This window comes from Prionailurus viverrinus, chromosome C2, assembly GCF_022837055.1.
Source record: "Prionailurus viverrinus isolate Anna chromosome C2, UM_Priviv_1.0, whole genome shotgun sequence".
Lineage (NCBI taxonomy): Eukaryota > Metazoa > Chordata > Mammalia > Carnivora > Felidae > Prionailurus > Prionailurus viverrinus.
This window is the reverse complement of record NC_062569.1, coordinates 87,702,784-88,675,583: the sequence shown is the minus strand read 5'-3', so window position 1 is coordinate 88,675,583 and position 972,800 is coordinate 87,702,784. Positions and strand designations below refer to the sequence as shown.

At 40.7% G+C, this 972,800-nt stretch overlaps 14 protein-coding genes, 1 long non-coding RNA gene, 1 other non-coding gene and 2 pseudogenes across 57 annotated transcripts; 6 read left to right on the top strand and 12 right to left on the bottom strand.

The window, feature by feature from the left end:
- Nucleotides 1-30,190: 30,190 nt before the first annotated feature.
- Nucleotides 30,191-30,621, bottom strand: LOC125175328 (COX assembly mitochondrial protein homolog; annotated as a pseudogene).
- A 12,362-nt stretch (nucleotides 30,622-42,983) lies between these two features.
- SNX4 (sorting nexin 4) lies at nucleotides 42,984-113,829 on the bottom strand. The gene is made up of 14 exons (XM_047876097.1): nucleotides 113,673-113,829; nucleotides 99,493-99,614; nucleotides 93,122-93,257; nucleotides 92,895-93,044; nucleotides 92,365-92,412; nucleotides 87,057-87,112; nucleotides 82,662-82,734; nucleotides 72,290-72,351; nucleotides 61,332-61,397; nucleotides 56,468-56,557; nucleotides 54,077-54,176; nucleotides 51,433-51,578; nucleotides 49,151-49,265; nucleotides 42,984-44,167 (listed from the first exon to the last, which is right to left on the bottom strand). The coding sequence occupies exons 1-14, from the start codon at nucleotides 113,811-113,813 to the stop codon at nucleotides 44,120-44,122; spliced, it is 1,353 nt and encodes a 450-aa protein (XP_047732053.1). The 5' UTR covers nucleotides 113,814-113,829; the 3' UTR covers nucleotides 42,984-44,119.
- A 23,283-nt stretch (nucleotides 113,830-137,112) lies between these two features.
- OSBPL11 (oxysterol binding protein like 11) lies at nucleotides 137,113-225,844 on the bottom strand. The gene is made up of 13 exons (XM_047874420.1): nucleotides 224,953-225,844; nucleotides 204,714-204,782; nucleotides 195,070-195,245; nucleotides 193,942-194,021; nucleotides 191,208-191,384; nucleotides 185,830-186,031; nucleotides 181,069-181,214; nucleotides 175,407-175,547; nucleotides 165,570-166,068; nucleotides 161,851-162,037; nucleotides 151,244-151,426; nucleotides 143,133-143,286; nucleotides 137,113-138,819 (listed from the first exon to the last, which is right to left on the bottom strand). The coding sequence occupies exons 1-13, from the start codon at nucleotides 225,267-225,269 to the stop codon at nucleotides 138,754-138,756; spliced, it is 2,397 nt and encodes a 798-aa protein (XP_047730376.1). The 5' UTR covers nucleotides 225,270-225,844; the 3' UTR covers nucleotides 137,113-138,753.
- On the bottom strand, nucleotides 186,156-187,712 carry LOC125174729 (heterogeneous nuclear ribonucleoprotein A3-like). Its single transcript, XM_047874427.1, is given in 2 exon segments — nucleotides 186,156-187,464; nucleotides 187,466-187,712. Coding segments are annotated over 2 exon segments (1,134 nt in total). The 5' UTR covers nucleotides 187,673-187,712; the 3' UTR covers nucleotides 186,156-186,537.
- A 3,886-nt stretch (nucleotides 225,845-229,730) lies between the features above and the next one.
- On the bottom strand, nucleotides 229,731-368,501 carry LMLN (leishmanolysin like peptidase). 10 transcript variants are annotated; one of them, XR_007155536.1, is made up of 21 exons: nucleotides 368,277-368,501; nucleotides 352,420-352,517; nucleotides 351,124-351,154; nucleotides 349,914-349,996; nucleotides 349,007-349,121; nucleotides 345,086-345,264; nucleotides 341,522-341,627; nucleotides 337,580-337,674; nucleotides 333,174-333,291; nucleotides 331,457-331,564; nucleotides 327,856-327,932; nucleotides 313,000-313,110; nucleotides 308,077-308,209; nucleotides 306,747-306,906; nucleotides 303,513-303,643; nucleotides 296,384-296,594; nucleotides 275,487-275,606; nucleotides 253,297-253,358; nucleotides 235,214-235,358; nucleotides 231,538-231,561; nucleotides 229,731-229,757 (listed from the first exon to the last, which is right to left on the bottom strand). XR_007155536.1 is itself a non-coding variant. In XM_047874421.1 (19 exons), exons 1-18 carry the CDS (start codon nucleotides 368,493-368,495, stop codon nucleotides 253,327-253,329), a joined length of 2,127 nt encoding a protein of 708 aa, XP_047730377.1. In that variant the 5' UTR covers nucleotides 368,496-368,501; the 3' UTR covers nucleotides 235,182-235,358; nucleotides 253,297-253,326. The 10 variants fall into 10 exon arrangements, 5 of the variants coding, with proteins under 5 accessions (XP_047730377.1, XP_047730378.1, XP_047730381.1 ...); XR_007155538.1 differs by lacking the exon at nucleotides 253,297-253,358; XM_047874421.1 differs by lacking the exons at nucleotides 229,731-229,757; nucleotides 231,538-231,561 and having other exon boundaries at nucleotides 235,182-235,358.
- Nucleotides 241,592-241,806, bottom strand: LOC125174730 (40S ribosomal protein S29-like). Its single transcript, XM_047874428.1, has one exon. The coding sequence runs from the start codon at nucleotides 241,791-241,793 to the stop codon at nucleotides 241,653-241,655; it is 141 nt and encodes a 46-aa protein (XP_047730384.1). The 5' UTR covers nucleotides 241,794-241,806; the 3' UTR covers nucleotides 241,592-241,652.
- TRNAK-CUU (transfer RNA lysine (anticodon CUU)) lies at nucleotides 301,166-301,238 on the top strand. Its single transcript has one exon. It is a non-coding gene; the product is annotated as a tRNA-Lys (tRNA).
- Nucleotides 368,502-371,818: 3,317 nt separating the features above from the next.
- On the bottom strand, nucleotides 371,819-375,899 carry RPL35A (ribosomal protein L35a). 3 transcript variants are annotated; one of them, XM_047874656.1, is made up of 5 exons: nucleotides 375,802-375,899; nucleotides 375,007-375,051; nucleotides 374,653-374,805; nucleotides 373,630-373,774; nucleotides 371,819-371,889 (listed from the first exon to the last, which is right to left on the bottom strand). In XM_047874656.1, the coding sequence occupies exons 2-5, from the start codon at nucleotides 375,015-375,017 to the stop codon at nucleotides 371,866-371,868; spliced, it is 333 nt and encodes a 110-aa protein (XP_047730612.1). In that variant the 5' UTR covers nucleotides 375,018-375,051; nucleotides 375,802-375,899; the 3' UTR covers nucleotides 371,819-371,865. The 3 variants fall into 3 exon arrangements, with proteins under 3 accessions (XP_047730612.1, XP_047730614.1, XP_047730613.1); XM_047874658.1 differs by lacking the exon at nucleotides 375,802-375,899 and adding an exon at nucleotides 375,640-375,732; XM_047874657.1 differs by lacking the exon at nucleotides 375,802-375,899 and adding an exon at nucleotides 375,232-375,254.
- Nucleotides 375,900-376,108: 209 nt separating this feature from the next.
- IQCG (IQ motif containing G) lies at nucleotides 376,109-432,702 on the top strand. The gene is made up of 11 exons (XM_047874654.1): nucleotides 376,109-376,295; nucleotides 379,977-380,045; nucleotides 381,119-381,386; nucleotides 385,770-386,005; nucleotides 389,965-390,093; nucleotides 407,372-407,453; nucleotides 414,435-414,596; nucleotides 415,842-415,916; nucleotides 427,674-427,805; nucleotides 428,534-428,635; nucleotides 430,181-432,702. The coding sequence occupies exons 2-11, from the start codon at nucleotides 380,011-380,013 to the stop codon at nucleotides 430,316-430,318; spliced, it is 1,359 nt and encodes a 452-aa protein (XP_047730610.1). The 5' UTR covers nucleotides 376,109-376,295; nucleotides 379,977-380,010; the 3' UTR covers nucleotides 430,319-432,702.
- Nucleotides 432,703-433,628: 926 nt separating this feature from the next.
- On the bottom strand, nucleotides 433,629-554,944 carry LRCH3 (leucine rich repeats and calponin homology domain containing 3). Of its 4 annotated transcripts, XM_047874650.1 has the most exons (21): nucleotides 554,666-554,944; nucleotides 501,461-501,605; nucleotides 499,362-499,488; nucleotides 496,647-496,752; nucleotides 491,253-491,389; nucleotides 489,980-490,089; nucleotides 482,076-482,169; nucleotides 480,978-481,098; nucleotides 477,165-477,313; nucleotides 474,103-474,179; nucleotides 468,156-468,207; nucleotides 467,591-467,740; nucleotides 464,558-464,608; nucleotides 462,998-463,051; nucleotides 458,709-458,780; nucleotides 455,105-455,153; nucleotides 454,495-454,602; nucleotides 452,566-452,684; nucleotides 451,642-451,779; nucleotides 440,539-440,616; nucleotides 433,629-434,365 (listed from the first exon to the last, which is right to left on the bottom strand). In XM_047874650.1, the coding sequence occupies exons 1-21, from the start codon at nucleotides 554,925-554,927 to the stop codon at nucleotides 434,243-434,245; spliced, it is 2,322 nt and encodes a 773-aa protein (XP_047730606.1). In that variant the 5' UTR covers nucleotides 554,928-554,944; the 3' UTR covers nucleotides 433,629-434,242. The 4 variants fall into 4 exon arrangements, with proteins under 4 accessions (XP_047730606.1, XP_047730607.1, XP_047730608.1 ...); XM_047874651.1 differs by lacking the exon at nucleotides 458,709-458,780; XM_047874652.1 differs by lacking the exons at nucleotides 458,709-458,780; nucleotides 462,998-463,051.
- Nucleotides 459,055-459,626, top strand: LOC125174821 (60S ribosomal protein L12-like; annotated as a pseudogene).
- Nucleotides 554,945-559,526: 4,582 nt separating the features above from the next.
- On the bottom strand, nucleotides 559,527-601,357 carry FYTTD1 (forty-two-three domain containing 1). Of its 4 annotated transcripts, XM_047875832.1 has the most exons (10): nucleotides 601,293-601,357; nucleotides 592,463-592,522; nucleotides 585,776-585,904; nucleotides 574,454-574,602; nucleotides 568,833-568,945; nucleotides 567,137-567,233; nucleotides 566,664-566,725; nucleotides 565,071-565,145; nucleotides 563,632-563,758; nucleotides 559,527-561,926 (listed from the first exon to the last, which is right to left on the bottom strand). In XM_047875832.1, the coding sequence occupies exons 1-10, from the start codon at nucleotides 601,315-601,317 to the stop codon at nucleotides 561,828-561,830; spliced, it is 936 nt and encodes a 311-aa protein (XP_047731788.1). In that variant the 5' UTR covers nucleotides 601,318-601,357; the 3' UTR covers nucleotides 559,527-561,827. The 4 variants fall into 4 exon arrangements, with proteins under 4 accessions (XP_047731788.1, XP_047731787.1, XP_047731791.1 ...); XM_047875831.1 differs by lacking the exons at nucleotides 592,463-592,522; nucleotides 601,293-601,357 and adding an exon at nucleotides 590,935-591,180; XM_047875835.1 differs by lacking the exons at nucleotides 592,463-592,522; nucleotides 601,293-601,357 and adding an exon at nucleotides 590,498-590,602.
- Nucleotides 601,358-601,484: 127 nt separating this feature from the next.
- Nucleotides 601,485-660,264, top strand: RUBCN (rubicon autophagy regulator). 4 transcript variants are annotated; one of them, XM_047875264.1, is made up of 21 exons: nucleotides 601,485-601,725; nucleotides 619,228-619,381; nucleotides 628,911-628,997; nucleotides 631,034-631,193; nucleotides 631,855-631,961; nucleotides 634,233-634,389; nucleotides 635,202-635,735; nucleotides 639,219-639,314; nucleotides 640,016-640,131; nucleotides 641,072-641,282; nucleotides 641,778-641,879; nucleotides 644,464-644,538; nucleotides 650,876-650,936; nucleotides 651,946-652,078; nucleotides 652,738-652,883; nucleotides 653,735-653,799; nucleotides 654,263-654,501; nucleotides 655,065-655,126; nucleotides 655,823-655,976; nucleotides 657,093-657,186; nucleotides 657,414-660,264. In XM_047875264.1, exons 1-21 carry the CDS (start codon nucleotides 601,661-601,663, stop codon nucleotides 657,590-657,592), a joined length of 2,997 nt encoding a protein of 998 aa, XP_047731220.1. In that variant the 5' UTR covers nucleotides 601,485-601,660; the 3' UTR covers nucleotides 657,593-660,264. The 4 variants fall into 4 exon arrangements, with proteins under 4 accessions (XP_047731220.1, XP_047731219.1, XP_047731222.1 ...); XM_047875263.1 differs by having other exon boundaries at nucleotides 641,775-641,879; XM_047875266.1 differs by lacking the exon at nucleotides 644,464-644,538.
- A 33,411-nt stretch (nucleotides 660,265-693,675) lies between these two features.
- Nucleotides 693,676-702,565, top strand: MUC20 (mucin 20, cell surface associated). The gene is made up of 4 exons (XM_047875575.1): nucleotides 693,676-693,806; nucleotides 697,274-698,614; nucleotides 700,575-700,666; nucleotides 702,153-702,565. The coding sequence occupies exons 1-4, from the start codon at nucleotides 693,713-693,715 to the stop codon at nucleotides 702,219-702,221; spliced, it is 1,596 nt and encodes a 531-aa protein (XP_047731531.1). The 5' UTR covers nucleotides 693,676-693,712; the 3' UTR covers nucleotides 702,222-702,565.
- Nucleotides 702,566-718,691: 16,126 nt separating this feature from the next.
- Nucleotides 718,692-751,734, bottom strand: MUC4 (mucin 4, cell surface associated). The gene is made up of 25 exons (XM_047874008.1): nucleotides 741,957-751,734; nucleotides 741,462-741,614; nucleotides 740,070-740,203; nucleotides 739,012-739,176; nucleotides 738,602-738,757; nucleotides 737,509-737,639; nucleotides 735,812-735,900; nucleotides 733,672-733,851; nucleotides 733,374-733,499; nucleotides 732,497-732,616; nucleotides 731,908-732,116; nucleotides 731,393-731,483; nucleotides 731,158-731,165; nucleotides 730,798-730,957; nucleotides 730,171-730,272; nucleotides 729,543-729,773; nucleotides 728,125-728,262; nucleotides 726,536-726,717; nucleotides 726,013-726,172; nucleotides 725,059-725,238; nucleotides 724,549-724,622; nucleotides 723,146-723,199; nucleotides 722,819-723,077; nucleotides 720,501-720,663; nucleotides 718,692-719,183 (listed from the first exon to the last, which is right to left on the bottom strand). The coding sequence occupies exons 1-25, from the start codon at nucleotides 751,732-751,734 to the stop codon at nucleotides 718,988-718,990; spliced, it is 13,239 nt and encodes a 4,412-aa protein (XP_047729964.1). The 3' UTR covers nucleotides 718,692-718,987.
- A 72,831-nt stretch (nucleotides 751,735-824,565) lies between these two features.
- TNK2 (tyrosine kinase non receptor 2) lies at nucleotides 824,566-870,945 on the bottom strand. Of its 17 annotated transcripts, none has more exons than XM_047875244.1 (17): nucleotides 870,616-870,945; nucleotides 843,863-844,043; nucleotides 842,764-842,834; nucleotides 842,572-842,652; nucleotides 840,602-840,823; nucleotides 839,461-839,613; nucleotides 838,677-838,954; nucleotides 837,125-837,251; nucleotides 836,566-836,712; nucleotides 836,387-836,481; nucleotides 831,253-831,447; nucleotides 829,765-829,856; nucleotides 829,142-829,186; nucleotides 827,055-828,409; nucleotides 826,857-826,970; nucleotides 826,557-826,684; nucleotides 824,566-825,377 (listed from the first exon to the last, which is right to left on the bottom strand). In XM_047875244.1, the coding sequence occupies exons 2-17, from the start codon at nucleotides 844,023-844,025 to the stop codon at nucleotides 825,371-825,373; spliced, it is 3,273 nt and encodes a 1,090-aa protein (XP_047731200.1). In that variant the 5' UTR covers nucleotides 844,026-844,043; nucleotides 870,616-870,945; the 3' UTR covers nucleotides 824,566-825,370. The 17 variants fall into 17 exon arrangements, with proteins under 17 accessions (XP_047731200.1, XP_047731202.1, XP_047731201.1 ...); XM_047875246.1 differs by lacking the exon at nucleotides 870,616-870,945 and adding an exon at nucleotides 851,317-851,337; XM_047875245.1 differs by lacking the exon at nucleotides 870,616-870,945 and adding an exon at nucleotides 851,074-851,136.
- A 1,103-nt stretch (nucleotides 870,946-872,048) lies between these two features.
- On the top strand, nucleotides 872,049-876,076 carry LOC125174627 (uncharacterized). The gene is made up of 3 exons (XR_007155477.1): nucleotides 872,049-872,148; nucleotides 875,796-875,920; nucleotides 876,003-876,076. It is a non-coding gene; the product is annotated as an uncharacterized LOC125174627 (long non-coding RNA).
- A 10,328-nt stretch (nucleotides 876,077-886,404) lies between these two features.
- Nucleotides 886,405-963,621, bottom strand: TFRC (transferrin receptor). Of its 6 annotated transcripts, XM_047874163.1 has the most exons (21): nucleotides 963,332-963,621; nucleotides 939,881-939,942; nucleotides 920,916-920,935; nucleotides 910,030-910,088; nucleotides 909,248-909,458; nucleotides 907,827-908,040; nucleotides 906,311-906,460; nucleotides 906,033-906,135; nucleotides 904,111-904,224; nucleotides 903,082-903,180; nucleotides 902,553-902,692; nucleotides 899,804-899,961; nucleotides 898,764-898,883; nucleotides 897,595-897,680; nucleotides 896,950-897,013; nucleotides 895,237-895,304; nucleotides 893,791-893,849; nucleotides 893,497-893,578; nucleotides 891,775-891,996; nucleotides 890,274-890,414; nucleotides 886,405-889,434 (listed from the first exon to the last, which is right to left on the bottom strand). In XM_047874163.1, the coding sequence occupies exons 4-21, from the start codon at nucleotides 910,063-910,065 to the stop codon at nucleotides 889,192-889,194; spliced, it is 2,310 nt and encodes a 769-aa protein (XP_047730119.1). In that variant the 5' UTR covers nucleotides 910,066-910,088; nucleotides 920,916-920,935; nucleotides 939,881-939,942; nucleotides 963,332-963,621; the 3' UTR covers nucleotides 886,405-889,191. The 6 variants fall into 6 exon arrangements, with proteins under 6 accessions (XP_047730119.1, XP_047730121.1, XP_047730123.1 ...); XM_047874165.1 differs by lacking the exons at nucleotides 920,916-920,935; nucleotides 939,881-939,942; nucleotides 963,332-963,621 and adding an exon at nucleotides 924,648-924,652; XM_047874167.1 differs by lacking the exons at nucleotides 920,916-920,935; nucleotides 939,881-939,942; nucleotides 963,332-963,621 and adding an exon at nucleotides 924,648-924,652 and having other exon boundaries at nucleotides 910,030-910,071.
- Between the last annotated feature and the right edge of the window lie 9,179 nt (nucleotides 963,622-972,800).

Sequence of the window (972,800 nt, the reverse complement as noted above, 5' to 3'; positions counted from 1 at the left end):
AATTCAGTTTTTTGGTGCATTCACAAAGTTGTGCAACCATCACCACTTCTAATCCAGAATGTTTCATCACCCCATACAGAAGCCCTATACGCATTAGCAGTCATTCCCCTCTACCCCTTCCTTCCAATCCCCAGGGACCACTAATCTGCTTTCTGCCTCTACGAATTTGGCTATTCCAGCTGGACATTTCATATAAGTGGAATCATATAATATTTTCAAGGCTCATCCATGTTATAACATGTAACAGTACTTTATTCCTTTTTATGGCTCAATAATAGTCCATGGGATGAGTGTATCACAATTTGTTTATCCATTCATCAGTTGGCAGACTTTTGGGTTGTTCCCATATTTTTGCTACTATTAATATTGTTGCTATGAACATTCCTGTACAAGTTTTTGTTGTGGACATGTGTTCTCATTTCTCTTGGTTATACATCTAAGAATCAAATTGCTGAGTCATGGGGAGCTTGGGTGGTTCAGGTGGTTAAGTGTCATGATTTCGGCTCATGTCATGATCTTGTGGTTCATGGGCACGAGCCCCACGTCAGATTCTGTGATGACAGCTCAGAGCCTGGAGCCTGCTTCCGATTCTGTGTCTCCCTCTCTCTCTGCCCCCACCCTTTGCTTCACTCTGTCTTTCATAAATGAATAAACATCAAAAAATTTTTTTTATTTGAAAAAAATTGCTGAGTCATATGTTAACTCTGTGTTTAACTTTTTGAGGAATTGTCAAATTCTTTTCTACAGCAGCAGCACTATTTTATATTCCCATCAACAATGTATGAAGGCTCCAATTGTTCCATATCTTTGTCAACATTTGGTGTAGCCATCCTAGTGGGTATGATGATATGGTATCTCATTGTGGTTTTAATTTGCATGTCCTTGACAACTAATAATGTTGAGCATCTTTTCACATGCTTATTTTCCACTTGCATATCTTCTTTGAAGAAATGTGTGTTTCCTTTGCCCATTTTAAAATCAGAGTATTTGTGGGGTGGCTGGGTGGCTCAGTCAGTTAGGTGTCTTTGACTCAGGTCATGATCTCACAGTTGGTGGGTTTGAGCTCCACATAGGGCTCTGTGCTGACAGCTCAGAGCCTGGAACCTGCTTCAGATTCTGTGTCTCCCTCTCTCTGCCCCTCCCCTGCTCGTGCTCTCTCTCTCTCTCTCTCTCTCTCTCAAAATAATAAATTAACATTAAAAAAAATTAAAATCGGAGTGTCTTTTTATTGTTGCAGGGTAAGGGTTCTTTATAGATACTGGATATTAATCCTTTATCAGATATGTGACTTGCAAATATCTTCCATTCAGTGGATTGTCTTTTTACTTTCTTGATAGTGCTATTTGAAGCGCAAAAGCTTTTAATTTTGATGAAATCCAAATTATCTATTTTTTTGAATTGTTTGTGCTTTTGGTGTGATAGTTTTAAAAACATTGCCTAATATAAGGTCACAAGAATTTACACCTATGTTTTCGAAGAGTTTTAGCTATAAAACTATATGTTTTAGCTCTTACATTTGGGTTGTTGATCCATTTTGAGTTAATTTTTATATATGGTGATAGGCCACAGAGTTCTTCTGTGGTCACATCTTCTTTTTGAGAAAAAACATAATCACCCAGGTTGATTACTCACCTTACCCACCATCTTTGGTAACTGCTAGTTGTTTCCAAAAGATGAAGACTTGGCATAAGTAGAGATTTCAAAGCAGAGGCAGTTCTCAAAGGCAGCCTCAGCACCAACCTAGATAGTGGGGCACTTCTGGCCCAAGCATAAACCTTCCCAGAATGACTGCATAGGAAGGAAACCATGCATTTGGACATAAATATTTGTCATGAAACTCCACAGTTTCATCTTGGTGTTCCTATGTTCATCTCCATATGTATTTCATCATATGAGCTTTAGGTAGAATTAATTACCTTTTGAGGATTTACTACTGCCTAAATTCTTCACTTAAGTCTAAGCCCCAGCTACCAAAACATGCCAGATATCTTCTCTGAATCTTCAACATTCCCAGGGTCTCCACACAGGACTCTCTTTGGGACAGTCTCACTGAAATCTCAGTGTTTTCAATGGGGAGTTGGGATGGGGTAGGGGAAACTTTGCCGCCAGGGTACATTTGGCCACGTCTGGAGATATTTTTGGCTGTTACAACTGAGGGGGTACTACTGGCAGCTAGTGGGTAGAGACCAGGGATACTGCTAAACATCCTACAATGCACAGAACAGCCCTCCAAAACAAAACCGCATCCAGATGTCAGTTGTGCCAAGGCTGAGAAGTCCTAACTAGACATATGAGAGTTGATTATGCTGACATCTTGGACTAGGGCAGGAAGATGTGATGGTTCTGGAATTAGATGTACCTGGGTTCAAACTTCAGCTCTTGAGCTCCTCTTAGCACCTCTATGGACTTGAGCAAGTTTCTTAACCTCTTTGAGCCTTAGTTTCTTCATCTAATAACCCTCTAACCATATATATATACATGTATATATACATATATATATGTATATATACATGTATATATACGTATATATACACATATATGTGTGTATATATGTATATATGTACATATGTATATATGTATGTATATATACATATATACATGTATATATATATACATATATATATGTATATATACATACATATATACAAAATGTATAGCATAGTGGCTGGCACATATTAAATACTCAAATATTAGCTCACATGAACATAAGTGATAATAATATCTTAATAAAAATACCTTAGGGCTTCTTTAAAGTCAGGTTTAGTGAGTTCATTTAGATAGAGTGAAATCATCCTTTTTAAATGTACAGTTCAGTGAGTTTTGACAAATCTGCGCAACTGTGTAACCACACACAATCAGGGTATTGGTTTCATCATGCCCCAGATTCCCCCATACCCTTTGGTAGAAAAATCCCCACCACGTTGATCTACTTTCTGTCCCTGTCATTGTTTTGGCCTTTTCAAAGTGTCATGTAAATGGAATCGCAGAGCATGTAGCCTTTGAGCCTGGCTTCTTTACTTTCATAATGCTTTTGCAATTTCACTATGATTTGCATGCATCAGTAACTTTGCTCCTTTTTATTGCTGAGTAGTATTCCGTAGTTGATATGTACGACAGTCTGTTCATTTACCGGTTCACAAAATTTGGTTGTTTCCAGTTGTTGGGCTATTATGAATAAAGCCATTATAAAAATTAGCATAAAGGGCTTTGCGCCGACACATGCTTTTGTTTCTCTTGGAATAAACAAGTTTAACACCAGGAGCACGATTTCTGGGTACTATGGTGAATGCATGTTTAACTTTGTAAGAAACCGCCAAACTGCTTTCCAAAGTGACTGTACCATGTAGCATTGTTGACCTACACCCTCTACAACCTACCTAGCGCCTGGTGTTGTCAGATTTTTGTTTTGTTTTGTAATTTAATCTCTGTCATCCTAGAAAGTAGGTGGTGGGTGGTATCGTGGTTTTAATTTGCATTTTTCCTAATAACTAGTGATGTTGAGTTCCTTTGTTTTGATTTCATTTTACCACATACAGACCATTTTGGATCCTTTAAACCTCACAACAACTATATTAGGTAGGTAGAAACAAAACAGCATGTTCATACTGACAAGAATACTGCCTTCTCTCCACCCCACCATCTCCAAAGTGACTGCTTCCTCATTTCCCATAAGAAAAGAAACGTCTGGTTTTGGATACTCTCTGGCAACCTCGAGCTGTGGCCAATCTGCGTCATTCTTACTGTGTAATTAGAGGCTAGGTGCCCACGTGTCTCATTTTTAGGATCCTGTGGGCTACATTTGGCCCAGATTAGGTTATACTTTAGGCATTTTGCTGCATATCTCTTCTTTCTCCCTCAATGTTCCTTTCCTCAGAAGGCGCTTCAAAGAACAAACAGATCTGGGTAGGAGTGAATGAGGAGCCTTGTTCTCTGAGGATGGTGGGGTGATAGAGACCTCCATCGGGCGCTCTCTTTAAGCAGGAAAGCAAAGAAAACCCAAACCCACCAGCCCACGATGGCGCAGAGTCCTGCCTTCAAACCCAGCAACAGCGAGAGCTGCTCCACATACTAAAATCATCGGTCCACAGGGATTCTGCCTATGTCACCAAGTGGACATCGGCCTGCCCACAGTGTCTGTATTTTCCTCTGCCTCCTTCGCACATAGACCCCGTCACCCCCTCCAGTTTTCCTTGCCCTCCTAGTTACGGTTTACCAGAGAAAATGTAAGATCTGTTGTTAAATTTGAATTTCAGGTAAACAATAAATAATTTTTGGCACAAGTATATCCCATGTGATATTTGAAGCCTTCCTTCACCGCCAGTGTTGGAGAAGTTAGCTTATTTTTATTAAGGAAATCAAGCTCTTACTTGGGGAGAAAGAAAAGAACCTATTTGATTTTTAAACCTATGTTTGTTTCTGTTTTGTATTTTCCCCAGGCACAGGGTATATAAACAACTACTTATTTTCCCCAGCCCTGCATCAGTCATGACACTTCAGAAGCATAAAGCACCAGAGCTAGGTGGCAGTGACCTACCTTTCAGTAACAATTCCTGGGCTGGCTTTGGGTATAGTCAGATGAAAAACTGACTACCCCTCCGGTTAGCCTCAGCATGGCTAGGAAGGAGGCGAGCCAACCTCTCTTAAAAGGTCACTTAAATTTATTTCAGGAATCAGCTTGATGTAAATTTAACATTAAACTTTTTGAGTTATTGCACTATTCCCACACTCACCAATAGCAAGCCTCCCCTGTAGAGAGGGCACAAGCCAATTCAAGTGCTCCATTATCTCACACAGGTGAACAGGAAAATAAATGCAAAATATAAATAAAAGTGAATGCAGTAAGCATTGCTTGTAAAATACGAGAGAAAAAAATGTATTGACTCCTTCCTATGCCCAAGTTCCCTATGAGCATTGCCCAAACGCATTTAGTTTTACTTAACATATTTATGAGTTGTGTGTTCTACAACTCTGAATAGGTTAGGAATTTCTCCAACTCTAGGGGAGTAGCTTGGATTTGATTTAGGATCAGTGTGATTCTCGAAATGGGTCTCCCTACTAATCTACACAAGTCTGGTGCCGTAATTACTCAGGGGGAAAGAAAGAGAAACTTCCTAGTAAAAATGTTCAGTAGTGTTATAGGAATTATAGTCAATCAGCTCCAGAGCACAAGGCCTATGATTCCACCAAGTAAGCAGGGCCCAACTAGGCAGCTTTGACAGTGATGAGAAGGATGGGTTCCAGGTGCCCCAGCCGTGGACTGTTTCAGAGGCAGTACTGGGGCTCCAGTGGAGTGTCAGGACTGGGTGTGGGTATCCAAAAATCATTGACACAGAGGAATAAAACTATCTTATAATTTCCAGAGACCAGAGCGGTAGGAAATGAGAGCCCAGCAGGCAGGAAAATCCAATCACGTTTCTAGCCACCATGAGGTACTGTGACTCTGAGGTAATGTCTGGGCCAGCCATGGCTTGCTTCGGGACTGAGACCTGTGTCCTCAGGTGTGAATGCCAACAATAACAAGAGTTAACACTCACAGAGCTCTTTCCAGGTGCTAGGCTCTCTGCACTGAACATCTATAAACCATTTAATCCTCACCACAACCCTTTGAGAGAAATCATCTTATTGTCTTCCTTTCATCTGTGAGGAAACTGAGGCAGAGAGAGGTTAAGTAACTTTTCCAAGATCCCACAGTATAAAGTGGCAGAGCTGGGATTCAAAGAGGACAGTCTGGCTCCAGAGTCTGTACTCTTAACCATCCCACCATACTGCTATGAGCTCAGTATCTGCACCTGTCCAGCAGGCAGACCCAGGGAGTGCTAGTAAGGTCTGAAGAAAGGGTTGAAATTATGAGCTGGAATCAGCTTACTAAAGGAGGGGAAAATCAATGGAGAAGGGCCACAGTTAAAGGACAGAGGGAGAGTGGGAAGCTGCTGAGATACACAAAGAAAGAACAATCAGAGGGGTGGGGAGGGAATCAGGCTTGTGCAATAGCAGGGGAGCAGAAGGAAGAGAAAGCTTAAGAAAGAAAGGGCATCTACAGTGCCCAGTGCTGCAGAGAAATCTAGAAGAGTAGGGGCTGAGAAACGGACATTGGAATTGGCAATTTGAAGCAGCTTGCATTGATAAGATTTGGTTATTCTGTAAGAAAACAGATTTGGCTTCAATAATAAGGCCAAAACAATAGTGTGAAGTGTATTTCCTCTCACAGAACCGTCCAGCATAAACACTTCAGGACTAATATGGCCATGCTATCTTATTGGGGACCCATGCTCCTTCTGTCTTGTCTTGTTCTGCCATCTTGAGCCTAAGGTTTCCATCTCAGATCCAAAATTACTAGTTCATGTCATCCCTCCACAGGATGAAGATAAAAAGGAAAAGTGGATGGCATGCCCCATCCTTTCAAGGGAATACCCAGAAGTCACATACATGGAAACACCTACCTGCACGGGAACCTGGAAAATGCCACTGTTGGCTGGGCAGTCTGGTACTCAGCTAAAACTGATGGGTTCCATTTCTAAAGGAATAAAAAGATCAACAGACATTGGGACACAACTCTCTGTCATAGAGGTCATTGGTCATTTTTGCAGTTAGTTTCATCCAGGGGGCTGTAGGGAGTTTGCAGGGAGAGGATGGAGTGCAGAGAGAGGAGGAAGTACCATGTGAGAAGGTTGGTGCTCACTGGAAATCGAGGAAATGATGGTATTTGGAGGAAGAACAGAAGAGGGAGATGGTCTGTACAAGAGGGGGAGAACTAGGTATGTTAAATGGAATACAGAAAAAATCAAGAGGGGAGAAAGAAAGACCAGATGCTGGAGAGGGTGAGGACAGCTGGAGAGGTCAGCCTTGGACACTGCTTTCTCTGAAACCAGAGGGAAGGAGAAGACAATGTGTAAAGATACAGAGACATTTTAATGTGGAGAGCAGGGAAGTGGAACAAGCTTGGGTTCAAGTGGCCCGAATACCCAGTCATGTGGGTGAGATCATCTGCCTCCATAACTGTGTTTCCAAATGTGAAGGCTGCTGGGAGCCCACAAGCATCTAAGAGTGATGCTCCATTTGCCAGACCAGCATCCGATCAGCTGGGGCCACCCTGCATCTCAGGAGAAGGTTAGTGGATATGCACTCTCTCTCCTACAAAGTTAGAATCTGATGGCAGAGCTCTTTCTAACCTGGGAAGCCAAATACACACTGTGGACACAGTTTGCTCTCAATAAATACTTGTTAAGTGAATAAATGAATATATGAATGAGTGAACGAACAAGCACCTTTCGCATTCCGTCACTTCGGATACTTGCACAGGCTCAGGACATTTAAATTCCTCTTCAGGCAGTATAATTCCTTGCAGGCTGACATTCGTTTCAACAGATGCCATTTCCAAACCAGCTTCCATCTCCTCTAAAACATGAGAATGTTATATCCCTGGAATATTGGAGATGCTGTGGGTTTTATTGGGCAGTATCTAGGTCCTTTGTTAGAGTAATTAGAGGAGCTTAACCACTCAGGTTAAATGTTAACTGCCTCTAGTTTAAAGAAATAACATCAATAGGTGGTTTTTTTCCCTAAAAGGAAAATATCCATTGAGGGAAGTTCTTTGTGTGTATTTGTTTCCAAATGCCATCTGTCACAAGGTTTCAGATGTCGGGCAAGCCATGACAGAGCTCAGGAATCCAGATATTTCAGACAGAGAAACAACCTCCCCTCAATCCCCCATCCTCAGTTTATGTATTAATTATTTCTTGTCTCTACTTTGTATTTCAGAAGATTATATCCAGGAAGATGATGAAGTTAGAGGGAGAAAATCATATCAGACGTCACCTTATCAGCCAGCAAACCCCACAAAATCAGAAAGCCTTTTATTGTAAAGTCACTGTATGTGGTGATGTATTCAGAACTAAACAAACAAAATGACTAAGAGCTAGTGGCTGCTCCCTGGGCCGGTGTCAACATAGGCCTGGTGGCCCCCTCCTGTAGGAAGGTCCCAGCCCCGTGACCACTTGAGACCTTGGCCCTCCCCCGAGTCTCTTTCTGAAACAAGCCCATTCTGTGGTGAGACACAGAACATCTTCACTGCAGAGGGAGACTCTCCGGGTTCAAACTATTACAACTGCAGGAATTACAAGCAAGCAGAATGATTACATCATTTCTAATTACAATTCCTCTTTCTGGCTCTAACACGAGGAAACAGTGTGCCTGCTTTTATCCTCACCTCCAGACTGCCAGCTTTCCAACCAGCCTTCACCTTCTGAAGGACAAAGCTGCCTCTGGTCTTCTACCCCTTGGAAATCTCTCTGAACTTGCCTCTTTCTAAGACAAGACATTCTTTAAAGTATCTGTTAAAGCTCCGACTCCCTGGCATGAGACAAAACCAGGTGTGTAAGGGAGCTAAGACAACTGTCTTCTTCCTTCCTCAAGAGGAGTGGCTTTTGATGAACATATTTGGGGCATTACCTCGGCCTCCACTATGCTCTCCTAGAACACCGAGCCTGCTGATGTTCTCTTCAGGGGAGCAAGGCACTCATACCAACATCAGCTATTGGTCTCAATCCTTTCCTGCCTTCTAGATTATTCTAGCAGCTTTTGGCTGGGGACCACCCAGTCATCCAATATTACTTTTGTTTGACACCAGCCAGCATTGCAGAGGGACCAGCGGGGATTCTTTCCGCCCATCACAAAGGGAGCACTTTCTTACCTCCCTTTTCATTGTTTTCCATCTATGAAGCCCCTCTTTTCCATACTACAAAGATAACACACAGAGCAGACCACACGTTTTCAAGATGTTTACTAACAAAAATTAAAGGAGTAATTGTACTAAAACTACAAAGTGGTGTTTATGTCTAATCTTTTGTTACAAATTGGTGCTAAATCTTGTCTGTCCTCCTCTGACCACACAGTTATGATCACTTCAGATCTACGGCTCTCTCAGGCCTAGCTCAGACCATTCCAGAGTCCCCACTCCGGCATGCTCCAGCCTGGGCCTGGCCTCCCCTTCTCATTATGGAGAAATTAGACTGTAGTGGTTTTGTGTGTGAATCTTGCCACGGCACTCCTTGATGCATCTGAGATTTCATACCCAGCATTTGGTTCTGGGTGTCATAGTGACAGATCTGAGAGAACAACCAGGTGGCAAGGAGTCTAGAAATCATCTTATGCCTAGAAAGGTCAGAGAAAGTGAGGACACAGGCTAGAGAAGAGAGGACGTGGGGAGTGGACATGGCCGCCATAAGTAGTCCAGCCCTGGAAGAGGGCAGAACGGGGACTGATGAGGCACACTTGTACTTTTCAGCCCAACCCAAAGATGTACATTTCTTACACAAACCCAGCTATACTAAAGCAGTACAGACTGTTCTAGGACACAATAAGTGCCTCTTTATCTAAATTGTACTAGCAGGATTAGCTGGCCCTCCAGCAGAGATGTTCCAGACAGGATTCTTTTGTTGGGTGAGGGCTGGCCTCCCAAACCCATCATTGTTTATTTCTACGAAGAAGATGGAGAGAGAGCCCAGAGGTTTGGGGGAACTAAGACTGTTAAACCTTGCTGCCTGCTTGGCTCTAGACATCAGTCAGCTTTTACCTATTATTATTATCCTTTGAAATTCTGACATGCTCTCCAGGAATTTAAAATATTCCTTTCTGCGGGATGACACAGCTTGCCAGCTTTAAATTTTAAACTTCAAATCTGCTTTGGAACTAAAAGTTTGCTAAACTTTTAAAGGTTTCTAGCCACAGGAAAAGTGACTTGAACTTTGGAAATTTGCTTTTGAAATTTAGACCTATTGACCGACTTACTGGTGAGCTTGAAAGTCCCTCCGGCGTGTACAAGCAGCCTGTTTAACTTACCTTTGCTCTCTGATAGATTAGGCCTGCTTGCCATCTAGAACACTCTAGAGGAGTGGTTCCCAAATCTGGCTGCACATCAGCATCACTGGGAGCTTTAAAAAAAAAAGAAAAAAGTGAAGTAAATGCCCAGGCCCCCTACTCAGAGCCACTGATTTAACTTGGCTGCATTGGACTCTAGTATGGGTAAGTTTTAAAGTTCTCTGGCTCACTCTAATGCACAGCCAGAGGTGAGAAGCTGTTCTTGAAGGTTCGAGAGCTGCCATTTGACCCCACGTTCCTCCCAGACACCATTTCAGATCAAACCAGTTTACCTGGGTTTTAGAGGATTAACAATGCTGTCATTTTCCAAAACACCATTCAGGAATGAATCAGTTCCTTAAATCTGTTGTTTGATTCTCCATAGACCTCGTGTCTCAAGTCCAATAGACCCAACAATGATGGTGGAGTGAGGGTGGGGTGGAGGTTGAGAGATGATTTTACGTCTCAAATGACAAAATCGGTGGGGTTATAGTCAAGCTAAACTCAGCTGCAGGTGTTCTGAGCGTTTCTCTTGGGTGTCCTTGTCAACCCAGAGCTTCCTGATGTCTGGATGAAAATGTCTTTCTCTGAAGCCTCAAAGTCTCAGACAAGAGAAAGCATTCCTTTAAAGAAGCTTTTTGACATGCCGATGCACAGCTGTTTATATTCAAGAATAGCTATCCACTCGGAAAATCACATCTGTGCTGACATTGGAATAGAACTGCCCATGGGAGTTGATGAGCCAGCAGGACCCATCCTTCTGGATGGTGCTAAATCCATATCATCTCCACACAAAAGTAAACTCCACAGACATACAGACCTTATGGCTCTTCCCCACTCTTGTAGAATAGCATCTGCCGCAAAGGGGGTGCTCAAGAAATTTATTCAGTGGGTGAATATGTGAATAAATGAATCAGGTGATAGCGAAGGGCCCAGACAGAACTCCAGAAACTACCCAGATGACTTGAAAATAAATAAAGTATTGATTTCCAAATTCTGGTTTCCCTAGAGCTTCATATACATGCTCGGACACCAGCAGAGGAAGACCTCAACAACTTCACATGTTAACCTAGAGAGCGACTGGGCAGCAGGACAAAGACAGGTCGATATATATACGAAGCCTTGGATCTATCACTAACCACTCAGCCTAAACTCTCCCATTGTCAGAGTTCCCTAGCCTCCATCCCCCTACACAGAGCTGCCTCCACCAACCCAGGGGCACCCTGCTATTAGTTATACTAATTAATCCACTCCTATCCAGGGGTAGCCCCTCTCTAATCCACTTCCTGTGCCCCAGGCCTCAAGCCCATCCCCCCACACCCTTGCATAATCCTAGTTTTAGCAATTACAGAACACTCCGCCCTGCCCAGCTGGGTGATGCATCACCAAACCCTCCTCAGAGAAAGCAGATGAGAAAATCTTTTTTTTCTGTACCTCGAAAAATTAGAACTAGGCTTGTCCAGCCCCGGCAGTGTTAGCAATCATCTGCTAGAGAAGCATACAAATTTGAGTAGAAAAAAAGCCAAGCAGCTGCATTCTCCCAAACCCCAGGGCCCTAGAACACACCCCACAGAGAGTAGAGAGATTCTTTCTTCGAACATGGAATGTGAGACTTAGTCAAAAGATTCCAAACTAACCATCTTTCTCCTGAGCTTTCCCATTATCCACCTAGAAGAGACCTGGGTATAAAGGGAAATGTTCACATCCGAAGCTTTTTAGTTTCCCTGTCAGCTTGCCCGCAGACCACATGACTTGGCAGAACTGAGCAGTTCTCCCTGAGCTTCTGACTGGTACAATAAGAAATTTTTTACTTTGAGGTTCGGTCAGCTTTCTGATGAAAGGAATTCACTATGTCTCAATGTAGGTATTGCCTGTGTCGATGTGCATGTGGAAAAATCAGATGCTTGGACCTAAGAGTTAACGTATTGAATCTCTTGTATTTGTCACATTCTCTGGCTGAGTTCAAAATGAGGGATTAAATGCTGGCGACCTGGGCACTAGCATCATGGGCTCTAGAAATGTCCCCTCTGTGATGCATCATTTATACTGTGGAGATTGTTCCCTAGGGACCACACCTCTAGGGATGTACATCTTAACTGAAGAGGGAGATATTCAAGCAACTCGATCTGTAACAATAACCTGTGAGTGTTAACTATAGGTTATGGTCTAAGAAGAGCAGCATTCAAATTTCTAATCAAGGGGCCATTGTCATTGATAATAATCATTCCCTCTCTGCTTACGTCTATCTCTGAAATATGCATCTTACACTGGGTGGAAAGTGATCACTTGTTTAGGAAACCCCACTCCGTCCACATCATCACAACCTCTGAGAGGTTCACTTAATTGGGATGGCAGGATTAGAGAGGAATAGGCAAGACTGAGAGAGACACTACATTTAAAGTAGCATCTAGTTAGCAGCCGCCTGATGTAGCTTTCCCCAACTCTCCCCTAAAATACACACAGACACAGAAAAAGATTAAAACTCCAAGTCATCCAGTCATTTAAAAAATATTCATCTGGCAAGCGCTGAGTAAACAGTCACTGCTTTCAAGGAATTTCTGGTCTAGTCACCAACCCAAATTCTGTCTTGCTAACTATTGCTGTGTAACAAACTACCCCAAAACATAGGGGCTTAAAACAACATTTTTTCCCCATAGTTCCTGCGGGTCAGAGTCCAGGAATGGCTCAGCTGGGCCCCCTGGCTATAGGTTTCTCGCAAAGCCATCCATAGTCATCTTAAGGCTCAAAAAGGAAGGACCTACGCCCTTCCTCACTCATGGGGTTGTTGGAGGGATTTGGCTCCTCAGTAGTTGTTGGAATGAGGATCCCTTCATTCCTTGGGATATAAGCTTCTCCATAGAGCATATCACAACATGGCAGCTTTGGAGTTTTGGGTTTTTTTTTAAGTTTGTTTATTTATTTTGAGAGGGGGAAGCAGAGAGGGAGAGGGAGAGGGGGAGACAGAGAGAGAGAGAGAGAGAGAGAGAGAGAGAGAGAATCTCAAGCAGGCTCCATACTGTCAGCGCAGAGCCCCACGCAGGGCTCGAACGCACAAACCATGAAATTATGAGCTGAGCCAAAATCAAGAGTTGGGAGGCTTAACCCACTGAGCCATCCAGGTGCCCCTGGAGGAGTTTGTATACTAAAATGAGATGGAGTAAACCTGGTGACAAGCAGAAGCACCTCCAAATTCCCCACCCACCCCCCCACTCGTTACTGGGATTTGAAAGGTATCTTAAATGTCTCATGCCTACCCGTCTACATCTAGATTTTCTTCTTGTCCCTTCCTTCACTGATTTATCCATTCAAGTAATACTGTGGGGCTCTCTCCATGTACCAAGAACTATTGTAGGTAGTGGGAATACAACAGTAAACAAAATACATTTCCAGTTCTTAGATTGTTTACGTTCCCATAGAGAAGACGGGTAATAAGAAATATATAGTGTACCAGAGAATAAGTGTTATAGAAAAAATAAAGTTGAATAAGTGGGGGAAGTAGTGCTAAGAAGCGCACGTGTGTGTGTGTGTGTGTGTGTGTGTGTGTGTGTGTTATGGGAGGTTATAATGTGAGAACTGAGCAAAGAACCAAGGAAGATAGAGCTCTTGGGGGTGGCGGGGCACTTGGCATGTTCAAGGAACAGCAGTGGAGTCAACGGAGCTGGGGCAAAGTCAATGAAACCGATAATAGACACAAGATCAGAGGGCTGGTTGGGTAGAGGAAAGTAGTGGAGTTCACTGCACAATATTTTGAAAGCTTTTGTAACCCACTTCAAGACTTCGGATTTTCCTCTGAGATGGGACACAAGGGTCAGATTTGGAGAAGAGCAGTAACATGATCTATGTAAGACCACTAGGTTGCTAGGTTTGAGAAGAAACAGTCAGCAGGTCAAGAGTGGAAGCCAGGAGACCAGTTGCAAAACTATGGGAATAAATCAGGCAAGAGTGGTGAGAAGTGATTGGATTCTGGATTTATTTTAAAGAAGAACAAGTAGGATTTAATGAAAGATTGAATATAGGAATTGAAGAAAAGAGGGCATTAAGGACAACTCTATCTTTGGGCCTGAGCAACTGGTGCCATTTATAGGGAAGAGGAGCACTGGAGAGTGAGCAAGATGGGAAGGATTTAGAAATCAAGAATTCTATTTCAAATATGTTAATTTGAGATGCTTACTAGACATCCAGATGGACATGTCAAGCAGGCAATTGGATAAATTAATCTGGCATTCAGGGGAATGATTCTGGGCTAGAGATAGAAATATGGGAGTCATCAGTTTGTAGACATTATTTAAAGCAATAAGACTTGATGAATTCACTAGGAAGTTAGAGTAGATAGAAAAGAGATCCAAAAACTGGTCCCTAGGGCACCCCAACATTTAGAGGGGGATGACAGGAAAGCCGCAAAAAACTAGCTAGGTAGGAGGTAAAGCAAGAAAGAGCAGTATTTGGGAAAACAAGTGAAGAAAGTATGCCAAGTTTTTGGATCTTCCTTTTGTTCATCTGTTTTTCTTTCTCTTTTTTTTTTAATTTCTAAATGTTTATTATTTATTTTTGAGAGAGTGAGAGTAAGAGTGAGTGAGAGAAAGAGAAAGAGAAAGAGAGAGAGAGAGAGAGAGAGAGAGAACCCAAAGCACGCTCCAGGCTCTGAGCTGTCAGCACAGAGCCCAACGTGGGGTTCCAACTCACTAGCTGTGAGATCATGACCTGAGCCAAAGTTGAATGCTTAACTGACTGAGCCACCCAGGCACCCTTGTTTATCTGTTTTTCAAATGCTGTTGTACATAAGAATCACTCTACAAGGCTTACGAAGAACAATACCTTATTTAATTACTTCATGGGAAATTTAAAGGATTTTCAAGGTAATTTTGACCTGTGTTGATGTTAGCAGTAGATGCTGAGTGAAGAATGTAACTGGGGCAGGATGGGACCCACTGCAGGTCCTTCGGTGCTAGAAGATTCCAAAGTGCCATAAGGACAGAGGCACTGTTTACTGGGGAGTCAAGTATTAAGAGGTTATTTCACTGAATGTTTTGGGATTATTGCAATTTTTAAAACTTTTTATTATAGACAATGTCAGATGTGGAAAATCAACAGAATGGTACAATGAGTAATAGCCTCTAAGGTGTTCCTATCACACAGTTCAACAATTATCAACTCATGGCCAATCTTGTTTCTTTTATATTCCATTCACTCCCCACTTGAAACAGACTCTCAATATCATATCATTTCATCTGTTCACATAATTTCTTAATATTGTAAAAAATCCAGTCAGTGCTCAAGTTTTCAATTGTTTGATAAATATCATGACTTTTTAAGACAGTTTGTTTGACTCAGGATCCAAATAAGGTCCGTACATTGGGGATACATCTTTTTAGATTCTATACATTCTCCCTCTACCATTATATATCCCCTAGGAAATTGTTTGTTGAGGGAAGCAGCTGGAGTTTCCTGCAATCTGGCTTTCGATGATTGCATCCTCATGTTGTTGGTGGCAAAATGTTTAGCATGTTCCTCTATCCTCTGAATTTCCTGTAAAAGGGAATTGAACCTAGAGGCTTGGTCAGGTTAGATATTTTTGGTAAGTCTACTTTATAGGTGTTGCCATGTTCTTCCACCAGGAGTCCCTTAATGTCTGGTTGCAACTCTTTCTTTGTGATGTTAGTAGCTGTTGACGATTCAAGCCTAGAGCCATTATTACCTTACGGGTTGCCAATGGTTGTAATTCTATCTTTCCTTCTTCATTTATCAACTGTGATACTTCTATAAAAAGTAACTCCCCTACAATCTGTATTTGGTTTCTCAGTGATACAGTTCATACAGGAAAGGCTACATTAATGCTTGATTTCCTACATTTATTTGAAATAATGGGCTGGTCTCTAGCACCCTTCCACAGAGACCAATCAGGGCTTGAGGGGGCAGTGGTATCGTCAATGCATGGATTTAATTATGTGATGTGTTTTGATCCATTGCAATTATCCTCACTGATATTCAAATTATTCATCATTGGCATTGAAAGCCCCTTCAAATTGGTCTCTGAATCCTTTTGATGCATAATCTTCACTATCTGGTATGATGAGATGTTCAAGTTTATTTTGCGTATTTCCAACCTAGACCTGGAATCCTCCATTTCCCCTAGAAGCCTGGATTCCTTTTAATGGAAAAGGAATTGAAATTGTCATGTACCATATGGGGTCATAGAATCAAAGAGCCAGGCAGTAGGTGTTGAAGAAGACGTCACCTCAGTGAGCAAAGCTGTACTAGAGTCCGCTAGAACTCAGAATTTCACTGGGAACCATTCACACCAACCTCCTCTCAAGCTGTTGATCTAAGAAAAGGATGCTATTATCTCCCAAGCAGGAGATAATTGTTTCATTCAATCTAAGTAAGTAAAAAGAGAAAAAAATGGAGCCCATGAAAAAATGCTACTGAATAAGAGGAAGGACAAATCCCTTCCTCCCTAGATAACAAGAGGAAGGGACTAAATCCCTGAAAATGCAGGCTACTGCAGGATACAGGAAGAAAATACCGGGAAATTGTTTAGTGTCCTTGATAGAATGCAAGAAGAGATGTCTTTCATAAAACATGAGCCGACAGTCACAGGAAGAAAACAAGCTGAGAAGAAAAATAACGAAATAAATAGAAAGGTAAATGCATGTAATAAAGAATTCGAAGGGAAAATTAAAAACACAAGAGCAAAAACACAACCAGGCTACACATATGTAACACTGTCATTTTCACCTAACGATGTATGAGAAACGTCTTTCCACATGTCACTGAATATTTTTTTACCATGACAGTCCTAATGACTGCACTGCATAGGAAGTTCATTGAACTTATCCCCTCAGATTAGAAAATGCTATATTTTCTAGGTTTTTTTGCCATTTTGTGCAACGTGGAGAGGACACATCCTTGTATGTCTTCTTATGCATTCAATAACTATTTACTGAGAATCTAGTGATTACTGGGCACAGTGGTATATGCTAGGGTGCATGGTGGTGAAAAACTTAGACACAGTTTTTGTCTTCATGGACTTTGCAGTCCTGCAGGGAAACAGGACAATTACGAAATTTCAACACTTTTGCGGTAAATGGTAAAGAAATTGTATGGTGATTTATTTAACAAAGCACATGGCCAGGAACCCTAAGCTACTTTAGATTTTCCTGAAAAAGTGACATTGAATCTGAGATGTAAAGAATAGGAGGAGGTAAGCTAAGAAGAGAATTGCAAGTCATGTTTTAGAGAAAGAAAACAGCTGTGCAAAGGCCTGAGTGTGAGAAGAGCAAGGCACACTCCAGACAAAAGAAATTCAGTGGCCAGTCCCAAAGGGACTGTCTCTGAAGGATAAGCATGGAAGTGTCATGAATGTTTTTGTGAGAGAAGCAGCATTCTGGAGCACAGTGGACACTAGGTTGTAGGGTGGCACGGCCAAAGGTAGGGAGGCCATTTGGGGAGCCATTCAGTTAGCCAGGCAAGAGAGCATGGTGGGTCAGAAGAGGGTGTTGGTGGTGAGCTTGCCAGGAAGCAAGTGGATTTTGAAAAATATTTAGGAAAGTCTGGTCTATTTGAGGTGGACGGTTAAGGGAGAGGGATTCAAAGCTGGATCCCAGGCTTCTGATTTTAGCAACCAGGTGGTGCCATTTACTAGTAACAGGAGAAAGAGACGGGAGAAATGACAAGTTCAGTTGGGCAGTGTGGAATTTTGAGGTTCCTAAAAAATTCCTAAATAGAAATATCCAATATGCAATTGGATATACAGATCTGGAGCTCAGGATCTCTCGTGAGACCTGGACTGGAATTCTAGATTTGGGAACCATCAGCATGTGAGTTGTAACTAAAGCTCTGGGAGTGCTTACAGAAAGAAGGAGAAAAAAAGCACCCAGGACAGTCCCCTGAGGAACAGTACCAACATTTAAGGGATGGGCACAGGAAAAAGACACTTAGAAGTAGTAGTCAGAGAGACAGGAAAAATGCAGCTTTATAGAAGCCTACGTCAGGAGTACAGGTTTGGCTAATAGCGCCAAATATTTCCAAGAGGTTAAGAAAGACAAGGTCTGAAGAGACTCCATTGCATTGAGTGACCATCTACATTTCATGACAAGAACAGAGACAGTGGTGAGTTGGATATGATGGCCAGATTTCACCATAAAGAGTAAGCTTCAGGTGAGAAGCAGTCAGTCTCTCATTTGATAGTTGACCCAATTTGAGAATTCACTGTCGTTTACTCAAGGCAAGCTTCACTCATCTACATTCATTTTCGTAATGGTTTTATTTGGGCTTGCTTCTTTCATTTTGTTTTATGCTTTCTAGTTTTTATGTTCCCTTGCTATTTCTTTTTAATTCTGCTTTTTGGCTGAGTACACCATTGTGTTTACTATTATCTCTCAAAGTAAACTTTTAATTCTACTCAGTAGTGAAATGAGAATTTGAAGCCAGGCAGAAGCCAGTGGAACCAGAATTTAAACTCTGGAGTCCAGTCTCAACCACTGTGCTATACTTCCTCTCATGTGACCCAAAACATCCTAATACACACAGCAAATTGACTTGCTCTTGAAAATCATTACACCATAAGGACAATAATTTCATTTCTAGAAATATACCTTAGAGAACTAATCAGAGAATTATACACATAAGTATTCATTGCAGCATTGTTTATAATAGCAAAACAATGTGAATGTACATAGATTTTCCTTTTAAAAAAATAATATCCAGGAGCTGTTCCTTTCTAGGGCTTGACTTGTCTTTTAGTCCGTATTAGTAGTTTTTTGGTCTTAGATCTGAATTTTAGTTGTAAATTGATCATATCCTTTAAAAGCTGATTGAAGAAATGTTTTCAGTATAATTTGTGCCCTCCTCTCTACCTGAGTGGGTGTTTACCACACCAAACAAGACTTGACGTATAGGAAAGAAACAGCTCAGAGTCCATCTGAAGGTGGCAGAAGGAGCAGGCATTTTCTGGCATCAGAGTTGATGTATTATAAGATCTCAGAAATTTGGTTTTAAGGTATCTGGCAATGAAGCAAAAAGAAACACAATCGTTTACATAATTTTCATTGTCCAATAAGACAAAGAATTCTAACTAATTCTGCGGAGGCAGCTTTTTCTGGGATCTAAAATCAAGCAGGAACAGGGACACCTGCATGGCGTAGTTGGTCGAGTGTCTGATTTTGGCTCAGGTCATGATCTCACGGTTCGTGAGTTCTAGCCCCGCATCGGGCTCTGTGCTGACAGCTTAGAGCCTAGAGCCTGCTTCAGATTCTGTGTCTCCCTCTCTCTCTGCCCCTCCCCTGCTCACTCTCTCTCTCTCTCTCCCCCCCCTCTCACAAAAATAAACATTAAAAATTGTTTTAAATCAAGCAGGAATTGATTATGTGAATCCTCATATAAAGGGCATCAAGGAACACTGAAGACTGTCTGTGATATTGTGATTCATAATAGGAAGTACATGTTTGGTCTTCATCCCCATTTCTGGCACAGAACTGTCCAAACCTTTGGAATTTCCTGAACTATAAGAGAAATAAGAGCATCTTTTGTTGTAATATTTGGTCTTGTCCTCAGTTTCTGAAATTACTCAGGGCTGTGAAGTGAAATGAGTGTTTTGTTATTTGTAACAAATCCATTTCAACCACAACTGACTTTATGTTAATGCGGTGACTTTTGGAAAGTCCCTAAAGATGGGGGGCTGGTTACCAAAAGAACCAACCATGTGATTAGAGCTTTTAGTATGTCCTGACCTGGAAGAGAGGAGAAGGGATGGAGGGCAAATCAATTGTCAATGGGTAATGATTTAATCAACCATGTCTATGTAATGAACTCTCCATAAAAACCCAAAAGGACAGGGTTCAGAGAGCTTCTGGGTTAGTGAACACATGGAGAGGAGGGGAGAGTGGTGCACCCAGAGAGCATGGAGGCTCCTTGCCCCTTCCCATACCTTGTCTTATGCATCTCTTTCACCTATTCCTGAGTTATAGCCTTCCATAATAAACCAGCAATCTAGCAAATAAAAGTTTTCCCTGAGTTCTGTGGGCCATTCTGGCAAATTAATTGAATGCAAGGAAGGGTTGCTGGAACCTCCAATTTACAGCTTGTCAGTCAGAAGCACAGGTGATAGCCTGGGCTTAACCTGGGCTAGTGACTGGCCTCTGAAGTGGTGGGATTGGGAACAGTCTTGTGGGACTGAGCCCTTAACCTAGGGGGGTATGACACTATCTCCAAGTAGATAGTGCCAGAACTGAGTTGAATCATAGCACATTCAGCTGGTGTTGGAGAATGGCTTATTGGTATGGGAAACATATCCTCTACTCCCCACACGTTGGAACTGGATGCTCAGATCCCTTATTTTCTCTAAACAGTTTATAAAGAAATTTTGTCAAACCCATTCGCCTAAGCAGCTCTCTGTGAACCTGCCATAAACGCACGGGGCGAGTTAGCTGTTCCTAACCTAGGGAAGGTACTTATGCAAACAGCTGAAAGGCAGGGTCTGGGTACTTTGTCTTCTGGTCATGTTGCTGTCTTCCTCTCAAATGGGGAGCTCTACCACCAGCAAGGCACTTTCAGATCCCGTGCTTCCTCAGCTTTGCCATGAAAGCACCCTCACGTGAATACGAGCTGGGGGCGGGTGAGAAGAGGTTGTAGCCCAAAAAGGCCAGCTGTAAGCTAAAATTTCTTTGAAGATTTGCAATTTATATTTAAAATCCATGTGAATTTTACAGTCTGTTTCATAATGTGTTATACATAAAAATGTGTTTCCCCCTTAAAAGTTCTAACAAAATTGGTGCTCCAGGAAGATGGGCTATATTTATCCTAGTATGAGTAGCCCTTACCATGCTCCCCACCCCCCACAGACACACCTTTATTTTAATTTGATGTGGGGCCAGTTCTTCCAGAGTCTACATTAGTAAACTGCTTCTTTCCAATATTAGATGTCTTAGAACAGAACATCACATATTTTTCTAACTTACAGAGAAGAGGGTCTGTGTAAGTTCTGCTCAACAGGTTTTTTTTTTTTTTTTTTCCCTTTCTTAAGTTTATCTATTTATTTTGGGAGGGAATGGTACAGAGAAACAGGGAAAGAGAGAATCCCAAGTTGGCTCCCTGCTGTCGGCACTAAGGCTGACACGGGGCCTGAACTCACGAACTTGTGAATTCATGATCTGAGCTAAGATCAAGAGTCAGACACTTGACTGAGTGAGCCACCCAGGCACCCCAACAGGTATTTTCTTTAAGTTAACATTGAAAAACAAACAAACAAGGAGCTCTAAAGACAGGTCTAAGCTAGGATTCCTGGGTGGCTCAGTCATTTGAGCAGCCAACTCTCGATTTCAGCTCGGATCATGATCCAGCATTGTGGGATTGAGCCCTGCATCAGGCTCCACACTGAGCATGGAGCCTGGTTGAGATTCTCTCCCTCTCCCTCCCTCCCTTCCTCCCTCTCTCTCTCTCTCCCCCTCCCTCCCTCTAAAAGAAAAAAAAAAAAAAAAGACAGGTCTAAGCCTATGCAGTACTTGTAAATTTTGTCTACTTTTAAGGGTTGAATGTGTCTGCCAAAAAGATATGTTGAGGGGCGCCTGGGTGGCTCAGTCGGTTAGGAGGCCAACTTCAGCTCATGTCATGATCTCGCGGTCTGTGAATTCGAGCCCCGTGTCAGGCTCTGGGCTGACAGCTCAGAGCCTGGAGCCTGTTTCAGATTCTGTGTCTCCCTCTCTCTGACCCTCCCCCGTTCATGCTCTGTCTCCCACTGTCTCAAAAATAAATACGTGTTGGGGCGCCTGGGTGGCGCAGTCGGTTAAGCGTCCTACTTCAGCCAGGTCACGATCTCACGGTCCAGGAGTTCGAGCCCCGCGTCAGGCTCTGGGCTGATGGCTCGGAGCCTGGAGCCTGTTTCCGATTCTGTGTCTCCCTCTCTCTCTGCCCCTCCCTCATTCATGCTCTGTCTCTCTCTGTCCCAAAAATAAATAAAAAACGTTGAAAAAAAATTTAAAAAATAAATAAATAAATAAATAAATACGTGTTAAAAAAAATTTAAAAAAAAAGATATGTTGAAATACCAACTCTCTCAGAATGTGATTTTATTTGGAAATAGGGTTGTTGCAGATGTTCTGCATGAGGTAGTTATGATGAGGTCATACTGGAGTAGGCTGGGCTCTAATCCAGTATGACTGGTGTCCTCATAAGAAGACAGACACACACACACACACACACACACACACACACACGAAGGGAAAACAACCATGTGAAGATGGAGGCAGAGATTGCATTGATGCTGTTACAAGCCAAGGAACACCTGAGGCTCCCAGAAGCTAGAAGAGGGAAGGAAGCATCCTCTTCTAGAGACTTCAGAGGGAGCACAGCCCTGCCAAGATCTGGATTTTGGACTTCCAGCCACCAGAAGTGTGAGAAAATAAATTTCTGTTGTTTTAAGCCATCCAGTTTATAGTACTTTGTTACAGCAGCTCTAGGAAACTAATCCATCAACTGTCCTCAAATTCTCAATACAGTTTCATTGAAAGTTCCCAAAAGAGAATTGATGTTACCTCACAACTATTATGACTTGGACTTCCTATACAACCATCAGAGAAAGCTACTGCTCCACATAGGTACAAACGTCAAGAATGACCACATTAGGCAGGAGCCAATAATTATTTCTCAAGAAATAAGGATTTTATCGTCAGCATTCATGATTGATCATGACCTACCTGAAGTTCCAAGGAAGGGATGCCTCGATGGTGGACACTTGGTAGGGCTGACCTCACTAGAATAACAAGGCTCTAATGAGAGGTTTGAGAACTCCAACCTGGCATAGGTTCTCTGTGAGAGCAAGCAAATCCCAAGGACTTTGCAGTTGACTTATTTATCCTATAAACTCAGTCCCGTTCAGTTGGCCTTTTCTCTGGCAAAGACTCCTGACTCTTCAAATCCTAGAATTAGCTAACACAGCTCTGGAGGGAGGGAGGTTGCTGTGCAAATCCTCTAACTGGATTTAGGACTGGGCCAGGCCATCATATGTATTTATGGAAGAATGAAAGGCCTTTTGGGAAAAGATGTACTGTTCTGAAATTGGAGGCCACTATCTCCATGAGCAAGACTTTTAAAGTGCAGGCCAAGAGGAGGCCAATAGGCATCTTGACATTCCATCTCACAAGGAAGAAAATACTTCTTTGTGAAAAAGTATCTAAAGCAGATACTGTCCACTCCTTCCATGGAAGAACTTCAGAATAGCCTCAGTGGTGCAACTATTCTAAGAAAAATTTCCTTTCAATGAACCATCAAAATGAATAAGCTACAAATTGCATCCCTAAAAAGCTAAAAGACTGAACCGTTGTTTGGTACCATTTTTAAAGAGTCATATAAATAGTGGCAACACCAAGACCTAAGACTATGCAGGTTGGGCAGTGGGAGGCACCAGCAGGAGGTAAGGGAGGGGGGTGCGTTCTGCCTCCAGGGCCCTCCCTAGAGGGTTCTTAGCTGACAGCAGCTGCATTTCTTTACCAAGGTTACAGTCCTGTCAAGTAGCCCTCTCCTACAGCTGCTACACCTCTCACCTGATTCTGGCCACTACTCTCTCTCCCATCACTTCAGATTTGGGGTGTTAACACTGGCCTGAGATGTTTTACCATCCCCTGTTGCTTTCTGCTAAGTGTGAGCAGGATGTCAGGCTTGTGGATGGTTCTGTCTTTAAACATTCCTCAACATCTCTTCTGCCATGTCATCTTTGCCTTGCTGGGCCCCTGACCCAGACACAGTCCTCACTCCAGGGTCAGGCTAATGACACAGCCACCAGCTGCAAACTGACTAGAACAAGAACACAGAGGATTATACCTTGTCCTTAAGGCTTCTCCCTGGAAATAATACTTCTGTCCATCGTCACAGGCCAAAGCAAGTCATAAGGTATTAGTTATGTGTTGCTGTATGACAGATAACCCCAAAACTTAATGGAAAACAATAAATATTTATGATCTCACACAGTTTCGGGATTCAGGAATCTGGGAGCAGCTTAGCTGGGTGTTTCTGGCCTAGGGTCTCTCACGAGGCTGCAGTCAAGATGCCAGGGCCGCAGATATTTGGAGGGTTGACAGGAGCTGGGGGACCTAAGGTGACTCACTAACATGCCTGGCAATTTAACACTAGTTGTGGGCAGCAGGCCACCATTCCTTGCCACATGGGCCTCTCTAAAGTGCTGCTTGAGTGTTCTCATGACATGGCAGCTGGCTTCCCGTGGAATGAGCAAGTCAAGACAGAACCCAAGAAGGAAACCTGAAAACCTTTTATGACCTCGTCTCAGGAGTCATATAACATCACTTCCAGAATATTCTACGTATTCTAAGTGAGTCATTAACTCCAGCACATACCGTATAGGCAAACCTAAGCCCCACCTCCTGAAGGAGAGTATCAAAGAACATATGGATATTTTTAAACCATCACACATGCCTGCATCTAACTTCAAAGCATATAATATGGCCAGAAGATGAAGTACAAACATTTGGTGAATGGTACCAATGACTGGAGGCATCCTAGGAGATTTTATTGGTTACTCAAGAGTTAAACAAAATCTAGATCCATGCTTTACTGTTGTGTCTATAGAAATCTCTACTATATGAATCTTGGGGTTATGGTATTGAAACATAATGTGAACATTATGAATTGAAACATACACACTTCCTTGAGGTGAGGTCATTCCCAGGGCTAATCCCCTCTGCTCGAGTGAAAAGTTCTTCACTCAGGAAAATGAATTATTAAATGAGGCCCTAGGCAGGCAGGAGTGAGGAATCCACTTTTTTCCACAAGCCTCATTGTCCTGACCTTGGGGTGGCTAAGGTGGTATCTACCCTATGGAGCCGGGAGGCCTCGGGTCAGAGACAAACCTCTGGAGAGAGTCACAAAGTAAGCCCTGCCTTGTGAGCCAGATTGCTGCCTCCATATTCCTCTTTGTGTTCATTTCTCGTTTGTATGTCCTAAGCTTTTGGTAAAACTTATTTAAAAAGGTGAGTCATATCTCAGCTGTCCAGATCATGAGAGAAAGGTGATGTATCCACACTCGACACAGGGTGTCAAGGGGGAGCAGTGAGTGGGAGGCAGGGGTAGCTGAGGAGAGACTGGGGAGAGGTTGGGCTCCAGCTCCAAGCTGCTCTCTCGCCAACAAGAGAGTCTGCTCTCATGACTGGACATAGCAGTTCAGGGTCATATCTTACCAATGTATGTGGCATTTCCTTACTACCAGCTACTCCCAGTCTGTTTGACTCCACAACTAGAGCCTTCCACAGAGCAGCCCAGGCATCTAGGCACTATTAAGATCTTTAGGTGCAGATACCCAATGACCTATCTATGAGAGATGAGTGCAGTGATTTCTAGACCCAAGACTCAAGGCAGAAAGAGACAGAGGACACCTCCAGGACAGGGGAAAAGGTCCACAGCGTTGGGGATAGTTTCTCTATCTGCTGGATGTGAGGCCTTGCAGACAAATGAAAATCCTTTCCACCTTGGAAGCCTTCCCCAGGATGTGAGTGAACTTTCTAGTGAGCCTCTCTCCCCCTAAGCAAAGCAAGGTCAATAAGACAAATAACCTGCACAACACTTAGCTCTCTGCCCTGCTCCACACCATGGCCTTCGGACTGTGGGACCATGGCCCCATTCCAGCTGTGGACGGGCAGACCCAGTGCTGGGATCTGCTGGGGCACTGCTCATTGACTGCACCTGTATGATGAACAGGCATGGTTCGTGACTAGATAAACTTTTTTTTTTTTTTTTCGGTTTCCCACTACCTTTTAAACTTTATTCAGTGGGGAAAGCTTTTCTTCTGTTACAGGATGAAAACTCAGCAGGCCTCATGATTTTTGTGTGCCCAGTTATCGTCACTTTAGTTGCGAGAGGCAACATCATTCAGTGGTTATATATTAGTCACTCTTCAGTCTTCATTTAAAATAGAGTCTTCTCGGGGCACCTGGGTGGCTCAGTTGGTTAAGCGCCTCACTCTGGATTTTGGCTCAGGTCATGATCTCATGGCTCCTGGGATCGAGCCCCATGTAGGGCTCTGCTGCCCTGACAGCAGAGCCTGCTTGGGATTCTTTCTCTCCCTCTCTCTCTCTGCCCCTCCCCCACTGGTGCACACTCTCTCTCTCAAAATAAATAAATAAACATTAAAAAAAATAACAACAGGGGCGCCTGGGTGGCGCAGTCGGTTAAGCGTCCGACTTCAGCCAGGTCACGATCTCGCGGTCCGTGAGTTCGAGCCCCGCGTCAGGCTCTGGGCTGATGGCTCAGAGCCTGGAGCCTGTTTCCGATTCTGTGTCTCCCTCTCTCTCTGCCCCTCCCCCGTTCATGCTCTGTCTCTCTCTGTCCCAAAAATAAAAAAACGTTGAAAAAAAAAATTAAAAAAAAAAAAAATAACAACAGAGTCTCTCCCCTCTCACAGAAGCTGGTGTGTCTCTGGGAAAGGCTTCTTCCTTCAACCAGATCCCCTCATGTCCCCACCTCACAGTGGCTGTTCCCATCGTCACCAGATGAGGGGAAAGGGCAGGAGAGGAGGTAAGGGGCCTAGTCACATGTTACATGGCAGCTTTGTACTCTCAGGGCAGACAGGGTTAGAGCAGAATTTCTGTTATGTATGCTTTTATGGATTGCTCAAGACTCCCACACTTAGGACCTTCCTCCCCTAGTTCCCTCGATCCACATGATGCATCTGTTTTCTGGGTGGCCACTCATGATATCTTACTTCGAGCTTCTTGCTCGGGCCCCATGAGCTCACTCCTCTGCTTAGTCCACTTCTGATCCTTGGGAAACACTCACACTTCTCTTGGCTCCAGTGAAGTCCAGGATGATCCTAAGACACCAGCAAGCTCCTGGCTCTGCCCCCAAAGCCCTGAATCAGTGCAACTGCCCGTCCTACTCCAGAAAAGGGCAACAGCTACCAGGTTCCACACACCCCCTCAACTCCAGAGGTCTTGTGGTTTGGTTGCCCTCTCCGAAAATGACCACCATCCATTCCTGCCCTTCCTTTATATGCACGCCCACCCAGCTATCAAGAAGAGGAATCTATTACTCTACCCCTTGAATCTAAGCTAGCTTGTGACTGCTTACCCAACCGTGTGTGCTGGAAGGGACTCTGCTGGTCCTGGGCCCATCCTTTAAGAGGACTGGCACCTTCCTCTTCCTCTCTGTTGGCACCTAGCCTCCATGCTACGAGGAAGCCCAGGAAGCCACATAGAGAAGAACCATACCCCTTGGCCAACAATCCCAGTTGAACTCCCAGTCATCAGTCAGTGCCAGCTTGCCAGCCAGATGAGTGAGTCACTTTGGAGCTGACACCATTCAGAGCAGACAAACTGTCCACATTCAGCCTGGCCCACATTCTAAAATTTTGAACAAATCAATGATTATAGTTGTTTGAAGGCACTGGTTTTTGTGGTGGTCTCTCTCACAGCAATAGGTAACTGAAACACTTCGTAAGCCCCACAGAAGCCTTTCCGACTAGGTTGGAGGTGAAGTAGATGGCACCCCTTTCCTTCCCACGTGGTCAGGTTGGGGGATTCAGCATGACAGCAGAGCTCTCTGAGGAAATCTCTTTGCAAACCATCCTCTCTCTCCACACACTAAACCATTTTCATATCCCTAATCTGTCTGAGGAGTCCAAGAGAGGTGGAACTAGTTCTTCAAATTTCTTTGTAAATTCAAGACATATGGGAATTCTGTCTCACATTCACTTAGATGTCTAGTATCTTTCACATTAACTCCCCCAGTTTAAGCTGAGGCCTGAAGAACGTCATGTTCAGATCATGTGGCACTGAGTCTGGGATTGCCTGGGGCATATACTGACACCTGAAAGTCTGCAGGAAGACGACGGATGGTGCAGGGCAGTGATCTTTTCAACATGTTTGTCAGCCAGGAAATCCTGGAAGAATCTTATTTCAGGGCCCAAACCAGTTAAAGGCTATGTGACAGCTGAAGAGAGAGTGAGGGTCCAAGCTGGGGCTGGGTCCCTTCCTTGCCTCTATAGTGGCCCCCAAAGTGACATAAATGGCCTGGGTTCCACAGAGCACAGTTTGAACACCACCACATGAGTCAAAAAACTTGAGGTCTGGAACAGCTTTAACTTCTCTGCATCTCAGTTTCTTCATCTGTAAATGTGGAAGATAATACTACCTACCTCTCCAGTTTTTGGGACAATTTCATGAGACAGACTATAAGCGCAGCTGCACTTAGTTGGTCTTCCACAACTGTCTGTTCCCTTTCTCCTTTCATTTTGACTCCTGTTTACTTTAAGTAAACAGTCACACTGCCTTTCCTCCCTGGACTCAGGGGAGAGCCTGCTGCCGCAGAATGTCACTGTATGGGACAACCTGAAGCTCCTCTTCCAGAGGGTGTCCAGACCATCCTGTGTCCTATCGCCAGCCTGTAACCAGACTCCTGGCAAGGATGGGGTTAACACAGGCACCACAACCCCCTCCCCCTCAGGGAGGAGGAGGTCTTCCAGTCAGGATGGATGAACTCCAGTCAGGAGAGAGATAGGGCACACAATTGCTGGGGTGAACCCTCCCACCGGCACCCCAAGGAACTCCTCCCTCACCACCATTGTTGGGTGCTTACTGAATGCTAGGCTGAAGTGCTCTTTACATGCATTATCTTGTTTATTCCCCACAACAACCCCGTGGGAAGGATACTCTTACCCTGTTTGACCAGAAAATTGATGTTCAGAGAAGTGAAGCCAGTAATCTCCAAGTCCAGCTGATGATCAGACTAACTCAACTCCATAAATGACACAAATGCATATTCCCAGGCTCCATCTCAGACCAAAAGAACCAGAACTGGGTTCTGTAAGGTTCAAATTTGCATACATACCGGGCTGGGACTAGGGTGAGGCCATCAAGGGGACTGGTGCCAGGGTGCACCTCTTTCTCAGGTGCTGAACTGCTTGCAAGGTCCAGAGAGGCAGGGCCTTCTTACAATCTATGCCTTACAAGAGGTGTCCAGTGACCTCACCCTAGTCCCATCCACCCAAAGCCAGAACTGGAGCGCAAGCCTGTCTATGGAATGTCCACAAGCTCAGCCACAAAGCTAGTACGGTCTCAGGAAGTCTTAGGGCCAGCCCCTTACCTCAAACACACCTCAGACTCACCTGGAGGATACCAGTCCAGGGGCCACACTGGGATCCACTGCCTTAATGTGGAAGGAGGGGCAACAGCTGTCTTCCCCAGATTTCTTCTCACAGGTCTGTGATAAAGTGCTCTGAGCAACTGGGATGCCTCACGCTTTGACCCCAAGAAGCTCCAAACTGGAGTCAATGTCCCCATGGGCTGCCCACCTGTACCCAAGCACCTTGATGCCAAGCTGCTCCCAGCTTCAATAAAGAAGAGAGTCGTGAGGAGGGGATCTAGGGTCTGCAGTGTAGGGAGGTCAGGCCTTACCAGATTGGGACAGGGTGGTCTCTGGTTTCTGATGGCGAAGTGTTGACCCCACCCGACAGCATGAGGGCTTCTGGGGTGGTGTTGGTGCCTTTTCTGTCTCTGTGCTTTTTGCAACTCCGCATTTATAAAGCTGCCTGGGAAAAGAAGGGCCTGATTTTTCAAAGGTTCTAGGTTCTCACTGCTCCCTCATTGAGTAATTGTCCTGAGAGCAGTTGTAGACATTTGCACTAATTAGTTAATTTAATTTTATGTGCGCCTTGTTAGGGCCCCAAATTCAATCTACAAGTTAATGGCAGCTCATATGCAAATGAGTGGAATTCACAGTCCCCAGACTTCATGGTTTTGGTTTTGGTTTTTAAACAGCCCTACAGCCCATAAACCAGTGCCGGGTATTTCCTTCTAATCCTCAAAAAAGTGTTTCTGATTCATTAAGCACCTAATTGCACAACTCTTGAGGAACTCTTGAGGGAAGTTCCTACTAAAAATGAAAACCAGCATCCAGCAGGCCCCTCGTCACTTCCACCCCACCAACTGCAAACTCAACTGCCCGCACAACACTCTGCAGTACTGACTTAACTAACCTGCTCCTGACCCCTGACCCCTGACCCTTCTCTCTTCCTCCCAATTTCACCATTCTAACCTAGGCCCATTATAGTTTGGGGAAAGGGTTCTAAGCTGGGCGTCAGGACACGTGGGCTGAGCCCACTGACCAGCTGCGTGTCCTGGGCCACTCCCCTCTCTCAGGCTTCAGTTTCCTCATCAAAACACAGGGGCAGCAGGATGCTAGTTTCTCCTGAAGGAAATGGGCAGGAATGATGGTGGCCCTAGGGACTGGGAGAGAAAGGACTTCCTCTGGAGTTTTAGGGATCAGACTTGGGTCTGATCCCTAAAACTTTTTTTTTTAGGGTCAGACTTTTTTTTTTTTTTTTTTTTTTAAATCTTTATTTCAGATAATATTTCCATCATTTAGGATAAAGCAAACACTTCCTTGAGTCCAGTATTTCAGGGGATAATGATTTCCATGAATATCAGAGCTCTTGAGTATCGCTGAATATTTGCCTACATGCTTGTGGGAAGCTTCTGTAGCCTTTTCTTGGTAGGAATTCCAGTTTTTCTGAATTCTTCCCTTTCCTTCAGGTATTCCATTTTGCATTCTTCATAAAAGGCTGGATCATTATAATGAGCAGTTAGACATTCTTTCAATGCAGAATTTTCTTTTCGGCATTTTACTACCATAAGGATTCCAGAGTCCTTGCAACATTTGGTAAAATCTTGAACTTGTTCGGAACATCTCTCTCGGGCTTTTTCTCTCATTATTTTAGGGATCAAAACATCCTTTTCGACATGTCTGAGATGCTGCGGGGTCGAGCGCCATCGCGGCTGGAGGAGAGGAAAGCAGCCCGCGGCCGCTCCCGGTGTTGGGAGGACAGGGAGCAGCTCTGATGATGAGGGCAAGTTGATCCTGGCTACGAGCGGAAGGAAGGTTCATAGCATCACTGGGCTTTTTTTTTTTTTTTTTTTTTTGCTAGCAAGTGCAGTGAGCCCCAGCCTCCAGCTTCAAGGTGAGCTGCTCTTCATGAGCTATGGGGGAAACTAGCACAGGCTGAAGAGAGTCTGTACGTGGATAAGTTCAAAGAGCTCAGTCTCTAAAACACCATCTCCATGGGAGCCCAGGCTGGCCGGAGGCTGACCATAACCCTACAGAGAGAGGAATCTTCAACCCAGTCCTGAGCCCTGAGTCACAACTGCAGCATGGGAGGCAGGCCTCAGAGGCCCAGGAGCTTCCTGAGTGGACATGGCCTTGCACTGCTAGGTACCTGCTTTCTCAGCAGCAGCCACATGAAGAAGGGCCCTTTTGACCTATTTGTATCTTCTCAGAGGTAAAGTGACCGTGACTAGGAAGCACCCAGGGGTCTCTAGATTGATTATCGGTTGGATGCTTTTTAAAAATTTTTAACTTAAAAATTTATTTTTTAAAAGCTTTATTGAAGGGGGTACCTGGGGGTAGCTCAGTTGGTTAAGCATCCAACTCTTGGTTTCAGCCCAGGCCACTCACGGTTCGTGAGTTTGAGCCCCGCGTCAGGCTCTGTGCTGAGTGTGGAGCCTGCTTGGGATTCTCTCTCTCCCTCTCTCTCTCTGCCCCTCCCCTTCTTGTGCTCTCTCTTTAAAAAATAATAAATTTTAAAAGTCAAAAACTAAATTTAAACAATTTTTAAAAAGCTTTATTGAAGTATATTTGACTGGGTATATTTGACAGGGGCGCCTGGGTGGCTCAGTCAGTTAAGCATCGACTTCGGCTCAGGTCATGGATCTCGTGGTTCATGGGTTCAAGCCCCACGTTGGGCTCTGTGCTGACAGCTTGAAGCCTGCTTCATATTCTGAGTCTCCCTCTCTCTCTGACCCTCCCCTGCTCATGATCTGTCTCTCTCTCTCTCCCAAAAACAAATAAACATTAAAAAAATTTTGAAGTATATTTGACAAATAATAGGAAAACATCATTAGTTAGTAGTATGGTGGCTGCTTGGAATCACTTACTCAGACCTTAAAAAATAGCTCCTTATTTTCATTCAAGCTGATAAAGCAAGACACCTAGTTATTTAAGAAAATTAGACTCTCCTACTCCTTTCAAGCTGTTATAACAAATACCACAGACTAGGTGGCTTATAAACAACAGAAATTTATTTCTTACAGCTCTGGGGGCCAGAATGGTTGGATTCTGGCGAAGATCCTCTTCCTTCAGGGTAGCAGACTACCAGCTTCTCACTGTGTGCTTGCCTGGCAGAGCAGGGGAGGAAGCTCTGTGGGGTCTTTTATAGGAGCACTAATCCCATTCATGAGGGCTCCACCCTCAGGACCAAAGGCCTCACCTCCTAATACCATCCCACTGGGCATTAGTACTTCAACATATAAATTTGGGGGGACACAAACATTCAGACCATAGCACAAACTATGATGGTGTCTGTGGGCCCATGAGCAGTAGTGGTCCATGATTTCATGAGCTGTCTCTGATTCTTTACTTAAACCAAACAATAGCCAACATTACTGAGCACTTAGGACAACACGAGCTGGGCACTGTGCTAAGCACTTGATGTGCATTACTTTATCTAATACAACATTTCGGCACAGTAGGTGCTATATGTACCGACACTTTGCACCGAGAAACTGAGGTTCAGCAAACTTAGATAAATTACCAGAAATCACAGAACTTGTTAAAGGTGGAGCCAGGAGTCAAACCAGGCCTGAAACTCCACTTCAGAACCCTTGGATTGCAGCCTAGGGCCCCCAAACCGCCCTCCCTCCCCCCACCCCAGCTTTTCCTAGTTCACCCACCCCCCAGCTTCCCACCCCTTCCCGGAGGTCCCTAACTCCAGTACAGCCTGGGGTGATGCAGAGAGACCCTCCCCAAGCCCTAGGAGGTCGTCAGCTCACAGCCAAGGACTCCACTGGGAGCGGCTTTGAGCTCAACCCGGGACCATCCAGGCAGAACCAGTGTGTAGTGGAATGTTAACAACATCCTATTTATGTTCTATTTCTGTTGAAATATAGTACAGTTCGACAAAATGAGCATGTGTTTGTGTTCAAATATGCTGTTGATCAAGAGGGGGAAATCAGAGAGCAAAAACCCTCACGCTGGTTCAAGAACTGTAAAAAGAAAAAATAATATTTATTTAATTACTTTTTTAAGGACGCAGAACATCTCAGACTGTGACTGGAGGATGGAAGAAATGCGAGGGGTTTGTGGACTCTTAGATCAGAAAGAGGCACGCCCTTCTGAGTCGGGGATTTTCCCCCAAACCGGGACTATCTGAACCCCCTGGAGGGCTCGGACGAGAACGCCTCCTCTCTAAGCCAGATTCTGATAGGCTCTCCCAATGGAGGACTGTCCTGTAGCCGCGATTACTGCGGGGCTGCACTACTGCGGGCGGGGGGAGGGGGTAAAGGCAGCATGGAGTGGGCAGCAAATCAGAGAGAATCATTCAAGTGCAGATGAGTTAGGAACAGACCTTTTCCCCCAAGGAATTATATTGATGAAATCTAGGCTAGAAAGGTCCAAGTTCAAAGGTCTGTTTATTTTATTATCTTTTTACCCCGAGGAATGTGCCTGCTGGGTTAATGTTTATTTTATTGAATAATCTAGTTTTAGGCATGTCAATAAGAGTCAGTGCTGCTTTTATGGGGAAAAAATGCAGTTTTGTGGCTAATTTCAGCTCTCAAGTGAAGTTCCTGAGTTCGTTGGCTATACTGCCACCTGGTGGTAGATTCCTCTAGAGGAGGGCTGTGGCGGTTTGGTCGCAGGCCAGAACCCGAGTTCAGGGTGGGTATCCTGGCTCCACTAGCTTAGAGCAGGGTGACCAGTTAGAGTTCTTCTCTCTGAATTTCAGTGTCCACATCTTAAAATGGTGACCATAATACCTACTATGTGGTGGGGGGGGGGAGGTGGTTGTGATGATCCAATGAGTTAACGCATGTGTAGTGCCTAGTGCCTAGTAAATCTTTAATAAACTGTAACTATTAGTCTTATTGGAAAAGAACTCGATATCCTTATAGGGTTCTGTTTTCATCACTTCCATCCGGACTTGAGTGAAGCTACAGAAGACATGGACCCCACGTCGGTGGCAGTCAGTGCCAAATCAGAGGCTAAGAGATACTGGCAAGTTGGAGGGGATGGGCCAAATCTAACAGGCGATGTTTAGCAGAGATATTTTAAGTTCTCAATTACATATATTGCCTGCCAAGTGCACAAATATAGGGGATGCCTGATTGACAAAAAAGACGAAGCCAAAAACACTGAGGGATTTTAGGAAAAGATAGTTCAACGAGAGCCAACTGGGTGACTTTGCGTTGAAAATTCTAATTTGGCCAACAGCTATGAAGAAACAACATACATGACAAGCCATTAAAATGTTCATACACCATGACTTTGTAATTCCACTACTAGGAATAGAGGAATAGAGGAAATAATCTGAAATAATTGTATATGAAGATGCTAACTACAGTGTGATTTATAAAAGTGAAAAATTGGAAACAGTAAATATCTAATAATAGAGGACAAGTTCATTAAATTATAGTTTATCCATATGTAGCACCTATAGGTGTCCTTAAGTTTCCAAAGGAAAAATGCTCGTTACATAAGTGTGGTGGTGGGGGGGGGGGGGCAAGTCAGGATATAATTAAAGACAGAGCATCATAACATATTGATAAAGGTTTCAATTAAGATATAAAAATTGGGTCCCCCGGGGGGCTCAGTCAGTTGAGCGTCTGACTCTTGATTTTGGCTCAGGTCATGATCCCAAGGTTGTGGGATCAAGCCCTGTGTTGGGCTCTGTGCTGAGTGTGGAGCCTGCTGAAGATTCTCTCTCTCTCCCTCTGCCCCCATCCCCTACTCATGCTTTCTCTCTCTAAAATATTTTTAAATCTTTAAGAGATATAAAAATTAAAAGACTGCATACATCTAATAAAAGATTTCAACTTGTATCATACATAAACTGACAAAATTATAAGGATAAATTGCCAAGTCCTACATGGAAGTAGGAGATTTTAATACACCTTTCTCCATAATTGATAGATCAAGCAGACAAAAACAAAATTAAGGAAAAAAAGGCTTGAACCCCACAATTTAGAAGCTTAATATAATGGCCCTGCATGGCACACTGCACACTATAGCTAAACAAGATGTATTCTTTTCAAACACACGTGGGTCATTTATAGAACTTGGCCACACACATATTGAAACTAGTAATTTCAGTACCTGATGCTAAATTCTAAGACAGGGGAGGAATGGGGAATTTTAGGAGCCAGAGGCTTTTTGGTTAGAAGCTCAGAGAGAAGATCTCCCAGAGGAGATTGTGGCTAAGATGAGTGAGTCTGTGAGGATGGTTCTCCAGATAAAGGAGATGGGGCTGGGAGCTGAGCCCACCTCAGGCAGGAGAAGCAGCAGGTCCAAGGGCTCTGAGGCACACAAACACAATTGACTTTAGAGAACTGCAAGAAGCATCCCTTGCTCTCCATAATACCATGTTCTCTTAGCCTGCTTCCAAGTAGTGACCCTGTCATGAATATCCAGGGGCCCCACCAAAAGCTATGGTTCAGTTTCCATCTCTAATAGGAGAAAGGGGTCTTCAGTTACCTCCAAGCTGGGGCATGTCCCCCAGAGAGGAACATGAGCTGGGCCCGAAAAGAAGCCACCGGGAGCTCAAGTGTCAGACAGGCTTGGTGACTCACAGCAGGTGGGAAGGTCACAGGACTCCTGAGGCTCTGCCAACAACTAAAGAAACCCTCTGCCCATCCTCTATGGGTACCCCTCAAAAGCCTTTGAGGACCTCTCTAGAGGTTGGGCCAAGCAAAGTGGGATCCAGGACTCCCAGGCCTGGTCTAGGCCATGCTGTGTGATCCAGCTCACATATAGTTCCCTGGGGCTCAGGTCACCTGTTAAACACGGGTATCATTGGCTTCCTGCACCAAGGTGTCACATACACAGGCTCATGTTCAGGAGGGAACTCTAGAGTGTTTGCAACAGTAACTGTCCAAAGTCCCTGGATGGCTGAAATGCAGTCTATCCCAAACCTTCATTTCAGCCAAATGCTTTCCTGTGCTCCCCACCAAAACCACTGGTGTAAGGGCTCATTTTCTCCCTTTTTCAGTCCCCCACCCACCCTCTGGCCATTGACTATGTGATGAAATGTGATAGCCAGAGAGGCTTCGGCAAGCCACACAGCCCCGTTAGATCAGGAGACAAATATGGAAAGAAAATACTCAAAGGAAGGACTCTGTCCAGAAGTCAGCTATCTGAACTTACTTGCTGTGTTACTGTGAGCAAGTCACTTCCCCTCTCTGGTCCTGTTTCCTCATTTTTAAAATAGAAGAAATCATCTCTAAGCTCATTTCTAACTTAAGATTCTGGGATCCAATCACAGAAAGAGCTGAGTCTAGGTTAAGGGTCAAGCAAGCAAGTTCTTAATCAGAGGATATAGTCCCTTCCATTGATTTTCCAGGGCTGCTCTGAGGTGGAAGGAAACAGAGGTGGGATATGCAATAGGAATGAGACGTCACAAGAGGCTGCCACAGGGACAGGAAGAAATAGGGGAGTTCTTCAGTCACCTCCTTAATCAACACAAGAGTGTTTGTTTCCCTCAGGTTGGGTCAACATTTTGATATGCTAATAAGCCCCAGTGAGAAGCCAATCTTCCGTGTGTGTGTGTGTGTGTGTGTGTGTGTGTGTGTGTGTCTATATCTATAAATCTACCTACAGATACAGATCTAGAGAACACTGATTTCTCTCTTCGTGTGTGTGTATGTGTGTGTGTGCGCGCGCGCGTGCATGTGTGTGTGTGTGTGTGTGTGTGTGTGTGTAGCAAAGGCAAATTATTTGGCTCTGGAGAATTTTGAGGTATAAGGGAAGCAGTGAAGATCCCCGATTCACACAGTGGTCTTTAGCTTTCTGACATGAAGTGAGTGATGCCTAATCACCAGCCCTGAGCAGTCTTCCTGTGCCCTGCTCACGTTGGGCTGACCTCTGGAGGGTCATACTTACTTCTGGGTGCTAACCTTTTAGAAGGATCCTTCAAACCATAAATTATGGTCTCTATGGATACCATATGGTCAAAAAAGAGGTGGAGGCATATGTATTCACATGGAACAGTCGTCAAGATGTTAAATACGTACAGTAGGCTCTCGTTTCCACAGCAGTGGTTACCCCTGTGGAGAAAAACAGGGAGACAGAGGGATGGGAAATGAGAGAGGAAGGACACAACTTTTCATGCCTACAGCACTATTTGGAATTTTGTTTAATTAAAATTTTTAAATGTTTATTCATTTTTGGGAGAGAGAGAGCACCAGCAGGGTAGGGGCAGAGAGACAGACAGAATCTGAAGCAGGCTCCAGGCTCTGAGCTGTCAGCACAGAACCCAATGCAGGGCTTGAACCCACGACCACAAAGTCATGACCTGAGCCAAAGTCGGAGGCTCAACCAACTGAGCCACCCAGGGGCCTCCCTGACCAGCCCTCTACTAGTTGTTATCGCGTTTGGATGAGGTGATTGTTATGTTTCCATTATTATAGTTATGTAAATATTTTTAACTGCAGAGCCATGTAGTAAATTCTGATTATAATTCTTTTTGTGTAAAACAGTTCCTTTTCTCTTGAATATTATAATAGCCTTGTGTTTTTATTGCTTACTTTTTTTAAAAATTTTTCTTTTTTTAAATTTATTTTTGAGACAGAGAGAGACAGAGCATGAGCAGGGGAGGGGCAGAGAGAGGGGGAGACACAGAATCTGAAGCAGGCTCCAGGCTCCGAGCTGTCAGCACAGAGCCCGACACAGGGCTCGAACTCACGGAACGTGAGATCGTGACCTGAGCCAAAGTCGGACGCTCAACCGACTAAGCCACCCAGGAGCCCCTATTGCTTACTTTTCTATCTACGGCTACATCGTCCCACTCAAACAGCCTCCAAATACAATATTCTACATTTGTCAACTCTTTACCTAAGCCTACAATTCTGACTTTTTTCCAGGTGATCTTCCCCCGGGAGCCCCCGACTTTGACTCCACTCTGGACAGTGCCTTCCCAGGATTACTTTTCATCATACACTGGGCATACCTTTCATCTCTCTTTTATGTTGGATCTCCTGTTTTCTGTATCTCATGGCTTCCTGATTTTTGGTCTATGCTCCTGTTTTGGGGAAGCACATCTTCTAATAGCTTCTTGAGAAAGGGTGCATAGGAAGGGAATTTTTTTATTATTTTTAATGTTTATTCATTTTTGAGAAAGAGAAAGAGACAGAGCACGAATGGAGGGAGGGGCAGAGAGGGAGACACAGAATCCAAAGCAGGCTGCAGGCTTTGAGCTGTTAGCACCAGCCCGACTCAGAGCTCAAACTCACAGACCATGAGATCATGACCGTAGCCGAAGTCGGACACTCAGCCAACTGAGCCACCCAGGCGTCCCAGGAAAGTAATTTTTTGAGACTGCATATTCAAAAATGTCTTTGTTCTGCTTCACACATGATTGATAGTTTGGCCATCCAATTGGCTATCATTTTTCTTCAGAATTCTGAATTCATCACTCTATTTTTTTCTGGCATCTAACAAATTTTGCTTTACAGAGAAGCCTGATGCTATTGTGAGGGCAATTCTTTGTATATTAACTGTTTTCCTGTTACTATTTATGACTTATTTTTTCCATAACTGGAAGCCTGTATCTCCCATTCGCCTTCACCCATCTTGCCCATCACCCCACTTGTCTCCCCTCTGACAACCATCAATCAGTTCACTGTATATATGGGTCTGTTTCTATTTTTTGTTTGCTTTGTTTTTTAGATTCCGCATATAATCTAATTCTTCCTGGTACAGACTTTCAACCAATCCTTTCCCCACCCTTTTTAACCTCACACCTATTCCTTCTTACCAGTATGCCTGTTTCATCTAATTCCTGAGTCTTTCTGGGATTCGACTGTGTCAATTAGTTTGCTTCTTATTAGTAGTCCCAGCCACTGGCATGTAAGTTTCAGCAGCCACCATTTTTTTTAAGTCAATTAGCACCTCCTCCATCTTTTTATCTTCCAAAATTTTGTGAACACTTATTGTACACAGTTGTTATTTTCTTCCGTTCTCTTTGTCCTGAATGGTACTTTACAGACAAAAACAAAAACAAAAACACCTCCTTATTGTCATTTTAGAGGAATTTTTTAAAGGCACAAAGATAGACCCATGTCTAAATGACTGTATTTAACAAGAAGTCTCTCACCCTCATTAATACTATTGTTATTACCATGTTATTGTTTCAGTCTTAATTTTTGATCATTACCCATCTACTCATCTTTATTAAGGCTTCACATGTTTTAAATTTAGCTTCTGATATCAACTTGTAAACTTGGAACTGAAGAAACTGGTATTGCCTAATTTTTTGTACAACTTTTGTATAAATTTTTGTATTTGCTAAATAACTGTAAATAAATGACCCTTGGTTTGGCCAGGCCATTAGCTTAAAAGCTAGTTATGATTCATATTTTATACTTATGTATATATTCTTTAACACTCACTACTCAGTCTGACCTGTAGCGCTGACATTATCTGGGAGCTTGTTAGAAATGCAGTGAGGCTCCACTCCAAACTACTGAAACAGAGCCTGTGTTTTAACTAGATTCCCAAGTGATTCACAAACACATTCAAGTTGGAGAACTAGTCTAGTATTTCCCCCACAGCCCGCCTCATTCTGTTCTCTCTTCCTCTCCCATTCCCAGTAGTTACCCAAGACATTTTCTTGTCAAGTATCTCGCAGTTTGAGCATCATGAAAGTTACCTTTTCCACCCCTCCCCCACCCTCATGGGTCTGTCCCAAAGGTTCTCTTCCAGGTATGTTGACATCTAAAGTCCCCTACTCCTCCAAAAGGGAAAAGCCTCAACAAGTACCAGGCTCTGGATGCATGCTACGTGAGGTCAAACTCTGCCTCTACCAGTTACTAGCTGTGGGATCTTGGGTAAGCCACATCACTGCACTGTGCCTGTTTCAGCTCTGATAGCTCTGATTTGATGCAATTGAAGCTATATCCTCTAAAATGAAGGCTTTAGCACTGAATATTTAGGAATTTCTCCTTGTCTTCTGCTGAATGGTGTTTCTATCACATAAGTACATGAAAGGAATATTTTATTCATTTGGGCTCTTTGCTGCTGAATCAACTAGTTTCACCTTCATCTGGGGATGGATTTTATAATTATCTGCTGAATCAATAGATTCCCCAAACCTTCTGACCTTGGGACTGCTTACCTGGCGAACATACTCTCTGAGCTTCACAGATGGGACATTCATCTGCTTCACAGTTCAAATACTGAGAAAGACTTCGGCAATGAGCACAGGAAGCAACAGGGGATGGTGATAGTTGCAGAAAGGTTGGGGTAAAAACTGGAGGAACCTCAGCAAAGGTAGAAGGGGGAGAAATGGGAACATATATTGTCTGACAGGCAGTTGTCCAGTGATGGGCTTAACTTTTCCAACATTAGGTATGTTAGCTGTAGGTTTCCACAGATGCCCTTTATCAAATTAAGTTTCCTTCTTTTCCTAGTTTGCTGAGAGTTTTAGTATACGTGCTGCCAAAGAGAGCACTTAGTTTGCTGAGAGTTTTAAATAATAAATCAGTGTTGAATCTTGCCGAATGCTTTTTCTACATGTATGAAAATGGTCTTTATTTATTCTGTTAATATGATGGATTACAGTAATTAACTTTTAATGTTAAACCAACCTTGCATTCTGAGATAAACTCTACTTGATCATAACATATTATGCTCTTTACATATTGCTGTGTCAAATTAGCTACTAGTTTAGCAATTTCTGCATCTATGTTTATGACGTATATTGATATATCACTTTTTCTCCAGGTATCTTTGGCCGGTTTTGGTACTGTGGTAATAATGCTTTTCTCATTAAAATTTTTTTTTAATGTTTATTTATTTTTGAGAAAGAGAGCGAGCACGAGTTGGGGAGGGGCAGAGAGAGATAAAAGGAGACAGAGAATCCGAAGCAGGCTCCAGGCTCTGAGCTGTCAGCCCAGAGCTCAACGCAGGGCTTGAACTCACAAGCTGTGAGATCATGACCTGAGCTGAAGTTAACCGACTAAGCCACCTAGGTGCCCCTCATTTAAAAAAAATGGGAAGCAAGTATTCCCTTTTCCCTATTTTCTGAAAGTTTATGTAGAATGAAACCTTTTTCTTCTTTAAGTGTTTGAGAAAACTCATCAATAAAGCCACATGGATCTGGAGTTTTCTTCTGTAGGAATATTTTTGATAATAAATTTATTTGGTATAAGGCTACTCAGATTTTCTATTTCATCTTGTATCAGTTTTAGCAAGCTGTATTTTTTAAGGAATTTGTTGACTTCATCTAATTTATTGGTTTAAAGTTGCCCATAATTAAAAAAAAAAAGTTGCCCATTATATTCCTTATTATCCTTTTAATTTCTGTAAGATCTATAATAACATCCCCCATCTCATTCCTGATAAGAATTTGTGCTTTTTCTTTTCTCATCTAGGTTTCCTAGAGCTTTAATTTTGTTAATCTTTTCAAAGAACCAACTTTTGGCTTTGTAACTTTATTTTTAATATCATTAATTTTGTGCTTCCTTTCTTCTACTTATTTTGGATTTAATGTGCTCATCTTTTTCAACAGCTTATTCCTTCCTTTAAGTATTAAAAGCTATATAATTTAGGAAGCAAATATAATTCTACTGATTTGACCTCTCTGGGTTACTCACCCTTGAAAGAAATTCTTAAATCTTTTTTTTACGTAAAACTTTTTATGAGAATCAGTAAATTCTACCCAGGGGGAGAGTATGAATATAAATCTAAAGAATGATTATAAAGATATAAAAAGCCTAGCATTCCTGTTATATAACTCTTGGTTTTTCATTCCATTTCAAGCTGGGTGTGTTTATTCTAAAGATGCTTGAATTTTAAGAACCCGCAGTTCCTGTTTTGGATGCTATGTTGTAATTACCAGTGACTCATTCAGACATACTTAAGTTTTGGATGTAAATGAAGGTTAAGTATGACTTCAGTTGATTTTAATGCTTTGACTATATCAACTGCATCACTAGTACACTGTCAAGATGAAATCTTCCTCTATTACTATTTACATTAATGTAATGAGTCATTTTTCTTCAGTCATTGCTTATATTTTTATATTTAGCTTTGAAAATTTAAACTTCATCTCTCCTTAATAATTCATCTTAGAGTTCTGATTTTTAAATAGTGAAAAGGGTTATTGCACAGATTACTTTCTTTATACTTATTGTAGATCGTACAAAAAATAATTTCCATCACAAAATTCCTTTAAAGAGTTTTATTTTGGGGGGGTGGGGTGGGGTGCCTGGCTGGCTTAGTTGGTAGAGCATGCAACTCAGGGTTGTGAGTTCAAGCCCCGTGTTGGGCATGCAGTCTACTTAAAAAAAAAAAAAAAAAAAAAAAGTTTAAGAGGTTTTTGTTTTTTTTTAAGGGATGATTTGTGCTATCAAATTAAACTTTTTAAAAAGTCAACCCAAATCAAGATATTCCTAAACATACACACAACCAAGTGAATATCTGCATATTTTAGAAAAATATTTTTCCTAAATTCATCTCTTAAAACATAGGTAACAGGGAACCTGGGTGGCTCAGTTGGTTAAGTGTCCGACTCTTGATTTCAGTTCAGGTCATGGTCTCACAGTTCATGAGACTGAGCTCCATGTGGGACTCTGTGCTCTCAGCACAGAGCCAGCTTGAGATTCTCTCTCTGCCTCTTCCTGGTTTGCACTCTCTCTCTCAAAATAAATAACCTTAAAAAATAAATATTAAAAAAAAAAAAGGTAATAATGGCCTTCTCAAACTAAGTCAGCTAGTAGGGAAAAATCTAATACATTTTACATTTAATTTAAGGTTAGTTTTGGAGAGAAGACTTTTGATTTTTAAGTGATAAATGAAAAGCTGTTTTATTTCATGAGTCAAGAGATGATACAATTCAATGGAATGAGGTGAGTATACAAACGACTTTTGTTTCTGACAATTTTATCTTTAAAAAAAAAAGTAAAAATTTAAAAGTTATATCTCATTTCAGCATCTTATTTTTTTTAAATCCAAATTCTGGCCTAATATAAATTTACACAATTAAATACTTCAAAACATAATATGGCATGTATTATTATTATTTTCTCACAGGGCATCAGATACTAATATGTATAAACCACCTTGTTAAAATAACAAAAATATGAAAATCAGCACAATACTTCATTTATTTATTGTAAGTCTGGCAAACAGCACAAAAATCCAGCAACATTTTAAACATGTAAAAAAGTCAAATGCTGAACAGTACTGGGGATTTTTTTTTTTTTTACATTAATTAGTAATAATGAGAACACATTTAAAATACTGCAAAGCTAGCAAAATGAGGGTACTTGGCTTCTGAACATATACCACACACGCGCACACACACACACACCATACAAACAATATAATTTATCTTTACAAAAATTACAGCCAAGCAATAGAGAAGAAGGATGTTAATAATGAAGATACTAACACATACGTTCACTACATGTATCTTATACAATGAAATGCTACATCTTGTACCCTGAAATGCCATGTGTAGAGAGCCAAGCATAGTAAATTTAGGCTCATCACTGAGGTTAAGAATTATTTGAGAAGAATTTAGTGCTTACATGTAACATATTCAATTAAAACTTTCTATATAGCAATTCCTGGATCATAACAATGGGTTCCACTATATATCTGAGAAGTTGAGTCTTCTTTGTTGGCAGTATAAAATTTCTGACCAGTATCAAAATTCTGGTAAAACACAAATTGAAGGCATTTTCTAGTGTATGCAAATGTTATAGGGGGCATCAATGAATGTGAGAGAAAACCTTAGAGATCACACTAAGTTTCTGCTGAGCTTTGTCAAACCAAACAGCTCAACTATAAGGCAAGAAAAAATAACCCCCTATAACAGATTAGTGGGTCTTACTAAGTAAAGACAGGAATGCAATCTTGGGGAAAAATTCCCTACAGAAACAGATCTGAAACAACTGGCATTGAAACAAACATATTATCTAACATCTTTCATTCAGTCACTGGTTCAGAAGCCTGACAAACAATATACTGGTATATATTATCAAATTAACATTTTGGAATCAGCACCAGTCCCCAAAACCTCAAATTATAATATTTAATATTCATTAAAATACATCCTTTTTGTGCTATATTAACACAACTACAATCAAATTAAAGAAAGTTGAATTTACTCAACTTATATATATTTTTGTGTATACTGGATAGCAACTTTATTTTTTTTTTATTTACTTGTGCTTCTGTTCTGGGGCACTTTGATTGAAGAGAAATTCATTTCACAGGATTACATCTTGCTAAAGCATTCCTTAGCATTGGTCCAAACTTGAATTCCCTATTAAAAACAAAAACAAGAAAGAAAAAAACTTTAAAATGTAATCTTGGAAGGATTCTGAAAATCCAATTGTTTGGCTTACTGGTATGCTACTTTCACCTTTTGGAATAACTGTCAAGTCCAGCAAATATGACACTATTTCTAGCAATGACTAATATAAGTGAATGTCTAATGCTTCTGAAAAAAGAGAATCGCTTGTATAGCCTATCTTCAAGATGGGGAAAGAGCTACTACAACTTTTTGGAAAACTGAGTTTTCAAGGCTCATAACAAACTTATTTATTCATATCACGTTTGCATTATTTCTATTTGTAAACCAAACAAGTTTTCAGGAAATTGTTCTATGTAATACTTAAAACAAAAGAAAAATACCTTATTAGTTTAACAATTAAATAAAAATTGATTATTTAAAAATTAATGGATTATTAAATTATTAGTCTAACAACACATGTTTTGATAAAAACCAATAATATGCTGAATTATCAAATCCTTCTTAGTGTTCTGGCAGGCTATTTAGCACAAAGGTAATATAATATACCTAATATGCTTAAACAAAAATGCAGGTATATAAAAATATAGCAGTAAAATCTAAGGAAGTGGTAGAAACAAAGGTATTTTTTCAACAAACAAGACACATATTTTATGAAGAAGCAGTATTGTCTTTAATATTTAAGTATGCCAATATCTATCAATATTCGAAGCTTTGATAAATATCTTCAAATCTTAAATATCTTTGGCTGGATAAAGCAGTATCTAATAGAGTACTGGTTGTTAGAAAGGATAAGATATGGACTATCACAGTAAGAGATCTATGAGACATCAAATGAGCAAACAAAAACTACACACTAGCACATACAATGCAATCCCATTTGTGTAGGGAAAAGGAAAGTGTATATTTTCTTAATGATTGTAAATGTGTAAGAATGTCTGGAAGGATACACCCGAAGTCTGTAACAGTGGTAAGTTTCTAAAAAGGGATTTGGGGGAGGAGGGAGAGAATTTTTACTTAATATGCTTCTGGATTTTTAAAATTTTTGCAATGAGAGTATGTTACTTTTATGATAGTTTTTCTGCTCTGACCTTTATCATTTCCTTCCTTCTACTAACCTTGGCTTTGTTCTTTCTGTAAACCCTTTAGGTGTAGGTTACATTGTTTGAGACTTTTCTTCTTCTTTTTTCTGTATGTTTATTTATTTATTTGGCGCAGGGCGGGCGGCGGGGGGGGGGGGGGGGGGGCGGTGGACAGAAAGAGGGAGAGACGGAGAATCCCAAGGCAGGCTCCGCACTGTCAGCACAGAGCCCAATGCAGAGCTCAAACTCATGAACTGCAAGATCATGACTTGAGCCAAAATCAAGAGTCAGATACTCAACTGACTAAGCCACCCAGGCGCCCCGAGATGTTTCTTGTTTCTTGTATTGCTATAAATTCCTTCTTTGAACGGCTTTTGCTGCATCCCAAAGATTTTGAACCATTGTGTTTTCATTTTCATTTGTATTTTTTTTAATTTTTTTTTTCAACGTTTATTTATTTTTGGGACAGAGAGAGACAGAGCATGAACAGGGGAGGGGCAGAGAGAGAGAGAGGGAGACACAGAATCGGAAACAGGCTCCAGGCTCTGAGCCATCAGCCCAGAGCCTGACGCGGGGCTTGAACCCACGGACCGCGAGATCGTGACCTGGCTGAAGTCGGACGCTCAACCGACTGCGCCACCCAGGCGCCCCACATTTGTATTTTTTGATTGCCTCTTTGATTTCTCCATTAACTCATTGAAGGTTTGGTTAGCATACTGGTTAGCCTCCACAAGTTTGTGTTTTTCCAGTTTTTTTCTTGTGACTGATTCCTGGTTTTATGCAATTGTGGTCAGAAAAGATGATGATATTATTTCAGTTTTCTTCAATTTACTGAGACTTGTTTCGTGGCCTAACATGTGATCCATCCTGGAGAATATTCCATGTGCACTTGAAAAGAATGTGTGTTCTGTTGTTTTTGGATGGAATGTTCTATATATATCTGTTAAGGCCATGTGGGCTAAAGCATCACTCAAAGATACTATTTCCTTATTGATTTTCTGCCTTGATGATCTATTCATTGATATCAGTGGGGTGTTGAAACCCCCTACAATTATTGTATTACCATCAATTTCTCCATTTATGTCTGTTAATATTTACTTTATGTATTTAGGCGTTCCAGTGTTGGGTAGATATTTACAACTGTTATATCCTCTTACTGGATTGGCCCCTTTATCAGTATGTAAAGCCCTTTGTCTACTGTTACAGTCTTTGTTTTAAAGTCTATTTTGTCTAAGTACTGCACCTTAGCTTTTTTTCCCACTTCTATTTGCATGGAATATCTTTTTCCATATGATCATTTTTTTTAATTTGGAAAGATAAAGTAGCTTAAAAATCAATCAAGTATTGGGGTGCCTGCATGGCTCAGTTAGTTACGCACCTGATTTAGGCTCAGGTCATGATCTCACGGTTCATGGGTTTAAGCCCCATGTCAAGCTCTGTGCTAACAGCTCAGAGCCTGGAGCCTACTCAGAATTTTGTGTCTCCCTCTCCCCCTCTCCCACTTGCACTCTATTTCAAAAATAAATAATGTTAAAAAAAACAAATCAAGTATTTCGTAAAAGCTCAGTCCTTGATCCAACAACTTAGAAAATTCACTATAAAAAAGGTTAACCAAAATAATACTTAGAAAAGTTGATTTTTAAATGTTAATATTAATACTTTTTATATAAAACTATTTTGTTTTGGTTTACTACTACTTCAATTTAGCCATTTGATTATATTCAATTACCACTTTGGATATCTGACACTATAACACGGTATGGTATATTTTAAAAGTTAATATACAACTAAAATAAAATATAGATAATCATATTTATCTAAAAAAAAACTAGTATTAATCTTGACTTCTCGTACTTAATTTTAAGTTTCCAAAAAAAATACTGTAGATTTTCAAATACAAAAATGTATTATTCTACTTAAGGAAGAAAATAAAACATGATGAAACTTTATAGTACTGTTCCTGGGAAATAAGGTGAACACACATCTTTCAAACCTCATGTAGTAAACTCTTGTTTACCGTAATGGTTTTCTTAGGAAACATGAGTAGACATACAAGCTATCCAACAGTATGTCCAAATACACCTACAGAGATATCCTTTTTATTCAGAGATTAATTTCTAGCACCCTCAACCACCCCGCCCTAGGTAAAATGGGGAGAAAAGTCCTTTGAGCCATTATATAGTCTGCATTTTCCTTTGGAAAAGCAGCAAACAGAAGATCACAAGGAGCTTAGTGATGAGTCTTTTATGAAAACACAATAAAACCAACTCTAAAAAACGTGTTACCTGATCTTTCAGACCTCCTGAGATTAAAAAAGGGCAGGCTAGAAAGACGACTAAATGTGAGGCACCCTGTAAAGCAGTAGGATGTGGCACAATGACAACAATAGATAAAACACCACCAAGCTGTAATCATACTCCACTGTCAGCATTTGCAGATGGTTTGGTCATGATTTTAACTTCTCTTAAGTGACATAACATGGAGTAACTTACACTTTAACTGGGGCATAAATATGAATTTGCCCAATACAAAAAAAGCCCACCTGACTAATGCTAGAGTCTGGTGTTTACATCTTAAAATATCTTTGTTTACTATGCTTACTGCTAGTGATACAAGTGAAAAGGGCTAGGGAAGTGATGGTGACTAGCCAGAAAATACACATTTCAGATGAATTAAAGCATAAGTTGTTTATATGAGCATGGTTTTTCCCTCTAAGAAGGTCTTCATAACTGAGAATTCATCTTGCTATTTACATGATTTACTGAGACAGTGCATGTTAAGTCGCTTGGTAGACTGCAAAGTGCTGGTAAATTGTAAAGCACTGATAGTAGCTGATAGACACATAGGCAGGTCTTGGGTTATAAAAAAGAAGGAATGTTTCATATTTTGTTCTTACAACAGCATTTTAGAAAGATTTTGGTATTGTCAAAACACTCCCCTGAGGCCCCTGGGTGGCTCATTCGGTTGAGCGTCTGACTTCGGCTCAGGTCACATGATCTCACGGTTTGTGAGTTCGAGCCCTGCACTGGGCTCTGTGCTGACAGCTCAGAGCCTGGAGCCTGCTTCAGATTCTGTGTCTCCCTCTCTCTCTGCCTCTCCTCCACTTGTGCTCTCTCTCTCTCTCTCTTAAAAATAAAATGTAAAAAAAAAAAAAAATTTATTTTTTAAATAATAAAAAAAACCACTCCCCAAAATGAAGTTTCCATGTTCATATCTTCTACTATGGACATCAGCTACATGGAAGACTCACTATGACAACAAACCATGTCATGACCACATTTTCCTCGATGTTTAAGCTATTTTCCAATCAAAGCACTATCTATCACTATTAGGAACAGTATTTTACCACCACATCCAAGAACACCATATAATCCAAGTAAAGTTGTTGGTATATATTTGCAAATACTGGATATAAATAGAGCACAGAAATTTGGTACCTTAGGTGACTGAAGACTCAGTAATCGACATTTTGGTTATTAAAAAATACTTCTTTCAAAATTAAGTAAAGAAATTGGAAAATATCCTGGAAGGGGAGAAGGGGAGAAGAATGGGCTTTAAAATGAAAATGATAGGGGCGCCTGGGTGGCTCAGTCAGTTAAAGCACCCAGCATTGGCTCAGGTCATGATCTCATGGTTTGTGAGTTCAAGCCCTGCGTCGGCCTCTGTGCTGGTAGATCAGAGCCTGCTTCAGATTCTGTGTCTTTCTCTCTGCCTCCCTGCTTGCACTCTGTCTGTCTGTCTGTCTGTCTGTCTGTCTCTCTCTCTCTTTCTCTCTCTCAAAATAAATAAATAAACATTAAAAACATTAAATTAAATTAAAATAAGCTTTCTAGTCCAAGGAAGAGAAATTAGTTTTAAAGAAATTCATAACCACTTTTGAATATACCGTATCTTCCCTGACACCAAAACCTACCTTTTTGCACATACTGATCTGCATGACTGCATAGCTTATGAGAGCTTCCTTTAAATCATGGTTCTTTTGTTCTTTGAAGCGTTCGATATCAGCCCAAGCATTTTTCACAAATTCTCTGAAATAAAATGTGTAGTCAACATTATTACTTACTCAAATTATGTAAACTATATTATAAATTCTAATAACCAGTTCTCATTTGCATTGGTTTTTGTCTATATAGATGAAAAAAAACTTTTGTATATATGACAGTTTTTTCTTCCTAAAAACTATACTAGGAAAAAAAGCAGAGACAGTCCTACATTCTTCATTTTAATAATCAATATTTTTGCCCCAAGAATTCCAGCTTCAAATTATTCCTATAAATCAGCTATAAATGGCTCTCTTCACATGAAGTTGCCCTCCTGGAGTCACTGGAAAACATACACTCTTTTGACAAGATATACCATATCACAATCATCATTTACTTGCTTTAAATGACAACTAGAGTTTTCAAAATTCTGAGAGGCATTTACCTTTGTAACTCTACTCATAAAAGTTTACTTTTACTTACTTGGTGCCAGTTCTAAAAATTAACAAAAACACCTCAAAACCAATGATACACTCTTGGTCTGCCTTGATCTACGTACTATTGGACAAAGACAGCAATAAGGAAAATAAGTCAGTGACGGAAGACCTTTGAGAATTGAATTTCTAGAAATATTTATGGAATAATCACATGCTAAGTCAATGTAAGGTGTTGGAACATAAAGATGAAACATACACAGTCATTGACTTAGAAGGGCTCCTGAACACCCAAAACAAAACTGCCATGCTATTGTGGCATGAGCTAAGTGCTATGACAGCCTGCAAGGCTAGGAGTAAGCTTCACAAAGAAAGCGCAAGAGCTGGGCACTGAAGAATCATCAGGCTTTTGTTAAGTGATGGAGAAGAAAGGGCAAAGGGAATGTGCAAAGGCCAGAAATCAGGAAAAGTGCAGGAAAATAACTTTATAAAGTTGAAATTCTTCTTTCTCTTTCCCCCATACTAAAACTGTTTCTGTAACATGATTTTTGATCATTCAAATTTCTTAGGAAGTCAATCACTATATGTTAGAAGAAAAGGTTATAGGGGTGTCTGGTTGGCCCAGTCATTGGAGCCTGTGACTTTGATCTCAGGGTTGGAAGTCTGAGCCTGATGTTGGGTGTAGAGATTACTGTTTTTGTTTTTTTGGTTTTTTTTTGAGAGAGAGAGAGAGAATGCAATATGGGGAGAGGGAGAGTAAAAGAAAGAGGGGGGGGCGGGGAGAGAGAGAGGGAGAAAATCTTAAGCAGGCTCCAGGCTCAGCATGGAGCCCGATGCAGGACTCAATCCCATGACCTTGGGATCAGGACCTGAGCCAAAATAAGAGTCAGACACTCAATTGACTGAGCCACCCAGGTGCCCCAGAGATTACTTAAAAATAAAATCTTTTTTCAAAAAAATTTTTTGAACGTTGGGGCGCCTGGGTGGCGCAGTCGGTTAAGCGTCTGACTTCAGCCAGGTCACGATCTCGCGGTCCATGAGTTCGAGCCCTGCGTCAGGCTCTGGGCTGATGGCTCGGAGCCTGGAGCCTGTTTCTGATTCTGTGTCTCCCTCTCTCTCTGCCCCTCCCCCGTTCATGCTCTGTCTCTGTCCCAAAAATAAATAAAAACGTTGAAAAAAAAAATTAAAAAAAAAATTTTTTTTGAACGTTTATTTATTTTTAATCTTTATTTATTTTTGAAACAGAGAGACAGAGTGTGAGCAGGGAAGGAGCAGAGAGAGAGGGAGACAGAATCCGAAGCAGGCTCCAGGCCCTGAGCTGTCAGTACAGAGCCCGACATGGGGTTCAAACTCATGAACTGTGAGATCATGACCTGAGCTGAAGTTGGACACTCAACCAACTGAGCCACCCAGGCTCCCCGAACGTTTATTTATTTTTAAGACAGAACACAAGGGGGGGGGGGGATGCGAGAGGAGGGGTAGAACACAGAGTGAGACACAGATTCTGAAGCAGGCTCCAGGCTGAGCTGTCAGCATGGAGTCCAATGCAGGGCTCGAACCCACGGAGTGATCATGACCTGAGCTAAAGCCAGATGCTCAACCAACTGAGCCACCTAGGCACCCCTAAAAATAAAATCTTAAAAAAAAAATTGCCCTTGAAGAACAGACTATATTTCAGGGATGTTAATGAAGATGGGAAATGTTATAAAACAAACAAACAAACCAACAATCCTCCATGTAGTACACGTGTCTAGCTTTGTTAAACATCTCAGCATTTTTACCTGCCTTCCAGATTTTTAGACTTTAGCTGTTGCTCTCCTTCATTTATTTGTTCTTCTAGCACCTTTATTCTGGCTTCTCTTTGCTCTGGAGTTTCTTGGCCAAAGAGCTTGGTAGTCATTCCCTTCAAGGAAAATGTTCTCACAGTCTAAAATGAAATAGAAACAGGTGAATGGATGAACAAAATGTGGCATATACATATAAAGAAATATTATTATTCAGCCTGAGAAAGGAAAGAAATTCCAACACATGCTACAACATGGATGAACCTGAGAACATTATGCTAAGTGGAAATAAGCAAGTCATGAAAGGACAAATACTACATGATTCTACTTAATGTAAGGTATCTAGGGTAGTCAAAGTCATAGAGACAGAAAGTAGAATGGTGACTCTCAGGGGCTGAGGGAGAGAGGGAAATTGATAGTTGATGTTCAATGATACAGAGTTTCAATTTTGCAAGATGAAGAGAGTTCTAGAGGTTGGTTACACAACAATGTGAATGTACTTACTACTACTGAACTGTATACCACTTAAAAATGGTTAAGATTATCCCTAGTATAATCTTTCATTAACCTATGCTTCCATAAAACTGCTTTTAATTTATATCAATGTAAATTCAATAGCTGTACTAATTTCTTCCACTGTTTTCTGAGTTTGAAATAAGAGTAAAAATTAAAATATTTTTTAAAAAGAAAAATAAACAAGGGGCGCCTGGGTGGCTCAGTCGGTTAAGCGTCCAACTTTGGCTCAGGTCATGATCTTGCGGTTTGTGAGTTCGAGCCCCGCGTCGGGCTCTGTGCTGACAGCTTGGAGCCTGGAGCCTGCTTCGAATTCTGTGTCTCTGTCTCTCTCTGCCCCTCCCCCACTTGTGCTCTGTCTCTATCAAAAATAAATAAATGTAAAAAATTTTTTTTTTAAAGAAAAATAAGCCACAGGTAAAAAAACAATGGTTAAAATGATAAATTTTGTTATGTATATTTAATCACAATTAAACATTTTTTTAAAAAAGGGAAACAGAGGGGCACCTGCGTGGCTCAGTCGGTTAAGTGTCCGACTTTGGCTCAGATCATGATCTCACGGTGCCGACAGCCCAGAGCCTGGAGCTTGCTTCAGATTCTGTGTCTCCTTCTCTCTGCCCCTTCCCTGCTCGCTCGCTCTGTCTCTCTCTCTTAAAAATAAACATTTTTAAAAAAATTTTTTTTTAATTTTAGAAAAAGGGAAACAAAACTTTTGCCATTTCCTCCTAGCTCAGTATAGAAGCACCAATAAGTCTTACAACCAGGGGGCTCCTAATGTGATTCCTAACACTGGAATAATATGGAATAGTCAAAAAGAAAAAAATTCTAACTGAACTTCTTAATCAAATGGAAAACTTCTATGTGAAGCATTAGGCAAGTTATTTCTTTAGATTAGAGGTCATTTTGTAAACATTTCTCTATGACATAAAAAATAGATTAAAAAAATCCAACAGGTGACAAAAGAAACAGGCCAAACTAAAACAAAAAACATTTAAAATCTGCGTAATACACACTGAAACTTGGTTATCAATTAAATAGGATGCCTTCCCTTGGAGGGTAGCCTCAAGCATCACTGCTTTAACATTTCCTTACTCTCTGGAGATTACTAAGGGAAACACTTTTCCCTTCACATGTAGGAGTAGAGAATCATGCTCCCTGAAAATGGCCTGGGAGTTTCCCCTCAGTTCTAAAAATAAATCAAGCCTAGGGGTGCCTGGGTGGCTCAGTGGGTTGAGCTTACGACTTTGGCTCAGGTCAGGATCTCTCAGTTCAGGATCTCGCAGTCCAGGAGTTCGAGCCCTGCATTGGGCTCTGTGCTGACAGCTCAGAGCCTGGAGCCTCTTCGGATTCTGTGTCTCCCTCTCTCTCTCTGCCCCTCCCCTGCTTATGCTCTGTCTCTCTCTCTCTCTCTCTCTCAAAAATAAACATTAAAAATAAATAAATAAGTAGAAAGAAAGAAAGAAAGAAAGAAAGAAAGAAAGAAATCAAGCCTAGTATATACATGTTTCATAGTCAAATGGTCTTTTCCTACAACATATATCTGTGACTTTTCAGAGATAACAAAGTACTTGTTAAGTATGAAGTGATTGGTAAATGGTAGCACTGTCACTTTCATTATTTCCAGATTGTGTACTCTCACTACGACAGCTAATTTATTCCAATAAAATGGCTAGACAGTAGAAAGCCGATTATAAAAATGATCTAAGGTTCATAAAATAAGATACAGAATTTTCTTCACATCTATTCTCTATACCAGAAGCTCCTTCTTATGAGAGATGAACTGATTCAAACTGGGCAAGGCTTTTCAAAATAAGCTAAAATTCCTATGATTTACTTTGTAAAAGTCATTATTTCAATCACAAAGAATAATGCTTTTTCACTTGTACTGAATATAAATGAGAAGACACTACACAGAGCAATGTTGGCAGAATTTCTTACACTGCTATGTAATATGATGTTTTAATGGCTTATATCTTTTTATATCAAGATCACAAACCAAGGAATTACAAAGTTGCCCATAAATTATTCCCCTATAAAAGCTACAGGCATCTTGGGTATTACAACTGCAGCTCATTCCTTATACGGCCTGCTGCACTAATACCAGAGACTGAAATGGAAACACACTCACCCCAGTTGCCAGTTCCTCACATTGCTGCTTTTTGGATGCTAAGTCCTGAGCAGCCATCTCCAAGTCATACTGCATAAGTTCATGTTTCCTGCATACAGCCCTAGGGATGAAAAAAAGTGCTGCCACTTAATTTTTATGGCTTCTCTTTTAACATACTAAAATTTTTCAGGGGCACCTGGGTGCTTCAGTCGGTTAAGCATCCAACTATTCATTTCAGCTCAGGTCATGACTTTACAGTTGTGGGATCAAGCACCCATGTAGGGCTCTGTGCTGGGTGTGGAACATGCTTAGGATTCTCTTTCTCTTTCTCTGTCCCTGTCCCCCGGTTGCGCATACACATGTTTTCTTTTTCAAGAAAAAAAATTTTTTTCTCCCCAGGGGTAGAGAGGAAATATTTACAATATGTACCTAGAATTTTCAAGTTTAAAATGCAATAGCCCAATATAAAATGAAATCTACCAGGGGTGCCTGAGTGGCTCAGTCAGTTAAGTCTAACTCTTGATTTCAACTCAGGTCATGATCTCAAGGTTTGTGAGATTAGGATTCTCTCTCTCCCCCTCCCTCTGCCTCTCCCCTGCTGATGCTCTCTCTCTCAAAATAAATATTTAAAAAAATGAAATTTAGAACCTAAGCATAAAAAGTATACATAATAAAAGATTTTTTTTTTTTAAGATACTTGCAACATTTTTCTCAACAAACATACCATTATCACATACATTAATGAAATCTTTTGTGTAACATAGAAACTAATACTGGAATCTCACAAAGCAGTTGAGTATTCCTTAAATTCAAATTTTTCATCTTTATATAGAAATGTCTTAGTTTTTCCTATCATATAAATGACCCATGCTTAGTGTAAAAAACAAAACAAAACTAAGATTCTGGCACAGAAATGTACAAAATAAAAAAACTTTCAAGAACTCCTTCTCTTCCCAACTCCACTATCCAGACACAATCCATGTTAATATTAATAGATGGTGCATATTCTGCCAGACCTTAGGTAGGCACTTATAAATACACATATGCACACGCCCCAAGTGATTCTACATATTATCTTACCTAACTATATACCATGGACATATCAATATACATTCATCTTTTCTATAGTTTTAAGAACTGTACAGAATTCCACTCTGTTCAGCAACTTTCTTTTGCTTGGTAACATGAAAGTACCTGGTGAAACTCCTGAGTACTCAAAGCTCTAGAAGGAGCAAGGTTAAAAATGTACAGATGTTTTGTATCAGCTACTAAACAGCTAAAGAAACACTGGTCCTCTATACTAACAGAATTCTTATATTGCTTTTCAAAATGACAGGAAAATAACCCAAAGTGGCTACAGCCAAAAGCCACCTATTTCAGGTAAATGGATTCATTTTTCTAAAATGGACAGAAAAAATATACTAATTTCTTCTCCCTTTTTTAATATTTATTTTTGACAGAGAGAGAGAAAGAGAGCGAGAGAGAGCGAGCGCGCACGCGCGCAAGCATGCGAACTGGGGAGGGGCAGAGAGAGACGGAGACAGGTTCTGAAACGGGCTCTGTGCTGAGAGCAGAGGGCCCGATGTGGGGCTTGAACTCATGAACTGTGAGATCATGACCTGAGTCAAAGTCAGATGTTTAACCACTTGAGCCACCCAGGCACCCCTATGCTAATTTCTTCTAAACTAGAACTATATACCAGAGAATTCTGTTTGGCTCTGCAAGAGATACCATAAAAACAGAAGACAAAGTCCTGATATTAAGAAGTTACACAACCTTACTAAGAAGATAAGCAGATGTGGAAAAAATTACAAAATTAAAAAGGCAACACATTGCCTAGTGACAGGGCTACCTACACACACTCAATTTGTATTTTGCATCCAATCTTCAAACTGAACAAATAGAAAGAACAACATACAAACAGTTCTGTGGCTGGAGACTGACTAGTTTTATCAATACCACATTTCAAGAACAGGGCTGGTCTTAAATACCTCTACCCAGCACTCTGCAATACAGAGGAATACAAGGAGACCTCATTCAATACCTGGGGGGATGAATTCATTTAAAAATCACCTTACTATCTTTGGGGTGCCTGGGTGGCTCAGTCAGTTAAGCGTCCGACTTCGGCTCAGGTCATGATCTTGCAGCTTGTGAGTTCAAGCCGTGCACCGGGCTCTGTGCTGACAAATCGGAGCCTAGAGACTGCTTCGGATTGTGTCTCCCTCTCTCTCTGCCCCTCCCCCACTCACACTCTGTGTGTGTCTCTCTCTCAAAAATAAAATAACATTAAAAAAAATGTTTTTAAATAAATAAATAAAAATCACCTTACTATCTTTACTTTCTGGCAACATATGAAGTGAAGAGAGTGGTGACTAGCCACAGGGCTGCATCTGGAACATTTATTATACTTACCGCAGTGCTTCTGCATAAAACAGATACTCCTTTAGCTGATCTGCATAATGTTCTTCATCTTCTAAAATATCATCAATAGAAGATGCATACCTGTTTAAAAAACATTGCATACAAACTTTTATCATGATACAAAGTATTAATGATAGAAGTGTTGTTCAAAGTATGTATGGTCCAACAGACCATTTGCTACCTTCAGTAACAAAATAAGTACACAGAGTGAGAATAAGTATTGAGAAACATTTGTAGCAATTAAAAAAAAATTTTTTTTAATGTTTATTTATTTTGGAGAGAAAGAGAGACAGAATGTGAGCGGGGGAGGGGCAGAGTGAGAGGGAGACACAGAATCTGAAACAGGCTCCAGGCTCTGAGCTGTTACCACAGAGCCCGATGTGGGCTTGAACTCATGGACTATGAGATCATGACCTGAGCTGAATACAAGAAGCTTAACTGACTGGGCCACCCAGGCGCCCCTGTAGCAATTTTTAATTACCATGAAAATTTTATTGAATTTTACCAAAATGTTTTGATCAGCAATGGCTTGGAAATAAAAAACAAAACAAACAAAAAGGTCCTTCTTACAGGTAGCTTAAAAAGCACCATAAGACAGCTCCTGGGTGGCTCAGTCGGTTGAGCGCCTGTCTTGGTTTCAGTTCAGGTCATGATTTAACAATTCATGAGTTCAAGCCCCATGTCAGGCTCTGTGCTCTCAGCAGAGAGCCTACTTTAGATCCTGTCTTCCTTTCTCTGCCCCTCCCCCACCCACGAGCACATGCATTTGCTCTCTCAAAAATAAATAAATGTTAAAAATAAAAAAAACAGGGGCGCCTGGGTGGCGCAGTCGGTTAAGCGTCCGACTTCAGCCAGGTCACGATCTCGCGGTCCGTGAGTTCGAGCCCCGCGTCAGGCTCTGGGCTGATGGCTCGGAGCCTGGAGCCTGTTTCCGATTCTGTGTCTCCCTCTCTCTCTGCCCCTCCCCCGTTCATGCTCTGTCTCTCTCTGTCCCAAAAAAATAAATAAACGTTGAAAAAAAAAATTTAAAAATAAATAAATAAATAAAAAAAATAAAAAATACACAAGAGGCACCATGAGACTATAATATCTTTTGTTCAAATATATTTTATGAAAGGGCTACAAAATCTGCAGAAAAAATAAGAGTTTAGTATAATTGGTGCACAAATATTCCTGGCACCAACTATATACAGTAATGCCAAAAAGCTACAAAAGGAAAACTAGAGTAAATAAAGATTACAAAAAATTTTAGAAGGCTTATTTTATACTAATTGTCAATAGCAATCTTTTTTTAACATGTTTTATTTTTTTAATGTTTGTTTATTTTTTGAGAGAGACAGAGAGACAGAGAGAATGAGTGGGGGAGAGGCAGAGAGAGAGGGAGACACAGAATCTAAAGCAGGTTCCAGGCTCTGAGCTGTTAGCACACAGCCTGACGTGGGGCTCGAACTCAAAAGTAAGATCGTGACCTGAGCCGAAGTCAGATGCTCGACTGAATGAGCCACCCAGGTGCCCCAGCAACCTCTACTTTGACCCATACAAGCCCCTTATTGCCATACCATTCTCATTCCTGGACAGGAGTCTTTCCTTGTACAGAAATGTGACCTGACTGACCGCTCTTGACACTGCTTCTCCAAATACTACAAGCACAGATCTCAGCACCTCTAGGAGATCTTCCCAGACTACTTTAGTCTTCAGTCACCCCTTCTGGTCTTTTATCAACAATTCAGAAATTAAATTTTATCAAAGTAATGTCTTGTGTGTTAGTTTTATTTCTCCAATCACATTATGAATTCCATAAGGATGTGGGTTATGTCATGTACTACTTCTGTATGGTATATAACTTTTCAAATTAACTCTGATTACCTAGCATGAGAATAAAAGAATAATATAATTTATGTCTTCAGGCCTGCTTCATGTAGGCAAGCAAACAAAATTTACTGAAGTTGTAAAAAATAAATAAACCTTCTGAAAAACTATGTGCTTATAGGGTTTCTAAAAGAGGCAAGGACATATTCTGTAATTACAAATTTACATTTGTTAGACTATGGATGGAATTTCTTCTACATGACTGAAAAAAGTCTTGAGAATCATTGTTAAGAACAAGAAAAACTGCCTTTAATTCATAAATCTATGATTCAGAAAGAATGTTAAGGAAACAAAAAACAGGGCTGGTGGCTTGAAGACAGGAAACATAGTATAAAGATAAATAGCACATCTTTGGGTACAAAAATTTAAATGGTAATGATTTTTAGATATCAGTACTGAAATTGTTTACTTAACACTTTAAATCACCTGAAGGGATAATCATAAATTCCTGAAAATACTGAAAATGCTAAATCAACAGAATGCTGGAAGACTTTCTAAGGCTGAAAAGTAGCCAGTCAGCTTGAATATGGCCTGAAGAAATACTTAGAAAAAAATAAGTATTTTTTGTCTTTTTGTTACTGACTTGTAAGAGTTCTTTACATATTCTGGTTGGAAATGTTTACTTCCAGTCAGTAGCTAGCCTTTTCATTATTTTAATGGGGTGTGTGTGTGTGTAGTAAATAAACATAACATGAAATTTACTTTTTAATCATTTTAAGTGTCCAGTGGAGTGGCATTAAGTGTATTCACCTTGCTGTGCAGCCATCTCCACATCTCCAGACCATCTGTCTCCAAACCATCTGTCTCCAGAACTTTTTCATCTTCTCTAACACTAATTCCCCCATTTCTCCCTTCCCTAACATTATCTTTTTCTTAAGTTTATTTATCTTGAGAGAAAGGGAGAGAGAAGGAAAGAAAGAATCCCAAGCAGGCTCTGCAGGGTCAGTGTGGAGACTGATGTGGGCCTTGAACCCATGAACCATGAGATCATGACTTGAGCCAAAACCTAGAGTTGGACGCTTAACTGACTGAGCTACCCAGGTGCCCCCAGAGTATCTTTTAATAAGCAAAATGTTTAATTTCGATAAAGAACATTTTACCATTTAAAAATGTCTTTGAAATTCCTTGTCCTTCTAAGTAAAAAAAAAAAAAAAAAAAAGAAAATGGAAAAAACTAAAAATTTGGGTTTTTTTTCATGTTTTCTTTAAGAAATTTTTGCTAACAGGGCGCCTGGGTGCCTCAGTCGGTTGAGCGTCGACTTCGGCTCAGGTCATGATATCGCAGTTCGTGAGTTTGAGCCCCACATCAGGCCCTGTGCTGACAGCTCAGAGCCTGGAGCCTGCTTCAGATTCTGTGTCTTCCTTTCTCTCTGCCCATTCCCCGCTCATGCTGTCTCTAAAAAATAAATAAACATTAAATAAAAATAAAAAGAAATTTTTGCTAACTTGAAGGTTGCAACAATATTCTCATGTGCTTTCTACTAAAAGTTGTAATTTTAGCTTTTTTATTTATGTATATGACTCAAATTGCATTTGTTTTTATGTAAGGTGTGAGAGATGGCTCAAAGTTAATTTTTTTTTTCCATGTACATATCCAGTTATTCCAGAACCATTTCTTGAAATGGACTATTTAAATCCCAGTCTATTTCTGGACTCTTTTCTGTTCCATTGATCTGTTTACCTTTATGCCAATACCTATCTTGTATTTACAGGATATAGCTTTACAGAAGTCTTGAAATCAGTTAATATATTCCAGGTTTGTTCTTTTTTCAAGACTGTTTTGGTTACTCTAGGTCCTTTAAATTTATATATAAATTTTGGAATTAAGTAATACCAATTACTATTAAAAATTTATATCAGAATTTTGATTGGGACTGCAATTTGGGAAGAATGGAGATATTAACACTACTGACGCTTCCAATCCATGAACACAGTTTATCTCTCCATTTATTTAGGTCTTTAAATTTTTCTCTCAGCAGGGGCACCGGAGTGGCTCAGTCAGTTGAGCATCCAACTTCGGCTCAGGTCATGATCTCGCAATTCGTGAGTTCGAGCCCCACATCAGGCTCTGTGCTGACAGCTCAGAGCCTGGAGCCTGCTTCAGATTCTGTGTCTCCCTCTCTCTATGCTCCTCTCCTGCTCGGACCCTGTCTCCTTCTCAAGAATAAATAAAGAAAAAAAAATGTTTTTAATTTTTTTCTCAGCAGTGTTTATATATAAAGTTTTCAGTGTAGAGGTATTTCATTTATATTTTGTTTTGATGCAATTATAAAAAGCATTGTTTTTCAATTTTTATCTTCTAATTGTTGTTGCTAGTATATAAAAACATTTGTTTTTTATATATTGAGCTTGTATTCTGCATCCTTGTTAAATTTGGTTGTTAGTTCTATAATACTTTTAGTTGATTACGATTTTCTATGTAAAAGATCCTGTTAACTACAAAAAGAGATCATTTTACTTCTTCCTAAGATTTATGCCTCGCATTTGATTTTCTTGTCTCTTCCTTGCTGAACTAGAGCCTCTACTACAATGTTTACCAGGAGTGGTGAGAGCAGACAATCTTGCCTTATTCCTTGATGTTAGGAAAAAGCATCAATATTTCACTATTAAGTACAATACTAGCTGTAAGTTTTTAATACTTCACTATTAAGTACATTAGCTGTAAGTTTTAAAACTGAAGAAACTCCTCTTATTCTCAGTTTGATGAGAATTTTTATTGTGAGTGGATGTTGAAATGCCTTTTCTACATGTATTGAAATAAACATACAAGTTTTCTTTATTCTACTAACATATGAATTGGACTGATTGAATTTTGAATGTTTTAAATTAATCTTGCATTTCTGAAATAAGCTTGTGTAAGTCAGATCTGTATACACAGCATATAACATAAAAGCCAGCAAACTTGATAAAAGCAGAACAGAAGAATCACTATCATTTAATCACTAAACTTCACTTTGGATTTTACCTTAAATGCTCTAGGTACTTACACATCCATATGGTGACCAGCACTCTGCAGTCCATCCCCCATTTCTTTTTCTATGGCACTCCACTCACTAGGGAGAAAAAGATAAAATCAAACACATCATGAATTAGATATGGAATATTATTAAATGGAATATTGTGTAAGGTTTTTTTTCTAGCTAGCTTTTAAACAACACAGTACTGTATTTGGATTTATTTTCTAATTCAAATACGCTGCCTTCCTCTTAAGTTTAACAACTAAACGCAAGTGAATACTTTAAAATGTTAGTTCAGAAATTGCTATCTGCTGCTGCAAAGTATCATACAATACAGCTTCTGCTTATAGACAACTTTCTCAGCTAGGGTGCCTTTTCACATTAATTGTGGAGCTTTAAAAAACTACAGATGCTAGCCCTGCTCTTGATCTACTTAATCAGAATCTCTAGGGTAGAGGTGAGATATACATATACCTTTTAATTTTAATTTTTTTGAGAGACAGTGCATGTACAAGTGGAGGGCAGAGAGGGAGAGAGGGAGAGAGAATCTCAAGCTGGGCTTGGAGCCTGATATGGGGCTCAAGCTCACAACTGTGATCATGACCTGAACTGAAATCAGGACTCAGACTTGGGGCGCCTGGGTGGCCCAGTTGCTTAAACGTCCAACTTCAGTTCAGGTCATAATCTCATGTTTCATGGGTTGGAGCCCCATGTCCGGCTCTGTGCTGATACTGCAGAGCCTGGAGCCTGATTCACATTCTGTGTCTCCCTCTCTCTCTGTCCCTCCCCTGCTCACACTCTGTTTCTCTTTCAAAAAATAAATAAGCATTAAAAAAAAAAAAAAAAAGACTCAACCAACTGAGCCACCTGGGTGCCCCGAGACAGTTATACTCTTTAAAGTTCCATGGAATGGGGCGCCTGGGTGGCTCAGTCGGACTTCGGCTCAGGTCACAATCTCGCGGTCCGTGAGTTCGAGCCCCGCGTCGGGCTCTGTGCTGAGAGCTCAGAGCCTGGAACCTGTTTCAGATTCTGTGTCTCCCTCTCTCTGACCCTCCCCCATTCATGCTCTGTCTCTCTCTGTCTCAAAAATAAATAAAACTTAAAAAAAAAATTAAAAAAAAAATAAAGTTCCATGGAAGATTCTGATGAACACATCTAAGCTAACAAAAAAGGACGATTGTACCAAAATATTAAGTACACATTAAAACTTTAATAATATGCACTAAAGTTGCATGAGAAAGTCTACTAGAACCAAAGATCATTTTGTTGCCATTTTTTTAAGATTTTTATTTTTAAGTAATCTCTATACCCAACATGGGGCTCGACCCCGAAATCAAGAGTTGCGTGCTTTACTGACTGAGCCAGCCAGGTAGTTATATATATATATATATATATATATATATATATATATATATATATATATATATATACACACACACACACATATATATATTTATATTACAGTAAACTGAAAAAATAAGTCTGCAATTCCAAATACCAAGAGATGACCTAATTTGATATATTTCCTTCTAGTCTTTTTACTTACTCATTTTAATGTGGCTGAGATCATACGGTATATGCAATTTCATATCATGCTTTTTTTCCTTCAGCATTTTCCCATATTATTAAAACAATTTGTTTTAAGCACTGTTTCATTAGGCAACTCAATTTTTTACTTTTATTTATTTATTTATTTATTTTTTTGCAACTCAATTTTTTAAACCATTGTCCTGGCCATTCAGGTTGTTTGCAATTTTCCTCCTAGGTAAAAAATGTATAAGCCTCTCCACTTTCACCATATCATAAAAGAAAAAAAAAATCTAAACACTATTCTTTTGTTTTATACAGAATAAACCTGGCATTCTGTTGAAATACCAGACCATATGCTTATAGTATTAGAAGGAAGAAGACCTCACATGATTTTTAATATTGTCAAAGCAAAACAAACCTATAAATCACCTATGCAACACTATGGTTATGATTAAATAACAAAACAGCTACGGCTCCCTCTAATAATCTTCTCTCCTTAGATGTTTGTAACTACTCTCAAAGTAGTAACAGCAAGTTAACCCTTTTTAGTGTTTTGCTGTTTACCAAAAAAACAATGTTTAATATCTCTATATTATCTAAACTCTAAAGCCACATTTCTAATACCTCCAGGACAATTCTACTCTTATATACCTCTGTCACTTCAATTTCAATATATCCAAAGCTCTGTTCTTCACATGAAAAAGGAAATCTAGGGGTTTGGGCAGAACTAGCCAAATGTATAACATAACAATCACAGTTAATGTAACTGTAGGTCATGCTAACAGAGTTAATGGATAGTCCAGATCAACTGTCTATTGGATAGCCCAAAACACTTCATCTGCCTAATTTTTGAGCACCTTACTATGTGCTACCAATTCAAGGCTAACATAACCAAATTTAATTCCTTTGTTTACCAAACAACAAAAACTAATTCAAGGAAGGTAGAGCTTATCCTTAATCAACTATATATATATATTCCTATTAAGTACTTTAGAATCTGATAAATACCTGTTTTTTTTTAAATATTTATTTGAGAGAGAGAGAGAGAGAGAGCGCGCGCAAGTGAGCATGTGAGGTGGGGAGGGGGCAGAAAGAGATGGAGAAAGAATCTTAAACTGCATCAGTGCAGAGCCTGATGTGGGGCTCAATCCCACAACACTGAGATCATGACTTGAGCTGAAATCAAGAGTCGGACACTTAACCAACTGAGCCACCCAGGCACCCCAAAATGTGGCATTTATTGTTTGTACGTAAAATGAAAAAATAAATCAATAAGTGAGTTAATAAATATGAAGAGACAAACATGTACTGGATTCTGTGTATCAACCACTGCTACACACAAGACCTTTCCCCTCAAGGTACATATACTCTAGCCCTTTGCTGGTCTAGCAACAGCTTCACCTAGAATCTCATTAGAAATGCAGAATGATAGAACCCATTCCAGATATGCAACAAAATACTCATTTTAATAGTTCTCCAGGTGATTTGTATGCACATTAAAATTTAAGAAGCACTATCTAAACAAAAGGTTCTAACCTGGGGCCCAAGGATATGCCTAGGATTGGAAATAGAAAATGTTAACCAGTTTGTTGGGGAGAAGAGGAAACTACTAACATACAAGTAACTTTATAAAAGGGTAGTCGACTTAACATCAGCATTGTAAGAGAAAACTGAATCTTAAAGTACTTAATGGGTACGTAATTGTCACATATGAACCAGATCAAAAAGGGTCTTGGATCTTTTGTAGCATCTGATAGAAGGAAAAGAAAGGAAAAGAAAATCACAAACATAAAAGTTTTGCATGTAATTTCAGAAGCTTCAGGCAACCTGAGGTCCATCTTCACCTCTTGGATTAAGAACGATGAAATACAGGAGGACCTAGCTGGCTCAGTCAGTACAGCATATGACTCTTGATGTCAGGGTTGTAAATTTGAGCCCCACAATTGGTGTAGAGATCACTTAAAAATAAAATCTTAAAAAAAAAAAAAAAAAAAAAAAAAAAACAGAACTATGAACTTTAAAACCACTAAGGCCCTTCCTACTTCAGTATTTTACAATTTCAGTAAATGAAAGGAAGTAACAGATTCCAAGAATGCCCAAGCATCAAAATTTAGGACAGGTATTAAAAATATTATAACAAAATAAAGGTTTAGAGAAAAATCTCATCACCCAATCTGATGTTCATCAGGGACAGAGACAGAGAGAAAGTCACTAGCGCAAGCAGGTCTGTGGTTATAGGTTTATGTTTATAGTTCTATGTAAGATTTCATTTAAATATAAAATTCCATGTCAAGAAAGGGTTTGGAAATCACTCTCTCCATTTAACCCTAATACTGAATAGATACTTAAAATCAGGTTCAGAGATCTAACATTGCTTACTCCAAGTCAGGTAGCTGTTCAGAGACAGAGCTGAGACTAGAATCAACTGCCCTTAGTGTGCTCTATTAATCCCAAACTATGGCACTTCTAATGAGAGAGTGTGGGGCACACTGAAGGCAAAGTGCAGGGTAATAGCAACCCCCACCCTCAGGTGGGACATGTAGGATATTCCTTGGACACTCACAGCTACCCCAAAACAGGAAAGGACAAAACCCAAATGGTTAAACTGTAAGAGTCCATCAGTTTACCAGAAAAAGGCAATCCAGGGGCGCCTGGGTGGCGCAGTCGGTTAAGCGTCCGACTTCAGCCAGGTCACGATCTCGCGGTCCGGGAGTTCGAGCCCCACGTCAGGCTCTGGGCTGATGGCTCAGAGCCTGGAGCCTGTTTCCGATTCTGTGTCTCCCTCTCTCTCTGCCCCTCCCCCATTCATGCTCTGTCTCTCTCTGTCCCAAAAATAAATAAACATTGAAAAAAAAAAAAAGAAAAAGGCAATCCCATCAAGCCTAAAGTCCAGGAACTCCCTACAGTCTTAAGGTTAATGCTTTGCTAGAGGGAAAAACCACCTTAGCTTGACAATAGCTAGGCCTCCAGCAATGCTTTAGCATGTGAAAGTCTCTTTGGAAACTCCCTCTTGACTTTATCTCCCTGGACTCCATAAAAAACGGTCAACCCCTACAACCCCAGTGCAGGTCTTGCTGCCCATGGGTCCCGTTCCCATGATTTAATAAAATCATCTTTTTTGCACCAAAGATGTCTTCAAGAATTCTTCCTTGGCCATCGGCTCTGGACCCCACAAACTCCACCATCACCCCAAAACTTCATCACTTCCTTTTTTGTTCTCTTAATCAAAAAACTCTTTACTCCCACTATGCACATAACCAAAAAATAAAAATTACAGAATCATTAAACAAACGTAGATCTGTGTCTGTGAGCTCTGAGTACATGACAAGTTTTGTGTATCCATGAAATAAATTTGAAAGAAATGTTGCTCCTGTATTTTCCTGGAATTCCTCGTAAGGAATCACATCAATTGAATCTGAAAGACATGTTTTTTTCTTGGTTGATTCTATATGGATTCATAATCTATAAATTAAGATGAATATTTAAAAATTAACAGAATAAACCATTTCAGGCTATGAGCTCCTGAAAGCTTTCATTAGCTTCAAATGCACAGTTACTAGTACTGACAACTCTTTCCTTTTTTTTTCTAGGTCTTTTGCAGAGTGAATCCCACCTATATATTCAGTCCAATTCTGGACAAGTGGATCTAAAGTTCCTAGCTCAGTCTGAAACTAGTGAAAATATAAGCTAGTTCTATAAGCACCCATGGGAATGGCCCTTTGGCCTACCCTATATTGGATCAAGTGCTGTAATGCAGGCGGAAACTGTAAAAAGCCCAGGAACTCAAGAAGAGCACAAAATAAACTCCTGACCTCCAAAAAAACTAAAAAAAGAAAGAAATAAACAGCAACATGTGACATGAACATATTACTAAATTCATCCTATTTCCTCTCTGTGCACCTCATTCCTGCTTATTTCTTCCTTATATTTACACACACATATATATATATATATAAGTCATGTAAGTGCATGTCTTGCCAGTTGCCTTCTTAACATGTACAGTCTTGGGGTGCCTGGGTGACTCAGTCAGTTAAGTGTCCAACTTTGGCTCAGGTCATTATCTCATAGTTCACGAATTCCAGCCCCACGGTGGGCTCTGTGCGGACAGCTGAGAGCCTGTTTCGGGTTCTGTGTCTGTCCCTCTTTCTCTGCCTCCCCACTTGTACTCTCTCTTTCTCTCTCTCAAAAATAACACCTGTATATCAATTAAGAAACCAATCAGCCCAAAAGAAAAAAAAGACAAAAGATATGAATAGATTATGAAATAGGAAAAAAAAAGGGCTGTTAATCACAAGAAAAAATAATTTGACATCAGTTATAATTTTAAAAATGTAAATTATAACTGCAGTAAAGAAACCATTCCTCATCATCAGTATGATACAGACAAAAGTTTGCTAACATACTGCTGAGTAATGGTGTAAGAAAACAGATATTAATACTTTTTTGGTGAGAAGTTAACAGCTTCTATACAGGGCAATTTGGCAGTATCTACCGCAACTACAAATGCAATTATCCTTAGAGCCAGTAACAACACTTGTAGAATTTTAGCCTACAAACATATTCATACACATGTAAAATGACATGAACAAGAATATTTATTGTAGCAATGAGTAAAATAAGACTAGAAATCATTAAGAAGAAATTAAATAAATTATGGTCCTCCTCTTTAATAAAACTCAATGCAGTTATTTACTGATAACAATCTATCTCCAAGAGCAGTTCTTAAGTGAAAAAAGGTTAAACAAGTGAACATAGTGATGTATACAACATGCTCCCTTTTCATGTTTAAAAACAGAGGGAACATGCCTGTGTTTGTATGTTAATGTATTATAGTATTACATTTTACTAGGGGGATACATAAGAAACCAATAAACTGGTATTAGCTATCTCAGAGGAGACCTGAATGGTTAGCAGACAAGGGAGACTTTTCACTGCGTAAGCTTTTATCCCTGTTGAATTTTGTGCCATATGGAATGTATTACCTATTCAAAAATGTAAAATGAATGTTGTTGGGTTTTTTTTCCTTTAGAGAAAGATAGAGAAAGACAGTGCCAGGGAGAGGGGCAGAGAGAGACAGAGAGACAGGGCTCGGATCCCATGACCCTGGGATCATCACTAAGGTGAAATCAAGAGTCAGATGCTCAACCGAATGAGCCACCCAGGCACCCCAAATGAATTATTTTTAAATTAATCCAATCAAAAGGACCTATAATGGAACATTAGCAAAGACATTTTCTTATAAAGAGCTTCGGATAATAATTTCTAAAATGTCAGAACCAAAATAATACACAGGAAAAAAAAATCACAAAAGGTTCAAAAATAACCAAAATATGTAATATACAGTATATAAGTAGATATTCTAATTTACACTAAAATTACCCAAGACTGAAAAATTCATCTTGCAAAATCCTTCAGAAACTATGAAGTAACACCAAGAAAGAAAAAAAAGAGAAAGTCACTAATTATTTAAAATAGAATCTTCTTGGGCATTCTGCCAACAAGGTAAAGGGCAGTGGTCACTGCTTCAGAGTAGTTTCATTTTTATCTGCTCAGTATATTGGACTTCCTATTTTTTATCGAAAGAAATACTTTAAAACAAAAACTTTGAAAAGTACTATAGGACATCTATTAAAAACAAAACCGAGATTTGAAGGAGCTGAGAGGATAAACAAAACACACAAGGCTTTAACCGTACTAATCAAGAAAAAAAAAGATCAAATAACATCAGAAATGAAGGAAGAGAAATAAAAACCAACACCACAGACATAAAAAGAATTATATGAGATATTATGAAAAATTTTATGCCAACAAACTGAACAACCTAGAAGAAATGGGTAAAATTAAATGGAATCAGGAAGAAATAGAAAATTTGAACAGACTGATTGCTCACAATGAAAATGAATCAGTAAAAAAACACTCCCAAGAAACAAAAGTCCAGGATCAGATGGCTGCACAGGTGAATTTTACCAAATATTTAAGCCTGGGTGGCTCAGTAAGGTTAAGTGTCCGACTCTTGATATCAGCTCAGGTCATGATCTCAAGGCTGTGAGATCGAGCTCCATGTCAGGCTCTGTACTGACAGTGGGCACCTACTTTTTCTCCCTCTCTCTCTCTACCCCTGCCCTGGCTCGTGCACATACACATACTCTCTCTCCAAATAAACATTTTTTTAAAAAGAGAGTTAGTACTTATTCTTCTCAAACTGTTCCAAAATAAAAAAGGAGGGATACAAAACCAGATACCAAAACCAGACAGGTACTACCAAAACAAAACAAAACAAAACAAAAACCCTGCAAAACTACAGGCCAATACATACCTCTGATGAATATAAGTGCAAAAACCTCCAACAAAATATTAGCAAACCAAATCCAACAATACATTAAAAGGATCTTTCATCACAGTCAAGTGGAGTTTATTCTAGGGATGCAAGGTGGTCCAATATTCACAAATCCATCAACATGATACATCACATTAACAAGGAAAGGATAAAAACCATATGATCATCTCCATAAATGCAGAAGAAGCATTTGACAAAGTACAACATCCATTCGTGATAAAAACTCTCAAGAAAGTGGGTTTAGAGGGAACATACCTCAACATAATAAAGGCCACATACGAAAAAATACACAGCTAACATGATACTCTATGGTGAAAAACAGCTTTTCTTCTAAGATCAGTAACAGAAGAGAGAGGTCAACTCTCAGCACTGTTAGAGTACTGAAAGTCCTAGCCACCACAAGCAGACAAGAAAAAGAAATAAAAGCCATCCTCATTGGTAAGGAAGAAGTAAACTTTCACTATTTACAAATGACATGATACTATATATAGTAAACCCTAAAGACTCCACCATAAAACTATTAGAACTAATAAATGAATTCAGTAAAGTCACAGGACACAAAATTAATATACAGAAAACTATTGTATTTCTATAAGCTAATAACGTAGCAGAAAGAAAAATTAAGAAAACAATTCCATTTGCAACTGCACCAAAAATAATAAAATATCTAGGAATAAACTTAATCAATGAGGTGAAAGAGATGTCATCTCTGAAAACTAAAACATGAATGAAAGAAATTGAAGATGACACAAATAAAAAGATATTCCATGTTCATGAATTGAAAGAATCAATATTAAAATGTTCCAAAATACCCAAAGCAATCTAGATTTAACATAATCCCTATAAAAATACCAAAGAGCATGGGGCGCCTGGGTGGCGCAGTCGGTTAAGCGTCCGACTTCAGTTCAGGTCACGATCTTGCGGTGAGTTCGAGCCCCGCGTCAGGCTCTGGGCTGATGGCTCAGAGCCTGGAGCCTGTTTCCGATTCTGTGTCTCCTTCTCTCTCTGCCCCTCCCCCCTTCATGCTCTGTGTCTCTCTGTCTCAAAAATAAATAAACGTTAAAAAAATAAATTAAAAAAAAATTAATAATAAATAAATAAATAAATAAATAAATAAATACATACATACATACATACCAAAGAGCAGTTTTCACAGAACTAGAACAAAAAATCCTAAAATCTGTATGGAACCATAGAAGACCCTGAATAGCCAAAGCAATCTTGAGAAACAAGAACAAAGCTGGAGGTATCACAATCCCAGATTTCAAGATACACTACAAACCTGTAGTAATCAAAACAGTATTATGGTACTGGCACAAAAACACAGAGATCAATGGAACAGAATACAGAGACCAAAAATAAACATACACTTATATGGTCAATTACTCTACAACAAAGGAAACAAGAATATACAACGGAAAAAAGAGTCTCTTCAACAAATAGTGTTGGGACAGCTACATGCAAAAGAATGAAATTGGACTACTTTGATTCACCATCCACAAAAATAAACTCGAAATGGACTAAAGATGTAAATATGAAACCTAAAATCATAAAACTCCTAGAAGAAAACATAGGTAGTAACCTCTTTGACATCAGCCAAAGAAACAGTTTTCTAAATCTATCTCCTCAGGTAAGAGCAACAAAAGCTAAAATAAACTTTTGGGACTACACCAAAATAAAAAGCTTTTGCACAGTGAAGGACTAGTGAAGACTCAATCAACAAAATGAAAACACAACCTACTGAATGAGAGAAGATATCTGCAAATGATATATCCAATAAGGGGTTAATATTCATACTATATAAAGAACTTATACAATCCAACAGCAAAAAAACACAAATAATCCAATTAAAAGTAGGCAGAGGACCTGAATAGACATTTTTTCCAAAGAAGACTACCAATCGATGGACAACAGACAAATGAAAAGATGCTCAATATCACTCTAATCATCAGGGACATGCAAATCAAAACCACAATGAGGTATCCCCTCATGTCTGTCAGAATGGCAAGAAGTAACAAGGGTTTGTGAAGATGTGGAGAAAAAGGAATCCTCCTGCACTGTTGGGTTGCAAATTGGTACAACCACTATGGAGGTTCCTAAAAAAATTAAAAATAGTATTACCATGGGGCACCTGCGTGGCTCAGTAGGTTAAGCATCTGACTCTTGCTTTCAGCTCAGGTCATGATCACACAGTTCGTGAGTTTGAGCCCCATGATGGGCTCTGCAATGAGAGCACAGAGCCTGCTTGGGATTCTCTGTCTTGCTCTCACTCTGCCCCTGCCCTGCTCGCATGCTCTTCCTCAAAATAAATTAATTAACTTAAAAAAATAGTACTACCATATGATCCAGTAATTCCACTACTAGGTATTTATTCAAAGAAAACAAAAACACTAATTAAAAAAGATATATGCACCCCTATGTATATTGCAGCATTATTAATAGCCAAGATATGAAAGCAACCCGGTGCCTATCCATAGAGAAATGGATAAAGAAGATGTGAAATAGATATATATATAAATACACATAAATGTTTATAAGTAAGTATATAAATATCTATCTATCTCATATCGTCTCTATCCATTGTGTGTACGCGCGTGTGTGTGTGTGTGTGTGTGTGTGTGTGAGTATATGTGTATATATAGAGAGAATATAATGTTAAGTGAAGTCAGACTGAGGAAAATAAATGCCCTATGACTTCACTTGTATGTGGAATTTAAGAAATAAAACAAAGAGAAAAAAGACAAACAAAAAACCCCCAAACTGTTAAATACAGAGAACAAACTGGTAGTTGCCAAAGGCGGGGTGGGGGGGGTGGGGGGGTGGGGGGGGGTGGGGAGAATATGGGTGAAATAGGTGAAGAGGGTTAAGAGGTACACTTATCTTGATGAGCACTGAGAAATGTATAGGATTGTTGAATCATTATATTGTACACCTGAAACTAATATAACACTGTATATTAATTATACTTGAATAAAAAATTAAGTAATTATGCCATAACATACAAAATAAATAAAAACTTAACATCTACATTTCAGACCCATAAATTGTCAAGAATTATAGTTGTCAGCCAAAAAGCTAATCAGAGCTAATCATTTATTTTAAAAGGTCACATAATGCTTACCTGAAAACTCGCCCATAATTCCCATGCACTTTATATACACCATAGAGTCGATCTGCTACTCTCTGGAATAAATTTTTAAAAGAGATTACTATTAGGTCAAAGTTATATACAGATTATTCTTTAAAAAGATGTCATCTTCATTTAAAAAAACAAAAGCTTAGTACAATAAACTTGAAAAATATGAAAAAGAAAAAAATTTCCCAAAGGCTCATCATGAGGTTGGGGAGGAACTAGTGCTATCATCATATTTATGTAACTGCTCTCATATATATATATATATATATATATATATATATATATATATATATCTGTGTATTTATTATATATATATAAAAAGAATGTATAAAGATATACGTTTTAATTATTGCTTTAAAATTTCTTATGTTAAAAGTGGTAAGGGGCGTCTGGGTGGCTCAGTTGGTTAAGGGTCAGACTCTTAGTTTTAGCTCAGGTCATGATCTCACAATTCATGAATTCAAGTCACACCTTGGGCTCTGCACTGCTTGGGATTCTCTCACCCTCTCTCTCTGCCCTTCTCATGCACTCTTCCTCTGTCTCAAAATAAACAAACTTAAAAAAAAAGGGACAATATTTTTATCCAGCAGGTCAATATTACATTTAATAAATATGACTTTAAATAGCTGCATAAAATTCCACCTAGCAGTGTATACAATATATAACCACTCCTTGTTGGATATTTAGTTATCCCTAATTTTTTCAGTAGTATACATAATTTTGTAATAAGCACCTCTGAGAGTAAAGCTTTTCCCAAATTTCAGATTGTTTCCTTATGAAAAAGTCCTCAAAGTGGAATTTACCAGGGTAAAAATATAAACATTTTCAATTTTATTGATAGTTTTATACATAAGTGCTGAACACATACAATATACTTCTATGCTACTTTATCACTATAATGCTTTCTAACCAACACATTAGATATTTTAATAACAGAATTATAATTTAGATCTAATTATAATTAGATAAAGATGAAATATATACTGTGTAGCTATTCACACAAATTTTACAAAAGACAAAACACCACATATGATAATTAATGCTTTACTCTCCTGCAAACTATTACAGACATGAACTGAAGACCAAAAGTAATCCCACATAAAACCCTAAACCCTAAAAAAAAAAAATTCTCAGTATACAAAAAAATATTCTTGGTTACACAGTTTCTAAATGTAAATACTGAGGATAAATTACCTAATTTGTTACTCAAACATCTGAGGAATTAGGCATTAACCATACAACAAATCCTAACCCTTTCAATACCTCAGCTTAAAGTGAATGAACCAGTATTATAAATACATGGAGCAGATGTAAGAAGAACATAAACTGTTTTCCATCTCTTCTTGGCTTGCTCTAAAGGAACATGTACACACCAGACTAGAGGGCAATACACTACAGGACTGCAGCTTGTTTCTGTAGTCGTATTAGAACATTCAGGTTACCATTGTATACGGCTGCTTTCATAGCAGAACTGAATAGATTTGACATGGATCGTATGGCCCAAAAAGCTGAAAATATTTACTATCTAGCCTTCTAGTCTGCCCACCTCTGCACCTGACTCAAGACAAAGCTTGTAGTCTTCATTCTGCTTGAAACATTCTAGAGTCATCCCCAGACCTCTCAACTACTTTCTCTAGGATGCTATTTCCCAATTATTTCTGAGTCCTATAGAGTATCAAAGGTCGTTTACTTAAAAAAATTTTTTTAAATATTTATTCATTTTTGAGAAACAGAGAGAGACAGAGCATGAGTGGGGAGGGGCAGAGAGAGAGGGAGATTCAGAATCCAAAGCAGGCTCCAGGCTCTGAGCTGCCAGCACAGAGCCTGACTGGGGCTCAAACTAGTGACATGAGCCAAAGTCAGACACTTAACCGAATGAGCCACCTGGGCGCCCCAGTTGTTTACTTTTTTAAAGTGATTCCATCATCAAGTAAATTTGGGAAACACTGAGGTAATAAAATTTAACCAGTAAGAGTTTTCCTTCCTATAGAACTTTTTAGCCCTTTAATACCATATATTAATCATAACTATTCAAGAAAGAGATGGTTTGCACTAGAAAAAATACAGGACTGGCATTTCAGAGAATATAAAATGGAAATGCCATTCTAGGACACTAATTTTTCTAGATCCTTGTACTTAAAAAAAATTTTTTTTTTTTTTTTTTTTTACTAACTAGAGTTGTTTTTTTTTTTTTTTTTTTTTTTTTTTTTTTTTTTACAAACTAGAGGATACTTAAAAAAAATTTTAATGTTTGTTTATTTTTGAGAGACAGAGACAGAGTACAAGTGGGGGAGGGGCAGAGAGCGAGGGAAACACAGAATCTAAAGCAGGCTCAAAGCTCTGAGTTGTCAGCACAGAGCCCGACGTGGGGCTCCAAACGCATGAACTGCGAGACTGTGACCTGAACCAAAGTCGGACTTCAACCAACTGAGCCACCCAGGGCGGGGGTGGGGGGGGGGGGGTGAGGGGTGGTTCTTTAAAGATCAAACCTCTTCTTGAAAGCTGAGTGTTTTATCATAAGATATTAAGTATGGAAGAGAGGGAGAGAGCTTATTAAGCAACCATGTAAAAACAAAAACTGCAAGAAACAAGTACAAATGCAGATCCAAAATAAATGTTCAAAGATAAAGTTTGTGAATCCCAATTACTTAAAAGTTTATTTCTTTAAAGTGTATCACTCTTGGCAGCTGGTATAAAAGGAGGTTCTACCAGAGTAATTAGAACTCTGGAAAATATTTTGGTCCACAGAGTATGCCCAAAAGAGGCAAGAGTCTTCCTATATTAAAAAAGATGAGCAACCACATGAGGAATTACCTACCCACGAACTAGGCAATAGACACTTAGCAGTTGTTATGGGACCAACAATGTTTCTGATATCAACTATTCATGGAAACAAATGGATCTAGCTAACTAAAACATGAAATGACTTTTATCTAGATCATTAGGCAGTGGGAAAGAAGAATCAAAGAAAAACTATTAATCAAAAATTATCATTTCTAGAGAAAAGGAAAAAACAAAAATGACACAGAAATAAAACAGGAATAATTAAAACCTAAAACCATATTAATTCATTGGTCATTGGTAATCAAGAATTTTGGTGCCAGGGAAAAGGGGCTGAACCCAATGATTTAGTCCAGACTGCTATTCGATTTCATTTCTGTTGACAAGAATTTCTTTCTGAAAACTGACCATCTGACAACTGACATGAAAAGAGTGACACCTAGCATATTCAGTGACAAAAGAAAAAATGGAACAGACTCATTCAATCATTCTACCCAGCTCGGAATCATTTGGAACTGTAAGAATGCCTACTCTATCCTCACTCAAGTAGTAGCTAATTAAATGTGAAAAAGGACACTTTTGGGACATTCTATTAGATGATCTTATTTTGAAAATCTAGACATGCCTAGCTTTTCTTTTCTTTCTTTCTTTTGAACTATCTCCTAAGGATTCAAGATTATGGGATTTAAGACTCTTGATACTTACTGCCACAACAGTTTCCAAAGAGCTGCACGTTAATATTTTATACTGCCACCATCACTAAATAGTTCACAAATACTAGATATTACCATCTTTATGACTACAAATCAAATGTTGAGTAGTATCTTAATAGCTATAATTTGCATTTTTACAATATTAGCAAACTTAAACATTTTAACAATTAAATTTGATTTTTCCCTAAAGAGGCAACAGATATTGTAATAGGAAATATGAGATTTGCAGTCAAACAAATGGGAGTTCAAATTCCAGCACCTTCTCACTTTAGGGTTTAACTTTGGAGATTTATTAAACCATGCAAGCCTTGGTATCATATCTTTCTTTTGGAAATGTGGAAATGACTTTCATCACATGACTTTGTGAGGATCAAATGACATTTGTTAGGGTCCTGGCTATAAGCAGGATGACTCAATGAAAATCTGTTCTCTTCTCAATCTTTTTTTTTTTTAATTTTTTTTTTCCAACGTTTATTTATTTTTGGGACAGAGAGAGACAGAGCATGAACGGGGGAGGGGCAGAGAGAGAGGGAGACACAGAATCGGAAACAGGCTCCAGGCTCTGAGCCATCAGCCCAGAGCCCGACGCGGGGCTCGAACTCACGGACCGCGAGATCGTGACCTGGCTGAAGTCGGACACTTAACCAACTGCACCACCCAGGCGCCCCTGTTCTCTTCTCAATCTTGAATTCATGTCCTCTGTCAATAAACTTTGTAGGCAGTTAAGAGCATGAGGTCTAGAGTCAGACAGACAAAAGAGGAAATTCTGGCTCCACACATCTATTATAGTGTGGTACCATTTTAATTTCTTTTGCCTCTGTTTCCTAATCTACAAAATGGGAACAACAATAATATCTATCTTTAAGGACTATTGTGGGAACTGGACAAGAATATTATAATATGTGTGAGCACTGGCTGATATACAGTGGTAAATATATGTTAGAAATCAGTATTATCTTTTTGTTGTTGTTTACAAAACACATTATTTCATCTGAATCTCATAATTCTATGAATAAGGCACCTTCATATAACAAATATTTATTCAGTACCTACTATGTGCCACGCATATATTCCCATTTTCTAGCAAAGAAACTAACCCTGAAAGGTTACTGAATTTGTCGGGAGGACCCAGTAAATGGCAGAGACAGGTCCAAAGCCAGCTCTTCTTGGTCCAAGGCCACCCACCCTTTCCTGTTGTTCTGTTTTGATGTCTTAAATATTTAAGTTTTTAACCGATCTATAACTTATTTTTTGTCTTTTCTACTTTGAAAAGAATTCTCCTTGACAGAAAAGACAATCAAATAATTCTATTTTTTTTTTTTTAACGTTTATTTATTTTTGAGACAGAGAGAAACAGAGCATGAACGGGGGAGGATCAGAGAGAGGGAGACACAGAATCTGAAATAGGCTCCGGGCTCTGAGCTGTTAGCACAGAACCCGACGCGGGGCTTGAACTCACGGACCGCGAGATCATGACCTGAGCTGAGGTCAGCCGCTTAACTGACTGAGCCACCAAGGCGCCCCTCAAATAATTCTATTTTCATCTGTTAAGAATTCATCATCTGTCTCAAAAAAATAAATAAAAAATAAATTTAAAAAACCCAATTCATCATCTGTCTCAAGAAGCATCTAAGCCTTCTTGACACTCTGAATGTTACAAAAGGCCCTCCCTGTGGTGCTTTTTGTGTTGTTTGTAGGCTTCTCTCTGCGTTAGGACTTTAACCTTTCATTTTTACTTTTCTGTTACTGTCCATGACTAAATAGCCTTTCTCCCCATTTTAGAACAATAGAAATTTTAGCCTATCAGGGGCACCTGGATGGCTCAATTGGTTAAGCATCCAACTTTGGCTCAGGTCATGATCTCACAATTCATGGGTTCGAGCCCCATGTCGGGGTCTGTGCTGACAAGCTCTGAGCACCGAGCCTGCTTGGGATTCTGTGTCTCCCTCTCTCTCTCTCTCTGCCCCTCCCATGCTTGCACTCTCTCTCTCTCTCTCAAAATTAAATAAACATTCAAAAAAGTTTTTTAAAAAAGAAGAAATTTTAGCCAATCAGAAAGCATCCTGTATCGTTCACTAGCATTTCTCTCATTTACTCAATCAGAATTTCAATTCGACTTATAGATCAAGTGCTGCTTTTCTTTCAATAGTTTCAAGCTATCTTTAATGTCAATAAAGTTTCTAAAGTTTTCATCAAGTTTAGAATAGGGGCACCTGGCTGGTTCAGTTGGTAGAGCATGTGACTCTTGATCTCAGGGTTGTGAGTTCGAGCCCCATGTTGGATGTAGAGATTACTTAAAATCTCAAACAAACAAATAAAAAAAGTTTAGGATAAATACCTATACCCAGAATTCTCTTACTTATGTATTACAAACTCTTTGATGACAAAGCTGTTTTCTTTAAACATTTTTTTCACATATAAATTATTAACCAGTTCTCCCAGGCTGGTTATAATTAAATTCAAGAATCAATTTATCTTAACTAGAGAGAACAAACTGATGGTTACCAGAAGGGAGGTGAATGGGGGGGATGGGTAAAATAGGTGATGGGATTAAGGAGTGTACTTGTCGTGATGAGCACTGGGTGACATACAGAATTGCTGAATCACTATACTGTACACCTGAAACTAATATAACACTACAAGTTAACTATACTGGAATTTAAAATAAAATAAAAGTGGCTCTGGTCATGATCTCACAGTTTGGGAGTTCGAGCCCCGTGTCAGGCTCTGTGCTGACAGTTCAGAGCCTGGAGCCTGCTTCAGATTTTGTGTCTGCCCCTCCCCTGCTGGCATTCTGTCTGTTTCTCTCTCAAAAAATAAATAAATAAATAAATAAACCGTAAAGTTTTTAAAATAAAATAAGCAATTTATCTGTTTTTTCAGATATTTTTAAACATAAAAATGTCAGCATATACATTCGTTTGTTCATTCATTCAATGACTAGATAATGAATGTCTACTATGAGTTGGGCATTGTTCCAGGGATTTAGCAGTGAGAAAACAAAGCTGCTCTTGTGGAGCTCACATACACTAGTAGGGGAGATAATTAACAGATTAATCCAGAATACAATGTCAGATAGTGTTGCTATAAATAGCAATGACAGAATATGACAGAGAAATGACAGAATATGAAAAATGACAGAAAATGATAGAAAACTGCATCTTATTTCATGCAAGATTCCCAAGATAGATTTCTCTGAGGAGGCATCTAAGGCAAGAAATGAATGGCAAAAGAGAACAAGCCAAGAGAGGTTCTTGAAGGTGGGGCATGTGGGAAAAGTGATACAAGCATGGGGAAGAGCAAATAAAAGTCCTAGGGCAGAAACAAGTTTGGTATGGTTAAAATTTCCCATAATCTTTAAAGGTTATTAAATATTAACCACTTTTAAAAATATACTTTCAGCAGAAAGTCAGACATAATCACTATTGTATCATGCCTTATGACAATTTTCTCGTTTTATGAAAGCAATCACATAAACCTCCCTTCAGGACACAATCTGACAACGACAGTCCTGCCTCCTTCCTTAAGGTCTCACTTAAATGCACTCCCTATGCTTCATGGATTTTCTGAGTGTTTACCTGTTACACTCTGTTCAATTCACCACTCATCTCTGAGATTTCTGATAAATCTGAGTCTAGCTGGTTTTTCTGCTTTGTCCTTTAGTTTCTCCTGGGTCTGAACACTGTTTGAGAGCTTCTCAATACTTGGGGTTAGCCATGTGACTGTGTAATAGTGTACCTCTGCCTACTCCAACTCTCAGAACTGCTGACCCTGCTGTTAAACAAAGCTTTCTACAGTGCCCTCCGCCCTTCCTTTTGGTTGAAGGCCTTTAAAAAGATACAGCGTTAATAATCCCTATCAAAGTAACACCACCATTCTTCACAGAGCTACAACAAACAATCCTAAAATTTGTATGAAACCAGAAAAGACCCCAAATAGCCAAAGCAGTCCTGAAAAAGAAAACCAAAGCTGGAGGCATCACAATCCCAGACTTCAAGCTACATTACAAAGCTGTAATCATCAAGACAGTATGGTACTGGCACAAGAACAGACACTCAGATCAATGGAACAGAACAAAGAACCCAGAAATGGACCCACAAACATATGGCCAACTAATCTTTGACAAAGCAGGAAAAAATATCCAATGGAACGACAGTCTCTTCAGCAAACGGTAATTGTGAAAACTGGACAGTGACATGCAGAAAAATGAACCTGGATCACTTTCGTACCCCATACACAAAAATAAACTCAAAATGGATGAAAGACCTAAATGTAAGACAGGAAGCCATCAAAATCCTCAAGAAGAAAGCAGGCAGAAACCTTTATGACCTCAGCAGTAACAACTTCTTACTTGACATGTCTCCTGAGGCAAGGGAAACAAAAGCAAAAATGAACTACTGGGACCTCATCAAAATAAAAAGCTTCTGCACAGCGAAGGAAACAATCAAACTAAAAGGCAACCAATGGAATGAGAGAAGATTTTTGCAAATGATATAGCAGATAAAGGGTTAGTATCCAAAATCTATAAAGAACATATCAAACTCAACACCCAAAAAAGCAAATAATCCAGTGAAGAAATGGGCAAAAGACATGAATAGACACTTCTCCAAAGAAGACATCCAGGTGGCAAACTGACACATGAAAGATGCTCAACATCACTCATCATCAGGGAAAATACCTATCAAAACCACAATGAGATATCACCTCACACCTGTCAGAATGGCTAGCATTAACAACTCAGGCAACAACAGATGTTGGCGAGTATGTGGAGAAAGAGGATCTCTTTTGCACTGCTGGTGGGAATGTAAACTGGTGCAGCCACTCTGGAACACAGTATGGAGGTTCCTCAAAAAATTAAAAATAAAACTACCTTTTGACCCAGCAATTGCACTACTAGGTATTTATCCAAAGGATACAGGTGTGCTATTTCGAAGAGGCAAAGCACTCTAATGTTTCTAGCTGCGTTAATGACAATAGCCAAAGTATGGAAAGAGCCCAAATGTCCATCGACGGTTGAATAAAGATGATGTGGTGTGTATATATACACACACACACACACACACACACACACACACACACACACATACACAATGCAATATTACTCAGCAATCAAAAGGAATGAAATCTTGCCTTTTGCAACAATGTGGATAGAACTAGGGTGTATTATGCTAAACGAAATTAGTCAGAGAAAGACAAATATCACTTTGACTTCATTCATATGTGGAATCTAATACACAAAACAGATGAACATAAGGGAAGGGAAGTAAAAATAATATAAAAACAGGGAAGGGGATAAACCATAAGAGACTCTTAAATACAGAGAACAAACTGAGGGTTGCTGGAGGCATTTTGAGTGGGGGGATGCCCTAACTGGGCAAGGGGCATTAAGGAGGACACTAGTTGGGATGAGCACTGGGTTTTATATGTAGGTGATGAATCACTGGATTCTACTCCTGAAATCATCACTGCACTGTATGTTAACTAACCTGATGTAAATTTTTAAAAATTTAATAAATTTTAAACAAATAAATTTTTAAAGATATAAAGAAATAAAAAGACACAGCTTCCATAATCAGCCAGACCTCTAATTTAAATAGATTCTCAGGGCGCCTGAGTGGTTCAGTTGGTTAAGCGTCCAACTTTGGCTCAGGTCATGATCTCATGGTTTGTGAGTTCGAGCCCCACATCAGACTCTGTGTTGACAGCTTGGAGCCTGTAGCCTGGTTTGGATGCTGTGTCTCCCTCTCTGTCAACCCTTCCCCTGCTCATGCTCTCTTGAAAATAAACAAACACTAAAAAAATTTTTTTTCTCATTTTTTCTAAAAAATAAATAGATTCTCGAAGGTTTCTAACATAAAAGTCAAAGCTGTATGAATTATTCTTCCAGTCTTCTGGGGTGTCTAGACACATGTCCTCTTCCCCAACTAGTGTCTAGTTACCTTATAAACCCAGTTTCCCAGTACCCAGTTCTTGACGCTAGCCTACTAATTCTCACATGGACCTTTTATTAGAAAGTATCTTATAATTTATTTAAGAGGTCTAATGGTACTCTGAATGGTTAAACAGGAAATTGGGCCAATATAAAGACTTCAGGAAGGATTTTCTTCCCCTTATTTTAATACTTTTTACTATGGTAATCTTCAGAGAATAGTAGAATATATTTCCATTTCGCAACACCTACTACCTTCAACAATTATTATATGGCTAATCTAGTTTCATATAAACTGCCCCCACTTTCCACTCTTCACCACTCTCATTAAAACAAATCCCAGATAATATATTCCACAAGGATTCCAATCAGCATAAATGTGATCCTAGACCTGGTAACCCAGGGTCTTTCAAAGTTTTTAGCAAGTTCTAAGGGTTCCATGTCTACCACAGCCAAACTATAGGGCTAAGTACAGTGATTATGCCTCAATTTTTAGTTTGTCATGGCAAACCATTACCCCAAATAAGTTTATTTAGGACAATTTAAGAGTACAGACACAAGATGGCCTAACATATATAAACTTTTTCACAGACCTTTAAAACAACCTTGAAAGCATAAAGATATTATTACATGTAGATCTAAACTCCCACACTTATTTAATTATATTCCAACACTGAAATGGTACGCCTTTTCACAAGAAATCAAAACAACCATATACAAACTACAGAGAAAACAACAGTTAAAATGCTTCAAGCTGTCTATACCAGAGAACATTTCATATATTTTTTTAAATGCAGTTTGGATGATGAACACGCCAAATTTAAATGCAAGAATCAGCTATTTATCATAAATACCATCCATTACTTAAAAACGTGATTAGGTGAGAAGCACATCCTTATAAATGTGCATCAAAAAGCTCCTGGGGACCACTTACAGCTCTGACTCGAAGAAGATGTGAGATGACAGACTGTAGTTCATCACTGTAGTGTTTTAGTTCAGTAAATCTCCTGAAACAGGAAACAAGGGAAACATCATTTTTTTTCTCATGGAAACAAGTCAAAAACTGAAAGACAAAAACAGCAGTTCTTGAGAATAATGAAACTGATTCTATTTAACCATATGCTGGCCTTATGCACACACCAATACAAATTCAAATTCAATACAAATTCAAATACAAATTCAAAAAAATTCTAAAATAAAGCAACCATATTTTCTTTTGGTATTACTAAAGAGAAGAAAAATACTTCATAATTTATACTGTGGAACTGAGATAAAGATAAAAGTTATATGAAAAGTTACTTGAAAACAAAAAACAGGACAAAAATTTATGGTGCTAAAAAATGTTCTGATGCGACCATAAACTCATGGTCTCTAACCTCAATCTTCATGCTGATCAATAATCTTTGTTTCCCTAATCTAGTAACTACAGTTCTGCAAAAAGACCTGAAATTTCTGATACCACCACCTATCACTCTCCAACCAGGCTTCACAAATTAAACACAAGCCATTAGTAGGAACCACCTCCACCTCTATCTCCTGCCAGTAAACATATCTACATCTATTATTTCTTCCTTCCCTCTAAGATCCTTCTTCCCATCAATACTCTAGACTCTATCCCAGCTACACCCCATATTCCTATTTTCTAAATTCCTCTCTCTGCAAGCTCCTTCTCATTAGCATATCAATTAACTCTCCTATATTAAAACACATACATATATTCCCTTGACAACACATCCAACTGTTAACACTCTCATCCCCAGCCATTTCACAGGCACACTTTAACAAGGTACTCTCTCTAGCAACAGTCACTTTCCATGCACCGTGCGGCCCACTGCAATCTAGTTTTGCCTCCAACACCAGCAGAGAAATACTCCTGACAAACTCACTAACTATTCTCATGTTGCTTAAAACCCAACAACAGACTTTAGTCCTCATCTTTCTTGATCCTTTCAGCAAGGTAACAGCTAACCTCACCCTCCTCCCAACTTTAGCATGCAAAGAGGCCCTAAAGTGTCAGAAACACTAAGGAGGGCCTCTCAGTAGGACAAGTGTGTGAACAAGCAAAACTGTACACAAAGGCCCTAGAGGGACTCAAGAATCTGAAGGTATAACTCAAATAATTCAAATGGTGCTAATCTTCAGATTATACTTTGGAAAACACCCTCAAGGCGTTGGCACTCCTTAGGGTCCAATCCTGGGTCCTCAGCCATCTTAATCAATCTTTCAATCTATACATTTCATGTGACTTACCATTCACAAAGCTTCAGTTATGGCGTACGTGTTACTGAATTCCAAATGTCTACCTCCTGCCCGAATCTCTCTCCTAAACACCAGACCTTTGTACTTTTACATATCTAGAGCTTATCTTCCCCTGTCCCTCCCAAAACCCTCTTCCCTATGTTCCCTAGCATTCTAAAGAAGAAAACCTGGGTGCCACCTATATTTCCTGCCCCTCTTTTGCCCCATTCATTCTACTAATCACTTGGTCTACCTCCTAATATTGCCCAAATATTGTCTAAATATTGCCACATAAAAGTAGAAGACTCATCTCCAAAAGTAGAAGGTTCATCTCCAAACTGCTCTTAGCATTCTAGTTTGAAGAAATATATTTTATTTTATTTCAAAATTATTTATTTATTTATCTATTTGTAATCTCTACACCCAACATATGAGTAAACTTACAACCTCAATCAAGAGCCACATGCTCTTCTGACTGAGCCAGCCAGGCACCCCAGTTTGAAAAAATATAAACATGCATGAAGCTAATATCATTTTGGTAATCCCAACAATCTTTCCGGTTTTCTACATTTTAAGAAAGGGCAGAATAAAAGTATTTTAGTGCTGTAAACTATTTTAGTAACAGTATGAATAATAATTATGTATTGGGCCAGCTAGACCCACTACATAAAATACATGTAATATATAATATAGCTAGAACAGAGATTCTGTACGTGAAGAATCTGGCTTAACAACGAATGGCATGAAGGCACCTGGCTGGCTCAGTAGAAGGAGTATGTGATTCTTCGGGGTTTTTTTCTTTAATTTTATTTATTTATTCTGACAGAGAGAGTGAGAAAGGGAGGGCGAGAGAGAGAGAGAAGATCTTAAACAGGATCTGTGTTGCCAGCCCAGAGTGCAACACAAGGCTCAAACTAATGAACCATGAGATAATGACCTGAGCCGAAACCAAGAGTCGGTTGCTCAACAGACTGAGCCATTCAAGCACCCCAGGAGTATGTGACTCTTGATCTCGCGTCATTAGTTTGAGTCCCATGTTGAGTGTAGAGATTACTTAAAAATAAATAAAACTTAAAAAAAAAAAAAAAACGATATAGATAATTCTCTTAACTAGAACTTAAAGCAAACAAATTCTATTACTAATTATACATTAACTACACACTTTAACAAGAACAGGGGCAAAATTGCTTTATGTTACTGTTCATATCAAATTTAAAATTCCATATATAATATGGTTATTAAATAAAATTTTATAATCCAGAAACCTAGTTAGGTCAGAAAAGGGAAGATAAACATTCAATTGATAAAATATGTTTCATTAAATTGAAAAACATTCAAGACAAAATATTAATATTACAATATTAATTAATAATAGTCTCATCTACATGCTCCTCTAGTGAATGCACATTCACCAAAGTCATAAAGCTAGCTTACTAGGTTTTTCAAAGAGGTTGACTTAAAATTTTAGTTCTTTATCTAAAGAGCGTCTCTTATATACCATACCCGTCATTATAACCCTTACAGTGGAACCTTAAATGCATATTACTAAGTGAAAAAAGCCTATCTGAAAAGGCTACACACCGTATATGACATTCTATAAAAGGCAAAACTATGGAGATTACTGGTTGCCAGGGGCTGGGATGGAGGGATAAACAGGCAGAGCACAGAGGATTTTTAGGACACTGAAAATACTTTGGAGTTGTTGTTTTTTTTTTTTTTTTGGTGGGGGTGGGAGGGTCTTGGTGTTGTTTTTTGTTTAAATTTCAAGTGGGTTCCATGCCCAACACAGGGCTTGAATTCATGACCCTGAGATTAAGAGTCACGTGCTCTACCAAGTGAGCCAACCAGGCACCCCAGCCCCAGGACAGTTAAAATACCTTATATGATACTATTAATGATGGACATATGCCATTATACATTTGTCATAATATACAACACCAAGAGTGAACCCTAATGTAACGTCTTCAGGTGATAACAGTGTCTTAATATAGGTTCATCAATTATAACAAATGTACCATTCTGGTGGGGGATATTAACAGTGGGGGTGACTGTGCATGTGTGGGGGCAGAGGATATATATGGGAGCTTGGTGCTGTCCATTCAATTTTTCCATAAAACTAAATAGAACTCCTCTAAAAAAGTCTATTAAAAAAAAAACAAAACTTCAGTGGTTACCATCACAATTTCCTGTTTACCAAAACTTTAAATATTTATATTTTATATTCAAAATTTATATTAAAAACCAAATACATAATTTCTAAAGTCAGGCATAATATATTATCAGACTATGCAAACCCAGCCTTTGGTAAGAATTTACACCACATAGAAATTAATGTTGAAGGCTTAACTAGAGAAATTCTAACACAACTCATGAACTTGGCAGCCAAAAATGCAAAAGCCTAATCTGCTCAAACACCTTTCTAATTGAAAAGTTCAGCTGAATCAAAGGCCAGGTAAAGGTCCATATAATGAAAAGTCTGAATTACCCACCTAATTCAGAGAATGAGTAAAACCAAAATCTTAAGAAATGCCTAGGAACCACCCTAAGGACATTTTATTGTGAATGCATGGGTTTCCTTAAATATAGAAATGGTCTCATCACAAACACCTAACATTAATGAAGTCAAGTAATGGTCATACAGATACATCTCCATGAAATTATTCCACTAGTATGCATTTATCTATCAAGTTTTCTTGGTGTACAAAGTAGTTTATTATTAAATATATATAATACATATAATATTCTTGAACTTTGTACATATTTGATAAGCAAAGCCATATAAGGAAAACTATTTCATATGAAATTAAAAATTACTTCTCTCATTTTTTCTGATATCTTCAACAACATTTTTAATAAATCCTTCTAGGAAAAAACAGCGGTTTAATTTTCTGATACTTCAGTTACTTGCAACCTTAAACCTAATTAAGTTACCAAATCTCAAAATCAGTTTTAGACTATAAAAGGATTTCAGTAATGTGAATTATTATTTAAATTAGTAAATAAAGTGCATACATTCAGAAATGAAAAATTAAATAAATTGATAGACATCATTCAAAACAACATTGTAACTGTTATTAAAACAAAACCTTACTTGTCTGGGTTTTTCACTCTGAATGTTGCATTAAGCGCTTTTAACCTGGAGTCTGCCTGGAAAAAATAATTTGTTCACTTAATACAATTACATTTCAGGGTATAAATCCAAACAGTTTTACTTTCCCTTTAGAATTAAGATGCTCAAATACAGTTTTCTTCATATCATTTGTCAAACACATTAAACATATCTAAAAAAAACAGCAAAGTAGTTATTTCTGAAAACACTACAAAAACAGTGTTAAAAATTAAACTGAATAACATGGCATTCAATGATACCAAAGTAAAACAATTATAAACATCACTATATTAACAGGTATCTATCTATATCTATATATATATATGCACACACACAGCTCTGCATTATTGTAACTCAGAATAAATCACATGGAAGAAGTAGTTTACCTTTCTCTAAATCAAGAAAAGGAATGATAAACTAAATAAAACGACTGCTCTGAAGCATATACATTACTGCAGGTAGTTCCCAGGAATCCACACCAAATGTACATTGGTTTTTTTCATTTTCACGATCACTATTTTAAAAAAGGAAGAACTGAGGCACCTGGATGGCTCAGTAGGTTAAGTGCCTGACTTTGGCTCAGGTCATGATCTCGCAGTTTGTGGATTCAAGCCCTGCACTGGGCTCCTGCTGACAGCTTGGGGCCTGGAGCCTGCTTCGGATTCTGTGTCTCCCTCTCTCTCTGCCCCTCCCCTGCTCATGCTCTCTCAAAAATAAATAAACATCAAAAAAAATGTTTTTAAACAAAAGAACTATGGAAATGCCTATACTAAATACTACATACTAAATAAAGTAAAACATGTGAGATGAAATCAAATTACTTTCTAGCTGACAGAAAATGTTACAACACAACCTTTTTTAAAAATTTTTTTAAATGTTTATTTTTGAGAGGGACAGAACACGAGTGGGAGAGGGGCAGAAAGAGCCAGAGATACAGAATCCATAGCAGGCTCCAGGCTCTGAGCTGTCAGTGCAGAGCCTGATGCAGGGCTCGAACCCACGAACCATGAGACCATGACTTGAGCCCAAGTCGGACACTTAACTGACTGAGCCACCCAGGCACCCCAAGAAAACACAACTTTTTAACTATTTTTTTAAACTTTTTAACTATCTTTACTTACTCTAGATAATTGCTCTCAAAGGAGGAACAGAGGGATCAGCACTAAATAATAATTGCATTCTACAAAATTTATACTTAATATATCCAAGTCATAGCCAAACTTCACACACACACACACACACACACACACACACACACACACACACACACACACACAGAAAGAAAAGAAAAGAAAAGAAAAGAAAAGAAAAGAAAAGAAAAGAAAAGAAAAGGAGAAAAAACACTAAATTATGTTTCTGACCAGGCACAGAAACTACATAAAAGGTGGTTCAATCAGGAATCAATTTTTTTAATGTTTTATTTATTTTTAAGAAAGAGAGAGAGAGAGACAGAGTGTGAGTGGGGGAGGGGCAGAGAGAGAGGGAGACACAGAATCTAACCAGGTTCCAGGCTCTGAGCTGTCAGCACAGAGCCCAACGCGAGGCACGAACCCATGAGCCGTGAGATCATGACCTGAGCCAAAGTCAGATGCTTAACCGACTAAGCCACCCAGGTGCCCCCATTTTTTTTTTTTTAAGAGAGAACGTGAGCAAGGGAGAGGGGCAGAGGTAGAGGGAGCGAATCCCAAGTAGGCTCCGCATTCAGTGCAGAGTCCAACATGGGGCTCAATCCCACAACCCTGGGATCATGACCTAGGCTGAAATCAAGAATCACTCAACTGACTGAACCACCTAGGTGCCCCAGTTTCACTCCACCTTACTGTATCTCCTTTAAAACAGTACTACTTGAAATCATCTTAGTTGTTTACTTGTTTCTTAGCTGCCCACTAGAAGAGCCGTAAGAAAGCACAACGTGAATGGTGCTCCTGGAGTTACACAATGGCTGCCATGGCAATACGTTATTTAATCTGCTTTGTTCATTGCTATATCCCAGTGCCTCACAAAGCGTGGCACAAGACCATCATGCAGGAGGTATCGACTGAATAAAAAATAACCCCAACTATTCTACAGCTCTATCTTCCTTCCCATGTTCTCTGTTAGTCCCACTTCTTCTCCTTTTCCAGTTCCTATTAAATATTTTACTTTCCTTATGCTGGATCTTGTCTTCCCTTTATTTCATTTTCTGATTCTTCTCTTCCCCCACACCTTGCCTAGTAAACCACTACCCAGCTTGGGCCTCTCTAATGTTCCTCTTCCCTGGCCCCCAAGTTGACTCCACCACAAGGTTCTTTATTCCTGTCTCAGCTCAAATGTTATCTCTTCAACCATGTGACCCAGTTTACCCAGGACAGTCCTGGTTTATGGTTGTTGTCCTAAACTCACTATTAATAGGACCCCTTTTTACTCTCAAAAGAGTCCCATTAGAATAATAAATCTTATGGTCACCTATCTCCAAAAAATCCTTGAAAACAAAAATTCTGTACCATCATACCCTTTAACAATACCCTTTAAAGTATCTTATTGATTTAAAATTAATTTAATGTCTCTACTACAATATAAGCTCGATAAGAATAAGGGAGTTTATGTTTTCAGCTCATTCACTACTGTTTCCACAGCACCTAGAAGAGCACCTGACACTCTGTAGGCACCCAGCCACAGTGGCTCTCTGAGAATTTCTGTGTAATATACAGATTAGCAGAAATTTTAAAGTTTATTTATTTTGAGACAGAGAGTGAACGAGCAAGCAGGGGAGAGGGGCAAAGGGGGAGGGAGGGTGAGAGAGAGAAACAGATAGAAAAGAGAACCTCAAGCCAGCTCCACGCTCAGCAGGGAGCCCAATGCAGGGGCTCAATCCCACAACTGTGAGGGACCTAGGCCTCAACCAACTGAACCACCCAGGTGCCTCTAGCAGAAATTTTCGAAGTCTGGACTATAGGCATTGGCAGTCTCTACTCCAAGCAACAGACAGGGTCCTGGATTCTTCTGAGTTAACCTAAATTCATTTAAGATCTGGGCATATGGATGACACTTTCATGACAGTAACTTACTGAGTTAATGGAGTTAAAACAATATCACCTTATTCTAAATCAACTAGTTTATATGTTCGTTACTCTAAACTCTTTGCTCTCCTTTTACTGAATTGGTTAACATGAATATTTATATAAATACACAAGACAAAGAAAGAACACCAACACAGAGCAGTGATGAAGAGTTAGTGCTCATGTTTGTATTAAATACAGCACTGATAAAAAGGCAGTAGATTTTTATAATTATCTTGCTGGGTAAAATAATTAAATATTTTTAAGAAAATATTAATCTAGTAGGCCAAAACTATATATTAAATTGAACGTGTGTGAGAAAAGGAAAACTAAAGTAAGGTGACATTTCAATCTGAGAATGACAATCCAAAGGCCAAGGTTAAAATATAAATATTTGGTCTGATTCAGAACAATCTTTTTTTCACAGAAATAGTTTCCAATACTTCCTTTACCAACCAATTTTACATAATTACAAAATTTATAACCAAACACAGAGGTAACATGGGATAATAACACACACACACACACACACACACACACACACACACACACACATATATATACAAACCTCACATACATGTTTGTGTATATGCATGTACACACGTACATATATGTGTGAGGTGGTCTAAAAACATTCTATCTTACAACAAAACTTAAAATAAGAAACAGTCACAACAAAATAAGGAATACAGCAGGATGTAAGGATTTCTAAACTCTCCTCATAACATCTTATTTTCTGCTCCATTAAAAGCCTGATTTCAAATTATTAATACTGCACATTAAGTATTACCTTTCAAAGACTTTCTAAAAGTGAAACTGAGGTTATACCATAAGGCAACCCAAACATGAAACATTTTAACTAAACTCTTAAATAGCACCTATACACAAGATTCAATGTACTCAGTAAACAGCATAGTCTATATAGATGGAAGAAATTCAAGAGCTTTTTCAAGGTCACCAAAGTCATGGCCAAAACCTAGATGCAAGGACAAATGATTGCTGATTTCTAAACGAGTGACTAAATCTTGACTATTACATAAAGAGAAGTCACCAAAACAACTATGTTTTACTTTTCTCTTTTCCTTAATATCAGATACTAACATCTTGGACTAGTTCTCAGAAAACCCTATCAAAATATAAACATTTTTCAAAGTTTTGAGTTATTTCAAATCCAACTCTAAATTAAAATTCAAGTATTCTGAGTGCCATAAAGTAATGAATTATAGCCAAGAAGATTCTAATGTTTTCATGCAACCTGCCAACAAAATGTTTATAAATTAGAATCAGCTTATGACAGAATTAGATACTTGATTATATTTTCCATGCAGAAACAAATTTTTCTCTTTCTAGTTTTTTGTGCTAAATTTCAAATACCTATGTGCCAATACATAAATCTCCAGGGGTGTTTGCAAAACTACTATAAAGACATTTTGTTCTTGTTGCCAAGACCTATTGAACTTTTGTTACTGTACTATCATATGAATTGTTTTATAAATTTATAGATTATATAAATTTACATTACATTTTTCTACTTACCTATTCAGTTTACAGAAGAGATGAAAACTTTAAAAATTTGCCAATATTACATTACTTTGGGGGACGATAGGGAGAGTAGACAGGAATTAGGGTGGCCATCTCACCATACCTTATTTTTCAATTTTTAGATAACAATTTCATTCCCAAACACTAATTACTAAATTTGAAAAGCTGTGTCACTAACGGATACCAATTCAAAATGACTCCTATGCCCAAAGATGACCACCACATCCCAGCAGACAGAAGCAGCACGACACATGGCTCATCTTCTAGTCTGCTCTGACTGTGAAACCCAAGCTCAATTCTTCAGAACTGTCTTTCATATCTGATAAAGAATGAGCAAGTGTGTGCACAAGAATTTGAGTGGCAGTGGTAAAGACAGCGGGAGTAAAAAAAAAAAACAAAAAAGATGCAAAGTGTATGAGTATACTGCAGGAAAAATCTACAGTTTGTGTCTCAATTACTGCTTCAAAATACTCCTTCCCAATAGAATGAAATTCATAAATATGCCCTCTATAATCTCACTAGTAACTAAAATTACACAAATCCAAAGTGAATTCGCAGTGTTTCTTTGAAAACCTTACCAATGATATTAGATGCAAAGCCAATTTCCAACATTCGTTCATTCAGTAAATACCAAGTACGCACGAAGTGCAAGGCACTGTGCCAGGAATTGTAAAGGAACTTGTCAAATTATTTCATACAAATTTTCTTACCTTCAGTTGAAACCCAGTTTCATTCACGGTCTCCTTCCAGTTACCTTCCTAAAAATTAAAGTTAATTTTAGAAATCATTGCAAAAAAACAAAAACAAAAACAAAAACGTAAGGAATACTCCAAATAAAATAGATTAAGCATCTACTATTCTGTTATTCTTTCAGGGGAGACCAGAGAAGGGTTAAAAAAAAAGAATTCATTTCTAAGTTAAATATACAATCCAGATTTCAAAAGATTACCAAAAGATGGACCCAAGATTTTATAGATCTGGGCCTCAAAAAACTAAACACTAACTTTGATATCATTTAAGTGATGCCAGAAAGTACCATCTTTAGTATCCTTAAGTATAAAAATGTTAGCCAAAAGAGTGATATAACCCAATAATTTTGAAATCAAAACAAATTTAAAAACACAATTAAATGAATGTATATTAATAAAGCTGCTCCAAAAAGATTCTTAAGCATAAGCATTCTACAGTTTAAAAGAAAAAAATAAAATGAAATTTTTTTTGAAGACTTAAAGAAAGATACCTGTGTTAAAAACAAATAGAAGATTTTGTCTCTACAAAGGATGGGATGTGAGGCAACTCTCAAAAGAAAGTTTTCTAAACCAATCCGTCGTCTTTCCACAAAATCCGGGTCCATGTTGTCAGCAGAGAGTTTATGCCAGACAAATTCTGCCTAGGTAAACAAAACAATCATGAAGCATAATCTCAATGCTAAATACTTTTGAACTGTACTGCTGTTTCATTTCTTACCCTTTTCTCTGGTAGAGGTGGCACAACAATATGTGGATAGTAAACTAAAAGGTAGTTTCTCAACAATTCAAATTCACTATACCGCCTCCATAGTGAATCTGTTAGGACACTTTGACCATCAGTATGTTCAACTGACCTGAAAAGGAACAGAATAAGATCTCTATTACTTATTAAAAATACAAATACAGCCCAAATTTCCATCAATGGATGAATGGATAAAGAAAATGTGGTGTATATATATACGATGGAGTATTACTCGGCAATCAAAAAGAATGAAATCTTGTCATTTACAACTACGTGGATGGAACTGGAGGGTATTATGCTAAGCGAAATTAGTCAGAGAAAGACAAATATCATACGACTTCACTCAAATGAGGACATTAAGATACAAAACAGATGAACATAAGGGAAGGGAAGCAAAAATAATATAAAAACAGGGGAACAAAACATAAGAGACTCTTAAATATGGAGAACAAACAGAGAACTACTGGAGGGGTTGTGGGAAGGGGGATAGGCTAAATGGGTAAAGGGCACTAAGGAATCTAGCCCCGAAATCACTGTTGCACTATATGCTAACTAACTTGGATATAAATTTAAAAAATAAATTCAAAAATATATCTATCTGGGGTGCCTGGGTGGCTCAGTCGGTTAAGCGTCCGACTTTGGCTCAGGTCATGATCTCGCAGTTCGTGAGTTCAAGCCTCGCGTTGGGCTCTGTGCTGACAGCTCAGAGCCTGGAGCCTGTTTCCGATTCTGTGTCTCCCTCTCTCTCTCTGACCCTCCCCTGTTCATGCTCTGTCTCTCTCTGTCTCTAAAATAAATAAACGTTTAATAAATAAATAAATAAACAAAAAATCTTAAAAAAAAAGAATATTTAAAAAAAAAATATATATATATATCTGGATTAGCAATCCCTATCATAATAACACCAGCATTCTTCACAAAGCTAGAACAATCCTAAAATTTGTACAAAACCAGAAAAGACCCCGAATAGCCAAAGCAATCCTGAAAAAGAAAACCAAAGCTGGAAGCATCACAATCCCAGACTTCAAGCTGTATTACAAAGCTGTAATCAAGACAGTATGGTACTGGCACAAGAAAAGACACTCAGATCAATGGAACAGAACAGAGAACCAGAAATGGACCCACAAACATATGGCCACCTAATCTTTGACAAACCAATGGAATAAAGACAGTCTCTCCAGCAAATGGTTATTGGGAAAACTGGACAGTGACATGCAGAAAAATGAACCTGGACCACTTTCTTACACCATACACAAACTCAAAATGGATGAAAGACCTAAACATAAGACAGGAAGCCATCAAAATCCTAGAGGAGAAAGCAGGCAAAAACCTCTTTGACCTTGGCCGCAGCAACTTCTTACTTGACATGTCTCCAGAGGCAAGGGAAACAAAAGCAAAAATAAACTATTGGGACCTCATCAAAATAAAAAGCTTCTGCACAGCAAAGGAAACAATCAGCAAAATTAAAAGGCAACCAATGGAATGGGAAAAGATATTTGCAAACGACACATCAGATAAACAGTTAGTATCTAAAATTTATAAAGAACTTATCAAACTCAACACCTAAAAAACAAATAATCCAGTGAAGAAATGGGCAAAAGACATGAATAGACACTTCTCCAAAGAAGACATCCAGATCGCAAACCGAGACATGAAAAGATGCTCAACATCATTCATCATCAGGAAATACAAATCAAGACCACAATGAGATACTATCTCACACCCTTCAGAATAGCTAAAATTAACAACTGAGTCAACAACTCAGTCAACAACAGAAGTTGACGAGGATGCAGAGAAAGAGGAACGCTTTTGCACTGCTGGTGGGCATGCAAACTGGTGTAGCCACTCTGGAAAACAGAATGGAGGTTCCTCAAAAAATTAAAAATAAAACTACCCTATGACCCAGCAATTGCACTACTAGGTATTTACCCAAAGGATACAGGTGTGCTGTTTCGAAGAAGCACAGCACTCCAATGTTTATAGCAGCACTATCGACAATAGCCTAAGTATGAAAGAACCCAAATGTCCATCAATGGATGAATGCATAAAAAAGATGTGGTGTGTGTGTATATATATATATATATATGTGTGTGTGTGTGTGTGTGTGTGTGTATTATATATATTATATAATACACACACACACACACACATATATATACACAATGGAATATTATTTGGCAATCAAAAGGAATGAAATCTTGCCACTTGCAACAACGTAGATGGAACTAGAGGGTATTATGCTAAGCGATATTAGTCAGAGAAAGACAAATATCATACGACTTCACTCATATGAGGACTTGAAGATACGAAACGAACATAAGGGAAGGGAAGCAAAAATAATACAAAAACAGAGGGGGACAAAACATAACAGACTCAAATATAGAGAACAAACAGAGGGTTGCTAGAGGGGTTGTGGGAGGGGGGACGGGCTAAATGGGTAAGGGGCATTAAGGAATCTACTCCTGAAATCATTGTTGCACTATATGCTAACTTGGATATAAATTTAAAAATAATTAAAAAAACAAAAAAAAAACACCTGAAGCTTTGCTTAAAAAAATGTAAATTCCTGGACCTCACCCAAAACCCTGTAGCAAGTGATTCCTATGTACTTTAAAGTTTAAAAACCATGCGGTTTCTTTTGTATGTGGTTATTTTTTTTTTATGATTTTAAGTAATCTTTACACTCAATGTGGGATTGAATTTACAACCTCGAGATCAACAGTCACATGCTCCACCAATTGAACCAGCCAGGAACCCCTAAGAACCACTGTTTTGTTTTGTTTTTAATTGTAAAATCCATTTTATTTATTTTTTTAACTTTTTTATTTTTTAAAATTTACATCCAAATTAGTTAGCATATAGTGAAGCAATGATTTCAGGAGTAGATTCCTTAATGCCCCTTACCCATTTAGCCCATCCCCCCTCCCACAACCCCTCCAGCAACCCTCAGTTCATTCTCCATATTTACGAGTCTCTTCTGTTTTGTTCCCCTCCCTGTTTTTATATTATTTTTGTTTCCCTTCCCTTATGTTCATCTGTTTTGTGTCTTAAAGTCCTCATATGAATGAAGTCATATGATTTCTGTCTTTCTCTGACTAATTTCACTTAGCATAATACCTTCCAGTTCCATCCACATAGTTGCAAATGGCAAGATTTCATTCTTTTTGATTGCCGAGTAATACTCCATTGTATATATATACACCACATTTTCTTTATCCATTCATCCATTGATGTGACATTTGGGCTCTTTCCATACTTTGGCTATTGTTGATAATGTTGCTATAAACATGGGGGTGCATGTGTCCTTTTGAAACAGCACACCTGTATCCCTCGGATAAATGCCCAATAGTGCAATTGCTGGGTCGTAGGGTGGTTCTATTTTTAGTTTTTTGAGGAACCTCCATTCTGTTTTCCAGAGTGGCTGCACCAGCTTGCATTCCCACCTAAGAAACACTGTTTTAAATTAAACTTACAGGTCCATGAAAAATACTAGGGTAGATAAATAAATACAAATTTATATTAAAATACAATTGTGAAAGTCAACTCAATAATCCTTTTGTGTACCGCACATTTGATGATGATCCACTTAAATATTTATTCAGAGTATAGCTACCTTACTCAAGTATGGTCAGTTTTAACTCCTAGTTTCATATTATGATACTGTATTCAGTTCAAACTCAAAAGTAAACAACTATGGGGCACCTGCGTGGCTCAGTCGGTTAAGTGTCCAACTCTTGATGTCAGCTCAGGTCATGATCTCACAGTTTGTGGGATCAAGCCATGCATCAGGCTCTGTGCTGACAGCACAGATCCTGCTTAGGATTCTCTCTCTCTCTCTCTCTCTCTCTCTCTCTCTCTGCCCCTTCCCCACTCGTACTCTCTCTTTCAAATTAAATAAACACTAAAATAAAATAATTTTTAAAAATTTAAAAAATTTAGAGAAAAAAAGAAAAATAAAAAACTATAAGTTATTCCAGATTATTCAAATCAAGATTCTCTTCTAGCAGTAAAAGTAATCAACAGTTAATTTCATTGCTCAATTGAGTGATAAAATACTCACATACTAAAAATAAAAATATACTTTTTAGTTTTCAATTTAAGAATTTACAACAGTGACTACGGTTAATACTGTACTGCATACTTGAAAGTTAAGAGAGTAAATCTTAAAAGTTCTCATTAAAAGAAAAAAATTTTGTTAACTGTATACTGACAGATGTTAATCAGACTTGTAATCACTTCACAATACATACAAATATTGCAACATAACGTTACAATATCTGAAGTTAATATGATGTTATAGGTCATTATACCTCAAAAACAAGAACACAGGAAAAAATAATTTAAGTAAAGGTAAGCTACAGTTAACACTAATTTCTAAAGTATGATTTTTTTAAGTCACTAATCTAACTTAAAAAAAAAAACAGAAATAAAACCCTCTGATGGGACCATATTTTTTTTAATGACTTTAAAAATCTCTGTGAAGGGTGCGTGGCTGGCTCAGTTGGTATTCAACTCTTGATCCCAGGGTTCTAAGTTCAAGCCCCACATTGGGCGTAGAGCCTAATGAACCTAAGTTTTAAAAATCTCTGTGATACACATATGTAGATATGTAGGTCACAAAATTACCTAATTTTGGTGGGGAGATGGGTTAAATAGGTGATTAAGGAGTGCACTTATCATGATGAGCACAGGGTGATATATAGGAGTGTTGAATTACTACATGGTACATCTGAAACTAATACAACACTCTGTTACTAACTGGAATTAAAATAAAAACTTAAAACACACACACACACAGAAAACAAAAAGTAAAATGACCTTATTTTAAAAAGACCAACCTTACCTCTTTCTGTTCCTAAAGTTCCTACTGTAATGTAAATTTTCTCTGGTTTGGGGAAGATTCTTTTTTTTTTCTTTTTTTCTCTTTTTGGTGGAAGAAAGAAAACTATACTTACAAAGAAGGTTTCAGAATTGCCTATACATTAAACAACATTTACCAAGATTTTAACTTTTATTTTGGGTAGAACCACAGACCTGGAGAAGTCTTGAAAAGTCACACGTTCAGCCTTAAGGCAAGCTCAGTGACTTTCGGTAAACCTATGAAAATGCAAGGGTTAAAATGTTTTTTCCTTAAAAATGTATTCACATTAAAATATGGTTATAACCCTTTATCAACTAGGTCTGGTAGTTCTATTATTTTATTTTACTTACTATCAAAAAATCTTGCACGTCTTTATTTTAAAAAAATTTTTCTTTAACGTTTATTTATTTTTGAGAGACAGAGAGAGACAGAGCATCAGCAGGGGAGGGGCAGAGAGAGAAAGGCAGACACAGAATACAAAGCAGGCTCCAGGCTCTGAGCTGTCAGCACAGAGCCCGAGGCAGGGACCAAACCCATAAATCCACAAGATCGTGACCCAGGCTAAAGTTGGATGCTTAACTGACTGAGCCACCCAGGTGCCCCTCGCACCATCTTTATTTTAACTGAAAGCACTTCTGCTCAGTCTCTGCAGAGAGAAAAGAACTGGTCAGTCTTTTGTCTTTATATAAATTGTTTGTAATTGGCAAAATAGAGTCTTGCCTTGTCTTTCTCTAGACAAAATAGTCTAATCCCTCTAACCTTTTCCTTATGAGGTAGAAGAACATTTTTCTGGTGAGTTTTGATTTCTTACTCCATGATTTACTCTTATCTGTTCAATTTACCCCAAAGTCTAAAGCTCTAGTCTCAATCAATTCTGTTAACTTTTTACTGACTCAAACCATATTCTCTCTTCCTATACCTCTCTTATTTACCTAAGTCTACTTCATACACCCCTGGGAACCTGGTCTCCTTTCTCAAAAGTGCATGGGAATTATTATGAGTAACACCAAAAACTCCACCAAAGCATATGTCAAGTAACATTCCAGGTCCCACAAGTATTCCATAACCTGCTCTTTACCTCCAACATAAGTACATTAAAATATAGCTACTGGGGCACCTGCGTGGCTCAGTTGGCTAAGCATCTGACTTTGGCTCAGGTCATGCTCTCACTTCGAGCCCTGCAGGCTCTCTGCTGTCAGTACAGAGTCCACTTCAGATCCTGTCTCCCACTCTCTCTCTCAAAATAATAAACTTTAAAAAATATATATATATATGTGTATATATATATATATACACGTATATAGCTGCCAAGTGGACTATAGTAAAAGACATACCTATTTACTTTATCTGTTAAAAAGAAACAAAAAACCAAATACCTAAAAAGACAATCACCTGTAAACAATTCCATTATACAACATAATTTGCATCAACAGCTACCAAACAAAGCTTTTTCTAACTAAATCTAGGCCTAATTCTCATCACTCACCTTGTTTCAATGAGGTAAGCAGTATATGTTTCTTGCATGTTCATGGCATTTCTTCCAGTTCGCTTTTCTGCTTCTGAAACACTAATTTCTATCTTCTTCAACCCAAAATTATTTTCTGTCATCTGGACAAAAATTAATGGAAGAACAACAACAAAACCTTTAAGACAGTATTAAGAAAAAAAAAATTAACAGCTGTTATAATCAAATCCATTACTGGTATATATTTCAAGCAAATTTCTTATTTTTTTTTTAAGTTTATTTATTTTGAGAGAGTGTGTGTGAATAGGGAAGGGGCAGAGAAAGAGGGAGAGAGAGAATCCCAAGCAGACTCTGTGCTGTCACACAAATGTAAGATCATGACCTGAGCTGAAATCAAGAGTTGGGACTGAGCCACCCAGGCACCCCAAGTTTCTTACATTTCTTGAGTTGCTAGGGGTTGCTAAATGATAGCAGCAAATGATATACATCTCATTAGCAGCATTTTGTAGCACATCAAACTTTTCCAAAGCTATTGTAACAAGTATCACACGTTTAATTATTAAAACATAGACATTTTGTGTAAGTGACCAAGAATAAATCAATATAGAAATGCCTACGAAGGTGCTCCTGGGTGGTTCAGTCAGTTAGGCATCCCATTCTCGATTCTGGCTCCAGTCATGATCTCACAGTCCTGAGATCAAGCCCTGTGTGGGGCTCCACAATCAATGTGGAGCCTGCTTGGGATTCTCTCTCTCCCCTATCCTGATTATGCATGTGCTCTCTCTCTCTCTCTCTCTCAAAATAAATAAACATCTTTAAAAATGTCTAAGAAAAAATCTAAAAACATTTTATATAAAGATAAATAATCCTCAATATTAATATCTAATTTTGGTTTTACCAAAGTCAAATCACTCTCTCAAAAAGAAAATACTATACATATGCCAAAAGGCATGATTTTCAATAGGCAGGTTAAATTTAAAAATTAAAAAACAAAACAAAACCAGAAGTTGTCTTATATTCAACTTTAAATTTGCCTAAACATTTTGGCAGTGGTTAAAAGGTTCCACTTGTGAGACAGCAGCAAGGTTTAAGAGCAGACTCCTTTCACTTCCTGCTAAAACATGCCCAAGTCTATGCTAAAGAACCAAAGAGAATAAACATACCACTATTGCTTCAAAGGCTGTATGTGTGGAAAGTGTGCCACTGAAGAAAGTTCTTGAAAATACCAAAGTAACTCCAAGTCTAAACAAGGAAGATAAAGTGAGACCATGTGATAGTTGCTATGCTTTGGGGGTTTTCCACTTCCTCTCTCTCAAAGTTCAGAGGTGGGTTTTAATTAAAAATACTGCACTACATTATAAATGAGAGCAGTTTGTGAAGAAGAATGTGAAAAATTGACATGAATGGAGCCATTTTAAAAGGGAGCCAAGCAACCACTGCAGAGAAATTGCCTTATCCGTGTCTGTTTGAACTCAACCAAAACCTTTGGACTAGGCAAAACAGCAAATGTTTTAAGCAACTACTTGAGAAGCCAGCAGAACAGATACCCTGATCACAAGTTCAGAAGGTTATGGACTTTCCAAAGATAGAGTCTGTAGTAAATCAATGTATAGCCAAGAGTTTAGCCTTTTTTTTCCCTTTTAACTCATGTAACTGCCCCCTGCCTTCTTTTTCCTTATAAGCCTCTTAATTTCACCCTAGAAGCAGGATACTATTTGGGTTTTCTACCTGAATCTGTATTCCTCAAATTACAATTCTCTGATTCCAAATAAACATTAATTTGCCTTTTACTGTGGCTCTTTATTTTCAGGTTAACAAGAAACAGAAGTAGCAAGATGGATGCACCAAAACATAAAAGAAAAAACTACAGTAAAACCTGCAATGATAATTTGTACAGAAAATTAAACCCATGTGCTATAAGGACAGAAAAAGCTATGTGATATTGCAAAAAATTAAATGATTAATAAATTTAGGAAATACCCCCAAAATGCTGAATAAAAAAAGGAGAAGGTAAAATGCTAAAAGAAGATAAAAAGGACAGAGAACTAAAAGCCAACCCAATGGAACCAATGGAATAGAATTATTAGTTAAAAAAAAAAAAAAAACAAAAAAAAAACCAAAAAACAGAAGTCACTCAGTTGTCAAATAAGACATTTTTTTTTTTAATATAATTTATTGTCAAGTTAACTAACATACAGTGTATATAGTGTGCTCTTGGTTTTGGGGGTAGATTGCCGTGATACATCTCCTACATCCCAGTGCTCATCCCAACAAATGCCCTCTTCAATACCCATCACCCATCCCTGCCCCCATCAACCCTCAGTTTGTTCTCTGTATTTAAGAGTCTTTTATGGTTTGCCTCTGTTTGAAACTATTTTTCTCCTTCCCATCCCCCATGGTATTCTGTTAAATTTCTCAAGTTCCACATATGAGTGAAAAAACATAGGATATCTGCCTTTCTCTGACTGACTTATTTCACTTAGCGTAATACCCCCCAGTTCCATCCACATTGTTACAAATGGCAGGAAGACATTTTTAGTAAGTATAAGTTGTATGTTTAGCTACTAAAAGAAAAAATAAGAGATAGAAGGAAATACTTCAACCAAAAAAAATTCAAAAAGTTACATAAGTACAAACCACTCAACATCAAGATTATGAAGCCATTGTTTGTTTAGATACATATTTATAAAAATCATAATTTGGGCCCATAGGTAAACACTATGATTTACCACCATCTACTCCAGTGAAAAATTCCCTCAATGCTGGAAGGACATGACTAATAAAGCAAATTATATCCCCAGCCAAAAAGATAATGCCTATGAGTCATGAATTTACCCTCATGCCATCTGATTACATAGAAGGAAAAAAAAATAAAAGAATAAAATCAGCTATCATAAAAACTAAAGAACGAAAACAGGAACACAACAATAACACCAGCAGGATTTGGTAGCTGATATAAAATTGCTAATCCTCTCAACAAAGCATAGAAGAGTGTCAAGATTAACAAAACCAGAAGCACAATTGTTAAAAGAATACACTCAAAAGATTTAGAGATGGACTGACTTGACTGGAAAATGAGCCCAGGGACATGTTTCAAACAAAGATTGAATAGTTTAGGTGTATTCAAAGCACACTTCTCATCAGGGTAAAGAATATGATTAAAGAGGGGTGCCTGGATGGCTCAGTCGGAAGAGCATCCAACTCTTGATATCTGGGTTGTGATTTCAAGCCCCACATTTGATGTAAAGATTATTTAAATAAACTTAAAAAAAAATTCAGGGGTGCCTGGTGGCTCAGTCAGTTAAACATCTGACTCTTGATTTCAGCTGAGGTCATGATGTCACTGTTCAGGGGTTAAAGCCTCACATGAGGCTGAGACTGCTTGGAATTCTCTCTCTCTGCCCCTCCCCTGCTCAAGCTCACGCATGACTTTCTCTCTCTCTCCCTCAAAATAAATAAACTTAAAAAATTTTAAAAAGACTAAATAACTATCCAAATAATAATGTCACTATTAAATGTAGAAGACTAAATGTAGAAGATGAACATAGTTAAAAGGCTAATGAAATCCTTTATTTTCAACTCAAAGAATGAAAATGAATATAATCTATTTCAAGTTATTAAGATGTTGCAAACCACTGGGGTACCTGGGTGGTTCTGTCAGTTAAGCCTCTGACTTCAGCTCAGGTCATGATCTTATGATTTGTGAACTCAAGCCCCACACTGGGTTCTCTGCTGTCTGCACAGAGCCACTTTGGATCCTCTGTCCTCCCCTCTCTGCCCCTCCTTTGCTTGTGCGCTCGCTTGCACTCTCTCTCTCTCTCAAAAATAAACATTTTTTAAAAAACTTAAAATGTTGCAAACCATTAAGAAATAGTAAAAGCATAAAAGATAAAAATGACAAAAAGAACAATAAGAAACTATTAATTCAAGAAATATTTCTTGAGTATTTACAATGCCAGTCATTAGGGATAGAAAGATAGCTGAAACAAGGTGCCTGACACTTGAGGAGTTAACTGACTCCATGGGAATTCTCAACCCAACCGGCACAGTGATGCTCTTTAAGATGAAAGACAAGATGAAAGCTAACCTTAATATAACTTTTAGGGTTATAGGTGAAAAGAGTTAGTGTTTAGAGCATTTGACTTGTTTAATCTTATTTAAATCACACACAAAAGAAAATATATTACGTTTACTATCATATTGAAAATTACAGGAGAAAGATAAAACAGGCAACAACAACAAAACAGGCAGATTGAGACAAACATGAAAGTAATCAGAAAAGAAACAGTGCACAGAAAGAAAAATAAAATATATTTGGCCAAATAGAACAGAAATAATAATCATCAATATAATTTACAAGAAAAAAGAGAGGCACCTGGGTGGCTCAGTTGGTTAAGCATCCAACTTTGGCTCAGGTCATGATCTCCTGGTTCATGGGTTCGAGCCCTGCATCAGGCTCTGTGCTGACAGCTCGGAGTCTGGAGCCTACTTTGGATTCTGTGTCTCCCTCTCTCTGCCCCTTGCCTGCTCTGTCTCTCTCTTTCAAAAGTAAGTAAACATTAAAAAGAAAAACTAAAAAAAAGAAAAGAAAAGAAAAAGAAACAAGCAAACAAAATCTTTCCCAGATCCACACTGAAAGGTATGTGGTCCATGTGTAATGAACATCCCAACAAGATTAAAGCAGAAAAACAAGAAACAAGACTCCTACAAAAGAATAAGTATCAAATTTGCCTTAGATTTCACAATAAATTCCAAATGACACAGGAACATCATGCATAGAACATGCTTGAAATATTTAAACATATTAGATACTGTTCCTTCAAAAATACTTAACCCCAGCAAGATTTTTTGTAGAAACTGATAAACCATTCCTAAAATTTATATGGAAATACAAAAGACTTAGAATAGCCAAAACAATTTTGAACAAGTTGCAGGACCCAGTTTCAAAACTTACTAAAAAGTGAAAATAATCAAGACAGTGTGGTACTGGCAGAAAAGATCAAAGGAATGGAACTGAGAATCCAGAAATAAACCCTTACATTTAAGGTCCACTGATTTTTTTTTTTTTTAAGACACACCCAGGCAAATCAATAGGGAATGGAGAGGTCTTTTCAACATGTAGTGCTGGGACTACGAAATGTCCACATGCCAAAAAAAGATTTACATCCTTTACTCACACACACCATGCACAGAAATTAACTGAAATGGCCCAGATAAAAGAGCTAAAACTGAAATTTCTGGAAGAAAACATAGGAGAAAAATCTTTGTGATTTGGGGTTATACAAAAAGTCCTTAGATATAATACCAAAATCATAATCCATAAAAGAAAAAAGTGATATACTAGAGCTCATCAAAATTAAAAACTTTTACTCTTCAAAAGACACCATAGTGCTCGCTTCGGCAGCACATATACTAAAAGACACCATAAAAAAAGGGTGCCTCGCTGGCTCAGTAGGTAGAACATGTGGCTCTTGATCTTGGGGGTTGTAAGTTCAAGCCCCACATTGTGGGTGGAGATTACTTAAAAACTAAAATGGTTAGAGTGGCAAAGGTTATATGTACTTTACTCCAATTAAAAAAAAAAAAAAGAGACCACAAAGAAAAAAAAGATAAAATACAAATGGGGGAAGAACCTGTAAATCATATAATCACATAAAAGGCTTGTACTGAGATCATCTAGAAGCATGTTGCTGACTCAGTCAGTAGGGCAAGCAATTCTTGCTCTCAGGGTTGTGAGTTTGAGCTCCATGTTGTATGCAGAGATTACTGAAAAAAAAATGAACTTAAAAAAAAAAAACATAAACTGATCACATAACCAAATAATCACACCCCCTACAAATCTAACTCAGAGAAATGTAAACGTATGTCCACACAAAGACTTATATACGAGTGTTCACAGCAATATTTATAATAGCTAAAACTGTAAACTACAATGTCCATAAAATGGTGAACAGATTAAAAAAAATGTGATATATCCATACAATCAAATATTATTCAGTAATAAAAAAGGAACTACTAATATATGCTATATAACATGGTTGAACCTCAAAAACACTCTAAGCCAGGCTCAAAAGACAATAGATTGTACAATTCCATTTGTATGAAATATCCCAAAAAACAAATTTATATAGAAAGTAGACAGCTACTTTCCTACTAACACCTACAGCTAAGGTTGTGAAGGGAGATTAACTACAAAGGAAAGAGAGAATTTGGGGGAATGACTGAAATGTTCTAAAACTGGATTATAGTGATGTTGGTTGCACAACTCTCTAAATTCCCTAAAAATAACTGAATTATATATTCATAATCAGTGAATTTTACAGTAAATTATGCCTTAATAAACTTCTTTAAAATAAAATCCCCAAGTCCATACTGAAAAAGACAAATAGAAAGTTTGATAAGGAACAAGATATTTTCAATTTCCAAGTATGTCCCCACAAATTATTAATTACAAAAGGGAAAACAGTAACTTTATATTGAAGCCTGGCAGAAAATGTGATCAAACTACTGGGAAATACAAATCATGTGTGAACTGTTAAGTTACAACTAGAACACAGCATGACTTCAGTGGCAATTTCTGCCAAAGATGCATAACCTTTCTCAGTAAAGACTGAGAACTTCTAGATTGGAGGAAACTAAAGAGATAATACAATTAAATGCAATCCATGAGTCTGGACTGGATCATTTTGCTCTGAAACACTATTGGTACAACTGGCAAAATTTAAACAGTTTGAGGATTAGATACTAGTCATTTATCAATGTTATTTTCCTGATTTTGATGGCAGTACTGTGGTTACATAGGACAATGTCCTTGTTTGACCCTGAAATACTGAAAGGTTTTTTTGTTGTTGTTGTTTTTTTAAGTAATCTCTACAGCCAAGGTGGGGCTCAAACTCATGATCCCAAGATCAGGAGTTGCAGGCTCTACTGACTAAGCCAGCCAGGCACCCCTCACACTGAAAGTTTTGGGAATGAGATGAGGGACTATAATGGCAGTTCAGTGGCTCAGTCAGTTAAGCATCTGACTCTTGGTCTCAGCTCAGGTCAAGATCTCACGGTTCATGAGATAGAACTCAGAGTCGGGCTCTGACAGCACACAGTCTGTTTGGGATTCTCCCTCTCTCTCTCTGACCCTCTCCCGTATGCATGTGTTCACACATGCATGCTCTCTCTACCTCTCAAAATAAATACATAAATCTTAAAATAGTTCATGGGAAAAAAGGATCTTCATACTGTACTTGCTTATAAATTTGATACCATTTTTATAAATGAGACTATTTCAAAAGATTTTTAAATAGTCTTTACATTTACAAAAGTAATTTTAGTTTGTTATGTTTGAGAGAAGGAAAAAAACAAAGATACATGCCTTCCAAATCATTACTGAGGATAAAACCAAAGAATTATTGCCCACAAAGGAAAACCAAAAATAGAAACCAAAATAAGAAAGCATAAAACCTCACAGAAGAAAATCCACTAAAAATAAAGCCAGTTAGGACAATGCAAATGTTTTAAATTCCCTATGGTAAACAAGAGAAAGTTTAACACATAACACAAGGCATAAAAATTATAACATGGACAAACACAAATACAAATAAACTGAAATCAAAATAAATCAGTGTAGCATCAGCCAAAGCAGATAATCAAGAAAACATAATATAACAGGAAATCAGGGGGAAAAAAAAGTTTGTAATTAGAAGAGCCAAGGATCAATTCACCCTCAGATTAGTAGCCAGTTTGCCAGAATTTGAGTTTTTAAAATCTCTCTGCCTCAGTTTCCTCATCTGTAAAATGAGGATGAGAGTACTGACCTCATAACATTATTGGGAACATTTAATGAGTGAATGCAGGTAGAGTGTTCTAAGAGCTCAAGTATTACCTATCACTTATTATTTGTAGGTTTAAGTTTTCTCTTATTATGAAACTAATACAGGTTTAATGTATAAACATTGAAAAGTATAGAAAAAATTAAACAGAAATCACACACATCCCACAACCCAGCACTAACCATGCTGACGTACCATTCCTGGGCTACTTTCTTACAGTCTTTTTTTCCAAGTGTGATGCTACTGTGTTACTGAAACAGGTCAAAGATCTGAAATTTAAGAACTACCCAATGAATTGACTTTCCTCAGGGGATATGTCTACAATAGTCAAAAGTAGCAGGTGTTACATTAAAAATAATGTATTTAACTTAGGCCTAAGAGCAAAGCTTACTTCAGTTGTAGACAAGAAAAACTTAGTTATAATACATTATGCTTTTTAAATAGCATAGAAAATATGCTTATCTATAAAAATATGCTTTTTATAAAAATATATATTTTTTTAATTAACAGTGATTCAGAACACATTAATTTTTACTTAAAATATGTAAGTCTGAACAGTTTTCCAAACTGAGTCAGAACATATTCACAGTTCATGAAATCAATTTGGCAGTTTGTGACCAACATTTCTTTTTAAAAATAAATAACTGGGGCGCCAGGATACCTCAGTCAGTTGAGCATCAGACTCTTGATTTCGGCTCAGGTCATGATCCCCACATCGGGCTCCACATTAGCAATGTACAGCCTGCTTGGGATTCTCTCGCACACGCTCTCTCACTGCCTCTCCCCCACTTGTGCTCACATTCTTTCTCTCACTCTTGCACTCTCCTTCTAGCGGTGCCTGCATGGCTCAGTCGGTTAGGTATGTGACTTTGGCTCAGGTCATGATCTCACAGTCTGTTGATTCAAGCACTGAATCAGGCTCTGTGCTGACAGCTCAGTCTGGAGCTTGCTTCAGACTGTCTCCCTCTCTCCCTCTCCCTCTCCCTCCCTCTCAAAAATAAATAAACATTAAAATAAATAAACAAACAAACAAACCTAAAAAAAAAAAAAAGAATAGGGGCACCTGGGTGGCTCAAGTTGGTTAAAGGTACGACTTCAACTCAGGTCATAATCTCACAGCTTGTGAATTCAAGCTCTGCATCAGGCTCTCTGCTGTCAGCACAGATCCTCCCTCTCTCTCTCTGCCCCTCCTCCATTCTCTCTAAAAAATAAATAGGGGCGCCTGTGTGGCTCAGTCGGTTGAGCATCGGACTTCGGCTCAGGTCACGACCTCAACAGCTCGTGAGTTTGATCCCCCTCCCGTTGGGCTCTGTGTTGACAGCTCAGAGCCTGGAGCCTGCTTCAGATTCTGTGTCCCTCTCTCTCTCTGTCCCTCCCCTGCTCCCACTCTCTCAAAAATAAGCATTAAGATAATAAATAAATAAGCATTAAAAAAATAGAAGAATGTCAGAGTACTATATGAAGTAATGATTAAGTATTGTTTCCTGAACAATTATGTATTAAAGGATATGTATGCTGATTAGGATGTAGAAAATGTATTTTGTACTGTGAGTCACCCTTGAAAAACTAACTCTGAGAGCTGCTGAGGTAGAAAATGAGGAAAGATTCTGCAGTGTGATTTAATCATCTGCTGCTAAACTGATACATTCTGTAACTACCCCTGTACATTTTCTTTTCCTTTTTCATGTTGTTCTCACCCACACATGCCTCAAACCTTGCTCACAGTACCAGCCTATTGCACTCAGTTCTCTGCTGCCAATCAGCGAAGGTGTCACGGGATACAGCGATTGCTAAGCAAGAAGCACAAGTTGCACAAGAACTCTTTGCACTCACCAGCACTCCCAGGCCTAAAGCATGCTCCTTTAAAAAAAAAAAAAAAAATCACTCATGACTCCCTCAGGCAATGATTTTTCTCTGGACAAACACTGTTAACTATCAACTCAATGGAATCTTCCAGACTAAAAAGAAGTTCTCCTACTTCCCATTCCCTTGCTATTTCATCTCTCTTCTGCCAGGACTAATTGCTACCTTCTTGGAGATTGGATTCCTCTCTCATTTTTCCATCTTCTAAATTATTTTAAATAGAACTGGCAGTACTTGAAAAAAAAAAAAAACCCTCTTCCTTACAGGGAACAAAAGTATGAAAGGAAAAAAAAGAAAACTTCTAAATAAACAATGGAAAGGAGGAGGATTGAAGACTCACAGAAAGAAAAAGAAGAGACTACAGAAGAGTTGATAGCAGAATTTAAAGAATCCTGGTTAGCGATGTTTGAAACCAAAGGAGATTTGAGACTCAAGCAGTGCTTGTTTCTATTACCCACAGGTGTAGGGCAACTGGTATAATTACTCTCAGCCCAAACCTGCAGTCAAAAATAAGGCTGATGGGGCACCTGGGTGGCTCAGTCCGTTAAGCATCTGACTTTGGCTCAGGCCATGATCTCGTGGTTCATGAGTTTGAGCCCTGTGCTGGGGCTTGGGATTCTCTCCCTCTTTCTCCCTCTCTCTCTACCCTTCCCCCCGCCCCCCACTCTCTCTCTCTAATAAAAATTAAAAATTTTAAAAAAGGCTAAGATAAGGCAAGCTTTCTGCATCTCTACACACCATCTGCATACATATTTTTGTGGTGAAAAATTGCTTGATAAATCAACACATCTTTTGCACCTTTTTTCTTAATATTGTTAACTAAAAGATTTAAAGTACAGTATTGGAGAAATTAACAAGTCTATTTTTAACTTTTTTTTTTTTTTTTTTTGGAATGAAGCAGCATGGCTTGCTGGAAAGAGCACTGATTTCCTAGCCAGGAGGACCTGGGCTCAGATTCCAGCCATACCAGTGACTAGCTTGTGACCTTGGTGAAATTACTTCTCTCTGAAGCTATGCTTCCCCATCTTTATCTGTCTTTCGGGGGTAACTTACAGAATTAAATAAAAAGTACAGCTTACTGTGCATAGCACCCACAAACAACAAATCTTTCTGCTCAGACCATATTCCTATCAATAACAGTAACAACGTGGCTATGGTTATTGCAATACTTCTCAACTGGAAGTGGACGGGAGAAGAGAGGATAGAAAGAGGGAAAAGTGAGTAGATGACCCTCTAAGGAAGGACGTGGGAGTTTTGTCAGGGAGGGGACAATGTACAGAGTATATGTGAATGTTTATGTTTAAACTCCTGATTTTGAAATGTTTGATTCTGACAATATCTGTCCAAATGACCTGTGTCTCTAGAATTACTAAATTAGGGAGCTGCTTTAAGAAACCCCATAAGTTCAGTCACTAATGAATGGTATATTTACAAACATTTTCCTAAAATGTCAGGTAATACAACTTTTACTATACGATATCATCTTTGGGTTTTCAAATATCTCAAACTTAATATACATAAGTTTTAATGAGGTATTTATAATCAACTTCTAAATTAAGATAAATGGATTTTATACTATAGTTGTGACTTCACATTGATCATCTAAAGGCTTTCACAAAAAAATTATCCAAAAAAATTTTTTTCAAGATTTTTTTAAACTAATTTCTACACCCAACCTGAGACTCAAACTTACAATCCTGAGATCAAGAGTCGCATGCTCTACCAACTGTGCCAACCAGGTGCCCCACCAAAATTGTATCATTATAATTAAAATTAAACTCATGATGTTTTGTTGTTGCCAACAAAAGGTAGGATTCTTGCCTTTCGAAATAATCTAAAATTGCTTTAACACATATCCATGAGATTGGCAACTACTTGAAGATCTAAAAATATCAAGTGTTGATAAAGACAGAAAGCAATTTGGCATCACCTACTAGGGTTGAATATGCTAATACCCTACAATCCAGCAACCCCACACCTAAATTTATATTAGACATTTGCACCAAGAGATATGTAAGAAAAAATTAACGACAGTAATTTTTTAGAAATAGCAAGAACCTTGTAGCCATCCCAAAGTCTGTAAACACAAGAAGAAATAACTGTAGAGGGGTGCCTGGGTGGCTCAATCAGTTGAGCGTCCAGCTTCAGCTCAGGTCATGATCTCACCGGTCGTGAGTTCAAGCCCCGCATCAGGCTCTGTGCTGACAGCTCTGAGCCTGGAGCCTGCTTCAGATTCTGTGTCCCCTCTCTCTCCGCCCCACCCCTGCTTGTGCTCTGTCTCTCGCTGTCTTCAAAAATGAATAAACAAAAAAATTAATAACTGTAGAATATCTATGAAATGGCATACTATATGGGGAACCTGGTTGGCTCAGTAATTGAGCATCTGACTCTTGATTTACGCTCAGATCATGATCCCAGGGTTGTGGGTTTGAGCCCCTCATCAGGCTCTGAGCTGAGCATGGAGCCTGCTTAACAATCTTTCTCCCTCATCTATATTTATATTTATATTTATATAAATAAAATGGCAGACTACAAAGCCACCAATATAAATGAACTAAGACACATTTTGGAATCCCAAAAACATATTGAGCAAAGAGAGGAAGTAATAGTAAAATTATGTCACTTATGTAAATTTCAAAGTCAGGTAAAACCAAACAATATATTGTTTAGGAATATATGTCGTGAGATTATAAGAAAAGCAAAAGACCTATTAATACAAAATGCAGAATACAGGCTACCTCTGTGGTGGAGGGAGTGAGCTGTAACAAGAGAACATATGAGGGCTTCAATTATTTGGTGATATAATTATTTTGTGAGATCTTCTCTGTACTAAGGATATACCTCACAATAAAAGTTGTTTTGTTTTGATTTGTTTGTAAGGGGAAACACAAAAACTAAGTCACAAGTGGGGACCTGCATAAAGAGCAAATCAAGTGTTCCTGGGTGGCTCAGATAGTTGAGCTTCTGACTCAATTTCAGCTCAGGTCAAAATTCTCTCTATCTCTCCCTCTGGCCATCCCCTGCTCACGTGCACACTCCCTCTCCCTCTCTTTCAAAAAAAAACAAACAAAAAAAAAAACCCCAAAAAACTCTTTTTAATGTTTATTTTTGAGAGACAGAGAGACACAGAGCATGAGTAGGAGAGGGGGAGAGAGAGAGCAAGACACAGAATCCGAAGATGGCTCCAGGCTCTGAGCTGTCAGCACAGAGCTGGACATGGGGCTCGAACCCATGAACTGTGAGATCATGACCTGAGCCGAAGTTGGATGCTTAACTGACTGAGCCACCCAGGTGCCCTAAAAAAAAAAAAAAAAATTTAAAGCAAATAATGTAAGAGCCAAGGTTTCAAACCACAGAATACACACACTTCTCTCACATTTAATATGAGATCCTGACTTTTCCACAAATAATTCTACATTTTGGAAAAAAAAAAAATAAATGAAAAACTTAAAACTCGCCCAAAAAAGTCCTCATGCTACCTTATATTTCTCAACATTTCCCTAAGAAGGAGAAACCGTCCTGTGAAGTTCTGGGTATCAGGTCTCTAAAGAGACTAGAGACTTTCTAGTTACATTCAGCAAACAGCTTTAACTTTTCGTTATCCATATACTAGAAGCATGGGCAGTTCTATATTAGCACTGACACCTGTTCCAGAAAAAAAGCAAACTGATGATTAATGCACACTCTTGGATAGAATGGTCTCACGTGGAGCGCTAGTTTCTGGAATGCTTCAATTTAACCGGTCTACCTATCTTGCATTATGCGTGGAAACACTTCGGAATGAAAGCAATTACAACTACAAGATGTTGCATTTTCTCCTCTCTTCAGGTGATGAAAATCACTCATTACCAGGGGCTTCACAAAGCAAATACATGGGATATAAACGATAAAACGTCAACTGGAAAATATGGCACTGCCTCCAAACGAAGAAACTGCAGTCAAATAAGGAGTTTAATTTTTTTTTTATTTGTACCTTTTCTTGAATCCGACCCCTTCTTCAATTTCCTGATGGTGGCACCAAGCCGACTACCCTTTATAACCTCCAACTATTTGGTCAAGCCCCTCATTCCCTTCCTTCAACACCACTGCCCACTCACCACGACGCCTCCGTTCGCACAACCCCTCACCAGAATGTCAACAACAGCGTTCGTCTTCAGGTCCCAACCTCCAGGTCCCCCGACCTCTGAACACCGCACCCGCTCCAGCCTGGCAGGTTCCGGGCTCCGACCTCCATGCCCCCGGGACCGCACCCACACATCTCCTCCGCTCCCCTCACCGCCGCCGCCTTCTCCGTCCTTCCCTCAGTCCCGCTGCCCCAGGCGGTCGCCCCTCCCGAGAACCCGCTTTTCCACTGAGCCTCTCCCTCAATGCACCTGTGGCTCGGCCCTTCCACCCTGCTGTCCCCTCACCGCGACCCCCCCACCCCCCCACCCCCGGCCCTCGCCAGCCCAGCCCAGCCCGGCCCGCTAGGCCCGGACACCAGGCCCTGCGGCCTCGGCTGCCCCTTCTCCTCACCGTGCTGTCTCCGGGGACCTCGTCTCGGGAACCCTCCGCTTCCTCACCGACCGCAGCCTGCAGCCCCGCGTCGGTGTGGCCCAGCGGCTCTAGGGGAGCCGGCTGCCACTGCCGCTCGAGATCCGGAGGTGCCTGCTCCATGTCTGCAGTTTGGCGCGGCAGACCCAGTGCGCTTGCGCCGCCGCGCAGCGCGCCCCGCCCCCTTTCCCCGCCCGGGCGATAGCGCCCGGCCCTCCTTCCCTAGCCTGGGCCGCCGCTCCCAGAGCCCCTTTCCTTGCTTACGCTGCCGCGCGTGGAGTCGGTTCCCCTTGGCTCGGTCAGCGGCGGCTGAGACCCACAGAGCTCCCTTGCCTGTGGCTGAGGCGGAAAGGCGCGCCTGCCTAGGTACTGGCCACCGCTGCTAAGCTGGGATACGCAGAAACCCGGGAGAACTGATGGAGGGAGAGAAGGGGGAAAAAGGGGAAGGTGAAGACCAAAGTAGACATGGGAACCATTCCGATTGGTGATCACCTAGAGAAAAATTGAAACACACAAGAAATCGGAGGCCGCAGTCTGACCTCGCTCTCGGCCTGTGACTTGCCTGCCTTGTAGGTTCCATTTTTTACCCGGAAAGATCAGAGAGGCGCAAATTAAAAATTTTTAGCGGGTCCAGTAACACATTTAGCAAAAGGTAGCACATGCAAGTTTTTGAGAGAAGTGAAGAAGTGAAGCATTTGGCTGAAGCGGTGTTTGAAATCCGTTGCGTTTCTGATCCGGAGAAACCCAGAGATTTCTGATCATTTTCTACAAACATACTTTAATGAATTTTCGGAACCCGCTTCCTTGATAAGCATTCACTATGGTAACCTGATGGGAAATGCTCACTGGGTGTACCAGAATGTGGTAGTTGGCCGTTCCTTATATGCAGTCTGGTCATCAGTTTTTCCATGACACAAACCTCATTCTGCCCGAATACCTAGCTGTTCCAAGTTGTGACACACAATGTGCTCTTCCTGGATTGCATTCTCTGCCCACCCCACCCCACCCCCCCCCCACAACTGGTGAATTTCCCATTCATCCCTAAAACCTGAATCAAGTTATAATGTCCAAATGCTAACATCACTGTGTTAATAAACCAGTTAGAGGGCCTAGGTGGCTCAGTGGTTAAGTGTCCGACTTTAGCTCAGGTCATGATCTCACCGTTGGGAGTTCGAACCCTGCATTGGGCTCTGTGCTGACAGCTCAGATCCTGGAGCCTGCTTCAGATTCTGTGTCTTCCATTCACTCTGCCGCTTCCCTGCTTATGCTGTGTCTCTCTCTCAAAAATAAATAAACGTTAAAAAAAAATAAGATAAAAATGTTGCTTGTTTTATTTTACAATTATTTATTTATATGTCTGTCTGCCCCAACTAGACTTTGGACTTTTTTTTTAAAGCAAGGACCCTATCTTACTTTTTTTTTCCCTTCTGAACAAACAGTAGTGTGGTAGGGTCCCCTCCCTAAGAAAAGAAAAAAAAAGAAAAAGAAAAAACCTCAAGGTAACCTGGTTATACAGCTATGTGAAAACATCCCTCACAACCTTGTAACATGAGACCACTTAATCAGACTACATGTTTGTATGTTACCATATATGGGAGACAAAGAAGGAGAAAATAAAAAACCACGCCACTTGGCGTTGAGGTCTCAGTTCTTTGGGTAAGAACCCAACTGAACCATGCTGGCACAAGTAAAGTTGCTTCCTGGAAAGAAAAGCCTCGATTGTCTGTGCAAGAATCCTGCTACAGTAGGATATTTACTCAAATTTTTGAAGACATTTCATCAGGGATTACTCATGCTAGGCAAATTCTCAGGAAACATTTTTAAATCGCAAGACTATTAATTTATCACAAGAGAAATATATATCTTCCCAGGGACAGATTTGTAACCATTATTCTATGACTTTCTCCCCATTTGAGATCCTTAACAAGTTTGGAGAGCCATTAGGATAATTCCTCTGGCCTGGTGATTTGAGTATTTCATCCTGTAGTAAGAACAAGGAAAGGGGCTCAGGGGTTTACAAAGCATTCATGGAGAGGGGGCCATAGTGCTATGTACTATTTGAAAGGAAGGAAGGAAGGAAGGAAGGAAGGAAGGAAGAAAGGAAGGAAGGAAGGAAGGAAGAAGGAAAGAGAAAAGGAAGGAAGGAAGAAAGAAAAGAAAGAGGAAAGAGAGAAAGGAAGAAAGAAAAAGAAAAAAGAGAAAGAAAGAAAGAAAAACAGAGTAGGAACATCTGTTTCCCCTTCATTATGACCCCAAAATATGCCACTTTGCCATGTGTATTATTTTGAGCTGAAGGCACTCAAGACCCAGATGAGTCAAGAAAATTACTTTTACCTCTCCCTTAAATACCTAAAAGAATTTATGTAGGCCTGGCCCAGAAAGACAATGATTACCAGAGATAACTTTTTATCTGAGTGACCCATCTGTACAACAAGGCAAACCTCTAATTATCAAACATCTGCTCTTATTATCGTCCTGTGAATTACCCTCCTCTCCTTTGAATCCCAGGCCCCTATCCCATTCCTTAGTCCGGGATGGCATCTAAGCCTCAATTATTTCCTGACATGTTCATGGGTCTCATGTTCCTCCCCTTCTCATGGGGCTCCCATACCTACATAATTAAACTTATTTTTGTACTGTTAATCTGTCTATGTCAATTTAATTAATAGACTAGCCAAAAGAATCTAGAAGGATAAAGGGAAAGTTCCCCACCCCTTACAATTCACACCTCTTTTTTTGTGAGAGAGAAAAAATCAAGACTGCCTTTGAGGCAGCTCTTTTCTGGCCATCGGTCCTGTCTCTGTGCTTTAATAAAATAACTTTTTTACACCAAAAAAAAAAAAAGAAAGAAAAAAAAAGATACCGCCTTTGATATCAATTTTAAGTTAGCTAGATATAACTTCCTCCGCATATTTTCTTGAGAGATAGCCTTGAAGAAACCAAATTTGGGAAAAGGGTCATTGAAAAGTCTAAAATCAGGGCAAAAAGGATTGGATAATAATTTCCTCATCTTTTCATTGTTCATTTGTGGGAAAATTAGAAAATAGTTATGAATAAAAGTAATATAAAAGCTCCATACTCTCACACCCAAAGATAAGTACTAACATTTAACATATATCCCTTCAAATATTATACATATATGTAATAAAAATGGAATCATACTATAATGTTATTTTATAATTTATTCACTTAATAGAGCCAGAACACCTTTCCACGTGATTAAATATATTTGTACAAAATCTTCTCAAAGACTAATTAGAGTTTTATCGTAAAAAATTACTATAATTTGGGGTACTTGGCTGGCTCAATCGGAAGAGCATTGTAACTCCTGTTTGGGGCTATAAATTCCAGCCCCACACTGGGTGTAGAAATTACTAAAAAAAATAAACTTAGAAAAATTACTATAATTTATTTAATCTTATAATCCTCTATATTTTTTTAATATTTTATTTTTAAGTAATCTCTACACCCACCATGGGGCTCAAACTTACAACACGAGATCAAGAGTTGCATGCTCTAGTGACTGAGCCACCCAAGTGCCCCTCTGTAGTGACAGTTTAGGTTGATTTCAAGCTTTACTTTTATAAACAACACAGCAGTGACCATCCGTCTATATAACATCTTTGTGTAACCAACCTTAAGCTCAGTAGGAGCTGGGAGATTTTTAAGAGAAATTTTATTTAAGCTTTGATAGTGCCTGAGGAATTATTTCTGCTCTGTTATAAAATACTATATTTCTCAAAAATTATTATTTATATCCACTAGATAATATATCTGTCTTACCCTTGGGGCTGCCTACAAGCTAACACTCTTTTCAATAAAGAGGCAATAACTAGTGTTTAAAAAGCCTCGATTGGGAGAAGAGGTGGTATCTGGAATTTCTTGTCCATCTTTTGGGGTTGTTTTTGTTTTCTTTGTTTTTGCTTTTTAATAAGTAGTCTGTTATTTGTTTTAATTAGAGAGAGAGTGTGTGTGTGAGCATGGGAGAGGGGCAAAGGGAGAGACAGAGAGAGAAAGGGAGAAAGAATCCCAAGCAGGCTCCCTGCTGAGTGTGGAGCCCAACGTGAGGCTCAATTTCACATCCCTGGGATCACAACCTGAGCCGAAATCAAGAGTCAGACGATCAGTTGACTGAGCCACCAGGTGCCCTTTGTCCATCTTTTGGACAACTTGCCTTGCAGTTGTTGTTTTGTTTTTAATTCAAGCATTTAACATTTTTATTTTATTTAAGTAAGGTCTATGTTATTTAATTTTATTTAAGTAAGGTCTATGCCCAATGTGGGGCTTGAACTCATGACCCTGAGATCAAGAGTTGCATATTCTACTGCTTGAGCCAGCCAGGTACCCCTGCCCTGCAGTTTTTTATGTATATGGCACTTTGACATACATATTCATGATGCCCCTGGCAAGACAGGCACTATTTTCCCCATTTCACAGAGGAAGAAGCACGCTTGACAAGGTCACACAGCTATCAAATAAGGAGAAGACCCGAGAATCACACTCAAATTTATAGGACTTCAGAATCCATTTGGGCCATGCTGCTTTGCTTGGAGGAAAGGAAGAAGAGAGACTTTTCTGGAAAAGGAAGAAAATAACTGGCAGAAATCAAGGGTTGATACCTCACCTGAAAACCTAGAGGTAGAAGTGTATTTCCTTGGGGGACACCTAGGTGGCTCAGTCAGCTAAGCATCTGACTCTTGATTTCGGATCAGGTCACACTCTTAGGGTTTGTGAGATCAGGCTCTGCACTATCACAGAGTCTGCTTGGAATTTTCTCTTTCCCTCTCTCTCTCTCTGCCCCACCCCAAATAAATAAGTAAACATAAAAAAATATATAACAAAATCATTAAAAAGTATATTTTCTTGAAAGATAAAGGCAAAGTCACTCTAGTCTGGCTAAAGTCTGGGAAAGCCCAGCGCCATGACTCCATAGACGTTTTGGATACAGATGCTCCCTGTTCTTCAGATTCAGACAAGGAAAGAATATACCACCACCATCACCACTACCCCGCCCTGCCCCCACGTACACACACACACACACGCGCGCGCGCGCACACACACACACACACACATCTCTTACTGGGGAAGTGCTTGCAGTTACTTGCTCCAGAATGAATGGGAAAGGTCTTAAGAGGAGGGATGACCAGCCAGGCTAAGGATGAGTCAGCTTCTGTGGGGACACACTCCCCACTTCATCCAGCCAGGAGAACTATAGTCACTAATAATCTGAATTAGCATGACTTAGATTTTTTAATGAATTTAACAAATATTTATTCAGGTCCTCTGTTAGCCTAGGAACACCAGAAGACACCTGTTCTCTGCTCCTCTCCATCCAGATTCTTTTTTCTGCTCCCTGGGATTCTGCTATCTTGCTGGCCACCTAGGGTCTCTAAAGGTCATGCTCTTCTCCTTCCTCCAGAACTACACCCTTCTTTTCCTTTAGCCTTGACCAGCAACCAGCCCCAGCTCCACCTCATGTCAGTGTGGATGACATCTGTCCTTGTTCACAGCATAATATCTAATTTGGCCCCTTCCCATTAACATTACCATCTTCCTTTCTGACCTCGTTTGGAAACCAAGTCTTGGTATGCAGTCCTTCATTGCAGTTGAAGAGTTCAGATCCTTCTTTTACTACCCATGGGAAAATTATTCCAACTCAGCCATTCAGACCCTGAAAGTCCCAGAACTTTGAATCATGGGTCAGAGAGGATGCTGGAGATTAGAGCCATCATCTGGCCAGTAGTGGTACAAGGGCCAAATTATTCCCAAGACATGAATTTCCTGTGGGTTTTGTGCTGAGTCACCAGAGCTACCTTGATTCTGCAACTTTGTACCCCCCAGATTACCTGCCTTCATTCTGTGAGTGCCTGATATCCTCCCAGGATTTTCTCTACTTGCTTGATGTGACTAGTGTTGGTTTCTGGTCTATACAGCACATAGCTGTATAGTGACTGTATATATGACTGACATAGTGAAGCTCCTATCTATTCAACTAAACATGCAATAAATATTTATTAGACACCTGCCAGTCTCGTCTGCCAAGGTGATCATATAAACTGCTTCATGGCTGTATGCCTGTAGAGAAGACTGGAATATGCATGCAATACCTGCAGAACCATCCCCTAAACCCCTATGGCTTGAGAAACTCCCAGAAAGTTCTACAGCAAGCCAGGTACTAGAATCTTCAGTAGTTAAAAATCATGAAAGCCGCCACAGGAGAAAAATATTTCTCCCTTGGGCACCTGGCTGGCTCAGTGAGTAGAGCATGTGATTCTTGATTTCAGAGTCCCACGTTGGGTCTAGAGATTACTTAAAAATAAAATCTTAGGGGCGCCTGGGTGGCGCAGTCGGTTAAGCGTCCGACTTCAGCCAGGTCACGACCTCGCGGTCTGGGAGTTCGAGCCCCGCGTCAGGCTCTGGGCTGATGGCTCAGAGCCTGGAGCCTGTTTCTGATTCTGTGTCTCCCTCTCTCTCTGCCCCTCCCCCGTTCATGCTCTGTCTCTCTCTGTCCCAAAAAAAATAAATAAACGTTGAAAAAAAAATTTTTTTTTTTAAAAATAAAATCTTAAAAAAAAATACTACTTCCCCTTAGATAACGTAAATACACTTTGATAAAGTTCTTCTAAAGAATATAGTTGTTTACAACTAGGACGCTGAAAACAGATAGGTTGGAAGGGCCAAGGCATTTTGGGATAAGTGGGTCTTATGGCACGCATCAGCTAATATTGTACAGATGAATAACAGCTTATCTACAGGGTAAAATGGATACTTTGCAAGCTCATAAGAGCCTGGCAACTGACTAGAATGGAGAGTTTTCTTTGATATTTATATTATACCACCTGATCTTTGTTTGAAAACTAGGGCTGCCTAAAAGTTTCTCAGGATATATTACCTGATTCTGACTGTGTGTATGTGTGTGTTTATGTGTTTGGGGTTTTGTTGTATTTTCTCCTCCAAAATTATATTAAATCCATTTGGGTGTTTTGGTTTTGGAGATTTTTTATGACTTCTTGAACAGAGGTCATAATTATTCCTCTTGCCACAACACCAAGTAAATATATAGAGACTCTGCTCTGAGAAGAATAAAATAGATCCCATTTGGGGGAAACCAGCTTATAGGTTGTAGGATTGCTGCCAGAACAAAATCTTGTCCAATTCTGTCTATTCTGAACAAATTTAGTGGTAGGAAAGATCTAGGTACACGCATATGGAGTCACTGTTGACCCCTTGGGAATTTCTTTTTAAATGAATCCTCTCTTTTATTTCTTTTATTTATTTTTTTTGTTATTGTTACTTTTTTTTTTTTTTTTGAGAGAGAGAGAGAGAGAGAGAGAGTGAGCGTGAGCTTAAGTAGGGGAAGAGTAAAGAGTGGGGGGAGAAAGAATCCCAAGCAGGCTCCAAGTTGTCAGCATGGAGCCCAATGTGTGGCTCGAACTCGCAAACCACAAGATCATGACTTGAGCCGAAGTTGGATGCTTAACCAACTGAGCCACCCAGGTGCCCAGCATTGGGAATTGTTTTAACTTGGTATAGTGAGACATGCAGACACAGAAATGAGTGCCATGAAAAAAGAGGGTTTTTTTTTAATGTTTATTTTGAGAGAGAGAGTGTGTGTGTGTGAGCAGGGGAGGGGCAGAGAGAGAGAGAGAGAGACTCTCTCAAGCAGGCCCCAAGAACACAGAGCCCAACATGGGTCTCAGTCCCATGACAGTGAGATCACAACCTGAACTGATATCAAGAGTTAAACACTCAACCGACTGAGCCACCCAGGCACCCCAAATGAGCCACCCAGGTGCTCCAAGAAGAAGTTTTATCATGCCCACAGATTCCTAGAACAGAAGGCACAGCATGCCATTCATAGTGACCACACAGAGAAGCAGAGTGAGAGGGGAAAATACCACAGGAGGCTTCATTGTGGTATCTGTGGGAAGAAATGGGGCAAGGCAGGATAAATAGGTTTAGGATTGGCTAGTTTGAATAATTTCAGAGGGTTCTGGGGCTAAGGGTTGTCCCTAGTTGTCTGGTAGCTGGCCCTGGGATAGTTAGGGAAGGGGAATTATGTAAGAGCCCATAAATGAGGTATTTGGAAGTATGGACTCTGGATTGGTTGGTGTGCACAAGAAAAGTATGCTAGAAATTGGCTATCCCTGGGAGGTGTAATCTCTCAAGGGTCAGCAAGGCCCCAAGATGTCAAAGCACCAAAAACACAAAATAAAAAGACATAATCCATTCACAGACACACAGACTTGCACTAACACTTAGAGTCATATCTGTAATGACATATATGTCTACTAAAACATTAAATCACAATTAGATTATAAGGGATTTCCAAAGAAATCAAGTCCAACTTCCTACCTGATGCTTAAACTTGGTGCCAACATACCCACCAAAGAGTTATTCAGACTAGGGTTTGTAAACAATACCATGGACAAGAATCACATTATTTCTTTTAATGATCTTTAATTTTTTCTTGCTACAGAAATGACATAAAGCATCAATTTTTAAAATTTATTTATTTTGAGAGAGAGACCATGTGTATGCATACATGAGTGGGGGAGCGGCAGAGACAGAGGGAGGGAGAAAATCTCAAGCAGGCTTTGCACTGTCAGCACAGAGCCCAATGTGGGGTTCGAACCTATGAACCATGAGATCACGACCTGAGCCAAGATCAAGAGTCAGACATTTAACCGACTGAGCCACCCAGGAAACATAATCATCATTTTTAAAATTTAGGAAATAGGGGCACCCTGGTGGCTCAGTCACTTTTGTCTACCTCTTGTTTCAGCTCAGGTCATGATCTCCTGGTTTGAGCCCTGCATTGAGTTCTGTGCTGACAGTGCAGAACCTGCTTGGGGTTTTCTCTCTCTTCCCCTCTTCTGCTCATGTTCTCATTCTCTTTCTTTCTCAAAATAAATAACTAACCTTTAATAAATACATAGATAAATAAATAAATAAATAAATAAATAAATAAATAAATGAATAAATAAATAAACTTTAAGAAATAGCAACAAACAAATAGAAGAAAGTAAAACTCATCCATAATACCAAGATCCAGGAACAATCACTATATTTTTGAACAGTCTCTCCCCCACCATGGACATGTACACAAATATAATCCATAAAGATAGGATCAAGTCTTACATGATGTTTTGTATGAAACCTGGTTTTTTTATACTCAATACTGTGAACATCTTCACTCACTTGGTCTTGCCTTTCTCCTATGACTGGAAGCTGGAACTAAGAACAGCAGGTGCATGGACTGAAACTCCCCTTTTATTTATTTTTTTATTGTGATATTTGCTTTTTTGCACCGGTGTGGAACGGAACCTGCAATATCTCTAAGGTATGCTTGTATTTATATCTGTCATGCCTACCAAATGTTAATAAACATTAAAAAATACTAAAAAAAGAATTACCTTTTGCTTGATATTCAGGTACTACTGGCTACATAAAATAAGTTCAGAGTGTTATCTTCTCTATTCAATGAAATTGTTGATTAGTATTACTTCCTCTTCAAATTTTTGTAGATCATCACTGAAACAATATGTGCCTGAAGCTTTCTTTGTGGGGAAAGTTTTGATAATCAATTAAAATTCTTTACTTATTATTGAATTTTTAAAGTATTATTTATTTTATTTTTAAAAATGTTTTTAGTTTATTTTTGAGAGAGACAGAGCACGAATGGGGGAGGGGCAGAGAGAGAGGGAGACACAGAATCTGAAGCAGGCTGCAGGCTCTGAGCTGTCAGCACAGAGCCCAATGTGGGGCTTAAATTCACAAACTCATTAATATTTCGATAATTTAAATTTAGGATTTTGAAAAAGTTCTGCACATGTGGGCAGGTTCTGTCAACTGGCAAACTTTGCTGAGGCTGAATACAATGGGCATTGGGTATTACATGGGAGCAGCCCCTAAGGCCACCGTAGTGAATGTTTATTTGCTGCATCCCCAACTTTCACTCCTACTTCCCCTTCCCTTCCTTACAGGCTCCGGAATTTGTTCCTTGACTTTCCACAAACTTCCTCCATGCAGCCCATGTGCTTCAAGGGAGACTCACTCCGCCCCCAGATCCGGTATGGACCTATAGATACTTCCACAAGAAACACAAATATGACTCCCTAAAGCCTTAAAAACTAACAGTGATCCTTACTAAAAGCCTCTTGAAATAGTACGTGAGGAATTATATTAAATTGTTAAAACTTGCTAAAAATTCTCTTTACATATCTACATCTCCTCAGTGTCCTCCCCCTCAAAGCAACTGCTCCTCATTTCTCCCCTTGCCCTCTTACCTCAAAACTCCCTGCTCATGAAAGGGCGGGCCTACGCCAGCCGACTCCATCTTGTTCTGTGTCCTTCACCTAGACCACGCCTCCTCCCTTTGAGTGACCTCCCGCTCACCCATTCAAGCTTCCTGATCAAAACACGCCACTTCCCCAGCCAATCGGCTGCCCCTAGACCCCTATAAAACCTTTGTGCTTTTGAAACTCGCTCTCTTTTCCCTGGTATCTCACCGTTGCGTCGGTGCAGGGAGAGGATTGAGCTCGAGCTAGCTCGAATAAAGGCTCTTTGCTTTTGCATCGGACTCGGCTCCCTAGTGGTCTTTGGGGATCACGAATTCTGGGCATAACACTCACACGGGTTTCCTCCTTCCTCACCACCCTCCAGATCTTTTCTTTCCTTCTCAGGATGGCTCCAAGATCTTTCTTATGCAAAGAAATCTTTTGCTTCACTCATCTTCAGTGGCTATCTCTGCCCGTAACCTTGCTCTGAAAAACAAAGAATCCCCCCAAAGCAGGACACAGAGGAAGAGGAGGGGAGGATCTGGTAATGACAGCACTTCGAGCTTTGGTGTTATAGTATCTGCCACGCAAATGCATGTGCATTTATATGAAATGGATAGACAGAGGGGCTGGAGGGATACAGAGCACAATGTTAATGGTTTGGGGATGGAAAGTGAAGGCGAAATCCAAGGGCAGCGTTCACTTGTTGCTTTATAATCTCCTGTGAATTTAATATTTTACAAAGAGAAATAAACTCAAGTTCTGCTCAAGCAACTTTTTCTTAAGTATGGAAAGTCACCCTCTGGTATCCTTCCAAGTGGGAATGGAGGTCGAAGGGAGGAAAGTTGTTTTTATATATACACGTCTCCATCATTTGAAATGTTACAATGAGCATCCGTTACTTTTATATTAAAAAACAAGCTATTTAAAAGAAAAAAGCAATACCATGTAATAATTATGTAGTACTATTATGTAATAAGCACAGGAACACAGAGGAGGAGCCCTCATCCAAACAGGAATGGCAATGAGAAAAGGAAGAGGGAAGAATTAACCCAGGCCAAGAGGTGGAGGGGGTGGGGCACAGAAACCCTGCAAGAGAGGCACTAAGGCATGAAACAGATGTATTTTGGGCAGATATGACATTATCATGTCCTGGAGCACGAAGGTGAGTAATCCTGGGAAATGATGGAGAGGTGGGAGGGGGAGGAAAAGGGATGGCAGAAAATGATCCATTTAAGCTCAGCCATCTGGTCCATGCTTGCTGGTTATCAAATGTTTACCACATAATATTAACTGATTTATGTAGGACAAGAAGTCTCTCCTGTAGGCCTCAGAACTCATATTCAGCTGTACACTTCAATTCACCTCTGCTTCTTAATTTTAGTTAAAAATTTTGAAAAACTAGGGGTGCCCGGGTGGCTCAGTCGGTTAGGCGTCTGACTCTTGGTTTCGGTCAGGTCATGATCTCATGATTCCTGAATTTGAGCCCCCCCCTCCCCCAACGACTGCGCTGACAGTGTGGAGCCTGCTTGGGATTATCTTTCTCTCCCTCTCTCTGCCCTTTCCCCACTCACACTGTCTCTGTCTCTCTCAAAATGGATAAACTTAAAAAAAAGAGTAAAAAAATTTTTGAAAGAATTTTGAAACATTAATACATGTACTTAGTTCAGATATTAAGTGACACAAACAGATATACATACAGTAAAACATAAGTCCGCCTTCAACTTCTCATCTCCACTCCCTTGCTCTCCTGCCTTGAGTCAGCCACAACAGGATTTTTTCAGAATTGGAATTACTTGTTTTTATAAATATTTCAGCCTGGTATCTGGGCTGCACAATGTCATCCCAATTTGGAAGAAGCCACATACAATGCAGGCTATCTAAATGTCTTGAGCCCAGCAGAACAGGTATAAAGAGAGTAAGTGTAGTTTTCCCTAAAGCTCACCTCAACAGAAAATTCAAAGTTTCAAATGTTGATGAGAAATATGCCTATTTTTAACAGTGACCTTGATTAAAATGATAAAAAATTAAAAATTCTGATGGGCCAGAACTTACAGCTAAGAGTTTGCCCGAGGTAATGGAGTAAAGACTGAAAGGCAAGCTTCCTGACTACCTGCTCAAGTATTCAGTCTTTTACTGCTTCCGGGTGGTTCTGAAAACCAGGAAAATTGGAAAATTGGAAAATAACAGTATAACAACTGTGAATGGAAATATAAATCTCAAGTTACCTCTGCTTTTAAATAGGCAAGGGAACATGGATACCCTAGCTCTGAGCCCTGTTTAACTAGAATCTTAGTTAATATTAAAAAAAAAATTAAGGGGCGCCTGGGTGGCTCAGTCGGTTGGGCGTCAGACTTCCGCTCGGGTCACGATCTCACGGTCCGGGAGTTCGAGCCCCGCGTCGGGCTCTGGGCTGATGGCTCAGAGCCTGGAGCCTGTTTCCGATTCTGTGTCTCCCTCTCTCTCTGCCCCTCCCCCGTTCATGCTCTGTCTCTCTCTGTCCCAAAAATAAACGTTAAAAAAAAATTAAAAAAAAAAATTAAAAGTTTTTCAAAGAGTACATTCTGTATGATTCAGTTGTATGAAGTCCAAAACGAGCAAAACTAATATTCTGTAATAGAAATGAGAATGGTTGCCTCTGGGAGGCTGGGAGATTTGACTACAGAGGGGCCTGAAGGAACACTCTCAATTAAGTTAAAGGTTCATATCTTGATTTGATGTGGGCATGGGTATATACAATTATCAGAACTCACTAAACTGAATGGCTACTTAAGGTACATACATTTTATTGTTGATAATTAAAGAGAATTTGAATGAAATGAAATTCATTTGAAAACCAAGTGAAAGTTGCTCACTCTGTGATGTAATTTTTGGTCTTATACAGAGCAAACCAATTGTCTGCTTTAGTCCTTTGAATGTATTTGTGAGTGACCATGTGATTCACCAGTGATTCATTATGCACCAAGGGAAGGAAAGGGCTCAATACACTTGGAGACTTGGAACATTTTTGTGTCATTTCTTTAGTGTGACTGGGTTTTGCAGGAATTCATCAAGCTTTCAGCAGCGATATGCTCTCAGAGATGTTTGCAATTAAAGTGTTTGCCCATCCATCATTATGTTGAGTTTTAAAACACCTGATAAAACAGGAATTATTTGTTTTGCAATTTGTGAAGGTAAAATTCAGAAAAGTAAAAAATCTGCCCAATATCCCACAGTTATTAAAAGACAGAGCTGAAATGTCAATTCAGATTCAAGGAATTTGGAATTATACATGTAGGATTTTGTCCACTATGTCATATTTCAGAAAAATCCAACTCTCTGAGAGTAAGAACTAGGTTCAGAGTGATACTCCTGGAGAATACTGTCACTTCCAGGAACATAGTAAATTGAATGTCATAAGGTAGGGCCAAAACTAGGATGAGGCAAATACGTACTTAGGGTACAAAATTTAAGAAGGTCCTTTCTCTGGTTCAGGCAACTCAATGGTTGTTGACCATTGTAACCATGTTGACCACTGTAACCATGACCACGTAACATGGTTGTCAACATTACCTTGTTATTACTGATTTAAAGATAAGGAAACTGAATCTCAGAGCTAGGTTAGATTTACTTGACTAACGTTTCACTAATAGTAAATAGCAGAACCAAAAATTAAGAAGGGGTCTTTAAGCTTCAAATTCTACTAAGCCCACTCTTCAATAATGCTTTGTGATTTAGCCATAAGGAGTATTAAGACCATGAGGTTTTTAATTTATTATATGTTTAATAAACAATTGACCAAATGGCTTCCAAATTCAAGTGCAAACTTAGGCAAGAATAACCACCCAACAATTCCTGATCAAAAACTCTCAGCAAAGTAGGAATTGAACTGATAAAAGAGTTTCTATGAAAAGCCTATAGCTAATATCATATTTAACAAGACTGCTTTGCCCTAAGATCAGGAACTAGGCAAGATGTCTGCTCTCTCCACTTCTATTTCATTTTGTACTGGAGGTTCTAACCAATGCAATAAACCAAGAAAAAGAAATAAGGCATTCAGATTGGAAAAGAAGAATAAAACTGTCTTTATTCAAAGATGACAAGAACATATTTGTAGAAAATTATAAGGAATCTACAGAAGAGCTACCAGGTGAAATAAATGAGTTAAGCAAGGCTGTAGGATGCAAGCTCAATATACAAAAATAAATTGTACTTCTTGTGTATATTAGCAACAAACAATTAAAAACTGAAAATGTTTTAAAATGTCATTTACAAAATAAAAAATATGAAACACTTAGAAATAATTGATATAAGATATGTAAACCTGTATACTAAAAAAAAAAAAAAACCAAAATATTGCTGAGAGAAATTAAAGAAAACTGAAATAAGTGGAAAAACACTGTGTTCATGGTTCAAGAGACTCGAGACTGGTAAGAAGTCATTCTCCCCAAATTGCCTGATGGATTCAACTAAATTGCAACAAAATCCCAGAAGGCTTTGTAGAAACTGACAACCTTATCCTAAGATTTATATGGAAATGCCAACTAGAAAACCAAAACAACTTTGAAAAAGAACAAAGTTGGAAGACTTATACTATCTGACTTTAAGATTTATTATGAAGATACAGTAATCAAGACAGTGCAGTGTTGGTATAAAGATAGGCAAACCAATTTGATGTAACAAAACAGGGTCCTTACTAGACACATACATTTATGATCAGCTGATTTTAGAGAAAGGTCTAAAGGCTATTCAATAGACAAAGGATAGTCTTTTATTCTTATTTTTTGTTGAAGTATAATTGACATACAACATCGTTTTAGCTTCAGGTGTACATCATAGTAATGCAATATTTTTATACATTACAAAATTATCCCCGTAAGTCTAGTAACCATCTGTCTCCACACAAAGTTATTACAATATTATTGACTATATTCCCTATGCTGTACATTTCATCTCCATGACTTATTTATTTGATAATTGGAAGTTTTTTTTTCTCTTAATCCCCTTCACCTATTTTGATCACCCCCAACTCTTACCTGTTCTGGCAACCATCAGTTTGTTTCCTATACAAGTCTATTTATGTTTCGTTTTTTCATTTGTTTTGTTTTTTAGATTCCACACATAAGTGAAATCATATGGTATTTGTCTTTCTCTGATTTATTTCACTTAGTATAATACCCTCTAGATTCATCCATATTGTCACAAATGGCAAGATTTCATTCTTTTTTTTATGGCTGATTAATATTCCATTGTGCATGTGTGTGTATATGTATGTACATATATCACATCTTCTTTATACATTCATCTAGAGATGGACATATGGACATTTAGGTTTCTTCTATGTCTTGGCTATTGTAATTAATGCTGCAGTGAACACAGGGGTACATAGAGCTTTTTAGTGTAAAGGATAGTCTTTGAAATAAATGGCACTGGAAAGAATTGGGTATCCACTGCAAAAAACAAAACAAAACAATTTCTGATACATATTTTGCACCATATTCAATAAAAAATTAACTCAAAATGGATTATATGCCTAAATGTAGGAGCTTAAACTATAAAACTTCTGAGAAAATATAGGAGAAAATATTTGCAACCTCGGGTTAGGGAAGATCTTGGATATGATACCAAAAGCATGATCCATAAAAGAAAAAGTTGATAAACTGGACTTTATCAAAGTTAAGAACATCTGCTATTTGAAAGTTATTGTTAAAAGAATGAAAAGAGAAGCCACAGACTAGAAGAAATTATTTATAAACCAAATGTAAAAGGCTTATATCCAGAATATATAAAGAAATCTCAAACTTCAATAAGAAAACAAATAACCTAATGAAAATATGGGCAAAAGATTTGAACAAACATTTCACCAAAGAAGGTACACAGGGGGCATGTAAGCACATGAGAAGATGTTCTGCATTACTACATTGCATCATTACAGTTATGCTAATTAACATCAAAATAAGCTGCCACGACGCACCTATTAGAATAGCAAAACTTAGAAAGACTGTCCATATCAAGTGTTGCCAATGATGTGAAGTACCTGGAACTCTCCCGTACTGCTTCTGGGGGTGAAAAACAGTACAACCATTTTGGAAAACCCTCCTGCAATTTCCCAAAAAGTTAAAAACATATGCCTACCACTCCACTTCTAGGTATTTACCCAAGATAAATGAAAGCATATGTCCATACAAAGACTTGTATGAGAATATCATAGCAGCCTTGTATGTACTAGACCAAAACTGAAAACCCTAATGTTTATCAACTGGTGAATGAATAAACAAATTGTGGTATAATCCAAACAATGAATTACTATTCAGCAATAGAAAAGAATTAACTTCTAATGCATGAAGCAACATGAATAAGAAGCAAAATAGTTATGCTAAGTGAAATAAACCAGATCTCCCTCCCAAAATAGACCATACTGTTTGATTCCATTTACAGAAAATTCTAGAGAATGCAAACTAATCTATGACATAAAGCAGGTTAGCAGTGGGGTGGATTGAATGGTGGCCTCCAAAAGATATGTCCACATCTCAATTCCCAGAATTATTAATTTACTTGGCAAAAGGGTCTTGGCAGATATAATTAAGAATCTTGAGATAAAGGGGCACCTGGGTGGCTCAGTCAGTTAAGCGTCCAACTTCGGTTCAGGTCATGATCTTTTTGGTTCATGAGTTTGAGCCCTGTGACGATCTCAGGGCTGACTGCTGGGAGCCTGGAGTCTGCTTTGGATTCTGTTTCTCCCTCTCTCTCTGTCCCTTGCACTTCGTCTCTCTCTCTCTCTCTCAAAAATAAATAAACATTTAAAAAATAATCTTGAGAATAGGAGATCATTGTGGATTATCCAGGTGGGATTTTTTTTAAGTTTATTTATTTATCAAAAAAAATTTTTTTAATGTTTGTTTATTTTTGGGAGAGAGACAAAGCATGAGCGGGGGAGGGGCAGAGACTGAGGGAAACACAGAATCTGAAGCAGGCTCCAGGCTCTGAACTGCCAGCGCAGAGCCTGCTGCAGGGCTTGAACTCCCAAAGTGCGAGTTCATGACCTGAGCCAAAGTTGGACACTTAACCGACTGAAACACCCAGGCACCCCTATTTATTTTGAGAGAGAGAGAGCACAGTATGGGAGGGGCAGAGAGAGAGAGGGGGGAGAGAGAAAATCCCAAGCAGGCTCTGCTCTGTCAGTCGGACATGGGGCTTGATCTCAGGAACCATGAGATCATGACCTAAGCTAAAATCCAGAGTCGCGCGCTTAACTGACTGAGCCGCCCAGGCACCTCTCTAGGTGGGATTTTAATTTAATGTCAAGTATCCTCATAAGAGGAAGACAGAGGAAAATTTGAGACAGAAGAAAGGAAGACCCGAGAAGAGGTCAAAATGTGACCACAGAGGCAGAGATTATAATAACTGGCCACAAATCAAAGTCAAAGATACCAGAAACTGAAAGAAATAAAAAATGGTTTATCGCCTAGAGCCTCTAGAGAGCGTGGCCCTGCTGCCACCTTGATCTCAGACTTCTGGCCCCCAGAACTGTGAGGGAATAAACTTCTATTTTAAGTCACTCATTGTGTGTAATTGTTATGGTAACCTCAGGACACCAATACAAGAGGTTCCCTGGACATGGGACAGCAGTGGAGAGAGGGAAAGTGGGAAAGAGAGATTACCAACAGGCCAGAGTAAACACCCGAGAATGATAAATATTCTCATTATCATGATAGAGGTGATGTTTCATGGGAATACACACATCAAAGCTTATAAAATTATATGCTTAAAAATGTTTATTTTAAGTCCATTGCACATTAACAAAGCTGTTAAAAAGAGGGGTGCCTGGGTGGCTCAGTCTGTTGAGCACCCGACTTCGGCTCAGGTCATGATCTCTCAGTTTGTGAGTTCGAGCCTCGCGTCGGCTCTGTGCTGACAGCTCAGAGCCTGGAGCCTGCTTGGGATTCTGTGTCTCCCCCGTCTCTCAGTCCCTCCTATGCTCATGTGTTGTCTCTCTCTGTCAATAATAAATAAACGTTGGGGCGCCTGGGTGGCGCAGTCGGTTAAGCGTCCGACTTCAGCCAGGTCACGATCTCCCGGTCCGGGAGTTCGAGCCCCGCGTCGGGCTCTGGGCTGATGGCTCGGAGCCTGGAGCCTGTTTCCGATTCTGTGTCTCCCTCTCTCTCTGCCCCTCCCCCGTTCATGCTCTGTCTCTCTCTGTCCCAAAAATAAATAAACGTTGAAAAAAAAATAATAAATAAACGTTAAAAACAACAACAAAGCTGTTAGAAAAAAGACATCATGGGTCTAAAACAAGACTCCACTTGCAATATTCTGACCTCTTCTGAGTAGTCCACATAACATTGAGACATGGTGTGTTCTCAGGAAACTGATCATAAGATGAAACCTCGCCATATGAAGCCCAGCTGAATAACCTCAGAATATTAGCATTGGGAGAACTGACATTCAAAGATACCAAGTATTGCTACGTGCAAGAAAAAATGTTCTCATCTTATATGAACTCCATTAGAACTGAGACAGATCCTGGTACAAAGAACTTTGGTATAAAGTGTTGTCCACAGATAAAATAGCTGTTGGAGGAGCAGATCCTGGGAGACCACCTAGATACTGTAGAGTGGATGCCTCTCTTTGACTCTTTCCTCTGTTGGGTCCTGTTTTTCTTGATTTCTTATCTTTCCAATTCCTGCTTTTTTCCCCTCCTCTGATGTGTTGCTGGAGCATGTGCTTTTTCATAGCTTCCAGAAAAGGAACAGCTAGGACAAAACTGTTTTAAATTTTGCATGTCAGATTCGTCTTTTGGCTGGGGATAAAATTCTAGGCAAAACTAGAAGTATTTCTCTTTAGCCTTTTAGCTTTCAGTGATGTTGAAAAGCCTGATGCTATTGTTTTTAGAATCTTCTCTTTGCCCTTAGTGTTAGAAATTTCATAATGATGTGGTTTGTTTGGGGCTTTCATTTTTCCCTTATTGTGCAGGATATTCATGGCATTTTCATTTGGATTCATGTCATCCAATTCTGGGAACTGTCTTGTACATATATATATGTGTATATATATATATATATATATATATATAATGTATGTATTTTTAATATTTTTCCTTCTGGTTTTTAATTCCTTGAATCTTCACTAGCTATATGTTAGACTTCCTGGATTGCTCTTCTAATTTTTGTATTTCTCTCCTATTGTCCATCTTTTGTCCTTTTGTTCTATTTGCCAAGGGTTTACCCTTACTTACCTTCTATAACTTCTTTTGAGTGATTAATTTGAACTATCATTTTTAATTTCCAAGACATGTTCTTTTTCCCTCAACAGTCCATTTAAAATAAGCATTTGTGTTTCATACAAGCAAGATGATCTCATCTGAGGATTTAATTTTTTTCGAAGTTATTTCCCACCATTTCCTGAATTATGGATTTCCTCAAAATTTTTTCCTGTTTGGTCTTTTTTTTATTCGCTAGAATCTTTCTTCAAATGTCTGCCGATCCTCAGCTGCTAAAATGAGATGTAATGTGTTGTCTATATATACAATGTGTTGGTGGGAGGATGGATGTGTGTAGATTCCTGGTGAAAGGTTATGTTAGTGACTTGGCTTTACTGTAGTTAACAGGATTGTCAACTGAGAATTTTTTTTGTTGGTGGACCCTCCAAATATATCTGTAGTAATTTTTTTCTGGAGTTGTTCCCCCAAAAAGGATTTTTTTCTTCAGATCTTTCATTCATTAATTTTTTAAAATATATTGTCAAATTAGCTAACATACAGTGTATATACAGTGTGCTCTTGGTTTCAGGGGTGGTTCATCACTTACATACAACACCCAGTGCTCACCCCCACAAGTGCCCTCCTCAATGCCCATCACCCATTTTCTCCTCTCACCTGCCTCCCTCTGCCCCCGCATCAACCCTCAGTATATTCTCTGTATTTAAGAGTCTCTTATGGGTTTGCATCCCTCTCTGTTTGAAACTATTTTTCCCCTTCCCTTCCCCCATGATCTTCTGTTAAGTTTTTCAAGTTTCACATGAGTGAAAACATAGGATGTCTGCTTTTCTCTGGCTTATTTCACTTAGCATAATACCCTCCAGTTCCATCCACATTGTTACAAATGGCAGTATTTCACTCTTTTTCATTGCCAAGTAATATTCCTTTGTATATATAAACCACATCTTCTTTATCCATTCATCAGTCGATGGACATTTGGGCTCTCTTCCCATGGTTTGGCTATTGTTGGAAGTGCTGCTATAAACATTGGGGTACATGTTCCTCCTATGAATCAGCACTCCTGTATCCTTCGGATAAATTTCTAGTAGTGCTATTGCTGGGTCATAGGGTAGTTCTATTTTTAACTTTTTGAGGAAACTCCATACTGTTTTCCAGAGTGACTATGCCAGTTTGCATTCCCACCAACAGTGCAAGAGGGTTCCCCTTCTCCACATCCTCGTCAACATCTGTTGTTTCCTGAGTTGTTAACCTTTGCCACTCTGATCAGTGTGAGGTGGTATCTCAATGTGGTTTCGATTTGTATTTCCCTGATGATGAGTGACGTTGAGCATCTTTTCCTGTGTCTGTTGGCCATCTGGATGTCTTTGGAAAAGGGTCTATTCATGTCTTCTGTCCATTTATTTACTGGATTATTTGTTTTTTGGGTGTTGAGTTTGGTAAATTCTTTATAGATTTTGGCTACTAACCCTTTATCTGATATGTCATCATTTGCAAATATCTTCTCCCATTTCTGTCAGTTGCCTTTTAGTTTTGTTGGTTGTTTCCTTTGCAATGCAGAAACCCCAAAAAGGATCTTTTAATCTCTTGCCTAAAGAGATAAGCCTGACTGCCAATATTTGGGGAATGGGATAGGGAAAGATGCTGTGAGATCTCGTACTTAAGTATGTAGACTTTAACTTGTTCCTCATTTTCAATTTATCAACTTGTGTTCCTGAATTGGAAACCTCTCTCGTTCAATCTCTCCAGTCTCGTAGGGTGGAACAAGGGTTAGTCACCTAGTTGCATTGCTTGGGGCTTCTTATGTAGACTTTGAGCCAAACTTCTTGCTTTAACATTTTTTTTAATTATCATTTTTAAGTAAGCTCTACGCCCAATGTGGGGCTTGAACTCATGACCCCAAGATCAAGAGTTGCATACTTTACTGACTGAGCCAGACAGGTACCCCCAAAATCCCTCATTTTCAACTCATTGATCAACTGCCTTCCAAAGAACCTAGGTACCACGAAGCCTTTCTAGGGGTTGGAAAGACCAGTTAGCCTTGCCCTTGTCAACGACTCATTTTCAGGAATTTAGGTTTTGGTTTCTTCCTTCACGTAAGCCTGTAAAGATAGGGATAGTATTTGTCACATCGAGTCTAACGCATCATCTGGCCCCAAAGGAATACTTAACAGATGTTTGTGGAAGGTCTAGCTATATGAAGTGAGCACTAAACTTTGAGCAATAATTTCTTCATCTACAAAGTTGGAATGGCTATCCCTGACTTGCAATTTCACAGTGTTACTGTGAACATCAAGTAGTGAAAACATGTGCAAAAGCTTTGTAATATGTAACAATTTCCTGTGCAGCTTGGTTTTCGGGCAAGGAGGGATTTTATGCCACTAGAATATATATTTTACTGGAATTTTCATTTTCATGTATATGAACTTGCCTTTTATATTCCCATCTGGTAGACTCATCTTCTCTTTCTTCTCCCACTATCTTTGCTAAATCACCATTCGGCTTCCAGTCACTGTACTAACTCTAAGGAACTGGAATCCCTCCCAAGTGTAGACTGTGGAATGATCACACAAAATTGCCTTTCTTTGGAGGAGCACATTGAATAGAAGTTAGCCTTCATCTTAAGGCAATATTTTAAACAAAATTTCATACTTATATAATTAATTAATAAATCCTTTAAGAATTAATCTATAGAAAAAAATTTTTTAAAGAATTAATCTGTAGAAGTTGGTTCATCAAGTACCAGATATTTATAGTTATGAGTAAAGTACTAGAATTACAGAATGAGAAACTCAATACTTTTCTTATTATTTTTGGTGACAAGTAGGCATTAGAGGTGATGTTGGTTACAACTGAAGAATTCAGGGAATCAAAATGTAGATGCCATATCTCACCCAATACACAACCTAAAAATTACTTTCAGGGCTTCAAAACTATTCAAAATGTAATTAATTAGAATATAAATTATGGAGCTTAAATACAAACATCTGACAGAAGGGATAAGGTGATAAGTGTTATCATCATGGTAAAAAGAAAAAAAAATCCAAATAAATGGCCAGAACATTGTCTTTTTGTCACTACTGCTCTTGGACTTCTTAACACGCAATTCCGAAAAGCCAGAAAGAAAGCGCACATTTAAAACTTTGATCCAGGGACACTTGGGTGGCTCAGTTGGGTTAAGCATCTGACTCTTGGTTTCGGCTCAGGTCATACCTCGAACATGAGTTTGAACCCTGCATCAGGCTCTGTGTTGACACTGCAGAGCCTGCTTGGGATTCTCTCTCTCTCCCTCTCTCTCTGCCCCTCCTCTGCTTGCTTGTTCTTTTTCTCTCAAAATAAGTAAACTTAAAAAAATTTTTTTAAATAAATAAACTTTGACCCCAAAGAAAAAGATACAAATCAGTGGCAACTGCTGCAAAGATTCATTTCTCTGGCTAATTATCAACAACATGTAGATAAAAAATAAAACAGAAAAGACCTCTAACTCTTGTCTGGTAGATAAGCTGCAGTGAAGTCAAGATGGAGACAAGGTAAAATAATTACCCAAAATTGGTATTATTATCTCACTCTTGTCAAAGAATCAACCCAATATCATGAGATTTCAATTACTTACAAATGTATTTTTTTCTTAAGAATTTTTAAAATCATATTTCAATAATTCTTAAAATGGCTCAACTGAAAGAAATAAGTAAGTATTCAAATGGTTCAAAGAATAAAACAAAATCGAGTTTAATTTTACATTCTTGCTCTACTTCCAGACTATTTAAACATTTTAATTTTTAAAACCTCTTATGGAATATACTTCCTTATCTCCCTAAGAGATTCCTGAGGGTAAGAATTTAAAGAAAAAAAATCCATGTCCCTCTCAAATGAATAGGGGGCTAACTCCTCTAAACACAAACCTTCTATTTCTCTCCTTTCATAAAACAGACAAAGACATTATTGTTCTCTAGTTTTATTATTTTTCAATCTTCCCAACACATGAACTATAACTCATTTTGAGATTTTTCAGTGCATTTCACAGCAAAAATGAACAAGGGAATCATTAAAATGGTTGTACATAAACCAGTTATTCTCTTATAATTTACAATTTGTTGAAAAAATTATTGTTTTGCTGTTTTCATCCTATTAAACCCTTCAATAAAACACAATTTATCAGAGCACAAAGCTTAAACTTCTTATGATGATGCAAGAGACACAGCCACCTACAATGGCTGATGACTAACAGGTATATGTTACACACACTGATTGGAAGACCACATCAGAAGAAACAGAGTAAGGCACCACTCTTGGAAAATTAAGGTAGCTTGCAGTAACAAGTGTTGAGCACCATAAGTAGGTACTCAATAAATACTTGAATGAATGATGAAAGCCATAATTAGCACTATTCTTTTAGTTGCCAGCAATCCTTCAACCTCAGTAAAATACTTATTAAAAAAAAAAGAGAGAGATTTGTACCTGAATACAACTTCCTGATATCTTTTTTCCTAATATCTTTTCACTTCATATTCTTTCTTCGGCATTTGAGTTTCCTTGAGAAGAAAAGAAAACCATACCATACATGCACTCAGCCACATATATAACTTCTGAATTACTGACAAATATGAATAGTTGTTTTAAATTTGAATGGACAGAGGTAAGATGAAGCATACTTATTCAGAGGGATAGCACATAATACTGGATATTAATCTACAAGTGAAAAAAAGGTAAGGAAAAAAAAAGTAACAGTTTTATTTTTTAAATGTTTGCTTTGTTCTTTAATGCCTCAGTTCTTGAGAAAGGCCAAGATCTCATCATATTGACATGAACACATTTAAAAAATTGTCTCTCAAGTGTAACATTTAATAAAACTAGGTATTGAAAAATGTTCTGAAATTTTTCAAGTCAATGTTGTTTTCAAGTATAATAAAATGCTCAGAAGAAAAAATTCTCCATGGTTATAATTCTAATCAATTTATAAATATACTTTTTAAAAGAGAGTTCCAACAGAGGTGGATAATGGATAAGTTCCTCAGACACAGGCACACAGTCTCTTTGAAGGAACAGAATGCCTTGTTACTACAACCTGGTTGATTTTTTTAACACTGATTTCAGGCACAATGGCTGAATCCACTTCTGGGTCATCGTCCTCCTCCTCTTGGGTTTGTTTGTAAGAGCAGTGAATACTTCAGTTACTGACAGAAAGCAAAGCACAAACTCTGAAAGAGACTTCACCCTTTACTATAAAGAAATCAAAATCACTGAGTTCTCACGCTTGTGTGTATCTGCTGTCCCCATGCAAAAATAGGGGATTTAAACCTAACTGTAGGAGCAGGAGCTGGATAAAAGATGAATCATCTAATAATTCACGTGAAAGGTTTTCGGATGATATTGCTCGTATCACATGAACAGGTTGGTGAGAGGCCCGTCGAGCGTCTTCAACACTTTGGTCTTGCTGCAGTTCTGTGGTGCCCTAACAGGGACATTCGGGTTTAGCCAGATTCAGTCTGTGCAATCAGGAAGCAGGTTACTCAGTGCAATGACTCCATTCTGGGAGGGTTTAGGGTAAACAGAGAAGAAGTTCATTTGGTCGAGTCTCAGATAGTGTGTGTCACTCCGCAGGCTGTGTTGCTGGAATTGTTTTCCAAAGGGGCTTATGATAAACCCAGCCATCTCCCTGAAACAAGTAGAAAAATAAATTAAAGGACGATTCCTCTAATATTTTCACAATCAGTAACCAAAACTAGAAGCAACATCTTCACTAAGGTGGAATTCTATGGTCACATACAATTATTTATTTATTTATTTATTTTATTTTTTCACTTTTACTTATTTTTGAGAGACAGAGACAGAGCGCAAGTGGCGGAGGGGCAGAGAGAGAGGGAGACACAGAATCCGAAGCAGGCTCCAGGCTCTGAGCTGTCAGCACAGGGCCCGACGCGGGGCTCAAACTCACAAACCGCGAGATCATAACCTGAACCAAAGTCGGTGCTTAACCGACTGAGCCACCCAGGCGCCCCATCTACTGTCACATTTATTTATTTATTTATTTATTTATTTATTTATTTATTCATTCATTCATTCATTCATTCATTCAACGTTTATTTATTTTTTTTGGGACAGAGAGAGACAGAGCATGAACGGGGGAGGGGCAGAGAGAGAGGGAGACACAGAATCGGAAACAGGCTCCAGGTTCTGAGCCATCAGCCCAGAGCCTGATGCGGGGCTCGAACTCATGGACCGCGAGATCGTGACCTGGCTGAAGTCGGACGCTTAACCGACTGCGCCACCCAGGCGCCCCTACTGTCACATTTAAAAACAAGAGTTTTTGTGATGGAAAAAATCTCTGTGCTTAAGACATCAAATAATGTCTGTGGTTTAGCTAGGATTAGGGGAGAAATTCTGGTCCGGGGGCACCTAATTGATGCTCCATCACCACTTTATTTGCAGAAGTCATTTGTAGCAATTCTGCCAATTTTGCCAAGACACTGCAGACTTAGCCTCACCCACAGAGTGACAGGCAGCAGGTGGAGCACAAATGGTCATCGAGCTACTAGCCGTTCTCTACTCAACTCTAGTAGTTGAGTATTATTTTCTAGTTCTTTCCCAACTCTACTCCCATTAGTTTTCCCTGGCTCCTGTGAATAGGATACTGCGAGGAGCAAAGTTAGAGTCAGAGAATGAACTACAACCAGAGAAGACCAAGCAAGGAAAAGAAATGCATGAAGCCACATACTGGAGTACAGGACTTGACACAGTTGAGGTCAGGGTAGCTAAGAGTAGAGTTCAGTGTTTATGGGACTAGGCAAAGTAAGTCAGATCTGAGGGGACCCTGGGTGGCCCAGTGGGTTAAGCGTCTGGCTTTGGCTCAGGTCATGATCTCACAGTTTGTGGGTTCAAGCCCCATGTCAGGCTCTGTGCTGACAGCTCAGAGCCTGGAGCCTCCTTCAGGTTCTGTGTCTCCCTCTTTCTCTGTCCCTTCCCTGCTTGTGTGCTCTCTTTCTCAACAATAAATAAACATTAAAAAAATAAAATAGAAGTCAGATCTGAACCTGTCTTTAACCCATAGCTCCTTCAATTTATTTATACTATACATCTATATCTCTATCTATCTATCTATCTATCTATCTATCTTTCTATTCTTATTCCAAAAATGACTTAAGACAAGCAATTACTTGGCTCCTAATGACAAGGACTCACTCTCTCCTTGAATGAATTTCATTAAATGATGAATTCTTTTTTTTTAAATTTTTTGATTTTTTTGTTTTTAAAGTTTAGAGACAGAGAAAGAGTGAGTGGGGGAGGGGCAGAGAGAGAGGGAGAGAGAGAATGTCAAGCAGGCTCCACACTGTCAGCATGGAGCCCGATGTGGGGCTTGAACTCACAAACCATGAGATCATGACCTGAGTTGAAACCAAGAGTCAGACGCTTAACCGAGCCACCCAGTGCCCCTCTTTTTTTTTTTTTTAAAGTTCACTTATTTATTTTAAGAGAGACAGCATGCGTGAGCAAATGGGGGAGAGGTAGAGAGAGAGAGAGAGAGAGAGAGAGAGAGAGAGAGAAAATCCCAAGTAGGCTTTGCACCGTCAGTGATGCAGGGCTCAATCCCATGAACCATGAGATCATGACCTGAGCCAAAATCAAGAGTTGGACGCATAACTAAATGAGCCACCCAGGCACCCCAGCTCCTTGACTGAATTTTAGTCAGACTCCTTTGAGTTCTCTTCTTGACTAGGCCTCATCCATGGCCTACTGAACCCAGTTTTAGCAAAGAATTTTGATAAGCCAGTTCACTAAGAATCCCCCCTACTCCAAACCCTGATTTCTAAACTCCTCTTCTTCCACCCTTGATATCTAATCAAGTTCCTCTACCTCACCCCCATCCTTGATATTCAACCAAGATTCTCTTTTCTACCCACTCCTTCGTGATTCCACTTGTCCTTGTACTCAGAGTTAAGTATAATCCCTCTTCTTTATTACAATAGTCCCGAATGAAGTTTTCTTTGACATTTTTAGTAAGTGTCAGAATAATTTTTCTTTAATAATGGCAACCATTAGGTTGTTTATATTAAATCACCTGGTTGATAATTCTCAACTCCTATAGTACTGTTTTTGAAAAAGATGTAACCATCACAGAATGCTAGATTGACAGTGGCTCTTAATAATATCTGTCCAAGAACACATGAGAAGTAGCAACTTTACATGTCATGTTAGTAGCAAGAATTAGGGTGCCTACCTTTTAAAATCTCATTAATTGTACCTTTTTAAAAAAAGATTTTAAGTAATATCTATACAAAACATGGGGTTCAAAACAACCCTGAGGTCAAGAGTTGCATGCTCTATCAACTGAGCCAGTCAGGCACCCCTATATCTTGCAGCCATTATAGTTGCTCTCAGACCCCAGAGTTCACTTTTAATGAATTAGAGAGGTCTTCCCTTAGGAATTCTCTTCCTAGAATCTGTTCCTGATATCTCAGCTTTCTTAATGAGTTTAAAATGAAAAAAACCACAGTTATCAGACTATAGCTTTGAATAATAATTACAAACTTTTATCTTTTCATCTAAAAGAGTAGATATGTAAAGTACTTTCTTTTTATTATTCCTATCCATGGAAATGACCGATATTTATAATAGGTACCCAATGATAGAAAAATGAAAGTAATGAAGCAAATATAATAAACTTAAACTTATAATAAATAAAAAATAAATGGAGTTTTAAGGTTAATAACTGTGCAAAAATCAAAATTAAATTACTTTTTCCAAATTCCTTCCTGATGGACCAATATTAAAATTCAGTGGGCTTCTTTAGACTTGGCTATGGTAAGAAAACTTTTTTTTTTTTCCTTTTAAGTAGACTCTCCACCCAACATGGGGCTTGAACTAACAACCCCGAGATCAAAAGCTGCATGCGCTTCCCACTGAGCCATCAGGCACCACTGACAAGAAAAAAAAAATTTTTTTAATTGAAAAAAAAAAATGTTTGTTTAATTTTTGAGAGAGAGAGAGAGAGCGCACGCAAGTGGGGGAAGGGCAGAGAGAAAGGGAGAACAAAACCCAAAGCAGGCTCCAGGGTCTAAGCTGTCAGCACAGAGCCCAATGCGGGGCTCGAACTCAGGAACAGTGAGATCATGACTTGAGCTGAAATCACACACCAACTGACTAAGCCACCCAGGCGCCCCGAGAAAATTTTTCTTGATAACAGCTCTGGTCTGCAATCATTCACCTTACTCTGAGTTCTACCAGAAACTAATAAACCAAACCAAACAAAAATCTTTACATTTACATAAGAATCTGGCAATTATTTGGTCTAGCTGCAAAATCAGTGCATGAAGTCTTCTACCTAAGCCATGGTCTCATATAGAACTAGTGGTGCATTACTATAAAATGTACTCCCCAATATTATTACTGGATTTTTTTTATTGTTACACAATTCCTTTTTATGTTAAGCTCAAAATTCCTGGTAGTTTGAACCTACCGTGGGGCTGCTATACAAACTGATAAAAAATTTCTATGTGATAAAGCATATACATATCTGAAGGTTATAATGCATGGTCCCAAGTTTTGGTTTTCTAAGCTGAACACCCCACTTTATTCTTTTTTCTTAAATGTTCCAAAGATTCTAGCCACTGCACTAGCCTTTGTGTAGCCAATTAAGTTTCTCATGTCTCCCTTTAAAATGTAGTCTCTGGAAATGAACAGAAAGTTTCAGTGTAGTTTGAAAGGCAATAAATTGTCAATTGTCTATTCTATTATTGTGACTGGAGATTATGTTAGCATTTTTGTTTGTGGCCAACTTAATCCCAAAATCCATTTCATCTGAACTGCTGGTAAACTATTTTGTTTTGTCAAATTGTGAAAAGTTCCATGAAAAAGCTCACGGTTATGCTGGACTATTTTTAGAAATAAAGATGTCTAAGTGATAACAACTCAAGAAAGCCTGGTAAACTACAGTAGATAACAAGTTTTAGTCTGAAGACACGTAGGACAAACCTCTTTAATAAAATATTTGGTTTTCCAGGGTGTGCCTGTTTCAGTACGATGCCTTTCTTCAGTCCTCTGGCGTTCTTCCAGGGTACGTTTATGCTCTGTGGCTTTCTCGATTTCAGATTCCCTCAGAGAATCTGTCACATTTTTCCACAATCGCCTATAATTTGAAAAAACACACATTTTACATTCTTTAGAAAAATATAATTAAATAGAACTTATACCCTTGAAATTAACAGTAATTTTTTTTTTAATTTTTTTTTTCAACTTTTTTTTTTTTTTTTTTTTGGGACAGAGAGAGACAGAGCATGAACGGGGGAGGGGCAGAGAGAGAGGGAGACACAGAATCGGAAACAGGCTCCAGGCTCCGAGCCATCAGCCCAGAGCCCGACGCGGGGCTCGAACTCCCGGACCGCGAGATCGTGACCTGGCTGAAGTCGGACGCTTAACCAACTGCGCCACCCAGGCGCCCCCATTTTTTAAAATTATTTCCTAAATCAGATCTATAATTTCATGCTTATGAGTTATAAGAATACTGACAACTATGTTTCTGATACTAATGTCAAAGATGCTGCTGCTTCTGCTTTTTCTTTTTAAATTAAGAATAATTTGTTATCTTCCCAAGTTATAAACATATTATTTTTTTAAGAAGCTTAGGAAATAATAAGCAAAAAGGTAAATACAGTTTTTAAAAGCTGAAAGGTAAGAGAGACCACTTTCTGCTTCTGGACATGATGAAATAATAGGGACCAGATCTACCTTCATGCCTTTAATCAAGTAGGAAACCAGACAAAATATATTGAAACAACGGTTTGTAGATATTGAGCAAAAGCCAGTACAGAACAGTGATTCCTGTTAATCGGGAAATAAATGAGGGGAGTCCTATGGGTGCTCCAACTCACTGACTAGAGTTTATAGGCACAACAGAGACAGGAAAGCTCAACAAACTCCAAGCAAAAGAAAACTGCAAGATAATTCTTTCGGGGAAAGAACAGTCTGTTCAACAAATGGTGCTGGGACAACTAGATATCTACAAGCAAAAAGAGGACCTTAGACCCTTACCTCATAATACAACTTTTACAAAAGATAGGAGAAAAATCTTTTTTTTTTTTTTTTAAGTTTGCTTGTTTGTTTAGAGAGATAGCGTGCAAACAGGGGAAGGGCAAGACAGAGCAGGAGAGAGAGAATCCCAAGCAGGCTCCGCACTGTCATCACAGAGCCTGATGCGGGGCTCGAACTCACAAACCATGAGATCATGACCTGAGCTGCAATCAAGAGTCGGGATGCTTAACTGAGCCACCCAGGTGCCCGGACAGAAGAAAATCTTTAAGTCTTTGGGTTGGGCAAAGATTTCTTAGATATAATACCAAAACCACAATCCATAAAAGAAAACACTGATAATCTCATCTCAGAAAAATAAAACCCTTTATACTGAAGGGGAAAAAAAACACTAAGAAAATTAAAAAATGAGCAACAAAGAGAAAATATTTGAAAAACACATATCCAATAAAAAATTTGAATCCAGAATTCACAAAGAACTCCTACAATCCAATAGGAAGACAATCACACATTTCACCAAAGAAGATACACAAATGGCTAATTAATTAGCATATGAAAATATGTTCAACATCATTAGTCATTTGGAACGTGTGAATTAAAATCACATTTTAAGACACTATTTCACACCAACTAGAATGGGTATAAGGCAGGCAATAACAAATGTTGATGAGGATGTGAACTGGAACACTTATACATTGCCAGCAGGAATGTAAAAGGATGCAGCCATCTTGGAAATTAGTTTGGCAGTTTCCTGAAAAGTCAAATGTAAAACTTGTAGACAACCCAGTAATTCCACTTTGATATTTACCTAGAGAAATGAAAACATAACCACCCCCAAATTTACATGAGAATGTTCACAGTAGTATTAATCATCAAAGTCCAAAACTGGCAATGTCCATCAATTAGTGAATAGATAGGCAAAATGTGGTTCCATACAATGGAATACTATTCAGCAATATAAAAAAATGAACTACTGATACATGCTGTATCATGGATGAACCTCGAAAACATTATGCTAAATGAAAGAAGCCAGGCACAAGGTATCACATATTGTATGATTCCATTCATCTGAAGTGTCCAGAAAAGCCAAATTTATAGAGACAGAAAGTAGGTTCCCTGAGACTAGGGATATGAATGGACATTAACTGTAAGTGGGCATGAGTGATCTTATGGGAGGATGAAGATTGTGAAACTGGTTTATGGCAATGACTGCACCATTCAGGAAAGATGCTAAAAATAACTGAATTTATACACTTGAAATAGGTAGATTTTATAATATGTAAAATACATCTTGATAAAGTTGTTTTAAAATTTATTTATTTTGAGAGAGAGACAGATACAGAGGGATACAGACAGAGAGAGAGAGAGAGAGAGAGAGAGAGAGAGTGAGTGAGCATGTGCAGGGGAGGGGCAGGGAGAGAGGCAGAGAGAGTATCCCAAGCAGGCTCTGCACTATGCGCAGAGCCAGATGCAGCGCTCTAACTCACAAACCGTGAGATCATGACCTAAGCTGAAATCAAGAGTTGAATGCTTCAGAGACTGAGCCACCCAGGTGCGCTTTGATAAAGTTTATTTAAAGTGGCACTTTTAGGGCCGCCTGGGTGGCTCAGTCAGTTGAGCGTCCAACTTCAGCTCAGGTCACGATCTCACGGTCCGTGAGTTCGAGCCCTGCGTCGGGCTCTGGACTGATGGCTCAGAGCCTGGAGCCTGCTTCTGATTCTGTGTCTCCCTCTCTCTCTGTCCCTCCCCCGTTCATGCTCTGTCTCTCTCTGTCTCAAAAATAAATTTAAAAAGTTAAAAAAAAAATTAAAAAAAAAATAATAAAGTGGCACTTTTAGTATTAAAGTAGAATTCAAAGCAAGAACTATGACCACGGATAAAGAAGATTATTTCATAACGATCAAGGGTTAGTACATCAAGAGACATATAATCCCAAATGTGTATGCCCCTAATAGAAAGCTTCAAATAACATGAACACTTACAGAACTACAAAAAGAAATATTCAATTATAATTGGTAATTTCAATAACTGATCTCAGTTACTGATCTCAACTGAACAAGCACACAGAAAATTAGTAATCACACAGAATGCTATAAAAATACTATCAACCTACCTGAGCTAATTAATATTTACAGATTACTGTCACCTAACATCAAAAGAATATACATTCTTGCTAAGTGCACATGAAACATTTACCAAGACAGAATGCATTCAGGGTCATAAATTTCAAAAAATTTGAAGGACTGAAACCATACTAAATTAAAAATGAATAATGGGAAGGTAGCTGGAAATTTTATAAATATTTGTAAATTAAATAATGCTTTACTAAATAACTTCATGAGGGGCACCTGGGTAGCTTGGTTAAGTGTCCTACCTCAGCTCAGATCATGATCTCATGGTTCGTGGGTTCAAGCCCCGCATCGGGCTCTGTGCTGACAGCTCAGAGCCTGGAGCCTGCTTTGGATTCTTTCTGTGTCTCCCTCCCTCTCTGCTCCTCCCCTGCTCACACTTTGTGTTCCTCTCTCTCTCTCAAAAACCAACATTAAAAAAAAAATTAAATAACTTCATGAGTCACAAGGGAAATTAGAAAATATATATCAAGAATCGAAAGTTGTGAGATATAGACAAAGCAGACTTAGAAATATATTAAATGTATATATCAGGGAAAAAGGAAAAACAATGGCCTAATCAGGGGTCAGACAACTATGGCTGGCTGCCCATTTTTGTGAATAGATTTTTATTGTAACATAGGGATATCTATCTATCCTTTCACTGTTTGTGGCTGCTTTCATGCTACAGTGGTAGAATTGAGTAGTTGTGGTAGAGACTATCTGGCCCATTAGGCCTAAAATATTTATTCTCTGGCCTTTAATAGAAGTGTGCTGACCCCTGACCCAAGCTTCCCTTTTAAGAAACGAGAAAAAGGAAGAGCAAATGATGCACCAAGTAAGCAGAAAAGAGGAAATAAAAAAGAGCAGGAATCAATGAAGAAAATAGAAATACAGACAAAAACCAATGAAACCAAACACTAGTTCTCTGAGTAAAATTAATAAATCTTTAATCACATTGATTAGGAAAAGAAAATATTACCAACATGAAGAACTAAAGTAGGGACATCACTACAGATCCTACACACGTTAAAAGAAAACTAAGGGAATATAATTTATATGCCAATAAATACAACAAATTAGATTAAATGAATCAATTTCTTGAAAGATACACAAACTGCCAAAGTTCACTCAAGACAACCTCAATATCAATATAAAGATATTGAATTTGTAGTTAAAAACCTTTCCCTAAAGAAAACAACAGACCAACCAATATCCCCCATGAATGTAGATATAAAAAATCCTTAATAAAATTTTAGCGAAGAGAATCCAGCAGTATCTCTTAAACATCGCTTTAGGGGTGCCTGGGTGGCTCAGTAGGTTAGGCGTCCAACTCTTGCTTTTAGCTCAGGTCATGATCTCACATTTCATGAGACTGGGCCCCGTGTCAGGCTCAGTGTTGACAAGAGTGGAGCCTACTTGGGATTCTCTGTCCCTCTCTTTGCCCCTCCCCCCTCAAAATAAATAAATAAACATTAAAAAAATCTGCTTTAATATAGCTGGATTCTTATAGCTGTTTCTACATTCAGTCTGTTGTGATATGTTGTTTTAGTTAAAGTATATAAAGAAAACCTGGCCTCACACTGATACACAGTTGAAAAGAGAATATTTTATTTTTTGAAGTTTATTTATTTATTTTGAGAGACAGAGAGAGTGAGCAGGGAGGGGCAAAGAGAGAGGAAGAGAGAGAGAATTCCAAACAGGCTCCCCACTGACATTGCAGAGCCTGACGTGGGGCTTGAACCCATGAACTGTGAGATCATGACCTGAGCTGAAACCAAGAGCCAGATGCTTAATCAACTGAGCCACCCAGGCGCCCCTAGATTGCACATATAAGTGAGATCATACAGTATCTGTCTTTTTGACTTATTTCACTTAGCATGATACCCTCAAGGTCCTTCCATGTTGTCACAAATGGCAGGATTTCCTTCTTTTTTATGGTTGAATAAAATTCCACTGTATATATATACTGTAACTTCTATTTTAAGTTTAAAAAAAATTTTTTTTAGTAATCTCTACACTCAACATGGGGCTCAAACTTACAACCCTCAGATCAAGAGTTGCATTTTCTTACAACTCAGCCAGCCAGGTGCCCCTATAAACTACAACTTCTTTATCCATTCATCTGTTGATGGACACTTAGGTTGCTTCTTCCTATCTACCTACCTTCCTGTCTGTCTATCTATTTATCTATCTATCTTCCACTGTCTCCCACCTATACCTTTTTAATATTTTATTTTTTCATTTTATTTATTTTTTCATAATGATAAGTGTACCTTTTAATCCCCATCTTCTATTTTTCCAACCCTGTCCTCTTCCTCCCTTCTGGTAACCATCAGTTTGTGCTCTATAGCTAAGAGTCTGTTTCTTGGTTTGTCTTTTTTTCCCTTTGCTCATTTGTTTCTTAAATTCCACACGAGTGAAATCATATGGTATTTGTCTTTCTCTGACTAACTTACTTTGCTTAGCATTATACTCTCCAGTTCCATCCATGTCATTGCAAATGGTAAGATTTCATTCTTTTTTATGCCTGAATAATATTCCATTGCAGACACATAACCAAATCTTCTTTATCCATTCATCTATTGATGGACACTTGGGCTGCTTCCATAGTTTGGCTATTGTAAATAATACTGCTATAAACATAGGGAAGCATGTACCCCTTTGAATTAGTGTTTCTGTATTTTGGGGGTAAATACCCCATAGTGCGATTACTGGATCATAGGGTAGTTCTATTTTTAATTTTTTGAGAAAACTCCATACTGTTTTCCATAGTGGCTGCACCAGTTTGCATTCCCACCAACCGTGTACAATGGTTCCTTTTTTTCCACATCCTCGCCAACACTTGTTGTATCGGTCCTTTATATATTTTAGATACTAACTCTTTATTGGATATGTCATTTGTAAATTTCTTCTACTATTCAGTAGGCTGCCTTTCATTTTTGTTGATTGTTTCCTTTGCTGTGCAGAAACTTTTCACTTGGATGTAGTCCCAATAGTTTATTTTTGCTTTTATTTCCCTTGCCTCCGGAGACATATCTATGAAAATGTTGCTATGGATGATGTCAGAGAGATTATTGCCTGTGCTCTCTTCTAGGACTTTTATGGTTTCAGGTCTCATATTTAGGTCTTTAATCCATACGTTGTTTCCATTTAAATTTTATTATTAGCCTTGGGGTGCCTGGGTGGCGCAGTCGGTTAAGTGTCCGACTTCAGCCAGGTCACGATCTCGCGGTCCGTGAGTTCGAGTCCCGCGTCGGGCTCTGGGCTGATGGCTCAGAGCCTGGAGCCTGTTTCCGATTCTGTGTCTCCCTCTCTCTCTGCCCCTCCCCCGTTCATGCTCTGTCTCTCTCTGTCCCAAAAATAAATAAACGTTGAAAAAAAAAAAAAATTTAAAAAAAAAAAAAGAAAAAAAAATTAAAAAAAAAAATTTATTATTAGCCAAAAATACTGCCAATTGTTTTCCTTGAAGTGCCATGTTCAGATCATCTATTTATAAGAAAAATGTCTGCCCAATACTGAAATTAGAATAGTCATGGTTTGCCATTCATTTAAGTAGAAATGGTGTTTTACGAAAACAGAAATTAGTTCAGCTTATAACTCAAACAACTGCACAAGTGCTTTTCCTCCAGATAACTACCATACTTCAATATCTACCAGCAGTGCTTTATGCATACTCCCAATCTGTCATGTAGAATAGTAAAAAGATGGGTCCTCAATGATACAGATTTAATAAAACTAACAATCTATACTGCTTTTTCAAGGACTTTTTTTTTTTAAAAACCCTGGCATCTTAAAAAAAAATGCAAGTACATGGGCAGTGAAGAACACAATGACTGTGTACAGTTTTGTGCCACTGCCTTGATTACTCTAAGGCCCCGCAGTGCTACCCACAACTTCTGATGCACCATCAGTGCAAGTGCCAACAGAATGAAAGGGCAAATAGCATCTTGGCATTATTATGAAAATAAAATTGAACTTATAAACCTTGTTAAAAAATCTCAAGGACCGTAGACCAAACCTTAAGAACCTCTCCTTTTGAATCACTATATTGTACACCTAAAACTAATTTCACAATGTATGTTAACTATACTAGAATTAAAATAAAATAAAAACAACTTCTTCTTTAGGATAAACTCCAAAAGAAAAATTTTCCCCAATCATTACTGTTTTATTTCTAAATGCAATCTGAGTCTTTGGTTAATGGGTATTTAATTCCTTTATTATATAGTAATAAATAGTTTAGTTCTACTTACATGATCTGAACTTAAGATGTTTAATGCTTCCTTGTATTTCACTTTTTTTTTTTTTTAATTTTTTTTTTTCAACGTTTATTTATTTTTGGGACAGAGAGAGACAGAGCATGAACGGGGGAGGGGCAGAGAGAGAGGGAGACACAGAATCGGAAGCAGGCTCCAGGCTCTGAGCCATCAGCCCAGAGCCTGATGCGGGGCTCGAACTCACGGACTGCGAGATCGTGACCTGGCTGAAGTCGGACGCTTAACTGACTGCGCCACCCAGGCGCCCCTCACTTTTTCTTTTTTAAATTGATACAACAATACTTCCACAGGATATAAAATTTAAATAGTTCAAAAGGGGATTCTATGAAAGATTAAGTCTCTTTCCTATCCTACATCCCAGTACTCCTCTCCAGAAGCAACCACTATTTTTCATTTTCTTAGTGGGCATTTTTTTTCTCCTTTTGTGAACTGCCTCTTTATGTCCTTTGTCCATTTTTCTAATGGGGTACCTATTTTCTTGTTAATAATTTGTAAACGTTTTTATGATAAGAATAGTAATCTTTTGACTATTAAATATTGTAATATTTTTGCCCAGCTTACAAATGCAAACTGGCGAAGTGACCTGCCTAAGGTTACAAATTAGTGAAAAGGCTTCAATTAAGATCCAGAGCTTCTGACTCTTTCTTGTATGGATGTAAGGATAACATACCTGGATTCAAATGGATCTTGCTTCTCCAGAGGTCTTACTCTTTTCTTTGTTACTGCCAACTTAGTTAAATCCACATACTTTGTCTCTCCATTGCTATAAGTGAACTCAAGAACACTATTCCATTCGCCTTGCACTCTGCATACCACAGTATTGGTGATGTTGTGCTTTACTTCACCTGTAACCCTAGAAGCAGGTAAACAATAAAGATATGCTCTAATAAGTGAAACTGGGCTTGTTCTTAGAACTCTGAAACCTATAAATGTACCTTCTGAATTGTTTAAATTGGGTATACAGCTCACTTCAGTTTGTCAGTGCCAAAGTCAGACTCTGTAAATCCCATGAGAGCTTACTAGATAATTTTTGCAAATAATACCAACTTTAATCTTTTTTTCTAAGTTTATTTACTTTGAGAGAGAGTGGGGGAAGGGCAGAGAGAGAGGGTGGGAGAGAATCGCAAGCAGGCTCCCATGCTGTCAGCAAGAAATGTAATATCATGACCTGAGCCCATACCAAGAGTCCGACGCTTAACCAACTGAGCCACCCAGGTGCCTCTCAACTTTAACCTTCAGAAAGAATACTGGGAATCAAACCAGAGACTAAGTTACCATGAATGATCATAAGGTGTGATCTTTAAATGTTTGCTACAAACAAAACTATTATAATATTAAAACTAAACAGAAATATGAAAAATATTAACATTTTTATTATGGTTTTAAGATGTTACAACATTACAATTGAAATGTTTTTTAAAAACTAGTCTTGTTTACTTAAATTTTAGTCCTATTTACTAGTCTTATTTACTTAAAAGTTTAGGGGCGCCTGGGTGGCTCAGTTGGTTAAGCGTCCGACTTTGGCTCAGGTCATGATCTCATGGCTCATGAGTTCGAGCCCCGTGTCGGCCTCTGTGCTGACAGCTCAGAGCCTGGAGCCTGCTTCAGATTCTGTGTGTGTGTGTCTCTCTCTCTCACTGCCCACTCACACTCTGTCTGTCTCTCTCAAAAACATGAGAGAGGGATTCTGTGTCTCCCTCCCTCTCTCAAAAAAATAAATACACATTAAAAAAAAAAAAAGTTTGAGGTCCCTATATTTGAATTTCTGGGTATGTTGATGTTGTATAAAATAACATAAGCCTAACTTTAAATTAAATATAGAAACCAACTAAACCAATAAGAGGTTGAAAAATAGAAAAAAATAAATTAAAAATTTTAATATTCTCTTGCCAAAATAGAAAAATTAAAAGAGTACCAATATACAAAAATTATCATCATTGACACAGAACTCAGAGAGAACTCAAACACTACTGTTGAAAGTTTAATGAAGAGTTATCTGGCCAGTGTATCAACAGACAGGATGCAGTTCAAATGAAGATCGGAATAAACAGGTCTAATTATTTTTAATGAAGTATTTTGTGTTCACTGTAGGACACAAGAAACAACAGGGTCAGATAAGACAGAGGTTCAGAACTTAGAGAACAGTGGGCAAGTGTTAGGGTCTAATCAGTGCATCAGTGATTGTAGTTTATCTGGATTCAAAAGCAATCCACAGGACCAAAGCCCAGAGGTTCAGGCTACAGGAACCCTAAGTAGCAGTTGTCAGGTATAAGCCAAGAACCTAAGAACCAGAAAGACACAGCAGAATTTAGGGAGCCCATAGCTTTCAAACAGGCTAAGTTAATTAAAGGTCTGCAAACTCAGAACTCAAGGCAGAGATATAGGGGCCAAAAAGCAAATGATCAATGAACCAGATTTTGGAGATTAAGGTAAGAGAGGTTTGGAAACCAAGAGCAAACCAAATATCCAAAATCAAAAGTTAGGCATAACTCTAGCTCACTAGATACAAAGAACACCATGACTACAAGTGTGCCTGATTACAATAGAGGTGGGAACTCAGTTACATTTCAAAGTATAGTAAAACCTTGGCTTGCGAGCATAATTCGTTCTGGAAACATGCTTATAATCCAAAGCACTTGTATATCAAAGCAAATTTCCCCGTAAGAAATAATGAAAACTCAGATGATTTGTTCCACAACCCAAAAATATTCATACAAAAATGATTACAATACTGTAATAGAATATAAAATAATTAAGAAAATACAAAATATAAAGAAAAATAAACACATTAACCTGTACTTATCTTTAAAAACCTTCATGGCTTGTGTGAGGGAGATAAGAGAGAGGAGGGTTATTGTGCAGGACTTTCACTATCACTAATGACTTCCACTATCACTAATGGGATCACTGTTATGTATTGGCTCAATGGAATCTTTTTCTGCATCAGGGCCATTGTATATGCTTGCATGGATGTTGACTACAGTATAGTATTAATAAACTCTTGCCATATATTGTATTTAATCCAACAGGCAATAAGGCAGCAGAAGAAAGGGTCTATATCTGCAGGTAGCCTGACCTAGAATGAAGCAAAGCATTCCTAAGCTTACTCTTGTATGGAAAAGCAAAGGACTGTCCATAGGTGGTTTGAAGTGACAAAAAATACACTAATGCCAGTTGTGGACACCTTCCAACATTCTGAAAATCACTGATTTCTGCCAAACACTACAGCTTGAGACCGAGCACCCGAACATGGGAGACGATCACCACAATTCCACAGCAAGCAAGAAAGAACCATTGGCTCAGCTGTGATCATGTGACATTCGGCATCACATACCACTTGTATTGCAAGACATCACTCATTTATCAAGTTAAAATTTATTAGAAATGGTTGCTCGCTTGCAGAACACTCACAGAACAAGTTACTCGCAATCCCAGGTTTTACCATATATAAATTTAAATAATTCTACTGCTAAGGGCTTCTTGCCTGACTGAATATTTCTTGTGATGTCCATGTTTCCTCTCTGATCCCACTTGCCAACATTGTTCCCTTCTTTGGAAATTTGTTTCCAACCAAATAGGATATGAGGAGATGACACAGAACACTTATCTCTTCTCTTTTCCATCCATACATACCCAGAATGAGATAGACAGATAGATAGGTAGGTAGGTAGGTAGGTAGGTAGGTAGATAGATAGATATTTTTTAATTTATTTATTTTGAAGGGGGTGGGAGAGCAAGTGAGGGAGGGGCAGAGAGGAAGGAGAGAGGCTGTCACTCCCAACACTGTCACTGTCAGTGCAGAGGCCAACATGGGGCCCGAACTCATAAACCACAAGATGATTAACAGACTAAACCACCCAAACACCCTCAGAACTATGTTCTGAGAATTAAGGGACCATAATCTGGTCCTCACTTGATCTTTATTTTTTTTTTTTTAAAGGAGATTTTTTTTTTTTAAAGGAGATTTTTTTTTTCAACGTTTATTTATTTTTGGGACAGAGAGAGACAGAGCATGAACGGGGGAGGGGCAGAGAGAGAGGGAGACACAGAATCGGAAACAGGCTCCAGGCTCTGAGCCATCAGCCCAGAGCCTGACGCGGGGCTCGAACTCACGGACCGCGAGATCGTGACCTGGCTGAAGTCGGACGCTTAACCGACTGCGCCACCCAGGCGCCCCCTCACTTGATCTTTAACTACCATAGCACAATCTCTCAAGTTATCATGATCTCCCTCACATGCCTTTCCACTCAACAAATAGCAAACCCTAGGTCCCTGTTCATGCTGGGGTGTTGTCACTTAGTGCAGCTACATGGTAAGAGCAGCACGAAGAGAACTGGGGCAGGGAACAAGAATTACACATACGAGAGGTGGGCCGTTTCCATTCCTTTGCATGAGAAATATGCAAAAGGAACACAAGGAGGAAGAAGGGCCTTGCCTCATTCTGCTTATCATTCTTCATAACGGCCTAATGCAGGGTTGACAAATTCTTCTGTAAAGGACTGGGAAGTAAATTATCAGGATTTGCAGGCCAGACTGTCTCTGTCACAACTGCTTAACTCTGTCACTGTTGCATGAAAGCAATTACAGACAATAAGTAAATGACTGTCTAAATATATAAAGCATGTAGATCTAGATCTTGTATCAACCAATAACATAGGATATGGTCCTTAAGATACTAAGCAAAAAAGCTACATCTTGAGTTATTATCCTATTCATCTCTAAAGTGAGGATGATTGATAACTGACAAGGCATTTGTTCTCTCACTTTCTAAAAACGTGATATCAAGTTAGCCTTTTATGTGGTCTAGACTTTAGCTCTACAGCTACTTGGAATACCAGAAAATCATTGAATATATTAACTTGGCTTCATATGCAAAGTTTTTATTGACTGGGGGTGCCAGCCTAGCTCAGTTGGTGGAGCATGCGACTCTTGATCTCAGGATTGTGAATTTGAGCCCCATATTGGGTACAAAGATTACTTAAAAACAAACAAACAAAATCTTAAAAAATAAAAAAAAAAGTTTTTATTGATTGAAAGTTGACTTTAGCTTTGGGTTTTATTGATATATATCTGAAATGCTTACATGAAGGATAATTACATTTTATGCAGAACTACTGAAGAAGACACTATTATGTTTCTAAATGCCACTATGTAAGGATACCTGCAACACATCCCTTTAAAATTTAATACCAGGAAAATAGTTTGTCTTTTCTTGAAAAAGTGATAGGCTTCCTTTATCAGACAATGAGATATATGTCGAACATCATGTTTCTTTTTTTACTTCAACATATGAGTCAGAATCAAATTTTATTTTCAGGGGTGCCTGGGTGGCTCAGTCAGTTAAGCATCTGAGTCTTGATTTCGCCTCTGGTCATGATCTCATGGTTCATGGGATTGAGCCCCACATCCATGCTGTCAGCACAGGGCCTACCTGGGATTCTCTCTCTCCCTCAAAATAAATAAGTAAACTATAAAAAATTTTTTAGTTTCAGGTATAGTAATTATCTAATCTCCTTTCCAATGCTATGATTATTATAATAATAGACTGTTTTTAACTGTCTATTATATATGACATTTTCCCTAAAAGCTTTACAAATGGTTTCCAAAGATAGGGTGCTGGATTCTAATACTACACTGAAAGCTTCTTGAAGGCAGAGGTGGTCTTTCTTTCTATTCTGTATCTCCTGCATGCAGAAAAGTATGTCACTTAGATAGTTCATGTCATCTTAATATCATACCACTAGATAGATAGATAGATAGAATGCTATGTCTATTTATCTATATTGATAATTCTGACTTCGCTTTAGGATGATTTATACGATCATCATCATCTTAAAGTGAGTGTGGAAAATCTGATTAGGAGAGAACATGGGCATGAGGAATAGTTAAGTAGGCTCACTTGGCTGCATTGGAGAGAGTTGTGGAAAATGAGGGAGTAAGGGAAGACAAGTGGAAGATAATATATTTATATCAAATGCAGACAGCAGATAATGTGTCTGCTCTGATAGCAGATAGCAGTAAAAAACTAGGCTAAGGAGGAAGGCATGAAAGAAAGCCTTCATTATAATATTGTATCAACAGTAGAGAGATTTGTTTCTGATAGGAATCTTTTAAATGAGAAATTAGGTGAAACCACCAGTCTTGAGAGAGATCAGAATGGAAAAAATTAGGAAACTTCAGAGTCAGCTAAAAGTATCCCTCAAGAATTATGGACAGAATGTATATATGCATGCAAAGGAGAGAAAGAGACTACTAGAGAAAAGGGTAGTACTTCCAAGTGACAGAAAAATCAAATGAATGTAGCATTGTAGATAGGTAAAGAATATGAAGGGGGAAAAGAAGCCAATTTAAGTAAGAGATTGAAAGAAACAAAAGAGTAAATATGATGACTGACCATTAACAAAAATGAGGATATCTATTTGAAATTTTTAGGGGTCTTCAAGAAGTCAAAATATGAAAACCAGGTATCAAAAGCCAGTAAGTCTTTTAAAATGCTATTAGATGCTTCCTCTAGGAATCCAGCTGCCAAGGTGGAAGAAGCCCCAGTCACGCAGAAAGGCCACATGAGGGTCCTCTGAATGACAGCCCCAGCTGTGATCCTGGTCAACAGCCAGATCTACTGCCTCCCACGTTAGTGAGCTACCTTGGATATCTAGCTGGGTCAAGCCCTTAGATGGCTGAAGCCTCAACCAATATCCAACTGTAACATGAAAGACACAATGAGAGAATCACCCAGCTGAACCTAGTCAGTCCACAGAACTGTGAAAGATAATAAATTGCTGTTTCAAGCACTTAAGTTTTAGAGAAGTTTATTAACTGGTAGTAAATAACTAGGATGTCGTCCAAAGCTATCTTAGATGCCCCTGATCCTCTACATCCTGTTAGTTACTCCTTGAAGGGTCACCTCTGCATGTCTGTCTGGCCTCCTTTCTTCTACTCTCTCTTCACTCCCTTTACCCTCCAGTTCATTCTTCATCTGCCACCAGACAGGTGTTTTAAAAAATAAATACTTAAAATATATCACTTCCAGAAACAAAATTACTTATAATGTATTCTCGTCAAAAATATGTAACCTGAACCTAAAACAAACAAAACAAAAATAAATCATCAGGCATTCTATAAAATTGCCCTGTAGTCTACAAAAAAATGTCGTAAAAGACAAAGAAAAGCTAAGGAAATATTCCAGAAGACTAAAGGGATGTAACATTGACATGAATGCAAGATTTTTCAGGAGAAAAAATATTGCTGATTATTTGGAAAATTAACAAAATTTAACACGGACTATATATCAGATAATAGTATTGTATTTCTTGAATTTGACAACTGTTCTGTGAGTGTAGGAGAGAATTTCCTTGTTCTTAAGAAATTCAGACTAACATACCTTTAACACAGATGTTTAACTCTCAAATGTTTCAGGAATAATAAGAAGAAGTATATATATAGAGAGAAAAAGACTTTGATAAAGCTAATGAGGCAAAATGCTAGCAACTAGGCCAAGGATATATGAGAGTTTGTACAACTCTTCTGTAGGTTTGAAATGATTCCAAAATAAAAGATAAAAATAATTAAATAACATGCTTATTTACTACTTCCATGCTTAAAATTTTAATTGACTCCCCCACTGCCTTCAAAATAAGGATCAGATTTGCCAGCAAAATAATATACTGTATTCTTATATCAAAGTTAAAAGATATATTCAAAAGGCAAGGATTGAACAGGAATATAAACATACTTAATTGAAAGTAAAAAAAATTATGACCTGGGTTCGATTTTATAGTTTAGATCCAAATTCCAATACAACTTTCTGTGTATGTTGGTGTTTATAAGCCTCAGTATCTCCTGAGAGACTGATCCCCACTGCCCTAGCATCTGGTACTAATGTTAAAATATCTACTGATTTACTCCTACCTGGGTCTCTAGTATTTTCCTTTCAGTTACTATCAACTATCTGGCATTGAGTAGAATATACTAACACCAAAACTACTTTCTTAGTTTTTCATGTCATTGAAAATGATTGTTAAATAAAGATGTTAAACTCAAAGAAGAGAAAAATGAAGACAGCCTGCAAGAGCTATTTTCAAACCTCTGCTGGGCTGTCCTAGAGGAAGAAAGGGGATATCAACTGAGTGAAGCTCTAAAAAACTCAGACCTAAGAGTTCCTATCTAAAAAGTTAACCAGTAATGTATTAAAGGATCATTGGGAATAGGTATGATTTGACAGAGTGAACTAGATTCTATCTCCAAGAAGAGAGAAACTCATGCTCAATCATATTTCCAAATAAAATTGCACGAATATTTACAGATCACTTACTATGTACACAGCACTGTACAGATGCAATGGAAGGCCCAAAACAGTATAGTTCTGTCAAAAAGCTTACAGCCATGTTGGGGAAATTAGACCAACCAATCAAGAAAATAAATTTGTGTATAAATAACTTTTTTTTTTTTTTTAAATGTTTTTAGGGGCACCTGGGTGGCTCAGCTGGTTAAACATCTGACTTCGGCTCAGGTCATGATCTTGCAGTCCATGAGTTCAAGCCCCACATTGGGCTCTGTGCTGAGAGCTCAGAGCCTGGAGCCTGCTTCAGATTCTGTGTGTGTCTCTCTCTCTTTGCCCTTCCTCTGCTTGTGCTCTGTCTCTCTCTCTCTCAAAAATAAACATTAAAAAAATTTTTTTAATGTTTTTACAGGTAGTATGAGTCCTGTAGGATTTCAAATAACACACATACAGGTATACATGCACATATATGCACATGCACATACACTCTCAGAATGAAGTTTCAGAGACCAAAAATAGTTTGCAAAAAAGACAATTAAAATTGCTCCATGTCTCCTTATCCAGAAAATAATACTTATGAAAAAAAATGACATGCCACTAAGAAATGTATCAGTGTCACTGACAATAAACAGTGCTGACTTTGGAAGATTTATCACTGTAGTTGTTTTCCCCTAAGCATTCTACTCAAGCATATACACTGAGGAATACTTTCACCAAGGCAAGAATGTTATAGGGATATCCATTTCAGCTCTAACTTCATAGAAATAAGAGGAGTCCAAAGGGACTGCTTGCCTCATGCACTGTGAGTTCTGTACTAACGATGTTTCAACACAGACTGAACAAATCAGTTATCAGGCATGTTGCAAAGGGATATATGCACGTAATAAATGTTGGTCTAGTGACTTCTAAAGCCCTTGCTGGTTGTAAGGTTCGAATCCTGTGATTACTATGATGAGAGAAGTTAAGTATAAGTGCATAGAGCAAAGTATTAACCATATTACTACCTTCTCTAAGGATAAGAGGTGACCATTCTGACAATGTCTAGTGGTTATGTTTGGGTAATGTGTGTGTGTATGTGTGTGTTTTAATTCTCTGCTTTAGTGTTTTGAAATATTTAGTGTTTGAAACATTTATAAAGGGCCATTCAATCAATGTCTGGGGACCGATCAATCTTTCTTTCCACTTCTAAAATTGTTAAGTACCAGTTGTCTAAGAATGAAAAAGTAAAATTGCTATATGCAATTGAAAGTCTCAAACATGGCTGCAGGGAGTGTGCTTTGGTAATAATCACTTAAGAAAACTGTTTGGCAGCACCTACTCAAGTTCAACTTCCATCCCCTATGACTCAGCAATTCTCCTTTGGGTATCTATCCAACAGAAATTCATACATATATTCACTACACAATGTTCTAGTAGTACCATTTATAATGGCCCCAAATTGCAAACTACTCAAATGCCCATCAACATTAGAATGAATAAGTGAATTGTGACAGTCATGCAATGTAATACAATCCTCAGTGAGGAGAATGAACTATGCTACATATGGATGAATCTCAAAAGCATAATGTTCAGCAAAAAGTCAAATATGAAAGAACACACAGTGTATGATTTCATTATTACATAGATTTCAAAAACAGGCAAGACTAATCAATGGTATTAGAAGTCAGGAAAGTGGCTACCCTAGGAAGAAGGGGTATAAGTGGGGTGTGTGTGTGTGTGTGTGTGTGTGTGTGTGTGTGTGTGTGTGTATAACTGTAAGAGGGCATGAGGAGGATCTCTAGGATGCTGGTAATGTTCCATGTCTAGATCAAAATGCTCAAATTTTCACTTTGTGAAAATCATCAACAAGGTATGTATTTTTCGATAAAGAGTTTATAGACAGAGAAAACTAACCCTACTTTAGGGACAGTTAGAATAGATACCAAGGGGGGTGCCTGGGTGGCTCAGTCGGTTAAGTGTCCAATCTCAAGGCTTGTGAGTTCGAGCTTCCTGTCAGGCTCTGTGCTGACAGCTCAGATCCTGGAGCTCGCTTCGGATTCTGTATCTCCCTCTCTCTCTGCTCTTACCTCACTCATGCTCTGTCTTTCCTTCAAAAATAAATAAACATTAAAAAAATAAATAAATATCAAGGGCTTAAGGAAAAGAGACAGTATCCTTTTGGTTTTTTTTCTTTTTTTTTCAATATATTTTCAATATATTTCAATATATTTTCAAATTTATTGTCAAATTGGTTTCCATACAACACCCAGTGCTCATCCCAAAAGGTGCCCTCCTCAATACCCATCACCCACATGGGAGACAGTATCCCTTTTGAAGATTCTATTAGATAACTTGTCTTCGTGTGATTTGGATGATCTGGACCAGTGCTGAAGAGACTGAGAGAAGGCCAGAAGGGAATATTAAGAACTGGCCATTTCCTAGATGGAAGTAGAACAAAGCCACCATTCACAGTATTAGTACCTAAAAACATAGGCTTCCATCGTTGTGCTTCTTGAACTATTTCGTATGATTAGATACATTTTCATGCTAATTTGTACCAATAACTGCCTTCACTGAGGCCTGGGTCTAGTCTGAACCTCCTTAAAGGCAGAAATTGGGCCACAGACTGCAAGTTCATTTGTTAGTAATTCTATTCTACTTCTCCTTAGCTACTTAACCAGGAAATTTTTATAAGAGTGGATAGATCTGCTCACAGTTCGTGAGTTCGAGCCCCGTGTCAGGCTCTGTCTCCCTCTCCCTCTCTCTCTCTGCCCCTTCCCTGCTCACGCTCTGTCCCTCTCTCTCCAAAAGAAACAAGCTTTTAAAAAAATTTTTTAAAAAGTAGATAGATCTGTCGCTATTTTTAAAACTAGATCAGGATGTCCAGAATGCCTTGAAAAAATAAACACAAATAAAACTCTAACTCCATTAACATAAAACAAAACAGAAAAAGAATAAGGAGTTATAATACAAGTTCAAACTCATAGAGTAAGAGCCAGGGATCATTAAAATGTTCTTACCGGTGCAGTTTGCCACCATAAAACGGCTTAGTATGAAAAGTGATGCTGGCTGAATACCCAGTTTTTGCACAGTTGACACTGACTTTGCCACCAAGTTCTACCCAAGGAACAGTTAAAATTGATCGGGCATATGCACAAGGTAGAGAAAATGTATACTCTTCTCCATGCTCCAATAGACTGAGAATACCTGAAGGTGAAAACATGAAGGTGGTTAACATCTTTAAAAAAAAAAAAAAAAAAAAAAGACAGTTATAAAATACCCATATTATTTTTTTTTCAAACCTAGTAAATGAACATTATTTTGGTTAATTTTCATTCAACCTTGGATTAAACTAACTTCACTTAAAATTGTATTTGATAACATTCCTGGTAATAGTGAATCAAGATTACTTTTATTATAACTTTGCTATCTCTTTGGTGTTCACGGAACCAGAAAATGTTACAGTGGAAATAGATCAAGATTTCCCTCTAATAGACTCTTAGGTCAGATTTTCAGAACATGTTAATACTGCATCATGTTATGGTCTGATCATTAGCACTAATAACTTTTTCAGTTTAGTAATACATAAATGTCTAATGCTGTAGTTATAGAATTTAAGTCTCAGACAGTTTAATGGGAAAAAAAGCATTCTTCATTCTATGTATATTAGGAAGAAAAAAACTAATTCTATCATAAAAATATGGTCATAATAATAACTCTGCCAAATTCTGAAGTATTAGGCTATAAGATATAAAAGTGACAGTTTTCAAACAAATATTATTCTAATGGGGCTAGTTTTATATTAAGTAATGCCATACTAAGGATGATTTTTTAAAAAAAAATTTAAGAGAGGGGAGCCTGGGTGGCTCAGTCGGTTAAGTGTCCAACTTTGACTCAGGTCATGATCTCGCAGTTTGTGGGTTTGAGCCCCATATTGGGCTTTCTGCTGACAGCTCAGAGCCTGGAGCCTGCTTCAGATTCTGTGTCTCCCTCTCTCTCTCTGCCCCTCTCCTGCTTGCACTTTGTCTCTCTCTCTCTCTCTCTCAAAAATAAACATTAAAAAAAAATTAAAAACATACATATAATAAGAAGATAAATTACATTAATTAATAATCAATTTATACTAGATAATTAAGGGACACTAAGGATATCTGAGCTACATTACTAACCCAAGCTCCTTACCTGGGTCACCACTAGAATAAATACTTAACTGAACATGTACTACTAGTCTGAACTCTAATGGTATCTCTCTTTCTAAGTTTATTTATTTACTTTGAGAGAGAAGAAGAGAAGGAGAGAGTTCAGAATCCCAAGGGCTTCTGATGTAGGGCTCGAATTCACGAACCATGAGATCATGACCTGAGCTGAAATCAAGAGTCAGATGCTTAGCCAACTGAGACACCCAGGCACCCCTAATGGCATCTCTCTTAATGAAAGCTCATTAAGTACTCTGTTTTTAATGTTTACAAATAAGGGCAAGAGTTATAAATATTCTAATATAGTTAATTTTTAGGATAAGCAAAGAGACAAGTTGAGATTCTAAAGCAGTTTACTTTACATAAAGTAATATGCACTATTTTCTTGTATTACCTTTATAGTCTTCACAAAGGGCAACAATAAATCAAGAATTATCAAGCCATTTATGGCTTGGTTCTGGCTGTGGCATGGTTCTGGATGTAATACATTATATATATAATGGGAGCTGTCAGAAGACATATAGACAATATCCTTGAATATACGTTAAGTGTTTAATAATAACTGCTGATTCATTTTAAGATGGAAAGGATGTTATTACTTTTCTAAAAATATGTCATCATATAACCTGGGTTTATGATCTGATTCCCAAGGATATATTTAGCATTAGTATCACACACTGTAGAATTTAAAATCTGAAGCAATATACAGTTTTGAATGTATATGATAATAAACTAGTTAATAGAATTCTAAAACCTCACTTATTTAATCATTAAATGGAATTTCCCCCAATAAATAAATATAAAACATGGTCCATAATAGGAGGAAAATAAATTGTTGTGTCCCATTCCCTGATTTCACCTACTTTCTATTGAGGTTACTGATAGAAATTTAATTTCTTTTTTTTTTTTTTTTAATTTTTTTTTTCAACATTTATTTATTTTTGGGACAGAGAGAGACAGAGCATGAACGGGGGAGGGGCAGAGAGAGAGGGAGACACAGAATCAGAAACAGGCTCCAGGCTCTGAGCCATCAGCCCAGAGCCCGACGCGGGGCTCGAACTCACGGACCGCGAGATCGTGACCTGGCTGAAGTCGGACGCTTAACTGACTGCGCCACCCAGGCGCCCCTAGAAATTTAATTTCTAAAAGGTAATCCATAAATATATAATCAGCACTTAAATAATAAAAATTACCTGTTTTGTACTACCTTCATGATTAGTGCAAGGTTAAGATATTAATGCTTTTCCTAATTTCCTGAAGTATTTCCTTTCTTGGAGAGGCCACCATTACCAGATTCTTTCTGCCAAATGAACTGGTAAGAACTAACTGTCCTTTCAGAGAGAATGTTAAAGGATGGCATTCTAAACCTGGCTAGGCCTTAACTTTTATGACCTTGAATATGTATCATCACCTCTAGACTTTTTTCATCTATAAAATAAATTGATTCATGAAGATCTGAGAACAAATGTGACAAAGTTTATAACTGAAGGTGGCAAACACTTTAATTAATAAAACATGAGTATTTTCTAATGTTATAAAAGTTTTGATTAACTTAAAACATTTGGAAATTGGTAAGACTCACATCACAAAAGATTTTAAAAATGGGGAAAACTGAAAGGGGGATAAAGTATTTTCTTCACAGCTGCAGTGACAAAGTCTCAAAATGTTAGCATCACAGGCTTAATTATACCATGCTTACATTGCAAGTTTACGTTCTGAACAAATTATTCAGGAAACAACAGTTTTCCTTTAACGTTAAAATGGTAGGGTTTTTTCTGCCATTATAGTTTCATGAACTCTGCAATGATTTCTGTGGAGCCTTTGTGATGTTGTTGGTTTTGGGGTATTACCTTAAATTATTTTTTCATAACCTTTGCTGAAGTGGAATTAAAGTCTGGCAATGTATTTTAAAATATCTTATGCATACCTGCTTAGGAAATATAAAAGATGTAGATAAAGATTTATCTATAATATATTTCTTTAGTGCTTTTTATAATAATGGAAATACAGAAATACCTTCAATGCCCAAATAAAGGAAATGGTTAAATATAAGATGGTAAATATCTCATTTCATAGGATATTATAGTCATTAAACATGTTTTAAAGATTATCAATGACATGGGAAAATGATTGTTTAGTACAAAAAAGCAGGACAGAAAACTACAGACAGAACAAATCCCAATTTTACAAAAGAGAAATAAAAGTATGAACATGTATACAATTAAAAAAATACAAAATGCTAGCTAAATTTATCCCTCTCTGGATGGAGGGTTTAGAGAAACTTTATTTTCTCCTTGATATTTTTCTCAGTTTCCCATATATTCTACAATAAGAATATTTTATATTTAAAACCAGGGAAAATTTTTAAAAAGATAATTTATATTTGTCCATAAATATGAGCCTCTCCTCCCCCACCATTCTGGAATAACTAAAAATTAGAAGTAGTACACATGACATTTCAGAATTGTAATATTTATCTAAGCTTCCCCAAATTTAAGATTATAGTTAGATATTAAAAATTGGAGGATAGTTTTCCTACTTACCTTCTCCAACCATTGTTACGCCTATCGACATGCCTAAGAATTTGCTCTTAGTCCAGACATGTGCATTTACACACATCTTCCTCTCTGCACATTCTGCATAAAATCCTGAGACTGGAGGATGATGGGAAACCTGCTCAGCAACAAATCTGACTGTATAACAGTCTGGTCCCGCCTGGCTCAAAGCCTCCTCTGATAGAGGAGCATGATTTGTGACTGCCTGGGTAGAAGAGCTGCTGATAACAGTGGATGCAACCTCGCTTTTTGGCATCCTCCAGGAACAGTGAAATGTTTCTCCAATGATAGGATTGTACGGTTTCTTAGCAATGGCTCCTTTCCGGCCTTCATGAAATGAGGTAAGGTAGTACTCAACAAAACGAATCATTCTATCCTCAGCTGTGGCTCCATTAGTAATGGCTATGAATAGGTCTGGATGAGACATAAAGTCTGCATACATTTCCAGCAAGGAACGCTTCTCTAGGATAAATGTAGGAAGCACCACCTAAAATAACAACAACAAAATTATCAACCAAAGTGGGAAATTTTAATCCATGCGCATATCTGTAGATAACTATTCTTACCTTTCTGAAAACACTTTATTCTAGATGAGCATTAAAAACAAAGTCACAAAAATATTTGCTCTCATTAAAAAATAAGGATGCTTGGGGCACCTGGCTGGCTCAGTCTGAAGAGCGTGAGACTCTTGATTGTGGGGCTGTGAGTTCGAACCCCATGTTGGGTGAAGAGATTAGTTAAAAAAATAAATTCTTAAAAAAATTTATAAAAAGGGGCGCCTGGGTGGCACAGTCGGTTAAGCGTCCGACTTCAGCCAGGTCACGATCTCGCGGTCCGGGAGTTCGAGCCCCGCGTCAGGCTCTGGGCTGATGGCTCAGAGCCTGGAGCCTGTTTCCGATTCTGTGTCTCCCTCTCTCTCTGCCCCTCCCCCATTCATGCTCTGTCTCTCTCTGTCCCAAAAATAAATAAACGTTGAAAAAAAATTTATAAAAAATAAGCACACTTAAAAGGAAATGAAAATCAAGTTAAGATTAAACACCAAGAAGGTCAGGTAGAAGAAATTTTTTTTTTAATTTTTTTTTTTTTCAACGTTTATTTATTTTTGGGACAGAGAGAGACAGAGCATGAACGGGGGAGGGGCAGAGAGAGAGGGAGACACAGAATCGGAAACAGGCTCCAGGCTCCGAGCCATCAGCCCAGAGCCCGACGCAGGGCTCGAACTCACGGACCGCGAGATCGTGACCTGGCTGAAGTCGGACGCTTAACCGACTGCGCCACCCAGGCGCCCCGGTAGAAGAAATTTTTTAAAAAATCCTCAAACTCCTAGACTGGATAAAAGTATCATCAGGGAAATGGTGGTAAAACTCAAAGTAAATGCAACCCATGCTTTTTTTTTTCCTTTTCTGCTTTCAAAATAAATTGTGGCTGACTGAACAAGATATGAGATATGAGAAGAGGCAATAAATGCCATTCCCTGAAAATACACAGACTCGAGATCACTGACCCAAGCAAAAATTCTAACTTACACTTAATTTTAAGAAGGGAACTTGCTTTGTTGTTGTTGTTTGTTTTGTTTCATTTTGTTTTTAAGTAGGCTTCACACCCAATATGGGGCTTGAACTCACAATCTGGAGATCAAGAGTCCCATAGCTCTACCAACTGAGCCAGTCAGGCATCCCCCAAGAAGGGAACTTTGGCCTTTTACAAAGATGGTGTCACAGGTAAAGAAGGAAGGCTCTGTACCTCCCAAAGGTAAAGAAGGAAGGCTCTGTACCTCCCAAAGCAGGGGCCAAAGCAAAGGCTCTGAAGGCCAAGAAAGCAGTGCTGAAAGGTGTTCACAGTCACAAACAAAAAAGATCCCCATGTCACCTACCTTCCAACGGACCAAGACACTATATCTCTGAAGGCAGCACAAATACCTTCAAAAGAGTGCCCCCAGGAGACACAAGCTTGACCACTATGCCATCATCAAGTTCCCCCTAACTACCCAGTCAGCCACGAATAAAATAGAAGACAACGACACACTTGTTCACTGTGGATGTCAAGGCCAACAAGCACCCGATCAAAAGGCTATGAGGAAGCTCTATGACACTGAGGAGGTCAAGGTCAATGTTTTGATCAGGTCCTAGGGAGATAAGAAGGCATATGTTCAACTGGCTCTTGACTATGGATGTTGCCAACAAAATTGGGATCACCTAAACTGAATCCAGGTGGCTAAATCTAAATCTAAATTTTTTCACCAAAAAACCCACAAAAACCCACAAAAAAAAAAAAAAAAAAAAGGAGGGAACCGGTGACACCTAAAGCCAGATAACTGTAAGAAAGATAAGTTTTCTTTAGAGTAGAATTGGAGAGGCACAACAAACTGGTTCAACAAACTGAAAAGGCAATGCTGCAATATTTTTCAAGAGCCCAAAGATGTTTGTATCCATTTAGCCTAGTAAGTATTCTTCTAGAAATTTAGCCTTAGGAAACAATATGAATCAAGAAAAAGAAATGCAAAAACAAAATTAAAAGCTATGCTTTTAACAGTGGTTTAGAGAACTTAAATACAGAACTTTCACCTGATGAACTACTGTATCATTTAAAAAGATGGTTATGAAGACGATACAGGAATACAAAAGAAACCAATGTTTCAGGTTCATTTCATGGTGGATTGAATATATACATCTTAACGACACTTTCTACTGAAATCCATTAAAATTATATTAAATATTTTCATATAAAGACAAACCCAGACACCAGGAAAGCAGAAAAGAGCAACAACATTTTGGGAGTTGTTAACTAGAAAGCTAGGGGTTTATAGATTCCGGAGAGGGTTCAAGAACTGGAACTGACAGCATCAGGTACCTCTGGATCCGAGGGTTAACAGGAATGCTAAAATAATGATGACTGAGTGAAATCTATGTGCAAAACAACTGGATCCTTAAATCCCCTCCCCAATTCTACAGTGTTGTTAACTGTTCTTCCTGCACCTCAGCCAAGGTCTGGAAGTTTAGTCTCTCCAGAATGAAACAAGGTGGCTTATTCTCTAGTTTGGGGAACACCAGGGGCTTCCAAGAGAACAGATACCATACTGATAAAAGGGGTAGGAAGGAACCCTATATGAATTAAATGTTAGATGCTGAGATCCTCTCCCACCTAGTCCTCTTCTCCTCCACACTCCTAGTTGCTCTGCCCACCAACCAGGAGATCAGAAGAATGCTTTCACTAACCCTAGAGGGAAAAATCTAATGATGCTAACACTAGGTTCCCCAGCAAATCCAGATTACTTGACGCTGAAAAGCATAGGCTCCACCTATACATTCGAAACTTAAAATCAGGTTTTTAGCTTCCCTACACTTAATCATGAACAGAAATCCAAGAAATTCCAGATCTCTGAGAAAGTCTCTAACTAAGAATACAAAGACCAAGATAAAGAAACAGACTTGGAAGAAACAGAAACCTCTCTGAAGGGAGAGGGGGAAACCTTAAAAATAATGATTAATATCGTCAGAGACTTGAAAAGATATCAGATGCATGAAACAAGGATGCTTTTTGAAAAACAAAATTCAAAAATTTTAAAACATGGTAACAAAAATTAAAAATCAAGAGAAGTTTCAAGGGCGCCTGAGTGGCTCAGTCTTAAGGTTAAGCATCTGACTTCGGCTCAGGTCATGATCTCACGGCTCACGAATTCAAGCCCTGCATCGGGCTCTGTGGTAACAGCTCAGAGCCTGGAGCCTGCTTTGGATTCTGTGTCTTCCTCTCTCTCTGATCCTCCCCCACTCATGCTCTGTCTGTCTCTAAGATGAATAAACATTAAAAAAAAAAAAAAGATTTCAGAGAGAACAGGAATGGAGAAGACAAAGTCATCACTGAAAAAATTCAAGGAAATTTTAGAGAACTGAAATATATGAGTTGTCATACTGCAAAGGCTCACCAAATGCCCAGAGATGATGGATAAAAAGACTCCTATATCAAGACATGTCACTGTGAAATTTCAGACTTCTAGGGACAAGGGAAAGATTCTAAATTTCAGATAGAAAAACAAACAAAACAAGTTACATAAGATGACAAACTGGAATGACTTCAGTCTTTTTACCAGAATCCTGTAGCAAGGAGGCAATATTCTAAAGGAAAATTAGTTGCAAGTTAGAAATTCTATACAAACTCACAATCAAATATGAGGGCAAAATAAAGACATTTCAAACATACATTTTCACACTTTGCCTCCCACAGACCTTTCTCTGAGGTTAAAGGAAGATGTGCTTCACTAAAATGAGAGGCAACCAAACAAGAAGGAATACAGGAAATAGACCTAGCACAGGAGGACAATGAAAGGACATCCCAGGAAGAAAGCTGTACAGCAGACACAGGGAAACTGGTCCACATCAGAGTGGTGTGATTCAAGAGACAGACATATGGAAGACTGTTATCCACGTGCTCCATGCTTCCACTGTCACCAACTTTTGAAACCTGAGGACAGAATGAATGCTCTAGGGAAACTGGTCCCATCTGCATCTGTATTTGGCTTACGGTGGGCATCTGCTGAAGTACCAACTCTCCTTTTCATGCCCTCCTGTCTGGATTGGCTGAAGATATTCATTTCACCCAAAGACATGTTCTGGCTACAATCTACCTCTGAGAGTTGGAGGTGGGTCACAGTGGATGACCCTTGCTTAGCAGTGGAAAACACTGAGCAGATTCTTCCCTCTGCCCACATTTCTGCTGAATGTCCAGTATCTGGCTCATACCAAATGCTTTAACTCTGTGAGCCATATATTTCACAGGACTTACTCAGAACTTTGCCTTCTCATTTCTTCATAAAGGGCTCTTCTAAAATTTCTCAATAATTTATAAGAAGCTGGGGCGCCTGGGTGGCACAGTCGGTTAAGCGTCCGACTTCAGCCAGGTCACGATCTCGCGGTCTGTGAGTTTGAGCCCCGCATCGGGCTCTGGGCTGATGGCTCAGAGCCTGGAGCCTGTTTCCGATTCTGTGTCTCCCTCTCTCTCTGCCCCTCCCCGTTCATGCTCTGTCTCTCTCTGTCCCAAAAATAAATAAACGTTGAAAAAAAAAATTAAAAAAAAAAAAGAAGCTGAAGCCAGGGACTCTGTTTACCTTATCCTCTCCTGGGAGCCCTCTCCTATGAATGGGAAAGAGCCCTCATATAGCTAAGCTTGTGCTGGCTATTCATTTTTTCCTAAATTAAATAACATTGTTATGGGATACTTTTACAGGTGGTAAAACTATAAAAAAAAAAAATAGGGAGATGATTAATATGAAAGTCAAGTAAGTGGCTACATCTAGGAAACAGTAGGGGACTACAATTAGGAAGGGCCCTCCGAGAGCTTCCAAGTTTTGGCCATTCCACAACCTGTTATCTGAGACGTGAGAACATACGTATTCATTTCACTATTGTCCTTTGAACTGTCCTTTATACCCACAAAAGATCATTTGTATATTTCACAAAGAGAATATTAACTGAAAAAAGGAAATGTAACAAAATTGGAAATAAACTACATATATGAAGAAAGACTGGAAGGGATTCTAAAAACTTGTGTTGTTAGGGTGATAAAATCATAGGAGATTTTTTTTTCCTTTATTTTCCAAAATTTTCTGTAAACTGTATAATTATACCGAATTCATAATATTATTTAAAAAGGAACAAAATGAACAGTTATTATTCACAACATGCAGACTTGGACCCACATGTTGCTATAGTCCCAGCACCTACCACAGTGTCTGAATATGAAGGGGGCTCAAAAAATATTTGTTCTATCAGTGTTGTTAGAAAGAAGGTGGTAGATGTGACTATAGTTTAGACACCACATTTTTAAATGTTGCTCAAAAATACCATTCTTTTCAATGTTATGTGAATGTTCGTAATTCATAGTTGGTTAATGTTAATGATTTTATATATAAATGCTTTGTATATGTATTTATATCTTTAACAAGGAACAAGTGTGGGGAAACAATATTATATATAATTATCATGTATAGTTATCATGCTTAGAGAGAGCTTTAGCATCTGGATTATTACCACAGCACATTCTTTTCAAATGTTCTTATCCTCATAAACCCCTATACTGTTCTTACACCTTACAAACCTAAATCTACTAAGGGACAGCAAACACCAAGAATAACCAAACAAACCTTTCATATCATTATGCATTAAAAAATATTTTTTTAAGTTTATTTATTTTGAGAGAGAGAGCACAAGCAGAGGAGGGACAGAGACAGAGAGGGGAAAGAGAGAATACCAAGCAGGCTCTGCACTGTCAGCACAGAGCCCAATGTGGGGCTCAAGCTCATGAACCGTGAGATCGTGATCTGAGCTGAAGGTAGACACTTAACTGTCCAAGCCACCCAGGTGCCCCTCATTATGCATTCTAACTGATTTTACAACTAATAGTCTTTTTTAAAGCACTAAAATGAAAATATTTCCAGAATAGAAAAGATACCCAGATGAAATATTAAGGTTAGATGAAAGAAGAAAGGTTAATGAGTTTCTTTAATAATTCCTAAAATGTTTGCTTCTTGGGTTTTTAATTCAATCCACTTCTTTTTAAACTTTCCTGTAATCACTACAAGCCTAAGTAAAGAAAAAAATGTTTTGATTTTGAGATGCTTCAAAGTAAATGCTAAAGGCAAAATGCTTTCTATTTAAGTTAGATTTTAAGTTACTTTTTTTGTTTTTTGTTTTTAAATTTTTTTAAGTTTTTTTTTTTTTTTTGAGAGAGCACACGGGAGGGACAGAGAGAGAAGACAGAGGGGGGAGAGAGAGAGAGAGAGAGAGAGAGAGAGAGAAGAGAAGAGAATCCTAAGCAGCACTGTGACAGCGCAGAGCTCGATGCAGGGCTTGAACCCACAAACCGTGAGATCTGGACCTAAGCCAAAATCAAGAGTCAGTGGCTGAACCGAATGAGCCACCCGGGCACCCATTTGTTTTTAGAGAGAGAAAGTGGCGCAAGCAGGGGAGAGGGGCAGAGGAAGAGAGAAAGAGAGAAAACCTTAAGCAGGCTCCATGCCCAGTGTGGAGCCTGATGAAGGTCTCAATCCCAGGACCCTGAGATCATGACCTGAGCCAAAATCAAGAGTTGGACACTCCAACTGACTGAGCCACCCAGGTGCCCCTTATTTAGGTTATTTTTTATTTTTTATTTTTTTTTAAGATTTGTTTTTAGGGGCCCCTAGGTGGCTCAGTTAGTTAGGTGTCTGACTTTGGCTCAGGTCGTTGTGATCTCACGGTTCAGGAGTTCAAGCCCCACGTCGGGCTCTGTGCTGGCAGCTCAGAGCCTGAAGCCTGCTTCAGATTCTGTGACTCCCTCTCTCTCTGCCTCTCCCTTGCTCACATTCTGTCTCTGTCTCTCAAAAAATAATTAAAAATAAAATATTTGTTTTTAATGTTTATCTATTATTTTTGAGAGAGAGAGAGGGAGAGGGAGAGGGAGAGAGAGGGAGAGAGAGCAGAGAGAGAAGGGGATGGAGGATCTGAAGCAGGCTCTGTGGTGGCAGCAGTGAGCCAGATGTGGGGCTTGAGCCCTTGAACCACAAGATCATGACCTGAGCTGAAGTTGGATGCTCAACCTCCTGAGCCACCCAGGTGCCCCTGGGTTACTTTTAATCTATACTTTCATTACCTTCAATGGCATCAAAATCCTTAATTTGAAATATAGCTCCTAAAGTCAATTCTGAAATCCCATACTAATGCAAAGTAGTATCAGTAATAATTCAAAGTACATAATCCCGTAGTAGTAATATTTGACATATATAGGTTTTGAGTCTAATTTGCTTTTTATTTTATTTTTTATTATTTTTAGACAGAGAGGGTGCGCATGCATGTGAGAGCATAAGGGAGGGGCGGAGGGAGAGGGAGAGAGAGAATCTTAAGCAATCTCCATGCTCAGCATGGAGCCCAAGGTGGGGTTCAATCCCACAACCCTTGGATCATGACTTGAGCTGAAATCAAGGGTCAGATGCTCAGCCGACTGAGCCACCTAGGTGCCACTCTAATTTGCTTTTTATAATTTTTAAAAATGTTTTATTTATTTTTTGAGAGACAGAGAGAGAGAGAGAGAGAGGAGAGAAAGTGAGGGAGGGGCAGAAAGATGGGGACAGAGAATCTGAAGTAGGCTCTGCGCTGACAGGCTGATACAGTGAGTCCGATGCAGGGTTCAAACCCATGAACTGTGAGACCATGACCCGAGCCAAAATTGGATGCTCAACCAACTGAGCCACCCAGATGCCCTAATTTGCTTTTTAAATTAACTTCATAGATTGCTAAAACAAATGAAGACACACTAATTAGATAAACTAGAAATGGAAAAGACTGGACCAAAACTAAAAACCATAGATTAGTGTTTCTCAAACTTTAATGTATATATGAACCACATGGGGGATCTTATTAAAATGTAGATCTGGTCCTCTAAGTTTGGGGTTGGGGGCTGAGATTCTGTACTTCTAACAAGTTCTCAGGCAGTGGAGATGTTACTGGTCTTCAGACAACAATGTTTTTTTCTAGTTTTACTAAGGTATAATTGACAAATAAAATTGTTAAGATATTTAAAGTGTACATTGTGATGATTTGATATATGAGTACATTGTCAAAGAATTTCCACATCAGTTAATTCAGACCACACTTTTCTTTTTTTTTTTTTTTTTTTTTTTTTTTTAATTTTTTTTTTTTTTCAACGTTTATTTATTCTTGGGACAGAGAGAGACAGAGCATGAACGGGGGAGGGGCAGAGAGAGAGGGAGACACAGAATCGGAAACAGGGTCCAGGCTCTGAGCCATCAACCCAGAGCCTGACGCGGGGCTCGAACTCACGGACCGCGAGATCGTGACCTGGCTGAAGTCGGACGCCCAACCGACTGCGCCACCCAGGCACCCCCAGACCACACTTTTAAAGTAAGCAAGGCTATGGGGTGCCTGAATGGCTCAGTCGACTAAGTGTCTGACTTCGGATCAGGTCATGATTTCATGGTTCATGGGTTCGAGCCCCGCATTGGTCTCTGTGCTGACAGCTCAGAGCCAGGAGCCTGCTTCGGATTCTGTGTCACCCTCTGTCTCTGCCCCTCCCCTGATCACACTCTGTGTCTCTCTCTCTCTCTCTCTCTCTCAAAAATAAACATAAAAAAAAAAAATTTTAAGTAAGCAAGGCTACAGACCAGAGGACTGCAAAGTATGGCCTTTGGGGAAAATCTGGCCTGTGTTTTTATAAATAAAGTTTTGTTGGAACACAGCCATGCCCAGTCCAACATATTATCTATGGCTGCTTTCATACTATAAAGGCAGAGCTCAGTAGTTCCAACAGAGACCAGTGTCCACATAGCTGAAAATATTTATTATCGACCCCTTTACAAAGATGTTTGTTGACCCTTGTTATAGATAACACCCAAAATGTACAATCCAAAAAGGGAAGTAAGAGTAAAGAAGAAGTGGTCAAAGCCTTTCATGGTTTTCTGGGATTACATCCTTTTCTTTCAATTTTCCAGTTCTGTATACCAATGGACCTCTGTCATTTGTACAGAAATAAGATTAGAGGTGTTTACTTGCCATATGACTTCCCGCTGTACAAGATAAGGCACATTTTTTATGAAATAAGAAATTTTGATCAAGAGACTAAGACACCCAGTCCATAGATCTTGGGGCTATAAGTTTGAGCCCCACATCAAGTAGAAAAACTACTTAAAAAATAAAATCTTAAAAAAAAAAAGAGAGAGAGAGAGAGAGAGAGACTAAAAAACCAATTCATAAAAAATAAAAAGCCCTGACAACATTAACACTTACAGGTATAGTCCTGACCTACTGATCTCCACAGCCAGTTTACCCCATTACTTACTCTTGTTAAGTCCATGCCCAGCTTAAGCTGTGACAACAGATGTAGGATAACACTACGTTGCTCTTCCACAGCTCCCAGGTCATCCTCCTTGTTGTCACATGTATCCTCTACCTCATCATCTGCATTTATTTCTTCAGGTTCCTTGATGTAAAACAAAGCAAAAGTCTAACGTTACAAGTGCTTATTAATATCCATGAAGAATAAAAGTCTCTTTCTGTCACTGTTTTTTTGTGCAAGAAGACTCTTGTGTTTTCTTTTTTTTCAAAAGAGAAATTGGATTAAGCAGCAAGCTTTGCACACAACAGACAGAAATGATAATTAAAGGACAGAATTCACAGCCACACTAAAAAAAAATAAATAAAAGTGTATGTCAAACTTGAAAACATTTATATTCGGCCTAAATGAATCTGAGAACAAGCAAAAATCTTTCTAAAAATATAACTTCATCACTTAGCCATGGAATAGATTTCATTCAATAAGCCCATTATCGTTTATATTAAACATAATGAGTTTTGCCACAAAAATAATATATGAGATACATATATTTTACAAACACTCTTTTTCAAAAAGAGTGAAGAATGTCTCATCTGAATCTCAGGCTTTGCAAGCTTGGACCACCTGTTTGGGGACACTACCACTACCTATAATTTAAGTTGAAGATGCTTTGAGAATAAAATATTTGCCCTTTTTTAAAGCTAAAATTATACAAGTAAAATTGAAAAGTGACTGTACATGTCAAGTCTGACTACTATAATGTATCTTTCCATATTCATTCATTCTTGGAATTGTCAGGAAGAAACTTGGGGGCTGAAGAGAATCCTAGGTGCAGGTATAGAAACCTTACAGTTATTCATGCAGTCTTAATGCCACAAAAAGGTTCTCTGCACAGCTCTTCAATCACTCAATCAACCTCTTGAAAAACTGAAAATGTTTACTTTCATTTCAATAGGGTCTTAGTTTCAGATAATCATTTAAGAGAAACTGAATTTCTTATTCCTATTTAAACAATAAGTAATAGTTTCAAATTCCAAGATTCTACAGAATCTTATCATGTTCATTTCTCATGTTTATGTGGGGAGGGGCAGTTCCCATCTCTCTCAGTGGTACCTCTTTTTAGTACCTTTGTGCAAGACAGCTTTGATATTATAGATTTTAAGTTATGAAGATTTTTAAAAGAATATGATTTTTAAAGAATTTCTAAAAATGTTTTATTATTTTTGACAGAGAGACAGAGCATGAGCGGGGGAGGGGCAGAGAAAGAGGGAGACACAGAATCCGAAGCAGGCTTAAACTCACAGACGGTGAGATCATGCCCTGAGCCGAAGTCGGATGCTCAACCGACTGAGCCACCCAGGCGCCCCGAAAAAGAATATGATTTTGATAATGTCTCAAGCCTTTAATTTTCTCTTCATATAATCAAATCCTATTAAATAAGAAGCCCATCTGTCCTCTGTAGCTAGGCAAAAACCAATAATGGGTTTCTGGCCATTCTTTTGCCTTTGTTTTTCTCCTTTTTCCTCTTCCCTTTTACCAAGGAAATCTATCAGCTCAAATTCTGATAATTCAATTAAAAGTCTAGTTCATTCATGTCAAGACCACACAACTACTGTTTGTATATTTCAGAATTACTTCTACTTTTACAACCTTAAGGAGAGATCCCAAAGGCTTTCTTTTTTTAAAAAAAAATTTTTTTTTTTTCAACGTTTATTTATTTTTGGGACAGAGAGAGACAGAGCATGAACGGGGGAGGGGCAGAGAGAGAGGGAGACACAGAATCGGAAACAGGCTCCAGGCTCCGAGCCATCAGCCCAGAGCCTGACGCGGGGCTCGAACTCACGGAGCGCGAGATCGTGACCTGGCTGAAGTCGGACGGACGCTTAACCGACTGCGCCACCCAGGCGCCCCATCCCAAAGGCTTTCTAAATTCCCCTTTACAATGGCTAGTAAGTCTGTCAGGAAGTACTTCCTGTTGTCTATCCTAAAATCAGTTGCAAAATACAGTCTAATGAAGTTTAAGTACACTTAGGAAAGTTTATTCAGTATACAACGGGGAAAAGTTGATCATCGACGTCTCTACATATGGACACCAAATATAATTACTAATTTGAGAAATGTTGAGAAAAACTCTATTAGGTCTTGATTAAATAATGTTCTCCAACCCTCTGAAGAGGTACCATTATGTTTAGGGTCAGAACCTAGGACACAGAATAATAATGCAAACATAATCTTAACATTACTATATATTACAAAGTTGACATTGTGTTTTGGAACCTCCTCCAATGAAAATAATATTAAAGAAATAAAACATAATCTGGTAGAAAATCTATTTAAAAGAGTACAGTTTTTATTGTTTTTATAAAAATAGTCATTTAAAATAATAGAAAAAAAGAGGAATTCTATTAATCAATTGATTCTAAATCTTGGTGTGAATGGCAGAATTTGGAAGCTCTTCTTTCTTCTTGAAATGTCTCTTCTTAGAGATCATCATGTCTTTCTTAAAGAAAAGCTTAGGGGCACCTGGGTGGCTCAGTCAGTTGAGTGCCTGACTCTTGATTTCCACTCAGGTCATATCTCACAGTTCGTGAGACGGAACCCCACGCTGGGCTCTGTGCTGACAGTGCAGAGTCTGCTTAAGATTCTCTCTCTCCCTCCCTCTCTGCCCCTCCCCCGTTCTCTCTCTCCCTTTCTCTCTCTACCCCCTTTCTCTCAAAATAAATAAATAAACATAAAAAAAGAAAAGAAACGCTTAAGAGAAAAGCTTTACCAAAATTCAAATGAATGTGCTCAAATGTGTAAAATCCCTACAAATGCAGAACGGTTTGCAGACAGTGGCAAGAGCTACTAAGTTTCTAGGAATTCATAATATTTGGAGACTGCATAGCAAAGGGAAACCCCAATATTCCACAAAAGTCATATTAACCCCATCTTTGTCCTTCTGATTTCTGACTTGGGCACAAAGGAACTGTGGGCTTCATTCTGGCCTCACCAGGGTTTATTTCTTCCATCACACGACAGCAAAATTTCCACTACCATATGTCTGCCTCCAGCTTGCATTAACACTCATATTTCAAAGAAGGCATGTATGAAATTTTTAGAAAATGCAGGTCTATTCTGGTATGCTTGAGTCTAGTGTCTTGTGTAATTAAAAATAATATCTACGCACTTATTTTTTTTTCTACTTACACTAGGTGATATATCTGGTCTACTCACTATTTCAAAAGATTTGGAAATATAGCAATGCTCTCCTGCCCCCCTCTGAGTCCCATCTTTAACTTATGCCTCTATCCTGATCCCCAACATGCTTTGTATTCTCATTGAGAAGAATGAATATGTTGGACTAAAGGACTTATAGTTTCTAATTTTCACTTACAAATTATATCTCTAGTCCTGATTTCTCTCCAAAGCTTTGGTTTCATTATTTTTAACTGCTTTTTATATATGTTTAAATCATATATCCTTCTCTTACATAAAATTCAACATGTTCAGGGACACCTGGCTCACTCAGTCAATAGAGCCTGCAACTCTTGATCTTGGGGTTGTGAATTCATGCCCCACACTGGGGGGCATAGGGATTACTTAAAATAAAATCTTTACAAATTCAACATGTTCATAAACCATACCAAACCTTTTCTCTCAAAAGACTCTTCCTAGTTTTCCTAACTTTGTGAATGGCACCACAATTCTATCTAGTCATATAGGCTCACAAACTTGGGAGTCATTCTTCATCCAACCCTACATCCAGTCAATCCCAAGTCCAGCTGATTTTCGTTTGAAATGCACATTACCTATTCATTTGTCTTCATTTCTACTTCCATAGCCTTGTATCCACACTTCAATTCTAGATCATTACCATATACCAATCTTCTTAAACATATCCCATGCTCATGATTTTTATCATCTATTACATTAAGACTAGATTCTCCTGCATGATTTTTATGTTCCTTGGAGGTACAGCTTACACTGTATTCTATGGAATAGTGGTTCTAGGGATTATCACTCCCCAGAGAATGCAACATGAATGGCCATCTGGATTTGTAAAATCCAACCACCCTGTGATCATTTTCCATAAACCAGGTGCTCTGCTAAATTCATTTTATGTTCATAACAATCTTATATTAACATTCCTGACTTACAGATGAGAAAATTGAAGCTAAGTGGTTAATTATTACCCCACATGTCAGCGATAAGACGTGATTTTAAAACCATCAGGCAAGCTTTTACCACAATAAGCATATATGCTTTAGTATCCCTGCTCCTGTTATTCCTCCACCTCAAGATCCCCTACTACTCCTCTTCTCTTCAAATCCTTTCTTCTTTGAAAGCCTGATTCCAATTCTACTTTCTCTCCAAAGCATTCCCCTCCACTCTATTCAATACACTTCTCTTCTTTCTCTGAATGCCCACATCCCAACAGCTTAAACCATATCAAGTAAGATAGGGAAAAAAATGCTGCTTCATGTTCTCTTCTCCTTGTTTCATGTCTATATGTAATTGTGACTCCAAGTAGATTATAAATCTCTTCAGTGAAAGAACTATGTTTTCAATTTTTTGTGTCTCCTCTTAATTCCTAACTAGACTTGTCATACACTAGATAGCTTAATAAAGACTAAAACTGCTTTGACTCTAGAAATGGTCAAAAAGCACTCCATACTTTTTTTCTTCTCTCTTGCCCACACTGTTGCCATTGCCCACTTCGTTAAGCCAAGGCTGTGGCCAGTTTTGGAAGTTTCTGTGTCATGTTCTTCTTTTAAGAAGAATTTGCTTGTATATAAATAACCAAAAGCTGTGCATTACTCTTAACTCAGTAATTCTACTTGGGAATATAACCTAAAGAAATAACCTAAATAAGAGGGAAAAAAAAGTAGACAAGATGATTTAGTGCTATTTACAGTAACAAAAAATAACAGAGACTAGATATTTAATAGCCTACTTCAACCTTTAAAAATTTAATTATATAGGCCAGAAAAAAAATGCTTATGGGAAGTATCAAGTAAAAAGAGCTTAAAATAAAACTATCTATGTAATTATCATGACCATAAAAATACCAGATGTGAACACAAAAGGCAAAAAGACCAATATGATTTGTTACAGTGGTGGAATTATGACTAGAATAAGATATTCTTTAGCTTCTGAGAAATGTGGAATGAAAAATACTTTATAAAAATATTATAAAACCCTGGGACTGTGCTATTTTGAGTAACACTTGAAAAAAACTGCTCTGGCAACGTGCTTACAACAAAAAGACTTAATAGTAAACTTTTATACTTGTAAACTTAATAGTAAGCATCCAGTAAATAATGTTAAATTAAGATAACGAGGTAAGAAATGTAACAGAGAAATATTGTACAAATAATAAAAGTTATTACCTAGAAAAATAAAAACATGCAAATCGCAATTTTAAAATACATTTTTAATCAAGCAAAAGTGAGCCCCAACTAAAAAAGGCACATAATTTAACCTGCAAAACACAACATGTGCAAGTATTATACAACAGACCTCTTTAAAGCCAATGCAGTTTACAGTAGAAGAACAATATCTAGAGTCTGCAAGAATGCTGCTCTGGTGTTAGGGTGACTTGTACGCCCTGACAAAGAAAAGAGACCTGAACCTTTTCAGTGATTCCTAGTTTTTACATCAAAACCGTATTTTCACATTACCTTACCCTTGCTAATGGTCCAGATTCTTCAACACACTGTTCTTCTGGGACTGCCACTGGTTTACTTTGCTCAGTTGCAAAAGGCTGGTCAGCTCCATTTTTATAGTGGTTTGATAAAGGTATCTTTGGTTCTAACCACTCGATTGTCGTTCCTGATGAAGTAAGAGAAAACTTTCGCTGAAACTTGCTCATAATCTGGAAAGTTCAGCAGATGTGGATTTTATTAAACGATTTTGTTTTGAGCCCACAAGACTAAAAGCAATTCAAGCTGTTAAGACACTCCGCAAAACGGCCACTTGTATCTCATTAGCATGAGCACCATGATTGGGTATTTTACCACAGAGCAGCTTGCAACTTGAAATCAGATACCTTTTAAAAGAATCAACCCTGAATAGGACTGAACAACTTCTTGGGCAAATCCGGAAACCATAATGTATTCCCACCTTTCATAGTTGATTTGTTATCCTTTCTGTAAAAATACCTAACTGCATTAGGATTTAAGGAGTCACAATTACAGGAGGAGCCTGGAAGCATGCAACAGTAAAATTTTCTTCATTTTGGGACTGAATCTTATTCTCAGTAGCAATTTTCTAACCATTCAAGATAACCACCTTGAGCTAATATAACTGCAAATATATGTCCATTCCTCTTTTTTTCAATCATATAAAAAAGGTCCATATACTTTTAAACTGAAAGGCTCTTCTACTGAATAAATAATAGGTGACCTAGTGAAAGACAGTGGTCACATTTAGAGACCTGTCATCTTCTCAATTAATGACTCAAATGTCTCTTATTACCCTCAACTAGTATAACAAAGTGGATTCTATGCCTAATCAATAATGGAAAATGTTCCATTTGATTTCAGAGGCTGATCTAGGTTTCACAGAAGCTTGATTATTAGAGTCCTACAGTAAGGGATGCTCAGACTACCACAGCAGAAATTACAAACATGAGGGAATTTACTTGAAATGCCAGACTTCAGTACAGGGATAAATTATGAAGTACCTACTAGGCTACTAGAGCATCCTGCCTTGCCACTCAGTTGTCTCATTTGGCACTGGGGGTGGGTATTCATGATTGGGGGAATGCCCTGGGTAAGTTCTAGGGGCCAGTTTAAAAATCCCAAAGAAATGAAAACATTTTGCTCCTATGTTAAAATGTTCATTCTTTTTAAAAAATGTTTATTTATTTATTTTGAGAGAGAGAGACAGACAGAGAGGGAGTGTGAGCAGGGGAGGAGCAGAGAGAGGGAGAGAATCCTAAGCAGGCTCCACTCAGTGCAGAGCCTGATGTGGGGCTTGAACCCACGAACCGAGAGATCATGACCTGAGCTGAAATCAAGAGTTTGACGCTTAACTGACTGAGCCACCCAGGCACCCCTGAAATGTTTATTCTAAATATCAATATCTAGATGTCATTACTTATAAAGATAAAATGCACACAAACACTAAATATAAGAGATCTGTTTTAAGAGACTGCTCAACCAGAGGTGCCTGAGGTCATGATCCCATGGTTCATGAGTTTAAGCCCTGATACATTGGGCTCCTTGTTGAGAGTGCACAGCCTGCTTGGGATTCTCTCTCTCCTCCTCTCTCTGCCCCTCCCCCATGCTCTCTCTCTCTCTGTCCCTCTCTCTCAAAATAAAAAAAATTTAGAACAATATATATTAAAGGGGCGCCTGGGTGGCTGAGTCAGTTAAGTGTCTGACTTCAGCTCAGGTCATGATCTCATGGTTCATGGGTTTGAGCCCGGCATCAGGATCTGTGCTGAGCTTAGAGCCTGAAGCCTGCTAAAGATTCTGTGTCTCCCTCTCTCTCTTCCCCTACCCCACTCATGCTCTGTCTCTGTCTCAAAAACAAATAAACATAAAAAAATTTTTTTAATAAAAAATATATATATTAAAGATTAAAAAAAATAACAGATTGCTCAACTGATTGGAAACCACAATACTCTTTATAAAGCCAATCATCCGGTCTCAGGATCCCCCCCCTAAATCAATGATCCTTATGGGACTAAACACTAATTTAAGCTTAGATTTGATTTCTTGTGTTATCTCAAAATTTGAGTGAAAAGGTAATTCAGTTTTTCTTTCCACGGTTATATTTTTATTCTCAAGTGACTAAAGAATAAATTTCTACAGACCTAATTTGAAAAACATGACCATTTACGGTAAGAAATACCAATACTAGTTAATCAATTCCACCACATATCCACAAATCCATGCTCCAAAACATAGTAATGAGAACAACTTTTAAATATTTCTGTAAAGTTTAGTCTGTTTCATTTGTTAATTAAAAATGCAAATTTAGGGGCGTCTGGGAGGCTCAGTCAGTTGAGCATCCCAACTCTCGATTTCAGCTCAGGTCATGTTCTTATGGTTCATGGGTTCAAGCCCTGCAGCTGGCTCTGTGCTGTGTCAGCATACAGCCTGCTTGGAATTCTCTCACCTTCTCTCTCTGCCCCTTCCCCACTCACTCTCTCTGTCTCTCAAAATAAATAAACTTAAAAAAAATGCAAATTTATATTGTACATGTTTCACTAATCATGAAGCAATCATTTAAAAATATAATTATGTATTAAACTACACAAATGAAATTTCTAAGAATTAAAAAAATTATATAGTATTTAATTAATCAAGGATTAAGCATCTAGTATCTAGCAGTGTGCTACTTGATGTGCTTTGCAAAAATTACATACCATCAATTGGAAATAAACTTTCATTTCCCTAACAAATTATTATTACCAACACTAGAATTAAACCAAATTTCATAGCTCAAGGTAACTCATCCCATGTTCAACACAGAACAGTTAAGTAAACCAAAGATCTATCCCTTGAAAGGAACATAATGCAGCCAATAAAAATTATATTTACCAAAAGCATAACATAAATTGAAAATATACTTGATATTAAGTGAAAAGTGTAAGATAAAAATATATTTTTTCTAATAAAGATGGGGTAAAACAAAAACTAAGAAGGAAAGAAAACTTGGTGGGGTATGCACTAATATTAACAGTGGCAGTTTCTGGTTGGTAGGATAATGCAGGATTTGTTTCTTTTTTCAATTGTATAATAGTTCCTAAAATTTTTTACAATGAGTGTCTGTTGCTCTACTATAGGAGAAAATTTTCATTGGACTTCTTACAATTCTTCCAAGGCCCCAGTGCATTTTCACAACTCACAACTTAGGTATCTTATCTCTTTGGAACACCCTCCAGTCTCTCCCCACCCCCCCTAAGCTAATTGTTTTTTTAGCTTTTCTAGGCATTTCCCAGACCTTTTTCTGTCAGAAGTATTGGTCCATTTATATATTCTCCCCAAGCATCTTGTTTCTATTATAAGCAACACTTTCCATATCACAGTTAAGTATTTACATGTTCATCCCCAAGTGAACTATGAGTTCCTTAAGGGAAACAAACATAGCTTATTGGCCTGTATAATACTGCCCTGACCTATACCTACAATTGACATTGAACATAGTTTGTTAGCTTGAAATATTGACTTAGGTGGGCATACATTTGAGAATGGAGGCTGTATTATACCCACATCAAGACCTGACTATGGTAAACTTTTTCCTGGGCAGAGACTCATTATCTTTCTAAAATATCTTTCTTTCACAAAGGGGTTAATTGGGTAAGAGAACAATAAATTGTGAACCACTAAGTTACTACTATTTATTAAAACAGTGTGATGCAGATGAAGGAGTTGGGGAGATGTTGTTAAAAGGGTACAAACTTGCAACTAGAAGATGAATAAATTCTGGAGATATAATACACACCATAGTGATTATAGTCAAAATACAGTATTACATACTTCAAAGTTGCTAAGTGACAAGATCCTAAATGTTCTCACCACAAAAAAGTATTAATTATGTGATATGATTGAGGTGTAGGCTTCAGTGGTAATCACGCTGCAATATGTATATGTATAAAATCAACATGCTGTGTACTTTAAACCTACACAATGTTATATGCCAATTATATCTCAATAAAGAAAAATGTGATTTTATTCATCTCATTTAACAGAAAACCTCATTTTTTGTCCTCCCACACAGTAACATTATTTTCCCCAGTAGATGAATTCCAACAAATAAGTGCTCTAAAATGCTAGATGTACACCTTCTTTTCAAACTAAAAAGTAACTGATAGACTTTAATATCTATATCTCAATATGGATATAATGAACTGTGGACTAAACAAAAAGTTAAGAAATGGTCCCAATATTTCTACTAAAGTCAACTGGATGAATAATGATGCCACCAATATTAACAGAAATATAGGAGATGTGGGTTTTGAGTTCAATTTTCAACATGGGGAGTTGAGGTCTCCAAAGTGATATTCAACTATACTAAACATTAGGCCTAAAATCAATTTAGATATGAAAAAGGACACAATAAGAAGACTTTCTTTAACATTAAGGTGATAAGTAAAAACCAAGAGGCTCCTTGGGCACCTGGGTGGCTCAGTTACACGCCTGGTTACACGTCTGACTCAGTCTCAGCTCAGGTCATGATCTCACATTTCATGAGGTCACAGCGCGGAGCCTGCTTGGGATTCTCTCTCTCCCTCTCTTGCTGCTCTTCCCCACTTGCTCTCAAAATAAATAAATAAACTTAAATAAATAAATAAATAAATAAATATAAAAACCAAGAGGCTCCCAGGTTTCCTTTCTTTCTTTTTTTAGTTAAGACTTGTTAGGAATTAGAACAAATGCAATCTTTCCATGTGTAAGCCCTTAATGTGAAGCCCTACTTTTAATCTACAACTTACCTGAAGACAGTGAGCCCTTCTGATGTGATGCGTGCTGTAACTGCAGAATATGAAAGCAGTCGTTTAAGCAGTTCATAGTCGCCATGGAAGTAGCTTTGAGCATTAAGAGATCCTGGTCCAAGGAACTAAGATGGCCAGAAGCAGGAAGGCATTCAATTCGCCTAATTAAGTCTCTTTGTTGTCCTTCAGCATGAGACATCATCTAAGGGAAACAATAGTTCTGTGTGTCCCACTCATGATTTCTGTGTATCACATATACATACAATTTCCATTTTAATTACCATATTCAGTTTCTTTTTTTTTTTTTTTTTTTTTTTTTTTAAAAGTTAAAAATTCCTTAATTTTTTATTCCTGGTACCACTACCACAATTTACAGGGCAATATACCTGATGTAATGAAAAGAAAAAGAAAAAGACAAAGCTACAACAGATAAAAGACCTCAGGAATGTACATCTAATTGACACTACATTGCATTAATCAATAGCTGCACTTTTTGCAAACTGTGGCTATGACAGTCCTGAACAAGAAGGGTTTCCTGTTTAAGCTGCAGTAACTTTTCTGACTATGGATCATCGTTCCTTCTGTGGCAGATTTTTACAGTTCCTCTAATGCATTTGGGACGACTGTCTCAAAGTAACCTGCAGCTTTCCTGACAACTCCTCGCTCTCTCTCCTGCTAAGAACTGTAGCCCTTTTCTTCTGAAAATTTTTAGAACCTTCTGCTACCATATCCACCACTTCCACCACCAGATCCATAACCACCACCATAGGGACTGCCCGAGCTTCTTCCACCAAAACTGCCCCCCTTCATGGGTCCATAATTTGATTGCTGTTGTCCACTATAATTTCCAAAATCATTATAGTTCCCACCACCACCATAGTTACCTCCAAAATTTCCTCCTTCATTGTAACCATCATATCCTCCACCACCGCCACCATATCCACCTCCTTGGTTTCCATATCCTGGTCCACCGCCACCATAGCCTCCTCTACTACTATAACCAGGACCACCACCATAGTTGCCACCATCACCTCCAAATCCATTATATCCACCATCACCTCCTCCATAACTACCTCTGCTGCCACCACCTCCACCACCATAGCCTCCTCTTCCACCAAAGTTTCCACCGCGGCCAAAGTTACCACCACCTCCAAAGTTTCCTCCACGACCCATAAAGTTGCCAGATCCACCTCCACGACCTCTTTGCGATCCAGCAGACTGCATTTCTTGTTTAGAAAGGGCCTTTTTCACTTCACAATTATGCCCATTAATAGTGTGGTATTTCTGAACAACAATTTTATCAACTGTATCATGATCATCAAAAGTTACAAAAGCAAATCCTCTCTTTTTTCCACTCTGCCTGTCCTCCATAACTTCTATGGTTTCAATCTTGCCATACTTTTCAAAGTAGTCTCTCAAATTATATTCTTCTGTATCTTCTTTAATACCACCGACAAAAATTTTCTTCACAGTTAGATGGGCACCAGGCTTTACAGAATCCTCTCTAGAAACAGCTCTCTTTGGTTCCACTACACGCCCATCAACCTTGTGTGGTCGAGCACACATTGCTGCATCCACCTCCTCCACACAAGAGTAAGTCACAAAACCAAAACCCCTGGAACGTTTTGTTTGGGGGGTCTCTCATCACCACACAATCTGTAAGTGTGCCCCATTTTTCAAAATGTTCTCTTAAACTATCATCTGTAGTTTCAAAGCTCAAACCACCAATAAACAGTTTTCTTAACTGCTCTGGTTCCTTTGGATCATGGCCCTCCTCCCCCCGGCGGCGGCGGCGACGGCCGGAGTCGGGCTGGGGGCGACCGGGCGGCGGTTTTACCTCCATTTTGAGACCGGACTCGCCTCTTCCAACTCGAGTTCAATATGGGACCCCCATATTCAGTTTCTGAGCCATTTTTGGCACATATTAGGCTTAGAAATCTATTTCAAATTTGGCTATTCTCAATTAGTGAGCACTTAATAGTGCAACTGTGCAAAAGATGAGGACCTTTGGCAGCCACACTTTTTCTTTGGAAGCAACAAAGCTCAAAAGCCTTGACAAACCTTTTATTAACAGTATACATTTGTACAAGCCATCAAAAAAATATTCTGGATCATCTTCAATAGCATCATTAAATACATCATTACAAAGTAAAATTAGTTCCCAGTCTGGGCTCTTAAGCTCTTTCTTCTCAGCACCCCTAGTTAGGCTCAATCTGAACATACTTTGAAAACATGATGGTTTCCCTGCTTCCTTTTCTCTTAATCTAACTTTCTGGTCCCATTAGCCTGACTGTGGAGCAAGTGCTGTATATACATATACTTTTCAGGTTAAAAGAGTTTAATACACTCTGCTTTGATCAAGAGCTCTGTACACTTTTCCTAACAGAGCTAATAGAATAACAATTCTTGATAAACAACCCAATATTTTTAAATGAAAACTGAATTTATTATGCTTAATTACTTTATTGAATATACTATGCTTAATTACTTAATTGTGAGCAGAAGTCTCTCAGATAGCCTATCTTTTGGACACTATCTTAATTCACATTGAAATGTGGAGAGACTCAGCTTTCAGAGGCTCTGTTTCAGATGATTTTTTTTTATTTATTCATTTTGGTGGGGGGGAGGAGAGGAAGGGAGGGAATGAGTAGGGGAGGGGCAGAGAGAGAAAGAGAGACAGAATCCCAAGCAAGCTCTGCGCCATCAGTGTAAAGCCCGATGTGGGGCTTGAACTCACAAACCATGAGATCATGACTTGAGCTAAGATCAAGAGTCAGGTGCTTAACCAACTGAGCCACCCAAGCACCCCCCAGATGACTTTTAATACAGTTCATCAGAGGGCTAGTTAAAGAGAGATGCAAATATCCTACCAAAGAAATCCAGTGTGCCATACATGAAATAGCCCCTGAAAACATATGTCACAGTAATGGCTCAAACATTCATTCTTATCGGAAAAAAGGGGTTTTAAGTGAAAACTGTGGATATGAAGATATCCAAATGTACACATTTATACATGCATATATATGTGTGCTTTGTGTATGTTTTGTATATAAATTTTAGGACTAACTTCCAGTAATCCAAACTTATGAATAAGTGCAACCACTATGGCCAATGTTTGGCAATATTTACTAGAGTTAAATATACAGAGTTAGGGGTACCTGGGCGGCTCAGCTGGTTAAGTGTCTGACTCTTGATTTCGGCTCAGGTCATAATGTCATGGTTTGTGAGATCGAGCCCCACATGGGCTCTGTACTGACAGCGTGGAGAATGCTTGGGATTCTCTCTTGCCTTCTCTCTCTCAGAGTAAATAAACTTAAAAAAATATAGAGAGGGGCGCCTGGGTGGCGCAGTCGGTTAAGCGTCCGACTTCAGCCAGGTCACGATCTCGCGGTCCGTGAGTTCGAGCTCCGCGTCAGGCTCTGGGCTGATGGCTCAGAGCCTGGAGCCTGTTTCCGATTCTGTGTCTCCCTCTCTCTCTGCCCCTCCCCCGTTCATGCTCTGTCTCTCTCTGTCCCAAAAATAAATAAACGTTGGAAAAAAAATTAAAAAAAAAAAATAGAGTGTTAAATAATTATAACTTATGATCGAACAATTACACTCATATATGTAACCAACCGATATATAGATATGTATATATATGTTCAGCCCCACCACCCAACCTTGAGGGAGGGGAGGGGCTGGAGGATGAATCAATCACCAACAGCCAATGATTCAGTTGATCATGCCTACCTAATGAAGCCTCCATAAAAAACCCAAATGGAGGAAGCTCAGAGAGCTTCTGTTTGGTGAACACTTGGAGGTACTAGGAGGGTGGAGCTTCCACGACATTTCCCCCATATCTGGCTCTACACATCCCTTATATCTGTCTGTTCTTGAGTTATTTATAGTGTTGAAATAGAATTAAATTCTAGAACACACAGCTGGTGTCCACAAAGATTAGAGAATTGCTTGGTGGGGCAGCGGGGGGCAGGGAACTCCATACATTCGGTGACCAGAGTACGTAAGTGTAGAGTGTTATTGTATAGCATGGGACAAACACAGGAATGTTTTTTCTTTACAGAATGACTATTAGAACCTATAGATATTCACACTTGGAGATATGTGGTAGACATTTCCTAAAAATTAAATAAAATAAACCTGTTACTTCAAGAAAAGCCAACAGTATTTACTGCCAATTTTAAAATCTGAGATTTAAAATGAAAAGAATTTTGGAAAACCTTTATCTGTTACCAGAAGCTTGGCAACTTCCCAATATTGAAAGCCTTTTCTAATGAGATCAGTGAGGATGCTAATGAATAGGAATTTTTGATACTGTATGATAAGACAGATTAACATTTGCAAGACCTGCATAACTCTGTAAGACAGTATTTTCCAAATGACTAATGCATGATGTACAAAATCATACAGAGATTAAAGATACATTCAAAGTGCAAGACAATCTGATAGATTTTCATGTAACAGAATATGAAAAGTTCAAGGATATATATTTGATTCCACACTGCATCGAACATTTAAGAAACTACTACTGTCAAGTTTTCATGCAGTACCAAAGAATAGCCATAATTATTTTAAAAGGCTATTAAAATATTCCTCTACTTTCCAAATCACGTACTTGTGTGAGGCCACTCACTACACAGATATCTAAAAGCTCTACTAAATTTAAGTCAGGAATATTTAGAACCTAACAACTATATCTTTTACTAACTAGAATTATTTGGTACTCAATTTGAAGGGGGAAATAGTGAGGCAAGGCAACATCAAGGATTTAACTATTCTATTATCGTGTATGTTTGGAATTGTCTACATATATCTTTTTTTTTTAAGTCTCTTGTTTGGCCATATAGTCTTCACAATAGACTTAAAATCCATTTTGAGGGGCGCCTGGGTGGCTTGGTCGGTTGGGCGTCCGACTTCAGCTCAGGTCATGATCTCACGGTCCGTGAGTTCGAGCCCCACGTCGGGCTCTGTGCTGACAGCTCAGAGCCTAGAGCCTGTTTCAGATTCTGTGTCTCCCTCTCTCTCTACTCCTCCCCTGTTCATGCTCTGTCTCTCTCTGTCTCAAAAATAAATAAACGTTAAAAAAAGTTTAAAAAAAAAAAAACCATTTTGATCATGTTACATCAAAGGAGTCTATACTTCTACTTGAGAAATGAAAGATAGACTGCAAAATAAGAGTGTACCCAGGAAATGGTAAAGAAACGCAGGGCATCACCTATATAACCAGGGAATCTTCATGACTTAAAAATTGTCTCAGCATAGTAGACAGAAAACATTTGAGTGCCCCAGAAAACACAAACAGGATTCAATTTCTTTCGTGATAAAACCAAGCAAGTTAGATTATTTTGTGCATTTTTACTTGGACTTCAATTCATACTTACTTCTCTGACTTCCACAAGATGGTCTGGAGGTAAGTGAGCTCTTTTGTTCACTGATTGTAGTTTGGAATGTCCAACATTAAAAAAAGAAATGGCATTTTGACTTGGTCTCCTCTGGGATATAGGAGAATTACCACTAGATGCAAGTGAGAAGCTCCGTGATTTCAGAGGAGGATTATTCTATTAGACAAAACAAAACCATTCATTTTCAAAAACTTTAGGCTAACCCTCACCTATTATACACACACACACACACACACACACACACACACACACACACTTTAGGCTTACACATGAATAGTTTTAAAAGTCAAATTAACCAGAATTGACTATAAGAACATTTCTGAAAACGATAAAATTTAAAACACCCAAAGTTTAAACATCTGACACATCCAAAAGTAAACTTATAATTTACTTAGAAAATTAATTCCAGGTTTGTATTGTCAAGAATATTTTTTCATATTTTACAAATATAGAACAAGAAACTTCTAATTTCAGATTTGTAAACACACTGATTGAAGCAAAATGTACTCAGCAATATTCAATATAATACATTTTCTAATATAGCATGCAAGTGTCTTTGGAATAAGCTAGTACTTTCTGATCACTGCCAATGATTGCAATCTTGTAGTATGAGTAAAGCTCTTGTGATGAATTTCCTGAAGACTGGGCAGTAGGCCTAAATCACAAACAACTTTTTAAAATTTATTTATGGGAAAAAAAAAAACCTGGGGAAAAAAATCTTTTTTAAGTCAAGCTATTACCCAGGTATGGAATCCTTTAACTATGCTGCCTAGATGTTACTTTTTAGAGATCTCTAACCTCGGATTTCAAGTACTGAGACCATCCTGTCCATCTTAAAAAATAAAAAACATTCCAAAGAAGATATACGAATGATCAATAAACACATGGAAAGATGTTCAACATTACTAGTCATTAGGGAAATGAAATCAAAACCATAGTGAGATTCTACTTCACATATACCAAGATGCCTATTACAATAAAAAAAAAGAAGGGGGGGGCAATAACAAGTATTGGTGAGGATGTGGAAAAACTGAAACCTTCATACATTGCTGGTGAGAATGTGAAATGGTTCTGTCACTCTGAAAAAGTTTGGTGGCTCCTCAGAAAGTTAAACAGAGTACCACCACATGACCCAGTAATTCCACTGCTAAATATACATCTCACTGAAATCATGAGTTCTCACAAAAACCTATACACAAATGTTATTCATAATGACCACAAAATGGAAACAACCCAAATGCCCCCCAGCTGATGAGTGGATAAACATCCTGTGGTGTATTCATAATTGGAATATTATTTGGCCATAAAAATGAATAAAATATGATACATGCAATAACATGAATGAACCTTGAAGACATTACATGTACATAAAAGACCAAAGAACAAATAGAACTGGGGATGCCTGGGTGGCTCAGTTGGTTGAGCATCCAACTCTTGATTTTGGCTCAGGTCATGATCTTATGGTTGTGAGAGATCAAGCCCCACATCGAGCTCTGTGCTAAGCATGGAGCCTGCTTGGGAGTCTCTCTCCCTCTCTTTCTGCCTCTACCCCACTTGTGCTCTTTTTCTCTCTAAGTAAATAAACATTTAAAAAAAAAAAAGTAAAACTGAACATACAATAAAATTTGCTTTCTTTTTTTAAAAAAATTTAAAAACTTTTGGGGCGCCTGGGTGGCGCAGTCGGTTAAGCGTCCGACTTCAGCCAGGTCACGATCTCGCGGTCCGTGAGTTCGAGCCCCGCGTCGGGCTCTGGGCTGATGGCTCAGAGCCTGGAGCCTGTTTCCAATTCTGTGTCTCCCTCTCTCTCTGCCCCTCGCCCGTTCATGCTCTGTCTCTCTCTGTCCCCAAAATAAATAAACGTTGAAAAAAAAATTTAAAAAAAAAAAAAAAAAAAAAAATTAAAAACTTTTAAAATGTATTTATTTTTGAGAGACAGAGAAAGCAATCGGGGGAGGGGCAGAGGGAGAGAGAGAATCCCAAGCAGACACCCCACTGTCAGCCTGGAGCTCAACATGGGACTCAAACTCATGAACCATGAGACCATGACCTGAGCTGAAACCAAGAGGTGGCTGCTTAACCACCTGAGCCACCTGAGTGCCCAATAAAATTTGCTTTCTAACTCTAAAAAAAATTAAGCAAAATATAAGAAGCCAGACACAAAAAACCACATATTGTATGATTCTGTTTGTATAAAAGGCCCAGAATGGACAAATCCATAGAAACAGAAAATAGTGTTTGCCAGGGGCTTGGAAAGGGGAGAATAGGGAGTAACTGCTCATGGATATGAGTTTTTGGAGGGTGATGGGAACTAGACAGTTGCGATGGTTGCACAATCTTGTGAATATATTAAGACCAATGGAATTGCACACATTAAAGGGCAAACTGTAGGGGTGCCTGGGTGGCTCAGTCGGTTAAGCATCTGACTTTGGCTCAGGTCATGATCTCATGGTTTGTGAGTTCGAGCCCCACATCGGGCTCTATGCTGTCAGCACAGAGCCTGCTTCAGATTCTGTGTCTCCTTCTCTCTCTGCTCCTCCCCCACTCACATGTGCATGCTGTCTCTCTCTCTCAACATAAATAAACATTAAAAAAAATTCAAAGGGTAAATTTTATGGTATGTGAATAGTCCCACAATTTAAAGACATAAAAAAATACAATAGAATATTCTTTTCCCCATTTTTATGCATTAATATCATATATGAAATCCACATACCTTTCCAATAGCTTCAGTGTGATGTTGTGTACATATCTGAAGTCTGCTAACCCAATGTTGTCGCTCTTTGGCATCTGTGGCTGATAAAAAGAATCTAAAAGTTATTCACTTTTGTATTTATTTTTGGAATAATTGTCTACAGCATGAAGAACAGATCATTTAAAATCAGGGATTGGCCTTACTCTCCCTAGAGCAAACATAGCAGTGAGGGAAGAAAAAGGCCCAAGCATCAACTTTGGTAGGTAACACAGTAGCTGGATGTGATGTGGATATTTCAGAAGGAGAATAAATTACATGCAACTAGACATGGATGAGATTTGACATGTCTTAAGTTTCTCATAAAAATATGCTCTGATTTAAAAAAAAATAACTTTTATTAAGCATCTGATATACACTAGATATTTTTGTATCTTTTGCAGCATGCTCAGTTAGCATTACCATTGAATTAAATAAAAAACACAAATTAAAGTTATCTAAACAAAAGTTATATTTTTAAAATATGAACATTTTAATAAATCCCAACTTTTGTGTATTAGTTACTAAAAACCTCAAAAAGGGCATGCAAACTAAGTCAAGAAAGGGGTTAAGTATAATCCATGGAAGACATAAAAAAATATCATTTAGAGGGGTGCCTGGGTGGCTCAGTCAGTTATGCATCTGACTTCAGCTCAGGTCATGATCTCATGGTTTGTGAGTGAGTTCGAGCCCCATATTGGGCTCTGCAGTGACAGTGCAGAGCCTGCTTGGAATCCTCTCTCTCCCTCTCTCTCTCTGCCCCTGTTGTGCTCATGCTCTCTCTCTCTGTCAAAATAAATAAATAAACTTAAAAAAATATATCATTTAGAGAAGCCTATGTTTTTAGATTTTTCAGTAATCAGGGTTTTACGCACACAAATATTTTACAGGAGCCAATCGTAAACACACTTGTTCATTGTGCCACTTGAAAAAAGTTATTTATTAAAAGAGATTTCACAAATTCTTGTAGCAATTCTAAGATTTCGGATATTCTACCTACATCATTGATGAGAGTGGTTTCTGTTTCCAAAACCCAAATGAAAGCAGGGAAGTACATCAACTTCTCAAGGGAAGAAGAAAATCACACTATTAACTCTCATATCTCGATCATACCTCTGAGTTTATACTGTTCCCCACTGGCAGCATTTACAGTGAAAGTGTGAGAGTCCTCATCACTAGGTGATATTACAGCTCCTGCAAGCTGCAAAGTACCTCTGGGTTTTTGATTTCTAGACTGTTCATTCACAAAGTACTCCAATAACCCAGCTTCATTGTTTAAAACAAAAAACCTGTAATGAAAAAAAAAAGTCATAATTTTTAAAAATTCTCCTTGTCAAACTAAAGCAAAATAAGTTTCAATCACTACGCTTTGGAGTTTTTGCTATTAAAAAAATAAAATTCAAAAGCAGTTCAAGAAGCACTTGGAAACACTTAGTTGAATTTCCTAGCAATAAGCTTACTGAAAAATTGAATGAGTTTAATACATGATATAAAATTGGGGCACCTGGGTGGCTCAATAGGGTTAAACATCCGACTTTGGCTCTGGTCATGATCTCAGGATTCATGGTTCAAGCCCCACATTGGGCTCTGTGCTGACAGTTAGGAGCCTGGAGCCTGTTTTAGATTCCATGTCTCCCTCTCTTTCTGCCCTCCCCCTCGCACTCTCTCTCTCTCTAAAATAAACATTAAAAAAATTTTAATAATAAAATGAATGAATGAATGAAGGTATAAAACCTTCAACGGAGGGAGAGGCATTTAATAGGGAAGAGGCATACCAGATTATGCAAAAGGAAACAAAAGATAGAGTACCCTTTCAGAGGAAGATTTCACTCCAGAATTCATTAATGGGGAAGGTACACTGCCCAAAGACAAATGGTAGTGAGAATTTTTATTTAAAATTCACTGGAGAGGCACTTGGGTGGCTCAGCTGGTTAAGCATCTGACTTTGGCTCAGATCATAATCTCACAGTTTGTGAGTTCAAGCCCCGAATTCGGCTCTCTGCTGTCAACGCAGAGCCTGCTTCAAATCCTCTGTTTCCCTCTCCCTCTGCCTCTTTCTCTCAAAAATAAAGAAACATTTAAAAAAAATTCACTGCAAAAAAATCAAAATATGAACTCTGAGGATAACTAAAGGCTGGGTAAGAAAATGAATCTGATTTAAGATTTAATCAGTGAAATACACAATGAGAATAATGTCAGGGTAGAAAGATTTTGTGAGTGTATCATGAAATAGGTCACAACTTAAGACTACTTATCCTGTTTAAAAATGTAAAAGCTGCAACTGGAGATGCAGAAGCATAAGGAACTTGAAACTAAATGATGAAATACTGATACACTTTGGAAAAGAATTTGATGTTCTGATTTGGTTCCAGATTAACTACTTTAGGAAATATATTAATTCAGATTCCAATTTAAGTAATACAATAGTTCTTTTTTTTTTAATCTAAAAAGTTTTAATTAAAAAAATTAATGTTTGTGTTCAGAGCAGTTTGGCATTCTACCGGTTACTGTATTCCATTAACACTAGACAATTTGATCCAGTTCAAGGTCCTAGAAGATACTGTCTTAAGCAACAGGCAACCATATCAACCATATCAAACTGGGAGAAAATGAATCAGCCTTCTATTCAAGGAAAGAAAAACTGCTCAGAAGCAAGCAAAAGTTGAAAGTGGTTGCCTGAGATGGGAGATGGAAAAGCAAAGAGCTATTGTTTCTCTTGTTCATCTTTTAGCATGCTTCTAATTTTTAAAATTATGTTCATGGGGCGCCTGGGTGACTCAGTTGGTTAAGTGTCCGACTTCAGTTCAGGTCATGATCTCATGGTTAGTGAGTTTGAACCCTGCGTTGGGCTCTGCACTGACAGTTTAGAGCCTGAAGCCTGCTTCAGATTCTGTGTCTCCCTCTCTTTCTCTGCCCCTCCCCTGCCTGTGTGCTCGCTCACTCGCACTCTCTGTCTAAAATAAACAAACCTAAAAACTAAACTAAAATAATGTTCACGTATTTTGATTTTAAAAATTAGTATTTTTGAGAGCTTTTACGTTTCCATTTCTTTAATTACTAGAAGAATTAAACACTTTTTCATGTGTTTATGGACCATGCAGTTCTATTTAGTGAACTGCTCATCACACTTTGCCCATTTTTAATGGGGTTATCTTTATTTTCCAAAATATTTGAAGAAATTATTTGAATTAACACAAGATAGTCACTGACATTATCTTCAATTTCTAAAACATAAGCACAAAACATAAAATGCACATATGAATCTGCTATTTTCTGAATGTGTCCCCTCAAACTTCTAAATTGAAATCTTAACCCCTAAGGTAACAGTATTAAGAAACAGAGCCTTAAGAAGCCTCATGAATGAGATTAGTGCCCTTATAAGAGACCCAAGAGCTCTTCCTTGACTCTTTTTCAGCCATCTGAGAATATAAGAAGTCTATGATAGGAAAAGGGTCCTCACCCAACAATGCTGGCACTCTGATCTTGAACTTCCAACCTCCAGAACTATGAGAAATGTTTATAACTCACCCTGTATATAAGTCATTCTGTAGTATTTTGTTATAGCAACACTAATGCACTAAGAAATGAATCTACCTCAAAAAATTTCATCAAATAAACAGGAGTGGGGTAGTATGTAAGCAATCTCTTCAAATTGTATGGAATTTGCATTATATTTCAATAAAGCTGTTAAACAAAAAGAACAAACAAAAATGAAAGGAAGGAAGGAAGGAAAAAGAAATCTCTTTTCACTGTTCTAAACAGTGAGTACAATTCATTTCAAATAACCAAGGAAAATACTGGTCTCTTCTCTCAAAAGAGGTCAAAGCAAATTCAGAGTAGAATGTTTGGAAATCTCAAGTTTGCTGTGAACAATTTATCTCAAAAGCACTACCACAAATTTACAATATGGGAGGCACCCACCTAGATACACAGAAAATAATGGTGAGGAGGGACTGGTGAAATGATAGAAATAGCCAATAACTGAACAGCATGGTGATTATAGTCAATAATACTATATTGCATACTTGAAAGTTGCTGAGAGTAGATCTTAAAAGTTCTCATCACACACAAAAAAGTTTTGTAACAATGCATGGTGACGAGGTTAGCTAGACTTATTGTGGTGATCATTTCACAATATATACAGATATATCAAATCATCGTTGTATACCTGAAACTAATGTAATGTTACATGTCAATTATAACTCAATAAAAAAAATGAGGGACACCTGGGTGGCTCAGTCGGTTAAATGCACAACTCTTGACTTTGAGGTCACAATGTCATGGTTCATGAAATCAAGCCCCACAACAGACTCTACACTGACGGCATGGAGCCTACTTGGGATTCTCTCTCTCCTTCTCTCTCTACCCCTTCCCTGCTTGTTCTCTCTCAAAATAAGTAAATAAACTTAAAAAAAGATAGTTAAATAAGCCAATAACTGATCATTTTTTATTTTACTTTTTTTTTTTTGAGAGATTAAGAGAGAAAATGCAAGTGGGGGAAGGACAGAGAGAGAGAGGGAAAAAGAGAATCTTAAGCAGCCTCCACACCCAATGAGGGACTTGATCTCACAACCATGAGATCATGACCTGAGCCAAAATCAAAAGTTGGATGCTTAAATGACTGACCTACCCACTACCCCTGATCTTTTTCATACCAAGATGATGCTATTGGCCCACTGGCATAATAGAGCAATTTGGGCCATCTTTCATCATACATAGTTTAATCTAAATGTTCCTCCTTTATCCCTTCTATGGGGAGAAATTTTACAAGATGTTTAGTTTGGAGATAGAGAGGCAATCTACATAGTGAGAAAATTTAACAAACCTATATTTCCCAGGAGGTAATTGACTCTTGATGGAGGCATTCTGAGCAAGTTGGCCTAACCAATAAACTAAACCAATAAAGAAAATGTAGAAACAAAGATTAAATGTAACAGGGAAACAAGATTTAGCATGAACCCTGACATGCAGAAAAATTCAGCTAAGTTGTTAAAAGAAAATACTGTTAAAATTGGCAAATAATTATTTACTTTTTTGCAGTAAAAATTGTCAATTTGGGGAAATGACTTATCTTTGAAATAACCAACAACGTAAAATGAAGTATCATCAAAATACGACTTTAATCTAAAAATATTGACTTGGAAGTCTATCTTGTAACGACAAAAATAAACTTTAGAGAAATTTTTGTAAGGAAAGGCAGCCATGTGCAACCAGTGGCCAATGGATCTTTTTGGTGGGCCTTTATGCAATGATAAACACCTGTCACTTCTTCCCATGGTCTCAAGTTGCCAATGACCTGAAATGCCATCTTGAAAATATACTAACTTTGATATATTTGTGTATGTTTTGGAGCTTTCTTACTCTGTTCCACTTCTGAGGGTTTCTCAGTATTATTCAATATTACAAGAATGAGTTGTTGATGGGGTGCATGGGTGGCTCAGTTAGTTAAGTGTCCAATTTCAGCTCAGGTCATGATCCTGTAGTCTGTGAGTTTAAGCCCCACATCGGGCTCTGAGATAACAGCTCAGAGTCTGGAGCCTGCTTCAGATTCTATGTCTCCCTCTCTCTCTGCCCCTCCCCTGCTTGTGCTGTGTCTCCCTCTCTCTCTTTCTCTCTCTCAAAAATAAATAAACATTAAAAAAAATTAAAAAAAAAAACAAGAATGACAGTTGTTGGATGTTGGGGGAGAAAGTTAACCTATCTTGCTTTTAAGAAAGAGAACAAAGAATAGTGCTAAAAGCAAAGTGACATAACAATTTTAAAAATTAATAATCCATGTCATTTGAATGTATAAGCCTTCAAACAATTTTTAAAAACCTGAAATGAAAAATATAACATGAAAAAATTACCTTGACTTTGCTTTTTTTTTCTTAATAAAAGATGGAAACCTTGGAGAAGTGCCCTTCTCACTTAAGTAGGGATGATTCCCTTCTAAGTTTTCATACTCAGCTTTGGCCTGTTTTATGATCTCCAACTTCCTACATGCCACTCTTATTTGGATTACCTAATGTCACTTCCAAATAAACATAGCCCAAACTGCCATCTCTGTTAAACAATCACATTTTCACTCAGTGCTTCCATTCTTTAAAATGTCTGAAAATCATTCTTTCATAAATTATATACCATTTTCAAGTTGTTTAAGATAGGAAAGTAAGTTCAGCTCCTGTTAGGGGCACCTGGGTGGTTCAATTGGTTGAGCGTCAGACTTTGACTCAAGCCATGATCTTGCGGTTTGTGAGTTCAAGTCCCACATTGGGCTCTGTGCTGACAGTTCAGAGCCTAGAGCCTGTTTCAGGTCTGTGTCTCCCTCTCTCTCTGCCCCTTGCACTCGTGCTCCATCTCTCTCTCTCTCTCAAAAATAAATAAACATTAAAAAATTAAAAAAAAAAATCAGATCCTGTTATTCTATCACAGCCAAAAGTAGAAGCCTCAAAATGACATGTGAATTAGAAGCAACATGATAATAATGTAAAAACATAGACTTTGGAGTCAGAAGTATTTGGGTTCAAATTCCAGTATTACAATTTTTAAAAAGTTAAAAACCACAGTGAGATACCACTTCACACCTATTATGACGGCCATTACTAAGAAGAAAGAAAAAGAAAATAACAAGTGTTGGTGAGGATGTGGAGAAATGACAACATTTGTGCACAACCAGTAGGAATGTAAAACGGTGCAGCAGCTATGGAAAATGGCACGGAAATTCCCCAAAAATTTAAATATAAAATTACCATATGATCCAGTAATTCCACTTCTGGGTATATATACAATAGACATGAAAGATGAGACTTGAACAAATATTTGTACAGCAATACTCATAACAGCATTACTCACAATAGCTAAAAGGTACAAGCAACCCACATGTCCATTGGCAGATGAATAGATAAATAAAGTATGGTACATATATTCAGTAGAATATTATTCAGCCTTAAAAAGGAAGGAAATTCTAATACATGTTACAACATGGATAAACCTTGAAGACATTATACTCAGTGAAATAAGCCAGGCACAATATTTGTTCCTCTGTATGATTTCACTTTTATGAGGTAGGTATGTAGTCAAAGCACAGAGAAAGAAATTAGAATGGTGGTTGCCAAGGGCTTGGGGGAGAGAGAAATGGGGAATTATTGTTTAGTGGGTACAGTTTCAGTTTCAGAAGATGCAAAAAGTTCTACAGATAGATAATGGTTATGAATGCACAACAATGAATGCATTTAGTGCCACTGAACTGAACATTTATACAAGGTTAAAATGATAAATTTTATTTTGTGTATATTTTCCCACAATAAAAAAAATAATAATAAAAGTTTAATCCCCTGCTTCGCAACTACCAATTCTACAAAGTATGTAAGATAGCTGGTTTTCCTTCTCACAGACTACCTGTATGACCTTGGGCTGGCTATTTAAACTCTCCAAGGTCCCAGAGAAGTTTGAGGATCCTGCACAAAACAGGCAACTAAACACAAATTTGTTTGCTGCCTCCAAACCATCCTAAAAGCCTAATCACCACAGATATTTTTAAAAGCCCAAGGCAGGGGAACAAGCAATTATAACCCTAATATAATAGTAACTTTTGTCTCTTCAATGAGGTGTTGGTGAAACTGGACAACTACATGCAATTCAGCCACCTGGGTGGCTCAGTTGGTTGAGCCGCCCACTCTTGATTTCAGCTCAGGTCGTGATCTCGCTGTTTGTGGGTTCAAGCCCCACATCAGGCTCCTGCTGACAGCACGAAGCCTGCTTGGGTTTCTCTCTCTCCCTCTCTCTCTCACAAAATAAATAAATAAACTTAAAAAAAACAACAACTCAAAATGGATTAAAGACTTAACTATAAGAACTGCAACCATAACACTTCCAGAAAAAAACATAGGCAGTAGGCTCTTTGACACTGGTCTTAGCAATATTATTTTGGATCTGTCTCTTCACACAAGGACAACAAAAGCAAAAATAAACAACTGGGACTACATCAAACTAAAAATCTTTTATTTTTATTTATTTACTTGTTAAGTTTTTTAAATGTACATCCAAATTAGTTAGCATATAGTGCAACAATGATTTCAGAAGTAGATTCCTTAATGCCCCTTACCCATTTAGCCCATCCCTCCTCCCACACCGCCTCCAGTAATCCTCTGTTCTCCATATTTATGAGTCTCTTATGCTTTGTCCCCCTCCCTGTTTTTATATTATTTTTGTTTCCCTTCCCTTATGTTCATCTGTTTTGTCTCTTAAAGTCCTCATATGAGTGAAGTCATATGATATTTGTCTTTCTCTGACTGACTGATTTCACTTATCATAACACCTTCCAGTTCCATCCACGTCGTTGCAAATGGCAAGATTTCATTCTTTTTGATTGCCAAGTAATACTCCATTGTATATATATACCACATCTTCTTTATCCATTCATCCATCGATGAACATTTGGGCTCTTTCCATACTTTGGCTATTGTTGATAATGCTGCTATAAACATTGGGGTGCATGTGTCCCTTCAAAACAGCATGCCTATATCCTTTGGATAAATACCTAGTAGTGCAATTGCTGGGTCATAGGGTAGTTCTATTTTTAGTTTTTTGAGGAACCTCCATACTGTTTTCCAGAGTGGCTGCACCAGCTTGCATTCCCATTTTTTTTTTTAATTTTTAACGTTTATTTATTTTTGAGAGAGAGAGAGAAAGAGAGACAGAGTGCAACTGGGGGAGGGGCACAGAGAGGTGGAGACAGATCTAAGGCAGGCTCCAGGCTCTGAGCTGTTAGCACAGAGCCTGACGTGGGGCTCGAACTCACAAGCAGTGAGATCATGACCGAGCCAAAGTCGGACACCCAACCAACTGAGCCACCCAGGCACCCCTAAACTAAAATCTTTTGCATAGTGAAGAAACCCATCAACAAAATGAAAAGGCAACCTATTGAATGGGAGAAGATATTTGCAAATGATATATCCAATAAGGGTAACATCTAAATATATAAAGAACTCATAAAATTCAATATCAAAAAAACAAACAATCCAGTTAAAATATGGGCAGAGGACTTGAATAGAAATTTCTCCAAAAAAGACAATCAGATGGTCAACAGGCATATGAAAAGATGCTCAATATCACTCAGGGAAATGCAAATCAAAACTACAATGAGATATCATCTCTACCTGTTAGAATGCCTACAATCAAAAACACAAGAAATAACAAGTGCTGGCAAAGATATGGAGAAAAAGGAACCCTCACTCAGGCACTGTTGGTGGGAATGCAAACTGGTGCAACCACTGTGGAAAATAGTATGGAGGTTCCTCAAAAAATTAAAAATAGAACTGCCCTATGATCCAGCAATTGCACTACTGGGTATTTACCCAAAGAATAAAAAAACACTAATTCCAAGGGATACATGCCCCATGTTTATAGCAGCATTATTTACTGTAGCCAAGATATAGAAGCAGCCCAAGTATCCATCAACTAATGAATGGATAAAGAAGATACGATATACATACATATACATACATACATACATACATACATACGTGTGTGTGTGTGTGTGTGTGTGTGTGTGTGTACTATTTGTGTATTATTTGGCCATACAAAAAGAATGAAATCTTTCCATTAGCAACAATATGGGTGAAGCTAGAGAGTATTATGGTAAGTGAAAAAAGTGAGTCAGATAAGGACAAATACCATATTATGATTTCACTCATGTGGAATTTAAGAAACAAAACAAAGGAACAAAGAGGAAAAAAGAGACAAACCAAGAAAAAGACTCTTAACTATAGAGAACAAACTAATGATTACGGGGGGGGGGGGGGGGGGAGGGCATGGGTGGAGGGATGGGTAAAATAGGAAAAAAATAAAAATAAAAAAAAATAAAAATAGAACTACCATATGATACAACAATTCCACTTCTAGGAATTTATCTGAAAAAAATGAAAACACTAATTTGAAAAAACACATGTACCCTATGTGCATTACAGCATTATTTACAATAGCCAAGATATGGAAGGAACCTAAATGTGTATTGATAAGATGAATGGGTGAAAAAAATATGGTACAGGTATAGATACACACAAACACACATACACAATGATATATTACTCAGCCATAAAAAAGAATGAAACATTGCCACTGTTGACAACATGGATGAGCTTAGAGGACATTACACTAAGTGATATAAGTCAGACAGAAAGACAAAAATACCGTATAATTTCACTTATATCTGGAATCTAAAAAACAAAACCAACACACAAAACAGAAACAGATTCACTGATATAGAAACGAACTGATGGTTGTTAGATGAGGTGGGGTAAATAATATAGGTAAACAGGATTAAGAGGTACAATCTTCCAGTTATAAAGTAAGACAAAAGGATGTAATGTACACCATAAGAAATGCAGTCTAATACTTTAACAACTTGGTATGGTGACAGATGGTAACCAGGCTTACTAATGTGACCATTTTGTAATACATATAAATATCAACTCACTATGTTTTAGTATACCTGAAACCAATAAAATACCCTATATTGTATTTCTATGTCTATAATTCTTCAATAAAAAAAAAATATATTAACTTTTGAGATATTTGGAGCCTGCCATCTAGACAGATGTCAATTCCTCTCACCCTCTAAAAAGCAGAATTCATTGGACTTTTACATAACTATAAAACCTTCTCTAAAGAAGGTTTCCCATCCATGTTTGTACTGAAGTAATTTCAGAATATAAAATTATCAGCCCCACTTCTGGTCTCTTGGGAGAGGGATATAACACAGAAAAATCACTTACCTGTACTGCCACCCAGTGACAAGGTTGGTGTACTTCATTAAGTAGCCATATACATTTTCCATGTGATCACTGTTTCAAAAAAAATCAGAATGCACCAGAGTCAGTGAAAATTAGAAGAAATATCAGGAAGTTAACTGAACAATTTAAAAAATAGCTGTAGACACATATGTGTTCTACAAATGCTTCAAACTTTCTTCAGAAGTCAAATTTATAGGGCTGCCTGGTTGACTCAGTACAGCATGCAACTATTGATCACAGGGTTGTGAGTTCAAGCCTCACATTGGGCATGGAGTCTACTTAAAAAAAATAAGAAGTAAAATTTATAGGTTAACAAATAGAGGTATTTAATCTCCCAAATTTGATATCCATAGGCCTTTATTTTACCAGATTTCTTCAGAACAAGTATAATCCCCCATAAGTTATTATAGATCATAATATTTCAAATATAAAACCATTATATAAATATAAAATTATATAAATATAAAACAAATATACTATAAATATAAATATTTTATATATAACAATTAAATACTAAAGAAATAAAATAGTTTTATGATTCTAGAATAAACCAAAAAGGGTCTCTAAATTAAACAATGCCTCTTCACTCCGGTGGGACACATAAGAGACCAATCTGTTCTGTCTCTGATTCCTTGGGCTTCCAAGACATAGGTCCTGTTTTTGGTGAGAGTGACCCCTCACTCCTGCTCCACCTCAGGTATGAAGCAAACACTATCAGTTTTGCCACTGGAAAGATTTTATTTGGGACTTGTGTCATTAGCCTTATTACAACTGAGTTTCTTCACTTCCTGCCCCCTTTTTTTCCACTTTATTACATGTATGTTCTGGTATAGTGATACATAGAAAATCCAAGACCTCATTGATATTTCTTTTCCAATATATTAAGGTTCCTCATACATATGAAAACATATTAAAGTTAGACCTACACAGACTATTTGTTGATAATGGGCTTGATTTGTTTTGTAGTTTACATCAGAATTCCTTTTAAACTCACCTACTGTAAAGTTTTAAATTTATGCTATAAAATGCAATGGATATTCATCATTTATTTTCTTTACTATCCCTAAATCACAGAGCATATTTGGTAAAATTTCAGCTAACCTGCATAAAGGAAACTGACAATGTGAGGCAAATGGCAACCTTTCAAACATGGATGTTAAAGGCAAAAGCAAGGGAGAAATCAAAACAGATTTAGATTGATCTCAATGACAAATAAAAAGGGCTAAAGATAAAGACTCTCTCAGGAAAACAAAATAACCAAACTGATTATAAGATTTAGCAGCTATTACTGGGCAGTGAGTAGGAGATGCCTCAGGAATAAACTCAATGTTGAGTGTCTTTCCAGTCTCATTTCCTCAAAGTGCTTGAAAATAAAGATCAAATCTGAAAATAAAGATGTGATCCCATGACTGAGTATATGTTTTTTGTTCTAAGGCTTTTTCATTCTAAGGCTAGCAAACAACATTGTTGATTAATATTAAGTCAAACTACTCGAGTCCTTTGGATTTTATAAGGTCACACTAATCTCAAGAAGACAAAGGTTATCAACTTCTCAAATGCTAACCCAAAGTTCTGTTACATATTATGTCATGTTAAAATTGACAGTCCCAGTTGAATTCCCATTTAAACACTTTCTAAAGCCTACATCTAGAAGAAAGGATTTTCTCTGGAAACCCAGCCCTTTGGGTTTTTGCTGGAGTTCCTCTAGTTGCAGCCCAGGTCACATCAAAGCTATCTCTCTTTCAGCTCCACTGGTACTTAGAAAAGCAGGAAGATATTTTTCTTGTATGGCTCCCACATCTTTCCCAAGCTTCAGGCTTAAATAGTTCTTTGGGGTCACTGGAATCCCAGTGCCCCTGGACTCTGCCCAAAAATAACTTCCCAAAGAGTTCCTCCTCTGTTTTAGGTATTTAACACACAGCTCAGCTTCCCTCAACTGTTCTTGCCCTCAAAATTTATTCCTTCACTTATATATGGACTCTAAAAATCAGGGTGCCTGGATGGCTTAGCTGGCTAAGCGTCCAACTTCAGCTCAGGTCATGATCTCACATCTTGTGCGTTCAAGCCCCACCTCGGGCTCTGTCCCTCCCCGACTCATGCTCTGTCTCTCTCAAAAATAAACAAACATTAAAAAAAAATTTAAAAAATAGGGATGCCTGGGTGGCTCAGGTTAAGCGTCCGACTTCAGCTCAGGTCATGATTATCTCGGTTTGGGGGCTCAAGCCCTGCATCGGGCTCCGTGCTAACAGCTGAGAGCCTGGAGCCTGCTTCAGATTCTGTGTCTCCCTCCCTCTGCCCCTTACCCGTTCACACTCTCTCTCAAAAGTAGATAAACGTTACAAAAAATTTTTTAATAAAAAATAAAATTTACAAAATTAAAAAATTAAATTAAAAATAAATTTAAAATAAATTCAGAAGAATTTTTTATTTTTAAGTAATCTCTACACACAACATGAGGCTTAAACCCACAAACCTGAGATCAAGAGTTGCATGCTCTGCCGACTGAGCCAACCAGGAGTCCCAGAAAATAATCTTTAGGAAAGAGCTCACAGATACACAGAACAGACTGATGGGGTGGGGTTGAGTAAAATGGATAAAAGTGGTTAAAAGACACAAATTTCCAATCACAAAATAAATACGTCCTGGGGATGTTATGTCCAGCACAGAGCATATAGTTAAAAATACTGTACTGCATATTTGAAAGTTGTTAAGAAAGTAGATCTTAAAAGTTCTCATCACAAGAAAAAAAAAGTGTATGTGTGATGATAGAGACACTTGAGTGGCTTAGTAGGCTAAGTGCCTGACTTGATTTCAGCTCAGGTCATGATCCCAGGGTTGCGGGATTGAGCCCTGCATCGGGATCCACACTGAGTGTGGAGCCTGCTTAAGATTCTCTCTCTCCCTCTGCCTCTCTCCCCACTTGTGCTCTTTCTCTAAAAAATAAAAAATATGTGTAGTGATAGATTTTTACTAGACTTCTTATGGTCTTCATTTCACAATATATACAAATACCAAATTATGTTGTCCACCTGGAAACTAATATGGCAATTATACCTTAATTAAACAAAAAAAAAACCTTATTCTTTGTTCATTCTACCCTGTAGCTTCATAACCTGAATTTATATATTTATATATGTACGTATGTATGTGTATATTTATACTCTGCACCAATCCACAAAAAGCCTATGGTGCCACATAACCTAAATTAAATTATTTCTTCAAAGAACCAAAATATCCCATAATTCACCATTTTTGGTTTTCCCCCTTAATCTAGGTTCTCTACACCAAGCCTTCATCACTATACTAGGACTACTGGCATATAATAAATACATTACAATTCAATAAAATTCAATTCCTCTGGTGCTAGGACCATTATATCCTCCAAATGCATATGTGAACTGTGGAAAGAATCCTTCTTAAAAACTCAGTATATACCCACAACTGAGAAAAACAAACAAAAATGTTTATTTCTAAGCAATTGAAAATAATGCCTCATCTCTTTTACTTTTGTCCAGTCTCTCACATAACTAAAGGTATCCCTCATTTTGGTCATATCTAAGTTGTTTCTATCAGTCATTTAATAGTTATCAATGAATTCTTAAGGGTACAATTCCAGTAGCAACATTCACGAAATAAAATCAAAGTAATGTTGTATAGTATAGTAATGTTCTTTGTTCAATTTTTAAATGTTAACATTTTGTTGATGCTTTCATCTAGAGTTAAGCTTTCTCACAAAAATTACAAGGGTGATATCACCATGGCTTATTTGACAATAGCATCAAGCCAGCCTCAAAAGAACTAGAAATTCAAACACGCAATTAATTACAAACTGCTGGCCTACTTTTATTACGTGATACAGACATCTGAGTCTACAAAGAACCAACTTAAGAACATCCTAGTCTCTGGAACAGCTGGTCGGCACTGTCATGTTCCCGTACTTTCCCTCCCTGGTCAGGTCAGTGCAACCGGCAGATGTAGAACAACTGTGCCATCTGGTGGCCACTATAAAGAGCTCTATGAGCGACCACCTTTTTGTTCACTCTTCCCTTTCTCCTCTCTACCTCCTTTATAACTGATTCTTTATGTAGTACCTCTAACCTTTATGCTTTGCTCCCATTTAAAATGTGTGAATTTCTATAGATTCTTAATGTACCTGTTAACATTAATAAAATCTAGTTGTTCAAATGGGAACACACCACATATGTGATCATATCATACTACTATTTTGTGTTCTATGAAGTAGAGATGATGGTCCAAAAGACAAATATACGGAAAAATAAGCTGTGAAAAAGTTATTTCTTTTTCAGTCCTTCAGCAACTCCACCGATCAACAAATTGGGTATATTCTGATCTTCTAAACTTGTTAACATTCAATTGGGATTAGTACTAGAGGCTGATAGTCTATAAAAATAAGTGATTAACTGAACTATGCCAAGTGGCATTATTACATTTAATGTGAGGCTCATCTATCTTAATAATGATTACTTCAATTCCTAAGTCTCCATTACTATAACACACGTATTTCTTAACCTTTCTTGATCAGACTTAAGGAAGATATGTAGAAGCTTTTAAAATTAAGCTACTTTCTGAACAGCTTCAAATCCTTTCATTTCAGTTCCGCACAATTACTCATGACCTCCTAAATGCAAAGCACTCTGAAAACCCACTGAAAAGGATGGGAAAATAAAAAGGCAATTTCTCTCCATCCCCAAACCACCATCTAACATAAAAGAAATATATCTCCTTGAAGAAAAAGACAATGACAAGGGCTCCTACTAGAGGAGAGACACACTGGGCCTGTGTTTTTAGCTGTCATACTAATGAAAAGGGTATTTCATTAAAGACACAGGATTCAGTGGTGACTGAGCCTGAAATGACTGGACCTGACTGATTAGATGTGAAGTGAGAAAGAGATGGAGAGTGACAGTAGGGTGAGAGAGAAGGGACAACACCTGGAGTTCAGCTGGAACAACTGTGCAGATACTAATACTTTCACTAAAATGGGGACCACAGAGGAAGTTTTGGGTTTGTCCCAACTTAACATATTGAATTTCAGGGATCTGCAGACCATACACAGGGAGATAGCCAATAAGGTAGCATGATTTGGATTGGACATATAGATTTGGTAGTAATCAGCCTATAAGCATGTAACTGGTATTTGAAGCCAGAAGAGTAAATAAAATCACCCAGGAAGGATTATAAAATGACCAGCGATGGAACAGAGCCTAAGGGAGAACCCTCAAGAAAAGTTTTAAATGCAAGAGGAGTGCAGACAGAAGATAAGTAGTAGCTGAGTAGTAGAAAGAAAACCGGTAGTACTTTAAGTGAGTTTGTGGTCAAGCATGTTCAGTGCTACTGGGGGGGTGAACTAAGATGCAGACTGAGAAGTTTCTATTAGATTTACCAACCAAGAGATAACAGATCAATGAAATGATGAAGGCTGAGCCAGCTGGCAGTAACCAAGAGACACTGGGAGAAACAGAACTGGTTAAAAGGATGTACCCCTTAGGTACTTAGGGGTAATTCTAAGTACCCAAAGAGAAGGAGATAGAAAGAAAGGTTCAAGACTCAGAAGAAAGAGAGAAATGGGAGAGAGAAGCAGATTCCATAGCCCAGATACAGTAGAGGAATTAGTCCTGGACACCTTAACACATTTAACTGCAAGCAGAAATTTATGCAAGCTGTAGTCAGTGTAAAGCAGGTGCCAGTCAAGCCACAGATCAAAATTCCTACTTTCTACTAAGCAAAACTGTCCTCCAAAATTAGCTTAGTTTTGGTTCATTCCCTTGGTAATATAAATAGCATGATGAAGGGAGAGAGCAGCCTGCTTAGCTAAGGAAAAAGCAGCTGACAACAGATGGGAACGACTGCAACACATGTAAGTCCTTCTGCTGTTAAAAAGATATTCTGCAGAGCAGTGACTGCTTCTTACTCATCCTGGTATTCCTTGTAGCACCTAGCTTATAGCCTGGGATATAGCAGGTGCTCAAGAAATCTCTGCAGAATGATTTAAGCAATGGGAAGATAGAAGCAGAATGTTTCTATAAAACCACAAGGCAATTCTGAGTAACTGTCAAAAAAAAAAATCAACACAGCCTGTACACTCCAATCAATTTCAGATAAAACAAAATCTAATTCCAACCATATCTTAGTCTATACCCAAAAGTATGAAGTAAAAGACATTCCCTTCCTGCAAAAAGCCTTAAAAATGTTAATGCTCTTTGCACTGAGTAATGTACAAAATTGTTGAATCACTGTATTGCACACCTGAAATTAATATAACACTGTATGTTTTACTGGAATTAATTTTTTTTTAATGTTAATGCTCTTTGGCCCAAGAATTTTACTTCCAGGTATCTAGTCTAAGATAAATAATTAGAAATGTAGACAAAGATAATATGCAACCTTGTCCACTATAGCACTACTTACAATAATTGAAATAAGAAAGAAAAGAAAAGAAAAGAAAAGAAAGAAATGAATGGAGAGAAAAGGAAGAAAATAAGCTCAATTAACAACATCAGGAGAATTATTAAGAAGTATCATGGATTACACTGTATGTTAACTACCTGGAATTTAAATAAAAACTTAAAAATATATATATATATCACCAAGGTGAATAGGATTCACCAAGTAAAATGTTTATGAGTTTCTAACAACATGGGGAAGTGCTTTAAGATAATTAAGTTTTTTTATTTATAAAATACCAAATTTAAATATAGCCTATAAAAAATGTGCACAGGACAAAACTACACAAAATAGTAACTCCATCACTGGATGGAGAAGTTATGGATGGTTTTACTTTGCTGTCTTTACTATTTCACATTTTCCAATTTTAATATCCTATTATTTTTATAATTAAAACACTTTTTTAAATGTCCAATTATTTTGAACAGGCAGGATAGTTCAGGGCAGAGAGCTACTTCTATCTGTTATTATGCATGGATTAAATTTTTTAAAACTCTCCGAAGGGACTATATGACCATTGCTCTTTTGAGATGTAGAACTGTGTTTCCTATAAGCTCTTACTTCCCAAATTAACCTACACATACTCAAAACTGGGCTGGGTGGGTGGGTGGGAGAACAGGGTAAAATTAGATTGCGTTTCTAGAGCAAATTTACTTGACTATAATAAGTTAAAGCATTAAAAAAATAAGTTAAAGCATTTTTAATATCAAAACTCTCATAAATATTAAGAAAAAACTTGCTCCCTCCTCACACATCCATCTCCATGTGGAGAACTTCTCTAGAGAGCTCCCATCCTCTTTTCCCCATTCTTCCCCTCACACATCCCACAGCTGGGCATGAAGGGCTCAGCTCCTCTGGGCTCCTTCCCTTGGATCTGCCTCCTACCCAAAGAAGACATTCTTACCTGCTCTGACAGAGAGAAGACCTGAGTATTCCAAACTGTCTCTGTGCCTGTGACTAGGTAGATAAGTATGCCTAATTCCAGGGTGGAAATAGCAAATTTACTTTACTATGGTAACTGCTGCTGCTTTCTTCAATGAGTTTTTTGCAGTAATTAAACTATTTCTTCATATCCACTAGTATGTCTATTATCAAAACCAAAACCAAACCAAACCAAACCAAAAGACAGAAAATAACAAGGGTTGGCAAGGGTATGGAGAAATTGGAACCCTTCTGCATTATTGGTGGGAATGTAAAATGGTATAGCTGCTGTGGTAAACATGATTCAGCAATTCTACCTCTGGGTATACACACAAAAGAATGAAAGCAAGTACTCAAACAGGTATTTGTATACCAATGTTCACAGCGGTATTATTCACAATAGCCAGAAGATGGAAACAAATCAAATGTACATCAACAAATGAATGGATAAATAGAATGTGGTAAATACACGCAACTGAATATTATTCAGCCTTAAAAAGGCAGGAAATTCTGACACATGCTGCAACATGGATAAACCCTGAGGACATTACGCCAAGTGAAATAAGCCAGACACAAAACGACAAAAGTTGTATGATTTCACTGTGAGACACCTAGAGTTGTCAGAATCATAGAGACAGAAGGTAGAATAGTGGTTGCGAGGGGTTGAGGATTGGGTGGGGATAGGGAGTTATTATTTAATGGGTAAAGAGTTTTAGTTTGTGATGACAAAAAATTCTTTTAAGTTTACCTTTTTATTTTGAGAGAAAGAGAACAGGTGTGTATGCATGACTGGGGGAGGGGCAGAAAGAGAGAAAGAGAATCCCAAGCAGGCTCTGCACTGTCAGCACAGGGCCAGACCAACCTGAGCCGAAGTTGGATGCTTAACCAACTGAACCACCCAGGCACCCCTGGGATGATGAAAAACTCTAAAGATGAATAGTAGTGATAGTTGCATAACACGTCAATGTACTTAATGTCACAGAACTAGACACCTGAAAAATACTTTAGATGGTATATTTTATATGCATATTTTACTACAATTAAAAAAATAAACCTGGGGTACCTGAGTGGCTCAGTTGGTTAAGTGTCAGACTCTTGGTTTCAGCTCAGGTAATGATCTCATGGTTCGTGGGTTCGAGCCCCCTGTCGGGCTCTATGCTGACAGAACGAGACCTGCTTGGGATTCTCTCTCCCTCTATCTCTCCCTCTGTGCCACTTGCACGCATGTGCGCTCTCTCTCTCTCTCTCTCTCTCTCTCAAAATAAACAAATAAACACTAAAAAAAAAAAAAAAAACCAACAACAACCTGACAATTTGATTGTATTCTGATTCCTGTGCCCTCCCTCTCAGCTGACCCTGACTCTATACTGACCTCTGTAAGCAACTGATACATAGAGAGTAGAATATAAAATTCTCATGAATTCTGAAATACAGAAAACTCCCAAGAAAGTTATACGAGCCAGGGGCTGTTTTAAATCACAAACCAGATCCACTTAAGGTAACTACTATATCTTATGCAGCTAAAAGATAGTTCAAGAAGAAAGTTTGAGAAGCACAGCTGTAAAATGTTTTCCTACACCGACCAAAAAAAAAAAAAAATCCTATACATAATCTGATTGTTACAGACAACTGGGAAATCCCTCATGCAGATAACTGGCCATTTGACAACAGACCTTCAATGAAGATGGGACAGAAGAAACTCCCACATGTTAAAGTAGAAAGTCACCTCTAACACCTCAAGAAAGAAAGCTGTTTATTATAATGGAAAGGGAATGGCTTAGTGTCAGACAGTTATAGGTATGAACTCCACTGTGACCTTGGGCAAGTAACATATCTGGTACTGCGTTTCTTCATCTGTAAATGGGGATAAGAATATCTATCCTGCAGATTTATAATGAGAAAAGAAAAATATTCACCCCAAATATATTTGAAGTGTAAGTCAATATGGTTAATGCTCAACAAATACTGATTCTCTCACACTCCAGGAAGTCAATTCCTCCATAGGCAAATTCCTTTGACGTAGGCTAATTTTTCTAGATCAGTTTTCTAGATTTGTTGTATCTTTTTTTAAATGTTTTTTTAATTTATTTTGAAAGAGAGAGAGAGTGGAGGAAGGACAGAGAGAGAGGGAGAGAGAGAATCCCAAGTTGTCAGTGCAGAGTCCGACACAGAGCTCCACCCCATGAACCCTAAGATCATGACCTGAGCAGAAATCAAGAGATGGATACTTAACCCACTGGTCCACCCAGGCGTCCCTGTCTTATCTTCTTAGCCTGACATTTTCAAGTCAGAATGATGGGACCTAAAAAGCCCAAGACTTCCACTTCTTTCATTTTAAGAAATAGTTACTGCATTTTTTTTCCAGTAGGTATTTTGTCAAGAATGATGGAAGACCTGAGATGTGAAAGCTAGCAAGTTAGCCCAGTTTCATGGATGCTGGCAAAAGACATGAGACTCCTCAGTCAGAGACAAAAGACTTCAGTAGCCATAGCAATAGCCCCATCACACAGGGCAACACAGAGGACCGGAGATGCCAGCATATGCAGGACATTGTGGGACAGGTTGAGGAACCTGTGTGCAGAGAACCCACATCTTTCAATGAACAGTAAGTTGGCCTAACCTCTGCAGCAAGGAGACCTTATCTTTATTATACTGGATGATAAATAAACCTGCCTTCTGCTTAGGAGGGAGATAACTGTATCTTCCAAGACTGTTTGCTATACAGATTTTTTGGAAAAAAAACAGTAAGTAACGAAGGGAGAACTGTCTCCCAATAAGCGTTACTATGTATTACATTATCCAACCCTATCTTCCAGGCGCCAGTTCCCCTTCTCAGAGGCAAAGACCTCTCTCAATTTCTTGTGTACTTCTTCAGAAGTATTCTATGCACCTACAAGTGTGCACATATACACACCATTTTATTTTTTAAACAAATGGTTGCAATTATACACATAATTCTGTACCTTGCTTTTCTGTTTTCTTAGGGACAGTTTCACACTGACACATATGGATCTAACTCATTTCTTAACATCTGGACAGTAATCCATTTTATGGCAGTATCATATAGTTAACCAGTTCCAATCCTCCTACTAACAGAGTTTTTTGTCTAGGCTTTTATTATTACAAATAATGGTGCAACAGAGTTGTACATATCTTTGTACATATTTGCTAAAAGTGAAATTGCTAGGTATATGCGTTTTTAGTTTTTATAAATATCACCAACCTGCTCTCCAAACAGGCTACCCCAATTTAACTCTCATCCTTTAATGTAAAAAGAGGACCTATTTCCTCACACCAGCCTAAAGCAGTATTGTTTGCCAACAAAAATAGGAGCTATAGCTCTTACTATAAACAGGACTTTCAGACATTACGAGTAGGCTTTTCAATACCCCTTAGGTTCAAAATTAAGTTGCTAAACCCCAAGTGTAAGGTAGTGTTATGCTGTGGAATGAGCACATAAAAGGGATACAGGATCTAGTACCAATTTTCCCATGACTAATGCCACGACTGACCCTGGCCATATCAATCTCTCTGGGCCTTGGTTTTTCTCATGTGTCCGATGACCCTTTCAACCTAAAATGTGTGTACATCACTCATCATTTGAAATTCTAAAGGTTTTTCTCAACAGAAAATTATTATTTCAAAAGTAAAGTTTGCAAATAAGAGAAACATTATACCTGTAATTAAAACTTTTTAGAATAAAGTAGAAAACTTTTTCTGGTACAGTATCTTTTCAGATAGTAGTATTTATTATCTCTCATATACTTCCAAAAGGCTTCACAGAAGCAGGCCTCAGTAAAACCAAGACACCACAGACCAAGAGAGTATCAAGATACTATACGTCTCACTGCCACACAAGAAGCCATTTTTAGGTGGGAGGAGACCTGAATCAGTCGAGGATAGGAAAGATTTTTCATTGGACCTCTCCCTTCTAATATTTTTTAATAATATTACCTATTCTAAAAAATCACATTAAAAATATTCTTTTCAATTATGTTATAAAAATATGTGAAACAGCTACAAAATTGATAAAGAAGTTCTCTTTGCAGATTTGAGGTTACAGATTCAGGCAGTACTTTAAAAAGGCCTCTATCAAGGATAAGAAAGCTGCTCCAGAAGCAACTATTGGTAGCATTTCATCTCACCTTTTGTATCATTCTCATTCCCTCCTTTTCTTCCTCTCTTTCTCTCCCTGTCCCTATCTCTTTGCTATATCCTTTTTCTCTCTCTATTTTTCCTCTTCTTTTCTTTTTCTCTCCCAACCATCCTTTTAACTAGGTCTTCCAGCTGCAGCCAGTAGCAACAGCCTCTCCCCTCTAGGGACCTTCCAACCAACCTCAAGAACAGCAATGGAAGTAAACTGCAAAGGCAGCCAAAATGCAAGAACAGGGAAACACTGAGTGAGAAATCATGTTTTGTTACAATACCTTACAAACCCAAAAGAAAATCCTTTCTTTCACCACCAAATAAACTGTTCTAAAACCCAGATGGTAATACCAAAACAATAATGTCACTATTTAAACAGGCAATTTAGTTTTAAGTTAAACCTGAATAAGTCTGGATACAAATCATTTTATTTAGCAAAATCGGTATAGGGGAAGATTCCTAGCTAGTGAAGATGTTTTCTCAAAGGGAACAAAGATGTTCCCTCTAGGCAAGGTAGTATAATTTACATCAAGAATATTCTCCACTATGTTCAAAAGCAAAAACAGAAGAGTTTAAAAAGATATAATTTCCCACAAATCTATTTGTTGGGCAATTTCTTCTGGAATCTAAATCATGCAATTTATTTGCAAAAGACCAATTTGCATGTTCTAACATTAACCTGCTTGTATAGTTTTGATACAGTAGAATTTCTATGTAAAATATGAACTCAAATGGACTGTGTTTAGACCTATAGCAAAAATATAAAACACTAAGAAATCAGAGTATACCATAAGAAACCAAATATTTTTCCTCAAGGCTTGGTGTAGTTCTCACTAGATTTCTGGAACAATATTTTATAGTTTTCAGCTACATGCCTATAAGTTGCCTTTCTCTTATTTTCACTAGCATCGATAGCAACTTTCAGATAAGGATAACAAAAACTAGGGTACAGAAGTACACATTCAAGTTTCCTTTAACTCCTACAGAGAGAAAAAGTAAACATTCACAATTTTTTCTTCAAATCAAACTCAAAAAGTGGTCAAACCCTGAAGATAGTAAATGTTAGGTTATGTTTACGCAGATCTCCTTTCCCCATTTGAAAATAGGTACAGGTACTTTTCCTATTAACAGAGTATTTACAATGGTAGACACCAGGTCTGACCATAAAAATTATTTCTATACTATACATTTTTAGAATTCTACCCATTTACTGAAACCCGTAACTATTTGCTAATAAGGAAAAGAGATGTTTGTTAATAGGGCTTGGCCAGCATGGAGCCCAAAATAAGACAAGCAGGCCTGTTATACACTCCAGTTTGCTTTTCAGTTCCTCCTCTGGGTAGTTCTCTTCTGTCCATCTCAATAAGTGGCATATTTGTAGATGTGTACATTTTTCTGAAAGCTGACACGAAAAATATGAAAATAATGGAAACATGCACATTTTATACACTTTGAACACTTACTATGAAAAAGGAAGGAAGGATCCAGAATTAAGAAATCTGTTTTGCTTTTAAATGGTGAACAAAGACCACAACATATAAATATAAATTACTTTGGAAGAAGAAAATTTGGGGCTAATCTAATAAATTTACTGATCAGCTTTGATTTGAAAAAGGGTCATCGTGATATATTTTGCAAAGGCAGCTGAGGCTCTTTCTTTCTTTCTTTTTTTTTTTTGAAAGACTTTATTTTTACATAATCTCTACATTCAATGTGGGGCTCTAACTCAATCCCAAGATCAAGAGTCTCATGCTCTACTGACTGAGCTTGCCAGGCACCTCTCTTCTCTTTTCTGATTCTTTTCCAGAATCTTCCCAAAATAAGCCTTGGGAGTCCTTACTTTTCACTGTTATGAATGTATATATTAATTTGGAAATAACAGGGCTCTACATGATAGAGGCTCAAAAATATTTGCTGCATGAGTTAGAACACCAGTGAAGGATGAAACCACCATGTCCTAAACTATTTATCAATAACTATCCATTCCTTTAGAGAGTGTATCAACTTTAAATACCTCTACACAAATAACTACTTAGAAATAAAAGTTCTTCTACTTACTAGCTGTGGCTCTGGTCGATTCATTTTGACTTCTGTTTTATTCAACTATAAAATGGTGATAACAGTGTCCTTCCTACCTTCCTCTAAGAGCTGTAGTGAGGATTAAATGTGACAACAGAAGTGAATACATTCTGGATACTACAAAGGCAATTATCTACTTTGCTGGATATGCTCCACATCTCTAAATAAAGTCTAGCTGGATATACAACTTAAACATTCTAGCAACTTAAGTTCAACATACGGAAAACCAAATGCATCATTTGACTCCCCAAATCTGTTTCTCGTGTAGACTTCTCAAAGTTTCAAATCTGGATGACAGAGGTCAATTTTTACTTCTTTCCCTCAGTACATCACCAAAGTCTGTCAACCTTCCTCCCATGGTTTCCTTCTTTTCCAGCCTACTAACACTTTCCCTGTATTATCTCATGTCTAGGTCATTACAACTGATCTCCTAGTAGCTCCTCTTATTCCCCGACAATCAGTTTCAGTCCCAAACTCTCAGCTTTAGAAACAAATTTCCAACTGCCTACTTGTCAAATCTGTCTCAACAATAGATGATGATCTAGAGTCTATTTATACTATCATCTGTAATAGGCACCTTCTAATGTGGCTCCCATGATCCTCACCTGCTGGTATTCACACCCTTGTGTGGGCTGAACCTCATCATTTACTCATTCCATGCCCAAGTGGGAGAGAGGCAGAGACAGAGGAAGAGAGAGAGAATCCTAAGGAGGCTCCATGATGCCAGCACAAAGCCCAATGCAGGGCTTGATCTCACTAACCATGAGCTCATGACCTGAGCTGAAATCAAGAGTCAGATGCTTAACTGACTGCGCCACCCAGGCACAACTCATCACTCACTTCCAATATAGTGAAAAGTGATGGGGACTTTACTTCCATGTTTAAGTTACAAAAGACTGTCACTTCCATCTTGCTAGCATTCTCGTTTTCTTACTTCCTGACTCTGAAATAACAAGCCGTCAAGTAGTAAGATGCTCTGTGGAGATGCCCATGAAGCCAGGAACCAAAGGAAACCACCAGCGGTCAGTTTATAAGGAACTGAGGTCTTTGTCCAACAGGCCAAAAGAAATGAATTGTGCCAAGAGCCACAAATGAGCCAGGAAATGAATTCTTCCCAGCTGAGCCTCAAGATAACTGTAGCCTTGTGAAATACCCAGAACCAGTGGACCCACCTAAGCTTCAGAACACTCTGGGATAAAAAATGTTACTGTTTCAACACACTAAATTTTGGGGTAATTTGTAACACAACAGTAGATAATACACTATCTCACATATTTCAAAATAAATTCAAAATAAATAATAAACATAAAAAGAAATTTACAAACATTAAAAAAAATTGGGGGCACTTAGGTGGCTCAGGCAATTAAATGTCTGACTCCTGATTTTGGCGCAGGTCATGGTCTCACAGTTCTGAGACTGAGCCCCCTGTCAGGCTCCACACTGACTGGGATTCCCACTCTCTCCCTCTCTCTTTGCCCACCCCCCAGCTCGCGCGCACAGGTGCTCTCTCTTTCTCTCTCTCAAAATAAACATTTAAAATAAAAAAGACAGGGGCGCTTGGGTGGCTTAGATGGTTGAGCGGTTGAGCATACAACTTCAGCTCAGGTCATGATCTCGTGGTTTGTGGGTTTGAGCCCTGCGTTGGGCTCTGCTGACAGCTCAGAGCCTGAAGCCTGCTTCGGATTCTGTGTCTCATTCTCTCTCTGCCCCTCCCCAACTTGTGCTCTGTCTCTGTCTCTCAAAAAAAAAAAAAAAAAAAAATGTAAAAACAAATTTTTTTTAATCAAAAAGACAATAAAGTGCTGGTAAGAATATGAAGAAGTTAAAACTCAATAAACTGCTGGCAAGAAAGTAAAATGGTATAGCTACTTTAGAAAATAGTCTGGGGGCACCTGGGTGGCTCAGTGGGTTGAGTGTCTGATTTTTGATTTTGGTTCAGGTCACAATCTCACAGTTGTGGAATCAAGCCCTGCAATGGGCTCTGCACTGAGTGTGGAGCCTGGTTGAGATTCTCTTTCCCTCTGCCCCTCTGCCCACTTGTGCTCTTTCTTTAAAAATTAAATTAAATTAAAAAAAAATAGTCTGACAGTTCCTCAAAAAGTTAAGCGTAAAGTTACCATACGACCCAGCAATTCCACTCCTAGATATACACCAAAGAGAAATGAAAACACATATCCACACAAAACTTGAACACAAACGTTCAAAGTAGCATTATTCATAATAGCCACAAAACAGAAACAACCCAAATGTGTGTCAAATGATGAATAACAAAATATGGTATATTTGTATAATGGAATATTATTCAGTCATAAAAAAGAATGAAGGAATGATATGTGACAGCATTTATAAACCTCAAAAACATGATGCTTATTAATTTTCTAAGTTTGTAAAGCTAAAGTCCAGGTCGGAATCTCAGGGTCTTTACTGAATTTCAACTACTCAGTAAGACATAACCAAAAATCTCCACTTTTAAAATGGAACAGTAGCAAATTACAGGTAGGCAGTTGAATGTATTGCCTCTGAAATTATAGAAATAGCTGAAGCCATGGAAGAGAATGAGATAACAAACAGAAAACATGCAGCTTAAGGAAAGAAAATGATGGAATATCATACCAGCCTTTTAAGGAAAAGAGCCAACCAAAGAAACGGAGAAAAAAAACATTCAGAGGGTAAAGGAGAAACCAAGAGAAAGTAATATCAAAAACTCAAGAAAAGAGAGGCGCTTGGCTGGCCCAGTCAGTAGAGCATGCAACTCTTGATCTCGGGGTTGTAAGTTCAAGCCCCATCGTGGGTGTAGGGATTACTTTAAAATCTTTAAAAAAAGAAAAAAGAAAAAAAAGAAAAGGCAAGAAACGAATTGTAACTAATACAGTTATAGAGAAATCAATGGGAATAAGAATCTAAAAAAAATTCATCATTTTTTCACTCCTATCCTTGGTGTGGATAGAGCCAAATATCATGAGTTGAGCAATAAACAAGGATTAAAGAAATGGAAGCAGTTGTGTGTAAATGAGTTTTAAGAGGAAAGAATTAGGCTGAGTTTTACTACACTTGTTTTTTTAAGTCTAGAAACTTTGAGTCTCAGAGGAAGAAGCCAGGAAGAGAGAACAACCCAGGGCAATGGAGAAAACTGCTTCATCAATGTCCTAGAGGACAAAGGGACAAATTAAATTGAGAGCTAGGTTGAAGGATTAGTCTTGGACAAACCTCATTAAAATAAAAATATGTCAGTATGTAAATGCAGTAACACATTATATATCTGCACCCTTGGGGAAGAGTTTCACATAACTGCACTTTCCAAATATTTAAGCATCTTTTCTTTCAGCTATTTTCTTTGAAATTGTTCAACACTATATCACGTGGTTCTGTCTTCTTACACACTGTGCTTTCCTAGATGACTTAAGGCCATTATGACTGATTATTGTACTAGGAAGCAATATAGCTGAGTCTGCATGTTAATTTTTCAAATCTTCTTGGGCTGTCCTACACTTATCAGTTGCCATTTTCTCTGGTACATTTACCGTGATAACCTTTTTCATATGTGCTTCCAATAGATTCTAGTTTGAAAATCATGTAACCATTAAGTAATACACTAAACAAAGGATAATACAGTTCTGAATTGAAGTACAGGAGTAAAGTGCGTGGCTTTATGACAACTCTCTCCAGGGCTAAAAATTCTGTTTCACGTTTTTTTTTTTTTCAACGTTTATTTATTTTTGGGACAGAGAGAGACAGAGCATGAACGAGGGAGGGGCAGAGAGAGAGGGAGACACAGAATCGGAAACAGGCTCCAGGCTCCGAGCCATCAGCCCAGAGCCTGACGCGGGGCTCGAACTCACGGACCGTGAGATCGTGACCTGGCTGAAGTCGGACGCTTAACCGACTGCGCCACCCAGGCGCCCCTGTTTCACGTTTTAATTCAACTGAGAGTGGGTTTCAAAAAGTTGAGGATATCTATCAGAAGACAGACTTCTGACTTGGAATATTACTTTATTTTGCTTCCTTAAGTCATATCAAAATATCCTTGCCAAGTAATTGATAATCTTACATGGTTAGTCTTCAGCCACCAAAAAAAAGGATCATGTTGATTCCAAAAGTGACCCTAAATATCTCACAGTAACTAAATATACTTTCCTGTCCTAAAATCACTTACCAATAAAGTTATAATTTTCTACACTTCATTTCTGTATGCTAATAGTCATGCATATTTCACACATATGGATATTATGTGTATACTGTGTATAGTTAAGTATATATCATTCACAAAAATCTTAGCTTTATTTTTTTTAATTTATTTTGAAAGAGAGAGACAGCGAGTGTGGGAAGGGGCAGAGAGAGAGAGAGAGAGAGAGAGAATGAGAGAGAGAAAGAGAATCCCAAGCAGCACAGAGCCTGACTCAGGGCTTAAACTCAAAAAACGTGAGATTGTGACCCAAGCTAAAATCCAGAGTTGGATACTGAACCAAATGAGCCATTCAGGTGTCCCACAAAATCTTGGCTTTAATCCCTTTCAAGTTTCACACAAATTTCACAACTACAAATAGCACAGGGCTAAAAATGACTAGAGTTAAGTACACAGGGAGTCAGTTAACCAAAATTTAACAATTCATTTCTTTAGCTGCAATACAATGGTATAGCCTGAATTCATTCTTTCTTAAGATTCTGGTGATCTAGCAATTCTACTTCTGGGTATTTATCTGGAAAAAAAAAAAGGGGGGTGCACTTGGGGGGCTCAGTCAGTTAAGCATCCGACTTGGGCTCAGGTCATGACCTCACGGTTTGTGAGTTCGAGTCCTGCATTGGACCCTGTGCTGATAGGCTCAGCCTGGAGCCTGCTTCAGAGTCTGTGTGTCTCCCTCTCTCTCTGCCCTTCCCCCCGCTCATGCTCTGTGTGTGTGTGTGTGTGTGTGTGTGTGTGTGTGTGTGTGTCTCAAAAATAAATAAACATTAAAAGAAGTAAACATTAACTTGAAAAGATTATCTGCACCCCTATGTTCAATGCAGCATTATTTACAATAGCCAAGACGTGGAAGCACCCTAAGTGTCCATCAACGGATGAACAAATAAAGAAAATGTAGTATATAAAATGGAATATTATTTAGCCACCAAAAAAAAAAAGGAAATCTTGCCATTTGCAAAAACATGGATGGACCCTGAGGGCATTAAGTGAAGTTAGACAAACAAATACTGTGTGATCTCACTTATACATGAAATCTAAAAAAACAAACAAAACAAAATAAAATAAAAATGAACTCCTAGATAGGGACAGACCAGTGGTTTGCCAGAGGTGGGGGAATGGGGTGGAGGCATGGACTGTGAATTGGGTGAAGGTGGCCAAAAGGTACAAGCTTCCAGTTACAACATAAGTCCTGGGGATGTAATGTACGGCATGGTGACTATAATTAATGATAACATTTTGTGTATTTGAGAGTTGCTAAGAGAGAAATCTTAAAAGTTCTCATCACAATAAAAAAAATATTGTAACTATGTATGGTGATGGATGTTCACTAGATTTACTGTGGTGATCAACACATACAAATAGAGAATCATGTTGTACACTTGAATCTAATGTTACATGTAAAATATCTCAATTAAAAAAATTCTGGTTATATCCTCCTATACTTTACTCATCAAAAGCAAAAACAAAACTACCATTGCTTCTCCAGCACTCTCTTCCTGCTCCTTAAATTTATCCTCCATATTAATGAAAATTAACAAATGTAGAATTTCTCATCATGACAGAGTTAAATGGCCTGACCAACTCAAACTGAAATGTCTCCAGTCTCCCTGGTTTAGAGTATTAGAGGCACCAGTATCTATATCTGTGCCCCTGTGTTCAAATTATTTACGTGTATCTCCCCTTCTAAGTCACAAACACCATGAGGGCAAAAATCTTTTTTTTTTTTTTAATGCTTATTTTTGAGAGAAAGAGTGCAAATGGGAAGAGGGAAAGGGAGAGGGAGAGGGGGAGAGAGGGAGAGGGAGAGGGAGAGGGAGAGGGAGAGGGAGGGAGGGAGGGAGAGAGAGAGAGAGAGAGATAGAGAGAGAGAGAGAAAGCAGGCTCCAGGCTCTGAGCTATCAGCACAGAGCCCCATGCCAGGATCATGACCTGAGCGGAAGTCAGAGGCTTAACAGACTGAACCACCCAGGGGCCGCAAGAATCTTTTCTTATTCAATGATTCCATTCAATCACTTGACAAATATGTTTGAGCACCTAGCATTTCCTAGCCTCTGGAGAGAGCTGAGTTAAGCAGTTCCTGCCTTCACAGTCAAGCAGGAACTGTAAACACAGGCCTGTAAACAAATTACAACACACGCAAAAGCAGAAGTGAGCACAGAAATTAAATCAGAAGAGGAATGAACTCTAGGGATGTAGAGGAAGTTCAGGGATACACTTATGTATTCTCCGAAAGGCCTTCCATAAATACCTGTTGAATGGACGAATGAATGAATGAAATCTTGCTTATGAAAGATGAGATCCCAGGTCCAAATGAGATGTATTAGTTGCTTCTGGAAGTCACTAGGTAACTTTACCTTTCAACAACCGCCAAAATGCAGACTCCAGCATGTCACCCCCACCTGAGGAAATCACCTTGAAGAAAGGACCTACCTGTACTGCCAGCCTTTTGCACTGCCACCGCGACTACTGCTGCTGCTGCTGCTGCTGATTCCACCCCCACAGCTGCTGTTGCTGCTGTTCTTGTTTGGGGTCACCGCTGTGGCCAGGCCCTCCAGCTTTCCTTCACTCTCTGAGACTTTCATTGTTGACACTGGTTCACCCCCCTGCATCTTAACTCCAAAGTCCATTTGCCCTTCTTGGGCGGGAGGGAACAACTCTGCAGAGTAGTTTTGTAGGTGCGAATTTTTAAGATTTGATCTGAAGGTGATTCCAGTTGCTAAATCAGGCCGCGGCTGGATGGGAACCATCAAATGGTCCAGGGAAGGAATACAAGCATTCCTACCAAAGGAAAACTTTTAAGAGGGCAAGGGTAGCAATGAGGACAGAAACCCTTTAAATATATATCTCTTTCCCGGCAAATGCAAGGAGGAAAAAAATCACCCTGCCAGAGGGTTTGGTGGTTTACTCAAAGGAGAAGCAGAAGCAGTGCGAGGAGGTCGGGGACTCTTAGCCAAGAGGGCTTGCCGAAGGACGGAGGACCACGGACCGCGACCCGAGGCCTGACCTCTGAGCTGACGGACTGGCCCGCCGCGCTCCCTCTGCTCCTCCAGCGGGTCCTCTGGCGGAGGGTTCCGTCCAGCCCGCTCGACGGTTCCCGCCGCAGCCCCCGTGACAGAACAGGGACCGCCCGCGCGCAACCCGGGAGGAGGGCTGGGGAAGGAGGCCGCCGGGGGCGGGACGCCTGCTCCCAGGGCCGCCTCTCCTCCGGCCAGTGGCGAGCCGCTCGGGGCGACTTCCTCCAACGCCCCCGGCCCAGGGCCCTCGACTGGGCTCCCAAGACCGGCGAGTCCCTCGCCCTCTCCCCAGCCCCAAGCGTGAATACCACAGCTGCGGTCGCCGCCCCACCCACAGCCCCACAGCGGGTCACCCACCCGCCTGCTCTTTCCCCGCCTTCCCTTCCGGAGTAGTGTGAGCTCACTTCCGAAGAAGAAGCGCCTGGCGCCATCTTGGCGCAGGGCACGCGGCCCTGAAGGGGGCGGAGCCTCGGGGGTAGCGGTGTTGGGGGGGTTGACCCGGAAGAAGGGAAAGGGAGGAAGGTGGGACAGCCAAGGACGGAGAAACAAAGAAGTCCGACTTAGTGCCGTTGTGAAGTGTGACTTCGGGCCTTCCTAACCAGGTCCTGTCCATCCATTGGAGGGCCCATTCTAGGCATCTTAGAATGAAGGCTTAGAAAAATATCATTTCTGTAACAAATTGCTAAAAACCCTCCTATTTGGAGTGCCTGGGTGGCTCAGTTGGTTAATGGTCGGACTCTTGCTTGCAGTTCAGGTCATGACCTCCAAGTTGGTGAGTTCAAGCCCCACCTTAGACCATGCTGACAGCATGGAGCCTGCTTGGAACTCTCTCTTTCTCTCTCTCTCAAAATAAATAAACATTAAAACAACAACAAGAAGAAAACTCGTCTTCATTTTAGTGATTTTTGCAAAAATTGCATGACATTGGAATAGGGCAAATCATTGTTGCAAATGAAAATGAAACTGTTGTGGAAATTATAGCACTCAGAATCAAAGCTAGGTACTGTTTCTCTGACCCCAGACAACTCACACTCTTTAGACTTTGTTTTTTTCACCTGTAAAGAAGCAGTAGTTGAAGGTAATTTTTAACGTCCCATCTAATTGTAAATTCTAGTTTCTAACAACATGATTTGTGAATTGAATGTATGTCATATGCAAAACACGAAGGCAAATGCAAAGAAGTATTACCAAAGTAAAAACGCAGGGGGCGCCTGGGTGGCTCAGTCGTTAAGCCTCTGACTTCAGCTCAGGTCATGATCTTACAGTGGGTGAGTTTGAGACACACGTCGTCGTCAGCCTCTGTGCTGACAGCTCAGAGCCTGCAGCCTGCTTCAGATTCTGTGTCTCCCTCCCTCTCTGCCCCTCCCCTGCTCGTGCTCTGTCTCTCTCTGTCTCAAAAATAAATAAAAACATTTTTTAAAAAAGGCAGTAAAACAAATGCGGATACATACATAATTAAAGCTATGAAGAAAATTAAAGGAGAAGATATTAAAAAAAGTGGGATGGGACAGAGAATCTGTTTTAGAAGAAAGGTTGAGAAAAGTCATCTACGAGAAGATATTTAAGGTGAGAAATGAAGAAACATGAGGAAGCTAAGGGAAAAGAAAGCTTTATTTATTCTGGGGAATGAAAGACCTGGCAGCATGGTGAGCAAGAGAGAGAGTAGCATAAAATGAGAGTGAAGAGGTAGGCAGAGAAATTCGGATATTATTGTTAAGTGCAATGGAAAGTTATTGAAGGTTTAAACAGAGAAGGTTTGTAATCTGATCTATGTTTTTAAAAGATCTCTCTGGTCTCTTCAACAAATAGTGTTGGGTCAAGTGGATATCTATATAAGGAATGAAATTGGATCCCTACCTCACATCATACACAAAAATTAATTCAAAATGGATCAAAGACAAATATGAGAGCTGAAACCATAAAACTCCTAAAAATATATATATATAGGGGTAAATCTCCATGACCTGGAGTTAGGCAAACCTTCTTAGAAATGACATCAAAGTCTAAGCAACAAAAGAAAAAAGTAGCTAGATTCAGAGTCATGAAAATTAAAAACTTTGGTGCTACAAACAATACCATCAAAAAAGTAGGAAACAGAGAGGTGCCTGGGTAGCTCAGTTGGTTAAATGTCCAACTCTCGATTTCAGCTCAGATCATAATCTCACAGTTTGTGAGTTCAAGTCCCACATAGTGCTCTGCACTGACAGTGTAGAGCCTGCTTGAGATTTTGCCTCCCTCTCTCTCTGCCCCTCCTCCACTTGCTCTCTCTCAAAATAAAAATAAAAATAAAAATAAGTGTTAAAAGAAAAATTGAAAAAATAACCCAGAAAATGAGAGAAAAATATTTACAAACCATGTATCTGATAAGGAACTTTACTTTATGTAAAGCACTCTTACAGCTCACTAATTAAAAAAATAAACAACCCTATTTAAAATGGGCAAAGGAGCTAGATAAAAATTTCTTCAAAGAAGATATACCAAAAGTCAATAAGTACATTAAGAGAGTCTCAACATTATTTACCAAGGAAACACAGATCAAAACCACAATGAGATGGTGATTCCCAACCACTAGGATGGCTATAATAAAAAAGACAATAACCAATTGTTGATCTTGATGAGGGACATGGAGAAGAAACTGTACTCCTCACACACTTCCGGTAGAAGCATTACACTAAGTCTAAGAAGCAAGACACAAAAAACCACATATTTTATGATTCCATTTATATGAATGTCCAGAATCGGCAAATCTATAGAAGCAGGAAGTAGATTAGTGGTTGCCAGAGGCTGGGAGGGAAGAGGAATGGGAAATTACTGCTAATAGATATGGGTTTTTTTGAAGGGTAATTAAAATGTTTTAAAATTAGATGCTTGCAAATGGTTGTGCAATCTTGTGAATATATTAATATCTGTTTAGTTGTATACTTTAAATGGGTGAATTTAGGATGCATGAATGATAACAAAATAAAATTATTTTAAAAAAAAAATTCTCTAGTTACCATGTAGAGAATTGATTTTAGTGGGAGAAAAAGAGGAAGCAGGGAGACTTGTTAAGAAGCTTTATAAGAAATGAAGTGAGAAGTGATAATGGATCAGACTAGGGTGATGGCAATGAGGATAGGGCAGTAATTGGATCCAAACCGTATGGGTGTGGAGGTGGCTACAGCACTGAAAGTGGATTGAATTTCCAACGGTGCAGGAAATATTCTTACAGACCTCTCCAATGCCAGTCTGTTCTACACATCACAGATGACAACCTTCTGATGAAACTCAGAACCCTCCAAAGACCTTTCATTATTTCTGAAAAAAATTCCAAACTCCTCTGTCCAAGAAAAAATGGTGTTGTAATAGCTATAGGATTGAGAGTTATTCTTTTGTAGTCCCATACTGATCAAGATAAAGATCTCTATATAATCAATGAGGTCAGCCAACTGTAAAAGTAAGCCATGCTAAACCACTCTAATCAAGGAAAAGAAGTATTGAGTGTATGCCTTAATTGGATCAATGAGAGGTGCAAAGGAGGAACATGCCAATCCAAGGACAGGAGACAACATGGAGTTTGGAAAAAGCTTTAGCTTTAGAGACCCAGGGACTATTTTGGCATTCCTCCCAATGGTGATAAGACTTGGGGACTAGCTTATGCTGACCAGGTGCACAACAGATGATGTATAGCAAATGGAAAGACAAATGTTAATAACAAAAAAAAAAAATTCAGTCCAGAGTGTTCAAGTTTGAGTACACTTTTTGTGCAAGACACTCAGCAGGATGCACTTTTTACCAGAAGGTTACAAGATGTTCATAGACTCATGAGCCAGAGCTAGGAGAGTTGATTGACAGATATTTTGTTTTCTTAAAGCAAAAACTTCTTTTATTGTAAACTGAGTCTGTTTCATCCAATGTCTAAAGAGAAAGAAGAGCATATGACTTGAACAAAGAAGATAAATGCACTTTTTTGAAAGACTTCAAAGAAGGATATGTTCATCTCTGTGAAGACATTATTGTGCATTCGTCAGCATTCTACTTGCATGATGGATCAGAGCATCCTTCCACATGGAAAGAAGCTGAAAAGCATAGTGGTCAAGAACATTTTGGGACACCTGGGTGGCTCAATCAGTTGAGTGTCAGACTCTTCATTTCCACTCAGGTCCTGATCCCAGGGTCGTGGGATTAAGCCCCGTGTCAGGCTCTCAGAATCTTGGGATTCTCCCTCTCCCTCTCTCCCAACTTAAAAAAAAAAAAAAAAAAAAAAGTCAAGGGAGTAAGTACAAGGATAACCATTGCATAATTAAAAAAAAAGAAAAAAGGACATTTGATTAACATTCAGTTTTAGAAGCTTTATACCCATGATAGGCCAGCATATAGGACTTTTTAAAGAAGTTTCCCTTTAGGGTTTGTTCCTTGGATTAGAAATTGTAGGCCTTTGGTATTTTTTTGTCAAGCACTTTCAGAATTCATGATTTTGGTTCAGGGCTGGTAATATTGTGCCATTTTCTTCTTCCTCACAAAAATATTTTTGGATATGTGCCAGAATGACAATCATTGGATACTAATTCCACTGCATGTGACCTTGGGCAAATTACCTGAGCTCTTTGTACCTGTTTTCTTACTTGTAAAATGATAGTAATAACGACTCTGCCAGAGTGCACCTCGTGGCTCAGTCAGTTAAGCATCTGACTCTTGTTTCGGCTCAGGTCATGATCTCACGGTTCGTGGGTTCCAGCCCCGTGTCAGACTCCGTGCTTGCAGCACAGAGCCTGCTTGGAATTCTCTCACTCCCTCTCTCTCTCTCTCTCTCTCTCTCTCTGCCCCTCCCCTTCTCACTTTCTTTCTCTCTCAAAATAAATAAAGTTAAAATTTTTTTCAAAAAAGAATGACATCTCTGCTATAGATTAAAATGTGTTCCCCAAAAGTTTGTGTATTTAATTCCTAATCCCCAATGTGATGGTATTTGGAGATGGGGCCTTTGGGAGATAATTAGATTTAGATAGGCTCTATAATAACATTAGTGCCCTTATAAAAAGAGAAATCATAAAGCTCACATTCTTCCTCTCCCTTACGCTGTCTTTCTTTCTGCTGTGTAAGGACACAGGGAGAAGAAGGCCATCCACAAGCCGGGAAGACAATTCTCAAGAGAAATCAATCATGTTAGCACCTTGATCTTAGACTTCTACCCTCCAGAACTGTGAGAAAATTAATTTCTGTTGTTTAAGTCAGCCTGGTCTATGGTATTGTGTTATGGTGGCCAAAGCTAAGACAATCTCCCTTTGGAGTGATTGTCAGCATTAAATGACATGACACATGTAAAATATGTGCACATGTCTGACACATGACATGGAAAGTGCTTGGCAACTGTCACCCATTATTATTAGAAAAATAAAGTTTACCTGCCAAGTAAAATGAATGTTTGTGTTTGGTGAGAGCACCTTTCTCCTGGACAACTCTGAACAAACACTAACCAGCATATTTCTGAAGACATATTCCAACATATTTCTGTGAGAGAATGTCAGCTTTGTGTCCCAAATGAAATGGTGTTTTCCAAATCTCTCTGTTCACGAGAGATCTGTCAGTGTATGTAAATATAGAGTCCTAAGAACATTAGCTAGAATCACCGGCATGTGGGTGTCAGTGAGAAAATGCAGGAGCATAGGGCGATCCCTGTTCCAGTGGCTTCTACAGAGCCTTCCCTGACCATTCACTCTGTACAGAGGAGTCGTCTCTCCCCACTATTCTTGATCCTGTTACCCTGCTTTAGTTTTCCTCATAGCACCCGACATTACAAGCTTTGCTGTACATTTTCTGTCTCCTCACTGGAGAGGAAGTGGCATAAGGAAAGACCTAATTCTTTGTTCCCACTGTTGTATCCCCCACTACTTGAACACTCCCCAATACATGTGTTGAATGAGTGAGTGAATTTACTACAGTGGCTAAGAACATGAACTTTGGCATCAGCCTTCAAACCTTGGCTCTGCCCCTTAGTGTGCTTGACTGTGGGCAAGCTACTCACCTTGGTGAGCCTTGGTTTTCTCATCTGTAAAATAGAAAAAGAATGAAATAAGAAAATATTTAGAAAGTGTTTAGCACAGTGCCGGCATCTAGTCAGCAGTGAACTAGATATGATCATTTTCTCATTCTCCCCCTGACCTGCAGGAGAGGGAGTGGTGCCTTATTTCCCTGAAGCAAGAACTGCTTTCTCTGTGAGCCTGCTGCCATGAGAGCAGAATGAACAGGAAGACAGGACACAAACAAACTGGGGACCGGGGAGCAGGGAGCAGGGGAGTGGGCAGCAGTGCCGACCACAGGAGAGGCACTGTAAAAATAAGGCTGTGGACCCACAATTAAAAACAAAACATCAGGGCGCCTGGGTGGCTCAGTCGGTTAAGTGTCCGACTTCAGCTCAGGTCACGATCCCACGGACTGTGGGTTCCAGCCCTGCATAGGGCTCTGGGCTGATGGCTCAGAGCCTGGAGCCTGCTTCCGATTCTGTGTCTCCCTCTCTCTCTGCCCCTCCCCCGTTCGTGCTCTGTCTCTCTCTGTCTCAAAAATAAATAAACGTTAAAAAAAAAAAAAACAAAAAAAAAAAACAAAACAAAATAACCCAAAACAAAAAGGTGGGGGAAAGGAAGGAAGGAAAAGGAAGCAAAATTCTGGGAGAACAAAATATTCACATGCACAATAGGTGTTACTGCTACTGGGGTAAAAATTTCTGTTAAGCAGGAAACCCACCCCATGCCTATTACAGCTCAGGCAGAAATCCTTTAGCAATTTCCCACTCCAGTGGTGGTGATTCTGCTAAGGGCTCCCAGAGAGCAAGCATTTCACCTGACACACTCCCCTGCCCAGTTCAAAGCTTGTAGTGGGAGTAAAAGAAATAGACATACTCAGTGCTTTTGTTTGAGAGGAAGAGGGAAGGAGGGAGAGAAGAGAATGGGGTAGCTGCTGTGCTCACATTTTTTATAAAATGACATTTTTTTCTTCCATTCTCTGCATCTCTCCCCTAAATCTCTATTGAACCTCTAAGTATTTCACTTAAATACCCAGTAGACAATACAATAAGCTCTTAAAACTATATTATAAAATGAGAACACATGTTCCTTCAATGTGACATGCTCACCTTGCCCATTTTTAGACTCCTTTAGCTGGTGCAGGTGGTCTTTTGCTGACAGGAGCCCATAACAATGCACTGACCACTGGAGTCACATGCCCTTCCCTTCACCAAGTGGTGAATATGCCACAGGAAAGGAAAGAAAAGCCAACAGATGCTCTAGCATGCAATCACCTGGGTATGAAATCTGGGGAGCACTCATGTGGGTCAGCCTGCAAATTTATTTTTCCCATCAAATGAATCAGTTGACAGGAAAACAGTACTTTTTTAAAAATTTATTTTGAGAGAGAGAGAGAGAGCAAAAAAGCACACACAAGGAGGGGAAGGGCAGACAGAAGGAGAGACAGAATCCCAGGCAGGCTCCACACTATCAGCACAGAGCCAGATGTGGGGCTCAAACCCACAAACTGTGAGATCATGACCTGAGCTGAGATCAAGAGTCGGATGCTTAACTGACTGTGTCACACAGCCGCCCCGGGAAACAGTGATTTACTTGACAGGACATACACCAATGTCTCTTGAAAACACCATCCCACCCGGGTGCCTGGGTGGCTCAATAAGTTAAGCGCCAACTCTTGGTTTCAACCCAGGTCATGATCTCACAGTTTCAGAAGTTCAAGCCCCACCCAACAGCGCAGAGCCTGCTTGGGATTCTCTCTCTCTCCCTTTCTCTCTGTCCCTCCCCCACTCACACAGTCTCTGTCTCTCTCAAAATAAATAAATAAACTTAAAAAAATAAGTAAAAAAGAAAACACCATCCCACCACCACCATAAAAAAGCAAATATAAGGGTAGCACTTTTCAATTTGTGCTCCACACAATATTGCAGGGTATTAATCAATGTTACTTGATTTAAAATGTTTCTTGCTATGATTAGATATGTTTGAAAAACACTGATTTTTTTTTTGTTACACTAGTTCCTTTATTGAACAACTTCTTGGAAGATTTAATATGCTAATGTACATCATGAATCTTCATGATGGAGATTGAAGGTGCAATATTTCCCAACATTATTTGACCACAGAACACCTTTTACATAAAACATCTCCCAGGAATCGTGTCCACAAAGTTTATAGATCAGGATATCACTAGAAAGCAAGTAGAATCTTATGAAGAAATCCATCCATATTAATTCACCTTATTGTGCATGTTTTAGTGTCCTATCTCTCCCCAGTGTCCCTGCTTCTTCATGGCATGGGACTCTTCCCATGAGAATAATTCCCCTGGGTGGTGATTTAGGACAGAGGCCTCAGATGTGCCCATAAACTCCCTCTGGGAAGGAGTTGCACCTTTAAGGTCCTAAGCATTAAAAATATGTTGATGTTTCTCATATATAATTCCAAATTTAAAAATACCACCCTGTGAAACAAATGAAAAGGATCCCCAGAAAGTTTGAATTTTCCGCATGAAAGACGGTTTTGAAATGTCCTATATCAAACTCAAAATATTTGGTAGCGGCAGTGTTTTACTGTTGTGCTTAACAGCCATCCAGTTTGCTCATTAGATAACCCAGCACTAGCCCCAGGGGGAAATGCCTTGCTGCCTGGGGGAAGGGGATCCTAGGACACCACACCGCCCTACCCAAGTCCAAAAGGACTTAGTTCAATCTCTTTTCCACCTGTGAGAGGAGACTTAGGATGGTGAAGTAAGAGAAAATTTGTAACAGGAAGCCAGGGGAGCCAGGGGTACCAGACATTGAGGACAGACCCACAGCAGTAGGGAATTGGGAGCAGTCTACTTTCATGGTGGGTTGCCTATTGGTTTTGCCTCAGGCCCTCTTTATAGTTTTCTTTTGTCCAGGATGCCAAATATCTGCTCCTATGGGTTCTATGCTTAGTGACTCTAAGTGTGGGGCTATGTTTGCATTTATGAAACATTTTTCTTTTTTAAATGTTTATTTATTCATTGAGAGAGAGAGAGAGAGCGAGAGAGACAGAGAGACAGAGAGAAAGAGAGAGAAAGAATCCCAAGGAGGCTCCTTGATGTGGGGCTCGATCTCACAAACCACAAGACCATGACTAGAGCCAAAATCAAGAGTCAGACGCCCAAACAACTGAGCCACCCAGGCGCCCCTACATAACATCTTTCATGTGAATTGTTGATAACACAGGAACAGGAATTATTTCTCTTACATAAGAACTCCTGGGGCATCTGGGTGGCTCAGTCAGTTAAGCGTCTGACTTCAGCTCAGGTCATGATCTCATGGCTTGGGGGTTCAAGCCCCGCATCATTCTCTGTGCTGACAGCTCAGAGCCAGGAGCCTGCTTTGGATTCTGTGTCTCCTTCTCTTTGCTCCTACCCTGCTTGAGTTTGGTTTCTCTCTCTCTCTCTGTCTCTCTCTTTCAAAAATAAATAAACATTAAAAAAAATTTAAGGGGTGCCTGGGTGGCTCAGTCAGTTAAGAGTCAGACTTTGTCTGGGGTCATGATCTCCTCCCACCCCACCCTGGACTATGAGCACCTTGAGGACTGATAACTAGATGACAGGCAGTCACCTAACACCTAGCCTGGCACCGAGCAGACCTCCATAAATGCCTGTGGCATGAAGGAATGACAGCGTCCTTTCAGAGGGCAAAATACCTTTGCCTTCCTTGGCTTGGCATCTCCCCACAGCATTTAGGCCAGGACTCCGCATTCAATGGGTCCCCAGCTGGATGTTATTTTCTGGGCTGGTTGCTCTCTCTTGCCACTCTTTTGTCCTCAGCCTCCGCAGCTCAAGTGCTACCTGTGATAATGGCATTTGTGATACTGTCACTAACACAGGATCAGATGATCAAACCCTCTCCTCTTCCCTCACATTGGCTACCAGTGCTCCATGGAGGGTAATTTATTTTTCTAAATACCAAACTAGTAGAGTGTCTATGTGAAAACAAGATGCTTGTAATCCAGGTGGAAGTTGGAAGATGGCTAGGGCAGAGAACAAAGAGGCCAGGTCAAGTGATTAACAATGTAAAAAGTAACTTTTTATGATAAGTTTATTGGCAAAGAACTAGAGGTTTGGTAACATGCGTGGTAAATAAGAAAGAAGTATAATTATGCAATAGAATGGAATTAAGTCAGATTTATCCAAAGGTTATCTATATAAAACCCAAAGATTAACTATCAAGAAAGTTACGGTTTCTCCTTTCCTAGAGGGGTTTAAGATGAAGAAAGATCCCCATCTTCCTGAGCTGAAATGAGGTCTGCCCAGAGGAAAGGAGATTGAGATGGTCTCAGATGTTCAAAGCCTATGAGTGTTCTTACTTCTGTGAAAACCTTTACTGTAGTCATTGAACAAATACTTATTACACATGATTCTACGCCACGTGCTGTTAATTGCAAAATATACAACCATAGCCAAGATACAGTCCCTCTCCTCTCAAAGTCACACATAGAACCAAGAAGCTGGATAGTAACAAGAAATTTAAAATAAGTGTGAAAAGTGTCAAATTGCATGTAATATAGAACCCATGAAGAAATAAGTGGGTGGGCAGCCGTTTACCTAATGTAGCAGTAAGAGAAGGCCCGCTTGAGAAAAAGTGATATTTACTCTGAGCTGAAGGCAGTGAGTGTTCTTGGTAGAGGGAAGAACATGCCCAAAAAAGAGACAGAAAAGATGTAAGAGGAACTTAAAGAAAGCCAGGGTGGTCAGAGCTCGAAAGGTGTATAATAGAAGATGAGTCTAAGGAAGTAGTCAAGGATCAGGGGCCAGATGTAGAAATTTGGACTTTTTCCTAAGCACATGGGGAGCCACTGAGTGATTTTAAGCAAAGGAATTAATTACATGATGAGATTTAGGTTGTTTAATGTTAAATGACATTACTTCTACCAGACCTAAGTACAGCTTTGCTCTGAATTAGGTTCTTAGGAAGCCTTTTTTCCCTCTCACATTGCTGGATTTCAAGTGGAAAGTTGACATCTGGCTCAACTGCCTGGTCTTGCAAGCCATTAGATAAAGACAGAAACTTCCGGCAAGAAAATCTTCCCTTTATCACTGTAAGAGAAGTAAGTGATGTATCTTTGTGGGACCTATTTGTATTTCTCCATTTCCTGACACTCCCCCCCCCCCCCCGCCTTCTTTTATCAGAAAGAGGAATGGTGAACTCTCTCTGAGCTCTTCCTTTCTTCCTCCTATCATGGCTACCATCCTTACAGTGCTATGGCACAACCATGCAGCCTTGTGAAAAGTTGCTCAATACAGTGGACATGGCATAAAGGGACATTCTGCTCCTTCCTTCCATTTTTTGAGGAAATGTTGGCTTTGTCATAAGCTCTTCTTTTTATGGCCATTATAGTTGTTTGTAGCTCTTTCACTTGTAACAAAACCTGTTTTAGCTCTTCAGAACCATTCAAAATGTTTTTGCAATGTAATCAGATCTTAAACCAATTTCTCTTATGTCCTAGGAAGAGAACAGGTAAATAAGACATTTCATGCAGACTTTGGCTCAATGGCATCAATTCATCTCAAAGAAGCACAAGAGAGACCGTGTCCTCCACCATGCAGGTGTGATTCTACATGCTTTCCATCCCAGAGACCTTGAAGCAAGAACAATTGCCTTGCTGTTCTTGGCAATTTAAGTTATCCTTTGTGAATGCAATACTATTGGCAGTCCGGGGTGCTAATTACTTGGAGCATCTGGTCAGGCTGCCAGAGGCCAAGGACAGCTAGTCCTCTCATTTCCTGTTTTCAGTCTTTCCTAAGCCTGAGGTTTCCATGCTTCTACAACCCTTTCCTACAGCAGCATGCTCTCAATTTCATGCTCCACTTTTAATCAGGATCCAAAGAGATGAATGTGATACAAGCTTTGCTAGTTGAACAAAAGGCAAAGGAAGTATCACACTTAACATATCTATTGCTATCGAGGGGAAATTCTGTGGTGACTCTCTGCAAGGTGAAGAGTAACAGATTTTTGCCCTTTTTAGTTGACAAGACTCACAGACAGAAATGCTGAACGGGGTCAGGTAAATGAATTCAGTAGTCTGGGTGGGGACTATAGGAAGTGGAGAATACACGCCCCATCTAAAGAGAGGACTACTTCACTCCCACAGACTGTTGCCAGGGAGGCCCAGTGAAGCTGACTCTTCTGATTTTCCAAGAGAACCCAGAAATATGGGCTTTAATGTGAAAGTCCCTCAAATTTTAAGCATTTGACACTATCTCAAAAAAGATGTTTAATATGTGGGGACCAACACAGAGCATGTCTGTGACCAGATTCAACCCATTTGGATCACCAGTTTGGGATCTGTGGTATAGAGTCTGTTCTAGTTGCAAAACTCTGCAACCAAAGAAAAAGCTTCACGTTTCTGCAAAGGATGGATGAGATCTAAGTATAAATCCTAGCAGTGTCCTTACAGCTTGGCACTTTTGGAAAGAGGTTTTCATAAACAAAACCTTCCATTCTTATTCTCCCTGCAGTATGTGAGAACAAAGGAGATGTGAAAATAGCAGGCATACAGGGTAAGAAGGGCTGCTGTAACAAAGTACCATGGACTAGGTGGCTTGAACAACAGAAATTGATTTTCTCACAATTCTGGAGGCTGGAAGTTGGGGATCAAAGTGTTGGCAGGATTGATTTCTTCTGAGGCCTTTCCCCTTGGACTAAGGATGGCCATCCTCTCTCTGTGTCTTCACAGGCCTGTGTCCTAATTTTCCCTTCTTATAAGGACACTGTTCATATTGGATTAGGTCCACTCATATGACCTATTCTAACTTACGTCTTTTAAGACCCTATCTCCAAATACAGGCCCATTCTGAGGTACTGGGTGGGGGGTGGGTTAGGACTTCAACCTATGAATTTTGGAGGGATACAATTCGACCATAACAGCAGGTTCTCTCTCCTCACATAGCCTTTCCTGGAGCAGCACATGCTGTCATTTAATGGAACTAGGTAGCCATGAATAAGAATGTATTAACTCCCATCTGTACCCAGCCTTGTGGGAAATTTCAAAGAAAAAGAGATACAAAAACACAGTCTAATCAGAGCAAGAAAAGAGTTTGGACATCAAAGCTCTGCTTGGAGATCATTTTATACATGAGGATATAAGACACATAGGAGTCCTGTGACATGCCAGAGGGACAAGGCTGCAGCCTCTCTGAACTGGAAGGGCCTTGGGCATCATCTATTTTATCATTCTCTAAGGGATGCCTTCCTTCCAAAATGTTCCTGTCAGGGGCATCTGGGTGGCTCAGTCGGTTAAGCGTCCGACTTCGGCTCAGGTCATGAACTCACGGTCTGTGAGTTCGAGCCCCGCGCCAGGCTCTGTGCTGACAGCTCAGAGCCTGGAGCCCGTTTCAGATTCTGTGTCTCCCTCTCTCTCTGCCCCTCCCCTGTTCATGCTCTGTCTCTGTCTCAAAAATAAATAAACGTTAAAAAATTAAAAACAAACAAACAAACAAAAAAAACCAAAATGTTCCTGTCAAATGGCCCAACTTCATTTCACATTCGTATGTCAGAGCTTCAGATATTTCAAGACAGAAATCATGTCACCATCAGTATTTTTTCTTTAAGATAAAAATTTTTGATTCTAGGTAAAATTCTGAATTCCTTTGACCAGTCCTTTTAAGATGTGATTTCAAGTGCTTTTACTGTCCTGTACATACCCTAGTGTTTGTTTTCTTACAAATATTTCCTACAGGGTGTGCCAAAAACCTGAGAAGTAAATTTGTAGATGTGGCCATGACAGTATAAAGTAGATCAGGTCAATCACCTCCCTTACTGTTGACATTATGCTTCTATAATTATAGCCTTTAATCATCGTAGCACATCTCTCTGTTCTTGTACATTAACCTTGTCTTAAGTCCTTTACGTGGGTGCTACAAAAAGCCCATCTTCTCCTCTAATGCCTGTGTACTTGACTTTTTTTTCCTGTTCACTTTCATCTTGCCAGATTCTCTCTGTTGTTCCAGCCTGTTGAGCACTCTTTGGATTCTGATTCCGGTATCTCCTCTATTCACTGTCTTCTCTGGTTTCATGTTGGCTTCAGATTCATCAGGTTGTCACTGTTGTACTTAGTCAAGTCATGAGCAAAATTTTGAACCAGGATGGAGCCTAAGTAGAGTTTTCCTTCTGGATTCACATGGATCCCATCAGTCAGAATTCGGGTATGGTGGATTATCTTCATTTTCACCCTGTTTGTATTTCTACACTTCTTTCAAAAGGATGTTATAAAAGATGTGGCTGAAATCCTGTGTCTACAGCTTTTCCCTATGAGTCTTAATTTTTTAAAAAGTTTTTTATGTTTATTTATTTTTGAGAGGGGGAGAGAGACAGAGACAGAGAGAGACAGAGAGAGACAGAGAGAGACAGAATCCAAAGCAGGCTCCAGGCTCTGAGCTGTCAGCCCAGAGGCCAACGTGGGGCTTGAATCCACAAACCACAAGATCATGTTCTGAGGCAAAGTCAGATGCTTAACCGACTGAGCCACCCAGGTGCCCCTTACCAGCCTAAAATTTTAAAGACTCATCGAACAAATCAGCTGCTGAGCTGAAACAGTGTGGTCTCTGCTGTCCCAAATCTCCATGCCAATTTGGAGGTAAGAGAAACAGACAACTGGAACACAGTCAAGAGGACTAGGCTCTTCTCCGTCAGTCGAGAGAAGAGATATGAGAAGGGAGGGCATTGGAGTGACCTGTTGCAGGTAGATTAAAATCTCTTTGGCTGAATCTGCTTTGAGCATGCTATTCTTTCCCATGATCTTTTCTCTTCTGCAAATTGGAGGAAATGATATCTTCTTTAAGTAATGGCTGGTAGTTGTTTGAAATAAACATGGATCTCCCACTATGGTTTTATGATACTTCTTAGGAATCTTTTTTCTCAGGTAAGAGACGTTTTTAATTATGTGACTAGTCAGGAGAACTAGCCATTACTAAATCTGCACATACTAACCTGCTACATATGAAGCTCTACAGACAGTTCTAGTCTAGTCCAACATTCAAAAGTTTCTATACTGGTCTTGAGTCCCATAGTCCATGATGTCATAACTCTAATATCATGGCTGACTCCTGTCCTTATCCTTGTCTTTAAGAGTTGAACCAAGAGGGGCACCTAGGTGGCTCAGTTGATTGGGCATCTGACTCTTGATTTCAGCTCAGGACATGACCTCATGGTTTGTGGGTTTGAGGCCCATGTCAGACTCTACGCTGACATTGCAGAGACCGCTTAGGATTCTCATTCTCTCTCTCTCTCTCTGCCCCTTCCTCATTTGTGCATGTGCTCTCTCTTCTCTCTCTCAAATAAATAAACATTTTAAAAAATTTTTTAAAAAAGAGTTGAACCAAGAAAATCAAGCTCAGCTTTAGATGGGAGATATTGGGGTATATCCCTGACTATGAAAGTATGGGGGACCCTAAGATGAATCTATAAGGGAGATACTGGGGATCCTTCATCCCTCTAGGGCTTTAGGCAGAGAATTAACACCAATCTATGAGAGATGGAGTTGGTACAAAACCTAAGGGAGACGTGACCCCAAACAAATCTGACCTCAGACCTTGTAAGGGTTTCAGTTTTTTTGATGATTAAATGACCACAGTAAGAGAGCTGCCACAGAGAGAGGAAAGTGGAGGGCCTTGTTTTAAGTCAATGACCTTCCAGGACCAACACTTATAGCCAACCAACCACCACAATGTTGGTCATTTGGTGGGACATGGCCTCCTGAATGCTGCCTGGACCATCAGCTTCATGTGCTGCATTGCTCTGAGAGGTGTTTCCACTTAGCCCGATTTCTCCCCTTGGTCACCAGATTCCTCTTTAGGTGAAAGCCTTCATAGGAAAAATATATCACATTTCCATCACATGTGCCTCGCCTTCCCAAGTGTATCCATGAGAACTACCTTAACCCATTTGGGCTGCTCTAATAAAATAATAGACTGGGTGCCTTTTTATTTTCACTTCAAAATAGTCATAATTGAAGTATTTTTATTTTATGTACAATGAGTTGGCATTAAGGTAGGTTATCTTGGGTATCTGCAATTAAAGTATGTATCTTGGATGATCCATTCAAGGAAGGTCATTTAATCCAACTTAATGAAGCCTATATCCTTTTAGTACTGATGGAAACACTGGCAGCACCTGTTGAGGCTGTATTTCCAGATCAGACTGTGCCAGTTTGAGTGGACAAGGCAAGAACGAGAATCCTGGCCAAATTTCCTCAGATGGCTCCAGTAGAGCTGCTGGTGATCCATCTTGCTCTCCCAGATGCAATGAGGAAATGGCAGAATGGGTGGCTTAAACAACATATATTTCTCACAGTTCTGGACCCTAGAAGTCCAAGATCAAGGCACTAGCAGATTCAGTGTCCAGTAAGAACCTGCTTCCTGGTTCATAAACGCAACCATCTTCTCATCGTGTCCTCACTTGGCAGAAGGGCCAAGAGAGATCTCTGGAGTCTCTTTTAAAAGAACATGAATCCCATTCATGAGAGCTGTACCCTCATGACCTAATCACCTCCCAAAGACCCTACCTCCTGATACCGTCACATTGGGAGTCAGGCTTTCAACATATGAATTTTAGAGGGACAAAAACATTCAGTCCAGAACAAGAGCTGTGAAGAGTCCTACTTTACCTCAGATTGGATTCTGATGGACTAGTATTTTTCTCTGTAGTCCTGGGCTCAGTCATGTTTTGCCTGATATTAATTGGATGTAAAGTAATATTAGAGTTATCTTACTATCTTATCCATCCCTTAATGCTCCAAAAATCTATTTAGCTGTGCCAACAAGATGGGCATAACTAGTTTTGTTGTTGTTGTTGTTTTAATTTTATTTATTAAAAAAAATCTCTATACCCAACGAGGGGCTTGAACTCATGACCCCAATATCCAGAGTCGCATGCTCTTCTGACTGAGCCAGCCAGGCACCCCTGGCATCTAGGTTTTTAAAAGACCATTTTTAGAAGTAATCTTTTTCATAAGCAATTTACTGAACCCCTGTACAAGCATATTCATAGTTAATAATAATAAAAAAAATAGAAACCACTGAAGTATCCATTAGTAGGATAATGTGTTGGTTTCTGGAATAGCTTCTGTATTATTTAAATTTTTGATAATGAAAATGCCTTCATATTGTGTCAAGTTATCGCTATGGGCTTCCAAGTAGTCCCTTTCCTTTGCTCTTGCCTTTTATAATTGTTCTCACTGCTTTCTCAGTGATCTATTAAAAATGCAAATATGATTGTGGCACTTTGGGAATTAAAGCTTTCTTGTGGTTTGTTTCTCATTATCTATTCATTAAGTGTCAAGCTCCTTGGCATGTGTAACAGTCCTTATGATCTGTCCCTGCTCTCCTCTGCAGCCTTAGCTCCCATGCCTGTATTCTGTTTTCCAACCACACGTGACTTATGTCAATACTCTGAGCCTGTCAGTTTCTTTCACAGCTTCATGGCTTTGCACTGACTCTGCTCTCTGCTTTCAGTACCTCCTCCTTCTTCTCACAATCAAATTTGAGCTTTGCCATCCCTCTCTCTGCTCAAAAAATGTAAGCCTGCTTGTTCCAACAGCCTCTATAGGCTCTCAGGACATTCTGCACAAAGCTATGTTCACACATTGTTTACCCAAATAGAATGCATGTTCTTGAGAGCTGAGAGGTGTATTCATCTCATATTCCCCACTGAAGCCCAGGCTCTATTGGATGCTAAATATTGAATGAATGAATGAATGAATGAATGAACGAACAAGTGTACAATTCTTCTAATACTTATATCTATAAGTTCCTGGTGTTTACTTTAAGCTGTACTTGATCTTTTAAACCATATTCACTCATTTGTCCAAATTCAGAGTAAAACTTTGAACTTTAAAACATAAGAATAAAAATAAACCATATTCACATATATAAAAATGTTGGGCTGGGGGAAGAGAGATCTCATGTCTAGGCTCAGCCTCAAACCCTCCTTAGGATGGCCCTGCTCACAATAATGAAGCCCATCTTTAGTCTTCAGTTCTGCGAGATCTTCTGTGACATTTGGAACACATTTGGGTACCTCAGCTAGAATATCCTCTGTCTTTGGGAGATCAGAATCATCTCAGGATATGAGCCCAAACTCAATCACCCGACTCTTACTTGGTTTTTGCCCCAGGCTGGCACATGTATGGGGATCTCTATTGTATAAAACTGCTGCCAAGACAATTTTGAAATATGAAAATATTCCAAACATCATCATGTTTGGATGAATCACTGGAATCTACTTCTGAAATCAGTATTGCACTATATCCAAGTATTGCTAACTTGGATATAAATTTAAATTAATTAATTATGAAAAACAATCAATCAATTAATTAATTTAAAAAGAATAGCTGAGGGGTGCCTGGTTGACTCAGTCAGTTGAGCATCCGACTTTGGCTTACGTCATGATCTCACAGTTTGTGAGTTTGAGCCCCACATCGGGCTCTGTGCTGACAGCTCAGAGCGTGGAGCCTGCTTCGGATTCTGTGTCTCCCCCTCTCTCTGTCCCTCCCATGCTCATACTCTGTCTCTCTCTGTCTCTCAATAATAAATAAACGTTAAGAATAAATTTTAAAAAATAAATAAAAAGAATAGCTGATGTTGACGAAAGCACTGATCTGTCAATGCCCTCCATGCTTCTAGTATGGCACCCATAGTGCACTTACAATTGGTCCCCTACAGCCCCACTGGAAACTAAGCTTCACAGGGCAGGTAGGTTTCTTTGATATATAGAAAATAATATATAGGGACACCTGGGTGGCTCGGTTGGCTAAGCTTCTGACTTCAGCTCAGGTCATGATCTCGTGGTTTGTGAGTTTGAGCCCTGCATCAGGCTCTGTGCTGACAGCTCAGAGCCTGAAGCCTGCTTCAGATTCTGTGTCTCCCTCTCTCTGTCCCTCTCTCACTTGTGCTCTCCCTGTCTCTCAAAAACAAATAAACATTAAAAATTAAAAATAAATAAATAATATAAAAGTTGTATTTGCAAAAGGTCCCCATCAGCTTGTAGGTTTCTGCTTCCCTCTCAAACTCATGGGCCATATGAAAATTTTCTCCTTTATTACCTTTTTTTTTTTTTACATTTATGTCCATAATTCATTTTGAGTTAATTTTTAGATAATGTTTGAGTTATGTTGAAATTTTTAAAAAATTTCAATGTCCAATTGAATGTCCAATTGCTTCAGCACTGTTTTTGTTTTTGTTTTGTTTTTATTTTAGAGAGAGAAAGCACGAGTCAAGGAGAGAGAAAGAGAATCTTTTTTTTTTTTTAATTTTTTTTTTCAACGTTTATTTATTTTGGGGACAGAGAGACAGAGCATGAACGGGGGAGGGGCAGAGAGAGAGGGAGACACAGAATCGGAAACAGGCTCCAGGCTCTGAGCCATCAGCCCAGAGCCCGACGCGGGGCTCGAACTCACGGACCGCGAGATCATGACCTGGCTGAAGTCGGACGCTTAACCGACTGCGCCACCCAGGCGCCCCAAGAGAATCTTAAGCAGGCTCCACACTCAGCATGGAGTCCGAAACAAGGCTTGATCCCACAACTGGGATCATGACCTGAGCCAAAATCAAAAGTCATACACTGAACTGAGCCACCAAGTCACCCTGCCTTTTATATTTTTGTAAAGATTTTTATTCCTAAGTAATCTCTTTACCCAATATGGGACTTGAACTTGCAACCCTGAGATCAACAGTTGCATGCTCTACTGACTAAGCCAGCCAGGTGCCCCACTCCTTATTACCTTACTACCAACTAAAAGACACTTTCCTTGGTGCCTTTATATTGCATTTTACCCCTTGTGGCAACTAATTCCTACACACAGCATCCATGAAATCTTATCTTTCACATATTCTTGATGAGTCACTTTGGTGTTCTCCCAGGATTGAATCCTAGAGACAAATCAATAGGTAACTATGGCTCTCTCCCAAACAGTAAAAGAAAATGATAAAAAAGAAAAAGAAAAGGGACTTCCCAATGGGGTAATATCTCACAGTTTATAAAAATGCCATGTCTTTATTTCTTTTTAAGTTTATTTATTCTGAGAGACAGTGTGTGCACGTGTGTGCACCTGGGGGAGGGGCAGAGAAACAGAGAGAGAGAGAATCCCATGCAGGCTCTGTGCCGTCAGCACAGAGCCTGACATGGGGCTCGAACCCACAAACCATAAGATCATCACCTGAGCTGAAACCAAGAGTTGGACACTTAACCGAGCCACCCAGGGTGCCCCAGTTATGATGTGTCTTTACATTCTTTTCAGAAGTACACACCACAGTTCAAGCAGTTCAATTTGGTTCTGAACAAGTAGTCCTCACTTTTAGAATAGGCTATATATTCCAAAGTGTATTTATAAAGTCAGTTGTGTAAAACTCACAATTCCGGTGCCCAAAAAATTGAGGTTATCTTGGGTCATCAGGTTCTCAGGGCAGTCCCTAAAAGTCTATCTAATCCTGAATGTGGCCGACCTGGCACACCAAATGCACTTCTCCCGTAGTCCCAAGAACTCTGCACAGCCTTGATTGTGCAAGAGAGAAGAGAGGGCACCCTGTGTTCCAATTCCGGGACGCAGCCCTCCTCTACTCCCTACTTGGCTGAACCCACAGCTAGGGGTAGGGCTGGGCCAGGGAGGGTGCTGGGGAGGAGAGCAGACAATCCTGGGCACCAGCACCAGAAATCTTATTCTCTGCCAGAGGACATCTCTCTAGTTCTTTCACTCACAGGAATTCTGAATAAGGACTAAATAGGAATAGTAATGATGTTTGTATAGTGCTTTATAGTTTATAAATGACATATTTTCACCCCTAATATCTCACTGTCTGATTCTTAAAACAACCCTCTCGAGTCACTTTATTGTTGTAATTTTTATTCAACAGGCAAGAAAAATGAGGTTCAGAAATGAAGTGATTTGGGGTGGCTCAGTCGGTTGAGCATCCAACTCTTGATTTCTGCTCCGGTCATGATCTCATGGTTTGTGACTTCAAGCCCCATGTTGGGCCGGGCCTGTGCTGACAGTGTGGAACCTGCTTGGGATTATCTCTCCCTTTTCTCTCTCTCCTCCTCCTCCTCCTCCTCCTCCTCCTCCTCCTCCTCCCCACCTCTCTCTCAAAAATAAATAAATAAACTTAAAGACGGGGGGTGGGGGCACCTGGGTGACTCAGTTGGTTAAGCATCAGACTCTTGATTTTGGCTCAGGTCATGATCTCACAGTTTGTGAGATCTGGGCTCTGTGCTGAGAGCATGGAGCCTGCTTGAGATTCTCTTTCTCCCCTTGTCTTCCCCTCCCCAATCTCTTTCTCTCTCTCTCTCTCAAAATAAAAAAATTAACTTAACAGAAAAAAAGAAAAAAAGAAATGAAGTGACTTCTCTAAGGCCAGTGTGGGGAAGGATGTGAAAAGAAGTTCAACTTGCTCCTTGGCATCTCCTCCTAAACCCACCTGGCTATATTTTATTTATTTTCAAACCACTTAAACTGTGTTTCCTAGGTGCCAAGCATTATCCTAAGAGTTCTACAAACATTAGCCCACTTAAAACATCTCAGGCTTAAGATTTACCTTCTTCTGAACTTTTAACCTGTGCCTCAATCACTGCGTAACCATCTTGGCAATGGAGGTTGACTTGAGCAATGTTCCTGTGGTGCCTATTTTAGTCAGAGGGGTTTGGACTGCTTAGTCAAGTGATCTCTGACTCTCATATTTCATGATCAGATGAGTCGCTTTCAAGAGTCAGACTCTTGACCAAACAGTTTGGATACGACATGAGCTTTGATATGTGTGACTCCTGCAGGTCTTTTCACCACAGCTTTTCTTATTTTAAGACCAAATAAACTGTCTCTAGCCAGAGCTAAAGTTTCAGCCAGTAGAATATGTCTCTTAATGAATGAAACCTCTGTTAAATATGTCATCTGAGTCTGGCAGTTTTGTGCTTGTTAACCCCTAGAGAGCATTTGACCAGCCTAAGACCAGCCAAACCTTAGCAGTTACCAGAATGGGCTCTAAAAATAGACTTTTGGCTTTGAATTCTGGCTCTCCCTCTTTCTATTTTGTGATCTTGGGAAAGCTGCTTACCCTCTCTGTGCCTCAGTTTTTCTCATCTTTAAAATGGGACAGTAATAGTACCAACTTTGTAGTGTTGTGAAGCCTGTCCCATGATACAGATGAGGAAACTGAAGCTCAAAAGGTGGGAAGGGATTTTTACAAGACAACATAGTACAAACTGACGCTGGAGTTAGAATTTAGAGCTGCCTCTTTCTGAAGCCCGTACACTACCAATTGTGGGGATAAGTTCTTGGCCAGGTGATCAGCCAGATATGCTGTATTGAAAACAATTCCGAGGCAGCATTGGGCTGAATGGGAGAGAGTGTGGGCCCTTAGGCAGCATCTCCTATGGGCACAGAAAGGCATATGTCATCCCCACTTGGCACATCCACTGATAGACCTGGACATTAGTTAGGAAGGGAGTCCCAGCCTAGGAGCTCCTTTAGGACAGGTAGCATGTCTTAATGATATCTATCTCCCCAGCTCTTAGCATACCACCTGGCCCAAAGCATTTGGGAAATACGTGTTGAACTACACTGAATCGAACTGTCCAGAGACTTGCCCCCAAGGATGGGTCCTCTATGCTCTCAGGGTGGGCAGCTTCCTTTGGTTTGCCTTAAAAGGCAAATTTCTAGTCCTAAATAAGACTTGGGGAGGCTCATATGCCCAGTTGTTAAGACCTTCTATGGCTTCCATTCTTAATTCAACAGCAAATTTAGTGTAAGAAAGATACTAATATATGTTGATTATATTTTACTTGAGTCATTCCAGTGAAACAACAGCCAGTTTACCCAACCTACCCCCTTTCTCTCTGCTATGCTTACTCACTCTTTCTTTATTGCCAGTTACAAAGGCAAATGGCTATCATCTTAAGGGTGAGGAGTAAAAAGGAACAATGGGTGAGAGTTTAGAAATAACATCCTATCTTTGAAACATAATCAGTCTGGGACCATTGATTCTGTTTCATTTTTCACTCCTGACTTAGAGAGTGTTGCAAGCCTGGGTGTTTGTCATATGAGAGTCTAGGTAAAAAGAGCATGTGACTTGCATATGCAAACTCTTCTCACCTACTTAGGTGTGGCCCAGGCAGAGTACACTCTAGAGACCTTGCCCTTAAGAGGGTTGTTTCTTTGGAATGAAACCCCATCTAGTGTACATCCCCAGAAAGAGGCACACAGTTACCATCTTCTTCCTTAAATCTAAAATAGGACAAGAACCACATGATCCTCTCAATAGATGCAGAGAAAGCATTTAACAAAAGACCGCATCATTTCTTGATAAAAACCCTCAAGAGAGGGGGGATAGAAGGATCATACCTCAAGATCATAAAAGCCATATATGAAAGACCCACCGCTAATATCATCCTCAACGGGGAAAAACTGATAACTTTCCCCCAAAGTCAGGAACACGACAGGGGTGTCCACTCTCATCACTGTTATTCAACATAGTATTGGAAGTCAGCCTCAGCAATAAGACAATACAAAGGAGTAAAAGATATCAAAACTGGCCAGGAGAAAGTCAAACTTTCCTGCTTTGCAGATGACATGATACTCTCTATGGAAAACCCAAAAGATTCCACAAAAAAACTGATAGAACTGATCCAGAAATCAGCAAATTCACAGGATATAAAATCAATGAAATAAGTTTCATTCCTATACACCAATAATGAAGCAACAGAAAGAGAAATCAAGGAATTGATCCCATTTACAATTGCACCAGAAACTATAAAATACTTAGGAATAAACCTAACCAAAGAGGTGAAAAATCTATTGAAAACTATAGAAAGCTTATGAAAGAAATTGAAGAAGACACACAAAAAAAGGAAAAATATTCCATGCTCCTGGATTGGAAGAACAAATATTGTTATAATGTTGATACTACCAAAAGCAATCTACATATTGCCATCCCTGTGAAAATAACATCAGCATTTTTCACAGAGCTAGAACAAACAATCCTAAAATGTGTATGGAACCAGAAAAGATGCCAAATAGTCAAAGCAATCCTGAAAAAGAAAACCAAAGCTGGAGGCATCACAATCCTGGACTTCAAGTTATATTACAAAGCTGTAATCAATAAGACAGTATGGTACTGGCACAAAAACAGACACTCAGATGAGTAGAACAGAATAGAGAACCCAGAAATGGACCCACAAACATATGGCCAACTAATCTTTGACAAAGCAGGAAAGAATATCCAATGGAATAAAGACAGTCTCTTCAGCAAACACTTACTGGGAAAACTGGACAGCAACATGCAGAAAAATGAACCTGGACCACTTTCTTACACCATTCACAAAAAGAAACTCAAAATGGATGAAAGACCTACATGTAAGATAGGAAGCCATCAAAATCCTCAAGAAGAAAGCAGGCAGAAACCTCTTTGATCTTGGCTGCAGCAAATTCTTACTCGAAATGTCTCTGGAAGCAAGGGAAACAAAAGCAAAAATGAACTACTGGGACCTCATCAAAATAAAAAGCTTCTGCACAGCGAAGGAAACAATCAGCAAAACTAAAAGACAAGCAACGGAATGGGAGAAGATATTGCAAATGACAGATCAAATAAAGGGTTAGTATCCAAAATCTGTAAGGAACTTATCAAACCAGCACCCAAAAAACAAACAATCCAGTGAAGAAATGGGCAAAAGACATGAATAGACACTTCTCCAAAGAAGACATCCAGATGGCTGACACATGAAAAAATGCTCAACATCACTCATCATCAGGGAAATATATATCAAAACCACAATGAAATACCACCTCACACCTGTCAGAATGGCTAATATTAACAACTCAGGCAACAACAGATATTGGCGAGGACATGGAGAAAGAGGATCTCTTTTGCACTGCTGGTGGGAATGCAAACTGGTGCAGCTGCTTTGGAAAACAGTGTGGACGTTCCTCAAAAAATTAAAAATAAAACTACCCTATGACCCAACAATTGTACTAATGGGTATTTATCCACGGGGTACAGGTATGCTGTTTTGAAGGGGCACATGCACCCCAATGTTTATAGCAGTGCTATTGACAATAGCCAAAGTATGGAAAGAGCCCAAATGTCCATTGATGGATGAATGAATAAGAAAATGTGGTATATATATACAGTGGAATATTACTCGGCAATCAAAAAGAATGAAATCTTGCCATTTGGACCAACGTGGATGGAACTAGAGGGTATTATGCTAAGCAAAATTAGTCAGAGAAAGACAAATATCATATGACTTCACTCATATGTGGAATTTAAGATACAAAACAGATGAACATAAGGGAAGGCAAGCAAAAATAATATATAAACAGGGAGGGGGACAAAATATAAGAGACTCTTAAATATAGTGAACAGAGGGCTGCTAGAGGAGTTAAGGGAGGGGGGATGGGCTAAATGGGTAAGGGGCATTAAGGAATCTAGTCTTGAAATCATTGTTGCACTATATGCTAACTAACTTGGATGTAAATTAAAAACTAACTAGGGGCGCCTGGGTGGCGCAGTCGGTTAAGCGTCCGACTTCAGCCAGGTCACGATCTCGCGGTCCGTGAGTTCGAGCCCCGCATCAGGCTCTGGGCTGATGGCTCAGAGCCTGGAGCCTGTTTCCGATTCTGTGTCTCCCTCTCTCTCTGTCCCTCCCCCGTTCATGCTCTGTCTCTCTCTGTCCCAAAAATAAATTAAAAAAAAAAAAAAAAAAACTAACTAAATAAATAAGAAAAAATAAAAATAAATAAATAAAATGGTATTTAGATCCTGTAGCATGAGAAGGCTGGCTTAATGGTTTTTGATGATGAAAGCAGGAGGCTTGGACAGATAACTTCTTAAACTCTTTTTTTAGCTCTTAAAAAATTATTGATCATCTTCTATCAGTCAGGTGCTATGTATTTACATACATTGTCTCATTTAATTCTCATAACAGTCTTAGGGAGAAAGTATCATTGTCTTATTGTGCAGATAAAAGAAATCTTAAGAAGGTTAAGTGATTTGCTCACATTGCATAGCACCCACATGGTTAAACCTCATTTATTCAATAAATGTTTATCGAGCCTCTCCTATGTGCTGGACACTGGAATAAACTCTACAAATACTGAAACAAATAAGCAACCCTGCACACAAAAGCTCATGGTCCAAAGACAAAGCTGGATCGCTAAACAGGTTATGTAATTGGGTGTGGTAAAGGGGTGATAACTGGAAAGGGAATCATGGGAGCACAGATAGCAGAACTTGACCAGGTTGGCATTCAGGAGGTATCCTGGATCTTAGATGATGAGCAAACAGTAAGCTGGTGAAGGAGAGTTGAAAAGGGATAGATTTCATCCGAGGCACTGGGAAGGGGCAGTGCAAGCAAAGGCATGGAGAAGAGAAGGAGTATTGTGAGCATGAAAACCACAGGATGGTATTGTTGGAATAGTGTAGCCATGCAGGTGGGGCTGGTGTGGTAGGGAGGGGCTAAATCAAAGCAATCCTTATAGTTGTGTTTTCCCAGTGACCTGCACTCTTCCCCCTTGGAGCCTATGCCATATGAAGAAGACTGTGCCCAGCTGAGAATCCCAAAATGGCCCCAAACAGTTACTCTCAGGTGAAAGTTTAAATCAGGTAGTCTACTCAGAAGAAGGAAGACCTGTTGCTGCAACCCAGAGAATCATTTTACCTCTAGCAGTCTCCTGGCCATCTCTTAATGAACTAAGTATCTAACTAGATAAGCAATTGAGAACTAGGACCAGGGATTATAGTTAGTGTGTAATAGTGGGTGATTCTTCTGAAGCCCACACACCATTGATTGGCTGTGATGCAGCAGTTAACTTCAATTGCCTAACTCCCCCTCTCTTCTTCCATTTTGGCTTCCTTTATGTCTCCAGCCTTCTACAAACTATCCATCTCTGCCCTTTTCCTATGTTTGTCTTTGCTGTTCCTTCTTTGAGTTTGTGTGGGGTGCTTTCAGTACTGAGATGAACCAAATGTATGGGACTGACCTCCAGAATTGTACTATAGTGCCATTGAATCAGCTGTATAAATACACTGCCTGAGATCTGAGATTAAGAAAGGATGAGATGAAAGCTTCTAAGTGGGAGACACTGTAGCTAGATCAGAGTTTCTCAAAGTGTGGTCTGTGCACTGGAAGTGTTTATGGCAAGTAGAGATTAAAGGACCTTGACCCAGTCCTATTGATTCCAAGTGTGTTGGGATGTAGCCAAGAATTTTGTATTTTTAACAAGCCCCCCGGAGATCTTTGAGCAATATAGTAAGAACTGTTGCCTACTATAGGAATCACAGAATGGCAGCAGTAAGTCAAATCCAGTCACAGATAAATTTTGTTTGGGCCTTACAGTACTTTAAAAATCAGAATGTTTTGGGACGTCTTGGGTGACTCAGTTGGTTAAGCATTTAACTCTTGATTTTGACTCAGGTCATGATCTCATGGTCATGGGATCAAGCCCTGTGTTGGGCTCTGCACTGAGCATGAAGACTGCTTGGGAACTGTCTCCCTCCCTCTCTCTCTCTGCCCTTCTCCTCTCATGATCTCTCTCTCAAAATAAATAAATAAACATTTTTTAAAAATCAGAATATTTACTTTAAAATCTAGAGTTCTGGTCTCTTGAAAAAATTCTTAGGAAGGCAACTCTGAGCCAATATATTCAGACAACAATCATCTAAAGCTATGGTAAGGACCATCCTGTTTCACTCAACATGCTCTCAGTCCTCGGAGCCACCAGAGCCTTCTGTGGTGTTATGTCCCTACCTTTTGACTTGGGCTCCTCCAGGACAGATATCAGGTTTTTGTCATCCATGAATCTTCAGTTCCTAAAAACAAATTTACAGAAGAGAGTGAATAAATGTGTGATGAATGAATGAATGGGCACAAGCTTGATGATAAGCTTCTCTTGGCTTGGATAATTTAATTCCAGGTTTTAAAAAAAGCCTGGTCCTGGGTATAGGAAACATGGGGTCTTATCCTGGCTCTGTGGCTGATATGTTTGCTATATCACCTCAGAGTCAAAGTTATCTTAACTACAAAACATGTTATGAGGATGGATTTGTCTCTAAATTCTTCCATCTCGGACAGTGTGGTGGCTTTAGGCTACAGGTGGGCATTTGGGTTCCGTTCTTTTTTTTTTTTTTTTAAATGTTTATTTATTTTGAGAGATAGAGAAAGAGACAGAGCACAAGCAGGGGAGGGATAGAGAGAGCCAGAGACACAGAGTCTGAAGCAGGCTCTAGACTCTGAGCTGTCAGCACAGAGCCCAATGTCCAAGGTGGTGCTCCAACTCTTGAACTGCAAGATCATGAGCTAAGCTGAAGTTGGATACTTAACCGACTGAGCCCCCAGGCACCCCTGGGTTCCATTCTTAAGTTATATGTGGAGAAGAGGCTAATGTGAAATTCAGTCCCAACCAGCCTCTCTCTCTCTAAGCCCCACACCTCAAAATGCCATCTGTTATCATGGCAATTTGGAATCTTAGCCTGAGCTGAGGAGGTGGCTGACTCTCACAGTCTCAGAGTAGCAAGTGTTTATGGAGGCAGGCTTGGCCAACTCCTTTAGTTAGACCTCACAGAGGATGTTCAAACACCTTAGACTAGTGCAGAAGGCTATTCAGCCTAAGATCCCTGCCAGTTAACCCTGTGACTCTCCCCTTCCCACCAATAATACTCAATTTCCCACGCTGCCCACAAGCGCCATGTTGTTTTTCCCTTCTCTGCCTTAGTACGTGCTGTTCTCTCTCCCTTTTCTCACTCTGCCATTGTCAATTCCTACTGTGCCTTTAACACCCAATGGAAGGGATCCCTCTGGAAAGTTATCCTAGCCACTGTCCCTGTCCCCTTCTCCAGGCCTGATGCTTCAGTCTCTCCTTGCTCTTCCCTTTAACTTTGTCTTGTACAAGTGCTCACTCCTTTATGTGTTTGTTCCCCTACTGAACTGAGGTCTCCTTGAAGGCAAGAATCTAGGACATGTCACAGAAGCACAATGTATGTTGAATGAAGGCTGACCAGCCCTAAACCCCAGATATGCTGAGATGATTCTGCTTGTCAGAGAAGAGCTGACCATTTAACCCTTACCCTACCCACGTTCCCCCTCCCCCATCACACACAGTTCTGCATTTTGAAATGCAAAGCTCATTGCTGATATTTAGAATGACAAATGATGTTTGCCAGTGGCTGAGTATCCTGTGTCTCAACATCAGTGCTTCATAACACTGTGGATTGTAGGGATTATGTGTAGGTAATTTTTTGTGTGTAGCACTTAACAATAACAGCATGGTGTAGGACAGTATTTCCTAAACTGTTCTGAAAAATCCTTTAATCCTCTTATGGAGAATGTAAATAGACACTGTATTAAAAATGTAATCTGGGGGCACCCGGGTGGCTCAATTGATTAAGCATCTGACTTCTGCTAGGGTCGTGATTCACATGGTTCCTGAGCTGGAGCCCCGCTTCAGATGAGCCCCACTTCTCTCTCTCTGACCCTCGCTCACTATGCCCTCTCTCTTTCTCTCTGTCTTTCAAAAAAGAAAAAAAAAAAAGTAATCTGGTCTGGGGCAGCTGGGTGGCTCAGTTGGTTGAGTGTCCAATTCTTGATTTTGGCTCAGGTCATGACTTCACGGTTTATGAGTTCGAGCCCTAAGTTAGGCTCTGTGACTGCAGTACAGATCCTGCTTGGGGGTTCTCTCTCTTCTTCTTTCTCTGCTCCTCCTCTGTGCTCTCTCTCTCTCTTTAAAAATAAATAAATAAACTTAAAAAAAAATTACTCTGGTCAAAAAAGTTTGGAAATGTCTGGAAACTATATTCCTCTCTTAGAAGGAAACAATTATTAGCATATTAAAGACTCAGAATTCTAGTGATAAAGATCATGGTTTAATTTTGTTTCACCCAGTGCTTCCAAAGTAGTGTTGAGGAAGAACACTGAATTAGAAGTGAGAAGACCTGAGTTTTCACTTCCCCTCTTTCACTAATGCAAATGTGTGATCTTGAACGAGACACTTCCCCTTTTGCAGCCTCAAATTCCTCATTTGTACATTGAAAGAATTGAAAATGAAAATCTAAATGACAAGGCTGGATTAGATTATTTTCTAACAATCCTCCTAATCCACTTTCTATCCTGCTCCAAGGGATGAACAACTCCAGCTTTGAAGCCTTTGCCGGGGCTAAAAAGCTCACACAATGGGTATTTAGCAAGGTGGTCTCAGCTCTGCCTTGCCCCACCCCAGGATCAACTGAGCAGGAGTTTGGATGTTCTCTTAACACAGCTGTTTCTCTCAGTTGACTAGATCTGAAGGGGAATTATCTGGCAGTTCTGAGCTGATTGTGCCAACTCCAGGATGGCCTTCAACACTGTAACAAGCCAAAATCAGCCATCCACTCATCCTCTGCTCCTTTGCAAGGCATTCACCATTGCAAAATCATTGCTCAGAATGTCCAAAAAACAATACATTTGACATAAAGTGAAACCCTGGGTTCAGGAAGAGCTTTAAGGTAGGAGAGATTTGATAACAACCATCAATCAGGACTGTGAAAACACCAAGCACCTGCAGGGAAACCAGATACCCAAGAATGTAGTAAGGGGAGTAAGATCCCAAGTTCCCTTGGTCTTGAGAGAAAATGTAGCCAGTCCGTTCCCTTTAAAGTGTGTCTGTGGAAAGGAAAGCAAGTCTGGCTCAAGTCAGATTTTGGTGTCATGGGGTTCATGTGGACGGGGGTCAGCCCATTCCCACTGATGGGGGCCCTATTAGCATGATGCCACACTCAGAGCAGAAAGCCTATACTTCCCGCTCCAGAGGATAGCCCCCAAATGGCCACTGTTTAAGGCCCATATTACACATAAGCAGAGTGGTGTTTCTCTCTGAATACCATCTCAGCAAAGTCAGAAACACCATTACTCAGCATAATCTGTAGCCAAGATTTTCCTCATGTGTATGGTTCACCCAGTCCAGGATCCTTCCTTCTTTCCTTTTTTCTGTCCCGCAACATTACAGAACATTTGTTAAATGACAAAACTAAAACAAGTTAGTAATAAGTTTGATGTCCTTTATTCAAGGGAAGACAATCCATGGATTGCGGGTGCACAGGACCTAACAAGCAGTGAAGCTCTCTTCCCCAGGGATTTTGGGCAAGGGTGAGTCGTACAGAGCATTAGAATAGGCACTGAGGAAACAGGCTAGGAGGTGGGGGATTTCCTTATCCTTATAGGCTAGCAGGTCTTATTTTCTAGGGTAAAGTAAGCTAGTGAAAGCTGAGTTGGAGGATTGTGATTGGCGTTAGTTTTTTTAGACAGTGAGGGGTCTCCCTCATTGCAGGTTGACTCTGATTTAGATTTTTATGCTGAGCCATGGGGGCAGCTTCCATATTGTGGATCCCGGTATGTAAATTAACTTTATCACTGTATTTCAGGACTTGCACTGGGCATGATGATTAGTCATGGAGCCAGAGCGGATGTATACAGCGTGACTCCTAATAGGGATTGAGTTCAAAAGTTAATGTTTAGAGCAAAAAAATCAAGTATTATCAGAATTACCTTTGAAAATATTTTAAATCATCCACATGGGTATTGAAATGGTCATACTCTGTGAAGCCCAGGACACTTGAGGGACTTGGGTTTTAACTGAGGGATAATGAATGTCATTCACCCTACATTTCTCCAGGCCATTGATCAGCTCAATGTGTGGAATGGTACTACTTAAATCGCCATTTCTTGCTCAGAGCCTTGTTTTGTTTTGTTGTTTTGGCTAAAATTGACTTTGTATAAGCTAAATATGTATATGACACCATTCAGTGAAATACATAGAAAAAGTATCTACAATCATTTTACTAATAGAGGTTACCCCTTGGGTGTGGACTGAGATTTGAGGTACTAGAACAAAAAGAGGGTCAAAAAGGACTTCAGTCTTCTCTGTAGTGTTTTTATCATCATTTTTAAAAAAAGTTTATGTCTTTATTTTGAGAGACAAAGAGAGCAAGGGCTCACACAAGCAGGGGAGGAGCAGAGAAAGAGAGGGAGAGAGCGACTCTCAAGCAGCTCCACACCCAGTGCAGAGCCTTGTGTGGGGCTCAATCTCACGAACCCTGAGATCATGACCTGAGCCAAAATCAAGAGTCAGACACTTAACCAATTGAGCCACCCAGGTTCCCCAGCGTGAAAATAAACAGTGATAAGATAGTAATAGCAGTGTGCGGGAAGCAGGCCTCAGGGTGGGGGAACAATGAAATTTTCCCTGCTACTTAATCTCATCCCTGTGTTTTTGTTCTGTGCTCAAGGGAAACAAGGTTGATGTTTTGCTTATTCCCCTTCAGGATGACCTAGATAAAGCTTGGGCTGTTTGGCTTGTCTTGTCAGTTCCCTCCCTGCCCCAGGGAAGGGCAGTTCTTTTAGTATATAGATAAGTGAGGAGCATTGACACTGGGCAGGGGGCATCTGCATGAGTTTTTTAACCTGCTATTTCTTTCTAATCTGGTGTTACTTCTGCCATCACAGGGATGTTGCTAAGGGTGAGAGGTGCCCTTGGATCATCGCAGTTGTGTTGGCTCACCCACGTACTCACCTTGGCAGTGTATTCACTTCCTCTTTATCCTTTGTGAGGTGGAATGGACAGGAATTATTATTCCCATGTTATGAACTTGGGAACAAAAGCAAAGCATAAAAGTCAGAAGCAGAGGTGTATACCCAACACTGGGTTGGTTGCCCGCCAGTCTAAGGCCCTATCCATCTGACTACTCCTCATGTTCTTACTGACCACCTCAGAAGGTGGTTATGGATCAACTGAGTGCAGAACTCTGAATCCATAGTAACAGAACCACAGAAATCCCACTGTGTGAATATTCAGATCATTTTCCTGACACAGGCTGTAGCGTGAATTCTGTCTCAGGCTTAGTGGAAAAACTCTACAACTTTTTTCCTGAGAATGAGGAACTTCTCAGTTGAAGGCTGTGCTTGGTATAGTAAAGGTTTCAGGCTCAAGCTTTGCTGGAACCCATCACATTTTACCTGTAAGATACTGGACAGTTCACTCAACCTCTCTGAATTCCAGCTCTTTATCTGTCAAAGGGGAAAAATACTACCTACTTCATTGGATGACTATGAGGAATGAATAGAAGCCAGATGCCTGACCCAAAGCAGGCACTCATCATACATATTAGTCCCATTCATTCTCTGGGTCTTTCCTAATGGAGCACTGGCCATGAAAATATCTGGTAGGACCAACCTGGTTTGATGAGTTAGCCTAGTGGCGACAATAAAACCCACAAGTCATTTGGAACATTACTATCTGCATCCATTGAGGGAATATTCACTCAAAAGTGCCTCTTTTCAGGCTCAGCTTGGCCTGTGAGAACACAGGGAGGAAGAGGAGGAGGTGGAGAAAGAAGCCCCCCTAAGGGCATTGTTTTTACAGACTTTTTTTTTTTTTTTTTTTGGTACATGAAGAGAAATTAAGATCAGTTGGCCAGGGCTGTGGACATCCTGTACTCATCTTTTCTTTGGGTACATGTCAAGAAAGGATATGATGCTTCTTTCAGTGTTTGATGTTGGCTATGACCATGGGGTGTAGTTTTTCATTGACTTTCTCCTGGATGAAGGTATTTGAAGACAGAGGACTTTAGTCATCAAGATTTTCAGGCCTCTGGCTCAGCAATAAAATGAAATGAGGGCCATGGTAGCATTCACATTAAATGGTTTTCCTCTAGTGTTAATACTGGAGCTTGCTATTCCTGAATATCTTTATTTTTAAATTGGCTGAAGCCCCTTGGTTGCCATAACAAAATTCAATTAAATTTGGCTGAAGGGAAAATTGAGAATTTTATGTATATGTAGGTTAGAAATGATTAAAGAAGATGATTTAAGTGATACAAACAAAGTTTATTTTAACCACTTCATGAAGCAAGTAGTCTCCACTCCCAAGGGCCTAGAGAACTGAAAAATGTGGAGGAAGGCAGGAAGTTTTCACAGGATAAAGAATAAAGAAAACGCAGGAGAGGCACCTGGGTGGCTTAGTTGGTTAAGTGTCCAACTTCAGCTCAGGTCATGAGCTCATGGTTTGTGAGTTCAAGCCCCACGTCAGGCTCTGTGCTGACAGCTCAGAGCCTGGAGCCTGCTTTGGATTCTGTGTCTCCCTCTGTCTCTGTGCCACCCCTGCTCACACTCTGTCTTTGTGTCTCTCAAAAATAAACAAGCATTAAAAAAATGCAGGAAAAAATAGAAAATATATGATTGGCTGGGGCCACAGTCAACCTTGTTTGGGGTGAGAAGGAACAAGGAAATATGCATAGACCCAAGAGTTGGCTTGGTGTTTGAAAATTGTTTGACTGGATATACTGTGTTTCTGTTCAAGTGGAGCATTTACAGAGACATGAAAGTTATTTAGATTCTGTTTGCTGACAGCTCTATCTTGGGCCTAGAAATTTATTTTAACATATACATGTATATTGTATATACATATTCATGTATATGCATATCGATATATGCATATGTGTATTCTATGTATGCAAATTATGTATAAAGATATGTAGAGGGACATGTCATAAAACTGGAATTTAAGAATATAGTAAAGCTGAAGGAAAGGGCTAGAATAAGGAATTGCAAAGCCATTGGGATATCTCCCTGGAAGTTCCTTGGGTTCTACTCTTCTCCTTGCCTTCCCTCTTCCTCCCCTCCCCTCCCTGCTGCCAGTGGAATATGGTTGTTAATCAGCCTTCTAAGGAAGTGATTGATGCTTATGGTTCTAACCATTTCTGAATCAGAGCTGTCTAGATCACAAATCCCAGTTCCTGAGGTGGGTAATTGTCCATCCTGGGCCAATGAGCTATTACAGCCAGGAGAAATGAGATACACAGTGGGGACACAGCTGCTGGAACCCATCCATTGTGAGCAAGGAAGCCACAGTCATCATAATTTATGACCAAGAACTGGAGACCCATTCTAGTCAGGCTATCAATGCTGCAAATGGAAAGCAAAAAATTACTAAATATGAGCAAATATAACCAAAATGACCAGAGTCATGACTGAGAAGAATAAATAAATCGTAGGATGCTTAAAGGACTAAGCCACCCAGGTACCCCCAAGCAAAGGTCTTTAAGGCAAACAATACAACAAGTACAGAAAATTTTAATATGTAATCATAGAAGAGAGTTCAAAGCCACATAGCCAGAGACATATTTGCTAATGTTAGTGTTTAAATAAAGTTGTTAGGGGCACCTCGGTGGCTCAGTTGGTTAAGCATCTGACTTCAGCTTAGATCAAGATCTCACAGTTTGGGGGTTCAAGACCCACATTGGGCTCTGTGCTGACAGCTCAGAGCCTGGAGCCTGCTTCAGATTCTGTGTCTCCCTCTCTCTCTGCCCCTTTCCTGCTGCACTCTGTCTCTCTTTCTTTCTCTTAAAAATAAACATTAAAAAAACTTTTTAAATAATAAATATTTAAAAAATTAAATAAAGTTGCTAATATTTAAAAATCTAAATATTTCATACCAAATTTTGTTTTATAGCTCCTCTTAAAAAATCAGAAGGCCTGGCAAAACTGGGTCCACAGTCTTGTCTGGAAATCATCACTGGAGCTGAGAGGTGGATGTCCCCTTGGAAGGGCTAGGTGGTCTCTAGTTTGTTCCCTGCCCTGCCCAGCAAAGCAGGCTTCAATCACTCCATGGGTGTTGGAATATCACGATACTACCAGGGCCAGTCCCTCCTGAAACATCTGGCTCTTTAAAATGGAAACTGTTGAAAGAAAGAAAGAAAGAAAGAAAGAAAGAAAGAAAGAAAGAAAGAAATGGAGGGAGGGAGAGAGAGAGAGAGAAAGAAAGAAGGAAAGAAAGAAAGAAAGAAAGAAAGAAAGAAAGAAAGAAAAGTATTTGATTGTTGAATACATTTTCTCTGACCTTAAGGAAAAACGTGTTTAATTAGTTGAAATTTTGGTACTGAAAGAGGGTTTCAACTGCCTCCATTTTCACCTCAAACTTTCTAATTAAGTTCTTTCCAGTTTATCTCTCAATTTAGGCAAAAGAATGCAGGCAAAGCATCCCCTGATGGGAACAGAAACTACCCCCTCTAGTAATAAGGACTGCCCAGAGCCAGCAAGACCTTGCCCATGATGATGATCCATTTGACCTTCAATGCCCACGTGCACTACCAACAAATTTTGTCTCACATTTTCCTTATATAAACCTGGAAGTATTTCCTGCACTTTGCAGATAGTCTTTGAGCCTCCAGTCTGCTGTCTTTACAGTGTTGACTTCTCTGAAATAAATTCTTTTCTTGGGGTGGCTGGGTGGCTCAGTTGGTTAACCAACTGACTCTTGATTTCAACTCAGGTCATGATCTCACAGTTTGTGAGTTTGAGCCCCACATTGAGCCCCACAATGGGCAGTGCAGACCCTGTTTGGGATTCTCTCTCTCTCTCAAAAAACAAACATATAAATAAATAAACAAACTTAAAAAAGATAAATTTCTTTCTTGTTTCAATTCCACTCATCTCTCTGTCTTTGGATGCTGTCAGCAGCAAGTGGCCCAACTTGGTCTATGTGGGACCCTGGGAGCCAGGTGCTGTTGCATCCTGGGCACCCTGGCTACAGTCCACTATTTTTGTAGAAAATTAAGGCAAAAATGAAGGCAGTACTGTAAGCTTTGAGAGGGTTGGGACTGTGTCTGCTTATTTATAGCTGAGTCTCCTGTGCCTAGAATATCACTGATGCCCATAAATATAGGAGGAGGGAATGAAGACATAATGTGGCATGCACTAACCAAACATTTTATAGAAAAACAGGGCAATCATGCCTTGAGGGGACAGTACATGAAGAAAAACAGCACAAAACTTTCTGACATGTGTCATTGATTGCAGGCATGAGGCCACAAAGATAAGAGGGAATGATGATAGAAAACTGAGCTGGACTTAGAACTCTGCTTACTAAAGCACTGTGGCAAATAATAGCATTTCCAGGAAGAGTTTTTAGTCATGTGGGAAAAAAGAAATATAAATAAGTAAAGTGATTCCATAAACTTGTACAGTATATAAAATTTCCTTAGAAGTAAAATAAAAATTACTCTGGGGATCTCTAGTAATGGAGGTGTCTAAATGCTTCTCTTGGATTTATAGGGGCCAAGGGCAGGCCACACCAAGATGGGCTGCTTTAGTATAAAGATTATTTTGAGTTAAAAGCAGTCAAATGGAGCACCCATCTGGCTTAATTGGTAGAGCATGCAACTCTTGATCTCAGAGTTTGAACCTTATGTTGCGCGTTGTAAGAAGTGAGATGATTCATTTTTAGAAATACCAAATAAAAGCTGTGTTGTCTAGTAACAATAGGTTTACAACCTATTGGAAATATGTACAAACTGGCCCTCCATCCAACAATGGAGTCCCAAACCCTTAAACATTTCACTTCCTGGTTCTTCCCCTCTCCATTTTGTGGGCTTTTCACGGGCTTTGCAAGGAGCATGAGCCAAAGAACTGAAGTCTCTGAGTCACCTTAAGAAATGTACATTTGTTCCAATCAGACTACTTTTTGGCCTTACATGGGCATAGGCGACTTCTGGGTAAGGCTGTAACCTTTGTAGTACTCAGCCAATGAGGAATCAGGGGAGGGTCTTGCATGCTAGGAGATAAATTGCCTGCTGTAGCTTCCCCAAGTGTGCCTGTCCATCAGACACCCGCTCTCCCAGGAATGATGATTAAAGCCTCACTTCACTGTGCTTCAAGTCCCTTCTTTGATTGGGTCACTGGGTTTATTTCTCACAGGTGTGGAGCCTACTTTAAAAAAATCAAGACCCAGTAGATTAAGGTAAAGTTCTTTATCTCCCCCACAACTAAATAAAGAGAACTTAGAAGACCTGCTCCAGGAAGAGTACTACCTCCATAGATAACTACATTATGATATGAACTAGATGTAGAAGACAGGGAGGAACCTAGCAAGGCCTGTTTGAGCAAAGTTCTCTCTGATGTGGAGAACAAAGGCAAAAGAAAAAAAAATTAAACTTCCTTACAACTTACAGCCCTTTGACAAGTAAGTACTTGAGACAAGCAAAGTGACCTTCTTCAAGGAGCTTAGCTGCCTCAATGTTAATACTTTGCTAAAGGCAAAAGGCAACCTTAGCCTGACATTAGGCCGACCTCCAGGATCCTGAAAAAACCCCTTTAGAAACTTGCTTTACTTCTACCACCCCTACCCCGCCCCCTGCCCAAGATATGTTTTAGCAATCATTCTCTAAACATAAGGCCCACTGATATACATGTGAAGGGTCTCGTGATTAAGAGTTTACTAGACAGTAGTAAATGACTTTTTCTTAACAGCAGCTAGCCCCTCAAGGTCATTTCCAGCAAGCTGGAAAGCTTGCTTTCAGGGTTCAAATTCCTTAGAGAGTTATGCCATCCCTAACCCCTCCCAGTTTGAAACTCTACACTCAGTCACTCCTCACAACCTCAGTTCAGCTCTTTCTGCCCATGGGTCCCAACCTTGCACTTTAATAAAAACCACCCCCTCACCTTATTATTATTTTTTTTTTGCAAGAAATTCTTTCTTGACCCTTCACTCCCCAACATTTCACATCACTCTCTGTCCCATTGTTTCGGAATGGCCCAGAAAACATTTGTTTACCAAATATTTCCACTTTTTCATCTTCCTAAGGATTGTATTCTTCCCCCTTTGAAGAACCCGATCCCTACCCATTTCTCCTTAGTTCAGAATGACATATATACCTCATTTTGAAGGTCTTTGGAATTTAAATGTCTGTATGGATTCCCTGTAAGTACACTATTAAAGTTTATTTTCTCCTGTTAATCTGTTTCGTGTCAATTTGATTCTTAGTCCCGTTAGAAGGACCTTTGAGGGGACAGGAATTCTTGCTCCTCAACAGATCATTTAGCAGTGAGCTGCCAGGAGGTTAAGAGGCTGGATGGAATGAGCTTTGAATGAACTTTGTGACATTCTCATATAGAGAAACTAAGGCACTGAGGCAGGGACTAAGTCAATTGGACACAGTATATCTGTGACCCTGTCAAGTCAGGAGCTAGAGGTCCCAATCTCTAGTCTACTTTCAAGATACCAAAGAACTATTTCCAGTCAGATTTCATTTTGGGGGGTGAGGTGGCAAAAAGGAGAATGGTGATGGCCTTTTCTGATTCTAGGAAGCAGGTCCAGAGGCCTGTAAGGCCATAGCCAAAGGTGATAATCCTATTTGTCATCACTATGAATTATATCTGGGCTGTATGCATGGAGCTGACTGATGACTCATATAAAGCTTGGAGACTTTGGCATTGTTGCATCCACGCGACTCCTGAAACAGAATGCTATGGGCACCAGTGACAGTTGCAACAAAGTTTATTACAATGAGAGGCAAGGCCGACCGATCGGGACCAACACTCTTGATAAGAGTGTGGCCCCGAACAGCCGGGATACAGAGTTTTTAAAGCCGATCACATCGTTTTATCGTTATCTGGGAACAGAACAGAGAAACAGTTCCCAGATGAGTCAGAAACAGTTATCGAATGAGGTGATTATTTTAGACTTTCTGCCGCTAAGTTGCAACCAGTGGATCTCCTTGACCTTGTCTCTGATGCTCTTTTTTGAGCTTTTGTTTCCTTCATTGGTAAAGCCTGAGTCACAAGAGTATGAAGTATGATTTACAAGAGTAAAAGCAAGGTTGTTATCTTTTGACCTTCAGTGTCAGAACAAAGTTGTTATCTTTCAAGCTAAGCGTTAGCCCTACAGTACAATTTAACCCTTACAGCACCTCCTTTACCTAGGTACAGTCAAGATTTTCTCTTGTTTTTTTTTCTTTAATTTTTTTAATGTATTTTGAGAGAGAGAGAGAGAGAGAGAGAGAGAGAGAGAGAGAGATAGCAGGGTAGGGGCAGAGAGAGAGTGAGAGAGAGAGAGAGAGAGAGAGAGAGAGAATCCCAAGCAGGGATTCTAGACAACGGGGCTCTATTCTCATGACTAAAATCACTCGAGCTGAAATCAAGAGTTGGACACTTAACTGACTGAGCCACCCAAGTGCCCCAAGATTTTCTCGTTTTGCTATACTGAGTGATAATTGTGATTCCATCTTACTTGAATGGAGTGTGTTCTGGGGACAAGGGAGAGAGTGCTGCTTTGCATATTGTAAGTCAAGGCTGACCCTTCTATGACTATTGTTGCGTATTGGGTAAGTGCCTGTCTTCTGAGTTTCTTAGAGGGTGCAGAGGAGGAAAATTCCAATGATAAAACAAAAGCAATGACTCTCAATGAGATAAAGATGTTCTCAGACAGCCTGAGTGAAACTCTTCATGTCCTGCTGCTGGTACTTTGCCCCCAATCCCAGCCAGTTTGTCAAGTTCTGAGCTACTGCTGCAGGCCTCAAAATCCAGCCTCCAAGTCTAGAAGATTAAGGAGATGCCCTGAGGGTTAAGGCCTTTGGCACGTGTCTTCGTCAACAATATGATCTTGGGTTCACGTGGAGTGTTTTTGATGCCACAAGACCAGACTAAAGGAACAGATCAATTCTAGAAGGTCTTGGCCTTTGAGAACAGGTGTCATAAAACAAGGATGTCCTGCTCATTTTTCTTCAAACATTTAAGAAATATTTATTAGGCACCTACTAATTGTGGCAGGAAATGTTCTCTGTCCTGGGACACATCAGTGAACTAAATTTACAGACAGAAATCTCTGCTCCATAGGCTTACATTCTTGTGGGGATGGATTAGCCCCATGAAAATTTTCACAACTTCTTTGTCACTTCCTGTCCTGTTCCTGTCATCTCCTCCAGAGATAATCTGGGAAAACCAGACGAGACTCATCATACACTTATTTTGAGCTACCTTGGGAGAAGTCACATGATGGAGGAGGGCTGCTGTGGGTCTGAGATTATGCACAGGTTTGAATTGTCTAGTGAGACAGAGAAACTAAAGGAACCCCATGAAAAAACTGCTTTCTTCACTCCTTTCCCTGCTTCTGTTCTTGCTAGAATCTGCACCCTACCCCCTTACATATGCCTCACAGAACAGGTAATGTATGTCCTCCTTGTAAAGGTCAAGGAGTTAATGATCTCTTTGGAGTCTTCCAGCACAATAGATAACATCTAAGGAGTGACCAGGTGGGGTCATCATGAACCTGTTTTCCAAGACCACTGACTCATCAAGACCTGACTCCAGGGCATAAGTGACCTATGAAGAACATTTAAACACTCCTCTTTGTTCCTGGATGACTGAGAAGATATGTGCACCAGACCACAATCCTAAATAAAAACTCCAGACCCCAAGCAAGGATGAAACTCACTCACCTTTCCAGAGAGTCTCCAGGACACTCTGTATCTTCACTCTCTCCATGTCTTCAATAAACTCTATTCTCACTTCCTCTTGCCTCACCTTTGATTTCTATCCTGTGCAAAGCCAAGGACCCTCTTGGCTGGTCCTGTGGTACCTTCTCTGGGTCCTTGAACCCGGCCAGCCTATATCATCTAGCTTTTTATTATTATTATTATTTTTTTTACTGCTTATTGCTCACACTTTTGAATGGCATTGTCTTGCCAAGAATGACACAAGCTCCATTTTAACTGATGAGCTTGCGGTTTGAGGCCTAATATGGGCAACACTTTATAAGTCTATGGAGCAACCAACACCCCCAGATTTTTCTGGTCACCCTCCTTGCATTTGCAAAGCTGAACCAAGAAATTAGCTTTGACTGGGGTCTTGCACACCCACAGGCCTCACCCTTGTAATGTAAATAGTTGCCCGAGACCCTGCCCAAGAGTCTGGCTGCACAGTCCAGAGTGAAGACACAGACTCTGGGGGGCAGAGTTTGGTTAATTACTAAATTATTTTTTTTTTTTTTAGAAAGAGAGAATGTGTGAGTGGGGGAAAGGAGCAGAAGGAGAAAGGGAGAGAGACAGAGAGAGACAGAGAAAGAGAGAGAGAGAATCTTAAGCAGGCTCCATGCTCAGGTCAAAGCCTGACTTGGGCTTGATCCCATGACTATGGGATCATGACCAGAGCTGAAATCAAGAGTCAACAAACTGAGTCACTCAAGTGCCCCCTAAATTATTTCTTGTGTAATTATTTATTAAGCACCTTGGTTTAGGTACTAGGGATGTAAGAGTGAACTTTAATGGATAGAGAGTCCTGGTCTTCATGGAAGTGACAGGTCATTGAGGGTGTGGGAAGGGTGTGGGGAGAAAAGATAAACAATGATGTTCATCAATCTCTTCTACAAATAGCACTTTTCAAATTCCAGTGTGCAATCCAATTACTTGGAGAGCTTATTAAAGCAGATTGCTGGGCTCCATGCCCAGAAACTGATTCAGTAGGTTTATGGTGGAGTCAAAGAATTTGCATTTCTAGCAAATTCTCAGGTGATACTACTTAAAATGTACTTTGCACAAATCATAGAAATCCAAGGTCACTACCTATAAGATGAAGGATTTAGTACCTTATGTGCTCCTCTAAGTATGGTTCCCCAGAGTCCCTGGTGATCTTTATGAAAAGTACAGAAAGAAGTGGATTCTGGGTCCCTCCCCTAAAGGGAAGTTGTTCAGCTAATGAAAAAGAAGGGATTACTTACATATAGAGAAATGACCATGTGTTGCTATGTTAAAACCTTGAAGGAATTAAATATTGATGAGAAATAATACATTGATTGAACTAAAGGTGTTTACAATAATAATATTCAATGTTATGAGGTGGAGTTCATACACTATTGGTATGAGCATAAACAGCAATGTGTAACAAAAGCTATATTATCTTTTTAATGTTTATTTATTTGGGGGGGAGGGGCAGAGAGAGAAGGAGAGAAAGAGAATCCCAAGCAGGCTCTGAGCTGCCAGCACAGAGCCCGATGCAGGGCTCGAACACATGAGCTGTGAGATCATGACCTGAGCCAAAACCAAGATTCAGTGACACAACCGACTGAGCCACCCAGGCACTCCATACCAAAATTCTTTACAATAATGCTTTTAATTCAGTAATTCCTCATTTGAAAATTTGTATTAACTAACTAACAGGCAGTAAGAAACAACAGATCTCTGGGGCACCTGGGTGGTTCAGTTGGTTAAGCATCCAACTTCTGCTCAGGTCATGATCTCGTGGTCTGTGAGTTCCAGCCCTGCTGAGCTGACAGCTCAGAGCCTGAAGTCTGCTTAGGATTCTCTGTCTCCCTCTCTCTGCCCCTCCCCAACTCATCCTCTCCCTCTCTCTCTCAAAAATAAAAAAAAGGAAAAAAGAAATAATAGAGCTCATATACCATCTACCCAATTTCCTCCAATGTTAACATCTCACAAACTATAGTACAATATCACCCAGGATACTGACATCAACATAATCCATAGATCTTGTTCAGATATCCCATTTTACTTGTACTTATTTATGCATGTGTATATGCATATGTGTGTATTTAGAGATAAACAGTTTTATCATATTGTATAGGTTTGTGTGTCCATCACCAGTCAAGATACAGAACAATTCCATCATCACAAAGTTAAATTATTTTGCTGTTTTATAACCACACTTACCTTGCAATGTCATAAATATTTAGCTATAAGTATGTTTCTTGTAGTAATCTTTTTAATAGGTAAAAAAAAATAGCTTCAATATTCATTAATAGGATATTAATTACATTAATTAATGCATCTCCATAAAATAAAATTACAGGGGCACCTGTGTGGCTCAGTCAGTTAGGCATCCAATTCTTGATCTCAGCTCAGGTCATGATCTCACAGTTCATTGGTTTGAGCCCCACGTTGGGCTCTGTGCTGACAGCACAGTGTCTGCTTGGGATTCTGTCTCTCTCCTTCTCTCTCCCCCTCCCCTGCTCTTTCTCTCAAAACAAATAAATAAACTTTAAAAAAAACAAACAAACCATGTAAACCTTAAGTTTGATAGCACATTATCCAGCAACTTACAAAGAGGTTTATAATATATTCAGTAAAAATAATCTTGCAAGTGTATTTTTATTTTCTCCTTTTTCACTTGTTCATATTTTCTGATAGTTTTATAATTACCACATATTACTCAAAAATTGTTTTATTGTGGTAAAATATACATAACATTTTGAACGTACAGTTCAATGGTATTAAATACATTCACATTGTTGTGAAACCATCACCACTACCCATCTCCAGGACTTTTTCATCATCCCATACAAAAACTCTGTACCCATTAAACAGTAACTCTCCATTCCCCTCTCCCTCCAGATCCCGGCAAGCACTGTTCTAGTTTCTGTCTCTGGGTATTTTACTATTCCAGGCACCTCATGTAAGTGAAATCATATGATATTGTCCTTTTGTGACTGGCTTATTTCACTTAACATAACATCTTCAAGTTTCATCCATGTTGGAGCATGTATGTGATGCCACACTGATTAGTAATCCATAGGCTACCATTAAATACAAAGTCACTTATAGTAAACCTCATATTTGTGAGATTTTTGCATATTTTTAACCGTGAATTGCAACGCCAAGGTAAGTCAAGTCTGAAGTACCAAGGCTAAACCATCTTTTGTACTGAATTTGGTGGGGGTGACCTGGTAGAAGGAAGGTTAGTTTAGGCCAGGGAAATGACATTCATGAGGACTGAAAAGTGGAGACCCACACAACACAAGTGGTGACAAGAAGCCAATCCACCTGGCTATGCTCAGGAGCCTGAGCAGGGCAATAACTGAGAAAAACACAGAAGATGCTACGGTTTGAATGTTTGTGTTACCCCCAAATTAATATGTTGAAAATCCTAATGCCAGGGGCGCCTAGGTGGCTCAGTTAGTTAAGCAACCGACTTCAGCTCAGGTCATGATCTCGCAGTCCATGAGTTCAAGCCCTGCGTCAGGCTCTGTGCTGATAGCTCAGAGCCTGGAGCCTGCTTCAGGTTCTGTGTCTCCCTCTTTGCCCCTCCCCCACTCACACTCTGTCTCTCTCTCTCTCTCTCTCTCTCTCAAAGAATAAATAAACATTAAAAAAAAATTTAGAAAATCCTAATGCCCGATGTAATGGTATTAGGAGGTATCCTTTAGGAGGTGCTTAGGTCATGGGGGTGGAGCACTCATTTTTGGGATTTGTGCTCTTATAAGATAATGCTCCCCTTATAAGAGATATCTCAGAGAGATCCCTCATCCCTTCTGCCATCTGGGGATACGAATAGAAGTCTGTGACCTGGAAGAGGGTCCTCACCCTACCAGGCCAGCACCCTGAGCTCAGACATCCAGTCTCCAGAACCATGAGAAATAAATCTATGTTGTTTGTAAGCCACCCAACTTGTGGCACTTTTGTCAAAGCAGCCTGAATGGACACATGATAAAGGCAAAGGTTGAGGGACAAAATGTACATATAAACAGTTTCAGCGTAATAAGAGATGCCATTTCAAGCCAGAGGGAATTGAAGCTGATGAGATAAAACATATTCAAATTGTTGTTTAGAGAAAGAAGTACTGCTGACTTGTGCAGTTTGGATGGCAGGAGGCCGAGACAGGCATGCAGGGGAGACACAACCTTTCCAGTTGGGTACAGATGGGTTCAAACTTGCCCTGTGAGGCTCACTGAGGCACCCACTCTCTACTGTACCAGTCAGGATTTGTTGTGTAGACTGCATGCCTAGTTGAGAGAAGGAAACTGAATGTAACAAAAGGAAACTGTCAGAAAATGGAGCAGTCAGGGGAGGTCAGGATGAAGTGGAGCCTGGAGAACTTAGGAGAACCTTGCTTTTATGACCGTTGTTTGGGATTGAAGTAAGGGCAAAACCCAGGACAGATGCTGCAGCCTAGCTGGTGAGTCATGCCCTGAACACCGACTAGAGTCAAGAAGCTAGGGTGGGAGTTTACCTGCCTAGTCTTGTTCTGGTTCCTTGATATCTTCTTCACCATATAGTAAGAGAGTCAAAGGAGCTGAGAGCAGATGTGAAGAAGGGCTGGTGTTTAAGAAGAGATCCATGGGGACAATGGGAAGCTCCCCTTTTGTTTCACCCCAACCAGCCCAAGGTTATAATCCTGGCCTGGGGAATAGCTATCAGAATGGACAGGAAAAGGCAGACTCAGAGACGGGGAAAAACCACAAGATTAACAAAACATCTCACAGGGTGAAGGACTTTGGAAGCTACCTAAAGTCAACTTCTCATCTAAAGAAAATGATTACTAACATTCTTGAGGACCTCCTTCACATTAGGCTGTTCTAACTGCTTTAAATGTAAGTCTTTTGATCCCCTCCAGAGTCTTGGGGACATTATGACCCCTGTTTAGAGATGAGGCAGCAGAGGTTAGGCAGCCTGCCTGAGGCAGCAGATGGTGAGTGGTAGAATCTAGATCAGAACCTAGGTAGGTGCTCCATCAACACCTGTAGGTTGGCCATCAAGCAATTCTACTTTCTTTTAGGTATGAATATTTCTAGAGTCCAACTGCCCACTGAACTTCTATTCCCACATTCCTCCACTTATGCACAAAGGACAGAGCAAAATATTTCTTTCTGTTCCTATGCAGTATCCTTTTGGGTGACTAGGAACCTCTTTCTTGTACTCTGTCATTTTTCTACACTTCTGCCCATGCCCAACCTCAGGAGCCCACCCAGCTTCATCCCATCATATCATCTGTATTCAGGCCAGCAAGGGCCCATCTGCCCCTCATGTCTGAGACTGCCAAGTCCCCTTGTCCTGGTCCTCATATTATTTATTTTTTTAATGTTTTTTAAAATATTTTATTATTTATTTTTGAGAGACAGAGCACAAGTCGGGGAGGAGCAGAGAGAGAGGGAGACACAGAATCCAAAGCAGGCTCCAGGCTCTGAGTTGTTAGCACAGAGCCTGATGTGGGGCTCAAACTCACAAACTACAAGATCATGACCTGAGCCAAAGTCAGATGCTTAACCAACTGAGCCACCCTGGTGCCCCATCTTTTTTTTTTTTCAATGTTTATTTATTTATTTTGAGAGAGAGTGAATGGGGAAGAGGCAGAGAAAGAAGGAGAGAGAAAATCCCAAGCAGGCTCCATGCTGCTAGTGCAGAGACCAACACGGGGCTCGAACCCAGAAAACACAAAGTATGAGATCATGACCTGAGCCGAAACCAAGGGTTGGATGCTTAACTGACTGAGCCACCCAGCTGCCCCATGGTCCTGATTCTTAACAGCAGAAGGGCCATTTAAAAGATAAACCTCTGTCTTGCTAATATCGCTTACCCTGGTTAGAAGAAAAGGAATGACCCAAACAGTCTGAAACTGGGGCCCTCTAGGCTGAAAATGAAAGTGCTAGGTACACTAAAGAAGTATATTATTATTTAAGGCAATATTATGAGTTCAGGTCTCTGGTTGGCCCATAGGGGAATTAATAAACTCTTCTTTGCCATCAGCAGCCTTCAGATTTCATGTTACAGGTGCTGGGAAACCAGGTTTCAAATACATTCAAAGTGGATAGCACATGATTCCAGTGGGCCTAGGGTCATTCAACAGAGGTGCTGGTATGTACACATTTGAGGCTTAGCAAGCTGTTTCCCTAAGATTCTTAGAGCAATTGAGAATTTCTTTTTGTCGAAATCCTCCTCCTCCTGGCAGGAATGAGAATGGAAAGAGCAAGTAGATGAGACAGGGACAGAGAACTCCAAATGACTGCACCCACCCCATGGCACAAACTCTAATCCTCAAAATTTCCTTATGTTCAGCAGAAATGCATTTTGGATTGAGTCTGCACTTTGAAGCCCACAGAGAAAGGACCTTCTTTTCCCAATGACAACCCTTTCTGAAGGAGAAAAAAATCCCCATTTCCTTTACATATATGTGTGTGTTCATTCTACAATGCCACTTTCCAGGCCTCCATCATCCTGATCATCCTGCTCTGACTTATTCAAGTTTGCCAAAATACTTTTTAAAATATGGCACCAAGAATTGAAAGATTATTTCCTCAGGGTAGTTAATGCTGCATACATAAAGTCTGAACAAGGCAGGAGGAGACAAGAAATGGAAGTGATTTTAAGGAAGTGAGCTTGAGGACTGGAAAGATGTTATTGAAAAACTGCACATAGTGGTTCAGATGTAAGATAATTTGGGGGTGGCTATGTTTCCTGGTGGAAACAGGAAAAATAGTCCTGAAGGGAGAAGAGATTAGGACTGGAGGTATAAAGAGTCTTCAGCCTAGATTAGCTCAGTAGGAGCTAATCCAATGAAGAAGGGGAAAACTCCCATTTGTGGATGACAAGGATAATGAGGCTGTGCCAGACATTTTCCCAGGGTTAATGCCATCTAGTCTGCACAATTTTGTCAGGAATCAGCCATCATGAGGGAGAGTGAGGCTGATAAAACCTAAGTAACTTTCCCAGGGCCACTCAACCACTAAGTGAAAGAGCTGGGACTCCAACTTGGGTGAGTTGTCAGGGAGTGTGATGACAGCCTCAAGAACTTGTTCCCAAACCAAAGGAGTCAAGTATGAATTGCTGACGAGCACAAGTGCATGAAGGTTTCCTAGGTGGTCTGTGGACTAAGTACAGATTTAGTGCTTATGAAATAATAAAGTCTACAGTTTTCTGGGAGGCTGGGTAGCACAGAGCTTAATGGTTAGGAATACAGGCTGTAAAGAGACCTGGCTTCAAATCATAGCTTTGCCCTTTGTGTATTGTGCATTCATGGGAAAATTTCTCTACTTTTCTACCTCTAGTTTCTTTGTCTATAAAAGGCTATGAATAATACCAACTTTGTAGCATTGTTACAAGGACTAAATGAGATCTAGCTTGTAATGGATATTTTCATATATCTCTGTAAGTAAAATATATATAAAGAGTATATATGAGAAATGCTTACATCATAAGCATTCAACAAAAGATAGTTATTTCTATGTAAATTATTCATTTGTCCTTGGCACTCAACATTGAGCCCCTTTTTATTTTAATTTTTCTTAATGTTTACTTTTTTAAACAATTTTTTAACATTTATTCAGTTTTGAGAGGGGGCAGGGGCAGAGAGAGGGAGACACAGAATTCAAAACAGGCTCCAGGCTCAGACCTGTCAGCACAGAGCCTGACTCAGGGCTTAAACTCACAAACCGTGAGATCATGACCTAAGCCGAAGTTGGTAGCTTAACTGACTGAGCCCCCCAGGCATCCTAAGCCCCTTTATAAAATGGAGAACGAGGGGTGTCGGGGTGGCTCAGTCAGTTAAGCATCCAACTCTTGATTTCTGCTCGGGTCATGATCTGATGGTTTGTAGGGTGAGCCCTGCGTTGGGCTCTGCGCTGACAGTCTGGAGCCTGCTTGGGATTCTCTCTGCACCTCCTCTCTGCCCCTCCCACATGCTCTCTCTCTCTAAATAAATAAATAAATAAACTTAAGAAAAATTAAAATGGAAGGTAGCCTGGGTGGCTCAGTCAGTTAAGCGTCTGACTTCAGCTCAAGTCATGATCTCGCGGTTTGTGAGTTCAAGCCCCGAGTCAGGCTCCGTGCTGACAGCTTGGAGCCCGGAGCCAGCTTCTGATTCTGTGTCCCCCTCTCTCTCTCTCTGCCCCCCCACCGGTCATGCTCTGTCTCTGTCTCAAAAATAAATAAACATTAAAAAACAAAAAAGAAAGAAAAATTAAAATGGAGAATGAGGGGTGCCTGGGTGGCTTAGTCAGTTGAGTATCTGACTCGATTTTGGCTCAGGTCATGATTCCAGGGTTGTAGCAGTAACCTCTGTGTTGGGCTCCATGCTGAATGTAGAGCTTGCTTGAGATCTCTCTCTTTCTACCCCTCTCCCCTGCTCACACTCTCTCTCTAAAATATAAATAAATAAATAAATAAATAAATAAATAAATAAATAAATAAATAAATTAAGATTAATTAAAAAATAAAAAATAAAATGGAGAATGAGTGTGGTAGATTATAATGTGTCACCTTGGCTTAGCTTGAGCTACTTTCCCCAAAATTCCCTTCTGTGTGTGTTAGAAGATCCATGAGAGATTCTTGTGGCAGAGATCCTAGAGACTGAGGGCAGAAGTGAAGTAACAGCCATTTTTGTAGCTTACACACATTGTCATCTATTGGCTGGCTCACCTTGCTGCTGTGAAGATGCAGTCAGGCCTACGACTGCTCCAGCTTCCTGAGTCCTCCTCCAGCATCTCCGGCTCCTGGGCCAGGTGTGTGTGTTTAGCTCTCTGATAAGGGTCCCAGCTTCTGCAGGATGATAACACCGTCAAGGTTGGAGGCAACAAAGACTGTCACGGTTTTATTTCATTTTTAGGGTCCAGCTTGTGCTTGCTCTCTTCTACCTTAGATTGGGCTTCTCTTCCCCACTGCCTGCCTGCTGACTATATTTATCTCCTAGTTAGGGTTGCCAGATTTAGCAAATAAAAATATAGGATGCTCAGTCAAATTAATTTCAGATAAGCAACAAACAATTTTTTAGTGTATATTTATCTGTAATTCACATCTGACTGGGCATTCTGTTTTTGTTTGTTTGTTTGTTTGTTTGCTAATTCTGGCAACCCTAAGAGCAGAAGAGTAAGTGATTAGAGAAAGAGGATTGCTGGGCAGAATCCCACTGAGGATAGTGACCGAGTTTACAATTACACCATTTAATACCCAGCTGTGTGCTTTTCTCCAGCAGGGCTCAGCTGCCCAGGTGCAGGTAAGGCCTAGATAATTAAGTTCATTCAGAGTTAGGACTTTTATCAGGTGGATGTTGGTAAAAAGCACAAGACAGTTTAGGGCAGAAGTTTGCAAACTTGAGTTTGCCACAGCATCACTCAGAAGACTTTGTCAGAACACAGATTGCAGGGTTCCACCCCTGAAGTTTCTGATTCAGTTGGTCTGAGGTAGGACCCAAGAATGCGCACTTCTAATGAGTGCTGCTGGTCTAGGGACCACACCTTAAGACCCACTGGAGTAGAATGAAATGGGAGACCATGAGACCTAAAAGTAGATAAAGGGAGGGAAGGACAATGGAGGGGCTGATGGGCAGAGTGTATTCCTGGTCTTCACTGTGGGCAGAAGACTGGCGACTTTGGAGGGGTTGTTTGTTCCACCTCCTTCAGTCTATTCTTTGCTGTCTTCTAAATTTGACTATATATGTACTATCTCTGTCCTTCCTCTGACACTGGCATCTGCCTCCTTTTTAACCAGGGAATTTTTGAGAACTCTGGTGTCATGACCCTGGTGTCCAGTGTGATCTATGAGAAGCTGGGCATTAAAACAAATGCACTGATGGAGGCAACATCACCATAGGGATGCAGAAGTGAAGAGCACAAGGTAACAAGATCCCACACAGAGACCTGCAGGAAGAGAGGATGAGAGAGGAAAGACAATGGAGGGGGGAGGGGTGAAGGAGGACATGGAAAAGAGAGAGCACGATGCACAAGAAACAGAATGCACGAAGAGAAAAGCAAAACCGAAACAAAGAAAACTGCACAGAGGAAAGAGAAGTACAAATATACAAAGGTTTGGAAAGCGAAGGGGCTAACTGCCTCAGAGAGTTATCTCAGAGGGACTGAGTGATGAAGGAGAACAATGAGGCATAAAGAGCCACAGGAAAGACGAATATAATCTTGTCATCTAAACTGTATGAATATAATCTTGTCATCTAAACTGTGTGTTCTGGGACTGTTTGATCATGTTTCATGTACTCATCCTATATCCTACTTAAAAGTACACTATAGAGAACAAAATCCCCAAGTTGAGGGGATATGAGTGTATGGGTGCAGGTGTGTCATTTTTTTATTCTGTGCTTTATTACTCATGCTGTTTTCCTTTTGCATGTCTCATGTACAATGGTCTGGCAAGATAGTGAGGACCATCACCAACATCAACATCATCATCGGAATCACACAATACTGACAATAATAGCTATTATATGCCAGACACTATACTGTTTTACATATATTATCCCAATCAGTCCTTCTTTCCTTTCACAAACCCATGAGATTGGAAAATCAGCCTCCTCTTTCAGATGAGGGTATTTGCCAATAATGGGATGTGAAGCCAAGTCTCCTCCCTACATCCTCCCACCTACCCAACACTAACAGTCCAGGCCTCTTTTATGATTACATTTCTAAAACCAGGGAGGAACACTTCCACTTGGAGGCATAAGGGAAGGCTGGTCTGGAATGCCAGGATATGTGAGGTTGAGGAAAGGGGAGGAGAAGGAGAAGTGCAAATTGTTAATCTTACCTCAAATTTACTCTGATTTTCCACATTCTTCTCTAGGGTGTAGAAATGAGAAGCAGGGGAAGACCTTTAAAGAACTGTTCAAACCCCCTACTTTGAAATCACTGTGATAGAAAATGTGGCACGGTGGATAGAGCTCTGTGGGGTACAGAAGGTACAGCAAGGGGATACTGGAGTGATTGGGGCCAGGGCTGAGTCGCTCCCAAAAAAGGGAATCTCTAAAAGCCAATGTCAATGATAGGCTAAGGGTTTCCATTCCTAACACACATAATGCACTTACTTTCATATCAGTAAGAAAAAAGGCAAATACCTCTTGTGGAAAAATGGCCAAAATTGAATGTGCATGTCAAAAGAAGAAATACAGGTGACTAATCAACATGTGGGAAAAAAAAGGTCAACTTTATAAGCAACCAAAAAATGCCAATCAATACAGCAAATCCCCTATTGTTCCAAAAAATTTTTTAGATAACATTCACTTTTGGTGATTGTGTGGAGAAATGAGTAATTTACTCCACTAGAGGGCAATTCACCTGTATGTATTCACGTTTACTTTTACTTTTTATTTTTTACTGATGTAAAATAGACATAACATAAAATTTACCATTCAACTATTTTAAGTATAAAGTTCAGTGGCATTAAGCACATTCACATTGTTGTGCAACCATCACCATCATCCATTTCGAGAACCTCTTTTACCATCTCAAACTGAAACTTTGTACCCATTAAATAATAACTCTCCATTCCCCCTGTATTCACATTTTAATATGATTTATGATTACCATACCATACCAGGGAGCAGAGAAGGAGAAGCCTGAATCCTACACTAAGGTGTGGAAGTCTAAAGGCCAGGGAAAGGCTTTCTGCAACAGGTGATGCCTGGGCTGAGACTTGAGATAGAATTTAATTTGCCAAGTGTGGGTGGATGGGGGGCAGTAAGGGCATGCTCCCTGCCCCGGTTCTAATAATGCTTCTAAGGGGCGCCTGGGTGGCTCAGTTGGTTAAGCGTCCAACTTCAGCTCAGGTCATGATCTTGTGGTTCATGAGTTCCAGCCCCACATCAGGCTCTGTGCTGACAGCTCAGAGCCTGGAGCCTACTTCAGATTCTGTGTCTCCCTCTCTCTCTGCCCTGCCCCACACTCATGCTCTCTTTCTCAAAAATAAATAAACGTTAAAAAAATAATTCTTCTAAGTATTTAACAATCACTATGCCCTTATTTACATATGTGCATATAGACAATTTTTGCATACAAATTTCTGAATGCACAAAACTCCCACAATTTGAATTAGGCTACAGGATGGAAAGTTCTTTTCTATTTTTTAAATTTTTTTTAGTTTCTTTAATGTATTTATTTGAGAGAAATAGAGACAGACAGACAGACAAAGCTTGAGCGGGGGAAGGGCAGAGAGAAAGGGAGAGAGAATCCCTAGCAGGCTCTGCACTGTCAGCACAGAGCCCAACGTAGGGCTCTAACTCACAAACTGTGAGATCATGACCTGACCCACAGTCAAGAGTCAGGCACTTAACTGACTGAGTCACCCAGGCTCCTCTCTTTGTAGTTTTGACCTGAGTTCCTTTTGTGATGGACATCCTTACCCTGAAGTTTTGCATATGAATTAGGCTCCATCATCTAGATTCACTCTTGTAGGGTTGGGAAGGCAGAGGTCATCTTTCAATGCCTGGCTATTTTCTGCAAGAAGTTTATAATGGAGATGCGGGGTGTTCTTCAGCAGCACTCTAGGACCTGGTCACTAGCACTGTGCATGACAGTCAGGAGAAAGTCACTGCAGCTGCAGTCAGAAAATCAGTTTCCTGATTCACCTTCCCTTCTTTGTGGAAGAGACAGCAGTTCTGATGGAGCCAAGTTCTACAGGGTTGTTCTGGAAGACATTCTTTTTTTTTTTTTTAATTTTTTTTTAATGCTTTTATTTATTTTTGAGAGAGAGAGAGAAAGTGGGAGAGGGCAGAGAGAGAGAGAGGGAGATGCAGAATCTGAAGCAGGCTCCAGGCTCTGAGCTGTCAGCACAGAGCTGGATGCAGGGCTCGAACTCATGAACTGTGAGATCATGACCTGAGCCGAAGTCCGACACTCAACTGACTGAGCCACCAAGGCACCCCATTCTGGAGACATTCTTTCAGGACCAGCACAAAGCCCCCTTCTCCAGCTTTTCCAAGTGTATTGTAAACACTCATCCTGTATGAAATCACTCTCAGCTTAAAAATGGATTCTGTTTCCTGTAACTGAACCCTAATAAATCTTTAACAAATATTTTCCCTACTTTAGAATGGTGGCTATTAACTCCATTGAAAGAAAGATAAAATTTTTTCAAGCTACAGTTTATAGAGAAGGACTCCTAGCCATAAATAACTTAACAAAGTCTTAAAGTCAGTAGTATTGGGACCCAGATCTCTCTGTTGCCAAAGCCTTTGCTCTTACTTACTACCACCTGTTAAAAAACAAAATTCAAATGAGTAAAATTGAGGATCTAATTGGCTTTATTAAGCAATTCATGAATCTGGCAGCATCCCATCTAACAAGTAGAGGAGAGTTCATAGGAAGGAAAATTATTAGCAGAAGAAAAGAAAGGACTGTATTAGGCAAACTGGCCTTCTGAAGGAGAAAGGCAGGTCTTATTATGCAGATTACCTCATCTTCCTTTGGGAGATAGAGAAGGCCTAGACAGCAGATTACCTAGTAGTGCTTTTTGGAAAATTCTTGACTGACCAGTTAAAACTTAACATTTCTGGGGGAGGTTGGAACTGCAATTAGGTTAGATATTAAGCTCTGGTTTAGTGACTTGGCCTAGCTCAAGAGGCACCATTTTTGCCCTGTGGTTTTCTTTTTAACACACCTTATGTTGACTCCCCAAAATTCACAAACATACTGATTCACACACAAAATCTTCTCTGTATTGGTGGATAGTGTATTCAAATTGTCTTTCTTGTTCATGTTTTCTTTGTCTCTGTCTTCCAGATATGCTGTCAGGGGAAGCCAGCTAGGCATTCAGAGCATGCATAAAGAATCACCCAGTACAGGGGTGGCTCAGTGGGTTGAGTGTCCAACTTCGGCTCAGGTCATGATCTCGCAGTTTGTGGGTTCGAGCCCCATGTCGGGCTCTGAGCTGTCAGCATAGAGCCTGGAGCCTGCTTCAGATTCTGCATCTCCCCCCCCACCTCCCTTCCCCGTTCATGCTCTGTCTCTCTCTCAAAAATAAATAAATATTTAAAAAATTAAAAAAAAAAAAAAAGAATCACCCAGTACACAGCAGTGGATAATTCACAGAGTTGGCCTTTAATCCAGTTTAACTACTAACACAGGGAGCCAAGGCAGAGCTGAAGCATACAGCCCCATAGGATTAGGCCAAGTTTTTTTGTTTTTTTGTTTTTTAATGTTTATTTATTTATTTTTGAGAGAGAGAGAGAAGTAGTGAGTGGGGGAGGGTCAGAGAGAGACAGGGAGACAGAATCCCAACCTCCACACTATCAGCACAGAGCCTGATGTGGGGCTTGAACCCACACCAAGAGATCATGACCTGAGCTGAAATCAGGAGTCAGACACTTAACTGAGTCACCCAGGTGCTCTAGGATTAGGACAACCTTAAAACCATACTGCTTTTCTGATGATGAGAAAGCATATGTGAACCTGGGAAAGAAGGGGGATAATTTCTGGGAAGAAGTGAATTTGGGGTTTTTATATTTGAACTCTTTTTTGGCATTGGGCCATCTTGCTTGCTTTTCTAGGGAAATGTCTTCTATGACCCTTCAAAAATCTGTTTCTGGGGCACCTGTGTGACTCAGCTGGTTAAGCATCTGACTCTTGATTTTGGCTCAGGTCATGATCTCACAGTTTGTAGGTTTCAACACCATTTTGGGCTCTGCGCGGACAATGCAGAGCCTGGTTGGGATTCTCTCCCTCTCTCTCTACCCCTCCCTTGCTCATTCTCTCTCTCTCTCTCTCTCTGTCTCTTTCTCTCTCTCCCCCCTCCCATCCTCCCTTAAGCTCTCTCTCCAAATAAATAAACTTAAAAAAAAAATCTGTTCCTATTGGTTTAATAAACGACACTAGAATTGAACTACTTGGAAAAAACTAAGTTAGAATACTTCCTCAGGCTAAGTGTCAAAATTAATTCCTGCTATATTAAAGGATAAAATCTAAAAATTAAAAGAACCAGAAAAAGATATAGTTGAACTGTTGAACTGGAAATAACATAAATGCCCATCAGTAGGGGAATAAATGATGCCATATTCATAATGAAGTGCCATAGAATCATTACAAACTATGAGGTAAATCTAAGTTTACAGACCTGGAAAGATGATTATGTTGAACCTGTAAGCAGTAAATATAAGATACTAAACAATATGAGTAGAGGAATACCATTTTTATTTTTAATAATTGTGTACTTAATCCTGTATTTATGTATATATATAATAGTAAAGTTTGAAAAGTGTTAGAAAAGAAACAAGCACCCCCAAATGGAGTATTTTGTACTAAATCCCATGTCAGCAAATCAGGCTTAAATCAACCTAATCTAATTGCAGTTTCAACCTCTCCCAGGACTGTAACCTTGAGCTAGTCAATCTGGAATTACCTGGTCAGCACTAGTGAGGTAATCTACCTGACAGATTCCCATCTTTCCCCAAAGCATAGTGACCTTGCCTGAAACTCTGTGCTAGACACTTCCTTTTCCACCCTGTTCTGCCTACAGAAGCCTTCCCTTTTATACAGCTTCTTGGAGCTCCTTTTTATTTGCTAGAGGGGATGTTGCCTGATTCATGAATCTTTGAATAAAGCCAATTAGATCTTCAAATTTACTCGGTTGGATTTTGTTTTTTTAACAGATATGTACCAACTGAGGACCTCTAGATTACCCCTGGGGATGGGGGGGGGGGGATAAAAATGGAAGGACCAGAGGAAGCAGGACCACTTTTACTTCTCTCTATAATATTTTTAAGAATGGTAGAACTAGGAATTATTTCTACTAATTGTGTTCAGTAATTAAAAAAAAAAAAACTGAGTCTTTTAAAAAAAAATTTTTTTAACGTTTATTTATTTTTGAGGAGAGAGAGACAGAGCATGAGCGGGGGAGGAGAAAGAAAGAGGGAGACACAGAATCTGAAACAGACTCCAGGCTCCGAGCTGTCAGCACAGAGCCTGAAATGGGGCTCAAACTCACGAACCATGAGATCATGACCTGAGCTGAAGTCGGATGCTTAACTGACTGAGCCACCAGGGTGCCCCTTCTCATATATAGTTTTAGCTATGTATATACAATATTTATAACTTTAAAAATCTAAATATTGTTATTAAAATTCGCCACAAACAGCTCAGCAATTAAGTCACAAAAGCTACGTTTGATCAATTTCACAAAGTGCTTGGTTCCACACCCCAGAACAGAATGGCTCCAAGTGCACAAGGTGAAGGCATGTCTGGGATATCCTCTCTTGAACTACATTCAAGTTATGAAGAATCCCACTCCATGACTACAGCTATAATCTACTTGGTGATACTGCACAGAGTGTGGTACTTGAATGTGCCAGGGTGGTCATGCAATGAGACTTCTGGCCCACAGCATAAAACAAAAGGGACTAGAATAATCTGTAGCCAGAAGAGCCTGCCCTGAATTGTTTTAGACTGCTCTCTTTCCTTCATAACTATCTGAGGAGAGCTCCTCCCTATAGCTTTACATAAGCCCTTTCCCCATTCTTTAAGTAGGAAAATTCTACTCTAGTTAAAGTAGAAACTGAATTATTTCATAATAAACATCTCATCTTCCCCAAATAGAGTGCATGCCTTGTTTGTGTTCTTCATCCAGGTTTTAAAAACTTGATAAGACAAGATGCAGATTAGTTTCCATTTTTATTAAAGTTTTTTTTTTTTACTAAGGAATACATTACACTTAAAGTTCAATAACACAAATAAAGATTAGTTCTTAAATCTTCTATTTCATTTATCAAAATGTAAACATAAAATAATTTACCACTTCTTCCCCAATCTTGACTGAACATAAAAAAAAAAAAAGGAGTCATATTTTCAGGTAAATTCTTTCTTCAGAATGAGTAGCAGAGACTTTATTAAACTATATTCATCTTCCTGGGCTGCAAGGACATGGCATGGATGACTAAGTGCTCACTATGCACTGGGTTTGCGGGTCTGTGACTGAAGTCCACCTCCTCCACCAGGACTGCTCAAGTGCCCTCAGAGATGGCCCTTCTCTCTCCATTCGGTGTCCAAGGACATGGACAGCGCTAAGGCCTTGAGCACGAGACACTGTGATGAACATGATGTGCAAACTGGCATACTCCAGGAGGCAGATCAGAGCCAGCAGTGACCTACCGAGTCTGGATGAGTGTTAGTCATAGAATATTAGAGCTAGAAAGATTCTGAGAAAGCAGCTAGTCATTTTACAGTTGGTCTCAATCAGTAAGTCTTCTAATATTGAGGAGAATATTGATAAAATTTTATGGAATACTCAGACATACTTATGTATCTTCCTAAGCCATTTAAACTTCATTAATTTGTTTCTCATCTTCAAATATTGATAAACTCTTAAGCCAACATACTAGGCTGAAACTAATTTCAAGCATAATATTTCATAACATTTGAAGAATGCCTATTTGGTTTTAACAAACATAAATATTCTTAAGAAATAAGTAAGGAAAAAGGATGCTCTTCAGGAGAATATTAGAGGGGTCTATATTAAGACAACCCTAACTGCTTGCCAGTTTCTTTAAAGCTGTCAGCTCAAGTCTGCTGACATGGCTTTTGCTGCCTTCCCGTAAATTCTGTTCTTAAAAACCTGAGAGACAAATTCACTTGATATTTTTGACATTTAGGATCTTAATACTATCAAAATGAACCTAAATCTGAACTGAAAACTGAGGTAGTCTAGTCAGTTTTTATATGCACTCCACACGTTTTGAGTCAGAAAGGACTCCAGTCTACTATCCCCAAATCAGCTACTCTTCATTCTCCTTCCATGCCCCAGCTGGCTTCCACAATAGTTGCAGTCTGCTAGTCTCCTCCTCAGTGAACTGCTTCTGTTAACATAAAGGGCATCCTGCCAAAGGATACTAACATTTAAACCATTTCAAATTCTACAGTTCAAAGTAGAAGTCTAGCCCACTAATTCTGCACTGAAATCTCAGATTCTAAGTCTGTTTTTAGAATACTGACATATTCTAAGTGACTCAAATGAGCCTCTCAACACTTCTTACAGGTTCAGTGGCCTTCTAAATCTTCATGGAGTACACTATGAAGAATCAGTGATTAGCAACTACCCTCGAGACTTATTGAAGAGGAAGGAAGACACCAGAGCAGTTAGTTACCCTCAGAAACTCAAGATTTTTTAGCCTCACACTTTAGCAAGTTCCTTATTTGTGCAGAGAAATCACTAGGGGATCAGATTCCAAGCTTAATAAATATATATAGAAAAAATGTCATCTATAATATTTTCTCCAGAAAGTTATTAGTGCAAATATAATTATATCAATAAAAAATAAAGCAAAAATATATTTCAAGTATAAAAAGCACCATGCTTGGAAAGAATACTACCTAAATGGCATTACTGCACAACAGTCAAAATATAATCGAACCTACCACTGTGAATTCTCAAATCTATTCATCATCGTATTTTTGGTGAAATTCTTTATACACCTATGCAGATGATTCATAATGACAACAGACATATAAGTTTAGAGTTTTATAATTTTCTTTAAAAATATACTCTATGCTTTTTTCTGACCTTTAAAGTATGTGTGACAAAGGCAGAAAACTGAGCACTGGCCTGACACCATTACTATTAGTTTCTTTTTAGCTGAAGTCAGCTGTGCTAGAGACCCCCAGCACTTTACAATGACAAATACCTTCAATTTAAAACTGTATGCAAATACATATTCAAAATTAATGCGTTGAAAAACAAAAGTTGACTTTCTTTATGCTGGGCTGCACTTTGGCTCCAATACCAAATGGTCAGTAGGAATTATTTTTTAGTAATTATACTGCTTGCTCACTTAGCACTTCTTAAATGCAGTGCTCAATAACTATATGCTAAATTAAGGGTGAATGAATGAATGGATGGATGGATAGATGGATGGATGGATGGATGAATGGATGAATGAATGAATGAATGAATGAATGAATGAATTTGTCCAGGAGTTACGTTTATAATGCCACGGGACTTCAGTAGCTTTGGAGACAAACTGTGCATTACTCATCATTAAAAAATTTCAAACTGGAATTACTAAGAAGGGTTGATAAGCTCTAGTACCAGAGCAGAATTACTTCTGAGGATGAGAATATAAAGCAGGAGGTAAAGAACATCACCTCATTTCAAAGCACAGGCAATTTTCTGACTTCTGCAGACTGAGCTTTATGTTGTGGGTAAAGTGAGCCCTACTGAATAGGCCCTATACCAAACCTACACTTTGCTATTAGTAAACAATTCAAACCATCTGTTTTGACTTACATTTTTCTTCTTATATATAAAATACTTTTCAGATAGTAAGAATTCTCCTGTTAACAATTTCTAAGCCCACCTGAAAGGAATAGTTCTATTTTTGTTGGATTACAGCTGTCATAACTATTTTCTGAAAAACATACAATTATGTTTTCTTCTGTTTGTTTGCATGTCTTCAATGTTTTTACAGGGCAGAGTATTTTTCTCTCTCTGCTCCCACAGTTTTTCAAGTCATTATTAAATTACTGGAGAATACACTGGAAGGGCTACCAACATGTAATAGTTCAGTAGTAAACTGCCACACAGCTGGTTTGAAAAGGCAAGCATGGTTAAATCATAAGATTTAGCAAATTATAATTTAAAAAAACTTTTGAGGGGCGCCTGGGTGGCGCAGTCGGTTGAGCATCCGACTTCAGCCAGGTCACGATCTCGCAGTCCGGGAGTTTGAGGCCCGCGTCAGGCTCTGGGCTGATGGCTCAGAGCCTGGAGACAGTTTCCAATTCTGTGTCTCCCTCTCTCTCTGCCCCTCCCCCGTTCATGCTATGTCTCTCTCTGTCCCAAAAATAAATAAACGTTGAAAAAAAAAATTTAAAAAAACTTTTGAGAACTATGAGAACAATGATTTAAGTGTACCAAGCACAGCTATTAAACTCAATATAGGTATAATAGTGATGTAGAAACCCAATTCAATTACTGTCTATAACTCAAAGGACAATTTATACTTGTGAGGACAGGATCCACAATTTATAATTTTGTAATAATTAGCTTTTAAAAAAAAGTTACTGCAGTATTGATGAACTTTCCCATCATTTTAGGTTAATGAAAATGCTGAGGTATGTAATCACTCTGAAAATTTCACCAATTATCCCATTTTCAAAGGAAAACTTCAGGCAGGTTATATATGCTGAAAAATAGAGACATGGTGACTTGGAATTCCTTCTCCTCCTCCAAACTCTGAGGCTGTTGGGTTGCTGATGAAGAGTGACTGCTGTGAAGCTCTGCTTCAAGGTCTTATTGTAGTCAACGCTTCCAAGCCAAAGTCAGGAATGCCACTTCTGCCATCTGCATAGGTTGGCACTCACCCAGATTTTGTGCTTTGTTCAGAAGAACATGACACAAAGGAATGTTTTGAGAATTCACTTTTCCTAGTGCCATACACATAGAAGAAATCCAGCCAGCAGAGGAAATAGATTGCCCAGCAGAAGCCAGAGGGTGACCACCAGGCTAGAGGAACGGGAACAGAGATCTAGGGTTGAAAACAAGAAATTGACTTTCTGGAGACATTTTTGGAATAAATCATACCATGTAAAAATTAACAGATGAATATAGGTGATTATTAAAAGGTGAATAAGGACCACCTTTGGGAGGAGAATCAAGAATGATTTCCTGAAACCTAGATATGCAAAGTCATTTTTTTACATTTATGGAAAAAGAATGAAATATTTTATGCAGGAAGAAAAAATGATATAATCACCATATCAAGGTTACTTTTTTGTTAATTTTTTTTAATGTTTATTTATTTGAGAGAGAAAGAGAGAGAGAGTGTGTGTAGCGGATGGGCAGAGAGACAGGGAGACACAGAATCTGAAGCAGGCTCCAGCCTCTGAGCTGTCAGCACAGAGCTCAATGTGGGGTTCAAACTCATGAACCATGAGATCATGACCTGAGCCAAGGTTGGATGCTTAACTGACTGAGCCACCCAGGCACCTGCACCATATTAAGGTTAAAAGCAGCACCCGAAAAAAGAAAGAAGTGTCTTCAGAAAGTATCCCAACAAAGCTAAAGATGCTACACAGAAAGTAAATTAATATCTTGGCTATTCTGACATGGGGTGCAGGACTTTCTTCCCCTTTTCTTCCTTGTCCTTTCTAAGTATGGTGACCCTATAATTTATCTCTTCAAATCAGGACATTTTGAGACAAGTGTTGAAATAAATATCTAGTCCCAAGATGGAACCACTCCTCTGCAGGGTGCCATGTCAGCAAACTGAAACTTAAGTTAATTTTTGAGTTCCTCTGCTTGACCAGAAACACAGTATAACTAGTAAGCTAATCTCCAACTGCCAAGCCAACTGAGACCTACACTTGTTTCCTTTTTCTTTGCTCTTTCCAAATACGGTCAGATATGCAATCAACTCAAGCCAAGTACTTCTTCCTTGTTTCCTGCTTGCTGTCCTTTTCCCTTATTTTGCAGTTTTCTACTCTTGAGTGTGGAGACTGCTTACTTTATGAAGTGTGAAATAAAATTTGCTTAGACCAACTAAATAGTTCTTTCTGATTAATACAAGGGAATGCTATTAATAATTATACTAGGACCACTGGCACATTGACTGTCCCAGGAAAACCAGGACATATGGTCCCTGATCTCTAAATATCTACCCATCTATCCATATTACCCCAGGCTGGTATGGAAAGGCAGAAGATTGTATGGGCTTTGGGCACTAGGAATACATTAAAACAATTTTTTTTAATGTTTATCTTTATTTTTAAGACAGAGAGAGACAGAGCATGAGTGGGGGAGAGGCAGAGAGAGAGAGGGGGAGACAGAATCCAAAGCAGGCTCCAGGCTCTGAGCTGTCAGAACAGAGCCTGACGCAGGGCTCGAACTCGTCAACTGCGAGATCATGACCTGAGCTGAAGTCGGACGCTCAACCAACTGAGCCACCCAGGCACCCCAGGAATACATTTTAATTTAGCTATGAGTCATTCTCAGGGCTAAAATGACTTCCCCAAACAATTCTCAGAATGGAAAACATTTTTGGGGCCTCCTGGGTGGCTCAGTCAGTTGAGCATCTGACTCTTGGTTTCAGCCCAGGTCATGATCTCATGGCTTTGTGGGTTTGAGCCCCACAGTGGGCTCTGCACTGGTAGTGTGGAGCCTCCTTGGGATCCTCTCTCTTGCCCTCTCTCTGTCCCTCCCTCATTTGCACTCTATCTCTCTCAAAATAAAAAAAACTTTTAAAAAAATTAAAAAAAAAAAGTTATACACACGCACACACACACAAAGTATGGAAAACATTTTTATTGTATTCAGGAGACCAGGTCAACCTGAATTTATTTTAGAAATAAGTTGTCCTTTCTAATATTTCAATTAATAAACAGCCAACCAAGCTTCAAGTCTGACTTACTTAAAAGATAAGAAAAATAAGATTTGTCTTCAGCTACACAATGAAAAGAATGATAATTGTTAAGGCACTGAAGCTTGCTCTTCTGAGCACTATGCAATGTGGAACAAGTATTTAAAAAAAATTATTTCACTGCCTGTAAGCCAGGTAAACAATGGAGAATTCCTATTCTTCCTCAATGGAATCATGCTGGTATTTGTAAAATCTTAAAAAAAAATCCCACTTAGCTAACAACAGTCCTCAAAGTTTAGTCCTTATGTCAACAATATCAGCATCACCTGGGAACTTGTTAAAAATGCAAATTCTGGGGGCACCTGGGTGGCTCAGTTGGTTAAGCGTCTGACTTTGGCTCAGGTCATGATCTTGTGGTTTGTAAGTTCAAGCCCCAAGTCGGGCTCTGTGCTGACAGCTCAGAGCCTGGAGTCTGCTTCGGGTTCTGTGTCTCCCTCTCTCTCTGCCCCTTCCCCTGCTCATGCTCTCTCTCTATATATATCTCAAAAATAAATAAAAACATTAAAAAAATTTTAATGCAAATTCTCAAGCTTTAACACAGATCTTCTGAATCCGAAATTCTGGGAGTTAAGGCCTAGCAATTTAACATGATTCTGATTAAATTTTGAGAACTTCTGACGTAGGACTGCACTATTCAATATGGCAACCATAGCTATATGTGCTATTTAAATCTCAGTTAATTACAATAAAATAGTTTCACACTAACATTAACCACATCTTACATGTTCAAAAGTCATATGTGGCTAATGAGTACTGTACTGGACAATGCAGACTACGGAACATTTCCATCAACCCAGAATAAATTGGATAAATTGTAGCCTAGAGCATCAGGTAAAGTGGTCTTGGCTGGATTAACAAACGGACCCTGGAGTCACTAATAACACAGGCATATCCCTTTACTTCCTGACTTTCAATTTAGCCCAAAGGAAATAGGAGAAGTAGGTATTGTTTATCTACTGTTGGTACTAAAATTTAACAAGCTATTAAAACATTAACAAGAGTTCTGGAACATTTGTTCTTCAAAAACACTACACTTTCTGTGTTAATACTAATTAAGATGAAAAGATTCAAAAAGAGGGTTTCAAAATGAATTAGAGACAATAAGATCTGGGTTTTTTTTTTTTTTTTTCTGAACTTCATTATTTATTAGCTATGACCATGGATAATACATTACTTAATTTCTTTATACCTTAGTTTTCTCATGTGTAAAATGATAATTCCTACCTCATTAGGTTTTGTGATGGTTAAATGCAATGATGTAGACATAAAGAATTTGGCAAAGTGTCCAACATTCAATAAATGGAAACAAAAACAACCCTTACAATCTGAAGAGACTAGAAAGAATTCAGAAATAAATCTTTCATATTCACTAATGGAAACTATCTTAGGCAATACAGAACAATCATTTAATCATATTCTAGCATTTAGAAAGTGATGACTAAAGGAGAGAGAAAAGAAGGTCAGCGTTTCACATTCTAAAAGAAATTACAAATGTAAGAAAAGTCTATGCGAACTAACACCTGAGAACAACAATAATCAGAACAATTTAGGGAGAAGAATATCTTTTACACTTCCTCCAGAATATCGGGAGTTTTAATGTTTTAAAGGCATGCTTAAAGACCTAAAGAAATACTTTCATAAAACCAAAGGATTAGAGATGGTCATTTTTATACTTGTTTACTAAGCTTCATCATAGGTTAATTCTAATAGTATTTCTCATACAAGTACATTTAAAAAAAAGTATTAAACTGAAACAAGCTATTTACCTGAAAAAAAACATTTCTTGTAAAGTTTGCCATAGTTTCTGGCACATAGTTTAATATTCTGTAAAGGCTCAGGATGCTCAGTGAACACATCAGCAAATACGGTAACTCAAGATATTTTACAATTTCAACAGTGATGTATATGTTTTAAAAGCAATGCCTAAAATGTATCCTTGTAATATTTATACATTTTTCAAAATTTGGTGGTTGTGATGCTCTTTTGAGCATGCTTCCTCATGGAAATGGGCAAGTTAACAGGGAAATCAACCATATCATACCAACACTATATCAGAAGGATAACTGATAAAGAGCGAGCAGGATAAGCAGTCTCAGGTGCAGACTGTGCAGGCATAAGGGGCTGGTGGTTTGCAATCTCGACTCTCCACCTCCTTTCAATAGATTCACTTGTCTTTGCCATGTTTCAAGAACAAGAAATAATTATCATAGCCCCTTGACCTGGTTTGGATTTCCTCTTAATCCTAGACATTCTTCTACTGTACTCCCAAGATTCTTACCCCTGAACCAGCACAAATAACTCTCTATTTCAATTCTAACTGCTAATAGCTCAATCCTTGCTCATCTCTTGGATGATGAGATAGAGACAGATTGTTACAGTTAACTGACATTAGCCCTAAGGATGGGAACTCCATCAGAACCACCTACTTGTGGACTATCAGCCCTTCTATTCTAGCCATAGTAATTTAACAGTAACAACAAAATTAGGTCATCCTACCAGTTTCATATTAAAAGTAAGTTACCTAAGAGTATTTAGCACTACATGTACTATTTACCACATTAAAAGGACCCATGATCTTCTGTCATTTCAAACAATTCATTATGTCAGTACTATTATAACTGCACTGCAGAACACAGCAGACTCCCTGAAGTTCTGTTCAGAAAAGAGATAACATAGCAGGCTTGAGGTTGCCATCCTTCGAAAGTCCAGCTCGTAAGCTGGTTGTCTGTCTGGGAACCGGTTTCCTCCAGACATCACCCCATTGCCCCTTCCCCCTTTGCTGATTCTGCTTCAACAAGCCGTTGCCGTAAGTACAACTACAGGCTGAGTCCTGTGAGTCCTAGCGAACCACCAAACCTGGAGGTGGTCTCAGGCACTCCCAACACAAGTACAATCTCCTAAAACTCACTCTCTACCTAACAGCTCATATCTGCAGAAAGCCCCCAGGATTTGGGAAAGAAACTAATCTTAGAGGTGGAGAAACTTTGAAGTGTAAATGAATGTAGCCCTCCATTTTCAATCAGACCAAGGAACAGGCAAAGGGCTACACGGTTCCATTAAAAAAAATACCTTCAAGGGCACCTGGGTGGCTCAGTCAGTTAAGCATCCGACTTCAGCTCAGGTCATGATCTCATGGTTCATGAGTTCCAGCCCCACATCAGGCTCTGTGCTGACAGCTCAGAGCCTAGAGCCTGCTTCGGATTCTGTGTATCCCTCTCTCTCTGTCCCTCCCCTGCTCATGCTCTCTCAAAAATAAACATTTAAATAAATAAATAAAATAAAATAAAATAAAATAAAGCACCTGGTAGCTCAGTTGGTTAAGTGTCCAACTCTTGATTTCGGCTCAGGTCTCACAGTCATGGGATCAAGCCCCGCATGCGGCTCCCCAGTGAGTGTGAAGCCGGCTTGGGATTCTCTCTCTTCCCCTCTGTCCCTCTCCCACTCACATTCTCTTGCCCCCTCAAAATAAATAAAGTTAAAAAAACAAAAAATACCTCCAATTGAGAAAATGAAACAATGCATGAGATCTTTATTATTCATATTCTAAAATGTCAAACTGATATAAAAACATAGGCCATTTAATTAAAATCTCATAAATCATAGGTCAAAGCCTAACTCAAGAATTTTGCTTTTATAACTCTTAGTAATAGGTCATCAGCCTCAGTTTACACACTTCAATAGTAGGAAATGCCTTTTTATCAAGGTAGTTCTTTCCATTCCTCTCCTGAATCTAAAGGATTTAACTGGAATCTGTCTCCCTGCAACTTTATTCTGTTGGTCTCAATTCTACTCTCTGAAGTCTCACAGAATGAGCAAAATATACCTCAATGAAAACCACTTTGCCTCTACTAGCCAGTCTTTCTATCTTTGTGCATATTTGTGTCTCTTTGCACTTTTCTCTTCTTTGTGGGTATGTCAGTCCCTTCTTTAAGCATGTTTTTGAGTGTCTTTCCCTTTCTTTTACCTAACCTAGTTACACCACAGGCATATTGCATGTTCATAGATATTGCATGTTCAGTCCCAGACCACTACAATTAGTCAAACAATGCAATAAAGCAAGTCAAATGAATGTTTTGTTTCCTGGTGCATATAAAAGTTATATTTATACTGCACTATAGTCTGTCAAGTGTGCAATAATATGTCTAAAAAAATGTAGATACCTTAATTTAAAAGTACTTTGTTGTTCAAAAATGCTAACCATCATCCAAACTTTCTGCAAGTTGTAATCTTTTTTGCTGATGGAGGGTCTTGCCTAGATATTGATGGTTGCTGACTGGTTAGTGGTGGGTGGTGGCTGCTGAAGGTTGGGGTGACTGTAGCAATTTCTTAAAATATGACAACAATGACATTTGCCACATCAATTGACTCTTCCTTTCACAAATGATTTTCTGTAGCATGTGATGTTGTTTGATAGCATTTTGCCCACAGAACTTCTTTCAAAGTTGGAGTCAACTCTCTCAAACCCCACTGCTCTTCCTCAACTAATTTTAGGTAATATTCTAAATCCTTTGCTGTCATTTCAACAATCTTCACAGCATCTTCACCAGGAGTACTTTCCACCTCAGGAAACCACTCTCTTTGCTCATGCATAAGAAACAACTTCTTTCTCATCCATTCAAGTTTTATCAAGAGGTTGCAGCAATCAGTCCCATATTCAGGCTCCACTTCTGATTCTGGTTCTCTTGCTATTTCTACCACATCTGCAGTTCCTTCCTGCACTGGAATCTTGAGCCCTCAAAGTCATCCATGAGGGTTGGAATCAACTTCTTCCAAACTCCTGTTGATGTGGCTATTTTGACCTCTTCCCATGACTCACAAATTTGCTTAATGGCGTCTAGAATGGTGAACCCTTCCCAGAAGGTTTTCACTTACTTTGCTCAGATCCATCAGAGGAATCACTATCTATGGCAGCCATAGCCTTGTTAGGTATATTCCTTATATAACAAGACTCGAAAGTCAAAATTACTCCTTGCTCTGTGGGCTGTGGATTGGATGCTGTGTTAGCAGGTATGAAAACAACATGAATCTCATCCATTTCCATCAGAGCTCTTGGGTGACCAGGTGCATTGACAATGAGCAGTAATATTTTAAAAGGAATCTTTTTTTTCTGGACAGTAATCTCAACAGTGGGCTTAAAATATTCAGTAAACCATGTTGCAAACAGATGTGCTGTCATCTAGGCTTTGTTGTTCCGCTTACAGAGCATGGACAGAGGAGGTTTGGTGTGATTCTTAAGAGCCCAAGGATTTTCAGAATGGCAAATGAGCACTTCGTTCACCATTCAACTTCAGGTCACCAGCTTCATCAGCCCCTAATAAGAGAGTCAGCCTGTCCTTGGAACCTTTGAAGCCAGGCATTGACTTCTCTTCTCTAGCTATGAAAGTCCTAGGTGGCATCTTCTTCCAGTAGAAGGCTGTCTAGTCTACATTGAAAATCTGTTGTTTAGTGTAGCTGCTTCCATTAATTACCTGAACTAGATCTTCTGGATAACTCGTTACAGCTTCTGTATCAGCACCTGCTGCTTTATCTAATGCTTTTAAGTTATGGAGATGGCTTCTTTCCTTAAGCCTCATGAACCAACTTCTGCTAATTTCCAGCTGTTCTTCTGCAGCTTCCTCACCTCTCTCAGCCTTCACAGAATTGAAGAGTTAGGGCCTTGCTCTGGATTAGGTTTTGGCTTAAGGGAATGTTGTGGCTGGTTTGATCTTCTGTGCAGACTACTCAGACCTTCTCCGTTATCAGCAATAAGGCTATTTCACTTTCTTTATCATTTGTGTATTCATTGGAATATCACTTTTCATTTCCTTCAAGAACTTTTCCTTTGCATTCACATCTTGGATAACTGACACAACTAGCTTTTGGTCCATCTCAGCTTTGACATGCCTTCTTCATTAAGTTGAATCATTTCTAGTTTTTGATTTAAAGTGACAGACATGTGACTCTTCCTTTTACTTGAACACTTAGAAGACACTGTACAGTTATTAACTGGCCTAATTTCAATACTGTTGTGTCTCAGAGAATAGGGAGGCCCAAGGAAATGGAGGGAAATGGGAATCATTGGCCAGTGAAGCAGTGAGAACACACACATTTATCAATTCAGTTCACTGTCTTATGAGTGTGGTTCCTGGTGCCCCAAAATAACAAATTATAATAGTAATATCGAAGGTCACTGATCATATATCACCATAACAAATATAATAGTTAAAAATTTCAAATTTTGTGAGAATTACCAAAGTGTAACAGAGAGACCCGAATTGAGCCAATGCTGTTGGAAAAGTGGTGCTGGCAGAGTTGCTGATACAGCTGCCACAAACCTTCCACGTGTAAAAAATGCAATATATCTGTGAAGTGCAATAAAGTAAAGCAGAATAAAATGAGGTATGCCTGTATAACTGAAAATATATTTAATTGCTTTATGTGTTTAATGAACAGAATTTTGTTTACTCTGAATTTCAAAATGAATGGTTGAAACATTCAGTTTTTGTAATTTTTTTTAAAGGACATTTTCCTTTTTTTAATGTTTATTTATTTTTGAGAGAGAGAGAGCAGGGGAGGAGCACAGAAAGGGATACAGAAGATCCAAAGCTGGCTCTGTGCTGACAGCAGAGAGCCTGATGCGGGGTTTCAACTCATGAACCACGAGGTCATGACCTGAACCAGTCAGATGCTTAACAGACTGAGTCATCCAGGCACCCCTACATTTTCTTTTCTTTTTTAAAGTTTATTTGTTTTGAGAGAGAGAGAGAGAGAGAGAATGAACAAGCGGGGTAGGGGCAGACAAAGAGAGAGAGAGAGAAAATCCCAAGTAGGCTCCATGCTGTCAGTACAGAGCCTGATGTGGGGCTCAAACCCATGAATCGTGAGATTATGATCTGAGCTGAAATCAAGACTCGGTAGCTTAACCGACCGAGCCACCTAGGTACCCTCAGATTTTGTAATCTTGAATGAATTTTTTTTTTTTTTTTTTTTTTTTGCAAGTCATAAGGTCTTTATACCAAAAGGTTCCTTACTCTTGCTACTGAACAGAAGTGTCACATTTACCCACTTTCAATTTCTAGCAATGGTGGGAAGGGGCTTTCCCATAAAACTGCAATTAGAAGAGAAGATGCTCAACTTGTTTTAGAGTTTCCTTGAAGGTAATTTTCAACATTATATAAGAGAAGTCCCTCTCTTTACTCCACCCATAGAGACTACTCACCCAGTGGTAGAGCTCGGGTCAGGTTAGCAGCTGGAGGATCTGTTTCTGGAGGACAGAGCTCACAGAAGTCCCAGCATGATGGGCAGAGCAGGTTACCATCGTGAATCCAGCCATTCATCTGAATACTGACAGGGAGGACCTGCCCAGCCCGACTACACAAATATGAAGTGTTCTGAACCCAAACTGTCAGACCTTGGGGAGAACAAGAAACCTTCAAATAGGAAAAAAAAAAAAAAAATCAGATCAGTTAGATTCCATATATAATATATGAGCCTTCCTTCACCTACAGGAAAATACATTACTAAAAATACTGACTATAAAACAATTTGGGGTATAGGGAGGTCTTTAATCTCATATAAAGAACGCTAAGTTATTCAGGTTCTAAAATACACTCTGTGGTAGTTGTTCTTAAATTTTTGGTTTAGCATTTTCAAAAAAATCTGAGGAAATCTATGGATACTTTTCAGTACATATACAAGATAACACACAACTTTACATACAATTTGGATTCACAGACCCCTGAAACCAAGTTATCAAGAATAACATTTCTGTAGGGGTGCTGGCTGGCTCAATTGGTGGAGTGTGTGACTCTTGATCTTGGGGTTGTGAGTTTGAGTCCCACCATTGGGATTGGGTGTAGAGATTACTTAAAATAAATAAAATCTTAGGGGTGCCTGGGTGCCTCAATCGGTTAAGCATCCAACTCTTGATTTCAGCTCCTGTCATGATCTCTCAGTCAGTGGGACTGAGCCCTGTGCTGGATTCTTTGCTGTCGGAGTAGAGTTTATTTGGGATTTTCTTTCTCCCTTTCTGCCCCTCCCCTGCACTTGTTCTCTCTCTCTCTCAAAATAAAAAAGTTTTAAAAATAAAATCCTAAAAAAAAAGAATAACATTTCTATAGATCCTAGTATTCTCATTATACTTCACCTTAAATCTCTGTCAAAGAGCCATTACTCAAGTCATTTTCTCCACAAGTCACAAATTTTGTAAATCAAATTTTTATAATATATTTTAAATTATAAATATATATGCTCATTGTAAAAAGAAAAAAGCATACAGCACAGAAATTTACATAGTAAAAAAGTTCTTTATTCTTTTCCTTATCCTAGATCCTTCGCTCAGGTATAAAAATGGTCATAGTGATTTTATATGGACTGGTAACATCTTCAAAGGCAGGACTTGGGGCACCTCAGTGGCTCAGTTGGTTGCATAAGTGTCTGAATCTTGGTTTGGGCTCAGGTCATGATCTCACAGTTTGTGAGTTTGAGCCCCACATTGAGCTCTGTGCTGACAGTGTGTGCCTACTTGGGATTCTCTCTCTCTCTACCTCTCTCTCTGCCCCTCCCATGCGCATGTTCTCTCTCTCTGTCAAAATGAACAAATAAACTTAAAAAAAAAAAAAGTGCTTAAAGGTAGGACTCATATTTTAACTGCGGGGGTAACTAATAAAATCAGATTTTTTTTCTTTTTATTTTAGAGAGAGAGAGAGCATGAGTGGGGGAAAGGGAGAGAGAAAGAGAATCTTAAGCAGGCTCCATGCTCACCTGGGATCATGACCTAAGCAGAAATCAAGAGTCGGCTGCTCAACTGACTGAGCCACCCAGACACCCAAGTCAATTTTAAAAAGCAAACATGTTAAAACTAACTTTAAAAAAATGTTAAATGTGTCTTCTTCACAGTTGTTTTATAAAAAGACACATTAATGCCAATTATGCTACTTCACTTTAAATATTTCCGGAACTTCTCTCCTGGGCCTATCCTCAAACCAAGTATATGATTTTGAGTATGTTTGATGGTGGTAAATTTTTACTTTGCAAGTTGATATAGTTTTTAGAAATACCAAAAGTTACCCAGAACCAAGTCTGGTAAAGTTGACTAAATCAGTTAACATTAAATTAATATAGGTGTGATGCAAAATACTAAAACTGATTTTCCTAGGAGGCTACTAAACTCTTTCTAAAGGCAATTTCAAAAGAGGAGTTCCATAAGTACATTTCAACAATGGAGTCATCTTTGAAATAACTCAATCACGAACTAAGTTTAAGTGTAATACTCATTTGGAAATTTAAGTTATAATAAGTTCAAGAAAACAAATGACAACAAAGTATAACCTCTTCCATAAGTCTGTCATTCAATGACCCACATCTAGGAAGCACCACCATAACTACAGTGCAATGTAATCATTCTTTTAAGTGAGAACTCACTGAATATTGTGCTTTGTGGCTGAAAAGGATACCAAAGAAGTCCGTGACCCAGTACCTGTCCTCTAGCAGCTTTAACTGAAGAGAAAAGGGTGGCATATAAATTCCACCCACCCACCCCCCCAGCAAATTTAACAGTGTTAAGCTGTTTATGATTAAGAGTCAAGGTTGGAAAATGGAGGGACTGTAAAGTATCCTTCAAAGACAGAAGACACTTTGAGACTGAAAAATGAAGGAGGCAACTCCATACACTTTATATAGTTTAATTCAGGGTAACTTACTGACAGCATGATCAGGTGGATGGTGATTTGGACAGTTGTGCAGTTATTCTCTGCAAAGTCCAGTCCTTAGTCTACATATTTTATAGAGGAAGGGGACGAGCAGAAGGGTATGTAGTAAGATCAAAAGGCTTACATGCACTTCAAAGGGTTCACATGCATCCAATAGACAGCTAATCTTTAACAGACCTGTGGTACCATCTGTGCGTCAGGAGGAGGAAAGACTATGTTATCTCTAGATTCACAGGAGGCCAAAGCAAGCCTCCCGCATTCCAGCTTTGGCAGGCATTTCTAAGGTATACATATTAATCTCCAAGAGGCCTGGAACACATAGCCCCAAGAGAGGTCATCAATCATACATGAAGAAGATGGAGGGCTAAAGATGGAGTCAGTACTGTCAGCATTCCTACAGTCAATAAATGGTAGAAACAAGCAATAAAGCTTAGAAAGTTTCATGGAAGAAAGAGCATTAATATCCTAAAGATGTGCACAGAATCTGGATCACGGTGAGGAAGAGATGTGACCTGGTGGACTGTGTCAGAATCTGGGTGGGTAAGGAGGGTAATTATGTAGGGGTGGGAAAAGGTGAAAGGGATGTGGTCAGATCAAATAAGCATACTGAGGACAATGAGAGTCAGATTTCTCTCTGTGAAAGTAATTACAAACATGGAAACAGAGAAAACTAAACTGAACCCTTTAGGGTTGGACTGGAACCAAAGATACCTGTACAAACTCAGTTATACACACACACACACACACACACACATATGAATATACAAGCAAATTACATACACACATCTATTTCCCAGATCTGTTCACCAAGAGGGCTTGGGGAGTAGCTATATCCTAGTGACAATGCACACTACATCTAACAACAGATCTTAGTCTCTTAAATACCACACTTCACTAAAGAAACTAGAGCTTTTTGGGGCACGTGGGTGGCTCAGTTGGTTATGTATCTGACTCTTGATTTCAGTTCAGGTCATGATCTCACGATTCAGGAGTTCTAGCCCCATGTCGAGCTCTGTGTTGACAGTGCAGAGATTCTGGGTGTTTGGGATTCTGTCTTTCTCTCTCTCCGCCCTTCCCTGCTTGCTCCCTCTCTCTCTCTCTCTCTCTCTCTCTCTCTCTCTCTCTCTTTCAAAATAAATAAAAAAACAAAAACAAAAACAAAAAACTAGAGCTTCTTGAAGAATTTGTTGACTCAAGAGCTGCATGTGCTAGAATATCTTGCACCAGAAAGCAAGGAAACATTCAAAGAAAGATGGGGAAAGACCAGAAGGACATAGACACCTGAAGGGGCTTCCTCTGGCCAAATCTGGGGGAAATTGAGTATCAAAATAAATAATGATAGTAATGGTAATATCTTTAATAAAATGGATTTCATGACTCAATGCTGATATAAACGTATAAATTAGTAAAATGAAAGTATGGTAAGAAAACTTTATTGACACAGTACTTCCCTGCAAAATATTTATTGATTACAAAGGGAATTAATAAGAAAAGAGTAACTGATAGTGAAGAAGCCTGGGAGATACCAGCAAGTTAACATCACCAGTAAAAGGACAAATCATGAGTGTACCACCATAAGAACATGAGCATCACTTCTGTGATATTACTGCCCAAAATACATGACCTGAATTTCATCATGAGGAAACATATGACAAACCCAAAGTGAGATACATCTTAGAAAAAAATGACTTATAGTTTTTTTAAATGTCAGGGTTATAAAAATAAAAAAAAAAGACTCAGGAAGTGTTCCAGACTGAAGGAGACCAGAGACAGGACAACTATGCAACATGTGATATTAATCCAGATCCTATACTACAAGGACATTATTGGGACAATTAGCAGAACTTGAATAGGGCCCAAGAATTAGATGTATCAGTGTTAATTTCCAAATTTTTAAAATAGTATTATGGTTATATAGGGGGATGTCTTGTTTAAAAGAAATGCACAAAGTACATGGGATTGAAGGTAAAGCACATCAACAATTTGCACTTAAATGACTCAGAAAAAACATTTTGTACCATTCTTGCAACTTCTCTGTCAAAATAAGTAAAACAAACAACAAAAGGCAAAACAGCTAATCCATGTTAACTGTTTGGAACTCATACATATTTTCCTATATAAATGGTGGTTAGCATTAAATTAGTAAAATTAAATTAGCAAAATTAACTGACAACTCTAAGTACAGGGAAGCCAAGTACATTTGATTTTTGTAGATGGTACTGCAAATTTGCATAATCCCTTTGTGGTACTGGTGGTGTTGACAAACCATTAAAATTGCCTGAAGAGGGGGTGCCTGGCTGGCTCAGTTGGTAGAGCACGTGACTCTTGATCTCAAGGTCATGAGTTCAAGCCCCATGTTGGGTATAGAGCTTACTTAATAAAGAAATGAAATATAATAAAATAGCCTGAACGGGTCATCCTCCTATTATAGTTGCCAATGTTCTAGCTTTATCCCATTAAAAAAATTTTTTTAATGTTTTTATTTATTTTTGAGACAGAGAGAGACAGAGCACGAGCGGGGGGGGGGGGGGGGGGGGAGGTGGGGAGCAGAGAGAAAGGGAGACACAGAATCTGAAGCAGGCTCCAGGCTCTGAGCTGTCAGTACAGAGCCCGACGCAGGGCTCAAACTCATGGACTGTGAGATCATGACCTGAGCTGAAGTCAGACGCTTAACCGACTGAGCTACCCAGGAGCCCCTAGCTTTATCCCATTTAATTTAATATTTTCACTTATGGGAATTTAGAAAAATAATTTTTTTAAAAAGGTAAGGTAAAAGCATAGTATCATAAAAAGTGAAAATTAACTCAATATACAACAAGGAAATGACTTCCCTAATTATGATATTTTAAAAAGATGCAATGAAATTAGTCAAAGACAAATATCATATGACTTCACTCATATGTGTAATTTAAGACACAAAACAGATGAACAGAAGGGAAGAGAAGCAAAAATAATATATAAACAGGGAGGGGGACAAAACATAAGAAACTCTTAAATATAGGAACAAACTGAGGGTTGCTGGAGGGGTTGTGGGGAGGGATGGGCTAAATGGACAAGGAGCATTGAGGAGGACACCTGCTGGGATGAGCACTGGGTGTTATATGTAGGGAATGAATCACAGATTCTACTCCTGAAATCATTATTGCACTATATGCTAACTAACTTGGATGTAAATTAAAAAAAAAAAAAAGTAAAAGTAAACAAACAATTGAAAAAAAAAAGATGCAATGTCTTGTGGGGGGCGGGCCTGGGTAGCTCAGTCAGTTCAAAGCCTGACTTCAGCTCAGGTCATGATCTCCCAGTTTGTGAATTTGAGCCCTGCATTGGGCTTGCTGCTATCAGCTCAGAGTATGCTTTAGATCCTCTGTTCCCCTCTCTCTCTCTCTGCCCCTCCCCCTACTTATGCTTGCTCTCTTTCTCTCAAAAATGAATAAACATTTATTAAAAAAAAAAAAAAGATGCAGTGTCTTATGGCCATTGGGGCATCTGGCTGACTCAGTTGGTAGAGCATGTGACTCTTGTCATGAGTTCAAGCCCCATGTTGGGGGTAGAGTTTACTAAGAAAGGAAGGAAGGAAGGAAGGAAGGAAGGAAGGAAGGAAAGAAGAAAGGAAGGAAGAAAGGAAGGAAGGAAGGAAGGAAGGAAGGCAGGCAGGCAGGAAGAATAGTAATTTTTATTATTGGGAAAACTTGGAAAAGGTGTTTTGTTATATACATAAGTACTAAGTAAAGGCAGTAAAACAAAATTTTATATTATGATTATAACCAGGTCAAAACTATGAATTAAATAAACAAATATATCTTCAAAGGAATTTATCAGAAAATGGTTGTTGGATTACAGTTATCAGACTATAACTGAAAAGTATTTATTTTGAATTTTCATCTATAAGGTTTCAAAGATAATTTTATATGAATTGTATGATGTCTGGATTATATCTTAATAAAGCTGTTACAAAAAACTAATTTTATAAGTAACTTTAAAAGTAATAATTAAATTCCCAGCTACATAAGTCCATTTATATCTTGCAGCTGAAATGGTACAAAAAAATTCTTACTTTTCAGTTCTCAGGATCACACTTTCCTCCCTGACATCCATTAGTAGAGTATGGAATATTCTTTAAGTTGGATATTCATAAGTTATAGAATGTCTATATCTTAGTAAGTTTTTAATAAGGTGATGCAGTCATTTAAGGTAGTTTGCTACTTTTGGATTTCTAATTGCAAAGGAGAAAAACAATTATTAATCTGTAGCTGATTTATTAATTCTTAAATCCATGCTTTCCTCAGATCTTATGAAATAAAATCGCAAATTTTTTCCATTACAAAGTAATATTTAAGAACAAAATTATATATATTCCATTATTTCCTTGGGGTATATGCCCCAAGTAAAATTAATATAAAACTTGCTGATATATAACAATTATATATGTATTTTTAAACAAGTGGAAAAAGGTAATTTCTCAAATAAATGACAATATTTTCACACATAAGCAAAGTAATATTTATATAAACAAGATAAGTTAAAGAATTAATCAGTAAATTATATAAAAATATAAAATGTATTTTAAAATATAAAAACCATATAATGAGATAAATTATATAATATTTGATCATAATTATTAACAATCATATAGTTTACCTGATAACATCCACTCCCCCAGTCTGGGTAACTCAGCTTCCTCTCACACTTTTCCATGACAAATGCGGATTTCTGAATTAGACAAACTGAATGAGGTCCATACTTTTCGGCACCATAATTTTTAAAAAGGTCTGAAGCAAACCAGAGAACTTTTCTTAAAAATTGAGTTTTGGTTCAAAGAACAAACTGAAGCATTCCATTTTTATGGTTAAAAGTTGCTTTAAAAACCAAGCATGTTTGGGCTGCCTGGGTGGCTCAGTCAGTTAAGCTTCTGACTATTGATTTCAGCTCTGGTCATGATCTCATTTTTGTGAGACAGAGCCCCCATTGGGCTCTGCACTGACAGTGCAGAATCTGCTTGGGATTCTCTCCCACCCTCTCTATCTCTCTCTCTACCCTTCCCCTGCTCATGTGCACGTGCGTGCGTATGTGTTCTCACTCTCAAAATAAATAAATAAATAAATAAATAAATAAATAAATAAATAAATAAATAAACTTAAAAGAAAAAAAGATTCTTTCTACAGCTCCTCTGCCCCTCCTTTACTTGTGTGTGGCTTGCTCTCTCTCTCTAAAAAAATAAAATAAAAAATTAAAATAAAAATCAAACATGTTTAATGGAAATTTTCAATTAAAAAAATTAAGAGAAACAGGGCTCCAAAATCAAACTAGGTTCTCAATAAAGGACTTGGTGAGAAGAAATTATTCTATCAAAAATGGGAGATAAAACTGGGCTTAAAGTATCTAAGTTAGGTATGCCTGGGTGGCTCAGTCAGTTGAGCATCTGACTACAGCTTAGGTCATGATCTCACAGTTTGTGGGTTTGAGCCCCACATTGGGTTCTGTGCTAGCAGTGTGGAGCCTGCTTGGGATTCTCTCTCTCTCTCTCTCTCTCTCTCTCTCTCTCTGTTTCTCTGCCCCTCCCCTACTTGTGCTCTCTCTCAAAATAATAAACTTTAAAAAAATAAAGTATCTAAGTTAGATATACAGAAGAAATGGCACAAAGAATCATCTTTACTGGTAGTCTAAATAGGAGTCACCTCCCAGATGACCCATGATAGATGAAGCCAACTGACTTATATAATGAAGGCTTTTTTGGGGATGTTGCAAAACTTTTTGCAAAGTTTTCTTGCATTTTTATCTCATGCTATCTGCTGGAAGTCCATACATAAGATGCTGATCTAGTCTCAGACTAAACACAAACATGCAGGGGCGCTTGGATGGCTCAGTCGGTTGGGCGTCTGACTTTGGCTTGGGTCATGATCTCGCATTTCATGAGTTCAAGCCCTGTGTCGGGCTCTGTGCTGCAGCCCAGGGCCTGGAGACTGCTTTGGATTCTGTGTCTCCCTCTCTCTCTTCCCCTCCCCAGCCCATGCTCTGTCTTTCTCTCTGAAAAATAATTTTTTTTTTAAATTAAAAACACAAACACATAGAGGGATAGGGTGGATTAAATGACCTCTAACTAGCTAATAGACAAATGAATGAGGATCCTTAAGCCCTAGCAAAAATTTGCTCTTTACACTTAGTACAAGTAAGTTTCATGTTTTGAAAACAGAGAGTTCTTACAGGTAAGTATTTTATGTCAGTTTTGAAAAATCTTAATTATATAAGCTAAGAAGGAAAATGTAAAACAGAATTAAAGAGAACTATTGTTTTGTGTATTTGTGAGTATTTCAAAGTCCTTGAAAAACAAAGTGGTCAGTGTCAAAAAAAAAAAAGAAAAGAAAAGAAAAGGGAGTGCTCAGCAAACTACAACCCTCAGGCCAAATCCTGAGGGCTACCTGCTTTTATAAATAATAAAATTGTATTGGAGCACAGCCAGTAATTTACACATTAATTTATATGTTGTCTATAACTACTTTCACACTGTAATAGCAGAGTTCATAATTCCAACAGAGACCATATGACCCACAAAGTTTAAAATATTTACTATCTTTCTCTTTACAATAAACATTTGCCAATTCCAGCTCTAAAATAGTAAGATGTGACACCATCTTTGGCAAACCCAAAATTGACAGATCTCTGCATTGCTCAGTTTTAACACTGAACTGCTGAATAGTTACAAGTTTTTAAGACATTTATTAAATGGGTGAGTGATGAAAAAAATGACTGTACAAATCCAGTTAAATCTACCAGCTTTAGAAATAAAAGGAAAACCCATTATAGAAATTTAAAATGTAGAAAACGGAGTCTGTAATAAAGTATGGAATGGCAGGGCGGGGTGGGGGGGTGGATAAAAAGGACCAGGTTACAGATTTTGATGACCACAGAGTGAGAAACCACCTATTGCTCTTTATTAACATAAGATGTGGTAACATTTTGTTTACAAAGGTGAATACCCAATTGTTATACTCTTTATGTGTATTAAAAGGGAATAAATAATATGGTAATACATCTTACAAGCCATGGGACAACAGTATTATCCTAATATCTGGTGAACAACCTGTTACTTCTAAATTACATAAAATGCACACTCCTGAAAAGAGAAAAAAATGGGATACCTACTATGATTTAACAAAAAGAGCGCTGCTTTGGAGGATCTTACACAGGCACCAATTAATTATATTATTTAGTGTCTCTTCATTTACCTGTGAAATTGAATAATATCTTCTCTATCAGGTTTTTAAAAAATTTTTTAATCTTTATTTATTTTTGAGAGAGAGAGAGAGAGAGACAGAACGTGAGCTGAAGAGGAATAGAGACGGAGACACAGAATTGGAAGCAAGCTCCAGGCTCTGAGCTGTCAGCACAGAGCCTGATGTGGGGCTTGAACTTACGAACCACAAGATCTTGACCTGAGCCAAAGTCGGATGCTTAACCGACTGAGCCACCCAGGCACCCCTCATCAGGTTTTTAGAAGAATAAAATGATAAAAATGAAAGTGCTCTGCAAATGAAATATCATGCAGATATAAGGTGTAACAAAAAAGTAGCGCATGCACACATGTGCAAGTCTATCTAACAACCCTTGTTATATGTCATAGTTCGAAGCATTTACTATGTGAATTCATTTATTAGTTCTCACAACAACTCTGTAAGACAGGTACTACTATCCCCTTTGTACAGGGAAGAAACTGAGGCACAGAGAAGTTAAGTTACTTCACAAATGGATACCAGCGGAACCACAATACAAATTCAGACAGTCTGGCTCCTGGGTCTATGTCCTTAATCCCTATTTTATATTGCTGATATGTTATTTTAATATGTATATAACATTTCATTTCACTATACTACTAACCTGGTTGATTTTCCAATATCCTACAATCTGAGCTGCGCTGATATTCACCACTTAAATGCCAACTGAATTCCTGACTGAAAGGGCAGTAGTCAGCAATTTCTACTGAACCACCATAATAAGGCAAGTCTTCTGCAGGTATTCCACTTAATTTGTCGAAGTACTACAAAAAAAAAATTATTAGGAAGACAGGAAAGTAAGAAACATTCTATATAATCAAACAGGCAATTTGTAGCAACCCTCTAGTGCTGTATAATACAAAAAAAGATATTACTGTACTTTTCTTCATATGTCATAGAACATAAAGAACATATTCTACCTGAGGGATATTTCAAGGTTGTTGTAGTTTTAGAAAAAGCAAGGTAAGTAAATTAGTCTATGTTTTTTATTAGATGACAAATTTGACTAATGTTTTTAAAAGGATGAATAGGAAGAGTCTTATGAGGTGACAAAACACATACTAATCCAGAGAATTAAGATATTTTAAATATAATGCACTTAAAGTATTATCAGAAGACTTAATTTACGTGTTGTTTTGAGAAACTTGAAAAAATAAAACTGTGAGAATATGAATGAGATCATACCTATAAAACACTTGGAACACCAAAGGAACAAGGCTCCAGATAAATTTTAAAGATTTCACATGTACACTAACTCACTGAATTATATTCCTATGCCTAGAAATAGAGTTGCCATCTTATGATGATGTCTGAAGCATTCAGTGGCATCATGAACATATGCAGGAAAGCTCAACATTTAGCAGCAATCATTTTAAATCATCTTCTGAGATACTCCTTCTGACTGCAGGGTCCTTTGTAAATGGCAGGCAGAACTAAAGAGTTTTAGAGATGGCTACTGCAACAAAAAATTTACAGGTCAAATCAGAGACTCAGACTGAATATGTAGGACCATTTCCTTCACCTTTTAGATCCCATGAGTCAAACCTTTCCTAAAGTAGAACTTCTAAGACTTGTAATGAATTGGAATAGAGTACCTCAGTTATTCTCTTTAAAGAACCTTGTTTTCTGTGTACATTAGAGGAAATTAAAGATGAAGACTTAGGAAACAATTAGAAAAAAATACAAAACACTTAAAAATAGATCCAAAAAATATTCTAAATGCCTCTATTACTACAAGGCATTGTTAGATATTAATTATTGTTAATTAGCACATTGGTTTTAAAGAATTGTAAGAATTCTCAATTTTTTTTTCTAACTTATAGAAAACCAATGGGGGTAAGTTGAAAAACTTAATTCATTCTTCTAATTCAAGATAGAGACTTCTCTCTAAAAAGTTGAGTTGATTCCTAAAACTGTGCCCCAACAAGTGTTACCTGGTACTCTTGAGGCAAAGGTTTTGAAAACTTCTGCAAATTACACACAGCAACTGCTCTCTGGTCCTGTCGGCAAGTTAACTGCAATGGGTTACTTCTAAGCGTGTCACAGAAAGGGCTCAGCATCTGCCTCCTGCACACAAAGAAACACCAAGGTACCAAACTCTAAAGAAAACATAACAAATCCATTTTCTATTATAATTTCAATATTTTTTGATAGCTTAATACTAAATGCTGAATCAGGTTATAAAGTTATTTTTCAAAGAGTAAAAAGAAATGCTTAATGTAGTTATAAAAGATTAATGCCAAATGCCTTATAACGTTACTTCACCATTATTAAACAAAATATTTATCTCTTTCTCCACTTTTTCCAGTAAAATGGAGTTCTGCAGACCTGTTCAGTGTGTTTAATGACAAATAATGAAATTCCTGATCCTGCTTAGAAATACAAATCTTCATAATTAATATAATGGAGTCTTAGAAAGAGACAGAGATGATGGATGCCCTTTCTGCCCTGCAGCTACAAAGAGTGAATGGTTTTCTATGGCATGATCTAGTTCAAAGACTCTTGTTTCAGTTACACTGAAAACATTCACAAGACATCTTGTTTTCATGTGCAAAATGAAGACTGTGTGAATATTCCTAATTATGACAAGTTGCTCTGTTCTGTTGAATCTAATCTTGGAAGTACAATTTGGAAAATGAAGTCTTATAATTTTCCAGATATCAGAATCTATTACACTGTTCTGTAAAAATAATCTTCAAACCCCAACCTATAATTCTAATTGGTCAATTTATTGATAATTATAATACAAACCATATTAATGTCATAATAGTAATGTTATAAATGAAATTCCAGTATTCTTAAACAATATAAATCCTATTATGACTGATTGCCAAATTGTGATAGTATTACTGCCATTTTTCCTCTTCTTCCACATGCTTGTTAAGGGGAAAAAGCCTAGGTTAGATTTACTTTAAGGAAAATTGATATTTGCTTCATTTAAGTTAACAAACTATAGCAATAAAACATCTCAGGGAATTATAGCTTCTTGAGATAAAATGTGTAAAAGACCTACCAGTGTCTCTGGTAGACTTGAAGAAGCACACTGTAATAGGAAAGCAAAGGTCTAGAAGTCTTCACACAGGCTTGGTTTCAAATACCAGCTTATTTGATGTTGACTTCATTTTCCTGAGCTTCAACTATAAAGCACTAAGTGCCTAGCACACACAAGTTACTCAATAAGTGTAATTTCTGTGTCCCCACCACTTTTATAAAATCTTTACAGGGGTGCCTGGGTGGCTCAGTTGGTTAAGCGTCCGACTTTGGCTCAGGTAATGATTTTGTGGTCCATAGTATGAGCCCCACGTCGGGCTCTGTGCTGACAGCTCAGAACCTGGAGCCTGCTTCGGATTCTGTGTCTCCCTCTCTCTCTTCCCCTCCCCAGCTTGTACTCTGTCTCTCTCTCAAAAATAAATAAACATTAAAAAAAAAAGTTAAAAAGAATAAAATTGACAAACCCTAGCAAAACTGAAAAAGAAACTGAGAAAATGCAAATTACCAATATCAGGAATGAAATGGGATCTCACTACAGACCTTACAGACATTAAAACGATAGTAAGGAACTACTACAAACTACTCTGTACACATAAATCTAATAACTTAGGTAAAATGGACCAATACTTCAATAAACACAAATTACCACAATTCATCCAATATGAAATAGGTAAATATGAATAGCCCTGTAAATATTAAGCAAGTTGAATTAATACTTAGTACAAAAAATAAACAAAGATATATTCTTCACATGAATATATACAGAAAAATCCATTATAAATATTAGTACATGGAATTCAGCAATATACAGAAATAACTATATACCTGACTAAGTGGGGCTTTTTCCAGCAATAGAAAGCCAGTTTAATATTTGAAAATCAATCAATATAATCCATCATATTAATAATAGACTAAAAAAAAAATCACATAATTATATCAACCAAAGCAGGAAAAAACACCTGACAGAAGTCAACATCCATTTGTGATAAAAATTCTCAGAAACACAGAAATAGAGAGGAACTTCAACTTGAAAAGGAGCATCTACAGACCCCTACAACTAACATTATACTTAATGGCAAAAGGTTGAATGTTTCCCCTTCTCATTGCGTTCATGGATTTAAAAAGTCAATAAAGATGTCAATTCTCCTAAAACTGATAATGTAAGTTTAACACAATTCATAGAAAAATCCTACCAAGATTTTTTTGTAGACAAGGTTATTCTGAAATTTATATGAAAGGCAGGAACTAGAACAGCTAAAATGATTTTGAAAAAGAATAAAGTGGGAAGAATACATTTACCCAATTTAAGATATAGTATGGCTACACTAATAAAGGACTGTGAAGTATTAATGGAGTGACAGACACATAGATCAATGGAACAGAATAGAGAACACAGAAATAGACCCATATAAATACACTCAACTGATTCCTTCACAAATGGAAGAAAGCAATTCAATGAAAGAAAGATAACTTTTTCAACAAATGGTGCTGGAACAACTGGACATCCACACACACAAAAAATGAACTTTGACCTAAGTCTCCCATTTTATACAAAAATTAACTAAAAATGGATCCCAGACTAAAAATATAGAACATAAAGCTTTAACATTTAAAAAAAAAAAAATACAAGAACGTCTTTGGAATCTAGGGCTTCGCTGAGTTCTTAGACTTGACATTCAAACTATGACTCATAAAAGGACCTATTAATAATTTTGACTTCACCAAAGTTAGAAACTTATGCTCTACAAAAGACCCTATTAAAAGAATAAAAAGAAAAGCAACAGATTAGGAGAAAATGTGTGCAAGCCACATCTCCAACAAAGGACTAGTATCTAGAATATATAAAGAACTCTCAAAAACTCTCAACAGTAAAACAAAAGCAAACAATCCAATTAGAAAATCACCATAAGACATGATGAGACACCTCATCCAAGAGGATATACAGATATCAAATAAGCACATGAAAAGATATTCAGCATCACTAGCCATTAGGGAAATGCATATTAAAACCACAATAAGATAATCACTACTATCTTTTAGAATAACTAAAATAAAAAAACAGTCACAACACCAAATGCTGATGAGGATGTAGAGAAACTATTATCACTCATACATTGCTGGTAGAATATAATACGACGTAGCCATTCTGGAAAAGAGTTCAGCAGTTTCTACTACAAAACTAAACTTGTCACTACCATATGACCCAGCAATTGCACTCTTGGGCATTTATCCTGGAGAAATGAAGATTTATGTTCACATAAAAACCTGTACACAAATGTTTGCAGCAGCTTTATTCAGAATAGCCCAAAACTGGAAACAACCTTGTTATCCCTCAACATGCAAATGTGTAAACACACTGTGGTACATCTGTATCATGGAATTTTATTCAGCCATTAACTTGAGCAAACTACTGATATACACCATAACCTGGATGAATCCAGAAAATTATGTGGGGTGAAAAAAGGCAACACCAAAAGGTTACATACAGCATGAATTGATTTATACATCATTCATGAAATGACAAAATTATAGAAATGAAGAACAGCTTAGTGGTTTCCAGGGACTTAGGAGGGGCTAGAGTGGGAGGGAAGTGTGTATTTCTATAAAATGGCAATAGGAATATCCTTGTGGTAATTGAAATGTTCTATATCTGACTGCATCAATGTCAATATCCTGGTTGTGTTGTTATACTATAGTTTTTTCAAGACATTACCCATCGAGAAAACTGGATAAGGTGTACATGGAATCTCTGTACATATTTTTTTACAACTACATGTGATTCTATAATGATCTCAAAATAAAAAGTTAAAAAAATATATTTATAGGGGCACCTGGCTGGCTCAGTCTGTGAAGTCTGAGGCTCTTGGGGTTCTAAGTTTGAGCCGTACATTGGGCACAGAGCTTACATTAAAAACAAAAACAAAAAAGACACACACACACACACACACACACACACACACACACATTTGTGTATCCCCCAAACTTGAAGAATGTATTTTTTAAAAGTTTGCTAGGTAATTGTGATATTCATCCAGATTTGAGAACCATTACTCAAAAGTACCTTCCATGTTTTTATATATTGAATCAACAGTTACATTTATGTTTATGAGTGCATTCTCCAAAGAGTAAGAATGATAGAATATGCAAAAATTTTGCAATATACATATTTGTTAATTATAAACTAAACAGAAATGCTTATGATTCTGGATCCCACACCATAGATTCTTTCATACATGATTTAAATCAACAATGTAGTTATTTATTTTGATATTACCATGAAGCACCAGAAATGGCTTTCTATACATTTTTTAAAATTAATTAATTAATTTCTCAATAGAGAGAAAGCACGAGCTGGGGGAGGGGAAGAGAGAGAAGGAGAGAGAGAATCCGAAGCAGGCTCTAAGCTGCCAACACAGAGCCCGATGTGGGGCTCAAACCCACAAACAGTGAGATAATGACCTGTGCTAAAATCAAGAGTTGGATGACCACCTGACTAAGCCACCCAAGCACCCCAGTTTTCTATACATTTTTTTTAAGTTTATTTATTTTGAGAGAGAGAGAGAGTGACTACACAATCAGAGGAGAGGTCAGACAGAGAGGGAGAAAGAGAATCCTAAGCAGGCTCCGTGATGTCAGAGCAGCGTTGGGTGTAGGGCTCAATCCCATGAACCTGTGAAATAATGACCTCAGCCAAATCAAAAGTTGGATGCTCAATCAACTGGGCCACCTAGGTGTCCCTTCCACACATTTTGAAATTGAACTGTTCACGCCACATTTTCAAAATAGTGACATTTTAGGCTCAGGATAAAGAACAAATCCAAAATAAACTGTGTTATCAAAGATATCATGAGGAAATGCATTCTTACTTTTGTTTCTGCTGGTCAATCCAGAACTTACAGCTCTTTCTTACAAAGTCACAGCCCATTCCTCGGCCCCAGTCTAACTTTTCGGCCATGCTGTAATTAGCCTTATACCAACTGTGGAAATAATTCAAATAAAGCATTTTTTATTATTGTCATTTTAAAAACAATTCCAACAAACCAATTACAAATCTCAGCAATGAACAAACCAAGACCTCAAGACAAAGAACATTTACAAACAAAGCCCTTGGTGCACAGGAACTGCTACACAGACTCACCATACCATAGGACTGGGAAACTTGTCTTCTTGTGAGGGTACTTTCACATTTGAAAAAAAAAAAAACAAACCCAAAATCAAAACCAAAATGTGCTGTCACTGTAATTTTCAAAGATGACAGAAGTCACCAAGTAGAAAGTGGTTAAGGTGTGAGACAGAGAGATCAAGGGCTAAAGAAACAAAAAGAGAATGAGAGAAAATACAAGAGAATAAACTTAGGAAGAAATAGGAGAATTATTAGTTGGACAGCCTTTACCTAATCTGATTCAGTTGGTCCTAGTTTCTTGCTTCTCTGACCTTGATTTGTGATATTCTATCAATATAGGGTCTGCCTGTGACTAAAAATTACACTATTATGAGACATATGAATACTATGTCTAATACCTTAAAAATGTTCTAATTTCAGAAAAAACAACCCACATCAATTTGATTTCCTGGCAAATTTAATCAAAGGCAAGGAGCCTACTTAACAGTTTTTCTTCTTCCTTCTTTTTTTTTTTTTTTAAGTTTATTTATTTTGAGAGACAGCGAGAGAGAGAGAGAGCAAGAGAGAGTGCTCAGGAGCACGAGCAGGAGAGGTGCAGAGAGAAAGGGGGAGAGAGAAAATCCCAAGCAGGCACCAGGTCATCAGCACAGAGCTTGGTGTGGGGCCCAAACTCATGAACCATGAGATCATGACCTGAGCCCAGACCAAGAGTCAGATGCTTAAACGACTGAGCCACCCAGGTACCCTTCTTCTTTATTCTTTTTTTTTTTTTTTTTAATTTTTTTTTTCAACGTTTATTTATTTTTAAGACAGAGAGAGACAGCATGAACGGGGGAGGGGCAGAGAGAGAGGGAGACACAGAATCGGAAGCAGGCTCCAGGCTCTGAGCCATCAGCCCAGAGCCTGACGCGGGGCTCGAACTCACGGACCACGAGATCGTGACCTGGCTGAAGTCGGACGCTTAACCGACTGCGCCACCCAGGCGCCCCCCTTCTTCTTTATTCTTAATAACAAGATTAGTTTATAAAAATTATAAAATTATACAAAATGGTTTCTTACATTTGGTATTACATCTCGGCCCTTTAGCATTACTGAAACATTAAATAAAAATATAGGCGCAAAGGCTGAGGGAATGACAAGAATTATTCCCTCCATCCCAGCCACTTTTCCACAAAATCAAACAGAAATAGGAATACATGATACGGATCTTCAAATCCTTCTCGTTTTTTCAAAGAACAGAACTGTCTCAGAGAGAAACTAAAGACATGAATACCAAAATGCCTGCAACCTCTGCAGCTATAATGTGACTTATATTAACTAGCTAACTTGGTATCATAGCAGGTCAAGTTGTCCAGATAGTAACAGATGACCCCAGTACTGCACACTAGGAATTATTTTAGCAGTGCCTAGGTTAGGCAGTCCTTCTCCCTCTGGATAAAATATAAAATAATAAGATTCCCTTGGGAATTACCATATCTAGTATACGTTGAGTACAGAGCATAGCATTGGCCCTATGTTACTCTAACATCAGCTGGGCACTCCAGCTACATTTCTTGAAACCTTCATGATACCTTCTTTGCAGCTCTTTTTAAGCTATGATTGAACAGTTATTAAGCACTTCTTATATGGTAAGCACTTTGTTTAATGATAAGGCTACACCACTGAATAAAAAGACAGTTTTTGTTCTCATGAAGATTATAATCTAGGGGGAAGACAGATATTTTATTTTATTTTTATTTTATTTTATTGAGGGGGACTGGCAGGGGGAGACAGAGAATCTCAAGCAGGCTCCATGCCCAGTGCAGAGCCTGACATAGGGCTCAATCGCACAACTGCGAGATCATGACCTGAGCTGAAATTAAGAGTTAGATGCTTAATTTTTTTTTTAACTTTTATTTATTTTTGAGACAGGGAGAGACAGCATGAACGGGGGAGGGTCAGAGAGAGAGGGAGACACAGAATTTGAAACAGGCTCCAGGCTCTGAGCTGTCAGCACAGAGCCTGACGTGGGGCTTGAACTCACAGACCGTGAGATCATGACCTGAGCTGAAGTCGGATGCTTAACCGACTGAGCCACCCAGGTGCCCCAAGAGTTAGATGCTTAACCAACTGAGCCACCCAGGTGCCCTGGAAGACAGATATTTTTAACAACTTACAACTGGGATGAGTGCCACAGACGTTAAATATAGGGTGCTAATAAATAGCAGCACATTAACAGGGAAATCTAAATTAGTCTGGGAAATCAGGAAAGATTTGCTTCAGGAAGCAACTTTAAGCTAAACCCAAAGGAGGAGCACATGTCAGCTGAGGGAGCAGGGGAAGCACTAGAAACAGTTTCTTAGCGGCAACAGAGGGTTGTGAAATCAATTTACTGTACCTTAACATTTATTTCTCTTTCTTTTAAAATTAACAGAATAGAGGGGCGCTGGATGGCTCAGTCGGTTAAGTGTCCGACTTCAGCGCAGGTCATGATCTCGTGGTCCATGAGTTCAAGCCCCGCTTCGGGCTGTGTGCTGACAGGCCTGGTGCCTGCTTCAGATTCTGTGTCTCCCTCTCTCTGCTCCTCCCCTGCTCACACTCTCTCTCTCAAAACTAAATAAACATTAAAAAAAAAATTAAAATTAACAGAATAGAAAAAAAAAAGGATGGTGGTAGTTGGTAGTAGGGTAAATATTGTTCTATCAACTTTGGTTCAGTTTTGTATATAATAGCTAATACCTCAGTTGGCACTTAGAGTATGCCAAACATTAAGTATACTAAGGACTTGACATATATCAACTCATGAAAGCCTCACAAAACTCTATGAGGTAGGTATTGCTTTTCATCCTCATTTTACAGACAAAAGAACTGAGGGAAAGATACAGCAAGTGAGTGGCAAAAAATGGGATTTGAATCTAGGGTTCTGGCTTCAATGTCAGTATGCTTTATAAAAGAAATTGAGACACAGTTTATATCCTATAAAATTCACCCTTATAATTTTTGTCATTCAATCTTTTTAGTATATTTGCAGGGTTGTACATCAATTACCACTACAGGCATACATCATTTTATTACATTCCACTTTATTACACTATGCGGATACTGTCATTTTTTTCTTACAAATTAAAGCTTTGTGGCAACTTTGTATTCAGCAAGTCTATGGACACAATGTTTCCAACAGGATTTGCTAACTTCATGTCTTTGCGTCACACTGTTACTCACAATACTTCAAACTTTTCCATTATTATATTTGTAATAGTGATCTGTGATCAGTGTTTGATGTTACTATTGTAATTGTGCCAGACACCACACCCCTATGACAACAATAAATATTGTGTATATTGTGACTGCTCCACCGACTGTTCCCTCTTCCCCTTTTCTCAGGCCTCCCTATTCCCTGAGACACAACATGTGTTAGACAGTTAGTTAGCCAAGTTGTGAATGCAAAGGAAAAGTTCTTGAAGGAAATGAAAAGTGATATTCCAGTGAATACACAAATGATAAAGAAAGTGAAATAGCCTTATTGCTGATAACGGAGAAGGTCTGAGTAGTCTGCACAGAAGATCTTAGCAGAAGTTGGTTCATGAAGCTTAAGGAAAGAAGCCATCTCCATAACATAAAAGCATTAGATAAAGCAGCAGGTGCTGATACAGAAGCTGTAACGAGTTATCCAGAAGATCTAGTTCAGGTAATTAATGGAAGCAGCTACATTAAACAACATATTTTCAATGTAGACTAGACAGCCTTCTACTGGAAGAAGATGCCACCTAGGACTTTCATAGCTAGAGAAGAGAAGTCAATGCCTGGCTTCAAAGGTTCCAAGGACAGGCTGACTCTCTTATTAGGGGCTGATGAAGCTGGTGACCTGAAGTTGAATGGTGAACGAAGTGCTCATTTGCCATTCTGAAAATCCTTGGGCTCTTAAGAATCACACCAAACCTCCTCTGTCCATGCTCTGTAAGCGGAACAACAAAGCCTAGATGACAGCACATCTGTTTGCAACATGGTTTACTGAATATTTTAAGCCCACTGTTGAGATTACTGTCCAGAAAAAAAAGATTCCTTTTAAAATATTACTGCTCATTGTCAATGCACCTGGTCACCCAGGAGCTCTGATGGAAATGGATGAGATTCATGTTGTTTTCATACCTGCTAACACAGCATCCAATCCACAGCCCACAGAGCAAGGAGTAATTTTGACTTTCGAGTCTTGTTATATAAGGAATATACCTAACAAGGCTATGGCTGCCATAGATAGTGATTCCTCTGATGGATCTGAGCAAAGTAAGTGAAAACCTTCTGGGAAGGGTTCACCATTCTAGACGCCATTAAGCAAATTTGTGAGTCATGGGAAGAGGTCAAAATAGCCACATCAACAGGAGTTTGGAAGAAGTTGATTCCAACCCTCATGGATGACTTTGAGGGCTCAAGATTCCAGTGCAGGAAGGAACTGAAGATGTGGTAGAAATAGCAAGAGAACCAGAATCAGAAGTGGAGCCTGAATATGGGACTGATTGCTGCAACCTCTTGATAAAACTTGAATGGATGAGAAAGAAGTTGCTTCTTATGCATGAGCAAAGAGAGTGGTTCCCTGAGATGGAAAGTACTCCTGGTGAAGATGCTGTGAAGACTGTTGAAATGACAGCAAAGGATTTAGAGTATTACCTAAACTTAGTTGAGGAAGAGCAGATTGACTTCAATTCTGAAAGAAGTTCTACTTTGAGTAAAATGTTATCAAACAGTACTGCATTGCATGATGCTGAGAAATCATTCATTAAAGGAAGAGTCAAACAGTGTAACAAACTTCAATGTTTTCTTTTAAGAAATTGCTACAGCCACCCCAACCTTTAGCACCCACCACCCTTGTCGGCCAGCAGTCATCAACATCAATGCAAGACCTTCCATGAGCAAAAATGACTAGGACTTGCAGAAAGTTCAGTTCATGATTAGCATATTGGGCAATAAAGCTTTTTGTGTGTATTTGTTTTTTAGCAATAACGTATTTTTTAACTTTATTCATTTATTTTTGAGTCAAAAAGAGAGAGGGGGAGAGCATGAGTGGGAGAGAGAGAGAGAGAGAGAGAGAGAGAATCCTAAGCCAGCTCTGCCAGTGCAGAGCTACACATGGGGCTTGAACCCACGAACTGTTAAGATCATGACCTGAGCCAAAACTCAGAGTCAGACACTTAACCAATTGAGCCACCCAGGTGCCCCAGCAATAAAGTATTTTTATTTTTATTTATTTATTTTTTTAAGTTTACTTATTTATCTTGAGAAAGAGAGAGAGCGAGAGAGAAAGAGAGAAAGTGTGAGCGGGGTAGGGGCAGAGAGAAAGGGAGAATCCCAAGCAGACTCCTCACCCCTGTGCAGAGCCCAGTGGGGGGGCTTGAACCCATGAACTGTAAGTTCATGACCTGAAGCTGAAGTCAGACGCTTAACCAACTGAGCCACCCAGGCACCCCAATAAACTATTTTCAAATTACAGTATGTACATCGTGGGGTACCTGGTTGGCTCAGTGAGTAGAATAGAGTAGAGCATGCACTCTTGATCCTGGGGTGGCAAATTCAAGCCCCATGTTGGGTGTAGAGATAACTTTTAAAAAAACAAAAATGGTATGTACATTGTTTTTATTAGACATGATGCGACTGCACACTTAACAGAGTATGGTATAGTATAAACATAACTTTTATATGCACTAGGAAACAAAAAAATTCATTTGACTTGCGTTATTGCGGTGGTCTGGAGCCAAACCTGATATTTCTCTAAGGCATACCTATATCTAATTTTAGAACATTTACATCACCCCTCAAAAACTATGTCCCTGAGGCATCTGGATGGCTCAGTTGGTTAAGTGTCCGACTCTTGATTTTGGCTCAGGTCAGGATGGATGTGAGAGGTGGGGAGAGGAAGTTTTCAAGGATGATTCCCAGGTTTCTGGATGGATAAATAAAAAAGTTTTCTACTGAAACAACTTAGTTAATCTACAATGAAGTCTTATGGATAAAAATTAATTTCCATGTCTTTAACTTTAAATATTGCCAGATATTTAGAAACATCTAGCCCATTTTGTTATTGTGTTGCCCCAGAAAAAGGAAAAGTGCTATAAAATTTGCCAGTGCCATGATTTCATTAGTGACTCTCACACTCCACAGTGTTTGTGTAACCTGAGTATCTTTTTTTTTTTAATGTATGAAATTTATTGTCAAATTGGTTTCCATACAACACCCAGTGCTCATCCCAAATGATGCCCTCTTCAATACCCATCACCTACCCCCCTCTCCCTCCCATCTCCCATCAACCCTCAGTTTGTTCTCAGTTTTTAAGAGTCTCTTATGCTTTGGCTCTCTCCCACTCTAACCTCTTTTTTTTTTTTTTTCCTTCCCCTCCCCCATGGGTTCCTGTTAAGTTTCTCAGGATCCACATAAGAGTGAAAACATATGGTATCTGTCTTTCTCTGTATGGCTTATTTCACTTAGCATCACACTCTCCAGTTCCATCCATGTTGCTACAAAGGGCCATATTTCATTCTTTCTCATTGCCACGTAGTACTCCATTGTGTATATAAACCACAATTTCTTTATCCATTCATCAGTTGATGGACATGTAGGCTCTTTCCACAATTTGGCTATTGTTGAGAGTGTTGCGATAAACATTGGGGTACAAGTGCCCCTATGCACCAGTACTCCTGTATCCCTTGGGTAAATTCCTAGCAGTGTTACTGCTGGGTCATAGGGTAGGTCTATTTTTAATTTTTAGAGGAACCTCCACACTGTTTCCCAGAGTGGCTGCACCAGTTTGCATTCCCACCAACAGTGCAAGAGGGTTCCCATTTCTCCACATCCTCTCTAGCATCTACAGTCTCATGATTTGTTCATTTTGGCAACTCTGACTGGCGTGAGGTGATACCTGAGTGTGGTTTTGATCTGTATTTCCCTGAGGAGGAGCGACGTTGAGCATCTTTTCATGTGCCTGTTGGCCATCTGGATGTCTTTTTTTTTTTTTTTTTAATTTTTTTTTCAACGTTTATTTATTTTTGGGACAGAGAGAGACAGAGCATGAACGGGGGAGGGGCAGAGAGAGAGGGAGACACAGAATCGGAAACAGGCTCCAGGCTCCGAGCCATCAGCCCAGAGCCTGACGCGGGGCTCGAACTCACGGACTGCGAGATCGTGACCTGGCTGAAGTCGGACACTTAACCGACTGTGCCACCCAGGCGCCCCCTTTTTTTTTTTTTTAATTTTTTTTTTTTTTCATCTGGAAGTCTTCTTTAGAGAAGTGTCTATTCATGTTTTCTGCCCATTTCTTCACTGGGTTATTTGTTTTTCGGGTGTGGAGCTTGGTGAGCTCTTTATAGATTTGATACTAGCCCTTTGTCCGTATGTCATTTGCAAATATCTTTTCCCATTCCGTTGCTTGCCTTTTAGTTTTGTTGATTGTTTCCTGTGCTGTGCAGAAGCTTTTTATCTTCATGAGGTCCCAGTAGTTCATTTTTGCTTTTAATTCCCTTGCCTTTGGGGATGTGTCAAGTAAGAAATTGCTGCGGCTGAGGTCAGAGAGGTCTTTTCCTGCTTTCTCCTCTAGGGTTTTGATGGTTTCCTGTCTCACATTCAGGTCCTTTATCCATTTTGAGTTTATTTTTGTGAATGGTGTAAGAAAGTGGTCTAGTTTCAACCTTCTGAATGTTGCTGTCCAGTTCTCCCAGCACCATTTGTTAAAGAGACTGTCTTTTTTCCATTGGATATTCTTTCCTGCTTTGTCAAAGATTAGTTGGCCATACTTTCGTGGGTCTAGTTCTGGGGTTTCTATTCTATTCCACTGGTCTATGTGTCTGTTTTTGTGCCAATACCATGCTGTCTTGATGATTACAGCTTTGTACTAGAGGTTAAGTCTGGGATTGTGATACCTCCTGCTTTGCTCTTCTTCTTCAAAATTACTTTGGCCATTCGGGGCCTTTTGTGGTTCCATATGAATTTTAGGATTGCTTGTTCTAGCTTTGAGAAGAATGCTGGTGCAATTTTGATTGGGATTGCATTGAATGTGTAGATAGCTTTGGGTAGTATTGACATTTTGACAATATTTATTCTTCCAACCCATGAGCACGGAATGTTTTTCCATTTCTTTATATCTTCTTCAATTTCCTTCATAAGCTTTCTATAGTTTTCAGCATACAGATCTTTTACATCTTTGGTTAGATTTATTCCTAGGTATTTTATGCTTCTTGGTGCAACTGTGAATGGGAACAGTTTATTTGTCTTTCTGCATAAGAATGCAACTGATTTCTGTACATTGATTTTGCATCCTGCGACTTTGCTGAATTCATGTATCAGTTCTAGCAGACTTTTGGTGGAGTCTATCAGATTTTCCATGTATAATATCATGTCATCTGCAAAAAGTGAAAGCTTGACTTCATCTTTGCCAATTTTGATGCCTTTGATTTCCTTTTGTTGTCTGATTGCTGATGCTAGCACTTCCAACACTGTGTTAAACAACAGCAGTGAGAGTGGACATCCCTGTCGTGTTCCTGATCTCGGGGGAAAGCTCTCAGTTCTTCCCCACTGAGGATGATATTAGCTGAGAGCTTTTCATAAATGGCTTCTATGATGTTTAAGTATGTTCCTTCTATCCCGACTTTCTCGAGGGTTTTTATTAAGAAAGGATGCTGAATTTTGTCAAATGCTTTTTCTGCATTGATTGACAGCATCATATGGCTCTTATCTTTTCTTTTATTAATGTGATGTATCACGTTGATTGATTTGTGAATGTTGAACCAGCCCTGCATCCCAGGAATGAATCCCACTTGATCATGGTGAAGAATTCTTTTTATAAGCTGTTGAATTCGACTTGCTAGTATCTCATTGAGAATTTTTGCATCCATATTCATCAGGGATATTGGCCTGTAGTTCTCTTTTTTTACTGGGTCTCTGTCTGGTTTAGGAATCAAAGTAATACTGGCTTCATAGAATGAGTCTGGAAGTTTTCCTTCCCTTTCTATTTTTTGGAATAGCTTGAGAAGGATAGGTATTATCTCTGCTTTAAACGTCTGGTAGAACTCCCCTGGGAAGCCATCTGGTCCTGGACTCTTATTTGTTGGGAGATTTTTGATAACTGATTCAATTTATTCGCTGGTTATGGGTCTGTTCAAGCTTTCTATTTCCTCCTGATTAAGTTTTGGAAGTGTGTGGGTGTTTAGGAATTTGTCCATTTCTTCCAGGTTGTCTAGTTTGTTGGCATATAGTTTTTCATAGTATTCCCTGATAATTGCTTGTATTTCTGAGCGATTGGTTGTAACAATTCCATTTTCATTCATGATTTTATCTATTTGGGTCATCTCCCTTTTCTTTTTGAGAAGCCTGGCTGAGGTTTATCAATTTTGTTTATTTTTTCAAAAAACCAACTCTTGGTTTCATTGATCTGCTCTGCAGTTTTTTTAGATTCTATATTGTTTATTTCTGCTCTGATCTTTATTATTTCTCTTCCTCTGCTGGGTTTGGGGTGTCTTTGCTGCTCTGCTTCTATTTCTTTTAGGTGTGCTGTTAGATTTTGTATTTGGGATTTTTCTTGTTTCTTGAGATAGGCCTGGATTGCAGTGTATTTTCCTCTCAGGACTGCCTTCGCTGCATCCCAAAGCGTTTGCATTGTTGTATTTTCATTTTCGTTTGTTTCCATATATTTTTTAATTTCTTCTCTAATTGCCTGGTTGACCCATTCATTCTTTAGTAGGATGTTCTTTAACCTCCATGTTTTTGAAGGTTTTCCAGACTTTTTCCTGTGGTTGATTTCAAGCTTCATAGCATTGTGGTCCAAAAGTATGCATGGTATGATCTCAATTTTGTATACTTATGAAGGGCTGTTTTGTGACCCAGTATGTGATCTATCTTGGAGAATGTTCCATGTGCACTCGAGAAGAAAGTATATTCTGTTGCTTTGGGATGCAGAGTTCTAGATATATTTGTCAAGTCCATCTGATCCAATGTATCATTCAGGGCCCTTGTTTCTTTACTGACCATGTGTCTAGATGATCTATCCATTGTTGTAAGTGGGGTGTTAAAGTCCCCTGCAATTACCACATTCTTATCAGTAAGGTTGCTTACGTTTGTGAGTAATTGTTTTATATATTTGGGGGCTCCCGTATTTGGTGCATAGACATTTATAATTGTTAGCTCTTCCTGATGGATAGACCCTGTAATTATTATATAATGCCCTTCTTCATCTCTTGTTACAGCCTTTAATTTAAAGTCTAGTTTGTCCAGGGGCGCATGGGTGGCACAGTCGGTTAAGCGTCCGACTTCAGCCAGGTCACGATCTCGTGGTCCGTGAGTTCAAGCCCCGCGTTGGGCTCTGGGCTGATGGCTCGGAGCCTGGAGCCTGTTTCCAATTCTGTGTCTCCCTCTCTCTCTGCCCCTCCCCCGTTCATGCTCTGTCTCTCTCTGTCCCAAAAATAAATAAAAAAACGTTGAAAAAAAATAAAGTCTAGTTTGTCTGATATAAGTATGGCTACTCCAGCTCTCTTTTGACTTCCAGTAGCATGAAAGATAGTTCTTCATCCCCTCACTTTTGATCTGAAGGTGTCCTCAGGTCTGAAATGAGTCTCTTGTAGACAGCAAATAGATGGGTCTTGTTTTTTTATCCATTCTGATACCCTATGTCTTTTGGTTGGCGCAGTTAGTCCATTTACATTCAGTGTGATGTCTGTAGGTTTCATGCTTGTAGCAATGTCTCTGGTACTTTGTCTCACAGGATCCCCCTTAGGATCTCTTGTAGGGCTGGTTTAGTGGTGATGAATTCCTTCAATTTTTGTTTGTTTCGGAAGACCTTTATCTCTCCTTCTATTCTAAATGACAGATTTGCTGGATAAAGGATTCTCGGCTGCATATTTTTTTCTGTTGATCACATTGAAGATTTCCTGCCATTCCTTTCTGGCCTGCCAAGTTTCAGTAGAGAGATCCGTCACGAGTCTTATCCTTTTCCGTTTATATGTTAGAGCACGTTTATCCCTAGCTGCTTTCAGAATTTTCTCTTTATCTTGTATTTTGCCAGTTTCACTATGATTATGTCGTGCAGATCGATTCAGGTTACGTCTGAAGGGAGTTCTCTGTGCCTCTTGGATTTCAATGCCTTTTTCCTTCCCCAGATCAGGGAAGTTCTCAGCTATTATTTCTTCAAGTGCACCTTCAGCACCTTTCCCTCTCTCTTCCTCCTCTGGAATACCAATTATGCGTAGATTATTTCTCTTTAGTGCATCACTTAGTTCTCTAATTTTCCCCTCATACTCCTGGATTTTTTAATCTTTTTCTCAGCTTCTTCTTTTTCCATAATTTTATCTTCTAGTTCACCTATTCTCTCCTCTGCCTCTTCAATCCAAGCTGTGGTCGTCTCCGTTTTATTTTGCAGCTCATTAATAGCATTTTTAGCTCCTCCTGGCTGTTCCTTAGTCCCTTGATCTCTGTAGCAATAGATTCTCTGCTGTCCTTTATACTGTTTTCAAGCCCAGTGATTAATTTTATGACTATTATTCTAAATTTACTTTCTGTTATATTGTTTAAATCATTTTTGATCAGTTCGTTAGCTGTTGTTATTTCCTGAGGTTTTTTTGAGGGGAATTCTTCCGTTTCATCATTTTGGATAGTCCCTGGAGGGGTGCGGAACTGCGGGGCACTTCCCCTGTGCTGTCTTGAATAACTTGGGTTGGTGGGCGGGGCCGCAGTCAGACCTGATGTCTGCCACCAGCCCACCGCTGGGGCCACAGTCAGACTGGTGTGTAACTCTGTTCCCTTCTGTAGGGGTGGGATTCACTGTGGGGTGGTGTGGCCCCTCTGGGCTACTTGCACACTGCCAGGCTTGTGGTGCTGGGGATCTGGCATATTAGCTGGGGTGGATCGGCAAGGTACACGCGGGTGGGAGGGGCAGGCTCAGCTCGCTTTTCCTTCGGTGATCCACTTCGGGAGGGGCCCTGCGGCACCAGGAGGGAGTCAGACCTGCCACCGGAGGGATGGATCCTCAGAAGCACAACATTGGGTCTTTGGGTGGTGCAAGCAAGTTCCCTGACAGGAACTGGTTCCCTTTGGGATTTTGGATGGGGGATGGGCGAGGGAGATGGCGCTGGCAAGCACCTTTGTTCCCTGCCACGCTGCGCTCTGTCACCCAGGGCTCAACAAGTCTCCCTCCCGTTGTCCTCCAGCCTTCCGGCTCTCCAAGCAGAGCTGTTAATTTATAATCTTCCAGATGTTAAGTCCCGCTTGCTGTCAGAACACACTCCCTCCGGCCCCTCCGCTTTTGCCAGCCAGACTTGGGGGCTCTGCTTTGCCGGCAGGCTGCCCCTCCACCCCGGCTCCCTCCTGCCAGTCCGTGTAGCGTGCACCACCTCTCTGCCCTTCCTACCCTCTTCCGTGGGCCTCTCGTCTAATCTTGGCTCCGGAGAATCCGTTCTGCTAGTCTTCTGGTGGTTTTCTGGGTTATTTAGGCAGATGTGGGTGGAATCTAAGTGATCCGCAGGACGCGGTGAGCCCAAGGTCCTCCTACTCTGCCATCTTCCCCTTACTGCAAACTATGAGTATCTTAATGAAATTAGCATGTTTTATAAAAGGGCTATAAATAAATTGTTAAACAGAGCAACAGGACCACTTTTGCTGGCCATTGCTTGCTCAAGGATAAATGGGAAAGAGTTATAATGGTACTAAAAGAAATCCAGTCTTTTTTTTTTTTTTTTCAAAAATATGAATTTCCCAACTTGGCCCACTAAAAGCTAAAAGAAGCACCAATAACCTAGCAGCAATGAACACAGTGCCTAGGTTGTGGTTTCTAAAAGCTATTCCCCATTAAATGGAACTAGTGCTCCTTGGAAGATTAGCTGATGCCCAAATCTAGGACAGGGTGTATGCTTATTAGCCTGGCACATCCTGCTATACAGAAAAAAGGAAGTAAGGAAGGAAGCTATCAAAAAGCAATGAGACTTGGGGCGCCTGGGTGGCTCAGTTGGTTAAGTGTTCAACTCTTGATTTCGGCTCAGGTCATAATCTCATGGGTCATGCAGGAATTGAGCCCCATGTCGGGCTCTGTGCTATTAGCATGTAGCCTGCTTGGGATTTTCTCTCTCTCTGCCTCTCCCTCATTTTGCTCTTTCTCACAATAAATAAAAATAACATAAAAAACAAAAAACAAAAAACCAACTAATGAATCTTGCCAAAAGGACTCAGGAACCCACAGAGACAAAGACTCCAACTGGAGTCATTTAAAAACAGTATTCCAAGGCACCTGGGTGGCTGAGTGGGTTGAGTGTCTGACTGTTGATTTCAGCTCAAGTCATGATCTCATACAGTTCAACAGTTTGAGCCACAGTGGGGCTCTGCACTGACAGCATGAAGCCTGCTTGTGATTCTTTCTCTCCCTCTCTCTCTCTCTCTGCCCCTCCTGTACCCTTGTGCATGTGCTATCTCAAAATAAATAAACTTAAAAAAAAAAGATTTTCTCTCTCCCCCTCTGCCCCTCCCCTGCTTGTGTGCACACATGCACACATGTGCTCTCTAATTAAAATTTTAAAATAGGAGCACCTGGGTGGCTCAGTTGGTTAAGGATCCGACTTTGGCTCAGGTTATGATCTCTCGGTTTGTGAGTTAGAGCACCACATCAGGCTCTGTGCTGACAGCTCAGAGTCTGGAGCCTGCTTCAGACTCTGTCTCCCTCTCTCTCTGCCCCTCTCCTACTCATGCTCTGTCTCTCTCTCTCTCTCTCTCTCTCTCATAAACAAAAAATAATAAAAATAAAAAAAAATAAAATAAAATACAGTATTCTAGGGCTTTACCAGAAAGTTCTACTGCTTTTTTTTTTTTTAAGTTTATTTATCTATTTTGAGAGAGAGAGAGAGAGGGAGGGAGGGAGAGTGTGTTTTGGGGCATGTGCCTGTGTGAGTTGTGTCCATGAACAGGGGAGGGGCAGAGAGAAAGGATCCCAAGCAAGCTCCACACTCAGCAGGGAGCCCAACGAGGAACTCCCTGAGAAGGACTCGATCCCACCACCCTGGGATCATGACCTGAGCTGAAATCAAGGGTTGGACGCTCAACTGACTGAGCTACTCAGGTGCCCTAGAAAGTTCTACTGCTTTAAATAAAAAACCAGGGTTCTCGGGGTGCCTGGATGGCTCAGTCGATTAGGTGTCTGACTCTTGATTTCAGCTCAGGTCATGATCTCATGGTTTGTCGGATTGAGCCCCACGTCGGGCTCTGCTCTGACAACACCGAACCTGCCTGAGATTCTTTCTCACCCTCTCTTTTTGCCCCTTCCCAACTCTCGCACATGCACTTGTGTGCTCTCTCTCAAAATAAAGTTTAAAAACTAAGAATCTATACATTATCAATTTCATTTATAATTTTAAAAACTTGTTCAGATTAGTCTTTCCTTTATATTAGCATGGCCTCTACGTATTAGAAATAAATCTCATAATGCCTGGAATTCTGTTCTATTCGCTACTATACCTCAGGGCCCCATTTATTGAATGAATGAATGGAATTGCTATAGGTAATGAGAGCTAAATAAAATTCAAAGACTATTTTACTTTACTTCAATGTAAAATGTATTTTCTTAAGCTAATATTAATGTCATATAACATTCTTACAGCTGTCTTACCCAGTGTCCTCCATTAATGCCAGAGTGATTCGAGAGAAGACTCGGTTCTGGGTGTGAGAACCAGTCATTGCTTCATTCTGAAAATCAAAAGATTTTAAATTAGAAGGCCAGATGTCTTGAAATTCCCAATAATTTCCATGATTACTTTGACGTATATGTAAAATGTCTCAAGTGTGAGAGGCTCACTTATTCACTTCAAGTAGTGAAATAAATAAGCCTTCCTTAATTAATTTATGTATCTATGTATCTACCTATCTATCTACCTATCATGACAAGACTGAAGCTTAAAGCAAAATCTGCTTTCTGCCTTAAATGACCATATTATGTACAATTTCCCAGAAATGGCAGACAACCAGCATTTAGAACTCTGATGAATATGAAAATAACTATACATAAGCAGAAATGCTGTAAAAATATTATAATATCTAGACAAAGTAAAGTGAGTGGTTGAGACAGATGCCCACAGAATATTAGAGGGGGTGAATATTGACCTGAATTTAATTAAAAAAAAAAAAACAAAACGCTTTTATAACCTTCAACCTTATGATCACAGAAATACACATCAATATATAAAACAAGTATCACAGAATCATAGGATCAAAGAAGTTGCACGAGGGACCTAAAACGCCATCAAAGTCTACTGTCTACCCAGTGTTTTAATTCATATCATGTAATTCCTACAGCAGCTCTGATTATTCTTCAAATCCTTATGTTGAATACTGGATGGTCACCTCAAGTACTTTAATATCACTAAAAAAAATAGTTCAAGGATACAAAGTTGATTTCAGAGAAAGGCAACCATTAATGAAATTAATACTCTCACGTTTCTACTGCAAAAATAAATAAATTTTCATGTCTGGTCAATCTACAGTTTTCTTAAGAGAATCACTTGGGAAAATTGCTTAAGGAAAATAAAAGAACTAAAAGTCCCATGGGAGAAACAAGTGTAATGTGTCTTCCATAAGTTTCCATCACTATTATTTTGTGGTCACCTGGATAAGAATGGTCAGCAGAAGCATTAATTTCACTCCTTTGTAATTTTGCTAACTTGTATATAAGCTTAAAAATACACACACACACACACACACACACACTCTCTCTCTCTCTCTCTCTCTCTCTCTCTCTCTCTCTCTCTCTGAGCTAGAAATTCCATTTCCAGGGATTTATCTTTCTCTTTTTAAAAAAATTTTTTAATGTTTATTTTTGGGACAGAGAGAGACAGAGCACGAGCAGGCAAGGGGCAGACAGGGAGGGAGACACAGAATCTGAAGCAGGCTCCAGCCTCTGAGCTGTCAGCACAGAGCCCGACATGGGGCTCAAACTCACGAACCACACGATCATGACCTGAGCCAAGGTTGGACGCTTAACAAACTGAGTCACCCAGGCACCCCTATCTTTTCTATTTCTATGTAAATACATCTGACCTTGAGTTAACTTCCTAGTTCTGCTCTCCTGGAAACCTAAAAAAGGTGGAATGTCAACTGTGTCACCAGGCAACAGTGGTGTGATGCCTCAAGACATCACAGTAAATGATGGACTTGGTAAATGAACATGAATACCTGTTGGTAAGCCATAGCTTGGAACATCCCCATGTGCACAGATTCTTATGGGGATGTCACTTACAGAGATCTAGAAGTTATGTCTATGGAACTGTTAAAAATAAATATATTAGTCTTTATTTGAGACATAGTACTTCTAAGCCAGGCTGGTTCTTGCAACCCCCCCCCCCCCTTGTATGGCCTTCTGCTCCTATATTTGAGCTGGAACGCAGAGGGAGAGAGGCATGAATGACAGCGCCTAGACTGTTGTGTGGAGCACGAAAAAAATGCCTGACTTCTATCATGCTGGCATGCTGTGTCTCGTATCTTTCCAAGTAAATGTTTTTTCAATGACGCTTGTTAGGTCTTGTGAGTTTGAAGGCATGTTTAGTTGAACCTAAGAATACCCACTGAAATGCCACTCCTGAAAGATATCACAGATATAAATAAAGTGCTCATCACAACATTTTTAAAATAATAAATTTTAAAGTGGCTGGCTGGCTCATGGTAGAATGTGTGACTCTTGATCTGGGCATTATAAGTTCAAGCCCCACATTGGATGCAGAGATTACGTAAAAATAAAATCTTAAGACATAAATAAAATAAAAAATTTAAAACACAGTTGTTCATTAACACAGGACTGTTGTTACATTCATATAACGAATCATGTTGGTTTATAATGACTTATCCCTGGATTTTAATATTTTGTGCAATGGAGCAACAGCAGCTAAATATAAAGTACACTAAGACAGCTGAAGATAGCAACAGAGGAACGCTGTGCATGATACCCATTTACTCCGTGTTCTTCTACTTGGTTCAATATGGCCAGAGGCTCTTAGAAGTGCTTATTGCATGATTCTAATTTTGTACATTTTGCTCTTGTCCCCATTACTCAATTTAGTCTCTGTTCCAACTACCATTGCTTTTTGTTGTTGTTTAAGGTAAAGAAATATTAGAGTAAATAAAGGAGTTTATTTACTGGAAATATGCTTAAAATTGAGCTAGCACTTTATTGTGACTTACTGCTTTTGTTAGTGGCATGGTATTTGTTTTTCCCATGAGTCTTATTTTTAGGGTTCAATTTTGAAGAGGCTTTTTAGGAAAGCATACACTGCATTACACCAGGAGCACCTGTACTGCTTGGAAAAATGTCTAAGATATATTATGAAGTGGAAAATTGTTCATTAACATATGAATTCATTTAATGAAAAACCTGTGTGTTAGTGTGTGCATCTCTACATATACATAACATTCCTTGAAGCATATACAAAAAACTTAAATAGTGATTACATCTAGGGGCACCTGGGTGGCTCAACTGGTTGAGCATCAGACTTCAGCTCAGGTCATGATCTTATGGTTCATGAGTTCAAGCCCTACATCGGGCTCGCTGCTGTCAGTGCAGAGCCTGCTTTGGATCCTCTATCTCCCCCTCTCTGCCCCTCTCTCGCCTGTACGATCTCAAAAATAAATAAACATTAAAAAAAAAAATAGTGATTACATCTAAAAAGTGGGTCTGGAGAGCTGAAGCGGAAAAGAAACTTTAAGTTACCAAATGTTTTTCAGTTTACATAGAGTTCACCTAATGGAAAAGAAAGGGAAGTTGAAAAGAGGGGGAGGATTTATTTTAGTGGCTGCCTATCAAACACTGGAGTTTTAAAAAGAGGCAAGGAGTTAACCAAACAAAACAAAAACAACCCAAGGAGGTCAGTTAACATTCATTCTAGCTCACTACTGATTGGAACTTATTAATGAGAAACTGCTTGTTAAGAGAAAAAAGGGGCAACTGGGGGGGCTCAGTCAGTTAAGGGACCGACACCTGATTTTGGCTCAGTTCATGATCTCACAGTTTGTGATATCTGGCCCCAAGATGGGCTCTGTGCTGACAGTGCAGAGCCTGCTTGGAATTCTCTCTCTCCCTCTCTCTCTGCACCACTCCAGGTTGCATGTGCACGCTCTCTCTCTTTCTCAAAAATAAAACATAAAAATAAAAAAATTACTTTTATTAAAAAAGAATTTCTTTCATTAAAGAAAAAATGCCTAGTAAAATTTTAAAATAAACTGACCTCTAATAACCGCTTTTCCCAATGGTTGAGTTCAGTGCCCATGCCACCTTGATTTTCGAGTTCCATTCCCTCCAGAATTGGACAGTTAAAATGTTTTCGCGCTTCATCCTAAGAATCAGAAAAAAAATAATAATAAACCCTACAAAAGTACAATATAATAACGGCAGGGTCTATAACATAGATATGGTAAAGTAGCCATTAAAGAATTACTTTGGTGAGAAGTGAAAACATCTTTTAAAAATATGGTTTTTAATGTAATTAAATATATTTTGATACTATTACATTCCTCTGCTAGTAAATTCTCTTAACATTTTTTCCTCTATTTGAAGATTTTGTCACATATATTTCAAAAAAACTATAGACTAACACGATTGCCATTTATAACTATTATGTCAACAATGTTTTCAATGAAGGGATCAACTGCTCTTATTACAGATATAGTCTTGGAAGAAAAGTAAGTTCTTCATTAAAATACAATTTTGCTCATTTGGTTTTTCCTGTCCTTTAGTTAGAAATTTCCAGTGACAGGAGGGGTGCCCTGAGTGGCTCAGTCAGTTGGGTGTCCGACTTTGGCTCAGGTCATCACCTCTCCATTCGTGAGTTTGAGCCCCACATCAGGCTCTGTGCTGACAGCTGAGAGCCTGGAACCTGCATTGGAGTGTCTCCCTCTCTCTCTTCCCCTGCCCCAGTCACACTCTGTCTCTCAAAAATGAATAAACGCTCAAAAAAAAAAAAAAGAATTTTTTTTTAAAGAAATTTTCAATGATAGGAAATATCCCAAGAACAGTGCAAAAATCCACAAGGCAGGGGCACCTGGCTGGCTCAGTCAGTACAGCATGCAACTTTTGATCCTAGGATTGTGAATTTGAGCCCTATGCTGGGGGTAGAGTTTATTTAAAAAATAAGAGGGTAGAATGGTTAATTTTATTAATTAAATGGTTAAAATAATAATAACTAAATGGTAAATTAGTTAGTGGTTAATTTTATTAACCATTGGCTTGGCTAGGCCACAGTGCCCAGATATTTGACCAAACATTATTCTGAATGTTTCAGTAAGGGTGTTTTGGGGTGAGATTAATAATTAAATTAGTAGACTTGAAGTAAAGCAGATTACCCTCCATAATACAGACAGGGCTCATCCAATCAGTTGAAGGCCTTAATAGAACAAAGACTGACTTTTCCTGAGCAAGAAGGAATTCTGCCAGCTTATTGCCCTTGGACTCAAAATACAACTCTTCCCTGAGTGTCCAGCCTGCTAGCCTACTCCATCAGAGTTTGGAATCTCCAAACCTCCAATTGCACGAGCCATTTCTTTCAAATAAATTTTCTTCTCTCTCTCTCATTTCTAGCCCTATTTCTTGGGCAACACATTTTGTTGGCTCTATTTCTTTGGACAACCTTGACTAATATGGACTAGTATTGAAATGATCAGCAATTATACAAATAGTACCATTCATCCTAAGAGGTATCATAGTAGAGGGACATTGGCTTAAAGCAGTAAGTAGAATGGAGCCATGAGAGTTATTGACAAATTTCCATTTCTTCAGATTTCTCTTGGCTTGTAGCTTTACTGTACTGCCTTTATATTAGTTTCCTTATTATAGGCTCTGAAATTTACTTTTAAGTTCTTCAGCAATAATGATTAGTAGAGAAAAGACCATAAGAAATGAAAAGAGTAGATGGTTCATGAAACATGAAGAAGTTGGGTAATACATACGACAACACGAGGTGTTACTAGAAGATACACAGTGTGAGGAACTATCTTATTATCTCGAACATTCCATAATCTCTCCACCTTTCGAACTACTTTATCACTCCATTGATATAATCCAAGACTGCAATTAAAGAATAAAAGACAGTCATTTTGCAAATTCATCACAGCTTTAAATAGTGAAAGTATTTATGAACATCAATATGCAATTAAGATATTTGAGTTTACTATATACCAAATACTGCAACATACATGACAACATTTTCTAATCTTTTCAACAACCTGATGAGATCATCATCAATATTGTGCAGATAGAGATGGAACGGTAGAGAGAGGAAGTAACTTTTCAAGTTCACAAAGCTAATACTTTGCTCAGATGATGATGAATTACTCCCTTTTAACACAAATTTTGGATAAAACAAAAGTAAGTCCAGAGACATATCCAAGCACATAAGGAAACTTAATAACAACAAAAAATGGCATTTAAAAAAATGGCATTTTAATTTAGTGGGAAAGTACAATTTATTTATTAACTGTGATATAACACTGGTTATCCATCTAGAAAAAAAGTTAAATCCCTATTTCATCCCATATACAGAAATAAATTCCGAGATGTCAGCAAAGATGGCAGACCTCTGAAAATTCTCTGTTCTTGAAAGCAGTGAGAAAAGTGGCAAAACGCCTAATCAACTTTTCAGAACTTTGGAAATTAACAAAGGCTTTCAGCAATCCAGGAAGTATTAAAAGAAAAAAAAGGATAGGAGTGCCTGGGAGGCTCAGTCAGTCAAGTGTCCGACTCTTGATTTCAGCTCAAGTCATGATCATGAGATCGAGCCCCTCACTGCTAGTGTGGAGCCTGCTTGGGATTCTCTCTCTCCCTCTCTCTCTCTGCCCCTCCCCTGCTCTTGCATACACACTTTCTCTCAAAATAAACAACAAAAAAATTGTTTAAAAAATAGATAAATCTCAGTGAGAACTGCAAGCTTTGTGGCATTTTCCCATGCCTTGCCAGCCCTGAAAACTAACAGCCCGCAATCACAGTAAAAACCAGCAAACCTGGCAGCCACTATAGAGGTGGTAGAATGGGGGTGACTGGAAGAACACATTAAAAACAGCCCCCATAATCCAACTCTATCTACAAGAAACACAGTTCAGACTCAAGGACACAAATAGGTTGAATGTAAAAGAATTAAACAGATAATACCATGCAAACAGTACTCAAATGAGAGCTGGAACGACTACACCAGTATCAGACAAAATAGACCTTAAAACAAAAGTTGTTAGTAGAAATAAAGAGGGAAGTTCTATAATGATGAAAAGGTCAATCCAGCCAGAAGATATAATAGTTATAAACATATATATACCTCACAAAAGAACCCCAAAATACATGAAGCAAAAATAAATTCCAAATGAATAAAAGCTATGAATGCAAAAAATTGAAATAATTTACTAGAAGACAGGAGAATATTTTTATAATCATTGGAGGGCAGGAATTTCTCAAGCAACAGAAGAAAAAAATAGATGAATTTAATGATATAAAAATTTTAAATTTTTCTATGAAAAAATATTATAACGAAATAAGATAACTAAGTGGGACAAATATTTGCAACAAACTTGAAAAAGGATTACTATCCCCCAATTATAAAGTACTCTTACAAAATCACTAGAAAAGGAAAAATAACCCAGGACTGGACAAAAGACATAAATAGGCTGTATACAAGTACAGAGGAAATTCAAATGGCTGAAACCTCAGTAGTAGTCCTAGAAGTATAAGATGCCATCTTTTACTCTCAGATTGGCCTTAAAAAAAAAAAAAATCTATAATATCCACTACTGGTAAGCATTTATATATCATTGGTGGGATATAATGACATCATTTATAATGGACATTAATTTTGATTTTTCCCCATAATCCATATCATTTTTTTCTGGCTTTTTTTTCCCCCTAGATTACCTCAATCATCAACCCTATGAATCTCTCATTTTCACTAATAAAACAGAATAGAAAAAGGCTATATTTTCCCACTATTATTTTATGGAAATTTTAAACATACAAAATGTTGACAAAACTGCAAAGAGCACACCTGCAGATCTAATAATCTTCACTTCGATTCTACAATTAACATTTTGTTTTATTTGTGTGTGTGTATATGTGTGTGTGTGTATGTGTGTGTGTGTGTGTGTGTGTGTGTGTATGTTGCCATATATCTGTTCATCTATCTATGCCTTGAAGATGCTATTTTTAATTCTTTTGATCTTTCTCCATAGCAAAGCAATGTTTAAACATCCATAGTGATCAAAGCCAGCAAGGAAACAGCTTTTACCTTATTAATAACTCCAAATATTCTCTTCATCATCTACATTTCAAGACAAATAGTTTCTCCAAATAAATAGGTTAGGGACAAATCCAACTCTTCATGTGTCTATCAACTGAATTTCCTATCATTCTATTATCTCCATTCATACTGTAAGATTTCCTGCTTTTGAGGAATATCCTGAATACAAGAAAGTACTGCAAATTATGAGCTTAACAATAGTTCTTTTTAAATATTTATTTATTTACTGAGGGGGAGGAGGGGAAGAGAGAGGGAGAGGGAGGGAGGGGGAGAGAGCAGGACCATGAGTGGGGAAGGAAGAGAGAGGGAGAGAGAGAATCCCAAGCAGGTCCCACACTCAGCACAGAGCCCAACATGGGGCTCAATCTCACAACTGTGAGATCATGACCTCAGCCGAAATCAAGAGTTGGACGCTTAACCCCTGAGCTACCCAGGCGTCCCTTAACAAAAGTTCTTATGTGTGGGTATCTCTTTCTTCCTTAACTACATCACTATGTAGGTGATCCTATCTCATCATTTATGTCTCTCATAAAGACCAAAATTCTTAGGAAAGGCCAGACTCCTCCTACACCACCAAATGAACACAAACTATTTAAAGAAGGAAAATATCTATGTCCAATTAGAATTTGTTTTTTCACATGTACTCTAAAAAATATGATGAATAAAGTATTATCTGCTTCAATATTTAATTCTAGCTATTTTAATAGAGATCTCTGTAATTAAAGTAAAATATATACAAAGTAAACAAATTTGAAGTATAAGAATTAATGGTTTTTTTTTGAGGTGAGGGTGGAGCAGAGAGAGAGGGAGAATCCCAATCAGTCTCCACACTGTCAGCACAGATCAAGCGGAGCTTGATCTCACAAACCTCAAAATCATGTCCTAAGCCAAAACCAAGAGTCAGCTACTTAACCGACTGAGCCACCCAGGCACTCCAGGATTAATTAATTTTTAATTCCACATCCATATACCACTAATCTGATAAACATATGGAACAGTATAAGCACCCCCAGAAGGTTTTCTTGTGCTTCTTTCCAATCTATACTCAACTTCTTAACTTGTAGGTCATTTAACAGGTTGGCCCTTCTAGTAAAACCACTCATCCTTTATCATTGCTCTTTTTTAAAAACTACACAAATGGACTGACTTCTTTTGTTCAACATTAGATCTGTGATATTCATATATGTTGTTGCATGTAACAATAGTATATTCTTTTTTAGTGCCTTGTAGTTTTCAATTATATGAATATACCATAATTTATTTATCCATGCTACAACAAAACTGCCATGAACATTCTTGTGCTTATCTTTTTGTGGACATATGCTCTTAGAGATTTGTATTTTATATAAATGAATGCAAATGGTTACAGATCTGTGACTGATACACTATAAAAAATTCTTGACACATTTTTTTTAGTGTTTCTTAGTATTATTCATTTTCGGCCCTAACCCTCTAGATCACTGCTAATATGTTGTACTAAATACAGTATCAGTTTACATGTAAATATTGCCATGATAGGTGATAATTATTAAAAAAAACAAAATATAGAGGCACCTGGATGGCTCAGTCAGTTAAGCTTCCAACTTTGGCTCAGGTCATCATCTCACGGTTCATGAGTGTGAGCCCCACTTCCGGCTGTGCTGACAGCTTAGAACCTGGAGGCTGCTTCAGATTCTGTGTCTCCCTCCCTCTCTCTCTCTGCCCTTCTCCACTCATACTCTATCTCAAAAATAAACATTAATAAACAAACCAAAATATAACCAACTCATATTCTCCCATGGCCTGACTATACTGTACAGCAACACAAGTTACAATGTGGTGGAAAAGAGCTCTGCTGGCAAGAAGATTCCTGGCTCTTTGGGCAAGTCACTTAAGTTTTCTGCATCTTAACTGCTTCATCTCTAAAATGAAAGGGTAAAGCTAAATGGCCTCTTTTATCCTGTTTTAATAGCTATAGTTTTTTTAGGCTAGCCATGAAGCCGCTATTATTTATGGCAACTATCATGCCATGAGTCTCAGATTCTAGTCTTAGCACCCTCCTAAAAGAGAAGAACAAGAACAAAAAATAACAAATACCTATAATTAAAAGGTGGGAGACCATCTGCAAATCTTGAAGTTAGAGGATTTCCATCTTTATCATGGTAGAATGCAAATAGGCCAGCAGAGAAACCCTATAAAAAAAATTCAAAATGTCTCAGAGTGAAAAATATCAAGTCTGATTATATACATCATAACATGGTGCTATCAAAAGAGAACACTCATATAACCTTGTAAAAGCACCCAGCCAATACTTCTACTGAAATATGTCATATATTGGAATTGGAAAAAAATTAAGTATTCCATCTAATGAATTTTAAATTTCAATTACTTGAAGGGATTGTAAGTTAAGAAATCCAAAGTAATAGTGACAACATTCTTTGGTACTGGCATAAATAAGAAATTTGTTTAAGAATATATTTACCACAGTCGATCCTCTTCACATGAACTCATTACACATTACATAAACTCTATAATTGCACCCAGGGTATATTACCATTGAGAACAACTGACAATACAGTTTAGAGTAGGAGGTGGACAATCAAGTGTGCTCCCTAAGAGCACTCAAAAAATTCAGTCTTTGATCCAAAAGTACACACACTTAATACATATCTGTACTTAAAAAGACTGGAAGTGTGTGTGCATGTGTGTATGTACACTTAGGAAAAAAATAATGGGAACATATATCAAAATGTTAACTGTGGTTTTTCTGATGGTAGGATAATGTGTAAAATAACTCATATTCCCCTAATTTTTTTACAATATGAATTTGTTACGTTTATAGTCACAATTTAAATACTATTTTTTTCAGAACCACTAATTAAACATTCCTTCAATGTTCAAGAAACTTAAAAAGGAGTTTATAATTTTGTTAATAAATGATGCTAAAGCACCGTTATGCCTTGGAATTATCTAAATTATATGTGGATAACATTTCATTAATAAAAATGAATACATTTTATGTATACATGGAAAGACTGGAAATTTCCCTCAATTATTTTATTCTTTACAATATATACAAATAAGTAAAACAATTTAACTTATAAAGCATTACCACATTCAAGAAGAAGGTATTGCTATCAATCATTCTAAATTACTGAATTAAATACTATTTTTAAGTCTTTAATTTTAATTTTAATTTTAATGAGATAATGGATACTTCACACAAAGGTATTAAAATTCCTGTTCTCTATCCTTCACCTCCCAAAATAGATGAGAAAATAGGCAAAAAAAAAAAAAAAATTGCCATTTGATATCTATTTCATTAGTGAGATTTCTTTTCTTGCTCTTTCCTAATCTAATACCTAAAACAAAACACTTCTGTGACTACTTCTTTATGTATGTTTCATACATTGAGAATATGCTATAGCTCATATCCAAATAGCTAACAATCAGAAACGATCACTTAATTAATCAATTTCTTCGGCAAATTTCTTTGCTTACACAACTGTGGCCTCTGTGTCATTCAAAGCTTGCCAAAATGATTAATGGAATCCAGGTTATTCTTTTATTCCTGAATTTCTTCTTCTTTTTTAATCTCTGAAGATGCAAAGGACACTTAATTGAGTCAGCTAAGAAAATCAAAATAGCTTTCAATATACAATTCACTGAAGTTATACAAAGCTTAAAATAGTGTAATTTGCCTCATCCTTTATAATAATCTAAATATACATTTTTTTCCCACTGTATCAGCTTGAACATTTTTCTAAGCACTCACATTTCAGAAGGTTTATTCGGTATTCAAAGCACCACAGGTAAGTGTAATTGATAGTTATGAACATACAAAACTTTATGGGGAATCTGTGTTAAACATTTAATTCTTACCATCTTCCAGGATAGGCTTTGAGACTTAAGTTAATATTTAAAATTTCTTAGGTTTTTACAGTTTTTAAAATAATTCAAATATATAAAAAGTAAAAAAAATATCCATAACAGAAACTTATGTATCCTCTTTAAGGCTATTTAAGATGTTAGTTTACCATATTTTCGGCAAACTTTTAAGAAATAAAACACTGCAGAGTAAATATTACTGAAGCTCCATTACCTAATCCTTTCTCCTCCTTCTTTTCCCAGAGGTAACCACTAAACCTTGAAGTCACTGTGTATAACTTTCTTTTTTTTAAATGTTTATTTGAGGTGGCGGGGAGGGAGAGAGATGGAGGGGCAGAGAGAAAGAGTGAGAGAGAGAGAGAATCCCACTGTCAGTGCGGAGCCCAATCCAGGGCTCGATCCAAGGAACCGAAATGCGAGATCATGACTAGAGCTGAAATCAAGAGTCAGATACTTAACTGACTGAGCCACTCAGGTGTCCCAATGTACATAACTTTCATGCATTCTTTTATAGTCAATGGTATCTAGCTTTGAGACCCTCTGACTGCTAAAGTAAGTCTGAATACCTTCTTATACATGACTCAGCCAACTGTTTTTTTTTCTTTTCTGAATTGTCTGTTCATAACCTAATTTATCTCATGCCTGGGATCTCTGCATTCATGTTCATTTATATACCACATTTAAAATCTGCTGTTTCTCTCTGGTTCTCTCAACATCAAGTATCTATAGTTTTTAGCTCTTAGGAAGAATAAGTCTTGTTTCACCCCAATTAGCAGGTTCAGCTTACTTTTTTAAAAAATAAAAGAAAAACAGAGAATTCGTTTTAGAATCTTCTTACTTGAAGGATATAAATGTCTGGTTACATAGGTGTTTCAGTGAGTTATGTAATGTATTTGCTGATTTAAAGACTGAGGCTTGCATATTAAAGTCATACATGATAGCTCACTAAGACTAATAAATAAAGGGTGCTTGGGTGGCTCAGTCAATTAAGCATCTGCCTCTTGATTTTGGCTCAGGTCATTATCTCATGGTTTGTGAGTTCAGGCCCCATGTCAGGCTCCACACAGAGTGGAGCCTGCTTGGGATATTCATTCTCTTTCTCTCTCTCTCTCTCTCTCTCTCTCTCTCTCTCTCTCTCTCTCTCTCCCCCCTTCTTCCCTGCACACACACACACACTCTCTCTCTCTTTCTCTCTCTCAAAAATAAATAAATAAATAAAAAGACTAATAGATAACTGCCACTAATTTTATTATACCTTACTATATACAGCATGGTGCTATAGGATTTCTGTTTTGTCTTAATCTCCAAGAAAAAACTCCACTGTACTATGTACTACTGTTCTCTTCATTTTAACAGATGAAACTGAGGCTTATAAAGCTAAATAATTTGCATAAGATCCCAAATATTTTTAGTGGTAGAGCTAAGAAGACTCACACCCCTAAATCTGTGTGATCTATTGTCTCTCAATCACTGCATTTTACTGCCATCTATTTTCTAAATACATAAATGGCATCAAGAAACCATTTCCTAGGGTTTTAGATAACTTTTTAATTTCCCAGATATATTATAAAAGTTCACTATTTTGGACAAATTGGGGAAAAGGAAGGAGGGGTTCTGAATCAGTGTATGTAAATTTTAGAAAGCCTAAGCAGACCGAGAGGACTTTTGAAATCAGACCTCTGCAATAAGATCTAGAATTAGCATATCAGTTATCACTTTACAGGAAAGTGAATTTTTGTAAATTACTAAGTTTTTTAAAAATTTTTTTTAACGTTTATTCATTTTTTGATAGAGAGACAGAGCGTGAGTGGGGGAGAGGCAGAGAGCGAGGGAGACACAGAATCTGAAGCAAGCTCCAGGCTCGGAACTGACAGCACAGAGCCCGATGCGGGGCTCCAATTCACGGACCGTGAAATCATGACCTGAGCTGAAGTCGGACGCTTAACCGACTGAGCCACCCAGGCGCCCCACTAAGTTTTCTTAAGAACAGTAATCATTTTCTGAAAAATCCTATTACCAGAGACCTAGTCATCTAGGTTTTACTGACATAAATCTAAGAATCCAAAATTTAACGTATATATCAAAATAACAGCATAATAAACAGAAAATTAACGCATGAAGGAAAGAACAGTAATTAACAGCAAAATTTACCAGGGCATGAATAATCTCATGTTTTACTGTGGACAGCATCCCAATAAACTCCTGAGGCTGGGTAGAGATCATATTTGGACACAGGTTAGCATATCCTGCTATTGGCCTGTTAAAATAGACATTGAATTTTTTATTATATTCCAGAAAAATCAGTATTATGATATTTACTAACTTATACTTTTCTAAAAAAAAAAAAAAAAACTGACTAGGTCAGAAAAATCTTTGCTAAATATCAAATGTCATTTTATACCATAATATCTAACTCACTATCTTATACTTTCAAGACATATACCTTTGTTTTCCTATGATGTGTCTAATTAGCACCTGTCCTCACAAAAGTAAAGTTAATGTACACTTAAGTGTGAACTTGTAAAATACGTCAACATATACCAAAAGATAAGAATGGACTGAAAAACTTAAATTCTAACATGTTTTACTTGCAAAATCCATATCTGATTTCAGCATTTCACTACATTTATAGGCACATGGGATGAGCAGGTAGGTGGAGAGGGATGCTAGGTAGACAATAGGATAATAAGCAAATCATTCAGGTTGTTCAACCTTCTTATGCCCATCTTGCTATTCCCTTTCTCTGCCTGAACACTACCTTCATTCACATACAGATTTTTTATCTTCCCATCATCTTCTTTCATATTCTATAACTTTCTAGAATCTATACAGTTCTATCACTTTCTGAGCCTAGAACCTGAGAGTCCAAGACCTGACTAGTACCCAATATAATTCAGTTAGTTACACCATGTACCTACCTGTCTTTCAAAAGCTGTGGCAAACAGACAACAGTAAGGACTCCAAAGTCCTTTCTCCCACCACTACCTCAACATTTTATCACAGAAATACCAAAAACTCACCAAAATGTAATCACTTTATACAAAGTAACACTTGCCTTAAGTAAAAAACATATGGTATATTTTGTTCATACTTGAAAACAACAGACTTATACTCAGAAAATAATCCACTTACCAAAACATTGCGACAGTGACCTCTAAAATATAAAATGGATATCACTGCCAGGCTTAAAACCCATCAGGCACTTCCTACAGCATTTAGAATAAAACATCCCCGTCTGCCTCTCCAATGCATTTCCTTTAGTTCTCATCTTCAAAAACAGCGTCCACTGCAGTGGCTTCTACCAAACAACAGGCACACATGGAATTTTCCTAACATAAGTCTTCCTCAAACTCTTTATCTGGCTGAAGCCCATCAATGTTCAGGTTACACCTAAAGTTTCACTCTTTCAAAGAGGCCGTCTGTGCTTAATTAATCTAAATTATGTTTCCCCCTTTGTTCTCTTTTATGCTATAGCACCCTTTTTTTCCCTATAAAGTATTGATCCTATTTTGAAATCACATTTATTTCTAAGTATATTTAATATCTGCCTGCCTCTGTAATTCCTATGTTCCATGAATGAGGCAAGTACATGGGTCTATTTTGTTCACTTAGTCTGCAAACACCATATTAGGCATGCAAGTATTCTTTGAATGAATTAATATGGCAGTTTTGAAGGAACGTTTCTCTTTCATCAAAAAGATTAAGAAAGAACAACTGCAGATACTGCTCTTTCTTCGAACATCAACATGCTCCTGAGAAAAAAACAATTCTTTTCCCAGATATATGAATAGCTTCAATTTCACTGATACAAAGAACATTTACTCATTTAGTTACTCATTTATATCAAATGTGAACCAAAAGCTAAAGTGCTTTAAGAAAACATAACAGCAGTGCAAAAAACCCTGAAATATGAAATTAGGTTATGGGATTCTCATCTGTGTGAAGATTCCTGGGCTGGATTCTCTCACCAAAAGACAACTAGATACTTTAGGTGTTTTCAGCATTGTCAGATGCTGAAAGGAGATGAACTACTCTAGACCCATCTCAACCTGGGATTTTATATTCCTGTCCCCATTTTCCAAAGGAAGCCATTCCCTTCCTAATACATAAGGTTCACTTTAATGTGTCTTTTAAGAAAAGTAGTAAAAGCTCATTGTAAAAAGTTATATATCCAAATAACATAGATATGTATAAAGAAAAACATGAAAATTCCAGTTTACAACCTACCCCCCTACAGAGGTAACTGCTACTAACAGTTTGCCCAGAACTGAAGGGTTTCCCAGGATTTTCAGACAGGGAAGTCTTGGCCAAACCGGGATGGTTGGCAATTCTAATTATTTCTTTTTCCTTAGTACATTCAAGTATGTGTAACACACACATACACACACACACACACACACACACACACACACACGTAATCATATTATGTACATTGTTTTACAATATTCTTTGAAACTCAACAGTATTTTGAAAATGAGATTGTGTGTGTGTGTGTGTGTGTGTGTGTGTGTGTGTGTTCACAATCCATACAGTTTAGTTCAAATTAAGATAACCACTATTTTGCAGCACCACCATTATGAAGGCTTATTTCACAAAGACATCTACGTTAAGAAAGTATCTCATTTCATGAAGTAACTTAATTTATCATTCATTTAGCACTTCAAAATACCACATTTCCTGAGACATACTGAGACATTGTTAATTATAAAATATCATAAATTTAATTATACCTTCTCAGGAAAAAAGGAACACTCTATTAAACACATGTATTTTTATAAACACTGGTATGTGTATATATATATATGTATACATATATATATGCAAAAACATAGCACTTTACTTAGTCATTTGACTCTAAGCTTTCCCAACACTTAGAAGCTAATGATTTTTTAGATTTCAGATCATCAGTTACACAGCATCATGGTAATAGACTGTTCCTCATAATCCATGATGCTCATTTTGACCTCTTTACCACCTTTGGGACTGACAGTATAATTCTGTAGCATATACCAGTGTTTCCTTTGTATTGCCTACTTGGTTCAACTAATAATTTAATTTTTTTCCTTAAATGAATACACATCAATAGAAGTCAAACAGTTCTTTAAAGTCAGCTAGTCTTGATAGAGGAACCTTCAAGACCTCAGCAATGGTCCTATGTACATATGAAATGGTCACATTAATTCTCCTAAATTTGAGAATGTTACAATCTATTCTGACATATGACAATTTCTACTGCCTTTGATTTGTCTGGAGTGTGACAGGCAACCTTCTACATATATAATAACATTTCATTTCAAGCTTGCTTCACTGGGAAAATTTTTAAAAATCTTTTGTAAATAAATAAGAGGTCTCTAAATTTTTTAAGTGATAATTTATCTAAGTGAAGGACATGGCAAATTATATGACAATTAGATAAACACTTATTTTAGCACAGAAGTGCTAAAATTAAAATTCAAATTGTTTCCTTAGAGAGCTATTTACTTCCAAAGAAAATTCTCTGGACAATACTTTTTCTTTAGAGTTGGTACTGACATTACTATATGAATAATAGTTCTATCACCTGACATTTTCTCCCCACTCCCCCATCCAAGCGCTGTTTCTTATTATTGGAGGCAATCTGGAAAATGCAAACTTCTTGTACTCTTAACGCTTAGAACCTGTGTTAAGAGTTTCCATAATTAGGTCTTAGAGAATAAGTCTCTGGGGAAAGTTTACCTGTCCATTTTTGCTTCCTGCTGACAATAGGCTGCATAAGAGATGATGTTTTCACGGCTGCACCTCTCGGTGGCCAGAGCACCAACATATAGAACAAAGTCTGCATCCCGGACGCCTTCTTGGTCTTGCACACCTACTGCTAAACAGGACCACTTACCCCCACGGCAGACCCTGCATCTCTGCACCATGGCAAGCAAAAGAAAATCAGACCAGAGACAAGATTAGCTGTAGGGACTTTTAATGTATAGTGAATCCAGACTCTAAATTCATATGATTTAACTTTTATTTATTATCCCTCAACTTTTGCCAAATCCATTCCTCCGTCTACTCAGTTCCTATCTTTAATTTTGAATTTGCTTCATTAAAATTTCTACTTTATGTAAAATGATTATAATCTACATATAATAAACATAATCTAATCCATAATGTTAATTAACACAACTGTTATTTATAAAGGGCAGCCAACCTGGACACAAAAAAAGACAGAAAAAGTTTTAAACTTTGAAACTAACTGACAATTACAATGGACTTCCTTGTACTTTTTTTTTCCAACTTCCTGTAAATGTATAGTTATTTCAAAATTAACTAATAAAAACATTTTATCTATGGAAATATATTTTCTATTATAAAGTAATTCATGTAGTTAGTTAAAAATTCATATAATACAAACAAAAAGTTAGTCATCTTTACCTTTTAAAGATGAGTTTAAAGGTAAAGTCACCTCAACATTACCCTTAATTTCTAGTTTTCTAATCAATTCTGTGCCCTTGTAACATCTGCTTTTTAGAAAACTTCTCTCAAAGTTCTAAACAATTATAATTTCCAAATTTATAAATTAAAAAAATCAGTGAATTGGGGGGTTTTCTTAGGTGCAAGTGATGCTTATAAAGAGAAGGAAAAAAAATCCCCATTTTCTTACATTGTCTACTCTTATTTCTCTAACACATCTATTATTAATTACTTTAACCTATTAAAGTTCATGTTACATAAAGTTATGATCTTTAGGGGTGCCTGTATGACTCAGTCAGTTAAGCATCTGACTTTAGCTCAGGTCGTGATCTTAGGGTTCATGAGTTTGAGCCCAGCACTGGGCTCTCTGCTGTTAGCACAGAGCCTGCTTCAGATTCTGTCTCCCTCTCTCTCTGTCCCTGCCCTGCTTACTGTCTCTCTCAAAATAAATAAATAAACTTGAAAAAATTCTTTAAAAACAAAAAATTGTGATTTTTAAACATTCTTTTCCATGATCACTCATGCATTAAAAAAAAAAAAAAAAATCACAGGCTCTGTGCTGATGGCTCAGAGCCTGGAGCCTGCTTCTGATTCCGTGTTTCCCTCTCTGCCCCTCCTCTGCTCATGTTCTGTCTCTCTCAAAAATAAACTAAATTTTTTTTTTAATTTTTTTTTTTTAACGTTTATTTTTGAGACAGAGAGAGACAGAGCATGAACGGGGGAGGGGCAGAGAGAGAGGGAGACACAGAATCGGAAACAGGCTCCAGGCTCTGAGCCATCAGCCCAGAGCCCGACGCGGGGCTCGAACTCACAGACCACGAGATTGTGACCTGAGCTGAAGTCGGATGCTTAACCGACTGAGCCACCCAGGCGCCCCAAAAATAAACTAAATTAAAAAAAAAATTTTTTTTTTTTAATCAGGCTCTCCCCCCACCACCCCCAAGTAGATAAGTAGCAGAATTTGGAAAAGCCAAGAGAATTAAAAACAAACAAAAATACCTTAGAAAAAAAGCAAAGAAATGTGTCTTAAAATGTCTCTAAATTTCTTGGGAAAAAAGCTGGATATGTAATTAAGAAGTTGTTTTAATTTTCAAACATGTCCCTAAAACATTTTATACTCAAGAAATTTGAGAAAAGAAATGAAAGCTGAATAAGTTAGTTGTATTAGTGCCAAAATACAGGGGTCCAAAAAGCCTTACTGAGCTTCAAAAAACTTAATAAAAATTACAAAGTAAACTTCAGTTAAACATATGCTTAATTTTGGTTACTAGGTAAATGTTCAGTAACACATTCATTTCTGGAAGTAGCTAGAGAACACAGTTCAACAGAGAAAAACAGCTATAGCAATAATCATATTTTCACACTAACTTCAAAAAAAATTTTCTTTCAACGTTTACTTTTTGAGAGAAAGAGAGACAGAGCATGAGTGGGGGAGGGGCACAGAGAGAGGGAGACACAGAATCCGAAGCAGGCTCCAAGCTCTGAGCTGTTAGCACAGAGCCCCATGCGGGGCTCGAACTCATAGACTGTGAGATCATGACCTGAGTCGAAGTTGGACGCCCAACTGACTGAGCCATTCAGGCACCCCAAATGTTTATTTATTTTTGAGAGAGAAAGAGAGAGAGCGTTGAGTGGAGAGGGGCAGGGAGAGAGGGAGACACAGAATCTGAAGCAGGCTCCAGGCTCTGAGCTGTCAGCACAGAGCCTGACAAGGGGCTCGAACTCACAAACCATGAGATCGTGACCTGAGCCAAAGTCAGATGCTTAACTGACTGAGCACCCAGGCACCCAATAATCATATTTTCAAATGCATATGTATAATAAATTGGTTTTCTTGTATACACATTTAAATTTTTTATCTTCATTCTGATAAGTAATATGTTTAATATGAAAAATCAGATTATGAAAATATATAATTCTTCAAAGAAAAGCCCCAAACAATCCAATTCATAAAGAAAACCATTAATATTTTAGTATGTTTCCAGATTCTTTAGTTCTTTTATTTTTTAATATATATGTACATACACTTTGTTTTTAATGTTTTTATTTCAGTTTTACTGTGTTAAATTGACTATAATTCTTTTCTTTTTTTTTTTTAATTTAATTTAATTTTATTTATTTATTTTTATTTATTTATTTTTTTAATGTTTATTTATTTTTGAGACAGAGAGAGACAGAGCATGAACGGGGGAGGGGCAGAGAGAGAGGGAGACACAGAATCGGAAACAGGCTCCAGGCTCCCAGCCGTCAGCCCGGAGCCCGACCCGGGCCTCGAACTCACGGACCGCGAGATCGTGACCTGAGCCGAAGTCGGACGCTCAACCGACTGCGCCACCCAGGCGCCCCTAACTTGACTATAATTCTTAAATAAAATAGGCTAACTACACATACTGACTTATAACATTTTTTTCCATTTAAGAGCATAAATATCTTTCCAAGTCTACAGAGATCTACTTCATTCTTTAACAGTTGCATAGTACTCCATTACAGAATTATACCATAATTTAATACCAATATAGGCATATTTATAATTTTGTAAAGAATATCTTTGAATATACATTGCACAGTTATAAGTATTTTTATGGAACATGTTTCCGAATTGGGTTGAAGCATATCATACATATTTTTTATTTTAAGAGCTAATGTCGAATTGCCCTGCAAAAATACTAAGGTATATACCTCCTAGATGATATTTTGGAAGACAGGGGCACCTGGGTGGCTCAGTCAGTTAAGCATCCGACTCTGGTTTCAGCTCAGGTCATGATCTCATGGTTCATGGGCTGGAGCCCCTCATGGGGCTCTGTGCTGACAGTGTGGAGCCTGCTTGGGATTCTTTCTCTCTCCCTCTCTTTCTGCCCCTCCCCTGCTTGCACTCTGTCTCTCAAAATAAATAAACTTAAAAAAAAAAAAAGATATTTTGGAAGACAAAGACAAAGTTCTAAGCTGAAATGATTCAGCAGTCCCAGAGATAAGATAAATGGAAAAAAGAAAAAAAAAATTAAAGAAGATATTATCAAATTAATAGGAAAACCAATGAAAGAATAAAATCAGCTAACTAAAATACTTTTGGTAATGAAGAATAAAGCTTTCAAACTTAAGTCTATAAAAGTTTCTTGGTGACACAGATTGAAAATCTCCATTTCTCAGTTCATCCTAAAGAGTAAAAACATTGCTAGGAGTAGATTTGATTACCTGGAGGTGTTCCTCAGGCACTATAACTGGGCCGCATTTTGTATGCTCTGCAAATTCCCCAGTACAGTATCTATGGGGATCATTTTCCTTCTGGTGTTGGTTTGTTGCACGTTGTCTTTAGTTCATTTGTACATCAAAATTTAATTACAAAAAAAAAAAAAAAAAAAAGAAGTTCACAGCAGTTAAAAACATTGTAAAAAGCCTAGCTGCAAGATTAGTTTATTAATAAGGATTACTATTTTAGTTAGAAAAGTGGACTAAGAAAGAATTTGGGTTCCATGGGAAATCCTCCTAGCCTGGGTTTTCAGACCCCCAAATACTTCATAAGCTAATACTATAGACACATGAGGGAAGAAAGAGATCTGGCAAACAGGGGACAACTACACCTTAGGATAAGATCCAGCAGATCATAAAAGAAAATCAAGAAAAGAGGGGTGCCTGGCTGGCTTAGTTGGTGGAGCATGCAACTCGATCTCAAGGTTTTGAGTTCAAGCCCTATGTTGCAAGATTTCTTAAAAATAAAAAAATCTTGGGGCCCCTAGGTGGCTCAGTTGGTTATGTGTCTGACCCTGGATTTCAGCTTAGGTCATGATCTCATGGTTTGTGGGTCTGACCCTTCATCTGGCTCCACACTGACAGCACGGAGTCTGCTTGGGATTCTCTCTCTCCCTATCTTTCTGGCCTTCCCTTGCTCATTCTCTCTCTCTCAAAATAAAAAAAAATCAGGGAAAGAATGATTACCTAACAGGTGCTTTATTATTCCTTTTAAATACCGTGCAGTTTGGTCTCTAAGGACAAACATAATAAAATATTCTAGTATGAGTTTCATAATTTGCCATACTGGTAGAATGGGGAGGTCAGAGTACTAAACAACTGAAGAAAATGACATGTACTTAATGTGACATACCTGCTAAGTAAGATAGTGCCCGCAGGTCTACGAACCTGAAAAGTCTTCTCCAAATACGAAATAGCTTGTGGAAAAAGTTTGTTCTAAATAAAAGTTGGGAAAAAAAGTCAGAGTTATAGTTAAAGGACAAATTATATTTAAAACAAGTATAGGATAGGATATTAACGACTGAGGGGAAAAAAGAGAAAAACCTTACAATTCTGGAATACTGATTTAGTCAAAGGTTGCGTAGTAAGGGGCAGGGGAGAGAATGAGTCTAGGAGCAAAGGAATTTCCTTATTTTCTAGTTGAGTTTGGGGAGAGAACACTAAGTGAAAAATTCCTTCCCAATCTCTACTTAAGTAGAATTAGAAAATATAAATCTTAATTATTAACCTAAATTACTTCAAATCTGAGACTGATTAGGTGATTCTAACAGTAAGGAATTTATGTTAGGAAAATCTTATGTTTAGAAGATCAATTTCAATCTCACCAATTTCTGTGGCCCATAAGGAATCGGCTTAATGTGTATGTGTGACTCTGTAACAGTTAAGAAACTGTGGAGACAGTTTCTTAAGAAGACAACTTTAGCATATCTAAAGACAACTTTAGCATATCATATAATCAGATAAACCCATCTTCAGGAGAATGAGTATTTCCACCAAGAAAATGGTGTTCTCAACGTATTTCAAAAAAAATTTTTTTCAACCTAGGTTCAGCATGTTCTCCTCCCAAAACATAATAGAACAAGTAAGAAAACAAGAAGACTGATTTATTATCAAATTATAAAATAAGAAGACTAGTTCAGCATCAAATAAGGACAAAACTTTGATGAGGGGTGCCTGGGTGGCTTAGTTGGTTAAGCATCTGACTTCCGCTCAGGTCATGAGCTCACAGTTTGTGAGTTCAAGCCCCACACTGGGCTCTGTGCTGACAGCTCAGAGCCTGGAGTCTGCTTCAGTTTCTATGTCTCCCTCTCTCTCTCCCCATCCCCTGCTCATGCTTTGTCTTTTTCTCTCAAAAATAAATAAAACATTAAAAAAATGAAAAAAGTTTTGATGAGTGCATCATAAAGATGCCTTTGAAGAAATGATAAATACATTCATTACCAACACTTTTTATTCATTCACAAAACAGAAATGAATAAATTTATTTTTTAAGTACAATTTATATACAATAAAATGCACCCATTTTAAGTATCAAATTCAAGTCATGAGTATTTATTACATACCTTTACAAGGTATCTTTTCTCAGGGAGCAACCTGAAAATGAAGACATGAAACATTAAGAATTGCCATGCTGGAGCACAGCACTGTCTCATTTGTTTAGAATATACCTAGCAGGGGCCCCAAGGAATGCTTTGTGGAAGGATCTAGTATCAGTCCCCCAAAATCTCAATTTACCTCAATAAGCATTTGAATTAACTCTGTACCAAAACACAACACTAGGCATGATCATGTTATCTCATTCATTTGGGAAATTAAGGATAAGGAAAGACATCAAATACTCCTCATAGGTCTTCGTACACTATTACAGATTCATAACTTACGTGTTTTCTGGACCTCTCTTACGCTAAATGAAAAATTACACCATCATTCCTCTGGCTAATAATTTTGTAAATGTTCTTATGGCATATATCAGTTCTTCCTTTTATTTTTCCTCCAAGTACTCATGAGGAGTTCCTTATTTTATTTATTTATTTATTTATTTATTTATTTATTTTTACTTTATTAATTTTTTAATTTATATCCAAGTTAGTTAGCATATAGTGCAACAATGATTTCAGGACTAGACTCCTTAATGTCCCTTACCCATTTAGCCCATCCCCCCTCCCACAACCCCTCCAGCAACCCTCTATTTGCTCTCTATATTTAAGAGGCCCCTGTTTTTATATTATTTTTGCTTCCCTTCCCTTATGTTCATCTGTTTTGCATCTTAAAGTCCTCATATGAGTGAAGTCACATGATACTTGTCTTTCTCTGACTAATTTCGCTTAGCATAATACCCTCTAGTTCCAACCATGTAGTTGTAAATGGCAAGATTTCATTCTGCTTGATTGCTGAGTTATACTCCATTGTATATATATACCACATCTTCTTTATCTGTTCATCTGTTGATCGACACTTGGGCTCTTCCCATACTTTGGCTATTGTTGATAGTGCTGCTATAAACATTGGGGTGCATGTGCCCCTTTGAAACAGCACACCTGTATCCCTTGGATAAATACCTAGTGCAATTGCTGGGTCATAGCATAGTTCAGTTTTTAATTTTTTGAGGAAGAAGAGCCTTCTAGGTGTGTACTGACCACATCCAAGGAGATCCACATCTGTTCTGTTTAAATTATTCATAACATACAGATTTTAATCATATCCCATGGCCTTTATCTTTTCAGACTAAAAAGCATTTTTAGCTTAATTCCATCTTGAAGGTGCATTAGCATATAGCTCCATCTATGGATCTTCTGGATGAAAATATCTTTAATAGTTTGATTCTTAGTTTTAAAAAGACAAAATAATGGCGTACTTACTCATCAATACTTTTATCATAGACAGTCTTGATTCTTAAATGTTCATCAACATCTCTTTTTACAACATGATTTGCCTTAAGATGAACCTTATTTATGACCTGAAAAAAGAACATATGTGAAAAATTTTTAAAAAGGTATTGTATAGATTAGCCAATTGAGATTCTCACTTAAAATTAATTAACTAAATTTCAAGTGTAATACCCAGAAAAATAAAAGAATAAATAAAGAGATATTTCGTGTTCATGGATAGGAAGAATCAATAATGTCAGGATGTCCGTTCTTCCCAATTTGATCTATATAGATTCAATGCAATCCAAATCAGAATGTGAGCAAGTTATATTGTGGAAATCAACAATCTGATTCTAAAGTTTATAAGGAGAAGCATAAGACCCAAAATAACACAATGTTGAAGGAAAAGAACAAAGTTGGAAGACTAATATAATCTGACTTGAAGATTTACTATAAAGCTACAGTAATCAGACATGTGGTACTGACAATAGAGAAGACAAATATTTACTGTAGCATTATTTAATATAGCCAAGATATGGTGCAGTGGCACAGGAGCAGGCCAAGATCAGTTGGCAGGCCACAGAGTGAGCATGGTGTTCTTGGCACTGTGCTTGGTGTTATTGCTCCTGGCCAGGGACTTAGCAGTCTCTCTGGACTCTTTTGAATTCTGAGTCTGGCCAACCTTCAGAATTCAGAACACCAAACTGCAACCAGTATAAATTACCAGGATGTCCCAGAGACTTTAGCCCTATGTGTGGAAGCAACATGGCCACTCATCCCAAAGAATGTAGTCTGTGCATGAAAATCAGGGAAGATGGTCATGATACTAAAATAATCCAGAGTGGGCCATGTTGATGGAGCAGTTTATAGAAGAGAACTTGGAGAAACCATCTTCAACAGTATGCTAGATGAATTCCATCTCCCCTTTTTCTCTTTCCTATGTTCCTTTGTATGGGATTTATTAGCCCGCATTTTCTAACAGGAGGTGTGGAAGATAGCTATGTGCAGTGACAGATAATTAAAGCAAACACAAAAAAATCCTTGTTTCTTGCCTTTGCCCCCTTAATTTAACTTACTGCCCAGGTGAGTTGTGCATTGCTTTATTTAGTTGGGATAAAATCAGCATTGTATTCAAGTAAAAAAAAAAAATACCCAAAATATGGAAGCAGCCCAAGTGTCCACCAACAGATGAATAGATAAATAAGATGTGGTATTACACAATGGAATACAACTCAGTCATAAAAAAAGAATTAAATCTTGCCATTCATGACAACATGGAGAGACCTAGAGGGTGTTATGCTAAGTGAAATGAGTCAGACAGAGAAAGACAACATGATTTTACTTATATGTGGAATCTAAAAAAAACCAAAAAAAAACATACTCATAAATACAGAGAACTGGTAGTTGCCAGAGGAGAGGGAGATGGGCAAAATAGGTGAAGGGGATAAAGAGATACAAAGTTCCAGTCATAAAATATACAAGTCACAGGGATGAAAAGCACAGCACAGGGAATATAGTCAATAATACTGTAATAACATTGTATAGTGACAGAGGGTAACTACACTCATTTTGGTGAGCATTTTGTAATGTATGTAATTGTCAAGTCACTATGTTGTACACTGAACACTAGTATTATACATCAACTGTCTTTGAATTAAAATTTTTTTAAAAGGAAAAAAAAATAGGGTGCCTGGGTGACTCAGTTGGTTAAGTGTCTGACTTCAGCTCAGGTCATGATCTCACAGTTTGTGAGTTCAGTGCTGACAGCTCAGAGCCTGGAGCCTGTTTCATATTCTGTGTTTCCCTCTCTCTCTGCCCCTCCCCTGCTCACGCTCTGTCTGTCTGTCTGTCTCTCTCTCTCTCAAAAATAAACATTAAAAAAAATTTTTTTTTAAAAAGGAAAAAAATAGACCAATAGATCAATGGAACAGAAAAGAGAGCCCACAAATAGGCCCACATGAATAGAGTCAATTGATATTTGACAAAGGAGCAAAGGTAATATAATGGAGCAAGTCAGTCTTTTCAACAAATGGTACTGAACAAGTAGACATCCACATTAAAAAAAAAAAAAAAAGAGTAAGAATCTGTGGGACCTGGATGGCTCAGTTGTTAAGTGTCCAACTCCTGATTTCAGTTAGGGTCATGATCTCCTGTTTGGTGAGATCTAGCCCCCATCAGGCTACATGCTGACAGCACAGGGTATGCTTGGGATTCTCACTCTCCCTCTGTCTCTGCTCCTCCCCTGCACATGCAATGCGCTTGCTCTTTCTCAAAAATAAAAAAATTTTTGAAACTAAAAAAAGACTTTATATTCTTCACAAAAATTAATTCAAGATGAATTAGACACCTAAATGTAAAATGCAAAACTACAGGGGTGCCTGGCTGGCTCAGTTGGTGGAGCATATGACTCTTGATCTCAGCGTTTTAAGTTCAAGTCCCATGTTGGGTACAGAAATTACTTAAAAATAAAATCTTTAAGGGGCACCTGGGTGGCTCAGTTGGTTGAGCGTCCAACTTCGGCTCAGGTCATGATCTCATGGTTCATGGGTTCGAGCCCCACATCAGGCTCTCTGTGCTGTCAGCTGGAGCCTGGAGCCTGCTTCAGATTCTGTGTCTCCCTCTCTCTTTGTCCCTCTCCTGCTTGTGCTCTCTCTCCCTCTCAAAAATAAACATTAACAACAATTAAAATAATAATAATAATAAAATAAAATCTTTATTAAAAAATAAAATGCAAAACTATAAAACTCTTAGAAGATACCATAAGAGAAAACATAGACGAAACATAGTTTGACAATGGCTTTTTAGATACATCACTAAAGGAATGATCCAAGAAAGAAATAATTGATGTATTCAACTTTATTAAAACTAAAAACTTACACTCTATGAAAGATAACATAAAGAGAATAAGAAGACAAGCCACAGAAAATATTTGCAAAAGACACATTTGATAAACGACTATTACACAAAATATACAAAGAACTTAACATTAAGAACACGAACAGCTCGATTAAAAAATGGGCAAAAGAGGGGTGTCTGGCCGGCTCAGTCAGTAGAGCAGAGCACGTGACTCTTGCCCTCAGGGTCATGAGTTTGAGCCCCACATTGGGCATAGAGATTACTTAAGAAAAATACACAAAAGATCTGGACACTTCAGAAAAGATATACAGATGGCAAACATTCGTATGAAAAGATGCTCCATATTATGTCATCAGGGGAATGCAAATTAAAACAATAATGAAATACTACTACACATCTACTAGAATGACCACAGAACAACCTCAAATGCTGACAAGGATGTGGAGCAACAGGAACTCTCTCATTCATTGTTGGTGGGAATGCAAAATGGTACAGCCAATTTGGAAGACAGTTCGGCAGTTTCTTACAAAATGAAACACACTCTTACCATTACAACTGAGCAACTGAGCTCTTTGGTATTTACTCAAATGAGTTAAAAACTATGTACAAAATGTCTGTACACAGAAAACCTGTACACAGATTTTTTTTAATATTTATTTTTGGGAGAGCACAAGTGGGAAAGGGGCAGACAGAGGGGAACAGAGGATCTGAAGCAGGCTCTGTGCTGACAGGCTGACAGCAGCAAGCCTGATGTGGGGCTTGAGCTCACAAACCACAAGATCATGATATGAGCCAAAGTCAGACGCTCAGCTGAGCCACTCAGGTGCCCCTGTACACAGATTTTTATAGCAGCTTTATTCATAACTGCTACAACTTAGAAGTAGCCAAAATGTCCCCCAGTATGCTAACAGATAAACTGTGGTACATCCAAATGATGGAATATTATTTAGAGCTAAAAAGATGAAATATTAAGCTATGAAAAGACATAGAAAAACCTTGAGTACATAATACTAAGTGAAAGAAGCCAATCTGAAAAAGTGACATACTGTATGATTCCAACTATATGACATTCTGGAAAAGGGAAAACTATGGACACAGTAAAAAGATCAGCATTTGCCAGGAGGTAAGGGTGGGAAAAGATATGAATAGATAAAGCACAGAGGATTTTTAGTGCAGTATAAATACCCTGTATGATACTATAACAATGGGTACATTTCATTATACATTTATCCAAACCCATGAAATGTAACCCATCAAGAGTGAATCATAATGTGAACTATGAATTCTGATTATAATGTGCCAATACAGGTTCATCAATTATAACAAAAGTACCACTCTGGTTAGGGATGTTGATAATGGGGGAGACTATGCATGTGAGGGGGAACAGGGTATTTGGGAAATCTCTGTACCTTCTTATCAGTTCTGCAAAACTAAATCTGCTCTAAAAAGTAGTATTTAATTTAAAAAAAAAAAAAAAAAGGAGACCAGAGACAATGGAATAAAGAGTTAAGTGCTGAAGAAAGTCAATATCTAATGAGACTACCCTTCTAAAATGAAGAGGATATAAACATATTTCAGATTAATAAAAATTAAGAGAATTTACCATCAGCACTACATTCATTTCCTGCACTACAGGAAATTCTAAAGGAAGTTCTTCATGGTCATGGAAATGACACTAGATGGTACCCTGGATCTTGTATTAGTTCAGGCTGCTATAATAGAATACCATAAACTGGGTGGTATTATAAACATCAGAAATACATTTCTCAGTTGTGGAGACTAGTAAGTCCAAGATCAAAGTGTATAAAGATTGGGTACCTGGTGAGGGCCCCCTTCTTGTTTCATAAGACCATATTCTTTCTGTGTCCTTTGGCACAAGTGGCAAAGGAGCCCTCTGGGGTCTCTTTCATAAGAGTATTAATTCCATTCATTATGGCTCTGCTCCCATGACCTAATCACCTACCAAAGATCCCACCTCCAAATCATCACTTTGGGAGTTAGGATTTCAACATATAAATTTTGGAGGGGGCACAAACATTCTCTTTTGCTTGTCTGGGAACCTGAATGGTAATCAGTTACCTACAATGATATAAAATTTCCCTAAGTGATAAGGTAGGCTCATTATGCCTGAAGTATTAATAGAAATAATATAGTTTATGCTGCACAGCTGTTTATCCCTCAGAATCTGGAATTTTAGTGACTAAAATTGTGCCTACATAACCAATCTCATATAAAAACCCTGGACACCTGGGGTCAGATGAGCTTCACATTTTGTGCTTGTTACAAGTTACAGCTAAAGGAATTAAGCATGTCCTATATGACTCCTCTAGGAGAGAACTCTTGTAAGCTTGTGCCTGGTTTCCTCCAGTCTTTGCTTCATGAGCCTTTTTGCTGATTATGCTTTGTATCCTTTCACTGTAATAAATCTTAGCTGTGAGTACAACTATATACTGAGTCCTGTGAGTCCTCTGGCAAATCACTAAACCTTGAGGTGGTCTTAGAGACTCTCAACACAATTGTACACACATTTCATTTCTTTAAAGACATTAACTCCTTAAAGCTAAAATTATAAAATTGTAATTGTGATATTTATAATATATGCAGAGGTAATATATATTACAACAATAGCAAAATAGTGGAATCTAACACAGAAAACAAATGAATAAACCATGAGCAGAATCAGACATAGAAATACAGAAAACAAACTGACGGTTGCCACAGGGAAAGTGGGTGAAGGGATTGGTAAAATGGGTGAAGGAGAGTAGAAGATACAGGTTTCCAGTTATAGAATCTATAAGTCACAGGAATAAAAGGTACAACATAGGAAATCTAGTCAGTGGTATTCTAGTAACGCTGTATGGGGACAGATGGTAGCTATGCTTGTGGTGAGCTCAGTATAAGGTATAAGCCTGTTGAATCACACCTGAAACTAATATAACATTGTGTCAACTATCTATATTTAAATTAAAAGGGGCCACTTGGCTGACTCAGTAGAGCATGCGATTCTTTTTTTGTTTTGTTTTTAATTTATTTTTAAATTTAAATCCAAGTTAGTTAACATACAGTGTAATAATGATTTCAGGGAGCATGTGATTCTTTAAAAAAAAATTTTTTTAATGTTTATTTTTGACAGAGAAAGAGAGAGCGCGAGCAAATGTGCACATGAGTTGGGGAGGGGCAGAGAGAGAGGAAGACCCAGAATCCAAAGCAGGCTCCAGGCTCTGAGCTGTCGGCACAGAGCCCGACAAGGGGCCCAAACTCACAAACTGTGAGATCATGACCTGAGCTGAAGTTGGATGCCCAACCGACTGAGCCACCCAGGCACCCCAAGGAGGATGTGATTCTTGATCACAGGGTTGTGAGTTCAAGCCCCATGTTGGGCATAGGGATTACTTAAAAATAAAAATCTTAAAAAAAAAAATAGCAAAATGATCAGGGTGTAAAGGAAACTATAGTGTTAAAAAGTTCCTATATTTAACATGAATATTATCATAAATACAAGATACATATTGTAATCATTTAGCACAAATACTCAAAAATAGATCACATTTTATTGTAGGTTAATTACACCTCAATTTAAAAAGTAAAGCAAAGTGGAGCACCTGGGTGGCTCAGTTGGTTGAGCATCTGACTCCTGAATTTGTCTCAGGTTATGATCTCATGGGTTCATGGGATTGAGCCCTGTCTCAGCTCTGCACTGATAGCATGGAGCCTGCTTGGGATTTTCTCACTCTTGCATGCACTCTCTTTCTCTCTCCTCTCCCACTCACATGCACTCTCTCTCAAAATAAATAAACATTAAAAAAGAAAAACAAAGAGATATAGCTAAAAAGTCAACAGATCAAAATAGAAAACTAATGGAAAAACAGAGGAAACAAAAAAGTGAAACAATAAGAAAACGAACAGCTAAACTGCAGACCCAAATCCAACCATGTCAATAATCACATTAAATGTAAATAGACTGGGGGCGCCTGGGTGGTGCAGTCGGTTAAGCATCCGACTTCAGCCAGGTCACGATCTCGCGGTCCGTGAGTTCAAGCCCCGCGTCGGGCTCTGGGCTGATGGCTCAGAGCCTGGAGCCTGTTTCCGATTCTGTGTCTCCCTCTCTCTCTGCCCCTCCCCTGTTCATGCTCTGTCTCTCTCTGTCCCAAAAATAAATAAACGTTGAAAAAAAATGTAAATAGACTGAACATTCCTATTAAAAAGCAGAGATTGTCAGACTAAGTAACAGAGCAAGATCCAACTATTTGCTATTTGTAAGAAACCCATTTTAACTATAAAAACATAAAAGAGTTGAAAGTATAAGAATGGGAAAAAGGCATATTATGTAAACATTAATAAAAACAAAGCCAGAGTGGCTATATTAGTATTAGACAAAGTATATTTCAAAACAAGGAATATTAGCAGGGATGAAGAAAAGGATAATACTTAGTGCTAAATGGGTCAATTCAACAAGAAAATATAACAATCTAAAATGTGTAAACACCTGGAGCACGGGATGGCTCAGTTGGTTAAGCGTCTGACTCTTGGTTTTGGCTCTGGTCATGATCTCATGTCTTCATGGGTTTGAGGCCCACACTGGGCTCTGTGTTGGCAGTGCAGAGCCTTCTTGGGATTCTCTCTCTCTCCCTCTCTCTCTCTGCCCCTGCCCCACTTGTACTCTCCCTGTCTCTCTCAGGATAAATAAACTTTAAAAAATAAAATAAAATAAAAAGTGTAAACACCTAACATCACAGCTTCATACTACATGAAGCAAAAACTGAAAGATGAAAGACCGACAAATCCACAATTACAGCTGGAGACTTAAACACTCTTATCTCAGTAATCAATACAGACCAGAAGATAAAATCAGTAAGGATATAGGAGATCTGCATAGCACAAAAACTAACTTGACTGAACTGACATTTATGGAACACTTGTCCCCACAATAGTGGAATGTGTATTCTTCTCAAGTGTATATGCAACGTTCACCTAAACAGATCACATTTTTGGCTATAAAACAAACCTTAAGAAATATAAAAAACCTGAGGCATCTGGGTGGCTCAGTTGGTTAAGCATCTGACTTGGCTCAGGTCATGATCTCACAGTTTATGAGTTCGAGACCCACATGGGGCTGGCTCTCTGCTGGAGTCTGCTTCGGATCCTCTGTCTCCCTCTCTCTGCCCCTCCCCTGCTCTCACTTGAGCTCTCAAAAATAAACAAACACCTCTTAAAAATATATTTAAAAACCCGAATCATACAAAGTATGTTCTCTACCCATAACAAAATTAAACTAGAATGCAATTACAGAAAGAAAACTGGGAAACCCCCTAATGTTTGAAGATAAAACAACAAACTAATGGGGCGCCTGGGTGGCGCAGTCGGTTAAGTGTCCGACTTCAGCCAGGTCACGATCTTGCGGTCCGTGAGTTCGAGCCCCGCGTCGGGCTCTGGGCTGATGGCTCGGAGCCTGGAGCCTGTTTCCAATTCTGTGTCTCCCTCTCTCTCTGCCCCTCCCCCGTTCATGCTCTGTCTCTCTCTGTCCCTAAAATAAAAACGTTGAAAAAAAAAATTTATTAAAAAAAACAACAAACTAAACCCTTAAGTTGAAGAGGAAGTCACAAAAGAGTTAGGAAATATTTTTATAAAGACTTTACTTTTAAGTAATCTCTACACTGATCAGGGGGGCTTGAACTCAACAACCACAAGATCAAGAGTCGCATGTTCTATGGGCTAGGCCAGCCAAGTGCCCCTAGAAAATATTTTTAGATGAATGAAAAGAAAATTATAGCAAATTAATATTTGTGGGATCCAGCTAAAGCAGTGTTTAGAGGAAAATTTGTACCTTTAAATACTTACATTAGGGAAAAAAAACCCTCAAATTAATGGTCTAAGCTTCCTAAAAAACTAGAAAAAGAACAAATTACTCTCAAAGAGAGCAGAATAAAGATCAGAAATCAATTAAATGGAAAACAGAAAAAGAGAAATCAATAAAATCAAGAGCTGTCTTTGAGAAGTCTTCTGAGAAGACTATTACAAGTGATAAACCTCTAAACCGATCAAAAGAAAGAGAACACCAATTACCTATATCAAGAATGAAACAGGAGACATTGCTACAGACTTTACAGACTGTGTTACTGTGACTTACAATAAGAAGTATGTATTTGGTTTTTGTTCCACTTCTGGCACAGAACTCCTAAACTTGGAATTTCCTAAGTGATGAGAGTGATAAAGCTGTCTTGTTATGTTAATGAGATTGCTTTGGGAAAGCACCTAAGGATAGGGACCAGTTGCCAGTAGGGCCAACCATGTGATTAGAGGTCTCCATCTCCTCCTCGAGCTACAGATTGAGTTGAATCACTAATGGTTAATGATTTATTAATTTTTTAAAATATTTATTTGTTGAGAGAGAGCAAGCGAGCACAAGAGTGTGAGTGGGAGAGGGGTAGAGAGAGGGGGAGAGAAAGAATCACAAGCAGCCTCCCCATTGTCAGTACAAAGCCCAATGTGAGGTTCTATCTTACCTGAGCTGAAATCAAGAGTAGAGTGCTTACCAATTGAGACACCCAGCCCCACCCCCCGCAATGGCTGACCATTTAATCTACCAATGTCTCTGTAATCAAGCCTCTATAATACCCAAAAGGATGGGGTTTGTAGAGTTTCCTGTTGGTGAACATTGTTAACCTTAAAAATAAAACTGCTGGTTATTTTACCAGCAAAAACTGTTTTATTTGGGAATAGCAGAGAATTGCAATCAGGGACAAGCAAGCTACAACAAAACCATAGGCAAGTCTGAAGAACAAAGGAGAGGAATACTCTTTTATAGAGAAAAAAGGGAAACTGGGGGGCTGTTATAAGCAAAATGTCCACTGGAATAAACTGGGATTTTGAAGTATACATTGGTTGAGTTGTGACAGTCTCTCATTGGCTGGGCTATTGCCAGGGAAAGAAGAAAACATTTTTCCTCTCGCTGCGATAGTGAAGCAGTATCCATATGCAAGGTCCATCACTTCCTGTTGGGTCTGCAATTGACAATGAGTGGTAGGACATGATGGCTCCCTCTAAATGAGGTTTACTTTTATTAATTTTTACACCATGTAGAGATTCCTGGAGAGTGGAATGCTCTGATAGTGTAGAAAGTACTCGCCCTTTCTCCATACCTTACCCTAAGCATCTCTTCCATCTAGTTGTTCTTGAGTTACACTTTTTATAATAAACTAGTAATCTAGTAGTAAAGTTTTTCTCTGAGTTTTGTGAGCTGCTCTAGCAAATTAATCAACCCCAAGGAGAGGGTTGTTGGAAGCTCCAAACTATAGTCATTTGGTCAGAAGCTCAGGTGACAACCTGGACTTATGATTGGTGTCTGAAATGGTGGTTGGGGGGCCAGTCTTGCTTCGTAGTGCGTGGAAAAACCCACACACACTGGAATTCATACCCAAATCTTTTACAGACATTTAAATTATCAAAAGAAAATATTTTTAAAAACCTTACATCCATAAATTTGACAATTTCAATGGAATGAAATTCTTTGAAATATGTAACTTAATCAAAACACAATCAAGGAGAAATAACCTGAATAAACCATCATCTATTACAGAAATTAAGTTCATAATTTCTAACTCTCCAATAAAGAAAATTCCAGGGGTGCCTGGGCGGCTCAGTTAGGTGTCTGACTTGATTTTGGCTCAGGTCATGATCTCATGGTTCATGACACCGAACCCCATGTCGGGCTCTGCGCTGACAGTGCAGAAGAACCTGCTTGGGATTCTCTCTCTCCCTCTCTGCCCTCCCCCACTCTCTCTCTCTCAAAATAAATAAATAAACCTGAAAGAAAAGAAAAGAAAAGAAAAGAAAAGAAAAGAAAAAAGAAAGAAAGAAAGAAAGAAAGAAAGAAAGAAAGAAAGAAAAAATTAATTCCAGGCTGAGATGGCTTCATTAATGAATCCTATATATTTAAGGAAGTAAAAATACTGATTATATGCAAACTCTTCCTTAAAATAGAAGGGGAAGGAATATTTCCCAACTCATTCTATGAGACCAGCATTACCCTAATAGCAAACCCAGCAAAGTTATTGCAGAAAAAAACCACAAAAACTACAGACCAATATCCTTCATGAATATATATGCAAAATCATCAACAAATATTAACAAGGCAAATCCAGCAAAATGTAAAAAGGGAAATACATCATAACCAACTGGGGTTTTAATCTCAGGAGTGCAATTTTTTTTATCATCAAAAAAAAAATCAATGTAATTCACAATATCAATAAAGAAGAAAAGCTACATGATTATATTAATTGATACAAAAAAGACATTTAATAAAATTTAACATCCATCCATGATAAAAACTAAGCATAGAAGATAATTTTCTCAACCTGCTAAAGCACATCTACAAAAAATCTATAATATTCTTTTTTTTTTTTTTCTTAAGGGCTCTTTTTTTTTTTAAGGTTTAATTTTTTTAGTTACCTCTGCATCCAACATGGGACTCAAATTGACGATCAGGAGTTGCATGCTCTACCAACTGAGGCAGCCAGGCACCCCAAGGATTAACTACAAATGGGGATAATGGCTTTCAAGGTGATTGAAAAGTTCTAAAACTGGATTTTGCTGATAGCTGCACAATTCTGTAAATATATTAAAAATCATTGAATTGGTCATTTAAGTGGGTGAATTTTATGGTATATGAATTATATCTCAATAAAAACATCGTAAAAACTCTCTACAAAGAAAATGGCAGGCCCACCCAGGTGATCTCCATAATGAATTATACTGAACATTTAAGCAAGAAGTTATTTCAATTTTATATAAACTCTTTTATTTATTATTATTGTTATTATTATTATTGCTATTTTCAATAGGCTGCATGTCCAACGTGGGGCTCGAACTCACAGTCCTGAGACCAAGAGTTGCATGCTCCACTGACTCAGCCAGCCAGTGCCTCTATACAAACTCTTTTAGAAAATACAAGAAGATGGAACATTTCCCAACTCATTATGTGAGGCCAGTATAGTTCTGATATCAAAACAAAAAAAAACTTCACTAAAAAAAAGATATCATAGGGGCGCCTGGGTGGCTCAGTCCGTCGGGCAGCCTACTTCGGCTCAGGTCATGATCTCACCGTCCGTGAGTTCCAGCCCCGCGTCGGGCTCTGTGCTGACAGCAAAAATCTTTAACAATCTATTAGCAAACTGAATTCAGAGGTATACAAAAAGGATAATATATCATGACCAAGCAGGATCTATCACAAAAATGCAAATGCTATTGTATACAATTTGCTATCGGAAATACATTGTATATAATTCCATTTGTGTATATTAAGTTCTAGAAGGGGCAAAACTAATCTAATGTGAAAAAATAATGAAAAAAAAAAAATAGTTGCCTGGGATGGATGGGAGAGACTGACTGGCACCAGATGGGAGGAAACTTTCTGGAGACATGGAAATGTTCTACATTGTGGGGCTGTAAGTTTTATGTGGATGTACATGATTGCATTTATTGCATTTCCAATATATGTAAATTTTATCAGAACTCTTTTTGGGGCACCTGGCTGGCACAGTAGGTAGAGCATGGGACTCTTGATTTGGGGTTGTGAGTTTGAGCCCCACATTGGGCATAGAGATTACTTAAAAATGAACAAACAAAAAAACAGGGGCACCTGGGTGGCTCAGTTAGTTGAGTGTCCAACATGTCATGATCCCGGGGTTGTGCGAACGAGCCCTATGTGGGTCTCTGCGCTGAGTGTGGAAGTTGCTTAGGATTCTCTGTCTCCCTCTCCCTCTGCCCCTCTTCCCCACTCACACTCCCGCTCTAAAATAAAAAATAAAACAATAACAGACTTAAAAAAATTTTTTTTATTTAGTTTTGAGAGAGAGAGAGAGTAGAGGAAGCGCAGAAGGAAAGGGAGACACAGAATCTGAAGCAGGCTGCAGGCTCTGACCTGTCAGCAAAGAGCCCAACATGGGGCTCGAACCCACGAACCCCAAGATCATGACTTGAGCCAAAATCAGAAGCTCAACTGACTGAGCCACCCAGGCACTCCAACAACTTTTAAAAGTAACAATAACAAGTGAGAGGATGAGGAATGGGTGGAAGTATAGGAAATAAGAATGAGAGAATGATGGTAAGTGTTAAAGCTGGGTGATGGGTTAATGGGAGTTCATTACACTATTCCATTTTTTTTGTTTTAATTTACATAATAATAATAATTTTAAAACTTAGAGGTTTTAGTTGAAAACAAGTGCCTGGGTGGCTCAGTAGGTTAAGCATCTGACTTTAGCTCAGGTCATGATCTCATCGTCTATGGGTTTGAACCCAGCGTCAGGCTATGTGCTGACAGCTCAGAGCCTGGAGCCTGCTTTGGATTCTGTGTCTCCTCTCTCTGCCCCTCCCCTGCTCATGCTCTGTCTCTCTCTCTCTCTCAAAAGTAAACATTAAAACAAAAATTAAAAGAAAAAGAAAAATAAAAGTTAAATGTGTCAAAAAAAAAAATTTTTTTTAATGGGCTCTACACCCAACATGGGGCTTGAACTCACAACCCAGAAAGCAATACTCACACGCTCTACTGACTGAGCCAGCCAGGTGCCCACCCCCCCTTTTCTTTCCCCAAAATGTTTTGTACTTCCCACCACCATCAAAAAATGTTACATAATTTCCCACAGCATTTAACAGAGGCATAGTCACTAGAATGAGTACAATGAATATACTTTATGTCTAAGTTAAAGCTAAGACAATGGGCAGGAGGACTTGCTATTACATACTCTAAGAACTAGGAAAATGTATTAAGGATGAGAAGTCTCAAAAAGAACTTAACAGCTTATTTTTAATATCTGAAGCACTATCACTATTGAGTTTGTTTAGTGAAGAGGCATAAATAGGAATAGTGGGTGGAAGTTTCAGGAAGAGTTTTCAGCTCTATAAAAAGAAGTTTAATACTGGTGATCTCCAAAAGGCAAGGGACTCCCTCTGGAGATAACCTCCCTATCCACGGAAATGTTCAAATATAAACTGTAGTTTTGTACACTAGCAACAACCACTAGAAGAAACTATCTAGGTTCCCTCTAGTGGAGAGATTCTGCAGTTCTTTGAATGGCTTTCTCTTATTGTAATCTAAATTCAAGGAAAGAAGCACAGGACATTGTAGGATTTTTTTTTTTTTTTCAAGAATTCATCGGAAGTGGGGGAATTGGGGATTTTTTTAAGGGTACAAACTGGCAACCAGTTAAATATATAAGTCCTGGAGATCTAATATAGTGATTATAGTCAACAACACTGTATTTATAAACTTAAAAGTTGCTAAGAATACTAAAAAGTAAGTAAAATTCAGCCAAAATGCAGTGTCATGATAAAAGCCGGACTACAGCTACAAGCCCCAAACTTAATATTTTGGCACATATGGTTATGAACAGTATGCACAAAGCTTTTTGGTAATTACCACAAAAATGAGTAGTCTTAGATTTCTGGGCTGAACTGAAAATTTCTAGGTCAATCTTTCTTGATAAAGTATTAAGACAAATTATAAAATCAATCACAACATGCTGCTCAGACCCAAGTACTGTGTCTCCTTTCCTCAAAGAATGCTGATTACTGTGGTCTCAGTACTACGGAGAAATCAAGGACACAAACCTTATCCAAAGGAACCTTACAATTTAACTACAAAGACAAGATTACAAAGAAATGCCTGAGAAATAAACCTTCCCCACAATGCAGTACTTGGTTAAGCGCCAGAAGAGAGTACAGATAAGATGTACTATGAAATGGAAAGTGAATTCCGCTGAGTGGTTTCAGCTGACTGCCTTCAAGTTAGGGAAGTTAAACTAGGACTAAAAGAATGTAGAGAGGGAGAAAAATGGAGTGTGAAGGAGGCAGGCCCTTCCAGGGTAGGAGAACAGGATAAAGAAAGCAATGTGGTGAAGAAATTTGAAAATAAACCTGAATTTTGTCTTCAGAGAACTCCCCAAATCTCCCCAAACGCCTTTAACCCTATCAACTTCTTCCCAAACCTTTAGACCAGTAGTTCCCAAAGTGTGGTCTTTGGACAAGTATCATCATCAACCATCTGGGAACTTGAACTGCAAATTCTGGGTACCATCCCAGTCCTAATGAGTCAGAAAATGGGGGTGGGGCAGCAATCTGTGTTTTAACAAATCCTTCGGGTGATTCTGATGCATGCTCAGGCTGAAAACCATTGCTCTAGAACTACCTATATACAACTCTCCACACAGGAAAGCGATCACGTTCCTGGCGCCCAACTCAGCCACTTGGTGCAGGAAGGGAGTTAATAGTGTTAGAGCAGGCAATTAGGCGCTAACAGGATGCCTGGAGGCCAGCAAAGAGGAAGTTATGCCCACCTATGAGGAAGTAAGAGGCCTGTCCTGGCAGTACCCTAAAACAAAACCACAAGTGACCGCCATTTTGACAGCTTGAGTGACCTAAGCTCATTATACAGTTGTTATATCATTAGCATTGCGGTTTTGAAGGAATTCCGTCTCGGAAATCCCCGCCAGAGTTCCTTAGGCAAATAAGGCAAGAAAAAGGGCAGAACCCACATTCCTGAAGGAGACCTCCCTGATTACAAGAAACCTTCACTTCAAATAATGAATATTTCATCCCTTTGTTAAAAACTGTCAATAAAAGATACAAATACAAAACCAGCGGGCTCAGCTATTCCTTGAGCGCACCCACTCTCCCATCTCGAGAATGTAGTTTCACTTTAATAAACTTTCCTGTTTGTACTGCTCATCTACTATGTTGTGTCAGTCCTAGACTTTTTTCTCCTGGCCGACCAAGAGCCTCCAGCGACATCTTTTGGAGGGGCTAAGTCAAGGCCTCAGGGCCCAAGGTCCACCTGGCAACAATAGTAGGTCCAGCCCTCTAACAGTTCAGTCTCTGGCACAATTTATTTCGCTTTCTCCTCCAATACTTCTTGTTCCAACAACTGCCCGCTACATCTTCGCCTCCCGTGTTACTACTTTCCCCTCACAGCGCCCGCTCCCGCCCCTCCGTCGCCCTACCTCAGTCTCAGAGGGGACGTGGTGCCGGCAGGGAGGGGAACTGTCCAAGGAGACAGGAATAGATGTGGCGCTTGCCCAGAGGCCGCCCAACAAGAGCAGAACTCTTCGGACCCATAAAGAACTGCTCCAGCGCCACTGGCTAGGGCATGGGCCTGAACCAGGAGAACCTGCTCCTCCACCCCACTCGGCCGCCATCTTCGGGCCGAGCGTCGTTGCCATGGAGTACGTGACGTCTCGGCCCCAGCGCCAGTCCCGCACCCTGGGGCAAATGGTATAGTCGGCGGAAAGACGCTTTTTGATTGGCTAGCATCACCCAGCCAGTTCACCGCGGATGAGGAACTGCATCACCCCCGTCGAGTCTCAACGCGCGAAGCCGGCCAATTAAGTGCCGTTTAGAGGCCCACGTGAGATGGGCTGTGGAAGACTAGTGGGTGCTGATAGTAAAGGAGTGATGGTATGAGGCCCTTTCTCTGTGTTATTCACCGAGAAGGCAGGCATCCACTAGGTGCCAGATAACATAATCTGCTGCAGAATCTTTAATGGTTACCCTCTATATAAAAAAATGGATGGAATGTAATTTTCATTTTTATTTTATCCTCAGGCACCGATATTACACCCATTTCTTAAGTCATTTCTTGTAAAATCAAGGAGTTCTTTACTATTCAACCTCATCCCTTAACTTCTATGAAAACCAAGAATTAGGGGCACCTGGCTGGCTCAATGGGTACAGCATGAATCTACCTGATCTCAGGGTCATAAGTTCAAGCCCCACATTGGGTGTGGAGCCTACTTAAAAACAAAACAAAAATTGCAGCTGCCTTTAACCAAGAGACCATGTGAATCCATGCCATTAAGGAAACTACCTTTGAACTAGGCTATAAGTAACTATAAAAAAAATTGAAAATTGGGAGATTTTCCTGTGGTCCATTAAACAATTAAAACTAGTAACTGGCAGCACTTAACTGGGACAGTCATTTAACAGGAACTGAGTATTGTAAATTACTATGCTAGGAACTGTAGGGGTAGGAAAGAAAAGCCGTAAGAATGTACAATTCATTGGTAAAGATCATTTACTCATTCATGGGTGGGGCATTCTACCAGTACTGGCTCTTTACTGAACATCATGCCAAAACTAGTGGAACTGGGATTCCAAACCAAATTTATTACGTTCAGGACATGTGCTCTTTCCGCTACAAGATCACAAAAAACTTCAAGTTCCTAGTTTTAACAGTAGTGTTACGTTGGGGGGAGGCTGTTTCAATGATCCAGTCAACAAAATGCTAGCCATTCAAGCTCGTTTCTCTGAAACATGTAATTTCTCCAATGGGAACTTTTGACTTGAGAACTCTGCGCCTACCAAACCTCAATATGGGAACAGAAAAACATAAAGCACCCTCATTTACAAGTGCTGTATTAATAAAGAGGATGAATTTGCATGCATGACTGTTTTGTCATTACATTTACTCAGGTCATCCTAAGGATTCTCACCCTTCTTTCTTCTTTGCTCAATTGCCCACCACTTGTTTATCCACTTCCATTGCTCTATCACCTATCCCACCAGAATACCATATTCACTTAACTTAGGTGATAGCCATCAGGTTTCCTCTCTTCTGGATGCCTAATCCAGACCCAAGTATCCATCTGCCTTCCTGGACATGTTTCATAGCAGAGTATCCTATAGCTTCCTCAAACTCATCATTTCCCTTCACAAAACCAATCTGGTCCCCCAACTTTACAAATGCACTATTACCCACCCAGCAACCAAAGCTAGTACACCTTACCCATTAAGACTCAACTCATCTTTAAATTCTCCCAAATCCTTAGTACAGTACACAAGACCTTGCATAATCTGGCATTTCTTTGGTTTCTACACACTTTTCCAATTATTGCCCACATAATTTTCAGTTCCACTACATAACCCAGTTGAAGGTTTCCTCAAATGCCTCCTGCCTTCACAAAAAATCATGCCAATTTTTCCCAAAATACCTCCCCAAGCATTTCTTCCTGTACCCAACCACCCCAAGAGTAACAAGTACATGACACAACAAAGCCAGTAGTTTTATATTGCTGTTTTTCAACTAAATCTCACTGGAGGTCTGAGATAGGTACTTCCTGCCATTGACCTGAGTTTCCAATGTCAATTTCCTTAGGATTCTAATAACCAAATTGTGACCATGAAATGCACTGCTTAGATTGTGAGGAAAATAGGATTAACATTGGACCCAGACTGCATCTGACCCATCCACCTCTTGCCTTGAAGCCATACTTCCCATATAAGGCCAAATGATACTGGCAGTACAAACACAGGGCCATTTCTGTGAAACCTGGGATCTTCCTTCTCAACAGCAACTTTGGCTTGAGGATGGCCACCATCGGACACCCTTCTTAGAACTGCCGTATGCTACAAGTGCCCAATCCTTTCCTGCATCATCTCCTTCAATGGTTTTTTCTGACCCCACCACCACCCATTTTTTGGCACACTAATGTTTTTTGGCAGGTTTCTTAGGGAACCCAAATACAATTAAAAACTGTAAAAGGGACTGAGTTTGACCAACTCCAAGTTTCTTGTTGATATTTTCAGTGGAATGTCAAGACAATGGTTAATAAAAGGACTAGCTAGCTGCTACTCCAACAAATTTCTACAGCCACCATACTGCAAACTGATGCTTTGGTTCAAACTTGTATTTCAACAATTTAGAGATTTAAAATATCCTGCAGCCCTAGTTTAGTTTCCTTTTGTCTTATGCTCACATATCTCAATCCTCCACTTTACTACACTGAAACATGGAACCAAGGAAAATTACACCATCGAGGCAATAACCACCACCGCCCAAAAACCTTCCTAAGGCATGTGTTGCTATTTTGATATTGTTAACTTACACCTTACCAGTCAAGCGTTATATACTGGAATGTTTTATCTAGTCACAGATCCAAAGGATATCTCATCCCTGCCGTGATGCCAAATACCATCAAAATAATCTTCAGGTTCTCCCAACTACCATTAAGTCACAAGTTTCCCAACCAATCTATCTTGAACAACTACATACATCATAAGGTAATTTAGAAGGCCATCAAAAATAATTTTAAGTTTCTTTCATGGACTCTCAAACTAACGAGGAAGGCAGTTAGTTGTATGTAATAAATGCAGTACCAAAGGTGAAATAAACTGTTATGGGCAAGAGTTATAGGCCCATTTTAACGTGGAAGCCTGGAAAAGTGTCACGGTATATATTTGTACTGGCTAATATTTGTGTCTTCTGTCCTTCCTGGAATACCCTATGCTCCAGCACTTTACACCTTCAAGATACTCCTTCCCAATGCCTCTGATCATAGCTTACTCTGCCCCCCTCCCTGACCATGTAAGGCCTTGTATGAAGATACTCATATCCTATCCTCATTAAAACCCTATTGTCTAAATCTCTGTAATTGCCATCACACAGAACTCCCTAGCTTCCTTGTACTCTGAAAATGCTGGATAACTGCCACCATTTAAATAGCAACCGAATTTAGGAAAAAGAAAATTTTAAGCTATTTAACAAAAATACAAGAGAACAAATCTACACCTTTATTTATTTACTTTTCAGTTAGTTTAAATCCTTGAGGGGTACAGCATCTAGGAAAAAAAAAGAAAACACGGTGTCATTAGATGCATGTAATATATAAATTCATAAATGTTATGAGTACAACAATATGGATAAATCTCCCATTGTCCCATTACTCATCTCTAAAACAGATCCAATAACTTATATTCTAGCGGGAACAGAACTAAGTTTTTTTTTTTAAGAACTAAGTTTTTATAGTGATCTAGATGAACACTTTGTACTGGGAGCACTGAAAAGCCATTCAATTTTGCTTCTTTTTTTAAGTTTATTTATTTTGAGAAAGTGCAAGTGGGGGAGGGGCAGAGAGAGAAAGAGAGGGAATGAAAATCCCAAGGAGGCTCTGTACTGTTAAATCTGATCCAATGCAGGGATCAATGTGGGGCTTGAACTCATGAACCACGAGATCATGACCAAAGCCAAAGTCGGACACTTAACAGACCAGTTGAGTCACCCGGGTGCCCCCAATTTTGCTGCTTCTAGTAAGATTAAAAAACTTCCTGAAGAGAAATCTCAAGGTTCAGCAGAGTTCAAAAGTAACTTTCTGACCCCAAGAATATTCCCATGTCTACTCAAAATGAACACTAAGGAAAAGAGGAACTACTTTAGAAAATCACAGCATACAAGGGTGGCTGGATGGCTCAGTTGGTTAAGCGTCAAACTCTTAACCCCCATGTTGGGCTCTGCATGGATAGCATGGAGCCTGCTTGGGATTCTCTCTCCCCCACTCACATTCTCAAATAAAAAAAGCTCTCTCAAAATAAAAAAAGGGAGGGAGGGATGCCCAGGTGACTCAGTCATTAAGCATCTGACTCTTATCTTGGCTCAGGTCATGATATCCCAGTTCATGAGTTTGAGCCTGTGGGGCTTTAGTGGGGAGTCTGCTTGGGATTCTGTCTTTCCCCTGCTTGTGCTCTCTCAAAATAAATAACTTACAAGAATTTCCTTAATAACAGAAAGAAAAGAAAAGAAAAGAAAAGAAAAGAAAAGAAAAGAAAAGAAAAGAAAGAAAAGAAAGAAAGAGAAAAAACCACAGCATCTGGACTCCAAGACTTGAACCGAAGGCCTGGGACCTAGAAACATAAACATTGGTTTTCTTCTGTAAGTATTAACACCTATTTTATACAATTTTTTATGTTTATTTTTGAGAGAGAGAGAGACAGAGCAAAAGCAGGAGAGGGGCAGAGAGAGAGGGAGACAGGGAATCCAAAGTAGGCCCCAGGCTCTGCTGAGCTGTCAGCACAGAGCCCGACGGAGGGCTCAAACAGCGAGGTCATGACCTGAGCTAAAGTCAGACGCTTAACTGAGCCACCCAGGCATCCCAGTAATACCTATTCTACCAAGACTGTCATATGAGCACCTACTTTCTACTATAAAATAAGAATAGTAACACCTATTCTAACAAGACTGTCCTGATAGAGATGGGAATATTATGAATTATGCCAGGAAAAGGTAGTCTTCTAACAACTACTTGTATCCAATAAATCTTTGCTAGAAAATTATTTAAATACTATCCCCACCCCCTACAGCTTTGGCAAAAACCTGAAACCTAGATGTAATCCATTTGAACACTCTGCTTTCACTTTCCTTCTGATGCCAAGAAATCTGATGTTTCTTAATACATCTACACAGTAGCTACTGATTTTGCAGCACAATCCATTGGTAACACTTTAAAATCACATTAGTCTTTAGAGGTCAGAGCCCAACCCTAAGCTTAGCTGGACTCGTGTCATATTGCTAATAATTGTACTTACCACACGGATTCTGTGACCAATGGCTTTAGCAGGAAGGTTGCTTCGGAATTTGGCACGAACCATGCCACTGTTTCCATGAGCACGAGTTACTTTTCCCCAGATTACTCTAGTTTTATTCGGTTTGCCACCAGGAGTCACTGTGTTGCTAATTTTAAAAGGGAGAAGAGCCATGAGAAATGAGGCAGACAGTCAAATGTAATACAAATTCAAGATGACCTCTAGACCAGTGGCTCAGAAAAGCAGTTAACCACTAAGTCACCTGAGAAACTAAGGGGACTAGTGTGAATATATTTGTGTGTCTGAAGAGGGGGAAATTTCTTTGCTAATTTTAAACAGCCAGGAAAGGCCTTACTGAGAAAATAACACTGAACAAAAACTGTAAGAACAGCCTGTGTTAAAACCTGACAAAGCTGTGTTCCCTGGTTTGTGGAAAAGCAAAGGAATGGAATGAATCCTAGCTAGGTTAAGAGTAGAACCAGGGAGTCCTGAATGCCTCCTTCATGACCTTTGCTTTTACTAAATGACACGGAAAGTTGGAATCTGAGCAATGTACAGATGATCTGAATTACAATTTTAAAGGATCAATCTCGTTGCAGGAAGAAAGGGAGGGCAAAGATGAAAGCCATGTCCCCAGACTTCAATTGGTGTGAAACAAGTTTAAGAACCAATGCTCTAGACACATTATAAGCATGTACATAACATAAATTCAAGAAATCAACAAAAGTAATTAAGGTACACGGAAAACTGTTCTCTAACACCTTAAAAAGAGCCTAATATAAGAGGCTGGTTCCTTCCTTGAAACAATTAACAGTTGTAATTTTTCTAAATGTAGAAGATACCTAAATCCAATACTACCTGGACAATAACATCCTTCTACAACCTCCAGTGAAGACACTTAAAGATCCAAAGTAGAAAAAACAGTACCAATTACTTTACCAACATTTTTTTATTACTCTTTTTCGAACAGGAAAACAAGACAAACCTTAACTAAAAACTTAAAAGGTATTAATACTATAAACTTACTTCTTTGCTTTGTACACATAAGCACATCTCTTGCCTAGATAGAATTCAGTTTCATCTCGAGCATAAACACCTTCAATTTTAAGAAGAGCTGTGTGCTCCCTCTGGTTCCGGAGACCCCGCTTATAGCCAGCAAAAATGGCTTTGGACCACAGCCTAAGACAAAATAGAGAGTAATAAGTGATTAAAAGGCCTCACATTTCACTTCACCTGTAAGATCTGACTTGTAAGGAGCCCTACTTAAAATCTATTAGCAAACATCTAGTTTTTTTCCCATTAGTTTTAAGCTCACGTTTATGTTCATGCCTAATAGACAAAACACTACAAATACAAAGCAATTAAATTTAAAACTTGTACCTTCCAGACATATTTGTTGTTTCAGGAGTCCTGTTCCCAGCAGGCCTTAAACAAACAAACAAACAAACAAACAGTTTAAAATCTTGCAACGCACGTTTTCCACCCAGTCCCCTCTCCTTTCTTAAACCGGTCAAATTCCTTTTTGCACAGCTTATCGCGTGAAGAGTATGGGGTAACGTAATGATACCATGAACTCTACTAGCAGCACAGTCGAGCAAGACTTACCAGCCTGAGAGTGCCTGATAACGGAGCAAACTCCAAAATGAGGACTAAAACGAAAATGCCAAGACTGTACAGTGAAAGAAATAGATCCTGGAAACTCCAAAAGGAAGCCCTAAAAAAATTCATGCCACGATCAGTAGGAAAAAAAAATAATGAAGCTCGAGAACGCAGAGAAGCACACAGAAAATAAGATTAAAGCCTCGCATGGGAAAGAAAAGCAGAGGAAGAAAGGGAGACTGTAGACAACACCAGGTTTGGAGTAGGAACACAGAAAAAGAACGCATACTAAAGGAGCCACTGCCTCAAACGGGGGACCGCATATGGACAAAATGCATCTATTACTCCGCTGAGGCCCAGGAAGCAACACAGATTACGGGAAGGCGCGTTCTCCGGGCGCCCGGGGACCAATACCATCAGCCCCGCATCTCCTCAATCCTGTCCTCTCTGTTGCTGGAATCCACAGAAATCACTAGCTGGCAGAGTCTCCGAGCGGCACCAGTGCCTTGCCGAGGCATACCGTTGAGCTCACCCCCGCTTATTTGCCCCCAAAGTTCGGCAGCAGAACTCGCTCACCTCCACAGGTTCCAAGATGGCGGAAAGAGAGAGGGGAGGTCCCACCGCGTGGCCTTATGGGATAAACACCTCTCCGCCCCGCCCTCAGTTAGGCATCTTCCGCGACCGCCAAAAAAAAAAAAAAAAAAAAAAAGGCTTCAGTTGCCCAGTTGCCTTCGGACTGAAACAAACCACATTCAGGAGCACTCTTACAGTTCTCTCCGTCTTTTCATCTTTGTAAACTGCAACATTTATTATTTTGAAACAGAGTAAGGCAAGATGGTAGCCAGCTGGAGGAGGAGAAGAAAAGGTCCCCCAAAGCTGAGCGTTGCCAGGGAAACATTATAGCTTGGTTCCTTAGGTGGAAAAGAGAAGCCGGTCTGGAGAATATCTCCCCTCCTCGGGTACCCCAGATTGTTACGCCAACATGGGGGTATCTTTCCCGCTTACCGCAGAGGAGTAGGGAAACAGCCTCTCGGATCCTAGCGTGGAAGAGAAAGGCCAGGAACACGAAGGCAGGAACTCTTCTGTTTATGTTTTTCCCCCTTACTCCTTTCCTCCTACTCCTTTATCTCTTTGAAGAAATGACCTAAGTTTTTAACCTGCATCCTTCGTTTTGACTACAGAGTGAGTAGGACTGCCCTGAAAAGGCCTTATTGCATTTTAGGGAGAACTCATTCAGCTGCCAAACTCGTGGGGCGCGCAGCACCGTGCCCACACGAATTGGGTCTTCAGTAAATACCTGCAGACGAGAATGAGATAGATTAGTGGATATCACAGATTTACACTGCCTAATTATTGCGCATTTACTTGGATTTCCCTATGGATGCATTCGTTTATTCAGTAGTTTATTGAATGGCTACTTTTCACCAAGCTTTGTTCTTGCCTCGGAGGACACTGCAGTAAACAAAACTACAGAAGTCTCTGCCCTCATAGACCTTACATCCTAGTAGAGAGAGCAAGACAATAAGCAAGTAAAATATATGGCACATTAGAAGGCAATGTGAGAAAAATTTTCTCTATGGAGAAAAAAATTAAGCAGGGAGGCCACTGTAAAGAAGGCTTTTACTCTGAGAGGAGAAACCATTGAGGGCTCTATAATGAGTGACTCAATTTGACTTACATTTTTAAAAAAAAATTTTTTTAACGTTTATTTATGTTTGAGACAGAGAGAGACGGAGCATGAACAGGGGAGGGGCAGAGAGAGAGGGAGACACAGAATCTGAAACGGGCTCCAGGCTCTGAGCTGTCAGCACAGAGCTTGATGCAGGGCTTGAACTCATGAACTTGTGAGATCATGACCTGAGCCAAAGTCAGACGCTTAACTGACTGAACCACCCAGGCATCCCTAGACATTGTAACTCTTTTTTGTTTTATTTTATTTTTTATTTTTTTTTAATTTACATCCAAATTAGTTAGCATATAGTGCAACAGTGATTTCAGGAGTAGATTCCTTAGTGCCCCATACCTATTTAGCCCATCCCCTCCTCCCACACCTCCTCCTGTAACCCTCTGTTTGTTCTCTGTATTTATGAGTCTCTTCTGTTTTGTCCCCCTTCCTGTTTTTATATTATTTTTGTTTCCCTTCCCTTATGTTCATCTGTTTTGTATCTTAAAGTCCTCATATGAGTGAAGTCATATGACTTTTGTCTTTCTCTGACTAATTTCACTTAGCATAATACCCTCCAGTTCCGTCCACGTAGTTGCAAATGGCAAGATTTCATTCTTTTTGATTGCTGAGTAATACTCCATTGTATATATATACCACATCTTCTTTATCCATTCATCCATCAATGGACATTTGGGCTCTTTCCATACTTTGGCTATTGTTGATAGTGCTGCTATAAAATGGGGGTGCATGTGTCCCTTCTAAACAGCACACCTGTATCCCGTAGATAAATGCCTAGTAGTGCAATTACTGGGTGGTAGGGTAGTTCTATTTTTAGTTTTTTGAGGAACCTCCATACTGTTTTCCAGAGTGGCTGCACCAACTTGCATTCCCACCAACAATGAAAAAGAGATCCTTTTTTTCCACGTCCTTGCCAACATCTGTTGTTGCCTGAGTTGTTAATGTTAGCCATTCTGACAGGTGTGAGGTGGTATCTCATTGTGGTTTTGATTTGTGTTTCCCTGATGATGAGTGATGTTGAGCATTTTTTCATGTGTCAGTTGGCCATCTGGATGTCTTCTTTGGAGAAGTGTCTCTTCATGTCTTTTGCCCATCTCAAGGTTGTGAGTTCAAGCCTCATCTTGGGTATATAGATTACTTAAAAATAAGTAAATAAATAAAATACTTTTTAGGCAAAATATGACAGAATCAAAAGTGTCAGAATGTATAACACATGTTAAGGGTTTGTTTTTATGAAATTGTTTTATGAAACTTGTTTCATATTTGCACACATATATATATATATTACATATTTATGTGTGTATATATGTAATATATTAAAAAATGTATGTATATAGGTCATAGCATCAGTCAGTATTGCCCTGGATGGAAACAGTGATAGAGTTCAGAATTTAATAAAAGGTCTGCTTGCAAAAATGTTGGCAGAAGTGAAACTATAAGGGATGATGCAGTCCCCAGGGACATGGGGCAGAAATAGTTACCTAAGCCCCCAAGAGAGGGCAGGGAGATGATTGCCTGACAGGTGCCATGGTCTCTGATAGAGAAACAGCCAGCCAATGGTGATCCATCAGGGAGGGAGCTAGGAAGATAAAAACACTTGATCTCACCTAAAAATTGTGTACTGCAGATTCAGGCATGGATTCCGTGAAGGAACAACACCTAAACCCAAGAGGGCAGCTGTTGCAGCATCCAGTTCATCTCAAGAATTTCAACGATTAGTCACAACATAAATGTTCTGGTTAGAAAAAAAAAAGGGGGGGGTGGGTGGGCAGTGCCAAGTAAATATCTGAACAGGAACAGAGCAGGGCCGGATCATGCAGGCCTTATGGGCCAAGTTTAGCATTCTAGCTTTTATCCTAAGGCAATGGGAAACCGTGGAAGGGTTCTAAGGAGAAACATGATCAGATTTTCAATTTTAAAAAATTGACTTTAATTTTTTAGATTTTCAGTTTTTCATTTAAAAAATATTGCTTCCAGTTTTGGGGCTGTTGGAGTTGTTCAGGCAAGAAACAACAGCCATGTCCAGCATAGTGTTGGGGGATACAGAAAAAGAAGAAAGAATCCACAGGACTTTGTGATGGCTTGGATTGGGAAATGCTGGTGTCAAGATGAACGAGGAAGCAGGAATGACTCCTAGATTTCTAGCATTGAGGAATGAAAAGCCAGAACAGCATGAACACACTGACTACTGCATTAGCATAGTCCTATCTTACTTGCATGAAGCACATTTATCTATGGCCCAAACCTAAAAGAGGAAAAATTAAGAAACAACAACAACACAAAAGAAGAGCCAAATCTCCTTAACACCATGATACTTTCTCCTAAGAATGCCCTTGTACCAGAAAATTTGGCTAGTTTGGGGTATCCTGTTTTCAGTTTACATAAAGATTCTATTTTACCTTTTCATTTTTGCATATGAGACTTCTGTTGTGTGAGACATACTTGTATCATCCTTGTAAAAAATCATATTGGAAACTTACCATTCACTATTCATTCAGCATAGAGCAAAATTCTCCATGGGATGTTCTTATTGTAAAGCTCATTTAAGCGGAAAGGATTTTGGCTTATGGAATGGTAACATCTTGATAGTAATAGTAAACTACTTTCAGGATTTTCAGGATTAATGCAGCTTTTCTAAATACAATCTCAAATATTCTAAGTCCAGGTGCAATAAATTTTGTTGTCTGACAGATCGGAAATTAAATGATCTAATTAAACATTTCAGTAAGCAGAATAACATAAATCTATTATACAAATATTTCCAATTAAAATCAGAATATAATAAAATATGAAAACCATGTTTTATATTAATTTACCATAAGAACAAACTCAAAGATTTCATTTATCAGTAATTTCATTTGTCAATAATTAAACTGATTACTTAGTAGTCCTGCATCCCACGATGTCAGCAGTTTTTCCATTGCTAGGACTGCTCTGATAAGCAAAAAGAGGGGATATGTCACAGCTCTCATAATTCTTTAATTTTCTCTTAATGAAAGGATGGAAATAATTTAAATGTCATTCAACACTCCCTTAAACTAATCTCAATGTTTTCTTCCCATTTTAGGTGACTGCATTTCTTGTGAGATTGTAAATGTACCATGGAAGTTAAAAGTAGCTTAAGAAGAATGGAAAAGTACGTTCAAAATTCCAGTTTGTGTGTGTGTGCGTGTGTGTGTGTGTGTGTGTGTGTGTATGAATTATGCCTTATGCTAAATTTATCTATTGCTGTGTAACAAATTACCCCAGAGCTTAGTAACTTAAAATATAAACTTTTATTATTTCACATAGTTTCTGTGGGTCAGGAATTTGGGAGCAGCTTAGCTGAATGGTGCTGGCTTGGGTCTGTTTTAAGGTTGAAATTGCCCAGGGCTGTAGTCATCTGAAAATTTGACTGGGGCTGCAAGATCCACTCCCACACAGCTGGGGAGTTGATGCTGGCTGTTGGTAAGAGGCCTTAGTTCCTCACCCTCACAAACTTCTCCAAAGGGCTGTTCAAGTGTCCTCATGACAAGGCAGCTGGGTTCTCACAGAGTGAAAGATATGAGACAGTAAGGGAGAAGCTGCAATGTCTTTTATCACCTAACCTTGGAACCCACAACATCCTCCTGGTTACATAGCTTAGTTAGTCCTATTAATATGAGGGACAAAGGGCATGAATACGAGAAGGTAAGACTCATATGGACCCACTTTGGAGACTGGTTACTACATTTTGGTTTTGGTTTTGTTTTTAATGTTATTTTTTTAATTTATTTTTTTTTAAGTAAGCTGTGTACCAATCTGGGGCGCAAACTCACACCCCAAGATCAAGAGTCACATGCTCCACAGACTGAGCCGGACAGGTGCTCCTGCCACATTCCGTTTTTCATTAATCATGAGACACTTTTGGTTAGCATCTAAAGATATTGCTAGAAAAAAAAGTTAATTTGGGTTCAAATTCAAATTGGTTAAGCACAGTCAAATAGTATGGGTTACACAGAGTTATTTAACAGTAAGTGGCGTGCCTTTGGTTGGTCAGAATGTCACAGAGAGATATTTATTTAGCAGAACCATGTGTAAACTCCTACTTTTGTTCTTTATTTTGGTTATATTATATGACAATATGGACTTCACAGGAGCCAATCTACATGCTGCCTGTGCTTTTGAATTTGTGCAATTTTTAAACATTTGGTGGCTGACTTATTTTTTTTTCTTTATTTTTTTCTTTAGAGGCCAACTAGAAGCCTCAAGTCTTCCATCAGAAGTCTGGCATTCTGAGGTGACAGTGTCAGTGACAGGCGAGCCACCTGGTGCTGTAGAAGAAGAAGAAGAAACAGCTGAAGAAACAAACATAGAAATCATCCCGGAAATCATAGAACCACTCTCCATTCTAGATGTGCTGAGGATCTCCGCAGTTCTGGAGGATACCACAGATCAGCTCTCTATTCTAAACTATATCATGCCAGTTCAGTATGAAAGAAGACAAAGTGTCAACATGGTATATACACTCACCACTATTTAATTTTTGTTTTCTTTCCTTTTTATTTTTCTATCATGTACCGTACTTATGCCATTAAATTTAACACGGGAGATAGCACCTTTATCTGAGATAAAAAGGGTTATAATAATTACCTGAGATACATACCCTGAATTGATGGGGTGAAATAACAATAGTTCAACAGACATTGCCAGTCAGAATATCCTTTTCTTCCAATATGTTGGCATTATTCAAAAAAGCCTACAGTTAAATCACTAGACAGTGTATGTACTGAGAGTAGCCAAATTACTGAATTGCCCCACCCTCTTGTATTTCTTGGCTGCTGAAAGCTAACTGAACAGTAGTGGGAAGAAATTCAGTTGGACCTTCTTAATGTTTCTTTATTCTAAAATGACTTTGTTGTTTTGTTGAATCTGTTGCAACCTGCCTTTGTTGATATCCAGCTACATCATTATGTCACCCATTATATTTTCAGTGGTGATATGGACTCCTCCTCAAAGGGCTATTGAATTATCAAAAAACTCAACTTGGTAGTGAGAAAATTTTCATAAATTCTTAAGCTCTTATAAATTTTAATAACTTAGGTTGTAGTATAAAATGGAAAGAATTTATAAATACACATTTATTCAGTTCAGCAAAATTACTTTATATAATTTGTACAGAATATACAATTCTGATTCTATTATAGATGAAAACTGCTACATAAACAACAGAGTAAATTGCTTTCCATGTCTAATGGAAGAGAAGTCCATATATATTGTGACTAGATACTAATTTCACCTTAAATTTTTTAAATAATAATAATTATTATCATTATATGTATAGTCTGGGTTTATTAAACTTTTATTGAAGTTTGAAAGTTATACAAAATTTTAATAGAATACTGGATTTGGAGGGGCATCTAGGTCGCTCAGTTGGTTAAGTGTCTGACTCTTGGTTTTGGCTCAGATCATGGTCTCACGGTTCATAAGTCCAAGCCCCACATCGGGCTTTGCACTGACGGTGTGGAGACTGCTTGGGATTCTCTCTCTCCCTCCCTCTCTGCCCCTCCCCTGCTCATTCTCTCTCTCTTTCTCTCTCTCAAAAAACTTGGTAAAAATTACTTTAAAGAATACTGGATTTGGAGTCAGGAGCTCTTTGCAGTTTAGTTGTGTACTATCAGTTCATTTCACTTTCTTGGTCTTCATATTCCCATTTGTAAAATGTGATGGAGTTTTTGTGTGTGTATTTTTTTTTCAATTTTATTTTTAAGTAATCTCCACACCCAGTGTGGGACTTGAACTCATAGCCACGAGATCAAGAGTTGCATGCTCCGCTGACTGAGCTAGCCAGGTGTCCCTAAAGTGTAACAGAGTTTTAACTAAATGATCCACATAGTCCCTTCTAATGCTAGCATTCTATGAATTTCAGGGTGGTTTTAAAACAACACTAACAGGCCTAGCTATGGAGAACACTGAGGGTTGATGGAGGGAGGTGGGTGGGGATGGGCTAAATGGGTAATGGGTATTAAGGAGGGCACTTTTTGTGATGAGCACTGTGTGTTATATGTAAGTGATGAATCACTGAATTATACACCTGAAACCAATTTTACCATATGTTAACTGACTAGAATTTAAGTAAAAACTTGGGGAAAAAATTACATTAATGGGTATATCAGGGAATTTTGTAACAAATTAATTTTTCTTATCAATTTATGAAAGGCAAAGAGACTGAAAACCCAAGAACTAAGCCTTTCAATGCGTTTAAAATAAGAGTCTAATTCATACATTAAGCTAGGTAATAAATAGTAAAGAGTCTGGGGTTTCCTCCCTATTTATTGTCTCCTTCAGTAAGAATCAAAAATAAAAAGATATTTAGTTAGTTAACAAGATAAAGTTTTATGAGACTTATCAATGATACTGTCAGGCTAAAAAAAAGGTAATTTGACTTCATAGAAACTCGAGAGAATGAAAAACCCAAATTTATAAACAATTCAGCAGCGGTCACTACTTCACTAAATTAAAGAACAAAATTTTTGCACTATTTTATTCTGGTTTATGATAGGGATCTTCACCCACAAAATTTTCTGACTTAACAGAGACCCTGCTTGTAATTTTATAGTAGTGTATATAATAAAGCCTTATACTCTTATCTTGATTAATAGAAGCTTAACAGCTCTTTTCTCAATATAAGTTAGTTCCACAACTTTACAAAATTATGAATCTTTTAAAATAATTTTTTTGCTTCATAATACTACTTCTAGCTCATTAATTTTACAATGTCATTGCCCTGTAAGGGCATAGGATTATATTTTAAATCCTTTGTGTTATTGTTTAGCCTTTAGAACAACTTTGGGATGAAAGGTTAATTAGCATTATCCCTCTTTTATAGCCATTTTTATAGCTAAGGACATCTCCAAATAGATTTTCATTTGTAAAATCATGGAGTGGCATGATGAAAAATATACTAATGTATCAGATTCTACCAGAAGTGGGAGTAAGTGGACCAAAATTTGGGAAGAGCTTCCCTGCAGGGATACTGTTTCTCTTACCTTTTGTCTCAAGAGTCTAATACCCTCTCTTGTACATAGTGTGTGTGTGATATAAATCTTTTTTAGTAAATGAACTAAAACATTTAGCTAGCCCAATTAAATTCTCTCTTTTAAAAATTCATATTTATTTGTAGTAATCAGTAAATCAGGCTGCTTGACACAGTTGTTTCCATTTCCAGATGCCCAAGCATAAAGGTAGAGGAAAAACAGGGAAATGGAAAAACAGAGCCTCCTAGGCCTTACACTTTCCCCTTCCCTACGTAGATAAAATCTAAAATAAAAACCACCCTTAAGGTTTTCCTTACATCTAGGTAAGTTTCAGTTCAGTTGTTGAAATGCTACACTTCTATTCTCGTTGTAGCCAAATTAATTTTAATTTAAAAGAAAAAATTTAAATTTAGTTCTTATTTAAGGCAGCATTTTGTTTTGTACTTGCCTATAGATGTTTTCTTTAGATCTGAATCTTTGCTTATTGTTGCTGTAAAGAAAAATACAGTTGACTCTGTGTTTATTAACCATTCATGGATAGTTTTTAACATTTCTGGGCTAGTTGAAGTTTAGCTAAGGAAGACCTAGGCTTTGTGTATCAGTGTGCAGATAAACTTTTCTTTTGTGCATTAGACAGCACAAGAATTTAAGTAATCATAACAAGTGTAGAACTCACAAAGTTCTGTGTACTGTTCTAAATGCTTTATGTATATTAATTTATTTAATCCTTTTAATAACCCTATGAGGGGAGGTACTATTATCCCTATTTTACCAATGGGAAAATGGAGGCATAGAGATATTAAATAGTTTTCTTAAGGCAATATGGTTTAGTGAGAAATAAAGCCAGGATTCAAATAAGGAAGTTTGGTTTCAGAGTCTTTAGGTATAATGACTATGTTGTATGGCCTCTCAATAGCTAAAGCTTTTAGCCACAGATTAAATAGGAATCATCAGTTAAAAGACATATGCTGTTCCTATGGTTGATGCCTACCCCTTAGTGTTCAATTTGGGTCTGAAAAATAAATTATTTTGGCCTTTCCCCACATGACCTTCAAACTCTATACCACACTACTAATTATACCAATTTATGCTCTTCGATATGACTTTCCTTTCATTCTTTATATTTAAAATTCATGTGTTCAATGAGCATTTTGAGTCTCCTATACCCTAGGCATTGTTCCAGACAATGAAACTATAAAGATGGCCACATTTATTATCCAGTCTAATTCCCAAAAGAATTTATTTTATTTTATTTTTTAATTATTTACTTTTGAGACAGCGTGTGCATGAGTGGTGGAGGGGCAGCAAGAGAGGGAGAGAGATAATCTCAGATTGGCTCCTTGCTGTTAGTACAGAGCCCGACGTGGGGCTCAATCTCACAAACAGTGAAATCATGACCTGAATCAAAATCAACAGTCGGATGCTTAACGGACTGAGCCACTCAGGTTCCCCTGTTTCAAAAAGAATTTGCAGGGAACCAAGATCTCTAAGAACTGTCCCTTCCTTCATAGAATTTACAATCTGATGGAGACGATTATACAATTGTATACAACGTATTCAAGAATTACAATATGGTAAATGTCTGCTAATAAAGGTGTTTCACAAATAACTTTTCCTTTGATCAAAATCTTAAAGTTTACCTGGTGGTACACTGAGGAAAGACAGAAAAGGAATGTTGTCTACGGGCAGGAAGGAACAAAATAGCAGGACATGGTTTATGTGGCTGAAGAAAAGAGTAATTTTCTTGTGTGTCGAGTACAAGTGGCAGAAGATGAGGTTGAAAAATGTAGGCAGAGGCTCTTGTATAGCATTGTTTCTTTACTCTTAAAATCTGTATTACATAAAACATTATTTCTTGTTTTTAGAAGAAAAATAAAGAAATCAATTTTGAAGGAAAGACCTTAGAAAAACTTTCAGATGACCCAAAAACCTCAATAATAACGAGTCCATTCTTACCTAAAGAAGAAACCAAGTTGCCAGAAATCAGACAAGGAAGCCAATTGGCCAACGGATTTAACAAAACGCAAGATCTTGTCTTCAAAAAACCTATAAGACAGACCATAATGTCTACGGAGACACTGAAGAAAATTCAGGTAGATAGGTAAGGAAGGAGAGCATATTTGGAATGTAGTAGTATATTTATTATGGATGAAAAATGGGTGCAAGGGTGGTCGACTGCTGTCTTCTCTTATGGATTGGTCATTATATGGAAAGCTACTGCTGATAATAGGATTGGCTAAAGACTGCCTAGAGGAAGTGTGGTACAATTGGAAGTATGGTGGCTATATGATCAGGGGCAAGTTGTTGAGCCTTTGTTTCCAGTTATTTATTCATTTATTCATTTATTTATTTATTTATTATTTTTTATTTGTAGAGAAAGAGAGCAGGAGTGGGGGAGAGGGACAGAGGGAGAGAGAGAATCTTAAGCAGTCTTCCCACTCTGAGCGGAGCCCAACTCAGGGCTCAGTCTCATAACTGTGATATCATAACCTGAGCTGAAATCAAGAGTGGGACACTTAGCCAAGTGGGGCACCCAGGAGCCCCGAGAATTTCTGAAAGGCAGTCTCAGTTTCCATTGTCTCAGTATTCAGTTTTTTGTTGTCAGCTGGCTTGCTGACAAAGAAACCTGTTAAGTTTAATAGAGGATGTAATATGGGGTGCTTGGGTGGCTTAGTCTGTTGAGCGTCTAACTTTGGCTCAGGTCATGATCTCATGGTTCGTGAGTTCGAGCCTCGTGTTGGGCTCTGTGCTGACAGCTCAGAGCCTGGAGCCTGCTTTGGATTCTGGGTTTCCCTCTCTCTGCCCCTCCCCTGCTTGTGCTCTGTCTCTCTCTCTCTCAAAAATAAACATTTAAAAAATTTTAAAAATAAAATAAAAGAGGATGTAATATGATGGTAAGGACTGTTGGTAAATGAATGCTTAGAACAATTACCCAGGGCCACCAGCCAAATGCAGCCTGTGGTCTGTTTTTGAAAATAAATTTTATTGGAATACAGCATTGCTCATTTGGTTACATATTGTCTCTTGCTGCTTTCATGCTACAACAACAGAGTTGAGGAGTTGCAACAGAGAATTTATGGCCTGCAAAGCCAAAACATTTACCATTTGTCGCTTTATAGGAAAAATTTTCCAATCCCTGCATCAGAGGGGTAATGTTTCTTGTTAAAATCAATCTGGCTCAGATTTGCATGCATGACAGAAAGGTATCCAGCTTATAAACACCCAATCTAGCTAATGACCTTTTCTGTCTCCATGTGATGGCTAATATCTTTTCAATTGTTTTTTTTTTTTAATTTTTTTTTTCAACGTTTATTTATTTTTGGGACAGAGAGAGACAGAGCATGAACGGGGGAGGGGCAGAGAGAGAGGGAGACACAGAATCGGAAACAGGCTCCAGGCTCTGAGCCATCGGCCCAGAGCCTCACGTGGGGCTCGAACTCCCGGACCGCGAGATCGTGACCTGGCTGAAGTCGGACGCTTAACCGACTGCGCCACCCAGACGCCCCTCAATTGTTTTTTTTTACTTTGGTATACTTAACTTTTCTCTTAATATAGGTTTTGAATCTTTTTCTTTGAACTGTTGTTAATAGATTATTATGTAAAATAGCGTAATTCTTGCCGACTCTATATCAAAACATTAAAAAGCAGTTTTTAAAATTCTCTACCCACCAGAATATTATAGAAACCAAAGGACTAGGAGTCAGGAAGTATGAATTATATGGTTATACATCTTTCTCAAATTAGTTATGTGATTAGGCAGGTCATTTAACCTTCCTGAGCCTGGGTTTACTCATCTCTAAAATGTGAGGGTTTTATTAGCTCTTCAAAAAAAATTTTTTTAATGTTTTATTTATTTTTGAGAGAGAGCAAGAGAGACAGAGCATGAGTGGGGGAAGGGCAGAGAGAGAGGGAGACACAGAATCTGAAGCAGGCTCTAGGCTCTGAGATGTCAGCACAAAGCCCGAAGCAGGGCTTTAACCCACAAACTGTGAGATCATGACCTGAGCTTTTAACTGACTGAGCCACCCAGGCGCCCCTCTTTTTAAAAATTTTTAAAAGGTTTAAGTTTTGCAAAATTATGAAATATTTTTTATTATTAAAAAAATTTTTTTAATGTTTATTTATTTTTGAGAGAGAGAGCACAAGCAGGGGAGAGGCAGAAAGAAAGGGGGACACAGAATCCGAAGCAGGCACCAAGCCCTGAGCTGTCAGCACAGGGCCCAATGCGGGGCTGGAACTCATAAACCATGAGATCATGACCTGAGCCAAAGTCAGACACTCAACCCGCTGAGCCACCCAGGCGCCCCTCAAATATTTTTTAAATGCAGAAAAATATAATTTTTCGGGGGAGAGAGAGAGGGAAAGAGCAAGCAGGGAAGGGGCAGAGAGTCGGGGACAAAGGATCCAAAGTGAGCTCCGTGCTGACAGGCTGACAGCAGTGAGCTGGACTTGGAGCTGGAATTCACAAACTGTGAGATCATGACCTTAGCCAAAGTTGGATGCTCAACCCACTGAGCCACCCGAGCACCCCAAAATGCAGAAAAATATAAATAATGAAATAATGAATACTTAAATGTGTGTAAGCACCAAATCTTAACGTTTTACCATAATTGCTTTAGAGGTTTTTTTTTTTTTTAAGAATTCATTTTATTTTATTTTAAAGGTTTATTTTTGAGAGGGAGTGAGAGAGAGAGAGAGAGAGAGAGAGAGAGAGAGAGAGACAGACAGAAGATTGAAAGCAGGCTCTGGGAGACAGCAAGCCCAATGTGAGGGTTGAACTCACGTACTGCAGGATCTTGACCTTAGCTGAAGATGAGCGTTCAACGGACCAAGCCACCCAGGCACCCCTGTTTTGTTTTGTTTTTAAATGAAATACTACAGATACAATTGAAGCCTCAGATGCTAGTCCCCCTCACTCTTCCCCCAAAGATGAACTCTATTCTGAATATGGTATTTATTATTCTCTTACATGTTGTGATACTTTTATTAGGTATGTATGTGTTTTATTTAACAGTACATACAGTTTTACATGTTTTTAAAAAAAATTTTTTGGGGGGATGGGTAGGAGCAGAGAGAGGAGGACAGAGGATCCTAAGCGGGCTCCACGTTGCCAACTCAGGCCCCACATGAACTTGTGAACAGAGATCATGACCCGAGCTGAAGTTGAATGCTTAACAGACTGAACCACCCAGGCGCCCCTAGTTTTACATGTTTTTTTTTTTTTTTAATTTTTTTTTCAATGTTTATTTATTTTTGGGACAGAGAGAGACAGAGCATGAACAGGGGAGGGGCAGAGAGAGAGAGGGAGACACAGAATCGGAAACAGGCTCCAGGCTCTGAGCCATCACCCCAGAGCCTGACGCGGGGCTCGAACTCACGGACCACGAGATCGTGACCTGGCTGAAGTCGGACACTTAACCGACTGCGCCACCCAGGCGCCCCTAGTTTTACATGTTTTTAAATATTGTGTACATAATATTATACTGTACATTTAATGTTTGTTAGTACTTGGTATCTAAACTTTGTCAGGTTAAGGAAGTTCTCTTATTTCTAGTTTGCGAAGTTTTTGTCGTTTATTTTTAAACCAATGGGTATTGAGTTTTGCCAAATGCCTTTTCTGCCATCTGTTGTGATGGTCTTATGGTTTTTCCTCCTTTTGCCTTTGTTAATGTGATGAATTCTATTAATAGACTTTCTTTTTTTTTTTAATTTATTTTTGAGAGAAAACGTGGGTGGGTGAAGGGCAGAGGGAGAGGGAGAGAGAGAGAGTCCTAAGCAGGCTCCACATTGTTAGCCTGGAGCCCAACACAGAGCTCAACGTGAGGTTTGAACCCACGAACTATGAGATCATGACCTTAGCCGAAGTTGGATGCTTGACTGACTAAGCCACCCAGTCGCCCCTCTATTAATAGACTTCCTAATGTTAAATTATTCTTGCATTCCAGGAGTAATTCCAACTTAGTTCTGATTTTCATTCCAGGTCTTAACTTGTGTGACTTCTGTAGCCCTTTGTAAATGTAAGGAAATTTATTAACTCATCTTTCTTGTTTCTCCTTACAGGCAGTTTTTCAGTGACATAATTACAAAGACCATGCAGGAGCTGCAGGAGTCAGGCACTTTCACCAGTCTCTTGGAAGCTTTGGGCAAAGAGAGGGAAAACAGAAAGCATTTCTATGATATCATTGCCAGGTCCAAGTAATATTAAGTTTATTTGCTGTACTGTATTTTAAAGTGCTATAAAATTTTTACCAGAAGTCTTTGATTTTTAAAGCAAATCAAGTCTGTGCCTTCCAGGGAAGATAAATAGAACTCAGAAATTAAGGTTCTAATCTTGGGACAGTAATTGAGATTTCTGGGCTTTGGTTATGTGTATCTACAATATGTCAAGAATATTCTTCCTATTATACAGTAATCTTTTTTTATTTTAATTCAAGTTAGTTTCACCCATCCCCCCCACCTCCCCTCTGGTAACCATAAGTTTGTTTTCTGTAGTTAAGAATCTGCCTCTTGGTTTGTCTCTTTCTCCTTCTTTTTTTTTTCCCTTTGCTTGTTTGTTTTGTTTCTTAAATGCCATGAGTGAAATCATATAATATTTGTCTTTCTCTGACTTATTTTGTTTAGCATTATACTCTCTAGCTCCAATGGCAAGATTTTATCATTTTTATGGCCAAATAATATTCCCTTGTATATATACCACATATTTATCCATTTATATATCGATGGACACATGGGCTACTTTCATATCTTGGCTATTGTAAATAATGCTGCTATAAACATAGGGGCGCATGTATCCCTTCTGAATTAGAGTTTTTGTGTTCTTTGGGTAAATATCCAGTAGTGCTATTACTGGATCATAATATAGTTCTATTTTTAACTTTTTGAGAAACCTCCATAGGGTTTTCCACAGTGGCTGCATCAGTTCACATTCCCACCAACAGTGCAAGAGGTTAATTTTCTCCACATCCTTGGCCAACACCTGTTGTTTCTTGTGTTGTTGATTTCAGCCATTCTTACAGGTATGAAGTGATATCTCATTGTAGTTTTGATTTGCATTTCCCTGATGTTAAATGTTAATGAACATCTTTTCATGTGTCTATTGGCCATCTGGAAGTCTTCTTTGGAAAATGTTTGTTCGTGTCTTCTGCCTGTTTTTTCACTGGATTATTTGTTTTTTGGGTGATGAGTTTTATAAACCTTTTGTATGTTTTGGGTACCAACCCTTTATTGGATATGTCATTTGGAAATATCTTTTCCCATTCTGTAGGTTGCCTTTTGGTTTTGTTGATTGATTGATTTGCTTTTGTTTCCTTTGCCTTGGACCTATCTATAAAAAGTTGCTATAGCCAATGTCAGAGAAGTTACTGCCTGTGCTTTCTGTGCTCTCTTCTAGGATTTTTCTCGTTTCCAGTCTCACGTTTTGGTTTTTAATCCATTTTGAATTTGTTTTTGTAGATAGTGTAAAAAAGTGAGCCAGTTTCTTTCTCTTGCATGTTTTTGTCCAGTTTTCCCAAGGCCATTTGTTGAAGAGACTGTCTTTTTTCCATTGGGTATTCTTTTCCACTTTGTCAAAGATTGACCATATAATTGTGGGTATATTTCTGTTTTTATTCTGTATCTAGTTTTGTTCCATTACCATACTGTTTTGATTACTACAGCTTTGTAATATAACTTCAAGTCCAGAATTGTGATGCCTGCAGCTTTTCTTTTCTTTTTCAAGATTGCTTTGGCTATTTGGAGTCTTTTGATTCCATAAAAATGTTAGGATTGTTCTGGTTCTGTGAAAAATGCTGTTGGAATTCTGACAAGGATTGCATTAAATATGTAGATTGCTTTGGGTAATATAGATATTTTCACAATATTTGTTCTTCCAATCCATGAGTATGGAATGTCTTCATTTCTTGGTGTTGTCTTCAATTTCTTTCATCAGTGTTTTATAGTTTTCAGAGTACAGATCTTTCACCTCTTTGGTTAGGTTTATTCCTAGGCATCTCATATTTTAGGTTCAATTGTAAATGGGATTGTTTTATTAATTTCTGTTTCTGTTGTTTCATTACTGGCATATAGAAATGCAACAGATTTCTGTACATTGAGTTTGTATCCTGCCACTTTACTAAATTCCTTTATCAGTTTTAGCAGTTTTTTGGTGTAGTCTTTTGGTTTTTCTGTATAGTATTATGTCATCTGCAAAGAGTGAAAGTTTTACTTCTTCCTTACTGATTTGGATGTCTTTACAGTAATTTTTCTTAAGACTGAATTCACTGCAAATTCCTGAACAATAGCAGGTAATCATGAACAGCATGCCAAGGGAAGTTTTCTTTTTCAGGGCCTTTGAACTAATTCCAAAGAGTTTCATACCTTAAGAAATTGAACACAATCAGATGATTTTGGGACCAAGATAAAATTCTTATATGAAGGCTGAGTACTCAGAATGAGAGTGTTTATCTTGTTTGTATAGGTGGAATTGTTTTCCTTGAGTTATTTTCTCTTCCTTTGTACCTTAGTATTGGTAATAAATTCTGTACTAGGGATTTTTTTTTTTTGAGAGAGAGAGAGAGAGAGAGAGAGAGAGCGCGCATATACATGCAAACAGGGGAGAGGGAGAGAGAGGGAGAGAGAATCCCAAGCAGGCTCCACAGGGCTTCATCTCATGATCTGAGCTGAAATCAAGAGTGGGACACTTAACCTACTGAGCCATCCAGACATCCCTGTACTAGGGATATTTTGACAGTTAGATTAATTAACACATGTACAGACTTAGGATAGTTCCTGGAACATAGTAAGTGCCTAATAATAATAACAGCTACTATTATGGACTTAACATTGTAAGTACATTGCTGGTGGGAGAATTAATTGGTATAATTTGTAAAAATGATTTATTTATGAAAAATACATATACCTAATTTCAATTTTATAATATTCACTATTATTTATGTACTATTCCATAATTTATTTAACCATTCCTTGAATTTAACATTTAGGTTGTTTCCAAATTTTTGTTTTAGCAAATGATGTGTTAGTGTGTTTCTTTGTCTGATCTATTATTATTCCATGAAGTTCAGTCACTACATGTGGAATTACAGAATCAAAGATATAGTCTATAGTTTAATGGATGATATTATAAATCTATTTAAACTATTGTTTACAGAGTTATAACATGGGGGAAATGTTTATATCACAATTTTTTTTTTTTTTGAGAAAGAGAGAGAGAATGCAAGTGGGAGAGGAGCAGAGGGAGAGGGAGAGAGAATCCCAAACAGGCTCCACACCAGCGTGGAGCCCAGCACGGAGCTCAATCTCACGACCATGAGATTATGACCTGAGCTGAAATCAAGAGTTGGACACTTAACCGACTGAGCCACCCAGATACTTCTATGTCACAATTTTAAATAGAAAACGAAAGACTGGAAATAATATAGTATTATCACATCTCTATAATAAAACTGAAAAAAAAATGCATAGAAAATGATAACTGGAGGGGTACCTGGGTGGCTCAGTCTGTTAAGTGTTTGACTTTGGTTTGTGAGTTCGAGCCCAGCAATTGGGCTCTCTTCTGTCAGCACAAAGCCTGCTTTGGATCCTCTGCCCCTGTCTCACTCCCCCTCCCTGCCTATTCTCTCTCTCTCTCAAAATAAACTTAAAAAAAAAAAGAAAATGAGAACTGGAGGCTCCTGGTTCAGTCAGTATATGTATATACATTCAAATTATTTGTTGTAGCATAATGGTAAAAATCTAGAAATAGCGTAAGTGTCCTTTAGTAAAGGAGTTCTTGAATGATTGTTAATGTTAGGAAATAAGAAACATGCAGCATTAAAAAGAATAAATTAGAGCTCTATGATTGATCTAGAGGAATGTTCTTCATATATAGATAAGTGAAAAAATTATAGTATTATGTGTGTAACATGACTCATTAAAAAAAACTCATCCATATATGTAAGAGCACAAGGAAAGATGCGGAAGGATATATATCAAAAGACTTAACATTGATTACTTCATAAAAGTGAATCGGAAGGGAGAAGGGAGATGGCAGATTATCCATCTTTTCCTGTAAGCGCCTATTCAGTTTTGAAATATTACAGTGTTGCACTTATTACTTAATAATTTTTTAAAAAGCTAATAAAGTAAGAAAAATAAAGGGGTGCCTGGGTGGCTCACTTGGTTAAGTGTCTGACTTCTGCTTGGGTCATGATCTCGTGGTTCTGAGTTGGAGCCCCGCATCAGGCTCTGTGCTGGCAGCTCAGAGCCTGGAACCTGCTTTGGATTCTGTGTCTCCCTCTCTGTTTCTCCCCTGCTCCCACTCTGTCTCTCTCTGTCTCTCTCTCTCAAAGATTAAAAAAAAATTTTTTTTGATTTAAAAAAAAACAGTAAGAAAAAAACACAAAAAACAAAACAAAAAACCAGTAAGAAAAATAACAAAGAAATATGTACCACTATTTGGGAAGGAGTAAATTATCTCAATGTAGACAGTTTACCAGTGATTGATTTTACATATGTGATTATATATAATAATTTCTTCTTTTAATTTTTCTTCCAATTAGATAGGCATCATTTTGGATTTACTTAAATTGGAAAATTATATATAGATTTGGGCAAATCAATTACATATTGTTTAGTATTTTAACTACTGTGTGATTGGCACTTTTATCATCACATTTAGTGATGGATATAAGACAGACAAGATTTTCTATTTAGTTCCTGGAATAAGAGCTTTATTGAGATAAAATTTATATGCTGTTAAAGAAATTATTCAGACACATGTCAAAATGGTAATGAAGACTTTATTCAGGATTATTGTAATAGGGAGAGAGATTAGGCTCAACTCTGAAGAGGGGGTCAGTGGATAAAAAATTACTAAGAGACATAAAGGGTAGAGGATTCTTGCTAAACTAATTTAAACAGGATTCTTACTGAAAGCAGGCTAAAGGTTTAGATATCAAGGGTGGGGGATGAGGAATTTGATCAAAATCCAGGGAGATCAGATTAGGGTGGGGATTCTCTCTAAACTGATTTAGAAGTCTTGCTCAATTAGGCTATGCAGGCTGAAGTTAAGGACAGTGGCTAAGGACAAGCTCTGGTAGAGAAGACTCAGAGGAACCTGCTTAGTTTGGTCAAGGAGAGAGTCTTTGTCAATACCAAACATTTATCTTTTCAACATGTACAATTTGGTGGTGGTTTTTGGTATATTCACAATTGTGCAACCATCACCACTATCTAATTCCAGAACATTCTCATCATTCCAAAAAAGAAAGACTGTACTCATTAGTACTCACTCTCCATCCCTTTCTGCTCAGCTCCTCTGTTTAGTTTTAAGTGAAGCTTCTCTTGTTGGTAATTATCTTCACTATACAACAAAATATTATAAGATAATAAGAAAAATACCAGAATATAAGTGGAAAAATGGGTAAAAGATAAGTGTAATGAATGAGCCTTGGGGAAAGCCCCACATAGGGCCTGGCATGAAATAATTTTTCCTTCTTCTAGGAGCAGGTGTGAAAGACATGCTTAAAGTATGCATTCTACCTGTGAGATGTGTGCATATCTGCCCCTGAGTAAGAATGAATAATATGTAAAAATCCTCTGCTTAAGCTCCCTTTGGTTAGAAATCATTCTCATTTAAAAAAAATTTTTTTGTTATCTCTATACCCAACATGGGGCTCGAACTCACAACCTCAAGATCAGAGTTACATGCTTTTCTGACTGAGCCAGCCCAACACACCATTACGTATTTTTTAATATGTATCCTACTTCATTATTATTCAGGGGAGACAGACCACTTTGTTTTTCAAAGCAAAAGAAAGGAGAGAATTTGCCAGGTTTTAGGGTCTTTTAAGATTTTGGTCAGAAGGTCCAAGATTTATGAGTTACCAATTTCATCATGGTCACTCAGCCTCTACTCTAGAAAGGCAAGCAAAAGGAGCCAGAGTAGCCCCTCTGCTTGCTGAAGTGGTAACCTGGGTGCTCTTTATTGAACTCAGCTGTAGAATGGAGATCACTAATGTTGTGCAAGCCACACCAGCACTATTCCCATTTGTGACAGAAAGGTATACATAACTTGGATCCTATGTGAGTATTGTTTGGGCATTGCTTTTTTTTTTTTTTTCAGTAGACTTCAGTTTTAAGTTCATAGAAAAACTAAGCAGAAAGTAGAGTTCCTAGGGTACCTGGCTGGCTCAGTAGGTGGGGCATGCAACTCTTGATCTTGGGGTTGTGGGTTTGAGCCCCATGTTGGGTACAGAGATTGCTTACAAATAAAATCTTAAAAAAAAAAGAGTTCCTATATACCTCTTATTATTAACATCTTATATTAATGCAGTACATTTGTTATCATCAATGAGCCAGTATTGATACATTATTATTAACTGAAGTCCATAGTTTACATTAGGGTTCACTCTTCAAAAAAAACCATTTTATTTTATTATTGTTTTTTTCAGTTTTTTATTTATTTTGAGAGACATAGAACAAGCAAGCAGGAGAGGGACTCTGCCCCTAGAGAGGGCCTGCCTCTAGAGAAGGAGAGAGAGAATCCCAAGCAGGCTCTGTGGGGCTCAGACTCACAAACCGTGAGATCATGACCTGAGCCAAAACCAAGCCTAACCGACTGAGCCATCCAGACACCCCTAGGGTTCACTTTTTGTTATATATTCTGTGGGTTTTGACAAATGTGTGCTGACATATATCCAGTGTTACAGTTTTATATAGAATAGTTTCACTGCCCCAAAAATCCTTTGTGTTCTACCTATTATCCTTCCTACCCTCTCCCTGAGCCCCTGGCAACCACTGATTTTTCTACTGTCTTCATAGTTTTGCCTTCTTCAGAATGTCATGTAGTTGAAATCATACAGCACATAGCCTTTTCAGATTGGCTTCTTCCACTTAGTATTATGCATTTAGGATTCTTCCATGTTTTGTCATGCTTGACAGGTCATTTTCCTTTGTTAGCATGAAATAATATATATACTTTTAAATTTTATTATTTTTTTATTTTTTTAACTTGAACAACTTTCTTTTTTAATTTTATTTATTTATTTTATTTATTTATTTTTAATATATGAAATTTATTGTCAAATTGGTTTCCATACAACACCCAGTGCTCATCCCAAAAGATGCCCTCTTCAGTACCCATCACCCACCCTCCCCTCCCTCCCACCCCCCATCAGTCCTCAGTTTATTCTCAGTTTTTAAAAGTCTCTTATGCTTTGGCTCTCTCCCACTCTAACCTCTCCTTTTTTTTTTTTTTTCCTACCCCTCCCCCATGGGTTCCTGTTAAGTTTCTCAGGATCCACATAAGAGTGAAAACATATGGTATCTGTCTTTCTCTGTATGGCTTATTTCACTTAGCATCACACTCTCCAGTTCCATCCACGTTGCTACAAAGGGCCATATTTCATTCTTTCTCATTGCCACGTAGTACTCCATTGTGTATATAAACCACAATTTTTTTTATCCATTCATCAGTTGATGGACATTTAGGCTCTTTCCATAATTTGGCTATTGTTGAGAGTGCTGCTATAAACATTGGGGTACAGGTGCCCCTATGCATCAGTACTCCTGTATCCCTTGGGTAAATTCCTAGCAGTGCTACTGCTGGGTCATAGGGTAGGCCTATTTTTAATTTTTTGAGGAACCTCCACACTGTTTCCAGAGTGGCTGCACCAGTTTGCATTCCCACCAACGGTGCAAGAGGGTTCCCGTTTCTCCACATCCTCTCCAGCATCTATAGTCTCCTGATTTGTTCATTTTGGCCACTCTGACTGGTGTGAGGTGATACCTGAGTGTGCTTTTGTTTTGTATTTCCCTGATGAGGAGCAATGTTGAGCATCTTTTCATGTGCCTGTTAGCCATCTGGATGTCTTCTTTAGAGAAGTGTCTATTCATGTTTTCTGCCCATTTCTTCACTGGATTATTTGTTTTTTGGGTGTGGAGTTTGATGAGCTCTTTATAGATTTTGGATACTAGCCCTTTGTCCAAATGTCATTTGCAAATATCTTTTCCCATTCCATTGGTTGCCTTTTAGTTTTGTTGATTGTTTCCTGTGCTGTGCAGAAGCTTTTTATCTTCATGAGGTCCCAGTAGTTCATTTTTGCTTTTAATTCTCTTGCCTTTGGGGATGTGTCAAGTAAGAAATTGCTGCGGCTGAGGTCAGAGAGGTCTTTTCCTGCTTTCTCCTCTAGGGTTTTGATGGTTTCCTGTCTCACATTCAGGTCCTTTATCCATTTTGTGTTTATTTTTGTGAATGGTGTAAGAAAGTGGTCTAGTTTCAACCTTCTGAATGTTGCTGTCCAGTTCTCCCAGCACCATTTGTTAAAGAGCCTGTCTTTTTTCCATTGGATATTCTTTCCTGCTTTGTCAAACACTAGTTGGCCATACTTTTGTGGGTCTAGTTCTGGGGTTTCTATTCTTTTTTTTTTTTTTTCAACGTTTATTTATTCTTGGGACAGAGAGAGACAGAGCATGAACGGGGGAGGGGCAGAGAGAGAGGGAGACACAGAATCGGAAACAGGCTCCAGGCTCTGAGCCATCAGCCCAGAGCCTGACGCGGGGCTCGAACTCCCAGACCGCGAGATCGTGACCTGGCTGAAGTCGGACGCTTAACCGACTGCGCCACCCAGGCGCCCCCTGGGGTTTCTATTCTATTCCACTGGTCTATGTGTCTGTTTTTGTGCCAATACCATGCTGTCTTGATGATTACAGTTTTGTAGTAGAGGCTAAAGTCTGGGATTGTGATGCCTCCTGCTTTGGTCTTCTTCTTCAAAATTACTTTGGCCATTTGGGGCCTTTTGTGGTTCCATATGAATTTTAGGATTGCTTGTTCTAGCTTTGAGAAGAATGCTGGTGCAATTTTGATTGGGATTGCATTGAATGTGTAGATAGCTTTGGGTAGTATTGACATTTTGACAATATTTATTCTTCCAACCCATGAGCACGGAATGTTTTTCCATTTCTTTATATCTTCTTCAATTTCCTTCATAAGCTTTCTATAGTTTTCAGCATACAGATCTTTTACATCTTTGGTTAGATTTATTCCTAGGTATTTTATGCTTCTTGGTGCAACTGTGAATGGGATCAGTTTCTTTATTTGTCTTTCTGTTGCTTCATTATTAGTGTATAAGAATGCAACTGATTTCTGTACATTGATTTTGTATCCTGCAACTTTGCTGAATTCCTGTATCAGTTCTAGCAGACTTTTGGTGGAGTCTATCAGATTTTCCATGTATAATATCATGTCATCTGCAAAAAGTGAAAGCTTGACTTCATCTTTGACGATTTTGATGCCTTTGATTTCCTTTTGTTGTCTGATTGCTGATGCTAACACTTCCAACACTGTGTTAAACAACAGCGGTGAGAGTGGACATCCCTGTCGTGTTCCTGATCTCAGGGGAAAGCTCTCAGTTCTTCCCCACTGAGGATGATATTAGCTGAGAGCTTTTCATAAATGGCTTCTATGATGTTTAAGTATGTTCCTTCTATCCCGACTTTCTCGAGGGTTTTTATTAAGAAAGGATGCTGAATTTTGTCAAATGCTTTTTCTGCATTGATTGACAGCATCATATGGTTCTTATCTTTTCTTTTATTAATGTGATGTATCACGTTGATTGATTTGCGAATGTTGAACCAGCCCTGCATCGCAGGAATGAATCCCACTTGATCATGGTGAATAATTCTTTTTACATGCTGTTGAATTCGATTTGCTAGTATCTTACTGAGATTTTTTGCATCCATATTCATCAGGGATATTGGCCTGTAGTTCTCTTTTTTTACTGGGTCTCTGTCTGGTTTAGGAATCAAAGTAATACTGGCTTCATAGAATGAGTCTGGACGTTTTCCTTCTCTTTCTATTTTTGGAATTGCTTGAGAAGGATAGGTATTATCTCTGCTTTAAACGTCTGGTAGAACTCCCCTGGGAAGCCATCTGGTCCTGGACTCTTATTTGTTGGGAGATTTTTGATAACTGATTCAACTTCTTTGCTGGTTATGGGTCTGTTCAAGCTTTCTATTTCCTCCTGATTGAGTTTTGGAAGTGTGTGGGTGTTTAGGAATTTGTCCATTTCTTCCAGGTTGTCCAGTTTGTTGGCATATAGTTTTTCATAGTATTCCCTGATAATTGCTTGTATTTCTGAGGGATTGGTTGTAATAATTCCATTTTCATTCATGATTTTACTATTTGGGTCATCTCCCTTTTCTTTTTGAGAAGCCTGGCTAGAGGTTTATCAATTTTGTTTATTTTTTCAAAAAACCAACTCTTGGTTTCATTGATCTGCTCTGCAGTTTTTTTTAGATTCTATATTGTTTATATCTGCTCTAATATTTATTATTTCTCTTCTTCTGCTGGGTTTAGGGTGTCTTTGCTGTTCTTCTTCTATTTCCTTTAGGTGTTCTGTTAGATTTTGTATTTGGGATTTTTCTTATTTCTTGAGATAGGCCTGGATTGCAGTGTATTTTCCTCTCAGGACTGCCTTCGCTGCATCCCAAAGCGTTTGCATTGTTGTATTTTCATTTTCGTTTGTTTCCATATATTTTTTAATTTCTTCTCTAATTGCCTGGTTGACCCATTCATTCTTTAGTAGGATGTTCTTTAACCTCCATGTTTTTGGAGGTTTTCCAGACTTTTTCCTGTGGTTGATTTCAAGCTTCATAGCATTGTGGTCTGAAAGTATGCATGGTATGATCTTAATTCTTGTATACTTATGAAGGGCTGTTTTGTGACCCAGTATGTGATCTATCTTGGAGAATGTTCCATGTGCACTTGAGAAGAAAGTATTATTCTGTTGCTTTGGGATGCAGAGTTCTAGATATATTTGTCAAGTCCATCTGATCCAATGTATCTTTCAGGGCCCTTGTTTCATTGACCATGTGTCTAGATGATCTATCCATTGTTGTAAGTGGGGTGTTAAAGTCCCCTGCAATTACCACATTCTTATCAGTAAGGTTGCTTACGTTTGTGAGTAATTGTTTTATATATTTGGGGGCTCCCGTATTCGGCGCATAGACATTTATAATGGTTAGCTCTTCCTGATGGATAGACCCTGTAATTATTATATAATGCCCTTCTTCATCTCTTGTTACAGCCTTTAATTTAAAGTCTAGTTTGTCTGATATAAGTATGGCTACTCCAGCTCTCTTTTGACTTCCAGTAGCATGAACGATAGTTCTCCATCCCCTCACTTTCAATCTGAAGGTGTCCTCAGGTCTAAAATGAGTCTCTTGTAGACAGCAAATAGATGGGTCTTGTTTTTTTATCCATTCTGATACCCTATGTCTTTTGGTTGGCACATTTAGTCCATTTACATTCAGTGTGATGTCTGTATGTTTCATGCTTGTAGCGATGTCTCTGGTACTTTGTCTCACAGGATCCCCCTTAGGATCTCTTGTAGGGCTGGTTTAGTGGTGATGAATTCCTTCAATTTTTGTTTGTTTCGGAAGACCTTTATCTCTCCTTCTATTCTAAATGACAGATTTGCTGGATAAAGGATTCTCGGCTGCATATTTTTTTTCTGTTGATCACATTGAAGATTTCCTGCCATTCCTTTCTTGTCTGCCAAGTTTCAGTAGAGAGATCCGTCACGAGTCTTACCGGTTTCCCTTTATATGTTACAGCACGTTTATCCCTAGCTGCTTTCAGAATTTTCTCTTTATCTTGTATTTTGCCAGTTTCACTATGATTATGTCGTGCAGATTGATTCAGGTTACGTCTGAAGGGAGTTCTCTGTGCCTCTTGGATTTCAATGCCTTTTTCCTTCCCCAGATCAGGGAAGTTCTCAGCTATTATTTCTTCAAGTACACCTTCAGCACCTTTCCCTCTCTCTTCCTCCTCTGGAATACCAATTATGCGTAGATTATTTCTCTTTAGTGCATCACTTAGTTCTCCTATTTTCCCCTCATACTCCTGGATTTTTTTATCTCTCTTTTTCTCAGCTTCTTCTTTTTCCATAATTTTATTTTCTAGTTCACCTATTCTCTCCTCTGCCTCTTCAATCCAAGCTGTGGTCGTCTCCGTTTTATTTTGCAGCTCATTAATAGCATTTTTAGCTCCTCCTGGCTGTTCCTTAGTCCCTTGATCTCTGTAGCAATAGATTCTTTGCTGTCCTTTCTACTGTTTTCAAGCCCAGCGATTAATTTTATGACTATTATTCTAAATTTACTTTCTGTTATATTGTTTAAATCGTTTTTGATGAGTTCATTAGCTGTCATTATTTCCTGGAGGTTTTTTTGAGGGGCATTCTTCCGTTTCATCATTTTGGATAGTTCCTGGAGGGGTGCGGAACTGTGGGGCACTTCCCCTGTGCTGTCTTGAATAACTTGGGTTGGTGGGCGGGGCCGCAGTCAGACCTGATGTCTGCCAACAGCCCACTGCTGGGGCCACAGTCAGACTGGTGTGTATCTCTCTTCCCTTCTCCTAGGGGTAGGATTCACTGTGGGGTGGTGTGGCCCCTCTGGGCTACTTGCACACTGCCAGGTTTGTGGTGTTGGGGATCTGGCGTATTAGCTGGGGTGGATCGGCAAGGTGCACAGGGACGGGAGGGGCAGGCTCAGCTTGCTTTTCCTTCGGTGATCCGCTTCGGAAGGGGCCCTGTGGCACCGGGAGGGAGTCAGACCCGCCACCAGAGGGACGGATCCGCAGAAGCACAGCATTGGGTGTTTGCCTGGTGCAAGCAAGTTCCCTGACAGGAACTGGTTCCCTTTGGGATTTTGGCTGGGGGATGGGCGAGGGAGATGGCGCTGGCGAGCGCCTTTGTTCCCTGCCAAGCTGCGCTCTGTTTTCCGGGCTCAGCAACTCTCCCTCCCGTTGTCCTCCAGCCCTCCCACTCTCTGGGCAGAGCTGTTAGCTTATAATCTTCCAGATGTTAAGTCCCACTTGCTGTCTGAACACACTCCGTCTGGCCCCTCCACTTTTGCAAGCCAGACTCAGGGGCTCTGCTTTGCCGGCGGGCTGCCCCTCCACTCCAGCTCCCTCCCGCCAGTCTGTGTAGCTCGCACCACTTCTCTGCCCTTCCTACCCTCTTTTGTGGGCTTTTCATCTATGCTTGGCTCCAGAAAATCCGTTCTGCTAGTCTTCTGGTGGTTTCCTGGGCTATTTAGGCAGGTGTGGGTGGAATCTAAGTGACCATCAGGACACGGTGAGCCCAGCGTCCTCCTATGCCTCCATCTTCCCAGCCAGTGTATATATTTTTTAATTTTAGAGAGAGAGTGGGAGCTGGGGAGAGGGGCAAAGGGAGAGAGAGAGAATCCCAAGAAGCCTCCACACTCAGCATAGCGCCAGACGTGGGGCTTAATCCCACAACCCTGGGATCATGCGCTGAGCTGAAATCAATAGTCAGAAGCTCAGCAGATTGAGCCACGCAGGTGTCCCCAGAATAATATTTTATTGTCTGAATATACCACAGTTTATCTGCTCACATACTGAAGGACAACTTGTTTGCTTCCAAGTTTGGGCAATTATTGAATAAAACTGCTGTAAACATCTATGTACAGGTTTTTGTGTGGACGTAAATGTTTAACTCATTTGAGGAAATATCAAGGAGCATAACTGCTGGGTTGTTATCATAAGAGTATGGTTAGTTTTGTTAAGAAGCTGCCAAACTGACTGTTGCATGCTCACCAACAATGAATGAAGAGTTCGTATTGCTCCACATCCTTGGCATTATTTGTTGTTGTAAATCTTTTGGATTTCTGACATTCTATTCAGTGAGTGGTATCATTGCTGTTTTAATTGGGCATTGCTTTTGATAGAGAAAAGAAAGTGGGCTAACTGGTCTCTTAGTGTGCTGAAATTTCTTTTCATCATGATGATGAATCAAAGTGTAGTCTGATCCAGAGAGGTGAGACATCCTTTGCTATGGCATATCTAAAATGATAGGAAAAGACAGTTCACTGAAGGGGACACATAGCAGGCCAATAAACATATAAGAAATATTTACATTCAGATTAGTAGTATACCATTTTTTATTTCTCACACTGGCCCATTTTCTTCTTTGTGGTAAACAACACTAGTGGAAATAGAATTTTTATTTTACTTTTTAAAGTGTGTTTATTTTTAGAGAGAGAGCACACGTGCATGTGCACGTGAGCAGGGGAGGGTCAGAGAGAGAGAGGAAGGGAGAATCTCAAACAGGTTCTGCTCAGCACAGAGCCCAGCATGGGGCTTGATGTCACAACTGCAAGACCTGAGCCGATATCAAGATATCAAGAGTTGGATGCCGGGAATATAATTTTAGATGTAATCTATTGAGTTTTTTCAATGCCCATAGAATAGTTAGAGCCCAATTTTTGGTTGAATTAATACTTAATGTTTTGATGATGATGATGATGATGATGATGATGATGATGATGTGTAAATAGTTCATAGGTGGGACACACAGTATATATAATGATTAAATTTTCTTTCTTAAATAGCTTTTTTTCTCCTGGAGTTAAATTTTGCCATTTTTTTGTTTGCCTGTTTTGACATTTCTGTTCCAAATCCAGCACCCAACTCTTCAACAGAAAGCTCTCTAAGTGTAGTCATACACATTAAGTCTTCCCTTTTTCCCCCCACTTTGAGACTTTCTTCTGTTCTTTTTCTCTTATTTGTTGCCATTGCTCCCAGGGCCTGCAGCGTTGCTATGGTACTGGGCCTTGCCTTCATATCTTGAGATTTCCTTTTGATCCTGTTTTCTAGACTCCCATTCTTCCTCTTTTTTTGTGTTAATCCCTCATTTTGTTGGAGCATGTCTTTTTTTTTTTTAATCTCTTATTTATTTTTGAGAGAGAGACAGAATGCAAGCAGAGGGGAACAAAGAGAGGGAGACACCGAATTTGAAGAGGCTCCAGGCTCTGAGCTGTCAGCACAGAGCCTGACATGGGGCTTGAGCCCACAAACTGTGAGATCATGACCTGAGCCAAAGTCGAACACTTAACTGACTGAACCACCAGGCGCCCTTGAAGCATATGTTTCTGTAACTTCTTGAACAAAGGGTGCATGGAAGTTAAATATATTAAGATCTTAAATGTGTGAAATATGTTTTTTTCCTCATACTTTGTTAGTAATTTGACTGGGTATATATTTTTAGACTGAAAATCATTTTCTCTCATAATTTTGAGGGCTCTACTCCACTAGTTTCTAGTTTCCATCATAAATGACATTTGTTTTTTTGTTTAACTCAATCTGCCCTTGGGGTTCTGAATTTATTAGTAGGGATAAACATTTTGTATCTTTCTTACCTGTTTCTCGTAATCTATAAATGGGAAGTATATAATCTATAGTTTGTTTTGGCAAATGACAATCCCAGTCTCAAAATTCTAGTTAAGTACATGCTTTATAAACATTCCTGAGTAGGAATGCTTATCTAGATGCTATTTAGTGGTAAGGTTGTTTTAGTTGTGGCCACAGATTGAATGTTTGCGTACCGCACCCTTGCTTCTCAATGTAATGATATTAGGTCAGACTTTTGGGAGGTGATTAGGTACCATGACATTAATGTCTATATAAAAGAGACCCCAAAGAATTTCCTCTCCCCTTCGATCATATAAAGATGCAAGTGAAAATGACCATCTGTGAATCAGGAAACAGGTTCTCACCAGATACTGAATATGATGGTGCCTTGATCTTGGACTTCACAGCCTCCAGAACTGTGAGAAATGAATTCTGTTATTTATAAGCCATCCGGTCTGATATTTTTGAAAAAAAAATTTTTTTTCTCAACGTTTTTATTTATTTTTGGGACAGAGAGAGACAGAGCATGAACGGGGGAGGGGCAGAGAGAGAGGGAGACACAGAATCGGAAACAGGCTCCAGGCTCTGAGCCATCAGCCCAGAGCCCGACGCAGGGCTCGAACTCACGGACCGCGAGATCGTGACCTGGCTGAAGTTGGACGCTTAACCGACTGCGCCACCCAGGCGCCTCTGGTCTGATATTTTTGTATTGGCAGCCTGAGCTAAGACAGTTTTTGTTTTGTTTTGTTTATTCTTATATTGTTTTATTCTTTTTAAAAATTAAAAAAAAAATTTTTGTTAGCATGCGAGTGGGGGAGAGGGGCCGAGGGAGAAAGAAAGAATCTTAAGCAGGCTCCACATTCAGCACAGAGCCCCATGAAGACAACCCTGGGATTGACCTGAGTGGAAATCAAGAGTTAGATGCTCAACTGACTGAGCCACCCAGGTGCAACCTGTTTTGTTTATTCTTACATTGTTTTGTTATTTTGTTTTTCTCTAAACCTAAATAGTGGGAATACTGGAGATAAGCAGAATTCTGTTTCAGAGCACAAATAGTAACATAAAGTAGTTAAGTTCTCATTTGGATAGGTACTGAATTTGTTTTTGTTTTTTTTTTATAAATTTTTTTTTTCAACGTTTATTTATTTTTGGGACAGAGAGAGACAGAGCATGAACGGGGGAGGGGCAGAGAGAGAGGGAGACACAGAATCGGAAACAGGCTCCAGGCTCTGAGCCATCAGCCCAGAGCCTGACGCGGGGCTCGAACTCACGGACCGCGAGATCGTGACCTGGCTGAAGTCAGACGCTTAACCGACTGCGCCACCCAGGCGCCCCGGATAGGTACTGAATTTGAATCCTCCTTTGCCATCTACCATGAATGTGACCTTGGCAAGTGTGTCAGTCATGTCTTCTTAGAGATGCCAAGATGATATTACTCATGTGAAAATTTTATCAGGGGAAACACCTGTGGGAGAGAAAATGTGGAGGGAATCTTTAGACTCAATGCTGAACTGACCCCAAGTGAAGGAGAGGGAAGGTTAGGTAGAAGAAAATGCCTTGCATTCTAAGGATGGTTTGGCAAGGTCATTGTGGGTCCTTGAAGTAAAGTCAACAACCATCAGAAAAGTCTCAGGTCTCCCAGGAAGGGCCTGACTTAGTATCCCTGCCAACTCAAACACTGGCAGGGAGCAGTCAGTGGGCAGTGTGGCCTTAGAGCACACGTAATGAAGGATTTCAGGGCCTAGAACTGGGACCCTTTTCACTTATACTCCCTGTAGTTGGAGATCTATCTGTAAGGCACATTCTAATGTTCACCACAGCCAGTTACCTCAGCCCTGTAAGTCACACTTTCCTCCTCTGTAAAATAGGGAGAATGATAGAGACTACCTTCTAAGGTTATTGTGAGGCAAGAATATGTGAAGTGTTCAGAATAGAAAGGATTCTTCTTTTTCCTCTTCCTGTTCCTCCTCCACTTAGCTTTTTCTCAGCAGTAGCTATTTTAGATCCAACACATAAACCAGAAACATCCTCCTCTGGTTTACTAAAACAAATCACAGTCTTTTGTAAAGTGTTACTAAACGTGTGTTCCATGGACCAGTACCATTAGCAACATCTGAGAGCTTGTTAGAAATGCAAATCCCAGTACCCCATCCTGGACCTACTGAATCAGAATCTCTGGGGTAGAGCCCAGAAATCTGTTTTTTAAGATTAGTGTTGATCCTTGTGCACACTAGAGTTTGAGTAACACCTCTCTAAACAAATCATTCTTAATTCTTCTAGGGAGGAAAAAGGAAGAAAACAGATAAGATCTCTTCAAAAACAGCTACTTAACGTCAAAAGAGAACGGCAAGCTGAGGTACAGGTAAGAATTACCTGGCCAACACCAAAAGTTACTGAGCTGAAACAGCTATGTAAAAGCCATCTTCCTTCCTTCCTTTTTCCTTCCTTCCTTCTCTGTTTTTCCTTTTTCTTTCTCCCTTTCTTTTCTTTTTTTCTCTTTTCCTTCCTTCCTTCCTTCCTTCCTTCCTTCCTTCCTTCCTTCCTAATAAGCCAAGACCTTTATTGATACAGCAGGTACTTTTCAATGAACCCAAGAGAGGCCGTCTTCTCTGGGAAGATGGGATGTCTGCACAAACCCTTCAAGTTTTACTACTTCAAAAAAAATAAGCTCTCCCTTTTACCACAGCCCTTAGATCTGTACCTGCCCACATCGTCCCTCCCCCATTTTAAATAGGCAGAGCCCACAGGTACACGTGACCAATGCTAGCCAGCCACTCCAGTAGACAGTTACATCAGTTCTGTGTTACTTGTGGACAAAGGCATAGACTATCAGATTTTGCAAAGGATTTAGGAAACAGACGATTTATCCCTCCACCTTGAAAATAAAATACACTTCAGCCGATGCATGCCCTGAAATAGTTTAGCTGGGAGTCCCTAGGAAGGTGGTCCATTGTCAATCCCTTCTTCATCAGCCTGTGCATCCAAAATTCTTCTCAAGGTCACATGAGTCATTTTTTTGGTTGTTTTTTTTTGTTTTTTGTTTTTTTAAACAGTCTTTCTTGCTGTTAGAACTCTTATAATGGAGCCTCATCCTCCTACTGCTAATACCTTTTCATGCCACTGGAATAACACTGTACTGCTGTTTTCTGTGGGCCTTTATAAATGTACTTCATTAGCAAGTCAGTGTCATTTCTGTCCAGTGACTGCACAGCCTGCTTGATTTCACTGCTCTTAAAATTTGTAAGCACTTTCAGCACCACGCCCTGGGCTCATTCCTTCACAGCTTATCTTTTCCTGGCTTATTTTGGATTACTTGGTTTTTTTTTTTTTTAGATTTTGATTTTAATTTACCTAGTGGCCTTTTACCTATACCTCTTTGTATTTTTTAGATATATAGTTGCTCTAGGGATTCCTTTTCATAATCTGTTTAGCATTAATACTGCACCACTTCACATAAAATGTAAAAACCTTGCACTCATATAGTTCCACTGTTCCCCTCTTCCCCACCACTCACCTTTATTCTGTCATACGTTACACATGTATACATTATATATATTACACAAGACACAAGACCACAAGACAAAAAAAATATGTTTTTTCCCTTAATTATTGTGATTTTAAAAATTAAGAAGAGGGGCGCCTGGGTGGCGCAGTCGGTTAAGCGTCCGACTTCAGCCAGGTCACGATCTCGCGGTCCAGGAGTTCGAGCCCCGCGTCAGGCTCTGGGCTGATGGCTCAGAGCCTGGAGCCTGTTTCCTGATTCTGTGTCTCCCTCTCTCTCTGCCCCTCCCCCGTTCATGTTCTGTCTCTCTCTGTCCCAAAAATAAATGAATGTTGAAAAAAAAATTAAAAAAAAAAATTAAGAAGAAAATAATTGTCTTACTTACCCTGATATTTATCAGTAAGTTTCCATCTGGTGTCATTTCCTTTCAGCTTAAAGAAATTTCTTTACTATTTCTTGCAATCCATGTTTGCTATAGACGAGTCCTCTTTTTTTTTTTTTAATTTTTAAAAAAATTTATTATTTGAGAGTGAGAGAGAGAGCATGTGGGAGGGATCATGTGGGATCTCATGACTATGAGATCATGACCTGAGCCAAAACCAAGAGTTAGAAGCTTAAACCAACTGGGCCACCTATGTTCCCCAACAAATCCTCTTACTTTTGTTTTTCCCAGGTCTAAGGCCATACCACTCTGAAAGCACCTGATCTTGTCTTTTACCTAGAAATGTGTCTATTTTGCTTTTGTTCTTGAAAGACATTTTCAGTGGGTATAGAATTTTGGGTTGACAGATTTTTCTTTCAGTACTTTAAGGATATTCACTATATTTTGACCTCCATTCTTTGTTTTGAGAAGATAGCAGTCATTCAAGTCGTTGTTTTCCTGTATATAATGGGTTCCCTTTTGGATTTCCATTTTTATCTTTGATTTTCAGCAATTTGATTATACTGTGTTTAGATGTGATTTTCTTCCTATTTATTCTGTTTGGATTTCGCTGTAGATGTGATTTCTTCATATTTATTCTGTTTGGGTTTCGCTGAGATGTCTGAAAATGTAAATTTGTGTCTTTCACAAAATTTATGAGATTTTCAGCCCTTATCTTCCCCCCCAAAGTTCTATACCCATTGAATATATCTTTCAAGAACAAAGACAAAATAGAGCCCTAACAATCATGACCATGCAATATTGTAAAAATCATTTGAAGTGCTTCCTCTTTGTTTTGATTACTGCAATTTGTGGTACCAAAGAGTATTTATAAAACAGGGGAAAAATACTCGCTGTCCTCTGTTGTAGTTATACATTTATAATATCATGTGTAGTTAGGCATTACATTTGAAGGGTTTTACTCAAAAGAGATCTATCAAGACAATGAGGTGTATGGAAACCTCATTACAAAAGGAAAGAAAAGAGGAAATTGATACAATTGAAATGGGAATAGTTCAAATGGAAATGAAAGTAATGGGTGGAATTGGAGCCTGAAACTTTTGAAGTTTGGACCTGATTATATTTCATCTGTATCTTAGAATGGGTGACTCTGTGTAGCTCAGAGCTTAGAGTTATTCAGAGACTGTTACAGAATCAGCCACTGTTCTTGGTCACAGACAGACAAACAAATATATATGTTAACTTAATACAGGATTGTATTTTTTCCAGTGGCTTCTGTCACTTTAATAGACCACATTGCAATTTTCCATCCAACCAAAGCAGCAGCCCAAGGGGTAACACAAGTTCCAACTTCTCTAGACAGTAGCTTCCAAAAATTCCAGGAACCATACTCTCATCTCTGCTTTGTGTTCAATTATGAAAACGGACACTACCATTAAAATTCTTTGGCTTACAATATTGTGGCAGCCATCAGAGCCTTATTAACTATAATTGGTTGACTGCTTCTTTCCATTTCTAAATCATGTTCCTCTGAATTCAGATTAAAAGTACAGATCTGAAGGCAGTTTTGGGATTTCTAACTAAAGTTTGGTCTGCTACAAAAACCCACAAATATGGTGCATCAGTCCACAGACCTTGATCATGGGGAAGGCTGCAGATGCCATGGACAACCAGGGTTATGCTGCTGGGTTGTGGTGAGGGCAGATCTTTTCTTAGTGAGAATCTTAAAAGGCATTCATATAACTCATGACAATTGGCCTGTAACCCACTGCTTCTAGGCCACCTCCTTTTTGCATACCAAGAAGATGCAGAAATGGAATTGTATTTCAGTTCATTTGTTAGTGTGCCTTGATCATGATTTTACCATGACTAGACTGTCAAGATTTTATATCTTCCTCTGTTTCCATACTTTCACCATAGGAGGCCACAAGTTGTACAGAACAGTAATACAGGAGGGAATAATCAGAGGCCCACAGAAACAGCATTAAAACCAGATGCCTTTTACTTGGCACGGTATAATTGTAGACCAATGTTGTATGACCTTATCAAGTTACATAATGTAATACCTTTTGCTTGCCATAGGCAGAAACTCCTAGAATTTTAACTCTGCATTTCTGATCTTCATATTATTACTCTAAAAGACTTAATATTCAATTTGATAAAGAAAACTGACGAGAACATTTTCTTGAGTTTTTGAAAGTATATTTTTGTATGGGTGCTATTTAATGAATACTTAAGTGTTCAACACTGTTAGATTCTGTGAGAAACAAACGCACAATTATTTATGTGGCTGAGATTTTCTGGAAAAGGTTTTATGGATTTAAGTGGTGTATAAGCAGGGTCTCAAAGAAAGTCTAAGTGGTTAAATAGGTATAAAGATAACAGCTGATGAAGAAGTGACACCATCACATTTCACTTTAACTCAAGTCTTCCTAGAAATCCAAACTTTATTGTTGACTTCCATACAGTTTGAACTAGAAGGGAAGAAAAAAGTGAAATGGGAAAGAGGAGAAGGGAGGAGAGTATAGATAGAAGGGAAGGGGAAAAAGTGAGCCAAAAAAGAACTCTCTTAAAATTAATTTAATGAACATTTATTGAGTAGCTAAGTTGCATGAGGCACTGGCAGGGTTTTACAGTTGAGGAAAGTCTTAGGTTAATTGCCCACAACTTTTAAGAGACTAAAAATCACTGAGATGTGTTATCAGCTAGGGCTTGTAGCATATTCTCTGCCAGAGATACTCATCTCTTTGGAGTGGCTTTGATACAGCTGGAATAACTGCTCTATAATTGGAATGATTCCATAGAGTTACACGAAGAAGTCAGACAAAATGACTTGAAGAATTCCTTTCTGACTAATTTTAGGGGCCTATGAGCCTTTATTTTACTTTTAAAAAATGGGTTTTTTTAAATTACAGCTTATTTTCTTTTTTTCTAGTGTTGATTTTTGAGAGAGAGAGAGAGAGAGAGAGAAGTGTGAGCAGGGGAGGGGCAGAGAGAGAGAGACACAGAATCTGAAGCAGACTCCAGGCTCTGAGCTGTCAGCACAGAGCCCGATGTGGGGCTCAACCCCATTAGACCTGCCGAGGCACCCGGAGGGGCCTATGATCCTTTAAACTATATTTGTTTTTTATTGTGGATGATCTTGACCGATTTCTGCTTTGTTTCTTTTAATACTTAGAATTTACTCTGCCCAGCTTACGTGGTAAGACGAAAATTGGTTGGTATTTAGAGAAACCGAGATCTCTGATAAAGCATTGCATTTTGATTACTAGTTGTGTTTGCTTGCTGTGCTGTCAGCTAACTGATCATCTCTCTGTGAAATGACTCATGATGTGTCTGATTCTTTTCAAACAATGAAATGTTACGCCCAGACTAAAACCTTCCCAAAACTTCCCATGGCACTTGGAATACAATTCAAACTTAATAGTGCCTGAGGTCCCGCATGGTTCCTTCTTACCTACCTCTCCAACCTCATCCTGTCCCACTCTCAACTGTTGCTGGGATAGTCTCTAGAGTTTTCTTTCAGTCCCTGGAATGTATCCAGGTTTTTCGTGCCTCAGGACTTGGGCATTTATTCTTCCTTTTTCTGAGAATCTTCCTTGACCCCACTTTTCATGTGACATACATACTTACCCTTCAGGTGTCAGATTTAACATTCTTTTCTCAAAGAATTCTTCTTATTTATTTTTTATATACATGTATTAAAATGTACATATTTTACATTTTAATGTAAATTAAAATGCACATTTTAATGGGGCAGAGAGAGACATGGAGAGAGAGAATACCAAGCAGGCTCCACCCTGTCAGGGCAGAGCCCAGTGTGAGACTAGAACTCATGAACCATGAGATTATGACCTGAGCTGAAATCAAGAGTCAAGTGGTTAACTGACTGAGCCACCCAGGTGCCCCAGAGAATCCTTTTTAGACCATCCAATCTAATGTAGGTCTCCTTTATTATTTTCTCTCATGAGAAAATGTTGCTCTATTCTTTAATAGTGTTTTGCACCTTAAGAAAAGTTTACATACCTTGCACATTTAAAAATGTTTTTGCTTTTGTTTTTAAAATATTTTATCTTTAAGTAATTCTGTACCCAATGTGGGGCTTGAGCTCACAACCCCAAGATCAAGAGTCACATGCTCCACCAACTGAGCCTGCCACACGCCTCAAAAAGTTTTTTAAAAAAATATTTATTTTCGAGAGAGAAAGGGAGAAAACACAAGCTGAGAGGGGCAGAGAGTGAGAGGGACAGAGGATTCAAAGCAGGCTCAGCACTGTCAGTGCAGAGCCTAATGCAGGGCTCAAACTCATGAACCATGATGAGATCATGACCTGAGCCAAAGTCAGATGCTTAACTGACTGAGCCACCCAGGCACACCCAAAAAGTTTGTTTTTAATCACATCTCTGTCACTAGATGGTAAAGTCTATGAGGGCAAGGACCATGTCTATTAGATCTCCACTGTTTAACTTAGTATGATACTGAATGAATTTTTTTAAAAAAATTTATTTTAAAGAGAGAGAGAGCACATGAGTTGGGGAGAGGGGCAGAGGGAGAGAGAATCTTAAGCAGGCTCCATGCTCAGTGCAGAGCCTGACACGGGGCTTGATCCTACAATTCTGAGATCATGATTTGAGCTGTAATCAAGAGTTGGACCCTTGGGGCACCCAGGTGGCTCAGTTGGTTAAGTGTCCAACTTTGGTTCAGATCATGATCTCACGGTTTGTAGGTTTGAGCCCTGTGTTAGGCTCTGTGCTGACAGCTCAGAGCCTGGAGCCTGCTCCAGAATCTGTGTCTCCCTCTTTCTCTGCCCCTCCCCTGCTTGTGTGTGTCACTCGCTCTCTCTCAAAAATAAACACGAAAAGAATTTTAAAAAAGAGTTGGACTCTCAACTGACTGAGCCACCCAGGTGCCCCTGAATATTTTTTTTAATGAATATTGAAACCTTAAAATTGCCAAGCACTTTGTGACCTGCAAAGAATTTTCATATATCCTCCATTCAATTTCTTATAATCACTTGCTAAGATATACCAGGCAAGGCAGATGTTAATGCTTTTATGTTATAGAAGGTAAGACTTAGAGAGTTTAACTGACTTGGCCAGGTTACCATAGCTGTTGAGGGCTTGCATGGGAAGACAGTTCTTTTGATCATTTAGATCAGTGCTCTTTCTCCCACAATGAGATAGTAATGGGAAATCTTTGTAGATACAAAGATATATACCCAAAGATATATACCCAAATAGTGTACTTAGGAAAGAATCTCACAGTCCTGGTGCTAACTTATCTTTCATTTTCATTTATACTATCCCTGATTATTGGCTAACTTTCCTGTAGTGAGATGGCAGAAAAATGGATCCAGTTCCTTATTGATTTATAAATACAGAAGGTAGGCTTTAGCCACTGGCTGAACTGAATGGAAGTAGAATGTATTTTAATTTAGAAGCCTGGTCTTACCTCTACAGAGTCAGAATGAATATATTGCTCACCTCAAGGACCAGTTGCAAGAGATGAAGGCAAAAACCAACCTGGAGAATCGCTATATGAAGAGAAACACTGAGCTGCAGATCTCCCAGACCCAGAAGAAATGTAACAGAACAGAGGAGCTCTTGCTGGAAGAGATAGAGGTAATCACTGCTACATTAAGAATGAACACAGTAGGTGGCATTTGGGCTGTCACTCCTCATACTGCTTCACCTAACAGAGGAGGAAGGGCTCCTCTGTTCATCTTTGCTCTATCTTTCTTGCAGCTCTCACATTTGAGATTAAAAATAAAAACAGAATGAAGCGCCCCAAAACAAGATACTTATTGTGAGTTTTTGCTGCTGCCTTCTTTACCCAACAAGTACCTTTTATCCCCCATTAAGAAATATAAAATTGGGGCTCCTGAATGGCTCAATTGGTTAAGCGTCTGACTTCCTCTCAGGTCACAATCTCAGTTTGTGAGTTCAAGCCCAACATGGGGCTCTCCACTGTCAACTTCAGATCCTCTGTCTCCCTCTCTCTCTCTGACCCTACCCTGCTCCCACACACTCTCTCTCGCTCTCTCTCAAAAATAAATAAACATTAAAACGTATCTATAAAATCAAGGGGTGGCTCAGTTGGTTAAGCTTTCATGACCTTTGATTTTGGCTCTTGTGAGATTAAGCCTGACACAGAGGATGGAGCCTGCTTGGGATTCTCTCTCTGCCCCTCCCCGACTTCTGCACACACACATGCTCTCTCTTTCAAAATAAATAAATAAACTTAAAAAAAAGGAGAAAGAAATATAAAATCAAGCGTGCTGAGATTCATTCAAACCTAAATTTTAGAGATGGGAAATCCCACTGGAAAAATACCAGGAGAAACAAACAAGGGGTAGACCCTCATTAGAAAAGGAAGACTAAATGACTAAAAGAACAATAGGTAGGTAAGAAGGAGCAAACATTAGTAGTGTCATCCATGTTCAGGAGGACTGCTTTCTCTGGTCCCTCACTTATTTGAAAACTTCCTCGATGGGTGTGGTATATGACTCTGACTGCAAACTTCTTGCACTCTGGAATTTCCTTTTTTAGGCCTAAGAACACTGTGCCCTTGAAACATTTTTCTCTCCTTAAATGACATCACTTTCCAGGCAACTGGATTATGGTTCTTATGTCCTGGACACTGGCATGTGTTCAGCATAATGCCCAACACATGGCTCAGCACCATCCATGAACACAAATTGGGTTAAAGGGAACTGATTTGCTGCCCCAGAGTGATGTGGTAGGATTCTTGGGACTCCAGTTGGTAAAGAAAACCTGAAATACTGTCACAGCTACAACTCTAATCTTGAGAACTTCTCATTCCAAACCCTACTGGCAAGAATTCCTGATATTGGTTTATTTTCACAGAAACTAAGGTTGAAAACCGAAGAAGAGAATCGGATTCATATGGAAATTGAAACGTTCCTTAGAAAGGAGCAGCAGGTAGGTCACCAAAAGTTTTCTGTTCTCTCATTTATTTGTGTTCCACTTACAAAAAAATCAAGGGTGGCAAAAAAAAAATCTTTTTAAGGAAAGAAAAAAATTTTAAACGTTTATTTATTTTTGAGAAAGAGAGAGAGACAGAGAGAGACAGAATGTGAGAAGGGGAGGGGCAGAGAGACAGGGAGACACAGAATCCGAAGCAGGCTCCAGGCTCTGAACTGTCAGCACAGAGCCTGATGTGGGGCTCGAACTCATGAACCGCGAGACCATGACCTGAGCCTGAGGCTTACTTAACCGACTGAGCTACCCAGGCACCCCAGAAAGAAATTTTTTAAGGAGTAAAAAATCAACCATAATTCTACCAGCCTAGTGAATGAATTGTAGCCCATGTCTTGTCTCACAGTTATCCATATGAATGAATATTTTATAAAGCGTAATTTGAGTACAGGTTAAATATTTTATCTTCTGCCTTTATCATTTAGCATTATAAAATTTGCTCCTAGATTCCTCATAGTCATAATTTTAAAATAAAATTTACTGATTTTTAAAATTATAAAAATAACATACTCTTAGTTGAGGGAAGATTTTTTCTTTAATATGAAATTTATTGTCAAATTGGTTTCCATACAACACCCAGTGCTCATCCCAGCACTTTCAACAATTGCCAAATCATGGAAAGAGCCTAAATGTCCATCAACTGATGAATGGATAAAGAAACTGTGGTTTATATACACAATGGAATACTACGTGGCAATGGGAAGATTTTTTTTTTTAATCGTCAATCGCTTTTTCACTCATTTTTTCATGTTATTACATTATCTTCATAAAATCATTTAAAATAGTGTTATAACGTTCTACTGAATGGTCATGCCATAGTTTACTTATTACCCTTTATTTGGGATATTTATATTATTTCCAAGGTTTCATTATTATATATAATGCAGTAATGAAAGCTTTGCCCAAATAACTGTTTTCTTTCATTGCAATTATTTACTAAAGGTGAATCTCAAGTATGAGAGTATTATGTCAGAGAGACTAGTATTTTGTTTTGTTTTTTTGTTTTTTGCCTCTTGTTTTATTTTATTCTTTTAAAGTTTTTATTTAAATTCTAGTTAGTTAACATGTGGTGTAATATTGGTTTCAGGAATAGAATTTAGTAATTCTTCACTTGTATACAACACCTAGTGCTCACCACAACAAGTGCCCTCCTTAATGCCCATCACCCATGTAGCCTATCCCCTGCCCACCTCTCCTCCAGCAACCCTAAGTCTGGGTCTCTTATGTTTTCTTCCCTCTCTCTTTTTTCCCCTTCCCCTATGTTCATATGTTTTGTTTCTTAAATTCCATAGAAGTGAAATCATATGGTATTTGCCTTTCTCTGAATGACTTATTTCACTTAGCATAACACACTTTAGCTCCATCCACATTATTCCAAATGGCAAGATTTCATTCTTTTTGATATCTGAATATTATTCCAATGTATACATACCACATCTTCTTTATCCATTCATCACTTTCCGTAATTTGGCTGTTGTTGATAATGCTACTGAAAACATTGGGGGTGCATGTGCCCCTTCAAATAAGTATTTTTGTATCCTTTGGGTAAATACCTAGTAGTGCAATTGCTGGGTCATAGGGTAGTTCTATTTTTAACATTTTGAGAAACATCCATACTGTTTTCCAGAGTAGAAAACACCAGTTTGCCTTTCCACCAATTGTATAAGAGGGTTCCCCTTTCTCCACATCCTCGCCAACAAATGTTGTTTCCTGTGTTGTTAATTTTAACCATTCTGACAGGTTTTGATTTGTATTTCCCTGATGTTGAGTGATATGGAGCATCTTTTAATGTGTTAGCCATCTGGATATCTTCTTTGGGAAAATGTCTATTCATATCTTCTGCCCATTTCTTAACTAGATTATTTGTTCTTTGGGTGTTAAGTTTGATAAGTTCTTTATAGATTTTGGATAGTACTCCTTTATCAGATATGTCATTTGCAAGTATCTTCTCCCATTGTTGCCTTTTAGTTTTGCTGATTGTTTCCTTCTCTGTGCAGAACCTTTTTATCTTGATGAGGTCCCAGTAGTTCATTTTTGCTTTCGTGCTTTTGTTTCCCTAGCTTCCAGAGATGTGTCTAGTAAGAATATGCTACAGGTGAGGTCAAAGAGATTGCTGCCTGTGTTCTCCTCTAGGATTTTTATGGCTTCCTGTCTCACATTTAGGTCTTTCATCCATTTTGAACTTATTTTTGTATATGGTGTTAAGAAAAGTCCAGTTTTCCCAACACCAATTGTTGAAGAGACTTTTTGCCATTTGGTATTCTTTCCTGCTTTGTTGGAGATTAGTTGACCATATAGCTATGGGACCAATTCTGGGTTTTCTCTTATGTTCCACTGATCTATGTGCAGAGACTGGTATTTTGTGACTCTTGATAAATATTGCTAATACGTTCTAATCTACACTACCATCACTAATGTGAATTGCTGACACTAATTTCAAGGTATCCTCAACCACACTAGACATTTTACATATTTTTAAAGTGCTAATTTAATGAGTTGTCTTATTTTGCTTCCTTTTGCTAATAGAATTGACCATTTTTTCATATATTTACTTATTCATCTTATTTCTTCTTGTGTGAATTATATGTGACTGAAATGGTTTTAATTAATAATTATAATACTAATAATCAACTAAGATGAGTGGAGTTTTTCAAAATATCTCTGTTGGATGAATAAGGAAAAAAGATTCAGTCTGCCTTTGAGAAAGCTAATGGATTTTCAGTAAACAGTTCCAAATTTGTGGTGAAAGAATAGAATTTATAGATTCTATCTCACAGGACTTTACTGAAAAAAAAATTGGTAGGCTCTTAGGAACAGGGTTTTATACCCCAGCAATTTAAGATTATGTACCATGGTGGCACTTGGGTGGCTCAGTCAGTTGAGTGTCTGATTCTTGATTTCAGCTCAGGTCATGGTCTCCCAGTTTGTGGGTTCGAGCCCCACTTTGGGCTATGTGCTGACAGTGTGGAGCCTGCTTTGGATCTTCTCTCTTTTCCCCTTTCTCTGTCTCTCTCTCTCAAAAAAAAAAAAAAAAAAGAATATGGATCTCTCTCTCTCCCCCCTCTTTCTCTTTCTCTCTCAAAAAACAAAACAAAAAAGATTATGTGTCATGTTACCTGTTCAACTCTTAGATGCATAGCTAGCACGTGTTTAATAATCAGATGAGTTGGTGGATAGATGGATAATGGATGGATGAAGTCAGTGTTTCCTAGATATTCAGCCCAATAACACAAGTAATATATAAATACTTTTCAATTAAAATTTGAAACAGCACAGGGTCACCTGGGTGGCTCAGTTGGTTGTGTCCAACTCTTGATTTCGGTTCAGGTCATGATGCTACAGGTCGTGGGTTCAAGCCCTGTGTCAGGCTCTGAGCTGATAGCACAGAGACTGCTTGGGATCCTCACTGCCCCTCCCCTGCTCACGCTCTCTAAATAAATAAATATTTAAAAAAGTAAATAAAATTTGAAACATAGATTTTAAAAAGTGAAAGCTCTCTTAATCACTCCTCATTCCAAGATTTCTTCCACATCTTTTTCTTTCATATACATACTTGTGTATGTACCTAAATACTTACATGTTTTTAGTATTTATCCTTCTATTTATTTATATTTGTGACATAAATGATATCATAGTATATATATTATTCCAGATTCTGGTGTTTTTTTTTTTTAATTTACTTTGTCTTAATGTTTCTTATAGAAGTACAACTGTTATATAATATCCCACAGAGGGGACATATCAAAATTTAGTTAACCATTCTTCTGACCGCGGACATCCAGGTTGTTTCCAATTTTTGCTATTATAACAATGGTAAACATTCTTATATGTCTCTAAATGCATGGTGTATGGAAGGGCTATTCATTTTTGCATATTGCTGTAGATTCGTTATGTCCTCTCATATTAGTTTTAATGGTTTTTCAGTTGATTTGTTTAGATTTTCTAGATAGAAATCTTTTTGACTGCAGTCAAATATATGTCTGTTTCCATTTTGTGGCTTATTGTATAGCTAGAGTGTCAAGTGTAATGTTGATTAGTAGTAATGATAATGGGCACTGTTTTTCTATTCTTGGTTTTAATGGTATTTCAGTCAGTATTGCACATGAGTTCATGGGCATGCCACATTTCTCATGTGCAAGTTAGGGCATTCGTTGGGAAATAATGGGGCCCCAAAACTTGGAATGGGAATATCTGGATGAATTCAGATGTAATTGATAATCTTGAACCCCCAAGTAACTCAGCCTGCCTTACCAGTGGAAGTAGTCTGCCCTCCAGGGTCTGAGGAGATTAGTTTTACTTTCCCTGAAAATGCTGTGGTAATAACTTCATCTGAGGCAGATGCTCACTCTCAAGACCCAGCACAAATCACTCCTATTGTCCCGTGATCCATAACTAGAGTCAAATCTCAGCAAGTTCCAGGGATACAGGTAACTCGGATAACTATAATTCAGAAGGAAATGGCTTATACACCTAACAAATTACGAGACTTTGCTAATATATATTGGAAGAAACCTGGGAGACATGTTTGGGAATGGATTCTAAGGGTGTTAGACCAAGGAGGGTAGAATATAATGTTAGATTGAGTCATATTCCTTGATATGGATATACTTACTAGAGATTGTGGATTCAGTGTGATAGCTTGTGAAGCTGGAGGTGACTTTTAACAGTTGCTTTAAACTTGGATTCAACAATGGCCCACATTTAATGAGGTGGAGATGCCGGAGCTTCCCTGCTATGATTTGGAGGAGAAATAGGAATATCAGAGTGAATTTGTGTGATCTACAAATCTGTCGCTGAACACCTATCTATACCTGTAACGAGTTTCTGTGAGACATTTCTTCCTAGAAGACACTCCTATACGAAGGCATTGAGAAATACATTAGTGAGGGGAGCACCTATGTCCTCAGAAAGGTCTTTGGTTGCTTTCCTGTGTAGGCCAGGTAAGATCACGGGTGATGTCATCATTGAAATGGCTTCTCTGGTTTCAGTGGGGATGATGGGGCCCTGGAGTGCCACAGGACATGTGACAGCACTTCTCTGCTAAAGACATGTGAACACATTTACCATGAAGGGTAGCAAGGATATACTGGAAATCAGAATGCTTTTGCCCATAGGGATATTTAGCAATGGCTAATTAATCGTGGTATCCCTAAGAGCAAAATTGGTGAGTAGCCTGATAAAGAATTACTTGATGTATATAACAGAAGAAAGTCCAAGTCTAGTACCCAAAACCCTGATTTGAACCACCACAATGAAGAGTCATGGTTTTTCCTCTGATTTCCAGATATAAGTCAATTCAAAGACCAAAGCCCCTTAATTGAAGGGGACAGGTCCCCCTGAGGATGAACTTTGCAGCATTACTGCAGGCATAGACTGCGAATCTTCCTCTAAGCCTACTTACTCAAAGGGAACTGTGGCTATTTGTTAGAGTTACTATGCACTGGAAAAAAGAAAATATCCAGATTTTTTCAGATTACTGAGCATTGGCTTTGAACTGATATTAACTCCTGGGAACCCAAAACAGCACTCAAATGGTCCCTACTCAAAATGAGGGATTATAGTGCTCAGGTGATAGATGGAGTCTTAAGTCTGATGGACTCTGGGCCCACTTGTTCTGTGGATCCACCCTGTGGTTATTTCCCCAGTTACTGAACGTATAATTGGTGTAGACATACTTGGCAACAGACAGAATTTCCACATTGGCTCTCTGACCTATGGAGTAAGGGCCATTATGGTAGTAAGGGCCAAGTAGAAGTCTCTGGAACTTCCCCTCTCTGGCAACACAGTAAATCATAAGCAAATGCTGTGCCCCTGCCGCAACTGCAGAAATTAGTGCCAACAAAAAAAGACTTGAAAGAAGCAGAGGTAGTGATGCTTATCACATTCCTATTTAACTCAGCTGTGTAGCCTGTAAGAGCTGCATGATCTTGGATAATGACTGTGAACTGCTTTAAGTGTAATCAGGTGATGACTCCAATTGCAGCTACACTTGCAGATGTAGTATCTTAACTGAAGAACTTCTTCGAAGGCCACTGGCATTTGGTAGGCACCTATTAACCTTAACTTGAACAAAGCCTTTGCCTCTAAACCAGTGTGAAAAAACCTCCGGAAGTAATTTGCTTTTACCTGGCAGGGCCAACAGTACACCCTCACAGGCTCACATCAGGGCCATGTCAGTTCTCCTGTTCTCTGCTATAATGTGGTCTGCAGAGATACTGCTTGCTTTGACTTTCTATAAAGCACTGTAGTTGTCCACTGTGTTATGTTGATTGTATCTGATGAACAGGAATTGGCAAGGACTTTGTATGCCTTAGTAAGACATATGAATGAGAAGGTGGGAGAGAAACTATTTTTGGTACCAATTTTGTAACATGGTTCAGTTAGGTGACAGAAACCACAGCAGTAATTTCAGCAGGGAACACTTAACAAAAGAATCATTAACTGATAATAAGGGACTGGCTACAAAGAAAGGATAAAAGAGAACTCTAAAGAACATCTTAGGGCTGAAGGACAGTATCCAAGGAAGAAATGAACAGAGATGTTTGCTTTATTGCCTGGGGTCAGAGCAGGATCATAGCTAGTGGGATAAACCTGGCAAGCAGGAACTGTGGACTGATTGGTAAGCAAGAATCCTCCTGTTGTACCAACAAAACTTGTTGGTGAACAAGTGGCATAAATGTCCCACACACATGCTACTGCCAGCCCTGCCCCAGGAACAAACGATGAAGCACAGTGGAATCAAGGAGCAGCTCCCTCCCTCATGTCCCTCCAGCGACCTCTACTGACAAAATTTAGCATTATGCCAGCTGGCAAAAGAGAACTGTTTACAGCAAGCATCCAGGTTGACAAAACTGGCTGGTGAAGGATGCATTTTAGAGTTGAGAGGCAATAAATTGATAACTGGCATGAATGGGGATTGTATGAAGTGTACCCTGTAGGCTTATGGTAGATAAACGTTTATCAAGTTAAGGAAGTTTCCTTTTGGTCTTGCTGAGTTTGTTTTTTTTTTAATCTAGAATGAGTATTCAAGTTTTATGAGATGGATTTTTTTCATCCATTGAGATGATACGGGCTTTTAATTTTTTAATAAAGTAAAATATATTAATAGATTTATTGATGTTGAGTCATTTTTAAATTCTTGGGATAGGGGCACCTGGGTGGCTCAGTCAGTTAAACATCCAACTTTTGCTCAGGTCATGATCTTGCAATTCATGAGTTTGAGCCCCGTTGGGCTCTGTGCTGACAGCTTGGAGCCTGGAGCCTGCTTCAGATTGTGTCTCCCTCTCTCTCTGCCTCTTCCTCTGTTCACACACAGACACACACACACACACACTCTCTCTCTCTCTGTCTCTCTCTCTCTCTCAAAAATAACATAAAAAATTTCTTTTAAAAAATAAATAAGTTCTTGAGTTAAACCCTACTTGTTCTTAATATATTATTCTTTTACCAGACTGCTAGATTGATTTGTAGATTTTTATTTTGTATTTATATATTCCATAAACAAGGTTGACCTTTGGATTTATTTTTTGGTGTTCTTTATGTTGCTATCAGTTATGCTAGTTTAGCAGCTTGAGTTGGGAAGCTTTCTATCTTTTTATGCTCTGAAACCTAAAAATATAAATAAAGCAAATAGATTATTATCTGTTCCTTCAAATTTTGGTAAACTTTAGTCGTAGACAGTCTTGTCTGGGTATCATCTTCAAGGGGAGAAGTTTGGCTACTTTTTAAATTTTTTAAATGATTATTGATGTTTTCACATAAAGAGTCTCTTTTTGAGTCATTTTTGGTAACTTATGCCTTCCTAGAAATGATTTGTTTTATCTAAACATTCATTTCAAATTTATTAGTATAAAAATATGCTCCAAAGTCTCTTACAATTTAAAATTTTCCTTTATTTCTATAGTTATCATTTTCATCTTTATTTTTTAAAAATTGTATCTTTTCTCCCTTTTTCTTGCTGAGATTTGTCAAACTTTTGACCATTTTATTGGTCTTCACAAAAACTATCTTTTGGCTTTATCGAGCAAATCTTTTCCCTTTCACATTGGTTTTTGCTTTAATTTTCAGTAATTATTTTCTTATACTTCTTTTGAGCTTATGTTGCTAATCTTTGTCTAGTTTCTTAAAAGCTCAATTCACCTATTTTCAAATTTTATTATTTTCTACTATACGCATGTAACCCAACATATTTTCTGACTACTGTTTGGCTGCAGTATACAGGTTTTGATACATAATGCTTACGTTGTCATTTTTTTCCAAATAATTTTTTTAAGTGTTTATTTATTTTGAGAGAGAGAGAAATAGAACGTGCATGAGCACGAGTGGGGCAGGAGCAGGGATAAAGGTATAGAGAGAGTCCCAAGTAGGCTCCATGCTGTCAGCACAAAGGCCGATGCAGGACTCGATCTCACAGACCCCAAGAGATCATGACCTGAGCCGAAATCAAGAGTTGGATACTCACCTAGTTGAGCCACCCAGGTGCCCCTTCCCTTCTAAATAATTTCTAATTTATTTATTTCTCCCCAACATTTTATTATTAGTATTTCCAAACATACACAGAGTTAAAACAATTCTACAGTGACCACCCAGTAGTGGTAGATTCTACCATTAACATTTTTTTCTTGCTTCATCACAGATCTATACATCCTTCCTCCATTAATCCACCTTACCTTTTTCACGCCTTTAAATAAATTATAGGCATTATAATTTGTTATCTCCTTAACCCATGAGTTATTTAAAAGTGTATTTCTTTTTTTTTTTTTAAAGTTCACTTTGAGAGAGAGCATGCATGAGTGGCAGAGGGGCTGGGCAAGGGGAGAATCCCAAGCAGGCAGAACATAGCAGTTTGATGCAGTCATGTCTTTAACATCTTTCTAACCCTTGTTAACACATTTTTTAAAGTTTATTTTGAGAGAGAGAGCGTGGGGGAGGGGCAGAGAAAGGGCGTGTGAGAGAATCCTAAGCAGGCTCTGCACTGTCAGCGCAGAGCCCTATGGGGGGCTTGATCTCATGACCCTGAGATCATGACCTGAGCCAAAAGCAAGAGTAGAAATCAAGTTGGTTGCTTAACTGACTAAGCCACCCAGGTGCCCCTAGGCTGTCTTCCTATTGCTTACGGCAACACTTTGAGGTCTACACTCCTACTGTCTTCCGTTGTGGTCTCAGAATGTAAAACGTAAGATTCGTGCCTGCTGGAATCTGTTGAGCCCTTATTTAGGCTTAATATATGCTCAAGTTACATGAATATTCCATGGGTATTTGAAAAGAATGTGTATTCTCTGTTAGGTACAAGTTTTGTATAAATGTCTAACAGTCTGTCAAATTCTTCATATTATTACTTATTTTGATTTACTTGGGCTATTAATTTCAGAGAAGTGTGACAGTCTCCCAAGATCATTGTGGACCTGTCAATTTCTTATATTTCTAATAATGTTTGCTTTATATATTCCAAAATGGCATGAGTATAAAACTTCATAACAGTAATATAATAATAGAGCATGTTTTTCTCAGTATAAAATGTTTTTCTCTTATTTAATATTTTTGGCTTGAGTTCTGTTTTGCCAGATATTAACTGCCAAACCTGCATTCTTTTTGCTTTGATTATATAGTTTTAGCTGTGGTTTTTATAAATACTTCATAGATTGATTTTTAAAAATCTCCTATTTTGATAGGGAAATTTACCTCAATTTGTTTTTATTGTAATTTTTCATTTGTTTCTACTTACTGTTTCCATCCTCTGTTCCCTGCTTTTCAAGCTTTGTTGTTTCTTTCCTTTTGTTGGAATCATGGCATTTTTATTGTTCAATTTCTTGCTCTCTAGTGCAAACTTGTTATTTGCACACCATTTTCACAGTTTTATAATATCTGCATACCACCTGCGTTGTACTGTTTTGTACATAATTACTCACCTAAACAACTATATCAATTTATTTTCAATTAAGATTTTTGTATTATTACTATGAAAGAAAAACCAGTACCATTTGTCGCAAGTAGAAATCAAAATAAATAGAAGTACAATAAATACCAAATGATGTGATTACATTTTAACCAGTTTTTCTTGCCTGCCTGGAGACTCTTTTCTTTTTGTTAAAAAAAGAAAAAGGGGCACCTGAGCAGCTCAGTCAGTTAAGCGTCAAACTCTTGGTATCAGCACAGGTCATGATCTCACGGTTCATAAGATCAAGCCCTGGGTCAGGCTCTGGCTGGCAGCGTTGAGCCTGCTTGGGATTTCCTTTCTGCCCTCCACGCTCACTCTCTCTCAAAAAACAAAACAAAACAAAACAAAACAAAACAAAACAAAACAAAACACTTAGAAAAAAACTGGGGCACCTGGGTGGCTCAGTCAGTTAGGCTCCAACTCTTAATTTTGGCTCAGGTCACAATCTCATGGTTCGAGTTAGAGCCCCAGTCAGGCTCTGTGCTGACAGTGTGGAGCCTGCTTGGGATTCTCTCTCTCCCTCTCTCTGCCCCTCCCTGTCTCTCTCCCTCTCTCTCTCTCTCTCTCTCTCTCTCTCAAAATAAACTTTAAAAAATGTGTGAACAAGAGTTTGAAAGATGTTAAAGACATGACTGCATCAAACTGGTATGTTCTCTTTAACTTAATCAGAATGATTAGTTGAATCATATTTTTTAAAAATCCCAATGAAGTGTACCACCTAAAGTCTCCTTCTTGAGGTACTTCAAGTATGTGACCTAGGGGTTTGGAAGTTATACATTCTGTGCTTGGAGTGGTAACCCTTAGCATTTGAACATACATATTTATACTTTACTCTTCTTCTTAAGTCTAGTTAATATCTGTATCTTCTTGTCTTTATTAAAGCAAAGCTTTCACTTACCTCTTCTTTTCCTCTTCTATGTCCCATGGTGAAATCATTCCTTATATGTTTCCTTTCTACAAATGAGAGAAGTGAAGCTTTAGAGAATTTAACTTATTTGAGTGCCAGAGTTGGGAGCTGAACCTAGGCAGTCTGCCTTCAGAACCTGTCTGTGCTCCTTCCATGAGACTACACTGCCTAATTTGGGATTTTAGTTACAGATTATGATTTAATTTTAAAAAGTATATTATGTAGCTTAAATATACATTTTATTGTTTCTCCCACATACTATCTCTTTCATTTTACTTGGCTAAAATATACTCTTGAGCAACTCTTTTAGAAAGACCAGTTATGTTCTTTATTTCTGTCACATTTGAATGCAAGGTTGGCTAGGTTATAGAATCTTGGATTCACATTGATTAGTTTTTAGGAATCTGAAGACATTGTACCCTTCCCAACTGGTATTTACTGTTATTAATCAAAGAGATATCTGATGCCATCCCTTATCCTTCAGAATTTTCTACCTATCTTTTATTCCTTTCCAATTTCCCTCATCCAGACACCTGGAAGGGCCTCTTCCCCCTGTTTTTAAATTGAGTAATCATATTAAATATACAAATATTAAGCATATAGTTTGATGAACATTTACATATATAAACTCCTGGAACCACCACCACCCAGATAGCACATTTACAACATTCCAGAAATTTCCCTCGTACCCCTTCCCAATCAAATAAAGCAAGCCACCCCTAGAAGGAGCCACGATTCTGACTTTTATCACGAGAGAAAAGTTTTGCCTGTTCTTGAACCTTATATAAATGATTTCATACAGTATATAAGGTTTTGTGCCTGGTGGGAGCCATGTTTTAATGTTCTTTCCAAACAGAAACTTGAGGAGAAGCTAGAGTTCTGGATGGAGAAATTTGATAAGGACACAGAAATGAAACAGAATGAACTAAATGCTCTCAAATCTGCTAAGGCCAGTGACTTAGCACACCTTCAAGACCTTGCAAAAATGGTAAGGAAACAGTCTCGATAGTGTAAGACTGAGCACCAAGGAGTGGGTGGTAGCCGAGCTATAGTAGGTGGGTACTGCTGTTTCTGGTGACAAAGTGGAGGTGTGCCTGTAAATCACCGAGAGGCTATCCTGTGATGATGATGGTAACAACATCGATGATGGGGACAGTGATGGCAGCAGCTAACACTTACATGGTGCTTGCTCTGTCCCAGGCACTTTACTAGTATTTCACATTTATAAACTATTTAATGCTCACAACAACCTCTTGAGATAGATACTAATTTATCATTTCTATTTTATGGTCTCTGAAGATAATCTGTAAATTATGATTTTTAAAAAGCTCTGATTATGGTTTCATCATTGAATAAATGTAAAATTTCCCAAATTTCTCTTTTAAAAGGTGGCTGCTGCTATTTGTATGCGTACATTCTAGGAGCTAAAAAAATTACATTATTTTGAGGTCACTAATCACACATCAAGTTAGTATTTCATTTTTATGCAAGACTATGCAAATTTCAATTATTCAAACTGAAAAAACGGGGGGGTACAATTATAAAGTTAATATATGAGTATTTACCATTTAGGAATCCAGTAAACCTTTTTTTCTTTGGTTTATCTTTAGATTTGGCAAGCTTTATGTTCAAATTTTATATTAAAAGTGCAGGGCTGGCTGGGCCACACCTTGCCAAGACAGTCTTATAACCTATGATTAATGACTACTTTTATAGATAAGGGAGTTTGAACAGGTCATCATTGAAGATCGGATAGAAAAGGAGAAGACCAGGAAGAAGATAGAACAGGATCACTTGGAACTCAAGAGCGTCTTACAGGTAGAAAGCCGGAACTGACATCTTAGGGCACCTTCAATCCCATAGCTGGCCTAACACTGAGGAACACAAAGTATCTCTCCTTTGTTATGAAGCATGGATGGGAGATCTGTAAGGAAGCATGGCTTTTTGTTATTTTTGGAATTTGACTATAGTCCTCGGTGCAGGGAGAGAGCTAGCATAGCAAAGGACACATCCCCACCTCTTAATCAGGGAGGAAATTGGTGGTTAGCAGGGGAAGCTGGAGCTAGAACTTGTGCCCAGAGGTCAAATTTAAGAATACTATTAATAATCGAAACAGCTCTTGGAGGAGCCTCTTGTTCTTCTTCTTCTTTTTTAAATTTATTTTTTCAGGTAAACTCTGCCCGCAGTGTGGGGCTTGAACTCAAGACCTGAAGATCAAGAGTCACATGCTCTACTGATTGAGCCAGCCAGGTGCCCCTAGAGGAGCTTCTTAAAATTCTATTTATAGAAGTTAGCCCAGCCTATCTTCTAGGTTCTGATGAGCTATTTTCAAAAAAGGTATAGGGAATAAAGAGCAGTTTAGAAAAAAAAGACTAACATTAGTTTTATATGGACTTGTGAATATTAGTGATGTTGAAACGGGTAGGTCAGATTCTGGGGAATATTTTCAAGCAAAAATAACATCAGCTGGATCCAAACTGTTGTTGAGAGGATTGCCCTGCTCTCTGAAAGAAGTGTGTCTGCTGAGAGAGATCCTACAGTGTGTAAACAGTAGTTTGTGATGTATATTATGGGGTAGATTAAGAAAGTAAGCTTTAAAGTACATTCAGAACCAGGCATCCAAACCCAAATATGAGCTTTCCATTAGGAGAGTGTCAGATGTACAGTTAGCAAGGATTTATTGAGCTTCTATGGTGTTTCCTATTTGGCAGGATTCCTTGATTTACAGCAAAAATGTAAAGACTAGCTGAAGACCACCTTTGTTTTCACTAATGGATTTGCTTCCAGTTTTTAGGGCTTAGTCTGATTTTGAAGTAGCGCAGACTGTATTCAGAACAGTTGTGTCTATGACTAAAATATTCAAGAGAGCTATCGAGATCCTTTTTGGAAGAGGATCCCTTAATCAATCCTTTAATCAATCACTGAAGCCAAGAAATGCACCAGGGAGCCTATTGAAGCCATCTAAATTATCTGTACGTTTTTGACTGAATGCTTACTTTTGCCTGTGTCCCAGCTAACATCCCTGTTGGATCAAATGGTTTAGATGTGGGGAACTTGGCCATTCATAAAGAGAAACAGTACAAAGAGTCAGGTTTTTAAGTGTAAAGGAAAAGACTGGCCTTATCAGATTCCTTTTCTTTATTTTCAGTCCTTGAGAACTTTAGATTCTGTGGCTTAAGCTCTGGGTCCTGCACCGCAGGGCAGCATTGCTGTAGGTACAGCAGGCATGGCCGCTTCCATGTTTCAGATAGACACCGTTCTTCAGACAGAAGTAACTTTAGGAAAAAACAACTCCCTTCTGCAGAAAGGATGCAGCTTATCAGGCAAGCTATAAATTGTACTCACTCCCCCTTTCTCTTCTAGCTCCAGGCCTGGTGGCGAGGCACTATGGTACGGAGGGAACTTGGTGGTTTCAAAATGCCTAAGAAGGACAAAGATGATATCAAGGATTCCAAAGGTAAAGGCAAAGACAAGAACAAGCGGAGAGCCAAGAAAAAGTGACATTCTCTTGCCTTTTCCTCTGGTATTCTGGAGCTGGGAAGGTGGACTTGAAAACATTTTACCAGCGCAGAGAACTCATCTACAGGTTGTTTCTTATTTGGACATTTCCAGGTGCTGCCTGGTGTTTTCACTTTGCCTGTTGTATTAGTTTGCAAACCCTGAATTAGGACTATACTGCTGACTTAGGGCTTCTTTTGAGAAATTTTTGGTGGGAAGTATTTCTAGGAGGCTTATGAAGATTCTTCTTGCTCTTTCTTACTAGAAAAAAGTCAAGGGCTTAGTTATTGTGATGCATTAAAACTTCAGTAATTTCTGTAATGTTCCTGATTCTATCATTTGTCTACAGTGACAAAACTCTTTATGAGCAAAAGTGTTCAGTCAGAATTCCAAGACGATGCTTATAAAGTGTCTAGCATAATATAGACACAGTGAAGTTCCACAGGTTGGTTCCTTTCTGCCTTTTAGATTTGTTATCACTTTAGTGTTTTTGTTGGGGTGGCGGCGGCATGGAATATGTATCTTACTATAAGCTGCTTCAGCTCCTTTTCTGGGAAATAGGTAGGGATATAAATTATAAATTAAAAAGATAAATAATGAATTAGAATAAACAGATACGAGATGTTAGGGTGTACAACCCACACACAGTAAAGTTGGGGGACACAGGCCTGCTGGAAGACTAGCTTGGAGAGATTTTCGATCATGAGACACCAGGGTCTATGCCTGCTTTGCTTCCTCAACAATTTTCACCTTGCAGGACATTAAGACTAAAACAGTAAGGATAATCCAAACAGAATGCCTTGGGGTGCTAAAGCTTTCCCTGCAGCATAGTTGGTAATTTATGAGAGAAAAGTGTCCAAATATCACATGTATTTCATGAATTAAGCCTTATATGTGATTCCAAATATAGGGAAATACTGATATCTGTAGAGTAAAACAAACAAACAAACAAACTGATCTCAAGGGCCTGTTATGAGGACCCAGTTTCTACTGATGTTCCTTCGGGGAATTAAATACCCTTTCATTTTAGCCAAGGAAATCATGCTTTAGGTATGAACATTTTCAAATCAGCCTTTATTTCACGCTATTGAAGTGTTGGCTTTTATTTTAATGTCAACGTGTAAGGTGGCATACAGGCAATTTAAAATAACATACATGATATTGACATATTTATACTTAGAACTTATGCATTATATTTACAGACACACAAATATAGGACAATGTTTTACAAAATCTTTCACTAATTACATGTTTACAACATTTTCAGAAATAAAATGAAATCCGCTGTAAACCATCTCACTGCAATACTTATATATAAAAAGGGTTCTAAATATCCATGTTTTCCTTCATTTCTATAACCATTTTAAGCGCTTAGTTGTTAAAAATTCATCATACTCGTCAGCACAGTCACACATCATTAGTCACTGCTGAGCTGTAGCAAGTAAGAAAAATCAGACTCCTCGATTAGCTGTAAGGCTGTATTTTAAAAAGCTATTAAAGAAAGTGACCTGCTAAGAAGCCCCCTACTCTGTTCTAGCTAAATACAAAGGCCCCTCTGCCCATAAGTTATTTCCAGAGACCTGGCTGACTTACGATGTCCGTAGCTGGCAGGGGCCCTGCTGGGTGGGCACTTTAGCCTTTTCTCTGTTCACACTTCAAGCACTGGGCTGGTCACCGCTTCAGTAGGAAGCTCACAAATGGTCAGGTGGAACCGTTACAACATCGTCTTCATCTTATACTGCAGTCTAGCAAGGCTAAATGTGAAATTTTCTTTCCAGTTTTTTTTAAGTACATACAAAACACTGAATACAAAAATTTTTCAACAAAACCATCATGAAATGTTTCTGCATCTTGACAAAGGAAAGAAATTCAATATGCTTGATATTTTTCTTCATTATCAACCAAAACTGTACACAATTTTTTTCTAGCAATTCAAATATAAATTTGAATTAGTTTGATAAGAATACATTAATAAGGTTTCACGTTATGTGTGAAATGTGAAATAAGTGGAAATTTCCATTTATTCATATGGGATAATTAGTTGCAAATGTCCCAAATGTTGTATTATGTATGTCTTCTGGGGTTATTCTTGCATAGTAGGTGACAAAACAGTCCTGTTCTTTGCTGAGTTTCAAATGACTTCTATTATTCAGAGATTGTACTGAGGTTTAATGTTGACTAGAAGGAGAAATACCTATAGTTTAAAAATGCACACAAATTCTAAACAAGTCCCAATTGGAGGGTATGTTTGGAACTGTAAATATAATGGGGTCTGGCTCTAAACACTTAAAAGACATTTTACTTTTGTTCTGTAAGAACAGTGAAGAACTGGGTTTTGAGCTCAGATGCTTTATGGTCTTTCATATTAAACTTGGACAAAGTGGTAATGTTCTGCTGAATTTGTTTCCCTGTGAGAACAGGGAGAAAACATTATTTTGACCGGATACTCCATGATTTTCCTTTTAGATGCTGCATTCACGTGATAGAGAACATTTTGCTCAAATGCATGTATTGGTAAAGTAAATCCAGAACAATTCACAACCCAGGATAACTAGTATCTTCACTGAGTCTATTTACCCGGTTTATAAAGGCAGTGAATACCAAAAGATATGCTGACAACTAAAAGGGGTTCAAAATACAGGGTAAGAAAGACCCTAGTGGCTTAAACCTGAACAAAGGCTCCCAGCTTTGTTACATGAGATCTTGGGCCCTTTCACTTGGCCCATAATTGAGTAAAGAAGGCACAAGTGGTAGAGTTAGATGAACTAGATACACAGCACGCTGTTTTTTAAGATGCCACAAGTGGCTTGATTCAGCCATGGAAACTGGCTTGATTCAGCCACGGAAACCAGCTGTTACCTGAAAGAAATTAAGAAACTTGGTTTTTCCTTTATTTCCTTTGCTTTGTTTTCATAATCTTCCATTAGTCAGAGGGCCGGAAGTGTATTCTGCTGTGGGTGGAAGGTGTGTGCAGGTCCAGGTATCCCGGGAGCAGCATGGGGGGAAGAGGATGGGAGGGCTCAATGCAAATGGTGAGTAGTGCCTGTTACCAGCCTAAGGATTTGGAACCTGTGTGGAGAGTGCTGTTTATAAAGTGTGGAGAATAGCAGGATGTCACACAGAACCAAGCTTTAAGTGGTGGTGGCCAGCCTGCGTAGAGGGGTGGCCTATGACTCTGGCCTTATATACAACTTAACTCTCTGAAATGGTTTTACTACATAAAAATCTAGGCCTTCTACATTATATTTGTTCTGCCTGGACATAAGTATTTTGTCCAAAAAACCCAGTTCTGTTATTTTTGTCTTGCCTTGCACAGACAGTCCAAATAATCTTAATATATAGCTTCTGATTTTAAATGTGGCTGATAGAGTGGAGTCATTACTCCCCACATCATACAAATATCTAGCTTGAGACAGTGGTCTCTACCACATCTGTTGAAAATGCAGATACCCAGGCCTCGCTTTAGACCTACCAAATGAGACTCTGCATTTTAACAAATGCTCCAGGAGATTCTAATGAACAACCAGTTTGGAAACCAGAGGACTCCAGAAACAGGAAATGGGTAAAGATAATAGCATGTCTGTGCTTTCAGGGGAGCTAAATAGCCTTTTGAGGAGTTTCTTTCTGGTATGTGAGACAAGCCTACTGTCTAGGAAAGCACAGCCAGTTTAGGCTTCAGTGTTGCGTTCTCAGTAATGACAGAATTAAGTTTCATTTGTGAAAACCAACCGTGTCTTCCTAAACAGTTCAATGGAAACGAATATAACCTCCCCTAAAATGGAGGCATGAAGCAAAATATTCCTGTTAGGAATCATGGAAACAGTCCTTTTTAAGAACACTTAAGAGCTTTGTTTAAGCAGACGGCTGGCAGCAGCAATCGCGTCCTGCTCCGGTTTGGCCAGGCCAACGCCCAGGTGCTGGGGGTCCTTACACAGCAGATGACGGGTGCTGCTGCTTGGGGGGGGCAAGTGCCAGGAGAGCCTGGACCGTCACCGCAACCTGGCTCAAACCTTTCTCTTCTAAAATGTGGAGAGGCAAACATAATTGCTCCTGAAATGGAACGACGTAACATAAAAACAAACAAAAGAGAAAACAGGATGAACATCAACAAACTAAAAAGAAAAAATAAGCATCTCTTCTCTCCCTCATAATAGTCAACTGAGATATGAAGAGTCAGTCTGGGAAACTGGCCTCTGTTAACAGGAGTTACACAGAGATGGTACCTGACACCGTCACTTTATTAAAACAACTAAAAGTACAAACGGACCATTTTGAAAACTGGGGTAAGGACAAGTTACATACACTTCTACATACAACAGAGGATAACAAAATACTATGGAGTAAAAGCAACATCCTTCATTCCTGATACATAAAAGATCAATGCAGATCAGTAAAATGAGGTGGAGAAAATGGAAAAGCAGTTCCAAGTTACCAGATGGCTCAGGCCTGACAGGACACTGTAGGAGAAAGTGCTCTGGAAATCATACACCAAAGGAACGCAAGATAGTTTCCTGCCAGAAGCCAGACTGCTTGCAGGAGGGATGCCCACCAGCTGTGCTATAGAAGAAATGGAAGTATTTCATATCCTGGTATTTAATGGATTAAATTATGCTGGAGATCTATGATGTGTTAGTCAGGAATACCTCAATCACCATATATTTGAAAAGTGTTTATATGTTTGCTTAAGGAAGTTAAAAACTTCTACTGTGTTTGCCTCATTAACGTTTGGTTAAGCCTTTCTTGAGAGAGAAAAAGGCAGGGTTTAAGGATAACACCTATCGTTGGTGTTTCTTTTAAGATCAAATATTCAGAAAAACAGACACTGCTCTCACAAAGGACAGAAAGTAGAATTCTGGTCCCACTAAAAAGGAGACTACACATATTTATTAAAAAAGATAACTGGACTTTTCAATGGCACTTACTGTATTATTAGGAAGTTTTACAAAATTAGTTGCGATAAAAAATATAACATTTATTTTGAACAGTTATTGGTACTTGCACTTAAAACTTTAATACTTATCCTGATAAAACAAGGTAATTGCAATCTTTTGACCTTATAAAACTACCAACTCTGTATAAATACTTTGAGGACCACTGCCAATACAGATGAACTATTCTAAAATGAACCTGCAGGGTGTTTTGCTCTTGGGGAAGCATAGTTTCTCTGAGGCCAATTCCCTGATCCCTTCTCCATAGTGCCCCACACTGCTGCCTGCGGTTTAGACATTCCCTCAGAGGCTTATGCTTTCCAGATGTGCATTTACCTGCCAGCCAGCTTGGAGGGAACGCTGTGTGCTCTGAAGAGAATGTACAACTACCCCCCTGCAAGACCACGTGTTTTATCTTCTAAAGGGACAAAACTCCGCAAAACCGAATGGTCTTTGACTCCGAGACATCTTAAAAATAGAACAAAGCAAGCCTTCCAAACTCTGGAAGGCACCACTACTATATAAAACTGGTTTTCAACACAGTGGTCAGGTCAATATTTCAGCATTAATAGTAAACAGTTTTTTAATGTGTTAAAGAACTGTCCCATTTAATATGTAAGAAAACCAAAGCAATCACACCCTCAGGCTGACTTCTACAACAAGGTGTTTGTTATGTTTCCTGCAATTCCCCTTAATATTTGAGTTCAGTAGATTCCTGAATGTTCAGAAACCCTATTTATGAGAACTAGAATCTGAATGCAATCATGAAGTAGTTTCAAGCATTAAGGCCAGCAGCTTACATATTTAGGACATCCTGAAGACGATAAAACTCACTGCCTTGGGTACAGAGCAGAGACTGCTGCCTGATACTTTACCTGTTCTTACTGTTCAGATACAACCTCCTGAACAGCCTAATTCAGTACAAGTTCACCTATTAAGATGATTCAAGTATACTGTAAATTACATAAATTTCTATTTAAATTATAAATAGGGTTCTAGAGGTGAAGCTAGTTCATTGATAACAAACACAGTAAATCTGGACAGGTGCCTACTCCTGAAAGGTCAGCTCCAGACCATCTGCTTGTTGTGGACTATTTTAAATGTACACACTGGGCTCAGAATAGCGATCTAAGGAACCTACCTGATTTTTGGACTGCACATTCTGATCAAATTAAAATTACTAAGACTAAATGGTCAGTCCTTCCAGATGTGCAGACAGCAAATGGTTACGTGGACCTGTGCCTCACAATACAGGATACCGCAGGATTTTCGGGCACAGCTCGATGCAGAGATCTTAGTGACCAGCTGCCTCCTCAACTGGAGAGGGTGCAACTATTTTCTTTATGAGCAGTTGTTGAAGACGTTGGAAAATGGCCACTTGGGAATTTTATTACGTCATATTATATCCTAAGTCTTATTCTAAGAGCAGGTGCAGAGGCACCTCAGCACTTGTGATAAGAGGAAAAAGGACACCGGCCAGAAGAATGGACAAATCACCAGGAGAAAAAACGCTGGTGTTTTGCTCTGTTAGCAATCATCAATGCTTACTAATGTGATGGACTGTTCATCTGGACATATGGGGACAGGATTTATCTCCTTTATTGGTTGGCTGTTTGATAGCCAGGAAAAAAAAAAAAAAAAAAAAAAAAGCACGTATGTAAATACTTGGTAACAAGAAACAAACCTCCTTTACCAAACGCAGGAATGAGGTGGAAAATCACTGGAGTGCAATCTTTCAGCTAGAGGGGGAAGATCCCGTAATAAAGCAGACAGAGAGTTAACATTAAAGTACAATAAAATGCCACAAAACCCAAAAGCTGGATAGACAGAGAGACAAAACTGGATTCTTCTGAATGTGCCCCAAGAGAAAGTAGTGTTTCAACAGTTCTTTTAACGCTGAGGTTTAGCTGAAGGATGTCAGAAGGGGAACAAAGATTGTCCTGTCCAAAGTGTGAGCAGGAAAGGAAAACAGAAAAACAAAGTCAGTGGTTCAGAAATACAGATTTCAGTATAGAATTCAATATGATCATCTCAGTCATACTCACAGAAACACATCCTAGTAATATTTTTTATTTTGAAGAATGAAAATAAAATGCTAAAAAACAAAACCACAAACACCCCTCTTTGTGCTGAGCTTGCTTTTACTACTAAACAGCAGAATAAAACTGGCTTGTTGGTGACCAGTACGAACACTCAGGAAACTGAAAAGAACTGGGTGATGTGAGGCCTACAAATGGTGAGTGAGGTCTATGCCAGGCAACCTCTATCCAGACTCATTTTTCCCTATTAACAAAAAAAGAATGGGCCAGAAAGCAGGACCAAACCTGCACGTGGGCTGAGGAGAGGTAAGTGTTCAGAGAAAGCCCCTCCAGCTCATAGGTGAAGAAATTAAGTAAATAAAAACACAATTGGACTGGAGGACAGGAAAATATTCTTTAACACATAACATATAGTAATTCTAGGACATAAGATACTGGACTCAAATAGACATTTTTATCACCCATTATAGTTTTCTGAATGTAACATACTTAATAAAAGTATAATAATAAAGAGAATACCCACATGCCCAGCCTTATCAGAGGCTTTCAAGTCACCTTATTCTTTAGAGTTTCATTCATAACTCATCAACACTTCAAAAGTTATATTGAGAAGGGAAATTGTTCACCTTTATACATATTCTCTGGACATAAAATCTGACAAATATTTGCAATATTAAGTTTTATGTTATACATTTTCAAAAGTGACATTACAAGTCAAACAGAAGTGGGGGTATTTAGGTAAAGATCAGAATGCCCAGACATAGGGGAGGACAAAGGAAGAGGAAGAGGTACAGGTTTCTTCTTTCCTCCTGGGGCAGAGGGACCTGAGGTTAGTTTGAACCTATGAGTTTCTGTATTTATTCATTTTCCTTCACTCTGTTTTAAGCAAATGACTAATTTTTTAACAGAAGCAGCATCGTAACAGGAACCCATCTCAGAGTGGTAGTGGTGGTAGTGATGGTGGTCGACACTGGGGTGGAAGGCAGAAGCAGAGAGGAAGAGGTGGCCTCTGGGATTGTCCACTTCCTCTTTCGGGTGGGGAGACTGAGAGGGAGGAAGGATGTGTCAAGAACCTCAGTCTAACCACCCTGGAAAAATACCTAGTCTTTTAAATTTGTATTTTTTTCTGTCTCCTGCCTTTAAACAGCACAGCAGGAACAGGGACAGACTGGCCCACAATAAATACTGTTACCCATTGGTTGGCAAATGCTGAATTAAATGTACACTTTAAGGCAGACTATATTTTGCTGACTGTTGGCAGGTACATTCTGAAAGAATCTGAGCGTATGACTTGAAATCGGAGACACAGGGTGGTTCTCTAAAGCCCAGAGGACAGGTACAATGACTGGAAAAGTGCTAAACAGCACTTTTAATAGGTCTGATATAGGCCAAGTCTTGAACCTGTCTTGCTGTTTGGGGATGTTTCCAGTGCTCTTCTCTCTGGGTATGCGGTGCCTCTTTTCAGTTACTCTTATCCTCTCTCGGGTTCCCATTCCCTGCACTAACCCACACCACATTCTTTTGTTCTAAGCACGTGCTATGGCATTGGGGCAGGTCCTGGGCATGCTTGTGTAATGTGATGATTAGGTAGGAACATCTTCAACAGACAGAAGAAAGCACTGACCGTTACTGTGTGTATACACACTAGTATTAGAATATTAGGACCTGCTTATTAATACGGAGAAAATGCACACTATTTGCTTAGAAACCTTATTGATGCTCTCTTACTATGTTTAAAAATGGTTTGTTCTAAAAGAGATGATGAGTCTAGAAAACAATATGATATAAAAATGAAAAATCTGCTTTCATTTGTCCACAGGAACAAAAACAGGTTCTTGCTAACTACCAAAAATGTAAACTTAGGTTCTTTTTGTAACTCGGGTTAGAAAAAAAAAAAAGCCACAAAAGAAAACAGTGAAAAATAACTAGTAGAATTACAATCTACTTAATCAAAGGGGAAAAACAATCATGGGAACTGACTCCAGCTAATGCTCTACGGCACTGGACTCTTTCTCTTCCACTCTGCAACACGTACAAGAGCTGAGGGAGAAGGCCGCCCACTGGACAAGTGGTGCTGTGACCGCCTCAACTCAAGGTAACTAAGAGAGAGGAATGGGGGCCAGGTAAAGAGAGAGTCACTGTGATGAAAGCTGTTAGGACAAAGGGCTTAAGTTCAAGAGAAACACTGGAGTTGAGTCAGGGGCTAATCCTGGGGTTCTGACAGCTTATTAAGAAAGTGATAGAAAAAAGTCATGTTTTTCTTCTTGAAGGTTGGATACCAGATATGATGACAGGAACTATAAGGATTATGGTTAATGAAAAAAAAATCAAATAGTACCAAGTTGTTATTTCTTTACATGTATCTATGTCTCATGTCATTAAATATAGTAGTTTTTACGAGTACCATGCTTAGTTGGTTTAACACAATTGTTTTAAAAGCGTTAACTGAATAACAAATGTATGAAGTTCATGTCTCTTAATTAATTACATCTACAGAGCTTAACTATTTGTACTATTTATTAAAGGGCAAGGAAACTGTAACTGAGGAACCTGGAGACAATAAATCTCAAGAGCAGGACAAATCCCTAGAAATAGCCTCTTGTGTGCTACATTCCAAAGTATTAGAGCTTAGTGGAAAAACCAGTGAAATCTGAATCAAGTCTGTCATTTAGCTAACAGCACTGTCCCTGTGTTTGTTAGTTTGGATGACACACTATGTTTATATAGATGTTAACAGTACACGTAAAGTACACACAGTAACTCTCTGTGCTTTTTTGTAATGTTTTTCTAAGTCTAAAATTATTTCAAAATAAACATTTTTAAAAAGTATTAAAGTAAGTGTTCAAAAACCTGAAACCAACTGGAGCATTCTCAGTCTGAGATGCACTCACTTTGAAGCAGAGACTCTTGTGGATGAAGATGTATACAAGTCCAACAGCAAGTAGGAACGTTTAGGAAAACAGAGTAACGATTTTGATTATTCAGCATGAATTACTTATTACAATAAATTTAAATTTATATGTGTATTATTTTTTTGCTCAGTCCTTGGAAATAATTAAGGAAAATTGCTAAGAAGTATACTGACTGACTCTAGTAACACAAAGTCATGTTAGTAGTCATCAATGTGGTTCAGAGCTAGTCCTCTAAGATTTTAGATACTTACACTTCTGAAAAATTTTAGAAAAATAATACTGAAGTCTGAGATGGGGAGATGGCAGCGTCATTTAGGCAATATAAAAAATGTTAAACTTATTACCTGAGGTACACCAATTTTTCTGCAAGCTTCTAGGAAATTCTCCACATTCCGCCTGCATTTTGCCATTGTTAATTTAGGCTACAAAGAAAGGAAAATGTGGTGTTATTACCAACGTTTTAAAAAATTTCTTATTTTAAAAATACTCTTCTCACAATTCCTTCGTCAATTCAGCACTCTAGACCATAGGGTCAGCAAACTTTTCCTTAAAGGATTAGATAATAAATCTGTTAGTCTTTATGGCCATATGATCTGCTAAGAGCTTGAAAGCAACTGCAAACAATATATACGCAAAAAGGTGTTCCAGTAAAACTTCATTTACAAAAACAGGTGCTGGCCTTGGACCACAGGTTGCCACTCTGTACGTTAGACATTTTACTTTAATTTTTGTAAGGCAAGTGCTAAATACAGAGAAATTTTAGGGGGGATAGTTGTTTAATTTTTTTGCCATTTTAAAACAATATAAAGAAAATATGTAGGAATAGGAAGGAAATTACCCACAACCTCATCATTCAAGTACAATCACAGTCAACACTTTGGTTCATTTTCTTGCAGCCTTTATTTTTATTTTTATTTTTTTATTTTTATTTAAAAAAAAAATTTTTTTTTTCAACATTTATTTATTTTTGGGACAGAGAGAGACAGAGCATGAACAGGGGCGGGGCAGAGAGAGAGGGAGACACAGAATCGGAAACAGGCTCCAGGCTCCAGGCTCCAAGCCATCCGCCCAGAGCCTGACGCGGGGCTCGAACTCACGGACCGCGAGATCGTGACCTGGCTGAAGTCGGACGCTTAACCGACTGCGCCACCCAGGCGCCCCCTTGCAGCCTTTATTAAAAGAAGATAATTTTCTAAAAAAATTTTTTTTTAATGTTTGTTTATTTTTGGGAGAGAGAGAGAGAGAGAACGAGTACAAACGGGGGAGAAGGGGCAGAGAGGGAGACACAGAATCTGAAGCAGGCTCCAGGCTCTGTGCTGAAGCTCAGAGCCTGACATAGGTCTTGAACCCACGAGCTGTGAGATCATGACTTGAGCCCAGGACACTTAACCGATTGAGCCACCCAGGTGCCCCTAGAAGAAGATAATTTTAGAAAACCAATAGCTTTTGCTCAGACATATGTTACAGATGCATCATGTCTCTACTCAATGGTAATATGAAAAGTTTTTAAACATTTATATTTTACTTTATTATTTTTTTAAAATTTTATTTATTTAGAAAGCACAAGCAGGGGAGGGGCAGACAGAATCCTGAGAGAGAGAGAGAGAGAGAGAGAGAGAGAGAGAAAGAGAGAGAGAGAATCCCAAGCAGGCTCAGCACCACCAGTGCAAAGCCTGATAAGGGGCTTGAACTCCAGAACTGTGAGATTGTGATCTGAGACGAAATCGAGTCAGATGCTTAACCGACTGAGCCACCCAGGGTCCCCAAACATTTCTATTTTAAAAGATTGGACTAAAGAACCTGTTTTCTGAAGGATGAACATTTCCCATAGGAGATTTCCCTAATTTCTAATTAGTAAGTTTGTTTTTCTGAACAGATCTCTTACTAAAAACAGAGTTGTATCACATGACCTAAAGTTGTGAAAAAGTTTTTCACCTATGGGTTATAATGTAAGAAAGAAATATGAATTCCATTTCCCAGAATGATTAACAAACTCAAGTGTTCAAATTCACGGACTGGTTTTCAATACGTTTAAGCATCAGGCATGGAAGCCAAATGTCTGCACAAATTCTGCCTTACAGTTTTCACACAGGTTAGCAGATGGAAGCCTTGACCATCTCTAGAAAACAATGGTTTCATTTATGAATACCTGGACTTTCTTCAAAGATGGAATATGATACTCCATCATGAAAAGAGGGGAAATGTGATAAATACATGATAGTGTTTGAAGCAACTATTATAATCTAAACCTACAAGAGGCAGCAGGGGCTAGGATTGACTTTATTATAAAAAATGAAAAGGTGGGAGGGGACCCCGGGTGGCTCCGTTGGTTAGGCGTCTGACTTCGGGTCAGGTCATGGTCTCGCAGTTGGTGAGTTCAAGCCCCACGTCAGGCTCTGTGCTGACAGCTCAGAGCCTGGAGCCTGCTTCGGATTCTGTGTCTTCCTCTCTCTGCCCCTCCCCTGCTGATGCTCTGTCTCTCAATACTAAATAACGTTGGGGCTCCTGGGTGGCTCAGTCGGTTAAGCGGCCGACTTCGGTTCAGGTCATAATCTCACAGTCCGTGAGTTCGAGCCCCGCGTCGAGCTCCGTGCTGACAGCTCAGAGCCTGGATCCTGCTTCGGATTCTGTGTCTCCCTCTCTCTCTGGCCCTCCCTCGTTCATGCTTTGTCTCTCTCTGTCTCAAAAATAAATAAACATTTAAAAAATAATAATAATAATGATGTTAAAATTTAAAAAAAAATTAAAAAAATAATAAAAAGGTGGGATGAAAGGAAAATAATAACTAAAAAAATATTTTAAATATTTTATTTTTTTAAGTAATCTCTATGTAGACCCAACATGGGGTCTGAATTCACAACCCCGAGATCAAGAGTCATAAGCTCAGACTTCAAGCTGTATTACAAAGCTGTAATCACGAAGACAGTATGGTACTGGCATAAAAACAGACACACAGATCAATGGAACAGAATAGAGAACCCAGAAATGGACCCACAAACGTATGGCCAACTAATCTTTGACAAAGCAGGAAAGAATATCCAATGGAATAAAGACAGTCTCTTCAGCAAACGCTTATTGGGAAAACTGGACAGCAACATGTAGAAAAATGAACCTGGACCACTTTCTTACACCGTACACAAAAAGAAACTCAAAATGGATGAAAGACCTAAATGTAAGACAGGAGAAAGCAGGCAAAAACCTCTTTGACCTTGGCTGCAGCAACTTCTTACTCAACACGTCTCCAGAGGCAAGGGAAACAAAAGCAAAAATGAACTATTGGGACCTCAACAAAATAAAAAGCTTCCAAACAGTGAAGGAAACAATCAGCAAAACTAAAAGGTGACCGACAGAATGGGAAAAGATAGTTGCAAACGACATATCAGGTAAAGGATTAGTATCCAAAATCTATAAAGCACTTATCAAACTCAACGCCCAAAAAACAAATAATCCAGTAAAGACGTGGGCAAAAGACATGGAGAAACACTTCTCCAAAGAAGACATCCAGATGGCCAACTGACACATGAAAAAATGCTCAACATCACTCATCATCAGGGAAACACAAATCAAAACCACAATGAGATACCACCTCACACCTGTCAGAATGGCTAACATTAACAACTCAGGCAACAACAGATGTTGGCGAGGATGTGGAGAAAGAGGATCTCTTTTGCACTGCTGGTGGGAACGCAAATTGATGCAGCCACTCTGGAAAACAGTATGGAGGTTCCTCAAAAAATTAAAAATAGAACTACCCTATAACCTAGCAATTGCACTAGTAGGTATTTATCCAAGGGATACAGGCATGCTGTTTCGAAGGGACACATACACCCAATGTTTATAGCAGCTCTATCAACAATAGCCAAAGTATGGAAAGAGCCCAAATGTCCATCAATGGATGAATGGATAAAGAAGATGTGGTATACACACACACACACACACACACACACACACACAAAACGGAGTATTACTTGGCAATCAAAAAGAATGAAATCTTGCCATTTGCAACTACGTGGATGGAACTGGAGGGTATTATGCTAAGTGAAATTAGAGAAAGACAAATATCACATGACTTAACTCATATGAGGACTTTAAGATACAAAACAGATGAACATAAGGGAAGCAAAGATAATATAAAATCAGGGAGGGGGACAAAACATAAGAGACTCTTATGAAGAACAAAGGGTTGTGGGAGGGGGGATGGGCTAATTGGGTAAGGAGCATTAAGGAATCTAGTCCTGAAATCATTGTTGCACTATATGCTAACTAGCTTGGATGTAAATTTAAAAAAAAAAAAAAAAAGTCATAAGCTCCACCAACCTGAGCTAGCCAGGCACCCCAATAATAATTTTTAAATTTCAAATTGAAAAACTTTCAAAAAGGTCCAGAAAGAGGATAGGCATTAGGTTTCCAGGAGAGTACCGATTCTTTCCTATGCCAAGTTCTTCTATCATCGAAGTAAAAAAGTCTGTTTTTTTGGCAGTGTCTGGGTGGCTCAGTCAGTTAAGTGTCAGACTTCAGCTCAGGTCATGATCTCACGGCTCATGAGTTTGAGCCCCACGTCAGGCTCTGTGCTGACAGCTCAGAGCCTGGAGCCTGTTTCAGATTCTGTGTGTGTCTCTCTTTTTCTCTCTGTGCCTCCCCCACTTTTACTCTGTCTCTCTCAAAAATAAATGAATATTAAAAGAAATTTTTTTTAAAAAGTGGTTTTTTTGTTTTTGTTTTTTTTTAAAGAGTGAAACAGTAGAATCAGGACCTACTTAACATAAGGAGGAAAACAGCATGGGGGTTCAAATTGGCTAATTCAAACTGGGGCTGGGCTCCTTCATTCTCTTCTACTTTTTACATGTGAAAGAGCAAGGTGCTCCCTGCACAAGTGATGCTGTGGTCTTCTCAACTCCTGGCTAAAGAGGGAGGTAAGGTGAACTGATGCATAAAGAAAAAGTTACTGTGGTGAAAGCTATCATGACAAGGGCTTAACTTTAAGGGAAGTTGGGCAAATTAAGAAAACACAAGACAACTGCTTTTCACTTAGGATAATTTTTCATTGGCTAGAAATTCTCTCTCCCTATACCAGCTTCCCTGTCTGCCTGTAAAAATGGAAGTAGAAACAATGTAATTAGCTTCTCCTGTTACCAACGGACCTTAGCTAAGCAAATCAGGATCTTGATCTGAGTCTGGGAGAGAAGGCTGGGGATGTGCACACAGGGCACCATGGACTCTACAAAAGAAGGGCCCCTACACTTCTGAAACTCTACCATTCAGATGCCAACATCTATGGAGGGGAGAGTGAAATAGGTCTGACTGTGTAGGTAGAAAAACAACTTGGTTTCTATGCAAAAGAAAGGCTAAAAAATGGAGGTCATGTCACTAAGTTAAAACTGGTTCAGGAATCACCACCATCTCAGAAAAAAGGAAAAGAAAAGGTCAGTCAGAATAGTGATCATGGAGACTAACTCAACATTACCTCCATGAAGACTACTAGCACCTTAAGACATAAAAGATGTCTCTGTTTGTGGGGAGAGGGGGAGCAGATGGGGGTGGGAAGCAGAATAGAGACTTCCTTTGAGATTTCCCCTGTAGACAGTAGAGATCTGACTGATGAAGGTGAAGAGGAATGAGGAACAATCAATCAGCTCTCTCCCTAGCCATTTCTTCCTTTAGCATATATCTCATTTCCAGGGATGTAGACCAGTATTTCATAACTACAATCAAACTCCTTATGGTCTGATGAAAGTTGTGAATCTTTTCTTGAGAAGAATACACATGCATGCAAATTGGGGAGTTCATGGAGCCCTAAAAGTGCTTGATCCCAGGCTACAAATCCCTGCTTATATGTGTTCAACAGAATAGCTAGTCAAAAGGACCCATCGGCTAGACTCCCTATCACTCTGGAGTGCAGAAGGACTCATAATTTTGCCTTAAGTCAAATCTCGGAGAACCTGCTATTCCCAAAAGCTTCTCCAGAAGTTTGGATGACATAACATATGGTTTTAAATAGCCGTGCATAGCCTGTTCTAATTCTTTAATGAACAACCTGATCTGAATAGAAATCTTATGTAGGTTTTGCAGAAGAAGATTTCAACAAGAGCATAACCTATACCTAAAGGAGTAAGAAATAAACAATTTCACTATTCTGAAATTTGAAATGATTCAGAGTTTTTATAGGTTATCTACCTTGGTGATATGGTTCCTTCAGTGAGTTGTCATATTACAATATTTGTCATGATATTTGATATGATTTACTAGTGCACTTCTAAGAATGTTAACTGTACTTGTAACACCTATGCCTATTAAACAACCAAACAGTTTACCACCCTGAATGTGCCCCATCTAGTCTGAAATGCTTGGACATGAGACCTCTCCTTACAATAAGGGTCATTTTTTTTGAATTGGGTGAAAGAAATTATGGTTCTTAGAATATATCACGAAAGTGTTGTTGTTTTTTAATTTTTAAAAAATCTTTATTTATTTTTGAGAGAGAAAGAGAGAGAGAGAGAGAGAGAGAGAGAGAGAGATAGAGCATGAGCGGGGGAAAGGCAGAGAGAGAGAAAGACACAGAATCCGAAGCAGGCTCCAGGCTCCAAGCTGTCAGCACAGAGCCCTACGCAGGGCTTGAACTCGTGAACTGTGAGATCATGACCTGAGCTGAAGTCGGATGCTTAACCAACTGAGCCACCCAGGCGCCCCTCAAGAAAGTGTTTTTTAAGTTATATACTCACAGTGGTAATTAGGCAGTTCTCAAAGAATTACAATAAATCACCATGTTTTAATGCAACCATAAAGAAACTGCTATGGTTCTTCATTTGTATATGGCTTTAATTTTATATTCTCCTTACAAAAAACTTCTAAGAAAGTAAGTTACAAAGCTCTCTGTGTGGTCAAAAGAACAAAATAAGGGAAGTGACAATCTAATATGAAGGAAGGTAATCCATAGAAAAGAAAAACAGATGTAAATATTTATACTGAAATCTAGTACCGTAACAGAAATCCCATTAACACAATACCGATTTACTCATAAAATCATTATCACGATTTCGAAGTAGGGATTTTTGGTTTTGTTGGGGTTTTTTGCTTTTAATTAAAATACTGGACAATCTTTAACTGGTTGGCTCAAAGTCCATTTTTTTACCCCCAAATATTCTAATTTGGGAAGTTTTAACATTTACATGTTTCTCCTTTTTTTAACATTTATTTTGAGAGAGCAAGTGAGAGAGTGAGTGGGGGGAAGGGCAGAGAGAGAGGGACAGAGAGAATCTCACACTCTGGGCTGTCAGTACAGAGCCTGATGCGGGGCTTGATCTCACAAAGTGTGAGATCATGTCCTGAATCAAAATCGAGAGTCAGGTGTATAACCAACTGAGCCACCCAGGTGCCCCGAAAAGACCTCTTTTGATTTTTTTTTTTAATTTTTTTTTTCAACGTTTTTATTTATTTTTGCGACAGAGAGAGACAGAGCATGAACGGGGGAGGGGCAGAGAGAGAGGGAGACACAGAATCGGAAACAGGCTCCAGGCTCTGAGCCATCAGCCCAGAGCCTGACGCGGGGCTCGAACTCACGGACTGCGAGATCGTGACCTGGCTGAAGTCGGACGCTTAACCGACTGCGCCACCCAGGCGCCCCTCTTTTGATTTTTTAAAAAATGTTTATTTATTTTGAGAGACAGCACATGCAGAAGGGCAGAGAGAGAGAGAGAGAGAGAGAGAGAGAGAGAGAGAGAGAAAATTTCAAGCAGGCTCCGCGCTGTCAGCCTAGAGCCCAACTTGGGGATCGATCCTACCCAACCGTGAGATCATGACCTGAGCCGAAAGCAAGAGTTGGACACTTAACTGACTGAGCCACGCAGGCGTCCCTGATTTTGGTTTTTTAAAGAGGAATTAATGTTAAGAGATTGGACTGCTTGTAACTCCTCTGTACCTTCTGTTCTCACACTTGATATGTACTCAATGCATAGGAGTTAAGTTTTGTTGTTGATTTCACTAGCAAGTTTTAAATGCTCTCATCTCATGTAATACCTATATTTCTTTGACTAAAAGCAGGTCCATGTGTTTCATTTCTTTAGGCAGTTAAGTATTTGTAAAATAATTTTATTTTTTCTGTATGTATTTTACATTCTTATGTGGAGGCACTGTGCTCTGGTAATCAAGGTAAAGAACCTCAGTCACCCTTATTCTCAAGCTCCCCTTTTTGCATTGGCTGCTTGCTACTTTGTATGTATCTCCTCTGGAAATGAAAAGTGACAGATTTGTCCTTTTTAAAATTATTCTTAAAACATTTTTTTTTCTTTAATCCAGTTGACAGAATCTGGGAAGAATGCAAAGTATGAATAAACCCTTTCCTTACTGGTGTTGCCAAACAGCACAATTCCTTTTTTTTTTTTTATTTTTTTTTTTATGAAATTTATTGACAAATTGGTTTCCATACAACACCCAGTGCTCATCCCAAAAGGTGCCCTCCTCAATACCCATCACCCACCCTTTCCTCCCTCCCACCCCCCATCAACCCTCAGTTTGTTCTCAGTTTTTAACAGTCTCTTATGCTTTGGCTCTCTCCCATTCTAACCTCTTTTTTTTTTTTTTCCTTCCCCTCCCCCATGGGTTCCTGTGAAGTTTCTCAGGATCCACATAAGAGTGAAACCATATGGTATCTGTCTTTCTCTGTATGGCTTATTTCACTTAGCATCACACTCTCCAGTTCCATCCACGTTGCTACAAAAGGCCATATTTCATTTTTTCTCATTGCCACGTAGTATTCCATTGTGTATATAAACCACAATTTCTTTATCCATTCATCAGTTGATGGACATTTAGGCTCTTTCCATACTTTGGCTATTGTTGAGAGTGCTGCTATGAACACTGGGGTACAAGTGGCCCTATGCATCAGTACTCCTGTATCCCTTGGATAAATTCCTAGCAGTGCTATTGCTGGGTCATAGGGTAGGTCTATTTTTAATTTTCTGAGGAACCTCCACACTGCTTTCCAGAGCAGCTGCACCAATTTGCATTCCCACCAACAGAAACAGCACAATTCCTATTCTATTAATCACCACCTTTAGGACCAACAGCAAGTCTTTCAAGTCTCTGAGAGCACAGCGGACTTTGGTAGTGCTGTTCCTCTCTGCCTTTCCTAAACAAAACTGAAGGACTATTTTCAGGGGTCACTAAATAAAAAGTGGCTGCTGATTTTCCTTAGAAGCAAATGCAACATGCTACCTGTGGATGTGCTAGAGGGGATACGGCCACATCATCACCCTTGGGACTTTGGTAACAAAGCAGCTTTTGTAATTAGAAGAATACAAGGTCCTTGAGAGAGATAAATGATTTGCATCTGGAGAGGTACCACGTTTAATATCCAACAGTGGCCATCTATAGGCCTAGATACAACTGCAATTTGAGTAAAGAATTTGTAACAGGAAGTGCCTGCTAAATAACAAATGACCAGAAAATGAGATGAGGTCAAGTTTTTTGAAAGGTTAGACAATGTTAAGCATGTTACAAATGAACAGTATCCAGGGGCACCTGGGTGGCTTAGTCAGTTAAGCATTTGACTCTTGATTTCAGCTCAGGTCATGATCTCATGGTTTTGTGAGATGGAGCCACACGTCAGGCTTTGTGTCCTTCCCCTGCTTGCATGTGCGTGCTCTCTCTCTCTCTCTCAAAATTAATAAACTTAAAAAAAATGAACAGTATCCATTCACAATCATCAAAAGAGGGTGTTACAACAATAACTATTAAATGCAATGGGAACCTTCATTATATCCTGGTTTTGTGTGTGTGTGTGTGTGTGTGTGTGTGTGTGTGTGTGTGCGCGCGCGCGCGCGTGCTGGGTACAGGGAGAGGAGAGAGCACAGCTATGAAAGATAGTTTTGGAACAACTGGGGAAATCTGCATCTAGATTATGGATGCTGTTGGTGTTTCACCCAGTGACACATCAGCTAGCCTGTGCATCCATCCTAGTCTGGGTTGGCTGTTAGTGGCTTACTACATCCCCTTCTCAGTTTCAGCCTGATCCTACAGGAAGCACTGGAGTGTGAATCACATCTCACTCCCATCTTGAGGCAGGAGGGCTCAGGTCCTATGTCAGTCATTGGCTATGGGCTACAGAGAAGAGCAAGGTGGACTGGGACAATTCTCTGAAATATTTAGAGAGTAAAGCTCCATAATATCTGCAACTAAACAGTACAATTAAAACACAAATACACACATACACACATACACCCAAATATAGGCAAAGCAACACTGCAAAATGAAATAAATGTCAGGTCTAGGTAGATGCTTTAAGACTGTTTCTTGTAGGGCACTTGAGTGGCTCAGTCGGTTTAGTGTCTAACTTTGGCTCAGGTCATGATCTCGTAGTTCGTGAGTTCAAGCCCCATGTCGGGATCTGTGCTCACGGCTCAGAGCCTGGAGCCTGCTTTGGATTCTGTGTCTCTCTCTCTCTCTCTCTCTCTCTCTCTCTCTCAAAAATGAATAAACATTAAAAAAAAAAAAGAAGAATGTTCCTTGTATTATTTCAATTTTCCTGAAAGTTTGAAATTTTTATAATGAAAATTTGAAGGGGAAAAAACTTGTTCTTTCTTCTGTGGGTTGTCATCCTGATACTGACTTCTGACTTCTATATCTGACCAGCAGTCAAAAGAAAACCTGCCAGTCATCCTGAATGCATCCTTGTTTTCTACCCACGGTTGGTCACTAGATCATGTCAATTCCACTCCCAAAATAGATTCATCATTCTAAACTGCAATTATAATCATATTTCTCCCCCCCAATTCTTTGTTTCTTCACTGTCTACACTAAGATAAACATCTAACTCTTTGACACGCCACATAACGTCATTGTCACATGGCCCCTGGCTTACCCCTTCAGCTACATCTCCCACCATTTACACCTACAATTTTGTGCATCATCATCCTAAACAACTTATGAGTTCCTTGAACATACCGTGATCCTCCCTATCTTTTGAATCTAGGCATATTATGCTGGCAAATTCCTTTTTTGTTTTTTAAAATAATCTTCTCTGTCATTGTTTTTTTAAAAAGTAATCTCTATGCCCAATGGGGCTTTAACACATGATTCCCCAGATCAAGAGTCACATGCTCTATAGACAGAGCCCGCCAGGCGCCCCTATGCTGGCAAATTCCTACTCATACTTTAAGAATAGTTCAAATTTGACCTCCTCTAAGCAGGCTTTCCTGAACTCTCCAGGCAGAGTTAAGTGGTCCCTTTTTAGTATTCCTATAGCAACTTCTTGCATACCTCTCTTATAACATTTATCACAGTTATTAATAATTGATTACATGCCTTTTTTTCGCTAGTAGAAAGTAGACCCAGGAAGGCAGGGACTGGATTGTTCATATTTGTATCCCTAGCATTCTGCATAATACCTGCCATTGTACATAATATATGTCTCATGAATAGCCAATGGGTTTTTTTTAGTATCATATACTTACTACAGCTGGTGAAGGGACATGGATGCTTGGGACAGATCGAGGCCGCACATGATTGGCCAAATGGCAAAGAACAACACCATCGGTTAGAGCTGCTCCCAGATCACAAGGCAGTGATACTTTCAACCGGTACTCAATATGCTAGAAGAACAGGAAAATGTGTAATACGTTAACTGATGTGGCTGACACAGGACATAATGGAGTTACAATGAAATACTATAATTAAGAATCAAGATAAAAAGCAAATAAGTACCACAATCCCTATTTTATTTGTTTATTTATTTATTTTGTTTTTGAGAGCAGGGGAGGGGCAGACGACGGAGAGGAAGAGAGAGAATCTTAAGCAGGGCTTGATCTCAAGACTGTGAGGTCACAACCTGAGCTAAAAATCAAGTCATATGCTTAACTGATTTAAGCCACCCAGGCACCCCAAGTACCACAATCCCCATTTTATTCTTCCTTCCTAAGTCAGTAACTCAAGGAGATCTAATACATACATATGGTGGCCAGGCCACAGTGGTGCAAAATATTACATGAGAAATTCATTTACAATTTTATGCTTAGAAATAAAACAGAACTAGATTCTGTCAATTCCAAAATAAAACACTATATGTAAGTGTGATATATATATATATATGTGTACATACATATAAATTATTGCTACTCTTACAAGATTTCTGTACATGAGGCAGAAAAAACTTTTAAATGAGCAGGGCTAGGGATTGAGCTTTATAGAATAACCCATCTCATTTTCCTAGCAAACAGATGAAAAGAATGCCCTTAATAGCAGAATCTCTTTTACATCTACCACACGGTGGGCACTTGTTGATTCTATTAAAAATTTTAAGTCAAATGAACAAGTGATTGCAGGGTTATGCGCTCTAGCAGTAACAATGTGAAAGTATAATTCAGAGGTAGTGTACACACTTTCCGTAGTTGATCCATTAATTCCAGCTCTTCTTCTCTCTGTCTTGAATTGGGTCTTGTTATGGGATCTGCAGAGTCAGTGGGAGGTGCAGAAGATGAAAGAAGGGGTGAAGCATGACCTAAAAAAATATGAATATGTAAGACAGAAAGGCGACTGCTAGTACTGGAAAAATTCTCAGCTCCACCTGATCACAGGCTCCTTACAAGTGCAGCACTTTTCACTTCTGCATGGACTCTTTAAAAAATGTTTTTATTATGAAAAGTTTCAAATATATACAATAATAGGGAGAACAGTGTTAAAAACTACCAAATGTTCATTACCCACTTAGCTCAACTCGTTTTGATTAAAAATGTTTCCATTGAAAAATAACACACATACAGAAAATTATGCAAATCATAAACAACTCAATAAATTATCACAAAGTAGACACAATCAGGTCAATAAATGCAATTATTACCAACACCCAGAAGGCCCTCTCATGACACCTACCCATCAGTACCTAATGGTTACTTCCAACAACACAGGTCCTAGCTATGGACTTCTTGATTTGTAATACCATAGATTAGTTTTGTCTAGTTTTGAACTTTCTATAAATGAAGCCAAATATATGTATGTATGCATGCTTTTGTCTTCTTTTGATCGACACTATAAGATTTATCCATATTGTATGTATTAATTGGTTCATTTTTATTGCTTATACTGTATCCCACTGTACAAACACACCACAATTATTTACCCATTGTATCAGTCATGGACACTCTGTTTGGGCTATCATGAATAAATAATGTTGCTATAAATATTTTTGTAAATATCTTGGGGTATATATGCTTACACATTTCGGAAAGCAAACTGCTGGTGATAGGACATACAAGTGTTCAGTATTATTAGATAATGGAAACAGAAACAGTTTTCCATACTAGTTTACAATCCTATATGCAGTGTGTCTCTGGTTTGATTTTAAATCTGTGAGGGCATCTATCAGTTACACTCAAAGTTGTTATTTTTTATTTGAAATGTTTGTTTCTACTTCCAGGTAACTTCTTTGGAGGCCAGGCAGATGCATATTAACTAAAAAACTAAAAAGTAGATTTAAAAAAAAAAGAATTACTGATTCATTTCTTTAAGAACACATAAAATAGCTTTTATCAATAGAAAAATCTGAAAAAGGCTCATTACAGAGAGAAGGAACATTCCCTAAAGCCTGAAAGAGTGTTTTATTTGTTCCAACCTATAACCTCCTTTGGGTAGTGCTAAGAAACTCTAGTTAAACTGAAACAAGATTCTCCTGCTTTTTTTTTTTTTAATGTTTATTTTTGAGAGAGAGAGAGAGAGAGAGAGAGAGAGAGAGAGAGAGAGAGAGAGAAACAGAGAGCAAGCAGGGGGAGGGCAGAGAAAGAGGGAGACACAGAATCTGAAGCAGGCTCCAGGATCTGAGCTGTCAGCACAGAGCCCCATGCGAGGCTCAAACTCATGAACCGTGAGATACATTATGATGTGAGCCAAAGTTGGACGCTTAACTGACTGAGCCACCCAGGCACCCCAAAGATTCTCCTGCTTTAATGTTAGTGAGATCAAAGTTTAAAGCTTTTGCCAAAGTGACGTCTCAGGGTAGAAGTTTAAAAGCATACAGCAAGCATAGGGGTGCCTGGTTGGCTCAGATGGTTAAGCGTCCAACTTCAGTTCAGGTCATGATCTCACGGTTCATGGGTTCAAGCTCTGCATCAGGCTCAATGCCGACAGCTCAGAGCCTGGAGCCTGCTTTGGATTGTGTCTCCCTCTCTCTGCCCCCCCTCCCCTGCTCATGATTTGTCTCTCTCTCTATCTCTCAAAAGTAAATAAACATTGAAAAAATAATAATAAAATAAAAGCATACAAGTTACTGTCCTTATATAAAGCACCCACCCCCCTTCTCAGTCACTATGACCTACCTTTATTTGCTTCTGCCCTGACAGCTGCTCGGTAAAGGAAGCTTTCAGGGCGCTGGGCCTGGTTTCTCTGAATAGCAGCAGGAAAAGAATATGCAGGGGAATGATGAACTACATCAGCATGGAAAAGCAAAATAAGATTAAAGGAGATGGAAAAAAATTAAATATAACAACAGACATATGTCACAAGTTCAATAAATGACATAAAGATCAAATTAAACATGATAATGATATAAAGTGATAATTTTGTTTATTAATATAAAATCTAGTACAGAAAAGTAACCTTGAAATCAGGAAGACTGTTTGTAGTTTTAATTGTCATGCTATTTTTGGTATGTTAATAAAGGCAGAATGAGTGTTAATATATCGAATAGATTCTCTTGCAAACCTATAGCCCTGCTAGCTCATGTTCATTTGTTCATATCAAATGCTTGAAGAGGTGACCAACCAGTTGAATTAAAAAATGGAAAATGTGCAGGAAGTTCCCAATTGTGGGTCTGATTTCTCATCTCAGAAATGGAAGTCACAGCTCTCTGAGAGGTAATTTATCAGGAAAATCCTAGTAAAGAATTACTCTTGATGTGGTTAATTGTACCTTTGTGTCTATTATTACCTGTTTCTGTTGTAGGTGAACTTGATATGGTATTAGATCTGTCATCGTTCTGTAGAGAAATGGAGATATATCAATAATTATTACTCAAGAAGAGCTACTTTCCACATTTATGATTACTTTGGGATAAAAGAAAAAATCATGCAAGTCTCTTTTAAAATTAAGTCTAGAAATGAGAATTTGGAGTAAGGGTTGAATTTGTACATTTTTTTTAAGGCCAAACTTTTTACTTACTTCTGTAACATGAAAAGTTTATATAATGCATTCTCTAAAGATAGTTCTATTATATAATAGGTCTTTCCTATGACTATGAAAAATGATCATCCTAAGGCAGAAAATTTTATTGGGAAATGTATAGGGGAGAATAATTTCATTTTATAATTTCAGTTTCTGGTATAGTTTCTAAAGTATATTTCTCCACCTCTGGAGAGTAAAATTTAATGTATTAAAAAAAATGATGAAGATTTCTTCATTTCTGTTAGGAAATAAAGTGTTTAAAGATAGATAGCTGTATTTCCAGACTAACATTTAAGTCCAAGATGTTTTTACTTCATTGACCAAAGAGAACTATAAAAAGGGGGAAGAGCTAGCTTAACATGTATAAAGTTTATCTAAAAAAAGAGAAATGTAATTAAGCTCATTTAAAAAGAAGTGTTGGTTGGATGGGTTAAAGACACTGAAGACTTGGCAGGGGAGTAGAATCAAGAAAGGTTAGAGTAACAATATTCAAGGCCTCAACATCTAGGCCCAATAAATTACACATATTATAACTTTATTTAATTTTTTAATGTTTATTTACTTTTGAGAGAGAGAACAGGGGAGGGGCAGAGAGAGAGGGAGACACAGAATCCAAAGCAGGCTCCAAGCTCTGAGCTGTCAGCACTGAGCCTGATGTCGGGCTCAAACTTGTGAACTGCGAGATCATGACCTGAGCCGCAATCAGACGCTTAACTGACTGAGCCACCCAAGTGCCCCTAACCGAATGATTTTAAAACACAGAGGTACATACATCTGTTCCCATGCTTTTTTCTCCCTTTTGGTTTTAATATTTTCAGAAATCTGTTCTCTCTAGTTGGGAGCTGGGCAGAAGAAATTAATTATGATGGGGAATTTGTTAACATTCATGCATATATACACACATACACAGAAGTCATGCTGTTGAGAAGATTCTTGGACTGATCTGGAAGACAATTTCGTGGTAACAGTTCCTTGATTTGATACTCTTTGGCTGAAAATTTATAAAGTAAGCCAAGCTGTTGAGTGAAGCAATGTATTACATCTTCATTAGTGAAAAAAGATATGTTCATCAAGTTTATAGATGCAAATATGCTAAGTTTAGGATGTTGAAAAGAAATGAAAATTTAAATAACAAATTTAAAATAAGAGCAACAAAAAAAAGATATAATAAGAGCGGCAAGAACTAATAAAAAGAACAAACAAGAAAATGAGGCGAAAACGATATCTTTGCAAGGAAACAAAAAAGAATATCCTTATTTTCAAGAAATATGAGACAGAAAGGAGAAAACTAGTTAGCCCAACAGAGACCTAGTCAAGGGTCAATGGTACAAACAGGAAAACATAAACAGTAGAGATTATTCCAGACATAGAGGGAAAATATACATTTTTTAATTAAAAAAGACTAATAGGAGTTAGGCTAGAAATTTAATATTGCAAAAAAGAATTAAGCTAACAGACAACTCTATTAGACGAGAAGGAAGAAGTGAAGCAAACTGCACTGAATGGCAACAAATTTCTCCACCTCTAGAAACATCAAAAAGCTACACAGCTTTACACAGCTGTGTGTAAAGAAAAACAAAGCCAGAATAGAGGCAACTTGTAAAATGGTGATTTTTAAAATGTACTTTTATTGAAACTAGAAATCTAAGTGACTTGCATTCTAGGGTATGAAGATTATTAGTTTAAATTACTCGGAGGCCACTGACTCTATTTAAGAACTCTTGCAGAACTGGAGCAAAAAAACAGAAATTGACAGGAACTCAACTTTTTTTGCCTGGTTAAGCAACAAAAGAAGTAAACCCATGGCTAAATATATATAAATATATATCAGCTGTATAGTAACAAGGATGCCAAAAAATAAGGGTAAGTCTTTTTAAACTAATCATTTACACTACAGCAGGTCTGACAGAAAGTTAAACTTACCATACAAGGATTGGCACGTTCAGATTTGGCCTTTTCAACTATGATTCTGGGAGAGAATAAGCCCCGATGCCCTAAGGTATCCACTGAGTGTAATGAATTAACTTCTCTCCTATATATCTCCTATACTAGTAATATACCTTCCTTGAGAGAAGTTTGAGAACAATCCCTCAATTTTCTGGGTTGTCATTCAAATGAGGAACCTAGCTGAGAAAGGCTAGCAAAGAGTTAACAGAGATGAGAATTATAAAGGTTTTTCAAAAGTCATCCAGGTATGTGTAGCATCTTCAATACCGACTACAGAGAAGGTTTATCAGGCTCACAGATGATACAACGTTGGGGCCAGCACTTAGAAGAACATGATGCAAGAATTTCAAAGTATTGTGGTAAATCAGAGAATTAAAAATGTTCAAAGATACAAGATATGGAAATTAATTATCATTTAGGAGTATAACTGAAACATTTGAGAATTACAGTGGCTACTGACCAAAATGGATACTGAAATGAGAAAAGCCAACCCAACGCTTAGAATAAGATGTGAAAAACCTTGTTTCATGCTCAGCGCCAGGTAGGCTCTAATAAGGGCTATATTTCTACTTGGGGGCTGTGGAGCCAAAATGGAAGGCAGAGAACTTGAGAAAGCTCAAAAGGATTAACAGACTAGGAAAGGCACATAAAACAACCAGAGTTTATTTAGGGAGAAGACAAGGGCAGCATCATAATAGTTTTCAAATATAAAGATTCTTTTTTAAAGACTGCTACATAACTAGAAAATCTCTACTCTGGAAAGAAGAGAAGTAAGTGTAAGCCACAGGGTGTGGATCTAAGTCAGACAAGGGGAGAACCTTCTAACAGGGAAGATTATTAATAATTTCTTATATATCATATGATTAACAAATATGGAATCACCATTCCTAGAGGCCTTCAAAAAATAAAATACCACAGGGTTGCAGGCCATATTCCAACTCTGTTATTAAGCTCAAAAGCAGCCACAGACAGTGTATGAACAAATGGTAGTGGCTGTGTGCCAATAAATCTATTTCCAAAAAATGTGGCCTACAGGCCATAGCTTGTTGACCTCTACTAGAAGAAGGTTTTAGCAGTGACACTTTTGCGGACTGGGACTGAAATTATTTTAAATGCACATTAGAAAACAGAGTTAACTTTATATTATTTATCAGCCAAAGTAAAATAACTCATGACAAAAAAAATAACCTTTGGTAGGAAAATCAGAACAGCATATCAAACAGAATTTCAATATAAAGAATTAACGCAGGCTCTGTATTTCTAGTATGGTAAATCTTCCAAAAATTTCAAGTAAAATTAATATTAAATTCAAATAGTTTTATAAGCTTATGTATATTTCACGTAATCCTAGATTTCACACTGCTGTTGGACCAATCTATTGGAAAATTTCAAGTTCCTGGTGTATTACGGTAACAAGAGATACCTTAAGAAGCATGAAGGCAGAAGAATGAGGCAGGGTAGCAGCACAGCCCACTTCATTCAACCCTGACAGCGACTAAATTTTAAAAGAGAAAGGGAAGAAACAAACAAAAGGCAGCATTTATGTTAGCAAAATGTCAGTCAGGCAGGCAGATCTGGTCAATGAAATTAGGAAAGGAAAGGTCATGGACAAACTTTCAAATGGTTTACTAAAATATTGATAGGGCAGAAGGAATACTAGAGGGGAAAAAACGCCTAACTTATAAAACGGTTTTCCCATCTGTATAATTCAAACAATTTCAATACTTCATACCACATTAACCAAGAAATGAAAGGGCTTTTGGCTTTCGGCTTGGAGGAGGCCAAGGTGCAACTGTCTTTGGTCATCTCAAATCCAGGTTCATCCAACACCAGCTGCCTCCATTATGCTGCCTAAATTTGACCCCAGCGACATCAAAGCCATACACCTGAGGTGCACTGGTGGGGACATCAGTGCCACATTTGCCCTGGCCCCCAAGATCAGCCCCCTGGGTTTGTCTCCAAAAAGGTTGGTGATGACATTGCCAAGGCAACTGGTGATTGGAAGGGTCTCCGGATTACAGTGAAACTGACCATTCATTCAGAACAGACAGGCTCATATTGAAGTGGTGCCTTCTGCCTCTGCCCTGATTATCAAAGTTCTCAAGGAACCACCAAGAGACACAAAGCAGAACAACGTTAAGCACAGTGGAACCATCATTTTCTATGAGATTGTCAATGCTGCCTGACGGATGTGGCAGTGATCTTTAGCTAGAGAACTCTCTGGAACCATAAAGAGATCCTGGGGACTGCTCAATCTGTGGGCTGCAATGTTGATGGCCACCACCCTCATGACATCATAGATGACATCAACAGTGGAACAGTGGAATGTTCAGCTAGTTAAGAACTATAAAGGAAAATATTTTGATAAATGATAGTTTGACAACAAAAAAAAGGGCAGGCATGATTTATTAAAAGTGATTTTAAATAGAACTAAAACTAAGAACATCAAAATTGTTGAGCAAAATTGCCTTAGAAACTACCAAGACTTGTGCTATTCCTCTTATGGGGAAACAAATCCAGTCAAAGAGCTCATTTTAACTGAGCAGAACTGGCATGAGTAAAGACACTATTTTTTCAACACTGATCCAAATTAGAGTTATTATAATTCCATATACCAGCTCTGATGTGAAAAAACAGAGGAATGAGGATTCTGTGTCATGCCTTGCAGATGAACCAGCATTTCATTTCTGCCTCTATGTCCAAATGACCTACATGAGTGTAAGAGGAATTTTCCTTTTCTTTGAATCCTTTATCCTTTCACCAACCTACATACAACTAGAAATATTAGATGTATCTGTCAAGTATATTAAAGGTATAATTAGAGACAGTAAGTATTAGAATCTACAGAGTTATGATTACAGATAAAACCCAAAACATGACAATTCTTTAATTTGGTAAAGAGTGGAAATCAGAGAAGACAGGACTTTCATCACAAAGGGCACTGGATAAGATTGGACCTATTACAACAACAAAATGCCAGTCAGTCTTAAATATATTGAAATCTTTATACGTTAAATAACTTTTAAAAATTTAAACTAGGATCACAAATACGTGAATCATGGAACAAATGACCTTATTAAGCACATGTGGGTGTTTAGAAAAACGTGTGTAGATGATCAATAAAATGAATACAACAATTTTTAATGACAGTTGATAGATAGCAATGTTTCTTTTTGGGGAGGGTGGGGAAAAATTTTTTTTAAAGTAACATTGTAACCTAATCTATCAAAGGAAATATACCAAAGAACAAGATTGTGACAACAGTCATATCATCACCTCTTCAGTTTTCCTGGGCCTCCTTATAACCAAATTTACAGAAATTACTGTCAATCTCAAACATAAAAAGGCTAAAAGTCACTATTTTGGCAAAGGAGGACAAAAAAAGTGGAAAAGAAGAGGATGCGAAATGAGCCTAGATACTCTCTAGTTTCTAGAGATACAGATGTGGATTGGATGTAGATGAAAACAACAGAAGCCTGGAGGGCAGCCCTAAGAGAATGTTAGTGTCATGGATATTAAACATCACTAATACTTATTTCAGATCTTGTATTTCAAGGTCTTTAAATGAAATCCAACATTTACACCTTGCTATACATCATCAGACCTTTTCATCATGAAACAATGCATAGCATTTATGTGTTCATTCAGGAAATGTTTACTGAGCACTTAATATATCCCAGGAACGATGACAGGAACTGAGTATACATAGGTAAATGCAACAGAGATTATCCCTGTGCCTATGAAGTTTAGAGTCTGGTAGTCTAATAGGGAAGAGACCTAAAACAATAAACATCCACCTAAATGAACTATGAAGAGAAAAAATAACAGTGGAGACAAATTTGATTTGGGGGTTGTAGACTGCAGAAGAGTCATTTTTAAAGCTCTAACATTTAAGCAGATACCTGATAGATGAGTAGAAATTAACCAAGGAGTATATACAGGGAGGGAGAGGCATTCCGTGCTGAGGGAAATAGCATGTGCAAAAGGTTGTGAGGTAGAAACAGGCTTGCTGTATTTGAAAAGCTGAAAAAATGCTGGTGCAGAATGAGCCCTGAGCCCAGAGATGAGAGAGAGTATGCAGGGGCTTGCAGGCTGTGTTAAGAAGGACTTTATTCTACCATATGAAGCTACTGAAGAGAAGTCTTGAGAAAAGCAGAGGTATGATTTAAAAATACAACTCTTTCTGCAAAGTGTTGGATACTATTTGGCATACAAAAATATGTGAGACACTGTCCTTTTAAAGGCCATCTCATTTAGGTCAAACATGAATATTGATAAGTAAAATACAAGTATTGATACAATGGCTGAAAGACATTTCAAATTTCACACCAAGGGGATCTGTTTTTCCAAATTCCACTTTTTCCTTGACAAAGAAGTGTGGCCACTCAGACTTATGTCACTTCCTATACATTATTAAATCTCATCTTCAGTCTCCTCAATTGCTTTCCATTATAGTGTGAGAGGCAATACACCATGGTGCTTAATAAATAGTAGGTTCCAAGTCAGCCAGATCTGGATTTGAACCCAATCTTGCACTTACTAGCTATGTGACCTCGGACAAATCTCATTCTGGACAAAATATCTGTGCCTCGGTAATCATTTGTAAGATGGTGATCAGTTTAACCTTAACTTTTAAGACCGCTGTGAGGAATAAATGAGATAATTCTGGTAAAGTGTCTGGATCATCACAGGCTCTCAGTATTTTTTTCCATTAATTTAAATCATTTGCTTCTCATATCAATTAATTTCCACAAAAACTCCAGAAGGTGGTGGTTTTATTTACCTGTAAGACTGCCCAATTAAAATGTGCTTTATCCATCTCAAAGGAAATGATAACTGCAGAACAGACAGAAATTTTGACAATGGACGTTTAGGTAAGAAGGACCTCCTGCTGAAGTATGCACTTCACGCAGGAGTATGTACAAGGGCGGCAGTTACCAGCACATGAGACAGGAATTGCTACACACAGACTTTTGAACTGCTAGTTTTCAATTCTACTATAAAAAATATCATAAAACATGATGGGGAAAGCAATTATGTGAATGTTAGAATTCTCTTGCAAGGCTGACAAAAGTAAGATTTTTCAATACTGCTCTTATGTTATACTCATTTTCTGCTGAAGAAACAGGCAATAAAAGTAAACTGGTGTTAAAAAACGATCAGTAGATAACATTCCGAGTTAATGTTTCCCAAAGTTTAAAAAATGGGCATAGAGGGATAATCTTGAGACGTAAGTATTTTTGAAAAGTTTGGGATTTTCAGTAGCTTAATATAGACAATAAAATAGGATGGCAAATATACAGTTGTGTAATTAGTGTCATGCAGGAAGGAAATCCATTTAACACACAGGTGACTCATGAGCCAAATTAATGATTAATAAAGTAAGTGCACCTAGAATTAGAAATGACGTCTAAAAAAGTAATGTGTCCTCTCCTCCCAACCCACATGCAAAGCCAATATGGTTTGCAGTGTGAATGTTTTACTTTTGGAAACACTAACAAAGGTATTTGAATCATAGCTGCAGAACACTGGAATGCTGGTAAGTCATGAACAGTAAAGCAGGGAAACAGTTCTAGCTATTTATAAAGTATTTAGTAATGACGCTCATCATGTTTTATGGTACGTAGATAATTTCTGAATGAAAAGTATAATTACTATTCTCCAAACTCTAGATATAACAATATATAACTCCGTTTTGTGCAAGGCTCTTACCACTAACAAGGCACTATCATCAGTGTGCTGAGACCTTCTGGATGGGAAGGGACACTGGAGAGGCAGAGAGAAAGGAAGCAATGTCAAAAACAAACGATGCACACACGTGACATATTTCACAAATAACACAAGCAAAGAGGTATATTAAGACATAATGAAGATGCTAACATATAGGATTGCATTCACAATCATTTTGAATTCATGTATCATAAAAGCTAATAAATTGATTCTGAGTAATGATTTTCTTCCAAACAGCTTAATTCCAAATATGATCTGATTGCTTAAAAACTGACTAAAGCAAGGAGGGAACAGGGATTATTCTCTATTCACAGAAGAGAAAGCTGAAGTATAGGCATAGCAGTAACAAAGAATTTGTGGTCATTTAATGAGTTAGTCACAAATTAAAACAATAAACCCAAGAGTCATGATTTCTAGTCTATGCATCTCTTCATTACCTTTCTCAGACAAGAGGACAACTAGAAATTTAAAAATTGTACACCATATTTTCCTGAGAAGCTTTAAGTTTTAAATAATGAATTTCTCCAGAATGATCATTAAGAAGGAAATTTGGGGGTAAGAAACGAAGAGGTTATTAACTTATCAAACTTTGTCAAAGGTTTGTTCCTTTATTATTACCATGTGAACAAAAGATGACTGAAAAGGCTGAGTGAATCTTTCAGGTATAAGAATAAGGCCTAAATTCTGAGATAAACAAGAAGCAGTAATCGTATGTCTAGTCAATAAGGAAAAAAAACCTTATAATGGATCATTTAAAACATTTCAAACAATGCATTTTACATTCCAGAATCACTTGTGCTTTAAAAACTCGATGGTGAAACTTAATGCTTGTCAAACCCTGTGTGTTAGGTTTTCACGTAATTTATTTTACAGAAAACAGATTCAAAATTCACATGAAACAATGCCTTTAAGCATTTTTAAGGAAGCGGTGATCATAAACTGAAAACATGAGAAGGCAAAATATAAAGAAAAATGGCTTTAAAAACCGACTACAATACAAATACTTATTTAATAAGTTTCATTTTAACAGATCAAAATAGGTATATTTTAAAAAAGGTTAAGCAATTAATTTTACATGTTGACTTGTAATGAAAATGTACTATTTAATATTATAAAACTACTGTGTACACCGTGTAATCAATAACACACACACTCAGGAAATGAGCCCTGGAGCTGAGATGTATGTGGTATCTTTTTGTTCAATACCAACACCACGTACCGGTGCCAGATAGAGCTCCCAGGACTACTTCTCACTACACAGTATGGTTTGAAAATGGATGAAGGAGAAGATACTTCTGGTGGGGATGGAAGAAAGAAAGAAATAACCTCCAGATGGATTCGTATAGACTAAAAAATCTTTGATCTGTAAACTTGGATAAACTCCCTGGCCCGTGTCTTCTTCTCCTGAGTAAGTAGAATTTTGTGAGGAGAAAAGGAAAATGGCAATATTTTGATCACTGAAAACACATGATAATCACATGTAAACATATCATTTCCACTGTAATAAAAAATTCCAAAGGAAAGGTGGTTATATAGACTTACCTCACCATCTAAGGGGGATTGCTGTTTTTGTGGACTTTGTGATGCTTTGTGCTATATATCCCCAAGACCCCCCAAAAGAGGGAAGTTGGTTAGAATCTGGAACACTGGAAATGATAAATTCTATTTACCAAAATAATCACCCACATTAATTTCTGTCTCTCCTGTGTGCAGCACTTTGCCAGATTTACTGGTCAGAAGATGTCACCCTTTCCCTTAAACAGTTTACAATTTAAACAAGGAAGATCAATAAACAGACAGTATTTCATATGTCTATAAGCATCTACAAAAATACAAAAAGCATGTTTTTTATAAACAACTAAACAAACATAGTCCCAATCAGAATAGTGATCTCTCACTATATTCTCTCAATGAACTCATTCTCTCTTTCTCTAGTGCTAACACCTTTAGCTTTCTCTCATTGGCCAATTTTCAGGTTTGCGTTTTCAACTGCCTGTGGAAACTCTCTATTTGGAAACCCATGGTCACCTCATGTTCAATATGTTCAAAAACAAACCCATAAATTCCCAGATTAACTGGCTCTTTTCCCCAATTTGCTATTACTATGTCAAATAACAATTATACCACCTGTATAGTCAGTGTTTTACAATGTATTCTTATATACATTATCTCAAGTGATTCTTTTTACTCTCTGAGATACACAAACATCATAATCATATTCTTTTTAAAAATTTTTAAATGTTTATTTATTTTTGAGACAGAGAGAGAGAGCAGGAGAGGGACAGAGAGAGAGAGGTGGAGACACAGAATCGGAAGCAGGCTCCAGGCTCTGAGTTGTGAGCACAGAGCCCATTGCGAGGCTTGAACTCATAAACTGTGAGATCATGACCTGAGCTGAAGTCGGACGCTTAACTGACTGAGCCACCCAGGCACCCCCATAATCATATTCATTTAAAGACAAAAGAACTGGGGACAAAAGAAGTTATATGACATGTGCAAAGTCCATAAATTTGTAAGTAGCATAAATGAGATTTGCCCCTACATCTTCTGACTCCAAATCCTACATTCATTCTTTCCACAAAACTAGACTCCTTTTCAAACTCTTCTTTTAGCCTCAAAATCTTGCTTTGGGATCTCCTTTATTTTCCTACTCCTCTTCAATGATTTATTCAACATTCACTACATCTATGTATAAAACATAATAATGCCTCTCTTAAAATCTCTAATTTATAAAATCCATTGTGGTGGTAGGGGGCACAGCACTCAGCACACTAGTAGAAGTACTAGGTGCACCTATAAGAATTCTGAAATAGTTAATATTTAATAGTTAAATACTACACCTATGAGGAAACTAAAGGCACAGTATGATTCCCAAAGCCACAGTAACTTTCCCAAAGCCAAGCACATAATGAGTAGCAAAGCTGGATTCAAATTCATATTTCTGATTCTTTTTTTTAAGTTTATTTACTTATTTTTTTAGATTTTTTTAGGTTTATTTATTTTGAGAGAGAGAGAGAGAGAGAGAGAGCACAGCAGGCGAGGGGCAGAGAGGAGGAGAGACAGAATCCCAAGCAAGCTCCACACCATCAGTGTAGAACCCAGTGTGGGGCTCAAACTCATGAACTGTGAGATCATGACCTGAGCCAAAATCCAAGAGTAGGATGCTTAACTGACTGAACCATCCAGGCCGCCCCTATTTACTTATTTTTGAGAGAGACAGAGAGAGAGAGAGAGCGCGAGCAGGGGAGAAGAAGGGGGAGGGAGAGAGGGAGAGAATCTCAAGCAGGCTCTGCATTGTCAGTGCACAGAACCTGACGTGGGGCTCAAATGCATGAACCGCTGAGAGCATGACCTGAGCTGAAATTGAGAGTTAGATGCTTAACCGACTGAGCCACCCAAGTGCCCTCAGAAATATCTGGGCTCTTACCATTGTGTAACACTGCCTCTCCTTAGGAACCTCAGAAATCTTCTGGTGTTATGCCTTCATTCTGCACCCTAGTCTGACTTGTAAGGTCAACCTTACTTCCATTTTCTGTTCAGCCTGTCTTGAGAACCCTTGCTCTGCCACTAACTAGGTGAGTATTTAACCTAGGCAAACTGTCATCCTCTCTGAGCTTTAGAGATCATCATCATGGGCTTGATACATTTGAAAAAAAGAGAATTTTATCATGTGTACGATACTTAAAGAAAATGGTCTTTGGCTAGTTGAAACACAAGAGAGAAAGCTTTTGGAGGCCAAGAATGATTCATTCATTCAATCATTCCTTTAACAAATGTTTACTGAGCTTTACTATGGGCTGACACCTGCTAACATCTAGGGATGGAGCGGCAAATAAACAAGACAGATACACTCCCGCTCTTCATGGTATTTACAGATAAATGGAAGAGACAGATATCGAACAAACAAAAACAGAAATCACTATTATGAAGAGAAAAATCCAAGGTGACTTCCAAACAAAAAGGCTTTAAATGATACAGAAAAAAAAAAAAAAAAAAGAACCAGGTTTAGATGAACTGTAGAGGCTGCAAACTTTTAAAAAACAAAAAAAGAAAGAAAAAGTATTAACAGGAGTTGCTACCCGAGTAGGTGTGGAGAGAACAGAAAGGAAAGAATCAAAGATGATTCTAAAGTATTAAGCCTGTGACCCTCACACAGTTTTGGTGCTCACCAGAGTGAGGAAGTCAGATGGGCTCAGATAACAATAGTTCACATCTGCATGGCACTTTAAGGTTTACATGGCACTGGCACTTTCATGATCTTATCGATCTTTATTAACAGACTGAAGACATGGCAGGTGGAGAGTAAAGTGAGATGTCTAAAGATAGATTGCTGATTAAGAAAAAGAGACTACTGTCTCAAGTACAAGATGATCACTTCTCAGCCTACCCTACAGGAGGACAATTCATCTAATCACAAGCAGGAGACACTTATGCTATATACTCAAGATTCCTTACAGTGAGAAAAAAGAAAGTTGACACTTTAATTAAGACAAACACTGACAGCCTCAGCAAAACAAATAAGCACTTACTTCTAAAACTCTTTAGGAATTTCAATGAAATTTGACAAAATTTCACCTTGACAAAGTCCAGGACAGCATCTCTTTGAATTTGCTTGGTCCTTATTTTCTCTTCCTCATACTGTAGGGCCGCAAGCTGTGCCTCTCTCCGAGTACGCTCTACTAATTGTTCTCTTCTCCGAAGAATTTCCAAGTCTGCATGTGATAACTGGAACAAAAGTATTTTGCATGTGCAAGTGGGGCTAAAGTTTAACTTATCAATATTCTTAATCAATTTAGGGAACTACTACTTACTCAAGCAATTTCTACTTTGCAGTCACCTAACATTTCTTTAAATGTGTGTACTGCTGATCATCTCCCATCTTTTCACACTGTGTTCTTATTTGCACTCTAAAGCCATCATGTCAGTAAAGATTTATTTTCTGTCTAGGGTCTAAAAGCACCGTTAGCCAAGTATCAGGTTCACATGCTACATTAACTGTATTTTACAGGCGACAGGTAGTAACGTTTACAGATGTCTGGCAATTAATGGTAATTTAAGCATTATAAAAATAGAAAATCATTTTAGTTTAAAAAAAATCAAAACTAAAACAGAAAAACAACAACAACAACAACAAATTTACCTGACTGTGACTTGGTGACAGTGACATGAGAGAAGATGGCTCAGATGAAACCCTGACCCAAAAAAGAAAAAAAGGAAAGAGAAAATTCTTTGGTAAGGCAGGCAGTATATAAAAGACAAGTAAAATTTTATTGTTAATGTAGCTTTCTATTAATCAATAGGCAAACTGGTCAGCAATGAAAGACTGACTGCATTTTGTAAACCTGAGCCCAAGTCATTAAATTAAGCTACAGGAATACCTGATGTTGCCAACTCACATTTCATGTGATATCACTGATCAAGCTACAGAGAGTCAACAACAATCTATGTCAGCCAGTGCTGACCAGACATTTGAGATCACTTTTCAAATAGCATCATTTCTTAAAAGCATACATAACTATTATCTTTTTCATTACCATGGCTGAAACAAGATACATGTAAATAGAGATCGTTTTATATACAAAGTTATTTTATCAACCAAAATCTGGAATATGGCAGAACCTGGCCACTGTACCTGCGCTCCTCCTCCCATCTTCAACCGAGGTAGCAATTTTAATAACAAAAGTAAAGATTCTGTTGATTTTTATTTTTAAGAAAAAGACGAAACCTGATTTGTTGCTTAAAAAAAAAACAACAGTAAAAGTTGCTTCTCAGTTTTATCAGTGCTAAATCTTTTTTTCTTTTCTTTTTTTTTTTTTTTTAATTTTTTTTTCAACGTTTATTTATTTTTGGGACAGAGAGAGACAGAGCATGAGCAGGGGAGGGGCAGAGAGAGAGGGAGACACAGAATCGGAAACAGGCTCCAGGCTCTGAGCCATCCGCCCAGAGCCCGACGCGGGGCTTGAACTCACGGACCGCGAGATCGTGACCTGGCTGAAGTCGGACGCTTAACCGACTGCGCCACCCAGGCGCCCCTAAATCTTTTTTTCAAGGATTTTATTTATTTATTTATTTTTAAGTAATTTCTATACCCAAAGTGGGGCTCAAAACTCACAACCCTGATCAGGAATTGCATGTTCTACCAACTGAGCCAGCTGGGTACCTCTACCAATGCTAAATCTTACAATTTGGTGTTTATCTTTTTTCCTGAATTGGATTTAGTGTTTCAAGTGTCTGCTACTCATTTGTGTCTCTGAACTAACAATGTTGGGAGTAAGTTGCTTTTGACATTTAGCACCTAAAATTTTAAACTATGATTACTCGCCCGTCAGGTTGATTTTAATGCATTCAATTGGTGTGTTACAAGGCAAGAAACGAAAAAAAAAAAAGTCCCCCAAATCCCTCCAAGCTCTAGTAGTTTCTTATTACTAACTAATAATAATACAAATTCATCAACGTGGCTTTTAGGATTCTCATCCCATTTCAGAAACATGCCCACCATGGAATCTTTTTCCAGCAAGATCTCCTCAGTTATCATACGTTAATTCCTTACTTCAAGCCTTTTGTATAGATTCCAACCTATGGAGATCTTCTTAGAAAAGGTCTTTTTTAGAATCTTTTTCTTTACAATGGGACTTTTCCTCTTGATGTATATGTGTAGTCAGTACTTCTTTTGTATTTACCAACTATGATTCGTGTCATTTTTTTGTACAATATTTTTCAGATGCAAACAGAGAGACGAACAATCCTTGAGCTCCTACCATGCCCTACATATGCCCTGTGAAGTACTTTATGCATAGTGTTTCTCAATTACTCCTCATGCAATCTTATGGAGTAAGAACTATTAGAATCTTCACTTTATATTTGGGAAGCTGAGAAATGGAAGTTAAGTAATTTTTCCAAGGTGATGCAGCCAGTAGTCCTTATCTATCTGATTTGAATTCTTATCTCTGACTTGATGGTAGTTTGCTCTCTCATCTTCTAGGTACGCAGCCTATGAGAACTGGAGAGGCCTGAGAAATCATGGAGTCCAAACCACTAACTTTACAAAGGAGAAATCTGAGGCCCTCAGAGGTTTAGTGATGGTTACTGTAGGCAGAGCCTGAATGAGAATTCAAGACACCTGACTTGGAGATTAGTGGCTGATACTATACCACACCTCCCCACTCTACAGCGGCAGAATGTAGGAAGGAGAAAGTGAAGAGCGCAGAGATCTAAAAGCAATATGGACACACATACAGAAAAAAAGGACCTGCAATGGCCAAAACTAAGCTGTGAAAGTTAAAGATGGTGGCAGAGCATGAAGCATGGCATATGAGAGAATAACAGTGGTAGCGAAGAAGATGTCTGAGAACTGACAGCTCCCTCAAGCCGATCACCAGGTGCTAATATAGGCCCCTCATGGCTTGGGTGCTCCTTGGTGCCACCACACTGCTTCATTTGTACGTCTGACCTTTTCATCTATGAGTATGTTTCTCAATAGCAGTGTCACAACATTTTGGATAAATTTTCTGTTATACGAGATTGTCCTGTACATTACAGGTAGTTTAGTCTTAATGCCAGTAACACCTTTGGCAACCAAGTCCCAACAAATAAACACATTTTTCAAATATCCACTACAACCTATTGAGAAACACTGGCTTACCCTAAACTTTCCTAAACTAAAAAATATAATATGTAAAAAAGCAAAATTTAAGTCACACTACTGTTTTCTTTCTTTCCACATTTCTTTTCTTATGTTGGTTCCAAATCTTTGAATAATTCACAAAATTCTTTTTTTTAATTTTAATGCATAAAAAAATGTTTTGAAAAAAATTGTTTTATATAACCTCAAGAGTCTGGCCATATTTCTTACTTTATTAAAATACCCCCAAAAAAGTTTTGACAGAATAAATTATAATTAAAAAAAATTTTTTAATGTTTATTTATTTATGAGAGAGAGAGAGAGAGAGAGACAGAGTGCAAGCAGGGGAGGAGCAGAGACAGAAGGAGACACAGGATCTGAAGCAGGCTCCAGGCTCTGAGCTGTCAGCACAGAGCCCAACGTGGGTGGGTCTCCAACCTGCAAACCGTGAGATCACGACCTGAGTTGAAGTCTGACGCTTAACCAACTGGACCACCTAGGTGCCCCATAATTTTTTAAAGGTACAGAATAAATTACTCAATAACTCCCTTAGGCAAGGTTTAAAATAAAACTGAAGCTGGGCAAAAAACTTCAATTTTTACTAATCTTTCCCAACCTTTATCATTCCTAGTCAGTACATTCTTAGTCAAAAGTTTAGAGAAAAGTGGGCTGGTGGGGTAAGATTTAGCTGGGATATAACCAATAAAGAATGAGACACAAGTGAGTCTGGGAGTAGCAACATGGTATCGTAGTTAAAGGCATGGACTTTAGAATTAGTTGTGACCGAGTTCGAATCCAGTTTGTCACTTGCTAGTGGATGGCTGTGAATATAAATGGAAAACTACTAGGTCTGAAAGCACAGGCTCAGGTAAGCGAAGAATTCCTCAGTACTGGCAGAGCAAAAATTTCTAAAAAGTAGTAAAAACAGGAACTCTGGGTTAAGGTTTAGTAGACAGATTTTTGGCTCCTATGATCTCCACCCCTGGTGTTACTCCAGTAAATATGTTACAAGTCAAAAAGGACTCTGCAAATGAAATTAAGGGTACTAACTGGTTGACCTTAAAATGGGAAGATTATCCAAGTGGGAGTAATGTAATCACAGGAACCGTTAAAAGCACAAGAGAGCAGGGCTGAGGGAGGGGCATTGGAGGGAGGTGGTCGAAGCTACAAACTGCCAGCTATAAGACAAATAAGTAATTAGGGATGTAACATACAACATAATGACTACAGTTAGCCCTGCTTCTGATACATACGACAGTTGTTAAGAGAGTAAACCCTAAGAGTTCTCATCACAAGGTGAAAACAAATTATTTCTTATTGTATCTATGAGATGATAGCTATTAACTAAACCTACTGTAATCATTTCACAATATATGTAAATCAAACCATCACTCTGTACAGCTTATATACAGTGACATATGTCAATTATTTCTCAATAAAACTGGAAAAAAAAAAAGAAGGCAGGAAAGTTTGTGGGATGTGACAAAAAGGGAAATCAAAGAGATTCAAAATGTGATAAGAAATAGATTCAAAACAGCTTGCCAAAGCTGACTTGAAGATGGAGGGAGCTGTGGATCAAGGACCTTGGGTAGACTCCAGGAGCCAAAACTGAGTCCTAGTGATAGCCAGCAAAGCAACAGGGACCTCAGTCTTATAACTAGACAGAACTGAATTCTGCCAACAACCTGGATGAGCCTGCAAGTGGGTTCTCCCCCAGTGTCTCCAGGTAAGAATCTAGGCCACCCAGTACATTGGCTTTGGCTTGCCAGACCCTAAGTGGAGAATGAAGGCAAGCCTACCCAGACTGCTATTCCACAGAACTGAGTTCTGTGCTAAATTTGTGGTAATTTGTTGCATAAACATTAAAAAATTTTAAGCTGCTAAATTTGTGGTAATTTGTTGCATAAACATTAAAAAACTAATACATAATGAAACTGAGAAAAAAAAAAAAAAGCTGGCTTTCACCTTGAGGGCTTCTACTAAATTCCAGAGATCTTGAGCCTTCTTTATGATAGATGCAGGAGGTAAGAAGGACAGGAGATGAAGTGTGGGCCCGATCAAAGTGGAAAAAACACAATAGGATACCCCCGTGTGAAACTGAAATCTCAAAAGACCACACCCTCAATATAAGGACACAAGGCAAATAAAAAGACTTTCGGAGATAAATTTCAATTTCAAAGATTTGAAATTTAGGGGCACCTGCGTGGCTCAGTCAGTTAAGCGTCTGACTCCTGATTTTGGCTCAGGCCAAGATCTCACGGTTGGTGAGATCAAGACCTATGTCAGACTCTGCACTCACAGCTCGCTCGCTCTCTCTCAAAATAAATAAATAAACATTAAAAAAAAAAAAGATATGAAATTTAACTAAGTCCCCATGAACTAACACCTATGAGACTATAAAAGGCCAATTATGAGATTTCTTTCTTTCACTATTCTCCCATATTTTCTATCCATCTATATCTCAGTTCCCAAAACAACTTTAACATCCTATCAAGTATAAGTAAAGAACTAGGTATGACACTTTCCATAAAGGAGATTTATTGTTGTTTAAGAACAAGTATGTCAAGTTTACTACTTTAAGACTTCATACAGGGGTGCTTGGATGGTTAAGCGTCTGAGTCTTGATTTTGGCTCAGGTCATAATCTCACAGTTTGTGGGATCGAGCCCCACATCAGGCTTTGAGCTGAGTGTGGAATCTGCTTGGGATTCTCTTTCTCTTTGTGTGTGTCTCTCTGTGTGTCTGTCTGTCTGTCTCTCTCTTTCTCTCCCTCTGCCCCTCTCCCTGGCTTGCAGTCTCTCTCTCTCTCTCTCTCTCAAAAATAAAAAAATTATAAAAAAACCCAAGCAAACACAAAGTGGTTAAAAAAAAAACAAAAAACTTCATACAAAATAGAGGAAGCAAAGACCCAAAGGCTGTGAATTTTTCAACTACTGTGATACAGTGTCTGGCAAGAAACTTTGGAATTCAAGAATAAGCAGCAGTGCTCTAAGCAGTCAAGTTAATTTTAGAAATATTCTGTGAGGCAGTAAGCGTAGTGAAACGATCATCTCAATTGAGATATAATGAGGATACATATTGCTGTCTCCGTCTAGCTCCCTGTTTCTAGCCAAAAGTTTAAGGCAAAAAATTTTTTCAGGACTCCTGAAATTCATTTAGCCCTCTTAGTGCATAAATCCAGACATCACCACAAAATCTCCCTGCTACTAAGTACCTTCAAACCAAATAATTGTACAAGTAATGGTTTAGGCAGTCTGAATTTAGAATCAATAAATCAATTTTACTTCTTTTTCTATTGCATGAACAAAAAGCACACTGTCACTCGGCTCTAAATACATGGTTTCTAAAACACACAGTATCTAAGTATCTTCATCATACACAAATCTGCACAAAACCAAAATCATTTCATGCTTTCATTGATGAGTTTTAAAGACAGAAACAATTGAAGAGAACTGTTTTTTTCAAACCTGTTTTGATGTGAATATCTTCTCATGTCTTCTGTTTTTTGAAACTCTCTCAGAGGTACTGGCTTTATGGGTGAACCCTAGGCCAAAAGAGCAGAAATAAATCAATTTAACATATGTATCCACAACACGGTGACTACATAGTTCACAGATGACTTGGCATTTAAAGATCTGTATATTACACTAAAAAATAGTTCAACAAAATCTTCAAATGTAAATTTTTACGTTTAAAAGCATTCATTATAAGCTGTGTTACTGCTTTGGTTAACAAAACACTATGTATAGCCCAAAAACACTTATTCTTAAAAAAGTGGGTTTCCTTCTCCCTGTATTATGTAAATTACACTGACCATACAGTAATACTCACTGACCATGGAGTAATATTTAGTAAGGTGTTCCAACTTGAGAAGATCTTAGGTGTCACCTCAGACAAATTTCCATTCAGAACAGGAATTTCAACCTGCACTACACTAACCTGTGCTCAGCCTCTCTCAATATTTCTGGTAAGGGGGAGTTCACTGGGCAGATTCCATTTCTTTACTTCATCATCACAAATTGTTACTTATGTTTAGTCATACAAATAGTCCTGCGGATATTGGTGGAATATTAAGATAAAGCAAAAAGTAACTTCTCTTTATGGTAAGATATGGTGTTAACTAAAAGAAAAACATTGGCAACTTAATTTATTTATAAACTATAGGGTAAAGGTCATTTCTTTTTTTTTTTTTTTTTTTAATTTTTTTTTTTTCAACGTTTATTTATTTTTGGGACAGAGAGAGACAGAGCATGAATGGGCGAGGGGCAGAGAGAGAGGGAGACACAGAATCGGAAACAGGCTCCAGGCTCCGAGCCATCAGCCCAGAGCCCGACGTGGGGCTCGAACTCACGGACCGCGAGATCGTGACCTGGCTGAAGTCGGACGCTTAACCGACTGCGCCACCCAGGCGCCCCGGGTAAAGGTCATTTCAAAAAAAACATCACTGAGAAAAATTAAACTGGACTCAGTGATATGGACCACATACTGAACAATAAAATTATAAATCAAAGGTAAAGGCTTATAGGTTATCACAACATGTATTCTGTCAAATAAGAATCTATAGAAGCAATACAATCTTATTTCAACACCAAAAATAATCATTAAAGTGGGTATTCTTAAAAGGAAAGAAAACCACCTTATCCAAAAACGGTACCTGAAAATCAAATGTAAAATTATTTATAGTCTATCTCCAAGAAATGGTTACATCACATAGAATTAGAAAATCTTTGATGAATTACTGCAAAAGGCTAAAGCAGACTCCCTTAAAGTTTAGGCCTGAGGATCATACAAAATGAGATATAATTCTAGAACCTGATCAAAGAATAATTCTTCTAATTTCAGTGAACACTGGTTTTTAAAATAAACAAAAATCTCTCCTATTATGTTAACATCAGTGACTTAACACTCTGGTTTTACAATACTGCAATTATCTGCAATTATTGTAGGAGGTACATGAGATTTTTATGATAAAATGAATGTGCTATTGGTTTCATTTTGAAAATGTCATACCCTATAAATATAAGCTATACTTTATTTTATCATAATACCTCTATATTTGTGAGAGGTATTATAACAAAATTAAACAATAGCAGAGTATTTAAAATCTCATATAGATTCGGTTTTTTTTAACAACTCTTTTTTCCGATAGTATTCAAGAATATAAAAAATACTTCTTCACTGGCTGTTAAACCATCTAAAATAATGCTGCTTCATCATATTTTTATAGGTGCTAAATTGTAGAAAACCTTATGACACAGAAGTCATAAAGAGGGTTATGACATAGAATCATAAAGACTACCACACAAGTATAGCTGGAATTAAAAAAAAAATTTACAAAATAGTAATGGCTTTAACAAATGACACTACAATTTTTCAGTAGTATAACAGGCATTTTTACTTTTAATAGAGATACCTCATCTCTGCAGTCAAACTACCATGAAATGATCAAAGAGAAAGACCACAATGAAAGAAAAACAATTCCCTTTAAGATTACAATGTGCATTATTAATTTTAATTTTTTTGCAAAGCAGTTGCCCTTCGCGCTAACAAGAATGTTCATGGCCTGAATCACATGTAGTTTCATTAGTCACCTGGTACACTGCTACTTCTGGGCTGCAGGACTTTGATTTATACAATTTTATCCAACTTCACATACAAGAGTGTCTTCTGAACACCAACAAAACTACTATGTTCAGAAGTCTTCAGACAGGAAGACTGAAGGATTTTTTTTAAAGAATGATAATATCACTCCACAGCACACCCCACTTGAGTGATTATTCTCGATTTCTAAAAGGCTAAATACATCATTCTCTAAAAAGGCCCCAAGTGTTTCTCAAATAACCCCTGCTCAGAGCCTGGGACCAACTCCAGACATTAACATCACACACACTGAAGTGGAGCCATTCCATTATGCTGACTAGATACACTGAAGAATGCAATTTCCACTGAGACCCTTGGGGGATTGGCAGAGATTCTACAGTGGGCTGAATGCTTATTTGTTTTCTAGGGCAACTCAATGCTCCACTAGAAGAGACACCCAAGAACGATAATGGCAAACAATTTATATTCTGTGCGACTTGGTATAAAAGCTCCAATACAATTAAGCACATTACAAAAATTCTATGGTTAAGTTTGTATGTGCTCCAAAGTCAGCAGTTTGGTTTGATTCTTAATTACTGATCAAACTATGATTTACTAGTTAGTAACAATAAAAAAGCACTAAGAACAACAAAGAAAAAGCATTACATTCTTTGTACTTTCTTTAAAGGTGTAGGATACTCTTAGGACTCCTCATTCTTCAAAATTCTGAAATCTGTCTTTTTATTTGAAAAATAAAGCTAACCCCTACTTCAGACTATTGTCTGATTTTTTACAATAAATCTGAAAAATTCATGAAATTGGAACTTAACATCATAAAATAAATAATTAGGCTTAAAGCAACAAATCACTGATACAACTGAAATTTATGCCACCATGAACTGTTTTACTAGGGGACAGCAACAGATTTTGGCTTAAATGTGTGTAGTACCTCATGAGAGATTCGCCGTTGTTCAATATATGCCATAAACTGGGAACTGAGGCTGTCTGAGTCCAGGCCCTTGGGCTGTCTCATCTCATCTTCTTCCTCCTCTGCAGTACAGCTGTCGATGTAGTCGATCTGATCCAGATCATGTTCCACTGTCCACACCACACACACACACAACAGTCAAATTCAATAGCCAATAAAGACATTCAGTTGTATGCTTTCTTTTTCCCTAACACCTTCTACTCTGAAAGCAGGAGGAATGAGAAGTGCAAATTAGGTAAGCCTTTCTTTTACAGTCCATGGCCACTCACAAAAATAAGTTCCAGAAAAATCTTAGTCCTAATTCACTAAAGAATACAGTAATTGATAGTAATTACAGGACTACAAACCTCTAATATATATATATATATTTTTTATTTATTTATTTATTTATTTATTTATTTATTTATTTATTTATTTATTTTTTTGGTTAGCTCTTTACTGTTTTAAACAAAACAGTTTGAGTTTGTGAGACAAAGAGAAGAAGAATTTTTAAACATGAGAAGTTACACCTTCTTTTAGATTTTTTTCCCTCACGTTTTAGCTTTGGGGCTTAATTATATATCTTCAAGGAACTGGGAGGCAGAAAACCTAACACAGTCAAGTCAAAAGGAAGGATAGGAGGAAAGTGAACTTAGAGATAAAGAAACAGATACTGACTACTGTTTCTCTTTCTGTAACTGTTGTCCACAATTAGAACAATGATGTTCTTATTTAGAAATTTATCTTCTAGAGCTCAGCAATGTAGACATTTGGTAGCAGTTTGTAGCAGCAATCATTCAAGAATTTTTGCTTCTCAAAATGCTTTGGGGTGAGAAAAGGCATTTAAGTAAGATATAGCCCCATCATTATATATTCTAATACATTTGGGAGTGCTCCATTATTTTTAAGTTTAAAAAGTAACCTTATTTTAAAGATTTTATTTTTGGGGCGCCTGGGTGGCGCAGTCGGTTAAGCGTCCGACTTCAGCCAGGTCACGATCTCGCGGTCCGTGAGTTCGAGCCCCGCGTCGGGCTCTGGGCTGATGGCTCAGAGCCTGGAGCCTGTTTCCGATTCTGTGTCTCCCTCTCTCTCTGCCCCTCCCCCGTTCATGCTCTGTCTCTCTCTGTCCCAAAAATAAATAAACATTGAAAAAAAAAAAAAATTTTAAAGATTTTATTTTTAAGTAATCTCTACACTCAATGTGGGGCTTAAACCTATAACCCTGAGATCAAGAGTTGCATGCTCCACCAACTGAGCCAGCCAGGCATCCCAAAAAGTAACTACTTTTAAAAACTATTTAAAATGGCACACTAGAAAAAAAAAAACTTACTACTAAACTTTCTAAAGTTTCTCCAGAAACTAAATCCCAGCCATTACTGTATGATGTTATATTTCTATAGATTGCCCAAAAGTTGTAGTTGCTGGGAATAATGAACTCGGAGAAAGCTATTTCTGTTTTCAGATTCAATTATTTCTAAATAATTCCATAACTGCAATTACATAAAAATGAATTTTGAGTTATTAGAGTTATAATAATAGGTAAAAGGATGAAAAGGTTACAAGTCTATATCCAAATTATAAACCAGGTACATAAATGTATTTTTTTCAACGTGCTACAATTTGTGTAACTAAATCAATGATTAAGTCATTATGACTACTTCCCAAGAAAGCAACATCACTTTTTCATACTACCTAGGCCAGTGCAGTCCAAAAGAAACAGAATGCAAGCCATAAAAGTGAACCCACATAAGTAATTAAAAATTATCTAGTAGCCTCATTTAAAAAAGGTGATATTAGTTTTAATAGTATATTTTACTTTGTCCAATATATCTAAAGTATTATTATAGCATATAATCAATAGAAAGTATTACTGATATTTTACATTCTTTTTTTTTTCATGCAAAGGCTTCATAATCCAATCTGTATTGGTTTATGTACACTTACAGTACATCTTAATTTAGAAAGGCCTTATTTCAAATAACCACATGTAGCTAGTGGCTACCATACTGGACAGCATAGATTAAAAAAAAAATTATTTTGGGGCGCCTGGGTGGCGCAGTCGGTTGGGTGTCCGACTTCAGCCAGGTCACGATCTCGCGGTCCGTGAGTTCGAGCCCCGCGTCAGGCTCTGGGCTGATGGCTCAGAGCCTGGAGCCTGTTTCCGATTCTGTGTCTCCCTCTCTCTCTGCTCCTCCCCCGTTCATGCTCTGTCTCTCTCTGTCCCCAAAATAAATAAACGTTGGAAAAAAAAAAATTTTAAAAAAAAAAAAAAAAAAAAATTATTTTAAGTCTGAAATGAACTAAAGGGAAAGAGAGCTCATGTGGAAGCAAGATTAAAAAGAAAACTACTAAAATGTGAATGGAATGGTAAGTAACAGGAGTAAAAAAGAATATAAAATGGTAAGGAAAAAAAAGAGAGCAAGCCACTTAATTGAAATCATCATTCAAGGATGAAAGCTCTTAGGAAAACATACAGATGGCTAACAGACACATGAAAAGATACTCATCATCACTTATCATCAGGAAAATGCAAATCAAAACTACAATGAGATATCACCTCACACCTGGCAGAATGGCTAAACAACAACACAAGAAACAACAGATGTTGGTAAGAATGCAGAGAAAAAGGAACACTTGTGCACTCTTGGTGGGAATGCAAACTGGTGCAGCCACCGTGGAAAACAGGACGAAGGTTCCTCAAAAAGTTAAAAATAGAACTACTCTATGATCCAGCAATTGCACTACTGGGTATTTACCAGTACCCAGTTTATGTTTATAGCAGTCTTATTTTTTGCTCCCTCTCTATGTTATTATTTACAATAGTTTACAGCATTATTTACAATAGCCAAGATTCAGAAGCAGCCCAAGTGTCACTGACAGATGAATGGATAAAGGAGATGTGGTATATATACACAATCAAATATTATTCAGCTATAAAAAAGAATGAAACCTTGCCATCTGCAATGACATGGATAGAGCTGCAGAGTATAATGCTAAGCAAAATAAAGCCAAAGACAAATATCATACGATTTCACTCATATGTGAAATTTAAGAAACAAAACAAAGGGAAAAGGGGGGAGGGGGAGAGAGAGACAGAAATTAAGAAACAGACTCTTAATTACAGAGAACAAACTGATGGTTACCAGAGGGGAGGTGGGTGGGGGAGATGGGATAAACAGGTGTTGGGGATTAAGAAGTACACTTGTCGTGATGAGCAGAGGGTGATATATGGAAGTGTTGAATTACTACACTATACACCTAAAACTACACCTGAACACCTAAAACATATAGTAATACTGTATGTTAACTAAGTGGAATTCAAATAAAAGCTTAAAAAAAAAGATGAAAGCTCTTACAAATGGATTTCTAGAAAACCAAAATAATATCTCCATTATAGCTGGCCCTCAATATTTAAACCTTAGGATTTGGGAATTCAAACTAAAGCAAGATTGAATAGAATGCTAAAATCAAGAGTCTGCCTCAGAAGCCCAAAGTAGAAATAGCTCTGACTGTTAATGAGCTATTAAAAAAATGACAAATTAAAAAAAATTAATTCCAATTATAAATTTTTAAATACCAAAATAAAGACAACTTGGATTTAGATGCCCCTGAAGAACACAATTCCAGATGAACGCAAATGTAGATGTCAAGAAGCACATCGAATTGAATTCCTGGAAGTGGTCAAATAATGACCACAGAGAGAATACACAAACAAAAGGAGTAGATGTGAAAAAGACCACTTAAAAAATCGGAATAATTACAGAGGCTTTGGCTGTCACAAGGAATCATGCCTACCTCCACCATTTGTTACTACTAAACTGCTGCGATTCTCCTGGTACTGGCTTTCTCTTCGTAGTCTTTGTTCTTTAGTAATTTCTGCTACTCGAAGAGGCAGATCTGAAAATTCATCTGTAGGCTTAAAAAAAATAGCAGTAACATTTAAACACATTTCAAACTTTAAACAACACAGTATTTAAAGCGTGGACACAACATAAGCTCACTAAAATTTATATTTAAGAAGAAACAGCAAAAAAGTTCTGGAGTGGTGGTGGTGATTGTTTTTCAACAGTATGAATATACTTAAGAATGGTTAAAATGGTCCGTTTTATGTTACGTATATTCGACTACAATTAAAAAGAGATGAGAAATTATATATGACTATAAATAAACATGAATTTAAAGTATCTACACAGATATCTGTGTGGATACAGATATAATTATGTACACACCCACCCACACACAAGTAATTCCAAATTACAATGGGCTGTGGTCTGAAGTTGATTTGTTTGGGGATGAGTGAAACAATGTTACAAATGGGAGGTTATCAGTCTTGTTAACAAAAGCTTATTTCATCAGTTAGCCCAATTTAGAGCTAAAATATTCTACCTTTTAATTTAAAGAGGGAAAGCATAATAAAATTTAACACAGGAGAAAAAAGATATAATTAGCTAAGAAAATTATTTATCTTGAGCATGTTAATAGTCTTCACTAAGGTTCTTGCCTCATTACCCATCAGCCTGTAGTCCTATTTTCTCATCTCTCAGCATCCCTTCTACCACCTCTGCTCAAGGTTACCCAGTCTGGCAAATTTTAGTCTTCAGTTGTAATTGGCTCATTTGGATTTGCCGGGTATTAAGCCTATTTGGTTTTCCAGGATATTAAGCTATTTATACAAAACAATGAAGTAACAAACATGTAAAACACTTGGTAAAAAGACAGCAAAGAAACAAAATATCATTTCTGAATGGCAGCTCTCTGTGGGATTTTTTTCCTCTCTTTTGGCTTTTCTATATTTTACATAATGAGAAACTGAATTCAATTAAGAATCTTTCCATTTTCATCATTTTATTGCCTCTTAGGGGTCAGAACATGCAGAATAGAAGAAACACTTACTTCATTTCCTGACCATCTCTTATCACCACTGTCCACACTATTGAAACCTGAATCAAGGGCTCCATAAGGGCGTCCTGAGTACATTTCTTCATGGCTGCCAAAAAAGAGTCTGGCTGTTACTGGGAAGTTTGAGGTTTTAAAATTAACATCTGAAATAAACCGAATGCAATTTTACTAATAAACATTATCTCATGCCAGTTAGTGATTTAACTTCCTTAGAACTAAATCGGCATTCTTTTAAAAGTTGTTTTTTTTTTTTTTTTAATGTTTGTTTATTTTTGTGAGAGCAAGAGAGACGGAGTGAGCGGGGAATGAACAGAGAGACAGAGGGAGACACAGAATCTGAAGCAGGCTCCAGGCTCTGAGCTGTCAGCACAGAGGCTGACGTGGGGCTCAAAGCCACAAACCATGAGATCATGACTTGAGCTGAAGTCGGACGCTCAACCGACGGAGCCACCCAAGTGCCCCAAATGGAAATTCTTTTAACTTTTTCATATGAAAAATTCCAAATTAAAACAAATAGAATAGTATAATGTATATCAGTATAAGAATATAATAGCACTCATCCAGCTTCAAAAATATCAACCTACTGCCATTCTTGTTTCATCCATGCTACTAACCCATTCACCATGCCTCCCTCAATTCTTATTTTTAACAGCACTTTTTAAGGTAAAATTCATATACACTGAAATGCACACACCTTAAGCTACATACTTGACAAATGAATACATCTTTGTAATATACACCTCTTTCATGATATAAGACATTTCTACTTTGCCAGAAGATTCCCACTCATTCCTTACCAGTCAATTCCCCTCACCACGCTACAGGGTGCTCCTAAGAGATAACCACTATTCTAATTTTTTTTCACCTTAAATTCGTATGGAAGGCAGAGTAACAGTCCCCAAAGATGTCCAAGACATAATCTCTGGAACTATGAATATGTTACTTTACATGGCAAAGAGGAACTAAGATTGAAGATAAAAATAAAACTGCTAATCAGCTGATCTTAAAATAGGGAGATTATTGTGAATTATTTGAATGGGCTCAATGTAATCAAAACGGTCCTTAAAAGTAGAAGAGGGAGGCAGAAGAGGAGGCCAGTGTAATGCAATGCTGGCTTGAAGATTACTCTCGGTCAAGAGTCAAGGAATGCAGACAGCCTCTCTGTAGAAGCTGAAAAAGGCAAGGAAATGTATCTTACTCAGAGCCTGCAGAGAAGAACAAAGTTCTGCCAGTATTTTGATTTTAGCCTCATGAGACCAAGATTTAGACCTTGAACCTACAAAACTGTAAGATAATAAATTTGTGTTTAAAATCAAAATTTGTGGTAATTCATTATGGCAGCAAATAAGAAATTAATACAATTAGTTTTACTTATTCCAAAACTCATAAAAATGGAATCATATGTAATTTTTTTAATCTGGCTTTTTTTGGCTCAGCATCATGTCAGTGAAATTCTTGATGGTTTTACCTTCAAATATAATGGACAAATTATTTGTTATGTGTAGGCTTAACTTTTTAAAAACATTGCCAATCTGTTTTTGAAAGGAGCTATATCATTTTGCATTCACCCAGCAACGTATTTGAGTTCCACCTGCCCACACTTGTGTTGTCAATCTTTAATCTTAGCTATTATGGTAGGTGAACAGTGGTATCTCACTGCAGTTTTAATGTGTATCTCTCCAATGACTAATGATATCGAGTATCATTTTGTGTGCATGTCGGCCATTCATTTATCTTCTTTTTGTGAAATGTCCATTCTTTTGCCCATTTCAAAATACATCAGTAATCTCAAAAATAGTTTGCTAAGAAGCCATACACCAAACACTACATAATACTTGATTCCATTTATATGAAACTCTAGAAAAGGCAAAACTGTATCAACAGAACACAGGGCAGTAGTTGCCTGGGGTTGAGTTACCTACTGTAAAGTGGAAAATGGTTGATGGAAATGCTATAGACCTTGACTGTGTTGATACTTTCGTGACTGCATCCATTTGCCAAAATTCACTGAACCGCACACTTAAAATGGATAGATTTTATTATTTGTATATTATACCTCAACAAAGCAGTTAAATCTGCCAAATTCTTATGTTAAAGTACATGTCCCATTTTTACAATTCTATAAGCAACGTATGAGAACACTGGTTGCTCCACATCCTCAATAAACATTTGGTGGTGTCAGTTCTTTTACGTTTATTTTAATTTGAAAGAGAGAGAGAAGAGGGCAGAGAGACAGGGAGAGAGAGAATCCCAAGCAGGCCCTGTGCTATCAGCACAGAGCCTGACACGGGGCTTGACCTCACAAATCATGAAATCATGATCTGAGCCGAGATGGAGGGATAGATGCCTAACTGACTGAGCCACTCAGGTGCTCCACTGTTGTCAGTTTAAATTTAGTCATTCTAGTGAGTGTGTAATGATGTCTTGTGCTGTAATTTACATTTCTGTGATGATTAATGATGTTGAACACTTTTTGGGGTGCTTAGTGATCACTGGTGTAGCTCTCTTTGTTAAATACCTACTCAAGTCTTTGTCCAATTTTTTTTAAGTTTCTTTATTTATTTTGAGAGAGAGAAAGAGAGAGAGAATAGGGAAAGAGGCAGAGAGAGAGGCAGAGACAGAATCCCAAGCGGGCTCTGTCCTGTCAGTGCACAGCCCAATACAGGGCTTGATCTCAGGAACCATGAGGTTATGACCTGAGCCGAAATCAAGAGTCAGATGCTTAACCAACTGAGCCACCCAAGCGCCCCTACTGAACAGTATTTTAAAACATTATGTATTTTTTTCAAAAAAAAAAAATACAGATTTCTAGAAGATATTGTTCTATATAATATATATTCTATCAAGTGGCCAACTGAGATATGCTTACTATTACTGAGAAATTTTTCATAAAGAGAATTAATAGAATCTTTGCAATAAGCTATCATTTTCTTTCTCTTCTTTATTTGCTACCTTTAGCTTCTCCACATACTTGCTCTTGCTCAGAGCTTAAACTGGTAAGATTAAAGTGAGACATATAGGTTTACCAATTCTCAGGTTGGCTCAGGATTTTCATGGTTTTAGCACTTTGAGTCCTGTGTCCCAGGAAAACCCTTAGTCACAAGTAAACCAAGATACATGGTCACCCTATGTATAAATATGGCCTTCAGGAGACCTAGCAGAGTTCTGCCAGCCAGGCTCCAGTGATGCCCTGTCAGAAAGCCCAATCTCCCTAATAAACCACCTAGAACAACATGGACTCAAGTGTGGAAATGCCTCTTCTGTAGTAGGAATGTGAACTACAGTGCAGTGAGGGGCACAAAACATAGCAAGTTTTATAGTTTAACAGATCTGGACTGGCAGCTTGGCACCATCATTTACTAGCTATGTGACTTTAATTAACTTGTTTAACTTCTCTCAACTTCGGTTTCCTCATCACTTAAAGGGGGGTGGGGGAAAGATTAACAACACCTACCTCATAGATTTGCCATAAAGACCGAAAAAATATAAGCTAAGGATTTGTACAAATCCTATTATAAAGCACTAAATAAAAGTTTATTATTATTATTTCTATAAAGAACATAATCTTCAGAGAGTATTTGCTGTTATAACAAGTCACTACATCTGCTTCATTTGAGTTTAGTTCACCAAACATTTACTGAATGTGACACAGTGTTCTAGATGCTAAGAATATTGAGTATGAAAAAAGGACAATCATTGCTTTCACAACAAGCTCAGGCTTGTTGGAGAGAATTAATCCTGTTACTGGGGCTGCAGAAGCAGGACTTTTCTTAGTCCTGCTTACTGCTTAACTTAGTCTTTCTTCACTGCCATATTACCATAAATAAATAAATAAATAAATAAATAAATAAATAAATAAATAAATATGTTTAGTCTGTAATATAAAGTTGGTGAAAATCATCTCAGCAAAAAAGTACAGGTCACTATAGATCACTAAGGAAAAATACATGTGCCACTCTGTAAAACATAAAAGTTATCATAACAGTGCAACTTGCTAAAAGAGTTGGAAATACTTACATCTAGAAATAAAATGACTTAAGGAAGATTGTGTGCTGTTTTCATATTACACACAAGTAGTCAGAAAGTTACATCTAAGGATTTGAAAAGTACCACAGCATCTAATTTGTACTGAATACCTAAAGAGCTACAGGATTAATAAAAATTCTCTTTAGCAAGACCGGACTCTTAGGACGAAACTAGTCCTAGATCATAGTAGACAGCTAGTAATTATAATGCCTAATATTTACAGAAGACTTTATGGTCAGCCAAGCACTTTCAGAAATAGGTCATTCAATCCTCAGAACTACTGTTAGGGTATCAACAGGGTAAATAAAGATCATGTTGAAGAAACTGAAGTCCAGAGGGGTTAAGTGAACTCTAGAACTTTCCAGTAGTACAGGTACCCAAGAGTATAGACATTCTGACTCCATGACAGCATTTGAATAAAGGTACTGCTAACTACAATGCAGTTTCACTAATTTTTACCTCAATAAAAGAGACATGAAGGTATAATGTTCCATTCACTGCTGCATGAGAAGTTGAAGGAGGTATTTTATTCATATGTATATATGTATATGTATTCATATATATATATATATATATATATATATATATATATAAAATAATTTCTAGGACATTCTGAAACAATTACAAATAAAGTAACATACCTCCAGAAAAAATGGAAAATATAGAATTCAGATTAATTCAGTGAGCATAATGAGGGGTTATTATAGGGATTAGGAGATATCAGATCTATAATTACCAATCCTTTGGAAAAACATGACATGATTATGCTATGACATGATTATGACTTTCCATTTAGGATACATTTCTCCATGGATTTAATCCTTTTATCTCTTTGCAAATACACATGTCTCTTGCCAGTTTTTTAAAATATATATATAAGCTTAATGTTTTTAAAGTATTATAACGAGGATTCTTCTATTAAAAAAAAATTAGGGGCACCTGGGTGGCTCAGTCGGTTGGGCGTCCGACTCTTGATTTCAGCTTGGGTCATGATCCCAGGGTTGTGGGATTGAGCCTTATGTTGGGCTTTGTGCAGAACGCAGAGCCTGCTTAGAATTCTCTCTTTCTTTCTCTCTCCCTCTCTCTCTCTCCCCGCCCCCTTGTACCCCTCTCCCATGCTCATGCTCTTTCTCCCTCTAAAAACTCCAAACAAAAAAATTAGCCCAAGATCAATTAGTCCTCAAGACTAAGAACTGAATGGCTGAGAAACAGGTTCTGCAATTAGCACTACAGGCCTCAATCAAAGCTTATTATTCTGATAGATGTGGACGCTGCCTCCTTAGTCTTTGGGCATACCCTCACGTACAGGTCTCCAGTAGACAGCATTCACTGCCTTACACTCCAATCTCAGAGGCAGCAGTAGCAATTTATGTTTCTACTCACTAGTTCAGGAGAGGAAAATTTTTCCGTACCAAAGATTATTAACACCACGGGGGAAAATAAAAGCTACGTTAATTTATTGTACATTTTTCTTTCCCTCCCTCCCTTCCATTCTTTTTTAAACAGCAATTATGAACTTTATTATTTTTTTTAATGTTTTATTTATTTTTGAGAGAGAGAGAGAGAGAGCAAGAGAGCGAGCATGGGTGGGAGAGGGACAGAGAGTGAGGGAGACACAGAATCCCAAGCAGACTCCAGGTTCCCAGCTGTCAGCACAAAGCCTGACACGGGGCTTGAATCCACGAGCCATAGGATCATGACCTGAACCGAAGTTGGATGCTTAACTGACTCAGCCACGCAGGTGCCCCTATTTGTTGTACATCTTTCATGAGTACAGGACTAGAACACATTTAATGAAAATCTTGAATAGGAAAAACAAAACTTTTTTCAATAAATATGACAAGAGTTCTATGTTATAAGCAATTAACCAAGGTAGGAGGAAAAAGAAATGAAGAAAGAAAAGGATATAATGAATAGAGAAAATTTTAAAATTCTTGGCAATAATGGTCTGGGTCCCTTCATATTCTTCCCACTGTCAAAGTCCTTCCTCCAAGAGAGGCCTAGACTAGCACAGAGTATGCCAGACCTAATCCCTACCATCTGTCAAAACCTTTTCTGTCTTCCTTGACATCACATACCTGCTTTTAGTCTTCTTAGAGTTAAAAGTGTTAGAACTAAGATATTCTTGTGGAAATCTTTCCTGGGTATATATGATATTGGTTAATTTCTCCTGTGTGTTTGAATAAGTATACTAAAACTTGTATTGCTGTATGCTTAAACAACCAGATTAGAGCTAGTATTTTAAATATCCTTCACAATGTCTATGTAAATCTTCAATCTAATAGCCAAAGCAAAAAAAAAAAAAAACAAAAAAACACCCCAGAATGTCACCATAAAGTTGTTTTTGATGACTTTAAGCAGAGGTAGGTTAGGAGGGAAATAACATCTGTGTGACCAAACGGACTATTAATTCCTTCAACAAATATTTGCTGAGTGTCTACTGTCTGTGCCAAACACTCAGGTGAACTAGGGATACAATGGTAAAGAAGAAAGACACCATCTGTGGCAAAGGGCAGGGATCAAGTCCCTTTGGAGTAATACTTAATTTACTTGAGAAATCAGGTTCTGAATTTTCAGATAGCTTGAGATTACTCCTTTACACCATCAACACTTAAATATTTAATTCCAATAATTTCTGATGAAAAAAAATTTAAACTGTAATGCCTATATCCCTTTATTGGAAATGACATGTCTAATATATTTTAGCATTTTCTTTATGAGCATCAATTATTGTATTGTGCTATAACATAGTAATTACAAAATATCACTGAAATATGGAGGGTTCTTTGCATATATGCCTACTGGTGTCAAGTTGCTATGTTTTTAGTGTGTCTTGCTTTTAAGTATCTTATTAAAATTATGCAATGTATCATATTGATTAAAAAAAGAATATAACAGACATAACTTTTAAAACAGGATGGAACATTAATACCTTTAAAGCCCCTTGATGCCTCTTTCATACCAAATCTTCCTTCCTCTTAGAGCTAACCATTAACTTGAATCTTTTGTTTAACATGTGTCGCTTTTTAAGTTTAATTTTTTCCTTCAAATTACTTTTTGTACTTTTAATATGCCTGCTTTTACAAACTCTACCCAAACAGAAATTTGTTAATCTGTTTTAGACAAGGATATGAGAAGCAAGCTCATCAGGACTGTGCTTTTATGTAAAACACGACAGGTTCTAAGAGAAAGCTGGAGGGGATCTCTTTTGAATAAGGCCTTGATGGAGACATCCATTTTGCCTGTTTAAAAGCTTTTTGAATTTAATTCCTGCTACTTAAGATTGTTCCAGGTGGCTGAGAATGCCAAGGAGATAACCTTCTAAATCAGGTGTTATGTAGCCAAAGGATTCAGACTAAAAGATACTGAAAGTATTATTAATGGTCATCAAATCCAAACTCTTCATTCCCTATTGAAAAAAATGAAGCCCCAAAAGTCTGAATGACTTGCTTTAAGTCATAGAGCTAGTTAACAGCAGAGCCAAGGTCAGCATTCCAGTCACTCAGATCACTGGTTTTCAACTGGGAACCCCTGCAGGGGATATTTGGCAATGTCTGGAGATATTTTTGTCACTTTGGGAGGGTGCTACAGAAGCCAGGAATACTGATAAACATCTTCTGAATTATAGGACAGCTTCTCACAACAAAGAATTATCTTGCCCAAAATATCAACAATACTGAGATGGAGAAACCCTGACTTAGAACGACACTTTGTCAGATCTGTGTAATCAACTGTTTACTTAATACAAGTATTCTGAGAAAAAGTGTCAAAATAGATTATTTCCTTTTAGTTAAGCATTCAGGCAGACTTATGGTCCGGTTTGATTCCCTGTGAGATGGAACATGTTAAATAAGGAAATAGAACATACTCACCAGGAGCCAAAACCCAAGGGTCTCCTATCATAATCTGGAAGATCTGGAGCAATCTTACAAGCCTGTATGTTCAGGTACTTAAATATGTGGACTTTGCCTTTTATACATATCTAAAAAAAATAACATAAATGCAGCCAAATTATTACTCATCTGAAATATATGTATCCCTTTCTAAAAATCATAATCATCTTTTTATTTAAAGTATATTAGAAATAGAAGGTATTTCTAGCAACCATATATAGTGATATTAAAAATCTAACACTACATTATAACATATTATTTGTTATTTTATGTGTTTATGTGATATATACATACACACACACACACACACACACATACATTTTTAGTTTCTAGTCATGAATAAGTTTCAGTAACATATAAAATAAATAACTTATGATTATAAATACTGCTAGAATACCAAGTAAACTTATCACACTGATTAGTTAGGCACAGTCAGGAATTTAAAGCATTGCTCTCCATGGATTATACTGGCAACTTTTGCTTTTAGAAATCCAGCAATCATATACAATTATGCTTTGAATCCTACTTTCTATAAGAGAGAAAAGCAGGAAATGATTAAATATTAAAGTTGTATTTCTGTTGACAAGTAAAAATATAAATTCTTTAGGATTATGAGATCCTTCTACAGTTATGAAGTTTACTCATAAAGCTTTAGAGTTTCCATTCAGAGGTTTGAACAAGACCACGAATCAACTGTAGAGTACAAACTCTATAGTGAAAAATACACACTGGTAAAGTTGTTCAGATTATAGGATGTCTGGAATCTATGTATGAAACTACTTTATTATTAGTTTCATTATCAGCCACTGATAAACAAATGACCAAATTGATTAAATGAGGAACTTAAAGATTTTAGAAAATAAAAAGGTACAAAAATGATGTTTAAAAGAAATGTACTGATAATCCTTAGTTCTGAAAGCCAAATATTTTTATTTGTGTCTAGCATTTACATTGGCTACATTCAAGTCTTACTAGAAAGAAATTAACTCAAATTTTATTAGAAAAACTTTAAGGAAAAACACTTCAACTTAAAAAAAAAAAAGTCAATTCAATGAAAGGAAAAAAACATTCTGGAAACATTACCTGTCCTCCATCCCATTTATTCAAGACTTCTAAAGAATGCCTATGTGTGTAAATTTACTTTAAAAGAACTTCATTTCCAACAAAAAAGATAAATGCATAGAACTTCAAGTTTTAAGTTCACCCTTTGTCAAAAAAGTTCACAACATCCTTCAAATCCACTATAGTTTACCTGTGCAGGAGGAGACTGTAGTGGATTGTTATCTAGGGTGATCATCTGTAGGTGCCTGAGGTTCCGATAACAAACGGGGATTGTTGTAATTTTATTGCAGGAGAAGTCGAACCGTATCAAAGGCAACTCTGCCAGCTCTGCCGGGTGATAAGATGGGAATGAACAATTAATAATATTTCAAAACTAGGCAAGTTTTTAAAAAAATTTTTTAACATTTATTCATTTTTGAGAGAGAGAGAGAGATAGAGTGAGAGTGGGGGAGGGGCAGAGAGAGAGGGAGACACAGAATCCGAAGCAGATTCCAGGCTATGAGCTGTCAGCACAGAGCCTGATGTGGGGCTTGAACCCACAAACTGTGAGATCATGACCCGAGTTGAAGTCAGATGTGTAACCGACTGAGCCACCCAGGCACCCCAAAACTAGACTAGTTTTATGGGAGCTTCTAATTAAATACAGTGAATTTAATGTATTTATCTCCATTCTTTCTTAACAATGAACTGATACTGTAAAATGAAATCTAAGTTACTTAAAGATGGGAATACTAATAAAAAGCAAGCTATGTGACCACTCACAGAACTAAAGAACCAGAGGCTGATACCACAGAAACACAGGCATAACCAAGGAATTAGATGATAATCTGTACAAAAAACAAGTGCCTAAGTCCCCAACCTCAACTCACGTAGCTAGGACACTACTCCTTTCCAATCACCACAGAAGTCAACAACTTATTCTCTAGGGAAACTGAATCAAAAGGCTTTTTTTTTTTTTTTTTTTTAATTTTTTTTTCAACGTTTTATTTTATTTTTGGGACAGAGAGAGACAGAGCATGAACGGGGGAGGGGCAGAGAGAGAGGGAGACACAGAATCGGAAACAGGCTCCAGGCTCTGAGCCATCAGCCCAGAGCCTGACGCGGGGCTTGAACTCACGGACCGTGAGATCGTGACCTGGCTGAAGTCGGACGCTTAACCGACTGCGCCACCCAGGCGCCCCTGAATCAAAAGGCTTTGAACTCAGGAAGTTTAGGCACAATGGAAAGTCAGGATGATGAGGTGCTCGTTGAAAATGAAGGCTTTAAGAGAAAGTCTTACACAATGATGAGACCTCAGCGCTTTCCTACCCAACCCCAACCCATCCCAGCCCTAGTATCTGAATAATCTCCCTCCCTTATCCATGGGGGATATGTTCCAAGATCCCCAGTGGATGCTGAAACCAGTTAGTTTCAAACCCTATATATATACCCTATATATACCACGATTTTCCCTATATATACCATGATACATACTTGTATATGTATACATGATAAAGATTAATTTATAAATTAGGCACAAGAAATGAACAAGAATAACTAATAATAGAATACTTATAACAATGTAGTGTAATAAAAATTATGTAATTATGGTCTCTCTCTCTCTCTCTCTCTGCTAGAAAAAGAGGAAGGAATCAGCCATAGGTACATAAAAAAAACTAAGCAAATAAAAAAAAAGAAATTATTAACTCCAGAAAAACAACAACAATAAAAAAAAATAAATGAAATCAGGGTGCCTGGGTGGCTCAGTCAGTTAAGCGTCCAACTTCGGCTCAGGTCATGATCTCACCGTTCGTGAGTTCTAGCCCCGTGTTGGGCTCTGTGCTGACAGCTCAGACCCTGGAGCCTGCTTCGGATTCTGTATCTCCCTCTCTCTCTGCCCCTCCCCCACTTGTGCTCTGTCTCTCTGTCTCTCTCAAAAATAAACAAACATTAAAAAATTTTTTTTAAAAATGAAATTAGTACATCAACTGAATTGGCAGGGACCAATATTAATATAGTTATAATAATGTAAATAATAATGCTTTGATCAGAAGTTGTGATAAAACTATACTGGGAAGACAGTAGGAGGGAGGTGAGTTTTTGGATGATGGTGATAGTGTGTAAGGAAGTGAAATCCTCATCTACCACAATGGGAAGCTCACATTAAATGTCAAAATGGATAAATCGAGCAAAGCTCTTAAAGGCACATCATTTAGAAATATGTCAAAAAATGCCAGTGGAAAGAGTCAAAGGCAGAGAAGGCAGATGCTTGTAAACATTAAAGCTGGGGAGGGGGATAGCTGAGGCAGAGGAATGCTATACTGATTTTAAACTTTTTTTTTTTTTTGGTATTCGTTTAAATTTTTTTTTTAATGTTTTTATTTATTTTTGAAGGAGAGAGAGAGAGAGAGAGAGACAGAGCATGAGCAGGGGAGGAACAGAGAGAGAGGGAGACAGAGAATCCGAAGCAGGCTCCAGGCTCTGAGCTGTCAGCACAGAGCCCAATTGTTTTTTAGTATTTGGGTTAGCACCTGGTGTAATATGGAAGTGCTGAATCACTATATTTGTACACCTGAAACTAATCTTACACTGTATGTTAATTAAGTGGAATTTATTATTATTTTTTTTAATGTTTGTTTATTTTTAAGAGAGAGAGACAGAGACAGGGCATGAGCAGAAGAGGAGCAGAGAGAGGGGGAAACACAGAATCCAAAGCAGGAGCCAGGCTCCAAGCTGAGCTGTCAGCACAAAGCCCAATGCAGGGCTTGAACTCATGAACCGTGAGATCATTACCTGAGCCAAGCTGGATGCTTAACTGACTGAGCCATCCAGGTACCCCTAAACTTCTTGAATATTATTTGACTTTCTGAATGATATATTATTTTATAACAATTAAAATTTAAAATCAAAATGGCAATACAACTAAAGACACTAATATCTACCAAATTGTAAAATGTCAGAGACCACCACTTACAATGAACTTCCACACTAACTTGTATAGCTACTGAAATAAAGCTTTCCTGCCATCTCAGTTTAGCTGAATATGCTGAAATTATAAGATAAGCTAATAGGGGCGCCTAGGTGGCGCAGTTGGTTAAGCGTCCGACTTCAGCCAGGTCACGATCTCGCGGTCTGGGAGTTCGAGCCCCGCGTCAGGCTCTGGGCTGATGGCTCAGAGCCTGGAGCCTGTTTCCAATTCTGTGTCTCCCTCTCTCTCTGCCCCTCCCCCGTTCATGCTCTGTCTCTCTCTGTCCCAAAAATAAATAAACATTGAAAAAAAAAATTAAAAAAAAAAATAAGATAAGCTAATAGAAAACCATTTAAAATTATTTGTGTGACTCACCATTTTCTTGGGAATACACCTTCCCAATCAGATAGAGAAATAAATTAGATGATAAAACTATTAGACCGCAATTGTCATCTAAAACCCCAAATTTTCATTTTCACTAAAATCCCAATGTTTTCATTAAATGATCTTATATGAAGTCAGTATTATTGCGTTAGTAAGCTTTTAAAGATCAACATAGTAGATGAGTCCCACTACATACTACCTACTACTACTCTACTGAGTAGAAGGGTAATCTTGGATTGAAATTTGGGGTTGTAAGGTCTGTGCCATGATTTTGTTCAGCTCTGCTGGGGGCCTTCATTCACATTCCTGAGAGGGTAGAAAGCAGGCCCAAGAGGAAATGAGGAAGGCTCTGAAAATACAAGGTGAAAAGTTTACCAGGCTAAAGCGACTGAGAGGAAAGTTAAGCAGGATTTTGGCTAGTGCGATTACAGTAGGGTGTATAAAAGTAGACTGAAAAATCACTTTATGAGACATTTTCACATCCATAATGTCAAAGCTACACTAGTATGTTAGAGCTAAAAATCATATTGGGTCATATTGGTGTTAACATTTGGATTCTAGAATGAAGCAAAAGCATCATTAGTCAATTCAATATTTACTATACACTGTAAGTCATGTTTTATAGCAGAACCTAGAGCACCAATGTCACGAAAATACCTTCTAAAGGATAGAGTTAAGGGAAAGTGGATGGGAGTACAGATGACACAAGAGTTGCCATGAGCTGATAACTACTGTAGTTGGATGAATCACTGCTCTCATTTATATATGAAATTGTCCATAATAAAATTAAAGAAATATATACTCTGATCTAATAAAATAATAGTTCTCCCCATTTTCATTTCCTTTTATAAAGCTTTTTCTTTCATGAATTCGTATTTTGAAGGCTTGATAAATTATACCTAATTTGTATAATCATTTTTATCACTCAAATACATATACCAGAGCTTACAGTGAGCCTAAGATAACCAGCCTCCCAGTGCAGTCTTTCACTCCATTCATTATTCACTCTACATATCACCTCCAAATGTTCATTAGTCCCTACCTGAATGTTTCCAGGGAAGGATAAAGTAATTAAGTTCAAGTCAAGTCCATTTTAAGTCAGTGCAAAATGTAGGAATGTTTTTCATTATGCTAAAATATCTCATTATCAGAAACATGATATATTTCTCTCAAGTAGTTATGCTTACTGAAACTTCCAGGGAACCTACCCTGAGTTGCTACTTAATTCTGACTAGATCTAAAAATACAATCACTGGTTTATAGTTATTAGAATTTTTTACTGCAGAATCTTTTATTTTTTTAATTTTTATTTTATTTTTTAATGTTTGTTTATTTTTGACAGACAGAGCATGCACAAGCAGGGGAGGGACAGAGAGACAGAGAATCCCAAGCAGGTTCTGCACTGTCAGTGCAGAGCCTAACTCGAGGCTCAAACCCACAAACCACAAGATGGTGACCTGAACCAAAACCAAGAATCAGCTGCTTAACCGACTGAGCCACCTGCGTACCCCTGAAGAATCTAACTTTTAAAAGTTAGACTGGGTGGCTTAGTCAGTTAAGCAACTGACTCTTGATTTCAGCTCAGGTCATGATCTCATGCTTGTGAGTTCGAGCACCACATCAGGCTCTGTGCTGCTAGTGTGGAGTCTGCGGTGGATTCTCTCTCTCCTTCGCTCTCTGCCCCTCCCCTGCACATGCTTATTCTCTCCCTCTCTAAAAATAAATAAACTTAAAATCCACAATGAAACATGTAATAACTAAATCATTATATCTTGAACACTGGCTAGATGTTATCTATCTATCTATCCCAAATGTTTATTTATTTAGCTTTGAGAGATAAAAATGTGCATGAGTGGGGGAGGGGCAGAGAGTGAGGGAGGCAAAGAATTCCCAAGCAGGTTCCATGACGTCAGCACAGAGCCCGACAGGGGGCTCAAACTCATGAACTGTGAGATGATAACCTGAGCTGAAATCAAGAGTCAGATGCTTAACTGAGCCACCCAGGTGCCCCTGCTGTAACTCTTACATATTTTTGTCTTGTACTTATCAGCTCTGAGAGATCTTTAATATAAAAAGACAAATAACAATAAAACAATTATTTCGGGACACCTGGCTGGCTCAGTCAGTAGAGCATGCAACTCTTGATCTCGGAGTTGTAAGTTTGAGCCCTATGTTGGATGTAGAGATTACTTAAAAACAAAATCTTTAAAAATAAATAAGTAAAAATAAAACAATTATTTCACCACTTCTTACCTTCAGGCAAACGTAATAAGTGATTTCTTCTGACGTTAAGATCTCTTAGGGCCTCCAAATTACCAACTTGGGAAGGTATTGTTTGAATTTCATTGCAGCTCACATCCTATTTCAAAAAGATATAAAGTAAAGAATTTTTCTAATATTACAAATTTGTCTGCTTTAAACCATCTGTAAAATGAGGTTAGATAAAGATAATACCTATGGTCTGTCTTAACTGTAAAAAAAATTATGATTCTATGTCCAAGAATAAATCCATAGTTTGTACTAGCATTTAATTTTAAAAACTTATAGGCTTCTGATTTTATAGATATTATATGAATCTACATTAATTTTATGAGAACAAAAATTAAATCACTTAAGATGTGGACAGGAAGCTTAGTATCAGATCAAATGAAAATTCTAGTGAAAAAGTAAATTAGAAAAAAGTATAAAAACATCTATTTAGGACAATATTTTATTAAAAACAATTTTTTTTTACCTTTATTTATTTTTGAGAGACAGAGAGAGACAGAGCGCAAGCTGGGGAGGGGCAGAGAGAGAGGGAGACACAGAATCTGAAGCAGCCTCCAGGATCTGAGCCATCAGCACAGAGCCCGATGTGGGGCTCAAACTCACGAACCATGAGATCATGACCTGAGCTGAAGTCAGACGCTCAACCGACTGAGCCACCCAGGCGCCCCAATATTTTATTTTATATGTATTTTAATGAGACTGGAAGAAAAAAGCAAAACAATGATAAAAATTATAATGATAAAATTAATTGAAAGGAAATCCTACTTTCAAAATACCAGTTCACCTGCTCAAGAATATAAAAATGCACTGAAGATGACTCAAATCATTCTTTATGAAACTGAAAGTGAGGGGAAAATAGTAAAGGACACATAACTCATAGGCTATGGAAAAAATAGATACTGCCCTATTGGCATTTGATCAAGTTGGTACCAAGAAATGTATTATGTAAGCCTTCTGGTATCTTGGTCAACAGTTTGATAACACAGATTCTGAAAAGAGGCTGACTACAGATTCCAAGACTGACAAATTCAGAATTCCATAACTCTGAGACAAGCCACGAAAATGTACAAATCCATGGGGAACAGTAGGAAGCTGTCTAGGTTAATAAAAGCTCCAAGATGCCATATTAACACTTAAAACTCCTCTAGTATATGAGTAAAAAGAAAATATTAATAGACCTAACTATTAGAAAAGACCACTTGCCAAAAACTTCAAACATTATTTTAAAATTTTCCCATAATATTCTTAGAGAAAATAATATTATTTTTACTTTTCCTACCAATTAATGACTGAAGTAGAATCAGTAGCTGTATTTTTTATTCCAATGCTCTGAGCAGCAAAGTTAAAAGGAAAGAGGTTGAAAGGATAGGGAAAATTGAGCCGAGCCAGAAGACAACAGTAATTTATAATATTTCTCTTGGAAAATGTGTATCTTGAAAGATAGAGGTTTACTCTCACTTAAAAATGAAGGGAAACAGGGGCGCTTGGCTGGTTCAGTCAGAGGAGCATGACACTCTTGATCTCAGGGTCATGAGTTCAAGCCCCACATTGGGTGTAGAGATTACTAAAAAAATAAAATAAAATAAACTTAAATAAAAGGGGGAAATAAAAGAAAGAAGCAATAGATGTTGTAAGAACAGGTTCCACTGAGTGGGAATCAAGAGCTTATTAAAAAAAATTATTTTAATAAAATAAAAAAAATAACCAGGTTCTGAATAAACAAACATACATTTTTGACTTTATTTCCTAGATCTAACTGCCTCTAAATAAATAGTAGTCTAGTCTCTAGACTCCAGATTTAACATATTTGTGAATTTTTACATGTGATTGTTTATATTCATAATCCACCTGAAAAAAAGAGAGAGCTACTGTGTGGTCCAGTTAAATTATACATGTGTTTTTTGTTCATGATGTCTATCTTTGTTAATAAACCTACATGGAATGATCCTCCCAAATCTCAATGGACATAACTGTATTGGACCATTTCAGAAATATGAAACGTGGGCTCTGGAGTTAAGGTACATTGGTTTAAAATTCTACCTCAGTTATGGAACCTTGGGCAAATTACTTAACCTATCTAAGTGCTAGTTTCTTCAGCTGTAATAAGATGATAAGTATTATACATAATTCATAATGTTACTATGGTGATTAAATGGGAAAAGTCTCATTCCCATGCCCAGGACATAAGTACTAAAGAGTAACAAGGAGTGGTTCATCAAAGTTAAGCTTCTTAGAAAACAGAAGGCAGTAAAGAATAGCTTACTTTAGAGAGGGAGCTAGGTGCTAGAGATAGCATGTAAGGCAAAAAAAAATAAGCCTGATCTTTGCAGTGCCCAGTCCCCGAGAGGGGCTCACCCCAAATCAGAACACTGATGCTATTGAGATTTAATGTAAAAATCTAAATGCATTGTTAACTTATATCTCAAAAGCTTATTAGCATAGAAATCACTTAATATTGGTTAGAGTTTAATTCTGATGACTTTGTCCCATTCCCCGTGGGCCTATTAGACTTGTACTTTCAGTTCTTGCTTAATTCTGTGCTGAAGCATTTCAGTACTGATCAACCAGCAAAACTTCACTATTGATACCTGGAAAAACTCAAAAAGACACCTTAATATTGAATCTTTCCTTACACAAAACAGAATATGGTATGACTGTGGATACACATACATGTGGAGCAATAAAAAAGTAAAAACTTACAAGTTCTGTTAAATGTCTGAGATGTCCAATTTCTTCTGGAAGTGACACCAATTTGTTATTACTAGCAATTAAGACTTTCAATGGTAAATTACACAAATGTACTGGCAATGTTGACAGCTGGTTCCGACTAAATGGGTAAGTAGAAGAAGAAAATAATTAGAACCCACCATTCAAGAAAAAAATTTTCATCTTTCCCATCCTATACTCAGTAAAGTGACACACATTAAGTCATGGAAGGAGCAAACAGGGTATTAGATTTGGGTTCTAGCCTCCATTTCCTCACTTATCAGTTTTGTGGTTTTAGGCATGATATTTAACTTATCTGCTTTTTATAGATTCCTCATCTGTAAATTGAGGATTTTAATCCTTATCTACCTATCCTACAGGGCCCTGTACCATAAAACTCCTTTCTATAATGATGTGCTACATAAACACATATTATTACTTTATTCAAGTTAATTTTATGTAAGATAAAGTAATTTAAAAAAAAAAGGTAGGGGCACCTGGGTGGCTCAGTCAGTTAAGTGTCTGACCCTTGATTTTGGATCAGATCATGATCTTATGGTTAGTGAGATCAAGCTCCACATCAGGCTCTGCACTGAGTATGGAGCCTGCTTGGGATTCACTCCCCCCACTCCCACACCTCTCAAAATAAATAAACAAACATTAAAAAAAAAATAAGGTAGTGGCACCTGGGTGGCTCAGTCGGTTAAGCGTCCGACTTCAGCTCAGGTCATGATCTCGCAGTTCTTGAGTTCGAGCCCCATCAGCTGTGCTGACAGCTCAGAGCCTGGAGCCTGCTTCAGATTCTGTGTCTCCCTCTCTCTCTGCCCCTCCCCTGCTCATGCTCTGTCTCTGTCTCTCTCAAATATCAAATAAATATTAAATAAACATTAGAAAAAAGGATAGATGACTATCATCCTCTCCCCTTCCTTCTAAAAAAGGGTTATAAAAATAAAAGTAGTTGTAATCAATCTACTTCTCTCATCATTACATACATTATAATCAAATGTACATAAATGATTCAAATATAGTTCTATAGTGACAGGTTATGATTTCAAATATATCATGCAGCTGAAGTATAGAAATCTTTTATTTATATAAAAATATGCAAATCAGAGCTAAAAGTACACATCTATCATTAGGATAAAAGTAAGTTAAAATATTACTTTTATAGATTTAACTTTTTACTCTCTAGGGTCAATTGGCCCCATTTTCAAAATCTTTTGCTGATTTTACTAGCATAGATCATCAGCCTTTAAAGCTTTTTAAATAACTCTATTTCTAGACATTTATCTTAAGGAAAGAGAAAAATAAACATTTACATATCAGAGCCTCTGTTAATACTACTTTTAGCATGGCAAAAAACTGAAATAAACTAAATATCCAAGAGGGAAAACGAGTTTTAGAAGTATATAAACTATACAATAAAATGTTTACATATAAAAATATTTCCTGAGTATTTCATGACGAGGGGAAAAACTCACTTAAAAATTTGACTAAAAGCCTGGAGAAAAAGGAAAATATCACTTATAATTAAAAAACTCAGATACAACATTTTGATGAATATCTTTTATACCTCTCTACATTTTCTCATTTTCTCCAATGAACATTTATAACTTTTATAATGAAAAAAAAAGGCTTCTAAGATATAAAAAAATGGAAATGAGTCAAATAAATGCATTTACACATTCAGAACTCAGTACACAAAAATAAATAATCACAAGAATGAAAGTACTTTCAGATCTACTATCCTCATTTGATAAAGCTTATTTGAAAATCTAACTGGAGAACCACAGTCATAAGACTGTTGCAATCCTATCAGATTAATGACATTTATAGTTACAAAGCTAAAGACAAAGGGAGAAACAAGGAGGACATAGGAAATATTGTTAATTCAGCCTAAGAGCATGTATTGATACTGCAGATATGAACAGATAATGTAAATTTTAGTGAAAGCCAAGAGAGAACTGAAAAGACCACATGAAACCAAAAATCAAAAAAGAAGAAGAAAAAAGGAGAAGGAGGAGGAGGAGGAGGAGGAGGAGGAGGAGGAGAAAAAGAAGAAGAAACAACAACAACAAAAACAACATCCTTACCTAATATTTAAGAATGTTAGAGCTTGTAGGTTTAGAATTGCTTCTGGTATATACCGAATACAATTTTGGTATAAGTTGAGATTCTCAAGAGAAACGAAATGACATGCTTCTATGGGAATTTCTGAGAGGCGATTTCGTGACAGATCTGAAAGAAAAATAATGTATATTATTTTACATGGAACTTATTTTATTGAAATGTTAATAAATGGAACTTATTTTATTGAAATGTTAGGTAAATAAGCAGGTTTCATAATTGTTTGAATTCCCAAGAGTTCCCATTGTAGAGACTCGTCCAGAGTAAACATTCATATACTTATTAATCTATTGAAAAAAACATTTTAACATATGCCTCTACATCTTTTTGCCGGGAAATACGGATTCTTTTTGAATCTCCACATATACTGAAAAAAATAAAACCATTATTTTTTGCAAGTAACACAAATTCTAAGGCACATCTGCCTACAGTTACACCAAAGATCATACTAAGTATCAAATATCCTAGGAAACAATGGATCCCTAAAATCCACCTTCTCAAAAGCACAGAAACATTCTGAGGTTTTTGGAAAAGCAAAGCAAAACTGAACAAAAAACACTGCCCTTTTCTTTACAAAGATTATCAGGGTCATGTCAAAAGGATTCAGGAAACATTTTTTGCTCCAACTGGCCAAAGATGAGACAATTTGAGCTTCAATAAGGATAATACTTGCAAAGGACTCAAATCTATCACATATATTGAATAATACTAGTTTATAATGATATCTCTCTCCCACCTCCCACACCAAAAGATAATAGAGAACCAATTCATTATCTTGTAAACTGATTAAGGGAAAAAAGTCAAACATTTATCTCACCTTCCCTATATGAACTGTACCACTGAGTAAACCAAACAGATGAAGAGAGGCATCTTTGTGTAAGCGTTCTAGCTATAAATGAAAAGTAATGATAGAATCTAGAATTGGGTATTGGGGCACCTGGGCGGATCAGTTGGTTAAGTGTCCAACTCTTAATTTCGGCTAGGGTCATGACCTCATAGTTTGTGGGATCAAGTCCCCATGTCCGGCTCTTTGTTGACAGTGTGGAGCCTGCTTGGGATTCTCTCTGGCCCTCCCTCTCCTTCTCTTTCAAAACCAAAACCAAAACAAAACAAAACAAAAGTTTAGAATTGTGTATTAACGGCTATCTTTACAAGGGGCGCCTGGGTTGCTCAGTCAGTTGAAGTATCTGACTTCAGCTCAGGTCAAGATCTTGCATTTAGAGCGTTCAAGCCCCCCCTCGAGCTCTGTGCTGACAGCTCAGAGCCTGAAGCCTGTTTCAGATTCTGTGTGTGTCTCTCTCTCTCTCTGCCCCTCCCTCCACTCACACTCTGTCTCTAAAATAAACATTAAAAAAAAATTAAAAACAATGACAATCAGAAGTTGTATGCCTCCCTGTAGAAGAGAACATCATTTGTGGTCTTGCCAGAAGGACAGAACCTGCGTCTAATCAAGCGTTTGCAAACTTTCAGGAAGTGCTGAAGACAAAGGAATGTGCTGAAATACAGTCACTCTATCATTATCCATTTAGATTTCGTTAAATATACTGTGAGATTCATTTGCTTACTACTGTTTTTCTCTTCTTCTCTTCTTCTGCCCAATCTTAAAGTCTCTGTTTGCAATTATTTGGTGAGAATCCTTTACTGAAAGCTTTTCCTAAATGGAGGACCTGAGTTCCTGCATATCCACAAGTATCTTGCTTTCACCATAAACATGTGAATAATACTTGGCTAGGTATAGGCACAGTTCCTTTCTCAGAAATCTGTAGATGTTATTTTACTATCTTCTAAGTTTCCAGTGTCCCCTTGCATAGTCTGGCACATATCTTGATGATTTTTCATTGTAAACAGCTTGGTTTTTTTTGTGCCCCCATCATCTTCAACACTCTGGTCTGGAACTCAACCTTTCTTCAAATCAGAGAAATGCTCTCCTATTATACATTTAGTTGTTGCATCTCCTCCATTTGCTCTTTCTCTTTCTCTCTCTCTCTTTTTTATTTACTTACCTACCTACTTACTTACTTATTTATTTTTCTGTTTTGGTATACTCTTCTACTTAATGTTCCAGACCAGGAATTTAAGTCTCAACAATAATCATCCTTTCCACAAATTAATACATAAAAAAGCTCCCCCCTTTTCTTCATTTTCTTTTATGCTATGATTAGAAGCAAGTCACTTTGTTTCTCCTGAAAATCTAGGATAATTTATCTTGTTTTGCCTATTAAATCTGTCATCTATCACTTCCAATTTCTATTTCTGTTCTATTTCACTGAAGTCACTTGTTCTTGATGCAATCCTTGTTCATCCTACCTCTGGCTGCTTAAGTTCCTTCAAGTGAATTACTTTCCTTTGCTAATTCATGGCTTGCCTCATCCTTGGAGCTCAGATCAAGCTGCCAGAGTACCCTGAATGGCAGTTAACACGAAGACTGAGGAAGCAATCTCTACAATGCACCAGAAGCTTCCACTCAGAGGCACAACTCTTACTGAAAACTCAAAAATTGTGATAGTTGCTCCATAGGCTTTTGCCTCTTGTTTTCATTTCGGTCACAGTATGTTCCCCAAACTTACATATTCCCTCCAGGCCACACCAGCCTGCAAGCCTCAGAGCTGCTTACTCTGAAGTTGGGAAACAGATCACCATCTTGCCAAAATGCCTCCCCATATTGTATTCATTAGGAGAAAGTCAAAGACTCGGTTAATTTAAGACTAAAAATTTCCTACAGAATCACATCCTAAACAACCTCTTTCTTACTAAATGCAACAAGAATTATTTTTTATCAATTCCTGTTTAAATTTTATTAGTATAATTCTAAAAGTTGAAGAAAAGAGAGGCACCTGGCTGACTCAGTGGGAAGAGCATGTGGCTCCTGATCTTGGGGTCATGAGTTCAAGCCCCATGTTGGGTGTAGAAATTAGTTAAATAAGTAAACTTTTAAAAGAAGTCGAAGAAATGAAAGAAATTAATCTCATTTAAATTTTATTTAAATTTAACCTTATTTAAATTTAACCCTCTAAAATGACAATTCCAGGCAACAAAGCAGGGACTACTGAAAGTCAGTTTGCCTAATATGTGTATTACAGAGTTAAATTATTTAAAATCCAGGAAAATGAAACAAACCACTTCTTTTTTTTTTTTTTGTCCCCAAACTAGGGAGGGGAAAAAAATAACAGCAAGATATACACTAGGTTTAGATGCATCTCAATAATTTTTTAATATTTAGCAAATTTAAAGCTACCCAGCCGCCTGCTCAGCCCACCGACTGAGCCACCTAGGAGCCCTTGAATTAAGGATTCTTATAAGGTCTTCCACTTAAACTGTATTTTTATTTCAATTTGGGAAGATAAGTAGCTTCTTCCTTATGTTAACTGAGTAAATTCACGAAAGAGTCGTTTAGGTCATTGATCATATTATGGAAAATATTGCAAAGTACTAATGGTTTATAAAAAATATTTTTTGCCATACTCTCTCAAGAAAGAAATAATTTTATAGTCAAAGAAATGTGTTTTAAAATGACTTCAAAAAACAACCTTCAGGGGGCACCTGGGTGGCTCAGGTCAAGTGTCTGACTTCGGCTCAGGTTATGATCTCATAGTTCGTGAGTTCGAACCCCATGTCAGGCTCTTTGCTGACAGCTCGGAGCCTAAAGCCTGCTTTGGATTCTGTGTCTCCCTCTCTGCCTCTCTCCTGCTCATGCTCTGTCTCTCTCTCTCTCACACACAAAAACAAATAAACATCAATAATAAAAAATAAAAAACGTTCAGTTTAAAAAAACTATGGATATGTATTATTCTTAGAACTCTTTCTGGTTATAAAAGCAATGATGTTAAGCTTCATACATGCAGAAGACAGCATAAAACATACATATTTTCCAATAAATAAGATACTGCCGGTACCCTAGAAGCCCCAGTGGAGCTCTTCCCAATCATAACCCTTTCCCTCTCCAAAAGAGAAACCAATCTACTGATTTTAGTGATAATCATTTCCTTGACAATTTTAACCCTTCATCATTTTTAGTATTAGTTTCCTATTGTTGCTGTAACAAATTCAGGGGCTTAAAACAACACAAGTTCATTATTGTATGTTTCTGGAAGTCAGAAGTCTGAAATAAGTCTCAACGGTGGACTAAAACCAAGATGTATTGGCAGGGTTGCATTCCTTCTGGAGCTTTTAGGGGAGAATCTATTTCCTTCTCTCTTCCAGCTTCTAGAGACGATCCACATTCCTTGGCTGATAGTTCCATTCCTCCATCTTCAAGCCAGCGATGTCAGGTAGAGGCCTGATGCTGCCCTCTCTGGGTCTCCTTCCGCTTTTAAGGATCCCATAACATGTTAAGGATCCTGCGCATCTCTCCTTGCTCCCCCAATAATCCAGGATAATCTTATTTTAATGACTGCTGATTAGCGCCTTAATTCCCCTTTGCCATGTAACCTAACATATTCATAGGTTAGGATGTAAACATTTTTAGGGGGCCATAATTCTGCCTACCATATCTATGAACTTTTTAAAAGGAGAAGCATACTGTATGTGTATTTTTTTGTGTGTGACCTTCATTCAACATTTGAGATTTGATGAGGGTAAAAGCAGGAAAATGATCACCTTTAGCCAAGAAGGCTGACCTACAGCCTGCAAAGTTTTGATAAGAATCAAATACTGCTCGTTGCTATATTCTTAAAGGATCTCATGACTGTCTGTACATCTCACAGATAGTTAATATTGAGCTGAACGATAAGCACCAGAGAAATCTTGCAAAAGTACTTTTATAAGTAGAAATTCAAAGAAGATATTTATTATCTAATACTCCCTGCATACTCCCTGACTCCTGAACACTAAGCATATAACCACCAGGTTCATATAGCAAAAGTGTAGCTCTTTCTGCCCATGGGCCCTGTCCCCACACTATAATAAAAGCACCTTTTTGCACTGAGAATGTCTCAAGAATTCTTTCTTGACCATTTGCTCATGGCCCCACATCAGGATTCACTCTTGTAAATTGTATCCTTCATTTCACTGTCCTTCATAGCTTTCTACTATATGAACATGCCACAATTTATTTATTTATTCTACTACTGATGAACATTTCAATTACATACTGATCTAGTTAAATATCTAGGAGTGAAGTGCTGTGTAATAAGATATATGGATCTTCAACTTCACAAGAGAATGACAAACTGTTTTCCAAAGTGGTTGTACCAATTTACACATTTACCAGCAGTGTGAAAGAGTTCTTGTGGCTTCACATCCTTGCCAATCCTTGTTGTTATGAGATGTTTTAATGTTTATTATGTTTTAAGGATTTTCACACAGTGGCATTTCATTGTGATTTAAATTTTCATTTCCTTGATTATTAATGAGGTACAACAGCTTTTCATATGTTTTTGGTCATCTAGATATCTTTTCTTGTAAAGTCTTTGGTTTGTTGGAGATCTTTATAAATTCTGAGTATGAATCTGGTATCAATTTATGTGTTGCAAATAACTTACCCCACTCTGTGGTTTGAAGTTTCATGGTCTTTGTGGTATCTTTGATGATGGTCTTTAACAGAGTATAATTTTTTATTAATCTTTTCCTTTATGGTTGGTGGTTTTTAGAGTTTTAAAAGAAAACCTGCCCTACTCCAAGTTTAAAAAGGTATTTTCTTCTAAAAGTTTTAGAGTTTGACCATCACATTTAATCTACTAGGAATTTATTTTCTAGTATGATGTGAGGTTGGAGGCCAATTTTAATTCTTGCTACAGGGATGCCCATTTATCCCAGTGACGGTTACTGAAAAGACCATCTTCCATCTCATTATTTGCCAGTAACACCTTTGTCATAGATCATGTGTCTGAGGGTTTGTCTGCAGGCTCTCTAATCCACTGCACAACTTGTCCATCTTTATGTCACTATTATTCAATCTTAATTATTATAGCTTTACAATAATTCTTGACATCTAGCGGAGTGACCTATTCCTAAACTGCTAAGGTATTCCTACCACTTTGCAGTTCTTCAAGTATGTCTTGGCTTTCTAGGTCTTTTGCATCTCCTTATAAATTTTAGAATGGGCTTGTTTAATTTCATGAAAGCACTTGTTGAAATTTTTACTGAGATTGCACCAAATCCAACATCAATTTGGGAAGAAATAACATCCATGAACATCTTCAATCCACGAACATCTCCACTAATTAATTAAAGCCTTCTTTAATTTGTCATTGAAGTTTTGTGATTTTTCTCAGAAAGGTTTTATACATCGTTTACTTGCTTGATTCCCAGGTTCTTATTATTTTATAAATGATATATATTTTTAAAACTTTGTTTTCTAACCATTAGTTACTAATAAAATGATTTTTATATATTGATTATGTATCTGGCATTCTTGGTAAACATTTCTTTTAGTTGATGTAATTTCCTTGTAGATTCTTTTGGATAGTTCTAGATCTGTAATTACATGGTTCTATGAATACCAAAAGCTTGCTTTTGCCTTTCTGATATTTATTTATTTACTAACTTCCTTACTGAATTCCCTTACAATGCTGACTAGGACCTCCAGTATAATGTTGAATAAAAGTGGTAATAGAAGGTATTTTGTCTTGCTCCTAATTTCAAAGATTTTCAGTAGATATCCCTTATCAGATTAAGGAAATTCCTTTCTATTCCTAGCTTACTAAGAGTTTTTATACGTAACAAATGTTGAATTTTCATCAATCTCTTTTCCTTCATCTATTGAGATGATCATAGGATTTTTACCTTTTCTTCTATTAATATGGAATTAATTTTACTCCTTTATTTCACTGTTCTTTTATTCCATTAGGGTAGACCTGATTTCTGTCCTTCTCATTAAAATTTTATTCCATTCGGGGCGCCTGGGTGGCGCAGTCGGTTAAGCGTCCGACTTCAGCCAGGTCACGATCTCGCGGTCCGTGAGTTCGAGCCCCGCGTCAGGCTCTGGGCTGATGGCTCAGAGCCTGGAGCCTGTTTCCGATTCTGTGTCTCCCTCTCTCTCTGCCCCTCCCCCGTTCATGCTCTGTCTCTCTCTGTCCCAAAAATAAATAAAAAATGTTGAAAAAAAATTTTTTTAAAAATTTTATTCCATTTATGTGAAATTAGATTGGCTTTTGAACATTAATTCTTGCATTGCAGAGATAAACTCAATTTAGTCTTTTTTATTTTGTCCTTTTTATTAATTTAATAATATTTATTAATTTATAATAAAGGTGTTTTATCCTCTTTATTAATTGGACTCAGTTCATTAATATTTGGTTTAAGATTTTTGCATATATAATCATAAATACTCATAATAATACTCTGGAGCATTTATTTTCTCATATTAAGTTTTTAATTTAATGTTCATTTTCGAGAGAGAGGGAAAGTGTGCATGCATGGGGGAGGGGCAGAGAGAGGGGAGATGGAGGAGGCAAAGCAAACTGCAGCCAGCGTGATGTGGGGCTCGAATCCATGCACTACAAGATCATGACCTGAGCCAAAGTCAGATGCTTAACCAGCTGAGCCACCAAGGCGCCCTCTCATACTAACTTTGTCAAGGTTTGATATCCAGGTTGTCTGGTCTCATAAAATTTAGTTTGGGAATATTCCCTTCTTTTTATTGACTAAAAGCGTTTACATAGGTTTCAAATTCTTTTTCTTTTTCCTTTTTTTTTTTTTTTAAGTAATCTCTTAAAAAAATCTCAAACTCATGACCTCAAGATACAAGAGTCGGCACACTCTACCAACTAAGCAGGTCGGGCACCCCTCAAATTATTTCCTTTTAAGAAGCTTGTTAGAATTTATTCATAGAACTATATGGCCCTACAGTTTTCCTTAAAAGAAAGGCCCTACAGTTTTCCTTAAAAGTCTTAAAAGAGGGGCGGCCTGGGTGGCTCAGTCGGTTAAGCATCCGACTTCAGCTCAGGTCACAATCTCGTGGTCCGTGAGTTTGAGCCCCCCATCAGGCTCTGGGCTGATGGCTCAGAGCCTGGAGCCTGCTTCAGATTCTGTGTCTCCCTCTCTCTCTGCCCCTCCCCCGTTCATGCTCTATCTCTCTCTGTCTCAAAAATAAATAAACGTTAAAAAAAAAAAAAAGTTCTAAGACTTTTCACAACTGACTGAATGTCTTTATACTTCCAGGACTATTTAGGTTTTATAAATCTTGAATCAGTTTTAAGTTATTAGAACCTAGGAGTTTCCTATTTTCATCAGAATTTTCTATTTCATTAGCAAAAAGTTATTTATAATATCCTTTTTTCTTTTTTTTAATGTTTATAGCATCTGCAGGAATGTCTTCTATTTTCCTTTCTGACTTTGGATTTTGTACCTTCTTTCTTGATCAATCTCACCAATGATTTGAAAACATCATTAGTGTTTTCAAAGTATCAACTTTGGCTTTGTTAACCCTATTCACTGTATAATTTCTGTATTGATAAAATATTTCTATCTTTATCACTTTGTTATTTGGAGTAGGGGTTGTACTATTCTTTTCTTAATTTATTGAGATGGATGCTTAGCCTATTAATTTTTAGATAGTTCTTTTCAAAAATATACATTTAAACCTATATATAAAATTCCCTTCAAGTGCTGCTTTAGCTGAATCTCATGAGAATATATATTTTATTAGGATATTAGATTAGAAAATATTTTCTATAATTTCCATTATGATTTCTTCTTTGTCTCATTCTGTTAGAAATGTATTCCTTAATTTCTAAACCTGTAAGGATACTCTAATGATCTTTTTGTTGATTTCTAACAACTTCATTATGGTAAGTTATTATGTTATTTCAATCCTTTGCTATTTCTTTGCATTTTCTCTATGGATCAGCATATGGTCCATTTTTATAAATATTCTATGTGAGTCTGAAAATAATGTGTATTCTACATTGGACATAATGTTCTACTTATATCTATTAGGTCCTATTTGTTTGGTTGCATTGTTCAAGGCTCATCTTTACTTTTTTTGGTCAGTGCTCGTATCAACCGCTGAGAGGGGCATATTAGAGTCTTCAGTTACTACTGGTATCTTGTCTATTTCTCTGTAATTCTTTAAACTTTTCTTGATATATTTAGGGGTTTTGTTATTAGGTTCCTACAAAGTTTTAAATTATCAAATCTTTCTGATAAATCAAATTTTTATAACTGTTAAGTTACCTCTTTTATTCCTAGTACCGTTCTTTGCTTTGAAATCTTTCATTTGGTTGGTTTGGTGGACTGCCTTTAACGTGACTCCCATTGTTTATGCCCTTGTATAATACTCCATCCACTTGAGTGTGGGTGGGGCTTCATAAGTAACCAATACACAGTTGACCCTTGCACAGTGTGGGGGTTAGGAACACCAAGCCCCACCCCCCCCCCGAGTTGAAAACCAGGTATAACTTTTGACTCCCTCAAAATTTAACTGCTAACAGCCTACTGTTGACCAGAAGCCTTACCTGTAGTATAGTCAATTAACACAAATGTTTACGTTGTATTATATATTGTATTCTTGCAATAAAGTAAGTTAGAGAAAAGAAAATGTTAGGAAAATCATAAGGAAAATACACTTATAGTATCATACTATAAAAAAAAAAATCTGTAGGGGGCACGTAGATGGCTCAGTCAGTTAAGCATCTGTTGATTTCGGCTCGGGTCATGATCTCATGGTTTGTGAATTAAAGCCTCACATGACAGGTACTAACAGCGCAGAGCCTGATTGAAATTCTCTCTCTCTCTCTCTCTCTCTCTCTCTCTCTAACAGCACAGAGCCTGATTGAAATTCTCTCTCTCTCTCTCTCTCTCTCTTTCTCTCTGCCCCTCCTCCACTAGTGCTCACTCTCACTCTTTCAAAGATAAGTAAATACATTAAAAAAAAATCTGTGTAAGTGGATCTATGCAATTCAAACCCATATTGTTAAAAATCAACTGTACTGGGGCACCTGGGTGGCTCAGTTGGTTAAGCATCTGACTTCACCTTAGGTCATGATTTCATGGTTTGTGAGTTCAAGCCACCTGTCAAGCTTTGCGCTGACAGCTCAGCCTGGAGCCTACTTCAGGTTCTGTGTTTCCCTCTCTCTCTGCCCCTCCCCTACTCATGCTCTGTCTCTCTCTCAAAAAATATATAAACATAAAAAAAAATCTTTCTGGGGTGCCTGGGTGGCTCAGTTGGTTAAGCATCTGACTTCAGCTCAGGTCATGATATCATAGTTCACGAGTTGAGCCCCACGTAGGGTTCTGTGCTGATAGCTCAGAGCCTGGAGCCTGCTTCAGATTCTGTCTCCCTCTCTGCCGTCTCCTGCTCACACACTCTCTCTCTCTCTCTCTCTCTCAAAAATAAACATTAAAAAATTTTAAACATGCTTTAAAAAATAATCTTAAAAAAAAATCAGCTATACTTCATTGGTTAGACTTGCCTTTAATTCACAGAATAGTGCAAAGGTGATGATGTCTTTCCTGTGGGTATATCTGTCTCTCTCTGTTGCCAGCTTTGAAGAGGCAAGCTAGCATGAATTCTACCAATGAAAGGAAACAAATTCTGCCAATAGTCTGAAGGAGCCTGGAAGCAGGTCCTTCCCCAGTCAAGCATCCAGATGAGAACTCAGCCCTAATCAACACCTTGACTGAAGCCCTGCTGCAGATCTAGCTATGCTGTGCCTGGACTCCTGATCCAAAGTAACCATTAAGTTCCTGAAGCTGCTAAGTTTGTGATGATTTGTTATATAGCATGGAAAACTAATAGTTAATATATCCATAGAATATCTTTTTCTTTAAAAAAAATTACTTATTTTGAGAGAGAGAGTGAGCAGGGTAGGGGCAGAAAGAGAGGGAGAGAGAGAATACCAAGCAGGCTCCAGACCCAGAGTGGAGCCTGACATGGGGCTTGATCCCACGACCCTGACATCATGACCTGAGCTGAAATCAAGAGCCGGGCATTTAACTGACTGAGCTACCCAGGCACCCCAACAGAGTATCTTTTTCCTATTCTTTAATTTCAACCCTTATGGATCATTATGTTTTGAATATGTTTCTTGGGGCATTTGGGGTGGCTCAGTTGGTTAAGCTGGTCTAGCTCTTGCTTTTGGCTCAGGTCATGATCTCACGGTTCATGAGATCAAATCCCACATCATCAGTACAGAGCCTGCTTGGGATTCTTTCTCTGTCTCTCTCTTTCTGCCCCTCCCCCACTCATTCTCTTCTCTCTCTCAAAATAAATAAACTTAAAATTTTTTTTAAATTTTTTTTCAATGTTTTTTATTTATTTTTGGGACAGAGAGAGACAGAGCATGAATGGGGGAGGGGCAGAGAGAGAGGGAGACACAGAATCAGAAACAGGCTCCAGGCTCCGAGCCATCAGCCCAGAGCCTGACGCGGGGCTCGAACTCACGGACCGCGAGATCGTGACCTGGCTGAAGTCGGACGCTTCACCGACTGCGCCACCCAGGCGCCCCAAAACTTAAAAATTTTTGAATGTTTCTTATAAACAGCACATAGATTTTGCTTTCTTTTTATTGCCTGACAATCTTTACCTTTTAACTGAAAGACACTATATTTAACATAATTACCCAATGTATCTGGATTTTTAAAAGGGTCATGTTATTTCTGAGATGTAGTCCTTGATTAATCATTAAAGATGAAACTAGCAAAATACGAATACAAAATTTAACCACATTTGACTTAGTGACTAATGTAGGAAAATCTCATTTATAGGCCGTGTCCTGAGTCTGTATATAAACCAAATGCTTCAAAATTACCTCATGTTTTTCTGTAGAGGGAAAAAAGATTTCTTAGCTTTGAGAACTATCTTTATACAATAATGCCAAAGAAATGCTAATATCTGCAAATACATTGCTTTTCCAATTATTTTCTATTTCATGATGGAAATGCTTTTGTCTATCCAGCTGCCTAAGTCAGAATTCTGTAATCATACTTTTTCTTTTTCCCAATCTAATCCTATCAACAAACACTATCAGTTTCTTGATCCAAATGTGTCTTAAATCCATCCGTTTCTGTTTATCACGTTTGTCACTGCCTCTTAAAATTAATCTAAGAATCAAATAAAACAGTGCATGGAAAATTACTTCATATACTATAAAACACAAAAAGGCATACATAAATCCAGCTTCCTTGGGTTGAGAGCAACACAGTAAAATAACCAAACTCCCCAAATTATATGGAATTGTAGTAGGCAAGAAAATGTAACAGAGTACAATACAAGGATTTATTACCTTTGGTCACCAAAAAGAAGTAATGTTGCATTTAATATACCCTACTTTTAAAAGAAAAGTTTTGTTTAAAAGAAAACATTTGTTTAATGATTTACATTAAGATGTTTAAAACAATTTCCTTATCTTTCAGTGAGGTTAAATAAGCACAAAGGTTAGTGTATCTTTGTGTCACTAGAGTAAGCTTTTGATTTCACACATACACAGTTATTGTCACACAAGCCTCCTAAGCTTCCATCTCTGTGTCTCCATAGTCAATCCTAGGTTATTTTCAAGACTGCAAACTCAACTGATATATTTGCCAAGTATTGTGAAAAGTCACAAACTGGATAATAAACAATGTTGCAATTAAGCTATTAAGTTACTTCTATGTATCATATGCTGAATGCGGCCTTGGTCTTTCACCAGCCATTATCTTTTCTTCTAACACTTGTGACATGAGCCAACAACTATACCACTCTTTGGCACAGCCCTTGGATGTATTATTCAGTTGAGCAAAGCATAAAAAGCCTATTTTGGCCTGATAAAAATATAAGAAAATGTTTGGTGTAAGGGATAAATCATGGAAGTTCCAATTAACTAAAATAAATGTTTCAAGTGAAAAATGTTCTAAGGCAGAGTGCCTGGGTGGCTCAATTGGTTAAGTGTCTGACTTTGGCTCAGGTCAAGATCTCCCAGTCTGTGAGTTTGAGCCCCATGTCGGGCTCTGTGCTGACAGCTCAGGCCTGGAGCCTGCTTTGGATTCTGTGTCTCCCTCTCTCTCTCTCAAAAACAAATAAACATTAAAAAATTAAAAAAAAAAAAAAAAAAAAAAGAAAGAAAGAAAGAAAGCTGTTCTAAGGCATATCATTTACAATAAAATGCCTAATTATTTCCCATATTTATAAAAATCTTACCCTCAATGTCAAATTCACCTCAGGGATACTGTAAGTTTTAAAATAATACATTAAAGAAAAAGCCTAAAAAAAATAGTAAAAAGCATCCTCAATATTAATGGAGGGGGTATATAAGAATAATCACTCTAGATTCACACAGCAAATATTTAATGAGCTTCTATGTTATAAGGAGAGGGACTATGTCTGTTTGGTTCAACTCTGTACACTTGGCGCTTAGTGGTGCCATCGCACATAGTAGGGTGCTCAATAAAATATTCATTCAAAAAACAAGCAAATAATGGATAAAACAAAAACTGTTGACTTAGAAATGGGTAGGAATCCTGTCCTCCCCATCTACAGAACTTCAGTTATAGTAAGATTACAACATAATTAATAGCAAAAAAAAAAGCCCAAATCACAATTTTATCTTTACAATTTGTTTTAAGAAGTATTATATAACCTGGATTGAAAATAATTTACTTATAGGGGCGCCTGGGTGGCGCAGTCGGTTAAGCGTCCGACTTCAGCCAGGTCACGATCTCGCGGTCCGTGGGTTCGAGCCCCGCGTCAGGCTCTGGGCTGATGGCTCGGAGCCTGGAGCCTGTTTCCAATTCTGTGTCTCCCTCTCTCTCTGCCCCTCCCCCATTCATGCTCTGTCTCTCTCTGTCCCACAAATAAATAAACGTTGAAAAAAAATTAAAAAAAAAAAAGAAAATAATTTACTTATAAACAAGTAAGTACTTACATAATGAATCAAATCCAACTACTGAGGGAAAAAACTATTATGTGTATCAAACTACAGATAATTTTTAAAAAGTTGAGGTAGGTTACAACTGTAAAAGAGTGCTTTACGTATATAAAATAGTAACATTGGACCTTTGTTCCATTCTCAAAAACAAAATATTCTTACATGTGATATTCCCCTTCCTATTAATAAAAATTATATGCGCACTGATTTACAGTCCTATTTGCTACAAGGGCTCACAGATTATAATGAAAATCTATTATGACCCAGCTTTGATTATTAGAACTCGTGTATTCTCTTTTGATATGCCATCTTCAATTACTTGAGCATTTCCTCATATTCTAGCAAAACAAGATGTTCCGGGTTTACCTTGCAACGTTCCATGTTCCAGTTCTGGGGCAACTATTTATCCTTCTGGTGTAACAGAAATTTCTGTGGCAAGTTAGATTTGGAGACAGAAGGAAAAGCCACCAACCCCTAGGAAAGTTTCAGAATAAATGATTGCTGTTTTTGTTTTGTTTTGTTTTGTAAGCCACTAAGATTTGTAGTGGTCTGTTACACAGCAATAAACAAGCAAAACAGAAACTAGTACCTGGAACTTAAGTGCTGCTCTAATAAAAACTTGAAAGATCTAGAATTGGTTTAAAATGTGGCATCAGGCAGTGGCTCCAAGGGGCGGGCCTCCCAGAACTTGTTAGTGATGCTTGGAGGGCAGTGAAAAAAAATGCCATTGAAGGCTAAAGAAAAGGGCATCCTAGTTCTGCTCTAGCAGAACAATTAGAGTCTGCTGTGACAGGAAGAAAGGGTACCTAATGGGTTCAAAGCATCATAAATACATGTGACTATTTGTAGTAAAACCTATTAAAGTTAAGTAATATATGACAACAAAGATCAACAAATATTATTTAATCTTAATGAGAAAGGATGTGCATATATTTGCAACACACATACACATGTATATTCCTGCAATTTTCTTTTTTTTAATTTTTAACTTATTTTTTAAATTTACATCCAAGTTAGTTAGCATATAGTGCAATGATTTCAGGAGTAGATTCCTTAATGCCCCTTACTCATTTAGCCCATGCCCCCTCCCACAACCCCTTATTCCTGCAATTTTCTAATTTTTCTCTCTTTCCTTATTTGTAGATATGATTCAAATATATTGCACATTTTTCCTTTTCAAACAATGCAGAGAAAACAACATTAGCCAACTCAGAAGATCCTTTTTGTTCACACAGGAAAAACCCCCACAAATTTCTGCCTAGAATGGATTCCAGTTTCACATAATATTTGAAAAACAAACTCAATTATTTAGTCTTGAAAGACCATTCTCAACTGTGATCTAAGTCTTATAATATAGTTGACCCTTGGACAACATGGGTTTGAGCTGTGTGGGTCCACTTATGTGCAGACTTTTTTTACAGTATGGTGCTGTAAATGTATTTTCTCTTATGATTTTCTTAACATTTTCTTTAATCTAGATTACTTTATTATAAGAATACAGTAAAAAAAAAAAAAAGAATACAGTATGTAACACATAACATTTTATATTACTGATAAGGCTTCCAGTCAACAGTAGAGGCTTAATAGTTACATTTGATGGAGAGGGGAGTCAAAAGTTATACATGGAAAAAAAAAGTTAGACATGGATTTTCAACGGTGCTGGGGGTCACTTCCCCTAACCCTCATGTTGTTTAAGGATCAACTGCATTTCCTTTCATCTTGAATTGAAATACTGTTTATCACATACCCTGTCAATGAAAGAGTCTTCAAAACCGTACCCAGAAACAATACAATCTAGAGAAACAGTATTCTCTTAAATGAGACAGATAACAGCCAGATTTTAGTCCTAGTTCTACCATTTATTACCATCTTAATCTCTAGAACATTTCAGAATCTCTCGCTCTAGCATTTTCAGTGAGATGCTTTCAATTATTTTGCTTTTTTTTTTTTTTTTTTTTTTGTAGGTAAGAAGCATGCTAAGAGGCATTTTTTCCTAAGTCTTTCTCATTATCTGTTCAGTAACTTTATGATTTTATGAATGAGTAGTGGTTCATTCCTACTTTCAGGGGACAAACTTGGAGCCCAAAGACCTAAGAAGAGTAATAGTTCCCATTTCTCATGAGGAAGTTTGAGATTGTGAAAGTCACAAGGTTCAGAAAAAAGAATGTAATTATTTTGCTGACATAGTATTTATTGCTCATTTCTGATAAGGTAGCAAAAAGAAAAAAGAAAAATCCCTAACTCTTTATAACATAAAAACTTGTTAAAAACTTAAATAACTTAGATCTCTTAAAAGAAAACAAATTATAAACATCTAAACAGTATTTCAAATGTTTAGTTCAATAAATTCTTTCTCTCCTCTGAGAAGACAGATCAGTTTTACTCCTTTCAGAAGATGTAGTCAAACTGTTACAATTGCCATTTTGACAGATACTTCCTGGAGCAACCGGACTCAATCTTATTTTTAGACCAGTGTCTGACTTCTATACTAAGCTGCCTGGAATCACTTCCTTTGACCCACCAGGTATAAGTCACTCTCTCTTCTGCCCCTCTGTTCTTCTCCCTATTTTCCCATAAATTATCAGAAGAATAATATGGTGGCATATCTGTTAAAAGGAACCACCTATCTGAATCACAACCAAAAACAAGCTAAATTCAGTTGAACCAATTAATACAAATATCTTGAACGTAAACTTAAGGTTTCCATACCACGAGAGATGACCTTGAATGTATTCAGTTCTATATAGAATTCTTCCAAGTGATTCTAGCTCTTATGCATGAACAGGTTACCTAGAGCACACAGGGAAAAGGGACCAAGGAATATCTTTCCCAAATTTCTCATTTGAAAAATAGATGCTATGGCCACTGTGTACTACTTACTAGTACACACACACACAAACAGGAAGACATTTTTTAGAGTGCTTGCTTAGTTCACAATGTTCTTAATTTCTCTCTCTCATTCATAGGAGCTGGCTCTCCCTACTCCTTGCTTTTCAGAGTCATATGTACCAGTGATTCTTAACCCTAGGGACCCTCTCTAAGGAAATATGACAGAACTTGAGGCTCTTCTCAGTCTCCATAATCTGGTAATTCCTATCCCTCCCTCAAGAGCCATCTCAAACATAATCTCTGATTATTATTATTTGGTAGGTAATTAATTTTCCAAATGTGGGCTCCATGAAGGGATTCATAACAAAGGATCCTTAGTAAATATAGGAGACATACCTAAAGACCAGGTCAGATTACACCCACCGTCAACACCAACCCTCTGCAACATGATTTAAAAATAAAATGGGTAATTTGATAACAGATTATTATCCAGGATACATTACAAAAAAAATTCCCAAAACTCAACAAAAAAAGCAACCCAATCAAAAACTTGAGCAAAGGACTTGAATAAAAGATATACAAATGGCCAATAAGCACATGAAAAGACAGTCAACATCACTTCACATCAATTAGGAAGGCTATTTGTTTTTTTAATAGCCAGAACATAACAAACACTGATAACGATTAACTGGAACCTTCGTTCTTGCTGGTAAGAATGTAAAATGGTACGACTGCTGTAGAAAATAGTATGGTGGTTCTTCAAAAAATTAAACATAAAATTATCTAGCAATTACAGGGATGCCTGGCTGGGCTCAGTCAGAAGAGCATGCAACTCTTGATCTTGGGGTTGTGATTTCAAGCCCCACAATGGGTGTAGAGATTAGTTAAAAAAATAAAATCTTAAAAAAAATATCTAGCAATTACATTTCTGAGTATATAAATCCCAAAGAATTGAAAGCAGGGACTCGAATAGGTATTGGCACACCAATATTTGTGTCAGCATTATTCACAACAGACAAAAGGTAGAAACAACCCAAACGTCCATTAACAGATGAATGGATAAACAAAATGCAGTAAATGCATACGACAGAATAATATTCACTCTTTAAAAAGAATGAAATTCGGATAGATGCTACAATGTAAATGAACCTGGAAAATATGTGTTAAGTGAAACAGGCTAGACACAAAAGGACAAATACTGTACGATTCCACTTATATGAGGTAGCTGAGGTATTGAGAATAGACAAATTCACAGAAAAGTAGGGTGGTTACCAGGGAGGTAACAGTTACTATTTAATAGACACAGTTTCAGTTTGGGAATATTAAACCATTCTGGAGGTAGCTATTGTGGTTGCAAAACAATGTGAATATACGTAACTGTATCTTTTAAAAATAGTTTAAATGGTAATAAATTTTATGTTAGGCATATCTTACCACAATGAAAACAAATCAAATGTGTAGCACTCAAAGTAGAAAATCAAGGGGCGCCTAGGTGGTCAGTCAGTTAAGCATCCAACTTTGGCTCAGGTCATGATCTCATGGTTCGTGGGTTGGAGCCCTGCATCAGGCTCTCTGGTCTGACAGTGCTGAGTCTGCTTGGGATTCTCTCTCTCTCTCTCTCTCTCTCTCTCTCTCTCTGCCCCTTCCCCACTCGCTCTTTCTCTCTCAAAATAAATATGTAAACTTAAAAAGGAAGGTAGAAAATCAATGTAATCTGCTCCAATATGTACCTTAAAAATCTCTCCATAAAATTATGAACTTTTCTAATAACCATATCTTATACCTCAGCAATAAACTAAATAATACAGAAATGACAGAAACAAAAATTCCAAGTATTCTTGAACATCAAGTCTCAAAGGTTAGTCTCACAACTGTGTAACAAAGAATGTCAGTTGTTTATTAACTTCTTTCTTTCCTAATTCCATTTCTCTTTCCCAGAGAGAAAAATGTGCAATATTTCATTCTATTCAGCTATGTAATTATGACAGTAGAATTTATTTCTTTAAATCTCTAGAGCTAAGCCAGGAAAACCTAGGCTCATTCTGGTCCAAATGCAAAATAATGTTTTCAACAGTACGGCATTTATTAAGAAATGTTAGCAGTCAAAAGTCCTATGTTCTTCTAATAATTCCTTCGGGCCATCCCACGCAATGACATCATCCTTACCAGATAAAGCCCATTATGCAATACCCACATATACAGTACTATCACTTTCTATGAGAACAGTCACTGTTATGAATGTTAAAAGGGACTGAGATTATGACAAATATTCTCTGAAAAGATTTTTTTAATGCTGAGCAATGTCAACTTTAACAGGATATTATAAGAATAATAATATCCTTTAACATATAAGAAAATGGTAAATATAAACTATAAAAAATTTCTATAATACACATTCAATATGAAATAAAAAGATCAAATCCTTAAAGAATCATGTAAAACTATTAATTTTAAATATGATTTGATAACTGTTGAACAAACCACAATGACACTGTTCATGGTGCTTCCCACAGGCTAATAAATACAGAGGAGAGAGACCATTAACAGTTGCCCATTAATCGAACATACTGTGATACCTGATAAAAGTTTGCTACACTTTTGAAACTTTCTCTTTAAATTTGCCACATTTAAAAAACACCCTATACTTAAGTATTTCCTTTAAGTTTTCAACTACTATGTCATTCCCCTGAAAATTCTGTTGAGAAAGAATGCAATAAAAATAATTTTATTTTAGCTATTTAGTAAAATTATGTAATCCAGGGAGGCCAGAAATGAGAATATTTTCTAAAGTTTTTCATTCTAAAGCCACATTATTTGTATGTAACTTGTGTGTTTTCTTTTTAATTTTAAAAAATGTTTATTTATTTTTGAAAGAGAGAGAGACAGAGTGTGAGCAGGGGAGGGGCAGAGAGAGAGGGAGACACAGAAGCCAAAGCAGGCTCCAGGCTATCAGCATGGACCAAGAACTGAGATCATGACCTGAGCCAAAGTCAGACGCTTAACTGACTGAGCCACCAGGGTGCTCCATGTGTGTTTTCTTTTTTAAATTGTTTTAATTTTTTGTTAAAGGTAGTAAATATACACCATTTTAAATGCCAAGCACATCTCTGCTTCCAGGAAGATGGAACATGCATTTTTCCCTATTCCTCCTACCAAGGACAAGTAAAAACCCTGGCCATTGTATCTAAATCAATGGCGCGGCTCCAGTGGTGCGGGCACTGGGTTCACTGGAGGCTCCAGTGGCACAGGCACTGGGTTTACTGGAGGCTCCAGGTAGCTCAGTCGGTTAAGCATCCAACTCTTGGTCTTGGCTCAGGTCATGATGTCCCGGTTCGTGGGATCAAGCTCCAAGTCAGGCCCTGCAATGATAGCTTAGAACCTGCTTGGGATTCTCTCTCTCCCTCTCTCTGTCCCTCCCCTGCTTATGCTCTATCTCTTTCTCAAAATAAATAAACTTAGAAAAAATAAATGAAATAAAAAAATAAATAAAACAAACACAAGACTCTAAAGAGTTAAAAGAAGACAACTAGGGACTTTCGGACCCAGGAAGCAACAAAGTGATCAGTTTCCTGGGTTTTCTTTTTGCCTCAATTATCCAAGTTGGCAAACCAGAAATGCCCATGGGCAGAAACCCTCCCCTCCACCAAAAAAACAAAAAAGAAGAAGAAGAAAGGCCCAACAAAAAGCCTGCTCTCTCTAGCCAAAGGACCACAAAAGGGGCAACTCAGACAATAACTGCTCTAGTCCAGCCAAACACCCCAGAAAAATTGTGGCCTCATGCCCACCCATGCCAAAAAAGGCTGAGTGGGGAGCCTAAACTTTGAATTTCCACCCTTGCAGGACTATGTAACCCAGCATTTCTGTGGCTCCTCCCTAGTCCCCACTGGTGTAGTGTCAAAGGCCAGGTAGGGAGCCAGGACTTTCATGTCTGCCAGAAGGTCATGTGCCCCCTCCCCACCATGTGGAGTCAATGGAGACCACATGGGGAACCTGGACCGCCACCCCTACCCAGCAGTAAAGAGGCACCCTCCACCTTCCTACTGGCATGATGTCAGAGGAGGATGAGTAGTGTCAGGATTTTGACCACTGTCCAGTAGTTGGAGAGGCACAAAGGAAAGGCAAATGCCCTTTCCTAAGATTACCATTTCTTTTCAGAAAGCAAGGGCCATGAAGAAATCTGTCAATTCCTTAGAGAAAAAAAAGAATGGGAAGTGTACAGAGAAGGTAGCAAAAACTTCAAGGACTAAAAATTTTTTTAAATCTCAACCTGATGCTAGTTTTAAGTGTTCTGCATTAGAGTTTAAAATTCAGACCACCATGACTATGGTGCCATTACTGAGGTAAGAGGGGAAAAAAGAGAGGGAGGCACATTCCAAGAGGAGGTGCCACTGGGCCTATTTGACTTTTGAGTAAAGCAAATAATTTAACAAGATCCAATCCCTGTAATTCATAACTCCAAAAAGTCAAAAACAACTTAACCTGGAAGGACCCAGGGATTCAATGATGGAGATGCTTATAATCAAGTTCTGAAGCAGTGTCGGAAACAGGGAATTAGAAAAAAATCCATAATATCTTTCTTTACCTTTTTAATAATTTTTTTAATGTTTATTTTTTATTTCTGAGAGAGAGTACAAGTTGGGGAGGGGCAGAGAGAGGAGACACGGACTCTGAAGCAGGCTTTAGGCTCTGAGCTGTCAGCACAGGGCCTGACGCAGGGCTGGATCTGATGAACTGTGAGATCATGACCTGAGCACAAGTCAGACGCTTAACTGACTGAGCCACCCAGGCGCCGCTTACTTTACTTTTAATATTGCAATTCACACTGAATGACAACCACTTGATATGACTAGTTCAGGGAATATACATTTTTCTATGAAAGCTATGAATATAACTATCACAGTTTATATTCCTTGTTTTATTTTCACAAAGCAGCATTTACAGAGATACCAAAATATGCCCCATCCCCCCACTTTTTAAAAGTAGGGTTCATGCCCAGAACAAGGCTTGAACTCATGACCCTGAGATCAAGACCTGAGCTGAGATCAAGAGTCATATGCTTAACCACCTGAGCCACCCAGCACCCACCACCCCCCCCCCCCCCATCACAACAAATTTTAATGGCAACAAGTCTGGGCTACGTCACTGTGGCCTTCACTAGGATTAGAAAATCTGGTCATGATATTACAAAGAATTTCTTTGCAATGAAGCTTAATTTGTTGTTAATAGGTATTTGTTGAAATTAAGATCATCAGATTAAATGAAGCCACTGTCACATCTTTTTAACACAGTAAGATACAATTGGAAAAATAGAGGCAACTTGTCTTCCCATTTAAGGATATCTGTAAATATTAATATTAATACGTGACTTGCATGTGTAAATCTGAAAAAGTAAAATACATAAACCTAAGGACTTAAATACTAATACATAGTTTCTGGTTACATAGATTGACCAAGTGTCTTGATTACTTGAGAAATTTGTTTGTGGTTGCATGTCTGCATAAGAAAAAGACTTGTTACTGTTGCTGTCGTTATTGTTTTTTTACGGTAAGCCAAAATCTTCCTTCCTTCCTTCCTTCCTTCCTTCCTTCCTTCCTTCCTTCCTAGCTTATTTTGAGAGGGGGGTGAGGGGCAGAGAAAGAGGGAGAGAGAGAGAATTTCAGAGAGAGAGGGAGGGAAAGAGAATCTGCACTGACAGTGCAGAGCCCAATGAAGGGCTCAAACTCACAACCATAAAATCACAACTTGAGCTGAAGTCCAATGCTTAATCAACTGAGCCACCCAGGCACCCCATAAGCCAAAATATTTCTAACCTACAGAGTCTGTGTCCTTTGCTCTGTTTATGGTATATTTTCATTTAAAATACTGATACCAGTATCTTGTTAGTAGTACAGGTAAGAAAGGGAACAATTTCCAATAAACTGGTAATATTTATTTTTTTATTAAACTTTTTTTTTTTAATGTTTTATTTATTTTTGAGACAGGGAGAGACAGAGCATGAACAGGGGAGGGTCAGAGAGAGGGAGACACAGAATCTGAAAGAGGCTCCAGGCTCTGAGCTGTCAGCACAGAGCCCAATGCAGGGCTCGAACTCACAGACCATGAGATCATGACCTGAGCCAAAGTCGGCTGCTTAACCGACTGAGCCACTCAGGTGCCCCTAAACTGGTAATATTTATAGGTGCATGGGTTTTTTTTTTTTTTTTTTATCTCTAATGAAATGTTTAAACCTACTTCCAAGTCCAATATTTACACTTAACCTCACAGAAGTTTCTCATTGGGTATGTAATATCCTCAACAAATACCATAAAATCAAAATATTTAACTCTCACTTCAGACCTTTATGCAAAAATTTTTGACAATTTCAGTGTAATAATTTCAATTTTGAATTTATAATTTACTGTTGTAGGATTAATTTCTGTCCAGTACTAGAGATTGTAACATCAGACTTCTTTCATAATGGTATTAGTATTCTGGTTTAGTATTTAATTTGAACATATATCCCTCCTCTCCCCCTGCTCCATCCCCCACCAGCCCTGGTTTTTAAATGATTGGCCTAAATTTATTTTAACTGCATGAAATAAGCATTTGTTTAAAACATTCTTATAAAACTCTCTCTCTGAAATGTATGCAGAACTTAAGTCTTGGCTAAATGTATTATCATTACCCTATTAATAAATTTTAAACATTTTTAAGTGTTTATTTATTTGGGGGGGGGGGTGGACAGAGAGAGGTAAACAGAGAAACCCTAGCAGGTTCCGCGCTGTCAGCACAGAGCCCGATGTGGGGCTTGAGTTCACAAACTGAGATTATGACTTGAGCTGAAATCAAGAGTCAAATGGTTAACCAACTGAGCTATCCAGGTGCCCCAGCCTATTTATAATTTTAATTGATTTTCTTTAAGTGATTTCTTCATAGTATAATTGCAAAATCAAAGTGAGGATCTTGGCCAATAGATAGATGAAAAGATGCTTAACATCAATAATCATCAGGGAAATGCAAATCAAAATGACAGTAAAATATCACATCACACCTGGCAGAATGGCTAAAATAAAAAACACAAGAAACAACAAGTGTTGGCAAGGATGTGGAGAAAAAGGAACACTTGTGCACCACTGATGGTAATGCAACTTGGTGCAGCCACTCTGAAAAACAGTACAGAGGTTCCTCAAATAATTAAAAATAGAAATAGTATATGACCCAGTAATTCCACTACTGGGTATTTACCCAAAGAAAGTAAAAACATTAATTTGAAAAGATATACACACCCCTATGTTTATTACAGCATTATTTACAATAGTCAAGATACGGAAGCAACCAAAGTATCCACTGATAGGTGAATGGATAAAGAAGATGTGGTATGAATATATACATACATACGTGTGTACACACATATATATGTACATATACACACATACATACACACAATGGAATATTATTCGGCAATCAAAAAGAATGAAATCTTGCAATTTGTGACAACATGAATGGATCTAGAGGGTATTATGCTAGGTGAAATAAATCAGAAAGACAAATACCCTATGATTTGTGGAAACTAAAAAACAAAACAGGCAAACAAACAAAAAGCAGAAACACCCATAAATACAGAGAACAAACTGATGGTTGTCAGAAGGGAGAGGTGGGGGTTGTGAAAAATGGGTAAAGGGGAGTAGGAGATACAGACTTCCAGTTATGGAATGAACAAATCAAAGGGATGAAATGTACAGCACAAAGAATATAGTCAGTGGTATTATATAGCACTGTATGGTGACAGATGATAAGTGGTAAACACAACGTAACATACAGACTTGCTGAATCACTCTGTTGTATACCAAAAAGTAATGTAGCATTGTATGTTAACTATACTTAAAGTAAAAAAAAAAAAAAAAAAAAAAATTGAGGATCTTACTGGTAAAAATGACAAATTATTTTATTAACAAAAGGATTAAGATAAAGTGATACCCAAATAACCTTTTTATTTTGCAATTTAGTAATTCTATAACACTAATTAACACAGAAGCCCTAATGCAGCTTTTTAAAAAAATTTTTTTTTAACATTTATTTATTTTTGAGACACAGAGACAGAGACATAGCACAAGCAGGGGAGGGGCAGACAGAGAATCTGAAGCAGGCTCTAGGCTCTGAGCTGTCAGCACAGAGCCCCACACGGGGCTCAAACCCACGAATCATGAGAGCATGACCTGAACCGAAGTCGGACGCTTAGCCAACCAAGCCACCCAGGCACCCCTAATGTTAGTTTTTAAATATCACATTGGTAATCGTGTGTGTGTGTGTGTGTGTGTGTGTGTGTGTGTGTTCATTAATGATACCCAAAGTTTTCTGAGCTCTTACTGGATACTAATTTGGTCTTATTGTTCATACTTAAATGTTCAAATTTTGCTTCAAAACCCAAACTTATTTTGCAGATATGTAGAACTGTTACTGATTTTACATAAATATTTCTGTTGATCATGATTTCTCCACGTCTTAAAACAAGATATATCTAGCAACTTTCTGCGATTTTTTTTTATTAGGTCAAGAAGCTTCCCTGATCCCAAATTAGTACTTAACTTTGTGCCTATTCATTGACAAGGTTCCAAAATGTAAGCAATGACATGTACTTTCAGCAAAATTAAATTTAGGTGAATGGATTTTTATTTTCATTGTGGAATTGGATATTTTCATTTCATTTAAATTATGGTACAGCTGTCCCTTTTTTTTTCCTGCTTGGAATAGTACTCTGGGGACGTTGTCTTCGGGCACATTTTATTTTTTTAAAAAATTTTTTTTTTCAACGTTTATTTATTTTTGGGACAGAGAGAGACAAAGCATGAACGGGGGAGGGGCAGAGAGAGAGGGAGACACAGAATCGGAAACAGGCTCCAGGCTCCGAGCCATCAGCCCAGAGCCTGACGTGGGGCTCGAACTCCCGGACTGCGAGATCGTGACCTGGCTGAAGTCGGACGCTTAACCGACTGCGCCACCCAGGCGCCCCTGGGCACATTTTAAAGAAGAGAACCAATTCAAAAACAATCTATTACATAATTTACTTATTAATGAAAGGCAATTTAAATGGAAACACATATTGGGGCACCTGGGTGGCTCAGTCGTTAAGCATCTGACCTTGGCTCAGGTCATGATCTCATGAATCGTGAGTTCAAGTCCCACAGTGGGTGAGCATGAGCCCCGCTTCAGGTAAAACATCAGCCCTGCTTCAGGTGAGCCTGGCTTCTCTCTCTCTCTGACCCTCACTCACTTGCATCCTCTTGCATCCCCTCTCTTTCTCTCTCCAAAAAAAAAAAAAAAAAAAGGAAACACATATTTTCTTAGAAATGGCCAAGTTTTGTTTTGTTCTAATTCCAGTTTAGTTAACATACAGTGTTCTATTAGTTTCAGGTGTACAATATAGTGATTCAACAACTCCATACATCACCCAGTGCTCATCAAGACAAGCGCCCACCCAGTTTACACATCTCTCACCCACCATGTCCCCTCTGGTAATCCTCACTTTGTTCTCTACAGTTAAGAGTCTATTTCCTGGTTTCTCTTTTGCCCCTTTGTTTGTTTTGTTTCTTAAATTCCACATATGAATGAAATCATATAGTATTTGTCTTTCTCTGACTTATTTCACTTAGTGTTATACTCTCCAGCTCCATCCAGGGCACTGCAAATGGCAAAATTTCATTCATTTTTTTTTTTTTAATATATGAAATTTATTGTCGAATTGGTTTCCATACAACACCCAGTGCTCATCCCAAAAGGTGCCCTCCTCAATACCCATCACCCACCCTCTCCTCCCTCCCACCCCCCATCAACCCTCAGTTTGTTCTCAGTTTTTAACAGTCTCTTATGCTTTGGCTCTCTCCCACTCTAACCTCTTTTTTTTTTTTTTTCCCTTCCCCTCCCCCATGGGTTCCTGTTAAGTTTCTCAGGATCCACATAAGAGTGAAACCATATGGTATCTGTCTTTCTCTGTATGGCTTATTTCACTTAGCATCACACTCTCCAGTTCCATCCACGTTGCTACAAAAGGCCATATTTCATTTTTTCTCATTGCCACATAGTATTCCATTGTGTATATAAACCACAATTTCTTTATCCATTCATCAGTTGCTGGACATTTAGGCTCTTTCCATAATTTGGCTATTGTTGAGAGTGCTGCTATGAACACTGGGGTACAAGTGCCCCTATGCATCAGTACTCCTGTATCCCTTGGGTAAATTCCTAGCAGTGCTATTGCTGGGTCATAGGGTAGGTCTATTTTTAATTTTCTGAGGAACCTCCACACTGCTTTCCAGAGCGGCTGCACCGATTTGCATTCCCACCAACAGTGCAAGAGGGTTCCCGTTTCTCCACATCCTCTCCAGCATCTATAGTCTCCTGATTTGTTCATTTTGGCCACTCTGACACCTGAGTGTGGTTTTGATTTGTATTTCCCTGATTCATTCTTCTTTTATGGCTGAATAATATTCTATTATATATAATCTGTATATATATATACACACAGAAATATATATATATATATATATATATACATACATACATACATATACCACCTCTTCTTTATCCATTCATCTATCAATGGAAACTGCTGTTTCCATAATTTGGCTACTGTAAATAATTTTGCAATAAACACAGGGATGCATGTATCCTTTTGAATTAGTGTTTTTGTATTTTGGGGGTAAATACCCAGTAGTATGACTACTGGATAATAGGGCAGTTCTATTTTTAACTTTTTGAGGAACCTCCAAACTATCTTCCACAATGGCTGCACAAGTGTGCATTCCCACCAACAGTGTACAAGTGTTCTTTTTTCCCTCCACATCCTTCCCAACACTTGCTGTTTCTTGTGTTTTTTATCTTAGCTATTCTGCCAGGTGTGAGGTGATATCTCACTGTAGTTTTGATTTGCATTTCCCTGATAATAAGTGACACGGAGCATCTTTTCATGTGTCTGTTGGTCACCTGGATGTCTTCTTGGACGAATGTGGAAATGGCCAAGTTTGGGGTACCTGGGTGGCTCAGTTGGTTGAGCCTCCAACTTCAGCTCAGGTCATGATCTCACAGTTTGTGGGTTTGAACCCCACACTGGGCTCTGTGCTGACAGCTCAGATCCTGGAGCCTGTGTCTCCCTCTCTTTCTCTGCCCCTTCCCTGCTCGTGCTCTGTCTCGGTCTCTCAAAAATAAATAAATGTTAAAAGAATTTTTTAAATGACCAAGTTTTTTTTTGTTTTGTTGTTGTTGTTTTTTTTTAATTTCTTTTTAAATGACCAAGTTTTTAAAAGGAAGCAACTATTTTGCATTCTCATAAAATCTTTTAGGTCATTTAGTTTTTTGAAATGTGAATTCCTATTGCCAGAGTAAAGGTCTCATTTTATCTAACACCATGAAGCATTGTATTTCTCCCCACCCTTCCATCCAACCTCTGTCCACCATCTGAAGGATACACCCAGGGCCAGCACCTGTCTCAGAGCAGTCAGGGTTTGGAGCTGGGTACTTAATAAACAAACAAACAAGTCTTACTGGAAAAGCTATCAAGGATGCTAGAGTCTAAGAAGGCCCACAGTATCATGCTTTATCAGTTTACATACATTTGCTCAGGAAAAGCAATAATGTATACTGAATGAATTGGAAAAATAGCTTTTTTTCCCCACAGTTATGTTTTTCACATATCATAGAAGAGTGGGATGCTGAAAAATGCATGTAGGCTGACAAAATTTTGGTACATAGCTCCAAAGCTGGGCCGTGAGAAAAATATTAAAGAAATTTAACAAGAATGAAATATAAAATCAAACTCTAAACTCTTAATTTAGCTAAGAGAACTATCCTTATAGTCTGGAGACCTGGGTTGTAGTCTTGTTTTGTTGGTGACATATGCCGGACTGGAATGATACAAATGTTACTTTATTATGAAATGTAGAAACTGTGTAATGAAAAAGGGTGAGAACTGTGTTTTTTGGAAAAAGGTATTTTATAAACATGAGGAATTTTATAAACATGGTATTTTATAAACACAAGGTATTTTATAAACACGATGGAAACTTTGCTGCCAGCATAAAATTATTATTTGATAACTTCTCATTTAAAATTCTAAGAATAACTAAAATAATGAATTTCTCCAAAAGTTTTAAAAGAACCCTAAAATGATCATCAAAAAGTTCAAGGGTGCCTGGGTGGCTCAGTCAGTTACGCATCTGACCTCGGCTCAGGTCATGATCTCACAGCTTGATCTCAAGGCCCACATCAGGCTCTGTGCTGACAGCTCAGAGCTTGGAGTCTGCTTCAGATTCTGTGTCTCTCTATCTCCCCTTTCCCTGCTCAGGCTCTGTCTCTTTCTCTCTCTCAAAAATGCATGAACATTAAAAAAAAATTTTTTTTTTAATTCAGAAAGTTCAAAGTAAAACAAGACTCAATACAATTCCGGAGGAAACTAAATCATACATTACAAAAAATGACCACAAAATACTCTGTGAAAACACGATACCAATTACCAGTGCTAACAGTCAACCATCTTACCTTCTATACTGGGGTGAGAGTAGCAGGGGTAGCATAGCAGCACACTGTACCAATTTAATCTTGGTATATATACAGGCCTGGTATTAGACTCAATAATATGTATTTCTAACAATTTCCCAGGTGATGCTGTTGCTACTGGTCTAGGAACCATACTTTGAGTACCAGTACTCTTTGGTAAGCTATGAGTGTGCCAAACAGAATTGTATATTGGCAGAGCAGGCCTAGGATTTTTAGTCCAAGACAATAATTTGAATGTTTGCAACCAAGAGCAATAGGGTTTTTCTTTTTCTTTTCTGAGAAGCTAAATGATTGGTATTCTGTAATTATCTTTGTTTCTGTGTTCACCCACATTTGGAAAATACACTAAGAAACTTAACAACGTATCTCTATGAAGTTACAACTGTGGGGGCGCCTGGGTGGCTCAGTCGTTGGGCGTCTGACTTTGGCTCAGGTCATGATCTCGCGGTTTGTGGGTTCAAGCCCCGCATCCGGCTCTGTGCTTACAGCTTGGAGCCTGGAGCTTGCTTCGGATTGTGTTTCCTTCTCTCTCTGCCCCTCCCCCACTTGTGCTCTGTCTCTCAAAAATAAATAAATGTAAAAACAAAAATAAATAATTTTAAAAAGTTACTGGGGCGCCTGGGTGGCGCAGTCGGTTAAGCATCCGACATCAGCCAGGTCACGATCTCGCGGTCCGTGAGTTCGAGCCCCGCGTCAGGCTCTGGGCTGATGGCTCGGAGCCTGGAGCCTGTTTCCGATTCTGTGTCTCCCTCTCTCTCTGCCCCTCCCCCATTCATGCTCTGTCTCTCTCTGTCCCAAAAATAAATAAAAAACGTTGAAAAAAAAATTTTTTTTTAGAAAGTTACAACTGTGACAACAGTTGTATATGGCAATAAGATTTCTTACTCTGGAAACATATGAGAATAAAACCAATTCAAATTTTGGATACAGACTCTAATGAGAATAGCAACACAACAAGTTAGAGAAAGATGGACAGTTATGAGTCATACCAAGAACCTGGCAAAGTAAAAATCTGCCTTTTGGATAAGACAATGTAATCTAAGACAGCAAAGAATATGCTGTATTCTGTTAAAACCACAAGTGCTCAATGAGGTACAGATTATATGAAATATTTCAATACTATTTATTCTGGATAATAATATTTTACATTGGATTTAAGAGTTGTTAAATTACTTAGTATGCTAGTTTAAATACATTTTGCTAGGGGCGCCTGGGTGGCGCAGTCGGTTGAGCGTCTGACTTCAGCCAGGTCACGATCTCGCGGTCCGGGAGTTCGAGCCCCGCGTCAGGCTCTGGGCTGATGGCTCAGAGCCTGGAGCCTGTTTCCGATTCTGTGTCTCCCTCTCTCTCTGCCCCTCCCCCGTTCATGCTCTGTCTCTCTCTGTCCCAAAAATAAATAAACGTTGAAAAAAAAATTTAAAAAAAAATAAAAAATAAAAAATAAATAAATACATTTTGCTAGAAAGTCATTATGCATATGGACTATAAATATTTCTTTGCTTAGAGAAAGAAAATAAATCTTTGATGAAATTGGTCTTGATTAAACTGCTGGATACACATACATGTTGAAGAAACAAAGGAAATTAAATTCAGGAACCTTCAAAAATATAGTTTCAACAGCATCACATAAATGAGATTTACTGAAAATGAGAAGCCACAAGTTGGCATTTAAATGTCGATATTACTAAAATGTTTGATAGTATTTTAACTCAAAATATAGTTTGGTATACTAATAAATAATTACACAGTACATGAAATTTGACTATAATGGGTATGAAAGAGAGGAAATGCTATTAACTCAGATTAAAACATAAGTGAGAATCAAATGAAAAGCTTTAATATTAGAGTAAAAAGAGAATTTCGTCAGATGAGGGTTAAAATTGTCCACATTCATGACTTTGAAAGGCTCCTGCTCCTTCACATAAATTAACCAAGCTGTCCCTGATGCCATCCTGTCTGGAATCAGTTGTCACGTGAAATGATATAAAACAAGGCTCCAGGAGACGGACTATAATCCTGTATCCTACTGCTCACTAGAAGGAACCATGGCTCCTTAAGTATAACAAATGCTTTAACTAGGGGACAGGGGAACAGTATAGATCTAGAATATCTTTCTATTCCTGAAATGGAATGTTTAAGTTCTCAACAGCAGTGCTGGCATGGGGAAAGAGGCTTGTCCAAGAGGAGGGCTCCCACACACGAAGGGTGCAGGCAGTGACACGAACATGGGATACAACAAGTATAGTTAGCCACTTACAAACATCTTAAATCTCTAAGAGATCCTTAAGTCCAGAAGGATCCTGAAAAAGAAAGAGAACATGGCGGGTACTGTGAAGAAATCAGTACCTATTATAACAAATTTTCCTTCTTTTGTGATAAAAGGAAAGAAGTATTTACAAACTGCATATACTATGATAAGACAGCAAAATTAATAAACCTGTGCTGGTCATTGTTGATCTGTTGATTTCGAGAATGTCTAGTTCCTATTGTTATTTATTTATTTATTTAAGAGAGAGAAAGCGAGCGAGCCAGCATGCATGAGTGGTGAAGAGAGGCAGAGGGGAATAAAGAGAGAGAATCTTAAGTAGGCTCTATGCTAAACAGAGCCCAACATGGGGCTCAATCCCATGACCCTGGGATCATGACCTGAGCCGAAATCCAGCGTCATTGTTCAAATGACTGAACCACCCAGACGCGCCAGTTCCTACTGTTATTAAACAATGACTTCAAAAGGAAGGTAAGCAATTGAGCCAGTAATGATTAGGCTTCTAAAAAGCAAATATTAGAAATAAATATACCAAGGGGTATTAAAGGTCTGTTTATGGTATAACAATTTTGGCAAAAAGCCTCAATTCTCATAAAAGAATAACACAAGAAAGACAAAATAACACAAGAAGATTGAGCTTTGGACACAGGCTGGGGTTTCTCCACCTATTAAGATGACATACAAAGGCTTTTTTACCTTTTCAGCATAACTTTGGCAGGGGCCCAGCTAAGCCAAGGCACAGTTCAAAAGGATTTGTTGATATCACAATTAACTCTAACTATACACATATCCATAATATGACCAGATGATGAGCATATCGTATCCTAGACAAGGTAACTGGTGTCATAACTTTCTTCTTTGCCTACTGTACTCACCAAAAGAGTCCTCTCTCTCTCTCTTTTTTTTTTAAAAGACTGGTGTTAAAGGGCTCATTTGGTCAGCCCATGTGGCATGGGGTTAAAATAACTGGGGTCAACTATTTACTTAGAAATTCTTTGGGAAAAGACAGCAACCTCAATTACCCAATTAACTTTAGAGCGGTGCTTCTCAAACTGTACTGCTCTCAGAATCACTTGAGGATCTTCTTAAAATGCAGATTCTAATTCTGCAATAGGGTTTGAAATTCTGCATTTCTCATCAGATCCTAGGTGATGCTATGTTGTTGGTCCCTAGACCATACTATGAATAGCAAAATTTTATTTTATTATTATTTTTTTTACTGTTTATTTATTCTTGAAAGCATGTAAGCAGGGGAAGGGCAGAGAGAGAGGGAGGCACAGAATTCAAAGCGGACTCCAGACTCTGAGCTGTCAGCACAGAGTCCGACATGGGGCTCGAACTCACAAACTCTGAGATCATGACCTGAGCGGAAGTTGGACGCTCAACCGACTGAGCCACCCAAGCGCCCCTGAATAGCAAAACTTCCTGAAATTTTCCATGGAGGACCATGGAGCTTCCTGAAATTTTCAAAAGAAGATGCTATGGAATAGTATCCTAGGAAAAGCAGGACATAACAATTTAAAAGAATAATCATGACACTGAATAGTAGTTATCAACCAAGAAAACAGAAAAGGTTGTGTTACTGAAACCAAACAATGACCAAGAATTTTTCAATCCACAGATGCAAGAGGCTCAGCAAACCTCAAGTAGGATGAATACAAAGAAAGTCACATCTAATCAAACTGCAGAAAATCAAAGACAAAGAAAAAAAATCTTAAAAGCAGCCAGAGAAAAAATAAATGTTATCTTAAATATATCATTAACAAAATAAACTGAAAGTTGATTTTTCAACAGAAATTATGGAAGTCAGAAGACAACATACTGACATTTTTAAGGTACGAAAATGGACAAGGGTGGGAAACCTGCCAAGCAACAATTCTGTACCTTGTGAAAAAAAAATGAAGCCAAAATAATGATTTTTCAGACAAAAGAAATTCTGAACAAATTCAATGACAGCAGACCTAGACAGGTTTATGATACATCAACTAAGGGGTCATTCATTCATTTATTCAAAAGTCTGCTGAAGGTATACTGTGTGGCACACACTACTGTAAATGCAGGGGCTACAGACAAAATTGTTATTCTAATGAAGCTTATATTATAATAGAGTAAGCAATCAACAAATAGGGACATGCTATGAAGAAAATAAAGAATAGCACTAGAGGGCAAGTGGTTCAGGACACTTGAACAGGATTTGTCATTAACCTTTCCAAAGAGGTAAATTTTGGGGGGTAAAGAGCTAATAGTATTTATTGATCATTTGCTATAAGCTAAGAATTACTCTAAGTACTTTATATGTACTCATCCATATTTGAGCTAAAATCTAAAAGATGAGAGGCATCCAATCACACAAAGATTTAGAGGAAGGGCATTCCATGAAGACAAGATAACAAGTACAAAAGAAGGAAAACAAGTTTGATATGTTTGATGAGAAAGAAGTGTAAGTGGACTAAGATTTAAAGAGCTAGGCACAGAAATGAATCAAGTTAAGGCTTTTTTAGTCCCTGGTAAGGCATCTGAATTTTATACAAATGGCAGCTGATAACTACTATAGAATTTTGTTTGATTTTACAGGGAAGCGACATGATCTGATTGACATTTCATGGTTTGTTTTTGTTTTTTTTTTCCTTTTGAGAAAGAGAGAGCATGAGAGAGCATGTGCTTGCACGACCAGGGGAGAGGTAGAGGGAGAGAGAATCCTAAGCAGGCTCCATGCCCAGTGTGGAGCCTGGCATGGGGCTCTATCTCATGATGGTGAGATCATAACCTGAGCCAAAGTCAAGAGTTACATGCTTAACGACTGAGCCATCCAGGCACCCCTTGATTGACGTTTTTAAAAGATCATTTTTGGCTGTTACATGGAGAATGCTTTCAAGGGGTGAGAGTAGAAACTGGAAGACTAGTTAGCAGATGTCTGCAGTAGTTCATGGCAACAGTGATGCTAACAGATTGAGGAGGGTGGGAGAAACAGAATAAAGGATGACTCAGGCTTGGGCCTGAGCATAGATGGTGGTAACATTGAGAGGAGTTCCCAGTTCAAGAAATGGATAGTAGTGTCATTTACAAGAACAACAGGGCATTGATGTTAGTTTCTTCTCTCTCTCTCTCTCTCTCTCTCTCTCTGTCTCTCTGTCTCTCTGTCTCTCTCTCTCTCTCTCTGGTGACAGAGAAAGAAGGGTCCACACATCACAAGTCCTTTCTATTCAAGGTAAACTTGAGATGCCTCTTAAAACATCTAATGGAAATATCAAGTAGGCAACTAAATATGTAAGTCTGGAGCTCAGGCACCAGGTCAAAGTTAAAATTATTTGTTGAATGAATATACCATAGATGCAAAGTTGACTCTAGCTGAAGCCAATCCGGGGAAGGGGGCACAGCCAAACTCACACCCATGCCAAAGCTCAACCTCTGAGGAGATTCCTCAAAACCCCAAGGCCTCCTAAACCTTAACTCCAATCCAGTCAAAAAAAAAAAAAAAAAAACCAACTCTTTTTTTTCTAAATGAGGAAAGATAAGAAAGACTGACTTAAGCCAAACAACTAACAGTAAAGAAGCAAGGCTAAAACATGCAAATCATCTTATTCCCAAAATAACATTGCACCTACCGCACCCCAGCCCCTCAAATCCACGGGAGCAGATCAGCTATTACTATCCCATCCCCCACTTCCTATACACACTAGTTTGTCACATGCTATGCAAGGAGTCCCTCTTCATCTACGACATTACTTCAAGAAATTTCTTCAATCTTCGTCTTACATACTTTCCTTTTGAGCAGGTTATAGCTCTATATCCTTGAACTTCTTATCTCAGACTGTCTCCCCTTTCCCATCTGCCTCAAAGTAGAGCCTACAATATTTTCAGATACTTAATATTTAAATCTCCTTTCTCCTACCAAAAGATCAGTAAGAAGCTAACTACTGTTTGTATCAGTAGTCTCCAAAGGAGGAGAGTGAACCTATTATCCAGAGGATACACAAAATGATCCATTGTAGTGTGAAAGAGAAACATTAGAACTTTCCTTTCCATTTATATTTAATTTCTCCTTTAAAATTTTGTATTTTATGTATATTTTATAGCATATAGTTTTAGTACATACACATATAAATAAGTAACCATTTGTTGTCAAAAAATTTTTACTATAGGGACTGCTGGCTAAAATGACAATAGAATACTGTCCCTAGATATTAGGATTATGGACACTGCAGACATCTGAAAGGGCAGGAGCTAGGCAACACTGTTCATCTTTAGTCTCTCCAAATTAATGCAGACTAAAAAGATACTGAGGATATTCTCAGAATAAAAGAAGAAAAAAAAAACTGAAGGTACTCCTAGAAAAAAACCTAGTCAATAAATCTTTTCCTCCTCTCCTAACTTGACTAAGAAATAAAAAGTTTGGCTGTAGAAAAGTTATACTAATTACAGTCAGTAAACTAATGCTTATTATTTAATGTTTGCTTAATGTTTATTATTGTAATTATATACTCTACTAAAGGCTTACTTGGTTACTTGATTTTAGTATTAAATACAACTTATAGGAGACACATGCAATTTTTTAAGGCTGCCCTGATTCTAAACACTATTATTATGTTTGGGCAATCCAATACTTTATGAAACAGACTTCTTTCCTCAACAGAAGCTAAAAACTGCTACATAGTACATTTGTTTTCTCAGCCTCTCTTAGGGCTGGAAGTATGGGCACATAATCTAGGTTCCTCCAAACAGACACATCCTTCCCTAACCGTGAATTTAAAGCAGAGCGGTTACATCCCTGTTTCCAGAGGCACTGGCAGCAAAAGTTCCAGTGCTGGTGTGTAGTATCCACTGTCATGGCGTGTTCACGGTACAAGCTGAGGGGTCCATCCCAGTGGCAGTGCTGGTGGTTTCTTCAAAGGACCTGCCCTGTCATATGATTTAGGGTATACTCCTAGTTACTTATCCTTCCAGCCTGCTTCTCCAACCCTTCCAGGGATTTGGTAGGCTACTCATAACCACAGTTGATTTCTGTTGCTTATAACCAAGAACCCTGGGCATGCTCAGTGAATACATGCTCACTTTCAATACTTTATTTTTCATGTATATTAGTCATGTATTCATAACTTTGACAACAAGGTTTTTCAGTGACACAATATTTTTTTTAATTAAAAAAAATTTTTTAAACGTTTATTCATTTTTTAAGAGACAGTGACAGAGCACGAGAGAAAGGGGCAGACACAGATCCGAAGCAGGCTCCAGGCTCCAAACTGTCAGCACAGAGCCCGACATGGGACTCGAACCCATGAACCATGAGATCATGACCTGAGGTGAAGTCGGACGCCTAACCATCTGAGCCACCCAGGCGCCCCTTATTTTTTTATTTTTTATGTTTTGGGGCAGCTGGGTGGCTTGGTTGGTTGAGTGTCTCTCTCTTTTTTTTTTTTTCTTAATGCTTATTTATTTTTGAGCAAGAGTGAGAGAGAACACATGCACTAGTGAGGGAAGGCCAGAGAGAGACACACACACATACACAGAATCTGAAGCAGGGTCCAGGTTCCGAGCTGTCAGCACAGAGTCCAACGCGGGGCTCGAACCCATGAACTGTGAGATCATGACCTGAGCCGAAGTCAGATGCTTAACCAACTGAGCCACCCAGGCGCCCTTCAGTGACACTAGCTTTAAAACAAATAAATCTTTCAAGTGTTTATTTTATACTAAAGTGTCCAATTTTGCAAAATGAAGTGTTTTTATACTTTTGAAAATATTAATTTTCAAAAAAAAAACATCAAAGAGAAAACAAAACAAAAAAACCATGGAGACAAATGAAAATGGAAACACAATTTTTCCAAAATCTTCACGACACAGCAAAAGCAGTTCTAGGAGGGAAGTTATAGGAATAGAGAACTACCTCAAAAAACAAGAGAGATCTCAATCTAACCTTACATCTAAAGGAGCTAAGAAAAAGAACAAACAAAGCCCAAAGTTAGTAGAAGGAGGGAAATAATAAAGATTGGAATGAAAATAAATGAAATAGAGACTAAAAAAGGAATAAAAAAGATCAATGAAACCAAGAGGGTGTTCTTTGAAACAATAAACAAAATTGATAAACCTTTAGCCAGACTCATCAGAAAAAAAAAAAAAAAAAGAGCGAGAGAGAGAGGGAGGAGTCAAATAAGAAATTCAGAAATGAAAGAGGGGAAATAGCCAATACTATGAAAAATTACATGCCAGGGGCTCCTGCCTGGCTCTGTCAGTAGAGCATGCAACTCTTGATCTTGGGGTCATGAGTTCAAGCCCCACATTGGGCGTAGAGCTTACTTTAAAAAAAAAAAATTATGGGGCACTTGGGTCGCTCAGTCAGTTAAGTGTCCCACTCTTGATTTCGGCTCAGGTCATGATCCCGGGGTTGTGGTTCTTTTTTTTTTTTTTTCTCTCTCTCTCTTTCTCTCTCTCTCCCTCTCTCTCTTCCTTCCCCCTCCCCTGCTCACACACTCTTTCTCTCTCTAAAAAACTTTTTTTACACACCACAAATTGGACAACACAGAAGAAATGGATAAATTCCTAGAAACATACAATCTTCCAAAACTGAACCAGGAAGAAATAGAAAATTTGAACACACAGATGACTAATACCAAAAATGAATTGGTAACCAAAACACTCCCAACAAACAGAAGTCCAGGACTCGATGATTTCACAGATGAACTGTACTGTGAATTGTACAGTACAATTGTACTGTAACATTTAAAAAAGAGTTAATACCTATTCTTCTCAAACTATTCCCAAAAAAAAGAGGAGGAAGGAAAACTTCCAAATTCATTCTACAAGGCCAGCATTATCCTGATACCAAAACTCAAAAGGGATGAAAGATCTAAATGTTTAAGACCTGAAACTATAAAACTCCTAAAAGAAAACACACAGTATTCTCTTGGACATTTAGTCTTAGCAACATATTTATGGATGTCTCTTCAGACAAGGGAAATAAAAGCAAAAATAAATTACTGGGACTATACTAAAATAAAAAGCTTTTGTACAGCAAAAGAAACCATCAACAAGACAAAAAGGCAACGTACTGAATGGAAGGTATTCACAAATGATACATCTGATAAGGAGTTAATATAAAAAATATTTAAAGAGCTTATATAATTCAACACCAAAAAAACCTAAACAAAACCAAATAATCTGATTAAAAATGGGCAGAGGACCTGAATAAATATTTTTTTTCCAAAGAAGACATACAGATGGCCAACAGACACATGAGAAGATACTTAACATCACTAATCATTAGAGAAATGCAAATCAAAACCACAATACGATCATCACCTTATACCAGCTAGAACAGCTAGTATCAAAAACAAAACAAACAAACAAAAACAAGAAATAAGTGTTGGCAAGGATATGGATAAAAGGGTACCCCTCATACACTCTTGGTAGGAATGTATATTGGTACACCACTATGGGGAACAGTATGGAGGTCCCTCAAAAAATAAAAATAGAAATACCAGACAACCCAGTAATTCTGCTACTGGGTATTTACTCAAAGAATATGAAAACACTAATTCAAAAAGACATATGCAACCCTACGTTCACTGCAGCATTATTTACAATAGCCAAGATATGGGAGCAACCTAAGTGTCCTTCAATAAATTAATGGACAGAGAAGGTAAGATATGTATGTATACACACACACACATACACACACACACACACACACACACACACACACACACATTATATATATAAATTACTCAGCTATAAAAAAGAATGAGATCTTACAATTTGCTACAATATGAATGGACCTAGAGAATATTGTGCTAAGTATAATAGGTCACTCAAAGAAAGACAAATACCATATGATTTTACTTATATGTGAAATCTAAAAAACAAAATGAACAAACAAAACCAGAGGGGAGGGGAATGGGTTGGGCAAGACAAGTGAAGGAAATTAAGAGGTACAAACTTCCAGTTATAAAATAAATAAGTCATTGTGGGGAGCACCTGGGTGGCTCAGTTGGTTAAGCGTCTGACTTCAGCTCAGGTCATGATCTTGCAGTTCACAAGTTCAGGCCCCATGTCGGGCTCTGTGCTGACAGCTCAGAGCCTGGAGCCTGCTTCAGATTCTGTGTCTCCCTCTCTCTCTGCCCCTCTCCTCTCAACGCTCTCTCTCTTTCTCTCTCAAAAATAAATAAACATTTGGGGCACCTGGATGGCTCAGTTGGTTGAGCGTCCGACTTCGACTCAGGTCATGATCTCTCAGTCTATGAGTTCAAGCCCCACATGGGGCTCTGTGCTAACAGCCAGAGCTTGGAGCCTACTTTGGATTCTGTGTCTCCCTCTCTCTCTCTCTGCCCCTCCCCCACTCATGCTCTGTCTCTCTCTCTCTCTCTCTCTCTCTCTCTCTGTCAAAAATAAACATTTAAAAAAATTTAAAAAATAATAAATAAGCATTTAATAAATAAATAGATAGATAAATAAGTCACAGGGATGAAAATGATAGCAGGAGGAATATGGTCAATAGTACTGTAATAATTTTACATGGTGATAGATGGTGACTACGCTTATCATTGTGAGCAGTGAATAATATATAGAATTGTTGATCACTATGGTGTACACCTGAAACTAACACAACATATGTCAGCTAACATTTCAATTAAAAACTGGTTTTCTTTAATTGAATAAAAACTTTGGCTTACCTAACAAAAACATCTTTAGGATGTGAAAAATTCCTATTTTCCTAAATGACTTTTTTTTTAACAAAATAATTTATTAATTTTTTTCCTAAGAGACTAAATTCAGTACAATATTTGTTTTCATAACACCCAACATGTCTTATGTCAAACTTAACCACGTTCTATGCAGTGACTATGGTGGGGTGATCTATTTTGACTGCCCTCGATGTAACTCACTTGGGTAGTTCTAAAGCATATCAGTGATCAAAATGTTTCTCCCTACAGTTGCTACTGCATTCTCAATCAGTTTCTTCCACACATCATCTAAAGAAAATTTATGGATGGAACTAAAGGGTATTATGCTAAGCAAAATTAGTCAGAGAAAGACAAATATCATATGACTTCACCCATATGTGGAATTTAAGATACAAAACAGATGAACACAAGGGAAGGGAAGTAAAAATAACATAAAAACAAGGAGGGGGACAAAACATAAGAGACTCTTAAATACAGAGAAGAAACTGAGGGTTGCTGGAGGGATTGTGGGTGGGGGGTGGGCTAAATGGGTAAGAGGCATTAAGGAAGACACCTGTGGGGATGAGCACTGGGTGTTATACATAGGGGATAAATCACTGGCATGTACTCCTGAAATCATTATTGCAGTATATGCTAACTAACTTGTATGTAAATTTATAAATAAATAAATAAATAAAAATTTACAAAAGAAATTAAAAAAAAAAAGACTCAATGGAAATTTCAGGACTTTAGGGGGACCTCTTCTGATCATTCTCAATTAGGACTAGGGAACCTTTTTCTGTGTCCTGTGTGATTTGGGGTCTTCATTGAACATGAGCGCCATGAAGTTGACTGTCTTGCTTATTGTAACATTCCTGGTGCCTAAAACTTCTAAATTCTCAAAAATATCTATTTACTTACTGGGGGAAAGAAAGAAAGAAAGAAAGAAAGAAAGAAAGAAAGAAAGAAAGAAAGAAAGAAAGGAAGGAAGGAAAGAAAGAAAGAAAGAAAGAAAGAAAGAAAGAAAGAAATTTGTGTGGTATGATTGCATTGTTTAATATCAGGATTTCTAAAACTAGGAAAACACCAACATTTAAAACATCAGTGTTTCTAGTCAAGGATAGCTCAATTAAATTTCATCAGTACATTATATTAAAGTTTAACTCATACTAGAAATGTTAAAACCTAAGATCTACTAAGTCACTTAATACCAACATTTCATACTAATGAATAAATTATTCAGGTTTCATACAAAGATATTAAGTGATGAGAAACAGAAAATGCCAAGCTTTCAAGAGCTCTTTTAAAAAAATAAACAGAAGCTAACTAATGAACACAACTACACAAAATATACACTAACCAACTGCAAACTGAAGATTAGGGGCACCTGGGTGGCTCAGTTGGTTAAGCGTCTGACTCTTGATTGTGGCTCAGGTTAAGGTCTCACAGTCGTGAGATCTTCTTGAGATTCTCTCTCTTTCTGTCCCTCCCCATCTTGTGTTCACTCTCTCTCTCTCAAAATAAATTTAAAAATAAACATTTAAATTAAAGATTAACTTAAAAATACATTTTGGAACTTCACGATACCCTCATAAAATGCAGTAAAGTAAGGGTCCTAAATGAATTTTAAAGTAGCAAAGTCTAAGGAAGAATTTCTCAAGTGGTAGCTCTTAGGCCACCTGCATCTAGAACAATCAGGGTGCTTGTTAAAAATGCAGCTTAAAGAACTCCCACCCCAGATCTCCTGAATCAAACTCTTTCTAGAGTCTGGACACAGAAATGTACATTCCTTAAAGTGCCACAGATGATTTTACCCACACTCAAGGTTGAGAATAGGCTACAGTTTGTCACCTGATAATAAATGGCCAGAAATCACAATGTTACTAAGTCATAAAAAGCATCACATACTTACGAGGCTAAGATTCCCCTTAGACAACTGAGACTTGCATAATTATCAAAGTTATAATTATTGAATATATAGGGAAAGCCTACTTCACTGTAAGGAGTTTAAAATTTCTTTTATTAGCAAATCAAGATCCTACTTTGATATTCTGCACAGACCTAGAAATTCTCACTGCTACAACTGGGTTATATTTCAAGGGACTGAATTTTAGCACATGTAACAACTCTCTTATCCTCTATGACACCAATTAAAGACAGTCTGAACACCTGACTTTTTGACATCAAAGGGAAGCATATTCACTGGTATTATCTTTGAGAATTTTTTGTTTGTTTTTGTTTTGAGAGAGAGAACACATGTGCGTAAGCCAGGGAGGGGCAGTGGGGGGGGGGGGTGGAGAGAGAATCTCAAGGAGGCTCCACATACAGTGTGGAGCCCGACTTGGGACTCAATCTTAAAACCGTGATATCATGACCTGAGCCAAAATCAAGAGTGGGACACAACCAACTGTGTCGCCCAGGCACCCTGTGAATGTTCTGATGACTGAATTCTACTATACCCTTGAAGACCCAAGGGTGTCCATTAAACCCAGTAACACAGAAGTCACCTGTCATTTTCAAAGCTAAGAAAGTGAATAAACTCTAAATTATTCCTGTTTTCACCTTCTTTTTCACTCACTTATTAATCCATTCATCCAACCATCCACTCAATACATTCTCAAAGGGCATTTGGTATTGTACTAGGTGTTATACAATAAAGAGTAAGACACAACTGTCTATGGTAAGCCAGATCCTAAAATGGTCTCCCTCCCCAAGATTTCCCACCCAAATCCCTGGGACTATAAATATGAAATATACTCTATGTTCCATATGTAGCAGAACAGATTTTGCAGACATAATTAAGCTTACTAGTCAAATGACTGAATTAAACTAAAAAGAGATAATTTGGCTGGACTCAGTCTCATCACATGAGCCCTCTGGCTGGTAGCAGAAGTCAGTGATTCTAAGCATGACAACTAGACACACCATTGCTGGCTTGAAGAGGTGGAGAGGGCCACTATTAGGGATGCAGTTAGCCTCCAAGACCCCAGAGTGACCTGAAGGCAACAACCAGCAAGAAAACAGAGACCTCAGTTTTATAGCTATGAGGACCTGAATTCTGAATGATCCTGGACCAAGTCTCCAGATAAGAGTTCAGCCTGACCAACACATTGATTTTGGCATTGTGAGACCCTAAATAGATAAATCAGCTGAGTCTAGTCTTCTGACCTACAGAACTGGAGGATAATAAATGGGTGTTGTTTTTTAAGCCAATATATCCTGGTGTACATATACACAAGTTTCTTTGGGATATACATCTCAGGGTCTGGAATGTCTGGGTCAAAGAGTATGTGTATTTTTAATTTTCCTAAGTATTTTTCAAAGTCAATGCACGAATTAACATTCCCATCAGCAATGTATGCACGTCCTCAGTGCTCTTTTTTCCAGCACTTGGTATCATCAGTTTGAGTAGTACCTCAGTTTGGTTTTATTTTCCATTCCTTCGATTACTAGTAAGGTTGAGCACTTTTTCACATTATTGGTCATTTGAAATTCCTCTATAGAAAAGTACCAGTTTAGTTTTCTGTTTTCTATTGGGTTGTCTTCTTGTTTGTAGAAATCCTATACATTTTCTAGGTAATATTTGCTTGGTGTATTTGTTAGAAATCTTTTCTTACTCTGTGGCTTATCTTTTCACTTTATGATGTGCAGATCATCTTTTAAAACTGGTTTTTAATGGAAAAAAAGTCTGTTACCTAGTGTTTGCAAGAAATCGGTTTAATAAACCATGGGGTTTATTAACCAGGGGTTAAAATCCTTGGTTTAAGACTTCAAATAATAAAACTCAAAATATTTAGAAGAACAAGGAAGAAAGTTCAAAGTGAATAAGGAAATACCTTAAATTTTTAGGTATTAGGACTAGTTTATGATTCTAAAATTAGTAACACTGCATTGGATATTGCTGGCTACTTCAGGAACTCAAAATAATGTTCCTTTGTGTGAATTACCATATTTGTTTCTAAGTTTAAGTGGAGTAACTATTTCATAAGTAAACTGAAAAAAAATAATGAATATGTATACTACTACTCAAAAGTCCTATTTCATGTTATCATATTTCATAACATTAACCAGTCAGCCCCCAAATACAACTACAGTAAAAAGAAATGAGCCCTACAAAATCCTTGGCCCCAACACTGCTGCCATTCTTCTAAGTCCCAACATTGATTTTTGTGGTGATCTATAACTCGTCTTCTCACCCTGCCTAAAGGGACCATCATACAACTGACCCTTACTATTAAAAAAAAATGCTAGTACAGTTGAGACTAGATTCCCCCCCGAAACAAATTATTTCAGATGCCTTTATACCCAACAGCCATGATTTCCCCCATGGTCTCTGCCTCTGCATAAAAAGTATGTGTGCAGGTGTTTATGCGTGTGTGTATGTGTTGATAACAGAAATCTTTTACCTCAGTCTTCCCTATTGAATTGGTACAATATAAGAATTGTGCTGTTCCTCAGGCAGAAGAGAAAGGAAGAAGCATGTGGTGAAAATATATTAGAGCTATTGGCTTTCTCATTTCAAACGGAGATAAAGTTATAAGAGGGATATAACGTTATTTCCTGAGAAGTGTTCTTAATATCCCATTCATTCAATATGCATATTTCCACAGAAACTTTGTTACATACAGTAGCAGCATATACAATATTAATATCCATACTTCTGACTGGGATATGTATTGGCCATAGGTTGGGGGGATTACAGAAAAACAACAGAATAAATAAACATTACAGAAACTTATTTGGTTTGGTTTTTCCTAATGGTTGGTAATTTGAAGCCACAGATTTATTATTAAAACAAGCATGAAAATATAGAGTGGAATTCTTAAGAAAATTCCAAGACTTCTTTATATGTGGGAGACTGCAGCTGTTAGATATAAAGAGGTTGAAATGTGAGTTAAGCCAACTTTCATGTTTAAGGAAAAAATATGAGGCCTTTGTGTTTTGTCTATAAACCTGGCCAGGCTGCGTTCAATACGTAACACTATTTCTATGAGGAACTGCTTTTGAAATGTTGTTTGTAAATTGTTTAAGTTTTTAAAATTGCACACAATTTGTTAGAACAATTCCACTTCTAGGAATTAACCCAAAAGAAATAATAAGAGATGTAAGCAAAGAATTATATTAAAAAACATTCATAGTGTTACTTATAATAATAAAAAATTTGAAATGGCCTAAATGCCCAATACAAGGGATCTGCCTAAGTACATACTCTGCAGTTATTAAATTCTATTACAAGAAAATGTTAACAGACATAACACAATATTTCTAATATGCTATAAGATGGAAAAAGCAAACTACAAAAAGCTGATACTGTGTTTTTCTTTTTTTTTTTTTTAACGTTTATTTATTTTTGAGACAGAGAGAGACAGAGCATGAACGGGGGAGGGGTAGAGAGAGAGGGAGACACAGAATCGGAAACAGGCTCCAGGCTCCGAGCCATCAGCCCAGAGCCTGACGCGGGGCTCGAACTCACGGACCGCGAGATCGTGACCTGGCTGAAGTCGGACGCTTAACCGACTGCGCCACCCAGGCGCCCCAATGTGTTTTTCAATGTGTATGTACATACATTAAAAAAAACAACTGGAAGAACATGTAAAAATGTTCACAGTGATTTGTCCATACAGTAGAACCATTTCCTTCTTTCCTTTGTATACTGTTTTTCCAGACTTTCTATAGTAAACATGTATTACTATTACAATTATAAAAGAGTTCAAATTAAATATACAGGGGTTAAATACAAGTACAAAGAGCTTCCAATTCTTTGTTATCAACTGGTTCTATGACACAAAGTAGAAACAGAAAAACTAAATCTTTTTTCCCTGAATTTATATACTTTTTCTTCTTGTAGAAAAAACTACATTCCTCAAGCTGCACTGAATACAGAATGAAGAGATATAATCTGTCACCTATCAGAATGACACAGATCAAAATGAATGAGAAGATCACTGGGTGCAAAGACAACTCATACGCACTGATGATACAAATCTAAACTGAACAATCCTTCTGGAAGGGCAATTTTACAATGTGTATAAAAACCCCTAAATTGTGCATACTTTTTAGCCAATCAATTCTATGTCTAGGAATTTATCCTGAGGAAATAACTGGATAAGTTTGCAAATACACACATACAAAGTTATCCTCAGCAATACCATATGTAATAGTGAAAGTTGAAAACAATCCAAATGCGCATCAAGAGGGTAGATTAGGGGCACCTGGGTGGCTCGGTTGAGCATCCGACTTTGGCTCAGGTCATGATTTCATGGTCTGTGAGTTCGAGCCCCGTGTTGGGCTCTGTGCTGACAGCTCAGAGCCTGGAGCCTGCTTCCTATTCTGTGTTTCCCCCTCTCTCTGCCCCTCCCCTACTCATGCTCTGTCTCTCTCTCTCTCTCTGTCAAAAATAAATAAACATTAAGAAAAAATAAAAAAAAAACTAAAAAATTATGCTACAGATCTCTAGTTTCTGGTATTGAATTTCATGTAGTGAAAAAAAAAATTAGATGATAAAACAGTCTTTTATGATCTCATTTTTATATATTAAAGAGTAAGAGGGGTGCTTGGGTGGGTCAGGCAGTTAAGTGTCCAATTCCTGGTTTCCACTCAGGTCATGGTTTGTGAGTTCAAGCTCTGCACCGGACTTCAATGCTGACAGAGTGGAGCCTGCTTCAGATTCTCTCTTTCCCTCTCTCTCTGCCCCTCCCTTGCTCACTCTGTCTGTCTCTCTCTCAAAATAAATAAATAAACTTGAGGGGAAAAAAAAAAGTAAGAATGTGTACATTTGTGAAGAAAATGTTTGAAAGAGTTTCAACCAGTGTTTACTACTAAATTTACCTCTGGTAAGTGGAACCATGAATGATCTTTAATGTCTTCTTTAAAACTTTTCCTACCACAATGAACATATGTAACTGTTAATATCAGAAGAAATGATTTTTAAAGTATACTAAACTGAACCTGTCTCATTAATCAAATAAAATTAGTTTTATTCTTTTCTACTCTTTCCTCATTTCTGAGGCTCGTAGAATATTCTTCTGATTTGAACACATTGAATGCTTCAGGGGATGGCAAATGTGTCAAATATATATTAATGCCTCTATTAACAAAGATGACATGCTTAAAAATGTCATCCTTTGTTAACAAGATTTTATTTCTAAAAGAAAAAATTAACATATTCCCCCACCCACCCCTGAGATGGTCCCAAGGTTCATGTCATTATGATCGGACCCCATTTGCTGCCACCTCCTACCTTTGCCTCTGCCTTCTCACCATTATTGCACAGTGTTTTCAGCTCTAGACACCATGGTGGCTTACTGTCTTGGATACAGAAAAACCTTGCCAAGAGAGATATGTTTTAGAAAATAAATAACAGAAAACAAATTTCAGTTCTAGTCAAAACAGTATGCCCCAGCATCACTGTCGAATATAACCTTCTGCAATGACAGAAAGGCTCTACTGTCTGTGCTGACCAATATGACAGGGAGTAGATCTAATGTGTGATGTGTCCAATATGACACATGGGGCTACTGAGTACCTGAAATGTGGTGTGACTGAGGAAACAAATTTTTAAATTTTAACTTATTTTAAATAACCACCTACAGCTAATAGCTACCATATTGGAGAGCACTACTCTATAAAAATTCACAGTACATATACTGTGGTTAATACAAAATACATGTATGAATCCAAGAGCTATATGATTTCTACTTAAGACCCGGAACTGCAGTGCATATTTCCAAACCCAATGAAACTAATTTTACAGATTGCTACTATAGACTGCTTCCTTGAAAAATTAAATTGCCTTTTAGCAATCCTCATTCTTCTTTAAGGATCCTCTCATTGAAAGTCTCAATTCTTGTGGCTTTAGTAACACTGCATTATCTTAGCTCACCTACTACATCTCAAATTTGTTTTCTGTTTGGGTGTAATTTTAGTCTCTCCCTCCTGCCTTCTACTATAGTCTTTTCCCCAAAGCTTTAGTTTGTTTTCTGCCTTTTATTCAGAAGAGATTTCTCACAGCTTCAACTATGACCCCTATTTGCCTTCTGTGAAACAGCACCATCTCACTACTTAACCTTAAACACATCATTTAATCTCTGAGACTGCTTCTTGTTTGTAACATAACTTAGATGGTTATTATGGTTCCTTCAGCTTTAGGAGTTTGTGAATTCTAGTAAAGGCCTAGCTGTGGAACTGGACTTTCTCTCAGGCTGATTCTGCCTCTTGCCTTTTTAAATGCTAGTGTATCCCATGGTTGTCAGCAACCAGCTTTTTGGCTCTCCATATTCTTTCACCAAGAATCTCATAAACTCTTCATTATGACTCTCTCAAATGTATGGGGTCCCAGGAACTTTACAGAGGTGCCTGGCTGGCTCAGTCAGGAGAACATGCAACTTCTGACCTTGGGGTTATGAGCTGGAGTCCCACGTTGGGTGCAGAGTTTACTTAGGATTAAAAAAAAAAAGCTCCAGATTTACTTTTTTAAAAATGTTTACTTATTATTTTGAGAGAGAGAGAGAGAGAGCACATGTGTGTGCATGGGGAAAGGGCAGAGAGAGAGAGAGAGAGAGAGAGAGAGAGAGAATCCCAAGCAGGCTCCACACTGTCAGCACAGATGCAGGGCTCGATCTCATGAATCATGAGATCATGACCTAAGGAGAAATCAAAAGTTGGACGCTTAACCAACTGAGCCACCTAGGCGCCCTCATACTTACATTTCTATTCATTGCACAGGGTTAACTACATGTGCTACAACCCCTTTAAAAGTATCAAGCAAATCAACGAAATTATATATAGCAAACTTCTTTGTCAGTATGGCTTACTGATCAAAACCACAAGTTTTAGGATCAGATGTGTCTGAATTTGAATCCCAATGTCACTTACTCTGTGTAACCTTGATCAAATCAATTTCAAGTTTCGATTTTTCATGTGTAAAATGGGGTTAAAATATACTTACAACTCATATTGTTGTTGTATGTGCATGTTTTATATATGCAGCTCAGAACAATACCTGAAACATGCTAACAGTTCAATAAATGTTACCTATTATTATTATCAATAGCATCACTATCTTCCTAATCCTCCAGATTTAACCACTCAGTCATCTTTGATGCCTTCTGTCCTTTTTTAAAAAATATATTCAATAAAAAATATATATATGTATATATATATATATATATATATATATATATATTCAGTCAGTCAGCATTTGTACATTTTCATTTTCCAATATGATATCTATTTTTCATTCCTTCAGAGATTCAGATTACTATTGTAGTCATCCAACTGGATTACTAGCTTTTTTAAATTCTTACAGGGTAAAGCCTCTTATTTTTGTTTCCTCTATATTATAGTTAGTATAATGCCTTATACATAAAAGTTTTGCTATTAGTAGACAAGTCAAATAATCTTCACATTTATTTATTTCTCCATTAGATCCCTTGAATTCTTTGAGGACAGAAAGTATGCTGGTCCTCTCTGTATATCTGCACTTATCAAATTCCTTAGCAAATGTTTGTTGAACAAATGAGAACGAATGTTGATTAGTCTCCCTGTCTCAAACTCAATTAACCTATCCTCAATCTAGCTTCCACATATGCAAAAGATAGCTCAGATATTCTCTAATCCAACCATTTATTCTGACCAAACTGGCCTGACCACATTATCACAAGCAGTCCCACTGTATTAGTCAGGACTCTTGATTTTGTAACAAAAAATTCTGCTCAAATCAAGCAGAAAGGGGAATTTATTAACTTGCTGTCCAAGGACAGCACTATCTTAAGGCCTGGCTATTGAACCAAAGGTTCAAACATTGTCATCAGAACTTGGTCTCACTCTTTCCATCTTTTGGCTCTGCCTTCCAATTATTAGTAAGCTCTAGGCTCACATTCTATTCTCTCAGCAATCCCCAGGGTCCAAATCATGCCTCTTTCTCAATAGTTCCAATAAAAAATTCAGAATTAACAGTCATGTGTGCTCACTGGAAAATGTGCCCATCTCTGAGCAATCACTGTGACCAGAAGGATATTGACTGGCTAGGTCTGGCGTCAGTCACATGCACACCCTTGTGTTGGGCTGGGATAGCCATGAAACTGAGAGGAGTGATTTCCTAGGAAAATTGGATTACTGTAAATCAGATGAAAGGGTAACGCATAATGGACTGGCAAAATTAACTAATGTGCCATATACTCTAGGAATATTTGCATGTTGTCCACCACTGCCTGGAATTGGTTTTCCTTCTCATTTGAAAGGATTTGGGTAGGCAAAAATTGGGTAGGCCTACCCAAATCCTTTCCAACGTTTCTGCCCCAAGAAGTCTTCTGTGATTTCCTTCTAAAATTTGCATTGTCCACTGGATCAAATTACCTATTCCCTAATAAATATTTCCCTTTTCCTAAAAATCTACCTTTTAAAACAAATAAGAGTGAAAAGCCTCAAGAAAATGTTCCTAATTAATTCTAATCATGTCAAATTATACGTAGTATGGGAAATATATGCTGTTTCTTAGAATATAAACTCTTGAAGGACAGCAGCTCTACCAGATACAGTCCATATACATTATGAGAGAACAGGCTATATGGCAACTTTGACACACACACACACACACACACACACACACACACACACACACATGGTATTCAAATAATTTTCCTGGCTTTAAATTTTAAAGAGTCTTAACAAAACATTTTAGTTAACATAGGTTGTGTCTGAATCCATTAAGCTATAGGTACGCTATGGGTTTGGAGTTATCTCAAACTAGGCTCAAATCCTGGCTAACACTACCTTCCCTGGCCTTTAGCTACAGGTCTTTGAGCAAATTATCTAGTATCTCCAAATCTTGATTTCACTATCTGCAAACACAGGAATAGTAATATCTATCTGTACATAGGAAGGCTGTGACGTATAGCACAGAGAAAAGAGTTCCATGGACCTGGGCTGAAATTCTACCACCAATATTAATTACAGGACTTTCTCTGAGTGATTCCTCATCTGTAAATTCTGAGTGCTTCTTCACATGTAAAGTGGGGATAATAATGCTTAGTCCATTGGTTGGTTGTTTTGAGCATTTAACAAGGCAATGTATTTTAAAACATCTAACAATGAATAGCAAACAGTGTATACTCAATAAATTATCATATCAGCATTAAATTATCTGTTTAAAATAACTCAGGTGCCTTGGTGGCTCAGTCAGAAGAGCAGAAGAGTGTGTGACTCTTGATCTCGAGGTCGTGAGTTTGAGCCCCACGTTGGGTGTAGAGATTATCCAAAAACAAAATCTTTAGGGGTGCCTGAGTGGCTCAGTTGGTTGAGTGTCTGACTCTTGATTTCAGCTCCGGTCAGGATCTCACAGTTTGTGGGATCGAGCCCAGCTTTGGGCTCTGCACTGACAGTACAGAGCCTGCTTGGAATTCTCTCTGTCCCTCTCCTCTCTCTGTCCCTCCCCTCTTTCTCTCTCAAAATTAATAAACATTAAAAAAAAAAAAAAAGAAATAAAATCTTTAAAAAATAAAATAATTCAGAGCACAGTAAGGGAAAAATTTATTGGGATTGGTTCTTTTTCTTCATAAATGCCTTTGGGTTTTCTTTGTCAGTTAATAAAATATTTCTTAAAAGCAAAACATGTTGGTCCTAGAACTATTTAAAAGCAGGTAAGATAACGAATGAAATAAACTCCTGTAATCAACTTGTTCTTTAGCTTCGCGTTTAATGGAGTAATACTGAAACGACTCACACCAATATAAAACTGCCACATTACCCATCTCTGAAACAATCATATGCCATACGGCCATCTCCTGAACAGAATCAGGTAATCTGGGTTATGAACGACAATTTTGGATGTTGTCTATCAGAACATAAGCAAAAGGGAAGTGGCTGTTCATATTTACCTTAGCAAGAAAGTTTAATTTTAATAACATTCACTAAAAATACAAAATATCTTCAGTACAACTGTTTCCAAAAGAGATTAAATAATTAGACATTTAATTTCTTCCATTTTACACTAGAGTGAAAGTTTCTCTGGAAAGAAGTTTCTTAAAGTAGTTTAACAGTTCTGTTTATTTTTCTAACATGAGTGAATCATATGTAATACCCATCAATCTTTAATGAGTGCACATAGAAGATTTTCAAATCGAAGATTTTAAAATAAAATAAAATGGAATAAATATAAGACAAAGTACTACATATTCTTTCATTGCCAAAAAAACCACTAGATCAAAATAAAATACCTAACTACATCATACTACACGAACCTGTGTAGGGGATTTTTTTCCTCCTTTGTGTAAAATATGAATAGGCTCAGTTTTTAATCTACTCCCTAAGGAAGCTATATTTTAAACACAAGAAAAGCATATTATGTTAAGCGCCTCGGTCACCAAACATTGTTCTCTACAACTGAGAAAACCAAATAATATCCAATTGCTTATTACCTTTCCTGTGTTCAAAAATATGTATAAAGCGAAGTAATGTTCATTTTTGAAAAGCGTTAAATACAGATGGGGTAGGCAATCTATGTATCTTTTCTTCCCTCAACTTTTCAGGGAGGGCGTGAGAAAAGTAATGGGAGTCTGAAGGTTGGCTCTAGTAAGCCAAATAGATAAAGGTACAGAAAGAAAAGTTACAGCCTTAGGGCTCACATTAAAAACAACTCTTGAAGAAACGTCAGTGCTCACATCAATGCTTCCCCAACAACGCAGTGGCCCATGCTCTGAACATATTAAGAGAGCGTTTACAATCCCAAATCTTAGCAAAGTCACTTTGGCATCCCAAATCCGAAAGGGCCTGCAGAAACCGGGGCGGGGCAAGGGTCTACTTCAGCGGCATTAAGTTAATTTTCTAGCAGAGTAAAACACTCTGTGTCTATCGCTACAGTCTCCTTCCCCGAGAGATGCTGCAGTCTGCAGCCTCGCCCCTGGCTCGGGGTCTGGCCCGCAGGCCGGGGCGGGGGTGGGGGGTGGGGGTGCTGGGTGGGTCGGGCAGTCGGCTTCTCCCCGTTAGTCCGGTCCCAACCAGGCGCTATGGGACCGGTGGCTGTAACTAGCCCCGAGTCCTCCCACCGGATGGAGCGGCCTCCCGCCGCGTCCCGCGCCCATGGTCAGCAGGGATGCCCCGTGCCCCACTCACCCGCCCGGGTGGTGTCCGTCAGGTCATGGTTGGCCGCTCCCCGGGGAAACTCCCTCAGTTTCCGGCCGCTCAGGCTCAGCACCCCGGTCACAGCCGCCTCCTCTAGCGCTCGATCGAGGGAGCGGCTCCACGAACCCGGGCCAGGACCAGTACCTGCTCCGGAGCTTGGGCCGCAGTTAACACCGGAGAGGTTACCTCCCGACGCTACAGCGCCAGAGTACTCTGCAGCCGTGGCCACAGCGACCAAGCCCGCGGCCGCCATTTCCCAGCCGACAACTCTCCGGCCCACGGCTCAGCGCATGCGCTGCCAGAACTGATGGGTGGGCGGGGAAAGGGGCAAACAGACCCCGGACGGTTGTCTTGACGCGCAGGGCTGCAGTGGCCCTCCTCACATCCAGGCTCTTGCCTCCGCCTGCATCGAGGTTTTGAAGGGAAATCAAAAAGGAACTCACAATCTTGGAGCACCCCCTCCTCTGGCTCCCAGTACCATTTTCAAAAATGCCCCTACAAAAATATCTTTCAGTGTTCCCCACAAAAACTTCCGTGCCTTCCTCCCTCAATACTGAAGGATTCGATTAAGCATTGAATTAAGGTTTACCATTCTTGCTACCAGGAACCTAGGCAGTGAGAAGAGGGGACCCTGGGATACGACGTAAAACGTTTCCCCAACTCTGTCATTCTATACAGCAAGTGATCTAGATGGAGACGTGCTGTTAACTGTTATTTTCGGAAAGGAAAATAAATGCCAACCTGGCCCCCAAATTCCATAATCTTCATTGAAAGGGTATATAAATGTTTAGGGCCACCCTTTTATAAAATAGCTCTGAACAAAACTAAAACACATTTTAAATAGTATTTGTCCTTTAGGCAAGATTTTATTGTTGAACAAATCAGGATGAACGGCATTAAAGTCTAAATTTTTTGTCTAGAACCAAAAGTGAGGGGGAAAAAATGATCTGACCATAATCTAAATGTGAGAATTAGAGGTAGAATGGAAGAAATGATAAAACCCAAAATCATTATTGAAAAACTGGAAACTATCACTTCACTTTAAATCAATTAGGGCTCATCTACTTTGTAACCAGTCTCCAGCATATTCTTTTATACATTTAAGCCATTGCTGCTACACTGATGTAAATTTCCCCTACAATGAACCAACTAGTATTTGTGGGAAATAGAAGAGACTGTTAGAGCTCTTTTCCTAGATTACAATCTAATTATAGAATTCAGACAAACATACCAATCAGAGAGTAGGACAACAGAAAAAGGGCTGAGTAGGGGTAGCTGGGTTAATCTATCAGAATTCAAAGAAAAGGATCTGCATCATGGATGAATGAAATTTTGGAAAAATCTTAAAGACTATGAAATAGGCAATAGTAGGAAGGTGAGAGGAGTATCAGCACGAACACACCCAGGTATGATTTATAATGGTACATGTGTATTTAAGGCCACAAGCCAAAAAGTTCATGAGACAGCAAAAGAAAATAAGGTTGAAAAGCCTATTCATCAAAGCCCAACTCTTTTACGAAACTTTGATTAGCACTTCCCCCAACTCCTACATGGAAGAGACTGTGAAAATGTTTAATCTCAGTAACAAAGATGATTAGTAACAGCTGCTCAGAGTTGTTCTATGAATTCTTACCTTCTAGGTTCCTCAGCAGCAAGTTCCATGACCAATTATCAGTATCAAGGTCTGTTATGAGCATGGGTCATTGCAATGGCAAGTGATTTACCAGCCCAAAAAACATTTATCCAATATATGAACTGCTTTTTTGTTATTCTGATCTAAAATTGTTTTGCTCTTCTTAAGAAAGATTTTAAGCTATTTTAAGAGAGCAGGATCTCATTCTGTATTTTTTTAGGAAATATTTCAACTACAGTGACTAAAAGCATAATCATATATTCCATATTAACACTGTTACCAGATATCTGTATAAAATGCACCATTATGTCACCTGAATTTACCTATTACCTTCCACATTTACACTAAATTCTTCTAACAAGTTCTTCATAATACAGCCTCATTCTTCCTATCTACCTACACACATATCTCACATTATAATTGCAACATAACATGCTAATCCTGGTCTCTGAACTTCTGATCAAGCTTATAGATTGATCTTACCTTGTCTATTCAACTAGATTTTAAGGTCCTTAATATGTTAAACTCTGTAATTTTCTTCTATACCCAGAGCTGAGTATCTTAATAGGAACTAAGTAAGGATGAGTGGAAGCAGAGACAGAAGATGGATTATATACTAATAGAGCAGAGGCTATGTACTAATACAAGAGAGACAGCTGGGAGGAAAGGAAAAAAAATTTATTGAGAACAGGGTAGATAAATCTGTAAGTATTTGAAGTCCAAAAGAAAAGCCTATGGATATGAGAGAAATATATATAAATGAGAACAAGTCCTAGGTAAAGAGAGACTGTAAGAAAAGGTAGATCAAGGAGTTAATTTTAAGACTTCTAAGGGGATTTGAGCTCTCATCTGCAAAGGTAGAATATGAAGGAATTCTCATCCTACTCTCTCAATCTCCATTAAAAAAGTGACAAGATCATCTTGTGAGAATGAGATAAAGGAAATGGAATCACTGTGAGGATTTCACCAAAGTGTCTAGCGATGAATAAAGATGATGAGAAACAGGTGCAAAAAAGCTATGAGCAAAAGGGCTATAAGGACATAGAATTTATTCTATAACTGCTCTGTGGTCTAGAAGCAGGAGCTGAAAAAAATTGGTAGTGAGGGTTATTGAATGTTAGGAATTGATATAGAGAAGTTCCTTGCTTCTATTTTACAACTGAAAGTTAACTCACTGAAGGAATACCAGGGGCAAAATTTTCACTCAAATCTCATTTTCAGCTCTGTATCTCACTACCTCATGCAGAAATAAAGTCCTTTCCCCCTTCATCTACTCGCTAGAAATATGTTATGGTCACTCCTTTAAGACTCCATTTTTACGAACTCAAAGCAATGGGATTAAAATCTTGACTAATCCTATGCTCTTCAATGTAAAGCATAGAAACTAGCTTGCTAAATACATTCAATAAATGTTCCTTCCCGGATTCCTTTAATAAGCAGACAATATGATTTTCTTCTCATTAAAGGAAAGTGGAAATAGAAGTAGAAATTAGGTATCTACACACTATGGAAATAGTTTCCTATTCATCTTTAAACATCAGTAAACCTCTTCTGAAATACAACACAATGAATTTCAGCTCCAGGACGGTATCACACATTTCCTTGTTTCAACAAGCTTTTTGGGGCACCTGGGTGGCTCAGTTGGTTAAGTGTCCGACTTCAGCTCAGGTCATGATCTCACAGTCCTTGGGTTCGAGCCCCGCGTCGGGCTCTGTGCTGACAGCTCAGAGCCTGGAGCCTGTTTCAGATTCTGTGTCTCTCTCTCTGACCCTCCCCTGTTCATGCTGTCTCAAAAATAAATGTTAAAAAAAATTTTTTTAATAAAAAAATAAAAGCTTTTTGTATTTGATAGAAGTAACGTAATGAGGGAGAAAAAGAGACATCAGAAGTCAATAATTTATAAGAAAATCTTTAACTCCCTAACAATGGCCGACAACAGTCCAAAATTCTTAGTGTGAATGCTTGGGGTCTGTTGGTATCATTTTTTAAAAGGGAATAAACTCCAAATTGATCTACATAAAAATAATTCGCTTTAAAAGGAAGCTTAAATCACGTGGGTTTTTTTTTTTACAGTAGCAATAAAACAATCATATAATTCTGATGAAAGTTCAAAAATATACTAATCAGAAATAAAAGAATCATTTCCTGCCCTGATACTACCTGTATTCAGAATGTATGGTATTCATTCTCTGTAGTGCAAAGTCAGCTATTTTTTTGTCACTCATACTTTCTTATTGAAAATCGAAATCAGGACAATAATTACCCTGACACACTAAGAAACAAAACAAATGAGCTAAGGGGAAAAAAGAGAGAGACAAATCAAGAAACAGACTCCTAACTACAGGGAACTGATGGTTACCAGAGGGGATGTGGGTGGAGGGATGAGTGAAACAAGTGATGGGGATTTAGGAATGCACTTTTCATGATGAACACCGGGTGATTAAAATTAAAATTAAAAATTATCCTGACACTGTGTATACTGTGAATTATAAAGCCACTGACAGCAAACTGGGATATACATATCTATTCTAACAGAAAATAATCAGTGGGCAATGAAGCTTGTAAGTTTGTTCATACTTTGGAAGTATTTTATGATGTGCTTATAATTAAAATTATGAAATCTATGCCTGTTAGAAAAAAATACATAATGTGCGATCAGGAACACTGACCTTTTCTAAGAGGTCTATATAACTTGAATACAAAAGTAATGAAGTCTCAATAATTATCACTGGTAGAGTAGATTTACTTGCCATACTAAAAATTACGAATGCTAAAAGCATTGCAATTACCACTTCTCAGATATCGGACAAGCCAAACATCATTCCACTACTCTCTGTGGGTGTTCAATTCACAGAAGCAGTTTATTATGAGAATTAAATTAAACTGAGAATTAAAAGACCTGAGCTCAAAAAGTGACACTGACACATACAAGTCTTGAAAAGCTGAGCCTCACTTAAATAAAACATAGAAAGGAGTTGAAATGGATGATCTTGAAGGGCACATCTAGCTTGAAATTCTGCACTCAAGTAATGAGTCTTTAAATCATGCTGGCTACTTACTTCTTGGTTGGAGCTCATGAATGAAATGGTCAAAAGGCAGTTAGAATATGAGTGTAGACTGATTTACCAATTTAATTGGCTAGTTTTTCAAACCCTAAAAATTATAAATCACTACAAAGTTCTTTGTAACACAGAACAATCTAAAAACCACAACTCAATCTTTATAGCTAAGAATAAATGTGAGACCTGTAACATTTTATTTGTTAAAAATGAACAGCTTCAGAATAGATCTAAATTTGTAACTTTTCCAAAAAACACCAAAAAGTACAGTGTAAAGCATCTCCTCGTTAAATACAAACTTATTTTTGTGATGCACTGCATCAATGTTTTGCATACACCTTGATGCAAAGGAAATTTTAAGTTGTATCCTGTTTAAAAAAAAAATTTAAGAACTGAAAAAGGATGACCACAACCACATTCCAAGAAAGGAAATTTTCTTCCAACAAAGCATATTCTTCTGTTTATACACAGCATGTTAGCACTCAAGAATTTTAATTTAGTTGTAACAAAGACAAAATTTTATATTTAAAAAGAAAATGAAATTAGAGATGTATGAAGAACAAATGTTTAATATACCAAAGACACTTTGTTGTTTGATGCAGTTAACGTCAATATTTGGGGCAATTTTTAAGGTTTTCGAGAAAAATGGCATTAATGATAGCTTTGTACAATATTTAAAATAAAAAAATGAAAACTTTATACCATATTTTCACAAACTGTCTAAAGACAGCAAATTTGTGCTCAGTTGTTTCTCTTTTGCTTTAAAATAATCTACCAGTAATTCTAACCAGTCTAAAATAAAATGTACTGTTCACGGATGAAATCTAAGCATTTGTACTTGCAAAAATGTTTTGCAATGAGTCCTTGGCCTAAGGAGACTAGAGCTTATTTTCAAATTGTGTGACTGGCTTCCAATAATCCCTTATCAGTAGACTTACTGGCAAAATACCAGATATTAAGGATCAGATTTAATTCTTTGGTATAAGCATGAAACTGTTGATACTTTTCCGTGGCTAACATAAACCAAGTAACTCAAGAAGCATGAGAGAAAACAATGAAGTCTAATATACAATACAAGGCAGGCAAGAGTGATAACTTAATGTTATGTTTTGTTTTGTTTTACAGGAAAAATTAACACCAATACACTCTAGGGAAACTAACACCTACTTAGAGGTTTCAACATTATAGCAAACCAAAAGGTTAAACTTCAAAATGATTGAACTTGTAGTTGGAATATTTTGCTGCATTTTGGCATTATACTGTAACTTATAGTATATAACCATCTGAAGACTTTCAGCACTAGCTTGGCACAACAGATTAATTCCTCCAGAGTGTGGGAGGAAAAAAAAAATACCCTGACTATAAATGCCTGAACTTTATACAAGAAAGGTATAAACCAAGATTACAATGTAACTCAATTACCATTTTGTCTTTATGGCATATACAAGTATATTTTTGATTCTGAAGCTTTATACTGTTTAATTAACAAGCTTAAAAAGCTTATAAAATTTAACTTTTGAATAAGAAGTCTAGGACTTTATGGCTATTGATTTTATCATCAAAATATCTAAGGAACTCAATCCACCTTGATAATTATAATTCTTCTAAATATCATTTGAAGAATTCTTCGTGGACACTAGATTCAAGCCTACACTAAATCCACACAGTACACCTATGTCCTGGGTTTTAAAGTGTTTCACCTCAACCTGCTACTTCCTCTCTGGCTTTCTTCATTTACCAAACACAACTGTTAGGTTTTTACATTGGACCTTCTCTTCCAAGGCTCTATCAGATAATTTTGTAAACACACATTTATAGCTTTAAACATCAACATTTTAAACAGAGACTAATGCCTAAAGTCACATTTCTGGTTAAAAGTTCGATATTAAAGATTTATAACTCTGGAGAATTAACCTAAGGTCATCTCAAAAATGAACCAAATTCCAGATATTCCCATAAATCTTAAAACTCAAAACTATAATTCTAATTTTTTTTTTAATATCTCTAATGAAGAAAAGTCAACTGCACTTATTACATCAATACTATTAAAGGACAGGTGACAGCAACAAAGGGACCTACTCATATTTCTGAAGACCAAGATTTACCATGGCAAATAAAAAATGGGAAAAGCAATGAGATCCTAAATACCACTATAATAAAAATAAATCAGTTTCTATTTTTCTGTCTTCTTTCTGCTGCATGACGGACCAAAGAAGTCAAACAGAATTGTTCTGTCTGGGCCAACCATGAAATCTCAAGAACAGATAGGTATATTCCCTGTTATTCTTTCAGGGCATTATTTATACATGTTTAAAAAAAAAAAACTTCAAAAATAAAAATAAGAGTTATTTAGCCTTGTGAATATTTTGAAATAAAGTTTCTTCAATTTCTGTGATGAACTCTTCAAGCAATTCAACTTTTAAAACAGAGTCATCACTCAAAAGTCCCTTTGACTTGGGATCTATCCCACGGTTACAAAGCGGCTTCCTCCTTTGTTGAACGTGAGAGTGGCTCTTTGTTCCTTCAGGATCCCAAATCGCTCATTCAAAGTCATGCCTGTCTAGAGAAAACAAAACAAAACAAAACAATTAACAACTTGACTGTTGGCCATATTTGCTTAGAACAATAATGTGATCATAATGGTAATTCAAGGTAACAACAGCTAACATTTCCTGAATATTTATGCATTCAAACTCATTTAACTCTAATAAAAACCACAGGAATTCGGTGAATTGAGTGAAGTTTAAAGAAGTTAGTTAACTTGCCTACTTGCAGCTCCAGAATTTAAACCAGGTAGTCTGACTCACATTCTCTATCTTCTAAACCATTCTAAATACCTACATTATGTACTACATAAAACACATTGCTATAATGCCCACAAGTCATACATCCAAGATTTTCTCTCAATTATTTTTAGGCTCTACAAACACTGCCACAAAATCTAGTGATGTCACTGATAAACATAAGAGTTACTGACACTTGTGAATATTTGAAACAAACTTTCTTGAATTTCTAGAAGTTTTTGGATTTCTGGGAGTTCATCACAGAAATTCAAACCAATTCAAATCAAAATCTGGTTTTTGATTAACAAAGAAAGCACACCCAAATTATATTTTACCATTTATGAAAGAAGAGTAACCATGACAAAATGAAATAAAAAGAAGCAAAACAAATTTGGTCAGATTTCTATCCATACTTCATATTTTCAATTCCACATATTTTTACATCAATGGATACACAAAAAGGATTTAACAAAATCCAACATCCATTCATGATAAAAACTCTCAGCATATGAATAAAAGGAACTCCCTCAACCTGTAAATCTACTAAAAACCCATTGCTAAAATCATACTCAATGGTGAAACATTTAATGTTTTCTCCTCATGCTTGGGAACAAGGCAAGCATACCATGTTCTCATTATTTCTATTCAACATTGTACTGAAGGTTCTAGCCATCATAATAAAGAAGAAAAAGAAAAGGTTTAAGGATTGGTAAGGGATATGGAGAATTACATGACTGTTTACACAGAAAATCTTAAGGAATCTACAAAATTACTAAAAATAGTGAAGTGAATTTTAGCAAGATCACAAGACACAAAGTCAATATAAAAAATGTCAAATCTATTCCACAGTGAGATATATACCACTTCACAAGCACTTGGATGGCTACGATCAAATGACCGACAGTAACAAGTGTAGATGAGGATGTAGAGAAATTTATAACTCTTTATACATGCTGGAAGGAATGTAAACAGTGCAGCCACTTTGGAAAACAAGTTTGGCCCTTCCTCAAGAGGTTAAACATATAGTTATGAATATGACCTACCAATTCCACTTGTACATATTTACCCAGGGAAATGGAAACATATACTCACACAAAAAACATGTACATGAATGTGCAGAAGAACCTTATTCACAATAACCAAAGAATGGAAACAGCCCAAATGTCTATCAACTGATAACTGAATAAATAAAATATGGTATATCCATTGATGGAACATTATTCAGCAATAAAAAGACGATACACTATAGATGAACCTTAAAAACACTATGCTAAGTGAAAGAAGCCAGTCACAAAAGATCACATATTGTATATTTCCATTCATATGAATCCCCAAATAGGCTTCTCTATAGAAACAAAGTAGATTGTTCAGTGGTTTCCTAAGGTTGAGGAGACTTAAGATACCCTGTTTAATTCATTACATATTTTATTAATTAAAATATTCTCAATGAATGGCACAAAGAAACACAGAAAAAAAAATTACCTGTTTTCCAACACTATTTATGTCAAATTGTAGGGGGACACCTTTAGGAACTTTCTTTACATCAGATTGCTCCCGTTTTGTCAAGAATGAGGGTACAGCAGTACGAGTTAATCGTGGTTTCTGAGTTCTATTGGAAAAAAATTAAAATGACATCAGACAAGCTTAATAATCAAAAGAAGAAAAACAAATCATTTGGTACATAAGACATCTTGACTTGTACACATGTTCCATGTATTAAGGCTATTTTGTGTTCTCAAAAAAGTACAATAGTCTCCTCTTACCCATGGGGTTTATGTTGTTCCAAGACTGCCCCTCACCTGCCAGTGGATACCTGAAGCTGCATAGAGTACTGAACCCTACACATACTATATCTTTTTTCCTATACATACATACCTATGATAAAGTTTAATTTTTAAGAATTAGGCACAGTATGAGTTATTAGTTAACAACAACTAATAGTAAAATAGAACAATTACGACAATATACTGTAATAAAAGTTATGTGAATGTGGTCTCTCTCCCGCCCTCTCTCAAAATGTTTTTGTACTCATCCTTCTTGTGATGATGTGAGATGATAAAATACCTACATGATGAGACAAAGCGAGGTGAATGATGTAGGCATTGTGAGGTAGTGTCAGGCTACTACTGATCTTCTGACAATATGTCAGAAGGAGGACCATCTGTTTTCAGACCATGGCTGACTGGGTAACTAAAACCATGGAAAGTGAAATCACAGACAAGGGGGTACTGATGTACCTGGTTCTTGACTGACTCATCTGGAGACTAAAATTTATAATCACTCACAGAATATTTCTTTACGTAGAACTAAATGTTTTCAATAATTTGGAATGACTGGTGACTTCCAAGTCTTGATCTTCTAAAATGAAGCAACCTCTGAAGTCTTAAGAGACTCATCCTATGTTTTTTTCATTTCATTTATTAAAATAGCTGGAGAGATCGAAAACTCCAAAAACCTAGAAAGTTTATAATGCAATAAACATAAGGGAATGGTTAACTAAATTAAGGTCACCCAGATAAAAGAACACACTATGAAGCCTTTAAAAAGAAGGTAGATCTGTATGTACCTACAAGTAAAGATGTCCAAACTGTATTAGGAGGTGGAGGAGAAAGGAGCAAGTATGTATAGCATTCCCTCATTTGTTATTATACATAAATGTATAAAATACTTATTGTATACGCACCAATTTAATAAAAATATGAAATTGTTAAAAGTGTCTACTTTGGGGGTATAGAACCAGGAATCAAGACAGCTTTTACCTTTAACTTTATACTATAGTATTTCCACTTTGTACCACAAGTATTACTCTTATCTTTGTCTCAGTTTATCTTAACTTGGACATCATGAGCAGAAGTCCAGTGCTCTTCTATTACCTTATATACTGAGAGATTATAATTTCTGACAATAAAAAAAGGACTTACGCTGGGCACTGCACTGCTCCAGGATTGTCAATGGAGACAGTCAAAATTCCTCCATTTGTGGTGGAAGTCCGCCATCTAGTTTCAAAAAACCAAAAATTTCATTAAAATGGAAGTTTATAAATCCTATAGCGTACTCCACATAAAAACATACATTTTAAAGTAACCATCATATTTTCTTAGCTTTTAAAAATTACTAAGCTCCACCATGATATAATTAATCAGCATGTTGAGTGTAGGAACTGGACACTTGAATTTATTAAGTATTTTTTCAGTGTAACAAATACACATACCTTAAAATAAATTAAATTAGTACAGAAAGGCTGCTAATGAAAAGTGACAGTCTCCAGTATTTTGTGCCCCCTCTGCTCCCCAGAGGCAGAACTTTCCTGCTCCCCAATGGCAGCACTTTTAACTTTGTTCTTACTGCTTGCTAGTTACCTCCAGTTGACTACACAAGATGCATATGTAACAATATTTTGCTATGATAAGGTTTTAGCTCATCACACTATACTCTAGATTCCCTACCTCCTTCTAAACATTTTGGTAGCTATATCATTATTTTACTTCCATTATAACTTTAAATATAAATCTTTCAGTCTCTTAAATCTCCTTTCTTTCAAAGACACCATTTCCTCTCGACTTTGTATGAAAGGAGAGTAGTACCTCTAATTCTTCTTTCCATCTCTTCTCCCACTTTGTACCTCCCATTTTTGTCAGCTCTACTTGTACATTCATGTTACTCAAAATCTGACATTTTCACTATATTCTGTTACCAAAATAAGGATTTTGTGGGGTTTTTTCCCTTTAGATTCTCAAAGTTCAAGACAAACAGCACTTATTTTATTATAATTATGTAAACATTGTTCACTGGAGAAGCAAATGGCTTATCGTTTCTTTCCTTATGGTTTCCAATGTCATGACTCCTGTGCAAAAGAATACTGTCAACATCAAGTTCAAATACTTTTTTTTCTTACACTCTTCTCAAAATCATGCCCAACTTTAGCTGGCATATCTGGACCAATACCATGTTTTACACATTTTGTTTTCCAAAAAGTAGTCATAGTTTTAAATAGTTTAATCTTGAAAACTGATCATATTGATGGAATTAGAATGTTACAACTCACACATCAGAAGTGTTAATTCTAACAGACAAAAAAATATTTTCAAAAAATCTTTATGGGGTAAGGAGAAGAAAAGAATATGTGAAAAGGAAAAATATCCTATTGTTTTTAAAGGGTTCACAAGTTTTCTAAAAGCTCTATTGGATTTTCTATTTATTCCCTGAATAGGTTCATTTATAGAAAAGCAGTTACAGAAAATAAAGAGCTGTTTCATTAAAATGGAATACTCCATTATCTTTTTTTTTTTTTTTAAATAAAGGGATGTATTTGGTGCTAAAACTCATTAACACTGACATGTGAAAATGCAAAAGGCTTTTTGGGGGAAAAAATGGATTTGTTTTTTTCAGGCACAATGGTTAATATACTCTGGGGGTCTCATTTAATTTCTTCTGGACTGGGGCACACAGTAATCGGGGTTGCTAGTATTCTGAGAGTTTTGAAAGGACATCTTGAAAAACAAATTGAAACTTACTGACGAGTTCTCTTTGCTACTACATCGTCTAGCAGTTGTTCTGTGTTCAACTGGGCCTGAACCTGAAGGGAAAAAAAAAGTAGTAGGTCCCAAAAGAAAGCAGAGGGTTTGAATCTAAAAAGCAGCCCTGCTCTGTAACTTTATAACCCAGTATGATGTGTGTGTGAATGCAAGAGAGGCATGTGCCTATTCTGGCAATACCTCTGTTGAGGTTCCTATATCAGAACAAGTGGTAAAACATATTTATTCCTAAATAACATGTTAAGCTTGTAAGATGCTGCTACTGATGACAACAAAAGGGAGAATAGAAAAAATAAGTAACAAAAAGAACTAATCTGATGTCACGTTCTCCATATCCCAAACCCAACCCTTACCTCAACCATGGGCTATGCCTATGATTGAGGATTACCACTAAAGGTAGATGTTCAAGATCCTTTGAGTAAAAAGAAACCACCACCAAGGGGTTTTTATACCTTTAGGCCTCTTCTGAAAAGAAAAGTTGCCTGACGAGTATCTTTCTGATGACTTAATTTATTTCCACTCCTGCTAAAATTGGCCGGAATGCTATTTCTGCAACAAAAACAGATATATCATGAATAGTCTCAGCCATTTAACAACTTTCAAACATCCTGAGAAGAAATAAGCAAAAATAGTTAAATTCATAGGCTAGACATTTGAAGTACACTAAACATAAAGATTCTGAATTATTTCCTTATTTACACAAAGTTACTGTGATTCAATTTATAAATATCTTTCTGTAGCATACTACATAACAACCTAGTTAATTCTAATTATCTTCTAAATATTGCACTCGCTAATATTCTAACAGAAGATTTCTTCTGAAGACATTAAAAATAACAATTTTAATGCTATTTCCTAAACAGCATTGATGAAAAACATGTACGTACAAATTTACAGGATAAGTACAAAGAAAATCACACCTAAGCAAATCATAATCAAACTACTGAAAATCAAGAGAAAATCTTGAAAATAACATCTTCTATGGTTTTCTCTTCCATCTTCACTCAGAAACCTTTATATGTTAACATGAATCACATAGAAACTTACCATCTTATTCTTTCACATAGAGCAATGTACTCTCAATTATGTTGGACTTGACTTTCACCAATCCCTTTCTAATTTCTATATGAAGTCAGTAAAAGATGAGAAAACAAATTTTCGTATTTATCTAGTTATTTATTTCTTATAAATACTTAACAGATCGCCTAATCTTACCTCCAATCTTAGACTCAAATGCAAAATTTCCCTAGCTAGCCTAATTAACATGGGTCATTAATGTCTCATATAATGGACAAGTTCTTATTTGCTAATTTCCCATTTCCCAAAAGGCACTACACCAGATTTCCAAAAGAAAAGAGGGATGATAGTTAAGTAAACCTGCAATTCCAGCCTGTTCCATTTATACAAAAACTTCATTTTCAGTTCTTTTTTAATTATCTTCTATAAAAGATAAATAAATGGTACTCAAAACTAAAATATAGAAACTTACCAGTTTATCAACTTCCTTTTGCCCATTTTATTCTTACAGAAAACAGAATGTCATAACAATAGGTCGTAATTTTTGAGTTTCTGTTATGCCTTCCATTTAATATAAACATAATCTCAGCTATGAGGTGCCTGGCTGCCTCATAGGTAGAGCATGCGACTCTTATCTTGGGGTCCTGAGTGCGAGCCCCCATGTTGGGTGAAGAGATAACTTAAAAATAATAATAATATTTTCAACTTAAAAAGCATTCACACAGAATTTTTTACAATTTGCTTTTTCCACAAATACATTGTTCTATTAAGAGTCACTGAGACTGAATAACAATTTTAGCTTTCAGAATTCCCAATTTTGAATAATTCTGGTGGAGGTATTTTTACCTAAACAATCACCTTTTGTAATTTTATTCTGTATGTAAACAGAGGTAAAGAAGCAGAGTAATGCTTTTTTTTTAAAGTTTACAATTTGTTAAAACCATCAGTAATACTGGGTCTCAGAAATAAGAAAGCCATTACTGAATGCCTCCATATTGGATGTTCAGAGAGACATCCCAAATATCCGTCTTGAAAATGACCACTACAAATCCATTCATTTGGTTGCTTAGTGCAAGAAGTCTACCTTTATTTACTTAGGATAACATATTATTATCATATTTGAGTACTTACTTTCTATTTAGCTGGTTAGGTCTCTTAAGAACTGCAACTGCTTTTCTCTGTACTTCATTTTGTCTCAGAAGGTTGGCCTTCCTTTTTAATGCTGGAAAATACCGTTCTATATTCTTTCAGAAGGCAAAAAAACTACATTAATCAGATTGCTTTTTGCTATATACCCTATTACAATAAACATTTCTGAAGCAGAATGGACAGAGACTGCTTAGATGTGCACATTAGAGACACAGGCTGAAATGACTTGAATATTTCCAGTCTAAGTGATTGAGAAGACAGCAACCTCCTTATACTTGAAATACGTGCAACAAAAGGACAATTCAAATGGAAAAATGGATTTTTTCTATTTTGGTTATGTTCAGTTTGAGGTGCTCTGGGGGATGCACAGGTTATGGGGAAACATGGTCCTGGAACTCAAGAGAAGAATCAGAGGACCAGAAATGTAAATGAGGAAATCACTTAAATAAACATGATTTTTGATTACCAAATGAAGGGAGAAGAGGGCCAAGTTCTGGGGTGCCTAGGTGGCTCACTGGGTTAAGCACCTGACTCTTGATTTTGGCTCAGGTCATGGTCTCACAGTCTGAGAGATGGAGCCCCAAGTCGGGATCTGTGCTGATAGCAAGGAGCCTGCTTGGGATTCATTCTTTCCCTCTCTCCCCCCTGCTCCACTCACAGGCTCGTGCTCTCTCTCTCTCTCTCAAAATAAATAAAAACTTAAAAAAAAAAAAAAAAAAAAAAGAGAAAGCCAAGTTCCAAAACAAATGTGAGGGAAAAAGAGGAGGTTATGACAGCAAAGAAGCCTGAGTAGAGTTACAAAGAAAAAAGGAATCAAGAAAATAAGCATATGAAATGTCCACTTTTTCTCCCTCCTCATATATAAATTCAATCCAGCATTAAAGTCTAATTCAGATTTCTGTATTTTTCATGAAGTCTTTCCAAAAGTTCTTGGCAATATGAGCCATACATATCTTACACTTAATTCAGACTACCTTATATGTTTTAAGCATATGAGAAGTATTCGTAAGTATCAATTGACTAAAAAACACAAAAATTGTAAGTCTTCATTTTCATGAACATTTGGAAAAGAAGTAAATGTAAAAACAGAAATAAGGAATATTAAGAATATAGGAAAAATGCTATAAAATCACTCACAGTTCATTCCAAGCTTCATATTCTGTCTTTAATAAAAACACCAAGTATCATTTTAATGGTAAATGTAAATTCCTTTGATGCTGTCATCACGTGTTTTTTTTACCCTCAAACTATCTGCCATACTGTAACCATATAGTTATTTGTGGGAAAATTTATTTAATGTTTATTCTCCATGAGGGATTTTCTATTGAGTTACCACAGAATCCCTTGCATATAGCATAGAGTGGGTACTCAATCATGTTAGTTAAAATGATGAATACACAGACTAGAATAACAACCAATTAATGCATGGTAAATGTATCATTCCATGGATCTAAAGTTTGTATACATGTATAAATGTGCTTTAAAAAGTATACGTTGGGGGGGGGGTGCCTGGGTGGCTCAGTTGGTTAAGTGTCTGACTCTTGGTTTTGGCTCAGGTCATGATCTCATGATTCATGAGTCTGAGCCCTGCATTGGGCTCTGCACTGAAGGTGCGAAGCCTGCTTGGAATTCTCGCTCTTTCTCTGCCCCTCCCCAGCTCATGTGTGTGTGTGTACATGCGCGCTCTCTCTCTCTTTCTCAAAAATAAACATTAAAAAATACATGTATGGAAAAGTTTTTCTTTCACAATAATTTTGATATAAAGAATTATTTTAATGTTTTTGAGAGACAGAGAAAGAGACAGAGCATGAGCAGGGAAGGGGCAGAGAGACACAGAATCTGAAGTAGGCTCCAGGCTCTGAGCGTTCACAAGTGGTCAGCACAGAGCCCAATGCAGGGGTCAGACTCACAAACCATGAGATCATGACTGAGCCAAAGTCAGATGCTTAACTGACTGAACCACCCAGGCGCCCCTAAAAAATGATTTCTTGAGGGTCTTGAAATATTTTAATTTTAACGTTAATTTTACTAAGGCATTATTTATATAAAATAAAATTTTAAGTTTACAATTTGATGAATTTGTGTAACAAATCATGCAACCACATCATAATCAAGATAGAACAGCATCCTCATCCTAACACATTTCCTTGTGCCCCTCTGCAGTCAATTCCTTTCCCTTGCCTGACTCCCACCCCAGGCAATGACCATCTCATCTGTCACTACAGTTTAGCCTTTTCTATAATTTCAGATAAATGGAATCACACAGAACATAGTATTGTGTTTTCCTTTTGCTTAGCATGATGTTTTGAGGTATATCCATGCTGACTTATATATTAACTTATTCCTTTTTTATTGTTGAATAGAATTCCATAGCATGAAAACATTTATTTTCATTGTTAAAATCAGACAAGTGATTAAAACTACCCACTAGTGGAGGGACACACTGGGTGGCTCAGTTGGTTAAGGGTCCAACTCTTGGTTTTGGCTCAGGTTATGATCTCATGGTTTGTCAGTTACAGTGGCAGGGCCACAATGACTACATGGAGCCTGTTTAGGATTGTTTCTCTCTCCCTCTCACTCTGCCCCTCCCTCTTTCTCTCTCAAATAAACACACACAAAAACACCTACCCATTAGTGGAAAATAACTGCTTGCAGCAATAACAAAAAAAAATTTTTTTTTTAATTTTTTTTAATGTTTATTTATTTTTGAAGGAGAGAGAGACAGAGCGTGAGTGGGGGAGGGGCAGAGAGAGAGGGAGACAGAATCGGAAGCAGGCTCCGGGCTCTGAGCTGTCAGCACAGAGCCCGATGTGGGGCTCAAACCCACTAACTGTGAGATCATGACCTGAGCCGAAGTCAGACGCTCAACCAACTGAGCCACCCAGGCACCCCCCAAAAAAATTTTTTTTAACATTTATTTATTTTTGAGACAGAGAGAGACACAGCATGAACGGGGGAGGGGGAGAGAGAGAGGGAGACACAGAATCGGAAGCAGGCTCCAGGCTCTGAGCCATCAGCCCAGAGCCTGACGCGGGGCTCAAACCTACAGACCGCGAGATCATGACCTGAGCTGAAGTCGGACACTTAACCAACTGAGCCACCCAGGTGCCCCAATAACAAAATTCTTTAAGTTCACAGAAGTATTAAATGGTTTAATATTACCAAAATCAAGTCAAAAGTTCTATGGAACATAACATACTCTCAAGTTTGGGAAATTCCGAATCTAAAAGACAAAAAAATTTATTTAATTGACACTGACGAAGTTATATATGCCACTAGAAGAATCCCTTAAAAACCTAACACAACACTGGGGCACCTGGGGGGCTCAGTCGGTTGGGCATCCAACTCTGGATTTTGGCTCAGGTCATGATGTCACGGCTCATTAGATCGAACCCCACATCATTAGGCTCTGAGCTGACAACATTGAGCCTGCTTGTGATTCTCTCCCTCCCTCACTCTCTTCCCCTCCCCGGTCTGCACACACTCTCTCCAAAAAAAAAAAAAAAAAAAAAAAAGAAAAAGAAAAAAGAAAGAACCTAAACACAACTTTTACCTGACAGCTATTTTAATGTCTGTAAACAAAAAGAAAATTCATTCCTAGAGACAATCATTCCCCTGTTAGCACAGCCCCCACTTGCTCTCAGAAAATACTAGTGATATAAATGAGTATGCTATCTTTCCCACTTAGTCATTCACTTCATAGGTAAGAAAATGTACATTTTTACTGAAATAAAGTCTAATTCACATCAACTGTGGAAAGTGAGAGATAAAGTAACAACATCTAATTATAGTCAAAATATTTTTTTAAGGTATAAAATTTCTAAGTACATGTAACAATTCAAGACCAATTAAGTTATTTAGGTAAATTGTTTAATGAATAGAAAAGGATAATATGAGTTATTTATATTTAAACAGGTTTCTAAATTATAAAGTACTATATTTTGTCCTAATCAGACTATTAATCCATATTCTGAATGAGGAAAAGGTTTTAAGAAACAGCACTTTTCAAACCTTACCTCTGACAAATTTATTCAACTTTGAATATGTGGATCTTACTAGTTAGCACATTCTTAGCATTCTATAATTAACATTTTCAAACAACTCAAAAGACTATCACATGTGGTAATTTAATATTTTTACTGGATCAATAAGATAGCACTTAAATCCAATCACCCTCCCAGTATCCATATTTCTTAATGTTTTCCAATTTCCAATAAACAGTTAAGTTCTGCGATAAAGTTTTAGAGGTGAAATCAACTGTTGGTGGTGGCAATATTGAAAAGTTAAGGGATCTAAGACAGTTGTGGTTCTTAACCAGAAGACGCACATTAAAGATAATTTAAAGAGGAGCACCTAGGTGGCTCAGTCAGTTAAGCATCCAACTTTGGCTTAGGTCACGATATGGTTCATGAGTTCAGGCCTGGCGTGCTGACAGCTCAGAGCCTGGAGCATGCTTCGGATTCTATGTCTCCCTTTCTCTCTCTCTGCACCCCCCCCACTCGCTCTCTCTCTCAAAAATAAACTTAAAAAAAAAAAAAAAAGATAATTTAAAGAATGAAGTCCTGAATTTTTTTTACAAGTATGTACTTTTTGCATAATCAGAGAACCAAAAAGATTAAAAAATATAGAATATATAGAATATAAATATATAGAATAAAATATATAAGAATCAGAAGAAAAACTACTTGTAAAACTATTCAAAGGAACACTTTAGCCAATTCAAAAATTACTCATTGAGAAGTAAATAAAACTTCATTAAAATCTGAAAAGTAGTTAACTCATAGTGAGTAAATGATTGCACTCTAATTAAAAATAGGTACCTATCCAAGACAAATGAAAACCTATGTTCATACAATCTTACTTACTTACATTCACAGCAACATTATTCATAATACCCAAAAAATGGGAATAACCAAAATGTCCCACAACTGGTGAATGAATAAACAAAGTATGGTATATCCATATAACGGAATATTTATTCAGTAATAAAAAAGAATCAAGTACTGATACATACTACAACATGACCAACCTCGAAAACATTATACTAAATGCCAGATCACATATTATCATATGATTCCATTTACATGAAATGTGCAGAAAAAGCAAATTTACAGAAAATTTACAGAAAGTAATTTAGTGGTTGCCTGAGGTAGATGACAAGGTAGGGCTATGAATGGACAAGAGATTTCTTTTTAGAGTGATAGAACTGTTTTAAGATTAGACTGTTGTGATGATTGTACAACTCTGTAAATTTTCTAAAATTCACTGAATTGTACACTTAAAAAGATGAATTTTATTGTATAAAATTATACGTCAATAATTTGTCAATATTGTACATACACACAGAGGCAAAGAAAATCAAGAACCTATTAAAAAACTTTACATAAATTTTATTTAAGAATGTGGAAATTTAGGTATTCTTCATGAATGACAGTACTTTTCCTTTACTTTTTATAGAAGACCCAAAGCACTACATAAAAAAAAAAAAAATCAAAATATTCACATAAAATGCTCCCTCAATGAGAATATTGTACTCATTCACAGAAATATTAGTACAACTAAAGGAAAAGAGTATCTGATGCATGATTAAACCAGCATCCTACCTTGTCACTTAGAGGTGGTCGATTCATAGGACTAATTCCTTTTCGAATTCCAGTTGCTTTCCTAGCTGCAAGGCCTGTGATAAGTCCATAAGGACGTCTCTTTCCAGGCATTACTCTTCCTCTCCGGCTCAGACTATTCTTGCCAAAACCTATAGGAGGTTTAAAAAAAAGACCAAAAAAATATCAATCTAAGAATGCAACTGAAGGGCACACAGGTCATAGGGTATTCTATTTCTTAGCAGAGCGGATTTTATTTTTTAGTATTACTTATGTAATATTTCCTATATTACTATTATATAATATTGTGTTATTTTCACATATTTACATATATTACATAAAATATTTCATTTTTAAAGGGCAATAAACTGCACTGCAAAGAGTTCTATTGCCATAATGGACTGCAAAGGGACTACAGGATTCTCATGTTTTCCCTATAGCTATCTTCTCTCTTGCATTACTTTATCAATAAACAACTTTCCCTGTGCAATGTGGTGTCCACTAACAACATGTGGTTATGGAGTACCCGAAATATGACTAGTCTGAATTAAGATATAACAGAGAGTACAATACTTCATTAATAACCTTATATTAATTATATACTGCAATGGTATTTTGGATATATCGGATTTAATAAAATATATTATTCACATGTGGCTCACATTTTATTTCTATTGAGGGACACTGATCTTGAATGGATCACTATCTGATATCTGATTTACTTACTATCTTGCAATCTGGCTTATTTTTTTCATTCCTACTGTATTTAAACTACTTTTGCTGAAGTCCCAATTGAGCTCCAATAAACATGTTTTAATCTCTGTGGCATGATACAACTTGCCTTTGCCTTTCCATTGTGTATCTTATCTATTTAAATATTTTCCAATTATGAATAAACATGCTTGCCACAGAAATCTTAGAAACATATAAGTACAAATGAAACTAAAAGTTACCCATTATCTCATCACCCTGGGATAACCACTAACATTGTATGTCTTTCTTGTCTTTTACTCCTACACATTTAAAAAGTTAACATTTTTAATTTCAACTATTTTTAAACAATTCAAAAGACTTTCACAGAGGTAATTCACAATTTTGTAGTACCAAGTGCCTAGAAGATACACTGAGTTAATCTTCCTGGCAACCACATTTCCTAGTCTATGTACTATTTTGTAGTAGGCATTAACACTGTATTGTGAATATTATCCCATGTCTTTTAGATTCTTTCATTGTATTATTACTGTTTCTTTTTTTTTTTTTTTAAAGAAGGCTCCATGCCCAATGTGGGGCTTGAACTCATCAAAAGTCACATGTTCTACCCACTGAGCCAGCCAGATGCCCTCACTGTATCATTTTTTAATGTGCCATACTTGATCCAACCAACCTCAGAACTTCACTTTAAAAAAAGAATTTTTTTTAATGTTTATTTATTTTTGAGAGAGACAGACAAAGTGTGAGTGGGGGAGAGGCAGAGAGAGAGGGAGACACAGAATCCAAAGCAGGCTCCAGGCTCTGAGCTGTCACCACAGAGCCCGACATGGAACTCAAACTCACAGACCTCGAGATCATGACCTAAGCCAAAGTCAGACACTTAATCAACTAAGCCACCCAGGCGTCCCTCACTTCACTTATTTCTAATGTTAAACTACTATAAATGTTACAATAACATTATAGATAATATTTTCCGGGGGGATAAAGATGCAACAAACTTTTATTTAACTCATTAATAAGAGCACAGCAGGGAAACAAATCCATTCAAAAGGAAATTTGGAAAAGCTAGATTTTATATTCAGTGGAAGAAAAAAAAGAATGCTTAAATAAGACAGCTATATTAGACAAAACTGTTTACTGTCTTTCTACAGGGGCAAAAAAGCATGATTTTTCAGAGTTATTTTTTCTACTGGACAATTAAAAAAACCTGTACTTTATTAGTTATATATAAATTTACCTCTAATTTTACAGAGCTGCCAAGTTATCAGTAATATGAACTAACAACATTATAAGAGCATTTGTTAATTTTTCCATTTTTTATTTATTTTTATTTTTTAATGTTTATTTTGAGAGCGAGCATGTGCACATGTGCGAGAACAGGGGAGGGGCAGAGAGACAAAAGGGAATCCCAGGCAGGCTCCGTGCCATCAGCACAGAGCCTAATACAGGGCTCAAACTCACAAATCACAAGATAATAACCTGAGCCAAAATCAAGAGCCATGCAGGCACCCCAATTTTTAAAGTAGGCTCCACGCCCAGTGTGAAGCCCAACACAGGGCTTAAACTCATGACCCTGAGATCAAGACCTGAGCTGAGATCAAGAGTCAGATGTTTAACCAACTGAGCCACCCAGGCACTCCTGATATGCTGTATCAAATGGTAAAGTAAGTTAAGGATTCTGATTCATATTTTAAAAAATCCCCTCTAGAATGACTATTCATATTCCCAGGAACATAAGGGTGCCACTTTTTCCCTATCGTTGATAACACTGAATATTCTTTTTAATCTTTATCACTTAGTATTTGAAAAAAAAAAAGCTGGTCTTATTTGGTAGTTTACAAGTGAGAATGGACCTTTTCTATGTGTTTTTGGCTATCACTATTCTTCCATTCATGAACTGTCATGCTCCTAAGTCAGTTTTGTGGGGTCAAGTTCTAATATCCTTTGATGCTTTGCAAGAAGAATTACGTTAAATTTATAATTAATTTTTCAATAATTAACATGTTTACAATATTCATGAATGTAGTATGTCTTTCCACTTCTTTTGTGACTAAACTGGCTCAGTAAAGCTTTAATCTTTTCCTCACATAAGTCTTGTATATTTCTTATTAAGGTTATTACTAGGTATTTTTACTTTTTTTTTGGTCAATCACAAAAAAAGATCCCTTTTCTAATAATAATTTTCATACTGTCATTCTTGGGATGACAGAATGCTATTGAGTTTTAATTAATAACTTTTAATCAGTCATCCCACTGAACTTACTTTTTATTTTTATTTTTTTTTCATTTTTATTTTCAATTTTTATTAAAAATATTTTTCTTTAATTTTTATTACTATATTTTTTACTTTGTGTAAATTTTTTCTTTTTTTTTTTTAAGGGTACTGTTTACTTCTCTATATTTTTTTTTATATGAAATTTTTTGACAAATTGGTTTCCATACAACACCCAGTGCTCATCCCAAAAGGTGCCCTCCTCAATACCCATCACCCACCCTCTCCTCCCTCCCACCCCCCATCAACCCTCAGTTTGTTCTCAGTTTTTTTTTTTTTTCAACGTTTATTTATTTTTGGGACAGAGAGAGACAGAGCATGAACGGGGGAGGGGCAGAGAGAGAGGGAGACACAGAATCGGAAACAGGCTCCAGGCTCTGAGCCATCAGCCCAGAGCCTGACGCGGGGCTCGAACTCACGGACCGCGAGATCGTGACCTGGCTGAAGTCGGACGCTTAACCGACTGTGCCACCCAGGCGCCCCTGTTCTCAGTTTTTAAGAGTCTCTTATGCTTTGACTCTCTCCCACTCTAACCTCTTTTTTTTTTTTTTTCCTTCCCCTCCCCCATGGGTTCTTGTTAAGTTTCTCAGGATCCACATAAGAGTGAAACCATATGGTATCTGTCTTTCTCTGTATGGCTTATTTCACTTAGCATCACACTCTCCAGTTCCATCCACGTTGCTACAAAAGGCCATATTTCATTTTTTCCATTGCCACGTAGAATTTCATTGTGTATATAAACCACAATTTCTTTATCCATTCATCAGTTGATGGACATTTAGGCTCTTTCCATAATTTGGCTATTGTTGAGAGTGCTGCTATGAACATTGGGGTACAAGTGGCCCTATGCATCAGTACTCCTGTATCCCTTGGATAAATTCCTAGCAGTGCTATTGCTGGGTCATAGGGTAGGTCTATTTTTAATTTTCTGAGGAACCTCCACACTGCTTTCCAGAGCGGCTGCACCAATTTGCATTCCCACCAACAGTGCAAGAGGGTTCCCGTTTCTCCACATCCTCTCCAGCATCTATAGTCTCCTGATTTGTTCATTTTGGCCACTCTGACTGGCGTGAGGTGATACCTGAGTGTGGTTTTGATTTGTATTTCCCTGATAAGGAGCGACGCTGAACATCTTTTCATGTGCCTATTGGCCATCCGGATGTCTTCTTTAGAGAAGTGTCTATTCATGTTTTCTGCCCATTTCTTCACTGGGTTATTTGTTTTCCAGGTGTGGAGTTTGGGGAGCTCTTTATAGATTTTGGATACTAGCCCTTTGTCCGATATGTCATTTGCGAATATCTTTTCCCATTCCGTTGGTTGCCTTTTAGTTTTGTTGGTTGTTTCCTTTGCTGTGCAGAAGCTTTTTATCTTCATAAGGTCCCAGTAATTCACTTTTGCTTTTAATTCCCTTGCCTTTGGGGATGTGTCGAGGAAGAGATTGCTACGGCTGAGGTCAGAGAGGTCTTTTCCTGCTTTCTCCTCTAAGGTTTTGATGGTTTCCTGTCTCACATTTAGGTCCTTTAACCATTTTGAGTTTATTTTTGTGAATGGTGTGAGAAAGTGGTCTAGTTTCAACCTTCTGCATGTTGCTGTCCAGTTCTCCCAGCACCATTTGTTAAAGAGGCTTTTTTCCATTGGATGTTCTTTCCTGCTTTGTCAAAGATGAGTTGGCCATACGTTTGTGGGTCTAGTTCTGGAGTTTCTATTCTATTCCATTGGTCTATGTGTCTGTTTTTGTGCCACTGAACTTACTTTTTAGTTCTACAGGCTTTCAAATTATTTCTGGGGATTACTAAGCAACAACCATTATTATCTACAAATGATACTGTCTTCTTTTTTCCAATAATTATACCTCAAATTCTTCTACTTCTTAATGCAATAGCCAGAAATTTCAGAGACCCATGCTAAGTGACAACTGTGATACTGGGCATTTTTATTTTAACTCTGATTTTGGGGCAAGTGTCTTCAGAATTGTATCCTGTATAATACTACACATCTACAATATAGTAACAGGTCTTCTAACAGAAAAGTTTCATGTCCAAACTAAAAGCTAAAATAGTTTTCTTTACTAAAGGATTTCTCAGGACTAACATGTGTGATGAATCTCTAAGTTGGGTATAACAGTGTATGTATTCCCAAACGTATCTAATTCCAGAATGCTTTTATGTGGTGTACCTATTTTGAGAACAGAGTTCAACAAGACAATTGGGAAAGCTTGTTATAATGGTTGAAGCATTTACCAATTTATTACTCCCATTTCACTCTTTACTGCCTTACCTCTGTTATAGGAACATTTCTCTTACCAACTAGCATAATGTTAAGCTTTGTAAGTAGAGGGCACTGGACCGTCTTTAAAGAAAGAATTTTTATTTTTACTTCCAGATTCCAGTGTATACCTAAAGACTCATTCTGTTGCACGGAACATCCAGTGGTACTCATTTATCCCTCCCCTGTAAGCTGAGACTATAGTGAAGCAAGAGAAGAACCAAAGGCACAAAATCTAAGTGTGAGTGATGCCTTAAATTTTGGGTTCTAGGAATCTATCTAGATCTACTCCTAGGCCCAACTCATCCTCCACTGAATTTAAGTCGCATCACACTCACAGATGGCTTCCTAGTGATTTCCACCAGCATGGCAACTCAGTGTGACAGGGAGTTCTTCCAGATTTGTTCCTTTTTTGGGTTCTCTGCCTCAACCCCAAAGTGCAGATGCTATTACTTTTATAATGAGGAAAAAACACAACTTTTAAAATTTTGAAATAAAATTGTTTTGTTTTGTTTTTAGTTTTATTTAAGTAATCTCTACACCCAACGTGGAGCTCGAATTCACAACCCCGAGACCAGGAGCTGCATGCTCTTCTGACTGAGCCAGCCAGACACCCCCTGAAAATCAAATTACTGTTGTTATATGTATTATTTCCTTCTAGAATTGCAACCAAATAAAGATTAAGCATATTGACGAAACTTGTCTAATTAAATCTACAACTACTATTTTTATTTGTATTAAATAATGAAACAGATACCATTAACTCTGCTAATGCATTGGGCCGAGTACTTTAAACGAGAACTTGATGAGATTGACGCTAACATCTTAATTTTGCAGGTGAGTGAAGTGAGGTGAAGAACAGTGACTACCCAGATGTCACAGAAAATGGCAGTTACTGCTCTAAGTGCCAGTTTGCATGGCTCCAAAACTGAACATTTTCCAAACTGCAAAAACTAAAGAATAAAAAGCAAAATATAATCTAGGACACATTTCCAAAGAGAAGAAAAGCAACTATTACCAAAAAAGTGGGCTCTTAGCTAGGCATTATAAAATGGACAAAATTTGAATAGGAAGATAGACAGAAAGTTAAAAGTACAAAGACATGGATAACCATAGCATACAGAGATACAGTTTAGAATAAGGATAAGAGGGGCACCTGGGTGGCTCAGTTGGTTAAACATCGGACTCTTGGTTTCAGCTCAGGTCATGATCTCATGGTTCCTGGGTTTGAGCCCTGCTCTCTAAATAAATAAATAAACCCTAAAAATTTTTAGAATAAGAATAAGAAGTAAATGGATGTGGTGGGCTCAAATCAGAATGCTTCACATGGAGATAAAGAATATACTTGACAAGGAATGAGAAGTCACAGAATTCATGACCGGGTTACATTAGTCTAGAAGCAGTATCTTTTTTTTTTTTTTTAAACCATATGGCCTTTTTTCTTTTTTATTTATTTTTTAATTTACATCCAAGTTAGTTAGCATATAGGGCAACAATGATTTTAGGAGTAGATTCCTTAATGCCCCTTACCCATTTAGCCCACCCCCTCTCCCACAACCCCCCCCTTTTTTTTTAATGTTTGTTTATTTTTGAGAGAGAGAGAGCACGAGCCAACGGAGGGGCAGAGAGAGGGGAGACACAGAATCTGAATCAGGCTCCAGGCTCTGAGCTGTCAGCACAGAGCCCGATGTGGGGCTCAAACCCACAAACCATGAGATCATGACCCAAGCTGAAGTCAAGACGCTTAATTGACTGAACCACCCCAAAATTATCTTAAACTGAATGGAAGAGGGAAGAAGGAAGGCAGTGAGACCATTCCATCTGACCATTCAGATGCTACTGTAGTACTCAAACAAGACATGATAAAGGATTGGGAGTGGAACAAAGAAATTTGAAAGTATTCCAAAAGAATGAATGAATTAGCAGAGCAAAAAGAAAGATTAAAGAGAGGAGGAATCCATTTTTATACCAAAGTTTTAAGCTTCGATGAGAAAGATGCATGAGAAAAGTCACTTTAACAAGAATAAAACTGATTAAAAGGAGAAAAGTACAAGATAGAATTCTATTCCTGGGTGCTTTCTATTTCTGAGTGCTATAGTCACTGTTCCCATACTCATTATCCTTTCCACTTTTATTTCTATGAATGGCTTCTCCTCTACCATCTAGCAAACTTTATCATCCATTAACCCCTCCCTCTCTTTATACCTTTGAACAAACTTCACCAGCTGTACCTCAACTTTAGCAATGGTTCTATTTTTCACCTTTTCATTGTTGTGTTTCATAAAGTTAAGAAAGACCTATACATACAGCCCCAATTCTCTCCTTACCTTCCTTCTGTAAGTGACTTGTATTCTATTTTTTTTTTTTTAATTTTTTTTTTTTCAACGTTTATTTATTTTTGGGACAGAGAGAGACAGAGCATGAATGGGGGAGGGGGCAGAGAGAGAGGGAGACACAGAATCGGAAAGAGGCTCCAGGCTCTGAGCCATCAGCCCAGAGCCCGACGCGGGGCTCGAACTCACGGACCGCGAGATCGTGACCTGGCTGAAGTCGGACACCTAACCGACTGCGCCACCCAGGCGCCCCAGTGACTTGTATTCTAAAAGGCATTATAAAAAGGTACTAAAGGCCTCATCTAATACAATAAGTCTTTTCTTTTTTTTTTTCTTTTTTTAAACAAGCTCTACACCCAACATGGGGCTTGACCTTATGACCCCAAGATCAAGAGTCGCATGCTCTATGAACTGAGCCAGCCAGGTGCCCCACCTTTTCTTAGTTCTCATCCATTCCAGCCCTTCTAAAAGTTCTCCTGTCTTTCCAGAGTACCTTCATTCTCAGTATTGCAACTACTACCTCTATGAAGGTCCCTTCACATTTTCAGCTGTACTAGAGCAGTTGTTTAACCCTAGTCATGTATCAGAATCACGTATGGAGCTTAAAAAAAAAAAATCCCCAGGCCCTCCTTCTGCAGATTCTGCTTCAGTAGAAATGGAGTGCAACCAGGGCATTGTTCTAGTTTATAATGCTCCACAGGTGTGACCAAGGTTGAGAACAATTAAAACTAGAGACAGGAATTTTCATCTTTGAATCCTCTGCTCAATCCCTTCACGAATTTCTTTCACACACTTACTGACTTGCCTCAGTAATTTCTGGAGTCTGATTTGAGAGGTTATAAAAATCTTACACAAAGATTTGAGGGTTTTTTTGGGAAATGTCGAATCAGAGGGAATGCATTACTGGCTCCTTTCCAAAGCAGTATACAAATATTTTCCTGTCTCTTCTACCTCTAAAAGAAACAGCATTCTCAAATTTTTTGTCTCAGGACCTCGTTATACCCTTAATTATTGAGAGCTCTAGAATTTTTGTTTCTGTGGGCTTATGTTTATGGATATTATCACACTTTAGAAATGAAAACTAAATATTTAAAAACTTTGTTATTTCATTAAAACAACAATAAACCTAATGCAGGGCAAATAACATTTTTAATGAAAAATAACAATCATTTTCTAAAAAAAAAAACCACAAAAATATTTAAAAGGAAGGGTAGCATTGTTTTGTATTTTTGCAAATCTCTTTGGTGTCTGCCTTAATAGAAGATAGCTAGATTTTCATATCTGCTACCACATTCAATTTAATTATCACACATCATGTAGACTCTGGAAAACTCCACTATATATTCATGCGAATAAGAGTGAAAATACAATTAATGTCTTAGTATCATTATAAAAATAGTTTTGACCTTATGGATGCCTTGAGTCTTGGAGATTCCCCAGGATCCCTGGACAATACTTTGAGAACTGCCACTATATGGTATTGCCCCACTGAAGAATATTTAGGTTGTTTATACAAATATTTAATGAGTGACTATATTTTGGGCAAAGATTTAGGAAGATTTTATTCACTTATTTGTTCAACCATCAAAAATGATTTATTGAGAGGGGCACCTCACTGGCTCAGTGGTATAGCATGTGACTCTTGATCTAGGGTTCTAAGTTTGAGCCCCACAGTTGGCTGCAGAGATTACTTCAAAAAATAAAATATTAAAAACTAATAAGTAAAAATTATTTGAGGGGTGCCTGAATGGCTCAGTTGGTTAAGCGTCTCAATTTCAGCTCAGGTCATTATCTTGTGGTTCATGGGTTCGAGCCCCGCGTCAGGCTCTGTGCTGAAAGCTCAGAGCCTGGAACCTGCTTCAGATTCTGTGTCTCCCTCTCTCTCTCTCTCTCTCTCTCTCTGCCCCTCCCCCATTCACATTGTCTCTCTCTGTCTCTCAAAAACAAATAAAACATTAAAAAAATTTTTTTAAAATACAAAGTTACCTGGTATTTTAAAAAATAAAAATAATTTGAGAGCCTGCCAAGGGCTCTCTGTCTTAAGTGTTCTCTTACCTCAAGCTAACATCCTCAGTGACATTACAATGTGGAAATCTGAACTTCTAACCAATCAGAATTTGAGACAATCTCCTATCTCTCTGCACATTCAGTGACAGCAACAGCTGTTCTATTTTAGGATCTGTCACATGTAATTGGAGAACAAGCACAAGTTCAATCTTATAAGATCATAAGCTACCCCTAGATATCATTTATCTTAAGGCCCGGATCATAACCCCCATGAAAGGAAAGCTTTTCTGATCCTTCATGGACTAGATCCTATTTCACCTTATCCATTAAACCACCACTGATTTTCTTAGCACAAAATCTGTCTGAAGTCCTATAGTACTGTTGGAATTTCTCTTATGACATTTCTCAACTCCATGTTTCCTGTCTTATCTTTGTTATTAGAAATTCCTTGAAGTAAAAGATTGCATCTTTAAATATCCTGAGAACCTGGTCAGTTCAAGAAATTTATCACATATTTAACATATGGCTAGTGTAAACAAATGTATTTCCGGCTTCTATGATTTGCTTTGAAGTTATTTTAAAGCAAATCATATATAATATGGTGTGCTGAATATTTGCTACAACTAGATTATGTCACAAAATTTACTTGTTTATATTTAAAAATTTAGATTTTTAAATCTTTTAAAAATTTAATTCTCTAATTAAAAAATTAGAGAAGAATAAAATTTTTTGTAGGGTCTAACCTCAGTTACAAACATATTTTGAGGGTATGATGGCATATTAACTGTTAGATATAGAACTAAATACAATCATGTTAAACCCACTGATAATGATTTTTTATGTTTTTTTAACACACAGGATAAAACTCAACTTGGAGCTAGTTTATGAAACATTTTCTACATGTGTAAAAAAAAGATCTAGAATTTTTTTTTTTTAATTTGAACAAAAGTTTATTCTAAAACACTGATATAGCTGCAAAAAATAAATTAGTCAGATACAGTTAGTAGGGTTCAGTTATTGCCTTAAATTCATTTTGGAACAAGATGGTTATAAATAAATAAGCTTCCAAAGTGTCAAAATTAGCTATATACGTAGAGTTCCAAGATCATTAGGTCATATCTAAGGCACTCTATTCCGAGTGTTACCTCTGGAGGATTTAACAAATCCTAAAAGTCCTAGATGATAATGCAAACACTCTGGAAATATTTTCCATGTAGAACAGAAGTCTCCACACACTTAAAAAGTTCTCATATAGAAAAGGGAGTTTGTTTCCTGTAACTCCATAGAGTTAATAGGTAGGCATGATTCAATTCAAATTAAAAGAACTTTGTAGTAAATAGAGCTATCTCCAATAATGGAGTTGTCTTTTGAGGTGGTATGCTTTCACTGAAGACGTGGATGCTGGAGTTATGTAACTATTCACCAGATAAACTATTAAAGAAACACCTGAGGAGGGCCTCATGATATGTAAGATCCTTTACAATACTGTAGCCCTAAATATATACTATTTACACATTGGGGTTACTTTAAAAATCCCATAATACTGTTAAGAAACAGGGTTATCACCTATTTAAGGCAACTTAACATGTTTACGAGATTTCAATATTAAACAAAAATCTGAAAGTAATCACAAAGGGTACTAACATATTTCCTCCATGTTTTAAGTATGTATTAAAAATAATATACTATGAGCCTACAAATAACAGATCTTTATTGAAGCTTACTTGTAAAACTTACCAGAATTCTGTTGGATTCCCCATCGTACTCTCATCCTGAATTGTCGGGCACTACTTTGCTGGAGTCTTCTATTTAGTCTTGGAAAATTCTGCTTTTTTCCCTCCTTTCGATTCAATTTGATGATATCATCTGTGAGATAGGAAATGTAATTATTTTCATTTTAACTTAATGACTCAATCACTCAGTCTCATTTTCTTTTTTTTTTTTAAGTTTATTTATTTTTGAGAGAGAGAGACACAGAGTGTGAGCCGGGGAGGGGCAGAGAGAGACGGAGACACAGAATCCGAAACAGGCTCCAGGCTCCAAGCTGTCAGCACAGAGCCTGAGGTGGGGTTCGAACCCACGAACCGCGAGATCATAACCCAAGCCGAAGTCGGATGCCCAACCGACTGAGCCACCCAGGCATCCCACTCAGTCTCAATTTCTAGTTGATAGATTTCCCAACTTCTTTGCTACTTTGAAAGCACTTTCCTAAGAGGATAATAGTAAGATTAAAAAAAAAAAAAAATCAGCCAATATACTTGGAATACTAAAGAAAGGTTTGGTAGGAAAAGTTCAAATCAATCCCCAAAGCAGATATACCAATTAATAAAGATGTCCATTATCCCTAGTATTTATCTGACACATAAATAAGCAAAAATCTGTTTACAAAAATTACTCTTATTTACTTTCCACAATCACAGAAGTCTCCAGTTTTTAAGCTTTTTAAAAAAATGTTTATTTATTTTGAGAAAGAGAGAGCACAAGCAGGGGAGGGGCAAAGAGGGAGGTAGAGAGAGAATCCCAAGTAGGCTCCATGCTGTCAGCACAGAGCCCAACACAGGGCTCAAACCCACAAATGATGAGATCGTGACTCAGCCAAAATCAAGAGTTAGATGCTTAACCAACTGAGCCACCCAGATTCCCCCAAGTCTCCGGTTTTTAAAGATGACCATCTTGGGGCACCCAGTGGTTCACTCAGTTAAGTATCTGACTTCTGCTCAGGTCATGATCTCACGGCTTGTGGGTTCAAGCCCCTCGTGGAGTCTGTGCTAACAGCTCAAACAGAGCCTGGAACCTGTTTTGGATTCTGTGTCTCTCTCTTTCTCTCTCTGCCCCTCCTGGACTCACATTTTGCCTCTCTCTCAAAAATAAATAAACATTAAAACAAAATTTTAAAATTAATGGAAACAGACAAGTAAACAGCAAATATGAAATAAAAAAACTACATGATTAAGGTATAGCACAAAAAGAAAGTACTATGGGTTCTCCACTCTTCTAGCAAAATAATTCAGGGTTATCTTGTTTTTCTTTCTACCTGATCCTTCAAAGCCTCGCTTTCAAACTCTCCTACCAAAGTAATTCACAAACATAACATTGCTCTAAAACCACAGCACAACAATGTGAATGAAGGTCAGGAAACTATACTCTAGATTTCTATTTACAAATGTTAAAACAAAGTTACTAGAAGCCAAAAATACTCAAATACCCAAATAACTAAATAAATATTAATAAATATTTAACAAATTATTAATAAAATTTTATTTCTCTCAATTTTTCAGGGTGCCTGGCTGGCTCAGTTAGAAGAGCATGTGACTCTTGATCTCATGGTCATAAGTTCAAGCCCCGTGTCAGGTGTAATTTTTAATAAAAAATTAAAAAATATCCAAATACTTTCTCCACAGTCCCAGCTCCAATATTATGTTTGATAATTGATAAAGCAAATAGACCTGGTCAACAACTTCATAAAATTTCACAAAACTAACTAACTTCTATTATTTTTTCCAAGCTGCTCTAAACACAAACCTAACAACTATATGAATATAGTCTTTTCTAAAGTAAAAGAAGCAATTATATATTATAGGGATCCTTTCTTATATATTACTACATTACCTAACCCAGCAGTAATCTTTAAAACTTCATCACAAATATTCATTAAAATAATTCGAATCTCCCCAAAGTAGTTTATCTTCTTGAGATCAGTCCTTCAATATACATAAATTCATCCAAGTTAAAGACACTCAAAAACACTTATTTTAAAATAAAAAGGCTTCATGAAATCAGATACATGAACATGTTAAATTCTCAAGAGACAGGGAATATTGTTGAACATTTTCAAAACACTACTTTCCTTTAACAAGTGCTACTTATTCTTCACCAGAAGTCTGAAATCTCAGAGCCATGAAAGTACACACAAAAAACTGAATTTGCTGGGAACCATTAAAAAAAAAGAGGCAGAGTATAATTTTGGCTAACAAGGTTATTTTTGAAATATGGCATTTTAGAGTATAAACATAACTAAAAATTAAAAGTAGCAGGGGCACCTGACTGGCTTAGTCAGTAGAGCATGCAACTCTTGATCTCACAGTCATGAGCCATAAGTTGGGCATGGAGCCTACTTAAAATAAAAAAAGATAAAAAATAAAAAAAGATTTAAAAGCAGCAAAGCATACAAATATAAAATTGTTTTATATTTAAATGCTTTATTATCTAAATCCTCAAGTTAAATGATCTATTATGGATTCTTCCAATTTAAAAGAAGAAAATCGCTTTTTCCTACTCAGGTAGACAGAGTATGTATCAAAACAAAAATTCATTACAGTGAGCTACTTTTATGAAAAAGTTTCTTCCATGAATATATATATATGTGTATGTATGTATACATATGTTGTCCATGTATATATATAATATACATGTATGTATATAACATATAATGTATGTATATATATAATATGTATATATATTATATATATATGGTAATAATAGGGGCATATACATGGGCCATACACAGTAATAACATATATATACATGATAATAGGAGGATATATATGGTAATAATAAGAGTACCTAACATTGCACATGTATTCATTTAATTCTCACAAGAATTCTATGAAGTATTATAATACCTATTTTAAAATTAAGAAACTGAGCCAGAGTGAGGCCACCTATTGGTAACCTTGGTAGATATATATAAATATTCATGTAATTCATACAGTCACCATTTAAAACAAACAAAAATCGTATTCTAAACCTCTACAGACCTGATAAAATGGAATATTCACAAAGCATGACTGTCTAAAATAGGTATTTTATTTCTCTCAATTTCTCAGGGTGCCTGGCTGGCTCAGAAGAGCATGCAACTCTTGATCTCAGGGTCATAAGTTCAACCCCATGTCAGGTGTAGAGACTACTAAAAAAATACACTTAAAAAAGCAGGTATCATCTCTTCCTCCCATTTCTGTAAACTTCTCAACTTAAAAAAAAAAAAAAAAGGAAAGAATGCTATATATTCTTGGGAGAGAAAAGAAACCAAGGTCTATTTTAGCTATCCACAGCACTTCATTTCTACCTCAAAGAAAATTATCCCTGTTTTCTTCACTTGAACATCCTAACCACCAAACAAAATGCGTTAAAAAAAGAACCTAGAAACTTGAGAAATGAATTGGTTATGAAAATACATGTTTAACATTTCCTGCAACATCTACAGGGTTTTTGTTTTTGTTTTTTTTACTTGTATGATTTGGGACAAGTTATTTTCCTATGGCTCAGGTTTTGTAAAATGGGAATAACAACGGTGGCTTATATCGTGTTTATATGTAAATATAGTGCTTACTGTGTACCAGGTACTGTTCTAAGCAGTTTACATATGCCTATTAAATCATTTAACATAGCAACCCTCTGAGGGAGATAAGCACGGTCATTATCATCATCTTTTTACAGATGAAACACCGGGAAACAAGTTCCCTGTGACCACATGGGCTAGTAAGTGGCAGAGGATCTGAATTGAGACAGTGTGGTTCTGGATTCAATGCTCTTTACTATTAGGAGCACATACCTCAGAGTTACTAGGAGGCTAAACTGAGTTAACACACATAAAATGTTTCGTTCAGTGCCTGCAAGGTAGTAAGCGCTCAATACTACTTGTTATTATATTCTTCTTGGCCTTAGCTGAAAAGGTTTCTCATTTCTTTAGAGCTCATTACTATAAACAAGACAAGACTTGAGGCCAAACCTATTATTTCTGATGATTTACTTAATTCACATATTGGATTCTGACGTGCACTAATCACAGAAATCCAAGAGGTCTTGAGTTTTGACAAACAAACAAACAAACAAAAACTGTGCAGATGAACCACAGCAAAAGAAAAATACCTTCGTTGGGAAAGTTACACCTCTGCATCTGCCTCTCAGGTACTTTTCAAACACTTATCCAAAACCTGCAAGCCACCGAAAGCACTGGCAGAACTAACTCTATCTAATAACCATAACTTGAATTTTGACAAAAAGAGAGTAATTTTCAGGCCAGCTAATCCAGAGACTAATGCCTCACCTGTGTTAGGTCTGAATTTTCAACTGAATCCCCAACCCTCCTCCTTTTTCCATAATCCTCACCAAACCACCCCACTCATGGGCTAGACCCCATTGCTTCTCCCGGCTTCCCGTTAATCCGTGTCAGTCTCCGTCAGTTTTTGCTTTTTTCCTAATTAGCAAACTTTAAGCCTGATTAAGGAGCGCTCCTTTCTAGGCACCTCCTAGTAAAACACCATCTGAGGAAGCCCCTGTCTGACGGTATTTTCTGAAAAACGCTCTCGGGTCCGCGCCCCCGATGTGGCCCCGAGGTCTGGCGCCCGTCAGAAATGGCCAACTCCCGGGGGCGTCTCTGCGTTTCTCGCACCGCGCCAGGCGTAGGCCTGGCCACACAAAATGCCCAACAAGCCCTCCTCCGGAACCAGCGACTCTAACCGAACGCAGACTCAGCCGGGCTCTCAAAGGGCTTTCTTCAGGAGGGACGGCTTGGTCGGACCTTTCCCCTCGCTCGCCTGATAACGCCCACAGCGAACACGCTCGAGGGGAAACCCGAGGAGTTTTCCTCACAAAGAGCCGGGGTCGCCCAAGAGTGGTAGCGCCCCTCGACCCTCCACCTCCCGGCCCGCAGCGCCATCCGCCCCCACTGTCCCTGCACAGACACGGCCCCGCCGAGGGGACGCCCGGGTCCCTCCGGCCCGACCGCGGCAGCGGCTGGCGCTCCCCTTGTCCCCACTGGCCCTCACTTGGTTCCGCCCACCCGCAAAAAAACTCGACCGACAACTGCGGCCAACCGCCCCTTCCCCCACAAACCGCGCTACTTGGTTCCACCCACACCCTCCCCCCACTCCAACTCGGTCCAACTCGCTCCTTACCCAAAGACATATCAATTTTGTCAAGGTTTTCATTGCTGCGGGCTTTCGCCGCCGCCGCCGGCGGGGTCGCCGTGGCTCCCACTAACCGGGTACCAAACCGGTTCATGGTTGGGGACGTCGCGCTGGAACAGTCAGCGGAGAAGGCCAGAAACTGAGGCCTGCCACCTCCCACTCACGCACGCAGACTAGCTGCACCGAGGGAACGCGCACGCGTGCTGGCCGCGCCTTCGCTCTCCCACCCGCGGCTGCGGGAGGGGGGCGGGTTGCGGGGGGGAGAGGCTACAGAGACGAGAGGCCGGCGAGAGCGGCTACACGCGGGGACATGATCCTAGCGGCCCTTGATGGACCGGAGGAAACATTGCACCCCTGCTCTGGGCGCTTGCAAGGGCCGCTGTTTTCGCTATTTCCCTTTCCGCCCAAATTGGGGAATACTGGACCCTGAGCGCGTCAGAGTCGCATGCCTTAAATGAGATTGTGTTCCTCCACTCCTTCCTGCTACAGAAAGGCTCCCTAAGCTTTGGTACACACGAACCTTTCACACCCCACTGCAATGCAGCCTCAGAGGCAGGGTAGACCCCATCCAGCTTAGATTGCAGAACTGCGACCCAGCTCCCCTCTCCCAGGCCAGCTCCTCCACCTGCAACATGCGGAGTCGCCTCGTCTGCACGCAGAAGAAAAGATGCAGTGACAATTCTTGCGTCACCTTACCAATAAAAGCAAATGCTAACGTTTCCCGTATCTGTACCACTTCTCAACCGGCACTGTTAAAACATTTTGCACGGTACTAGCTACCTTAATAACACTTCATCTTCCCTTGGGAGAGGGGTAAGTACCTCTGCTTGTTTGGCTGCATTTTTCTCTAATTCATTTGTGTTGGGAATTGATAGGATTCGTTTTTCTTTCTAATCATCCTTGTAGGAAAACTTCATAATATTTTATGAATTTCTACATAATAACTTTTTTTCCTATTTACAAAACATGATATTTTCTCTCTTCTTACCTCTTTCTCCTCCAAAGCAACTGTGCTTGTATGGAAGCATTTAGGTTATATTACCCTCATAACAGCTTAAAACTATCTAAGATATTTGCATCTAAGGAAAAAAACAAAAAAAAGGACAGGTATTCCTCCATTTAGAAATCTCCGCCACTTTTCTCCTGTCTACTTCCTAAAATTTTATTTGCATAGAAATAAACCCGTGACGTAAAACATCTCAAAACCACAGTACCCTGCACTTAATTTTTCCCCCCATGACAAAAAATACAACCATATAAGAAGAGTGAATCAACCCAGGACACATCTATGAAGCAGTACAAGAAAGTTTAATGGTAAAGGAAGGTTTGCACTAAAAACTCAAGAACAGTATTTGTCATGTCAAGGAGAGTAGCATATATGCTCTTAGCACAATGTGCTTGATTTTGTTACTATTCCACCCAGCAGCTACCACCCCTCTCCTGACTGCTAAGAACTAGGGAAAATGGGTTATAGAGATAAAAGTATGAGGGAGACCTAGATTTTATTGAGTGGTACCTTTTTCATTCACTTCATTCACTGTGTGAGCTTGGGAGACTGTCTGGGTCTCATACTCATCTGCAAAACAAGAATTAGTTATACTAAATACATACATTATACTTATTTTTGGATTTCTTAGGGTTCTAAAATCTAAGCATGAAAACATTTTTCTCCACATTATCATTATTCCCCTAGAAATAACTTCTATAATCTCTGGTTATTTGTGAGAGTAAACTACAGGGAAGAACATTAGGTTTTTAATTTTATGAAGGAAACAATGTATTTAGAGTTTGGATGCATTCTGTACTTCAGGTATTAATAGGACAGATAATAAAAATCCCAAATGTATAAAATCCTACCCACCACCAATATATATATATATATATATATAAAATATATATTGTTATATACATAATATATAATGTATATAATATATATTTTTATATACATAATATATAATGTATATAATATATTGTTATATACATAATATATATAATACATATTGTTATATACATAATATATATAATGTTGTTATATACATAATATATATATAATATATATAAAGATTCCCTTTTATCCTTATCTTCTCCCCAAAACTGAAGCTCTACTCCAAATTTCCTTAACTTTAAAAGGAACATGCCCCAATATTTCATTAAGCAATCCTAGCTGTTGTGTGTCAGACTTTGAGATTTCCCCAAAGGCTGAGGGTCTCAGAATCTCAGAGCAATCACCCAGATTCCAAAGGGAAAAACAAGAGGCATTGTAAAAGGATAGGTCAGTCACACACAAAATAGTAGAAAACAAAACAGCAACCTGAGACACATCCAGCAAAAGTGAAGTGAGAGACAAGATAAGAAATCAGAACTGGGGCTTGTCTGAGAAGACAATCAGCCAGCTACAAGGGCTGGAGTTAAAAGGTTGACCCTGTATTTTCTGGGGCATGAGAGGTAGCTATTCATTTAATCATATATTCATTGAACACCAGGTATTATAATAGGCTCTAAGGGTAAGATGATAAGTAAGATGGGTTCAGTCCGTATCTTCATACAGTTTGCAGAACAAAAAATATTTTCTGAGCACCAACTGTAAATAAATACAGTACTGTTCTGGACACTGAACATACAGCCATTGTCTGGTGAATAGCAGTTCAGCGGCTTCATGTAAGTCAGAATAAACACTGAAATCAAGCAGCTGCCCTTTTTAGAGGCTTGATGTCATACATCATAGATAAGCATGTCTAGGATTGCCAGAAAAAATACAAGGTCAATTAAATTTGAGTTTCAGGTAAACAATGAATAAATAGCAATGTTTTTTTTTTGTTTTTTTTTTTTTTACTACATGATGTTGCATGCAATATTTAGGATGTGTTTATATTAAACAATTATTATTTATCTGAAATTCAAATTTAACTGGGAGTCTTATATTTTTATTGACTAAATCAGGCAACCTTAACATCATACTTTTCTATCAACAGGTTTCAGCTCTCTTTTTATAATGTGCATAGAGATCCACATTCTCTTCAAAGGTGATAATAATTCATGTATTTCACCTCTTACTATTTTTATTAGTTCGATATTTCTTCTAAGCCCCCCTTTTCTCAGCTTTGTTGAAGTATAACTGACAGACAGTAAAAGACATATTTAAAGTGTGTAGTTTATACAGGTGTATGGTGTATAGACCTGTGAAAACACCACCATACACAGGAGAATAAATATATCTATCATTCCGACAAATTTTCCTGTGCTCCTTTTATAATCCTTTCCCCAACCATTACTTAAACAACCATTGATACTATAGATTAATTTGCACTTTCTACAATTTTACATAAGTAGGATCCTACAGTATATACTTTTTAAAATCTGGATTACTTCCCTCAGCATAATTGTTTCCAACCTGTATGCCTTTTATTCTTTTGCTTATCTTATTACACTGGCTGGGGACACCAGTACCACATTTAAAAGGAGTGGTGGGAGTGAGCATCTTTGCCTCCTTACAAATCCCGGAGGGAAACCATTGCCTTTCGCCATAAAATATCATGTTAGATTTTTTTGTAGATGCCCTTAATCAGGTTGAAGAAGTTTCCTTCTACTCCTGGTTTGCAGAGTTTTAATGAGTGAATGTTGAATTTTATTTAATACTTTTTCTGCATCTTTTGAGATGACCAAATGGGGTTTTTAATTTTTTATTATTTTTTTTTTCAAATGTTGAACTACTCTTGCATTTCTAGGATAAACCTACTTGGTCATGGTGGATTATCCTTTTAATATATTGTTGGATTTGTATTGCTAATGTTATGTGAAGGATATTGTTTTTCTTTTCATGAGTAATATTGAGTGTAGTTTCCTTTTCTTGTAATGTCTGTCTGATTTTGGTATCAACCCTTGCTTTTCAAATTTTTGTAATTTTGTAAAATTTACATTACACCGGGCTAATAAGGGATTTAGGGTATAATTTGTATCATCTGTAGGTATAATTACCATTATACCTAATTCTTTTAAGCTACTTGCATGCACAGTACAGTTTTTCTTCTCTTTTTTGCTCGGTTCTTCTCGTTCTACCCCATTTGCCACTATATCTTCTGCAGTAGCTTTTTCTTTGCCACTCTACTATAGCTTCCTGTTCCTCTTTTGTGTTGCCCTTTTCCTTTGTTCTAAGCTTTTATAGCTGTTCTAGTCTTCTGGCTCTTAATCTCTAGTTTCATTCATTCATTTGTTCAAACAGAGTTTGAGTTCCTACTATGTGCAAGACACTGTTACATCACAGTGATGCAGCAGGGCAGATAAGCAGATATATGACAGGCAGGCTTGCAGGCGTAGCTGGAGGCATTACTGGTCTCCAAGCCCCTGTAAGTCCCATCAGTTTTCTCTGACTAGACAACTTGCTCTGGATGGACAGGGGAACTTGAAGGGGAATTCTTCTTGGACTCAGGGGTTGGGTTTCTAGCTCACTCCTTATTAGGCTTTGTCTTCTCTGGGCAGGGTAGGCATCCTGTCAACCAAGGATCATAGTCAATTCACTGAATAACTAATTGTGGAATTTTCTAAAGCTACACAAATCTACATTAGTCACACAGTTTCCCTTTATTTACATGATTGTGTTCTTTATAAAGATATATTCTCAGGGTGCCTGGGTGGCTCAGTTGGTTAAGGATCATGGGGCCTTTAGCATTCTTTATTCTCTCCATGCTTCTTTTCCCTTTGCCCCTTGGCCTCCTTGCTCTGGGATGAAGAGCCTTGGCTGGACTCTCATCTCTCTCTTTCCCTCTGTAGAGGATCCCTTCTCTTGGCTCAGGTTTATCCAGCTGGACTTTTAGAGAGCTGGGACAGGGACATATTGAACATTCTCCTAATATATTAAGAATTGGCTCAGCCCAGAAATAAGATTTTTACAAATTTCATTGTAACTTCGCAATTTCTGAATTTGTATGCAATGGGTTTTCCCATATAATTGAATAAATGAACCAATACTAAATACTTAAAGTGGGTGAAAATGTTGCTATCAAGACAGAATAGAACCATTCAATTAAGACCTGGCAACATTCTTCAAAAGCTTTAAAAATCATCCCATTTGAGGGGTGCCTGGCTGGTTCAGTCAGCAGAACATGTGATTCTTGACCTCAGGGTTGTGAGTTTAAGCCTCATGTTGGGTGTAGAGAACACTTTTAAAAATCCCATTTGAGGGGCGCCTGGGTGGCACAGTCAGTTGAGCGTCCGACTTCAGCCAGGTCACGATCTCACGGTCCGGGAGTTCGAGCCCCGCGTCAGGCTCTGGGCTGATGGCTCAGAGCCTGGAGCCTGTTTCCGATTCTGTGTCTCCCTCTCTCTCTGCCCCTCCCCCGTTCATGCTCTGTCTCTCTCTGTCCCAAAAATAAATAAACGTTGAAAAAAAAAATTAAAAAAAAATTCCATTTGATATGAACTACTATAAGCTTTATTTTTTTTAAAAATATTTTTTAAGTTTACTTATTTTGAGGTGGGGGAAGAGAGAGAGAATCCCAAGCAGGTTCTGTAATATCAGCGCAGACCCTATGCAGGCCTCTATCTCATCAACTGTGAGATCATGACCTGAGCCGAAATCAAATATTGGACACTTAACTAATTGAGCCACCGTGCCCCCAAAAGATTTTCTTAGAGGGTAATCTCTGCACTCAACGTGGGGCTTGAACTCATGATCCTGAGATCAAGAGTCACATGCTCTACCGACTAAGCTAGCCAGGCACCCCTATAAGCTTTATTAAAAGAGAAAAGGAAAAGAAAAAAAGAATTTTGGTAAATCAGTAAATGTGGTAAAATCAATGAATTGGTTTTGGAAAAAATTGTGTAAAGACTTCTAAAAATTCCGAGCTGTGGAAAAAACAGAAATTAACTCAAAACAAATTAAAAATTAATCATTGGAGTGCCTGGGTGGCTCAGTCAGTTAAGCGTCCAACTTCAGCTCAGGTCATGATCTGACAGTTCATGGGTTCAAGCCCTGCATGAACATGTTGCATTCTTTGTCCTGCCTCTTGTCTCCTTTATTTTTTTAAATTAATTTTAAGTTTATTTATTTATTTTGAGAGAGAGAGAGAGAGAGAGAGAGAGAGACAGAGAGAGAGAGAGAGAGAGAGAGACAGCACAGGTTGGGGAGGGGCAGAGAGGGGGCGGAGACAAAAATCCCAAACAGGTTCCACGGGGTCAGGGGTCAGCACTGAGACTGATTCGGGGCTCAAACCCACAAATCACAAGATCATGACTTAAGCTGAAGTCGGACACTTAACTGACTGAGCCACGCAGACGCCTCTCTTTTGTCTCCTTTAATCTGATAAAATTTGTCAGCTTTTCTTGTTTTGTTTTTTTATATTTACTACATTTTTGAAGATTGAAGGCAGTTATTGTACAGACTGTCTTCCAATTTGGCTTGTCTTATTTTTAACCTGTGATTAGATTCAGGTTATTCACTTTGTCATGAGTGCTGTGTAAGTGATGTGTTCTTCTAAGTACTAAACATCAGGAGGCACATATCATTTTGTCTTATTGGTGATTTTAACTTTGATCACTCGATTAAAGCATGTCTGCCAGATTTCTCCATTGTAGTTACCTCCCCCCCACCATTTCTAATAAGTAAATGATCTGTGGGGAGATAGTTTGAGACTGTATAAATATCCTGTTTCAGAACAAATTTCACTAATGGCTTTAGCATCCATTCATGATTCTTGCATGAATCAATTATTACAGTGGTGGCTCCAAAATAGTGATTTTCTAAGTTTGTCATTCCTCTACATTCACTAGTTGACATTCTACTGTGGAAAACATCTTTCCTTCCTCTTTTCTTTCCCCCTTTTTCTATTTATTATTTGCATACTTATGTATATATGCATGTAAATTTCTATAGAAATTCAGACCCATCCTTCATTCAAAGTTTGTCTCTTGAAAAGCAAAGGGGTGGGGCGCCTGGGTGGCGCAGTCGGTTAAGTGTCAGACTTCAGCCAGGTCACGATCTTGCGGTCCGTGAGTTGGAGCCCCGCGTCAGGCTCTGGGCTGATGGCTCGGAGCCTGTTTCCGAGTCTGTGTCTCCCTCTCTCTCTGCCCCTCCCCCATTCATGCTCTGTCTCTCTCTGTCCCAAAAATAAATAAAAACGTTGAAAAAAAAATTAAAAAAAAAAAAAAAAGAAAAGCAAAGGGGTGAAGAGTGTAATGGCTGTGCTTACCTTTGAAAATAATGTAGATTATGTATACATATAACTCATTTTGATGCTCAAGTTGTTTTTAACTTGGCCAGTGGAAGCCATTCCTTAGCTTTTAAAATTAGAATATTTAAAAAATGCTGCCAAGAATAATTTTAGTGAATATAATTTTAAAAAGCACATATTCATGACTGTAATTGATATGTGTTGAATATATTTGAGAAGACTATTTCTTCAAACTATTTCTTCAAAGGTTTGGCAAATAGGTAAATGTAATGAGCTTTAAAAACCCATTATTTGAATAACTGATTCTTGAGTGAATTTGGCTTTCTACCAGTGGTATTCTTGGACCTCTTACTATTTGTATAAAATAGCATCCTAGATTTTGAAAACAAACAGATTGACCAAGATCAAATTTATTCAAGTTTTTTGACTTTTAAAATATTACTAGGGGCACCTGGTGGCTCAGTTGGTTAAGTGTCTGACTCTTGATTTCAGCTCAGGTCATAATCTCATGGTTCATGAGTGCCGGCCCTGTGTTGGGCTCTGCGCTGACAGTGTGGACCCTGCTTGGGATTCTTTATCTCCCTCCCTGTCTCTCTGCCGTTCCCCTGATCTTTCTTTCTCTCTCAAAGTAAAATAAATAGGGACGCCTTGGGTGGCTCAGTTGGTAAAGCGTCTGACTTTGGCTCAGGTCATGATCTTGTTGTCAGTGAGTTTGAGCTCAGTGCTGACAGCTCAGAGCCTGGAGCTTGCTTCAGAGTTTGTGTCTCCCTCTTTCTCTGCCCCTCCCCTGCTTGTACTCTGTCTGTCTCTCTCAAAAATAAATAAAACATTAAAAAATAATAAATAAATAACATTTAAAGAGATAACTATAATTAGTTACAATTTCAAAACTAGTTATTTTAAAAACTATGCACCTACAAACCCACCACTCAAAACAAAAGCTAGAGCAGACAATAACCTGGGGACCTAGCAATTCCATTTCTAGGTATGTATGGAAGAGAAGCCTTTACTTATATAAAAGAGGAGATGTGTAAGAGAATGCAGCACTGGTTACAATAGCAAAAACCTGGAAACAACCCAAATGCCTATCAATGAAAGACAGCATGAATAAACTGGTGTATTCACACAATAGACTATTATATGGCAGTCAAAATTCATGAACTATAGTGACATATGATAATACGATTAAATATTCTCAATGTAATATTAAGTAAAAAAAGTAAGGCCCCCAAAATAAATACAGTTCAATACCCTTTTTATAAAGTTAAAACACAAAAAATTTTAAAATAATATATCCTAGGAATATAGATTGATACAAACTATATAAAAAGGGAAGCTTGGGGCGCCTGGGTGGCTTGGTTGGTTAAGCGTTCAATTCTTGATTTTGACTCAGTTCATGATCTCACAGTTTGTGGGTTTCAGCCAGGCATTGGGCTCCACGATGACATTGCAGAGCCTGCTTGGGATTCTCTCTCTCTCCCTCTCTCTCTGCCCCTCCCCAACTCAACACTCTCTCTCACTCTCTCTCTCTCAATAACAAATAACATTTTAAAAAAGGGAAGCTGTGTAATCATAAACAAGAGATTCAGGATATGGCCACATGGGGTGAAGGAAAGCAGAGGGATGAGATGGGCGGTACATGGCTAGTGTAGGTTATTATCACGTTTATTAACTGATTGCTTTAAAGAAAATAGGTGTCAACCCAGACTTGGACATAACATTTCCCAGAATTTTTACTATAGAACTCTCCCAGACTTTTATAATTTTAGATCTAGAATTTTCTGATAAAGCTTTCATGTAAATAAATATGCTAGGATCATGTGGCATTAATCTGGGATTTTATTATATGCCAAAAAATGAAGTTCATACATTTATAGAAATAGAAGGTAGTGAAATCCCAATGACTAATACTGCTTCTTCCTTAAAAAGTATAACCCTTTAGTAGGAAAGTAGGAGAAATTTTGAACAAAGTATTTTTTATATAAATGGAAGTTGGAAATTATAATTTGCATTAAAAACCTCCTTCATTTCACTTTTAATTCACAAAAAAAGGTTTCTTAAATTTGAAAATTCCTGTAAGTCACGTATAACTTTTAATAACTAGTTTTCCATGGCGTTAACCTAGATCCTTCCCTCACAGAGTAGTGCTGATTCTATCGCTTTACCATTGCTCTAATCCCAACCTCCTTCCTTTAGCCACTGCCCTAGTTCAGGCCTGGACTTGCTGACTAGTAACCCAAAGGCCACATTACATTTAGCCTACAAACATGTCTCCCCCCCTCCCCCCCCCACGCCGTGTAATGTTTACAATAAAAAAATTGTTGCCAATATTTAAAAATCTGGAAGCTGTACTTAAAAATTCAGACTCCAGCTTCTATTGCAAAATCAGAGTATCTGACAACTCCAGGCCCATATGCCCATTTTACAATATTCAATTATAGAAAAGGTGAAACTTCCCTTCTTGGATGAGGCTTCCAGTTCTGAAAGTTTCTGCCACTCTCCTACAACCAGCTCACTTCACTCAGCATTACCTGCTCGGCCTCTATAGGGATTTCCAATCTCTTCTCATAGCCATCCTTCCACCCTTACCTACAACCTAGTTTTCTAAGCAGTTTTGGTCAAATCACTTCTTGATTTTCATATCCTTAACTTGCTCCTAATTGTTTTAAGGATAAAATCCAAACTCCTTGGACTGACTCTTCATGTTCTGGGGTGCCTGCTCACCAACACCATTCTATCACCACCTCTTCTCAGCTCTTATTACTACTCAGAACCAGCACTCTCCAAACCAGCATGCTTCCTTATGCCTGGGCCATTGTTTCCACTTTCTCATTTCCTGGCTAATTCATACTTATCCTTTAAAACCCTGCTCTGACATCAATTCTCCAAAAAACAAAACAAAGCAAAACAAACAAACAAACAAACAAACAACACCTTTCCCTAAAGCCTTTTCCTCCTGTTTTTTCTCTCCGATCTCAAAACAACCCGTGCTCTTCAGTTTGTGAGCTCTTCATTAAAATGCTTGAGGTCCCCAAACACCACCGACAGGTGTTAAACCAGGGTAGGGTGAAGTGGGGTTAACGTTACTTGGATTAAGACCAGCGTTATTTCCTAGTCTAGACTTCTTATCGAGTCCGGTCCCCAAGGTGAAACGTGACAGGAGTATGTAAAGGTTCACACCTGCACGGACTCTGGCGGTTAACATCTTTGCTCCCCATCTGGGGGCACGGCCGCGAGCACGCAGCCAGGATCTGCATCCGCCGAGAACGCGTCCTCGGATTGGATAGGGTGGTGCATGCCGGGAGCGACCGAGTCTTCGAAGTACTTGCTGGGAGTTGTAGTTCTTGGAACCGGAAGTGGGGGGTGGCGGGGATAGGAACAGCGCTGAGGCAGTAATCACCGCGCCTGCTGTCAACTCGGGTGTAGTGCATCACCCTGAGCCCACCCACCGAGGGTGCCTCCTCCGTTCCCAGGGAGCTTCGGAAGCCCTGGGGGGCGAAGCGGCAGGGACACCTCTCTTCAGAGAGGAGACGACGTCGCAGCCCCGGATGCGGCCAGAGGGCGCGGGAATGGAGCTCGGCGGCTGCGAGGAGCGCCTGCCGGAGGAGAGCAGGTGGGCTGGGAAGGGCCGGGGGAGTCTGGGGCAGATGGATGCGCCAAGTCACCGGGAGAGTTGGGAGGGCTCGGAGGGCACCAGGAGAAGTCGTGATAGACATAGGGCGATTGCTGCGGGCGACTTGTTTGGGAAGAAATTGTGAAAAGAGGGACTGGCAGGGCGTGGATAGGACGGACGAGGGAACGGGTTTGATGAGGGTAAGGGAGGGTGAGTAGAATATGTTGAGGGCAGGGGGAGCCGGAGGGGGAGGTGGGTATTGAGAGATGCTGTGGTAAGATTTTACAGGCCAGAGTCTATAGATAGGGGTAGGGCACAGGTTGATGCCCCCAGTGAAACTTGCGGTGATAGCAAGTCGGACCAATATTGAGAAGGTTGGTGTTGTAAGAATTTCTGGGCGCAAAGGTTAGGCATTATGAGTGGCCTAGAAAGAAGCTTAGGCGGGGACGATCGTGAAGGAGAAGTCGAGAAGGAGGGCCTGTGTATGAAAGTGGACGGTTGTAATGGCCTTGGTGTGGGGGAGGGGGCTTGCTAATGCGACTAGAAATTGTGTGTGTGCCGCTGTCAATGTGGCAGGACCCCTCAGCCATTTCCTTTTCATCTTCAAACCCTTTACTCCTTGCCCACAATGCAACTAAGCAATTTCACATTTATTTATACCAAACTATTATCATCCATTTCATATTTTTTAGAAATGGAGGTTTTAAGATTTTGCAAACTACTTTGACTAAATAGTGACTTATGCTCTGTATAAGGTGCTTCCCATATTTAGGGTTTGCTTCATTGAGAAAACATCAGCAGGGAAAAATTAATGAGGTGTTGTGCCCAGGTGAAGACCTGGCTGTTTGTAAGTTTGACTCCTCTTTTATGTACACTGGTAGCTTGTGGCCTGTTGTACAAAACGTGGACTGACAAGATGGGGTTCCTGCCTGAGATGTATGAATGATCAGTTCAGTGAAACTGAACATTTTACTTCCCTTTTCCATGTTTCAGTTTCTGCTTATGTATATTTGGCTATTTATTCTTCCTCCAGATGTCTGTGAAATGTTTCATGTAAGAGGTCCCATATAAATTCTAACCAAGTTTTGGGATCGTTTTTATTTTCCTTTACCAGTTCATGTAGGAGAGGCTGCGTTGGAAATTCAAGTTAAAATTTCCACCCTGTCTAGCTGGACTTCTAGCTAGGTTAGTTATTAATGGATTTAAACAAACACTTACCACACGCCATGCACTGTTTAAGAGACCTGCAAGTATTATTTAATCCTTATGACAGCTATGTGAGGCAGGAATTATTATTATCACCATTTAATAGATGAGGAAGCTGAGACATGGAGAGGATGAAGAACTTGCCAATTTCATATAGTGAATCCTGGTGGAACTGGGATCAAAACCAGGCAATCTGGCTCTAGAATCTGCACTTTTAGTACTTATGCTATGCTGCCTTTCATTATGGTCGTGTACTGAGACAAAGAAATGTGTAAGATAATGAATTTTAGGGCATTCTTTGCCTATCACTTAGGCCAGTAGAAGAGCTCCTTTGCAGGTATCTTTTTCTTTCTATTATTTTTTTCCCCATGCTTGCCTCTTAACCAAGCAACTCTAGTCAGAATTTAATTTCTGCAGTGGGATTATCTCCACAGGGTCACTGGTATTGTTGATATAGCCTACTCTTTGCTAGTGGCTGGTTAACTCAGAATGTGTTGTTTAATGAGATTCCGTGGCACCAGTGGCCTCCTTAGTTCCAAATAGACAACTGGCATATACATGCCTTGTGCCTGAGAATTGAGGCATTGTGCCTGGGTATTGCAAACCTCACTTTCTGTGGTCAATAATATACCCAATTCAGAAAATTCCTCATAATGAGATGGCCTCATTTTTATACATAAAGGATAAACTTATCAGTGTATTTTCTGAAATCAGTTGATGTAGTGAAATGTGCATAAGCTTCATAACCAGATAGACTTGCATTTGAAACCTAGCTCTACTGCTTAATTTTTTTTGAGTTTAATTATTCATTTTGAGAGAGACAGAGACCGCACCAGTGGGGGAGGGGCAGAGAGAAAGAGAGAGAGAGAATCCCAAGCAGTCTCCTCACTGTCAGTGCAGAGCCTCCTGTGTGCTCGAACTCACTAACAGTAGGATCATGACCCCAGCTGAGATCAAGAGCTGGGTGCTTCATTGACTGAGCCACCCAGGCACCCCTCTACTGTTTAATTTGGCTCCTCCATCTGGGAAAAATAATGCCTTCCTGACTGGTAAGTTGTGAGGGTTTGATAAGATAATAATGTACATGAAGCTCCTCATAGAGTGCCTGGTATGTACTAAGTGCAAAACATGTCTACTTCTGTCCGCTCCCCAGCTTTCTTGAAATAAGGTTGGTGGGTGCTTTTCTGGTTGCTGTTTTCAATTGTATAGCCTGTTCTTCCTCCTCCCATGGCTCCTCTGAGTTCAGTGCACTGAGGATTGGGGGGTTAGGCTAGCTTTTCACTTTATCCTTGGAGAGTAGTAATTTCATAGGTTCCCTTATTTTTCATCTAACTAGTTATCACTCTAGCAGAGTGCTACAGTGCTTAGAGATGATACTTTACTTTCTTTAGTTATGTAGTCAATACCAGTTGTTTGGAGACTGTCTGATGAAACTACTAAACAGTGAAAGGAATGGTCATGCTAGCATTGCTCTGCCACCCTAGACTGCCTTGAGCTGCACAGTCTGAGCTTGGAAATCAGCTATATGTAGAGTTTTCCTGGTGAAGTGATCCAGATAATGTCAAAATTCAAATACTAAAAGACTTTTCAGTGTCTCCAAACTGAGTTCATTCCATTGACTGAAACCTTTTCATCCTCTGTTCTCTACCTCAGTTAGTAGCATTTTTCATTCAGTCAGCCAACCCAGAAGCCTCAAAGTGAAATTTGATACTTCCCTCTTCATTTCCCATATCCAGGCAGTTACCAGGTCCTATGAATTTTGTTCCTGATTTTTCTCTTGAAACTTGATTTTTTTCTCCATTTTCAAATATATTTGCTTATATTACTAAAAAATCCAGGGAGTAGTATTGCTTTAGGCATGGCTTCTTAGGTTCTTAAACAAGAATTTGTGCCTCTCTGTGGACTCTTCTTCCTTATGTTTTGGCTTCATTCTTAGGCAGACTTTTCTATAGGATGGATAACACTTGGCAATTTCAAGTTTAGCAATCTCAACCAAAAAAAAAAAAAAAAAAAAAGGCAATCCCAATAGGTACAACAAAAGCAAAAATTCAGAGGCTGACTATTTTTGGGCTGACTTGACTATTTTGGGGCTGACTTGAGTTATGTTCCTCTTCTTATAATTGAGGTATGGAATATGCCGCTCAATCAGGCCTAAATTATGTGCTCAACCCTGGATCCTGTGGCAAGGGGATACTTTCTTGGAACTTCACGGACCAGAGTAAGTTGCAGAGGGGTGATTCCTCTGTGGAAACTCAGGGTTCTGTTACCAAAAGAAAGGGACATGAATTCTGAGCACATATAAATAATATATTCACTGAAGACCCTTATTATCTCCATTGTGGATTATCTCAGTAGCCTCCTAAATGATCTCCCAGTCTGAACTCTAGCCCCAATTCCAGACAGCCTCCACATTGCTACCACCTTAATTTTTCATAAGCAAAGTTACTATAGTATTTTGCTCTGAAATGTTCAGTCCTTTCTTATTGAAAATAGAAAATAGTTAAAACTCCTTCCCTGATATTTAATCTGTACCTTGATCCCTATGAAATTGCCAGTTACAAAACAATGGCATTCACTCACTCTTATATCTTCCTCATCATTCTCATTCTTGCTTCTCCACATTCCCTGCAGTATCTCCTCCTTTGCCTGGAAGGCTATTAGTCATCTTTCAAATAATGCTCCTTTATTTTTTTTTAATTAAAAAATATTTTTAAATGTTTATTTTTGAGAGAAAGGGGGTGGAGGGCAGAGAGAGAGAGGGAGACACAGAATCTGAAGTAGCCTCCAGGCTCTGAGCTGTCAGCACAGAACCCGAGGCAGACTGTGAGATCATGACCTGAGCTGAAGTCAGTGGCTTAACCCACTGAGCCACCCAGGTGCCCCATAAATAATGCTCCTTTAGAAGGCATCCTTCACCTGCTCTTTTCCATATCTATAGCATTTCTCTTTTCATGGCATAGTTATGTAAGTGCCCATCTTCCTTGTTTCATTATGAATACCTTGAGAGATGGTGACTCCTCCTCTTTAACACCATAAGCCCAGTGCTTCACATATAATCAGCATTCAATGAATATTTACATGAGGAATGAAAATGTTAACAATGTGGTCATGCCTCTTACAATTGGGCAAGTGCTGGTTGTACCGTTGCCATTGGAAGAGCCTCTTTTCTCCCTTTCTCCCTATTTATTTTCACTTTTTTACATTTATCCTCATTTTTTATTTTCTGCCCTTTCTTTTCCTTTTTTTACATGGTAAGGCAGGAGGATCACATAATTTTTGAGCAATCTATACTTCTGGTCCAGTTATTAGTACACCTACCCCCCACTACTCACTACCCTCACCCACCCTGAAACATACTCTTAAAACCCTGGGGGGAAAATGCTATTGCCAGAACCTGGGTGAGGGTGATCTGTCAGCTGACAGCAGGGACCCTAAGCTGAAGCTTTTCCCAGGTATCCTTCCCACAGCTGTTCTGCTTTTTATAGCTGCTTTATCACTTCTTTTATTAAATGGAATCGTTCTGTGTGTGTTTTGTTGTGTTATCTTGCCTCCATAAATCTTACCAACCAACCTGGGTGATTATAGACCAGCTCTGTCCAAGATGATAGCCACTACCCACATGTGGCAGTTTAAGTTGAAATTAATTAAAATTAAATAAAATTTAAAATTTCGGTTCTTTAGGCATATTCTCCAGATTTCAAGTGCTTAATGGCCATGGTGTCTAGTGGCTGCCATACTGGACGGCATAGATATAGCACATTTCCAGCATCGTAGAAAGTTCAATTGAACAGTGCTGTTATAAACTTAAATCTGAGTTTTTCAGGAAACAACTAGAGTATGCTTACGTGTTTTTTTAGTTCCTCTGAATCGGGCTTGCTTGAAGTTAAACTCACACCTGATTGAGAGGAGAGAAGATTATTAAAGGAAGTCATAAATCATTAGTGACTAAATAGGGACTTGGCAAACTATCTTCAAAATTTGTGGGGCCATGGCCTCTGCCAATGAAATTCACAGAAATTGTGCTAGATTGTAGGACTGAAGAGATGATTGACTTTTTACTAGAAAATAGCAGAACCCCATAATTTCTAAAAGATTCTAAGACAGTCTCCCTATAAGCTTTCTTATTTGGATGCGTTTGTGAAGAAACCATTAAGAGCTATAATTTCAATTCCCTGTCTACCCCATTCAATACCATGACTTTATTTTTGCCTCCTCAAGAGTCCTGTGAGATTTAAAATTTTCTGAGGTGTTTGTTTTGTACTATTTGTTCTACTTTTGTTGTTTGTTCACTGCCTTATAGCTCTGTGGCCACAGAATATACCTGTACTTCTGCTTTGGAGGATTGATTGACTTTTTGTGTGTGTGTACCTTACTTAGTACAAGGCTAGTTTTTGTGAATGTGTCTATGCTTAAAAAAGTGTTCTTCAGGACATAGCTTTCTAGATGTAAAGAACAACCTTATATGTTATTCAGCTCTTCTAATCACTTTTTACTTTATGGTTTTCATGATTTGAACATTAATGTCCTATTACCATTGTTTTTTCTATTTTCATTTTTTTTAAGATTTTATTTTTAAATAATTCCTATACTCTGTGTGGGGCTCGAACCCACAAATCTGAGGTCAAGAATCGCATGCTCCCACCAATTGAGCCAGCCCCTCAATTTTCTTTCTTCTGTTTTCTACTGTTTTTGCTTTGTGTGTGTGTTTTGTTTTATGTATTTTGAGGTCATGTTATTACATACATAAAAGTTAATGACAGCTCTATCTTTATTATGGCCTCTTTGTCTTTTTTAATGATTCTTGTCTTGAATGCAACCTTCATAAAATATCATAATTTCCACTTATCTTTTTGCTTGATTGGCCGCTTTGTTTTAAATAGTTGAGTTTATTTCATTGATTTTTATTTTTGTATCATATCTGTTTCATCTTAATTCTGTCATCTTTTAAAAATGATTTTTTTAATTTTTTTTTGTTTATTTTTGAGGGGGGGAGAGAGAGAGAGAGACAGAATGTGGGCAGGGGAGGGGCAGAGAGAGAAGGAGACATAGAATCTGAATCAGGCTCCAGGCTCTGAGCTGTCAGCATAGAGCCTGATGCGGGCTTGAACCCACTAACTGGGAGATCATGACATAAGCCGAAGTCAGACGTTTAACTGACTGAGCCACCCAGGTGTCCCTAAAAATGATTTTTATAATATTCTCTTGCTCTTTCTTTGCCTCAGCAATTTTTGAGATTGTCTAATTTTAGGGGTGCTTGGGTGACACCCTGTTAAGCAGTCTGTTAAGCACCTGACTCTTGATTTCAGCTCAGGTCATGATCTCATGGTTAGTGAGTTTGAGCCCTGCCTCCGGCTCTGTGCTGAAAGCAAAGAGCCTGCTTGGGATTCTCTCTCTCTCTCTCTCTCTCTCTCTCTCTCTCTCTTTCTCTCCCCCCTCCCCCATATGGGTACGTGCATGCTCTCTCTCTCTCTCTCTCTCTCTCTCTCTCAAAAATAAATAAACTTTAAAAGAAAGATAATCTTGGGGCGCCTGGGTGGCTCAGTCGGTTAAGCGTCCGACTTCAGCTCAGGTCATGATCTCGCAGTTCATGGGTTTGAGCCCCGCGTCGGGCTCTGTGCTGACAGCTCAGAGCCTGGAGCTTGCTTCCAATTCTGTGTCTCCCTCTCTGTGCCCCTACCCCAATCGCACTCTGTCTCTGTCTCTCTCTCAAAAATAAACAGTAAAAAAAAAATTTTTTTTAAAGATAATCTAGTTTTAGTTGTAATGATAGTTAGCTCTTACTTTAAAATAGTATCCCTAAAACTGAAGCAATTGAAGCAGTCTTTCTTTCCTCCTGTGCCTTTGCTATCAAAGTGGTGGTGTGTGCCTCCTTTACCTTGTTTGTAAAGCATTCTGCTACCCAGACAACATAAGATGTAACTGTATCGTAATGAGGTTGACTTTCTTATATGACTCATGAAATTAGCCTTACTGCTTTGCAATAAACCCTTATATGCTTCTACCATTCTATCAACTAAGCAGATTGGAGTCTCTGTTAGATACAAGATACCTCCAAATCTGAGGAAGTCTTTTCTAGCTTTCCTGCTTCAGTGAGAGCACCATGAGCATAATCAGGCCTTCAAATCTGTGCTTAACCAAGGGGAGATTTAACCCTAGTTTAAAATCAGTTGAGACATTGTTTAGATGGGGAGCACAGTGACAAGTCTTCATTTGTGTTACAGACTGTCCAATCCTAGATAGTTTTTGGCAGAATTTTCTCTGAGGCACAATGGGTAAGAAGGCTTTATTCAGGTACCCCTTCTAATGTAGTTGGATTTATTATATTTATGCAGTGGAAGTTCAAAGAAGGAAAAGGACAGAGAAAAGAGAAGGGATATTATCTACTCTATGATGGTGCTTTCTGTAGATGATCAATTACTCTGAAGGAACTGAACCTTAAAGAATTTAAATGGCTTACCCAAGGATGCAACAGCTAGTTTGTGGAGAGCTGGGATTCAAATTCAGGTTGGCCTGACTATGAAACTTGTTCTCTTTCCGCTGCATGACATTTTCTCAATCCTTATTAAAGCACAAAAGAAATAGAAAAAACATAGTCTCTATCTGTGAGGAAACAAACCACATACAATAACAATTTTTTTAAGGATGATTAGGAGGAATGTTGTATTGACAGTGTATATTATAGGGTTTCAAACGAAGGAGTTATAGCAAGTCAAACTATTTACAACTTTTTATTTTAACGTTTATTTATTTTTGAGAGAGAGAGAGTGTGTGTGCGAGTTGGGAAGGGATAGAGAGAGAGGGGACAGAAGATCTGAACGAGCTCTGTGCTAATAGCAGATAACCCAATGTGGGGCGCGAACTCACAAACTGAACTCACAAACCATGACATCATGACCTGATCCAAAGTCGGACACTTAACTGACTGAGCCACCCAGGTCCCCTTATTTAGAACTTCTTAGGAGAAGGTTGAACTAGAGCTGAATCTGAATCCCTGAATAAGACAAGAAGAGAAGCATTCTACATGGAAAGGTCTGTATAAATAAAGTCATGGAAGTAGGCGTGAGGTTGGCATGTTCATAATAGAGTGCGTTAGTGAGACTATATTCAAATTGAGGAGTACTGAGGAAGAAAGTTGGTATTGGGGCGCCTGGGTGGCGTAGTCGGTTAAGCGTCCGACTTCAGCCAGGTCACGATCTCGCGGTCCGGGAGTTCGAGCCCCGCATCAGGCTCTGGGCTGATGGCTCGGAGCCTGGAGCCTGTTTCCGATTCTGTGTCTCCCTCTCTCTCTGCCCCTCCCCCGTTCATGCTCTGTCTCTCTCTGTCCCAAAAATAAATAAACGTTGAAAAAAAATTTAAAAAAAAAAAAAAAAAAAAAAAAAAAAAAAAAAGAAAGTTGGTATTTAGATGGGGGCTACATGATGAAGACGTTTTGAACTCCATACTGAGGAGTTTGTACATCATCAGTGGTTAGGTTTCTGACATAAGGGATTTTCCTTTTGTTAAATCTACTCATTATTGAAATTCAGTAAATTTGATGTCATTCAAATGTAGTGTGAATGGTGAGGCATTTGTTGAATAGATATGAAGTTACAAGCATGCCTTCCAGTACTACTTATTCCCTCCTAGATATTAAAATTCTTCTGTCAGCCATTAAAGAGATGGGACTGGCCAATGGTTAGGTTCTCCTAAGTACCCTGGAGTTGAGAGACTATAATGAAGTCAAGCACGTTTTTTCTATAAGCATATTATTTACTTAAAAACATCATAAATATTTAACTGCATACTCTACATGTCAGATACTATATACTTAAAACCAGAAAACATGGAGCCTGAAAAGAAGACAATTAAACATATATGTGATAATCTCTTGCTACTTAAAGTGTTACTAATAATTGTTTCACTTAACTATGTCTCCTGCTTTAAAGAAGGAACCTATTCTTTTCAGAGAGTGCTTTTTGGTATTAAAAGTCCCAAGTGTTTGCCAGACCACAGTCTTTCAGCATAAGATGCCCTTGACACTTTGGTATTTAGAAAATCCTTGATGGTAGTTTCCAGCCTCTTGTTTGGTAACTTTATTCAGATTATTGATCTTTCATTAATTGCTAGGCTCAAGGAAGGCCTAAACAGTTCTTCCCTTCTCTACATTCCCCTCATATAACCAGAGGTAACCACTATTACATATCTCAATTTCTCTCAGCATTTTTATGTTGATGTCATAAATAATAATTTTATATTCTGCTTTTTATACTTTAACATATTATCTGTCATTAACTTTGGAAACTCTTCCTAATGAAAAACTTTAATGGTTTCATGATATTCCATCATTTGGATATCACATACTTTTCTTACATTTCAGGGATCAAATCCTTATCTGACTTGGGACAACCTGACCTTCAGTCTTGATTTCAGGTAGATACCACAATTCATTGCAGATAAATGGCACACTGTGGAGGGAATATGCCAATAAGTTGAAGCTGTTTCCTTGTACCACTAAAAAGGACACTGGAGATCCAACACATGCTAATATATATTTCTTGGGTTAAAATCTCACTTTACAATTGCATGGTACTTATTATGTATTTACTATTTGTCATATATTTCAGTTGTTTTTAGTGATTATGTGTTAGTTATATGGCATTACTCTTTTTATTTATGTATTTATTTATAAGTTTTTATTTGAATTCCAGTTAATTTACATACAGTGTCACATTAGTTTCAGGTGTACAATATAATGATTCAACATTTGTATACATCACCTGGGACATAGCACTTTTTTTTTAAAATTTTTTAATGTTTATTTATTTATTTATTTATTTTTTTTTTTTTTTTTCAACGTTTATTCATTTTTGGGACAGAGAGAGACAGAGCATGAACGGGGGAGGGGCAGAGAGAGAGGGAGACACAGAATCGGAAACAGGCTCCAGGCTCTGAGCCATCAGCCCAGAGCCTGACGCGGGGCTCGAACTCACGGACCGCAAGATCGTGACCTGGCTGAAGTTGGACGCTTAACCGACTGCGCCACCCAGGCGCCCCTAATGTTTATTTATTTTTGAGAGAGAGAGAGACAGAGACAAAGAGCACAAGTGGGGGAGGGGCGTAGAGAGAGGGAAACACAGAATCTGAAGCAGGCTCCAGGCTCTGGGCTGTCAGCACAGAGCCCGACGCGGGGCTCAAGCTCACAGACCGTGAGATCATGACCTGAGCCCAAGTCAGACGCTTAGCCGACTGAGCCACCCAGGTGCCCCTGGGACATAGCACTTTTTAAAAAAATAACATTTGCCTGTAACTTTTCTGTTTTAACCTTGAATATCACTTTAAAAAAAAAATTCCAGTATAATTAACACACTGTGCTAGTTTCAGACATACAGTATAGTTGTTAAGCAATTCTATGTGTTACTGAGTGCTCATCATGATAACTGCACCCTTAATCCCCTTCACCTATTTCACCCATTCCCTCCACTCACCTCCTCTTTGGTAACTATCAGTTTGTTCTCAGTTAAGAGTCTATTCTTTGATTTGTCTCTTTTGTTGTTTGGTTTCTTAAATTCCTCATGAGTGAAATCATATGGCATTTGTCTTTCTCTGGCTGACTTATTTCACTTAGCATTATATTCTCTAGGTCCATCCATTTGGTCGATGGATTTTATTTTTTAGGGCCAAGTAATATTCCATTATATATATATACATATATATATATATATATATATATATATGTATATGTATAAATATATGTGTGTGTGTGTGTGTGTGTGTATACACACACATCCCCCACATCTTCTTTATCCATTCATCTCTCAGTGGACACTTGGGCTGCTTTCATAATTTGGCTATTGTAAATAATTCTGCAATAAACATAGGGTTGCATATATCTTTTAAAATTAATATTTTTGTATTCTATGGGTAAATACCCAGTAGTAGAATTATAGGATCATATGGTAATTCTGTTTTTAATTTTTCGAGGAACCTCCATACTGCTTTCCACAGTGGCTGCACTAGTTTGCATTCCCAACAGTGCAAGAGGGTTCCTTTAACTTCACATAGTTACCAACACTTGTTGTTTCTTGTATTTTTTATTTTAACTATTCTGGCAGGTGTAAAGTGATATCTTATTGTGGTTTTGATTTGCATTTCCATGATGATGAGTGATGTTGAGCATCTTTTCTTGTGTCTGTTGGGCATCTGTATGGCTTCTTTGGAGGAATGTCTGTTCCTGTCTACTGCCCATCTTTTAATAATTATATCTTTTTTTTTTTTTGGTGTTCAATCTTGTAAGTTCTTTTTTTTAATTTATTCTTGGAGAGAGAGTGTAAGTTGGGGAGGGGCAGAAAGAGGGGGACAGAGGATCCTAAGTGGGCTCTGCACTGACAGGCTGACAGCACCAAGCCCAACATGGGGCTCAAACTCATGAACTGTGAAATCATGACCTGAGCTGAAGTTAGATACTCAACCAACTGAGCCACCCAGGTGCCCCTCAGCCTTGTGAATTCTTTATAAATTTTGGATATGTCATTTAATAAATTATAAGATGTGTCATTTGGGAATCTCTTCTCTCATTCTATAGATTGTCTTTTAGTTTTGCTGATTGTTTCCTTTGCTGTGCAGAAGCTATTTATTTATTTATTTATTTATTTATTTATTTATTTTAATGTTTATTTATTTTTGAGAGAGAGAGAGAGAGAGACAGAGTGTGAGTAGAGGAGGGGCAGAGAGAGAGGGAGACACAGAATCTGAAGCAGGCTCTAGGCTCCGAGCTGTCAGCACAGAGCCCGACGCAGGCCTCGAACTCACAAGCCTTGAGATCATGACCTGAGTCGAAGTCAGCCACCCAATCCACTGAGCCACCCAGGCACCCCTATTTATTTATTTTTAAGTAGGCTTCATGCCCATCATGGAGCCCAACATGGGGATTGAACTCATGAGTCTGAGATCAAGAGTTGGATGCTTAACCAGCTGAGCCACCCAGGCACCTCCTGGTTTGTTTGTAGTTGTTGTTGTTGTTGTTGTTGTTGTTTTGGTAAAGTAGAAGCTTTTTATTTTGATGTAGTACCAATAGTTTATTTTTGCTTTTGTTTCTCTTGCCTCAGGAGACATATCTAGAACAATATTGCTATGGCTGATGTCAGAGAAATTACTGCCTGTCCTCTCTTCTAGGCTTTTCATGGTTTCAGGTCTCACATTTAGGTCCTTAGTCCATTTTTTAAAAAGTTTTATTTATTTATTTTGAGAGAGAGAGAAAGAGAGAGTGAGAGAACATGAGCACAAGCAAGGGAGGGGCAGAGAGAGGAGGAGAGAATCCCAAGCAGGCTGCACAACAGCTGCGTAGAGCTCAGTGCAGGGCTCAAACTTACAAATCGTAAGATTATGACCCGAGATGAAACCAAGAGTCAGACGCCTAACCGACTGAGCTACCCAAGTGCCCCAAGTCCTTAATCCATTTTGAGTTTATTTTGTGTATATGTGAAGTGATTTGGTTTCATTCTTTTGCATGTAGCTGTCCAGTGTTCCCAACACCATTTTTTGAAGAGACTATCTTTTTCCCATTGCATATTCTTGCTTTGTCATAGATTAATTGACTATATGATGGTGGGTTTATTTCTGGGTTCTCCATTCTATTTTGTTGATCTATATGTCTTTTTATGTGCCAGTACCATACTGTTTTGATTACTACAGCTTTGTAGTAATATCTTGAAATCTGAGATTGGATACTTCCAGTTTTGTTCTTTTTGAAGATTGCTTTGTTTATTTGGGGTCTTTTGGGATTCCCTACAAATTTTAGGATTATTTGTTCTAGTTCTGTGAAGAATGCTGTTGGTATTTTGCTAGGGATTGCATTAAATTTGTAGATTTCTTTGGGTAGTATGGACATTTTAACAATATTAATTCTTCTAATCCATGAGCATAGTATATCTTTCCATTTGTTTTCTCTTCAATTACTTTCATCAGTGTTTTATAGTTTTCAAAATACAGGTTTTTCACCTACTTGGTTAAGTTTACTCCTAGGTATTTCATTATTTTTGGTGCATTTGTAAATAGGATTTTCTTAATTTTCTGCTACTTCATTATCAGTGTGTAGAAATGCAGCAAACTTCTCCACATTAATTTTATATCCTGCAATCTTCCTGAATTCACTGATCACTTCTAGTAGTTTTTTGGTGGAATCTTTAGGGTTTTCTATATATAGTATCATGTCATCTGCAAATAGGGAAAATTTTACTCCTTTTTTTTTTTTTACCAATTTGGATGCCTTTTATTTCCTTTTCTTGTCTGATTGCTGTGGCTAGGACTTCCAGACCTATGTTGAATAAAAGTGGTGAGAGTACACATCCTTGTCTTGTTCCTGATCTTAGGGGAAAAGCTCTGTTTTTCACCACTGAGTATGATGTTCATTGTGGGGTTTTCATATGTGGCATTTATTATGTTGAGGTATGTCCCCTCTAAACCTGCTTTGTTGAGGGTTTTTATCATGAATAAATGTTGTATTTTGTCAAATGCTTTTTCTGCATCTGTTGAAATGATTATGTCATTGTTTATCCTTTCTCTTGTTAATGTGATATATCACATTGGTTGATTTGTGAATATTGAACCACCCTTGTATCCCAACAGTAAATCCCATTTGATTGTGCTGAATGATTTTTTAAATACGTTGTTGGATTTGGTTTGTTAATATTTTGTTGAGGATTTTTGCATCTATGTTCATCAGAGATATTGGTCTTCTCCTTTTTTTTTTTTTTTTTTTTTTTTGGTAGTGTCTGTGTCTTATTTTGGTATCAAGGTAATCCTGGCCCCTTGAGTGTCGCTTCTAATTGTGACTTGGCAAGCTTAAGACTGTGCTGGCATTTAGCAAAACTTTTTCCTTGAATATCCTTATTTGAGTTGCTTAAGCAATTTCTGTTCCTCTTTCAAGGAGGAATCAAGTCAAAATCACCCCAAAGGAAAATAGGTAGGACTTTATTCTGAGGTTGGCTTAACTGTTGATGAAAAGGATTCAGGTAGCAATGGATTATACTGTCCCTTGCCACTTAGGCCTGGTGCTTCCTTGGCACAGGGTGAGATGCTTAGAAAGACTTGCTTTTAATTTATGGTGATTAAGGGAGAGCACTCTGTGTACTTGGAGAAGTGGCTCTGCAAAGGGCTACTTTGAATCTAATATACATCAAAGGCCTTGCTTTTGCCTAGATAAAGGTTACATGTGAATTCAAGGTGGTATCATTCAAATAACTATTACTGAACAGGTTTAACACAAGAAAGATTGACCTTACTTACTGAAAATGTGGTTAAAGAATACAGAGGCATATTCGATTTTTCATGATGATCTGTTGACTTGCATATAAGATTCAGGTATGAATAGATTAATGCAACTACTGTGTGGGGGCTCTATTTGAATATAGCATTTCAATTCTCTGGAAGTGATAACTGCATTATTAGGGTAAAGGATTCTAAAAAGGTAAAGACAATAAATAGGCTAGCCGTGTAAATAAAATTTTTTTAAGGTTTACTTTTCTTGTGCATGAGCTTATACCAAATATAAATGGTTTGGTATAATTTAGAATAAGAGCCACACTCTTCTGTAGCTTTGGTATCTTAGGGATGCTACATTGTGAGGAAAGAAAGGTCTTTAGCTTTGTTCAGTAGAAGTTGGTAGTAGATCTGAATGCTCAGGTTTCTAGGATTTCAGTGCTCATGATTTTGGAATCAAAGCCTCAGGGTGATAGGGTACTTGGTGTCTGATTTCAGAATTTATCATGATTTTCCTTGACAGTTATACTTGTAAGATGGAGAATAAATCAGAACATAGGTATGTAAAGTTACTTGAGGAAGCAAACTGCTCTCAGGCCTGCAAGATTTAATTGTAACCTGTGGGAATGTGAAAACTGTGTCAGTCTGAACAGGCCAGATTAACCCTAAGGAAGCATAGAAGATGAAGAGTCACTGAAGCAAAAGTTGGCAGTCAGTTGGCCTCTGTGATGGCAGTTTCTCACAGTATGGCATTTTAATGACCATTTAAGTCCTCTATACATCTTAGTTATCTTGAGATCTCTTTCAGGACTGGCATGGAAATAAAACAGGACAATGGCCAACAGGTACATGAAGAGGTGCTCAGTGTCACTAATTATCAGTGAAATGCAAATTAAAACTGCAGTGAGATAGGACCTCACAGCTGTTAGAAGGACTGTCATCAAAAAGATGAGAGAAAACAAATGTTATTAGTGAGAAGGTAGAGAAAAAGGAATCCTTGTGGACTGTTGGTGGGAATATAGTGGTGTGGCCACTGTAGAAAACAGTATGGAGATTCCTCAAAAATTAAAAATAGAAATACTATGTGATCTGGCAGTTTTTCTTCTGGTTATATATCTAAAGGAAACAAAAACAGGATGCTGAAGAGATATCTGTACCCCCGTGTTCATTGCAGCATTATTTATAATAGCCAAGGCATGGCTTAGTATCCATTGATAGATGAACGGATAGAGAAAATGTGATACACACGCGCGCGCGCGCACACACACACACACACACACACACACACACGCAGGAATATTAGCCCTAAAAAGGGAAATCCTGCCATTTTTGACAACATGGATGGACCTTGAGAGCATTATGTTAAGTGAAATAAGTCAGACAGACAAATATTGTATAATCTCACTTATATGTGGATTCTAAAAAAAGCCAAACTCCTAGAAATAGAGAGCAGATTGATTGGTGGTTGCTAGAGATGGGGGATGAGGGAAATGGGTATACTTCCAGTAATCAGATAAATAAATTCTGGGGATATAATGACAGCATGGATGACTACAGTTAACAAGACTTATAGTATATTTGAAAGTTGCTAAGAGAGTAGATCTAAATGTTCTCATCTCAAGAAAAAAAATTGTAACTATGTGATGTGATGAATGTTAACTAAGCTTAATGTGGTAATCATTTTGTAGTTTATACATATATCAAATCATTACGTTACACACTCCAAGCTAATATAATGTTATATGTCAATTATACCTCAATAAAATTGGGGAAGAAAGAAATGGAACAAATGAGTTTGGTGACTCAAATGTTTAAATGGTGTAAGGTTAAGAAAGCCTGATGTCTCCCAGTTTGAATACATTCTTGGTCTTAAGGCCTTGAGAGCAGAAGACCAAGTTGAGATTCATCTAGCTTTCTCTTTTTAGATGACACTCTTATACTGGATCTAGCTTCATTCATTATATTTTATTTGTCTTTACTCATCCACTTTTAAAAATGACTCAGAAAATGCACATAAGAAGTTAGTTTTCAGTACTGATAGAATTAGTAAGGATTCCAAATCAGGACCCTTCTGCCCCGATAGGCATTTAAACGATGTGAAATAGTTATGGTGAAAATTCCCTGAAAAAAATTATTATTCTCATGACTGTTCTTGACAAGTATAAAGAGTAGTATTCTAATAAGAAATGGAAGGGCAAGGTAAAGTGTGCAGTATGACACTTGGGGGCCTAAGAGGAGGAGTTTGGCATTTCATCTCTTCATGTTTTTTTTATCCAGTTTGATTCAGTGCATCCAACTTTTTTCATTCAATTGAAGTTGGTTTTGAGTTTTTATTGGGGTGGAAACTGTTGAGAAAATGCTGGGGATTTCAGAGGAACCTTGAAGACCATTTAGGGCAGCAATTTTCAAACTTTTCCTCCTCAGTACTTCAGATGGTCCAGAAGAATAAGCCAAAAGTTGACTGATTTGGGGGCATGTCCCAAAGTGGCTCAGTGCAAACAGAACCTTTTTGTCTTGATTTTAGCTTAAAAAACTATGGGTGGGGGGTGGGAGGCAGAAATCATGGACAATTTACATTCTTAATCATAATATTTGTGTATACATATGTGTACTTAGTGCATGGAAATATAGTGAATAAAAAGTCTTTTTTGACTTTTTTGTTCTAAAAAAGATTTCTGGTTTTGATCACATCCCCTCATCTCTTTATACACTGCTTATGTCCTGTCATTTCCAGAAATGGATCTTGATGGGTCTCAGTCTTAGAAACAGAGGGTTATAGGCTACTTATGTGAGAATTGAATGAGATAAAAAATGAAGATCACCTTACAAAACATAACATGCCTCATTAAGAGTGAGGGTTTTTGTTTTTGTTTTTTTAATCTTAGTGTTCTTTACAACTTAAGTCCTCTCTGATTTGGGTCTTAGGCCCAAGTAAAAATTAATAGAGGAAAAAATATTAGGATTTGGGCTGGAGGCCTCTTGGCTTAGACTTTCTTTGACATGTTTAGGATCAGATACAACAGAGTTAACTAACCTTTGGTATAATTGATGCCCTTGCAGGAGGGAGCACTGGCAGTTGCTGGGTAATTTGAAGACTACTGTGGAGGGTTTGGTGTCAGCCAACAGCCCCAACGTCTGGTCCAAGTATGGTGGCCTGGAGCGGCTTTGTAGGGACATGCAGAGCATCCTCTATCATGGGCTTATCCACGACCAGGTGTGTAGACCTCTTCTTTTTTGCCAGGTTGGCTGCATCATTTGCTGAAAAGAAACAGTTGCATTAAGTTGTTGACAGGGAGAAGATGAAGGCTTCTAGTCTGTGAGCCCTTGAAGGTGGGACTGTGGTATGATGATGAGAAGAAAGAGGATAAGGACAATGATGATGAATCCCTAGGATTTTTCTCTTAGGAGCACCCTAGGACACATCAATTACAGAATATTGTCTTTTTTAGAATACTCTCTGAGCATCATTTATAGATAACTGGTTGATTCTTATGAATGGTAGTTTTAGTTATAGCTTAATTTTTTTAATATAAACTTTATTGATGTTGAGTTTCTTTTCTGTAATATCCTCAAACACTAATAAACTTTGAGTATTAATAAAGAGTAGAATATAATAATACGTAATGTTTTTTGCTTTATCTTTTGCATTTACTTCATTCGCAGTGTTTTAAATAAGGTTTGGATCTGAATAAAATTGTCAAGTGAGGCATTGGCTCTAGTATCCTCCTACTTAAAAAATCAGACATCACAGGGGTGCCTTGGTGGCTCAGTTGGTTAAGTGTCTGACTTCGGCTCAGGTCATGATCTCACGGTTTGTGGGTATGAGCCCCGCATCGGACTCTGCTGACAGCTCGGAGCCTGGAGCCTGCTTCAGATTCTGTGTCTCCCCTCTTTCTGCTCCTCTCCAGCTCATGCTGTCTTTCTGTCTCTCTCAAAAATATAAATAAAATTAAAAAAAATTTTTTTAAATCAGACCTCACAAATATGTGCATAGGCTTGTGTTCCTAAACAACTCCTCCGTATCCCATATCAGAGTCTAGTATTCTTCCCCGGAACTCTTTCCCTAGAGCTAAGCTTGTCTTTCTCTTTTCTAATCAGAATTTATTCTCAAGCAGTCACATTGAAAAAAAGCTAACCAACTAATTGGTGTTAAGGTATTTATAGTTGATAGGATTTAATATGCTACCCTTCCTTCTAAAAATATATGTGTATTATCTCTGAACAGTATCTTCAAACTAATGTTCCTGTTTGACATTTTCAGAATTCAGTGGAGAAGTTGGCTTAGGTTAGATTTTCTTTATTCAGAGTAAGTCCTGAAAGTGAGGCTCTCTCAAAGTGTTTCTTAATGGTTATTGTTATTTAAACACCATTCTAGACATTTGGAGGCAACATTGTATGGTAGCCTGACAAAAGTCTTTGGAATCAGATAGAACCTGGATTGAAATCTAGACTCATTTCTCAGGTCCTTGGGGAAAAAATGACATAGTAGTTACAATTATAGACTCTTGAGTCAGACTGTTCATATTTTAATCTCAGCTTCAGAACTGTGTGGTATTGGGTAAGTTATTTCTTTGTGCCTCTGTTTCCTCGTTTGTAAAATGAGGTAACACTGATACCTACCTCATTGAATTATTGTGAGAATTAAATGAGATAATATACATGAAAAGCTTTAAAAAACATAAGCTGACAGTTGATCTTAACTGTTAGGTAATAATTTTTTTGAGGCTTGCTTTTCTCATCTATAAAAATGAGAATAATGTTATTTATATCATGTTTGATGGAAAGATTAAGTGAAATAGCATACAAATTTACCTAGTGCAGTTTGTGGCACATACAAAATTAAAGAAACATTTATTAATTATTTCCTAAGTTTCAAGTTACATGTAGTCCTATAAAAAATAGTTATGAAGACTGGAATTTATAAAACAAATAACCCACTGCAATCTGGCTTTTGCCCTTACAACTGGTGATCTTGCTACTGAAGTTTAAGTAAAATGATGTCCATGTTACCAGATCCATGAACATTTCTTCCCTTTTGAACACTGTCTTATGTTCTTCGTTGTTGACCATCATCACACCATGACTTGTATAGCATTATTATCTTCTAATGTCATAGAGTCCTTCTGCTACCCCTGTGACCATTCCTTCTTACTTTCTTTCCCTGGAATCTCTTCTTTTTGGGTTTTAGTTTTTAATGGGATTCTGTCCTATGTCCTTATCTCTTTTTACTCTGTACGTTTACCTGAAACAGCTTCATCCACTTGCATTGTGTTAACTATCACCTTTGTACTAAAGACCCCTAGCTCAGACACCTCTCCTGAACTCCAGATCCATAAGACAAGCTGTCTGCTATACATTATCATCTGGCTCTTTGTCCTGTAGGCTAAGCACAGCATGACCCAAAACAAACTTATTTTCCTCATGAGATTGCCCTTTCTCCTATTTTGAACACTGATTTGTGGCATTGCTAGCCACTCAGGTCTCCCAAGCCAGAAACTTGGGAATCATGCCACATGTTTTACAAAAACTCAATACAAGTTTCCCAGGCTGATGACCAAAATAACTACTGGATCAGTGGCACTTGGTGAGTGGTTAAGTACTTGCATCTTGGTAGCAAAAAGGTTCTCTCCTTGGTTCTATTACTAATTTTACATTGTCATCTAGAGTAATCACTTTACCATATTACGAGATGGTTTTACCATCTGTGCCAGAAAAAGAAAATGTCTTTTTTCTTAGAAAATGATTTCATGAAGTAGTAAAGTCAATGGAATTCCAAATGAAGGATGCTTGGTAAATGCAAACCAATAATAACATATCTTGTTACAGTTATTAATAAGTGATATCTGTGAGAGCATATGGTCATCGAAATGAAAAATATTAAAGTATATGGTCATCTGCAAAATAGCAGTAGTGTTAATTAGTGAAAGCAAACCAGGCAAATCTGGCATACACACACTTTTCAACTATAGGCTCTAATGGAAAGAATCAAAACCAAAAGATCAATACCAATTTCACTGCTGCTTTGTTCTGCCTTGTGAAGACCTAACAATTAATGTCTGTGTCAAGGACTTATTTTTCCCTTTCATTTCCTCCCTAAAGATTAAGGCTTTCAAAGCTTTCTGGCTGCTGCGTCATCAGGAAGCTATTCTGGGTGTTGTGCCCTTGGAGAGGGGGAAGGGATACAGTGATTCATGCTGGTCATATCTATTCTGTGCTTTTAAAGGATGTGTTATGGAATGTGAACTTTATTTTTTTAAATCACTCAGGGCCTTTGGAAAGCTATGATATCATGACCATATTCTTAGAGGTATCTCATTTTCCCTGACAGCCTGCATCTGGGCTACCTTTTAGTTTTTCCATAACGCAAGGCATATTTGATCATTTCTTTTCTACTGCTTAGAAATGTGGAGACACTCAGTCTCTAAGATTCCTCAGCTGAATAGGAGAAGTAAAAAGATCCCCCTCTTTTCCACCACCAAGAAGAAACCTTTTCTTGGCAATATAGGCAGCCCAATTTAAAAAATAACAATAATAACAGAAAAGACTTCTGTGTATTTTTTTTTCTGAATATATAAGTAATATATGTTTTTAATTTGTTGAAAATTTGGAAAATACCAAAAAAGAATTTGGAGAAAGTAAACATCACCCTCAATACCAACTAATAACAATCACTCTTTAACATTTTGATAGATCTTCTTATTTTTTTCTATGCATTTGTGTGCTTTTTAAAATATTAAGATCGTACTATATATGTCATTCTGTAACTTGCTTTAAAATATTTAATTTTTAAAATAAACAATACATTTATATGCTTAACACAAGAAGCATAAAACTGTATTCAGTGAAACATCTTCTTTCCTTTCAATCCTTTAGGTAACTTCTGTTTACCAGTTTATTTCTAAAGAATTTTTATGTTTGTAAGAGAAAATATGAATAATTTTCTTTGCTACACCTCCTGATTTTTCACACAAATAAAAGCATGCTATAATTACTATTCTGCATCTTGGCTTTTCCTTGATAGGTCTTGTAATTCATTCCAAGTCATCATATAAAGTGCTTTTTCTTTTTTACAGCTGTAATTTTATAATATTCCATTGTGTGTATGTACCATAATTTATTTAACCAGTCCCCTGATAATGGGCTTTTAGATTACTTCCAATCATTTGCAGTTAGTAACAGTGCTACAGCAAATAACCTTGTGTATAGGTCATTTTGCCCTTTACCGTAGGATATTCCTAGAAGTAGAATTTTTAGGCCAAAGGGTATGTACATTTCAATTTTGATAGGTATTGCTAAATTGTTCTCCAGGAAGTTATGTCACCAACGATGTAGAAGAGTATTTATTTTTCCATACCCATGCCAATATAGGATGTTATTAAACTGTAAACTATCACCAGTATGATAGGTAAAAAGTTATATTCCTCTTATTAAGAAAAATGTTTATGAGAACCATTATTGTTCCGTGAACTCTTTCCTATTCCCTCCCTCCCCCCACCCCGTTTTCCTTAGATTCTTTTCCTGTGGATTTGTAGGAGTTCCTTATTCATTAATGGAATTAATCCTTTGTCTGTAATGTGAGTTACAAATATTTTTTTCCTAGTTTGTCTTTTGCCATTTCATATGGTGGCTTTTTACTATACAGAAATATCTGATTTTTAGTAAGTCAGATTAATCATTTCTCTCAGGGCTTCTGGGCTCTGTATGATGCTCTGAAAGGGCTTCCCACTGTACCATTATTAAAAATGTTTCTCGATGGTTTCTTCTGTTAATGGCTTAATTTTTTACATTTAAACCATTTCATCTGTAATTTATTTTGAATATACTTAATCCTCTTGGCACACAGATCTATTTCTGATTATTTATTATGGTCTGTTGTTCTATTTGTCTACCATCACCGCTCAATTTTAATTATTGTAGCTTTTCATTATGATAGGAATTGTCCTTCACTTGTACAGTATGTTTTGTTGGTTGTTTATCTTCCCCCCAATATTCAAATATTTGTCATTTTATTTATTATTCTTATTTTTTAAATATAATTTATTGTCAAATTGGCTAACATACAGTGTGTAAAGTGTGCTCTTGGTTTTTGGGGTAGATTCCCGTGGTTCATCACTTACATACAACACCCAGTGCTCATCTTTTGTCATTTTATTTACCCCTTAACCACTACATCAATTTTTGGATAAGGACAGGAAAAGCCTTCTTATACAATGTGATCTGGATCATTAGATGATTGATTAAGTGAGGGCAATTGAAGAGTCACTCAAACATTTTATGTTATGTTATGTTATGTTATGTTATGTTATGTTATGTTATGTTATGTTATAACATCTAAATTTATATTTATTCAACAGTCCTTGGATATAGGACCAAAACCTTTTCTGGGAGCATGGATCCACTGATGGAATTTCATATCATCTTTCCTGAATAAATTGCACTCATAATACATGAAACAGGGCTTCCAGTTTTAATTTCTTTCTGCTAGACTAGCAATTTAAAGATCCTATAATATGAGTATAAAACTTTCTACATTTTTAGGGGTTTTTTTCTCTTTAACTTCGAAAGTTGTCTTGCCTCTATGTAATTTGACATCAAGTTTTTATTGAAGTTTTTGTTTGGACATAAATTTTCAGCTCCTCGGGTAAATACCAAGTAGTATGATTGCTGGATCATATGGTAAAAGTATGTTTAGGTTTGTAAGAAACTATCAAACTATCTTCCAAAGTAGCTGTACCATTTTGCGTTGTCACCAGCAATAAATGAGAGTTCCTTTTGTTCCATATCCTCACTAGCATTTAATGTTGGCATTGTTCTGGATTTGGGCTGTTCTAATATATGTGTATAGTGGTATAGTGTTGTTTTAATTTACATCTCCCTAATGACATATAATGTGGTATGTCTTTTCATGTGCTTATTTGTCCTCTGTATATCTTCTTTGGTGAGGTGTCTGTTAAAGCCTTTGGCCCATTTTTAAAATCAGATTGTTTAATTTTTTTCTTTTTTCTTTCTTAAATGTTTATTTTTGAGAGAGACAGAGTGCAAGTGGGGGAGGGGGGAGAGAAAGAGAGAGAATTTGAAACAGGCTCCAGGCTCTGAGCTGTCAGCACAGAGCCCAATGCAGAACTCAAACTTGGGAACGCTGAGATCATGACCTAGGCCGAAGTCAAACACTTAACCGACTGAGCCACCCAGTTGCCCCAGATTGTTTTCTTATTGTTGTGTCTTAAGAATTCTTCATATATTTTGGATAACATTTCTTTATCAGATGGGCCATTGCAAATATTTTCTCCCAGTTTGTCGTCTCTCTTCTCATTCTCTTGACATTGTTGGTCTAGAGCAGAAGTTTTTAATTTTAGTGAAATCCAGCTTATCAGTTCTTTGTTTCATGGATCATACTTTTGGTTTTGTAGCAAAAAGTCATCACCATACCCAGTGACATCTAGGTTTTCTCCTGTGTTACCTTCTAGGAGACTTATAGTTTTGCATTTTACATTTATATCTATGATTCATTTTAACTTAAGTTTTGTGACAGGTGTGAGGTCTGTATCTAGATTCATTTTTTTTTCATGTGAATGTCCAGTGTTTTAGCACCATGTTGAAAAGACTGTCATTGCTCTATTGTATTGCCTTTGCTCCCTCGTCAAAGATTAGTTTATTCTATCTATGTGCATCTGTCTCTGAGCTCTCTATTCTGTTTCACTGATCTATTTGTCTTTTTTTTTTTTTTTTTTTTTTGCCAATACTCCACTACCTTGATTACTGTGCCTTTATTGTAAGTCTTGAAGTCAGATAGTGTCAGTCATTTTTGAAGAAAAACTTTGCTCTTGTCTTTCAAAACTGTTTTAGCTATTCTGGGTCTTCTGCTTCTCCATATAAACTTTATTATTATTTTTTAATGCTTATGTGTTTATTTTGAGAGTGAAAAAGAGAGAGCACAAGTGGGGGAGAGGCAGAGAGAGAGGGAGACAGAGAGAATCCCAAGCAGGCTCCTCATTGTCATCGCAGAGCCCAAATGGGGCTTGATCTCATGGTTCGTGAGATCACAGCCAGAGCTGAAATCCGGAGTTGGAGGCTTAACCAACTGAGCCACCCCAGGTGCCCCCTCCATATAAACTTTAGAATCAGTCTGTTGGTATCCACAAAATGACTTGCTGGAATTTTGATTGGATTGCATTGAATCTATAGCTCTAGTTGGAAAGAACTGACATTTGACAGTATTGTCTTAATATCCATTAACATGGATTATCTCTGTATTTACTTAGTTCTTTGCTGTTTTTCATCGGTGTTTTGAGGTTTTCTTCCTATAGATCTTGTACATATTTCATTTTGGGGAGTGCTAGAGTAAATGGTAATATGTTTTTAATTTCAAATTCCACTTTTCATTGCTGATGTATAGGAAAGTGGTTGACTTTTGATATTAGCCTTGCATCCTGTGACCTTGCTATAATTACCTACTAGTTCTAGGAACTTTTTTGGTTAATTCTTTAGAATTTTCTACTTAGATGATCATGTTATCTTGAACAAAAACAGTTTTATTTCTTCCTTCCAAATATGTATACTTTTTATTTCCTTTTCTTTTTTTTTCTTAGTGCACTAGCTAGGACTTTAATAAGATGTCAAAAGTAGTGGGGAGAGGGGACATCCTTGCTTTGTTTCTGATCTTAGTGGGAAAGCTATGAGCTTCTCACCATTAAGTATGATGATACCTGTAGGTTTTTGTAGATATTCTTTTATCAATTTGAGGAAGTTACCTTCGATTCCTAGTTTACTGAGAGTTTTTATTATGAATGAGTGTTGGACTTTGTCAAATGCTTTTTCTGCATCTATTGATGTGATCATGTGATTTTTCTTATTTGGCTGTTGATGTGATGGATTCCAGTCTTGATTTTGGAATGTTAAACCAGCCTTGCATACCTGGGGTAAATCTTACTTTGTTATAGTGTATAATTCTTTCTATACAGTGTTGGATTTGATTTGCTAATGTTTTGTTGAGGACTTTTGCATCTGTATTCATGGGAGGTATTGGTCCATAGTTTTCTTGTGATTTTTTTTTTTTCTGGTTTTGGAAAATTAGGGTAATTCTGGCCTTGTAGAATGATTTGGGGAAGTATTTTCTTCTGCTTCCATCTTCTTATAGGCATTATAAGGAATTGGTATAATTAAATGTTTAGTAGAACTCACCAGTGAACCCATCTAGGCCTGGTGCTTCCGGTTTTGGAAGGTTATTAATTGTTGATTCCATTTTTTTTAGTAGATATAGGCCTACTCAAATTATCTAGTTCTTCTTGGTGAGATTTGGCAGATCATGTCTTTCAAGGAATTGATCCATTTCATCTAGGTTATCATGCCACTGAGCATAGAGTTGTTTATAGTATTCCTTTGTAATGTCCACGAGATCTGTAGTGTTGTCCCCAATATTATTTCTGAGTTAGCCTAGAGTTTTGCCTAAAACAAGGAAACCAAGTTTAGATGCTATTCACATAGATATGACATAACCAGGAAATGTGCTGGATTTGATATCCCACTATTGACCACCCTGGCCACTCAGTGTCCACTAAGCCACAGAGCAGGGATCAGAAACACTGCCACACTGCTACCAAAATATTAAAGGTCTTCATGATTCTAGTTGGCAAAAAAGTCTGTACATCTGACACCTGACACTTCTAATTCTCACTTTTACCTTCCCAGTCTAGGTGAGAAAGCCACTGACATTTGAGATGATTCTTTTTTTTTTTTTTTTAATGTTTATTTATTTTTGAGACAGAGAGAGACAGAGCATGAATGGGGGAGGGTCAGAGAGAGAGGGAGACACAGAATCCGAAGCAGGCTCCAGGCTCTGAGGTGTTAGCACAGAGCCCGATGCAGGGCTCGAACTTACGGACTGTGAGATCATGACCTGAGCCAAAGTCGGAAGGAAGCTCAACCGACTGAACCACCCAGGCACCCTGAGATGATTCTTGAGTCACATATTAAGATCTGATTTAAGGATTCTTTCTAGGCTGTTTATTTTGTTCCATTGGTTGGTCTGTCTCTTAATGCTTGTACTAGTTTTGTATCTCTAAATTATTTAGATTTCAGTTTTAACCTGTGCCCAGTCATCTCAGAAAGGATTCCCCAAAAATAAGAATTAGATTTTTTTAGTGTAAACATTTTGCTGTCTTGTTCAGACTTCTTCCAGTGTGAGACTATTTTATCTAGAAGTGTGAGACTACTTTATCTAGAATTGCTCATTTCTTTGACTCCCTGACCTTGGAAGCATGGGAAAAGCAGGTATTTCCTTATCTGATTTTGCAGTAGGAACTAAAGACATCTGTCTCTGACTTTTAACGAATAACTCTTCACCAATTTTAAGATTTACCTTCGAAGTGTTCGTAGTATCCACAGATGTATATGATCATAGATCTTGATTTATGGATTCTCCTGAATAAAAAGTGATTAACAGCTCTTTCCAAAAAAAAAAAAACAAGATTTACCTTCGAGGGCTTCAGTGCTGGAGAGACGAGGGAGAGATCAGATTATTTTCATTGTATAACCTTCTCTATCATATGCATGCATTACCAGTTCAAAAGAACAGTTAAAACAATTTTTAACAATTATCCTTAAAAAGGGTGAACATGAGTATATATCCTTTTGATTGTTGCTAAGAACCTTTGTTGAGGTAAGGGAAGCTTATGCTCTCCCCCTCGCCCTCTCTTTGAATTGGTCTAAAATGGTAGATTTCTTCACCTTGTATGTTCCCATAGGAGGTGTGTTGCCGCCAGACTGACTACTGGCAATTTGTGAAGGACATCCGATGGCTCAGTCCGCACTCAGCCCTTCACGTGGAGAAGGTAAGAAGTGAAAAGTAACCGCAGGGCCATGTTGTTTGATGTTCTGTCTGGAGAGTCTCCTAGGCTAGAAAGATGGCGTGTGTTAAGTTTCCTATTAACCGAGGAAAGGAAACTATGTCTGTAAGACTAATCTGGAGGGCTCGAGGGGAGGATTGTTTACTTAAAAAAAATAATAGGGGCGCCTGGGTGGCGCAGTCGGTTAAGCGTCCGACTTTAGCCAGGTCACGGTCTCGCGGTCCGTGAGTTCGAGCCCCGCGTCGGGCTCTGGGCTGATGGCTCAGAGCCTGGAGCCTGTTTCCGATTCTGTGTCTCCCTCTCTCTCTGCCCCTCCCCCGTTCATGCTCTGTCTCTCTCTGTCCCAAAAATAAATAAACGTTGAAAAAAAAATTAAAAAAAAATAATAATAAACCTTACAAATACGTTGCTCCAGGCCTTTTTCTGTACTCTGGGGAAGAGATGAAAAAGTTTTGTTATCTTCAAAAGATCTGCATATTAGGAGGAGAATGAAGCTGTTCAAAATCCTAGGGAAATGGCAAGATTCCCTGAAGTAGTTGGGGAAGCAGGACTGAGATGCTGATAACTATGTGAGGAGAAGAGGAGCCATCAGTTGGAAAGAAATGGAGATTTCTGGAAGCCAGCGTCAAATGGAGCCGAACGTGTTCGTGAACAACAGCTTTAGCTACCATTGTAGGACTTTACTCTTCTGAGTAAACAGGAGAGTACCTGTTAGCTTAGCTCAACAGAGTACCCTTCATTTCCAAGTAGGGAAACAGCTCATGGAGGTTAGTGACTTGGCCAGAGTTACACAGCTAGCTCCAGATCAGTCACTGCCAAATGTACATATCTATTTAACTCTTCAGTATGGAAAATTTCAAATACATACAAAATTAATGAGAAAAACGTAATGAACCCTGAAATATCCATTACTCATCTTCAGTATCTGTTAATAGCTGGCAGTCTTATTTCATGTATATCCCACCTACTGCAGGTTCATCACTGAGATGATGTCAGGAGAAGTAATTTGTTTTTAAATGATCAGGGAACCAAATCACAAGATGTCAGACTGGCCCTTTTTGTGAAGAAAAGGCCAGAGCCCAGTGGTTTTTCTTATGTGGATTTTCTTTGTCCTTCTCACTTTATTTTTCTTACCACCACTCCCTCTCACCCCAGCTAACTTCCTTTTCTAAAATATATTGCCATAGTCATTTCTTCTTGGAAGCTGCCTGAAATTGCCATCCATACATGTTTTGCACTGAACCTGGGCTATGAGTCCTTGCTTTTGTTTATTTATCATTATTTTTTTAATGTTTGTATTTATTTTTGAGAGAGAAAAGAGAGAGCATGAGCGGGGGAGGGGCAGAGAGAGAGGGAGACACAGAATCTGAAGCAGGCTCCAGGCTTTGAGCTGTCAGCACAGAGTGTGATGCGGGGCTCAAACTCACAAACTGTGAGATCACGACCTGAGCCAAAGTCAGACATTTAACTGGCTGAGCCATCCAGGCACCCCAGACCTTGCTTTTAGAAATAGTCAAGTAGAAGGAGGTTCCAAATAGAGAATGCTGTGACTACAGCCAGAAAGAGACACTCAGATGGCTTCTCTTTGGTGGAGAATCTTAGGTGGTGTCTTCCCAGATCCTTTCCCCCAGGTTCTTGTGCATGATTTTCTAGAGGCCACCTAAAATGGAGGACTCTGTGAAAGAAGCCAAGAGGTCAAGTTTATCCCTCCTCAGAGTACCACAGGATCATGTCTCTTTGGAGTTAGAACATAAAGAGACAGATGTAGCAGCTTTGTCCTCTCCTGGAGCTGCATATCAGGTCTTAACTGCTTAGTCCCTCTGCAGTGGCCCAATCAGCAGTGGAACCACTAATCCCTTCATTCCCGCTCCTCCTTCAGTAACCTCTAAATACTAGCTGGAGGGAAAATATCTCTGATTGCCTCCTCTTCCCTTTCTCAGTTTGGTTCTCAGGTCATTAGGCCTCAGTCTTGCTGTCTTTACCAGGATGCATGTTTTGACTCACGCTTCTTTGCCTCCCAGTTCATCAGCTTGCACGAGAATGGCCAGAGCAGCACCGAAGGTGTGAGTGAGCATGCTGTTGCAAAGTTGTGGCTGCAGCATAGCTTGCAGTGCCACTGTCTCTCAGCCCAGCTCCGACCTCTGCTTGGGGATAGACAATATATCAGAAAATTCTACACAGGTAGGTGGAGGTCACTTAGCCAGGATTGTTGCATATACTTCTTCATCTCTTCCACTATACTCTTCCTTTACAGACTGACTCTCACCCCAGAGCCCCATACTTTCACTTGGTGCCAATAGAGATTCTCAACAGAGACACACATCCAGTCTTCTTTCTCACCTCCTATGTAAAACACAATCAGACTTTATGCTAAGGTATTCCCCTACCTCCATATACACAAACTGATGAGAAAAACCCCCATTTACAGAGAGTTTCCTGTGTGCCAATCACCGTTACATGCTTTTTATACATCTGATCTTCCCAATAGCCCCAAGACCTGGGTATTAATACCTCTGTTTTCCAATCAGAGAAGCAGAGCCCGAGGAGATTAGGTAACTTGGCCAAAGTCACCTAGAGCCAGGATTCAAATCTGGGACTTTATGACTTTGAAGCCTCTTGTTGTATCCTCTCTATTACACAGCATGTCACTTAGCCTATTTGTAGTAGTGTAGTAGTTACTATACTTTGTCACTGATTCTCCTTCTCTTTGTAGTGGTATGATTCTCCTCAGGTCATTTTTACCCTTTGTCTCCTTCCTTCCCTGAGCCCCTCCCAGGCTGTACAGGGAAGCTAAAGTTCTCCCTGTTGGGCTCCGTCACAGCAGTAGCTCTTCTCTTCCCAGATACCGCTTTCCTGCTAAGCAACGCCCACGTCACGGCCATGCTCCAATGCCTGGAAGCAGTGGAACAGAACAACCCCCGCCTCCTGGCTCAAATTGATGCATCTATGGTAAGGGGGCAAGGAGTTATCACTGTCTGTGCTGGGCCCCTGGACCTCATCATGGTACAACTCTCTGTAGCAAACTGCTTCTTTGCTTAGGCAGTTGTGAACTAAAAGTCTTTCATTAGGAAAAAAAAAATACTTCAAGAAGAAGGGGAGGTACTGTTAAGTATTTATTGAAGTAAAAAGTCTAAGCTTAGGTCTGTTTAAGGAGGGACGTGTCTTTTTTTTTTTTTTTTTTTTTTGATGTTTATTTATTTTTGAGACAGAGAGAGAGACAGAGCACAAACAAGGGAGGGGCAGAGAGAGAGGGAGACACAGAATCTGAAGCAGGCTCCAGGCTCTGAGCTGTCAGTGCAGAGCCCAACACAGGGCTTGAACTCATGAACCATGAGATCATGACCTACTCTGGCTGAAGTCAGACACTTAACCAACTGAGCCACCCAGGCTCCCCGGGAGATGTCTATTTTTTAAACCCTTTAAAAAAAATCCTTAGTGGGGCGCCTGGGTGGCGCAGTCGGTTAAGCGTCCGACTTCGGCCAGGTCGCGATCTCGCGGTCTGCGAGTTCGAGCCCCGCGTCAGGCTCTGGGCTGATGGCTCAGAGCCTGGAGCCTGTTTCCGATTCTGTGTCTCCCTCTCTCTCTGCCCCTCCCCCATTCATGCTCTGTCTCTCTCTGTCCCAAAAATAAATAAACGTTGAAAAAAAAAAAATTTAAAAAAAAAAAAATCCTTAGTCTGAGTAAGCATGTCCTGAAGGGTAGGCTTGACAAGCTGAGGGGAAGAGGATGATTTTGAATCAGGAGTAGGATTTATAGTGTCAGAACTAGTATGACCTGGTGTTACACAGGATCATTTTTGTCCTTGAAGTATAAAGATAGTTTTGTTGTTTATTGTTAACCCTTTGATTCACTTGCCCTATCACTAATATCAGTGCCTCAGTTAGAATGGAATCATCGGCCCTACTTCTTTTTGGGAGGGATCCCCTATCTCTCTTAGTTTTAAATTTCTTTATTTTTTTTTTTAAGTTTATTTATATATTTTGAGGGGCACTTGGGTGGCTTAGTCGGTTAAGCATCTGACTTCAGCTCAGGTCATGATCTCATGGTTGGAAGGGTTTGAGCCTTTTGTTGGGCTGTGTGCTGATAGCTCGGAGCCTGGACCCTGCTTCAGATTCTGTGTCTCCGGCTCTTTCTGCCCCTCCCCCAATCATGCTCTGTCTCTCTCTTTTTCTCAAAGATAAATAAACATTAAAAAAAGTTTTTAAGTTTGGAGAGCCTGGGTGGCTCAGTCAGTTAAGCGCCTGACTTTGGCTCAGGTCATGATCTCGCGGTTTGTGGGTTCGAGCCCCATGTCGGGCTCTGTGCTGACAACTCAGAGCCTGGAGCCTGCTTCAGATTCTGTGTCTCCCTCTCTCTCTGCCCCTCCCCTGCTCACATGCATTCTCTCTCTCTCTCTCAAAAATAAATAAACATTTTAAAAAAGCTTTATTAAAAAAGCTTTTTTTAATAAAATTAGTGGAACCACTAATTTTATTAGTGGAACCACTAAAAGCTTTTTATTAAAAAAGCTTTTTTTAATGTTTATTTATTTTTGAGAGAGAGAGCGAGAAAGAATCAGAGTGTGAGCAGGGGAGAGGCAGAGAGAGAGAGGGAAAGAGAGAATCCCAAGCAGGCTCCACACTGTCAGCACAGAGCCTGATGAGGGGCTTGAACCCACGAACTGCAAGATCATGAGTGGAGACGAAATCAAGAGTTGGATGCTTAACCGACTAGGCTATCCAGGTGACCCTCTTGGTTTTAAATTGTGATTCTTAGTTACCAGTACCAGGCTTGGTGCCAGGCACCATACATGCACCATCTCATTTAATTCTCACAGCTCTATAAGGTAGGCATTAATCTCATTTTATAAAGGAGACCAACTGAGGGACAGAGTAGATAAGTCACTTGCTCAAAGTTTATATGATATGAACCCTGATATGTCTGATTTCTGACTCTATGTGCATAGTCTTAAGAATTTTGTTATGCTGCTACTAAGATAAAGCCCTCCGGGTGTCCCATCTAGGACTCCAGTTTCAGAAGCTGTGGTGTATGGCAGGACTTCTAGGTTTTCAAAATTTCATGCTCTGATAGAGCAATAGAGTGGTATGCCATATCTACAGGCTCTGGCTGCAGTTCAGGCCTGTGGCCAAAGGTCAGCTTCCACCAGCATTACTATAGTGCTGAGTGCTCCTTCTCTGAGGGCCTCTGTCCTGGACTCCAACATGTGGGTTTTTTTTGTAGTTTGCCAGAAAGCATGAGAGCCCGCTGCTGGTAACAAAGAGCCAGAGCCTGACAGCTCTGCCTGGTTCCACGTGCACTCCTCCAACCAGCTATGCTCAGCATTCCTACTTCGGGTCCTTCTCCAGCCTTCACCAGTCTGTACCCAGCCACAGCTCAGGTACGGGGGCAGGAAGGGTAATCATGACATGTATGCCGAGCCCCGGAGCAAGTAGAGGATTTTGTGGGTGCAAACAGGAAAGGTGTAGCTAGAGCTTTGGCTTGGTGCAGTTCGTCATATTTCATGTCTTGATAAAGGACATCTTAAAAAGTTATATAGCGACCAGTCTAAGATAATTCAATGGAATCATTAAAGTAACAGAGGAAAGAGATGTTTTTAGATTCCCCTGGATTTCTAATCCACGTTGCCAAGAAGACATTTCAATAATAATACCTAACACTTACTGAGCACCAACTGTGTGCCAGGCTCTGTTATATTTATATATATTATTTCATTTGATCCTCAAAATAGTCCTATGCAGTAGGTGTTGTTATTATTGCCCATTTTACAGATGAGGAATGAACACCAATAAACAATGAAGCTACTGTATCAAGAGCGCATGCTCTTATCTTACCTTACCTGGCTTACTTCCTTCTAAATAAGTTTTGTTAACAGAAGAGACTCATAAATATGGAGAAGAAACTGAGGGTTACTGGAGGGGTTGTGGGAGGGGGGGATGGGCTAAATGGGTAAGGGGCACTAAGGAATCTACTCCTAAAATCATTGTTGCACTATATGCTAACTAATTTGGATATAAATTTTTAAAAAAAAAAAAAAAAAAAAAAGTTTTGCTTACCTCACATGACGAACCTTTTCTGAGGTGGTACTGGGCACCCAGTAATGATAGGGAGGTAGGTCCTTAGTTGTAGAGAAGCCTTTCATATGTACCAAAGATTTCCAGCTCACCTTTTTCTTCCCTTTTTATATCCTAGAAAGAAGATCGACTTCCTTTTCACTCTCTGGCCCTCCCCGGAAACCTCAGGAAAGCAGAGAGCACGTCTCACCAGCACAGGATCAACCTAGCCAAGCCTCACTGCTTCCACCCTCTACGTTAGCCAGGGATTCCCCCTCAACTCCAAATGAGATGAGCTCTAGCACACTGACCAGCCCCCTAGAAGCATCCTGGGTCAGCAGCCAGAATAATTCCCCAAGTGATGCCAGTGAGGGGCCCGAGTACTTAGCCATCGGCAACCTGGACCCCCGAGGCCGGACCGCCAGCTGTCAGAGTCACAGCAGCAATGCTGAGAGCAGCAGCTCCAACTTGTTCTCCTCCAGCAGCTCGCAGAAGCCAGACTCTGCTGCTTCTTCCCTAGGCGAGCAGGAGGGAGGTGGGCAGAGCCAGCTGTCTGGTGTCCTTCGCAGGTCCAGCTTCTCAGAGGGGCAGACGTTCACTGTTACCAGTGGAACAAAGAAGAGCCATACTCGATCCCATTCAGATACCAACATTGCCTCCAGAGGAGCCCCAGGTAATGATAGTCATCACTCATAATGATAGTTATAAGTTAGTGACTTATGTTTCTGATGACATGATGGGTATCCTGCTTATAATGAAAGAAGTTTATAATGTTATATGAATACCCAAGAAATCGGAGAATATTTATATTTGTTCCTTTATACGTTGCTAACTAGTAAATGTTTTCCTGAATTCTTTCACCAGTTCCTTAGCATCAGAGGATAGTGTGGCTTGTTACAGTTTGAGTTTTTAATGTTTCTCTCTGGCAGAGGGGAATTACTAATGAGCTTTAAAAATAATCCCATTAAATTCCTCCCCTTTCTGTGATTCCTGAGAAGTTTGGTTAGGTGTCATACTAGTATGAGAGAGGCTAAGTGATATTGGGGTTTCCTCATTAAAACTAGGGATATAGTGAGTGTGGGATGATGTGATCTAGGAAACAAGTAGGTGGGGCTGGCCGTTGCATCACTAATTCAGGTTGGAAGGCCATCAGGTGAGGGGCCCTGGCCATTGGGCCCTCCCTCACACAAATAGCAGCTGCTAAGCGGAGCACAGCCTTGGCTCGAGAGAGGTGGGGCTCACTGCTTTTGCCATCTCCCTGCCATCTTCTGTCATGGGTTGTTAGTGTCTGGCAGGCTTTGGTTGGGTTTCATTTGTAGGAGAGTCTCCATAACAGCAAGTATAAGATGGATCTCTGTGCTCAGAGCCAGTTCTGGGTAGGAAAACCCCAGAAATAAAATATAGAAAATTTTGAAAAAGCAAAAGAGGAAGATTTCCTTTAGCAACTGGAGCTGCCATTGATTTCTCTTTGTAATTTCTAGAAAGGTGAGAGCTGAGGCCCTCATCCAAAACTTCTGAGTGACAAACTTTTTTTTCCATTTTCTTCTCAAGATGCGGTTCTGCTTATTGGAACTCTTCAGGAAAAAAAAATTCCAAATCAAAGCCTGTCTCCCCACAAGCTTTCTTAGATGTGAAGAGTATTAGGGTTAGCGCCTCGCTTCACATCTCCTGCTGCTGGCCTGCTGTCTGCTGTACTCCAGGCCACTGGTCTTTGAGCGTGGGATGCTTCCCTGCCCCCATTCTTGAATCCATGTGGATTCCAGAAACCATGGTAACCTGCATTGGGAAGGGGAGCAGAGAAAACCTAAGCAAAAGGGTCTGAGGGAGAGGGGGTCGTGTGTAGATTCTTGTATGAGTCAGCTACTATGGTTCAGTAGCTGAGTACTTCAGCACCAGGGTTCCCTCTTGGGAGTTAGGTCCCTACCTCCGCTAGATAAAAGGACACTCTTTTTCTCACTCTCTCTGTTCTCATTTCCTCTCTTTGGACTCTCCTCTGCACCTGTCTGTCTACATACAGGAGGCCCCAGGAATATCACCATTATAGTTGAAGATCCCATTGCAGGTTTGGGAGCTAGTCCTCCTTTCTGTCTGCCACCTCCTCCTCCTCCTCTGTGACCATCTTGCTTAGTTCAGAACCTCCTTTTCCATTCTGGTGTCAAATCAAGTCTGGCTAGTCTGGCCAGTCCTGCTATGATTCTTGGACCCGTCTCTAAAATGGCACCGATATTTTGCATAATATGTTTATTGCCCATGACTTCCAGATGCCTCATTTAGTCTCCCAATAGCTTCTGGGAGGTGGAGTCAAAATTTATCAATCCTGAAGGTGAAACTGAAGCCCAAAGGTGAAACTGAAGCCTGCTCTTTGTCTAAGGCATCATGATGAATCAGTGACAGAATTTTTCTTATAATTGAGTACTTATATTTTCCTTGAATTAACACCAGAATGTCTTTTTCCCCCCTTCTGTGGTCTTGGATGTGGATGCATGCTTTTTGCCTCTCCCAGAGTCCCATTTCCTTTTTCTTTCACCTATTTTCCTTCCTCTGTAAGTCCCACCCACCACCATTCCAGCCATTTTACAGGTTTTTTTCTAGTGACTTTGGTTTTCACGGTGATGTTGAAGATGAATATTGTGTTAAATTCGGGTTTATGGAGATATTAACAGTAGAGTGTGTTTGCCAGACAGAGTGGTGAGGGAGGACTGAAAATGGTGGCCTCCTGCTAATGGAGGAAGCCACTGAGTATGTAAGCTTGGAAAAGAGAAGGTTAAAGAGGAGGAAGTTGACAGGACCACCATTTAGAAGAGCATTGTTATTTTTAAGGAGACGAGAAATTGTAAGAAGACAGATTTCAAGTGAGTGTGAGGAAATCTAAGAATTAAGAGTTGTTCATTTGAATGCGCAGCATCAGGAAGCAGTGAGCTCTAAGCAAAGTCTGGACGGCCTGCACATGTTGTAAAGGAATAGTGCGCTGGTGTTGGAGTTTGTGTTGTGCACTTACTTTGACTGGGGACCTTAAAGGAGGTCCCATCCGAGTCATAGTTTCTTAACCAAGGCATCATGGTGACTGCTGGTTTGTCTTTAGATCAGTAGTGAGGAGGAGAGCTCACTGCAGGGACCAGTAGAAATCTTTGAGACCCAAGGAAAACAGTTATCTCTTATCACAGAGTAGCATTTTTTTTTTAATGAGAGGAGCAGCTGACAAGTTGGCACCCTCTGTGGGGGGAAATGGTTGGCTGCGGCTCAGTCATTCACTCTCCCAGAGCATCCTGCTCATTTCTCAGGCATCCACCTGCTTTTCTGCCTGCCCTTCCTTCTGTAGCAGTGGGAATTTTGTGTTTTCCTTGGGAGAATATCAGTTTCTCATTTCCTACGAGCCCTGCCTACTACTATTTCTCTACTCCCAACTCTCATCGTTCCTTAAAAACTTCTACCCAGCCAGCCGCTTCCTACTTTGCCAGGCTTCTCTTTAAACCTTTCCTTTTCTTCTCCAATAAGGCTGGGCCTATAGCCCTGTGGCTGATCCCTTTGGATACAGGGCCATTGTCCTTGGCTTCTCTAGCATTGTCTTGATGCCTCCTTAAAGGATGTTGCTGGATTTTATTTTGTTTTTCAGCTAATTGAGAAGTGAATTAAATTTGTAGGTGTGACAACTTTCAAGTTCATTTCAGGTTCAAGAGAGGCCATATCCTAGTATTTCCCTAGTGTGACCATTCTGAGATTGTTTAAGAGCCCAGTGTCAAGGTTTCAGAGAAGTTTCAGTGTGCTTATCTTTGTTTTACCATGTGAGGACTGTTATCTACATTGGTTTTTATCAAGAGGATAGAAATTGGCCAATATTCCTAGAACATTTGGTAAGAAGATGGAAGAACAAAGAACTGAATTCATGAGTCTACTTTGATTTGATTCTTTCCACCTTTGTGTTGCTGCATCTTGGGTTATGTTTTCTCTTTTCCTCTTAGAAGATACTGACTCCCCATCTCCCTTCCTCCATGTGTTCCTGCATTCTTGGACCGTTCCCTGTTGCTGCGCCATCTCTCTCCTGTTTGGGAGGGCATTGGGAATGGGAGCAGTTAAATACTGAAACTCCGAAGTTGGGAATGTATCTGTTGCTCACCTCGTATGTGTGTTTTTACTCCCTGGTGGTCACTGACACTAGAATCCTGCAATGATAAGTCGAAGTTGAGAGGTCCCTTGCCCTACTCTGGCCAAAGCAGTGAAGTCAGCACACCCAGCTCTCTGTACATGGAGTATGGTAAGTGAGCACTAGGAAGGCCAGGGCTGCAGCTGTGTCTTTTCTCTGCTCTCCCCTTGTGCCTGCTAAGGTCTGAGCTGTCTAGCCCATGTCAGCTCTGGGGAGGGTACACACCATACAGTTTCACCCTTCCTATCATCATTTCCAGCCCCCGTGCTAGAAATCACACTGCCCCGCCATTTTTCTTGCTCCTTTCTGACTTAGGGGTCCCACGCTCTCGTATGCTGTGGGTGTTATCACCATGAATGTCTGTTGATCCAAATGGAATGGCTCTCTGAGTGGGTGAGAGAGGGACCTTGAAAGGAGGCCTATGAGTGTTGGGACTGAATTATGAGAAGATAAGCTCCACAGGAGGAGCTTATCTATTTGTTTCCTTGTCTGATTCTCAGCACAGGTTTTTAGGGTTTTTTGTAGGGTAGGAGGGCAAGTATCTCTTCTTTAAATTTTGATGGTAAAAGGATTGTCTCTGGGCTCTCTTCTCTTATTCTACTATTCTTTAACCAAGAGGCTTAGTGGTCTGGGATTCTGAGATTCAGAGAAATTTCCTTAGAAGGTAGACCTCTTCTTTCCAGCCTGTTAACCTGGGAAAACTTGGGCGCATCTTTAGTGCTAAAATCATCAGACTTCTCAAAGAAGCTTGTCTGTTACAGATTCACTTTCTAAGTCAGAGTTTTTCACATGCACATTCCATTTTCCCACAGAGGGTGGTCAATATCTGTGCTCAGGGGAGGGCATGTTCCGAAGACCATCAGAAGGACAGTCCCTCATCAGCTATCTGTCTGAACAAGACTTTGGAAGCTGTGCAGACCTGGAAAAGGTAAGGGATCTAAGAGGCTACTGAAGAGCTCATGAGAGATCTGGACTGAGGGCCCACAGAGCCATTTCTTCTAATGAGGTTTGGGTACATAGTAGTAACATGAGCAAAGACCACAGTAAAGACAAGTTCAAGCTAAGGATAAGCTCAACACTTTCCATCTCTGGAGAACTTTTCAGGGACTATATGCTCCTCACTGAGTCCAAAACTGTTACTGATTTTCTCTTAGAAGCTACCTTGGGCAGAGAAATACTTTTTAGACACATGATTATTGTTTCCCTGACCCTGGAAGCTTAGGTTAAAAATTGTTTCCAGAATCAACTTCCATATTTTGTTCTGAGGCTCAGATATATAATAAATAATGTCCCTGTGACATTTTGTAGCTTAAAAGCACTTTATCTTGAGATTTATGTTTACCTTAATGCTTTGTATACAGGGATATGGCTTAGGAAAGACCTTGATATTAAATTCTGGACTTTTTCTCTATCATTTTTATGTAAAGTAGGACAGGAGGGCCAGGCATGACAGGTTTGAGAGCAAAGAGAATGTAGAACAGTTTTTTTGGCCATCAGCTTTCCTTATAGTGGAAGTGTTCATTTCCCCTGAGTGTTTTGAATAAAAGCAGCACATGTCTTAGAAGCTCTCCTTTCCAGGGGCTCCTGGGTGACTCAGTTGGTCAAGTGTCTGACTTTGGCTCAGGTCATGATCTCGTGGTTTATGAGTTCAAGCCCCACATTGGGCTGTGCTGTCAGCACAGAGCCTGCTTCAGATCCTCTGTCTTCCTGTCTCTTTGCCTCTCCCCTGCTCGCCATCTCTCAAAAATAAATAAACATTAAAAAAATAATAAAAAAGGAAGCTCTACTTGTCAGCGTTACAATCAGTGAGGTGTTCAACGTATCTAACCCCTTGCTAATCAACTTCTTTGGTGCTCTCCTTTCCCTAGGAGAATGCCCATTTCAGCATCTCAGAGTCCTTGATTGCTGCCATTGAGCTAATGAAGTGCAACATGATGAGCCAGTGCCTGGAAGAAGAGGAAGAGGAGGAAGAAGACAGCGATAGAGAGATCCAGGAACTGAAGCAGAAGATCCGCCTTCGTCGCCAGCAGATCCGTACCAAGAACCTGCTCCCTGGGTATCAGGAGACTGAGCACGGAAGTGAGTGAGGCTGTGAACTCCTCAGTTCCACTTCTGCAGGGAGTTAGGATAAGACTTGGTACCTTGTGGGCTTCCTTTTTTGTCTCACTTTCAACTGTTATAACCCAGCTAAGGGTTCCTCTGCTGTCAGAAAGAATTTTTATGTTGTAATTTTTTTCCTGCCAGACCCAGAGTCCTGGAGTTTATCTATTTCCTACCTCAGAAATATCTTCCAAAAAATAGGTTTCTGATATGAGAACTACGACTGCTGGTCCCAGAGTCACTTCCCAGATAGTAGTACCTTCTGTTTACCTGAAACTTTCAAAATGTCATGAGTAAAATGGGGAATAGTCAACAAGAAGAGCTAGTTTCCATTTCCCCAGCATCACTCCCAGCCAAGTTTCTATTCACTTCTCTGTTGAAGTCACACCAGGTCCCTTTCATTGTGACCCTAGGATAGGAGACCACTTTCTGTCCTGTTCATTACCTTTTTTTTTTCTTTTTAAAACATAGCAGGCTTTCAGGTCACTTCTAACAGCTCCCAGTTTAGTTCACGTGATTCAACGCAATTCTCTGACTCTGGCTCTGCTGATGAGGTTGACGAATTTGAAATCCAAGGTAAGAAGTGACACTTTATTTCAAGCAACTTTCATTGCCTGACTCTTTGAATTTGAAGTCGTAGACTGAGAAGCTTTCTTTAAGTATAGACAATCTTCATAATGGTACATTATGGAATGTTGTTAGTAACTGTGAGAGGAAGCCTCTCTTGCTAAAAACACAACTCCTTTAGTAAAATTTAAGCAGAAAAAGAAGTGCTTCAGGTAGAGGGGCCTGGCTGTTGAAGTCACCTTGATGGGTCTCCTCAATTGCACCTTTCTCTTGGATTTTCACTCTGATTCCTCCTGGTAAGAGCCTACGGCTGGCCTATACTTGCATGAAATTAGAATCTTATTCTCTTATGTTCCATAACACAATCAAAATTGTTTCAAAATGTTTAAAAGGAACTTTGTTATAATCCTAAGAGAAAAGGACAAAAAGAGTCATTGGGGGGGGGGGGGAGGGAAAAAAAAATCAAGTTTACAAAGTAGAGCTTTTTCTGTCCTACCAGTGCTAACTTGCTTAGCAGAATCACCGACCCTTATTGTTGTTATTGTTGTTGTAAGCATATGCATAGAGAACAGGAGGGGTTCTAATCTGGGAAGGCAGTTCTATTAAATCATGTTAACTCATGACTAATGGATTAATCCATTCCTGCAAATCATAGATTTCTTCAGGTTCCCATCAGTGCCACAAACAAACAAACAAACAAACAAACCAAAAAGCAGTTCATAGTCACAAGTTTTCACCCATGGGTGAAACTAAGAGTTATTTCCTTATGGAGGTGAATTGACTCTATAATTCTCCATGGTAAGATGGTGATGAATACATGTTTTATAGATCTGTTTATATCAATCTAGAGAATTGATGTAATTCACTTTTCACCTGCGCAGACCTCCAGTAGTAATCGAAACCTGGTGGTAGCTGGATTTCTTCCCCATTCAGAAATACAATTTTATACATATTTTTCCAGGTGTCTAGGAAGTCTTCCTTCTGTGTTCTCTTTAATATGTCTGATTTCTTTTCATGACAATAATAGCCACTTAAAACTCCATTTTTTTTTTTTCTTGGTTTGTTTGTATGTGGTTTTCCAACATTTCTCCAATTCTCTGATACCAACTGAGTATCCTGACAATTCAATTCTGACATTAACTCCTGGAGTTAGGATAGACTCCACAGGGTAAGGTCTCAGTCCCACAGGGCACTCCCACTTCATATGCCAACCACAAATGGGGTCACCATGTTACCTACTCTTCTCCGTAGCCAACTACAAATTCAGGGGTTCCTAAGACACCTCCCCAACTCAGGTTCCATAATTTGCTAAAATGACTTACAGAACTCATGAAAACACTAGACTTAAGATTACTTTTTATTATAAAGGATACAAATAAATGGTCACATGAAGAGATACTTAGTGCAACACCCCAAAGTTTTCTGAGCACAGGAATCTCTTTGTCCATGTGGTCAGGGTGTGCTATACTCCCAGTACATCAATATATTCACCAACCAGGTAGCTCTCCCAAACCTTATCATCACAAGTGAAAACACTTTATCAAGGTTTCATTACATAGGTATGCACGAGTGCTTAAAGCAGCCATTGATGATTGAGCTCAATCTGCACCCCCTCTCCCTTTTTGAGAGTTTGGGGATGGAGCTAAAAATTCTAATCCTTTAATCTGGTGGTTGGTTTTTCCTCTGGCAGCCAGCCCCATCCTGAAATTACCTGGATATTCCTCAAGAGTCACCTCATTAGCATAAACTCAGATATAATGGAAAGGGGCTCATTATGAATACAAAAACATTCCTATCACTCTGGAAATTATAAAGGTTTTAGGAGCTCTGTGCTGAAAACTAGGCAGAGACCAATTATATATTGTTTTTCATATACCACAGTCTGTGTTTGGCTTGATCTCCAAATTAGAAGACAATAAAAGTGTTCTGCCCTTTCTCTTGGAATCAGCAGTTAGAATTTCATGAGGGTAATATTAAGGTAAATTCACAACACTGCTTCACTAGGTGTGGGGCAGTCCAGGTGACCACTAAGTCTGTTCCTTGCAGCAAAGCAAGGGGCCAGAGGAAGCTGTTCAGTCTGGAAGGAACCAAATTTGAAATAGCCTGCTTGGGAGTGGCATGAAGTGCACTCTGTTGGAAACTGTTGTTGCCTTTTTGGCCCCAGAGGAGTTGTTTAGTCAGCTAACTCTAATCAGTTCAGGATGGAAATCCCTAAAGGAAAAGACCTCGGGGTAGGGTTTCTCAGCCTCTAGGCCAGATAGTTCTTTGTTGTGAGAGACTGTCGTGCATTGTAGAATGTTTAGCATCATCATCAGCCTCTACCCAATTTACCTACAAGGGTAGAAAATCTCCTCTGGTTGAGAACACTACCTTAGGAGGTCTTTAAGACCAGGCTGGTTTGGGGAAATAGCAATAACTATCTCCCAAGCAATACTGAGCACCTTTCTGTGGATATAACTTCCTAAAAGCAGTTTTACCTTTTGGAGCCAAGTCAAGTCCTGATTCCAGGAACATGTGGTATAGAACTGTCATTCTCATTGATTTACTTCCTGTCTGAATACTAAAGGGCCCCCTTTTATAATCATTATCACAGATGGTAGCGAAGGATCTAACCTGACTCACATGTCAAAGAACGGACTCTCAGTGTCAATGGCATCGATGTTTTCAGGTAGCTTGTGTTGGAAGTACGGGTGTGCTCATACATGCATGTGTGTGAATGTTTGCATCACCTTTTGTACATTCTTGATCTTGTGACACCTGTCTATAAGGTTTGGAGAACTAGCTGGGAAAAGCCAGGCTTGAGCCAGCTAGGAGTAATTCAAATACTCATTTTCTTCTTCTTCATAGGACCTCCAACAGTCCTCCTCACTGAGATTGTCCTTGCTGATCCCTCCCTACAGTGACATTTATAGACTAAGTGGTGATTGTGGCTGATGGAGGTAGTAGGCAGTTTAGAAAGCAACGGTCAGGTGAAGAAATTTTAGTTCAAACCAACAGCTAAGCTACTGCCACACATTCAGACAGCAAAAGTCCGATAGAATAATGTGAAAGCATAATATGTCTTTAGAGTTTTGAATTTGCAGAGCCATTGCAGAAAGTGATCCCTTCTTGGTACTTTGTATATAATTAGGATTTACTGCTATAAATGTCTGGCCTTAGTAATTTCTTTGTGATTCAAGCAAGTAGGCTTTCTGTAGGTTAACTGAAAGTAGCAGTTTTCTACTCAAAGTGGTTTTAAAACACACAACAGCAAAACTCAGGATTTATTAAACACTTTATTTTTTTCTAAATTTTTATAATGTTTATTTATTTTGAGAGAGAGAGAGAGCTCATGCATACATAATTGTGAGCACAAGCAGGGAAGGGACAGAGAAGAGAGAGAGACAGTCCCAAGGAGGCTCCGTGCTGTTCAGTGCAGACCCCAATGCTAGGCTCAATCCCAAGCACCTTGAGATCATCACCTGAGCTGAAATCAAGAGTCCAACACTCAACTGACTGAGTCACCCAGGCGCCCCTAAATAGTTCATTTTAACTGTCAATGTAATCAGCCACTAGAATGTGAAATAATTAGGTAAGATCAGATAAAGATTTGGAGAAAGGAAAGTATTTAGTTTCTTTTTCTTTTTTCCTGAACTGTTGTAATTTATTCTAACATAGTCTTCCCTTGCTTGACACGTAATTATCCTATCACTTTTTAACTGGTCTCTTACGTGTTTACAACCACAGTCCTTTTGCAGGTGCATTTATTGACTGTCAGCCATTTCTCTGTCAGAGCATATTCAGTCTGCTTTAACCATAAGGCGTACTTTTATTTGGTCTCCCTGGCATCTTTTCTTTAAAGCTTTTAAAATACATTTTTATACTTTTTAAAAATACATTTATATATTTTATATACATGAAACATTTTTCAACTAAAAGACTATACTTTTTCTTGTGCCCTATAATCCCACCACATTATGGGAGTTGAAGGCAAAGCAATCAGAACAAGCCTCTTTCAAAAGAAGTGGCTTGTTTTACCTTATTTCTACACACAGATTCTTATTTAGGAGAGTATAATTTATAATTCAATTTTCTTTACACTACATTTCCTTTTTGCTTTCTGTTACTTTTCCTCTGCTTCTGGTTTATTAATGGTATGAAATTATTTTTAAAAAGTGTCATTATACTTCTCATTAGCAATCTTCCTGATTATATCCAGAGGTTTACAGATGTGTTTCTTTTTGATCATCTTAAGTGATATATGCTATTGAAGAGCCTCTGAGTATACGATCAGATTAAAATCCATAACACCCTTGGGAAAATTTAAGTGCTTAAGCATCCTATCATGGACATCATCTATCATGAATACTCTGCATATTGTAATACTCTACTTGATATAATCACATTTCTTAGATCCTGATTCATTGAGTAGACCATATGGAACAGAAGTGTTTCTGAAGGAAATAGATGAATAATTTTTAGCAAATTTATCGACTTGTGGAACCATCACTATAATCTAGTTTTAGAACATTTTTATTATCCCAGTAAGATTCCTTATGCCCATTTACAGTTAATTTCCCTTCTTATGGGGTGCCTGGGTGGCTCAGTTGGTTAAGCGTTCAACTTCAGCTCAGGTCATGATCTCACAGTTCCTGAGTTCGAGCTCCACGTTGGGTTCTGTGCTGACAGCTCAGAGCCTGGAGCCTGCTTCCGATTGTGTGTCTTCCTCTCTCTCTGCCCCTTCCCCATTCATGCTCTGTCTCTCTCTCTCTCTCAAAAATAAACACTAAAAAAATTTTTTTAATTTCCCTTTCTACCCCAAGCCGCAGTTCACTGCTCATCTTTCTGTCTCTATAGATTGCCTTTTCTGAACATTTCATATAAATGGAATAATACAATATGTGATCTTTTGTATCTGGCCTCTTTCACTTTATCAATTTCTTTCTATGGTACCTGCCAAATTGTTATGAGATCATTTATAAGCTCCCAATCCCAGTCTTTACAACTTCTTTAGTTTTAGAGTTTTGTTTTTCACTGCTCCTTCCCCTTTTATTATAGCTTCATCAGTTGTTCTTTATCTTCCTTCATAGATTCTTCTAGAATTTCAGTCTTCCACATGCATGTCAGGTCCCAGTCAGGAGACAGAAATCACAGAGTAATTTGAATAGGGAAGGTTTAAAATAAAGAATTATTAACTATCGTGGTGGACTGAAGTAATGGGAACCTGGCTCGTAAGGAGTGAAAACAACTCTAAAGTATACAGGGATAGCAGATATAGGTAGCAGTCAGTATGCCTAGGACTGAGGTGGAGCACCGGGGAAGGAACAAGTATAGAAGAGGACCATATCTGCAAGGCTGAGATCCAGACCTCCTGGCTCACTAGAGGTGGAGAAATTCACTGAGGCTGCAGAGCTGCCCTAAGAGAGTGCCTGGGGATGCTGTCTATGAGAGGTGCCATGCCAATGGCACCAGGAAACCATTCTGTGGAGTGCTGGCGGAGGCTGCCCCTAGGGAAGTGCTGTGCCTCAGAACTCAAGAGATGCTGGGGGAAGTGCGCCATGGGAGGTGCCAGGCCTGTGGCTCCTGCTTTGCCAAGAGGTACTGGGGAAGCAGTTTATGAGAAGTACCACTAGTGGCATTCTGCTTCAAGGCCACCTTCATGAAGGCCTGCCTCCCTAAGGGAAAAGTCACATGTACTACAGGAGTCTGCCTAGAGGAGTACCACCAAACTCAGCAAGAGAAATTCCTGCCTCCTCCAGTGTCCCTCCAGTGCCCTCTACTGACAAAACTTAACATGGTGCCAGCTGGCAGAAGGCTGCTGTTTGAGTCCAGCTCCATTATCATAGAGCCGACAAAAAGAAGGGCAGGTTTGGAGCTGAAAGGCAATAGATTTTTAACTGGCACAATATATAGAGAAAGAAGTTCACGAACTGTATTTTCCAACAAGTTTTTAAGTTCTGTCCAAATCAAGGTAACCAGTGCTTCTCCCCACACTGCCCTTTTAAATACATTTTTTTTTTAAAGCAGAATAATTGTGAGTTTCCATTTTAAAAAGTTTCCTCTCCAGTCAGCTGTTACAGATAATTCATTGGAGTTGGATATCCAAATGTGTTGGGTGTCACCTTATCTGCTGGAAGAAAAGCAGGAAGGAAACCAGCGTCAAACTGGCCAGTGAATTCTGAAGTCGACTCTCTTCCTGTGCCTTACTTTGTTTAAAAATTTGCAGATTTTGCTAGGGTACCAAGGTTTTAACCCTTTCTTTCCTGATCATCCCAATACCAGTGTCTGGACATGGAAAAATTCTTTTTATAGCATGTCATTTTTTAATTGTTTTTATAATTCTGATTTTATTTTTTCAGTCAGTAGCAATAGCTTTATCTAAAGCATCAGAAACATTTGAAATCAGTTCTCTTAGAAAAAAAATACTTGTCAAATAATTAATTGAAAGTTTCATAATTATGTTAACTTCCATCCAATTGAATGGCCTTCTCCTCTGTTTACTCATTAATATTCTGTCTTATAGCCTGGTCTACTTTTATCCAGATCCTTGAGTAGTGTTTCCACCACACTAACTTAATTATATGTTTGAACTGACCAGAGAGTCCGCAGAATGCAGCAGAGGCCCAGTACCCACGGGGCCTTCAGGGTACTTGGCCAGTGTCAGGTGTCTCTTTTGAGATCAGGTACTGCCTCCCCCTCTCCATTCTCAGGGGAAGATCGTCACAGCCAAACCTGTGTGGTCTTCCCCACTCTTGGAAGTATTCATGATTATCTAGGAAGTCATCGTACCTCTGGTAAAAAAGAAGAAACATGGTAAAGTATGATGTGACTGTACTTTCCAAAGAGCAGAGAATGATTGTTTTTCTCTTGAAGAAAACATGACTTTGCTCTGTGAGGTTGAAGAGCTGCTAAATAGCTTTTTGAAGCCAGTGGTTTCCTTAACAACCATGAATTATCACCACTTCTCTCTGATGCTCAGTGTTTTCTCTAATGGCCTAATCCTACAGTAACAACATTGGTCAGCTCTTTATTCAAGGATATCTGTCTATGATTTTCTCTCATTTTTCCTTTTCTGTCACAAAGCAAAAATTTGCTTTTTGCTTTTAGCCAATTAATCATTTATTTAGAAAATATTTTCTGAAAACTTATTATGTAGAAAACACTCCAGAGTTATAAGGACAAGACTATGTATAAATCCAAGGCAGTTTAAGTGTTATTCAAATGAATGCTACAAGCTAAATGGTCTGTGAAGGTCTACTATTGCCTAGAATTTTTTTCTTCACTGGTGTTCTTTAGAATGGAATAGACAACTAGCACTGTATTGAGATCTGGATTTTGGTGGTACAAATTCATACAGAAAATATATACACAAACTTCTTTGTTAATAAAAATAGGATTTGTTATTTACTTGTCAGAAATTTTTTTGTTGTCTTAAATTTTTCTGTGCTTAACATATGAAAATTCACTGACAGATTCCAAATCTGTTCTCTCACTTGTGTATATAGCTTTGAAAACATTGATTTGTTAGGAATATTACCTGAGTATACAGGGCTTATATACAGTGCCCTGTATTATATATTTTTAGGGCCAAAACAGAAGAGTTAGACATGCTCTCATTTCCTTATAAGGAGATTTCATGATCTAGTGGCATATACAAAAATATATACACAAAGGAAATGTGAAGAACAATTGAGCTACTCATGGCCAGTTGCAGAGTGATGCCATGTTTAGTGCTCTGTTGAGGGGCTCACATGCAGTAGATTGATCATTGTGTAGCTTTCTTTCTTTTTCTTTTTTTTTAAATTTTTTAATGTTTATTTATTTTTGAGAGGGGGTGGGGAGAAAAAGACAAACATGAGCAGGGGAGGGGCAGAAAGAGAGAGACACAGAATCCGAAGCAGGCTCCAGGCTCTGAGCTGTCAGCACAGAACCCGACGTGGAGCTCGAACTCAGGAACTGTGAGATCATGACCTGAGCTGAAGTTGGATGCTTAACCGACTGAGCCACGCAGGCGCTCCAATCATTGTGTATCTTTAATCAGGAAAAGAATGTCTTTTCACTGGGCATCAAAGGAAATGAAGGATGAGACTTACCAGAACAGTCTCGTTTTCATAACTTGAATACACTCTATCTTCCCTCCTCAAACATGACTGCTATACTTCACATTTTCCCCATCAAACATATTTGAGAAGATGAGGTCTCTGGAGGTTCAGGCATATCATTTTTAGAAATCCTTTTCAAAATCCTTTATGAGAAATAGGCTTTGGAAAGTCTGCCGTATTTTCCTGCAATTATGCCTGAAAGTTCAGTAGAAAACATCATGTTGAATATCTCCATGAAAATGTGTTGGTTACCAGGCATCTTCAGGGAGCTGCCAAGTCATAGAGAACTTCTCTTCTTTCCTGTGCTGCCAGACAAAAAGGAAATCTTTCCATGAAGCTTTTATAAGGATGCAGAAGACTTTGCATTCAGGAGTGATAGCAGTAGTGGTCAGATGTTAGGAGCAAAGTTCCAGTTCCACATAACATTTAATGAGTTACTTCTGTGATCCAATTTCTGTGTTAAGTACTGATTTTGATATAAAAAAGAGCTAGACAGAGCTCTTACCTCAGAGTTTATCATTTAAGAGGGCTTGAGATTGAGAGAATGAAGGAGAGATTGGAGTATTCTTTGTGTGTTTGTGTTGATAGAGGGTATGTCCCTGTGTGCCTTAGGATGCTACCTTTTCTCATTCACTGTTTTGCACCAAATCTGAGTCTGTGTTCCACCTGGATTTGTAGCCATTTCGACCATTTCCATACTATGCATAATGTCACTTATTCAGTCTGGTTGTAACTTAAACAGAGCCAAACTATAAATCATGTGTAGAGCTTCACCTGGACTCTGCTCCTTACCCTGCATAGAATGTAGCTTGTAGCTGCTACCCTGAGCACTTAGCTGGCAAAAGCTTGGAATGGTTTCCATTGTTATTATCCCTTATTTCCTCCCTTTCCATTTCCCACTCCCTTTATCTGTTTTCCCCTTAGATGCTGACATCAGAAGGAACACTGCCTCAAACAGCAAATCCTTCACTTCCTCCCAGTCTTTGTAAGTACTTTTTTCTTTCTTTTAAATAAAACCTGGGGTATGTGGAGAAACAAACCCAGTTCTTGGGATATGGAGGGGAAAGGCCATAGAGGAAGCATGCAAATTCACAAAGAGACAAAACAAAGTGATGGGCCTGCCTGATGGTGGTGGTGAGCCCCCGGCAGTAGAGCAGAAGATCATTGGTTCAAACAGGGTGGGCTCTAGTGGAGGCAAAGCTCACAGTCTGGATTATTCCTTCTCTGCTGACTTTGATTATACCAGAGGCCCCCAGAAGATCAGATCCGAAAAGAGAGAGCAGTGATCCTGATTGCTGATTATGAAATCAAATTGAACTGGTTTCACATTGTAGATCCAACCAGGGGAAATAGTCCCCCGTTCGGGAGCAACAAACAGTCCTTTATCTTTCACAAGGCAGTTTGACTCAATTTATTTTGTAAACCCATGTTATAGCCCCCGTTTTGCAGTTAAAGAAATGGGAGTTTAGAGAAAGGAAGTGATAGAGAATCCCTAACTAGCATTGCCATGTAATGCTATTTTTTTAAGTTTTTTTTATTATTTATTTTTGAGAGAGAAAGAGACAGAGTGCAAGTGGAGGAGGGCCAAAGAGAGAGGGAGACACAGAATCCAAAGCAGGCTCCAGGCTCTGAGCTGTCAGCACAGAGCCCAACATGGGGCTTGAACTCACAAACCGTGAGATCATGACCTGAGCTGAAGGTGGACACTTAGCAGACTGAGCCACAGAGGCGCCCCCCCTTTTTAAAATTTTTTTTTATTATTTAGCCATGTAATGCTATTAAGTGGGATTTGAGCCTAAGTCGTAAGACCATAAGGTCAATATATTTTCCTCCACACATGTATCTGAAGATGATGAGAAAAGAAGCCAGGCAGACTGGGGGTACTGTGAGTGTTCTCAGCTCAGAAGTCACAGGGTATAGTATCAGTTCCTGGAGGGCGGGCTCCCATCTTCCTGTCTTTTCTCTGCTCAGCCTTCCCTGCATCTCCTTTCCAGCTCCCACTGCTTCCTACACTCCACATCTGCAGAGGCGGTGGCCATGGGACTCCTGAAGCAATTTGAAGGCATGCAGCTGCCAGCTGCCTCAGAGCTAGAATGGCTGGTTCCAGAGCATGATGCCCCTCAGAAGGTAGATTTCTTCAGCTTTTTTTCCTCTACCCACTGTCCAGCCCCACGAATCCATGAGCGTCTCTGATGCTTTTCTCCTCTGTCACATGTCCCCAGTCTAGAATGAGCCTTAGTGTTTCCTTCCTCGCTCACAGAAGCCACTTGTTACAAATGTGCTGAGTGAATAAATGAATGAATGAAGAAGATATGCTTGCCTGGGTTTTCCCTAGCAGTAGTCAGAACAGGAGATAATAGCTCCTTCATTGTCCTTATTCCACATGACTGCTTATTAGACCCAGAGGTGGAACTCCTGTATTGTGACCACCTTTGAGACACTGTGAAAAAGTACATTGTTCATAGTCTTCTTTGCTCTATAGTTGAGTAAGGCATGAAGCATCTTGGCATAACAAGGGTCCTGAGGTGGCTTCAGGGACAGCATCAGCAACAGGTGCCATGCCACTGGAATGCTTTTTCTGTTCTTTTTACTTCTTGGAACACAAGGTCCTCACTTGTAGTAGCCTGGTGCCTCAATGATTTATTCTGAGGGCCAAGGTTGCTTGAAGCCTTTACCTGAGATGATCCTGACACCTCTTTGATTAATGTGTTTCTGTCATGACCAAAGAGTCAAGCATGTTCTCCCAGACCGTCCCTGTTGGACCAACCTGTGCTTCTCTCCTGCAGCTCCTGCCCATCCCTGACTCACTGCCCATCTCACCAGATGACGGGCAGCATGCGGACATCTACAAGCTGCGCATCCGTGTTCGTGGCAACCTGGAGTGGGCTCCACCCCGGCCTCAGATCATTTTTAATGTTCATTCAGCCCCGACGTGAGTAGGCAGTGTCTGTGTCCTTTGGAAAATGGATATATCTTTGGGTTGTCAGGGCAGTCTCCTCACCTCTTGTCTCTGCCTCCAGCTGTAGCTCCCACACAATTCTGTTCACTTAAAGGCAGAGAGTGAAGATGATGCATCTTGTCGCAAGTCTTACTCCCGATCCTCCTGTTGCTTCCCAGAGATAACCGGGAATGAGGTCTTTTATCACTGGCCTTCCCGACCTGTTGTCTTCCTCCCAACAGTCTTGTGAGCTTACTGGTGTTTCTTTCTTTCTTTCTTTTTTAAAAAATTTTTTTAAGTTTATTTATTTTTGAGAGGCAGAGAGAGAGAGAGAGAGAGAGAGAGCAAGCAAGCAGGGGAGGGACAGGGAGAGAGGTAGAGAAAGGGAATCCCAACCAGGCTCCGCACTGTTAGCACAGAGCCTGATGCAGGGCTCGAACTCACAAACCACGAGATCATGCCCTGAGCCGAAACCAAGAGTCGGATGCTTAACCAACTGAGCCACCTAGACGACCCCTGTTTTTTTTTTCTCGTAAGATGGATGATTGCCTTTCTTTCCTCTTGTTCTCTCCTCTGTCCTGTTTCTCATCTCTTATATTTGTACATGAAGTGTGGTTCATTTGTTAGGGACTGTCCCTGCCTTGACCTAAATTCTAACCTAGTAATCCTCGGTTTGAATTGGTTCTCCCAGTGGGTTCTTTTTATCCAACTCTAAAAAGCAGTAGGTGAATTCCCTACTCTTGCCATACGTAACAAGAGCCCTGTGTTTGCCTCCTTATCCTTTATACCCCAGAGGCCTCCTGTGGCTGGTATTTGCCAAAGCCCTCTCCTTCCCTTCTCCTCAGGAGGAAGATCGCTGTGGCCAAGCAGAATTACCGCTGTGCAGGGTGTGGCATTCGGACTGACCCCGGTGAGCATCTTCTCTGACCCCCAGTCCGCCTCCAATGACTGTGCCCTCTCACACCCTTGGGGCTGGTCAGAGAGGCTGTGAGAAGAGGCAACAGAGCAGAACTGGGAAAGGGAAAGAAGGGGCCCAGACCCGGAAGGTAGGGCTGTGCAGGATTACTGGCAATCAGAGGGAAATGATTTCTGGGGGCCCGTTACCGACATCGTGTACCAAAGAAAACTGGGTACTCTGGGCCAGGTTCTTGGAATCTGAATCTTACCAACTCTGCCAGAATTTGTTTCCTCAGTGGCCTTCAGAGAGGGACACAGAAACCCACTCTGTGGGTTTCCTCTAGCTTTGGGAGCACAGAAATAGATGGAGACCAGTGGCCATCCCTTTCTGCTCTTTGAAAAGGAGCAAGAGAGCTGCCTCACCAGCTTATAGATGGGAAAGCCACATCTGACCTTTGACTTTCTGGTTTTTCCAGATTATATCAAGCGGCTGCGGTACTGTGAGTACTTGGGCAAGTACTTCTGTCAGTGCTGCCATGAAAATGCTCAGATGGTCATCCCCAGCCGGGTTCTGCGCAAGTGGGACTTCAGCAAGTACTATGTCAGCAATTTCTCCAAGGACCTGCTCATTAAGATCTGGAACGATCCTCTCTTCAATGTGCAGGACATCAACAGTGCCCTCTATAGGAAGGTCAAGCTGCTCAATCAAGTCCGGGTAAGATCCTTGAAAGGCCATATCACAGATTACCCTCCTCATCCCTCATCCCCTCCCTCTGTTCATGCAGCCTTTGCTAGGATCACGACATTTCTGTCACTGTGTCAGAGCTGTAACCATCTCATTACTCACACTTTCTCTACATGCTTTCTCAGACTCTTGTCATTTCTCACCTGTCTAGTTAGAGCCTCAAACCTACTAATGGCAGGTCTGAAGCCATAGATGGCACTCAGTGACAAAAGCAGGAGTTTTCCCTGCACTGAAAATATACTGAAGGGAGAATAGGGTATCAGGTGGGAAATTCAAATTCTGGATTTCTCAGTGGCTTCTAGTTGTATACGTAATTTGGGAGCACAACCCAGCAGAGGTGCCCTCCCTGACTGGAGGTCATTTTGAAGCAAGTTATTGAGTTACAGATGTAGAGAATAGTTTGGCTCTGGCTGCTGCATGCAAAGCTTCCAGACCTCCAGGGTTTAAAGGTACTGGTCATTCTAATAATTGTTTCTTTCCTCTTCATACCTGCTCTTACCCCCCACTCACCACCACAATGTCTTTCTCTTCAGCTGCTGCGGATCCAGCTGTATCACATGAAGAACATGTTTAAGACTTGCCGACTGGCCAAAGAGTAAGTCTCGTGTGGAGGCCAGACGCCTCTTGCTGGGTTAATGTCTCTGAAACAGACACGCCCCAGCAGTTGTCCCTTGTTGTGTGAAGAAGGAAAGTAGAGAGATTTGTAGAGAATTCCAGAAATGGTCAGCAAAAAGCCTGCAGCAGTTGAGTGTGTCTGTATCCTCTCTGGAAGGGAACTCTGTGGTTGTTCTGTCAGGCCAGACCTGCCACTCTTTGCAAGCTGGCATGAATCACTGTGCAGGAAGGTATAAAAGTCACTTCTCACTCACATCTAGTAGTGTGGAGGGTCCGGAGTGGTCTGGAACTCCTAGGCTGGCCGAACACTGCCCACCCTCATCGACTCTGTCTGGGCCCTTCTTTTCCCTATCCTGCTTCTGGATAGTACAGATCCTTCTACCTTGATGTGCCACACACAATGTTCATTTTCTTCTTCTTCTTCTTTTTTTTAAGTTTATTTATTTTGAGAGCAAGAGAGACGTGAGGGTGGGGGGCAAAGAGAGAGAGGAAGAGAGAGAGAATCCTAAGCAGGCTCCACAGTCAGCATAGAGCCCAGCATGGGGCTCAAACTCAGGAACTGTGAGATCATGACCTAAGCCAAAACCAAGAGTCGGATGCTTAATCGATTGAGCCACCCAGGTGCCCCCAAAATGTTCGTTTTCGGCTCCTACCTACTTCCCCTCATTTTCTGTAGGCTTCTGGATTCTTTTGACACAGTTCCAGGCCACCTGACCGAGGATCTCCACCTATACTCGCTGAATGACTTGAATGCAACCAGGAAGGGAGAGCTGGGGCCCCGGCTTGCTGAGCTCACCAGGGCAGGGGCTGCCCACGTAGAGCGATGCATGGTAAGATAGTCTCACTTTATCATGTGACTGGACTCTTGCTTAGGGATACAGGGAGTGGGATGGACCCAAGTTCTTGCCATGCAGTTTCAGGAAGTTGAAATGGCCTGTCAACACTGGGAGAAAAACTGGGTAGGATTGCTGTTCCTGGGATTGGTGAACAGCTAATTCATCCAGATCTAAAGAACCTGAAATCAGAAGAGGATGTGGTGCTGGCACTGCCCCTGGGTAAGGGCAGGACTAAGCAGGCCTTCAGTGTAGAATTGTCCTGATGTGGGAGGAGAGAACCCTGAATTAGAATCTGGAGAGGGACTGGGTCTCCCTCCACTTTATCATTCTCAAATTACTGTGACCAACGGAAGTACTTTGCCCTCTCTGCAGCAAGCCTCAATTTTCTTGTCTGTAACATGAAGATAATAATTAATAGCCCCTGCCCTTTCCTCTCAGTAGTTTTGAGAATTGACAAAATAATTTACATGAAAGCATTTTGTAAACTTCATTCTATAGATGCAAGTTATTATTGTCCTTGATATACTCAACATGCCAGAAATTCAGAAGTTCCATTTTTAGAATTTCCCATCTTAGAATATGCCCAGTGTGTGTTCCTGTGACAGTCCCAGAATTAGAGCTCAAAATAGGGCATATGTAGAGATCCTGTATAGTGGGGGGGAATTGGAAAGGTTTTGCTATAACCTGATTCAAGGCTGGGTGTTATTTTGGAGAAATGCCCTTGCCATCACATTTTATGTTAATTGGCTGTGGTTCCTATTTCAAAATAGAGTCATCACCCAGCCTGGAATTCTGACTTTAGGAAGCCCCTTGTGGCATCATCCCTTCTTTCTTTACAACTCTGCATTGTGAACCACTCTCGTGGTTGCAGTTTCTCAAACTCATGCTCCCTTGTCTCCATCTTAAAGGTTTGTCTAATACTGCCCAGTCCTGGCCCCAGTTTGGCTGTCATGTCCAGCGGGTCTCTTCCCAGGAGGCGGGAGAACCCCTTAGGGCCCACTCAAGTCTTCTTTATATTTTGCCCCATCCCCCACTTGGGTTCATCCTCTTGTGCCAGTTCCTGGTTTGCTGCCCCTGATTTTGCTGCTTGTCCCTCTCCCCCCACCCCAGCTCTGCCAAGCCAAGGGCTTCATCTGTGAGTTCTGTCAGAACGAGGATGACATCATCTTCCCTTTTGAGCTCCATAAGTGCCGGACCTGTGAAGGTAAGTACTGGTCCGGGTGTGGAGTGGGCAAACCAGACTGAACACGAAGCTCATTTATTTCCCTCAGCCGTCCCTATTAGGAAGAGTTCAGTTTGTCTCAGAAACTCCCTGTTTTCACCGCAGGTGCACCTAGCAGTGGTGGCAAGAAGGGGCTGTGGCAGTGATTTACTTCTGGCTTGAGATAATACAAATAGTTTTCTCTTTTTTTTTTCACCTTCCCTGAATAGAGTGTAAAGCGTGTTACCATAAGGCTTGTTTCAAGTCTGGAAGCTGTCCCCGCTGTGAGCGGCTGCAGGCCCGGCGGGAATTGCTGGCCAAACAGAGCCTGGAGTCTTACATGTCAGACTACGAGGAGGAACCCACCGAAGCCTTGGCTCTAGAGGCCACCGTCCTGGAGACCACCTGAAGAAAGCACATTAAGCCCTCTTCTAGGCGCTAGGGTCACACATAATGCAGAACTGAGCCACCCTTTTAAGGACTTTCCCCACTTGGTTTTTTTTTTTTCTTTGATTATTATCATCATTTTTTTTTATGACTTATCTAACGTCCATGTGTAATCAACCTTTGTTAGGTTGGTGAGGTCCAGTCTGTTGTGACAATGTGTAGGTACCGGGTATTTCCATCAGAACTGACACACAGGTCCTTAATGTGAAGCTTCTAGTGCCTCTGTCAGGGGAGTGGACAATGAGACCCAGTGCTTCTGACATCCATGGCCTTCACCACTTGGACCAGATCCGGTTTCAGCTGCATTTCAAGTATCATTTCCAGTTTTATTTTGTTTTAGTTCTGGAGCTTCTGAGTCAGGCCTTTCTCAACCAACTCACTTCTCCTTTGCTGCTGAAATAGGAGGACGGAGTTTTCTCTCTCAGTCCTGAAATAAGAGTCAGACTGCACCCTGAGGAGAAGCATTAGAGGATGGGAGTACATCGTGGGCATTCTGTCCAGCTTATTTAGGTATTTTTTAGGCCATGAAAGCAGCATTATTACCTGGAATCGTCAGAGACCTCAAGGAGTCCACCATATGACCTCCTTGTTTGAAGTATTCTAGGCAAAGATGATGTCACAAGCTGACTTTCTTTACCCTGGTGGGCTTGAAGCAAAGAAACAGAACTGATACTTAGGCCAGACCCCTTCACAGCCTTACACCCAGCATAAGTGAGGCCACAGCTCTGTTGCTTAAGGAGCATTTATTCAGTCAGAGGAGCTGTTGGCCTCCTCTTAAGTGATAAGGTCTCTTTTTTTCAACCTAGCTCTGGTGTATATATGATCTTTCAAGCTTAGGCAAGTCCCTGATGCCATCCTAAGTTGAGGACAAAAACTCTATCCGCCATCTTATTTGTGGGTCTCTTGCCACTGTGCCCACTGTTAGGTGGTCATTTTGGTTCTGAGTAAAAGTATGGCCCAACTCCATTCTCATCCCCTTCCTGCAACAGAGTTGGGACCCTCCCTGGTGGATGAACTCTTACCTTTGTTTCTTTTGTTAAAGTTGGGGTAAGGGTGGGGAAGCTTTCTGCTATTAGTGGGGTTAGGGAACTTGGCAATTTGTGGACATGAATGTGAGTGTGAATGTTCCTGTGTTCTTGGAATAACAAGAGCCTTTATGCCTATTATGCACTGAGCCATTTAGCCTGGTGATATCCATATGTTCAATCATTCTTTCCATATTACTAATTTCAACACACACATACCCTTTCTTAAGATGTGTGTTTCTAGGGGACCGTGATATGTTTGTGGTGTTCTTTAAGTTGCTATAGCTCCTGACCTCTACGTATAACACTGGTCAGGGTTACTGTTCTGAAGGCTGGCGGCTCTGTGAACAAAAGCCCACAGCGTTTTGTTTTGTTTTTGTTTTTGTTTCATTCTGGGACTGACTTCTTGTATACCTGTCTTTCCATAGTTGGTTGCTAATAGAAAAAACTTGGTGTAGATGCTACCCCAAGAAGCCGAACAGAAAGTAGCACATGGTTGGTGGAAGCCAATGAGTGCCTGAGCTGGAGGCACCCAGCAGTCTCACAGGAAGTAGAAGGGGCAGGAAGGAAGTGGCCAGAGCTGAGGCTCCACCAGGGCAACAGGGAGCAGGGAGGAATTGACGCATGGCATTGATCTCTCTGCCTCGGACTTGGGATCGGGCTGGAAGACCCTGAGCTTGTTCTCCCTTAGTTCATCGGGAAGACTCTGAGAGCCAAGACTTCCAGCCCAGCCCAGTTTTGAAGGGCTGACTAGGAGCCTTGTCCTACCTAGGAGCTTTGGGAATTGCCCCACAAAACTCAAGGCTTACTAAAGGTTAGGCCTCAGATTCAGACTCAGGGGTTTGTAAAAAATGGTGAACTCTGCTTCTAGTTGTGGTACAAATTACACATCCAGCTCCTTACTCCAAGTCACTACACTGGAAGAGAGATGCACTCTCATTATTGTTCCTCCTGTTTCATATTAGCATAGGACCAAAAGATGGAAAACGACAGTTTCCAAAGTTGAGCTCAGCAGTCTTACATGCTCCTGGTTTTTCACTTATTTTTCTCCACCTTTCACATTCCATCTCTTTAGATTGCGTATCTGTTTTAGTGACCCTGACACTCTGCTGTCATCACTGTCCAAATACCCATTTATTTATTTATTTGAGAGGAAAGAGTATGGGATATTTTGAAAGCACTTTGCAACTAATACCAGTATCTGAAATCCCCTGCTGTTGTGGGGAAAAGCTTTGAATGCACTGAAGAGAGTTCTTTCTGAATGAAATGGGAGGGAAAAAGTGTTCTTTTTTATAAATAAAGGGAAAAAAGTTAAACGTTTGCTTGCAAGGTAGAGACAAGATTCAAGACATTGCAGAAGAGTGGAAGGCAAATATTTTCCACTTAAATGAGGCTGTTATTGACTTTCTCTGCCAAGGCTTTAGAGTTTTTGTTAAATTAACATAAAAGGAGCAAGAGTCTATATAGAGATGTTCTGTTCATGTGCAACTTGTGTTCTGAACTGGATTTCTATTCACTGTAATACATACACAGCCTAACAGTTCATTGTCATCTTTAATAAACTAAGGAAATAAAATTCCTGCCTTTTATTTGTCCACCTTGACTATCAGGAAATGGTTTTGAGTGTTTACTATAAAGCAGGCATGTCTGAAAATTCAGGAGGTTTCTGAGTCAAGAAAAGTGGGTCAGAATGCATCATCACTGACTTGTTATGTGACCTTGAGCAGATCACTTTGTTTCTCTGGATTTTTTTATTCCTTCATGTATAAAAGACGTGGGCACAGTCATTACCAGTGCATGAGGTGTGCCCCTTACCCATTCCCTTGATGTAAGTATCTTTTATTTTAAAGTGATGTAAATCTTTCTGTCTACAGCATCCGAATTGTGTCAGGTGCTGGCAGTGCAGAGCCTGATGTGGGGCTCAAACTCACAAACCATGAGATCATGACCTGAGCTGAAACCAGGAGTCTAACCAACTGAACCACCTAGGCGCCCCTACCCTGCAACTTTCTGAACATTTCTGCTTTAATATCTCTTGGTCATCTCCAACTGATATGTCTAAAACTAACTTAAGTATCATATTTCCCCAAACCTAAACATTACTCACTCCAGTTTGAAAATTCGGTTTTGACTCCTTCCTCTCTGAGTCAGGTGGCATGTTCAGCTAGTAAAGCATATTTCCTTCCCACCACCTGTCATCAAATTCTGTTGAATTTTCTTTTTAAAGTAAATCTATTTTGTTCCTTTGCTATCACTTGCACACAAATTCGGTTTCTTATCTTAATCTCAGCCATCTCTAGCCATGCCAATCTCTTCCTATTTAATCACCCATTAAATATTTGGGTACCTACTGTATGCCAGTTTCTGTGCTAAGTTCTGTGGCTACTGGAGGGAGCAAAATGGAGACAGTCCCGACTCTAGGGCACTTAGAGTCTTAAGGGGGAGACAGACATTGCCTAAAGTCACCAAAATGAATATGTAATTACAAGCTGTAATAGGAGCTATGAAGGAAAAAGAGTATATACTATTGAATTGAAAAAAAGGGGGGCGGGTGTGGACCTAATTTAGGTTGGAGACAAGGCCCCTGTTAGGCACAGAGTAGAGAGAAGAGGCTCCAGATGAGAACCAGCATATGTGTTGGTGTAGAGACAGGAGGAGTTTGGCCAAGGACCTGCAAGAAGGACATACTAAGCAGGTTAGGCTTTATTCTTAGGGCCTTGGAAAGCCATTGAAGAGTCTTAGAGAAGTGACTCATCTGGTTAAAATGTCAGTGTGTACTTTTCAGAGAGTAAATAGAGTAAAGCAAGAGTAGAAGCAGTGGGATCTTCTAGAGAGATGGTTGCAGTCATTCAAGAGAGAAATGATGTTGGTTTTGACTGGGGTGTGGTATATTGTCATCGCTGTCTGCGCATTACCCAGAGCCTCTGAAAACAAGATGCATTCCAAATGTTCTACAATGACTTGGACATTTTAAACCAGTGAACAAAAGGCTGAGGGGAAAGATATTGGAAAGATACTGGGATAAATGACAGAATCCAAGGAAAACTGACCACTGAGTCTCGGGAAGTGTGGAGACCAGGACAGTTGTAGGAACGTCAGGTGCAAGATTTATAAACCTCTTGTTGCCAGTGAGGCAGGTCAAAGAGTAATGACTGTGTTGGGGACTCACCCCTGAATACTGGGACACACCCCAAAGAGAGGGGTGCTATGCGTTGGACAGTCATCCATTTGTGGCATTGACTGTGTTATCCGTCACTCCCTGTGGCCCCAAGTGTGCGTAGATTTGCTATACCCTGTAATGGTATAACAAGTAGGCATGATCTTTATAGCATCTTGGTTAAAGTGAGGCTCAAACCTGCTTCCTTTTTCCTATGAACTTCTAGCTTAGAGTATGGGTAACAGGAATCACTATGCCTACCATATCCTGCTGACTCTTCTGCCCTGACCAACTACAGTCTTCTCCCATATCCAGTCTCCAGGGTATCAAACTGCCAGCTGTTAAAATTTTAGTGATAGCAACTGCCAGATGGCCCTCACTTTCCCATTGCGAGCTTGATGTTCTTGGGATCAAAGATGAATGTGATTAAAAAGGAAAGAGAATTTGCTTAGCACTACTCCTCTAGGAGCGCGGAGAAATGAGGCTGTGCTTTACATATATCCTTGCCTCCCTCTATTCTACGAACTGCTCCCAGAGGAGCAGAAAGCAGAGAGCTATGCTCTGGCTTTGGAGGTCTATCAGAGACTTTGTCGTTAATTTTCCTTGGATCCTGTCATTTATCCCAATATCATTACACCAACTTAAGACCAGAACAGCGGGGTGTGAGGGTTAGTAGGTTAAAATAAATCTTGAGTGGTGGGAGGGCTCCTAGGTGGGTGGGAGCTTTAGTGACCAGCCTTCTGAGAGGCTGCAGCAAAACAGTAAGATGCACGGATGACCTGAAACCTTTTGGCAATTCATCACCCTAGGTAAGTCCTGTCCTTTTCTCTCACTGCCTGGGGAGTTTCTCACTTGTTTTCCTTTCAAAGTGATGCTTGGAGTTCCCAGCTGGTTTTATCTCCCCACTGGCCCACAGAGGGAACAGGAGCTCCCCTCCCAGCTTTTCCCCCAAGCCCTTGTTGCCGCAGCAAACACAACTGCTTTAGTACCAGCAGCAGTGAGGGAAAAACACGTGAGGAATACACATCTTTCCTCCCTCGCCTGCCAGCCTTTGCCACTTAGAATCTGGGGGAAGAAATTCAACCTAGGTGTCAATAGGTCTCCCTACGCAAAGGACTAAAAGAAGATTTGTGTATTTCTCCTTTAACCACTGGAAGCCCCACAACCATAGATCTAACTGAAAGAAAGTCCTGACAAGGTGAAAAGCAGGAATGAGACCTACAGAGGAAAAGGGAATGAAAGAGAGCTTCTCTCTCTTTCTCTTTTGTTTAATCAATAATATTTAATTTTCTAATTAACATCCACATGCTTAAAGTCCACAAGAAAAGTATATGGTGAAAAGCCATGTGCCCAGTTTTTGCCTCACCCCCTTTGGTAGCCCCTCATTACTTTTCCATTTATCCTTAGAGAGTTTCTTTATACAAGCAAATAATGTATACTTGTTATTCTTCACCCTTTTTTAAAAATTGACATATATACATTAATGTACCTTGCTTATTTTTATTAAAAATTTTTTTTTAACATTTCTTTTTGAAAGACAGAGTGTGAGCAGGGGAGAGGCAGAGAGAGAGGGAGACACAGAATCCAAAGTAGGCTCCAGGCTCTGAGCTGTCAGCACAGAGCCTGGTGTGGGACTCGAACTCATGAACTCGTGGGATCATGACCTGAACCGAAGTCAGATGCTTAACCAACTGAGCCACCCAGGCACCCCTGTACCTTGCTTTTTTTTAAAAAAACAGTGTTTCTTAAAGAATTTTCTGTATCAGTACATGAAGAACTTCCTTATTCTTCTTTTATAGTGGCACATTTTCCATTGTATGAATGGATAATAGTTTATTCAACCAGTTACTTACTGATGAGCATTTAAGTTGTTTCCCATCCTTTGTTAATACAAACAATGCTGCAGTGAAAAACCTGGTCATGTATTACCTCATGTGGATGCAAGTATGTCTATAGGATAAATTCTCCAAAGTGGAATGGCTGCCACAAAAAATGTGCATTTGTAATTTTGGTAAATATTGCTACATTGCCCTCCACAGTCGGGATGAGGAGCTTGGGGCAGGGGTGGGTGGGGAGGATGGAAAACATTACTGTGGGGTCGTACTCCCTTTACCTAAAACTCACCACTGTTTCTCCGTATAAGATAGAGTTTGGTTCCTTCCCCTGGCACATAAAGGATCTTCAATACCTGGTCACACTTTGGCTTCCTAACTTCATCTCCTGCCATTCCCTGAACTACTAGCACATTCCCAACTACACCTTGATCTTTCTTCCTTACAAGAGCTAACTCAGCTACATCGTGGCTTTCTCTGGCTGTATTCTGCCCTACCCATTCTCTGTGAACCCTTAACACTCTTTCTGTACCTCCTGTTAGAACACTTCTCACACAGCCGTGTTATTTAGCATTTTCTGTAACAGAATAACGAGTGAATGGAATGAATGCCTGAATGGCCAGGTGGGGATTGGAATGTAAGGAACTGCCTGTTCTACATGGGGATAAGAATGGTTAGAAGTACACTGCCTGTCAAGGACTGGATTGTTCTCACTTTGCCTCTGACTACTGCCCCTCAGCTCCTTATCTCCTTGGCACTAAATCTCTGCTGAGGTTTGGTTACAGTCCCAAATGTTGAAGTGATGAAAATATACTCACCTGCCTTCTCTTCCCTCAGCTACTTTGTAACTGTTTCTGTTTTGTTTTGTCCAGCAGCCATTATCAGAGAAGGTAACTTTCCAAATGTCCTTTACTCACTTTATTATTAAACTGACAGACTTCCCTGGCCAGAGACTACATATGATGATATCTATATGCCCTAAAAACACCCCAGGAATTAAAAAATCTTCATGTCTACAAGGTAAGCTGACAGAAGAATGATAAATCCATGTGAAAAACTGCTGAAGCTGTTAAAATATTCAAATGTTTTCCAGCCAGAGATAGAAAAATAGCTTACAGTACAAGATCTGTATTTGTTCTGAGGGCCTTTTTTTATTGTTACAAACTAGTTATGGTTCACAGGAAGTCAAAGCCTGATTTGCAGCAAGTTCTCAAGCTTCTCTTCTGAACACTTAACTTAGACTTGAGATCTCCATAGGCTAAGACCACTGTTCAACAGGAAAAAAAGGATGCCAGCCCAGCATGCATGCATGCATGCATGCATCCATCCATATATTCATATATCCTAAGTAGACTTATGTTTCTGTGTTCCAAACATCATGCCACAGCTGGAATGCAAACAATCATAGAACATTGTTTCAAAAGGTGTTTGCTGCAGCATAATTTGTGAGTTCAAAGTTAGCAGTGGAAAATATCTAAAAATAGATGCAACTATTAAAATGATGGTCATGAAGACCGTGCTAGTAACATAGAAAAAAAATGTTATATTGTCATATGGAGACAAAGGGAGAAAAATATATGTCAAATACACATGAATCCCTACTGATATAAATAGATGATAGAATTAATAAATGAGTAAGAACAGACAAATCTTCCTTACAGAAGAATTCAAACAATATCTGTAAATTATTCCCTTTCCAGGAGGTGGAGCTTAATCCTCCCTCCCCTTAAGAATGGACTAGAATTAGTAATTCACTTTAAAAAAACAAAAGTATGGAAAGAGAAAGTAGCACCTTCACAATGGAGAAACCTGGCCAACACTACCTTTACCAAATGATCAAGGTTAATACTGCCATGTCATGTGGATATTATACACCCTGGATATAATGTGATGAGGTGGGCACATCACTTCTGTGGTTTTCTTTACAAAAATCCATAACCTCATTCTGCTCATGAGGAAAACATAAGACAAGCCCGATTTGAGGACTGTCTACCTGAAGTACCTGACCAGTGCTCCTCAAACTGTCAAGGTCATGAAAAACAAGGAAAGACTGAGGAACTGCCACATGCCAGAAGAGGCGATGGAGACACGATTGAATACAATGTTCCATCCTGAATTGGATCCTGGGACAGAAAGAGGACAGCAGCAAAGCTGGTTAAATCCAAATAAAATCTAAAGTTAAATTAAACGTAATATACAAATATTGGTTTCTTAGTGTTGAAAAATGTAAGATGGTAACTTAGTGAAAACTGAAAATTTTCAGAACTCTCATGCTTTCTTTGCAACTTTTCTGCAAATCCAAAATTGCAAAAGGAGAAGTTTATATATTAAAAAGTATATAATAAGGAGTGTACTTGTGATGGGCACCGGGTGTTATATGGAAGTGTTGAATCATTAAATTGTACACCCGAAACTAATATTACACTGTATTTTAACTAACCTGAATTTGAATAAAAACGTTTTTTAAAAAAGTGTATATACACCATTACAACTATGAAAAAATGTCCCTGGAAAGAAAAAAAATACATAAAGTAAGGGAAGGAAATACAAAAAAAAAATAAGTATGGCGCTATTAAAATGATGGAATTATATGGGGTGCCTGGGTGACTCAGTCAGTTAAGCATCCAACTTTCGCTCAGGTCATGATCTCATGGTCTGTGAGTTCGAGCCCCGCATCAGGCTCTGTGCTGACAGCTCAGAGCCTGGAGCCTGTTTCGGATTCTGTGTCTCCCTCTCTCTCTGACCCTCCCCTGTTCATGCTCTGCCTCTCTCTGTCTCAAAATAAATAAAAACATTTAAAAAAATTTTTAAAAATGATGGAATTATGCGGTAATTCCCCTGCTTTTCATGTACTTATTGAAATATCTGCAAACTGGTCATATTATGTTTTAGAATATATAGAGTTAATTTTGGTTTTTGCTTTGTTTTGGGGAAAAATGCTTTCCCTTGAAATGCAGGGAATTTACAAAAAGGGAGGGAATGTACAAAAAGTGTGTAGATATTAAAGGGTAGTCAAGACAGCTATTGCTTTAAAATACTCCCCAAACATTCTTCAGCACAAGATAAGGTGACCCAAATTGGCTGAGAAAATATCCAGGGCTTCCCTCTTCTTGATCTCCTAGCCTCATGCCCAGTTCCCCTGAGAACTGGTGCCTCTGTCTAGACTTTCTGTCCCGAGCACACACAGGGAGAGGACACCTTGGAGTTTACATAAACATTTTGCGCATCAGACTTAGAGACTTTGGTTTCTATCCTTGATAGTTTCTTTTTTTTTTTTTAATTTTTTTTAATCTTCATTTTTGAGAGAGAGAGAGAGAGTGTGAGTGAGGGAGGGGTGGGGGGTGGACACAGAATCCGAAGCAGGTTCCAGGCTCTGAGCTCTCAGCACAGAGCCTGGTGTGGGACTCAAACTCACAAACTTGTGGGATCATGACCTGAGCCGAAGTCAGTTGCTTAACCAACTGAGCCACTCAGGCACCCCTATCTTGATAGTTTGTAAGGTCCCCACCATTACCTTCATCCTGGAGGAACTTTGGCTTCTGGGTACATTGCAACTAATTAGGGTCCCTCAGAAGGCTGGGGGCAGATAAGGGACTCATGGGACTTAAGAAAAGTTCTCTTGACTGGCAGGTTGTAGAGTAGAAGGTCCAGGCAGTTCCATCTAAACAGTTTTCCAGAGGCTTCTCAGATTCCAGGTGTTTTGAAGACTACAAACAACACCATTTGACTCTGGTGTGGTGCTTCCATCATAAACAGAAACTGCTATGAATAGAAACTACTCCTGCATTTCCACTTACTTCCCTTACCATGCCCACTTTGGACCCAGGCAGAAGTAAAGTCTTAAAACTAGAGGTGAAGAGTTTACCAGCCAAACAGAAATATTTATCCTGCCTGCATTCTTTCCACAAAGTACCAGTCATCTCAGGAGTCCCAGAGAAAAGTTAGATCAAGTCTTCTCTTTAATCCTTAGTTAATATCTTTTCTCACAAAAACCTTACCAGATTTTTGTTTTTAACCCTCTGACCAAGGGGTGGGCACATGGCTCAAATCTGGATTGCCTGAACTCTTTCCCGAGACTTTGAACCTTGAGCAAGTTAGGCAAAGACCAAAAAAGGTGGGCTGGCACTTATTCTAAAGTGGTGATGAGACTGTCATTCCCGCCTTTCAGACTCTGGAGCTTCCAGTTTCCTATCCTGTTCTGAGTCTAGTTCTTTAACCTTCCCTTCAAATCTTTTTAGTATATCCCTGTGTTTCTTAAGTGGACAGAATTTTGGTAGAGTTTTATTATTAGCAGGATGAAGGGTTTATGATAGGGAAGTGAATTTGAGGGTCATTTTATGATTTTTTTTCTGACAAAAAACCCTAGTACTGTCAGTAAAAGGGCAAAAGAGAAGGCAATGACTTGAATAATCCCCAAATTATGCAATCAAATATTGACTTTATTTGTTTGATGTAAACTGACCCAAGTGATGACTGTGTGATTCTTTTCATCTACTCTGTGTATAACTCAGTGCTTAGATATAGTTCCTGCCCTTCAGGCACCTACTATTTAGTTATAAAATAGGACTGCACAAATGATATCATTAGATGTGGAATGTTTACTGTGTGCTGAGCACTATGCTGAATTCTTTACATGGATGACCCATGTAATCCTCCCAACTACCTTATAAAGTTGATGCCATTATCATTTCTATTCTATGGAAGAAGAAATTAAGGCACAGAGAGTTTGAATAACTTGCCCAAAGTGACACTGCTGGTAAACAATGGAGCCTGGATCCGATATGGGCAGTCTGGCTCCATAAACTCCAGTCTTAACCACTGTGTTATGCTGAAATGAATGATAAAGATGGAGTTCTGGAAGGTCAGAAGGGGGGAGATAAATGTGGCCAGAGTGATTAGGGGAGCCCTCGAGGGCTTCTTGGTTCTGGAGCTGACTCTCAAAGGCTGGCTGAAATTTAATATTGAAAGGAAGGAGAAGAACCTCTTGGGAAAGAGAGGACGGTCCGTGCAACAGGAACGAAAACAAAGAGCTGGAACTGAAAAGCCTTTAGACAGCTGTGAAACATACAGGAAGATGGTCCTTTCTTAATTGTTCAAGGAACAATTGGATAATTATGGGAGAAGTCAGATCATAATCAGTCTTGAATGACATGTCTACCACTATGACTTTACCCTGCGGTGAGGATCCTTGCATCTTTTACAGGGAATAACAGCTGAAACCCTTTTTATAATAGAAAGTTGCAAACATATACAAAGATATGGAGCATAGTATACTAAATCCCCATATACCTATTATCCAGATTTAACAATTATCTACTCACAATTGTGTTTCATCTATATCCCCACCTACTGCCCCTGCCAAGATTATTTTGAAGCAAATCTCAGACATCATATTATTTCATCTATACATATTTCAGGATATGTAGAAAATCCCAAGGAATCTCTTTTAAATGCCCTGTTAGAATAAGTGAGGTTAACAATATTGCAGGATATAAAATAATCATACAAAAAACAGTTGCATTTTTATATACTAGCAACGAGCACCAAAATTACAAATTTACAATCACTTAAAAAATATGTAGGTGCAAATCAAACAAAATATGTACAGGATTTGTGTGCTACAAGTACAAATTATTGATGAAAGAAATAAAAGATTTAAATGAATGGGGAGATATATTATGTTCATGGACTGGAAGATTCTACATAGTAAAGATATCAATTCTCTCCAAATTTATATACAGAGTTGATGTAAGTCCTATCAAAACTGCAGCAAGGTTTTTTGTCTAAATGAACAAGATTATTCTAAATTTTATATGAAAAGACAAAGAAACAAGAATAACTAAAACAATTTTGAAAAAGAAGAATAAAGTAGCCATCAGTCTACCCAATTTCAAGACTTCTTATGTAGCTACAGTAATCAAGGACTGTGTGGTATTGGTGGAGGGACAGACACATAGATTAATGGAACAGAATAGAGAACTGAAAAATAGACTCACACAAATCTGCCTACCTGGTTTTGGACAAAGATGCAAAAGCAATTCAATGGAATAAAGATAGCCTTTTCAACAAATGGTGCTGAAGCAATTAAAAATCGATAGGCAAAAAGCCACCCTGACCTAAGTTTCATACCTGTACAAAAATTAATTCAAAATGGATCACAGACTTAAATGTAAAGTTATAAAACTTTTAGGAAAAAAAATATCAGGTTCTATGGCTAAGCAAAGAGTTCTTAGATTTGACATCAAAAGCATGATTTATAAAAGGAAAAACTCATAAACTGGACTTCATCAAAATAAAAACTTTTCATCTGCAAAAGACCTGTTAAAAGGGAAAAAAAGACAAGCTACAAATCTGGAGAAAATATTTGCAAGCCACACATGCAACAAAGAGCTAGTGTCTAAAAAGAAGTCTCAAAACTCTATAGTAAATGTATGTCAATTACATCTCCATTTAAAAGAATTAATGGAAAAAACTCAACAGTAATAAAATAAACACTTCAATTGGAATATGAGCAAAAGATAAGAGACATTTCACTGAAAAAGGTATACAGATGGCAAAAACAAGCACACGGAAAGATGTTCAATATAAATTAATCATTAAGGAAATGAAAATTTCAACCACAAGATATCACTACATATCTATCAGAATCACTAAAGTAGAAAATAGTAAAAATACTAAATGTTGTCAAGGATGCAAAGAAATTATATCACCCATTCATTGCTGGTGGGAATATAAAATGGTACAGCCAATTTTTAAAATAGTTTTTCAGTTTCTTATAAGAGTAAATGTACAACTACCATAAGACCCACCAATTTCAACTTTGCACATTTATCCCCCAAAAATGAAAACATATATTCACCGCCAAAAACCTGTACATGAATGCTAATGGTGACATTATTAGTCAAAAACTGGAAACAACCAAGACATCCTTCTACAGCTGAATGTAAAACAAACTATAGTATGTCCATACTTCAGAATACTACCCAGCATTAAAAGGAATAAATTACTGATACACGCAACCACTGGATGAAGCTCCAGAGAATTATTATGCTGAATGAAAAAAAGCCAATCTTAAAAGTTATACTCTGCATGATTCCATTTATATAACATTCTTGAAAATGACAAAATTATGAAAGGGAGAAAAGATTAGTGGTTGCCAGAGGTTACGGAGGGTGTGGGGCAGGAGTGAAGTGAATGTGGCTATAAAAGGGCAACATGAAGAATTCTCGCCATGGTAATGCTCTGTGTCTTGACACTTTCAAAGTTAATATTCTGTTTGTGTTATTGTATTGAAATTTTCATGATATGTTACCCTTTGGAAAACTGGGTGAAAGGTACATGGACTGCTCTGTATCATTTCTTACAATTGCATTTACATTTACAATTATCTCAAGCTAAAAAATTTAATGGAAAAACTTAACATTATAAACTGCTATGAGAAAGAATCAGTAGATGCAATGGGATAAGTCATACCTCAGGAGCTACAGAGAATACAGCAATGTGAAAGAGAGTTCAAAATTAATTAATAGTGTGAAGAGCTAAAAATAGCCAAGGAAATTTTAAAGAAGAACAATGTTGCTCTAACAGATCTCAAAACATATTCTAAAGCTATCATAATTAAGATAGTGTGGCACTTGTATACGGAAAGGCAAATTAAAACAATGAAACAAAATGGAAAGTTCATAAGTGGATCCATACATGTAAGGAAACTTGATCTATGACAGAGGTAGTGTCACAAAATAATGGGGAAGTGATGCATTTTTTGGAACATAATAATATAATACTGGTTATCCATGTGAAAAAAGAGTTATTTTAGACCCACACCTCAAATCAACACAAAAATTAATTCCAGATAGGGGCACTTGGATGGCTCAGTCAGTTGAGCATCCAACTCTTGATTTTGGCTCAGGTCATGACCTCACGGTTTCTGAATTTCAGCCTCATGTCAGGCTCTGCACTGACAGCATGGAGCCTGCTTGGGATTCTCTCTCTCTCTCTCTCTCTCTCTCTCTCTCTGCTCCCTCCCCCTCTCTCCCTTTCTTAAAATAAACATATACACTTAAAAAATTCATTCTAGGTAGATTAAAGGCATACATGTGAAAAATAAAATGTTAATGCTCTTGTGGCTTAAATTGTGTCTCCCAGAAAAGCATTTGAGTTCAAACTCTATCCTCTGGTACCTATGAATGTGGCCTTTTTGAAAAGAGGATCTTTGCAGATGCAGTCAAACTGAGGTCGCCCTGGAGTAGAGTGGGCCCTAAATCCAATATGACTGATGTCCTTATAAGAAGAGAAGAGACAGAGACCCAAAAGGAGAGCCCCATGTGATGACAGACACAGAAGTTGGAGTGATGAACCTATAAACCATGGAAGGCCAGGGACTGTCGCCAACCGGAGAGAGGCAGAGAAGGATCTGCTTTTAGGACCTTCGGAGAGCACTCCCCTATCAGGACCTGATTTTAGACTTCTAGCTTCCTGAACTGTGAGAGAATACATTTTTATTGTTTTAAGCCATCCAAATTTGTAGTAATTTGTTATAGCAGCTTTAGGTAATGGATCTGAATACTTTTAGAAGAAAATACTGTTAAAAAAATTAGATAAAGATTTCTTAAAATAATTCACAAAAAAGCACAAACCATGACAGAAAATTTGCCTTAAAATATAGAGCTTCTGCACATCAAAGAAACAAAATGAAAAGGCAAGCCAGACACAGGGAGAAATATATTTACAGCACATATAACCTACAAAGGAGTAGTAACTGGAATTTATAAAGGATTTTCTTACTCTCAGTAAGAAAAAGATAACTTCATATAAACTCAAAAACAAAGTGTTAAAAATGAGCAAAGGTTACGAATAGTCAATTTAAAGAAGAGAACTCTAGATGATCAGTAATCCCCAAATTAGCAGTAATCATGGAAATGCAAATTAAAGCTAGAATTAATTGTGATGTCACACCCATCAGATTGGGGGGGAGAGGAAGTGAGAACATCAAGTGTTGATAAGAATGTGGAACAAGAAATCCTGCCTGTTGGAAGATAAATCACTATGGACCTTTGATTGCACTCACATGTTGAAGATGTGTACAACCTATGACTGAACAATTTCATTCCTAGGTGGTGTAGGAGGAGAAATGTTTAAGAATGTTTATAGCAACATTGGTTATGATTATGGAAAACTGGAACCAATCCAAATGTCTACCAGCAAGAGAATGGCTAAAAGTTGAAAACTCATAATGCAATGTTTTATTGTGATAAAATAGACATAAGATTTACTATTTTAACTATTTGAAATGTATATTTCAGTGTATTAAGTACATTCACATTGGTTAAGTACATTCACAGACATATTTTATTTTTATTTATTTATTTTTATTTTATTTTATTTTATTTTATTTTATTTATTTTTATTTATTTATCACAGACATTTATTTTATTATTTATCATCTTTTAATTGAAGTGTAATTGGCATACAATATCATATTGGCTTCAGGTGTACAACATAGTGATTCCACATCTATATACAATTACAAAATACTCACCACACTGAGTGTAGTTACTATCTGTTACCATACAAAGTCATTACAATATTATTGCATATATTCCCTGTGCTAAGTATGCTCATGCTGTTCCACAGCCATGACCACCATCCTTCTCCAGAACTTTGTCATCACACTGTCCTGAAACCCTGTACCCATTAAATAGTAGCTCTCTGTTACCTCATCCCCCAGTCCCTTGTAACCACTGGTCTACCTTCTTTCTCTATGAATTTGACCATTCCAGGTACCTCACGTAAGTGGAGTTGTACAGTATTTAGTTTTGTGTATGTGGTTATTTCATGTAGCATAATGTTTTCAAAGCTCATCCATGTTGTAGCCATGTGTCAGAATTTCCCTCCTGTTTGAAGACTGAATAATACTCTGTTGTACGCCTATGCACTCACTATTGATGGATATTTGGCTATCGTGAATGATGCTGTTATGAGCGTTATTGTACAAATGCCTGTTCGGGTCCCTGCTTTCAATTATTTTGCTAGATATTTCAAAGTGAAATTGCACCATAGGGCAGTTCTATTTTTATTTTTTCAAGAACCACAATGCTGTTTTGCACAGTGGCCACACTATTTTATATTCCTCTCATAATAATGCAATTCTACATACTAAATGAAGTTGAATTATGAGAATTAACTATATAGCATGAAATCTCTAAACACATCATTCCCTCTCTTATTTTTTTTTATGAAATTTATTGACAAATTGGTTTCTATACAACACCCAGTGCTCATCCCAAAAGGTGCCCTCCTCAATACCCATCACCCACCCTCTCCTCCCTCCCACCCCCCATCAACCCTCAGTTTGTTCTCAGTTTTTAACAGTCTCTTATGCTTTGGCTCTCTCCCATTCTAACCTCTTTTTTTTTTTTTTTCCTTCCCCTCCCCCATGGGTTCCTGTTAAGTTTCTCAGGATCCACATAAGAGTGAAACCATATGGTATCTGTCTTTCTCTGTATGGCTTATTTCACTTAGCATCACACTCTCCAGTTCCATCCACGTTGCTACAAAAGGCCATATTTCATTTTTTCTCATTGCCACGTAATATTCCATTGTGTATATAAACCACAATTTCTTTATCCATTCATCAGTTGATGGACATTTAGGCTCTTTCCATAATTTGGCTATTGTTGAGAGTGCTGCTATGAACATTGGGGTACAAGTGGCCCTATGCATCAGTACTCCTGTATCCCTTGGATAAATTCCTAGCAGTGCTATTGCTGGGTCATAGGGTAGGTCTATTTTTAATTTTCTGAGGAACCTCCACACTGCTTTCCAGAGCGGCTGCACCAATTTGCATTCCCACCAACAGTGCAAGAGGGTTCCCGTTTCTCCACATCCTCTCCAGCATCTATAGTCTCCTGATTTGTTCATTTTGGCCACTCTGACTGGCGTGAGGTGATACCTGAGTGTGGTTTTGATTTGTATTTCCCTGATAAGGAGCGACGCTGAACATCTTTTCATGTGCCTGTTGGCCATCCGGATGTCTTCTTTAGAGAAGTGTCTATTCATGTTTTCTGCCCATTTCTTCACTGGGTTATTTGTTTTCCGGGTGTGGAGTTTGGGGAGCTCTTTATAGATTTTGGATACTAGCCCTTTGTCCGATATGTCATTTGCGAATATCTTTTCCCATTCCGTTGGTTGCCTTTTAGTTTTGTTGGTTGTTTCCTTTGCTGTGCAGAAGCTTTTTATCTTCATAAGGTCCCAGTAATTCACTTTTGCTTTTAATTCCCTTGCCTTTGGGGATGTGTCGAGTAAGAGATTGCTACGGCTGAGGTCAGAGAGGTCTTTTCCTGCTTTCTCCTCTAAGGTTTTGATGGTTTCCTATCTCACATTTAGGTCCTTTATCCATTTTGAGTTTCTTTTTGTGAATGGTGTGAGAAAGTGGTCTAGTTTCAACCTTCTGCATGTTGCTGTCCAGTTCTCCCAGCACCATTTGTTAAAGAGGCTGTCTTTTTTCCATTGGATGTTCTTTCCTGCTTTGTCAAAGATGAGTTGGCCATACGTTTGTGGGTCTAGTTCTGGGGTTTCTATTCTATTCCATTGGTCTATGTGTCTGTTTTTGTGCCATCATTCCCTCTCTTAGAACAATCTCCCTTCCCACTCAGTGCTCCATCTGGATAAATCCCAACTCCTCTTCTAATTTTGGCATAAGCTGTATCCTAGAAAGTCTTTGCAGCACACTTCCACCCCCTCTTCCCAGGCCCCTGCTGGGTCCCCCTCCTCTGCTTCTCCCTCTCATTGTAATTTTGTATTGTAACTGCCCATTGGTATGTCTCTTACCACTAGACTGAAGCTTCTTGAAGGCATACCTGTGTCTGTCTGGGTCATTGTTAAATCCGTGGTGTTGGCTTAGAATAGGTGTTTAAATAATACTGTCAAATCAGTTAATGAGTTTTAAGGATATGACAAAGTGACAGAAAGCATTTATAGCCCTGAGAACACTTGAGTCTTTCCGTGTCCCCCCACAGCAACTATTCAGAGGCTGTTAGAAAGGGAAATGGTATTCCCTCTTTCATAGCGTCTAGAATCTCAGAGCCGGAAGGAACTTCTGCAGCTCATTGTATCCGACCTCCCACCAAGTACAGTCTCCACCAGGGCCGCCCTGAGGGCTAGTTGTTCAGCCTTGGTCTGAGAGCTTCCAAATATTATCACTACGGGGTACGCTTTCAGTTGCATGTTACAGAGACCCTAAGAGTGACAAACAAATGGAGGTTTATTGTCCTCAAATACCAAGAAGTCCCAAGGTAGCCAACTGCTGACACCGGTTCCGTTGTTGGTGATATTTTTGGGGCCCAGGCTTTTTCCATCCCCAACGTGTTGACTTTTCGTCCTTGTACAATTGTTGTCTCATGATTATGGAGTGGCTGTCAGGGCTCTTGGCATCACATGCTGTCGAGGACAGGAAGTAGGGAAAAGGGGAGTGCCAGCAAGTTCTCTTCTTCTGCCTGTCCCTTTTATTTATTTGTTTGTTTGTTTTTAAATGTTTATTTATTTTTGTGTGTGTGAGAGAGAGAATGCACGAAAGTGGGGGAGGGGCAGAGAGCGAGGAAGACTGAGAATTCAAAGCAGGCTCCACACTGTCGGTGCAGAGCCTGACGCGGGGCTCAAACTCATAAAACCATGAGATCATGACCTGAGCCAAAGTCAGACACTTAACTCATGAGCCACCCCAGGTGTCCCCTGCCTGTCCCTTTTAAAAGAAAGCTAAACTCCGGAAGTTCTCCAGCACATTTCCATCTGTGGTTTACTGGCCAGAACTCTATCACTGATCACCAAGTGCAGGGAGGTTTGGAAAGTAAGATTTAATCTTTCTTGTCTCCATAGTGGAAGGTGACAGGGTGCAGTCAGGCATAGTTCCTGAGTCTGTCTCAGGCACTTACGGGCTCTTAAAGCAGATCCTGTGCCACTTGCATGCAGGGATGCAACAGAAACCCGGTTGGGCCAAGGGTAGAATTGGCCCCAGACTGCAGTTGGGCATTTCTGGAGTGGCCAATAGAGTCACCTTACTTTTCACATTTTTTGGTAGTAGATAGTCCCCGCGAATCTCTCTCCCTCAGCCTTCTCCTGGTCTGTCAGCCTTCCAGCAGCTCTGTGATGTAGATGACTTATACCAGCCCTAAGCAGAGCTGCCCAGCTGATTTTCCTGGCTGAAGGGAACTCCCCAGGGGTGTCTCTGAATACCTCCACTATATTTTGGTTGAAAGAACACTGGACTAGTAGCCAGGAGATCAAGGTTCTCACTTCAGCTCTACGATAACTAAACTGTGTGAACTTGTGGTGCTTCTTGCCTTCTCTGGGCCTCAGTATTCTTATCTATAAAATGGGGGAGGGGATGCGGGGAGGAGTGATTCAGATTAGAAGATTGCCAAAGTCCCTACAACAATATCATTCTGGTTTGTCTGATTCTGCTTCTTCCGCTGGTCTGGAATCTCCAGCAGATGGGAAAAATAATTTTTTTCTTTTTGCTTGCATTACCTCTGTTTGTACAAGCTATTCCAAGCAGCTGGGACACCTGTGCCACTGTCTTGGTGCCACCCACCCCCCTTCCCCGCCTTTTGCCCGTGGCTGCCCAGATGTGAGCTTGCACCTGCCTAGGGGCACAGATACCAAATGAGCTTACTGGGATGGGTGAGTATTAAAAGCCCCGGCCTTGGTCCTTGAAACACTCTTGCCTCTGCTCAATGCCTGCAACCATGTGTCTGGTTCTCCTCCTCCTGCTGTGGCTGAGCTGTGCGACCCCAAACCAGGAGACAGGTGAGGAGCCCAGCTGGCAGCTGAAAGGAAACTGGCTTCTAGTCTCTTTCATTCATTCATTCAATCATTTTTTTTTATTTTTTTTATTTTTTTAATTTTTTTTTTCAACGTTTATTTATTTTTGGGACAGAGAGAGACAGAGCATGAACGGGGGAGGGGCAGAGAGAGAGGGAGACACAGAATCGGAAACAGGCTCCAGGCTCTGAGCCATCAGCCCAGAGCCTGACGCGGGGCTCGAACTCACGGACCGCGAGATCGTGACCTGGCTGAAGTCGGACGCTTAACCGACTGCGCCACCCAGGCGCCCCTCATTCAATCATTTTTGTTCCTGGCATGATTTACCTCCCAAGGGCTAATGCTAATTTATTAATTAATTAAAGAGTTCATTTACTCACCACCTACTTGTGCTTAATGTGGCTCCTCTGTGTACAGAACATCTTCATATTTCTGAGATGTGGATTAGCTGGGAGGGTCTGCTTTGGTTGGGGATCCCCGAGGAGTGTCCAAAGGAGATTCCTGTGAGTAGAGGTAGCATGGGGCTCTGGAATGTGCACTGTGGGGGAGGCAGAAGGGAAAGTGGTGTGACAAAGCCTAGATCCAGATTAATAGGCAGGCTCAAGGGGCAACTGCCAGGCACCAATTGATGTGGTTTGCTAAAATACCCCTGGAAACGCAGTGGGATGTTAAAGCTGTGTTTACTAGAATGCCTTTTGGGAGAAAACTAAATGTCATTGTTAGGAATACTTTTTGTGGGAATGGGAGCCTCCCATTCCCCTACCCCTACCCCTATCCCTACCCCTACCCCTACCCCTACCGCTAACCCCTAACCCCTACCCCTACCCCTACCCCTACCCCTAACCCCTAACCCTAACCCTAACCCTGCGTGCTTAAGTAACAACATTTATGCTATTAAATTGTTTCGTGTAGAGGACTTCTGGGGAAGGGCAAGACTTCAGTTTTGCTGAGGGGAATTTGCAGGTTTGGGGCTGGAGCAGGATCAGTGGGAACTGCAGAGGGAGGAGGAGGCTGCCCAGGGTCCCCTTTCCACACCCTTCCTCAGCACGCTCGCCCTCTTCTCTATAAAATTGTCAAATATGTTTCAGGAGTATTGCTCTGGAGGGGCGCAAACTATCAGCAGGTTCTATTATTAGGTTCTTCACCCACTCCTTTCTGGGCTCCAGAACTTGTCACTTTTACTAGCCTCTCGGTCTGAGGCCAACAGGATGGTCACTTGAGCTATTGCCTGCTCACTAGGAAGCCATTTCCTAGCGGTTCACTGCTTCTCTATCACATCCCATGGCTGTCGCCTCTTACCTGCACTGATCATACAGCATCGTGACGTTCTGGTTACTTGTAGTTTGATGACACTGTTCACTAGACTGAGCTCCTGGAAAGTGTTTTTTTTGTAGGGTCTGGTGGCGCAGGGCACTAGAATATATGTCCCTGATCCACCATGGTACCTGGCTCAGAGAGCCACTCAATAGAATAAAATGAGGGACACTTGGGTGGCTTAGTCTATTAGGCATCTGGCTTTTGGTTTCGGCTCAGGTCATGAACTCATGGTTCATGAGTTCGAGCTCCACACTGGGCTCTACACTGACTGTGGGGAGCATGCTTGGGATTTTCTCTCTCCTCTCTCTCTGCCCCTCCCCAGCTCGTTCTGTCTGTCTGTCTCTCTCTCTCAAAATAAATAAACTTAAAAAATAGAATAAAATGAATGAATGAATGAATGAATGAGTGAGTGAATGGGTGCTTGGTCTCTTATGCTGTCATTTTTGTGATAGAACCAGTCAGGACTGTTGGAAGCTATAACTGTCTCCTGACCTTGGATACTGTGGGAACTCCAGTGTGAGCCCAAATTCAATTCAGATATATATTTTTTAACTTTTTAAAGTGTTTATTTATTTTTGAGAGAGAGAGAGAGAGAGAGAGAGAGCGAGTAGGGCAGGGGCAGAGAGAGAGAGGGAGACAGAATCTGAAGCAGGCTCCAGGCTCTGAGCTGTCAGCGCAGAGCCCAACGTGGGGCTTGAACTCACAGACTGCAAGATCATGACCTAAGCTGAAGTAGGACGCTTAACTGATTAAGCCACCCAGGCAACCCTCAATTCAGATATTTTGAATTAAATTGAATAAAAATTATTTGACAGCAGAACTACAGTGATGCATTTCTTACCTTGGGTGAGCTGGTAGGGAAGACAGATATACCTCCAGAAAGAAGGCTGTAATAACAGACAGGGATTAATGCTATGTTAGAAGCTAAAATCACTAGGTTTTAAGAGTAAAAGGAAAGAGTTAATCCCAATAAATGTAGTTAATCCCTTCTATCCCAGGTGGGCTCGGGGGCAGGGCGGGGGCTAGGGGGTAGGAGATGTGTTGGAAGGCCTTTCAGAATAGATCAAATTTATTAAAATTTTTTTTTTCTTGTGGAAGTTTTCTAATTTTTTTAAATGTTTATTTTTGAGAGAGAGACAGAGTGCAAGCAGGGGAGGGGCAGAGAGAGAGGGAGACACAGAATCTAAAGCAGGCTCCAGGCTCTGAGCGGTCAGTGCAGAGCCCAACACAGGGCTCAAACTCATGAACCCGGAAATCGTGACCTGGGCTGAAGTCAGCCCCTTAACCCACTGAGCCACCCAGGTGCCCCCTTATGGAAATTTTCAAACACACACAAAAAGAGAGAGAATAATATAATGAACCTACTGTTCTTATTGGCTAATTTAAAAATTATCAACATTTTGCCCAAATTCTCATCCACCATATTAAAAAATATAACCACAATACCTTATGAAAGATGAAATAATTAAAATAATTACTACCATTAAAATTTTTTTTTAATGTTTATTTTTGAGAGAGAGAGAGAAACAGAGTGTGAGCGGGGGAGGGGCAGAGAGAGAGGGAGACACAGAATCCGAAGCAGGCTCCAGGCTCTGAACTGTCAGCTCGGAGCCCAACGCAGGGCTCAAACCCACAGACCGCAAGATCATGACCTGAGCTGAAGTCAGATGCTTAACCGACTGAGCCACCCAGGCGCCCCTACTTACTACCATTTAATACCTATTCATATTTCTCCAACTTTCAAAAAGACTTTTTTGCAACTGGCTTATTTAACCAGGACCCAAACAAGGCCCACACATTACATTTACTGGTATATTTCTATTTATTTATTTATTTATTTATTTATTTATTTATTTTACTGGTATATTTCTTAAGCCTCTTCAAATCTATCAGTCCTCTTTTCCTTTTTTTCATGCTGTTTTTAGTTGACGGAACCAGGTCATTTTGTCCTGTAAAAAGTCCTACATTCTGGATTTATCTGATTGCATCTATGTGGCTATCTGTCCTCTGCATTTCCTGAAACCTGGTAATTAAGGTTCATTTACTTTGGCAAGAATATACCATAGGTGGGGCTGTGTACTTGCTATTGCGTCTCGAAGGAGACACACAAAGTCCAGTGGTCCCACTTTACTGTGTTAAATAAACTTGATCAAACAAATGCAATCTGCGGTAGGTCCATTATAAATTTTTTTTTTAACGCTTATTTATTTTTGAGACAGAGAGAGACAGAGCATGAACGAGGGAGGGTCAGAGAGAGAGGGAGACACAGAATCGGAAACAGGCTCCAGGCTCTGAGCTATCAGCCCAGAGCCTGACGCAGGGCTCGAACTCACGGACCGCGAGATTGTGACCTGAGCTGAAGTTGGACACTTAACCAACTGAGCCACCCAGGCGCCCCTGTGGTAGGTCCATTATAAACATCCCCCCTCAACCTTTCTCTAATGATTTTAACCTCCACTGACGATTGTTGCATAGATCCATTTTTTTCATTAGGGGTTGCCAAACGCTGGCTTTCCGATTCTGTCACTCCTTCTGCACTTATTAGCTGCAGTTCTTCTATAAAGACTTTTCCCTTGTCATTTACTTGGTTTGTATGGAAAGGCTGGATAAATATTTAATTCTTCATTTATCATTTTCAGAATAACGGGCTTGTTCCTTAGCAACCCAGGGAAGATTGAATTTAAACATGACCTTGAAGAATAAGAATGTTTTCTTTTAGTGGCTATGAGAGGGAAGGGCCTTTCACACAAAGGAAACAGCTTGAGCAAAGGCTCCAAAGCAGGAGTATTCAGGGTGTTTAGAGAATGGCAGAGATTAGTAGCAAGTGCAACAAGAGGCTTTTTGAATGAGAAGCCTGGTGTGGTGGAAACGGCAGGGAAGAAGTCAGGATTGCTGGTTCTACTCCCAGCTCAAGTACGACCTTCAGAAAATGACTTTTCCATTTCTAGATCAGAGACTTTCACACTTTTATGGCCACAATCTACATTAATAAATATATTTTGCACTATTATTCAGTACATACATACAGGTATATAAAAACGAAAATTTCAGAAAGAACCATAAACAGCTTACACTTACATATACAATGTATGCTATGCTATGCTGTTCTGTTCTGTTCCATTCCATTTCATTCCATTCCATCTTATTAAAATAAATGATGTTCATGGGGTGCCTGGGTGGTTCAGTCGGTTAAGCATCTGACTTCGCCTCAGGTCATGATCTCACTGTTGGTGAGTTCGAGCCCCACGTCAGACTCTCTACTGTCAGCACAGAGCCTACTTTGGATCCTCTGTCTCCCTCTCTCTCTGCCCCTCCCCTGCTTGTGTGCTCTCTCTCTTTCTCTTTCTGTCTCTCTCAAAATAAATAAGTAAAGTTAAATAAAATAAATGCTGGTCATGATCACGGAATTGATCTCTGACTCACAAATGGGCTACAACACTTGTTTGGATGGTCTCTGGGGCTCTTTTCCACCTCCAGCCCTCTTTGATCCATCCTTGGCATTGGTGACAACCTGACACTGAACCAGGCACTTGGGAAGAGGAAGGATGTGAGAAGAGGAACTACTTATTTGCAGGAGGCTCCCAGCTCAGCATGAGACAGAAGCCAGGCCAAACTCAAAGGCCACCACCCCAGCCTGGCCGGCCATCACCTTGAGAGGTCTGACCTCCCAGGCCACCGCCCCCCTTTCATCAGACACCTGCCAGCCCCTCTTTCCATAACAGGCTGGGCGAGCCACACCTAATCCCCCCCGTCCTCTCAGGGGCCTGCTCCCTGTTGACCGCATCAACTTTGGAAGGCCCTCAAGTTTATCCCTAAACAAAGCCCCAGGCAGGTGCTAACCTAACAGGAGCTGATTCCATGGGTCAGGAACAGCACTGAGAGTCCTGGGTATGAGAACACCTGGGGCTCATTCCCACCTGAGCCACTGACTCACCAGATGACCTTGGCCACGTCCCTACCTGCCAATGCCTTGTTTTCCCCTTCCCTTAAAAAAAGATGAACCCCCTCGCTTGGTAGTGGATATACACTGGTCAGATATAATTGAATTGAGCAACTTGGGAAAATGATCAGAATTAAGGTTGATGTTGGGACCATGGAGACCTTCCTTTAACTTTGTGGGAGTTTTGTTGGTCCTTCTTGTCACACTTCTGTTGTTTTCTCTCTTGCTTCTCTGTCTTCCTTGCTGTCACACCCCTGCCACCCTCCTCTTCTCTCTCATTCATCTCTTTCTCTCCGCTCCGACTCATTCTTGTGCCTCTGTTTTTAATAACAGCTTTCCTGAGATATAAATCATGGAACATAAAAGTCATCCTTTTAAAAGTGTACAGTTCAGTGGGTTTTAGTATGTTCACAGAATCGTGCGAACCACTGTCTAATTTCAGAACATTTCTTCATTCCCGAAGGAGACCCTGTACCCATTAGCAGTCACTACCTACTCCCCATATTTCCCGGCCCCCCGACAACCATCAATCTACTTTCTGTGTCTATGGACTTCCATATTGCAGACATTTCTGTATAAAAGGAATCATACAATGTGTGGCCTTTTGTGGCTGACTGCTTCCACTTAGCATCATGTTTCAGGGTTCATCCACATCGTAGCATGTGTCAGAACTTCATTCCTTTTTTGGGGCTGACTGGTATACCATATTTTGTTTTATCCATTCATCAGTTGATGGACATTTGAAATGGTTCCACTTTGGGGTTCTTATGAAAAATGCTCCCATGGACATACATGCACAGGTTTTTATGTGAGCATGTGTTTTCACTTCTCTTAAGTATATACCCAGCAGTGGGATTGCTGCATTGTATGGTTTTCACTCTAAATTAAACATTCTGAGGAACTGCCAAACTGTTTTTCTCTGTTTTTCAGAGTGGCTGCACCATTTTTCAAGTCCACCAGCAGTGGATGGTGTTCCAATTTCTCCACATTCTCACCAACACCTGTTTCCTAATGGGTGTGAAATGGTGTCTCCTTTGTGGTTCTGATTTGCTTCTCCTTGATAACAAATGTTGTTGAGCATCCTTTTGTGTGCTTGTTGCCTACTGGTATATCTTCTTTGGATATATCTTTCACCCATTTAAAAATTGGGTTATTTGTCTTTTTGTTGTTGTTGTTGTTGAGCTGTAGGAGTTCTTTACATATTCTGGATAAAATTCTCTCATCACATGTATGATTTGCAGATATTTTCTCCCATTACATGGGTTGTCTTTTCACTTTCTTGATACTATCCTCGGAAGCACAAAACTTTAAAATTTCAATCAAGTCCAGTGTATTTTTTTGTTGTTGTTGTTGCTTGTGCTTTTGGTGTCATATCTGGGAAACTATTGCTTCATCCAAGGCCATGATCATTTACATCTATGGTTTCACCTAAGAGTTTTGTAGTTTTGACTCTTACATTTAGGTCTGTGATCCATTTTAAGTTAATTTTTATGTATGGTATGAGGTAGAGGTCCAAATCCATTCCTCTGCACACAGATATCCAGTTGTCCCAGTGCCATTTGTTACAACTGTCTCTTTTTATTTTAAAAAATTTTAAATATTTATTTATTTTTGAGAGAGAGAGAGAGTGTGAGTGGAGGAGGGGCAGAGAGAGAGAGAGAGGGAGACACAGAACCTGAAACAGGCTACAGGCTCTGAGCTGCTGGCACAGAGCCTGACGTGGGGCTCGAACTGGGGAACGGCCAGATCATGACCTGAGCTGAAGTTGGAGGCTTAACTGACTGAGCCATCAGGTGCCCCATACCTGTCTCTTTTTAATGTCCCCTTTTTCTGCAGGCAGCTGCTCCCAACCCCAGCCCCTCTGCTGCTTTGGAACAGATCACCACTGCAAGAGAGGAAGCTGCTACTGTGATGAATTCTGCCACGAGGTGTCAGACTGCTGCCCAGACCACCGCGCCCTGTGCACCCTGGGTAACTCACACGCAGGCTCCTTCCCACCCCTGGCGGAGCCGGATGCTGTGATGGACAGAGGCAAGCCCCTTGCTTGTACTTCAGGCCAAGGCCAGGATGTGGACTGGATGCTTCCTGAGGGCCCTGATAATCCTGAGATCCTCACATTTGGTCCATTTCGTACCAAAAGTGCCCACATATTCCTTCCAGCTTTGTTTCCCCACTGCTCCTGACCACCTGCTGCTCCCCTCTGAGCTCCTTTCCCAGATCCCTACAGGGAGAGGCTAAGCTGTTGGTGGTTGGGGATCAGGGTGGCGAGTGAGGTGGTTGGGTCACCTAACTGCCCCCGCATCTCTTGCAACATAGATGCCTCTTGACCTGACCCATGTAGACTTTTGAGGGAAGACAGGAGTCTGCAGAGAGGCGCTAGGGATGCTACATAGGAGGAGGGAGACTGGGAGTCAGGGAGGAGGCCAGGAGCTTTTGCCTTGTGTTTCTCAGCTTCTCAGAATACCAAGATGGTGCTGCAGATGGTGCTGAGGAGGGAGACCCCCCCGAGTCCTGCAAGAAGCAACCTAGACTGGATACAGAATGTGGTGAGTACCCTGGTGGTACTCCCGGAAGGGGTGCTGACAACCTGCTCCTGCCTCCCTGGCCTGTAGACCCCAGAGTCAGGGAACCACTACCAAGGGGGAAAAGAGACCTGAGCTGGGGCACAGCTCCACGGTTTTAGGGCTAGGAGCCATGGTATCTGACCATGGACACTGACACCTGAATTTCATATAATTTTCATGTGTCATGACATATTCTTTTGACTTTTTTCAACCACTTAAAATATAAAAAAACATTCTTAACTTGTGATCTGCACACACACACACACACACACACACACAAACCTGCAACAAGTCAGACTTGGCCCACAGATTGTGGTTGGCTGCTCTCTGCCCTAAATCATCCTTTGTTCTTTACTTTTTGTTTGGGTCGTGACTTCAGCACTGACCTGTCCAGAGCTCTCTGCCCAGCACTGGAGCAGAGGCTTCAGTCCCCACTCTAGCATACTATGACCATTGGGCAGAAAGAAAGGCAGCATGGTACAAGGAAAGAGCATGGACTCGGGAGCCAGCAAGACCTGGGTTCAAATCCTGTCTCTACCACTTATTACCTGGATGATTACTGGATGACCTGAAGTAACTTCTTCTGCCTTTCTGAGCTTCCCTTTCCTCATCTGTGTCCCAGAGCTTGCCCTGTAGAGCTGTTACAAAAGGGCCTTGGTAGATGTACAACGAGACATAGCTATTATTTGGGGACATGCAAATAAGCTGCAGAGGGTGTAGGCCTTCGCTTCCTGCTCACTTAGGTCCAGCAGCTTCTGCACACCAGCCTCCCAGGGAGGCCCCTCTCCATCTCCATGAAGAAAATCAAGAAGAGAGCCTGACATCTCCCATGAAGCTCCTACAGGGCCCTGTGATGCAGAGCCCACCCTGTTCCCCTCCCCCAGCATCCCCAGGTCTGCTGGGGCCTTACCACTGGGCCCACTGTGCTTGTCTCTTGGTTTCTATCCTGCGTGCTTCTATATTGGTTCAACCAGAGGAAGACGGAAATCTGCAATAGTCATAAACACATTTAAATCAGCCATACATGGCTGGGTGGCTCAGTCAGTTGAGTATCCAAATTCAGCTCTGGTCATGATCTCACAGTTCATGAGTTCAAGCCCTGCATTGGGCTCTGTGCTCACAGCCCAAAGCCTGGAGCCTGCTTCGGATTTTATGTCTCCCTCTCTCTCTGCCCCTCCCCTGCTCTCTCTCTCTCACTCTCTCTCTCAAAATAAATGAACATTAAAACAATTAAATCAGCCATACAGATTATAAAACATAAATTTGGCTCATTGTATTCATTGTTTGTGGTGGTTATAATGAATATAGTAAATGTTTCTTGAAAGCAGAAGGCGAGAACCTAGCACCCCTTTGGCTAAGTGATCTGTGCCTCCTTCCTCAGTATCCTTCCCAAGGTATCATGTGACCACCTCTAAGTCCCAAAATAGCCTGGTCTGATCCCTAGCCTCATGTTCACCTACTTTTCTTCCCAAGGTAAAAAGAGGCAGGGTGACCTTCTTCTAGTGGGTTGGGACTGGCTTTCTGGGAGTTTCCTTGTGTGAGGATTTCAAAACTCCAGGAGAGTGATGCCAGGGGGTTTTGGGGTCTGTTGAACCCATTGCCTTCCCTCTCAGACCTGCTCCTCCTCCTGTTCGGTGAATGGTTCCCTACCCTTCAGCTTCCTGCACTCCAGGCCTTAGGGTCTTCTTTTACTTCTCTCTGCCCGTGGCCTTCCTCTGCAAGGTGACAAGTCTTTCTAGTTCTACTTCACAACATGGTTCATTTCTGCTCCTCCTATACTCCAATTGCCAAAGTCCCAGGTCACAGCATCCTAACTGGTCCTCTTGCCCCGGGATCTCCCCTAACTGGTCTCTGCCCCCAGTTTACTGCCCACAGCAGAATTCTGGTGTTGCCAGTTCCTCATTCAGAAACCACCACTGGCTTCCCATTGCCTCCAGAAAAAAAGCTAACCTCCCACATATGGCTACAAAGCCCTCCATAGCATGAAGCCAAGGCACATTTCTGGCTTTGTCTGCTATAAGTCCCTTTCCCCACTCCTATGTTCTACCTAAATAGAATGACCCATTATCCCTGTCCATGCCCTCCTCCAGGCTTTGGCTAATCTGAACACTGGTTTCTAAGTAAATGATTATAGCAGAGGAGGTCCTGTCAGAGTCCAGTTATTGGCTCTGTTGGTTCTATTTTAGCTTAGTTTCTCTGAATAACTTATTTGGGAACAGAACTCTAAGGAGCAGGTGAGGGAAAAGGGAAGTGATGCAGAGAAGAAGGGAGACCCAACACAAAGATGCATTATTCAGTTGGCCCCCACTATGGCTGATTAGTTGCTTGATCTTGTGGGACCTTTCAAAACATCTTATGAAATGTTTCAGAGAACCATCTGTCCTGGGGATGGAATAGGAAGCATCTGTCCATTGCTTCCCATTCTCGTGGTTTATAGGTTGCTCCACTAGGCGCTAACTCTTTCAGTTCTTTGTTGCTGGTATGTGAGAGCAGAGCAGCTCTTGGAAGCATCCCAAGCCTTGGCATCAGGGAAACCCTGGCAGAGAGCAAATGGAACATGGCAAGTCACTGCCTCATCACTCCTGGAAAAGTAGTCACCGTAGCAATGGCTGGAGTAGGAAGCAAGGCCAAAAGGACTTGAATGGTGTACAAAAGGTGTTCTACCTACTGGCTTTTGGGAACACATGCTTTATCCCTCTAGCTCTTCCAACCACAAATTTCTTCTCCTGCCTAGGGATGGAGGAGCCTGGGTGAGGAGACATCCTTGGGCCCTGTTTGGAAGAACTGGTCTCATACATCCAGACCTAGTGGTCTCTCTCCCTTCCTTGCTAGGAAGTACTTTTCAAGTGAGGTTCTGTGGGATGTGGCCTCTCCAGTTGGGATCATCCTGTGAGCCTCATAGAAAGCCCAAAGATGTTGATTTATGGGCTCTTTTCCCTCTCTTCACTCAGTGATTATTTTCCTTCCAAATGTCCAGAAACTCCATCTCTTTTAATTGCTCCCATATCATCCTTTCATCCCAGATAGGATGAACAGAGTTAGGTTATTCCAAACTGAAGAGACTGTTTCTGAGATGTTCCAATACTGGTACAGCTTCCTCTCTAGTTGAGTGTACATGTGTGTGCATATGTGCATGCATATTTCATTTCTATCTGGCTCTCCATCTTCCCTCCCCATCTTCCAAATATCTTCCCTATGAAAGTCATTTCCCTGGCAGCAGCATACTACCAGGGAAAAACCTTGGAAAAACAGAGGGTCTGCATTACCAGCCCTGCCTGGTATTTAATTTAATGCAAATTAAAATTACAAAGAGAGGGGTGCCTGGGTGGCGTAGTCGGTTAAGCATCCGACTTCAGCCAGGTCACGATCTTGCGGTCCGTGAGTTCGAGCCCCGCGTCGGGCTCTGGGCTGATGGCTCAGAGCCTGGAGCCTGTTTCCGATTCTGTGTCTCCCTCTCTCTCTGCCCCTCCCCCATTCATGCTCTGTCTCTCTCTGTCCCAAAAATAAATAAACGTTGAAAAAAAAAATTAAAAAAAAAATTACAAAGAGAAATTAATATTCATAACGATGTCTAAAATTACAAGGCCTGATGATAGCAAGTGTTGATGAGAATGTGGAGCAACTGGAACTCTTATATATTGCTGGTATAGCCGAAGCTGGCACAATCAATTTGGAAAACTGTTGGATACTATATACTAAAGCTAAACACATGTATGCCCAATGACCCAGCAATTCCACTCATATATATATATATATATATATATACCCAAAACAAATGCAAGACTGTTCATTGCAGCTTTATCCAGAATAGTGAAAAACTGGAAACAACTCAAATGTCCATCAATAGGAAAATGGATAAATAAATTGTGGTATATTTTATACAATGGAATACTATCTAACAACAAAAAAGTACTGTTACACACAACATGAGTGAGTTTCACAGGCATAATGTTAAGAAAAAGAAGCCACACACGAACGAGTGTGTATTCATAATTCCATTTACATGAAGATCAAAAACAGGCAAAACTAATCCATGGTGATAGAGGTAACAATGATTTTGGGGGGCAAATACTGACTGGAAGGGAACACAAGGGAGCCTAATGAGATGCTGAAAATGTCTCCTATCTTTGTCTGAGTGTGGATACCTCCTGGGTGTATACAAATGTAAAAATTCATCAAGTTGTATGCTACTTAGTATTGATGTAGTTTACTGTAAGTGGGATATACCCTAACAAAGAGATGAATGAACAAGTGGACAGAGGGCTCTCTGGAGTTTCCTATACTATAGCCCAAGGAATAAGGGCTAGCGTGGGGAAGGCCCATTCTCAGGTCCTTGCAAATTTAGATGATTCTCACCACCTCTTCTGTGGTAACTCTGCCTGACAGGATCTCATCTAAACAATCTGTGCATACTTAACATTTTGAACTTGTAGGGACACACTTGGACCCCCCAGAATTGCTATAGAAATATTTTAAAGGAGAAACATTAAAGCAATAGAAGATGTAGAAAGAAATCTAATCTGAACTTCCCTTAACTAAAGCAGAGCCTTCCAAAAATACACCTGCCATAAGTATCCTTCTGAGTGATTTTCTAGCCAATTCAGTCTGCCATGGAGACAGACTGCCTAATAGAACCTTCTGTACCCATGGAAGCCCTAAACCCCCCACCCTTCCACTCCCACTCCTTCATTATGTTTGGTATATAAACCCTGATCTATGGCTATTCAGTGAGTTATTCAATACTGAGCAACTTCCTGGTGCCCTTGTCAATAAACTTGGTCTTTTCACCTGTTCATCTGTCTGTTCTTAATTAATTTGCAGACCCTCAATCACCAGACCCATGTTGAAGGAGAAAAAAGTTTTTCCTCCCAACAAACCCAGAACAACTTAACTGTGGCCTGGAGCTGGGCTATATCTCAGTGGTCTAGCAGATTTATAACCTTGTATTTTGAGGACATTTGACCAAGTTGACTCTTTTATCAGACTCTTGGCAGGCCAGTGCTTTGGGCTTTACTTGATAACCCTTGTCCTGAGGCAGGTTCATCCCTATAATATGCACTGGTTTCATTGTGGGCAGAGGGGTTCTTAAAACTCTGATGAAAGAGCCAGACCCAAAAGGCACTGATGACAACTCCATCCTTCCAGTTGTTCAAGCTGAGAAGTCTGTACTTATTCTTGATTTCTGTTTGTTTGACATCCCACATCAATGTGTCAGGAAATCATGTGGACTCTATTTTCAAAATACATCCAGAATCTGATCGACTCCTACTACTTCCTCTGCTACCTCCCCTGTCAGAGCCACCCTCCTGTCTTGCCTGGACTAGGGAAAAAGCTCCCATTCTTAGTGCAGCTGCCAGACCAATCCTTCTAAAGTTAGATCCCATGGCTCCATCTGTTCATAACTTCCCAGGCCCCATCTGTTGCCACCTCACTTGGAGTACCAGTCCCAAGACTGGCAAAGCCCTGTATCATCTACCCCCTCACTCTGTCCTCCTATCCCTCAAATCTGCCCCTAGTGTGCTCTAATCACATGGGCCTTTTGATGCTCCTTGAACTTGCTCCTGCCTTAGGCCTCTGGACCTTTCTCTAGAAGTTCCCACTGCCTGGAATGCTCTTCTCCAGGTATAACTTTCTCACCAATTTCAGGTCAGTGCTCAGCTCTCACTGTGCTATTTCACACAGCAAGCTGCACCTCCCCCCTGCCTCCCCCCAATACCAGGTTCCTGTTGTCTTTTTTCCTTCTTTTCCCCATAGTGTTCATCCCTACATAATTCACTTATTTGTTGTGTTTATTGTTTGCCATCTTTCTTCCCCAGGAAGTTAGTTCCATGAGGTTAGGGATCTGTTTTACTTAGTGACGTATTGCAAATGCTGGCATATAGTAAGTATTCCATATATGTTTAAGTTAACGAAACCAGCCTCCAATGCTCGCTCAAGGTGAGAGCTGAGTTGGGCTGAAAAAAAAAAAAAAAGTCCAGAAACTTTCTGGATAAGTTTATTATGACCCAAGGGTCAATAGTCATGTGCCGGGGCACCTGTGTGGCTCAGTCAGTTAAACGTCCAACTTCAGCTCAGGTCACGATCTCACGGTTCATGAGTTTGAGCCCCATGTCGGGCTCTGTGCTGGCAGCTCAGAGCCTGGAGCCTTCTTTGGATTCTGTGTCTCCCTCTCTCCCTCTGCCCCTCCCCTGCTTATACTCTGCCTCTCTCTCTCTCTCTCTCTCTCAAAAACAAATAAAACATTAAAAGGAAAAAATAGTCATGTGCCCAGGCTTGGAAATTCCCCCAGATGTAGAGGAAAATGGACCCAGCAAAATTCAGCAAACCCAGGGAGATATTTAGCCAGACTTCCCTCCCAGTGGGTTCCTGGTTAGATCCCATCACAGGCAACTGGGCTGGAGCTGAGATGTTGTTCACTTAAATGCTGACAGAAAAAAGGAAATGGTGAGGGGAAGTCCGCGGTGGGCATGAGAAAGGCACCTGAAATGCATCAGTCTGTAGATTAAGCCACTGGCTGCTGGAATGAGGAAGTCCCTCTCCCAGCCCTGGCAGGGCAGAGAGGTAGCTCACAAGGGGAGGGAAGTGGCAGAAAGGAGCTGCATTCTTTCTTTCTTTTTTCATTTCAGTGATGTATTTATTTTATACCTGGAAGTTTGTACCTCTTACTCCCTTCACTTTACCCATGCCCGCATCCACCTCTCCTCTGGCAACCACCAGTTTGTTCTCTGTATTTAAGAGTTCTGTTTGGTTTTGCTGGAGTTTCTTCCGTCTTCTCTAGGGGGAAGCCCCACACTAGATCTCATGCTACAAGACAGGGCCAAACAGAGTTCAGGTCATTGCTGTGGCCTGGGGCCTCCTCTCCTCTCCTGAAATCCCCTAGGGGGATATCCATCCTTCCTTTTGATAAAGTGAAGGATTTAGGTTGAATGGGAGGGTAGAAAGGTTCAGCCTGTCGGGAATACTCTTGCAGATCAACCATGTTTTTGGAACTGGGGTCCAAGATCTCTGACTCCACGTCCTGGACTGTGTCCCAGGTGGACCTGCTCACGCTCTTCTCATGGAGTCTCCCCCCACGTTCTGGAATGACTCTCTCCTTCTTCCAGGCAGCAGAGTTGTTTTTTGTTTTTGTTTTTGTTTTTTTTTCATCTCAATGCAGGGTGAAGTTCCAGAAGACAGTGTTGTACACCCAATGCAGAACCTCAGACTGCATGGCCAAGAGGACCTTGTTGATGGAAGCCCAGAGAGGGAAAATAACTTGTCCAAGATCACACAGTTCCTGGGCCACTCTTAAGGAAGGAGCTGGAAAGAGAACTTAGGTTTTCTGACTGCACTTTGAAGTTCCTTCCAGCAGTAAGATTTTGTGATTTCTTGATGCTGATCCACTCTACTATAGAGTGGCTTTCATCACAAAACTCTGGCCCTGAAATCCCCCAGGTATCTTGTCTGCTGCCACTGGCTGTGGCCACAGCAGCCCATTCCTTGGCCCCTGGAAGGGGTAACATTCTTTTCTAGGGTATTTGGAAATATATTCTTCAGCCTCATTCCCCTTCTTATAGCCAAATCCCCTAAGCTTCTGTAAGTTGGCACCTTCCCACTTCCCTCCTCCCAGGCTCTGTGACTCCGATCTGCACACTTTCCCTTTCCCTTCTCCTGGCTAGTGCCTTTCCCGTTCCACACCTCCAGTCTGGACACGGTCTTGACTCTGGCAGGGATGCAGAATCACAGGAATCATTGGAAAGATGTTAGAGATCAGAGTCCTGCTCCACACTGTCTCCTGCAGACTTTGGGGGGCTGTCCCTTCTCTCTACTGCTTGAGGATCAGGATAGATGTCAGGGCTCTCATTCATTGAGCACCTAAGATGTACATGTATTCCACGAGCAACCAGTATGTAGCAGGCACTGTGTAAGAGACTTACTCTCTCATGTCGTCCTCACAGAATGGCCCAGCAAGTTAAAGATTACTCCCATTTTATAGATCAGGAGGTTGAGCTTCAGAAAGATTCTTTAATTTGCCCTAGTCATAGAGCTAATAAAGGGTAGGATTAGAAATGAAACCCAGATGTGCTGAACTAAAAGCCTAAATCCCATGCACAAGGGGTGGGAGAAGAGGGAAGGGTTGTAGAAAGGGGGGAAATGTGAAACACTATCTTCCATGGCCTCCCTGGCTGCAGGACTGAGGGGTGAATATCACTGTGGGAATGATTTTATATCTTCCAATCAAACTTCTGAGAGGAGAGGCCACTGGGCCAAGGAGGCAGCAGGGGTATTTTGCTGACAGCCCTGCTACCTCTCAGCCTGTGCATTTATGATCACCTGGCTGCTTCTGGAAACTACCCAGCCACACCAAGGCAGGTGGCCCGCCCCTCTTCTCTGGGTTGAGGAAGCAGGAAAAGGTGGCAGTGAGAGGCTTTGGGCAGACGTGCTGGGCAATGGTGGCCGGAGCTCCTGTTAGGATGGGCTTTCTCTGGGCCCTGGCTCTGCCCCTTTTCTTCTGCGAGGCTGGGGCCCCCAGGAGCTCTGCAGGTAAGGAGGTGTGGGCTGCTCTCCTCACAGGGCTCTGGGTGTGAGTTTCTGTACCGGCAGCCCTTTGTGGTTGATTAATTAGAATTAACCATAAAGCTACATCTGAAGTATTACTATTGTTGATAAAGAGTGTGCAAATGGCAGTGTGTCAGCTTACGCATGTATGACACTGCAGCCCGTAGGATGAATGATGTCCTTGTGCCCTGGCTGCCGGTTATCTCTGCGGGGAGTGTGTGAGGTGGAGGGGTGGGAGGGGCGAGGGAGGTGCCGGCAGGGGATAAATCTGACTAAAGCCAAAGAAAGCAGCTTGACAAGATTCCAACTCCTCCAAGTTTATTGCTTAGCCCAGATTTCCTTTAAAAAACAGTTTTTGTGTGAAAAGTCCAACTGTTACAGACTGCCTGGGGAGGGCGGATTCTGAGAAGGGCAGGGCTTTTATGAAAGAGACTAACATGGATGTGTCATAGGAACTGTGCCATGCTTGTCACATGCATTGTCTTTATTATTTTTTTAATAGACTTTTTATTGTAGAGCGGTTTTGGGTTCACAGCAAAATTGAGCAGAAAATACAGAGATTCGGTTCACATATAACCTCTGCACCCCCCCCCCCCCATACCTAATCTCCCCTCATTATCAACATCCTGCATTATCTTTTTCTTTTTTTTTTTTTTAATTTTTTTTTAAACGTTTATTTATTTTTGGGACAGAGAGAGACAGAGCATGAACGGGGGAGGGGCAGAGAGAGAGGGAGACACAGAATTTGAAACAGGCTCCAGGCTCTGAGCTGTCAGCACAGAGCCCAACGCGGGGCTCGAACTCACGGACCGTGAGATCATGACCTGAGCCGAAGTCGGACACTTAACTGAGCAAGCCACCCAGGCGCCCCTAATGACTATTTTTTAGAGCAGTTTTAGTTTCGCAGCCAAATTGAGAGGAAGGGACCGAGACTTCCTATATGCTCCCATGCACCACCTTTTTAATCCTCTCAGTAACCTCATGAGAGAGACACGGGTCTTGTTATTACCCGTCTCTCTCCACAAGATGGGACTGAGGCTTACCATCTTGCAACTCATCTGCAAAGCCAGAATGTTATTCCGCATGTGCCTACCACTAGGACCATGTTGTCTCTTGCACGCACTCATGACCTGCCAGGCTTGTGCTGCACATTTTACATTTAATTGAACTTAGTCTTCACAACCCTATGAAATAGGTACCTGTAGCTCCATTTTATAGATGAGAAAAATGCACGCTTGAGCCAGGAGACTTGGCCGGGGTCACGTGATTGGTAAGCAGCGGAGTAAACAGCAGAGAAGGGACTCAAACTCAGGATCTATAGTACACATGCCTTCCTCTCTGCTTTTTTGATCTGAGGAATGGACCAAGAGAGCTGCAGCATTCTAGAGCTGTAGAGGATTGGGTAGGCTTTGCTGTGTTTGAGAAGACCTCTGGCGGGTAAGAAACTTGGGTGGGGTTGTGAGAGCCCCGAGGGGTGTGACAAAGCTACGGGGTTGGAAGCATCAGGAGGTTTCACAGCAGGATGGTATCACAGGGTTCCAGGAAAAGGAAGAAAATACTTCAGGGGAGGTGGATGGTCAGACCCCAAGAGCACCACTGGTTGGGCTCTAGGCTGGGTGGGTTGACACAGCTTTGCTTTCACTGTGTGGGGACTGAGGAAGCTCAGAGAAATATCTTGGGCTTTGAAGTGGGGAGGAGAAAGTATATTCCTGTAAAAGCATGATTGCAGAACAACTAATGAGAGTGAATGCCATGACTGACCTGATATGCATGTGGGGACAGCCTGACATTCTCACTGCATTAAAGTTGGTTGTGTCCTCTCAAGTGACTCTTTGAGAAGACAAGGCTTGGGAGGGATGCTTAGTAATCCCTTACAGTCTTTGGAAAATAAGACTTTCCCATCCTCCTTCTCCTCTGGTCCTCACCATTATGGCAAGGCAGATATGATCACTCTCTTTCACAAGGGAGGAAATGGAGGCCTGGAGAGGCCTGGTGGACTAACTTGGCTAGTAGGAGGCAGAGTCAGGATTTGAACCAGTTAGTCATTGGACTCCAGAGCTAGTAGGCAATAGGCCTGGGGCTGGAACCCAATCTCTTGCTTCCTGGCCCAGTGCTCTTTTATTGTTCAGAGAGAGACATAATGGACAAACTGAGGACCTGGGGCCCTGTCCTGACAGTCAGCCAGGGACAAGGTGACCAACTAGTCCTGTACTTCCATTGGGTCCTTGGATACTTTTGGGCCAGTAGATCTCAGTAAAGACCATCTCAAACCATCAGAACCCTGAAAAGGAGGGCTTATATTTTGATTCTTTTCCTTCCAAGAGTAAGGTTACTGGATAAAACACAGGGAATCAGCTTAAATTCGAATGTCAGGTAAGAAAGCTTTTTCTAGCAGTATGTCTCAAATATTATGTAAGAAATACACATACTGAAAACATTATTTGTCACTGAAATTATTGCTTGTTTATCTGAAATTCAAATTTGAGTTTAACTGGGCACCCTGTATTTTTAATTGCTAAATCTGGTAACCCTCCCTGAAAGGGTCCTTGGCCCACTTACAGAGGGAACTCTTCCTCCTTAGTAGATGGGAGAGGCATGCTTATCAGCCCATAAAAAGATCCTGCTGTAGCCTCCCCAAGGCCATTGGTGCCATTCGGCCCACTGTGCATACAATCTCACAGGGTCCATCAAATGAACAGGGATGCTCTGCCCTGTAGAGAAATGCTAGTGGCATCTCTAAGGAGTGAAGTTTGCCTCACTTGGCTCCCTGTTTCCAGTGGAACATGCCTGGTGCATCATTTCTGTAGTTCTGGGATCTTATCCCTGCCACATCAGATGATGGGACCCCAGGGTTCCTTGCTGGAGCCCCAAGGACTCTGCCTGCTCTCTTCCCTTTTGCAGTAGCCACCACCCACTCTGTTTCTGGAGGCTCCTCTCTCCCAGTCCTCCCAGATACCTCTAAATACAAAACCACAGATGTTTCCTGTATTTGAAGAGTTTTCACTTCCATGGGGAAACATTTGCTGGATGAGTAAAGTATCAATGGAAAGTAACAAGGATTCTTTGAGAAGGTTCTGAGAGTCATGATTTTTGCTCTGTAGTTGTTGATTCAGACTTATGCCTCCTTTTCTCCCCCTTGAAGCTGGATCCTGGCCCCACGCATTCCCCCTGATGGCTTCAGACCAATAATCAACTAGATTCTGAGGCTTGCTTGCCTCAAGTGGGTCATCAGAGGACATCAGTCAGGTGATCCCAGTTCCATGGCTGACACATGGGACTGGTCTCCCCAATACCACCTCCTTCTTTCTTGTATGTATAGATGAAAAATGGAGTAAAAACAACTTCCCCTCCCCACCTTCCTCCCAGTAGTGCCCAGGCCATAAACACAAGGGCTTGTGTGAAGTCAGTCCACGGGGACTCATGGCTTACAAAGGTGGTCTTACCCAACACAGGCCCTAGCACCAGCAGACCAGGCCCTTTGGTGACAACAAACCACATAGAAGTGACTACCATGACTCCGGGGATCAAGACAAGTTCACAGGGAGACTTCCAGATGACTGACCTTGTTGAGACCTCCGTGCAAAGCCACATCCCTTTGGAAACTCAAACCCTGAGCACCCAGACCTTTGATAGGACCTTAATCCTGGCCAGCACCATTTCAGATGCAGAGATCAGGGAAACCAAGACCATTTTTCCTGCAACAGAGACCAGGGCCTTCACAAAAATGATACCTTCCAAATTCATGGTTGTGATCACCACTCCTATGGAGGCATCAGCCGCAAGTGGCAGCCCCACAGGAACTGGAATGACTACAGTTGAGACGGTTATAGGCACCGATCTCGTGGAATCTGTCTTTGACACCCTTTGTACCGATGACAGCTCAGAAGAGGCAAAGAAGATCGTAATTGACATCTTGACATTGGCTCACACCTCTGCAGAAGCCGAGGCCCTGACCTCGGAGAGCAGCGCCTTCTCTGACAGCTCGGTTATGGCCATTGCCACCTCACAGGCCCTGGCATCTGACACCACTGTTCCGGCTAAAGCCTTGCTTGCCTACACCATCACCGACACTGAGGTTACCAATTGCAGCATTGTAGAAATAGAAACAACTGCCACCACTCCCGGGACCTTGGACACAGATCATGATCCCACAGGAGGAAAGGCCCTGTCAGCCTCTGAGGTGTCAGCTTTGCTTGATTCCACTGAATCAGAATCAGACTTCACCAAGACCATGACATCTGCTGAGACCGTGTCAGGAGCCAGAGGCACAGAACCAGTCATGCCTGATACCACAGTTGAGACCCCGCTACCTGTTAATAGCACCATAGAAGGAGAAACAGCAGCAGCCAAGACCACTACCCCCAGCACAACTTTGGTGACAGTCAGCACGAACCCCTTGGAAGAAACTTCAGCCTTCTCTATTGAGACAAGTCACACCGAGGTCTCAGTTACAATCTCCACAGGGACTGGGTCAACTGTGAGCAAAGTGGCTCCCCCTGCTGGACTCTCAGATAGGGCCTACAGCCACACCCAAGCAACCACTAGCAAGAACTCCATCCCCTCAGAGACTTCAACCACAGACAGCACAACCAATGGGTCCATCCCCATCAGCAGGAACACCTTTCCTTCTGTGCATCTGACTGTGGCCAACAGCAGCCCAGAGGCAAATATCACCTTAGTCAAGACCACAGCCTTAGCAAAGACCTTGAAGACAGCCAGCATGACTGAATGGAAGCCCCCAACAGCCATGCCCACCACTGCTCAGACAAGGTGGACCACAGAAGTTACTGCAGGTAAGTGGCTCTTGGAGGTGTGATCTTGGGGATTTGGAGTTGGGAATTTCCAGAATGTCTACATGCTTAAGGGATAGGGAGGAAGGAAGGATCTGGAGGCTTATTCTGAGCCCAGTCTCTGAGGTCACGTCTTCATGATCTTCTAGTGATTCTTGCCAAAATCAGAAACAGGAAGAGTTAGGAAGGCATATGGAAAAACTGTGGGGTTGGAAGTCTGCAGAAATAGTTTGAGACCCTGGTTTTGCCCTTAACAATCTAGTGGCCTAGAACAGGTCCTTTTCCCTTCTGGGCCTCAGTTTCTCCACCAGTAACTGCAAGGGGCTGTGTTGCATGAACAATGACGTCCTTTCCAACTCTGCCCCTCTGTGATATTAACGGTTGAGTAACTACTGTGTGCCGGGTGAGGCCCCAAATTGTATTCAAAAGCCACAGTCCTCATGCTCTGGAAACCTCTGGTTCAGCTAGAGCCACACAGAGGGGCACTGTGTGAATGTCTGGCCCAAGTTGCTGCCCCCTGAGCATCTGGGACCCCATAAGAGTGGGGCTTGCTGGGCTTGGAGCCATAGACAGTGACTTTAAATAAATGAATAAATTGGGCAAACGTTTGGGCATTTAAAGCTACATGTCTGAGACAACAGATACTTCTCAGGGATGAGGCCCCCTCATCAGAGGCTGCTGGGTCAATCCAGCTTCTGGTCAGCCTGGAGCCTCCACCTCTACTTCCTGTCACTGTCCTCATGCCTCATCCCTGTGGTGTCCTCAGCTGGCCCTGCCTCTGTGGGGAGGTGAAATAAAAATATTAATCACGATCACCTTACTGAACATCTTTTGTATTCCAGGGAGAGATCATATAAAAATATTTCACAACCAGTGAAGCATTGGCACTGGCTGAATGTTCTCACTGATGTCAGGCAGTGAACTACGAGCTTTGCATGTGTTATCTCTTCTAATTAAACCTTCAAAACTACCTTATGAGGTGGGTGTTATTGCCCCACCTGACAGGTGAGGAAACAGTTTTAAAGATGCTAGAAAGATAGCAGTGGGACTCCAAATGGAAGTCTGTTTGATTCCAACTCATAACCTCCTATTGTGCTTTTATTTTTTAAAGCTCAATTTATTAATATATCTTTATTTAAAAATGCTTTTCTTTATTATTTGTTGATTAGATACTGCATTGACATGATTTAAAAATCAATAGGTTCATAAGGGGTCAGCATAAAATGTCTTTCTCCCACTGCTGTTCCCCAACTACACAGCTTCCATCATACACATAACTGGCAGAATTATTTTCTTGTGAATCTTCTGGCCATGAAATATGCAGGTGGCAGCAAAAACAAGAAGGATGAGATATCAATATTGATATCTCTATCGGTCTATATAAATATAGAAGTGCAGTGACTGGATCAGTTCTAACAGTATTCTGAGATGGGGAAATGACTACAAGAGGGCAGTTAAGGCAAGCAGGTTAGGGCTCAACAAAAGGCAGAACTTGCCTACAGCGCTGCTAAATTGGGAAGGCTGGATCGAAACCTCCACCAACTTGGAACTGGAAAGCATTGGCTGAGGGCATCACCTCCAAGAGCCGGCCTCTCTCAGGCATTCTCCCTGTCTGGACCCTTTCCCAACAGCCCATCTGTGACCGCTAGTCCTCGAGAACATTCTAGATTCACTTTGATTTCTCCTTCCTCACGCTACTCTTTTGACTTCTCTGAATGTGGTTGGGGCCTTTTTCACTCTTGTTGGGAAGACACTACAAGGAGCCCAGTTATTGGAGAGAAGGAGTCCTCTTTCTCTTTGCAGTGAGTAAATGTAAGCTCGCATGTGAACACCGACACATTTACACATGAGAGTGAACACATATGTGCAGAGGTGTGGACAGAGGCTGGGTAGCATGGGTCATGTCATGATTCCTGAACTGACTTACCCATATTTTCATCTGCTGCTTTTTTTAAACTTGTAGGTGGGGATGGAGGCTTTTTTCTTCTGCGGCTGAGTGTGGCCTCTCCAGAAGACCTCACTGACCCTAGAGTGGCAGAGAGGCTGATGCAGCAGGTGAGTGGGCACTTTCTGGGCCAAGAAAGTAGAGGAGAGAATTAGGAACTAAATTTAAGGATCCCTGCTTGGCTTGGCTTCTGTCTGTTTTTCCTGAGTTGGGAATTCCCCTTCTGTGCTATGTAAAGAAATTCTTTCCTTCACCCCCAATTTCCTCAGGCCCTAGGAAGGTCAGGCCTTCTGGCCCTTGGGAGAAGATCAATGACATTAATGGGCAGATAGGCAGGACTTCGGGTTACAAGTAGCAGAAATCAACTCATTGTAGCTTACACAGAAAAGGCAAGGCATTATTGGCTGAGAAAACTAGAAATGACTGTTCCAGCTTCAGTTATGGCTGTATCCAGCAGCTTAGACATGATCATCAAGATTTTCTCTTTCTCTACCTCTCTTAGCTCTTCATTGTTCAGAATCTCTCTCCATATGTACAGAAAGGTGGCTGTGACAGCCCTAAAGTCACAGACACTTCCCTCTCCCAAGGTCTGCTTATTATACTAGGGAAACACTGATCTCATTGGCCTGCAAGGGCCACTATGAGTGACAGCTCAACCACATGGAATGAGAAGGACAGGCCCCAAAGGAAATAGGAATTCTAGGCAGGAAAACACCCCATAGATGTATGCTCCAGATGGGGACCAAGATTGGGGTATATTTGTATAAGTTGGGAAAATTCTCCTAAGACCCAGATCACTGGACAAAGCTTCCAATGGTGGAATTCTGGGGTCAGAGATTATGGGGATAATATGAATCACTGGAAGGTTAAACTAGGTCAGCTCAGTCTAGCTCTTGTGCCCACATCTTGCTGCTAGGGGATGAGAAGAGGAAGTATCTGGGCTCTTAAAGTTCTCTTAGTGGAAAGGGGCCCATCAGGACTCCCATAATGAGATCTCTGATCACAGCATGGGGGTTTTGAATTGGGACAGCCAAAGAAATGACAAATGCCTACTGCACTTGATAATCAAAGTAGCAAGTGTGAATCCTAGTCAAAGAGGGAAGCCAGAATGGTGCCAGATCTGAGTCCCCCAGACTGGAAACTATTTCAGGGTTCAGAAAGAGGCCAGGGAGAGAGAACAGGTCAGGAGCTGAGGCATAGGAATCAGGCCATGTAGGTGTTGGGCACGAGCTCTTGTCAGGAGCGGGACACTGATGTAGGGCTCAGGGTTCAGGACTCAGACAAACAACAAGTTTGGAGCCATATAGATCTGAGGGTGAATTCCAGTTCCTAACTGTGTGACCTTGGGTAAGTTACTCCGTATTACTTTCCTCCCTTATAAAATGAAGTGAATACTACCTGCTTTGTAAGGTTATTGTGAGGTTAAATAGCATTGTGTGCATGAAGCACCTAGTTCATGCCTAGCCGGTGGGGGGCCCAGGGAGTGTTGCTGGCCTCCTCCTACGTTCTCTCTCACTGTCCCTTCCTGTCCTTGGCCTGTGGTGAACTCATAGGCCAGGTGGGCTGGAAGTACCACCTTCTCCTTTTGCCCTACAGCTCCTCCATGAACTGCATACCCACATGCCTCCCATCCAAGTGTCTCTGCTGCGTGTCAAGAAGGATTAAGGAACATCAGCTGTGGCCAGGCATGGTTGTGTGCCAAAGGGGGAAGTGCTGCTGGTGGTCTGGGCCCCCCATAGACTAGAGCCAAGTTACTGTGCTGAGATATACCTGGGAGCTTCCCAGGAGGTCAGCTGGCCTAAGCCCTTTTCCCAGACCTGGCAGCAGGACCCTGACTCACATATGCCTGAGTGTGTGGGGGTCTGGGTGGGGGGTGTTCCAAAGATGTTCTTGGACTTCCTTTGGCACATGTGTTGTGTTTCAGTAAAGAGTGACTTGATCACCCATCTGTCACCTGCTTTGTGCTTCCATTGGACATTAATATTATATTCAGTGTGGTCCAGAGATTATCTATTTTATCAGTATGGGGTATGTGTGGGTTTGTTTGTTTGTTTTGATATTTATATGATACAGGGATTTAGGGCATCTTCCCTTTACCTCCCTCCTTCATTCTCCCCTGGTTCTTGGTTTGGACCTTGATTATAACACTTGCTGAGGTTGGCCCTGGAGCCTTTTGAACTTTGAGCTCCTTTGGAGCAGGGACCATATTTATCTTAGTATCCCCTGAACCTAGCAGAGTGCCTGGCCTGTAGTAGGATGACAGAGAATGTTTGTTGAATTGACCTGAATTTCAAATTCTGGACACAAACAGATCACAAGAAAGTCTGTAATACTCAAGTATTCCTTCCTCTAGCTCATAAGTCAAGTTATTATTATTAAAAAAAATAAATGTGGCTAATCTTTATTCTATTGTAAAAAAACTTGCTTATGATTTTCAAATTTTGAAAATTTCAAAAGGGCGGGGTGCCTGGGTGGCTTGGTCGGTTGAGCGTCCGACCCAGGTCGTGATCTTCGGCTCAGGTCGTGATCTCATGGCCTGTGAGTTCGAGCCCTGCGTCGGGCTCTGTGCTGACCGCTCAGAGCCTGCAGCCTGTTTCAGATTCTGTGTCTCCCTCTCTCTCTGCCCCTCCCCTGTTCATGCTCTGTCTCTCTCTGTCTCAAAAATAAATAAACGTTGAAAAAAAAATTAAAAAGGGCTAAGAAAAAAAGACAGAAATGGAAAGAGGAGTAGAAGAGAAAGAAAAAAATTTCTAAAATCCCACCTCTTAAATACAACTATCGTTAATGTATATATTCAACCTCTCTGCTTGGTCTGAGATATCTCACATTCAATATTTCATATATATATATATATACACACACACACACACACACATACATATTTTATTTTATTATTCTATGCTATTCTATTCTATTCTAAATTTTATTTTATTTTAGAGACAATGTGTGTGAGTGGGATAGAGGGGCAGAGGGAAAGAGAGAGAGAATCCCAAGCAGTTTCCATGCTGAACATGGAGCTTGATACAGGGTTTGATCCCACCCATGACCCTGGGATCATGACCTGAGCCAAAATCAATAGTCATATGCTCAACCGACTGAACCACCCAAATCAGAGTCTTAGTCTTTCCCCCAAACCTACTCTGCCTGTGTCTTCTGCATTATGTCAATTACATCCTTCAGTTCCCCAAGCCAAAATTCTCAAAGCCAGTCTTTATTACTCTATTTCTTTCATACTTTACATCCATCTCATCAGAGAAGTCTGTTGGCGTTGCTGCTGTCAAAAATACGCCCACAGCCTGACCCTTCTTCACCACCTCCACTGCTCTCACCTGGTCCGAGCTGCCGTGGTCTCTCACCTGGATTACTAACATCTTCCTAACAGGTCTCCCTCTTTCTACCTTTGCCCCCCACCTCCAGTGTAGTCCCAGCACACCAGCCAGAGCTGTCGCTCTATAATGTAAGGCAGACGAGGCCACTCCTTGGCTCCAAACCCTCCCATTTCATTCAGACAGAAAGCAAAGGTCCTATAATGGCCTGCAAAGCTGTATGCAATCTGTGCCACTCCACCAGCCTCTTGAACTTGCTAACTGCGCTCTAGCAACACTGACCTTGCTGTTCTATGAATGCATCAGGCCTTGAATGCACGCTCCTGCCTGGGGACATTTGCATGCATTGCTCAGTCTGCTTAGTATGCTTCTCCTGCAGATATCCACTTGGCTAACACTTCCACCCCTTCCACCCTCGCAGTGGGTCTGCCTGACCACCCCCTCCGCTTTGATTTTCTTCGTAACGTTGATTACAACCTAACATAATACATATTTTATTTCTTTGTCTTGTTTACTATCTGTCTCCCTCAACTAGAATGTAAGAGTTTGTTCACTCCAGTATACCCAGCATCTAGGACAGTGCCTGGCACATAAAAGGTTCTCAGTAAATATTTGTTAAATGAATGAAGGAAATAAGACAACTTTGGATATTCTTGTGAATAAGGGGAGTGTGCCTATTCAACTGATCCCCTTTCTCTTGCAGAGTGGGGCAGAATGAGTTTTATAAAGTAGGCTGGACAAAAATAATGGAAACATTCTTCCCAGCATATTTGATGAGCACCAACAACAGAAGAGAGACCATGTTGTGTGCTGTGGGGGATTCAAAGATGTCTCTTCCCACAGGGGCTAAAGTTAGTAGGGGAGGGCAGACATGTACAGACATAATAAACTGAAAGAATTTATTTACCATATATGGCATATATGGCAAAACCAGAATCTCCTTAATACACAAGGCAATAAAAAAGCATATATACCAATAGGAAAGTAGGAGTATAAATGCCTTCCAAAAGCAGGAATATTAGTGCCTGTTTTCCATGAAAAAGAAACTTCACTGGCAAAAAAAAAAAAAAAAAAAAAAAAAAGTAAATTGATACAATGAGATATTGCTAACTGTGTATCAATAAGTAAAGAATTATAAAAATTATAATTTCTATGTTGATGAGGGTGTGAGAGGGGAAGGAACACTCTTAAACACTGCTTGTGTGAATGAAGTTGGGACAGCTTTTCTGGAGGACAATTTGACTAGCTAAGGCCTTAAAAATGTGCATCCCTTTAACTAATTTCATTCCAAAGGGGTTCTTGAGGAAATAACTAAGAATCTGTGCAAAGCCCAATAAATAAATGTGTTCATTACAGGCCAATGTAATGAACAGGCTGTGTTATAACAGCCAATAAAGGCAAAATACAAAACAAAACACAAATAAGCTATCCCAGTATAGTCATTTGGTTAATAATAGTGTTTACCTTTCATACTCTCTTTAGAGGTTCCCTCTCCAAAGTCAAAGCTAGTCCTGTTTCTACCAAAGGAATCAAGCTCCCAGCTTTGTGTGCAACGGTCTTTGTGATATGGAGAACTTACCCAGCTCGGTGTCCTGTGTTCCTTCCACAAGAAACTTACTACTTCCCAGTCACGCCTGCTTTCATCCAGAGACTTTGCACATCATGATTCTTGTTCCCTAGAATGTTCTCCTCTCTTCTGGTCCCTTCAGTCTGGAAAACTTCTATTCATGCCTAGAAACCCCAGGTCACTCAGTGCCTCCTTGTGGTAGCTTTCCCCAAATTCCCTAAAGAAGAGCTAGTTTCTTAGTCTTTTTATGTTTCTGTTATAACACTTACCATGCTACATCATGCTTCATTTCCTTACAAGGCTGTTAAGTCATATGTGCTTCAGGACAACTGTAATGTAGTATTCATCTCTGTAGCCACAAAACCCAGCACAGAGCCCTGTACATGGAGGGCACTGGACTGTTTGCTGAATAACTGAGATGATGGGCCCCGTGAGCAGGTGGCCATGAAATGTGGGCTCTGAAAGTTGAGAAAAATGGCATTTAGTGCTGAGGTTAAACAAAATATAAATACAATGATATAATTATTATTAAGCTGTACTATAACTAGGCATAAATATATAACACTGCAGTTTTATACACCCAATTCTTTTTTTTAAGTATCTATTACTCATTTTAATTTTCTTTTTTTTATTAACTTCTTTATTGTTTTAAATTAGTTAGCATATAGTGAAACAACGTCGCGACCGGCGCGACAAACACCGAGGTCAGGGTCCTGAGGGTAGGGGAATGCAAGAAAAAAGAGAGAAGAGAAAGTTTGGGAACAGGAGGGTCCCCTGGGCTGATGGCCCAAGTGATGGCTTTATTGTTGCTGTACACAATCTTTTATAACCAGACTCTTATGGGTCAGGTCATTCTAAGAACAAACAGGTTTCACAATATCGCTGCCAACCAAAACATTTAGTTCTGTGTTTCTTGTGCATTTTCTAGACGGGTCACAAGACCTTGTTGATAAGATTGCTAGCAAAACACAATTCCCATGTTTGTTTCTATCTGACTCAGGGTAGAAAAAGGGAGGTAGCATTACTGCCAACACCTGCAGACGACAGGCTTCAGGAATTAACTTTCTCAGCCTTGACAAGGCTTTCGTATGCCCTTGAAAGTGGGGGAATGGGAGGGGGAACCACTGGGTTGGCTTGAGTCAATGCGGAACATTGCTCGACCCAGTCTCAGCCTGGCACCGGGGCCTGGCCCCCCACAAACAATGATTTCAGGAGTAGATTCCTTGGTGCCCCTTACCCATTCAGCCCATCCCCCCTCCTACAACCCCTCCTGTATCCCTCAGTTTGTTCTCCATATCTTTGAGTCTCTTCTGTTTTGTCCCCCTCCCTGTTTTTTATACTATTTTTATTTCCCTTCCCTTATGTTCATCTGTTTTGTCTCTTAAATTCCTCATATGAATGAAGTCATATGATATCTGTCTTTCTCTGACTAATTTCACTTAGCATAATACCCTCCAGTTCCGTTCACATAGTTGCAAATGGCAAGATTTCATTCTTTTTGATTGCTGAGTAATACTCTGTTGTATATATATACCACATCTGCTTTATCCATTCATCCATCGATGGACATTTGGGCTCTTTCCATACTTTGGCTATTGTTGATAGTGCTGCTATAAATGTGGGGGTTCATGTGTCCCTTCGAAACAGCATGCCTGTATCCCTTGGATAAATGCCTAGTAGTGCAATTGTTGGGTCATAGGGTAGTTCTATTTTTAGTTTTTTGAGGAACCTCCATACTGTTTTGCAGAGTGGCTGCACCCCTGGCTGCACCAGGTTGCATTCCCACCAACAACGCAAAAGAGATCCTCCTTCTCTGCATCCTTGCCAATATCTGTTGTTGGCTGAGTTGTTAATGTTAGCCATTCTGACAGGTGTGAGGTAGTATCTCATTGTGGTTTTGATTTGTATTTCCCTGATGATGAGTGATGTTGAGCATTTTTTCATGTGTCGGTTGGCCATCTGGATGTCTTCCTTGGAGAAGTGTCTATTCATATCTTTTGCCCATTTCTTCACTGGATTATTTGTTTTTTGGGTGTTGAGTTTGATAAGTTCTTTATAGATTTTGGATACTAACCCTTTATCTGATATGTCATCTGCAAATATCTTCTCCCATTCTGTCAGTTGCCTTTTAGTTTTGCTGATTGTTTCCTTTGCTGTGCAGAAGCTTTTTATTGTGATGAGGTCCCAGTCGTTCATTTTTGCTTTTGTTTCCTTTGCCTCCGGAGACGTGTTGAGTAAGAAGTTGCTGTGGGCAAGATCAAAGAGGTTTTTGCCTGCTTTCTCCTCAAGGATTTTGATGGCTTCCTGTTTTACATCGAGGTCTTTCATCCATTTTGAGTTTCTTTTTGTGTATGGTGTAAGAAAGTGGTCCAGGTTCATTTTTCTGCATGTTGCTGTCCAGTTTTCCCAGCACCACTTGCTGAAGAGACTGTCTTTATTTCATTGGATATTCTTTCCTTTGGATATTCTGTTCTTTGTCAAAGATTAGTTTGCCATACGTTTGTGAGTCCATTTCTGGGTTATCTATTCTGTTCCATTGATTTGAGTGTGTCTGTTCTTGTGCCAGTACCATACTGTCTTGATGATTACAGCTTTGTAGTATAGCTTGAAGTCTGGGATTGTAATGCCTCCTGCTTTGGTTTTCTTTTTCAAGATTGCTTTGGCTATTTGGGGTCTTTTATGGTTCCATACAAATTTTAGGATTATTTGTTTTAGCTCTGTGAAGAATGCTGATGTTACTTTGATAGGGATTGCATTGAATATGTAGATTGCTTTGGGTAGTATTGACATTTTAACAATATTTTTTCTTCCTATCCAGGAGCATGGAATCTTTTCCCATTTTTTTGTGTCTTCTTCAATTTCTTTCATAAGATTTCTATAGTTTTCAGTGTACAGATTTTTCACCTCTTTGGTTAGATTTATTCCTAGGTATTTTATGGTTTTTTGTGTAACTGTAAATGGGATCGATTCCTTGATTTCTCTTTCTGTCGCTTCATTGTTGGTGTATAGGAATGCAATGAATTTCTGTGCATTGATTTTATATCCTGCAACTTTGCTGAACTCATGAATCAGCTCTAGCAGTTTTTTGGTGGAATCTTTTGGGTTTTCCATATAGAGTATCATGTCATCTGTGAAGAGTGAAAGTTTGACCTCCTCCTGGCCAATTTGGATGCCTTTTATTTCTTTGTGTTTTCTGATTGCAGAGGCTAAGACTTCTAATATATGTTGAATAACAGTGGAGAGAGTGAACATCCCTGTCTTGTTACTGACCTTAGGGGGAAAGCTCTCAGTTTTTCCCCATTGAGGATGATATTAGCATTGGGTCATTCATATATGGCTTTTATGATCTGAGGTATGATCCTTCTATTCTTACTTTCTTGAGGGTTTTTATCAAGAAAGGATGCTGTATTTTGTCAAATGCTTTCTCTGCATCTATTGAGAGGATCATATAGTTCTTGTCCTTTCTTTTATTGATGTGACGAATCACGTTAATTGTTCTGCGGATACTGAACCAGCCCTGCATCCCAGGTATAAATCCCACTTGGTCGTGGTGAATAATTTTTTAAATGTATTGTTGGATCCAGTTGGCTAATATCTTTTTTTGAGGATTTTTGAATCCATGCTCATCAGGGAAATTGGTCTATAGTTCTCCTTTTTAGTGGGGTCTCTGTCTGGTTTTGGAATCAAGGTAATGCTGGCTTCATAGAAAGAGTTTGGAAGTTTTCTTTCCATTTCTATTTTTTGGAACAGTTTCAAGAGAATAGGTGTTAATTCTTCCTTAAATGTTTGGTAGAATTCCCCTGGAAAGCCATCTAGCCCTGGACTCTTGTTATTTGGCAGATTTTTGATTACTAATTCGATTTCCTTACTGGTTATGGGTCTGTTCAAATTTTCTATTTCTTCCTGTTTCAGTTTTGGTAGTGTATATGTTTCTAGGAATTTGTCCATTGCTTCCAGATTACCCATTTTATTGGCATATAATTGCTCATAATATTCTCTTATTATTGTTTTTATTTCTGTTGTGTTGGTTGTGATCTCTCCTCTTTCATTCTTGATTTTATTTATTTGGGTCATTTCCTTTTTCTTCTTGATCAAATTGGCTAGTGGTTTATCAATTTTGTTAATTCTTTCAAAGAACCAGCTTCTGATTTCATTGATCTGTTCTACTGTTTTGTTTTGTTGTTGTTGTTGTTGTTGTTGTTGTTGTTTTGGTTTTGATAGCATTAATTTCTGCTCTAATCTTTATTATTTCCTGTCTTCTGCTGGTTTTGGGTTTTATTTGCTGTTCTTTTTCCAGCTCCTTAAGGCATAAGGTTAGGTTGTGTATCTGAGTTCTTCCTTCTTTAGGAAGACCTGGATTGCTATATACTTTCCTCTTATGACTGCCTTTGCTGTGTCCCAGAGGTTATGGGTTGTGGTGTTATCATTTTCATTGACTTCCATATACTTTTTAGTTTCCTCTTTAACTGCTTGGTTAGCCCATTCATTCTTTAGTAGGATGTTCTTCAGTCTCCAAGTATTTGTTACCTTTCCAAATTTTTTCTTGTGGTTGATTTCGAGTTTCATAGCATTGTGCTCTGAAAATATGCACGGTATGATCTCGATCTCTTTGTACTTACTTAGGGCTCCCAGTATGTGGTCTATTCTGGAGAACATTCCATGTGCACTGGAGAAGAATGTATATTCTGCTGCTTTAGAATGAAATGTTCTGAATATATCTGTTAAGTCCATCTGGTCCAGTGTGTCATTCCAAGCCATTGTTTCCTTGTTGATTTTTTGATTAGATGATCTGTCCATTGCTGTGAGTGGGGTGTTGAAGTCTCCTACTATATTATGGTATTACTATCAAAGAGTTTCTTTATGTTTGTGATTAATTGATTTATATATTTGGGTGCTCTCACATTTGGTGCATAAATGTTTATAATTGTTAGGTCTTCTTGGTGGATAGACCCCTTGATTATGATATAATGCCCTTCTGCATCTCTTGATACAGTCTTTATTTTAAAGTCTAGATTGTCTGATATAAATATGGCTACACCGGCTTTCTTTTGTTGACCATTAGCATGATAGATGGTTCTCCATCCCCTTATTTTCAGTCTGAAGGTGTCTTTAGGTCTAAAGTGGGTCTCTTGTAAACAACATATAGATGAATCTTGTTTTCTTATCCATTCTGTTACCCTATGTCCTTTGATTGGAGCATTGAGTCCATTGACGTTTAAAGTGAGTACTGAAAGAATGAATTTATTGCCATTATGATGCTTGTAGAATTGTAGTTTCTGGTGGTGTTCTCTGGTCCTTTCTAATCTTTGTTGCTTTTCATATATATATATATATATATATATATATATATATTTTTTTTTTTTCCATCTTTTCTCCCCTCAGAGAGTCTCCCTTAAAATTTCTTGAAGGGCTGGTTTAGTGGTCAAAAACTCCTTTAGTTTTTGTCTGGGAAACTTTTAATCTCTCCTTCTATTTTGAATGACAGCCTTGCTGGATAAAGAATTCTTGGCTGCATATTTTTCTGATTCAGCACATTGAATATATCCTGCCACTCCTTTCTGGGCTGCCAAGTTTCTGTGGATAGGTCTGCTGCAAACCTGATCTGTCTTCCCTTGTAAGTTAAGGACTTTTTTTTCCCTTGCTTCTTTCATGATTCTCTCCTTGCCTGAGTATTTTGTGAATTTGACTATGACATGCTTGTTGATGGTCAGTTTTTGTTGAATCTAATGGGGGTTCTCTGTCCTTCCTGGATTTTGATGTCTGTGTCTTTACCCAGGTTAGGAAAGTTTTCGGCTATGATTTGCTCACATAACCCTTCTACCCCTATTTCTCTCTCTTTCTCTTCTGGGACCCCTATGATTCTGATGTTGTTCCTTTTTAATGGATCACTGATTTCTCTAATTCTTAAATCATGCTCTTTTGCCTTAATCTCCCTCTTTTTTTTTCCTGCTTCATTATTCTCTATAAGTTTGTCCTCTATATTGCTGATTCTCTGTTCTGCCTTGTCCATCCTTGCTGCCACTGCATCCATCCGTGATTGCAGCTCAGTTATAGCATTTTTAATTTCATTCTATTTTTTACTTCTTTTATCTCTGCAGAGAGGGATTCTAATCTATTTTCGACTCCAGCTAGTATTATTATTATCGTGATTCTAAATTCTGGTTCAGACATCTTGCTTATATCTGTGTTGGTTAAATCCCTGCCTGTCGTTTCTTTGTGCTCTTTCTTTTGGGGTGAATTCCTTCGTTTTGTAATTTTGAAGGAAGAAAAGGAATTAATGAGGAAGAAAAATTAAAATTAAAAAAATTAAAATTAAAAAAATATGAAAATTAAACACACACACACACAAATCTAATAAATGATGCTAGATCCTAGGTGTGTTTTGGTCTGGGTGTTGAAAGTGGTTTGACAGATTAGGGAAAAAAAAGAGGAGGGGGGAGAAAAAAAAAGTAAATCATTTGAGAATTTGAAAAAATGAATACACTGAAGTAGACTAAAATGAGATGATGGGAGTAAGATAGAATTTGAAAAAATTTACATAAAAGCAAAAAATATAGTAAAAAAAATTAGAGAAAAATATTTTTAATAGAAATTGAAAGTAAAAATGAAGTTTTTCACTTTCTGCATTTAAGAAAAAGAGAAGAAAAAAAGAGAAAAAAGAAAAAGAAAATAAAAATAAGGAAATCATTTGAAAATTTGAAAAGGTGAATACACCAAAGTAGACTAAAACAGAATGATGGAAGTAAGATAGAATTTGAAAAAATTTACACAAAAGTAAAAAATATAGTAAAATTTTTAAATAAAAATATTTTTAATAAAAATTGAAAATAAAAGTGAATTTTTTCTCTTTCTGTATTCAAGAAAAAGAATAGTGAAAAAGAAAAAAAAAAGAAAGAAAATTGAATAGATGGACCTGCTAACAGATTGAAATAGGACTGAAATTACTTCATTTTCCCTTAGAAGTCAGACTATGTAGCGCTTTATAGTCCATAAACTAAGTAGGCGGTGAGACTACACCGTGTAGTGTTCTTGAAGAGCGAGGTTGGCCCAGTTGGGCGGGGCTCAGTGTAACAGCTCCGCTCTCCACTAGATGGAGCTGCTAGCCTACTGGGGTGGATTGTTGCAGCGCTCATAGGTGTGTACGCGCATGCGCGGGAGTGGCAAAAATGGCGTCACCCAGCTATCAGTCTCTAGTATGGAAACTCTGTTCTCTCTGATCAGCAATCGCGCACCCGTCCTCTGTCTTCAGCTTTTGTCCACTACCCGCTTCTTCACTGTCCGTGACCAAGCCCCAGGCAGTACCTCTCTCCCAAGTTTTGTCTCAAATGAGACAAATGAGCCCCTTAATTCTGAAGGACTGCGGCTTCAACCCGTTCCGCCCCTCTGCGGGAGGGTCTCCCCAGGCAATGGCCGAACCCCGGCCGCACCCAGGAAAGTTCGCCAAACCGTGCTGCTGCTGAAGCCCAGAGACTGCGGCCAGGTGCCAGCCGCCCCAGAAAAAGTTTGCGAGCTAGCGTTCGCGAGCTAGCGTAGCAGCAGCCTTTCAGAGATTATGGAAAATCACAACACACATCTGGCACGAGGCTTCACATCTAACGACCTTGTTCCAGCACCAGCGAATGTGGCCGTTTTCTGGGGTCTGCTGGGACCATGTGGCTTCAACAGTCTCTACCAAATGTCCTTCCAGCAGTGGAACTGCTTTTCCCCATGTGGCCGAGAACCTCCCGGACCCCACTCTGTTCCTGGGGATTCGCCCTTCCCACCAGAGCACTGCCAGGTATCGAGCTGCAGAGTTGCAGCCTTTGCGCTACCCTTGTTAATGGAATTTAAACTCTCTCCTTTCTCCTTTCTCCCTTTTTAGTTTAGTCCTTGTGGCTGTTTCCAATTTTCCACTTTCTCTCCAGCTGCTTTTGGGGAGGGGTGCTTTTCCCATATTCTCCCCCACCCCAGTCTCCGTCCTCTCTCCGCCTGCAAAGGCTGCTCCCTGCCCGCCGCCAGCTTCTCTCTCCCCAAGTTCACCTCTCCGCGCCACATACCTGCTGAATTCTGTGGTTCAGGTTGTGCAGATTGTTATGTTAATCCTCCAATCAGTTTTCTAGGTATGTAGGATGGTTTAGTGTTGGTCCGGCTGTGTTTCATGGACGCGAGACACACAAAAAACTCCCATGCTGTTCCGTCATCTTGGCTCCTCTCTACACCAAATTTTTAGTTTTTCTTTTCTTGCTTTGCACTTATTTTTTTAAATGTTTATTTATACTTGAGAGACAGAGAGACAGAGAGAGAGAGAGACTGAGCACAAGGGGCAGAGAAAGGCACACAGAGTCTGAAGTAGGTTCCAGGCTCTGAGCTGTCAGCACAGAGCCCGACATGGGGCTTGAACTCACAAACTGTGAGATCATGACCTGAGCTGAAGGTGGATACTTAACCAACTGAGCCACCTAAGCACCCGTGGAGTTATTTGAATTGGGGATACCTGATAAAGTGGATAATTTAATCTTAACTATCCACATATAAGGACATACATGTACATGCAGTGCTGATTACTGTTATTGGAAACCAAAAATTTTGTAAAATATAGGCTATACCAATTAGAAGCATTTGGGAATTAAAGTGTGTAATTGTGCTTGTGTGTGTGTGTGTGTGTGCGCGCGTGCGTGCGTGCGCGCGCGTGCACATGAGAGACAGAGAGAATTATTGGTATTGACCAGAACTAGCAGAAGTAATGTTACCAACCAGAAAGAACCAGAAATCCTGGAGAAAATTCTCCAGTTATTTAAGACTCAAAGGTGTGTGTATATGAGGTGAAAAGGCCACATATTTCATGAAGACAAAGATAGGTGTGTACCTAAACAAGATAGCCTGTTTGAAGTCATCTGTGGCTCAGCACAATTCAGAAAGCAAAATCACAAGGCCATGGTGAGAACATGAGGTGGGACTCTTCTGATGAGAGACTTCAGCTGAAGCTCCTGCCGCAGCCAGTCCTTCCTTCAACCTCTGTTAAGGGGGACTGGCCACCAGTTAGTGGAAAGCAGTGAATGGTAACTGATCCCATGGGTGTGCCCCAAATTCAAATCAGTGGGCATCATTTTTTGGTAACTATTTACACTGGTGTATTATGCCTGTTATCTATTATTTGCCATCCTGGTCTTTTTTTTTTTTTTTTTTTTTTTTGCTGTAATGTTTTATTTGTTTTTGAGAGAGAGAGAGAGCAGGGAAGGGGCAAAGAGAGAGGGAGACACAGAATCTGAAGCAGGCTCCAGGCTCCAAGCTGTCAGCACAGAGCCTGACACAGGGCTCGAACCCATGAACTGTGAGATCATGACCTGAGTCAAAGTTGGTCACTTAACCAACTAAGCCACCTAGGTGCCCCTGTGCTGGTCTTTAGATGCTGCCTGCCTTAAGCCCATGAGGAGTTTCTGGAAGGCTCCTTTGAAAGCAGGGAAGGATGGGCAAGGGGATCTGTGTGTCTGGCTATAAGCCCTTTAAGGTTGCCCAGTGCCCACTGAGGGTGTTCCAGTGCCTGCCGCCCACTGGTAATGGGGGTGGAGGCTTCCTCCCCTCTGCCAAACTAACATATGCCTGGAACCCTGAAGAAGGGCCCTTCAGTTCTTTATTCCAGGTGCATGAGTGACAGAATCTAAATCACACAGATCTGGAGAGTGGGCTGATGAAAATTTGCAGTTGTGTCCTTGATCTGAATGGCACCACTTACCAAGAAGCCTTTTTTCTTTTTAATTTTGAATTGTTATTTTTAAGATTTTATTTTTAAATAGTATCTATACCCAGCATGGGGCTCAAACTCACAACCCCGAGATCAAGAGTCACAAGTTCTTCCGACAGAGCCAGTCAGATGCCCCAAGAGACCTTTCCTTCCCACACAGACACTTCCTTCTTTTTTCATGACAACCTTTCTCTACATCCCCAGTGCCTCAGCCATTTTGGCCAGGTTGCAGGTAAAATATAGGACACCCAGTTACATGAGAATTTCAGATAAGCAACGAATGCTTTTTAAAACATGTGTGTCCCAAACATTTCATGGGACATCTTATACTAAAAAACTTATTTGTGGTTTTTCTGAAACTCAAATTTAACTGGGCTTCCTGGATTTTCATTCTCTGAATCTGACAACCTTACTTTGAATGCCTCCTCTTCAACCAGTGTCCCCACCTCCTCTTTTTTCCCAGTCTGCGGGTTTCCTTCTCTGTAGCAAGCCCTGGAGCTTCTCTTAGGCCTTGGATATCTCCACAACCTTTGGCAGGATTGTCTGCAACACTTATTCTGTCCTCCAGCCCCCACCCGTCCGCTGTTGCCCAGTGAGAGCAGAAGAAGTTTAATGTCTGAAGATGGGATGAGGGGAAGAAGGACTTTGGGTTTGAGTGGGCTTGCCCCCCATTTGCCACCTTGCTTTTGTTCTTTCAGGTTTCCTCTTCCCCTGCTTGAGGACACACAGTATCTGTAACAACCACGTCTTGCACAGTGTGGGTCAATCCTTTGCCAAGAGTCCTGACTGGGTTTAGGACGAGATGTAATTTTTGGACCTTATGCTCAAAGCAAGCATACCCTCTCTGATCTTGGGTCACATTATAAAGTCTTCATCGCATAACTTAGTTTTTGGGTTGGAATGGTCAGGGCAAGGGCCATCTCATCAGTCCACCATGTTTGTGTTACCCCTCTCCCTCCCTCCTTGTTTTACATCCCTTTCTTTCTAATTGCTGGACACCACCCCCAGCCCACCCTGTCTCCCTGTAGTGACATATGTGCTTAATTCTTTTTGTTTAAATTTGTACAATTGCTTAAATTAATAAACTCAATTTTTTGACGTAGTTTTATGTTCATAGCAAACTGAACTAAAAGTACAAAGTTTCCATATATCCCTTTTCCCCCAACACACTTACAACCTCCCCTACTATTAACATCCCCCACCAGAGAGTATTGTTACAATCAATGAACCTACACTGAAATGTCATTATCGTCCGGAGTCCACAGTTAACATTAGGGTTCATCCTTTTTTTAAAACGGAAGTATAATTGGCATACAATATGATATTTTCAAGCATACAAATTTGGGATTTGACATTTTTACATACTATGAAATGATCACCATAATAAGTCTAATAACAGACTTAATACAATATTATTGTCTATATTTCCTGTGCTGTACATTACATTCCCATGAGTTATTTATTTTATAACTGGAAGTTTCTACCTCTTGATCCTCTTCACCCATTTTGCCCACCCTTCAGCGCCCCTCTCCTCTGGTGTGTGATTTTGGCTATAGGGTTTTTAAAATCAAGCTGAGGAAGTTCCCCTCTATTTCTAGCTTGCCAAGAATTTTGGTGTTTGAGTTTGTCAAATGTTTTTTTGTGCAACTATTGGTATAATCACACGATTTTTTTTCTTCTGTTGATGTGATAGATTACACCGATTGGTTTTTTAAAAATGTTTATTTATTTATTTTGAGAGACAGTAAGAGAGGGCTCAAGCAGAGGAGGGGCAGAGAGAGAGGGAGAGAGAGAATCTCAAGCAGTGTCTATGCCATCAGCACAGAGCTTGACATGGGGCTCAATCTCACGAACCATGATTTCATGATCTGAGCCAAAATCGAGTTGGATGCTTAACCACTGAGCCACCCAAGTACCCCTTAATTGATTTTTGAATATTGAATCAGCCTTGCACACCTGGAATAAATCCCACTTGGTCATGGCATATAATTCTTTTTATTCATTGTTGGATTTTATTTGTTAATGTTTTGTTGAAGTTTTTTGCATCTATGTTCATGAGAGATATTGCTGTATAGTTTTTTTTGTATGATTTTTTTCTGGGTTTGGTATTAAGGTAATGCTGGCTTCATAGAATGACTTAGGAAGTATTCCCTCCACTTCAATCTTTTGAAAGAGATTATAGAGAACTGGTAGAATTTCTTCCTGAAATGTTTGGTAGAATTCACCAGTGAATCTATTTGGCTATATGCTTAATTCTTGATAAATTAATGCTAGGATTAAATAAGTTTTTTTTTTTTAAGTAGGCTCTATGCCCAATGTGGGACTTGAACTCACAGCCCTAAGACCAAGAGTTTTGTGCTCTACTGACTGAGCCAGCCAGGCACCCCAAATAAAAGTGGTTTCATAAGGATCTTTGATTACACTTTGGGGTGTTTGAGGATAAAGCCACAACTTTGTACATATGGGAGAGGCCTTGCCTACTGGCAGTAGTCATTCTCTGTGAAAAGCAGACAGTGCGGAGTCTCTGTTCAGATCAAAGATCATGTTTCTCCTGAACTTCCTGCAACACCACTTCTTTACCAACAAAGGTGAGCCTGAGCACCAGGTTTGTGTCATGTGACCTCCTTTCCTACCCTTTGGCCACACTAGTTTGGACCACTGATGGACAATTGACATAAACTGGACTAATCAGATTCTCCCCTCAGAGATTTGGGATTTAGGACCAAGAGGTCCAGTTTCTGCAATAGAGATGGAATTGAGGTATTTGAGACACAGGAATTGTGGACCCATTTATTGTTGGATGTGTTACACCAGATAGGTGTGAAATTCTGCCTGCTAGGGGAGAAGTGTGAGGTCAAAACTGGTCAGGTTGCTGGGAGCAAGCAGAGTGGGGCCAAGGGACTGTGGGGTGGAGAGGCTCAGAAGACTCATTGGGGCTCAGGAAAGGACAGAGATCGTATATGAGGGATTGGGTGCTTCAGGTCTAAGGAGGGGGTTGGTGGCCTGCTTCTCAAGTTGGTCCTTAGGAAGGGAGCTGGAACAGTTTAATCCCTCCTGCAGGGAACACAGGCAGTGGGGGACAGGAACCAGACAGGTAAAGGCACTGAGTGTATTTACCCTCTTGGAACTGATGGACAGAGACTAGCAAGGCAGGGAGGGTTCCTAGGTGAGTCCGGGCTACTCCATATGGGGTATCTCAACCATCCTCCTCCGAAAACCAGGCTTTGGCTTGTGTTCTTCTCCTCAGGGGAAGAAAGTGATGTGGGGGCTGCAGCAAGGATTCACCTGGGTGGAGCAAAAAGCTTCCCAACAGAGAGTAGCTGAGGGCTGAAGCAGGACTGGATCCAACCCACCTCTTCTCCTCCACTCCCTGTGCCTCACCCTTCAGGCCCCTGAGAAAAACCACAAGTGGAATCCATGGCTTGGGAAACAAAAAAGTCAGAAGGATTTTACTTAAATAGACTTTAATTAGAAGTAAATTGGAGTTTTGTATACAAATGCATTTTGGATTTTAACCGAGACATTATTAACTCTGATGTGTGTGTATGTAGGTCAGTGTCCTTCTTGCAGGTATGTATGTGTAAGAATCCATCCTTTAAGTAGGTGGTCTTTATGGCCCCTTCTGTCTGCCTCTGTGTCTACTGAAAAGGTGTGCTATTGTTTTTATTATTACTCATTCCCTTGAAGAATCCTGAATCACCTTCAGGCACCTTCCTTTTCCCAGTCTCCTCAAAGCCAAGGTACTGGTCAATACGTGGGTGAGGCTGGGGTGGGTCCTGAAGTATCTTAGGCCACAGCTACCCCTTTGGGTGAGGCCTCAACTTTCTGTGTCCAGAGGGTAGGAGTACTGGTTCCTGGGGTAGCACCAGAAGCGCAGGACCACAAACACCACCGCCCCCAGCAGCAAGAGGGCTCCCAGCGCTCCAAAGAGGATCCCGAAGAAGGCGCCAAGCTTCATGCTCAGGTGCTCACAGCGTTCTCCCCAGGGCGTGTAGATGGAGAAGGGCACACAGCTGGGGACAGAGAGAGAAAACATGGTCAGCAGCGGGGAGGCCCCAGGAGGTTTTCCACAACAGGCTGGGATCCCCTCTGGGGAAGGAGGTGGAGCTGAAGCCATGCCCACTGGCTAGCGGAGGCTGGAGGGGGTGAATTCACCTGGAGTCAGCTCCACCTGGCTGCAGGTGAGCATGTGCAGGCACAGCCCTGGCTTCTCCCAGCCCTCCTTGGACCCGGGAGGGGAGAGGGCTGGGTGGATCTGGGATTGCAATGGGCACGAGGGTAGATGCACTGATATGACATGAGGGCCCTGGGTGGCACTGCCCTTCTCTTCCCTAGCAGACCTGTAGGCTTAGTGCACTCCCCTCACAGGAGACCCTTAGACTGCTGATGAACTGAGGGGACTTAGGACACCAGTTGCAGAGGGCCTCCCCTGAATGGTACTCTTAAGGAGGGGCAGGGATGGACCTAGACACAAGGCAGTGGGTGCCTCTCCACAAAGAGACAGCAGAATGTCTACCCCAGAACCAAAATCAGGTGGAAGAGGTTGCCTTTGGAACCCACATCCTGCTGCTTAACTTACTGGGTACCCTGGGCAGGTTCTTTACCTATCTCTTCCTTAAAATGCTCATAATACCAGGGCACCTGGGTGGCTCAGTTGGTTAAGCATCTGACATTGGCTCAGGTCATGATCTCACTGCTCATGGGTTCGAGCCCCACATCGGGCTCTGTGCTGACAGCTCAGAGCCTGGAACCTGCTTTGGATTCTGTGTCTCCCTTGCTCTCTGCCCCTTCCCCACTGACTCTCTCTGTCTCTCAAAAATAAACATTAAAAAAAAATTTTTTTTAATTATTAAAAAAAGTGCTCATAATACCAGGGCGCCTCGGTGGCCCAATCAGTTGAACATCCAACTGACTTTTGATCTCGGCTCTGGTCATGATTTCCACGCTGACAGCATGGGGCCTGCTTGGGATTCTGTTTCTCCCTCTCTCTACCCCTCCTCTGCTCATGCTCACTTTCTCTCTCTCTCTGTCTCTCTCTCTCTCTCTCTCTCTCAAAATAAAGAAATAAACTAAAAAAATGTTCATAATACATACCCAGTAGCTAGTTTGAATTTTAGAGGTGATATAACGTCTTTATTCTCCACACAGGGTAGGCACTCACACATCTTTTCCCTGGTCGCTTTTTCTCTGATCCCCGTTTGCTCAGTTACAGAAGATACATCCTAACTTTCAGACACCACAAAATACCATGGGGTTTCTGGGCCCCTTGCAGCATCTTTGCCCAGCTCGGATTCCCCAGCACTGCCCTTCCTGCCCTCTTTCCGACTCACCTGCAACGGGGCCCTTGGGGCAGGTGCTGGCACTGGCCTCCGTGTTCACAGTAGCCCTCACTGCACGGGGACACACAGGTCAGGCCACTGTGGGGGCTGTAGACCAGGTGGTAACCCTTGTAGCCATTGCATTTGAAGTAAGTCTTCAGCATGCTCACGTTCACTGTCAGGTAGGACGCAGATGAACATGAAAGCAATCAGTAACACCAAATCTATACCGTTTCGATCAAGAATGCTGTTTTCGGGCATTTTTCCTGAGAAATATTTGGAAAAGTGCACAAATACCTATGTTCACGGAAGTCTAGAGCAGCATGGTTTATAACAGCAACAGTGTGTAATAAGAGGGATTTTGTTAATGAATATTGTGCAACCGGTAACCACCATGACAGGGAAAGTGCATTGGTTAAGGGCAGATGCTTTTTTTTTTTTTTTTAATTTTTTTTTTCAACGTTTATTTATTTTTGGGACAGAGAGAGACAGAGCATGAACGGGGGAGGGGCAGAGAGAGAGGGAGACACAGAATCAGAAACAGGTTCCAGGCTCTGAGCCATCAGCCCAGAGCCCGACGCGGGGCTCGAACTCCCGGACCGCGAGATCGTGACCTGGCTGAAGTCCGACGCTTAACCGACTGCGCCACCCAGGCGCCTCTAGGGCAGATGCTTTGAAGGAAACCAGACCTACGTTAAAATTCAAACTCTACTACTAACTAGTTGTGTGATTTGGGGGAAATTTCTTAACTCTTTCAGCCTCGATTTCCTTATCTTTTATAAGGAAACAATAATAATAGTACCTACCACGTTATGAAAGTTAAAGGAGATAATATATACAGAATGTTCAGTACGTTGCCTAACATAGTAAGCACTCAGTAAATGGTCACTATTGGTATAACATTCTGTTTAAATAAAATATAGCACACTATGCTAAAATGTGTGATAAAATATCAAATGGGAATGCATACATAATACACAAAGTAATATGTTCACAGTTGTTTAAGTTAATGAAGTTATCAAAACATTAGGCACGACTTTATCCTTTATTATAAACAATATTTGTGAAGATCCCTGTGTGTAAAAGAAAATTCAGAAGTATGTGTGCGAAATGGACTTGTCTTTGGGGATTGGAGTTACAGGTGATTTTTTTTCTCTTTTTGTTAGTTTGTGTTTCCTAAAGTTTCTACGATAAACATATTGTACTTGTATAATAAAATTTGGGGGGGGGTTTGGTTTCTTTAATAAAAGTTATAGTCAGGTCTAGGACAACTGTTCTCTTACCACCTACCCCTAACCCCCTACCGCACATACACAAAGTAGTTCAGAGGATTTCACACTGTCGCTCCCAGGAGGGAGGAGACCCAGACTGGACCCCAGAAGAAGCTCTTGCTTGGTCCCACCCTCCAGTAACACACTGGCTTCTGTTGGGTTCCGTGTGGTTACTGCCCTGTTCTCTGCTACACTCCCAAAGTAGCGTAGGCCAATCCTTTCCTTCCTTGGTAAGCTTACCAACTCATCTCATTCTTGTTCCAGGATAACAAGGGGCTATCACAGCTGAAAGGGACCTCAGAAATCCCGTCTCATTTTCCAGGTTGGGGTGTTAAGGCTTGGATTGGGGATGGCTTTTGCCTAGGGTCACACCTCTCAAGGAGGGGATATTTCTGCCCCCGAGCCAGGTCTCCAGGCTTCAGCTTAATATCCTTTAGCTGGAGGGCAAAGGTAAAAGGGATGTCCCTGCTTATGTTTATAAAGTGAAATGTTATTTTAACAAAATCATTAACAATTTTATTAAAAAAAAGAAAACCGTTAGTGGTCATGGTCGGAAATTGGCAATTAGAGTAAATGCTCCATGAAACTGTATCCCTGCGGATTCATCAAGCAGTATTTTGTGCTCTGCTCTTGTATCTAGAAAGCTGGTAGGTAAAATGTTTATAATTCCCCTCAAAAGGGCACCTGGGTGGCTCAGTTAGGTGTCCGACTTCAGCTCAGGTCATGATCTCACAGTTCTTGGGTCCAAGCCCCGCATTGGGCTCTGTGCTGACACCTCAGAGCCTGGAGCCTGCTTTGGATTCTGTGTCTCCCTCGCTCTCTGCCCCTCCCCTACTTGTGCTCTGTCTCTCTGTCCCTCAAAAATAAATAAACACTAAAAAACATTTTTTTTTTTAATCACAAACAAAAAACTAAGTTACTTGCTTCTTGCTTATCTGTGGCTCTCCGTAGAAAACTTTTCCACCATGGGTTTGTGTGGGCTGAAGATCTGTGATAGGTCCCCTCCATTTACCTCCTCCCTCAGCTATCCCTGTGACTATCCCCAGGAAAGTGACTCACGAGCCTTCACACTGTACACATCTTCCCTGGAGATGGAATGGAAGTTCACATTGGTCCTGGGCCCCTCACTTCTGTTCCATCTCCTCCATGAAGCCTGGGGTAAGAATGCCTCTACCACTGCATCCAGCAGCTTGGTGTTTAGGAAGTCGATAACAGGACCCCGAGGGAGGTACTGGAACTCCGAGATGACACTCCAGCGTTGAAGGTTTCTTCCTGAGGTTGCCCCAGAATTGCTGTGTGGGAGGGGTACAGTGAGGCACTAAGGGTGGAAGGGGAAGGGAGGACCTGGGGAGCAGGCGGGGACTGTCCCACTTACATTGGTACCACTTTGCTGTTCTGGAGAAAAGCCCACACATCCAGCTTCCCCAGTCTGTAGGCCACCTAGGGAGTGGGTGGGGGAGTGGGAATGAGGCCCTGTCCAAAGAGGACACCCTTCCCACTTGAATGCATTTGTTTATCCATGTCTGGCTCTTTCTTTGCACATGAGTGCCAGAACCTACAGAATGTTTCTCATCCATTTCTACATTCCTAAACCCCAGCCTAGCCTGGTAACTGGCATGGGTCCCTGCTTAATAAAATTTTGTTTGTGAAGGGCACCTGTGTGGCTCAATCAGTTAAGCATCTGACTCTTGATCTCAGCTCAGGTCATGATCTTATGGTTCATGAGTTCAAGCCCCACCTTGGGCCCTGCACTGACAGTGTGGAGCCTGCTTGGGATTCTCTCTCTCCATCTCTGCCCCACCTCTGCTCTCTTGCACACCCACTCGTGCTTGCTCTCTCTCAAAAATAAACAAGTAAATATTAAAAGTTTGTTGGTGAGTGAAGGCATACCTCCCTGCCTCCAACAACAAGGGGAGAATCTGGAATGAATGACTCATGCCTTGCCTCTCTTCCATGACTCACCCAATCATTCTCTCCCCACATGTATATTGAACATTGATTATGTTTAGCCAGACCTAGGGGATGGTCAGGTGCTGGGGACTTCAAGCTGACTCAGGAACAGTCTATACTCAGAGACCCATAGTCTGGTGAAGTGAATAAGCATGAACAGATTTTACCATTCAGAGTGTGGAATGCTGTAGTAGTAGCAATCATAATAATAATTATTATAATTTCTTGAACACTTGTGTTTTAGGCACTGCAGTAAGTGCTTTACATACATTATCATTTAAAACTTGACACAACCCATTGACATAGGTACTATTGTTATTTCTGTGTTACAGATGAGACATCAAATAATTTGTCTAATTCTTACACCTGCTTGAGGGAATGGTAGAGCCAGGATTTTAACCTGGGTATGTAGGATTATAGAGCCTCAGTAATTCAACTACTGTGGTACTCTGTCTGTGGTTGAGGAATGGACAAGGGCATAGGAACGAAGAAGAGGGAGCTGCCAGTTCCCTCTGGGAAGTCAGGGAAGGCTTCCTGGAGGTGAAATGCCAGACCAAGTGCAGGTCTTTAGGGATACTCAGAAGGAGGGGCTGGGGTGACTTGACCACCCTAGACAATGTTCATTGTGGTCTGGTTATTCCAGTCCCCTTGGAGGTCTCTGTCTGGGGGATTCCTGCCTTCCTCATTCGCTGCTTTCCCTGGGGCAGGAGGCTCCAGCCTCTTCTGGCAACTGAATCTAGATGGATGATGAGATATAGAACATATAAGTGATGGCCAAGACCCTACCTTAAACCTGCCAAGACCCACCTCCCCACCCAGAGCTAGCCTGCAGCACTGACCGAGGCATTGACATCTGTCATGGTGGCATTTTCTCCTTCCCTGAGTGAGAGCTGGATGATTCTTACGGGAAGATCTGGAGATGAGAGAAGCAGATTCACAATCACCTCACAGTTTACAGACTTACCCAAGAAGTTTTTTGGGCCAGCTCAGGGAGATTGCCCCATTCGACAGTGACAGAAGGTCACCAGAGGAGTCAGAAGGGACTGATTCTGCTGAGCCTCACCCTAGTGCCCATTCCACTATGGTCAGGGCTTCCTGACTCTCATCTCCCTGGGCCATGAAGTCACCTCCAGTCTTTCCTCAGCAGACTTCTCAGGCCTGGGGTCATGCTGTGGCAGCTACCCCTTGCCCCTGCTCCCCCCACAGCTCCCATAGCCACCAACCTACCACCACCTGAGAGAGATTGGAGTTCTGCCCTGTTGAGTTTGAGGAATGAAGCTCTGGTCCCCCGAGTTCCCCATCTTCCCCCAAGGTGAGAGAAATGTGAAGGCAGAGGCAGCTGTTGGTACCTTGATGGATGGTTGGAGTGAAATTGTTCCCAGCCACAAAGCAGCGGGTGTCAGTGAAGGCTGGGGGACAGGTGCAGGTGGGATGGCAGTCTGGCGTCTGGGAGATGTAGCAGTGGCCCTGGTTGTAGCAGTAATTCACAGGGCAGGACACGTTCTGACAGAGGGGAGAGTTCTCCAGAGCTGCAGAAGAAGGAGGGAGGACAGCAGCATCAGGCTGGGCAGCCGTGGGGAGCCCCGGCCCACAGAAAGCTGCTCCTAGGACAGGCTTGCTTTCCTTCCCCCAAAGCCCATTCAGTCTGCATTTTGCTTATGAGTCACTCTGAGACTCAAACTATCCTTCTCCCTTTTCCAGATATTTCTCTGCTGGGCAACCCTTTTTCCTTTGCCAGGTAGGTGTTCTCCCACTTCTGCTGAGGGAATGGCATGTTTGTCAGACCCCCTGCATCAGGAAAGGACCCAGAAGGCTGGCAAGAGAAGAGCACGCCAGCCTGGTTTCCTTACTTCCATCCCTTTGTCTGCCTTATTAAGCTGTGGCTCTGCCTGCTCTGGCCATTCCTCAGAAGACACAGTGGCCTCTACATTTCATTTGGGTGCTGTAGGGACTTAGTGAAGGCCTCACTGTGATCTCCCTCATCATGACTTCACTGGAGCCTTGGCTTGCGGGCTGCTGCTGGACATCTCCTCCCTTCCCCAGGCCTTCTTCAGTCTTTTGCCCTGGGTTTCCCCCATCAGGGCCTCAGGTCTGCTCTGCCCTGGCCATCCTTCCCCCTGCCTGCACAGTCTCTTCTCCTGCAGCTTCACACCTCACCAATGTCTTCACTTCCTTACTGTACCCACTTATAATGAGCATTCTAAAGACTTGCTGGAAAAGGGGGAGAAATGGTTTGCCCTAGGCCCTCAAGGTGTCAACTGTGCCCAGGCCCTCCTCCTGCCAGGGACCTGCTCCCAGCTCACCTGCACAATGACGCCCATCCCCAGTCAGGTTTTGGGGGCAGGCCTCGCAGCCCTCCCCAGGAATGCAGTTTACATTCGGGAAGCATGGCTCCTCACAGGGGTCCCTGGAACGTTTGCAGTAGGGGCCAAAGCTGTTCCCATCACACTTGCAGCCAGCCACCTGTAATGGGTTGCTGATCACCAGGGAGCCAGGAGGCTGAACCATTAAAGGCTTTTGGGTGTTTCTGTACTGACCTCTCTGGTCTGAGAACCTGTGGACCTTGAGTCCTTGTCTTAATTCTACCAGCATCTACTGAGCACCTTTGTGACTAGGTCGTGGTCCTGTACATCCTTGCCAAGCCCGCTGGGCCTCCCTGGAGCATTCTTTCCCCTGGCTTGAGATTGGTGTTGGCTCTACTCACCTACCACAGCTCCCAACACACACACATTACCACACAGGGACTGAAGTATGACATCCCTTCAGTTCCCACAGCCTTTCCCCTCAATAAGGAAACCTCCCTCCCATCCTCCTCCCAATACTCACCTCCAGGGAGGAATTGCCCACCCAGCTGGTCTGGTTGTATAAACACTGGCTCTCTTCCCTGCAGGCACAGACCACTGTCTTTGGCTGGAGTACAGATGACAAGTTGACTTTGGCATTTCTTGCTAGAATCTCCAGAGTGAATGGTTCCAACAACTTTGGTGTCCATAGCAATGTCCCATTCTCTGCCCCAGGAAAAACAAGACCATGAGAGCTGGGGGCCTTGACTGCTGTGCCTACTGACACATCCTGGAATCTAATACCCTGAGTGCTGATGCTAGCCTTCCCCCACCTCTCTCAGATCACCCCTCAAATGTCATCAGGCATTTCTTTGAACAAGGGTGGTTTCTTACGGTGATCCTGGTCACACCCCAAGCTGGAGGTAGCATGAGCCCCGCTAACTGACTGTTGGGTGGAACTCCACAGAAGGGAAGGCAGCTGATCCCTGAAGAGACCCCAAAGGGCAACCCCTGCCTGGGCCTGCAGGAGGATGGGACATCTAGGAGGGAAGAGAATAAGACCAGGATGACGCTTCCCCAGGCTATACTGCAGACTAAACTGGCTGCCCCTTCACATCCCTTGCCCTGATTTCTTGCCCACTCCCTCACTTCTTGGACCTTTAACTTTCAGACACCAGACAACAGTGAAACATTGTCAACAAGGACTCTTGTGATCAAAACCTGTCTTATGTTTTCCAAGAAAATAAGAAAGTCTTCATAAAGTAGTAGGTTGAGAGTTATTGATAGTAGGCAGCAGATGAGAGTAACTTGCAGGTTTCCACTCCTCAGGAGAGGAGCCCAGTGGAGGAGAAAATCTCCTGATGCCATTGGCTAGCACCTGACAGAATGCCACATGGAGCCAAAGGGTGTAGACAAAGAAGTCCCTTCTTATGCACAGAGAAAGAAAACGAGGCAGAGAGGTGCTCTGAGCTCAAAATAAGGTCCCTAATAGATTTGGTTTAGCAAAGAACAGTCACTAGCATCACTGGTACTGGCAACAGAAGGCAATTGCATCCTGTGGGCTTTGACTTTTTGACCCAGATGATGGTTGCAGGACTGGGCATCTCCACACCATTACTGACAGAAATGCGGCTTTGCTTGCTCCCAGCAGAGAAAAGCCACAAGCAGAGACAAAGTTAGGTAAACGTGGTTGACAAACATAAAAATAAGTGAGAAACATACCAAAAGAAGATATTTGTATCTTTAAATCATGTTCCACATTATATCATTCTTTTAATAGATTTGAAATGTTTTAAATTAGTATTTTTTAATGGTTATACTTTTTTTCTAATAATTTGGTGATTTTATAAAGATGGTTAAAGATGATTGCATGTTCTTGGATTTGAGGTGACATGACTTTTGAGTCACTTGGATGTACCCCGAGTTAATGCAGCTAGCTGGCCAGATTGCCAAAAGCCCATCACTGCTCTTCACTGGGGACACTATCTGAATCTTAGGGATCACTCCAAGAAATGCTAGTCCTGGATATTCTGATGGAAAAGTGGAATGAAGTTGCACAGGGTATAATAATGCAAAATTACCTAAAGCTTGACTCTGCTCTCATCCCTTACACCTGCAGCCAACCGTTCTTACCAAAGAGCTTGAAGTCAGTGTTGCTGTTTCTTAGGGTGAATATGACGTTCTCAGAACCGCTGGTGTACTGAGTCAGCTTGGTCTGCCCCAGATAGGCTTCCACCACATGCTCACCCTCGATAGAAGGTGGGTACTTACCTGAAACACAAAGAGGGAATTCAGGGTTTGGGGCAGGACACTTTCTTGCCTCATGGGCAAGTCCTCTGGCTTGTGTGAAGCATTCCCAGGGCTGTGACCCACCTCTGGAAGCAGGAATGACTCTGTGTACCTGCTTTCAGGTCTATCTAGAGCAGGTTGGGGTTGTACTGCCCACCTGGCCAAATCCTTATTTTCTCTTTATCTTCTCCCCACACAGGATTCAGGTCAAGTTCTTTCCTGATCAGAATGCTATGCTGGGCATGGTACACAATGTTGTTCAGATCATCACAGAGTTTTACCTTTGGAAGAGAGCTGAAAACCAAGAGGGTAATCTCTAGATGGGCATTGCATTTGTCAGGAAATAGAGGAAAATGCTTTCTCACTGGATGGAGTGCCGGGGTGGCTCAGTCAGTTAAGCATCCAACTCGATTTCTGCTCAGGTTATGATCTCGAAGTTCATGAGTTTGAGCCCCACCTTGGGCTCTACACTGACAGTGTAGAGCCTGCTTGGGTTTCTATCTCTCCCTCTATCTCTGCCTCTGTCCTACTCTCTCTCTCTCTCTCTTAAAGTAAATAAACTTAAAAAAAAAACTTTTCACTGATATCTGTCTTTTGGAACCCTGCTGTTTCCATTTTATTGTTCATTCACTCATTCATTCACTCATTCAGTCATTTAACACATATTTATTGAGTGCCTAACCTATGACTGACACTATTCCATGTAGTGAGGACACAGCAATAAACAAATAATCAAAAAGATATCTATGCAAATTAGAAAATATGCTAGATAGTTATAAATGCTAGGGTGAAAAAAAAGAAAAAGCAGGAAAGGTGAATGGGAAGTATGGGTAAATGTGAAATTTTAGACAGGCTAGCCAAGAAAGGCACTCCTGAGAAGGCGACTCTATTTGCACAGAGCCTTGAAGGAGGTGAGAGGCTGTCCGGAGGAAGGGCAGGGAGTCCAGGCAGAGAACAGTAGGTGTGGAGTCTGGAGCTGGCGGTGAGCCTGGTGTGTTTGAAGAAGACAGAGAAGCCAGTGTGTCTGGAGTGGAGAGTGCAAGGTGGGGAGGAACAGAGGAAGAGTTTGAGAGGCCCGAGGGTCAGGTTGGAAAGGGCTGTGAAGGCCGTCACGGAGTGAGCTGGGGAGTCACGGGAGGCTGAGCAGAGGAATAACATGAACAAAAGAATCTGTTACATTTGAAAAACAGTAGCCTAAAGGAATATCATGAAAGGGGGGTGCTCCACATCTGCCACCCAAGTCTGGGCCTCATGCCACTTACTGAGGGTGGCGTTCATCAGCTGGTATCTGCTAAAGAGCATCTTAGTGTTCAGGCCGGTGCTTGTGTTTCCTGTGGCCAGGCTGTCATAAATGCACTGCTCATCTCCATTACACTCAGAGACCAGATTTTCACCCGAGTGGTTGTTCTTCAGTTGGAAAAGGAAGACAGGGGTGAAGTTGGAAGGCAGAGGGTTGTCTCTCTTGCCAAGGAGTCTCGTATCATTGATTTTCCCTAGAACATATGAAGTACAATGGTAGTGGTACCAGGGATGGGATTCCAGCTATACTTCTGCTGTGTCCACCACTTACCCTCACTTTATATGCCTTGGGGTGAGGGAGGGGGTGTGAAGGGACAAAGTGACTTCAGCTTTTGAAGCTGGAAATCTCTGCTCTAGTGGGTAAGGGCCACCACTTCCCTCACCTTCTCTTCCAGGTAGAGAAATGCAGGGGGGCATGGGGGTGGAGGGGACAAATCCGGGGTGGTCCCAGAATCCTCAGCATTTCCTCCTGGCCTTTCCACCCCTCCCTCACAAAGGATGGAGGTCTGGCTCCCACAGGCCCAAGGGAGACAATGCTTCCTTCATCCCACCCCAGCCACATCTACCCCTAGGACTCGGGCCCAGACTCACAGGTCATTCCAAATTGATAAAGTTGCCACTCATCGCTTTTGTTGAGAATGGTGGAGCCATTGGGCATCCTGAAGTCATCATCTGGATTGTCATTCCAGACTCCTGAGGGACAGAGTAGGAGATTGGCCACCCTGGAACTGTGGCTCTCCCCTTCCCTGAGGAGCGTCCAACAGGTCACATTCAAGGTGTGAGGGGGAGTAGGGGCCTGGGAAGCCCCTTCCAGTTGTGTCTATTCTCGGTTCAGTCCTTCCAGAGGAGGGGAGAGGACCAGACCTCATAGCCCACCCCTCAGTCTCAGGGATAGAGGAGGAGAAAATGGAGGAAGAAGGGAGAGGAAGTAGGGGCTGGAGGGAGAGAAAGGGCATCCTCAAAGCCCCCTTGGCTGCCCTAGAACGAGAGCTTTGGGAGAACAAGAAATGAGCCTCAAAGGAAGCTGAAGAGGTCCCTTGCTCCTCCCCACCTCTCTGTGCCCTCAGAGTTCTGTTCCAAGGAGGCTGAGAAAGGGAAGCTCAGCCTGGGGTGTCCACAGGCCAGCTGGATGGGGAGCTGCCTGTGGGCTGGGGCCCGTGCTCTTGATGCCACTGCTGCTGCCGCTGCCTCAAAGGCAGAGTCCTGTCTGCTTCTCACCCAGGAGGCCCTCTGTGCTGTTTCGATACTCCTCTGGGAGGCTGCAGGAGGCATGGAGGATGTTGGAAAGGGCGGTCACGGAGATTGTCACGGTCCCATCGAAGCTGGCTGACACGAGGGAGCCATTGCGGGTCATTACAATGCCGGTGGTGTTGAATGTCTCCTGGCCTGGGATGTTGAGAGACAGATGAGAAAGAAACCGGCTTTCAAACCCTGCAGACTCAAGACTTGGCAGTAGTGAAGGGTCAAGATGTTGAGGGGGAGACTCTGAGAGCAGCTCTGGGGTGTCCTGGGAGTGCCTTTTCCAGGGGCTGAAAGCCACACTCACAGGACACCCCCTTCTTCCTGGAGACTGGAGACAGGGACTACTGCAGACAAGCCATCACTGCAGAGGAGGGACAGAAGTGAGAAGAGAAAGCGGTGAAGAAGCTGTTCAGGCACAGCTGCTGAAAGAACAGGGGGTGAAGCAGGGGTGCCAACCCATCTCCACTGCCCCAGTGCTGCTGTCTCTACATGGCGTCCAGGCCCTGGGTGCCCTGCTAAAGCCTGATCCGGGGAAGCAGGACCAGGTGGCTGACAGCTGTCCCCAGCCTACCTTCTGGGTCTTCACGGTTAGTCTCAAATGTCACAGTCTGGTTATTGACCTGCACATGGATTGTGTCATTCGGCTTGAGGAGCCATCGAACCTGGAAGGAAATTGGAGGAGGCCTAAGCCTGAGGTGGGCCAAGAAGCTGAGAAAGGAGGCTTCAGAGAATCCGGACCTGAGCCCCAGAGGAACATGTAGGTGGGTGTGATGATGAGGTTATGTAGCTAACATCTTGGGAGTGCTTAGCCCAGGCCAGCCTCTGAGGCCAGATTATCTCATTTAAATCGCACACATAGCCCTGCAGGGTAGGTAGTATTATCCTCATTTTACTACAATGAAACCAAGGCACTGGAAGTTCAGTTGTTTCTTCAGAATCACATGGCTGGTGGAGCCAGGACCCGAATCCCACTGTCTCTGGGGTTGAGAATCGAACCACTACCCTGGCAGGATGCATCCTCCCTCCCTGCTGCCCTGTTCCCTTCTTCCTTCTTTCTCTTCTCCTTGGGACCCCTGCCTCACTCACTGTGATGGGGTTCAGGCTGCTGGTGTTATATTTAGCTGCAAAGGCAATGAAGTTGGTGGCCTGGGCTGAGCTGGTCTGGGCAGTACGGCCCTGCAGCAGGAAGGAGGAGTTTCTGTCCCAGGCCCGGACCAGCAGGAAGTCCCCCAGTCCATTGAAGGTGTAATTGGCACCATCCAAGGTGGTGATATGGGGATCCCCAAACATCCAGGCTGAAAAAAAGGAGAGACCACACTGACATGGCAGACCAGGGAAGGGTCTGAGATCCCCACTACCTCCAGGCAGACTCAAGCCTGGGAGGGGTTCACTGAGTGTAGAACCATTCCCGGAAGCCCTCTTGCACTTTTGTGCCCCTACCCAAATTCACATAGACCCATTACCTCCGCCCCCTACCTTCTCACTCCTTCCCCAATGCCAGGTACAAAGCTCCTCTGTTTGCCATTGGCCGCACACTTGAATCATCTGCATCTTCCCTTGTGGCCACAACCCATCCCTGGGAAGCTAGCACTGCCCTGGTCCAGGTCCCAAGAAGCTATGCCTTCCCAGATTCTCTGCCTCAGCCCTGCCCCAAGACAGGTCCCAGCAGCCTCACCAGGCCTTGGGGGACGGTACCCAGCACAGCCGATGCGGGGCCGCCTCTGCTGGTACAGGGCGCAGAAGGAGGGCTTGTCGTTCCCACGGCAGCACCAGTCCCATGGCTCCAGTTCTTGGTCTGGGGAGAAGAGCAGCGTATTGCTGACAGACAGGGGACCTGCAGAGCCCAGCTGGAAGGTTTGGTAGGGCAGGATGACATGGGCAGCAAGGGCATGGTTTGGGAATCAGGCACACCTCAGGTCAGATCCTGACCCACTCAGTAGCCTCAGGTCATTGACCAGTTACCGTCTCCCTTGCAGGCTTGCTGGAACTGTGCTAACGGGCTTTCTTTCTGAGTCCCCAGGCTCAGAAAGCACAAGAGTGGGATCATGTGGCCGATGGTCTGGGGGTCATGGAGGCTGCTGTGTTGTCAGGGGCAGGGGGGTGGAAGGGGGAGGATGCACAATACCCTGGTCCTCCAACCCTGTGCTCTCTAGCTCCTTTGGAGGGTCTCTGCAGGAGATGACTCCATGTCTTCCCCAAGACTGCCAGCTAATCTGGGTCCAGGTGGATAGGGCCAGACTTGATCCCCTCCCCTTCCCTAGAAAGATGCCCCCATTCTTGTCTAAGGCAATAGGGCCAAGTGAAGATGGGACAAGAGGCACTCAATTATAAATCCCTAGGATGTCAGCTGGAAGGGATGTTGGAAGCTTCCCTACATTACAAGATCAGGAAATCAATGGCCAGAGAGGGGAAGGAGCTGGGAGGGAAGGGGGACAAAAGACTTCTTTCTCTGGGTCCCACTGCTTGGCTTGGTGCCCAGGCCTGGTCTCTGACAGAGAAGAGGAGAGAGTTCCAGAGAAGGTGGGGGTAAGATCTCTGTGGGACACACGTACCAAACTGCCAAGGAGTGCTCACTGTCCAGCCCTGAAGAAGCTCTCCCCAGGGCCCGTAGCTGCAGCACACGCCTCCACGCCAGGAAGAAACACGGCACAGCTGCCTGCTGCCGAGGCCCCACCAGCCTGTGACAAGTGCAGACATACTCAGGCCCAGTGCCTGTGGTGGGGGCAGGGATGCAGGGGGGAGGCTTGGGGAGGGACCCTGGAAGGCACAGGTCAGGTATGACCAGAGGGTTGGTGGGTGGGCTTATGGGAGACAGTGGGTGTGCCCCAAAAGACAGGAAGGAGGTATTACCTATGCTGATGGGCTGGAATCGTAAGTCCCACAGTCCCTGCTGCCAGGAGCAAGGGCAGGACACCTGGTTCCAGCCCCATTGAGGCCACTGGGGATGTCTATTCAACCACTGCAGGCACCTGAGACGGTAGTTGGGCCTTTCTCCCCTGTGTAGCCTATAGACCTGCAGGCCCTGGAGACCTAGAGAAGTACAAGAAAAAGGGGTTATCCCAGCACCTAGGGCCACGAGCTCTGCTTTAGCAACCCAACTCATAACTGCACCTTGTATGCCCCTCCCCCACTCTGGATGGCTCTTCCAGGGACGGGACCCAGTTCAGATTGGTCTCTTTCATGTGACCTCCAAAAACCATTAAAGCTTGAATGTTAGGGGAGAAACCCTAGGACAAGTGCTGGGCAGGGAGGCCCACACCCACTCAGAGCCAGACCCTAGCCCTGACCTTCAGTCCACTGATCCTCTACCCTCCCATCTGCCACTCTAAGCTCCAACACCTTCCAATCCCCCCAGACCAGTTTCTCCTCATGCATCCTCTACCTCACTAAGTGACACCACCAGCCACCAGCTCAGACACCTTGCTTTCCCAGACCCTCCCTCTCCCCCTGCTCAGACATGTCAGTGGCCAAAATAGCCAGGACAGAAGGCAGTTGGAGAGCCACAGAGAAGTTGATATGCAAAGCAGGGGCTTACTCCAGCACCATGAGGCTGAGGAGGCTTCCACTGTGTCCAGATGCCATCCTCGGAAAGGAGAAGTAGGTGGGAGAAGAAACCTTGACAGGGGTTTGAATTTAAGTTGACCTTTAACTGTAAGTTACATACTGTCCACTGCAATAGCCATGAGTGAGAAGGGGGCTCCAGGATCCAGTAAGACACAACAGGACATAATGTATTAGATTTTGACCCTGTTCCCACATAAAAGAAGAAATTATCAAGATAACTACAATTTGTTAAGGTTTTGAAGAAAATAATTATTGTTTATGATTTTCTATTCATGGATCTTCTCCACGATGGCCTGATATCATGGGAAACAAATCAGATACTCCCCCTAACACACACAAACACACACACACACACACACACACACACACACACAAGGTCTCAAGTGGATGCATCTTGATAGGAGGGCCCGAATCTCCACAAGATGGCACCCATGATTCCACTTAGCTTCTGTTTACCACAAGTTTGCCACAGAACAAATGGAAGTAGATTTATACTTCATAATCTACATGGCTGATTTCTAATGCTAAAATGTCCTTCATTCTACTCACATTTTGGAAACTATAATTTCTTTCCCTTTGGGATCGCTGGACAGTATATCGATTCATGTCCCATGGGGACTCCTGATGCTGAAGTACTGGCCCTCTTACTAGAGTGAGAGCTATTTAAGAGCAAACATGGGGGTGCCTGGGTGGCTTAGTCGGTTAAGCGTCCGACTTTGGCTCAGGTCAGGATCTCGCGGTCCGTTAGTTCTAGCACCGCTTCGGGCTCTGGGCTGATGGCTCAGAGCCTGGAGCCTGCTCCCGATTCTGTGTCTCCCTCTCTCTCTGCCCCTCCCCCGTTCATGCTCTGTCTCTCTCTGTGTCAAACATAAATAAACGTTAAAAAAATTTTAAAAAAAGAGCAAACATAGTCTTTTTCCTTTTTTTCCCCCCTTCATATTCCTGACTCTTAGCACAGCATCCAGCACACAGTGGGTGCTCAACAAATGATGACTGAAAGAATGTCAGACCTCTAGAACTCCTCTTGGTAGATTCCCTCAAGGGATCTCATCGGGATTCTCATTCCAGCTCCGGGACAGGACACTTGGAGTATCGTCCTCAGTGCCCATTCACATCCCCACCTCCTGCCATGACCCTGTCCTCACTCCCAGGCTCTGGGCCCCACTGAGAGACCTGGGTTTGCCTCATCCCAGGGAAAAGACATATAGCTCCAATTGAGATTGTACTACATGAGGGTGCAGAAGGTACCAGCTGTGCCTTGGGTAGTGCCAAGTCCTGATTACACTTGGGGGTCAGATGATGCCGGGGACACCCTTTGGGATGGTGGAGACGCTACAGAGCTGCCTCTCTAGGACTGTCATGACACCTGGAGTTGAGGACAGAAGGACTTGAGTCCAGCTCATGTGTGGAGAGGTGGTGCTTTTACCTGAGTTGGAATTCAGGAATTGGTCTGGATGATACTTCTCCCACACTGGCTGGAATGTCAGTGGGCTGTTTTCAAAATACCCATCTCCACTGCAGGCAAAGGAAAGAATTTCAGGTCTCTGTCACTCCCAGGGTCTTTCCTCTCAGTCGGCAAGTTATACATTCATCCAGTCAGTTGGAAAGACAGTCACTCGGTCCAGCTAATTATTAGATATCAGCTTGTCAGTCAGTTATGAAGTCAGTTCATCAGTCAGCCAGCATCACTGACTCCCAGCAGCAGGCAGGAGAGGGCAGAGATGGGGGGTGAAGGGTGGGATGACCCTAATCTATTCTACATCTGGTTGCTAACTATAAGAAGTTGGTTATGAGACAGGGGTGTGAAAACAACAGAGTTCAGGCCTCCTTCTGATTAGTTTCCCTTCACCTGGGGATGGGACAGAGGGCTGTGTAGGGGACAGTACATGGTGAGGGCTAAAAGCCAGTCTCTGCATTTAGACAAACATGGATTCAATGCCCGATTCCAGCCCTTAGTAACATGGTTGCCATGAGCAAGTTACTTAACCTCTTGTATCTGTAGGTTTTACATTGGTAGGAAAGAGACAACAGTAGCATCCACCTCACAGTATTGTGAGGATTAAATGCTGTAACATCTGTAGATCCCTCAGAACTGAGTGAGGATCTGATGCAATGGGTGTACCACCCTTGGTGTTGAGGCTCACAGCACTGCTCCAGGAAAAGGGAAATCCTAGAGTGGAGTTTGTAGCCTCACTCTGGGTGCATGCCTCAGAGCAGTGACTCCTCACCTTGCTTCCTCTCTGACACAGGTGAGGTGAGGCACGCAGGTGTGACACATACCACGGGCTACTCAGGAGGGTGTGAAATCCCTAGCTACTTGGATAATTCCACTCTTTTCTCTTTTACAGCACATCAGAAAGCAAGTGAAAGCAATGTAATTATAGGGGCAACCCTGAACATGATCTCAGAGAATTTGCAGCAATTACCAGTAGCAAATTACACGTGACCTTCGCAATTGATTGCACACACCAGCATCTGGAAATGCTGTGATTGAGAACTGTTGCCAGAGATCGAGTCACCTTCATAGAGAGGAATCCACAGCCCCATGCCCCCACTCTCTGTCTTTCCCACTGACCCCACACAAACTGTTGGTGCCTTGGGTGAGGGGCTAATTCTCAGCCCACCAGAAGTCAGGAAGGCAGATTTCAGCTTCAAATGTCTGGGTTCCAGTTCCTTCTTTGCTGCTTCCCAGCTCTGTGACTTTGGGCAATTACTGATCTATTTTTACCTCAGTTTTCTTACTTGCGGAATGGGTAACAAAGAGTATCTCCTTCATGCGGTTTTTGTGATAATCAAATGAATAGTGTAATGAATCTTGGCTGTTACTATTGGGATATTTGAGAAGTCAAGAGAGGTTGTCTAATGTCCATAGATATCAGAGAAGTCAAAGCTCTGGGAATTATTACAATGTGTGGGGACTGGGATGGGAAAGAGAATGGCCAAGTGAATTGGTATCTTTTAATTTGAAATAGCAAGAAGCAGGAGGCAGAGTAGGTGAGTCAGAAGCAACAGTAAGGAGACTTCATGCCTGTCCTGGGGGATGGGGGTGGGTGCACAGCAAAATCCCTGCCCTGCACCACTTCCTATTTTCTACTCAGTGCTGACTGTCTGTCTGTGTCCTACCTGGAGAAGCCCATGAGGACTGGGTTGCCTGGGCGCTGGGTCACATCCCACTGCATACCACCACTTTGGTAGAGAAACAGGGCGTAGGACCTGCTCCCGTCTGTGGAGAGGATGGCCTGGTAGGTGTTGGTCTGGAGGTTGATTGGAGACAAACATAGGGATGCCTGTGAGAGATCTGGGGTCTCCTTCCTGATGTCCCATCTCACTCCCCACACCCCTGCCCAGGCACCCACATCATCTTTTCCTGGCCTACCCAGAGCAAGTTAGGGATGGTGTAGGGCAGCTTTCACCCTGGGTGTCAAAGCCCCTTCCATGGTGGATTTGCCTGCTTTATGACTTCTGTCCAGGGAGGGGCAATAAAGGGCTCTGGTTTAGGATCTAGTTAGAAGACTGTGTGAGAAAGCCTCAGGCCTCAGAAAGAGTAGCCATGACCCCAGAGAGCTGAGAGAGGCCTATTTAGTTTCCCTGGGATATTTTTAAGGACATTGTCCAAATGTCCCCTTAACCTAAATATTGTAGACGGATGACAGCAGGTGAGACTGGAGGTTCTCTGAAGGCAGATGCTAAGCACTGTGCTTGTACAAAGTAGGTAACCAATGAACTTGTTGAACCAATGAAGAAATGAGTGACTTTAGATCACACACAAGGACTATAAGAGCTGAGTCCCCAGAAGGAAGAGCAAGGACACTGTGTGGTGCAACCATTTCTATAGGATGGCCTTGCAGCTGAAAGCCAGAGTTGGAAGTCCAGAAAAACCTCAGTTCCAAGCCTGGTTTTGTCATTTGCCAGCTGGGTGACCTTGAGCAGGTTGCTTAACCTCTCTAACCATCATCTTCCTCATCTCTAAAATGTGGATAATAATATCAGGTTGAGCCATATAAATTGCCAACAGCTGGCAAAAATTCCATTTCCAATGTTTCAACCCAAGGAGTATTAGGTGAGTGCTCAGTAAACAGGGTGGGGGTGAAATGGTGCTATAATCAGCAATGTGTCCTTGAATCAGAGAGGAAGTTAGAAGAATGTCCCCTGCCTAGCACTCTAGGATATCTGGCTTCCAAATGGTTCTCAGGGAGGTATTCATTGGTCCACTCACCCCAAAGGTCCACTGGGCAGGATAGGCAGGGGCACTGACCCATGTGACCTTTAGGGTCCACCTGGCTTTGTAGTTCCGGATGTGTGCGAACTTTTTAATCCAAGACTCCACCTGCCAGACTAGCAGGTTGTGTTCATTATAGAGTGTCTCATATTCCTAGGAAAGGAAGGCAGAAAAGACAAGGAAATGAGGGTACCAACTGCAGGTCTTCTCATGGTTGTGATAGGGTATTCCTGAGTCTGTGTAACAGTCCTGCAGTTTCCTCTCCACCCTCATATTTAAGCATCACTCTCTGCCCACACCGAGCCCAGGCTCTGACAGCAGTAACACTTGCACACCCTCAACATAGCCCTTTGTCTATCCTTGCTGGCTGCTGAGGGATCCCGAATGCTGGAGTCTGAAAGGCTTACCTGGTAAAATATGGTTCCATGGCTGCTGGAAAAATCAGCATCATCCCAGAATGGAGCCACCAGGGCCACAGGGTCCCAGCCTGTGAAGCCTCTAAGGGGAGGATTGGGGTAGGAGAAAATCTGGTACTCTGACTCCGGGAAAATGATCTGGCCATTATCTGTGAACTGGACACAAAGACTCTTCTGATTAGTATTCAAGGAGGGAGTCAGGAAGGAAATGTCCCAGCCTTGGGCAAACTCCTCAGAAGTGTGACCCCCAAGTTCTGGGTAGAACTTTAGAGATGTCAACAACCTCTACAAGGTCATACATTCATCTCCCCGCCTGCTGGGAGAGCCCACTTTACATAGTTCACACTCAAATGCTCATAACCTGCAGGACACTTCTCTGTTCTAAGTCCTTCCTGACATGGTATGTTTTGCCCTGCTTCAGTGGCTGACCCCACCTATACATGGGCCCATCAGAGAATAGAGACCTCTGGGTGAATCTCCTCAGCCCCATTCTGAAGGTCCATCCACATCAGATGGGGCCAAGAGGATTGCTACTTTCACTCCCATCGCTGTGTTGCCCTATCTTAGCATGTCCTGCCTCAGCTCCCCACACCCGCCCCTGAGAGCTGCAGGGGCCATGACTAGCATTCCAACTCTCTTCCAGAAGCTATGGGGAACTTGGACTGAGGAACCAGGAAATAATTATAGAAAATGTAAACAGCATCAAAAGGTTGTTTCCCAAGTAGAGCTTCCTACTCATAAAAAGGTCCCCTGAAAATAGTGGAGAGCTTATTGGACCCCAAGATCTCTATACTGATGTGAAGACGCTTTTGTCCATGAGGGTAGCGGGAGCCTCGCCTAGTTCCCAGTCTTCCTCAGCTGGCACTGTGACATTAAAGAATGTGAATGCAAACTGAGTCAGTGGCAGGGACACAGTAGGTGCCTAGTAGGTGTTGCTTGTTGCATTCCCCCTTCCTTTCTGCCATGGTCGTTGTCACAGGCCATCTCCTAGCCCTAGAGAGAAAAGCAGGTCACATGTCCTGCCCTTTGGGCTGCAGCTGCAGACTCACATAGAGGTAATCCCGGAGAGAGGAGCCAAGAGGGAAGCCAATCTGGGGCTTGAAGAGTGGTGAGGTGAAGTCCACAGTCCTCCTGACAAACTCCTGATCTCCAACGCTTGGTCCATAGGGAAAGAGGGAAACACCTGGGCCAGTACAAAGAAGTGGAGGAAGTTCTCATGGGCCTTGACTTCTTTAGGGCTGACAGAGAGCTTCCCCAAGCTTCTCCTCCACCCAACTGGGAGCCATCAAAGACTCCTCTCTCCCCGTCGCCACTTGCATTTAACCCATCTCTTCATTTTACCCCTTCGGTGGGTACTCTCATCCATTTCCAAAAAGGTCCTGCTATCAGAATACCAACAAATTATTCCTTCAAGGATTCAAAGATAAAACTCCTCCAATGTTGTGAAGATGAATAATTGAAATACCATTTTGTAGAATGAGACTTATTTCCCAAGATGGTATTTCTCTAGATAAACTGGAAGACCCCCCAGAATTTGTCCTCGGACTCCTTAGAAGTACTTGGGCTCTAGTTTGAGAAACCTTGCCCTAACTATTTCTCAAATGGCTCTCCTCCTTTCTTTCCTGGCAGTCCTCCCCTGGTTTGCTTGGAATACCACAACAGTCTGTATACATCTTTCCTGGCCTCCTCCAAATTCATTCAATGCTCCAACCAACATAGCGTCATTCAGAAATACAAATCTAGCCATGTCTTCCTTGGTCCCTCACATGGAAGCCCCATTTCTCAACACTTTTCACTTTGCTTCCAGCATCCCCAAGTGCTTTGGGATCTCCTCCCTGTACGACACTGGGACTACTTTTCATGTTTACACCTTTATTCAAGCTGTTCAAGCTTCCTGTCTGCTTGGGACACTTCCCTTTCCCCAACTCCTATTCGTTCTTTCCAGGAAGCCTCCTCTTCACCTTAAGCACACCCGAATGCCCCCTAGAGGTCTTCCATTGTGTGTCTAATACCCTGCATTTATTCCTCTAATTGCACCTATCCAGGCATCAGATCTATCTCTTACTGAACAGCACCTTAATCATTTCTCTATTTCCACCTCTTCGCCCAGTGCTATGTACAAAGCCAGCCCTCAACACCCAGCTCTGATGCTGTCTCATTGTCCCCTGTGAGAGCTCACAACCTGAGAGGGTAGTCCATGAGCAAGCAGGCTGAGACTGAGTATTCAGTTACATCACCCTTCTAAAGTGGAGATGGGGAACAGCTGGACTTCCCATGGACCAGATGAGACAGTAGAGGTATCCACAGAACTGGCTCCCCCAGCTACCCACAAGGGTCCTCACTGGTAGATCCAATCAGGCTGCCACAACTACAGCATCTACATCTAACTCAATCCTCTCCAACCCAAGGTAGAGGGGCCCCAGGTCTACAGAATCACTTACCTTTCTTGGGCTTGGTAGGGACTGGGACAGCAGTTGAGTGTTTGCTTGTAGATGTGCTGGTAGTGGACGTTGTAAGGGTCTGGGAGGTTGTTGGTGGTAGTGATGTTGTTGTGCTTCTCTGGCTGCCTGTCCTCAGTGAAGTTGTGATTGCTCCTGGGCATGCAGGGAGAGAAAACTGGAGTGGGTCTTATAGTCGGAAAGTAGCAGAGTCAAAGAGAGTCACAGACTTCAGGAGCTGGAAGAGAGAGCTAGAAAGTCTCTTTTATGTCTTTTGGTCATAACCAAATCACTCCACGAACATAAACAATTGTCTACTTGGGACAGAGGGAATGGTGAGCCTGTCACTCACCACACCCCCACTCACCTCATCTTCTTGTGGACCTGTCCTCAATGCCAGCCTGGTAGTGTCAACTCACCATCTCTCTCAAGCACTCTAGGCTGAATTGAGCCAATGGGGCCACTGTAAGAGACCGAGATATTGGAATCCCCACCTACCTGGTGTCTGAGTCTTCACAATGGAGCTTGAGGATGCAGTGGATGCTGGGAAAGTGCTGGTAACAGACAGAGGAGCAGAGTGCCCTGTGAATAGAGTGGTGGAGCTCCAGGTGACTGCGGGGCCAGGGGCTGACTGAGAGAATGAAGAGTCACTGGTTGAAGTATAGAAACTTGATATGGTCTGAGCTGTGCCCATATTACCAGAGGAAGTAAAGTCAGAGAAAGCATAGTCTGTGGATGGCTGTAGAGTAGGCAATGGACTCTTAGAATACTTAGACACTGAAGAAGTATCAGGAGTGGTCTTGATTGAAGAATATGTTGTAGGTTGAAATGACAAAGTTGGTATGGATCCAGCAACACTGTTATGATTATTCTTAGAACTCATATACATTGGCCTTGTAGTAGGGTTAGTAGTAGAAGCTACTGTTTGAACAGTTGCAGGATGCTCAGAAATGGGTGAGCTTGACCCACCCACTGAGGAAGTTGGGACTTGCATGGTATTTGTCATGGAGTTACTGACAGAACCCACAGGGGAAATGGTCACTGCAGTCATGTTTTTATGGAGGGCTGAGCTTGGAGCTGTTCTCTGGACTTCACTTGTGACCAAAACTGTAGAAGGAGAATGAGAGGCTACATCACTCAGGGTGGTAGAGACAACAGTAGTCGGCCCTTCAGTTGCCCCAGATAACAAAGTTGGCATTGCTGTTTGGGTTCTGTGGCTGTCTCTGACTGGGTTGGAGATAAGTGTTGTGCTGGTGTCTGAAGATGACAGAGTGTGGGCAGTGGTTTTTGGTAACATGTGCACATTTGGTGTAGATGAAGGAGGTGGAGGTGTAACTGTTGAGAAGGTGTCAGTCACCTGGGAGACTGAGCTTATGGCTTCAGATCCTCTGGTGCTTCCTATAATTTGAGTCTGAGCCTTCTGGGAAACAGCTGATATTTCTTGAGAGGTGTTGGGGACAATAACGGACACCAATTCCATGGTTCCTGGAGTAGTGTCATGACTTGCTGCAGAGGACAACAATTCAGTTTTTGATTGAGTTATGTGGTTTTCCCTGGAGAAAGTTGGTGAGAAACTCTTGATCTTATCTGAGGTGGATATTCCTGGGAAAGCACTTCCTAAAGTTGTTTGGCTGCTTGCTGTAGATGAAGAAGCTGTAGCTGTGCCCACCAAGAGGGTGTCTGCCAAAAAGGTGGTATCTGTTACCAAGGAGGCTGGTGTGTTGGTATGTGGTTCTCCAGTGGTCACTGTGCTTTGTGTCTGGTGGGTTTGGGAAATGGCTGATGTGTCAGGTGAGGCACTAGAAGCAGGGGATGTTGATTGTCCTCTTGGGCCTAGTGTTGTTGAAACTACAGAGCTCTGAAAAGTGGTGCTTTTAATGGAAAGTGATGTGCCTCTTAATGTTCCCGGGCTGGTGTCAGCACTGGTTGGTGACGTCCATAGTTCTGTGGTAGTGGTAGTGACCTGAGTTGTGTGGCTGTCCCTTGAGGGTGCTGGTGTGAAGGTTGTAACTTCACCTGTGGTGGGTGTATGCTGAGGAACATTTTCTGAGGGCAAATGTCCACTTGATTTGAAAGGAGAAGTTGCAGATGTGACTGTCTTGATTGTGTCTGTCATGGGGAAGATTAAACTTGTGGTTTGGGATTCTTGTGTGGTCCGTGGACCTTGAGTATGACCTATCTGGGAAACAACTGATGATTCTTGAGAAGAGGTGCTGCTAGAGAGTGGTGTTGACTGCCTTGCTGGGCTTGCTGTTATAGTTTGTTGAGATGTGTGTTCACTTAGTAAGGATGAAGGAGATGCAGATGTAACTGTTTTGATGGTTTGGGTTACATTGGAGCTTCTGCTGACATGAATATCTCCAGTGGTCCCTATGCCTTGTGTCCAGTGAGACTTGGAAATTGCCACTGTTGTTTCCTGAGGAGATGTGCTTAGATAGGAGTGTGGGGTTGGCACTTCTTCATCTACTGTTGAGACTGTAGAGGTAACCCAAGAAATACTGCTAGCTATTGAAGAAGATGAACTTTCTGTAACCAGTATAGTGGAAGCCATTGGTGTTGAAAACAGTTCTTTTTGTGACTGAGTTGTGTGACCGCTATCACTGAAGGATGAGGAAGTGAATGTTGTTTTATCTGGAATGAATGACATTGAACTGCTGGAATGAGGCCATCCTGTTGTCTCTGTGTCTGCGTGGGTATGGAAAACTGTAGATGTTTTTGGAGCTGGAGTACTGATAGACAGTGGTGTTGGTTGTATTGCTGACTGCCATGTAGTAGAAACATTAGGAATGAATGGAGGAAAACTACTAGTTACAGGTAGGGATGTATCTCCTGTATTTTCCACAGTAGTGTCTATTGAAGTTGAGGCTGTCAATGTCTCTGATGTCATCAAAGGTGTTTTACTGTCACTGGAAGTAGGTGAAGTGATTGCTTCACCTGAAGGAGATATTGCCGGAGGAATTCTCCCTGAAAGAGTATGTCCACTGGGTAAAGATAAAAGAGCTGATGTGGTTGCTGATGTAATTTCACTGAATTCAGATTCTCTGGTGGTCTCTAGGCTTGGAGTCTGGTAATTCTGGGTAGATGCTGATGTTCCTGGAGTAGATGTGCTGGAAAACATTGCAATTGATTGTACTTCTAGTCCACTTTTCATGGGTACTGTTGAAGGGACTGGAATAACAGTTCTAGTAATAGGAGTCGATGTGTCCTTTCCATTACCTACAGTGGTATCTGTTGAGGTTGGTACTGTCAATAAAACTGATGTTGCTAGAGGTGCAATGCTGACACTAGAAGAGGATAGGGTGCTTTCTTTCTTAGAGGTGGATATCTCCTGTGAGACGATCTCTGTAAGAGTGTGTCCATTTAAGGAAGATGAAGGAGTTGAGGTGATGAAGACTGACATAGTGTCGGTTTGAGATTCTCTGCTGGTCTCCATGCTCTGAGTCCTGTAGTCATGAGAAGATGCTGTCATCTCTGCAGTAGAAGTAATGGAAGAGGAGGGTGTTGTGTGTCCTTCTACTCCAGTTGCCCTTGAGAGTGTTGAGGTGACTGGAGTAAAACTTCCTATTTCAGGGTGTGTTGTATGTTTTGTGTATCCTACAGTGGTGTCTGTTGATGCTGGTGTTATGGTAACCTCTGATGTCACTGCATGTGAGTTGCTTGCATGGGAAGAGGCTGAAGTGTCATCTGTGGAGGATGTTGACAGGGGCATTTCTGAGGTTGCGGAAGGTTTGTGGCTGACGCTGGAAGGAGATGAAGTGCTTGCATTCTCAGGGGTGGATGTCTCCTGTGAGATGCTTTGTGTAAGGGTGTGTCCACTTAGGGACAGTGAAAGAGTTGATGTGATCACTGCTGAGATAGTGCTGGTTTGAGATTCCCTGATGGTCTCCATGGTTTGAGTCCTGTAACTTTGAGAAGATGCTGATGTCTCTGGGGTAGAAGTGATGGAAGAGGGTGCAGTGGACTGTTCCTCTACTCCAGTTGTCCTTGAGAGTATTGAGGTGACTGCAGTAAAACTTGCTGTTTCAGGGTATGATGCGTGTTTTGTGTTTCCTACGGTGGTGTCTGTGGAGGTTGGTGTTTGGCGGAACTCTGATGTCATTTGATGTCTGTTGCTTGTACTGGAGGAGGCTGAAGTGTCTTCTGTGGAGATTGTTGATGTGGGCATTTCTGACACTGTGGAAGGTTTGTGGCTGACACTAGAAGGAGATGAAGTGCGTGCTTCCCCAGAGGTGGAAGTCTCCTGTGAGATGCTCTCTGTAAGGGTGTGTCCACTTAGGGATGATGAAGGAGTTGATGTGATCACTGCTGAGATAGTGCTGGTTTGAGATTCCCTAATGGTGTCCATGGTCTGAGTCCCGTGGCGTTGAGAAGACGCTGTTGTCTCTGAAGCAGAAGTGATGGAAGAGGGTGCCGTGGACTGTTCCTCTACTCCAGTTGTCCCTGAGGGTATTGAGGTGACTACAGTAAAATTTGCTGTTTCAGGGTATGATGTGTGTTTTGTGTTTCCTACAGTGGTGTCTGTGGAGATTGGTGTTTGGCGGAACTCTGATGTCATTTGATGTCTGTTGCTTGTACTGGCAGAGGCTGAAGTGTCTTCTGTGGAGGATGTTGACGTGGGCATTTCTGACACTGTGGAAGGTTTGTGGCTGATGCTGGAAGGAGATGAGGTCCTTGCTTCCCCAGAGGTGGATGTCTCCTGTGAGGTGCTCTCTGTAAGGGTGTGTCCATTTAGGGAGGATGAAGGGGTTGTTGTGATCACTGCCAATCTCGTGCTGCTTTGAGATTCTCTGGTGCTGTCCTTGGTCTGTGTCCTGTGGCTTTGAGAAGACGTTGCTGTCTCTGAAGCAGAAGTGATGGAAGAACGTGCCGTGGAGTGTTCTCTTAGTCCAGTTGACACTGAGAGTATTGAGGTGACTGGGGTCAAACTTCCAGTTTCAGGGTATGATATGTGTTTTGTGTTTCCTTCAGTGGTGTCTGTGGGAACAGGCGTTTGGAGGAATTCTGATGTCATTTGATGTGTGTTGCTTGCATGGGAAGAGGCTGAAGTGTCATCTGTGGAGGATGTTGACGGGGACATTTCTGAGGTTGCAGAAGGTTTGTGGCTGATGCTGGAAGGAGATGAAGTCCTTGCTTCCCCAGAGGTGGGAGTCTCCTGTGAGATGCCCTCTGTAAGGGTGTGTCCACTTAGGGATGATGAAGGAGTTGATGTGATCACTGCTGAGATAGTGCTGGTTTGAGATTCCCTGATGGTGTCCATGGTCTGAGTCCCGTGGCGTTGAGAAGACGCTGTTGTCTCTGAAGCAGAAGTGATGGAAGAGGGTGCCGTGGACTGTTCCTCTACTCCAGTTGTCCTTGAGGGTATTGAGGTGACTACAGTAAAATTTGCTGTTTCAGGGTATGATGTGTGTTTTGTGTTTCCTACAGTGGTGTCTGTGGAGATTGGTGTTTGGCGGAACTCTGATATCATTTGATGTCTGTTGCTTGTACTGGCAGAGGCTGAAGTGTCTTCTGTGGAGATTGTTGACGTGGGCATTTCTGACACTGTGGAAGGTTTGTGGCTGATGCTGGAAGGAGATGAAGTCCTTGCTTCCCCAGAGGTGGATGTCTCCTGTGAGGTGCTCTCTGTAAGGGTGTGTCCATTTAGGGAGGATGAAGGGGTTGTTGTGATCACTGCCAATCTCGTGCTGCTTTGAGATTCTCTGGTGCTGTCCTTGGTCTGTGTCCTGTGGCTTTGAGAAGACGTTGCTGTCTCTGAAGCAGAAGTGATGGAAGAGCGTGCCGTGGAGTGTTCTCTTAGTCCAGTTGACACTGAGAGTATTGAGGTGACTGGGGTCAAACTTCCAGTTTCAGGGTATGACATGTGTTTTGTGTTTCCTTCAGTGGTGTCTGTGGGAACAGGCGTTTGGGGGAACTCTGATGTCATTTGATGTCTAGTGCTTGCACGGGAAGAGGCTGAAGTATCATCGGTGGAGGATGTTGACGGGGGCATTTCTGAGGTTGCAGAAGGTTTGTGGCTGATGCTGGAATGAGATGAAGTCCTTGCTTCCCCAGAGGTGGGAGTCTCCTGTGAGATGCTCTCTATAAAGGTGTGTCCACTTAGAGACGATGAAGGAGTTGATGTGATCACTGCTGAGATAGTGCTGGTTTGAGATTCCCTGATGGTGTCCATGGTCTGAGTCCCGTGGCTTTGAGAAGACGCTGTTGTCTCTGAAGCAGAAGTGATGGAAGAGGGTGCCGTGGACTGTTCCTCTACTCCAGATGTCATTGAGGGTATTGAGGTGAGTGCAGTAAAAGTTGCTGTTTCAGGGTATGATGTGTGTTTTGTGTTTCCTACGGTGGTGTCTGTGGAGATTGGTGTTTGGCGGAACTCTGATGTCATTTGATGTCTGTTGCTTGTACTGGCAGAGGCTGAAGTGTCATCTGTGGAGATTGTTGATGTGGGCATTTCTGACACTGTGGGAGGTTTGTGGCTGATGCTGGAAGGAGATGAGGTCCTTGCTTCCCCAGAGGTGGATGTCTCCTGTGAGGTGCTCTCTGTAAGGGTGTGTCCATTTAGGGAGGATGAAGGAGTTGATGTGATCACTGCTGAGATAGTGCTGGTTTGAGATTCCCTGATGGTGTCCATGGTCTGAGTCCCGTGGCGTTGAGAAGACACTGTTGTCTCTGAAGCAGAAGTGATGGAAGAGGGTGCCGTGGACTGTTCCTCTAGTCCAGTTGTCCTTGAGGGTATTGAGGTGACTACAGTAAAATTTGCTGTTTCATGGTATGGTGTGTGTTTTGTGTTTCCTTCAGTGGTGTCTGTGGAAACAGGCGTTTGGGGAACCTGTGATGTCATTTGATGTCTAGTGCTTGCATGGGAAGAGGCTGCAGTGTCATCTGTGGACGTTGTTGACGTGGGCATTTCTGACACTGTGGAAGGTTTGTGGCTGATGCTGGAAGGAGATGAAGTCCTTGCTTCCCCAGAGGTGGATGTCTCCTGTGAGATGCCCTCTGTAAGGGTGTGTCCACTTAGGGCCGATGAAGGAGTTGATGTGATCACTGCTGAGATAGTGCTGGTTTGAGATTCCCTAATGGTGTCCATGGTCTGGGTCCTGTGGCTCTGAGAAGAGGCTGTGGTCTCTGAAGCAGAAGTGATGGAAGAGGGTGCCATGGACTGTTCCTCTACTCCCGTTGACTTTGATAGGGTTGAGGTGACTACAGTAAAACTTGCTGTTTCAGGGTATGATGAGTGTTTTGTGTTTCCTTCAGTGGTGTCTGTGGAAAAAGACGTTTGGGGAACCTGTGATGTCATTTGATGTCTGTTGCTTGTACTGGCAGAGGCTAAAGTGTCATTTATGAAGGTTGTTGATGTGGGCATTTCTGACATTGTGGAAGGTTTGTGGCTGATGCTGGAAGGAGATGAGGTCCTTGCTTCCCCAGTGGTGGATGTCTCCTGTGAGATGCTCTCTGTAAGGGTGTGTCCATTTAGGGAGGATGAAGGGGTTGTTGTGATCACTGCCAATCTCGTGCTGCTTTGAGATTCTCTGGTGCTGTCCTTGGTCTGTGTCCTGTGGCTTTGAGAAGACGTTGCTGTCTCTGAAGCAGAAGTGATGGAAGAGCGTGCCGTGGAGTGTTCTCTTAGTCCAGTTGACACTGAGAGTATTGAGGTGACTGGGGTCAAACTTCCAGTTTCAGGGTATGATATGTGTTTTGTGTTTCCTTCAGTGGTGTCTGTGGGAACAGGCGTTTGGAGGAATTCTGATGTCATTTGATGTGTGTTGCTTGCATGGGAAGAGGCTGAAGTGTCATCTGTGGAGGATGTTGACGGGGACATTTCTGAGGTTGCAGAAGGTTTGTGGCTGATGCTGGAAGGAGATGAAGTCCTTGCTTCCCCAGAGGTGGGAGTCTCCTGTGAGATGCCCTCTGTAAGGGTGTGTCCACTTAGGGATGATGAAGGAGTTGATGTGATCACTGCTGAGATAGTGCTGGTTTGAGATTCCCTGATGGTGTCCATGGTCTGAGTCCCGTGGCGTTGAGAAGACACTGTTGTCTCTGAAGCAGAAGTGATGGAAGAGGGTGCCGTGGACTGTTCCTCTACTCCAGTTGTCCTTGAGGGTATTGAGGTGACTACAGTAAAATTTGCTGTTTCAGGGTATGATGTGTGTTTTGTGTTTCCTACAGTGGTGTCTGTGGAGATTGGTGTTTGGCGGAACTCTGATATCATTTGATGTCTGTTGCTTGTACTGGCAGAGGCTGAAGTGTCTTCTGTGGAGATTGTTGACGTGGGCATTTCTGACACTGTGGAAGGTTTGTGGCTGATGCTGGAAGGAGATGAGGTCCTTGCTTCCCCAGAGGTGGATGTCTCCTGTGAGGTGCCCTCTGTAAGGGTGTGTCCACTTAGGGATGATGAAGGAGTTGATGTGATCACTGCTGAGATAGTGCTGGTTTGAGATTCCCTGTCGGTGTCTATGGTCTGAGTCCCGTGACTTTGAGAAGACGCTGTTGTCTCTGAAGCAGAAGTGACTGAAGAGTGTGCCATGGAGTGTTCTCTTAGTCCAGTTGACATTGAGAGAGTTGAGGTGACTGGGGTAAAACTTGCTGTTTCAGAGTGTGATGTGTGTTTTGTGTTTCCTCCAGTGGTGTCTGTTGATACTGGTGTTACGGAAACCTCTGATGTCACTGCATGTGACTTGCTTGCAGGGGAGGAGACTGAAGTGTCATCTGTGGAGGATGTTGACGTGTGTATTTCTGACACTGTGGAAGGTTTGTGGCTGACACTAGAAGGAGATGAAGTGCGTGCTTCCCCAGAGGTGGAAGTCTCCTGTGAGATGCTCTCTGTAAGGGTGTGTCCACTTAGGGATGATGAAGGAGTTGATGTGATCACTACTGAGATAGTGCTGGTTTGAGATTCCCTGATGGTATCCATGGTCTGAGTCCCGTGGCGTTGAGAAGACGCTGTTGTCTCTGAAGCAGAAGTGATGGAAGAGTGTCCCGTGGACTGTTCCTCTACTCCAGATGTCCTTGAGGGTATTGAGGTGACTTCAGTAAAATTTGCTGTTTCAGGGTATGATGTGTGTTTTGTGTTTTCTTCAGTGGTGTCTGTGGAAATAGACGTTTGGGGAACCTGTGATGTCATTTGATGTCTGTTGCTTGTACTGGAGGAGACTGAAGTGTCCTTTATGGAGGTTGTTGACGTGCGCATTTCTGACATTGTGGAAGGTTTGTGGCTGATGCTGGAAGGAGATGAAGTGCGTGCTTCCCCAGAGGTGGAAGTCTCCTGTGAGATGCTCTCTGTAAGGGTGTGTCCACTTAGGGATGATGAAGGAGTTGATGTGATCACTACTGAGATAGTGCTGGTTTGAGATTCCCTGATGGTATCCATGGTCTGAGTCCCGTGGCGTTGAGAAGACGCTGTTGTCTCTGAAGCAGAAGTGATGGAAGAGTGTGCCGTGGACTGTTCCTCTACTCCAGATGTCCTTGAGGGTATTGAGGTGACTTCAGTAAAATTTGCTGTTTCAGGGTATGATGTGTGTTTTGTGTTTTCTTCAGTGGTGTCTGTGGAAATAGACGTTTGGGGAACCTGTGATGTCATTTGATGTCTGTTGCTTGTACTGGAGGAGACTGAAGTGTCCTTTATGGAGGTTGTTGACGTGGGCATTTCTGACGTTGTGGAAGGTTTGTGGCTGATGCTGGAAGGAGATGAAGTGCGTGCTTCCCCAGAGGTGGAAGTCTCCTGTGAGATGCTCTCTGTAAGGGTGTGTCCACTTAGGGATGATGAAGGAGTTGATGTGATCACTGCTGAGATAGTGCTGGTTTGAGATTCCCTGATGGTGTCCATCGTCTGAGTCCTGTGGCGTTGAGAAGACACTGTTGTCTCTGAAGCAGAAGTGATGGAAGAGGGTGCCATGGACTGTTCCTCTAGTCCAGTTGACTCTGAGATTGTTAATGTGATAGCAGTAAAACTTGATGTTTCAGGGTATGATGTGTTTTGTGTGTTTCCCACAGTGGTGTCTGTGGAGATTAGTGTTTGGCGGAACTCTGATGTCACGACATGTGTTTTGCTTGCACTAGAAAAGACTGAAATGTTCTCTGTGGAGTTCAGTGACTTGGACATATCTGACGTCATGGAAGATTTGTTGCTTACAGTGGAAGCAGATGAAGTTCCTGTTTTTCCATAGGTGGCTGTGTCCTGGGAATTGTGTTCTCTAAGGGTTTGTGTACTTAGGTGGGATGAAGTATTTGGTCTGCTCATAGCCAAGTTAGTGCTGGTTTGAGAGTCTCTCATGGTCTTGTTCATGATGCTGGTTTGAGGTACTCCAGTGGTCTGTGTTGTCTGAGCCTGTCCATTCGTGGAAGGTGCTGATATATCAGAGTAGAAATAACAAATTAACATGTTGTTGATTGTACCTCTAGTGTACATCTTGGGCAGGCTATTGAGCTGAGTTTTGGGTTTTTTTCAAAGCCAATTAAATGTCTACTTTTCCTCCTCATTTTAACATTTCTTCCAATCTAGCAGATAGTAAAGAGTGAGAATACATACTCTATCCCTGGTCATGTTATAACATAATGGTAATTTAATTGATCATGCCTATTTTTTTTCAATTTACTTGCTATGCCGAATATTTACATACTAATCTGGTTTGTTTAAAATATTTGACTGCACTCCCAGTAGTTGTAGACAAATCCTCAGTCAGTACATCAGACCATCCTCCTGAATTTTATTTTAAAGGCCTTGATTCTTTTAAACAAAAGAAGAACTTAAGAAACATTCAGTCTTTTTTGTTTTTTTTCTTTTAGATACTTATTCTTTTGGGTTTTCATTAGTTCCCTAGCTGTTCTCAAACTTTTTTTTAAACCTCAGTGCTCATAACTAGTTGAAGGCATGATGTTGATGAATGTAGTCAAAAAGACGTGACCTGTCCTGCACCCCCATTGCTCACTGAGCTGGGCCTAGGCACTTTCAGGCTTCTCACCCCTTTCCTTATTCTTGGAATGTGGGTTCTGCTTGCCTTTTCCACTTCTGGAGGCTATCCACTCAAGGACATAGCCTTGAGATAGTGATGTGGTGTCAAAAGCACCTGCATGGTAAATGTGACTGAGCCCAGATAGGGCCTCTTCATAAACTTTTGGGATTTGGTGGGCAGGTGCAGGGATTTATTCATCTTGCTGCCACCCAAGCCTGAATGTCAGTTCCCTTTGCTATTATTAAAACTGCCACCTACCAAGCTGGAGTGGCCTGTCTCTTTCATGAGTCTCTCCCTGTGCTCTGAGTACAGTTTCAAATTATATCTAGGAAGCTCCAACGAGGGTTGTGAACCAACAGATGAAGTTCACAGAGGGACAAACTTCCAGCAAAGAAGGTTTGAGTGTAGTTCCTAGAGTTGACTATAATTCCACCACTTTTCTCATCTTACGAAAGCAATTTAGACTTTCAGGTTAGTGAGAATGATTATGAGTCAGCTCTAATTTATTGAAATATAAGTAACTCACTTGCCTCCTTCTATGCTTTGTTAATAGTAATTAATGACACATGACATGTTTCTAAGCTGGTGTGGACAAATGCATGGATTGAGCTAGAAGGTCCTTGGTTCCCTATTTAACCCCAAAATGAGTCTGCTTCAACCTTACTTTTTTTAAGTTTATTTATTTTGAGATAGAGAGAAGGAGAGAGAAGGAGAGAGAGAATCCTAAGCAGGCTCCACACTGTCACATAGAGACCAAAGCAACTCTTAATCTCAGAAGCTGTGAGATCATGATCTGAGCCAAAATCAAGAGTTAGATGCTTAAGTGATTGAGCCGCCCAGGCACTCCAAGTCTGCTTCAACTTTGAAAGGAGACCACCTTTATTCAGAATTATTAGTAGATTTGCTTACAGGACTTTCAATTCTATATATAAACTCTCTTCAATAAAGTTCCAAAGTTTGGTTTATCCAGATAAGCTTTAGATTAGAAAACATTATTATTAACCTTATTTCATTTTCCTATTGAAAATTCCTATTCCATATTCCTATAATAGAGCATTGCTCTATTATCTGGCTTTGAGTTACCACACAGAAGCCATACACATGCCAAACTTACTAAATTTATTATAGATTCTTGGCAATTAATATATTTTCGGAGGCTGCATCATCTCTATTAAAATCAATATCAGCAGCAAAAGTTTCACAATAGCATAGTCCAATTTTTAAGCAAATATTTTTGTTTGTCACAGTGATACAACTCCATTTCCAGCAATATGGCAAAAGAGATAAGTCTTTTGGCACAAAAACAGACACATAGACCAATGGAATAGAATAGAAACCCCAGAACTAGACCCACAAACGTATGGCCAACTCATCTTTGACAAAGCAGGAAAGAACATCCAATGGAAAAAAGACAGTCTCTTTAACAAATGGTGCTGGGAGAACTGGACAGCAACATGCAGAAGGTTGAAACTAGACCACTTTCTCACACCATTCACAAAAATAAACTCAAAATGGATAAAGGACCTGAATGTGAGACAGGAAACCATCAAAACCTTAGAGGAGAAAGCAGGAAAAAACCTCTCTGACCTCAGCCGTAGCAACCTCTTACTCGACACATCCCCAAAGGCAAGGGAATTAAAAGCAAAAGTGAATTACTGGGACCTTATGAAGATAAAAAGCTTCTGCACAGCAAAGGAAACAACCAACAAAACTAAAAGGCAACCAACGGAATGGGAAAAGATATTCGCAAATGACATATCGGACAAAGGGCTAGTATCCAAAATCTATAAAGAGCTCCCCAAACTCCACACCCGGAAAACAAATAACCCAGTGAAGAAATGGGCAGAAAACATGAATAGACACTTCTCTAAAGAAGACATCCGGATGGCCAACAGGCACATGAAAAGATGTTCAGCGTTGCTCCTTATCAGGGAAATACAAATCAAAACCACACTCAGGTATCACCTCACGCCAGTCAGAGTGGCCAAAATGAACAAATCAGGAGACTATAGATGCTGGAGAGGATGTGGAGAAACGGGAACCCTCTTGCACTGTTGGTGGGAATGCAAATTGGTGCAGCCGCTCTGGAAAGCAGTGTGGAGGTTCCTCAGAAAATTAAAAATAGACCTACCCTATGACCCAGCAATAGCACTGCTAGGAATTTATCCAAAGGATACAGGAGTACTGATGCATAGGGCCACTTGTACCCCAATGTTCATAGCAGCACTCTCAACAATAGCCAAATTATGGAAAGAGCCTAAATGTCCATCAACTGATGAATGGATAAAGAAATTGTGGTTTATATACACAATGGAATTCTACGTGGCAATGAGAAAAAATGAAATATGGCCTTTTGTAGCAACGTGGATGGAACTGGAGAGTGTGATGCTAAGTGAAATAAGCCATACAGAGAAAGACAGATACCATATGGCTTCACTCTTATGTGGATCCTGAGAAACTTAACAGGAACCCATGGGGGAGGGGAAGGAAAAAAAAAAAAGAGGTTAGAGTGGGAGACAGCCAAAGCATAAGAGACTCAAAAACTGAGAACAAACTGAGGGTTGATGGGGGGTGGGAGGGAGGAGAGGGTGGGTGATGGGTATTGAGGAGGGCACCTTTTGGGATGAGCACTGGGTGTTGTATGGAAACCAATTTGACAATAAATTTCATATCTAAAAAAATAAATAAATAAATAAATAAATAAAGGTTAAAAAAATTTAAAAAAAAAAGAGAGATAAGTCTTTAACTACAAAACCTACGAATGTCAGATAATGTGTAGAAAATATTTTCTGAATGCAGAGCTGAGATCAGAAGAAAGAAAGGTAAACACTTAAGAGTGAAAGGGTCAAAATCTGAGATGTTAAGTCAGTGCTCTTAAGGAATCTACAGATTTCTGAGCTCTAAAGTGTTGACAGTTAAGGGCTCCATAAGAAAAGGAGACAGTCTTAGATCAGGACACTGTAAATTGAATATTTTCTGCATAAATCTAGAACTCTCAGAGGAAAGGTGAACTAGAAGAATCAGAAAGAAAAAGGTAAAAGAAAGCTGAATGGAGGATATAATTAAGAATAGAAATGAAGATAAACTAGGCAAACTTCCAGCAAGGTGAATTAAGAAAAAGAAAGAAAAGTAGATAACAAAAAGGAAGAGCATTAGGAATGAACTTAACTTTGCAACTTAAGGAACTAGAAAAAAGAAGAACAAACTAAACCCAAAGCTAGCAGAAGGAAGGAAATAATAAAAATTAGGGCAGAGATATGTGAAATAGAGAATAAAACAGTAGAGAAAATCAATAAAACCAAAAGTTGATTCTTTGAGAAAAACCAGCAGAATTGATATACTTGTAGCTAGGTGGACTAAGATAAAAAAGAGGGAATACTCAAATTACTGACACTAGACATGAAAAAGGGGACTTTGCTGCCAATCGTACAGAAATAGAAGGATTATAAGTGAGCACTGTGAATAGCTATACACCAACAAATTAGATAACCTCGATGAAATGGTCAATGTGTTTTCTGGAAACACAGAACCTGTCAAGACTAAATCATAAAGAAATAAAAAATGAATAGACCTATAACTTGTAAGGATATTGCATCTCCCAGCTAAGAAAAGCCCTGGACCTGATGGCTTCTGGTGAATTCTACCAAACATTTAAAGAAGAACTAACACCAATCTTTTTCAAGCTGTTCCAACAAATTGAAGAGGAAGGAACACTTCCTAACTCATTCAGAGTTCACTAGACAAATCACTACAAATCACTAGACAAATTGGTCCCTTATGACTGATATTTCGTATGAACATTGATACAAAAGTCCTTAACAAAATAGTAGCAAGCTTCATTCAAGATTATACACCATGGCCAACTGAGATTTATTCCTGGAATTCAAGGATGATTCAACATACGAAACTTGGTCAATGCAATACACCACATCAACAGAAGGAAGGGAAAAAAGCAACATGATCATCTCAACTGATGTGGAAAAAGCATTTGACAAAATTCAACACTGTTTCGTGATAAAAACCACTTAACAAATGAGGAGTAGAAGGAAACGACCTCAATATAATACAAGTCATATATGAAAATCCCACAGTGGACTTCATATTCAATGGTGAAAGACTGAAAGCTATTTCTATAAGATCAGGAACAAGGCAAGGATTCTTGCTTTCACCACTTCTATTCAACATAGGTGCCAGAAATTCTAACCAGATCAATTATGGGAAAAAGAAGAAGAGGAAGAGGAAGAGGAAGAAGAAGAAGAAGAAGAAGAAGAAGAAGAAGAAGAAGGAGGAGGAGGAGGAGGAAGAGGAGGAGAAAGAGAAGGAGAAGGAAGGGGAAGGAAAAGAGGAGAAGGAGAGGAAGAGGAAGAGGAGGAGGAAGTGGAGAAGGAGTAAAAGGAAGAAGAGGAAGAAGAAAAAGGAAAAGAAAAAGAGAAATAAAAGGCATCCAAATTACAAAGGAAAAGGTAAAATTATCTCTGTTTGCAGATGATATGTACAAAACTCTAGGTTACATGTATATACGTACAAAAGTCTATATGTACAAAACTGTAAGTGTTCCACACAAAAAATTGTAAAACTAATAAGTTAATTCATCAAAGTAGTAGGATACAGAGTCCACACACAAAAATCAGTTTTGTTTCTATATGCTAATAATGAACAATCCAAAAAGGAAGTTAAAAAATCAATTCTGTTTATAATGCCATCAAAAAGAAAAAAATACTTAGGAGTTAACTAAAAAAAAAAACTTGTACAATAAAAATTACAAAATATTGCTGAAAAAATGAAAGAAGACATAAATAAATGAAAACACATCCCACATTCACAAATCAGAAGGCTTTAAAAATTTTTTTTTAATGTTTTTATTTATTTTTGAGAGAGAGTAAGCAGGGAAGGGGCAGAGAGAGAGGGAATCCAAAGCAGGCTCCAGGCTCTGAGCTGTCAACACAGAGTCTGATGCAGGGCTCAAACCCACGAACCATGAGATCATGACCTGAGCCGAAGTCAAATGCTAACCCACTGAGCCACCCAGGCTCCCCTGGATAATTCCAATTTTATTCAAACTCTTCCAGAGCTTAGTAGAAGAAGGAATGCCTTACAACTAATTGTGTATGGCTGTTGTAACTTTTAATACCCAAACCAAAGACAGTATAAGAAAGGAAAACTATAGGTCAATAAATCTCAATAATAATATAGATAGAAATGTCCTAACAAAAATGTTAGTAAGCCAAATACAATACTGGATTTGTATCAAAAATTCATCATGATTAAGCTGGGTTTAAGCCAGAAATACAAGAATATAAAACTTTATTAATGTAAATCACCATATAAACAGAATGGAAAGGAAAACACAATCATCACAACAGATGCAGGAAAAGCATATGAAAAAATTCAACACTCATTCCTGTTAAAACTCCTAGCAAACTAAAAATAAAAGGTAACTCTCATAACCTGTCAAACAATGTCAATAAAAAACATTAATAAATGTCATACTTAAAATACCAGAAACATTTTCTTTAAAATTTGGAATGAGACCAGGATGACAGTGACACTACTTCCACTTGACATTATGCTGGAGGTCTAGCCAGTGCAATAAGACAAAAAATAAAAATAAACAAGAATATGAAGGTATAGAGAAGTTGTTTTTGGTATGAAAAGGAAGAAACACACTGTGATCATTTGCAGATTATATAATTGCTTATGTATAAAGTCCCCCAAATTTTAAATTCTTAGCAAGGCTCTACATATACAATAAAAAATGTGAAAATAACTGTATTCCCATACATCAACAAAAGAAATATTTTTTAAATAATAGTGTTTATGATAGTGACAAATATATAATACCTAAGACTAAATCTAACAAAAAATGTACTTTATCTTTGTGGACAAAGTTGTACCACTTCATTGAAATATGTTGGGGAAGATCTACTCATTATTTTAAAATTGCAAAAATACGGATAATTGAAAGATCAAACTCCATAATCTCATTATCCAGACAACCATATTATTATGTGTCCTTCCAGCATTCTTTTCTATGCTTTAAAAATATATATAGTTTAACTTACCCAGTACATATAACTTTGCATCCATTTTTTAAAACTTTACCTAATATTATGAGCATCTCTTTGTGTATTTATTCTTTGTAAACACAGCCTGAGGAGAGACAAATCTGGGGTGGTAGTTCTTTCTCTTCTCCCATTTGGAGGCACAGCAAGCTGTGTTGGCCCAGGAGGACTGGGCCAGCTAAGCCCAATGGCAAGGTCTTGGGTGTTGTATATTAACTCTCCTTGCTGAGCTCTAGAGGCCCCTTTTCCCAACAAAGCCATTCCCTCAACTGAAAACTTCTTTTTTTTTTTTTTTTTTAGAGAGAGAGAGAGAAAGAGAGAGTCTCAAGCAGGTTGCATGCCCAGCACAGAGACCAACGTGGGGCTCGGTCTCATGACCTGGGTATCATGGCCTGAGCTGAAATCAAGAGTCTAATGCTTAACAGACTGAGCCACCCTCAACAAAAACATCATTATCACCATTCTCATTTCCCTGTAAATGGCTGTGGCACAGGGGCAGTCCTCCTGGAGCACTCACTTCAGTGGGCTTAGCTCTAACCACCCGTCTTGAGATAATGAGAACTCAAGGATCCTGTACACTCTACTGGTTCTATGCTTGTAAATTTTTCCCTAATAAACCTTACTTAATGCCTGTTCCATGTGTTGCTATTATGTATGTGTGATAGTGTGTGTGTGTGTGTGTGTGTGTGTGTCCATGCCCTTATGGGACATTGGATGTTGCCTTTATACATTAAATAATATTCTGTCATAGAGACAGCCCCTAATTAACTAACTTACTATTGAACAGGTAGGCTTTCCAATGTGTCGATATTATGAATAAAGCTTTGATGACTATCTTTGTGTATAATATTTTGTTTTGTTTTCATTATTTCAGCTCATTTCCTTAACATAGATTTCTGTAAGTGGACTTACTGGTTAATGCTGTTATTTTTTTAATGTTTATTTATTTGAGGGAGAGAACACATGTGTGCCTGCAAGGAGGAGGGGAGGGGAGAGAGAGAGAGAGAGAGAGAGAGAGAGAGAGAGAGAAACCTAAACAGTCTCCGTGCTGTCAGGGCAGAGCCTGACCTGAGCTGAAGTCAAGAGTTAAAGGTTTAACCAAATGAACCACCCAGGTGCCCGGGTTAATGCTATTATAGAAACGTTTGTGTCATTAATACATCCTGCCCAATTTCTTGGCAGGGAAGTCATGCTAATTTACAGTTCCATTAGCAGTATATGAAACAGTACCTGATTCCCAATATTCTCTCCCTTTGGAAAAAATCTGTACTTGGTAGTATCAATTTTAAATCTTGTCAAACAGGACTATGTCCTCCTTTTAATCTTTGTTTAAAAGACTTTCCAGTCCTGGGCTGCGTTGATTAGAATCTCCTGCTCCAGTAAATAGGAAAGCAAGTGAGTCTCTTCATGCTAGGAACTCAGTTTTATCCTGTAGGGGAGTAGGCACGATCTTAACAAATCTCTAAATCTGTTGGGCTTGTCTTAGAAGGAAGAGATTAGCATTAGTTGCATAAAAACTACAGTACTGTATTTTTCTTTCTCCACCATTTAAACAAAAAATCTTAAACCACTCCTTTAATAGATTAGTCAGCAACTTAGGAAAACAGTTTGCAAATAACCCAATCTACTAAACGTGAGTGGGTTATTCTTGTGCAAGAAATCCTGGTAACGGGGAGAGCTGTAGAAGAACTCTTTTTGGTAAGAAAGTGGTTCTCAAGGGGCTCCTGGGTGGCTCAGTTGGTTGAGCCACTGACTTCGGCTTGGGTCATGATCTCACAGTTTTTGAGTTCAAGCCCCACATCGAGGTCTCTGCTGTCAGCACAGAGCCCACTTCAGGTCCTCTGTCCCTCTCTCTCTCCCCCTCCCCCACTTGCACTCTCTCAAAAATAAATAAAACATTAAAAAAATAAAGTGGTTCTCAAAAGATAGGATGCATCCAAATCCCTGGGGGAACCTGTAAAAGTGTATTCTGGGGCCCACCACCAGAATCTGATCCCTATGCATTGGGTGCGGTCCAGGAATCTGCGTTTAACCTATGCCCAGGGTGATTTTGATACCGGTGATCAATGGACCACATTTTAAGGACCTTGAAAGACAATGATAGCATCTGCTCTTAAGATTTTTTTTGTAAGCTAAAACCACCTTACTGAAGTTGTAAGGCACTGGGAATTTGGGTTCTTGATCAAGCTTGGTTCTCAAGAATATTTTCAGCCTTATTCTTGGTGCTCAAGTTTTGCTGGAATTAACAGACCTCGTTTTTTACCAGCATGCAAGCCCGGCTCTTCAGCTCCCATCAGATTATTAGACAGCCGAAGCCTGTCTTTCTCGCCCTGCCCAAATACATAGCATATTTGCAGAGCTGAGAGCTAGGGATTTGAGTGCAAAGAGCTGATATTTGAGAGAAACACTTTCCCTCTCCTCTCCCTCCTTTTTCTATGACAGTCCGTCTTCTACTTCACCGAAAAGACCATCTAACTTGATCTCCTATGTCCCAGAACCCTCTCCACCAGGAAACATCTTTGCCCTCACCCGGTCCCTCATCTCACCCCAGAAGACTGGCTCAATCTCTACCAAAAGGATACACACACAGAGACACACAGAGACACACCCAGTGCCCTTTCTGCTCCCCACTTCTCTCCTCAGGTGGCTTAGTCCATCGCTTCTCTGAGAGTCTCCTTCTCTTCTGTTGACAAACAATCCACAAGATGGATGAAAGACTTATTTCACGTCAAGAGAGACATAGGTCTCCTTATCCCTATCTTTTGTTTCACCCACAGGCATCCTGAAAGATGGTTCTACACTCTCTACCTCTTTTTTATCACCTATCTTCTCCTTACACTCGGCCCTCCACCTCAGTCACCTCAGCAAAAACACTTTCCTGAAAAGTTACCAAAAAAAAAACCCCAAAAAACAAAAATAAAAAAACAGCTCCTTTCTAATCACCAAAACCAATTTTCTTTTCAGTCTTCGTTAGTCTCTGTGAAGTCTGGCACCGTCCATTCATCTGGTCGACAAGTATTTATTGAGCATCCACCTCAATCTTCTCCTCAGCCAGTGTCCCCTTACTATTCGCACCCATTGCCCTCCTGGAAGCAGAACAATTCTGCTCGTCCAGCACTCTCCCCATTCTTTCTGCTCCCTGGGCCATTTCTCTTCTCTTCCCAGCCCCCAGATGAAGTCAGCTTTCTGAGTGTCATCTCCAGACCTTCCCTTTCTTTCTACACTTTCTTTCTGGCTAGACTACATCTATTTTTACACCTTACAAATCTGTGATTCTACCCTGACTTCACACCCATTTTTCCAGATTCGCCTTTCCAATGATTTCCTGTCGGCCTGTCAAATGCAACACGACCAAGCCAAACTTTTCCTCAAACTGTTTCTTCCATCTTCCTTCCTTATGTTAATTGTAACATCATGTCCCCCAGATGCTCAGGACAGAAATACCTGAGTCATCTTTGATTCTTTCCTCTTCCTGGTCTCCAGCATCATAGTTTGGTACCAACTATTATTCCTCCAAATTATTTCTCCCACCATGGTCTCTTGTTCACTTGCTGTGTTATCCTTATTACCCTGACCAATGCCGCAGCCTCTAACTGCTCCTCCCGATTGCTCCACACCCCACCTTGACCCACTGCCAGCTTGACATTCAGCAATAAGAACCATAAAGGAGAGTCTCTCATCACCTCCTTAGCAGGGACCTCTTTAGAAAATGCCTGTACTGCCCTTCCTTGGAAGGTAGCTGCTTGGATCCTAAGGGCATGGGTCTGGTTGTCTTATCAGGGCCACAGAGACTGGTGACTGGAATTGTTCCTGTCGCCCTGTCACAACTGTGATAAGGAAATCAGGGTGCTGAAGCATGTATCCTTAGAGAGAGGTCATTTGATTCTGATTGACCTTCCTCTGGTTGTGTCTGAGAAGAGTGTTTAATTGTTTTTTCTGTAGGCCTGTCTGTACTGCAGCGTGGTTTCTGTAAGGAATACCCATTACCAAGGCGTTTCTGTGGGAGACATTGTCTCCTCTTTGAGTTCTTGAGTGTCAACTGACTTGTGGTTAATTGATCCATACAGTTGGGAATAGGGATTTCTTTTGTACTGCTCTCACTAGGTACATTTTGACTCTATAAATAATGCAAATGTTGATACCACATATTTGCATAGTGTTTTATAGCTTCTCTTAGTCAATAGTGCTCCCATTTCACAGATGAGGAAACTGAGATTTGGAGAGCCTGAATAGCTTGCTCAACATTGCATGCCTTGTAAATGACGGGGCAGGGGCTCAAAGGTAAGCATCAAGACTTGGAAATTGTGAGCTATTGTTTAGCTGTGAGAGGTCACTGAGGGTATAGTCTCTCCACAGTTTGGGCTCTTCTAACCCTTCCTCAGGAGAGATGAAGTAGAGGGATGGAGAAAAGATGACTAACTTGCCCTGAGTTCTTGGTCTGCCACAAGCTGAGTGGTCTGAGCCCTGGGGACAGTTTGGCACATTTTCAGGGGCAAATGATATGACTCCGGGCTATTTCTGCCAATTTTCCTGGTGTCTCCTTTTCCATGAGGATGTCAGAGTGAGTTATGATGGTTGTTGACCCCTTGGGGTGATGAAACTACTGTCAGAAGACACATGTGTGATATTGCCTAAAACAGATAGTTTAAAAGAAGTTATCTCAGAGGAGGAGCCTGCATCAAGGACTAGTGAGGGCATCAGGGCTGGCACTGAGGTGGGGCATTTCTCTGAGTCCTGGAACCCTCCATGGGTTTCTTGGCTACTACTATAGTGAGAGAGCTCTCAGCAAGACAGTTATTAAACTGTGTCTAGGAGGGGTGTCTAGCATTCTCTGAGTCCTCTCAGGGCTTCAGGGATGGCAGAGGTTGATGGTATTGATAGACATTGTTTCTCCTGTGTGGCCCTCTAGTGACTCCACAGGTATGAGGAGGCGATGGGTGTGTTGTTGACTTAGGGGAAGGAGTGGTGGATGTAGTGGTGATGCTGGTGGAAGATAACATTCCCACAGTGCGATGAATCACTCCTTTAAGGGAAACAAAGCTTATGTCTTACGTGCCTGTGTTGTGAGCAGAGGTTTATTCTTAGTGCCTGGTCTGTTTGTCTTGAGTCATTCCTGAAATTGGAGGTGAGGAACCCATGAGCCATATTACCCCCAAAGTTTCACTTTTCTGCTGTTATTTCCTGATTGGTGGGGCTCTTTGCCAGGCTGTGCCTGGGGCAGTCTAGAGCTAAGGAAGCATCCAACTGTGAGGATAGCCTTGAAGAGAAAATGAACTCATGGATGGGCGGCAGGTGCCCTGAAAAGTATAAAGAGGTCAGCAGAGGGAGGCAGGACCCCCTGCCTTGCCACCCCATGTAGGGAGCCAAGGGTCATTTGTGTGTGTGTCAGCCTCAGAACCAGCACAGCTCTCACCCTCATCATGGTAACTTGTGCAGCCTCAGAGGAAGAACCAGGTCATGGAAACTGTTGCTTACACACATCTGGGTCTGTGCTTCTCAGGGTTGAAGACTGTCATTCCCTTGGAAATTCTTGGTGACCAAATAATGAAATTTCTGAGCTGTTCCTGGACTGTGGGTGATTTCAGGCTTCTGTCTCTCTGTGGTCAGGGTTTGGGAGCTGGAGAGCTCCAAGAGCTGCCCCTCAGGGACCTAGTGTTAGTGTGAGATGATATATACAATGGCTGTTAGAGCCATGGCTGTAGCAACTGAAATAGGTGACAATGGAGGTTGTGGCTATGGTTTCTGTTTCTATTTTTATCTTAGAGGAAACAGAAACTGTGACCAGCATTCTGTCTGTTGGGTATGTTTCCTCCATTGTTCCTAGAATTCAAGATGAGGAAAGACGCTAACTCAGAATGTCCTTAGGGTTACTGATCTCATGATATCTTCAGCACCTAGAATGTGGCTGGCATACAGGGATTACTTCATGGACATCTGTTGAATAAATGAATTCAGGTGTCTCTGTCCCCTGGTCTTTGGTTTCTCCAACTGAGATTTCTGAGAGAGGGTGAGGCTGCACTTTTTCTCCTGTCATTGTCACAGTGGTGCTGGGGCCAGGAGGAGGCCAACACCATGATTGCAGCCTGGGAGGTGTGACCACCACTGTATCAGACTTCAGGCCACTGTAGCTAAACTTCTAAGGGCAACCCTAGGCTAGGAGGTTGTGCCTGCCTCAGATGGGAGCCAGGGAGACATGAAATCCAAAACCAAGATGATGGAGCCTAGAGATAGAACTTCTGAGGAGAGGAAGGGGTGGGGAAGAAGAAAGTTGGAACTGTGCTTGTGAACATCTGTTCAAAGCTGGGTCTTGACATCTCTTTGCTTGGTTCTGGAGCTTCTGGGGTTTTCACTAGGGCAACCTTAGTGCCACTACACAGATGCTGGCAGAAGTTTGGTCAAATGACCTGTGACGGTATCCAAGGTGAAGAAACACCTTGGCATTGTTTGGGGCGTGACTTAAGTAGGTGTAGTTGGAAAGGAGGGATAAATTTCTTGCCTTGGAGCCAACTGTGAAGATCAGATTCTAATTTTTTTCCCCATGGTGTTATTGACCTAAATATTTCAGACCAACTCAAAGGAGGTGGCTCCGTTTACTAAGAAGGAATAGGAAAGAGATGCTTGAAGAAGCTATAATGATGTCAGTGACTTTTTCAACACCCCAGTTCTCTCAGAACACAGGTTAGCTGGTCTTTGACTCAGGGAAGAAGGAAATGAAACGAGAAAACAAGATTGTAGTAACTACTGTGATTTGGTGTTTGCTTGGTTGTTTTATCTGTGATTCTTGACAGACATGGTGCTTCTGGAACCACCTAACTAGGATCTTTCTGAGCCTGACATGGACAATTAATGGCAGAATCTGACAAGGCCATGGGGTGGTTAAAAGCATGTTCTAGAGTCAAACTGATCAACATTCTCTGTGTGACATGGGCAAGTTACTTGACTTCTCTGAGGTTTGAGGTCCTTATCTATAAAAGTGGGGTGATGGTAGATAATTGTAACACCAATGTGTGTGATACATGTGAAATGCTTAGCTCAGTACCTAAGCTCAATAAATGGCACTTGCACTGTCTGTTACCTTGATGATTGCAAAGTTCTCAGATCCTGATGAAGGCAGCAGTCCTTGTGACTTAATGCTGTTTTCACAACTGCCTGTTCCCTTCCCAGATCTCTGCTGCTACCACCAGGCAAGCCAGAACAACTTCTGCCTGGACTCCTGCAGTCAGCAGTGAACTGGTCTCCCATTTCACCCTTGTCCACTTCCAATCCATTTTCCCCTACTGTATCCAGAGTAGTCATTCCAAAGTTCGAATATGACTATGTCACTTCTCTACCTAAACCCCTCTCTGTCTACCCATTTTAGTTCCTTAAAACCCATAATCCATTCCAAGGCTTACAAAGCCCTGCATGATATAGCACCTGCCTCTTTCAGGTCCTTCCAAGTCAAGCTTTTTCCTGCCTCTGCATGTCTTCTGCTGCCTGGCTTGTGCTTCTTCCCTCTCCTACTCCACCTGACTTACTACTTACTACTCAGTCTTCTCATCTCAGCTCAAAGGGCAGCACTTGGTCAGAGAGACCTTCATGAACTTACTAATTTAAATTAAGTCTGTCTATTTTACTCTCATCAAAACATTTGTTCAACATAACACCACATTTGTTATTGGGAATTTTTCTATACTTATTTTATGTCTTTCTGCATACTAGATCTTAGCTCTAGGAGGCTGGGCCCTGTCTGTTCCATCCCTCACTATGTACACACAATGCTGCCCTAGAACAATGTTGGGCACTCCTAAAATAGTTGTTTAATTAACAAATGTATGAACAAATGAATGAATGGGTGGATGGATGGATGAACGGATGAATGGATGAATGAATGAATGTCTTCACAGGGGTTGTGAGTGTTTCTGTTCATCCTCATTGGTGGGCTGGGCTGGTTTAGAGATTTGTTTGTAAAAGTTTGTGTTATACAATGCAAACACAGTGAACGAAGAGTTCAGAAATTGGGATTCTAGTTCCAGCTGCCCAACTTACTGGTTGTGTGAACTTTAAAAAGCTTTGGAGGCAGGAACTATGCATGAGTTAATTCATCTTTGTGTCCAGAGCACTTGGCATGAGTAAAAGTTCAACAAGTGAATGAATAACTCCAAACTTTTTCCTTCTTTGAAGTTCCCAAAGCCCATCACCAACAGGACTTTGGAACTCAAACTGCTATTTTCACTGGGGGCATTTATGTAGAGAATAGATATCTTAAAAATGCACACTGAGCTGCCTACAGCACAAGCCAGTGCCCTCTGTATGGCCATGGCCATGACTGTAGAGGCTTCATCCACAAGCACAGACACCCAGCTCCTGGAGCCTCTTCAGAGTCTCAAGCAAGATGTTGAGTATTTGGACCACTGCAAAGTGCCAACAAATTGAATTCATTTCAACTCAACTCATCCATTCTGTGCTGGGGAATGGGCATAACAATGATGACTAAGTGTCTGCTTGCCATGAATTCAGCCTAGTAGAAGGAAAGATGAATATTTGAGGAGGAAGTTTGGAACTAGGAGATCTCCTATAAAGTCTTCAGTCCTGGCCTTTGATGAAGTGGCTCAGAGAGCTGCATTACATGCCTCCCTGAAGCATTTAGCAGTGCCATGAGACCAGGGAATAGACAGCAAAGCACTTGTTTGAACACATAAAAAGCCAACTGCTTCTTGGCCTCTTTCGGGAATGAAGACCTAAATCACTTGCATGTCAAACACTTCCTGGACAACCTCAGCCTCCAGAGCTGAGCCCAGAAATCAAGGATCAGGAGAACATTGCTGGGCAAGGAACCGAGAAGCAGTGGTGTCAGCTCTAGTGGGGGCTGTGCCCAATGGCAGAGCTGGCATTCAGGGTCAGTTCACATGATAAGCCACATTCTAAATAAGCCGAGCCAGCCCTTGCAAGCCCACAGGAAGGACAGGGATGGCCTTTTAGAGGCTCCTTGGGTGAATGGAAATGCCTGAGCCAACAGAAGTGTCCTTTCCATTCCTGGATTCACCCTCCTCACCCCCAATCTCCCCAGCTCTAAAAGGTAGCAGTAGACCTTCTCTCAAACAAGATTTTATGGCTCTTCTACTTTATACCATATAGTACCTCATTTTATCTTCACCACAACCTTATGAAATAGTCCTTTCCCATTTAACTCATTTTGCCATTAAAGACACCAAACTAAAGGGACTTTTCTCATGTGTCCTTAGGCTGGCTAAGGGCAACATTCACTCAGTGTCTTCTGATTTGAAGTTCCTGCTCTTTGCTGTACATTTTGCTAAGCCACTTGCCTAAATTTGATCTATTTTCTTATTAGGACCTGTTATTCAGGGGTTCTCTCCTTTTCAGTGTCTCCAAGCACAGTGAGAGTTTCCTGGGGTGGGGCAGATGTCCTGTGCCCTTGGTGGCAAGTTGGGTAGGACTCTCCCAGACTGACAGATAGACTGAAGATTCTCTGAGAGAGGGAGAGCAGAAGACCCTTCTCTCTGGGGTCCTCTGTGACAGCAATCTCCTCTGTCCTACACTTGTGGCAGCCCAGTAACCTTCCCATGGGGGCACAGGGCAGGGCAGCAGCCCCTCAGTTACTGGGCCACTGATAGTATTGGCAACTGGGTTTTTTTTTTTAAGTTTATTTATTTGTTTTTGAGAGAGAGAGAGAGAGAGAGAGAGAGAGAGAGACCTGTGTGCACATGGGGGAGGGGCAGAGAAGGTGGGGTGGGGAGAGAGAATCCCAAGCAGGGTATGTACTGTCAGCACAGAGCCCAATGTGTGGCTCAAGCTCATGAACTGTGACATCATGACCTGAGCTGAAATTTGAGGCTTAACTGACTGAGCTACCCAGGTGCCCCAGCAACTGAGTTTTATTTTGACCCAGTTTCCTTGCCATAGACTGTGGAATCAGGGTCGCCAGGCTTCCTCAGAGTCACTCTTGCTGGGAGCCACTAGTAGCCATTGAGTTTCCATTGACTCCCTGTCCAGCCCACCTCTGTCCACCCTCCTTTTCCCCTTTCACATTTGACAGCTGGGCTTTTCCTTCAAGAAGCCATTTCCACTGTAGCATCTTTGTGGAAACCGCAGTGTTTTTCTTTCTGGTGGAGAGGCTCTGACACCTATTCCAGGGATGAGCCAGGCCTGGGTGAGGGTACTGGCAGCAAGTGTGGAAACAGGTCCTAGTTTCTGTTAGGCAGTTCACCCATATGTCACCCTCAGCAACCCAAGGGAATGGGAGACCACTTCCTACTTTCCCAGAAGCTTGTTGGAGCACATAAAGGGGGAGGGGGTGGGGGGCGGGTGGCAACTACCTGTCCAATGGAGACTGTTTTTTCCCTCACATCCTCTAAATGCTCAGCCAGATGCTTGAGGCATCTCTTCCCACCCCATACCCACCTTCTTTGTGGGCTCTGCTCCATCTTGTCCCCTTAACAATGTACAGGCCCCAGCACTCCAAGTCATCCTTTCTTTCAGGTCCTCACCTTCATGGTCCTTTACTCCTTCTCTTGTTCATACCCCACGGATCCCCAAGGCTTTTTCCTCCCACCTCAGTTCTTGTCCTCTGAGCTCTTCTTCATGGATTTCCTGGTTCCTCCTGAGCTGGAGGACCCTAAGACAGGACTAAGTACAGAGCTGGGACTGAACACTTTTTCTGTTGACTTTACATCACAGAATATCAAAACTTAAGAACTTGGGAATTCAGAGGTCATGCCATTCACCACCTGGTTTTTTACATAGGGGAACCAAGGCCTGGAGAGAGAGAGGACAATAGGACCTAGACATAGGAACCAGATCAGTTAGTGGCAAAGCCAACACTGGGCCCCAGGGCCCCTAAATCCAAGCCACCTTCTCCCCATTGCCTATGGTCATTAACCCCCATGGACACCCCTTCCATATCCCTCTCTTCTACTCCTAAGTGGCTTGCCACTGCAGGCTCCTTCCAGCCTCCATTTCCTTATGATGTGATGAGTATTTTGGGCAGAGGTAAAGGGGGGTATGGTGGGAGGGTTGGAGGGTTGGGGAAGTGGTAGTTGTTTCATTTGCTCTTAGCCAAGCCCTTAAACATATCAAGGAAGGCAGAGTATTACACTTCACCAGTACTATCTCTCTTAATATCTGTAATAGAATATACTCTTTCTGGCCCACTCCCAAGAAATGATCCCTTGGGTGAAAGCTTCCCCAGGCCTATTGAGGAGGGGAGAGAGCTGTGACTATTTCTTTGGTCTGGGCTCTTGACCCCTCATCCTCTTCTGAGCCCCAGAGCCTCTCAGAAGGCTCAGACATCTAGAAATTCAGAATAAAACCTGGTCCTGGAGCCAGGAGCAGCTTGGAGGAAGACTACAGGATACAGGGTGAACTTCTCCAACAGGCCTTGCTTCCACCCCATTCATAGAAAGGAAGTGGAGTGTGGAGGAGGCCAATGCTAACACCAGGCCTATGAGTCCTGCCCTGAAGGCATTATCCCAAGAGGAGGTTTTTCAACCTCAGGTCAGAGGCAAGAAGCCAACTGCCCCACACCTCAGCTGCTCTCTGGTCTCGCCTATTTCTAAGTCAGTCTGCCTCTTTTTTTCCTCGTCCCTTTCCTTTCAGGTCTGCCTCTGGTTTTCCCCACTTTCTCTCTCTCTCTTTCTCTCTCTCTCTCTCTCTCTGTCTCATTCATCTGCTTCTCACTGTCTTTTCCTCAGACTCTGCATATTTATGTCAGTTTTCCTTCACGTTCTGTCACCCGGCTTTCCTGTTTTCTCTGTGTCAGCCTCTCTCCTCAACTCTCCCTCTCTCTCTCTCTTTCTACAGTTCCACCTACCTGTCTCTCTCCCCACAAAATAAAGCCATATTTCCCCCAGTGGGTTTCCCAAAACCAGGCCACTCCTGCCCGCTAAGCACCTCTCTGCTTCTCACTGTCTCTATCTCCTCTTTTCTCTGTTTCTCTAGTGTTCTCCCCACTTCTCTCCTCCTCTTGTCTCATCACTTCTCTCCCTTCTCTCTCCCTCCTTCCCTCTCTCTCCTTCCCCCAGCCCCGGCTCCCTGAAGTCAGCCATTCCCTGCCCCAGAATGCTGCCCCAGGTGCATCACTTACCCAGGACCATTGGCCAAAGGAGACGGGAACATAAACAGCTCAGGAACACCCAGGGGACCCTCCTCCACTGGGCTCCCCTCATGGCTCAGAAAGAGTCCCTCAGGTTCCCCCAGGGAAGCTCTTCAGCACAGAAGCAGTGGGTATGAGGAACAGGTAAGGAACAGAGGTGAACTTGTCTGTACCAGCTGCTGGTCTGAAACAGGTGTATTTCCCTGAGGGGCCAGAGTACCAAGGGAGGAGGACAAAAGAAGGCGGGGCCCCATGCCAATCATCCTTGCCCCGTCTTTTCTTTCCTCAATCTCCACCTCTTTCCCCCACCAGGAAAAAAAGAAAACGCTGATATACCTATTGCTCTGTCCCTGGTCAGCCTGAGCCAATTAGGGGGAGGGATGGGAGGAGGATGTGGGGGATGGAAACCAGGGCAAACTGGGAATGAGTGGGCCACCCTCCTGCCTGGGATCCTGGACCCTCCTCTCCCTCCCAAGGGCTGCCTTGTCCAGCCAAAGCTTTGGACTGCGTCGGTGGGAGGGAGCCTTTCAGAAGAAATGGCAGAGGAGAATGGGGAACAAAGGGGCCAAGAAGGAGTGAGTTTAGGGCTGTATGAATTGGAGGATGAGATTTGAGGAGACCCTAAGAAACACAGGAAGTGGGGGGGGGGGGAACATTGTAGGAATCAGAAATACCCTGTATGTAAATTTTGGAAAGAGGTGTTGGGCTCAGAATATCTGCTCAGCACCAGGCACGTGGCAGACTCTCACCAAATGGTGGGTTTCTTCTTTCTAGAAGAGGGAGCACAGAGCCAGGGTCCAGAGAGCCCAAGGCCACCTGGGAAAGTGGCTTGAGGGATCTGGGATGGGTGGTTGAGGGTAGAATCAGGGGAGAAGTAATAGTGATCCCACAAGAAACTGAGATTTTTCTGGAGATCTTAGGGCTCAGGGCACCCCATTTTTACTTATTGTGATTTGCTCACAACCAAGAAGGGACAGGAACCCCAGACAGGGTGTGCTGGGCAAAGTTCTGAAGGGAGGGTAGTTGGTGTAGCTCCACAAAGGAAAACAGTGGAGATATTCCCCCATCCTTTGCCACAGCATAAACCCCTGCTTCTGGTTCCTCAAGACTTGGTTTCCTGAATGTGGGAATCTGTGGAGCGATTGGTCACAAAGCAAGGAGCTCAGGCTCTCAGACACCGCACAGCCCAGGATGAGGAATTTAGCATTTCCACATTCTCAGGCAGAGCGAGCCATATCCAAAGAGGAGTAAATGGCTGACACTGTGATGACACTTCAGAGGACCATGAAGGCCCCACCACCTGTTGGCTTCTTGCTCACTGAAGCTAAAGTCCAATTACAGCCAGAGCACAAAGGCCAGATCTTCCAGTTAGAATGTAGATACTGCAGAAAAGTAACATGGTGTCCCCACCAGTCCCTGTACCTCTGTTTGGATGAATTGCTCCCATTCTCTCCTGAGAGCAGGAAACCCATAAAGGTAAACGGACATTTCAGGCATAGAGTACCTAGACAGAATAGGAGGGGGATATCACTGAAGAGAATTTACATAGACACCAAGACCCAACTTGGCCTTCTTAATAATATTTCTGTCATGAGTTTTCTCTATTAACCTGCTGTGTGTTTTGTTTGGTGACACTGTCTGGACACTACAGAGTAGAAAAAAACTTTCCAGGTTAGACCAAAGTAAGAGTTGGACACACTGTTGACCTGACGTCACAGATAACCTCCCACTTTCCAATGCAAGGAAGACCAGAGGCATAGTGTTTTTCAGAGGCCACTGTGGTGGCCAAGATTCCACTGGGCATTAGGACACCTGGGCTTGAATCTGCCACCCAAGGTAAGTCATAGCCTCCCTGAACCTTGTTTTCCTTATCTATAAAACAGGCATAATATGTCAAGGGAAAACCAAAGCTGGACAGTAATTAAAGCGGTAAAACCAGATTTTATTCAAAACCCTTGCAGTAGGGGGAAGGACTTCAGGATAGAACCAAGCTCAACTCTGGATGCAACGTGGACAAATGGGAATTTATAGTTAAGGAGTGAGGTGGCGGGGGAGGCGGTTGGGGGGGGTGGTCAGTGGATGGGAAACTACTAAGAGAAAACACCAGTGGAAGTGGGATTCTGGCTAAACCAACCTAACTGGACTCTTGCCAAAGACAGGCCAGGGTGATCAAACATCACCTGGGGGACAGTGGGGGATGAGGGACCAGACAGGACATTGAGGCGACCAGATATTGAGTATGGAGCACTGTTGCTGAACTGAACTCGCAGGGTTCTTACTAAAACTGGATTTTACAAGGAAGTACATAGATGGGCCTAGAAGAAGGTTCCAGAGCCTAAGATGTGGTCAAGCAAAGTATCTCTGTCAAATAACACCTCAAAGATTGTGAGCTCATACATATTAAAATGCTTTAGAAATGTTAAGACACCCGGAAAGGGCATGTGGCCCCTCATTTCATCCGAACATCATCCCTAAGGCTGGAAACTGATAAGGGCAGCCAGGTGACAAGGAGGAGTGTGGAAAAGAATTTCCAGGCCCATCTGCATTTCAGGGTCTTTGCTGTGTCCCAGTGGGGTTTAGACATTGGCATATGCAAATCTCATTCATCTTTTCCCTGCCTGCCTCAAGTCCCCTCTCCGTTTCCCTTTTAGCCCGGCTCCTTCTTAATTCGCCCATATTCCAGAGCTGGGATGTTTCTGGGTCTGTAACAAATGCTTCTCTCTTTGTCTTTTGTCCTTCCTTTTCCCCTCCCAAGGCATCTGATGGGGACTCAAAGGGGTGAGTAAGAGGGGAGGCAATGAGTGTATTCTCTCTGTTTTGCCAGGTAGAGATCTCCTAGGCCAGAAGACTGCGGGGTTTATTCATGGGCAGGAACCTGAAACCAACTTTAAGCTGATATTTTGTGGGGAGCACCAAGAGAGGTCAGTCTGGACTTGGGGTATAAGTAAATTGGAGCAAGGACAAGGTTATGACCTTTTCACATGAAAGAAAGTTACAGACTTGGCTTGAACAGACTCAGCCTGGGTTCTGGGCAGTGAAGTCAAGATCCTAAAGAGAGATTTCTCTTCTAAGCTAACTGGAGCAGGAGCAGGACGTCCTAGTTTTTTGGGTTTGGGGGGTGGTGGTGGCTAAAATTGCTTACATCCTTATAATTTGTGCCCAGATAGACCCTCATGCTGCTAATAAACTTATTTCTCATCAGATTTAAGGTACCTAGACTGAGATGGTGCAGGAAGGCAGACATTTATTAATCTGGTTTATTAAGTCCTAAACATAAAGACTTATAACTGGAGTGCTGGGCCCATGTATGTCCCCATAACCCTGTGAGGTGCGTATCAACCTCCTATCTCATGTGGGAGAGAACCCAGCCTCAAGGAGATGAACACATGCTCCATCATTGCTGAGTCCTGGTTCAGGTTGGGTGATCAAGGGAAATTGGAGAATGCTCTCCTGACCACTTGGCCCAGACCACAGAACACAAAGCTGCAGTCTGTGGTCAGCCTGCCTCCAGAGGAAAAGAAGGGATTGAACATGTGCTGAGTGCTTACTTTGTGCTGAACCGGCTGTTAATTCCCCCAGGCAGACATGGAGATGTGCCTTTAAGGAAGGACTGTGGTCCAGCTGCAAGGGGCGTGGTTAGTTGGCAGCCTCCAACTGCTAGCTCCTTCTCGGCTTTCAAGCCAAGGCAGTGGTGCAAGGTCCCGGCTATTCCCCCTCACCCCAGCCCCCACCAGGACAGCTCTAACAGGTGTTGGGTTCGCCAAGGTGACAAAGGGCAGCTCCGATCCCAGGGCCTTGGCTCCCAGACCCTGGTGAAAGCAAGGGCTGTGGCCTTTTGGGCCACATAAAGGCCCCTGTCATTCTCCCAAGATTGGGTTTCTCAGTCCATTTCTTTAAAAGTGCCGAGTATTTTCACACCAATTAACTTATTTCCCTTCTCATTTTACTTATGGGGGTGGGGGCTACAGGGTGGGGGATGGGGGATGGGTATAATGCCTACACAAGCAGCATCTTCTCGCCTGGTGTCTCTGTGAAGGAGGAGCCATCCTGAGTGTGCAGGCAGAGGCCCAGGGGAAGTACCGACTTGAGGCCCAGAAATCTAAGTTTATCCATTTACTCTGATTTATTTATATATTTGCCACACAGCCCTTAATTTGTGTTTGTCAAAACACTTGATGTAAAAAGGCAACTCCTAAAAAAAATAGAAGCCAGTAGAGAAATAGGATTCACAACGTAAGCAGAAATTTCTCAGCCAATTTTTTGTTGTATTTTAGGGAAAATACATTGTAAATATGAGGCCAACTTCTGATGGAATATAGTAAAGATGGTCATTTTTAGAGTGTTTATGTTTTAGAGTGTTTAGATATCAGCTTTAGGCTGATGACTTGATAAGAACCATTCAGTTGTTTAAAACATCTTACTAACGTATTCTGCTTTTAGAACATGTCCAAACCTAAAATGTCACCAGAAATAAGATGACCTATACTAATTAAAAGGAATGGTGCTCTTAGTCTAAAAGAAAAGTTAGAATCTCTAAAGGAAAAAGTGCATGTATTAAATGAGTCCTTCCTGTTTCTTCATTTTGGCGAGTTTATTTTAGATCTAAACATCCCCCTGATGTACTATGAGCTTAAAATTTTCTGTATGTTTTAACTAGAAAGAGAAACTAATCAGAAATAAAGAAGATAAACACATTGACTCAATAGATTCTCCTTTTCCAAGCAAAGCTACAGGCAAACTAACAAAGTAGAAAAAGCAAAAGGCATGAAAGGTTTGCAGTTCCAACCCATCTAAATGAGTATTGGTGAGAGAAGGAAAGTCTTGCCATCTACTGAGATGAGCAGGGGCAGGTGGCTCAGGGTTCTGCCTCTGTTTCCAGGGTGGCTACTATCCCAGTGACACAAACAATCTTCGAAAGGCTCACGCTTTAAAATTTTTTTTTAAATTTTTTTCATGTTTATTTTTGAGAGAGAGAGAAAAACAGAATGTGAGCAGGGGAGGGGCAGAGAGAGAGAGACACAGAATCTGAAGCAGGCTCCAGGCTCTGAGCTGTCAGCATAGAGCCTGATGCAGGGCTTGAACCCACAAACAGTGAGATCATGACCTGAGCCGAAGTCAGACGCCTAACCGAATGAGCCACCGAGGCACCCTGGCTCATGCTTTGATAACAGTGATGTTCTGGGACACCTAGGTAGCTCAGTCAGTTAAGCGTCTGACTCTTCATTTCAGCTCGGGTCATGATTTCATGGTTCATGAGACTGAGCCCCTTATTGGACTCTGTATTGAAAGTGGAGCCTGCTTGGGATTCTCGTTCTCTCTCCCCCTCCCCCACTTGTACTGTCTTTCTCCCTCAAAGCATTTAAAATAATAATAATAACAATAATAATAATAGCGATGTTGTGTTCTAAGAGGTCGGCTCGTACTAACACATTTCATCTCCACAGCAATTTCATGAAGTAGGCACGGTCATTGCCCTATTCTATCTGCAGGTGAGGGGACTGGGGCACAGAGATCGCACCCGGCCACAGCCCTGCGTCCATTCACTCAAATTTGAAGAGCAGAACACTAAGTCCAGGAAGTTAGGCACAGTGCTAAGTCAAACCCCCAGGGGCCCAAATTTGCTCTCTGCAGCCTACAGTTAGGTTTCCCTTTCGAAATTCTGAAATAAAAAAAGAACTCAACATAACTTTAGAACTGGAAGAGACTTGGGCAATCCCATGTAGTCACACTCCTCATTCAACCAGGGAAGAGGTGCAGACCCAGAGAGAAGGGAGTGTCCGAGTTCACGAGGTCGGTGAGTGGCTGATGTGGGCCTTGGCCCCAGGTCTCCAGTGCTCTTTCTGCTTTGCTGTCTTGCCTCCTGCGTTTATTCGTTGTCCTGGTTGTCCTCGCACTTTCCTGGCACCCCAACCAGAATCCCTGCCCTTAGGGTAGACCTGTGTTCCCAGGAAACACTCATTATGTCATTATGGGAACTGAACAATGACAGATTGTCCTCAGACAGGACAGCCGACAGACATCTCCAACTCAGCCTTCTGACCGAGAGTCCAGGCCAGGCCCAAAATTGTCTTTTAAAATAAAGCTTACTGGTCAGTATTTTTTTCCCCATTATAAAAGCAATACATGCCCATTATAGCAAATATGGAAAATATTTAAAAGTAGAGAGAAGAAAAACATCATCAATGTTTCACCGCCAAGAAAAACCTCTCTTAATACATTGACAGTTTTCTCACTTCTTCCTCATACACATAGTTTTAATCTATCATATCACAGATAAAATTTGGATTCCTACTTTACCACTAACCTTAAACCCAGGCATTTTCTCCCATTATTATAAACACTTCATTCACATATTTTTCATAAAACTCATTTGAGTGGACTACTACCATATCTTATTTAATTATGTTGGACACGGCTTATTTACAGTTGTACTTATTACAGGTAATGCAGGGTGGAGAGTCTTCGTGCCTGAAGCTCCTTGCATGTTTAGGCTCATTTCCTTAGGTGAGAATCAGGCCTTGTATGTCTTTGTAGACTGCTCTGACCTTCCTTCTAGAGCAAGAAGTCAATGAACATGAATTAGCTATGTCTACAAGATGTGGGGTCCCTTAAGTCTCTAAGGCTGACAGTCTAATGGTGGAGGTGAACCCAACGGAATGAGATAATTACTCAGGCGACCTAAAAATAACAGGTGAATTAAGGACTCTGCAGGTGGGTTAAGAAACAGGTGGAGTCCCTTAAGGATGCCTTCACTCTTCTTATAAGGACATGAGTCATTGGAGTAGTGCCCACACTAAGCCAGTATGACCTCTGTTTAATGTAACTAATTATATCTGCAAAGATTCTATCTCCAGATAAGGTCACAGTGAAGTTCTTGGTGATATGAATTTTGGGGGGGCACTTATCCAAGCTAGTATAATCTCTGAAGAAAGTTTGGGAGGGTAAGTGTATGGGATGACTTCTACAGGGAAGTCCAGCAGGGAAGGCCACTTCATCCTGGGCTGGCCCTGGCAACCCCAAACGCCGCACCCCACCCCACCCCCCACCCCCCCGCCTCTGTCACTGTCACCGCTGAGCTCCCAAGCCAGTCTGGATGGCCAAAGGAAATGGCTGTACTTGATCCCTTGATCAAACTTCCCAGGGGTGGGAGGCTGGGCAGGCAGCGTTTCTAGCCCTGCCTCCTTATGTCCATGCAGAGGCCACCCCTCACTCCCTGGGAGGGCTGAAGAGATGTGGTGGAAAATGGAGTATGAGGCCCAGCCTGAGCTGACCTCACCTGTCCCCTCCCCATGATTTCAGCCCTGCTCTTTCAAAGGTGGACCTTCTACAGCTGAGTGAAGGCTTTGTACTTCCTGGTCTCCTTCTGAACCCAGAGAAGAGAATAAGGGTGGGTAAAGCAAGAGGGACAGGGTGTATAAATATAAATTAACCCTACCCTGTGCCCAGGCATTCCACAGCTGGGCATGGCAGCCAACTCCCCACCCCCCACACCAGACCCCTCCCTGCTCTCCAAGGGTGGGGAAGAACCTAGACATTTTCCCTTTCGCCCACACAAAGCGACTTCTCACTTTGCTCTGCCCCCTGAAATTATTTCTTCAGGTGCTCCTGGAATGTTGTCTCCCCCCACTCCAGCCCTCAGTTGTTACCAATTCTTCCTGGAGACCTGGAGAGCAGGGTGGGGGAGGGTCAGTTGGGAGAAGGAGGCAGAAGGATTGTAATCACTAAGACTGTGTCCCATGTGGGTGTAATACTGCAGGATGAGTTTCGCACCGAGACAAGCATGAAGCTTCTGGGGTTTTAGAGACTGCTTTAGGTGTGAGGTGGTGAGCCTGAAGGAGGGGTCACCAGCAGGTTCTCCTTTTGAGGAAGGGAGATGTGAGAGGGACTGTGGTCAAGCCCCAGAAGGCGGAGTGAGTGCACCAGGGGAAAGAGCGAGGCTTTGGAGTCACCATTGGCAAGCTACCTCCTAGCTGAAACTTGATCTCCCCATTTGCGCAATGGGAATAGTAATAATTTCTATTAACTTAGCACATAGAAGGTTAGTATTAATGTTCCCTCCCCTCACAACCTACCCCCGTCACCCCGGCCGAGGGAAAGTGACATGGAAAGAGAGCCAAAATGTTGTTTGGAGCAAGAGTCTGGGGTTGTTCTGGGTGGCAGGTCGGCTCTTGGAAATGAGGGGGCTACAGTATAATTTGTGCTGAGTGACTAGCTTGGGAAGGGAAACACGTTGGGGAGGCCTGGCTATGGGGCTCAGGAGGCTACTGTCTCCCCCAGGCTCCTGGTAAACTGGGAGGTCTTCAGTTTGGCTAGATCAGGTGTCAGTGTTAATCATATTCAGATTAGCTTATTTTGTGCACTGATCATGCAAGTTCTTAAGTTCTTCAAGAGCTATGGTTTAGAGGCTGAGGGAGAGGACCCTGTTTGAAAGAATGAGGTTTGAAGAATCAGAGCAATGGTACAAATCAATCTACTAAAAAGCATAATATGCAAAGGCAAGGAAGAGCCGGGTCCCGGAAGGATTTTTGAAAATTAATTAATTAATTTTGTATTAATATAATTTATTGTCAAATTGGCTAACATACAGTGTGTTAAGTGTGCTCTTGTTTTTTGGGGTAGAGTCCCGTGGTTCATCGCTTTCATACAATAACCAGTGTTCATCCCACCAAGTGCCCTCCTCAATGCCCATCACCCATTTTCCCCTCTCTCCCCTATCCCCCATCCACCCTCAGTTTGTTCTCTGTATTTAAGAGTCTCTTATGGTTTGCCTCCCTCCCTCTCTGTTGTAACTGTTTTTCCCCCCTTCCCTTCACCCATGGTCTTCTGTTAAGTTTCTCAAATTCCACATATGAGTGAAAACATGATATCTGTCTTTCTCTGACTGACTTATTTCACTTAGCATAATACCTCCAGAAGGATATTTTTGATTTGAAGGGTTTTTCTTTTCTTTTTTTATTCTGACACTAGACTGTCTCAAAAAAAGCCTGAAAGCCCTAGATGCAACCTAACTTTCTGTTGGGAGTTCAAATGTAGGCTCCAATATCTTATTATACTAATTAATATGTAGTATAATCACTAGTATATTATGATATGTGATATAGTATGTTATACAGAATTATTAGCTTAATTTATTACTTTTATTTTTTTAAGTTTATTTTATTTAATTTGAGAAAGAGTGTGTGTGGAATAGGGACAAAGAGAGAGAGAGACAGAGAGAATCCCAAGTGGACTTTAAGCTATCAGTGCAGAACCTGATGTGAGGCTTGATCTCAAGAGCCTGTGAGATTATAACCTGAGCCAAAGTCAAGAGTCAAAGGCTTAACCGACTGAACCACCCAGGTGCCTCTACATTAGCCTAATTTAAATGTGAGATTGGTTTTTTTTTTAATGCTTTAGAAGTTTTCATAGCTGTTTTTGCCTGGAGAGCTCCTGAATGTATGATTCCCTTTAACATGCCTGAGCCGCCAAACCCCAAACCTCTGGTCACTCTGACACAATTAGGCCACCGCCTTGCTTTGTTTGCCTCGTGGCAAGAGCCAGGTACACACTGCAAGGACCCAGCTTTCTGAGAACCTGGCTGTGGGAAAGCCTGCCCCACCCCCACCCCATGCCATCGGAGTAATTATCACTGTAGTATGCTTAAAGGATTAAGAACATGAACCCAACTCTTTTTATTTTATTTTATTTTTTTTATTTTTGAGAGAGAGAGAGAGAGCACAAGTAGGGAGGGGCAGAGAGAGGGAGACACAGAATCCAAAGCAGGCTCCAGGTTCCAAGCTGTCAACACAGAGCCCGATGTGGGGCTCGAACCCATAAACCATGAGATCATGACCTGAGCTGAAGTCAGTTGCTTAACCAACTGAGCCACCCAGGCACCCCAAACCCAACTCTTGTTCTTTGGTTAGAGCCTCTTCTTCCTTCCCCACCAGCCTGATGTGGGAAAAAGAGGCAAAATTCAAATTCACTATGTTTTTATTCATATCTGTGTGTCTGTGTTTCTGTATAAATGATCAATGCATTAAAAAAAACACAACCCATGACTTCTTAAACACTTCTCAGGGCTGAACATATAGCCTTTTATCAGATGAATACAGAAGGTGAGGAAGGCAAGGAGAAAATAGGAAGACGAGGAGGGGAGTGCTGAGCAAATTTACCGGCTCCAATTGGACATCCACTCAAAGCCAGATCTTGGACTACTAAACTGCAGGAAAGGGCTACGGTGGCCAGGGTTTCTGGGACACAGGACGGTCATTCTGATGGAAGCAGATAGGGAGTCTAGCCCCTGTGGGTGTGACCCAGGTGTGGGGGTTGAGGGAGTGTGAAGAATAAATGAGGTGGTGAAACCAGAGTCATTCATGGGTGCATTGGTGGTTTAATGCTCCCAGCCTGTGTGGCACCATGAGAAATGTGACAAACACTAGTAGCTGACTCACCCAAATTGCCTCCAATGTGGCTAAAATCTATTGGGTACCTGGATGGAATCCAGAATACCTTCCTGGGGTTGAGAAGCCTCAGAAAGGAGGAAATTGCAGAGAAGAGTTTGAGGGGTGAGAGGAGCATCCTGGGGACCTGCTTTGTAAGAAGTGATGGCTCCCATCTTGCTGTGCTAGGAGGTGGGTGGGGTTGCTTCATGCAGGGGGCACTTGTTTTTGAGGGATTTGTAGGGGTGAGTGTCTCTACCCTACCAGGGTTTTCTACCAGGGATGAAGGACTTTGAATTCATGGAGAGGAGTGAGAGAGAGATGGGTGGGAACCAGAATGTGAAAGTTCTCATATTGAGAGGGGGCTTTCTGCAGGAACAGCTTTGGCCAGAGACTTCTAGCTACCCTCTGGTCCCCAAAAATGCTTCAAGATTTTAGGCCCTTCTCTGGCTTTGTGACCACCTCCCACCCACCTCAAGAAGCTCTGACTAGGCCCCTAGGAAGCCCACACCATCTTGCTGAGGAGGAGGCCAGCCCTCATGTTGTCCCAGGGATTCTTGCCCCAGCTTCTTCTGCTCTGCAGTCAGTTCTTCTGTCTCCCACTCTCCCTGGCTGGTCTTCACAGTGCTTTAGGTTTGGCTGAAGCTTATTCATCAGGCCAAAACCTTTTCTACCCAGACAAACCTCGGCTTCCTTACCTGCCCTCCTGCTCAGGTACTACCTGAGGCCCCCCAGGTGCCCAGGGCCCCAGCTTTGTCTTTCCTCTGGCTCTCTTCTGGACTGTCCTGAGGACCATTGTTTCACAGTCCATTTACCAAGCTGAAAAGGCATACCTACCTGATGTCAAGAACTGTGAAGGGCCTGCCACAGTATCATGGATGCTGACAGAAGACATGAGACTCTGAGGTCAGAGACAAAGGACTTTTCCTGACACAGCAGGTAGCATAAACTTCATGTTCACAGTGGCTGCCCTGGCCCCCTAAGTCCTACAGGGCAACCAAGAGGTAGGCCCAAGTGAGTTATGTGACACAATGGGCTTGCATCACAGCTGAGAAACCCTGATTTTAGGAAACCCCAATCTTTTTAAGAGGCTGGAAGAAAACTTACTCACCATTTCCCAGATGTAAATATTATCTTTATTTTGTTGGACAGCAACTAAATCTGCCTTCTGTCCCAGAAGGAGACAATATTTCATCTCTCAAAGCTGTTCGCCATATACACACCCTTGAAGAGATAATCTAGAACAAAAGACTGTCTATATTTCTGCTCCTGAGACTTACAAAAAAATCAAGAGGCCGATGGAGAATTGTCTCCAAGAGCCAAGACCTGGGGAAACCAAGGTCCCCTGGCATGGGTCATTGGTTCTTTCCCAGCCTTAGGTTTACTAGGATGACTGATTCAAGATATACTCCCTTCTCCCAGGTCTCCGTGCCCAGTAGAGTGCCCCATCCCCAGTAGATTCTCAATAAATGTTTGTCAACTGGATGGGTGAAGAAATGGGTCTTTATAGAATTTCTGCCTTATAGCCTGAAAATAGCTAAAACATTTTTTAAAACCACAAAAGTAATGACAACGAACATTTTGAGGATTTACCACATGCTGGTATGGTCAAATTCTACTGACACCAGAGCTGGCTTGACTTGTGTAGTCAGATGGGGCCCTCGTGCCTAGGAGAGCACCAAGTTTGGTCAAATGCTCTGCCATCACCATCTTGATATTCTTTATTTTTTTTTTTTACAAGGGGCCCCACGTTTTCATTTTGCATTAGGTCCCACAAATTTTGTAGCTGGTCCTGGCTATAATCCTCTGCAAAATCATGGGATAAAAACCACAGGGCTCATGGGGAAAATGGGGCTAGCGTCACAACACTCAAAAACTTGTAAATGGCATTAAAAATATACCTAATGAAAACAGTAGCACAGTTTTGCACGTTAAATGGCTAAGAAAGACACTCATACTACAGTAAATATGGCACTCTACCTTGAGGAAGATCTGAAGTTGCCTGTGGATGATGGTGTTGGAAGAGCAGCGCTGTGTGTTAAAGCGGAGTGTGGAAGGAGAGCTAGCTGACATCAGATGTCAGATGTGCAAGGATGTCGCTCACAACACACACCGTGAACTGAGGTAGCTGGGAGACGTCTGTGGGCAAATGTGAGTTTTTTGTATTCTTAGGTGGCTCCATTCACTGGGTGCAGGTTTTTTGCTTTTGCCTAGTGTTTCTTGAAGATGAAATCATTCATAAGCAAAAGCAAAATTGGCGGCAGGTTCGAACTGTCCCGAAATATATCAGTCTCAGTGGAACAGATTAGCATTTCTGAAACAAACCTTATAGCAGACCCGACCGTCCTGCTCTAACGCTTGCAGGTGTTGACATGTAAAGGTTTCACAGTAATAACAAGGAGGCGGTTACTATGAGATTCCCATGAGGGAATGGGGAGAACCAGCCTAAAAGAGGAGCCTGGCTAACCAAAGGGAAGCTGATGAACGTTACAGAGTCTGCCATCCCATAAACCACATGGCTAGATTCTCACGCTTCCCAGAGAATCTGGAAATAACTAAAATTGCTGGCTCCCATTGTTCCAGCCAGCCTGCTCCGGGCAGACTACCCAAAGGACCCCTCACCCAGCCACCCACCTACCAATTGACCAAATAATAAAAAATAAAGCAAAATCAGTTCCCAGATGACCTTTTCTCTCTCTCTCCTCTTTAAAAAATCCTATTTACATTTTTTTTAATGTTTATTCATTTTTGAGAGACAAAGAGAGACAGAGCGTGAATGGCAGAGGGGCAGAGAGAGAGGGAGACACAGAATCCGAAGCAGGCTCCAGGCTCTGAGCTGTCAGCACAGAGCCGATATGAGGCTCCAACCCACCAAGTGGGAGATCATGACCTGAGCCGAAGTCGGACGCTCAACAGACTAAGCCACCCAGGTACCCCTAAAAATCCTATTTTTGAGGGGTGCCTGGGTGGCTCAGTTGGTTAAGCCTCCGACTCTTGATTTCAGCTCAGGTCATGATCTCACAGTTTGTGAGATTGAGCTGACAGCATGGAGCCTGCTTGGGATTCTCTCTCCCCATCCCCTCGGCCCCTCCCCCACTCTCTCTCTCTCTCTCTCTCAAAATAAATAAATAAACATTTTTTAAAAATCCTATTTTTGCTTTTATTCATGGACAACAGCTTGCTGGCTGTTCTGCCTCATATATGTGAGTAAATTATTTGCCTGCACCTTAGTGTCTCTGAGTGCCCAGAGGTTAAGTAACTTATCCAGGAATATGCAGCTAACAGGAGCCAGAGCCAGAATGAGAATGCAGGTCTGTCTTTCTCCACAACTTTTTCACTTTTGCTACTCGATATCCCCTAAAGGCAAAAAAGCCTGTGGTTTCTTCACACAGTGAGAGAGGGAAAGGTAGGTGGGCCCTGGGGCTTGTGAGAAAGAGGCAGGGCTTCTGAGGGTGTTTCCACCATGGAGTCTTCCTAAAAGTCCCTCAGGAGTGAGGTGGGCACAGGAGGAGCGCAGGCCAGCCCCCTTTGTCCCACTAGCGGCAGGGTTGGGAGGCCAGTCTTTGTGCCCTGAAAGGAGAGTGGGGCCAAAGTCGTCAGTATCACTGCCATTGGGATTACACGGGTGCGTAATCCAGGTCACAGAATATCCATAGTTAGTTTTTCTTCTGTGACCCAGCTGTTTAACTATATGCTCCTAGCCTGACTATGACCTAGAGAGGGGCAGAGAAAGTAAGAGGTTGGAAAATGAGGTGAGTCTTGCCAACCACACGAAGCTCTTGATTATCTGCTTCTAGATGGTACATTGTGGGGAGGGAGGCGGCAGTGAGGAGAAGAGTAGAATAACGTACAAAACCCAAACATGATCATTATTGGCTTTTGAATGCAGTTGGCAATATTTCAAAAGAAGGCTAAACCTGTATTTAAAAACAAAAAGCATAGGTTAACTTGAAAGGCAATTTTAAATAGCTCAAGAAAAATATTTGCAACATATTTAAAAGATATGATATCCTTAATATATATATTTATAACATTTATATATATTTACATATTGAATATTATATGTTATTTATATATTTGTAAGTATATAATATATATCATTTATATATTAAATGTTATATAATATATTATTACAAAGTAATAATAGTATTATAAAATAAAATAGCGGGACGCCTGGGTAGCTCAGTTGGTTAAGTGTCTGACTTCGGCTCAGGTCATGTTCTCACAGTTCCTGAGTTCAAGCCCCGCATTAGGCTCTCTGCTGACAGCTCAGAGCCTGGAGCCTGCTCTGGTTTCCATGTCTCCCTCTCTCTCTGTCCCTCCCCTACTCGTACTCTGCCTCTTTCTCTCAAAAATAAATAAAGCATTTAAAAAACTTTTTTTAGTAAAAAATAAAAATAAAATTAAAAAGGGGAACCAAGACATGAAAAAACAAAAATATATGGAAGTTTTCAACCCTACTAGTATTTAAAGAAATGCAAATCAAAACTAGATACTCTTTTTTAAAGTTTATTTATTTATTTTGAGGGAGAGCGCATGGGCTTGAGCTGGGGAGGGTCAGAAAGAATCCCAAGCAGGATATGGGACTCGATCTAATGAACCATGAGATCATGATCTGAGCCAAAATCAGGAGTCAGACACTTAACTGATTGAGCCACCCAGGTGCCCAAAACAAGATACTTTAAAAAAATTTTTCCATTTGTAAAGATTTGGAATAAATGACAATACCCAGGATTGATAAACATACGGAGAAAGGGACTCTCATAGTTCTTCTAGGATTATAAATTGGTACATTTCTGGAAAGTAATTTGTTAAAATATAGTGAAAGTCTTAAGGTTTTACTTCTCTTCGAAATTCACTTCTAAGAATTCATCCAAAGGAAATCACAGGCCAAGTATACAAAGACGTATGTACAAGGCAAAAACTGGAAACTGCCTAACGGAGCAGTGCTGCAATTTGCTTAAGTTCTCGTGCACTCGTACAAAAGAACATAATGCATTCATTAAAAATGATCCTGTGGAAAAATATACAGCAATCAGGGAAAAGTCAAAACATTGTGAAGTAAAATGTTTAAACAAGGTTTGTATGTTTGTAATGTTGTTTTTTAACGTTTACTTTTGAGAGAGAGACAGAGCCCGAGATGGGTAGGGGCAGAGAGAGAGGGAGACACAGAATCTGAAGCAGGCTCCAGGCTCCGAGCTGTCAGCACAGGGCTCAAACTCATGCGCTGTGAGATCGTGACGTGAGCTGAAGTCGGACGCTTAAGTGACTGAGCCACCCAGGTGCCCTGTGAGTTTTCCAAATGAAGGTTTGTCTTCTTACATGACTTTTTCTCAGGCCACAGAATTCCAGGCCTGACAGGGGCTACAGGCCAGCTGGCACAGTGCTTTCCCCAGGCTTACCCTGAGATCGGGGGATAGGCCCTCACGCCAACAGAGTGGGCCAGCACCAGCCCTTAAAACAATCGCATGTGCCTGTGTGGAGGACCACAACGTGAACTGTATTTTATGTAGGTTGTAGTTTGAAAACGATTTGAGACAGTAGCCCCCCACAATAGCCCCACCAAATGCTACCCAGCCCTGGCTAAGCCAAGGGATGGAAGCTACCATGTCACGCCAGAGTCCAGGCCGGCCTCTCCCTACTCAACTCCTCAGCCACCCTCTACTCCCAGGTTTTGAGGCCATCGCTTTCCACTGCCGCTTCTGAAGTCATCCTCTCTCCAGCCCCTTGGTTCATGAAAGTGTGACACATACACCCCTCTCCTCTCCCGTGACCGAGGCCACCATGCTGGGCCATCTTACTCATCAGTTAATCCATAAGTTGATTTAGGGATCGTTAAGCGAGCACCATTGTGTGCTGGGTGCAGGAGAGGCACCTGGAGAATAAGTCCCAGTCGCCTGCCATGGGGAGCCCTTGGTCTGGTGGGATGAGATGAGTTGGCACAGCTGTCGTGATGAAGCTGTAATGCCCGTGAGCGCGGGCTTGAGGGCCAGCTGGACTCACATTCACCAAAGGCCCTCAGCCTGCCACCGTCCATTCCGCTAGAGCAGAGGGAAGCCAGCCTCTGTGTGCTGCACAGGCATTGCCTGCCTCTTGCCATCTTCCTCAACAGCAACTCTGGGCCTCGGCCGGCCCCCGGATGGGGCCTGGCTCTGTAGCAGGCAGGTCCAGGGCCAAACCTCTGCCTTCCACCCTCTCCCACCGGAAGGCAGCCAAAGGCTCCTGAGGCCACCTGATGCACAGGCGGGAGAAGGAATCGGAACCATCCACCCTGGAGAAAATGTCCTTGCTGCTCTCTCCGTAAAGCTCTGTGTGGGCTCTTTTGTGCTGCTGGTCCCATTTGTCTTGTCATTTTCTTAAGCTACCATTTTATGCATCTATTGTGTTTGGCATTTTGATATATTATCCTTAATCCTTGGGTCTTTTTTATCCTTTTTTACAGCTGAGAAAATTAAACATGGAGGTTAGTTCTTTAATACAAATAATGTCTATCGAGTGCCTATCTGTGCCAGTTATGGGGCTAGAAGCAGAGATCAAGGCAGCAGGGAGCAAGACTGCCAGTCTCTGCCCTCATCAGTCCAGTCCAGTCCAGAAGGAGATATTAAACAGAAGGCAAGCAAATGATTATCACTGTGATAGTGCAATGAAGGAGAAGTAGAGAGCATGCCAGGGACACACAGTGGGCACATTTACTTAAGTGGGGTGGGGAGGCAGGGAGAGGGATGCCTAAGTTGGGGCTAAGGGGGAGCATGAGTCAGCTGGGCAGAGCTGGGGCAAGAGAGCTGTGGGCAGAGGAGTGGCATGTACTAAGACCCTGAGGTGGATAGAAACTATGCCTAATCAAGGATCTGAAGGAAGGCCAGAGGGATTGATGTGGGGAAGGGAAGAGTGAGAGGAGGCTGGAGAGGTGGGTACGTGTCAGGTCTTTGAGGTTTTCAAACTCTATGGGCGTGAGGATCTTTGCGGGGGGGGGGTGCTGATTTCAATGCTGGCTTTGGAGCCTTCCCCCCCCCCCCCCCCCACTGAGCCACAGCTGGAGAACCTGCACTTTGACCTCTTTCCCCAAGTGATGCTGAGGCAGGTAGCCAGAGGAGGACGCTTCCAGGAACATAGATGTAGGGCTTATCAGCCATTTCAAGGATCTGAGACTTTTCCTAACAGGAGGGGCAGCTGTTGAGACCAAGACTGATACAGCAGGCTGGCTGGTGCAGATTTGAATCCAGTTCCATCTGATTCCCAAACCAGAAGGGCACTGACTCTTCCTAAAAGGAAGGTGGTGCGATGGGTGCACCAAGGGCCGGAAGGAGAACCCTCCAGATAAGGGAAGGTGTCAGCGAAGCCAGAATCTGCTTGGCTCAGAGGTCGGCGGGGCAAGACAGAGCCTGAGCCACTGGCCGCCAGAGCCACTGGCCCGAGTAGAGCCAAATGTCTCTAGTGCAGATCGCCCTTCCCCATTACCTTGCAAGGGCCTCACACAGTCCCACCCCAAGTGCTTTGGCATCTGAATCCCATTTTGGCTTTATAAGACCACTGTGAAGAAGAATCTACTGGGCTCATTCTCCCCCCTTTCCCTGGTGAATACACTGAGGTTCAAGTAGGGGAAACAGTTTACATGAGGGCCTATGTTAAGTCAGTGAGTAAAAACTGGTGCTGGGGCCGGGAAGGGCGCTGGGCTGGATTTGTCAATGGGCAGCCAGGGTGATAACTGCACACACCAGAGGTTATGGGGTAGCAGTGACACTGTTGTCACCAGCCCTTTGGAGTCAGGAGACTAGACAGAAGGACCTCTGGATTTTGATCCCAGGGGCTCTCTGTGTGGGTATCTTTTCGGCTCAGAGATTCGGTTCAGGTCACCAAGATTCTAAAACCTGGACAGTCTCACCGCTGTGTGACCTTGGGCAGCTGCTCCCCACTTTGCCTCAGTTTCCTTGTCTGTGAAATGAAGTTGGACTAGTTGGCCACTCCAGTCCCTTCCAGCTCCGACACTGTCAGACTCTGAGTCTGCCTGGGTGGGTCCCTAACTCCAGAGGGTGCTGGCCCAATGGGCATTTAGGGCCAAGATGGCAGTGACCCAGGTGCCAAAAGGAACAAGGAAATAAGAGAATGCGTCAAATTCAGTTTCAGTTTGGGCTGCCATGGGAACTGTAAGCAGGGGGGGGGGGGGGGAGGAGGGGTGGTTGGGGGAAGCGTGTCACAGGACTGCCCTGGCTGCTGCCCTCTGGGCAGAGAGGAGGTGGCTGTGAGCTCAGGCCCCTAGGCCAGGCAGAGGAAATAGAATTGGCTGCCATGGTGTCCTGGCCCAGGTAGGTAGGGGGATCCCATAGAGCACGAGTCTCTCCAGTCTCCACAGGCCCACAGGGAGCTCCCTCTCCTCTCGTGACAAGAAGGGTCAGGGCAGTGGCTGAGGAAAGGGATATCCAATGGGAAGATGGGATATGAGAGGCTTTGAGTCTCAGTTTGCAGAGCCCAGCCAGGCCCTTACCTTCCATGAGCCCTTCTCCCCAGGCGTGAGTGCTTGGAGCAGGTAGCTCCTGCAGGGATGACCTCCAGCCTCTGTCCACACTTGCAGAACTCCCCCACGGCCGTGCAGACCCACGGCCAACTCTCGGCCTCCCAGGCTAGGACATGCATCTCCTCCTGGCTGATTCTCCTGGGTTCAGCCTGAAACCATGGTGAAGCCGGCCTGCAGCAGCCCAGGTACTCTGACCTCCTGTTTCCCCCACCTCTCTTCCCCCGACTGCCCTCCAGTATTGGGCACCTACCAAATCCTCTGTCAGCACTGGCTGTCACACCTCCCTGACTCATCTCTCCTCTCCCTTCTCACACTTCCCCTTTCCTCACTACCTCCCTCACACACCTCTGGACACTCACTGGCCTTTTGCCCATTGCTAAGAAGACTGGCTTATGATGACCCCATTGGTCCTCAGCAAGGTTAATGTTTATGAAAGATCCATGTTTCCTAAAGCCCATAATTCTAGCGTTGGAAGGTGCTCAGTGGGAGGTTGCAAGGAGCCCACTGCTTCATCATCTCAGCCCAGTGCCAGGAGGAAGGGCCTGGCCTCTGGGGAAATGATTCCTGCCAACCAAAGCCATGGAGGACAGCTGATATATGAACCAGAATGCCCGTTTAGTCCCTGAAAACATACACTAGAAGTCCGCAACTAGCTGGGTGGGTGCGTGATGCCTACTGAGGTATTCTCCCCTGGTCCCGTCTACTCATCTTCAGTGCGAGCTGCGCCTTTGCAAGGATTAAGATACTGTGTCTGATGACAGAGTGCCTGTCCTGTGCACAACTTCTGGGTATCTGAATACCCAAACTAGGCAGCTTGGGGAGTCTGGAACCAGAATTAGGGGTGAGGGGAGTGGGAAGGCCGCATTCCCCAAAGCAGAACACGCCCACATGAGCTGAACCCTTTTCCAAAAAACAAAGGACTCTTAAAGCCAATTAGGTTTGGAGAAGGCCGCTTACGTCCCCCCACCCCTGGAAATTCACTACATGTGTTGGCCGAACCAAGGCTCTGAAATGAATGTCATTTTACAAGAAATGTTCCTAATTGATTTGACTGCCGAAAGCTTTCCCCCATACTCACTAATGCTCTCCAACGGCTAACACTGGGCTATTGCCGCAGCCGGTTTCTGGGAAGTGGAGAGCTGTGTTCCTGCACCGTGGGCCTTTCCTCTCCCATCTGGCTGCCCGCCCAGTTCAGCCTCCTGGGCCCCCTTTCTTGTTCTCCTTGTTGACCAGCCTCAGCCTGCAAATTCTTTCTTTATCCTTATAATTTGCATTGTTTGGCACTACCAGGCCTTCTAAACCCTGATGTCAGCGTGGGAAGCTGTTTTGTGTTTAAGATGACTTCTATACCACCAACGGAGGAGGAAGGTGCTAGTTAGAATCACAAGTTAAAGGAATTCAGGACGAAACCATAGGCTACGGGTGCACTGAGCTAATAAAGGAGCAGATGTTCTTGAGGGATTTAGAAATGCAGTTGTAGTCCAGGGCTGAGTTTGGGGATGAGATCTGGGGAGACCAGGATTGCTCTGACCTACACAGTGAACACAATCTGGAGAGTCAGGGGAGAGCTCAGAGGGAGACAGAGCAGAAGCCTTGGAAAAAGAGAGGAAGCCAGATTGAACAAATAAAAATATAGGCTGTCCAGTTAAATTTGAATTTCACATAAACAACCAATAACTTTTTAGTGTATGTCATGCAATATTTGGGACATACTTCTACCAAAGATCATTTGTTGTGTGTGTGGAATTCAAACTTAACTGAATGTCCTGTATTTTATCTGGCAACTCCATGCAGAGGCAAGGGGGGTGCCTAGACAGCTGGGGTGGGGAGGGAGGCAGCCTGGGGCAGGTGACAGAAAGACTGCCTGCCGTTCAGTGACAGGCAACTATGTGTGCAGCGTGGCCAGTGAACTGGAGCCCACAGTCAGGGTTCTGTGGCAGGTGGACACCTAATGGGGGAAAGGAAACGGGGCCAGGGATCAAGGAGAGAAAGGCCATGTCTCACATTTGGGCTGACAGAGAGGTGGAGTAAAAAGCACAATTGCTTTATGTAGGGTGAAGCCTAAGAAGCCATGAGACAGGAAACTAGGGTAGGGTTGGGGAGGGCTTGGGGGATGGGCACTGGCACAAGGGCATCACCTTCCCCCCACCACCAAAGGGTTCTGGGGGGAACACTGGACTCGACAAGGGAGGTGGGATGGGGCTTGATCCAACTTTTATCTCTAGACTGCAAGGAAAGGATGACTGCAGTTGACATCTGGGTCCCATGTATTTGTGTATGTACACAACACGTGTACGTGTGCGTGTGTCTGATCTTATCTATTACATGTTAACTTTACCATTCTAACTTTCAGAATCCTGGTGATACCTTATTGTTACCCTTAAAAGGGACCTCAGAGACCAGTTATTTCAGGGCCTCTTGGCGGACACGAGAAACCAAGGCCCAGAGGCATGAAATGGCTTGTCCAAAGTCACACGGCTGAGTCAGAACTAGAACCTCCTGCACATACTACAGCTCTTTCTGGTATTCCGGGTTCTCTCTCCACCAAAGAGAAAACTCTGTGCGTCTGTTTCCTTATCAAAAATATGGACAGTATTACCTCATGGGATGGCTGTGAGGATTAATTGAAGTGATCTGTGATTAGAAGTGTCTACCACTTCCACACATTCAGGAAGGGTTGAGTGTTTTTCTTGTCACCTGTTTACACCCATGTTGTTTCAGTGTCCTGAAAAGCTGAGGCTGTGACGGGCTTAGACATGCAAAAGATTTGCTGGCGGAAATACTTCTGATGGAAAAAAGGGAGTTGTGTATTGCTGCATAACAAAGTAGTCCATAACTTAGTGGCTTAAAACAACATTTATTATTTCACAGTTTCTGAGGGTCAGGAATCTGGAGAGACCGAGCTAGGTGGGTCGTGAGCTCAGAGCCTTTTAGAAGGTTACGGTTGGGCTGTCAGCAGAGGGGCTAAGGTCAGCCACAGGTTTCCCAGCTCTCTCGTGTGGCTGTTGGCTGGAGGCTTCAGCTTCTCACCTTGTAGGCTGGAGCTGCTCAACAAATGGCAGCCAGCTTCTGAGAGACAGACAGAGACAGAGAGAAGGAGGCAGAGGAGGCAGCCAGGACAGAAGCTGCGGTATCTTTTATAACCTTACCTCAGAAGTGACATGCTAATCACTTGGGCTATGTTCTACTGGTCACACAGACCAACCCTTGTACAATGTGGAAGGGGATATATACAAGCATGAATATCAGGAGGTAGGGTCATTAAGAGCCATCTTGAAAACTGGCCACCACAGGGAGGGCACCAGAGAAGGTGAGAAGAACCTTCACATCGTGATGCGGGCCTGACCCTGTGGGAGAAACAGGGAAGGAAGAATGAAGGCTGAGTAGGAAGAGTTTTAGACTGCCGGCAAGTCTAAGAAGGTTTTCATCAGGCACTTAAGATGTCCTTAAGCAACAGTCACCCATTGGAGAAGTCCCATGTTTTTCTGGAATGTGCCTGCATGATACCCTCTCTGTGCTCAGGCATTGTCTGGGAGCAGCAGGGGGGAAGCATGTCCTTTGGGTAAAGGTGGTGGAGGATGCTGAGGGGCAGCTGCTGGGGTGTCAGTCAATTATGTTCCCTGCAGCAGGAGAGCTGAGCGGTGCATTTTCATGGCTGTCGCATCACTGAAGTATTTCCTCCCTCCTTATGACATGCAAATTTAATCAAAGAAGCTGTTCTTCAAAAAATAGCATGTGTGGTGGGGGGAATTGGGGACCCAGGGAGATGTAAAGCTAAGAGCCAGGTCAGTCACAAGCAAGTGATTTTTCTTTTCAGTTGGTGAATATTTTCTACATTTCAGCTCTGCCTAGGCCTAAGAAGACAGAGCCTCTATTCTCCTGGCTTTCCCAACCTGCGCCAGCCAGGAGGGCTTCCTGCAGGAGGTATGTCTTAGCTGAGTCTCTCAAGACTATAGAAATTAACCAGGCAAAGAGAGGAAAGGGCTCTCCGGCATAAGGAGGAACATATGCAAACATCCAGAAGTCTCCTTTCTCCCCACCCTTGAGCAGGAGCGATCTGGGCCTCCAGGTGGCCCTGGGCCACCACTGGGTGAATTCATCACTAGCAGTTAGTTGGCTAAAGTTCTAGGCAAGTTTCTGGGCCTAACCCTGGCTCCCCGCCTTGTTGGATTCCCACTGGGAGAACAACAGGGAGACAGACCCTGGCTACTCAATCAGTCCTCAGATGTGAGCAGGTAGTGAAGGATAGTTGGACTGGAATAGGTGGAGGAGGAACCCAGTGGTAGAAGGAAAGGTGACTGGTACGGGGAGGGCCAGACAGCAGCTCTTCCCTCCCCTCCAGGAGCTGCTGTATGCCCACCTTCCTGGTGGAGTTGGGGTGCAGAGCCCGTACCCCGAAGGCAGGCACAACTGTGCTCACCACAAAAATAGTGTCCAAGATGTCTGCTGTCCTCTCACTCTCCCTTCCCCCCACCTCTTCCCTCCCTCTATCCCTTCCTTCCTTTAATCTTTTAAATAAATAAATAAATAAATAAATAAATAAATAAATTCACTACACAAATGTTAGAGAAAACCTGATGTTAGAGAGCAGAAAATCAAATATAAATAAATAACCCTAATAATTATTTTTGCTCCCAATGTTCTCACCCACGCATACATTTTAACACGGCTGGAACAACACTAGATATAATTTTATATTCAGTTGTTTCATTTAATTAAACATCTGCAATGTCACATGTTTTTACAATTTTACTGAGTTTCAGCAAGTAGTGCTACTACAGTTTAATTAACTATGCCCTTAATATTGAACATTTAGATGATTTGTTGGCTGGTTTGCTTGTTTAGCTGTTGTAAATAGTGCTATGGTGAATACGCCAGTAGCTTCTCCTTCGATTCATCATTTCCTTCAGATAGATTCCCAGAGGTGGTATTACTGAGTCAGACTTTATAGATCTTTCCACAACTCTTAATACATAATGCCAAATTACTTTTCAAAAATTTTGCAGTTAGCAAAGTATGAGAGTGCCTGTATGAGTCAGGATTCTCTAGAGAGACATAACCCCTCTCCCCCTAATTACGTATGTAATTGTATATTGTAATTACACATATATATGTAATGTATATATACATACACAGAGAGAGAGATTTGTTCTAACGTTTTCAGTGTTGATTTATTTATTTTTGAGAGAGAGAGAGAGAGAGACTGAGCACGAGCAAGGAAGGGGCAGAGGAAGAGAAAGAATCCTAAACAGGCTCCATGCTGTTATCAGAGGAGAGCCCAATATGGGGCTCGAACTCATGAAGCGTGAGATCATGACCTGAGCTGAAATAAAGGGTCAAATGCTTAGTCAACTGATCCACCCAAGCACCCCTAGAGGGAGATTTATTGCAAGGAATTGGCTTGCACAATTGCAGAGCCTTGGTGATTCCACAATCTGATGGAGGAGGCTGGCAGGCTGAAGACTCAGGAAGAGTTCAAAGTCCAAAGGCAGTCTGCTAGAAAACTAGAAAGAGCCAGTGTCCAGATGAAGTCCAAAGGCAGTCTACTGGAGAACTCCCTCTTGCTCAAGACAGTCAGCCTTTTATTCTATTCAGACCTTCAACTGATTAGGTGAGGCCCACCACATCATGGAAAGCAATCTGCATTACTCAAAATCCATTAATTAATTAATTTCTTTTTTTTTCAAAACGCATTAATTTAAATGTAAATCTCATCTAGGGGCACCTGAGAGGCTCAGTCAGTTAAGCATCCAATTTTGAATCAGAACAGAGCCCCCTTTGGATCCTCTGTCCCCCTCTCTCCCTGACCCTCTGCCATTCACATTCTCTCTCTCTCTTTCAAAAAATAAACATTAAAAATAAACATTAAAAAAATAATAAATGTAAATCTCATCTAAAAACACTCTCATAGAAGCATCCGGGATAATGTTTGACTAACAGTCTTTCACTGGAGGGACCAAACATGGGGGGACGGTATGGATAGGAAAAATTGCGTTGACTCTTTCTGAGTGCCCAGAGTGACAACCAATAGTTAAAGGAGACCTGAGAGTTAGAGGGAGGAAGGGAAGGGGAAGATGGCTCCAAAGACTACCAGAGGAGGAAGGCAAAGGAAATGGCAGAGCTTGCATCATGGGGCAAAAAAAGAAGAGGGTGAATGGGGGAGAAAAGGACACAGACAAAGACACTGGACAACAGAAGGATTTGGGTAGGTATTAGAGGTAGGGTGGCCTCAGGCAGCTTCTGTGTCAAAGTTCTTGTACCTTGGTGTCACATCACATCTACCACCCAGCCCAGACTTGTGGGTGAATGTGGGTCAGCAGGAGTGGGGGCTTGGGCCAGTGCTGTCTCTGCATTCCTCTGCACGGCCGCAGCAGTAAGAGGACAAAGGAAGATACCAACTGCAGGCAGGTGGGCTTTCAACCCCCTGCGGCCCATGCCCCACGGTGCCCACAGTGAAAGGCTGGTGTGGAGGGAGGGAGGGCTCCATGCAAGGGAGAGCTGTTTGAAATGAGGAGAGGGCACTCCCATTAAAGGGAGGTTGTGGGCTTCAACCTGAAAACAGAGTCAGGCCGGTACTGGGAAGAGGGTATTGGAGGGGGTTAGGGAAAAGGAGGCACCGTGAGCATAGAAGATGGCAGACAGAGCAGGGATGCCTCTTTGCAGGGCCTGAGGAACCCACGAGAAAGCCTCTGTTAGGAGCCCGCCTTGTACCCAGCACTGTGCTCGGTGCCCTCCCTGGAGCATGCACTCAACTCTGACTAGTAACTATCCTCTGAAAAGGGCTTACTATCTTTACTGGCTCAAAAGGAAACTGAGTCTCAGAGAAGTCTAAATCAGCGCTTTCTAAAATGTAGTTCACAGACCTAAGCTGGTCACAGGGAGGTAAGGACAGGAGTTGAGAGAAGGTGTTTGAAAATTTCTATAGCACTTTAACAGAAAAGTTGTATATCTCTTTTATATAATAATAAACATTTGGCATAAAACTGCTAGGAACAAACTTTAAAAGAACTGTGAAGAAGTCACACGACAAAAAATTTTAAACTGTTAACAAGGGACTTTTAAAGTCTTGACTAAATAGTGGAAGGCATGTTGCATTCTTAGGTGAAGATCTTTAATAGTGTACAGATGTTAATTCTCCCTATATTTATCTCTGCATTTAGAATTAAAATGCCAGGGCGCCTGGGTGGCTCAGTTGGTTAAGTGTCCGACTCTTGATTTTGGCTCAGGTCATGGTCTCACAGTTTGTGAGTTCAAGCCCCACATCGGGTTCCACGCTGAGTATGGAGCCTGCTTGGGATTCTCTCTCTCCCCCTCTGCCCCTCCCTCGTTCATGCTCACTCACTCTCTCTCTCTAAATAAAAAAGTAAATAAAAATTTAAAAAAGGAAATATTTTTTAAAAAAGAATTAAGATGCCAAAAGTTTTCTGAATTTGAAAATTTGATTCTCAACTTTATATGAAAAAATAAATTTTGAAGAAATGACCAAACATCAAAATGTAAAACCATAGCAATTTGAAGTATAGCCTTAGCCCAAGAACTGGTAAATAGATCAATGCAAGGTAATTGTATCCAGAAAAAAAAAATCATGGAAACTAAATGAAGATTTTGACAATGTTGAAACTCTGGCACTAATTGGAATCCCAAGAAATAATATATATATTTAGTGGACATGTCTCAAGGGATGATTATTTCTCTTAGGGTTGTTGGAAACATTTCCATATTCATGAGACCCGTCAGTATATATTCGCTGGAAACAAAAAAAAATGTTTAACTTCACAAGGAAAAAAAATTTATGAGAAGTTTGCTTCACAACATAGTGATTTGAAAACCTGTCACATATTCTTGGGGAAATTGATAAATCTCACAAATGTTTGGTTAAAATGCAAAGGGTTGGCAAACTATGGCCCATGACTTAAATTCACCTACTGCTTGTCTTTGTAATTAAAAGTTTTTTTTTCAAGTGTTTATTTTGAGAGAGAGAGAGAGAGAGAGAGAGAGAGAGTGTGTGTGTGTGCACGCACAAGGGGGCGAAACACAGAAAGAGACAGAGAATCCCAAGCAGGCTCTACGCTGTCACTGCAGAGTCCAATGCAGGGCTGGATCCCATGAACCGTGAGACCATGACCTGAGTCAAAATCAAGAGTTGGACACTCAACCGACTGAGCCACCCAGGTACCCCGTAATTACAGTTGTAATAGAACACGGCCAGGTCCATGCATTTTCAGACTATGTCTGCTTTCTTGCTACAAATGGCAGAGTCGAGTAGTTGTGACAGAGACCATTATGGCCCTTTGCAGATGAAGTTTGCCAAGCTCTGCTCTATATGACTGAACTAGAATAAATTAAAAGTGCAATGAAGGGTATCTAATTATGCCATAATTTATTTTTTATCAGAAAAAAATACCTTAGGTAATCATCATGCATTTATAATCACAAAATAGTTGTAAACCTAGCCTACAATTTGAAAACTAAAAGATAAAATAAAATTTGGGAATTCATATTTTATATATCTTTTATTTTTGTAAATTTCATTTTTTAATAGCATTTAAGAGAATTTAATAGAATTTATTTTTAATAGCATTTTTAAATGAATAATTTTAGATTTACAGAAAAATTGCAATGGTAGAGATGGCTACTAGACACATGGAAAAACGCTCAACATCGCTCATCATCAGGGAAATACAAATCAACACCATAATGAGATACCACCTCACACCTGTCAGAATGGCTAAAATGAGCAACTCAGAAAACAACAGATGTTGGGGAGGATGCGGAGAAAGAGGATCTCTTTTGTGCTCCCGGTGGGAATGCAAACTGGTGCAGCCACTCTGGAAAACAGTACGGAGGTTCCTCAAAAAGTTAAAAATAGGGGCACCTGGGTGGCTCAGTCGGTTAAGCGTCCGACTTTGACTCAGGTCATGATCTTGTGGTTTGTGAGTTCGAGCCCCACGTTGGGCTCTGTGCTGACAGCTCAGAGCCTGGAGCCTGCTTTGGATTCTATGTCTTGCTCTCTCTCTTCACCTCCCCTGCCATGTCTCTCTCTGTCTCAAAAATAAATAAAACATTAAAAAAAATTTTTAAGTTAAAAATAGAACTACCATAAGACCCAGCAATTACACTACTAGGTATTTATCCAAAGGATATAGATGTACCGTTTTGAAGGGGCACATGCAACCCCAATGTTTATAGCAGTGCTATCGACAATAGCCAAAGTATGGAAAGAGCCCAAATGTCCATCGACAGATGAATGGATAAAGAAGAAGTGGTATATATATACAATGGAGTATTACTCGGCAATCAAAAAGAATGAAATCTTGCCATTTGCAACAACATGGATGGAACTAGAGTGTATTATGCTAAGCGAAATTAGTGAGAGAAAGACAAATATCATATGACTTTACTCATATGTGGAATTTAAGATACAAAACAGATGAACACAAGGTAAGGGAAGCAAAAATAATATAAAAACAGGGAGGGGGGCAAAACATAAGAGATTCTTAAATACAGAGAACAAACTGAGGGTTGCTGGCAGGGTTGTGGGTGGGGGGGGATGGGCTAAATGGGTAAGGGGCATTAAGGAGGACTTGTTGGGATGAGCACTGGCTGTTATACACAGGGGATGAATCACTGGATTCTACTCCTGAAATCATTATTGCACTATATGCTAACTAACTTGGATGTAAATTAAAAGTAAATAAATAAAATAGAAAAAAAATTGCAAGGGTAGTACAAGTACCTTACATTCCACACCCATTTCCCCCATTATTAATATCTTATGTAAGTAAGTACATTTGTCACAATGAATGAGCCAATACTGATAACTAAAGTTACTACTTTATTTATATTTATCCACACTTTATTCAGATTTCTTTGTCTAAGTTCTTTTTTCTGTCGTGTTCTGGATCCCATCCAGGAAGCCACATTACATTTAGTCGTATCTCCTTAGGCTCCTCTTGGCTGTGATAATTTCTCACACTTGGTTTTGAAGATCTTGATAGTTTTGAGAAGTACTGGTCAGGAACTTTGTATCATGCCCCTCAACTGGAATTTGTCTGATGTTTTTCTCATGATTAAACTGAGGCTATGTGTTTTGGCAAGGAACATCGCAGAAGTAAAGTGCCATTTTCATCACATCATATCAAGGGTACATGCTCTCAACATGACCTGTCACTATTGATGTTGACCTTGATAACCTGGCTGAGGTAAAGTTTGTCAAGTTTCTCCACTCTTTTTTCCCCCTTTCCATACTGTACTTTTTAGAAAGAAGTCACTATATGCAACCCACCCTTTAGTGTTGGGGGCTATGTCCCACCTCCTTAAGAGGTCAATATCACATAAATTATTTGGAATTCTTCTGCATAGATTTGTCTTTTGTCCCCCATTTATTTTTTTATATAAGTATGGATTTGGGAATATTTATTTTATACTTTAGATTAGAATCCAATATTTTATGGGGCGCCTGGGTGGCTCACTTGGTGAAGCGTCTGACTTCTGCTCAGGTCATGATCTCGCAGTTCTTCGGTCTGAGCCCCTGCATTGGGCTCTGTGCTGATAGCTCAGAGCCTGGAGCCTGCTCTGGATTCTGTGTCTCCCTCTCTCTCTGCCCCTCCCCCACTTGCACTCTGTCTCTCCCTCTCTCTCTCTCTCTCAAAAATACACATTAAAAAAAATTTTTTTTAAAAGAATCCAATATTTTATTTATGTTCTTGCTCAAATTGTCCCAGCTTTAGCCATTGGGAACTTTTTCAATTAGCCTTGTGTCCCTTTGACATGTCTCATCATTGTGTTTTATTTTTTTAAGCACTTCTTTACTTTCTGCACTTCTACAAGATGCTGCAGCGTATCTTGCCTTGGTCTTAGAATTCGTCATTTCTCCAAGGAACCCAGGTTCTTTTTTATGGGAGAATGCCATTAGAAGCCAAAATCTTGACGCTAGGCATGCCCACTGTTCCTTTGGTGTCTCTCAGGTGACAGAGAAAGGAAATATATGTGTGTACTAACCCACAACATACACATATTTATAAATTCTTTATATAACCTTCAGTATCTACATTAAGTTCAACATGAGTTCTGTTATCTGTAGTTTCTCCATTTGAATTCTGTTAGTAATGGTTGAAAATATTCTCAAACCCAGGCCTGTATAAGGCAGATGGATGACCTGTCCTCATCAGGCATATAGTCAGCTGGTGAAAATAGACATTGTACAAATATTTTAAAATGTGGTACTAAGCATTATGAAGGTCAAGTGCACGGTACTTCTAGCACATTTAATCTCAGAGTCCTGACCTACATTAACCTTGGGAATCAGTTCATTCTGATGTCCCCACCTGCAATCCACACGAATAATTTTAGCCTCCTCCTCTTACTTACCTGTAACTTCCTGCTCCTGAGAGAGAGCCACCTAGCTGCCACCATCACCATCCACTTAATTGCTCAATTCTAGTTTGTATAGTGTTGGCAGGATTCTTAGCCTGCGCCTCCATGAGAAGCAACTTACTAGTTTCTTTTGCCTTTAGCCTTATAGACTTCACTCATTTGCAAAGTTACTCATATCAGCACCATTTCCCCACTGCCTTTAGCAAGACTGTTTTGTATATTCCCAATACAGTTAGATTGTTTTGTCACATTCTGCATTCCATCCTGGGATCCCTGACCTCCTAAATGATCCTTGTTTCGTTTGCATGCGTGAAGTTTCACTTTATGTGCTATAAAGTTCTCCAGTTTTGACGCATGCTTGGTGTCATGTATCCACCATTACAGAATCATATAGAATAATTTCATTGTCCTGGGGCACCTGGGTGGCTCAGTCAGTTGAGTGTCCCACTTCGGCTCCGATCATGATCTCATGGTTTGTGAGTTCGAGCCCCACATCAGGCTCTGTGCTGATAACTCAGAGCCTGGAGCCTGCTTCGGATTCTGTGTCTCTGTCTCTCTCTGCCCCACCCCCTGCTTGTGCTCTCTCTCACTCTCTCTCTCTCTCTCAAAAGTAAATAAACATTAAAAAAATTTTTTTTAGGATAGTTTCACTGTCTTAAAAAAACCCATGTTCCTCACCTCAATTGTACTCAACTCCTCCTCACCCTCTTCTCCTTAGCAACCACTGGTCTTTTTACCGTTGCTATAATTTTGCCTTTTGCAGAAAGAATTGTATTGTGTAAAAATATTGATCTAAAATGAATTAATTTTTTTTCAAAAACCTGATCCTTTACCACTGATTGTGTGAGAGGCAGAGTTCTAAATAACCTGTTCATGGTCACTCTGCTGCCACGGGGCAGAGTGAGCATATGAAGCCACATCTGTCTGGTTCTGACTCCTGAGCTGGTTCCCATGTCTGTCTGTTGTTTCTTCCCTGTCCAAGCACTATGAGGGGATCTCTCACTCTGAGCTGTGAATAGCTACTCTGAAACAATTTAGGAGCCAGTTGGACAAGATTATGGAAGAAAACAAAAGTAGGCAAGCCATGGTTATTTTAAAAAAGCCTTTATGCAGACTCAGGAAGTTGAAGGAAGAAGGAAGAAGAAAACAATGCATGTGGCCCTGGGCATTAGGTAAAGCCCTTGTGTTTGACGAGATTCCATAGCCTTAGATAAAGAGCCTACCTAATGCCAGGCCCTTAGTGGGTGTCTGGGATAAGGACATAGAGGCATACTGTCCCTCAAAAAGTTCACAGCCTAGTAGAATATTTATCAACACATCTACAACCCCATACATTATAAGAAAACACAAAACAATTCTTTCAAAACCATAAAAACTAAGACTCAGGAAAAGAAATGAGTGGCAAGATTTTGACCCACTCAACCAAAAACGAAGGAAGAGTCTCATGAAAAGGTCAGATATTTGTATTTTTTATGCTTTAAGATATGAGGCAAATAACTGAATGACTGTGTAAAGCTTTTGTTCCATTTGGTGAGGGGCGAGAATGGACATGTGAAATGTGGAAAAGAAGTTCAGTCCATAAATACCAAAGAAGTCAAAGTAAAATCACTCTTGGTGATGGCGATGAAGGTGGGAGTCTTTCAGGTGGACTTGGGGTTTAATTTGACCCCAGAGAAACCGACCAGTGAGTAACTCCTAGTGTTGACATGGGCAAAGCCAGATTCTGCAGTCCTGTAGAGTTGATTCAGAGGTCATGCTCTGTAACAAAAAGTTCAGTAGCTCTTTTCATAATACCTTATGGATATGAACCTGACCTCATTCCTCACGTGAAAATGTAAAATTCTGCATTGCAAAGAGGGTGAATAATTAACACGAAGGGTGACCTGATCTCTGTCTCTGTGGGCACAGACCTAATGCAGATCGAGGTGTCTCTGTGGTTCTATGCGTTGATAACTGAGGCCTCTTTCCTGAGTCAAATACCACAACTACCTACTGGCCAGTTCCATTGGCTGTCTGTCACACACTCCAAATTCGCATCTCCCAAACAACCTCATTGAACCTGCTCTTTTTTTTATTAAAGTTTTTATTGAGATAAAATTCACATAATATAAAATTCATCGTTTAGCCCATTTTAGTGTACAGTTGAGTGGTTTTTGGTTATTTTACAATGTTGTGTGACCTTCACCATGAATTCCAGAATATTTTTATCACCCCTAAAACAACCCTGCCCTCATTAAACAGTCACTCCCGATCCTCCTTCCCCCTCAGCCCCTGACAACCACTAAGCTACTTTCTGTCTCAATGGATTTGCCTATTCTGAACCATTCTTGGAAATGGGACCATCCAGCATGTGGTCTTTCATATCGGACCTTGCTCACTTAGCATACACTTTCAAGGTTCATCCACGTTGCAGCGTGTGTCAGTCCTTCATTCCTTTTTGTGGCTGAGGAATATTCCATTATACAGATATACTACAGGTTTGCTTATCCCAAACCTGTTCTCGTGCCTGTCTTCTGGATCTACTGAGTAGCACCATACTACATGCAAGGTTCCAAACCAAAAATTGGGATGCCTTCTTGATGCCTTTTTCTCTCATCCACCCTCAGAACCCATTCAGATAAGATAGAAGTCTTGTTAATTTTATCCCTCTCTGTATCTCTCTCCCTCCCTTCCCTCTATCCATCGTCATGGACCCTACCCCAGTTCAGGACACCCTCCCCTCTCATCTAGATGACTGCCCCGAGCCCCCAAGCTGTCACCCTGTCTCCAGCCCTATGACCTCTGCCCATTCTCTATGCCATGGCGGCCTTGATCCTCCTTATTTTCAGAGCTGACCATGTCTCTACCCTTCCTTCCTTCAATGCCTGTCCACTGTCTTCAGGATAAAGTCCAAGTTTCTCAGCACAGCTTACAAATCCCTGCCGGCCATGTGCTCTGCCTGGTTCTCAGCTTTGTCTGACATCCCACACTCCAGCCCACTAAACGCCCTGTCTTGAGCCAGCCAGGCTGTTCCCTGACAAATAGCAGCTCATTGATCAAGACTCACCTCAGTGGCCACTTTCTCTCTGACGTTCTTCATCCCTTACTCACACTCTGGGTTGGACTAGACCCCACACAAGCCTTCCCACGGCAGTCAGACCCCTTCTTGCTCACATCTCTTCTCAACTGTCACCATGTCACCTCCACAGACAGACCTTCCATGATGATGCCACCATCCATTCTGGGGGCTCCATCACATTTCAGTTTTAACATTTATAACTACCTGAAGTCTTATTAATTTGTTTTCTTGTGTATTATCTATTTCTCCACACTAAAATATAAGTTCCCTGAGAGTAAGAACCTTGTGTTTCTTATTTATCTCTGAACCCCAACCTCAGAACAGAGCCTGGTGCCCAGAAAGGACTCGATAACCATATATTAAGTGATGAATATATGTTTAAAGTGAAAATAGATTTTGTTTGTTAAAAATCACATTGGGGTGCCTGGGTGGCTCAGTCAGCTGGGCATCTGACTCTTGATTTCGGCTCAGATCATGATCTTGCAGTTCGTGAATTCAAACCTCACACACTGACAGTGCAGAGGCTGCTTGGGATTCTTTCTGTATTCTCTCTCTGCCCCTCCCCTGCTTGCTCTCTCTCTCTCTCTTTCAAAATAAATAAACTTAAAAAAAAATTAAAGATCACATACTGATTTTTTAACTGCAGGAAAATTGGTATACAATTATATTAGTTTCAGGTGTCCAGAATTTGATCTTTGTTTACACCACAAGTCTAGTCACCATCTGTCACACAATGACCATTTTTAAAATCACAAATCTGAAGACCCTTTGCAGAAGTTAAAGGCCCCCATATCACTGCTGTGCCAACCTAACCTTGACATCCTCCTCCTTTAGGAGATTCTTTTATTTTCTTTTAGTGTTTTATTTATTTTTAAGAGAGAGAGAGCGCATGCGCATGCACGAGCAGGGGAGGGGCAGAGAGAGAGAGAGAGAGGAGGACAGAAAATCTGAAGCGGGCTCTGTGCTGACCACAGGGAGCCTGATGCAGGGCTTGAACTCACAAACTGTGCGATCATGACCTGAGCTGAAGTTGGACGTTCAACCAACTGAGCCACCCAGACACGCCTACGAGATTCTACTCTCTGACCTCTGTGGCTCTTGGGTCATCCTGGTTCTTCTCTCATTCTCTGACTGGTTCTTTGTCTACTTATTTCCTGTTTCCCCTTCCTCTTCCTCTTCTTTGCCCTCCCAGCTCTCGGCTTTCCTCAACACCTGGGTCTTAGTTCTCTCCTTTACACACTAAAGGAAACCTAAAATTATATATGTGGCTTACATTATATTTCTGCTGGGCAACCCCACTCTGCACATCATTCTACATCTTGTTTTTTTCCACGTATTTGGAAATTATTCCAAATCAATACATATGGAACTGTTTCATTCTTTTCAATGGCCACATGGTACATACATTTGCATAAAAATGCTATAGTTAGGTTTCGACGTGGTGAGTTTGTAGTCATTACAAATCCAGTCTGTAATCAGCTTAATTGCTAGAGCCATTGGTGTGCTATCACACAGTTTAGAGGCACAAAGGGAATTCCAAGTGGGACTTCGCAGGTTGCAGAGAGTGAGAGGATGTACCAGGTGAGCTGTCCACACAGAGGGACCCAGATGCCATCATGGGGATTCATTTTAACAATATAGTTTATTTAACTCAATATATCCAAAATAGTATTTCAACATACCAATACAAAAAATTATTAATAAGATATTTAATTTTTTTCTCATATGAAATCTTAGAAATTCTAAGCCTTTGAGGTGTACTTTGTACTTACTGTTCATGCCAATTTGGTCTAGCCATGTTTCAAGTGCTCAACGGCCACCTGTGGTTAGTGGCAGCCATAACGGATGGTGAGACTATGTGAATAACAAGCACACAGCAGGAAGCAACTACGCAGCCTCCACATCCTCAGTCATCTTTCCCATTTGAACGCTCTATGGGACATTGGTGACTGACCATGGATCACAGGAGCAGTTGGAGGCCACCCTGAAATGCACACCCTAGATCTCTCCCATGGTCCTGCTTAGACTTCTCAAAATGGCTGCCATTCAGGGGTAGAAAAAGACTCCTCCCATTTTTGCCCAGAGGCTGTCTCCCCTAGGAAGCAAACTAGCTCCTCTGATCCCAACTCCATCTTCACCATCCTCTCGGTGAAATTGTCCAAAATCAATCAACCAAAATCAATAAGTCCTTGAGTGTTTACTGTGTGTTACTTGCTTGCCAGGCCCTGGGGGCATGAGACACCTGGTTCCTGTTCTCCTGGACCTCCCAGTCTAGGGAGAAATCTCTCCCTGCCCACCCTTGCCCACTCCCTCTGTCTTCCCCTCTTCTTACCTTTGACCCCCTTCCTTCCTCTCTCAGGGCTCCAGATCTCTCTCCTGGCACCCATGGGCAATGACAGGTGGCTCCCCCAAGCACCAACCACACCCTTTTGGGCTTAGTTTTCATTTCAGAGTTCAGCCTGGTCTCTGCTTTTCCTGGGGAGATTCCTGTGCATTAGTCACTCTGCCAGGGGAGCACAGGACAGCAGAGATGATGGGATCACTAGGAGGACGGGGAGGAAGTCTGGTCTGCAGAGCAAGGACTTGGCTCAGCGTCTCACAGCCTCTGGGCTGCTCTGGAATGACCAAGGCCAAGCTCACCCTGGAGAGAAAGGAAAGCACAGATGGAAGTGGGTCCAGTTGACACTGGTTCTGGGTGTTGGGGCTCCAGCAGTGACTTGTCTAATCTGCCCATATACGCAGAGGAGAGAAGTACTAGCTACCCTGGGATGTCCAGTCCTGCACTGACTCTTTCCTCCCCTTCAAGTCTGTAACAAACCAACATACTTCCTGTTCGACATGGCGTTTCAGGCCCTCAGACCTGCTCCCTGTGGCCATTCAGGGGCCTCCCTAATACCCTTCTATACCCTCTACTCTGGTTCATCCTGTACCAACCACCACATTCACCTTCACACGATCCTCCTCCTTGACTCCTGCTGAACAACCCTGCTCAAACCTTGCCCTGACCTCTGTGGTTGGTACAACCATACCTCCCCAGGTGTTTCTCCTGCTAATCCATGAACAATGTGACAGATCACCATGCTCGCCCCACCCCAAACTCTTCCTGGGAGGGGTTCCTTAGGGAAATGGAGGGAGAAAAAATAGAGATGCTCTTAGCATAATAGTGCTCCACAGTTGTGAGTTCTCAATGTGAGCAAGAGAAAGGTATGCTTATTTTGTGGCTGAGCCTTTCTGAGGCTGGGTGTGGAGGGCCATTTGCCTTTATCCTCTTCCTCCTACACAACTTCTGAAGTCTCTTCATCAGCTCCAAGTAGAGGAAATCCTGACACAGCCAAAACCCTGGGCTGATGGGAGGTTGATGGATGTGTGTGTGTGTGTGTGTGTGTGCATGCGTGTTAGAGGTGCTGTTAGGGTCAGAGTAGAAAATCTTGTGTCCCCAGACACTGTCTGACCGTGGCAGGGATAGAAATCCATCCCTGAGAGACAGACACAGGCTCCAGAACTCCCTGACAACTTTTTCCAACCTTTTGTAGAGTCCTGGAGGTCTGGGACATGCCAATCTGCCCTCCCTCTCTCCTTCACTTGGGTTCAGGCTTGCACAGTGGCCTGAAGGCTCTCCCAGCATCTCCGGCTCCCTCCCTCATTTCCTCTCACAATCACTCTCCCAAGTCAAATCCTTGGGCATCCAATCCCAACCCTTGTTAAGTGGGTATTTTGTTTGTTTGTTTTTGGAGAATCTGGACTAACGCAACTGGGCTATGCATGTCTTCGCCCCACACTCTCAGCCTCAGCCAAACCCAATCACAGATTCTACCAGCAGGGGGCGTAGCAGGCAGAGAGAGTGCCCCTCTGCCCTCCTCCGCCAGGCCCAGTCAGGGAAGAGCGCACTCCTCCATGCCTTTGTCAGTGACCTCTTAGACCTGCCAAACTTAGCTGTCCTTCAGAGCCACCCTCAAGGCCATGTTAATTCAAGAGGAAGCCACAGGGCATCTGAAGTGGATACTGCAGCGCTCTCTGCTCCCTCTAGGACCCGGGTGTGGAGCAGGGCAAAGGGCCCCCAGAGATGCTGTCACTGGCACTTCCCTGATCTGGGCCTGCTGATCTTTCTAGGGGTCTGCTTGTGGTGTGTAGGGATGGCAGGTCACTTAGGGTGCCACCTGAGGAAGGAGGCTTAGGGCTGTGGTTCCATCTGCCCACCCAGCCTCCGAGGGCACAGCACAGGGAGGCCCAGCTGCTCTCAGCCTCAAGTTCCTACTGTTGCCCTGTGTCCACGTGGAGGGTGGCCCTTACCCAAGGTTTTTTTCTGTTAGAAACAAATCTGGCAATAACCTTGTGGCCATGCAACTCGATAAACTACGAACACCCGCAAAGCAGCCTCTGGGAGAAACTGGGTGACTTGGGTTCAGATCTTGCTTGCTCCCACCTGCTATGTGTGTGAACTTGGATAAATTAACTTGTCTGAACTTGATTTTCTTAGCAAAAGAGAGGTAATACTAACACATACCCCCTACGCTTATTGGGAGGATTAGATGAATAATATGTGAAGTTCCAAGCACAGGGTTTTCTCTACGGGACCAGTGGTTCTAAATGAGGATGGTAATGACCTCTAGAGGACAGTTTGGGAAGTGCTGGGGGTGTTTTCCGTTGTCCTCATGGCTCAGGCCACTGGTGTAAAAGGCCTGCAGTACCCTGGGCAGTAAAGCACATGAGGAAATATCCTTTATTCTACATGGCAAAACAGGTTTTTGCGTAAGTTTTAGACACACTGAATTTTCCAGGAAAGCAACCGCTGTGTAAGTTGAGGGAATTTCATAATGTGTTTTGTTTGGCACATTATCAAAAGTTGTTCACCGATTTAGAAAATCTTACCACTGACAATATAACCACTTGTGGTATTTGAGTGGCCACGAAGTGTACTTTTCATACTCTACTGTGCACACATGTTCCCTGGGGACCCTGCTGAGGTTGAGGTTGCATCCAGCAGGTCTGAGGTGGGAGCTGAGTCTGCATTTCTCACCAGCCCCCAGGAAAGGCCAATGTTGCAGGGTCCCAAGGCAGTCACACCTGAGCAGGACGTACAGAGAACATGTTTTATTAAAAATTACTCTTCTTTTATTCTCCATTTGTATGACAGGGCTGCTTCATCTTAGGTCAAGATGTTTCCCTAGGAAACAGACTCAGAGAGACTTGTGTGCAGTAATTGACTGAGGCATGTTCTTGGAAACACCCGTGGTGTGTGGGAAATGCAGGATTGGGCAGAGGAAGAAGTCACTCCACGATGCAGTCACAGGACAGGCCTCAGTTGATCCCTCGGGAGCTCAGGATCGGGAGCTCTGGAGGTGGCCCTCCAGAGATGTCTCACATTGAAGCAGGAGGGGCCGGCATTTATTCCACATCAAGCACTCACTGGAAGTGATAGGTGCGTAACCTTGGCTCTCTGGTCCCAGGCAAGTCCTGGGGAGGCCTCAGCTGTGAGCTGTTTGCGCATCCAATGCTCCCGCAGCTGGAGGAAGGAGGGGGACTCCCTGCACAAGGGATCTGGGCAGGCAGGACACCTGGCATCCTGTATGGGCAGTATTCAGTTTTAAAATGGTATATGTGGACAGATTATATTATCTATGAAATTTCATTTTCAGATAGCAAAGAGGATGTATCAAAATATTTGTTACTGAGGGGCGCCTGAATGGCTTGGTCGGTTAAGCGTCCGACTTCGGCTCAGGTCATGATCTCAAGGTCTGTGAGTTCGAGCCCCGTGTCGGGCTCTGTGCTGACAGCTCAGAGCCTGGAGCCTGTTTCAGATTCTGTGTCTCCCTCTCTCTCTGCCCCTCCCCTGTTCATGCTCTGTCTCTCTCTGTCTCAAAAATAAATAAACGTTAAAAAAAATTTTTTTTTAAATATTTGTTACTGAAAGGGACCTCTGGGTTTCATTTAGAACCTCTGTACATAGTAATTGGTGTGTCTATTAATAAAAACAATAGTTCACCAAACTTGACAAACATTTATTGGGTGCTTACTATGTGCCAGGCACTGAACGTAAAGATCCGTCAGTGAACATAGTAACAAAGGCCCCTGCCCCCGTGGAGGTTACATTCTAGCCAGTGCCAGGGGGTTAGAGACTGTGGTCCCAGTTTTCAGTTTTCGGCCTGTATCTGCCCCCCAGGTGGCCCACCACCCAACCCACAACCCATGCCATTCAGTGGGTGCCTAGTTCATGGTGAAAGCCTCTCTTCTTGCTCCATCCAGGCTGCCTGCATGTAACAGATTCTTGTCCTTGGGCTTCATCTCTCAGTCAGGTTCTCATTACTAACCATAGAAACTGCCTATGGCTACTTTAAACAGAAAAGGCATGTGTTAGGGGCACCTGGGTGGCTCAGTCAGTTAAGCGTCCGACTTCTGCTCAGGTCATGATCTCGTGGGTTCGAGCCCTGCGTCGGGCCCTGTGCTGACAGCTCGGAGCCTGGAGCCTGCTTCGGATTCTGTGTCTCCCTGTCTCTCTGCCCCTCCCCTGCCCATGCTCTGTCTTTCTCTCAAAAACAAATAAGCATTTTTAAAAAAATTAATAAAATTTTACAAAGAAAAGGTATGTATTACAGGATACTGAGTAGCTCACAGATCCTCTAGGACAGCAAGAGGGCCACCTAGTAACATGCAATAGTGCTGACCCAGCCCCTGATTGATTGCACCCTAGATACCGAACAAAGTAGGAACATTTCTTCATGAAAGATGCCATCTGAAGCCTCTTAGTCTTCCCTACACACTGTTCAGCATAAAGTAATCATCAGGCATAGAGAGAGTGCCTCCCCCACAAAGTGACTGACATGGGGGAAAAGTAGACAAATAGAAGTAGACCCACAGATGATCCCAACATCATTCAAGGACTTTAGAACAACTGTGATCACTATGTGGAGGAAAATATGGAAAAAGTAGATGAGAAGGCCCTTTTCAACAGCAGAAAGAATGTATCACCAACCAGCTTGCACCACAAGAAATATTAAAAGAAGTTCTCATACTACAGGACAATGACCGCAGATGGAAGCACAGAGCTGCAGGGAGCAAATGAGATCATTAGAAAGAATAAACATGGAAACCACCAAAATTAAAATGAGTAACTAAAAAAAAGCTGGTAAAGGAGAAATAAGTGGAATAATAAATCTGTCCAAGTTTTAAAAGGCTCAGAGAAGAGAAATCAGTTAAAACTGCTGAGGAGATTCTCCAGAAAGCCAGGACTGTGGCCCGCAACGTGACTGGTCAGAACGTGTAGGTTGTTTCGTTGGGGGAGGGGAGGATGGACCTGGTGGCCTGTGAGAGATTTTCTTATCCACCAAGTGTTCCCTGCCCTCCCTACGGCGGCAACCCCATGGAGCCCCAGGTTGCCAAGCTCGGCCAGGCCAGGCCAGGCCATGGACGTGTTTCTTGTCACTGGGGTGGAAATGGAGTGTATGCATTCTGAGGTAAAAACCTCCAGGATTTTTACCTTTGTCCTGTTTCCCGCCCCCCTCTTCTGCAATGAATCTGGTACATCCAAGACAGGGGAGGCTTCTTCAGCCTGGGGCCCAGAATGAAGGACAGAAAATAAACTTTGTTTCTGTAACGCTAAGGCCGGCGGCTCAAGGAGAGGGTGTGTCAACCTCAGCTCCCATGGAAAACTTCTCCCAGGGTTCTGCTCTGACGCCGGAGAGTTTTCATTATTTCTTGCCCAACCTTTCATTCACTCATTCATTTATTTGTTAAATTCTTACTAAGTGCCAGAACCGAAAGGTGTGAAAAACAAAAATGACTAATTCAGTCCCTGCCCCCTTGTACTAGCTGTCCCCACAGGAGGTAAACAGCTCTGAGAGAGGTCCCTACTCACAGCTGGGGGAGGGGTTGTTGAGTCAACGCAAACAATTTGACAAGAAAACAATAGTAATAAGATAAAAACCATTAAATCGCCCCAAATCTCTTCCTCTTCTGTCAGTGTCCTGACAGACATGTTATTTAGCTGTCCCCAGCATTCTAGAACCATCTGGGGACATCTCTCACTGCTTTGGCAAAGTGTAGACACAGGTCAGGATGCATTCAGGCTGCAGTTTGAGCCCTGTGTTTACTGAAATGTTTGAGGGGCTGGTCCAGGAAAGGGGGGTGCTCAGACCCTCACAGTGGTTGTCAAGTGCTAGTGGGGGGTCACATCGGGCAATGGGGCATGACTGAGGGGCAGGATGACTGTCATGTCAATGATTTGGGGAGGATAGAGGACCACTTCCCTTTAGTGAAACTGGGGTACCTGTTGCTCAGTGAGTCATAGGCCACCTTGTGGGGGTCTCCAAACCCACTCTAGGCCTCTTTCCCTCTGCAGCTTTCCCTCCACTAGGTCCACCCAGACCTTCACTGACTGATTTCTGGGAGAGACATGCCCAGACTGGAGCCCAGGCAAGGAGCTAAAGGGAGGGTCTCGAGCCAGAGGCCTTTCCACAGCAACCCTTGCTACTGCTGGCCTCTCCTTGGGGCAATCCCTATTTTTTCCCTGAGTCTGGGTCCTCAAGTCTTAGTCTCAGTCCCCAAGCACCCCAAGGACAACCAGATAAGGGCCCAGATGGGAGAACAGAGCAGTCATCTGTGCAAATGAACGTGCACACGCTTTCCTGCATTTTTCTGACAGTCTAGGAACTTGGGTTTCCACCCGGGCTCCTCCATAGACCATTTGGATTGTCAGGAACCATCAACTTCAGATAACTTTTAACTCACTAATAAACACAATTATTATGATGGGTCTGTTTCTAAAATGTTTGATTTCCTTTGAATACAAAATTGTACACACGCATGTACGCACACACACACATGATTTAGAGTGCTGGTAAGCTGGAGCGCCTGGGTGGCTCAGTCGGTTGAGCATCTGATTCTTGATTTCGGCTCAGGTCATGGGAGCAAGCCCCACATTGGGCTCTGCACTGAGCATAGAACCTACTTGGAATTCTCTCTCTCTCTCTCTCTCTCTCTCCCCCCCCACTCATGCTCTCTATCTCTCTCTCTCTCCCCCACTCATGCTCTCTCTCTCTCTCTCTCAAAATAAATAAATAAACTTAAAAAAAAGAAAGTTGAAAACTGAAAATATACATATTTTAAGAAGAACTAAAGGTTACCCACAATGTCGCCACCCACAGTCAGGCATTGCTAACTCAGGGTGAATCACTTGCCGGGTTCTTTGCGGTTACAATGGAGCTACCATCAACAGCTATTACAGTCACGACTGCAGTCTTATTAAGACTCTGGTGTTTGTTCAGGGAACCTGTGTTTAAGCAACATTACTGCTCACTAATTAGGGCTCCACTGCAGCAGTGACCCCCCTCCCAAGATCCTCTTCTGCCTCCTTATTCTCCAGCTTCTCTAACCTGAAGTTTGTGCCAAGTGCTTTACATTCTTTATTTCATCGAATCCTTACAACCACCACAAAATATGTCTTCTTATGTCCATTTTATGGATGAAGATACTAAGACTCAAGGAAACCAAACAGTTTAGCCAGAGGCAGCAAGTACAGAACCTAGGTCTGGGCTCATGCCCTTTCCATAACAGTTTGCAGCCTGCCGGAAGCCCTCTGGGGATTGCCCAGGCTGGAGAAGAAGAGGCTGAGGGAAGATTCAGGAAACACCTTCTGGTCCATGCAGAGGTTTAACTGGAGGGGCTAATGCCTATTCTTTCCTGAGAACAAGGCTGAGCATATGGCCAGAGGCACGGCTAAGCGTCCCCCAATGGTAGGGCAACTCTGTTATAACCTACCGTCTATACTGGGATGGTTTTGAGAGTGAAAACATTGCTATTAGCAATACTTAGGAGCAATGGACATAAATGGGAATGTGCCAGAGAAACTGGTATGGATGGTCACCCTGATCAGTAGGGGCAGAGGGCAACAAAAGGACTCTCTTAAGGGATTGCCCAGGCCAGAATGCACCATCTCATCTCCTCAGGTGTGCTCTGGGCACTAGGAGAGGTTCCAAGAAGTCACGTGGTTTCTTCAGCTGTCCTCTGACTCTTCATGACTGGCTTCCCAGGATCCACTTTGGTGGCCATGCTGGGTGCTTATGCAGGAGGCAGCTATGTGGGTGCTAGTGTAACCCAGATCTGAATTTAGATTCTAATACCATCTCTTTCCGTGGCTTTGGAAGAAGTCACCTAACCTTTCTGAGTCTCAGTTTTCTTGTCTGTAAAATGGGACCAATAAAATCTAATTTTTGAGAAAATCTAATTTTTGAGACTATTGTATTATATGAGGTAAGGCAAGTGCCTCCTGTTTAGTAAATGCTCCGTAAAGATAGTGTTAGCCTCTGAGATGCAGTTTGTGGCTGGGTAGGACTGGGGTCATCAGGTTGATGTTAATTAAGTGACAGGGCCAATGTAAGTTTTCTAGACCAGGATCAATCCTTGATTGGCCTGTGGCTTTCTCCTACTTGTACACCCTCAGGAGTGCTAACCTGGAGGCAGATCCCTGGTCTGGTCTGAGGCCTGCTACTTGAGACTCGGAAAAGTAAACGATGGCAGGTGGGCTGGGGAAGGAAAGCACCAGCAGCGGCAGCAACAGCTGAATAGGCAACTAAAGCTCCAAGGGAGGGGACTCTTCTCTCTGACCAGACGCTCGGTCCCAGAAGGATGGGAGAAATCCCCATCGCTTTCCCCTCTCTCTCCATTCTCTCTTTGCTTGGTCAGAGGCAGCCGTAGTCATGGGAAGTGCATGGTAGAGCAGGCAAACTCAAGTGTTGGCTGTCACGCCAGAGAACCGGAAAGGGGGGTCCGTGAGAACCAAAAAGTGCCAAGTGGATTGTGAAGAGGAGGAGGCTCAAGAAATCAACCCCATAAAGGTGTAGTTGAATTCCTGGGCCCATCCCCAAGCTGCCCAGGCATGGATCCAACCCTAACCAACACTCCAAAGGCATTGGGCACTGAACTATGGGATAGACGGCCACCCAGGTCCCAAACTGGCCACCAGGTGATGTGTACGTGGGATGATCAGGATAGCGCTACGAAGCACTAGCAAAGGCTTGAAAATCAGATGACACTGGAACCACACAGCTTACAGAAGGCGAGCAAACTCGTGCCCTGAACCTACCTAAATCAAGGACATGCTGAAACAAACAAAAGAACATTCTCCACAGACTTTAAACAAGACTGGAGTCTTAGAACATAATTTTCACAATGTCTACACATGATCAAAAACTCAATATACAAAGAACCAAAAAAATTTAACATCTCCCAGAGAAAAAGGTAATGAGATGCCAATCCCAAGATGAGGCAGATGTTGGAATTATCTAGGAGGCTTTAAAGCAGCTATTATAACCATGCTCCAAGAAATAATAACAAACAGAGGCGCCTGGGTGGCTCAGTTGGTTAAGCATCTGACTTTAGCTCAGGTCGTGAGCTCACAGATCATGAATTCAAGCCCTACATCGGGCTCTGTGCTGACAACTCAGAGCCTGGAGCCTGCTTCGGATTCTGTGTCTCCTTCTCTCTCTGCACCTCCCCAACTCTCTCTCTCTCTCAAACATGAATAAACATTTTTTAAAAATTTATTTTAAGAAATAACAAACACTCTTGGCCTGAATAAAAAGATAATTTCAGGAGAGAAATAAAAAATTAAAAGAACCAAATGGAAATTATAGAAGTGAAAAATACAATAACCTAAATAAAAAATTCACTGGAGGGGCGTAACATCAGAATGGGCCACAAGCCATGGAGTTCCACAGGCAGCGCCTCATCCTCCTCAGATTTGGCAGACTAGGGTAGAGGCACTAAGGCCAGCACCGTACCAAGTGGCTTTGATCCCGGAACCGTTAGTGTGGCTGCATATGTGTGCATATGTGCATATCGTGTGGCCTACATATGTGTGAGTCTTCCCAGAACTTCCTGGCCCATCCACACCAGCTCCTGTCTCAGAACTCGGCTGTGCCTTCCAGCCTAGCGTTACGTGTTTGCTTACCCACCTCCTCTGTGAGTCGGCCTCCCCACCCACATGTAAGCTCCCTACCAGGAAAGGACTGTGGTTCTTCTTTCTCTTCATAATGCCCTGCACACAGCGGGAGGCACAAAAGGGAATCTGGGAAGCTAAGGACTCACCTCCAGCTTGGGCTTTGGGGGAGAAGCAAAAGGTAATGGGTAATAAAACCTCACCGCCACGCCAGAAGCCCTGACACATGTATGGCTTCAAAACTGCTCACTCCCATTTCAAGATGAGGAAACCAATGCTCCCAAGAGATTAAAAGATCGGAATGAGGTTGCACAGGAATGGCAGCCTGAGGCCTCACCAGGCCTTCCGTCTGTGACCCCGGCCCCTTAGGGAAGACGAGAGAGACAAGGGTGAGGAGTGCAGTGGGCAGAGCAAAAGCATCAGCTTCTCCTCCCTGGGACAGAACACTGGATCTTGGGCCTGGCAGGCTGGTGAGGACCCTCCTCCAACCCGCTCCCTTATGGCCCATGAATTTCGGACCCAAGGAAGGACAGGGACTTGGCTAAGATCATACAACCAGGGGCAGAAATACCCACTTTCCTGAGGTGCCTATATCTAAGGGGAATTAAGTACAATAAGACTTCCTGAAGTTTCATTAAGGGTTTCATTTTTGCCAAAACGTGTACCATTCAAGGAAGAAAAGTTCTTAGGTGTAGATGTGCTTAATAAATACTTAGCTAGAATAGCATGATGAGGGGTGCCTGGTGGCTCAGTCTGTTAAGCGTCTGACTCTTGATTTCGGCTCAGGTCATGACGGGTAATTATTTTGTAAGTGTATTTTGGAATACACCAAATGAAACGCTAAGCACCGAGTGAAGTGGATTAAATAGTAATAGATTTAACAGTTAGCTTTGGCAATAAGAACTATAGAAGGAAAATGGGAAGTACTTGTATGCCCACCCAAAGGGGAATGACTGGGAAGGACATTTTGGCACATGTACTCAGTGGATTGTGCTTATGAATGTACCACGACGTGAACGCAGTGGGGGGAGAAAAAGACAAAACCAAGATGTTACACGGTGGTTGTATATTCAAGTGTCAGACTACACTTGAGCTAAAGACTTTATTTATTATTTTTTTATTATTATTTTTTATTTTGGTGTTCCAGAAATTCTAAAATGAGAATATCCTTTTGGCAAAGAAGGAAATGTTTTATTTGGGAAGAAAAAAAGAAAACCACTCCTTTTCTTTGGTAGGGGACATAGTTGGAACAATAGCTTGTCTGGCGTTAAGCAAATGCCAAGCCCGGGAGCCTATCCCCGTTTTGCTTCTGACTGTACCTCCGGCAGGAATGCAGGCAAATGTTGTTTGAATAAGTTGGTTGGATGACATATGTGGAAATAGTTGATCCTTAAAATTTCCAAATACCTAGTAGAGACATAAAGGAGTTGAAAATGAGAATTATTCCAAACGGGGGCTGTGCAACGGAGACAAAAATAAGTGAGGATTGGAGAAAACTGTTAGCCTTCTCACCTGTGGGTTGGGCTGTAGGGAAAACAGGGTGACCATCAGACATGACATAGCGCTCAGAACGCCAGGGCTTTCGGCAGCCAAACCGTTCCTCCAAAACATGGGCCAGATGTGGATTTTCTGCAGCTCAGCCATCCTTCTCTGACCAGCTCTCCCTTACCTCCATGGCCAGAACCTTCCTGAGGTTCTAAGGGGAAGCAGGTAAGTGAGAGAGGTGGGCAGCCAACAGGCCAATAAGGCCTGCCCTTGACAGGACACAGGGGTGCTCACTGCCCCATGTGGCCACCTAGTGCTGGCAGGGGAGAAATGGACCGGGAGCAGCAATTTGCCACCATCAGACCTCATGTCATACAATTAATGTATCCTAGGTACACAAAGGAAGCCTCAGTTCCAACGGGGAGTGAGGAAGGAGGGAGGGAGGAAAGGAAGAGAGGAAGGGAAGAAGAAGTGAGGCAGGGAAATGAAATAGAAATGCTAACCTGGAAAACAATGAAAGCAAGTAATTGACACACTTTCCTAGAGCACATAAGGAGGAATAAGATACAAGTCTGCTCTCTAGAGCTTAAAACCTAATAGAGACAAAACCATCCCCTGAGGTCACCTTTCCAACTCTTCTCTGGGCTCTCCCCTATCTGAACCCAGGTCCAGGCACCATTTTCTACCACACGAGTGCTTCTGTGATTTTTGATCTTTGCTCCTTCTAACTTGGCCCTGCCCCTCACTCACTGTGAGCCCACAGAACCTAGTTACTGCTCCAGAGGGCAGCTCGCAGCTAGGCAGGACTGCCGTGAACAACTACTGGGCAGCTGCTGGCCATGCACGCGTGCACAAGAGCAGCCGACCTTGCAGGGGCTGGGACAGACAGCCATGAGGACGGTGGGGCAGCCGTGGGGGCGGTGGCATTTCACAAGGGCTGGAGACCATCAGCAGGACTGCGAGCGGTCTCTGGACAGGTGTAGATCCAGGCTAGATATGGGGACTCCGAGAGACACATGCATGATGCTGCTCCTCCAAGAACAGGCTGATAATTCCCTCAAAAAAAGGAACAGCCACGACAGAAGGCGCTTGTGCGCATGGAGGGAGAACCAAGCCCACGTCACGTGCTTGCAGAGAGGAGAAAGGCAGGGAAACCTGAGGCCACCCAAGCCCAGTGAAACCAGATGGTGAGAGATGGGGCACAGGTCATGGCGTCTGGCAAAAGGGCAATTAGGACAACAAAATCCAAACAACCCAATTAAAAAATGGAAGAGAGACAAGCAACAAGCACAGGAAAAGATGTTCCACATCACTAATCATTAGGGAAATGCAAATCAAAACCATGAGATACCACTTCATGCTCATTAGGATGAGCTAGTTAAAAAAAAAAAAAGCATAAGTTTTATGATATGTGTATTTTACCACCAAAATAACAACAACAAAAAAACTAATAGGAAGCCATTTTGCAAACATAATGTAGAAGTTAAAAAAAAAGCCACAATCTCATATCTCAAAATAATTGATTTTAATGTTATTAATCAAATGGTCTTTTTAAGGATTCTTTGATTTGTGGTGCTATTTCCCATTCTGTGGATGAAACAGTTATATTTAACCAATCCCCTATGATGGTACATTTTGATAGTTTCCAATTATTTACGATAATACTTGGCAACTAAATTCCTTGCATATAGTTTTAAGTGAATTATTTATTCAAAAAAGGGCATTTAGGCTGGGTGATGGGTCATGGGAGGGGGCACAGGTAGCACAGCCCTGCCTACGGGGACCAGGGGCTCCTGGCAGCCAGGCGGGGCCTCCCAAGGCCCACCAGTTCTTTGGGATTAGAGCAGGGCTGCCTTAGTTGAAGGCTTCACACACTTGACCGTTTCTGTGCCCCTCCTGGGAATCTTGGTAGAGCAAAGATTCTAGTTCAGTAGGTCCAGGATAGGGCTCAGGTTCTGCATTTCCAACAGGTTCCCCAGGTGATGCTGATGTGGATGGACCTCGTGCAGCCCTTTTAGTAGCAAGGCCTCAGGATAAAGGGTGAACACACGGGATGGGGTCTGTGACAAGGCTGGTGACAGGACTGGAGATATTTCCCTCAGGATTTGGCTCTGTGGTTTGTAAAACTCCACCTTGACTCTACCTTGCAAAAGCTAGCAAGAGAAGGAGGTTCTGAACACTCTGTGCCAGAGCCACAAAGGTGGAAGTTACGCATCCCTGGGGTCTGCCTTGTGTCAACGGAAACAAAGAAACCTCCAAGGGGCGACTTCAGAGAAGACGGCTGGACCAGTGGGAATGTCCCTCGCTGGAGAACGCGTGCATTTTTGCTGAGCTTTTTACTGTGGAAAGGAACATCCCTCATCTTGAGGACTACAATAAGCCCTCCTACTCCATCATCAGCTTCAACAATTATCAACCCGTGTCCCATTTCCTCCAACCATCCATTTCCTCAACAGATGACTTCATTCAGAAATATTTTAAAACGTTATCTCCAAAATACAAGTCCTCTCTTTAATAACACATATACTTTGTTTTAATAAAAGACACAAATCTTTCTGAAAAGTCATTTAGCAGTATTTGTTAAAATAATTTGTTGCAAAATAAAAATGTTAACAAGGTGTTAAATAACAATGTCTGCATTTCATTTCTATAGAATGAAAACTATGCTGTGTTTTAATGTCCCTTGAGAAAATGAGTTTCAAGATATAGAAAACTGCCTGTGGTATAAAATATTAAGTAAAAAGGGGTTACAAAACAGTATAAGCAGGATGGCCTTTATGAAACTGTAATACACACAACATACACGCACAGGAAAGAAACTCGAAGAAAATATAACAAAATTCCAAGTGTCTTTCTGGGTAATTTTAATTTTCTCACAGTGCTTTTCTGAATGTTCCATGAACAATGAGCATGTGTGGCAATCATAAAAACATTAAAAAAAAAAAATATATATATATATATATATATATAGTAGTGGCTGGGGCTTCCCAAAGGGCACTTGTGTCATCCCAGGACTTTTCATTGGTGAATGACTGCATGCACTTCCTCAGCCCACAGCATCCCCCCAGGGACCCCCTAGGTTTCTTTCCTAGGCTTCTTCCTAGGAAGAACCTAGGTTTCTTTCCTAGGTTTAGGGGCGGTCTTCAGAGCCAGTCCCTTTTCCCGCCATTAAATCCTAGCTGGCCTCCATTTGGCTCCAGATGGTGGGAGAACCAGTTACCTCCCCTCCCAGCTTCCCTGGGACGAGTCCCTTTTAGCACCCATGGACCTGGGCCAGCAGCTTTTGGATTTAATGTATTTATTGGGCAATGACTTTCACACAATCTTCTCTCTCTGTCATCTGAAATTTAGCCTGACTGCAATGTCTTCTTTGGCCAATAGGTGGTGCTGCGTAACACAAAAGCACTTTTGTCCCGCGGTTCTGAGGCTAGATTTCAGGGATCCTTACAATAATTGCTGGAGAGTGTGTGCTGATATAGCATCACCACATAAGGGCAGGGGGACAAATCTGTCACCTGCCAGTATCACTATCATCACCAGACAAAAATAGCCATTTCAATACCAAAAATGCAGGAAGACAAAAATCTCAGAACTAAGGCAGACTTTGAACTTGAATACCTTTTAAGAAAAACTGTTATATGGTTCATATTCTTACCATTTCAACTCAGACCAAAACTTGACCCGAGACCACCACTGGCACTGGCTTGGCCTTTGGGAACCCCTGCTCTAGTCAAGGATTCCAGAGTTGGAGGTCGTTCCATTCCCCAAGGTCAAATTTCTGTAAAATTTATTTGCTTCAAATTAAGAACACATTTGTGTTCCCAGTGTGCAGTGAGACACATCTACTAGATCTTTCCTCCACCCATGGTTAAAGTGGAGCAGTGAGCCACTTTTAAGCAGAGCTCTCTTCTTAAAAACATAGACTTACGTTGCTCTGCTTATTCTCTGCTGTCTCCCCTCATCTACATGGTCAAAAGGCCTCCGGGTATCACACCAGCGGCTGCATGATCCAGGACTGCCTCACTCCACCAGAATCAGGATCACATAAAAGCTACCTCCAACTCATCCCAAATACACAAAGGATGGCCTCCAGCCTTACCAAACTTGAGCATTTACACAAGTCCCTCCACCTGCAATATTTGCACGCCCCCTCACTTTCCTGACATATACCTATTCTTCCCCCATCAAGTCAGCACAAGGTCACCTACTCCAGGGAGCCACCTCCTTTGCTCCCAAGGCATCGGGCACATTATGATCTTAGAGCACTTATCACCTTGCTATAATGTCACAGTCCTGTGGACAGACTGTTCAGCTTGTATTCCCTCTTCAGGGCTTGACTCAGTAAGATACCCAGTGAATTTTTGCTGATTGATTCTCCTTGTTGGCAAACAAACCTGGGCCAGCTTTTTCAACATCCTCCTTTAAGATCTTTTCAACAAACCCAGGAGATGCTCGAAAGAACTGGCAGGCTGGTTAGAAGTGAGAAAAACAGCAGGAAGCCCCTAGGATTTAGGGGCTATGTATCTGGCAAGAAAAGTACATGGGGTTTCCCAATCCTCTGAGGAGCCCCCAGATCCTTTGGTGTCACCCTTGCAAAATATCTAAATTGTACTAGCTCTGCCATCATTTACCAAAAAACAGCATTAAAAAAAAATGGGAGTTGAAAATGTCCATGATCAGGGCGCCTGGGTGGCTTGGTCGGTTAAGCGTCCGACTTCGGCTCAGGTCATGATCTCACGGTCCATGAGTTCGAGCCCTGCGTCAGGCACTGTGCTGACAGCTCAGAGCCTGGAGCCTGTTTCAGATTCTGTGTCTCCCTCTCTCTCTGCCCCTCCCCTGTTCATTCTCTGTCTCAAAAATAAACGTTAAAAAAAATTTTTTTAAAAATGTCCATGATCTATAAAAAAGGAATGACTTTATAGCAAAAGAAAATTATTTCAAAAAAAATAAAGTGAAATTAAGGGGAAATGGGAAGAGAAAACAATTTCACGCAAAGAGATGTGGTCAGTGTGTAATGTAAGCTATTGATTGATAGCAGCAACATGAAAAAATAAAACGTAGAATGATTATAGTTTATTGGGTACGTATCATGGCCCATGCACTAGGCAAAATACTTTACCTGTGCAATCTCATTTAATACACACCACCATTCTAAAAAGCAAGGATTACTGTCCCCCAGATTACAGGCTGAGAAAGGTTAAGTAACTTCTCCAAGATCAAACAGAACTGAGAATGGAATCCAGGTCTAACAGCAAAGTCCAAAGTTAACCATACTAATGTTTTCTTTTGGGTGATATATTTTGATTATTCTTATTTATTTTTAAAAAAATGCTTATTTTGAGACAGAGTGCATGCTGAGGAGGGGCAGAGAGAGAGGGAGAGAGAGAGAATCCCAAGCAGGTTCCATGCTGTCAGCTGTCCATGCAGAGCCCAATATGGGGCTCAATCTCACGAACTGCGTGATCATGACCTGAACTGAAATCAAGAGTCAGAAGCTTAACTGACTGAGCCACCCAGGCACCTCTTGACTAAATATTTTTAAATTGCAGTAAAATATAATTGAATTCTTAACTTAGTACACAGGGTATTCAGAACATGTCTGGATCTGAAGGCCCAGACCTCCCAGGCCTGAGGGCCCACCAAGCAGTCCAGCCTGGAACAGCAAACACATAGCACCCAGGCCCATCCTAAATGGCTTTTGTGTTGTTTTTAATAAACTAAACCATCAGCTTCCCCTCTCATGATTTAGCTGTATTCCTAAAGTTCAGATCACATGGTAAAGCTCAAAGAGCTAATTCCCTTCATCCAGTCATTTCCTAAGAGCCAGTAACAGACTAATCACTTACTTTGTAGAATGGACCAGGGGTGCCTGGGTGGCTCAGTTAAGCATCTGACTTCTGCTCAGGTCATGATCTCGCGGTTTGTGAGTTTGAGCCCCGCGTCAGGCTCTGTGCTGACAGCTCAGAGCCTGGAGCCTCCTTCGGATTCTGTGTCTCCCTCTCCTTCTGCCCCTCCCCTGCTCATGCTCTCTCTCTCTCTCTCTCTCTCAAAAATAAGCAAACATTAAAAAAAAAAAAAAATTTAAATGGGCCAAGGGTATTAATAGGCAGCTGACAGAAAAGGAAATATAAATGGCCCAAATCACTTTTTATAATGTTTATTCACCCATTGGGTAAATACAAAAACTACAGAAACCCATTTCACTGGCCAAAATCAGAAAGCTCTGGGACACATGGAGAGAGCTCTCACACGCTGGTGGCTGTGGCTACTGGAATGAGCTCCTCCGTGGAGAGCAATTCAGCAACACCCATCACTACTGCACATACTCTTGGACTCAGGAGTTCCACTCCTGGGAACTCATCCTTCAGACTGACCTGCAGGTGCAAAATAATCCATATACGCCATTTATTGCATCAACGGTTATAATTGCAAAGGACTGGAAACAGCCCAAGGGGCCTGGTTAAGCAGACTATGGTACATCCACACACCCAGGCACCCCTGAACAAGAATGGGGACACTCTTTCAGTATGGCCATGGAACCCTTCAGAATGTGCTGTGAAAAAAACCAGACAAGAAGGCAGCCTCTGGGGAGGGGAGGTGGCGGCTGGGGCAGTAGACTTCACTGAGGACTCTTCAACACCTTTTGAATTTTTTTTTTGAAATTTTTTTTTTTAACGTTTATTTATTTTGGGGACAGAGAAAGACAGAGCATGAATGGGGGAGGGGCAGAGAGAGAGGGAGACACAGAATCGGAAGAAGGCTCCAGGCTCCGAGCCATCAGCCCAGAGCCCGACGCGGGGCTCGAACTTACAGTCTGTGAGATCGTGACCTGAGCTGAAGTCGGACGCTTAACCGACTGAGCCACCCAGGTGCCCCTTGAATTTTGAACCATATGAAATATTCAGAAAAACAAAATACATATTGAAGCTTTCCTCCATTACTAAAGGTTCTGGCTTAGCTCTAACTAGGTGAGTTATCGTACATGCTCTCTCCTGCAGTATATATGGCCTTATAGAACTCTCGAGCAAAACCATGGAGACAGAGTCAGTGACTACATCAGCAGGGGCTCTGCCCCTCTGCCAGGGTCACCCGGGGCCCGCACTTCCTCCCTCTGTCCACAGGTGGCACCAGGAGGACTGCCACCCTGGACAGATGGTGGTGGCCTGGGAAGCCCCAGGGCCTCAGGCTGCTGACCAAGAGTCAAAGAAACAGACAGTCACAAGTAAGTAACATAAAATAGAAACTAACTTTATTTCTCTGGAAGAAGCAGGTATCCATAGCTGGGGCAGCAACTTTGGCGACACAGGCTGGTAGGAAAACACAGAACAGCACACGGGAGGAGCTGGGTCAAAGAGGAAGCACTGGTATCCCTCCAGGGCAGCTGCCCCCTTGGTCTCCTTCCAACCCTGGGGCCTTGGGCCCTGGTCCCTGCCAGAGAACAATCTGGCACCCTCGCTCTGCTTCCTGAGCCACTCAGGGCTATTTCCAGGCACAAGATCCTAAGACCAGCCTAGTCCCATAACATATCCATGGTGAGGCCACAAGTCACATTCTCTCCGACACCCTAACTGCCCTCCAGGGGATCCCTGGAGAAGGGCCCTACCCTGGGAGGGCTTGCTGGGTGCTGGTCCACCTTTCTGTGTGGCCAACACATCCTCCCTGCACGAGTCAAGCCCGGCTTCCCCACTGGCAGAGCATGGAAACACACTCCGGCCACAGGCCCAACCAGGGGCTGGAGCCAGAAGCAGGTCAGCTGCAGGGCCTGCTGAGGCGGCCACCAGGCCTGCCTTCATGGGGTTCCTTCCCACCCCTTGGCTAAGGGCACCAAGAGCTGATCCAAAGTTGCAGGGACAGCACTGGGTGAGGGAGGGACAGCAAGGCGGGGCTCCCAGTCTCCTGCTGCCTTGGCTTTGCTCTGCCACGGCAAGTGACAGCAGGTCCTCCAGGCCTGGGCAGGTCTTCTCCCCACCCTTGTCAGATGGACAGGCTCAAGTGATTCCTTCAGGGCAGACCCTCTGGCTCTTCAGACATCTCAGCGCCTAAAGGAGGGGAAACAACGAGAAAGCCCCTCTATCAATACAGGGGCTGATTCAACAGAGTGTCTAGAGTGCGTGGGCACAAGAGGGCCTCTTGATGGTGCGCTAATCGGTTGAAAAGTCAGCAATGATTTTGGAACTTATCATCCTGGGATGCCTTTTTCTCTTTAATTAAAAAAAAAGAGAGAACAGCACTACTGAGTATTAGACTATCAGAGGGCAATAGGCACGGTAAAGCCTAAGTTTCTCTGGATGCAAATTAGTAAGAATCACCACAAGTTAACAGCTGACACTCGGTGATGGTGTCCCATGTGCCAGACGCTTGCTGTGTGATTTGACAGATGCATCCCTCGTTTCTTCTAGTCATTTCTATGAGGTAGATACTGTCATTTGTACAGATTTTTTTCCCCCCTAAGTTATCTCTACTCCCAATGTGGAGCTAAAACTCACGACCCCGAGATCGTACTCTCTACTGACTGAGCCAGCCAGGCCCTCATTAGTACACGTTTTACAGATGAGGATGGAGAGGTCGGGAAACATGCCCAAGCTGACTCCGTCCCTGAGCGGAAGGCTGGGCTCTAATTCCAGCTATCTGCTGCCAGGGCCCACCAGCTCCAAAACCCCCCACCCACCAGCATCCCTCCGAGGACAATGCTGGGATCTACCCATATCTCTACCTCCAACTTGATACAATTCTCATTTATGATGTATATATTTACATTTATACTACAGATCATTTGTATCATTTATTACGTGTCCACATATACATTTTTAACAGGAAAGTAACGGGATTATTTTTGGTTAAGCGTTCCATTAAAATGGCATTAAAACTTTAAACTGAAATACGAAATGGAGAGGTGAGAAATATGTTGAAATCACTGAGCCCTAAACTGCTGCTCCCTGACGCAGGTTCAAGGGTGCTGTGTGGGGTTAGGAAGCAAGCCCCCACAAGGGGAGAGGCTCCAGTGCCCTCTCTTTACTTATTAGTTCTTTTGCACCAAGTGGCTACAAAGTCTAAATGCACTGAGGAGAAACTGTTTTCACCCAGAACTGCCTGCATCCCAGGGTGGGGGCTGCCTTCCCTCCTCCCAGCTGGGCAGCCCTGTGCCTCCTGGCCCTGTGAGGCCCTCCAGGCATGGGGCTCTCTTCTAGCCGGGTATGCTCCCCGAGGGGCTCACTCACTTGTGGTGGGCGGGGCCGCAGGAGCCCAGGAGGTGGCAGCCTGCCTGCTCCAGGTTCCAGTCACACATCTCCAGCACCTTGTGGCACTCGCTTCGCGGCCGCAGACCCAACCCAAAGAGCTGCTCCACCTGAGGAGCAGAGGGTGGTGCCATGGGACACACTGGGGCTGAAGGGCACTGGGCAGGGTAGGGGCAGAGGAGAGCCAGAGGCAGGATGGTAGGGAGAGGCAAAAGGAGGTGAGAGAGGCAGAACCAGTCTTCAGGGTCCCTGAAAGCCAGAGTGGGCAGGAGGTGGTGGTACCTTCAGATACTGGGCAGCCCTCTGCACGCTCCAGCTGTGACTCTGCAGGGCCGCCTGGCACTCCTCTGTGGTCACCCCATGCACCATGGCCTGCAGCTGGGCACACCCACCCACCTACCCATCAGCACCACTTGGGCCCATTCCTCCCAGGCCCTTGGGCCCCTGCCCCTCCAACCAGCGGCCAGGCCCGGTACTTACCATCTGGATCTTGTCTGTTGGTCGTCCAGCCTCTGGCCCGTCCCCAGGGCAGCCCCTCTGTGGCAGCCGTGCAGTGGCCCTCAGGGCTGGTGGCCGGACCCCTGGGTTACTGTTGTTGGTGGAGAAGTTGGCCTTGGGGTCTGGGGCAGCCTGGGGCATTGGTCGAACAGTGGCAGTGGGGGCGGCAGGGGCTGGGGTGCTGGGTGGGGGCAGCAGCAGGGGCACAGGCAAGGGGGCCGGCTCTTCAGGGCTTTGGGCCTCACGCAGGAAGCGCTGGTAGCGTTCCAGGTAGGATGGGCGCTCGGGCAGCAGGTAATAGTGGGTGTTGCTGACCTTCTTGCCATCACGGACGATGGGTAGGATGCAGGGACCAGCCCGTGGGCCGGGTGCCTGGATCACTTGTGGTGTAGCATACTTGGGGTCTGAGGCAAAGCTCTGGGTGGTGGGCATGGTCTTCCCAGGTGAACTTGAGAGCCGGGGCGGCAGTGGGGAGCTTCCAGGTGGTACCAGGGGGCTAGGGGTCCTCGAGCCTTGAGGGGACAGGGGCTCCCGGGGAGGCACCCGGGGAGGGGAGGCAGGTCCAGGCCACCGCCCTATCTCCTCCTCACCTGAGGGGGCTGGAGACAGCTCACCACGTGGGCGAGTGGGCCTCGGGGGGATGGGCACCCGGGGGGGCACCTGGGGCTTGTCCTCACCCGCTGGGGCTGGGCCAGGTGAAGGGACCAGGGAGCCAGCCGGGACCCGCAGCTGCCGCATGCACTCCTGCTGCAGCGCCTGGAAGATCTGTGCGGTCTGGGCCGAGCTGGGCGGCTTGCTCCCACCCTGGGGTGGGAGGAACAGATTGTCCTCCAGGGGAGGGAGGAGCTGCGCCTGCTCAGGCACAAAGGCATAATTGGTTTCACCCTGGCTGGGCCCAGCACAGACCCCTGCAGCCACCAGGGTGCTGTTGATGGAGCAGACTTCAAAGTCGTCCTCATCCTGGGCCACATCGTCGTAGGCAGGAGGCGGGGGCAGCGGGCGGGCATCCCAGTCCACCACAGGTGTGGGATGCAGGGGCCGGGGCAGTGCCCGAGTAGGGCTCTGCGGTGGAGTCTTGTCCAGCAAGGAGCAGGCATCCATGGCCAGCTGTGCCAGTGAGGGTGCACAGGGCCGGGGGGCGGGGACGACGGGCTCCTCGCCGAAGTCAATGAGTGTGACCTCGCTCCCGCCGCCACGCCCTGCCTTGGTGCCCGGCACCCTAGCTGAGGGCTTCGCCAGCCACAGCCCACGGGTCAGGCCTGGTTTCCGGAGGCCCAGCCTCTTGAAGTCGCTGGACAGAGGGTCCTGGTCCTCACTCACTGGGTCGTAGGTTGGCTCTAGGATAGAGAGGGAGATCCTAACGAGAAGGCAGTGTCAGGGGGACAGGAAGAAAGACAAGTGCCTTCCACCAACTCCCCACTCCAAATGCCCCCAGAGGTTAGCCCTCAGCTGCCAAAATTCTTAAGGCACACCAACCCTATTCACACGGGAAGACAGGACCTGCTCTGGACGCCATGAGCTCTCCACACAGGCTAATGAGCCCCTGCCTCCATCTCGGCTAGAGCAAGCAACACCCCACACCTGCCTGCCTAATACCCCAACACACAAGACCCCAGGTATCCCGGGCTCCTGGGCCTGGTTGGTAATCCCTTGTCCCCACTCCGTTATGGCACACAGCACACCACTAGTGCAGGCAGCGGGCTATGGGCAATCCTCCACCATTAAGGGCAACAGGAGCTGTCCTTGGAAGAGCACAGAGCTCCTGACTAGCCACCACGAAAGCCCAGACACAACCTCTGCAGGCCCCAAAGGGAGTGGAGCAGGGCCAGGTGACAGTGGAGAGGGGGGACCAGGACCACACAATTGCTCCAGGAGCCCAGGTGTTTGCAAGGCGGGGGAGAGGCAGGCATGCTGGGCCAGGTCAGCGGCACGAGCTCACAGCACACATCCCACCTCCCCTCCCGCCCGGCCAGCCCACCAGGGCTCTGTACCTTTCAGAAGGAGAGGAGGAATGAGAGGAGAGAGGGGGCAGGGGCAGGGGCCAAGGCATCGAGAGCAGCCCCACTTACTCTGAGCGAAGATGGCAGGCTGAGGTGGGCGAGGTGGAGGCTCCCCTGCAAGAAAGGCCATGCGGAGAGTAGAAGGGACAGAGCGGGAGAGACAGAGGACGGGGGAGGGAAGACAGCCAGACAAGAGGGCAGAGTGTGGAGAGAGACAGAGAGAGGGCAGTGAATAGGAGTGAGTGGACATACACACCCAAGAGCAATGGGAAGCAATGGGGTAGCAGGATGGGGAAAAACGGGTTCCGGAACAACAGGCACAGGATCCGGGAGATGGATGAGGCTCCTGGCCAACATGAAGCCCGTGGGGTGGTTTTGGCTTGGGAGAGGACAGCAGGATTGGGGGGGGGGGGGGTGAGGAAAGCCAGGATCTGAGCACAGCGGGAAGGAGGGAGGAGGGAAGCTGAGGTGGGCAGGCCAACACAGGACGGCCGAGGATGCCCACCTCGGCGGATACAGCTGCTTCTCATCTTCCACCCCACACCCAGCCGGAGCCGGGTCACAGCTGTCCCCCGGCAGCCCTGGCCCAACTGTCCCAGAGCCAGAACAGCCAGCTCAGAGTGCCTGCACAAGACAGTGCCTTTTCCTGGGCAGCTGATGAACTAGGGGGCACTGGGGAGCCAGGCTCTTACTTTTCACCCTTCCTAGATGTTGGGTGGGTCGGGAGGTGCTCAGTTCCACGCTCAGCAGGTCAGGAGGGTCCATGGGGTTTCCCAGGTACAGTCTGTGGGGAGAGAACCGGGTCAGAGGGTGGGGGCTGGGGGAAGGGTGTGGAGTGGTGACGGTCGTGGGGAACCTTAGGAGGAGATGCCCGGGGTCAGGCAGAGAACAAAACCCTGAGTGCATGTAGGGGACCATCTTGTCCAAGCCCCACACAGACTTGGGTCTGGAGCACAGGACGTGCGATTCCCCGAAGACCGTACTCAGGGAGGGTGTCATGGAGAGAGGGCAGAGACAGAACTGACTGCAGGGTGAAAGGCTTGGACTGAAGGGGCTCCAACAATACCCTACAAAAGCAGAGCTGGCCCTCCATGACTGCCATGGCACCCCAACCCACGTCTAGCAGCCACCTGCTGGCATACTCTCTTCTGTCCTGGGGGGCCCGCTCCCCTGTCGGGGTCCGTAGGAGGCACCCTTCTGCCCCGCTGCCAGGTGGGAGAGGGGCTGGGCCACTTGCCCTGCTCCCAATTCACCCTCTCAAACCCTGTGCTGACTGTCAGGCCTTGGGACTTAGTCACTGAGCTGATGAAAGCCTGGAGGAATGGGGCTGGGCTGGCCGCAGCACGCCAGGAGCAGGGCAGAGGGTGCCGGGCCACCTTCTGGAGGGCGTCTACACTCCTTGCCCCAATTCCCACAGGCCCGTGCTGGCTCACACCAGCTGCTCTCCCAGGGCTTCGGGTTCTGGTGTGTGGGGGCAAGAGGGCAGGCCTGCTTCACTGTGCCTCTCAGGGCAGAACCGAATGTCAGGAGAAGTCAGAGGAGAAAGGGCTGCCTCGAAGCCTCCTGGGGCCAGCAGAGAGGCATGAAGCCTGGGCTGAGGAGCTGCCAGGTGGCTCGCTGGGGTAGGGCACCCAGGAAGTGACTAATTCTTCTCCTCTGTGTCCTCCGCAGAGGACAGGTCCCCAGTGACCTCATCCTTTCACTTAAAGGAGACTGAACCCCCTGCCAGGTAGAGAGTGAGCACGCAGGGGCGGGGGGTGTTGCCTAACCTTCCTCCTGGGCTTTCCCCACAGGGAGCTCTTTCTCTGGGCCCCCAGCTCACCCCCTGGCACCTGTGCACACCCCAGGGCTTGACCCAGCAGGCTCCATCTCCCAGACTCTACACAAACACTAGGGGGCATGACAGAAACCCTCCTGCTGAACTCATTCCAGAGGCTGTTCTCAAGTCCATGTTCCTAAGGTCGGTGTTCTGGCGGGGGGGGTTCCACCAAACAGAAGTGTGCCTCCATCCTCTGAAGCTCCTAACCTCAGTTCTGCCTACAGGGAACAGCTTTCAGGCAATAAGAGACCCTCTGCCCTATTATTGTGACAAGGACCTTGGCAGTGAGAGCCTGCATGCCCAGGGAGGAGCTGCTGACTCTGGAGCCACAGGTGACCCCCACCCCCACAAATGCACTCACTCATCAATCTTGTCGGGGAAGCCCCAGCAGTGGCGGGGGTCACTGTCGCCATGTCCCGTGTGGATGAAGCTATTCTGCAGGGGTTGGCTGATGTCCTGGGCTGAAAGGCCAGCCACGGAGGTCACCACGTTGCGAGGAAAGGGTCCCACACACAGTGTCCGGGTGTTCTGTCCACGCCACCAGTAATTCTCAGCCCTGCTCAACAGAGATGACATGGTGAACACCAGGGTGTGTGAGGTGGCCCCAGGAAGTGGGACCCTTTTCATTCCAAGCTCTCTCCAGCCAGAATATATCTGACTATCTTGGCAGGAGGGGACCCAAGGGCTGTGGCTCTGAGACCAGGCTGGTCTGTCATCAGCCTGCCTGCCCCACGACCTGTCACTCTCCCAGTACAGGGCCTGTCTGTTTATACACACCTTACCCTGAGACACTTAGGTGGGTCAGACAACCTTTTCCAACAGTTTACAAATAAGCAGATAGGTTACAAATAAGTGACAGGACTTGCCTACAGTTCCCAGACAGACCATAGCAGACTCAGGATTCAAATTTGGCTGTTAGTCTCCAGCTACCACCCTTCCTATAAATCTGCCTTGCCTCCCTCCTCCCTGGCAAGACCTGTACCCCTACCCTCTGGCCACCTGACCTTGCTATTCAGCCCAGTTCCCGGGCATCCTGAGCTGCAGGGGCCAAGGGAACACCATGGCCTTAGCACTGGGCTTGGAGCCAAGCCCCCCAACCACACTCTGTCTCCTGCATGCAGCCCCTTGTGAATTTGGAAGCACTGCAAGCAACCCACGCCTTCCCATCACCAGTTTTTGTATCTCCAGTGTCTTCCACCACCTCTAGGCAGGGCTGTGGGACCTGTGCCCTTAACCCTGGTCATCTCCTGGGGAGTTCTACTCTTGTCTTAAATAAGGGGTCTATAAGGGGACCCAGCCTCCCAGTGCGGCTTGACTGTGGGACCACCCCTCCCCCCCTCACTCTGATCTCAGACACAGAACCTCTACTGACGTGGCCTAAGCCTGAGCCTGGGGTGGAGGTTGGGGTAGGATGGTGCCCTCCTGGACACTTCAAGTGGCAGGATGCAGCTCCTTTGTCTGCCACTAGGATCGCTCACACCAGCTGACATGGGCAGAATCTGAGCTAAGGCAGAGGTAGTGCAGCCTCATGCCGCTGTAGTGGACACATGCACACACCCAGTCAACACCCACCTGGGCAGCCAGGAGCATCAAGGTCTCCTCCAAACTGGAGCCAGACCACAGGGACCAAGGGCAGATGGAGGCTGAGCTCCTGGACCCTCCTCCATGAGGTGACATGGCCCGTTGGGGCAGCACGACCTCAATCAGCCTGCTCTGGAGATCACAAGTCAAACCCCATGAGCACAGCAGTGCTTGGGAAGCCAAGAGGTGGGACGGCAGAGGGCTGGGAGCCCAGCCTCCCCATAAACAGGGCCGCTGACCAGCCTACCACCAGACACAGCAGCCCTGTGATTACACCCTGCCCTAGGGTGGGAAGGGCAGGAAAGGAAGCAAGAAGAGAGGACAACACCCAGGAAGGGACAAAGCCCATCGGAAAACAGCAGGGCTGTTCCGAGAAGAGAACGTCCCCTAGCACCCCAGTCCCAAGGACTGGCTGAGGTCGAGAGCCTCCCATGAAGCAGGGTGAAGAGGGATGCCTGACACCAGGGGACCCCCTGCTGCTCTCTGCCCACCCCCACCCCTGCACCCAACGGCTCCCTGGGTTCTGCATACCCCTTTACAGACCTTCTAAACACCAACCCCAGGCTGGACATTGGACTCTGCTCTCCACACCTCTTCAGAGGTGCTCATTAACCTGGGTGAGAGAGGTAACCGAGGCAGAGAGATAGTTCAAAGTAGAATGGAAGCATGTCCAAGGCCAGTTCCACCCTGTGACCCTGTCTTCCCTGTGTCGACCCTGAGCAAGGCCAGACTGGCAGGTCACTCCGTCCACCCCCTTCCTTTTGCCAGCACAGCCAAACACACAGGGGCTCCTTTGGACCCACTTCTGAAAGTGAGAGATGCCAACCCACCTCCCTTTATTACAGGTATGGCCGAGGCAAGAGCCTCCAGGACTGCTGGGAGTCCCGACATCACTTCCCAAAAGATCTGTGCTACTAGGGGAGGGGAGCTGGAGGGCAGGGCAAGTGTAAGACAGACACCCTCAGAAGCAGCATCCTCTCGACAAGGCTCAAATGTAAGTCTTGAGATGGCCAATGCTATATCGTGCTGCCTACCTGTGCCCCTCTGAGAATCAGTAGGGCCGAAGTACCAGCAGCTCAGAGAGGACTGAGGCCACCCTCCCCACCCTCCTGCACTGGCCACACCCGCTCCCCCTCCTTGAACAGGCCAGAGTCTCCATAGCAATGGGAGGGCTAGGCCTACCATGGGCAGACACTGCAGTGAGGACAGAAGTCCCTGGGGGAACAGGAGAAGGGGCCAGCACCTCCAGCAAGAACTCTCTATTTCCTGCTACCTGTCAGTATCCTGGGACAAGCACAAAGTGGAGTGGCACCTGGGAAGCCAAGGCCTGAGCTGAGAACAAGCCCTGCTCTATTTGGGACCAGCTTCTGGAAATCTCAGACCTCTGTCCCACTCCTGGTCTAAAGTAGTCCAGAAATGGCTGATAAATGTTGCTTGAATATTCTACTCAAAAACACCCCACTCACTTCTCTCTGAGAGACCCAGGCAGCCCCTGGTTTTGAGAGACAACCTAGGCCCTTGCATCCCCCTCCCCTACCTACCACTGGGAGCAGAGGCTCCAGGGACCTGGCCAGACCAGGCCAAGGCCCAGAAGATGGACTTCAAAACCTCTGTCTCCCTTCTCTAGATCTATAAAAATGGAACATGAAACAGCTGCCAGCCATCCTAATTTCCAAGTAAGAACCCATGGAAAAGACCCAAGTCATCATTTGTCCTTCCATCTAGACAGCACCTCACAGGCTCAGCAAAACATCTAGGTGTCCTGTCTCTGCCCACTGCCTGCTACCCCGAGAAACACTGAGCCTACAGAACCAATCAGAGCCAGGGACAAGGGGGCTCTCAGACTCCACTTGGAAACAAACACTGGCACAGCTTCCGCAAGAGGAGTCCAAGGCTGACAGATGAGCAGAAACAAAGCAGAGAGCCAGGCTAAGAGGAGACACAGAAACAGAGACCCACACGTACAAGCCCAGACCCAAAAAGACACACACGAACAGAGAGCCCCTCCACTAGGAGACATGGAGACAGAGTCAGCCAAACAAACATAGAGACATCTGGGCACTGAAAAAACAAGGGGGCAGAGTTAAAGCTCTGGTACCATCCGCATACAGGCCTACCCCCAAAGCCTCACCAGCTGTTGTGGCCTCCTGCCCCTCACCTCCCACCTCCTGAGCAGCTCCAGGAACCAAGAGCAGGCGTTGTGGTCCAAGTCGGCCGTGGCCCTGGAGGAGGAGCCCAGCAAGCCCACACTGGCAGGCAGCTGTGGAGCCAGCAGCCCAGGCCAACCGGAGGCTGTGACGCAAGGGCAGGGCAGGGCACGACCACAGTGCCTCCCAAGAGGAGCGGCTCCCCTGGGGCCCCACCTGTTGCCCGCCTAGCTCTGGTGGTAACCCAGGGTGCCAGCTCCAGAGACACACATCCCAGGAACACAAGAAGCATCTGAGTCACCCGCTGGGGACCACTGGGTCCCCACTGAGAGCAAGGGATGGGGGAGGTAAAGACCTGAGGGCTACGGTGCACAAGATGGGTCAGGTTCAAGGTCCTCCTGCTCTTGTAGGTAGGAATGGATATAGGTCCAGACTTCTGAATTAACACCCTGCCATGCCCCTCTAGACAGGCCCTCACCCTAATCTTCCTATTTCTGGAATGCTCCCCAGTCCCTTGTCTGGCTCCTCAGCCCCAAACCCACAGACTGTCTTCCTTCCTGTCCCCTGAGCCTCTCTCCATCTAAAAGCTTTCTGCTTTCGTTTACCACCAACTCCCCAAACTTCACCCCCACAACTTGTTGGTTTGTCATTCATATTCTCAGACTGGGCCCAAAGGCTAGGCAAGCCCTGGCCTGGGGAAGAGGTGCTGGGGCCACAGTGAGGGTAGGTCATGTTCCTCCACAACCAGCTTGGGCTCCAGGGCCTACCCTATCACTCTGACCAAACGCAGAAGCTCTCCCCTCTCACCAACACCCCATGAGACACAGACTGAATGAACTAAAGGCCCCAGACCCCCAGACCTGAAGCCCAGGTAGAAAGGGCTCTGTAGGAAGCGAACCCTGTCCTCATCCCTGCCTGGCTCTGAGTCAGAGGAGCTGGGAGCACAGGGGATTTCCTCTGCCTTGCTCCTCTTCCTGGTCCTCCATGCTCACCCCCTACCCCAAAGGCACCTCGACCCCACCCTGCCCCAACCAGTTCCTCGGCAGCCCTGGGGATCAGATAACAAAGGGTGGGGTGAGTGGTGGGTAGGGCCTCCTTAGCAGAAGGGCTTGAATGGGGGCTACAGGTAGGAGACATGACTCAGGAGATGCTGCCTGGAGGCAGAGACGTGTGTCCCAGGTGTCTGGGCAGGGGCGGGTAAGGAATGGGGACTGGGGACAAAGGACCCCAGGTGGGCAGCCCAGCAGAAAATGGAGGGGAGCCTCAGGAGGCGACAGTGGGGCTCAGTGGGAGGGCAGAGGCTGCCAGGAAGAGGGTGGGGCTGCTTTGGGGTTCTGACAGGTACCCAGCCGGGTAGTCTAGAGTCCCATCCTGGGAGGAGGTGGGAAGGGAAGAAAGACAGGATGAGAGGAATGTTCAGGAGTTCCAGAGTCCCTAGTTGTGGCCCCAGGGCCAAGGCTGAGCCACTTCCTTCGCCTCACCATATCGGCAGTTTGGCTTTGACCCACACAGCCAGGGCTGGAGCCGAATGAGAAAAGGGTGAAAGGGTGGTGCTAGGCAGGGAAAATCCCTCTTAGCAGCAGCATCTGGTACTTAACCCCAGGCACTCAAGACTGGACCCGGGCCTGTCCTCCCCTTACTGCACAGCTCAGGCTCCCCACAGCCTGTGTTGCCATGGGAACCTTGGAGGCAGAAGAGCTCTCAGCCAGCAGGCCCCTCCACCCTGCACCCTTCAAGGCAGTGTAGGCGCAGCCTCAAGCTCCCTACCTTCCCTCGATGACGGTGATGACGTCATTCATCTGGATGTGCAGCTTGTCTGGCTCCTCAAAGTCCTGAAGCGCCCTCATGTCAGTGGGCTGGGCCTGGGGGCGGAGACCCGTCACTGCCCACCCTGGGACTGACCCCTGCTGGGATACCTCAGCCCCCATGGGCAGACCAGTCCTCACCTCCAGCAGGAAGTCCCGCAGGGCCACAAAGGTGGGTCTGTCCTCTGGCTTGTGAGCCCAGCACTGAACCATGACATTGTAGATATCCTGTGGGCAGTCCTCAGGCCGCGGCAGACGTTCCCCCTCCTTGTCAATCTTATGCAGAATCTGGTGGTGGGGTGGTGCAGTTTGAGCACAAGCAGAGCACCCAGCTCTTCACTTCCCACCTTCCCTCCAGCCCATGGAACAACTGGAGCTGTGGGCTGCCATGCCTGCACCCCAAAGAAAAGGTCTGTCTCCAAGAGCCTATCCCTGGGCCTCTGACCCTTATCCCCTGGCTGGGGCCTCTGGATAGGTGGCTATTACAAGGGAAAAGAATGTGAGCAAGCCCCAGTCTGCCCCTCTCCTGACCACTGGAGGCTCTTCTCTTTGCTCAACTATTTGAGAGGTCATGCAGACACCGGGCAAGGGGGACAGGAACTCCAGCAAATAAGAGCTAGTTCCAACAGGGCCAGGTTGGGAACCAGGAATCAAATCAACCCCCACCCATCCTGTAGGGAGCACATCTCCAGCCACTCACCTGACTGCCATTGAGGCCAATCCAGGGCTCCTGGCCATAGGTGAACATCTCCCACAATGTTACCCCAAACATCCAGGTGTCACTGGCATGGGAGAAGGTACGTGTCTTCAGGCTCTCGGGAGCACACCTGGCAGAGGCAGGGGTCAAAAAGAAGGCCCCTCAGAGCACACCCACCCACATCAGCCCAATGGACAGAACATATTCATTCAACAAACGTGTTGTTACCCTGTGTGCCAGGCTCAACAGCAGATACTGGGACACGTGCAAAGTGAACAGGGACAGGACATGTTGACTATGGGGTGCACAGATGGAGAAAATCATCTATGTTCATGTCTTTATTCACATGAAGCCTGGGGTAGGAAGAGGGTGAAATTCCCAGGTCAGGGAAGCCAGGAGGTCAGAGGCTACAGGAGTTGGTGAGGGGATAAGATCTCAGGCTGTTTTCTAATTGTGGTGGGAGGATGACAATTTCCGGATTTGGGGCAGGATCCTGGGATTTGGGTCATTTCAGCAGGAAGGTGTGGGTGGGAAATTTGGATAGGGTCTGGGGAAGAACCAAAACGGGTGGAAATAGTTACACTCACTTCACCCAAACATCCCACACTCCCTCTGGGACTCCCTTTTAGGTGAGGAAGAGAAATGTCACTGCAGTGAGGCCAGCAAAGGGGTATTCCGGGGTGGGGTGAGGTACAGAGCGACAGGGAAGCTGACCGAATGGAGTATCAAAGACTCTCTCCCGGGACTGGAGAGCTGGCCCTGCCACTCAAAGGGGGTGGGACCCAGGGACAGTCACTCAAGATCTCTAAAGCCTCACGGTCCTCATCTGTGAAATGCGAGTAACAATAATCTGCTTATTTCACAGTGCTATGATAAGGGGACCTTATAATTTACCATCCAAACCAGGATGCTTGGGTGTGAAGGGGGTGCTATTAATTACTCCAGAACAACAGGCATAACGTAATCTGAAATGTATGGTCACTCTACATATAAAATCAGTTATTAGTTAGGGTGACCATGCATCCTGGGTGAGAAGGGTGCTCTGGCAAGAACTAGATCTACTCCTCCCGCCCCAAAACAAGGAGACTACACTCCTCTGGGCGCCTCCAAAGCCAGTGGACCACGATGGTGTCAGCACAGGATGAGTTCACACAGGAGCTAGGGTAGGGCCAGGTAGCACCTCAGTGTGCAGGTAAACATCCCTGGTCAGTCTACAAGGCCCAGTATGGCCTGGCCCTGCCTGCAGCTAGCTCTACCTGAAACATACTTGCCAACCAGTCTGCCTGGCGAACTTCTGGTATTTCAGAAGCTTAATACGGAGTCCTATAGGATGACTTTTTGAACTCCCGCAGCACTTATCCCCGTGCACCACAGTACCTGGTACATGGGCCCAGAGAATTCCTGGATGAATGAGTGAATGGACTGCGCACAAGAAGGGCATCCCAGACCCAGAGAAAACAAAGGCTGTTGTGGTTACAGAAGGCCTGGAAACACAGGGACCAAGAGGGGTAGGACGGGGTCCAGGCCCTGTGAGCCGGCAGCACCTGTCCCTCACCAGGCAAAGGGCACCTTGCGATGCTCTTGCATGACATAGTGGTCGTCATTCTGGGGTAGTGCACGCATCAACCCGAAGTCCCCAATCTTGACCAGGTCACGGGTGGCCAACAGCAGATTTCGGGCAGCCAGGTCACGGTGAATAAAGCGCTTGGACTCTAGGTAGCCCATGCCCTCAGCCACCTGCACGGCGTAGCGGCTCAGAGTTCCCAGGAGGAAGTGGCCCTGGTGCTTGCGCAGCCGGTCCAACAACGATCCCAGCGGCGCCAGCTCTGTCACCTGAGGCCACGGAGGAGGCAGGAGGAATAAGCGTGGCTGAGCCCTGCCCCTCCCTCAGTGCCCCAAGCTGGATGCTCCTTCCTGGCCTGCTCTCGGGGGACCTCTGAGAGTTCTACAGCTTCCCAAGCCTCTCCCTCCAGGTAACGTGGGAACCTGAGGCCCGAGAGAAGCAACCCACAGAGGCTCAGATTAGAATTTCTAAAAACTAAACTCTAAAAAAAAATAATAATAATAAAAATAAAAAATAAAAAATAAAAAATAAACCCTAGGGCCAGTCCCTCCTGTGAGTGCGACTCTCTGTCAATGAGCACAAACAAAATCCAAAGACAGACATGGGCTCCAGCGGACACAGTAGGCTGGGCCCCCTAGGAGCCAGTCTGCCACATCAGGTGGGGGACCAAAGCATCTTTGTCAGGATGGAGGGAGTAACACAGGCAGGAGGAGGGGCAGATCTGGGGGCCCAGAGACCCTGCTTGAGCACCTTGCCCTCTGCCCACAGCACTCACCATCTTCATGGGCGGCGTGAGCACCACACCATAGAGACGAATGAGGTTTCGATGGTCCAGGGAATGCATGGCATTAACCTCCCGGATAAAGTCATCCATGGCCTCTGGCTGGCTTAGCACATCAGGCTTCAGGCACTTCACAGCCACACTCACCTGCCCAGAGTGGGGAGCAGAAGAAGTCAGGACAGGTCCCAGGCCCCAACACTCTGAGCCAAACTGTCCCTCCCTCCAACTCAGCCCAAATATCCCTGCCTCAGATCTGCTCATCTGGATGGATGAGCATGTATGTCACAGGTGTCTGTGGGTTGGCTGGGAGAGGGCAGCCCTCCCTTGGGCCTCTCCTTCCTGGGGGAACATCCAGATTAAACAGCAACCATAAAATAAGAGATGATCAGTATGATGACAGAATATTAAAATCTTGTAATAAGATGGAATATTAAAATGTTTTTGGTGTGGAAGAAAAATGCTGTAAATATAATGACAAGAAACTAATCTATAGTGACAGAAATCAGAATAGTGCTTCCCTTGGATAAAGAGGATACTCAGTAGAAGAGGCAGGAGGGAGCCTTCTGGGCGCTGCAACTGCTCTTAATCATGATCTGGGCAGTGGTCACATAGGTCCGTGCATATGCAAAAATTCACTAAGCTGTCCACTCAAGAACTATGTGCTTTATTGTATACATGCTACCTATCTTTCTGGGGAAAATGTTTAGAATACCAAGATGAAAAGGCAAGGTTTTAAAAGTTGCATTCAAAATTTGTATCTTCACCAAATTCAACAAAATACCTGGGGTGAAAAAAAGCAGAAATGCTAACTCTGCTTCCCCTGAGTGAGGGGATTACAAACAATTGTTTTTTCTTATTTTTTAAAAAGTTTTCAAACTTTTACAGTAAGTAAATTATTTTCAAAATTAAAAAAAGAAACAGAGGTGTCTAATTAAACCTGAGCATGTAGTCCAGAGGAAGCCCCTTTCTGATCTGTGCCCAGCCACACACACCACCATCCCAGCAGAGGGGAAAGATCTGCCTCAGAGGGTAGAGTCGGGGAAGGCCAGGGTGGAGGGAGAGTGGGGATGGACTCTGCCAGAGTCTCTTAGAGGCCTGTCCCTCTGGCACACCCCACATGACCCAGAAAGCTTACCGTCTTCCCCGAGGGGGCGTCCCACTCGCCCCTGCGCACCACGCCAAAGGAGCCATCTCCTAGCTTCTCAAAGAGATGCAGGTCCTTCTCCCCAATGAGGCACGTGAGGCTCTGCAAGGGCCCCTCCCCTGCTGGGCCCCCTGGAGTGGGCGAGGTCTTCCGGAAGGTGCTCTGAGAGTGATGAGGAGGGAACTCAGCCTCCAGTCGCTTTCCACTGAACACCTGTTTGAAGGCAGCCAGGGGCCAGATGGAACTCTGAGGTCCCAGAGCCAGTCACTCAGTCCGGCCCACAGGATCCTCGGCTAGGCCTCGAGAGAGGTCCTGGCTTTGCCAAACTGCCAGGGGGCAGCCTGGCTGGAGGCCCACCCACCCCCCACCTCCAGATCACACCCTCAAACAGGAACCCACAGTCTCAGTGTGGCCTCAGAGTATGTGCCAGAAATGGACTGACAGGCATGTAGCTCATGACTGCCATAGCCCCACACCCAGCTGTAGGGTCAGGGACAGCCTAAAGCCACTCCAGACCCATCTTGTGCACCACCTGTCCCTCCCTATCCCCCTACCCAGCACAGACTCGGGCCCCTAACCAGAGCAGATGGGCAGGAGCCTGAGGGGCCCTCCACAAACACCTCCCTGTCCATTTTTAGCCTTGGCCCCTTCTCTGGGTTGCCCATTTGGCGCTGTCTGTCTCCACCCTCCCTGGGGAGCTGACTGCCCTTCATCCTGCCAGGGGAGAGGATAATTTGAGCCTGAGGTTGGACCGTGAATGTGTGCGGGGTGGGGGTGGGGGTGGGGGTGTATGTGCAGATGAAGCAAGGTCTTGCTGGGGAAAGGCCTGGGAAGACAGCTGGGTTTCTGGAGGAGCTAGAGCTGAGAGCTGGGAAACGAAGACTGAAGGTGACTCTGTGACCTGGGATGTGGAGGGAAGGGGTCAAAGGTCAAGGGACAGGAGGAAGGAGACCCTGAGTAGCACAGTTGGCCCCATTAGTCTGACTGGGGCTTCCAAAGCCTTGGCCTCAGGCTGCAGACTCTGTCCAGTTGGGCCCCTGCCCCTCAAAGGCTGGCAGAACCTTGTCCGTATGGGGTAGGCGCGTTTCCAATCTGAGAGCCTCTTCTAGCCACTGCTCCGTCCTTCATCCTAGTAACTGAAATCTCTTATGTTTGTAAGCAGTGTTCAGCTAACAAGGCCCTTCACAGCCTTTATCTCCAGGGACCTTTTCCGCCGCCCCGTGAGGGGAACTGGGCACAAGTGCCACCACCACGGTTTTACTGAAGACATGCCTCAAGTCTGGAGAGGTTCGCTGACTGACCTGAAGACCTCCTGCATGGTGGTCCAAGATCCCCAAACCCTGGCACACCGCACAGCTCCTCCCTCCTACCTTCACCCGCCCAACAAACTCATCCTTCCCTAAAACCTGGGCAAGGGACCAGGACAGTGTCCCCAGAAAAGGCCACAGGCTCCCAAGAGACAGCCCCTTTGCCAGATCGCAGCCAGGAAATCTCTGCTGCCCAATCCTAGTCCAGCTGTTCTGCCCTGCCCATCCCCCATCCCAGCCCTGAGGCCAGAAGTGGGGAGGGAAGGCCCCTGGCTGGTTCACTTCCTCTCACATTGTCTTCCAGACAATGGGCAAAGTTCCACTGAGTCAGACCAGGGACTCACCACTCCACAGACCCAAATTAGGGCAAAGGGAAAGGGGGGCAGATTGTGGGGAAGGAAGTGGTCAGCAGGGCCAGATGACCAGAGAAACCCTCTGCAGACTAGGGAGGGCAGGGGGCGGGGGAGGGAAGCAAGGCAAAGATGTGCTAGGTCCAGACAGTCCCCACCACTCTGTCCTGGACACTGGCCCCAACACTCAGACTGAGCAAGGGCTCAAGTTACGGCGCACTTGTCAACGGGTGCCTGCTCCACACCCAGCGCCACTGCACAGCGGGAGGGGAGGTGAAGCCATCGCCGCACACAGGCTACTCACGTGCCATCTCTGGTGGAGACAGACACTTAGCTGGGTGGTCCTACAAGTACCCTGCCCGGTAAGACCTTGGAGGAGGGAGGTCTGTACAAAATACAAGATCATACCTGCCTGGGAATGGGGGAGTTTCCTAGGACTAACATCAGAGCTGGGCCTGCAAGGCTGCCAACCCCATCTTGTTCCTCATTCACGCACCTTGCTCATCCAAGACTTGCGTTTGCACATGGCCTTTCTCCTCTTCACAGCCTCCCACAATCGCCGCTGTCCTGCAGAGAAAAAAGGGGAATCAAATGCTGTTAAGGTAGTTCACAGCCCCCAGGGCCCCCACTTGCATGTTTCCTTGGTCCCCCTGGGGTGGGCCCACCACTAGATACTGCCCAGCACAATGACACCAAGGAAACAGACCATTCTAACCAACCAGGGGCCATAGTTAGCCGGATGGTCACAGCATTCCACTTCTAGGCAGTGGTTCTCAAACTAGATGGAGGTGTTTAACCACCAAAATTGAACAGCAGTGGTCTTTTTCCAACCCTCAAGGGGGGAAAAAAAGGCAATGTGTAGGATTTACCCAATTTTGTGTTTTTCTCCCATAAAATTTTATTGTTACTAGAATCAGATACCAACTATCCAATCCCAAAGTAGTCTATGTCAGTGTCTAATTTAGCATGTTATTACTTATTCAGCTATTTTAAGTTGAATATACTAATAAGTTTCTAATGCTCTACAAGGAATACCATGGCTTCTAGATGCTATGATCACTACTTTTAGGATAAAAACTTATAGAGCATATTTTTGTGCATGGGAAAGAGACAGAATGAGTTCAATTTAAAGCAGATCTTTGCAAGGGAGAGAGAAAAAGAGACAGATTAAGAGAAAATTTGCAAATCATCTGAGGGTTTTTAATCTTCTCTTCTCCATACAGATCTCTGGACATTGACCCCTCTGATGTTCAGAATGGTGAACAGAGCAGACTCAATGCCATGTTTATAAAGGAGGAGGATATGGAGGAAATACATCCTACAAACGTCTGAACAAACCAAAAGCAGTATTTTTTCAATCCTGAGAATCCAGAGCTTTAAGTATGACTTCATTCTCCTCACACTCCAGTTCACCTTTACAACTGCTAACTGTTCTCATGCACTCACTGCGTGCAGCATCTACTGATGCAGCGAGAGTTCTCAGCTATGCCACCCCATGGAATAAGGAGGAGGGCTCTTCCAACTGGCAATCCTGAGGATAGAGGAGGTAAACGGTCAGTGGGGAAGCAACAAGCAAGGCCAATATCCCCACCTACCAGGCCGGCCCATGCCAATCTTCTCCAGGTCCTCATTCTTGACATACTCAAAGTGGGACAGGCGGGTAACATTGAGGTCATCGCGGAGCCGCAGGAAGTACTGTTGTAGCTGCACCTCGGACAGCAGCTCCAGCAGCCAGCCCGTGCCCTCCTCGGGCTGCATGCTGCTGCTCCCCAGCCTCTGTGGGGAGGGAAGAATGGCTCAGAGACCAAGGGGTACAGGGAGGTGGCAGGGGACCCTGTCCTGAGTGTCCTAGGCTCACCCACATTCTACTAAACTGCTTCAAGGGAAGGACTCAAACCATGTTCTTGCTCCCCAAAACAACTGTACAGAATGGCCTATACTCCTGTGCCCCTCTTCCTGCCAGCAACAAGGGTAGAATTAGGGCAACTGGAATACAGCCCAGGCCCTGGAGTCAGGGTCTTAAGCCCAAACTCTGTGATCTGTGGCTGAGTGATATGAGATCAACCTCTCTGTTTTCAGAGAGTCACAAGCCCTTTGAGAACAATGAAAACTATCGATTATGTTTCCAAGAAAACATACACATTCTTACTCATGAAGTTTCCATTAAAAAATTGGGGGGTGGGGCGCCTGACTAGCTCAATCAGTCGAACATGCAACTCTTGATCTCAGGGTTTTGTATTGTAGAGATTACTTAAAAAATATTTTTAAAATATTTTAAAAAACAATTGGTGGGGGAGGGGTGCCTCCCCTCAGTCAATTAAGCATCCGACTTCAGCTAGGTCATGATCTCGCGGTTCATGAGTTCAAGCCCTATGTCTGGCTCTGTGCAGACAGCTCAGAGCCTGGAGCCTGCTTCGGATTTTGTGTCTCCCTCTCTCTGCCCCTCCCCCACTCACACACTGTCTCTCTCTCTCAAAAATAAATAAACATTAAAAAAATAGAAAAAAAAAAAAAAACAATTGGAGGGGGGGTGCAGGGTCCCTTGAGACCTATCCATAGGCTCCTTGGACCTGGTGGACCCCAGGGAAAGAAAGCACTGTGGACTAGATGAGCTCTAGCTAAGTTTCACCCAATGCCTGACACCACCAGAGGCTGTCCCCTCACCATCCCACAGACCACTCAAGTCCCCTTAGAACCACAGTGAGTGGGAGACAAGAGGCAGGCAAAGGCTGGCTGGGGTCAGCTTTCAGATGCCAGCTCAAAGAGGCAGCCCTGCTTAGCTCCATCAACAGTTGTCACCATAGACTACTGCCCAATGTCATCAAAGCTTTTAATTTTTTCAAGAAATACTGGAAATCTGAATCTATATGTGAAATCTGACCACTAAAATTCTTTTTGAAAAGGTAATATATGCACATGGTAAGATATTCAAAAAGCACACAGGAGCCATAAAGTCTCATTCCCTGCCATACTGCACAGCCACCTAGCCCCCTGTCCCCAAAACCAGCTGCCATAAATGACTTTTACACATCCTTCCAGACTTTGTTTTACCCCCCCACACACACACACATTTACCCATTACCCACACCATTCTGTTTCTTGTTTTCACTTAACATTACATCTTTCTCTTGACTTTTTAATTATATCGACTAATTCAAGTTTGAAATACACACACACACACACACACACACACACACACACACGCTGTGCAAGCCAAGCAAAACACATGTGCAGGCTATAATCAGCCAATAGGCCACCAGAGAGTGACCTCTGACCTACACTCTGTGCGGTCCAGAGAAAGAGGACAGGGCACCCATAACACAAAGCAGCCTGGCCCACCGGACACCAAGCCCATCCTTGTCCAATTAAGACCCAACAGAGCTGAGAGCTTGTCCAGGCCGGCCCCTGACCTGTGTTCAATCCCCACGGAGGAAAACCCACAAGAAGGAAAAGGCCAGCTGCCCCTCGACACCCCACAAATCAGAGGTGGCCTTGGCCTCCAGCTCTCAACACAGGCTCACCAAGAGAAGCCGGCGCTTGCAGCCCAGGCGGAGCATGAGCCTCCTGCCCCCACAGTTCCCAGCGGTGTTGCCAGCCTAGCAGCAGGACATCAGAGCTTCCCAGGCAGCTCAGGGCAACGCAAAGAGTGACAAACGGGAATGAGAAGCCCTCAGTTCAAACCCTGGCTCTTCCACCAAGGCAGCTGGGCCAGAGGGGGGTTTTTAAACTTCAAGCTGTGACCCTTTACCTAGATGGTTCCCATGAGGTCTGTGCAGCCTCCTAGGGGACATTCTTGGATGTTGGGGGGCCACTAGTGGCATTTAGTGGGTGACTGGGGGACAAGAATGTAAGTTATCCTGTAATGTGCAGGGGAGTCTCACACATTGTCCCAAATCCCACACAACTTAATTCGTGCGGGTGAAAAACTGGTTTATAAACATCTGAACCTAGAATCGAATTCCATCTTAACATGAGCAAAAATGTATTTTTTGGTTTTTAATACACACTGAATCTTCCTAGAACAGAACTATGGTGTAAAATGAGGGAACACTGACCTTTGCTTTGTTCAGAACTTAGCAAAAGTTGTTCACTAATCAGAAAAATGTCACTGAAGGCAACCTGCCCTTATTATTTCCAAACCCCACTCTTGGTCAGCACTTGTAGACGCTGCCTCCACGGTGGTCCTCCTAGAGGTGTTAGCACTGACTACCTCATCACGTCAGAGTGTACAGACATACCAGAATACATGAAATGCTATCATCACTTTCCTTTTATTTCTCCTTTATACTACAGGTGACATCGTGTTGACTGACTACACACACACAGTAAAAAAGTTATATTTTTATTATTTTTATTTAAGAAGAACTATAAAAATAACTCTAACATTTCAACTACACTTATTATATGCCAGGCACGGTTCTAAGCGTTTAGCTGTATTAACTCACTTATCCTCAACAAAACCATTTGTTACACACAAGGGAGTCCATGGACGTTAAGAGGGCAGGGCACTGCTGCTTTCCAGAAGAAGGCCCCAAAGGTGCACTGTGCAAATCACTGACCTAGGCCGTGTCTCTCCGCAGCCTGGCCAGGCAGGGCCAGCCAGCACTTCCACCATCACTACCCTGTCCCTGGAGCAAAGCAATTGCACCCACTACATGCCCCACGATGTGGCTTGCCAGCAGGGCAAGCAGTTTGAAGTCTCCCTCCTCTTCTTGCCCAGTCTCCAAGTCTCAGGGTTCTAGACTCCCCACTCCCACCCTCCTCTGGGGGCAACTGCTCAAAGCCATGCCCTGGGTAGTCAGGACTTGGGGAGACACACAGCCCTTCCCCTGAAGCTGTGCAGAAAGCACAGTCTGGCATGTTCCTTTTCCCTGAGACACCAGCTAACAGATCTCCCTGCTCAGCTGGACACTCCCCTCCCTGCTCACCAGCCCCAGGGACAGGGTTGCTCTGCGTAGGGGTGTGTGGGGGACAGGGAAGAACACTGGGATCCCAGTGAGAAGAAAGCAATCAGGGTCTTAGTTCTGTCTTTACCACCAGGGTGACCCTGGATAAGCCCCTTCCCCTTGGCTAAGTGCCCCTTCCCCGCCAAGTTTCTTTGTCTCTGAAGCTTTCCCCCGCACCCTGCTCACAGTCTTCAGCTGTGCGTGTGCCTGGCCCCCAGCACACCCACAGTCCCACACCTGTGTCTGACGTGTGGCGTGGCACTCTCCAGACACGCACATTTCCCGCATACACTTTGCTAACATGCTCACCAACCAGAATGCAGCAGCTGAGGGGAGAGGCCCTGGTCTCAGAACCCCTATCAAGCCCTCAGCCATTCTCAGTCCTGTCCTCTGCTCCTCAGTGAAGTGCTGGCTCTGAGGGGCTGACCCAGTCCCCAGTCAGTCCTACCCACATCCCCAGCCCCCACTCACTGTGTACAGGCGTCGCCGTAGTCTGGCCAGGAGAGGGAAAGAAAGCTCCAGGCCAGGGAACCGACGGGCTGCTGGCATCTCCACGGAGCTGGACCCCCTGACTGGGACCCTGGGACTTTGGCCCAAGATATGAGGGAGCAGAGCCTTTAGCTCCTGAATTTAAGGTTCTGCCCAGAAGGGAAGTTGGCCAAAGACCTGCTCCAGGAGTCCCCCAAATCCCACAACAGGAGTGGGAAATGGGACAGAAGAAGAGGGTGGGCTCCTTTTCTTTGCTGCACAGCTGTTTCCACAGCTGGCTAGTCTGGCAGGAGGTGAGCTCTTCTCTAAGCTGGCTGCAGCCTGGGTCCTCTGTCCTGTTTCTCTGACTTCTCTTCAGTGCAGTGGTCACAGCTCAGCCCTACTCCCTGGCTCCCCCGCCTGACTGCCCTCCCTCCCTCGTCCCTCCCTCCCCGGCTGAGCAGCTCTGACACTGGCTGAAAAAGGACCTTTCTGAATCACTGCCAAAAGGGTGGCGGGAATGAGGGGACTCTTCCTCCCAGCCACCCGCGCTGGCCCCCCTGCCTCCCCATACACAAGGCCCCCTGTCTTTGGCTTCCACCCCAGCCCCCATAGCTGCAGACAACTCTTGGGATTTTAGGGTGGGGGCTATGTGAATCAAGCAGCAACGTACAAAGAGGGGCTACAGGCTCCTACATGGGCTTGTCTGGGGCTGTGGGGGCTAGAACACAGCCTGAGTTGAGGGCCTGGACCCCAGACAGACATTCCTGGGCCCTGCAGGCAGACCCTTCAGAGACCCTCCCCCATCTCCCAGTCCCAGTCTTGGCTGGGCGTCTCCTGGCTCAGGCCCTAATGTGGCCCTGTTACCCTGGTGCCCGACGGAAATAGGAGGCCGGCAGCCTGCCAGAGTGGGGCAGTCCAGCCAAGAGCGAGGGGGATTGTGGGGGTGAGGAATCTCCACCCCCTCCCCTGGGGTTGCCTTGCACTGCCCACAACATTCAGGGTGCCTCCTCCCCCAGACCAGCTAGCTAAGATCCAAAGCCCCTCTAAACAAACAAATATGCCCCTAGACCCTGCTGGGATGTCCTCACTCCAAAGCAACAGGATTCTAGGCTATAGGATGTTTCTTGTATAGCACCCCCGAACACAGGCAACAGCCTCAGCTAAAAAGAACTGGAGAAACTCCACCAAGCCCCCATTGGCCCCCCATGTTCCTACAGCTGACAAATGATCCCTCTGCCCCTCCTCAAGAGTACCAGCTGCTCCTACACCCCCCTCACTACAGCCCCCAGACACACCTGACAGCTGCAGGAAGTCCTCACAGGCTCCCTCAGCAACCCCTCCCCCCATCAGCAGCCATGTCCAGAGAGCCCGTTTCTTGTACACTGTTCTCTTGTCCCTATCCAGCTGGCTACTAGCTCTGGGAACCCCAGCTGGATGGTGGGGCAGACAGCTGGGTGAGAGTTTTGGGGAGTTAGCATCTTAGGCTCTCTTTCCAGGGCCTCTCTTAGTGCCCAGCCTTCTTAGCAGGGAGGTTACCTGAAAGGTCAGCCATTTCCTGGTCCAACCCTGTGGAGGGGTGGGGGGTGTGGGTGTTGGGGGACATGCCAGCTCTCAAGCTCTCAGTCCCTCCTCCTCATCCCTGTGTCATCTACCACACAAAGCTCGTGGATCCAGCCAGGTATAGCCTCCCCTTGGTCCAGTGAATCACCAGTCTGAGGCTGGGGTCAGAGCTAATAGACAAGATAAGGCCGGGCTGAGATCACACTGGAAATGACTTTTCCCAAAACCCTGGCAGACAGTGCCCTTGGCTCAGAGAAGCCTACTGCCTACTTCCCACCAGGCACCACCCTGAAGGAGCCCCAGGGACCTGACTTTAGGGGACAATTTAAGCAAAATTACTCCCTCTACTGCAAAAGGGGGGCTGCTGGATCAGAATGGCCAGATTAAAGAGTCTAGCCACCCCCAAAAGATGTGTCCCAAATCATTCAGAACCCCATGCCTGACTCTTCCCTTAGACCTTGGGTAAGAACAAGCCTCAGCAACTTGGTCAGCAATCCAGCTGCAAAAGGCTGTGAGGAAAAGCAAAGCCTGGTCAGAGCTCAGGCCACTTCTTGGACCCCTTCTCTCAGACCCGGAAAACAACCTCCACCTTTTCTGTCCCCCTTAGTCCTGTCAGCTATCGCCCTCTGCCGACCAAGAGAGAAAGTGCTTGATCTCCAAGCAGAAGGGAAGCAGCCCCACGAATAACGATCATATTTCCTAAAGCAAATAAGGGCATTTCACTTGATATGCATATTCAAAAGTAAGCAGGAATGTCCAGGGAACAAGGACTCAGTGCCCATAAAAGACTACACCCAAAGCCTGGCACTGCTTCTGGTGCTCCCACCGGGTGTTGAAGAAAGCCCAAAAGGCAGTTTAACTGGGTCCCAGAGAAACCGGAGACACTGAGGCAGGTGGCAGCATCAGTAATTTCCCACCACTGACTTGCCCCTCACCCACCACATACACACACAAATACCTCATTACCCAGCCTCTCAGCCCCCAGGATCTGTCCTGGGGCCCAGAAGCACAGACGCCCCTCACTCCTGAGAGGCTGCTGCGGAGCAGGGCTGGGCCCTCAGCTCATTGGCACATGATGGGGTCTAGGACCCAGCTACCTGGCTATCCCCCAGGCCTCTCCCATTACCTGCTGTCCCTCCTCACCCCCAGCCAGGCGCTGATATGCAGATCTCTCCCCCATGGCACCCAAACTCCCGGGCGTTAGAGCCAGGGAGGAGAGCAGAGCCCTCCCGCAGCCCCCGCCCCTCCAGCGGCACCGGCAGCGGCAGCGTCACTGCCCTGCGTCCCGAGGGGCCGGGCCTCCAGCATCCTCCAGAAGGAGGGCAGGGGCTGCTTGAGCGCCTCAACCGAGAAGGCCGGTCCGTACCCCACAGCATACCCACCCACAGCCTCATATCCACCGCTGGTTGGCCAGTGTCGGAGCCGAGCCCGGATGGTTGGATGGTCGCCGTCACCTATGCCGGGCCTGCGACCGGCCCCTCCCCCAATCGCTTCCCCAGCCTCCATTCCAAGGAGCCGCCGCCTCTCGCCTCTCCGCAGCACCACCTGCTGACCCCCGGAGACATCCAGGTGCCTCGACCCCACCTCCACTGACCGCAGGGCCACAGCTCCCCTCAGCTCCTTGGCTACCTCCATGATCCCTGAGCTCCACTGCCACCAATTAGGTCCTGGGGAATCAAGACCTCCCACATAAGGAGGTCCACCCAAGAGGCTCACAGGAAAGGAGCCTCATCCTGACTCGGCCTGAGACCCCCCCCTCCGTTCACTGGGGCCTGAAGCCTATCCCCCCAATCCGCCCGGCTTCCACCAAGCTCCAAGCATGCGCCCACCTGCCGGACTCCCTGCCGCTCCACTCCGCACTCCACTGCACTCCACTCGCTCAGCGCCCTGAGAACCTGCCCAGTCGTAGAAGCCACGCCTCCGGCACCAGGAGGGAGACCACAGCCCGCCCCTGCCCCACGCCTCTTCCCAGCCCGGCCTTGACATCTCCCTAGCCTCCCCGTCCCCCTCCCCCAAGACTGCACAAGCTGTGCGCAGGGGAGCTCAGGGCAGGGCACAGTGCTGGGGCTGACCTCTGGCCTCAGTAGAGTGCCTCGAGTGCCCACACTCCCCGCCGTAGGAGCTGCTCCAACACGTGCCCACGCCGGGCTCTGCCACCCAGCACTGGGGCGAGGCCATTGCCTAGTGATCAGGAAGTCCTACTGCAAAGGCTCCTCCTCTCCCTCCCGCCCTGAGGGCCTCAAGGCGCCCCACGCACACCCTTTCATTGTGCTGGCATCTGAAGCATCCACTGACTCCTTAGTACCAGGTATTTAGGGCTGAGCTCAGGGCACCCTCCACTTCCGGGAGGGTTGGGGCAGAGGAGGAGGGAGATGCTGAGACACCTGCCCTCCCATCAACCAACTCAACCTTGAGACTAAGGAAAGGGACCCCAGGAGGATACTGGGTGAGTTCCTATAAGGCTCAATCTCCTCACAAGTTCCTTCACCTTGAAGCATGCTGAGGTAGGGGATGACCCTGCCAGGCAGGAGATCTAATCCAGGCAGAAGTCCCTGGGTATCTTACAGCAGCTATAGCAGTTTTGTGGGAAGCTGCAAGAAACCAGCCAAAGTCAGGAAGCTGTCCTGACCCAAAGTCAGAGAAAAAGAGCATGAAAATGCCAGGCCCATCCATTCTTCCCTTCACTGGATGAATGGTATGATCCAAATTATTCCTCCTTCCTGCTTTCTCCCTATCTCCTCCCCACCCCCCCCCCCCCCATTACCCTCCCTTCCTAATGCCATCCTGCCAAGATTCCCACAGGATCCAAACTACCTTTAGGACTTGGGGGATCTACCCTACATACCCCTGTAGTCTACAACCTGCCCCCATATCTCTAAAGAGAGATGGGAGTGGCCAGGAACCAGCTTGCCTCTGCTGTCCACTCCCCTCCCCCAGCCTCTCCAGCAGCATCAGTGAAGTGACAAATCCACACTGAGGAGCAGACATGACATGTAATTTCCGGCCAAGAGATTTTTCCAAAACAATCTACCGTATTCTTGGGAATATATGCCAACCTCACCTCCAAGCCAGCCCTCTCCACCCCTGCCCTCCCTCTTCTCTAAGCTCTAGAGGGAAAACAACATATTGGGGGGGGGGGGGCTTATAGTTCCTCTCCCAGCCAGAGGATTATCTTGCCTCCACATGCCAGCCCCACAAAGCCCAGTCAAGTTCAACTCACCCCTCCATACACAGGCCCCAAACTTCTGGACCAAGGCCAGGCTGGCTCCCCTTGGGACCTCATCCCAGAGGGAACTGCACCAAGCAACCCCACACCTTCAGGTCAGCCCAGTTCTGACATCACACAGATCTGGGGAAGAGGCTGGTCTGGGGCCAATGGAGAGAGGGGGTGATTCAGACACACACCATGGCTGTCCACACCCTCTCCATCTCCAGGACACAGGGGCCCCCTCCCTCCCAGGAGAGCTTGGCAGCTGTGGTTCTGAGGAGAGGCAAAGCTGAGGCATATTTGCTAGTGGTGCTGGGCCCATAGGCTCCAAGTCTAGCCCTGGAGCCTCTTTCCCATCCTCCTTACTATTGATATTTCCCCAAGACTTCTGAACTCACCCTTCCTTCTCTTCTCAGTGGATGCTCTGCTCCCTGGGGGGTCACTTCCTCTCCCTCCCCTGCCCCAGGGCTCCAATTACCATGTGCTGTCTGTCTTTATTTCTGACCACCTGAAGCTCTAGGCCCACATTTACAGACATTTACAGGACAGCTCCACCAGGAGGATGCACAAGTACCACAAATTCTGTATAACCATACTGAGCTCATCATCACCCCCTTCAACTTAGCTAAGGCATGCTCCTATATCCCAACTGAAAATATCACAAGCCAATGCCAGCCACCCAGGCTAGAAACCTCACCCCTGGCCCCCCTGCAACTATAACTTCCTACCTTCCCCACTGGACAGGACACAAAATCTTGTTTCTGCCTCCTCATTAGTCCTCCCAATCAATACCATTAGGATCAAGAGTCAGACAGACCAGATCTGAAATCTTGGCTCTGTCACTTTGTACTTCAGCAACTTTGGGGCAAATACCTTAACCTCTAAGACTCAATTTCCTCTCCTGTAAAATGGGAAGAAATAGCAGCACCTCCTTCACAGAGTGCAGATTCAATGAGATAATGAACAGCACACTTAGCACAGCACCTGGCACACAGCTGCCTATTGCTATTATTGTCATCTGAAGTCCCTCCCCTGCTTATATCCTTCTGTAACTCCTCATTGAGCCAAATACAAGGCCCTTCAAGATCCTCCCCTTGCCTATTTGTCCACCTCCATACCTCATCATTTTCTTCAAATGTCCATATTCCAGCCAAATTAAATACTTGCCCTTCCCTACACACACTCCCTTCTTTAATTTTTTTTTTAATGTTTTTGAGAGAGACAGAGAGAGACACAGAGACAGCGGGGGAGGGGGCAGAGAGAAAGGGAGACACAGAATCCCAAACAGGCTCCAGGCTCTGAGCTGTCAGCACAGAGCCCAATGCAGGGTTTGAACCCACAGACCCTGAGATCATGACCCTGAGCTGAAGCTGGACGCTTAACCGATGAGCCATCCAGGCGCCCCACTCCCTTCTTGAATCTTAATGTTTCAGGGTGCCTGGGTGGCTCAGTCAATTAAGTATCTGACTCTTGATTTCAGCTCAAGTCATGATCTCAGTTCGTGAGTTAGAGCCTCATATTGGGCTCTGTGCTGACAGTGTGGACCCTGCTTGGGATTCTCTCTTTCTCCCTCTCTCTGCCCCTTTCCCACTTGCTCTCTCTTTCTTTCTTTCTCTCTCTCTCAAAAATCAAGAAAGAAAACTTTAGAAAAAAAAGAACATTTCTCATTAAAAAATTTTTAATGTCTCTGAGCTATTCTCTTTGTGACAGTCCTTCTCTTTGTCTACATGACGAATTCCAACACATCCCCCAAGACCCATGTCATCTCCTCTGTAAATTGCCATTTCCTACCTCTAAATGGTTATTTTTGCCATGCTTCCCATGTTATTCCATTAAAATAATATTTGAAAACAGGAATGGTATAAACACACAATACAGTTAACTCTTGAACAACATGGGTTTGAATTGTGCAGGTCCACTAATGTGTGAATTTTTTCAATACGGTACAGTACAATGTATTTTCTCTTATGATTTTCTTAATAACATTTTCTTTTCTCCAGTTTAATTTGTTCTAAGAATATAGTACGTAATACATATAAAATGTAAAATATGTGCTGTTTATGTTATTGGTTAAGTTTTCCACTCAACCGTGGGCTATCAGTTCAGTTTTTGGGGAGTCAAAAGTTATATGCAGATTTTAGACTGTGTGAGAGGTCAGCACTCCTAGCCCCCACGTGTTCAACAGTCAACGATAGTGTAGTACATGTGGAAAATAGCCAAATCAATGTATACTTTTCAAATTATCCATCACACTCTGATCCTTAAAGGCTCACTGTTCTTATAGCATTCTGTATCAATATATAATTCTACTGAGAGATTCTATGTACACACCTCTACTGTAGTTTGTACCCTGTAAAGTAACCAGCTGTTTTTATCTATCAACTTGAAGGCAGAAGCTGGCAAGGTATCTGGTCAAGGAGAGTTTCCTGAAAGAGACTTCAAACCCATAAGATGGACACTGGAGAAAGGGGGCCTACTTTACTTCCAGAGGGTATCAGAAATAAGCCTCATTCCCCCACCCCACCCCCGCCCAGGCTTTGCTCCCTCCCAGTATTTCTAATCCAGAAAAGCAAGCACCTTCATAGAAAGAGGGGCTGCCAATCTCATTACAGCCACTCCAGTCCCAGTAAGCTACTTTGCTCCCACAAAGCCGTTTCAGCACCAGGGATGACAAGGCCAGTCAGTTGCTTATGTAGAGGGAGGGCCAGGAATCGGCCTTCTGCAGAAGGCTGCATTCTCACTAGACTGCAGGGACAGCTGGGGTAGGCGATACAACAATGTTGATGGGAAGGAAGCTCAGTTTGTCAGGCATCCCAGCCTCACCACGGGGGTCAAGGGAGTAACAGGGTGGGAAGGCAGGGCACAGAAGCAGGGAATCAGATCAGATACAGGGACCCACTATGCCTCATCTTCGACTCCAACAGAAAAGGAGGTGTGACTTTCAGAGAAGAAAGGAAAGAATCTACCTTTACACAGAACCTATCCACTATCCAGACCCACATTGAACTCAACACCTCCCCACATGTACCAACTTGATCTTGAAAGTATTTAGTTGCTGTTTCATGCTCCAGTGGCTCAAGATTGGCATGCCAACCCTGACACTCAGAGACAGGACACTGAGAGCCCTAACACATTCCTGGAGCACTCCTCCCACCAACAAAACCCTACTCATGTGTGACAGAGGATAAATTCCAGCAGCTGTCTGGGTCTTGTGCACATGCACACCATACACGCCCTGGTGCCAGGGCTCGGATGCAGGGCACTGCAGAGAGCTGCCTCTTGCCAATCCTCTGGCCCAGGCATCATCACAACACCAAGCGATGCAGTGATTCCCCGGAAGGGAGGAAGGATGCAGCACAGCTCCCAGCAGCCAGCCACTCCCAGAGCTCTTCTAGGGCTGGGGCTGCGCAGAGGCTGCCTGGCTGGTCCTCTGCCTGCTGGCTCAGGCCTCACCCCACCCCCACCCCTTCAGCAAGAGCCTAGAGCTGAAGGGGCCTATTGTTGAGCCCCGGAGGTGGGGTGGGGAAAGAAGCCAGAGCTGTGAATGGTAGAGCATTTATTCTGCAAGAGGGACTGCTCATCCCCTCTGGACCATGTCCATACCAGAACCCCAGGAGCTAGCAACACCCAGTGAAGGACAGGCTGCAGGGCCCAGGAGACAAAGGGACTGAACCTAGGAGTAAAAGAAATGTTGGACTACCTTCCCACTATATCCTGCCTATCCATTTTAGCAATAAAGAAACTGAGATCCTAAAAGGGGAAGGGACTTGTGAAACAAGGCACTTACGGAGCTATCTTTGGAAACAGATCCCTAGGAACTAGGGGAGATCAATAGTTCAGAGCGGTGGTGACTGTAGACACAGAGGAGCAGCCATACCAAGGTCAGGGATTAGTAAACATAAGGACCCAGGAAGAGGAGGCCTTGCCTTATTAGAAGACACAGCGTACAGGAGACAGGCAGAGACAGGAAGAGCCCACTGTTCTTACACCCAGCTAAGGCCCTTGGCTCCAGGGCTCCCAGGAGATACAGCTGCTGAAGGAAGAGACCAAGCCAAAACTCTCACTCCAAACCCCGCCTCAGTCACTCACCATGCACCTTCTATGTGCTCACCCTGTGTTAGGGTTTTGGGGAAATAGGAAAGGGAAGTTATGTTCTGGGTCCTCAAGAAGACACTATGTGCAGGTTCTTTTATTTTTTTTTTTAATAGAAAGCAATGTTTTTTTAATCTATTTATTTACTTTTATTTTTTTTAGTGAGTTCTAAGCCCAATGTGGGACTTGAACTCACAACACCAAGATCAAAGAGTTGCACACTCTACCAACTGAGCCAGCCAGGGATCCCTACATGCAGTCCTTTAAAAGCTTTATCTTCACTAACTGATTAAAAACTTCCCCTTATTACTCTACATTATCCCCGTTTTACAGATGAAGAAATTGACGTTTTGAAGAAGTGACCAAGGTCATGCAGAGAATAAGAGCTGAAGCCAGGATTCAGTCCATATACAAAGGCACACTAAATTTCTTGGCTCAATGACGTGAGCCCACGGAGGGCAGAGTTATAGTCCTATTCATTAAATATATACTGGATATTGAATGAATTCATGGATTCTATGAGGAAGTTTAAAGAGGGGACAGAGGTTCCAGGAAAAAAACCAGTAAATTGCACACATGCACATAATTCCATTCCTTCTCAAAACCCCTCCAAAACTACACTTTAAAGAGAATTTATTTTTCTAAAGAGAATTTTTTAAAAAATATTTATTTATTTTTGAGAGAGACAGCACAAAAATGAGCAGGGGAGGGGCAGAGAGGATCTGAGCAGAGGAGAGAGGATCTGAAGCAGTCTCTGAATTATCAGCACAGAGCCTGACATGGGGCTCAAACCCACAAACCACAAGAGCATGACCCGAGCCGAAGTTGGATGTTTAACCAACTGAGCCACCCAGGTGCCCCTCAAGAGAAATTTTTTGAATGGCAGAGGAAACAACCACAACAAGCTGGAAAGCAGATGATGGGCCAGTGACAACTGGGAGCAGAACCTAAAAAAAAAAAGTCACAACTCCCAAGGTGAGAAGCACCTGACTGATCCCACAGAATCCTCAAATGGCCTGGGAATTTGAAGCCCCAGAAACCCCTACAAGAAGAAGAGGTGAGAGAGGGAAGTGCTAAAAAATAGAGGATTATTTAAAAGCTATTTAAGAAGCAGTAAGACCCCACCACCAGCACCACCATACTCCTTCCCCAATACAGAGCCACTGAGTGACTGTCCCTTTACCACCCTGCAAAAACGAGGGATTTCCCTTCAGTGGATAAATGGAACATCTTGAGACTGGCACAGTGGGCTTCATGGAAGATGGCAGGGGGGTGGGAGGGAGCAGCAGGCAGGTGCTACATCCCAAACAAGGAAAGCATGCATGGATGTTGAGATCCCAATCCCCTTCTCGACTTGCTCCTGGAACATGGAGCCAGGCTTCCACATCTTGGCAGGAGACACAAGTGTCTTTTCTGGCAACTCTGACCTGGCCAAGAAAGATATAAAGATACCAACACTAGGAGTTCCCAACAAATGGCCCATCTAGGTCACCACACAAAGAAACTCCATCAACAAGACCATTCAGTGCTGTAGTTCCCCATCCTCCGTTGAGAGCAGACAACACAAAATTACCAGACACCCAAGACAAGCCTCTAACATGGAAGAGAGAGAGCAAAACACACAGAAAAAAGCAACCAAGAGGAAACAGACTATGCAGAAGAAAATTTCAGACCAAAAAATGCTCATTAATATACCTTCAGAGACAAGATAGTGTATCTTCAAAATAAGAACAGGATATTATTGGGAAACAAAAAATTACAAACACAATAGGTGACATACAAAATTCATCAGACCCATCCCCAACCCACCCAGCAGAGTCTGGCCCATGGCAGGTGCTCGCTCATAAATACCTGTTGAATGGATAAATGAAGTAGTGATTCTCAAATTTTAATGCACATACAGATCACCTGGGGATATTGTTAAACTGCAGATACAGATTCCATGGATATGAGGTAGGGCCTAAGATTCTCCATTTCTAACAAGCTGCCAAGTGACACATGTTTTGGTCCAGTAGATCGCACTCTGAGAAGCAAGGGTCTTCAATAAACTCTGGAGGTGCTCTTTGCCCTGGCTATGCATTAAAATCACCTTGGAGCTAGGAAAGTGTCAATGTGTAGACCCCACCCACTGAGATTCTAATCAACTTGACCTAGGTGAGACTGAGGTGTCATTTTTTTTTTTTTTTTAAGAGAGAGAGAGAGAGAGAGAGAGACAGCGCACAAGTGCACACGCAAGCAGGGGAGGGGCAGAAGGAGAGGGAGGGAGAGAATCTTAAGCAGGCTCCACACTCAGCATGTGGAGCCTAATCCAGGGCTCAATTTCACAACAGTCAGATCATGACCTGAGCGGAAATCAAGAGTCAGATACTTAAATGACTGCGCCACCCAGGCACCCCTGAGGCGTATCTTTTTTTTTTTTTTTTTTTAGTTTATTTTAAGTTTATTTATTTTGAGAGACAGAGAGAACAGAGGAGGGGCAGAGAGAGAGGAAAAGAGAGAATCCCAGGCAGGCTCTGTGCGGTCAACGTGGAGCCTGATGTGGGGCTTGAACTCATGAACAGTGAGATCATGACCTGAGCTGAAACCAAGAGGTGGATGCTTAACCAAATGAGCCACCCAGGCGCCCCCTGAGACATCGTAGTTTGAAGCCTCTTCAGATGAATCCAGACTGGGGTTGAATACCATTGCTCTGTAGAAAGCTTGTAATTGTGCCAATTCGTTTGACCTGGCCAGAACAGTCCTGTTCTCAGATGTTCTCTCCCATTATTGACACTGACCACTCTCTCAAAGGCCCTTCTCATCATAGCCATGAGCATCAGTTTATGGGACTACTTTTTATACTGATAGTGATTCTCAATTCTGAGTCCCATTAATATGGATGAAAAAAATCATTCTACTGAATTCTCAATAAATTCAGTCTGAGAATGTTTTCCTTATCAAATTCTCACACTTATCTTAATCTAATTTTTTGTTACCCTTAACCTTGAAACTTTATCAGGTTAATAAGCCCTTTTGGGAAGGAGGTTTTGTTTTTGGTTTTGGTTTTTTTTTTTTTTTTAAACGTTTATTTATTTTTGAGACAGAGAGAGACAGAGCATGAACAGGGGAGGGGCAGAGAGAGAGGGAGACACAGAATCTGAAACAGGCTCCAGGCTCTGAGCTGTCAGCACAGAGCCCAACGCGGGGCTCGAACTCACGGACCGCGAGATCGTGACCTGAGCCGAAGTCGGACGCTTAACCGACCGAGCCACCCAGGCGCCCCTTTGTTTTTGTTTTTTAGTGAAATGTGGATAATTCCCTAATCAAAAATCCTAACCCATTCTCCCAAGGTTTCTATTACTAAAGTTGAATTTAGTAGTTTTGTGTCTACCTCATCCATGTCACACATGGGAAAAAATAGTATCAACAGACATTTACTGCTATCATAATTGCTAAAACTACAATAGAAGGGATGGAGGATAAAGTTCAGATCTTCTGCAACAGAGAACAAAAGACACAAAGATGGCAAACAGGAGAGGGAAAAAAAAAAAAAAAAGAAAACCAGATGATCAGTATAAGAAGGTCCAATATCTAAACAAAAGGAGCTCAGAGAGACAGAGACAGAGAGAGACAGAGAGAGAGAGAGAGAGAGAGAGAGAGAGATGACCAAAATAATACAAGAAAACTTCCCAGACCTGAAATACAAGTTTCCAAACTAAAAGGGTTCACTGAGCATACAGCACAAGTTGAAAACAGACCCATACTAAGCTACTTAATTAGGAAATCATTACAAAACACAATACTGGAGATAAAGAGAAGATCCTACACACTTTGGGGCAAGGGAGAGGGTCCCATACAGGATTTGGAGTGACCTTAGACTTCAGTGTTAATTCTAGAACCTAAAAGCAATATCCTCAAGATGTGAAGGAAAGCAATTTCCAACCTAGATCTTTATATTCAGCTGAGTGAATAGCAGGCTGGCAAGGTCTCCAAATAATCTCCCACCCATACACCCTCCTCCCTCAGGAAGCTACTAAAGGACAGACTCTACCAAAACTAGAGAGTAAACCAACAAAGGAGAAGACATGGGATGCAGGAGATCCAACACAGAAGAGCAGTGAAGGAGATGCCCAGATGCTGAAAGGAGGTTCCGAGAGGATGGCTAAGCACCTGTGATAGACACCAACCAGACCATGTTGCTTCAGGGCACAAGGCTCTGAAAGAGACTTCTTCAGAAAGATAAATTTGATAGAATATCTGATGGAACTGACATCTTGAGAAACTTAGACAGCTACTGGAATTTGGCTAATTGAAAGGTGCACAGAAAACTAAGCAAACAAACAAAAGCAACTCCAGGAAGAACAAAAAGTTGTGCAGGAAAGGAAAAGTCATCACAATTTACTACACCGTAACAATAAACACAGACAGTAGAGTGAAGAGATTGAAGGATGGGAAATATAGAAGGGTAGCAATGGGGGAATTAAATTCAAATTCTCATCTTTGGCCAAGATGGAATAATAAGGATCAGATTTGTTCTCCTGACTGCAATAACAAAAAATTGGATGAAATATACAAAATGGTTTTGAAAATACCAGATATCAGGGAACTAAAGACAGTGATACCTGTGAGTCAGGAAATAAAAGAGGTCAGCCCTATGGTTGAGTTTCCAGGCTACAGCACAGAGAAGGGAAACTGTCAGACCCCAAAAGACTCCAGGAGTTGAGGAGATGGAGCTTAGAGTTTGGGGAGTCTTAGGGGGCCAGAGTTCACAGAACAGAGCAGCAAAGAAGAGAGAGTACCACAGAAGTCTATAAAGGGTTCCCCTCAAGTATTTAGCTGAGCACTAATCATCTATGTGAATGTGTAGAAATTACCCAAGGGTAGGGAAAATAACCACCCAAAAGGATTAGAAGTAACAATGCCTGGTGCTCCCAAGGCTGGGAAAAGTGCCTGTTCCCACCAGCCAAACTGGAAAAGGTAGGCACTGGGTACAATTCACAGATGGGTCTTGCCTCAGCAGGAAAATTAGTAGCCTTAGATTGAACATGGCTCTGGTACTAACAAGTCTTAAAAACAAGACCCAAGATAATCAAACTATTTCCAAGTCACTGCATCCTAGAATAAAGCTCAAGAATAGTTATAAGAATACAAAAGTATCCAGCAACCAACCAGGTAAAATTAACATTGTCTGGCATCCAATAAAAAATTATCAGGCATGCCAAAAGCCAGGAACTAGGACCTATAATAAGGAGATAAAGCAATTAATCAAAACCAACTCAGAACTAACACAAATGGTAGAATTAGCAAGGACATTAAAATAATTAAACATTAAAACAATTATTAAAACTATTATTACTATAAAACTATATAGCTATTAAAAAAATTTTTTTAAGGGGCACCTGGATGGCTCAGTCAGTTGGGCATCCAACTTCAGCTCAAGTCATGATCTCACAGCTTGTGAGTTTGAGCCCTGCATCAGGCTCTGTGCTGACAGCTCAGAGCCTGGAGGCTGCTTCAGATTCTGTGCCTCTCTCTCTCTCTGCCCCTCCCCACTTGCTCTCTCTCTCTCTCTCTCTCTCTCTCTCAAAAATAAAGATTTTGGGGCGCCTGGGTGGCTCAGTCGGTTAAGCGTCTGACTTCGGCTCAGGTCATGATCTCGCGGTTCGTGGGTTCGAGCCCCACGTCGGGCTCTGTGCTGACAGCTCAGAGCCTGGAACCTGCTTTGGATTCTGTGTCTCCCTCACTCTCTGACCCTCCCCCACTCAAGCTCTGCCTCTCTGTCTCAAAAATAAATAAACATTAAAAAAAAATAAATATTTTTAAAATTTTAAACATATATTTTTAAAAAGAATATAATTGAACTTCTAGAATAAAAACTACATTGCATGAGATGAAAAAAATAAACTGAATGCAATTAAAGGTGATTACATACTGCAGAAGAAAAACCTGGTGAACCTGAAGACACAGTAATAGAAATGATCTGAAATTAACTCCAGAGAAGAAAAAAAAATCTTTTTTAAATAAACAAAGCATCTGCTCCTGAAACAATATTGCACTGTATGTTAACTAAATAGAATTTAAATAAAAATTTAAAAAGAGAAAAAAAAATTTTTTTAAATAGGGGGGACACCTGGGTGGCTCAATCAGTTAAACATCTGACTTCAGCTCAGGTCATGAATTCACGGATCATAGGTTCAAGCCCCATGTCAGGCTCTGTGCTGACAGCTCAGAGCCTAGAGCTAACTTCGGATTTTGTGTCTACCTCTCTGCCCCTTCCCTGCTCATTCTCTCTCTCTCAAAATAAATATTAAATTTTAAAAAATTTAAAAGAAAAAAAATAAATGAACAAAGCGTCTGTGAGCAATGGGACAATTTCAAGTGGCCTAACATTTGTATTGTTGGAGTTCCCTGAGGAAAGGAGAGAGAGCTGGAAACAGAAAAAAATATTTGAAGAAATAATGGCTTAAATATTTCCACATTTGATTAAGATTATAAGCCCACCGACTCAAAAAGTTCAATGAACTCCAAACACAAGACACATGAAGAAAACTGTACCAACATACCTCATAATCAAATTGCTCAAAATCAGTGATAAAGAGAAAATCTTAAAATGTAGCTGGGGAGGGCGAGGAAGACATGTTACAGACAGGGAGCAAAGATAAAGATGACAGCAGAGGAGGCGCCTGGCTGGCTCAGCTGGGAAAGCATGCAACTTTTGATCTCAGGTGGTGAGTTTGAGCCCCATGAAGGGCACACAGAGCTTACTTAAAAAAAAAAAAAAAAAAAAAAAATGACAACAGATTTCCTGCAGAAATGAAAATGAGAAGACAGTGGCACAACATCATTAAAGTACTGAAAAATAAACTAATGAAATGGAATTTAGTCCAATGAAAATATCTTTTTAAAATAAAAGCTAAATAAACTTAAGCATACAAAAGCTGAAAGAATTCATCACCAACCTGCACTACCATAAATGTCAAAAGAAGTCCTTCAGACAAAAGGAAAGTAATACCATATAGAAATATGGATCTATGCAAAGAATGAAGCACTGGAAATAGCAACTACAGGGGTAGACATCTAAGACATTTTTATTATGTACATTATTTTAAAAAATAAATTGTTTAAACACAAATAATACCAAATAGTGTGGTTTACAACGTGTGTAAGAATAATTTCTGAATAATAGCATAAAAGGAGGAGAGAAATAAAAATACAAATTTTTATACTATTATCACTTGAAGGCAGACTGTGATTAAAGATGTGTATTATTGGGGCGCCTGGGTGGTGCAGTCGGTTAAGCGTCCGACTTCAGCCAGGTCACGATCTCGCGGTCCGTGAGTTCGAGCCCCGCGTCGGCTCTGGGCTGATGGCTCAGAGCCTGGAGCCTGTTTCCAATTCTGTGTCTCCCTCTCTCTCTGCCCCTCCCCCTTTCATGCTCTGTCTCTCTCTGTCCCAAAAATAAATAAACGTTGAAAAAAAAAAATTTTAAAGATGTGTATTATGAATCCTGGGGCACCCGGGTGGCTCAGTCAGTTAGGCTTCTGACTTCAGGTTACGTCATGATCTCACGGTTTGTGACTTCAAGCCCCACATCGGGCTGTCTGCTGTCAGCACAGAGGCTGCTTTGGATCATCTGTACCCCCCTTTCTCTGCCCCTCCCCTGCTCACTCTGTCAAAAATAAACATTTAAAAAATTATTTAAAATAAAGATGTATATTATGAATCCCATAGCCAGTACAAGGAAAGAAAACTATCCTCATAAACACAGATGCAAAATTCTTAACAAATTCTCTAGCAAACAGAATTCAACAATACATATAAAAAATAACACACCATGACCAAGTGGAGTTCGTCTAAGGAATGCAAGGTTGGTATAACATTTGAAAATCAGGGGTGCCTGGTGGCTCAGTTGGTTAAGTGACTGACTTCAGCTCAGGTCATGATCTCAGGGTGCGTGAATTCGAACCCAACATCAAGCTCACTGCTGCCAGTGCAGAGCCTGCTTCAAATCCTCTACCCTGCCCCCTCTCTGCCCCTCCCCTGCTCATTCTCTCTTTCTCTCAAATATAAGCATTTAAAAAACAAACAAAAATTTGAAAATCAATGTAATTCAACATATTAACAAACTAAAACAAAAAAATCCCAGTCACAGAAAAAACATTTTTTGTTAATTTATTATTTATTTATTTTTAACGTTTATTTATTTGTGAGACAGAGAGAGACAGAGCATGAACGGGGGAGGGTCAAAGACAGGGAGACACAGAATCTGAAACAGGCTCCAGGCTCTGAGCTGTCAGCACAGAGCCCGACGCGGGGCTCGAACTCACGGACCGCGAGATCATGACCTGAGCCGAAGTCGGCCGCTTAACCGACTGAGCCACCCAGGCGACCCCGGAAAAAACATTTGACAAAGTCCGACATCCATTCCTATTAAAAATCTCAGGACCTTCTGGGTGGCTCAGTGGGTTAAGCATCCGACTTCGGCTCAGGTCATGATCTCGCGGTCCGTGAGTTCCAGCCCCGTGTCAGGCCTATGCTGACAGCTCAAAGCCTGGGGCCTTCTTCTGATTTTGTGTCTCCCTCTCTCTGACCCTCCCCTGCTCGTGCTCTCAACTCTCTCTCTCAAATAAACGTTAAAAAAAATTTTTTTTAATAACAAATTTAAAAATCTCAGTAAAATAGGAACAGAGGGAATTTCTTCAACTTAATAAAGAGCATATATGAAAAACCCACAGCTAATATCATGCATAATGGTGAAAAGACTGAAGGAACAAGTAACCCCTCTTCTACTCAACTTTATACCAGAAGATATAGCCAGTGCAATTAGAGAAGAAAAACAAGTAATTATCAGGCATAAAGATCAGAAAGAAAGAAGTAAAACTGTCTTTATTAACAAATGACATGACAATCTATGTATAAAATCCAATGGAAGCTACAAAAAGCTACTAGAATACATTTATCAAGGTGGTACGATTCAAGATTAATATACAAAAATCAATTGGGTTTTTATATATATATATATATATACACACACACACACACACACACTAACAACAATAGGAAATAGAAATTTAAAAACAATACCATTTTATAGCAGCATTATTGACGACAGCCAAAAGGTGGGAAACAACCACCAGATGAATAAAAATGTAGCATATTCATACAATGGGTTATTACTTAGCCTTAAAAAAGAAGTAAATTCTAACACATGCCACAACATGGATGAACTCCAAATACATTATGTATGGTAAGTGAAAAAAGCCATTCACCAAGGGACAAATACTGCATGATTCTACTCCTATGAGGTATTTAGAATAGCCAAATTCATATAAAGTAGAATGTGGTTCCAAGGACTAGGGTGGAGAGGGTATGGAGAGCTATTGTTTAATAGGTACAGAGTTTTAATTTTGCAAGATTAAAAAGTTCTGGAGATGGATGGTGGTGATAGTTGCAATGTAAATGTACCTAACACTACGAACCATACCCTGAAAGATGGTTAAGATGATAAATTTTATGTTATATATATTTTACCAAAATTAAGATAAAAAAGTAAGAAAGCCAAATACCATTTACATAGCATAAAAAAAAATAACAATACTTAAGTATATATCTGACAAAACACATGAAAAATCTGTATACTTAAACTAGAAAACACTGGTGAAATTCTTAAAAGTCCATATACAGACATATATATTGTTTATGGGTCAGAAGGTTTAATATTGCTAAGATAATGGACATTTCCCCCAAAATGATCTACAGATTCAATGCAATCCCAATCAAAATCCCAGGAGGCTTCCTTATAGAAATTATCCCCAAATTGATTCTAAAATGCATGTGGAAGTGCAAAGAAGCTGGAAAAACTAAAGCAATTTTGAAAAGAACAACGTTCAAGGTTTTACCCTGATTTCAAGACTACTATAAATCTACAATAATCAAGACAGTGTGGTATTAGGATAAAGATAGACAAAATGACCAATGAAGCAAGAGAGCCCAGATTGTATCTACACATATACAGACAATTGATTTTTTTACAAAGGTGCAAAGGCAATTCCATGGAAGGACACGTTTTTTTCAACAAATGGTGCTGGAATAGTTGGATCTCCACAAGCAAAAAAGCTGAACTTCAATTCATTCCTTGCACCATACACAAGAATGAACCCAAAATGGATCATTAAACCTAAATGTAAAACCTAAATGTAAAACCTAAAAATCATTTCTAGAAGGGGGAAGGCGGTAGAGCATGAGACTCTTGATCTCAGGGTTGTGAGTTCGCACCCCACATTGCACACAGAGATTACTTAAAAATAAAATTGTTTTAAGAATAAATAAATAAGGGGCGCCTGGGTGGCGCAGTCGGTTAAGCGTCCGACTTCAGCTAGGTCACGATCTCGCGGTCCATGAGTTCGAGCCCCGCGTCAGGCTCTGGGCTGATGGCTCAGAGCCTGGAGCCTGTTTCCGATTCTGTGTCTCCCTCTCTCTCTGCCCCTCCCCCGTTCATGCTCTATCTCTCTGTCCAAAAATAAATAAACGTTGAAAAAAAAAAAAAAGAATAAATAAATAAAATGTCTAGAAGAAAAATAGGAGAAAACCATTGTGCTTTGGGTTAGGCAAAGATTTCTTAGACGTGACACCAAAAGCATAAACCACAAAAAAAAGTTGTTAAACTGGAGTTCATTAAAATTTTAAATTTCTGCTCATCAAAAAAGGCACCGTAAGGAAAATTAAAATGTAAGCCAAAGATGGAAGGAAATATTTGCAAATCAAACATATCCAATCCCAACATATTCAATAAAGGATCTGTATGCAGAATATATAAAGAACTCATAAAACTCAATACAAAAAAAAAACCTCACAATTAAAAAATGGGTAAACAATTTGAACAGACATATCACCAGATATACAAATGGCAAATAAGTACATGAAAAGATGCTCAGTAACATTAGTCATTAGGGAAATGTAAATTAAAGTCAAGGAGATAACCACTGCAGACCTATTCGAAGGTCTAAAATTAAAGAAACTGGGGCACATGGGTGGCTCAGTCGGTTGAGCATCTGACTTCAGCTCAGGTCACAGTCTCAAGGTTCATGAGTTCGAGCCCAGCATCAGGCTTGCTACTTTCAGGGCAGAGCCCACTTTGAATCCTCTGTCCGCCTCTCTTTCTCTGCTCCTCCCCGGCTCGCTCTCTGTGTCTGTCTCTCTCTCTCTCAAAAATGAATAAACATTAAAAAAAAAATAAAAGCTAAATTAAATTAAAGAGACTGACCATACCAAGTGCTGACAAAGAGGTGGAAGAATTTGAACTTTCATATACAACTAGTAGGTATGTGAAAAAGTTTTTTTAATGTTTATTTTTGAGAGAGAGAGAGACAGAGTGTGAGCGGGGTTGGGGCAGAGAGAGAGGGAGACATGTAATCTGAAGCAGGCTCCAAGGTCTGAGCTGTCAGCACAGAGCCCAATGTGGGGCTCCAACTCACTAACTGCGAGATCATGACCTGAGCTGAAGTCAGAAGCTTAACTGACTGAGCCACCCAGGCGCCCTACAACTAGTAGGTATGTAATATAAGACAACCACTTTGGAAAAAAGTCTGGCAATTTTCTTAAAAGTTAAATGTATACCTACCATATGATTCACAATTCCAGTCCTAAGGATTTACCCAAGAGAAATAAAATAGTATGTCCATAGAAAAACTTACACAAATGTTCACAGTTTTATTTGTAATAACCAAAAACTAAAAACAACCCATCATCAGGTGAATGGATAAACTGTGGCATATATGTGTAATGGAATGCTACTCAGCAATAAAAAATGAGCTACTGAAGCTTACACAACATGCATGAATCTCAAAATAATTATGCTGAAAAAAAAAAAAAAAAAGCCAGGCAAAAAAGGACACATGCTGTCTGATTTCATTTCCATAAAATTCCAGGTAATGTGAACTAATGTATGGTGACAGAAAGCAGACCAGTCTGTTGCCTGGGGAAACAGCATGGCAAAGGAGGGGTGAGAAGAAGGAATTAGGAAGGGGCACAAAGAACTATGGGGGTTGGTTGGGAATAATAGGTATGTTCATTATCTTTATTGTGGTGGTGGTTTTACAGATATATTCATACGTTAAAACCTACTGTTTTAAATATGTTCCATTCAGGGGCGCCTGGGTGGCGCAGTCGGTTAAGCACCCGACTTCAGCCAGGTCACGGTCTCGCGGTCCGTGAGTTCGAGCCCCGCGTCAGGCTCTGGGCTGATGGCTCAGAGCCTGGAGCCTGTTTCCGATTCTGTGTCTCCCTCTCTCTCTGCCCCTCCCCCATTCATGCTCTGTCTCTCTCTGTCCCCAAAATAAATAAACGTTGAAAAAAAAAATTTAAAAAAAAACAAAACAAAAAGAATAACCACTTCCTTCTCCAGAATAAAGCACAGGACAGAGGATAATCGTGAATTTAGGGACCAGAGGAAAAGGTCTGGGAGCACAGACACCTCCTCCCCAACATCTGCCAGCAGGGGTCCCGGGAAAGTGGGCACCAAACTGCCAAAAAGGGGACTGAGCCCTCTGCTCTCAGGACAGTGTAAGGAAAACCATGGCCCACTGCACAGAAACTGAAGCCCAGAGACGTTATCTTGCCCCAGGAGGTTACACAGGTAGTAGATGGTCTAAACCCAGAACTGTCAAAGTGCTTCTCTTCATCTACCACAAATTCAAAAAAGTTGACCTGAAACAGGATAAAGGTATATGCTTATGTCTATGTGTTTAGAACAGACAAATCTCTCCATTGGCTCCAGAGAGCCAGAACCAGTTTGGACACCCCAGAAGAGCCAGGCACCGTGGACACAGCAGCTGAACTTCCGGTGCATGAGTGTTTGGGGTAGCAGTGTGAGAGGCAGGCGTGGGACGAAGCTGACAGTCGGTTTGGGGTTTGCATGAGGAGCAGACTAACCGGCTCCTCCAGCATAGTCCCAGGAGCTGCCTGCCTATGGCTCTGCTGCCCCAGCCACCACCACCACCACTCCCCCTGTCCAGACTAGAGAGGACTATCTCCACCCACTCTGGTTTAGACAAGCGGCTGGGGCCACCTGACTCAGACATAGGACCCAGCTAAGGCAAGCAGCAACTCTGCACCCACCCCAACCTGAGGGCCATAGGAGCAGGAACTTCTAAGTGCCAAGTAAGAGGTGAACAACCCTAGGAGGATGAGGCCCATAAACTGGCCAACCAACCCCCTATGGGCCAGGAATGAGTAGGCCTGGCACTTGGGCCACCGGGGAGTCAACAGGAAGCCAAATCTAGTCCCCACCCTGTAAGCCCCACCTCTAGGCTGCGACAGGAGCTGGCCTTGGCTGGTACAGAACCTATGATGCCACAGCTGTCCACCTCCATGGGGTGGGGCTGAGCTCTGGGCCACAGAGAATGCCCAGAGTCCAGTAGTACAAACACCCTCTCCTCAAAGTGTCCCTTTCAAATTAGAGGCCTAGAGCCCACACCCAGACAGAAGGCCTCACCAGTAGTTCTCTGCCCTGCTACCCCTATTCATCCTTGGCTCTGAGCCCTCGATTATTAATCAGCTGTGACAAGAAGGTGTGGCGGGAGCAGGTCAGGCTCGTGCTCAAGTCACTGGCAGCCACACTCACATCACATGGCTAACAGGGTTACTAGATAAAGTCCAGTTAATGCAATGCTGCCCCTTCCCTTTTTTGGAATCTGTTTTGAGGACCTGAGAAAACCTGTGCTGATTGCACCATCCCAGCCCTGGCACGGAGGCACTCCTATCTCCAGGGGCAGACTGATGGAGGGGTGACTACCTCCTCCGCAACCTTGGCCTAGGGCTACCCCTCTCTGCCTTCTGCCCAGGCCTGGTAGCCTGGCAGTCTCACCTCCAGTCTAGACTCTAAGGAAATGCCCCATCACTCTAGTTGGCATTTTTAGTACTGGGGGGAGGGGTCCTGCCTCGCTGTTGAAATTGCACTGCTTCCTTCCTCCCCAGGTTTAAACACAGCAAAGTGAACAAGAGCAGTTTGGAGACCACCCTCTCCTGAAATAACTGCAGCCCCCTGCTTCAAAACACACCAACTCCCGCTGGGAAGGGAATTGGGTTTCCTTACCTGCTGCCTTCGGCTGCCTCCCTGCAGACACAGTTTCGATGATGTCCAGGCTGAGGTGGCAGAAGAGGATCCAGCAGGACACACTGCCCGCTCTGGGGCAGTGGCTTCCAATGCTCCAATCCCCAAACCCCTACATCTTGCGCTCACCACGGCCCTTGAGCAATCCGGGCGCTGGGCAGCCGGCCTGTAGGTTACCACCTCCTCCTCCGCCGGCGCCTCCGGATCCTGTGCCCCTCGGGGGGCCCCTCTCCCTCCTGGGACCCCTTCCCGTCCAGGTATGTCTCCTGGACAGCCCGCACCACCTGTCCTTCCTGCACCCCGGGCAACCAATTTGCTTCTTGCACCCCCAGGCGCCCCTCCCCCTCAGGCCCCTGGGGCCCCACAGGCCGGGCCCTCCCCACCAGCTCGAGTCTCTCGCGGCGTGTCGGGGCCGCTCCCAGGACCACTGCCTCCCGCCTGAGGTGCCCGCAGCTCTCCCAGTGCTGAGCCCCCGGCTCCCCGGAACTTTCGAGCCCCTCCCCGCGCTCCCAGGAACGGTCCCCGAACTCGGAGAGCGGCTCGGGCTGCTGCAGCAGCCTGCGTGGGCTCCCCTCCCCCTGTTCCTGCACCCCGGCGCGGGCCTCCCCACGCTCCTGCACTGCGGGGCTGCCTCCCCCCTTCTCCTGGTACTGCTTGCGGGGCCCCAACCCCTCCTCCTGCACCACAGGCCAGCCCGCCGAGCCCGTCCACGGCGGCGGGCGCCTCCAGTCTGCGCCGTCCGGCGGACCCCACACCACCCCCAGGCTGGGCTCGTGGCCACGGCCGCCCCGCTCCTGCACCCCCGGGCCCACCCCGCCCTCCTCCTGCACGGCCGGACCCACGCCCCCCTGCTCCTCCACGCCGAGCTTCAGCCCGCGGAGCAGCTGCGGGCCCCAGCTGAGAACTCCAACCCGCTGCGGCTGCTGCTCCGGCAGCGCCGGACTGAGTCCGCCGCGCTCCTCCTGCGCTCCCCGCTCGGGGCCCCTCGCCGGCACTGCCCAGCGCACTCGCCTGCCCCCAAGAGGCCGCGCGGTCCCACCCCTCCAGATGGTGCTGCCCTCGGCGCCCGCTTACACCGCCCCCTGCCCCGCTCCCTCCGCCCCGTCCCCCTGGGGAGGGGGCTACAGGCTGGCCTTCCCGCGGGTTCCGCGGCCACCCCCACGTCCTAGGCCCGCCTCCCCGCCCTAGCCTCCCGGCGTCGACGTCCGCCCGCCGGGCGCCGCGCCCAGCGCCGGCCCCCGCAGGTGCTGCGGCCCCGCGCGCCGGCTCGGGAGCCAGGAGCGCCCGCCCTCCCGCCTGAGTTCCTGGAGCCCGCCTGCGCCTGCGCCGCCCCAGGGGGGCGGAGTCCAGCAGGGTTGGCCCGCCCTCTTAAGGAGCCAGGTCCCGCTAGCTCCTCCCCTCTCTCCTCTCTTCAGTCCCACTACCCATTCTCCTGCTTTACTCTCCAGAATCTCCCCACCCTCCGCACAGCTTGCGCCTTCCTGTGTGTCTACCGGAGAAGAGACGAAGTCGAAGGTAGGGAGTTACACTGAGACTGTGCAGTTAACTGGGCCCAGTGGAGGAGCACTGAAACAGGAGTCTCGAATTCTAAGTAGCAGCAGTTCAGCAGCTGCTCACTTACCACGTGACAGTGTAAAAAGTCACTTCCATCTGGTCTCAGTTGCTTTGTTTCTAAAATGAGGAGGTTGGATTGGAAAGTTTCCAAGGCCACAATCCAGTGAGTGTTTGCAGAAGTGGACTTGAGTCATAATCTCTCAGCAGCAGCCCAGAGGCCTGGGAACCTGGGCCACCCCCATCCTTTCTCTGGGGCCAAAGGAGGACATTTCAACAAGGGAGAGGTGGTTTCAGACCTATGACACTTTCTGCCGGGAACACAGGCATAAACAGTCCCAGGTAAAGGGGGCCTTCCTCCCTCCTGCACCGTTCTCCTTCTTGGGTGCTTTCCTCCCTGTACCCACAAAGAAGGAGAAAATTCAGAGCTCCTCCTCCCATTGATAGAGCAGCTATCGCACCCAGATCCTAGCTAGTTGGAGGCAGCCTTGAGGCATGGTGCTTAGAACCCAAAGGTTTAAGGCCAGTTGACACTGTTACTGACCACCTCATCTATGCAATGGGTACGATAATAAAACAAGTCCAGAGAGAATTGTCCCAAGGATCAGACATCAAAGAACTGTGTAGGATGACTCTGCACCCCTGTTGTCCAGCATTGAGCTCAAGGGCCCTGGCGGGAGGTGGGGGAAGCAGTAGGGCAGATCGGGATGGGTTAGAGACACCTAAGGGGGGGCTGGACTGGGTGGATTTGGGTCTTGGTGTCTTGCCTTGTGAGATAGGCTGGGCATCTTTCCACTAAATCATTTGATAACAGTGTGTGTAGCAGCTTACCTTAATCAGGAAGCCAGAGCATGGGGTGAATGCACCCTACCTGGTCCAAGGGAGGGTCTAGGGCAGGCAGGACTCCTGACGCCACCTCTGGGTTCAGCCAAGTTCCCCCTTGCTGCCTGATCTCAGAGGAAGAAGTCAGGGAGAAGGAATCTGAGGGGAGTCCTCTCCCAAGCTCCTTTACACTACATCGGTAATGACAATTGCTAAGGTTTATGGAGACTTCCTATGGGTAAGGCCCTGCATTTGGCATGTATTCTCATCTACCGGCCACCACAATCAAATGATGTTACATATTACCATCCTCATTTTAAAGATGGACTTTACATTGTTAAGTAACTTGCTCCAGGTCATACAGCTGGTGGCATTAAAACCAGGATTCAGATCCAGTTTTTGACTCCAAAGTCTGCCCTATACCACTGATATCAGCACAACAAAGCAATGCCAAACCCAGGAGCCTCACTTTGGGATGTATAAGGTCTGACTAAATTTGGGAGTCAATAGATGCAAACAACTGATTTGGAGCAAGCTTTCTGCCTGTAAATCAAGCTCCACATCAAAGCAAAGAATCAAAGCACTTGTATCCTGGTCAGTCCTGCTAGGTGATTTTCTTAAGGGAGCCCAAGTCCCCATTCTTCCACTTCCCCTCCACCTGCCCACAAGAGCCAGATCCATCCTTCTTACATGCTTAGTGCAAGGTTATCTGGAGCTTTAGTTTCACAGAAAAGCTTCCTCCATCCTTTTTAGTCCCAACTCTTGGACTCTCTCCACCACCACGCTGAGCACCAGGAGCTATGCTGAGAGAGGTCCCTGAGGCTGTCTGTCTCCCCTGCATTGTTCTGTGAGTCCAGTACCATCGCCTAGAGACACCTAGGAAGACGGCTCTGCCCTCAGGGAGCTGACAGCATATTAGAGGAAATGAGACACAGTCTAGAAGCATAAGGCTCAGGAGCTTAAAGGTGGCTGTGGGGATAAACCCCAACCCTTTAACGTGCCTGTACCAGTCTCTTCCCAGATCTGGAACTTGAGGAAGGTTGCCCACAGCAGAGTGACTGCAGGGAGAAGGGCTTGTCAGGTCTAGTTCTAAATGGAGGTGAACCAAGCTGCTTGAGGGAGGTTTGTGGGGTGCCCTTAAGAATCCCCACCTCGAGATGACTGCACTGCAGGGTATACAGGAGGACAAGGAAGGTGGTGACAGGGCAGCCTGGCTCATACCAGCAAGCAAGTGCTCATCGAAGAGTGGTGAATGTTGCTGAGTGATTGGGCTGAAGGGTTTTTGTTCTGTTTTTTGTTTTGTTTTGTTTTGTTTTTTTATAGAGCAATGTTTTTTTAAACTACTGTTGCAGCCTATGCATAGGAGGTGAACTGAATTCAGTAGGTTTTAACTGGCTTTTTTTTAGTGGAAGAGGACAATAATGCAATAGAAAATATGAGAATGTAATTTTTTTGAACTTTTGATTAAAGTATGACATACATCCAGAGAAGTGCAAACACGTGCACATTTTACAAAGTGAAGGTACCTAGCACCCAGATCAGAAAACAGGACGTAACCAGCATCTAGAAGCACTTCCAAATTTAATTTTTATTTTATTTATTTTTTAAAAAAACAAAACAGACGATATTCTTTTATTAAAATACAGTAAAATTAGAAAATAGGAAAAAAGTCAGGAACCAAAGTTTCTTCTACCTAGAAATGTAAAGTTTATTAAACAGTTTTTGTGTCAAAGAGAAAATACAAACAGATTTTTTTCAATATTTTATTAAAATTATTTTATTTTATTTTATTTTATTTTATTTTATTTTTCATCATGAGTGTACTCTTTAATCCCCATCCCCTATTTCTCCCATCTCCCTACATCCCCTCTGGTAACCATCTGTTTATTCTCTATAGTTAAGAGTCTGTTTCTTGGTTTGTCTCTCTTTTTTTTATTTTCCTTTGCTTGTTTGTTTTGTTTCTTAAATTCCACATATGAGTGAGGTCATTTAGTATTCATCTTTCTCGGAATGACTTATTTTGCTTAGCATTATACTCTCTAGCCCTGTCCATATTGGTTTTTATTTTATTTTATTTTTTATTTTTTTTAATTTACATTCAAGTTAGTTAGCATATAGTGAAACAATGATTTCAGGAGTAGATTCCTTAGTGCCCCTTACGCATTTAGCCCATCCCCCCTCCCACAACCCCTCCAGTAACCCTCAGTTTGTTCTCCACATTTAAGAGTCTCTTATGGTTTGTCCCCGTCCCTGTTTTTATATTGTTTTTGTTTCCCTTCCCTTATGTTCATCTGTTTTGTCTCTTAAAGTCCTCATATGAGTGAAGTCATATGATTTTTGTCTCTAATTTGACTTAGCATAATACCCTCCAGTTCCATCCACGTAGTTGCAAATGGCAAGATTTCATTCTTTTTGATTGCCGAATAATACTCCATTGTATATATATACCACATCTTCTTTATCCATTCATCCATCGATGGACATTTGGGCTCTTTCCATACTTTGGCTATTGTTGATAGTGCTGCTATAAACATGGGGGTGCATGTGTCCCTTCCAAACAGCACACCTGTATCCCGTGGATAAATGCCTAGTAGTGCAATTGCTGGGTCGTAGGGTATTTCCATTTTTAGTTTTTTGAGGAACCTCCATACTGTTTTCCAGAGTGGCTGCACCAGCTTGCATTTCCACAAATTTAATTTTTAAATAACTGTTATATTAATTTAGCATACCCTTCATATTCATGACTTCTTAACTTTCTGACAACCCTCCTCCCCGCTCTCAACACACAGAATGTAAACTCCACAAGGACAGAGGTTTTTGTCTGCGAGCAGATTGGCACAGACACCTATGACACTGCCTAGTAGGTGCCAGAAATGTATATTGAATGAATGAGAATGCATCACAGCTAATAAAGGTATTGTGTTTGTGACATTTTTGTTTCATTATACGTGCATATGTGCTCTACTTCTTGATATACAACCTGTTTCTTTCTGTAGGTCACACTCAAAACTTTCTGCTCCCAAAGCCCACTGCTCCAGCTTGAGAAAGTTGTGGAGGCTCCGATTCAGGCCAGGTAATGAGCATGGGTGAAGCAGAACAATATACTGATTATATCAGTGCTTCTCAAACTCTAGTGTGCAATTGAATGAGCTGGGGATCTTCTTGAAATGTAGATTCTGATTCAGCAGGTTTGGAAGGGGATGCTAAGACCCTACATTCCTATCAAGCTTCTACACTTTGAGCAGCAAGGCCTTGGACCCAGAGAGTCTCAATTACGCTGCACATAAGAATCACATGAGAAGCTTTTAAAAACAATGATGCCCAGGCCCCACCCCAGAATAATTAAATTGGAAACAAACCAATTTGCAAACAAACCAATTTGAAAAAGGGCAGAAGATTTCTTAGTTGGGAAGAGACTAAGAGACCATTTGTCTCTTACTGGAGGAGGTTGAGGGGAGGGATTTCTGAAGGAATTCTTAGGCATGGGGCTATCTGCTAGCCCAGGCCATGTCCTCCCAGAACTGAGAACACACTGTGCCTTTACCCTATCAAGCAAGCCAGAGCTCCCTGGAACTGCTCAGATGGGCCGGCTCATATGCCCCTAAGCAATTCAGACAGTTGCAAAACCTTACTAGGGCATTGGGAGGAGGTGCTGCCAGCTGCTCCCACGCACCTGCCCCTCTGCCCAGCTAGAGAAAGGGCTAAATGAGCCAAGAGATTACAAACCCTGGATCAACACGGGCTATTCAGAAAGGAACACCACAGACCTGGGTTCCGACGCCCCCTGGTGGACACCTAGAATTGAAGTTTAGTAACGAACAAGGACCGAGTGGTACAGGTTTTCAAGATTTTGAGCCAGTGTCTGGCACGGTCATGTAAGACATGGCCCAGTGTACATAATCCAGAAACTGCTAGTGACTAAACATACTGAAGCCTGGCTCCTTTTATGTTCTACCTACTCCTTTACGTCCCTGAAATCCAGCTTCCCCTGGAATTCACTGTACTAAGTTTGGAAATGAGCTGTCAGGGCTTATCCTTAAATGGAGAGGAGGTATTTTTTCACCTTTCCTCTCTCCTTTTGTTAAATCTCCCCATTGGTAGTGTAGACACAACACAGTCCTTTGTGGTCTGTTCCTTTCTCCTGCTGCTCCAACAATGACCATCCCAGAGAAGCCCCAGCAGCTGCTTTTTTGAGACACCCTCTCAGCTTGGTGAGCTCATGTCTACTAACCTCTCCCCCCACCACACATACACACACGCACGCACGCACACATCCGAATTAGTGAGGCCTACGTGGATACAGCCTCCCACATCGGTGGCTGCCTCCAGAGTAATGATGTTGACTCCCAGACACTTGCATTTGGTCACAGCAATCTGAGGAAGGGGCAACCGAATCCAAACTCTCAAATCCAGCTCTGTCTCCCCTACTCCCCTAGCTCTCTCATTTGCCCAGAAACTAGCCTCAGGTCCTTTACAGCATCTTTATCCAGCTCCTCTTATAGCACTTTGTGCAGACCCCAAACACCACAGGGCTCCACCCTCCTGCCTCGTCTCCAGACTGGCTTCCTCTCAGCCACCACCTCGGCACAGTTAGGGAGAATCCAGGCCCAGGACCCACCTTCACCACACCATTTATTCATTTAAATGGTAATCAAGGCAGTGCCTGGGTGGCTCAGTCGGTTAAGCATCTGACTCTTGATTTTGGCTCACTCAGGTCATGATCTCACGGTTCGTGAAACTGAGCCCTGCATTGGGCTCCAGGCTGACAGCGCAGAGCCTACTCGGGATTTTCTCTCTCCCTCTCTCTCCGCCTCTCCCCCGCTTGCTCTCTCTCTCTCTCTCAAAATAAGTAAGCATTTAAATAAATAAATAAATAAATAGTAATCAAGCACCTTTGAAATGCTACGTATCTAATTATGCATTTACTTCCCTGTGAAGTGGAACACAGCCTTTCATCAGAAGGCCTCTGTTTCTCCCTTCACTGGAAACTTTAAGGATGTGACACAATGATACTGTGATATTTATACTCTTGAATGGTGTTTTACTGGAAATGTTCTTTCCTGACCTTACTGACTTCAGCCTCTCTGTCTCCATGTTAATTCTCCATTAATCTTTCTAAAACACTGGTTAACCTACTCCCTTACTCAAGAGCTTATAATTGCTCTCCACTTCCCCCTAGGTAGTCTGCAAATCACGGCAAGTGACTGGTTATGGTAACAGAGTGGGAAATTGGGTCCAGATGGAGCACCAGCTGAAACGAGGTCAAGATAGATAGGTCTGTGGGTTAGAACTTAAGAAAATTCTGTTTCCAGAAGATAAGGCAGTCAGTATGTCAGAAACCAGGAAAGCATCCAGAACAGCAAATACAAGTCACCAACAGCAAGGATGCTAACCTACAACTCCTGCAATAGTGGGCTTGTCCATAGTAAAAAGGCAAGTTCTGGAATATCAGTTTTAGTCATCTAAGACACCTTAATATCAACAGCCCCAAAAGAGGTGATCAGATCATTAGACCAAGGGGAACACCCAGGACAACTGAACAAGTGCCTGAAGAATGTCTACAAGATAAATTCAGATTAACACAGTCTCATCAATAGTACATCTCTGCTCTCAGGAAAGAGAAGAAAGGATTATAATGGCACCCTTAAAGGAGAGAACTGAATCTGAGTTTGAAAGATGAAACACACATTCTTAGTGAGAAAGGGATTTTGTGTTAGAGCTACAAGGAATATCAGAGAACATCAGGCCTAACCCCCTCATGTAGAAGTGAGGACACTGAGGTTCCGAGAGGTATAGCAGGTTACCCAAGGATACCCAACAATTTAAGAGTGGTGACTGAATTTGGATTAGCATTTCCACGACCCAGATGCAAACTCCGATTCTCTTTTAACCCAACTCCCTAACCGCTCTAGCACATACATGTATATGCCATTCCAAAGCTGTGCTGCAAAAACAAGTGGAAGAGAGTGAACATTATTTTAGTGGAGCTGAGGACTTACATATAAGGATTATATGTGGCCCAGTCTCTATGCACTTGGTTGGGGGTGATGAGATAGCACCTTAAGGGATTCATTGAGAGGACCAGCTGGGTATCAACGAAGGCTGGGACTGGGTTCTAGCACAGGGATAATGCCTACACTGGTACATTTGATGGTGGTCCATGGGTCCCTTAGGCTCTGTTCACTTTTCTTTATCCTTTTCCTTTCTGCTCCTTATACTGGATAATTTCAGTGGCCTTATCTTTAAGTTCACAGACCTTTTCTTCTCACTGCTCAAATTTGCTATCAAATATCTCTAGTGAGTTTTTCATTTATTTTACTTTCCAGCTCCAGAATGTGTTTGGTTTCTTTTTATAATTTCTATCTCTTTACTGATACTCTCATTTGTTCTACATAGTTTTCCTAATTTCCTTTAGTTCTTTGTCCATGGTTTCCTTTAGCTCACTTAACATATTTAAAGCAGTTGATTTAACATCTTTAGTGAGTAATTCCAGTATCTGGGCTTCCTCCGGAGTGATTTCTGTCAATTTTTTCCCCCACTGTGGGCTGTACTTTCTGTTTCCTGTTTTGTTTTGTTTTGTTTTGTTCTTTTTACTGAGAATTGGACATACTGAGCATTATGTTGTGGTAATTCTGGAAATCTAATTCTCACTCCTCAGAGATTGTTAAATCTTGCTTGTTAAGGATTAAAGCCATGTGTTTGTGACATTTCCAAACTATTTTTGCAAAGTGTGTATTGCTTGTGTGTGGTCATTCAAGTTTCTGTTCTGTTATCTCTGCAGTCAGCCAGCCAGTGACCTGACAAAGATTTCCTTAAATGTCTGTTTCCCAAAGAGAAATCATGTCTCTTTAAAACCCTTGTAAGTCACTTCAGCCAACAGGGGCTCAAAAGCAGTGATCAAAAGCACTGTCAGTCAAAACACACAACTCTTGATATTTAGAGGACAAGATCCTTATTGCCTACCCTGGCTCCAGGAAGCTGCACCAGGATCACGGGCCACCATCCCTCCTCTCAGCTTTCTGCTCTGAGGCTGGGAAGTGGGGGATAGTAGCCACTACATGAAAGGCTAAAATTGACTAGAATTTACTGAAATTTACTATCCTCTTCATCAAGCTCTACCCTGGACTTTGCAAGCATCCAACTAGACTCCCGAGCTCCAAAATAATTACTTCAGACAGTTCTTGCCAGCTCAATAGCTATTTACGTGAAGGAATGGCTTCCTACTCTGCCATCTTCCATGATATTACTTCACTTCATTCCTTTTTATTGTCAAGTAATATTCCATTGTATGTGTATACCACATTTGGGTTTTTAGTTTTTGACTATGCTACTATGATCTCTCACGTGTAAGCTTTTATGTGGACTTATGTTTTCATCTCACTGAGGTATATACATAGGTGGGATATTGCTGGGTACATTGATTTTTGAGCATTAAGCCTACATTCTTGGAAGAAATCTTACTTGATCATGGCATATAATCCTTTTACACGTTGTTGGTTTTCAATTTGCTAGTATTGTTTAGGGTTTTGAATCTATATTCATTATAATATCGGTCTGTAGTTTTTGTAACGTCTTTGTTAGGCTTTGGTATGTTGTATTAGTCTCAACAGTTTCCTCTTCCTCTGTTTGCTGAACGAGTTTGTGTAAGATGGGTGGTATTCCTTCCCTAAATGTTTGGTAGAATTCACCAATGAAATTGAGTCTAGAGTTTCCTTTTTGGAAAGTTTTGATAAATTTTATTTCTTTGATACAGAGCCATTCAGATTTTCTGATTTTTCTTATGTTAATTTTGGTTAAGTTGAATTATAAATAAATAAATGTATCTACTTCGTGTAAGTGGTCTAATTTTGCTGGCATAAAGTTGCTCATGGTATACCGTTATTCTCCTTTAATGTCTAAAGGACTTGTGGTGATAATCTTTTTCATTCCTGACATTGGTGATTGTTTTATATGTTTTTTTATTTATTTATTTGAGAGAGAGAGAGAGAGAGAAAACAAACAGGGGAGAAGGGCAGAGGGAGAGAACCTTAAACAGCCTCCACGCTCAGCACAGAGCCCAACGTGGATCTGTCTCACGACCCTGGGATCATGACCTGAGCTGAAATCAAGAGTCAGATGCTCAACCGAGCCACTCAGGCACCCCTATGTTTTTCTTCATCAGTCCAGCTAGGGGTTTTTCAATTGTGCTTTTCATTCCAAAGAATTAGATTTCGGCTTTGTTATCTATTGTCTGATTTCCACTTTATTGATTTTTGCTGTCTATAGTATTTCCCTTTGTCCTATTTCATTTGGGTTTACCTTGCTTTTCTGTCTCGAATTTGTTAAGGTGGAAACAGGTCATTGATTTTAAAGGTTTCTTCTTTTCTGATATATTTAAAACCATAAGTTTCCCTCTAGCCATGACTAATAGAACTTTCTGCAGTGATGGAAATATTTGCTTTTCTGCTGTCTGATACAGTAGCCACTAGCCATGTGTAGCTACTGGGCACTTGAAATGTGGTCAGTGTATCTGAGGAATTTGAACCTTTTTTTAGATTTTTAAAAAATGTTTTTATTTTTTGAGAGTGCACGTAGGGGAGGGGCAGGGGGTACAGAGGATCTGAAGTAGGCTCTGCACTGACAGGCTGACAGCAGCAAGCCTGATGTGGGGCTCAAACTCACAAACTGCGAGATCATGACCTGAGCCAAAGTCAGACATTCAATGAACTGAGCCACCCAGGTGCCCCAGGATTTGGAACCTTTAATTCTAAGTAATTTAAATTTGATCATGTGTGGCTGACGGCTACTGTAGTGAGCAGCGCATCTCTACTGCTTTACCGCATCCGCATACTTTATATCGTAATTATCATGAAGTTCAAATTTGTCTAACTTCTCTTGTGATTTCATCTTTGGCCCATCAATTACTTTAAAAAACGTGGCTTAATTTCCTGATGTTTTGGGGGTTTTCTGGATATCCTGTCATTGATTTCTTGCTCCGCTGTGGTCAGAGAATACACTATGTATAATGTCAATACTTCCATTGACACTTGTTTCACAGCCCAGAATACGTGGATCTTGATGCATATGCCATGCGTACCTAAAAAAATGTGTTTTGCAGTTGTTGGACGTAGCATTCTATAAATGTCAAGTAGATTGAGGTGGCTGATAAAGTGGTTCAAATCTTTTGTCCTGATTTGTCTATTGACTACTAAGTGGGTGTTTAAAATTTACTATAGTGGGGTGCCTGGCTGGCTCAGTCAGCAGAGCATGTGACTCTTGATCTCAGAGTCATGAGTTCAAGCCCCACATACGGCATGGAGCCTATTTAAAAAAAATTCTTTTTTAATTTTTAAAAAATCTACTATGGCAAAATTGTCAGTTACTTCCTTCAATTCTTTAAACATTTTATTCACGTATTTTAAGGCTATTAGGCACATACACATTTATACTTGTACTATCTTTTTAATGAATTGTTCCTTTTATCATTATGAAATGTTCCTAATTTTTATCCATGGTAATAATCTCTGTATTGAAGTCTGTTTTACCTGGTATTTATATAGCCACTCTAGTCTTATGCTAATTTGCCTATTCTATTTTTTTCCATCTTTTAACCTTAAACTCATTCCGGCTTTGGCTCGGGACATAATCTCACAGTTCGTGAGTTTGAGCCCCACATCAGGTTCACTGCCATCAAGCCTGTTAGCATGAAGCCGGTTTCAGATACTCTGTCCCCCTCTCTCTATCCGTCCCCCACTTGTGCTCTCCCAAAAACAAATATCTTAAAAAATAAAAATAAAGTGTTTCTTATAGGCAGCATATGAATGAGCTTTTTTTTCCCCCCTAACCCACTATCAGACTTTTAATTAGAATGTTAATAGGTCAATAATGTAATTTTATTGATTTGGTTGGACTCTGGCATACCATTATCCTATTAGTTTTTTGTCTCTTCTTTTTGTTCTTGCCAAACACTTCAGGTTTTACTACCCTCCAGTCTGTTTGCTTTTATTTACTTTTTAAAGTCCCTGGGTGGTTTTCTTGTTTTTTTTCTATTTTTAAAAACGGTTTATTAAAAAAAAAAATTAATGTTTATTTTTGAGAGAGAGACAGTGTGAGGGGGGGCTAGGGATAGAGAGAGAGGGAGACACAGAATCCTAAGCAGGCTCCAGGCCCTGAGCTGTCAGCACAGAGCCCGACACGGGGCTCAAACTCATGAACTCTGAGACCATAACCTGAGTTGAAGTTGGATGCCCAACTGACCGAGCCACCCAGGTGCCCCAGTTTTATTTTTGAGAGAGAGAGCCCAGGTGCAGGAGCAAGGGAGGGGCAGAGAAAGAGGGAGAGAGAGAATCCCCATCAGGTTCTGCGTTATCAGCGTGGAGCCCATGGAGCTCAATCTCACAGTGAGATCATGACCCGAGCTAAAATCAAGAGTCTGATGCTTAGGCACCCAGGCACCTCCCCTTCTCTTTTTTTAAGTTTTATTTATTTATTTTTGAGAGTGGGGGAGGGGCAGGGAGAGAGAATTTTTTCTATTTTAACCAGTTTATCACTGTAAGCAGTCGGAGGGTTGGGTTGCAGGGATTTCCATTGTGATAGTGGAACCAACAACCACCCTCCCGTGTGTGCTTTTATCAAGGTTTCATGGACATTCTCACTTATGCAGAGACTACTTTGAAAGTATACGCAGGAAACTGGTGATTGTGGAAAGAGGGAGAAATTGTGAAAAACGAGAAGAAAAAGTTTTCAATCAGACCGTTCTGTACATTGACCATTAATTAGTATGTACAGATTTTCAAAAAAGGTATTAACTAGTCAAAGAAATCCATGTGAGATGCATTAGATGTAGCAAATGGTAAAGGCTCTGACTGAACCACCTAAAAAAGTAAACCCATTGGTAGCCGTAAGGAAGCCATTCTGATGTATTATATTCCAAGGGAAGTGTATCTTATAAATAAACAGATGTCTTCAAATATATTTGTTTAGGCCTGTCTCCTCACTCACCATCTTTCATGTAGGCACTTCCCCTCTATAGAACAAAGCAGTTTCATTACTGTCTTGCTTCTTCCTCAAGGATATGCATGTGGCTACTAATTCTCACAAGGGCAAGCTTGGACACAGGTGAAGCAATTAAAAAGCCTCCCTATTCTAGGGGCTGCAATTCCTGCAATCATACTGAAGGATCCAGCTGGCACTTGTAGTGATGAGATGAAACCGTATGATGGTTTTGGTAATTGCACAGAAAGCCTATTAAAAAAAAAAGCAAGCAAGCAAGCAAGCCCTACCAATTATGCCTTTTGCTATACAGCAGCAGTGTCCACTCACCGTAAGTAGCTATTGAGCACTTGAAATGTGGGTATTCCAAATTGAGATGTGCTAGAAGTACAATGGATTTTGAAGACTTAACTCTGAAGGAGTATAAAATATCTTGGCAGTAATTTTAATGCATACCAGTTGAAATGACAGTATTTTGGATATATGGAGTTAAATATAGAAAATTTTCACATATTTCTTTTTAGTTTTCTAATGTAGCTATAAGGACATTTATTTTTTAATTTTTTTTTAACGTTTTTATTTATTTTTGCGACAGAGAGAGACAGAGCATGAACGGGGGAGGGACAGAGAGAGAGGGAGACACAGAATTGGAAGCAGGCTCCAGGCTCTGAGCCATCAGCCCAGAGCCCGACGCGGGGCTCGAACTCACGGACCGCGAGATCGTGACCTGAGCTGAAGTCAGACGCTTAACCAACCGAGCCACCCATGCGCCCCCCTTTTTTTTTTTTAATTTTTTTTTAAGGACATTTAAAATTACTTAGCTCGTGTTTTCAGAGGAAGAGTCTTACTAGAGTATTCTTAACAAAAACTCATGACCAATTGGACATCCACATGCAAAAAAATGAATCTACACACAGACCACATAACCTTTACAAAACTGAATTCAAAATGGATCACGGACCTGAATGTAATATGCCAAACTGTAAAACTACTAAAAGACAGCACAGGAGAGTATCTAGATGACATTGGGTTTGGCAGTGACTTAGATAAAATGCCAAAAGCATGATTCACGAAGGAAATAATTAAGTTGGACCTCATTAAAATTTATAAACTCATGCTCTGTAAAAGACATTGTCAAGAGAATGAGAAGACAAACCATAGACTGGGGAAAAAATATTTGCAAAACATATATCTGACAAATGATGGTATGGTTATCCAAAATATACAAGGTTTCAAATGAACAACCCAATAGAAAAAGGGGCAAAAGATTTGAACAGACACCTCACCAAAGACATACGCTGATAAATAAGCATATACGAAGATGCTTAACATCATGTCATTGGACAAATGGAAATCAAAACAAGATTATCACCGCACGCCTATTAGGATGGCCAAAATCCAAAACAGTGGACACCACCAGATGCTGGCAAGTATGTGAAGCAACAGGAACTCACTGCTACAGGAATTCACATCGTACAGCCACTTTGGAAGAGTTTGGAAATTTCTTACAAAACTAAGCATACTATTTCCATATGATCCGGCAATTGTACTCCTTGGTCTTTACCCAAATGAACTGAAAACCTGCCCACGCAAAAACTGTTTAGAACAGCTTTATTCATAGTTGCCGAAATTTGGGAGCAATGAAGAGGTCCTTCAGCAGATAAATGGATAAATAAACTAAGTTACATCCAGACAATGGAATAAAATTCAGCACTAGGAAGAAGTGAGCTATCGGGCACCTGGGTAGCTCAGTCAGTTAAGCATCTGACTCTTGATCTTGCTAGGCTCAGGTTATGATCTGTTGGTGAGTTTGAGCTTGGTTAGGATTCTGCTTAGGATTCTGTCCCTCCGTCTCTCTCCCCCTCCCCCACTCATTCTCTATCTTTCATGCGCACTCTTTCAAAACAAATAAACTTTTAAAAAAGTGAGCTATCAAGCCTTAAATGCATATTACTAAGTGAAAGAAGCCAATCTGAAAAGGCTGCCTACTGTACGATTCTAACCACGTGACATTCTGGAAAAGGCAAAAACTACGGACTGTAAAAAGATCAGTGGTTGCCAGAGATCAGGCAGAGGAAGATGAAGAGGCAGAGAACAGACGATTTTCAAGACAATAAAACCATTCAGTATATATATATATTATAAATGGTGGATATGTTTCATTATAGATTTGTTCAAACTCACAAAATATACAACACTGAGAGTGGACTTTAATGTAAACTATAGGCTTTCAGCGATAACGATATGTCGATGTATGTTCAATTGTAACATGTGTACTACTCTGCTGGGAGATGCTGACAGTGGGGGAAGCTGGGCCATGGGTGAGCAGGCAGAGAGTATATGGGAACTCTACACTTTCCTCTCAATTTTGCTGTGAACCCAAAAATGCCCTAAAACAATATAATCTATTTTTTAAAAAATGACAACTCCGTGTTCAAGCATTTTATTAAATCAGATAAGGAATTTCCACACTGTTGCACATACCAGTTTGGACACAATTATAAGGGCATATCATTTGTTTACAAAGATATCAATGAGCAGTAGGTTGGCAAGTCTAATAAGCCATGTTTAGCCAACTAAAATTTCAAGAACATTCAAAGAGGAAACACAGTAAAGGTCATGCAAGTTCTAGAATAGTGAATCATGATAGAGCTCATTTATCCTTTACCTTCAAAATGCACCTGATATCTATAACCAGACAAAATCTGAAGTCCAGCAGGTTGTCACTAGTCAGATACACATTTCATTCAGAAATATTACACCTCTTACCACTTACTGGATTTTTTGATTAGAAATAACTCAATCCTCACTACAGAAAAGAGGTATTTGAAGAGATCTACTGCTGTAAAATGTATGCCCATATTCATAGTATGTCTTGAAGTTACTGAGCTTTCATTAAAGTGTGGTAAAGCATGATACCCAAACCAGGAATCCCAGCTATGACCTTTCCACTTAGCTACACTAAACACCAGTTCAAGATAAAACACCGTGAAGACTAAACAGACCATGAGCAGTGAAACAATTCAGTGAGGCTGTAATAATCTAGACCTATGTTAACTTCGGTAAGGGACATTAAGTCTATGGACTTTTTCTTAGGTGGCAGTTTCTTAGGGTGAACTGCCCTATAACAAACAACTGATTATCAGGTTTATAATGATGGTGGACTAGAAAACAAAGTCTTTACTCATGTAGCTTCAAACTTATTTGTTCACATCTCTGTTTAACTTAAAACCACCATATACTAACGGGTAGGGAGACATGATCAAGGATCCTTTTGCAAGCTTTGCTTCCCTACACATTTCACTCCCCCAGCCCCCTGAGTCTCCTATACAAGTTTCCCCTGATATAAGCTAAAAGATCAATTCTGGATATAAACTTGTGTGAACTAAGTTTCCAGGAGATGACATGCAAATAAGGGGATAAAGTTAAATTCATTTGTCAACAGCAAACATTGTAAATGTGGACTACCATCCCACTAAACAGAAGACCTGGAGAAACCACAAATATAATAAAACACTACATTAGGTTTAAAAACAAAGACTCTCGAATGAAGTAATTTTATTTTATAGTGGTTGAATTCACCCACCAAATGTTTAATGACCATAAAATGTTTCTGCAACTAAAACTAAAAGAGAATTATAGGGAGCTGGGAATACATGTTAGATACTAACGATCTTCAAGCTTTGAAGATGTCATTGCATGAAGAAAATTATGGGAAACACTGTTCCCGATAATTACGTACACCCTTAGTGTAACATATGGAGATCACTGTCTCCGATATAGACACTGTGGTAGGCAAAAACTACCTTGTTCTTTATACATTATGGAAGACACTGCTCCCGATAATGTGAGTTAGGTTTGTGACAAAGGTACTGGAAATTTTGCAAAATTCGAATTAAAGTTACACCTTGGATAAATTGAGCTGTAAAATTTCACATGTATGAGTATCACAGCCTTTAAGTGACATTAATGTATAACTTGGTCACAATTCCTTCCCTTTAAGAACTGCCATTTTTATCTGGTTGACTAAAATTCTAACTTGATTAGCAACTCCTAATTCAATTGAATTCTTCACCAATATTTAGCTTTATAATTTTATTTGGCGTGTGGCCGTTTTTTAAAACCCTCAAGTGTTGACCATAAATGCAAAACTTCCAGTATCTGTTGGGTTTTATTAGCAGATGCTGCTTTTATTAAAAAAAAACGACAGTATAACTGTCATAATTATGGAAGGCACTGCTTCCGATAATTATCTTCTATAAAAAAAACACCATTTATAGTGAACTCTGTCACTGATAAATAAACAATAAATATCTCAGTGCCAAAATGATAGAAAGCTTTTCCAAAAAATTAACACTTTGGCCAAAATTTGGCAGCGTGTTCTTTAAAATCTGACAAACTGAGTTTGAAATTAAACACCTAAAGCTGGTTTTCTTTCAAAATACTTTGGGAAACACAAAGACGACAAAGAACTAATACAAAGGCTTATGGGGCAGGGGCAGAGGAAAAGAAAATCTAGGTCTTTGGCTTCTGGTCTCCTCTTCTCATAAATAATCTTGAGGTTAACACATTAAGGCCTTACTCCTGTGATAAACAGTTGAACCTCACTTTATCCAGCGGAAGGACCTCTGTTTCAGACCTCACTGGCAAGAAAACAAGTCCCATCTCTTCTGAAAGTTAACTGTTTCATTCAGGGATGTGGAAACCAGCTAAATCCTTACGGAAGGCATAGATCTCATTTGGAGAATAAAGTCTTACAACCTGGTATCTCCTATCCAGCATCAAGTGCAGGTGGAGGATCCCACTAAGCTACCACTTCCAGCCTCCAGGAGACACCACCTCCCTCCTCCCACTTAGAAGATACCAGTTCATGTCCTTAGGATTTAGAGCAATAGTTTACGTAACTGGTTCTGACTTTGTCATAACTCTAACAAGAAAGAGGCAGTTACCATACAACACATTTAAAATTTTAGAGATAATCAGAGAAAAGATTCTATCATGAACATTTTTAAGTGGTTATTCACTTTAACTTGAAGTGCAGGTACCTACCCTGTATTAAAAGCTGCTGCCTAAAGAAATCTAGTGGTACCAAGATGGTCGGGTAGAATTTTAACAATATTAGGTTTTGTAGCCCTACTAAAAATTTAGCACAACCAGCACAAGTCTAAAAATCACACTACCCTGCTGTTCTCATATAAGTTATGGGTACCACATTTAAAGCTCATTGTCAATGTCCCAAATGTCACCAGAGAGGGCATTTGCAGCCCCCTGAATAGTCCAAGTTGTTAGAGCCAACTGGTTTCTAAACAGTGTTTCATTAAAAGCACTGATGTTTTCCTGGCGCAGCTTCAGATGCTCTAGTAATGCTGACAGAGTGTGAGAGCCAGTGCCCCAAAAGATATGTCGGAAAGGAGACTCTCTCGGAGATACATAGGGTGAGAGGAAGTGATATTCCACCTACGGAAACAAAACATGCAAGAGAATTTACACTGTGCTGGGACTTTTGGTGTAAGGGCCTGACACAGTAAAACAACGGCCATTTTCTCACTTGAAATGTGAAAATTCCCCCAATTTAGCAATGTGGAGAACCAGGCTACTTATCTTCTAACATTAAAACTATAATCAATCAATCCTTTTGTAAAAGTGAACTCTAATTATATTGGTTTTTTTTAGTTGAAGCATATGCATGGAAAATTTACAAGCTTCTACTGTAATCGAGTCTTCTGCCTCTTCCAGGCAGATTAAGATAGAAGCAGTTAAGAGCTGAATTAGAGAACAGGAATACAGAGAAAATGATAGCTAAAAATCATTAATGATTCCTTCTTTTTTTTTTTTTTCAACGTTTATTTATTTTTTGGGGGACAGAGAGAGACAGAGCATGAACGGGGGAGGGGCAGAGAAAGAGGGAGACACAGAATCGGAAACAGGCTCCAGGCTCTGAGCCATCAGCCCAGAGCCTGACGCGGGGCTCGAACTCACGGACCGTGAGATCGTGACCTGGCTGAAGTCGGACGCTTAACCGACTACGCCACCCAGGCGCCCCAATGATTCCTTCTTAAAAATGTTTCTTAAAACTTAAAAAAGGTTAATACTGGGACAAATGTCTCTTGGACTTCCAGTTTAGATATATTGGTTCTAGATCTTGCTAATAAGTAAGAGTTAAAAATCTGTGCTCAGTTCTAAAGCAGCAAATGATGCTAGGCTCCTGGAGTTACTACTCTGCTTTTTAGAAATGCAAGGCCCACCAGTTAAAAATTAACAATCTTTAGTTCTTCCATTTTTAGGAGTTTACTTACTCTCATGATACGGTCATTGATGTCCCTCATGATAAATCTGTTTGTTCTCTCAGCATTCCTATAATCTGTTGTCAGTCTGGAGGTGGCACGGAAGAAGTCTCCACGAGCAGAATACAGCCACTGTAGATTGAGACCCATCTCCTGAAGCAGAGAGACATTACGTTCTTTAGTAGATGTTGTATTTCTAAGGATGTTATACTATATACCTTTCTAATTTAGTGATAGCAAGGGAGTTGGTTCTGGTAAAAGGGGGTGGCTCGTGGACAAGCTCAAGATGCAGAGAATGGTAGACTTAGGCACCTTGCCCAGGAGGCCCCAAGCTCTATAGAGTGGTATGCTCATATTTGAGCCCAAGAGATGGCACAATTTTCCACTCTTAGTCTCATAAGGAAGCCGTCCTCCTGGAGAAATTTAACATAATTAACTTAATATATAATCCTGTGTAGTATATTGTTTCCAGTTCAATTTCCCTATGGGGGAAAATTTGAAAACATTTTGGTTCAGTGAACTTCAGAGTCTAGTGATTTGTCTCACAATTCCCACCTTCTGATCAGTTACAATTAGTTTCAAGAAAGCCATAATCATTAAGATTTGTTCATCAGTGATTTGCTTCATTTAAGGGATCTCTGTTAAACTGACTTCTAGTACCATAAAACCAGTTAGAAGCCACATATTAATACTAATTTGATTTTTTAAAAGATTCTATTTTTAAGTAATCTCTACACCCAACGTGAGGCTCGAACTTACAACCCTGAGATCAAGGCACACACTCTACCAACTGAGTCAACCAGGTGCCCCATTATTAATTTGGTTTTATCAAGTATTTGAATACTAGGCACGTAGGATGAACACTAAGTAGGACTGTAATTACTGACTGTGTTATCTCTCTAGCCGTGACATCCCTGAAAGGCATATATGATATATGGCCCAAACTCATAGTTTCAAAGTCATGGTTGAGATCTTTGTATTCTCTGGATTCTCTTCACAGGTTGCTTGGAATTACAAAAACTTAACATGCCTTAACAAAAGTTAACACAGTTCTAGACTCTGAAATACCTCGTGTGGTATATCCTAGATTTATAACCCACAACCTCTCAACTTTCAAATGAGTTAAAAATCTAAGAAAAATGATGTATCAGTTCCCTTAAAATGTACTTTGGCTACCCATCATGTCCTTTCTCAGGAATAGCTAAACATCATAATTGCTTGATATTTCAGCAACAAGAACCTGATTTTAATTAGTACTTACTTTTTTTTTTTTTTTTTTTTTAAATTTTTTTTTTTACAACGTTTATTCATTTTTGGGACAGAGAGATACAGAGCATGAACGGGCGAGGGGCAGAGAGAGAGGGAGACACAGATTCGGAAACAGGCTCCAGGCTCTGAGCCATCAGCCCAGAGCCCGTCGCGGGGCTCGAACTCACGGACCGCAAGATCGTGACCTGGCTGAAGTCGGACGCTTAACCGACTGCGCCACCCAGGCGCCCCAATTAGTACTTACTTTTATGTCTGCTCTGAATCGGCTCACATCCCTCACAAATGAAAGTATTTTGTCATTATACATCTCATAGTTCAGGTTCAATTCAAGATCATAGGTAAGTTTCATTATAAGCTGACCAGCTACTTCTGCTGCTGCACGTGCCATTTTGTTCAACTGAGGAACTTTCTGAATGAGTTTCTCATAGACATCCATGGTAGTACCCAAATAAGGATAATCTGTGTCCTGAAAAACAAAGCTAGGTTAATGTACTCATAGGAGGGTCATAAGAGTAGGAGCCTCACATTCATTTTTCCTTCAAGGTGATAACAGTTGCAATTCATCCCTTGCTTCTAATACATACCTACTCCAATTTTATCTGACATCCACTACTTTAATATCACTCTTGTTATTTCCTCTGAATCTGACCAACTCCTTGAATGACTACTTTCTTCTAGATTCTATAGAATCTTTGTCCCATCACATCATAGACCCTGAAAAGATTTCTAGCCGAATTTCTTGAGGTTGTATCCTTGTTTTCTTCTCTGGGAAATTTGGTTCATTAAATAAGGAAAGAAGAGAGCATGTATGAAGTGTGCTTTTGATATAAAGCATCATGCTTAGACCTGAATTTACCTTCTTCCTAATGATTCAGCACTCGATCCATTCATACATGTTACCTTTCTAACAAACATGTCTGATGCTCACAACTTCTCTCCACCTTGATTAGACAATTTAAGTAACTACTTTTTCAACTCTATTCCCTATCTTTGTCCTTGGTGACAATTTCACTGCCAATCCTTTGATCTGACCTCAATTATTTACTTTCACACTATACACTTCTGTATTACCTGCTGGGTTTTTGACATCTAAGAAGTTTTTAAGAAACCTTCTGGAGGTCAAAAGAAATCATCCATAAACCTCCACAACGGTAGCACCGGACATCCAGTTCTTCCTAATGTACTAAACAGATACTGTGACCAGCTATTTCAATGCCATCCATACTGCTGTTCTAGCAGAAGGTCAAGGGAGTTCCACCTATGTTAATCTCTGAATCCAGATCTTACATCACTCCCTAGCTCCAAACCTTTCCCCTCCTAGTTCCAGGCCAAAACACTCAGTGATAAGAAGTCTTGTGAGGACCTGGCCTCCAGAGCATCAATAATTTGATGCCAAAGTCAACAGCTTCCACCCTGACCTCCTACATTAACTCTAGGATCTCTTCAGCCCTGGGAAAGCCCACTACAGGGCTGGCTTTCCAGCTTCAGCACAGAAGCCTTCATCATTTTGTTTACTCATCGTGGCTTTCAGGGCCTTCTGACGACTCCTGAAACAGGCCAATCTTGCTTTCCTACAACTTGGTCAGTTCAAAGTTCTGTGTCACAACAACCTTGTACCTGGTTTAGGAGATTAACATCTTTGGACAAACGTCTAGAACCGTATTTCGACAGGTATCAAGAACAGCAATGTCCAGCTGAACTCTCTATTTGGTGGAAATAGTCTATACCCACACTGTCCAGTAGGTAGCCTTGTTATTAAGACTCATCATACCTAAGTGAAGATGGTTTAGCAAATAAATTCCAATGCTAATGAAGCTGAGAATAATTCCACGTTAAGACTGATAATAAGGGAGCATGTAATAACTGCAGGTGTATAACTTCTGACAACATTTCAAGTACTTCAGGAAATTTGGTCTCAAAACTGATGAAAGGGCTAAGATATAACTTGAGAGTTCTTCATACTTACCTCACAAAAACAGAAAGAAACTGCTGGGATTCCAGAATACGCAAGGAAAGGGAAAGCAGCATTATCCAAAGAAAATTTCTCACTGCAAGGAAAGCAAGAATGTGTCTCTAGGTTTTCTGAAGAACAGCCTGTGCTATCATGCAACCCTACCCCTATCCCCAAATAAATTCTTAAATCGACTGTATAGGTGGTAAGCTCACTGCAAGAATAGGTTTAGATCTCTACCTAACATAGCAGAGGCTACTGGATGATTCTGCTTTTCTACTAGTTGTTCATTCACTTTTCTCAACTTACACTTTGTTGATCCAATTGCTGTCCCGATAAAGAGACTGCCCAGTAACTGGGTGTTTCACCTATAAAAGGAAAAATTAATTTGTCACTAAAATGAATCTTTCTGCACACAGTCATTCAGGCTAGTCACAAACATACTTCGATCTGTAAACAGTTATAAAAAAAAATTTTATTGTTTCTTCTTGAAAAAAATTTAAGACCGCTAAAACAATCTCCAATTTCTAAAGTTATTCCTCCTACGCTCATGCTGCCAGTTCCTTTAGTTACAGCAAGAGAAAAAATGTTTTCCTCCTTTAACCATTTTAAAGGTGGCACAGTTTTAAAAGCCCTTTCTAGCCTTCATGATGCCTACCTTATTTCTGGCTTTTTCCTTCTAGCACATTTTATACTACTGCAGCCTAATCTGCACATTACTGCCTTGCTGGAAACTCGACAGCAATTCCTAGTTTCCCACAGGATCAAGGCCAAGTTCTCTGACCCTTGTTTCCTCCATCTTTAATGATTCCAATATATGGCCTCTAAGCCCATTAGCCAAATCTTATTCCTTCCTATTGCAAAACCACGGTCATTTGCATGTTTGTTTTTAGCCAGTGAATATTTCATCTGGCCTTCTTATTTAAGTATTAGGTATAGTTCATTAATTTTTTTAAATATTTATTTTTGGGGCGCCTGGGTGGCGCAGTCGGTTGAGCGTCCGACTTCAGCCAGGTCACGATCTCGCGGTCCGTGGGTTCGAGCCCCGCGTCAGGCTCTGGGCTGATGGCTCGGAGCCTGGAGCCTGTTTCCGATTCTGTGTCTCCCTCTCTCTCTGCCCCTCCCCTGTTCATGCTCTGTCTCTCTGTGTCCCAAAAATAAATAATAAATGTTGAAAAAAAAATAAAAAAATAAATAAATATTTATTTTTGAGAGAGAGACAGAGCTCAAGTGGGGGGAGGGGCAGAGAGAGGGAGACACAGAATCTGAAGCAGGCTCTAAGCTCTGAGCTGTCAGCACAGAGTCTGACGTGGGGCTCAAATTCACAAACTGTTAGATCACGACCTGAGCTGAAATCAGTCGCTTAACCAACTGAGCCACCCAAGTGCCCCATATTTTTAATTTTTTAAAATTAAAGCCATACCCACCATGGGGCTTGAACTCACAATCTCAAGATCAAGGGTCACATGCTCTACCAACTGAGCCAGCTAGGCATTCTCAAGTTCATTTAAAGCTTCCTTAGCATTATGACTCTGTAGACAATCCCCAGTGGGCAGTTTACCCTCACCTCACACAGTTCAATAGACTGAGAGCAAATAAGCTAAGAGCATGACTTAAATAATGCTACTATAGAATTTATTCTAAATTCCTGTACTTGGTTATTTATGATGATTGTTTAAACATCAATGCTTTTCACTTTACGTAAATTAGATGAGAAAATTAAGTTATAGATTTTGTAATTAGGTATACACTCACATCTTTCATCACCTTCTCAATAAGCGAATACAACAGTGGACTGGCAGAAACCTTGAAGTTGCTGGTACCTGCAAAGAGATTATTTGAACATTGCTTCTTCTCTAGTCAAGTGATTGTTACATGGCTACTTCAACAACTAAAAGTACTTGACAAAAAAGGAAGACATTAACCTAGATCAGTGGCAAATATGACTATACTCTTCAAGAAGTAGACAAAGTGATTTAAGAGTCAAGTTCTTTAGTAAACGCTAACTCTAATTGACTGAAGATCTTACTCCTGAGTTTGCATATGTTAACGATCTGTTTCTTGGTACTTTTTCAGTTTACCTATCTTAGGGCAATTGCCTGCTAGCTACTCTTGCTATATTCCATACATTCTGCTGTATAGGAAAGATGGCAATGACAACTAATCTAATAAAGGTTTAGTTCAATTTTTAAAAAATATTTTGAGAGATTGCATGCATATGCGTGCACAAGTAGGGGAGGGACAGAGAGAGAGGGAGACAGAATTCCAAGCAGGCTCCAAGCTGACAGCACTGACAGCCTGACACAGGGCTCAATCCCATGAACCAGGAGACCATGACCTGAACCGAAGTCAAGAGTCAGACACCCATCTGACTGAGCTACCCAGGTGCCCCAAGGTTTAGATCAAATTCCTTCCTTTTTCTTTCAAATGAGATATTCTACTATTCTCAGTTCATCCACTGGCTACATCTGTACCTTTAATAACATTCAAACTCTTTCAGAACTAGTTTATCTGGTATTTCTATTTGTGATACCACAATCTAGCAAGATGTGAATTAGTCTATAGAAGTATCACTCTATATTGTACAGTTGAGTTCCTTCTGGTCTAAAATATAGTCCAGACTAGTGGTTCTCAGACTTTAGTTTATCGGAATCACCTGGAGTGCTTGTTAAAACATAGCCTGCTGGATTTATGTTCCAGTTTCTAAGTGGAAAAGTCTGGGTAGGGTCTGAAATTTTACACTGCTAACAGTTCCCAGGTGATCTTAATGCCGCTGATTGAGGACCACACTGAGAATGACTGCATTAGACAAGGCAATCTGCACCTATTTTATAATTTAGTGGACTACTAAGAGAAAGCAAAGTTAGTCTTTTGATCAGGGAATGGACAATGTGAATTGTAAAAAAAAAAAAAAAAAAAAAAAAAAAAAAAAAGACAAGTGTTGCTTTAGAAAGCCTTCTCCTGGGGGCACCTGGGTGGCTCAGTCGGTTGAGCATCTGACCTCAGCTCAGGTCATAATCTCACGGTCCGGGAGTTCGAGCCCCGCGTTGGGCTCTGTGCTGACAGCTTGGAGCCTGGAGCCTGCTTCACATTCTGTGTCTCCCTCTCTCTAATCCTCCCCATCCATGTTCTGTCTCTGTCTCAAAAATAAATAAACATTTAAAAAAAAAAAAAAAAGAAAGCTTTCTTCTGGTTTGTTTCTTGGAGTTTTATTTTTTTCTTTGAGACAGAGAGAGCACAAGCTCATAAGCAGCAGAAGGGCAGAGGGAGAGAGAATCTCAAGCAGGCTCTGCACAGCCAGTGTGGAGCCTGACTTGGGGCTTAAACTCAGAAACCATGAGATCATGACCTGAGCCGAAATCAAAAGTTGGACGCTTAACCAACTGAGCCACTCGCTTGCCCCAGCTTTCTTCTGTTTTGTAAGTAGTTTATCTGAATTCATTAACAGCTGATGAAAAGGATACTTACCAAGAACAGCTTTGTCCAGATTAATGTAAGTGAAAGCTTTTAAATGCAAGGAGGAAAGGTATCCCTAGAAGAGATGGAAAAATACTAAATGTACTAATATGTATTAACCTGTCACATAGAGTAGCTATTATTAGGGACTTCTTTTTAAATTTAGAGTCTATTAACACTAAATATACAAAGGCAAAAATGATATACAGTTGACTTCCCTAACGTGGGAGGTTAGGGATGATGACCACCCCCACTATGCACTTGAAAATCCACACGTAACTTCTGAACTCCTGAAAACTGTCCTACTAATAGCTTATTGTTGACCATAAGCCTTACCAATAACATAAATAGGTAACACATATTTTGTATATGTATTACATATTGTACTTACAATAAAGTAACCTAGAGAAAAGAAAATGTTAAAAAAAATCATAAGAGAAAATGCATTTAGAGGGCCATTACTATACTTTTTTAAAGGACTAGGCTGCATTTATTAAAAAAAAAAAAATCCACCAGGTTTTGACCTGCACAGTTCAAACCTGTCTTGTTCAGGATCAACTGTAATCAAATCTAAAAGAGTCTGGTTTCTGGAGGACAAATGAAGCCAAGGGCAAGTTCAGGTGCCCATTCTGGGTATGAGTGTTATACAAATAATACCTCTAGCCATTCAGTGGCACCAACAGCTCCGAAGTCTCCAGCACTCCAGCTGGCAAAGACAATGCTTCTGCTGGGTTTAAAGCCACCTAAAAGATAGCAAAAAAGTTAATTTATCTTGGGAAAGGTTATAGGTAGGCAACTGACTTCAGATGAAATCAGAAATTTCTAACTCAAGACAGCAGATTCAAAAATATTTCTTTCCCTTTTGAGGCCCCAGGTGAAAGAACAAAAAAAAATAAGAATAAATTTTAAAGGTAATCTACAAAAAAAGAAGAGAACATTTGCAAATAAGATTTCAAACACATAGTAGAGACCAGTTTTTACAGGAAGTCACTTTTGTTTCAACTCCATTCTTTGAGCCCCCCTAAAATTCTGCACCAAGAGATATTTGAAATTGCAGTGTAACTACAATGTGTCTCTTCTCTGAAAAGAATCTGCATAGAAGTCAGTCACTGAAAACATAGGGTTACTGTACAATTGTTACCAGAGTAAATACTTACAAGTTTAAGTTATGAAAAAGTTTACAGAGAAATTACATTAATGACAGCTCCCCTCCAAACCTCCCCTTTTCCTGGGTATGCATTTTTCTGTATTATGTACTTTTCCACAAAAGTTAATAAGCACTGCAACTTACCCATGGCCCAAGGATTCAAGAATGTGATAGGGGTTTGTATGTGTGTGTGGGTGTGTGTAGAGGAGTGGCAAATACCAAGGGAGAAAGGCTTGAAAGTGTTTACATATTATAAATATATAAAAACATATCCAGTATTATGTCTATAAACATAACACATCAAGTTACATATTATAATTTTATACCAAAATTATAGAAACTTAGTACAGAGGTCTGCCACTGCTTGCTTTAAAATAGATTTCTTAGGGACCACGCTAGATTAGCCATGTCATTCTGAATATGTCAGACTAAGAGCTAGGGTCCAGTACAACACTTTTTGAGTGTCTCATCGAAGTTGATTCCCAGTGCAAAGACACTGCATGGAAAGCTGTTTCAAAGTCAAAGGCAGATCCAACAAAAGATGATCTGCTTTTGTACTCAAACTCAGAGTCCAGCACAAGTGAACCACAATAATATGGGCCAAAGTGAGAAAGCATATAGTATTTAGAACTATATATAGCAAATAGATATTCAAGGGTCCTCACAATTTGTACTCTACCTTTTAAGACCATATCAGAGAGTATCCGTGCAAGTTCCAAGAGGAGAGCTGTTCCTACGCTAGACTTTGCAGCTCCAGGACCCCAGGCATCCCTCTGAGCCCCTACTACAACATAGCGATCTTTAAAAAAAAAAAAACAAAAAAAAAAAAAGAAAAAAAAGATAAATTACACAATCAGCTTTTAAACTGTTTTTAATACTGAGCTTTAAACTCTAGAATAAGCATGTTTGTAAGAAGGATAAAAATGCAATATATGCATTAAGGATAAGAGAACCTTTCTTCATAGCTGACTTAGGACTCTAGGAATTAAAAATTTACATGACAATACTAATCTCTTTTTCCTTGTTAGTATTATTACTCTTTTCCACATTACCAGTTAAGTTTACTTATCGACTAATTTGTACTACTTAATTGTTTAATCAGCGACCAAGTCCAAGGGCTTTCCTTACTAAATGACATGACTCTTAGATTCTACTTAGATAGATTGTATTGACTACTTCTACTTAATTGGTTAATAAGCAACCAAAGTCCAAGGGCTTTCCTTACTAAATTACATGACTATTAGATTCTACTTAAATAGATAGACTGCATATTTCAAGGACCAATCAATAAACCACAGCCCACATGCCCATTCATTATGTATTGGTTACAGCTGTTTTCATGCTACAACATCAGCGTCAGCATAGTCAGCTAGTCAGAGTTAAGTACGTAGTTGCAACAGAGACTGTATATCCTGCAAAGTGTTCATCTGTCCCCTTAAGAAGTAGTTTGCTTACTGATGACATATTCAATAACTTGAAAGAGATTCTCTAGTCACAGTGGTCAATTTTTGACAAATTAATTTCCTAGGGCCTTATTACCTCCCAATAACACTGACACCTAAAAAGTTCACTGTAGGACAGACCAGAGCACGCCACAAAACCAAGCCAAAGCCAGCCTTCCTGCACTCTCTCTTCTGGCCACATTCTTATGAACTAGGAAAACAGAAACAAACTAACAAACAAAAGAAAAAAACAAAACAAAAAACCAAGGGTCTTTACCAGGTTCTTCAAAACCTTTAATAACTCCAAACACGTTAAAAATTCTTATCTCTTTCAGCACGTTGTTCACAGTGAGCTTCACATTCCAGTTCCGTGAGGTTTCCAGCCTACAGGAGGAGTCTGTTTCCCAAGCAGAAGGACAGTCTCCTTCCATATTTCTAGAAGTAGAAAACAGACATTAGAGTTCTGATTATTATGGCTTCCCTCAGGTTTACAAAATCAATCTTCCTTACTCTCCAGTGAAGTTTTAGGCTAAGAGGACATATAAAGAAAACATATACAAAATTTACTCCCTGGTGGCTAACCATTTGTGTCTTACTCCGATCTGTAGGCAATCATCTGAAAATCATCAGTTATCTCCTGGTTTAAACAATGTTTTAAAAAAATTTCTGTACCTATCCTCATCTGAAATGTGCCTTTCTGCCAGAGACACAGCTATCATTTACATGTGAAGTAGATACCAAGATGGACTCAGAATGAAGTTCTGACATAAAAACCTGTGAGTATATTCCCATGTTTCCTGACTCTCTACACTAACTAGTACACATTCTTTTTTTTTTTTTTTTTTTTAATTTATTCTTGAGAGATAGAGACAGAGCATGAGCAGGGGAGGGGCAGAGAGAGAGGAGGAGATGCAGAATCTGAAGCAGGCTCCAGGCTCTGAGCTGTCAGTACAGAGCCCGACGTGGGGCTCGAGCTCACGAACCGCGAGATCATAACCTGAGCTGAAGCCGGAACTTAACTGACTGAGCCACCCAGGCGCCCCTATACATTGTTATCATAATTATAAAAGAATATTTTCATGCTGCTGATAGTTACGTATCTTCCCCTGTCTAATTCCTCATGTTACCCAAACAATGACTGCTCTATTTACATAAATGTCAAAACACGATTACCCCACACTACACAAGGATAAGACAGGGAAGGGAGCTGGCATCACAGGTTAGGGAAGACCTGTAGGTGGAGGTAAGAATGATCTGATTTGAAGTTTGGTATAAGTCAATAAAAAATCACCATTTTTAAAATGCTTCATGGGATGCCTGGGTGGCTCAGTCGATTAAGCGTCTGAGTCTTGATCTCTGCTCAAGTCATCTCATTGTTTGTGGGATGGAGCCCTATGTCGGCCTCTACACTAATAGCATGGAGCCCACCTGGGATTCTGTCTCTCCCTCTCTCTCTGCCCCTCCCCGCGCATGAGCACTACTCTCTCTAAATAAATAAGTTTAAAAAAAAAATGCTCATAGATAGCATGGTTAATAGTCACATGGTGTTACACGTGTGTCCTTACATGTAAATGCTCTTCATTTGAAATCAGTCACCCTGCTAAGTAGATTATATTTTAGCTATCCAATTAAGTGAAAGAAACATGATCAGTGGGGTTAGAGTAACTTGTTCTACATCACACAGAAAATCTAAGTGTCTGAGACCAGATCTACACTCTATACCAATACCAGGTGGGAAGTATGTCTAGATCAAGATAAAAACTAATGACATGTACTCTAATCAGACAGGGTTCTATTTTTATTTATTTTTTTTTTTCAACGTTTATTTATTTTTGGGACAGAGAGAGACAGAGCATGAACGCGGGAGGGGCAGAGAGAGAGGGAGACACAGAATCGGAAACAGGCTCCAGGCTCTGAGCCATCAGCCCAGAGCCTGACGCGGGGCTCGAACTCACGGACCGCGAGATCGTGACCTGGCTGAAGTTGGACGCTTAACCAACTGCGCCACCCAGGCGCCCCGACAGGGTTCTATTTTTAAAGACAGATACTAATACATTAGGGAGGATATCCAGGACTAATCATGACTGTAAAGCATCTGGAAACTGTCATGAGAACTGAAGATATTCCATTATAGACAAGAAAACTTGAACTGTTGTTGCTAAGAAGAAAATCTAGAACTAATCGGTGTTACAGGGAATAAGATTTCAGTTCAACATGAATTCTAACAGCTCTTTTCCAATAACTGAATAGGTTGCCAAGGGCAACAAAGTGCTTTACCTCAGGAAGTCCTCAAGGAGAAGCTATGCCAGGAATGGTACACAAGGAATTCACTGGGTAAATTGAACAAGGACTTGCAGAGTTTGTAAATCCAATGTCTAATTATTAGTATCACTTTATGGAGGAAAAACTTCATGTTTATCTACACCAGCGTAAGAGCTATCCACCCCACGAGATGCCAAATATGGAAAACTACAGCCAATTATCTAAAATGCTATCAAATTGAGGTGACTTTTAAGCGTCTGACTCTTGATTTTGGCTCAGGTTATGATCTCATGGTTTGTGAGTTCAAACCTTACATTATGTTTTGTGCTGACAGGGTGGAGCCTGCTTGGGATTCTCTATCTCTCCCTCTCTCTCTGCCCCTCCCCTGCTCATGCACACTCTCTCTCTCTCTCAAAAACAAAGTAACCTTTTTTTTTTTTTTTAATGTTTATTTAGTTTTTGAGAGAGACAGAGTATGAGTGGTGGAGGGGCAGAGAGAGGGGGAAACACAGAATCGGAAGCAGGCTCCAAGCTCTGAGCTGTCAGCACAGAGCCCAACGCAGGGCTCCAACTCACAGACCCGGAGATCATAACCTGAGCCGAAGTCGGATGCTCAACTAACTGAGCCACCCAGGCGCCCAACAAAATAACTTAAAAAAAAAATAAATAATAAAATGTTATCAAATCAACTTAAGGAGATTATTATTCCTTTCTAACTCATAAAACCAGTTTTCAAAAAAGACAATTTTCAAATAAGAACTTACCCAAACAACTTTTCTGCAGTGGCTCTGGAGATGGTTTGGACAGGTATATTCGGCAATCCTGATGATTGCGATGGTGGAAACTGAGTATGATTGAAAGAAGGGAATCCAGGTGTATATGGGTCACCTGTTCCCAGATGGGCCTAGTTAAACAAAAAAGTAATGTGCTCTGTCAGACATTTATTCAAGAAATCCTTAGAAGATTCAGACTCAGTATGAGGGTATAGCCTACATTTAGTTTAGCAACTCAAACCATGAAGGTCTGAGTGGCTCTAAAATATGTGACTCTTGTTTTTATATGGCAATGGCATATGCCAAATCTCAATTCAAGACACTATTGAAAAGGTAATGTTAGCAATAATAACTAGGTCTCAAAGTCCCATAATCCATTTTCTTGTTACTGCTAAGACCCTCCCAGAAAAAAAAAAAGTATTTAATAAGGAAGGCATGTTACACTTCTATGAATGCAGATGGAATCCAGCAACAATTTGTAGAACCCAAAAACTCATTTACGTAAGAAATAAGAACTCACATGTCCAAAGAATGGAATCTCTGCATTAGTAATGGGAAATTTAGCCTGGTCCATGTATATCAAGACACCAATTGCATTGAAGCTTTCAGCATTTGCAACCTAAAGAAAAACATGTAAAGGTCAGAAGTGAAGATGTAATCACAAAGTTAGAAGAACAGTGTTGGGCTTTATGCTAAGACAAAAGGTTACAGAGGACTGCACTGAAACTCCCAAATGTTGCAAATAGCTTACATGTTGAGAAAAAATACTTCCCTTAACTAACTCATTAAGAGAGTTTCAAAGATAAGAGAAATAATAAAAACCCATCTAACACAACCACTGTCTTTTAGTATGTTCCATTCTAGGCCCTTATTACGTAGGTTTGACTTTCAATTTTCTTTTTCAAAAAACATAGTTATACATATATATTCCATATATACATAAAATTTGGTTATATAGAACTTAACAAAGCACCTTAATTTAACAATGATTTAGCAATTCTATGTAACAACAGAATACTGTTATTTTAAATTTAAACTGCTTTCACTGAAGCATTTCTGATTACCTCATTGTCACCGAAAGACAATGACTACAGAATACTCCAAGTGGCTATGCCATAGTTCTGGAAGTATCCTACAGTTTAGATAATTATAACTTATTTGATTTGTTGAATACTTTAATAAATTCAAGTTTAGGGGTGCCTAGGTGGCTCAGTAAGTTAAGCGTCCCACTTCGGCTCAGGTCATAATCTCCTAGTCCGTGAGTTCGAGCCCCACACTGGGCTCTGTGCTGACAGCTTAGAGCCTGGAGCCGGCTTCTGATTCTGTGTCTCCCTCTCTCTCTCTGCTCCTCCCTGCTTGAGCTCTGTCTCTCTTTCTCTCAAAATTAAATAAACATTAAAAAATAAGTAAATTGAAAATAAATTCAAGTATATTATTAGATATGAGAGTTTAAGACTGATGGTTTCCAGAATGTGAAAAAAAAATAATCAATGATACCACTTAAAGGAAGAATAGTATGATACCAGTGTATTTAATAACTTATACTCACCTTTTCAGCAAAAGTGATTTTCCCTGCTCTAACAATCACTAAAGATCCATTCACAGGAGAGTTTAAATTCTCAAAGTCTTTTTTAGTGCCAAAATTAGCATGGACCAGTCTACCCTAGAATAAAAACATGAGATTTAATGAGCATTACGGTATTAGAACAGCCGTAGAGTCTGAGAGAGGATAGTTTTACAGATCAAACCCAATAGAGAAAACAGAGATAAAAGGAGGCCAAAGCCTAAAAGGATGTAAGAATTCCAGTCAAACTAGTCAGTTATTAGGAGTGAATCAAGACTCTGGCCTCCTATAGTCACATCTTGCATCATCACATGCTGCCTTGAATCTAATTTGCATTGCTCTTGACATTTAATCTCTTTTACATTGCTTCCAATATTGTGTGGGGAGAGAAAGTCTAACAGGATATGATAAACAAAGAGACCTATACCAATATAAATACTGTAGGCTAGCCCTGGCTGCACCAATTACATAAAGTTCCTAACACTTGAATGCTAGATAATTGAGGACATACATAAAAATAGGTCTTAACGGAAAGTTCTGATAAGAAATCTGTATGAAAATTGTTAAACGCTATCTATCACAATAAAGTGTCTTGCATAGATCAATTTTTAGATGTTTATAAAAGCTGTCTCATAATATTCCTAAACTATTAATAGAGCTATATAAACTGATCCTGACAACCAAATAACCTAAATGTAGAAAGCTTGCAGGTGAACTAAAACCTTCAATGTTTCTGACAGAACAGTGTACCCACCTCCAAACCCCTAGGTTATAGGTAGTCAGGGAAAGTGATATAGCACAGGTAAAACTTCATCTGGCTTGAAAGGCATCCAATAAATTGACCCCTGACATACTAACATTTGTTTTTTAAAACCTGAAAAACCTAGGTAGATCTATCAACTGTTTTTTAAATTTCTGCAGTAGTTTGGCCATATTTGCCTAAATTAAAGATTCAAGCTAAGACTGGACTCCAGCCAAGATGGTTACTTATATTATATCTGTCCCCACATAAAGTGGAATCTTTTCTTTTTTATTTAAAAAAAAAATTTTTTTTTAACATTTTTATTATTTATTTTTGAGACAGGGAGAGACACAGCATGAACAGGGGAGGGTCAGAGAGAGGGAGACACAGAATCTGAAACAGGCTCCAGGCTCTGAGCTGTCAGCACAGAGCCCGATGCAGGGCTCGAACTCACAGACCGTGAGATCATGACCTGAGCCGAAGTCGGCCACTTAACCGACTGAGCCACCCAGGCGCCCCCATAAAGTGGAATCTTGATACATGCATTCACTCAACAAACACCATCTGTCAGGCACTGTCCAAGGGTCTATGACACAGCAGTAAATGAAGCCAACCTCTAGCCCTGCATGTAGCTTTCATTCTAGTGTGGAAACAAATGAGTAATGTCAGGGGTGTAAGTACCAGTAAGAAAAATAAAGCGGATAAAGGGAAGTGATTGGAGGAGGGCCATTTTTAACAAGATAATCAAGGAAGACTTCCCTAAGGAGGTTAACACTGGAAAAGACACTTGCACAAAAGGAGGGAACAGGCCATATTGGTAGTCCGGGGAAGAGTGGGCCCGCAGAAGGAAAGGGAGTTTTATAAAAGCCTTGAGGTGGAAGCATGCCTGCATTTGAGTGGTTTAGGAACACCGGGGAGGTTGGAGTGGCCGGCAGAGTGCAAGAGGAAGAGAGCAGTAGGATTACTTAGAGCCTTGCCGTCCTGAAAGAAGACCTAGGATTTTACTTTCACTGTGGCACAGGATGGCTGAGAATAAGAATATCTCACGATCAGTTACATTTTAAAAAATAAATTTATACCAAAATTCCTAAGAAAGGTAACGACAATGAGTTTCTGAGCTCTTCAACAGGGAAGACCATCTCATGCACCGTTTCGCCTTACTTACAGTAACTGTCGCTGCCTTACTGTATGCCACATAGCCCTCTGGACTCTCCACCAGGTATACCATGCCACTGTTCGTGCCCACTATGGTCACTGAGTTTGAAGCACTGGCAAAAAAAGATTAAGTTAAAATGAAGCTGAAGCTAAGGACAGCCTTGGGAAAAAAATGGCTTTAGTACATTTAGCATCTGATTTGCATTATTTATTCTGGAAGTCTTTGCTGTATTAGCACACCTGAAAATAGCTACTTCTAGAAAATAAGTTTACCATCTTTCAACATACCTGCCTTTGACCTGAACCTTAACAAAATGTTCATCATGCCAGGCTTTGCTAAGTTGAAGCTCACGGAATCGGTTCTCAATGAAAAAGGCAAGGCTTTCATCTTTTTGAGATCCAGCCTCACGAGGGAAATATGAATTTTCATTCAGCTGCCTAGAGGGAAAAAAGTCACTGTCACATGAACTAAAATTTAATTTAAAATAAACAATGAACTCAAATATCAAGAAAATTGTTTTAAAATAACTCAATACTATTCATCATAGCTAAGATAACTATGACCCCAAATTTCAAGGTTGACTAGAGACAAACTTAGAAGAAAAAAAATTATGCCCAATGTCTAAAGGAATTTATGACTTCAGCTTTATCCAACCTCTGAATACAATGTATAGTACTCCATCAAGAGCCCCATCTTAACACATATATGTGCTTAGGGTAATTTTAGGGGAAATGAGTAAGCAAAATCAAAGTATTACTGTTGGTGAACTCAAGATGTACAGCTTTAATTTTCACCTTTGAAGCAAAACTACTCCTTGTTCTGATCTCCTATGTCTCACTGTAAATATATATACATCATATTAGTTATTTGATTTTTGTTTGGTAGACTACACTCTTACGTTATCCATAATGCCTGGTATACGGTATATACAAAAGTATTCATTAGATGAAGTAAAAATGCCAAAATTCCTCATCTAAGACTAAGAGAATCATTGTACCACGGAAACTACTGGAAGCCAGCTAATAGGTAAACGATGAATACGTTCTTTACACAGGGTTATATACGTGTCTAAGGAAGGTCTTCAAAATCGAAGGACAGAAACCTTAAGGACACTTCTAAGGCTATACGGATTAATGAGAACCAGAAGAAATCACGAATACTAGAGACATGATAGTCTCTATATCAAGTCGGGCAGTCAAGTTAGTCCTAATCTAAAGAATATAAAAGGCTACTGATGCCCTTGTTGATGGTAGCAAAGCTCAGTGTGCCTTACAAGGGGTTGAGATGAAAATCAAAGCAAAGAAAGTCTGACAGCAGGCAACAAGCTTAAAAGACCAGATGGGGCGCCTGGGTGGCGCAGTCGGTTAAGCGTCCGACTTCAGCCAGGTCACGATCTCGCGGTCCGTGAGTTCGAGCCCCGCGTCAGGCTCTGGGCTGATGGCTCAGAGCCTGGAACCTGTTTCTGATTCTGTGTCTCCTTCTCTCTCTGCCCCTCCCCCGTTCATGCTCTGTCTCTCTCTGTCCCAAAAATAAATAAACGTTGAAAAATAAAAGACCAGATGACAAAAAGATCAAAGACCTCTGAATTTTTTAAAGAAAAAGGAGTGTCCTCACAAAAATTTTTTCCCCATCCAACAAGTTTGAATTCTTTACTAATTCTTTACCTTCCAGCTAAACATGGGAAGTCTCCCCTACTGTAAGAAGTCTTTCCTCCAGACTGTCATGTTTGTTTTGTTTCACTGCTCTGAATAATCAGTATTTGTTAGGGACTGAGATTAAATTTGTGAAGTAGCTCAAGTTTACCTGATGGTGCTGGTGAACTCTGTGTTACTCAGTTTCTCTGACAGCATTGTTTTGAGGTCCGACCAAAATAAGTGAGAAGGTGCTTCAGGAAAGTACTCTTCTGTTTCTGAAGGTTCGGTTCCCTCTACCTCCAGAGACTCTGTTCCTGCTGGTCTCTCACATTCAGACTTCGCTTCTACACGTTTACAATAGCCCAAGTAGCCAATCATAAATCCTATGGATAAAAAGTTTCAGAACTGACAATATATTCCTATAGGAACTGTTAATATTTTCAGCTAAGCCTTGAAAATACTGGCTTTAATCAAATTGTAAGCAGTAGGAAAGTAAATAATGAATCTCAATTTTTTTATATTTTAAACCATTCAATCTAATAAATCATACAGTTGACTCCTGAACGATGCAGGGGTTAGGGGTGTATACCCCCACACAGTAGAAAATCTGCATGCAACTTTTGACTCTCCAAAAACGTTAACTACTAATAACCTACAGTTGACTGGAAGCCTTATGGTAACATAAAGAGTTGATTAACACGTATTTGTATGTTACATATGTTATGTGCCATATTCTTACAATATCTGTCTTTTTCTTATCTTTTTCAGTATTTCTACACTACACAGTTGGTGTGCAAGTTCTTCAAATTGTCACAAATCTCCAAAAACTTTTCCAATATATTTACTGAGGGGCACCTGGGTGGCTCAGTCAGTCAAGCGTCCGACTCTTGGTTTCATCTCAGGTCATGATCTCACAGTTCGTGGGTTCAAGCCCTCCATCTGGCTCTGCGCTGGCAGTGCAGAGCCTGCTTGGGATTCTCTCTCTCCTCTCTCTGCCCTGCCCTCCTACTCACTCTCGCTCTCTCTCAAAATAAATTAAATATATACATACGTATTTTAAAAAATCTGCATATATGTGGACCCACACAGTTCAAGTCCACGTTGTTCAAGAGTCAACTTTATAGTAACTTTAAATACTTGCCTTTTAATTGTGTTTAAGTTTATTTATTTATTTAAGTAATCTCTATACCCAACCTGGGGCTTGAACTCTTGGCCCCAAGATCAAGAGTCACATGCTCTACTGACTGAGCCAGTGAGGTGCCCCTAAATAGTTACCTTTTTAAAATATAGGTAACTTTTCTTCCCAGAAGCCTTCTTTAAATCCTTAGGCCAAGCTTCTATGCTACAGATATCCTGTGTGTATTCCTAGTATAACATTTGCACATTACAATGAAATGATTCATGTGTCTCTCTTCTTCCACCAGGCCAAACTCAAAGGCAGGCATAGAATCTTAGTCATTGTTGTTGTATTCCTAGTGCCTAGCATAATGGCACATAAAAAGGCACAAAATAAATGTTTGCTTGGCTGAATTAACAGATTTCCTGGAGTCACTCCCAAGGAACATTTAAGTTTTGAATAGCCACTCTTACCAATCAAGAAAAAGAGGATTATAGCGATAGTCCCATAGCAGATAAATCCATTAAACCTTTTTGGTTTCGTGACACTGGCACCATTATCCCTCATGTTATTGTCAACATTTTCTTCTTCATCTGCAGCTAGTTTCATCTCCACATGACTGTTGTCACCATCTACTTGCCGAGCCAGACTAAACCGGGTATAGGACAATGGTTCTCCACCAAACTGAGATTTGAAGAAAAGAGAGAAAGAAAGCATCATGAAAGAGAAGAAAGGGAAGAGGAACATTTACCAAAAGTTTGGTTAGGTACTATACTTAGTAGTGGACCATTACTAGGACTTGCTATATATTCTTAAGAAAAAAGAAGTTCCTCTTTCAAAGCAACATTCTTCCTGATACCTAGTTCTGTCAATGGTAGATGGGGGCTAGATCACACACTGGCCTTTTGCATCTCATTCAGCCTTTTCATTCAGGGTTTCTGTTACATATGTCTACTAATATAGGTATACATTTTGATCAGCTTTCTTTGTTCATCTTATCAATGTGGCTGTCCCCCTCCTACCATACTTGAAATACCCTGTATGTTCTTACAAGATTTCCCATAGTTAACTCCACACAAGACTGAAGATACCCTTTGTGGGAGGAGTTACATTGCCAAGCCACCACTTCAACATAAAAAAATACTTTATGACAGCTTTGAATATTACTTCATGCTTATTGGGTGAGAGCCATTCTTCTATATTTCATATTCTCACAAACTGGTGACAAGGAATAACAAAACTTAAAATATCTTACCAAGGTAGAGAATGCTGATCTGGCTTGATCCATCATTCTGAGCTGCCACACAAAAGAACCTAGTATTAAAACAGAAATTTAATACAAAATAGATACCATTGTACCAGTTATAAGAGGTTTTCATTACCACGCTAAATTATTATATATCAAGTTTACTTTTAAATATATTATCACATTCCCAGAAAGGGTCTTTAATAAAGACATTTAGTTCATAGGAAAACTAAATTTAATATAATCCTTGATTAGATCCTGAGTTGAGGTGGGGTGGAGGTGAGAACAACTACAAAGGATATTATTGGGAAAAATAAGAAATCTGAATACAGACTACATAGTGGATAACAGTATTGCATCAGATTAGATCTGGAGAGTGTGATATATTCGATTTGATTATATTAGATTTGGAGAGTGTGATGATTTATTCTGTTTTTGGAAAAGAATGCCCTTGTTCTTAGGAGATTAATGCTGAAGAATTTAAGAATTTAGTATTGGGGCACCTGGCTGGCTCCATTGGAAGAGCATGTAACTCTTGATCTCAGGGTCATGAGTTCAAGCCATATGCTGGGTGTAGAGATTACTAAAAAAAAAATTGGAAAACTTAAAAAAAAAAAAAAAGGATGAAGTATCCTAACACTTATAACTTACTTTCAAATAGTTTAGTTTAAAAAAAAGCGTCTGAAAAAAAAAGGGGTATAAGAGGGGCACCTAGAGGCACGTAGGTGGCTCAGTCGGTTAAACATCCCACTCTGGATTTCATGAGTTTGAACCCCACACTGGGTTCTGCACTCATGGTGCAAGCCTGCTTGGGATTCTCTCTCCCTGTCCCTCCCCTGCTCACTTCCTCTCTCAAAATAGACTAAAAATAAATTAATAAATTACTTTAAAAGCGTATAAGAAATTGGGGTGCCTGGGTGGCTCAGTCAGTTAAATGTCCGACATCGGCTCAGGTCATGATCTCAGTTTGCGAGTTCGAGCCCCACATTGGGCTCTGTGCTGACAGCTCAGAGCCTGAAGCCTGCTTCGGATTCTGTGTCTCCTCTCTCCGCCCTTCCCCTGCTCATGCTCTGTCTCTGTATCTCAAAAAATGAATAAATGTTAAAAAAATTTTTTAAAAAAGTGTATAAGAAGTAAAGCAAATGTGGTAACTGTTAATAATTGATGAATCAGAATAAAGGGTACATGAATATGGATATATACTGTACTATTATTTCAAGTTCTCCTACCATGGTTCTACCTACCATGGTAGGTAAATTTAAGTAACTGAATTTAGTAGTCAAAGGGACAAATACAACAGACTAGCACCTGGGGGGAAAAAAAAACCCAAAGTAGAATTAAGTCAAGACTGGTCATGCTAAAAAGACCTGTAACAAACCATCTTCAATATAAAAGGAGAGAAAACATGATCCTTCTGATTAAAGGAACAGTTCTTACAAATGATTTAATAGATCTTTGATGCAAAACGAAATAGACAAAAGAAAAACACACCATGCTGTTTTACACACAAAGAAGCCAACCATCTGAGATGTTCAGTGTCTTGTTCAAGGCTGAAAACTGATAATCCAAAAACTGAAGTTCAATGGGTTACTGAGTTATAAAAATTCTGTTCTCATCTCCAGAAATGTAAGAAATTAATCTTAACCTTCGAATCACTATGTTGTGTACCTAAAACTGTATATTGTATGTCAACTATCCATAAATAAAATAAATTTAAAAATAAATGACAGCCATTTTATTATTTTTTAAAGATTTAAACATTTTTTTATTTGAGAGAAAGAGAAAAGAAAGAGAGTGGGGGAGGGATAGAGGGAAGAGAGGGAGAGAGAGAATCCCAAACAGGGGAAAGTGCAGAGGGAAGACAGAGAGAATCCCAAGCAGGCTCCACACTCAGCACACAGACACAGGGCTCAATCCCACGACCCTGGGATCAAGGCCTGAGCCGAAATCAAGAGCTGGATGCTCAACTGACTGAGCCACCCAGGCACTGCTAAAAGATTTTTTTATTTTCAAATAATCTCTACACCCAACATGGGGCTTGAACTTACCCAGAGATCAAGAGTCACATGCTCTACCAACTGAGCCAGCCAGGCAACTTAACACCCATTTTAAAGGTGAAAAACACCTCTATAACCAACAGAGTTCTATGTTAAATTAAAGCACTGGTATTTAGTGAAATCCAGATTTTCTAATTAATTTGATTTGAGTGCCTCTAAATGTTTTAAAGCGATATTATGTTGAGATATATAAAAGGGTCATTTATTTCATACTATTTTAAGGCTTTTCCTACACTACAAGTACACTTAACAGACCATTTAACATGCACATGTCACAAAGCAAACTGAGATATACACAGACTATAAAATAAAAGACGTTACATAAACTGGCATTAGAAAAGTCTCCTATCAAAACCTATTAACAACAACAAAAATTTAATCCCCAAGCTTTAATGACCAGAGCCAAGAAGCAAGATCATATTCTGAGAAGCAAAGTCTCTTGCCCTATCTGGTACAAAAAGTTTACCATTATCACTGCACCAGAACCCTACAAACCCAATCACTAGAACCAGAACTAGAAGACCCCACCCTGAACCAATTTTAATCACCCTTTTCTAGGAAAAACCAGTTTACAAGTTTAATGCTGATCTGAACCAGCCATTCCTCAAGGTTTCCAGTTTTAAATTAATTTTGAGATTAAAGTGACAACACTTTTAAATAAATGATCTAAATAAAGGATTTAAATAAATGTTGAGATTGAGTTGATTGCAATTCTGCATAAACAGATATTAATAGAACATGTAATTATGATTTTGTATAATTAAAATCTAAGTACAGTTTTTACTGAGAACACCAGTATGTTATTTCTATTTCAATATCCAGACACAAAATGAAGACTATAACATAAAAGAAATCAAGTCAGAGGAAAAAATTGTGACTTAGGCAATTCCCATTTTAACTTCATAATTTAACCCCGCATCTATGAATAACACGATAATTCTAGGATATCTACAAAAGTTACTCCTTAAGTTTTATATACAAAAAAATTGAGTCATTCGTTCAAAATGACTTCATACATGATAAAGCTGTGTATTGAAAAGAACCCCTTACTGAATTTTCTTTGAACTGAAATCACTCTAATTTATGTACTCTAGAAGCATCAGAGAAACTTTTCCTACCAGTTATAATCACTGTCTATAAACAGTTCTGTTTATAGTTACATAGTTCTGTTAAAAGATGGCATCTAAAAGCCAAACATCTTTTATTACATCTTATTTCACGATGTCACCACCATTGCTGATAATCCATAACAAGAGACAAACCAAACACCAACTGGATTTTTGTACATATTAGCACCTTGTGTATCTTTGGTGCTCTCAATGATAACTTGAAAATGTATTCAGTTTCTCACATTAATAATGAAAATTAAAGTAAGCAAAACAGAGCCGTGTATGTTTTGAACATGAAATGGAAGGAGTAACTGAGTCTTTTTTTTCTTTCTGAAATGTCTTTTAATTGAGCCATGGATGGAAGACAGGAGGCAGGCGAAGGTACAAGCTAGACTACAGTCCTAAACTTCTTCATAATTCAGTTCTAAACTTCTTTATAATTCCTATCATCTTATTCCTACTTTCTTCAAACGTGGCATTAATTTCTATTTAATTTTTTTAAATACAGTAAATACCTTGAGGTTTTAAGCTACTTTGGGGTGTCTCAAGACCAGGAGTCTGTACACAATACATACAGCTGAGGGTGGGGGGATCTTTGCACCAAAATGCATGGTCATCTATGTATAACATACCCAAAACTGCTACTGCATTTTACCTGAAATAAGAATGAGTCACTTGTTTATTATTGACAAGCCTACTTCCATTTGGAAAATGCGCCACAGCCTCAAGTCCTTGCAGCACACATGAAACAAAGTTCCTCTACTTGCTTTTAAGGCTCTCTGTTCTAGAGAACTTCACTACCTACTAAATGCTGCCCTCTACTATCTCCAAAATGAGACCGAATTCAGTCCCTGCCTCTACTAACATCCTTCCTTTGTTCTACTCATCCTTCCTTTCTTCTTGACTCAGCTCAGGGAACATCTTTATGAAGCCTTCTCTGATTGATTTCGCTACCCTATACTTGATAGGGAATATACAAAGAATAATTAACAAAGAAAGATATTTTATTTCTTAACAGTATGGGGACATACTTAAATGTATGTAAAGTTCATTTCTCATATCATTTGGAAATTACATAAAAAAGAATACAATGAAAACCTTGCACTTGGAACTGGAATCATCTCCCATCTCTGCCACTACTCTGGCTTATTCTAGAATCACAGGACAAAGCATGGATAGTAGGGAGATTTTAAAAAGGAGAAAAACTTCAGGGGCGCCTGCGTGGCTCAGTCGGTTGAGCGTCCGACTTCAGCTCAGGTCATGATCTCACAGATCGTGAGTTCAAGCCCCGCGTGGGGCCCTGTGCTGACAGCGTGGAGCCTGGAGCCTGCTTCGGATTCTGTGTCTCCCTCTCTCTCTGCCATAACCCACTCGCATTCTGTCTCTGTCTCTCTCAAAAATAAACATTAAAAAAAAAATTTTTTTTAAGTAGAAAAACTTCACGGGCACCTGGGTGGCTCAGTCGGTTAAGCACCCAACTCAGTTTTGGTTCAGGTCCTGATCTTACGGTTCATGAGTTCGAGTCCTGCATTGGGCTCTGTGATGACAGCATGGAATTCTCTCTCTCTCCCTCTCTCTCTGCCCCTCCCCTGCTCTCTCTCTCAAAATAAGTAAACAAACAAATTTTAAAAAAAGGTAGAAAAACTTAAAAGGTTACCTGGTGGGGCTCCAAGATCTTAAGCAATTGGTTATGGATACCTGTTTTGCAAATTGTTTCCCTATGCATTTGCAGGAGAAATGAAAAGATGACATGAACCTACAAAACTTCTTCAGGGCCCCCAGGACACATATAATTGTGTCTACCCAGGATGGTCAAGCTCTTTCCTAGCTTTAAGGGTCTAAAATGAAACCCCATGGAGGAAAACAAGGAGAATCTTCATTTCTATTCAGCTTTCTGTAAAAAGATTGTCCAATTCAGTCTACCTGTACAGTGCTCATCTGAGACAGCAGACAAATGGCACATCCAGAGAAGGGTTCCAAAAGGCCTCAGAGGATCATTTTTAACTAGCTTTTGTTGTTGTCTGATTCAAGTTTCGCCAGGCACCTTGCTCCCCTATAGTTAAGTACGTTATCAGAGGCAAATTAACTGCCACAACCTAGGGCAGGGTTAGTGGAGTTGTTGTCTCTACCCAACAATCTTCAGTACAGGCTAAGTTCACAACCATTACTTCACAAAAACATTCCATATTCTATCAAAGAAAAGTTAAAAGGTGCTATGCTGTAAGTCGATTTTTGGAAAATATTTCATATCGATGACAAAACGTTTTAAGTTCTAGATCTTGTGAAGTATACTAAATTTATGATAATCCAAAACAGAAAAAAGAAGAGCCAAGAAGTACTTTAAATAGACTAAACTTGAATTTTGCAGTAGACAACAACTTCTGGAAATCACCTTAAACGTCTTTGTCAGTAAGGTCAAACTCCCTAGCTCAGAGGCAACTGAATCAGCATCTAGTATTCCAACTCCTATCTAAGCCTGGAATAAAGATATCAGGTATCCATGTACTTTTGTAAGAGGACAACTACTTCCTACTTCAATCCTCTCACCCCACCCCTCAAAAAAGGGAGAAAGCAGAAACAATTAAGTTCCCTGCTTTACCCAAGGTCGCTACAAACAGAGGAAAAAACGTTAACCGAAAAAAGTCAAGTCACAAAATATTTTCTTACCCTACCCACTACATTAGAAAGCTATCCACTAGAAAGTAACACAATGGGCGTCTAAGACATTTGTCAATATAGCAAGCCCTTTAACCATACTGCTAATTTCCTGAAAGGGAAAGCCAATTCTAATCTAAACAGCTTTCACTTGGCCTCTAGACCATAGCTTTCACAAAGTAGAAGTCTTATTTCTGAATCTCCCATCTTATAACAAGGAGAGCAATCAGAATATTCTTCGAGTCAGCACCTGCGGCATTCAAACAGCTTCTGCCTAGGGAAAACTGAGAACCCACACACAAAGCCAACGGCATCGCTGAAAGATCAGGTTGTGCCGGAGTTCAAACGCACGGCTTACAGAAGCTCACATCAAATTCCCAGGGCACACTCGTAACCGAGTGGAGGACAGCTCTGTCACTTTGAGCAGTGAGACCACGATCAGGGTAGGCGCCGAGAGAGCGTAGGGCTACAAGCTCAAGGTCACCCGCGCACCCCGACAGCAGTTCTTTGGGGAAACTTCCCGGAGTAGCCACGTGCTCCCAGCAGAGCCAGTCTACGCTGCGGCAGCGTGGCTCGCACTCCCGCGCCCGCGGCCTATGGCTGTCCCACGAGGTCCTGTATCTTTTAAGGACGAGCTAGTGAGGACAAGGGATCGGGGTGGCCTGAGGAACGGCCGGAAGCAGAATGGCGGGGCGCAGAGCGACAGCCGGGTACCCCTCATCCCGCCTTCAGTGCCTTAACGGAGAAACCATTCGCCGCCCGGCGAGACGAGAAGGGCGCAGAAAGGCAGAGAAGGGCAGCCCTTCTCCGCACCGCGGCTCCACCTCGCTGCACCTGCAGCCCGCTCCCCGCGCCGCGGCGGCCCCTTCCAGTCCCGCACGCGGGCCCCGCTCCATCCCGCCCTCTCCTCCCGAAGGCTCCGCAAGCCTCCCCGCGCCCCCTGCGGTCCCCCAATGCAGCTGGACAGCACCAAGGGGGCCCGCACCGGAGACCGCTCGCACCCGCCCAGCAGGCTGAGGGGAGGCCAGGGAGGGTCGGCGAGATTCTAGCATCGGCGCGTCACTCACACAGTCTCCCCCTCCGGCCGCTACCGCCCGAGCCGCTACAGGCCGAAGCTGAGGCTCTGTGGGGGATGTACGCCCCCAACCGGCTGTTTATAACCTGGCCCCGCCCTCTTCCGACCCCCCCAGGCTTTGCGTCACTTCCTGCCTCACGTACACCCCAGAGGTGCCCTGGAAATGGACTGCCTTGGGCGAGCCGTGAGCACGCACTGGGACAAGGGCGCTCGACTAGTGTGCGCGGAGGGGCGGGGAGGAGCGGGTTGGGGCGTGGTCGGAGGGAAAAGGCGCCAAGCTTGCAGGTGCCGGGAGGAGCCGTGGAACCCGCACTGGCTTCCTCCTCGCCGCCTTCCGCCGCGTCCCGGGCCGCAGCCTTGATACACGGAGCCCTCCGTCTAACCTTGACCGACCTCCAGGCCTTGCAGTACAAAGGGTGATGGTGTTGGCGTTTACTTTTACATCTTGGATACTTAACACTGAAATAATTCCTTAAAGTGTATGCCCTAGTTGGAATATTAGGTAGCCAATAAAGACATATTGTGAGTATATATTTTGCAGCCTCAGAAGTGCTTAGGAGAAACAAAAAGGAAAAAGAATTAAAAGCAGAATGCAAGTTTGTATTTAGGATGTGTAAAAAATGCACGTGGACCAAGACGGGCACAGTGCTTTGCATGATGTTTAATGCATGAGGGAATGAAAAGGAAAGCAGAAACAAGTGATTTATTAGGGGGGCATAATTGTAGATGAACTTTAATGTTCACTGCCATTATTGTTATTATAAGGTTGTGCAATGCATAACAAATAAAACAGGATTCTTGTCACTTTTTAAACTCTTTCCAACAATTACACCCGATCCCCGCCTCTAGTCGGTCCAGGCAAGAAGATTGGACAAGTTTACAAACAGGTACAAAGCGAGAAAACGCGCAGGGCCATAAAAGGGTCATAGATAAAGCGCTTTCCAGGTCCGAGCCCTGAGGGACAATGCACAATCCTTTAAAATGCAAATCCGTTTCCTGGCTTGGGCTCCGGCTCTTCCCCCAATTCTGCGCTAAATTTCAGGAAGTACCACGAGGTTTGCGCACCGCCCCCTTCCCTTTGCCCCCCGTTCTTTAAAATCTCGCCCCAGGGAGGAATATTTTTAAATCTTAAAGCAGAAACATAGCTGCATTTTAGAGGGTCTACGCAGGAAAAAGTGAAATCGAGGAATGGGACGGATACGGATTAGCTGTGGAGGGGCCGCCTTGAAATTCCGACAATGGGCCGGCTGAGTCCCTTCTCCCTTTCCTTGCCCTGTGGGATCTTAACAAACATGGCTAGAATCGAGGTGAAAATCTTACAGCCACATGGACAAACGGGCTAAGGAGACCAAGGTTAGGAGGAACCTACGAAAATACAAATTAAAAATTTTACATTCACTGGTACAGCAACTGTGGATAACAGTATGGAGTTTCCTCAAAATTTAAAAATAGAACTACCCTGGGGCCAGTAATAGCACTGCTGGTGGTTACCAAAAAGACAGACACACACACACACACACACACACACACACACACACAAAATCAAAGGGATACATGCACCTCTATTTTATATAGCCAAACTATGCAAGGAGTCCAAGCGTCCATCCATAGATGAATGGATAAAGAAGATGTGGTGTACAGATAAAATGGAATATTATTTGGCCATAAAAAATAATAAAATCTTGCTATTTGCAATGACATGGATAGAGCTAGAGATGATAATGCTAAGCAAAATAAGTCAAAGAAAGGCAGACAAATACCATCTGACCTCACTCATATGTGGAATTTAAGAAATAAAATGAATGAGAAAAGAAAAAAAAAAGACAAACCAAGAAACAGACTCTTAACTATAGAGAACAAACTAATGGTGACCAAAGGGGAGTCAGAGGGGGGATGGGAGAAGTAGGGAATGGGAATTAAAAAGTACACTTACCATAATGAAAAAAAAATTTTTTTAAAGGTAACCTGAAAGAATTTACAGTCACTAAAATGAAACAACCAAGAGGACACCACTTTAAACAGTATGTCAATTATATTTTTAATTTCATATCTTTTATTAGCAACAATGGACACTATGGAATTAAATTCCCTTTACTACCCCTTTCTCCCTAGAAGCTTTGCAGGCTCTCCCTCCTCTGCAATTTCAAGTAGATGAATATAAATTTGTCTTGATTTGTTGCAGAATCTATACCCACTGAGAGGCAAGTTTGCTTTGTTTGGTATTCCATACAAATGGTCCAACATCTTACTTTTTTAATCTGATTTTCATTGTAGTCATTGCTGTTGCCATTATTACACTACATTAGCTCCCACTTCTGGAGACCCAATAATTTGGATGCTTGTAATGACATCAGCTTTTCATCATCTTTATTTAAACTATCTGGCCTCACTGAAATGGCTATTATTCAAGGTCCAATCTTCTTCAGACGTAAGAGACCTTAGAACTGAAATTCTTGCAGTTTGGGGAAAGGAAAATTTTTTCCTCCATCCTGGACAATTGCGGCTTATATGCCATGCTAGGCTAAGGAATGGGAGACAGGCCTGGGGCTTTAAATGGGAAGAGGATATTTCACAGGACTATAAGAAGAGCAGGTGTTAGGTAATTAAATGTTTGCCCTGCCATACAGATGGGTCATTCAGACAAAATTCATCTCTCTTAGTAATGCTTACTGAAAATGGGATTAAAATACCTGCCTTGCAGATTTTCTGTGTGTTTAAATGAGATATGGCAGGCGCAAGCTCCTAAAAACACACAGTAAACTGGCACATAATAGACTTTGGTCAGCGTTGGTGGAGTCAGCCTGGGTGGGATGGAGCAGAGTCAGGCAGAAAAGTAACATGGAAGATGTCTGCAGACTAGTGTAGGATTTTAGGTCAATGAAGAAGAAGAAATGAGGCTTTCAGCCTAGGAGAATGATTTGCGCAAAGATTCTGAAGTGACAACGAGCCTGTGGCATGCCAATGTTAAAAGACCCTAGTCTACAGAAATACCTGACAGCTACATCAGGGGAATTACTGGTGGAGAAAAGGGTACAGGAGTCATCAGCTATAAAATTCTCTCCCTCTCCCTTTTTTCTTCACCTGGAGATGAAAGCAGAAGTCTTGCTATTTGGTGAAGGAGAAATTGCAGGAAAAAAACAAGCCAGAAAAGCCACTGACATAGTGAAAAGGCATCCCAGCCTAGAAGTCAGCAACTGGTCTCAGAGCTGTTACCGATTGTGGTGTAGAAACATGGGTTTAATGGCTCCATGTATCAGTTTCCCCATTGGCCACATGGAGATAACACCCTTTTATTTCCTTCGCCAGTGAATTAAAAAGTAGGAAAGTTCCTTAAACCACACAGTTATACAGATATAATGTGCAGCTAGTTCAGAGCCCAAGCCACCTGAGTAAATGTGGCCAGAGTGGGGAAAAGCCTGGAAATGGGAAAGTTCTAAGCAACTATTACTTAAGAAAAGGAAAGTTGTCTTTAACGGCTTTCAATATCCTGATTACAGAAAAAAAAAAGACTCATTGGTAATGGCTGAGAAGAATGCCATTATTATTATTATTTACTGTAGTAGTGTTGTGCATCAGGCAAAGACTCATAAGCAGATATGACAAATCTATACCTCTGAAAAGACAGGGGACACAGAAGACAAATGGGGAAACAGAATTTATACTTAAAAGACAGATAACAAGGATGCAAATGTTAAATACAAGCAAAAATAAAAGCAAGCTGGGGTCTATAACAGCGAAATGTCCAGATCTGAAAAGATACATAAGGCTTTGATGTGCCCACTAGGACATACCTGTAGTTCTCTAAATCCTGCTCCAAATTATATGCCTATGTAGATTCTAGTTAATCTTTCTGTTTAACTGTTTTTAATAACCTATTTTTAACAGAAATGTACAATTGCATGTAGACACATTCTCCTCTCTAACTCAGGCACAGATGCAGCAAGAGGGAACTTTGGCTGCTTGTCCCATAAGATCAAAGTCAAAATGTACACCTCTTACCTTAGTTATAGACCAGGAACCTAGGAAGAAAAAAAAAAAAAAAAGGTGAGTAGAGGAGGGGGAAAGGCATCATAAACCCAAAGGTACAAGAGGATGCAAATTGGAGGTGGGAGGTTCTTTGTTTTAGTACTTTGTTTCTTACATTTAAAAACATTAATCTTTTTGGGGGAACCTGGGTGGCTCAGTCAGTTGAGTGTTGGACTTTGGCTCAGATCATGATCTCACAGCTTGTGAGCTCAAGCCTGCATCAGGCTCGCTGCTATCAGCGCAGAGCCTGCTTTGGATCCTGTGCCTGGCTCTGTCTCTGCCCTCCCACTCACTCTTTCTCAAAAATTAATTAATTAATTAATCTGTTTATGTTATGTATATTTTATCACAATTTTAAAAAACACATTAATATGCCAACTCACTAACAGAGGATCCAAAACCATTTGTTCCTTCTGGTGTCATATCTATGGTCCAAATGCTAAATGGGGTCTCTTAGGGTCAAAAAATTTTTTAGTTTTTTTAGATTCAATTTATTTATTTATTTACTTTATTTGAGAGAGAGAGAGAAAGTGGGGGAGAGGGGCAGAGGGAAAGAGACAGAGAATCTTAAGCAGGCTCCATGCTCCGTGCAGAGCCCAGTGTGGGGTCCATCCCACGACCCTGGGATCATGACTTGAGCCAAAATTAAGAGGCAGACACCCAACTGACTGAGCCACGTAGGCACCCCAGTATCAAATATTTTTGATGGCACTCAATGCTTAAACTTTTGGTAAAATTTTATTTCACAACTCCGTATACATGTGTGTGTATATGTTTGTGTGTGTATGTGTGTTTATGTGTGTGTGTTCATAAGAAATAAGAGTTTCATGAAATAATACCTTTGCTATGTACAAAACACTATGGAGCTTTCCGTTTAATTTTTGAAATGTTGATTTCAATCCATTAAATTGATATCTCAATGGGCTGTGACCTATGTTTGAAAACCACACTCGGAGGCCATCTCCTGTCTCAGAGCACAAGTCTTGTTAGTGAACAGGACAAATGACTTGCTCAAAGTTAAATTTCAACTCCCAAGGTTTTTCCCTGTTACTTTGCCCACTGTTTCAACTTTCTACCACCCCACACTTCTGCAAATATTGATTGAGGTTTTATGAGTTAGAAAACACCCATAAACTATTTTCAAATGCTTTCAAATCCTGGCACGCACTTCGGCCAATCACAGCAGAGCTCTGCCTATCGCACAGTAGGTGTTCATAGCAACCCCCACAGAAGCCACCCTAACCCACATTCAGCCCTGACCACATCTCCTATTTGACAAACTGTATCCATTTTCTTTACCTTGGAATCCTAAGCCTAGGGCAATCACTTTAGGACCAGAGTCATAAAATAAAAATGTGGAGCTCTGCACATTGGAACAGGATGCATTCCAGAGAATGGAGGTAGATTGTCAGCTCACATATTTGAGGCTGGTACTATTTTCCATTTTATTTTTCATTTTTTTTTTCTTTAAAAATGTACTTGGGAACCTTCAGTTTCCTGTCCTGATTCTGCTGACTAAATCATTTTTTGTTTCCCCTGTACTAAAAGGAAGCTTACACAGGAGAACATAGAGTAAGAGCAATAGCCAGGTTACTATGGAAAAGTTTGCTCCTATTTTAGAGCAAGTGGCAAAAGTTACTCAGGGCAAGGAAAGAAGAATTAATAAGAATTAATTAAGAATTCAGAATGATTAATTTCTAAGTTGATTATAAGGATATTTACGCCCATTTGCCAGTGTTCTCGGCTGGAGTTTTGAGCAAAATATGAGGTTCTATTTAGTTTCATCTGGGCAAAATAGAGCTTCGAGTTTGGCGGGAACTTTAACTCCTGTACCATCCCTGGCCTATAACAGACGTTTGATAAATGTATATTGAATTAATTGAACAAAATCCCTCTGCTTCATACCATCAAGTGATTACCCAGCTTCTCCTTAACCTTTCCAATGAGAGCAAATCTGTCACTTCCCAAAGCAGAGAGCTTTGGATAGTTCAGATGGTTAGAAAGCTTTTGCTTGTATTAAACTGAATTGTCGCTCCCTCTACTTTCTCCATTTGCTATTGCTTGAAGAGTGCTCTCATGTCCACAGCTGTCTTCTCTTCTCCAGATTAAATATCCTAATCCCTTCCAAGGGCTAACACAGGACACAATTCCACATCTCCCCCACCCACTGGTCACTCCTGGAAGCGTGGTTTGACCAGTCTAGGTGGAACAGCGTCACCTTCCTCTGTCCTAGAGGCTACCGCCTTTACAAAGGCCATCTGTCTGCCACCCCATTCACTACCTTACCAATCACTGCACACTGTCAACTCATGCTGACCTTTCAACAGGGTTTAATGGGAACAGATTGGCCACTGGAGCAGAGAGACCTGAGTTGAAAATCTAGTTTTGCCATGTACTTGCTGATTGTACGAGTAGCCCACATTTCTCTCATTTCCATGGATAATGTGATATCCATACACTGTTGCAGTCTGATACACTGTACAAGACTGTCTGTCCCAGTATATCACCAGTCTAGTCAGCTCATGATGGAAAGGAGCGTAGCCTGCTTGCATCGGGGAGTGTCCTCGCCATCAGCACCGAATGATAACAGAACAATCGCTGCTAGGATTTACTACTGAGCATCTGCTGGGCGCTGGGAACAACTCTAATCCTTTTACAGTATTAGGATTAGTTCATGTGATCCTCATAATGATCCTTAGAAATAACAATTAACATTATCCCTGTTTTCTAGGTGTAAAAACTAGGATTCTACAGAAGTTAAAGAATTTGCCCCAGGTCATAATGGCTAATAAGTGGTGATAAGCAGAATTCAAACCTAGGCAAACTAGCTTCTGAACCCAGTTCTAAACAACTCCACTTTACTATCTCTTTACGAATCTAATCATGGCACAGCTGACTGTATACATACAGTCTTCTCCCCAAGGCAGAATCTTTACTAAAGAGGTTCAGAGACTGTCCAAGTAGGACAATTTGAGAAGATCCAATATTTGGGGGTCTGGGGAATCCATTTAGTTTTCATTTCAGCTTTAATTGCATTTCAAAATTTGGATTCATATTCATGTTGAGGAGGAAATGTTTAACAGAATTGCAGTGCGCTCATATTTGTCCTTGCAAGATCCTGATTTCCTTAAATTCTCCCGATGTATGCTACCTTTGATAAGGAGAGTTACTGAATGAAAAGAATCATATTAACTTTGTTTCCAAAATATCAGCACATCTGTTTAGTGTTTCTTATTTTCATCTTCCTCCTTTGGACATCTGTACTTGGCAATTCTTTCACTCCTGTTGGGAGTTTCTCTTCCTCCATGGCGGACATCTGGCATCTTAAACAAGAACACTTATGGTAAACTGTATGCCATGTGGCCAAACATTGCCTAAAGAGGCCTTTGAAAGAACACTGTGACGTGCTCGGTGGCTGCTGATGTGAACAGGGAAAATGAACATATGTGTCCAGAAGACACTTGCAAGCAGATGATTAAATCTAACTCCCAAGTCAGCACATCCAGTGTTCGGGAAAAATACCGTATCATCAGAAACTTTTTGGTTTCTTCAGCTTAATATAGACAAGTAGACAAGTGTTCCCTTGGTTTGGAAAATGATTGTGATGAAATTTTTATTTCTCATACATGGAAATGTGGTCAAGGAGGCAACTTTTTGGTTGCTACATCTGTGAGGGCTGGCCTGGTTTGCCCCGGTTCATCTCACACAGTCTCTTAAATGGTAGGGAAGCTGTGTCCCAGAGCCAGGGTTATAGAGCGACTAACATTCACTGAGCCCAGACCCCGTCCAGGCGCTGGGTGGGGTGCTTCTACTGTGTCACACACAGTATCTTAGCCTCCCAACGATCCCGTGAAATAGGCATACCCATTTTATAGGTGAACGAATGGAAGCACAAAGAATACAAAACAATTGACTTCAAGTGCCACGCTTTTTCAGTGGTATAGCCTAGCTTCAGATCTTTGAGATCTTCTATCTGAAAACCACCTTTCACTACATCTTATGTTGGAATTTTGAAACACTGTCCAACAGGCAGATGGTCGAAGCTCTGTGCCCAGAGTAGAGTAACTTACTCCAGCCTGGACCTTACAACCATACTCATCTTAGGAAGGTTTGAGTCCAATTTGTAACGGAATTTGATGTCACCGGCACAAAATAAAAGACCCTAAGATATAAAGACAAGCTCACTAGGTGCAGTGTGCCTGGAATAACAATCTCTCAGAACGTTTCCCAGAAGTAACCTATGCTACAGTGAGATTTTGAATTTGCTTAATTGATGACATGAAGGTCCACAGCCCACAACCAGGTAAGCAGAAAGCAGCCAAGCTAAAATGTAGTCATGATAAACCACTTTTTTTTTTTTTTTACCTTTATTTTGAGAGACAGAGAGAGACAGAGCCTGAGCAGGGAGGGGCAGAGAGAGAAGGACACTCAAAATCGGAAGCAGGCTCCAGGCTCTGAGCTGTCAGCACAGAGCCCGATGAGGGGCTCAAACTCACGAACGGCGAGATTATGACCTGAGCCGAAGTCAGACACCCAACCAACTGAGCCACCCAGACGCCCCTTGATAAACCACTTCTAAACCTCATAAGATTACGCTTCTGAGACTGGATTCAAACAAAGAAGCATCTGAAGGGACCCACTGGCTTGTGTAATGAAGTCCAACACAGGACTCAAATGTAGGCAGTGGCAGCTCCAAAGGGAAAGAGAATCCAGGGAACAGGAGGCATTCCTGCTGAGCCCAGTGCTGTCCGCATTAACGGAGGGAGATCCCAGGTCCACCCTTAACTTTACTAAGGAAAAGGCAGGTTCCCTGCAGGTGTTGAGGTTGAATCAAACTGAAGTGGATTTTGAGATCCACATGGAGCCTGGACGCTAGCCTGGGGCTTCTTAAGCTATACTGTGCATGCGAGTCTCCTGGGGGTCTGTTAAAATGCAGATTCTGACTCAGAAGTTCCCAGTGGGGGCCTGTGACTTGACTCCACATTTCTAACAAGCTCCCTGGTGATGCCCAGGTTGCTTCAGAGCACATTTGAGTAGATTGTAGAGGAAAGAGGTTTTCATTAGCCTGCTTCTCCAGCACGCCCCACAGGGAGGGCACACTGTGTGGCCAGCTGACTTGAAAGTGGTTTCTGCTTGGCAGCTGTTTTCTCTAACTGTAGCAGCTTATATTCTACCAAGCTTTTCCGTGGACAAGGGCAATTCCTGGGGCGATCACAGCTTAAATAAAACAGCCCTTAAGACCATTCAGATCCTTTGCTGGAACTCCACAATTGCCAAACAACCCACTCATCCTAATTCTTGAGGCTTTTCCCTCCTGAGAGGATGTTAGACTCCAGTATGAAGATTCAGCCTTGCCAGCAGCCCTCTTGCTCTGCACAGAGTAATGAAGACGGCTGATGAATCAGTGTTTTGTGCTGTTGGGTAGCAGATTTCTTAATGACCATAGGGGAACTGATAAAAATTGAGTTTCTGAAACTGAATTAGAGGAATGACCTATTGTGAACTTCACGGAGTTACTCCAGGAAAGAGCAGCTGGATAGCCAGTCCCTGCAGACTCTGCCCGGGAACACCACCCTCTCCTGCAGACCCAGCCAAGGCTGGAACAAGGGTAGGATTTTTCGAAAATGATCAAACACCACCACAAATACCCCACCCCCATCTTTCAAACAAACAAACAAACAAACAAACAAACAAACAAAAACTCTTAGCTTTACTATATCACTCCTCCCTGCCCGCCCTGCCAGCCCAATCACACACTCACAAGAGATGAAACAAACCACAGCGTGCGCATTTGGGAATCTAATTTTGGAGTCTAGTTAAAGGTTGGCTGTAGTGGGGGCACCAGCCTTGACCTGCTTCCTTTTATTCACCCGATTTAGCAAGAGGGAGGTGGCCTCTGTGTCAGGACTCTCACACTTGGAGCTGTGGAGGACTGGTACGGGCATAGTGCAGGTGGCATTGTTGGGCCTTGCCTGGGAATGGGCTCTCAAGACTATCCTTTCTGCCCCAGGGTAGCCTAGACCTGAGGTGTCCCTGACCCACCAAGGCCCTTCCCTAGAGATCGAGCCTTGGGTGAGTCTCTGATTCTGCCCCTGAGGACCTCAGACACTGAGCCGCAGCCGCTGCTTCAGCCTGTCTGGATATCTCTGTGCAATTAGCTCCTGGAAGGCCCGCCCTTGCCCTGACCCATTTCTCTCTGGCTGCTTAGCACTGGGCTGGGTCATGAATAGCCCTAAACCAGCATCCTGTCTGAGTGGCAGCAGGCACCAATCTGGGCTTGTGTGCAAGATCCCTCTGCAAGAGAGACTATATAACATCGTCCTGTTTGTAAGCCTGAGCTGCTTTGGAGCCATCTGTCAAGTCCCTACTGCTTGTCTGAGGCATACCTCTCATTTTCCCTGTGTACACAGAATAGAGAGAATCAGTCTGTGAATGAGTGAGCCTTTATGGGTTCACATTCCCATTCATCTTATCTTATTTATGGTGTATTTAATGTTTATGGAGGATCTACTGTGTGTCAGGCACTATGCCAATAAACAGCTGCCTCAGAATGCTTCCCTTGAGGGGCACCTGGGTAGCTCTGACTTCAACTCAGGTCACGATCTCACGGTTCATGGGTTCGAGCCCCACCAGGCTCTCTGCTGTCAGCACAGAGTCTGTTTCAGATTCTCTGTCCCCCCCACCCCCCGCAAAAATAAATAAACATTTAAAAGAAAGAAAGAAAAAAAGAAGGCTTCCCTTGAGTTCTCTTTGATCACTCATCTCTCTTCCAGCAGCCTATTATTCTACTTCTGCAGCATCAAAAGCCTTTGAAACATTAAGAGGAGCATCCTTGTTTCATATTTGCGTATCACTTAAAACAGGAAAATGGTCAGCACAGTGGATCTATAGAAGTGCTTCATCATTATCTAATTTCTAAGAAGATTTATAAAACAAGGGGGGCAACAGATATGCAAATGTCATGAATTATCTGAGAGAAGGTACGTGATGAGTTGAAGGTTAGCTACCCACATGCTCACATCTGGACCTCTACAATGAGATTCCTTCTGCTCACTGTACAAATACCAATTTGTGTCCTTTTTCTCTCTAAGTGCCAGATCTTTATTCCCAGGTGCCTGTGGACACCTCCACCTGGATAACCCACTCAAATCCAACCTGTCCCAGAGAGAACCCAACATCCTCCTCCCCAAAGCTGGGGCCTCTGCCTCCTGTCTTCCCTGCTCCAGAACACTGTGTTTTACAGATTTAGGGCAGTTCTGGGGACTCTCCCCAGAGCCACCTGGTGGGTGCTCGATAAGTGTTTATTGAAGGGCACTCCTTTGGCATCGGTTTGTTCCTGGGCTCAGACAAAACCAGCCTGTTCATTGGATGACTTCTCCAAACAAGTTGCCCTGAATTAGAGATAATCACAAAATGGGTGCTGCTGGTGAAAATCATAGAAGAGATTCCAGCACCTCCATCTTTGTTTTTGTTTGTTGTCAGAGCTCACTCTTGGGAGAGTTTCAAGTTTCCACAAGGAAGGAAAAGAGATATTGACACGTCCTGCTTTGAAACCTCAGCATGTCACTCCAAATCACTGTCCTGGAAGAAGAGCAAGGACTTCACGTTGGCCCGGCTCCATGATATTTGGCCTGTGTCGAGTGATGGTTTCTAAGCGGTGAGGAGGAGGCTGAGACACTCCAAACAAAACTGTGTTTCTGGAAGTTGTCTGATATGTACATAAGTGTGTCGAAAATGGTCAAGAGGGAGATGCACCACACTAACAGGTAATAATGGGGGAAACTGAGTGTGGGGGCTAGGCAGGAACTCTGTACTGTCTTCATAGTGTTGTTATAAATCCAAAACTGTTCTAAAACACAAAGTCGTTTGAAAAGAAAAAAAGTTTAGGGGGGAAAAAAATGAAAAAGCAGATTGTGAAAAATTCAGGAATTGCATAATAAATGCAAAAGCTGAAACTCAAGGCAACATGTGCTTGCCAGGGACCTGTTAGACAAGGACTTCTGAGGGTTCAGAGGAGGGAAGACTGGCCAGGAGGCTGTAGGGGGCCTCCTGGAGGTAACAAGGCCTGGGGAATCCGGAAGGTTCCATCTGGGCAGGCCATGAGCACTTTGATACCCCACAGCTAAAGCACAGAAGGTATTCAAGAGCCCACAGACAAAAAGAAGGCACCTTTGGAACCAAAAATCTCAGATTGAAATCTCATCTTAAGATAAGTGTCTTAGAGATACGTACTTATCTCCAGGTATCTTAAGTTCTCCAAACCCCAATTATATCTCTTCTCTCTATGATGCTATAAAATAGTGCTCATCTCACAGGTTTGAGTGAGATAATGCAGTAAAGTGTTTAGAATGGTGTGGACACCTTAGAGGGGCATCAACTGTATTAGCTGTTGCTGATGCTATTGTCAAAACTTTAGATCAGAATGACTCCTAAACTCACTGAAGCCCAGATTCTTCTCCCCAAACTTCTCACTCTCAGCTTCCATTCAGATCAGACCCCAATTGTTCTCCCCTCCTGACTTTCTAGACCGACTTCCTTCATCTTTCTCTATTTCAGGCCCAGGGGGCCCTTCATCCACTTCTGCCATGGGCTCCTTCCCTCTTCCCCAGATAATTTCTTATTCATATTCTTTTTCTTTTTAATTTTAGAGAGAAACAGAAAGAGAGAGAATGAAAGCAGGGGAGAGAGGCAGAGGGAGAAAGAGAGAGAATCTTAAGCAGGCTCCACGCTCAGTGTAGAGCCGGACACGGGGCTCGATCCCACAACCTGGGATAATGACCCAAGCCAAAATCAAGAGTTGGACACTTAACCGACTGAGCCACCCAGGCACCCCAATAAATTATTATTCTTTTTGTCTTTCCTGTGCACTGATCATCCTGACCCCAAATGTGTCCTGGTACCTGTCAGTCCTACTGAGTCTCATTAAAGCCAGGACTCCTGATGCTATAGTTATTTGCTCCTATCGCAGTTGTATCTTAAGATTCATCTCCAGTTAGAATTCAAAGATAATAAGAAAGGGACCATCTTATCTTAAGATATTCAACCCAAATTATACTTTTCCTACTATCAATAACAAAAAAAAGGCTAACGAAAGTATTGGTTTTAGAAATATAATATCTGTAGTTCCCTATAGCATGGTACCATGTGGATTATTGGAAAGGGGTGCAAAATATACATGGCCTGGAGGAAATCTCACATGAGAGGTTGGGATTATCAGTTTAGCAAAGAAAGAACCTTTCCTCTCTGCGACTATAGTCCTTTACTGTTAGCAGAATGAGATGTCCTTGGACATCTGGTGCTTATAAGTTTACCCATTGGCAAAGAGATTGATAAAATTCATCAAAGGGGCTGTATCTCCCTCCCAGGCACACCCTTACTTTCCTGTGGTTTCCCACGGCTTTAGATCCATCAGAGCAGTAAAGAGCAAGATTAATAGAGGGCCGTAAATTTAGATTTGGAGTCATTTTAGTTGAAAAGTCCTCTGTCATAGTGTGTAAGAATTCTCATTCATTGCTGGTGGAAACACAAAATGGTAGAGCCACTCTGGAAGACAGACTGGCCATTTCTTATAAAGTTACATATAGTTTTACCATTCAATATGGCAATCACAGGCATTTACTGAACAGATTTGAAAACTTATGTACACAAAAATCCACACATGAACGTTTACAGCAGTTTTACTCATAATCTGCAAAAATTGGAGGCAACCAAGATAGTCCTCAAAAGGTGAAGGTATGAAAAAAAAAAAAACCTCCAGTACACCCATACAATGGAATACTATTCCGAAATAAAAAGGAATGAGCTATTAATTCATGCAACAACATACAAAACATTGCTAAATGAAACACATATTGCTAAGTGAAAAGAGCCAATCTTAAAAGGCTATTCCATTTATATAACATTCTGAAAAAGGTAAAATTATAGAAATATAAAACACATCAGTGGTTGCCAGGAGTGTGGGGAGTGGAGAGGGCTGAATAGATGAACTGCATTTTAGGGCAGTAAAACTGTTCTGTATGTTACATGAGACTGCATTTTTCAAACACACAGAACTTTATAGCACAAGGAATCAACCTTAATGTAAAAAAAATTAGGTCAGGGAAATCCCAGAGTAGAATGTAGACTGTGATAAAAGAATCTGTTATTAAAATATATGATAATAATTTAACTGAAGAGAGTGGATGTTGACCTAAATGACTTTGGAAATGAGTGGAGATTGTAAGACCAAAGGCAAAAGGAACTGTACCTGAGCACTATACTTTAATTGATAAAGTTATTTCCTATGCAGATATGGGTTAACAATCCTGAAACCACTATACGCATATACTGGGATTAAACAAATAAGTAAGTAGGTGGCAGATAATGGGAGCCAAATTTACTACTCTTGCAGTATGAAGTTACAGATGAGCAAGGGGAAAGGCTAGAATGAATTATGTGATACTAGACTGGAGTTGGAGATATCAGTATGAACCTGTGTTTAGCTTAATATAGTCACAGATGGATATAATATAGTAACAATTATGGATGTATGTGTATGCACAGATTGGTATACACATATAAAAACAATAAAGTTAATCAAACCAAAGTTTGTACTTTGAAAAGATAATCAAGATTGACAAAATTTTAGCTAAACTGACCAAATTAAAAGAGAGAAAAAACTCACTCAAAATATGAAAATCAAGAGTGAGAGAACATCAGTACCAACATTACAGAAATAAGAGAGATTATAAAATAATACTAGGAATAGCTGTATGCCAACAAATTAGACAATTTAGATGAAATGGGCAAATTCCTAGAAAGACACAAACTATGGATACTGACTGAAGATGAAATAGAAATTTATATATACTTATAACAAGAAATTGAAATAGAAATTTTATAACTCCATACAAATAAAAGCTCAGGCCCATATAGCTTCACAGGTGAATTCTAACATATATTTAAGGAAGAAAGAGTAACAATTCTTCACAAACTCTTCCAAAAAATAAAGGCAGGGGGAACACTTCCGAACTCACTCTATGAGGTTAGTATTACCCTCAAACCAAAACCAAACACTTTATAGGAAAAAAACAGAGCAATATCTCCCATGAATATAGATGTAAAAATTTGCAACAAAATACTTGAAACCTGAAATGAGCAACATATAAAAAGGATTATACACCATGACCAAGCACGATTTATCCCAGGAGTACAAGGTTGGTTTAACATCTGAAAATCAATTAATATAATATACTATAACAATAGAATAGAAGACCAAAACCACATGATCATCTCAATAGATCCAGAAAAAGATTTGACAAGATTCAACACCCTTTCATTGTAAAAACACTCAACAGGAGCGCCTGGATGGCTCAGTGGGTTAAGCGTCTGACATCAGCTCAGGTTATGATCTCACGGTTTGTGAGTTCAAGCCCCGTGTCGGGCTCTGTGCTGGCAGCTCAGAACCTGGAACCTGCTTCAGATTCTCTGTCTCCCTCTCTTTCTGCCCCTCCCCTGCTCGCACTCTGTCTCTGTCTCAAAATAAATAAACATTGACCAAAAAACACTCAAGAAATGAAAGGAAACTACCCCAACCTGATAAAAAACACTTATTAAAAAACCACAGCTAACATCATACTTAGTGCTGAAACACTGAATGTCTTCCCCTAAGATCAGGAACAAGACAAAGATGCCTACTGTCACTACTTGTATTCAACATGTGCTGGAGGTCCTAGCTAATGCAACTTGGCAAGAAAAAATAAATAAATAAAAAGTATCCAGATTGAAAGGGAAGAAGTGAAACTATCTCCCACTTGTAATTAATAAGATTCTGTAGATAGAAAATCCTAATGAATCCACTAAAAAGCTATTAGCATATACATATATATTTCTTAGTTCTGTCCACTGAGAGAGCCTAGAAGCAACAACACCCAGGTACAGTGAGGACACCCAGTGCCCAGATCTTGGTTTCCAATACCATTCCTCAATAAAAAGAAACTAAGCTCCTTGGAGAAATGGCTGGGGCATGGAATATACAACATAAATACGGAACATCTGCTAGTGCCAGAAAGTAAGGAAGTACTCAAAGAAAAACATACAAGGATATGTCCATGGCAACCGAAGGAGCTCCCAATAGCCAAAACTGGAACAATGTCCAGTAACAAAATAAATAGCATAATAATACTGGCTTATAACTCCAAGTATAAAATAAATACCCACAAGATCCTACTGATACCAATAAATGATTGACTAAATAAATAAGTAGAAAAAGACAGAAGAATTCCAAACAATATATGTAGATATTATTTCATTAAGGACATAGAGAAGAACTTCCTACCCCTAAAGGATAGGGTGTGCATAGTGACTTTCTTCCAAAGGATACCATATGAAAGGGGGAGAAAAAAGAAAACTTTACATATAATACCTCAACTAGGTGATCAAGGTCAACATCCACAGTGAAAAGTCATGTTGATAGTACCATTGATATGATGTGATCAAATGGCACTTTATTCCTATGGTTTTCCTCCCCAAAACCCATAACCCCAGTCTAATCATGAGGAAAACATCAGATAAATTCCAACTGAAGGGCATTCTACAAAATACTTAACCAGAACTCCTCAAAACTGTCAAGTTCACTGAAAACAAGAAAAGTCTGAGAAACTCTTGCATTCTAGAGGAGCCTAACGAGACATGGTAACTATATGTATGTGGAATCCTGGATGATATCCCGGAACAGAAATAGAACATACATAAAAACCAAGAAATCCAAATTTAAGTATGGACTTCAGTTAAGAATAATGTATCAGGGTGTCTGGCTGGCTCCATTGGTAGAGCATGAGACTCTTGATCTCAAGGTTATGAGTTCAAGCCCCACACAGGGTGTAGAGCTTACTTAAAAAAAAAAAGTATCAACTTTGGTTCATATGATAAATATGATAATGTATAGTAGCAATGTAAGATAACAGTAGGAGAAACTGGGTGTGAAGTATAACTTTCTTTATTATCCTTGTAACTTTTCTGTAAATCAAAAAAAAAATTTTAAGTAGAAAGTTTGTTTAAAAAAATATATGGGTGAAGGTGAGCAAAACATATAAACTTCTAGTTATAAATAAATAAGTCCTGGGGATGTAATGTACAGCATGGTGACTATGGTTAATAATACTGTATTGCATAAAGTTGCTAAAACATGCACACACACACATATACATACATATACACATAGTTGTTGGCAAGGAATAGAAGAAAAAATCCCAGAAAGTTAATAGCAGATAATTTTTAAAACTTTTTTCTTTTTCATTAAATGTTTCTTAATGAATGTGTATTACTTTGAACATTAAAAAAAAAAACCTGTCATTTTTTCCAGCTTTACTGAGGTATAGCTGACAATTCGAAATGGTATATATTATAAGAGATTATTTAATATACATATACATTGTGAAATAGTTACCACAGTTAAACCACTTAGCATCTCTCTCACCTCCCATAGTTACCGTTTCCTTTTCTTTTTGTGGCGAGAATACTTAAGATCTACCCTCTCAGCGAATTCCAAGTACATAAAACAATCTCATTAACCATAGTCATATTGTTGTATATTAGATCTCCAGAGCGTATTCATCTCGCAGAATTGAAATTCTGTACCCCTTGACCAACATCTTCCTGTTTCCCTCTCCCACATTTTTGTAACCATGGAAAAAGAAAGTAATTATTTAAAAACAAACCCCAGCTTTCTCACTTCTATATTATATCCACTTCTATTACATAATAAGAGGCATATCTTTCTCTTATGCTGATCACGATGCAGACAAGAGATTTGCGCCAAAAGCTGACTCATGCTGAGCACATACGATGTGCCATGCATTGTGCGTACATCAATTCTCCTTATCAACCCAATGAGGTGGGCACTCATGTAATCATTGTGCCCATTTTACAGCTGAGAAAACTTAGGGTGGTTAGGAATTTGCCCCACTAGGAGGGTGTACAGCTAGAATTTGAATCCAGGTCAACGGACTCCAGAACCCATGATGGCCTGGGCTAGGATGAAGCACAAGGCCTGAGGGCTGGCTGGTTGTCTGATTGGCTAATACTCAAGATTCAGAGTAGTGGCAGGAGGGTAGGCTAGCAGGTCCTGAGCATCTCTGCCTGGCAGCCCACAGGCCACAGTGCTCTTGGGGCTTCCCAGTGCCCCCCCCCACAAGCCCCCCACCACAGCACAACCACGGTGGAGCGATGGGGCTCGGGTGGAGCCTTTCCTTCCCTCCTCAGCAGAAAGCCCCCTTCTTCCAAAGACAGAGAGTGCGGGGAGGCCAGGCCGTTGCTGACAGGGTCTCTGCATTGCACTATGTTCACGTGTGTGGGTTGGTGCTCCCTGGAGCTGTGTGACTCGGAGGTCTGGTGGCTGGTAGCACCGTCTATGAGGTAAGAGAAGGGACTGTGGTCTCGGCAACCTAGATTTGGACAGGGTAAGTAGACGCCAGCTCCCCAGCCATGGAATCACCCCATGCCCCCAGTATGTGTGCAGCAACAGCTTCCCTATGGCAATGGGTCTAAGCCCAAGACCCAAAGCAGCCCGAGACTTACAACGGTCTTGGAGAGAGCTAAGAAAGCAATCCCATTCAGGCACCCTCATAAGCCCTGGGAAGGCCAAGTTGACAATAATGACAAAGACTACCCAGAGCTCTGCCTTGGGACCACACTGTGGACATCTCAAGTCTTCACTAAATTCTTCTTTAGCATCACACCACTGCCTTCATTGAGGGACAATAATGAAAAGTCCCAGGAGTCTCAATATTGATTGAACTTGTCATAGGAGTGATTAAGAAAGATGGCCTTCACCACATCACAAACTGTCTGTCTTTGGGGGCTCTGGGAATTTTTCTAGGGCTTCAGTACCAGAAAAGGCTGAACTTCTGATCAACTGGGTTGTTTTACTTTTGACACAGTTTTTAATTACCTTTTTTTCTTTTTAACGTTATTCATTTTTGAGAGACAGAGACAGAGTGTGAGTTGGGGAGGGGTAGACAGAGAGAGAGAGGGAGACACAGAATCTGAAGCAGGCTCCAGGCTCTGAGCTGCCAGCACAGAGCCCGATGCAGGGCTTGAGCCCACAGACCATGAGATCATGACCTGAGCTGAAGTCAGACGCTCAACTGACTGAGCCACCCAGACGTCCCTTAATTACCCTTTTTTTTTTTTTTACACAATATACACAATACACACATACAATGTACAAAATACACATTACTTACAATATACACATGCAAAAGTGAATAAACCTTGAGTGTATGACTTTTAAAATGTCCTTATGTACTTGAGCCCAAGTAATCAGCTCCTGATTCACAGCGTGGAACAATGCCAGCTCTCAGGAACCTCCCACTTGCCACCTCTCAGTCAATACCCTGCCCACAATGGTAACTGCTGTTCTGACTTCTTTCATCATGGCTTTGCTTTTCCTGCAGAGGTTCTGCTGGGAATCTTGTTCCTGATTGTGTTTCTTTCTCTGCTGTAGCCCCAGGGAGTCAGAATCAATTCTGGGGCACCATTCCAGCACCGTGCACAACTTCAGGGTGTGCATTTTTTAGATAGGGGCCCTACCCTTCTGGTTTCCTCTTATCTTCCTGTCATCCTCAATAGGACCAAATGGTTTAAACAACAGACTTGGAGCCTGTCCAACCTTCTGCATTGCTGTCGACCAACTGGGTGGCCTTGGGCCAGCTACTTGACCTCTTTGAATCGCCTATGAGCCAGCCTCTCCCAATCCTGCTGCCCTCCCTCTTCTGCAGATAGTAATCCCATAAGCATTTTTAATAAACGTCCTGTGTACAAATCTTCCTCTTGATCTGTTTCTCAGACACCCTACCTTCAATGATCATCTTTATGTATAAGATCATAGTACCTGCCTCACAGGGTTGTTCTGAGCATTAATAAAATATGTAAAATAATTAGCCCGGTACATTGGCCTTGAGTGGGACTCAATAAAATATAGCTAATATAGTAATTTAAAAGTTGTATTTACCTCCATCGCCACCTCCAACCCTCTTTTGGAATGATACAGAGGTAAAACAAGTATAAAGATAAAACTCTTACGAAGTTCAGACTTTTCCCATGCAGCTACGTGGAACATTGTTTTCCTATCGATAAAACACAGAGGAAATGCAAATGGAATCATAAGGGTGCTTGGTAGAATGGGTTTAGGACAAGAGAAGTCTCTCTCTGGAAATTACCCAAGGCTGGAGAGACCTGCCTCATGTCCTCCCCATGGAAAGGGTCACCCAGCTCCAAAGCTTCTTGCGGTAGGATCAGCTGAGGCCTTCACTCCACCTGCAGCCCAGGCCAACCTCTGCCAATCCTGCTGCCCTCCCTCCTCTCCAAGAGTTAGATGGGAAGTCATCTTTAATAACCTCCTGTGTACAAATCTTGCTCTTGGCCTTCTTCCCAGACACCCTACCAGGGACAGTTACACGGTTTGATTATTAAGGGGCCCCATCTCTGACAGTCTAGTACGTCTGTCTCCACAATGGGCATGTACCGTCCTAGTTCCCCTGACAGGGGACTGTCCCCTCCAGACTTGGTAATCTGTAGAAAATGATCAGAGTTGGAGACTGGCAAAAAACACACAAAAGTCCTAATGTTTCCTCCACTCCTACCCAAATGCAAAAGAAAAATTTTAACAAAGTCCCACAAACCACTGAAGAGGAACAATCCAAATCATACTTCTCAGAAGTATGTGGTATTAACGTTGCTTCAGTCTGTAAGGCTCCATAGTAAAAACTGAGTTTTTGTTTTTGCCTTAAATCCTCAAGTTAAGCAAAAAGGAAGAACCCACTGTTGGTAGCAAGTAAGAAAAAGTACAAAAATCTTCAAGACTAATCAAAACTTAAAAACTTTTTACAGCCTTTTTTTTTCAAAATTTTTAAGTAATCTCTACACCCAATGTGGGGCTTGAACTCACAACCCCAAGACCAAGGGTCACATGCTCCACCGACTGAACCACCCAGGCACCCCTATGATAACTCTTTCTTTCTTTCTTTCTTTCTTTCTTTCTTTCTTTCTTAATATGAAATTTATTGTCAAATTGGTTTCCATACAACACCCAGTGCTCATCCCAAAAGGTGCCCTCCTCAATACCCATCACCCACCCTCCCCTCCCTCCCACCCCCCATCAACCCTCAGTTTGTTCTCAGTTTTTAAGAGTCTCTTATACTTTAGCTCTCTCCCTCTCTAACCTCTTTTTTTTTCTTCCCCTCCCCCATGGACTTCTGTTAAGTTTCTCAAGATCCATATAAGAGTGAAAACATATGGTATCTGTCTTTCCCTGTATGACTTATTTCACTTAGCATAACACTCTCCAGTTCCATCCCTGTTGCTACAAAAGGCCATATTTCATTCTTTCTCATTGCCACGTAGTATTCCATTGTGTATATAAACCACAATTTCTTTTTTTTTTTTAATTTTTTTTTTCAACGTTTATTTATTTTTGGGACAGAGAGAGACAGAGCATGAACGGGGGAGGGGCAGAAAGAGAGGGAGACACAGAATCGGAAACAGGCTCCAGGCTCTGAGCCATCAGCCCAGAGCCTGACGCGGGGCTCGAACTCACGGACCGCGAGATCATGACCTGGCTGAAGTCGGACGCTTAACCGACTGCGCCACCCAGGCGCCCCAATAAACCACAATTTTTTTTTTTTAATTTTTTTTTTCAACGTTTATTTATTTTTGGGACAGAGACAGAGCATGAACGGGGGAGGGGCAGAGAGAGAGGGAGACACAGAATCGGAAACAGGCTCCAGGCTCTGAGCCATCAGCCCAGAGCCCGACGCGGGGCTCGAACTCACGGACCGAGAGATCGTGACCTGGCTGAAGTCGGACGCTTAACCGACTGCGCCACCCAGGCGCCCCTAAACCACAATTTCTTTATCCATTCGTCAGTTGATGGACATTTAGGCTCTTTCCATAATTTGGCTATTGCTGAGAGTGCTGCTATAAACATTGGGGTACAAGTGCCCCTATGCATCATCACTCCTGTATCCCTTGGGTAAATTCCTAGCAGTGCTACTGCTGGGTCATAGGGTAGGTCTATTTTTAATTTTTTGAGGAACCTCCACACTGTTTTCCAGAGTGGCTGCACCAGTTTGCATTCCCACCAAAAGTGCAAGAGGGTTCCTATTTCTCCACATCCTCTCCAGCATCTATAGTCTCCTGATCTGTTCATTTTAGCCACTCTGACTGGCGTGAGGTGATATCTGAGTGTGGTTTTGATTTTTATTTCCCTAATGAGGAGTGACGTTGAGCATCTTTTCATGTATGATAACATTCTTAATGTCTATCTATAAGGAATTCTGATGCACCCATCTCATGCATACTATACAGCTGTTTATTATACAACTATTTAAAAGAACAAGGTAGAGCTGTAAGCACTGAGACCAAATCACATCCAAGATAGAGTCAGTCAAACAAGCAAGCTGCAACGTGGCTGCCTTTGGGAGGGCAGGAAGTAGGGACAGTGGGAACTGACTGGAAAGGGGCATGAGGAAACCTGGGGGATGGAATACATAGGGTATTATCAATAATGATTAACTTTTAGGGAGTGGGCCAAGGTAGGAAAGAGGGAAAGAGAAGTTTTTCATTTTATAGCTTTCTGTAGTATTTGAGATATTTTCTTCCTCTATGCAAGTGCCTTTTTTATTTTTTTCATGATGAAACCTTTATAATAGGTGACTTTATAATAAAAGGAATTTTTCATATTGGATGAGAAAGAACTCCCATAACCACCTCTGTTCTACAAATTCATATATAATGGACTATCAGCTTTGAGTTTATCTAGAGTGCCAATGGTAGGCTTATGGTAAACCAGTTGTTTGGACCTAATGACCCAATCGTGGCCCATTGATCTTAACCATGCTTATACCTAACCTTTGAAGCATACAGCCACATAAAGGATTTAGTTGTTCACAAACACCTACTTGTGAAAAAGTAGAGGATCATTGCAGGATCTTAAGAAAAATCTCTGGACCATAGCATATCCCTGTGGAGAAAGATAAGTAACAAAATAGAATGTGAACAAGAACCCAAGGCTTACCACACCACACCAGATTCATTTCAAAGGAACTGAGTTTGGGAATCCCCAGTGGCCCACAGAACCCATATAAACATATATATACTCATGTGAAAACAATCAATCAGGAAGCTAACAAATATGCAGTATTCTCCTTAACAGTAAATTCCTAATTAATGATTCAAGACTTTAGCAATCTGTAATTTCTTTCTTTCTTTCTTTCTTTTTTTTTTTTTATTTTTACTATACAAGACCTACTTCTAGATAGGCCCACAGTAAATATTCAATAAAATCTTGCAAAAACTCAACTGAAAGAAGTAAGCCCGGTTTGTGTAGTTCCTATGTGAGTTTAGAGAGCACGCACACAATGTCTGTAACTTCGTATATGCTACATTACGCTGAAAAAACAAAACAAAACAACACACACACACACACACACACACATACAAAAGACCTCTAGTTTGTTTAAAGACATAAGCATGAGGGGCTCCTGGGTGGCTGAGTCAGTTGATTCTCTGACTTTGACTCAGGTCATGATCTCAGTTCATGAGTTCAAGCTCCACATCGGGCTTTGTGCTGACAGCTCAGAGCCTGGAGCCTGCTTCTGATTCTGTGTCTCCCTCTCTCTTTGCCCCTCCCCTGCTCATGCTCTCTCACTCTGTCTCAAAAATAAATAAACATTGAAAAAAAATCTTTAAGGTATAAACATGAAAGCCCAAACTATAAAACAATATAGAAAACCATCTTTATGACTTTGGAATAGGAAATGATTTTTTTTAATACTCTATGGAAAGGGAAAATCATACAGGAAAATAATGATAAATTCTATTCCATTAAAATTAAGAATTTGTTTTTATGAAAAGATTCCATAAATAAAGCAAAAAACAAGCTATAAACATATCGCTAAAATACATAACCAAGAACTTATTTGTATATAAGATCTGTCATAATTTGTAACGCATTAGATCATTTATATGTGTCATAGATACTATTTTGAGGACATATTTTACAGTAAAAAAAAAAAATCACAAAAGACATAATGCAGACTTGGAGCTGGAGTGAACCTGACTCTGGGACTAAGTTCCTGAATCTCCTCAACCTCAGTTTTGTCATGTTCTACATGACCTCAATAGTCCCTTCCTTGTAGGGCTCCCAGTTTTATTTATTTATTTTCCTAGAGCTTTAAATGGCACTATGTATAGAGCAGCTGACACACAGCAAGAGTGCAACAAATGGTTAATGATTACAACTATAAATAAATAATAGAGTCAGAGCAGGATCAGAATCAAATTCAGCTCCTGATCTAAAACAGGCTTGGCCCCAGAACACATGGCTGGGGTTAAGTGGCCTTGACTGTGGAGGGCAGGGGGAAGCAGGTACTGACAGATGGAACGTGTCCACTAGGCTGCCTCTTAGGTAGCCAATGACGTCCGCTCCCAAGTTGTATCTCCTGTTCTTCCCGCTGACTGACTCTGAGGCCAGAGCCATGTGCTCCAGACGACATTCCCCACAATGAGTCTCTGGAGAGAGCTGTCAGCTGGGCCAGGCCTGGATGGGGGGGGGGGGGGGGGGGCGGGGGGTGAGGGGGCTGGATTCTGAGGGTGGGCACCAGCAAGAATACTTGGGGTAGATAGTCACCTTACATTTTTAAATAGAAGAATCCGACATAAAGCTCACAAGGCCCTGACTCAGCTGCGCTGGAACCAGGAACTCTTACTCTAAACAGGTTTAGCTTCTGAGAGAAATTCCCCCAAACTCTTGGCCCATTCTTAAATTGTCTGTTTTGTTTATACACTTCAAACTGTCAAGTAAGAGAATGCAAACATAAAAAAACAAAGGACTAAAACGAGGGAAAAAAGAAAGAAAGAAGGAATGGCGTGAGTGATGCTTGTTTCAATCCTGATGCCACAGACAATCAGGGCCAGGTCAGCCAAGAAAGCCCGGGGCTCCAGAATCAGAAATGCCCCTCCCTGCTGGGACTGCGGAGCCAGGAGTCCCCTCCTCTGGGCCCTTATAATAGAAAGCTGGGTGTTCGGTGGCTGGATTGGATGGAGAGGGTACCCTGGGGAGGCTGGAGCAAGTGACGCCCACGAAATGAGCGGCCAGCTCCGTTCACACCATAAATAAGCCCGTTCTTATCTGATCCTGTGTATTTTTTATTCCAAAGGATACTATGACCCTTTCATTCTAGGGCTTTTTGAGGGATCATTTGTTTGTACAATGAGAGCTTAGGTCAAGGGAATTTGGTTCCTCTCCAAATCACTGAGAGAAAAATGTGCTTATTGTAAATAGCCCAAGCAACTGGCCCAGAGGGTACAGGCCATGCAGTCCTAGTGCCCCAGAAGACACGGTCCTTAGGGGGGACAGTGGCCCCATCCACACTGTCCCATGCTCCACAGTCAAGGGCACAGAGAATTGGGTAGAGTAAGCAGAACCCGGGAGTGGGAGCCACTCTGGATCTGCTGGGCTGTAGCTAGGCAGGAGGCTTTTTCTGGAACTAAGGGAGGCTCAGAGCTGACACTTAAGTGAATGCTCTTCCTCTCTTGTGCCCTTGCAAACCTCACTCTGCCACACTGACCCCAACTAGGCACCCCTGGACAGAGCATGGTCAGGCATGTGCAAGGGAGAAGAGGCCTCCAGACCAGGCCTCCCAGAATGGCAGCTAGTCAGCAAGCTCAGGAGGCCAGAAGGTGAAGAAAGGAGAGGGCCAGTTTCTCAAAATCCACATGGCAAATGACTTACAGGGCCGCTTTGGGGGGATTTCATGAGAGGAAGTTGACCCACAGAGGCATGGTTTGGTAACTTCTTTCCTGTAAGCCGCGGCTAACGTTTTGCTACTCTTCCAGTCTTTATCCAAACCACAAAGCATTGCCTTCTATGCCCGGGAAGAATTCACTGTACCAGGAGACTACATTGCAATGCCATTCCCAGCGTGAACATGTCTTTTTATTTTAGATCTTTACTTATCTCCCTGCCAGGTCATGAAAGTATGACCTGAAGAATTATCTTCACACTCCAGAGACCTGTTCCTGGTTTATAACCAACGGAGCACCAAGTCATGCCCCAAAGACAGAACAATAGGTTATACATTCAAATGGACATTTTGGGGAGGTATAAGCAAAACCTGAACTTTCATTAGATGCAGAGAGAGAGGGAGAGAGAATCCCAAGGAGGTCCGCACCACCAGGGCAGAGCCAGACACAGAGCTGGATCCCATGAACTGTGAGATCACGACCTGAGCAGAAGAGTCCGACACTTAACTGACTGAGCGAGCCACCCAAGCGCCCTTCAGTGTGTAATTTTAAATCATCTAGTAGCCACATATAAAAAACAAGAAACAGGCTAAATTGATTGTAATAAAGTCTACCATTTCACCCAACATATCCAAAATATTATAATGTCAACACGTATCCACATAATATTAATGAGATATCTTACATTCTTCTTGTCATGCAAAGTTTCAATATCTTGTATATATTTTACACCTGGAGCGCATCTCGTTCAGAGCAGCCATGTCTCAAGTGTTCACAGCCTCAGGTGGCTAGTGGTAACTATATTGGACAGTACAGGTTTAAAACATCGAATCTGAATTTTACAGCTTAGCCTCCTAGGCCCTTTCTAACTGGATCCCCACTTACTGAATCAGGTGTATTTATGTTACTTCTGAACAGAGAAAAGGCATCTTAGAGAACTTCCCTCCTTTTACAACTAATCCCTTGTCAGCCCAGACATGGAAACTGACCTGCTTGAGGTCACACAAATATTTGGTGGCAACACCAAAAATTTCCTGACTCCTGGAGTAAGTGGAACTACCTGAACCAATTAAATACAGTCATTTATTTAAAAATGCTACTGGATAGAATTAATGAATGAATGGGCCCCTCTCTGCCTTGCTGAGGGTTTTAGTTGACCCCAACTTCTCAGAATTAGTCACCCCCACAGCCAGTCCCATGACTGTCTCAGTGCCAGGGTGGGCTGACCTTTAGATGGCCGTTAGGAGAAAGTGCCTTGAGCTCTGCGTGACCTAGGGATTTCAGGAGGGTCATTTCTGGTCACAGCCAGAGGTTCTACAGAAGATGCACCACACTTCCCTGTTCCAGGCAAATTCAAGGCATGGCCAGGGTCTCCCATGTGCCCCCACCTGTTGGACTCAAACCAGAGAAAGGGAAACAAAAGTCACATCCAGACAGACTTGCAGAAAGCAGTAGTCAGGCTGGACAGGCTCTGGGGCCAGGCCTCCCTAGCAGGCAGGCGGGAGACATAAAACAGCAGCTCCAGGAGCATCTGGTCTCAAGATCGGGAGGGCCAGAAGATTCTGGTTGCAATGGGGCCAAACCCCTCCACTTAGAGATGCCTTCAGTGCTCATTCCAGGGGCCTGTCTCGGGGCTCCTCAAACTTCAATGCTCACCTGAATCCCCTGAGGATCTTTTGCTAAAATGAAGATTCTGCCTCAGCAGGCTAAGGGTCGGGCCTTGAATTCAGCCTTCCTAACCATCTCCCAGGTGACAGTTACTGTTGGTTCAGGGACCACACTTAACAGCAAAGGCCTACCGCACCTACCTGCAGGTGGCCCGGTCAGGCTGGATACATCTGGCCCACTTCTCCCTTCCGAGATTTATGGGACAAGGTGCAACCACTGCCCTCGGCCCTTACACCGACTTATTTAACCCTCACAACAGCGTTATGAGCTGGTGACTCTTATTATATTCCTCATGTATGGGTGAGGAAACCAAAGCACAGAGAGAGCAGAGGACAGGCTTGCAGCTGGTAAGTGATGAAACGGATCTGAGGCCAGCCGGCCTGGTCAGCCCCGGCACCTTAGGGCCATGTAACTCGGCAGGCTTAAAACACTCTGAGACCGCTGTAAGTGGGCAGCAAAGGGGTGCCAAATATGTCTGTGGTCTCATAGCAGAAGCCTCTCAAACAGTGAGGAACTCTCCCAAGTTTGTTTCAGAATACATGGAGGCCATCCCCTCACCAGCCTTGGCCCACAAAACACTTTTTATCTTCAAACAACTTCAAAGCTTGTTTGTTGTTTTGTTTTGTTTTTTAAAGAAAAGTTTAGTTTCTTAGGAATTCTGAAGGAGTATTAAAAGTAATCAGCGTGGGCTTAAGGAATTTTATCTTTAACTTCCTCACTCTGGGAGACAGGCCCTATTAATATGCTTCAAACGTGGATCTGTCTTCTCTTTGTTTGAGGGGAGGCTGGGCCGTGTCATCCTGTTGGGCCCAGTTTTCTCGTTTGTTCTTTGTTTGATCCATGACCATTTATAGTTATGACTGGAGGTGAGAATGGTGGAGCTGAGCGCTAGTCCAAGGACCAGGCTAACTGGGTTCCAGTCCTGCTGTACCTCCAGGTGGCTGTGTGGCCTATTGGCTCCCACCCCTTCTTCAGGCTCAGTTTCCTCATTTGTGCCATGAAGGGGACTGGCCAGGCTCTGAAGTGCCACAGCACATAGCATGTTCTTTTTGAGGGTTCCCAATCTTTATAAGGACTTTCCCAGCAGCTGCTGTGAATCACACAGATTTTCTGTGTGACTAACTGTTCTTACCATCAGGGTGACTAGTTCCTACCAAACAAGCAGTCCCTAGATAAGCCCCAAAACAAAGGTGAGAAGTTCTTTGGTAAAAAAGTCTCAATACTGAGGGGCACCTGGCTGGCTCCGTCGGTTAAGCATCTGACCTTGGCTCAGGTCATGATCTCACAGTTTCTGAATTTGAGCCCCACATCGGGCTCCATGCTGGTGATGGTCTGCTTGGGATTCTCTCTCTCTCCTTCTCTCTGCCCCTTCCCTGCATACTCACTCTCTCTCAAAAATAAATAAATAAATGTTACACTGGGTGCTGTATGGAAACCAATTTGACAATAAATTTCATATATTGAAAAAAAATAAAATAAAATAAATAAATAAATGTTAAAAATTTTTTTTTTTAAAGTCTCAGTACTGATCCTGGCTCCCTCTCTGTATTCTTGGTCCCTTTGACTCATTCCCAACACTCATCCTTCCTCGTGGATATTTGGTAACCTGTTGACTTCCTCCAGTTCCCACTTCTGGCCCTGGCCTAAGCCCCACACTGGCTCCCTATTGCCTGCTCAACCAAATCCACATTTATCCTGGGTCTAGGGCCCCTTGTGTTCTGCTTACGTTCTTCCAGATGTGTTCTCACCTCTCAGCCCTCTGTGAGTGACCGCTTTACCCTGCATCTTCCTTCTTACCTCCAAGCCTTTTTCACGTTCATGGCATGCCCTGCCTTCCCCTGCCTGCCTAGCAAACTCCTACTCATTCTTTTCTTTTTTCTTTTGTTTTCTTTTCTTTTTTTGAGGGAGAGAGAGAGAGAGAACTGTGAGATCATGACCTGAGCTGAAATCAAGAATTAGACACTTAACCAGTTGAACCACCCAGGGGCCCCTCCTACCTATCCTTGAAGACCTTCCTCAATGATGTTTTCTAAGAAGCTTTTTATGATCCATTGGGAAAAACAAGTCCGTTTCCACTGCATCTCATGCTGACCACAATGAGCTTTCAATTCATCTATTTGTATGCATTTGGCTGCAAGTAACAGAACATCTGACTAATAGTGGCTTCAACAATAGAAACATTTCATCATTTCACACAACTGATGGTGGACTCTTCAGGATTGGTTCAGTAGCTCAACTCTGTCCTCCAGGATCTAGGCTCCTTCCATTCTGTCGTCTTCAGCATGTTGGGTATGTCTTGCCTCATGGCCACAAAACAGTGGCTGTAGCTCCAGGCATCACATCATCGCACCTCAGCATCCAAGAAGGAAGAATGGGGGGGGGGGGTAGGATAAAATGGGCCTTTTACTCCTCCACTTGCTCTTGGCCTCCCGATGGTTGTTCTTTCCTACCCCTGCTTCTTGCACTCCATCAGATGCTCCAGTTTTAACTACTCAACCTGACCAGGCACACTTAAATATCTATACCAAGACCTGACCCCTTCAAGTACCTCAGCTCAAAGACCTCTTTTGTCATTTAAAAAAAAAAAAATCACTCCCACAGTCTGAAAATCATGAAAGGTTTTGACTGGACACTTATTCCCTTTTGAATAGCTCTGTTGTACGTGTGGCTTTTACTGTGAGCCACCTCAAATAGGTTTTGGAAGTAGGTGTGGTATAAATAATAAATACGTGAATGAATATCTGGAAGTGTGGCTGTTTTTATTTAGTCTTGGGAGAATGTGGTTATCTCTGCGATAAGTCCCTCTAGCTAAGAGTAAACAGGATGGCTTAGCCCCTGTCTAGAAGCTAAAAGCTGCCAGCTGATGTAGGGGATAGGGCCAGTGGTGAGTGGAGGTGGGGGCTGTTTGGGACTTGAGCTTGCTTTTTGGTGCAGCCTCTTGGATGCATGATGTGAATTTTGGGGAGAGATGAAGTCTGAGGCCTCATCACTGACTTCATAGTAACTGCGTGTGTGATATAAGGATCCTTCTCTCTGAGCCTCAGTTTCCCAAGCATGTGACAGCTTGGGCCAGATGGTCTCAAAAAGCCCTTCTAACTTGGCTGATCTATATGTATGTGAAGTACTTCCCGGAGGGGTGGAACTATGCATTAGGGGGTAGTAGGAACAGGCAATGGGGTCCCTGACCACTTCTCTCAACCACCGTGGCCTTGGCTTCCCCCAAGAGCTGGGAAGAGGGTTCACTGTCCCCCTGCCTGTCTTAGAAGGATGGGGTTCCTAGTCTTGAGGCTGTTCTCTTCTCGACAGAAGGCTCAACAACAGATCCCTGCTACTCCTACTCTGTGCTCTCAACTTAGGGATCGCCCCTTCCAGCCTCAACCAAGACAGGGCAGGCAGGGAGGGCGGGAAAGAGCACCACGTGCAAATTCTGGGGACAGTGGACATCTCTCAGGTGCTTGAGCAAGTCAGTAAGATGGACACTATCATTGCTGTCTCCATTTTATAGCTGAGGAAATCAAGGCTCAAAGAGAATATTCATTTTCTGTTGTTGCACAAATTTAGCAGCTCAAAACCACATAAATGCATTATCTCAACTTTCTGTAGGTCAGATGTCAGGGCACAGCATGGCTCAGCTGGTTCTCTGCTTCAGGTTTCACAATGCTGAAATCAGCTGCCCGCAGGGCCGTGTTCCTTTCTGGAGGTGAGAGGCCTGAGAAAATTGAAACTTAAAAGCTTAAGTTATGGGAAACTGAAACCTAACCAAGCTTAACCAGCTTGTTCCGCTTCTGTACAATTGCTTGGCATGCCCATGTATTCCTGATCAATCATTATTGCCTGGCACATCCGTATATTCTTGATCAACCATTGTTACTTGGCACATCCGTGTACTCCTGATCAATCATTGTTGCTTGGCACATCCGTGTATTCCTGATCAATCATTGTCATACCCGTACCCCCGGTTGTGGTCTGACCTAAAGGCAGGAACCAATCGAATACTGTTAAGTGTCCAACTTTAAACACCAACCAATCGCAGCTCTGTAACTGTGGAAAATTCCTGATTTCCCCATGACTTGTTTGTACCTGTCTATAAAAGGGGTGTAAAAACCTCTCTCAGGGCCTCTTGGCGTCACCGGCAACGGGGGCGCAGAGGTCCAGGTTCGAACATGCAATACATGACCCTTGCTGCTTAGCTTTGACTCTGGACTCTGGTGGTTTGTTTTGGGGGGTCTCTTAGACTCTGGGCGTTTCAGAGGCTTTGAAGATGAATCTGCATCCAAGCCCATGCCAGTAGTTGGCAGAAGTGAGTTCAATGCAGTGTAGGATGAGGTACCAGTGTCCCTGCCGGCTGTCAGCTGGGGGTCATTCTCGGCTTCTGGAGGCTGCCTACATCCCTTGGTCTGTGGCTCCCTTCCTCCATCTTCAAAGCCAGCAATGGTGGTTGGGTTCTTTTCACATTTCAAATCTCTCAGACCTCCCTTGGACCTCATTTTTCTTCTTTCTTCAGCCAGAGAAAGTGTCCTGCTTTTGAGGGCTCATGTGATTAGACTGGGCCTACCAGGATGATCCAGGACAATGTCTCCATCTCAAGGCCTACAACCTTAATCCCATTAGCAAAATCACCTTGCCAAGTAACGTTATGCATTCACAATTCTGGGGATTAGGGCATGGGTCTAAGATCATTACTCTTCCTACTACAGGAGTTTCCAAAGCTATCACTCAGCTAGTCATTGGCAGAGGTGGAACCCGAACTCACATCTTGTATCTACAAAACATGTACTTTTCCCACCACATCTGAGCTGTCTCAAGAACTTTTAAATGTTTATTTATTTTGAGAGAGAGCACAAGCGGGGGAGGTGCGGGGGGGGGGGGTGTGGCAGGGAAGACAGAAGATCGAAAGCAGGCGCAGAGTCCCGATGCAGGGCTGGAACTCACGAACCAAGAGATCACTATCTGCACCGAAGTGGGACCCTGAACCGCTCAACCCTCAATCAACTGAGTCATTCAAGCGCCCCTCAGGGTCTTTTAGAGCATCATTTAATTCATCCCATTTCTTTCAGGTAATTCACACCCAACTGGGCCCACAAAGGAAAGTATCACCAGACAGAATGATTCTGTGGGCCCTCCACCTGCTGGACTCTGCCAGCTCCCTCCTTCCTGGGATGGTCTAGGAAGTTCTTGAGATCAAACCTAATTGGTCCAAGATGGAGGCTGAAGAAGCCGAGGGCATCTCTGCTCATTTACTTTGAAGTCTCCTGGACGGGCTCACATATAGACGTGCAGTGTGCACACGTAAGACACTTCCTCCCCACTACAGACTGGGCAGAGTGAGAGAGTGAGCTGGAGATTCCAAAACAAACTGGAACTCAGACTGTGGTGAACATTTTCCACCCTATTTCTGCCTCTGGCTCCAGGTAAAAGTACATTTATTTTTCCCCATCAGTAATTTCCTCCTAGAAACAGAATTCTAAATACCTTTTGTTCATTCATTCAATGCCTATACTTGTGTACCTGCTTTGTGCGAGGCACGATTATACACACGCAAGATCTACCAGTGAACAAAACGGACAGAGATCCCTGCTCTCCTGGAACCTACACTCTGGGTGGTGGAGGCTGGACACTAAAAAAATAAATAAGCTTATTATTTAGACTGCTCGAAGGTGATAGAGCTATTGGAAAAAGAGCATAGAGCAGAATGACGGGTATGGGTGGGAATGCAGACCGCAGTATTAAACACGGGCACAATGTGGGCGTCACCGATGAGGGGAGGTTTGAACAAAGACTTTAGGTGAGAGAGGTGGCCAAATGGATACCCGAGGTGAGGGCATTCCAAGTAGAGGGGACCGATGTGCAAAGGCCCTGAGGGAGAAGCATGCCTAATGTATGGGAGGAACAGTAAAGAGCCCAGTGGAGCCCCGTAAGATGGCTTTGTAAGGAATGGATTTAACTTTGAGTAAAGAAGGAAACTACTGTGAGGTTTCTGAACAATGGAACGTCTTGTAAAAAGAGTTTGCATTTCCATGGAGTGCTGATGCAGGGAGTCAGTTAGAAAGTAAAGGTTTGTGGGGACGCTTGGGTGGCTCACTCGGTTAAGCATTTGATTTCGGTTCGGGTCATGATCTCAGTTCATGAGCTCGAGTCCCGCATTGGACTCTCTGCTGTCAGCACAGAACCCGCTTCGGATCCTCTGTCTCCCTTTCTCTCTGCCCCTCCCCTGCTTGTGCTAGCTCTCTCTCTCTCAAAAATAAATAAACATTAAAAAAAAAAATTGAGAGAGTAAAGGTGTGGGGACTGTGATGATAAACCCGAGACAGATGGCTGGGCCAGAGTAGAGGTTTTATGCTTTGCATAGTGTAGCCTCGGGAAAAGGGAAGAGGAGGAAGGTGAGCCCTGGCCTCAGGCTAGCTCAGTGGTCTAAGGGGATAGGTTGCTGGGCCTGTGTAGACTTGGCTGGCGGGGCCCACCTAGGGCCCTGTGTCAGCTTGCATGTTCTGGCAGTACCCGATTACCTCAAGCAGCCTGGACGGAGAGGGCAGAGATGGAGACTCTCCAGGGTCTCACAATCTGAGCGAGCCAGGTAAATGGCCCAGTATCCAGGCCGGGAAGTCAGAGAATCAGCAACCAGCCAAGCCGTGTGAGGGGGGGCCCTCTAGCTTTTCCCATGTGGGTTACCAGCCAGAAAGCCAAGCTACAATCACAATTGTCTTGTTGAAACTGTGAGGGGGATCCCACAGAACCAGACCCGGATGGTGGGAATGGTGAGGTGCCTGTTATATGAAATGAAGGATATGGCGGTATTAGTGGTGCTCCTTTGTGCAGGGTGCCGTCTTGGTTGTGTTAAGACACAAGAAAACATGGTCATGGGGGATTTTATGGTCTTAAGCCCAACTCTGTGCCCCTCCACATGTTGTTCCCCAAGAGAATTCAGTCCACTGTTGAGACAGTCTTGCTCCTTGAGGGTTCTCAGGACAGAGTGCACCATGGGGAAGAGATGTCCCCATCTCTCCTGGGCAGATAATCCAGTCAGCCATCATCAGTGTGGGCCAAGCCCTGCCCGGGGAGCTGGGCCTAAGGAATGAGGCTGGGAAGACTTCCTCTAGGGTCTCTGGGGAGACTACACTCTTGACGGTAACTGAAGAGATCAGGATCCCGGGGGGCGGGACATGGGATGATGCCACCTATGCCCATGTATGCAAACTGAAGTATAGAAGAAAAATGAACTACAAAAATATTTCAGGGGTGCAGGTTTATCGGTCATATTTTTCTTCCTCATATGTACATTTTTATTTTTACTTATTTATTTTTTAAGGGCAGAAAAACTTTTGTTATCTTTTTTACATTTATTTATTTATTTATTTATTTATTTATTTATTTTATTTATTTATAATCTCTACACCCGACATGAGGCTTGAACTCATGACTCTTAAGATCAACAGTTGCATGCGCCAGCCAGGCGCCCCAATCATTTTTGTATCTTTCAAGTATTTTATAATCAGAGAAAAACAATGAAAATATTGGATTTGTAATTATAGTGGCAGAAAACCTAACCTATATAAGGAAGAACTCCCCGGAAGGGGACTGACAGGAATGGGGTCCCCAGGGAAGAGGCTCTGCCACCCCTTTGTCCCAGGGAGGGTCAGACCCCCCCAGTGCCTAGAATGGCTGGCACTTGCTGGGAGGCCTGGGGCAGAGCTGTTGACCTCCACTCCATGCTGCTACCCTCGGACATCCCTGTGGTCCTGAAATCAATTTTGCACTTCTAATCCCATTATCCATACACCTGGCAGGCTATGCCTTGAGTGTACTGAACGAACGCTAAGCTGATTAGAGTTAGTTGACTGGGTTTCAATACCTGCTCTGTTTGGGGAAGATTTTATTTCCTCTGTGGACACACAGGAACTGAGGTTCCTTCCCTGGGGATATTGTTCCCTGGGAATCCCATGTGCTTTTCCCTTTAGTCAACTCACACCCGTCTGGTCACACTGCCAACCCCCATCTCTGGAGGACAGTCCAGATCTTATTTATTCTTATTTTCTTCTCATTTTTATTATCCAAGAAAGTTATACTTAATGTAGAATGTTTTTCAAAAATAAGCAATAAAAGGACACAAATCATCTGCAGGCCCACTGATCAGAGATAACCAGTATAGTCAAAATGAGGGGTGCCTGGATGGCTCAGTCGGTTGGTTGAGCGTCTTGATTTCAGCTCAGGTCATGATCTTGTGGTTCGTGGGTCCGAGCCCCACATGGGGCTCTGCACTGACAGCATGGAGCCTGCTTGGGATTCTCTCTCTCCATTTCTCTCTGCCCCTCCACTGCTCGAGTTCTCGTTCTCGTTCTCTCTCTCTCTCTCTCTTTCTCTCTCACTCTCAAAATAAATAAATAAACTTTATTTTTAAAATCTTTAAAAAAATAATCAAAATGAAATAATACCAAACGTACTGTTTGGAAATGTGGTTTTTTCATGAAATATATATCTTGAGTATCTTTTCAAATCTATAAATATGTACATTTACACGTGCATTTTAATGAGTACACAGTCGTTATGAACCATTCCCCTGTGCATGGACAGGCTTTCTTAGCTTTTGTCCTTAACAACAATGCTTGTACTCACCTTTGCCTTCACTTGTCATGATTAGCTTAGGCCAAATTAGAGAAGATAAACTACTAGTCAGAAGGGAATGTAGTCGCTTTAAGTATGCCTCTTTAAAACCGGTAGAACCTAAGTGTTGGCTCAGAGGCTCCCTCCAGCCGGGACCCCGAGTCTGGTTTCTCTGCACAGTCAGGGTCGCGCCCAGGATCTCTGCCTCTAAACCCTGTGACTGTTGTCCCATTGCCCTAGACACATCTCTTCTGGGTTTAAAGGGTCTTAAAAGTGTTTGTGATCTTTTACCAAACAAGTACATTCCACTCCCTTTCTCAAACTGTCCCAGATGCAATTTCTCTGCCCCCTTCTCCTCCTTTTGAAATAATTCCCTTGGCTCCCTGTTCTGCTCGGCTGTGCAAGTGTCTGCTCCCACAGTGCCTACAACACTTTCATTCATTCAGGTGATTCAGCAAACAGTAAACCTTCATGAAGCACTTACTCTGTGCTAAGTCCTGGGAAATACAGAGGTGAATGAGGAAAGTCTGTCCTCATGGAACTTACAAATACTTAAAGACTATCAGACAGTGATTAAATTATCTGAAGAAACAACAGGGTAATAAGAGAGTGACTGGCTGTGGAGAGATGCTTTAGATAACATGGCCCAGTGCATCCTCACTTAGGAGGTGACATTTGAATGAAGAGCATAGTTCACTACACTTCTCTCTTGATATGTCTTCCTCCCTCTGTTAAATGGAGAACATGTATTGTTTTTGTACCCCCACACCCCAGCCACTCCCCGGAGACCATGTGTTGTTATCACAGGACAGAACAATGTCGCCCAGCAGCCCAGCACATAGGTTAAGAACAGAGGCTTGCAGTTGGCATCTACCCACTCTGCAACCTTGAGCAAGTTATCCAAATCTCTATGAGTCAGGTTTGTTTGTTTGTTTTAGGTTCATTTATTTATTTTGAGGGGTGGGGAGGAGCAAATTGAGGGAGAGAGAGAATCCCAAGCAGGCTCCCCACCGTCAACATGGAGCCTGATGCGGGTCTCAGACTCATGAACCATGAGATCGTGACCTGAGCCGAAATCAAGAGTCAGACACTTAACTGAATGAGCCATCCAGGTGCCCCTATGAGTCAGTTTTTAAGTCTAGAAAATGGAGATAATAGCACCGGCCTCACTGACTTGTGAGGATTATGTTGAGATAAAGCATATAAGAGCTTGACAGGAAAGCAGGCTCAGCAAAGGGGAGCAGCCAGCCTGGCTGTTCCTGCGGAGCCCCAGGCACCAATGACTGGGTGAAACAGAATTTACACCCGCCATCAGGATTTTCCCGGAGTGTGGGGCCAGAGGGCCAGGCAGGAGGTGGAGGTTTGGGCAAGACTGCAGGAGAGGGAGAAGACGGCATGTGGCTATATTTTCCACATTCTTACCCACATCCTGACTTCTCTTTAAAAAGAACTGTTGTACAAACAATATAGAGACATTAAAGGAAATTTTAAAGGAAAAGTAAACACCTATGATCTCAGCATTCTAAGCCTAAAATTGTTATTTTCTTTCTGCCTAGTTCTTCCTGTTTGGCTAAATGCACACATACCTGATATCGCCTCACTTCTGGTGATCTATGTCATATTTTGCAGGTCACTTAACATTTTTAAAATAAATGCTCCTTCATTATCCTACTGTAGTCTTCATACACAGAATTTTTAATGGCAGCCCGATCTTCCATCAGGTTGTTGAAGCTATATTTAGTTATTCATTTTCTTTTCTTTCTTTTTGTTTAACTTTATTTTTAAGTAATCTCTACACCCAGAGTGGGGTTCAGACTCACAACCCTGAGATCTCCCCTGAGATCAAGAGTCATAAGTGCCACTGACCGAGCCAGCCAGGTGGCCCTAGTCATTCATTTTCTTAATGCTGGATCTTTAGTTTGCTTCTTCTTTTTTTGTTTTTAATTTTTAAATTTTTTTCTTTTTTTAAGAGAGAGAGACAGAGTGTGAGTGGGGGAGTGGCAGAGAGAGAGGGAGACACAGAATCTGAAGCAACTCCAGGCTCTCAGCTGTCAGCACAGAGCTTGATGCAGGGTTTGAACCCACAAACTGTGAGATCATGACCTAAGCTGAAGTTGGAAGCTTAACTGACTGAGCCACCCAGGTGCCCTTAGTTTGCTTCTTTTTGCTGTTAAAAATAAATAGATATTTGTTTATAGACTTTTTTTTTTTTTTTTTTTTTTTTTTAGAGAGAGAGAGAGCTAGTGGGGGAGAGGGGCAGCAGGACAGGGAGAGAGAGAATCTTAAGCAGGCTTCATGGTCAGCACAGAGCCCGACGTGGGGCTCGATTCCATCACCCTGAGATCATGACCCAAGCTGAATTCAAGAGTCAGAAGCTCAACCAACTGAGCCACTCAGGCGCCCGTGTTTATAGCCTTTTAATGCTTTATGGCTATATTGCTCCCCAGTGAAACAATTTACACTTTGTTAGCAGTATGTAAGCATGTTCTCACCAACTCTGCAGAGAGCTTTTGTGGTTGGGTTAATACGACTGAATCTTGTTAGCTTAATCTGGTATGGCGTGGTATTTATTTACAATTGGAGTTCCCCTTGAATGAAATTTAGTTCATATTTTTTGCTCATAATCAGTCTTGATTAGCTATTTATGAACCTAATCTTTTGTCTTATTTGCTGCAAACTTTTTCTCCAGTCTGTAATATTTTCTCTTTTAAAATTACATTTTTAATAAAATTATAAAAGCAATACATGCTCATGGTAGAAAATCTGAGAAACAGTATTAAAATAAATGTCATCACTTAGTTCATTTATTTATTTTTGAGAGAGAGAGAGAGCGCGCGCACATGCAGGAGGAGCAGACAGAAAGGGAAAGAAAGAGGGAAAGAGAGATCATGTACACAGGAGGACCAGAGAGAAATGGAGAGAGAGAGGGAGGGAAAGAGAGAGGGAGAGAGAGAGGGAGAGAGAGAGAGAGAGAGAGAGAGAGAGAGAGAATATCCCAAACAGGCTCCACACTGTTAGTGCAGAGCCTGACATGGGGCTAGAACCCATGAACCAAAGCCCTCCACATAATTCTAATGAGCAGGTTTAGGGACCACCCCATTGGTGTGTTTCATTCCTCATTACATACCCAGAACGTACCACGTTGCCTGGCAAATTGTACGTGCTTAATAAATACATAACAAAGGCACTGAAGAACAAGTGTTTTAAAGTCTTTGTACACGTGCACAGAAGTCAGTGCCACCTGTTTGGATTTTCACAACCACTTTGTGAGGCAGGCAACACAGTGGATTGTCCCTGTTTCTCAGAGGCTGAGAGGTGAAGGGACTTCCCCAAGGTCACAGATGGAGGGACCAGAGACTTAGGGTGAGGGGCACATTTTAGGGAGAGGAGAAAGGAAGTCCAATCCCGGGGAGCAGAGGCAAGGGGGGAAAAGAGGAAAAACAAAGAAGAGAAGGGACCAGCAAAGAAGCAGCAGGGGAAGGTTAGAGGAGCCTTGAAGATATAGAAATGGAACAAGACATCAAAAACATAACAAAACAAAACAAAAAACAGAAAAGCAAGACTCTGATGCAGGGACAGATGGAGACCAGACAGGATTATGAAGAGGTGGGGCCAGAGCCACTTTCTCATGGTGGGTGAGTGGAGGACAGGGGGGCTGGAGGTTGGAGGGAATCAGAGGGAGACAGAGTAGGTCTAGAGAAAAGAGCTCGGAGGATATGAGGCCACAGAACCTGTTTCTGGGGAACAGGCATGTGCCACTGGTCCCTGAGTGTGATGTTTCCCTTCAGGTCAAAGCGCTTGGTCCCAATGTCACCATGGAAAACACATCCTTCTGATGACTGTGGCCTCTGCCCCCTGGCCTCCTCCTCTAGGACTGTGTGTTTAGGCAGCTGCACTGCATTTTTAGAACAATTTTTAACTTGTAGGCTGTACCTGTGGAACCAGAATGTCTGGTCAAGACCAGTTACATAACACCCTCAGCCCTTCTGGTGCCAAGGGCAGCAGCAGCCAGACCTGGCCCCACGCAGGTGTGGGCTAGGCCTAGTCAGAGGGGGCAGGGGGTAAAAGGAACGGGTTCCCCTTCCCACCTGGAGGACTGAGCCCCCACTTCTGGAGCCAGAAAACTACGTGAGACAGGACCTAGCCTGAGTCTTCTATCCAGGACCCCTAAGAATGTAGCTTTGTACTGGTCTAAGGCTTCCTGAAGGATTCAGGCTAGACCTAAGAAAGAATTTCGCTATTGGGATTGGCAAAATATGAACATGTTACACAGAAGTTTCTTCAGTACCTATTTAAAGGATTATCTGTAATGAATAGTCAAGCCCAGAGCAGAGGGGTAAACTCTGTGACTTCTGGAAGACTGTCCCACCAATAGTTCATGGTGTTCTGGGTAGATCCCAGGCCAGGACACCCCGGTGTCAATACCTAACTATGCTCAACTGAGAACAAGGCCAAACTTCAAAAAAAGGTTTGAAGAATAAAGATGAGGAGCTAAGTTCACTGCGGCCCTACAGCTCCCCAGGGCAGGCCTGAGCAGAGGGAAGAAGGGGATGCAGTCAGCCATCAGGATGGCTGGAATGCATCTTATCCACAGAACCCAGAGAGGTGGGTGGGAGATAGAATCCCAGAAGCCAGCACAGACTATGCAAAGCAGCTGGCTCAGCCTCCTCATTTTATAGACAGAAGACTGAGAAGTGACTCACTTGCCCACAGTCACGTAGAGAAGGGGAAGATGATGAGGCTGATAGATCAGTGACAGCTAGTTCAAGGCCTGAAGGTCTTTCACGAACTTCAGGAGGACGAAGGTGAGCCTAACTCTGACGGCTGCTGGAGTGGGCTTGAGGGAGGATTTGAGAAGCCCCTGTATGCCAAGCCCTGGGTCTGGAGCCGAGCTTTAGCTACAGCCTACAGATAAGGGAGGCCTCTAAGAAGTATGGAGGAAGAATGGCTAACAGGACTCAGACGTGGACCTCCCAGGGCCAAACAAGGGACCCAAAGGGGTGGCGGGCGTCTCCACCCCCACCATTCTTCCCAGGCTCGCAAGGTTACTGCCCAACCCTGCCAACCCCCCAGGAGCAAAGCCCAGCCTGCTCACCACTTGCCTAGCCATTAAATAGGCATCCATGGAGCCCACTTTGGGCTGTGTAGCCCCTCCCTCCCTTCCATTCATGTGGCTCACAGGCTGGATCCCTTGCCACGGACACCGTAAAAGCCTCCTTGGTCACGTTCACCTCGCTCCAAGTCACCCCCACATTCACCTGGACACCCACCACAGCCCCCTCACTGGTCCTCTGCCTCCTACTTTTGCTCCTGCTGTCCTCCTCCACTTAGCCAGCAGCCAGGGATTGCAAAAACACAATCTAGACATCTCACTCCCCTAAAAGCTAGGCGTGGCTCCCCAGAGCCTTCAAGATAAAGCACCGACTCTTTAGGAGAGAACACAAGTCCTTCAGGAGCGGGTCTTTCCCATCCCAGCCTTGCATCTTACCCTCTGCTCTAGGCTCTGCTGTGTTGCTTCCAGAACCCACCAAAACTTTTCACACATCTGGCTTTTGCACGCACTTGGCCTGGGAGGCTCTTATACCTTCTGGTGCACCTCGGATATCTCCCACTCATCTTTCAAGTCTCCATCCAAAGCTACTGCTTCTGGGAAGCTCTCCTTGATCTCCTCAGGCAAAGGCTGGCATTTCTTCTCTTGAGCTCCTGCACAGCCCACACTTGCCTCTCCCAGTATTCACCACATTATGTGCTAATTACCCCTTTGCCTATTGTGGCAGGCAGCCTCTAGTTGGATGGCTCCCATGATCCCTGCCTCTTGGTATCTCTCCTGTGTCACGCCCTCCCCTTGAGTGTGGGCTGGGCTCAGTAACTTCCTTCCAACAACAAGAATAGGGCAGAAGTGAAGGGATATTGCTTCTGAGATTGGTTACAAAATGACTGTCTGTGGCTTCTGACTTGGCTGCCGCCCCCCCCCCCCACCCCAACCCAGAGCCCTCACTCTGGAGGAAGCAAATTGTCACTTGGAGTAGTTCCATGGAGGGGCCCGTGTGGCAGGGAACAGAGGTCCCTAGCCAATAGTCACTAAGGACTTGAGGTGAGTCCACTGCCGTGTGAATGAGCCAGAAGCAGATTCTTCCTCAATCAGGTCTCTGAGGTGACTGTAGTGCCTGTTGATACTTGGTTGGCTTTGTTGAGTTAGAGGCATCTGGCTAAGCTGTCCCCAGGTTCCTGACCCATAGAAACTGACATAACAAATAGTTGTTGTTTTAAGCTTCTAACTTTTGGGGAAATTTGATAACCAATAAATATCTTCTCCACTGGCCTTAGATCTCCTTGGGGACTGACTTATTCATCTCTGGATCTGCTAGGGCAACTCACTGGGGACAATGAAAAGAACCTACAAGTTTTGAGGATGCCAAAAAAATTTACTTAAAAAATAAATTAAATAAAGGTTACATAAGAACGGTTCCTGAATCAGAATGACATCAGCCTTCTCAACAGCAACTCTGGAAGTTAGAACACAATGGAACCAGATCTTCAAAATTCTAAGGAAAATGATATCCAATCCACAGCAATCGAGTGTGAGTGTGAAACATTTTCAGAAGATATCTCAGAAGTTTACCTTCTGCGCACCCATCCACTGTCTCAGGAAGCTACTCAAGGGTGTGCTCTGCCCAAACAACAGTGTAAACCAAGAAAGAAGAAGGAATGGGATTCAGGAGCTGAGAGCCAATAAAGCGAGGAGGAGGGACTGTCTAGCTGATGGTGAAGGAAGAGCCCCGGACAACAGCAGTGGCCAAGGCCTGGAGGGTGACTAGTCCAGGCCACAGCAGATCAGAAGGCAGATGAAGTGATGGGTCTGTTCTGGAAGCAGCAACTGAGAGAACAGCTGACGTAATGAGCATATTGCCTAGAGATTTACACACAAATGGGGGGATGATTGAGGTTGGATTAATAATGGACATACGGAACACTAAGCAAATGAAAAAGATAAGGTAATTATTAACTCCAGCAAAAACAAAATGTTGTACAGGAAAAAGTCATCATAGTATACTACATAAGCTGTGACTAGAGTTTACAAGGCCAAAAATATAAACAGTGAATGCTGATCTAAAGAAAATTACAACATAACTCATTTAGGAGGAAGGGGGGGATGGGAAGTGTGTTGTGCGATGGGGGCAGGGAGAGCAAAATGAACTACGTCCTAATCTTCGATAGTGATAAGTAGATAGACAAGGAATTAGCTGAAAAAGTTGAAAGTGGCTCTGAGGAGTTGGAAATGGGGTCTAAGTTGCAAGAGACAACTGTTTTTTCTTTTTTTGTTTTTTTAAATGTTTATTTTTGAGACAGAGACAGAAAGTATGAGCAGGGGAGGGGCAGAGAGGAGAGAGAGAGAGAGAAAGGATAGAGGATCCAAAACAGGCTCTGTGCTGAAAGCAGAAAGCTCGACACGAGGCTCGAACTCAGGAAACGAGATCATGACCTGAGCCGAAGTTGACGCTTAACTGACTGAGCCACCTAGCCGCCTGGAGACAACTGTTTTTCATAACAAGTCTTACAGAACTATTTAACTCGTTAAACTACATCTAAGTATAATGCTTTTAAAAGGTAAACCTAAGGGGCACCTGGGTGGCGCAGTCGGTTAAGCGTCCGACTTCAGCCAGGTCACGATCTCGCGGTCTGTGAGTTCAAGCCCCGAGTCGGGCTCTGGGCTGATGGCTCAGAGCCTGGAGCCTGTTTCCGATTCTGTGTCTCCCTCTCTCTCTGCCCCTCCCCTGTTCACTCTCTGTCCCAAAAATAAATAAACATTGAAAAAAAAAATTTTTTTAATAAATAAATAAAAGGTAAACCTAAAAGTCTACCACAATTTCTACATACAGACGATTTTCAATAAGTCTCAATCTTTACTATTCCCTCTGTATGATGTCTTCATCAGCCCACTATACTTGCAGGTAGGTATGTATTAGGACGCTTGACCACAAATGACAAAGCCTCAACTCAAACTGGTGAACAGCTATTGTGTCCTGTCACAAATGGGCTTTAGTCTTGGCTGGATCCAGCGTTCACACGGCATCAGCAGAGATCTTTCTGTCTCCATTTCTTGGCTCTTATTTCTGTGTCGACTTCATTCTCAAGCAGGCTCTTCTCACACCTTGGCAAGCTCGTCTCCAGCACCTCCAGGTTTCTAACCTACCAGCTTTGTGATCCTAACGGATGGAGACGGTCTCTGCCTGGTAGGTGCAAAAAACCACCTGGGATAGACACTCATTGATCTACTTGGGTCACATGCCCATCCCTGGACAGACTGCTACAGCCAAAGAGATAGAGCACTGGGATTGGCTAAGCCTGAGTCACATACCCACGCCTAGACCCATGGACAAAGTGCGGGTGAAATGGTCTCACAAAGGTTATCTGGATGCTGTTACTAGAAAAAGAGAGGCTAGATGCTGCAAAACCAACAGTTGTGCTCTCGCCTGAAGACAGACACTGCTGCTTGCCTTCATCAGCAGAGGAGCTGCTGGTTAGGAACCTCCTAGAACACTAAATAACTGGCCCATTCCTTCTGCTTCACAGAGCTGTTAAATTTTTAAGACATGTCCCGCATTCTCACATCTTCTTGTGTCTAGGGAAACAACCTAGGTCCTCTGATTTTCCTTGCTTGACAGTTTCTTTTTTTTATTTGTCTGTTTATTTTTGAGAGAGAGTGAGAGAGCGAGAGGGGGAAGGGCAGAAAGAGAAGGACGCCCAGAATCCCAAGCAGGTTCCAGACTCCGAGCTGTCAGCACAGAGCCCAACGTGGGACTTGAACACATGAACCTCGAGATCATGACCTGAGCTGAAGTTGGAGGCTTAACCGATTGATCCACCCAGGTGCCCCTGTGTGACGGTTTCTAGACTCCTCACCTTCCCAGCTCTCTTTCCCCGGATGCTGAGTAAAACATGGTACCCAGAGTTGAATGAAGCTCCAGATGTGGCCTGACCAGCCCAAATGCCCATGGGTTGCTTGTCTCATTTCTCCTGGTCAGTGGAGCACCTGAAGGTGCATTAGCTTTTTTTTAGTGACTGCAGTGCATTGTTCGCTCACATTCAGCTTCCACCAACACCTTTCTTTATATAAGCTGTCATTACGCCAGGAGTTCCTCATTCTGCATTCATGCAGTTGGTTCTTTGAACCTAAATAAAGGAATTTGTCTTTGCTAAATTTCAACTTATAAAATTTGGCCCATTATTGCAGCTGGTTGAGGTGTTTTGAATATGGATCCTGTCTTCAGTATAAGCATCTTTCCAGGTTTTGCATAATCCACCTATTTGATTGGTAGACATACTCTTTATTTTCATCCAAGAGGATAATAAGATAAATTTGGGTCAAGGATAAAGCCCTCTGTCCTACTGCCCAAGTCCACATGCTATCCTGTGGTGATGCAATCAGCTATGGAGCAACCAAGTTGTTTTAGCTTCCCAGGGTTTCCAGAACCATTACCACAAACTGGTGGCTTAAACCAACAGACATTCATTCCCTCACAGTTCTGGAGGCTAGAGGTCCTAAGGTGAAGTGTCAGGAGGGCCACGTTCCCTCCAAGGACTCTGGAGAAGAACCCTTCCTCGCCTCTTCTTAGCCTTTCTTGGTGGTCAGCAATCCTTGACATCCCTTGACTTTAGCTGCATCTCTCCATCTCTGCCTCCACCTTCACATGGCATTCTTCCCTCTGTGTGTGTTTTCTATGTGTTTCTATGTCCAGATTTCCCTCTTCTTAAACGGATACCAGTCATTGGACTTAGCCGGCACCCTGATCCAGTATGAGTTCATCCTAACTAGATTATATCTGCAAAGACTCTATTTCCAAATGAGGTCACATTCACAGGTACCAGGGGTGAGGACTTCCAACATATCTTTTTAGGGGACACAATTCAACCTACTACACAACTGGTATCAGATTTCATCTCCCTTATCTCTTTCTTGACCTCTAAGCTCTGTAGAGCATCTCTATCGGAAGCTTTGCTGCAATCCAGACAGCCATGGGATTCCATGTACCCTAACCACATAAATCAGTCAACTTGATCTACTAACACAGTCTAGAGTGCTGGTTGCCACCTGGAGCTGTATGTGGCTGCCCTGTCCCTTTCTACTTTTCAGAGATTCTGATAGACTCTCCCCCTGGGGGAGGCCAGAATCTCCTGAGGGTGGTGGGGACGGGGTAGTTAGAGGAGGGAAGCCATAGAGGGGCATGGTTAAGAGTTTGGACTTTGGAATGAGACAGACCTACGACTTTGGGCTAGCTTACTCAATCTCTCTTGCATCCCATTTTCTTCACCTGTAAAATGTGAGTGATAAAACTTACCATAATGACATCCCAGGATAGAAGTGGCTATTGCCATTGTTGCTGCTGCTGCTGCTCCTGTGAGCTGCTTGGGAATCTGGGTGAATGTAGATCTGAATCCAGATCTTCAGTGTCCCCCGAGGCATGTTCCTTAATGCAGCTAAACCCTTTTCAGGCTTCCACATCTGTAAAATTGAGAAACCTGACTCTCAGGCTGCTGTGAACTCTGTGTATACCCAGCATAGAGCCTGGGGCACAAAGCAGCTTAAATGTTTGCTTCTTCTCCTTCCCTTCTTCTCCTATAAACAAGGAAAGTAATGTTAGTCTGGCATGACCTATTCTCAGGAAACTCAGGGTGGCTCCTTTATAATCGCTGTTTTCTCTGTCTTCGGAGAGACACCCTGGATTTAATTTTGAGCCTGATTTTATGAAGACTCTAAATTGTTTTTAAAAACAAATGCTAACTCTATATTTCTCCAGCAGGCCACTTAGTTCATTAGGAAGCCCTCTTGAGTCACTATGTTTATTTTTATGCTTATTTTGCCCAGGCAGTAAGTGAAGGCAGGGGTTAATAATGGCCCCGTTGCCATGTAGTAACGAGGGATGATAGGAATGGAGAAGGGTTTTGATCCACACTTTCAAACTCCAAGTCGTATGCTTTGCCTTTACACACAAAAAATTAGATTTTTAAAAATAAGCCTGGGGCCCCTAGGTGGCTCAACTGGTTAAGCATCTGACTTCAGCTCAGGTCATGATCTCACAATTTGTGAGTTTGAGCCCTGCATCGCGCTCTGTGTTGACAGCTCAGAGCCTGGAGCCTGGAGCCTGGAGCCTGCTTTGGCTCTGTGTCTCCCTCTCATTTTGGCCCTCCCCTGCTCATGCTCTCTTTCTCTCTCCAAAGTAATAAAATAAAAAATACATAAATAAAAATAAGTTCAATTACATATGTAAATTAATTTCCTTAAAAAAAAATCAGAACAGGGACTTAGCTGGTTAAGTGTTCAACTCTTGGTTTCAGCTTAGGTCATGATCTCACATTTCCTGAGTTCGAGTCCCATGTCAGGCTCTGTGCTGGCAGCATGGAGCCTACTTGGGATTCTCTTTCTTTCTGTCTCTCCCTGCCCCTCCCCTGCTAGCATGCTCTCTCTGTCTCTCTCAAACATAAATAAATAAACTTAAAAAAAAAAAATCGGAACATTACTGACATACATTCTTTGTCCATCACTTTCCATTAGAACTTGTTCTTGTCTCCAAGAACCCAGGAGTGCCTATTATTTATGAGTTTGATATGTATGCCCCAGAGCTTTAAAAAATATAGACATTTCCATTCCTTTATATATAAGTCTACACAAAATACACCATATTGTGTTTGAGGGAGTATTTTCACAGAGATAGCATCATGTATGGTTTAGCATCTTGCATTTTTTACTCCACATTTTGAGAGTTCTTCTGTTGAAACGCATAAATCCGGTCTGTTCCTTCGGTCCGCGGTATTCCACTCAAATGTGCCATGCTTGATCGACCCTTCCCCTGTTGGTAGCCCCGTGCCCTTGCCCCATTTCCCAGTGCTTCTGAGGGCTGGAAGGTTTGTGGACTAGGCCCTGAGCCACTTTCAGAAAGCCTCTGGGGCTCACAGACTTACTCAGCTGGGGAGTTCACTCTGAAAGCAGAGGCCACCGCTGACCTTAACTGTCCGGGTTCAAGATCAAGGGCTTCCCCCAGGCCACCTGCCGCAGAAGCAGGAAGGCCCGGCAGAGCCCCAGGGGCTTGCTGCAACTTCAGTCCCTCCCTGCTGGGCCAGCCCTCCACAATGCTGCTGGCCAACAGGACCTGCTAACAGTGTAAGATAAAAAGAGAAGTACAATAAACAGGGTAACTGATAACTCTAACTCGGCTTGTTACTGAGTAAATGGCAGCAGTAAAACAATAAAAACAAACTAAGTGATTATAGTGCAAATACAAAAACAAAGAGCGATTAGACCCTTTTTGATGAGGCCTTGATCTAAATTAGGACTCACCAAGAACAGGGCCTGAGGTTGGTGGCAGGGAGCACCTCTCCTTGGGAGTACTTCCTCTCTCCTGCAAGAATTCATCCTTCCTCATGGAATCGAGTCTGGGGTCCTCCTGAGCTGTAGTCCTTGTTTAGGGCCCATCGTGGCGAACTCCCAGCCCAAACTTCTTCTGGTTTGGTAGCGACACATTTGGATCACCCGGGAAGATTTAAAACAAACAAACAAACAAACAAATAAGCAAACAATTTCCCAGTAGTTGGGGGTAAATCAATTCGGGGAAGCTATGAATTAATACTACATTAATTTGTAGTTTTTGCTTATTTCCATGGTGTAAATACTGCCCCCATGGCCCATTTAAGTTGCTCAACTGCTTTACCAACTGGCTTGCAAATTTATTCATTCATTGTTCAAGATAGTGGCATCAATTTAGAACCCTTTGTAGCTCTTCTGCTTTCCAAGAATTTCCAGTATACACCATGATCACGGAAAGATCAACCAAACAAAATTCAAGAAGTTATTTATGGCCAAATAATCTATAAAGCAACTCTCTGAAATCTCTTTCAGAAAGTTTATAGCAGAAAATATTCAATGCGGGCTGCGGGCATGTTTTACTGTGTTTGATATGATACACAGGGGCTTCCATGAGGAAGTATTTCCAGGGCCTACCAAGAGCACAGGAGAGAAGGCGGTCCTCACTATGGGGAGGCGGACAAAAGAAGCAGCCACTGGCCACAGAAACCCTCCTCTGCACAACCTTAGAGTTCACAGGGAAGGAAGCTTCCAAGATTCTGAGACGTAAAGCAACTTGCTCAAGGTCAAATGGCCAGGTCCCAATTCAGGACTTCTGAACCCAGAATTAGGCCCCTTTCCAAAACATACTAGGGCACTCCTCATGGAGTCTGAGACCTCGACTCAGGTCTGGAAGCTTTAAAGTTAGGGTATTCCCTCCCTTTGCCCGTTTCTTGACCCTGAGCCACACGCTGCAGGGGCTGACCTGGCAGATCCCAAGTTGATCCCACCTGAGCCATGAGTGCCCAAGGTGGGGAGGGGCCTGTGAGCCCACAGCCACCTGACACTCAGGAGAAAGCCTTAATTACCCATCTCTCAGCCACACCCGTGCAAGGCTTCCCAGAACAGGAGAGGTGCCTGTGGGACAGGAGTAAGGGAAACCAGGAGAGCGTTCAGACCTTCTGCAAAGGTGAGGAGGCGCGCTAGCTAGTGTGGTTCCTAGGGCAGGCCCACACACAGGGAGTTGTTTCCTGAAGCCCAAGTCATATAACCCAGTAGAGGTGGGCAGGCAGTCGTTCCTACAAAGATGAGGGGATTCCCCCACCACTTGCAGTGAGCTACGCCCCCAGGAGCTCCTTGGATCACCCTTTCAGTGGCAAAGCTACCGTTTCCCCACTTCCTGCACTGGGGAGGGTTGAGGACTCTCTTGTGGTCAGGGTCTGCTCAGCTAGAAGTGCAGCATAGTCTCAGTAAGAGTGAAGTTAGGCGGAGAACAGTTGATTCCCTCGAGTATCATCTACTCTGGCCAGCTCTGGGCTTGCTGGAGTGGGGGTGGGGCTGGGGAGGTATCCCCAAATAGTCCTCAGGGTGGCTTGGGAGTCCTGGCCTCCAAGGTCAGCATTGCAACTGAGAATCCTGGAGAGGCTCTGCTCTATACCCTCCTTGGCATGTTTCCCTGGTCAGACCAGCTGGGCATAGCTGGGAGGAGGAAAGGGCAGGCTCCCTGTGCGCTGGTGAGGGTATCTGCTCCCTGTGGCAACCTCTCCTGTCTCTAAAATTATATGTGGATTAAAAACACTCCATCTGGCAAGAGCAGATGGAATCGGGCAGAAGCATAGTCAGGACACTGGATTTCAGGTCTGTGGCTCTGTGTATATCAGGAAGAAAAATATAAAAGACAAAAAGGACAGGAGAGAGGTATATGATAAGGTGTGTGTGTGTATGTGGTGTTTATGTGCCACATGATATGCAGAGGGGACACTGACTCAGTGTGGGTGCAAGGAAGCTGATTTTGTGAGGAGGAGCGGATTCATCCAAGGAAATGGGAAATTCAAGTCAGCGTGGATGAGGGAACTGGAAAGCAGAGCAAATTGGGAGTGGTCAGAGAAAGACAGCAATGCCCTCCAGGCTCCCAGAGCACAAAACATTCTAACAAAAGTCTGAATAAGGAGAGGAGAGGTCCAGCTACACCAGTTCCTCGAGGGCCTAAGGGCATCCCTCCCGCCCTGAGACACAACTCGCAAGAGTAAGAGCAGAAGGCAGTCCAGTCAAGAATATGGCTGCAAGCAGCAGAAAACCTGACGTGCAGGTGCTAGAACAAATAGGGGTTTCTTTGTGTCCCATAATAAAATATCTGAAAGTGGGTGGGTATGGTGCTCAATAGTGTCGGGGCTGGCATCTCTGTGGTTCTCTTGGCTTTTCCTGTGGAAATATGGTGACTGTGGTTTCAAATATCAGGATCCTTTTCAAAATAGGAAGAAAGAGAAGGGAACGGAGCCAGGCAACTTCCACTTGCGTCTCATTGCCCAGAACTGGTCACATGGTCACCCCCAGTCTCGAGGTAGGCTGGGGAAGCAGAGCGCAGGGTTGCCATGGCTTAGCCCTGCGGGCCACTCTGTTGCCCAGGCAAAATCGGGGTTCTGTTAGCAGGGAAGTAGGGGAAATGGACATTGGGAAGGCAACCAAGCCCAGAAGGGACACCCTGAATGGCAAACATTTTCAGTAGGGACTGAGTTAATATTCCAAAGTTGAGCTGAAGAACGCTTTGAGACCGGTAGTCCAAGACCCTTGGTAACAATCCCTTCAATCATCACTCATTGTCTCATTTAACCTTCACAGCAACCACACGAGGTAAATGCTCTTATTTCTCCCATACTGCAGGCAAGGAAGGAGAGTTTCATACATTGCACATCACACTTGGCAGGAATACACATCTGAGTCAAGATTTCACAGGCTCTAATCTGGATACTCCTCAGCTTTTTTTGATCCTAAATTATTTGCTCCTTATAGGAAGCTGTCCCACCCTACTTCACTAAGTTACTGATCTCTGACCCTTCCCCAGGATCCAAACACCAGTAAAGAGGTTTTCGAAGCCAGACAGACCTGCATGCAGATTTTGATTCTTCTACTTGTCAGCGTGTGGCCTTGGGCAAGCTACTGCACTCTCTGGGCCTCCTAAACCTTGAGAAGTGGCAGGATTAAATAGACGGTGGGTTAGGGCACCCAGCACAATGCCTAGAGACGGCAGGTGTTTGATAGCATCGGTGCTTTGCTAGAGATACAGCAACGTGGAAGTTCAGCCATGGACCACCTCTGGTTTGCATAAACCAAGGTCATGTTGTTTCCCACACACTTTCCTGACAAAATCTAACTCTTTATAATCAGGAGTCTTCTATTTTGTTTTCCTTTGCCACTAAAAAGTTGACTCGGCTTCAAGTCCTCAGTCGTTACTTCAGCTAACACTTACCAAGCATCCCCCAAGTGCCAGGCACTCTGCTACTTGGGGGCCGGGTCCTTGCCCACTGGGAGTTTACGGTCTGTGTGCAGAATGCCACATGCAGGCAAGTAACTCCAAAACAAGGCAGGCCGTAGGGAGACATGTGCTATGATCATTCAAGATGCCGGGACTTGAGAGGTGGCAGGGGCTACCTGGGCGTGGTGTGGTCTTGTCATTCCTTCCCTAGGGAGCAGTTCTCCAGGGCTGCGGTGGAAGAGGTTCCACCAGCACCAGCTATATAACTTGCAGGGCACCTTGTAAAAACAATTTCAACAACAGCAGAGCCTTAAACCAAATGTGGGGCCCTTTTGAGCACAGGGCCCTTTGTGACCTTACAGGCCACATGCCCATGCAGTCGGCCCTCAGTGCCACCATTCCATGACCCCCACGCTGGTCAGTCAGATCCTGCAGAGAGAGCAGCTGCTGCCTCTGGGAAAGGTGGGCAAGGGCAGATCTTGTGGGAGACAGGCCAGCGGGCCTCCTCCAAGCTGCTGACTGTGCGTCACAGCTCCTCACTTCTGCTTGAGACTCATTCCTGTCTGATGAGAGTCAGACTATGGGGGTGACGATGGGTTTCCACAAGCTGGAATGGACAGCAATTTCCCCAGCGTGAGAAAGAGCTGCCCTGCGATGGTCTCAGGGTGGTTGACAATGTCCCGTCCCTCGCTATGTCTTCTGCCTCCCCCACAAACACCAGCAGAAGTTTCAGGGGCTAGGAAAAGGGATGTGAGCCACTGATACTAATAATCTCAGATTAAGGAAGCTCCAGGAACACTCTATTCCCAGAGACAGATGCCATGGACAGAAACTGAAATAGGACATATAATAAACTAGGCTATATATACAAGTATTTATTTGATGCCAACATAAAAGTGATATATCAAGTGACATCTTGGACTGGTTGGGCCATCTGGAGGTCGATAGCCTCCAGTTATTTCAAGGCAAATACAGAAAGTTCTGTGATGTGGAGCATCGCTGGGGCGTCAACCATCTGGGAGGCCATGTCACAGGTCTGAAGACGCACAGAGCTGACACTGCCACCTCCTTGTACTGCTCTGCTGCCCACTTATGACTTATTCTGACCTTCCTCAGGGTCCAAGAACAGATCCTTGTCAACACCCCAGTTTGGTTGAGGACCTCTATTTCCGTGCCCTGCCTTTGGGACAAGCTCTGACTGAGGGCAACCCAGCTCCACTCCTTTGGCTTCGGCCCCAGACACCAGGCCAGAAAGACATAGGCTAGGCATGGGATTCTCCTGGCAGCAATGCCAGAAGTAAGGAAACCATAAGTGTGCTGTGGTTAACCCTGGCTTGCCAGGTCAGGCCTGAATTTGCCCCTTTAAAGCCCTTGGATACAGAAAGGGTTAGAAACCCTCCTCTAGGGGCGCCAGGGTGGCTCAGTTGGTTAAGTGTCCAACTTTGGCTTGGGTCATGGTCTCACGGTTTATGGGTTCAAGCCCATGAGTTTAGGATATGCAGCCAGGTCCCTCCAGTGGCATCCTGATTGATGGGTCGCAGCCAAGATAGGTCTCCTGGCTGGTTCATAAGCCCCAGGGAAACTGAGGCTTTGTAATGAACCTCTGTGTATCCCATCTGTGCTGAGCCCAGGTATCAGCATCTGGCACTCAGAGGGTGTAGGCAGAATTTCAGCTTGGCCTGCCCTCTTTAAAAATGACAATTTTTCAGGGCACCTGGGTGGCTCAGTTGGTTAAGCGTCCGACTTTGGCTCAGGTCATGATCTTGCAGTCCATGAATTTGAACCCTGCTTCTGGCTCTGAGCTGTCAGCACTGGAGTCTGCTTTGGATTTTGTGTCTCCCTCTCTCTCTCTGCCCTCCCCTGCTCGTGCGCTCTCTCTCTCTCTCTCTCTCTCTCTCTCAAAAAATAAAGGAATGAGTTAAAAAATATTTTAGTGTCGATTTTTAGCTACCATCAAAAAACTGGAAAATAATAACATTGGCCAGGATGGGGAGATAAACTGGAATCCTTGTGCACAGTTGATGGAATGTAAAATGGTGCTGCTGCTATGAAACACAGCATGGTGGTTCCTCAAAACATTAAAACCTCCATATGATCCAACGAGTCCACTTTTGGGTGTGTATCCCAAAGAACTGAAATAATGTCTTGAAGAGATATGTGTATATCCATGATCACAGCAGTAATATTCACAACAGCCAAAAGGTGGAAGCAACTCAAATGTCCATTTACAGACAAACGGATAGCATATGCATCCGAATGTAGCATACACATACAACAGAATATTATTCAGCCTTAAAAAGGAAGGAAATTATGATACATGCTACAACAAGGATGAACCTGGAAGACATTATGCTAAGTGAAATAAGCCAGTCACAAAAAGGCAAACACTGTATGAGCCCATTTCTGTGAGGTACTTGGAGTAGTCAAATTCATAGACAGAGTAGAATGGTCGTTGTCAGAAGTGGGAATGGAGTGTTCTTGTTCAAAGGGTTTGTTTTGCAAGATGAAAGCGTTCTAGAGCTTGGTTTCACAACAAAGTGAATGTACTTAACACTACAGAACTGAACAAATGATCATAAAAGTTGTATGGAGCCACAAAAGACTTCGAATAGCCAAAGAAATATTGAAAAAGAAAATCAAAACTGGAGGCATCACAATTCCAGATTTCAAGTTATATTACAAAGTGGTAGTAATTAAAACAGTATGGGACTAGCGTAAAAATGGACACGTAGATCAATAAAATAGAACAGAAGACTCAGAAATGAACCCACAATTATATGGTCAATTAATCTTCAACAAAAGAGGAATGAATACACAATGGGAAAAAGACAGTCTCGTCAACAAATGGTGTTAGAAAAACTGGACAGTACATGCAAAAGACTGAAACTGGAACATTTTCCTTCAGCATACATAAAAATAAACTCAAAATGGATTAAAGACCTAAATATGAGACCTAAAACCATAAAAACACTTGAAAACAGCACAAGCACTAATTTTCCCAATTTGAGTTGTAGCAACATTTTTCTAGATATGTCTCCTGAGGCAAGGGAAATAAAAGCAAAAAATAAGCTATTGGAACCGCATCAAAATTAAAAGTTTCTGCACAGCAAAGGAAACAATCAACAAAACCAAAAGGCAACCTGCAGAATGGGAGAAGATATTTGCAAATGACATTTCTGATACAGAGTTAGTATCCAAAATATATAAAGAACTGATACAACTCAACACCCAAAAAATAATCCAATTTAAAAATGGGCAGAAGACATGAACAAACATTTCTCCAAAGAAGACATACAGAAGTCCAACAGACACATGAAAAGATGCTCAACATCACTCGTCATCAGGGAAATGCAAATCAAAACTATCTATATCACCTCACACCTGTCAGAATGGCTAAAATCAAAAACACAAGAAACAACAAGTGTTGGTGAGAATTTAGAGAAAAAGGAACCCTTGTGTACTGTTGGTGAGAGTGCAAATTGGTGCAGCCACTGTGGAAAACCATATGGAGGTTCCTCAAAAAATTAAAATTAGAACTACCTTACAACCCAGGAATAGCACTACTGGGTATTTACCCCCCAAATAGGAAAACACTAATTCAAAGGGATACATGCATCCCTATGAGTACTGCAGCCTTATTGACAAATAACCAAGACATGGAAGCAGCCCAAGTGTCCATCAATTGAAGAATGGATAAAGAAGATGTGGCATATATATACAATGGAGTAGTATCCAGCCATAAAAATGTATGGAACTTGCCATTTGCAGCAACATGGATGGAGCTAATGTGCATTATGCTAAGCAAAATAAATCAGAGAAAGACAAGTACCATATGATTTCACTCATAATGTGGAATTTAAAAAACAAAACAAATGACCAAAGGGAGTAAAAGAGAAAGAGTGAGACAAACCAAGAAACAGACTCTTAACTATAGAGAACAAACTGATGGTGACCAGAGGGGAAGTGGGTGGGAGGATGGAGGAAATAGGGGATGGGG

Excerpts from the sequence above, each read along its gene's own strand:
- TNK2 (XM_047875238.1), bottom strand. The coding sequence starts at position 847,762 with ATGCCAGCAGCCCGTCGGTTCCCTGGCCTGGAGCTTTCTTTCCCTCTC. Across the intron at positions 844,044-847,684 it reads TACGGCGACGCCTGTACACA|AGGCTGGGGAGCAGCAGCAT; the intron begins GTGAGTGGGGGC and ends CCCTCCCCACAG. Across the intron at positions 839,614-840,601 it reads ACGCCCCCTCGGGGAAGACG|GTGAGTGTGGCTGTGAAGTG; the intron begins GTAAGCTTTCTG and ends CACTCTGGGCAG.
- FYTTD1 (XM_047875831.1), bottom strand. The coding sequence starts at position 591,040 with ATGAACCGGTTTGGTACCCGGTTAGTGGGAGCCACGGCGACCCCGCCG. Across the intron at positions 585,905-590,934 it reads CAAAATTGATATGTCTTTGG|ATGATATCATCAAATTGAAT; the intron begins GTAAGGAGCGAG and ends CCTATCTCACAG. Across the intron at positions 574,603-585,775 it reads GGGAATCCAACAGAATTCTG|GTTTTGGCAAGAATAGTCTG; the intron begins GTAAGTTTTACA and ends AACCTCCTATAG.
- LOC125174730 (XM_047874428.1), bottom strand. The coding sequence starts at position 241,793 with ATGGATCACCAGCAGCTCTACTGGAGCCATCTGAGGAAATTTGGCCAG.
- MUC20 (XM_047875575.1), top strand. The coding sequence starts at position 693,713 with ATGGTGGCCGGAGCTCCTGTTAGGATGGGCTTTCTCTGGGCCCTGGCT. Across the intron at positions 698,615-700,574 it reads GACCACAGAAGTTACTGCAG|GTGGGGATGGAGGCTTTTTT; the intron begins GTAAGTGGCTCT and ends TTAAACTTGTAG. Across the intron at positions 700,667-702,152 it reads CAGAGAGGCTGATGCAGCAG|CTCCTCCATGAACTGCATAC; the intron begins GTGAGTGGGCAC and ends TTTGCCCTACAG.
- IQCG (XM_047874654.1), top strand. The coding sequence starts at position 380,011 with ATGGAAGTTAAAAGTAGCTTAAGAAGAATGGAAAA. Across the intron at positions 380,046-381,118 it reads AGCTTAAGAAGAATGGAAAA|AGGCCAACTAGAAGCCTCAA; the intron begins GTACGTTCAAAA and ends TTTTTTCTTTAG. Across the intron at positions 390,094-407,371 it reads TTCTATGATATCATTGCCAG|GGAGGAAAAAGGAAGAAAAC; the intron begins GTCCAAGTAATA and ends TAATTCTTCTAG.
- RPL35A (XM_047874656.1), bottom strand. Across the intron at positions 373,775-374,652 it reads TATGTGTACAAAGCAAAGAA|CAACACAGTGACTCCTGGTG; the intron begins GTAAGTTTATAG and ends TTTTAAAATTAG. Across the intron at positions 371,890-373,629 it reads TTGGTCACAGAATCCGTGTG|ATGCTGTACCCCTCAAGGAT; the intron begins GTAAGTACAATT and ends TTTTTTTCCTAG.
- LMLN (XM_047874421.1), bottom strand. The coding sequence starts at position 368,495 with ATGGCAACGACGCTCGGCCCGAAGATGGCGGCCGAGTGGGGTGGAGGA. Across the intron at positions 351,155-352,419 it reads TATGATAAAAGTATTGATGA|GTTGCTCCCTGAGAAAAGAT; the intron begins GTAAGTACGCCA and ends CTTCATTTTCAG. Across the intron at positions 349,122-349,913 it reads GGCACTATCTTACTTAGCAG|ACAACGTGCAACAAACCAAC; the intron begins GTATGTCACATT and ends AATGAACTAAAG.
- MUC4 (XM_047874008.1), bottom strand. The coding sequence starts at position 751,734 with ATGAACAAGACCATGAGAGACTCTCAAACCAGCACTAACTTGGCTATG. Across the intron at positions 726,718-728,124 it reads CACTGACTTCAAGCTCTTTG|AGAATGGGACATTGCTATGG; the intron begins GTAAGAACGGTT and ends TTCCTGGGGCAG. Across the intron at positions 719,184-720,500 it reads CCCCAAGGGCCCCGTTGCAG|CTGTGTGCCCTTCTCCATCT; the intron begins GTGAGTCGGAAA and ends CTCTGTCCCCAG.
- LRCH3 (XM_047874650.1), bottom strand. The coding sequence starts at position 554,927 with ATGGCGGCCGCGGGCTTGGTCGCTGTGGCCACGGCTGCAGAGTACTCT. Across the intron at positions 501,606-554,665 it reads GACGGACACCACCCGGGCGG|ATCTGTCACGAAATCGCCTC; the intron begins GTGAGTGGGGCA and ends TTTTTCTTTCAG. Across the intron at positions 463,052-464,557 it reads AATCCCCCTTAGATGGTGAG|TGTCCCTTCCCATCCAGAAG; the intron begins GTAAGTCTATAT and ends CTGCCTCTCCAG.
- SNX4 (XM_047876097.1), bottom strand. The coding sequence starts at position 113,813 with ATGGAGCAGGCACCTCCGGATCTCGAGCGGCAGTGGCAGCCGGCTCCC. Across the intron at positions 99,615-113,672 it reads AGGTCCCCGGAGACAGCACG|ATGACAGAAAATAATTTTGG; the intron begins GTGAGGAGAAGG and ends ATTTTTGTCCAG. Across the intron at positions 44,168-49,150 it reads AGATCAGTATGTGCAAAAAG|GGAATTCAAGTTTGGACCAA; the intron begins GTAGGTTTTGGT and ends TGTTTTTAATAG.
- TFRC (XM_047874163.1), bottom strand. The coding sequence starts at position 910,065 with ATGATGGATCAAGCCAGATCAGCATTCTCTACCTTG. Across the intron at positions 897,014-897,594 it reads GTGCCACTGAATGGCTAGAG|GGATACCTTTCCTCCTTGCA; the intron begins GTATTATTTGTA and ends CATCTCTTCTAG. Across the intron at positions 895,305-896,949 it reads TCTGGACAAAGCTGTTCTTG|GTACCAGCAACTTCAAGGTT; the intron begins GTAAGTATCCTT and ends ATCTCTTTGCAG.
- OSBPL11 (XM_047874420.1), bottom strand. The coding sequence starts at position 225,269 with ATGGTTCCCATCCAGCCGCGGCCTGATTTAGCAACTGGAATCACCTTC. Across the intron at positions 204,783-224,952 it reads GCAAAAGGCTGGCAGTACAG|TGATCACATGGAAAATGTAT; the intron begins GTAGGTCCTTTC and ends TTTTTGAAACAG. Across the intron at positions 166,069-175,406 it reads TGGGCATGGACTTAACAAGA|GTGGTGCTTCCTACATTTAT; the intron begins GTAAGTAATGGG and ends TTGTTATTTTAG.
- RUBCN (XM_047875263.1), top strand. The coding sequence starts at position 601,661 with ATGCGGCCAGAGGGCGCGGGAATGGAGCTCGGCGGCTGCGAGGAGCGC. Across the intron at positions 628,998-631,033 it reads CAGCCCTTCACGTGGAGAAG|TTCATCAGCTTGCACGAGAA; the intron begins GTAAGAAGTGAA and ends TTTGCCTCCCAG. Across the intron at positions 652,884-653,734 it reads AATGTTCATTCAGCCCCGAC|GAGGAAGATCGCTGTGGCCA; the intron begins GTGAGTAGGCAG and ends CCTTCTCCTCAG.